Consider the following 1,142,960-nt stretch of genomic DNA (forward strand, 5'->3'; position numbering starts at 1 on the left):
TGCCGATTCAGGAAAAATGTACCAGCTAAAAATACGGTCACTAATTATGCGCAGAAAATCTTTCACGTCTAAAATGAAATGAATAAGTCAGCTGCACTTTCTTCGATGCTTGGAATGCATTCGGTTTTCTACCATGCGTCAATCTTATATCAAAGATACAACAATACAGGATTATTCATAGCTACCTCTGAGTTTCAGGAGATTGTAACACATAAAGAAGAACGACATACATCAGTCGAGAGAGATTCTCCGGAAGTTCCGATTCGTTATACGCGCCATGGCGTAGTTGCAGAGCGCACCAGTAGGGGCAAACATGTCAGAAATTGTAAACATATCCTCCGCTCCGTATTATCGTACTGAATTGCTTCGCAATTGCAGATAGGCAACCCAGTGAACAAACTTCCAAGTCAGCTGTCGTCGTTGCGCCTTTCCGGGAAAGAGCAGCAACGAATTTAGTGAATGACACACTCGTATTTAGGTTTGCTGCTTCACAAACGGTGCTGATATTGGACAACTGTAATGTGAGTTGAAAACTTGGAGGAATGCTCTATAAAATGATGTACGTCTATTTTCTGGGTGTCTTGCAGTTTTGGAGCAGTCGCCTGATGAAACCACGGAAGCACTCTTTTGATCAGAAAATGCGAAAAGATCTTACAAACGGCGTAAACAATACATTGCTGAGATTACTGTGACGGTACTATTCAATACAGCCGAATGTCCGAAAGAAACTTACGAAGAAAAAATGAAACTGAGAAAAGATCCTCGTTGACTGACCTTGTTGTGACCTGTGCAGATCATGCTACAGGAGAATACTATTCCCTGAGACTCTTTTCCTTTTTATGGTGCTATTAAGAGAACTACTTAGACAAATGTTACATATACGGTTTAGTGGCGGCTGGTTTCATCCGCTTGGCAGGCGGTTTCAGCAAGAGGCAAATGGAAAAATTCTGCTGTCTCTCTGGAAGTTAGACTGCTACAGGACAAAGGAAGTAATATCTGCCTGCGCATTGACGAGGAAAACACGGCCATTAAGGCGAAGAAGTAGCTGTATTAGAGGGAACCAATCAGAGGAGAGAGAGAGAGAGAGAGAGAGAGAGAGAGAGAGAGAGAGACAGAGACGGCCAGAAGGCCACGCAATGTTTATCCGAGCAGTAAAAACAACGGCGGCTGCATTACAGGGCGATTGGCTGCGTCCATTTGCCGGCCAATTTCCTTCCGATACGTCGGCGCTGCTCGGCGCCGAGATGGTATCGGCCCCTGCCGGCTAGCTGCCGCCCGGCCCGGCCCGGCGCGGCCCGCGCCACAGTAATCCTCTTATCGCAGCGCGGCCGATTGTTCTGCACCAGGATTTACTCGGCTCGCTAGCCTCCCGTCTCAGACTCTGCTGCGTCCTGGAGCGCTCTGCCAGATTCCACCTGCCAGCAACACGGACTTGACACAGTCACACAGCTGTGTGAGCTAAGCTGTCAACAGTCACTGACAACAACAGCAGTTGATAAAGGTTTGCGCAGGTGGGGCTTCCAAGCACGTAAAGTAAAATAAGAAGCGTGTCTGCTAAGAACCTTCAATATGCCCTTGTATATTCATGACTCGTTTCGATACTACCATCATTTTCCGGTTAACGTAAGCAAAAATACTGACTTACTAGGACGAGCGAATATCGACCTACACATATGTACAAAGCTTATATACTTCACGGTACATCTACATCCATACTCTGCAAACTACTTTGAAGTGCATGGAGAGGGTACGTTCAATAATAACATTCTTAGTGCTCCTTCCCTTTACATTCACGTATGGACCGCCCGAAGAATGATTTCTTAAGGGGGGTAGGACGTCAAACGGGCCGACTTGGAGCAGGAGAGGCACCACAGGACATTTTAATTTCCACTGTCCATACTTTTACAAATAAATGCATAAAACTTTGTCAGCATGACCAGGAAGGATTCAGAATTCACATACGTAGGAGTGGAAGTTCTAAAACATAACGAAATGATTTTTTTTTACATGTAAAACTTCATCATTTTTTTTCACTTACTAGTGGCAGTATTTGTTGCTATAGGTACACTTTTCTTCATAAGTAAGAGAGATTCTTCGATGAATTTTGCACAGCATAGAAAACCATGCTTAAATATGTATGTAACGCTGGAATTTTCCAAATCTATTAAAAACTGTGGTAAAAATTGAGGTAATTAACTATAAAATTTGTTTTTTTTCTAAACATGAAGTTTAAAATATAACAGTTCATTCGTTTTTTCATAAATTAAATAAATTCTAGAGTTTCATACACCTGTGATTATGGTATGTATGGTGTGCAAAATTCATCGAAGAATCTCTCTAACTTATGAAGAAAAGTGTACCTATAGCAACAAATGCAGCCATTAGTAAGTGAAAAAATGATGAAATTTCGCACCTAAAAAAAATTTATTTTGTTATGTTTTCGAACTTCCACTGCAATGATTGTGAATCCTGAATCCTTCCTGGTGTTGCTGACAAAGTTCTATGAATTTATTTGTAAAATTATAGCCACTGGAAATTAAAATGTCCTGTGATGCCTCTCCTGCTCCAAGTCGGCCCGTTTGACGTCCTACCCCCATTAAACGGCTCTTCGCGCTCTGTAGATTGTTCTACTCTTGTCTTCGCTATCACTGCGACAGCGATAAGTGGAGGATTGTAGAATATTCCTATATTCCTCGCTTAAAGCTAATCCTTGAACCTTTGTAGTTGGCGTTCACGGGATTATTTGTGTTTACCAGTTCAGTTATTTTTCAGCATCTCCACGGCTCAAACAATGTTCGCTGTTAGACGTAGTTGGTATAAATCTTACACATATGAACAATATTCTAGGACAGGTCAAAATGGGTGTTTCGTAAGCACTCTCGTTTGTTGACTGATTGCTTTTCACTAATATTCCACCAGTGAAACGAAGAGTGTCACTTGTTTTATCCATGAAGGAGTCTTTCGCATATGAGGCTACAATTCGCCTGACAAGAGAGTACGATTTTAAAGCTACTGTATATAGCTTTTAACGTAGTCAGTTATCTATTATTTCTACACTTCTTAAATTAAATTGTTGCATTAATATGTAAAGACACATTGCAGCTTCTTGGGTTCTTCTTATTTTCTAATAATATTTCTTTACACCACTCTGAAGGAAGCAAATAGTAGAAAACTTAAGAACAGCGGACGCTCAACTTAGTTGTGCAAAGATCTTCAGTCGTCCTTGACAAAACGGAATGTCGAGTTGAATTTGCGTTTTCAGTTCGAGTTCCGAAAGAAAAAAAAAATAAAGAAATTAGAGAAGCAATATTACAGCCAAAATTAGTTACATAGGAGCGAATGGAAGAAAATTAAGTAACATACATAAAATTTTTATGTAGGGATAGTCTCTCGTCATATAATACAGAAGTAGTACTTGAAACAGTATGTTAAGAAAACTAGGAAGAGGCTACAGAGATCGCAGACTGATTTAGAACCTCTACATTGAAAGCGTGTAGTTTTTAATTGGTAGACGGACAGTAGAAAAAGAGGAACATATTCAGAAAAGTGTGTGATAAATGTGTGGACGAGTCACTCATTTAATTTTTGTACAGTATATACATAAACGAGTTATTTGGGAAAAAACAATGGAACTAGGTACAGTAATAGGTCGCAATTTAATAGGACCGCTGCACTTGCTGAGATACGCTGATCACACAGCTGTGTTAGATATCAAAGCAATATCATGGTTTAACGCCCTCTCGACGAGTACCTCAGGCTACGGTGGTGATAGTTTCGAACTGTTGAGTCGTATTGTACAACATTTTCATTTCGCTTCATTGTTTGTTAAAAATAAGTTTGTGGAACGCAGAATATTGCAACTGGAGAAGCAGTGTGTCAGCGTTCATTTCATTCCAGTGTTTAGGTGAAACCTGCATGAACGAAGAGTTGTGCGTTGAACACGATATTTTACGGTTCATTTTGATAACAATGCTCTCGTAAGCAGTGCAGTTGAAATGAAGAGTCTATTTGACGAAATGCAAAAGCAACGAATTAATGACGCAGATCTTACGATCAAAAAAGAGTTTAAAAGGCCACAAGTTTGTACAAGTAGCCACTTTTAAGAACAAAATATGTGCAGTTTACAGTAATTGGATACATATATAAATTCACTGCTATCTGAAAGCAGTTTAATTTTCATCTCTCCAGCAACAGTCTGTAGCACGTCATCTTCGTGGTGTAGCAATTTTAATGGGCAGTAGTGTATAAGGCGGCAATTGCTTGTGACATATTTGTAAAAAAGACTGGTCGGAGTATTACGAGGAGCTATGCAGCGAGATTTAATTTCAGTCACATCATGCATTACAGGCACTCCGTTTTCTAAGCAATTGTGACGATAATAATGTTAGTTGGTGACGTCGAGACTCAAGCTGAAGGCTCTTACGTAAATCAGTCCGCTCCATTAACGTCACTGGTACAGTGCAGTGAGGTCTGTCATAACGGACACTCATAATGGAATCACTTAGGAAGTGGCTACGGTGTTCCCTCAGGCAGCAGGACAGCTATTTAACGGCGCAACTACTGCTCAAGGCGGAAGCACCGCAAAGCTCGTAACTTGTTACTTCTGCGAAAGCAGCCACATGCTTTCCCCTACACTTGAAATGAGATGTCCTTAAATACCTCCTCTGGCCTTGAAATACACGTGGCAGTCTCTCATTTTCATGCTTAAATGTCCAATCTCCCCGTAGCTGCAGAAACGATTCTACGGGGATATAAGTTGCACAAGTAGACTGCCTGTGACAGGGAAGATCCAACATTTCCTTAGAGACTATTTTTGTTCTGAGAGAGTTGTTTCTGGATAAAAATTATAAATGAATGATCGCTTGCAGTGGCGCATTACTTAAAGTACGGCACTGGTATGCGAGAGAACCGTGATTCAAGTGAGGTTATCATAATGTCGGTTTCCCATATAGGTTTCCTTTGGAAAAGCTATGCAGGATTCCCTTTTTTCTTTCCATCTAAGTTTTTATAGATAAAACAGTGTAAGAAAGAGAAGCACGATTTACTTTTCATTACTCCACGGTGTATGGATGTACGGAGAACATATGCTGGGTTGTGGCTACACATTATCTTGGCTACACATTACCTCAGTGTTCATGTAAGCTGTGCCAGAGACTAATATAAAATATATCTTCGAAACTTCAAACAGCGGAGCGTACCACAACAGTTCCTAGAAATTGTGGGCAAAAATACGCCAAAATTATGTCAACCAAGAGTTGAGTTACGTACTATTGCAGTTTGTATATGTCACTACTTCCCAGCTCTATTTGATGGAAAAATTTGGTGTATAACGTTCCATTTTACACAAATAGAAAAACTGAGAGAACCACAAGCATACCAGAATAATTTCGGCTATTGGTCGTTTGTACATCAATCTGTACTCGCTCAACCAAGAGTGGAGTTATTATGTCTGTGATGTGAGTGGTTTCGTCGGTTTCTTCTTCTGATCTTGAAAAACGTAATACTCCATAGTTTCCATCACTCACAGTTTAAAGTGATGCCGTACAACGGCACAAATTTACTATGCATGAAAGCAGTGTAAAGCCGAAATTGCAATACCACGTAATATAAAATAGGCATCCATAAGCCGAAATATTTCGTTCATACAAGTGATTCATTTTTCTCACAATTTGCTCGCCAATGTAGGCCACACTGCTATTGAAATTTAATAAAGTTCGGTATTTAATGAAATAGTTTTTGAAAGGCTTATTCATGAAGAAAATTAGAAGGGATAAAGAAAGTACTGGCATTTACTGTGTATGGAGGAGTCAACGTTTTGAGCGGGAAACGATCGGTTTTGTTTCAGCGGAACACGGAGAAAGGTGCGTGGTGGAGGGGATATTGTTTTACGTTATAGAAGGAGTTTCTTTATGATCGAAGTTTCAAGTATAGGAAAAATTTCTTGGTAGGTTCGAGATGCCGAAAGGGAACAGTAACGTTTTCGTCGAATTCTCAGCAGTGACGACTACAGGTAAATAATACTATTGTGCTTTCATTATTGCTTGTTGGTGTTTGAGCGAATAGAACAAGTTGCCGAGGGCGAAAAAGTGAGTGACTAATATTGGTACCGAGCAGCATGGGTATGCCGTACGGGCACACACATTCATAAATCATTGTTAGATTGCCTATCGTGGAAACTCAGTTCCTGTAGTTGCTTTCAAGAGTAATATTCAGACTGTGGAACGTAGTAGGGAAACGACGGGAATGTCTTGTAGCCCAGTGTGTGGCACAGGTATGGGCGCCATTGGTGGGGTTGTCACTTTGAACTTCACACACGACGCACTGCCTATCTACTCACACGTAAGAGTTCGGATATCGCGATTTCTGGTTCGTTAGGTGTATGCACAGCTCGCAGTAGCCGAGATACTAATGTTGAACAACATATACCGCAGCACCGCGCCTCTCACTCGCTTGGGTCACTGCGGGGAAAAAAGGAGAAATAATATTTGCTCGATAGTGAGATATGGAGTTCTAAATCCAGTGGCTAAGGACGGGAAGGGAATTCGGCCGCAGACTTGACTGCGGAACCGTCCGAGTATTCTGATAAATGTTTTAGGGAACCCGGTAAACGAAATCGACCATTGCTAGACGAGAATTTGAATTTCACTCCTTGTGAATTAAGTCTGTTGTCTCAATCACTCAGCCGCCTTGCTCGTTTGGTGACATTAAGGAGCGAATACAGAAACATGACAGAGACATGATACGTCTTTAGATTTCGTTCAAACCGTAGATACTGAGTTGTGCAGCAAAGAAGTGTACTTAGACTCACATGTCATTAAATGTATTTATTTACTCGTTGAAACACAGTTAAGCCTCTCTTTATGGGAACTCACCGAATGGACATTGTGCTTATTCGGGAAATGACCTGTCAGCCTCTCGCCTAGTTCGACGTACTAACAGACTTTTTGTAACTATGGAACGGTACGCCAGCACGGTAGCTCAGCGTGTTCGGTCAGAGGGTTAGCCAGTTAGCCACTCTCTGTAATAAAAAACTGAGTGAACGGATCAACAAAGAACCTAAACGGCTGTCATCGGACGTCCGCCCCGAACAAATTCAACTAACAATGTAGAACAAAATGAAATTAAAAAAAAGTGCCCAGCTACAGATCCAAAGGTTCCGGTTTATGTCGCGTACCGCTTTTTTCACCTCTCTGTGTTTTTTGATGAGAAAAGTTTCGAGTTACGTAGTGGTTCAGAATGTACGTTAAACCGTAAGTCTCCCTATAACTAGTTAAGCAAGGCAATGGAATATCACTTCCATCACGACCATGCCTAGCAAAGCGCTGTGGTGTTGCATGCTAGGGATTCGCGACGTTGGCAATTTCATCGTCGGCGTATAAACATCGATGGCCGATAATAATCGACCCCAAACCAAGGATGTTTTTAACATGATGTTAAATGAAGAATTTGTAGAATGACGTAAAAATCAACATATGAAGACATCTACTATCATAATCAATAGAAACAGCAATAGTTGATTTTACACATCCCACAACTTCTTGACTACAGACTAATTTTTTAATCTCTTGGTAGTTCTAATAATGACCCAGGTATAAACTGATTCTTACTACACATGTACCACATTTGAAGATGACCGTCTCTATGATGCGCATTCACGAATCCATGTTACTTCCGTTTGACATTTATACCATAGCAGCTGATTGGTGCTAGCTACGCACCCATATCAGTTGTCAGCATTGGAAGAGAAACCCCGTAGAATCCGCGTTACGTATCACTATGTCCCTGACGTAAGCGGCAAACTTCACTTTGGTCACGGCCAATTTCACCAACGTCAATTAAAATTACGCACACCTTAAGATACTTAAAATATTACTGCCTGTGTAAATATTTTTGTTTGTTACTGAGCAAGAAAAATACTCCCTGAAGAAGCTCTTAGTGTTAGTCGATGTTTTTGGATTCCTCTGTTAGTTGATTGATGCATATTACTATTATACGAGGTGCGGCTAGAAAAAAACCGGACTGATGCTGGAAAAAACATTTATTTACAATTATTTACAATTTCATGTTATCTCCTTCAATGTACTCTCCTCCTCGGTCTCTACACCGCTCCATACGAATTTTCCACTGTTCATAGCAATGCTGCAGATCATTTTCGGCAAGTCCATACATTACTTCCGTCGCTTTTTCTTTTACTGCTTCAACAGTCTCAAATCTAGTTCCTTTCAAAGCTGACTTGACTTTAGGGAAAAGAAAAAAGTCACAGGGGGCCAAATCAGGTGAGTAGGGTGGATGATCTAAGATGGGAATGTTGTGTTTTGCCAAAAACGTCTTCACTGACAACACACTGTGAGCTGGGGCATTGTCTTGGTGAAGGATCCATGACTTTTTTCTCCACAAATCGTTCCGTTTTCTCCGTACTCGCTCACGTAGGGTAGCCAGGACGCTAATGTAGTAATGCTGATTCACTGTTTGTCCCTCTGGTACCCAATCAATGTGCACAATCCCTTTGATGTCAAAAAAAAACAATCATCATTGCCTTGAATTTCGATTTTGACGTCGTGCTTTTTTTTTTTGTCGTGGAGAACCAGGAGTTTTCCAATGCATCGATTTTGTAAGAAGGTGAAATCACTTTCAATGTTTTCCAGGATGTCAGAACAAATCATTCTTCGGCGTTCCTTCTGTTCAATTGTGAGACACTTTGGAACCATTTTTGAACACACTTTGTTCATGTTGAAACTTTCATGAAGAATCTGCCTAACACTTTCCTTGTCAACTCCTGTTAACTCAGACACTGCTCTGATTGTTAAACGGCGATCTTGTCGAACAAGTTTACCGATTTTTTCAATGTTTGCATCAGTTTTTGCTGACAATGGTCTGCCAGTGCGAGTGTCATCACTGGTGTCTTCGCGGGCATCTTTAAATCGTTTAAACCACTCAAACACTTGTGTTCGCGATAAACAATCATCGCAGTACACTTGTTGTAACATTACAAACGTTTCACTTGCAGATTTTCCTAGTTTGAAACAAAATTTGATGTTAACACGCTGTTATTTCTGTACACTCAACATTTTCCGACGCACAGACAAAACGTCAACTACTTAAAACAGACGTCACGGGCAGACTGAGTGCAGGAGGCAGATGAAACTCGAGCAGTAGGCGGAGCGAGTCACGTGACAGGCCACGCGACTTTCAGCCTTATTGCATTCGTTTTATTGTTTCGCCAGTACTAGTCCGGTTTTTTTCTAGCCACACCTCGTATAAGCCTGAGAACTGCGGGCCTCAAAGAACACTTGACTTCGGCCGCATGCTGACCGCAGTTTGAGAACCACTGCGGTCAGATGGGTCAAATGGCTCTGAGCACTATGGGACTTAACATCTGAGGTCATCAGTCCCCTAGAACTTAGAACTACTTAAACCTAACGAACCTAAGGACATCACACACATCCATGCCCGAGGCAGGATTAGAACCTGCCACCGTAGCGGTCGCTCGGTTCCAGACTGTAGCTCCTAGAACCGCACGGCCACTCCGGCCGGCCAGATTTTTGGTTATAACGTTAAACAACGACTTGTCTGTACTGTATGTGGTAGTATATACTAGTATTTACGTGGATAGAATGTAATCTCACGTACCGTAAATGGAAAAGTGTACTTACATTATTCGAAGTATTATTTTTAGCAATTAAAAAATAATTTTAGGTAATATGGGTACACACTACTTGACACCACGGGAGCATGAACTAAATCAAAAAGCAAAGGCATTAATCCACGCTTAGCTACAAGAACAGCCAGTTTTCCTGTAGTGCTTCGTTCAAAAAATATTCCTCCCACGCTGCCCTCCCGTAATGTCCGATTGATATGCCATAAATAAATTGCACTGGTGTCTTTGTGACATGTTTTGGAAAATATGCAATTAAATGACGAAACAAAATATTGACTGTAATGACAAATAGCTTGGTTTACTTGCCAGCATCAACAGTCGATGTTTTGTGTCTAACATCACCGTCACGATGAGTCAAAAACTACAGTACTGATACTGAAACATTGGCGTTTAAACATTCAACTTCTATATTTTGTAAATATCGATGATCACGGAACATCCCTTGTTGCAACCAACCTTCGGCAGTGAGTAGGTGCAGACTTACAGGAAAGCCTCATATACATGTTACAGGCTCCTCCGATATCGATTTTTTGCTGTGCAAATGTTTTACTTCGGCCTTTGGTCGCTTCAGGCTGGATACAGTGATTTGCGACACTGGTTTGGACGTTTTGAAGCCAGTATGAGGAAGGTGAAGCACGCCAGGACGTGCCCGCGCGCTGCGCTCGCCGCGAGTCCTCCTAGCACAAGCCTCCCCCACATCTGGGTCGCGCGGCGGGCAGCGACCGCGCCGGGCCTGGCGAGATGCTATCTGCAGCAGCCAGCGCCATTTGTCTGCCGGCCCGACGCATCTGATCGGCTTCCGCGTACCGCACCGCGCAACGCCAGCCCGTGATATATGCCGCCTCGCCTCGCTGCTGGGCCCCTACCCTCCCCTCACAGCCCCGCTCCTTTACTCCACGCCAAGGCTTCCCTTGTCTCGAACCTCTCCTCCAACGAGCAGCGGATAAATAAATGAACAGCTGAAACAAATGTTTACCTACTGCGCTGTATCTGCCTCACGTCGCGCCTGTGCTCGACGGCAATGTATTTTCCCCTCCTCGTCGTAAAGTTGACGGAGATGAAAATGCTTTATACCATGAATCACAGGTCCGATATTTATCAAACTTGCACATAACAGGTACTAAACGATCAAAGTTTCTTTCCATCGGAAATGATCTCCATCATCAACGTAAGTATGAATCTTTGTTCATTGTCGATGGATCACAGAGTTTTTGACATCCAAGAGGGGACTTGTCTCCATCCTAATTCACGGTTCAAACCCGCATCGGGCCATCCAGATTTAGGTTTTCTGTTGTTTCCCTAAATAGCACGAGCAAACTGCGAGGATAGTTCCTCGCAGCCGGTTTCCTTCCCCATCCTTGACACATCGGACAAGTATTACAATAGATAATTGTTCTTGATCTGAAAATGATTATTCCCGCTCTATACGAAATATAGCCACCCAGTTTGCAAGATACAGTTACTGCGGATGTGCGTTCACCCGGATAGCCGTGCGCATGAAAGATCCGCTTCCGCAACGGGGAGGTGCGCTGGCCCCGGATCGAATCCGCCCGACCGATTAACGACGACGGTCGCTCGGCAGCCAGTATGAATGTGGTTTTTCGGTGGTTTCCCACATCCGAATAGGTGAATACTGGATTGGTGCTCAAGAGTCACCTCAGTTATACCAGTCGCCAACATTTACACTGACCAGTCACATCAATGTAACCACCTGTCATAAGCCCAAATTACCACCTTTTGCAGCGCAGACCTCTGTGCGACATGCAGGAAGATAGTCAATGAGATTCTGTGAGGTACCGATAGGGATGTAGAGCCATGCCGACTTCCAGTGCCGTGGCAACCTGCGCTAGATTTCTCGGTTGATGATCCATGGTGCGAAAATCCCACAGATTCTCGACTGGGTTTTAATCCGGGGAGTTTGAGGAAGGGAGGAATACAGTAAACTAGCCCTGGTACCCTTCGAACTACACTGCAAGCTTTGTGAAACGTTGCATTGTCCTGCTAGTAGACGCCATAGTATCAAGCAGAAACGATGTGCCTGTAGCACTGGACATGGTTACTAAGACTAGATGCACACTTCTGTGCTTTCCAGAACGACTAAGTCGCCTAGGGAATTCCACGAAAAAATTCCCCAGGCCATAATGCTCCTACCGAGCGAGGTGGCCGAGTGGTTAGACACTGGACTCGCATTCGGGAGGACGACGGTTCAATCCCCCGTCCGGCCATCCTGATTTAGGTTTTCCGTGATTTCCCTAAATCGCTCCAGGCAAATGCCAGGATGGTTCCTTTAAAAGGGCACGGCCGACTTCTTTCCCCGTCCTTCCCTAATCCGATGAGACCGATGACCTCGCTGTCTGGTCTCCATCCCCAAACAACCCAATCCATAATGCTCCTACGATTGTTGCAGGCTGTTCGCTTTCAGATGTTTCACTCCGTACAAACCAACGGCCTTAAGTCCGATGGAGTATTAAACGAGATTCATTTCAGAAGGCCACCATTGGCAAATTCTAGCCTTCGTCGTCGAAGAACAGCACTCAGCATGGGTGCATGATCCAGGCATCTTCTGTGGAGCCCCATACGCAGCAACGTTCACTGAACGGTCGTTAAGGAGAGAGTGTTGGTAGCCCCGTGGTTCATCGGGGCGCTCCGTTTCCTAACAGTTGTACGACTGTTCGGCCGTAGACATCTCCACAGCTGTCTTTGAACCCTGTCAGGTATGGCTCGTGGTGTACGGCGCAACTTTTTCATTCCGCGACTATAATAATCAAGTGGTTTTGAGGCGGAGAACTAGTCGAGCCACATTCAGGGCGCATTCCGAAAAGGAAGTTGCTTGAAGGTTGTTCGGTGGAGAGGAAAAAGCTGAAAATCTGAGGCCGTAAGGTCAGGTTAATAAAGCAAGTGCGGAATGACTATCCAACCCAACTGCTGTATATTGTTTTTTGTCAGTCTAACAGATGTGAGCGAGCGTTATCGTGGAGTAGCACAGTCTTCCTAGTCGTTGTTTTTGGACTGCGTCTGCAAGACATCTCAGTTGTTGACAACAGATGTCAGCAGTGATGGTTACACCTCAGGGAAGCGATTCGTAGTACACCACATCCTCGCTTTTCCACGGGATGCATAACATTATCTATTGTGGATATGGGCGGGTTGCTGTTTTCCTTGTGCTCACCCTTTCCTGTCTTTACCTTGTGTTAGGGTAAAGAGACCATTTCTCGTCATCAGTAACGATGTAGGATAGGAAGGGAGGAAAATGGTCTGTGTTGTTCACGAACCAATTGGTGACGAGCAAGTACAGACGCACACGTGGCCACCTACTGATTTTTGCGATTTTGGCTTGGAGCATGTGGTACCCATACACCTGATTTTTGAACCTTTCCCATTGCATACAAGTGTCGCACAATGATGGAATGATCACAGTTTATCAAATTTGCCAGTTCTCGGGTACAGTGACGTGCAGTAAACCGTATAAACGATCTTTATCAAACGCTGAAGGTGTTCCTGAACGTGAAAGGTCACTAGTGTCTAAGTCATCCTCCTTAAAACGAGAAAACCATTTTCTTGGCATCCTCTGCCACCGCTCTGCTAAACTCAAAGAGAAGAATACGTAGGATATGTTTAGTTTTCTCCACTTGCGCTCCATTTCCTAGCATCATCAACTCCACTCACTATCTCCAAATGACAGAATGACTATATGTAGCGCGACTGCTACGGTCGCAGGTTCGAATCCTGCCTCGGGCATGGATGTGTGTGATGTCCTTAGGTTAGTTAGGTTTAAGTATTTCTAAGTCCTAGGGGACTGATGACCACAGAAGTTAAGTCCCATAGTGCTCAGAGCCATTTGCACCATTTTTGACTATATGTAAACTCAAACAGCAACAGTGGGTACAAATAAAGAATGACAGCCGATAAATGGTCTCACAGCAACCGGAATACCAACATGCAAAACAAAAACGCTCTGATCTTATGTACGAACCTAATTACATTTTATTCTGTTGACAACGACGTAGAACTCATCTGTACATTGCAATGACGCTGTGTAACGAGTAATTGTTTGGTGGTCAGGAAATTTCCCGGTGGCAAAGCTGTGAACTACACTACAAGACTCACTGAGCGGCCGCCACGGTGTAATATTTCTGTAAAAATTAATGCTTTCCTAGCAGCGCCCGGCTGGTGCTTGAGCGGAACGCCTCACTTGTTTGCATCTGAAGAGCCCTCTCTGTTTCGTGCTGTAAAACTCCCCCTTCAGTGCGTTTCCGTATCGACAGAGCAAACAGGAAGAACGGAACGGCCAATGTCGTATCTTTTTCCAGCACATCTCCGACAGAAACGGAAATCCTGTTACCTCGGGAAATATTTGCCTGCGACGGTGAACAGGGAGAAGGGGCATAATGCAACCTCGTGAATATTTGATGCGGAGCGCGAGTAATGGATTCAGAAAGGAGACGTTGCGGGGGCGGCGCGCGGCAGAACAGTCAGCAGTCAGCAGTCAGCGTGGCGGCAGAGCGCGCCTTCGGTCCCCGGTCCGGGCCTCCCGTGCCGCCAGTCCATCAAATGGCACAGGCCTGCGGTTTCCACTGTCCAACGCAGGCCGCACTTCCTGAAAATCGAACTCGCATTACACTTCACAGACGCAACATTAGCTCTGGTTTTCTAGTTTTACTAACAGCCTTCACACTTCTTCCCAGACAGGTGTAATTGCTGGCCGTGGTGGCCGAGCAGTTCTAGGCGCTACGGTCGCAGATTCGAATCCTGCCTCGGGCATGGATGTGTGTGATGTCCTTACGTTAGTTAGGTTTAAGTAGTTCTAAGTTCTAGGGGCCTGGTGACCTCAGATGTTATGTCCCATAGTGCTCAGAGCCATTTGAACCAGGTGTAACACTTTCAGAGACGTGACACACACAGAGACTGCAACGTCCCCTTAGAAAAATTAATGAATGACTGTGCTGATAAACCTCTTACATTATTTGCTTTTCAAACAGCTGAGCAAAACTGAACGTACTCAGACATTACTCTCTTTACTTATTCTGATCAAAACTAAACTGACACACAATATTTTTAGCGCAACGCAATCTGACTTCCAAAAATGCCTACAAAAGAATGGCCCTGACTAACAATAACCTATAGCTTTCATGAATCACTTACCTCACAAAAATCTTCGTGACTCGAACTACTGCAATACAGCGAGCGCCAATACTGTCAGCTAAATAAAAGATTCTAACTACTGAAGGCACTAACTACTTACTGATGGGCATAGTTAGAAAATGAAAGATTTTGATAGAGAACAAACAATGTATTTACTTTAATAGTGTTCAAAGGTCATAATACATATATATCAGTTCATGACATCCAGTCTTACAAATTTACTGTCTCTGATGGACACAAGTCCAGATCATCCGCTCTCAGAACTCCGCCATCTCTCTCCCCACATCCACCACTGCTGGCGGCTCACCTCCAACTGCGCAACGGTACGCGCTGTTCACATCGAGCTGCCCAAAACTACAATAGCAAACAACAATGCAAACCAGCCACAGACTGCACACAGCACAGCCAGTGATTTTCATACCGAGCGCTACGTGGCGTTACCAATATAAAAACGTAAACAGCCTACTTACAAGACGTGCAAATCAGTTTACGTATTTATTGTGTACCAGTACTAAAAAGTCGCTAGATGATTGTAACTAACCTGTTTCTACGAGTTATTACGTTATTATTGGAAATGGAAATGCTTATTGATTGTGAAATTAACGTGACAAGATTAGGGTCGCCATCGATTCTAACCATGCAACTAATCAAAGGTTTGGCCGAATCGGAAAATAAATTAATTTGATCACAGACCAAAAACTCATAAAAATGCATACGTTGTGATGTCGCTCATAGGGGATGCGATGTAATTAATAGTATTGCCCTTGCACTGTTCAAGAATATCAAATATTTAAAATAAAATAGAAAATGCATGAACACTGTGCAGAAGATCGGCTCCCAGCAACACACCTGAAAATAAGACTTAATCTAAAGCACTTGTTTTAAAATAAAAGGCGAAACTAATCACTGGACCTGTGCCTAAGGAAACGCGTTGGATGTGCTAACCGGGAAAGCTATGAGGTGGGTGGCTTAGGTGCAAAAATGTAACCTCGGAGTACAAGAGCAAATTGTGGATAAAATCATTTATTCCTAAGATATGGATGTGAGGCATATACACAATTCCTGATAACATTAATTCCTAAAACATCAAAGAAAAGCATCGATACATTCAACGTTACAATCTACACCTAAAAGCACTGGTGTGAATCATTCATACAACTGCTATTGCCTGATAACTGATCGCAATAACTCGTGAAATGGTTCAAATGGCTCTGAGCACTATGAAACTTAACATCTGTGGTCATCAGTCCCCTGGAACTTAGAACTACTTAAACCTAACTAACCTAAGGACATCACACACATTCATGCCCGAGGCAGGATTCGAACCTGCGACCGTAGCGGTCACGCGGTTCCAGACTGAAGCGACTAGAACCGCACGGCCACACCGGCCGGCAATAACTAGTTAAACGGTACACGTTTCGCAGTACACCCGCGTGTCCACGTGGTTTGTGGAGATGCGATTTCTAGGTATCATGGCCAAGTTGCAACAATATCACATCACGCAATCATGAACAGTTGGCATTCTTTAAAAACAAACATGAGATCGGACAGTTAGTGATGACGGTAGCCCAACAAACTCTAATGTTCAACCACGTGGTTGGCTCCCCACGGACGAAAGAGACATAAAGCAAGGAAAATTTACGATAAGGCAAAGCTATTAATATTTAGAAAAATGAAAGCTTATACAGGCACAGCTGAAGGCAAACAGACATTCATACAGAAGCGAGTGCTCACTTCTTATCGACACCTTTGTGTGGCGCTCTTCCGACGGATCCAAGTCTGCTATAGAAATTTACTAAAAGAAAAATCTGCCAAAGTTTTGCACTCCTTGCTGCGACAAGGCAAAGCAATCTTTCAGAGTTGAAAAGCGAGACCAAAAGCTAACAGGTCTCCCCTCGCCAAGTATCAACGCGCCACGCGGTCAGTCTAACTCACCCTTCTTCGACTGGAGCTCAGCTGTGGACGTTTCCAGTACCGGCGGCAGACTGCCCCCTTTTTCCTCTCCAGCCTCTTCCGCGCTCCTCGTGGCCCGGAAAACCCAAAGATGCCATTTCCCCCACCAACCTAACGCAGGTGGATTTCTCACAAGTAGCGCAAAAGTCTTTGCCTACTTGACCACTACGAGAGTTGGCTCTTTTGTACAACTGCTGCTGAATCTGTACGACTATCGCAGACTTCCTGCAGCAGACTACGCCACCGTCTAGCAACGTGACACACACCCACATTCATTCAATCACACCCCTATGAGAGTTATGAGAAAAGATAAACAAGGAAAAGAAAGAGAAATGCTACTGAAAATGGGCTACCGGACTAATGAAAGGTGGCTACAGGACCCTATCATGATAATAATAATAATAATAATAATACTGATCGTTCATATATTTAATTGGCCTCGGTGTTTACGTAGCTGTACTGAAAATAAATTCCAAATATAGTTTCTCTTTAGAACCGTCTTCCACTCAGAGGTGCGACCTGAGTATGACTACTCGGCATTTGAAAATATCGAGCCCGCATCTCGTGGTCGTGCGGTATCGTTCTTGCTTCCCACGCCCGGGTTCCCGGGTTCGATTCCCGGCGGGGTCAGGGATTTTCTCTGCCTCGTGATGGCTGGGTGTTGTGTGCTGTCCTTATGTTAGTTAGGTTTAAGTAGTTCTAAGTTCCAGGGGACTTACGACCACAGCAGTTGAGTCCCATAGTGCTCAGAGCCATTTGAACCATTTTTTGAAAATATCGCGTGAAACAAAGAATACGTTTTCATGAAAGACTTGCAGCAACAGGACATGAGTAAACAAGATATAAACGTCACTGTCTTCAAGATAATTGTATTCACTTGTTACAGTTTTGCCTGTTGAAATGGATATTAACTTTACATCTTTCGCGTGCAATCTACTTTCGACAGTTTCATGGTTTGTTCTCCCGTCACGCAACCTCACAGATTTCCTGTAGTTTTATTAGGTTTGAATTTATGAAATAATAGGCGTCATCTACTGTCGGTGCCTCGTCCTTCTCCTCATTCACCGAGCGAGGTGGCGCAGTGGTTAACACACTGGACTCGCATTCGGGAGGACGACGGTTCAATTCCGTCTCCGGCCATCCTGATTTAGGTTTTCCGTGATTTCCCTAAATCGCTTCAGGCAAATGCCGGGATGGTTCCTTTGAAAGGGCACGGCCGATTTCCTTCCCCATCCTTCCCTCACCCGAGCTTGCGCTCCGTCTCTAATGACCTCGTTGTCGGCGGGGCGTTGAACACTAATATCCTCCTCCTCCTCCTCCTTCTCCTCATTCCCCACGACTTTGCTTTTCTTCCCTCCCTGTTCCATACTAACTGTTTCGTATTTACACTCTAGTACAGTACTATAGAATACTTGAAATGTTAAGACTATGCGCGAACGTAGTTGAGTATCTAGTCACGAAACAGTATAGTCTCGAAACACTGATTTTTTTTTGCTTTGAAGAGGCTTGACATATCTCTTTTCCAGTATTAAGAGATTATCACTTGGGATGTAATCTTTTCACTACTCAAATTAATTTCTATGAAATGGGGACACGCTCCATTTAAGCTACTATGAGAAATGTACGTAAACGAATACTTGCGATTGAAGTATACAGTTTGATCTTCGGCAACGAAGCAGAAGAACTTAGTAAAGTAAGGGTAATTTATGTCTGAATATCATCTATGACAAGGCTAAAATAATGAACAGAGAACACATCGAAAAGAAGGTAATACAAATTAACATAGAGTGAAAGAACCAGTTGATGCATTTTTGTATTTATCAGTAAACCTCATCTATAACGTACAAATGGTCCATTGTGCTGTATCTGTTTTGAAAGAAAGCTTGTTAATCTGCCTGACTGATACGCTACGGTTTCTTGCTATGAGACTGATGCTAATTTCAGGGGGTGTACAAGCTAGAGGTTCTTATGAGTATCGTGAATAATCCGCGGATTCAGGTACGATGTACACACAGCGCTGTATGATATTTTACTTTCAAACCATTTACCGTACTCTCTGGTGGTTGTGGGAATTTCATATTCCTTACTAGAGTTGTAAAACTACCGTAGGCTACCGTCAGTAAGCGTAAACAACGGTAGTTTTCCTTGTAGCTCTGGTCAGTTAAGATCGTAGCTGCGTTACCTGTACGTGAGGTGTATTGCGTACCTATCCCGCGTTACCTCGTTTTGATCGCTTTGTCTGCGAGTGCGATCATTGTTTTCTTAGATTCCCCTAGAAACCATAAGCGGTAAACCATCTAAAGACTAAGTGTGGGGACGTAAATGACCACCTAACTTACGGAATATTTTTCCTTCGTAGTTATCCTTCTGCTTGTTACTCAAAAAATGAGTATTTATAGCAAAATAGAAATTTTCATTGTTTAATTCAGATTTTATTCAAAAACTGCTGATTTTAACGCAAAACACAGGGATATTGTAGTAAAAATAAAAAGAGGCAATAGAGATTTATGACTTAGCGCCACAAAACGCGATTTTTTCAAGAATAAAGGTAAAATTTAAAAAAATAGAAAACAAAAACATATCAGACATCGCTTCAGTACTTCATCGAAATTGGTTGAAATGGCTCTGAGCACTATGGGACTTAGCATCTGAGGTCATCAGTCCCATAGAACTTACAACTACTTAAACCTAACTAACCTAAGGACATCACACACATCCATGCCCAAGGCAGAATTCGAACCTGCGACCGTAGCGGTCACGCGGTTCCAGACTGAAGCACCTAGAACCGCTCGGCCACAATGGCCGGCTACTTCATGGAGCTTATATAAATTATGTTTCTGTTATTTCCAAACAACTTTCGCACTTATCAGCTATAACAGGAAACTCTTGCCTTTCATCATGACGAAGAAAGTTCTTTTGAGCACAAAATAACAATAAGTATATATATTTTTTTGTTTCTTCGTGCAGCTTGACTGCATCAGAAGTAACTGTTTTGGTTACAGAAAAGCTCAGAAGTTACGCGAGCAGCTAATTTTTCTTTTCTTTTTGTTTTTTGCTTGCAAAATGCAATTAATATCTCGTAACGAAATAAAATGTACAAAAGTCTAAGATTGAACGATGTGAGTTTCTAATGATATGGAAAACAAACAAAAAGCAGTTTCTATATCAACATACATTTGTGTTTCTTTTTACTACCAATGCTAGCAGTACTCCCCGTAATCCTAAAATTTACTACGTCATTTATCTTCTAATATGCCAAAGCTATCGAAACGTAATTTTGATAGAGGGCAAACACACACACACACACACACACACACACACACATACACACACACACACGCTCACGAGCGCACGCGCGCGGAAAGAGAGAGAGAGAGAGAGAGAGATGATGTAATTTAATATAGTGAGTTCAACATAATAACACAAAAATAACTGCGTTTCTTGATGTTACAGGTAAGAGCAACGCAGCATTTGACAAGAAGATCCTGTTTCTGCCAGTAAGTAGAAGAACGTTAATTTTTTCGGTCTATGCATTACTGCTATCTTCAGCCGAATTAATATTTTCAGCTATAAGAGATAATAAGAAAAAAGGCAGCTGTTATCGAAGTATTAGTAATAGTAGTAGTAGTTGTAGTAGAAACAGTAATAATAATAATAACAACAATAATACTGAAACGAGATAGAAGGCTAGAGATACACAAGGCGTATAAAAACAAAATGACGCTGCCCACTGATAATACGGAAATGGGCTCCTTCATTTTGTTTCGGCTCCACTAACAGCGTGCTGCGATACTGCGGCATTGAAATTTCTGAGAGCACCATGAGTGCAGACAGGTAACAGCAAACAAACAAAAAAAATTAATTACATAACTTTATTTTTTGGAGCTAATGTTTAATACTTAATGGTTACCCCCCGTAGTCAGTCTGATGTTTTCTGCAGTACACGGAGACGATACCAACCGCATTCAGTTTCCCCCCTCTCGTCGCTCGTAGCTCGTGCGATTGATGCGCATAGATGTCGCCGGAGGTGGTTCGTCATAGAAGTTACATATGACACGGAGAAGCGACAGTGATAACAGCACTGGATGTATGACTGGTAGAAACGACTCAAGATATCTGATTGCGAATCTACGCTTGCAAATGCACTCCCAGTGTTGCGAGGGGTACAGGTGGTAGTAATAGCGGTGGCAGGCGGGGAAGGAGAGAGACGTCGCCTGGAGCTGAGGTGGTGACCCGCGGTCGCTCCCCAGAGTCCAATTAGCCCGGCAGCGGCAGAGCGGCTACCTACCTGGCTGCCCGAGCCAACCATTTCCTGCCAGCCGCCTCGCTCTCCAGGGGGACATGCTGACCTGCCGAGCCAGCAGCCACGTGCCCTTTCCTTTCCTCTCCTCTCCCTTACCTTTCCTGCTCCCGGGCCAGGAATCGCAGACAAGCATGAGAATACTCTCACTGCGGAGAACACTTCTTGATTTTTTAGAGGCGAGAGATTCGTCAACTTAACACTTATCATTCCGACATTTTTTTGTTTGTTTTTCTTCAAAAACCCAGCATTTACGTACATATTTGGTTGAACAAAAGAAACATAAAAAGAAACAACAAGTTTACTGTTACCAGCCACCGTATTATTATTTCCACGACGCGTTTCAAAGGTTTAAACCTCCATCATCGGGTGGATTTACATTAGTTAGAATGATATTTGTGTGTGTGTGTGTGTGTGTGTGTGTGTGTGTGTGTGTGTGGTGTTACGCTTTTTTGGAGGAACTTGTGGCACTGCCTAGTGGAGAAACAAGACACTATTTCACAACATGGTTTTGGATTTATTCTGACAAAAATTAAACTGATATCTAATGGTAAACATTAAATAAGTAAACTAGAGTACCTCCAGTAGTCACTGGTTCCTTTCACTGTCGTAACACATCACATGTATACTGTCACATTTGAAAACAAATATGGCGTCTGGAGGTACTGTAGTTTACTTATTTAATGTTTACCATTAGATATCAGTTTAATTTTTTTCAGAAGAAATCCAAAACCATGTTGTGAAATAGTGTCTTGTTTCTCCACAAGGCAGTGCCACAAGTTCCTCTAAAAAAGCGTAACACAACACACACACAAATGTCATTCTAACTAATGTAAATCCACCCGATGATAGAGGTTTAAATCTTTGGAACGCGTCGTGGAAATAATAAAACGGTGACTGGAAACAGTTCAAAATGGTTCAAATGGCTCTGAGCACTATGGGACTTAACATCTATGGTCATCAGTCCCCTAGAACTTAGAACTACTTAAACCTAACTAACCTAAGGACAGCACACAACACCCAGCCATCACGAGGCGGAGAAAATCCCTGACCCCGCCGGGAATCGAACCCGGGAACCCGGGCGTGGGAAGCGAGAACGCTACCGCACGACCACGAGATGCGGGCCTGGAAACAGTAAACTTGTTGTTTCTTTTCATGTCAATAACAGTCACGGTAAAGCCTAACCTAAAATGTTCTCATTTAAAGAAACATAAAATTATAATCTTCTAAATGGTCTCAGTTCGGAGAAGAAGAGAGTCCACAAGAGTCTCCTAGTACGAAGTATCCAGCTGAAACCACTCATTGATTGCATACCATAGAGTTACTAAATTAAAATGATGCTTATTGTACGTTTCACCCTCTGTTCAAAATAGTCCCCAACATTTTGTAAGCGATTAAGATCGAGTGATTTAGGGGCCACTCGAGATACAATAAGATGCCTGAGTATTCGTCAAACTGGGAACATAATAAACACGGGTGTTGTCATCTTGAGAGATGGATTATCTACAGCATACTCATCATGCTGTATAGTAAGAAGAGAATACACAACACTTGCTCACCGAGACTGTTCAAATAAACGTTCTCGTTCATTTTCACGGTAATCTGAATGAATGGCACCAAATCACGGTACAAAAAATGCTCTTCAAAGATCACAGAACCACCTCCAGTCTGTACTACAGCCACCACACACACGAGGCTGAGTGCATGATGGGGCCGTCAGTGCACTCATTCGAAAACCACTGTAACGACTCGTCGGAGCACACACTCAGCTACTGCCCAGTTTCTGTGTTGCTAGACCCGTTGAAGGGTGCAGTTTTATGTGCGCTGTGAGCAGCCTGTTGCCACGTATCCAATTCTAAATGTCCATTTCATGCTGTTTCCTAGTAATGTTCGCTCGGAAGCACGTTTAGGAGTTCAAAAAAATGGTTCAAATGGCTCTGAGCACTATGGGACTCAACTGCTGAGGTCATTAGTCCCCTAGAACTTAGAACTAGTTAAACCTAACTAACCTAAGGACATCACAAACATCCATGCCCGAGGCAGGATTCGAACCTGCGACCGTAGCGGTCTTGCGGTTCCAGACTGCAGCGCCTTTAACCGCACGGCCACTTCGGCCGGCACGTTTAGGAGTACAGATGATGAACAAAAACATGGACACACCAAAAACAGACCACACTACCATGCCTACTAAGGTATAGGAAAACAATCAAAGCAGCTTTCAGTCGTCTCGGAATGAATAAATACAGGTGCTGTACGGTTTCCAAAGGAATCTTACAGATCTTTCGTCCAAAATACTGGCAAGTTCGGATAACTATGATGAATGTAAGTAGGTATTGCGCTTCCCTCTCTCCGAAGTAGACCACAGTGGCTCAGTGATATTCAGATCTGATGACTGTGGTGGCCAGAGACAGTGCATCTTCATGCTCACACAACCAGTCCTGGGCGGTGCGAGCTGCGTGAACATGGACGCTGCAGTATTGGAACAGGGCATCATAACAAACATTGTGGCATGGGGTGGAGCTGATCAGTCAAAACAGTCGCGTTGTTGGCAAAAATGTGGCCATTTGTTCCTACAGAATACCACGATACCACCGATTATCACCGAACCCCCACCATGTTTTACTCTATGGAAGTAAACTCACAAGAAGTTTGAAACAATGTGAAACAACTCATCCAGACAAATGACATTCTTCTGTTGCCGCATGGTCAGGGTTCTGCGGTTTTGGCACCACATTTCCCTGTTACGGTCATTTTCACCACGGATTAATGAGTGGTTCTGGAAATTCAGCTCGCCCTACAGTGCCCTGCTTATGGAGCTCCCTTTGTATTACTTTGGTGCTGACAGGGTTTGCGAGTCCGACATTCAGTTCCTCCGTGACTCTTGCAATGTCGTCCTCCTCATTTTCGACGCAATCCTCTTCAAGGACCGTCTGTCACGATCACTCAACACGCACTTTTCGTCCGTTTTGTGACTTGGCGGATGATGATTTTCCACTTTCCCTGTACGCGGTATAAATCTTCTATACGGTGCATCTTAAAACACCAAACACTTACACCTCTCCCTACGAGAACAAACAATTTGCCGACATTTGAATTCACTTAGCTCCGACATAATGCACTCACAATAACACAGAGCACTGTTCTGACCGCGTCTGACACTTGCAACATGCTGAGGACAGTGCACTCTTGCCGATCGTTTATGCAAGGATTCTGCTTGGAACAAAACAAAATTTGTACGTTTTCACTGATTCATGTACGTGTTCCGGTGCTCTTATAGTACCATCAGTGTGCTTTTTGCACAGTGATTTTTAATAATGTTTTTGTTGTTTTTACGAATGTGTTCAATTGTTGCTATTTCTGGTGGTTTCCACGCTCCTAAATTCTGTCCGTCTGTATAAAACAAGGTGTCGAAAGAATAAAAAAGTATAATTTAAATAAACACTTAAAACATTACCTAACATGAGCAAATACGAGCAACCAAAAGTCCAGCAAAGTAAAATAATGAGAAACCCACTGAGAATGGTATGACAGCATCGAAACATGTATCTAACACATGAACGTGTTCTGGTTATGGCGAATTTTTCAAACACACATCTTACTAACATTCGTGTCTTAGTACAAAGGCTGTTAGTTTCAGACAACTTTCTGGCAGATTAGGAATAATACAACGCGTCTGTTTGCCTAGGGCATAAACAGAAAGTTAAGATAGTAACTGGCAAATATTTATAGGGTCAGATAAACACCAGTTGTTCATTTACTTCTCAATATATAGGGTATGCAGCAACGCAATTGAATTTGTCCTTACGCTGTGGGATCCACTTCTGTATTTCTGTACCGTAGAAGTCTGCCACTCGGGGTTGAAATCAATGAAAACCATCTACTGACCGAACATAAATGTCTTCCGGTATAAGAAAAGACAGAAGTTTGAGGGAATACGAAACTGATTGTTGGATGGATGGATGTTTCACAGTTGTGCGCTGGGCAGCATGTTGGCGAAATGTACACCGACCAACACAAATGAACTGAACATACTGTGTCTCTTGTTCCGGATGCTCTTCTCGCAATTTCTTCAGTGCTTCGCAGCAGTGGTCAGTGTTCGCGGTTCCAAAGGAACGCCGGAAGTCAACGAACAAGAGTATCCCTTATGTCCCAGAGCACCATGGAGATCCACTTCCTTGTTCACAGTCAGCACGAATTTTCTTGTGGAAACAGATCCATTGTGACACAAATGAACTGGTGTTGATCTATTCGTCAGAAGTCTATGCCTCGCCGTGGAATTTTCGGGCGTTCCAAACATCCGGCAATATTCCATTACCAACGACGCTGAGAAAGAACAGGTTTTTGTTGGTTTTTTATGTATAAACCAGGGTCTATTTGCTACACATATCCAGCAGTTTAATGGTCAAAAACTAAACTCACGCAAAGCCTTCCCCAGATTTAAATATCAGTTGAGAAATTAATGTTTCTTAGTTTGCTGAACCATTGCTCAAGAAATATAGCTTGTTTGAAAAATCTCCAGAGAGCACCACGTAAGAAAAGTAAGCTTGTCTTTCATAGAATGTCGATTTATCGTTGTTCACTTTCTTTGAAACCGAAACCATGTTCATCTCTTGTAGGATGCACATGGTCTTCGGTCGCATACTAACAAATGATTTCTTTGGCACCCTCGTTCTTTCTTCATGACGGAAAGTTTGTCCCGCCCAATTCGAGAGTTCCAGCCGCGTCCCATTCCCAGCCTTCTTATGCAGATAGAATGCAAATGCCATTTAATCCTGTTAAAGTGGCTTTGCAGCTTCGTCGCTCCAGCACTGTGGAATTTATTCACCACGAATAAGAACTGTAAATGCCTGATACAAAGTCCAGAGGGAATAGTACAGCGAAACTTTCCCGATTTTATGAACGATTTGTACCGCCTCCTAGAATGAAAAATACTGTGCTATGATGTGATTCTACAATCTCCTTCGTTAAAATCTGTATCTAGAACTTATATCCAAAATGAATCCGTATTTAAGAAGCATGAATAGTGCAAAACTCAACTTGCGCTTTTTCCGCACACTACTCTACGAAACATGGATGAAACGCAACAGGCAGACTACATGTTCCTAGATATCCGGAAAGCGTTTGACAAAGAGGCACACTGAGAACTGTTAATGAAGATCCGAGCATACGGAATAGATTGACATGGACAGAACAGCTCGTTGGAAGTCTTCTGCAGTAATATTGAGTCATGCTGCCTCTACATCCGTCCACAATTGCGAATGGGTTGCCGCAGCAGGATTTTGTGCACGAACTGACCTCTTGATTATGTCCCGTAAATAGTCGATGGGATTCATGTTGGGCAACCTTGGCAGCCAAATTATTCGCTCTCATCGCCCAAAATGTTCAAACCAACTGCGAACAACTGTGGCCCAGTGACATGGCACATTGTCATGAAGTCAGTGGATGGCTGCAGATGGCCCCAAATAGCCGAACATAACTATTTACAATCAATGATCGATTCAGTTGCCTAGAGAACCCAGTCCTTTCCATATAAACACAGGTCACACCATTGTGGAGCCACCACTAGCTTGCACAGTGCCATCTTGACAACTTGGGTGGGATCTGCGGCACACTCGAACCCTGACATAAGCTTTTGCTATTTGAAATGGGGGCTCCAGGTTCTCCAGTCGCCTAGGGTCCAAGAGATACGGTTACGATCCCAGGAGAGGCGCTGCAGACGATGTCGTGCTGTTAGCAAAGGCTCCCGCGTCGGTCATCTGCTGCCATGACCCGTTAACGCCAAATTTCGCCGCACTGTCCTAATAGAAACGATCGTACAGACCCCCGTTGATTTCACGCAGTTTTGATTGTCCGGTAGCCCTGACAACTCTGCGCAAATGCCGCTGCTCTCGGTCCTTAAGTGAAGACCTACGGCGACTGCGTTGTCCGTGGTGAGTGGTAACGCCGGAAATGTGGTGTTCTCGGCACACTGTTGACACTGTGGTCTCGGAATATTGAATTCGTTAATGATTTTCGAAATGGAATGTTCCATGCGTCTAGCTCCCAGTATCATTCCGCGTTGTGCGGCAATAATCAGGTGGGAAACCTTTTCACATAATGACAGCTCCACCAATGCACTACCTTTTATACATTGTGTACGCGATACCACCACCATCTGTATATGTGTATATCGCTATCCAATGACTTTTGTCACCTCAGTGTATATGGAATGTTTCATTAGAATTCGTCTATACTATCACATCCATATGTGTATATCGCTATCCAATGACTTTTGTCACCTCAGTGCATGTGGAATGTTTCATTCGAATTCGTCTATACTATCACATCCAAAACATTTACTATCCGTTCTTAAACACCCTGTACAAATAAAATGCGATTGGAGGGAAAAGCAGATGAGCAACGGAAGGGCGTTAGAGGGGGAAAGAAGAAAGACGAGTGGCGCATGTTGGTGAGGGGAAGGAGGGGTTGGAACGAAGGGGAGGGAAGAAGCAGGCAGTGGGAATGGAAATTCGCCTCTGACTTGTGATCTTGGAACAGACGTTTCGCTCGTTTCGTCGAACAACGGCTCTCTCCCTATAAGTTCTGGTGGCTTGTTATGACCAAACTGCCGAAAAGATTCGCAGCCGCAGCCGTGTCAGTGAAGCGTATCAGTCGGATAACGAAGTGTGCGCCGAAGAATCCGGCTGGCCGGCGGCTCGCGGCCGCCCTCGGCCAGCGGCGATCCGATCGCGTCTTATTCGCGAGCAGCCTTCCGCGGCGCGGGCTCTGGCACGGGGTAATGATCCCGAAAGCGCGGCCGCCTTCTCCGAAGCGCCGGCGGCAGCCACAGTGGAGCCGAGTCAACGGACTGCGCGGCCCGCCGCGACGAGACGAACCAGGCCGTCCGCATGGAGAACTGTACGCGACTGGCGGCCGTCCGCGTTACAGTCGGCCAACTATGGCAGCTGGACTCTCCCGAAAGGAGCGCACGCAAATGGCCTGAACGAGCCGTAACATCGTGTAGTATTCACTCATTGCTCCCCAACGTCACACCTCGTTCGACAAACCGATTTTCCGCCTTGGCTTCGGTATCCGATGACGTCCTGGACTGCTGCGGCACACATGTTTTACCAACTCTGACCATCAGATAGTGGTAGATGTCTACTCCTTATAGTAACAAACAGCGAGGACTAGATAGTGAAACGTTCCTTCCGTCCTTCCACAGAGCTACTGTGGCATCGTACGAAGTCCCAGCCTCGGCAAAGGCCAGTATCTGCGCACAGCGATGTGGGACGCGCGAGACAGATTACGCGCCGTATTCCTCCGTAGGCTTTCTCGGAAAAGTTTATTGACATACCCAGATTATTCGTCTGCTTCTACATACACACTCCGCAAGCCACCATACCGCGCGTGGTGGAGGGTAACCTGTGCCACCACTAGTCGTTTTTCTTTTCTGTCCCATTCGAGGATAGAGCGAAAGAAAAACGACTATCTAATGCGTCCTTACGAGCTCTAATTTCTCTCATCTTACGGGAAATGTACATTGGCGGCGCAGAATCTTCCCGTAGTCAGCTTCAAATGCCGGTTCTCTAAATTTTCTCGAAAAGAACGTTGCCTTCCCTCCAGCGATTCTCATTTGAGCTCTCGAAGTATCACTTACCTATTTTTCGAACATACCAATAACAAATCTAGCCACCCGTCTCTGAACTGCTTCGTCTACTTTACACATGAACCACACTTCCCTAAAATTCTCCCAATAAATCGAAGTCGACCATTCGCCTTCTCGATTAAAATCCTTAAATGCTCGTTCCATTTCAAATCACTTTGGAACGTTACGCCTAGATATTTAATGCACATATGACACTACCAAAGCGCCAGTCGAGCATTACCGGTTTGTTTCTCCTACTCAATTGCGTCAATTTGCATTTTTCTACACTCAGAGCTAGCTGCCATTCATCACACCAACTCGAAATGTTGTCTAACGCATCTTGTATCCTCCTACAGTCACTCAGTGACGACACAATCCGGTACACCACAACATCAGCAGCAAACATCCGCAGATCACATGCTACCTGCCCTGTCCGTCAGGTCATTTATATGTATAGAATATAGTATCAGTCCTATTACACTTCCCTCGGGCACGCCTGACAATGCCTTGTCTCTGACGAACACTCGTCGTTGCGGACAACGTAGTGGGTTCAGTTACTTAAGAAGTGTTCGAGCCACTCACATATATGGGAACCTACACCATATTCTCGTACCTTCCTTACCAGTACGCACCGTGTCAAATGCTTCGAAATCAAGGAATATGCAGTCCGCTGTTGCTCTTCATCCACAGTCCGCAGGATACCAGTGAGAAAACGGCAAGCTGTGTTTCTCACGATTGAATAATACCGTTCTGTTTCGTGGATAGAAGCTTCTCTGTCTCAAGGGATCTTATAATATTCGTACTGAGATTATGTTCAAGAATTCTGCAGCAGACCGTTGTTAAGGATCTTGTTCTGTAATTTTGCGGACCTGTTTGTTCTTTTACCATTCTTATATAGAGGAGTCACCTGCGCTTTTTTTCTAATCGCTTGGGACTTCTGGCTGGCCTAGAGATCCACTATAACTGCAAGCTAAGTGAGGGAACAATGCCATAGAGTAAATCTGTAAAACCGAACTGTGATCCATCCGGACCTAGTATTGTTTTCAACTCTTTCGGTTGTTCCTCTACGCTAGGGGCCAATTACTACGTGCTACACACGTGAGTCTGCGCGATGGTCGAACGACAGTATGTTTGAACAGTTCTCCAGCGTCAGAGATTTCTTATACGCGAAAGTTAAAATTTCGACTTTCCGTTTGCTATCTTGTACTGCCTCCCCAAAGTGGTCAACGAATAACTGGGTGGAAGCCTTAGACCCGGTTAGCGATTTTACATAGCATCAGAATTTTCTCAGGTTCTCGGTAAGATCTTTTGCTAAGGTCTGACGGTGTTGGTTATTGTATGCTTCGCGCGTCGATGTTTTTACAGACGCACGAATATCTAATAACTTTTACCTATCGTCATTTGCGTTTTCTCTTTTGAACCGAGTGCAGCATCCTCCCGCACTACGGTATTATCAAATCAGTCTAAATGAAGAATGTCAGCCTCTCTGTGCCCCGCGAGACAATGTTAAATTTGCCTCTGCTTTAGAATCAATAATTAAAGCCCTGTAGCGTTTTAACTACTTTCAGTAAGATTCCTAGACCACTGGATAGGAAAGTGCACACCGCTAGTAGTTCATACACCGCCCCTTGATGACTCGTACCAACTTCTGCAGGTAATTTCAACAACAAAAGAGGAATACAGTTTAAAGTCAAAAGAGAAAAATGGTACACAGAAACATCGCTCTCAAGTTTTCAGAGAAACGCAGTGGATTCAGCTAGACCTTGCAAAATCCACTTTGTTCTTTGAAACCCACCTGCTGCTTGCTACTGGATCCCCATTCTAATCTGCACCCTATGCCCAAAGAGCATGTCCACACATGCCTAGAAAAATGTGACTGAAGAGTTCCACAGCCGCGCACGGGAACGCACTTTCAGATTGCAGCAGGCCTTCCGTATCCGAAAATGCTTCACACTAAAGATCGCTTGCTACCCAATTCATAAATACACCCCGAAACATCGCTTCTATCTCAAATGGCACAAAACGTTTACACACACAGACTACGTACACGTTTCTGATACGTCAAATTTCAGTGACGTGGCAGCTCGATTTCCAGTTACAAACGAAATCCTAAGCTAACCCTTCCGCCGCTGCTGCCCGATGCTAACTGTATTTCAGAAGTAAAACTTCTAAATAGTGTAGCAGGATGAGATACGGCCTCTGTGTGGTACACAGCGCGTAGTCAACAGTTTGCTCTGTCGGTCTTTCCACAATCACATTTGTAACGCGTCTCGGACTAATTTGATTATACGGCAGCTTGCACTCATTTGGAAAAATAAATGTACCGTTGTCGATAATGATATAATTTAGCGTTAATACAAAACGACCGAGTTTCACGACACAGTAATTAATTACAAGCATGACAAATACCATTTTTTGTCCGGCTGAATGATGAAAAGCTAAAATCCGCCAATTCACAAGATGAGCAAATTATGATTAACCATTTTACAAGGGGAGTATAGGACTATTATCACAGGTGTTATTCATCCAAATTGGAAAACGCTTTGTCACTGTATGCTCATTACTGGCAGTGACTCGGTGCTCGAAAGTACCGAACGACAAAGTAGTAGAATACACCCAAAAATAGGTGACGGTTTCGAAACGTAAACAAACATCTTATTTTAACGTCAGCTGTTGGGTTCATGAGAACATGATGATATTTATTTTTTCAACAAGTGTGAGCTGGTTTCAGTAACGTTTAATAGTTGTGTGGAGATATGTGCTTAGTGTACAAGCTTCGTATGCCAGCGTGTACAGGCTTACCTTACCTGCGATTGTGGTCTGGTCTGTTTTGGCGACACGGCTCCCTGTATCAACATGGTTGTTGCGGATAACGAGCGATGTACAGGCTGAGGCAGCTAACACATGCCACCCGAAATACATTCAGAATGAATTAGTTCCTCATGGCGCGCGTTGCGTGCAATACGATGAATTCTGTCAAGTACGCAAGTGTCGTGCGCAAGTTCTGAACGAGCTATATACTTCTTCTGTGTTATTGGAAAGACTCTTAAGAGAGGGTTTCAGTAAATTAAGTGTAGAACTTGAATAAATAGTAACGAAATAAAAATGTCAGAAACCATCTGGAGTGGCGTGTCATAGCTGTTACGGATCGGCAGGGGAATGGTTGATTACGTGCACAATCTTATACAATATTTATCATTAAACCAGTGCTCAATGTAAAACCAACCATGTAGTCATGTAACTTATGAATGAGATACACTTCAAAGATAATAAATACAGTAGTGGTATCACAGACGACACTCCTGAAGAGCATAACAGTTCTACAATGTAAAACTTACTATAAATTTTTTGTCTAAGATTAATGCTGAATCAAAACAATCAATACAGATTCCATTCATCGACAAATGTTCCCACATAAAATAGAGATTCTCTTCCCAAAATTAGCAGTTGACTCTGAAACAAAGTTCAGATAATAAATGACAATACACTGTTCAGTCACATGGATGTGACAACCTGTTAAAAGCCTTAATAACCATCTTTTGCAGCGCGAGACTTGCAGGACGAGGGGCAGTGAAGTTCTGGCGAACTGCGCTAGCTTTCTCGGTTGAGGATCCATGGCGTGAAGAGCCCGATCGAGGTGTTCTTTGAACACCGCACGTACACTGCAAGCTGTGTGAACACGTTGCATTATCCTGCTGGAAGATGACACCGTGCCAAGGAAAACCAAACTGCTCGGACAGGTGGACATGGTCCCAAAGGAAAGACGCATACTTGTGTTGATCCACTGCGTCTTCCAGAATGACGAGATCACCAATGGAATGCCACGAAAACATTCTCCAGACGATAACCGCTGCTCCTAGTTGCCGTACACGTCAACGGCCATCTGTCCAATGGAGCATAAAACGCGAGTCATCTGAAAAGGTCACCTGGCGTCATTCAGTGGACTTCCAGTTGCGGTACTGGCGTGCAAATTCCAGCCTTTGTCGCCATGAACAGCAGTCAGCGTGGCTGCACGAACCAGGCGCCTGCTGCGGAGGCTCAAACACAGCAACGTTAGCCGAACGGTCGTTGAGGAGACTCTGTTGGTAGCCCCTTGGTTCATCTGGGCGGTAATGCTCATCTATGGCCCGTGGTGCACCACAGTTCCCTCGGCGCAGGTTTTGGATAACACCATTTTGCCACGCACGGTTTACTTTAACCACCGCGGCTCACGAGCGGTTTAGAAACTTAGCCATTTTGGAAATGCTTCCACCTTCGACCCGAATATACTGCTCATGCCCTTTTGGACGCCAGATAAATCGTAAATCGTTTCGTTTCCGCTTTACGACAACGACTGCAATATTGCCCCGCCCCCTCCCTCGACAGGCTCTACATACCCTCCGCTGCTAGTGCTGCTACCCGCTGTCTGTTAGTGGTTATTGCACGCCGACATCGAACATAGGCTGCGATCACATTAATGCGACTGGACCGTGTATGTAACCACAGCAGCTGACATGACGTGAATGTTTTAAACATTTCTCGAAAGGAGTGTCACTAGTAGCTATACTGCTGACTGCTGGAACGTTCTCTGTAGAATGTACATTGTCATGTTGGAGTTCCCCAGTTTTGTCGCCAGCGCCTCTCACACAGCTTCAATAATGGGCAGGATGCGTGGTTGTTGCGCCGTTGAACTCGAGACCCAGAGTCCGAGGCCGCACCGCGTGTCGTTCCGCCACGGGCAGTGGAGGGGCAGCCGCGTCCCCTGCGTGGCCCAGCGCTGACCCTAGGTACTGTGGCCGGGAAATTCAAATCCGCCGGCACCACTGGGCCGATGCCATGTCACTCACGCCACGGAGGCTGTCCAGCAGAACATGAATCCAAGAACATGTAAATCAAGCCAAGGTTTCAGCTGGGTAACCACTAGCCACCAAGTGAAAAATCAGAGAGGCTCTCAGATCAGCAAAGCGGCTGCCCAACGTGAACCGTGAGGATGGCTACAGACTGTCGCCGTCTACCTTTTCAATAACTTGTAAGTAGGCTGTTTAGGTTTTTTTATTGGTAACGCCACCTCTGTATGAAAATCACTGGCTGTGCTGTGGGCAGTCTGTGTCTGCTTTGCATTGTTGTAATACTCGCCATTGTAGTGTTGGGCAGCGGCAGCTGGATGTGAACAGCGCGTAGGGTTGCGCAGTTGGAGGTGAGCCGCCAGCAGTGGTGGATGTGGGGAGAGAGATGGCGGAGATTTGTAATTTGTCATGAACTGCTATATTTATACATGATGATATCAAGGTAAATACATTGTTTATTCTCTATTAATATCTTTAATTTGCTAACTATCCCTATCAGTAGTTAGTGCCTTCCATAGTTTGAATCTTTTATTTAGCTGGCAGTAGTGGCGCTCGCTGTATTGCAGTAGCTTGAGCAGCGAAGATTTTTGTGAGGTAAGTGATTTGTGAAAGGTATAGTTTAATGTTAGTCAGGGCCATTCTTTTGTAGGGAATTTTAAAAGTCAGATTGCGTTGCGCTAACAAAATATTGTGTGTCAGTTTAAGCACAGTCTTGTATAATTGTTGAAAGGGGACGTTTCAAACTGCAGATCACGGGCCGACCGTGCTCGCAGAGCTGCCCCGCTGCTCTCTGTTAAGACCACACTGCGGGCAACAGATCTCAGGTTCCACCGGCCAATGTGTCACTACGGAAACTTCTACAGGATTCGATAGTGAGAACTAAAAAAAATTTTATATCAAATGCTCTCAGCACAAATAATCTCATATTCCTCCTCCTCGGTACTGTCACCCAACCAAAACATGGTAACCAGCACGTCCAGTCATTTTTTCACACCCAGCCATTTTCATATAGTGGGTCCTTCTCCTAAAGGTCGCCAAGCGCATTTTCCCTGGTGTTTCGGAAGGTATTTACAATTTCCATTTTGCGATGTGTACCTGAAATCAGCCCAAACAAATACTGTTCATCACGATTTCATGCCGAAGGTGTCGGTTTCTTTCGCGTTACAAACAAAATCATTTTTAAAACTAAGTTTGACGCGTCCATTCGATGGAGCGGTCCTAAATTAGTCTACTGCGATATTTCTTTCATCTATATGTGCTAACAGAGACACTACTTAAACTAACTTATGCTAAGAACAAAACACACACCCATGCCCGAGGGAGGACTCGAACCTCCGGCAGGAGGGGCCGCGCAATTCGTGACATAGCGCCTCAAACCGCGCGGCCACTCCGCGCGGCAGAGGGACAGTAAAACACGGAGAGCTGCGCGGTGCAGTAGAGCGGTCTGAGATGCCTTGCCACAGTTGGCGCGGCTCCCCCCGTCGGAGGTTCGAGTCCTCCCTCGGGTGTGTGTGTGTGTGTGTGTGTGTGTGTGTGTGTGTGTGTGTGTGTGTGTGTGTGTGCTGTCCTTAGAGTAAATTTAAGTTAGATTAAGTAGTGTGTAAGCCTAGGGACCGATGACCTCAGCAGTTTGGTCCCATAGAAGTTACCACCAAAATGAAACGGAGAATACCAATACTCACCAGCACCGCGTTGTGCCTGCTGACTGCTACCGCCAAGCAGCAGTGCTATTCAGTCGTTGCTGGAGTTCTGGTTATTCTCCGTGTTTTACTGTCCCTGTAATGCATATCGATTAAACAAATATCGTACTAGGCTAATTTGGGACCGCTCTACCAAGTGGACGCGTAAAATTCTGCTTTAAAAATCATGTTGTTTGTAAAGGCAGTCATGGACTGTGCAGCTGGTCCCGGCGGAGGCTCGAGTCCTCCCTCGGGCATGGGTGTGTGTGTTTGTCCTTAGGATAATTTAGGTTAAGTAGTGTGTAAGCTTAGGGACTGATTACCTTAGCAGTTAAGTCCCATAAGATTTCACACACACATTGCTTCTAAAGAAAAACAAACAGGTGCCTTCGGTATACACTGGGCATCATATGAAAGACGTGATGAGGGGTATTTCTTTGAGCTGACTCCAGCTAAACATTGCAAAAAGAAATTGCAAGTAGCTGCCGAAACACCAGGAACAATATGCATGGCGACTCTTAGGAGGCAGAGGTAAATATAACTGAAACGCTAAAACACGTCATCGAACCAGATTGCCTTTAACAGGCTGAAACGCTCGTTTTAAACAGAAAATGAGTGTCGTTGAAGAGATCCATAAGAGAAGGGAAAGTAATCAGAAAAAAATTGGCGCAAATTATGCTAAAAAAGGAACACACAGGCTAAGAGCAAATAAAGAAATTTGCAAGTATACCAACATTTATTCGTATATGAAAAAACACTGGCTAAAGATCTATGGACATATTAAAAGAGTGGAACCAAGCAAATTGACTAGACTGGTTCCGGAATTCAGTGAAAGTCGCGGTAAAGCTAAAACCGAAATATTAGGCAGAAAATTTACACTAGACAGAGAGAATGAAAGTAATACGGGCACAAAGAAGAACTCTGAAATGCACTTTGTTGTGCTGTACATATATAAAGCAGTAAACACAAACCACAAGTAGCCCACTGTCTACAACAGGCACATACCCAGTAGAATTTTGTTGGAACTTTTGCCAGTAATAAGTACGAAATATTTATGCAAGAAACGAATAGTAGATTACTTTCCATAGAGCAAACTGAGTTTGAAAGAGGGTACATTTTCCGCTGCTCGGGCAAATCATTCTCCACCCTCGATCTGAGGCATTCTATCCTACTTCAGGGCAAGATGCTGCGCTAGCGTGTGTGAACATGATCTCTCTCGAGAAGGATCGTTAAATAAATAGCCTGTCAGAGCCGTCGACAATCTCAATTTCGGCCAACTGCTTCCATTTTCACACCACAAGCGTAGGCAGCAAACCCGTGCATGTTCTAGGCACTTGAAGGACCCGCGATCTCACGCCTCCAATAAGTCTCGCCATTGACATACAGCCTTTACTCGTTGGTAGCAGTGGAAGCGGCGTCGCACGCGAGCACATAGCACTGCAATCAGGTTGTCTTCAGCGGCGTATCTTGATTCTGTTTGGACTATGTACGGTCTGGATACCACGCAGTAAACGCTTTGGAATGGGTTGGTGACTGCCCTACCCCATGCGAGGCTGAAGAGAGAGAGTGTGTTAATACAGCAATGTTGGGCCGAGGCGGGACTCCCTGTTCAGTGGCGGCTACGCAGCGCACACTGGTGTACGGTGCCTTGTCGCCCAGGCGCCCGCTGCCGCGCGTGCGATTGTGCGGTCACCTCGGCAGCAATATCAGCGCCGCATGCGAGTGCATCGGTCGATCGATTTCCTATTTCCAATTTAATTTCGCATGCCCTTGCGAACCCCGATTCCAGGGTTTGGCTGCAATGGCTGGGGAATCCACCTGCGCGGGACTGACTAGCGCGGAGAGCGCCAAGCTATCGTAACGTCAGCAAGGTTCCGAAAAATAAATGCGGCTTGCTTGTAACCAACATTAACAGTTGCTGGCAACCGACCATCGAGTAATACGAGTTATGATGTTTTGTGATCACACCAGTTTTCTTCTTTCTCTGCAAAGGGGAGAGATATCAGCTGTAAGGTAACCATATTCTCGGAAACCTCACACTTGTTATCAATGCATAGATGATTAAAATTCTTCATAAGTAAATTAATATCTAAATTTCCCCCCAAAACTCAGTTGCCCTTTGATGCAGCTGTTTGATTATACCGGGTGACCAGAAACTCAGTATAAATTTGAAAACTGAATAAATCACGGAATAATGTAGATGGAGAGGTACAAATTGACATACATGCTTGGAATGGCATGGGGTTTTATTAGAACCAAAAAAAGACAAAAGTTCAAAAAATGTCCGACAGATGGCGCTTCATCTGATCAGAATAGCAATAATTAGCATAACAAAGTAAGACAAAGCAAAGATGATGTTCTTTACAGGAAATGCTCAGTATGTCCACCATCATTCCTCAACAATAGCTGTATTCGAGGAATAATGTTGTGAACAGCACTGTAAAGCATGTCTGGAGTTATGGTGAGGCATTGGCGTCGGATGTTGTCTTTCAGCATCCCTAGAGTTGTCGGTCGATCACGATAAACTTGCGACTTCAGGTAAACCCAAAGCCAATAATCGCACGGACTGAGGTCTGGAGACCTGGGAGGCCAAGCATGACGAAAGTGACCGCTGAGCACACGATCATCACCAAACGACGCGCGCAAGAGATCTTTCACGCGTCTATCAATATGGGGTGTTTTTTTTTTTTTTTTGTTCTAATAAAACCCCATGTCATTCCAAGCATGTGTGTCAATTTTTGCCTCTCTATCTACATTATTCCGTGCTTTATTAAGTTTTCAAATTTATTCTGACTTTTTGATCACCCAGTATATAACCGTAAAGAAAAAGAAATTGTTCAGAAGAGTATTAAGGCTCCCCCCGACAATCACGTGAAATTCGCGTGTTTTGTTGCTGCCACCACCTGCTGGCTGTTCACGTCGCCACGTGTATAACCAGGGGGAAGCGACGGGGTCGGACGATAGTGAAGTGAACGTTCCCTAACCTTGCTTCAGCATCACACCCCGATTTGTGGTGATGGAGATAAATATTCGAAGTGTTACACTTTTAAGAAATATCTATGGAACAGATTATAGAATGCACTGGCCAGCAGCCAGCGGTGCTAGCAACTGAACCACGGGGGAAATTACAACCTATGTCTACTGGTCGAAACAGACGAAGGCACAAATAAAGAGAAGGGCATTGGCGTCGTACCTCTGTTAAGTGAATATTCATTTATCTTTGTGAAAACCGTCAATTCGGCGAAGCGAACAGGCGTGCCGGAGCGGCAAGACGCGGCGCTCCCCTCGCGGGAAAACAAACAGGGTAGGCAAGTATCCGGTCGTTTGAGTATTAGCGGAAAGAGCGCCGGGGCCGGCGGTTGGCCAGGCGTGCGTGGCTGTGCGTGGCTGGCAGCGGCGCACACAAGACGGCCGACAACAAAGCGGACAATTTTACGGGGCGGTGCGCGCCGCCCCTGTGAACCCTTTGATCGGCAGCGGCAGAGGCGCCGCCCGGCGTCCACTGTGCGCCTGCAATTACGCAGCACAGCATCCGGACAGGCCGCGTCTAATTACGGGCGGCCGCGGGGGATGCCCACGGCTGCCCGCGCACCACAGCCGGCGCAGTGTGCGAACACCGCATTTCTCCGCCGGAACAGCCACGTTGCAGCTGCCTATGTCAAGAGCCTACTGCTGTTGTGCTGTGGTGTTAAGTCCGAAGCGATGTTGATGCAACTCTAGAAGCTACTCCAACCCGTGCAAGCTGCTTCTCCTTTGAACACCTACCGTACCCTGCGCCCATTTCAACTCCCTTACCGTGTTCACGCCTTCGTCTTTTTACAGCAGGGGTGTATAAACGTCTACCTTATCTGGGCCACATTGGAAGATGACGAGTATTTATGCGCTGCAAACGTAATATAGTTAATGTTAATAATAATGAGAAAAAAATACAGAAAAACGAAATGGACGGATCTGAGAATAGCGTTGTATGGCGGGAGTTTCAAGCTGAAAATAATCAGTTTAACGAAAATCTTTTTTCGTATTGTATAATAAATGCTGTCTTCTTCAGCCGCTTTGAGACTTGGCTTGGGCCGGATGTGACCGCGGGTTCGACACCCCTCATCTACAAATATCTGAGCAGAGCAAAAACAAGACACTCTAGAAATTACACGATGAATTTTTGTCCGAATTGTCATATACAAACGAAGAGTGATAAATAGACAAATGGGGTATCAAATCCAGCAAAGTGAAATCCAATTTGTTCAAAATGGTTCAAATGGCTCTGAGCACTATGGGACTTAACATCTGTGGTCATCAGTCCCCTAGAACTTAGAACTACTTAAACCGGACATCACACACATCCATGCCCGAGGCAGGATTCGAACCTGCGACCGTAGCGGTCACGCGGTTCCAGACTGAAGCGCTTAGAACCGCACGGCCACACCGGCCGGCATCTAATTTGTGAAAGAAAGATTTAATTGTTTGAAAGTAACATGTGTTATTAAGAAAACAGTAATTTTATGGAAAATTTCTCAATTTATTTTTGTCCTACTTTTCGTAGCCAAGCAAAGAGTGGACAATGGACAAATGTGGGTATCAAATAGACCAGCGTGAGGTCCTATTTTTCGAAGAAAGATTTAATTGCTTGAAAGTAACCCGAAGAATTAAGAAAATGTTAATTAATTTAAGGGAACATTTTTGTCTGAATTCTCATAGCCAACAGAATGTAGGAAATGCAGAAATGGAGCACCAAATTTACAGCGTGAAGTGTAGTTTTCCCAGCCATGTAAATGAAGTATCATAAAGTTCATTTCTTCATTTTTGTGCATAAAAATTTACGTTGGTGCAGAAATTGTGAATTTCTTTCTTTCATGGTGACAAAATAAAACAAATATAAAATTACTGAATAAACAGAAACCTATCTGCCTTCTTTTCATCTTTCCACTATTAATAATTATAGAGTAGTGATCGATATTTAAATAAATTACATTTAGGTAAAAATGTTTAAAAACAGTCAAATATTTCATGAAACGATTTCCCTAAACGTAACGTAATAAGATAAAGTAGAAAAAGTTCCACATGAATCATTTTTCGTATGTGATTTGGAGCATCATTGAAAGGATACATAAAATTTTTTCTCTAATCTATTTTATTTCTTACTTTTAGACAAATCATTTAACGAAACGTCCGACCTTTTCCAATTTTTTTTGTTACCCTCAAACTTCTCTCCATCACCAAATTAATTATTTCTCAGTGCCGCAGCCGGCCGGGGTGGCCGAGCGGTTCTAGGCGCTACAGTCTGGAACCGCGCGACTGCTACGGTCGCAGGTTCGAGTCCTGCCTCGGGCATGGATGTGTGTAATGTCCTTAGGTTAGTTAGGTTTAAGATGTTAAGTCCCATAGTGCACAGAGACATTTTTCAGTGCCGCAGGATGCATCTCATCAATATAAACCTTCTTCTAATCAAGTTTTGCCGTTAAGACTCCTCCCACTCGCTACAGTCCCTCTTCATCGCTAAACCGATCCGCCTACCTAGATCCGTGGTGGTCGCTACTGTGAGCGCAGGCGCCGGTTTTCCCGTTTCCGAGGGACGAGTCTGTTCTGCGGTCTGGAGATAATAGGACGGTCTTCCATTTATCCAACCAAACGGTGGTGGTTTGGCCAGACTCTACCGTTCATAAAGGCGAATTACTTTCAGAGGATGGCAGGTTTTCCTAATACATCTTTGAAGAAAAAAAAAAATGTTAAAAGCTACTCTCTGGGTTGTCAGGTAGCACGCCTTACAGCAAACACTGTGAGTGTAAGTAGAATATTGCCAGTTGAAGTGCCTTCATTCTGCTCCGGAGGCTGGTTGGCAGAAGGGCCTGTATGTTAAAATAATTTCCTGGAACGGTTATGTAGCTCGCGAATCAGGAGTCACCAGCAGTCCACACGAGAGCAGGACGGCAGTCATGGGCCCTTAGGGGAGGAGCCTGTCTACCTATACGGCAGGCCTACTTAGCATTCTTGTGTAACACCACAGTCCAGAAGATTCCATTCTCGTTTTTACCATCCACGTTCCATTTCTCTCTAAGGCACGCTCCAGGTAAATATGTACTTTAAGTAGACTTACTAACATTTAAATTTTTATTCGATATTAACAAACTTTTTTTCAAAACAGCTTTCCTTGGTGTTGACAGTCTGCTGTTTTTACCCTCTTTACTTCTTCCGTCGTCAGTTTTTTTTTTTTTTTTTTTTTTTCTAACCAAGAAACAAAACTATCACCTGAATTAACCCAACTACACTCCGGTACGCTTGATTTACATTTGTTGACGTTTGTCTTAAGAACCTTTTTCAGCACACTATGCATTTCGTTCAGCCGATCTTCCGTGTCTTCGAATCTTCAGAAAAAATTGTGTCTGCTATACTGGGGGACTTCTAATCGTTCCGCTCAAGGGAGTAAGGTAGCACAGCGGTTTAGGAAGACGGCTGTTAAAGTACCCTTTCAGTTATCCATATTTAGCTTGTCCATGCTTTTCTTAAACTGACTTTACGCTTCGTCTGTAATGACTTCATAATCGAATGGATGCTAATTCTTATTTCCTTCTACCGCCATACTTTCGGGACTCGATATCTACCACCAAACTTTCGGGACTCGATAAATGTTGCCTGATGAGTGTTCTGAAATGAGGAAAACTGACTTTCTGGCTGTCCGTTATTGAACTTCCAGCATTCCTGTGCAAATGAGTGTTACACATAATATCTGTCATGCATGTAAAGCTAACGTTCCCATTGACTTATTGTACTCAGTGTTGACAACACAATTAAATTCCTTTTAGTTCTTCGTCCTCATAAATCACTTGTATAGAGCTCAGACTTCTCTCGCAGTTTTGTTTCGGGCAGTGTTAGTTGTACGTAGGCAACTTTTCAGTACTGAGTGGCACAAAAATTTCCTAAAAGTTTATAGCCTTTTAAGAAAGTATAAATCTGTTCCTGAACAGTAGCCTAGTCATTATGGAGATCGAAATTCTCTATAGGTGATCTACAGAAACAATTTTGTAATGTATTATGTTATACTGTGTGGCAAGAGATTTATCCGACAGTTCTATGTTTATAACTTATTTCGTTTTCTGTTCCTTTACACATGTTCATGCAAAACTGATAGTGAAGAATCATTTCTACTGTTGTGTAGGTATTCTCATTGTAAGACAGTCACAAAGGTTTTAAGAGAACAGATCAAATTAATTATCACTTAATCAACCATTTAAGACCGAGTGCTCCATGTACGAGCAACAGATTGCCGCTGACACAACACTCAACGACTGGACCAGCCAACTTACTCCAACCACGTCGAAACGCCATGTACTGCATTTCCTTTTCATCGGTTTGATGCACACCGCCTTTATTTCCTGCCCTGTGTGAATCCTGTTGTCTCAGAGTAACACCTACGAGTAAACCTCCACATCTGATTGTATAAAGACTCGAAATCACATGTACAAAACAGCTTAAAACGTCTAAGTTCTTCAAAAATTAGTTAACGTGTTAAAATAGTTTGTGTGTGTGAAATCTTATGGGACTTAACTGCTAAGGTCGTTAGTCCCAGAGCTTACACACTACTTAACCTAAATTATCCTAAGGACAAAAGCACACACCCATGACCGAGGGAGGACTCGAACCTCTGCCGGGATCAGCCGCACAGTCTATGACTGCAGCGCCCTAGACCGCTCGGCTAATCCCGCGCGGCTGTTAAAATAGTTGACCTTAATGAAGTAAAACTCTTATGGTTTAAGACGCAAAACCGTAATCCTGCTGGTTTTATTAGTTTCGGATTATTCAGCCATAGATCACTGAAAAAAGTCAAAAGCAAAAAATTTAGTAATTAAAACGACGCTGCGATTTCACCGCATGAACAACAAATATTTAGTAACCGATAAACTGTTTTTCTTTCATTCTTTATAGAGAAGGTTTAAAATTGTCTGTAAAGTTTGCTGGAAATCGCTGAGTGGTCCCATTTTCAAGTACTGGATGAATACAGCCTATGTAATGTGCGCGCCGTAAGTTAGGCTGCGTCGAGACAAACACAGAGTTTCTGGGTTTAACACTGGTCGTATTGCGTTAAGCCTGTAACTTAAGAATGTACCGCGTAATGATTAGATTTTGGCAGAATTCTACATTCGTTCAATAACTATATGACGTACACAAATCAAAATTTTATTGCCCTTGGGAGCATTTGGACAGACAAGCTACAAATGGGAATGGATGACCTTTTCTCCCGTTTATTAATATAGACAACCATTTATTACCAGCCGGTCGGTGTGGCCGTGCGGTCTAGGCGCTTCAGTCTGGGACCGCGTGACCGCTCCGGTCGTAGGTTCGAATCCTGCCTCGGGCATGGATGTGTGTGATGTCCTTAGGTTAGTTAGGTTTAAGTAGTTCTAAGTTCTAGGGGACTGATGACCACAGAAGTTGAGTCCCATAGTGCTCAGAGCCATTTGAACCATTTATTACCAGCGGCGTTCAATAAGTAATGCAACACATATTTTTTTCTGAAAGCAGGTCGGTTTTATTCAATACACATACTGTTCCCCACTCTTTTGGCTACAAAACCATATATTTCAATATAATCTCCGTTCAATGCGATGGCCATACGCCTTCTTACTGGGGGGGCCTGTATGCCCGCATGTTACCATTCTACTGGTCGACGTCGGAGACAACGTTTTTCTGCATCAATAACTTACCCTTCGTTCACGAACTACTTCCCACGCAGTGCATCCTTCATTCAGAATGGATGGTCCTCCGTCACACCTTATGGTCTTCTGTTAGGTTGCGAGAAACCCGTCAGGGACATACCTTTGCGAGTGCAACTGATAGACGTGTGTGTTAGCACTACCAACGGAGACGTCCAGCTGAGCAGCGAGGTGTCTGATTGTCGTCCGTCGATCACCTCCAATGAGAGTTCCAACACTGCAGGAGTCATAGCTGTGTACGGCTGGCCCACACCCGGCAGGTGGGACAGGGTTGTGTGATCTTGTTAGGAAGATGTCAGACGCCTCGCCCAAAAACTTACCGTGCTTTTGTTCACTTCCAGGTCACCGTAGACGTTCTACCAGCGCCTATGAATATCTGCGATGTTCTGGTGTTCCGCCAGAAGAAACACAAGGACAACTATCTGCTTGGAATTCACCTACGTTACAGACGTCATTTTGAAGGTTACGCCAACCGCCGCCACCCATCAGAACTTCATGAAACTATAGAGGGTGAAGCGGGAATACACCACGATGTCCCACAGAATATCCCGAAACTGGTGGAGATAAAGATTTGTTACATTACTTATTGAATACCCCTAGTAGTTAGCAACGTAGCTGCCCGTGCAATGTTTTGTAGGCTGCTACGTAACTCAGCGAAGCGTGTAGGAACACGGAGAAGCATGCATCACTTTGATTTGCATTAATTTAGTCGTTGTGGGGTGAAGGATGGTTGCATTAGTCACGAGCGGAGCTGCCGGGTAGCTGGCAGCAGCCGGCCGGCTCTAATAGAGAAAACACGGCCCGGTCTGGCGGCGGTGGGCGTCGCCGCGGACGTGACCGCCCGGCGAGCGGGCAGCTCGTGTAGTGTAATTGCGGCCGCATCTCATCTCACTCGGGAGCCCGCTGGGTGGGCCCTGCCTGCCTGCCTGCCTGCCGGCGACGGCCGCCGCGCTCCGACAATGAGCATCGTTTCGCAACACCGGCCTGCCCCTAGCCCCGAGCCCCGTGCCGTGTGATCTCTGTATCTCCCCGGGCAGCGCAGTCGGTCAGAACAAGTTATCAGAGTCATGGAGCTGTGTATACACATTTATCATCCGCCTGTGGCTGTACACGCTTGTACGGAATCCGTGTACGAGCTGCAGAAGGGCGTATTGACTGCCGCTGCTGTTTCTCCACAGAAATAAAAATTACAGTAATCTTCGCTGGAGTATCGCATACAGGATGATTCAACTACCCCTACCACCGGGTTTTATGCAACCCGCAACGCCTTCACATACCACGTGCGGGATTTTCATGTTCTTTCACTAGCTACGCTCAAAGTATTAGTCCTACAGAAAAAAAGAACAGGACTTATGGTAGGAATTTTAACGTAGCTAAATTTTGCAGTGGGATACATTTTCGCTCGAAGCCTTAGCTTCCAAATAATTCAAGAAAAACGTACAAAGCGACCTTGAAATGTACCCCCACTCCTACACTCAGCCTTCTCGGGTCAGGATTTCTAGTATGTTGTTCACGGCACTCCCTCCTACCGCTGTACAAATATATGCGACAGCAGTATTCTTTCCAACATTCGACCTTTTTTCGTCGTCATTGACTGGCCATCGGCTTAGTTGAGCACGTACAGATAGTAAAATTGACGTTTGCGTAAATTTTACGCAACTCGTGGATTTTAACAGCATAAATAAACAATTACATCGTTGTCCTCGTCAGGTCTTCTGACTACGACAGTACTGTGCTTGTAATTAGTTTTCGCATAACGTTTACGAAAGTCGTTTCTCCTTCATTAGCCTCACAGGCACGTTTAAATTAATAAATAGCCGACTGGCGTCATAATAGCCCAATCAATAGAGACAAAAACGCTCGAATATCGAAAATAGTTCGTGAAGCCCGTAATTATTGAGCTGTGGTAAAAGGAAGTGCCATGAGGAAAGTAGGCATAGTACAAATCCTGATTGGTGAGGAATGAGTGTGGGGCTAGAGGTGCGTCTGAAGCTCAATTTTGAGCGTTTTTCTTCAATAACTCGAAAGGCGTGGCGTCCAGAGGAAGTTTAGCACAGTAAAAAATTTAACTGCATTGAATTTTCTACAGAGAGGTCCTGTTCTTTTCTTCTGTAGGATTAATAGTTTGCGCTTAGCAAGCGAGAGAGTGTGAACACCTCGCGCATGCTTTTCCAGGGTGTTGTCGCGTCTGGCTTTTAACGCGTCGCGGGGTGTTCAAATGCTCAAATGTGTGTGAAATCTTATGGGACTTAACTGCTGAAGTCATCAGTCCCTAAGCTTAAACAGTACTTAACCTAAATTATCCTAAGGACAAACACATACACCCATGCCCGAGGGAGGACTCGAACCTCCGGCGGGACCAACCGCACAATGCTGACTGCAGCGCCCTAGACCGCTCGGCTAATCACTCGCGGCATCGCGGGTTGCATCTAGCCCAAAGGTACCTGTGCCCTTGGACCATGGGAGCAAGACTACTTTGTCGTTGAAAGAGTCAATACATGATTTTCAGAATGCTGACTGAAAAAATTGTAAATAAAAGAAACTGAATAATTATAATCACGAAAATAATTGTCAGATGGTGACAATAAATTACATTTTATACAGGTAAATTCTCGACTACTGCGGAGAACTTCTGTTCAGAACACAGAGATTGTGCTACAACAAAACCGTTCAATTTATACTTGAAAAGCTGGGGTTTATCGTTGATTAATTTTTTCAGTTCAGTGCTTAAGGATGTGTTACCCAAGTGCAGATCGTTTATCTGCCTCGTGTTCACTGAATGACTGTTGCAGTTTCCTCTGGGTAAGTCAGTATTGTAAGCAACAAATCTCGTGATGGGATACATGTACCGGGATCGCAAGCAGAAATTCAAATACAAAGGCCGACTCGACGATAGCGAACTGATACCGCAGATTTTCCTGATCGCCCTTCTCTAGGCTAAAAATATTGTTGGAGATAGTATACAGTTATGTCATACAACAGAATAAAGTGAAAATAAATAAACCTTCGCGTTTCATTGTCAGAGACAGTAGAAATTATTCTTTTAGTGAATACAGCACCATTCAGCCTCTACGCAATACGTTGAACGTGATGTTACCAAGAAAGTCTTCCATATACCGTCAGCACTAAGAATTTAAATGGTCGATTTCACGATCTGTTTGATCACCTTCCCACAGTAAAATTTCCGTGTCATAAACTGTATATCTTGCCTTTTGTCGCAATTGACTATCATCTGTTTTCTCAAAGCAAGGTGTTGATGTTACCAACAACGCTACTGACTTGATCATTTACATCACATTCTACTTCTTTCACAATAACACTTCTCGTCAACAAAGAGAATTTCTTTTTAATCTTATGTCATGTTTAGTGGAGGATCATTAATATACAGGGAAGGCTTCTAAGGGTGTTGCAGGGGAGGTTATTTCTCAACTGTCAAGAAAAACATTCGATACGTTGCACCGTTTCCGCTCACGAGGCATCTCTTCGTCGCCTGTGACCTTGGCTAAGGCAGAGGTGGGCAAGGGTAGGATTCGATACATTGCAGCAGAATCGATATGTGTACCTTTGCACTACTTTGTGTTTTGTAACGCGGCACATGAATTAGCTGTTATTACCCGAAGACGACATTGGAAACTTCTTGACGTAAAATAAACTGCTACGAGTACAAGTGTTAGCTTTAGTCTAATAGCAGTTTTGCAGGAGCGGCGAATGATACTCCTCCCATTAATAAAAACTCTAATAGAACATTGTTAACATTTGTAGCCGTTCCTCGTGAGTGGTTGCTTTATTTATGTTTACAATTTTCATGAGAAAAATTCCATCTTTTGTAACAGAATGTTTTGTTTATAAAGAAATATTTCGTATATTCACGTTATGCGTATAAGTGGTCTATGGTACAAAGACAGTTACTTAATTACAAATATTTTGAGAGGAGATATTGTAGATCTTGGCAACTAATTTAAATTATCTATTGACACATACATTGATGTCATTTGTCACATATTTTCATTTTTCTATGTTTTTCATGTAAGTGATAAATCATAACTACGTGTTTGTAAATAGATATTTGAAATGAGCTGCCAATAATCGCTACAGATGTTCTAAAAATATGTGTAATTAAATAATGTTATAAACCATTGACGATGTCTAGCGCGAAGAGTCGAAATATTTTTGATTAGAAACAAAACATTCATTTGCAAAAGATGGAATGCGAATATAACATTCGGAATTTTTCTTACCCACATGAGAAACATGCGAATATAAGCTTGCAGTTCCCGTCAGTTGTCAGTGTTTTCAAGAGAGGACGTGATCTAAATATTATGTTTCGTCTGTACCGGGTAATTTAATTTTGTCATTCAGAAATGATTGGTGAAGTCTATGACTGTGGGAAAAAAGTTTTTCTGCTATAAACCATGATTTTGTTTTTATTTATATTTTACGCAACGCGTAAAGGAAATTTCAAGTGCGTTTTTCGCGTGCTATGGTATTTATTCGTGATGTTTTCGATGTGTGAAGTTCTGCATTGTTCTGTTTGTAATGTAAAAACGAGCCATTTTTTTTAATAATGCTCGAACTGCATATATTGAGTTACGGGTGAATTTTGACAGAACTACTTGTACAAATACTCACCAACTGTAAGCAGCTGTGGCTGTTTTGTTTTATACGTTTGTTGTTGTCATTGTGTACTAAGCACACTATATTGTGTGCGATGTTTAGTAAGTGTGAGTATATGCACAGGTGGACCACAAGAAAAATAGTTAAGTAGAAGTTCTTTGCAAATTCGCCATTAACTTTATACAGGGTGTTAGAAAAAGGTACGGCCAAACTTTCAGGAAACATTCCTCACACACAAAGAAAGGCTCTGAGAACTATGGGACTTAACAGCTGTGGTCATCAGTCCCCTAGAACTTAGAACTACTTAAACTTAACTAACCTAAGGACATCACACACATCCATGCCCGAGGCAGGATTCGAACCTGCGACCGTAGCAGGCGCGCGGTTCCGGACTGCGCGCCTAGAACCGCGAGACCACCGCGGCCGGCACAAAGAAAGAAAATATGTTATGTGGACATGTGTCCAGAAACGCTTACTTTCCATGTTAGAGCTCATTTTATTACTTCTCTTCAAATCACATTAATCATGGAATGGAAACACACAGCAACAGAACGTACCAGTGTGACTTCAAACACTTTGTTACAGGAAATGTTCAAAATGTCTTCCGTTAGCGAGGATACATGCATCCACCCTCCGTCGCGTGGAATCCCTGATGCGCTGGTGCAACCCTGGAGAATAGCGTATTGTATCACAGCCGTCCACAATACGAGCACGAAGAGTCTCTACATTTGGTACCGAGGTTGCGTAGACAAGAGCTTTCAAATGCCCCCATAAATGAGTCAAGAGGGTTGAGGTCAGGAGAGCGTGGACGCCATGGAATTGGACCGCCTCTACCAATCCATCGGTCACCGAATTTGTTGTTGAGAAGCGTACGAACACTTCGACTGAAATGTGCAGGAGCTCCATCGTGCATGAACCACGTGTTGTGTCGTACTTGTAAAGGCACATGTTCTAGCAGCACAGGTAGAGTATCCCGTATGAAATCATGATAACGTGCTCCATTGAGCGTAAGTGGACGAAACTAAAATGAGCTCTAACATGGAAATTAAGCGTTTCCGGACACTTGTCCACATAACATCTTTTTTTTATTTGTGTGTGAGGAATGTTTCCTGAAAGTTTGGCCGTACCTTTTTGTAACACCCTGTATAAACCATTAATGAAAAATTGCGGATGCTTTTTGCAGCAAAGACAACAGGTCAATGCAACCCTCAAACACCGAAAACGTGACGTAAAAATGGCACAGCACACAAAAAACGCACTTGAAAATGGGAATAATTTCCCGAAACGCGTTGTGCAGAACTTAAATAAAAAGAACATCATGACTAGTAGCAGAAAGTTGTTTCATAAAAAAAATGTACCTGGTAAACTGTTGGTCCAGTTCAGATCGGAAACGACGGTTCCGTGTCGTGACCCTGGGCCGGCCATTACCTGCCGCAACCCGGTGGTTGCTAGCTAACCACTCGCCTCGGGGGAGTATTCTCTCGTTCTCCCTCACAGCCTATTCCGCGGCCGCAGTTTAATGAAAGTCTGCAACCTGCGGCACCATGGCGGCCAAGAGCAGCAGCCAGGTACAGCGAGGAATCAATAACGCCCGTTTACCTGACTCCTCCCCCCTCGCCTGCCCGCTTTTCAGATTTACGATGGGCACTACGGCGGGTAGCTGGAGGACCCTCTTTCCCGGGAATTAACTCTGACTTCCGCGCCGGCCTGTGCAGTCGTTTCCTTGGCCTTAAGGAGGAGGAGAAGCTTGCTTGGCCCCGACGAGTCGTATTAGCTATAAGCCGCGCATGAAATAAGCGAGTACCGAACACGGCGTTTAGATTCCAGCTCGTAGCTGCGAAACGGGTTTCCTCCTTAGCAACTGCTGACTTACCCTCGCTTGTTAATAAGACCGTAGAGAGCGCTTGAGAGGTGAAATTAAATTATGCATTTCTCGAGACACGGAGTCACTTGCTTCCAGGTTTTTTTAAACCTCCTGACTGTTTGGATGAGGGGCTTAAATTAATTCAAAGCTCTAACCAAAGCGAACACACACACACATACTACAACAGAAGAAAGCCTTGTAGAAGCCAATCAGAGCTTGCATTATATCTCCTGTTTGGAATAGTAAAACGGCCACTCTCTCTGCGTACAAGAGAAATAGATCAAATACTTCAGTTTTATTAGCACACGTCACCATAACTGTGAAGTACGTCCGTATTTTGCAGACACTACAATTCACTTTTCAACTGGGAAATGTGTGATAATGCAGGTGCTCTTACCCGATAATTCTAATATACACGCCATTCTACGTAAATTGCCCAACCATAAGATTTCCTAGACATCTCTAGATACTGAAGAAGATCGATGGCTACTGTTACTACAAAAAGACCCGAAGATACTATTAGTTTATCAGTAGTCTGAATTTTCTCTTGTCCAGCGAGATGACACATTTGAAGAATTGATGTATAGTACATACTGTTACTATTTACTAATGTACTATTACTGTTTTTCTGTGCAAATAAAGTAGGTTCGTTGCAATGTAGTTGGCAACGCAACAGATCCTTTGACAGTTATTACCCAAAGACGTCTCTCTAACCTGAAAATCGTATCACGGAATGCTCTGCCCATTATTCAATGTTCAGTTTCCTGGAAGTGGCAAATAATGCCAATTCCACGAACTATTTAACAACATTCGATAACTCATGCAAAGAAGGTATATTAAGTTAAACATTTTGTGGAAGGCGTAATATACCGTTAGCAGAGCCTGTTCTGTTGATGATGCGAATAGAGCGGTCTACTGCCTGTCGAATCTCTGAACAGTTCTGAAGCGAATACTACCTGTTCGTTTTTGGAGCATCACCTGTTGTGCAGCCCACAACACCTTCAAACACTATGAGTAAGATTTCCATATTCTCTCGCTCGCTATGCGTAAACTATTATTCCTACAGATAAAATGAATACGACCTTTTTGTACGAAATTTACTGTAGTTAAATTTTGTACAGATATACATTTTCTGTGGAGACCACAGTCTTCGAGATACTCAAGAACAACGCGTTGCAAGGTCGCTTTTGCACGTCTTTCTTGAATTATTCCAGAATTACGCATCTCAGTACAAGATTTAACAACATTAAATATTCCCTAAAAGAGGTCGTGTTCACCTCTTTAAATCAAACTCCAACAAATTCTTTGAAATTTATTAGCACTAGAAGAGTGACCCAGAGGCACTTATTGAATTGAACTCCAGTTCACAAAATAAAAGAATTTGTGACTTCTATAATTGCGGAAAGGAACAGTGACAAATTATCAGGGGTTAACGATTACTTACAGAAGCAAAAAATTCAAGATACTGAAAGTCGCTGGAGAATGTGAATTGGGCAAAACACGGTAACAGGCTCGATTTCGGCCGACGCCCCAGACAGTTGTTCAGTTCGGTACAGATTCTGAAACATACATACAGAAAAGTACATTAAATTTACTTTACGTAAATGGAAAATAGCGCAAGTACCCCAAACATGACAGAAAAAATGAGAGTAGACAAGTGAGTTCGTTTGACTCACGAGAACTTGTTATGAAGAGGAGAATTTACGTAACGACATAAAGTACAGCATAGCAGTGGAGCTTTTGAACCTTAACTGTCTATGAATAATATTAAAAAAGTTAAACCTGGAAAGTGCACATACCGTTAGTTCAGATGAAGATCGAGGTTAACAGGCAAGAGAAAAATTTAAGAAACTTAAAGCTGGGAAGCTCACGTAGTCCAAGTAAACGTCAAAAATTTTGCAAACAGAATACGATAAAATGGAAGCTGTCTTACAATCGTGTAAATTCTTAACTCGGGCACGTCCTTATTACCTGGGCCGCGAACCAGGCCACGTCCGAGTTACTCAACCCCAGCAGACAGACCTCAGAATGAGCTGCATGCGGTTTTAAATTCCACTCAATATGCCATCTCATGAGACGCCAGAGAAACTGTTCTTAAGCGAGGAAATCTGAAGGATTTGCACAAACTTGAGTATCGATATGAGCATGCGCACGACTCAGAAAGTTTAATATTTTATTTCCCCGTTACGTGATGAACTTGTCCAAAAAGATAAGTATCGAACCGGTGTTTCGATATCTGTGAGACAATATCTCGAAATTGTACGGTGGTATGGTTGTGGAAGTGGAAGTGGAGAAATGGATTCTCGCCAGTGCGAAGCCGGAGTACTCAGCATTAGTAGATGTGCCACTGGCGTGGAGCAGGCCTGCCCGCTGGGCGGCTCTCAGATAGGTGCGGTTTGAGTGAGGGGGCTGGAACTCTGCCGCCTGGTAAGTGTGCGGGTGCCCTAGGGGAGCGGCAGCAGCAGGGCAGGAGGCGGCGCGGCCACTGAGCGCGGCCTTCCCGGGAGGCCCGCGACGCCACGGCCGCTCACATTTAGTCGCGCCGCTTTACTTATTCACGGCGGCCCGAAAGCCAGCGCGCCGGCCGCCCGTGGGGCTCGTTACGCGGGGCTCGCGCCAGCTCGACGTTGCCCCGTCTCTGACAGCTGTGTAAGCCGAGCAACGGTGCAACGGCTCGTGCTGACTGCTGTTACAGAGTCAGGAACGTACTGAGAGAAGAAAATTATGCTCGCTCCACACTATAAACTCTTACGACCGTCCCTAGTCGGGCCTGGTGATAAAGTTTTTTTTCTTTGTTTCCTAGCGTGTGGTGTGTCCAAAGTGCTACCTTCTTTGAAGCTGAACTGCTGGGTTGGTGCTGTGTGAGAGTTAAGGTTATCTGTAATCAAGCGTAAGCTGCGGCATGGGCTCGAGGTCCTTATAAGCTGCTGAGATGGTGCTTCATGCTGTTTGCTTGTTATTGAAGAGCCTCCACAGTAGCGCGGGAAACTTTTGTCCGGTGCCACCATTTTGGAGCTTTAGAACCGGTGTATTCAAAGTGTCTCATTGTCGGCCATAATGTATCAATTTTATCTAGGAATTTTCGTTCAAAATGGCTCTGAGCACAATGGGACTGAACATCTGAGGTCAACAGTCCCCTAGAACTAACCTAAGGACATCTCACACATCCATGCCCGAGGCAGGATTCGAACCTGCGACCGTAGCGGTCGCGCGGTTCCAGACTGAAGCGCCTAGAACCGCTCGGCCACACCGGCCGGCGGAATTTCCGTCTCTAGTCCTTCATTTGGTCCTCGTTCGTGAGCATTTGATGTTCTGCATGTAGATTGGTGATTCTGGTCCATCGGGGAGCACCCAGGCCAAGCCTTAAGCATCCATTTTGAATCGTCTGGTTTAAGGTCAGTGGGACTAGTGATTCTCCACGTGGAGCAGCCATAGAGCAATGCAGGTAGGATGGTTGCTTTGTATAACGGAAGTTTTGCTCTAGAATTCATGTGCCCACTAGCCGCAATATGGTTTATTTGGTGCAGATCATGGAGGGATATGCGGCTTAAAAAGCAGCTTATGGTCGAGGATAACTCCTATATATTTTACTCTGTCGGACCATGTTAGTTCATGGTCCTGCAGAATAAGTCTGTTTCGCAGTTTGAGACGTCGGCGAATGGTGATGTAGTGAGCATAGGCAGGACGCCATGATAATGGCAAGGTAGTGGACACACGTTTCGTGTAGCAGAGACTCAAGAATTACTTTTCGTGGCCTGTTGCCTGCTTGCTGCTCTTGGCGGGAAATAAAATGTAACATCTGCAGATATTGAGAGGATTCTCAGTTCTGTCGGTACTGAAGCTGATGGCGAGAGACTGAAGAGAACTGTTAGTGAACTTAATGGGAAGAACTTACTAAAGCATGTTGTCTCAAGTTGGCGTCGATGCAAGCTGGTGGTGCTGCTGCTGCTCTTGTTTCCTCAGTTGCAGCTGTTGTGGCCCCGGCACCATACGAAGAGGAGGAGAACAAACCTGGGAAGAAAGAGGGGCGTGAATCACATGGTTATACCGTGGCTTTGGATCATTCGTCTAAGTTTTTAAAGTGCTACAACAGAAAAAGAGAAGAAACATGGACAGAAGAATCGTAATCTAATAGGATGGACTTCGGAATACTTGGCTGTCGCTGTACGGCCACCTGAGTGTATTATTATTATTATTATTATTATTAGATGAAGTTGAAGTGACAATCAATACTGTACACAATACAGGTTGTGAAGAGTGTACCTGGAAACAGAGCAGTCGCAGGATCGAACCCCGACCGAAATACGAAATCTTTTCTCTGCCCTTAACCTAGCCGTCGCCTTTAAATAATATAAAGATTCCCCAAGAACGACATGAAATTCGGATTTCAGTTTAAACTGTAAGCTATTGTACCTGGAACAATTACTGGGTTAGATTAGGGAACAGCAAGTCGCCCAAGTGGCGTCCAATAGAAAGACTTGTCCCAGGCCTTTGATCCACGCTAAATTATTATTGTTAGATACTAACAGCCCAGAGTTAAGAGTGTGTAGGAGCTGGCCGATTCTTCTATAATATGGACTGTGGGAAAACCGTAAAAGTGGAGGATCAAAGCATTTGAGATGTTGCGCCGCAGAGGGATGAAAAAATTGGACTGATCAGATAAAAAAAAGTAGTATGCATGGACAAAGGAATACGTGTAAAACACTGAAAAGAAGAACGGTCAGGATGATAGGATTGACAGCGCGGAATTAGCCGAGCGGTCTAAGGCGCTGCAGTCATGGATTGTGCGGCAGATCCCGGCGAAGGTTCAACTCCTCCCTCGGTCATGGGTGTGTGTGTTTGTCCTTAGGATAATTTAGGTTAAGTAGTGTATAAGCTTAGGGACTGATGACCTCAGCAGTTCTATAAGATTTCACACACATCTGAACATTTTTTTTTTTTTTTGAAAGAATATGAATTATGCCATCAGAGAATAACTTCATGGTACTTTAGGGGAATATAGAGGGTGCAAACTGAGAGAGAAATATTGGAAGAGGAGAGAAATATTAGAATAAAGCGCAATTCAAAATGACTACACCAGTTAAAGCAGCTTCAACGTTTCAATGCAAAACGATACATTGCTAAGAATCACAGAAAATGTAAACGAAGAAAATGCCTAGCGCTGGTAAAACACTTTGAATCGGAAGCCAGCGCATTTCTGAATCAACATCTTCCAATTCCTGGGATCGATCGTACTGGACATGAGGACGCTGTGTGCTGCTCCTTGCGTATCCAGTAAGTAACATAGGTTGTTCGGTGTAATTGCAGATGTGAGGTGAAGAAGTTCGCACGGGAGAGGAAGTCGTGGTGCGCCGCATCATAGCAGCCAGAAGACTGATGGCTGCCCCTACACCCCCCCGCCCCCCCCCCCCAAAAAAATTGAATCAGCACGAGAGTAGGGCGGCACAAGTTACACTATAAGGTGGATACGAGGAATTGTTTTTCTTTCCATGCTACTAAAATTCTACTGGAGTGATAACAGTTCAACATGTCTCTTTAGACGCATGGGTGAACATTTCATTTTTGTGGCCATGGTCGTGTATACTTCATTAAGAAATTTCAAATCCATTTGAAACTATCAAAATATATATTTTATTTTATCAACTGGTTTCGTTTTATTCACTTAAAACGTTGTTAGTTGTTTGGAATCAGCTGTATTTACAATTTTGATTTTGGTGATACATCTAGAGTAGTTCGTTTAGTAAATAACGCCATCGTCATTTCCACTTGCCACTACATGCAACAAACAAATTCTTATCTTATGAAACGAAATATTTTTAGACCCAGAACCAAAACCAAAATTATAGTTTAAATGTTTCCAGACCACTGATTTTAAGAAGATAAAACAAAACGCTTGTGGTATACTAAAATGTGCATTTTAGTAGCTCGAAATAGCCATTTGAAATCCTTTAATTGTTCAGCTCTCAAGCCACGATAAATGCACGGTGTAGGGTACACGTCCTGACCTATTCCATTTGCTGTGGAGCAACGAAAAAGAAATGACTGTATTCCTCCGTATCCCTCTAATTTTTTCCAGTTGTCGCTATGGAAGATATCCGATGCAGATGAAATAATTGTTGCATATCTTATCAAGAATATCTTTCTCTATGGCCACCCAACACGATTTCGCAAAATAGCGTCGCTTTTCTTACAGATATTCCCATTTAAGATCCATGTACGTCACTGTTACACTTTCGTGTTGGCTATTTTGACCTCCTATGACCATAGTAGAGTGCTTATGAATTAATTCGAATTTTGATGTCAGGCTTAAGAAGATCTTCAAACAAAGGTGCAACATTCATGAAAAGAAGGCACTAATGTCTTGTATGCGATTTGCTTGGCGGATGAAGAACCTTCCCAAGAAAATTGAGTCTTGCGAACGCCTTCCTAGTACCAATTTCACGTTTTCGTCTCATTGTAATATTACCCCAGGTTCCATAAGTTAAGCACCAATCAAGTAATGAAATACTATCGTCTTCGTTCTGTTTGTAGACCTAAGATGTCCCGTACTGTTGGCAATATGTGACATCTAGAGCACAGAGTTTCAAAGATGATTAATTGTTCATGCTCCTCTAGTTCGTGCGTCTGTCACTAAAATGGCCAACTCATCAAGCATATCATGAGGTATTGTACCTAACAATTTTACGGTTCTTTCTCAATGTGGAGCAACACTGTCACATATTAAGGAACGAGGCCGAAACTGCAAGCTCGGGCACACAGATAGACTTACAACAGAAAGAAAATGATATAAACCGGATCGAATCTGCGTGGTCCAAAACAAATTTTTGGTAACTACAGTGAGAATGAAACTACTTGTGGGCGGTAAGTTCTAAGCCACCGCCGGTACTGCTGAGTCCCAAGAAGTGGAGAAATTCATGAGGCAAAAATCGTGAGCAGGTGATCAATACAAAACCGAAATATGGTTGATGCTCATTCACATGCTCCGGAGACAACACTATACGGAGACTGCATCTTTGGGGAAATGGTGTTATTATTCAGAGCAACGCCCCAATTGCAAAACGCACATGGCCAGATAAAATTTTTTCGAAGTGATTTAGTGTAATTCACCTTTGGTGAGTGTTGTAAGGACTATCGGAATACTACGAAAATGCAAGCCATACAGTCACATAACTACTTTCACATTTACCGATAGGAAGTTGAAAGTCCGCTCAAGGTTCTTTGGACGTCGATCACACACAAACCAGACCTGTTGGTGTAAAAAAGTAAAGAAACTTCTACGCAACACATTACTGTTTTATAGTTGGTTCATGTTACACCGACGGTAGTACTTACGGCAATCTGAACTAGCTTCAGTAGTTATGAGTTTCGGAGAGTGCTGCACGGTAGTGGGTAGCGGAAGTTCATTTTGTGCAGTTCGCACCAGGCCCTTAGAGCAGAAACGTGTTGCTAAAGCTAGAGTTCTCATAACACTTCTGTAGCTTTAGCTCAACAATTCTTTGCGACAGTTTTCACAATTTTTAGTGTTCGCAATTGTGTGTTATTGACGGTTAGTTCATCAAGTCGTCGTTTTCGTGGATTGTATTTGCTGTCGATTCACTCAACAATGGTACAGTTACTTCACTTCAACCTATATCTTTAAAAGTCGCAAAGGGTTCCCATTGTTCGAAGTTAAAAAAAAAAAGCTGCTCTGTAGACGTCGCAAACTCTCTTTAGCGCGGTGGTGCAGGATACAGTAGAAGCGTAAAAACTCTGATAAGTCAGTGTCTTCAATAACATCGCAGATGTCTCCCCAATGATTCATGATGGTTGGGCATGTGCCATTGTTGATGGTGGTTCGTATGTTAGACTTGAAATATTAGCGGCTTCAGTGGTGGTATACGAAAGGATTAAGTTACCTGCCAGTATCGGACTGCACACACTTCGTGACATCGTGAATAACAATACAACACGACAATACACTACGCAATCACTCCCCAGAATCATCCATGTAATACAAACCCAAACTTTATACTACATTACAGGTAGATGAGATATCAACTTCCTTGTCCAGGATAACACTGTTCTGAGCTTTCATTGTGATTATCTGACTGATTTTGTCTTTTGATTACATGTCCAATGATCCATTTCATTCATGGATTCTGCTCGAGAAGAACGACTGCCTATACGCCACTATAAATACTATAATTGCATTACTGTCTTTGTGTACGTAGTGCGAAGTGTTCGTAGTGTGGAGGGAGGAGATGGAGTGTTCCGGAGGCAACGGCGTGGTAGTGATTGCAGTGCATTACCCCTTAATCATTACGGCGTCAATTTTGTCATTGCATTTTGCAGATCCTGCAAGTTGCTTCGAAGTGACACAGAAATCGAATGTTTAAGTTGCCCACATGCTTTTAAAGGTTTGAAGTAATTACTGAAGCGTTATGTGTGTCTTCCGAACCAGGGTGGGATTATTTTATTTGCTTCTATACGTAAGCTTGGTTTTTCTCACAGTTCTCTTTTACGTGCAAACATAGGTTCCACTCAACAGCGTGTTGCAAGAGCTTGCAAGCGGCTGCTGAAATAGAAAGACGTGGAGGTGGCAAGTAATCACAGCGTGCTCGTTAACTAAGCACATTTTTTTGGGGTTTAGGTAACAGATAGCTCTGACAGGAAATTAATGTTGACGCAAACTTGAGGTGATGTATTAAGTGTTCACGGGCAGTTCGTTGCGAGAGACAGTAATCTGTTTGTTTTGACGCTGGTAATGCCGTTCCTCTAGATATGTGATACCACTGCAGAGGCTTGAAAGAATGGCTGACGGTAATAAGGTAAGCACGAGAGAAACTGCTGCGCCGGCAACATCAAAAGAAGTGACGCAAGCAAAGAGAGCGACGTGTGGGCGTGCTGTCATTGCGCACTCACAGCAGTATCTCTGACAAGGCGCTGTGTGGGCGCAATTACAAATAGAACCGGTGCGGCTCTGCGAAGCACTGGCGGGTCTGGAGCCTTGTAAATCTCTAGCCAGCTCGTTCACGAAGCTGTTAACGCACTCATTAACTTTTAAGAACCCAATCTGATTACAAATAGATTTCTAGATAGGCTTTACTATCAATACATTCCTTTTCCTTAGTACGCAACTGGACCGGTCTGTAGGATGCTCTAGCTTTCGCGGACTGCGTGTAATATTCATTTCTTTTTGTACTTCTCTTTCCTTCCTAGCCGTCCAATTTCCACGCCTGAGATCTGACAGATTTACCCGTGTAACGGACGTAGAAGTAACTGTTGCCAAGTATTAACAGGCCATGTGAAGATAAATATGCTTCGCTTCCTCCAGTGGAAGGACGCTTCTCAGAAATACTTCCTAGTATGGAGGAAGAAAATACATTCAACGCGTCAAGTATCACTTATTACAACGGAAGGCTCATTGATCTCCTCCTCTGTGTAGAGTGGAGTAATAAATAATGGAAAAGGACGTGCGTAGAAAAAGTAACTACATTATAGGAGAGTATCTAATATCCAAAGTCTGAAGACGCAAACAACGGTTGAAAGCTATGAGTTTCCAGGTATTTGTGCTGCAAGAGAACGCCGTCCTTCTGATACGACACTGGGAAATTTAGGTGGCTAATGCGCAATGGTAATAGCATTTATAAGGTCGTTTTGGTTTACTAAAAATAAATGAAGCAGCAGTTATTTAGAGAATATTAGCTATTTCTGAACCATACTGTATTTATTTGAGCAACTCCAAGTATGCATTGCAGAAACGAAACTGAAAATATCTGCCGAAATGCCAGAGATAATGCGCCCTGTATATACCTATACAAGCACAAGGCTTTCATAACCCCAGAATTGAGTAAAAATTCATTCCCATCTCCAGATTATGGTCCAGGTTTTCGAGAGATTTCTTTTGTTTGTGAGAGAAATGTTACAATTGAAACGTCCCCTTAGAACTATCTTTACAAGACTGTGCTTAAACTGACACACAATATTTTTTAGCGCAACGCAATCTGACTTTGAATAATCCCTACAAAAGAATGGCCCTGACTAACATTAACCTATACCTTTCACAAATCACTTACCTCACAAAAATCTTCGTTATTCTAACTACTGCAATACAGCGAGCGCCACAACTGCCAGCTAAATAAAAGATTCAAACTACGGAAGGCACTAACTACTGTTAGGCATAGTTAGAAAATGAAAGATTTTAATAGAGAACAAACAATGTATTTACCTTAATAGTCATAATATATATAGCAGTTCATGACATCCAGTCTTACAAATTTCAAAACTCCGCCATCTCTCTCCCCACATCCACCACTGCTGGCGGCTCACCTCCAACTGCACAGCGCTACGCGCTGTTAACATCCAACTGCCCAACACTACAATGGCAGACGACAATGCAAACTAGCCACAGACTGCACACAGCACAGCCAGTGATTTTCATGCAGAGCGCTACGTAACGTTGCCAATAAGAAAACATAAACAGCCTACTTACACAATCAGTAACCCCCTCGCAAATGTTTCCAATTTTGTCTCCATCTACCCCACTCTACCAGTTTGTCTCGTTTTTGGCTGCAAAGTCCCTGACACTGCAGCGGGGCATTCCTTGAAGCGTCTGACATTCGTTTGGGTATTGTTAGCGAAAGGTTATCTTACGATTTGTGCTGAAACCACGCTGCTGTCATAAGAGTCGAAAGACAAGAAGAGGAATTAGTGCTTGAGAACGCTGTGAGATAGCGTTTCATCTTGTCCCCAATATTATTGAATATGTACGTTTTTTCAAGGGTAGAAGCATTAGAAATTGGAAGTTTGGGGTTTTAGGATAATATTGTAATTCTAAAATGTAGTCAAAATAAATAAGTTTGCGGTTAGGGAATTAGATTGAGGAGTGAGACACAGAAAGTACGAGTAGTAGATGTGTTCTATTGTTTAGGGCCAAAAACAGACGACGGCAGCAGTGGAGAGGATATAAAATGCAAACCAGCAAATCAAGCAAACGTTTCTAAAACAGAGAAAAATGTTAACATTGAACAGATATTAAATGTCGGGAAATATGTTCTAGAGGTACTTATCAGGTGACTAGCCTGGTATGGAAGTACGACATGTTAGCGAATAAAACAGTGATCCAGAAAGAGTAGAATGAATTTCTTTTATTTCCGTCTACCATCTTACAAATTTTTGGGCCTTAGACTACGGGTTTGGCTCAGCAATGATCATCTTTATATGTACTTAAAAGATGTTGTAAATACATTACGACATGTTTTAAAACAGATATGAAGACCATCATCGTTGTCGAAACCGGTAGTCTAAGGACCAAACAGTTTTGTGATCTAAGATGTAAATATAAGAAAACTGTTGTGTGTGTGTGTGTGTGTGTGGTTTGAGGTTTTCGGGCGCTAAACAGCGTGGTCATCAGCGCCCAAAACTGTTGTACGGAAGTGATACGTGGACGATAAGCAATTCACACAAGAAGCGAACAGGAGTTTTTGAAGTGTGGTGTTACAGGAGAATTTTGAAGATTAAATGGACGTATCGGATTGCTAATGAGAGGTAATGAATCGAATTGAAGAAGAAGGGAATTTTCGGCACGATGTGATTAAAAGAAGGACATCCAAATTCAAATGGCTCCAAGCACTGTGGGACTTAACATCTGAGGTTATCAGTCCCATAGACTTAGAATTACTTAAACGTAACTAACCTAAGGACAGCACACACATCCATACCCGAGGCAGGATTCAAACCTGCGACCGCAGCAGCAGCGTGGTTCCGGACTGAAGCGCCTAGAACCGCTCGGCCACAGAGGCCGGCTGATGGACATTCAATGAGGTATCAAGGAATCGTCAGTTTGGTAACAGAGGGAAGTTCAAGGGGTAAAAATGGCCAGAGGAGACCAAGGTTTGACCACAGTAGGCACGTTCAGATTGACGTTAGTTGGGATAATTAGGCAGAGACGAAGTGTCTGGCCTTCGGAATGAAGACCGCACGACCGAAATAGGAACAGGAGACTTAATTAATGTGAAAAATATTTTGGCAGCTACCCTCGTAAGCTGCTTTTTTTCATTTAAGTTTTTATTTTCCTAGTAGACATAATGTTTCGACAGTCTGGAAGAACTTTCCCAAACGCTATAAATTCTTCGCTGAGAACCTGCCTATAGTCATCAAAAATGGTTCAAATGGCTCTGAGCACTATGGGATTTAACTTCTGAGGTCATCAGTCCCCTAGAACCTAGAACTACTTATACCTAGCTAACCTAATGACATCACACACATCCATGCCCGAGGAAGGATTCGAACCTGCGACCGTAGAGGTCGCCCGGTTCCAGACTGTAGCGCCTAGAACCGCTCGGCCTCTCCGGCCGGCCTATAGTCATCGTTTTGGTTTTGGGTTGCTTGTCTATAGAGTGGATGGCCGTGGTGATCGAGAATGGAGAAATGAATTCTGAAGATGAGGTGCACGGTTTTGCGAAGCGCGAGTGCGCTGCAGAACACGACCATCGGGCCGTCGTGTACGAGTACAGCGCGTAGCGGCGCCGTGTCTGCGGCTCGGCGGGAACGTGTTCTGCGAGGCAGCCGCAGAGCCAGCTTTTTCTCTTGCTCCCTCCCTCCCTCCCTCCCTCCCTCCCCCTGCGTTCGCACCTTAAATAAACATCAGCGCGTCGCGGGACGGCGAGCCGGCCGTAAAACACGGCGTGGCGAGTAGGCTGCGCCGCGGTCCCACGGCGCCTCTAGCGCACAGCGAATTGTACTCGCCGACAGCGTGCTTCGCAGACAGGGACAGCGGCTGATCTGGGACTGCCAGGTACTGATAAGAGTGCGTAGGCGTCCACAGAAAGTGTCAATGTGAATGAAATTGTTTTCTGTATTCAGGCGCGAATTTAGGGTTCGTTTCTGGGAAGGAGGTAATCGCAGTTTGTTATCATCTCTCACACTTCGCCTCCCCCCACCACAAATTTAATTACTGTCACCTTTCCCTTCAAATGCGCTGTAATGATAACAACAATAAAATATAAGTCGCTAGTAATTTGCGCTTCGTTACTGTCAACGCTGCCGTTGTTGAGATACATGTAATATGGTATTGCATGTAATGTATACCTCTTCAAGTTCCTTCAAATGACTGTCACAAATACTCATAGTTACATATGACACACAACTTGTATACTCGTAAGAAGATATCCAGATCCTGTCTATTATCCAAGGTTCGACTCGTGAATATTAGTCGGCTGTGTAGTCACCAGTATATCGTGTCTCCACACAAAATATTGGAACCACACTGTGTATGTAGAACGAAGATTAGCAGTGCTTGGTACATTTTGTCATTGATAACGTTATATATTTTACTACTTGACAACAGGCAACAATGTGCAATTGCACTGTGCTTAAGTATTTCTTTGTATGTGCGGGTAGTGTCAGTCCCATTACTTTAAGACCCGCACTTTTGTTTTCAAAGACTCAAGATAGATCTTATGATCTTTGACCTTATGGGTTATACATCGCACATGTAAGCTCTTTTAAATGTCTTAAGTGAGTAAGTGACATCTTACTACATGAGGTTTCATCAGCACATATACCACACACTGTTATATTGGCAGTTGAATATGAAATGCATTGCATGTGTTCTCTCTCTTAGTATACAAGATATCTGATGGTGGTCTGATGACTGAAACAGATTGTAGTAAAGAAGTATTAATTACAACATAATGGAAGTGAACTGTGACTTTCTTAAAATAAAACAATAGCAAAATGGTTCAAATGGCTCGGAGCACTATGGGACTCAACTGCTGAGGTCATTAGTCCCCTAGAACTTAGAACTAGTTAAACCTAACTAACCTAAAGACATCACAAACAGCCATGCCCGAGGCAGGATTCGAACCTGCGACCGTAGCGGTCTTGCGGTTCCAGACTGCAGCGCCTTTAACCGCACGGCCACTTCGGCCGGCTAAAGCAATAGCAATAATAATGTATTTACATCAGTACGTACTACACCACTTTAGCATAACTTGTAAGAAATTGCAGGTCAAAGGAAAACAGCATTTGATAGACACTCTTCCGAAATTTTGAGGTGTGTCATGCAGTTCATTTAGGAACGATAATAGTAACAAAAGTATCGCAGCTCTTACAAAATAAAAATTTTACATGATATTCAGTTGAAGTGTACATTCACCATTGTCAGTAATGCACTTGGAATTGCAGTTGTCAACACAGATCTGCAGACGACAGGTATGTGAGAGAGTTAATGAGGGGAATGCTGTTCCTTGCAATCGTTTCTGTGTATCTTAGGGAAGTCGCTCTTTCTTTTAGTTAGTCGAGAATCGCCGCGCAGAGAAGATGCGCGGTTTGAGGCTCCGTGTTACTGATGCTTGGCCCCTCCCGCCGGATGTTCGAGTCCTCCCTTGGACATGGGTGTGTATGTGTTGTTGTTAGCATAAGCTAATTTAAGTTCGTTTACGTAGTGTGTAAGTCTAGGGACCGATGACGTCAGCAGTTGGTCCCTTAAGAATTCACACACATTTGTACATTTAGTCGAGAATCTTTCGTTTTCTATTTTCCCTTACTTAACTTTCCGTGGTTTGACAACTCTACCTGTGGATTCACAAACCGTGTCAAATATGTATGTAAAAAACAGCATTCCATTTGAGTCCATAGATGTATCAGTGCACTGTACTGAACATATTTATGTTGTGCAGGGGCAGCTGAATTTAGTGAAACTAAATTTCTAATTGTTGTTGATTATAGAGCCCGTAACTCAGACTTCAGAGCATTTCTGCTCAAGCTAGAGAGGGTTCTTGATTCACTTTGTAATAAGTACCAGAATTGATTTATATGTGGTGACTTCAATATAAATTTTGTATATGATGGTGCAAGAAAAAGGATGTTGGTAGATCTCCCAAGTTCATATGATGTGATGCAGCCGGCCGGTGTGGCCGTTCGGTTCTAGGCGCTTCAGTCTGGAACCGCGTGACCGCTACGCTCGCAGTTTCGAATCCTGCCTCGGGCATGGATGTGTGTGATGTCCTTAGATTAGTTAGGTTTACGTAGTTTTAAGTTCTAGGGGTCTCATGACCACAGATGTTAAGTCCCATAGTGCTCAGAGCCATTTGAGCCAAGTCGCTGAACAATTGAAATTGCTATATTCTCTTTTGCCTGTGAGGTGCTGTATGGATTAAACAAACGGTCCCCTAGGACCCGCGCCTTTGGACAGTACGCCACATCACTGTGAAACTAAAAACAGTAATCTTAAACGATGTTTCAACCATCTTTGCATCGATCTTCTTCAGGGCGCCTAGACTGAAATGTTTAAACGAGTGTAAATCCCAAATGCTGAGCAAAGAGACGTTGCACCATCTTTTACAAAGAACTGTTTCAATTAGGAATTCTTCGAAGAAGGATGGGAGATTGAGATTTAGCTTCCCACGGACTAATAGAGTGTAAGAGGGGGGACTCAAGCTTGCCCCGGGGAAGGGTAAGGAGTTACATCGACCACATCATTTTCCAAGGGGCCAATCCTGGACTTTGCCGTAATAGATTCAGTGAAACCACGGGAAGCCTAAATCGGAGTGGCAGGATGGGGATTTCAGTCATCTTCCTCCCGAATGCGAGTCCGTTGTCTTCCTCCCGAATGCGAGTCCGTTGTGTCTCCAATACAGACAGCGAAAACTCGAGCTTATTAAAATACGCTGCTTTCAGAGAGCACAGAAAATCTGCCTTTTCTTCGTCATGCTAGTTAAACTATCTTATATTTAAGGATGAAATGCAGCCAAATTACATTTTCTTTCCACCAATATTTGTTTACTATTCACAAGTTTTCGCACTGTTTACCATCATAAACTAGCAGAGTAATGCTGCTGTAGGAAACCGCAGCAGTCATAAGTAGAAATTTTTTGAGCAACACACAGTTTAAAACATTTTTAAACGGGCTACACGTCCCTAATATATTTGAAAAATGTCATGTTACGGTCATAACGTTCTTTTGTATCCTACTCAGAGTAGGTAGAACACAGTTCATGACCACTCGTAATGGCGGTATCGGAGAGCAGGCACAAACAGACGGTTCCTGTGGTCGTTGACAGTGGAGTTCACAAAGTGAATGACTAGCCAGCAGCAAAGTCCACAGTGTAGCGAAAGTCGTCAGCGCGCGCAAACAGTCGAGGAAGCGATCTGAATCGAGAAACGCAAACACAAGCAAGGTCAGTCACTCTGCTATCAATGACTTCAGAGACCAGCAAGAACTGCCAGACAAAAGCGGGGCCGCAGTATTTACAGACACTGTCGCGTCATTGGACGGGCCCATGTGACATGTCCGCAGCGGCGGCCGTGGTTCGAAGCCCGAGTATCTCTGACCTTTCCTTCACATAGATACTCGGGCTGCGTGGGGACTCTGAATCACTGTTAGATATTGAATTGACGAGTAGTTTCGACAGGAGAAACCATTTTCAGGTCGACCTACGTAACAGAAAGAATACAAAGACGAAAGCGTACAATTATTTTTATATGTAGAGGTAATGTACAAAAAACTCTGATAGGTACACACTTGAAAATGAATTATAATATAAACATCTACGTGGATGACCGCAGACAAGACAACTGTTACCTTGATATGCGTTTAACCTAGTTCAGAATATCAGCTTTATTAGGAATATGTCGCACTATTTTGTTACTGTATTCTACAGGCGCTTTTTAAATGCGCAGTGGTTTTTATTAGAGGTAACAATCCTTTATAATGCCTTTCTTTCTTTATCAATATGTTTCTCTTAGGCAGCTGTGGTTAGTAAATAAACTTTTCTATGAATCATATGACTTGCCATGCGCTTCACAGTTGTATACAGAGAATGGATGTAGATGTAGATGTCGTCAAGGATGAACCAAGTGAGTGTGCACTGCCAATTCCAGCTTGACGATGTAAAAACAGAGACATTATGGGAGGACAGCAGTTCAAATCCTAGTTTTACCATCCAGATTCAGGTTATCTATGGTTTCCCTAAACCGCTTAAGGCAAATATTGACATGGTTCCTTTTCAGAGGGCACCAGAGATTTACTTTTTCCTATTCGAGTTTGTGCTCCGTCTATAATGACTTCATTGCCTACGGAACGTTAAACCCGAATAATCTTTCCTTATTGTTTATTTTACTTATTTGCGTAAGCTGGTTAGATTAGGCGGATCAGAGTTTCACACATACAGTACTTTTTACTTCGAAGATACTTAAGAAATGAGAATAAATTTAATAAGCTGTACAGGGTATCCCAAAAACGCCGAAGACGCTAGTACGTTGTGCGAGAAGGTACAGTGATCGGTTTTCGAGAAGAAATCCATGTCCATGTCCAGAAACGCACTGCTTAGGCGCTGGGGAGCTGCGGAGTCTGAGACGGATGTGCGTTCCACATTACGTCAGTAACCCATCGCGCTGCCTACATTACAGATGGCGATGACTTGCTTACCTTTTAGGTCAATGCAGAGCCTCACGCACGTGACCCAATACGTGCGATTGTCTTTGAAGTATTTCACTCGCTCTGTGGACTCGAGCAATAAAGTCCTCTGCTGGTGTTACAGTTGCGTCATACACCATACACTTCACACTACCCCACAGAAAATAGTCGAGGGGTATCAGGTCTGGCGACCGTGCTGACCATGGAACGGGTCGACCCCTGCCAATGCATCGATTGCAATATGTGACGTTCAGGTGACTCCGTCATCAAAGTGAGCTTGAGCTCAGTCGTGTTACAGCCACACATCCATCCGAACATTTAGTGGCACTACGTCGAAAAGGGTAGACAAAACATCTCTAACAAATGTTAGGTAGATCGGTCCTGTTAGTCTGATTGGCAGCAGATATCCTGGCCCAGATGTTAATACCGATCCTGTCTTGATAATTTTGAATCACCTGCGCACACGAATTTTCGTCCACCCAAACGTGCCTGTTGTGCAAGTATTCGCATGTATCAAGTACAAAGTGCTACTTCTTGCTGTACAGTGGACGCATCTCAGGCAGAAAACAGCTGCGTGCAACTTTCCAGCTTGTCTGAGGCGTCTCTCGATGCCCTCGAATGTGGAATGATGTTTGGGTACGTCTTTTTAGAAAACGTTCCGCATACAATCTTGCAGCAGATAACTCATTCCAGTCACTTTGCCGTATGCAAGCATCATGTCGATTATTTGTGTACTGGCACATGTCGCACAGTTGTTAACAGCGTTACTGCAGGGGCAGACGACACAAGATCCGCAATAGGTTGCGCACAAGGGATCTGTGGAGAAATGTAGCGCATGCACAGGAATGTTGTCAGGCTCAGGCCGTCCTTCCGCAGTACACAGATGGATAAAGTGTTGCATACCCTCAGACACAAAATGAATCGGAACAAACCGTAACAAGTGTTCGTTCACAGACATCGACGCACTCCAGCGCCCAGGCCGTGAGTTTCCGAAAATGGGTTCCTCCTTGAAAACCGATCAGTTTGCATACTAAGCGTTGTCAATGTTTTTGGAACACCCTGTATAACAATTGTATTCGACATAGCGTATGGCAAATAAGGTGTGGCACATCGTGCAGCTCAGTGATCCAGTGGACAAGGCTACTTGTGAACAGGGGAAGAGGACGGTGGTGCGATCGTTCAGCAAAGAATGTCACATCACTGAGCCGTACAAATAGGTCTACAGGCTTTCGTGGCCGTTTCCATTGGTGATAAGATCTTACTAGTTATTAGGTCGTCTCATGTTCCTCCTCAAACTTGGAGAATACTCGACATTTCGACCCCTGCGCTGCGATGTAGTTTTCTTCTGGTCTCCTCGGCTGGCTGTCGATGAGTATTTCCGCGAGCTGTGCTGCATGCAGAGTGACGCAGGGGTCAGCATCGCAGGCAGGCGTGCTGCGGGTCGCCAGTTCAAACCCAACCACCAGCAGTTGTATGTTACTAGCGACTTGGCCCTGCTTCGCACTGGTAGTAATAAGGATCCGTTGTCAGACGACTTGTGTGGCTTAGCGCTTTTTTTTATTTTAGGGTCACTGAGTAAAGTTATGAATACATTTCAGAGAACAACGTTATGTAACTGACTGTTTCGACCGTCATGTCATTACAATGGTGAGAGCACTTCGTGATGGAAGTAATATGTTTATAAGAAATGTAAGTATTGTATGCGAATCATCGATTTATATGTGTATTCAGTGATTCAATATGTATTGGAGGCAGGCTGAGGTGGAACAAATAAAAGAAAAAAAAGGAAAAAACACGCATGATATACATGTTTAAGCTCGTGTGAAAGCACTCCTCCTGTGAATCTGTACGCACTGTCATTCATTGTTGAGAGGCATTACCGGAATTCTTTGTCGTGGACTCTTTACGGCAGACATCTTCGCCGAGCTACACAAAGAACTGGGTTCATATTTAAGTGTGATTCAAGGAAGGCAGAAAGCCGAAAACTGAATCATCTGCTGCGCTGCTGAAAGAACGTACTGCATGTAAATGAAGGAAAGTTGCTGAACTTCTTTTCCGAAAAACATTTAATTTGTAGCAGCACAATAAATAAATAAATAAATAAATAAAACACCACATACATTTGAAGTAGCTAGTGTTTTCGCTATGCAGTTGTTCTCAAACGATTGCAGGGAAGCTACTTGTTAAAAATGTTTTATTATATCAAACTGCAAGCCTCACAGCACAGCCTGATGAAGCTGCTAAATTTTCGTTACGATACTTCGAAGTTGCTACTTCACTGCTCTTTGTTCAAGGAATCTACAGTAAATTAAGAGTACGTATCGCGACTGCTAAAACGAGGGAATGTGTATCTTCACACCATTGAGAGGTAAATGCTAGATTAAAAGGCAGAGTGAAAAAAAGTGACCCGGCCATGATTCGAATCTACAGCCTTTCGGCTCCGAGCCACACACTCTACCGCCAGACTACCAAACCAGATGCGAATTTCATGAAATGTATTCGCAGTTGCGAATACGAACAACCACCAGCTATATAAGTGATTGACGAAACTGAAAATGAAGATTTATATTGTACCGGGACTCGAACTCGGATTTCCCACTTTACAAAAGCGGTCGCCTTAATTGCTTTGGCTATTCATGCACAACCCACGGCCAGACCCAAACTTCTGTATGTTGTCCTTCCGCGTAACGACCTATACTCGTTTACACATTATGTGACTTCCGTACAGTTGCTGCCAAGTCTCGTCGGCTAAAATACTACGTGAGTATTACAGTGTCTGTGTTATTAAGAAGAACGATGCAATGTTCCTGTTGATATGCAAACAAAATCTAAGAACAGGCGCTTCTGGGACTCCGAAGGAACATTGCATCCATTTTCTTAACAACACAGGCTCTGCACTGTCATATAGAGGTGAATTTGGTCCGACTGGCTGAGTTCTTGAAGCACTGTTTCTCTCTCGAGTTCGGGCGGCTATTCGCTAGGTGGCGTTGCCGTAGTTTTCACGTCTTAACTTTAATTCATCATAATTCAGACAATTTTTTATGAAATATTTATAAATTACTTAACTTCTGAGGTCATCAGTCCCCTAGAACTTAGAACTACTTAATTAAACCTAGGTAACCTAAGGACGTCACGCACATCCATGCCCGAGGCAGGATTCGAACCTGCGACCGTAGCGGTCGCGCGGTTCCAGACTGTAGCGCCTACAACAGCTTTTTTTTTTTTATAAATCTCATTTTGTTCGATTTCGTTCGTTGCATCTGCTAGGGGCGGACGTCGTAAGACACCCGTTTAAGTTCGCTGTTAATCGATTAACTCAGTTTTTTTATTACAGAGGGCAGTTAAACCCTCTGACCGAGCACGCTGAGCTGCCGTGCCGGCTGCTCGGACACACTGGCCGGCACAGAAACATTCCTCGTGAATCAATCTATTTGTCAAAACCAGATAAAATCCCTATGGCAGTTCCTGAAATTGATCTGCATATGCAGACGGATGCGATATGTATAGAGAAGAGACATAGTATTTATCATTTTTGGAAGGTTCTTGAAACGTGGTACTTATTGGAATTAAGGAAACCGTGGAAGGGAGGACTCACCAATATAACTTTTTCACACAACCTGTTTATTTAACAATATGTAACCATAACTTTTTTTAACAAAATGAAAAAAAAAATCCCTTAAACCTTGAGATGAATAAACTTTTGCAAAAGAAATCAAAACTGTACACAATATGACAATCATCACAAGACGGCCAGACCTGCAGCCCGCCTGTTATCGGGTCAAACAGCGGTGTTTATTACCGCGCTGGACACAGTCTGTCTTATTAAATGCCCTTCTGCAGCACATGAAAACTATATAAGCACCATGGATGACAAGAGCGACTCAGTTACTGAAAACAGATGACGTAACTTTTAATTTGAAGGCTGTATGTCGAAAGGTTCGGAGTTAAGATGCGCACCTGTCCTTAAAGGCTAAACAGATTAGGAAACAATATGACAATGGTAAGGCTTACTTCAAAGCAACCAACTTCTTAATTTCAATCGGCAACCAAGTTCCATCTGGATCCCCATCCGTCCCCTTTTGAGAATCTTATTTTGACTAAAGCCCTGGTGACAGTTAGCTGTTAATATTTTCAAAGTTAAACTGATTTCAGTTATTAGTACCGCTCTGAAGAAACGTTTTAAAACATTACTTGTGAACACTCATTACAAGAGAACTCACTCGGCAGAAACACAAGATCCAACTAAAATACACCAATAAGGACATGGTCTTTCAAACACAGCAATGAACAGCTTAGTACAACAGGTTGTTCACATTATAACTAATGGCTGAGAAATGCAGTTACAATCAAAGAATTGAATCAGTTACCATCTAAATCTAAACACAAGACAACTGACAACTAGTGTCTTAGTGCAATACTGTAAATATCGTGTGACTAAAGCTTCTCGTCGGGTAGACCGTTCGCCGGGTGCAAGTCTTTCGATTTGACGCCACTTCGGCGACTTGCGCGTCGATGGAGATGAAATGATGATAATTAGGACAACACAACACCCAGTCACTGAGTGGAGAAAATCTCCGACCCAGCCGGGAATCGAACACGGGCCCTTGGGATTGACATTCTGTCGCGCTGACCACTCAGTTCCCGGGGGCGGACAGTACAATGCTACGGCCTATATTTACGACTAAAGAGCCGCCGAGTAAAACTTTGAGGGTCCGGTACAAACCAGAAAATAATAAGGAGGGCAGGTAGACAATGACACAAATCACCACGAGGATTACAGAATGTTACTCCCCTTTATCAGCAAGCAGTTCCATGGATCCACGGTGTGTTCCCAGCGGTTACTGAGTGGTGCCGATGAAAGCGAGGTAGAAGAGGGCAGCTAGGACACGAGACGTCGTCCGACACGAATGTTGCCAACCAACTAACCAAGGGGATACCGGCCTGCTGCTTGTAGTTGACGCTGACCCCGGTGAAGTACTCCGGTATCTTTGCTCGGCGCAGCCCTTTTTGCGCAGCTCGTGGCTTCGGTCGCTCGGACCTCGTGACCATCTCTTGTCGCGACGCTACCGCGAATCCCCAAACTTCTTGCCTCTCTCTCGGGGCTTTTTTTTTTTCCTTTATTGATTTTCAATTCCCCCCGAAGGGGGTGGGCTAGCAGCAGCTTAGTGCGCTGCTCTACAGCCTACAGACTTTTATTTTAAAAAACGGAAGAAGAAAAGAAACAAGAAAAACAGGCGATAAAACGGTGACATAAAGTGTAAAATGGCGGAAAAATGCGGAAAGTTAAAACAGAAAGCAACGTTAATAAAAGACACAGGAATCAGACAAGTAACATAGTACACACACAATTAAAAAACACGGCGACAGTCTGGTTTCTGTTCGCAAGAGATAAAAAGCACACCCAGCGACAGTATGATGGCTGTTCGCAACACTTCCCAAAAATACACAACACGAAACACTCACTGTAAAACACTGCACGAAAAGGGCGGCACAAAGATGACACTCCTCTCTCGGGGCAGCGAACACCGTATATATACACCGGCGAGCAAAGTCCTTGTAAGGACACAACCCACAGATGCCAACTCTTCCTCATAGATATTGGCAATGGGGCCGCAAGAGGAATAGTCGATACTACACCTGAGCCAGTGGTGCCAGACAGAACAGTCTACTGATACAACGGCGCCACGGCTCAGTTCTTAGAATTTCTTATTTTTTAATGTTTGCATATTTTTGAGTATTCGATGTTTGTATAAAAATCGGCAGTCCTCGTCCAGGAGTTCAGTTCTGTACTGACTGTGTGCTGATGTAATAAGTGTAGGTTCAGTGCTAACGAGGAGAACACGCCAAGTGCCATCACCCGATTTCCCAGGAACGTCGCTCAGTGGAAGAGGAGTCGAAATAGGCGAACACATGTCTCGGCTTACCCGTGGATACTTGACCCTTTCTGAAAAAAACGACGGCCAAAGTTTTCGAGGTACTTTATGTACCTTTTACAGGCGATATTGTCAGACGAATTGGTGGCTTAGCGGTTAGCGCCGCCGCTTCTGAATTTTGCGCCTCGTGTTTGAAACTCGATTATTGTTTTTATTTTATTTTATTCTTATTGTTTTTATTTATCTATCCTTGTCCGTATAAGGTGGCTACATGAACGTTTCTTATCAAATTAGGGGATACAGGAGCCTTATTTTAATTGTAAAATTACAACTGGATTTCATAATAAGTGTCTCACATTTATTAAATAATATGTTTGTGTATGGCGTGTTGAGAGGCTACAAACCTTTTAAATTTTCACATTCTGATATTACATTCTTATATCAGTTCTTACTCGAATATTAATGCTTATATTTGATTCATATGTTTATTCTTGAGGAAGATTTGGTCCATTCCGTTTGATGATACCGATCTTAGAAACATTCGGAAAACTGATATTCCGAACACCACGAGCGTCGCTCGGAGGTAAGTTCGCCACAGGGACATTTCTTCGTATGAATCTCAGTAGGAAAAGAAATGTCTTTGACACTGGTGAAGATTGCACGCGTTGGCGATAATTTTTCAGCAAACTATGCCTAACAGATCACTTTTCCGAAAACTGGCGCTTGCAGTTAGTTATGAATCAAGATATTCTTCAGGCATTACACCGAAATTAATTTCAAATAAAGTTCTCATCTTTTTCTTTAAATTCATTCATCTGACATACAAGTAGTAGGCGAATCAGGACAACGTTATATCATTATACACTGGAAAACATTCGTTTAGTAATCTTCAACAGACATGGGTATATCAATGAAAAATAAAAATAATATTCTGACTTCGAATACGGGTCACAAAATTAAAAAGCCGCCACGCTAACCACTGCGCTACCATGACGTCTGAGGACATCGCGCGGTAAAAGGCACTTACCGTATCTGTAAAATACCTCGATAACTTTGACCATCTTTTTTCAGAAGCGGTCGAGTATCTACGCATAAGCTGAGACACGATTTTCGCTTATTTTGACCCCTCTTTCACTAGGGAAGTTCGTGGGGAAATAGGGACATGGCACTTGCCGTGTTCTCCTTATAGGGATGTGCCACTTGCCGTGTTCTCCTTATAAATGTTGTACTTCATTGACGACCTCACTTTCGGGTTTCGACGTCATAGTGGTTAATACGTGAAATGTGACGCGGCCTGACATGACAGCTCAAAAAATTCACCATATTTTATTTTAATTTTATTTAGAGTCATCCGTCTTCTGAATGGGTTGATGCGGCCCGCCATAAATTTCTCTCGTGTGCCAACCTCTTCATCTCCAAGTAGCACTTGCAGGACACGTCCTCACTTATTTTGCTGGATCAATTCCAATCTCACCATCAACAGCTCAAATAGCTTCACATAGTAAACAATGAGGTCCCCTGAGAAGCGTGGCAGCGAAGGCAGAGTGCAGGCGGCGTCGAGGCGCAGGTGCGGCAGGGAGTGCCTCGGCCCACGCCCACGCCACACCGCGCAATCAGCCGACGACAATGGCGGGCCCGTAATTGGCTGCTAACGATTGTTATTAGAGGCGCGACGCGGCCAGACTGGACTGGTGCCGGGCACCGCGGCCGGGTGCCGAGCCAGGGGCCGGCGCAGGGCAAGGGGCTCCTGCCGGGGGAGGGGCCTCAGCTGTTCGCTCCTGAGTAGGAATAATTACTTTCTTCTTGAAGTGTGAAGGTATTTCGCCTGACTCATAGACTATCTGATAAAAACTATTCGGATACCCCTACATAACGCGGAATTGACATCAAGATATCACAAGAGGCGAACTCGCCAGTCTAAAAGGCGTTCGGAAGTACTGCGTTGTCAGTACAAAACCAAGTACTGGCAGTAAGGGTCGGTTTGAAGAACTAGAGACTTGGGACGTGCGTTAGTCTTTGGATATCAACAAAGTAAGAACAAAGTAAGAGCATATGGACTATCAGACCAATTGTGTGATTGGATTGAGGAGTTCCTAGATAACAGAACGCAGCATGTCATTCTCAATGGAGAGAAGTCTTCCGAAGAAAGAGTGATTTCAGGTGTGCCGCAGAGGAGTGTCATAGGACCGTTGCTATTCACAATATACATAAATGACCTTGTGGATGACATCGGAAGTTCACTGAGGCTTTTTGCGGATGATACTGTGGTGTATCGAGAGGTTGTAACAATGGAAAATTGTACTGAAATGCAGGAGGATCTGCAGCGAATTGACGCATGGTGCAGGGAATGGCAATTGAATCTCAATGTAGACAAGTGTAATGTGCTGCGAATACACAGAAAGATAGATCCTTTATCATTTAGCTACAAAATAGCAGGTCAGCAACTGGAAGCAATTAATTCCATAAATTATCTGGGAGCACGCATTAGGAGTGATTTAAAATGGAATGATCATATAAAGTTGATCGTCGGCAAAGCAGATGCCAGACTGAGATTCATTGGAAGAATCCTAAGGAAATGCAATCCGAAAACAAAGGAAGTAGGTTACAGTACGCTTGTTCGCCCACTGCTTGAATACTGCTCAGCAGTGTGGGATCCGTACCAGATAGGGTTGATAGAAGATATAGAGAAGATCCAACGGAGAGCAGCGCGCTTCGTTAAGGATCATTTAGTAATCGCGAAAGCGTTACGGAGATGATAGATAAACTCCAGTGGAAGACTCTGCAGGGAGACGCTCAATAGCTCGGTACGGGCTTTTGTTGAAGTTTCGAGAACATATCTTCACCGAAGAGTCAAGCAGTATATTGCTCCCTCCTACGTCTATCTCGCGAAGAGACCATGAGGATAAAATCAGAGAGATTAGAGCCCACACAGAGGCATACCGACAACCCTTCTTTCCACGAACAATACGAGACTGGAATAGAAGGGAGAACCGATAGAGGTACTCAAGGTACCCTCCGCCACACACCGTCAGGTGGCTTGCGGAGTATGGATGTAGATGTAGATGTAGATATCACCTGAGTAACAAATGCCTCAGGGAATTTCACGTCCTTCTAAAGTCGACTGCTTGTGATATAATTCCGAAGTGGAAATGCCACATTTGAACCAAGACCAGGCAGACCTTACGTACTGTCGGAAAAGGACAGTCGGGCATTCCGGAGGATGGTCGTAGAAAACCGCATCTAATCAGTGAAAGGAATCACTCTTGAGTTACAAAGTGCTAGAGAAATCCAGATAGCACAATGGTCCAGCAGCTCCTCATAAGCCACACATTTCCATAGACAATGATAAGCAACGCTTCAAGTGGGGTAAAAAGCGACGCCACTGGGGAAGTAGATACTTTAAAACTAGTGATTTGTAGTGAAGAATCACTATCTACCATGTTACCCTGAGGGCGTCCAATGGAAGGGTTTGGGTTTGGCGGATGACTGGAGAAAGTGACCTGCCATCGTATGCAACGCCACCAATGAAGTAGAGAGGAGGTGCGGTTACGCTATTGGAATGTTTCTCGTGATTTGGATGTGGTCTCCTGAGTGTGCTTAAGAAAACGAACGCCGAATGCGGAAAGATAGGAACACATTTCAGAGCATTGTGTACTGCGTGCAGTAGACGAATAGTTCGCAGGCGATGATTCTTCACATCAGCACGAGAAAGTAACCTGCAAAAAATTAGCATCTGTGAGGTAACTCTTTGTAGGTATTAACATTCCTAAAATGGACCACCTGCCCAGTAACCTGGCCTGAACCCAATGGAACAACTTTTGGATCAGTTAGAACGTTGACTTCGCTCATGACCCCAGCGTCCAATCTTACTTCCTCCTCTGGTTTCCGCTCTTGAGGCTCCTGCCACTCCTCCACTCGGGTTCAGACACATCTTTGAAGTTTTTTGAAAGAAATTTCGGCCATGTGACTGCTAATTGTTCATTAATTCTACTGTGGTCCCCCACGAAGGAAACTGCTTGCAGAGACAAGCATATGGGGGTGCTCTTGTGTTCCAACAGATGAAGATATTGTTTTCAGTTAAACATGCACTTGAGAATGGTTATAAAGTCATTATAAAAGTTGATGATGGAGACACCCCACACTAATGTCCACAGAAGGGTGTTCAGGTACTTTTGCTCAGAAAGCATGTATCTTCCACAGTAGGTTGAATAGTTTCGTCATGACTAGTTCTCCCAAGTATCTCAACAGTTGTGAGGGAATGTCGTCTACTGGAGGTGCTCTGTTTCGACTTGTGTCTTTCAGCGCTGTCGAATTCTTCTCGCAGTGCCGTGTCTTGTACCTTATCTTCGTCTAATCCTTATGAAGTTGAGCACGACAGCTGTCACTAATGTTAACAATTAATAGAAACCGCCTGAGCTGTAATATTACACATTTATTGTGTTACGACAGGTTCCGTCCGTTGACCATCTTCTCGGCAACCATAAGTTGTTCACCAAACGAAACCGATCGTAACACATTACATGTGTAATAATACAACTGAGGTGGTTTTTATTAATCATTAACATTATCTTCATCTATCTCGTCTTCCCTTTCCATAATCTTTTCTTGAAGTTCGCGTCTGCATTGACCAGCTGTATGTTCGTTCCACAATTGAGCTTTCCGTTCTTTCCTCATTACTGGCTAGCCATCCGAGCTCTTGATGTTCATACAGCTGCTTCTGTTACCTCCACACGTGTCCTGAATTTTCCTGTAGCCGGCATCCATCTTTTACGTAGTCACCCATGCTTCTACAGCCTTGCATTTGTTCGCTAGGCATTCCCAGTCAGTCATTTTGTATTTTATGTCAGTCTTATTTTTTAGCACCTGTTTTCTCTTTACCTTGCTTCACTTACAACATTTTTTATGTTTTCTCACTGCGGAAGTTAAATTCAGTAACTCGATTGTTATCCAAGGATTCCTATTGGGCCGGCCGAAGTGGCCGTGCGGTTAAAGGCGCTGCAGTCTGGAACCGCAAGACCGCTACGGTCGCAGGTTCGAATCCTGCCTCGGGCATGGATGTTTGTGATGTCCTTAGGTTAGTTAGGTTTAACTAGTTCTAAGTTCTAGGGGACTAATGACCTCAGCAGTTGAGTCCCATAGTGCTCAGAGCCATTTGAACCATTCCTACTGGGTCTCGTCTTTTTGCCTATTTCATCCTCTATTGCTTCACTATTTCAGTGGCGTCAAATATCGTGAATAGTATGATTTAATACGATTACAGCAGAATAAAAATTCTTCAGAAAAACTAAAGAACTAAAAGAGAAAAAACAGCGTCATGATATAAGAACGTAGATGAACTACTACCGATGAAAGTAGCAAAGGAAAATGCAAAACTGAGTATGTATGTGTATTTATTGTAGACTGCAAACAGCAAGAAAAGGTTTCCTTTAAAGAAGTTTGTAAAGATCGAATATTAGTTTAAGTGTTACGAAGTCTTTTCGAAGTGTTTGTTTGAATTGTAGCCTGATATGGAAGTGAAACATGGATGATAAACAATGCAGACAGGAGAATATGAGCATTTCATATGTGATGCTACTGAAGAATGCTGAATATTGGGTGGGTATGTAGCACAGGTAGTACAGAAGTCCTGAATGATACCGAGGCTGGAGGGCCCTCCAATGTATGCTGCTCGTGGCGGCAGATCACAGTGTGACATACTATATCTGACTATTTTATACTCAGATAAGGTGGTAGTAGCTCATTTACAAACAGATTTGCCCTCTATTTTAACTGGCAGTGATATGCTACGACTTTTAACGGTATGTGAAATGTCCGAAACGTTCCATAAAATTTTAGAGAGAAGTTTTTAATGTGTTACCAGGGTCTCTGGACCATGCACGTTTCTTGTGTAAGTGATCAGCAAGCCACATATCGCTGTGTGATTATTTTAGTTTTCCTCTTCTTTTACTTGTTTTATAATGACAGTTTTAGAACGTCTGACCATTTAACGCTGTTTACAGGCTATGAGATTGTGTAATTGTGCGGGTGACTGTGGCTGACACTGGGAGAGATCGCAATTTTATGTCTGAATAGCTTAGCGCCAGCTGCTTCGCTGGCGTAGGCTGTAAGGTCTCCAGAGATTTTTTTTAGCTTTTTTTTTCTTTGATCGAATTTTTATGTTGATCACAAAGTGCAACATCTAAACTTTTCACGCTAATAAGGGCCATAGAAGCATAGTCTTTTCGGAACGTACTTCCTACGAAAAAGAGATTCTGGTAGCTGGAATTGGACGTCTTTGTTAATGGTGCATTTGAGTTGTTGTTGTGATATTTCCATAGAGACTTACATCCACTAACATGTATTTCTTTAAAAGTCAAATAAAAACCTTAATAGATTTAGCTTTAGAAATGTTTCAGTATAATGAAATATTCCACAAAAATTTTCATTCTCTGTTTCACCGCCATAGGGGCTAAATTTCGACAAATGCTGAAACACTGATTTCTTTATTTCTGACAGAGAAATCAAATACCCATTTCCGCACTTCCAGCTACAAAATTGCAATAACAGCTTTCAAAACAAGATTTCATCCCCTGTTTCACCTCCTTATGGGTGGTATTTTGAAAAATCCTTTCTTAAACGATGCCTACAGTATGAGGTCAACAGCCTCTCGAAATGTCTAGTCTGTATCATTAGCGGTTTTGGCCGGACGATGAAGGGTCAGTCATTCAGTCAGGACTTTGCCTTTTATATGTACTGATAGCTTTTTACTTCTTTTAGCACATCTTCGACGTTTTAATCACGTCCGTTCCTACTAATTTTCATAAGAGCGCTAGCACACACACACACACACACACACACACACACACACACACACAAACGCGCACGCTGGCGTTGGCACGCCCTTAGCCTCGATAACAGATTCCACTCTCGCAGGAATACGGTCAGTCAGATTTTGGAAGGTTTCTTGAGGAATAGCAGCCCACTCTTTACAGTGTGCTGCACTGAGGAGAGGTATCGATGTCGGTCGGTGAGGCCTGACACGAAGTCAGCGTTCCAAACATTCCAAAGGTGTTCTATACGATTCACGCCGTAACACCACCACCTCTCCGAATTTTACTGTTGGCACTAAACACTCTGACAGATGACATTCACCGGACATTAGCCATACCCACACCCTGCCATTGGACCGCCACATTGTGCACTGTTATTCGTCACTCCACACAACGTTTTTCCACTGTTCAATTGTCCAATGTTTACACTCCTTACACTAAGCGAGGCATCGTTTGTCATTTACCGGCGTGATGTGGGGCTTATAAGCAGCCGCTTGACCATGAAATCCAAGTATTCTGACCTCCCGCCTAACTCTCATATAGTCCGCAGCTCGTGGTCGTGCGGTAGCGTTCTCGCTTCCCACGCCCGGGTTCGATTCCCGGCGGGGTCTGGGATTTTCTCTGCCTCGTGATGACTGGGTGTTGTGTGCTGTCCTTAGGTTAGTTAGGTTTAAGTAGTTCTAAGTTCTAGGGGACTGATGGCCATAGATGTTAAGTCCCATAGTGCTCAGAGCCATTTCATTTAACTCTCATAGTACTTGCAGTGGATACTAATGCAGCTTGGAATTCCTGTGTAATGGTCTGGATAGATGTCTGCCTATTACACATTACGACCCTCTTCAACTGTCGGCGGTCTATGTCAGTCAACAGACGAAGTTGGCCTGTACGCTTTTGTGCTGTACGTGTCCCTTCATGTTTCCACTTCACTGCCACATCGGAAACAGTGGACCTAGGGATTTTAGGAGTGTGGAAGCCTCGCGCACAGACGTATGACACAAGTGACACCCAATCACCTGACCACGTTCGAAGTGCGCGAGTTCCGCGGAGCGCCCCATTCTGCTCTCTTACAATGTCTAATGACTGCTGAGGTCGCTGGCAGTAGGTGGCAGCACAGTGCACCTAATATGAAAAATGTATGTTTCTGGTGGTGTCCGGATACTTTTGATCACATAGTGTACCTGATAATATTCGCTTACTGTGGGCAACATCATTGGTTACAGGAAACTGAAAACATATAGTCGACGAATCTAGGATTTGAGTTCTTGCTGCTCGGCGTCACTCTGTGTGTAGTTTTGTGCTCTTCCTGGACTGGGACTTGTTTACACGCTTGCGTGGTTGCCTGCAATAAGGGTTGGCAGGTCTCTTTTCATATATTCCAATAAGGGGCTTTTAACCTTCAAAGACAACGGTTTGCACTGAGCGGCGCAACCGCTTTGACGCACAGCGACGCGGAAGAAAACGAGATGCAATATCCAGCAGCGGGTGTGCCACTGCCGGACGCGCGCTGGGGAGACGTCCCACTCACTCCCTGGGGGCGGCCGGCGCTGGACGCCAGCGGCAGCAGCGGCTGCATCTGGCGGCGACGGCGTTGCGCTGCCGGAGCTCTCGGCAACCAAGTCTGCCCTTATATACAGTGCTGACTGGTGTGGGCGTATATTTCGTAAGCGGCTCTGAAGGGGTACTTCGTACCTTGGCGCATCGCGCTATCGACCAGCCGCTAATCGTGGGAATGATGACAATAATGAGGTGGCACCAAAGTCCACGGCCTTTTTGCGTTACGCGAGTAGCTTTTTCAACAGAATTGGTCGTTTTCTGCGGAGACAACTATCTAGGATTATAGCCTAGTTATGATTGGTTAAGGATGGTCTCGGTATGCGTAACGCGGGTGTCTACCGTGTGCGTTGCAGTTGCGGAATCTCATACGTTGATCAGACAGCATCAGCACCGTAGAGGACCGCTGTTGTCAGGACGTTAGCCAAGATAATCTGCCCTTAGCATCAGTCATCCTATGGAATATTACAACGCAGGTATTCTGGCGTTAAGTTCCAGCTGTGGCATTACCCAAGAAACAGTTGGTGTTAAATTAGCAGTGGTCTTATAAACAGAGACGAAGGTTATTGCGTAAATTCTGCTTGGAATCCTGTCCTTTATCTTGTTAAACAGCAGAGGAACGGAATCAGTGTTACTTGTCAAATCCAAATGGTTCAAATGGCTCTGAGCACTATGGGACTCAACTGCTGAGGTCATTAGTCCCCTAGAACTTAGAACTAGTTAAACCTAACTAACCTAAGGATATCACAAACATCCATGCCCGAGGCAGGATTCGAACCTGCGACCGTAGCGACCTCGCGGTTCCAGACTGCAGCGCCTTTAACCGCACGGCCACTTCGGCCGGCTGTCAAATCTATTATAGGCGGATCCATAGTAGGCGGTTGTCGACTACATCAAACGTTTACAGTCCCGTAAGTTTGTTCAGCAATTGTTTAGAGCTAACCGACAGAAAAGATCAATACATTTGGGTACTATACCGCCAGTAAATCTACAAGAACTGTCCATGTTCTCTACGCAGGGCGTGCATTTGACAACGTAATATACAGTACTGCATAAATTAAATGAAGTCCCCACAATGAATCCACTCAAATAGTTAGAAATCTTTGTACATAGAAAGGAATGTGGACTGAACGTCCTCAATTACAAAGACGAGACAACAGCAGTGAATGTTTTTAAAAGTTCCGTGGATGTACTAGAAGATATACCGGAACTTCTCCGTAGCAGGAATTAAACATAGAAAATAAAGCCTTTATTTAAAGAAATATGACAGAAATGTTTAGTTCATGAAAAATTACGATGTTTATTTAAGAACTATACAAACATACTCGCCCACTTTCCCGCCTCTGGCGGTCGTCCTTGGGTAGTGTAATACTCTTGCTGTGTCAATCAGTTGGAATAAATGCGGTACGGGCTGCACTTCATATTGACGCTACTTTCAGACTATTCTCCTGTACTTACCAGGCATCGGTGGAAGATTGTGGTAGGAATGGCCTCCCCTAATACTTAAAACTGCCCAAAGGGCATAGCTTTAAGAGGAGAGGGCTACTATAGTATTTAATGTACTATGTCAACTTCGGCAACATTTATTTGATATCATGAAATATCACTCCTCTAAAAGTTAATAAAAAGTGCCTCAAACCTACGAGTGTGGTACCCGAATAGAAACCATTAGAGTGGGTTGTGAGCTTTCAAGAAGTAATACCGAAATTTTGGAAATTTGTGGTAAGATCTTATGCGACCAAACTGCTAAGGTCATTGGTCCCTAAAACCTACACACTACTTAACCTAACTTAAACTAACTTACGCTATGGACAACACACACACCCGTACCCGAGGGAGGACTCGAACCTCCGACGGGGCCAGCCGCACGGGCCGTGACAAGGCGCTCCAGACCGCGCAGCTACCCCGCGCGGCAGTTGTACCGAAATAAGAGCTCACGCCACCGTGATTAGGAGAAAACCAGTGTTATTTAGCGGCTGACGAAAGGGTGTAATTAAAATCATAAGGAAAACAGAAAAAGTAGAAAACGCAGTCTTGGGTAGCGTGCACCCTCTCACACACGATATTTTGGGCTGTTGTCGGATAATTAAGGAAAGCATGATCATTACGGAAAAAGACCGAAAAAGAATTACGGAGAAATTTCTTAACCACAGCATGGGATGAACCTTTCACTCCAGAGCGGAGTGCGTCAGCTATAAAACTACCTGTAAGGTTAAAACTGTGCGCAGGACCGTATCTGAAACTCGCAGCCTATATTCCAGTTCTGCAACATAATACTGATCTTCCAGGCAGGCTGAGTGGATGTGGGTCTGTCGTGGAGGGACTGGAAAGAGGAAGTGGTGTTTCAGGAACCAGTTATATCACAATAAAGTTTTCATTTTTCTAATTAATTAATGGTAGTGGGGGAGGGACTGGAAAGAGGAAGTGGTGTTTCAGGAACCAGTTGTATCACAATAAAGTTTCATTTTTCTAATTAATTAATGGTAGTGGGATATTTTGCAAAATTTCATGTTGTTCCAAATGTTGATTATGCAATTTTCAGGACTTACAGTACAGTTCAACTTTCATATGAAACATATTTTATATATTGCATATAAATTGCATAATCAACTTCGTAGATGTTCCTCCTAAACCTAAAATGCCAAATTACAATTCGAAATGTATGTTACCCTCAGAAGTAAAATTGGGCAAAAACAGGAAAATATGTATTGCATTATTTTGAACCTCTACATACGCATCTTGTTTCATCAAGATCGTTTTACAAATGGAATGTTCCCTTGTCAGTGGACACTGCCTTATTCGTTACGTTTCCTTCATTTCTTTAATATTTTTACTAAGCGGCTGTCAAGAGGATATAGTCTAATTCATCAGGAAAGCAGAAATGCATCCACTCACACACTCGATTCTGGACTGTTGAATAGCTCGTGTAAGGGTGGTGTTCCATGTAATAATTCTTATTCTTTCAGTGTTTCCGCACATGAAAAACGTACGAGCAATTCCCCGCTGTCTTTAACATTATTTACTTTTTGCAAATATTATTGAAAAGGTAAACATATGAATCTTAAAGAGAACAGATCCCAGCAAGTTATGCCATGATGAATTCCTATACGCATTGTCACAGATGCGCGCAGTTCTCAGTGCATCTTCCTTTATTCCGTCTATCGCTAATTACGCTACATCTACAGCGTTACAGTTCATAACTGGTGTTCTGTGATAATACGTGATCCTTTCCGTTGTACTCAATTACTTTCTTTACACGGGTCCACCACAGCCACTCAAAATTTGAAGTTGAGCCGCTTCTACGGCTTTCACGAAGGGTAGTCACTTGCTCGTATTCGGAGTTGTAGAAGTCAGCTCTCCGCTGTAAGCACGTGTTTTTACGGGAAATGTCGACAGAGAACCTAGAGTGCGCGTGACGACGGCAAGACTAGAGACACGGAAGGGCGTGGTGCACCGAGCTATCGCGACCCGTTCACACACCGCGCTGTCCCGGCCGTTTTTGACTGACGGCACTGTAGCCTTTTAACCAGAAAGACAAACAGTTTTTCGACAGTTTTTTATCGACGCCCAGAAAGTAAGTGGTACGGAAGTTGCCACTAATGGTTTCCTTTTGAGGGCATCTTTGTTCCCGGAAAGACGGGAAGCAGCTCCCTCTTTCACTCGGAGGGGGAACTCGGTGTGAAAGCAAAGAATTAGAGTGAGCACCAGGGGCCGAGCTCTTAGGGCTGTACAATAAAATGCTGCTTTGTCTGCTGTACAGGTTCACAGCGAGGATTCGTTGGAGCGGCGGTGATATGTTCACAACAAATGATACTCGTATATTGCATAATTTTGAAGAAGACGATATGGCTGCTTTTCAACGTTAATTTTTAATGTGAATTCCGAAATAATTATGTGGGTGTTCAGTGAAGAATGTCCGCAGCTCGTGGTCTTGAGGTAGCGTTCTCGCTTCCTGTTCACAGGGTCCCGGGTTCGACTCCCGGCGGGGTCAGGGCTTTTCCCTGCCTCGATATGACTGGGTGTTGTGTCGTCATCATCATCATTCATCCCCATTACGGTCGGAGGAAGGCAATGGCAAACCACCTCCGCTAGGACTTTGGCTAGTGGGCGGTGCGGGTGTCCCGCATCGACCCCTACGCTCCTCGGAGTGTGGGACATCATCATCATCATCATCATCATCATCATCAGTGAAGAATTGAGATTAAGCACGAATAATACGTGAAAAAAAATTGTGAAAATCAGTAAATTTGTTATGAATAAAAAACGGACGCAGGAAATTGCATTTAGGAAGGAATACTGATCTACGCTATAATAGCTTGTGAAAAATTTAGAAACTTTCTGTTTTTGATACTGTGTGAGATAGAAATGAGCTATTGTTGGAAAATATCTATCACACCAGGGACGGCCGAGGCGTTTAAGCAACAGCCACTAATCCGATGGACTAGTGTGTCCCTAGTCTCACTTTCCCCCGTACATGAGGAACTAGCAATCTACGCGATGCTTCCCGTGCAGTGATAACATGATGTCTTGTCTAAACGCTTCCGGGAAAATGACTGTAAGGAAATGGGTCACAAGCAGCGGAAAAGTTCACATTGTGAAGAAGGTACCACTTCTAGGGTGTTAGAACAGAAACTTAAAGAATGCTTTTAAAAAATGAAAACTTAGCCTCGGATTACATGGTGTAACGAGTGGGAGGTGGAGCAGTCTGCGGGAAAAACTTGACGCTGTCAAGAATTTATTTATCAGCAATTCCCGAAACATTTGTTGTTGGATAGAGTGGTAAACACTAAAACGGTGAGTTTCACGAGCGTAAGGTTGTATAATAGATGTCTGTAGTAAGCATTCAAAACTAACGCCAGCGTCATTTAAAAGGAAAAAAAGGACGAGTGTAGCTCAGATATTTAAGTAATGGCATAAAAAAGCTGAAAGTATAGCCGACCGAATGTAAACACGAAAAACAGCAAGCAAAATCGAATAGCGTGGAAATTTTGGCGTCGAAACTGTTCCGCTTTCACAGCGCAACGGCCTCACAACTTGGTATCATAAGAAATGACAAAGGGTGTATGGAACTCCAGCTAAACGAAATCAGCTAATCGTCTGTTGCAATAAATTGGCAAACGCCAACTGTTTGGCCGGCGTTAATTAACGTTTCCAGGCTTGTGGTAGCGAGAGCGTGGCGGCTGAGTGTTTGGCACGCACCGTGCAGCTAAATGGAAAAAACACAGCTGTGTCAAAGGCAGGCAAATAAGAGGGGTGGGGCCCGTATAATTCCGGTATTAACTGCGCGAGCACGATCGGGCCGGCGGCGCGAGAACGGTTTAATTTAGACTCGACTGCCACAATCTCACTTGTAGTTCAGGAGTGTTCTCGCGCATACGCCGCGTCACTGCTGCAGCTCTGCCCAATTACTGGAGCAGCAGAGCACTAAGGGTAAAAGACAACCACGCTTGACAAACTCCTATTTGTTAGCGAATACCACCGTGACATTCTTCGCACGTGTGCTAACGAAGAATCGCACTAGTAGCCGTAGAACCTGCATAGCTTTAGACACGATTTAAATAATCGCTATTCATGATGTTGATTGGATTTAAGGCATAATCAATCCTTACGTGAGAATCCATAATCACCTATACGACTGAATTATTATTTCGAATAGCCTCCCTTTCTTCCTCACGCAGTCGATTCATATGTCGGTCGGAGGAGGATTTGCGAGTGCGCATTAGTATCCTGCATTATGACTCTTCAGGGTTCGCGATGCCTCGAGCAGTGTTTCCACTTTCGCATTCAGACACTACATAGCACCCAGCATAGCGGCGTACAAGTAAGAAGTCAGGTGTTCCAGCGATGCGCAGTAGTTTGGAAGTGTCCCAAGTGATGCAACGGGCAAGTGCCATTCTGTCGTGTCTGTCTACAGGGTGGTTGCCGGCCGCGGTGGTCTCGCGGTTCTAGGCGCTCAGTCCGGAGCCGCGTGACTGCTACGGTCGCAGGTTCGAATCCTGCCTCGGGCATGGATGTGTGTGATGTCCTTAGGTTAGTTAGGTTTAAGTAGTTCTAAGTTCTAGGGGACTGATGACCACAGATGTTAAGTCCCGTAGTGCTCAGAGCCATTTGAACCATTTTGAACAGGGTGGTTAGAGACAGTCTAGGGTATTGGAAGGTAGGTTGTGCTGAGAAATAGTTTTTGAGAAAAAAATTCGGCATTTTGTAGTATTGAAGTTAGCCAAACAAGCCGCTGCGCGTGAGTTTAAGCGGCCCGTCAGAGGCTGTGAAGCCAAATGTGTTCTATTTAACCCGAGCCAAAGGCTGAGCAGTCTCGTGCGCTATCGTCTACGCTATGAGAACGATTGACAATAACTGTATCTGGCGCACGCAACAGCCTGATTGCCTACATTCAAAGCAAAGTATCTCGGAAACGGCGCAACATGTCGATTTTTTTCTTAACAATTACTTCTCAGCACAAATTACCCTGCAACAGTCTGATTAGTTTTGCAGATTGTTGTTGACCACCCTATATAGTGTGCACTACCAGATGCGCAAATAAGTTTAGTTTTGATATGTGTGTTTGGTAAAACCTAATAGTAATCATTATCGAGGGGCATAAAGCAAAAACAAGTGATAGAGATGCTTTCCGAGCTTCAAATTTTTCGAGGAAACGTGAAATTGTGAAAAGCCGCATCTGCGGTTTTTCGGGTACCTGATGCCACTTCGGCGAATCGCACGTTAATTAACGTGAGATGAAATTATTAGAACAACAAAAACACCGAGAATCGAACTCGGGACCCCACGATCTAGAGGCAGCGATACTAATCGTTAGACTACTAGCTGCACATAGTCTGAGCAGAAACAGTGACCCAACGTGGCGTTTACTCCAGCGTTGCGAGTAACCACGTTAGGAAGTGACTGGAGCCTGAAACCTGGAACAGAAAAAACATACTGGCGCCGCCGCAAAGTATTCTCCATCTCTCTCTGTGTAGAATGAATCAAAAAATGGCTCTGAGCACTATGGGACTCAACTGCTGTGGTCATAAGTCCCCTAGAACCTAGAACTACTTAAACCTAACTAACCTAAGGACAGCACACAACACCCAGCCATCACGAGGTAGAGAAAATCCCTGACCCCGCCGGGAATCGAACCCGGGAACCCGGGCGTGGGAAGCGAGAACGCTACCGCACGACCACGAGATGCGGGCAGAATGAATCACTACCAGCCTTCGTGCTTGCACACTCTTTTAGTAATCACTTAATGTGGTACTATCCACGCAGTACCAAATCGGAAACGCGCCTTTGCTGATCACTTCCTCTTACTCGCACTGTCAGCCACCCGGTATGAGTGCAGCTGCGATCTCTGTGAAGCGGTTCGCCTCCAGTGACCTCGATGTTGACGGGACATTAAACCCAATCTTACTTTTCTGTGAAATGATGCGGAGGAGACGGTTTCGTTACAAGGCAATCTGCCGACATTCACACGAGATACGACGTTGATAAGCGTCAGAGATTTTCCAGAAGTAAAATATACCCTCAAACTAAACAGGTGATGTGAAAATGAAGGGCCGGCCGTGGTGGCCGAGCGGTTCTAGGCGCTTCAGTCCGGAACCGCGCGACTGCTACGGTCGCAGATTCGAATCCTGCCTCGGGCATGGGTGTGTGTGATGTCCTTCGGTTAGTTAGGTTTAATTAGTTCTAAGTTCTAGAGGACTGATGACCTCAGAAGTTAAGTCCCATAGTGCTCAGAGCCATTTGAACCATTTTTAAAATGCATGGTTTCTCGGCGGTGATGAATAAAATGTTCTCGGGCTTCAAAGCGGTTAAAATGCCACGAGCTTACGATGAAGTGTTCCTCGGCCGTTCTCAAGTGGAACAGCTGCTGACAGGTTGCTGTTACACCTTCATTTTTATGCTAGCTGCCGCCGGCCGCGGTGGTCTAGCGGTTCTGGCGCTGCAGTCCGGAACCGCGGGACTGCTACGGTCGCAGGTTCGAATCCTGCCTCGGGCATGGGTGTGTGTGATGTCCTTAGGTTAGTTAGGTTTAAGTAGTTCTAAGTTCTAGGGGACTTATGACCTAAGATGTTGAGTCCCATAGTGCTCAGAGCCATTTGAACCATTTTTGCTAGCTGCCGGCCGTGACGTCACTGGTGCGTACGTTCGATGCATCCGCGTCAACTTCAAGATCATTGGATCCCACGACGCTCTTAGCCGTAGGTCGTGCAACTATTAACACCGATGTCAATGATATTTATTCCAATTCCCCCTGTAGTTACACTGTCCCAGTGTGAGCCAAGAGGAAGGTGTCGTCAAATTTAAGTTGAAGACAGTTCTCCAGAGTATGCTCGCCTGAACAGGTTTTGATTTTTCAGGGGAGCGTAGGAGATAAAACATCTCATCCTCCTTCCTCCGTAGTTCCACAGTCCGACATAAGGTTATCCGCCTAGTACGGTTTTTTCAACCCGTATGTGTTCTTAGACATGGCGTATCTTTAACAGAGCTCAATAATTGCCGGATAATGTGACGGAGGCTTCAATATTATTGGAGGAAGTTGAACGGACGAAATGAAAGGAACATTTCCGATTTAACTGAAGTACTCATCAATGAAATTCATGTGCAACTTTTTTATAAGTAATTTTAGGACTGAAGTAAAAAACTGGTCCTACGTGCTTCAAGTTGGTTTAGGAATTGTTGGCTGTTGGACCTTTCTCTCCGGTATACTGCAACAATACTTTAAACAGTGGAAAATTTTGCCAGTAGATTTCCATACGTTTTGGTCCACTCGTTTATTTGCACTTTCACCACGATGCTATTTTTGTATTCTTCGCTTCCAATTGTGAGTGGAGGGCGGCTAATAAAAGAAATCTGAAAACAAAAACTGTCGCCGAGATATGGAAATAAAGATTCAAATGCTGATACTGGCAGTCTACGAAGGCGATTGACGGCCGTTCCAGCTATAGGCAAGAACGTCTCTGTCTTGCCGTGTTCGTTCAGGTACTATTCGCAAATGTGTAAACGGTAGCGTGCTTCCTACAATGTGGTGTTTAAGTAGCGTACCTCTTAAACACTGCAGGACAACACAGGACTATCGAATGTGGTCAACACAACTGAGAATAAAAAAAGTATTCTCCGACATAAATATCGTGCTCCAACCTGTCAATGTGAAATTCCCCTGGCCTGCCTCAGGCTCCGCCATTTCTGGTACAAAGCAGGTCACTGTTGCTCACAGTCGATGCAGGCGCATCAATAGGAGTTTTACCAAAGTCGAGAATTTGGTAGAACATGTGTAATGTTTGTAATTTCCTCTGTACCTCCTTAACAAGCATGATTCTTACAATCCGAGGCTGGATAGTAGAAGCATTTGTTTCATTCCCTGAAATACTTCCATGTCCGATGGTTTGAACCACACTTGTTGAGGAATCCGATGTTACGACGTCAAGTACATTTTACAATATTAAAGGTAATGGCAGTCTGTTTTTATATACTTTTTTCTACCAGAGCTACACTTTGTTTTGCCTGTAAGACAAATCGAGAGAGACCAGTAAAATGGTTGAAATGGCTCTGAGCACTATAGGACTTAACTTCTGAGGTCATCAGTCCCCCATAACTTAGAACTACTTAAACCTAACTAACCTAAGGACATCACACACATCCATGCCCGAGGCAGGATTCGAATCTGCGACCGTAGTGGTCCCGCGCTTCCAGACTTTAGCGCCTAGAACAGCTCGGCCACCCCGGCCGGCAGAGAGACCAGTAGTTATGATATCTTTCAAACAATTGGTGAGTTTTATATTACCCTTCTGAGTATTTAAATAACTACTGGAGTAGATCAAGTTTATTTATAGTGTGTTGCTCGTAAAGCACCTCTGTTGCCGAATGGTTAATAACTTGTAAATGTTTTTAGGTACACAATTATTTTTGCAAATGTAAAATTCCTATTAGTTCACGGAGAAAGTTGTCAAACTAACCGAAGGGCAACTGAACAATGTGCAATATAGTTACCGACCAGACGCTGTGTAACTCAGCCGCCAAAGAAGTTCACGATGCTCAAAGTTTTGAAACATGACAATTTACTGGAATTCAGAGTGTTACTGGTATAACAGCAAAAGCAGCAGTTCTGGAAACTGCTGTGGTAGTACGACGTGAGTATAAGATCGGTCAAAGAGGTGTTCCGCCGGCCGGGGTGGCCGAGCGGTTCTAGGCGCTACAGTCAGGAACCGCGCGACCGCTACCGTCGCAGGTCGAATCCTGCCTCGGGCATGGATGTGTGTCATGTCCTTAGGTTAGTTAGGTTTAAGTAGTTTTAAGTTCTAGGGGACTGATGACCTCAAATGTTAAGTTCCATAGTTCTCAGAGCCATTTGAACCATTTTTTGAAAGAGGTGTTCCGCATATTTTTCCCTGAAAATGAGTTCCACAACTCCGAAACTGTTATTTACAGAGAAAAATACATTATCAGCAATGAAAACACAGTAAACATTTTCCCTTATAAAATAATGTTGACGATAATGAAAAAAAGTCTGCGTATTCTTCATCCCACCAGTTTTCATATCTCACCAGATCAAGAATTAATGCTGCAGTGGGTATCGCCATCAATTCGAAGCTTCCAGCCATTCGCTCGAAGTGGTCCAGTGGACGATCATGATGCCTGTCGCGTGTAAGTGTAATATGTTAAGTGCAACCTCATCTCGCACTGGATTTTTAAGCCGTGTTACGGACCATAACGAGACGCCTCCGTACCCCGACACGAAATTACTCATTGCAACAAACAAAAGATAGCACTCAGGAAGTATGTGGCCGTACAACGCGTCTCCCTCGTGGCTGCGGACGTGGTGACGAGGACCGGTCCTGCCCGCAACACCTGCGGGGTGTAATTTCGTTAGCGGAGAAGAAGATGATACTTTGCGGCCCCGTACTGTGTAACGAATTTAAAAATATATCTGCGCTAGGAGGCGAAGCGAGACGGCGACGCACCCTTAATGACAGCGCGGGCGGCCAGCGCCGAGGGTGCTCGACGCCCCAGTTCGCCGTCGCCGTCGCTGCCGCCGCATTGGCTCTAATCGCCGCCCGGCTAACGAGCCCGCCACATTCTAACAAGCCGCTCTCATTATACCGGCACGCTCCGCGGAGCACCGCTACCTCTGCCGGAAGTAGAAACTTGCCGCAACTACGCGGGACGGCCTGCTTCCGCCGCGGCAGAACACCCGCTCCATCGGCGCAGCCCGCGGCTGCCGAGTGCCGGCTTTCTCCGAGTCAGCGGTGTAGCCGAGATGAAAATAATACTGGCACGCAAACCACCGTATCTAGGACGTGACCAGTAGACCGTATCGTCAGACACAGAGAGTAGACGAGTTGGCTTCGGAGACGCCTGATAGCCAATTAGAAATCAAACACAAGTTGATGAAGTATTCTCGAGTTGTCAGCCGAGACAAGGCGTCGTTCTGCGGCAACGTTTCGACAAGTTTCCTACTCGTCATCTTCAGGCGAAGACTTAACCTGAAGATGACGAGTATGAAACTCGTCTAAACGTTGCCGCAGAACGACGCCTTGACTCGGCTGATAAGCCGAGATGACTTCGTCATCGAAATTCTCCGAGAAAGCCTGCATTCCATACAGACTTAGTTAATGATGGAGTGGCATGGGCAGCAGCGATTTTTGAAATTTTACGAGAACTACATCAAATGAAATGCACAGCTTGACAAAAAAGTGAAGCATCCAAAAGATACGGTCTGATTTAAAGTAATTCCGAACAGGTGCACGCCATTGGGAGATATCTGATTGAGTGATGTCGCAGATAGAACGGCCACTGGAATCTGTTAGTGTTGTTTGTGTTTAGTGTTCTTCCAGGCCTCGGAGGATATATAATGTGCGTGATTAGGGTCAGATGTCGAGTGATCAATATGAAGGACACGGAGACGCCGTGCACTCCTGTGAGACATGGTTATCATCTCCTAATTGTGGGTCTGTACGAATCGCGCAATATCCAGATTTGTGGAGCGTACGCCTGTGTCCCGACGGTGGACTGCATTCTGGTCGTCAAGGTAGCAAGCGACCACGTCTGACGACCATAACGGAGCACATAGTAACCCCTTCACATCTGCCCCTGCCGTCGGAGAACAATTAATAGACTTCCTGCAACCTTTTGTGTCATCGTACACCATCGGATATTAGCAGCAGCCGAACTAGAGACTTACCGTTCCTCGCTTATCCTTCCGTTAACACCACAATACAAACGAATGCATTTCGTGTGTTGCCTTGACCGGGAAGCATAGACTGTTGATGAAAGGCGTCTCATTGTGTTCAGCGACGGACCGTGGCTCTGCACTATCCAGGATGACAATCGTCGTCGAGTATCGCGGTGGCATGGGGAGAGGCCCCCTGCTTCCACCGTTTTGGAGAGGCACAGCGCTGTTAGTCCTAGCGTCACGGTGTGATTAGCCATCGGATGTAACTTAGTCACGGCTGCCAGGGATTGAGGAAACTCGACGGCACTGCAGTAGTCACGGACATCCTTCTCCTCATGTGTTAGCTCTAAGGCGACAGCATCGCGGTGACATTTTTCGAAAGGGCACTACTCGTACAACAGATATGGTACTATCTTCTGTGAACTGTCTCCTTGATGTTAGGTGTGGTGTCACCGCCAGACACCACACTTGCTAGGTGGTAGCCTTTAAATCGGCCGCGGTCTGGTAGTATACGTCGGACCCGCGTGTCGCCACTGTCAGTGATTGCAGACCGAGCGCCACCACACGGCAGGTCTAGAGAGACTTACTAGCACTCGCCCCAGTTGTACAGACGACTTTGCTAGCGATGCTACACTGACAAATACGCTCTCATTTGCCGAGACGATAGTTAGCATAGCCTTCAGCTACGACATTTGCTACGACCTAGCAAGGCGCCATTACCAGTTTATATTGAGATTATTATTGATTTATCAACAAGAGCGATGTTCTCCAATTATGGATTAAAGTTAAGTATTACATCAACTACGTACTTTATTTGGAATTAAACTGTTCCAGACCTCACTCCAGTTTGCGTGAGCTTAAACGCGTGCCTTTCGGCTACCCGTCACTGTGGATTGGCTGTCTTGCCAGTCCACAACATTAGGTACTCATGTGGCGAGCAAGGATCTGATCTATCCCTGACTGGCCTTTTGTGACAGGAAATCAACTTTGTCACATTGCCAATATGTAAGATATCAAGGACCTGTTACATCAGTTGTAGAGAAACAGTACTCGGAAGAGGATACAACGACTTCATGACAACCTTCATCACCGTTCAGTCCAGAAAGGATGCAACGCCATCCTGAGAAGTGAACTCATACCGCCAAGCTATTTGGAAATTTGATTCGACTGTGTAATCACTGGTATAAAACAGCGTACCCTGTCACTCGTGAAATTTCGTTCCGTTTTCTTCTTCTGGGTTTTCGCCTTTTCTTGAATTTCAGTCAAAATCAATCAGCACATTCTTTACTTTAACAACATGAATTATTATTTATTTACTTTAATCATGAATACAGAAACCATAAATTACTAGGTAGATTTCAATGTAATAAAATGCTCTGCATTGCATTACCGCGACACGAAAGCCTACTGGTTAAAAGGATACTGGTTCCCGGTGTATGCTGCCCGCCAGTATCGCCCGCCCGTAGAGTAACTTCGAGCGTGTAAGTTTTTCTTCTCCTGTAACATTCTTCTTGCTGATGAGCGAGGCCTTCACCAAACACGACAAGAAAGGATGATTTGGGAAACTGTCTAAAACCATAGCCTACGTTTTGCTCGGCAATAGAAGCGCGATTATTTACACACTTTTATAGCTAATGTTGTCGCCGAAACAGTCGTATGAAGGTCGTACGCTGAGATAACAACTCTGTCTACCATCCGGCGTGCCTCTCTTCTGCACCTTCTGCAGAGTATCCTGTGTACGCATGACGTAATGTCTGTTCCGCTGCATGCATAAACAAAGTCCATCAACTGCAAATACCTGTTTAGCCGACTGCCAATGCCAGTAGCACGCCCACTTCTAAACAACAGTCCTGTGAGAGCTGCTGACACGTCATCCAGAACATTCCTGCATAGTGGGCATGTCTGTTTCCTATCAACAAGCAGAAGAGTACATGGAGAAACCTTCTGCAGTCTTGCTTGTTCGAGGAACCACTACAGTTCCGGCGTAATGACGTATGGCAGATGTGTACTAATTCATTGTCGGCTTCCTGGAGTTTCCTGGTCTTGTTACTTCTAGCTGACTCAACTCACTGTTTCTCTTAGAGATGGAAGTGGCCGTCAACGCCGAGGTTACGGAAGGAGTTCTTGTGCGTCATTCCCTCTGTCTCCAGAACGTAAAGTAATCAGACATCTAGAGAAACACTGAATTAGGGCGTCATTGGTACTATATTTGTAGCTACAGGATGTTGTGGGTGGATGCATATTTCATCCACGTTCCTCGGAGATGTAGCTTCCTTCCGCCTAGCAGCCGACATGCAGTTTGAGAAGTATCGCCTGCACTCCATACCAGCTGGAACTTCATAAAATAGCTACGGTGGGAACAGATTCAGTATGTGGATGCTCATATTTTCCTGCGACGAAGACTTCCATTTCATTTGTAGTGTCATTCGTGAGGCTGGATAAACAGTTTCTCTGCGTGTCGGCTCTCGGACACGGTGTTGTTCTGATGCAATACCTCAGATCCATGCCTTCGAACAAATTTTATCCATTCTTGTAGATCGCGCCTTTCTCACCTGATAACACATCATCGACAAAAAAGTAGACTGTGGTTCATTTGTGAATACTATTGGAATTTTTTGTAATCATAACAGTTTCTTGCATATTCCATTATGTAACTAATGTACTAACGCACATCGACTGTAAGTTGTAGCCAACTAACACAGCTGGGATAAAACTAATGCAGAGTTTTCCTTGTATTTGCCATTCTTCGTCGCCACTTGAAAGATATATCAAATATCACCATATTTTCCTGTTGCTATCAGTCACCTTAAAAATTACGTCAGAACTTTCGGATCACGCTAAAACTTATTTATGATGAAACTATTTCTCCCAAGACCGATAATGGTCTTACCTTTTCTTGTTATTTACCAATTCTCACTAAAACTCAGCAGCCTCACCTCAGATGAAGTCTCCTTAAGTCCGTCTTTTACCAGATGTTTGCGAGACTTCGGCTGAAGGTGTTTTTATTCGACATTTTTAGCCTCAGATCACTGTGGCTTGCAGCAGATGTACATGGGCCTCATGCGCTCTCACTTTCATTGATAGCCGACTATAATACTGTCCTCTTTCGCGCCTGTGTGGCAACTCCTGCATTTCTGGTGTCATAAGGTCCTCTGCCCACTTCGAACAATCCTTGCCAACTGGGGCAATCCACGTCGACGAATAATTAGGCATAGCTGCGCACAGAATTACCTGCAGTACAAGTGGTCGTCGTCAGTACAGTATTGCGGGTACCAACATGTCACTGTGTATCCAGAAGCAATATGGCAACAGATACCAACCAGTGCAGGCTCCTCAAGTTCACTCCGTTTTGTCATGCATGTTAACACAACTTGTACGACGTTTCGGCCACAGTTGCAGTGGCCTTTTCCTAGGTCTATTGGTGTGGTTCAGCTGTGTGGAGTGGTTTATATTTTTTCATTGCTGCTCGCTGAGATCGACGTTACGTCACAACTTTAAAAAGACCGTTGTTGTGATTAGTTCAAATGGTTCAAATGGCTCTGAGCACTATGGGACTTAACATCTATGGTCATCAGTCCCCTAGAACTTAGAGCTACTTAAACCTAACTAACCTAAGGACATCACACAACACCCAGTCATCACGAGGCAGAGAAAATCCCTGACCCCGCCGGGAATCGAACCCGGGAACTCGGGCGCGGGAAGCGAGAACGCTACCGCACGACCACGAGCTGCGGACGTTGTGATTAGTTACTTTAGGCGGAAGGAATGGGAACTTCATTACTATAGGTTTCCACGGTGGAGGGAGTGGGGATCTGCTATTGTCTATTGTTTCAAGAACCTTGTAAGCATACTCTCCGTCCATGTTGGTAGGATGTAGCTCTGACGAATCGCTAGATCAGAGAAGCCGTAGAAATAATAAAACATCCTAACAACACGGACAGACAGGATGGATTCACAGTTTTCACAGTTGTTCCATGCTGGCTGCCAGACCTCAGAGTATCTAACAGGCCGCACCAACAACATGCGACGCGAGCGCTACCGGCGAGTAACTGTCACCGCGCGACCTGCCTCCAGCAGGTGGGAAACTGCAGCTCAATTGTGGCAAACAATGAAAGAATCAGAATACAAGAGCACATCCCCATTCGCTCCAATGTAGCAACCTACTATAGTAAAGTTACCGCTCTTTCTGCCTCAAGTGACCAATCACAACAACGACCATCTTAAAATAAATTGTGACGTAACGCAAGGCTTAGTGAGCAGCAATGACAAAAGATAAGCGACTCTTAAACAGTGAAAGCTCACCAGTACACCCATAAGAAGGCCACTTTAACAATGAACGAAACTTTGGTCTGTCCAGTACAGTTTTTTTTACATTATGATGTGGTATGATACAAAACTTTTATATCAGCGAAATGTTACTTACAGGACATATGTAGCGTAGTAGAAAGAAGATAATTGTGGATATATACGGAGTGCAAAAATTTAGGACAAAAATGAAAATGAGTGTATGGCATCGCTAGCCAGGAGGCCCCATCCGGGGAAAGTCGGTCGCCAAGTGCAAGTCTTAATTCAGACGGCATTGGACGACTTGCACGCCGATGATGAGGATGAAATTATGAGGAGAACAACACATCACCCAGCCCCCGAGCGGAGAAGAACCCGGCCGGGAATCGAACCCGGGCGCGCTTGCATGGCAAGCGAGCACGTTACCATCCAGCTAAGCAGGCGGACTATTTGGGAAAAAGAGCTGCCACAATGGCTTCTGCGGCTGTACATCGAGTCTAACGCAGCTTGGACAGTAGATACAGGTAGATATTCCATGATTCTTGAAATTTATCCGGATTTTATCAGTCGTAGTGGCTGGCGAGTATGACTTTCTCCAAATGTGAGAGTTATGTAGAACGTGCTGAGCGAGACAACAGTCGAATACCTTGTGCATAGAGGTATGTCTTTACAGTACGGTAAATACACTATGTGATCAAAAGTATCCGGACACACTCAAAAACATACGTTTTTCATACTAGGTGCATTGTGCTCCCACCTACTGCCAGGTACTCCATATCACCGACCTCAGTAGTCATGAGAGATCGTGAGAGAGCAGAATGGGGCGCTCTGCGAAACTCACGCACTTCGAACGTGGTCAGGTGATTGGATGTCACTTGTGTCACACGTCTGTACGCGAGATTTCCACACTCCTAAATATCCTTAGGACCACTGTTTCCGTTGTGATAGTGAAGTGAAACGTGAAGGGACACGTACAGCACAGCAGACATCTATCCAGACCATCACACAGGAATTCCAAAGTGTATCAGGATCCACTGCAAGTACTATGACAGTTAGGTGGGAGGTCAGAAAACTTAGATTTCTTGGCTGCTCATAAGCCACACATCACGCCGTTAAATGCCAAATGACGTCTCGATTGGTGTAAGGAGTGTAAACATTGGACGATTGAACAGTGGGAAAACGTTGTGTGAATAGGCGAATCACGGCACACAATGTTGCGATCCGATAGCAGGGTGTTGGTATGGCGAATGACCGACCGGTGAATGTCATGCGTCAGCGTGTGTAGTGCCAACAGAAGGATTCGGAGACGGTGATGTTATGGTGTGGTCGTGTATTTTTTTTTTTTTTTTTTTTTTGAGGCTTGCAGCTCTTGTTGTTTTGCGTGGCACTAACACATTGATGTTTTAAGCACCTTCTTGCTCCCCACTGTTGAAGAGCAGTTCGTGGATGGCGATTGCATCTTTCAGCACGATCGAGCACCTGTTCATAGTGCACGGCCTGTGCCGGAGTGGTTACACGACTATGACATCACTGTAATGGGTTGGTCTGCGCAGAGTCCTGACCTGAATCGTATAGAACACCTTTGGGATGTTTTGGAACGCTGAATCGTGCCAGGCCACACCGTCCGACATCGATACCTCTCCTCAGCGCAGCACTCCGTGAAGAAAGGGTTGCTATTCCCCAAGAAACCTTCCAGCACCTGGTTGAACGTATGCCTGCGAGAGTGGAAGATGTCATCAACGTTAAGGGTGGGCCAACACCATACTTAATTCCAGCATTACCGATGCAGGGCGCCACGAACTTGCAAGTCACTTTCAGCCAGGTGTTCGGATACTTTTGATCACATGGTGTATATGGCCTTGTGTTATCTCGTTCAAGGTTAACACCACAGAAACCCCGAAGGCAGGGCACCGCCACTTACGGTAACGCGTGAAAGATGTAATGTCCGATGTCAGTATTTGCGGATATGCGAGCCGCTGGTGGTGGTATTGTGCACCCAATGGCACTGTATACCATCACGCCAAGAGCTAGGGCCATATGATGGCAAATACAATGTGACAGCGTTCACTCTGCCCACAGCCTCCCCCCTTTCATTGTAATGCTGCATGTACAACCGAGTCTCGTCCGAAAAGGAGCGAGCAAGGCTCGCCCACCGAGGGTTCCGCACAAACTTAATGATGTATTGCATGGGTCATCCATTCCGAGAATTGAGAATCTCGACGATTTTCGCCATTATCGATATCGACATAAGCAAAATATACAATTTCCCATATCTCAGAAGAATAGGTCTTAACTGGAGGATAGCAAATGACAAAAAAAATTTTCGTATAATATCATTGCAAATTAAGTTTTCGAATTTTTTTTCCTTTGCCTGAACTGTGAAACCCTGCTTCTTGACAAATATCATGATTGTGGTGTGACGAGTGAGTTTGCAAGCATAAAATGTACGACATAAGTGGCCGTATCTTAGGACTGCAATGAGTTAGAAGCTTGAGCTTCTTACACCGCCAAGAGACTGTATACCTTAAAATGTGACATAAATTGCAACTTGATACGGCTGTCCATTCCTGACGAAAGGAATTTTTTAACTGTCTAACAGACAGACGGACAACAGAGCGATCCTATGATGGTTCCGTTATTACCGAGTGAAGTACGGAACCCTAAAAATCCACTTGATGCAACTCCTGTGCCCCATGTTGTTGGGCACTTCACTGTCAGCACGAGTCTCTCTGCCGCGCGAAAGGGAACCGCCACAATGGTCGCCATGCAGACAATTCGAGGATCTCCAGGCGTTGCCGGACAATCCATGCGAGAACTTGTCTTGCACCAAACAAACCCGTTTCCGGGTTAAAGTAACGCGATGTGGCTCTTCGATCCTTCGCGGGCGCTAATCGCTTAGGGCCATCGAGATCTTGGGGGGCGTTAGGCACATTCGGGTGACAGACGTGGCATGCTGAGGAACGCAACTAACAGTACTGCAGAAACATAAACCGCGCTCTCCATACGCCATGATTATGTAGCCGTCGAATATTGATACGTGCTGGAAGTAGTTTCTCCTTCGCAGACGAGACAGAAAAAATGGTACAAATGGGTCTGAGCCCTATGGGACTTAACATCTGAGGTCATCAGTCCCCTAGAACTTAGAACTACTTAAACCTAACTAACCTAAGGACATCACACACATCCATGCCCGAGGCAGGATTCGAACCTGCGACCGTAGCGGTCTCGCGGTTCCAGACTTCAGCGCCTAGAACCGCACGGCCATTTCGGCCGGCACGAGACAGAAGGTGAGCTTCTCACAAACAAACAACGTTCAGATTCGATATCAATGAAAAACCTGCTGCGTAATCTTCGGTTGTATACAGAATGTAGATGGCATTACTCCTGTCTCCTTTGTGCAGTGGCGTTGAAATGCTAACAATTTGCATATCCGAGCATGTAGTAAACTTTGTGCCAGACTGTGCCAATTGCATGTCGCCTTCGTGGTGTTGGAGTATTAATGGACGGTAGTATAGTTATACACGTCTGTGTAGCAAATTACACTTCATTAGCGATAGAAAAGGCAACAAAACTGAAACTGGCTCGTATAAGCTGCTACAGCACCGTATAGCTTGGAGACAGCAGCCACCGCGCGCGCTGGTAGGTGCGCACTGGCCTCCCGCAGTGTAATGGCAGAGCGCAGACCGCGTGGCGTTGGGAGGTTCTGGCCAGCCGTCGTCCCGTCCCATGTAGGGCCGGCGCGCGCACTTACCACCGCCGCCATGATTTACGGGACTCTCCTTGAGACGGTGGCCATAAATTAGGCAGCCCGGAGCTGACACGGCCGGCCCACGCGGCCCAACAGGTGGTCGCGCCGCCCACGCCTCCGCCCTCCAGCCTGCCGCGGGTGCCTCTTGTTGACTTTTCACCACGCATTACCATAAATTATTACCCGCTTCACTTTTCGATTTCTGGCATCTTTCCTCTAATTCAACCAACAACTTTTATTTAAATAAATCTCGTGACACAATGAGGTACTCGTAAATGACGGTCAAAGTGATAGCGTACCACGGACGACGACCCGACATTCTACACTGTGGCGAAACACCAAAAAAAGACAAGACTATCTCACAAGTTCCTATACGATGTAGAGAAGCAGTATCAGTCAAAGTTGATGACAGAAATACACTGGGTGATATAAGAAGCAGACTAGCAAATGTAAACAGAGTATGCGTCGCTAAAATAAGTTTACTAGTGGAAAAAATGGTTCAAATGGCTCTGAGCCCTATGGGACTTAACATCTCAGGTCATCAGTCCCCCAGAACTTAGAACTACTTAAACCTAACTAACCTAAGGACATCATACACATCCACGCCCGAGCCAGGATTCGAACCTGCGACCGTAGCGGTCTCGCGGTTCCAGGCTGTAGCGCCCAGAACCGCTCGGGCACTCTGGCCGGCTACTAGTGAAAAACTTGGAAACTTGTGGTAAGGTCTTATGGGACCTAACTACTTAGGTTATCGGTCCTTAAGCCTACACACTACTTAACCTAACGTAAACTAACTTACGCTATGGACAACACACACACCCATGCCCGAGGGAGGACTCGAACTTCCGACGGGGGGAGCAGCAAGGACAGTGACAAAGCGCCTTATACCGCGCGGCTAGGCCGTGCGGCAGTTTACTAGTCTCTGACATCGGTCGTAAATTGTCGAAAATGTGACAATATGTGACATGTACATTTCGAGCAGAGCATTGTATAAAAAGGAAGCGTTGACTGCGTCTAAAGCAAAAAAGAAGAGAATCGAAGCGATTGACTCGTGGTGTTAGAGTGGACTGTTAAGAAATGAGATCTCCCAGACAATCGGCGAGGGAAGTTATGTATGAAAAACAGTGACAAGAAGAGCGGACAGGATGATACGACGTCTATTGAAACATCCGGAAATATCTTCTGTGGTACTAGAGGGGCTGTAAGCAGGGGTTCGCAAACGTTTCCTCTGACAGAATACGTTGAGCATTCTCTCACGTTAATGGGACACCTTGATTATTCTGAGGTCTAATAAAATGTTTAAGAATGAGAAAACTTGTTTTATTCAGTGATTGCTTCATTTTAAATCATAACTAATAACGCAGAAATCATAATAAAATTTTTAAAAAAGTAGTTCTTATCGTCAGAATGTCGAAAAATTGCAATGTTGTTAATAGTTTTTTGCGGAGCACTTATTCACTTCCCGCGGAACATAGTTGGGAAACCTTGACGTAGAGGTCGAGAAACTACAGGGAAAGACTGAGATTGGAACATATCCAAGAAATAAATAAGACGTTGGGTTTAAGAGCTAATATACCAGGATGACGTTAGGTACTGAGGAGGAAACTAGACGCAGTACATCTGAGTTAAAAAGGATGCAGGAAGTTCTCAGCCGTCGTCTTATTGAAGTAAGCATCTTGGCACCAGTAGTGGATACAGAAAAACCTCAAGGAGGGGGCGCTAAAGGTATCTTGAGCTACCTTTTTTTTTTCACCGTAATAAAAAAGAATCCAGTCACGATCAAAGTTACACAAAATTTTATTTAAACTGATTATAGACATATACAAGACAGTGTCCTCTTATGATACAAAAATGTTACGAGTACAATTATGGTTCTCTTCCTTAAATGATGAATTCTATGCGCCTACTCTTCCTGGCAATGTGGTTAATTACATCGTCATACGACAATCAACGTCAGGGTGAGTGTTCAACAGAGCTAAGCCATTAAGTCGATCCTCCTTTCCAGTGGATTCGATAGAGCGTCTATATAGTAATAATGCCTTTTTAGGAATCTTCTCGGAAGTCACTATTACCGGAGATAAGCGCATCAGTAGTTTCCCATACCTAACTCTAACTCGTATTACGAGTTTCCACTGCTTGGCACTGACCTAAAGTAATGTAGGATAGTCTCACAACAACCTAAATCAGAGTGGCTCGTATTACGAGTTGGGTAAGGGAAACTATTGTTACTTTATTAGTAAAAATATTGTTACGAGTCTCGTATCAATATTTTTACTGAGAAATTACTGTGATTTACTGTTATTAATATTTCACAATCAACTGATCACTCTCACTCTTGACTAATCTTCACACTTGCACTTGCTACAGCTAGCTCTTTTTAATAACTCATTCTTCAGTCTTAATATTTCTGCAGCTGAATGTAAACTAGCTTTCTATTCGGCGAATAGTCCGTATTTACAGGGTTATTACAAATAATTGAAGCGATTTCACAGCTCTACAATAACTTTATTATTTGAGATATTTTCACAATGCTTTGCACACACATAAAAAAACTAAAAAGTTTTTTTAGGCATCCACAAATGTTCGATGTGTGCCCCTTTAGTGATTCGGCAGACATCAAGCCGATAATCAAGTTCCTCCCACACTCGGCGCAGCATGTCCCCATCAATGAGTTCGAAAGCATCGTTGATGCGAGCTCGCAGTTCTGGCACGTTTCTTGGTAGAGGAGGTTTAAACACTGAATCTTTCACATAACCCCACAGAAAGAAATCGCATGGGGTTAGGTCGGGAGAGCGTGGAGGCCGTGACATGAATTGCTGATCATGATCTCCACCACGACCGATCCATCGGTTTTCCAATCTTCTGTTTAAGAAATGCCGAACATCATGATGGAAGTGCGGGGGAGCACCATCCTGTCGGTCTCCAGTTGTGGTATGAGCCAATTTTCCAGCATGTCCAGATACACGTGTCCTGTAACGTTTTTTTCGCACAAGAAAAAGGGGCCGTAAACTTTAAACCGTGAGATTGCACAAAACACGTTAACTTTTGGTGAACTGCGAATTTGCTGCACGAATGCGTGAGGATTCTCTACCGTCCAGATTCGCACATTGTGTCTGTTCACTTCACCATTAAGAAAAAATGTTGTTTCGTCACTGAAAACAAGTTTCGCACTGAACGCATCCTCTTCCATGAGCTGTTGCAACCGCGCCGAAAATTCAAAGCGTTTGACTTTGTCATCGGGTGTCAGGGCTTGTAGCAATTGTAAACGGTAAGGTTTCTGCTTTAGCCTTTTCCGTAAGATTTTCCAAACCGCCTGCTGTGGTACGTTTAGCTCCCTGCTTGCTTTATTCGTCGACTTCCGCGGGCTACACGTGAAACTTGCCCGCACGCGTTCAACTGTTTCTTCGCTCGCTGCAGGCCGACCCGTTGATTTCCTCTTGCAGAGGCATCCAGAAGCTTTAAACTGCGCATACCATCGCCGAATGGAGTTAGCAGTTGGTGGATCTTTGTTGAACTTCGTCCTGAAGTGTCGTTGCACTGTTATGACTGATTGATGTGAGTGCATTTCAAGCACGACATACGCTTTCTCGTCTCCTGTCGCCATTTTGTCTCACTGCGCTCTCGAGCGCTCTGCCGGCAGAAACCTGAAGTGCGGCTTCAGCCGAACAAAACTTTATGAGTTTTTCTACGTATCTGTAGTGTGTCGTGACCATATGTCAATGAATGGAGCTACAGTGAATTTATGAAATCGCTTCAATCATTTGTAATAGCCCTGTATAACTACGTATCGAAGGTTCCCTGAACCAGAAAACAGTAGAAAATACGTGACTTTTCTCGAACAAGTACCGGACAGAATAACGTATCGAGACCACTAGAACGGCCGCGACTTTTTCGTAGGTATGTGTTAGCTATCTATGTGTCAAACAGTAGACTGAAACGTATAAAATACGATGATGTAGACACCCGTGCAACTTAGGAAAGTACAACTCTATTCAGTCGAGTCGACCGACGAAAGAAACGAACGAATAGCGTGCGGTCTGACTCGGGGGCTGCGCGGGTGGCAACGCGGGCGGCCCCCCAGGGGGGCGGGGGGGGGGGGAGGGGATGCGCCCGGCGCGCCCCACCCCAATATGAATCGGCCACTGGTTGGCACTGACCTAACGTAATGTAGGATATTCGCGCAAAAACCGAAATCAGAATGGCTACGCATTAATACTATCCACATTTTTACCGAAGATCAATTGGGCAGTAATGGGCGAAGCAGACTTCTTGTTGAAAGAACCGTCCCTACCTTCGTTGAAACGACAGACATCGCAGGTAAGTCCTTTACCTAGCTGACTGAGCAGGGATCTCTTCACTATCGATACGATATGATCATTTCGTCAGTTAACCTCACTCCTCTCATCTAGTGTTTCGGAAGATATTTCCAGTTTAGATTTGCATTGTGGAGCTAGAGTCAGTCCAAACAAATACTGATCATCACAGCCCTCGTGCGACTCCCTGCGTCGCAGAGGGCGTCGGTTTGTTTCCCGTTATAAATAAAATTATTTTTAAAGCGGATGTTTCAAGTCCATTCGATAGACCGGTTCCAAATTGGTCTAGTGCGTATGTTCGTTTTATCTATATGTATTACCAGGGACAGTTAAACACAAAGAAGAACCAGTATTCCATCAGCGACAGCATCACTCTGGCCCAAGTTGATTTCGCCATGTAATATAAAGTATGAGGATGAGTCAATACATAAAGCGCAAACGCCAGAAACCCGCATAACGTTTTAAATTTCGCGCCCATTTGTATCTACAAGGTGGCAACACATGCCGCGTGGGAGGTATCCTATACATAGTATTCTGTGTCCAAAGCTTAATGATGTGCAGTTAGAGCTATGTGTGTTTGTACCAACCAAAAAAAAAAACGCGATTTTTGTGAGCTGAGGGACTGACCACAGCGAAATTCGCCCCGTAATGGTTCGAACTGTATTTCATGGAAATTTGTATTCAGTTGGATAGAGCAATTCAGCAGTGGACAAGAAGAAGTGACGAACGAGGAGCGCCCTGGCCGCTCTGGTTATCCGGTGATGGCACATTGTTTCTCCGTCTAAGGGTGTTTGGCTATCGCCAGGAGATGTCGGTCTTGTGGGCTGCAGCAATTTAGGGAACCAAATAAACCTGTTGCGTACCGAGGGGTCACTCGTTAAATGCGAACGCTGTAACAATAATTCTTCGCTGCAGGCTTTTAACGCCTTGTCGAAGGTGGGATACGTGCTTAAGTTTACAAGAGGATTATGTTGAAAAGCAAAATAAATTTCAGGCTGGTATACACGGCTCTAATGTGTTTCTCTCAGTTTCCAGTTTATTTATTGACTCACCCTCGTATTACAGGTTGGCTTAGTTTAATACGAGCGCCAACTGCTAATGTGGTTACTATATGTCTCTGATAGTCATATCAGTCATAGCATCTTGTACAACATTAGACATTAGGATTCTGAAAGTATTCCCTCCTTCTTCCCTTTGATAAGTAGAGTGAATATATCAGAACTTATTGTGGTATTTTATTCGCACTCCCAGATAAATTACCTCCTAATACTCTTTCAATTGTTTTACGGAGACAGGTTGACATACGGATATATCATAAGTACGATTTCATACAACTGACAATATTTTATGTAAATACCACACCTATTGTACTTTTGAGTACTGTGTCATGTTCACAAATAATTATTTTAATTGACATATGCTTAATCAATCTATGTAGTTACAGGATGAATGAAATTTAGATGATCATATGTATGCTTTGTATTGCATAGGTACATCAAGATGTGACATATTGTCTTGAAATCGATTGTACATATGTGAGATAAAAATCAAAATAAAAGAAAATACACAGCTGCCAGCCAATCAACTTTTATTGGAATAAATAAGTAACAGCTGATAGTCCTACGAATATTCGCTGCGCAGTTGACTCCACGAAAATGTTGAATTACGTTTTGCGTCATTGCCATAAATTACTTCATCCGAAAAGTGGGTGTGTTACTTCAACAACGCCACGATCGGTTTCCTCTAATGTCGTCGATGTCGCCGGGTCATTACTACACACTTTCCTTCTGTCTTTCAGTTTCTGTGTCTTTGTCATTGATAAGTGACCGCATTTGTAATGATTGTAAACACAAAGAAGCCTTTCTCTTTTTATTTTATTTTTAGAAGCAGCTGACGTAACAAGGTTGAGGATGTTATATGTGGGTGTTTTCCATATCACATTTTTTTGCCAACGTGAAAAATAAGACAGTGCACGATGATCACTCGATTTGTTACGTGTAAGACGCAGTACGGAAAGCGCACGTAAACTGCCCCTAGCAGCTGGACTGAGCGAGGTGGCGCACTGGTTAGCACACTGGACTCGCATTCGGCAGCACGACTGTTCAAACTCGCGTCCGACCATCCTGATTTAGGTTTTCCGTGATTTCCCTAAATCACTTCAGACAAAAGTCGGGATGGTTCCTTTGAAAGGGCGCGGCCGACTTTCCTCCCCATCATCCCTAATCCAGTGGGACCGATGACCTCGCCGTTTGGACCCCTCCCCCAAATCAACCAGTAACCAACCAACATAGCCGCTGGGTAACGTTCGTAGTCAGTGCTTTGTCAGATTGCTCGTCGCCTGCGGGGCTGAACTGGTACTTTCATGGAAATGAAAGTTATCAAAAAGACGAATTGTGAGCAGCCGATCACTTTCACCGAATCGGACGGGAAGGAGAGCGTGCGCACAGAGAAATCTCTGTTGACGCCGGCAGTGAGCGGTCTAGGAAGGGGTGCAGCTGCGGTTCTCCATCACGGTTTGTTTTGCTCCGCTCTTTCTTTCTCGCCCGGCCGTTCGGAATGCGCGGTGATAAACCGTGATTAAAGAGGAGTGCCCTGGGAGGCAGAGATAAAGATAAATTTTAATGTACGCCGGGGCCGGGCATTAAGCCGGCGCACGTGTCTGGCAGCGCAGGCGCGGTGGGAAGCTGCGGTCTGCCATATTACGGCTGGCGCTCACTCTGCCGCAGTGACGGATACCGGTCTGCTGAAGTACGCTCGTCAGAAAACGCCGTGCCGATAAGGCAAGACACAGGGAAAAACCAGAGGTAGGGAGGCACTAGCCGCGCACTTCGTCTGTTTGCCTTTTCTCGTCTGCTGCAGCGTGGAACAACTTCTGCCCCACTTTACAGATCTGTACGGAATGGAAGAAATTATCTTACGTAAGTGGGTCCCGGTATAGGGACACAAGGCTCCTCCTGGTAGAAACCACAGTGATTTCGACATAAGAATAATTAAACAGGGCTTGCAGTAAGTAATGCAACACAATTTTTTTTTTCTGGCAGGGGGTTGGTTTTATTCACATTTCCAATACACAATATTATTACCCCGTCTTTTGGCTACAAAACCGTGTTTTTCAACATATTCTCCGTGCAATGCGATGGCCTTGCGCCACCTTAGTGGGGGAGGGGGGGAGCGGGGGGGGGGGGGGGGGGGGGCTATATGACTTTGTGGTACCACTCTACTGGTTGACATCGGGGCCGAGGTCTTTCTGCATCAGTAACTTCCCCATCACGCACGTACTGCTTCCCGCGGAGTGAATATTTCACTGGGCCAAACAGATGAAAGTCGGAACGTGCGAGATCAAGGTTGTAGATGCACGAGTGCGTGAGGCGTTGCATTGTCGTGGAGAAGTGGCCACGAACATGCTGAAGCTTTCTCAGTTTCCTGAGGGTGCGCAATATATTTCCGAGTTGATCGTTGCACCAACAGGGAGGACATCAAACAGAACATTCCCCTCGCAGTCTCATAAGACCGTCGCCATGACTTTACCGGGTGAGTGTGCGGCTTTGAAATTTTGCTTCGGAAGAGAGGTGATGTGGCGCCACTCTGTGGATTACTGTTTTCTTTCCGGTGCGAAGTGACGAACCTATGCTTCATCTGCTGTGATGATGTTCGACAAAACATTGTTACGATCACCCTCCTAATGCGCAAGCAATTCTGCGCACATGATCCTGCATTGCTCTTTATCACCTTTTGTCAGGTGGTGAAAAACCCACTCGGCACATGCGTTTGCGTACCCTAACTGGTGGTCCAGAATGTTAGCACTACCAACAGAGATGTCCAGTTGAGAGGCGAGGAGCTTGATTGTGATTCGACGATCACCTCGAATGAGTTTCCGCATTTTCCAACATTGCAGGAGTCACAGCTGTGTGCGGTAAGTTGGCACGCGGGAAATCCGACGGGTTTGCACGACCTTGTCGCGATGATGAAAGGTACCTCTGCCAAAGACTCAGCGTGCTTTTGTTCACTTTTTTCCAGGTCTCCGTAGACATTCTGCAAGCGCCGATAAATATCTGCCATGCCCCGGTTTTGCGTCGAAAGAAACTCAGTGATAGCTCTCTGCTTGGAAAGAATCTGTTCCAACGCCGCCACCTAGCGGAACTTCGTGAAACTACAGTGGCTCTAGCGGGAATATTCCACAGAGACCAACTGTGAAATCCGCATTTTTTCAACCGAAATTGACCGAGAGAATAGGGATTGTATTACTTATTGATGTCCGTCGTAATTTTTTTTTTTTTTTTCATAGCACAGCCACGTTCAGAACATGTCTAAATGACCAACCACTAGTGAGAATGGAGCTCTTTACTGCAGGTCACGTTACAAGACAGCGAGCTTCAAATTGTTATTCAGGTGTTTATTGCCAAGTACCTGCCAGTGGCATTTCGATTGTCTCGGAAAGAAAACACGTCACCACAGCCGTTGCCTCGCTTTTACTCCATGTTGGCGAAATCTCGTTGTGAGAGTGCACACGTTCCCCATCAGCATCGTAGCTCAGGCCATACAGGAGTTTTACTAGCAACATCTTACTTAGACCAACAACAGTTTAGCAATATTTTTCCCGTGAATCAGTCATATTCGGTTTACTCGGTCATTTGAGGCCTCAGTTCAGGGAGTACAGCAGCTTCGTCAGTACTAAGATTTGAAACGAAGAAGGCGATCAAAGAACGTGGTAAAAATTCAGCACTGCTATCGTGTACTGAGGACAATGGCGTTTCTTCTTCTCGCAGCGTGCTTTGTGTGACCCCACTGTCGAACTTACGTCTGGGAAGAGAGCACATCTCCATAGAAAGTATGAGTGGACTGCTGGTAGAGATTCTGCTACCTGCTCTTCGTCACAGACATCTCAGTGCTTGCGTAACGACTCTGATTTGGTCTTATATAGGCAGGGCTTCATCCGTTGGACCACTGTTTGACATCTCGTGCATTTTTCAAAGCAACAATGGGAATGATCCCTTCTACAATGTACGAATATGTAAGAGTTCTCCTCTTCCTCTCTCTCTCTCTCTCTATCTATCTACCTATATGTCTCTCTCTCTCTCTCTCTCTCTCTCTCTCTCTCTCTCTCTCTCTCTCTCTCACACACACACACACACACACACACACACACTCACACACACACACACACACACACACACGCTCTCACGCCATCATCGTAAGACCTTAGGTTTTTACATGTAAGTTGTCAGCTGCTACAATTGGAGGGCTTCTGAAATGCGTCAAAGCTGACGTTGCCAGGTGTCGAGACATTTCCAATAAATATTATGCATTTATAGAACTTAATGCGCAAGTGAAAGTTGCCACAATTTTTTTCATACGTACTGTGCTCTCCGATTGTGTCCTACCCACTCTAGGATTTACTGAAAGGAGAACTCACTTGTAAAAAAGAAAAAATACTCAGGAGGTTACAGTTTGCACGCACAGAGGTGAGCGAGAGGGGACGAGTTGGGGCGCTGCGGTGTGTGTGTGTGTGTGTGTGTGTGTGTGTGTGTGTGTGTGTGTTGTTCCTCCACGCCGTCCGGTCCAGCCTCTCGCGCACGTTCCGTGTGGATGCACTCGACCTGCCATCGGAAACCGTAAATATGAGCCTCCCCTACTACCAGCCTGCTCCTTCCGTTGGTGGAGCACATTGCTCCATCACGACCAGTCCACAAATTGGCTCCGCTTTTACAATTTATTACTTTCACTCTTGAAGCTACTGTATCTCCTTACTTTCATCACGAAGGGAGTTCATCCAATTAAATGTTAAAGTGTGTTTTTGATTCGAAACATGTAGTGGCTGAAACATGAGTCCTGCGAAATCGTAATTCAGTCAACATAAAGAAATAAATGGTAGAAATATTGCTTTAGGATTATCTTTAGAAACAACAGTGAGACATGAGACTTACGAAAGCTACAGACAGTATCAGAGCAATAGATAATGCTGATTTTGGTCTGTAAAAAGAATATTCCTTGTTTTGAGCTACAATAAATCGACTTCACGTTGTACAGTGCAAGAGTGTAAGACGCAAATATTGCGAGGTGCCGGGGCAAGCAGTGTATTTAACACTAAATTCTAGAATCTACATATGTAAATGATGCTCTAAGCCCCCCCTAATCTAACTCCGACTTTTGCTGTTGCGCATGGATTAAAAAATATATGCGAAGTGACTGTAATCAACCCTGCAAGTGGAGTAGAAAAGAGTTTGGCACCTGCAATAATTTAATTTGATAAATAAGTTGAATAAAGGAAGGTTTCATTAACGTAGTGAGAAATGATGGGTTGCTCTACCGATTAACAGAATGAAAGTTCTGTCCAAAATAACAATATGATTTATTAAGACTAAACACAAAATAATAAACAAAAAACATGAAACATTTATAGTACATCAAATTGACTCAAATTGGATACTCATACAAACGCTGTGAAGGTGAAGTTGTCCCTAAACTAGATTGTGAGGTTTATGACGAAGTGGTATGTGGAGCCAATTCCTTGCCAATCAAATCTTAAGAGAGACACACAGCTAACCCAACATTAATTGCTCCTACTCAAGACAGAACAAAGTTAGAAAAAGACGAGCAGGCGCGCTCTGCTGAGCTCTGATTATCACCTAGGAAAATCCCTATCTGCCGGTGCTGCGGACATACATTACCAAACTGTCTTCTTAACTGCCAGAACACGATCTGGCGTACCGGAGGCGATGGCTGGTTGCTTCGACGTCCTCGACCGAAAGGCGAGAGCCGACTCCCCTGAGCACCCGTACAGGCCGAACACAGAAAATTCCCGCCCCCACGACAGTGGCCGTGGTTAAACGTTCCAATCAGCAACTCCAAAACCGGCGGAAAATTCCACTCCATTGCTGGAGCACTACCATTCCACCAATGGAGATTCTTGGCGCCAATTTCTGCGCTGATTTTGCTACGTCACGGAGCTATGCCCTGAGCAAGCCAATCACAGTTACTATTTTGCAGAAAGCGCGGGAATTTTCCCGCCACAACTGCCTGGGTACATAAGTCATTCCCACGCCTCGCTGGTAGCCCGCCAGAAAGTGTTTTCGCTAAGTTTCTGCGAAGTAACGGAACCTCTAGCCCAGACGCTACTTCAGGCCCCTGAGGGCGTGTCTCTTGACAATGTCGGCGTCTGGAAAGCATTCACTCGACTGCCTCACACCCGTCGGCTTAACCCTCTCGAGATCAGCAGAGCCCGCCTGTCACCGGACCCCCTGGGTGACGAGAGACGCTGCATGGGAAGTCCGCGTGTGAAGGAATAGCAACTTTTCACCGCATGCAATCGTAAGATAGAAATATGAGAGGGGGCTCATGCCACCTCTCAATATTAAAAAGTTTCATTTGTCGTATTATTGTCGTTACTTTTCCTGATAATTTTGCTACATTCTTTTTAATACCGGTACCTGAAGTTATTGCTAACTTGTCCTTTCCTTCATTGTCGTAAACCATATGTAAGGCTAAGATAAGTATGATATCTCACGTCAGATGATTCAAATTGCGGGCCTGTTAGTAGCCAAAGGCCCTTGGAATATATGATCATTCCACTGGACCTGAGGTGTCGGCTCTGTGTCATAGTTAGTACCGTTTGCGAGGCTCTTCATCCTCGTTCCGGACGAGAGTGGTACACAGATTCACGCTTTGTGGGCAGCCATTACTGGCCATGTGGCCATTACAGTGCAAATAAAAGCAATAATGCACCTAGAGACCCCTCTGGGACTACCATGAACTGTCTGCTTTAAAATGGGCTCTGATCACGTCAATATCTAAATGACTACACAGCAGTTCATAATTTTGAGACTGGCAGAGGGCTCATCGAACCATCACTCGCCAGTTTAGACACCCTCTGGAGGATGAAAGTGGTCGAAGCTGCGTTTAGTGATGACATTTGGCATCAGTGATGGAGATTTGCCTTTTTACAGTCGAATATGTGAACATGAACAACCAGATTTCTCAGTTATTTTAGTGCAGAACCAACTCTGGGCATCGTGCTGACACCCCGTAGCTAATAGTACCTTTGGAACACACAACACTGTGTGATACAACCAGAGTGTCATCCAGACAATTCTGTTACCATGTCTACAACATCGACGAGGTGAGCCTTTTAGCAGGGCAATAATGCCAGTGTATACACTTTTATCTCTAGTTAATGCGTCCCTCAACTCCTTGGCCAGGGCGGTCGCCAGATCTGTCGTCCTTTGAGATATTGTGGTAACGTAATGGACGGCGATTGGTGTATTCTGCATTACCGGTAATATTCCTTGATTAACTATGATAACACTTGGAATTAGCATCGACGTTCTTCGCAACGTCGCTAGGCACGATTTCAACACTGAATTGTACCTACAAGGGGCTGCCCGAGGTACTGATAATGTGGTTCAAGACAATTTATGCACAAGTGTATGGCCTTATGAAAAATAAAACCTTATTCATATGAGATCACAATTTCACGGTGTTCATTTTCCACCCTCGTATCTGAGAAATATCCAGAGACTTAAGACACAGGTTTCCTACACTAAGATTAAAGTTGACTGTGTTAGCTTGTGTGCGTAGCCTTGTGAGTGTGCCATACAGTGCGAAACGCTTTGTGCTTAGAGAACGCGATCTTCGCTGTATGGCTACTCCACAAGACTAAGAGTGGCGATTTAAATTTATAATGTGCGCCGTTCATTCAGAATCCGTTCCGCGCAGCCAACCGGTATTCATACACGTCGCCGTAATTCCTGAAAGGTAAACTGCACGAAGGTTACCGAGGCCAGCGCTTGAAGCGCACAGAGAATTTTGCGTAAGAGCTTTTGTGGCAACAGTATGCGTAGGCTGACGCTGTTCTTTTTAAATATTGCGTTCTCACCCTTGCGCTTATGAACCGCGTAACCTTAATATGACTCATTTCTCTTTTTACTTTTTGCTAGTGTACTATTTGCCAGAGAGATAATACTATCGTACAAATTTCTCCTAATACTTTTTTACAGTCTACATGAATTTACTAGAAATGGAGAAAATACAATGCTCGACAGAAAATGTGAAACACCCAGAAGACGTGGTCGTATGCAAATGTAACTTTGCACACGTACACACCATTGGCGCATATGTGATTAGAGTTGCAATTGTCCGTGAGTGGTAGAACGGCTGCCAGAGTGCATTAGTGTTGTTCGTGTTCACTGTGTTGTCAGGCCTGCCAGGGCATTTAATGGGCGTGAATAGCGCCAGATATTACTATGAAGGACACAGAGATGCCATGTACTCGTGCTGGGTGAGTTATTGAACTATATCAAATAAAATCGTCATAAAAATGGTTCAAGTGGTTCTGAGCACTATGGGACTTAACTTCTGAGGTCATCAGTCCCCTAGAACTTAGAACTACGTAAACCGAACTAACCTAAGAACATCACACACGTCCATGCCCGAGGAAAGATTCGAACCAACATTTCGAGGCTAGAATTTGTTTCCTGTGACTCGTGCTTCCTACAAGCGGCAGGTGCATATCGCCAATAGAAGTCAGAAAACATGAAAAGGGCCCCGACTGGCGGCGCACACGGCGCCGTACTGCTCTGCGGCTGGGCATTGGGCGCAGTCAGTTCTGTGGCAGGACAACGCCTGCCGCCCCCTGTGGGTTCTGGGCCGAACTCACTTCGAAGAATCTTATGGCAACCAGGCCACGGTCCCGTCCACTGGTCACGGACCTGCTTCGCCGAAGCTCTGTCTCAAATCCAATATGCTGCACATTTGCATGTACCCCAGAAACATACGTAATCCGTCAAGAGCCATCACTGATTTAATAGAGACGTGCAACTTATACAGGGCACCCTTCTGCCAGTCAATGTGGTTCATAATATCAGTAACATAAACGCACCGATTTTTCCTATTATCAGACTCAGAATGACAATTTTTGTCATTTTTTTATGAAATTGGCATGCAAAATACTTGCCACGTTTCACGTTACATCTACATCTACATCCATACTCCACAAGACACCTGACGGTGTGTGGCGAAGGGTACCTTGAGTACCTCTATCGGTTCTCCCTTCTATTCCAGTCTCGTATTGTTCGTGGAAAGAAGGATTGTCGGTATGCCTCTGTGTGGGCTCTAATCTCTCTGATTTTATCCTCATGGTCTCTTCGCGAGATATACGTAGGAGGGAGCAATATACTGCTTGACTCCTCGGTGATGGTATGTTCTCGAAACTTCAACAAAAGCCCGTACCGAGCTACTGAGCGTCTCTCCTGCAGAGTCTTCCACTGGAGTTTATCTACCATTTCCGTAACGCTTTCGCTCCAGCTAACTTATAATATGCTCTTGATCGCAACACACACTGACAAGGAAAGCTCCCCAATGATGCAATCGACTTTTTGCAACCACATATGTGGTGGTGTAGGTTAAGAACCCAGGTATCACACTCTGAAACCATTCACCTTGGTGGCCCCTCCTTTACGAGTGAAAGCAGAGAAACTTCAAATGGCTCTGAGTACTATGGGACTTAACATCTGAGCTCACCAGTCCCCTAGAACTTAGAACTACGTAAACCTAACTAACCTAAGGACATCACACACATCCATGCCCGAGGCAGGATTCGAACCTGCGACCGTAGCAGTCGCGCGGTTCCGGACTGAAGCGCCTAGAACCGCTCGGCCGGCAAGCCGAGAAACAATTTAACCTGTTCCGCTAGAGAATTAAATTAAGAGCATGTTTTTGATGAGCGCCGTAGCGTAATGGACTGCCAAACTAAATGGTGCGGGTACGAATACTGTCACGTTATTAAATTTTTTCTTTTACTTTTAAATTTTATTTTTCTCTATTAATTTGCTTAAGATGCAATGTTCCTAAATTTTCAAATCCTTTCTAAGTCATTTTAACCGTTTTATTAACTTTATTATTTGTTCTCGTATTGCCTTCCTGTCATTTGGAATTTTTTCCATACTGTTTTAATTCTTTTTTTATTTATATAGTGTAATATTTAGCCATTTAAAAATACCGATCAAGGGACTAAAAAATCGAAATAGTTATTAGTATTTACACTGATCGTGCAACAGTCACAAAAATTAAAAGGAAAGGAATATTATCGGAACGTAACAGGATTCGAAATCGTCACCTTCCGTTTTCGAGTCCGGCACACTAGCCATTACGCTACTGTCGCAGTCTAAAATATGTTGTTAATTTAATGGTCTAGCGGAACATGTTGTTTTTCGGCTTTTACTCGTAAACGAGGGGCCACCTTGTCAGTGTGTGTTGCGATCAAGAGCATATTTTAATTTAGCTGGACAAAACTGTGTGTAACGTGAAACGTGACAAGTATTTTGCATGTCAATTTCGTCAAAAATGAGAATATACACTCCTGGAAATGGAAAAAAGAACACATTGACACCGGTGTGTCAGACCCACCATACTTGCTCCGGACACTGCGAGAGGGCTGTACAAGCAATGATCACACGCACGGCACAGCGGACACACCAGGAACCGCGGTGTTGGCCGTCGAATGGCGCTAGCTGCGCACCATTTGTGCACCGCCGCCGTCAGTGTCAGCCAGTTTGCCGTGGCATACGGAGCTCCATCGCAGTCTTTAACACTGGTAGCATGCCGCGACAGCGTGGACGTGAACCGTATGTGCAGTTGACGGACTTTGAGCGAGGGCGTATAGTGGGCATGCGGGAGGCCGGGTGGACGTACCGCCGAATTGCTCAACACGTGGGGCGTGAGGTCTCCACAGTACATCGATGTTGTCGCCAGTGGTCGGCGGAAGGTGCACGTGCCCGTCGACCTGGGACCGGACCGCAGCGACGCACGGATGCACGCCAAGACCGTAGGATCCTACGCAGTGCCGTAGGGGACCCCACCGCCACTTCCCAGCAAATTAGGGACACTGTTGCTCCTGGGGTATCGGCGAGGACCATTCGCAACCGTCTCCATGAAGCTGGGCTACGGTCCCGCACACCGTTAGGCCGTCTTCCGCTCACGCCCCAACATCGTGCAGCCCGCCTCCAGTGGTGTCGCGACAGGCGTGAATGGAGGGACGAATGGAGACGTGTCGTCTTCAGCGATGAGAGTCGCTTCTGCCTTGGTGCCAATGATGGTCGTATGCGTGTTTGGCGCCGTGCAGGTGAGCGCCACAATCAGGACTGCATACGACCGAGGCACACAGGGCCAACACCCGGCATCATGGTGTGGGGAGCGATCTCCTACACTGGCCGTACACCACTGGTGATCGTCGAGGGGACACTGAATAGTGCACGGTACATCCAAACCGTCATCGAACCCATCGTTCTACCATTCCTAGACCGGCAAGGGAACTTGCTGTTCCAACAGGACAATGCACGTCCGCATGTATCCCGTGCTACCCAACGTGCTCTAGAAGGTGTAAGTCAACTACCCTGGCCAGCAAGATCTCCGGATCTGTCCCCCATTGAGCATGTTTGGGACTGGATGAAGCGTCGTCTCACGCGGTCTGCACGTCCAGCACGAACGCTGGTCCAACTGAGGCGCCAGGTGGAAATGGCATGGCAAGCCGTTCCACAGGACTACATCCAGCATCTCTACGATCGTCTCCATGGGAGAATAGCAGCCTGCATTGCTGCGAAAGGTGGATGTACACTGTACTAGTGCCGACATTGTGCATGCTCTGTTGCCTGTGTCTATGTGCCTGTGGTTCTGTCAGTGTGATCATGTGATGTATCTGACCCCAGGAATGTGTCAATAAAGTTTCCCCTTCCTGGGACAATGAATTCACGGTGTTCTTATTTCAATTTCCAGGAGTGTATTTGTCATTCTGAGTTTGATAACAGGAAAGAACGAGGGTCCACCATGGTGAACGGCTTCAGGATGCGATACCTGGGTTCCTAATCTACACCACCTTGAAGGTGGGTGCAAAAAGTTGATTGCACCAGTGAGGACCTCTCCTTGTAAGGACAGCCGCTGGTGTCTCCTGGACCATAAACATGCAGCTAGGCGCCTTGCACTAACTCTAGTCTGCTCCTAGAACTGACTCTAGGTCGAACACCTGCAGCAGTGCCCATGTGGTGTTCATGTCTTCTCCTCTCTCCGCCTGAAAAACGGAGGCAGCACCCTCAAAAGAGATGTTGCACTCAGGAGCATGACATGTCGTCTGATGACCTAACAGCCCAGGAACAAAAAACCGCGCCTAGTTCTTGGATAAAGGCACAGGTCACACTCATCTACCAGAAGGGTAGTAGAAGTGATCCACAGAACTACTGTTCAGTATCGTTGATATAGATTTGTTCTAGAATCTTAGACCATATTCTAAGCTTAAACATAATGACCACCTCGACATCAACCAGCATGGATTTCGAAAACGTCTGTCATGTGAAACCCAACTTGCACTTTTCTCACATGACATACAGAAAGCTTTGCATCAAAGCAATCAGGTAGATGGAGTATTTCTTGATTTCCGAAAAGCATTTGACTCTGTACCACACCTACGCTTATTGTTGAAAGTGGGATCATATGGGGTATCAATTGAAATTTGTAACTGGATTAAGAACTTTTTGGTAGGGAGGACTCAACATGTTATCTTGGATGAAGAGTCATAGTCAGGTGTAAAAGTACCTTCGGATGTGCCCCAGATGGGCACATCCGTGGGAGTGTGTCACAGAGATACTGAAGGAAGTGAATCCCGAGAAAATCTATTAACGAAGTTTCAAGACGTGGCTTTAAATGATTGATCTAGGAATATACTGCAATCCCCTACGTATCTCTCACATAGAGACTGTGAAGATAAGACTAGAATAATTACTGCATGCGCAGAGGCATTCAATTAATCATTCTTCCCGCGCTCCATTCGTGAATGGAATAGGAACAAACTCTAATAACTGGCACAGTGGGATATAACCTCTGCCATGCACCTCACGGTGGTTTGCAGGGTATAGATGTAGATGCAGCCAGGTGATGTCTTCGACAACGCACGCATTCTCTCTCTCTCTCTCTCTCTCTCTCTCTCTCTCTCTCTCTCACACACACACACACACACACACACACACACACACGTGTAATTAACAATAGCGCCACAGACAGCAAAAGATGACCAGTGTCAGAAGTTGTCGATAACGAATACTGCACCTGAGATAAAATAAGCAAGTGACCTTACCAATAAAGACGGGGGTTTTACTTAAATTCTGCTTGCTATCCTGCTCTCTCCCTGGACAGAGGGACAGAGTGAACGCTGTTTGCTTGTAAGTTGGTAAAAATTATTCTTTGTCTATAATTTCCGACATTAGTCACATTTGGTTGTGTGGTTGTGCTGTTTGTTTTCGTTGGGTGTGTTGTCTAACTGCATATGTCGTATTAAGGTTCTTGGCCGGAGTAGTCCAACCTTCTGAGGATGCCGTGAAAGTGACGGGATGTTCACCTGTCGAAATATTGACTGTTGTCGACGACGTCACCGAGCTACACTCCCTTTTTTGTACATTTTATACTTCGTGAGAAGCTCAGGATTAATGTCGTCTCATATTAACGTGTGGGTATCACAATAGGTCTGTCATCTGAATCTAGGACTATTTTCGTCAATTTTTTATGTAGCGGAGGTAAACTGAATATTGGTGATAATAGGCCTCCCTGGTGAATTCCGGATCGGATTTGTTTGCTTTTTCCGATGTCTGTTGGTGAGTAGTTACGGAGTAATGATGAATACTTTATTTCTGTGATAGTTGACAATTGGCACACTTACATCTGCCGTCACACCCGGAAGTTAATTCTACATTACCTACTTCTCACATGTTAGCGATACTAATGATTAACGATCATCATTAATGAAGTCGTTCATTAAGGCGCTGCTTGGGTAATTACTGATATTGGCAGAAATTTTTCCGGTCCTGTGGTGGCAGTGCGATTTTGCGTAGATCGCGTACGACTTCACTTCCACTTACTGAGGGCGGCACGCTATTTACAGCAGCGAAATCAGCTTAACGAGCTGTACTTTTTTCCAGTTAATTAAACCGGCAGTTTTCGCAGCCGCGATAGAGCGGCGGTGGCGATCGCTCTCGAGGTTCGCAGAGCGGACGCAGTGGGGCCGTGTGAAATGTACCCCGCCCTGGAAACTCGGCCGGCCTTTGGCGCCTTTTCCTGCCCGAAGAAAGCGTCCGTTCCTAATTAGGGCGACTCAATCAGCAGCCGCGCTGGCCCGCGCTGAAAGCGCCGGCGAAAGCAATTAGCGCGTCTGAGCGACAATCGCGCGCGCCATCGGTCGCACTAAATCCGGGGCGCCTTCCCCAGTGTTCCGACAGCCCGACTGCCAGGTAATTTCACCGGCGTGGAACAAGTGACGACGCATGACGCAGCAAGAAGCGGCTCTTTCCCGCCGTCGCTAAATCCGTCAACATGCTCACTTTTTTTTCAGAGCGGTGACGATGACGCATATATAGCGCGGTCGCCTCGGAGTATGTCTTCGTTTGGCTTAAGGTAATGCTATCATCAAGCTAAAGGTTGGTTTGAATGCTCCAGTGCTTTTGATTTAAACAGGAAGGCAAAATAGTAGTGGTCCTAGCCCCCTGTTGCACCTACCGAAACTGAATTTATAGTGCGGTATCTCAAATTGTCATTCTAGAAAAGCCAACCAGTATCTTTAAAAAGCAGCAAGAGCCTCCTTACTAGATCTCTGTTAGCCACATTTACTTCACGAATTAATGACTCAACTACAAGGGATATTCGGAAAGTAAGGAACGATCTGTCGCGAAATAGAAACCACAATGAAAATCAAAACTGTTTTATTTGCAGCAGTTAGCTCACCTTCTGGCTACTTCTCTACATAGTCGCTTCCCTACATAGACATCTATCGTAGCTTAGCACCAACTTTCCAATACCCAAGTCATAGAAGGCAGCCTCTTGTGCTTTCCGACAATTTTCTGCACTGGACTGCAGCTTGTTTTCCCCAAAATGTTGTCTTCATAGATAGCGGTCCATTTGAGCAGAAATGAAAATCACAGGGAGCCAACTTCGTGCTGTATGGTGGGTGAACCAAAACTTCCCGTGGAAAACGCTGCACGACCGTCCTCATAGTTCCTGCAGTGAGCGACTAAGAACTGTCGTGAAGAAGGTAATGCACGATGGTTACGTTATGTGGGTTTGCATGAAATCAGGTGAAATCTCCCGGCAGGCGCCCATACTTGGCGAGAAACTATATATTCTAGGCATCTTTATGCTCACATTGTGCGCTCAGAACTGAGAATAGTGATCTGACGATATCTACGGGCATACCAGAAACATTTCCCAACACATCATTGCAAAGCTTCTTCGGATTTTCACTGTGGTTCCTATTTCGCACCGATCGTTCCTTAGTTTCGAAATAGGCATCGAATTTTGTGTCTTTTGGCCTCTAGTGCTTCGTACTGGAAGATCAGAAGCGGCGCAGTTTCGTTCCCCATAGCACACAGTCTACATCTTTGGTCATTGCTGGCCGCTGTGGCAGAGCGGTTCTAGGAGCTTCAGATCGGAACCGCGCGACTGCTACGGTTGCAGGTTCGAGTCCTGCTTCGAGCATGGATGTGTGTGATGTCCTTAGGTTAGTTAGGTTTAAGTAGTCCTAAGTTCTAGGGGACTGATGACCTCAGATGTTAAGTCCCATAGTGCTCACAGCCATTTGAACCACTGGTCGGTCATTACACCTACCTTGAGGTTAATCTGCCTCCTTTTCAAGCCCAGTACTGCAGAATGCCTCTTAAAACATTGTTTCGGTATCATTAGCCTGCCATGTTTTTTGTTTGTTTTTGGATACAGCTTCATAGCTTGGATTTTACTTTCGTCTTAATGATGGTGAAGACACGTTCCGAGCCAACAAATGGAATCGCTCATGTCCTGGCCATCCTGTGGCATCGCTATTTTCACCACTTCAAGCGTCGCTTAGCAATGATTAGAGAAATGTGTTTTTTATGAGTGGCTGCTCGACCACTGTACCCCATTTTTTTAACTCTTTACGCACACTCATTGCTCTAGCTCGATCACTGCAACCCCTTCTTCTTAACTCCCTGCTCACAGTCATTGTACTAGCATTTTGGAACTCAAAAGTGATCCCTTCCGCTGCTTTCATGCGACTTTTTTCCACCATTCTCCGCACTGCTCGACAGTCCCTCTCCGTCAGTACATAAAGTCTACGTGGTCTTTGTTTAGCTGTAGCTCCTCCCTCGTGTTTCCACTACACAGTCGTATCATCAACAGTCCACTTGGGCATTTTAGAAAGCTTGGCATACTCGTGATGGATTTGTTACTCAGGTGAAAGTACACATTCGAATCACTGAGCTTTCTGGACCGACCCATTCTGCTGTTACTGGTTCGCTGCTGACAACACGGTACTCCCCGTTTCCAAAAATGGTTCAAATGGCTCTGAGCACTGTGGGACTTAACATCTGAGGTCATCAGTCCCCTAGAATTTAGAACTACTTAAACCTAACTAACCTAAAGACATCACACACATCCACGCCCGAGGCAGGATTCAAACCTGCGACCGTAGCGGTCGCGCGGTTCCAGACTGAAGCGCCTAGAACCGCTCGGCCACAGCGGCCGGCCTCCCCGTTTCCTTTTTCACTGTCATGACATCTAGTGGTCCGTTCTGCGTTGCATAGAGATGTTCGAATACTTCTGATCAGATAGTGCCTAACCTATGTATTCGTAAATAACATGGTTACTAAGGCAGTGTCCCTTCCGGGAGCAGTCCAGTCCTGACGTCACGTCTTCTTTGTGACACGGCAGCTGAGAACCAGCGTCATGTAATAAGTAAGTTATATTCCTGAGGGGAAAGCAGAGGGCAGCTATCAGATGTAACTTGGGCTCCCTGGCCGGCCAGCAGCTGGAGCCGTAAACTCCGCCAGGTGAGCTGCCCTGCCAACTTGTCGTTCCGCCCACCTAGTCACGCTGCGGCCTGCTTCCCCTGGGACGCCCCCGTCTCCCGTGGCGAAAGGGCTGCCGCAAGTCGGTGGTGACGGGGCCGTTAATTGGCTCCAAATTATCGCTCGTCTTGGCCAAGTAATTACTCAGAAGCCCGTGCTAGACGCTGACTCGTGGAAGCCGTCGCAACACTTCCGGCCAAACACTTAGCGATCCCTTCCTCCCACACTTTCAGGCGCCGGTTATGTGCCGTAATACCAGCTATAATGCATGGCCTACAGAAGTCACAGAAAAGCTGTTATTTTCGTCGTATTAAAAAGTTTTATAATATTGCTTTCTTCTTGGTCTCAAAATGCCTCGGGGAAGAATTATGCGTAAACAAGTTAATATACAGTTTCAAGTAAACCAGTATACTAGTAAGTACGAGTGCTATTCTTAAAGTAAGGTCCGATCGGGTGCAGTAGAAACCACAGGGAAAATCCGATAAAGCTTTGCAGAGATATGTTAGGCAGTGTCTCTAGTATGCCCGTCAATCGCGTCACATCGCTGTTTTCAGTTCTGAGCGCACGGATGCCTAGACAATAGTGTCTTCCGCCAAGAATCGTTGCCTGCCGTGACATTTCGCCTGATTTCATATATCCCTCATAACGTAAATGTCATGCATTTCCTTCTTAATGGGATTTGTCGGCAGTACGCTGCCGGAACAACTAAGACACTTCTACAGCGTTTTTAATGGGAAGTCTTCGATGGCCTGCCATGCAGCCCGGACTTAGCTTCGTTTGATTTTCACCTCTGCTCACATGAAACGCTGTCTATGAAGAGAACACTTTGGTACAGACAACGAACTGCAGATCAGCTTGGAGAATTGGCGGGGAGCACAAGGGCTGTCTTATATGACCATGGTATTGGAAAGTTGGTTTAACGCTAGGACAAATGTCTAAGTCGGAATGGCGACTGTGTAGAGAAGTAGCTGGAAGGAGTAGCTAACTGCTACATTTCGCGATCGATCGGACCTTACTTTCCGAACAGCCCTCGTACTTATTTGATTTGGTACAGTTAAGAAATCATAAATGCTTCAAAAAGGTGCTATCAGTTTGAATATTTGTACGGCATAAACAAAAATGTGCAAATCGTATTTACGTTTGTAGGCCCTACTCTCCGAAAGTTATGATTTTGCTATAGCCTTTGCGCAGATGGTGGAAAGGATATGTATGGGCTAAGAGCTCATAAAACTCGTTGAGCTCATAAAAATTACTAATGTGTCACTACGTGAAATCTTTCACGCTCTTCTATTTTGAAGAAGCGTACGAAAGAAACACGACTGTACAGGCTCGTGTAGTTTGAGAACACACATACACATACACACACACACACACACACACACACACACACACACACACACACACACATATCGTTTGCTCGCGTATTGTTTTATTCTTTATAATAGTTGTTAAACATGTGGACGCCTCTATTTCGTATTGCACAACCAGATTTCCACCCAGTATTAACACGAAATGTCTCCTACTGTCTAACTTTGGCCTTGTGGTAAATATTGCTGTAGAATTTTTATGGCCATGTTGGTGTGGAGTTACAAGTTTTCCGTTATTAACGAAGTTGTGAAACAAGTTTCAGAACTTATTAGTCCGTTTAGTAGGTTCCAAAGCCGTAGCTTCCTTCTTCTTTCTTCCCATGGTAATACATACGCGATTTAACTTACTCCAATTAGCACCTCGAATCAATGGGACACTAATTTATGTTAAGCCCGCGAGCAACATCTCCCAAAATATACTGATACGTAATGTTCTTTTACCTGACTCTCAGATGCACTTCAGTTGTCAGTGGTTTCTGCCACTTGGTGTAAGGTTTGTCTTGGCAGTAAGTTATGGAGATAATTTAGTTGCGTTTTTATTCCATAAAAAAATTAAGTAGCTGTCGTCAGTTAGTCGGTCACTAGCCCCTTGTCGTACTAAAAATATGAAACGTTTCCGTAACAGTCATTCCGTAACATTTCAACATTTTGAGAACGGAGTTCTGTCTCTCTCGCAGTTCTATCTGCACATAACTCTAAAATGTTGTTCCTGTACGTCGTGAAATAAACAGTATCGTCAAATTTACTCATTGTTTATGGAAAGACGGTGCAACGCAATATAAAGTAGTGAAAGTTTTTGTGCTGTCCTGTGGGAGCAGAGTTGAAATGTGTCGGGCACAGTCTCCACGTCCGTCCCTGTTACTCCACATCGCTGCCTACACGTGAGATCCGGTGCTGGGCTGCGGACGGGTCGCGCACGGCGCACAGCGGACACCTTGTCCGTACAAGGGACACTTAACGATCGCCCCTCGGCCGCTTTTTCTGGACGGAGTCCTACACTTCCAGAGACACAGGCCTAGTGGCGGCGAACCTCTTTCTCCGTCCAAAGGCAGGAGCAGCGGCCGCCCTTATTGCCAGTTTGTCGCACTCCAGTAACCCCTTCCGTAGCGAACGCCGTAACTCGTGCCATATACAGCACCATTCTTGGTAAGATCGTATCATATATGGGCGACATAAAAGTCTCAGCGGCTCCAAGTATACAAGCTGAAATACAAGTTTTACAGCAAACCGTATGACAACTTGCGTTGTTACACATAATGCCGAGTTTTACCGGCCACAGAGTGAAATAACTAAGAGAGCGCACTTCCATGCAGTGATCAGGACCCGAACGTAGATTACGGTAGCCGTGACTCATTGTCACGCATTCCTGTTGCAGTTCTGTTGCTACATCTACAGTATTTACAATCAGTAATACCTGCAGATCCAAGGAGTCTCAGCAAGACGATACACAACAGTAGCTTGTAGATCAAGAATTCAGTAATTCAGTTTCGGGAAATTGTGTTATATTTACACACTGAAGAGCCAAAGAAACTGATATACCTGCTTCATATCGCGGAGGGCCCCCGCGAGAACGCAGAATCTATGGAAGCAAAACAAATGTAAAGTGAAGTATGAAAGTTCCAGTTAAACTGACAGTTAAATTTTCATTTGTTGCTTTAGACGTCATCCTCAGTGTTAGGACAGATAAAATGTTCAGTATCTTAGTATCTTCAGGACATAAAATCACAGGTTCTTCATGAATATACTCCATGCACCTCAAGCTTAGCCACTCACATATTAAAACCAGATCCTTTCGACAGATTTTGCAATTCCATGATTCCTTTGCTTCCTTCCTATTTTTGGTACCACTAGATTCTGGTTGGTTCCCCAACAATTTTGCTTCTCTAGGTCGAAAAGTTTTGGTTTTGTCTGTGGCACTTCCCCTTTTTTTCTGCTGTGAACCGCTAATACTTGTTTGAGTTCCTTTTTCTGCAAACGAAAACTTAGAAATTATTTTGCTGTTGGTATGTATATTTTTCTGTTGGTATGTACAGCCTCGCGTCAAGGTGCTCTTCGTGATACAGTTTTAGGGTAAGATAACACACATTGAAAACTTTTAGTAAATGCGCTAGATATTGTGGATATTTCTGCAGCATTATTAGTGGGTGGTGTTTTCTGAATGTCACGGGTCGAATGATTCCCTAACGTTATATGAGTAATTTCATGAGGACTGTCAGTTGCTGCATTATCAGATGACAGGTCAAATAATTAGTGGCTGAAATTAGTTTTAATAGTACGCTCCGTTAAAACTGAAGGTTCAAATACAGATACTGGGAATGTCTGAGGATCGAAAGAATTATTAAAATTACCATGAAACCAGCAGTCAAGTCAGCTGGTCTCATTGCTCTTAGCTGGGCACTTCGGAGACCTCACCGAATTTCACACGTGTGACAGCTCTCACTCCTGCAGTTTACCAGCAATTTACGACAGCACCGTAGCAGAAATCTTCAAATGATTTGAAAACACACTTGTCAAGCGGCTGACATTCATCTGCACAGTTGCTTGATAGGCATAAGAGGATGATGTTTTCTTCAGCAGCATCAACATGTTCGCGTCCATGTGAGATTTAGCTCTGTAAAAAATAACAAGGGTTTTAAGCTGGCTCTTAAGTTTAGAAAAATGCTCAATACAAAATGCTCTTTTAAAGACGATTAAATGCGTTTTCGAAGCGTATATAATACGTAATAAATTGCTTACAGGCTATCTAGATGTTTGGAGAAGTCACATACACTTTCTAAAGCTTGTCCAACGTAGCAGTCAAGAGACATCACAAAATTAAGAGAAAAAGTCAGAGCTGAAATGATTACTGGCCCCGTCGAGTCCTTACTAGCAGAAGGTTCAACATACACTATCATCCTCCAGAGCATGGGCATTATTTAAAATTGTATCTTAATTGATACACCGGCCTTAATGTTAGTCATCATATGCATGAATTTCAAAATGTATGTCATTCAGCCCTCAATCACGTGTATCTCTTTTGATGGAATGCGTAATAAAATGTACAGTTCATATTTTCTTTATTCATTGCGCAAGTGATGCTAGGAATCGTCTGTTAAGCTTTTTTCAGTAAATGTATTATTCTTGTCTGATTAATGGTATGGTTACTTTTATTTTTACCACAATAATATACTTTTTACTATACTATCTCTAATTTGCAAGATATTTTACATTTACGTTGAATGAAGCAGTTATTGTTTTCGTTGAAAAACATGTATTACCACCTGTTCAACCCATAAAGAACCACCTAACCTTTTAGCAAATTACACTAAAATATTTCAGGCGATTCAGTACGACACGACTCAATGATTATGTGACCTACTGACGAGGTGCAAGCGCTGTTTGGAAGAGTTACAATTTTTTTTCCAGGTGCCAGAAGGTTTTGAATCCGCAGTTGACCTTCGCAGATTTCCTCTAGGTTCCTTCCTTAATCACCCAAAGCTAGACACTGACGGTTGCAAACGTTTCCTGAAATTCCATCGCAAAGACTGCAAGTGTGCATTTATACGATGGTGGTCATATTGTTTTAATTTTCACCTCGAAGAAATAAAGTTACGTAATTAATTTATTATTTGTTTACAGGTGCCTGTCGGGCAGTTCAGATACACGTTGGAGGCCGTGCGCCATAGTACCGCAGTTAGCCGCTGGATACGCGAATACAGTATGGCGCTGGCCATTGATAAATTGGAGATGGGGAGGGCCATATTGTTTAAGCGCCTCTAGCGATGTGGCGTAGGGCTTCCAGTATGTATCTGGACTACCTGACATGTCTGCCGGCCGGGGTGGCCGAGCGGTTCTAGGCGCTACAGTCTGGAACCGCGCGACCGCTACGGTCGCAAGTTCGAATCCTGCCTCGGGCATGGATGTCTGTGATGTCCTTAGGTGAGTTAGGTTTAAGTAGTTCTAAGTTCTAGGGGACTGATGACCTCAGCAGTTAAGTCCCATAGTGCTCAGAGCCATTTGAACCATTTTTTGACATGTCTCTGTAAACAAATAACAAATTAATCACGTTCTTTATTTCTTCGAGGTGGAAATTAAAACATACGATTACTAGTCGCATTTCTCCGCTGCTACACAGTTACTAACAACATTGTAAGCGTCTTACTCTGGGATCTGGCGCCTCAGTAAGCAGGTGAGACCGTCGCTGTAAGCGTTTCCACTGAGAAACGCGCGTGGGAGCTGAAAGAATGGCCATTATTAGAATAGCCTGCTGACGATGAGCGGGGAAGGAGCACGGCGCGAGGACGCGGCCTTCATCGGCAGGCGCCTGGTCTGGCCATTCTCCTCTCAAGAGGCGCCTCGCCTCGCCGTTAGCGTGAGTGCGATGCGATTCTCCACATCGACACGCGTGTGTGAGTGTGTATGCCGGCACTGGCGGCCATTGTGAGAGCTATCGGCCCGGCTGTTTATATTAAACTGCGCGTGGATAATGCAGCGCCGTAATGGTCCCGCTCCTGCGGCTGCAAAAGGCCGCGTAGCTGGGCGAGCCGTATTTGCATTCCGGAACGGCATGCTAATCGTCAGATGGGAGCCGATCTCAGGAGAGAGAGAGAGAGAGCGCGCGCTTTTGTAGCGCGGTGGACTCCATCGCAACACACCAAAGCGCCTGTGCTCAGAGCGCCTTCTAAAGCAGCACCCACTGCGGATGCAGTTTGGCCTGTGTGAACTCCGCTTCGTCGTATTTACCAACGGAGAGGGAACTATATCCTGATTTACAGAATGTTATCTGACAACTGTCGCATTGTGTGGAATGTGTGTTCACGTACTGTCAATGACTTTCTTAGCAGAGAAAGTGGGATCTCCAGCGCCGAGGATTCACGAAGAAAGAATTCGTCGCGGCTGAGACAGCCAGATGTAGCATTCCGCATTTACATACAGTACATGACTGCCCTGCAATTCACACGTAAGTACCAGGCAGGAGGTTCATCGAACCAACTTCGGACTATTTCTCTACTATTAACTCTCGAACAGCGTATGGCGAAAGCGAACACTTAAATCTTTCCGTGGGAACTCTGATTTATTTTATTACGATGATAGTTTTTCCGTATGTAGGCGGACGCCAGCAAAAATATTTTCGCACTGGGAGGAGAAAGTTGGTGATCGAAATTTTGGGAAGAGATCTCGTCGCCACGAACAACATTTTTGCTGTAATGATTGCCATCCCAACTCGCGTATCATGTCCGTGATATTTTATTTCCCTGTTTCGCGACAGCATAAAACGAGCTGCCCTTCTTTCAACTTTTTCGATGTCCTCCGTCAATCCTATCTGGTGGACCGCGTAGCAATACTCTAGACGATAACGGACAAGCGTGTTGTAGGTAATCTCGTTTGGAGATAGGTTGCACCTGTTAAGTGTTCTGCCAACAAATCGGTATGCGTTTCGCCGTCGCCACAAAGTTTTTCTATGTGACAGTTCCCACATAAGTTCAGTGCCACGGAGAACAGAGAATACGTTACAAGTTACATAAACACTGCTGCATGTAGTGGACGTCCAGTACGTTCAGGAAAAACGTACAGTATTGCATTAACATTGCACGTTGACAAATTCGTACGCAAAGCACAGTAAAGACCATGTTCCCAGATTGTACCCTTCACCAAACAAAAAGCCGCTTAAGAATGTGGGCGGGAAATTCTCAGTCAGCAATGCAGCAGTGAGATCTGAAACTCTTCTTCTTCTGAAAATGACTTCACCATCGTCATTATGAATGCTCTACTGCACTTCAAAGTGACACAGATACATGACACCTTGTCTCAACGTAGTCACCACGTCTCCGTAAACAACGGTCGGAACGCTCTGCCAAATGCCCAATTTCTCGACGATGGAAATCCGCACATTCGTGGAGCCATTCGAGAAACTATGTTTGAGATTTCCCATTGCTAGAAAATCTCTTTCCCCGTCAGACGTTGCCAAAATGATGGCAGTGACATAGTGCTAGATCTGGAATGTTGGCACCATTTCAGTACCGCTAGAATCGACATTCCGTTTGGTCCATATATCGACAGCTTTTCCCAATGAATGGTGCTGTCGCGCCATCTTCAAGTTCGGAATACGTTTCCAGTTGCCGCATCATTTCAGTCGCACCCCGTGTTGCACCAGTTATACGTACCGCGGCAGAATTATGTCCGCAGGACACTCCTAACAAGTATTCGCTTCTGACAATGCGCCACTCTTGCTGCATAATGGCCTTAGCGTTGGACTAAACGTGTAGCTTACTTTGTGAAGTTCCCTACGCATTTGTGGATTTAATAATCTCACTGGATAAGCGAGTGTAGTAGTGGTCGAATTGGTCCATAAATGACCCGTTGCCAAATTGGATGCTAGATAACTGAAAGTTAGCGGATATCTGACATTTTTGTGTCCATGTGCATTGCCATTAGATCTCTAGAACAATAGTATTTCCCGAAAAGGTCTTACGACCCTGACTTACACTTCCCACACCGTACGCGGAACATGGCACGGGAAGTACAATTTATGAATTTCTCCAGTGTCAAAACAGTACTAAATTTTTCCTCGGTTTTTAGCCATTATTTGAGTAGGATTCCTACATGATAAAATCCAATGGCTCAGATATATTAGAAGCGTAAAGCAGAAATCCCTTGTTTGAAAGGGCATCGCGTTAATGTTCAGGATGGGGCCTGATGATGATGTTTGGTTTGGGGGGGTGGGGGGGGGGGGGGGGACTCAACTGCGCGGTTATCAGCGCCCGTATAAATTCCCAACCTTTGCTCAGTCCAGTCACGCCACTTTCATGAATGATGATGAAATGGTGAGGACAACACAAACATCCAGTCATCCCGAGGCAGGTGAAAATCCCTGACCCCGCCGGCAATCGATCCCGGGACCCCGTGCTCGGGAAGCGAGAACGCGACCGCGAGACTACGAGCTATGGGCGATGGGGCCTGAGCTCTCCTAACCTTTCTAGTGACCGTCGAGCACGGACGTGAAAGCTGCGACATGGTCGCGAATAAAAAAGTGACCCGAACATAGAATAAATTTACTGTAATTTACGTGTGTGGTCACAAATTTTTTGTCATCAGACTACCGGTTTCGGTCTATAACGACCATCTTCAGATTTGTTCTATAAAAAAGCATGTTCTAATGTACTGCAGCCATAGTGGCATCGTCAGATGTTAAACATTGCTAATTTTGAGTTTAACATTTGACGATACCATAATGGCTGCAGTACATTAGGACATGTTTTTATAGAACTGATAAGATGCTCATTATAGACCGAAACGGGTAGTCTGATAACAAAAAATTTGTGACCACAGACGTAAAGTAAAGGAAATCTATCCGAAGTACTTTAATTACTGCAAACTGCGGAAATGAAGCTTTCGTTCTACAACATAGTTGACGATTTAATGAAGTTTCGAACTAATTAAAAGTGTGCGCCATTCTGCGACTCAAAGCTAGGTGTGTGGCTTCTCCACGCTAATGCGAGCAGTCCCAGTTATTTTGTGTCGACGCAGTAAAGTTTCAATCTGGCACGATCTTACGCTACACAGTGCTTCAGTACGCAGTAGAATTTTTTATTCCGTAAAAAAAAATAAAAACCGAAAGGATATCTGAGTAATTACTAGCCTCTTTCCCTCAACTCCATTTCTTTCAGAAGTGCCAGTCCTTTATGGAAGTCAGAAGACTTCTCTGGACTGAAAGAGTAGGAGACAGCTACTCACAAATTGGTGCGTTGAGAAAAAAATGAAGATGGTGGTTTTACGTCAGGTCGGCATCAAGGTCATTAGAGACGGAACAGAAGCTCGATTTGAGGAAGGATGAGGAAAGAAATCAGCTGTGTCCGTTAAAGGAACCATCACGGCATTCGCTGTAAGTAATCTAGGAAAATGGCGGAAAATCGACGAGCGAACGACGATTTGAACCTCCATCCAATGTTTTTATCTTTGTTTCGGCAGCTGTTCACAACGGACTATATCAGTATTGCCAGATTTCTGCAAGAAGCTGAAATCCAGTTATAAGTCAGACACAAAGGATGGAGCTTGAGAAGTTGTGATGAAAAAATGGCTCTGAGCACTATGGGACTTACCTTCCGAGGTCATCAGTCCCCTAGAACTTAGAACTACTTAAACCTAACTAACCTAAGGACATCACACACATCCATGCCCGAGGCAGGATTCGAACCTGCGACCGGAGCGGTCGCGCGGTTCCAGACTGTAGTGCCTAGAACCGCTAGGCCACTCCGGTCGGCGAAGTTGTGATACATGGGCTGTGTTAAATGTGTGAAGTTACAAATTGTACCACAAAGTTTAACTGGAATTAATGTAATTTCTAATGCATATGCTGTATCTTTCGCATCGTATACCAAAACTGTAGTTACTACTCACTTCTCAGGTTAGATGATTAATTCCAAAGGGAAATACATTAAAAAATGCACATCTGTTGTTTGGAGTTGTTAGTTCAAGCTTACACCATGGTCAGTGCACTGTCGTGTTATACAGGGTGTTACAAAAAGGTACGGCCAAACTTACAGGAAACATTTCTCGCACACAAAGAAAGAAAATATGTTATGTGGACATGTGTCCGGAAACGCTTACTTTTCATGTTAGAGCACATTTTATTACTTCTCTCCAAATCACATTAATCATGGAATGGAATCACACAGCATCAAACGTACCAGCGTTACTTCAAACACTTTGTTACAGGAAATGTTGAAAACGTCCTCCGTTAGCGAGGATACATGCATCCACCCTCCGTCGCATGGAATCCCTGATGCGCTGATGCAGCCCTGGAGAATGGCGTATTGTATCACAGCCGTCCACAATACGAGCACGAAGAGTCTCTACATTTGGTACCGGGGTTGCGTAGACAAGAGCTTTCAAATGCCCACATAAATGAAAGTCAAGAGGGTTGAGGTCAGGAGAGCATGGAGGCCGTGGAATTGGTCCGCCTCTACCAATTCATCGGTCACCGAATCTGTTGTTGAGAAGCGTACGAACACTTCGACTGAAATGTGCAGGAGCTCCATCGCGCATGAACCACATGTTGTGTCGTACTTGTAAAGGCACATGTTCTAGCGGCACAGGTAGAGTATCCCGTATGAAATCATGATAACGTGCTCCATTGGGCGTAGGTGGTCGAAACTAAAATGAGCTCTAACATGGAAATTAAGCGTTTCCGGACACATGTCCACATGATATCTTTCTTTATTTGTGTGTGAGGAATGTTTCCTGAAAGTTTGGCCGTACCTTTTTGTAACACCCTTTATACGCCAAGAATGAAACAAGTTCAAAAATGGTTGAAATGGCTCTGAGCACCTTGGGACTTAACTTCTAAGGTCATCAGTCCCCTAGAACTTAGAACTACTTAAACCTAACTAACCTAAGGACGTCACACATATCCATGCCCGAGGCAGGATTCGAACCTGCGACCGTAGCGGTCGCGTGGTTCCAGACTGTAGCGCCTAGAACCGCTCGGCCACTCTGGCCGGCAATGAAATAAGTCTCGGAACTTTTTCAGCGGGCGGTGTTTAAATTGCTGGACGCAAGCATAGCAAAATAATTTTCTTCTGAACTTTGCCAAGGCTTAATCGGAGATTGTATATTACAGTCCTAATTCGGTGAATCTGGAACGTGTTAATCTTGTCCTGAAAAAATACCCACACAGAAAGATTCGAGAGGCAGACCGGCCGCACTTTTGGTGCGTGTTCGTTTTCTCGTTTCTGATCGCAAATCTCGGACTGGCGACGCGAGAGATTATGGGTTATTGCCCCCCTCTCCACCCCCCTAACCCTCACCCCTCCTCGTAGCAGCTAGAGCGCTTGTTGCTTTACGACCTCCGGCGCTGGCCGCCGATGTCTTAATCCTGAGCAACACACATCGCCGGCTCATAGACAGCCGGGATAAATAAACATCGTTTGCAATTTCCAGCCCGCCTCCGCGACCAACCTCGTCGCGCCGGCCTGCCCCTAAAAGCCAGCCGACCGGTGACCGGGTCGCATTTCATTGCCGCGGCCGCGTTTGAGCAGCGCACAATTCACATCGGGGTGTCGGAACGGAACAATAAATATCGCGTCCGTATTTTGAGCGTAACGAAGTGCAGATTGTATCGGCGGGGGGAGAATTAGCATATGGAAGGAGCGACCTGCGACCCTGCTAATGGCTCATTAACGTCGTCGGCGGGCACGGTGCGAATTTATGGCGGCGCGTAACTCCCACGGCTTAAAATTCAATCGCGGGCCGCGCTTTCTCGCCGCGCCGCACCACGTCGCTACACCCACGCTGCGCCACGACACAGAGCCGTGGAAACCCCCGGTGGCCCGCTGGGGCGCTCCCGCCGCGCCGATGCTTTCACCGCAGTTACCGCCCATTCAGCTCTCATGTCACCCGCTGTCGCCGATTGCGCTAACGAGCCGTGATTAGTAGGTTGCGACTGAGACGTACTACCGCTGTGCGCCCATCTCGTTGTCAGATCTGCAAACCGTGGACAGCTGGTCGGTTCTTAGCTCCGACTGGAACGGATAGGATAACATTTTCTGCCAGCTGGTTCGGCTGCACCCATTCTATAAAGCACTAACTTTTTGTTTTGACTTCTGTGCTGTCCTCTTCTCCTCTTTCTTCTTCTTGCATTCCTGTATTATTATAAAAATGATGTATGTAAGTTCCACTGGACCGATTTCGTCCAACCTTGGTACACATATTACAGCTATCGTTTCCTATCTGGAATCACTGTGGGGCTAAGAAACACCCGTCTCTCAAAGCGGCAGGGGGAGAAAAGGCAGTGTACCCCAACGCGACAATATCCATATTTTAGTGGTTCAGTATTTGACAATGAGAGTACTTAGTGATACTTATACGTTATCTTTAACCTTTACGAAATTATTTCTCGCTGCGACCTCCACAAAATTATGCAAGGAAATAAGTTTACATTTACTACATTTTCGCTGCAAAACTTCCACATGAAGCATGACTTCAATTTATTACTACTTCGCCACATACCACGAGGGTTGGAACTTAAATAGTGGCAATTATTTATTTACAGCTCGTAAAAAATAGATACCTGTTTCAAAGTTTTACTGACCTTCAAAGTAGTCACCAGCATTGCGTATAACCCGTGGCCAGCTATGTGGAAGTCGTACGATACTCTTAGCAGTGCCAGTTGTGTTGACAGTTCGAGCGGCACGGTCTATTGCCCGACGAGTTTGTAGCAGTTCTGAAGTGAAAGCCGTGAAGTGTTTCCTTCAGTTTAGAAACAGAGCTGAACTCAAGAGGGCTTAAGTCATGGTAGTGCAGTAGATGGTATAGCACTTAGCAGCCCCGTTAGTCAAACAAAGCAGTAACAGCTTTCACTGTACGTGCTTGAGCATTGACCTGCAAAATGATGGCCACGTCATGCAGAAAGTGTCATCACTTCTGTCTCTATGCTGTTCATTTTTGGAACACAACCTACGACCAGCTTAGAGACAGAAGTGATGGCACTTTCTGCAGGACCTGACCATCATTTTGCAGGACAATGCTCAAGCACGTACAGTGAAAGCTGTTACTGATTTGTTTGACAGATGGGGCTGCTAAGTGCCATACCCCCTACTGCACTCCCCTGACTTAAGCCCTCGTGAGTTCAATTCGATTTTTAAACTGAAGGAAACACTTCACGGCATTCGCTTCAGAACTGCCACAAACTCTTCGGGCAACAGACGGCGCCGCTCGAACTGTCAACACAGCTGGCACTGCTAAGAGTATCCTACGACTTCCACATCGCTGGCCACGTGTTATACACTATGCTGGTGACTACTTTGAACGGCAGTAAAATTTTGAAACGCGTATCTATTTTGTACGAGCTGTAAATTAATAGTTGCCAGTATTAAAGTTCCAACCCTCGTATATTCGCGACACATTTTCCAGACGGTATTCACATATACCACTGAATATCTAGAAAATTTACGTCTTTCTACAACACATAGTTCAAGAGAAATGGCGCCATAAACACTGAGATGCCTGAGAAACTGCCGCATCGTGTATGACGTTTTAATTTGTTGCTTCTTTACTACCAATCCTATTTACAATACATTTCGCAGACAGTAAGCATGTACGCTACTGGATGAGCACGCAAAATTGTATCATTGTACAGCACATAGTTCAGGCATGCGATGTCATAAACATTGAGCTGCGTGAGAATGAAACTGTTGGACAAAATTCGCTAGACAGACAGGTGGCACGTGCTTATGCTTGCAAAGACGTGGGTAAAGATCTCATCCTAAACAGCTAGAACGATTTCAATCAAATTTGGTACGCATAAAAGTTACAGTGCGAAAAGAAATACTCTGGGGGTTTGAACCATTCTCCTAATGGGGTCAGTGTAATAACGTGGAGAGAGAAGGGAGGACGTGGAGCCGGACGGGGTGGCCGAGCGGTTCTAGGTGCTACAGTCTGGAACCGCGTGACCGCTACGGTCGCAGGTTCGAATCCTGCCTCGGGCATGGATGTGTGTGGTGTCCTTAGGTTAGTTAGGTTTAAGTAGTTCTAAGTTTTAGGGGACTGATGACCTCAGCAGTTAAGTCCCATAGTGCTCAGAGCCATTTTTTTGAGGACGTGGATATGGAAGCAGAGACAGGGAGAGGAGGAGATGGACAGAGATAGGTGAGGGGGAAATAGATAAAGAGTCGGGAAAGGAGGATATTGATAGAGAAAGGAAAGAGGAGGGTATGGAGAGAGACAGGAAGAGAAAGGAAGAGAAATGGGGGAGAAGTTTCACAGACAGAGGGAGAGTAGGAAGGGAAGCGAAGGAGATGAACAAGAAGAGGGGTGGGGGGGCAGAGAGAGGTGAGAGGAGGAGACGGATAGAGAGAGGGGCAGATGGTGGACAGAGATAGGGGGAAGGACGAGATGGACTAATAGAAAATTGAATAAATACGTACCTTTGTAGTATAAAGCTCATACATTTTTCGGCTGCTTCTGTTTTATACAATTCTCCAGAGAATTTGCGAGTAAACAAATGCCTGGAAAACATAAACAACAAGACAATAAGAAGGAACACTACTTACAATGGGAATAACAAAAATAAAAAACGGAATACAGAAATTCGAAACATTGTCTTAGGGAGGAAAGAATGAACAATGAGTATAAACGGTGATAAAAAACCAGTACTATATTCAAAATCGTCGAATGAAAGAAAATTTTACCTTATTTTCGAAGAACGCAAACATATCCTAATTCTGATCAGCGGCGTAACAAAATAACTCAGCAGCCGGCGTTTTCTTCTTTCCAACAGAAATATTAGTTCAAAGAAATGAGTAAAAACCTACCTTGCTGACGATTTTCGGGAGTATTTCGTGATGTGTATTGAGGGCTCCACAACCACAGGTAATGGTAAAGTGGATAGCGTTACAAGGATTTTATTTCGCTTCCCCATGAGACTTACACTTTTTCTGCAAAAGCCACCGTATATACAGCTTTACATTATTTACAGATCCTTACAGCAAAAGATATTTTGATCTTAGCAGGTTATAGACGCTTGGCCGCCGATGTACAGATATCTGCGCTTCAAGAAAACTAATCCGCTGGCAACGGACGTTATCAAAATCAACAAGGAAAACGAAAATCTCGGGCAGAAGGTAACACTTACGTGAATCAAAGGACACGCTAACCTTACATGGAACGAAATAGTCGATACTTAGCGTAGACCACCGCTCAAAACGGCACATCTAAAAACATGTTACTACCACCAGCAGACCTAAAGACTACATTATGTGGAAGAACAAGACGCCAGTGGGAAGAAGATCAATCACTGATACACAGTAAAACGAAATGCTATCGAGAAAAATAGCCAAACTTTCTCTGGGATCCCTGGTTGCACACAATTAAGGCAAATTAGAAATTCATAAATTCAATAATTTGCGTGAGATTTAATCATAGCTCATTTTTCGGCAGTCTACTCGAAATAAAAGTTCGAGATAACAACTGCTGCGAGTAGAAGATATCCGTGAAATTTTTTTCAATTGTGAACTCTGTGCTAACCAAGTTGATCTGATATGACTGTTAGTCAGATCTTATCCGCGATTACCTACTAATGTAGCAGCACTGCTTCAACAAATAGTACACTAATTAATTATGAAATTTTTAAATAGATGCGACCTTACCCTGTTAAAACCAAGAAAATTTCTAAAATACTGAATGAAAAAGAAGCAGAAGAAGGTTCGGAGTGACAAGGTGGTATATTTAAGACATTAAAGACTTACCTGGTAGTAGATGGGCTATAAAGGGTCAAACCTGAATGGAAAGACAGAGATTGAAGTGTATCAAACAAATACTTGAAGATATACAAGTGCTACTCTGAGATGGAAGAGGGTGGCACGGGAGAGGAAGTCGCCGCAGGCCGCATCAGACCAGTCAGAAAAAAAATAAGAAAAAAAGAGTATCATATCCAGCCAGCTAGATGTAAAGATAACAGTATCACTGTCGTTGTATTGGCCGATAATTCTTTCTACCAATGATCACCCTTGCGCTACGTTTCTTGTTTTTATTTTATACATAACATCCACTTAATGAATGGAATCTTTTGTTTGGGTCATCTCAAAAACTGAAATAATGAGTACTTCCGTTGATTCGGTTAAACAATTGGAGCAGAAAAGCGTAGTATGCTTTACCAGGTGATACGCGGACGTTGCAAAGAATCCGTAGTTCATTGGAGAAACGAGTGCAGTTCTACAACCAAATTCAAATGGTTCAAATGGCTCTGAGCACTATGGGACTCAACTGCTGAGGTCATTAGTCCCCTAGAACTTAGAACTACTTAAACCTAACTAACCTAAGGATATCACAAACATCCATGCCCGAGGCAGGATTCGAACCTGCGACCGTAGCGGTCTTGCGGTTCCAGACTGCAGCGCCTTTAACCGCACGGCCACTTCGGCCGGCCTACAACCAAATTCAAGAACGACGCGTGGAATAAGTCTTTTAACAGACGCGAATGTTCAGGAAACAATAAAATGAGTCCAATTAGGTGGGTAGTTAATAAAAAAGTTTATATTTGAATTGCATTTGTAGTAACTAGAATAATATTTCAACCTGATGTTTGGGGCAGCTTGTAACCACACAGTCGCACTTACCACGTAAACGGCTCGTTTGCGGACCAATGTTTACTACAACGTTTTTGCTTCTATTAATGTATATTGTGATATAGTTTAATTGAAATACATTAGTGACCAGTAATCTTAATCTACATCTATACCCCGCAAACCATTCTATGATGTGCGGTGGTGGGTACCAGCGTCACTTCCCCATTTTCCTGTTCCAGTTGAGTGTGGTTTGCGGGAAGAACGATTGCTGGTAAGTCTCCGTGTGGGCTCGAATCGTACTAATTTTATCTTCATGGTCTTTTCGCGAGATATACATAGGAGGAAGCAATATATTGTTCGACTCTTCTAGGAATGTATGGTTGTGGAACTTAAATAGTGGACCATAACGTGATGGAGAACGCCTCTCTTGAAGTGTCTGCCACTGGATGTAGCTGGGCGACTCCGTGACGCGTTCGCGCTTACTGACTTAATCTGTAACGAAACGTGCTGCTTTTCCTCGGACCCCATCTATCTCCTCTATCAGCCTTCTCTCATATGTATCCCGCAATGCCGAACAATATTCAGGTATTGGCCGAATGAGTGTTTGTAAGTTACTTCCTTTGTTGATAGACGACGGTTCTTGCGGATTCTTTCAATGAATATCAGTCTGGCATCTGCCTTACTCGCAATTATTTTAATATCAGAACGTATATGAAGATCTATGATGACTCCATGTTTTCTCGAGTCGCTCAGTAAATGGACAATTAATTACAATGACATTCTTAAGCGTTTGATGTTAGTCAAGTTGAATCAAATACATTATGTGTGAAATACGAATGAAGTTGTGCTGGCATACGCATACTGTAGAATACATTTTTAAGAAGTGCACAAGTGCCTAAAAGTGCAGGTTATTTACCTAGTCAGTGCAGGGGAAACTCGAACAGACCGAGGTATCCGCAAAGCCAAAGGTAACTAGACACTAGAAACGTCGTCAGACATTCATTAAAAGATAGTTCTATTTTTCACTTTGGCCTTATAATGATAACAGTAGTTTATTTTTTTACTGTTAGCTGATTTCGATTATGTGCCTAATCATACGCTTGTAAATGTTATTGATGTGTTATTCATTGATTTTGGGAAAAATGAAATGAACTGACCATCTGGCATTACTGGCCTGGAGACACCGTCTTGGGCCGTTTAGCCACCTGGTGCAAGCCTTTCTGTTTAACGCCACTTCGATGATTTTGGTGTCTTAGAAATGAAAATGACCTGATACGGTTAAGACGACACAAACAACATGTCCCCGTGCGAAGAAAATCCCTGACACGGTTGGTAATCGAAGCCGTGGCCCCGCTATCTAGTGGCAGCGACGCTGTCCAGTAGACCATGAGCTGCAGGCTTTAGTTTTAGAGTAAGCAATTAAATGTGGCACATCCCCGAAATCAGCTTATAGTGTGAAAATAAATTATTGTGATCATAACACAACCAAGGTAAAAAATGGGACTATGTTTTAATAAATTTGTGGCTGTGGCACCAGATATAAAAATTACCTTCATACATTTAAATATAAAAATAAGCTAGACGGCCAAGCAGAAGACACACCTGACGGGTAGCAAACGGGGCTCAGAAAAAAATATCGTGCCCAGAGCAAATTTTTAACTTGAAAACTCTCAGGATCAGAATATTGCGGAACATTAAAATGTCGTTATATTCATTGATTTCAAAAGAACCTCCGATTCTGTAAACAAGGAGACAACATTCCTAACCCTGGAAGATGGAGGTATCGAAAAAAAAAGAACAGACAATTAGTCGAACAGACACTCAGAGGCACAACGTCCAGAGTTAAATTTCTAGGAGAAGTTTCTGAATCCTTCCGAATTAATGCACTTGTTCGTCATGGCGATGGTCTCTCGCCGATTCTCTTTAACGTAGTCTGAGACAAGGTCATGAGAGAATGGGATAAAGAACTACAAGATAAAAACATCGAAGGAAGAGGAAGATTTGAGGCGAAATGTCGAGCTTTTGCTGACGATATTGCAATTATTACTAAGAACAAAAGTGATGCAAATATGTTAATAGAAGTGCTTCACATCCTTGCTGCTAAAATCGGATTACAAATATCGTATGAGAAAACAGAATAATTGACCATAAATAGAGATCAATATAAGCTCGTACAAGCACAACACGAAAACAAGAAAAAAGAGTTAATAGGTTTTAATAAGTTTAAGTATTGGGGAGAATAGATACAATCAAATTGCTTAGATAAAACCACAAATAAATAAAGGTCGAAGAAAATAGAATTAGCGTACAAACTTACTCGAAACAGAGATAATAAAAGATCAGTATCGTTGAAAGGGTCCTGTAGCCACCGTTCATTAGTCCGGTAGCCCATTTTCATTACCATTTCTCTTTCTTCTCCTTGTTTCTCTTTTCTCTTTACTCTCATAGTGGTGTGATTGAATGAATGTGGTTGTGTGTCACGTTGCTAGACGGTGGCGTAGTCTGCTGCAGAAAGTCTGCGATAGTCGTACAGATTCAGCAGCAGTTGTACAGAATAGCCAACTCTCGTAGTGGTCAAGTCGGCAAAGAGGTTTTCGCTACTTGTGAGAAATCCACCTGCGTTAGGTTGGTGGCGGAAATGGCATCTTTGGGTTTTCCGGGCCACGCGGAGCGTGGAAGAGGCTGGAGAAGCGGGAGGCAGTCTGCCGCCGGTACGGGAAACGTCCACAGCTGTGCTCCAGTCGAAGAAGGGTGAGTTAGACTGACCGCGTGGCGTGCTGTTACTTGGCGAGGGGAGAGCTGTTAGCTTTTGGTCTCGCTTTTCAAATCTGGAAGATTGCTTTGCCTTGTCGCAGCAAGGAATGCAAAACTTTGGCAGATTTTTCTTTTAGCAAATTTCTGTAGTAGACTTGGATCCTCCGGAAGAGCGCCACACAAAGTTGTCGATAAGAAGTGAGCACTCGCTTCTGTATGAATGTCTGTTTGCCTTCAGCTGTGCCTGCATAAGCTTTCACCTTTCTAAATATTTAGAGCTTTGCCTTCTCGTAAATTTTCCTTGCTTTATGTGTCTTTCGTCCGTGGGGAGCCAACTACGTGGTAGAACATTATAGTTGTTGGCTACCGGCATCACTAACTGTCCGATCGCATGTTTGTTTTAGATAGTGTTAACATGATTGTGTTATGTGATATTGTTGGAATTTGGGCACTATACCTAGAAATTGTGTCTCCACAAACCACGTGTTATCAGGAATCGTGTACATGCCTCACATGCTTATCTTAGGAATAAAAGATTTTATTTACAATTTTCTCTTGTGTTCCGAGATTACGTTTTTGCACCTAAGCCACTCACCTCGTAGCTTTCCCGTTAGCACATACAATGCGTTTCCTTATGCACAGGTCCAGTGATTAGTCTCCCCTTGTATTTTATAACAAATGCTTTAGATTAAGTCTTATTTTCAGGTGTGTTGCTGGGAGTTGATCTTCTGCACAGTGTTCTTGCATGTGCTATTTTATTTTAAATGTTTGATTGTCGTGAACAGTGCACGGGGAACACTATTAATTACATCGTATCCCCTATGAGCGACATCACAACGTACGCATTTTTGTGAGTTTTTGGTCTGTGATCAAATTAATTTATTTTCCGACTCGACCAAAGCTTTGATTAGTTGTATGGTTAGAGTCGGTGGCGACCCTACTCTTCTCACGTTAATTTCATAAGCAATAAGTATTTACATTCCCAATAATAAGGAATAACCCGTAGTAACAGGTTAGTTACATCGTTCCAGGCAAAAATTAAACACTATGCAACAATAATTAAACAGGAATACAGATAAGAACGCTTAACACTGATTAAAAGAGATGAACACGAATAACTGGAAAAGAAAGATAGGAAAATATCCAGAAAAAGTTGAAGACCACGGAACAACAAAGGTAACCACTGGACGAAGAGGAGAAATGAAGATCTATGCAGAAACATAGAAACAACCACAAACACAATCAGGAAGAGAAGATTTAAGTTTTACCGTATATTTACAGAGTGACTGGCAATAGATAACCAACAAAATTTTTAATTTAATTTCCGAATTAAAAAAAAACAAAAAAAAAAAAAAACTCCACCGGTTTGTTGGAAGGTATGCGAAGGAATTTGAGGAAGTTTAACGTCACAGACTACGCGACAGAGGACAAAGAAAATTTTGGGGTACTGATCAATACTACAAAATTTGCTATCCAACAACAAAAACCACAACCGAGGAGAGTGATGTCAAATGAACAGAGTCAGGCCATCAGCCAACTCATGAAGAAGTTCCGTGAAGATAAGAAGAAAAAGACTGTATCATAGTCTTAGGTTCTAAGCGGTCTATAACTGGCCAAATTCCGCAGTACTAAAAAAAGTATTTTTTTGTTTCATTACTTATTTTTATTTCGTATTGTGTCTAAATATGATATAAACTTTTTGTTTATTTATATTCCATAAATTAATGTCTTCATTAGTACATTATCAAAATTGTAAACTGAGAAAAATACTGTTATACAAAGAATATTCAATGTTATGCACAGCCTGCTTCAGAAAAAAGTGACGGAAGTTTTTTATAATACAATAAATGAGTAAATAAAGTTCGGTGTCCGTGTCCGAGAGATGAGACAGGCGATAGTTGAAATACACATGTAGCAACAACAACTGTTTGTTTATTGACCAAGAAACGGAACTCAATGCATAGTCTCTGGGGATGAGTGTCCACATTGCTGGAAAACAAATTGAAATGTTTATTCCCTGACGTAGCCTGGAAGATGCTCACAATGTCGAGGCCCATGAAAGCTGTAGTTGGCGCTGAGCAGTAGGATGCCGAGAATGATTAGCGGTAGGGTGCAGCGAGGCTTTGAGACGAAAGTCCTGCAAAGTGCTGAACTCGAGTGCTTCTGGGACGCAGGTCGAGCACAACATTGCACTAGAGGGTGGTCGACTGAAGTCCAGAGCGCGCCAAGTAGCAGCTGCTCGAGGCGAGGGCGAAGACCACTCCGTCTGGTGGGCTGCAGATGTGGTCGGCGTTGACTTCGGAGCGTGCGCTGGCTGCAGAGTGGTCGGGCGGCGGCCTAAATACCAGCCAGAAAATGGATGCTGACGTGGCTTTTAGTGGACACATTATTTCGCGCGGGATTTCTTTTCTTCATTGTTATTTCACCCACCACGCCTCATATGGGCGGGGGAGGGGGGGGGTTGCGTGTCAGAGGTACAGTCAACCCGATCTTCGGCCAAATGACAACAAAAACTAAATGAGAAGAAAACAAGAAACAGAAAGGTAAGATATTTGAAATGATTTTTTTGCATTAGAAGTCGACTTATTACCAAAACTATGCACCCAAAAACTGTTGTCCAACTTAAACTCGTATGCTAACCTTTGACTAAACAGAACCTAATTTGAACTGAACTGTAACTGGTTTGAATACAACCTGTCTTTATATTAAATGTGATCCTGAAGTAAAACGGTTATCTGGCCATAATCAAAATTTCCATTTACCTCGCTTCTTGATAACATTGTTCCAGATTTCTTGAAATGACAACAGCAAACAGCAAGCAGGCAGTGGCTAAGCTGCATTCATATTTTTAGATAAAATTTCCAAACAATATTCAAACGGTTGTATACAACATGATGCAATGTGGTAATATACAGGGTGTTACAAAAAGGTACGGCCAAACTTTCAGGAAACATTCCTCACACACAAATAAAGAAAAGATTTTATGTGGACATGTGTCCGGAAACGCTTAATTTCCATGTTAGAGCTCATTTTAGTTTCGTCAGTATGTACTGTACTTCCTCGATTCACCGCCAGTTGGTCCAATTGAAGGAAGTTAATGTTGACTTTGGTGCTTGTGTTGACATGCGACTCATTGCTCTACAATACTAGCATCAACCACATCAGTACGTAGCATCAACAGGTTAGTGTTCATCACGAACGTGGTTTTGCAGTCAGTGCAATGCTTACAAATGCGGAATTGGCAGATGCCCATTGATGTATGGATTAGCACGTTGCAATAGCCGTGGCGCGGTACGTTTGTATCGAGACAGATTTCCAGAACGAAGGTGTCCCGACAGGAAGACGTTCGAAGCAATTGATTGGCGTCTTAGGGAGCACGGAACATTCCAGCCTATGACTCGCGACTGGGGAAGACGTAGGACGACGAGGACACCTGCAATGGACGAGCCAATTCTTCGTGCAGTTGACGATAACCCTAATGTCAGCGTCAGAGAAGTTGCTGCTGTACAAGGTAACGTTGACCACGTCACTGTATGGAGAGTGCTACGGGAGAACTAGTTGTTTCCGTACCATGTACAGCGTGTGCAGGCACTATCAGCAGCTGATTGGCCTCCACAGGTACACTTCTGCGAATGGTTCATCCAACAATGTGTCAATCCTCATTTCAGTGCAAATGTTCTCTTTACGGATGAGGCTTCATTCCAACGTGATCAAACTGTAAATTTTCACAATCAACATATGTGGGCTGACGAGAATCCGCACGCAACTGTGCAATCACGTCATCAACACAGATTTTCTGTGAACGTTTGGGCAGGCATTGTTGGTGATATCTTGATTGGGCCCCATGTTCTTCCACCTACGCTCAATGGAGCACGTTATCATGATTTCATACGGGATACTCTACCTGTGCTGCTAGAACATGTGCCTTTACAAGTACGACACAACATGTGGTTCATGCACGATGCAGCTCTTGCACATTTCAGTCGAAGTGTTCGTACGCTTCTCAACAACAGATTTGGTGACCGATGGATTGGTAGAGGCGGACCAATTCCATGGCCTCCACGCTCTCCTGACCTCAACCCTCTTGAGATTCATTTATGTGGGCATTTGAAAGCTCTTGTCTACGCAACCCCCGTACCAAATGTAGAGACTCTTCGTGTTCGTATTGTGGACGGCTGTGATACAATACGCCATTCTCCAGGGCTGTATCAGCGCATCAGGGATTCTATGCAACGGAGGGTGGATGCGTGTATCCTCGCTAACGGAGGACATTTTCAACATTTCCTGTAACGAAGTGCTTGATGTCACGCTGGTACGTTCTGTTGCTGTGTGTTTCCATTCCATGATTAATGTGATTTGAAGAGAAGTAATAAAATGAGCTCCAACATGGAAAGTAAGCATTTCCGGACACATGTCCACATAACACCTTTTCTTTATTTGTGTGTGAGGAATGTTTCCTGAAAGTTTGGTCGTACCTTTTTGTAACATCCTGTATAATGATAACTACCTTTGAAAAGTGGGATCGGGAGAGTAAATATTTCCGTGAATTGGTAATCCAAGACAACGATTTTAGAATGATAGATTTATTTAAAAAGACAGAGTAAAACTTCATGCGGTCTTCACACATAACCTTGATCTGAACAATACCATGCTTAACAAAGTGAACAATTAGTTGATACGTTAATGCATGACTCAGGGAGGTGGAGTCATCTTTCAGCTCTGAGCAAGTAAACAAAGTTAAATAACTCACCATAATCATTCCGACAAACTAACTGCGCAGTGCTTCAGTCTTAATTCGAAATTGTTCTCTTAAAACAAAAAAAACACCTTTTCATCTTTCAGTATACACATCATGTTCATTCTTGCTGTCCTTTAGAATAAATCTTTCTTCATCTAACAGACAGAATCACGATCAACAGAGCACTACTGAATCCGTCCATCATCTACCAGACTTGAACTAAGAATGTATCAGAGATCAGAGACTGTTTAACAGTAACGTAACTTGCTCTCTCTCTCCCTCTCTCTCTCTCTCTCTCTCTCTCTCTCTCTCTCTCTCTCTCTCTGACGTGCACATCTACCATATAACCTACAAAAATCAAAATGATATGTCCACCTTACATTATGTACATAAGAAATATGATATCTTGCACTTGTAATTAAAAAATAATAATAAAAGGTAAAACGAAACCTAGTAAGAGGGCATTTATAAAGATTTAAAGCATTGCACCCAATCACTGATATTTAAAAGACGCACTTTCCTGGCACTAAAATTTGAATGACCTGCCCTGGGATAGGGAGTTTGTTATTGTAGGAGAAAATGTTGGCCGCTGAGGAGGGTAGGAATGTGTTGGTATAAGGATAGAGGACCGATGCATAGTATCGGTGATGTAGGAGTGACTGTTGGGACAGAAGAGGGCGTGAGGAAGAGGGGTTATTGTGAGGCTAATAGTTGATGGGGATATGGGGCGGGGAAAGAAAGGGGTAAGGGAATGTGGGGGGGGGGGATGGAAAGGAAACCATGGTGAGGTGGAATGGGTGGGGTGAACTTATTGCTAGTATGAGGAGTCAAAGTCGGAGCGGAGTTCATGCTCTGGTCGCGTAGGAAAGTGGTGCCCGTGATTATAGTGCTATTTACTCCGGTCTGCACGGCGCACATCTGCGAGGCTAGCGCCACCAGATGCCATGGAGGCTGTCAGCCTTGTCTGAAAACAGCACGGCGAGTTGTGTTGATATCAGCTGTTTACGTGCGATCTGCTGGGGTAGTGTTACTAGCGGGACATGGCTGCGGCTACCCGCGGTACTCGTCTGTAAGAGCGGTAGCCGCGTCGCAAGGTAGCAGCCCGGCGTATATAATACACAGAACACTAACAGGAATGTCATTTTACGCTATTGCTTGCGATATGTACGCCGTACATTTCAGATTTTACAATGTGGATTTAATATCGTATGATGAAAATGGAAGTATATGCAAATCTGCTACATTATCTCGGAATTATGGAGACATCTCTCGGTACTCATTTCCCAAAAATTGGTTTTGCTTGTTCGTTTCGCTACGTAGCGCTTTGCAGCGTGTCACCCTGATTTCTTTCCTCACAGTTCACTCATATATCACTCATACTATAGTCGCATACTATGTGAATATTTATATCATTCCAGTCCTCTGGTAAATCAGACGCTAGCTTGCGGGACTGGGATGTGAGGCAGATGCGGTTCGAATCCGCGCGGCACATTAACGACTGTAAGCTGGTACATTGGCCAGAGTGTGGTTTTTTAAACATCTTTCCGCACTCTTTTAGGCAGGTGCTGGGCTGATGTTGATATACCGCCGCAAAGAATACGATTCATAAGCAGAATACGACAACACACAAACGAAGATTACACGATTCGTAGACAGGTGGCGAATGCGACCTCCATTCCTTAGATTACCTTGACGACTGTAGCGTAGTTAGTTAGCTGCTTAGCTACATGTTCCATAGGTAATTTGATCGATTCTCTCATCGAAATGGTGTGGATTAGAGTTGTGCTCTAGCAAAACTATGGTTCATAGTTTTGGTACACTGGATACATGACGTACTAAATTGTAGGATTACTCATAGTACTGGTAGCATTGGTAAGGAAAGGAACATAGATGAGTGTGTAACAGAGAAACTGGGAACCGAGGACTTCTCTTTGTCTTTTTCTTGTGTGCTTGTTTGTTTTGCACATAATTTGAACTGCACATCAATGAGTGTTAGTGTATTTGATATCTTACATCAATAAGGAATATAAACTGCATTTTATAAGTAATAAAAATCAACTGATCGTGGCCGAGCAGTCTAATGGCGCTGTAGTCATGGACTGTGCGGCTGGTCCCGGCGGAGGTTCGAGTCCTCCCTCGGGCATGGGTATGTGTGTTTGTCGTTAGGATAATTTAGGTTACGTAGTGTGTAAACTTAGGGACTGATGACCTTAGCAGTTAAGTCCCATAAGATTTCACATGCATTTTTTACAATTGACTGCCGAACTTCTGCGCTTTTAAGCAGAAAAAGCAATTACTTTTGATAAAAGTAAAGTTTATAAGCACAAACTTAGAAAAATCTGCATAATTATTGTTGTTACTCTATACTCAGCAGAACGTTTTTCACCATGCTCAAAGGTTAGAGTTTACTCTTATTATTGATAAATGCGAAGTTGTTTGTGAATAACAGAAACATGTTTTATGTAAGTTCGACGAAGTATTTGAACTATGTTTTATACTCGTATATTATTGTTTTGTGTTCTTTATTTCGCCTTTTGTTGAGGAAATTGCGCCTTCTAGCGATACCTGATAAATCTTTGTTTCCTTTATTTTCACTGCAACATGCCACTGTTTCACGTCACAAATCAACAATTTTCGAATAAAACCTGAATAAAACACTAACAGTTTCAACTTTGCTATAAATACTGTTTATTTTTAAGTAACAGATAGAAGGATAGCTATGTTGAACAAAACTATTCCGTGGGTTACAAAGTCCTTTATATATCCTCACTCAGTTTAATAACGGTTCATAGCTTTCGGTTTCTGGGGGAATCTGCGAGGGCTATTCGGAGAAAGATCCCGTCGGTTGCGAAATGGAAGCGACAGTGAAAATCTGACGAAGCTTTGCACAGATGTGATGGGCAGTGTCTTTAGTTCGCCCGTCGATCGCGTCGCGTCGCTCTTTTCAGTTCTGCGCACATAATGAGCACATAAAGCTGCCTGGAACAACAGTTTCTCCCTACGAGTGCGGCTGCCCACTGCCAGCCTTCTCCTCATTTCTAACGACCCTACCTAACGAACCTATCATGTATTTCCTTCTTCATTACTCAATCGTTGGCCACACAATGCAGGGTCAATGAGGATGTTCCTGCAGCGTTTTCGATTTGAAGTGTTTGATCACTCACCATACAGCCTGGACTTGGCTCCCTCTGATGCTCATCTCTGCTCACATGAACCGCTGTCTATGAACACAACATTGTGGCACACATAATGAACTGCAGACCAGCGTACAGAAGTCAAGAAAATCACAGGTGGCTACCTTCCGTGACGATGGTGCTGGTAGAACGCTAAGACAAATGTCTTAGTCGGAGGGGTGCCTATGCAGAGAAATAACTGGATGGTGTAGAAAACTGTTGCAAATAAAAAAAAATAGTTTTGACTATGGTTTTTATTTCGCGCCCGATCGGACTTTACTTTCCGAATAGTCCTCCTAGTAAGACAGTGATCGCTTACATAAAGAAAGAAATCGTTATGAGGTAACGCCCGATAGATACGCGACACACCTAACGTTTAGATTATGCGGGTACAATCTTAAACTAGTAGGACCTTAAACTACTAGGAAAACTAGCGTAGTCTACGCTTGCTATAGTCTAAGGCACAATACGATGTATCAGATCATGCCACTACACATACAAACTAGTTATTCTGTTTGAGCCATCTAATTTTAAAACAAAAATTTGTGCTTAGAATAAAAAGAGTTGTCCAGAAGAAACTATTTTTAAGGGCGTCCAGTCATAAAGTTAAATGAAATGAAATTTGCCTTGTTGTGAAAAAGTCGGACTTCGTACTAGACGGGAGAAGCTCTAGGGAAAAGGAGGAAAAGAAAGATTTCAGTCATCTGGTGTTGATCGGCCAAAGAACACATGAGCGGGCAGTAGCCATCAGCAGCAGCAGCAGGCCTGCTACCGCGTGTCCCCGCTGGTCGCACGCTCACAATCGCGCCGTCCATCTCTCGGGGGGGCTGATTTTCCGCGAACTGTTCCGCCTATTCTATTGCGAATTAAGCTGCGCGCCGGCCGTAAGTCGCGCGAGCGCGCGCCTTCCATTTGCCGTAAAGCAGTCGCGCGCTGGCGGCTGGCGGCCAACCTTCGGCGCCCACGACGGGGCCCGCGTAAAGCCGGATCCCGCGCGCTTGCGTTCCGCTCGCATAAAGCACCGCGCGCCGCCGACAGCGCAATTACAGGAAGATGCTTATCTGGCCGGCGCTCGATTCTAATAAGTTGTTATATCCCCGGCGACCTTCTCTGAGCTACACGTCTGATGACAGCACACACAAACTGAGCCAGTGAGCGGCGTCACACGCGTATATTGCACCACGCAAGTCGACCGTATTCGTGAATCATAAATGAGCTAAGAGGTAATACATTATGAGATCTGAACGTTTAAGAAAATACTAAAACTTGCCGCGAAAAGTGTGCTTCAGAAATAGGGCGACACAGGATGAGATAAAGGGTCGAAAAACTATATGTTTGACATACTCGTCCCCATCAGAGCAGCGCTGGATAGCGACATCAGTATTCACCTGCTGTGGGTAAAAGACAGTGCCGGAATAGTACATAAAGGAACCATCGATCAGCTCGCAAAGAGAGACATCAGAGAAGGAACATTTCGGTCAGTCAGGATTGCCGGCACTGTCTTCGTTTCTGTTGCATAGAAAGTCATCGCTCCAACAGGAAGGCATGCATTTCCCCAAGAATCAGCAACAGATACCCTCAGTACATCTACACCTAGATACATAGTCCGCATGCCAGCATACGATGCAAGGCAGAGGGTATCCTGTACTACTATTTCACTCTAAATGGAGCGAGGGAGAAACCGCTGTCTATATGCTTCCGTACTACCTCTGAATTCTCTTATCACGGTCTTGACGCGAAGTGTGTGTTGGTGGCATTACGATCGTTCTACAGCTCGTCGCAAATTCCGGTTGTCTAAACGTTCTCAATAGTCTTTCGCGAAAAGAACGTCTCATTGCCTCCAGGTATTCCCAAGTGAATTCACGGAGAATTTATATAATACGCACCTGTGGATCGAACTACCGGTAGGAAATCTAGCAGCACGCCTCTGATATCTTCCTTTAGTCCGACTAGGCATGGATTTAAAACACTCGAGCAGTAGAGAATAAGTTTCTCAACTGTTCCATAGGCTGTCTCCTCTGTAGATGTTTTTCACTGTCTTATAATTCTCCATTCGCTGTCCGTACAACAGACTTTACGTCCTCGTTTTGTTTCATATCGCTTTGCAAAGTTATGCGTAGATATTTAATCCTCGTGACTGTGTCAAGCAGCACACTGCTAATACTGTATTCGAACACTACACAATTGCTTTTCCTATTCACCTACATTAACTTACTTTTTTTCATATAGAGAAAGATACCATCCATCATTCCAAATAGAAATTTTATCCAAGCCATCTTGTATCCTTCTACACTCATTCAAAGAAGACACTTTCCCGTAGCTACAGCGTCGTCAGCAAACAGTCGCAGATTGCTGCTCACCATATCTGCAGATCGTTTATGTAAATAGAGAACTAATACACTTTCCTGGTGCACTCCTTTGTCTTCGATGTACACTCAGCATCCAGCATCCAGGTTAACGTACAGCGTTCTGTTACTTAGATAGTCTTTGAGTCACTCAGATACGTGAGAACCTCTACCGTACGATCGGACCTTCGTTGTCTGCAGTGTGGTACTGTTTAAACGCTTTCTGGTAAATTTAGAAATATGAAATCTCCCTGCTGCCCTTCTTCAGTTGTTCGCAGGATATTTGCGAGGAAAGGTCGAACTGGATTAACGTCAACTTTCTGTTAATAATAAGAATGCGAGTGGGGCATGGCAGCTACCCAACACATGTACAGAGGATTAAAGTATGAAACTCGTGGGTATGGGATCATAATGGCACTGACAAGGCTGATCTGAATCACATCATGTACGAAGTATAATCCAGAGCGTGTGCACCTACTGGCAATGCCTCTGTGTTCGAATATTGTGTCTCTCTTGTACCCTTTTCAAGAGGAAAATTACCACATAGTGGACGAGATCCTCATAGAAACAAATATTCTTATTTGAGATGAACACGATCTAAACTTATTAATGAGTAATGTTTTCTGTCTATGCAAGTAAGTCGCAAAACCCCTGTCCTTGTGCCAAAGTTGGATTTGCAGTCCGTAGGTTACAATAATTTACTGCAAATCCGTTAAGCAGGGACGAGTTCGCCGTTATTGCAAATGAATACAGACCATACCCATGTATGAAAAGAGACGTAAAACTGATGTATTTATTTGTGCCAAAATAATAGAACATATTCAGAGTTTCAACATTATGACTTACGTGGAACAAAGAACACTTCTCCGTGGAAGTCAGCATGGGTCTCGACAACGTCTATGATTACGACGCAACTAGCACTTTGTCCACATAATATCCTGAACTTCATAGGCATAAGAAAACATGTTGAGTCCGTATTTCTAGACTTCCGCGAATCTTTTGATTCATTACAACATCGTATTATTCCCCCAAAAAAAAACGACGTTCCTGTGGAATACTTAACCAAGTTTGCGACAGGCAGGACATAGGACGTTATCCTGGATGGAGAATTTACTACAAACGGCGAAGTAATAAGTGATGTAACACAGAGTAGCAGTAGGGCCATTCTCGTTAACATATTAAAGACGTAGCGGATAGCGTTAGTTGCGGTCTCTGGTTTTCGCAGATAACGCAGTGATTTTGAAGAAAACCTGTTCTGTAAAAATTTCGGTAATATCCATTTAGATCTCGACAAAATATCACTCTGGTGGTAACTATACCTTATTGCAAATCTGTACACATTACAGTATTAATGGCCAAAAGCTAGAGCCAGTCATGTCAGTTAAGTTTTTCGGAGTAGCAATGTGTATATACATGGCGTGGAGCAACTACATGTCCAGCCACATTAATCTGACCACCAGCGAAAGCCTGAATAACCACCTGTGGCAGCGCAGACTGCTGCGAAACGTCCAGGAGGAGAGTCGATTTGGTTCTGGAAGATACTGACAGGGACTCCTGTGCCCTGGCCATCTGTGCTACTGTGCTAAATCTCTCAGTTAAGGATCCATGGCGTGAAAGCCAGGTCCCACAGATTCTCGATTGGATTTCAATCAGGGGAGTTTGGTGGTCAGGGGAGTAGTATGGTAAACTCATCTTGGTACTCTTCGAAACATAAACGTACTCTGTGAGATGCGTGACACGTTGCATTGTCCTGCTGGTAAAATCTATCGAACTGAGACAAAACAAGCTGCATGTGGGGGTAAACATGGTCCCCAAGGATAGATGCATATTTCTATTGATCCGTTGTGCTTACAGAATGACGAGATCACTCGTGGAATGCCACAAAAACATTCCCCAAACCATAACTGTTGCAGGGTATTCGCTTTCGCATGTTTCACTGCATAAACGCCGATGGCAATCTGTCCGGTGGAGCAGAAAGCGTGATTCATCTGAAAATGCCACCTGTCACCACTCAGTGGACATCCAGTTGCTACGGTCGCAGGTTCGAATCCTGTCTCGGGCATGGATGTGTGTGATGTCCTTAGGTTAGTTAGGTTTAAGTAGTTCTAAGTTCTAAGGGACTGATGACCTAAAAAGTAAGTCCCATAGTGCTCAGAGCCATTTGAAGCATTTTTAGCCTGCTGCGGAGGTCCATACGCAGCAACGTTCGCGAACGATCGTTGAGGAAACATTGTTGGAAACCCCTTGGTTCTTCTGGACGGCCGTTTGCTCAACTGTTCCATATCTAGTCGCCCATTCACATCTCCGCAGTCGTCGTTCACCGTTGTCGTCTATGGCCCTTCGGGCACCACTAGTACTTCGGTGGCGGTTCTTGGTAGCGCCGTTTTACAAAGGACGCTTTACTATAACCACGGCGACACGCAAACAGGTTACAAACTTAGCCGTTTCGGAAATGCTTCCATCCTAGGCCCGAAAGACAATGATCGTACTCTTTTGGACCTCAGCTAAATCGCTCAGTTTCGGCATTACGACAACAACTGCACTGTTGTCCATGCTGTGCTCTAGTTGTGTTATAATCGAACTTTATTTGATAAAGCACGGTGAGCCCATGGTGTCATATAGTTGCATCCTACTGACAAGCTTCAGTGAGGTTGTTGCCTCTCTATGTACCCTTATTGGTGATTGTATGTTATAGTCTGTGTGTCAGCGTAGATTGTATTGTTCGTGTGGGTTGCCTATCTGGTGTGAATTAAGGTGTTGGTTATAATTAGGTGTTTGTTGTGCTGCCAAATGAGCAAGTGTTGTTCTCGCGGTTTTCTGCAAACTTGTTTTAAGTGAGGCGAATCAATATTTCTTCTGCATAAGATGTACATATATCTCCTGGGTTGTTGTTGTTGTTGTTGTTGTTGTGGTCTTCAGTCCTGAGACTGGTTTGATGCAGCTCTCCATGCTACCCTGTCCTGTGCAAGTTTCATCATCTCCCAGTTCCTACTGCAACCTACATCCTTCTGAATCTGCTTAGTGTATTCATCTGTTGGTCTCCCTCTACGCTTTTTACCCTCCATGCTGCCCTCCAATGCTAAATTTGTGATCCCTTGATGCCTCAAAGAACATGTCCTACCAACCAGTTCCTTCTTCTCGTCAAGTTGTGCCATAAACTCCTCTTCTCCCCAATTCTATTCAATACCTCCTCATTAGTTATATGATCTACCCATCTAATCTTCAGCATTCTTCTGTAGCACCACATTACGAAAGCTTCTATTCTCTTCCTGTCCAAACTATTTATTGTCCATGTTTCACTTCCATACATGGCTACACTCCATACAAATACTTTCAAAAACGACTTCCTGACACTTAAATCTATACTCGATGTTAAGAAATTTTTCACGCTTACCTTGCCATTGCCAGTCTACATTTTATATCTTCTCTACTTCCACCATCATCAGTTATTTTGCTCCCCAAATAGTAAAACTCCTTTACTACTTCAAGTGTCTCATTTCCTAATCTAATTCCCTCAGCATCACCCGACTTAATTCGACTACATTCCATTATCCTCGTTTTGCTTTTGTTGATGTTCGTCTTATATCCTCCTTTCAAGACACTGTCCATTCCGTTCAACTGCTCTTCCAAGTCTTTTCCTGTCTCTGACAGAATTACAATGTCATCGGCGAACCTCAAGGTTTTTATTTCTTCTCCATGGATTTTAATACCTACTCCGAATTTTTCTTTTGTTTCCTTTACTGCTTGCTCAATATACAGATTGAATAACATTGGGGAGAGGCTGCAACCCTGTCTCACTCCCTTCCCAACCACTGCTTCCCTTTCATGCCCCTCGACTCTTATAACTGCCATCTGGTTTCTGTACAAATTGTAAATAGCCTTTCCCTCCCTGTATTTTACCCCTGTCACCTTTAGAATTTGAAAGAGAGTATTCCAGTCAACATTGTCAAAAGCTTTCTCTAAGTCTACAAATGCTAGAAACGTAGGTTTGCCTTTCCTTAATCTTTCTTCTAAGATAAGTCGTAAGGTCAGTTTTGCCTCAAGTGTTCCAATATTTCTACGGAATCCAAGCTGATCTTCCCCGAGGTCGGCTTCTACCAGTTTTTCCACTCGTCTGTAAAGAATTCGCGTTAGTATTTTGCATCTGTGACTTATTAAACTCATAGTTCGGTTATTTTCACATCTGTCAACACCTGCTTTCTTTGGGATTGGAATTATTATATTCTTCTTGAAGTCTGAGGGTACTTCGCCTGTCTCATAAATCTCTTGGGTTACGTTTTTTATTGTGCGTTGTTTCTTGCCCCTTTCAATTTTTAATTATCTTGTTATAGTGGAACGAGAATTTATTTTTACGACATTTATATTATTATATCAGAAAGTAACTAATTTCGAAAATCGTGTGGAAGTGCTTGCCTTGTGTGTGTATGCGTTGGCTCTGCGTTGTAAGTTTTATATTAATGAGTGAGAATACGTAGTTAAGAGCCCACGTGTGTACAGCTATCAACCAAACTCTACTCCAACCGAAATCCTGAGGCAAAGATGTTTTGATTTTTGAGGTATATGCTCTGAACTTTCGTCTTTGGTTAAAGCACCATTTCAAAATTACTGGAGGCGCAGGTGCAATTTCAATAGGAAGTTCGTTCGTTTCGGAGTCTGAGCCGAAATTGCATTACATCTCCGTAGGAAACACACAGACAGCCCTCCACGGCCCCGTGTCGAGCGGCCGTGTGTGGCCACTGCAGCAGCGCAGCGCAGCGCGGCCGCTGTGCTAATTGGGTCTGCAGACGGAACAGACTGCGGACCTGACCGCCGACTCGGCCCCGCACACAGGCGGCCTTCTCTGGTTGGCCACTGCCTCAGACCGGTCCCTCAGTGAATGGGCCCCTTTACATGGCTGCTGACTGGAGCAGACGCTGACCGACCGCACAAGCTAGCCCACTGACGGGCAGACGGTACCGAGTGAAAGCCACAGCTCTACAACCATTGATGTTTCAGAACGTTCTAAGCAACCGTGGGTAAGAGATCGTCGATCACACAAATAATGTAGTCAAATGAAAGTTCTTTCTTTCGTGATCTCGAAGCCCTATACACTGCGTTCGATATGCAAGACAGTTGCGCGAGGGAAAGGTGATGTAATGCTGGACTTTTTTGTTGTTATTGTTGTACCGAGTGAGTATAATTAAACTTTTCCTATTTAACACGTTATAACACGGAAACTATTTCCCGTACGAGGATGAAATTTGATAGCATTAATGTCAAGGTTACGAAAAAGAGCAGCAATGCAGAATCAGTTCAACTGAAACACTTTTAATGTGCCGCTGGGTACATCGTACCATTACGTATCAGTACTATTACTGCTACAAATGGGGCTCAATATGGTGCCCACCAGTGTGAAGAAGAGTCAAAAAGCTCAGGATTGCGTTGTGCACAGCAGAAAGAAGCATGTCCCTGGTATGCTGGCTACATCTTTTGATTTAAGCTGCGCTGCAGATCAGCGCATGTGTGAATGTTCCCCTCTTAAACCCTGTTCTTCAGGTAGCCCCACAAACAGAAATCACAGGGAGTGAGATCAGGTGGTCGTGCCGGGCAAGCATTTGGAAACGGTCGGCTGATAATTCGATCTTTTCCAAACGTGTTTCGGAAAAACAGGTGAAAATCACGAGCGATGTGCGGTGGGGCCCAATCTTGCATGAAAACTGTTGCGTTCAATTCGTCTCTCTCCTGAAGGGCGGGTATGACATGCAGGCGAGGCATATCGCAGTAACGCTGGTCAGTCGCACTAAACGTCTTTGGTCCTTGAGCGCCAGCCTGTTCAAAACAGAATGGGCCAATGACGAACGTAGCCGTGAAGCCACACCATACGGTGACACGTTCACTGTACAGAGGAACAGTGACTGGAGATGAAGATCCCCACATTCTCTTATTCTGTGTGTTCATCTCATGCGTCAGAGAAAAATGAGCTTCGTCTATCCATAGGATGCTCCAGGGCCAGCCTTCGCCAATTACAATCCTTGCGAGAAAGTCAACGTCATTGTGCCTCCTGTGGTGCTAGGTGCTGTACGATATGGATCTTGTACGGAAACCATTTGAGAATGGTTCGAAGCACCTTCCAGATAGTGGGTCACGGGATGTTCAACTGTCGTGAGGTAGCACGGGCACTGCCTGACAATCGGGAACTGCGCGCAGCGCTGTCTGGTACAGCAACAGCGACTTCATCGACCACCTGTGGTGCAACCGGTCGTCGGACCCTTCCCGGAGCGACGCCCAGTTCTCCAGTTGATTAGAACTTTTTCATCATGCTCCGCACAGCAGCTGGAGAAAGAGAACCCTTCCGTAATCCTTCTAGCCAGCGATATTTTCGAAGTCCGGCTGCAGCATTACTGTTGTTTTGATAATAGAGCTTCACCAATAATGCTCTGCTTCTTATGTCCAAGCTCGTGTTGACACGTCAATTAGTGCACTGCGACTGGTCAGGTGTGTGACTACCTCAGTGGACCTTGACTAACCATCTGGTAGTTGTCAGTCTGAACTGATGTTCAACATTTTGTAGCCCAGCCTCGAATAAAGACAAACACTTGGTCACACGGCATTGACCATCCGGTAATCACTCACTGACAGCTTCCGAGCTACCAGTGCGGCAAATGTAGATAACTGTTTGGCATGAAATCGGTCGGTAACTGCTGAACTGAAACAACTGGCTGAGTGAAGCTGTGCGTCCAAATTTATCTGCGAGCGGCGGAAAGATGTCAACCTGCGAATTATTTTTGGTGGATGAAGGAAGTAGCCCCAGGTGTCAATCGGACGGACTCTTTTGGCCGAAGAGTAATGAAGTTACTGTTACGTGCGCCGTACTGTGGCGACTGATCTACATATACATCTATACTCTGCAAACCACTGAAGTGCATGGCAGAGTGAACGTCCCATTGTACCCGTGCCATTCACATATGGAGCGTGGGAAGAATTAATCCTTAGATTCCTCTGGGTGTGCGGTAATTAATCTAATCTTGTCCTCAAGATACCTATGTGAGCGGTAGCTAGGGGATGTAGTAGTCGTATACATCTAGCGTCATCATTCAAAGCCGGTTGTTGAATGTCTGTAACTAGACTGTATCGGGATAGTTTACGTCTATCTTCAAGGGTCTGCCAGTTCAATTTCTTCGGTATCTCTGTGACATTCTCCCACGAGTCAAAGAATCCTATGACCAATCGTGCTGCCTTTCTCTGTGTACATTCAATATCCACTGTTAGTTCTATTTGGTACGGCCCCACACACTTGAGAAATATTCTACAACCGGTTGCACGAGTGATTGGCAAGCAGTCTCCTTTGTAGACTGACTGCTTTTTCCCAGTATTCTACCAATAAACCAAAATCTGCTACCTGCTTTGCCCATGACTGAGCCTATGTGACCATAATGTGCTGCGTCTTCCTTGCTAGAAAGTCCTCCGTTCAGTCACAGATTTCACTTGATACCCCGTAACAAATAACTGATCATAACTATGTGACGTCAGACTGGTCGAGAGGCCGTAGCATATGGCGCATCTAACAATAGATGAGCGACCCCATTTAGCATCTGAACTGCACGTGGCAGTTGACCACGACTGTAAACAAACGATTTAGGGGTCGTACTCGAACCCTGACATGGATCAGGATTAGTGTCTTAACTTATTACAGAATGTGTAAAGAAATCAACGAGCAGCTTACAACACAGTGCAAAGCGAAGTGCACAAAGCATTTAGTAACAGATACAGCTCAGTTACTTGCTGAGGTTGGCAGTGCAGTAAAAGCGGAAGTTCAAACCCGACCTCACCGGTATTTTACGCAACTGTAGTTCCCAGCATCCCTTACCTAAAACTGCCAAGTTCTAGTGTCCAGATAAAATTTATTAGCGGTTATCAAAGCTACAGGAAACAGATACACTACGAAACTGAACCTCCGGGCTATTTCACTTACAGCACAGATCGCGCAAATTCTCTGGGAACCGTACTCGTTGGCGGGAAGATGAAGATTGAAGACAGAGGACAGAGTGTTACCAAAATCATGCACAAGTTTTGTGATGTTGGTTATTCATATCTGATAACTAATTTGGTATCATTCTCTGTAATTTCTATTCCGTTTCGTTCGGAAGCGTTACGAAAGCAGAGTCTCGTTTGCGCTTGACACATTTTGACTTGCCACCACCTCATTCACTTAAGCAATTTTACTTTCAGCTTATTTGCTCAATTTGAACAATTTCTCAACGGATCTGACTCCTTTACAAAATATTCTAAGGCTGAAAAAAGTGCCGTAGTTAACAGGATCGAATCTATTTTGGACGTTAGGATCAGAAACCACTGGTTCAAGAAATTTGTACTGTACTGTACAAACTTAATGCTTAAATAAGAAACTTTCATCAGTCTGTTAGCACGACAGCAAGTCTGAAAAACCCATAGCTCCTCTATGGTGCGGTAGCGAGATATAAAATTTCCTGGTTTAAAAGATGGCAGAAACAAGATAAAGTAGGTTTTTGAAAACTGCATGGGGTTCACAGGAATAGATAAGAAAAAAAAGTATGGACGGAGCTACAAATACAAAAATAACAGATCCCATGTAGAACTGTAGAAGAAAATGAATATTTCCAAAAGTGGATATCACTGGGACTGAAAGAAGGAGATATACAACACAACACTTAATAGAAAGTACAGGTCCTATTTGGCTTTATGCTGATGCGAGTCGAGGAGGATAATGCTTCGTTATGACGTAAGTGCGAAGTAGCACAGGTGTTGTTAATTTGAATATTAAGGAACTCTAAAGGCAAACAGGTGGAAAATAACTGCTGTACGACTCACCTTGCCACAGTCACCGACTGTATTTCTGTGTATCCGTGTATTTCCGTCTCAGCAAAGAAAAACGTGAATCACCAGCGGCATCGCTTCTGACGGTCAAGAATCTACCAGCTGTGGAACGCTCAAACGCCTGAAAAGTTTTCGTACGAACCCAGCCATTAAAGAGTTCAGAAATTCAATCAACAGTAAATAGAGTTGTCCATAAGAGTATTTACACTTACTTAATGAAGAACTTGTTTCATTCAAATGCATGTCCAAAGGAAATCTGCATCGTATTTATCCGCCGCCACCGGGCAAGCGACTTTCAAGTAAAATGTCTCTCCTGTGCGCCAATATACATAATGGATGTGCGAGTATAGGTTGTAGACGTATGGTTGGCAACATATGCAAGTTTGGGTCTGCCGTGAGTCGTGCTCGGATAGTCAAATGATAAGATGACTGGCTCGCGATAAACGGGAAATCCGGGTTCGAGCCCCAGCCCGGCGCAAATTTTCATTGTCGTCATTCCATTCTACATCAGATGTTTGCCCATATTTGGGAATGGATTTGATGTATTTCATAACGGCTATAATTGCCGCAGTGCCTGTTCCTTTGGACATGCATGCACGTCCAAAGGAAATTTGCATCGTAAATCGGAATAACACAGGCGCTGCTATATGATATCGTTCTGTACAAAAAGTGTCGACTGCACGAGCTATTCCCGATATTCGAAATTTTTTGGTCTCTATTGACTCGGCTATTACGCCACCAGCATCGGCTACTTCGTTGACATTATTAATTTAAACCTGTTTTTGTAAACGATGCACTAATACAAATTACGTTGACAGTTCGATCCAAACTTAACCCTTACAAGCACAGTAGTTACGCAGTGAAAAGGCCTTACGAATACAATTATGTAAATGTTTATTTTATACTGTTAAAGTTCACAAAACTGTCTTGTAAAATTTACAAAAACGTCAATTTTACAATTTGTAAGTGGTCGACTAAGCCGGTGGCGTAATACGGCCAGTCGGTGAAGACCGAAAAAGGTCGAATGTGGGAAATATTTCGTGTTGTCGCATATATTTGTACAGTTGTAGGAGGGAGTGCCAGGAACAACGTACTAGAAATCCTGATCGGTGGGGCCTGTGTGTGGGAGTGAGAGTGTGTTTGAAGGTCACTTTTGTACGTTTCTCTTGAATAAATCCTCTAGCGAAAACGTGACCCTGTTTAAAATTTAACTACATTAAATTTCGGACGAAAAGTACCTGTTCAGTTTTTTTTCTGTAGAACTAATTGCGTGTAGATAGAGGGAAAATATGGAAATATCGCGCGTAGTTTATGAAGGCCAGCTATAACATTGAGAGTTGCATAAAACTACAGCGGCAGCGGCATCTGAATCACCATGTATTTCATATGATAAACCGTAGCGGTGTTTTACGTCATTCATAATTGGTAATCTCAATTTAACTGATCTGTCCACTTACGACAAGGGTGTTTAGGAGCTTCGTCATCCTGGAATTACACTCCAAACCTCGTGGATAAAGCCACCTTGTGCTGTACTTATGGAAGATTATTGTTCGTTAATTCGCGTAAATGATTCCCACACTAGCTTACGCTACGAAAGCAGGCCTAATTTTACACAGTATTGGTACAGAAAATGTTTCCTTAACGATTTTTATGTAAAATATTACGAAATTAACAACTCAGTAAGTAAATTACAGTCACTTAACCGCACCTGTTTTCGGGATGATGTTTCAGCTTCTAAATCAATGCTCTAGTGCTTTCTTACCTTCAAGAAGATATAAATATTTATACATCAGTTTTTAAGAAAATGTCCATAGCATCCTATCAGTTATTTACTAGTTCTCTTAAAAGCGCTTCCACTCTTCACTCTACACGGTAGTAATGTAGCCGTAAACGGTGTCTCACCAAATCGTAATAGTAAGTTCTACTCACTTTCTTCCGTAGTTTAGAGTGACAGGTTTGTATTTAAAGTGACAAGTCTGTAAGTGACAAGCGCTTCACTGGAGTTCTCAGCAGCATAATTATTATGTCTATACTCTGGCTGTGCATCGTAATTACTAATCAATTCTACCTTACTGGACTTCATGAGGCTAGTTTCCCCTCCATTAACAGCCACTCCAGTGAGATGGAATGAAGCGCTATAATTCGCTATAAATTTTGCAGCTGTTGCAAGGATGTTTGTGGTTTTAAAAATTACACGCTCGCCTACTATTCCGACATAACAAGGTATAAGCTCCATTCTGATTACCATGTAATGCGCTTTTGTGTTGTACCGGTGACTGTATGATGCCGCTTTTCAGCGCTGCAACGTTATCTCCTTGTTGTCTACATTCCCATTTTTTGTCCGTGATGACAAGTGGAATTACCTAATCACCATGTCCATTTCATCATAAAGTGCCGCCGATGAAAATATGTATCATCTTGGAGGTCATTGATTTCAGTAGAACCGTTAATACCGGTATATCAATGAATACTAACTAGCGTCATTTGTAGTACCCAAAGTTCGGCACGTTCTAATGTTCACAGACAAGCAGCGAAAATCATTTACAAGAGTCTGTTTGGAACGATTGCAGAAAATTTGTTAACTGGGATGTGGTCAATTCTGGCGGATTTGCTCACCTAAAATACAATTTCTTTCAAAATACGTTTTTGTTTTCCAGTAAATTCTAACTGCCTGTTCACACCTTCAATAGCTACAAGTAAGGTTACTAACAAGGCCAGTTATCTTCAGAAAATACGAAGTTTTGAAAAAGATATTTTGTTACATGTATGATTAGTAATAAGTTACTACATACCTTAGCTCTAAAACCCAATAAAAACATCAAGCACTTAGAATACAATAAAAATTTAAAGCATTATTGTACTGAACAAAAGCTCTCTTTCAAATTACACTATTATAGAGTTGATCTGAACACATCTTAATAATATTCAATTAATTAATGAAACCATTCAGCTCACTAACGTCTTGCCTTATGCACCATGATCTTCCAAACTGCACTTTTGACGGCTTCCGTTCTCTGGCAGGAACTTAAAAGACCCATCATAAAAAAGGGTAATATAGTTGTCTCTAACTTTCTTGTAAAAACTGTATTGTCTTAAAATCTTCCCCGCTACCCAAAGCGACGTGCTCAATCTTAAAGTTAGCAACAATGGTTACAAAATGATTCAAACAAGAGCTGTTCAAGTTACCTGATAGAGATTACAAAATAATTCAAATAACTGCTCATGCGAACAATACTTGAAGAGCTCAGACGCCCACAATTCCAACACGCTAGCCACAGCAACCTACATCTTGATCATTTCAGTACAGCTGAATTCAAATATGAGAAAATATGGATCAATTGAGCTACAATTCAAATTCTGGCCGAGGTTCGACTAGTCACCCTGATGTTTACAGCTGCGATACATGTGGCGATTTATACCGCCACCGTCAGACAGTCCGCCACAGAAACGAATCACAAGGTCATCCTGAGACACGGCGCTTACGCCGTGAATAACTCGGCCGTCTGTGCGTTGACTTCGGCAATGTTACTAATACAATTTACAGTTGTCTCTCTCGTACTAGCGTCGTGTCTACGGTTGCTGTTTACTGTACACTTACTTACGTCATCCAGGCACACCGCAGCTGATACAAATCAGAGAACAGGCCGTGGTAATTAAAGCCAGACAAGGCTGTTGTAGGCAGCGTGAGGAACACGTCTCTAAAATGAAGCGCCTTTTTCCGGTAGCGGAAACGGCTACAATTACGGTCTGCGTGGGTGACACGATGGCAATCACAAAGAAACAAATAGGTGACTAAAATTCAGTAATTGCTCCGGAAATTCGCCAATTTACTTTTTTTCTGTTCTCCCAGAAAAAGTGTACATCGTTCTTCCTTTTTTTTTTTTTTTTTTTTTTTTTATTTAGCCCTCTCGTTACACGTGTGGCGGTGTTTGTGCAAGCCGGCTATTCTTGTGTGTTCCTCGCGCATTAAAGTAAAAAGAGTGATCGTGTAAATACTCGGCTGTATTTTGCATAGAAGTAAGCTTGCAAGAAGAAGTGATAAAATATGCGATACCTTAATTAGCACGTATTTTGAGACTGGAATATACTGAAAGTACGAAATACACCTGAGACAACAGAACTAGAGGAACCTGATGAATATTAGTCTGCATGATTAAGATGTGTATTACGGTTGAATCGTAGCCGATAGTGTACCTACGCTTGTCAACAGCACGCTAACATGTCTTGCAATAGTCTCTAATAGCTATGTCGGAGGCGTGAAACAGAGCTACTAAAAAAAAAAGAAAATTTAGTATTGACCTGGGCGCCTTACATCATTGACATGCTCTGAACAATACTTCATGTTCTGCTGACACGTTTATCCGTATTCTCACTCTGTGATTCAGAAAGTGACGCACAGTTCACCATGTTTGTTTGAAGTGCTTGTGTTTCCCACAAAATGTTTAAAGGCGATTTTCCACCAAACAATGTATTCTATTTGAAGGTGGGTGATTTCTAGAGAAGCTTCAGATTATGTCCGCTGTACATATAAGATGGGTTTGGGGGCGGGGGATAAAGATGATCAACGTAAATTTTAAAAAGATATAATACTCCGTCGACCTTGATGTCCCACTTAACTTAAGGTCTGCTGGCAGAGCTGGGAGCTGAAGTAAAACTCCAAGTTGGTAATTGATGGTTGTAGATACAACATCGCTGTTACAATTTTCTACAGAAGCCGGTTGATAGATTTTGGCCATTGATGTGATCGTGTATACGACAGTTCACCCCCTCGGCGTCAGTTTCGCCATGAAGATGGTGTATTGAGTCACAGAAACTGTCGTAATATTATAAAATAACATCAAAACGACAGCTGCAGGTGTTTAGTTTTATTACGTAAGTGAACGGCTAAAGATCTACAGATAATCGATCACTAAAATGGGCATACGAAAACTTTAGAAAAGTCATTAAACAGATCTCGCCCGTAGATCGCGACAAAAGAAGCAAAACGAAGTATGTCAACAAGTGGACACGAACGCCTCAAAAATTTGATGTAATAACAAGAAGTTACTTAGGTCTTATTAGTATTAATGCTGATGCTGTTACACTTTCTCGTACTGAAGTTGTAATTTACCAGAGTCTTAAAGAAACTTACAACGAGAAACGGGAGCATCAGTATGAAAGCTGTCGAACTGTGGGATTTTTTTTTTTTTTTTTGTGTGTGTGTGTGTGTAACTTCGCTGTCAGAAGAAGGGAGAGGACGTGTGCGGGTGGCTGCTAGCTGGAGGCGGCAGCCCTTTCAAGGCGCCAGAGTCAACAGGTCGCAATGAATCCCTGAGCTGCGCCCGCCACGCCCGCCTTCGGCTGCCTTAAGAATTCAGCAGCTGCTTGCCGACAGATGGGTGTGCAGGTACGCCGCGTCTCACATCCCGCCGAGATGGAGACGTTGGCGAGCTGTACGCGAAACGTCTGGCGCTACTGCTGCCGCACCTTACACTCTCTCACCAAAGTATCCGGACGCCTATTAGTGAACGTTAATGTGGGGTGTACCAGCCCATCGCTTCTGTGAAGGCTTCAGCTCCGCTGGGGACACGAGCAAGAAGTTGTCTGAACGTCTATGGAGGAATGCCAGCCCACTCTTCCTGAAACGTAGTAGTCAGAGAAGGTAGTGATGTTGGACTCTACGGTCTGAAGTGAAAACGACGTTCTAACTCATCTCAAAGATGTTCTGGTGGGTTTAACTCGGTGACTTGGGTTGGCAAGTCTATCTCAGGAATTGTATTATCCACAAACCTGTGCCTCACAGATGGTATATTATGACAGAGTGCTATTTCATGCTGATACAAGCGGTCATCGTCTCCGAACTATTCCTTCACTGTACATAACAGACAATGCTGTAAAATGATTTCGCTTTCTTCCACATTAAGCTTTTCCTTAAGGGCAGTGAGGGAACCACATCCCAAGCACGGTAAACGCTCCCATACCTACTGCGACATATTACTATTTTTCTCTTTTTGCCTTTTTAGTAGAATTATTTATTAAGAGCAGATATGACGTGTGCTATGCGTGGTGAAGAAAAGAGCCATGTACGTGAAACCAAGTTGGCTTTGTAAAGCAATATCCTTCTTTTGTCTGACACACATCTTTCTCACTTCCTTCTTTACCTTTCCTCCCCCTTGTCTTAATCTTTTGAGATGTGTGTATCAACGTAAATTTCTACTAGTGAGAATAACTACTTAATTTCGCTCAAGGGTTGACACATGTTCTGTTATTTGATGCCACTAATCTCATTAATATGTTATTAATAGGTTTCCATGTGGAAGTGTGACTGAGTCTTGTTGTATAAACAGAAATAACCGTCTTGGACTATATCTATTTAGCCGCCATTGCGGCCTACTCGAGATATAACTATGAATTATGGTAATTACTGAGAGCCTGCAGCTCATGGGTCTCGTAAAACTTCAGCCTGTAGACGTTTCGTCAATTCAACGCACCCACCGCAAAAAGTTAGAAATACATAGATCTATTGTAACACAACCTCCTCCGTGTTTGACTGTTGGAGCTACACATGATGACAAATACAGGGCTATTACAAATGATTGAAGCGATTTCATAAATTCACTGTAGCTCCATTCATTGACAAATGGTCACGGCACACTACAGATACGTAGAAAAACTCATAAAGTTTTGTTCGGCTGAAGCCGCACTTCAGGTTTCTGCCGCCAGAGCGCTCGAGAGCGCAGTGAGACAAAATGGGAACAGGAGCCGAGAAAGCGTATGTCGTGCTTGAAATGCACTCACATCAGTCAGTCACAACATTGCAACGACACTTCAGGACGAAGTTCAACAAAGATCCACCAACTGCTAACTCCATTCGGCGATGGTATGCGCAGTTTAAAGCTTCTGGATGCCTCTGTAAGGGGAAATCAACGGGTCGGCCTGCAGTGAGCGAAGAAACGGTTGAACGCGTGCGGGCAAGTTTCACGCGTAGCCCACGGAAGTCGACGAATAAAGCAAGCAGGGAGCTAAACGTACCACAGCCGACGGTTTGGAAAATCTTACGGAAAAGGCTAAAGCAGAAGCCTTACCATTTACAATTGCTACAAGCACTGACACCCGATGACAAAGTCAAACGCTTTGAATTTTCGGCGCGGTGGAGATCATGATCAGCAATTCATGTCATGGCCTCCACGCTCTCCCGACTTAACCCCATGCGATTTCTTTCTGTGGGGTTATGTAAAAGATTCAGTGTTTAAACCTCCTCTACCAAGAAACGTGCCAGAACTGCGAGCTCGCATCAACGATGCTTTCGAACTCATTGATGGGGACATGCTGCGCCGAGTGTGGGAGGAACTTGATTATCGGCTTGATGTCTGCCGAATCACTAAAGGGGCACATATCGAGCATTTGTGAATGCCTAAAAAAACTTTTTGAGTTTTTGTATGTGTGTGGAAAGCATTGTGAAAATATCTCAAATAATAAAGTTATTGTAGAGCTGTGAAATCGCTTCAATCATTTGTAATAACCCTGTAATGTTCTCCAGGTATTCGCAAAAACCCATATCCTCCCACCGGTCTACCACGTAGTCTAATGAGTTTCTTCAAATCACTCGTTTCCCTCACTCACTGTCCAGTTGCGTCTCTCTTTACACCACCAGAAACGTCGGACTACAGAAATGTGTGGCTTATGAGGAACTACTCAATTACTGAACCCCATTTTTCTTAAGTCCCTCGTATTGTCGTTGCGCTAACCGGACAACGATTTCATGTGAAATTTTTAAAATCACTCTCCGGAATGCTTGACGATCCAGTCCGTCAGTGCAGGTGGCCTGCGCGGTCTCGGTTAAGCTGTGGTTATTCCTTCAGGTTTCCACTTCAGCCATATCGTCTGAGGGCAGGTTGTAAGTCACGCCTACATAGCTCTGCTGGTAAGAGCTTTTCCTGCGAAAGGCAGGGTTCCAGGTGCAGGTCCACTTCAGCAAATATACTCTCCCAGGAAGTTCCGTTCCACTATTCAAGTTGCACACAGTTTGGTATAATTCATTTTCTAGATATAACTTGCCTGGTCCGCCCACGGGAAATGTCTAATGAGCTGACTAACTGTGGAGTACTCTCTGTTGACACGAACAAGAAGCCTTCTTGTGAACTTAAGGCCTATCTCACCTCTTACTACTGTTCTCACGTTGTGCAGCATTCCCTAAACACTCATCGCTGTTGCATTAGTTCAGCCATTGCTGAAAACACAGATATTAGTGAGAGCACGCATTGTCTGCAAGGGAAACAGCGACTGTTGAAATCAAGTAGCACTTAATGAAACCTACAGAGTGCGACTTGGGGCTATCTCAATGAAAGACGTGCACACATATGTTGAATAGTTCACAAGAAATACCAGCTCTACTACACCCTTCAGCACCGGTGAATGGAGTTACTGGCAGTCATTTTCCCTTGCTGTCACACGCGGAGAAGGTCACTCGTACCTGGTGAAATTAGAGTACTCGTGCAGGAATAAATGTTCATGATGCTTTCCAAGAGAAAAATGGTTACCTCAGGAACTCATATTCTCCATTCCACAGGTTTTCTGTTCAGATACACTGTTCAGTCACTTTAAAGTCAAAATCCTGAATAACCACCTTTTCCAGTGTGGACGTGCAGGGAGAGTGTAAGTGACGTTCTGAAAGGCACCGACAGGTATGTGGAGCCATGCAGGCTCCAGTACAGTGGGCACAGCCCGGCCAGGGTGGTCCCACAGATTCTCGATTCGGCTTAAATCGGGGGAGTTTGGTCGCCAGGGAGTACGGTAAACGCATCTTGGTACTTTTCGAACCACTCACGTACACTGTGTGCTGTGTGACACGTCGCATTGTTCTCCTCACGGATTTCATTGCACCGAGAAGAAAAACTGCGTGTAGGAGTGGACATGGTTCCCAAGGATAAATCCATACTTGCGTTGCTTCGTTGTGCCTTCCTGAATGACGAGACCACTCAGGGAATGCCACGAAAACATTCCCCTTACCAAGAAGCACCCACCTACGGCATGGACCTTTAGCTTTTAGACGTCTTTTGTTCGATGGAGCTTAAAATGTGATTTATCTCAAAAGGCGAACTATCGCGACTCAGCCAGTCGGGCTACTGACGTGCAAAGTGCAGCCTTCGTCGTCGATGAACACCAGTCAACGCGAGTGCGTGAAGCAGGCGCCTGCTGGAGATGCCCACATGCAGCAACGTTCGCTGAACGATCGTTGAGGAGGCACTGTTGGTAGCCCATTTGTTCACCTGGGCAGTCAGTTGCTCAAACGTTCTACATCTACATCTACATTTATACTCCGCAAGCCACCCAACGGTGTGTGGCGGAGGGCACTTTACGTGCCACTGTCATTACCTACCCTTCCTGCTCCAGTCGGTATGGTTCGCGGGAAGAACGACTGCCGGAGAGCCTTCGTGCGCGGTCGAATCTCTCTAATTTTACATTCGTGATCTCCTCGGGAGGTATAAGTTGGGGGAAGCAATATATTCGATACCTCATCCAGAAACGCACCCTCTCGAAACCTGCACAGCAAGCTACACCGCGATGCAGAGCGCCTCTCTTGCAGAGTCTGCCACTTGAGTTTGCTAAACATCTCCGTAACGCTATCACGCTTACCAAATAACCATGTGACGAAACGCGCCGCTCTTCTTTGGATCTTCCCTATCACCTCCGTCAACCCGATCTGGTATGGATCCCACACTGATGAGCAATACTCAAGTATAGGTCGAACGAGTGTTTTGTAAGCCACCTCCTTTGTTGATGAACTACATTTTCTAAGGACTCTCTCAATGAATCTCAACCTGGTGCCCGCCTTACCAACAATAAATTTTATATGGTCATTCCACTTCAAATTGTTCCGTACGCATACTCCCAGATATTTTACAGAAGTAACTGCTACCAGTGTTTGCTCCGCTATCATATAATCATACAATAAAGGATCCTTCTTTCTATGTATTCGCAATACATTACATTTGTCTATGTTAAGGGTCAGTTGCCACTCCCTGCGCCAAGTGCCTATCCGCTGCAGATCTTCCTGCATTTCGCTACAATTTTCTAATGCTGCAACTTCTCTGTATACTACAGCATCATCCGCGAAAAGCCAACGAATAGTTGCACGTCTGTTCTCCCGTACACATCTCCGAAGCCGTCGTTCACCCCTGTCATGCATGGCCCTGGTACACCACAACATTCGTCATGCAAGAGCCGTAGTACACCATAGTTGCCTCGGCGCCAGTTTTAAATAGCGCCATTTAGCAATGCGCTATATACTTTAGTCACGGCGGCACGCGAACGGTTCACAAACAACCGAGCGAGGTGGCGCAGTGGTTAGCACACTGGACTCGCAATCGGGAGGACGACGTTTCAATCCCGCGTCCGACCATCCTGATTTAGGTTTCCCGTGATTTTCTTAAATCGCTCCAGGCAAATGCTGGGATGGTTCCTTTGAAAGGGCATGGCAAACTTCCTTCTCCGTCCTTCCCTAATCCCATGAGACCGATGATCTCGCTGTTTGGTCTCTTCCCCCAACAACCCAACCCAACCCAACCCATTGTTCTAAAAACCGGAAAACAGTTTCACAAACTTAGCAGATTCGGTAATGCTTCCACTCTTGACACGAAAGCCAATGATCATGCCCCTTTGGAGGTCAAGTAAATCGCCCAGTTTCCGCATTACGACAGTGAGTACACCGTTTACTGCGGCCCCGTACACGCTTTACATACTCTCTACTGCTAGTGCTTCCACCAATCGTCCGGGAGTGCTTATTGCACATTGACGTGGGTGGCCACGTTATTGTGACTGGACCGTGTACAAGAGCCGCAGTGTTGCGCGAGACATTGCATGTTATCAGCCGGGATACCTTTTCTTATGCAAAACAGTGTACGAACGGTAGAGAGCAGGTGCAGCAGCAGCTACGCCAGCTGACTGGCGGCTGGGCAGCAGGTAACGGTTCGCGGCCCGCGTTCTGCGCTGTCAGCGGCCGGAGTGACGGCGGACAGAGCGAGCGCAGGAAAACGACTTAATAATGGGTCTCAGCAGGAAGCGCGTCGACGCCTAACGGGATAACGAGCGCTCGGACGCCGGCAGAAATCTGCAGCGCGCAGCACAAGGCGCTCCCAGAGATGAATGGCCTGCCTGGGATACACGCCGTCACGTTTGCTGCTCCACACTCAGGCGACGGGTCAGAGCTCCGTACGCTGCATTCGGCAGGGCTACCATGCAGATGTAGACTTCTGAGCCGCCGGCCGGTGTGGCCGAGCGGTTCTAGGTGCCTCAGTCCGGAACCGCACTGCTGCTACGGTCGCAGCATCGAATCCTGGCTCGGGCATGGATGTCTGTGATGTCCTTAGGTTAGTTAGGGTTAAGTAGTTCTGAGCCTAGGAGACTGATGACCTCATACGTTAAGTTCCATAGTGCTTACACCCATTTGAACCATTTTGTAGACTTCTCGTGGCGTCCATAAATCTGTTAAAGCAAATGCTGGGGTACCTGATGCGAAAAATACGTGGCCAGTTTGCTTCCTTCATCCGTGTCCTGTCTGACACTGTGTCTTTCGGTGATTCCTCACTCTTCAGTGGTTGATGCTGTACGTCACGTATTCCTCTCTCTTGTGCGAACCTTTCCATCTCATAGTTGTCTCTACTAGTATCCAAAATGCTACGATTCTAAGTTAAACATTCCCAATCGGCACCTCCTTTGCTGCTCACGAGTCGAGCGTGACGCAGCGTATGTTTCTCTAATCTGTTTTATTTCGTACTTTTAGGCAAATCATTTAACAAACAAATTTATTGTTTTTTAAAAGATGGTACCTATTTTCAAGTTTAATTCAGGGAGCATGAAATGTTTAATTATCGATGGATATTCTATTGTTACTAGAAGTATATAGATCGAGAGAGAGCAGACAGGTTTCATTTTTTACTGTGATTTGATAGTTACTGCACAATTAGGACTAAAACTGGTTAGTTTAATACCCCATTTGTACATTTCCCATTCTTCGTTTCGCTAAGAAATTCCTATAAAAAGTTTCCTCCATATCACTAATTAAGTTTTTCTGTATTACCCTGATTACTTTCAAGCAATTAATTTTTTGTTTTTATTTATTTATTTATTTATAGTCTTTTTTTACAAAATTAAACAGGTCGATTTCATACTCCATTTTACCATTTCCCAGTTTTCTTTGGCTACCAACTATGAAAATTCGCACAAAAACACATCGTGTAAGTTAGTAGTTTATAGCCAGTCTTGTTTTCGCTCTGTTCAAACATTTGACCATAAAAAGGAAGTAGAAAATCATCCTCTGAGAATGCTCCTGCCACTCGGGGAATGCTGGATTTCCCGTTCGTGAGTAAGCATTTTCAACCAGTTTTAACAACAAAGAATCGTAGGGCGGCTTATTCTTTAAGGTGTTTCCTCCAGAGGCTAGACGGAGGCAGCTGAAGCCTGAGGTCACAGAAGCCGTGACGTGCGCACCCGCGGCTCATCTTGTTAGCTTCTCCACAGCAACGACCGAGGGCGCCGCAGTGCGACGACTGCGGCGCGGATGAGGCGTGTGAAAGATGCAGCGGCGGCGGCGGCGGCGGCTCCGCGCTTTACGGCCTGAGCACCTGCGGGACCCGCCCTGCCGCATCAATGATGGACAGCCAGCCCCAAACAAGGCGGCCGCGAGCCCATCTTGCACAACTGCTTCTCTCAACCCCTTGTCTTGTCCTACGCAAAAACGCAAACAACGAGGGAAACAAATGCTGTCGTTTTCTTTCGCAGACAAAGAGTAACGATTCTTATTTCCCTACATACTGCCATGCTATAACGCATTATCACTACGAATTTAAAATACTGTCGCCGTATTGTGCTTGCGTGTGCGGACTCCGTAACATGTGGAAAGCAGCGGACTGTGATCTGCTTTGTGTTGCTCCACGCAATGGACTCCCACCTCGTGAACAGGGATACGACGGATTATTCAACTTATTAACTGTGCTTTTCTCTTCCCTGTCTCTTTTTGTTCTCTTCCTTCCATCTCATGTGCAAATGTTTTCCAAATTATTTCTCGCGCTTCCTTTGATCAATCAACTTATTTCCCACTTTTGATCTCTTCTATACTTCTGCCATACATTTCTGTTAGACGGCGTTACGTAAATTCGACAAAAATATAATGAGGAAATCACACAATGTTAAGATGGCATTTCTCATGTACCAAATAGTAATTGTTGTTCCTGTTACTACACTATTACTATTATTATTATTATTACTATTATTATTAAGTAAGCTCGTTAATACCAAGGACAGTAATAGTTCTTGGTTGTATAACCAATGATATTTCACTAAATTTCTAAGTCTACGAACTGCATAATTAAAAGCAGGTAACCTCTGATATCTCATAGATGTATTGAGAACTGAAAGGACAAAAAAATCTCCTTAAGTGGCGATGTACAGCAGATCAGAGGGAAATTCACTGTATCTTCTTAAATGCACTATATAACAGTACAATGCTCTGTTGTTCCCCGGATACTTTGTAAAAGTAAAAATCGTTTTTGTTGCTTGTTTCAGGATAACAGCCCTGGCCAGGAGATCCTCGACACCGTATTCCGACATCTCAATCTCCTGGAGACGGCGTACTTTGGCCTGCGCTACCTGGACGCCTCAAATCAGACGGTAAGAAATTCATTCCCTTTCATATGTTTGACGCGTAATTCACAAAACCTTTCGGGTCAACAATAGCTTTGTAACTACACGTGATCGGCTGAATACTTATTTTGCTTTGACACGTTTTCTGGAACAACAAAGAAAGAAATATTCCAATCGGTAGCTGCATAACTAAGACACTGTCAATATACTGTTTCACACAAAACATTAGTTGTGGTATCAATTTCGCACTTCTTGTAAATTTGTGGATTTTTAAGAATAGAAATATTCAGTCGTCAGCTGCACAAATTTTTATTAAATTAACTTCTTGATTAGTTTAGTCAAATTAATTTGTCATCCTCAGAAGATACACAGTGAAGCTTACGTCGGAAAGCAAAGCAATCGTCAAGCAAAACCTGAGCGACAGAGTCCTTCCTTAAAATTTTAACGAAGAACTCAATCGTCCAGAGTTTGCGTGACGATTTCTTTCCGATGTAAGCTTAATTGTATGAGCGTCTCAGGATGACAAATTAATTTGCCGAAACTAATCAAGAAGTTAATTTAATAAAAATTTGTGCAGCTGACGACTGATTATTTCTATTCTTGAAATGTGTGCTTCACAGCTGTTGTTTGATAGCCTTGAATAAAGTTTTAAATTTATTGACAATACCGATACGTGTTTGTTAAGTCATATGATATGATGACAGTATTTTAAGCTCTAATGTATCTTGATCGACGCTACATGGCCACCTATAGTAAGCCCACGTGTTTCAGGACGCAAAAGTCCTTGGTTATGGATGAGGTACGCCTCTAACGTATAATGCATTTATGTGGCAGCTAGAAGTGAAGAGCGGATAATTTGATTCTCCATTTTTAGAATCTTAGTGTTAATGTGCTTAAGAGACTCAAAAATAAATCAAGGTTGTCGACTCACACCTTCCATTGAGAGGAGCACTGTGAACCGTGGATGAGGCGATCAGCGATCGGGGATCAGCATTTACCTGCTGAGCGCACTTTGTCGCAGCACCACCCTTGGCCTTCATGCTATGGCCTGCCACCAGATACTCTTCGGAAGGACTGCACATCGCACCGTCAACACTGTTCCTACGTCCAGAATCGGTCATCTCTGAGGTCAAATTTATATGCTTCCTGTTGAGAAATTGTTAGAACCAGATTGTCATGGTTAAAGTGCAGCTAATCACAGAGTTCCAGTGTGGGACTCGTAATTATCGTATGGCAGCGAAACTTGTTACATATTCCAATGCGTTAATGCGAAACCGATGTACGCTGGAAAATTAGTTCCTATTTTGGCCAGGAAGTGCAAATCTGGCGCTATGCAGCATATTGTTGACGAAATGTGTAAGCAGCCGTTGATAGTAAAATCAACATTAAGCCTTTCTCACTTAGTGGACCTTTTCTACTCTCGTTTCTTTCCTAATGAACTACATGTGGAGGCATTTTGTACGTCTTTCCTGCATTCACAGCGCCAAATTTCCACATGGTGACCAACATAGGAACTAATTTGTCTTCGCCGGCCGGGGTGGCCGAGCGGTTCTAGGCGCTGCAGTCTGGAACCGCGTGACCGCTACTGTCGCAGGTTCGAATCCTGCCTCGGACATGGATGTGTGTGATGTCCTTAGGTTAGTTAGGTTTAAGTAGTTCTAAGTTCTAGGGGACTGATGACCTCGGAAGTTAAATCCCATAGTGCTCAGAGCCATTTTTTAAAATTTGTCTTCAGCGTAAATGGTTTCACATTAACGTATTAGTATCTGCCAAGTTTCGCTGTCATACGATAATTACATCCCACACTGGACTTCTGTGAGTAGCTGCACTTTAATTACAACCAACCATTACCTTTTCAAGCAAAGGTTCATCGCTTAACAGAAATGCATTTTCTTCTGACACACAGAAGAGACAACAACCCTGCCAGTGCTTTGTTGTAAGGTATTTTGAACACGAATTTACCACCATATAAGTATTAGTTAAGATGAATGCGGAAAACAACCACACCAGTAAATTCACACAAGTGCAAGAACCAGGATTTTTCCTGCTCAGATTCTAGAAGTGTGATTATTGTTCCCCGGCTTGGGAATCTTGTTAATGCACGTATGCATTTCTATCATTAGGTGCCAACTTTATTTTGATGAACTCCCGTGCACATTCTCAAAAAGCAAGGTACAGCAGCTTTCAATGAGTGCTTAAAGTTTTTAATGCCCCCCTCCCCCCCCGGGGGGGGGGGGGGGGAAATTAAGCTCTTTCTTTATTGTTAGTATTTCGTTAAGATAAGGATGCAGTTTATCCTTTTCTTTAACTACCACTTTTGCTTTACCCTGGTTGGACTTCGGTCACCGGTATGTAAAACTGTGTCTTATAACTCGCGCTGCCTGTGGCATATTATATTCAGATGAGATTCTGTATATGTGAATGCTTCGAAAGCATAAAATAAATGCTCGACGCGAATTCGTCTCTTTCATATTTGGCGTTATAAAGTACTGTGAGTGGCAGGGACTGTTTGGATACGACATCAAATGTATTCCTTCAGACAGCGTCGCTCGAAGCCAATATCAACGCACAACATTCAGCACACGGAAATTTCTGCGAAATACACAGAATTTTTTCCATTTTCGGGATGACTGGTATAAATTTATTCCGGTGCCAGGCTTTAATTAAGTAATTAAATACTGATAGCGTCACGGCGTTAATTATAACTCTTTCCTGGTACCAGCAGGAGAAACTCGCGGTAAAGCCGGTAACATTATTTTCTTTTTTAATTTAATTTTGTTTGAAACCCGCAGTTCCTATATAGGTATGAGAGCAATATACAGTTCCTTACTGTGGGACATAATTTTACCGAACAGTGTAGTAATTGTTTAAGGCAGTGTTCTTCCGTCAGACCACAATTTTCCCTCACGCATTCACGTTTTAAATGCCAAGGAAGCCGTCGACTTCGGTTTGTTCGATACTCAGATAGAAATGTACTTTTTTTATTTGAACTGAAATCTCGGAACAATAAAGTAAATCAACTTTTGTGAGAGGTTCATCACCATAGAAAAGAAAAGTAAATATCAGCAGATAATGTTTCCAAAGGAAGGCAAATATGAACCTACAACAGCTAAAACTTCATCCAAAAGTCAACAAGAATGAGCCATCGTTAGCATGCACTGATGACCACTGACCACGGCTAGATTGTATGCACCCGGTGGCGGAGTAGTCACTTGACGCAGTAGTCACGTAACGCAGTAAGGAAAATGAGAGGGGCGTTCGATTAGTAATGCAGCACAGCTTTTCCGGAAGCATATTTTATTTAGGATTCCAATACACCATATTGCGTTCGATTAGTAATGCAGCACAGCTTTTCCGGAAGCAGATTTTATTTGGGATTCCAATACACCATATTGTTCGCCATTCTCTTGACTACAAAATCCCATTTTCAACATAATCTTCGTTCAATGCGACGGCCTTACCCCACCTTGCTGGGGCGGTTTTTATGCCCGCCTGGTACCACTCTACTGGTTGAAGTTGGAGCCAAACTCTTGCTGCATAAATAATCTCCCATTATGCACGTACTGCTTCCTGTGGATTCCGTCCTCCGCTGGGCCAGATGGATGGAAGTCGGAAGGTAGGAGATCCGGGTTCTAGGGTGGATGAGGAAGAACAGTCCAATGAGATGAGCACCTATCTGGTGTGCAGACTCACTGTGCTTTGGTTTACTGCCAAGTCTCCGTAGAGATTCCGCAAGCGCCTGTGACTGTCTGTGATGCTTGGTTTCCCCCCAAAAGCAACTCGGCGACAGCTCTCTGCTTGGAACGCACCGCCTTTACAGACGGCATTTTGAAGGCTACATATAGCGCCACCACCTATCGGAACTTCGTGAAATTATAGGGGCTGATGCTGGAATACCCACGATGTCCCATAACAAATTCCACATTTCTTCAACCGAAGTTGCCCGAGAAAAATAACGTGTTGCGTTACTTATTGAATGCACCTCGTACATTTTAGCTAAGCAGAGACGAATGGGAAATCAAGCTTGCGGCGATACCGCCAGCAAATGAGGAAATCCACTGACATCACTGACTTTGACAAACGGCCACGTTCTTATGGGCTTCCGCCAGGAAACAAGCGTCTCGGAAACCATGAAGCTGCGGGCTCTTTCCGTGGTAGTGTCATGTACATCTGTGGGAAGTGGTTGAAGGACTGTGAAGCCACGAGTAGGCGACTAGTTGTTGGAAGCCCTAGCCTCCTCACAGAAACTGGGAGTAGGAGGCTTGCCAGGTCTGTAATGTGGGATAAGCGGCAATCTGTGGCAGATCTAACGGAAGAGTTGATGTGTCCGCTGCTGGCTGCCACAAATAAACAACCCACGTGAAGGGGACATTCAAAAGTTTGAACACAATTTCTACAGCAAAAATATTCTCCACAATGAAAGAAAAAAGAGATGGTCCTGCAATATGTGAAAACAAAATGGATGCTACTCCTTGAGTAAGTGAAACAAAATAAAAGATGGTTCGTAAATAACGGAGCCACTTAGACTTTCAGCATCAGAATGTAGATGAATAAGTTCCGGGACAAATCGAAGAGTTACAAACACTTCAGCGAGCACAGTGCATGGGGGCTTAATTAAATATAATTGAAAATACTTTTTTAAATTTTTGTAGCTGTATGTCCGATTACGCAGTCTCGTAATCGGCTGGCCCTGACTAGTATTATTACGCTATCTGACTGCAACAAACAATGTAAGAAAATTTTCGTAAACACAGTTAATTAATTAAGTCCCCAGCAACTATAAAACCTACAAAACCAAGCACAAATGTAACTGTTCTGTATGTGGGAGTGTGACTCAACGTACGCATCTGGCACGGTTCTTCTTCAATAACACAAAAATTTTTAATTAACGTTTATACTGAATTAATTAAAGAAAGTAAAAATACCATAATTACTCAAGAGAATCACAATTACACTCTAATCCAAGAACACAAGCCAGATGCTTTGTTGACTGAACCTGTAGTGACACATTATTTCAGACACACAAATAATAAAGGAACATTGTGGTTTTTACCTTCATATATATTGACGAAATGCACACAATAACATCTGTTATCTCTCCCATCAAACAACTGCATAAAACATGGAACAACACTCTTTACTACAACATATCGCTCCGACTTCACGACAAGCAGTGCCCACTAGCACATCTCGGTACGAACTCTTAACACACACTGCCCTCTACGAGCTCTCGACAATCACTGACTGCCATGAACTCTCGACACGCACTGACTGCCATGAACTCTCAACAAGCACTGTGGAGGCGGCTTAATAGTACTCTTTGGCGCAATCTCTGGCGCAGTGGCACAGTGTAGCCACCTTTCATAGCCACGTGCATGGGGGCTTAATTAAATATAATTGAAAATACTTTTTTAAATTTTTGTAGCTGTATGTCCGATTACGCAGTCTCGTAATCGGCTGGCCCTGACTAGTATTATTACGCTATCTGACTGCAACAAACAATGTAAGAAAATTTTCGTAAACACAGTTAATTAATTAAGTCCCCAGCAACTATAAAACCTACAAAACCAAGCACAAATGTAACTGTTCTGTATGTGGGAGTGTGACTCAACGTACGCATCTGGCACGGTTCTTCTTCAATAACACAAAAATTTTTAATTAACGTTTATACTGAATTAATTAAAGAAAGTAAAAATACCATAATTACTCAAGAGAATCACAATTACACTCTAATCCAAGAACACAAGCCAGATGCTTTGTTGACTGAACCTGTAGTGACACATTATTTCAGACACACAAATAATAAAGGAACATTGTGGTTTTTACCTTCATATATATTGACGAAATGCACACAATAACATCTGTTATCTCTCCCATCAAACAACTGCATAAAACATGGAACAACACTCTTTACTACAACATATCGCTCCGACTTCACGACAAGCAGTGCCCACTAGCACATCTCGGTACGAACTCTTAACACACACTGCCCTCTACGAGCTCTCGACAATCACTGACTGCCATGAACTCTCGACACGCACTGACTGCCATGAACTCTCAACAAGCACTGTGGAGGCGGCTTAATAGTACTCTTTGGCGCAATCTCTGGCGCAGTGGCACAGTGCAGCCACCTTTCAACAGTCTTAAAGTCTTAAGGCGTGACAGTATGAGTGCAACGCTGACGCAGACGCAAGTGTATCAGACAGTGAAGGACGTGGGGGACAGCGTATGAACCCTGCATCTTCCCATGTTGACCTTACGACATCGTCCACTACATTTGAACACTTTTTTTGGACTACGTGAAAATTATTGCTGTTCATCTGCATCCCTCCATGCTCGATGTCTTCCCTGTCGGTGTTAGCATCTTTCGGCCCCTGGTGGCCGAGCGGTTCTAGGCGCTTCAGTCTGGAACCGCGCGACCGCTACGGTCGCAGGTTCGAATCCTGCCTCGGGCATGGATGTGTGTGATGACCTTAGGTTAGTTAGGTTTAAGTAGTTCTGAGTTCTAGGGGTCTGATGACCTGAGATGTTAAGTCCCATAGTGCTCAGAGCCATTTGAACCATTTTTTGTTAGCATCTTCCAGTGGAGTAACTGTCGGCGTCACATGAGTGGAAACGTGCTACGGTGGTGTGAGGAGGGTGATAGTGAACTCTGATTGAATATATTGGCCACCATATTCTCCTGACCTGAAACCGATACAACACATCGGGGACGTGATCGGATGCCAGATCCTCACCCACAAACCACTAGCTCGTGATTTACGGCGATTGCGTGACGTATCCATAGGCATCTGGTGCCACATGGTCTCGAAACCTACCAAAGACTTTTAGGATCCACGCCAAACAGGATCGTTGCTGTATTGGGTTCCAGAGGTGGACCTACACGCAATTAATCAAGCAGTCATAAAGTTTTGGCTCGCCAGTGTCAGTACCAAAGTGATAGCGAGGGTCGTAAGACTTGGAAGTTATACTGAGCCAGGAAAATTTCTCAGACGACGCAGAATGAACAGCTAAATTTTCAGCAGTGTATTCTGAAACGGATATTCGTGACAGACTACAGTTGTGGTGTGACTGGAACATTCGCTTCGGACTTGATCTGGCAATGAAGTCTCAGAGTACATTTCGATGTTTCATCACAAACATCGGTGTAAAATTTCATGACGGAAGCAACACCGGTATTTTAGCTTGGCCCATCTCCGCTACGTGGTTACCCCCAAGTGTATGGGGGTAACAACTCTGGAGCATCGACGAGCAGAGAGAGACACATGCATTGAAGTTCGAGTATGAACGCGTGAATAATTTTATGACTTGTTGAATGCGAAGAAAGTGATCATCGTATGTCTTCCACTGTCAAAACAGTTCCAATCCGCCACATACTTCTCGCTGGATAGTTCCCAACATGCCGGCTACAGGAGTGACAAATCGCTAGAGGCGTCCTACATATTACTCGCACAATGCATGCACACTGAAGCGCTGAGAAGAGAGAGTACTCGTGCTTTCTCTGGCTGATATGAGAATACGTTGTGGGGCGTGCAACTACTCGTTCTCCCGTCTGCCTCGACCAGGGTAGCTGTCTGCAGCTGCTGACTCTAGCGCCGCGCCCCCTTGCAGTCTTGGCTGAACGACGTCAGAGCGCGGCTGGGGCGCCAGCCCCGCGGGGAACGCCGCGTCGCATTCTGCGCCAGCAATCGCGCCGTTTTAATCAGGTAAATGCGAGCTAGGCGTCTGCGGCCGACCGCTCCATTTGCCTAATGGCGACGGACGCATTGTTGCGCTTTTCACCTGACGGCTCCTGCGGCTGCGACACAACGCAGCACAGCGCCCCACCGCGCGTCGCCCCGAGAGACTGACAGCACTGGTGGGAGTCGCGACAGTGCGCGCGATAGCGTTGTGCGGAACTGCTGCACGCGGGAATAACACGAGTTGTGCCTGTGGTCACTAACAGTTTTCTGTGTCACTGGACCTACTTGTACACCTGCACGGTTATTCAGCAGTACACATTTAAGTGTTTGGCAGAGGTTTCATAGAACTACTTACAGGCTGTTTCTTAACGGTTGCACACTCTAATAGTATGCGGAAAAAATAAACACCTGAATCTGTCTATCAGTGCTGTAATTTCTATTATTGTATTACGGTGATCTCTCTGCGTTAGTGACAGTTAGCAGAATACGAGAGCGATTATTTTTCTTCAACTTCCGATCGGTCGCGTAATTAAAACCACAGTGAAAATCCGGCACACATTGCGCAGATATGTGCAGTGTTTCCAGTATGCCCGTCTATCACGTCACGTCGCACTTTTAATTCTGAGCGCTCAGTGAGATGGCGTTTATTGCTGAAATAACCGGTTTTCGGTTATAAAGGTTTCTTAAAGCCAATGTAACCTGACTGTTAAAACCGCTAAAAATAACCCGTTTCTGAAATAAGAGATTTTCGTTTATTTATTCCTGTTATTTCTAGCAATAAACGTAGAAATCGAACAAAGATTGATAAAATTTGACTCCTTCAGTTCCAAGATACGTAGAATGAAAATATTAAATTAAATAGGCATATGAAAGAAAACTTCGTCCGTCCATAATTCGCTGCTTTTCTCGTAAAGTGATAAGCGGTTGATTGTTCAAAAAGAAAAAAAGACACCAGTATTCTCCTACTGATTCTAATTTTTTAAAAGTCTCCTCAGAGGTCATGTTGTTTTCGGAGGATCATATCTCTTTTTAGACATTAGGAATAATCATTGCCAAAGTGTGGAAACTGAGGTTGATGAACTCTATTTTTCATGTTAAATTGTTCATTTTCTAGGGCTGAAAGCTGATACAGGCATGTCCTGCAGATAAAGTCAGCAGATCAGCTGCTTTTTGTTTTTATTTTAAGCTATGAACGAACCGATAAATTTTACGTGTTCTCCTTGTTTGTTATGGCTCCATCTGTTTTTAATATTTTAAAGCAAATGGAGCATTGTACTTCCTTGATACCGCACTTGGTAAAATACTTCCATACTGGGGGTAGTGCCATTCTGTAATACAACTGTGTCCGACGATGGCTGTGACAAACTACCCTACAGACCAGACGGGGTAAGTTTTGAACACTGCATGTACACATGTACCGTCTAATAGGCCAAGCCAAATGGCTTGACTCAGCAGTGCTGTACCAATTCTTATGCCATGTGTTTGGTGCTCGTTTCTGTTGGCATTGTTATTAAAGTACCACTCATCCCTTTTCCTAAAATTCTATGATAACGAAATGTTTCAAAACAATGCACATTTTACTAATAGAAATTATTCATTCTTTAAGACAATTTATCAAAAAACGAAAAATTTTAGCACTGCTGCTATGGCTAATCGACATTTCGGTTTTTTACGCGGTTATTAGTAAACAATAAAAACATCCGTTATAATTCAGACCAAACAAATACCGAAAAGTGCCTGTTACTGAGAACTAAAATACTGGTATCGGTTTTAATCAGTCTCTTTTTCTCATCCATCTTACACAGTGAGCATTTAAAGATGCCTACAACAGTAGAGCCTCCCGTCAAGTACATTTGAGGAGTTTCGTCTCATTTCATGCAGTACACAAAATGTAACTGTCACTCGTTTCCTTCTTCATGACAATCCTCGCCCGCACACTGCACGTACAACGAAGATCCCCTTGCAGTGCTTCAATGGGACGTGTATGATCAACCATCATACTGCCCGAACTTTGCTCCATCTGATTTTCATCTCTTCGTTCACGCGAATCGCTGACTATAAGGACAACATTTTAGCTCACACAAAGAACTGCAAACCAGCGTAGGGAATTGGCGGAAAACACAAGCGGCTGCCTTCTGTCACGAGGGTATTGGGAAGGTACCAAGTACAACAAATATCTAACTCAGAGCGGTGACTATGTATAGAAGTAGGTGGAAGGTATAGCTAAATGTTATAAATTAAACATTTTTTATTTTCACTGTGGTTTCCATTTAGAAAAAAATTGCCCTCGTATTTTTGCATTCGGAGTACAAATTTCTTGGCTCAGATTTCGCTAAAACTCTCGCTGCAACAAAAAAAAACGCCTTTAAAATCATGATAGCCATCGCAACCCGCTTATCATATACCTGATACTCCCAATTATACAAAACGAGCTGCCTCTCTTTGGACTTTTTTTATTTCTTCCGTCAGTTCTATCTGGTAAGGATCCCACACCCTATAGCAGTACTGCGGAAGACGAGAGACAAACATAGTGTAGGTGGGCTCTTTAGTACATTTGTTCCATCTTCCTAAGTCTTCTCCCAATAAAACGCAATCTTCGACTCTTGTTCCTCACAAAATTTTCAGTATGATTGTTCCTATTCACGTTGTTTATTGTAACCCTGAGATATTTAGTCGAATTGACAGCCTTTAAATTTGTTTCACTTATCCTGTAACCGAAATGTTTCAGAATTTCTTGTGTCCATGAGGTGGACCTCACTTTTTATTCGTCATGGTCGGTTTCCACTTTTGGCAGCATGCAGATATCTTCTGTGATCTTTCTGTAATTCGTTTTTATCTTCAAATGGCTTTATTAGACGGTGAAAAACTGCAAACCGTTTAAGAGAGGTGTTCAGACTACTTCTAAAATCACTTATATACAGGGTGACAATTATTGAACTATAAGAAAAAAATGTAAATTAGTTGCAAACTACGGGGTGAACACACTTTATTCAACGTGTAAACGTCACTATAGATATTCGAATTTAGGGTGTCACATGTTCGATATGCCTGCCATCATTGGCGATGATGTAACACAGACGAATAGCGAAATTTTGTATGACCCGCTGAAGTGTCGCAACATCGATGCTATCGATGACCTCCTGAATGGCTGTTTTCAGCTCAGCAATAGCTTTGGGTTATTGGTGTACACGTTGTCTTTAATATAGCCAAATAAGAAGGAGTCGCATGTTTTAGATCCGGAGAATGTGGTGGCCAATCGAGGCCCATGCCAGTGGTCTGCGGGTAGCCCAGAGCCAGAATGCGGTGCCCAGAGCGCTTCCCCAGGACATCAAACGCACTCGTGCTTCGATGGGGTCGAACTCCGTCTTGCATGAGCCACATCTCGTCGAAATCAGGGTCAATTTGGATAATAGGGATGAAATCTTCTTCCAAAATCTTCATGTACCGTTCGGTAGTCACCGTGCCATCAAGGAATATCGTACCGATTATTCCGTGACTGGAAACTGCACATCATGCAGTTACACGTTAAGGGTGAAGAGACTTCTCGATCTCGAAATGCGGATTCTCAGTCCCCCCAAATGCGCCAATTTTGCTTATTGACGAACCCATCCAAATGAAAGTGGACTTTGTCGCTAAACGAAGCCATGCATGCGATTACTGATTCCCATCATGCCCCGCGGACAACCGTGCAATGTGAACGTCCTAAAGGAAACCGTTCTGGTTTCACTAGACGACTCACCGCGATTACTACTTATATCTTAAATCACTGCTTTATTACGCTATTAAATTCAACAATGACTCCATGCTAAAAATTATTTTGCTGACACCTTTCGGGCGTAGCCTATCATCAGAACATCATATAAAATCCCTTAATACTTAAGTATTGTGCCACGTAATTACTTTCTCGACATAGGTGTTGCGAAATTGAACCCTAACAGCTAAGAGCAGCACGAATAGTCACAGGTTAATTTGACATCAGTGCTCAAATGATGGCGGGCTGCCGTTTCAAATACTAACGACCAATGATTTAGGGAAACCAAAGACAACCTAAATTTGGTTGGCCAGCCAGAGATTTGAACCGCAGCCTTCTGAATACGAATACAGTGTCTTATAACTGCGCCACCTGGCTCTCTGTTATTACATAGCCGTATTTCAGTACAGGAGCACATAATTTCGTTTCTGAGAAGAGTGTTTTCTCGTGAAAACCGTTTGTGATGTACTCCACCTGTTTTAGACATTGAGCTGCTCGTAAAAAGTAACGATTCTGAAAACAAAGAGTCGCTCATCCGTTGGATAAATGCAGCAACAACTTGACTTCACTTCTACACCCCTCGCCACTTCCCGCACAAGAGAAATAGAAACCAAATCCAATTTCATCGCTTTGTTGCTTTTACTTCATCTTTACATTTGAAGGTCGTCAGTCCTTTGACGTAAAATAGGTATAATAATATAATATTCTGAGCAGACTTCCATGACAAAGGAATTGTATGTTTCATCTTGAAAAACCGGGAAAATCGAGGGTCGGATCATTTAATGAACAATACGAATGTTGCATATTCGCATGGCAGTGACTGCTTCGTTCGCTTCTGTGAATTATACGATACTTTTCAGTGACAAAAGGAACACTTGTTACCCTTTGACGCTATTCTCCGTCGAGGCCGTATTGAAAGTTGCAGTGCTCGTGTGAAATGCGGAAGTCGCTGAATGCAGAGCACTGTAGAATGGCAGCAACACGGAAGGACCAAGTAAACAAGCGGTAATAATTGGAAATAAAAGACCGGCAAAATATAGTAAAAGCGCTGAAAAGGGGAGGACCGCCAGGCTGCAAGGAGGGAGAAATAAAAAAGAAGTGGCGCAAAGGGTGACGAGAGAGGTGACTATCAGCGCTAGATGAAAAAGATGAGCCGGCGGGCTGAATTTTGAAGAAGTGAAAACGGAGAAAAATGATTGTGGTAGCTGTGGAATCCGACAAAAATAAAAAAAAAGGAAAGAGGAGGAGCGGGGAGTCTTTTATGTAAGCACAGCCGCTAACTGGATTGCGCGCGACTGAGTGGCCGACGCGGCGCCACGAATCTCGGCCTGCTTGCCTCCCACCCTCCCCCCCACCCACGCAGCCGCCACCGCCGGATTTACATTTTTAATGCGCGCCGGCAGCTCCCGGCCCTGGTTAATTCGCAGGCCGTGGCGGAATAAACACGGAAGCTGCGGCGCGTTTGCTTTGTGCTCGCAGACACACACACACACACACACACACACACTCACACACTGCCTCACCTGGCTGGCAGCTGCCGGCAGCAGTAGCAGAAGCTTAGCGCTGGGCGCAGCACGGCGGCTGGCGTTGCTGTCTGATGCAGCAGGCTCCGGGAAAACTCCTGTCAAAACGTGCTCGGCACTTGTACCGTGACGTCACGAAAATGGCTCTGAGCACTATGGGACTCAACTGCTGAGGTCATTAGTCCCCTAGAACTTAGAACTAGTTAAACCTAACTAACCTAAGGACATCACACACATCCATGCCCGAGGCAGGATTCGAACCTGCGACCGTAGCGGTCTCGCGGTTCCAGACTGCAGCGCCAGAACCGCGCGGCCACTTCGGCCGGCGCCCGTGACGTCACGTTATGCTGGCTAACGAACATGTAGTCCTGACAGCACCAGCGTGTTTAGATACAAACGATGCAGGGTAACGATGTCGTCAACCTCAAGGTTAGAACAACGCAGTGATGTACCTTGGCGTCGTCCTATTGTATGCCCTCGCCTCCATCCGACCTGTAAATTGACTCATCCAGCCAGCTGTAGGGAGGCCAATAGTTTAACGTGGGATTCGAACCGAGGTGCAACTAGGTTTTTTTCACTTAACAGTTCATTGTCAGCAGTGGAAGAAAAAGTTCTACAACCGTCCTAGAGTTGAACCCTAGACCTCAGCTGCCGATCCACGTAAGCGATGTTGTCCATTTTTTCCTCCCTTTTGCTACGGTGTTTTCAATCGCACTACCCACCTTTGTAGCCTAGTGGTTAGCGCCGCAGTCTACTCAGGCAGAAGTCTCAGATTCGATTCCTGAATATCAAGCGCGTTTTCTGTGCATATATTCACCCTCGTGCGGACAAATGCGAAGCCTTTCGATGAAACGAAACGAAATCAGTTCGCAAGTTGGCGGTGGCCGAGCGGTTATAGGCGCTTTAATTCGGAACCACGCGACTCCTACGGTCGCAGGTTCGAATCCTGCCTCGGGCATGGATGTGGGTGATGTCCTTAGGTTAGTTAGGTTTCAGTAGTTCTAGGTTCTAGGGGACTGATGACCTCAGATGTTAAGTCCCATAGTGCTCAGAGCCATTTTTAAGTTCGTAAGTTGACAAAGCGGCGTTAAACAGAGGTTCTAGCAGCCCAACAACATTTTTTTTTAACCGCCTAATTAGCATAAAACGCAGTATCACGATATTTTTCGGCAATTAAGTTCGAAACGCAGAGCAGTAGCAGTCAGAAAGCGAAAAGACTCAATTTTCTTCTGAAACAGGGCGTCTACTACATACAAAAAACCTAGCACATTCCAGGTTCACCTAGATATCAGGTTGCACTATAGATTAAAGACTAAATTAGTCGTTCCCAATGTTTCTGCTATCAGACATAGTCTTAATCATCAACTTCAACATTAGAGGCTAACAGAATTTCAGAAAGAAAAAGGATTTTAATTGAATATATTGATTTTCAGAATGGCCGAAGGTAAATTGATATTTAATTTTTGTTGGTATTTTTAAAATCGCCGTGTTGGCCACTTGCTTACTCCACGATCTCTGCATAATGGCCAATGAAAGACAGTGAATACACGCATGAACAGTCTCTGCTTTGCCCACTAGAATGGATCACAAATTCCAATAATCTATGGAAAAATGTAAAATATGTAGAGAATTTTGATTGGACGTGGTTAGTAGAACAGTGAGAGTTAAGCAAATACATGTTGGGTTGGCGTGAATGTTTGCTATGATTTGCAACTATTACAGCTTTCTGTCAGCACACACGGGCGGTGCGACGCTTCAGTTCCGACGAGAAGTGGTTCTCCTCTGTAATACATTACCTTTGTCGCGAGTTTCCCTGCCTTCCGGTCGAGGCGTCTGACACGTAGCATACGACTTGCCTTTTGTACGACGGATATTACATTCTCCCGGGCAACGTCGAGCAAGGATAATTCGAGAACGTGAGTTGGCAGCGCTTGACGTCACAAAGGTCTGTGGGGAGACTCCTGTCAAATGTGTGTGCTGGACACCGTTGTCGGCGGGCGTATGAATGGAGCTTTCGGGAATTCAGTAACCTGGAGAGGAATTCGCTTATAGCAAAGGGCCCTCAGAGAGGATCCGACCTCTTGCGACGTGGGACACCACCTGCACTTTAACCGTTTGATTTAGAAAGCTATTTCCCTGTATACACAAGACAAATAAGTTACGTTAGCTTGCTAATAATAATCGCCAGTAGTACTATTACAAAGACAGATTGTTGTTTAACGTTGTTACCAAAAATGTTCCTGAGTTCTAGATTGAGTTGCTTTAAGGTTTTGCACAACACTCTAAAAAACATTTTATTCTTGCCGTCAGTATAACTCCAATGGCAGGGCATTTACACCATTAGAAAAATGGTTTCTCCTATACATATTGTTTCTCATTACATATATTTTTAAACATAGACTGTGGATGCAACAGGTGCTGTTTTGGTTTCTTCCACGTAGTCGGTTGTAACATAAAATAACAGAGTTGTATTTACACGTTATCGACTTATTATTAGAGTACTACTATGGATTCTGATTTTGCAATAACAATAAGGCTGAGGGTCAGTTAGATGGGGGTAAGAGGAGATTTAAAGAGAAAGGGGGGGGGGGAGTCAAAATGGACATAAAGAGGACAAGTTGGCAAACGGACAGAGAGAGGGGATGCTGGAGAAAATGAAGAGAGGAGGAGATGGACAGAGAGAGAGGGGAGAAGGGAAATGCGGACGCTTATCCAATACCCATATATACAATATTTAGCAATTGCAACACATTGCCGGGTTCGCTGGTTAATTATAACACCTGCTGCGGACGATGGCCAAACAAACGAACATACACTGTTAGAACGAATGTTAGAGGCAATGAGACAAAACTGATACAGACGGTACAATCGTCAAAAAGTAGTAATTGACATGGCCCCGCAGGCGTTAGCTGGGATAGATATCGGGGAAAACATCAGACAACGCCCGAAGGCCAATGCTTTGAGTACGTGGAAGTTGTGGGAAGTACGGGTAGGAACCTTTTCTCTAATAAAAGTCTTTTTTACTTTTAAAATTTATAACTTTATTAACTTTATTTTATAGTAGTAAGTGAGCATTCGTTATAATGAACAACAAGCCTCTCAGTACAGTTTGTTAATGAAAGTTCCTGAAGTATTATTTTTGCAGATCAGAGAATGGCTCTCAGAATCTATTTACAACGCTTAAAACTCAAAATCCTTTTCAAGTAAAGGAAAAAAGATACAAATTGCATAATGCAAGGTTAAATAAAAGATTCTAACGCTACATGGCACGTGTTTTGGTATAAAAGACACCAATGGACACCTTCCAGGCGCGTGTGAAGAGTCTAGTTTACGAGGCTCCAATCGATACTCACATGGACTTGACCGACACGGAAACAAAACGCCAAACTCCTGGAAATCTGGACCTTGTAAGAAAGTCGATGATGAGTCCCTTACGTTCTGTCGTAATCATGGTGGTCGACCTTTTGAACAATACCAGTAAGGGAACAGTTCAGCCCTTGTTTTGTACTGACTGCAAACTGTTAGAACAGGTTGAACACAGCGTAATAAAAGTGTACCTGTTTTGCCCTAGGGTTATTGCAGGTATTCAGCAATAAGATATTGGTGAACTCTTGTCGTTTACACTAAAGTTCTCAAAAAAATACCCCTAAATAGCTTCCGAAATTTTTTCGGTGGGGGAAAGGGAAAGGGAGCGGGGGGAGCGAGTTCTCCCTGAAGCCATTGCGACACCTTTCATATGACGTATTACTCTCTACGCTAAATGGCAAGAACAAAAGAGAAATGCATGTCTATTGTAAAGTCATGGCTGTAGAATTGCTAATTCAAACGACCGCCGACAATGATACTGAAGCGGTTCCAGAAAGGCACTTAGTGTCGACGTTCCACTATTCTTCTGTACTTTTGGAGGACCAATATTACCTTCAAAAGGACGGTGCCTCGGAAGGGTGTTCGTCTGGTGCACTACTGCCTAGATTCACACGATTATCTCACTGCTGCATTATCTCACACAAGCAAGCTTCGGACGCATTCTTATATAAAATGGACGATCGTGTACTTGCAAAGGTGTAGTTGCAGTAATAGGCAACAACTTGGCACGTTTGAACATCCACTGTTGCCAGGCTTAAACTACATTTCTCTCATACACTTGCAGTTACAGAACACTATTCCCTGCAATTTGGAACACCGTATCATCCCACGTCTGGCAGAAAACGGATGTTTACTGTAAAAATCAGGCGTGATCCTTCGCGTGCACAAGCACTGCGCTGCGTAGTGTCTTTTCCTAGCAAAATTCTCACTTTTTGGGAGCACCCTCAAAAGGAGCGGCCAGAGTATTAATCAAGGACAGATGTGGCTGTCAGCTTGCCTCCCTTCCTTCCCCAACCAGTTATTAGCGCCGCGCAATGGAAAGCGGGCGACCAGCGTACGGGGCATCACGCTCTTCGGCCTGCCCTCTGGGCATCGCAAATAGCATGATTTCGCCGGATATTTAGTCAATTACTCCCCAGACGTGCTGAAGGAAATTATTACATATTACCGGCGAGTATATTCAATTACTGCAAAAAATTAAGCAATTACATCCAATTTTGCAGCATATTACATTCATATTACTTTGAGTTTCATATGACGGAGCAAATGACGTCATCAGTGCCCATCAATGTTGCTAAATGACTAAAATGGTGACCCGATCCCAGTTACAGCTTGCCTAGAGCTCCCAGTGGCAACAAAAAATTCATTTTCGGTGTTCGGTACATTTATTACCGAATATAAAAATTTAAAATCCTGTCACAATCTACTAATCAAGAGTTATAAAGGTTTAACACAGTAAGTCAAGTATAAAAGTTAGAAATTCTGTACATGTCTTCCGTCAGAGTAACACAACGTCGCACAAGTTTTTATTCATCCAGTATTTGAGAAAGACAGCACTTAGCGGCTTCCACGAAGTTTAACGCATAATTCCAAAGCTTGTAGAAACTTACTACATTTTCGCTATTAATGCAGCAAAATTCAGCATCAGTCATGACGTTTTAATTTATTATTTCTCTGCTACTAACTTGTTGACAAAATGTACATATACTACTGAATTTACCTGCTAAATTACATCATTGTGCTGCATACAGTTCTGGTTTTGTAAAGCAGTGTTTGATAATGAGAGCACTTAGCGACTTCCAAGAGAAGTTAAACGTAATTTCAAATTTTTTCTAAACATTTTCACAGTTATAGCCCAACATAATAATGAAAGGGAAATGTTTGAAACTTTTTAACACATGAAATCATTTGCACAATAATCGAACGATTGAAGGTGTTTTACGCATCGGAGTTCGATTCTTTAAGGAATCGATGGAGGAGGGGGGGAAGGGGCTGGGGTACTGCTTACTATGTAGCGAAATGAAAAGATAAATCTGTGTACGTTAGCTGGACATATGTTCTAATAGCTGAAGATCTTCAATGATTAGAATATGCTCAGCTAACGTAAACAGATCTGCTACTGTGCGTTTCATTGTCTACTGTGTTTCTTATGGCGTAACAATCATCTGTGAGCGTACATCTATGGACACGGCCACGTGCAGAAGGTGCTTTTTGATTTTAAATATTTTATTTATGACAGACCTTTATCTACATTACAACTTGGCGTGTGGTCCAACTCAAAATGAACATATTTTATAACAAAAATTTTTGAAGACCTGAAGATGACAGAAAAGTCTGTCGAGACCGGTTGTTTGTAAATAAAGATGTATTATGCCGTCTTTGCTTTAGGAAGTTTTTACCAATCCCTATTTCAACTGTCTGTCTTAAACAACATCCTAGATTTTATCAGTGAAGAAATTGGACCATAGCAACTGCGAACGTGGTAGGTGTTTTCACCGTAACTTGGCCGATGTTGAATAGAGAGCCGACAAAAACGGAAAAGCGAACGCTTATTCTAGCACCAGATGCGGCAACAAACAAGAGAGCGGAGCGGAGAACTGTGAGCTAACAAGGCGCGCCTGGGTCTGTGTCAACTGCCGTCAGCGCTAACTCAGCGCAACTTGCCGCACACTCAGCTGGCTGCATTGCCGCTGCTGGCAACCAACACAACCAACAGCCGCTCATCTCTCATCCCCCGGTCCCCATACCCTCGTCTTCCAGGCGTTAGATACACCTCCTTCTCGCCGCGCCGACCGCACTGAGGGAGCCAGCCTTGCGTCTCGTATGACACCACACAGGTGCGCACGTGTTCTGAGGAGCTGTGTAACAGCTACTGGCAAACACTCGATTAATACTACCGAGCGAGGTGGTGCGTTGGTTAGCACACTGGACTCGCATTCTGGTTCAGATCCCAGTCCGGCCATTCAGATTTAGGTTCTCTTTGGTTTCGGTACATCGCTTAAGGCAAATGGCGGGATGGTTCCTTTGAAACGAAACGGTCGATTTCCATCCGCTTCGTTCCTTAATCCGAGCTTTGAAAGACTCCAGGCAAGACTTGTAAGGAATATGTGATATCTGTTCTTTCGGACTTTTCCCCAGTGATTTAAATTGATGCCCACCAGCACCTAATGTCGCACATTTCTTTGCGTGAAGACTTTAAGATCTACAATGCCGACTTTTGGACCAGCTCCCTTCGGTTTCCTTCAGACGTATAAAATTTGAAGCTCACTACATCTACATCTACATCTACATCCATACTCCCCAAGCCACCTGACGATGTGTGGCGGAGGGTACCTTGAGTACCTCTATCGGTTCTCCCTTCTATTCCAGTCTCGTATTGTTCGTGGAAAGAAGGATTGTCGGTATGCCTCTGTGTGGGCTCTAAACTCTCTGATTTTATCCTCATGGTCTCTTCGCGAGATATACGTAGGAGGGAGCAATATACTGCTTGACTCTTCGGTGAAGGTATATTCTCGAAACTTTGACAAAAGCCCGTACCGAGCTACTGAGCGTCTCTCCTGCAGAGTCTTCCACTGGAGTTTATCTATCATCTCCGTAACGCTTTCGCGATTACTAAATGATCCTGTAACGAAGCGCGCTGCTCTCCGTTGGATCTTCTCTATATCTTCTATCAACCCTATCTGGTACGGATCCCACACTGCTGAGCAGTATTCAAGCAGTGGGCGAACAAGCATACTTTGTTTTCGGATTGCATTTCCTTAGGATTCTTCCAATGAATCTCAGTCTGGCATCTGCTTTACCGACGATCAACATTATATGATCATTCCATTTTAAATCACTGATCATTCCATTTTACCCGGACATCAATTGTCTAAAGCAGTGTGACTCAAATTTAATAAATAAATAAATACAATCAACTGACAAAATTGCCTTCGAAGATTAGGTATCCACCGCTGTTACGAACAAAACATCGCTGGTCGCTGAGTGCGCAACTTAATATTTTCGCGATCGTAAACTGTGATTCGACTCTACCTAGAGACAATATTTTTTGTTTCTTATTTTCCACAATTATTAACAAATATAAATGGCAATTAACAAATAATGTATCATAATTTTAGTAAAAACATCATATTTTTATTTGTAACTACTACTCGTAGAAAAATAAGTTAAAATTTGACACAGATGTGAGAAATTCGTTTTTATTAAATGAAAATACAGTAATACTGTTCACTTTCTAGCAATAGAAAATTACTTTATTTTCTATATGATATTTCCATATTTTTGTGCAGAATATTAATTTATTGTGAATACTCGCGTTTTATGGAAATAGAAATTAAAATTAAAATTTTATTAAAAATGTGATTGAGTATTAATTATAATTTCCGTGTATTAATAAATATGGAATCAAAATAAAAGTAAAAAAAGGTTGCCATATGTGAGATTCAACCCTGCAACACTAGTGTCACGACTCTTTTATGCTATCCACGCAGCCAGCAGCTAATATGTTAATAATCTCGGAATGTTTCGTACTCAACAACGATTGGAAATCTTATCTTCTAAGCCGATTTTTTTAAAGCAAGCTGTTCATTATTTCAAAACTAACCACCATAACTGTTAACATATTTGTCCCATTGTGAGACAAGATGATCAGTGGCTTCATGCAAAAACTACGGAACGACGATTGTTCCCAGGTGGGCACCTCTTCATCCGAAGCAAATCGTCATCTAATTCATCAGGGCTCCAAAAGTATGAAAATCGTATGGAGAAAGAGCGGGACTGAATGGAGAATGTGTAGGGACTACCGCCGGCCGCGGTGACCGAGCGGTTCTAGGCACTTCAGTCCGGAACCGCACGACTGCTACGGTCGCAGGTTCGAATACTGCCTCGGGCATGGATGTGTGTGATGTCCTTAGGTTAGATAGGTTTAAGTAGTTCTAGGAGACTGATGACATCAGATGTTAAGATCCATAGTGCTCAGAGCCATTTGAACCATTTTTTTGTATGGACTACCCAACGGAACATCTGCAGCGCGGTCAAAACAACTTTGGCAACATGTGGTCGGAAACAGCCACGATCTCTCTCTGTGTGATTTCCATAGTTTTGGAACCCTGAAGAAAGACGTTTCTGGCAGTCGATCTGTTTCGCTTGTTGAGACACTTCTGTTAATTGCCGTTCCTAGAGTAACTCTTGTATAAATCTTGTTGTTCAGTAACCTCGACAGAAATTTATTTCCGCTCAGCGTTGCTAGCCTCTTGAATGTTTGACTCTAACGGACCATCACAAGTACACTGTCAACTGCGAAGAAAAAATTATAGCCGCGCGGGATTAGCCGAGCGGTCTTAGGCGCTGCAGTCATGGACTGTGCGGCTGGTCCCGGCGGAGGTTCGAGTCCTCCCTCGGGCATGGATGTGTGTGTTTGTCCTTAGGATAATTTAGGTTAAGTAGTGTGTAAGCTTAGGGACTGATGACCTTGGCAGTTAAGTCCCATAAGATTTCACACACATTTGAACATATGAAAAAATTATAGACAACCAGTTAAAGTAACATAACAAAAAACAGATTTTTCCATCACTCAATTGCTTTCGAACCAGCTTGCCGTAGTTCTTCCAGGTATCCAGTGAGAGCACACAAGGGTCAGTCCTGAACGATGTTTGGCACCGTCTGTACCTCCTCGCTGCCCTCGCTGTTACCGCCATTTCGATCTATTGAGAGGAGCATTAACAGTTTGATCAATACTAGGGTGCCCTATCGTGCCTCGACTGTTCCTCTGAATCACCCGATCTTAATACCTTTAGCAATGTCTGGGACTGTTTGGTTCAAATGGTTCAAATGGCTCTGAGCACTATGGGACTTAACATCTGAGGTCATCAGTCCCCTAGAACTTAGAACTACTTAAACCTAACTAACCTAAGGACATCACACACATACATGCCCGAGGCAGGATTCTAATCCGCGACCGTGGCGGTCGCGCAGTTCCAGACTGAAGCGCCTAGAACCGCTCGGCCACAACGGCCGGCGGACTATTTGGAACACCTGGTTAAACGCAATGAGTGAGTTCATCTGCATATGAAATACCTGAAGAAACTGGGTTCTCTTGCTCGTCGAATTCGGGGTTTATAAAGACAAGAGGCTGTGTTACGCGGTATTCGTATTAGCATGCTGTCTCCCCAAGGAATATTTTTTTTTCTGGTATGCTTTCTGCTCGTACCTTTCTACGTATCCCGTTAATGAATGCTTTTGTAGCTCACCTCTTTTTTTAATCGCACCAGAGATCTTATGATATTATACCCCGGTTCGAAAATATTTACGTTTTCACGTTATAAAAACATGTCAATGAACTATTAGCATAGAAGGATGAAGTGAAATGTCAGTGATACAAAATTCTCAGCACGTTATTTTGGTGCTAGCGTCATGGCCGCCAAAAGCAGAATAAGACGTCTTCTTGCTCTTCTGAGACTTTCTACGCCACAGTGTGATATCACATTCGTCTACCACAAAGAGCGTATTCACGAGCTTGTTACATGGCAGAGAAACCACAACTGACATTGTCAAGAAGTTCTCCGTGCCGCACAGCGTTTTGGAAAAAGAAGTACTGTAATATTGCACTAGTCAACGATTTCAATTGAACTTCTCCAAATGTTCGAAGACGGACAGCTAACAACATATTGACTGATATATATCGCACAGCGGCTTTTTGTGAAGAATTTCACAGCAAACATTATCAAGTGTTACATTGCACTGTTCCTCTTCCAAACATCTCTTTAACGCGACTGAAAAAGAGTATCCTTTATATTTATTTAAAGATGAAATTGCGTCAATGTTTTGACTGGTAAAAAGTGATGAATATTAATCATCAACAAAACACGCGCTTCATTTACTTCTGGTCGCTTATTGAACATTCGATTTCTGTCTGTTGCATAGTTTGCGTTTTCTGTGTTACATTATATAAAGAAGGAAGCTTAGCGCTTAAAATCCCTTCACTAACGAAATCATTAGCGAAGGAACAAAAGCAAGAATGTACCAAGGATAGGGAGGAGAACGCGGTACTATCCTACGTATGTGTGTTGTTGTTGTTGTGGTTTTTTCCCCTTGTGTGGCACTCGTAGTACCAGAAACGAGATAGGTAACCAAACATTAATTGCATCCTATTAAATGCTTCAATAACGAGTCTCAGTGATTTAGTACTCGAATATAGCATTCACTAGACACTGCCTGGCAAATAAGTGAAACACCCATAAGGGAAAGAGAAAATGAAGTTAAACTTGACGGGTGCAGAAGAAGTGTGATATTATTTCAGTAAATACAAAATCTATCCAAATTTACAAAGAACTTGGCAGAATGATTCCATTTATCAGTATGACGTTGCACCCTCTCTGGCTTGTTTGCATGCACTGATTCGTTCAGGAGGGTGTCATAAATCCATTGAGGCCGACAGTGTGGCCCTGTACAAACTCTGGCAGTTGTTGACAACTCTGTTTCCCACGAGTGCAGGACATCTCCATGTCTTCACATTCATCATTTAACATCTCAGTCTTCAGACCTCCTTATACACTCTACCAAGCTTGGTAGAAACGCTAAACACGAACAACACTAATGCAGTCTGGTGGCCGGAACTACCTGTCATAGAGAACTGCAATTCTAATCATTTACATACCCGCCTACGGTGTGTCCGCGTTTGAAGTTACACTGACATCGGACCATCTTTTCTCGGTGCTTCACTTGTTTCGTCAGGCAGTGAATCTCGTTCATTTCAAACGTTCGTGAATCCTTTCTGCTTTATCACCCTGTCTGCAGCGAGCGACGACCGCCTTCCTCGGCTTCAGTTTCCGCCGTAATTCGAAAGGCACGTATAACTGGCTACCTTACGGCCTGTCAACGTGGGAACCCGCTACTTTCACGAGTTAGTCACTTACCATTGACGAAAATGCGCTTATTGAATGCAAACATCACGTAAGTAGCGAGGTGAGGATTGTATACACGCTGAGAAAACACATCACGGGGTACCGTTAGGCAACTCCTGTCCGCTAAGTGAACGCTTCGTCACGCTGGAGCACTGACCGCACACACTTCCCGTCTCCCTCCCCCCTCCCTCCCTCCCTCCCTCCCTCTCTCTCTCTCTCTCTCTATCTATCTCTTTCTCTCTCTCACCGTGTGTGTGTGTGTGTGTGTGTGTGTGTGTGTGTGCGTACCCTAATGATTTTACCACCACAAGTCCTTACATAAAATTTCAAAGTGTTAAAAATACTCATAATCATCGTCGTCATCTTCCGGTCAATAAAATACTTTTTACGTGTTTTGTTCAAATGGTTTAAACATCCAATAAATGTCTCTAACAGCTATTTGTGTTTAACATCTTCTCAGGATTTGTTGTTTCAGTTTGAACCATCGGTGTTGGCACTATCAATACATATTGTAAATTAGAGTTCCCTGTTGTATTTTCTGTTTCTATGTGAAGTCAATTCTCAGGAACAACTGTAGATATTTTTGTAGTATTCGTGATTCTGAATGAAAAACTTCATATGGACGAATTTCTTGTTCCGAATGATATTCGAGATAGAACACATTTAATATCATTTCTGTATGTTTTTTTCTTGAATAACTCGAAATCCGCACCCTCTAGCGAAAACATGTCGCAGTACAAAATTAAGCTACCTTAAATTTAACACAAAAATTGTCCTGTAATTTTTTCTCCGAGACCAATAGCATGCGCGAACAGAGCGAAAGAATGTTGAAAATCACACGCGGTGCGCATGTACCGTAGCTCAAGTAGTTTTCCAACTTTATAGATCACAAGTGTGCTGTATCAAATTCGTCATCTTAACTTTCTCCAAACTGTGGTACGTCGTAAATATTTGAATAATACAAAAAATAAGTAACAGTGTACATTAAATGCGTTCCATCTTCGAAACCATTCGAATAGGGCTCATATCCCTATGAAGTCATCTGATCAGAATCACCAATGCTGTGACCTTGTTTAGAATCGCTAATGCTATGACTGCTTAAAGCACATGCCCTCCCCCTCATTCACATTGCATAGAGTGATAAACGAGGATGGTTTGTGTATATTATTTAATACCGCAGGTATTTCGTGCTGTCCGTGCGAAGACGGCTCCGATCGCTAGTCTTACGCAAAATTAAAATACGCTTCTACTGGCTTAGAGGAAGATGAATGTAGTCGAGGAACACTTTTGAATTCGAAAGTAGGTGAAGTCAAATTTAATTCGCCCTCATTCGTTTGAATTTTCCTCGATTTTCCTGAATAATTTTATCATGGTCATGCGACGTGTCCATCACGTAGTATGCTTCCCTTACGAGAAGAGCGGAGTTCCTGCTTCTTCGACGTCAGAAAGAAAAATGAGATAGCGCTTAGACGTCTTTGTTCACTGATATTTTTTTGGTACGTGCTCGTGCAACTCTACTTTTGTAATCGAACGGTTCAGCCCTAACATATTCAAACCCCGTTTACTGCGCCCTGCGACTGGTCGTCGGGCGCAGAGCACGTATACTTGTTGATCTTCCGCAACTGTAAATACGCCACACTTATGTACCGTTATTCTTACGTAGAGAACACAATGAGGCGCTCTAAAGCATTGAAAGTCTGCAAGTTTTCGCCAGAACCGGAAAGAATTTTTTACTGTGCACTATGCGCCGATATGAAACTTTCTGGCAAAAGTCCCGGGTTCAAGTCCCAGTCCGGCAGAGAGTTTTAATCTGTCAGTAAGTTTCATATCAGCACACACTTCGCTGCAGGGTAAAAGATTGATTCTGGAAAGGTCCAGAGGCTGTGGCTAAGCCATGTCTTTCTTCCAGGATTGCTGATGCAACAATTTTCTCACGAGAACTTCCGTGAAGTCGGGAAGGTAGGAGACGAGATAACAGCGGAAGTAAAGCTGTAACGATGGGTCGTGAGTCGTACTTCCCTTCAGTTGCTACAGCACTTGCCCTCGAAATGCAAAGGTCCCGGCTTCGCACTTTTTTAATCTGCTAGGGTGTTTCATACTGTCTTGAATATTTAACTCATTTAGTTGTTGTTTCGAATCTCACCACGCTGTTACTGTCCTGGCTCACTAATCTTGTCGTTCGTATACGTTGTGAAAATGTGTGAAGTTGCTTCGTTTTCTGTAGCGAAACATAAGCGTGGAAAACCATTAATAAGCAGTGAGAAAAGGATTGCGCTAAATGTCTTCGAGAAATTTTCAGAAAAATAGTCCATCGTTGCCAATACAACAATTTTCAGAAATAAAATGTAAGTTTATGTTTCACCGTTCATCGTTTTTACCAGCCACATATATATGGAAATTTGACGCTACTAACGGAATCCCTCATTTATGTCGGATTATATTAGAGCAATCACAAAATGACGAGCATAAGCGAACGCGAATTCTCTCTGGCGTAAGCGGTAGACGAGAGCGAGCGAACAGCATTCACCCATGTTCGATCCACAATCCCAGCAGTTCGCTAGTGTTCCGCTGGGTGTCGACTTCAAAGGAATTTCGTGATCTCTCCGCTTTGTCGCTAGCGGAAAAGAGAGCTTTCGTCTGATATTTTGCGTGCAAACTACTACTGTTGTTGACAGGAGTTGCGCGAGCGATGGGGCGGTCGGAAGAGAATGTAACGCTGCTGAGAATGTAGATATACCAAGTGCTTGTGAGATGCAAAAGACCTTGACATAAATGCCGAAAAAAAAACATACGATTAGTAGGAAACCGACGAAGCACTCGAAGGTCCAACTGAGAAGCGGGAAAAATGATAAATTCATTAGATAGTTCCATCAGCGAGATCGAAACCAAGATGCACAAACTTTGTGTTTCCTTTTATGAAATAGGAACGGCACAATAATTTTTTCTTTGAAGTAAACACGAATATGTATTTATTACGCTAAATAAGACTGTAGGTATACGAAAGACCTGATCCTGCTTGTTGCTTACGTTCATGATGGCTATGGCGCCATAGCTGATGAATCGCTGCAGTAACCGAATGAATAAAAATCGTTTAATTGTGATCACGGTATCTGCTCTCTAACAAATTGCATAACAGCTTTTCTGAAGTGGCTTATGTGCAGGTTGTAAGCATACTCGTATTTCACATTGCATAAATCATACTTTTATTCTCATTATCTTTCTTAGATGCACTTCAATGAAATCCTTCATTGCTTCAGTTGTGTGATTGCGACATCAAGAAGTATGTGAGATATAGCACCTACTGCAAATCGACTCAGTTACTAACGTAAGTGTCTCAAATGGCTAATAATAATCGTGTTGTGCTGCGCTAGGCTTCTCAGTTGTGGATCCAAGTCGTGAACAGCCCTGTCGAGGTGCTCCCAAAGATTCTCGACTGGGTTTAAATCCAGGAACTCATCCTGTGATGCTCTTAGAACCAGGCAGGTACACTGCGAGCTGTGCGACACATTGCGTTGTCCTGCTGGTAGATGCCATCGTGCCGAGAAAGAACAAACTGCTTGTAGAGTTGGGCATGGGTTCCTAAGGATATATGCATACTTGTGGTAGTTCATCGTGCCTTCCAGAATGAAGAGATAACCCAGGAGATGAAGCGAAATCTTTCCCCAGCCCATAACGTTCTCCCCTGGTTACAGAGTGTTTGCTTTCAGACGTTTGACGCCGTACACGCCAACGGCCATATTTCCGATGGAACACGAAACGCGATTCTTCTGGAAAGGTCACCTGTCGCCACTCAGTGGACGCCCACATTCGGTCTTTACGTGCAAACTCCAGACTTCTTCGCCGATGAACAGCAGTCAGCGTGTGTGCATAAAGCAGGCGCCTGCTGCGGAAGCCCATAAACGGCAATGTTCGCTGAACGGTGATTGAGGAGGCACTGTTGGTAGCCCCTTGGTTCATCTGGGCGGGTCGTTGTTCAACAGTTGCACGCCTGTTCGCCCTTACACACGTCCGCTGCCACCGTTCACCTCTGTCATCTATGGACCGCGGTACACCAAAATTGCATCGGCGCCTGAAAAGACTGAGCCATTTCGCCATGTACGGTATAGTGTAAGCACGGCGGCATGCGAACAGTTTACAAACCTAGCCATTTCGAAAATGTTTCCACTGGCCCAAAAGCCAATGATAATTCCCTCCTGAACATCAGATACATTGCTCCGATTCCGTTTTATGACAACGGTTGCACTGGTTTCCGCGTCCCACTCCCTGACACGCTCCATATACCCTCTACTGCTAGTGCTGTCACCTAGCGTCTGTAATTGGTTATTGCACTTCGACGTCGAGTCACATTAATATGACTGAAGGATGTACACTCTTGGCAATTAAAATTGCCACACCACGAAGATGACGTGCTACAGACGTGAAATTTAACCGACAGAAAGGAGATGCTTTGATATGCAAATGATTGGTTTTTCAGCGCATTCACACGAGGTTGGCGCCGGTGGCGACTCCTACAACGTGCTGACGTGAGGAACGTTACCAACCGATTTCGCAAACACAAACAGCAGTTGACCGGCGTCGCCTGGTGAAACGTTGTTGTGATGCCTCGTGTAAGGCGGAGAAATGCGTACCATCACGTTTCCGACTTTGATAAAGGTCAGATTGTAGCCTATCGCGATTGCGGTTTCTCGTATCGCGACATTACTGCTCGCGTTGGTCGAGATCCAATGACTGTTAGCAGAATATGGAATCGGTGGATTCAAGAGGGTAATACGGAAGGCCGTGCTGGATTCCAACGGCCTGGTATCACTAGCAGTCGAGATGACAGGCATCTTATCTGCATGGCTGTAACGGATCGTGCAGCCACGTCTCGATCCCTGAGTCAACAGATGGGGACGTTTGCAAGACAACAAACATCTGCACGAACAGTTCGACGACGTTTGCAGCAGCATGGACTATCAGCTCGGAGACCATGGCTGCGGTTACCCTTGACGCTGCATCACAGACAGGAGCGCCTAAGATAGTGTACTAAACGACGAACCTGGGTGCACGAATGGCAAAACGTCATTTTTTCAGATGAATCTAGGTCCTGTTCACAGCATTATGATGGTCACATCCGCGTTTGGCGACATCGCGGTGAAGGTACATTGGAAGCGTATATTCGTCATCGCCATACTGGCGTATCACCCGGCGTGATGGTATGGGGTGCCATTGGTTACACGTCTCGGTCACCTCTTGTTCGCATTGACGGCACTTTGAACAGTGGACGTAAAATTTCAGATGTGGTACGACCCGTGGCTCTACCGTTCATTCGATCCTTGCGAAACCCTACATTTCAGCAGGATAATTCACTACCGCATGTTGCAGGTCCTGTACGGGCCTTCCTGGATACAGAAAATGTTCGACTGCTTCCCTGGCCAGCACATTCTCCAGATCTCTCAACAATTGAAAACGAGCAACTGGCTCGTCACAATGCGCCAGTCACTACTCTTGATGAACTGTGGTATCGTGTTGAAGCTCCATGGGCAGCTGTACCTGTACAAGCCATCCAAGCTTTGTTTGACTCAATGCCCAGGCGTATCAAGGCCGTTATTACGGCCAGAGGTGGTTGTTCTGGGTACTGATTTCTCAGGATCTATACACCCAAATTGCGTGAAAATGTAATTACATGTCAGTTCTAGTATAATATATATGTCCAATGAATACCCGTTTAAAATCTGTATTTCTTCTTGGTGTAGCAATTTAAAGGGCCGGTAGTGTAGCTTTGTATCCAGTGACACGTATCTGACCAAAAAACACTGACGAAGTGTTCGTATCTTTGACACAACATGCTTGTTATCTCGTGTTGTCATCCATCCCCTTCAGTGTAAACACATGTTCATGGATAAAGACGAATAGTAACGAAAACTGGTGAATTATCTGCGAATGCTCGTTTACTTGTGTTTGCTTTCATTCGCTCCGGTGTAAACGAGCCGTTCAGCGGGACGAAGACTCCAATGATGTAATAACAAACATGGAGGAGTACGTAACGGAACGTTTACCTGAGTCTAAAGCCACAATGAACGGAGTGCAGAGAGTCGCTGCGACGCAGCGTTCAGGGAAACACAGTTCGTCTCGGCTCGTCGCGTGGACCTGTCGGCCCCAGAGGCAGAGAACTCGCACGTGCGCCCCTGCGCTCCACGTGGCTCGGCTGGCTTTTAATTGCCGCGATTCGCCGGCCGGGCCGCGGCGCGCTTTGAAGCAGCAGACTCACTTTTGCGAAACGGGCCCCCATTAAAGGAGATTAAAACGGGCCGGCCAGGGCAGACTCCCGGCGGCCGGCGGATCACCGGCCGACAGCTAATTTCTGCTCGTCCGCCAGTCTACCCGGCCCTACCCTAGCCTCCGGTTTTAAGAACTCGCCGCACTTTGTGGCCCGACGCGCGCTGAAAAGGTCCGCTAAGCTGCAGCCGCCGTAGCTTTGAGCCTGTGCGCGAGGGCTCGAGACGATAAGAATCAAACAAGCACTATCCGGTTGAGTCGCTCCGCACACATTCCTCTTTAAAAGTTAATCCAAAAAGTTTCATTTGTACGAGCAGTCGTTAAATGTAGAGAACTGAAAATACTCTCGAAATGTAAAGGGTATAGGGGCTTTTGCCTTTACAATAAGAGGCACATTCTAAACATTCTGCGGGATGTCTGTCTGTTCTATATCGTGTCTCCCTACCACTTTCGCGCAACGACGCTCTGAGCGTGTTTTTTAGGGAGTTGACTGGTTTGAACCTGGGACCTGTTGCTGGTAAGGAGACGTCAGACCACACATGACATGTAGAATTCAGAAGATTTCAGTGAGACTAGCGATGATATAACCAAATACTTAATGATTTCAGCGTCAGCTCCACTACACCCCCTGTAAAGGAATCTTAATACTAACTAAATGTAGTGGAAGGGGTTCAAGGTTTTCCTATTTTTAGTTAGCTGGTAAAATAACGTCGAAAAAGCAGTTAAGTTTACCATTGGAAATTTTATTCTACTCACAAAACATCGTTTATAAATTGCACTATTGATAAAAGGAAATGTTTTAATACAGGATGGTAAAAACCAACTGCGTTCAACAAAAATGTGAACGAATATTCCCTGAATGGGTTTCCAAGTTCTACAATGGATCGAAGGATGACCTATGCCATATCACATCTATAATCTAGGTTTAAATTAAGTTTCACAAAAGAGAAAACTATCAAAATGGTCTACAGTGACCCTCAATTATCTTTAATGACTTATCTGACTTGTCGTAAATTACAGTGGCTGATGTGGCTTCTCAATAACTGTATAACAGAAAAATCATGGTGTTTCAGATTATTACTTCAAGTGACAAATGTGAACACCATGAGCTTTAATTGACGATCGACACTAGTATTACGCAAAACGGGGTTGTAACAGATGAGACTTCTGCAGTTCTGAGTGAAGCCTTATGCGCTCAAAAATGCGGCATCGCGTGCGTTCATTACCTTGTCGGTGTTCGTCAGGGGGCGGCGATCGGCGCAGCTCCGTCCAGCTCGCCCTCTCGGAAGCAACTCTCACCTCGCTGTCTCGGAAGCAACTCGCTCTTAACTTCTCCTTACTACAATTTACCGAAGTTGGTTTAGAAAAAACTATCTGGCTGTGTTTTCATCTGACCAATCAGGGTCTCAATGTTAACCTTAAGCTCCGCCTACAAAAATTCTGTCTCTCCAATGAGAAACGTTATACTTTTCGTGGTGGGGCAATGTTTTTAAAGTTTGCAACGTAACAGAGACGCGAAAAAGTCTCACGCTAAAACTTGCAGCTGGTGTGGTCCTTTTAGCGTTATCGTATCATCTATACTGTTCTTCTGGAGGGCTCTATCTTTTAACATGGGCTTGGGGGGTGGTCCTAACGTAACAGAGACGCGAAAAAGGTCTCACGCTAAAACTTGCGGGTGGTGTAGCCCTTATTGTGTTATCGTAAGATCTATACTCTTCTTCTGGAGGGCTCTAGCTTTTAACATGGGCTGGGGGGTGGTCTTGACATAACAGAGACGTTAAAACGTCCACGCTAAAACTTGCGGGTGGTGTTGTCCTAGCGGTTAGCTGGCGACGTGGGTGTCCGTCCGTCCCTTATCGTAGGGCCTTCCAGCTTAACACGGTTCTGCTCTCGGCTTCTTTTCTCGTTTCTCCCCTCGGAACTGCGTCTGTCTCACGGTGGGAAGGTATGACATGCATTTAGGCATTCTTGTGTTAGTCTTTGGTATTCCATTTGCTCACTCGTTACTCGTCTTACTTCGGTTAATTTAATGTCACGTATTTATTCGGAGCCATATGACATACGACTGGATTTGCTTATCATGTCAGGGTTTTCATGGAAGGTGTTGGATTTGCCTGACATCTTACATATCACCACCCTTCGAACTTCATTTTTGCACTGAATTTAGGCAATGATTGAATCATTGTCTAAGTTCAGTCAAAAATTATTCCGTTGTCTAAATTTTGTTGCCTACTGTTCAGCCACGTTATTCTGTTCTATGCTAGTTTGTATTACTAATTTATATTTTTATATTCTTCCACATTATAATTAAAAATGACAAGAGAAGAATATTTTTATGCTATTATTAATTTTTAATTATTTTCTTTCTTTATTTAAGTGTGAAGTTTGTTTTTTAAGAAGTTTGTTGTCGAAAGTGAGGAGTCTTTCACATCGATTTTCTTAGAAATATATATATTTTTTATAAATTTAGTAATTAAGTAAAATCTATTCCTAACACATTTTCTAAATAGCATGTACAAGTAAAATGTTTTTGTTTCTAGACACTCATTTCAACATTGTTACACTAACAAATAAGAATTATTTCCAAGAATTGCTTTGACAAAGAAATATACAAACACGAGTATTGAGATATTATCCTAACAAATGGTACAAATGTTAAAAAAAGGGAAAACATCCAACAAGATAATTTTTTATTCTTTGTTTTTATAAGAAGAAAATAAGTAAAATATAGTTATTCTTTTATTTTTATGAGGAGAAAATAAGTGGCATAAAGTTTTAGTGTTTATTATGCCTTACTTTTGTTCTTTATATACTGTCCATTTCAGAACTAACAACATATTTTTATCGATAGTCTATTTTTTATTTAAGTCCATAGTCAATGACTGTTATTTTGAAGTTTATTAGCTATCTGGTGTGCTTAACTTATTTAGTTTTTCACATGTTTCTTTTGCACAATTCCTACATCACATAATTTGATTTTGCACATTCACACAATCCTATGAATGTTTAAGCATGAGGTTGTCGAATGTTTTTGCACGAAGGTGATGGACTTGAGCGAGATGGATGTGGGCAAGTATTTGATGTACAGCTTCGTTCATTGTTCCTTGTTGGCTTTGCAAGTGCGTGTTGCTGTTGTGGAGGTCCCATAATGGAATGGAGCTGTGAGTGCAGAATCTCGTGGTTTACTGGCTTTTTATGCGTGAAAGTCATCGTTATGTGTCGCTGAAAGCGGTCGTTTTTCGTTGTAATACTTCGCAGACGACTAGTTTACAATAGGATAGGGATTTGGGAAGGTATGTCGTCTATTCTTCCCCCATCTTCTTTCTTGGTCTCAATCTTGCGAATCTTCAACTTCTGTTCTTCCTGCTTTTTCTCTGCTTCTTACTTGCTTCTTGGTTCTTCTCTGGGCAGGATATGGAAATATTTATTGATAACTAGTCGCTTTGAAGTTCTCCTCTCAGTAACAGTTTGATAAATGGTTTGGACATGCCATTTCTACTTTGTGGACGTTTTCTTCAGTTTCGTGCATCAGTGTGCTGTTTAATAGCTGTAGTGTGACTTTTACACATATTTTTTTCCAGTGGTGGCTTGCCCAAGCGGTCTTCTCGTTGGGATGTTTTTTGCTCGCTCCGCTGAGTGGGGGCGCTCGGAGACCTTTCCGGCGTTCGGCGTTTGGCGTCCCGTCGCATCACTACATGGTTCCGCTACTGTGCGGGTCTGTGTTCGTGTTCGTTCCAGCAGGGTTCCACCTAGCGGTCAAATTTATTGCCCATTTCAGCTACAAGGGCCTTCTGTTTGTCTCGCTGTCCTTTCCCTTCTTTCGACACTTCTGCCTTGTAGGAATTGTGTCTGGCTAATTACGTCCTTTTCTTTCTTGATACTTCTCGCATTGCAACTTGTGGGTCGTTGCATCTGGTCTTTGCTGGAGTTTTTACAATGGTTCTTACAAAAAGTTGTACTTATAATCATCTAACATATGTCTAGTACCTATATTGTTTTCCGCCTTCTTAAAAGCTTTACAAATTTCGGCGCTCTTTCCATGTTACAATTCTAAGATATTTTGAATCTTAACTTCTACAAAAATCCTCAAATTCGTTTTACTTTTATTTTTTGTGTAGTGTCATGGTGAATAGCATTTTAGTATTTCATGCTGTTAGACTATCTACCCTTTATCCCTTCACCTTAATCTATGGTACTATTGGTGTTATTTTTGCTTTTATTGAAACTACTTTCTTTTTCCCACCTTCCTCTCTCTTCATTCTTCTTTCTCCTGACGATCTTTTCTGCAACATAATCTTGAAATATTGTGCTGATTATTTACCAGTAATAAAATTAATCTTCAAACTTGTACTGAAAGTGTTTAATACTGCCAGGCTTAGGTAAAAATACCTCTGCTTTCTCTCTTAAAATACCCTCTAATTCTCTTTTACTGTGTCCCAAAATACCTTGAACTTCTTGCAATTTTTCATCGATTTCTTTATGGACTTCTAACATGAGTTGAGGCGATTCCCCCTTTTGTGCATACCATTCTAATTCTTCATCCTCTTTATCTCGTGTCATTCTTAATTGTTTGTTTATAACTAGTATTTCTTCTAATTTTTGCTTTTGCTCAAAGAGAAGTGTGACATTCCCGAATGTTACGCTACCTTTCCCCATATCTATTATCGCTCGTCTCTCATTTAAAAAATCTGCACCTATAATCAAATCTACAGTTAGTTTAGGTATAATCACGAAGTTGGCTTCGATATTTTGACCTTGGCACGAAAGAGTTACCTTGTTTGTCTCGTAACTTCCGCAGCATTGTTTCTAATAGGACCTCTTACTTTAATCTTACATGTTTTCAGAACTGGCAGTTCCTCATTGGCATTACACTGCATGAATAAATGATCTGAGATCGCAGTCAGTTCACTTCCGTTATCAATTACAATATTGACTGGGATATGCTTTAACATGGCCTTCACAATTGGTTGAATTTGAAAGGGTTGGTCCTGTTCTTCTTCTTCTTGCATCAACGAATCCTCCACTGAATCATACATGAGTCTTTTTAGGAATTTCCCTTGTGAATTCGAACTTTTTGTAGGATAAGCATCGACTGCTACTTCTCTCTCTTTTATTTCCTCTTCTCTGTTTCTTCCTTCATTTACGCTTTCTTGAACATCCTCTATTTTTTCCTCATCCTCGTCTATCTTCTCCTTCTTCGTCGCTACTTCCTCATAATCGCATCTAAATGCTCTAATTATCGCTTCATAACTTCCCTCATTATATACGTTGGGTTGTGTGCCCACTCGTAACTTATTTTCTACTTCTGTCGACTGTGCATTATCCTCATTGAATTCGCTTTCCCTGGTTCCCATCTCAAATAGCTCTGCAATACTCATTACTTCGTCCTTTCCTCCTACATTCGTTGTGCATGCCTCTGGCAATTCATCTTCCTCGTCAGTATTCTCCCAATTAATTTCGTCCCAACACGATATTGTTATTTTCTTGTCTTCGTTTTCATCTGGTCCCTGCGGATTTGTTTCTTCCTTCTTCTCTTCTCGTGATAAGATTTTTACTCCTCTGTTCAAGGTGCTGCAATTGTCCTGGGTCGGTGCGTCATTCTCTTTGGCATGGGCGCTTAGCTGTCAATTCGAATGTTTATCGGGGTTTGGTGGTCTTACCTCCACCTCTTCTATCTTTATTCTCTTTTCTACATCTACATCTACATTGATACTCCGCAAGCCACCCAATGGTGTGTGGCGTAGGGCACTTTACGTGCCACTGTCATTACCTCCCTTTCCTGTTCCAGTCGCGTATGGTTCGCGGGAAGAACGACTGTCTGAAAGCCTCCGTGCGCGCTCTAATCTCTCTAATTTTACATTCGTGATCTCCTCGGGAGGTATAAGTAGGGGGAAGCAATATATTCGATATCTCATCCAGAAACGCACCCTCTCGAAACCTGGCGAGCAAGCTACACCGCGATGCAGAGCGCCTCTCTTGCAGAGTCTGCCACTTGAGTTTATTAAACATCTCCGTAACGCTATCACGGTTACCAAATAACCATGTGACGAAACGCGCCGCTCTTCTTTGGATCTTCTCTATCTCCTCCGTCAACCCGATCTTGTACGGATCCCACGCTGATGAGCAATACTCAAGTATAGGTCGAACGAGTGTTTTGTAAGCCACCTCCTTTGTTGATGGACTACATTTTCTAAGCACTCTCCCAATGGATCTCAACTTGGTACCCGCCTTACCAACAATTAATTTTATATGATCATTCCACTTCAAATCGTTCCGCACGCATACTCCCAGATATTTTACAGAAGTAACTGCTATCAGTGTTTGTTCCGCTATCATATAATCATACAATAAAGGATCCTTCTTTCTATGTATTCGCAATACATTACATTTGTCTATGTTAAGGGTCAGTTGCCACTCCCTGCACCAAGTGCCTATCCGCTGCAGATCTTCCTGCATTTCGCTACAATTTTCTAATGCTGCAACTTCTCTGTATACTACAGCATCATCCGCGAAAAGCCGCATGGAACTTCCGACACTATCTACTAAGTCATTTATATATATTGTGAAAAGCAATGGTCCCATAACACTCCCCTGTGGCACGCCAGAGGTTACTTTAACGTCTGTAGACGTCTCTCCATTGATAACAACATGCTGTGTTCTGTTTGCTAAAAACTCTTCAATCCAGCCACACAGCTGGGCTGATATTCCGTAGGCTCTTACTTTGTTTATCAGGCGACAGTGCGGAACTGTATCGAACGCCTTCCGGAAGTCAAGAAAAATAGCAACTACCTGGGATCCTGAATCTAATAATTTCTGGGTCTCATGAACAAATAAGGCGAGTTGGGTCTCACACGATCGCTGTTTCCAGAATCCATGTTGATTCCTACATAGTAGATTCTGGGTTTCCAGAAATGACATGATACGCGAGCAAAAAACATGTTCTAAAATTCTACAAGAGATCGACGTAAGAGATATAGGTCTATAGTTTTGCGCATCTGCTCGACGACCCTTCTTGAAGACTGGGACTATCTGTGCTCTTTTCCAATCATTTGGAACCCTCCGTTCCTCTAGAGACTTGCGGTACACGGCTGTTAGAAGGGGGGCAAGTTCTTTCGCGTACTCTGTGTAGAATCGAATTGGTATCCCGTCAGGTCCAGTGGACTTTCCTCTATTGAGTGATTCCAGTTGCTTTTCTTGTTCAGCTTGTTGATAGTGGTTTCTTGGTTGATAATTTGTCGGTCTATTGGTTCTCCAGTACCCGTTCCGGTTGCCGTTATTCCCTCTGTAATAGTTGTTGCCGTTCCTGGGAGAATTATAGTTATTGCCATATTCTCTTCTAAATCCATAACCCGTAATTTGTTGAAATCTATTGTCGTTTCTTGGTGCGAAGTTATCACATGGTTCGTAATTATAGTTTCTTCGTACTGTGTCTTGTGGATTCCACTGCTTTTTGCTTTCGTTTTCACGTGCGCCTCGTCTTTTTCTTACGTCATCTTCCGAAAATATGAACTCTAGTTCCCTTAGAATACCTTTAAATACTTCGACGTCATTGTCTCCGCGACCTACTAATGATTGCTGGTATTTCAATGGTAGCTTCATCGCGCATAATTTAATCAACTCTCCGTCACTGTATGATACATCTAAGCATTGACTTTTCTTTGCCATTAATTCGAAAAATTTAACGGGACTCTTCTCCCCTGAATTTTCAAAATATGGGTTCTGTAATGATTCATACTTCACTCTGTTCTGTGCTTCGCTGGACCAATATCGTGAGAGAAACTTCTCTCTGAAATCTTCGTACGATCGGCATGTCGCTGCAACATTTTGCATGATTTCTGCGACTGTTCCTGACATGTGTGCACATATAAAGTCTAATTTGTGTGCTAGCGTCCAGTGTTCTGGTAATCCTACTCGGAATTGATCAATAAAAGTTCGTGGATGTAATGAGTTTCCTTCTCGAAAGTGTTGAAATTTTCTGACTGTGAGGAAATGATCGTTGTGGTACTTCGTCATAGTTCCATATGAAATTCGCGATTCTTCGCCACTTTTGTTTCTGATCGTTTCTACCGTCGTTCTTTCCGGTTGTGGTAGATGGAGGAGGAGGAGGAGATTAGTGTTTAACGTCCCGTCGACAACGAGGTCATTAGAGACGGATCGCAAGCTCGGGTGAGGGAAGGATAGGGAAGGAAATCGGCTGTGCCTTTTCAAAGGAACCATCCCGGCATTTGCCTGAAGCGATTTAGGGAAATCACGGAAAACCTAAATCAGGATGGCCGGAGACGGGATTGAACCGTCGTCCTCCCGAATGCGAGTCCGGTGTGCTAACTACTGCGCCACCTCGCTCAGTGGTTGTGGTAGATCCATTGGATATTGTCCACTGTAACTTTCGCCTACCCTTGCGTAGTATCGTTGGAGTGATACGCAATAATTTTCTTCCATCGGTTGTGAACGTGTAGCTGAATGCATTGCACTGTACTCTTCGCGACCTGGCTTTCCATTATCAGGTATTGGTTCGGTATCTTGTCTGGCTACCCTTGCTGCTTCATTGCACGATCCAAACTGTCTTGAAACATACATTTGTGGTTCCGCATGTGTTTGTGATGACGTTTGTTCATTAAGAATTTCGAAACGTGTTTGTTGCTGTGCAGGCTGTCTGATTTCATGTATGTTACTTTCCGCCTGTGATAGAAATCGAAAATGCGTGATATCTTCGTTAATTGATTGTTTTTCCGGTGCTGTTACAGATACGGATGTGGTTGCAAATTCAGTGCTTGTTCGATCCTGTTCACTACGCTCTTCAATGGTTTGCAACAACTCTGTTCGCAATTTCTGAAATTGTCGCTTCGTTTGCGCTTCTATTTTGACTATGCGGTTACCATATCTTTTCAGCGCTACTTTTGTGATACGTTTGTGTAACACACTGTTTTCAACAATTTCTCGCCCTGCACTTGCTGCTTGTCTAGTAATTTCGTTTATCTGTTTCTTTAGTTTCTTGACTTCTCCCTGGGTGTTTTTACGCAATGTTTTGATCTCGTCGTGAATGTCATTACGCAATGTTTGTACGTCCGCTTATACCTTGTCAAAGTCTGTACTCAATTGATTGTGACCTGTTATTAAGTTTCCTATCACTTATCGAGATTCTTTTGCCTCGTCTTCAATATGACTTAGGTGTAACTGAATTTTTTTGTTTTGTTCTTTAATCGCACGCATTTGTCTCGTGGTTTCTGCATTTTGTTTCGTCATTTCTGCATTCTGAATTTTAATTTGGTTCGCAATTTCTTTATTTTTTTCTTGTCATGGTTTCCGTCATTAATTGTAATAATTCTGCCAAACTGGTGAGTCCTATTGCGTTTTCTTCCGACGTCCTACGCTCTGTGTTTTCGCCCAAGTGTTGGTTCGCAACCAATTGCATTGAACTGTGCGGTGACACGTTTCTGCTCGCATTCCTTGTACTCTGTGGTGAGGGAGCTCTGATTACTTGTACTATGGGTTCTACGTATTCAAGACGCAAGTTAGAATCCTCATCAACTGTCTCTCTACTTTCCTGCTCCTCTGTCGCATGCTGACTTACGTTTTCTGTGCCTTGACGTACATTATCCTCGTTATGGTGCGTTATACATCCTATTTCTCGCGATACTGTTTCGTCTGTTGTACTGTCCTCTATTCTCTGTCCATTTTCATGCTGGGTCTCTACCTCAATTCGGTCAAGGTCTCTATCTGCCATTGCTAATCTTTCCGAATCCCTTATTTTCTGTTTTAAAAGCAATTCACGCGCCTACTTCGAGTCAACATGCGCTCATACGATCTCACGCGTTTCATAAACTTTCTGTTCACACGACTTGACACTAACAAGACTGACAATCCATTCACTTACTTTTGGGTCAGAACCAACTTGTCAACGATGTATCCGCCACCTGTGCGCTTGCATTGGAGAGAAAACTTAATTCTGACAATATTAAAATTCACAACCTAATTATGCTATTGTCTCTGACACTTTCTTACTATCTATCACTGCAGCTACTGTTTTCCAGTATTTAAAACTTTAGGAAAAATAAATTTGTAACCACGAAAATTTTTCAACAGGATATTTTTCTGACCTAGTTAAGCCTGTGGTCGACCTTCAATCATGGTATTTTACCATCTTGGCAGGGTCGCCATTTTCTAAACATTCTGCTTGGTGTCTGTTTGTTCTATATCGTGTCTCCCTACCACTTTCGCGCAACGATGCTCTGAGCGTGTTTTTTAGGGAATTGACTAGTTGGAACCTGGGACCTGTTGCTGGTAAGGAGACGTCAGACCACACATGACATGTAGAATTCAGAAGAGTTCAGTGAGACTAGCGATGATATAACCAAATACTTAATGATTTCAGCGTCAGCTCCACTACACCCCCTGTAAAGGAATCTTAATACTAACTAAATGTAGTGGAAGGGGTTCAAGGTTTTCCTATTTTTAGTTAGCTGGTAAAATAACGTCGAAAAAGCAGTTAAGTTTACCATTGGAAATTTTATTCTACTCACAAAACATCGTTTATAAATTGCACTATTGATAAAAGGAAATGTTTTAATACAGGATGGTAAAAACCAACTGCGTTCAACAAAAATGTGAACGAATATTCCCTGAATGGGTTTCCAAGTTCTACAATGTATCGAAGGATGACCTATGCCATATCACATCTATAATCTAGGTTTAAATTAAGTTTCACAAAAGAAAAAGCTATCAAAATGGTCTACAGTGACCCTCAATTATCTTTAATGACTTATCTAACTTGTCGTAAATTACAGTGACTGATGTGGCTTCTCAACAACTATATAACAGAAAAATCATGGTGTTTCAGATTATTACTTCAAGTGACAAATGTGAACACCATGAGCTTTAATTGACGATCGACACTAGTATTACGCAAAACGGGGTTGTAACAGATGAGACTTCTGCAGTTCTGAGTGAAGCCTTATGCGCTCAAAAATGCGGCACCGCGTGCGTTCATTACCTTGTCGGTGTTCGTCAGGGGGCGGCGACCGGCGCAGCTCCGTCCAGCTCGCCCTCTCGGAAGCAACTCTCACCTCGCTGTCTCGGAAGCAACTCGCTCTTAACTTCTCCTTACTACAATTTACCGAAGTTGGTTTAGAAAAAACTATCTGGCTGTGTTTTCATCTGACCAATCAGGGTCTCAATGTTAACCTTAAGCTCCGCCTACAAAAATTCTGTCTCTCCAATGAGAAACGTTATACTTTTCGTGGTGGGGCAATGTTTTTAAAGTTTGCAACGTAACAGAGACGCGAAAAAGTCTCACGCTAAAACTTGCAGCTGGTGTGGTCCTTTTAGCGTTATCGTATCATCTATACTGTTCTTCTGGATGGCTCTATCTTTTAACATGGGCTTGGGGGGTGGTCCTAACGTAACAGAGACGCGAAAAAGTCTCACGCTAAAACTTGCGGGTGGTGTAGCCCTTATTGTGTTATCGTAAGATCTATACTGTTCTTCTGGAGGGCTCTAGCTTTTAACATGGGCTGGGGGGTGGTCTTGACGTAACAGGTACGCGAAAAAGTCTCACGCTAAAACTTGCGGGTGGTGTGGTCCTAGCGGTTAGCTGGCGACGTGGGTGTCCGTCCGTCCCTTATCGTAGGGCCTTCCAGCTTAACACGGTTCTGCTCTCGGCTTCTGTTCTCGTTTCTCCCCTCGGAACTGCGTCTGTCTCACGGTGGGAAGGTATGACATGCATTTAGGCATTCTTGTGTTAGTCTTTGGTATTCCATTTGCTCACTCGTTACTCGTCTTACTTTGGTTAATTTAATGTCACGATTTATTCGGAGCTATGTGACATACTACTGGATTTGCTTATCATGTCAGGGTTTTCATGGAAGGTGTTGGATTTGCCTGACACCTTACAACATACGTTATATAAGTACCTAGAACAGTAATGTGTGCAGGTAGTAAATGGAACAAACGCGCAGTAGATGCGTAGGAAACGCAATTGACTCGTGTATATTTTTATACGACATGAGTAAACTGCGGCGTAAATACAAAAGAAACTGCAAAACAGCTATAGGACCCCTACCGCAATGCAGGGTCCACACCGAGTTGAACTGTTACGGAATATTAAGCAAATAGAAAGAGCCAACGTCAGTGATCGCTGACTTATTTGTCACAGGAAGCGTGGAACACAAACGCTGAAACATCTCAGCTCACAAAACAATCGAACAAAAAGGCCCACTAACGGCTAGAATTTAACGTTATTAAAAAGGTAGCTGCTAACATTGGTTGCATTACAGATATCATTAACCAACTGCTGCTTAAGATGGATAATAAAAGAAAGAACAAAGAAGAAAAAATTAAGCTTCGTGCGAACAGGTTGTATCACGGAACTACCCCAAAATAGATAGTGGACATTTTTAAGCCTCACTGCGTCAAACTAGCGCTTCAGACAAACAATTTAGTGAAGTACCGTCTGAAACAAGCTACCGGTAACACGGTGAACAAATTTGAAGGGTCGAGAAGAAATAAAATACAGTGCACGTCCTTGATGCAGAATATAGTGGACAGAAGGGAAGAACTTTTGGGTCACATCCAAAATACACAAAGATGTTTTCAGACATGAATAACGACTAGTGAGCAGTTGTTAACCGGGTGTATATATAGTATTTATGTTACCACAGTATGTAACAATACCTTTAACAGTCATACACTTGTCGTCTATCTACTCTCATCGAATCCTGTATCTTGGCGTTTTTCTTTCAGTGGATCATACAGTGTAGGCTTTCACGGCCGATATTGTCTTCACTTAAAACTTCAGGGCTGATTCCTTGTAGGGGACTGATGACCTTAGATGTTAAGTCCCATAGTGCTCAGAGTCATTTGAACCATCTGATCCCCTGTAGTTGTACACAGATTTATATCGGTATACAAAGAGAACTGTCAACACCCGTCTTGTTGAACATAAGAGGAATTGCCGCCTGTGTCTCATGGATAAATCGGCCCCAGCAGAGCATGTTTACCAGGAAAGTCATCGTAAACAAAATTCAGCGAGACGAGCGTCATATCTAAAACTTCCCATTATTATGCACACATGTATAGAGAGGCTTTCGAGATTGATACACACCCTAATAATTTTAACAGGAAAGAGGAAGGTGCTACATTGTATAAAATTCGGATGTCAGCGTTGCACCGGAAGCGTGACGATCGATTACTTTCAATCGAGAATGTTTTCATTACCAGAGACAGTCTCACAGCCGACGCCACGTGATGGACAGTTGCGCCCTCTGCACTGCCTGTATAATCAGCGCTTCCTCGAATTCTCTTTGCAGCTGGCCCTTTTAACTCGGAAGTTTCAAGTGAAGAATATCAGTGGATGTTATAACGTTTCGTTCGCTAGTATTTCTTCATGAATAAGTTGTCGATAATGTCATTGAATCTGTGTGATTCGGCTGTATTAACACGTACGCTATGTGATCAAAAGTATCCGGACACCTGGGTTACAAGTTCGTAGCGCCCTCCATCGGTAATCCTAGAATTCAATATGACATTGATCCACCCTTAGTCTTGATGACAGCTTCCACTCTCGCAGGCATGGGTTCAATCAGGTGCTGGAAGGTTTCTTGAGGAATGGCACCTCATTTTTCACGGAGTGCTGCACTGAAGGAGGTATCGATGTCGGTCGACGAGGTCTGGCACGAAGCCGGTTTTCCAAAACATGTCAAAGGTGTACTATGGGATTCAGGTCAGGACTCTGTGCAGGCCAGTCCATTACAGAGATATTATTGTCGTGTAACCACTCCGCCGCAGGCCGTGCATTATGAACAAGTGATCGATCGTGTTAAAAGATGCAATCGCCATCCCCAAATTACTCTTCAACAGTGAGAAGCAAGAAGGTGCTTAAAACATCAAAGTAGGCCTGTGATGTGATAGTGCCACGCAAAACAACAAGGGTTGCAAACCCCTCCATGAAAAACACAACCACACCATAACACCACCGCCTCCGAATTTTACTGTTCGCATTACACACGCTGGCAGATGACGTTCACTGGCCATTCGCCATACCCACACCCTGCCATCGGATCGCCACATTGTGTACCGTGATTCGTCTCTGTACACAACGTTTCTCCACTGTTCAATCGTTCAATATTTACGCTCCTTACACCAAGCGAGGCGTCGTTTGGCATTTAACGGCGTGATGTGCGGCTTATGAGCAACCGTTCGACCATTAAATCCAAGTTTTCTCACCTCCCGCCTAACAGTCATAGTACTTGCAGTGAATCCTGATGCAGTTTGGAATTCCTGTGTGATGACTTGGATACATGTCTGCGTATTACAGATTACGACCCTCTTCAACTGTCGGCGGTCTCTGTCAGACAACAGACGAGGACGGCCTGTACGCTTTTCTGCTGTACATGACCCGTCACGTTTCCAGTTCACTATCACAACGGAAAAAATGGACGTAGGAATGTCTAGTACTGTGGACATCTCGCGTACAGACTTATGACACAAGTGACACCCAATCACCTGACCACGTTCGAAGTCCGTTAGTTCCGCGGAACGTCCCAGTCTGCTCTCTCACGATGTCTAATCACTACTGAGGTCGCTGATATGGAGTAGCTGGCAGTAGGTGGCAGCACAATGCATCTAATATGAAAATGTATGTTTTTGTGGGTGTCCGGATACTTTTGTTCACATAGTGTACGAGTTTTCCATTTAATTTAATTCACGTCTCTTTATGACTTACTCATGCATGGTAGGCAAAAATATAGTAATTATTCCGTTAATTAAATTGAAAATAATTAATAACAAACATTATCCTTACGACGCATGTGGCAAACTGCTTTCTCACCACTTGGAGCGCTAGTGTTCAAAAATGGCTCTGAGCACTATTGGACTTAGCCGGCCGGTGTGGCCGTGCGGTTCTAGGCGCTTCAGTCTGGAACCGAGTGACCGCTACGGTCGCAGGTTCGAATACTGCCTCGGGCATGGATGTGTGTGATGTCCTTAGGTTAGTTAGGTTTAACTAGTTCTAAGTTCTAGGGGACTGATGACCGCAGATGTTAAGTCCCATAGTGCTCAGAGCCATTTGAACTATTGGACTTAACTGCTGTGGTCATCAGTCCCCTAGATCTTAGAACTACTTAAACCTAACCAACCTATGGACATCACACACATCCATGCCCGAGGCAGGATTCGAATCTGCGACCGAAGCGGTCGTGCGGCTCCAGCCTGTAACGCCTAGAACCGCTCGGCCACTCCTTCTGGCCGCTAGTGTTGCTCCAGCTGTCAAGCGGTAACAATTTTCGCACCAGAGAGCGTCGTGAGTATGTATTAGTCTGTTGTACAGGTATGTCAACATTTTCTTCTGTCAGAGATAAACTCTACTTAGCAGAGATAAACTGTCGTCATTTACAATATTGCAGGAAAAAAGAAATGAAAGGAAACTCTTCTATCGGTCACCAACAATTAATGGAAACAACACTGCACTGAGTATTACGTGCCGGCTGGAGTGGCCGAGCGGTTCTAGGCGCTTCAGTGTGGAACCGCGCGACCGCTACGGTCGCAGGTTCGAATCCTGCCTCGGGCATAGATGTGTGTGATGTCCTTAGGTTAGTTAGGTTTAAGTAGTTTTAAGTTCTAGGGGACTGATGACCTCAGCTGTTGAGTCCCATAGTGCTCAGAGCCATTTGAGCCATTTTTGAGTATTCAAATGGTTCAAATGGCTTTGAGCACTATGGGACTTAACATCTGTGGTCATCAGTCCCTTAGAACTTAGAACTACTTAAACCTAACTAACCTAAGGACATCACACACACCCATGCCCGAGGCAGGATTCGAACCTGCTACCGTAGCAGTCGCGCGGTTCCGGACTGAGCGCCTAGAACCGCTAGAACACCGCGGCCGGCTTTTTGAGTATTACAGTGCTCCTAAAACAATAACGAAAAGCACAGCGAAACTGAGCGTGTAGTTTAGCTTTAGGTTAGAAACGGAGTATAAAACAGCTCTCTTTTAATTAAGTGCGGGTTGGCGAACTTAAAATCAAAATACAGTGTGGCCCAAAAATGAATATTCTTTTTAATAGTTCATAACATCGAAATCAAGTGACAGAAATGTCTCATTTTCGGTGGAAGTGGAACTTAAAGTTCGAATTATTGAAATCAGTGTAGGCGTTCGAAGTAGTCACCGTTAGCGTCCACCTGATGCACGAACTACGGACTGCAATGTATCCATATGAATATCTAAACAGAAATGTTCAGTTCATTCTGGAAGTTCATCCAATGTGCGTGGTTTTTGTCGATAAACGACGCCCTTTGGATTCCTCATGGGTAAAAGTCCAGAGGCGTTACGTCTGGAGATCTTGGCGGATACTAGGCAGCCCATCTACGGCCTATCTATCATACGGGTAGATTTTCGTAGAGTTCTCCCTGACACTATTATGGTGGTGGGGTGCAGCATCTTTCTGAAAGTAAAATCTTTCGTTCCGATACAACTCACGGATGGCAGGTAGAATTCATGTCTAAGAATTCTCTAGGTCCACTTCAGGAGTAACTGTGCCATCAAAGAAGAAGGGCCCATTCAAACGTAGATAAGATAATCCACACCACATTTACTCCCGGTAATTTCGCGACTTCGTCCACTCTGACGTGCGGATTTACGGTGGCCCAGGAGACGCAATTGTGGCGGTTTACTTTGCAATTGAGTTTAAATTGAATTGTGCCTCAACAGACCACATAATCACCTCTACAAAACACTTCATTGTTGTGCACCATGCCTAAAGCCACTCGGGATACTCCATTCTATGATCTGTGTCGCCGTCGTTGATGGCATACATCGATCTTGGTTTGCAGCACCTGGATTTCGCAGCTTTCAAAATGTGCTGAAGACTATGGCGACTCTTCCTGATTTCACCGGCACACTCTGAGACTTCTGAAGTGAGCGAGCGAATTGTAACGGAGCACGAGGGTCCGTTGGGCTTTTACTGTTCCAGGTCGTCCAGATCGTTGTTTGTGTACATCTTCAACATAGCCTTGAATCTCGTTTCCCCTTTGGCGTTGAACTCCATTAACGTTTTCGTACTTAATGTACCATTTCAAAACTGACTGCCGTTCATAGAATGTTAGCCTTACACCTCCCGTGTTTACTCACGTAATTGAAAATAAACGAAACAACGCTCATTTGACGACTGTCATATACCAAAACAACGTTTATGTGGCGACTATCACGTACCAATCCAAAGCTAAAAGCCTTTGTGGTGTCTGCCAGAACGTAAAATCTAAATTCCGTCCACATGCCGTGGCGGTCCCGCGCTACCAGCCCACCGCCGTGTCATCTGCCAGATGCGTTGCTGGATGCGGTATTGAGGGGCGTGTGGTTAGCACACCGCTCTCCCGACTGTTGTCAGTTTTCGTGATCCAGAACCGCTACTGTTCGGTCTAGTAGCTGCTAAGTTGGCATCAGGCGGCTGAGTGTACCGCGTTCCAGTCCTCTCACGAAAGGAGAAATCCATGTCAGTACCGGGTGTCGAATCCGGATCCTCTGCAACGCAGTCAGCCGCGCTGACCTTTCCGCTATAGAGGCGGACTGCTGCGAGAACAATAAACTGTTAGAAACGAGACGTTTCCGTCAATTAATTAAGAAGTTATGGACAGTTCAACAGTGTAGCGGTGACTGGGGTATATTTAAGCGAGATCATTTTCAGTTTTTTAAAGTTTTTTAAATTTAAAATTTTTAACTCAACATTACATTCAAGAGTGCAAAAGAATTTTATATAGTCTCAAGTCGCGTGCGTGAACGAGCTCTAAGTATCATAGAACAGAATAATTAGGAAACAAAATACATTACTAAAATTATCAAAATACGTGTTATTGGTAGTAAACAATATTACAGACTTGCTTACACCAGTTAACAACTTAAAATATACAGAAATTTTACCGTCAGTAAAAAAAATTTCTGGCCACCTTCCACCTGTTAGTATAGTATGACATACATATAAGTTTGACTGTTAATTAAAGGCATGTTCATCATATTAATTGTCCGAATTGCAATTAATCGACACAAAAATGTGTTTCCTGTGGCACAGTCGTCGCGAGTCCACCTTTTACATCAAAGGCACGGGACCCATTCTTGACTTCTTTGTGACTAATTGTATCGTTTCAAGTAGTAAATACAAATACAGTTTTCATCCTCTTCATTAGACTGCTACGGATTATAACGGGAAGAATGAAGAACTGGATGGGTCACTCGCTGAGATGTTAGTTTTGGAAGAACTAATTTGTGAGAGGAGATTGAGAGGAAGGAGGAGATACAAAATGATAGACGACATAAAAGGGAACGGAAATTAGGTGGACCTGAAGAGCATGGCAGAAGACAGAAGAGACTGGAGAGAGTTGCCACGTGAAAACCTACCTTTAGGCAGAAAACTTATGTATTAGAAGGAGACCTATCCTTGTTTTTCTTTGTTCTTGCTTGTAGTAATAGCTTGCCCTTATCAGCCCTTGCTCTCATAGAAATATTTTTTTCTGCGTGAGATTCGTAAGGTTCAGATATTCTTTTTTATTAACATCGATTTTCTATTCTCCTGTGTCTTTTTTTTAGATTGCTTTTGCAACTGCTATTGCCGTTAGAATTCCTTGACTGGGGTATCAGTTAAGATGGAAATGAAAAATAGTGCGTAAACGTGTCCCAAAAGAACTGCGTAAACTTGCACCATCGTCATATTTGAATTAGTTTCGAAAGAAGAATAGAAATGTACTTTGTAAAGTAGAACAATCTCCTGTAAACAAACATATATTTATCTATTGTCGATTCCAAATCATATGCTCCCAAGGAACTAGATGTTTGAGTAACAAAATTTACTCACCTAGTGCAAAAATTCAAACATGTTCTTCGCGCTAAGACGCTCACTCAGCTAGTGCTTTGAAGTTTGTTGAAAGCCCCCGGTACTAATATTCCACTATCGGTAGTGCTCCAGCAACAATGGTTCCCGAGAAAATTGCTCTGTTTAAACGTACCCCTTCCCTTCCGTAAACGTACCCCGGTCTCCTCTACACATTTTTTCGGGCCCATCTGTATATTCCACTGTTATTCCACTGTTAGTACGATGCAGGGCGACGTTTATGAATGTGCCCGTCTTTTCCCAAAGTAGGCACGGGACGTGCCTCCTGTTTTCCCTGTCTGTCACCTCTTTCTTCCCTAAGGCATTCGTAAACTGTAGTATGCTGTGCTTAAGCAAGGGAACATGATACGAATTTCACAAGAAAGCGAACATACTTCCGTTTTCCTCTATGCTCTTCAGGTATGCATTGGTTTTCAACATTGACGGAGTTGAGCATGACTTACCGTCAGCTAGATTCCCTCAACAGTCGTGCTGTTTTCGTATCCAACATTAGTGTCGACGGTAGAACCTCGGCGCAAGAGTTAAGACGCGGATTTTCTGCTGTCCTGTCCTGCTGTGTTTGCGGATGGCCGGGGTGAGGGCACCACGGGAACCCCCGCGTGGCCAGCCCCCGCTCCCTCCTGCCCCTTCCTCGCTGCGTCATTTCCGGGGGAAATGGCGCGGCCGATCGCAGGAGCGTAGATTGAGCCGTTACGGCAAAGTGGCCGGCGCTCGCTCCAGTAATGAACACAATTATTGCCACGAAATATGCTCGCCCAGAAAAGAACTCGCATATACGCAATGAACCAACACCGAGATAACGTTTCAATTCCAGTTTAATGCAGATTGCACAGTCTCATCTTCTTGCTGGCTTACGGCCTAAAGTTTAGTTAAACTGTTCTCCGAGCTGAGAAGCCTGTACGGCACTGGGACAGCCATTAGACAACGTAAGACCCCTGTTTTTCTTTACACAGCGACGTTTTGCTCGTGTTACGTTCGGGCTATGAAATCCGGATGAACTTGCACACACAACGGGAGAAAATTGAAGTGCCCCTCTCTACTACCAGTAAACTTCTCTGGAATTTTATTTTATTTTTATAAGTGTGGTTTCTGTTCTTTTGGACATATCCAAAACCAGGATTTCCAGCTTATCACGAGCGGCCGCCTTGAACACTTTGGCTGTCCGAGAACGCTTCCCGAACAACCCAAATATCCAAATGTCGTACACTCCTTACATAGTGTCCGCTGTCCATTATCCTCATTGCTCGCAGCCTCACATGATTCCTGCAGGAAGTCGAAGAGTACACTTGCGCTGAAGGTGTCATTATTTGCCGTCAAGGCGCATATATTCACAGTGAGGTGTCAGTGCTTTAAGACGGGAAGTGTGCTTGGGTAGCCGAAGTTGGTGGGGCGACCACACGCGATAAGAGGGAAACCGGAATAGAGTCCTGGTCTGACATACATTTTCACTTGTCGCCAGTGGATTTATTTCAATGGACGATTGTAGCTGATGTCGGAATTTATCTTCCGTCATTTTATTTCTTGTATCTTAATTCGCATCACACTTGCTTGCTTCGTGCATGCTTCTCGAGTTCATAATGTGGCGAAGACATTCACAAACAGAATCAAACATCGAACTTCCCTAACGACAGTCGTAAAGTCTTCATTAACGTCTCTGAAACAACCAAACTGCCAATAACCCCAAGGACAGCTTTCCGCAACGCTTCGTGTTGACATCCTGCCGTAATCTCGTCAGGAGATTTTGGAAGTACACTCCTGTGACGGTTTGCTCCATACAAGCATCATATGTGTGGATAATTCCACATGTTTTGTCTTCGTGCTTTCCCCCTCTGTTTCGGGGTCAACTGACACAACCAGTACACGTCCGTGCTGCACACACATTTTATCTGTATTGGCTTGACACAGGTGCAACATTTCCTCTGCTGTCGCGGTTCGGCGCATTGTTTGAATGGTCCGAGCAGTCGTGAAACAAAGCGAGCGGTGACCTTTCAAAGAGTCGTGTGTGATGTTTAAAGCCGATCAGTGATTGATTTTGCCCTTTTCCATCGTCAGCTCGAGTGTGAAACGCCGGTCTCAGAACACCAGGGTCTCTATCTGTCTAGTTTTCCCCGCTTCTTCACAGACGGCCTATCTTTTCATTCCTCGGCATTCAGACTTGTCTGACGACAGTGGAAGCGTATGCAGCGCCCAACCAATGTCATATGGTGGTGCACCGTTGCCGCACATATCCGCCAACGTAGAAGGGATTGTTGGAGCGCTGTTCCCCTTCAAATGCAGAGAGCGAATTCACGCACGATGGGATGCATCATTTTGTGTTAGCTTTTCTAGCGGCACACTGTGCGAGGGGATTTCAATGCTATACGCGAGCAAGCTTCCACCATCCTTCACAAACTATGAGTGTAGCCTAGTACACAGGGGTCATCTCATGATAGCCTACAGAGTGAAGTGATACACTTGGATGAAATAGGAATTGAGATACAAAACAACAAATTAAGATGGTTCTGAGGAGCGTACGTCAGACCAAACAAAAGAAGACCAAGAAGAAAATGATGTGGAGTCTACGTTCTTTTTACCATACGTGGGAAATGTCTTCTAAAAATTGCAAGAATAATGAAGAAGCGTACAATGGATACGATCTTCCTTCCGCCAGCCAAGAAGGCAGCTCTCCTGGGATCTGTGATGGATGTCCTGCTTTAATGAAAAGGTACACAGGACAAACAAAACGCACTGTAAAAGAACGTTACAGTGAACACCAGCGTACACGCACCTTTAGCAGCCTAATGAATTAGAGGTGTCTTAACATGGTATTTCTATGTATTACGGAAAAGTTAATATACTGGTCACTGCCTCATCCTTATGGAATTCAGTGATCAAGGAAGCTATGGAAATACACACAGCCTCCTCAACCGAGGCTAGGGTTTCCAACTCGACAAATCATGGGAATCCCTCATTTTACGTCTGCTCTCTCAAATGAAATATTATTTCTTCATGTCATTCATAATTATCAACAGCACGCTTTGCGAGCGCTGTGGATTAGCTGATTCTGTCTCGCTTTGTTTTGCTCTTACCGCATCAAGTTTAATCTATCACTAACGCTCTTTTTATCAAAAGTGTTATCTCTGACGCTCTCACGTTTAGTCCACAATGCGTAAAGTGATTTAAAAATGAGCAAGCGGCTCACTTTGGGAATGGCTGAAAGGATGTCAGCCGAAATATCGGAACATCAATTAAAAATATCCCGAAAGCACGCGCAAAAATGATGGAATATTCGTTCCGTCGGGAAAACTTCAAGAAACACAAATAAAAATTGTATTACCTTACTTTATTTTTTGCAGGAGAGAATTGAAACTTCACTGCTACCCATCGTAAGATCTCCAGAAAGTGAAAACAACAATTTTATACAGACTTACCGCCAACCCAAGATACTCTACTGTCACGCAATTTTACTATCAGGCACCATTGCTTTTGGACTCTTAAGTGCGACCTCAGCTCCTGCGTATTTGAAGCAAGTATCAGTTTTCTACATAAACGACTGGACTGAAATGTTGGAGATGAGTTTCTTAGTGTGTTTTCATTTGCTGTATAGGGTTAACGAGACTAAATTTCTCTGGCGTCATAGATCCTTACTATTCTTTCCAACCCACTGTCATTAGATTTTTTTTTTTTCTTAACTCCTGATGTTGGACTTCTGTATGCTTTACAGAAACCAATATTGTTTATTACGTGGCCCTTTGGACCAATTTCACCTGTTGCTATGCACTGAAGGTGACCACGTAATAGTTGAAATCTAGATCTGCTGTAATAAAACAATGGATTTCGCTACGATTGCTGTTCTTTCATCCATTATCGAACGTCGTATTTTCCACTTCTTCACCAGTAATTATTCTTCAAGTTGCTTTTACTTTCACAGATTTGTTGTTCTGTCTGCAGTTTCTGTCTTCGTGTCTTCGGCAGTGCAAACAAATTTCAGTTTTCTGTGTTCATCAGGTGACAGGAGTCTTCTGCATGCCCGGATATTGCCTAAATTTATTTTGTAGGATTCGACAGTACTTAAACAGTGCCGCCGGGTTTATTCTCTTTAAAAACAAACGTATGAAGTGAGCCCACTGCGCTGTTTCATCCTGTTCGGGAGATTCTGATTTCACGGTCGGCTAACGCTAGGCTGGCAGAGGTAACAAAATAATTAGATTTTTGTTAACGCAGAAATGAATTCACAAAATTATCGAAATGGTTATTTCGTTCCTGCTGCAAAAGGTCATTTGCAAATAAAAGGTGTAATGAAATAGTAATTCACAACGATATTTGACATGAATATGCAATACCGTTTATGTGTTATGAAAATGCTGTACAGTCGCATTCATCAAGAATTTCATTTCGACGACCACAATGAGCCTCGAAATAAAAAGGGGTTTTCATGCGTATGGCATTCTCTCATTCACAGTTTATACGCTTTCAAATTTATTTGTCTTACTGAAACTTTTGTTCCTCATTTGCATATGCGATACACATCGAGCGAATCACTGATTTTTCACTTTGTTACTGTCTCCATTCCCCCCCCCCCCCTCCCTCCCTCTCTCTTTCTCTCTCCCCCCCCCCTCCCTCTCTGTCCCACTCACTCATTCACACACAACACACACACACACACACACACACACACACACACACACATATATATATATATATATATATATATATATATATATATATATATATATATGCACACACACAAGCGATTGTTGATAGACACACTATGTTTATACTGTTTTGATGCAATAGAATGGCTACGACATTAAGATCCCTCAGTACCTCACTAAATCATTTGACAATTTCCTCTGTTTACAGAGCAGCTGCTACAACCGGGAGCATTACTCTAAAAATGGCCCACTTTTGCACCATCGACAGCTCTCAGTAACCTTGTTCTAGGAAACTAACCATACAGATGGCACTGATAAGAAGTTAACATTACAGCACACAAAGTTTTTTTACTTCCGGTCTCAACGTGGCTACGTGCAAGGTCCATTCGATTACCGAAGAAATACAGAACGTGTTATTGCTAAACGTGCTTCAAACTTTGAAACGTGGCAGTAACTTTATAACATGGTGAAAGAATCCAAACGTAATCCAGTGTTTGTGTAAAGGTATATTCCATATTTTTAAGGTGTTGTTCGAATCTTTTGAAATATTGCGAAGTTGATGCCGTTCAAAATAGTTCAAATGACTCTGAGCACTATGGCACTTAACATCTGAGGTCATCAGTCCCCTAGAACTTGGAACTACTTAAACCTACCTAACCTAAGGACATCACACACATCCATGCCCGAGGCAGGATTCGAACCTGCGACCGTAGCAGTCGCGCGGTTCCGGACTGAAGAGCCTAGAACCGCTCGACCACCACGATCGGCGTTGATACCGTGCCAGGTACATCATTGAAGATCAAATCATTCCATTATAACGGCGCAGACGATCTTGCTTTCTCTGAACATTTCTCGATGCGGCTACACTTTCTTGTTAAACGAGTTTCTGTTGTGCAAAACATCGCAATGTCATAAGCAGGCCAGTTTGTGTGAAGGTGACCGAACTCCGATAGCAATATGTATACGGATGAAACTGATAGTCCTTAGGAAACTCTTCCACTAGAGCAAAACATTTGCATAGTTGTGGAGGAAAAACGTTAATTATTTTTATTAGCGCTAATATCATACTGGTACGAAGAGCACCGTGCCTATGGTTACTGTAACGTCGAGTGCTATGTTAACTGAATAGTCATTCAGACCAAGGCACAGAAAAAAGTGCACTCGACCAATACTACGGCGCCACAGTCACACCAGTAGTACCGCTAATAAATACTCACAGAGCTTCGGTTGGAACGAAGCTATTGTTCATTCTGAAACTTCCCACTCCCATTAATTATTTTCAGCTGATCAACAGTTGTAAAAGCATAGTGTTTATTGTGTTGCACAGATTCAATGAAGCCGCCACAAAACTAAGCTGAAACAGTGTGTTATTTAAACGCTCGTAGCCTGGAGCTACTATTATAAATACTCCTGTCCCTGTTTCTTACAGTGAACCTCTATTTTTTCAGCACTGGTTGGACCCTGCCAAGAAGATTGCCAAGCAGCTGAAAGGTAAGACGGCGGTATGGATATGAAAGGAACAGTTATATCTGTAAGTTTAAACGTAGTGCGTAAAGAAAAATGTATAGATTATGTGACTATTCAAACAGCTCTACCAATAAACTTGGTGGTGTAGGTGTCTTTGCAGCTTTACCCCAGCTCTCTAACTTATTTTAGAACTAATCAACATATATACTGTACAATTCCCAGACGTCTGACGCTTCCCAGTTGATGATCACAGCATCGCTCGGAAGAACAAAAAAGAAAACAATGGATATGCTTGATAATGATTAATTTCACTTTCACAGAAGTGTTACTCACATATTCAGAAAGCGGAGCTGGTAGTTTACGTGTTAATTGGAGAAAGAATTTAAAAAATCACATCCTCAATACTGCCATAGCTTTATATAAGTATTAGAATAATAAGTTCCTATGCTCAAGAAAATTTGGGTCACAGAAGTAATTCATAATCTTCTTACTCTGTAGTGATTAATCCGAGGATTGATAGCCAGCAATTACGTTGGTGGCAGATCTCCACTTTTAACGTATCTTCGATTTCCTCTTCATTTCTTCATAGATCTTCCATGTCACCCCGAAGACAGGTTATGGGAAATATTTTTCTGATTTCAAGGCTCGTGCTTTATGAGGGTCTGCTTCTTTCTGAAAGCAGTTTTTGAGTAATTCCACTTCTCACTTCTCTTTTGTCCCGTCCATCCATTGTGATCTTACTTCGTAAACAGGTGAATGAGTCCTGATGGTCCAATATCTCCTTACCTTCGTTAATTGTGACTGGTTTTATCTTGTACATAACATGACACTATTTTGAACATTTTTATTTTGTTTTATACACTTCCCCCATAACCTCCTCCGTTTTACCTATATCGCTTTAGTATCTTCCTCTCGTGCACTAACCTCTTCACCTACACCCAAAGTCCTCAGCCATTTGTTGGATGCGTTCCAATCTCTATCTTCCCTATACTTTTTTACGCTCTATAGCCCCCTCTTGTACCACGGAATTAGCCCTGGTGTCAATATGTCTTAACATTCTGTCTCTTTTATTTCTCGCTAGTGTTTTAAACATATTTAATTCCCCCCAAATTCTGCGGGGAACTTTCTCATTTCCTGCTTCTGTAGCAGCACGTGTCAAACTCTTTGCTTCTCTCCTTTTCCGACTTACCCGCAATCCATAATTGGCTTGCGTACAATGCTGTGCTCCATATGTAACTTCTCAGAGATTTCATGTTGTAATTAAGTTCAATGTTTGACGCTAGTAGACTTCTTTTGGTCGGTGAAGTGAACCTATTGGAACTTGTACCAAAGAAGTCATCGAGCGGACACGCCTTTGCAGCTAACAACTTTGACTTTGTGTTTAAGTCACCCGGTTCGATTCCCGGCGGGGTCAGGGATTTTCCCTGCCTCGTGATGACTGGGTGATGTGTGCTGTCCTTAGGTTAGTTAGATTTAAGTAGTTCTAAGTTCTAGGGGACTGATGACCATAGATGTTAAGTCCCATAATGCTCAGAGCCATTTAAGTCATCCGGTAACACAGGGATCACTATGACACTATAAGCACATCACACGGACCAACAGAAATATTATTTCCCACTTATTTTTGCAGCCACTGTTAGGGTTTCTTGCATCATCTGTTGTTTTCCCTTCCTAGTACCTTCGGGGTCAGTATGAGACGATGAGGACAGTGGAATATCATATCATCCTTGTTGTCAAAGCTACTATTTTTTTCAAAGTAGCTGACTTCCTCTCTCTGAATCAATTTATCCAAGTATTTTTATGTTCAGTTACATTTCTATGACACATTACAAGTTGTAATTTTTTGTGCACTGTGCACCACTGGGTTCAATATGACGCCAGTCCAAATTTCTTTTTGTTTCTTGAACGTAATATTTATGAAAATAGAATCATTGTTATTCCGCTGAACAACTGTAACCTATCTTTCTATGTTAGTTCTGGCGGTATATCCGGTGTAAATTAGTTGGGATCTGCTGAGACAAAAAGATCTTGACATTAGAAGGATTGAACAGCAATTGAACAAATGAGTTACACTCGTCACAATGTGACCAATTGGCATTTAAAGCAGGACTCTGTCTTCAGGCCACAAGTGGCCCATCGGGACCATCCGACCGCCGCGTCATCCTCAGCTGAGAATGCGGATAGGAGGGGCGTGTGGTCAGCACACCGCTCTCCCGGTCGTGATGATGGTCTTTGACCGGAGCCGCTACTATTCGGTCGAGTAGCTCCTCAAGTGGCATCACGAGGCTGAGTGCACCCTGAAAAGTGGCAACAGCGCGTGGTGGCCCAGATGGTCCCCCATCCAAGTGCCGGCCACGCCAATTAGCTTTTAAAAAGGTTTAAATTCCCTGCATCTGATGTCGCTTTCATTATATATGTTTCCTTGTTACTTACTGAATGTGCTGTTACATGCGGCCAGAGGGATTTAAGCAGTTTTTCTTCTCGCGATCCATACTTGCATGGAACGACAAGAAACCTAAGTAAGTCGTACAATGGAAAGTACCCTTTATCATTTCGCATTGATTCGCTTAAACGTACATTGTTAGACTATATCTGTCGACTTCAAGATATTTGTCGATGGCCGTCTGGGGTGCTTCTGTTACGAGACCGACCGCAACGCAGAGTACCGTCCACAAGTGGACACGCGGCGCGGCGCTGGCTACGCCCCTGGACGCTGCAGTTCCGAGGTGCCCCTCGCTGTACGAAGCGCACGTAATTGCTGCTCTCGGGTCGAGGCGCCTCCGCCCGCCGCCATCCATTTGGCTAAGTGCTTCCTAAATCCTCCAGCCCACGACCGCTCCTCCAGACTCCCTAATTGTGGTCATCGGCACCGCACAACTACGCAAATTAACAAAACATTTATTACCGAGGCGTCCCTCGTTAGCGATAGGGACAGTTAACTGCTCTCTTTTCCATTCCTCTAAAGTTATCGTCCACACACGCTAAATAAGAGCATCGGACAAAATATAAGCAGCCCCATCACAAAAAAACAAAAAAATGTAGTTAGTTTGGAGTGCTGTAGATGGTGTGTGTAGAACTGGTAGCCGGCAATCTTGCGGCCCTCTGACGCTGACGGAAGATAAGACGGTGCTGTGGCTTCTGTGGCAGCCAGTTGTGTGGAATCAGCGGGGAAAGATTTGTTGACGTAGAACGTGATAGAATGTCAGAAACGAGCTATCTTAATTGAACGTGCCACACCGTAAAGGAAACTGCCCGACTTGTTAACTCGTAGAAGGAAATATGTGTCCGGGGGCCACGCATGCATTTTTAGTTTGTTGGACAGACAATACTGTTGGTGCTATTGGTAGGAATACCTCTGTATCTTTGTCAGTCTTGTTGTGTGAGTCATAGTTGATGGTGATGGTTACACGTGAAGTAATAGCTGTGGTCTCAAAATCATGGTCAAAAATATATCTCCAGTAACGCATGTTTTGTTGTGTCTATTAGTGTGTCTATTAGACACGTATTTCCAAAAGCGATACTTTTATTTCTGGTGAGTAGAACTACTTGCAGCTAACTGGCCTTTCTTTTAGACATTCTTTTCAGCTGCAAGACCTAGGAAGTTCTTAATACGAGTGTATTATACAGGTGGCAAAAATGGAGCGGATTGCATGTACGTCACGATAAAGAAGACCAACAGAGGTATTGAGAGGGGATCAACCAAACTTCGAAGAGAATTGTGATGAGAAACTTGCTAGGAAGCAGGAAGAAGTAGATGGAGAGGAAATGGATGTAGAGGATTTATTTTCTGACTGCTCCGATTGTGATCCTTCGTATTCTCCTGTAAAAGCAGCCTCTAGGTCTTTCACTGATGAACAAGACTCTGTTGCAGGGGTTGACTTTTCCTGCACGGATGACCAACTAAATAACGATATTCCATTTTCTTTTATTTGCCAATTGAAAATGGATATTATTGGGAATCAAAAGAACCAACTATTGCTAGACAAATATCTCGAGATAACATAAACCGGAAAATATCGGATATAACAATGGCTGTTAAAAATATAGGTGATAATCCTAAGATGGCAATATTTGATCTTCGACGTTTGATTATGAACTCTTAGAACTAACTGTGAAATGGACAAACGCTAAACTTGAACAGTACGGACGCAGGATTGAAATAAATCACCAGAGTAACTACAAATCTACTGATCAGTATGAAATAAAAGAGGAAGTGCAGTCTTTGTCTTGAGCAGAACAACACGTTCACTGCATATAACTCTGTGACCTGTGATACACCTGTACGCATGTATAGTCCCAGAAAAATTTGTGTGAAGTGTGAGTAGATTAACTAACTCAAAATATTTGTGATTTTGAAGCTAATCCCTGACATTAAATTTTTCTTTACATAAATCATGTATTTTTGTAGAGTTCCATTATACGAGTATTCAAGGAGGTAATAAATGCTGAAATCGTTACTTGATTGGTATGTCTAGTGAATCACTGTTCAGTTTGATCATTGTACTTATTGTACATGGTGGCAGCCAGTCAATGAATATTTTAGGGAATTGGTTTAAAAAATTTATTTCAAAGGCCCAGTCAAATCTTTACAAGTGTTCTCCCCGAGTAACTTACGCCGTGCCTACGTTAAAAAAGTCGCTTGTGTTTCAAAACAGATGCAGCTCTGTCCAGTTAAAGCTGCTGACAAGAGACGCCCTGAGCCCTCTGCTGAAACTGCTATCGAATTCACGGCATTGGTTTTAGCCAATAGCGTGCGTGGGATGCCGATCACGTGTGTGGACGCAGGAGTGTTCTACGGTGCACATCACAGTTGCTTCTATCTCTTGTAATCCAGACTTCGAGCAGAACAGATGTCTTCTTGGAAGGCAGAGCCTCGGGCTCTGCTTTTCACTACCGGCCACGAACGTAAGTTAATATGAACCGCTTCCCCTTCCTTTGCCCATTTCAATTAATTGTTCGACCTCCTAGACTGGCCTAAACCAGGTAACTTCCGACTCTAGGCGCGCCCCTTATACACCGCACATTGACATACACCCTCTTTATTGTACCTAATTTCCAGTTTTGTTATTTAACGGCAACCCTGGACACCCACTCTCAAATCCTGACCGCTCGACCTGCTTCACACTGCCGCCGCGAGACATATGCAACAACCACCTCCCCCCTTTCCCAAACCCCGTATACATTTACAGTTGGTGACCAGAAGTGGGATCATATACATTTACATTATATTAATCTTTCTCTTTGCCAAAAAAGCAATCTTTTTTTTTTTTACCTTGTCTGTCAAATAAGTATTTCCTGTTAAGTAATAAAAATCGTTCTTACTGTCAAGGGTTCGTGTATGAACGTAAAATGTCCAGTGTGTGTACAAGGAATGGTGACCAATCGCAGAAACGCAGCATGGTTGCAGAACAATAATTCTAAGTATATCCCACATGGCAGAGACTGGAGACAAGTATCACGCTTTGTCAATAAGAGGAACTGCTGTTGTCGGTGAATGTAGGTCGATATCAACCAATTGTAGACCGAATATTGAGATATACACTCCTGGAAATTGAAATAAGAACACCGTGAATTCATTGTCCCAGGAACGGGAAACTTTATTGACACATTCCTGGGGTCAGATACATCACATGATCACACTGACAGAACCACAGGCACATAGACACAGGCAACAGAGCATGCACAATGCCGGCACTAGTACAGTGTATATCCACCTTTCGCAGCAATGCAGGCTGCTATTCTCCCATGGAGACGATCGTAGAGATGCTGGATGTAGTCCTGTGGAACGGCTTGCCATGCCATTTCCACCTGGCGCCTCAGTTGGACCAGCGTTCGTGCTGGACGTGCAGACCGCGTGAGACGACGCTTCATCCAGTCCCAAACATGCTCAATGGGGGACAGATCCGGAGATCTTGCTGGCCAGGGTAGTTGACTTACACCTTCTAGAGCACGTTGGGTGGCACGGGATACATGCGGACGTGCATTGTCCTGTTGGAACTGCAAGTTTTCTTGCCGGTCTAGGAATGGTAGAACGATGGGTTCGATGACGGTTTGGATGTACCGTGCACTATTCAGTGTCCCCTCGACGATCACCAGTGGTGTACGGCCAGTGTAGGAGATCGCTCCCCACACCATGATGCCGGGTGTTGGCCCTGTGTGCCTCGGTCGTATGCAGTCCTGATTGTGGCGCTCACCTGCACGGCGCCAAACACGCATACGACCATCATTGGCACCAAGGCAGAAGCGACTCTCATCGCTGAAGACGACACGTCTCCATTCGTCCCTCCATTCACGCCTGTCGCGACACCACTGGAGGTGGGCTGCACGATGTTGGGGCGTGAGCGGAAGACGGCCTAACGGTGTGCGGGACCGTAGCCCAGCTTCATGGAGACGGTTGCGAATGGTCCTCGCCGATACCCCAGGAGCAACAGTGTCCCTAATTTGCTGGGAAGTGGCGGTGCGGTCCCCTACGGCACTGCGTAGGATCCTACGGTCTTGGCGTGCATCCGTGCGTCACTGCGGTCCGGTCCCAGGTCGACGGGCACGTGTATCTTCCGCCGACCACTGGCGACAACATCGATGTACTGTGGAGACCTCACGCCCCACGTGTTGAGCAATTCGGCGGTACATCCATCCGGCCTCTCGCATGCCCACTATACGCCCTCGCTCAAAGTCCGTCAACTGCACATACGGTTCACGTCCACGCTGTCGCGGCATGCTACCAGTGTTAAAGATTGCGATGGAGCTCCGTATGCCACGGCAAACTGGCTGACACTGACGGCGGCGGTGCACAAATGCTGCGCAGCTGGCGCCAATCGACGGCCAACACCGCGGTTCCTGGTGTGTCCGCTGTGCCGTGCGTGTGATCATTGCCTGTACAGCCCTCTCGCAGTGTCCGGAGCAAGTATGGTGGGTCTGACACACCGGTGTCAATGTGTTCTTTTTTCCATTTCCAGGAGTGTAGGAACTGTGTGTAATTGACGTTTGGAGTCGAGTACATCGCAAAGACCGTTACCGCCTGTCTTGAATGGGCCAAATTAGGCGCAAACTTGACGGTAGTCATCTTGTACCGTACTACATGGTCCGACGAGCAGTTATTTTGTCTCTTTTCATATGATGCAAGGCGTCGTTACATGAAACGTTTAACCCGCAATGTGTGAAGAGGGTTTGCTTCGTATCGGAGTAGGTTCTGGTATGTTTTTCCTTGCCGTGACTTGGGCACACTCATTCACGTTACTGCGAGTATGAAACAGGATGTTTATTTCAATATCCTCACTGACCAAGTGCTGCCCTTTCTTCTACATATTGGTGACGAGCGTGCTGTGGATCGTCCTCTGTTCCAAGACAACATTCTTATTCACAGGGCTGTACTCACTCGTGCCTAATTTGCCGAACACTCGGGCACTCAGGCACCTTGACTGTTGGACTATTGGAGCAATTATAAACAAATAAATTATTAAAAAAACAGTTAAATATATAAAATCGAAAAGTGAAAGATCAATGGCCAGGTTTTCCCGCCGCTTCATGCGTTTCCTCCAGGGGTCCCGAGGAATTACGCAAGGGGCAGTCCGGAACGATGTGTGGCACCATCTGCGCCATTACAGTGCGGTCGCGCTTTTGAGAATTTCACAAATTCTCATCTCTGGAGAGCACCAGTTGTAGTTTGACGAACACTAAGGTACCCTACCGCGCCTCGACTAACTCACTAATCACCCTATCTTAATCCATTTAGGAAATGTCTGTAACTGCGGTGGCGGAAGAAAAATCACAACACCAACGAGTAGTTGGGGACATAAACGGAAATTGGTAGACGTGTATCTGCATATGAGAAAAGATGTCTATTTAAATTTCATGCTAGTCGCATAAGAATGGCACTAGGAGAGCCTCTACAAGCTCGTAAATCAGGTTTGCTTTAAATACACGCTGTAACGGTCGTGAGCATTAGTTACCTGTGAGATTAGACGTGGTGGGTTGATGTTAGTCAAGAATACCTTCAAGGCGACGAGGATCCATTATCAGCATCTCACTGAGTTTGATCGAGATCGTGTAAAAGGTCTAGGGGAAGCTGCATGTTCCTTGTGCGATATTGCAGAAAGACTTGTTAGGAATGCAGTCACTGTAAATGATTGCTGGCAGCACTGGACACGAGAATGCACCGGACTCAGGACGGTCACGAGGCGCTTCCGAGAAGGAAGACCTAGGTGTTTGGTGTATGGCTCTGGCTCATCGTACTGCATATGCAGACTTAAGGACAGCTCCGAGATCGATGCCCTGTAGTGTGCATTCCACTGACCCTAAACCACCGCCGTCTGCGACTTCAGTGGTGTCAAGCAACAGCTTATTGGACGGAAGGGTGGAGGTCTGTTTTGTTTTCTGATGAAAGCTGGTTCTGCCTCGGTGCCAGTGATGGCAGTATGTTGGTTAGGAGGAGGCCAGTTGGGGACCTGCAGTTAACCTGTATGCGTGCTACATATATTGGACTACACCTGGAATTCTGATTTGGGATTTCGTATGACGCCAGGAGCAATGCAGCGGTTATCCCACCCACGCTGATCGCACCATTGTACGTAAGTCTGGTGACTCGTCCTGTTGCGCTGCCATTCATGAACAACATTCAGGGGTGTTTCCCAAGAGGATAACGCTCGCCCACATACCGTTGCTATAGACCGGCATGCTTTGCTCGTATAGTGCTTCGACACGTTGCCGTGGCCTGCTCGATCACCAGATCTGTCTCCAGTTGAGCAAAAATGGGACATCATCGGGCGACAACTCTAGTGTCATCCACAGACAGCATTAACTATCGGTCACCAACAGGTGCAACAAGCATGGAACTCCCTCCCACAAACTGACTTCCAGCACTTGGGTAACACAATTCAAGCGCGTCTGCCCGCTTGCATTCAATATTCTGCGGGTTACAACCGATATAAATGTACCAGGATTTCACATTTGCAATGGCTTATCTCGTGATTACATTAATCTCTGACCTCGCAATGTTAATCAATTAAATATGTTACCTAAGTAAGTGTATTCCCGAAATTTCTTTAATCTACACTCATTATTTGTTGGTGTTGCGATTTGTTTTTACGTCAGTTTAATATGCTGCATTGTGCAGCAGGAGATGGAAGTGATCTTATTTTATAGTTCTGCGAACAAAACTCTCTAGGACACAATTTTTATTTGTTTCTTAATTATAATTACCAATCAGGGTCGAGTTATGTCATCTTTAGAACTAAACTAAGATACAGGTGTACAGATGCCACCACTAGCGGCAGCTGGTACGCGGCGCTAGTGTTCATCGCCACTAGCTGACGCCGCTGGTAGCAACTATCCTTTTGAATTTTAGTTTTAGAGCTGAAGATAGGCTAACTAGACCGACATCTGTGATTACAATAAGCTGCAAGATTACTTGACGTTCTTATTTCATTTTTGTTTGTTTGTTTGATCGCGACGAGATAAGACTTTCATGCAGGCTTTGACTGTTCCCTTGTACTAAACATAAACTTGTATGTTGACACTAATTTACATAAAAGTAAAGTAATATTTTAGGTAGTGCAAAGACTTAATTATTTTTTAGAAACATCGTGCATTTAGTGAAATAAATATAAATAAAGCTATGTAAATAGGTCATTTCGTTCAGAAACCTGCAGTTACTCGGAAAATTTTTTTATCACAATTTTAAAGCAGTGTGAATTTGAGAGTTAAGACCAAAGAAAAATTGTAAGCTAGACTTTCATATATACAGATTCATACTGTAGTATCAGATCTGATCTTCACACACTGTTCTTTTCCTGAATAGTACCGCTATAGTTTCTTAAGACTCAAAGCACTTTCCAACAAGAAACTCATACCCAAGAAATGTTTCACAGTACAATCCGTCCAAATGATATTTCCTCTGAACTGGAAATACCTTAATATTCACTGGATTAAGATACTCGACCTGTTTCCATCTGGGCAGGTAGAGCAGTAAACCTTCAGGTAGAGGATAGCGACATCTAGACTGTGTCTTTGCGTTGAGTTCCAGAAATGGTTGATAAAGGCAAAACTTGGCGACTTTTAGAGCCGCGCATTCTAACGAAAGGCCGCAAGGACATGAGGATACTGGGAATAGCCGGACGTAGTTCTTGGGTCCTCGGCACGTAAGCTACCCCAAATCCACTCCCGATGCTGCATGGTGAAGGCCGTGAAACATGGATTCATGACATGACGGTAGATTAATCAGACACTCACACGTCCATCTCACGTCACTTATAAAGTATCTTAAATCGGAGTGCATAGGTACGATTTTATCTTTACTATAACACTGCGTAACTTCTTGAATGTAGAAATAAAAAGGCAGTGCCAAAAACTATGTTTTCTGTCATAGTGTTAAAATATTTTGTTATTTTTTAAAAATAAAGTTACGGATTGGTCTACTAAGTCATTATCATAACCTATTGCACTGCATTATGCCTTTCTAACTGTTCTGAACCACCGATTACATTTATTGTTGACCCTTCTTTAGTTACGTTTCTGACTTCCCCTTGTGAAACCTACAACTGATAAAAGTATCTGCATTTTCGAAGCCTGGTGTACGCCTTTCTCCTTGCTAGTAACGACTATTTGACACCATACATGATTTCTAGCACTGCCATAGGCTTACGATAATTCAGTATCATTTCCTTCTTTTGCTTGTGATTGTAGGTTTCTGATTAGTATACAATGTTCTCTATTTTCTATACTTTCTATACTGAGTTCAATACAAATTACCTCGAAGCGTGGTAGCGCACAAATAAGGAAGATAAAGCTATGGAGTCAGTTCAGCTTTAGACTTGTACGTTACTTACGGTATTCAAGTACAGCTCACATTACTGCAACATCAGAGCTTCAGATTATTTACCGTCTTCTGTGAACATGAGCTTTACTACTCAAGCCACTCACAATACCGAATTCCGTGCCGTGCTTTTCCATTCTAAAATCCCTTTGTCATTGTCTAAATCAAATGGGTTATACAGAACACCTTTGTTGTACACTCATGTCAATGGATTCTAAAATAATTTTGTTTTGGCGCTTCTTGGCAAAAATATATTTTTGGCGTACAGTTTAATTCATTAAGTTTAAGGTCTTTGAAGCTTCCTCTGCTATCGATGATGTCGTACGATCCCTGTACAGCTTCTCAGTGTTGTATCAAGGGCTTTAACAGAAATCTGTTTTACCTCTTCGGGAGTCCATAAAATACGTTTGCTCTGAAAAGCGTATTATTTCACTTCATCGTCTAGCAGTATACGGTGTGTTGTCGTTTTGGTCTTTAGTCTGTGGAGTGGTTTGATGCAGCTCTCCACGCTAGTCTACTCTGAGCAACCCTCTTTATCTCGGCATAGCTACTGCAGCCTACATCCATTTGCACATTCTGAATGTACTCAAGCCTTGGTTTTCCTCTACGATTTTGCGTCATTCCCCCCTCACTCAATCCCCATACTTCCTTCATTTATCTAACTGATTATTCCTTGACGCCTCAGGATGTATTTTATCAAAAAATGTATCCTTTTAGTGAAGTTGTGCCATAAATTTTTTTTCTATTCAATTCCATTCACAATCTCTTCAATAGTTGTCTGATTTATCCACCTGATCCTCAATTTTCTTCTGTAGAACCTTAGTCTTAAGTACCTCACGTAAGATGAAATCTGTATTTGTTCCTCAGTTACCCGGCACCCAGAGTATTTACAGCAATAAACAAATGGAAAAGAGTTAACCAGCTGTATTAAAAATTAGCATTGGATAAGACGAAATTAATGGAAGAGGAAGAACAAAGTCGTCGCCGTCTGTGAGCGAAGTGGTCCTCGGTTACGCCGGTGAGAGTAATAAGGCATCTTTAGCTTCGCTTTACTTTTATTTCACATCAAAAGCTGCGACTTTTGGGCGTCAGTGTAGCGAGGGCTTAGTAAGAAGGCGGGCCGTGTCTGTGAGCGCCAGTGGTGTACTCTCCTTTCAGCGGACGAGGAGCGCTTCGCCCTGAGCTGTGTGGGCGTGTGCACTGTGCGAAAGACTTCCGGAGATGAAAACGCCGCTGTCCGCCACGAGCGGCTCGCCGCGCCGCGCGGCTGCAATATTTTTAAGAAGGAAAACCTGCGGCGCACACTCTCGCCTGCCGTCGTCCGCCTGTTTGCTCGCCGCTGCGCGAGGCTATCGCAGGTGCTTCCCTTATTTTTCTTTTCCCTACTTTTTGCCCCTCGTTTCCTCGCCTCGCCTTTCGGTGTCCATTAGGGAGGTGCTTCGGCTTCCGGACAGGGCCTGAATAATTGAGTACCGGGGCTGTTTTCCGTGAGCCGCCCGTAAACATGATTTGTCAGCGCTGACGGATCCGACATGGCCTTTGTCACGATCAGCGAGGGCGCCCCACCCCGACGCCTCGCCAACAATCTACACAGCCTCACACCACCGCGTACACATAATTTTCACATTATTCAAAACCTTACCGAAGGATAAGAGGGCTGTTCGGGAAGTAATGTTCGATCGTTCGCGAGGTGGAAACCACAATGAATATCCAATAAAGCTTCGCATAGATGTGCACAGGTGTGTTGGACAATGTATCTAGTATGTCCGTCGACAGCGTCTTTTCAGTGCTGAGCGCATAGTGATCACGTGAAGCCTAGAAAGAAGAGTCTGCCGCTGAGTATGAGGGGCTGGGGAGTGATTTCGCCTGATTTCGTGCAGCCCACACAATGTAACTGTCATGCATTTCCTTCTTCGTGACAATTCTCGGCCGCACACTACAAGAGCAGTGAGGTCGTTCCTGCAGCGTTCTCGGTGGGACGTGTTACATCACTCACCAACAGCCCGGGGTTGGCTCCCTGTGATTTTGATCTCTGCTCACATGAACCGCTTTGAATATAACATTTTGGCACAGACAACAAGCTACAGATCAGGTTAAGGAATTGGCAGAAATCAGAGGACGCTGGAAAGTTGGTACAATGCTACCACAAATGTCTCAGTCGGAGCGGCGATAATTTAGAGAAGTAGGTGAAAGTTGTAGATAACTGCTGCAAATAAAACAATTTTGATTTTCAATGTGGCTGGTATTTCGCCACGAATCAGACCTTACCTTCCGAATAGCCCTGGTATTTCAGCCAAATAAAGCATCACAAATGGCTCTGAGCACTATGGGACATAACTTCTGAGGTCATCAGTTCCCTGGAACTTAGAATTATTTAAACCTAACTAACCTAAGGACATCACACACATCCATGCCCGAGGCAGGATTCGAACCTGCGACCGTCGCGGTCGCGCGGTTCCAAACTGTAGCCCCTAGAACCGCTCGGCTACTCCGATCGGCAAAGCATTACACGAAGAGACTGAAGAAACTAAGCACTTTCGCTGAAGTATACATGTAGCGTAATGTAAGAATACCTTTACGGGGTACCTAATATCGGTAGTGATACGAAGTAGTAGTATTAAGCCGGACTCAGACGGAACGTGTTTCCCACCGTGAAGCACCCAGGACGTGGTTTCCATTTCGATTGATGTACGCTTAAAAACGAACTGATGCATCACACGTAACGTGCTCCTCATCTCTATTTGCGACCTCAATGCTCTCCAGCGTTAGCTGTCGACTATATCTGGCTCGCAACTCACACAGTTTGCACGCACATAAAATTTCTACGTTCGCTCTGTTGCACACTTCCTCCCTAACCAGTACACTAGCCATGTTGTTCTATCTGTAGTATACGCAAATAAGAACTTCAGTTCCTTGAACGTGATACAAGTCCGAAAGGAAAGTTTTATGTCCAGTCAGTAAGGACAAAACCTGTGCTTGTGGAGGCAATCAGACATAATATTTATAGAGCAGTTATGTAGCCAACAGTCTGCAAAACTTCTTAAACAAATGCTGAATTTCAATGAGTCAGGCAGCGATGTTGAGAGCTATCTTCATTTCGTTGGTATGTATTTCCGAGTATGTTCAGAATATCGAGCAAACTCACTCCTGACATTGAGAAAGGGGGGCAGGGAGAAGTGAGCGCTCTTATACACGGTCCTCATTGGGACCACCGCCTGTGTTCGACGTACAGTTATTATTGTATTGCGGAAACGAGGCGATTTATCTGACGTCCAAAAGGGCGAGATCATTGGTTTTCGGGCCAAGGATGGGACCATTTCGAAACGGCTTCGTAAACTGTTCGCGAACTGCTGTATACCGTGCATGCCAACATGCCGCTATCCAAAACCGACGCCGAGGCAACTGTGCTGCACCACGGGCCTTCGGAGAGAGGGTTGAACGACGGGAGCGAAGGTGTGTATAGTGTGTTAACTGTAATACGGCCGAGTTGTGAGGGGAGTGCAGGGAGAGGAGGAAGCAAGCACTGGCTGGCGACGCGCGATGAGAGGAGCGGTTGGGGGGGGGGGGGGGGGGGGGGAGCGGCAAGGCACGCCTACCAGTTGCAGTGCTGGCACTACAAATTACGCGTCATGCTTACACGAAAGCAGACGAAAGCCTTGGAAGTAAAACTCGCTTTAAATGTTGTTCGTAAACGACGACACTGAAATCGTTATGTTTCGACGTAAGTCTGGGAGTATGCGTGCGGAACGATTTGAAGTGGAATGATCATATAAAATTAATTGTTGGTAATGCGGGTACCAGGTTGAGATTCATTGGGAAAGTCCTTAGAAAATGTAGTCCATCAACAAAGGAGGTGGCTTACGAAACACTTGTTCGACCTATACTTGAGTATTGCTCATCAGTGTGGGATCCGTACCAGATCGGGTTGACGGAGGAGATAGAGAAGATCCAAAGAAGAGCGGCGCGTTTCGTCACAGGGTTATTTGGTAACCGTGATAGCGTTACGGAGATGTTTAACAAACTCAATTGGCAGACTCTACAAGAGAGGCGCTCTGCATCGCGGTGTAGCTTGCTCGCCAGGTTTCGAGAGGGTGCGTTTCTGGATGAGGTATCGAATATATTGCTTCCCCCTACTTATACCTCCCGATGAGATCACGAATGTAAAATTAGAGAGATTCGAGCGCGCACGGAGGCTTTCAGACAGTCGTTCTTCCCGCGAACTGTACGCGACTGGAACAGGAAAGGGAGGTAATGACAGTGGCACGTAAAGTGCCCTCCGCCACACACCGTTGGGTGGCTTGCGGAGAATAAATGTAGATGTAGATTAAAATCTATATGTGTGTTTGTTCGTCTACTATGCGCTCACAAAACATTCATCCGACTGCAATGAAACTTTGGTGAGTTGTTCTCCGAACGCCCGAAAAGAGTAATAGACAATGTTTCAACAGTCAGGCCAATGTAGCATGCGTAGCGCAATTGATTAGGTAAAGGCTTGTCATGCAGCCGACCCGGGTGCAATTCCCACTGCTCGCATTTTTTTTTTTTTTTCATTTTATTTCATTCTTGGATCCGACACTTGCAACTATCAGTCTTCTCGATGAGGTCCCCCACGCAGTGACACCAACGACACTCTCTTCACGTAAGTCACCCTTCCTCTGCCAACATTTATTAAACGTAAAGTTATTATCGATCCACGATTCATAGAGATAAAATATTTCTCTGCCTGCTTCCCTGAAGTTCTTCATGTCAACAGTGAAACGAGATCGTCAGCGCACAATGTCTGGACGTTCTAACAACACATTCCTCTTGTTTTCCACCTTACACCATATGAATCCCATAGACAAAAGTACTTTTCTAGGCGAGACAATACTCCACTTCCAGCCTATTTTGTCGTGCAAAACTGGAAGCAGTGTTCACAGGCTCGGCACAATCTTCCGCACTGAATAAAATTCCCCTATCGTGTCGCGAATGACACGCTGGTTGAAATCATCGATCATTACTTCGATTTCTCCACTTCTTTTCCTAAGTTAAAAGAGAGAGAAAGATTTATAAGAAAATGCCTTCTGCACTGCATGTATTTTTTTGAATTTGGAAATGTGTTTCGAAATAATACAGTAACCAGTGCTGTTTCCATACAAAGCAATACGGTAGCAAGGAAAAATAAAATATAAGGTAATTCGGACGAAATAGGGGGCTCCTCCAAAGTGATCGCGAACAAAATATCTGAAATGGAAACTCACCTTTTCTTGACAGGCGTTTGTGGTGATACGTCAGGATGGTTCTTGGAAAACTATTTGAATCTTCCAATGCTAAGCATGCTTTGTCCTGTGTATGTAGCAGCTCTCACTGAAGATCTGTAAATGGGCTGAAGCAATTTTTTTCTGTTCCCTTTTCCTTTCGCAGCATTCAATCATACGCAATATAATTTTACGAGCATCGCTACGTAATACTGGTTTCCTTCTAACCGTAGGCCTACCGGTAGGGGTAGGGGTTGTTGGCGACTCCCGAGATGGGCCAGCAACTGCCTCTTCACTCATTTTGATAATGTTTAGCACAACTGCACAATAAAAATACGCAGAACATTACAGCGCAAAACAATAACGAAGCAGATGACAGTGGCTGCCTTGTACAACACAGTCAGCTACGTAATGTTGGCAGCAGTCGATACTGCTTGCCTACCGAAGCCTCCCGACGTTTACCGACTTCTACCGATTCAGGACTAGGGAGAGGTCTGCCATCTAATAGTTGACACACTGTACGGTCGAATAGACGTGCACCTGATGAGCAACTGGCTGACCAGTTGAACCAAGGGGCTAAAAACAGTGCCTCCTCAACGACCTCTGAGTGAACGTTTCTGTGTGTGGTCCTCCACAGCAGGCACTTGGTTCATGCCCCCATGCTGACTGCTACTCAAATGCGACGAAGACTGGAATTTGTACACCAGAACCGCAACTGGACGTCCACTGAGCGGCCGGCCGCTGTGGCCGAGTGGTTCTAGGCGCTTCTGTCCGGAACCGCGCTGCTACGGTCGCAGGTTTGTATCCTGCCTCGGGCATGGATGTGTGTGATGTCCTTAGGTTAGTTACGTTTAAGTAGTTCTAAGTCTAGGGGACTGATGACCTCAGTTGTTAAGTCTCATAGTGCTTAGAGTCATTTGACCCATTTTTCCACTGAGTGGCGACAGGTGTCCTTTCAGATGCTCCGTCGGACAGATGGCCGTTTGCGTGGACAGCGTGAAACGTCTGAAAGCAAATACCCTCCAACAATCGTCAGGAGGAGCCAGGCCGGAGGACTGAGCTTCAGGGCCTGGGGAATGTTTTCATGACGTTCTCTGGGTGATCTCGTCATTCTGGAAGACACAGTGAATCAACAAAAGTATCCTTGGTGACCGCGTCCATCCCTACATACAGTTTGTTCTTCCTTAGCTGGATGGCATCTACCAGCAGGACAAGAAAACATATGTCGCATCTGGCAGTGTACCTGCATGGTTCGCATAGCACCAGAATCAGTTTACCATACTCCCCTGGCCACCAAACTCTCCCGAATTAACCCAACCGAGAATCTATGAGACCACGTCGATCTGGTTGTTCGCGCTGTGGATCCTCAACGGAGAAACCTAGCGCAACTGGCTGGCCACACCACTAAGGTCGGCATGATTCCACCTCCCTGTCGGTACCTTGAACTTCATTGACACACTTCCTGCACGTCTCGCCGGGGTTCGCGCTGCAAAAGGTGGTTATTTAGGTGTCTAACCGGTTGTCACATTAATGTGACTGCGCAGTGTATATACATAACTTTGAATATTACAGAAGCGCCGTATATTAAATTAATTGCAAAGTTCCAAATTACGGGAAGGTGAGCAAAACAGCAGGTGGAGATAGCAGGAAGATAACGAACTACATTTTGCTTTGTAACTATGTGCTTCTGTCCACCACCATTCGGTGAACTGGTGTTATGTATGACATCTTTCATCTTACGATATCTGAAGGCTTTAACCGGTAATATATCACTAAACAACATTTAATTATGAATAATGATGCCACGAACGCTTCGGTTTTGATAAATGTTCAACGTACCATTGCTTTGAAACGATATTCTTTTATAAAGTGACCTTATAATATGTAAATGATGAAATATTCAAATTCCTTAACCTCCGGTATGACGTTTCCGTCCAGCCTATTATAAAGAATCTTAACAAAAACTACGCGGTTTCGAGATATCTTCAATGTGCTGGTGCTCTCAAACATCTTATATTCGTAGGACTTAAGTTCCGAAGTTATAGTATGTAACGCACCGAGTACTAGCGTAATCTGCAAAAGACGGAATCCGATACGATGTCTCCTAAGTTTTGCTTGTGGCGTAGAATGCGATCTTGCATCTCACTACCCACTTTCTTGGACATGTAACGAATATGTGACTTGCCTTTCACGCTACGGAGTTCTGTGGAGCGTGGAATTCCACACTGGGACGTCACAGAACTGGACCGCCTTCTCGTCTACGAATGCCTTCACGCCTCGTATGAGGACGTTTCCGAGGCCTGTTGCAGCCAGATAAATCATCTAAAGAAGAGACTAAAATAAACTAAGCTCTTTGGAACAACTATACATGCAGCGTAGTGCAAGAGTACTTGAAAAAGTGGTACTACATTCTACAGTGGTGTGACGTAGCGAATGGTACTCCTAACGCATTGCTGGTTCTCTGGAAATTTCAGAGCCGAGCGCGTCCTTTAAAGGCAGGGGCATTGTCTTGCTATTACGTTTAGCAGTTGTCGAACGCTGCTTGCTGTCAGAACTCTTACACTCATAGCTACGCTCCCGGAGACTGACCTGTCAATCGCGATGACGGTGAGCACTATTTTTGTTTTTACGTTGTATTCCTGGCAACAGTTACTGTCTTCTGAACCTGTTGGGTACCGTACCTCAAAGCCCAGAAACGCTGTTTCCGCAATGTAAAAAAGCTACGGATATGACGAAAACAAACAGTGTATCAGATCTATAACACTTGTAACTATAGCAGTTTAAGAGCTACGGTGCATACGAACACGAAGTACATGCAGCACATGACACGATAATGTTATTACCCTCCAGTGTTTTACGAACTGTTACAAGGGTGAAATATTAGACGATGAGGCGATGTGTTGTTGCTTGGTAATGTGTCAGGCGTTCTAAAGCAGTGTAGAAGTGAGAACTCATCAGGGTCGCCAACCTGCTTCCCAGCAAGTGCTCGTACCTGTCAGCACGGACAAGTTCCGCCGCTCTCGACCCCCTCGCAGGCCGCCACCCACGTGCCGGACATAAATCCACTCCTAATTGTCGCCGTCCGCTGCTCGTCCGTCTCCTGCAACATTATCCGCTTTCTCTGTCGTAAGGGTGGCAGGCGGGCCTCGAGGCGAAGGAACAGGAACGAAGGAGAGGAAAACATCGGGAAAAGTTTTATACTTCTTCCGGACTCCGAAAGAATGAAATATCCTTTTCCGCTAATGTATAAACTTCTTTGTTGCTCTTTCAGAGTTCTGTTGCTTTTCTGCCAGGTCGTTGAAGAAAGACAAATTGCCTCATGATGAGCCATTATTGAAAGGTAGCCAGTACGGACGACGAGCGCTAAATCACTTACTGTTCTCTCCCAGCGTCCACCCCACCTCTCACGCCTCCCCCTCCTCTCTCTCTCTCTCTCTCTCTCTCTCTCTCCCTCTCCCTCCTCCCTCCCTCCCTCCCTCCCTCCCTCTCTCCCTCTCTCCCTCCCTCCCTCCCTCCCTCCCTCCCTCCCCTCTGATGCTACCCCCCCCCCCTATCTTCTTTTGCTCGAAGTTTCGTAATATGTTGCTGGAAAATAGTTGGCAGGGACATGGGAAGAAGAAAGTAGCAGGAGCAGCTTCTTGCGACGACTGTGTCACTCAGTTGAAAATTATACGCATTCACATTTTAAACAAAGTTTACCAAAGATTTGTCTACTTTAAAATATAAGAAATGGTTCAAATGGCTCTTGGCACTATGGGACTTAACATCTATGGTCATCAGTCCCCTAGAACTTAGAACTACTTAAACCCAACTAACCTAAGGACATCACACAACACCCAGTCATCACGAGGCAGAGAAAATCCCTGACCCCGCCGGGAATCGAATCCGAGAACCCGGGCGTGTGATGGTAGTAGTTTGTTGGCGTAGAACGGCTCCAGGTTTGACTCGAGGCAGTAGCATATGGTCTGGCGTACCGCCTCTCGGCCGTGAAAACAGCCGCCACGCCTACATACTGACCTCATATTTTCGGCAACGCAGAAATAATGATATCCGAATAACTATAAATGTCAGTGGCTTTTGCAGACTTTCACAAAAAAAGTCAAACATTATTTTCGAAATATATTATCTTATTATATGGGAGAATTCGATCAGATAGTTGTGAAACTGTATTTCCCACGAAAATTTTGGGACTACAGTTCTATACAGTACTCTCTGGCTTGGAGCTCAGGAACAAAAAAAATTATTTTAAATTTTAGACTACAGTATAATATGTTTCTCAGATACTGAACTGTGGTGTCCACTGCATGTACAGTAATTAATACAGGATGTGTCCTAACTCCAGCGACAAAGCCTCAGAGGTTGTACAGAGATAATTTCTGCGTATTTTAGTTTAAATGATCAGTGTTCTCCAGTGGCGCTTTACAGAGTAGTAGCATTCCTTCTGATTTATTTCCCTCATTTATCTTTGTATTTATAGTGTAATGAAACTGTCTGCAGAATGGTGGAAATGCTAACGGTGAGCGCTATCTGTCTCGTTTGAAAACAGACTTTTTCCATTCACTCAACCATTTAACTCTTCGCACCAAGTGTTGATCGGTTCTGTTTCGGTTTTGTGTTTCCGACCGTGTTACTTGTACGTCAACAGTGACATAATGAATACGAATACTTTTACTAATGGCCGGTCGGAGTGGCGCTACAGTCTGTAACCGCGCGACCGCTACGGTCGCAGGTTCGAACCCTGCCTCGGGCATGGATCTGTGTGATGTCCTTAGGTTAGTCAGGTTTAAGTAGTTCTAAGTTCTAGGGAACAGATGACCTCAGAAGTCCCATGGTGCTCAGAGCTATTTGAACCATATGAACTAATGAAGAGTCGGCCAGTGTGCACCTCGTGTATGCGTTCACTAAGTACAGTGGAAGAACAGCACAACGATCCCACACTGAGCTGTTCCAGCGGCGACTGCGACCACATCATGGTACTTGTGCATCTGAGGGTTGTTTCATTGCTGTGGGTTTTGTGTTGTGCGATCTGGTGATTACTTATCACTGGCTTTTCACTGTTGCGTGTTATTTTCACAGAAACAAAGGTAAATGGGGTAACAAACCGAGTAAGTCACACTTACATTATTACCAAGCACTGAGCCACCGGAAATCAGGCGTCCCATACACCAATATACTGAGGAAACATCACTGTACAACCTCCGAAATCACGTCCATGGGTTTCTGTTTCACCCTTTAACGGCAAACTTCTTTCTAGTTTTGTAATCCTTCTGTAATACCGCACTTGTAAACGTTGTGGTCTGTGGTGCCGATTTCTCTTCAGTTACTGACATTTGTAGTCTACTGATGTCCTTCTAGACTTGGGGGATTTGAGCCATGGTCCATTAGGTAGTAGTTATACTGCAGGGATACCATGTTGAACTTTTAGGCGTAAGAGGGTGATACAAATGAAAATCATTATTATGCAAATGAAGTAACAGAAAAATTACAGATACATCGTTTTTCGACATAGTCCCCATGACATGTAACAAATACATTCGACCACTTCAAATGTGCATGTATACCTCATTAGAAGAGCTACTTTGTTTTTGAGAATACAGTCACTCATACACCATTGTTTTTACCTCTTTATCGCTTCAGAAATACCTGGTTCCAAGAGCATGTTCGAGCCATCAGAGCATTGCTTATAATAGTTTCCACAACACAACTTTGTCTTGAAACCTGGCAGAAAATCCAAAGAGATTCTTGCCGTATGCAAAGTATGCTAGCGACAAAACACAATCAATGCGTCCTGTGCGCGACAGCAATGGAAATATGATCGATGACAGTTCTGCTAAAGCAGAGTTACTAAACACAGCCTTCCGAAATTCGTTCACCAATGAAGACGAAGTGAATATTCCAGAATTCGAGTGAAGAACAGCTACCAACATGAGTAACTTAGAAGTAGATATCCTCGGAGTAGTGAAGCAACAAAAATTACTCGATAAAAGTAAGTGTTCCAGTCCAGATTGTACACCAATTAGGTTCCTTTCAGAGTATGCTTTTATATACCAGTTAGGTTCCTTTCAGAGTATAGCTCCACAGTTAACAATCATATACAACCGCTACCTCGACGAAAGATCCGTACCCAAAGTTGCACAGGTCACATCAGTATTCAAAGAACCCTATAAGAGTGATACACGAAATTGCAGGCCCATATCATTAACGTCACTATACAACAGGATTCTGAAACTTATATTGTGTTCGAACATTATGAATTACCTAGAAGAGAACGGTTTCTTGACACACACAGTCACCACGGATTTAGGAAACCTCGTTCTTGTGAATTACAGCTAACTGTTTACTCACACTAATTGTTGACTACTATAAACAAGGGACTTCAAGTTGGTTCCGTATTTCTAGATTTCCAGAAGGCTTTTTACACTGTACCTCACAAGCGGCTTGTAACCAAATTTCGTGCTTACGAAATTTCATCTGAGTTACGCTACTGAATTCATAACTTCTGTCAGAGAGGTCGCAGTTCGTCGTAACTGACGGAAAGTCATCGAGTAAAACAGAAGTGAGTTATGACATGCGACAAGGTAGTGTTATAGGCCCTTTGGTGTTTCTTGTCTATATAAACGGTTTGGCTAAGTATCTGAGCAGCCGTCTTAGGTTGACTGCAGATAATGCTGTCGTTTATCTTCTACAAAAGTCATCAAAAGATCAAAACAAATTACAAAAGAATTGGAAATGATATCTGTATGGTGCAGAAATTGTCAGTTGATCTTAAATAGTGAAATGTATGAGGTCCTCCACATGAGTGCTAAAAGGAATCCGTAAAACTTCGGTTACACAATAAACCTATCACATTTAAAGCCCGAAACATTCAACTAAATTCCTAGGAATACGATTACAAACAACTTAAATTGGAAAGAACACAAAGAAAATGTCGTTGGGAAGGCGAACCAAAGATTGCGTTTTATTATCAGAACACTTAGTAGATGCAACAGATCTAATAAAGAGACTGCCAACACTACGCTTGCCCGCTACCGTTGCGCCGTGTGGATCCTTACCAGATAGGATTAACGGAATACATCGAGAAAGTACAAAGAAGAGCAGCACGTTTTGTACTATCGAAAAATAGAGGTGAGAGTGATACGGACATGATACAGGATTTGCGGTGGACTTAGTTAAGAAAGGCGATTCTCGTTGCAGAGGCATCTTCTCATGAAATTTCAATCACAAAATATCTCCTTCGAATGCGAAAATATATTGTTGACGCCAACCTACATAGGGAGAGACGATCATCATAATAAAATAAGGGAAATCAGAGCTCGCAGGGAAAGATAGAAGAGATGTTCTTTCCGCGCAATGTTCGAGAGTGCAATAATAAGTATTATTGTGAAGGTGGTTCGATGAACCCTCTGCCAGGCACTTAAGTGTGATTTGCAGAGTATCGATGTAGATGTAGATGAAAGTCACTCAGAGCGAGGTCTGGCGAGTAACGAGATATCTGAGACATTCGAAGTGATTTCGTAGCATATATGAATTACTGGTCACTATTAATCCCTTTTTCGTGTAGTGCCCCAAAATTATCCCTTTTGCATTCCAAAAGAGAGTGAGCATAACTTTTCCTGTCGATTATTGAGCGTGGATTTTGCAAAGAGCTATGGTTCCATTACCTGCTTGATCTTTTAGTAGTTTCGGGCTGGTGACAGTGCACTCAGTTTTCATCTCCTAGAACAGTTCATCACCTGAAAACAATGCAAAAGTTCCTCAAAGGCGTCGACGTGACAGTTTCTCAATTCAGCAATCAACTGGCGTGACATACACCTTTTAGAGTCTTTATTGAATAGCAGCACATCATGGACATTGCTGTGCGGTGAGATAACATTGATATGCAAAATGTGCCTCTTGCTTCTACGCAGTACGTCTGTTTTCCATCAGAAACTCTTCCACTGCGGCAGTCTTTTCGTTCCTGGCTATGTTTTGTGCCAGACCTAGACTCAGAGCGTCTACCACAGAAGTTACACCTCTTTTAAACTTTCTTCATCCCTAGTACACTTACTGCATGGACACACACGAATCACCGTAGTGTGCTTTCATCCTGTGGTACGTTTCCATTCGTTTAATAGCTACACTACTGAAGGAACATTAGAGATAACTGCACCAGCGCTGTTCGAGTTGATAATAGTGCTGCCATATATACAGTGAGACAACTTACTTTTCTGTGATGCAACAACAGGCTGCCAACTGTTCGTCATTTGTCAAAGACAATTACACTTCCTGCAAACTGCCGGATCAATTTCACTAAAATTTGGTAACCATACTACTTATTGTCTAGAAGGAAGTGTTGTGGTGGTGGGAACCACCTAGCTCCCATAGGGATTGGGGAGGGGGGGGGGGGGTTGAGGCTAGGGAAAATGGGTCTGTAACACCTGACATTTAGGCTGCCCTCCGTGACTAACGTGCTGTGTGGGTATTATCGTAATGTGATGCAGGGGCTACACATGCTGATGGGCATGGCTGAACAGAGACAGGAGGGAGGCGATGGACAAATAGAGAGACTAGAGTGTGAGACAGAGAGAGTGGAGAGGAGGAGGGGCTTGACACACACACACACACACACACACACACACACACACAGAGAGAGAGAGAGAGAGAGAGAGAGAGAGAGAGAGAGAGAGAGAGAGAGAGAGAGTAGGGAGGAGGAGATTTCTTCAATAATATAAGTGCCATATGCATACACAGGTGAAGCTGTGGCTAAAAGGCTAGTACATACACTATGTGATCAAAAGTATCCGTAAACCCCAAAAAACATACGTTTGTCATATTAGGTGCATTTTGATGGCACCTACTGCCAGGTATTCCATATCAGCGACCTCAGTAATCTTTAGACATCGTGATAGAGCAGAATGGGGCACTCTGCAAAACTCACGGACTTCTACTGTGGTCAGATGATTGGGTGTCACTTGTGTCACACGTCTGTACGCGAGATTTCCACACTCCTGAACATCCCTAGGTCCACTTTTTCCGATGTGATAGTGAACTGGAAACGTAAATGGACACGTACAGCACAATAGCGTACAGGCCGTTCTCGTCTGTTGACTGACAAAGACCGCAGACAGTTGAAGAGGGTCGTCATGTGTAATGGCCAGACATCTATCGAGACCATCACACAGGAACTCCAAACTGCATCAGGATCCACTGCAAATACTATGACAGTTAGGCGGGAGGTGAGAAAACTTGGTTTTCATGGTCGAGCGCTGCTCATAAGCCACACATCACGGCGGTAAATGCCAAACGACGCCTCGCTTGGTGTAAGGAGCGTAAACAATGGACGGTTGAACCGTGGAAAAACGTTGTGTGGAGTGACGATTCACGGTGTACAATGTGGCGATCCGATGGCAAGGTGTGGGTATGGCGAATGCCCGGTGAAAGTCATCTGCCAACGTGTGTAGTACCAAGAGTAAAATTCGGAGGCGGTGATGTTATGGTGTGGTCGTGTATTTCATGGAGGAGGATTGCACCCCTTGTTGGTTTGCGTTTCACTGTCACAGCACAGGCCTACATTGATGTTTTAAGCATCTTCTTGCTTCCCACTGTTGAAGAGCAATTCGGGGATGGGGATTTCATATTTCAACATGATCGAGCTCCTGTTCATAATGCAAGGCGTGTGGCTGAGTGGCTACACGACAATAACATCTCTGTAATGGACTTGCCTGCAGAGAGTCCTGACCTGAATCCTATAGCGCATCTTTGGGATGTTTTGAAACGCCGACTTCGAGCCAGGCCTCACCGACCGACATCGATACGTCTCCTTAGTGCAGCACTCTGTGAAGAATGGGCTACCATTCCCCAAGAAACCTTCCAGCACCTGATAGAACGTATGCCTGCGAGAGTGGAAGCTGTCATCAAGGCTAAGGGTGGGCCAACACCATATTGAATTCCAGCATTACCGAAGTAAGTCGTTTTAGCCAGGTGTCCGGATACTTTTGATCACATAGTGTGTGTAATGTGTGTGTGCGTGTGTGTGTTTGTGTGTGTGTTCCACATCTCCTGCTACGCAACTAGATCGATAGCAACCAAACTAGGTACAAATATCATTTACTATAGTGAAAGATGGAAGTTGGAGTGCGAATACTGAGTGGCATAGAGCTTGGGAATATCTGGAGCAATTTCAACCATACTTGAATCTACATTTGTATTATTTGTATAATTATTTGTGCAAAAATACTGTGAGGGTAATACATATCGATCACTCACAGGGGTGGGTTGAGAAGATGTGACAAAAAAAAAACGTGGTAACATCCCACATTCACAGTAGTATCGAATCCATAGGTTTTTGGGGGTGCTAAGCTCATTGGTGACAGTCCTGATGACATTCCTCTCGTAGCGTTGGGAGATGATTGGAGAGGGTTGGGAGGACAAAGGCATTGACATATCAGCACTTCTACCAAGCTTGGCACACATGGCACTTGCTGTCTGAAAAAACTACTTTGACAGTAAGATACCCCTATGGGTGAAGCTGGTGTTTAAAAAGACTGTCATAAAAGCATAACTCAGGAATATGTGCAGCAGTTTCAATCAAATCTTGAATAACTTTACTCATTATTTGTATAAAAATTCTGTGGTAGTAAGATACCCCAACAACAGCCAGGGAGGGGGTGCCAGTGAGAAACATGGAAAAACAACTAGTTGCTATTTATTTCCCGTAATCATTTGACTTGAAATAATTTAAAAGTATGATGCGCACTCTGTCTCATATGTGTTGTTCAGTGCGTCAATCAAGTCGCGAGAGTGGTACAGCAGTATGCCAAGAATATCTTCAACATGTCATACCGCTAGATACCCTAGACACATTTAACATCCACTCTGAAGTCACATGGCGTAATCGGTTACCGGCGTGAAATATATGTGTCTGTCTTATGGTTGGGCTTCATCTGAGCAGAGCGTCCCTTCCACAGTCGAAGGCAACGAGAAGCGACAGTGGGACCATTGCGTCCGCAAGTTGCATCGAGGAAGGGAAAAAAGTAGCGACGCGGCTGCTGCGGTCGCGCCGGCCAGTGGCACGCCACTTCAAAGGGAAGCCGCAAGTGGGCGGGGCCGACCGCGGCGCGCAGCGCAGCGCCGACCGCCGGCGGAATCGGGTTAGCGTAAGAGGTTTATCCTGCCTGCCTGCCTGCGGCCGCGGGGATTTTTCCTCTTCGACGCCAGGAACCTTGGGCGCGTACTCTGCTCCCGGTGGCTGGGGGACCCTGGAAGGAAACACTATTTTCTGGGGAGGCCGCCACATCCTGAGCAGCCGTCGGCGTAAACATCCCCTGCTATGGATGAAAACTGGACTAACCCTGATAGGAGTGCAGCGACAGTTTCTACTTCAAAAAAATACATTCCTGTGGTGTGCGTACTGTAAAACCTTCGGTACACACACCATCAGATTATTTGACTTGTCGCTCTAACGAAGTAGGCGAGTGTCAGCAATATGTCTCGTGGTCTTATCGTGGCGTGTTTATCTTCTGCCGTCAGGTCAGACGATAGAAATTCCACTTGCACGCTTAGAGTAGCAGATTGACGGTGACCAATTTTAAACAGAACTTGATTAATTTTCACACACATTTATTAAAATAATAATAAATATAGACTTTACGTAACTTGATTCTGGATGCTGTTTACAATTGACAATATGAAGTTCCTTTGGTCTTCGTACGTTAATCTTATTTTCACATATCTCTGATACTTGACCAAGTGTCTATTCATTTGTCTTCATGGCTATGTACAGGAATATGATAATCTTATTAGGCGCTGACTGAAACTTGACTATAGACTGGTACAGACAAATGTAGACTAATGCAGACTGATGCAGACTCACTAATCGGAGGTCTGTACACCCGTTATAATACCTCGGGCGTTCAGGTATCACTGCGCGAGTGTGATCCGCGAGGAGAAAAGGTTCTACTTTAGCAGCAATGTCGTTGGCTGCGTTACATATTAATACGCGGATCGGCGGAAGCAGAATTGGGTCCGTCTCTCAGACAGCGCCATCTCGTAGTGCGGAGACGGACGAGCGCTGCGCCTGCGCTGTTGTGCTTAGCGGGGCGCGCTCTATTGGGAAAGTTGTGTACGCGCTGACTACGCGGAACTATGCACGCAACAATACCAATGTTGAGACTTCAGTGAAAGTAAGTACTCAGATATTTTTGTCGCTGATAGCAGCAAAATTCTGCGTCCGTATTCTTCCCCTCTCCATCACAGACTCCACCATTACTGAAAATATCTTAACGATCTACAGAAAACTGTTAAATGAGTTATTGTACAGATAAACCATCGTAGGTCGAATTTTATTTAGTTGTCCTGTTTCGCTCATCAGACGCTCTGGTGACAACACGTTAGTGCTTTAACAGGTTGGTTGCCACGAAGCTTCTGGCTGACAAAGCGGAGCTTCACGCAAGACACTGTGAGCCCGCTCTGTTTAATACACTGTATCTTTGAATGGCGTATTTTTAATACAGCCACATTCGCATGCCACTTTTTGATGAAACATAATGTTGATAAACGTGGCATGTAAATGCCATCTTGAGTTTGCGAGGTATTAACAGTTTAGCCTTGGTCGCAGTTGGGGCTTCTTACACCTGTGCTTGCTGTTGATTTCTTCCATTCTACCACCATCTCCGGTACCAGCACAATCGTTCTTATCGTCACTGTTATCGATATTAGCTGTGTCCACAAATGCATATTCTTCGTCAGAAAACTCCAGTAATGCTGAATCACCGAGATCAGAATCTGATCCTTCCAAAATCCTCAGCAATTCATCACCGCTGAAACAAGTCGTTTTTCCACGTTTACAATGTTGTGCCTTTCCACCTGCTGACGGTGTGGGATCCATTTGAGCTAAAACATTTTAAGCTCTTCCTACAACTTAATTTAGTCTTTGCATAAAGATAATTTTTCAAAACTCTCCAGCCCTAGTTAAGCAACATCCATTAACCGTGCTTAAATGCACAGTGCTATTTAAAGTAGCTTATGAGACGATGTGTGTGATGTCCTTAGGTTAGTTAGGTTTAAGTAGTTCTAAGTTCTAGGGGACTGATGACCATAGATGTTAAGTCCCATAGTGCTCAGAGCCATTGAACCATTTTTTGAGACGATGTGATGATTACTTTAGTGTTTTGTAAATGAAATAACCAAGCTTCTCCTCAGGTGGTAGGGTATTTGCTCTAAAACCGATATTTAAAGATAACACTGTGCGCAATACAACATATTCCAGTATACTTTGCAACCATCCTGGAAAAGAAATGGCGATAGTCTTGAAGTGCATCAGTCCATCTGCTACAACTTACCGGATGGAGAACACAATTACATCTCGTACAAGACGTTCTCTAGCCTCTAAAACATTTCTTTGCAACAGTAGTAAGATCTTTAGTAGCGTTGCAGCTTATTCAAATGGGGACAATGGACACGGACAAATATCATTCACTTACAAAAATCCAAGTCTATAACACGCTAAAGTGGCTACAATAAAGTTTGCCATCTAGCACGTCCAATCGTAATAGATATAATCATTAATATGAATAACAATAATGAAAGTATTGGTAGACGCTGCGGATAGAGAAAAGACGAACGCAATGGGTACGCAAACTTGTCATCATTTTTGAGGCTGTTTCCGAATAGTTACACCTTATGTCAGCGGTCCAAAGAAATTTCGAGAGTAAATACTTATATACCAAAATCACTACACTCCATGACTACCGCGGTGGCACTGGTACAGCAACCAAAAAATCCTTAGATACCGATAAAACAGTTCAGCTTGCACAAGATTGGTTTATTTAATCTTTACACGTGACGCCTTTCGCCTGTTCTAATCATCATCAGACAATCGATAAAAACTCTTGCTAATCGTGACCGAGGCGTCGAACGTAATTAAAAGTCCCATTGAACTGGGAGGTAACAGCCAGGTAGCCACAGTCGATGCATTGTTACATCACTGATAAAATTCTTCCTACTCATATACGAGGCGTCAAACGTGATTAAGAGTCCCAAAGAAATGGGAGGAAACAGCCAGATAGCCACTGTCAATGCTTCTTTACATCAGCCATAAAGAAACCGCCCCATGAACACAAATACGGCCTGTTTACAACACTCTGAGCACGCGCTGTCATGCCGGCAGATAGACTGAAAGTGGCCATCTGGCTGTCTCCTCCTAGTTCTTTGGGACTCTTAATCACGTTTGACGCCTGGGTTACGAGTAGGAATAATTTTATTGGTGATGTAATGAAGCACCGACTGTGGCTATCTGGCTTTTACTTCCCGGCTCTGCCGGACTTTTAATTTCGTACGACGCCTCGTCGCGAGTTGCAGGAGTTTTTGTCGATTGTCTCATAATGCCCTCAACAAGCGAAACGTGTCACATGTGAAGTTTAAATAAAACTTTCTTGTGCAACCAAGATTGTTTTTGTTGTATTTAAATATTTAGATATCAGTGAGTCGTATTCCTGTAACAGCAGACTGGGATGCAATTCAGTTTCACTGCCACGATGACATTATTTTGACTATACCTTTCTATGTGATTAAGTCACTAAGCCATACGGCATAAACACATATAACAAGCGAACGGCGTTGCATTAGCTTGCAATACCACGATCTGTCTATTCCATTTAGTGTTTCACAACGTTATCTGTTTTCTAATGGCAAAGACTGATTAACATTTATAAAATCATTATTACATGTTATTTCTTTCTCGCCTTACGCTGATATGAAGTCTGTAATACGTTTTACAAACTGTCTTAAAATTGATTTGTAAGCACAGTAAGAAAATGTTTTCTACATTGTTATCTCGAACAGACGTCACGGTCTCTCTTGATTCGCTGTGACGGTAAGGGACATTGGCACAACCAACTATTGCAGAACAAAAACCTACCGCTTTTTCCCTTAATTGTATGTTTTGCTAGGTGTCGTATGTGGGAGGAGTAGGGTTTGAATACATCCAGCTGTTTTCGGTAGCTTAACGAAATACACTGATCAAAAGTATCCGGACACCTGTTAGTGGACATTAGCATCGTGTAATGTCCAGCCTCCGCCTTCACGACAGCTTTTTGGAGACACTTTCAGTGCGGTGTCTGAATGTCTGTGGAGGAATGGCATCCAAATCTTCCTCAAGAACCGACACTATCGAAGGTAGTGATGCTGGACGCTGAGGTCTGGGCGAAGTCGACGTTCTAACTTATCCCAAAGGTGTTTCATTGGGTTGATCAGTCCATTTAAGGAATCTCGTGTTCACAAACCATTGCCTCACAGATGCTGCTTTGTGGCAGAGTGCATTGTCAAAGTGATACGAACAATCATGGACTCCGAACTGTTCCTTTACTGTGTGCAGTGCATAATGCTGTAAAATGAGTTCAAATCCTTTCATATAAACCGTTTTCTTAAGTGCAATATGGGGACCGCAACCTAAACACGAAAAATACCCCTCTACCGTAAGACCATTTCCTCCAAGCTTCACTATTGGCACCACATTTGATGCCAGGTAACGATCTTCAGGTATTCACAAAATCCAAATCTTCCCATCGGATTGCCACAGGCTATAGCGCAATTCATCACACCAAATAAGGCGTTTCCAGTCACTCACTGTCGCTTGCAATTTATAGAAACGTGTGGCTTACGAGAACCATTGTATCCCATTCTTTTTCACAAACGAAGTCATTGTGCTAGATGGACTGCTGTAGTACTGTAGAACTAACGAGTGATCGCTTCCGCTGATTTTATAAGATTTTTTACAACCACCATCGGCAATCCTCGACAGCCCCTTTCTTTCAGCAAATAAGATTTGTATGGTCTTCGTTTAGCTGTGGTTGTTTTTCACGTTTCACATGCTCAAAAATGGACTTCGGCAATTTTTGGAGTATTGAAATGACCTGATGGACTTGTTATTACGATAACATCCAGTGACTAGTCCTTGCACGATGTAACTGAGCTCTCTTGTCCGACCCATTCTGCTCTTACTGCTCGTCTATTGGCAACACAGTATGACCAGTCCGCAGCTTGTGGTCTAGTGGCTAGCGTTGCTGCCTCAGGATCCCGGGATCCCGGGTTCAATTCCCCGCCGGGTTGGGGATTTTCTCTGCCCCAGGACTGGGTCCGTGTTGTCCTCATCATTTCATCATCATCATCATCATCATCATCATTCGTGATAGTGGCTAGCTTGGACTGTGTAAAAATGGACTTTATACGGGCGCTGATGACAGCGCAAATGAGCGCCCCACAAACCAGAAATCATCAAAAGTATGCCCAGCCTCCTTTTATACCGGCCTCTCGTAGCATGTAGTGGTCAGTTACGCGTTCGGATGATTTTGATCAAACAGCGTATGTCTCAATTAAAGCTAGTAGAAGTCTAGGATTTCCTTCCTCTAACGCTGTCATTGGCCAAGAATCATTATGGTTACCTACAATTACGGAAAATTCGAAACCATTACAGCTAATAAATAACAATTCTGTTAGCATTCGCTGATATAAACTTTCTAGTCAAAATTAATGAGATTACGAAAGCAGTAACATGACAAATATGAATAAACCTGAATAATGGAACAACCAACAAAGACTTTTTCACCAGACACTTGTGGTAACAACATCACCACAACGCTACGACAACGTTTATGCATTGGCGCATACAGACACAAACAGTATCTCAAACTGAGTTGCATTGCCGTATGTCAGTCAGAAAGTGACCTTATGCGCGCAACAGTAACAGTTTCAGCAACGATAGGACTGACTATAATGTCGTAATATCTCTGGGAAGATAGACACAGCTAGCTCGAAATTAAGTCGTAAGATGTTACAGTTTGTATTGCAATACCCATTCGATGATCACATTGCCAAGTGCTAATATAAACATGAACAACAAACGATATCATAAAAACTTTTCGCAGTTCAGTGTTTGCGAGATCTATACTCATTTATCTTGTTCAACGGAAACTCTCTCTAGGTTTTCGGGATTGAGTGGCTAACACTCCTCACACCAATTTTTTTATCTACTTCCTTTTTTTGTTCTGTCTGCAACAAATAAGAGAAATTGCAACAACAACATCATCTTAGGCTTTTAACATTTCGAACGAGGTTATATATTGAACAATGTCATTGCATATTTTCATTGAACAGTCTAGGAAGAATTGAAGAGTTCGGTGCAAGAAAATGCTAAGCCGCAAGAGCGTATTTCCCGTTATTGCATGTTACTTGTTTCGTTATATTGAAAGCCATGAACAAGAATACAACAAAACAAAGCAGTTTAATTGTAAACAGCATTTTCTAACGGCACTTGTAAAACTACTTGGGGCGGCCGTTGTGGCCGACCCATTCTAGACGATTCAGTCTGAAACCGCGCGACCGCTACGGTCGCAGGTTCGAATCCGGCCTCGGGCATGGATGTGTCTGATGTCCTTTGGTTAGTTAGGTTTAAGAAGTTCTAAGTTCTAGGTGACTGATGATCTCAGATGTTAAGTCCCATAGTGCTCAGAGCCATTTGAACCATTTTTGAATAACTACTTGTTACCAATTTGATCGATACGGAAACGCATTAGATAATTTAATGTTTGTTTTTCCCGGTGTGTTTCTTGGTCCATAAAATGACAAGAATTCAACTGTAACCAAACTTTTTTTCCTGTGAGTATTTCGGCAAACCGTTCAGCATTCTTCGGAGGGGATCCTAAAGACTGGTGGTGGATTTAATACAACGTTATGATGGAATAAACCTCGAAGTGGAATCTGGCGTTGGTAATAGTTAACTCTCCAAGACAACGATACTCTTTTCCTGTCAACCAGAATTTGTGATAAAACATCCCTCGGAAGAGCGTCACGGTAGTATGTATCTGTGCGGCGCCGCCCGTGTGCTGTTGCTTCCCCCGCCATTATCCATGTATGCATATGCAGCTGGCTGGCTCTACCGGTGTATAAGATGGACGGGAGCGCTTTGGCGCCAGGCTTTACGGTTCACTCCGAAAATGGCTGACAAGTTTCCAGCCGAAATATTGGAAGATGACAGGAATCACTGTTAAGTTTCCATAATTTTATTTTTGTTTCATCCATTATAAATGGTTAAATTAAGTTTTCGACTGTAATAATAATATGTTTTCTGCTACCAGTAACGATTTTCTTTCGTGTTTATTTCGTGCGCGATGGGTTTAGAGGAATTATTTCCATTTTCAAGAGGCTTTTTACGAACATCAAGCCATTTATAGGAGCTGTTTTTGATGTGTGAGGTTCTATACTGTTCTGAGGTCTTTACTGTAATATATAAAAACACATACAATTTCGTTGTTAATGATCAGTCATTTATATAGAATGTATGGCGAATTTACAAAATACTTTTGATAGTTTGTTTTCGTGTGGCCCACTTTCGGAGAAACTCACACAATTTACGATGCACTGTGCACCTTGAAAATAACCAACATACAGAAAGAAAACAGTAATATTCTTATATACAGCCGTCAGAAATAATGTTGTAGACCATCCATAGAATATGATATACTACAAGTGGCGCTTAATAAGTAATGGAACACATTTTTCTCTGAAAGTAGGTTCAGTTTATTCAGGATTCCAATATATCGTATTATTCCCCACTTTTTGGCTGCGAAATCGTATTTTTGAACTTAATCTCCGTTCAATGCGACGGCCTTACGCCACCTTACTCAGAGGACTTGTATGCCTGCATGGTACCATTCTACCATTCGACGTCGGAGCCAACGTCTCGCTGTATCAATAACCTCCCCATCATCTACGTACTTGATTCCCGCGGAGTGCGTCCTTCATTAGACCAAACAGACGGAAGTCGGAGGGTATCGAGATCCGGGTTGTAGGGTGGATGCCAACGGGCACACACCTTGGACTACCCCGACTGGTGGACGAGTTTGTCAGGACTACCGGCAGAGATGTCCATTTGCGCAGTGAGATCTTTGTGGAACGTCGATCACCTCGAATGAGAGTTTTGCACGTTCCAAAACTGCAGGAGTCAAAGCTGTGTGTGACCGACAGGCGCGCGGGAGATAGGACGGATTTGCGCGACCTTTTGCGATGGTGACAGGCGCCTCGCCCAACGACTCACCGTGCTTTTGTTCACCCCTAGGTCTCCGTAGACATTCTGCAGGTGCCTGTGAATATGCTCTAGCTTTCTGCCGAAAGAGACTCAACGACAGCTCTCTGCTTTAAATGCACCTCCGTTACAAGACGTCATTTTGACGACTACATATAGCGCCTCCAGATAGAAATTTCATGAAACTGTAGGAGCTGAATCAGCAATATTCCACGACGTCCCACAACGAATTCCGAATATTTTCAACGGAAAATTTATTGAACACTCTTTGTGTTTACCCGTACATAGGCTACTTTTGTTGTCTACTCTGAATCGTTAGTTGCTTATATACAGAGGGGTCCAAAAAAATGTATCCACTGCTTAAAAGTCCATAACTTGCAAACTAATTGACGGAGTTGTCTCATTTTTGGTGAAAGCGTAGCTTATATTCCAACTTAAAGATATCACTGTAGATGTTCGAAATGGTCACCATTAATATCCACACACAAACGATGCCGACGAACTACAGCACGAACTACAGACTGCAACGTGTTCAGTTGGATATTTGCACATGAATATACGATCGATTCTCGAAGTTCATCCGATGTGCGTGGCATTTGTCAGTAAACGACGTCCTTTAGTGTTCCCCACAGGTAAAAGTCCAGAGGAGTTAGGTCTGGGGAACGTGGTGGATACTCCGCAGCACCTCTACGGCCTATCCATCTTCCTGGTAGATTTTCGTCGAGATACGCCCTAACACGATTTTGGTAGTGGGCTGGGGCACCATCTTGTTGAAAGTAAACTCTTCCGTCTCCATACAAGTCTCAGATGGCAGGTAAAATGGATGTCTGAAGCTTCTGAAGGTATACCTCACCGGAAATTGTGCCGTCAAAGAAGAATGGCCCAATCAAGCCCCGGTAAGACAACCCCCACCACTCATTTACTCCTGGCAAATCCACGGCTTTGTCTACATGGACGTTCGGATTTTCGGCGACCCAGTAGATGCAATTGTGGCGATTTACTGTACCACTGAGTTTGAACAGTGCCTCATCAGACCATCTCTGCAAACTCTTCATCGTTGCGCACCATGTTAGTAAACCACTCGGAGTACTCCATCCTACGATCTGGGTCGTCCTCGTTCATTGCGTGTAGCAATCGTGGGATGTAGCACTTCCACTTTGCTGTGTTCAAAATTCGCCGAACACTTGAGCGACTCACTCCAGTTTCACGGGCACACTGTCTCACAGGCTTCTGTGGTGACCGAGTTGTAACACACGACGGGAGTTAGCTGGACTTGTTACTGTTAAAGGTCGTCCAGATCGTTGTTTTTGTATATCTTTAACACAGCCTTCGGCTTCAAATTTGTCTGGAATGTGACGAATCATTAAACGTGTCGGTGGCTTCCTCTCATCGAATTTAAGCCTTGCGCCAGCCATGTTTACTCAATGCGACTAAGAACAAAACACTATCTGGTGACTGTCATCTGATAAAACAAAACAACGCAATACAACGCTTGTGTGGCGATTTCCGGAACTACATACTATTACACTACCAAAGATGAGACAACTCCGTCAATTAGTTTGCCAGTTATGGACTTTTAAACAGTGTATACATTTTTTTGGACCCCTCTGTATTATTTACAGTGGTATTTATTTCTGTGTGTGAATTTATTTAAGATAAAGTGACCAACTAATAATTGAGGCCTAGCACTTTCCTCCCCCGATCCCTTCGGCTGGGCTCGTGGCGCCGCCTGGGTGTGCGCAGCCCGCAGCGCGCCTGACGCGGGCCCCGGCTGTGGCAGCGCGGCCGGGCGAGGCGGAGCGAGGCACGCGGCGTTAGCCGCTCCGGCGATTCGGAAGGAATGCACTCGGCGAACCAACTTCAAGCGCCCCAAAGTGATTTACGGTCGGCGCTGGCGGCAATCCTGAGGCCAGGCGAACAGCCAATAAAGCGAGAGTAAACCCTCAATGGACGCCGGGTGAGCGGCATAACAGATCGCAATCTCCTCCCCACAAACGTTTACTTTCCCTCATAACTATAGCAGCCACGGGCTGCAGCTTGTTTTACGATATGGGGCAATCCTCGTGGTTAATAAGATTCTATGGAATGTGAATTGCGCATTTGGTAGTGAGTTGCAACATATTTTGCTGTATCCTGCATTTATTTCACGCCACGACACACACACACACACACACACACACACACACACACACACAAAATCACACAAATTATGGCTTAGACAGTGCCAAAGCTAGTGACAGCGCTGTATTAATTTGCGTCTGATTGACGCTGAAGGCGTAATAGTACCCAGTACCGAGTACCTTGTCCTCGATGGTGAGTCTTCATCGGAGATGAGGGTATCATCTGGAGTGCCACAGGGAAGTGTGGTAGGTCCGCTGTTGTTTTCTATCTACATAAATTATCTTTTGGATAAGGTGGATAGCAATGTGCGGCGGTTTGCTGATGATGCTGTGGTGTACGGGAAGATGTCGTCGTTGAGTGACTGTAGGAGGATACAAGATGACTTGGACAGGATTTGTGATTCGTGTAAAGAATGATAGCTAACTCTAAATATAGATAAATGTAAATTAGTGCAGATGAATAGGAAAAAGAATCCTGTAATGTTTGAATACTCCATTAGTAGTGTAGCGCTTGACAGTCACGTCGATTAAATACTTGGGCGTAACATTGCAGAGCGATATGAAGTGGGACAAGCAGGAAATGGCAGTTGTGAGGAAGGCGGGTAGTCGTCTTCGGTTCATTGGTAGAATTTTGGGAAGATGTCGTTCATCCGTAAAGGAGACTAAACACTAATACGACCTATTCTTGAGTACTGCTCGAGCGTTTGGGATCCCTATCAGGTCGGATTGAGGGAGGACATAGAAGCAATTCAGAGGCGGGCTGCCAGATTTGTTACTGGTAGGTTTGATCATGACGCGAGTGTTACGGAAATGCTTCAGGAGCTCGGGCGGGAGTCTCTAGAGGAAAGGAGGCGTTCTTTTCGTGAATCGCTACTGAGGAAATTTAGAGAACCAGCCTTTGAGGCTGACTGCAGTACAATTTTACTGCCGCCAACTTACATTTCGCGGAAAGACCACAAAGATAAGAGAGATTAGGGCTCGTACAGAGGCATATAAGCAGTCATTTTTCCCTCGTTCTGTTTGGAAGTGGAACAGGGAGAGAAGATGCTAGTTGTGGTACGAGGTACCCTCCGCCACGCACCGTATGGTCGATTGCGGAGTATGTATGTAGATGTAGATGAAGGCCCATAGGGCGAAAAGAATTAAACACGTGCAAAGCTATTCCCATTAGCTACGACTCTATATTGCCAGTACCCGATAAAACGTAGCAGCTCCAGAGTGGAAGGTCTGATGAAAGGATATACATTGATGAGCCACAACATTATGACCACTAGTAGTATGGGCTATATTCCGCGTTTCCATACTGCAATAAAAATATTATTAAGACGAAACGCGTTTCGCTTTATTTCAAAGCATCTTCAGTGGTCACTACATCAATTTGGTTTTTCTTTCAAATCTGTTTGTAGGATCGTAAATCGTAAATATACTCACACCACGAAGGGATTATCCGAATGGGAAGGAAATCGGTAAATCGATGTACATTTACTGACAAACAAATGATTGATTCAAGAGAAAAAGCTTCACAAATTGAGCCACTCAGTAATGTGTTGGTCCACCTCTGGCCCTTATGTAAGCACTTATTTGACTTGGTATTGCTTGATAAAGTTGTTGGATGTTTTCCTGACAGACGTCTTGCCAAATTCTGACCAATTGAGGCGTCAGTGATGCTTCGAGATTTGATGGTCAATTGTTTCGTTATCTGTGGTAGTACAAGCGTCTTCTATTTCTCCAAGTGTGTGCTTATATTTTTCAACTAGTGGTTTCCAAGTAACATAACTCAGTGAACATGGCCCTTAAATAGAAAGAATAGCTACAATACAGGGTGTCCCAGCTATCTTGTCCACCCAAGATGTCTCTGGAACAATAACAGCTATTGGAAAACGACTTTCAACGGTATCAATGTAGGGCTGGGGCCCATGAATGTACATATTTGGAAACATTCTAAAACGAAAGCATATGTGTTTTTTAACACAAACTTATGTTTTTTTAAATGGACCTCCTATATTTTTTCTTCAGCAATCCATAGCATGACAAAGCGCATACACAATGGCGTTGATTGCATCGCAATATTCCCATTACATCCCGAGATATTGAGACGCGAAGTTGACGCTTGAAACACCCGACATGCGCTGCTAGCGCACGTCCTGAGGCTCAGGCGTGAACCCCATGCTGCCCGTAATCGCGATGTGATTGACAAGTAAGTGTCCCTCTTGATAAGTATGGAGGTGTGATTACACATGTCAATCACATCGCGATTACGGGCAGCATGGGGTTCACGCCTGAGCCTCAGGACGTGCCCTAGCAGCGCATGTCGGGTGTATCAAGCGTCAACTTCGCGTCTCAATATCTCGGGATGTAATGGGAATATTGCGATGCAATCAACGCCATTGTGTATGTGCTTTGTCATGCTATGGATTGCTGAAGAAAAAATATAGGAGGTCCATTTAAAAAAACATAAGTTTGTGTTAAAAACACATATGCTTTCGTTTTAAAATGTTTCCAAATATGTACATCCATGGGCCCCAGCCCTACATTGATACCCGTGAAAGTCGTTTTCCAATAGCTGTTATTGTTCCAGAGATATTTTGGGTGGACAAGATAGCTGGGACACTCTGTATAGTACGGACGGTAACTGAAAGAAATACATGGTATGTCGAACAGAAATGGCACTGTTAATCAAAGACAGTAATTACTCTGCAGTCACTCCGATTCATGGTGGTTCACTGGACATTGAAAAAGGCGGTACATGGTTCTTAATAGGGCGTGTGTTCACCACGGAGGGCAGTGCATGCTCTGCAACGAAGTTCCATGCAGCCCACAAGGTCGGTGAGGAGTTCTGTGGTAGGGTTTTCCCTTCCTCCACCGGTGCGTTAGACAATTGATGATCGCTGTTGCATGTGGACGTGCTCCAATAAGTCTCCCCAACGCTTTCCACACGTGCTAGATGGCATTCAGGACGGGGTAACGGGAACGCGAGTCCATTTGCCGAATATCCGCTCGTTCCAAGTGCTCCTCCACCTCCGCAATATCATCCATAAAAATAACGTCAACGTCCAGTACACCACAGAAAAGACGCACGAGGAGAAAAGTCCAGTAACTGGTGAGTGTACTGTGTTCAAAGATTTCGAGATCAACTTTATAACTCTACACACCATAAAACATCGAGACGCTCACTTTCGACAGTGTCCCTGGGTGTCCGCCCCCGGTGGCTGAGTGGTCAGCGCGACAGAATGTCGCCGGGTTCGATTCCAGGCTGGGTCGGACATTTTCTCAGGGACTGGGTGTTGTGTTGTCCTAATCATCATCATTTCATGCATTGTGTGTACCCACCTATCTTCATATGACAGTACGACCAGCATAATAAAAAACTTCCTTCCGAACAGGCCTGGAAGGCCCAACGTTACTGACCGACCGCCATGTCATCCTCGCACACAGGCGTCACTCGATGCAGGTGTGGAGGGCCATGTCATCAGCACACCGCTCTCCCGGCCGTATGTCAGTTTATGAGACCGTAGCCGCTACTGCTCAGTCAAGTAGCTCCTCAGTTTGCCTCACAAGGGCTGAGCGCACCGCGTTTGCCAACAGCCCTCGGCAGGCCGGATGGTCATCCATCCAAGTGCCAGCCCAGCCCGACAGCGCTTAACTTCGGTGATCTGACGGGAACCGGCGTTACCAATGCGGCAATGCTGTTGGCCAGCATAATAGCGAAATAATTATATGATAAAAACAAAATAAAACTATTTGGACACGAAGTCCATGCATTTATCGGCGTCACCTGATTCTCTGTTTCGCTTCTGCACACAATCGCCAATTCCCCATAAGTGCTGTTTTCCTGAAGTGGTAACACCGGCCACATCTGTACCAAGTCACACTTGCAGCCTTTCCGTGCACTGGTTAGCTCTATAACGAAGAATATGGCTCCAACTGGCTGCACTGAGCCATCAACCATTCAGTAGTATTCCATAGGTATTGCAGGTGCCATGAAGAGAGATCCACTCACATATAACGTACTGCAGAAAGTTGCTGAGATGAATAATACACAAAAAAAAAGTTTCGCATTATCTTGGATCCAAGAGTTCCGGGACCTGTACAAAAAATTGGAATAGAGGTCAATACAAGCATCATTTCCGCCAAATTTATTGCTCATGAAAACCACACATTGCATGTTGTACCACCATACAGCGAGACTTTCAGAAGTGATGGTCCAGATTACTGTACACACCGATACCTCTAATACCCAGTAGCAAGTCCTCTTGCATTAATGCTTGCCTTATTCGGCGTGGCATACTATCCACAAGTTCATCAAGGCACTGTTGGTCCAGTTTGTCCCACTCCTCAAGGACGATTCGGCGAAGAACCCTCAGAGTCGTTGGTGGGTCACGTCGTCCATAAACAGCCTTTTCAATCCATCCCAGGTATGTTAGATAGGGCTCACGTCTGGAGAACATGCTGGCCACTCTAGTCGAGTGATGTCGTTATCTTGAAGAAAGTCATTCACGCGATGTGCACGATGGGGGCGCGAATTGTCGTCCATGAAGACGAATACCTGGCCAATATGCTGCCGATATGGTTGCACTATCGGTCGGAGGATTGCATTCACTTATCATACAGACGTTACGGCGCCTTCCATGACAACCAGCGGCGTACGTCTGCCCCACATAATGCCACCCCAAAACACCAGGGAACCTTCACCTTGCTGCACTACCGAGCGAGGTGGCGCAGTGGTTAGACACTTGACTCGCATTCGGGAGGACGACGGTTCAATCCCGCGTCCGGGCATCCTGATTTAGGTTTTCCGTGATTTCCCTAAATCACTAGAGGCAAATGCCCGGATGGTTCCTCTGAAAGGTCACGGCCGACTTCCTTCCCCATCCTTCCCTAATGCGATGAGACCGATGACCTCGCTGTCTGGTCTCCTTCCCCAAACAACCCAACCCAACCCTTGCTGCACTCGGGGGACATTGTGTCTAAGGCGTTCAACCTGACCGGGTTGCCTCCAAACTCGTCTCCGACGATTGTTTGGTTGAAGGCATATGCGATGCTCATCGGTGAAGAGAACGTGACGCTGATCCTGAGCAGTCCATTCGGCATGTTGTTGGGCCCATCTGTACCGCGCTGCATGGTGTTGTGGTTGCAAAGATGGAACTCGCCATGGACGTCGGGAGTGAAGTTGCGCATCATGCAGCCTATTGCGCACAGCTTGAGTCGTAACACGAATTCCTGTGGCTGCACGAAAAACATTATTTGACATGGTGGCGTTGCTGTCAGTGTTCCTCCGAGCCATAATGCGTAGGTCGCGGTCATCCAATCTTTGGGCGGCTTGAGTGAGGCATGTTATCGACAGTTCCTGTTTCTCTGTATCTCATCCATGTCCGAAAAGCATCGCTTTGGTTCACTTCGAGACGCCTGGACACTTCCCTTGTTGAGAGCCCTTCCTGGCGCAAAGTAACAATGGGGACGCGATCAAACCGCGGTATTGACCGTCTAGGCATGGTTGAACTACAGATAACACGAGCTGTGTACCTCCTTTCTGCTGGAATGACTGGAACTGATCGGTTGTCGGACCCTTCGTCTAATAGGCGCTGCTCATGCATGGTTATTTACATCTTTGGGCGGGTTTAGTGACATCTCTGAACAGTCGAAGGGACTGTGCCTGTGATACAGTATCCACAGTCAACGTCTTTCTTCAGGAGTTCTGGGAAGCGGGTGATGCAAAACTTATTTTCTTGTGTGTATTAGAATATGAAGGACTTGTCTAATCCGCGTGACGTGTTCCAAACGCTATGAATCAGGTGCTCATGGTAATTAATTCATGTGACAAAGTGTTTATCATCCTTTGCTACTTCGGATCGCGTTTATATTTTGTCTAATGTATTTCAACGGTCCCTAGCGATTCTGCCAGGTATACCAGAGGAAAAATTGGGGTCGCGCTACATTCCAAACGAGTTAGATCAGTCTCAGCGCTGTTGCAGCCCCACGATGTCTTTAGAGAAGGGTGGAATCGTCTGGGGAGAATGTATGTCATCAGTGTCAAAGCTTGTCAAGAACGTCGTTTTGTTATACATCACACTGCTTACTGTCATTTTCCGCCGCAGAATGTATTTAAATGAACGACCCAAAAGAATGGGTGGTGTCATTGAGCTCTTTATGCCACCTCCTTTAAGCTTTTTGTGTCGATTCTTAGATACGGTTTGTCTTAAATGTTTCCGCAGCCACTCAGAAGAAAACTACGTGATTTCAGAGCTGGGCGTTGCGTCTCTGACCTCCACCACAGAGGCCTCAAGGGAAGTGATGAGATGGCGGCAAGGGGAGGGGTGGCAACCTTCCCATAGTGTGACATGTCCACAATGGAGTGAGATAGCGTTGTGGTGAAATTTGGCGCCAATGTGGCGTCATTAACTCACCTTACACCTCATATGAACTTCCGAGTGTTGGCCCTTTTTCGCAAGTGTCGACATTTTGTTGTTTGGAGCGTCATCGACGCCATGGTTGAGCCACAGAGTGCCAAGCTTTTGCACCATCACTGAGGAAGCTTACAGGCACCTTTAGGCCAAATTTCAAACCTCGGTTTCAAACGAAGTGGTCCTTTAATTCTTTTGTGCAGTGTATTTAAGCTCAGTGACAGTTAAAATCGTCCAGTAACATAGGAATGTTAATAAAGTAAACGTCCTTAATAAAATAAGCTGACAGAAAATATATCTCTATCCCCGGTTTGAGGACCTCTGGTCGTAACTTAGTCTAGAAAGTTCGAATCCCATGTTTTTTATGACTGACATTGTTAGGTATGCAGACGCAGCCACGGTAACGGTACATTTAAAGCTCGAGCTCACGCCAAAAGCAGAACAGGAAAATACGTAAGGCCACTTTACGACAGAGCCACTTTCCCCACAAAATTTCAGTCATTGCTGAAGGTCTCCCACCATTCTGACAGCGTTCTCGTGCGCCTCCATGCGTTCATAATATTTGTGTAGACGTTCTTATTGTAACTTTCTACTTAACATATGTGCTGCGAATCATTAACGCTTTGAGATTTTTTTTTTTTTTTTTTTTTTTTTTTTTTTTTTTTTTTTTAGGGAGGGGGATCGTCAGTCTTCTATTTGTTACGACTCCCACAAATTTCTCTCCTTTGCTAACTTCTTTGCGTCTTAACACATGACCTATTACCATCCCGCCCCTTCTTGTAAGTGTTTTCCCCACGCCAATTGTGCAGAGAACATCCTCAGTACGTATCACTCCACCTAATTTTCAACATCCTTCTATAGCACCATATCTCAGACACTTTCAATTATCTTTTGTTCCTTTTTTCCCATAGACCATGATTCACTACCATACAATGCTTTGGTCCAAATTTTTACTCGAATTAAGGCCGATATTTGATACTAGGATACTTTCTTTTGCCAGGAATATGCTATTTGCCTGTGCTAGTTTACTTTTTATGTCTCTCTTATTCGTCCGTCATAGGTTATTTTGTTTCCAAGGTAGGAGAATTCCTTCACTTCGTCCAGTCCGTGGTACCCCATTTTTAAATTAATTTTATTGCTAATCTCATTTCTGCTACTCCTCACTACTTCCCTTCTTCGATTTACTCTCAATTCACTTTCTGTACTCATTAGACTGTTACTTCTATTCAACAGAGCCTGCAGTTCTACCTCACTTTCACTGAGGACAGCAATGTCATCGTCGAATCTTGTCACGGATATCCTTTCACCCTGAATTTTAATCCCACTCTTGAAAGTTTTATTTCTGACGTTGCTTCTTTAGTCTGTAGACTGAATAGTAGTGGTGGGTGACTTCGCTCCTGTCTTATACCCTTTCTAATCCGAGCATTTCGTTCATATTTTTCCTACGAGTCTTGTAAGTATTGTATATTACCCTCCTTTCCCTATACAGTGTATATATTTTCCTGAGAATTTCGAAGATCTTGTACCATGTTACGTTGTGAAATACTTTTTTAGGTCGGCAAATCCTATCAATGTGTCTTGATTTTTTTGCTCCCATTATCAAGTGCAACATTAGAACTGTCTCCTGGTCCCTTTACCTTTTCTAAAGCGAACCTGATAGTCATCTAACGAATTGTCAATTTTCTCTTCCATTTTTCTATACATTTTTCTTGTAATCATCTTGGATGTTGCCGTATAGTTCTCTCACTGACGTGCCCTCGCTACCTTGGGGATTGTGTGAATGATGTTTTTCCAAAACTTCGTTGGTATGTCTCGAGACTCATAGATGCTACAAATCTACTTGAATAATCGTTTGGTTGCTACGTTGCCTCGAGGCATGTGCCAATTACGCGTCTGCATATGTAGGCCAGTCCATTCCGTCGAAAAAAAGGCATGTAGTTATCGCGTCCAGTGGTGTGGCTGCCACCGGCACACAAGACAGAGAGCGGGCCGGCCATCATAGCCTCGTTAACCGGCAGTCTGGCAAGTGGGCGGGGCTGTTGATCCCTGACCCCTGGACCAGCACCACCCGAAATTTTAAACACATTAGCCAGTGCTCCGCGGAGCAGAAGGCTAACCGCTCGCTGTAAACAACGGCTCAGGGAAGTAATTCTCTCCACCCTGCTGATGACTTTCAAAACTTTACCAGTGCATTCTCCTCCTGCGTCTCAGCGCTCCGATGGTCAGACTGTTTACTGACGTAACACCATACGTTACTTCTCCGTAATGGCAAATGTGTAGATTGAGAGTAAACCAAAGAAAGAAGAAAGTATGGGGAGGAGCAGAAATGAGATTATCGATCAACAAAAAATTTAGGACCACTAAGTAGCTGAAGTTCAGGAATTCTGCTATCTTAGAAGCAAAATACACAGGACGGTTGAAGGAAGAAAATCATAAACAGCAGATTAGCACGGGCAAACAGGGCATTCATGGCCAAATAAGTCTGGTAGTTAAAATATTTACCTTAATATGAGAAAAAGATTCCTGAGGGAACGTTCGTATTGTGTGGAAGTGTATCATGTACAGCGGGAAACCGAGAATAGAAGAGAACTGATGCCTCTGCGTTATGGTGCTGAGAAAGGATATTGAAAATTATGGGGACTGATAAATGAAAAGGTTATCCGAAAAATCAGCGAGAAGAGGCACAGGCACTATTGACAATAAGAAGTGACATGGTCGTAGGACATGATTTTTATAGGACATGTTTAAAATATCAGGGAATGCATACCATGATGCATGGGAGAGCTTTAGAGGGTAAAAACTGTAAAATAAGACAGAGACTGCACTATATCCAACAATCTGAGTGCAAGTGATATTCAGAGCTGAAAATGTTTGCACAGGAGAAGAGAGGGATACACGGCGTGCCGCATGTAACCAGTCAGAAAACTTATAACCCAAAAGAAAATGACAAACGTGGCGTAACTTCTTTAGAAATATTTGCAATGTGGTGAACTGCATGATTTTCCTGGAAACACATGCTCACGTGACAATACGAAGGAGAAATTTGTGATGTGTATTCTTTATGGAAAAGAATCGTCAAACTTTTAATCTACGTACTAGGCCTAAATGTTGGCTCTCGATATCGTTGCGAATAGCTGTAGTTCTGAAATTGGATAAATATTTCTTTCCATAACATCAGCCATTGGATATTTAGCCATACCTTTGCGTGAGATTGTAAACTATACAAAATTCTTGCTCGCGTTATAAATAATTACACCCAGATGAACATCTTTTCCTTTAAACTCTGAAATGTACTGAGGAAAATCTACATGTCAGTATATTACAGTTGTTTACAATGCAATTTTTTTTGGTACTCGAAAGAATTGACTTTCGTCGATGTTCTGCTCGCCACACTGCGAACCCGATTTGAAAGGCAAAATTGGTTTGCCGCTTTTTCGAAGCGAATTCGATTAATTAATCAGAAGTGGGATGCTTGGGAACCGACAGATGTACGGAAATGAAACACCCCACCCGAAAAAATGACTCTCGCAAAAGTGCACCTGTTACTGAATTATTGCCTCCATTGTCCTGCTTCCCGGTCGGTTACTGCAGACGTGTGCTTTGGTCTCGAACCTGTTTTTCTACGACAACGCCCGTTTCGCGTTGCTTGCTGCTTGCTGCTGCTGCTGCTGCTGATGATGATGATGATGATTTTTTGTTTGTGGGGCGCTCAATTGCGTGGTTATCAGCGCCCGTACAAATTACCAGTCTTTTCAAGGTCCATTCTCGCCATCTTCCCAATGATGACGGAGTGTTGAGGACAACGCAAACACCAAGTCTCCGGGCTTCGCGTTGCGTTGGCATGGACCTGAGAAGAGGCACAGTTCAGACATACAGCGCTCTTCCCTTAGTCTCAGAAAACTCGCAGGGTATAAAAACAATGAAATCTCCTGTTAGCGAGTGTCGCAGTGTTATAAAGGAAATTAGGAAATAAATTTGCTGGCTAAAAGGAGTTAAGCATCGAGAAAAAGAAGAGGAAGCCTCCTTGGTCATTGATCCATGCACTGACTTGTCTGGGACATAAACTGGCCCATAACTGAAAATTGGCAATGAGACAGAGTTGACCTGGTCCAGCATACATTTTGTCGGGGACAGATTGGGGGCCCTTTCTGGCCGAGAGTGTGCCTCACACCATCATGCACGCAATTGCAGCTGTAGACGAGCGTTATCCTGGTGAATCATGGCACTAGCATATTGTCTGGTAAGAGTTGAAGGGTGAAGGCAGAGAACGCCTACGCCGCTATAGATCCCTGAATCAGTTTCACGGATGACATGACTTCATGTTACGGCACTCCACTCTTCGTACCCTGACTCCTGCCTGTGCGGTAACGACTATATTCTAATTGACAGGAAAAAATGGCCAAAAGGAGAAGGAGGGGTTATGACGTAAACTTATTGAAAAACTGACTTTGTCCCTTGGTAATAAAGGTTATATCAATAAACTCTACGAAGTGTCACATGGAATGAAGGCTTGTGATATTTTTGAAGGATATCCTTTTGTCGGCATGGGACATTCAGCTTGGCGGCCCCCTCGGATCTCTTCCAGAAGGGCAGGGTGCGGGCCGATATCGGGTTTCCTCTCCTCCCATTCCTCCACCGTGGACAGCACAGATACAGCACTAGGCAGACTCGTCATACTGATCAATACGAGATTTCAAAACTAGTCGGAGGAAGGCAACTGCAGTAGGGATTCTCATATCTGACTTCATCGTGCATGTTCTGAATATGGGATTGACTTTATGTTTTAACCTACCCGTACATAACCGGTAACTCTTCTCCGACATGTTAAGAGGATATCCTATCAAAGCCTCTTGCGTGGTGTTTTACATTATAATAAATGTTGATGAAGAGTAGTGGAGATCCTCGAACAAGAATTGTAAAACGAAAGTTTTTACAGTCGGATCTTCACAAATTAGATTGGGAAACATAAAAACCAAATTACAAACATCTGTTTTATAATTCGACTCTCTTTCACTTGGAAAAGCTTTACTTTAAAATAAATATAAAATAAAATGTGACTAAACTCGCATACATAAGATGCAGTCTCATACTAACTCTAAGACCCGGATGATACACGTAAATAGGAGACGTAAACTGTACGCAGTTTGTCCCCCTACTCTTAAGAGCTACATACGCCCATCCTTTATATCTGATTACAACAAATGAAAACCAGTGTCTGTATAGTTATAATCCTGTATACGATTGTCATTCTTTCCAAGCAGAAGATATATGATCTTACAAACTTTTATATTAAGTAAGATATACTTTAACAGAACAGCGTATACACCACAAGATAATTTACGTAAAGAAAAGAAAAAAAATTAAGATGGCAATGCTTAACATGCTATATTAGGAAAGAATATTTGTCATAAAAGAAGCAAAAGCAGAATTTCAAAGTTAAAACAAATAGAACCATTGCCATATGCTTATGTAAGTGCGCAAACCACAGAACGTCCGCCAGCAGGATGTTTATGTTGCTGGTGACTTCGATGGCGGCATCGATGCGGTTCGGACAGGGCGGCACAGCACCCCATTGTGAGCATATGGAGAATTTTCGGTGGAAGCGGACTCTGAATTTGCAGGTAAACCGTGAATGGGGTAATTTCTCAGAATATTGGCCGCTAGTTTCAGTTTTTTGCATGGATTCAAATTTAACTAGGTACAGTTCTCACATATCTGGTTAAGAGGCAGTTAGACGTTCGGAAACCATCTGTACGATATGATAATGTCACCTGCTGTAAACATTTAATTTGTCAAATAATGGATTGTTACTTTTTGATAGTCAGCCAGGGAGGTCATCGCGCAATGCGCCTACTTATCCAGTATGCGCCTACGTATCCAGTATCTGAGCAAGTCTATAGCTCGGAACTTGTGCCCTAGAAGGGGACAGGCAGTGCCTCGCAGCCGAAGGGGACATTTTCTGCAGCCGCATTTCCGCCAGCCCGGGCGGAAGCGCATCTCATTGTTTGTTCATTCATCACCCCAGGCCGAGTGTTAAATTACCCGCCCAGCGGCCTCCCGCCAACCCCACGGGCAAAAACTTGGCCTCCGCAGCCGTCGTTACAATTAGAAGCCGTGATGAAGAGGGTATTGTGGGGGGGTACCAGCGCCCTCGACCTAACTCCTTAATTGCTGTACCCGAGACGTAATCCTTCCTCGCCGGCGGAGTCCCGGCCGCCCATCGCGACGAGCCGACTGGAAACTTGAATCGTTCCGCGAGGCGGCGCCTCCCGGGCCCTGGGTAATCCTGCGTTATGAGTGAGATTAAGATGGCGCCTGCCGCCACTCGACTGCTAACGATCGCCGATCGCAGCACCCCGATAAGGCGCTCGAGGTGCGACTTCTGCAGCCGCCCCGGGCCCAAGTTCTCTTTCTAGCATTCATTTTTAATCCTTATTTGGCACTTTTCTTTTACGGAAAAATTTAGTGTTTCTTTTCGCAAAAGATCCTTCCTGTTTACAGTGACCTGTTTCAGATAACGTTGTCACTAACCCGAAGGTTGAACTGAACACCGCTATAGTTTTGTGCAGTAGAGATTAGAAGTGAGCTCTGTATATTAGGTTTAAACCTCACCAGCGGTTCCTCTGACGTCATTTTCGAACTCGCCATCTTCGTACGCTCGGGGACCAGAGTATCCAGTCTCTTTCGCTGCCCACTTACCTGAAAACTCCTCACTTGACACTGTTGTTAGGTACAAGTGGAAACTAGCCTCGTAGAACGGTGACCGAGTACTCGAGTTCGCAAGTATATCCACGATCCCACGGGACTGTCGCTATATACGCAAAAACTGGGCGTGAATATTATTTATACCAACACAATGACTGATGACTTAGCAGTGAACGTTGTTCTCTTTACACATAAATTTATTTAGACGAATAAACGTGTGTGTGTGTGTGTGTGTGTGTGTGTGTGTGTACTCAAATGGCTCTGAGCACTATGGGATTTAGCTTCTGAGGTCATCAGTCCCCTAGAACTACTGAAACCTAACTAACCTAAGGACATCACATACATCCATGCGCCCGCATCTCGTGGTCGTGCGGTAGCGTTCTCGCTTCCCACGCCCGGATTCCCGGGTTCGGTTCCCGGCGGGGTCAGGGATTTTCTCTGCCTCGTGATGGCTGGGTGTTGTGTGATGTCCTTAGGTTAGTTAGGTTTAAGTAGTTCTAAGTTCTAGGGGACTGATGACCATAGATGTTAAGTCCCATAGTGCTCAGAGCCATTTGAACCATTACATCCATGCCCGAGGCAGGATTCGAACCTGCGACCGTAGTGGTCGCTCGGTTCCAGACTGTAGTGCCTAGAAACGCTCGGCCACTCCGGCGGGCTGTGTGTGTGTGTGTGTGCGTGTGTGTGTATGTGTGTGTGTGCGTGTGTGTGTGTGTGTGTGCATATAATTATATGTATACAGCGTGATTCAGCTGACCCTACACCGGGGTTATCGGGGTTTTATGCAATCTGCAATTTCATCAGGTACCACAAGCGAGATGTTGATATTCTCTCACTCGCTTCACCCACTCTGTTAGTCCTACAGAAAAAACTTAACCGGATCTTATTGTAGATAATTCTTGTAGTTAAATTATTTTCTGGGATACGATTTCGCTAGAGGCCGTAGTTTTCGAATTAGTCAAGAAAAACGCACAAAAGTGACCTTCAAACGCGTTTTTCTCGAATAACTCCAAAGCCGTGGCCTCCAGCGAAAACGTATCCCGATACAAAACTTAGCTACATTAAATTTCCTATCAAAAGGTCCCGTTCAATATTTCTGTAAGACTAATAGTTTGCGCATAGCGAGCAAGAGAATATAAGAATCTCATGCGTGGCATTTAAGGGCGTTGCGGGTTGCTCAAAAACGATCGGTATAGTCACTCACTGTTGCCACATAAATGCCATGAGAAAATGAATAGTTCACTAGCGCTCTTTTTGGTCGCATCGGCGTAAGTGACATCGCTCTGTGCCCTATTTTCATTTGACAAAGCACATACGTTTTCCCATGGTGAAGATGGAGTAAACAATCATTTTATTTGCGTTCCACGAAAAATGGCTCTGAGCACTATGGGACTTAACTTCTAAGGTCATCAGTCCCTTAGAACTTAGAACTACTTAAACCTAACCAACCTAAGGACATCACACACATCCATGCCCGAGGAAGGATTCGAACCTGCGACCGTGGCGGTCGCGCGGTTCCAGACTGTAGCGTCTAGAACCGCTCGGCCACATAGGCCGGGTGCGTTTCAAGAATTTTATGTGTTTTTCGTCTGAAGCGTGGGCTACAGCATCAAACTATCTCCGGATATAATAGTCCTCTTATGGAGCACATTTGCAATTGCATACGCTACATCACGTAATTTTCGTCTTACACGCTTCACAGGTTCGTAAAACGCAGATTTGTTAGAAATCACGACAACCGGTCATTTTCGCCCTGTCATTGCTACTTTACAACAACAAGATCGTGCACTCAACTTCCATACTAAGTCACGAGTAACCTCACTCCAGCACGCTTCAGTAAGAGAGAAAGTGTCTACGAGTATGAACCAACCAAAGTACCAAATTTCTGACTCCTCGTACTCGTTGAACTGTTGCAGGAAGGAACGAAGCCAGTATAGCACTGACGTTTGGAGACGGGTGGTAGGGCAATGCGCAGTGTAAAGCAGCAGTGTACCACGTGATTCTGCCGCTTCTTTCTGCACTTCAGGATGAATTTAGAACATACAGCGTTGGTGTTCATATTAGTGAGTGTACACAGCCAAAGTAGTGTCTATTATGTACAGCATAAAGCCAACATGAGAAGCATTACATGAAATGATGTGAATAACACTTGTGCAAAATATACTTCAGCCCAACCGTTTTTGAACAAATGATAACAACAAATTTAAATCAGTAAAAAATACGGTATAACAGAGAAATTAGTCAACTTATAAAACTACAAACCAGCATGACTACTCACTGCCGAAAAAGTCACAATTTATGAAACTAGTAAGAGTTCAAAGTATCCTCCTACGTCTCCCGACATCTAATTAAGAACGACTTTGTAACTAGTGTTTAGATATTCAAAAAAAAATGCCACAGGCCGCGCACAATTATATTTACTAGCACCTCTTTCGCTGGTGAGACGTGAGCATCATCAGTTTCCTGCGAGCTCTGATTTCCCTTATTTTAGTATGACGATCATTTCTTCCTTAGTAGGTCGGCGTCAACAAAATATTTTCGCACTCGGAGCAGAAAGATGACGATTGAAATTTCGGGAGAAGATTCTGCCGTAACGACAAACGAGGCCCGCCCCAACTCCTGTATCATGTTAGGGACACTCTCTTCCACATTTTGTGATACTAAAAAACGTGCTGCTCTTCTTTGAACTTTCTCTATGTACTCAGTGAATCATCACAGACCACGCAGCAGTACTCCAAAAGAGGGCAGACAAGCGTAGTGCAGGGAGTTCCTTTAGTAGATCTGCTGCATCTTCTAAGTGTTCTGCCAATAAAACGCAATCTTTGATTCGCCTTCACAACAACATTTTCAATGTGATGTTTCCAGTTTAAGTTGTTCGTAATTGTAATTCTAGGTATCTAATTGAATTTACGGCCTTCAGATTTGATTGATTTGTCGTGTAACCGGAGTTTAAGCGATTCCTTTTAGCACTCATGTGTGTGACCCCACACTTTTCATTATTTATGGTCAATTGCCGATTTTCGCACCATTCAGATATCTTTTCTAAATTGTTGTTCAATTTATTTTGATCTTCTGATGACTTTACTAGACGGAAAACGACAGCATCATTTGCAAACAACCTAAGACGGTTTGTCAGATTGTGTCCTAAACCGTTTATATAGATAAGGAACACAGAGAGCCTATAAGACTACCTCAAGGAACGTCAGAAATCACTTCTGGTTTACTCGACGGCTTTCCGTCAATTACTACCAACTGTGACCTCTCTGACAGGAAATCACGAATCCACTCACATAACTGAAATTTGACAACATGCCGCTTGTGGGGTACAGCGTAAAAAGCCTTCTGGAAATCTAGAGATACGGAACCAATTTGAAATCCCTTGTCAGTAGCACTCAACCCTTCGTGTGTGTAAAGACCTAGTTGAGTTTCACAATAACGATGTTTTCTAAATCCGTGTTGACTGTGTGTCAATAGACCGTTCTCTTCTAGGTAATTCATGATTTTCGAACACAGTATATGTTCCAAAATCTTGCTGCATATCGTCGTTAATGATACGGGCATGTAATTTAGCGCATTACTCCTACTGACTTTCTTGAATATTTGTGTAACTTCCAGTCTCTGGGTATGGATCTTTCGTCGAGAAAGTACGGAACTATTGCATCAGCATACGCTGAAAGGAACCTAACTAGTATACATTCTGGACTGGAAAACTTACTTTTATTATGTGATTTAAGTCGCTTCACTACTCGAGGAGATCTGCTTACTCATTCTGGCAGCTGTTTTTGATACAAATTCGAGAATATTTACTTCGTCTTCTTTGGTGAAGGAATTTCGAGAGGCTGTGTTTAGTAACTCTGCTTTGGCATCACTGTCGTCGATAGTATTTTTTCCATTGCTATCGCGCAGATAAGTCATTGATTGTGTCTTGTCGCAAGCACACTTTACATTCGACCAGGGTCTCTTTGGATTTTTTGCCAAGTTTCGAGACAAAGTTTCGTTGTGGAAACTGTTATAAACATCTCGAATTGAAGTCCGCGCTAAATTTCGAGCTTCTGTAAAAGATCGTCAGTCTTGGATATTTTGAGTTCATTTAAATATGACATGCTTGTTTCGTTGTTTCTGCAACAGTATGCTGACAAGTTTTGTGTACCAAAGGGGGTCAGTACCGTCATTTTTTTTTTTATTTATTTGTTATAAATCTCTCAATTGCTGTGGATACTCGTTCTTTGAATTCATGTCACATCTGGTCTTCACTTATTGGTATAATGTTAATTTGGAAGGAATGGAGACTGTCTCTCAGGAATGCGTCAAGCGAATTTTTATCTGATGTTTTGAACAGGTATATTTTCCGTTTATTTTTGGAGGATTTGGGGGTTACAATTTTCAGTCTCGCTACGGCATCCCTGTGATCAGTAATTCCTGTACCCGTTTTGATGCTGTTTATTAGCTCAGGATTATTTGTTGCTAACAGGTGAAGTGTATTTTCACAACTGTTTACTATTCGAGTGGGCTCACGAACTAACTGCTAGAAATAATTTTCAGAGGATGCGTTTAGCCCAATTTCGGAGAACGAATATTCCTCCCTACAGCCGAATGTTAGGGAAATTCTTGATATATTAAAACTTGGTGCTGAACAGGGACGCGAATCTAGAACCTCGGGTTTGGGAGGGAGGAGAGAGGAACTGGCGGAACAGAAGCTGTGAAGGCGTGTCGTTAGACGTGCGTGCTAACTCAGTCGGTAAGGGCATCGCCCGCGAAAGGCAAGGTTCCGGTTTCGCATCCCGGTGCAGCACACACTTTCGACCTGTCAGGAAATTTCAACATAATTCAAGTTTGTTAGATTCAGCCATGTGTACAGTGTCACATCCTGGTCACCACACTGATCAGCGGCAATAAAAAGATATTCTGTCTACTTTGGTTGATATGAAATTCTAATATCAGGCACGGTATCCAGAGTCAATAATAAAAATTACAATCCCTGCACAGTTCCTCTACAATGATCGTTCTCAGCCCATTAAATCATCCAACTCATGTCAAGTACCCAATCCTAACCCCAATGGAGAGCAGCTTTGCTCTCAATAATCCTGTTGTGCCGCCCATCCTTGGGCTGCTCACCTACCTCTAGGCTTTGTCTCCATTAGGATATTAGAGCAAACTGTGCACGCTCATTTCCTATTTCCCCACTCTTCAGATTTTCTCTTTTTCCCGCATACTACTGATACTTCCAAATAATTGTTTCAAAATCGGTTGCTAGGTTTCTGGAAGTACATATGGCCTTCAGATCTCGTTTCCCTTCCAAAATTCTTTTTAACTGTGTCATCTTCCGTACAAAGGAATTGAAGGTGTGTGTTTTTTTGGCATGTGATCAACTACAACGGCATAGTACTTAAACTAGGTTCTGCACACGAACGGTGGTTAATGAGAAGCATTTGATGCGTAACAAAAGAATATATACAATATCTAGCACCTTTCAGATTATGTTGAGATCAGAGAAAGTTGTCTCATTTTTATAACTTTTCTATCATCACATTCCACTTTAAAAAATTAAAGAAATAATTTGTGTATTCAACTGCAGACAGTAATACTTTTTCCACTACTACGCTTCCTCACAATTTTTTGATTTTGTTCAGTGTACTATGAACTGTTTTACGTGAGAGAGAATGAAGATACTCGTCGCAGATTAACGTAGTGTTGTGTACGTATAGGTCATGTACCGAAAGACAGGCTGTGATAATGAATATGGGCTAACGTCCTTTTTAATGAACTATATGACTTCACCATTTGACAGGCCCAATAAATATTTTCATACAACATGTGGAACATACTTTAAAATAACTATTCTTTATTTCGTTGAATATGCCTTTTACATATTGTCGCAGAAAAATTAGAGAATATTCCTCACAAAAATACATACGGTACATCTTACGCTTAGTAGATTACTGTGAGCTAAAAATCTGTTCCTGGTAGTAGAGGGTAACTTGAACTGGAAGTTCAGTTAAAAGAGGCAGCCCTTTTACTAATATTTTCTCCTAACTCTTTCATACTTTGCAGCGTGCGAGGCAAGCATACTCCACAGACGACTGGAACAAAAAAACGAGATAACATTTCTGTTGACTGAATTTTCGTATTTTTATTACGGATACCCAGAAACCATTTCCAGTTCCGCTGGCTCAGCAAGAAATGGTGAACAGCTTTCATTGAATCCGTGCTCTCCCGCCAGTTATTCATTCTGTTCGCCCCCCAACGGTTCGGATTTTTTATTTTTTTCGTGAAAGAAATTGTTTCATTCGAATTGAGTTTCACCGTGTTATGTAAATGGCGCCGATTTTCCGAGCGCGGCGGAGGCTAACAAAAACGCATCGGCCGCTACCTGCGCAGCGCCGGCCGCGGGCGCGGGCGCCGGCCGTGTTATTTGGGCCCGCGGCCGGGCGCGGCGGCCAGGCCCGGTGATACGCTACCTGGCAATTACGGCCGCCTGATGAATGTCTCGCTCTAATAAGAAGCGTTCCCAGCGCCCGCGGCGAGCCGGCCTCTCTGCTCGCCTCCGCCTCTGCGTGCCCTACCGCCCTCCCAGCCCACGGCCCAGTCTCTGTCACCGCACCTCGCACCGTTCTTTCCTTAGCGTTGTTCGCTTTGTTGAGCGGGGTGCCTATCCTATGTGTAACTACACTACTGGCCATTGCAGTTGCTACATCAAGAAGAAATGCAGATGCTAAACGGGTATTCATTGGACAAGTATATTATACTAGAACTGACATGTGATTACATTTTCACGCAATTTGGGTGCATAGATCCTGAGGAATCAGTACCCAGAACAACCACCTCTGGCCGTAATAACGGCCTTGATACGCCTGGGAATAGAGTCAAACAGAGCTTGGATGGCGTGTAGAGGTACAGTTGCCCATGCAGCTTCAACACGATACCACAGTTCATCAAGAGTAGTGACTGACGTATTGTGACGAGCCAGTTGCTCGGCCACCATTGACCAGACGTTTACAGTTGGTGAGGGATCTGGAGAATGTGCTGGTCAGGGCAGCAGTCGAACATTTTCTGTGTCCAGAAAGGCCCGTGCAGGACCTGCGACATGCGGTCGTGCATTATCCTGCTGAAATTTAGGGTTTCGCAGGGATCGAATGAAGGGTAGAGCCACGGGTCGTAACGCATCTGAAATGTAACGTCCACTGTTCAAAGTGCCGTCAATGCGAACAAGAGGTGACCGAGACTTGTAATCAGTGGCACCCCATACCATCTCGCCGGTTGATACGCCAGTATGGCGATGACGAATACACGCTCTCTTCCAATGTGCGTTCACCGCGCTGTCGCCAAACACGGATGCGACCATCATGATGCTGTAAACAGAACCTGGATTCATCCGAAAAAAATGACGTTTTGCCATTCGTGCACCCAGGTTCGTCGCTGAGAACACCATCGCAGGCGCGCCTGCCTGTGATGCTGCGTCAAGGGTAACCGCAGCCATGGTCTCCGAGCTGATAGTCCATGCTGATGCAAACGTCTGTTCGTGCAGATGGTTATTGTCTTGCAAACGTCCCCATCTGTTGACTCAGGGATCGAGACGTGGCTGCATGATCCGTTACAGCCATGCGGATAAGATGCCTGTCATCTCGACTGCTAGTGATACGAGGCCGTTGGGATCCAGCATTGCGTTACGTATTACCCTCCTAAACCCACCGATTCCATATTTTGCTACCAGTCATTGCATCTCGACCAACGGGAGCAGCAATGTCGCGATACGATAAACCACAATCGCGATAGGCTACAATGCGACTTTTATCAAAGTCGGAAACGTGATGGTACGCATTTCTCCTCCTTACACGAGGCATCACAACAACGTTTCACCAGGCAACGCCGGTCAACTGCTGTTTGTGTATGCGAAATCGGTTGGAAACTTTCCTCATGTCGGCACGTTGTAGGTGTCCCCGCTGGCGCCAGCCTTGTGTGAATGCTCTGAAAAGCTAATCATTTGCATATCACGGAATCTTCTTCCTGTCGGTTAAATTTCGCGTCTGTAGCACATCACCTTCGTGGTGTAGCAATTTTAATGGCCAGTAGTGTATATTACATTTGTGAGTGGGCATACCTTTCCCACTGCAACAACGTTGTCTTAAGCCTAGACTTTAGGGAAAGTCGTGTCCTGCATCTATTGGCGGATTGTGAATAAAGTTATTATATATTGCTAATTAAACTGGCGTGCATGGAATATAAATTGAAGGGGCCTTCGGTTAGAAATGCAACACTTTTTTTTTCTGAAAGCAGGGGTTGGTGTCATTCAGGATTTCAAGACACCATATTAATCCCAACTCTTTTGCCTACAAATCCCTGTTTTTCAACATAATCTGCGTTCAATGCGACGGCCTTACGGCACCTAACTGGGAATGCCGGTGTACCCATTCTACTGGACGACGTCGGAGCCAACGTCTTGCTGCATCATTCACCTACTGCTTCGCGAAGTGCATCCTTCATTGAGCTAAACAGAAGGAAGAAGGAAGGCGCGAGATCTGAGCTGTATGGTGGATAAGGAAGAAATGTCCAACGAAGTTTTGTGAGCTCCTCTCGGGTGCGCAGAATTGTGACTTCCCGTGGAGCAGTGTGGTGTTTGATTGGGATCCGTCGATCACCTCGAAAGAGAGTGTCCGCACGTTTCAACATTGCATGCGTCTCAGCTGTGTGCGGTCAGCCTTCACGCAGGAGATCGGACATGTTTGCGCGACCTCTTTGCTATGATTGGAGACTCCTCGCCCAACGACTCGCCGTGCTTTTATTCACAGCCCGGTCTCCACAGACACTCTGCGATGCTCTGATTCTCCGCCAGCAGAAACTCAATGAGAGTTGTCTGCTTGCAATGCATCTCCGTTAGAGACGCCATTTTGAAGGCTATGTTTGGCCCCGCCACATATCGCAACTTCATTAAACTACAGGGAATGAAACGGGAATGTACCACGATGTTCCACAACAAAGTCCGCATTCTTTCAACGAAAACTGGCCGAAAAAAAAAGTGTCTACGTTTTAGCACATTTATTTACAACAATGATCAATGGATTTATGTAGCCAATATATGTAAATGCGGTTTTGTTTGATTATACGTCACTACTGGAGTGCTGTGGAAGTGAATTGTTGCCATCCCACAGCTTTTAACAATGCGTCCAAAGTCCTTTCACGCTAAAAGGAAAGGAAATGGACATTTGAAAACACGTGCGCACAAAAGTGATGACAGTCGCCCAAGCGGCAATGATGAATGAGGCCACGAATATCATCCAACCAGTTTAGAAACCACGTCATCGTCAAATGAGAATTCAGACATTTCATGTATGCTGTAAATTTTGGAACGTGTTTCTTCTTTATGTTAGTGTCCGCTATATTTCTTACTGTCTTGTTGCTTCATATGCTGGTGCTGAGAATGAGGCCGAAAACATTTTTCAAGATCAGAGAGCAGTTCCCTGGACTGCAAGTACTAACAGCACAGTGAAGAGACCGCAGCTGTGGAACACAATACCAGCTACTAGTAGCGAGAGAGTTATACCTACTTGGAATAGTTCCTTGCCAGAAGCAGATAATGTGAAAGCTCCCATAGAATATTTTCACATCTTTGTGACGTCTCACTTACAAACCATATAGTTGAACAGAGTAATATATTTTCTGTTCAGAATAAGATAAATAGGCCACTACAACTTACAAAAGAACTTGAGCAGTTTCTTGGCACAGTTTTACATATGTCAATGTATCACCTCCTGTATGTACTGGGCGATGGCAAGTCAACTGACCCATGTTGCTGACTTTATGTCACGTGATTTGTGTAAAGACATCTCAAGAGAAATATTTGTTTCGATGATAGTGAAAAAATTCCGATCACTGATGATCCAAACATGGATAGACTGTTCTAAATACGACCAGTAATTGACCCATTGCTTCCCAAATGTCAGCTGTATGTCAAAATCAGATGAGTATTGATAAGCAGATGGTTCCATTCAAAGGCAGTCTGCATTAAAGCAATATTTGCCCAAGAAACCCATTCAGTGGGGTTATAAAATATTTATTTTATGTGACAAAAAAGGAATGGTGCACAATTTTGAGATTTATACGGGCAAAATTATTTCAGTGGCGGGCTGTCTGGACAGAGGTGCAAGGGGAAATACTGTGTTACACCAAGCACAAACTATTGAAGACGGCCAGAATAATGTCTTTTTTGACAGCTGGTTTTCATCTAGTAATCTGCTTGTTACATTGATTAAAAGGAGGATTTATTCATCGGAAGTATTCCACTCAAACCGTCTTCCAGGTTGTACGTCTTCAACTGATAGGAGCCTGAAGAAGCGAAGAAGGAAGTCTTTCAAAGGAAAGGAGGTTACTCTTGATGATGTACACGTCAGAGTAGTAAAATGGTTTGACAACAGAGGCGTGATTCTTGCCAGTACATTTGCATCTGCTTATCCAGTTAGCGCAGTACGAATATTGGACATAACACAAGAAGCACACACTCAGGTATCATGCACTAGCATTGTTACAATCTTTAACAAATTCATGGGAAAGATGAATTTGCTTGATGTTCTAATTTTATGTTACAGGATTTTCATGAAATAAAGAAAACATTATCACATGTTTCTTTTTCACTTGGTGGTTCTTGTAGTAGCGAATCGTTGGTTGCTGTATCGAAGGGACAGTGATACTTTGGGAATTCCCCTTCGCAAACAAAATGGTCCTCTGGAATTCAATTCCAGAATAGCACATGTTCTCTGCAAGCTAGGAAAAGACATGACATGAAAAAAGAGAGGTAGGCCCTCACTAAGTATGGAAATGGAAATGGAAATTCAGTGTAAGAAGCATAGGGTTCTGACAAACCATAACAAAATAAGTTTACCCGCACCGATGGGATTGGTCACTGGCCCTGCGTAACACAGATGCAAAAGACCTAGCTTCAGAGAGCAGACAGTTTTTAAGTGTACTAAACGAAAACTTCACCTTTGCCTAAGCACAAACTGAAATCGATTCAGGCATTCGCATGAGTAAAATAATTGTAACCCCTTGCATTGGAATTTGACACAAACAAGGTATAATTCAAACACATATAAATTACTTTTTCTATCGAGTCTTATGAGAAAGTTCAACAGAAAAAATCTCTCAATGAGGAGTTGTAAGTCTTTTACTTCTCAAACGCCTGTTGTCGCAAATTGACACATACCCAATTATACCAAATATGTATAACATTTATTACATTTGACATTATTAATGGTCTAACATCCCAATACTGATCAAAAAATAAGATTTTTGATTTTTCTTTCAGTAGAAATTAATTCACGCACTAAGAGGGTAAAGAACGGCGTCATGGAACCACAAAATGCTCCTATAACGTAAATAAATCCATGGTTCTTTAAATGTGTGAAACTGTGCAACTCTGTTTACAGAAGACATTTTGAAATGTATTCGCAGATGCGAGTATGGACAACCATGAGCTGGATAATGGAATGACAGTAATGAAAATTTGTGCCGGACTGGGACTCCGCCAAGAGAAACGCAATGACAGCTCTCTGCTCGGAACGCACATCCGGTACATATGCCATTTTCAATACTACGTAAACGCCGCCATCTATCAGTATTTCATGAAACGGTAGGGACTGAAACCTTAATACTGTATAGTGCCCCACAACAAATTCTGCATTTTTTCAACCGAAATTGGCCGAGAAAGAAAGTGTTGCATTAAATATAAAACCCCCCTCGTACTAAGAATGATGAATGCGCACTCCGACTTTATATCGTGTAAATTTTGTTATCGTCAGTGTTGCGAGAGTTTGTTTCTATTATCGTTCTTAAATTAGCTCCACGACACGTGTACTCCGATTTTCTGGCCAATGCCCCTCAAATTGTATATTTCTCTATATTGCCAGTTACTCTACAGCTGTGTACACAACACTGATGTAAACAAATTATTATTATTGTTATATCAAGCCATTTTGTGTAATCAAACTATTTATTATTATATATTACATATTTTATCGTTGCTGTCATCAAAGTCGTAGGCATCTGTGGTGCACTAAATGTGGCAGATTGCAATTTATATTTCATAGGGGGGGGGGGGGGGAAAGGGGGGGTAGAGGCATTATCAAACTGCGACCCCCTGCTCCTCCTTAGCTACCAGAGCCGCTTCCTGCAACTGTGCCTGGTAAGATCATAGGCACAGGTGTACCATCCGCTACCAGTGCGTCACTGTTACGACAGCTGTCGATGTTAAGAGCCGCGGAAACACTTCTGTGCTTCAGTCGCTGTGCAGTGCTTAGGAACTTACACACGCTTACGGGATGAATGCCGTTAAAAGCCCGCGTGGATATCCAGATTTAGACTTTCCATGGTTACCCTAATGCCAGAATGGTTCTTGTGAACCACTCATTCTTGATCATCTTTCCGTGATAGTTAACAATAAATATTGGGTTGAGCCGAAGGACATTCCTTATAAATATGTTTCGAACTGTTTTCACTTCGTATGGCATATCATACTTCTCTGAACAGTGTCCATATATTCCCCCTTCAATCAGTCTAATTGCTACTCGAGGGGGACAGTGCAGTGTTAACTTACTCTGGCTTTCTGAATACGTTACTGTCTTTCCATTGTATTTTTACAATAGCTCCCACACTATAAAAATTGAAATAGCATATAATTTTGGTAAGCAATTTGTTTCATACAACTTTTCCCGGTGATCGTAAACGAAAGAACGTAAACGAAATGTTCAGTTTCACATGTCTCCTCGTTTGTAGCCAGTGGTATGTGCATAACATGATCCGGTCTGTTAGTGACTCATTAATTCTGTAATTGAGGCCCATTGGCACGTTTCATCGATCACGTAGACAGAAATAGCTATGATGTATCATCATTTTCGCTGAAGTTATACTCAGATGATGAAAATGTATAAATGGCAACAAGCTAATCATTTACAGATAGGCAATTGAAGATCGCTGAACCGGAACGCTAGACATCAATGCATCTGTGTGATCTCTTCCCCCCCCCCCCCCCCACCAGCCACCCTTCGCCCCCCCCCCCCCCCTCTCTCTCTCTCTCTCTCTCTCTCTCTCTCTCTCTCTCTCTCTCTCTCTCTCCCTCTCTCCCGCCCCGCATCTCGTGGTCGTGCGGTAGCGTTCTTGCTTCCCACGCCCGGGTTCCCGGGTTCGATTCCCGGCGGGGTCAGGGATTTTCTCTGCCTCGTGATGGCTGGGTGTTGTGTGCTGTCCTTAGGTTAGTTAGGTTTAAGTAGTTCTAAGTTCTAGGGGACTGATGACCATAGATGTTAAGTCCCATAGTGCTCAGAGCCATTTGAACCATTCTCTCTCCCTCTCTCTCTCTCTCTCTCTGTCGCACGTGGACGCTCAGACGCTCACACACGCACACACACATACACACACACACACACACACACACACGCACACACACACACACACACACACACACACACACACACACACACACACACACACACAAGAATGGCTAGAGACTTTATCAGGGAACGATGACACATCTTCACTGGCCGTATACTAAGCATGAACGACAGAAAAGTGACCCATGTTTGGAAGCTCAAAGGAAGACCTACATAGGACTAAGATGAAGTCAAAGAGTGGGATAACGTAACTAATTGTGCCGAATAGGAACGTCTTAAACCAGACGACGGGAAGGCTGTCATCCGAAAAACAATAAACAGAAGAATCAGAGAAAAAATACGTATTCAGGTGACCAATACCGTACTGACAACCATAGACAGATACGACGGCGTGCAGAAAAGTGTTACCTCCGAATTTCGTATGTGAAAACTCTTAAACTGTTTTTAAATAAAACAACGTTATTAATATTCACATCGTTATTTTTCATGTCTACGAATTGCAGCGTGGAACATGGTGGTGTGTAATGTAACTATGTCGGTGAGTGAGGAATAGCGCGTTTCGAATTCGAAGAGTTCGCCCACACATAGAGCATAGAGCACCCTCTTCTTCAGCATGCCAGTCCTAGAACACACTCGACCGCTGCGACGTCTGCAACAATTCGACGCTATGGGCTCCCTGTTATCGATCATCCTCCGCACAATCCCGAATTGGCCCCATCCAATTTTCAATGTTTCCTAAACTTAAGGAACACCTTCGAGGACTTCACTTCGGCAGTGATGAAGCGGCGCAAACAGAGGTGAGGTTGTGATTCTATCAACAAAATCAAACGTTATCCAGGGACGATAACAATAAACTGGTCTCTCTTTCGGAGAAATGTGTTGCTCGCCAGGGTGACCATGTTGATAAATAGATACGTAGACATGGTGAATAAAGTCGTGGAATGTTATTAACATTTGTTTATTTAACAAGGTTTATGAGTTTTCGCATAAAAAATTCGGAGGCTTTACTTTTCAGCTCGCTCTCGTATTAGTGTAGACAGCTGATTAAATGAACCTCTTCTATAAAGAAGCCCAGAATGGAAGCCCCGGTTCTGTAGGATGTTCATCGCACGCCGACCTCTGCACAACCCCACAGAGAATTGCGAAGTTAGTACTGTGCTTGCTCGATGCTCATATTTTTGATCCTCTGACTATAACAGATAAGATACAGTTGAAACGCTAACACTACAGAGTTCTCCCTGACCTGCATTAGCTACTATTTTGGCAACACATTGTGAGGGCAAAAGCAAGGTTTGACAATGGTTAACCGAACTTTACGTCTCTGTCCAAAACTTAACAATAGTTAATACGAGTAGTTGACTGTTATAATAGATTTGTTACTCATGAATCATTGGCCCATAAGAAGTCATTATAGTCAGAGACAGTGTTTGCCAAGTTATAGGTCAGTGTGGCAGTAGAATAACCTAAGCGTGTTAAACCTCTACTGCCGATATAGCATTTTACGTGGACCGATGCAACAATGTAGGCAATGAAAGGACCCTCTTGCCAGAGATCACTCTTTAGAATTTGGCAGAAATGTCTTAAATTCAGAGGCTCTTCATGGTGATTTCAGAGACATTCGAAGTATGTCTGTTGATAAAATATCGATACATCTTCCAAAAAATATCAATATGTATACCGGCGGTATTATCTTCAGCGATAAATCGATATCGAAATGGCAATATCGACGGGTGATATTTTTATTTTATATTATATTTTCTTCGTCATTTTCGCTGAATATTTGGAACTGTTCTTTTGAAATTGTTCCTTACCATAATTTTGCTTTCGCTGTCTGAAGGAGTCTTACTAGCTTTTGAGCTTTCGTCAGTTCCAGCCTTTCTCTTTGTCTGTATGAAGCAAGTACAGGCGGTACAAAGAAGAAGTCCGACTGCACTGGGTAGTGGCGGTATGAATGGAACAAGATAATTTCTGATGTGAAGTTAGCACGCCGGTTGCCTTAAAAAACAATTTTTAACGCAAGTAGTGTACTATTCCTTCTCATTAGCATTCTTCATAAACAGTTGCTAAAAATGATAAACAAAAATATAAATGCCAAGATGATCTTTGTGGTGGGCGGACACGTGTGAGCGGAATTGCTGACTTAATCGGCGCTCGGCGCGCGCTACCAACAGAAACTGCATCTTTCAACTTCACCACGCAGTTTACAACTGCTAAGTCGCTGGCGTTTGCAGAAATGAAAAAAACAGGGAAGTTGCCGTGAAGTGTTCCAGACAAATCCAATGTGTGACGAAACCGAACGACGGATCCATCGGACAGCTAGTATGCAACTTGCATGCAATTACTATTGTTAGCAAAGTGCGTATCGCCAAGCGTGAACGCGCATCGTTTTCCTTTCAATCCTTGCTGTAAAAGTATGTCCACACGATGCCTATTTCGTCGTGCGAAATCGCAGATACACGGGAATAAAATGCATGCACTAAAATTTGTGGAAAGAACGCGTGTACGCATGGGTGTTTTCGTTTACACACGTTGCCTCATTGCACAAGCAGTCTGCTGTGAATCTCCTTCTTTGCTTAGGATCTTGCGTTGCGTTTTTCGTGATGAAAAGGTGACAGAACAAGAAAACGCAAAAGCGACTTAGGTAAAGAATTATATAAGCAACAGAGGTACGAGAAATACAAAGTGATGACAACGTTTTGTCTGCTAATTTCAGAAAGAGGTCACGACGAGATTTTAGATTTTCTGCTTGGGGAACTGCAGTGGTAAGGCTGGCAATAAATTTTTGTTACCTAGTAACTGGCGACTTATAGATTCGTTTCAGTTATTTGTTCCTCATTTCAAAACAATGCATTTAAGTTCTATTCAATTTCTAATTTGTAATGTGGAATAATTGTAACTTATTACTTGAGTGTTTCATTCCTCTTTTCACAGTGGGAAATGCCCAAGTTTGTAATTATTAGGATACTTTGTTCCTATACAATATTGCAGTTTGTATCTATTAGCATCTATAAAGACTGTTCTCATGTATAATTATGAGTTGTTCCATATCCATGGTGATCCCTTGCATAACGAGACAACAGAATACGAATTAGTAAATAAAAATTAAAGTGATTATTCCTGCTACTAAGAAATACTTAATGGTAGTTCTTAGTCGTTATGTGAAAGTTAATTTACTTTCAAAGAGTCAGTTGCATTTAATACTGAAATATGGTATGTAGATTGGCATCCTCGGACTCGGCAAATTTGGGAATGACACTTGAATTCATCAGAGCGGAGATTGTGTTTTTCAATTTCGTATTGTTTGCATCATCAGTGTGCTTCATTTCTGTTTTTAGTGATTTTTTGAGGAGCTCCACTATCCCATCACTTCTGTCGTTCAGATATCAAGCTCCTCAGTTATTATGCTTTTAAGTTGCCATAGAACGAATATTCGTCCACAATTTTCATATACATTTCTCATAAATTTTTCGGTTACTCTTCTCAGTTTTCCTACTTCGAAACTTACGGTATTTCATTGTTAACATAAATATGATCGGAGACTTTTTATTTAATACGTGACGCTCGGGGCAACACATCTCGAATTTTTATTTAAATAATCTTAAGAAGCGGCTTTACACACGATTTTTTTCTTTGTCTATAATCATCTACAAACTGAAGCGTGCATCTTTCTGAGTCAACAGACATTATTAGACATACATCACCTTACAGCATAGCCTGCTAGCTTGTTGACGTACAGAATAATAATAAATCAATTACTTGACTATACAGCTCTAAAACCGGCAGTATATTCACAAAGTGCAGCTCATTATCTTTATAAGCCAATATCTCGACATTTTTTCTGCAATGATCGATACACCGTTACTTTTCTTCGGCATATCAACGGCCGATAATGATATTTCTTTAAATGTCGAAAATCGGATCCCCGATATTTTTAAAAACTATCAACAGTCCTAATTCCAAGTAATCGCTTATAAAATGAATGAATCATTGGTTCCAATCCACGGACTAAATGGAAATCAGATAAACACCAGGATTGATATACCATTCATGGAAAGCTATCGCTAGACTCCTATTTCAGAGATGATAAAAGAACTGGATACCTTTGGGAGTGAATTAGGGACCACCTACGTCGCCACTAGACTCCGAAACGAAACCCCTCTTGAATCCCAATTAGGAAATTACAGGTGTAAACCACTTTTGGTGTCGGACTTCAAAACACGAGTAATATATTAAGAAAAAAGTAGTATCTATTTTACTTTTAGTATCACGCCCACTGAAGTTGCCTCAATAGGTCAACGGTTTAACCTTCTGTTGCAGGGACGGATCCTTTCACGCTGTACTTCGGCGTGAAGTTCTACGCGGCTGACCCGTGCAAACTGCTGGAGGAGATCACGAGGTAAGTCAGAGATCGGCAGGCCGCGCCACGCCCCCTCTACCGCTACCCAGAGCACTGAGCAGCCTTTCTAGAATTCTCCCGCGACGGCTGCAAACGGTATCAATTACTTAGCCTCCAGGGAGAACGTTAAAGATTACAGAGTAATTATTTTGCTCCCTGCGAGATAAGATGTGAGCGACACGAAAGTAATTATGAACTGTGAAATTTTCTCTTTTTTGTGGAAACACTGAGTACGGTTTATTTGACATAGAGGAAACATACCTCTTATTGCGTTATTGAATTATGATGTATGTCAAGTGGTAATGTACTATAAAAAAAAGAAAATTAAATGTTAAAAGAAAAAGAAATCTCTAACAAAAGTAGTTTAAGCCCCGACAGAGACTCAATAAAGGATCAAAGATTTTCAATACACAGATGATTAAAAGAAAACACTGTAAAAATTTTAAAAAACATGCCCGACCAGTGATGCAACAAGTGAGTATAAATATTTATTGACCAATTTGTGCTTCATAGATGGAGCTTAGCTATAAGGTAATCATACGGTTTTCTTTATTTAGTCAGCGTCACGTTCCACCAGCACTAAAAATATTGAGAAATTTGTGCAGTACGCATATTGTGTAGGTTTTATTTGAAATGTTGTTATACGGTTTCTGCAGTCTTTATGCATATCTCTCATTCAATTGGTATGACAATAGCACGTGCCAGATTGAAGAATCTAGCACAGAAGTTGCTACATAGAATCTTTAGAGAATGCTAGACATTTTGGGATAGTTCATTGCGGTAATTCGAAAGAAACCAAATCCCATTAAAATTGTAAACAACACAACTGTGTTGTCTCTCTCCGTTATTAATGTCAGGTCTACCTGGAAGTATATATGCCTGCAGACATTGAACTGAATTTTCAATAGCGTTTAGAAAGCGTTTAACATGTAGTAATGAGAAGCAACGTAGGCAAGCTAAGAAGTTAACTTCATAGCGGAACGACGATTCTGAGGTTATAAGAAAGTACTGAATGCTTACCGTATTGGCTCCGTCACTAATGACTGCATCTGAGGCATCGTTTCTTAAATGACTGATACGACAACAGAAAAGCTAATGATTTTAAGCTTGTTTTCTTCAGTCGAACTGGAATTACAGAGACTGATTATGTTCAAGAAGTGGGATGTGTAGCTTTCATAAAGATTCATAAAGCAATATGAAGTATTTTCTTTTTTGTTGCATCTTCTTCCCCCCCCCCCCCCCTTTCAAACCCTACCTCCAACATATACCTATTTAAAACATTGGCCGCAGTTGCAAAATACAATACGCTGATATGTTAGAGTTGGCAAGTCTGGTTGCTCACGCAATTGCTTAGGTAAATTCTACTTGTAAGTACAGTTCTTTTCTTTTCTGTTATTGTAAAATATTAGATGGTACACATATAGTTTTACTTCGTCCTAGATCTGAAGATAATCCGGAGTGATCGAAACATGTAATCGAATTTAAAAGGTATGTGTAACTGAGACGGGTCAAAAAATGAGAATTATCTTAAATATCTGTTCTGAAAATTGTCTGAAATATGCCTGCTTTCAATGAGAGCAGGAACTTCTTTCGGGTTTTAAACAGACTGTCGTTGACAATGCTTAACACTCGTCTACGGTATATTGACGCGAGTAGTACACTGTTCCGTGTAGATACGTTGGGAAGTCTGCGTTGATACGCCAATGAATAGCGTATCTTCGTCCACTGTGTGTTCATTCACACGTCTAAACACGAAAGCTCCTTTCTGTTCTTGCGAACGTTTGGCACCGGTTCTGTACCATCTATAGCGCTCCCAAGCATCATTAAAGCGATGAGCTTATTTGTGGATAAATTACAGTGTAAAGAGAGACCACCGTATGAATCACGCATTTCAGACGAAACATTGCGTGGATTCTACTTGCTAATACAACATACACAGAGGCACAGAATTGTTATGAATACGATTTTATAGTGGACACATGTCCGAAGGAACATTGCACCGTACTTGTGAAAAACACAGACACTACAAAATCGTATTTATCCGCCGACACCGGGCAAGCGACATACAAGTAAAATGTCTTCCCTCTACGGGAATATACATAACGGATGTACGAGTACAGGTTGTGGACACATGGCTGACGACATACGGAAGTTTGGGTCTCACTGTGGATCGTGCTCGGATAGCCAAATACGAGGGCTGGAACTTTAATGGTGGCAACTATTTATTTACAGCTCGCACAAAAAAGTGCCATCACTTCTGTCTCTATGCTGTTTATTTTTGGAACACAACCTACGACCAGCTTTGAGAGAGAAGTGATGACACTTTCTGCAAGACCTCACCATCATTTTGCAGGACAATGCTCAAGCACGTGCAGTGCAAGCTGTTATTGATTTGTTTGACTGATGGGGCTGCTAAGTGCCATACCCCCTACTGCACTCCCCTGATTTAAGCCCTCGTGAGTTCAACTCGATTTCTAAACTGAAGGAAACACTTCACGGCGTTCGCTTCAGAACTGCTACAAATTCGTCTGGCAATAGACTTCCACATCGCTGGCAGTGGGTTATGCAAAGTTCTGGTGACTACTTTGAGGGTCAGTAAAACTTTGAAACACATATCTATTTTGTACGAGCTGTAAATAAATAGTTGTCACTATTAAATGGTTCAAATGGCTCTGAGCATTATGGGACTTAACTTCTGACGTCATCAGTCCCCTAGAACGTAGAACTAATTAAACCTAACTAACCTAAGGACATCACACACATCCATGCCCGAAGCAGAATTCGAACCTGCGACCGTAGTGGTCGCGCGGTTCCAGACTGTAGCGCCTAGAACCGCTCGGCTACCCTGGCCGGCTGTCACTATTAAAGTTTGAACCCTCGTAGTAAGGCGATCGCTCGCGATAAGTGGGAAATGCGGGTTCGAGTCCAGGTCCGGGACAGATTTTCACTGTCGTCATTCCATTATACAGCTGATGGTTGTCCACATTCACAGCTGCGAATGCATTTCATGTATTATTATTGTTGTTTAATGCACTGTGAAGAATACACAGATTGCTATATGTCATGGAGGTTTATGATAACATAGTCACAGTAAGTATGTGTGGGATGGGGGGTGGACACGACAGGTGCCTTTTCTATCTGTACAAACGTCAGTTAAACGGAGGTAGCGAAGTTGTGTGCGCCATCTGTCCGTTTATCATGTAAATTTTTCTCTGTGTATTCAATTTGTTCAAATGGCTCTAAGCACTATGGGACTTAACATCTGACGTCGTAGGTCCCCATGACTTAGAACTACTTAAACCTAACTAACCTAAGGACATCACACACATCCATGCCCGAGGCAGGATTCGAACCTGCGACCGTAGCTGCAGTGCGGTTCCAGACTGAAGCGCCTAGAACGGCTCGGTCACAGGGTTGGCTTTTCTGTGTGTGTATGTATTTTAACTGTTTAGGTTTCGTATTCTGTGATGCGGAAATCGGGGACCAGTCGAGCATTTGCGTAGACGAACATTGGAAAAAATGGCTAAAAATCATACTCACTCTCGCCGTTATTCCAGACCAACGACTGTAAATCCATCACGAGGATTCGGTATGGGACTGTCTCACTACTCTTTCTACCAAGATATCGTGATGCGCGTTAATTTACGCGGTACAGTAATATATGTTGATGTTGTTGTTGTTGTGGTCTTCAGTCCTGAGACTGGTTTGATGCAGCTCTCCATGCTACTCTATCCTGTGCAAGCTCCTTCATCTCCCAGTACCTACTGCAACCTACATCCTTCTGAATCTGTTTAGTGTACACATCCCTTTGTCTCCCTCTAAAATTTTTACCCTCCACGCTGCCCTCCAATACTAAATTGGTGATCCCTTGATGCCTCAGAACATGTCCTACCAACCGATCCCTTCTTCTAGACAAGTTGTGCCACAAACTCCTCTTCTCCCCAATCCTATTCAGTACCTCCTCATTAGTTATGTGATCTACCCATCTAATCTTCAGCATTCTTCTGTAGCACCACATTTCGAAGGCTTCTATTCTCTTCTTGTCCAAACTATTTATCGTCCATGTTTCACTTCCATACATGGCTACACTCCATACACATACTTTCAGAAACGACTTCCTGACTTAAATCTATACTCGATGTTAACAAATTTCTCTTCTTCAGAAACGCTTTTCTTACCATTGCCTGTCTACATTTTATATCCTCTTTACTTCGACCATCATCAGTTATTTTCCTACCCAAATAGCAAAACTCCTTTACTGCTTTAAGTGTCTCATTTCCTAATCTAATTCCCTCAGCATCACCCTACTTCATTCACTACATTCCATTATCCTCGTTTTGCTTTTGTTGATGTTCATCTTATATCCTCCTTTCAAGACACTGTCCATTCCGTTCAACTGCTCTTCCAAGTCCTTTGCTGTCTCTGACAGAATTACAATGTCATCGGCGAACCTCAAAGTTTTTATTTCTTCTCTATGGATTTTAATACCTACTCCGAACTTTTCTTTTGTTTCCTTTACTGCTTGCTCAATATACAGATTGAATAACATTGGGGAGAGGCTACAACCCTGTCTCACTCCCTTCCCAACCACTGCTTCCAATTTGTGTCCCTCTAGTCTTATATCTGCCATCTGTTTTCTGTACAAATTGTAAATAGCCTTTCGCTCCCTGTATTTTACCCCTGCCACCTTCAGAATTTGAAAGAGAGTATTCCAGTCAACATTGTCAAAAGATTTCTCTAAGTATACAATGCTAGAAACGTAGGTTTGCCTTTTCTTAATTTAGCTTCTAAAATAAGTCGTAGCGTCAGTATTGCCTCACGTGTTCCCATATTTCTACGGAATCCAAACTGATCTTCCCCAAGGTCGGCTTCTACCAGTTTTTCCATTCGTCTGTAGAGAATTCGCGTTAGTATTTTGCAGCCGCGACTTATTAAACTGGTAGTTCGGTAATTTTCACATCTGTCAACGCCTGCTTTCTTTGGGATTGGACATACATGAACGGCGACAAATCGTAACTCACAGCATAAATAAAAAGTATGCCGAGCACGAGAAAACAAATTGCGAAGACCTATAACTCACAAAAGCAAGACGCAGAAGCAGAATCGGTGGAGCGAATGTGTGTGCGTCATAAACGCTCCTCGGCTGCCCACTTTGCGTGAATTGTGGGAGGTTGTCCCCGGTGATGTTCCGTATCGCTCCGCTTGCGTCACTCCAAACGGGCGGTCCAGCGCGTGGAGGCTGGGGCGCAGCGGGGAGCAGCGGCGCTCGTTCCGGAGAGCCTTACCTTCCGCGCGGTTTGTTCTCACATGTGACGACCGAGTGAGCGCCAAGTGTTATAGCACTGCGCTTTTCTTCCCGCGAATGTTAGCTCTTATTTGCTCCAACGGGCTGCGCTTTATCGGCATGGGAGTCATTGCTGAATTGTGCTTCCCAGGATATCAGCCGAAAGGGCTTTGGCTCCGAGTGTCGTACGAAAACAACCCCAAACATCAGCGCATGCAAAGAGCGTGCCAGATCATTACGGATAAGTACTTTCCCGAAAAGGCGAAAACACTACAAGATCTGAAATGCAAATCATATTTTACTTTCTACAGGCCACACAACCGTGCAAGTGAACAGCATTTATTTTGGTTTGGAGGGAATCTGAAATCGAGTATGCATCTGGAGATACGACGGCATTGACAATGTCGTCCATGATCTCAGTCATAAATCATTTTTGTCAGGAGAGATACGTAGGAAAATAATTTTTGACGTCATTAAGGAACTACACCGATTTTACTTAATATTTTAACAAAAAAGCATTCTAGACGCAATAAATTATTTATTTTTAATTCTGGTAACTGGTTTCGGTCTACAGTTGGTGACAGGTATCAGTTGGTACTCAAGCAGCTCCGGGAACGAGCTCCTCATGTCATCTGGAGCCTCTTTTCTGGAGATTGTCGTGTAGACATAAACCGGTTGCGACAATGAAATATTGTTAAAAATCTTGGAAAGTTTAAGAACTCGTGTAATGAACACTTTCGACATTTTTTTTCTATACTAAAACACATGCAACCCATAGTGTTGTGAATAACCGTAACTTTTTAATTACTGGTGCTATTTGGCGGTGCAAAAACCTGCACTTCCTCGGACTTATTTTCTCTTATCATCATGTCATATGTAACAAATGCTCTAGTCTGCAACAAACTAGTATTAGATGTAAATCTTTCTTAACGTGTAAACTGCCTGTAAATTTAAAGTGTTCCCACTCAATACTTGTAATTTAACAAATGGAACATCTTGCTCTAATTTTAACACGCTGGACGAATTCTTCTGGGAGACTAACATAACAAAATTCCAGTTAAACACGACAGAAATTCCCATGCAAGGTGTAGTTTTATTGAAAAGAACTAAGTTGCGATGCTTACACGTGTAGTTTAAGATAAACTGTAGAGTAGGCGGCGTTCCTTTTGTGTTACTGTGATAAATGAGATATACGCACAATTTAAATCGAAGGCGTTTCATGGTTATTCTCGCATCACTTGACAAGCGAAATCTGCCGGCCAACTACGAAGTCCCAAAGGATGAACTCTTTCTGCGGCATTCTTTGTACTGCAACAGTTCACACGTGAAAAACGTGCTTAGCATGAATGACCTTGGATTGAGTTCATAGCAGTGTCCTATCACCATAGAGTACCAAGAAATATTCTGGTACTACATTGTTCATATTAAATAGCAATAGGAGACTGTAAGGTAAACGATTATTTTCTGTTGAAAAGTCCATCAATGAAATAAGAAATACATTAGTTGAAAGGCCCAACACGTGAATGTTAAGGAAAAGTTATCTTATCTTATCCGTAATAGAATCGCAAAGCACGAAATTTTCACAAATAACACAGTAAGTAGAGTGTGCAGAAGTTTACTTTTGTGAAGTAGTACCAAGATGGCGAACTGAAGCAGAGGTAGGGATTGTGGCAGGGATAACAAGGTATCGTCGAACTTGTACAAATGCACGCTTGAGTAAAAAAAGGAACTTGACATTTCCATATTCTGTCAATCTAGAAAAGCACACATATGTACTTTCCTTTGTTTATCGAAAATAATCCAAATAACTTAGTGAAAACATCGTTTTGTTATTTTTTAGGATAATTAGCATTAGAAAATTATATTTACGATGAAATTTGTCTTCCTGTTGCTGCCTAATTTGTCTTCCTGTTGCTGCCTTGCAGAAAACGTTTCTGATTCTTATTGTAGAGCAGCTAGAGTTTTGAGGAAATTGGATCAGATACAAGTATTTCATTTCCATTGCAAGATTTTTTGAAGAAAAGAGAAAGTTCCTGTGGTAACCATACCCAAAAATTTAAGAAACTGTAGCTTTACCTCTTGTACCAGCAAAGGTGCTGGTGGTTTACTCTATTTCATCTTCAGAAAGGTATCTCTTGTGTTCTTCATAGCTCCGTCCTCTGATGTTGGCTTCACGTAGAAAGCAAACAGGCACTATATGCGAAGAAGTCTCTTGAGGCTATTCAGCTTTGCTGATTCCCTCTCTTGCTACTTCTGCCTTCTACGTACGCCTCTGATGAGCGTGTTTCAGTTTTCCCGTTCGTCTTTCATTTCTAATCTGCTTATTAACTGTTTTTTGGGCAAGAGTCTTTTTTGTTTTGGAATGAGGAAAAACAGAATAAAATCTTCATTAAAACACTTCTCTATGCAGATAGAGTTTTAAGACCTAATTACAGCAGGCCACAGGACAAGGATGGTACACAACAATGGAAGAACACGGTGTCTTTACCTTTCATTAGTAAGGTTACAGATCGAATCGGCAAAATTTTGCTGAAACATAAAGTTAAACCGGTATTCAAACCTACCAGAAAAATAGGACAAGTACTTCGCTCTGTTAAAGATAGAAGACCACCATTATCATCTAGCGGTGTTTATAAAATTCCGTGTACCTGTGGCAAGGTCTATATTGGTACTTCGAAAAGAAGTGTGAATACGAGGGTAAAGGAGCATAAAATCTTTGCCGACTGGGTAAAATAGATAAATCGGCCGTTGCGGAACATGCACTTCAGTCCGGTGACCATGTAGTTAAGTTTTCTGAAACTACAATTTTAAGTGCTACCACGAACTATTATCCACGACTGTATAGGGAGGCTGTTGAAATATATAAACATGAAGATAATTTTAATAGAAAAGAAGAGGCCTTGAAATTAAGCGAGATATGGACAGTGGCGCTACAGAATCGATAAGTGATTTTTATCTATGACGGACTATAATCAATAGTTACATTTTATCTTTGACTAGTTTTCTCTCTGCTACTATGTGCAAACTAGACCACACCCACTTTCCTCGGCATTTAGGCCGCTCTCCGACGCCCGACTCCTCAGTCGGCAGGACTCAACAGGACCAGCCATGCCTCTGAGGATGTCCAACGTAGTATTGGACGAAACGTTAGGAATAGAAGTATTCCATGAACCACGGCCATAAAACTCGGAAGAATTATCAACAACTGTAATGAAGATGCGTTCCAAGCAGAGAGCTGTCATTAATTTTGTTTCTTGGCGGAGAACCAGAGCATCGCAGATATTCGTAGGCGAGTGCAGAATGTCTACGGAGACCTGGCAGTGAACAAAATACAGAAACCTCGTAGGACAAAAAGGCAAGTCGTTGAGAACGGCGTCTGTCATCATCGCGACAAGGTCACGCAAACCTATCCGATCTCCCATGTGACGTAAAGCCGCACACAACTGTGACTTCTGCAGTGTTGAACGTGCAGACACTTTCATTCGAGGTAATCGACGGATCACAGACAAACACCTCGCTGCTCAACCGAACATCTCTGTCGTTAGTGCTGACGCATTCGTCCACCAGTTGCGGTAGCCAAAGGTGTCTGCCTGATGGGTTCCTCGACGCCTAACGGAAGACTATAAAGAGAAACGGCGGACTATCCGTGCGGAATTGGTTGCGCGTTACGAGGCTGATCGTGAAAATTTTTTGTCGAATGTCATCACACGTTCAAATGTTCAAATGTGTGTGAAATCTTATGGGACTCAACTGCTAAGATCATCAGTCCCTAAGCTTACACACTACTTAACCTAAATTATCCTAAGGACAAACACACACACCCATGTCCGAGGGAGGACTCGAACCTCCGCCGGCACCAGCCGCACAGTCCATGACTGCAGCGCCTAACACCGCTCGGCTAATCCCACGCGGCTGTCATCACAAGTGATGAAACAGGGGTTCTTCACTTCGAACCGGAAACAAAGAGACAGTTAATGGGGCTGTGCCACACAACCTCTCCTCCGAAGAAAAGATTCACAGCCAACCCCGACAGACGGTAAAATCGTGGCGTTGGTCTTCTGTGAGTCTGAAGGGGTTACTCTGTTTGATGTCCTCCCTCATGGTGTAACGATCAACTCTGAAGTGTATTGTGCCACCCTCAGGAAATTGAAGAAACGACTTCAGCGTGAACATCACCACAAAAGTTCAAACGTACTTCTCCTTCTCCATGGCAAACCAAGGCCTCGTACAAGTCTGCGCAAGCGAGAGCCGCTCACAAACCTTTATCGGACTTTCTTCCTCATCCGAACCTACAGCCTCGCACTTCACGACTTCCATCTGTTTGGTCCGTGGGAAGCAGTACGTGGGTGACGGGGAGGTCATTGATGCAGGAAGACGGCTCCAACACCGATCTGTAGAGTGGTACCGTGCGGGCATATATGTCCTCCCAGTGAGGTCGCGTAAGGCCGTCGCATTGAACGCACTTTGAAAAATAAGGTTTTGTAGTCAAAATGGTGGAGAATAATATGGTATAAAGGAATCATGAATAATACCAACCTCCTTTCAGAAAAAAATGTGTTGCAATTCTTATTTTAGGGCTCTCGTTTGTTATCACATGTATGGTAAACAGCACTTGTTTCTACCTCACGAAAGATGAAATTTAAGTATATGACATAAAGAGCGCAGATGACTTTTTCCCCAATATATCTAAACCAGCAGTGTCGGAAAATAAAGAAGGGCTCGCTTCAACGGTTAATTAAATTTGGCCAGTGGCGTTTCCACACGCGTGCAAAGCAAACAGAGATAGTAACAAGTGGGATCTGCCGGCGGCAGCAGCAGCAGCAGGGTTCAGCATCAGTAATGTGTGGGCGAGCTCGGCTCAGCCCAGCCGGCTGCAGATCGATGGGATAAACGCAGCCCCCCGAGCTGGCCGGCGCGGCTTCTGCTGCGTGTATTTCCGCCTCTCTGACAGCAGACCGCGCTGCCACTCACGGCACGCGGTCGGGCGGCCGCCATTGGGGGTGGTTAATTAGAAAACGGACGCCGCGCAGCGGTCAGGGGGTGCGCCTATTTGCGTGCGCCACCGCCGCCGCCGCCGGCCCCCTCTCGCGTGCGTTCTTAGCCGCCCCCGCCGCCAGCGCTGCAATAATACACGCAGTTTTGTGTCAGGGCCAGGCGCGGCATTCACGCGCAAACAGCCCGGGGTGGAGCGGCTGTTTGTTCTGCGGGATTGGCTACACGCTAGGGGATCCTCCATCCGCACGGCGACCTGGACTTGACGCGCGTCTCTAACGCGATTGTTTCCGCGGGACAAGGAGATGCCTGTTGCTACGTCTATATACACGTATACAGACGTCTCTAGCGGGCTGTTGTTGGTATTCCGAGACGACAGGGATCGTACTTTCCCCAAAAATAATTTTACCGCTATACTTTCTACACCAGATTGTTTTCTTTCCTTTACCTTTACAAAATAAAAATCTGGAGTAGGAATTAAAATCCATTGAGAAGAAATAAAAACTGTGAGGGTTGCCTACGACATTGTAATTTTGTCAAAGACAGCAAAGGACCTTTAAGAGCAGTCGAACGGAATGGACTGTGTCTTGAAAGGAGGATGAACAACAAAAGCAAAACGAGGATAACGGAATGTAGTCGAGTTAAATCAGGTGATGCCGATTGACTTAGAAACTCAGACACATAAAGTAGTAGATGAGTTGTGCTATCTGGGGAGGAAAATAGCTGATTATGGATGAAGGAGAGAGGATATAAAATGTAGACTGCCTATGGCAAGGACAGCGTTTCTGAAGAAGAGAGATTTGTTAATATTGAGTATAGATTTGTCAGGAAGTCCTTTCTGAAAGTATTTGTATGGAAGTGAAACGTGGACGATAAATAGTTTAGACAAGAAGAGGAGGAGGAGGAGATTAGTGTTTAAACGTCCCGTCGACAACGAGATCATGAGAGACGGAGCACAAGCTCGGATTAGCGAAGGATTGGGAAGGAAATCGGCCGTGCCCTTTCAAAGGAACCATCTCGGCAGTTGCCTGAAACGATTTAGGGAAATCACGGAAAACCTAAATCAGGATGGCCGGAGACGGGTTTGAACCGTCGTCCTCTAGACAAGAAGAGATTAGAAGCTTTCGAAACGTGGTGCTACAGAAAGATGTTGAAGATTAAGTGGGTAGGTCACGTAACTAACAGGAAGTGCAAAATGGCTAAGCAGGGATGGCTAGAGGGCAAATGTCAGGATGTAGAGGCTTATCTCACTAGGGGTAAGATAAATACTGCCTACAGGAAAATTAAAGAGACCTTTGGAGAAAGGAGAACCACTTGCATGAACATCAAGAGCTTTGATGGAAACCCAGTTCTAAGCAAAGAAGGAATGCAGAAAGGTGGAAGGAGTACGTAGAAGGTCTGTACAAGGGTGATGTACTTGAGGACAATATTATGGAAATGGAAGAGAATGTAGATGAAGACGAAATGGGAGATACGATACGGCGTGAGAAGTTTGACAGAGCACTGAAAGACCTGAGCCGAAACAAGGCCCCGGGAGTAGACAACATTCCATTAGAACTACAGACGGCCTTGGGAGAGCAAGTTCTGACAAAACTCTACTATCTGGTGAGGAAGATGTATGGGACAGGCGAAGTACCCTCAGACTAATGAGGACGTACTGAATAGAATTGAGGAGAAGAGGAATATGTGGCACAATGTGACCAGAAGAAGTGATCAGTTGGTACGCAACGTTCTGAGGCACCAAGGGATCACTAATTTATTATTGGATGGAAGCGTGGAGGGTAAAAATGGTAGAGGGAGACCAAGAGATGAATACACTAAGCAGATTCAGAAGGATGTAGGTTGCGGTAGTGAATCTGAGATGAAGAGGCATGCACAGGATAGAGTATGATGGAGAGCTGCATCAGACCAGTCTCTGGACTGAAGACCACAACAACAACCACCACCAAACTGTTTCCAAGATGGAATGTACTGTATTTCACCTATTTGGCCTCTCTGGCTTTATCAGTATGATGCAAGGTATTACTGTGATATCTCATTATAATAATCGAATGGAGCCATCCACGTTTGATTATCTTCGGTGTTGTTAAATCTTACTGGTTGAGGGTCGAGTTCCATGAAACATTTTTTTCCTGGCATTTCGCCCAGAGTTGGATGTCTTCACACATTCTCTTTGTTTCGCTGAGTCTTACTCAGTAACGAGTTGGACGTCGGAGAGCGACATAAATACTGTGACAATGGGGCACCCTAGAAGAATACAGGTGATAATATTTTTCAAACATAAAAGTCGTCGATCTGTTTCATCGAAGATATACTACGGATTCTGTAGAGGTACTGTCCGTACATCATTAAGTTTTATCCTCATTTCAGTTGCGCCATAAATCGCTTCTCTCCACGAGTACATTAAATACTTCATCATTAGTTATCCACTCTAATCATCTGTAGCATTATTTTTCAAAGATTCATTTGTCTTCCTGTCTGTATCGTCCATTTTCACTTCCTTGTAAGGTTACACTCGAAACAGATACTTCCAGACGTCCTTGCAATATATTGTAAGTTTGAATTTTATATCCTCTTCTGTCGTCTGTTATTTGCAGCCGATATACTAAATCTCGTCTACTACTTTTATTGTCTCATTTCCTAATCCAGTTCCCTCAGCACCACTTGACTTAATTTCATTACCCTTTATTTACTAGGTATTCATCTTGTTACCTCCTTCCATGACATTGGTATTCGATGTAACTGATTTCACAATTTCTTTGTCATTTCTGAAACAAGTACAATGTTAGTGGAAATTTTATTTCTCTTCTCCCTGGACTCTAATTCATTTTCAGAATTTCTCCTTAGTTTCCGTTATTGTTTGTTTTAGGTTCGGATTGAATAATTTGACACTCTGTAGCCCTGTCACACTTTCTCCTCAACTACTGCTTTCCTTTCATGTACTTGTACTCTCATTACTAAAAGCTGTTTTCTTTTTTTTACGAGGGACGTTCAAATGTGTGTGAAATCTTATGGGACCTAACTGCTAAGGTCATCAGTCCCTATGCTTACACACTACTTAACCTAAATTATCCTAAGGACAAACACAAACAACCATGTCCGAGGGAGGACTCTAACCTCCGCCGGGACCAGCCGCACAGCCCATGACTACAGCGCCAGAGACCGCTTGGCCAATCCCGCGCGGCCCTCTCACAGCTCTGTGACTGACACCCGAACAACAGGGAACTGACATGTATTGAGACTAGAAAATATACATTGATCATGGCTATGCACTAGCCAAAATCTGTAATTGCCAAGTAAACCTCCAAAAAAAAAAAAAAAAAAAAAAAAAAGAGGACGACTGATTGCTGTGCTCTATCATTTATAAATCAGATCACGGTCGCAGACTGCATCCACCTTCTAATGGAAGGTGACCTGACGATCATTCCATAACAGTTCTGTATTTTGTCAATTACACTGTCAGTTAGCCTTCCCTTCTCAACCAACCCTTCACCATCATTGAGTTTTTGTTTTTTGTACGGAGCTTTCAGTCGTCGAAATCTTGATCCCATTCGTTTCTGTGCGTGTCCTACACACTCAAATTTCTTCACTACAACATCATTACCGTAGGGCTTCAGTTCTTGAATATGTTTGAAACTTTGGGAATCACCGCCACCAGGGTAATTTACATATAGCACTTTATCATACGCAACAGAACGCTGAAATGTACTAGCAACACCAGCTACTTCCATTCCTCCACTAGTGCCACTATAGTTAGTTGTGCAATTATTTAGATGTGGACCTTTATTTCTATGTGGACACCTACAATATTTACATATTACTACTACATCTGAAACTTCCTGTATACATACTAGTTGCAGATACTACACCTGAAAAGATGTGTGGGCCCGTTCATGCCAGGTACCATCGAATGCTGTAGTCAAGTCTCTATTACCACCGTTTTCTAGTACTGCCTCTTCCACACCCTTCTTCATAGATTCTATAAAGACTTTTCTACTTTAGACCCAATAAATCAATTACAGTTCGTAAACTTGGTTGGGGGATTTGGAAGATTCATCACGTCACAGAAAACTTGAAACGTCCCCTTAGAACAATTATACACGTGACTGGGCTTAAACTGACACACAATATTTTTAGCGCAACGCAGTCTGACTTTCAAAAATCCCTACAAAAGAATGGCCCTGACTAACATTAACCTAAACGTTTCACAAATCACTTACCTCACAAAAATCTTGGTTACTCGAACTACTGCAATACAGCGAGCGCCACTACTGCCAGCTAAATAAAAGACTCAAACTACTGAAGGCACTAACTACTGATAGGCATAGTTAGCAAATGAAAGATTTTAATAGAGAACAAACAATGTATTTACCTTAATAGTGTTGAAAAATCATAATATACATAGCAGTTCATGACATCCAGTCTTACAAATTTCACAACTCCGACATCTCTCCCCCACATCCACCACTGCTGGCGGCTCACCTCCAACTGCGCAACGCTGCGCGCTGTTCACATCCAGCTGCCCAACACTACAATGGCAGACAACAATGCAAACTAGCCACAGACTGCACACAGCACAGCCAGTGATTTTCATACAGAGCGCTACGTGGCGTTACCAATAAGAAAACCTAAACAGCCTACTTACATAGCCCCCATGCTCCCCACAAAAAAATTTTACAAATTGTTTTGGGCAGTGGCCAATAATGATTTGATAAAATTTTTCATAATTACAATAACAAAGATAATAAAATTTAATGTTGGTCAAAAGCTAAAATTTTCTCACAGTCCATAAAGACAATTCTGATCGTTCATCACTGTAAAATCGCAGTGTTTTTCTCAAAGTCTGAGCACTAAAAGAAAATGCACACAGAAGTAGTGGATTTCCATGCAGTCTTGAAGAAGCAGTGTTGTCCTTCCAACGAAAAGACAGTGCTGACTCTTGACATGCAGACAAGTAATGGGCCACAACAGAGCAAACCCACCGCAGAGTCTGTCGAAGTTTTGAAGAATATTGGTAGGTAGGTCATCACAGAGCAGACCAACTGTAGTCCTGGTAGAGATTACGGTATTGGTGGGCCACCAGAGGAGCAGACCCACTGCAGTCCTTGTAGAAATAATGGTATTGGTGGGCCATCGAAGGTGCAGACCCACTGTAGTCGATGTAGAGACGGCCAGCAGCCATCTGTTGCGACTGTGCAGGTGCACAATCACCATCGAAGATTCTAGCGGAGAATATAGCAAGTCCATAAACCACCACTTGTGCACTCACAAAAATTTTTTTTTGAAATGTCCTTAGAACCAGCAATGCTGTTATCCAGTCCCTTGCTGAATTATTAACACACGTGCAAACACTATCAGTCACTACTTCTCACATATTGTCCATATACTATGACCAACAGAAACGTGTGCAGTGAAATGTAACTTACAAGTTAATAATATGATGAACTGTTATCAATTACTATTTTATAACATAAGAATACAATAACAAATGTACAAAATACATCATTAAAAATATAATAATACAGATAACATTTGTAGTAATAGGGGCTTTACAAAAGAATGGAAATAAACATATGCATCAGTGTTACAGGAATTATGACATAAGTAAATACATAAAAGATCAGAATAATTATTGAAACATCAACTTCACACATGAGCATTAAAACAGAACAGAATTAATAATGTCTAACATCTTTACAAAGTAAATAACATTATTAATGCAAATTATATTTGAGGATAACAGTATTCCTCATCATAGTAAATGTAGCTTAGTACTAGAAAAACTCTACAACATAAATCTTATTAGCTAAACACATAAAGACAGGAAAAACGCAAAAATGCAAGAGTACACAAACACATAGCAGAATAACACAGGGGGGAAAGGATAGGGTTTGTTTTAAGTGTAACATTTGGTACTGCAGTATTTTGCAAACAAAACCTTTTTTTTCTTGGAGATCTCCTTTCGTTCATCATTATTCCCAAAAAGTCCTATCTATACATGCCTTCTGTACTTTTTTCGTATAACTTCTCAATGCATTTCTTCCAATTCATTGCAACTCATTCTCTTATATAGTCTACCCCCTCTTAAGCTAACTTAAATCTACTGAGCTCAGATGCTAAACTAAGGGACGAGGCAATGCAGCAGTACAAAACAATTAACACAAACAGCAATGACAAAATATTCAAATTGGCCAAGCAAGCAGCAATATTACAACTAATATAAGGGAATGAGCAGCAAACAAGAAAAATAAATCAGTAGTAAAACTGGCTTAACAGAGTAATGTAAAGTGAAATATAGTAGCACTATGCCTGGCAAACAGCAGCAGCAAATGCAATAAATTATATCTGAACATGACAAAGCTCAAGCAGAAAAATATTAAAGTAAAGACAACAATGCAGATAAGGGAAATGTCTATTCACATCTTAATATCTATGTCATTAATGTGGTGCACCACAACTTATTCTACAAAATAAATTACCAAGTACTTGAAAAGAAAATTATGAATGCAGTTCCTGTGAAGGTAAATGTCTTTTTGTGCTCCCTCATTTTTTTTAAAAAAATTATTATTTACTCGATCTGTAGACAGAAAATATTTATATTAGTACATCTATAAATTTTATTTTAACGAATGCTGCAATGCAGCTAGAAACTAGATATTAAACAAATTGAGTAAATAAATACACTCCTGGAAATGGAAAAAAGAACACATTGACACCGGTGTATCAGACCCACCATACTTGCTCCGGACACTGCGAGAGGGCTGTACAAGCAATGATCACACGCACGGCACAGCGGACACACCAGGAACCGCGGTGTTGGCCGTCGAATGGCGCTAGCTGCGCAACATTTGTGCACCACCGCCGTCAGTGTCAGCCAGTTTGCCGTGGCATACGGAGCTCCATCGCAGTCTTTAACACTGGCAGCATGCCGCGACAGCGTGGACGTGAACCGTATGTGCAGTTGACGGACTTTGAGCGAGGGCGTATAGTGGGCATGCGGGAGGCCGGGAGGACGTACCGCCGAATTGCTCAACACGTGGGGCGTGAGGTCTCCACAGTACATCGATGTTGTCGCCAGTGGTCGGCGGAAGGTGCACGTGCCCGTCAACCTGGGACCGGACCGCAGCGACGCACGGATGCACGCCAAGACCGTAGGATCCTACGCAGTGCCGTAGGGGACCGCACCGCCACTTCCCAGCAAATTAGGGACACTGTTGCTCCTGGGGTATCGGCGAGGACCATTCGCAACCGTCTCCATGAAGCTGGGCTGCGGTCCCGCACACCGTTAGGCCGTCTTCCGCTCACGCCCCAACATCGTGCAGCCCGCCTCCAGTGGTGTCGCGACAGGCGTGAATGGAGGGACGAATGGAGACGTGTCGTCTTCAGCGATGAGAGTCGCTTCTGCCTTGGTGCCAATGATGGTCGTATGCGTGTTTGGCGCCGTGCAGGTGAGCGCCACAATCAGGACTGCATACGACCGAGGCACACAGGGCCAACACCCGGCATCAGGGTGTGGGGAGCGATCTCCTACACTGGCCGTACACCACTGGTGATCGTCGAGGGGACACTGAATAGTGCACGGTACATCCAAACCGTCATCGAACCCATCGTTCTACCATTCCTAGACCGGCAAGGGAACTTGCTGTTCCAACAGGACAATGCACGTCCGCATGTATCCCGTGCCACCCAACGTGCTCTAGAAGGTGTAAGTCAACTACCCTGGCCAGCAAGATCTCCGGATCTGTCCCCCATTGAGCATGTTTGGGACTGGATGAAGCGTCGTCTCACGCGGTCTGCACGTCCAGCACGAACGCTGGTCCAACTGAGGCGCCAGGTGGAAATGGCATGGCAAGCCGTTCCACAGGACTACATCCAGCATCTCTACGTTCGTCTCCATGGGAGAATAGCAGCCTGCATTGCTGCGAAAGGTGGATATACACTGTACTAGTGCCGACATTTTGCATGCTCTGTTGCCTGTGTCTATGTGCCTGTGGTTCTGTCAGTGTGATCATGTGATGTATCTGACCCCAGGAATGTGTCAATAAAGTTTCCCCTTCCTGGGACAATGAATTCACGGTGTTCTTATTTCAATTTCCAGGAGTGTACATAAAGCAAGTCATATGGCACTTCTCTCAACTAGCAAGACAATAGCCGTGAAATGTTTCTCGTCATTTCATTAGGCAATTTAGTAAATATCATAAATTAAGAGCTCCACAGTATAATCATATGTTTTCAAATTTGAGCATGTCGTATTTGCGATGCTTTCTACAAAGGAATGTCAATAGCGAGGTTAATGGCCTCCCATTTTTTTTCTACCTGTGCCTCTGAAAAGGCACAAACTAATGGCTTTTTCTCCAGGCGTCTGACAAGCTGGGTGCCTATGATGCATTACGTGCAGGTGGTCACTTAACTTTCTTACAGAAATATTTACGACAGCAGTTTCCGCTACAGTGACAGTCTCATATAAAAATATCTCACATGTCAAGAATTTGCGTTACAAATCTGTAGAAACAAAATCCTATTGATATAACAGAGTCCAAACAATTTTCGGCGGCATTGTAATACATTCATGCATTTACATACCTTTCATAACTCTTAAAGTACGATTCTTGGTTTGCAACAACCTTTATCACAAACCAGAGTCCCTAACCACTACTCATTATTCCTTACCTTATTCGTCGACACTTCTTCAATATTTCATCATAACAGATATGTAGCATACTCAAATAATTCATATAGCATCAGCTTATTGATTATAAACATACCGCAACAGCATAATACACATAGTCATCGTAATTATAACATCATAACACCTCAGTCAACTCTCAAAATCGTCGTAGCTTCCTCCAATAATTTCAAAACCTAAAAAAAATTCTCTGCTCATTTCAATAGTGTCATATACCTCAAATGTACTTTAAAATCATGATCCCATACCAAATACATCATTCAAAGCTCTCATAGTATCACAATGGTTCCAAAAAAATATGAACAGTTCACAAAGTACAGACAAAATACAATTTCATAAGTGTGAAATTATCCAACTGTCTAATTACGTAAACATGTGTTACTGACATAAAAAAAATTATGTTTCTCTGTTAAATAATCAGATAGCTGTGTAATTCTGTGTTGGAGAAATTTGGTATCGATGTGTAAAGTTGTGTAAGCAAATACCATATTAGCTAGGGATCCTTGTGCTTGCCACACACATGGTACACAAAGTAAGAGTGTACCCCCCTGAGGATTAATGTAATTATACCCTCAGGTGTTACAGATTACAGCAATGGAATGGAATGTATCACGGAAAACCTTTGTATTGTTGTACTTCAAATATCTTTAAAAATAAATGTTTTAAGTACAAAATTAATCACTGAAATACATGTACTGTAGCGCTGAACTGTGCGTCTTGTTGTAAGATAATCTCTGTGGAAGTGTCGTAGTTATTGTCCTCCGAAAGCTAAGTTCTGCAGAAGCCAATGTACTTACCTCATGATAAACAAAAGTGAAATGCTTTGCGTATAGATATCTTAGTTATTACACTTATTGCCGTGATGAAGAAAGTACTGTGCTGTAACGTATTGTTGTGCTACTGAAAAGGCAGTCTCATTGTAGCTATACCACAAAAGTTACTACTAAAACATGTTTTACTTTCCAGAATAATACAGAAAAACTGTGCAGATATAAAACAGAAACACTGCAAAAGCAACATTGTAAATTGTCACTCATTAGTAGCGTCGTGATAAAATCGTGTAGCTGTTACATAAACTAACCACTGTCTCATCTGGTATCTCACAGAAAGTACTTTAAATCCAGAATGTATTTTCAAGTAAACCAAAATGTTGCATTAAAATCTCATTAGCAGTACTGGTAAATGTTCTAAATATGTGAGCCTTATAGTCGTTACGTAACCGTGCAACTAACAAGCAAGAATGTACACACACAATAACACTGTGTCGTCTGTTCACTATAACAATGCATTTGTAATTACTGTTTAAATAAATTCTCTTGGTTCTTGATTGGATATTTAACTTCAAACATTGTTGCATGGTAATAGTTTCTAAATCTGACAAAGCATACTAGAAATGTGAAGTGAAAAGTTTTATGGCAAAGACTAAGTTGAAAAGCAGATTATCTCTCAATAAATGGTTTTACATGTGAAATGTGGTGTAACCCTTAGCTCTTCCTAGTACGCATAGTTTTAGCTTCAGTGGAATTATCATGTGGTATATGGTACATCGGTAAAGAATACTGGAATTTTTCCCAGGGTTAGCGTCTATGTTATTTTTCTCTGAGCCAGCCGGCGCACGCGGCTGCCTGCGGTGCGAGTCATTGTCTGTCTCTTTGTTGGCGTGCGTCGTTATTGGGATTAGGAGACCTAACTTCTACAAATTCACCTTGACGAGAAGGCCCTGCCTTGTTTGAAGCTCGCCAGTTCTGATGCAATTCAGGTCTGTCGTTTTGTCGGTAGTTTACACAGTTTCTTGTTTGTCGGTCATGTGGTGGAGAATTTCTCCCGGAATCGTAACTGCGCGCTGAACTGTTGCGTCTTAATTTATTCTGTCTCCCTTCATAATAATTGTTTTTGTTCCCATATTGTCTGTTTCTGTGGTAATCTCTGTCATATTCATTACTACGGAAATGCGATCTTTCTCTGTAACTATTATTACTCTGCCAGTGGTTGCCATATGGGTAGTGTCTGTTTTGGTCACGATTTGCGTTGTAAGAATAGACTTGTCGTGTCCAGTTATTGTTTCTGTCGTCACGGAATTGTGACGGATGTGACCTGTAGTGGTTGTTTTCCTGTTTTTCGCATCCCGCGACTGTCTGAGTCAATTTCTAATTCTTGTAAGAGTCCCTGAAAAGCTTCAATGTCGTTTTTGCAACGTCCTGCCAAAATAATATTTCGTAAATGTTCAGGCAATTTCATTAAGCAAATGCGGATAAGTTCTGACGGGCTGTATGGGTTTGACAGGTATTGATTCTTGTGCAACATGTCTTCAAAATATTTCACAGGACTGGAAAATTCAGATTGTTCAAAGTGTTTCATCATCATGATGCTATGTTTTACTGGGTCTTGTGTAGCTTGAGACCAATATGCTGAGAGGAAGGCATGATAAAATTCTCCTTCACTGTGACAATTGTGAATGACCGATCGCATTCTTACAGCTGGTTCATTCTCTAAATAGCCACACATAAATTCTAATCTGTGCTCTAATGACCAGTTGGGTGGAAAACAATGAGATAATTGATGGAGCCATGCTTGTGGATGTATGTCGTTGCCAGAATTCTTAAATGTTTTGAATTTACGTGTAGTAATGAACAGCTTATAGTCAAAATCATCATATTGGCGAGTCGCATGTCGGTCATGATTACGTCGTTTCGGCGGTTCCATCTCAAAATTCGGTGTACCTTGCCAATTTCTTTCATAATTTCCGAAGTGCCCTGAGTTATTATTTTGTGGCTGTTCCGTATTTCTATGTCCCTCTTCCCGTATTGGAGCGCAAATGGCCTCTGAAATACGTAATTCTTGTATTACCTATGTCAGCTGATCTTGTACTTCCCGGATTTCTCTTTGGTGTTGCGTATTAATTTGATTCTGATTTTGTTTGAATTTCCTAATTTGTTCGCACTCTTCTGTGTCATTAAAGACTACCGGTTTTGTGTCATTCAGATTATCATCTACCTTCATAGATAAATTATTTAGCTGATCCGAAAGTTCAACTACTTTCTCTGATAATGAACTAATTTCCTCTATGTGTCTTTCTGAACGAATTTTCAGAGTATCTACTATGTCCTTTAAGTTTTCCTGAGTTTTTGCAAGTTGCGTAACCAAATCGGTAGATGCAACTGAGTAAATTTTAGCTTGCAAGGTCTCATGATTTTCATGAACAATAATTTGCAGTTCTTTTATGGCTCCTTCATGATTCTGTAATGCATTTTAATGCCGCGAAAAAATAGGTTGAAAATGTTCACAAATTTGTGTTTTTACGTCGTTACAGACTTTTTGACATTTCGATTCGATTTTATGTAACTCAGTAGTTAAATCTTCACGTATTTGTTCAAGTGTGGTGTGAAGATTTTGTTCCATTGCGTCTAACTGTTGCTGTGTTTGTCTCTGGTGTTGTTCCATTGTGTCTAACTTTTCAAGCTTTTGTCCCATTGTTGCATTAATTGTAATAACAATGCACTGGTGTCTGAAACATGTTCCTCAGTGCTTTTCGGCAGTGAATTTGCACCGGCAACATTCACATTTTGACAAGCGGAAAATGTGTCTTGACTCATTTGAGAAAACGGTGAGAACCCAAAACCTGAGTCTACAGTATTTGAAAGATTGTGTTCTGTCATTCCCGATTCCTGAGGCGAGCTGTTGCCGACCGATCGATCGATAATGCTTCCCTGTTCACTACCTGTTTCACTGTCTACACCATTATTTGACGCCCGTTCCATTTCCTTATGCACAGTTACCATATTACTACTTTGACTGTCTGTTAATTCATTACACAGCGGTGCTGGTAAGCTACGCTCGTCGTCACTATTATTTCTCTGTTTACTTTGGAGCCTAGTGTTACGTTTTTCACACGGCATTATTGCCACAATATTTCACACGATTACACAGAAAATAAGAGAACACATTAACATAGCGCTGAAAATAATATCTAGTTAATTGCAAGCTGCGAAATACGTGGTGCAAATTTACATGCGTGCCACACCTGTTTTACTGTACAACAATGAAAGACTGCAACTACAAAGGAGATTCTCTCTACAATTACGCGCTAGCAATAAACAGAATCTACACTAATTACACAAACTACAAGAAAAAATCATAAGATTCCAGTGAGGTATCCTCGGCTAAGCGTCGACATATGAAATGTCCCCTTTGAAAAATTTATACATGACTCTGTTTAAACTGACACACAATATTTTTTAGCGCAACGCAATCTGACTTTCAAAAATACCCACAAAAGAATGGCCCTGACTAACATTAACCTAAACGTTTCACAAATCACTTACCTCACAAAAATCTTGGTTACTCGAACTACTGCAATACGGCGAGCGCCACTACTGCCAGCTAAATAAAAGATTCAAACTACTGAAGGCACTAACTACTGATAGGCATAGTTAGCAAATGAAAGATTTTAATAGAGAACAAACAATGTATTTACCTTCATAGTGTTGAAAAATCATAATATACATAGCAGTTCATGACATCCAGTCTTACAAATTTCACAACTCCGACATCTCTCTCCCCACATCCACCACTGCTGGCGGCTCACCTCCAACTGCGCAACGCTACGCGCTGTTCACATCCAGCTGCCCAACACTACAACGGCAGACAACAATGCAAACTAGCCACAGACTGCACACAGCACAGCCAGTGATTTTCATACAGAGCGCTACGTGGCGTTACCAGTAAGAAAACCTAAACAGCCTACTTACAAACTGTACCTGCATTAGCACCCATACCAATTGTACGCAAGGCATAAACAAATTTAATGTTGTGTTCATAGACTTTGCTACCATTTTCTTCATTTGGAGTTACAGCAATACTGTTCCAGAAGGTGGTCATGTATGAAGACTTACCGCACTTCAGTTCCATTTCACTGGCAAGTACTACGTGATTTTTTATAGAGAGTTCCAGACCGACTTCACTACACTGAATACATCTTACAAAGTTCGTAAAAATTCCGATGAGAACTGACATATCAAATATTTCATTCACATTCGATTCGCTTATAAGACATTCATACTTTCCACTAACTGAACCAAGGTTCCTCTACAAAGTACTTCCTTTCTCAGTTTCATTGCAGTGGGCAAGTGTACCAGCAAGGTTAGGTTCACGCACTTGGTTATCGCCTTTATTGTTTGCGGTAATAACGCCTATCCTCGCCTTTCCAACCTTTGTCCTTTTCTGAAAAGCCTTCAGATGATTTCTAATCACTTTACGTTCACCCATTATTATCCTTCAGTACAACAGAGACTTCAGTGAACAGAATTCACTACGAATATTTTCAAGCTTACAAGAGATTAAATAAACATGAAACACACGATAATCGAGCGAGTGATACATTTCGAACTATCACCGGTTAGCCTCAACGCTTATTTTGTAACAATTATTTTCTCTCACATCACTAAAATGTACACTATGAGCATGTAGATTCGTAAGTACAACATTTGACAGCAGTTTACCAGCGCCACAATGGGTCATGCCCATGCAGAATATATTTCAAAAATATTTTAAAAATAGTTATAATCTTCTGAACTGAATAATTTGTACATAAATTGAAAGGGGAAAGTCTGTAGATTTTTAAAATACAAGAAAGAAAAAATTGAACATGTCATGATTTTGAACCTTTCCGGAGCCCCTTAATTGATCAGAAAATGTACAAGTACTCCAATGGTTGCATCGCCACATACAGAGGTTTCGTATTGTGTACAGTAATAAAAACACAGTTACTTCCAGACTCTCCAGCATCTTTACACATAAGGTATTTCTGAAGGCTGTGATCGTCATTTTATGTTAAAATGAAAAAAAATGTGTCGTTTACATACAAAAGGCCTTTTTCGTCTGTAATAATGACATTTAATTTCATCCTCAGTAGATTTCTGGAATAGTGTACAGTTCTTTTCTATACGTTGATCAAAGGTTTAAAACATTTCCATCCTAATTTTTTACAAATATACTGATTGTCTTGCTTGTGCTGGCGATTTCTGGTTTTCCTCTCATGTTGTCACAGGTTGAAAAAAAATCTCTCGCACTTATGGAAATTTAACACATTCACGTCATTACTCATTTTCTTGCTTTCTCAGACCAGAGTTCGACAAACTCGAAAAAAGTTGTTAAGAAATACCTGTAATCTCACTCCACGAAGAGGACCTAAACTGAATCAATTGTATTCAAATGCAGGTACTGTTTTGATACTTTTACTGACTCCTACAGATTCTGTATCCAGTCTGGTCCAGATGAGCTAGTGATCTGTGTCTGATCACCTGACTGCCGTGCAAAGATAAACCATAAACCATAACAAAAATAAGATAATCATGTTAAGGCGACGACAGCGTATCGATATTATAGTTGCTTAATTGGATGCTATTACTAAAACTTTAAATGACTGGTGTCCAAGAGTAGTTTGGCCCTTAGGATGAAGTATTTCGATTCAAAATCGATTACTTATGGATGAATGGGTTTATCTGAAACGCCTTTTGAGCACGCTCCAATGGACGAATTGCCCCAGTAAGTAATGTTTTCAGTGCATTTGATTTTCAAATGAGAGAAAACGCTCTGAAAAAAAAGTGTGAAAATAAGAATGAGACATATATTAAATTAAAAAAGGAAAGAGGACCGAGTTGTAACTCTTCCGTAACATTGCGTGCTATAAGTATGTGAGCAAAGAAGGAAATGTAACACACATTTTTCAACGAAGGGAAGCAACTGCTGTCGTTCAGTTAGCGGCACGCACTGTCGGCAGTTCTTCGGAATGAAGTCCTCAGTTCGGCGCCCTTGCAGCGCCTTGCACGGCACAGGGCACGAGGCTCGCTTCCCCCACTTAGCTGCGCCCTTATTGCCTCGTTAGCGACACGGCGGCTCGAGTGGTTCGGTGCCCTCGTGTGAACCGCGCCCATTCTGGCAGGTGGAGCGTGACTTTCGCCGAGCGGATTCATTACGCATATTGGGCTTGGGCGCCGCCTGGAGTACCCGGCCGCTGATTAAAAAGGCGTCGCGTGCGTGTACGGCGCCCGGCAAAAGGTGTGCGTCGACACCCATCGATTCTCGTCCCCACTAAAAGCTCCTCTCTGGCTCTCTTTCCCTCGTTCCCTTCCGGTGGATTTAATATTTCACACCCGGCGATAAATTTACGGCTTTCGAAATCTTTGAAAGGCTGGAACTCCGGCACGTATTCCATCACGCGTGCTCTCCGTTGCGATTAGGAGAAAGGGGTCTATGTTGCAGTCAGTTTCTGACGACTTCTTCTGCTCATTATTTTGTAATATTTGGAAAGTTTGCCTCTATTCCGCATTGCGGAGGGAAAATATCAATTTTGGTGTCGTAACTGAGGTAAGGAACAATTTTTTGCTGTTTCATATCCAACATATTACCTGCACGTGCTCTTAGTTTGTGCAGCTGCAACTAATGATATCTTGTTATATTTTGACATGATTCAAGAAATGATTGGCCAGTGCTCATTACATGGCATCCAGTTAACACACATGTTACCAGCGAACAAATACTGACCTACTCCATCATATTTCGGACGTGCATTCTGGACAGCATATTTCCCATATTTCGACTATCTTCAACGTGAGTCTAAGACCGAGTTAAATGCACTTGATACAAAGATATACCGTCGAGAAAGTGCGTGTCCATCAGAGACAGGAACGTCGGCTGAAGAGCGTCCTACCGAGCGAGGTGGCGCAGTGGTTAGCACACTGGACTCGCATTCGGGAGGACGGCGGTTCAAACCCGCGTCCGGCCATCCTGATTTAGGTTTTCCTTGATTTCCCTTAATCGCTTCAGGCAAATGCCGGGCCAACTTCCTTCCCCATCCTTCCTTAATCCGATGGGACCGATGACCTCGATGTTTGGTTTTCTCCCACGAATCAACCAACCATCCAGAGCGTCCTGGATAAAACTTCTGTCGTCTAATAACAAAACATAGATAGTGCCGAGTCAATATATCCACAGTCCTTATTAATTACGTGGTTAATTTTTAAAATGTACAGCATGTGTTTGAATGCCATGTAGTGAAGACTCAGAACAGTAACGCCCCTCCAAGCGTAGACGTGAAGTGAGTGGTTTCCATGACTTGTCGAGCTGGAAACCCTCGTCACAATTCAGTACATTGTCTACCAATTTGGATTGCACAGCTTCTTTGATGACTGAGGATGTAGACCATATCCGTTGTAGCCAGTACCTTGACTTACCCATACTCCAAGGAGTGCCCAGTGGAATGAAGTGCCACTGTGGATTCGTTTCCCTGGTGTTCTATACATCTTTCTTGTCCAGTACGTGTTGTTTGCCTTGTGTAACATTTACCACACTGACCAGGAAGTAAATACCAGACTTTCTTGGAAGTATATAATCTTTTAGAGGTTCCAGAAGATTAGTTGTTAGTTTGGGGGAGGGGACCAAACAGCGAGGTCATCGGTCCCAATGTTTCAGAAGAGCTGGCGCCCTGTCTGGTAGCCTTCTTCATTATTGTGGCAGTATTTGAAGAAACATTTTTGTATAACCATTTTTACTGAATCCATTTCCCAGATGTTGCAGTTGGTTCTGTATGCAGCCAGCACTACGTCGGCCCTAAGTACAGGAGTTGGCACAGATTTGGGAAACATCAGAAACACAACACATTACTGTCCCTAATACGATGCAACAGAACCGTTGGTTTTTAAAATAGCTTCAAGTAGTCTCAGAATAGATAAATACAGATCTAGTAAGATTTTCAACCTTTTTCTATTATTCCTACAAAACAGGAGCGATTTCAGGTGACGATAATGGACATGGATGACGGTCACGACCCTCCCATCTAAAGCAGACCACGAAGACTCAATAATACTGAGATCTGGTGGCCAAGGGAGATGCTACAATCCATCTTCGTGCTCACAAAATCGGTCCTAGAGGATGCGAACTGTGAGAAAAGGTGCCCTGTCGCCTTGGAACACTGTATCACTGTTGGGGAACAAACCTGTACCATGGCATGGACCTGATCAGCCAAAATGGTTACGTAGTACTTGACAATAACGCGACCACCTGGAACATCACGATATGTCTCCCAAGTCATCACCGAATCCCCGCCACATTTCACTCTTGGGACAGAAACTCTATCAGAACATGGAAACCGTGTGAAACAAGGATTATCCGACCGAATGATGTTCTTCCATTGCTCCATAGTCCAAGTTTCATGGCTTCGGCACAACTGTTGCATCACTTATGAGTGGTTTTGAAATTAGAGCTGGTCGTGCAGTTCCCTGCTTTTGGAGCTCCCTTCGTGATGTTTTGTTGCTGAGATGGTTCGTGATTGCAATTATTCAGTTCCGCAGTGACCTTTACAGCTGTCGTCCTCTCTATTTTTCGCCGCACTTCTCTTCCATGACTGTCTGTCAAGATCAATCGACACGCACTTTCGTCCGCGCTGTGATTTAGTAGATGATATTTCTCTGCTTTCTCTGTATAAAGCTTCGATAGGGTGCTTCTTGAAACACCACAAACACGTCTTGGTTACGGAAGGACCCACCCTACGAGCACTGACAATTTTCCCACGTTCGAAGCCACTTAGTTCCGACATACCGCACTCACAACTGCACTGAACACTGTTCTACCTATGACTGACACTTGCTCCATATTTTTGTCCACATCCTGTAACTGTTTAGGCTCGCAACGGATTCTTCATTTCTTTCTATATTTCCGTATTTGCAACCGAGCGAGGTGACCCTGTTATTGAGGTACTGAACTCCCATTCCTGCAGGAGTAAGGTATGAGGTCCAGTCATAAGTTTTAATTGAAATAAGGCAACGAAAAAAGTTTTTGTTTGTTTGCTGGTGTACATCTACAGTCATGGTTACATTGATCTCCCGCGCCATTGTACCGTAAAACAACGCTAAAGTAAATAATAATAGTGCGTCCCGTTGATAAAGTGCAAACTGGCTGCGCTATTTTGTGATGGGTCCTAGAACAGTGCGTCGCGGGCGTTTCTGTATGTAGGACTCCAAATAAATAAAAAATAATTTCAAAACTATATTTTTTCGAGATACTCGAAAGTTTATGAATAATTTCGCTTCATTCCATTTAGTTGTAGTCACGTTTTTACTATTGCAAGCAATTGCATATTAATCCGTAAACACCGCGCACTACGTAAAAGTGAGGATGTCTCCATGCAACCGAGTTGATCAGGCTGTGTGGCAGTCCAGCGGTTTGGGGGAATAGCAGCAGTTGTGTGAATATCCATTCCCTGAATACAATACCTGTGCCACGTATTCTCTACGAAACGTCGTCTCTTTATCAAGAAAGAAAAACCAATGTTGGACTTACCCCATTTTCTTCGACAAGCTTATTTCTTAAAGTTATTCGAAATTATAATATCAGGTAATTTTGAACAGTGTGCACTGCGATGAGAAAAAGTCATGGAACAGTGATATGCACACATACAGCTGGTGGTAGTATCGCACGCACAAGGTATAAAAGGGCAGTGCTTTGGCTGACCTGTCATTTGTACTTAAGTGACTCGTGTGAAAGGTTTCCGTCGTAATTGCGGTCGCACGACGGAAATTAACAGACTTTGAACGCGGAATGGTAGTTGAAGCTAGACGCATGGGACATTTCATTTCAGAAATCGCTAGGGAATTCAATATTACGAGATCCACAGTGTCAAGAGTGCCGCAAAGTATCAAATTTTAGGCATTACTTCTCATCACGGACAACGCAGTGGCCGACAGCTTGCACTGAACGACAGAAAGCAGCGACGTTTGCGCAGCTTTTTCAGTGCTAACAAACAGCACTGCGTGAAATAGCTGCAGATATCAATGTAGGACGTACGACGAATGTATCCGTTACGACAGTGTGGTTAAATTTGGCGTTAATGGGCTATGGCAGCAGACGAAGACGGGAGTACCTTTGCCAGCAGCACGACGTCGTCTGCAGCGCCTCTCCTGAGCTCCCGACCATATCGGTTGGACCCCAGAAGAATGGAAAGCTGTGGCCTAGTCAGATAAGCCCCAAGTTTCATTGGGTAAGAGCTGATGGTAGGGTTCGAGCTTGACGCAAACCCTAGGAAGCAATGGACCCAAGTTATCAACAAGGCACTGTGCAAGGTGGTAATTGCTCCATAATGGTGTGGGCTGCGTTTATATGGAACGGACTGGCTCCTCTGGTCCAGCCGAACCGATCATGGTTATGTTCTGCTAGCTGTGGACCATTTTCATCCATTCATGGACATCATGTTCCCCTAACAAAAACGGAATTTTTATGGAAGGCAATCCCCCATGTCAGAACATTCTTAACAATTCGAACCAATGATGTGACGACCCAGACCGCCCGGAATGGATCCCATGAAACATTTATGGGACATAATCGAGAGATCAAAAAGATGGTTCAAATGGCTCTGAGCACTATGGGACTTAACTTCTGAGGTGATCAGTCCCCTAGAACATATAACTACTTAAACCTAAGTAACCTAAGGACATCACACACATCCACACCCGAGGCAGGATTCGAACCTGCGACCGTAGCGGTCGTGCGGTTCCAGACTGTAGCGCCTAGAACCGCTCGGCCACCCAAGCCGCCAATCGAGAGATCAGTTCATGCACAACATAGTTCCCCGGCAACAGTTTCGCAATTATGGAGAGCTATAGAGGCAGCGTGGCTCAGTGTTTCTGCAGGGGGCTTCCAACGATTTGTTGAGTCCATGCCATACGCCGGGCAAAAAAAGGTCCGATTCGATACTAGGAGGCGGTTCTTGACTTTGTCACCTTAGTGTATTAGTTTAATGACCTTTTGCCGTTTCCGCCATGGCAAGACGCATGTGTTAGCGGGATACGTTTGCTACATTCTTCAACAGAGACTTTTTAACAATAGTGAATCATATCGTTACTAATTTTACAGTCAATCGAGAATACAGACAAGTTCAGCCCTTAGGCCAGAATTCACTGGTATTTCAACTCGCACTTTGGACAGTGTACACTGAGATGAAAAAAAAGTCATTTCCCACTCCTGTAAATAACTAAACATTTCCACACGGAGGTTAGTCCCTTCCTCAATTATTAACGAAATAAATTTTCAGTAGTGAGATAGATCTCACGTATAAAGAAATTTTCACTTGTTTTAAAATTATATTTTCTACAATTTGCCATCTGGATCAGTGGAATTCTCCGCTCCCGTCCACCCTGAGTTAATAGGGGCTGTGCACCTGCTAAGAATTCCCTATCTTATCGACCATCTAATATCTTCAACTTCAGTCTATATAATCTCATCCGAGACCCCTTCTCGCTTCTGTTTCTGGTTCTCCAACGGTCTAAATTGTCTTTATAGACATTCGGACACCTCCAGAGGTAGCTGGATTTTTCTTAAAATACATTTCACACCTAACCCAGACGTCTGTCTGTATGGCAAAATGCTTCTAAACCAATGTTTAGTGGACAACGTGTCGTGGGAGATACGCAGATGAAGACTGGATTTCAATAACAGCTTCTTACAAGCAACATACTGCTACAAGCACTGTTGATGAAGAATTCTTGCAGAACATGTTGAATACGCCTCCTATTGTGTATAATTCAGAAAAAATTCACTCTGTCGTACTAATAAAGAAGAAGTAGCTGCCAATTTGAACATCGGTCAACAATTTGATTTATACGATAAGAAGTACGGAGCGAATTTTAATGATATTTTCATTTTACGCTCCAAACGAATGCGAAGAGCTTGAGCTACAGAAGTATTGACAGCTCGCAGATATGGCCAGGCGATACATTATTGTTTGAAGCACATCAATGTCTTTTTTTTTTTTTTTTTTTTTTTTTTACCGAAGCGTCCTCGAACGATTCAATAACGTCGAATCAACGACTCCGCAAAACAATGTAAAAACGGTCTGTTTTATTAGCGTTGCGATTTGTGCACCGTGAATGACCATTCGTTAAAACAGCTGAATTCCCCTTTTTTCATCCGAAAAACGAATGCGGAGGACAGTTATGAAGATTAATTGCGTTGCTGTGTTGCTTTTACTCTTAAGCGCAGTCCGACTGAAAATCGCTTAATCCATATAATTCCGTTATTGTGTTGGAGAAAAACGGATTTACGAGAATAATTGGCGGTGCTCTTTTTGTGTGCACGCTTGCGGTCTAGTACTCGAAGATCCCCTAACGTTATTCCGTATACAGCAGAACGGCTCAGCTGCTTTCAATCAATCCAGCAATTCGATACACGGAGCGACAGTCGAAAATATACCAGTACCATTACTGAGCCTTCAGTCTTTCTGACTGCAGCTTAGTATGTTTTCAGGTCCTTGAATACTGGTAATTCCCGTAGCCTACTGGATTGCGATGAATATCACAGATAAATTACAATCAATTAACTTCCAGCTGACATAATACAGTACTTTACGTCCAGGAATGAAAGACCGTCCACGTTTATTACACCTGGATCTTGAGCGCAACATGTACGGAGTCAGAAAATGTGGAATAGGTTCGGTCCTATCCCAAGAAGAACGTAAGTACTTAATTCTAGTATAAAAGATCGTATGTGGCTCTTATTCTTATTTCTGCGTCACTGCTGACAATTTCTGATGATCTTTTTCATGAACTGAAAATGTAGCTAATTTTGAAATTATTACAATATCTGAGTGTAATTCTGTGATGCTAACATGGTTTTTTTTACAACAGTCGAAGGTCTGTGTTATTACAAAGCATAATTTTCCTTATCACAAAACAGTTACTAAGCTGGGTTCAAAAATGGTTCAAATGGCTCTGAGCACTATGGGACTTAACATCTATGGTCATCAGTCCCCTAGAACTTATAACTACTCAAATCTAACTAAGCTAAGGACATCACACAACACCCAGTCATCACGAGGCAGAGAAAATCCCTGACCCCGCCGGGAATCGAACCCGGGAACCCGGGCGCGGGAAGCGAGAACGCTACCGCACGACCACGAGCTGTGTACAAACTAAACTGGGAATATCGTGTAAATACGGGGTGATTCAATGTGAATGGGACAAAAGAAAGTATTCCTGTGGCCACAGTAACGAGCTTACTTCAAAAATACATACATCGACTGAAAGGTTAACTCTCACAATTCTTATGGGCATTCTCAGATGTTCGACGTGAATGGAGTGTGCCTTAACTGCTGCAAGTGCAGGGGGAATCAGGATACGGAAACCACGTCCTTCACACATACACGAAAGAAAAAATTCGTTGATGTATGCGACCTGTGGGGGCCACAACATGAACTACACACACATCATTCGAGTCAGCACTGCCAATCCAACGCTGTGGACGATGTTCATCGAGGTGTCCACGCACGGGGGCCTCCGTCGTGCTGCAAATCGAGGTCGGGTACCTCTTCTGTCAGAGAGAAAGCATATCGAGATAAGTTATACCTGTAACGGTAGCTTCTGCGAAAACGAAAGGACTAAACCCTCTATGTTTGGCTATGTGGCGGAAAACATGAAGTTTCGGAGAATCATGTTCATGTTCCAGAGAGGCGGTTTTTGTGTGCCTTACATTCTCAAATGTTACTTGTTTACTTTGCCACTCAGGTGAAATGTGACTTCGTCAGAAAACACCTCCAACCGTAGTTGAAAGTCAGTGCATTGTGTCTATCGCGGTTTATCGGCTGGTTTTACGCCTGCAACATTTGAATTCTGTAAGCCTATAACTGAAGCCGTTGGTGCAACGCACGCCACGTTCCTTATTGTGACACATTCTCTTCTCTGCAGGCACGCTGCGTGGATTTTCTGGGGCTGCTTTCGTCGATCGTTACGAATGTTTTCCATCTCTTCATTCTCGATAGATGAGCGTACTGTTGTTTTCTTTTTGCGTACTACTTTGTTCATCTAGTTCGGTTTATCGGCTGCTTTTACGCCTGCAACATTTGAATTCTGTAAGCCTTCAACTGAAGACGTTGGTGCAACGCACGCCACGTTCCTTATTGTGACACATTCTCTTCTCTGCAGGCACGCTGCATGGATTTTCTGGAGCTGCTTTCGTCGATCGTTACGAATGTTTTCCACCTCTTCATTCTCGAAAGATGAGCGTACTGTTGTTTTCTTTTTGCGTACCACTTTGTTCATCTAGCAATGTTATGACTATATTGTACCACTTTACCAAACTTGATCCGAAAATCGCTTTGAACAACGATTGTTGATAATGATTCTGCGTATAATATGACACAATGTGCCTTTTCCATCAAGGATGCCACCACTCTCAATATCAACGCGAGCGATAAACAACAGTTGTTTCATTGTTGACAACCTAAACTGTGGGCCATAACACTTCATACTATACGTGTATCTCTGAAATTAAGTCACTGCAGAAGTCACAGGTATTCTTTCTTTTTGTCCTATTCATTTTGTATCACTCTCTAGTTGCCTCTTTCGCTTCCAGAAGAAAATCTTAATCCCAAAGATTCACGATGGCAAATCAGGTAAGTATGGTTTTATTATACCGTTGTCGTGTATACATAGTATCTGGTTTTGAAATGCAGGAGTTGGGAGCTTCTTTCTGTTAAAAATAGAGCAATATTGAAAATCCAGGTGATGATGTCTTCGAGTATGCAAGTGTCCTTCGTTGTGTTTAGCAGTTGATTGTAGTCTGTACTGAAAAGTTCTTGCCCAGCTCACAACAGCGCAAACTATAGAGCTGTATCACTAAGCGTATAACCCTCCTGAGTCCTTGATGAATTCTGTAAGCGTTTATGTGTGTTCAACTTGAAACTGACGAACAACCGCTGTTCCTTCCTTCTAGTATTTATAGTAAAGGTAAAGTCTGTAGCGTTCAACCCGCGGACGGGCTTCCGGCCGTCTTTTAGACCCTTGGGAAAAATGGCGAGTGCTCAATCTAAGAGGAGGCCGAGTGGACTTGGGGCCGTCCTCGAGGGACTGGAACGAGAAATATTCCTGCTCCCACCCGGGGTTGAATCCGGGATCTCCAGGGCTAAAGCCTACCGCTCTACTCGCTAGACCACCACGGCTATCTCTAGTACTTATAATAATATCAAACCGTACAGCCTATTATCACTTATTATCATAAGCATTAAATAGTCGCTAGACGACAAACTGCAGTCTGCTTCGGTTAATACTTAGAATTTTACCTGGCTAATATAAATAAAGCATACAGGAAATACTTTCGCAATGGCGAATACGGGCAACCTCCAACTCTAGAATGGAATGACTAAATAGAAAATTTGTGCCAGACCGGGACTCGAACCCGGATATCTCCCATGCCGCGAGCGGTCGCCGTAACAATTTCGGCTGTCCGTGCACGATTCACGGCCACACTCAAACTTCCATATGTCGTCGTGCATGTATCATGAACAATACTCGTACACTTTCTGTAATTACCGTACATGGGAGACATTTTATCGAAAGTCGCTAGCCTCGTATCGGCGGATAAATATGGCACGATATCGTAGAAATAATGCAGTCTATTTGGGGTAGCAAATTGAGCGCATATGCAGCACATACCATATAAACGATTCGTCGCAGTAACACTGTGGTAGTAGACGCAAAGAGGGGGGGGGGGGAGGGGGCGTTTGGGTAGCGGAGGCGTGTCGTGAAACATGACAGCTTTGATTAGAGCGAAAATAAATGTGTCTCACATGAAAACCTACCTGGGGTCGTCGAAGAGAATTATTCTCGTCTGTACCGGAGTCGTCTATGACACACCCTTAGTCATGTTATGAAAATGATAGTACACAACACATTTTCCTGAATAGTAGTTGATGTGACTGATATCTTCAGAAATTTTTGGGAGTTTTAATTTATGCGTACAAACTTGCTACCCACCTGCACCGGAAACAGTTTGAAACAACGAGCTGAACTGAATATCGCAGAATACATAACTATTGCATGCTACACCACTGTCATACTTTCGGCTAATTGTAAATCGCAACGAGAACGAGCAGTAGTATGTTGTAAGTGGTATGTTAACCGAGGACCTAGAAACGACGGAGAGGCTCCGTCCCCTCCGCAGCCGTAATGGTCCACAACGCCACGACGACTACCGTAGTCCACTTCACCCCTCCGCCGCCCCACACCGAACCTTTAACCTAACCCAGGGTTATTGTGCGGTTCGGCCCACGTTGGACCCCCCCCCCCCCCCCCCCCAAGGAACATCTCACACCAGACGAGTTTGCGTGGTAGAGTAAATGTGGTGTGCCCGTAAGAACTTGTTTGCCCAGCAATCGCCGACGTAGTGTAGCTGAGGCAGAATAAGGGGAACCAGCCCGCATTTTCCGAGGCAGATGGAAAACCGCCTAAAAACCATCCACAGACTGGCCGGTTCACCGGACCTCGACACAAGTCCTCCGGGCGGATTCGTGCCGGGGACCAGGAGCTCCTGCCCAATCCGGAAAGCCGTGCTGTAGACCGCTCGGCCGGCCGATGTGGCCGTGCGGTTAAAGGCGCTGCAGCCTGGAACCGCAAGACCGCTACGGTCGCAGGTTCGAATCCTGCCTCGGGCATGGATGTTTGTGATGTCCTTAGGTTAGTTAGGTTTAACTAGTTCTAAGTTCTAGAGGACTAATGACCTCAGCAGTTGAGTCCCGTAGTGCTCAGAGCCATTTGAACCATTTTTTGTAGACCGCTCGGCTAACCGGGCGGGCGAGCCAATAGTAACTCGTTGTCACATGCCAGCAAACAGCGCCCTGACAACAAGCGGAGTCTTGCCCAGCAGCCAAAGCAATCTTAATATACGGATTCCCTATTTTTGGAAATCAAGTATTAAATAGGAATTTACCTGTTTAATAAATGAACTAAGAAAAAAATTAAGAATTATTGAAAACTTATAAAATTTTTGTGTCTGCGTTCCCGTACATGGACATGTGAACGAGATTAGTCATTTGCCGGTTTTCAAGGAGACTTTTGCCATTTGCATACCGACTCGCTAAGAAATGCTGCGAAGAGAGCGTATAACCATTAGCTTGTTAGACTGAAGAAGTTATTAAGGTGTGAAAAAGAACACTCAGTTTTTCCACTCATGCAGCACATTCGTTTTGTTTCTCTACTGAATAGCTTGGCACTGCAGAAATGTCACATTTATTTCATTTTGTCGGTGTGTTTGTTGTACTGTTCAGTGAGGTCATAATGGAATGCTTCACCTGCCAAACTGTAATCGCTGCTTCTTCTGCTTTGCACTTCTCATACGATAATGTGAAGTTCATGTACTTGCTATTGTTGTCGTAACAAGAACTTCACTCCATTGTAAGTTTATTTTTTTTTCTTCAGCTGCTTGTCTCTGTCTGCTTGCTGTCTCTTTCGGTCCTCTTCCGTAATTTCATCTCGCTGTTCATCTGTTAAGTTTTTCCTCAATGTGTTCATTCTCTTCCGTTGTTCTCGCTTCTTATTTGTTTCATTTCTTCCCTGTTCTTGCTGTTTCTTTTCAGTTGATCACTGTCAAGATCTTTACGTTTCAGCATCCCGTTATGTGCTAATTTTATTTAATACACAAAAATTCCACTTAACACACAATTAACTATCTTAAGTATTTCATTTTCATTAAAATTTTTTTTCACTTTCCGTCACTTTGACTTTTCCTTGACCCACTCTAATCGATTTCCAAAGTATACTACCACATAAGTGTCGCAATCGCACCTCTTGAACTGGAACGCATCCTCATCACAACAGGGTAATGGAACATTCGAGACAATTGTCGAACATCCTGGAAGATTCTGGTAGAATTCTAGAAAATTCTAGAACATTCTGGAACATTCTCGAACCTTCTAGAACATTTTATAAAATTTTCAAACTTTGTGGAATTTTCTATAACATTCTCGAACCTTGAACATGCCGGCTAGGGTCGGCACTCGAATCCCAGCTGATCCACCGACTTTGCGAGGTTCCCCTGTTTTGAAGGGTATTTATTTTTCAAAATTTTGCGTCTACTGATACTCAACAAGGAGCTAAAGTCAATTCGTTGCATTAATCAGTGCTGCAGACTAAGTAGGCAGTAAGTAGGAAGCTAGTTCCCACGAAAGCAGAGGCAGCGACCGGACCAAATGGCACGCTGGTAAATCACGAGAGTGGGGAGGGGAACGCGAGCCCTGAACACGGGTTATTCGGCAGGAAGTACGTAGGAGAACCACTGGTGTCCTGGCGCGAAAGTCCGATTTTACTTTATTAAATGTTCAAGGTTAAAGTCCTTCTTACCATAACTGGTACTAGAAGAATTATAGGGGTCATCATAGCTTCAACAGCATAATAACGCTATGCAGTAAACGACATAAATTCAGTAAACAACTGAATATTGCTAATTTACTGGAGCTGTATGAAGGGCTATGAATTTTATGATGTGAGCAAGATATATCGGCTGCGCGCCAACCCCGCCTGTCGGTGATAGGATGTACTTGGAGCATGTTCGCTTGTGATAGTCGGCTTTGCCAAGCTCTCGGAGTTTATTAAAGTTTTGGGAAGAATCGTTTCATGGTACTAAACTGTTACTATTTTACGCTGCATGCAAATAAACGCATTATTATGCCTTCGGCGACCTGGGATTTACTTAATATAAATTAGCTACCCACGTTACCACTTAGAATCAGAGAACGCCTGCTTGCATCTTCTGGTGAATCCAGTGCGCTACAAGAGCTGTTGTGATGGACGACAGCAACAGGAGTTTTATAGAGATCAATTAGGAGGAAATTCTAAGCACTAATTCACTAAAATAAACTATGACAGGGTCCTCTTCACTAGCGCAGTCTCCAGGCTGAAGGCTCGACCAGTATACTGTACCTCACGTACAACACTTTTCATACAATCGCGGCTGAACTGAGAAACTTATATGGGTATTTAGGACCGAGAGGGGAGTTTGCAACTTCTCATAAGATTCCCGCTTTTGACACCCGTATCTTTGGACCGAATATCTGCAGTTTCCAGCTGAAACTTGCTTCATGGGAACCTCTGCAGTTTCAAAGCGAAACTTTCTTCATGGGTGGAGGATGGAGGTCAATAGAATCCAAAGGGAATTGCGGAGTATATACGCAGCAAGCGTTTTTGTCCATGCATGCCAGTACAACCCCGCAGTCCCATTGGGATGCGAATATATGTTAGTTTCAACATCGTCATACATATCTTCTTTACGTGGGTTGTTCAGCAGTGCTTGTGTACGGCAGGCATTATGCTCGCATTTCAACCTAAATGCGCTTCATCACTACTTGGCCGAGGATTGTGGACGACAGGAATATACTCATAACCGTTTGGACTGTTGATGACAAAAAGGACGCTGAGTCACGCAAACGTACAAGCTCAGAGTGGCCGTCACAGCGTGCGAAAGCTCGGGTCTTGCGCTACGAACTGGTCGCGACCTTTGCGCTCTGATCCCTGACAAGACGTGCGAAGAAATTCGAATTTCTCTCGGCTTATCGCATAATCTGCCAGTCACAACGGCGGAGAGAAAGCAAGACACGGGCGTCTCCGCGACAGGGCAGCCAGAGTCGTCACGGGTCTTCCAGTCTGCGACCTGGCCGACTTCTCTGCTTTCCGTTACACGGACTAACACGTGTTCCTTACTACCGGTCCTAAACCGGCCACTCTCGAGTCGCTCTCTAAGCTTCTCGAGAATAGCTTCAAATAAGGGTTTAAATATATTAAAGTAACAAAGACGTAATGTGAAATTTCGTACGCCTTTCCTAATAAATATAGCTTAGACCTTGCCGACCTCCTGATACATTAAGGTTCGTAAGTGATCGAGATCACGAAACGGCGTGAAGCAGATCGATAAATGCGTGCACTAAAAAATGCCTCGACAGCGTGACAAAGTGTGACACGTTCCTCTGACCCGTCTTCGGAGCTTCCGTTGCGTTTGCGTGAAGTCTCACAGCCCGAAATCATATGAATCGTTTTCCGCAGAAACGCAACTGGTCCATAATTCATAACTTTCCATTTTTTGACAATTATTGTTCTAAGTTGTCTACCGCGAAACGGAAACCTGTTTGCGCGATGACATGAGTCCGGCAACGTCGTCAATTTTCCGTTATCTGATTATGAGGAGCTACACAGGGACATGTTGGTGAAAGAAGGAAAGCTACTATACAGCGGATGACATTGTAGCTCTGGAAATAATTGTTCGATTTGTAATTATTCTTTCTCATATAATTACAATAAATTGGTCAAAAAACAGTATGTTTTGCTGTGTTCAAATAAAAGTGAATCGTTTTATCGAATACAGCTCCTGATGGTCTACTTTCTGTAAAAGAACCCGCCTCAGTAGTTGATTCGTATGGTAAAGTCATTCCTAGACACCTGAAAAGGGTTCTCACTGTTTCAAAACATCGAGAGTTGACTTTTCAGCTGAAAATCCTCATAGTGTTAAGAGCAACATGAATAATTCTGGCTTCACGATGGATATTTTGAGGCTGAGAAAAGCTGTGCAACCTTTGGAACTCTTTCCAAAGACAATATCCCTCAAGACAAGATGCAGTTTTGGACTTCAGTCCGATCATGGCCGACAACATCTGTATCTCGTGGTGTAGATGAAGATAAGTGAGTAATACAACCGTGCAAAACATGAAATATTATCCAGAAATACTTAACAAACAATGTTTATTATAATACAAGACTTCTATATGTACAGTTCCATAGCAAAGCAAGTACCTTAACATTAAAATTAATCTCAAACGCTGCGTATTGCAGAAAGGGAACATGTCCAACTTTTACGTGCGTATAATAAGTTAGAATACATACATCAAGAAACCAGAAATACATGTCACGTGACGAAATGGTTAAACCTGATTTTAGTCAGTTTTTTGTCTTTACTGTGCAAGTATGAAATGTGAACATTTTGCATTTCTGCATTAAGTGGTTGATATACAATTAGCGATGAGACAAATTATGGGATGTACCGCTCATGTACACTGTGATGAAAAAGGTCATAGAGTACCTCCTAATATTGTGTCGAAACTCCTTCATTCCAGGCTTAGTGTAACAATTCGACGCATGGACTCAACATGTCGTTGGAAGTCCTCTGCAAAAATATTGAGCCATGCTGCCTCAATAGTCATCCACAATTGCGAAGGAGTTGGCAATGTAAGTTTTTGTGCACGAACTCGCGTCTCGATTATGTCCCGTAAGGGTTCGATCGAAACCATGTCGTGCGATCTGGGTGGCCAAATCATTCGCTGGAATTGTCCAGAATGTTCTTCAAACTAATTACCTAGTGACATGACATCGTTGTTTGGGAGCAGGAAGTCTACGAATGGCTGCAGATGATCGGTTCAGATGGACCAGAGCGCACAGTCCATTCCATCTAAACGCAACTCACACAATTATGAAGCCACCACCACCTTGCACAGTGCTTTGTTAGCAACTTGGGTCTATAGCTTCGTGGGATCTGCGCCAAACTCGAACCCTACCATCAGCTCTTACTAACTGGGACTCATCTGACCAGGCCCGGTTTTCCAGTCGCCTAGGACCCAACCGATATTATCATGAGCTCAGGAGAGGAGCAGCAGGCAACGTCGTACTGTTAGCAAAACGCACACGCTGCTGTCTTGTGCTGCCATAGCTCATTAACGCCAAATTTCACCGCACTATTCCAATGGATACGTTCGTCGTACACGCCACACCGATTTCTGCAGTCATTTCACGTGGTTTTGCTCGTCTGTTAGCATTGGGAACATTACGCAAACGCTGCTGCTCTCGGTCGTTAAGTGAAGGCGTTCAGCCACTGTGCTGTCCGTGGTGAGAGGTAATGCCTGAAATTTGGTATTCTCGGCGTACGGTTGACACAGTGGATTTCGGAATGTTGAATTTCCAAGCGATTTCTGAAACGGACTGTGCCATGCGTCTAGCACCAACTACCATTCCACGTTCAAAGTCTGTTAATTGCCGTCGTATGGCCATAATAACGTCGGGAATCTTTTCACATGAATCAACTGAGTTCTAATGACAGCTTCGCCAATGCACTGCCCGTTTATACTTCGTGAACGCTATACTAGCGCTACCTTCCCATCATGGCATTTATCACCTCTGTGTAATTTGATCGAAAACTTTGTTGACAGACCATGATTAATACCTTTTACTGCTACAGTATTAAAGCAGTGTAAATAAGAGTCATGAGTCTCGCTTTGACACGGGAGACATGGTTAAAAATGTTACCACTCCCATATGTCACAAACGTCCACCAGATTTTCAACTACTTTCAGAGGATTCTGAGATCCAGACCAGAAAACCACAGTAAACTACACTGTTATCTAACAGCTCTCCTCGGTAATCCCCCTTCATAAATAAAACAGGATAGCAATATAAAGGTAACAGAAAGGATACATACAAAAACACCTTACATAAAGTTTTTACTGGAAGAAAAGGAAGCTCTCTTCTATTACATCTCGACAACTCAGAACGTTTACCCTACAGTCTAACGGAATGTAAGTCTACCAGATAAAATAGTAGTCATTCCCTTATATAGGCACACAGGTCGTTTTGGAGCGATATAGATGGGCAGAACTCGAACTAGGCTGCCGTTTGACCCTCTACCGGGGAAGTAAGTAATTGTCGGTGAACAAGGGAGGCCCTTGTTCTTCGTCGACATGATTAGTGTGCTGAGGACATTCCCGTGTTCCGAGATGAAACAGCCTTGATCACTCGGCCTACCTCGGCGATTACACTGGTCTGCCACTTAACGAGACCTTAACCCAACAGGAAATACCTAGGATTATTTCAAAAAGCGGCTGAAACGTAGCAGTAGACACTCTCGTAATATGTTAACAGTGTGGGATGTAATCGACAATAAGTGACTTACTTTGGTAATTTTTTATACATATGATCCTTGAAGCTCACAACTTAGATGTTAATCTGCCAAAACAGTCGTACAACTCTTAAAATTCTCAAGAAAATCGACTTTGATGTTTTCCGAGCATCTTTAATTTGCTGAAGTAAGGCCCATGTTTTGGTTGACCTCGTAGTTCTGTGATACACTGCTCGCTTGCCATGTGGGGAACTGGCGTTATTTGTTAACAAAAAAACTGTTGGATTCACAGTCAATGTAAATTTTTAAATAAATGTGCACGTTCTACGAGCATTAGCGTGAAATATAAAATACAAAAGCTGGAAAAATAATTTTGTAATATTTTTTTCAATTTTAACAATCTTTGTTAACTATCGTTTATAAAAGTTCAATGCCGGTAATTAAGAATTTCTATTTGCAATGAAAAGTGGAATTCCATGTGCAATATGTAATTATAAATAATAAAACTTGCATTATATGTGATTTAATTAGGGTACATTCGATGAATTTCATATCTAAATGTCGTAGGTGTTCGAACTGATAGGAAAACAACGAAAAGATAATGACCAGAACAAGACTCCAAGCAACTATTACCAGTCTTGCCCCCCACCCATTTTTCTTTTATCTTTACATGTTTTACATTGCATGGAAGTGCTCTTAGTAAATGGACCTTTCGTTAAAATTTCTTTATACCTATGATCCTTGAAGCTCACAGCTCAGATTTTAATCTGCCAAAGCAGTCGATTCAACTCTTAAAATTCTCAAGAAAATCGACTTTCAAGATTTTAGAGCATCTTTAATTTGCTGAAGTAAGGCCAATGTTTTGGCTGCCAACTTGAAGGGTGAGAGGTCTACGACAGAAACGCGTGGCCCATCGAAAAATATTCGTAGCTTAAGCAAATTAAAGACGCAGGGAAAACGTCAAAAGCCGATTTTCTTGAGAATTTTTAAGTGTTACACTGAACTGTTTTGGATGACTGACTGTAGAAAATTACAAAAATCCGATGGCCGTGTGGTATGCTTGTTAGATACATAATACATAAAGAAACTTGTGGACTTTTTTCTTCGGCAAATGGATGATATTATCAAGGCTACAGGCTGTTTTACGTGGTATCATCAAGATGTCTCATGGAGGTGAATAATTTTACGGCCGGAGTGCTGACGAAAAGAAGGAAGGACGACTAGTTGTGGCGTCTCCTCCATGTTGTGGTCTACATCTACATCTACATTTATACTCCGCAAGCCACCCAACGGTGTGTGGCGGAGGGCACTTTACGTGCCACTGTCATTACCTCCCTTTTCTGTTCCAGTCGCGTATGGTTCGCGGGAAGAACGACTGTCTGAAAGCCTCCGTGCGCGCTCGAATCTCTCTAATTTTTGCATTCGTGATCTCCTCGGGAGGTATAAGTGAGGGGAAGCAATATATTCGATACCTCATCCAGAAACGCACCCTCTCGAAACCTGGCGAGCAAGCTACACCGTGATGCAGAGCGCCTCTCTTGCAGAGTCTGCCACTTGAGTTTGCTAAACATCTCCGTAACGCTATCACGCTTACCAAATAACCCTGTGACGAAACGCGCCGCTCTTCTTTGGATCTTCTCTATCTCCTCCGTCAACCCGATCTTGTACGGATCCCACACTGATGAGCAATACTCAAGTATAGGTCGAACGAGTGTTTTATAAGCCACCTCCTTTGTTGATGGACTACATTTTCTAAGCACTCTCCCAATGAATCTCAACCTGGTACCCGCCTTACCAACAATTAATTTTATATGATCATTCCACTTCAAATCGTTCCGCACGCATACTCCCAGATATTTTACAGAAGTAACTGCTACCAGTGTTTGTTCCGCTATCATATAATCATACAATAAAGGATCCTTCTTTCTATGTATTCGCAATACATTACATTTGTCTACGTTACGGGTCAGTTGCCACTCCCTGCACCAAGTGCCTATCCGCTGCAAATCTTCCTGCATTTCGCTACAATTTTCTAATGCTGCAACTTCTCTGTATACTACAGCATCATCCGCGAAAAGCCGCATGGAACTTCCGACACTATCTACTAGGTCATTTATATATATTGTGAAAAGCAATGGTCCCATAACACTCCCCTGTGGCACGCCAGAGGTTACTTTAACGTCTGTAGACGTCTCTCCATTGATAACAACATGCTGTGTTCTGTTTGCTAAAAACTCTTCAATCCAGCCACACAGCTGGTCTGATATTCCGTAGGCTCTTACTTTGTTTATCAGGCGACAGTGCGGAACTGTATCGAACGCCTTCCGGAAGTCAAGGAAATGGCATCTACCTGGGAGCCTGTATCTAATATTTTCTGGGTCTCATGAACAAATAAAGCGAGTTGGGTCTCACACGATCGCTGTTTCCGGAATCCATGTTGATTCCTACAGAGTAGATTCTGGGTTTCCAAAAACGACATGATACTCGAGCAAAAAACATGTTCTAAAATTCTACAACAGATCGACGTCAGAGATATAGGTCTATAGTTTAGCGCATCTGCTCGACGACCCTTCTTGAAGACTGGGACTACCTGTGCTCTTTTCCAGTCATTTGGAACCTTCCGTTCCTCTAGAGACTTGCGGTACACGGCTGTTAGAAGGGGGGCAAGTTCTTTCGCGTACTCTGTGTAGAATCGAATTGGTATCCCGTCAGGTCGAGTGGACTTTCCTCTGTTGAGTGATTCCAGTTGCTTTTCTATTCCTTGGACACTTATTTCGATGTCAGCCATTTTTTCGTTTGTGCGAGGATTTAGAGAAGGAACTGCATTGCGGTCTTCCTCTGTGAAACAGCTTTGGAAAAAGGTGTTTAGTATTTCAGCTTTACGCGTGTCATCCTCTGTTTCAATGCCATCATCATCCCGGAGTGTCTGGATATGCTGTTTCGAGCCACTTACTGATTTACGTAAGACCAGAACTTCCTAGGATTTTCTGTCAAGTCGGTACATAGAATTTTACTTTCGAATACACTGAACGATTCACGCATATCCCTCCTTACGCTAACTTTGACATCGTTTAGCTTCTGTTTGTCTGAGAGGTTTTGGCTGCGTTTACACTTGGAGTGAAGCTCCCTTTGCTTTCGCAGTAGTTCTTAACTTTGTTGTTGTACCACGGTGGGTTTTTCCCGTCCCTCACAGTTTTACTCGGCGCGTACCTGTCTAAAACGCATTTTACGATTGCCTTGAACTTTTTCCATAAACACTCAACATTGTCAGTGTCGGAACAGAAATTTTCGTTTTGATCTGTTAGGTAGTCTGAAATCTGCCTTCTATTACTCTTGCTAAACAGATAAACCTTCCTCCCTTTTTTTGTATTCCTATTAACTTCCATATTCAGGGATTCTGCAACGGCCTTATGATCACTGATTCCCTGTTCTGCACTTACAGAGTCGAAAAGTTCGGGTCTGTTTCTTACCAGTAGGTCCAAGACGTTATCTCCACGAGTCGGTTCTCTGTTTAATTGCTCGAGGTAATTTTCGGATAGTCACTCAGTATAATCTCACTCGATGCTCTGTCCCTACCACCCGTCCTAAACATCTGAGTGTCCCAGTCTATATCTGGTAAATTAAAATCTCCACCTAAGACTATAACAAGCTGAGAAAATTTATGTGAAATGTATTCCAAATTTTCTCTCAATTGTTCTGCCACTAATGCTGCTGAGTCGGGAGGTCGGTAAAAGGAGCCAACTATTAACCTAGCTCGGTTGTTGAGTGTAACCTCCACCCATAATAATTCACAGGAACTATCCACTTCTACTTCACTACAGGATAAACTACTACTAACAGCGACAAACACGCCACCACCGGTTGTATGCAATCTATCCTTTCTAAACACCGTCTGTGCCTTTATAAAAATTTCGGCAGAATTTATCTCTGGCTTCAGCCAGCTTTCTGTACCTATAACGATTTCAGCTTCGGTGCTTTCTATCAGCGCTTGAAGTTCCGGTACTTTACCAATGCAGCTTCGACAGTTTACAATTACAATACCGATTGCTGCTTGGCCCCCGCATGTCCTGACTTTGCCCCGCATCCTTTGAGGCTGCTGCCCTTCCTGTACTTGCCCGAGGCCATCTAACCTAAAAAACCGCCCAGTCCACGCCACACAACCCCTGCTACCCGTGTAGCCGCTTGCTGCGCGTAGTGGAATCCTGACCTATCCAGCGGAACCACCCTATGGTGCAAGTCGAGGAATCTGCAGCCCACACGGTCGCAGAACCGTCTCAGCCTCTGATTCAGACCCTCCACTCGGCTCTGTACTAAAGGTCCGCAGTCAGTCCTGTCGACGATGCTGCAGATGGTGAGCTCTGCTTTCATCCCGCTAGCGAGACTGGCAGTCTTCACCAAATCAGATAGCCGCCGGAAGCCAGAGAGGATTTCCTCCGATCCATAGCGACACACATCATTGGTGCCGATATGAGCGACCACCTGCAGATGGGTGCACCCTGTACCCTTCATGGCATCCGGAAGGACCCTTTCCACATCTGGAATGACTCCCCCTGGTATGCACACGGAGTGCACATTGGTTTTCTTCCCCTCTCTTGCTGCCATATCCCTAAGGGGCCCCATTACGCGCCTGACGTTGGAGCACTGGCTCTGCAGAACATAATTGGTTAATAAAATCATCCACGGTATTGTTAAAAGAAGCACTCCTAAAGTATGCCACCGAGCGAGGTGGCGCAGTGCTTAGCACACTGGACTCGCATTCGGCAGAACGACGGTTCAAAGCCGCGTCCGGCCATCCTGATTTAGGTTTTTCCGTGATTTCCCTAAACTGTTTCAGGCAAATGCCGGGATGGTTCCTTTGAAAGGGCACGGCTAACTTCCTTCCCTAATCAGATGGGATCTATGACCCCGCTGTTTGGTTCCCTCTCCCGAATCAAACAGCCAACCAAAGTATGCCATTTTAGGTAACTAAGGCACGCTTAAATGAGGATGTCACGAAGGATTTTTAGAATTCTATCCCGCAGTAAGAGCAGTGTGCTGGCCACGCTGCCCCCCCCCCCCCCCCCCCCACCTCTCCTTGCCTTCCTCTCTCGGAAGATACGAAAAGAACTGCGAGATTATAGCGGCTCTAAAGACGGGGGAGGCCCGCGAGGGCGGTGTTGCTGCTGAGGGTCAGGCTCGCAATAATTAATGGGGTAATTTTTGTGTTGACGGGCCGCCCTTAATTGTGTAGCGCTCCGGCGCGCCCGGGGCGAGGTCTCGCAGGTATGTGCGCCGCCTCCGCGCCCAGGAAGAGCAGGAACGGCAATTAAACGGCCGCAGTTACTGTCTGCGCCTTCTTTACAGCGCGCCGCGGAATCCATTTTTGACCCTAGAGGCTCGAACGTTCTCTTCCATCACACATGAAATGCGTTTCCGAAACTTCGCACCGCAATCACGAAGCGGTGATTTAGCTTGTATTGGGACGCACAAAGGGCAGAAACAGTTTCGCCTAAGAATTAGAAACAAGAGATGCTGAAGTTTGTAAACAGTGAATGTGTTAAGTTTAAATGCAGTGCTCTCAGAGCAAAGTATACAACGAAGATGCAGAGGACTACAGGTATTTTGACTTGTTTGGTTCCCAGGATCAGTGCACCTTAACTAAACACCGGATCTGGCACCTGATGTTGTACAAAACTTCCGAAATGCATCGTAAATGAAAAAATAAATAAATTTAATGACTGGCTACATTTTATTTGTTTTGTAAACAGCCAACCAAACAATTATACGTGTACAGACACATGTTATGCTTAGAATGGTTCACTTTTAAAATTTCTCATTTTGGAATGGTTTTCGGAACGGATCAATCTGGTGTTTATTTTCCTTTGTTGACTTGATTTAACCAGGGAGATAAAACAACAGTCATCATAGCCCCCCCCCCCCCTGTCGCCCACACCGAAAATCAGTACGGTACCTCTCCCTGTCCTTCTCGAGAAACCAACCAGTACCCTTAAAGAGTAGTAGGAGCCCCTTTTCTAGAACTCTGTTAGTCATAATTCCTTCATCAATTAATGACCCAAATATTTTGTGTCTTTTAGCCTTCATTGCTTCGGCATTAGAAGATTAAATTTGATGATGTTTCTTCACCAGTACCACGTAGTCCACTCTTAGGGCTTCTTTCTACAAATCTGTCGTGTGCAGGTGTGCTCTGAAATTCCCATGGCCAGTCATTGATCTACAACGGCGTCAATCTACCTCCTGTGCAAGCCCAGCATTACAGAACTTCTCTTAAGACATGATTTCGGCATTGTGAGCTTGCCATGTTTTTCTGCTACATGCTGCCTTCTGATCCAGATACGTAGTCCAGATTTTACCACCGCATTAGTAATAAACTGAATTATCGTCGCTGCCCAGGCTGTCCTATCAGCTTGTTCCTTCCTTCCCACTAATTCCTGAGTGATCGGGCACCGGCCACAGGTTTGTCATGTTGCTTTCCCCTTGTCTTACAAGGCTTTCGTGACATTTTGCAAACATCTTTATTTCTTTGCAGAGACCGAGAAAGGTTTCAGAGGTGCTTGACCCTCTGCATGAATGTGGATTCTACTCTCTTTGTACCACCTACCTGAATTCTTCTCCGGGCATAAACTGCTAGCGAATATCTCCGCCTTTTTCTTTGTTACTTATTTACGGTTTACAAACCTACAGTAATCGAAGATACACTCCCAACAGTTCACAATAAATTTACAATACTTCTCAGTACACTGGCAACAGTCCAGTGAAATTTATAACATTTCGAAATCATTTCTCAGTAATTTGCAAGAGTTCCACCTTAGGGTCCAGTGCACTTTTCTACTCTCAGAATAACATATTACTTGTCTTGCTGCATCTCTCGTTTCTCAAAGAGGCCAGCAGCTGTGTAGAACATGATGCATCTTTAACAGCTCATTTGCTGTATGTACCCGTTCTACGTACAAATGTCTTCGTGCAACCCCAAAACCAAAAATCTTTGATATGTCAGGAGATTTTGATTGCTACTGACGCCACAGACCACAGACGGGGGCATGTGCGATTCAGATGTGGACTAATACTTGTGGTACAATGTGAAGTTGGAAGTACATAGTATTTCCTGTGCCCAGTGGAAAATGTTGTGGTTGTTTCGAATGAAAAGCGATGCTCGTTGAGGGTCTAACATATCATTCGCAGTCCATTCCTGACTAATCGTCCTGTGTCCATTGTGTATGCTAAAGGCGGTTTCCAGTATCCTAAACAAAGTGGTTTTCTCCAAGCTAGAGACAATGAGTCGTTGCTAAATGGTTCATGGCCTGAACCCATATGGTTGGCCAAGGAGGTTGTGACATATCGTGAGGCCGGGCGAACTTAAGATTGTGGCAGGAAGCAGCACCTTCTAGAGACATTTTCTTAGCGGAGGCGCTAAGTAAACAACGGGAACAGCTGAATCTATCCCTGAGACTGACTGGTTGGGACGGTTAAATATTAAATAATCTCGTGGAGTAGTTCAGAGCTCGCGAAACCTGTGAGTCACCCGACAGCTCTCTCGAGGTTGAGGCTGTAAGTCGTGCGCACTATGGAATTGGTGTTTTGAAATATCTAACCCAAGTCTGGTGTTAGCCTTTATTATCAGCAGAGCTACTTTTCATGTACGGAAAGACTACAACAATCGGAAGCGTTTTTACCTTGAGCGGGAGTGGAATTCTGTTTAGCCCTTTTCCACCGAGGAGTCTTGTATCAGAACGTGGAGCCTAGTATACGCAGAACGAAGCGGACTTGGCAGGATGTAACAGAAGCAAATAAATTCCATTTCTTCTCGTGGAAATTTGTGTGGAGTTTTAGTGAGGGTTTTGACCTTTTGACAACCTGAGCTGTATTCCTGCATTGGTGTTGTGGAGATAATAGGCAAAACTCGTCCGTAGCCAGCTCAAGGCGGTTCATCAACTGTTAGCGGTGTACGTATTCCAGTCTCGTGGTCGAATTTCGCATTCTTCCTGTCACTAGAACAATGTTGAAAAACTTTTATTCAAGAAAAACGGATGCCACCTCATTCATTTCTCCAAGAAAAATCAGGAACACTCATATCTGTAAATATGGTAAAATAAATGCCGCGTGAGATGCACTAAAACCCCTTCGTCAATACTGCGACCGCGGTCTAATCATAATATCGAGCTCCCCAACTATTGTACCTAATATCACTGCTTCCTTTGATAGTTATTTATACCAAATCGAACGTTGCCCGAAAAGCTCTTAACAATATTACTTTGAACTGCGAAACGATAACTGGTTCGTTCGCTAACGAGTTACGTGTTCCCATCAGCGAGCACAGAACAAGACGGCTTGATGATCACGCTCGGCAGTTTCTCGCTTGCGGGCGCAGGGCGTATTCGCGTCATAGACCGACCACAACCTCCGACATTCGTTTCGTTAATCTGATTCATTTTTAATAAATAGTGTTGTAAATTTGAAACTCCAGTAAGAATAAAGTTTTTAGTTTGGTCAGTTTGGTTTATTGATGAATTGAGTATTGCTATTACCTGAAGTTATGCATCTTGCAACCAGTTTTGTACAGGAGATTCTATAGTCTTCCGTAGCTCAAGGAAGAAGTTCCTCACAAGAAGAAAGTCTCCCACACCCCGGGTCCAGTTGTCTTGACTATCTGTCATAGTGGAGTGAGTAACCTGCCTCTCTTCTGATACGTGCAGCTATAGCAAAGAATGCAACTCTGTCCGGACATCAGATCATCATCCGCAGTGTGGGTTGGGCCCCACCTATTCGCAATGATAGACGTAGATTATATAACAGTACAGCAAAGGTACTTTCCTTCCGTGTTTGTACATAATAAAACACCCAGGCTTTCGCCACAACAAAAAAGTCTTTGGTACAGAGAACACTGGGAATTACCCCTGTTGTCCGTTCATGATGTTTGGGCATTACTCACTTCCTTCTCAGCAAATAATTCGACTCTTGTCAGCTCCTGTTACCGCAGCCGAAACACTGCTCTTCCGGAGCCGCGAGGTACACGGGAGCCTGTACAGCGCCAGTTTTATGCCAGCCATCAAACAGTAAAGCCATAAGAGAGGCGCCGGTGTTTTTGTGGCAGTTACACAGCTCGGCGACCTGGTCCCGTTTCCTGCGGCGTTCCGTACCGGCCAGCGGGTCGACGGGCCGGAAGTGGGCCATCGCGTGCGTCCAGCCGCGCCTCTGGCCTCCCCGTCGTGGGCGAGAGCCGGCAGACAGGCGCGGATTAAGCTGCCGCCGCCCGTCCTCCCCCGCAACCTCGCCCATTACCCGCACGAAGTCACTCTCACCAGGAATTGCGACACACACCCGACAATTCCTGTCTGCCGCGAAGTAGAGCAAACTCACCGAACAGACCTCAGAGTTTCTACAAACTGTTGCAAAAACGGCAGAAAGGGGAAGACTGCAGATCCATCCCTGACTTGTTCTTTCAAAATAGTGGACACAGTCCAGAAAAATAAACGATGTCTTCAGTAACGCCGCAAGTTATTTATGCAGCCAATGCTGCCTTTGGGGGGGGGGGGGGGGGGGGGTAGGACGTCAAACGGGACCACTTGGAGCAGGAGAGGCACCACAGGACATTTTAATTTCCACTGTCTATACTTTTCCAAATAAATTCATAAAACTTTGTCAAAACGGCCAGAAAGGATTCAGGATTTACACTCATAGCAGTGGAAGTTCAAAAGTATAAGAAAATAATTGTTTTTTTTTTTACATTTTAAATTTGACCTTTTTTCACTTACCGTCGGCTGCATTTGTTGCTATAGGTACACTTTTCTTCTTAAGTAAGGAAGATTCTTCGATGAATTTTGCACATCATACAAACCATAAGTACTGGTGTATGAAGCTCTAGAATTTTCCAAATCTATTGAAAACTGTGGTAAAAATTGAAATAATTAACGATAAAATTTGAATTTTTTCTAAACATGAAGTTTAGAATGTAAAAGCACGTTCATTTTTTCATAAATTAAATAATTTCTAGAGTTTCATACACCTGCATGTATGGTTTGTATGCTGTGCAAAATTCATCGACGAATCTCTCTTACTTATGAAGAAACGTGTACCTACAGAAACAAACGCAGCCAATACTAAGTGAAAAAGTGATGAACTTTCACATGTGAAACAAAATTAATTTTGTTATGTTTTTGAACTTCCACTGCTATGAGTGTAAATCCTGAATCGTTCCTGGTCATGCTGACAAAGTTTTATGAATTTATTCGTAAAAGTATAGACAGTGGGAATTAAAAAGTCCTGTGGTGTCTCTCCTGCTCCAAGACGGCCCGTTTGACTTCCTAGCCCCCTTAATGATACGCGCTTAGGTTGTTCGACTGGACGTTTATTTCCTTTCTTTGTTTAGTGTGTGTGTGTGTGTGTGTGTGTGTGTGTGTGTGTGTGTGTGTGTGTGTAACGTGGCAAAATATACACTACTGAAACGAATTTGTTACTGATACCTGGAGGCTACAATTGGTCTGGAATGTAATGTTCCGGTAACACCTGTCCTGTGAAGAGCCGGCTGTGGCTACTTAATAGTACAATAAATGGTATCAGATTTAAAAAGCGACTGGTTGCGTACTATCCTTACGTGACTGCCAGTAAAAGTCACATTGCAGTTATCAATCCACACTGGGTGTAATGAATGGAATGATGCTACATTCCGAATGGTTTGCTAAACAGAACGTTATGACCACCTACGTAATAGCCAATATGTTCACTTTTGGCACGGATAACGGCAGCGACGCGTCGTGGCACGGAAGCAACGAGGCCTTGGTAGGACGCTGGAGGGAGCTGGCACCACATCCGCACACACAAGCCACCTAATTCCCGTTAATTCCGGGGATGCGGCCAATGAGCTCTGACGGCACGTTCAAAAAATGGTTCAAATGGCTCTGAGCACTATGGGACTTAACATCTGAGGTCATCAGTCCCCTAGAACTCAGAACTACATAAACCTAACTAACCTAAGGACATCACACACATCCGTGCCCGAGGCAGGATTCGAACCTGCGACCGTAGCGGTCGCGCGGTTCCAGACTGAAGCGCCTAGAATCGCTCGGCCACAACGGCGCGTTCAATCACATTCCAGATGGTTCGGATCTGGTGAACTGGTGGGCCAGCACATCAGTTGGAACTCGCCATTGAGTTCCTCGAACCACTCCATCACACTCCTGGCCTTGTGACAAAGCGCATTATCCTGTTGAAAACTGCCACTGCCGTCGGCAAACGCGATAGTCGTGAAGGGCTGTACGATGCTTCTCGGCCGTCATGGTGACTTGTAGAGCTCCACTGGACCCTTGGACGCTCACGTGAATGTTCCTCAGAGCGTAACGTAACCGCCGGCAGGTTGTCTCCGTCCCGCAGTACATGTGTCAAGGAGCGGCGGATTCGCGCACTCCCATCGGCATGATGAAGAAGTTATCGGGATGCATCAAACCATGCAACGTTCTGCCACTCCGCCAACGTATAGTGCCGACGGTGACGTGCCCATTTCAGTTGTAGTTGCGATGTCATGGTGTTAAAATTGGCACATGTATGGTTAGTCGGCTGCGGAGGCCCATCGTTAGAAGTGTTCGATCCACTGTGTGTTCAGACACACTTGTATTCTGCCCAGCGTTAAAGTCTGATGTTAGTTGAGCCACAGTTCGTCACCTGTCTTGTTTTACTAGTCTGCCCAATCCACGACGTCCGACATCTATAATGAGGTGTGGCACGACGCCTGGACGAAGATTCACCTTAGTTTCACCACGTGTTGAATGCACTCACCACACCACTCCTTGAACACCCGACAAGTCGTGCAGTTTCCAAAATGCTCGTACCGAGCCTCCCAGCCATCACAATCTTCCCTCGCTCAAACTCAGATACATAGCTCGCCTTCCCCGTTCTACACACTGAAAGCACGCTCACTGATAGTACATGCACCGTGCGTGTGTCTGACTGGAAGTTATTCCTCGCCAGGTGACACTGTTGTCACCTGGACGGGTTTATACCGGTACCAGGTCGGTGGGCATAATGTACTGGCTGATCGGTGTATATTTGCGAGTACATAGCTTAGTAGCACATGGTTTCTTGTCTTGACTGGACGCAATTCACAAGGCTATTTTTGTAAATGGGGACAAACTGCAGAAAACGGTCCCTTAGAGCAGCGGTGTCCCACCTTTTAGATTACCTGGGACACACTGGAAGAACACGAGTATCTCTGGGCCGCAAATAATATACTTAACTCTAAATGCAGAGAGGTAAAACAAAAGAACGCGTTTGGTGTGAACATCAAATTCAAAATATTCAGTTTATCATAGAAGAATGTTATGATTTTCACTGATCGTGTGATAGATGCTCGCTGCTTGAGCTGCATTGAAACTTGCTTTGTCCCGCATCCGCGTTGGAAACCTCTAGCTTAGAGGACAAGGAGTAAAAAACTTAATATGAACACCCGACATAAATGTCCAAAAATATCAGTCTTCTTTACCTCTTTGCTTCTGATATGATTTGTACGCTTCGTTACATTTCATTGTTATTTTGTAATTTCCAATTATTTCGAAACTTCCAACCTTCAATAGTTTTTCGTGGGCTTAATACTTCACTAATGATTCGCGTTTGTAATATTTCTCAGTTACCTGTATTATCGTTTAGTGTTGTACAGTTGCTCGCATATGGGTATTCTGTTGTAATTCCTTAATTTTCCGTTTGTAGACAGGCATTTTTTTCATTCTAAAGGTCTTTAGTTACATCATATTCATTTCCTGTTTGTCCGAAGCTCGTGGTCGTGTGGTAGCGTTCTCGCTTCCAGCGCCTGGGTCCCCGGGTTCGATTCCCGGCGGGATCAGGGATTTTCTCTGCCTCGTGATGACTGGGTGTTGTGTGATGTCCTTAGGTTTGTTAGGTTTAAGTAGTTCTAAGTTCTAGGGGACTGATGACCATAGATGTTAAGTCCCATAGTGCTCAGAGCTAATTCCTGTTTAATTTACCCTTTCTCCTGAAGCTGTTCTTTTCAAACCATTTTCTTGGGTTATCTCCCCTTGATATTTAAATTTTTTAGCCTCCTTTATTTATCCAATACCTGCCTCCAGATATTTCGATGCATATTTAATGTTTGTTAAGTAGTTGTTTTTCTTGCAGAAATTCTTAAATCGGTCCCATAGCATATTTTCTTAAGATTAATTTGAAGCTTATTATTTTAAGCGTTCTGAGATTTCAAAACAGTTGCACGCCTCATACAGTAGCTCAATGTGCACAAAATGGTTCAAATGGCTCTGAGCACTATGGTACTTAACATCTGAGGTCATCGGTGCCTTAGAACTTAGAACTACTTAAACCTAACTAACCTAAGGACAACACACACATCCATGCCCGAGGCAGGATTTGAACCTGCGACTGTAGTGGTCGCGCGGTTCCAGACTGGAGCGCCTAGAACCGCGCGGCCACACCGGCCGGCCAATGTGCACAGAAAACAGAGGAAGGATACATCGAAACAGAACTAGCTAGCAACATCAGCCCTATCCTATATGAAAGCTAAGAAAGATAAACTCGCAGAATAATCATCGAACCTAAACAATCTCCAAAACATAATCCTATTTTAGATTTTAGAGGGCTTCTACTCACTTGTAAGGGGAATGCCGAAATTATACCGTACCCTCTAAAGAGGAAAATCTAAAATCAAAAGTCAAGTAATGTAAGAAGAACAATAAATTCAAAATCCACCCTATCCCGCAAATAAATGTAGCACTATTCCTGGTTGTCGGGCGTCAAGGCTGGCGACAGTCAGTTTGGTAGCCCACCGCTGTTATCCCACCGCTGTCTGCTACGTCTCTAGACACGTCTTCGACCTGGAATCTCATTCACTGAAGTAGAATTATCTTCAATGATGAGTCCCGCTTTGAATTAAGGCCCGATAACCTGTCATCCAGGGCTTACATTTCAGCAACATAATTCCCGCCCATGCACAGCGAGAGTTTTCTATTGCTTGTGTTGGCACTTAGTAAACTCTACCTCGCATAGCAAGGTCACCGAATCTCTCCTCAACTGACAACATTTGGATGATTGTGGGCAGGGCCTTCCAATCAGCTCGGGATTTTGACGATCTACCGCACCAGTTGGACAGAATTTGGCACGATATCTCTCAGTAGGACATCCAACAGCTCTCTCTGTCAATGGAAATCATTGCTTGTCTGGGGGCCACAGGTTGACCAATGCGTTATTGACTTGTGCAATTTGTGAAGCTCTTCGTTGAGAATAAATCATCCATTTTTTTTCTGAAATTGTAACTATTCGTTTGTCTGTACATTTACATTACATGTACCGATTTTCGTTCCATTCGGATAATTCCTCCGTGGTGTGCCGTTTTTTTTTTTTTTTTTTTTTTTTTTATCTTAGAGTGTACTAAACATTCCCAAGGAGACAAGATCCAAGCTACCTGACGTTACCAGAAGCGGCCATTCAACAGATCAGACGGGAATAGTGTTTAACGAGCCCTAATGCCTAGGAAGTTCCGATGGCGACCCCGAGGAGGTTAGACGTGAAAAACGACGGTGGCGACGAGCGGCCGATTTGTCGGAAGCACCAGCGGCTGCGTAATGTGGTAGTAGCGGTGGCGGCGGCGGCAACCGGCGGAGCAGGTCCGTGCGGCGTGGACGGCCCGAGGCACGAGGAAGTCGGCAATTAGCAGATCGCGTCCGGGAAGACGGGCAGGGCAGGGGCAGCGGCAGCGGCAGTAGCTGCAGCGGCCGCGGCAGGCTGGCGACCCGGGCCGGACACGGCGCCGCGACCGGCGAGCCGAGCGGGCAATGACCGCAGCGCTGCGCGGGCCGGGCGGGGCCACGGTCGCGGGAGCAAGCGGAAAGAAAAAAAGAAAGAGAGGGAAGCAAAGACACCACTGCCGTGCCGTGCCGCGGCGTGACGTGACGTGACGTGACGTGTCAGCGGCCGCGGATACGCAGCGGTCGCATCGTGCCGCCCGCGCTGACAGCCGATAGCTGCCGCCACTGGCTCATAATTCGTCACTCGTTTCCGCTGTTACTCATTTCATTCGGAATGAACGTGTGGCGTGCGTACTGTAAGACTTTCGGTACACACACCATCAGATTATTTTACTTGTCGCTCTAACGAAGTAGGCGAGTGTCAGCAATATGTCTCGTGGTCTTATCGTGGCGTGTTTATCTTCTGCCGTTAGGTCAGACGATAGAAATGCCACTTGCACGCTTAGAGTAGCAGTTGACGGTGACCAACTTTAAACAGAACTTGATTAATTTTCACACACATTTATTAAAATAATAACAACCATAAACCTTACTTAACTTGATCTGGATGCTGTTTACAATTGACAATCCGAAGTTCCTTTGGTCTTGGTACCTTAATCTTAGTGTCACATATCTCTGATACTTGACAAAGTGTCTATACATTTATCTTCATGGCTATGTACAGGAATATGGTAATCTTATTAGGCGCAGACTGAAACTTGGCTACAGACTAATGCAGACTGACTGATCGGAGGTCTGTATACTCGTTATAATAACTCGCGCGTTCAGGTATCACTGCGCGAGTGTGATCCGCGAGGAGAAAAGGTTCTACGTTATCAGTAGTCTCATTGGCTGCGTAACATATTAATACGCGGATCGGCGGAAGCAGAATTTGGTCCGTCTCTAACACAGCGCCATCTCGAAGTGCGGAGACGGACGAGCGTTGCGCCTGCGCTGTTGTGCCTACGGGGCGCGCTCCAGTGGGAAAGTTGTGTACGCGCTGACTACGCGGAACTATGTACACAACAGAACGCATTCCATACAACTCTCTACAAAACTGCGCTGTTGACCACTGAAGTTGCAACCCAGTGTAGACTACTTGGACAAAAGTGAAATTGAAAATACTTCATTTAAATTGAAAATATTTTATTTGTCGGGCCTGGTGTTCTTAGTGGCCCACATTGGTTAAGACACTGGAATCGAAAATGGCAGAGCTGAGTTCAGATCCCCGTGGTGATATCCAGACTTCCCTAGTTCGCGTAGTTTCCCCCAAACCACTTCAGCGGAATAATACCCGAGTAGTTTCTTTCAAGAGTGCAACGCCTGTTTACTAGTCCATCCTTCTCCAGTTGAGCAGTTCCTCTGTGTCTGGTGGCAAGACTATCGACGCTATAGTAACTTACTTCGTTTTCTTATGTGAGGACCCTATCATAAAGAGGGTGATGGTTTCAGGCGCCTCGCTTTCCTTGCTTTTTACAAGACGATGTTGCAGTTTTGTTCCGGAGCCCCAAATTTAATACCGCTCATAAATTGTGTGAAAGACACCTGGTGAATCAGTAGAAGAGGCCGAACGGACTGTATTCCTGCCATACTGTGGAGCAACTAGCAGTAAGTTAGGACGTCTGCTGCAGAAACATGGGCTAAGACCAGTGTTCCGGCCCGCCCCCAAGATACGAGATATGTTGCGCCCTCTTAAAGACGACATTGCTCTTCGAGTGTCCGGTGTGTATGGCGTACCTTGTGAATGTGGCAGCATGTATATCGGACAAACAATTCGCACGTTTGCGGAGCTCTGTATTGCGCACAAGCGCCATATAAAACAAAGGGAGCTTGATAAGTCGGCCATAGCGGGGCATTGCCTAGAAAACGGACATAAAATACTGTTCGAAAATACAAAAGTGTTGGCTCATGCGTCTACATATTGGGACTGCGTTGTAAAGGAAGCGGCCGAGATTCGTTTAAACAACAACAATTTCAACATTGACCAGGGGTACACACTCAGCAGGCATGGGGGGGGGGGGGGGGGGTTGGACATCGAAAGAAAGCAAAGACAGATGCGCGACGCGGGAGCGGCAGTTTGCTGCCACGGGCAATAGCTCCGCTAACTGTCCGGGTCGACTTACGCGCGCGCCCCATTGGGTCGATCTCAGTGGCTGCTAATGATGTCATCAGGCCTATACAAGCGAGAAACCGTAGCAGCCTCGGCAGTCAGTGAACTCCTGACGACGATGGCGAAGGTGGTCATCGAGAGATCGAGGATTTTATTCGAAATGACGCGGCTTGAAAACCGAGATATTTTTATTCATGTATGCCGTCGCGAAAGACTCCGAGAACACATAAAAGAATGGTGTTTTATCTACACACCCTATGTTTCCACGTAATCTCCATCCCGTTGTATGCCCTTCCTCCAGCACGAAACAAGATCGTTTATGCCCAATCAGTACCATTCCCTGTCCTGGTGGCGGAGCCAGTGCATCACTGTGAGAATCACCTCCTCATCGTCCTCAAAATGTCTTCCACACAAGGCATCCCTTATTGGCCCAAACAAGTGGAAGTCCGAGGGGGCTAGGTCAGGGCTATACAGTGGACGGGGTAGTGCTCTCCAACCCTGTTTTGCTATGTGTTCAGCAGTCCTCAGACTTGTGCCGGGCCGAGCGTTATCGTATTGCATCAAAACGTCTCCTGGGTTGCTGTGGCGCCGAAGTCGCTGGAAGCGCGTCTTGAGCCTTGTCAATGCGTTGACATATGCTTCTGAATTTATGGTGCGGCCTCTTGGCATCATATCAATGAGAATCACACCTTCACAATCCCAAAACAGGGTATTTGTGACCTTACCGGCGAGAGCAGTTGCTTTGAATTTTTTCTTCTGCGGGGAGCAGGAATGGCGCCAATTCCATCGACTGTCCTTTTGTTTCGGGCTCAAAATGGTGAACCCAGGTTTTATCATCTGTCACAATCCGGGACGAGACGGCCTCTTTCTCAGCTTCAAGACATTGCAACAAATCAAGGTAAATGTTTTTTCTGTGTGATTTGTAATCCATCGTTAGACACATTGGGACCCATCTTTCGAATATCCAAGAGTGAGGATAATTGCATCCACACTGCCTCTGTTGATTGACAGATGCAGCGCCAGTTTCCGAGACGTAATACGGCTGTCCTCGCGAATGAAAACATCAGCTCGCTGTAAAATGTCAGGTATGACAACCGCGGATAGTCTCCCCGACCGCTGCAAATCGTGGAGCTCCGCCGAACCGCCTTCTGATGACCTCACCGTCCGTGCCCAGCGACTAAACTATACTTCTGTCGACAGTAGATGCTCCATAGACTTCGCACATGCGTTTGTGAATATTCCCAGCAGTTTCCTTTCTCTGCAGTGAGAAATTCGATGACAGCACGTTGCTTGTAACGTACATCATCTACAGACGCCATTTTGAAACTGTCCTGCAGCTACGCTATCTGTCGGAAGTAACGGAAACTTGGCGCTCTCACCCGAGAGACTTCAAATAATATACATACGTAACGTTTCCAATTCGTAGAGATGTTTTTGACTGAGAAAGAAAAAGTGGTGCATTACTTTCTGGGCAACCCTCGTATGTACAGAGGTTCTCTTCATTTGGCCAGGCAGTGCTTTTACTTCCTTTTATATAAACTGAAGGATTACGTATCAAGGCGTACAAAATAATGGTCCAGTTAAGTATAGCGTAGCTGTTAAACGATACAGCGTCATTCAGTCACTCTAAATGTTAATTCTCGTGTACAACTTCACAAACAATGGTAAGGAGAGTTGGACTACAGGGCGATGCAGCAGCTGACATAGTAGGAAAGCTGGAATGGAGAAGAAATGATTAGTGAACAAGTTGCTTCAAATGGCTCTGAGCACTATGGGACTTAACTTCTGAGGTCATCAGTCCCCTAGAACTGAGAACTACTTAAACCCAACTAACCTAAGGACATCACACACATCCATACCCGAGGTAGGATTCGAACCTGCGACCGTAGCGCTCGCGCGGTTCCAGACCGTAGCGCCTAGAACCCCTCGGCCACCCCAGCGGGCAGTGAACAAATAACACAACAAACAGAAGATTTACTTAACTTGTATTTCTCCAAACGTGCGGATACACATTACCACTGATGCACGAAAAGCAGAGTACAACTAATACAATAGCAACAGCGATGGAGTCGCAGCAGTGATTAGGCAGCGTCTGTTTGGCGTCCCATAGAGAAGTGACTCCAAGCACGACTGGGCTGACCCGCTGCTGCCAGCTCTCTTACCACGGCGGCAGAGGGCGCTCGACGCACCGAGCAGCTAGAGGCGTGGCTCAGCGGGCGTGCTCCATTGGCCGCACCAGGTCCCCCATGAATGCTGTCAGTGTCTCACAGTATCCTGCAATATCGTTGCTATGATGCTCAAACGATACGTGATACCACATTAATAAACAATATCTTTTAAATAATTAATTTAGAAGTATCATAAAGGAATGACTTAAATATTCAGTCACATAAGACAAAAATTGATTACCATTTATTTATTTCGGTACATTGTAAGTCCTCCAAATTGTTTTATAGCCTCGCTGATTACCAAATAAATGCTTTCAGTAGTTATCCAGCAACTTAACAGCATTGCAGAGTTTAAACTTTACTTTGTTTAAAGTTATTGTATCTCAAGCACATTTGTAATGACCAGGTCGCTTATTAATGTGGAAATATATAAGGTTCTTAACACCAGGCCAGCACCTTGTTAAGGCTCCGTTTAGCCTAATATCGTCTGTAAGCGGCAGTACATAGTCGTAGCAGTCACCAGATTAAGTCTCGAACCTACGCACTTCTTGTACTCACTGACTGCCTAACCCTGACTGTCCTTAACTTTGTGCGCTTCTGGTAGACTTAGATTCCCTTAGGAAAGCTTTGTGGGAAAATTCAAGTTACAGCTCAATTATGCATTCAGTAATAATCTAAAACACATGAAAAAGTGATTTCATACGGGATACTCTACCTGTGCTGCTAGAACATGTGCCTTTACAAGTACGACACAACATGTGGTTCATGCACGATGGAGCTCCTGCACATTTCAGTCGAAGTGTTCGTACGCTTCTCAACAACAGATTCGGTGACCGATGGATTGGTAGAGGCGGACCAATTCCATGGCCTCCACGCTTTCCTGACCTCAACCCTCTTGACTTTCATTTATGGGGGCATTTGAAAGCTCTTGTCTACGCAACCCCGGTACCAAATGCAGAGACTCTTCGTGCTCGTATTGTGGACGGCTGTGATACAATACGCCATTCTCCAGGGCTGCATCAGCGCATCAGGGATTTCATGCGACGGAGGGTGGATGCATGTATCCTCGCTAACGGAGGACATTTGGAACATTTCCTGTAACAAAGTGTTTGAAGTCACGCTGGTACGTTCTGTTGCTGCGTGTTTCCATTCCATGATTAATGTGATTTGAAGAGAAGTAATAAAATGAGCTCTAACATGGAAAGTAAGCGTTTCCGGACACATCTCCTTATAACATATTTTCTTTCTTTGTGTGTGAGGAATGTTTCCTGATAGTTTGGCCGTAACTTTTTGTAACACCCTGTAGATCTCATTTACACTGTTTTCCTTTTTTCTCTTATTTGGTTTATTGTTATTTTAGTAATAGCTATAACTGGGTAGTCGTTGTGAAGGAATAGGTCAGTAACTGCCTTAATTGTAAATGTTTACGGTCTAGGGCGCTGCAGTTATGGACTGTGCGGCTGGTCCCGGCGGAGGTTCGAGTCCTCCCTCGGGCATGGGTGTGTGTGTTTGTCCTTAGGATAATTTAGGTTAAGTAGTGTCTAAGCTTAGGGACTGATGACCTTAGCAGTTAAGTCCCATAAGATTTCACACACGTTTGAACGTTTTTGTAAATGTTTACACAATAGCTTATGTATCGGTTTCCTACCGAAAGGAAGAAGAGTAAAAGATACCAACAAAACGCATAAAATGTATTCGCAGTTGCCAATGTGGACATCCATCAGCTGTATAATGGAATGACAACAATGAACATTTGTGCTGCACCGGGACTCGAACCCAGATTTACCGCTTGTCGCGAGCGGGTTCGAGTCCCAGTCCAGTACAAATGTTCATTGTTGTCATTCCATTATACAGCTGATGGCTGTCCACATTCGCAACTGCGAATACATGTTATGTATTTTTTAACGCCTGTAGTAGCCGCATTAGCTGTTCTTTCGGACACGTATGCATGTTCGAAGGAAAATTGCACCGCAATTCTGAATAACACAGGCCCTGGAATATCATATTAACAAAATGTGTCTACAACACATTGTAAATTCTGGCTCTGAGCACCAGGGTATTTTACAGAAATACATGGTCTTTCACATGTATTCTAGTGCGTGACACAGGTTCTACATTTCAAGAGGACTCACTTGGCACCCCAAAAGATAAACATTTATCCCCCCTCCCCCTTAGGTTCGACGTACCTTGCGGGCACGAAACTCCTGCGAGACAGCTATCTGTGTTCCGCCTCTGTGTTCGGTGTGGTAGTCCTCAGGGGCGGCCCAGGAAAGTAGTTTCGTTCCGGCTGCGCATCCCGATCCGTCCGTCTTAGCTGGTTCTCACAAGGGAGCGCAAACGACAGGAGACACTCTGCTCACGCTGCGCCGTAGGTCCGGCAGGGCGGTCTCTGCAAGCTTGTCTTTAGACCACATTGTGAAAAGGAGAAGCAATTCATTGTGCATATAACCAATCAAGTTTGAAGGGAAAATCTGCCCAAACACAGTAAAAGTAATTATGTTGTTGTTGCTGTTACGAACGCTTTGATTCCAAATGTGTGCTGTCGTTTATGAACAATTAAACCAATAATGTACACCTGTTAACAGTAATAAAAAAATATTATTCTGCTGTTTGGCACGCTATTCCACGAGCAATACTTAACTGATGTTTCTCTAGACTGCTTCCAGAGCCGGATTTTCAACTACTGAAAAGTCGAACGTCACAGTAGCTTCTCTCTGAACGGTATGTAACTGTTGAGAGAAGAACTATGAGCAAAGATTAAAATTCTGCCTTCGCTGTCGGATAGAGGAAAAGTGGCTTGATCCCGGTTTCTTCGTGTTACGACACTGTCGTTGGGAACGTTGAGTAATATCAGGCTGTGATTTTTTGTCTCCGAAGAGCTATTCTGCGTGTTATAGAATTAAATATTTTGCATATAGCTCTCTAGCACTTCTACGCTCTGTTTAGCATGACGTACAGCACTGAATAATGCAATAATTGGTGGAAATTATTGTGATAAATCGTCGAAAGGGGCGGAAAGGAACCAGTGTTGGTTGGTTGGTTGCTTTGGGGAAGGAGACCAGACAGCGAGGTCATCGGTCTCATCGGATTAGGGAAGGACGGGGAAGGAAGTCGGCCGTGCCCTTTGAAAGGAACCATCCCGGCATTTGCCTGGAGCGATTTAGGGAAATCACTGGAACCAGTGTAAAAACAGAATTAGTTTGAAGCAGGAATTATCTTCAGTGGTACTGCTTTTATTCTTCGTCACAGAGCTGAGGTGAGATGGTGGGCGAGCATCTTTCAAGTACGCTAATCGTCCGTAGGAGTAGCCAAGATAGTGATTCAGTTTCGTAATATTAATGGCGGAAATGTGAAACGGCAATACGTGCGACTATACGAGAGGTGCTTGATGAAGTGCGTGTCACAAAGCAGTATCAATCAGGATCGTGTTTAATTACTGTTACGCGCAGTTCAATTAATAATAATCGCTGATGTGGATTACCTGCAATGTCATAATTGTTTGAATCTAATGTCACTGTAAGTGAAATATCGGATGGCGTGTATTGGACTTGATCGGTGAACTGCTCCTAAGTTCTTTATTTCAGATGACACTAAATTACCACTTGCCACTTGTGTCGACGGCTGAGAAAAATGGTTAGGGGCATCTCGTTAAAGTAGCAGATAATGACACATGCCGCGGCTGTCATAGAAGAAATAAAAATGAAAGCGCTGTACTGTTAGCTTATAAAATAAAGGAAGGTCGACAACGTGGTCATTTGATACAGAACACAAACTCGGATTGGCCACGGGTGGAGAAATAAATCTGTAGCGTTCCTTCCAATGTTACTGTCCCGTCATTAGCTTTAAGCGCTTTATGGCAAATCACGAAACAACTAAATGTGGGTGACCGAACGGGGATTTGTGACGCCGTCCTACCGATTGCGGTCTAGGTGTCTTAAGCGCTGCGCCACCATGTCAGACTGTCACAGTAAGGTCACGTCAGTACCCTCCAAATAATTCGTAACTTGAGTGATGGATACCCATATGCTAGTGCGAAATACGACAGTCGTTTCTCTTACGAGCGAAACGCCTCATCGGTTAAAACACTGAACTCGGGTTAAGGACGATAAGGACTCGATTTAGCTCTTCGCCCATCCCCTTTCTTCATTCAAGCGGTTTACCTAATCGCTTGAAAGCGCCACGGTCGGTTTCCTATACAGCCTCTTATAAAGCCTCCCTTTATATGGTTCAAATGCCTCTGAGCACTAAGGGACTCAACTGCTGAGGTCATTAGTCCCCTAGAACTTAGAACTAGTTAAACCTAACTAACCTAAGGACATCACAAACATCCATGCCCGAGGCAGGATTCGAACCTGCGACCGTAGCGGTCTTGCGGTTCCAGACTGCAGCGCCTTTGCGGCCGGCCTCCCTTTATATCCTTCTGTTTGCTATTGTAAGGCGGAATTATTCTGAACGTTAAAGCTTTAAGCAAAGTTCAGTGCAACAAGCCAATGGATATTTTGAAGAGGAACGAAGTGGATTATAAGGAAAGACGACTGGTACAGAATGTGTTTAGAACAGAAAGTAAGAATAAAGATTGGAAATGAAATAGCGGAAGGAAGCAGGATCGGAAGGGGTGTCAGACAAGAGGGTTTTCTTTCCCCTATATAATAATAATAACCATTATTATTTTTGCGAAAGGCTTATATGGAGAAAAGAGGAGCATGTGGAAAGAGAATATTTTGCTGATGATATGGTGTTAGTGGCAGAAAGTGAACGAAGTGTAAATATCTAACATATCTGAATTAAGCTTGTGTGGATTGTGGGATGTCACTCAGTATAGCAAAAACAAAGCGTATTGTGATCGGCATAGCAAGGAGACTGCAATATCAAGATAGTACAAACTAAAGTCAAGTAAGAGCATTTAATTATCTTGAAAGTACGATCACTGAAGAGTTGACATGTTATCAGGATATGAAAAATTGCACTGCTATAGCGAAGGAGGCATTCAGTAGAAAGAGGAGATTACTAAGTGGGAAACTAGATAAAGGTCTGACGAAAACACTTGGCAAGAGTTTTGTCTCGAGTGTGGCACTCTATGTGGCAGAAACATGGACACTGAGACGAGAGGATAAAGAAAAAGCTAGAAATATTTGTGATGTGGGTATGGAGGAGAATGCAGAGGATAAGGTGCAGGGAAATAGTAACGAAAGAGTGTTGGAGAGAACTGATAAGAGGAAAAGACTGCTGTAGGTTATTAGAAAAAGGAAGAAGTAGTGGATGGGATATTTAGGAGGGAGTGTTTGCTGACAGACGCTTCGCAACGTCTAGTTTGTGGAGCAGATTGAGAGGAAAGAGGAGATACAGGATAGACGCCAAGGGAACAGGAAATTACGCGGACTTGAGGAGGATGGCAGGAAACAAGAAAGCATGGAGAGTTACTATGTGAAAATCTGCCTATTGGCAGAACATTGGCGATGATGATGGTGGTGATAACTAAACTAATGATCTTCTGAGGTTTCTATAGGATGTAGAATAAATTAGATTTGTGAGCAATGAAAAAGTGGAAGTTGGCTGTAGTCATCAGTCGAATTATAAAAATAAGTAAAATCATTCTTAATGTTGTCCACAGCTGGGACGCAGGTTTATACAGTACAACTTGACCTTGAGCTGGGTCATAGACCGTTGTTTCACTTCTGCTTCTATCAACGGCACTATGAGATGCGTATACACTCTTTCATCATTAGGTGCCAGTAAATTATTTTCATAGTTTTCCATGTGTTGTTACATCCATTTCACTTTAGTGTTACAGCAGTAATAGACCATTCTAAAAGTGCATCTAAATTCCAATTAACTGCTCAGAAGACGGAAGGAAGGTTAGACTTTAACGTCCCGTCGACAACGATATCATTAGGGACGGAGCACAAGCTCGGATTCTTTCAAAGATGGGGAAGGAAGTCAGCTGTGTCTTTTCAAACTGCTCAGAGACAAACGCATGTGTAAATGCTATTGCACTACCAGTTTCTTATTAAATTAAATGGATCTTCAACTGTGTTGTTGGTGTTTCATTATGGCAAATATTGACGTTTCACTAAGGCAAATAAGTAGTATCAACAAATGCGTTCAATTATGCATAAATGGGAAGAGAGCAATGGGCCACACGAATTGCATACATTGAATAGAGGCTGTTGTAAGCTGCATTGTAGGAAAAAGATATTTGTTATCTAAGGCACTGCATCGTTTAAAGTAGTTTATTGTTACATTTATTGATAGTTTCTAGGATGTAGGCATTTATCTCATTAGGTTTGCTAATATTTAATCTTTATACACGTACGTTTGCTTAATGAGAAAGAGTATTACTTGGTAGGCTTGTTTTGGTGACAGAAAAATTAATGGTTTTCCAGTAGTAATTCACTTCTCTCTAACGTCTAACATCGTCAATACATCATCATTACACCAAAAGATAATGGCACCGGAGAGCAACTAAAATTTTCTCACATATTCCCTTGGAGCATTATCTATGTATGTATCTGTGGACCAGATCGAGAACGGTATTTATATTTTATTTAATACTACCCACCGCTTTAATAGGCAAGTGGTTCTTACCCCGACTGCGATTGTTCTCAGACAGTAACTGATGTGTGTGCCAAGTTTGCTTGAAATTGATCCTGGGGTTTCGGAGGAGACGTGGAACATACATAGAAGCATGCAAACATACACGCGTTTTTATACTATGTACGAATATCGTTTCTTTTTCATGATCAGCTTTCAATGAAATATAGCCTATACGGTGCCTCTAGGTACTAAGCTAAAGTTGCCAGTTAAAACGTCGAATCCGTCTATTAGTTTTGGAGATTAGCGTGTTCAGATAGACAAGAAAGTTATTTATAAAACTTTGAATCACGATATCTCTTTTACTGTGATTCGATTTTGATGAGCTAAAGCCCTAAAGTATGCTCAAATTACCGCTGAACATGTGCAAAGACAGACACGTGACGGTTTTACGGATTTATTACAAGAATAGAAGCCGGCCGGGGTGGCCTAGCGGTTCTAGGCGCTACAGTCTGGAACCGCGCGACCGCTACGGTCACATGGATGTGTGTGATGTCCTTAGCTTAGTTAGGTTTAAGTAGTTCTAAGTTCTAGGGGACTGATGACCGCAGAAGTTAAGTCCCATAGTGCTCAGAGCCATTTGAACCAAGAATAAAAGCGCGAAGGCAAGGTAAAATGTTCTCGGCTTGGTAATGAAAGGAAGTTTTATTATCTTAATGAAATGTGGTGCTGTCGAAAAATATTAAAAATTAAAGGGGAGAGCGAAGTAAAGATTAGGTGAGGAAAGGAGTTTATGAAAGACGTTTACTAGAAAGCAGACATCTGGTACGGCGTAGAGAAATACAGTTTTGCGCTGGAAGTAACAGAGAGGGGGAAACGCACTAGTGGAATATATGAAACGTATTAGAGAGGATGCTGGGTTTGGTAGTTGTATATAGATGAAAAGATTAGTACAACATAAGAGAAGATGGACAGGATCAAACAAGTCAAAAGCTAGCTTTAAAAAACTCAAAAAAGGTATAGAGAGAGAAAAGAGAGGGAGAGAGAGAGCGAGTGAGAGAGAGACAGGCAGAGGAGAAATAAAAGAAAGTGGTGGGTAGACAGAAAGAGAGATAATGGCACTCAATTGCTGCTGTACTGGACCTCTGTGGACAGAAGGCTTTTTCGAGTGCTGCAATGAATGCCGCTACTGGAGCGGCGGTGTTGGTTTCGGGAAAGCGGCCAAAAGCCGACCCCCGCTGGTTACTTGGAATAGGCATGACGCCACTCTTTTTAATAACCGTGGCGCATAAAGCATTCGACCTTCCGAGCCAATAATTAAGAGTCGCGCGTGTGGCAGCGATCAGGGTTCGTTTCCTGGAACCGCACGTAACGCCGCGAAACGAAGTGCCCCGCGGATCGTAACTCGCGCGGCGCCCCTGCGCTAACGACTGTCCTTTTGTTGCCGAGCTAGATTTATCTCCTTCAGACAGTAGACAAGGGCGCTGCAGTGTGCGTGCCCGGCTTCGGAAATTCGCCATCGCCGACGATGCTCCTCTGCGACCTCGCAAAGCATCTACGGAGGTTGCCGAAGGAGCGAACTTTCGTGGAAGGCTCGTTCCAGACGAGGACGCCGTCATTAACTCGAGCCCGGGGTAATATTCATTACAGTGCCGGCATTCTTCCTGACGACCGTATTGTACAGTAAATAGTTGGAAATTAATTTTCGGGGGTTCATTATTTCGCTCCTATTGTGGCGAGCGGCCTGACAGTGATTGACTGCATGCCGCGACCGCCATTCATCGCACTCAAGTAGGGGCTTGGCCCCTGTGGTGGGGATCGCAGGTGTTGAACTACGATTTCGGGATGAGCAAAACAAATATCACTCCCTCCTCCCCTGCTAGTAACTATACGATCCACGTGTTTAGGAAGCATATAATTATACGTGGCCTAAAGTAATTGTAAGAGACGATCAAAAGGTTTCCGTCTGAGCATGTTGGTGCAGCGTATAAGCAACGTAGCACGATTCCGAATTGGCTATACAGGGTGTTACAAAAAGGTACGGCCAGACTTTCAGGAAACATTCCTCACACACAAATAAAGTAAAGATGTTATGTGGACATGTGTCCGGAAACGCTTAATTTCCATGTTAGAGCTCATTTTAGTTTCGTCAGTATGTACTGTACTTCCTAGATTCACCGCCACGATTTCATACGGTATACTCTACCTGTGCTACTAGAACATGTGGCTTTACAAGTACGACACAACATGTGGTTCATGCACGATGGAGCTCCTGCACATTTCAGTCGAAGTGTTCGTGCGCTTCTCAACAACAGATTCGGTGACCGATGGATTGGTAGAGGCGGACCAATTCCATGGCCTCCACGCTCTCCTGACCTCAACCCTCTTGACTTTCATTTATGGGGGCATTTGAAAGCTCTTGTCTACGCAACCCCGGTACCAAATGTACAGACTCTTCGTGCTCGTATTGTGGACGGCTGTGATACAACACGCCATTCTCCAGGGCTGCATCAGCGCATCAGGGATTCCATGCGACGGAGGGTGGATGCATGTATCCTCGCTAACGGAGGACATTTTGAACATTTCCTGTAACAGTGAAGTCACGCTGGTACGTTCTGTTGCTGTGTGTTTCCATTCCATGATTAATGTGCTTTGAAGAGAAGTAATAAAATGAGATCTAACATGGAAAGTAAGCGTTTCCGGACACATGTCCGCATAACATATTTTCTTTCTTTGTGTGTGAGGAATGTTTCCTGAAAGTTTGGCCGTACCTTTTTGTAACACCCTGTATAAGTACCAACATATAGGAAGGAGATTAGTTGACATTCATGTCCGTCCGACGCTTGTGCGTTATATGCGGAAACGTGAACTATGGCGACGTTATTACCAAATGCGTGCAAACACGACCAACGTGCTGTTATTCTATTCTTGGCTCCTGGAGGACAGATCCTGGTAGAAAGGAGAATTTGTGTGGGGCAGGATGTCCATGTAAAACCATCTTGTGGAATGACGCACGAAGTTCTGAGTGCTGCTGCTTCATGATAACGCAAGTCCCTGGATCTCAAATGTCTACGCTGACTCAAGTGGGAGACAATCGAGCATCCACCCTATAGTCTTGATCTCTGCCCATGGGATTATCACGCTTCGGTTCCTTAAAAAAGACAATGAGGCGTCGACGATTGCTGTCGGACGAGGAAAGGCATCAGGCAGCTACGGATCTCTACGCAGCAGGACACAGTGTCTTACAAAACGGATATCTTCAACCTGGTGCATCGATGGAATGATCGCATCAGTGCTCATGGTGATTCTGGTCTGTATTGGCCTTCGAACGGAAACTTTTGATCGCTCCTTATTGTATTGCGGAAACTCTGTGGTGAGAACTCCTCCAGTCACCCTTTTTCTATAAAGCAGGACCGAACGACATGTGAAACTATTACAACAAGGAACAAGAAATTGAAGAGGAAAACGGTGATAGATATGATAATGTGTCTTCCACAGCTCCCAAAGGATCAGCCAAGTGAAATGTTTCTCATGGATGCGGAAAGAGTAAAAAAAGTCTGAAACATGTTTTAATTTCAAAGATAATAATACACTTCTCACAAGACATGTAAATTTACGATATACTTGGGTGCATTTATAATCCTCAGGTTGTTCTAACCGTTTGAAAAAACTCTTACTTCGTTTGGATTTTACGTGAATAACTACGTTTTTTGTGAGCTTTTTTTGAAGGAAACTGCGGACATGCTTTAAACTTACACAAATCGGTTCAAATTTTGTACGAATTTTGTACGAAGGTAGATACATGGATAAAGCCTAAATGAATTTTTTATCTAATAATCTTCGTCTATTGTCGAGATACGATGATTTAAAGTCGAGCTAAATACAGAACGTCAAATTAGTCCTTACTGATTGGAATGCGCATAAACGATTTAAAGTGAATCAAGTAAATAAAGAAATCCATTTTAGAATAAAATTGAAAATTTACTTTCAAAAATTTGGGTTCATTTGCATTTTACGTGCAAAACCACATTTTTGTAAGTCTTTTTTGGTCCGACAACTCTGTATTTCACAGTCGTGCGAACCGATTCAAATTTTGTAAGAAGGTAGACAAATGCATGTAATTAATGGGCAGTATGTTGTTTTATGAAAGCTTTGTCCGTTTCCACGATATAAGCGACACAGTTCGACAGACAATAAAACAACTCTATGCCAGATCTGCCGTCGCCCGAATTAGTAAAAATCTACAGCAGTTGCCAAGCTGTGGCTGTCTAATGTCAAAATTACGGTGGAGTTAAATTTGGGAACCAGAGTGAAAAATACTCTCATAATAGCACAAAAAGGGCGAATATATCCTGGGCAGAATTAGAGATGTAAAAGAAGGTAACAAGTTTTCCGACTTGTCTGGTAGCTTCAAAGATGTTTAAATCAAAATATCTTGATATATTCGCGCTTTCTTACGATTTAACCCTATTTCCCCAGCGCAGTAGCTCTCCTAGGCGAAAGGTGTTGGTAGTGCGTCTTGCAATTTACAGGCTAAAGTCCTCGCCAGCCACAGCAAAAACCACACAGGGTGAGTCAGAAAGAATACACAGTTTTGGAATGACGATTTGTTGAGATAACTTACAGAATATGTAGAAGAGTCATTGTGTCGCAAAAAACTTCAAGTTTCAAGTAAAAGTGGCAAGTATCATTTTCGTTCGATGTGACCACCATCTGCGATGCGGCAAACATTGCAAGTCCCTGTCTCTCAAATGTCTACGCTGACTCAAGTGGGAGACAATCGAGCATCCTCCCTATAGTCTTCCCACACTCGTTGCAGCAAATCGAGCGTAACTTGTGCAACATCAGCGTAGATTCGATTCTTCAGGTCAGCGAAATTGTTTGGTAGGGGAGGAACATACACACGGTCTTCAATGAAACCTCAGAGGAAGGAATCCAGTGGTGTCAGGGAAGCGAGGTGACCGTGCGAGTGGCCTTTCTCGGCCAGTCCACCGACCTCGGAAGCGATTATTGAGGAAACGTCGAACTTCCGTCAGGAAATGAGGTAGTGTACCGTCTTGCTTTAATAAACTATACCATCTCGATCATTTCCGTCGATCTGTGAAATTAAAAAGTTTTCAAGTATATCCAAACAAAGTAACAGAATCATCAACACGCAGACGACCTTGTGATTTCTCTTGTCGTAGTGAACAACCCGTCTCAACAAAGTTTTTGTTCCAAGAGTAAATTGTGGGCCTGTTTGGAGGTACTTTAGCGTATTCGGTATTAAATTAATGCCTAGCAGCTGCTGTAGAGTTCGTTTCATGAAATCAAAACACACAGCGAGCATGCTCCGCACCAGTGAAAGCAACCATTTTTATTGTCCACTACGCTGCTTAAGGTTGTTTGCTACAAAACGACACGTGTATTGATTCTGTAAGTTATCTCAATAAATATCTATATCGTTCCAAAGTTGTAAAGTCCTATTTGACTCAGCCTGCAAAATATCATCTGGCGAAAAGAATTAAAGTAATAGCTATTTGGGGGCGGGGGGGGGGAGGGGGGGCGGCTGGATGCTTTATATTATGTGATATGGGTACTAAAACTAACAAGTAAAAAAAGCACGAATATGTCAAGATGTCTCTGAAGGTACCAGATAAGTCGAAAAGCAGGTCCCGTTCCTTTAAATCGCCAACTCTCCCAGGACACATTCGCCTTTTTCGTATTGTGGTACCAGCAATTCTCGTTTTGGTTACTGTACAGCTGTCTGAGTTTGGAGAGCGCAAAGCTTATTTGTTGATGCATGTTGAGATGCACAGCCTGATGAAGCTGTGGCAGGTACTTGTCCCGCTAGTGCGGAATGTGTCCGCAGACAGCTGTCGGAGCGGGTGCCTGCTGGCAGCGCGAGTGTTCTCGGCCGTGTCCCTGATTCGTGGGAACCACCTCTCCGCGCCTCGCCGGCACAGACTGCCGCTGGCCAATTACACGTGGCACAGTGCTCCACGGGCATTCCTCAGCCTACCTCCGCCCCCGCCCACACCACACGCCCCCGTAAATTATACCGCTCGCTCCCCAGCGGCAGCACATCCCACAGACCTGCATTCCGAAGAAGGGAAATCATTAGCTCCTGCCAGTCTAGGAGGCCTACAAACAACACTGCAGTAACGTCTTCGTACTCGTTTCGTTTTCGTATAAAGTTCGCAAAGTAATTAATTCTGTTCACTGTGCCGAAGCTGATAACCCTTCTGAGTAATAAATATTAGAGGAGGAGGAGGAGATTAGTCTTTAACGTCCCGTCGACAACGAGGTCATTAGAGACGGAGCGCAAGCTCGGGTGAGGGAAGGATGGGGAAGGAAATCGGCCGTGCCCTTTCAAAGGAACCATCCCGACATTTGCCTGAAGCGATTTAGGGAAATCATGGAAAACCTAAATCAGAATGGCCGGAGACGGGATTGAACCGTCGTCCTCCCGAATGCGAGTCCAGTGTGCTAACCACTGCGCCACCTCGCTCGGTTAATAAATAGTGTTGTAATCATCTGTTATGAGTACCTGTTTGAGAAAACATGTTATACATGCAATTACGACTGCAAAGGGCTACGTACTCGTATATTGCTTTCTTGCGTTTGCGTTCCGGTACATACAGTATCTACATGTGCTGTGAGGAAAAACGGTTCGGTTACGAATAACTGTTGAAAAAATTGGAAATTGCTGGTAAGTTCCTATGGGACCAAGCTGCCGAGGTCATCGCTTTCTAGGCTTACACACTACTTAATCTATCTTAAACTAACTTACGCTAAGGATAACACAAACACACCGATGCCCAAGGGAGGATTCGAACCTCTTAACTAGTTCTAAGTTCTAGGGGACTAATGACCTCAGAAGTTGAGTCCCATAGTGCTCAGAGCCATTTGAACCATTTGATTCGAACCTCCGACGGAGGAAGCCGCGCGAACCGAGCCAAGGCGCCAAGACCACTCGGCTACCCCGCACGGCTAACTGTCGAAGACAGTGAAGACATATCGTAGAGGTTGATAATGTGCTGCGTGTCGTTTGAGGTTAGATACAGAGAAATATTTTTTAATTTTTTAACTAACTGTTTGTTTAATAAATGTTAGAAGATAAATGTAATAAAATGCTGTAAAAAAGTCGTTTTATGTTCACGCCTGCTTGACACCGGAGACATTACAGACGGAGCTCAGCTCGGATTGTTTCGAAGATGGGGAATGAAATCGACCGTGCCTTTTCAAAGAAAGCATCAAGGCATTTGCCGGAAGCGATTCATGGAAACCTAAATCTGGGTAGTCGGATGCGTTTTTGAACCGGTCTTCCTCCCAACTGCGAAACCATTTTGCTAGCCACTACGCCCCCTCGATCAGTACACCAGTTAAGGAGTCAGCGTCTTAGGCTTTGGATAACAGCGGTTCTTCCCCGAGCACACTACACTTGATTATCAGGCGGCAGATGGGAACCCCTTACAACTGAATAATAAAATAAAATTTACCAAATCTTGCGTAAACGGACCCCGTATCGGATGGGATAAATCCTAGCGAAAAGAAGAGGACTGAGTTGTATTCGTGGTGAGATGCAAGGGTTGGACAAAAATATGGAAACAGCAAAAACACAATGCATTAGCACGCCTAATACGATGTAGGGAACCCGTTGGGATTCAAAACAGATTCCAGTGATCAGCGAATGCATAAATAATACAAGTCCCGTATGAGTTTGTGTGAATTTCTAAGGGACCAAACTGCTGAGGCCATCGGTCCCTAGACTTACACACTACTTAACCTAAATTATTCTAAGGACAAACACACACACCTATGCCAGAGGGAGGACTCGAACCTCCGCCGGGACCAGCCGCACATTTACTGACTGCAGCGCCCTGGACCGTTCGGCTAATCCCGCGCGGCTCTGCTTTACAGACAGGAGAACAACTATACAGAACAAAAATATTCCGTAGATCATGCGGCTAATTATAATCCTCACTCTGTTTCTAGACAGTTCACCGATTCCGGTTTCTAGGGTAATCTAACAGGACCTTGATTGCATACACAAACAAAGCGCTCGAAATGAAGTAACGCTCGATGGCTATACAACAGACCAAACGTACAAATAATGCGTTTACGAGATTTTAAACCGACCAAGGCTTGCTTATAACAGTCTCCGGTAGCCTACGTTAGTTTCAAAACTCTACTCATAATACTTCGAACCTTCTGAACTTCTCAGAAAGGCCTGAGAAGCGCATCCTTCTAGAGCAGCATTCGTTATATGTAAGTATGTACTACAGTCGTGCAAAGGATGAGCAGATTCGGTGACCCGTTGGGCGTGTACTTCCGTCGTAAAACAATTGAGTTGTCCTTTGTACTGATTATGAAATCTCATTCTGTCACACAGACTGCTCAGATTTGCTTTTATTTGGGAACAAATCCTAATCGTAGCTTGCACGACTCGATATTTTTGTTGTTTTATATATCTCGATAAAAAAGAACACCTCGCGAAGCGGCTCCTGAGTGCACGCCGTCACTGGTGATTATCTCGAGGATCTGTCACAGCGCTGCGTCAGCGGCGCTGCTCCGCGTTCGAGCCTGGTGTTTATGGACACGCCGCTAACATCGGCGATGCCCGTCCAGGCCATGGAGCGCGTGCCGCGGCCAGTCCCCACGCGCGCTGCGCGCTGCCCACGGCCCGTCCCGTCCCTCTAACTCCTGTAATCGGTGGGTCGGAGGGCGCCCGCCGGCACAGATAGAGGGCGCACCACACCACAGCACAGCACGCTACGCCACGCCACGCAACGGCCGGCTTGTGCGGTGTCTGCTGACAAGGCCGGCGCGCCGCGGCGCTCGCCCACGAGCCTGCTAACGCTAACGCCAGCGCCCGCTCTGTGCCCCGAACAGCCGTATAATAGCGGCCGCTGAATAAAACCTCGCCGCGGAGTGAATACCGCAATTTGCCTCCGCTTACACACCTCTGTGTAAGATATTGTACGAGCCCACAAAGCCCCACCGTCCAGGTACGCACGTAATTTCAAAATATCAATCTAAACCCGTATTCGATGAAAGGAATTACAATTTTTATTTCGTAATCTCCACGCTGAAAATTTATATTATCACGTAACATTCACCGCAAAATATGCAGGAATGGTTCCCGTGGCTCAGTTATCGTCCTTAAATTCTATTACGATCCATTCTTCCTCTATTCGTTAAAATTGCAGGCCATCACATATTTTGCTGTCAGTATCACACAACCGGCAAAAAATTATTGAATAACCAATGATTGTCCTATAATCAAGCTCCTACTACTCATTTATTTTTTCGTTTCTTTGTTCATTTCTCCATTTCATAAAACTATCACTCGGTGTGGAGTAGATATTACATTGAACAGCACGAGCATGGCAACCTTCGTTTATAAATAGAGTAGGAAAAACTTTCAGAAAATATTGTAAGTAGAGATATCCAAATCGCTGCTATGTTTAGAGTATTCAGTGCTTTATTTGTTTGCTATAGGCCTATTTCGGCAACACTGCCGTTTTCTAGCTGCCTGCGGGTAATACACTTTTAAGGCAAAATATTATGACCACCTGCTTAATATCTTCTTTGCTCGTCTTTGGAAGGAAATATCCCCACATCACGGACTCTGTGTATCAGTGGTCTGACAGTTTGTTGGTAGGTTTGTGGAGGCATGTGGCATTAGATGTCTACGCACAGGTCATGAAATTAGCATAAATAACGGGCCGATGACTTTCGTACGCAGTGATGGCGCGAGATAGGATTTACGTCTGGCGAATTTGGTCGCCGAGACATCAACGTGAGTTCGCTATATCGCTCCTCAAATGACTGTAGCAGGGTTCTGGCTCAGAGACACGGCCATTGTACTGCTCAAAGATGACATTGCCGTCGGGGAAGACATCAAACATGAAAGCATGCAGCTGTCAGCGTATCTTCGATTACTACCACAGGTCCCATGCAAGCGCACGAAAATGTCACCCATAGCATAATACTGCTCCCATCAGGTCAGCTATAGTTCACATCTATTTGTGAGGATTACGAGTTTGATGATATTTATACGATTTATCCTATACTGTTTTAGTACAGATTTTAGATGAAGCAGTACTCAGGGACCAGGTCGAAAGTACACATTCAAGTTGTGGTCCTGTGCATGTGGATATAACGACGTCTAAGCAATGTTTTGCAAACTCATGCTCCTCAGCGGACTTCTGGGGTGCTGCTCAAATTTCAGGTGTATAGCAGATATTTCAAACAGTCTCGAAGTACTTGGGGTAAACTACCCACGTCATTGGAGTGATACACTCGGCTTCCAGCCTGTAGTCCACCAACTAAGCTTAGGAGGTTGGTTCAAATGGCTCTGAGCAATAAGCGGTCATCAGTCGCCTAGAACTTAGAACTACTTAAACCTAACTAAGCTAAGGACATCACACACATCCATGCCCGTGGCAGGATTCGAACCTGCGACCGTAGCGGTCGCTTAGCAGGAAGTAGCACCACTTTGAAATCTTATCAAGATCTGACTGAATATTTTTACATCTTTTTTTCAGTACTTCATAGTACATTGTTGTTCATGTGCAAAGGGTCTGATGTTACTGTTGATACCGTCTGCCAGGTCACTGATATGCAACATAACCAGCAAGGATCACAACACCTTTCCTGTCGATGACTTTCCATCTCAGATAATATGCTGCGTGCTCCCTACCAAGAACTACTTGGTCCAGCCACAAATTTCGTTTGATATGGTATATGATGGTACTTCGGCTAATAGTTTTTGCTTTCCTGTTAAGCGCTTTTCAGAAGTGAAAAAATACCAGATCTACCTGTCCCTTGGTACATGTCATTTACAATCTATGCAACCTTAATCCCTGTAGAATAATTGCCGGCCGCGGTGGTCTAGCGGTTCTAGGCGCTCAGTCAGGAACCGCGCGACTGCCACTGTCGCAGGTTCGAATCCTGCCTCGGGCATGGATGTGTGTGATGTCCTTAGGTTAGTTCGGTTTAAGTAGTTCTAAGTTGTAGGGGACTGATGACCACAGATGTTAAGTCCCATAGTGCTCAGAGCCATTTGAACCATTGTAGAATAATTTGAATACTTATTTATTTCTTGCTGCTGACAAATAAATCCTGCACTCTCTTATATCTAATGCAGATTATATATTACAAATTGTAACTGTACAAATATTAAAATATGCATTCACATAAATTTGGTGTTGAATAAATTTGTTACAGCTAAAATAATCTATTTTAAGATTTAACTAAATGCTCGCTGTTTCGCTTGCCTAGTCTCTATGGCTTGCAGAGATATTTTTTGTTTTTATTTAATCGAATTTTTATGTTGTTCACAAACTGCAACACCTTCTAAGTTTCTCACTTAATTAAGGCCATATAAGCATGGTCTTTTTCGAATTTACTTCTGATCAAAAAGAGATTCTGGTAGCTGGAGATCAAACTTTTTTTATCATTCTTTTTGCGTTCTTGAGGAAATAATTCGATAGCCGCTTTCATCCCCTAACAAACATTGCTTTATATTTAACCGAGAACTGTTGCTTAAAAATTTTCATCACCCACTGCACTCCCGTAGGGGTTGAATTTCCAGAAACACTGCAAAGCGTATTTTTTTTTTTTTTATCCTGCACAAGAAATCAAGTACCAGTTATCATAGATGTAGCCTTAAAAACCTTTAGTAGCTCTTTAGTAATTATTTATTTTCAAAAAACTTCGACCCATTATTTTACCCCCTTAGTGGCTGAATTTCCAAAAATTCTGAAACACGTATTCTTTTTCATTTTCTGACTGAGAAACTAAATAACAGTTTTCGTAGTTCTAACTTCAAAATTCCCTTAATAGCGACATACTTTCAAAATGCCTTTCATCACCTATTTCGCACCCTTAGGATGGAATTTCGGACAATCCCTTCACAAACGATGCTTACAAAACGGTGCCTACAGTATGAGATCCACACCCTCTACAAACTTCAGGTTTCTGTCCTTAGCGGTTTTGGACTGGGCGATGATGATTCAGTGAGTCAAGACATTGACTTTTATAAATAGAGGTTATGGCCTGGTATTGCTGGAGCATCTGATGCTTTGGCATGACATACTATACTTCAAGAAAAACAAAGTACAACTCCTGCACTGTAGCTATAAACTATTTTACTCCAAAGGAACAATGAATTACTCTGTCCAGTGTTACAGTGTCGAATCCGTTTCCTTACTACGAAATTATTTTATTTGAGTGAGAGCGAGATGACCAAACTGCTGTTTGTCCAGACAGGCGTTGACGAGCTGGCTGTTTGTCCGTGTTGCAGGTACCAGTTCTTCCTGCAGGTGAAGCAGGACATCCTGCAGGGCCGGCTGCCTGTCACGTTCGACCTGGCGGCCGAACTGGGCGCCTACGTCGTGCAATGTGAGTACCGCCGCCGGCACTTGCTGCTGCTGCTGCTGCTGCTGCCAGCTGCTCGCTCTCGCCACGCCTCCGTCTGCACTTAACACCCAGTGGTGTGACTGGGGCAACCAGGGTATTCTTGCACTCTGCCACAACTCCCTCTCTCCTATCTATCTTTTGTTTTGTTTAATTGTCACCGCTGCCTAACAGACTTTTTTGTTTTTTCTTCTTTTTTTATGATACAAATTCAAAATATATAAAACACACAGTCCAAAGTCCCACTGCTTGCAACAGTACCGCGGTTCCGTCTTCATTACTGCATTGCCTATCAATAAAAAGCCATGATAAGCAAAACGTTGCGTTGGTTCCTGTGTAATGAGAGGGCTCCGTCTAGTAGGTGATAAAAATCAAGGGCGTCTCTGTACCGTGGAGAGCTTTTATGCAACTGTTGCTCAGCACAGTCCAATACGAACGTCCTCATGATTTCCTTTAATACATCTCCGCCTCCTTCCTCTTTTAGCAAACTCCAACCTTCCCTTCTTCCTCCCCCCTCTCACTTCGTCCTTCCTTTTCTCCTTTTCTTCTGTATCTTTTTTTTTCCCTCACAAAACTGCGTCCTCACGGAAAGGGTGCCCAGGGCACGCGCACGATCTATGACTCCCTGTTTACGCCACTGCTTACGATTTTACTGTTGGTGTACGTCATCATGCCGTGGATGTTAACTCCTAGATTATCTGAATGATTTTTTTCGAAATGGTGTGGAATGACTCGGTTTAAAGTATGTGTATACATGATTAGCTACAACAATCATCATATTTTTCAGTCCTACTCGTTGAAGATCCTACTAAAAAATAATTTCTTTGGATTCACAAATTATCATCAGCTTCACTGATAAGACCTCTTGATGAACATTTTGAAATACAAAATCTTTAGTGCTGAAGCTAGATAAGCGTCTCGTCCGGCTAAACGTGTTAATCGAGCTACAAGCGTAAAGTGTTCCGCTTCTCAGACCTTATTCACCATCAGCGACGATCCTTCAGAAGGCACAACGTAGTCGACGCCAGTCTTTCAAATATTATTCACACTTTCTCGAACTGTAACCCTGGCTGATGATTCCCTGTCCCTGTATGCTGTATTCATGTAGACAAGAGCGACTATATAATATATACCGTTTTAAAAGTGTAGGTTGTGGTCTTAGGCGTTCTGCCCAACATTTCATCTCCGCTGCTTCGAAAAAGTAATACTTCTGACACAAACTTGAAACGAGCACATATAACACGTTGAAAGAAGAGCAGATAGAAATTTATCCACAACCTGTTCGTCAGATGATCGTGTTTACCGAATTGGCTATGCGACAGACGACAGACACCTGACGCCCATGATAAGAAACTGGTTTAGTTAGCACTACCTTTACAGAATAGGTGCCACAGCACCCTCCTGATTGGCTCAGTTTCTTCACTCACATACTCTTTCCCTGTAACCAGTTAAGTAACTTTGTGCGAAAGAGTAAGCGTGGTGAAACATTAGTCTCATGCACTTAGTAAGAGATTATAGCTTGCAGATATAACTGAGTTTATATTCACTTGGAGAGTTACTGTATCATTCGAAGGTCGCTCAGGCGATGCATGTATGTGTTTTTAATCTTTACCTTATACGCCATGGTATAACGAGCAGACTGTAACGACTTCACTTCGGAGCGAATCAATGTATTTGTACAACTGTGTAGCTATTTTTAATTTCCATAATTAAAAATAATTGTACACGTTACCTGTTTCCATGGTGATCTTTGATCAGTTGCGATCTACTCTGCACGTACACCTATGAAATAACATACCAAATTCCATAAAAATAAACATAAATTGAACGTTTTACAGGGAACGATACTAAAACAATCTCGGCTGTTTAAGCCGTCGCTTCTATTAAAGTATTCGAATTACTGGTTTCTCGAAGTGATTAACCTCTGAGAATTTAAACATATATCCGCACATCCTTACATTGTCTCAGGAAATGGGAGACAAACGTTAATCAGGCACTTATACATCAAGCCACGGCCTAAAATGCAAAAACCGTACATGACCCGTGAAGTATACAAGCTTTTGTTGTGTGGATACCTGTCCTTCATCGAAGAGCAATTTCTTCATGCAGTGAACCACAGCCGTGAATTTCTTAAAGACAATGTCATGGTTCCACCTTGGCTGTTACTTAATTAACCAGTATTTGCTTCACTATGTTTTGCATGATTGTCCAATTTCGGCCTTATAGACCATTTTCATTATCAATAACATGTAATATATCTGACTGTAGCTCTCGAGCATTGCGAATAATGCTGAAACTGGCCGATCGTACGAAACGTAGTATATTGTGTAAATTGAAGGTCGAGAGGGGAGGGAGGGAGCTGCGTCGGGTCTTCATGCGGAATCAGCGACGATGAGTGAAAAATGTGTGCCAGACCGGGATTCAAACTCGTGATCTCCTGCTGACTAGGCAGAGGCGTTAACCACTGCGCCACCCGGACACAGTGTTTATCGCAGTTTCGTGGGCTATTTCGGCACGCCTCCCAGCCGAGCTACATTCTCATCTGGTGCCACCTATTCGGAATACCCGTCCATGTCCTCCAGGATCGCTACTCTGAGATTCGTAATCGTGCATCTGCACTGAACGTGGTGGATCCACTGCCCATCGAGGCAAATCAGTTATATGTGTCTGTGCTTTCGAATACGTCCACGCGTTGTTAGAAATGTAGTATAGTAAATACTTGTTAATTCACTAGCAGCCGATGTGTAACCAAGACAAAAACTTCACCGAAACATCATGGGCACTCTGCCAGTTCTCTTTCTTCTCCTTTTTTTTTCGTCTGTACAAGTAATGAAGTGAGGTCATTTCCACATTTTTAGTTTTTAAGATATTTATCACTGTTTGGATACTCAACTTAAAACAAGACTCAGAGAGACAAAACGGAAACGTACGTTGCTGGCAAGCAAAGTTTCTGCAGTTCCAGGGCCGCCGCGCAAATTGGACACAGGATAAGCAAGTGGCTGCATTGCCGGTTTTCCATCTCTCCAATTTTCGATCCTGAGAAAAGGAAATATGCAGTGTACGTTTCCACGATCCTGCGACCTGATGTGAAAACGTCTGGATGGATACATGTTCGTAGAGTGCATTTACCCGGAGGTTCGTCAGTTCTTGTATTCAGTTTCCGCAGCTAGGCCTCCCGTTTCGAAACCTGTCCACGCCAATGCTTTCTCGCGCGGGAATGACCCCTCTAGCTGCACTCAACGGTACAACTCCCTATTTCACCGTCACTGATTCGGTCCACGTACGCTGCTAGTTAATAAGAGCGTGCTCTGCATGACGCGAAGCCGCGATGCGACGACTAGCCATTTACGGCAGAACACGCTCAACCGGGCGATAGCTGACGCTAATGCTTCCCAAGTACGACAGTCATTACTCTCCCAGTACAAGCGCTCAATACTCCAGATTGTACGCGGCTTTGTGATTCGATATGAGTGTTACAGATATTTACGTGGAGGAGCGGTGTAACTCTGAGAATAGGCGGGCCGCTGATACTCCTGCAGCTCTCTGCCCCACCGCCTCCTGCCTGTGACGCAGACTGTGCATCAGCCACCGCGGCAATAAACGCGACAGTGCGGGGCGTTTGTTATTTGCACGCGCGACTTTTAGCTCGCCACTAACGACTAGCAGGAGTGGGTCGCTCGTAAAGTTCAGGGGGACGGAGGACAGCGGAACGGCAAGTCCCTCCATCTTAACGTATTGCGAGGAGAATTGTTTCCTTGCTTTCTTATGCCAGTGGTTCGAATGCAGTAGTGCAGCGTGTTCCATGGAGTTCTAAAACCACTATCACTCAGAAAACTGTACATATTCAGAACGCAGCGAGTTTGAAAGAGTCAGTGCTTTCTACAGCGCCCAGATATTAGGCAGCGTAGTAAACCAGTATTTATTTCAGTGCGACTACGTCTTTTGAAAATCGGTCACGTCGTCCTCCTTGTCGTTGCGGTTCCACACGTCCTCTAGCCCAAGGAAGCAAGCAAAGAGTGAGAAAGAAGTACCAGAGCTACTCTGAACAGCATCGCATGTGGACATTGTGGGGAATTTTGTTTCTGAACCTGTAGAAAGCGACTGCGTAACTTCGGCTAGCCGAACACGTCCACCCTCCGACCCAAATCTCCATATGCCACACACTGTAGAGTAGTGTTCCCTGTCCTTTATTCCTCTTCGCTCAATTTCTCTTACTGTACTCCCGCGGGAGGTCGGACATTATTGCGCATCTGCACTGAAAGATCGATATGGCATCAGGCGCATATGTGACGAGGGCTGTTCTTTAAGTAAGGTCCTATCGGTCGTGAAATGGAAACCACAGTGAAAATCAAAATATTTTTATTTGTAGTAGCTACTTTTCTACATAGTAGCCGCTCCGACTTAGACGTTTGTCGTAACATTGCACCAACTTTCCAATACCCTCGTCATAGAAGGCAGCAGCGTGTGCTTTCCACCAATTCTATACGCTAATCTGCAGCATGTTGCCTGAGCCACAAAGTTGTCTCCATAGCCAGCAGTTCATGCGAGCAGAGATAAAAATCAGAGGGAGCGAAAAAAAAAATTTTTTAAAAATGTTCAAAAGTGTGTTAAATCGTATGGGACTTAATTGCTAAGGTCATCAGTCCCTAAGCTTACACATTACTTAACCTATATGATCCTAAGGACAAACACACACACCCATGCCCGAGGGAGGACTCGAACCACCGCCGGGACCAGCCGCACAGTCCATGACTGCAGCGCCTTAGACCGCTCGGCTAATCCCGCGTGGCAGAGGAAGCCAAGCCCTGGGTGTATAATGTCCAATCAAACACTTCCCATGGAAAACGCTGCAGGAGTGTCCTCAATGCCTCTGCAGTGTGCTCTTGAATATTGTCATGAAGAAGGAAATGGATGATAATTTTGTGGGCTGCATGAAATAAGGCGGAATCTCTCACAGGGACTCAAACTTAGTGGGAGACCCCTCACTGTAGCGCAGAACCGATAAGATCGATGTGGCGCGATCGACGGGTATACCAAAGACACTGTCAGACACATGTATGTAAAGCTTAATCGGTTTTTCACTATTGTTTCCATTTAGCAGTCGATCGGATCTTACTTTCCGAATAGCCCTCGAATATAAGTACTGTGTCTGGTCTTTCGGGCGTATATTATATAGATAGTGTGCCTGTTCTTTCAGACATACCTATCCGAGAGAACAGTCACCTTCATAATACATGCCCCTGATGGCATATCGATCTTCCAGACCAGATGCACAATAATGTCCGACCTCTCGCGGAAGCACGGTAGGGCTGCGTGCGAACTAGAGTTGTGGACAGGGGAAGCTACTTTGAAGTGTGCTGCATGTGGCGATTTGGGTCGGAGGATAGACGTGTTAGCATAGTCGAAGCAGTTAGGGCCACCACGCGTAAATCGGAAAAACCGGTTTCGAATCCCGGTCCGCCACTTATTCTCATCCATCAGCATTGAGTTATTTCGGTGTCCCATTGTAGCAAAAATCAGAAATTTCTTTGGTCAACTACATTGTTCTTTGCTTCTGTCGCTCTGAACTTACCGTGGTAGTGACACTGTCTTAGGTCCGTTCAGCCTACGAAGAAAAGCATAGGACACAGACACCAGAAAAGCGTCGATTGCCACAGCTATACGTCCTTATGGATTATCTCCTATTTCGCCCTTGTTCCAATTCCACACTCCTACGACATTAGCCTGCAACGGGCTTTAGTTGTGCGTTCCTTACTTCATCGCTAAAAAGCCTAACAAAAGCCGTACAAGCAGGACTCTAATACATTTGGCCGGACACGACCTTAAAAATTTGGACAGGTGCTGCTAAAGTCGTAACCGGCAACCCAAAGCCGAGCAGCGCGTTTCTGACTGGTTTGATATGGCCAGCGTCTTCACTTCACAGCAGCACTTACACAACGCTCTCTGTTATTTGTCGTACAAAGCTCAATTTCTGTCTTCATTTACAATTACGCTCTATAAAGTATCATGGGAGTTATTCCTTGATACTGCATTAGCATACGATCTCATTCTGTCACGTCTTCTAGTTACTGTTTCCGCATATTCTTCTCCTAGCCAATTCCATGAAGGATCTCCTTACTCCTTACCTTATCAGTCCGCGAATCGTGTACGAAGTATGAGGCTTGTCTATGGGACACTTCTTGCGTTATTAATCACGCCATTGGAATGGGATTTAGCTGGCGAAGCTAGTGGTGATACTGCAGTTAACGCAGTCACCTGTGTCCCACAGAAGCAAGAACACGCTCCACGAGTAGCTCTCCGATCAGACAACGTCCATCTCCCGAGGCAACGTGAAGCAGTAACGCGCCGGCGCTAAGCCGTCGGCACACGGACCGTGGCGTCGAATGCCAACGTTGAGCGTGCCGACTTCAATGTGCTGCTGAACACTCAGAAATGATGCGACTTGTTCATACGATACATGGGCCCCAGCGTGGTATACGCGATCGCAGCGCGCTCCAGTGGCAGTTGTCGGCTGTATCTTGCTCGTAAACCACACTGTTTACGAGGTGGACGGGGTTAAAATTCCCATATTAGCTATATTAAAACGTTCTCCCTTCCCAATACGTTAGTTAGGTTGTTCTGTCTGAAGCATACATAAATTATAACTTCAGTCTCCCTGAGAATATTATGAGGTGCAGAAATGAAAGTACCATGTCCAGTCAGCTAGGACATCGGTTTGTAAAAACTCGATCACAAATAGTGCGATACAAATTTGTATTTACTTGATGACTGTTCCAACTGCAAGTAGAGCAAGGTGTCCTGTAGATTAAGCCAATCGCACAAACTCGCCCCTAAAAAGAGCGCGCTTACATTTACATAACATCGAATATCATAGTATATACTCGTATTAAAATAATAAGAAAGTATCAGAACTAGTAAAAACGCGAAATTATTGGATGGAGTAAAACGCGAATCACCAACACTACGCTTCTGTGACGCTGCTTATTGCGCTACCGCGACCGCCGCTGTTGAGAGACCATACCTAGTTTGTTACTGTGTCCTGAAAGCTTCAGTTGTAGCTATATTACCAAATGAAATTTAATTATGACAAATTGGATCCTCAACGTGCTGTTGATTTCAAATGGCATACTCTCATAATACGCAAGTTTCAATAATTCTTTTACCAGGAATACAACGATTCTTATCATTTTACGACAGCAAATCGTACAATTAACTGAGGGTTCTCGAGAGCTCCCCAGTTTTCTGGTGCTCAGAAACAGCATATACAGGGTGAAGCGAAATTCTCAGCGCGACTCCTCACATGCTACCGATAAAAAAAAAAAGTCTGTCACAAAATTTCATCCGGCGAGTTCATCCGACAGAAAAAAGACGTTAAAGAGTGGCAATCTGGCAACACTGTTACCATACATATGGTAACTTGCTCTGTCAGCCCAAATCAGTTGTACTGTGCAGTTGGTGCAGTAGATACAGTTTTGGATTAGCATGCAAGAGGTCGATGGTTCGATCCTGGGTTGCTGATATTACTCTGCACGTTCTTAAAGACTCCCCAACGTGCTGTTCCACACTAGGACGTTAGAAACTCAGTACGCTGAACGCTCGGATGCACGGTCCGTGTCCCGGTGGCGTCAGTTTCCGAGTGGATTTGGTGCGGATTGAGACACTCGCGGAGAGGCGTGCGGCGTGGGCTCGCCGACGCCTGCGGCGGTTCCCACGCCGGCACGTAATATGCCAGGTGGCGGGGCTCGCTCGCGGCCTTCGCGCTTAATGCGCTGCACTTCCGATTCAGTTGTTGGCCCCAACAAATCTCACCTAGATTAATTCTCTGTGGAAACAAGTGGGAGTAGCCCGTTGAATAGTAACTAATGGGACAACTTCTGCTAAAGGGTGTGGGCAATACCGCGATGACGACTCGAGCCAACGTTGAAGCTGTGTCGAGTAGCAGTAGCCGGCGACAACTCTATTAACGAGTGCTGTTCCGTTCCTTCTTTTTGAAGTTAATCTCGGTCTGCGATCCTGTACAGTAAAGCAATATCTCTGAGGATACAAAAAGTGCAGCTACACTCAGCTGTCCACAGAACTGCTTCGTATCTTTCAATACCACTCCTCCGCTTCTGATCTGGTGCTTGCCACGCTCCGCGTGTAGCGGAGTTGCACTGTCGTGTTATAGTACACGTAAAGCTTTTCTGCTTATATGCGCCACTTTTTATTTACGCTGGCAACATTAGGGCTATTAGGTCTTCTCTTACATCTTAGGTAATCTTTATATTTCACAATACATTCACTAAGACACACGTAAGTGGTCATACATCTCACTTCAAATCCAACAACCGCTGTTTGTTGAAACGAATATGATGCCTTAACTTTGCTTTTCGTTTGTTTAATCTGTTTTAAAAGACAGATAACTGGGCTGTGATAGAAAATTTCATTGTGTTACGAATAACTAACTGATTCTTCCATCGATGTTTGGTAGAAAATTATCGTGTTTATAATAAAAAGCACCAAAAGTGGATGTTCTACGGTATGGTAGATTTTAGAAGAAATTCATCAACAGTCTGTATCTCATCAAGTGGTTTAGCGTAAGCAACGCTTTTCGGATTCCCCCACATGTAAAAATCGAGAGGGGTTAAGTCCGTTAATGGAGGTGGCCACGCACAGGGTCTCCTCGTCTTATTCATCTCTTGGGGAAGATATTGTTGAGATGACCTCGAAGAATGGTGCACAAGAGGGCTGGTGTTCCATTGTACGTCTGTCTTATTATATGTCGTGTTGAATAGGAACAAAAATATGGATGTCCTGTAGCACTGTAGAACATCCATATTTTGTGCGCTATTTATATATAAATACGTAGTTCTACTAAGCAGCGACGGTGGAATTAGTTAACACTTACAAAGAGTTATGATATAAATAGTGGGAATAGTTTTCGTTTGTGAAAAGCAGAAGAGTAGAGATAAATTACAAGACAGGCAGATTTACATTGCAAGCACTGGTAAAAATGGTTGTGATAGAAAAGAATCGGGGAGAAAGAGAGAGAGAGAGAGAGAGAGAGAGAGAGAGAGAGATAGGAACATGGTAGAATGCAATAATGAACACAGAACGAAAGAAATTTGCGTGACCAACGATGAATGAAAAGAGAAATAATTGTAACTGGGAGATGTAAGGGTTTGCTTCGCTCTTTGACATAAAGAAAGAGCCGCAGATGTTAATATTGTAGGGGATAGTTATGAGACTGGCCATCTTAAATGAATATGGTATTTAATTTGGCATGCGGTAGATGATAGCTTGTTCCAGAGACGGGGGGGGGGGGAGGAGGAGCAATGAAGAAGGTGTTTGCGAACGTTTTTATTTAACGTGAGGACACAAGCGGGATACTAGATAAGCGAGAACTTGCGTTATAGTCATTATGAAGTGATAGGTACTTTGCCCGTGTTGGGTATTGGAATGCGTACACAGTGAGGAGCCGATGAAGTTGGCAAAGTGTCGAAGCGTATGGTGGTCATCCTAAATGGACGCAGTCGTCCTAACTCAGCGTATGAAATACTGATAAGGTCAAACAGACACGAGCTGCAGATGTAACGCGCACAAGCTTTCACGCTCAGCTTTTACTCTCCAAAGTTTCCGCTTGCACTCTCTTAATCGACTAATCTTCGTAACCGAGTGTGATTCCGGATCGCGTTGCTAATGTGCGTGCTAGTTAATTTTACATGTAGAATAGTTTGTATATGTATGAAGAAAATACCTCCACACGCCTCTCGCCACTCAGAAAACTGACGTCTACGTCCCACGGAGAATTCCTGACGATGAAAAACGAGTACATTATTTATTGTGAACAGGACTGCGAACTATGGCGTGGAGTATAAACGCGGACATTCCGTGAAACTCCAAAGAACCGGTCGCACGAAAAAGGTACGGCAGGGCACAGAAATTCTGACTCACCTCACGCGATAACGTCGTCTCGTGCGAACCGAAAGAACGGAGAGCAAAAAAGAGTGTGCAAGGAAACAGTCGCCGACGCTGCGATGCAGGAACTGGTCCCGCAGGAGGCACCGATTTACGTGGTGCCAGGGTGCAGTCTGTAAATGAAAAGTTGCGTGTAAAGGCTTCAATGCCGGGAGAGCGTTTGAGAGTCTGCGTGACGTGTTCCATGTTCCGCAGAGGCTGTGCAATGTTTACTGACAGAGGGGAAGAACATTCAAGCGCCCTTTGACTCGTTACAAACGTGCGTCGGGTCGTAACGTATCTGTGGCTTTCGGAAGTATTCTACCCGACCACACCGAGCTACATGATACTGTTCACAGGCTCTCTCGCACCTCGGTTCTTCTTGCTGTTCAAGAACTGAAATTCATCTTGTGTCATATATTTCATTTGCTAGGATCTCCTGTGATGGACCACTGCCAAAATCACAGATTCTAATTCAAGTCGAAGTCTTGGGCGCAAGTTCTGGCAGCGGCTATGTATATCACAACAACACGTGCTTTTGTCTGACGAGTTAAACTTCAAATAATGTAATACTTTTTGTTGGAAATATTGAACGTATACATGGTGAATATTAAGTAAGAAGACAAATTTTCTGATGACAGAAACAAAAAAATCTCATGACTGCACAGGTCCAGAAATGAACGCTGAGTGCAACGAAGCAATTAGCACTTGTTAGCACCTGTACATTACATCATTCATTACATGGTACGAAATATACATTAGCGTGTTAAAACGTCGTTTTCTGTTGTTGCGTGATATTTACAATACATTTAAAAAAAGTAATGTATCGTAGGCCAAATAAAGAAAAATTAAATACATGGTTAAGAAATATGTGCTATGAGGTAATGCCCAGGCTGTTATAATTATTTCTCATACAGTTCATTACGGACATTTTTTTCAGAGAGAACAAAAATTAGAAAAATGATAAAGTTGATCATCGCTGCGTGAAATAATAAAATCTTGTCGAGAATGAGTATGGCTACGATTAGATAATAAAAAAACGTAACTTAGGCCTACTCATTCTATCAAATATGTTTGTTGTTTGCGTTTTTCGAGAAACGAAATTAATTAACTAGAAAAATGTAAGCAGTCGTTTCAGAATGAGCTTAAACGTGAAACTAGCTAAATTAATCAGACACTGGACAAAATTGGGGCTAATTGAAGTATTTCATTTTTCCCTTATCGTTATAAACCTTTCTTTATCCCAACTACGTGTTTTATGATCGTTAAGTACCTGAGTGCAATAATTTCACTGTCTCCTAATTATGATCCATCCTTGAATCGTAACTAACAAATGTTTGACGATAGGAGGTATATCTCCGACATTCGAATCACTGGAAAACAAAGGATTACCCTTCTCGAGAGAAATGTTTACAAAGATCGTATGTAGAACGTACTCACAATGGTTTCCATCGACACGGTTTCACATTACACTAACGCCCACACAGAAAAGAAACAACCGATTATTGAAACACAACCTACGGAAATAGGAAAAGCATTCGGATCAGAGTATTTCTCAGTTTTGCAACATGGACTCACTGTTCTTCTGAACGAATCTGTGATAACACATGTAGACAACGATCGTGTTTGCCTTGGCAACACAAGTAATGACCCCCCCCCCCCCCCCCCCCCCCATGTTTTGACGGCAGGAGCAGCCCACGTTATTCTCATAACGCCGCGAGCAATTAGAACAAGTTTCCCTGTCGCCTCGATTATAACGTAAACGTTTGCCGCGGCGCGCTATCGGATTTCCAGTATAGCTCAAGGATAGCGATCCCAAAACGACCAGCGACGACAGGGCACAATTTGCCTCGCGCTGATTCGGATCTCCGACACGGGTGCAGGCAGTGCATACAGAGAAGCGCGAATCGATTTGAACTCGTCGGCCTGCCATATACGGGGTCGGCCGTATATTCAATTTAAATGGCCGGCGGTGCGTTGAGTAACACCTGCTTTGCATACTCGTCTCGAGCACGCTCCGCTGCTCAAAATATTTTGAGCTCGGTGCGATCAGATTTTCGCAACGGTCGACTTGGTCTACGGCAATACTCTGTCCACGACGAGATGCATCCCCCGAGAGATGCACAATTGCGTTCACAGCTGATTTATCTGGACATCACCCTGGAGTCACAAATCACTGTCAAGTGAATAGCGGATGGTGCTTCTTATTGTTACGACGTTTTTAATCGTTTTCCTCCTCCGTTCACTAATGGAACGTGGGAAGAGTGTCTGGCTTCAAGCGTCCACACCTGCATTAATTAATTAATCTTGTCATCATAATACATACGAGCTTCGTGAGTAGGTGTATACACAGCTTTCTTTCATTCCCCATCTAATAAACGCTGTTCGTTCTAGCTTTACCGACGTTACCGTTTATTATGAGAAGTTTGCCCACTTATTTCCTGCTTATACAGTGTGTTCGGAAATTCCCGTCACAAAATTCTAGGATATGTAGAGGGCAGTGAGTACATAATATTATGTATAGGAACCCATATCCTGAATCGTTATCCAACGACGTCACAGGTTGTCGAAGCTACCGCGGTCGGCGCCTGTCAATGTAGGTACTGTACATACAGGGTAATTCCGTTATGATGTTAAGAACTGAAAAGATGACGAAGACGGATAAACGTATCACTTTGGGGTGAGAGTCCCTGTACCGCAAACGAACGCGTCGAAAGTTATAAGCGAAAACCGTTCTGATACGTCTCACAGTGGAAAAAATGTGCCAGTATTGTTATTGCTAAGAATGTAAAGTATGTAACTTTCAGGCGTAGTAGTGTGGACCAATAAAAGAAAAAATGTCTGGTCACCACAGGCTCTGAAATGCATACGTGAGGAGCTATGAACACATGTTCATCTTCGCTAGTGTGACTCTATTGAACAAGTGTTCATGGCTCTTCAGGTATACGTTTTAGAGCCCACATTTACTAGATATTATTCCTTGTTTTCGTTCATACAACCACTTCTGGAAGATGCCTGCCCTACAGACATGACAACAACAGTGCCGGTGCATGTATTCCACTGTCAGAGGTATCAGAACGGTTTTCGCTTATAACTTTAGACCCGTTAGTTTCCAGTACAGGGACCCTTACCTCACATTAATACATTTATTTTTCTCCGTGATCCTTGAAAGTTTGTAATCTCGTCACGGTATTTCGCTTTATTTACATACATTTACAGGCGCTGGCGGCTATAGTTTTGGCACTCTGCAACGTCGCTGGATGATGTTTCCGGACATGGGTTATTCAAAATGTTATGTACTAACTCCTCTCTACATGTCCTAGAACTCTGGAACGGGAATTTCCGAACATACTGTATGATGACTGTAACAAATTTTTGTACATACTCCAAATTCTGTTGCTGTTTTTACACGTCTGGCCGATGACTTTAACTGCACAGGGCTTCTGCGGCTGTACTTTTTTTTCCATGCAATTCACGGCCACGATAGCGGTATGCAGACAATATTTTTTCGCCTGTGTTATTGAGGTAAAGCACAAAATTTGAGCTTACTGGTATTCCGTCAGTCACAGAAAACTGTTCAGCAGTGCTGGGGTACAAACTCAGTGTGTCAGTGTTTTAATGCCTAAAGATGATGACGGCGACATTATTAATTTATTAAAATTATTTATTCATTTATTTTAGCGTTCTGTCATTGTACAGGGTGTATCAAAGTCAAGGATAACAACTTTTGTCGGAGACGAAACGTTCGCCGGCGCTTGCCGATGACGACGGCCAGGTGTCTTTCTGTATTGGTTGTACACCCAAGAAGTGACAGGGCGTAGGTGCTCTGCAGCGTGTGTGCAAATATGCCTTGTGTGCTGCCTATAATCCAGTCAGCTGCTACGTATGAAAAGCAGAGACACAGCAAAATCAAAGATTCCGATTCGCTTCTAAAATATCTCTCTGCCCCTAGAAGCATCATTTTTAAGGTTTTCTTGTTGAAAGTCACTGTCGGTTCATTGGGATTGGTAGTATGCAGTACACCTGGTTAACAGATCCTGCAATTTCTGTGAAATTTCATGTCGGCCGCGAACACGAAAGGATGCCTAGCGTCACCGGAAAACACCAGCAAACTGTTTGTCTCTAAAAAAGTTTTTCACCGCAACGTGATCTATCGCAGCCGTGCGTTTGATGCCAAGACTTTCACTCTGTAAATGTTTTATTTTATACAATTAGTATTAGCAATTAACTGCTTTAGCGATTTGCGAATTTTTTACTGTTTATGTGTGTTTCATTATGCAACAATATATTTTTCAGCTATGCAAGACAACTCGATGAGTATTTCCTGGTAGATTAAAACTGTGTGCCGAACCGGGACTCGAACCTGTCACGGATAAATCGTCTTTCGACTGAGCTATTCAAGCGAGGCTCGCGATCCGCCCACACAGCATCGCTTCCACCAGCGCGTCTCTCCTGCCTTCCAGACTTCACAGTTCGGCAAACCTTGCACGGCAAGGATTCCTGGAAGAAAGGATACAGCGGAGAAATGAGTTACATTAGCACACAATTTTTTATCCATCAGAAAGTTCCAGATCAAAGCACACTCCGACGCAGAGTGAAAATTCGTTCTGGAAATAATTATTATTAGGTTTCCTATTGGAGATAGAAGGAATTTACTTTGCGCAGTGTCTCGAATGCACTGCTTCGATCCTCGCTCTCTAGTATATTCGACAGACGGTGTGCTGCTGAGAGTGGAGGGAAAAATTTCGTGTCGCAATTTTGTCCGCTACTGAGAAGTTAATGCCATACCGCCACCACTTTCAGTTGCACTAGCACCGCATAACGGCCTCGGCTGCTGTAAAATGCAAAATCACCTGTAGTAATAGAGAATGGGCTTCGGTTTTACGCCCTGCGCTCCCTCTATTTCTTATTTCCGGCATCACTGCCAGCCTTGTGCGCAAGCCGAGAGCTGCCGGGACAGGGAGCCACATCGTTCGGCCACCACGCCGCTGCTGCTACTACTACTACTCGCTTCGCTCACGTGCTGTCCGCTGACCCTACGCGGGCCTCACTGAATAAATCAGCAGATTGTCTCCGCAGCGAGCAGGGGCGTCGTCCCATCTGAAGACCGTAATCAAGATTTACAGGAATAGGCACCGGTTCTCCGCTGCTGCGAAAGGCCAAACTGCCGGGTAATCCCGCCGTCTGGTGTGCTAATGCTCTTCAGCGTGACTTGCTGGCTAGTCCATACCCCGGTAATATTTTGGAATGGTTTGCACGACCCGCCATGAGTGTTAAAGGTGTGCTTTTCAGCCTCCTGTGTAACAACACCCTTGATTTCCTTCGGATCTGGTACACGGAAGAGCCTGAGTACCTTCTACAACCGAACTACACCCCGAATCCTGTACCATTGATTCTCCACTGTCCAGTCACATTACTGTGAGCGCCTGACAAAAGCCTAATAGCCATATTTTGCAGCACGGACGTGCAGGAGGAGTGTCAGTGAGGTTCTGGGAGGTACCAGGGAGGATGTCGAGCCGTACCGACTCCAGGGCTGTGGCCAGCTGCGCTAGATTTCACGGTTGATCAATGATGCGAAAAGCCCAATCGAGATTATACCACAAATTCCCGATAAGGTTTAAATCCTGGCGGTTTGGTAGCAAGGAGAGTTCGGTAAACTCATCCTGGTGCTCTTCGAACCACGCACGTGTGCTGCAAGCTGTGAGACACATTGCGTTGTCCTGCTGGTAGATGACATCCTACCGAGAAAAAACAAACTGCATGTGGGGGTGGACATAACCCCCAAGGATAGACGCATGCATGTGTTGATCTTTTGTGCCTTCCAGAATGACGAGATCACCCAGGGAATCCCATGAAAATATTCTCCAGACCATGATGCTCCTTGCTAGTTGCAGGGTGTCTGCTTTCAAAGGTTTTACGTCTTACACGGCAATGGCCATCTGTCCGATGGAACATAAAACTTGAGTCATGGTAAAAGGCCAGTGGACGTCCAGTTGCTGTACTGGCGTGCAAATTCCAGGCTTTGTTGCCGATGTACAGCAGTCAGCCTGGGTGCTTGAACCAGGTAGTTGCTGCGGAGGCCCGTACACAGCAACGTCACTGTATGGTCGCTGAGGAGACACTGTTGAAAGCTCCTTGGCTCATCTGAGCGGTCGGTTGCTCGACAGTTGCACGTCTACTCACCCGTATACATCGCCATAGCCATTGTCCACCCGCGTCATTAATAGACCGCAGTGCACTACAGCTCCCTCTGCGCTGCTTTTGGATAGTACCATTTTCACGTGCACCTTATACTTCAACCACGGTGACAAACGAACAGTTTACAGATTTAGCCGTTTCGGCAATGCTTCCACCCTTGTCCCGAAAGCCAATGATCATGCCTTTTTTTCCGCATTACGACAACGACTGCACTGTTTCCCGCGTACCCCTCCTCCCCCACCCCCTCCCTCCGACACGGCTTTAAATACCTTCCACTTCTAGTGATGCAATCGGCTGTTTGTGACTGATTATTGCACGTTGACGTCGAACGTAGGTAGTGGTCACATTAATGTGACTCGAGCGTGTGTTAAACAGAAAAGGTCATAGGCCGTCACAGTGTTGGAATATTAACCGTCAGTCTGCGGTCCATACATTGGTAGATAAAATTGACAGAGGAAATATAGAACCAAAGAACAGCAGCGCTACAAGAGAAGCGTCCTGCATCACAGTGCATCTTTCCTAGAAAGATCAACCAACACATTTCTTCCTAGAGAAAAGACCACGAAGATAAAATTAGAGAGTCTGGATCTCACTCGGAGACTTACCAACAGCTGTTCTTTCCACGGACCATTCGCAATTGGAACAGGATAGGGGGGAGTGACCATCGTGTAGAAAGTAAGTTGGCTTACGGAGTTTAACTGTAGCTGTAGATATACTTACCAACGGCGTATTACTAGTGTTATGAAGCAGATACCAGATTAAAACGATCAAAGCAAGATTGAGTTTGATGCTTTAACTACTAATATATTATGTCCATTTAAAGGAAAATTCCACGTTCTAATTATGTTGACCATACGCAATCTCTGAGAATTCAGTATATGATCTGGAACCTCCATGTGCCGCAGCTAGATGTTCTGCGCCTTGTATGGAATCAGAGTGGGCCAGAATTTGCCACTAGGGAATTTTCCTTCATACGGTTCGTAAACGTACCCACGAGACACCAATAGTGGTTGCTGAAGCAGCGTGACGAACAATTTGCCGACCTAACATATATCAGTTATATCCAAAGAGCTACGTGTCGAGCTAACGTGCAGACTAGGGAAAACAGTGGCACTCACTGTTCTTTGAAGAACGGTTCTACATTCCACTGCCACATATCATCGGAACCTGCCCGATTGTAATTCTGCAGCTGGAAAAGCTACAGTGGTGAGCATCTCCGGCTGCGAAACCACTGCAGTGCAGCGTCTGCTGCTCACATTGTGCTCAGTACTTAGGAGTTCAGACGCATCTTGTATCCAGTGCCTCCTCCCAAGATGTTTGTCCGCTACAGTATCCATAGACTCACGCTGCCAGGCCACGGTAGCGGCAGTCGCTGAAGGACGCGTTTAAAGGGATTCATCCAGCTCCACAACGACAGCGTTTACTAACGCATCGCTGTCTGAGACCTTCGTGGCTTCCGCCCATTGGAACCCAACACAATGGTATGTTTGCTATCCGCCCATCCCGCAGCAAACAGCTTCGAATCGTCGACGTAGAGAGGCAAAGACTGCAGACGAAGGAGCTTTGCCGCCTCTAATGCCATACTGATATCGGTAGTCAGGATGACTAGTAACGTGAAGCAGTAACCGGTCCTGTCTAGCTACTGCTGTCGTCTATCCACCAGGTCCTCAGAAGCGTCACTTTCTAACCAACAAGCATATTCATTACTGATCGGAATGTCACAAACCAATTTCTAATTGTGATTCTTGAGTTTCTCCCGGCGTATTTGATAGTCAAAATATCCACGGGTGTGCTGCCGGTCTATAGTGTCCAACGGGCACAATATTTCGGCGATCATACATGTCGCCATCATCAGGTGAACTGACGGACTGAGCTCCTGTGAACGTGCCGGCACGGAGATCCGTACGCTATGGCTGCTCAGTTCCCTCTGAGCAGCCATAGCGTACGGATCCCCGTGCCGGCACGTTCACAGGAGCTCAGTCCGTCAGTTCACCTGATGATGGCGACATGTATGATCGCCGAAATATTGTGCCCGTTGGACACTATAGACCGGCAGCACACCCGTGGATATTTTGACAATTTCTAATTGTTCTGCCCCATTCTAATCCACTCACATTTCTGATCTTTTGCCCACTGACAAGGCACAGTGGAAGTTGCGTACCTGTTTCCACACCGTCATTTGGTTACACTTAACACAACACCGATATTCCCAGCCACGCAAAAAAGGACCATGCAGGGCTTCCTCGTACGCCTTCTCTCTGCAGTCTCACTTATAAGTGACACCCTGTTCGGCACACCTCCGAAATTGAAATCGTTCTGACATATATGGCTGTTGTCATTTTGTCAAACTATAATGTCAGATGTAAGCTTTTCTCATTTTACAAAAAGTAGATTCAAATTCCAGAATGAATTTACTCAATAGCTATGCCGAAAGTTTTCGACATATTATAACTGTTTGCCGTGACTTGGATCTAAACCGTATCCCTGTCGTTATCGACGGAGCGTTCCGGACCCGTCTCAAACTATCCATTTCAAAGCTCATCAGAACGTTGCGTTGCCGCGTACACCATACTGCAAATTCATTCTAGAACAGAAGTGCTCCTGACGGTAGCTTGTCCGTGAAGAACTACTGGAGATTTTGTACGGAGCTTTGAAACTAGTTGAGACCTACTGTGATAGAGGCACTGGCCTTGGTAGCATACCTGGGTAGCCGCACCGTCTCTCACCTCGACCCCATTTATGAGAGTTTCGTCTAACTTGAATTTTTTTTGCAGTCTCTTTCACTACCGTATAACGCGAAGCTCTCGAGAAAGAAAATTTTGTTACTTGCGTTATAATTTTTGCGGGGTCGTACTCAGGCTAAAAGTAAAATTCCGCTTAGCAACGAGATATGAACGTTGAACAAATGTTTTTCATATTTATGGCAACGGTTCTCCATAACCAGGTTGCTCGCGCCAGTAGCTTTGGATGGCAGGATGCCAGTCAGTCGAGGAATACCATCTGCTGCTAAAGTCTTCTACTACACTAGCAACTTCACCTATGATTGGTCGCAGCTTTTACCTCTACCAGTAATCAATAGGAGCAGTAAAACGCTCGACTTAGCTCACCGTTAAGTGACCGGTGAAAATCAATGACCAGTGCCCAGCTTGAGGTTGTTAACTCAAGCACTCCACTTCTTTGGAGCAAGCGCAGATAATTACATTCACCTAAGTAACGCGACACTTGTTTCCGAAAGTGTCCTACCAACTGTGGACACCAGAAGACTCCTTAAGAAGATCCCAGCGGAAAAGGGCAGTAATGTCGAATATTAAAGTAGTAATTTGAAGAGGAGCTTTTCGCCTACTATAGTTCTTTTATCATGGCGGTTCGCGCATCCGCGCCCAGACGCGGGAGATTGCTGCGTTGCCAGTTGCACGCGCCAAGCAAGCTTACGTTAAGGGGGGAGCGCGCAGTTTATGAAAGAAAGCCACCACGGCCGCATTAACACTTTCGCTGCTACAGAGACGTGCTCCCCGCATTCCGCCGTGTGCGCGATTTTGTCATCACTGCACTGCTCGCCTGTGCAGACACATGGTGTTCCGACTGGTTTGACACACTTATCATTCGATTTCATAAAAACTATTTGGCCCAAAAATTTGATTTTTACACATCTTCTTGACTGATACCTTCCCCCCCCCCCCCCCCCCCCCATAAATGACTTAACTTTGTTTCGATGTTCAACACAGTTATTGTGCAGCATTAAATGTAGTAAAACAATGCACGAAATTTTTAAGAGTTTACAGAGGTAAAAGTCCATAGCGTATACTTTCTGTATGGTTGATTTCAGTTGCCACTAGAAATTTCAAAAAATTACATTCAAACGAATAAAATTCATGATGTAAGACACTTCGATATTGTTTTTAAATAAAGAAAATATTAAGCACAGAACATGGTTTGAACTCGGAACCTTTCTCTTAGCAGCCAAACACTTTAACCATTATGCTAACGCAGCTCATCATTCAATATAGTTCCTGGTGGACTTTAAACGAGGACGCAAAATACCGACAAACACTGTTGGTATGACTATGAATTACTCACGTTTCGTCGAAGTACAATAGAAAATAAACAATTACCGCTGTTCTTTATTGCGAAAAAGCGGTTGGTGAGAATGATACAAACACCTTTCCTTGCTATCGCCTGAATTAGGAGGCTTATTGCTTGTTTGGTTTAATTAATTAATAGAATATGAAGCAAATGGTATAAAGAATGCTTTTTCCAAGCTTTCTATAAAAGAAATTCTGCTATCAAGATATTGCTTTCGTTCAGTTACTTTATTTATGACTGAACGTTTCTAAAACTGAAGACACTCGTCCATGCTTTGTACTGCAGTCGAGCTCTGGCAACGTCGTTCTCTGTTCATTGGCTGACTGTTTTTTGTGTCGTCAGATGCGCAGAACGAACCTACACACGGCCGCCGTCATAAATGACGCGCACTTTAGTCACCTAAAGGATTTTACATTCAATGGCAGCGGCCACGCCCGCAGTTAACAAATGTCATTCTGTGTGTAGTAGGATACGCGTGCTGTCAGCTCTCTCAGTTATCGCTTCACACAACTTTTACCTGCTCGTTTTGAAATGGGTGCAGTTTCGAGTAGGTCCACCCACGGCGACGTCGAAAGTCCAGATGCAAGTCCTGCAGCAGGAGCAAGCTGAGTCAGCAGGCAGGGAAAAGCTGGCGCTGTCCATCCACGGCCTTAATCCCGGCTCGTGTCGCCTTGCCAGAGAATTAAGCGCGGTGATTACCGAGCGGTACGCGGCGTGACGCCACACTCTCCCCCGTGTCGCCACGGCTGTTTATCACTGCCACATGTCTGGCCAGCTGCATGCACCTAACCGTGCCCCTATCACTAAAACTGCGCTGTTGTTTAGTGAATAAAATACGAGCTTACCGGATTTGTGACTGGGTTAAGGATTCAGTCCTAATCAGAACTCAGTCCGTTATTCTTAACGGGTCGAAATCGACAAATATGAAGACAATTTTTGTAGTACCACAAGGGAATATTGTAGGGCTATTATGGTTTGCAATATAAGACTGGAAGCCCCTTGGAGCTTTTTGCAGATGATACTATGGTCTACAGTTTGGGTTTCTTAAGGGTTCTGATACTGAGAAACCTATTTACACTTACAGCGAAAATGTCCTTAATTCATTGGACAACAAACTAGAGGCAACTGGCATATTCTGTGACCTGTCAAAGGCGTTTGACTGTGTGAATCACAGCATTCTTTTAAATAAATTAAAATATTATGGCGTCACTGGTAGTGCTGCAATAGAAAACAAAGGGTGTCGATAGGTAACACTTCAGCAGTAGGCAATCAGACATCATCTGACTGGGAAGAAATTACATGTGATGTTCCACAAGGTTCCATACTAGGTACACTACTGTTTCTTGTGTACATTAATGACCTGTCATCTGTTACATTACCAGGTGCCAAGTTTGTCTTATTTGAAGATGATACAAACACTGCAATAAACAGTAGATCAAATATAAATTTAGAAAGGGCAGCTTATCAAATTTTTACTGACATTAATAAGTGGTTCATAGCCAATTCACTGTCATTAAACTTTGAAAAGACACACTATATGCAGTTCAGAACTTCCAAGAGAGTTCCCTCTGGTGTGTGTATAAAATATGATGACATGGAAATAGGAGAAGTTGAGAGTGTAAAATTCTTGGGATTAGAACTTGATAATAAATTCAGTTGGGAGCAACATACTAACGAACTGCTAAAGCACCTAAACAAGTCTGTGTTTGCAATGCGAATGATGTCAGACATAGGAGATATAAATATAAAAAACTGTCATATTTTGCTTATTTTGCCTCCATTATGTCATATGGTATCATATTTTGGGGTAACTCAACAAACAGAAAAATTTTTTAGAGTACAGAAGCGTATAATAAGAGTAATGAGTAGTGTAAATCCAAGAACATCATGTCAAAACCTATTCAAAGAAATGGGCATATTAACCGCAGCTTCTCAGTATATTTATTCCTTAATGAAGTTTGTTGTAAATAATACATCTCTTTTTCCAACTAACTGATTAGTACACAGTATCAATACTAGGAATAAGAACAATATACATAAAGATTTAAAATCACTTACTCTTGCCCAGAAAGGGGTCCAGTATTCAGCAACGCATATTTTCAATAAGTTACCAGCAACCATTAAGAGTTCAGTTTCAGACAAGGCACAATTTAAACATAATTTAAAAGAAATTTTGGTGGCAAACTCCTTCTATTCCATCCATGAGTTTCTCAACAAGTGCCGTAGACCATTTTAATGAAAATTTATTATCCTTTAATTTTTGACAATACTTGGTTGTAACAGCCAAGTAACTACCTGCTGTGTGAATGATGGATGTATGGAAACCAGATGTAAGTCTTAAGTCTGTAAATAGTGGAAGTTTAATTTTAAATCTTGTACATAATCTGACTGTTCTTAACTGAGGATCACTGAAGTAAATAATTTACATTAATTTTTGACAATACTTGGTTGTAATAGCCAAGAAACTAGCAAATGTCTGAATGATGAATTTAATGAAAGCAGATATAAGTATTAAACCTGTAAATATTAGAAGTTTAAATTTAATTCATGTACATAATTTTACTGTTTATTGACTGAGGATCATTAAAATTAATGAAACTCAACTTCCCCGATCTAAGACACTCTTTGATCTTCCTTGTCGGTTTGAAAATCGTCTTTACGCTCGTAACGAGAGCAGGACGAATATGTGAGCCGCAACACCTCAAACGAGGAATGCAACACCTGGAAACTGTCCTGAGGAGCAATGGGTACTCCACAAATTATATTAGAAGTGTAACAGAGCCAAACACTCGGCGAAGTAAGGAACCAGAAAAAGAAATGTCGGGTACGGCCTTTCTGCCATACATTCCTAGAGTGACGGACAGAATCGGCCGTATATTGCGCAAACATGGCGTAAAGACGATTTTCAAACCGACAAGGAAGATCAAAGAGTGTCTTAGATCGGCGAAGGAGAAAAGAGACCCACTTGCAATGTCGGGAATATACCGTATACCATGCACATGCGGAAAAGTTTATGTCGGAATGACTGGACGATCCATCAACACCAGGATCAAAGAGCATAAGCGACATTGCAGGTTGGGGCAGGTGGAGAAATCGGCCGTGGCAGAGCACGCACTGAATGAGACCGACCACGTAATAAAATTCGCCGACACGGAAGATCTGGCTGTAGAGAAGCACTATCACACGCGCTTGTTCAGAGAAGCTGTAGAAATACAAAAACACGCGAACAGTTTGAACAAGAAAGAGGAAAGCCTTAAGGTAAACGGATCATGGCTTCCCGTACTGCAGCGAACGACCGTCGCAGGTAGCAAGAGGAGAACCGCACCGGAAATGACCGCAGAGAAGCCCTCGGACGTTGGCGCGCCAGGTACATATAGTCTGCGCCCGCGAGCTCGGCTCCAGTTCACCACCGGCAATGGAGGGTGAAGCTTTGACAATGCCAGCCACTCGTGCTGGCGAAACGTCAGAAAAATCATTATATGAACGTCGGCCGAAGAACTCGAGACAGAAGCCAATAGGCAGTTTGTCAACAAGTGGCCACGAGAGCCTTAACAATTTTGAACAAAATTTGTCTTTGTTCGCCGAGCTCAGTTGTAGCTATGGAACTGCACACGTGGACTTGCGGTTGAGATCACACTAAATGAGTCACGGTTACTGTGTGGCAAACGTTCAGAAAGGCCGAAATGTGGCTTCAGTACAGTGACTAGAAAGCACAAGCTCATAGACACTTGTTGACACCGTTCTGATAGCGTTGGCGCGTAGGCATAGTTCACAGGAGATGGAAGTCTCTTCATTCCCAGGCGGTTGACCCTGGCTGTGTCTCGGCGATTAGGCACCACAAAGACGTTACTCCGATAGTAACTTTCTGGAATGGGGCAGGGCCCGACCTCGAACAGAACGGCCCTCCTGGCCTTTGGCAACGCTAGGGCGGAGGCGCGACTGTGGTGTCTCGAAAGTAAGGGAGGCACGGCTTCTTCCTAGTATCTCATTGCCGCCCCTCTCTGCGGTGGTCGATACTTTTCCGCCGCTTTCGTTACTCGACGACAGCGCAAATGTAGCTGTACAAACCACAAAGTGTGTCCTACTGCCACTTAGAAGAAAGCTGTTCTAGTGAAATCCGGAAATATTATTTAGCCAACCGCCTAGAACACGTAAGTAGTAATGCCAGTTGCTACTTTGCCTTTGCAGGACAGTTAATAAGAACAAGTCTCTTTGCATTGCAGAAAACTTTGGTCATAACATTTTGCCAGATAAAATCGGCATAGTCTTTCTCTTTGGTGCACAGTCTCCCGTTTCCACCCATCGTTTTGATTGCTGTTCAGTTTCTGAAGTGAGTGGACGACGCAAGTCTCTTCTGTAGTGAAAAAATTGTGAAAAACATTAAAACAGTCTAAAAATTACTAGGAAATATTAGTCAGTACTCAACAAATGGGGTACCTACGCCAGACGATGATTTATCGCAGTTATTTCCTTGTGTAGACCTTATCACACTGTTTTTTTCCGAGATGCCTGTAGTATCAGCCCTTACATACACATTTTTATGGTAGGGTGTTGGATGGCCGGCGATTACTTTCTTCAGTTCTTTCGTCTGTAGTTGCAGTTTGAGATGTTCGTATCGTAAACAATTTGAAATACGGGATGGCGTGTTTGAATTCAGCTATCCATTTCTTAATGGTTTCAGATGAAAAACAGACACAGTACAAAAATTCGCCAACCATCTCCTGTACCATATTGCAAAGCCACAGCCCGCTTACTTAAGTGGCGTTAATAGGTTGTTGTAACAGATATCGGTATGTTGAACCTGATGTGGTCAGGGTGTTTCTGTGTGAAACTAGAAATGTAACATAGTTTTTATTCCGGGCAGTTATTCTTGCTAACAATGCTGCTTTTGTAGCTCTAGCATTGTAGCATGAAGTTCCAAGCGAGGTCGTTCGTTGGTGGCTAGTGCTAGAAATACGAGGCTGTGAACATTGATTTTCCTGCGTTCTCAGGGCACGTGCAATGTAGGGACTTTACGTTGACGAACATCACACAGCGTCTCTCACTTTTTAACCAGACAGCACTCCAACTACGTACTGCCCTCTGGTACTTATGTTACAGACCAGTTTTCTCCTGAATATCGCTTCTTGGTTCCTTTCTCACTTTTAGTTTCACACGGTATACAAATTAGTCGTAACATATTAAAATTTTCTAAGAAGCCCACAACAGAATACTTCTACAGCTTTCCTGTTTAACACTGTCATAGAAGCGTTACTTTTTATTACATTACTGCTAGATTATTAGGCTTGTAACATGGACCTTCAGGCAAATGGGCAACAACTGCGCATGTTGCTGATGGATACGTCATATTTGAAACAGACTTCGCTTATATATGCCCGCAGTTCACATTTTAATTTGTCCAGTAAGCATATGAAAAAGGCAGTATACATCCGTGGATATATAGATTATTGACAGTGCTTAAATGGTGTGTGTTGAAGTTCACGCAAAGAGATCTGCAGCAAACACACTTGATTGGAAATGAAGCGATGTGCAACATTTTTCTACTAGCAATGAGAAACACAAATCGACGCGTCATTCTGTTAGTTTAGTTATTGTCTTCAGTTAACTGCTTAATCGAGGGTATTTGAGAACAGGCTACGAAATTATTAAGATAATTAACCTATTTTTAACCTTAAGTAGAAAAGTTTGCAGCCGCAATACAAGATAATTAGCGTGGAAACGCAAGGAACTGAAAAACAGTTAAATTATTGTAGCTGCGTGACGACCATGACACACTCAGACTACGCAACATTTTGCAAGACACTATTTCTCGGAACTGCACACTGCGTCCAAGCGACCAAGATCGCATCTGCATGCTTTCCACGAGCGAACATTAAAGGCGGTTCCCATAGTTCACACTTGCTTCAGATATATCGCGGGTGTAAGTCGTAGTCCTCCATAGAGATTTATAGAGTACGGTTTCAGAATAGTGCAGTAGACCGCCTTTCCACTGCAAGTTTATGACTCTTACCTCCAGACGTACAGTTCACACACCTCTCACGTTAGTTGCTTAACGACGGGGGTAGTAATTAAATAAATTCATCTCACATTTTACGCTTTTTTCGGTACAACCTTAAAAAGTAATATTTTAAAGAATGATCATGACTATTTCTTCCAAATTAATTGTAGAAATTTAGTTTTATCTAATGACGAAGAATTAAATACAATAAATATCCAGTTAAAATATTAACGACTGCAACCCACAAATTCACTCAATAAACGATGCCTATCATATATTAAGCAACAAATGGCAAATGAATCGATATAACAATAAATACTAGTTCAAGTAATTTACCTGTAATTTATTTGGATATGTTGACGAAACCACTGAAAAGAATCAGATTTATGAGGGAAAATTATGTTCTTCGAAATAGATCTCCAAAGTGACTAGCACTAAAACAGAGCCACACCAAACAATTACTACAGTAGTTTAAGATTCTAGTTTCGTATTTAGGAGGACCTTAGCAAATTTTCACACTTGATTCTCAGTAACTACTCTGAATCGCTTCAGGCTAATTGTAGAACAGTATTTTTGGATAAGCTTTTGCTCCACCACTAAGAACATCGTTGACGGGGATGTGTTAACTGGTAGTATTCCTTCCTTCCTTAAAAACATAGCAAGAGGACTGTAACCGAACTTCAATAAGCTGGACAGTATAGACGACATTAAAAAATGTGGTTCCTTCGTCCATAGTCTTCTAAGACCGTTGAGAAACTCTTGTAGATATCAGTTACACGAATATTATAGTCTTGTAAAGAGATTTTTCGTCCTTTTTCTGGAACTAACTATTTTCTTCGAAGACTCATCCGTGTATAGCCAGTGATGTTCCGACAGGGGACCAGATATACAGAGTATTCGGGCATAATAGTGTCTGACATGACAATGGAGTGTGGCATCATTTGGATGCGGTAGGGAAGGATATGGGGTCGATATGCCAACCTCGGCTACTGGAACAAGAAGCTCCTCAGTTGGCATGATGAGGCAGAGGGCACGCCGTTGAAGTCCACCCACCAAGTAAAAAAGCACCGGGAATTGAATCCGAGTGCTCCACATGCTGGACAGGTCCGCTGACCACTTAGCTAAATGCCCCAGTACCGGACTGAGAATTAAATAGAGGATCATCTTAAAGTCTGTATACATTTACGTGAAAATACGTGTTTATTAAACAACTGAAACACACAATGCAACGTACATCACAACAGAATCACAAATCAGTAGCTACCCGCCAGATTGCCCTCCAAGTCTAGGTACACATGCCAACGCTCTTCCACAGACCGAAGCACTCTGTTCAACATAGCTGGAGAGACCTGATCAACTACGTCTCTAATTCGTTGTATCCGTTGCGCTACACTGTTAATCTTCAGCTGGTACACTTCAGCCACGAAAACCTCCCACGCAAAAAATCTGTAGAGATCAAACATGGAGAGCGAGAGACTCAAAGCCTTCCAGAACCACACCCAGTCCACCTGCAGTAAAACAGCTCCATCCAGGTGCTAAAGCAAAATGGGGTGGTCCACCATTCTTCTGAAAGTAACTGTCCGTAATGCCGTCTTTTACTGAGGCTCCAGAAAAAATTGTCAAGGTATTATGTTAGGGCCGCCTGCTGAGGCCGAGCGATTCTAGGCGCTTCAGTCCGGCGCCGCGCGGCTGCTATGGTCGCAGGTTCGAATCCTGCCTGGGGCATGGATGTGTCTAATGTCCTTAGGTTAGTTAGGTTTAAGTAGTTCTAAGTCTAGGGGACTGATGACCTCAGATGTTAAGTCTCATAGTGCTGAGAGCCATTTGAATCATTATTAAGTTATGTATCTCCCGTAATACTTTCCTCTGCAAACATAGACAGTAATCCTTGTCACCCCTAACTCCACAATGGGTGTCTCTGGTTGCCGCTCCTGCTGTGCGAACGGTTGTTCATCTGCCCAGATTCCACAACTGTGTCCACCCGCATGCCCACAGGTGAAATATTGCTTCATCACTGAACGACACAAGTGCCATGAGATTCTCATTTTCTACACCCTATAACAGGTCATAACATACAGCCTGTCGAGCAGCACATTCCTCAGCTTCTAGCTCATGCAGAATCTGGACGTGGCATCAACGTTGCTGCAAAAAAATGGCTCTAAGCACTATGGGACTTAACATCTGAGGCCATCAGTCCCGTAGACTTAGAGCTACTTAAACCTAACTTACCTGAGAACATCATATACCTCATGCCCGAGGCAGGTTTCGAACCTACGACCGTAGCAGCGGTGCGGTTCCGGACTAAAGCGCCTAGAACCGCTCGGCCACAGCATCCGGGCGTTGCTGCATAGTAGGGTTTTCGAAACTGCGTAGCGAGCTAGGTATTGAAAAACCTACAACGCTGTGATAAGTGTGTAGGGGCTCCGTGTTATTGCACGCTTCCCAGAACGTCCCTCGTGATTAACAGTACCGATAACTTTGAATTTTTTAAACTAAATTCTTTAATTGCCAATCTTATGGGACCTGGTTTTCTAAATTTGCTGAAAAAATCTTCCCACACCTGTTGAAATGTCATCCCTCGAAAACAGCTCAAACAAAAGCGGTTCCTCCTCCTGATGTGAGCAATGTGTCGGATCATCTGCAACATAAATCTATTTAGCTATAATATCATAAATAAGCATACAAACCGTATGACCACTCTGTACTTTTGAAGTGCACCTCGTGGCTTACTTCAAGACACCCTTTATTAAATCTGGGAAGTGGGATGGGATTTAAACCGCCGTCCTCCCAAAAACCAGTGAAATCTAGGAAGTCGGACGAATTTTTAACCGCTCTCCCGAAAACGAGTGTAGTTTATATCCAGACCAGGGGCCTTGGGTGCTCTTCAAGCAGGGCTTCTACGTCGGCGCCAATTAGGCTGTTGCTGCCGAGTCCGCACCTACACAGTACTCTATTCCACGCAACATCAACAGGGGTCCACAGGATGCAGAGCTGCAGCTCTCGGAGTGCGCAGATCAAGGGATGGATGACATATCGTCGATCTAGCATCCTGAAGATTTAATATCTTATTCGTCTCTGTAGTGACCGAGCGAGGTTGCGGGGCCGCTGAGGCAAGGGATAGAATGAGAAGTAGTTCGTTTCGGTCATCTCGGGCACCAGCGAGAGACGCGTGTAAGTGACGTTTGCTGGGCGGCAAGTGTGAACGACTGGGTGTCGATCGTATCGAGGAGGGCGGAGGCGTCGGCGTCGGCGTCGGCGTGACTCACTTCCGGAGAGTGTGCGCAGATTTACGCGGCCGTCGCCAGGACACGGCGGCCGGCCCACGCAGAGCAGCGCAGAACCTCGTACGTCACGCCAAGTGAGGGCGGCGGCACCACTCTCCGCTACACGGTGAAAACTCGCTAAACGCTGCTCCATTCCTAGTCCAGCCTATAGTGCAACCACCCTGCCTCATCTTCATCGTAGTCACCATCACGCGGATTTCGTCGTTTTACATCTGGAATTGCATTTATATTGTGCAAAAAAAAAAAAAAAAAAAAAAGGTTCAAATGGCTCTGAGCACTATGGGACTCAACTTCTGTGGTCATCAGTCCCCTAGAACTTAGAACTACTTAAACCTAACTAACCTAAGGACATCACACACATCCATGCGCGAGGCAGGATTCGAACCTCCGACCGTTGCGGTCGCGCGGTTCCAGACTGTAGCGCCTATAGTGTACAAATGTAAAATGATTTTGGCAGGCAGCGTTGTGACGAGATATGCTGCCGAAAAAAATTCATCATCCTCTGTTATTCTATTCAGTGGCACCAGGATATATGTGCGTACTGAGTGGCTGTCATGTTAGTGACTCATTCATCACGGTCATCCTCAGTCAGGTGGCACTTTGGAAGCCTGTTTGTGCGCCCTCTGTTTGGACTCTGCAAGCAGTAACTGTACTGAGTTTAGAGGTAAACAGTGTTTGCATCATTCATTCAAGGATACAACCATGCCCCACCCTCGAGTATGTGCTCCTGCTGAACAATTTCATCGATTTGAACGGGACCACATTATGGGACTAGGGGAAGATGGAACGACATATGGACGGGTTGCTGTACACGCAGATCGTAATGTATCTGTTGTATGTTACTGTTTTGAGCAATAGTCTGTGGAACATTCTCACACCGATAGACCACGATCTGGACGTCCACCTATTACAGATGCACATCAAGATCGACACATTGTAAGAGTAGAAATGACCCAACGAACATAATCCTTGGAAGAAATGTGGGCACATGTTGCACCTGATGTGTGCCAAGCACCACTGGGGGCCGTCTGCAGCAGGACTTGTGAAGTCACGTTTGCCTCTGGCTAGGTTACCACTGACACCACGGCACCGCCAGCACGGCTGCTCTGGTTTAGCGAAAGAGTAGACTGGAGTATGGAAAGGCTCTCGTTGTCTTCAGTGATAGCAGTAGGTTCTGTTCGTATGCGAGTGTATGGCGTAGACCTGTTGAGCGACCTATTCCGGAGTGTATTCGCCCACGATTCACAAGTCCCACCCCAGATTTCAAGATGGCTGAGGGGGGAGGGGGATGGGTGGAGGGGGGCATAAGTTGCAACTCATGGTCACTGATTTTTCAGTGTAAAGTCACCAGTGCCCACAACATTGCACATGTTGGCACGTGTTGTTATTACCGTGCAATTGCAAATTTCTTCGCCAGGAAGGTAACGCGCTTTTCAACAGGACAACGCTATATACAGCCAGCTACAGCTACTGCGACGCAACGTGTTCTTCATGGTATACGACAACTGCCATGATCACAGATGTCCCACCAACCGAGCACATGTGGTACATAGTGAAGCGGGAACTTTTTCGTTTTCCAACTCCTGTATGACCCATTGCCGAATTGCAACAAAAGGTGCAAGGTACTTCGGACAATCTATCGCAAGAAGGAATTGGGCACTATTACGATCGACTGTATTGCCGCCAAAGGGGATATGCTGTGTACTGACGTGACTATTTGGAAAACCTTTACTGTGACATACGAATTCAATTTTGACTGAATACTCCTACAATGGTGCCTACCTGCCACATCACTTGTCAATAAAGCAAACTTGTCCCTGAGGGTGTTGATTTATTTTTCTGAAGTATACATAAGTGTCGTCGTGCGGTAGCGTTCTCGCTTCCCACGCCCGGGTTCCCGGGTTCGATTCCCGGCGGGGTCAGGGATTTTCTCTGCCTCGTGATGGCTGGGTGTTGTGTGCTGTCCTTAGGTTAGTTAGGTTTAAGTAATTCTAAGTTCTAGGGGACTTATGACCACAGCAGTTGAGTCCCATAGTGCTCAGAGCCATAAGTGTCGTCTAAAGCCAATGATCAAATATGACGTTTGTACTACTCACGTATGTTCGAGAGCAATGTGAAGCTTTCTTAGTCTGTCAGTGGAGAACGTCGGAAGTACACTTACTACTCGTTATAAACTCTCTACAGATCAGTATACTTTGTTCAACATTTTTCAATTTGGGAGCTTCCACCCTTGATGCGTCGTCGGTAATTTGTGTCGGAACCCGTTAATCGGTCTGGAGACGTTTCCCAGTTACTTTTTTTATTTTATTTTTACGTGTGAGTTCACAGCATGTGTTGATGGTAACAAAAATTATGAATATGGTGCCTTTTGATTCAATTTATTATTGTCGTTGTATGTATTTGTACAACACATAATAAAGCTATGTTAGCACACAACTAACCGTTTCGCGACTCACACTCCTATCAGATGGCTATCATGGAAGTCATCAATCGAAAGTACTTAAACTTGCAAAGTAGCAGTTGTGAAATGACGCAAATTTGTACAAAAGTTCTGGGCTTATTTTAAATCGCTCTCTCGTGTCCCTCTCATCTGTCCCTTCACACTACCGCTACTACAACAGAGTGCCTCATATTCTGCAGTGTCTCCGACCGCATCCGCTTGTTGCCACACCAGCTGACTGCTAATACAACGGCTCGTCCAGTGAACACTATATAGACGGCACGACATGAATACGTCAGCTGTTCCGTGTTTATGCGTGATCTGTTTGTACATAATAGGGCCGTGAAGCGTACTTGAAGGACTAGAAACAGTAGTTTACAAGGATAGATTTAATAAAGCACAGATGGGATTCTTAAAGGTTTCGTGGATAATACAGAAGTAGAGAAGACATTCTATTCGACGGACGCTACTGTGATGGGGAGGGACAAACGGACTCCAGATGGCGATTTTAAGGTAAGACGAGGATTTCTTTTCCACATGATGGTATTTTGTAACTACTTCCGTGCATGCTCAAATATAATCGTATGTGAGTGTTGATTTAAGCACGGACAGCCAACTGATGAACGAATGGCTCTCAAAAAGCGTAATTGTGTTGCATTGTAGATAAATATAAGGATTAACTGAAGCACTACCTTGGCTCCATAAGATGAGTAATAATAAAACTCCTACTGCAGATCTCTAAAGATCCGCGAACTCAAGACACCTGTACGGACGGGTGCACTGTCGTGAAGAAAGATATGACCTTTTCGTTCTGCAATCCGTCCGTCTTGCCACGTCTTCATTATCTACGTTCATTCAGAAGGTTAGTGTAGTTTCCACCAGCTATTGTAGAAGAATCCACTGTGGATCGCATGAAACCTTTACCATACTTCTGCGGCAGATGAGATCGATTTCGCCTTATTTTGGAGCCGGACATCCGCTTTCCGCCCACTGCTTTGATAACTGTTACGTTCCTCTCATGAAGTGACGAACCCGCATCTCATCTACAGCAGGATATCAACGGAAACAGTCGCATCCTATTTAAAACGCACCGAACATTGCTGATAAATTCGTTTTCACATTTGCTTCTACGTCATCTACATCTACATCCATACTCCGCAAGCCACCTGACGGTGTGTGGCGGAGGGTACCTTGAGTACCTCTATCGGTTCTCTCTTCTATTCCAGTCTCGTATTGTTCGTGGAAAGAAAGATTGTTGGTATGCCTCTGTGTGTTCTCTAATCTCTCTGATTTTATCCTCATGGTCTCTTCGTAAGATGTACGCAGGAGGAAGGAATACACTGCTTGACTCCTCGGTGAAGGTATGTTCTCGAAACTTCAACAAAAGCTCGTACCGAGCTACTGAGCGTCTCTCCTGCAGAGTCTTCCACTGGAGTTTATCTATCATCTCCGTAACGCTTTCGCGATTGTTAAATGATCCTGTAACGAAGCGCGCTGCTCTCCGTTGGATCTTATCTATCTCTTCTATCAACCCTGTCTGGTACGGATCCCACACTGGTGAGCAGTATTCAAGCAGTGGGCAAACAAGTGTACTGTAACCTACTTCCTTTGTTTTAGGACTGCATTTCCTTAGGATTCTTCCAATGGTTCTCAGTCCGGCATCTGCTCTACCGACGCTTAGTTTTCAACAAATGTGGCGCCCTATTTGCACAAAGCTTCCTAATAGTAAATTCGTCGTGAAAATTGTACTGACCTGATAGGCATAGGGGGCTGACTACCTCACACGCCAATAATCACCGAGCGTCCAAAATAGTATTGCACACATTCTCTAGGTTAACTCAAAAATGGCTGGCTCTGAGCACTATGGGACTTAACATCTGTGGTCATCAGTCCCCTATAACTTAGAACTAATTAAACCTAACTAACCTAAGGACATCACACACATCCATGCCCGAGGCAGGATTCGAACCTGCGACCGTAGCAGTCGCGCGGTTCCGGACTGAGCGCCTAGAACCGCGAGACCACCGCGGCCGGCTTAACACAAAAATCTAAACAAATATAACCGAGTAAAAGACGCGTTTTAATATTTCATACCTCATGTACAGGTTCACTGATTGTAAGAAATCCTTCTAAAAAAGTCTCACAGCGCCTACTCGCCCATAAAATTACTACCATTACAATTATTTCCTTCATAGATTGAATTAGCACTTTCAGTAGAATCTACACATTATTATTAATACGCTTCAAGAGGCACTGACAGATCCTTACAACTCTTTCGCTGGATGTAATGCATTCACGGTGACCGATAGTTAATCCTGGAGACACTAGGAATGGTCGCCACAGTCAGCACCTTGAGCTGACGTCTGCGGCAGGCGCTTTCGCTATTGTCGTGTATTGTCTAGTGTGGGAAAGCGTGAGCAGACGACTCGAGCCATAACTCTCGGGCTGCTGGAGAAAGCAAACCGTTAGCGCGATGTCGATAGCAATACGCGACACGCCCAGAAACCAACAGAGCACGTCCGCAACAGGCTCACGCTGCGGAAAAGTCAGCTGATACGGCGATGGTTGCAGAAATGTCAGTGTTTCGTTCCGATCTTTCGTGACAACTTTTCTAAATACACACCATGGAATCGCACATAACTGCCGGAAAATTCAGGTGGAGATGCCTTCATATCAAGGACACCCGTGCAAAGGCAAACTAATTCAAAATGAACTGTGTATCAACGCGGTGACAATTCATTACTTCATATCAAGGGACGTGCAAGACAAAGAAATGCAAAACGAACTGTGTAACAACACGCTGACAATTCAGTATGTCGTATACAGCCGTTTCAGTGTTCAAAAATCTAAACTGGTTCTCTACTTGTGCATACAAAGTGTTTCAGGGGAAATATAATATTTCAGGAGGCATCTCTATTAAAAGGTTTTGAATGAAGGCTCATATGACTCTTCAGGGTCGTTGTTTTTGACACGCCCAACACAGTATCACACATTTGCACCAACAAGTGATGCTTCAGATGGGACATTGAACGTCGGTGCAACCTACATTTATGGGGCACATAACTATGGAAAGTAGTTCAGACCATCTTCCTGCATTGTAATAAAGAACGACTCCTACAGTTTCCCAATAATAGCTGACATCACGTCACAGTTATGGATCCCGGATCTTAGTTGTTCTCATTAATTGATTTAGTCTGTAATTTAAACTGTGTGTGACTGTTCCAGGAACGAAACACGGAACAACGTGAACTAAACTGGCAAACGCTTTATTAAAAGCCACGTACTGCAGTCTGAAACTGCGACGAGAGTGCAAAAAAAAATGTTCAAAATAAAAACAGCTCAGTAATACTAAAATTGAAGATAAGAAACGAATCTGTAGCGTAGAAAGCGGAAGGATGATCAACAAAGACAGAAGAAAGCCTACTGCAGAACGTAAAGGTAATAAATGACCACTCTGAATTCACGGAAAGAAACAAAATGTTCAGTATACAAAGGGTTGAAGAAGGCTAAGCAGCATATTAAGGGCAATGGAAAGTAAAAACGGACTATAAACTGACAAACGAAGAATTATAATGATTGTTTCGCTGCGTATACTCGTAAGTGTTTGACAGTGACAGGATGATGCAGTCGGGTAGTTCTTTAGTGTGCTCTCTTTCCGAGGACATCCTGTGTTACGCAAGTCGGTGCTGAACACATTAGGATCTTATTCCGAAGGTGAAAGGTGTGCTTGTAAGACACAGCAACACATTCACAACACCGCTGCCCTTGATAGACTAACAACCGCCGCTCGGTGTGTTTCTCGAGGAGTGCCTGGTCTCCCGCCACTGTGACCGGTCATCGTACCTCTGGACCAGCCGGAAGTGACTGCTCTGGGAACGACTGCAACCTGACCGCCATTAACGCCGCAAACTCGCTCCAAGTTCTTCTTTTTATTGCCACCAAATTACTTCCCGCACGGCGTTCTGGTTGCGTGACGGCAGTAGTAACTTGGGTAACAGAACTAATTTGTAGCTTAATTTACGGTCAGGTCTGCGATGCTATTTACATAGCAAAAAAGTGACAGAGCCGTTCGCCCTCTCGATGCATTTGTTGTTAACTATTTATGACCCTTATGAAATAGCATCAGATCGCGTATTTTAGTCAGCTTCTCGTTTACTTAGCCTTTATATTTTAAAAAAAATTTTTTGATCTCAACTCGTGTGGCGAGTAATGAACATGCTGGTGCTTGTGGAGTCCGGAAGAAAATTGGATTGAAACGTGAAACTGTTCCTTAAGAAATTTTAGTTTCACGCTTAGAGCGCTTTCTGCTGACTTCTTGTAGAAGGGAAGGGAAGTGGTCAACTTCGGTTTATTGAGAGAATTTTGGGGATGTGTAGTTCATCTGTAAAGGTAACCGATAGAGAACACTAGTGCGACGCATTATTTACTGCATGAGTGGTTGGGATCCCCATCTGGTCGGATTAAAGGCAAACACCGAAGCAATTTAGAGGTGGGCTGCTAGATTCGTTACCGGCAGGTTCGAAAAACACGCAAGTGTTACGAAGCGGCTTTGGGACCTCAAATGGGAATCCCTGGAGGGAAGGGGCCGTTCTTATCGTCGAACACTATTGATAAAATTCAAAGAACTGGTATTTGAAGCTGATAGCAGAAAGATTCTACTACCGTCAACGTACATTTCGGTTAAGGACCGCCCATATAAGATAAATTAGGGCTCGCATGGAAGAACGTAAACAGTCGTTTCTCCCTGTCTGTGTTTGCGAGGGGAACAGGAAAAGAAAAGTGGTGGTACAAGGTACGCTCTGCGACGCAGAGTGCTGTGGCTTACGGAGTATGTATATAGATGTAAACGATAATATATGACTTCTTTTGTCGGTGAAGCAACAAGAACAACGGTCCAGACTCGTTACAATACAGTGTCACGCTTACAAGGTAAATAAACATCAAGTCAAAATAAGTCAAAATTTGCACCTCCTGCGTCAACTACCGAAGAAATCGATTCTCATACTGAGTCGAATGTTACTTGAATGAATGTAAGAGGAGAGATTGCTGGCTTCCTGACTGGTTCGATGCGGTCCCCTATCACATTACCATTCCCACTTCTGTGCTGATCTCATCATCTCAGATTAGCTTTTCCACCACACTTCCTCAATTATTTGTTCCGTATAATCCAATCTGTATCCTCCACTACAAGGTTTATCCACTATGGCTCCCTATAATGCGATGGGAGCTACTCCCTGGTGTTGTAACACGTGTTCCCTTGTCCTAGCCAGTGTTTCCATTCTTCGACAGTTCAGCGGATAACAAACCTCTACATTCCTTACCTTAACAGTTCACTTACTTCTCGGCATCCTTCACTAACCTCACATCATTCGTTTCCCTTCTTTATAGTGCGCATAGTTGAAATATATGCTCGTAAAGTACAAATTTTCTACTGAAGTTGCATAATTGGCTATGGCTCTGAGCACTATGGGACTTAACTTCTGAGGTCATCAGTCCCCTATAACTTAGAACTACTTAAACCTAACTAACCTAAGGACATCACAAACATCCATGCCCGAGGCAGGATTCGAACCTGCGACCGTAGCGGTCGCGCGGTTCCAGACTGTAGCGTCTAGAACCGCTCGGCCACTCTGGCCGGCAGTTGCATGATTTTATCTCCGAAAAAAGTACGCCTGACAGCAACATTGGGGTAGGTACATTCCACGTGTCGCCAAAGTCATCGATTTTACTCTATGTACACATTAACAAATATTCTTTTCCATACACTGACCTTTAATTTTTTGTGAGGTTCATATCATCCCAGAATTTAATTAAAATAGTTTCCTTCCTCCGGATCTGATAAACATTTTTGGGATGTTTCCCTTGGTTCTAAGACAAATCCCGAAACCAGAAATCCCCAGTCGTCTTCCAAATATTCCCATTGACACTCCGTCTGCCTCGCTACTAGTTCGACTGAAAATCCCTTAGCTCTATCATGGACCCTTACAGCCCTCTCTACCTAGGGAGACAAAAAAGCTACGGTTTAGTAGCTGAAAAAGACGCAGCTGGTACATGTTCATCAGTTTGTCTATTTTTCTTTGTATTATATTCTTCGCCAAGTTCATTGTATAAAGAAATGGGAGTACTGCTACATAAGCAAGGGAAATGTGTAAGATGGCTTAATCCATAAAAGTATTCCTTTCGAGGAGTAGTCGCCGATACAGGTTTTTATCTCTAGACCTAAATCTATAGTTCGAGAGCCACATAACAGGGCGTGGCAGGGGATACTTTGTGCATCGTTCCCATTTTCCCTGTGTTTGTTGACGGAGAGTATTGTAGTCTTTCTCTTGCATGGATGGATTACATTCCTGAGGATACTTCCGATGCACCTCAATCTGGCATGACCCTTACCTGAATTTAGTGTTACGCGGTCGTTCTGTTCTCTCCGTATGCATATTTCTACATATTTAATGGATGTAACTGCTTCCAGTGATTGCAAAGCAATTGAGTAATCATTCAGTAATGCGTCTTTCTCTGTATTTATGCGCAGTACTCCATATTTGTCTATTTTAGGGGTTAACTGCCGGTCCTTGCATGTACTGTCAATACAATGCTCCTGCGCTTCGCTATAACTTCGAAGGGTTTTTCTGCGTACTACAGCATCATCAACGAAATGCCTCGTGGATCTTCCGACGTTATCCTCCAGGCCATTCATATACCGAGTGTTTCAAAACTACACCGGAGAACTGCTAGGGAACATAGAAAGTGTCTTGAGGAACAAAATGAGGATAGAAACCCGTGTACAGAAACGTCATCCAACGACGCTACAGAACGTCGAAGTTATATAGGTACCGGCGCCTGTATATGTATGCGTATATAAATTACAGGATGATGTTACAAAGTTTCAGGGATCATGGAGAAGAATAAATGTATCAATTTGAGATAAGGAACCCTGGTCCAGAAATAAGAGTCGAAAGTTATAAGCGCAAATCATTCTGGTACCTCTACAGTGGAATACATATTCCAGTACTATTGTTGCTAAGATTGTAAGGGAGGCAACTCACAGAGACGGTAGTATGGGCCAAAACAAGAAGAAAATGTCCAGTAAACATGAGTTATAAACTGAATAACTGAAGAGCGTTGAGTACTTACCATCTTGGCTATTGTGAAACACATCTGCTCTATTGAACCAGTGCTCATAGCTCCTCAGTTATGCATTTTAGAACACATGTTTACTGGACATTTTTTCTTGTTTTGGCCCATACTATCATATCTGAAAGTTGTCTACCTTACAATATTAGGAACAATTGTACTGGAACATGTACTCGTATACCGTTGTCCGAGGTATAGGAACGATTTGCTCTCCTAAATTTCGACTCGTTCATTTCCGGACCAGGATTTTAATCTCAGACTGATAAATTTATCCTTCTCCATCATCCATGAAAGGATCATCACGGAATCACCCTGTATATTCACAGACATATACAGGCGCCGGCGTCTATATAACTTCGACACTCTGTAGCGTCGTTGGATGATGTTTCCGGACACGGATTGATATCCTCGTTTTGTTCCTCAACACACTTTCTACATCCTGTCAAAGTTTTTCGGTGTAATTGTGAAACAACCTGTATATTGTTCAAATGTGTGTGAAATCGTATGTGATTTAACTGCTAAGGTCATCAGTCCCTAAGCGTACACACTACTTAACTTAAATTATCCTAAGGACAAACACACACACCCGTGCCCGAGGGAGGACTCGAACCTCCCCCGGGACCAGCCGCACAGTCCATGACTGCAGCGCCTCACACCGCTTGGCTAATCCCGCGCGGCCAACCTGTATATTGTGAAAATTGATGGGCCTGGAACACTCTGTTGGGGTACGCCCGAAGCTAGCTCAACATCTCAAGGTCTCTCCCCATTGAGTGTGACGTGCTGTGTTCTGTTTGTTGGAAACTCTTCAGTCCAACCACACTGTTGGTTTGATATTCTGTAGTCTCGTATTTTGTCCATTCGGCGGCAGTGGGAAATTGTATCGAATACCTACCGGAAGTCAGGAAAAGCAGCATCAACCTGGGCGCCGGTATCTACTACTTTGTGAGTCTCCTCATCGTCACGATTCTTCTCTCCGCGACAAACGGTGTACTTCTTACGACTCTGTTGTGGTCAACGGAAAGTACAGCCCGGACTGTGGAGCTATAGGAGCCGTTAGCCGGCACTCGGCGGGGGTCTCGGTCCGTGCCGAAGGTGCGCGCGTGTAAGCGTAATTGAACAGATAGGGCCGGGGCGATGTGAAGTACCGCGGGATACAAATGGGCTGTCGGCCGGCTATCTGGCGCGTCATGTTTCACGGCGGCCGCCGTTCGGGACCGGCCAATAAACGCCGCCGCCGTAGCCCGCAGCTTGCGGCGTGCAGACTCGCCGCAGTCGACGCCGGCGTCGGCTCGCCCGTCCGACAGCAACCCTCGCCGCGCCGCGGTAGCTCGCGCTGATCCTGCCCTGATAACGCAGCCGCCTCTTGCCGGCCAGCAGGACGCCACGCCTGTTCGTAAGGCTGTACGAGATTAAAAAGGTGTAAGACAGTGATGTAGTCTTTGTCCACTACTATTCAATCTGTACGTCGAAGAAGCAATGAGGAAACCAAGGAAAGGCTCAAGAGTAAGATAAAAAGTCAGAACGAAAGGATATCGATGATACGATTCGCTAATGACATTTCCACCCCGGCGAAAGCGAGAAAGAATCACGGGTCATACATACTAAAAGGAATGGACAGTCTACTAACAAGGGGGCCGTACGAACTCCCTCTCACCGATTTGATTTGTATCGACAGTGTGTGTAGGACACGATAGGACTTGAATATGTGTGAATAGGAAGTCACAACTCTCAAACAGTTACTGAGAAAATAGAGTTTGAATATTTTAGGTCTGTTTACAAACACAAGTGCTTAGTTTCATAAGATCGAGTTCTCTGTATCGAATCTCGCTACCGGTACTTTTTTATGAGTTACCTGCACAAATATTTGGTGTTACGCTTCGATATGCGTGGTACGCCGTGAAACTGCATACCTTTTATGAATGTAAACCAAGTGTGTTCTGCAATTCAAATGGTTCAAATGGCTCTAAGCACCATGGGACTTACCCGGGTTCCCGGGTTCGATTCCCGGCGGGGTCAGGGATTTTCTCTGCCTCGTGATGACTGGGTGTTGTGTGATGTCCTTAGGTTAGTTAGGTTTAAATAGTTCTAAGTTTTAGGGGACTGATGACCATAGATGTTAAGTCCCACAGTGCTCAGAGCCATTTGAACCATTTTTGAACCATGGGACTTAACATCTGAGGTCATCAGTCCACTAGACTTAGAACTACTTAAACCTAACTAACCTAAGGACATCACACACATCAATGCTCCAGGCAGGATTAGAACTTGTGTTTTGCAATAGACACACTGAAAGAAACCATCGACATGCAAAAAATCAGCGTTCCTTACACCTGTTGTATATCGCTATAGTTATTGTTTTTCGAATTTCTACGATGAGTATCATCCTGATTGGTGCAGTGCTGCATAGGTTATACATTATACCTTTCACAAATACAGATACAATACTGTAAATGAAATGACTATATCGATTTCACTGGATTTTCTCGCGTATCCTTCTTCATTTCCGATCTCCTTAAGAAAAAACACTTTCTCCTTTTTTTCATGTTAAATATTTGAAAAATAATAAATGAATCATTAGATATTGATATTTTTAAGGTAATAATAAATCTGTTGATGGAATTAGGTGGGAATAAAAAATAATTACCAGCAATGAGATTCGATCCAGAGACCTGGCGTATAGGAAACTGAGACCTTACTCGCTCGTTTGCGGATTGTATTAACGTTAGTGCCCCTACAAAGCTTACAGCATTCACACGCCTATAATCTTCAAACTTAATTTTCTCAAAAACGCTTGGAAGTTGCGTCTTCCTGTTTACATATGTTAAATTTCTAGTCGTATCGTATATCCACCTGTCTTCGTCGTCGTCGTTGTTGTTGTTGTTACGGTCTTCAGTCCTGAGACTGGTTTGATGCAGCTCTCCATGCTACTCTATACTGTGCAAGCTTCTTCATCTCCCAGTACCTACTGCAACCTACATCCTTCTGAATCTGCTTGGTGTATTCATCTCTTGGTCTCCCTCTACGATTTTTACCCTCCACGCTGCCCTCCAATACTAAATTGGTGATTCCTTGATGCCTAAGAACATGTCCTACCAACCGATCGCTTCTTCTAGTCAAGTTGTGCCACAAACGTCTCTTCTCCCCACTCCTATTCAACACCTCCTCATTAGTTGTGTGAAGTACCCATCTAATCTTCAGCATTCTTCTGTAATTCCCCTGTCAACGTGAATCAAATCGATAGGGGGAAATTCGTACTGTCACCTAGCAAGCGCAGGTTGTAGATAAGAAAAATGTCATGGCTGTCCAATTTTATTACTGTAAGGAGTTGCGTGGTTGCGAGGAAAGGAGAGAAACTTTATTAAGACTAATATTAAGGCTGTACACAAAGCGCGGTGTCAGAAAGTGGGCCAGTGCTCCATACGAAGTCAGACTTGTTGACAGCCTGCTGAGGAAACGGCAGTGCTGTAGCGGCTAGGCGAGGACAACGCCCTCGAGCGCCAAGGCGACTAACAGGCGCTGGCATACAGCCAGAATGTTCCAGAACCTTCGAAAGGTTTCTGCAAGAATCTTTTGGAAGACCTTCGGAAGAGTCAAGGAAAACATCTCCACAGGAGAAACTCACACGGAAGTCCCTGACAAAATAGTATGCAAACAGCTAGTGCAGGGGGCCATGACAATCATTGTCAGGATGCAGAAGAAGCAGTATTACAGCCGAGCTTCGGAGTCCCTACAGAGTGATACTTCGATGCTGCTACAGTAAAAACTACGAGAAGACTGTACACATTCGAGGGAGGAAAACTAAGTTTCCGAAAAAATACGCAATAACATTTATTATCTTGCATTTTCTATCTGCTAATAAACAACAAGCTCTGTAGAGTTTATCAGTAATAGTACCGGCGAGTAATTGTCGATGTCTCCTGTGTGTCGGAATATAAAGAGGAGAAAGTGCTTTCTCGCACCTGTCTCCTGTTGTGGTTAAAGTACTTGATAGTGTACTGTCGGAACGAGTGGCAAACAGAGCGCTCGTCTCTGATAGTGAAAGGCGGAATTCAAGAACTGAGAATAGCTGAAAAGGACTAACATATAATGTGGTAGAGTGTACTCTTTGGTTTGAAAATGTATGAAGCCACTGTAACGCACCTCTCCGGATAATGCTGAACTCTTGGGAAATAAATTTTTCTTAAATTGAATCCCTAAGTGTTTGTATTATTAATCATTTCCTACGAATCCAACAACTCCTCCTCTCCATTTCAAAATCATTTGTGCTAGGTATCATGCGACGCTTTCTCCCTGACACTCCATTCACTCCATTAAAGGGCTTTGTAGAACACGGCCCACATTGTCAACGTCCTGATTGCGTCCTACCTTAGTCCAAAGCTGGTGATAGGACCTGTACCGGGCCTTGACAAGCAAACCGAAGAACGATGAAACTGTAATGACAAATGGCAGAAATGAGATTAGTAAGAAAATTACCGTCAAAATTCTGGACCGTCAAGCATAAGAAATGAAGGAATTCTGCTATCTTGCTAGCAAAGTAAGACATGACGGACGAAACAAGAACAAGAACAAGCACAGGCAAAGAAGGCACTTGTGCCCAAAAGAAATCTTCTATCAAACATTGGCCTTAATCTGAGGAAGAATTTATTGAGAATGTACGTTTAGAGCAGACTATTGCATCAAAGATAATCATGGACTGTGGTAAAACCAGAAAAGAAGCGGACTCGAAGCGTTTGAGTTATTCTGCTGTAGAATTAAATTGAAAATTAGACAGGTTGGTTGGTTGGTTTGGGGAAGGAGACCAGACAGCGTGGTCATTGGTCTCATCGGATTAGGGAAGGATGGGGAAGGAAGTCGGCCGTGCCCTTTCAGAGGAACCATCCCGGCATTTGCCTGGAGTGATTTAGGGAAATCACGGAAAACCTAAATCAGGATGGCCGGACGCGGGATTGAACCGTCGTCCTTCCGAATGCGAGTCCAGTGTCTAACCACTGCGCCACCTCGCTCGGTGAAAATTAGACAGACTGACAAGAAATGAGGAGAATAATCGCCGAATCGTCGAGGAAAGGTACGTGAGGGGAAAACTGGCAAGAAGAAAGGACTGGACGGGGAACATGGATTAAGATAACAGGGAATCTTCATGGTGCTAGACGGAGCTGTAGAGGTAAAAACTAAGGGAAAAAACAAAGATTGGAATCCAAACAAGTAATTGAGGACTTTCGATGAAAGTGTTAATCTGTGGTGAGGAGGTTGGCACAAGACAGGAATTCGTGAGAGGTCGCATCAAACCAGTTAGACAGCTAATGACGCCGTAAGAAAAGGCTGTATTTCCACAAGCTCTGAACATAAAAATGCCAGTACTGAGGGAATGGGGTGACGTCGCTAAGACATCCTACTCATATTATGGACCATCTACGTTTACTGGTGTGCCTAAATCGTTTCAGGTAGTCTCTTGTGTGCCTCTTGAAGAAGATATGGTCGAAGATATCGTAAGAAATCGCAGGAAAACATATACATAATTTCCGCGTGGTGTAATGAATGTCATACCTTTTTAAATGTACGGTAATCTCCGTAACAGAGAGAAAAAACCGATAGGAGCTCGTTACAAGTTCAGCGATAAACATCGTGAGCACGTCGCAGGGCATGAGTATGTAGGGACAACAATAAGAAGCGATTTTAAATGGGAAGATGACGTTAAATACTCATTAGGAAAGCAAATGGAAGATTTAAAACAGTTGTAGGGATATGACGAAAACCAATGCTTCTGTAAAGAAAATTTCACACAGGGCGATAGTACATAATTCTAAAGCGATGTTCCAGTGTCTGGAGTTCTTACCAAGTAGGCTCGACTACAGACATCTAACAAAAGCAGAGACGCGCTGCTAGGAACTTCACACGTCAATATAGTCCATACGAAAGTCAAACAGAAATGCGCGGGGGAGCCGAAATGGGAATTATTGAAAGAAACACGACATAGTTTTGGCGAATCTTGTCGCTAAATTCAGAGGTCCTGTTTTCGAAGCAGATTGAGCGATCATATGCTGCCATCATCTCATAAATCGCTAAGGGATGATGATGATGATGACCATGATAAGACTGCAGAGATTAGGGCAACTCAAGAGGACGTGATATTTCCCCGTTCAATACGCCAAAGGAGCAGGAAAAAAATCTGTAATGTACGGCGTACCTTCCGCCGTGCACTGTGCAGGGGCTTGCTGAGTAGATGTATGACGGTTATTCGTTTATTAAGGTCCGATCGGTCGCGAAACGGAAACCACAATGAAAATCAAGAATATTCCAGATATTTCTATACAGAGTTGTCGCTCCGACATAGCCATTTGCCGTAGGCTCCCACCAGCTTGCCGATATCTCTGTCATAGACGACAGCCGCCTTTCCTCCCTGCCAGTTCTCTACGCTGGTCTACTGCTCGTTGTCTGTGCCATCAGTTCATGTGAGCAGAGATGAACATTAGAGGGAGCTAGCTGTTTGGTGGGTAATCAAGCACTTCCCACCAAAAACGCTCCAGAGACGTCCTCATTGCCCCTGCAGAGTGCGTCCGAGAATTGTTATGCAAAAGAAGGAAATACATGATAGTTAAGTGGGTTGCGTGACACCAGGAAAAACCTCTCAGCAGGCACACATATTTAGCGGGGAGACCCTATTTTCTGAGCACCTTTATTTGCTCTCTGTGCGCTCAGAAGTGAAAAGAGCGACTTGTCGCGGTCGATGGGAAAACTAGAGACACTACCGAACACGTGTGTAGAAAGCTTCATTGGAGTTGCACTGAGAATCCCATTTAGCGACCGGCCGAAACTTAAAAAACGAATAGCCGTCAATTTTCTTTCCCGTGTCTGTCCAATCTGAATTCATTTTAATGACCATGAACGAGAGAGGTGCGCAGTGGATACAGGACTGGACGACAGAGTTCAAACCTCTATTCACTCATCCAAATTCAGGTTTCCCAATGTTTCCACAAATCACTTAAGGTTTGAAAATAACACGGCCGATTTCCTTCCCCAGCAATATTCAAACAAGGCTTCGGGATATCACGGAATACCAAGTAGATCGTACATCGAATATGCTGCTTAATTACCCCGTTAGTTAATTCATATGCATCCAAAATCTCTTACACAGCGACTAGTCACCTGTGACTAAAAAGAGCGAAAGTCACTCCTGTTCGCAGAAAAAGTAACAGAACACTCCTTTTTTAAAAAAAGGAATGTCCGTCTCTTGACTGTTAACTGTTCATTGATTTTACGCAGTCATGATTTCGGCTTCATAGCTATTCTTAAGTGGATGTTGGAATGTGTCTGACCTATCTGTGACGTGTCATTTTTTCTGGCAAAAGAACTGATGCACAGAACTACACGCGAACGTCACTGACGTCGGGTAATTGTAACATCCTAGAACATCTAAGTTCAACCATTACGACGTTCTGTGAGAAAACGAGTGTCTCACAGAATCAGCACGATTTTATAAGACACAACCCATAAGAAACACAGCTCAGTTCTTTTCACAAGAAATCTTACAAACAATAAACGCAGATAAACAGATTTTGTTTTCCTAGATTTTCTAAAGATGTTACGCTCTGTTCCACATCGTCGACTACGTCATTAGACACGGAAAACCAGTCATTGATTCAGTGATTTACACCCACTGGTGCACTGAGTGAGAGCAAAGCGAACTGTATGCCTCTCTTACTAATTTATTATAATAATCCCTGCGCGAGATATACGATGCTGGCAGCAGAGTGCACGCACAGCCTCGAATATTTGTTCTGAAAACTTAGCGAAGAACGTTCCCTAACAACATCATCTTCTTTGCTTCAAAAATTCCAATGTAAGTCCCCCAAGGATCCCTGTTAAACTTTCGTACAAGCTGTAACGACTGGTACGGCCCTTATAGCACGCCTCTGAATTCATTGGGTGTCTTTATGACGGCTGCCTGATGAAGACTTGAAACCCTGGAACACTCCTCCGGAACACACTATCTTGTAAGAGGGACAACCGCAGCCATAAGTAGACATGATTTATAACCACTCGGCTGCTTTTGTAAATAATTCATTTGACGACCAGTTTCGTAGCTTTGAAGCCACATCATTTAACATATCGAACGAGATGATGTGGCTTCAAAGATACGAAGCCGGTCGTTAAATAAATTATTTACTATAGCAGCCACACAGTTATTATTCAAGTCTTCACGTCACGTGTGCAGCTTCCCTTATAAATGCACTGTACTTTTTCACAATCACTCCAATGATGTTACGTCTTCCGTTCGCTTTCTCTAAAATACATTTCAGTTCTTCCTCTCCTATCTTACGGTTTCTTCGTATTACTTCTGAATTTTTAAACAATTTGACGTGCTCCGGGTATTCTAAGAAAAAAGTGCAGTAAACATGGGCTGTAATATGCATACCTTACTAGCGTTGAGCACGTGTTCATTTTCGATACTGTGAAATACAGCTCTTCCACTGAAGTATTGCTCATAGCTCTGAAGGCATTCATTTTAGAGCCCATCAGACTTTAAACGTCGAATGATCGTCCCGTCTTACCCCTGAATATTGACCACGCCTCCTGACACACCCTGTGCACAAAAGACCTCGAGTAAAAAGAATGGAAGGAAGATTTGGTTTAACGTCCCGTCGATATTGAGGTCATTAGAGGTGGAGCTCAAGCTCGGATTGTATCAAGGATGGGGAAGGGAATCGGCAGTACCCTTTCAAAGGAACCATCCCAGCATCTGCCTGGAGCGAATTAGGGAAACCACGGAAAACTTTTATCTGGATGGCCGGACGCGATTTGAACCGCCGTGCTCCCGAGTGCGAGTCCAGTGTGCTAACCACTGCGCCACCTCGCTCGGTAGCTCGTGTAGAACTTCGACTGTTCCACGAGGGTTTTTGTGGTTGATGCTGTTGTACAATGAGAAGTCGTAATTCCAGAAAATTGTAGAAAAATGCAGGAAGACCTGCACAGGACGACGCTCGGCACAGGGATTGGTACCTGACCTCAGCTTAAACATATATAACGGGTTGCCTTTATATAGCCAGAATGACTCTTATTGAACGGTTAGTCCATTGCAGAATAAGCAGTGGAACAATCACATAAAAAAAATATGTAGGAGTGTGCCTACGGAGCGATTTAAAGTGGAACGACCATATAAAACAAATAGCAGATAATGCAGATGCCACACTGCGATTTATTGGAAGAATCTTCAGGCAATTTGACACACACAGACACACACACACACACACACACACACACACACACACGGTAGCTATGGTAGCTCACTAAATTTGAATATTGTCAGTCTGCGATCCGTTCCATGAAAGGACTGATAGACGAATACTAGAAAGACCCACAGAAAACCAACGCGTTTCGTAACAGGTTCATCTAGTAAACGCGAAAATGTCACGGAGATGCTCAAGTGTACATTTGCGTAAGGGTCAATCAGTATATTTTTTCCTCCTACGTACACGTGCGAAAAGACCGTGAAGATAGTTACAGGTCACTCTGCAGTTTACCAGCATACCATTCGCGACTGGAACAGGAAAAGGGGAAATGACAGTGGTATACAAAATACTCTTCGCCACTATACCCTAAGGCGGCACTCGGAGAATAGGTGTATATGTTATATGAATGCCTCGATGTGCTATGAATCCGCTACCGCCAGTGCAGATGCATGTTTACATTCGAACTCCAGCCGGAATCTAAAATTAGCGAGCACAGAGGACATGGACTGTGGATGAATGGTGGCGCTAGGCGAGAGTGTGAGTCGGCCGGGGAGTGTTCGGGTGGCGCAGGGGTTAACACAGCTGCCTAGTAATGAGGAGGTCTCAGCTTCGAGTCCCGGTCTGGCTTACATCTTCACTCGTCACCGCTGAATCAGCATAAAGTCCCGATGCAGCTGGTTTCATCAGTTCCTTCTTTTCCCTTTCCTTTTTTTCCCCACCCCTCATACGTCAGTTTACGTCAGATGAAGATGTAGATGTTCTACTTCAAAGAAATATATCTCGGCATTCCCACACAGCATAATGACTTCTCCGTTTGAGAACATGGCGAAAATAATGTGTTGCTAATGGATTTCCAGCGGCTAAGGAAGTAGGTGAGGTCATTAGATTAGCCAAAAAAATTAATCATAAAATATTTACTTACTGGTCACTGCAATGACAGGTCGATAAGGTAAACAAGTGGGAAACGTTGAGAACTTCTAGTTGGGACGGGATGTTGAAACACGTCTGGGTTTGAAAGCCACGTAAATGGCACGATTCTCGCGGGATGTGAGATGCCGGACGGCTTACGGGAGGATGCTCCGCAGGGAGACGAGGGCAGCGCGCGCTCGCCGCTCGCCGGCCTTGTAAATTGGGCAGCAGGTGTCGGGAGCCGGCCGCCGTTACCGGATCCGGAGGCAGCCGCGCTCTGCTGAGCTGGACCCGGGCGGGCTATTTCCCCCAGGACGCTGGCCGGCCACGTGATTAGGAAACCCGGCACTGTTTGCACAGCCGAGGGCGCCACGTGCGGCCCACTACGCCCTCTCCGGCGCTGCTCCCACCCGCGAATGTAATCTCGAGCCGACCGGACGAATCCTTACCTTGGAACGTGTGACTTCCCAACCTCGAGCCATCCTCACACGGGAGATCGATGCTGATGTGGAGCTGTACGAGTTTTGTGACGTCAGGGCCCGTACTTTCACATTGAGAAAGCTTGAAACACGAAATTAATTCTGAAATATTTCGACAAACTGCAACGGGTTATTTAACCACAAAAACGCAAGAAAGCTCTCTGCGTCTCAAGCAGAATTTGGAGTCGCCATATTGGATTTCGTCGTTTTCAATTGAAAATCATATCTTGAAGGTTTTATAGCTTGCACCGTATGAATACAAGTCGTTTCAAAGCATCAACAAACTGAAGATTTCTCGAGAACGCGTCGTTATTAGTACGATTTGTTGTAATAAAATCATGGGAAACGTCATTCTTCAAGATAAATATTTTCGTGTTTGGTCTTTTTCGTATCATAGCATGCATGTTACGAACGTATGCCGTTTCAAGACAAGAGCTCATTGAAGATTCATCCAATAATGTTAGTGGTACGATTTTTGTTATAATTAAACCTCAGTTAATAACACACAGCCTTCACGAGATCATAACATAAAAGACACAGTTGTTATGTTGCAGACATTCGGTGTAGTGCAGTGGATAGAATTGCGGAGTTACAGACAAATGTGTAGCTCGCTCATGTGTCGGTATATTAAAAATAAACTTATTCATCTTCGCTTATCTAAAAGGTTCTGCGACTTTCTTATTAATTTAATAGTACTTTGTTCCCCTAACATTCGATGGGATATAAATACAAGTACACTCTTTGTTGTGTACATACCAAGAAACATGGCCAAAAACTGCAAGATTGTTTTCTACGTGCCCGATGCGCTAGCGGACACACACACACACACACACACACACACACACACACACACACACACACACATACATGAAGTACAGTTTAGGTCACAGTTATATTGCAGCAAATAATTTTTTTTCTATCAACTTGAGAGCATGCACTAGTTGCAGCAGGATATTTCGAAATTTCTTGTTTCAAGTCTTGTAAGAATGACTTCAAGAGGGCAGCACCAGATAATCTTGTCCTTTCCTTTGGGAATTCAGTATGGAGCTCTGACAGCGCTCAGTGGATACGCAACTTCTTGTACACCTCCTCGTCCGGCACTAACTACTTTACGAACTGTTGTGCAAATTCTACCCATTGCTGCTCTATATCATGTTAGATTATTAGACCACACATTAATCGTAAATCAAAGCCGTGAACAGAAAAATAATCGACTACAAATAACTAACAGATTTAATACAGTCAAATAATAATCGGTGTCGTATTAACGGCGATTGTTACAACACACTTTACTCTCTCGATCCGAAAGCAGTAATTTTCTTTCTACGTGATGTGTCTCAGATAAATGTAAGATACAGTTATTCTTGAATTTTTGTTAATACAGTTGATCCAGCTACCGATCAAACGGATCGTTGGTTGACAGTTAACCGTAAACGTTCCAATCACCAAATTCAAATTTGCGCACCTGCTGTGTAGAAGTTCCGCTGGCCCTGAGGCGTCCAATTCTGCGGTTTGCCCCTCCTGCCAACCGTCACTGTGACTATGCCACGATCCAACAGAACTTTCGTTTGTGACAGACCGTGATCTTGTGTCGTTCTCACTGGTGAATAAACGTAAGCGTTCTTTATTTCGTGTTTCAAATATATAAAAAATAGTTCTCTGGAATATGGTGTTCGAAATCGGGCATTAAAAAGAAAAGTGGTGCGATGAAAAGATTTGCAGGCATGCTTGACAGTGAAGGTGGAATCTTGCTTAGAAAAACGTTGAAAATGACAGACAATTAGACACTGCAGTTTATCCATACTCCATGCAAACGAGCAGCTGAAGAAGAACAATGCTGTGAGGAAGCGTTTCACTGCTCTGGTTAAAGGAAGAATGTGATGTTGTCCAGTTGCTTGAAAAAGTTTGTGAGTTTCAGCTGTATAGCAAGAACAAATTTTCGACTTTCTTTCCTAAACTGTAAACCTACCATTTTGATCTTGCTGCCCTGTCGGGCATTGATTACTCATGGTATATTATCCGATGGATTCACATACAGTAGTAATTTTCCTTTTGGCCGACAGGTCCTTGCATCTGAAATCGCTTCTTAAACACTTCCAACAGCCAAATAATTTTGCTGAAATATATTGGGACGTACGTTAATCTAAAACTATTAGTAAGCTGAGTTAACACATATGTTGCCGCGGTATGTTTGCCTGAACAACCTCTATTATAAGCGTACACAAACCATCGTCTACTCCGATCACTGATTTCGTTATGGTTTAAGTTTAAAACTTTTGGATAAGTGGGCAATGAAGACATGCAAGTCTGTAATCGAGTCCGGATGGTAACTGGATAAATCTATTGCGTAATTGATATCTCCACAGTGTATCATGTGATTAGTGCGCTACTATTGGTGATGCGCCATACAATTGTGTGGAGCGGTCCTCTCCGTTAATTTCATTTCTTAATCATCATTTACAATGCAATCACGACATTAAAACCGATGGGCATCGTGCACACTACACACGACTACACTTGACATTTCGTAACAGTTCGGAGGAAAGTAACAACAAACACCTGCAGTAGTATCCTGCCCAGGACATCAGCGTGGTGTTTCTGGTCTGTTCCTAAAGCTTGCTGTGCTCGCTGACTTTGAATTAAGTAGATTGCAATACATAGCTATTTTGCCACCAATGTAAAACTAATCTAGACAGATCCATTTTAATTTTGTGATAAACTATAACCAGAAAGGAAAAACGAGACTTTGCTCACGGTATCTCAGATCTCTGCGTTCGCAGCTTATTTCTGCGTTGCATACAATTATGGTCCCGCAGTCATGGCAACAAAGATATTTCCATATGGCCTTCTACCGCCGTAGGTGTAAGTTTCATTTCCGTGAAATTCTGCTCAACTTTTCATTTTTGAGTTTTTTATGTTTCTGTGAGCGCTATAGATTTCAATCCGAAACGTAATTACTCGTAACACGTATTTCGGCGAGAGAATATTTGAATACGCTTCCACTGACAAAGCGCCCGTCGCAATAATAAAAATGAGTTTGTAGAGGCGCTTTGGTAGGGGATAGGAGGACGCCGACGCACGAATTAATTTGATGAATAGTACTTTGTTTAATATTCCGTTGAAGCTGAAGAGTCAGATATCTAAACTACAGCGCCATATACATCAAAAGCGTTTCTGTAACAAGCCAGATCTGTCACGCTGACAGTGACTTTTCATATGATTGAGAGAAAAGCATAAAACGTTGGTTCTTCTTCTTTTCGTAAGTTTTGTCCTCTCTAGGGCGAGCTTTGGTGTACTCATGTTTTTATTTAATTTAATTTTGCACTGTTTCCCCTTCCTACCGCTACAGCTTCCTGTTACCTGAGTGGTGGATTTCGTATGCACCACATGTCTGGAAATTGTGTAAACTTTGTTCTGTGTCTGATCGAGTTTTAACTGTCCGGGTATCGCATATTCTGAGGCGGGATGTGGGAACCAGCCCATCATTTGCACAAAAGAGAGTGAGTAACCGCCTAAAATTTACAAGCAGGCCTGTGCGACAGACACGGTCGTTAGTTCGCCACGCGGATCCGATTCGGATGAGGCTCACCTTCCGGTCGCTCAAACTAGCGCGATGCGGTGCGCGATACTCTGTAGGAGAAGAGAATACTGCTATTACCAGTACTTAACACTCCTGCTACCAAGAAGTGGACGTTAATTACCTAACCATTTTCGTCATTACAAAACAGCAATAAAAGACAATGAGAGGAGCTTTCTTGCACAAAACATGCACCGAATGTCATGATAAATTGTTCCGTACTGTGTATTTCAGCTCTTGACCCTGCAGGGAATTGCGTTACACTGGGAACAGTCGTTGGCGGCTTTAAACCAACCCTCACCCAATCTGTTTGTCGGTTTGCTTTCCGGCTTTCTGACCGCCCTAAATAATTTAGTGGCTTTTATCACCGGAACCGTTTGTGAACTTCTGCGTGCGGCCCATTTATATTCTCGCAAACGGAATTAACTCGAGTCCCGGATGAGGTAGGAGATTTTAATTTCGAGTGAATACATTGTTTGGATATCAACTCAGGGGAATGGAGCAGCAACAACCTGCTGGATTCAGATGCGGAGGTAGCGCGGTTTGCTTCAAGACTTCACGGCAATTCTGGACCCGTTGTCTGCCAAACGCCGTGGCTAATCTGTCACAGCGCCACTGTCCGCTGCAGGGCGTGGTGATTATCAGGTAGAGCTACTGGCCGACACCGAGACATCATTCCCAGCTGCAACGTTTTTAAATTTCTCTTAGTATGTCGGTAACCAGTCGAGTAAGAGACTTTTTTGGGAAAGGGGGGGGGGGGGGGGAGAGAAGGGATGGAACATTACGTCGGGATCATCTAACATCAAAATAAAAATTTTTACTAGACGTAAACGTTAAATTCTTGCATTTAACTGCGATTACAAAGACGAGCTCTACACAAATAGTAGTTTACGGAAGTGTCGAGTGAGTCCTACAGTTATTATTAAATACTTAATTAATAACTTCATTAATAAATAAACGTGCTCTGGAAGAAATGAGTCATCAGACAAATTATTCTGATTCTGGTTGTCATAAAGCTTACCGTGTTCAGGAATATTCAATGACATGTTACTGTAAAAAATTAAGATGATTGGAAGATTTGGTACACGCTTTCAAATCCAAAACATTTTACATTTGAGGATTCGGGTCACTGTTTTATTCGCGACCATGTCGCAGGTGTTGAATTTAATTGACGAAAGGAGAAAATATAAAAATGCAATAAGTGAAGCAGGCAAAAAGGAATACAAACGTCTCAAAAACGAGATCGACAGGAAGTGCAAAATGGCTAAGCAGGGATGGCTAGAGGACACATGTAAGGATGCAGAGGCTTATCTCGCTAGAGGCAAGATAGATACTGCCTACAGGAAAATTAAAGAGACCTTTGGAGAAAAGAGAACCACTTGTATGAATATCGAGAGCTCAGATGGAAACCCAGTTCTAAGCAAAGAAGGGAGAGCAGAGAGGTGGAAGGAGTATATAGAGAGTCTATACAAGGGTGATGTGCTTGAGGACAATATTATGGAAGTGGAAGAGGATGTAGATGAAGATGAAATGGGAGATACGATACTGCGTGAAGAGTTTGACAGAGCACTGAAAGACGTGAGTCGAAACAAGGCCCCGGGAGTAGACAACATTCCATTAGAACTACTGACGGCCTTGGGAGAGCCAGTCCTGACAAAACTCTACCATCTGGTGAGCAAGACAGGCGAAATACAATCAGACTTCCAGAAGAATATAATAATTCAAATCCCAAAGAAAGCAGGTGTTGACAGATGTGAAAATTACCGAACTATCAGTTTAATAAGTCACAGCTTCAAAATACTAACGCGAATTATTTACAGACGAATGGAAAAACTGATAGAAGCCGACCTCGGGGTAGATCAGTTTGGATTCCGTAGAAATATGGGAACACGTGAGGCAATACTGACCTTACGACTTATCTTAGAAGAAAGATTAAGGAAAGGCAAACCTACGTTTCTAGCATTTGTAGACTTACAGAAAGCTTTCGACATTGTTGACTGGAATACTATCTTTCAAATTCTGAAGGTGGCAGGGGTAAAATACAGGGAGCGAAAGGCTATTTACAATTTGTACAGAAACCAGATGGCAGTTATAAGAGTCGAGGGGCATGAAAGGGAAGCAGTGGTTGGGAAGGGAGTGAGACAGCGTTGTAGCCGCTCCCCGATGTTATTCAATCTGTATATTGAGCAAGCAGTAAAGGAAACAAAAGAAAAATTCGGAGTAGGTATTAAAATCCATGGAGAAGAAATAAAAACTTTGAGGTTCGCCGATGACATTGTAATTCTGTCAGAGACAGCAAAGGACTTGGAAGAGAAGTTGAACGGAATGGACAGTGTCTTGAAAGGAGGATATAAGATGAACATCAACAAAAGCAAAACGAGGATAATGGAATGCAGTCGAATTAAGTCGGGTCATGCTGAGGGAATTAGATTAGGAAATGAGACACTTAAAGTAGTAAAGGAGTTTTGCTATTTGGGGAGCAAAATAACTGATGATGGTCGAAGTAGAGAGGATATAAAATGTAGACTGGCAATGGCAAGGAAAGCATTTCTGAAGAAGAGAAATTTGCTAACATCTAGTATTGATTTAAGTGTAAGGAAGTCGTTTCTGAAAGTATTTGTATGGAGTGTAGCCATGTATGGAAGTGAAACATGGACGATAAATAGTTTGGACAAGAAGAGAATAGAAGCTTTCGAATTGTGGTGCTACAGAAGAATGCTGAAGATTAGATGGGTAGATCATATAACTAATGAGGAGGTATTGAATAGAATTGGGGAGAAGAGGAGTTTGTGGCACAACTTGACAAGAAGAAGGGGCAGGTTGGTAGGACATGTTCTGAGGCATCAGGGGATCACAAATTTAGCATTGAAGGGCAGCGTGGAGGGTAAAAATCGTAGAAGGAGACCAAGAGATGAATACAGTAAGCAGATTCAGAAGGATGTAGGTTGCAGTAAGTATTGGGAGATGAAGAAGCTTGCACAGGATAGAGTAGCAGGGAGAGCTGCATCAAACCAGTCTCAGGACTGAAGACCACAACAGCAACAATGTCGCAGCGTGTGACATGCTTACCGGTTTGCCGCCTCAAATGTTGAGAGAGTCGAGAGCTTTTTTTTCTGTAATAGGTGATCGAAAAGGTTCCTTTCGAAGGCCGTACGGTCCAGAATCGGTATGCCAATCAGGCAAAATCGGCGTGAACAGTGAGGCAATCATCCCACCAACACACCCGGTTGAAGATACCCTTTTCGTAAAACACCTTGCCCTACTGCGTGAAGAAGTCTGTAACTGCCTGGTAAACGTCCTCGTCCGATAAGAATCGCAGACCTTTCAAGGCCTTTTTAAGGCACGACAGGCGTGATAATCGCGTGAGGAGAGACCAAGAGAATAGGGTGGGTGCTCGGGTGTCTCCTGCTTGAGTTGGCGTCACTTCCGCGTTACACTTTTTGCTGTATGGGGACATGTGTTATCATGAGCAAGCAGCACCCCTTGTCGCCACTGGTTTCCGACACACATTCCGTTCCATATACATTCTTCATTCCCCGGTTATTGGCTACCAGTGCTTGTCCTTCGACAGGCAAAAAGAAATAACAGCACGTTGCTCCTGTTTGGACGCTTTCAGTAATAACGTCGCTATAGTTCACACTTCCGCATTTATCGCTTGCACACCGGAAAGATACAAATGTCAGTCTAGTCCTTTGCCGACAAGTTCATGGTTATTTTCCAGCGTCGGAGTCGCGCTACGTTGCATATACACTGTAGCAACGCTCTGAAACGGAAACTTTTTGATCGCCTTTTGTAACTTTAGAAGAATGTTCACCACTTCCAAGTGAGTAATGGGTACCGCCGTGGAGATAGCAAGATAGAAATTACCTACCGTCACGCAGAAACATTAGTGCCTACATTAAAGATATTTAATCTCCCTAAGAGAGACTTCGAAATGTTTAGAATGTTGAGCCATGGTACCCTGTCGGTTTCACGTTCTAGTTTTAAATTCTGCACCTTCCACGTTAGATTATCGTGTTTTTAGCCTTCACCTCTGTCTAGCATTTCCCGGAATGGGCGCGCTAATTGGACGAGAAAGATTTGAGAACGTAGGTCACCAGCGTGAAAGCTCTCGCGCGAAGCCGTGCGGGCGTATCTCACACGCATATCTGGCGGCGGACATTCGTCACCGGCCGAGGCCGCGTCGGCCGCTCTGACAAACCGCTCGCAGATCACGCCGATAAAATATGGCAAACGGGGTAATTTAACATTCTAACGCCACACGTCTCCGGGTCAGTGTAAAAACGGGAAACGCGAGCGAGGACCTTCACAGCGCCGGCGAATCTTGGGTCATTTAACGCGGAAAACTGTCGGTGCCCTGTATTTCTGTTTAACACTGATCTCATTAACACCTCTTAACGTCACTTTAACCGGGGCTTCAATCCAGCTACAATGCTCCTGGTAAGTTTTTGGCTCGAGTCATCATCAGAAAGTGACATAAGCACACGGGACAAAGAATTAGTCACTGTTGGAACACATCACGCTAATACCGCGAAAGATTGCCCCTGGCATTCATAAAGGCCTGAGAAAGAGAATTCACGTATTTCTTTAGGCATGCCACATTCAGTTGAAGCCACTTCTTGTTGATCACATTCCGTAGAGCTGCCACATAGCAGAGATTTTCATTGCTAGCTGTTCTTGGTTGTCACAGACATTACCCACACGATTGAGATCAGGTTATTTAGCAGATCAGCCGACGTGCTTTAGGGGTTCTGAGTGTCCGTGAAACCAAGAAGGTTACGCGTACAGCTCTATGAGCACGGCTGTTGTGGACGAAGGGAGTGTTTTTGTTCTGGTCTTCAGTTTTAAAACTGTTTTGATGCAGCTCTCCGCGATACTCTATCCTGAGCAAGCCTCTTCACCACCGAATAACAACTGTCCACTTTAACCAGGTTGCTGAACTCGTCTCTTGGCCTCCCTTTGCAATTTTTACCCCTCCCCCCCCCCCCCCCACCTCAAACATCCCAGTAGTACTAAACTGACGATTCCCTGTTGTCCTCAGAATGTGTTCTATCAATTGACCCCTTCTTTTAGTCAGCTTTCGCTAAGATCTCTTCCTTCCTAATTCTACTAAGTATCTCCTCATTTATTAGGTGATCTATCCATCTAGTCTTTAGAATCCTTTTGTAGCACCACATTTCAAAAGCTTCTTGTCTGAACACTTTATCGTCTTTCGTCCACACTTCACTTCCATACTAGGCTACTCTCCACAGAAACAGTTTCAGGAACAGCTTCCTAACTTTTAAATTTGTCAAATGAAACTATATGGTTCGAGAGATCTTTACTAGTGTCAAATATATATGATGTATGTGTGCAGACTGGAGCAAGTACCAAGGCCAGGATTTGAACCCATGCCTGCTGCTCACTAGGTAGGTACACTACCAGTACGTCACCCTGGCACAGTGGCTTTGCACAACTGCACGGACTACCCTAGAACGCCTCCCTCCTCAATACAGATTCCCATTCACGCCTTGGCCCATTTGGCGCTTCAGAGACTCTCCAAATGTCTCTGAAACCATAAAGTTCGATGTGACGTCTGGGTTTCGGGCGTGATCCCCCGTTTCGTTCGATGCTGAAGTGCTATTCCAATACAACTGGAGAGCCTGTGCAATGTTGTTCGGTTTTAGGGGAAATATCAAATGGACTGAGTCGTCAATGGGAATTTGGAGAAAGGGGTCTAGGATAGTCTATATAGTTGAACAAAGCCACTGTGCCAAGGCGGCATAGTGGTCAGCCCCTTTGTCTAGTGAGCAAACGGTCGGGTTCGGATCCTGGCCTTGGTACAAATTTTCATTCATTGCTTCAAACTGCATATATACTTAAATTTATATTCAATGTGAACAAATTTCTGTTCTTCAGAATCACTTTCCATATCACTGCCAGTTTGCATTTTTATATCGTCTTTAATTCGGCCATCATAAGTCATTTCATTGCCTGAATAGTGAAATTCATTTACTACTTTTGGTCTCTCATTTCCTAGTCTAATTCCCTCAGAACCACCTCTTTTAATTCGACTACATTCCTTGCCCTTGCAGTGCCTTTGTTAATGTTCATCCTACATCCCCCTTTCAAGACACTATCCATTCCGTTGAACTGCACTTCCATGTCCTTTGCTATAGAAGGGAGAGTTCACATCATACTCATCTTGAAGACGTAGAAGAAACGGCAACACATGGTTACCGAAATGTCGAAATATTCAACTTGATCTATGCACACAGTAATCTGAAAGAGTTGGCCAACTGATGGTACGAAAAACGCCAGAGAAACATCACAGAACCATATTCATCCTGAAATACACCTTCAATATGCTTCACTTAAATACTTCACTGGGAATCGGTGCACTCGACGCCAAGTGTCATTAAACAGAGGCAAAATCGCGACTCTTTGCACCACACTACACGGCTCAGTGCCGCTATGGCCTTTCTCGAGTTACGTCTGCTATTGTCCGTTGCGCGCAGTGCCCTTCACAGTGTTAACTCAGAAAGAGCTTGAGATACACCAGCAGTCACTGACAACAGCAGTTCCTCTCGCTACTGGTGAAATTCAGTTTTTATGAAGCTAAGTAACTAAAATGAAAGTGGTATAGACGGCGCAGTTCCGATAAGTGCCCACTATCCTAGCCTTCATGATATCTTACACATTGCCATGTCTCAGTTAGGTTAATAAAGTCCAGTCCTGCACTAATTTACGAGATGTGTTCAACTGGAATGAAAGGGCATGTGGTTGTCGTAATGGATGTTACTGCACAGCTTAGTGGTACGTACCAGTTGCCAACAATTATCTTCGTACTGTGGCACTGTTTTGTAATGTGCGAAGTACTTACTATTTGGTTTCAGTTTCTTACAATGATTTGATAAAGAGCTGAGGCTCGAAACTAGTCAGCAACTGCTGAAGAAAATTAATACTGGACTTGGACAATTCTCTGCAATTTATTGCATAATTTGATTCCTCTCGCGGTTGAAACCGACTGCTAGTGACAAAGCGTGACACTTCTCTGTGGCCTCTACTGATTAGGCCTCAGCTCTGTTTCATGGCTACGATTGGTACACCATTCCTTGTAGATACGGCGATATACCAACAAATTAGAGAAACAGTGGTTGTGGGCACGTCCACACGGTAAATCCTTTCTGCCTTTCTGTCATCTTACTGGACATTTTCCGTACTATCTACTGGCAAATAGTTCACTGTCATGATTTACGTGCTTGGTGGAGGGTCACATTTCCGCGTCGAACCAGTTCTACAGGGCTCAAAAACGACCAGTGTGCTCTTTAAGGCTGTGACTAATGTTCTGGTCAGAGAGCTTAGTAGAACCTTCACTATCCCAATCGTTACAAATCGTTGATGTGATGCGGAGCAGTAGCAGGAATACTACCGACCGCATTGCACTTCTTAGCGAGTAGTAAACGATGTAATAAAACAAGTGTGTGTGTGTGTGTGTGTCTCTGTCTGTCTGTGTGTGTGTGTGTGTGTGTGTGTGTGTGTTGCTGTTTGTGGATTAAGGGCGTTCGAAGACGAGGTTACCAGCGTCCATGCGGAAAATAGTCGAAGCGAATGTGGTTAAACGCAGAAAATACGATAAAAGGAGTAAGAAACAATCTGAGATTAAATAGCACCCAGTCTCTCCCAAGTAATGAAACAAGTCTGGGAGGCGCACGTTTACGGTGGTAGTGTCGTACCAATAAAACTGCCACCTCTGATTCCTTAGAGAATCGAACTGCCCTGTGATTAACAGCTTCAAACGTCTGATTGCTTTCCAAATGAGTTAATGTGTTAAGTATCTGACATTAACCTTGTAAGCAAGAAAGCGTATAGAAGAAATCTAAAATTATGTTTAAAGTGTGTTGTAATTTTCCAATTGCTCTCATTATCACTCAATAATATGTGTTACGTTCACGCATGTCATTGTTTATGTAGTCTTAGCTCCTGAACTGCGTCGCACAGTGATATCATTTTGCGGGTAAAGTCCGTGGTGCGTGTGAATGCTGTCTGCAATATATATTGCGCACGCAGTTAATAGTAAAGAAGTAATGAAACGTCGTGCCGGATGCTGAAGTCTGATTGCGTGAACAGCGAAAATATACGAAGCGATAAACTTTTCTTCATTGCATCATTTCATCAAGACCGTCAGCAAGAAATAGTCTCGTAGAGGTTTTAAATCCATACATATTATAAAAATGGATGTGTGTGTGTGTGTGTGTGCGTATGTATGTGTGTGTGTGTGTGTGTGTGTGTGTGTGTGTGTGTGTGTGTGTGTGTGAACTATTTGACCGATTTCTGGTGACTTGCAACAAACTTTACACATAATTTCAAACCTTTACAGAATTTTTCCTCCCTGACAACCCCTACAAAATGGTGAAAGGAAAAATGTTTATCGCTTACTATTTTTCCGCTGTTCAAGCAGTAAAAGCACCACCTGTGGCATGAAGTTATAATTTATTTCATCTTTACTACTGATTGTATTCGCAACGCATTTTGCGGACAGCATGCATATAGGCCACTCAGTGTCAGTGAAAATTATATCATTGTACGACACGCGTTTCAGGAGATATGACGTCTTAAACAATGAGATGCGTGAAAAACTGCCACATCGTGCGTAACGTTTAAACTCCATTCTCAAAACATATTGCAGACAGTAACCGCACATGCCGCTGAGTGTACCTACAAAATTATATCATTGTACGACACATTGTTCAGGAGAGACGACGTCAGAAATATTAAGTACAAGGCGAGATGCTGCGCGGTACGGGCGTGGTCGCACCGCTATAAATAAATGTCTGGACTACGTAGGGTTTCTCCGCTAGTTATGTATCAGGTTTGTTGGAAATCGCTTAAGTTCCCTCGTTCTCAAATACTGTATGCATCTGGGTAATTTCCGTGCTGTGAGTTACCGTGCCTCAAAATACAGGGTGTCCAGAAAAGGGCTCCCAGATTTCAAAATTAAATATTTCGAAAACAAAGATCGATAGGGGAATGCAGTAAACGGTATGTTTATTGTGAAAGCTGTAAGAAGTTTATATAGCAGTTTGAAATAATAGTTACAAAAGCTGCTAACAGATGGCGCTGTACGCTGTACAGCTCATATCAGCATACATAAGTGAAATGATCGTATGAAAACAATCTTTGCAAACAATCACATCACAATGTTTTCAAAATGTTCACCATTGGCACTACAGAGGTGGCGCAAACGAAGAATGAAATTCACCATCACATTTCGTAGTGTCTCAACCGAAATGGATTCACATGCCACAGAGATCGCCGATTCAAGCTCGTCCAGCGTGGCAGGATGCTTCGGGTAGACCATGTCTTTCACTGTGCCAAAAAAAAAAAAAAAGTCACGGAGTCAAATCCGGCGAATATGGAGGCCAGTCCATGCCTGCACCAGTAAATTTGGGATATTCCAAAGCAATGACTCGATTCCCGAAGTATTCCTCAAGAAAGCGAAACACTTGTTCGGTCCGATGTGGTCGGGCTCCATGTTGCATAAACCATTCAGTACCTGGTCGATCCTCTAACGCTTGCTGTGTGGCGACAAATTGTTCCAAAATTGCAACGTAACGTGCACCAGTGACCGTTTCTCGAATGAAAAAAGGGCCAATAATGCCTCTGCTGCATACTGCAGCCCACACAGTAGCTTTAGGAGAATACAGGGGTTTCGCTTCACACCAATATGGCTTTTCGGAACCCCAAAATCGCCAGTTCTGCTTAGTCACGTATCCATTCAGATGGAAGTGTGCTTCATCTGTAAACCAGATGCAGCCAACAGCAAATCCTTCACTATCAATTATTGTGAGCATCTGATTAGCAAAGGCAACCCTTTGTTGCACAGCTCGTACGGGTATGTCCTGGTGCGTTGGAATTTTGAATGGAAACATGTGTAGGCTCTTTCTCAGTATTTTCTACGTGCTGGAACGCTTCAAACCAGTCTCAGGTGCAATTCTACGAACGGATGACATTGGATTTCGCTGAATAATTCGAGAAACTGTGGCGATATTTTCAGGCGTAACTGTGATTTGCTTGCTGCCAACATGCCCCACTAGATCATCAGTTACGCTGCTGTTTGTTGAAATTTTGCGAAGAGCGTACGAATGGTTTTCGCATCGGGTCCTTTGGAACATTAAATCGTGCTTGAAAACTTCGCCTTGTTGCAGTAGGACTCTCTTCTAACCTGTGGTACTCTAGCACCAGAAAAACGCGTTGTTCAGTGGAGTACACGGTTTTAATCTCTTCCTTCGGTACGCTAACCTCCTTTCACGTTTCTATAGTGGAACTGATCGCTCTTGGCTTCGGATCACTATTTATACTAGGCATTACGTATGGCGATTACAGCGCCATCTGTTAGCAGCTTTTGTAACTATTATTTCAAACTGCTGTATAAACTTCTTACAGCTTTCACAATAAACATACCGTTTACTGCATTCCTCTATCGATCTTTGTTTTCGAGATATTTAATTTTGAAATCAGGGAGCCCTTTTCTGGACACCCTTATACACAGTCTGTAACTGCAATATGTGTCGTGCTGTGTGAAGTCCTTAGCATAACATTATGTCTCTTAATGAGCAGATTGGCACCATTTTAAATCTTTAATTTTGGTCAATAATTGTATGAAATACTAAGGACCAACTTTTTATTGCCCCTGGAAGTCTTTACATAGGCAATCTGAAAGCAAAACCGTGTAGCGTGTTATCCGTTCGGTAATACAGGTGGTGCCGCCTCCCCTACAGGAAGAGTTCGGAGCCAGAGCGCCGGCCGGCCGGACGCTGGCCGCGCAAAGCCGTTGCAGCGGCGATCAGCCATTCAGGACGGCTCGGCACGTCTTAGCGCCTCCATTGTTCCCGCTGCCCATTGTGAGGAAGCGAGCATTCCGACGCGGCGCGACGCACCACGGAGCGTTTTTTCCGACTTTTTTTCGGTGCGCGAAGTGTCCGGCATTACGCGCAACCGGCGCGCCGTCTTTTGTCTCGCGACCGGAGGCGCTGTAATTCCGTCACTCGCCTCTTCCGCTGTCCAAGATGGCGTCACAGCTCTTCGCGATCTGTGCGCGTTCAGTATCGACGAGACCCCGCCGACGTCGCTGAAAGAGTTTTCGCGTGCGGTCCCCGCTGCGCCCACTTGATAGAATTAGAATGCTTCCGCTGTCCCCGGCGTCCCTTTGAATCCGACGTCCCTCGATTTCGCACGCCCCGCCACCCTCACTCACTGCCGACTCCCCCGACACGCCGTTTCTTTTGTTTGTCGATGGATGCCGTCAAATGAGAGCGACGTTCGTCGCCCAGCCCGGTCCGGTCGGAGGCGGCGAGCAGCGCTCGATCGATGAGCCCACCCTCAGCGAGAGAGTTTGTCCTAAGCGCGGGTGACAAAGGTAAACAAATACAAAACGGAAAATCGAAATCAGAAGCCGCCATTAAACGCGAGTATTTTTTTAGAAGCATTTATTTGTTCCCTGTTCATTCGACGTTTTTATTATCACCTTGAAAGAAAACGGATGTTACTAGAATTGATGCAGTGGAGATAGGTTGCATCATTTTATTTTGGCTCCTCTAGCGTCACACTGCGATATTTTGACGCGGGTATTTCAGCATCTGCGAGAGCTGTAGACTTATACTTGCAAATAAACCAAAAATAATAACGGACCATTGTTTGAGGTGGCAGTTAAAATAGATATTGTGATAGTTTCTTAAAGTAGCGGAATTCAATGTCTCATAATTTCTATATAGGTATCACAAGTTTTGATTTTCAACCCACTGCAACGCACATACTGCGAAGTGTTTAAGCTTTCCGACCGAATTAAATACGTACTTCTTCCCTCTTTTGCTTAAAAAATTTCAGACAAAATTTGAAAAATTCGTCAAACCGATTGTCAGTCTAACAAAGAGTAGAGATTTGTCTGTCATGATTTACCACCGGCTCGCCATTGCTTTCAGTACAAACGGTGATTTTTTAAACTTTGTAATAATAAATAAAGACCAAGTAAGTGATCCAGCAATGAAATCTAGCTAATGTTATTCCCGTCACCATCCATTCCTTAAGAGGGACTTGTATACAACGCTCGAATATCTCTAATTTATATATATCAAACATTACGTATTACAGTCACGTATATACATACCAAATACCTGTAGCTTCCCGCATAAGCAGAGCACTTGGGCAAGAATTTATCTACCATTGGAGTTTGCCAACATCCAAGCCGGAGCTTGCAGCTGATTGCCATCTATTGAACAAGGAAGGAACGAAAACTAGGATTTAACCTCCCGTCAATGACGATGTCATTAGGGACGGAGCAACCGCTCTCAATGAACAAGGAAGAAGAATGATAAATGCCGTGTACTTCCTAAAGGAGATATTTGCCTTAACTGGGCTAGGGAAACCCCATAAAATCTTCAACTCAGTGGCCAGACAAGGATCTGAATCCCTCTCCTGAATGTGGCTGCAGTTATCAGTAACTACTATCTGAGAGAGTTAATACACAGTGAATGTTCATCTCGCACCGACAGCTTTGTTCACGGCATCCTAAAAGGACAGCACAGCCTACTTATGTCAGCCTTTTAGGTCCTCTTGAATTAAGAAAACGGCCGGCCTATGTGGCCGAGCGGTTCTAGGCGCTACAGTTTGGAACCGCGCGACCGCTACGGTCGCAGGTTCGAATCCTGCCTCGGGCATGGATGTGTGTGTTGTCCTTAGGTTAATTAGGTTTAAGTAGTTCTAAGTTCTAGGGGACTGATGATCTCAGAAGTCAAGTCCCATAGTGCTCAGAGCCATTTGAACCATTTGAAAACCTCTCCCTTTCTTGAAGGATATCATTTCACCTAGCAGATAGCTTCCATAGACGCCCAAGGATCCACGTCGAGCATTTTGTCCGAGTCAAAAGTGCTTGAAAACTTCTTTCTTTGTTGCCTTTCCTTCACTTTTCGTTCTCTGCCCCATGTATTAAAGTGGGCTGTTTTTGACCCAGTTCATTATACGGTTCTTTTTCAGCAAATACTAGGTGAACTGGTAGTGGAAGCAGAGGAGCTCCAATATTTAGGTGACAACCAAGAAAAATCTTCCGAAACCCTTGGTCGCACTGGGGGATTGGAACTGTTTTCATTTATTTCTGGAATAATGCCATATTGTATATTACCCGTCTTTATCTAAAGCTTATCACTATCTTTCTCGGAATTTCAAACTTCCTGGACCTTTTTACATTGTAGAACGCTTTTTCGAGGTAGACAAATCCTATGAAGGTGTCTTGATTTTTTTTTTTAGTTTTGTTTCCACTATCTACCATTCCTAAAGACTAACTGATCATCATTCTAACGCATCCTCAATTTTCTTTTCTATTATCTTGTATGTTATTCCTGTCAGCGACTTGGATGCGGGAGCTGTTAACCTGATTGTGCGACAATTCTCGCACTTATCGGCTCTTGCAATCTTCGCAATTGTGTGGATGAATTTTTTCCGCCAGTCTCATACATTGTAATAGTCGTTTTCAGAATGATATTTTCACTCTGCAGCGGAGTGTGCGCTGATATGAACTTCCTGGCAGATTAAAACTGTATGCCGGACCGAGACTCGAACTCTGGGTCTTTGCCTTTCGCGGGCAAGTGCTCTACCAACTGAGCTGCCCAAGCACGACTCTCGACCCTTTCTCACTGCTTCAGTTCTGCGAGTACCTTGTCTCCTACCTTCCAAACTTCACAACAGCTTTTCTGCGAAGTCGTTTTGTTGCCACTTTCCCCAATGATTTTAGAAATTCTGACGGAATGTCATCTATCCCTTCTGCCTCACTCGATCTTAAGTGATCCAAAGACCTTTTTGATTCCGATTCCAATACTGGAACCCCTGTCTCTTCTATACCGACTGCTGTCTGTTCTTAAAGCGCTGATTCGGCCAGTGACAGCTCCGCAGGAATCGGGATGCGCGGGCTGCGGCGCGGCGCGGCGGCTGTCAGACCGTGACCTGGCCTGAATGCCACGCACGGGCGCAGAGTCGCCGGACCTCAGGCGGCCGTCGCTGTGCGTAATTACGCGGACGTGGGCGCCGTCCGGCCGTGTCTGATGAGCGGACGGCGCCGTCACGCCACCAGAGCCGGCGCCGGCCCCCGCTGCGTCTCTCTCGACTATAAGTCAATCTCTGGAGCGGCTCAGCAACAGAATCACCTCATTGTTCGAGTTCGTTTTTCGGCTTGACCTAGCGCGCTGCCATCTTTCGATACTTTTTTTCGTAATGGATTAAGGAACATCCTGACTCTGTCGATTACGGCTGATGAAACTACGCTGTCAGAAAAAAAATTAATACACACTTTTAGAGATTTCCATTTCACTCAAGGTTTATTGTTCAACAGTGCATAAGGAGTAGGGGCCTATATACGGTAAATGATTACATTTACAGATCATCAACACCACTGGTTCTGAGGTACCAGATATTGATCCATGCAGAAAAAATGGTTCAAATGGCTCTGATCACTATGGGACTTAACAGATCCATGCAGAAACACCCATATTAGTACCTGGTGTAGCCTCTACGGGCAGCAATGCATGCGTTGACTCTGGCCTTCAGTCTATTGTACAGGTCACGAATACTGTCCTGGAGAAACGTTATGCCACGCTTACTCGACCTGTTCACGTACTTCTGCAAGAGTTGTTGGCTGACGAGCCGCACGAGCCACTTTTCGTCCCATCATGTCAAACAAGTGCCCGATTGGATACCAGTCTGGAGATAGTGCTGGCTAGGGAAGTTGCCGCACTCTTGTAGAGAATGTTGAGTTTCACGAGCAATGTGTTGTCGAGCATTATCCTATTGAAACAACACATCACCTTCCTGTTTTAAGAATGGCGAAAGAACGCTTCTAACAACACTCTGCACGTATAGAACGCTGGTTGGTGTCCCCAGACCACAAGGCATGGAGAGGAAGGGGGGGGGGGGGGCGTGTGTCTTGGACGAATACACTCTAAGAGACAATACTCACCATCCCTACGTCACACGGGCAAACGATCATCACCTGCATGCAGGCAGAATCTGCTTCCATCGCTGAAGACCACGGCGCACTAATCCATCTTCTGACCTTCTGATCTGACGGGACCAGTCGAGTCATGCACGTCGATGCTGTCGCGTGAGTGGAAGACAGACTGGATATGTCTGTGCTCTTAGTCCCACTGCTAATAACTGGTTCGCAACAGTTCGTGTTGACATGACTTGGCTTACAAAACATCTTATTTGTGCTTCGATAGGTACAAGATTTTCCACTGCTGTTCTTGCAGTACGATGATCTCGGCGGTCGTCTGTGCTGCGTGGACGTCTAGAACCTCGTCTACGGGTTTGAGACTGGCTACATGACCAGTTACCAGCATCGTTGCACAACTGATGTAACACGTCCAACTTCTGTACCAATTCTCCGAAAGGACCATCCCGCCACACGGAAGGCCTCAATTTTGAACTCGCTCAGCTGGCTGTAGGAAGCACGAGTGTGTCTCCGTGGCATGGTTGTCTGCTTGCTTCACACGTCTGCGCCACACTGAGCCTTCTGGCTGTGAGCGCTCTCTATTAAAGGGTAGACACAGATAGCGGTCTGGTAGCTGTGCCACTACGCTATATGTTGGCGGACGACGTTGAAACCATTATCAGTACACCTGCTATACCCCATATGGCGTATGCTGTCATGAGATCAAAATCAACGTCGTATTCCCAGGTGTGCTAATCTTTTTCCCGCGGTGTATTTTATTACGGTTTTGGTTTCAGGTGTTACCTCACCCCTCCAACCTAAATGCACATTTACTTTATTACAGACGCCGTATATTGTTATTGTGTCTTCAGTGCGAGAGTGATTTGGTACAGCTGTCCATGTTACACTATCCTGTGCAAAGCTCTTAATCTTTGCATAATTACTGCAGCCTACATTTATTCTAACGGCTATTAGGAATATAAGGTCCTATCGGTCACGAAATGGCAACCACTGCGAAAATCAGAAATATTTTATTTGCAAGTGTTTCATTTGCAACAACTAGCTACACGTTCCCACTACTTCTCTACATAGTCGCCATTCCGAATTAGACATCTGTCCTAGTGTTGTACCAACTTTCTAATACCCTCGTCATGGAAGGCAACCGCCTGTGCTTTCCGCCAATTCTGTACGCTGGTCTACAGCTCGTTGTTTGCTCCGAAATATTTTCTCCGTAGCCATGTGGTTCATGTGAGCAGAGATGAAATTCAGGGGGAGCCAATTACGGACTGTATTCTGGGTGATGAAACACTTCCCATCGAAAAAGTGTCAGAAGTGTCTTCATTGTCCCTGCAGGATGTGGCCGACAGTTATCATGAAGAAGGAAACTCATGACAGTTATGGTATGTGGACTGCGTGACATCAGGCGAAATCTCTCAGCAGGCCCTAGTACTTGGCGGGAGACACTGTTTTCTAGGCATTTTTACGTGCTCACTGTGCGCTCAGTACTGAAAAGAGCGACGTGACGCGATTGATGAACATACTAGAGATATTGCTCGACACATATCTGCAAAGTATCATCGAATTTACACTGTGGTTTCCATTTCGCGCCTGATCGGGCCTTACTTTCGAATAACCCTCGTACATTCATGCCTAGGACTGCCTAACAATTCTTATCCTCCACAGTTTTCTCCATTACCAAACTGACACTAATTTGATGTCTCAGGATGTACCCTAGCAACCGATCCCTTCTTTAATCTAACTGCACAATAAATTTCTTCCCTACCTGATTCAATTTGGTACTTCCTCATTTGTTATGCATTCTATCCATCTAATCTTCAATATTCTTCTGTAGCTACTGTTCTCTTCTTGTCTGAACTCTTTACCGTCCACGTTTCAAATACGGAAATATACAGGATTTAACGGTTATAAGTTCCAATATTATTAAATGTAGTACCTTAATATGTCCACACATCAGCGTATGAGTTGTTTTTTCTCTGCGTCGAACAATCTTCCCATAAACACACCACAAGTTTTACGACCTGACTTTTTTGTTCGTGGCTGCACCTTGGCCATGAAGTGAACTACACTGGTCTGTGTAGACTATCCTTTCGCCTCCACCCACCCACCCACACTACAGTACCGATCTGCTGCCCAGTGGATAATAAGCTTTAATGGTTTGTTTGTGCCACGAGTACTAGCCAACATAAAAACATACTACTCATAATAGCTATGATTATTAGCCTGCAGATAATACTGGTGTAATGTTGATCAGGCACAGTCCTCAGTCACCAACACAAATATCTGCACTTAGACCCGTTACACCTTGCATATTTCACAAGATATTACAATCCAGAAAAATATCTTCAGAAATACTTCCTAACACTTAAATGTAAATTGGAGTTAACAAATTTATGTTTCCCATACACACTTTTCTTACTATTACTAGCCGGGTTTTTTATCCTATCTTCTTCGTCTATCATCAGTAATTTTTCCCCCCAGACAACAATAATCATCTACTTCTTCCACTATTTCATTTAACGGTCTTATTCTCTCAATATCTCCTTTCCATTATACTTGTTTAGCTTTTGTTGATGTTCATATTTTAACCACTTTTCAAAACGCTGTTCTTCCATGTCTTTTGCCGTCTCTGACAGATTGCAGATTTAATTTTTTAACATTCGCATTATGTTATAAATTTTCACAAGCAACGCTTTCGAAATATTGACGCAGTGCACAGTAAACAGAGTTTGCCTCCCTTTTACATGTGAGGTTAGAACACAATGTTATGTATCTCATAGGAACCATGTTCTATAGATTTTTTTTTTACATTACCGACTTCCTCATATTTATCGATAACTTGCATCTTTTTGTTGCGTCATTATGTGTAACACCGGATAAAGTTGGAGATTTTTACCAGATGTGGCATCAGGATCCTAACAGAGGGATGTTATTATGCTGTCAACGTGTAAAGACACGCAAAATGTGTTTATAGTGCACTGTGTTAATATTTCGGTAAGCACGCTTGTGTATAGGAAGAATAAAATGCAAGTATAGAGAACAAATATTAGGCCTGCAATTTGTTACCTACGACCAGCAACCTGCTGGTATTTCACACAGGTACTACGTGCCCTACGTAACGGTAATCAATTATATGAACAAACCTTTCGTGAATCAGCCTCAGTATTAGCGAAAATCATATCAAAATCCGTTCCTGAGATTAGCCTTCAAATGCGGACAGTAACACATGAAGGGAAAATTTATTCATAATATGTAGTGTTGAGGACCTATAGTCCAGTATGACCCTTATTTTATTTCATTTTATTCAATGGGCTCTACAAACTGGGTGTCAACAATTAATGTTGAGATAACTGTCACTTGAAACGCGTATTTGAATTGCATCAGGGACTATTAAAGTAGCTGAACGCAAATAGTTTTTGCTGAATGATTTATTCTCGTCACAGGCTCCACTCTTACTAGAGGGACCTGTGCGAGTACAATAACTCTCAGGATTCTTCACTGGCTCAGAGACCGAGTGGGTTGGGGCAGTGGTTACCGCACTGGATTCGCATTCTGAAGGACGACGGTTCAAACCCGTGTCCGACCAATCTGATTTTGGTTTTTCCATGATTTCCCTAAATCACTTCAGGCAAATATCGGGATGGCTCCTTTGAAATGGCTTGGCTGTTTTCCTTCTCCATCCTTTCCTAATCCGAGCTTGTGCTCCGTTTCTAATACCCTAGTTGTCGACGGGATGTTAAACGCTAATCTCCTCCCCCTCCGGCTCAGAGTTAGGCAATTTAACAAAACAGTAATCGTAAGGTACAACTTAAAGGCCTTTCCGTCCGGTGCATTAGTCCCGTATCCCGAGCACGAAAGAAATGGACGATCTTCGGTTGTGTAGGATGATTTGTGCCTAATATGACGCCACCATTTTCTGTTGCCTTCAAAAGTTAAGGATTTTGTGTCACGACGTCATTTGACCCCCCGATCTGTTGTGTAACGTTGTCACAGGTTGCTCCCCTCACGGCGAAGGTCCACCGAGATCTTTATGTCAAGGCAACTGCAGCGCCAGATGAGGTGACGACATACCCGTTAGAGCAGCAGGGCTTAATTAAACAACGCGTGACTGGCTATAACTTCTGCGTTAGATCTGACCTTTTTCGAGCGGCGAGGTCAAGCTTTCTAAAGTACGTTGAATCATAGCTAACCGTTGTTAATTTCCGTTTATGACAATAACAGCTGCCTTTACGACGTTCGTTGGCTGATAATAATGCATTCCATTTGAAGCTTTTTCTATGAAATGCCTTTGAACTCTCACTATGATCACTTGCTTTATAGTCGCAGAACATTTGATACGTGTTTTACCTAGCTCACTGAAACTGTATAAGATTAACATAATGCGGGATCTGCTTTTTCTTCATTTTTATGTCCAATAAGTAATCTTCTATCTCTTAACTGTAATTAAAGCAGCCTAATTATGTGACTCATCAGCCACATTGCGGTGACGATGTAACTAATCAACGTGAAAGTACATTAGTCAAAGCGACGAAGCACAGGTTCAGTATCCTATCGTGTCACGTTAATATACATATTTATTTAAGCATTTATTTTACCTAGCAAGACTGAAGCATTCATTCAGAGCCGCCTCTTACATATTACGCGACATTCATAGCGACTCAACGCTACAGTATGCTTACTACATAAACAGTAAATAATATGAATACGTAATAATATCAACAATAATAATAATAGTAACTTACATTTAGTAATTAACCTGTGTTGAAAATTGGCTCATATCAGAAGATTATCGAAAGCAAAATTAATCCCACTATCCAAGAAGAAACATAGAGGTTCATGTAATAATTATCGAAGAATAAGTTTATTAAACGCTGCATATGAGATATATCTGAAAATAATAAATAATGATCTCAACGTGCACCTTTATCGGAAGCACAATTCAGATTTTTAAAAAGCTGGATCCTGTATAGATAACGTACTTAGGTGTAAACATATATTGAAAAAAAGAATAGAGCGTACATCGCCTTTCTTGGCGATGAAAAGGCTTAATAAAGTCAATAGGGAGCAGCTGTGGAGCATAACGCAAAAGAATTGATCTCCGAAACATCTGACACATTTAGTACAGTATACGTAAGAAGTAGTCAAAAGGTGGAAAGAAAATATTTCGAGCGCTTAAATTTATTCTACAGGAAGATTAAGATAAACTTCAAAGACCATTGTACAGAATACGTTTCATTAGTCGAATTTGAAATCTGCGTTTATGCAGTTATCAACCTATAGAAAAGTCTCCAAATTTACTTACCTAGGATATGAAATGCCTTTTAGTGACGATAACAAGGTGAAAAAGAAACTCCACATATTTCAGTACACGTGCGTAACATTTTGACGAACACTGAAAGGCAAGATACGACACCAGACTCACAATACGTTATATAAAACCATGGCCATATGGGAAGTGAGAAGTGGGTAAATGAAATAAAATGTAGACATTTGAAGTGAGATTTTTAAGAAAAATGAAAGGTTACTCCATAAGGGACAGAAAAAGGAACGAAGAAATTAAAGAACAATAAAAATATTTTCGTCGGATGAGAAAATATTTCAGAGTAGAGTAAAGTTGAAAACACATACTGTGGATGGACAATTACCCGTGAATATTATCCTACTAAAAGAAGAGACTGTAGTCATCTTGAGAAAAGATGGTCTGAAATATGAGGTCGGAACAGGTTACAGGCCTATCCATGAAGAGGAAGTAAGTATAGCAATAATAACAATAATATAATAATAATAATGATAATAATTGTAATAGTAATATTGGACATACTGGCTTTCAGAAATGTCGTTCTTATTAAAATTGCGTTAAGCAATGTTCTAACTGCGTTCTTGTCGAATGTAAGTAATGACATCTAACAGAAGTGTGTGGCAGGAGTACGGAAGGATTACACTGTGGAGAAGAAACTGACTGATCATAGGAAGAGTGTGGAATAACAGGCTAGGATTAGCAGGCGAGAGTGAAGGAAGCAGAGATAGATATGGCCTTCCAATGAGTGCTGGGGCTATTCTATCAACTAGGACAGGGCCGATTCGTTTATAAGTCTTAAGTTGACTGCCCCATACCTTCTAACCGCGGTCATATTACTATGGAATACATTTCTTGAAAGCTATTCCTCTGGCACAATGAATTTTAGTTTTATAGTGTGCTCGATCTATTTAAAGTTGCAATAGGAGAACCTGAAGAGATTGGAAGAAGTGTTGTGCCGTTCATTCACATCACCAACGCCGACATTCAGACTGTTGCCAAGCAGATTGCGACTCTGTACGCTACAAAGCTGTTTTCTCAGCTGATAATGGAGAACATCAGCACCAAATGAAAATTTCTTGACAGAACAATCAAAGAGCAGATTTATCTCTCTCATTAATGGAGCTCATAGGACCGCAGTAGTGACCTTTTAAAAAGTGCGCGGTGCTTCGTGAACTGATATAGGTTTCGAGAAAAGACGCGAATCTGAAATCAACACGACCCTGGCTTATACAAATCCAGCTCGTTCTCCGTGAACTGCCTCAGGTAGAACGGCTGCTATTATACGATATTAACTAGAGTACCTCTTACCGCGTGCAGGGTACGGCTTCTAGTCACGACAAGTGAACTGTGCGCATTTATGCTGTGTCTACACACAAAGATTCTGACAGATTACGCGGGAAGCGCTATTTGCATATGCCTTAGCTGCCCATGGCCGAGCGCAAATAAATTAAGCTGTTTAAGCTCTCGTGTTGCAATTCAAATTTCTCTTATCTCCCCATTGTGATCACGATAATCTCCCATCTACTTGTTCACAACTCGTTCTATGTGGTATTTCTATATTTTACGTCGTCTCTCATAGGAAATGCATTGGAGTTACCAATAGCAGAAACTGTTTCATTATTCATTAAGCTTACTTGCGAACATTTGTCCGTTTGCTCGTCCAGTTGATTTAGCGCTCCACCGAGGTGAATACAGACTATTTTTCTAAGCACGTAAAACAACTAAGACCTGAGCTTCGCCGCAACTCCGATATGATTACGCAACAGCGAGAAAGCCTTCGTTTTCATCATACAAAGCTGTGGTAAAGGTCTTCCCGGAGCGTGTAGTTATGGTTATCGTGTTATGTCATGTTTGTCCTCCAGTTCTTTCATCTGAAAGCGTGTTTCAGTCCAACCCTCAGAATGGAAATTTAATGAAATGGAAAAATTCATGGCATTACTCGCTATAGTGTGTCCTCTATTCAGATACACCGTCCTCCTCAGCAGTAAATACGACCTTCCGACAGGCGTCGTGTCATTCGTATTATCCTGGTAATGTCCAAAATCTCGAATCTTTATTTATGCAGGTGATGGCAATGTGACTGCCGTTTGCGATGAAAACAAGAGACTTTTTCGATGTATCTGTAAGCATTTCAAAGATTCTACGATTAGCACATGCCACGAAACTGGTTCACGTCGTCACAGGAGTCTCTTGAAAGCTTCATTTCCTATTAACTAATTCCGTGTATTTATTTTTATTTATTTCATTAATTTATTTGAAATCAGGGTCTTCAGGGCTCCTCCCACATCGGACGGGAGTTGAACGCATACAGTACTTTTTTTACGTCATAGTTAGCTAAGAAATAACGATAATTTTAATATGGAATTCGTGTAATTAAAAATGACTTGAACGTACCTAGAAGGGATGTGAATAAATAGCACTGCCTAAGAAGTAATTAAGTTAATACTAACAGTACTACAACTATTGCTTCTGCTACTGTCGATATAATAAGAGTACTAGTACTTCTAATAATAATAATAATAATAATAATAATAAGCAACAAACCTAGCAACCAACACAACTGGATACAGATCACAAGTATACACAACATTTATTGCCAGATACCCAGAATTAAAATTTTTAACAGAAAACGACTAGCTGATCAGATCGGTGTAATAATCTAAAATAACAGGATACCCCAGTCAGAATTAGAAAACATCAAATAACAAGTACAACAAATACTGGAACAAAATAATGTGCAATCAGAAGAAGAAGAAAATACAGTAATGGACTCAAACATCCCAGAGCAAACAAACAAAGAACAACACGCATCAATTAAACAGTCAGAGGAAAACGAAATCTTAAGACAGCCACCAGAACAAGCACAAATAGAACACGAAGTGACACACATGTTAGATATAGAAGAAAAATTTCAGCTGACATATATAGAATACAAAGACACAAATACAGACATTAGACCATTCTTGCATAGACCGCCAAATAACTCACAAGTCGAAACAACAATAAAAACTATCAACACAATCATACACAACAAAATAAATGAAAACACAACTATGGAAGAGTTACAGCTACTGGTTTATATAGGAGCACTCACTACGCTAAATATACACACTAGGCAGAGATCAGAACCAACCAACACACAGAAGAAACCCACAAAACCAGCATGGCAACACAGGCTACAGATCAGAATAGAAAAACTGAGAAAAGACATCGGACAGCTAACACAATTTATAAGAAATGAAATGTCAGAAAAAAAGCGAAAAAGGTTAGGTAAAATCTCACAACAAGAAGTGATAGAGCAATTAGATGAAAAGAAGCAGAAATTACAAGCATTGGCCAAACGACTTAAAAGATACGAAAAAAGCGAAAATAGAAGGAAACAAAACCAAACATTCAACACAAACCAAAAGAAATTTTACCAGACAATAGATAACACACACATTAAAATAGACAATCCACCAAACATAACAGACATGGAACACTTCTGGAGCAACATATGGTCAAACCCGGTACAACACAACAGGCATGCACGATGGATACAAGCAGAAACAGATACATACAAGATGATACCACAAATACCTGAAGTGATAATTTTGCAACATGAAGTCACCCAAGCAATTAATTCTACTCACAATTGGAAAGCCCCTGGAAAAGATAAAATAGCAAATTTCTAGCTAAAGAAATTCACCTCAACACATTCACATCTGACTAAATTATTTAACAGTTACATTGCAGACCCATACACATTCCCTGATACACTTACACATGAATAACTTATCTGAAACCTAAAGATCAAGCAGACACAGCAAACCCAGCTAAATATCGCCCCATAACATGCCTACCAACAATATACAAAATATTAACTTCAGTCATTACACAGAAATTAATGACACATACAACACAGAACAAAATTATAAATGAAGAACGAAAAGGCTGTTGCAAAGGAGCACGAGGATGTAAAGAGCAACTGATAGTAGATGCAGAGGTGACATATCAAGCTAAAACTAAACAAAGGTCGCTACACTATGCATACATTGATTACCAAAAAGCTTTTGATAGTGTACCCCACTCATGGTTACGACAAATATTGGAAATATACAAAGTAGATCCTAAATTGATACAGTTCCTAAACATAGTAATGAAAAATTGGAAAACCACACTTAATATCCAAACAAATTCAAATAATATCACATCACAGCCAATACAGATTAAGTGTGGAATATGCCAAGGAGACTCATTAAGTCCTTTCTGGTTCTGCCTTGCTCTGAACCCACTATCCAACATGCTAAATAATACAAATTATGGATACAATATTACTGGAACATACCCACACAAAATCACACATCTGCTATACATGGATGATCTAAAACTACTGGCAGCAACAAATCAACAACTCAACCAATTACTAAAGATAACAGAAGTATTCAGCAATGATATAAATATGGCTTTTGGAACAGACAAATGTAAGAAAAATAGCATAGTCAAGGGAAAACACACTAAACAAGAGGATTACATATTGGATAACCACAGCGACTGCATAGAAGCGGTGCAAAAACAGATGCCTGTAAATATCTACGATACAGACAAAAAATAGGAATAGATAATACAAATATTAAAGGAGAACTAAAAGAAAAATATAGACAAACACTAACAAAAATGCTGAAAACAGAATTGACAGCAAGAAACAAGACAAAAGCTATAAATACTTATGCTATACCAATATTGACCTACTCATTTGGAGTAGTGAAATGGAGTAACACAGACCTAGAAGCACTCAATACACTTACACGATCACAATGCCACAAATATAGAATACATCACATACATTCAGCAACAGAAAGATTCACATTAAGCAGAAAGGAAGGAGGAAGGGGATTTACTGACATAAAAAAACCTACATTTTGGACAGGTAGAAAATTTAAGAAAATTCTTTATAGAACGAGCAGAAACTAGCAAAATACACAAAGCAATCACTCATATAAATACATCAGCTACACCATTGCAATTTCATAACCATTTCTACAACCCTATAGATCACATAACATCAACAGATACCAAGAAAGTAAATTGGAAATAGAAAACACTACATGGCAAGCACCCGTATCATCTAACACAGCCACACATCGATCAAGACGCATCCAACACATGGCTAAGAAAAGGCAATATATACAGTGAGACGGAAGGATTCATGATTGCAATACAGGATCAAGCAATAAACACCAGATATTACAGCAAGCATATTATTAAAGATCCCAATACCACAACAGATAAATGCTGACTTTGCAAACAACAAATAGAAACAATAGATCACATCACAAGCGGATGTACAGCACTAGCAAATACGGAATACCCCAGAAGACATGACAATGTAGCAAAAATAATACATCAACAGCTTGCCTTACAACATAATCTTATAAAACAACGTGTTCCCACATACAAGTACGCACCAAAAAATGTACTGGAGAACGATGAATACAAATTATACTGGAACAGAGCCATTATAACAGATAAAACACCACCACATAACAAACCTGACATCATACTCACCAATAAAAAGAAGAAATTAACACAACTGATCGAAATATCCTTACCCAATACAACAAATATACAAACGAAAACAGGAGAAAAAATTGAAAAATACATCCAACTGGCTGAGGAAGTCGAAGACATGTGGCATCAGGATAAAGTTGACATCATACCAATTATACTATCAACTACAGGAGTCATACAACACAATATCCACCAGTACATCAATGCAATACAGCTACATCCAAACTTATATATACAACTACAGAAAACTGTAATTATTGACACTTGCTCAATTACCCGAAAGTTCCTAAATGCAATGTAACATATACCATACAGTTAAAAGGAAGTCACGCTTGATCAAGGTCCGCGTCACCTTCCATTTTTAACCAGACATAACGTCTGAGACAAGAAAGAAATAATAATAATAATAATAATAATAATAATAATAATAATAATAATAATGGTAACTGGAGATACAAAGTCATAGCGAGTTCTGAGTGAAAGTAATGCACGTTCAATGCCCACGAAGAGCGTTGGAAAATGAGAGATAGATCTGTTTGGACGGCCACATGTGACGAGGTAAAGAGTTTGTGCGAGGACAGAGGTAGACATTATTGCTGGATCACTAAATACTCGTACGTCATTAATTGTCTTATGTAGCTGGATATGTTATCCAGTTCTGTGATATAATGAGGGAGGTCATCTTAGTGTCCGGTTCCTGCTACCGAAAAGGACTTCGAGAAAGCGCCTGAGTGACGTGAGTGGCAGAGAAAGGATTTTTGTTCTGGCGGGATATTTCTGCTCTGTTGTTCAGACGAGAGCATTAAGGTCTAGGAGAGATATGTTGATGAGACAGTATAGAAGACGGAGGGTATGGGAACCTTTGCGCTTGTCTGCACACAGCTAGGATATCTATGCATATGATAGTGAAATATGATTAAAGAGTAGAACATCACAGATATATCGAATACAGTCATTCATAATGAGTACCAGACGCCGTGAGGTTTCCTGAGAAAGGCCTTGCAGGGTAACATCTCTGTAATCAACAACTGGAAGTATAAGTGTCGGTACGTTTCCTTTTCAAGTTGAAAGGCGATAGCTTTTTATGTTTTTGTAGGGCTTGATAAGATGCTCATGCCTTCTTGCAGATTGCCACTGTGTGTTGGGCACAATTTAGCTTTTCATCTATTATTACTCATAGACTATTTGCTGAGGGAGATTGTATTTGCACCGTGTAACATTAAATGTGGTAGATATTTGCGATATTTCTGGCTAATGAGCCTAGTACGACCTACCAGGACCTCTAGGCTTTTGGTTAGAGTGAGCTTTAACCCCATAGTCTGTGTCCATGTCGATATTGCACACAGATCAGTATTGAAAATCTCGATAACTGCCTTTAGGTGTATTGATTTTGCACTTAAAATCGAGGTCATCGGCTTACATGTGGTGTTTACAGCACGACGTGACTGATGACACGTTATTGACGTACAATGGAAAGAGTATATAAATAGGACCTAATACCGACCCTTTGGTAAAGATTATCTAACAAGTTTCCACTGACTCCTACATTTAATTGAAGATTTATTCCAGCGTTTTCTGTTAAGGAAAGAAAATTACAGCTTCAATTTCGGTCGATATCGAGATTACTGGAAGCGGTACACAAACCCAGTGGAGAAAGGATGGGCAGGGGAGTCAAGAGTGACACATTGAACCAGTCCGGTTTTAGCCTGAAATAATTTAGAGAAACGTCAATTTCAAAGGAACCATCCCCACATCTGCCTTAGTTGATATACGGAAATCATGGAAAACCTAAATCTGGAAAGCTGGACGAGGCTTGAACCGCGCTCCTCTCGATAAAGGAAAGAAGGAAGATTAGTACTGAACGTCTTCGCTAGGAGATCATTACAGACGGAGTGCAAGTTCTGATTTGGGAAGGAAATCGGTCGTGCCCTTTCATAATAACTACCTCCGCTTTCGTCTTTAGTGATTTAGAGAAATCACAGAAAACCCAAATTTGTTATCAATTTTCACTCTGCAGCGGAGTGTGCAATGATACGATATATCCTAGCAGATTAAAGCTGTGTGCCGGACCTTTGCCTTTCGTGGGCAAATGCTCTAACAACTGATTCTGGAAAGATTCCCCAAGTTGTGACTAAGCCATGTATCAGCAACATCCTTTCTTCCAGAAAAGCTAGACCCGCAAGATTAGCAGGAGAACTTCTGTGTAGTCTGAAAGGTAAGAGTCGAGGTACTGGCGGACGTCAAGCTGTGAGGACGGGTCCTGAGACGTACTTTGGTAGCTCAGTTGGTAGAGCACTAGCTGTCGAAAGGCAAAGGCCCCGATTTCGTGTCTGGCTCCAACACACAGGTTTACTCTGCCACGAAGTTTCTAACCAAATCTGGTTGGCCGTGCGGAGATAGGCATAGCCGTGGTCCAGAGCGCGACTCCAGGGTCTCACCATTGCATCACCTGCTCGGTGTGAGGTAATAGGACTCTCAACACTAGTCTTTCTCTGCATAGCTTTTCCAATAGTTGAGATTATGTATATTTCGAGTTCCTCCTTAACTCTCAATTTCTGGCTGTGGTTTGGCACAGAAGGCGAAAGAATGCTTACGCGATACCATCCCACGGGCGTCACGAAGTTGGCACCGGAACTGGAAGTTTCGTCAGAGCCGATAGCGGTCGTGCAGAATTCGGCGGACCCAATGTACCACGCCCCAAGTGGCTCTGCCGGCAGGTGTGCTCGTGGCTTCGATCACATCGTTTGTACTGTAGTTAGAGAGCTTCATCCTTGCTGACACTGAAAACTGGACTTACTTCTTGCTGCTTATTTGCAATGAGTCATGGTCCACTTGGAAAAATATAAGTTAAGGAAATATTCCGTTTTTTGTCTTAACTCGTTGGCTAATCATTTCCGCTCCTCTCCAGCTTTCCTACGACGTCAGCTGCCGCACGACACTGCAGCCCACCCTCCCTTACCGCTGTGTACGAAGTCGTACACAACACATTCCTGTTTCACGTCAGGTGTATCTATTCAGATTTACCTGCAGAGACGTCGGGCACACTCTTGCTACAGTGAGTCGGAGTGGTTTTCAACACCTATTTGCACCATGCTCACGACTGAAGAAAGCACTTTTTGTAAATTAATTACTTGCTTCAGAAACTTACGCGGATGACAGTAGTACAACGAGAACTCGTAAACATTGTGTCTGAAGATTTCAGTAAAACTTCATGTTTTTATTTCACAGTCTGTCTCTCTCTCTCTCTCTCTCTCTCTCTCTCTCTCTCTCTCTCTCTCTCTCTGTCTCTCTCTTTCTCTCCCTCCCCCTTCATGATGAGTGCTTTGCAAATTGTTTGTTTTTACTAACAATCGCGTCATCATCGCCTCGTCGGAGACTGACTCGAACTTCTTTAGCTTTTCCATCAATTTTTTGTTAGCAGCTTCTTACTTTCCACTTTTCACGTTTTTTTTGTACTCTCTCTCTCTCTCTCTCTCTCTCTCTCTACAAACAAAGTTCAACTCTATCCACTCTATAAGGCACCTTGAATTCTTCGGTTTTGTTGCTCCTTCTGCTCTTTGTCACGTACGTAAATGAACATCTCGAAGACAAAGCACACTGAGAAATGCAACGCAAAGTAGCGTAACGCAAACTTGCATCCTGCGAAGACAACTCGAATTCGCGCTTGTTTTTGGGAAAGAGATGCCAGAAAAAAAAAGACCAACTCTACTCCTTGTCAAAGGACGCGACGCAAAGTTCGAATCACGCGCTGGCTGGCGTTTCGCAGTTGTCTTTCGCAAATAGTGCAGAAGCCGAGGATAAATTGCACGCCGCCATGGTACATATAAGTTCTTCGGTGCGCATGTCGTTATTCACGTTGTGACGCAGAGAGATGGTCCGCTCGGGAGCGCCAAGGTGAGATAGCGTGGGTGGCACACGCGGCCACTGGAAGAACAAACACAGGCGCAGGAAGCGCGGCGCGCAGTGAACTGGCGGCTCGCGGGGGCGCAGCCGGGCGGGCTCCGAACCGCGGGCCATCTGTCTTGCGGCGGCCGCGTCATAAATCGCGCCGCTCTGCCTGGCCCGGCGACAGCCGTCCGTGGCTGGGTCACGCCGACGGCCGACGGCACATGCCGCCCTACAAGGAGCAGGGCGCGCCGCGCCGCTGCGCAGCTGTGACGTCAGCACCGGCCTACTGCGTGCGGGGTCAGTGTATGTTGCTCGGCCTGCACTAACACTGAGGTGACGAAAGTCCTAGTATCGTGTCGGACCTCCTTTTTGTCCGGGGTAGTGCAGCAACTCGATGTGGCATCGACTCAACAAGTCACTGGAAGTCTCCTGCAGAAATACTAATCCATGCCGTCCATAATAACGAAGGCGTTGCCGGTGCAGGATTTTGAGGCCGATCTGGCCTCGTTATTATGTCCCATAAATGTCGTATGGAATTCGTGTCGGGCGATCTGGGTGGCCAAATCATTCGCTCGTACTGTCCAGAACGTTGTTCAAACCAATTGCCAACAGTTGTGGCTCGGTAACGTGGCGCATTGTCATCCAAATAAAGTCCATCGTTGGCTGCAAATGGTCTCCAAGTAGCTGAACATAACCATTTCCACTCAGTAATCGGTTCAGTTCGATCAGAGGACACAGTCCAGTCCACGTAAACTTAGCCAACACCATTGTGAACCATCACCAGCTTGCACAGTCCTAGTTGATAACTTGGGTCCATTGTTCCGTGGGGTTTGCGCCACACTCGAACCGTACCATCAGCTCTTACCAACTGAAATCTGGCCTCAACTGAGCCGCGGTGTTCCAGTTGTCTCTGATGTCCAACCGATATGGTCGCGAGCCCAGGAGAGATGCTTTAGCCGATGTGCTGTTAGCAAAGCACTTGCTTCGGTCGTCTGCTGCCATGTCCCATTAACGCCAAATTTTGCCGCAGTGTCGGTACGGGTACATTAGTCCTACGCCCCACATAGACTTCTGCGTTTATTTCATGCGGAGTTGCTTGTCTTTTAGTACTTACAACTCTTGGCAAATGCCGCTGCTGTTGGTTGTCAAGTGGAGGCTGTCGGGCACTGCGTTGTCCGTGGTGAGAGGTAATGTCTGAAATGTAGTGTTCTCGGCACACTCTTGACACCGTGAATTTCGGAATAATGAATTCCCAAACGTTTTCCGAAATGGAATGTCCCGTGCATCTAGCCGTATCACTTGCGTTCAAAGTCTGTTAACTCCCGTAGAGTGGCCATAATGACGTCAGACACCATTTCACTTGAATCACCTGAGTTCAAATGACAGCTCCGGCAGTGCACTGCCCTTTTATACCTCGTGTACGCGATACTACAGCCATCTATATATGTGCATATCGCTATCCCATGATTTATTTTCATCTCACTTTATACTCACAAGGGGGCGGACTGGCGCCCTTCGATTTTCTTCATACACTGTCTAACAAAAAATGTGAAGCTCTCAGAATGGGCAGAGGAAACGAAATGAAACGTCTCATGTTGAGACGGGATATGTAACGTTATTTCAGTGATTACAAAATCGAGTCAACTTTACAAAGAACTTGGTAGTATGACGCAACTTATTAGTATGATGTTGCATCTCGTCTTGTGTGGACGCATTCACCGATTCGGTTGGGGAAAGGTGTCACTAAAGAGTTGTATATGTTCCTGAGGCAAGCTGGCCCACAGCTGTTCTAACTGTTCCTCGATATCCCGGATAGTGGCTTTTGACAGAGGTGACATACGAGCGTGCCCCACACATGTGGTATCTTTGCAGACCAGGGGAGTTCGTTAACCTCAGACAGTTCATAGATACATGTGCCTCGTGTGAACTAGCATTTTGCTATTGAGAAATGGCTCTACAGGACTGTTGCTTAAGGACTCAGGATGTCTATGACGTAGTATTGTGCCCTCAGAGTTTCCTCAAGTAGCAGTGACCTGAAGTCATACCCGACGACTCCCCACATTCGCAACAATGTGCAACCGGGATAGCGCAGAACAGCGATTCATTGCTGAACACAATTCTACACCATTCATCAGTAGTCCTTGCTTTCCAGTCATGGCATCACACCAAACGTAGCGGTTTGTGTTGTGGTGTTAACTGCCGCCTACCCATGCGACGGTAATTCCCTAGTCCGGCTGCTCCTACTCTCTGGTCAGTGATGCGGGTCGACAGTGAATGTTGTAGAGACTGCATTACGTGTTCTGGGATGGCAAGTGCAGATGTGAAGCGGATGCAGTGTGCTTGATCCACAAGCAGCGATACTCTCATGTGGTGGACTGACGTGATGGACCAGAACCTTGGCGATAAATGTGCCAACACACATTCCCATCAGTCCAACATATCGCCACTGTCACATCCGAATGCCCCATAAATCCAGAGATTTCAGGATTCCACTAGCCGGCCAGATGGAGATCAACAAATGAGGCCCCTTTCAAACAAAGTCATGTGCTGATAATGCTGTTTCATGCGAGTATGTGCATCTCGGTGTCCTTCGCGCTAATCACTGAATATTTGGTGAAGTTCACGCCCCTTATATACTGCACCAGGCCTGGTAACAACACTAATGCACTATGATGGGCATTATGTCTGTAACTTGGAATTGCACCTCTAATCGTCTACGTATCCACCCGTGGTGTGCACTTGTACGAAGGTTCATTGACATCGGACATTGACTTGTAGATGGTTTATTTTATTATTATTATTATTACTATTATTATTACTGCTTTATTTGTGAGGAAGTTTACTTTCCTAAAATAGTGCAACCCAGTACTCAAACATGAAAAATTTATTATGGAGCAGTCATTGATATGATGATAAACAGTGGGGGTGGGAATACTAAGGGGTACTATTAAAGATTGTTACATGACCGGTTTTTTTTCTCGAAATTGTCCTATGACTTACTTCAAATCGGTAATATTTAATCTACACTGGCTAATGAAATGGAACTAGTACCCGTGACCGTCAGTACTTAATTACCTATATTACGACTTTCTATGTTAAATTTGCAGATGTAACTAAACAAGAAGTCACTGTGAAAGCAGGTCTGACTCGATGAAGAGCAAGGGAAGCTCTGGAGAGTCATAAAACTTCAGGAAGTTATCCGCCAGCCCTATTTGCAGAATCGTAGCTCGATCCCTGTGCGACAGAAAATGCAGATATAATCTCGGGCTGGGCTGTGTTATGCGGAAAGAGAAAGATAGCCCCTCCTTCCAGAACCGAATGCCTGAAGTCAGCCAATGAAGATTACATTTCTAGGATGTGTTGGACATCAGAGTTTTTCACGACCTGAGTGGCCATGCGACGTGTGCCGCTGAACGGCAGGATCCCGGAAGAACTGCCATTGTAAAGGGAAACAGTGGGCAGTCAAACCTCGGCGAAAAACTAGGGCTGTTAAGATAACATCTTAGAAAGCTGAACTGGAATAGAAAGTTTGGGACTTGTTCGGAGATTGAACGATGTGCCCAGGTGCTGCCAAGTCGAATGATAAAGGTAATTTAATAAGGGCTGCCATTGGTTCACGTAAATAATCTGGAAGTGGTAGTAAGGATATCCCACCATATTGGCCAGCACATAGAAGTGAGCAGAGAGAGGGAGTAAGTTGGACACTTTTTGGAGTGCCAAGACTAACATGTCTTTTGACTGGTTGACAACATGAAAACCGAGTGAGGAAAGGAGACGTCTTTTGTAGGGCAACGTCTTGCTTCTCAGCACTCACAAGAATTAGCATTCAACCAACCCACAGGGCACAGTGTTTCATAGGTGGAAGCGCTCTGCAGATAGTTACCTGACAGGCAGGCTTCTCCACAGTCATATTTCACTTCTGTATGACTTCTCCACATCCAGTCTCGTCTGGATGCGTATTGTGAGCATGGTGAGATCCAACTGCAACAGCACAGCGAACTATATGGAAAGACGTATCATTTGTAACGACTTTCAGTAATTTCCATATTCATTCCAAGACTTGGATGCAGTAAGAGGTTCATCATGTTTTCAACTCCAACAGTAGATGGACACACATGCCCTTCTGTAGTATTTTCTGTCTCCGTGTTTCAGCCATCGGCGGCCACGGTATAGCTCCTGCAAATGTGAACATTTCGTCCAGGTACGCCTTCACTTGACTCATTTTCGACATCTATCCAAGTTGCCAAGACACTAGTTAATTCATTTCAATGATCATTCAATTTGAATTGAATTACTTGTGCGTAATAAACTGAATCACTGAGATAATTGTTTAATTTCATTGTCAGATGAATTCCTTTATCATTTATTTGTCAAATATTACAGGGCCAAATTAATATATTAAAGATTCCATTTAAAATACTCAACCCATACGATAGGCAAGAACTAAAGAGAAACATAGGCATAACCTTACAAGACCATCAAGGGTGTCGTAGATTCACGTAGAAGAAAGCAAGGGAGCACGTCTTAACTGATCAGGTGCTGGTAGCTCTACAAGAGAGACTGCAAGCAGCCAGCACGTGATTGTTCTTACGACTACCCCATTGGATATAAACATAGAGTGTGCAGGGAGCTGCTTCTTTGTGAGTAGTTCTCGAGACGGGCACCTGACCCACAATCAGTTGTTCAATAAAATTTATGAAGTCACAATTGGACTGGCTAGGCGGCTTGTACTATCAAGACAAGAGGAATTCGTATCACTATTCGGCGATCCTGATGCGTGGTTTACCTAAATTACTTCAAGACAGTTTTGAGATGCTTCTTTTAAAAAGACCGTGGCCACTTCCTTTGTTTCGTCCTTGTCCAACGGCACTGACAGGACCAGATACTTTGCCCTTGCTTACTCCCCTCTATTTCACAGTCAAGAGAACAATTACGAGTGGATAAAGCTCATGCCTTCGGAGGAAAATCAAAAGTTTAGACTTATAACAAGATCGCGTACATTTTGGAGATAACATCTTTGGTAGTGCAGTTTCTGCGGGACCCGTCGAAGCATCAAACACTAAGTCTCACACAGAGAGCAAAATCTGTACTTATAAGTTACAACATGCCACCGAGTTTTTCCGCGTGTATGTTGTGGCTAATCTCAGGAACTGCTGTAGGAATACTTACAAGGTTTTACTCTCACACTGATTCACGAGGAAGGTTCAAATGGCTCTGAGCACTATGGGACTTAACTGCTGTGGTCATCAGTCCGCTAGAACTTAGAACTACTTAAACCTACCTAACCTAAGGACATCACACACATCCATGCCCGAGGCAGGATTCGAAACTGCGACGTAGCAGTCGCGCGGTTCCGGACTGAGCGCCTAGAACCGCTCGGCCACTGCGGCCGGCTCACGAGGAAGGTTTGTGTGTATTACTACGTATTTATTATAAACAAGTTGTCCAACCGTAGATTATTTTTTGTTTTTGTTTTATTTGGTCTCGAGAGTTGATACTCTATTTGACATATAAAACATATGTTTACATTGTTTTCTACAATTGTGTGGAAAAAATACACACATACGTATTTACGTAATTAAAAGCTCTAACTTAAAAAACATTCTCCACAGTAAATTTTTAACGAACAGCATTGATACTTGGTGCTACACGTGCCAACCCGAGGCAGAAAGCCTCGTCTGCTCATTTCGTCTCAGATTTGATTGCATTTCTATGCAAAATGGCATTCCTTTGTCTCACCCTGCACGCCTCTTTGTTAAGTCTGCAAAGCTAGTACTACTAGTTGAAGGCGCTGCATCATAAAGCGTTGCTAGCTATACGGTTTTAGTCTCGGCTATCTAGGCATGTTACGAGGCCACGTCTTGATCTTCTCAGTTAATGTTAGCTCCGCCTATCGCGGACGCTGCATCTAAACGTCGCAGCTTTCAGCAAACAATAAAGTGTGAGATTATCTGAGGCGGCCGTACAAGGCGTCGCGTCGAGCAGGGGAATTCCTTCCGCAGCCGCTGCCGGCCGATCAGATGCGGGCGTCGGCCTGGCCGGTACGCTGATAGCCCTGCCAGCGCCGTTAATGAGCCAGCGGGGGTCGAACCCAGGACGCTGCGCCGTCGCTCGTTACTGCCTCGTCGTCTCCGCCTCCGAGTCAGAGTCGAGAGGGCCACTGTCCTAGGACCGCACATGGGAAGAATTTGGGCTGATGCTTCGTATGCACGGGGCACATCAAAGACGCGAGAGTACACTTAATCAAATAATTAAAATGTAAGTTAATTCAGTGACCACTTTCCGAATTCACTCTACTGGACAAGGGTGTAGAAATTTTTTTCTTAGGTCTTTCAGTGCTCCGTCAAACTCTTCTCGCAGTGTCTTATCTCCCATGTCATCTTCAACTACTTCATCTTACTTCATCTTCTATCTTTTGTTTCTATGTCTTCTGTATGTTCCCGCTTATTTTGCCACTATGATATAGTTCAAGTTCCAACAGCAAATTCAACTTCAGTAGTATTCAATAATTCTCCCTTACTCATTTTATGCATTGTATTTACCTTTTTGTCCAAGGGCAAAGCACTACTCTACAACCTAATGTTAACGACTTTCTGGCCAGATTCGGTGTTCGGGGAGTGTTGTGTCTTGGTACATGTTTCATATTTTAGCTTCTAGCCAGCCCTGTAATAGAAGTTAAAAATATTTTCTTATCCATTTTTAAATTACGTCATTCATTTTTTGTTGCAGTAGTCTTTTCATGAAATTGCTAAAACTACTCCGAAAACTTAAGATCTTTTTTTCCTAGTGGGAAAAAACATTTTCTAAGACACTACACGGTCTTCTACCTAGGAACTAATATTTTATTTAAATTTAAAAGCAGTACAATCGAGAAAATCTTGTCATAATTTTATTTAATCGTCTTTCTCTTACATTATTACTCCACTAAACACCAATAATCAATGAAGGAAATCAAATTAAGCACAAGTTACAAGTTAAATACATTTTGAAACAAATGCTGTTGGAAGTCAACACAAATTTCGGTTTTAAAGACAGGTAAAACATATAAAAGAGTCCCAGTTCACGTATCGAATGTGCCTTGGTAAAAGACCTTCTGTTTCGAGATAAAAGACGGCGCCCGACCGATGAAGTGTGGCTTGACCGTACACGCTTTATGTAACTAGTTTTAAAGATGTAGAGAATTTTAATCATAATATAATTCTGTAACTGAATTATTAACAATATATTCCAAATAGCTTTAATGTGTTATACAGCACTTATAGGTATACGTACGTGTCCTTCGATCACAGACCCTGCGGACCACGCGCTGCTTTTGCAAACTGCCTTGATTCCTTTCTGTTTTACGCTCGGTTTGTCCACGTGTCTCCAGTCCCCAGGGCAGCCAGTCCTTCGCCAGGTAGTCCATCCAGCGTTGCCTTCGTCATGCTGTGGCTTTTAGTTTTCCATCAAATGCCTTCTTCACCTGTTTTTCCTTTGGCATATAGACTACATGGTCCACCCACTGCATTCTTTCGCTCTTCAGCTTCTACAGGATTGGTGGTTGTTGTATCAAGATATAAATTTCCTCGTCCTTCCCTTTCCTCCATTTTCCTTTATCTGAGATCGGTTCTCAAATCTTTCTCATTGCTCTTCTTTCAGATATCAGTAGTTTTTCCTTTTCTCGTTTAGTCATTCTCGATCTTTCTAAACCGTAAATGACTGCGGGGCGTGTCAGTGTGTCACATATTCTCATCTTAGAATTTTCTGATACTGATTTTGAGCTGAGTGACTCCCTGAGGGAACACATGCATTTCATTCCTACTGTTATTCTTTCCTTGATGTCCATTTCTATGCTGTTGTCATTGCTGAACCAAGATCCTAAGGATTCGAACTGGTGAACTCTCAAGCCATCTATCTCAAGAAGCTCTTTCTGCTTTTGTCTTCTTCCTAATTGCATTATCTCTGCTTTTTCTTGATTCACCTTAAGGCCAACGTTCTGGGTGTAGTTGTCCGTTTTCTGGTACGTTTCTTTCAGCTCATAGTTTCATTCCTTTACTAGTACTATATCATCAACATATGCGACAAAAATGGTTCAAATGGCTCTGAGCACTATGGGACTTAGCTGCTGAGGTCATCAATCCCCTAGAACTTAGAACTACTTAAACCTAACTAACCTAAGGACAACAGACACATCCATGTGCAGGATTCGAACCTGCGACCGTAGCGGTCGCGCGGTTCCAGATGTAGCGTCTAGAACCCCTCGGCCACTCCGGCCGTATGCGACACAAATGAAATTACTATCCATCAGTACTCCAGCCCACTCCTGTTGCCTACATTCCCGTATTCATTTCTCGCACATGACATTGAACTACTCAGATGAGAGGGCATCCTCTTGTAGCAGCTTAAATGAGTAGAACTCAAAATATTTAGAAAAGCTACACAACACACAATCTCCTGCCTCAGAACAAAAAACATAGTACAAAATTCAGAATCTGCTTATGGGGGTCTCCAGTGCGCATTCCTTCACGTTATTCTAAAATCAGTCACTAGACTGAAGTACTGACCGAAAAGATCACATGTTCCTACGGATGCTATCATCTAGGCACGGTTGTAGTTGGATGACTTTAAATTTAATGACTGTCGTCGTCTGTTGTTCCTGCTACTGCTTGTCGAGTATGATATACAGTAGTTACCCTAAAAAAAAAATTTTAAAAAAAAAGTAAGCGATCTGAAAGAACTGGAGATTCGGATTAACGATGACGGAATGATCGAGGTTCCTTTATATACTGGGTACAACCGGTATAAGTGCAGATATTTTTATATGTGGTAGATTAATATGTACATATATACCTGTGTTGGTTGTTTTTCCTCTGCGTCGAACAGTCTTCCTGCAAACACTACAAATAATTTACTACCTGATGTTTTCTGCACGGTTGTAATTGTAACACTAAGTGGACTACTCATGTCAGTATAGATTAACAGTTTTACGACCAAGCAGCCGGCCGGATTGGCCGTGCGGTTCTAGGCGCTACAGTCTGGAGCCTAGCGACCGCTACGGTCGCAGGTTCGAATCCTGCCTCGGGCATGGATGTGTGTGATATCCTTAGATTAGTTAGGTTTAATTAGTTCTAAGATCTAGGCGGCTGATGACCTCAGAAGTTAAGTCGCATAGTGATCATTGCCATTTCAACCATTTTGAACCGACCAAGCATCCACACATTAACACCTAATCTGCTGACCAGGGGGAACACAAACATTAATGGCTTGCTCTTGCTACAAGTACCCACCCTAAAAACATAAGACTGGTAACAGCTATAATTTTTAGTCTGCAAGTGACGTAAATACTGACGTAATGTTGTTCATTGCACAGTCCTGTCACCAACAGAAATATTTGCACGTATCCCTGGTATACTATGTATTTTGACACGTCTTGTCTGACATGGAGGGCTTGGCGTGATGGATAATAAAAGCAGCTGTGGGCTGGAGAGGCGTCCGTGTTGGTCACTGCTCGCTGCGTTTGTGCGCCTGTGTGTGGCGCTTCCTCAGGAGCGGCCGGGCCACGGTTCCTGACTGAAGTGCCTAGAACCTCTCGGCCACAACGGCCGGCTGGCCACGGTTCGCAGCCGGTGGTCCGCGGGCTCAGCGCCAGTTAATAACTCTCTGTGTATTGGCCGTGGATCGCCCACGCTTTCCACTGCTGCTGCTCTGTGGGAGGTCATCCGTCTCCTCGGACTGCTTGCCGACGCATTCAGTCCTGGCGACACGGCCCAGGGGAAGAACTCTCGTAACCGCAGAGAGGAGAACAGCCACCGAGCAACTGACAGCCGCTGTAGCGGAAGAGTCAGTAAATCAAATTTACATTTCAAAAGTTAATAGTAGGTAAAATAAATTCACTCTAATCTCAAGTAGACAAGAAGCTGCTGATTACATATAAACTTAAACAAAAAAAGCACAATAACTTGCTTAATTTTATTCCCAGGAACTCCCCGACAGAGTAGAGAGAATCAACCACGAGGAAATTCATCAGTTTTGTTTTGAAAGTTTGAGGATTACTGCTGAGATCTATTAATTCTTATGGTGGCATATTGAAAGTGGAAGCAGCAGAAAACTGCACGCATTTCTACACAAGAGTAAAGGAGATGCGATCCAAATGCAGATTGGATTTCTGCCTATTATTAACGGAGTGAATGCTGCTAACTCTTGGGAATAAACTCATACTGCCGGGCGGAGTGGCCGTCTGGAACCGAGCGACCGCTACGGTCGCACAGGTTCGAATCCTGCCTCGGGCATGGATGTGTGTGATGTCCTTAGGTTAGTTAGGTTTAATTAGTTCTAAGTTCTAGGCGACTGATGACCTCAGAAGTTAAGTCGCATAGTGCTCAGAGCCGTTTAAACTCATACTGTTAACAACAAAGAAAATATCGGAGTCGACGAGAAGTTCGCGAATTTACACAACATGTTACCCGAACTGCCCGTTTCTGAGCCAAAAATGCCCTTTGTGAATGGAAAGCTTTGTATGTGTCTTAAGCGAAAACAAGCGAAGTAGACTAAATTTGGTGTTGGGCTACCACTTATTACAAATTCTATTACAATGGTAAATGTAGCAGCATTCAGTTTTTGAACAAGATCCTGGCCATGGTACTAGTGGTCGGTCGGCTGTGACGAGTCTAAACTTCCATAGGCCCGTGTAAATTAGAGGAATTGTATGCAACAGGCAAAATGTGTTTAAGAAAGCGGCCCTAATTAAACATGATACTTGTATTAGCCATCTAGTAATGTATTTATTTAGTGTCAAGGAAGACATTTAACCACTGAATGAATCAGGATTCCAAATCAAATTAATTTATTACTTAATGCAGTTAGAAAACATCAGCATCAATTGAGTGATCCCCCCAGGGGGTCCACAACTCTTTTGTGGATACGTGCGTGGCGAGCACGGGGCCCCGAGCCATTGCAGCCTTCTTTCTCTCCCGGGCTGCATTTCCTTTCCTTTCCCTTCCCCTCCTTTCCCCTCCATACCCCTTTCCCCTCGCCCTCTCCTCTCTCTCTATTGGTGTCCTTGCTTATGTTGGCCCCCGCTATCCTCCTGGTTCTGTTGGTTTTACACTCCGGCTTTTTTTGCGTAATCATCTCCTCCTTTTGGCGTTCCTTGGTCCCCCTCTGGGGTTTGACCTCCATTCCAAAATTTCTCTTCCGTAGTGTGAGCCATTTGGGGAAGAGCACCTTACCTAGTGTCTCCGACGTGTGCCCTCATAGTACATTCCACCTTTTCTTTTACGTCGTTGTCTGATGCTAGGGTGCATAGCCAGCACGGTAGCCAGCCCGTGTGGTGGGGTCGCTATGTACCCTTTTGGTTGAGCCCCCTGAACACACAGGGATCACACTTCTGATACCTGAGCTGTGACCTCCTCATGCATGCCTTGGAGTGGTTGCTCGTCATCCTGGAGCATCGGAGCTCCCGGCAATGTCCGCCGTGCCAGACGGCCCTTGCTGTGGCTGGGTGGCGCCCGTGAGGAGAGCCCCTGATCGGAGTGGGTGGTATCAGGGCGGACGCTATGCAGATGAAACGCATACGGGTCCAAAACTCTGGCCGCTCTTCTGCGGCCGTCTCTCTGCGTGGTACTGATTCCTCAAGTGCTGCTTCTCTTGCCCCTTCGGCCTTCCCTTCCGTGGCTACCCCCTGGGAGGAGGGTCAGGCGCGTCGTCTAGGGGCAAAACCTTTCCCCCGTTATCTAGTTTGCACCAGGACTGATGGAGATACTTTCACCAGTGTCAACCCTTTATTCTTTGTGGAACACATTGAAGACAAGTTCGGCGAAGTGGACTCCCTGAGCAAGATGCGGTCGGGTTCGTTACTGATAAAAACTGCTTCGGCTGCCCAATCTGCGGCCCTTCGTGTCTGTACCCATCTTGGCACAATTCCCGTGTCCATTACCCCTCACCAGTCTCTAAATATGGTACAAGGTGTGATTTTTCACAGAGACCTCATCCTTCAAACTGATGAGGAACTTCGGGACAATCTCGGACGGCGGGGTGTTCACTTTGTTCGGCGTGTTCAGAAGGGTCCTTAAGATAATCGTATTGATACTGGTGCCTTTATCCTGGCCTTTGAAGGGGATACCCTTCCTGAGAAAGTTAAGATTATGGTCTATCGCTGTGATGTGAAGCCGTACATCCCACCTCCTATGCGGTGTTTTAAGTGCTTGCGTTTTGGCCACATGTCTTCTCGCTGTACCCAGGACCCTCTCTGTGGTGACTGTGGACGTCCACTCCATGAGGGGAGTCCCTGTGTTCCCCCTCCTGTATGTGTCAATTGTCATGGTAGTCATTCTCCACGTTCAGCAGATTGCCCAATCTATAAGAAAGAAAAAAAGATACAGGAGTATAAGTCTCTTGATCGTTTAAGCTACACAGAGGCCCGTAAGAAATATGCACGATTGCACCCTGTGTCCATGACATCTAGTTACGCCTTGGTTACATCTTCATCCCTTCCTCCCCCTTCCTTACCCCCATCCCGGACCCCTCTCCTTCCCCCCTCCCCTGCGGCTCCCACACCTTCTCCTCTGGGCGCTGCTCCCCCTCCCCAGCCGGAGAAGTGTCCCACTCCTTCGGCGTCTGCCGGTCAAGGGCGCCTCTCCCGGGATGCCCCTTCCCGGCACCTTCCAGGTCAAAGGTCTGCTGCAGCGCGGCGACCGCGAGAGCCGCGGTCTATCGGCCCCCCGGTCGCCCGTTCTCTTTCTGTTCCTGATCTTGCTGCAGCTGGCTCCATTATGCTACACAGCCCTCCTCGATCTCAGCCTGAAAAGAAGAAGAAACATAAGTCCCGGGACAAAGAGCCTCTGGTGTCACCAGAGGTCCCTTCCCCGGCTTCACAACCGGATTCTGACCTGTCGTTTATGGATGTCGCCCCCTCCTTGTCGGTGACGGGTGGGGACCCGGCAGTATGACTGGATTTAGCGTGTTCAGCCCTCATTTAAACCATCGTTCTGTGGTTCTCCAGTGGAATTGTAATGGCTACTATCGTCACCTTCCGGAATTGAAATCCCTTCTTTCGTCCTACTCAGCAGCTTGTGTGGTTCTCCAGGAATCTCATTTTACTGATGCTCACTCACCGACCCTCCGTGGGTTCCGTGTTTTCTGTCGAAATCGGGTCGGACCCTTGCGGGCTTCTGGTGGCGTTTGTACGTTGGTCCGTACAGACATTGCTAGCACGTGGATTCCTCTCCACACTACATTGGAAGCGGTTGCTGTTAGGGTCCACTTAGACTCTGCAGTCACAGTATGCAATCTTTATCTCCCTCCTGACAGGACTCTTACACCTGCTGCCTTAACCACCCTTCTTCAGCAACTTCCTCCTCCCTTCCTCCTCCTTGGGGATTTTAATGCTCATCATCCTTTGTGGGGCAGTGCCTTTCCATCTAGACGAGGTCTTCTTATAGACCAATTTATTGCAGACCACGACCTATGCCTTCTTAATGATGGCTCCCCTACTCATTTCAGTGCTGGTCATGGTACCTTTTCTGCCATTGATCTTTCTCTTTCTTCTCCCTCTCTCCTCCCTTCATTACACTGGTCGCCACACGACGACCTTTGTGATAGTGACCATTTCCCGTTGATTATCACGCTCCCTTCCCGCTCCCCGATGGACAGGTTACCTCGTTGGTCTTTCCACCGCGCCGATTGGCCTCTATATACTGCACAGGTCGAGTTTTCTCCCTCTTTGTTGGGTTGTATTGATGACGTCCTACGTGACGTGTCTGCCGCGATTGTTCGCGCTGCTAACCTTGCTGTCCCGCGCTCATCTGGACAATTTCGTCGTCGGCAAGTCCCGTGGTGGAGTACGGCCATTGCCATTGCCATCCGTGATCGCCGTCGAGCTTTGCAACACTTTAAGAGGCACCCATCTGTAGCCAGCCTTTCTACCTTTAAGCGCCTTCGCGCTAAAGCCCGTTATTTAATTAAACAGAGCAAACGGATATGTTGGGAACGATTCGTTTCTTCCCTTGGTTCCACTGTCCCTCTGTCACGGGTATGGGCTACACTTCGCTCTCTCCAAGGTTGCCATCGGCAGTCCACCCTCCCAGGACTTCACCTCCCAGATGGCATTTGTACGGACCCATTAGTTCTCGCAGAACATCTTGCGACCCATTTTGCAGTGGCATCAGCGTCGGCCTCCTATCCAGCTGCTTTCCTTCATCAAAAACAGCAGGCTGAAGCTGTCACCTTATGTTTCACCACTTGTGAGTCAGAATCTTACAACGAACCTTTCACTGAATGGGAATTTCTTTCTGCTCTATCTTCTTCTCATGATACGGCCCCTGGCCCAGATTCCATTCATAACCAGCTGCTTCAACATCTCAGTGCTCCACAACGGCACCATCTTCTTCGGGTGTTTAACCGTATCTGGCTCCAGGGTGACTTCCCTTCTCAGTGGAGGGATAGCATTGTGGTTCCTGTCCTTAAGCCTGGTCAGAACCCCCTATCTGTTGACAGCTATCGGCCAATTAGTTTGACCAATGTTGGTTGTAAGTTACTTGAACGGCTGGTAGCCCGTCGGCTCACTTGGGTCCTCGAATCTCGGGGTCTATTGTCCCCTTACCAGTGTGGCTTTCGAGAGGGACGATCTCCAATCGATCATTTGCTTCGCTTGGAATCCGCAGTTCGGCAGGCTTTTTCCCAGCGCCGCCATTTGGTTGCAGTGTTTTTTGACCTTCGCAAGGCCTATGACACGGCCTGGCGCCATCACATCTTACTAACCCTTCATCAGTGGGGTCTTCGGGGCCCACTCCCGATTTTTATCCGCCAGTTCCTGATCCATCGGTCATTCAGAGTTCGAGTTGGTACTGCTTTTAGTTCTCCACGGATCCAGGAGACGGGCATCCCACAGGGTTCTGTCTTGAGTGTCCTTCTTTTCCTCATTGCTATCGATGGACTTGTGGCCTCTGTCGGTCCCTTGGTCGCCCCTGCCCTGTATGTGGATGATTTCTGCATTTGGGTTAGTTCCTCCTCGATGCCATCTGCAGAACGGCAGCTCCAGGTGGCTATACGGCGTGCCTCTGCATGGACCCTCTCACACGGGTTTCAATTCTCTCCTTTAAAATCGCGGGTGGTCCACTTCTGTCGCCGTACTACGGTCCACCCTGATCCAGAGCTCTATCTCGCTGCACAAAGATTGCCTGTGGTTCCACAGTTTCGTTTCCTAGGTCTTCTTTTCGACAACAAGCTCACTTGGCTGCCCCATATCAGACTCCTGAAGGTAGGATGTTTCCGAAAACTCAATGTCCTTCGCTTCCTTGCCCACTCCTCTTGGGGTGCGGACCGTTCCCTCCTCCTCCGTCTTTATCGTGCTCTAGTTCTGTCACGTTTGGACTATGGTTGTCAAGTTTATGGTTCAGCTGCTCCTTCCACGCTGCACGTGCTGGATCCAGTCCACCATCGTGGTATCCGTTTGGCCACCGGTGCATTCCCTACGAGCCCTGTTGATAGTCTCTTGGTTGAAGCTGGGATCCCCCCCCTTTCTGTTCGGCGGTCCCAGCTTCTGGTGTCTTATGCCCTTACTATCCGTTCTTCTCCCGCTCATCCTTCCTATTCTATCCTATTCCCAGACCATGGACGTCGCCCGCCTGACTCCCGCCCTCGGGCGGGTTTACCGGTTGGGCTGCGCCTTGCGTCTCTTACCCGTGATTTTCGGCTTCCTTCTTTGTCCTGTCTTCCTCGCTCCCTCCCCTCCACCCCTCCTTGGTTAGTTCCTCGGCCTCGAATTCGGATGGATCTCCGCCGCGGTCCGAAAGATTCCATCCCCCCGGTGGTGTTCCGTTCCTTTTTCCGCCATATTTTATGGGAGTTTCGGGATGCTGTTGTTTTTTACACTGATGGCTCTAAATCTGCTGATCATGTTGGGTATGCCTTCACGTCCTTTGTTGGAACGGAAAATCATCTACTGCCACCCTCATGTGGGGTGTTTACTGCTGAATTGATGGCAATTTCCCGGGCCCTTACCTTTATTAAACAATCCCAACACAACCGCGTTTTGTTATGTACGGACTCGTTGAGTGGCCTTGTTGCTATTGACCGGTGTTTTTCGCGCCATCCCTTGGTCTCTGCCATCCATGACCATCTCGCTGATCTTCACCGTGCTGCTTGTTCCATTGACTTCCTATGGGTCCCGGGCCATGTGGGTATCCCGGGTAATGAGCTCGCTGATCGTTTGGCTGGGGGAGCAGTTACTTACCCCCCGTTTTCTGTAACCCCTCCTGCAGCGGATTTACGGCTTCACATCAAATCCCTCTTTGCACAGTCATGGGCCAATTCTTGGGAGGCTACTCCACTGTCTAATAAACTTCGTGCCATTAAGGTGAATCCAGGCCCATGGCGTTATTCCTTTAGCCTCTCCCGCAAGGACTCGACCACACTGTGTCGTCTCCGCATTGGCCATACCAGGCTGACCCATGGTTTCCTTTTGCGTGATGAGCCATCCCCGCTATGTGGTTGTGGAGCCTTCCAGTCAGTGGCCCACATTTTGGTTGAATGCCCCCTTCTTTTGGCTCTGCGTGCTAAGTACAGACTCCCCCACACTTTACCTTTGATGTTGGCTGACGATTCCCGGATGGTCTCTCTGGTTCTAGGTTTCCTCCGGGAGAGTGGTTTTTATTCTCAGTTTTAAAGTTTTTAATCTCCCTCTGGTGTTGGGGCGGGGCGGTGAGTGTTTGGGTGTCTCCCACTGTAGGCAGTGTTCAGAGATTCCCGATTCACCTCCCTGACCGGAATCCTCTTTTCTTTCCCTTTTACTCTGTTTTTACCCCTTCTTTTTAAGGCTTGGTTAGTTTTTCTATTCCCATCCGTACTTTCTGCATTATAGCAGTTGTACCTTTTAAGACACAGGTGGTCTTGCCTATGCTGCTTCAGCATAGTGTTGGGTCCGTTCTCTTGCCAACTTCCTTCATTTGTTTTTACTAATGACAACGTGACTGCCCTTTTACGTTTCCCCTTTTTCTGTTTTATTTTTCTGACTATACTGAGATGTCCCGTTAGCAGAATGGAGTCTATTTGAAACAAGGGACTGATGACCTTGCTGTTTGGTCCCTTTAACCTCAAACAACCAACCAACCAACCATCAATTGAGTGATACTATCTTATTGATGATCAGAATCACAAGTACTCAACCTAAATGATCGTTCAACGTGAACGATACTAAAGTCTTGGGAAAGAGTGGAATAAAAGGGGGATGCTTAATGTTATAGTCTCATAAATCTATATAATTTCGAACTCGTGGCATCTGCTCAGCAGTTGCATCATTACGCCGAAAGGTTAGTTATCTAACGTATGCATACTGGCTCTAGGCACGTCAGTTCGGAACCACGCGGGTGCTACGGTCGCAGGTTCGAATCCTGCCTCGGGCATGGATATGTGTGATGTCCTTAGGTTAGTTAGGTTTAAGTAGTTCTAAGTTTAGGGGACTGATGACCTCAGCTGTTAAGTCCCATAGTGCTTAGAGCCATTTGAACCAACCATGCATACTATAGCAACAAATAAGATGGATGAAAACTCCCCCAAACTCACTATGAGAGAACGATATTCGAAACTATTGCTCGTTCTTAACAACTTCTGAGTCTCCTCACTCTACCTAAGCACATGTCACCAAACCTTAATCTCCGCGGGCGGATCAGAAGTCAAGTTTCCTTGAGAAATGTTGCTGGCACAGAGGAAACCAGCCCCTCGTCAGTTGCGTTCTCCTCCGCTTTCATCGGTGAAGTGATCTATTTGGCGCCCAGTGGAGAAGTGGGTTCCGTTCACTCTCCAGACTACCAGACTAACTCTCCCCTCTTTCTCTGGGCGCCTCTCGGTGCGCCAATCAGAAAATTTTACAAAACTCTACCCAATGACTCGGCCGTAAATAAATCAACAACTTCCGAATTTACAATATTAATCTATGGAAGGACTCAAGTTTGAAAAAGACATCCCCACTCTGCTATCGAGGTCCCTCTCTAGCCAACCCACTGGTTCCACGTTTTGGACTTTCTGGAAGCCAACGTTGGGCTTCGCCCCTCTGCTAAATTATTCCTGTTAACTAGTAAGAAGTCCCGTTCTAAATTTTCAACAAACTGTTCGGGCTGTCCCTGTGAAGACTTGGACTTCGCTATGATTACAGGATGTAGAGGGAGAGAGAAGGGGGCAGAAACAATTACGTCGCAAATTGGCATTCGTTTCACATTGATCTCAAATACTGTGTCCCGCTGTTTGTCCGTGGATTTCCAGTCTTCTAGTAAAAATTTGGTTTCCGGCTGTAGATTTTCGCATCCTCACGCTGGGTATCTGGCCGGGAAGGCAGGATCGCGTCACTGGAGGACAGGAAGAAATAAAAAAGTGTAAAAGGTTTGGCTGGGGAGAGTAAGGTGCCGGGATTGCAAAAGGCTCTCGAGTACGGCCGCTGCGGTGGCAGCGGCGGTGGGGTAGCGGACGCGAATAATGCACTCAAGTTTTTTAATTACGAGATTTAATTTCATATCGGCGGCACGGCGGCCAGGAGAGAGCGCCAAATGTAATAATCGGAAGCGCCGGCGCCTCGCATTAACGTCGCAGCGCGTCGTTAATAATTTAACAGCTGCCACGTCCCCGACACTGCCGCTGTCGCCGCCGCCGCCGCCGCCGCCGCCGCCGCCGCCGCCGCTGCACTCCGGGGAGCCGTCCCCCTGGCCCCTGCTTATCTCCGCTATCGTTCGCACACTGACGCTGCCGCCATATTCCTGTGCCCGTGCACTTAAATTGGATTGCTCTTCTGCTCACCTGCGGGAGTCCCAAAATCCTGGTCGTCGTATCAGAGACCGCCAGACCGGGCGGGCACTGTATTTCTACTTAATGCTCGCACATTATTTCCCAGTATCCTGCTATATCTCGAAGAGGCAATGCGAATACATTACGTTTTAGGCCTGTTGTTCCACTCCATGTGGGGCTCCGAAACGAGGTGGCATAGCAGAGAAAACCCAGGACTCGTTCGGGAGAAGTTCCAATCCCAATCCAGATTTTGTGGTTTGGGTTCGTGATTTCATAAATCGCTCCAAATCTCACTGGTTCATTCACCTCTACCTCTGGGAATCGCTCAAGTCCTACTTCATAATTAAATGCGAGGTGTGAAACCTACACTAAAATAATAAGGGAATAAGAGTGAAGAGCATTTTGTTGTGTTTTTAACAGACTTCTAGTAACTAATTTTAATGACGATTTGTTTACATCACGTGTCCGCCTGTTTAACAGTAACTGGAGGAGTAAATCGAATATTGTTGTGTGTGTCAGTGTTTCTCACACTGTAAATTATTCTTCACATTCTGTCTGTTTTACCAGTTCGTTTTGTTGTGGTTTAGTAGGGTGCACTGTACAAGACCGACAGTTAGTTGATAAAGCGGTTGTAGAGAGAAGTCATATTTATTTTTAAAAGGGAAAAAAAGGGATTTTCAAAATTTTTCACCTCTTTTTTGACTCGGGTATCTATAGAGACAATTTCAGTGATACATTTCTAGTTCTGACAAGAAAATCTGGAGGAAAATTACATCGATTATGAGGATATTTTGCTGCTGTTGCAGTCCTTTGAATGTTGCACCGCGGCGAACTTCACTGCACTTTCCGTCAAGAGTGGCGTAAACGTCAAGTTTCGCTTCAGTTGCCATTGCTTGTTTCAGTGATCAGTGACCTAAGTTTCTAGAAGCGTTGAGAAAAACCCGGATTTTTTAAAAATCAACCCAGTTGGTTATATTGGGTTTTTATAAGCATTGGGACTTCTAGCACTTTTTCGTATTGACAATAGTTTGATTTCTTGTCATTGATTTATTGAAAACACCAACTGATTCTTACAACTACTGTATTGTAGATAAATTCTCAATAAATAAGTGGCAGACTGTGGTAGTGACATCAGTGCCGCATGTACCAGTCTGAGATTATTTCACTTTTCAACAGTCTCCCGCTGCATATTTAAACACTTATCTCGTAGTCCTACAAGGCCTTAAAGCTCTTCAGCACGAAATTCTTGTGACAGCATTAGCAACCAACAAGTGATCTCTCGGGCAGTAACCAATTTGTAAACTGAAGGCAGAGGAGGGGAGAAATGAAAGGGCTTACTAATAATGTCAGGTGCATCGGGACATTACGCAGAATCGACGGCGAGGAGTGAAAATGTGTACCAGACCGGGATTCGGATCAGGGATATCCTGCTTACGAGGCGGGTGTGTTAACCACTGCGCGATCAGTTATCGTAACTGCGCGGACGATGTCGGCAAGTCTCACGGCTGACTCATATTCGCACCGAGCGCCACCCCTGTCCACTACCTCCTTCTCCGCAACTCTGAGATTCCCGCAGGAGTTCGGACGTACTCGCGCTTCCGCACCGAAGAAGGTGGATCCGTTGCCCGTCTAGGTGAAACTGTTATATGAATGCGTGATGTCTGTTCTTTCACACGTCTCCGAAAGAACAGACACCAGGCATTCATATAATAACGAATTTGTTTGGTTCCTTAAATTGCTGCATCCAACAACACCGACGTATTGTCGAGATAGCGAAATGTTACTCGACGGGGAAACATCGCTGCGTCATTGGATAAGCAGAACGGCCAGGACGCTCCTTGAAATTTCCTGCCGGATGAAAACTGCGTGCCGGACTCAAACTCGGGACCTTTACCTAACGCGAGCCAGTGCTCTACCGACTGAGCTCCCCAAGCACGACCCACGACCCGTCCTCACGGTTTAACTTCCACCAGTACCTTGCCTCCTAACTTCCATACATCACAGAAGCTCTCCTGCGAACTTTGCAGAAGTAGTTTTAATCTGCCAGGAAGTTTCATATCAGCGCGCACTCCGCTGCAGAGTGAAAATGTCATTCTACGATACTTCTTGTTTTTAATTTTTTCTTTTCCTTTGTTGAGTTACTGAGCTGTACATTTCTAACCATATACGACGCGAATTTCACTATGAACGTCCTTTGCGGAAATCGATTGGCTTACAAAAATCATGCCAAGTCGGGTAGACATTTGCAGTACTCCTGCCATCTCGCTATGACTGCAGACCAGTAAGGGTTTACTGGGAAATACTGTTTGTCGTCTACCTCCACGCAACATGTTCTGTCGTCTTGCAGATAAGTAAGAGCGCGAAATTTAGAACGACGTGTGGTAACCTGGCGTTTGCCACTTATTTATTGAGTCACTCTTGTATGCATAAATTTTGGCACTTTCAAGAGGTCTCTGCTGACAGTAGAAAAATATTCGATAATGTTATATTTTATAGAGATGTCTCTCATCTCCGACAACTGTCAGAGGTTAGTAGAGACGTAGACTTTCTTCAAGCAGACAGCACAAATAATGCATAAGGTGTCGAACTGTGGATCGATCTTTTAGAAAGTCCTGATGTAGAAACCTGTAAGAACGTAATAAAGAAACGAAAGGAACAAGCATTAGAATCCTTTCACTGTCATACTAATGTGCTAGGTTCAATATTCAGAGGGAGAAGATTAACTGCTGAACGAGAAGAAAGTACAGAAAACTGGCTCATAGGCATGCAACCAGAGGGGATTCCAAGTGTCATGTCCTCTAGAACTGTTGATTCTGATTACTTTCCTGCCACTAAGTTTTCTGATGCAGTTGTAACACACTTCCATCCAAACAAATGGTGGAAGGTAATGGAGTTGAAAACAGAAAATAGGAAACTTACTCACAAGATTTCTTAATTTTTTGAAAAGTAGCAGTTCTTGTCCTGCTAGCACTTGCATGCATTGAGAGAATCTTCTCCACTTACGGACTTGTTTGATCAAAATTAAGAAATAATGTAGGAGAGAACAGAACTGAAAAATTAGTGTAAATCTAAAAGTTTCTGCGTGCATCCAAGGAGGACTAAATTGTATTTTGCAGTCATTATGATTTTATACCACGTTAAAGATTTATTTCTGGAAGTTAGATGTTATTTAAGTGTGTTATATTGCAAGAAATGTCCAAACATGTTGTTAGTAAAAAAAGTTCTTTTGACAGTAAATAGCCGGCCGCTGGTGGCCGAGCGGTTCTAGGCGCTTCAGTCTGGAACCGCACGACCGCTACGGTCGCAGGTTCGAATCCTGCCTCGGGCATGGATGTGTGTGAGGTCCTTAGGTTAGTTAGGTTTAAGTATTTCTAAGTTCTAGGAGACTGATGACCTGAGATGTTAAGTCCCATAGTGCTCAGAGCCATTTGACAGTAAATAGTTGCTTTCAATGAATAGAATGGCTCTTTTTCATTTGGCTAACTATATACCGTTTTGTATAATTATTAATTTTTCGTAATTAAGTATAGTTGGGTTTTAATGGAATCCTTTGACGGGATTTTTCGAATATTTTTTTAAAGAAACTCGAGGGTTTTTTGGTCGATTTAAATTACATAAACTCTGCTTTTTACGCTCCGCGCCTTTCAGACGGCCGATCCAGCAGTAGAGATATCCTCATATTCAATGTATTTTTTCTTCCTAATTCTTGTAAGACTTACAGAAGAATGGTTCAAATGGCTCTGAGCACTATGCGACTTAACTTCTGAGGTGATCAGTCGCCTAGAACTTAGAACTAATTAAACCTAACTAACATAAGGACATCACACTCATCCATTCCCGAGGCAGGATTCGAACCTGCGACCGTAGCGGTCGCTCGGTTCCAGACTGTAGCGCCTAGAACCGCACGGCCACTTCGGCCGGCCTTACGAAGAGTTGTATCATTGAATTTATGTCGTGTAGACCTGCAAATGTCTTATGGCATCATGTTCTGGGGAATGTAGCGCAAATGCCAAACAATAGCTGTATTGCAATCAGCTCTTATTTACTTCTCTTTGAGCTATCAGTTTCGGTAATTCACTGGTGCCATCCTCAAGTCTCTATGCACAGCTCTCTGCTATCTAACCGGTGGGGTACTCACTTCAGAAAAATATTTGTGGAATCAAGGTTTATTGGATGGCACCTATTGCATTGCACCATTGCATCCGTTTACAGTGTATATTGGGGCTGAGGATGGAAACAGTAAACTGCCGAAACTTGTAGCTTAAAGAAAAATGAATAACAACTGATCGATGAATAACAACTGATTGAGATACGGCTGCTTTTGTTATTTGCTATACGTACTTTTTGATCGGCCGAAGTGGCCGTGCGGTTCTAGGCGCTGCAGTCTGGAACCGCGAGACCGCTACGGTCGCAGGTTCGAATCCTGCCTCGGGCATGGATGTGTGTGATGTCCTTAGGTTAGTTAGGTTTAACTAGTTCTAAGTTCTAGGGGACTAATGACCTCAGCAGTTGAGTCCCATAGTGCTCAGAACCATTTGAACCATTTGATCAGCCGAGTACATGACGGATCCAAGAAGATTGAATATTGTGGGGTAATACATCAGTGAGGAAAAAGTGGTTGTTGCACAGAATCGTGTAATAATGACAATGCGTGCTGTCGATTCTAGAGCCTCCTGTAGACAGCTGTTTAAAAAGTTGTGTCTAATGGGAACAGCCCGACAGTTTGTTTAGTTCCTTATGAAGTTCGTCGTTAAGAGTCAGTCGCTGTTTGAAAACAACTGTAACATTCACAAACGTAATACTAGAAGAAATGTTTACGCTATCTATTACACAGCCGTAGCCTGGCACAGAAAAGAGTGATGTATCCAACAATAAAAATCGCTGACCACCTACCTATTGATATAAAGATTTTAGGAGAAAATAAAATTTGTTTCAAACCAGAAATGAAATCATATCTGCTTGACAATTCCTCCTACTCCATAGAAGAATACCTAAATGTATAATAGTGTTGTTGTTTTGTGTGTGTGTGTGTGTGTGTGTGTGTGTGTGTGTGTGTGTGTGTGAGACAGAGAGAGAGAGAGAGAGAGAGACAGAGACAGAGAGGAAGACTGAGATAGAGAGGAAGACTGAACATAGTTCAGTATAAATCAGGGCATGAATGGAAAAAATAAAAATCGTGTTAACGGTCTGCATGTTGCCGTATTTTTCACTGAGAGAGGACGCACTTATGATCCTCGGAATATGGATGTAACTAACTAATAAATATGTTGAACACATTAAACGCTATTTGAGGTTTTGAAGCGAAAAAGTTTGGCGCCTTAGCCTGTACACGAAGTTAGAGGTGAAGAGTCCGTCATTGACGACAGCTACGGAAGAATTGTCACGCGAAGATTAACTGCAACCAAATATATCTGCACTTAAGGAAAACTCGGAATGAAGGAGATAAGGCGAAGGATGACGGAAGTTTGCACAGCCTTTGCTCTCAGAATACGACTTCAGACCCACAGTAATGTGCATAGGCCGTCATACGTGTTGCCTCGGATTAAAGGAATAAGAAAAAAGGAAGACCCCGACGAGAGACGGCGGCTCTGGCACCGCCGAGACCACCACTCAAAGGGGATGACCCCGGGGGCAGGGGCAGGAGTAGGAGCAGGAGCAGGAGCGAGAGGGAATTTTGTGGCGGCGTCATTAACAGCGGCCGCGGCGCGCTCAGCCCCACTCGAGATCAGACGCGGAGCTGATAGCCGCCCCCCCCCTCCCTCCCCCACTGCTTCCTCCCGCTGATTGCAGCCCAGTCCCTCTTGCGGGACCGCTCCGTATCTACATCTACGGCACCAGACCAGTCCCCTGTCCTGTCCACATTATAAGGCCTGCCCGAATCACTTCTTATGCCTACGCAGCAGTCTCGTTGCATCGACGCATGTTCGGTGACCAGACTAACCTCACGTTATCTGCTAATGACAGACAATCGTCTTCTTCTTTTTCTTCTTCTCCTCCTCCTCCTCCTCTTCCTCCTCCTGTCATGTGTTAGGCCTTCCACGGCCTGCTGTAGCTACATATGGTTCCTCCATCTTTCTACTGTTCTTGCAATTCTCCTTCTGCCTTGCGGAATATATTGCCAAATGATGTGGGGGTAATACTTACTACGTCATTCGCAACAGATAGAATATCCATTTTGCCTATTTTCTTCAACCTTTTCGTTTGTATTAAATATCTTCAATTCCTTCGTAATATCTAAGTTTCTTTTATAATCTGATATTATGTACCGTGCCACTTTTCCGAGTAATTACATTTCGTTGGCCTGTAAACTTAGTTTATCATTTTTTCCTTCATAAAATATTCACTCCCAAACAGCAAATGTTGGTACCGGTATAATTTTATTATATTTAAGATAAGCTTCTGTTCTTACTTTGTTTTGGAGAGATTTTCTAATGCTACTGCTTTGGTAATTGAAAAGAGGGGTGCATATTTTACAGTAGGCGGATAAGTCATGTCAGCTCCACGCTGTATGATTTTCAGCCATATGTTAAATTGTTTTCATCGTAACATGTTCATTTTATTATTTTTATAGATTATTTAAGTCAAATGACTTCATGTTCGTACTAAGAAAATATTTGTAGACAGCAATCTGAATTATAACGTAGCAAATCTAACTGCATTTAACGCCACCTAGCGAGCCACAGATTGTGGTTTAAGGTAGACCACCTCACTAAATAGCACTAGTCTGTGATACAAGTCCACACGAAAACTGATAAGACATATAGTATCGCGGTTTTATTTTCGCTTTATCGTAAGTATGTATTGTGCTATTTGTACCGTGGCTGTGTCCAAAACGCGTTAAGCTGCATAGTTAAAAAATATAAAAATAACGATTAAGACGAACAAATGTACTGAGGACTCGAAAACTGTTGTTACGTCATTTACAGTCACTTCCAGAGAGAGAGAGAAGGAAAGATTCATGGCATGCAGTTTGGAAAGCTGTCAGCCTTCGTATCTACCAGCTTTCAAAGATCATTCGAGGAAATTGCTATAACTTAATAAAAGAGCAGAGGAAAAGTGATGTGAATTTAAGCTTGAAATTCAAGATCAGAAGAAACAGCCACAGCCCATCATACAGAATGTGACTCGCTGTAAAACGGCAAATCGTTTTTGCTAGCAGAGGATGAAGCAGTTGTGCAGTTTGACGAAATTATATGCGAGACGAAGGGTGTCATTTACTTGCTCAGATGATTGCAGCGGCTTCCAATTGCTGGGGGAGAGGTTGTGGTGCCGGTCGTCGCTTGCGATGTTCCGTACGCCCATCATGGATGGTCCGCAGCTCGCAGCGTGACCGTCCCGGAACGTAGCAGCACGACCCCGCGCTCAGCAGTCGTTAATGTCCACCACTCACCTGTTTACACGTCTTCATCGGCGGCTGCCCACGCAGACCTGTCGCTTTTAACGGCTGTCGGCTGTCATCTGTATCTTATGGATACGCCTAGGTGCGGCACAGTTCACTGTCCTCACTGACTATTCGAGCCTCAACAGCTCCTCGAAATAATGTAAAATTTACGCAAATATTCCTGCAGATTGTTAATTGACCTCGGCTAGGACTCATGTCACCTGCGAGGATACCGCAGTGCGTTATGAGCGTCTTGCATCCGGTCGTGTTCGGATCGCCAATCATGACACAGTGACATCCGTACTAACTTAGCTTAACACGTGGGCTAGAACCCCCGCATTACTTAATGGCTCCGCTGAAAAGTTGTGGGACAGCAATGTAAACGTTCCAGGCGCCAACACCAGTTGGTTCTAGTACGTACTCTAACAAATAAAGTGACTTTCAGTTCTGACAGTTCTTTGTAAGTGTGGAAAAACTCGGGATTACGCCTTTAATTTTTTTTTGTTTCTCCCTTAAATTGGCTGAGTGAGCCGTCCTCACAGCAGACACAGAGAGGAGCCTTTCTCTTCCAATAGAGGCACGTCCAATGAGGAACTGTGGCTTTCAGATCAAACATCTGGTTGACGACTGACTCAGTTCCTTTGTTGTAGTTTCAAACTATAAAAAGTTTTTCTCAAACGCGTTTGGATTACATGAAATTACATGTACTCCGCGGCACAGTTACCTGCGAACAACTATGCAGGTCTGTCGACGAACTGCGGCTTAGTCGTCTGTCTAAGGCGTCTTCGGATGTTAGGTCAATACACTGACCCATTGGCAGTTAGAAAATAATGTCGTAAGTTGGGTTGGGACACCGAATTCCGTTCTCTTTCTTCGCGCACATTGGCATTCTTCCTTCGTGAAATACTAGTGTAATGTTCTAAGAGTTACTGTTTGTATGTATCTGACAATGGAGAGCACGTGAAGTGGGATGTCGTATTTTTGTTTTCGATGAGAATGAAAGAGATGGTGATATTCTATATTAGTGGGTGGCCTGCTCCTGTCGAATTCCAAGTAGAGGCTTGCCAAACTTGCCTACGGAAGACACTGCAAAGTGCTTCGGATTTTAAGCCAGTGCACAGAATGTCTCGTGATCAGGATATTTACGCCTCTCCCGTCATTATAGGCCTAATACTAACGATAAAATTTTTTTTCCACCACCAGGGTCGCAGGTGATCGTGAGCCACCGCCATAGCTTGCGTTTGCGACCTCTCATACTGAGTTCTGATATTGTCAGCTTTGGAAAAAAGTGGAGGTGGTTCTATTTCATGTAGGTTTTTATTGTCGCATGTTTCGACTCGTCCCCTGGTCTTCCCACCCTCCTAAGCTGCACCAAGTATGTCTCAGATATACTGATCACTTAACTGCGGGGCTTTTATCTTTCTACAAGAGAGAACGACGCAACCAAAACCCGACATTTACGATATCTAAAAATCTTTGCGACGGACTTCTACAGGTGGTAGATCACGTCATAGGGAACAAATTTTATTAGAGACGAAATATTTGCCGACGATTTTCGGCGATGTTAGGTCTTTTTAATACAGTAACTGATTATGACCCTGAGATGCATCAGGGCATAGTCGCGCTGTAGTGTTCGTAAGCGAAGTGTGTTGCCTATAAGCCAGTCATCTGCCCCACGTGAAAGGCGCTAGACTGAGCTTCTAAAATAATTTTCTCCGCATAGACACTCATTCTTAAGATTTTATGTTGAAACTCACAATAAATTTACTGGTGTAGATAGTGTGCAAATGCAACACACCTGGTTAGTAGACCATGCTAGTTCGATGAAGTGTCATAGTCGCAGGGCCAGCGGTTTTAATAAAACGATGACTGGTGTCTCCAGCGAAAATTTTGTCTCGGACGAAAGTTGTTCCCCATGACGTAATCTGTTATCCACAGACTTTGAAGCACGCCGAATTTTCTATTTGCTCACACCAGACCACAAAATATTTTTAGTTTAAATGTAAAACGTGTCGTATGTGTCTAAGAATAAAAGAATTCACGACAGGGCTACGAAACAGACAGTAGTGGATGACACTACAACGTGGCACAGCTGAACCCGCGGGATTTGGCGGCTCAGTAGGAATTACCAAGCTGCAGGCGTTCTCCTGCAGCAACACATCTCGCACGACTTGGGATTCAGACAGGTGGACGCGTACGTCACTCACATCTCCGGCGGCAGTAAAATGCGCGCACTGTCCGACATTCTTATCGGGCCGAATTTTGCCAACTCGCGTTTCCAGTCGGCGGGCATCTCCGGCGGGAATGCGAGGCGCCTGGTAACGGCCGGCCTAACCCGCTCCCAGGCGGCGCCCTAACTTCACTCCCCACCACACCCACTGGACAGCCTTGGTCGCTTACAACGCTCACCATGCAACTCGCTGGAGGTACATTTCTACGTGATTGTGACCAGCTACACAAGCAACAATACGAACGCCAAGATTTGCTGATGCTCATAAGCAGTTGAAACTGGTATTAACCCTAGCAATATTAACATATTTTCCATAATGTGTACTACGAAAGGGGGGAGGGGGGGTTACGTTATGCCTGGCAGCAACACACTTTTTAAACATCTACTGATATGTAAGTAGGGTTCAGAACCTGTCAATATCTTCTACATCAACTTAGCAATGCCATGACCAAGGAGCGATACTTCATGACTACCATAAAAAAAAGAAAAATACAAATTTAGATAGCTCTCGTTGACATTTATTCACAACATACTTTTCAGAAATATACTGATATGTAATAATGGTCCTGAACCTGAAAATACAAATATGACATTTGTTGTGAAAAGGCACAAACAATTACAGAGTCTGGTAGAAGATATCATTGAAAACAATACCAATTTCTCCAAAATTTTAAAATATAAGATATATGACTAGGTATCCTCCACCGGATATTTCGGGCTTAAAGATCATTTCTTTTGAATAAACCTTAGAAAAGTATTTAATTTTAACACCAGTTCGACTGTTTATGACTATCGTCAGATTTCGTTGTTGGTACTGTTACACCAGTAACCCATCATAATCACGTAAAAATGTACCACCAGCCAGTTGCTTAATACTTCAAGCCCTTCTTCTTGTGGTCTTCAGTCCAAAGACTTGTTTAATTTACACTATCTGATCAAAAGTGTACGGGCACCCTTATGTAAAGCGTAATCGACCAATACATGACACGAGATGCGGACGTGCGAGGAGTACTGTTTTCTCAGCAGAGAAGCTGTAACTGCGGAATGGGACTGGTAACTGGATGTCACATCTCACATAAGTAACAAAACTATCTGGCTCATTCAGACTCTTCTAAAGTCCCCCAAGACGACTGTTGCTGATACGACTATGAAATGGAAATGCTAAGGAACATCCACAGCTAACTAAGACCAGGTAGTGAGGGACTGTCGTGCATTGGGGGGGGGGGGGCAGGGGGGGAGGAGAGGATGGGGAGGGTAGGGGAGGTTGTAAAATTCGCCTGAAATTAGCGGAAGGTCTCATTCGAGAATTCCAAAGTACTGCCAGTACCCCACCTAGTATAGTGACCGTACGCAGGAAGTTAAAAGGAATGGGGAACAATGATCGAGGAGCTTCTATAAGCCACACGTTCATGTCGGCAGTGCTAAGCGACGCTTAAGGTGGTGTAATGGGAGGCTACTGGACAGCTGGCGACTGGGAAAGAGTGATGTGGAGTAGTGAATCACACGCTATATCGTGCGGAAAGCCGATAGAAGGGTCATCTGCCACCGTGTGTAATGCCAACGGTAATGTACGGAGGATGTGGTGCTAGTGTGTGGGGATGTTTTTCGTGTTTAGTGTTTGGTCCTTTTAATGCGCTTATGTTCAAATGTGTGTGGATTCCTAAGGGACAAAACTTCTGACGTCATCGGTCCCAAGACTTATACACTACTTAAACTAACTTATGCTAAGAACGACACACACATCCATGCCCGAGGGAGGACGAAAACCTTCGGCGAGAGGGGCCGCACAGTCCGTGACACGGCGCCTCAAACCGCGCAGCCACTCCGCGCGCCAATGCGCTTAAGGAGGGATATAAGCACATTTTACAGCATTGTGTCCTGCTTATAGTAGAAAAACACGTCGGACACGATGAATGATCGTAACCGCAAGGTCATAAAGCACTGAGATGATGGTTTGTGTACTATAACATACCTGAAATGGACTATTCTGATCACCGGAATGGAACATCTTTGGAGTGAATCAGAACGTCGACATGCCCGCATACCCCAGCGTCTATCATTACTAGCTTCTCTGGTTTCGGCTCTTGAGGAAGAAAGAGCTGCCACTCGTCCATGGACTCCCTGACACCTCATTCAATGAGTCCCCAGCTGAGATCAAGCTGTCATAAAGCTGAAGGGTGAGCACTCTCCACATGTTAATATCTCCTAATACTTGTCGGGATACTTCTGATCGAATAGTGTGTCTTTCGACGCTGGTCTATCCTGTACAAATTTCTTCATCTCTGCAAATAAATCGCAACCTGCATTCATCTGAATATGCTTGCTGTACTCTAGCGCTGGCTCCTCCTTCAGTTTTTGGATGAAGTTAAGTGCAATACTAGCAATCGACATTGACCAGTGGTGTAGTAGATATGCGTCAAGTGACGTAGAAAATAGTGACTCAGACGTCATATCGTGGTCGTATTTAGAAATTTATATAACTTTCGATTACGAATATTTACTACATTCGGCAGAAAAATATTGCGAGTTACAACTACGTTGCTAAATCGTTTCTGCACTTCATGGATTAGGCATTATTTTCCGTTCCGACTTCATAGTTGCCTCCAGCGTGTGAAGCGTCTGCCTGGACCTCTTCTGCTTCTCGGTTTGTAATCCAACGTTGCCTTGTGAAGTCTGCTATTTTCTTTCTTTTCAAATGATTGATTCATTTTTGTTATTTAATATGTTATTATGTGCTGATTGTATACAGGGTGATTCACCTAACGTTACCGCTGGATATATTTCGTAAACCACATCAAATACTGACGAATCGATTCCACAGACCGAACGTGAGGAGAGGGACTAGTGTAATTGGTTAATACAAACCATAAACAAATGCACGGAAGTATGTTTTTTAACACAAACCTACGTTTTTTAAATGGAACCCCGTTAGTTTTGTTAGCACATCTGAACATATAAACAAATACGTAATCAGTGCTTTTTGTTGCATTGTAAAATGTTAATTACATCCGGAGATATTGTAACCTGAAGTTGACGCTTGAGTACCACTCCTCCGCTGTTCGATCGTGTGTATCGGAGAGCACCGAATTACGTAGGGATCCAAAGGGAACGGTGATGGACCTTAGGTACAGAAGAGACTGGAACAGCACATTACGTCCACATGCTAACACCTTTTTATTGGTCTTTTCCACTGATGCACATGTACATTACCATGAGGGGTGAGGTACATGTACACACGTGGTTTCCGTTTTCAATTACGGAGTGGAATAGAGTGTGTCCCGACATGTCAGGCCAATAGATGTTCAATGTGGTGGCCATCATTTGCTGCACACAATTGCAATCTCTGGCGTAATGAATGTCGTACACGCCGCAGTACTTCTGGTGTAATGCCGCCGCAGGCTGCCACAATACGTTGTTTCATATCCTCTGGGGTTGTAGGCACATCACGGTACACATTCTCCTTTAACATACCCCACAGAAAGAAGTCCAGAGGTGTAAGATCAGGAGAACGGGCTGGCCAATTTATGCGTCCTCCATGTCCTATGAAACGCCCGTCGAACGTGTACCTCACCCCTCATGGTAATGTACATGTGCGCCAGTGAAAAAGAGCAATAAAAAGGTGTTAGCATGTGGACGTAATGTGCTGTTCCAGTCTCTTCTGTACCTAAGGTCCATCACCGTTCCCTTTGGATCCCTACGTAATTCGGTGCTCTCCGATACACACGATCGAACAGCGGAGGAGTGGTACTCAAGCGTCAACTTTAGGTTACAATATCTCCGGATGTAATTAACATTTTACAATGCAACAAACGGCACTGATTACGTATTTGTTTATATGTTCAGATGTGCTAACAAAACTAACGGGGTTCCATTTAAAAAACGTAGGTTTGTGTTAAAAAACATGCTTCCGTGCATTTTTTTATGGTTTGTATTAAACAATTACACTAGCCCCTCTCCTCACGTTCGGTCTGTGGAATCGATTCGTCAGTATTTGATGTGGTGTACGAAATATATCCAGCGGTAATGTTAGGTGACTCACCCTGTATATAAATTTTTTCCTAATATCTCCATTTCGTATCCTAGTCATCTTTGTACATCCTTTAACATTGCTTAAAAATCTCATTTCTCCTGATTGCATTTTATTTGCTTTTGTGTCGGCACCCAGGCTTTGCAGCCATAAAGCAATGTACGTAAAGTCATTACTTTATTAAAGTTAGTTTCTTTTCTTCCATAACTTTATTTTTAAAAGTCCTTTGAATAGTCCTACACACAGCTTGAAATTTGCTAACTTGCTGGTCAATATTCTTGTCATTACAAAAACTTCTGTCACAGCCAAGGTATTTAAAAATCGTTACTTGTTCTAAAATGCTGTTTTCTAGCACATTCTTTCAACGATTGGTATAGTTATTTTCGTTTCATTGACTGATATTTTAAAATTGTAAGATTTACGTAGATTATTTAAAACATACATGGATCTCTGTCACTGAGTCTCATTTTGCATGAATCGCAATGTCAAGGACAACTGACGATGGTGGCGCCATTTGCGCTTTACGACGAATTATCAGTTACCTAGCGAATCGCATACGCGGGCAAACCAGTGTCCGTGTAACGTGGAAAGCTCCGATTTTCCAGAAAACGTTTTCACCAAAGAGAGCGATAAGCAACGGCAGGTTCATTACTATCTACACAGTTACAAAATCCGTTTGCGAGATATGAAAGAGATTCATCAGTCAGCAGAACTGAAACAGTCGCCTGCATTGATCGACAAGCGTGCAATCTGCCCCGCCGGCCTCACGTGCGCCGCAGCTTTTATCTCGGTGGCCTTTGAGTAGCGCGGCAGTGGGTTTGGCGCCCGCTGTAGCGGCAGCCCTGATAACGCGGCCTGCTGCAGGTACGCCGGCGCGTCGGACGCTGGATTCATTAATGGAAGCTGCACAGCTCCACCGACCGGCTGTTAACAAATACATTCGCCTCCGAGCAGATGCTTATGAATTCCTTGTGGCTTGTGTCCTGCTATCGTTGTCGAGCTTTCGCAACAGATGTTTCTGAGATTTGATCCACAGTCCCTATGGGCCACCGTTCTGCGCTGTCCGCTCCCAGATTTCCTTCTCCGTGTTGTAGCCTGTTGCACCTCGAAAGCTGAGTGTCGTAAACGAGAAACGAGTCAGTGTTAAACATTCACACGGTTTTCTCGGGAGTTTTGGAAATCCTTTCGTTTAACTGAATAACAGTAACAATTAAAACTTGTATTTGACCATCAGCATTTAGTGTTGATTGCAACGTTCTTTAAACAGATAGTACGTTGTAATATACAAGCAGAACGAATGTAAACATTGCAATGCAAAATTAATATTCGAGTACACTGTAAGAGAAAGGTGAGGACGGACAGCGGATGATCTTTCCTAATGCGACAGAAATCGGTAGATGTGACGTACATGTAGAGACAAACAAATGATTACAGTTTCAGAAAAATTGGAAGATCCATTCAAGAGAAATAACTTCACAAATTGAGCAAGTCAATAACGCATTGGCCGTCCGGGCTGGCCGAGAGGTTCTAGGCGCTACAATCTGGAGCCGCGCCACCGCTACGGTCGCAGATTCGAATCCTGCCTCGGGCATGGATGTGTGTGATGTCCTTAGGCTAGTTAGGTTTAATTAGTTCTAAGTTCTAGGCGACTGATGACCTCAGAAGTGAAGTCCCATAGTGCTCAGAGCCATTTGAACCATTTGAACCAATAACGCATTGGTCCACCTCTAACACATATGCAAGCAGTTGTTTGGCTTGGCATTGACTGACACAGTTGTTGGATGTACTCCTGAAGGATATCGTACCAAATTCTATCCAAATGGAGCATTAGATCGTAAAAACCTAGAGCTGGTTGGAGGGCCCTGCCCATAATGCTCCGAAAGTTCTCAAATGGAGAGAGAGATACGGCGATCATGCTGCTAAAGGTAGAGTTTGGCGAGGACGAAGACAAGCAGTAGAAACTTGCCGTGTGCGATTGGGCATTATCTTTCCGCAATGTTAGCCCAGGAAGGCTTCCCATGAAGGGCAACAAAACGGGGCCCTGCGCTGTAAGGATCACGCGGATGGCAACCAAAGGGCCCTACTATGAAATGAATGGCTCTCTAGACCATCACTCCTGATCGTCGGCCCGTATGGCGGGCGACGGTCAGTATGGTGTCCATCATTGTCTGGGGCGTCTCTAGTCAAGTCTTCACTGGTCATCGGGACACAGTTCGTAGCAGGGCTCATCACTGAAGACAATTCTACTCCAGTCAATGAGATTCCAGGCCGAAGACGAGAGTGGAGTCGCTCCAGACAGTAGTATGATTCCAACCTCACTTTGGCCACCATACCACCCGACAGCCAGGAGACATAGTCTGGGCTGCCATTTCCTTTCATGGCATGACCCCTTTCTTTGTCATCCGAGGCACACTTACAGCACATCAGTACGTCGACGATATTCTACGCCCCGTTTTGTAACCCTCCATGGAAAGCCATCCTGGGCTTACGTTTCAGTAAGATAACGCCCGCCCGCACACGGCGAGAGTTTCTACTACTTGTCTTCGTGCTTCCTAAACCCTATCTTGGTCAGAAAGGTCGCCGGATCTCTCCCCAATTGATCAATACTAGGATTTGTCGATCTAAAGTGTCAGTTTGACGGAATTTGGCACTGTATCGCTCAGAAGATCATCCAACAACTGCATAAATCAGTGCGAAGCCGAATAGCTGATTGGCTAAGGGCCAGAGGAGGGCCATCTCGCTATTGACTTGCACAAATTATGAAGATCTTTGTTTAGATCTTCCAGTTTTTCTGATACTGTGATCATCAGTTTGTCTGTACATGTATATCACATCTACCGATTTCTGTCGCATTCGGACAATTCCTTCGTGGTGGGTCTTTTTCTTTTTTTTTATTGTCTTAGAGTGTACACTGTGAACAGCAAGGGTCGTAACACACTTTCGTCGGACACTCCTGGCTACTTCTACGCCTGTCTATGGCTGTCCAGTAGACGCGCGGCCCGCGCCCCTGGGCGAGACCTCAGTTTGGCTCCTCGGCCTGGTCCAGCTGCAGCTGCAGGGGCAGACGGAGGCTGGCGCCACAGCCCCACCGCCCCCGCACGCCGGCGGCCAGGTACGGATCTTGGCTTGGGCCGGCCCGTTAATGACGTGGGTGTGGCCGGCAGCGCCCGTGGCTATTAATCAAACACTGCTACAGAAACACCGCGCGCCCTCGGACTTGTTCCCTTTGGAAGCTCAGCTGTGTTTATAGCTGCAGGCGGCTGTAAACCCGGCCCGTACAGGCCACTTACAGAAAATGAGACACGCAGCCCTTCCTCATAAGGTCGCTCTCAAATGGAACGCCACACGTTACCACGCACCCAACGAACCTATCTGTTCCCAGCAGTCGCGTCGATTGTTAATCCTTTTTGATTCCTAGCATGCATCTACATCAACATATACACGATTAACCCGAACGAGCATACAGAATGATTCAGCAACCCCCGCGCGAGATTTTCATATTCCCTCGTTCGCTACTTGCAAACTACTTGTGTTATGACCAGACGAAACTACAATCGTTCGGCCATAACTGTGGGTTCTTTAATTTCTCTGGTAGACTTCTCATTGGAATACAACATGTGAAGTATTAGTTGACTTCATTACACGAATGAATAAAAAGATTTACTTAATTTTATACAGTTCTATGCCACAGGAGTGTTGAAGACTTACAGCTGTCATAGACGTTTAGAGCATCACTCATTCATACAACAACAACTCTTCTTTTGAAGTACAATGTTTAACATTTACGAAAGTACGTTTTCGTCTGCAACTTGAATAATTCTTTAGTCTTACTCGATCATGTTGACTGCTTCGGTAGAGGTCACCAGCTGGGCAGAGCGCTTCCATGCTCGGCTCTATATCGACCTCGTGGGAGGGCGCTGTGTGCTGAGAGACAGCGGAATGCAGCGAGACACCGCTACGTCTGTGTATCGATGAGCGTTGCTGACTTTGGTGTGGCTCCGCGGTCTTTGGATGCTACCACAATTAGTCTTACAGAAAAGATGATCAGGACCATTTTACATGAAATTTAATGCAGTTCAAATATGCACTGAGACGCACTTTCACTAGAGGCAGTAATTCCAGAGTTACTCAACAAAAACGTACAGAAGTGACCTTTGTTCTTAATTGATTGGTCTTATTACGCGACTGGCTTAGTCGAAGACTTGCAAATTGTAAAACTGACATTTGTGCGAATTATACTTAACAGTTTGCTTAATTTTAACAGCATGAAATAAAAAATTATGTGATTGTATTCGTCAGGCCTTCTGACAATGTAACTACTGTGCTTGTAAGGGTTAAGTTTGGATCTAACATCAACGTAATTAATCTTAGCGTACCTCATAGGCACAATTAAATTAATAATGCCAACGAAATAGCCGGCTATTCTGGTGGCGTAATAGCGCAATGAAAGAGACCATAAAAGGTCGAATACCGTGTAGTAGTTTTGTGCAATGGCGGGGGGTAAAGCCACGAACAACATACTAGAAATCCTGACTGGTGAGGGATGACTCTGAGGATGGAACTGTGTTTGGAGGTCTCTTTTGTACGTTTTTCTTGAAAACTCGAAAATCGTGACCTCCAGCGAAAAAGTATCCCAGTACAAAATTCAATTACTTTAAATCTCCCACCAAATGGTCGTGTTCATTTTTTCTGAACGACTATTAGTTTTCGCGCAGCGAGCGAGAGAACATGAAAATCCCGCGCGTCGTTTTTGAGGCCAGATACAGAATTGTGGATTTCGTAACACGACATTGGTATGGGGCAGCTGAATCACCTTTGTGTATGCATTCATAAAGTCTCAATAAAGACTTGTTGCATTCACTCACGGTATCTTCTTTGGCAACAGCAGTGCTCACTTTAATCGTAGACCAGTCGGTACTGCTCCGTTCTGTTTCGATTTGTTTTTGCAGCAGTATTAAAAAAATGTTCAAATGTGTGTGAAATCTTATGGGACTTAACTACTAAGGTCTTCAGTCCCTAAGCTAACACACTACTTAACCTCAATTATCCTAAGAACAAACACACACACCCATGCCCGAGGGAGGACTCGAACCTCCGCCGGGACCAGCCGCACAGTCCATGACTGCAGCGCAGCAGTATTAGTTGCACGTTATAAGTGATACACAGCAATATCTATGGCTTCACTGATGAAGAGTTAGTTGGAATGCACTTTGAGTATGGATACATTGAATGCAATGAAGAGCGGCACAACCACCGAATGCTTGTTATCAAGTCTTCGAAGAAAGCACTCGAATAACGAATTCACGCTATCCAGATACTGATTGCGGCAGTATGCCAATATCGATACATCTTAATGTCTATACATTAAGTGCCTATGGGGCCTGAATATGGCATATTGTAGTGACACGACTGGTTGTCAAAATAAAATTAAATAACTTATCAAAACGTTCGACTATTTGGTGACTTTCCTTGGTAAATATTTGATCAGCTGCTGTCCCCCAATCACAGTGGATCAACAGAGACTGAATGATAAACTGTTCCTGCAGCGAATCTCATTACAGTTCGTCTGCATCTGAGGGTTATTGTACTGAAACAAAGTACGAGGGGTACCGTCTTGCTTAAAATATCTTGAACTTTGACCCTCGCTCGAATCGGGCAAGACCTCCAAGAATGCCAGAAAATCTTCGTAGAGTAAAACTCTGACTATGAGGTGAAAGCCCAAATGGCGAACATTGTCTGGATTTATTATGCCCAGAAAAACTCGTTAACGGTATTATACTGGATTGTACAATATATTAGCTCATGAGAGACACTCTAAGGGATACACATGAAGTACGTGTTGTTGTTTGTAATCCCAAAGCACGGAATTTCACTAGGACGGGCTCATCGCATGGTGCACAGCGTTGCAGACATCGAGGAAGTACTGGTGACGTCGGAAGAACGTCGATTAGAGACCTCGTGCCGCCGTACGTCGCCCGCAGGAGAACCTCAAGCATAAGAATACAACCAACTGAAACCAGAATCGAATCACTATTTCAACTAATAAACACTAACTTCATTTTCGGTAAATCTTAATTCGAACTGATCACGCTTGATCAGTTATGAAAGCCGTTAATGGTACTAATGCCAACCAATGTCTCGTTTATTTCATAAAATACCCTTGTACACTCACAAAAGGTAAGTGGGGTAACAAACCAAATAAATAATAAGAACATTATTATTCTGTAGTGAGCAATCGGAGTGCACGCGTCCCTTATCGTGAAAACGCAGAAAACATCCCCGAAGAAACCTCAGAAATTCTGTCGGTGGAGTTCTGTTCCACCTCTAATATTCCGCCATCCACTGTGCAGGTATGGCTACTTCACAACAGTATTACCAATATGTGTGTTACTAAACGGCTAACAGATGTCGAGATTATCTAAGGGCTTCCAGTGGCAACAAAAATTTGTTTTTCAATAATTAATGCAGTTATTGACCGAATGTAAAAATTTTAAATGTTTTCATAATCTACTCTGAAAGAGACGGAATCTTGAAGATTAGAGGCAGCCCAATTTACGATGCGCCAATTATCCAGAGTCTATTCATCCGGTATTTGAGAATGATTACGCTTAGAAACTTCGAATAAATGCTACACGTATTTTCAAGTATTTTATAACAATTTTGTCTCTTATGTGTTTACTGTCAAGTATTTAACACATTAACTCATTTGTACTCAAAATCTTGAAGCTGATTGATGAAGGGAAATTCAATTTCTTAAAGAATCAGGGTTGGCGACTTTAGTGGTTCTCTCCTATTCGTTTCACCTATTGGGCGAGGGATGAATAGCTGTATGTATGCTTCTGTACTCTCCTAATCTTATCTCATTCTATATACGACAGTATCATAGACTGGTAGCATGGTTCTCCTCGAATACAGATTTGGCGAAAACAAATCGATACTTTAATTTTGATACCCCGAGCACCTCTATAAGAATTGCATTTGGGCTGTAATGACCTGTTACGATCATAGCGTATCTGAATTCGTATGGCGTCTTTTGTTATTTGATAAAGACTGCAACCGCTGAACAATACTCTAGAATTTGTCGCACTAGCTTCTAGTTGGCAATTCCCTTTAGAAATGCACTCCCTTTTCCCAGAAGATTGACATTACCATACAGTTCGCTACTAAGTGAAGGTCTTCTCAGCCTCGCATTTTCTGGGTGGGTTTGTTTCTTTGATTTACTGAATTACGTGAAAGACCTCGCCCTTTCCTCCACAGTGGAGTGGAAGGTACCGTTCAAAGGTCGTAGTAATGAATGCCGAGCTGCGTTGGTGGCATGTCTGACAGTAATTACACTACGAAGTAATTGAAGCTCGGAGTTCCTGCGCATTTGTATGAGCATTGTCGCGGGAGGTAATTTGAATTTGCCTAGCAAGCGGCTATAAACCGTATGTAGCACGTAAGTCACGGGCGTAATAGCGGTTGGCACCTTCACGGGCAGTCGGGCCGGTCGAGGTATGCCCCGTAAACAACAATATACTCTGGTCTAGTCCGTGCGTTTCCGGACGTCGACGGCGCCGCGTGATTCTTAGCACAGGATGGTTTTTCGCAATAGTTAAGGAGGCGTGCTGTCAGCGACGCGAACAGCTGGCGGACTGTCAGAGCTTTCGCCAAAAGGAGCTTCACACCCGACGCCTAGAGCATTGCTCCACGCAACGCGAGAACTGGCAATCGTCGCGGCGTGGACTCCCTTGTTGAAATTATCCTCATGACAGCTCAGGCACCACCCACACACAACTCACAAGGGAAATGTACCTCCTACGCGTAACTGAATGTACCCATTTTTAGCACGGTTATGGTGCATACTTAGATGTAACGAACATTGTTGCAATACGTTGCGCTTCTCAGGGGTTTTCGAGAAATTGCAATTCAAATTTTTCGAGCCTCTTAAATATCGTATGAGGGAGACACCCGTCGAGCGCCTACGTTAGGCGAGCCAGCTAAGGCGGTGGAAGAGAAAACTGCACTTAGTATATTCGAGTAATTTGATTTCCTTTTTTCCCTACTAATTTTCAGCAAGCAGTTGTACCACTACAACGAATCGTGTTTCTTATGAGAGGTACAATAACAGCAACTACAATAACAGTGATGACTATAATAATGTTGTTGTTGTGGTCTTCAGTCCTGAGACTGGTTTGATGCAGCTCTCCATGCTACTCTATCCTGTGCAAGCTTCTTCATCTCCCAGTACCTACTGCAACCTACATCCTTCTGAATCTGCTTAGTGTATTCATCTCTTGGTCTCCCTCTACGATTTTTACCCTCCACGGTGCCCTCCAATGTTAAATTTGTGATCCCTCGATGCCTCAAAACATGTCCTACCAACCGATCCCTTCTTCTAGTCAAGTTGTGCCACAAACTTCTCTTCTCCCCAATCCTATTCAATACCTCCTCATAAGTTACGTGATCTACCCACCTTATCTTCAGCATTCTTCTGTAGCACCACATTTCGAAAGCTTCTATTCTCTTCTTGTCCAAACTAGTTATCGTCCATGTTTCACTTCCATGTATGGCTACACTCCATACAAATACTTTCAGAAACTACTTCCTGACACTTAAATCTATACTCGATGTTAACAAATTTCTCTTCTTCAGAAACGCTTTCCTTGCCATTGCCAGTCTACATTTTATTTCCTCTCTACTTCGACCATCATCGGTTATTTTACTCCCTAAATAGCAAAACTCCTTTACTACTTTAAGTGTCTCATTTCCTAATCTAATTCCCTCAGCATCACCTGACTTAATTTGACTACATTCCATTATCCTCCTTTTGCTTTTGTTGATGTTCATCTTATATCCTCCTTTCAAGACACTGTCCATTCCGTTCAACTGCTCTTCCAAGTCCTTTGCTGTCTCTGACAGAATTACAATGTCATCGGCGAACCTCAAAGTTTCTTCTCCATGAATTTTAATACCTACTCCGAATTTTTCTTTTGTTTTCTTTACTGCTTGCTCAATATACAGATTGAATAACATCGGGGACAGGCTACAACCCTGTCTCACTCCTTTCCCAACCACTGCTTCCCTTTCATGCCCCTCGACTCTTATAACTGCCTTCTGGTTTCTGTACAAATTGTAAATAGCCTTTCCTTCCCTGTATTTTACCCCTGCCACCTTCAGAATTTGAAAGATAGTATTCCAGTTAACATTGTCAAAAGCTTTCTCTAAGTCTACAAATGCTAGAAACGTAGGTTTGCCTTTTCTTAATCTTTCTTCTAAGATAAGTCGTAAGGTCAGTATTGCCTCACGTGTTCCAACATTTCTACGGAATCCAAACTGATCTTCCCCGAGGTCGGCTTCTATCAGTTTTTCCATTCGTCTGTAAAGAATTCGCGTTAGTATTTTGCAGCTGTGACTTATTAAACTGATAGTTCGGTAATTTTCACATCTGTCAACACCTGCTTTCTTTGGGATTGGAATTATTATATTCTTCTTGAAGTCTGAGGGTATTTCGCCTGTCTCATACATCGTGCTCACCAGATGGTAGAGTTTTGTTATGACTGGCTCTCCCGAGACCGTCAGTAGTTCTAATGGAATGTTGTCTACTCCCGGGGCCTTGTTTCGACTCAGGTCTTTCAGTGCTCTGTCAAACTCTTCACGCAGTATCTTATCTCCCATTTCGTCTTCATCTACATCCTCTTCCATTTCCATAATATTGTCCTCAAGTACATCGCCCTTGTATAAACCCTCTATATACTCCTTCCACCTTTCTGCCTTCCCTTCTTTGCTTAGAACTGGGTTGCCATCTGAGCTCTTGATATTCATACAAGTGGTTCTCTTCTCTCCAAAGGTCTCTTTAATTTTCCTGTAGGCAGTATCTATCTTACCCCTAGTGAGACAAGTCTCTACATCCTTACATTTGTCCTCTAGCCATCCCTGCTTAGCCATTTTGCACTTCCTGTCGATATCATTTTTGAGACGTTTGTATTCCTTTTTGCCTGCTTCATTTACTGCATTTTTATATTTTCTCCTTTCATCAATTAAATTCAATATTTCTTCTGTTACCCAAGGATTTCTATTAGCCCTCGTCTTTTTACCTACTTGATCGTCTGCTGCCTTCACTACTTCATCCCTCAGAGCTACCCATTCTTCTTTTACTGTATTTCTTTCCCCCATTCCTGTCAATTGTTCCCTTATGCTCTCCCTGAAACTCTCTACAACCTCTGTTTCTTTCAGTTTATCCACGTCCCATCTCCGTAAATTCCCACCTTTTTGCAGTTTCTTCAGTTTCAATCTGCAGTTCATAACCAATAGATTGTGGTCAGAATCCTAAATGTCATTATTATTACTATTATTATTAGTATGATTACATCTACATCTACATCTATACTCCGCGAGCCACCTTACGGTGTGTGGCGGAGGGTACTTATTGTACCACTATCTGATCCCCCCTTCCCTGTTCCATTCACGAATTGTGCGTGGGAAGAACGACTGCTTGTAAGTCTCCGTATTTTGCTCTAATTTCTCGGATCTTTTCGTTGTGATCATTACGCGAGATATATGTGGGCGGTAGTAATATGTTGCCCATCTCTTCCCGGAATGTGCTCTCTCGTAATTTCGATAATAAACCTCTCCGTATTGCGTAACGCCTTTCTTGAAGTGTCCGCCACTGGAGCTTGTTCAGCATCTCCGTAACGCTCTCGCGCTGACTAAATGTCCCCATGACGAATCGCGCTGCTTTTCGCTGGATCATGTCTATCTCTTCTATTAATCCAACCTGGTAAGGGTCCCATACTGATGAGCAATACTCAAGAATCGGACGAACAAGCGTTTTGTAAGCTACTTCTTTCGTCGATGAGTCACATTTTCTTAGAATTCTTCCTATGAATCTCAACCTGGCGCCTGCTTTTCCCACTATTTGTTTTATGTGATCATTCCACTTCAGATCGCTCCGGATAGTAACTCCTAAGTATTTTACGGTCGTTACCGCTTCCAATGATTTACCACCTATGGCATAATCGTACTGGAATGGATTTCTGCCCCTATGTATGCGCATTATATTACATTTATCTACGTTTAGGGAAAGCTGCCAGCTGTCGCACCATGCATTAATCCTCTGCAGGTCCTCCTGGAGTACGTACGAGTCTTCTGATGTTGCTACTTTCTTGTAGACAACCGTGTCATCTGCAAATAGCCTCACGGAGCTACCGATGTTGTCAACTAAGTCATTTATGTATATTGTAAACAATAAAGGTCCTATCACGCTTCCCTGCGGTACTCCCGAAATTACCTCTACATCTGCAGATTTTGAACCGTTAAGAATGACATGTTGTGTTCTTTCTTCTAGGAAATCCTGAATCCAATCACAAACCTGGTCCGATATTCCGTAAGCTCGTATTTTTTTCACTAAACGTAAGTGCGGAACCGTATCAAATGCCTTCCTGAAGTCCAGGAATACGGCATCAATCTGCTCGCCAGTGTCTACGGCACTGTGAATTTCTTGGGCATATAGGGCGAGCTGAGTTTCACATGATCTCTGTTTGCGGAATCCATGTTGGTTATGATGAAGGAGATTTGTATTATCTAAGAACGTCATAATACGAGAACACAAAACATGTTCCATTATTCTACAACAGATTGACGTAAGCGAATAGGCCTATAATTATTCGCATCTGATTTATGACCCTTCTTGAAAATGGGAACGACCTGCGCTTTCTTCCAGTCGCTAGGTACTTTACGTTCTTCCAGCGATCTACGATAAATTGCTGATAGAAAGGGGGCAAGTTCTTTAGCATAATCACTGTAGAATCTTAAGGGTATCTCGTCTGGTCCGGATGCTTTTCCGCTACTAAGTGATAGCAGTTGTTTTTCAATTCCGATATCGTTTATTTCAATATTTTCCATTTTGGCGTCCGTGCGACGGCTGAAGTCAGGGACCGTGTTACGATTTTCCGTAGTGAAACAGTTTCGGAACACTGAATTCAGTATTTCTGCCTTTCTTCGGTCGTCCTCTGTTTCGGTGCCATCGTGGTCAACGAGTGACTGAATAGGGGATTTAGATCCGCTTACCGATTTTACATATGACCAAAACTTTTTAGGGTTCTTGTTTAGATTGTTTGCCAATGTTTTACGTTCGAATTCGTTGAATGCTTCTCTCATTGCTCTCTTTACGCTCTTTTTCGCTTCGTTCAGCTTTTCCTTATCAGCTATGATTCGACTACTCTTAAACCTATGATGAAGCTTTCTTTGTTTCCGTAGTACCTTTCGTACATGATTGTTATACCACGGTGGATCTTTCCCCTCGCTTTGGACCTTAGTCGGTACGAACTTATCTAAGGCGTACTGGACGATGTTTCTGAATTTTTTCCATTTTTGTTCCACATCCTCTTCCTCAGAAATGAACGTTTGATGGTGTCGGACTTTCGTGGCAAGGTATAATCGGGAATCGTGATGAAATAAACGTTTATTTGTCGATATATTCATGTGCGTATAGTGTGCACTATTCAAAGCAGGCATAGCACAGCATGACTTCACTGCGGTTGGCGATGTACAATGTAATTATAATAATGTATCGTGATAAAATGAAGATTCAACTATTCGTGCCTGCATGTTCGTATCTTTATTCAAAGCGGTTATCACACGACATATTTTCACTGTAATACACGCACGAATATATCTAAAAATAGCTCATCATTTCATCATGATTCCTTATTGTGTCTTGATTATACGTTGGCACGATGTGCCACAATAGTCATCGTTGCGCCTGTTGTTCTTTTCTGTAGAAACATCATTCGTCATAGCGATATAAGCGTTCAGTGGAAGATTAAGCAAGACGGCGAGAGTAACGCAGCTGCTCGACAGCTGGCGGTCTTGTGTGGTTTCCGAGAGGCTTTTAATACTTTGAAAATTTCTCGAAAACCATTGAGGAGCTCGTCGTTACTAGTGCTACGGTCTTACATATGCGCTTTCCGATTCTGATCTCTCCTCAATCGCAGCAAAAACTGAGGTCTCCTGTTTCACAAATCGTGCCACCATTGTAGGAGAGCACATGGTCAGCGCCAACAGAATACTGTGTAAGAATGTACTGTATTCGATAGCCTGTTAGCTGTAAAACAAAAGCAACTACCCTTTGGAATACTGTGATCCTGACAAGAATCTGTAACAATTGTGAATGTATAATCCGAAGGGAAACGGCGTTTGGCCTTTATAGGATACTAGGTGTGGCTGTACAATAAAGGAACTGATGCTGTCACAGAGTAAGTACGCTCGCTCCAAGGATGCACGCTGTTTTGCATGCAGTTTTGTCAGTCGAATGCGGCATCTCTGGTGTCTGTAGACAGATTCTGTGTCCGTGGTCTTCGTCTGCGTCATTTTCTTTTGCTGGAAAAATGATAAATCTAAAAATATAGCAACGTATTGTTGTGAAGTTTCACACGAAACTTTGGAAAACTGCTAGTGTGACCTATCTGTTACTAAAATAACTTTATGGCGGAGACTGATTATTATGTAGCGAATTCCTGAGCGTTCCAGGTGTTTCCAAGAAGACCGAGAAGTTGTTGAATATGACTCACACCCGGGACGCGCTTCAACATGAAAATATCGAAGAAGCAGGTAATTTGATTCGATCAGACCGTCAGTTGCGTGTTCGGTCGATTGCTAAACCTATAGGAACTGACGAAGAAAGCGTGAAGCAACTAAAATAAGAAAAGGGTGTGTGAAACTCGTGACGAAAATTCTCACTATCGAGCAAACAGAAGCCCGTGAAAATATTGTATACAGTTGAGAATGATACTAATTTCATGGAAAGAGTAGTAACATGTGACGCATCTTGATTTTTCGTTTATTATCCAGAAAGTAAGCATCAATCCGTACGTTGGAACGACCCAGCTTCACCGAGAGCGAAAAAAGCTCGAATAAGCAAATCAAAATTAAAAGCAATGATTTTTTCGATATTCACGGAATTGTGTATCTTCCCTGGTTTACTGGAGGTCAAACTATTAATCAAGACTACTACCGTGAGGTTCTTTCACAACTCCTTGAAAGAATACAGAAAAAAATGCCCTGAACTGGGGAAGAACAAGTCACGGATTCTGCAGCAATACAACGCACCGCCTCCTACCGCATTGGCTGTTAAGAGGTTTCTAGCGATGTATAGCAACCCAGTGTTAGACCACCCACCTTACTCGCCTGATAATTTTTTTAATAATGCGGGGCCACAGTCATAATATATTTCTTTAAAGTCAGTACCGCCATTAGACTGTTGTTTATTTACAGTGTTAGATTTAATCTTACACAATCATGATTTCGGCTTCAAAGTGCCATTACGAAGTGTTTTAAGTGTTATAAATTGCCAAAGATAGCATATTGTCGTATTAAAATACAGTATTAAACTCATTGTCTAAGAGTCGATATATCTGGCATTGTGTCTAATAGTGTATTTTAATACGACAGTATGCCATCTATGTCAATTTATAGCACGTAAAACACTTCATAATGTCACTTTGAAGTCGAAATCATGATTGTGTAAGGGTAAATGTAACACTGTAAATAAACAACAGTCTAATGGCAGTACTGACTTTAAAGAAATTACTCGCCAGACTTTGCACCATGTTACTTTTATCTGTTCCTCAAGGTCAAATCTGCGTTAAAAGAAACAATATTTCAGTCCGTTGAACCAGCGAAAGAAAAAGCGTCACACGTCATCAAGGAGCTTACAGAGGAAGACTTGAAAGCACTGCTTCCGTCAATGAAAAATTCGCACGTAGGTTTGAACGGATATATGAGGGGAGTATATTGAGGGTAACAATAAATGTTTCTGAAATATTTTGCAGCAATACTCCCGTTATTTTATAGCCACACTTCGTATTTAAGGATAAGTAATTAATGTACATCGGGAAGAGAAATGGTCCTAATACGACACCCTGAGGAAACGGCGTTGCAGTACTCCAGCTGGGTGCGAGATCAACGTACGGTAGTTGTTTGCAGCCAGTGGACGGGAAATGTGAATGAATGGGAGGAGGTGCGCCGCGAGACGGCCGCCGGGAGCGACCGCCGGCCCTGACCGCGGCGCTCGGACACTGGGCCGGAAGTTGCGCCGCGCATAACGGCGGCATTACGCTAAGTCGGCGGCGGCCGGTCGTTGGCTCCTGGACCAGCCGGCGCTTCCTGCGGCGTCACGAGGCCCGGCCTTCTGCGCCACCTGGCCGACGACCGCGCGCCGGAAACGGCCTTGCCCGCCCCCAGGCGACTCTAGCGCCCAGCTCTCTAGCTCACTGCTCCTGTCGATAGCGGTGACGTGTCCCAACCAGGGCAGTTCAGCATACACTGCGGCACCAGCGATCTGCCGGGTAGCGCGGCCAGCAACGAGAGACTTCCTGCTGATGACGCTACTGCGTACCGAAAAATGTCGTCGTTCAGTTATTGTAGCGCATCACCGGCCACGACGTGCCAAATTTGACGTGTTCAGTGTGTGCGGCCCGTCTCCGCTTTGCTCGTTCCTTCCCGGAAATACCCGGTGCAGTGCGACATTTCATTTAGTATTGCGGTGTGGCATTCTTCAGTCGACGCAACCCTTTTCATTTCGTCAGAATCGTGGTGTCAGTATTATTTGCCGTCTGCCATTTGTGAAACAAAGGGCCGGCCGTGGTAGCCGAGCGGTTCTAGGCGCTACAGTCTGGAACCGCGCGACCGCTACGATCGCGGGTTCGAAATCTGCCTCGGGCATGGATGTGTGTGTTGTCCTTAGGTTAGTTAGGTTTAAGTGGTTCTAAGTTCTAGGGGATTTATCACCTCAGAAGTTAAGTCCCATAGTGCTCAGAGTCATTTGAATCATTTGAAACAAAGGACGTTCACATATCAGTGGCTATTTACACTCTCACGCTTTTAAAACTGAACGGGAAAGACAGAATTGAGAGATGAGAATTCTCGATGTACACTGAAGGGTCACAGAAACTGGTATATGCATGCGTATGCAAATAGCGAGGTATGTAAACAAGCAGAATACCGCGCTGCGGTCGGCAACGCTTATATAAGACAACAAAAGTCTGACGCAGTTGTTAGATTGGTTTACTGCTGCTACAATGGCAAGTTATCAAGATACAAGTGAGTTTAAATGTGGTGTTATAGTCGGCGCATGAGCGGTGGGACACAGCATCTTCGAGGTAGCAATGAATTGGTAATTTCCCTTACGACCATTTCACGAGTGTACCATGAATATCAGGAATCCGGTAAAACATTAAATCTCCAACATCGCTGCGGCCGGGAAAAGATCCTGCAAGAACGGGACCAACGATGACTGAAGAGAATCGTTCAACGTGACTGAAGTGCAACTCTTCCCCAAACTGCTTCAGATACCAATGCTGGGCCATCAACAAGTGTCAGCGTACGAAACATTCAACGAAACATCATCGATATGGGCTTTCGGAGCAGAGGGCCCACTCGTCTACCCTTGATGACTGCACGATGCAAAGCTTTACGCCTCGCCTGGGCTCGTCAACACCGACATTGGACTGTTGATGACTGGAAACATGTCCCCTGATCGGACGACTATAGCTTCAAATTGTATCGAGCGGATGAACGTGTACGGGTCATGAATCCATAGACCCTACATGTAGAAGCTGGTGGAGGCTCTGTAATGACGTGGGGCGTATGCAGTCGGAGTGATATGCGAATCTTGAGAGGTCTAGATACGACTCTGACAGGTAAATAAATAAATGTCGTGTCACTAGGGCCTCCCGTCGGGTAGACCGTTCGCCGGGTGCAAGTCTTTCGATTTGACGCCACTTCGGCGACTAGCGCGTCGATGGGGATGAAATGACGATGATTAGGACAACACAACACCCAGTCCCTGAGCGCAGAAAATCTCCGACCTAGCCGGGAATCGAACCCGGACCCTGAGGAATGACAGTCTGTCGCGCTGGCCATTCAGCTACTGGGGGCGGACACTCTGACAGGTGACAGGTACGTAAGCATCCCGTCTGATCACCTGCATCCATTCATGCCCTTTGTGCAATCCGACAGACTTGAGCAATTCCAGTAGGACAATGCGACATCCCACACATCCAGAATTGCTACGGAGTGGCTCTTCTGAGTTTAAACACTTCCGCTGGCCACCAAACTCCCCAGACATGAACATTATTGAGCACATCTGGGATGCCTTGCAACGTGCTGTTCAGAAGAGACGTCGACCCGTTCGTACTCCTAAGGATTTATGAGCAGCCCTGCAGGATTCATGGTGTCAGTTCCCTCCAGCACTACTTCAGACGTTAGTCGAATCCATGTCCCGTCATGTCGCGCCAATTCTGCGCACTCGCGTGGGCCCTACACGATACTAGGCAGGTGTACTAGTTTCTTTGTCTCTTCAGTGTATATGATGCAGGTGTATAAGCGACGGATACTTCTCATTTGTTCTGAAACTACATTACAATACCATGCAGAGAGAGTTTAAAGGTTTAACCTGTGAATGAATGAGAAAAAAATTCCAGTGATCGACAGATGGGTTTCATTGTTATGTACAGCAAGAAGCACTTTGTGATAAATTTGCATGCATGGAGCAGGTGAAGAAATTGGTGGTGAGCCGTGCGTGGCTCGTGTTCATGCCAGATCTCATTTGACATCCTGTTTTTACTGTATTACCACCTCCTGTCACCAAGTTGCCTCCTTGCCTGCCCGTGAGCGGCAGCAGCGGCGCTTATCGATATAAGCGCTGGCATATTATCTTTGCTGACTGCTGTTACTTCCCGGTTGTCGTGTGTTCGGGTGAGCTGGGATCTGCCAGTGAGTTGGGAGGCGCTAGGAGTGCAGTTCGGACCTGGCAGTATTTGACTTGGGACGCGGCAGAAGTTCAGTTGGGTCGCGGCTACAGTGAGGTCCAGACAGCCATGACTCGCCCGACCGTTGCCGATATACCGGGTGATTGAAAAGTCAGTATAAATTAGAAAACTTAATAAACCACGGAATAATGTAGATAGAGAGGTAAAAATTGACACACATGCTTGGAATGACATGGGGTTTGGCTTTGGGGTTACCTGAAGTCGCAAGTGTATCGTGATCGACCGACATCTCTAGGGAGGCTGAAAGACAACATCCGACGCCAGTCCCTCACCACAACTCCGGACATGCTTTACAGTGCTGTTCACAACATTATTCCTCGACTACAGCTATTGTTGAGGAATGATGGTGGACATATTGAGCATTTCCTGTAAAGAACATCATCTTTGCTTGTTTTACTTTGTTATGCTAATTATTGCTATTCTGATCAGATGAAGCGCCATTTGTCGGAAATTTTTTGAACGTTTGTATTTTTTGGTTCTAATAAAACCTCATGTCATTCCAAGCATGTGTGTCATTTTGTACATCTCTATCTACATTATTCCGTGATTTATTCAGTTTTCAAAGTTATACTGACTTTTTGGTCACCCAGTATATCACTTGAGTGCGGACCACCTTGGTTGGTCATCGGTCTTGTCGGACGTCGTGTATGTTGTTGGCCGGTGATCGCTTATGGGTTGCCTGCGTGTGCCGACTCGCGATACGTCCTTGTTATTGCACAGTCGCTGCCTGAGTCGGTCGGTTGGCGTGGGGCAGCGAGGAAATCTCCGTGGGGCGTGGTTTGACTGGACCCGCCGGCGGTCTCTATGCAGTGTCTGACTGTGTGGAGCTGTTCCCGTTGCTACGAGGTTCGTGGCTCACCGACCCTGGACACAAAAGTTGAGTTTGGATTTAATGTACCAGCAAGTCAAGACTGTTCACATTGTTCCGTTTGGTTCTCGTTGTTGGCTGTCGGGACATTCCCGCGAGCAACAACGTGTGTCTTCGAGTTGGCGAAGGTTTAGCCACCGTCTGGTGGAGTCTTAACTCTACTTGGTTATTTGCAATTGAAGTGCACCAGCGGAATTTTCTGCCTTGTGGCCGTTAACGTTCCGGTTACCTGCCCTGGCTGTTGACATAAATTTGGACAGTGTCCTTACCTCACCGTGTTGTCGCTGTCCAGCACGGTCTGTAGTTCGACAACTTAATGGATGCTTGGTTGTGAGCGTCCATGCCTTTACGTTTGCATTGAACTCCCGGTTGTGTGCTGGTCGAGTGGAGCGCAAGTTACCTTGTTGGTAGCTCCGTTGACTGTCTGTTGATTGGGTTGTCGTCGGATCGAGTATGGTTGGGCCGACTGCCTGTCCCACCTAAGTGAACGTTGGTATTTCAAGTGCTGGCCGACCCCCCGAAACTACTGAGAGCTGTTAGCTGCACTGACTTTTCTTATTTTCTATTGTGTGTATTTGTATGGCTCATAGCCGATGGTTTTGAATTAAAGTTGAATTGTTTTTAGTGGTGTTTTCAGTCATGGGACTTCAGCCGTTTTAAAATTATAGTTCCTTGCTTGTCAAGTGTTAGATTGTTTGGGGCTTTCAGCCTAATTTAAGGCTTTGTTGTTTAAATTTATTTCTAAGTTTTTCAATACATGTTAATCTCTAGTGCAATCTCCGTGTGATTGAGCTGTCGAGTTGGAACAGAAGAACGAACGTAATCCATTGTACTGGAGCTTACATTCGGAGATACGCCACAGAAGCGAGATGACGCAGCTGGAGTGCACACGGCGCTACTTGAGTAAGCAGCAGCGCCTGCAGCCCACGCTGTAGGCACCCCTCGTGGCGCGTCCTGCCTAGTGGAGCAGAGCACACGGCACAGTACCCTGGCAGGCCCATACAGGGAGGGAGGCTACGGCCTTTGTGCGCGCGCAAGCCGACACCCGCCCAGGACTGTGCCCAACACAAGGACACACAGCCTGCACCGGATCCTTCGACAACGCACGCCTCTCAGCATGTGTGTTCTGTAGAGCATCCGACAGTGAAACCAGGCAACCTGAACACGAAATTCATATGTAATATTTCATACATGGTTTACGGTCTAAGCAGGAAAGTGTCAGATTACCAAGCCCAGATGTTGGAATTCGACCCCTTGGTGGCCCCACGATTTCTTTCCGTCATTCATCGCTTCTTCAGTTGCCGTCAGAACTTCGTGTAAATGAAAAATGTCGCGGAAATAATCAGCCAGCTCCAATGGCAGACGCTACAACACAGACGTTGTGCCTCACGATGCGGGTTACTGATAAAATACTGAAAGCATACGTTCCTAGATTAGACAAAAAATATATTGCTTCCCCCTACAAATATCTCGCGAAAAGACCCTGAATGTAAAACTGGAGAGACTCGAGCTCACACAAGGGGTTACCAACATCCGTCTTTCCTGTGGACCATTTGGAACTGGAAAACGACAGAGTTAGGGGGGGGGGCAGTGACAATGCTACACAAATTACACCCCACCACAAACCATAAGGTGGCTTGTGGAGCGTGGATGAAGGCGTAGACCATGCCAACATGTCTGTGGTCTTTAAAAAATTCTTTGGGTGAGGATACAGTTACTTTATATGATGATACTCTAACCGGCAACTTAACAGCTTCGATATTTACATATCAATCTTAAGGATGGAAAGAATGAAGCCGATTCTTCATCCTTTAAACATCACAATATCACAAATATAATTTACGGCTGTCGCCTTCTTGCTTCACGTTTGCCACCAAGTGACGACCAAATTCGAGTGTACGATGTTAAATTTTTATAAAGGCCCAATGACTTTTGTATAGGGATGTATAGAGAGGACATAGAAGTTAAATAAAACCCAAAAACAACTGTGACAGAAAAAAGGAGGGCTGAAATGAAACATGTTGTCAACCTTACTGGTAAATATAGGAATAGCGCCATCATGTCTGCACTGTTGGGCTGCTACGAATAGCTTGGTCTGCTCTCAAGCAAGCAGAAGGAAATTTCTGCTACAGTGTACTATTTCCAACATCTCCACAAGTAAACACTAGCGACAATCTACTCACCACATGTTACCAAGAAAAGGAGGAAATCAGTAGTGTCTTCATAATTATTTCTACACTTGTGTTTGCTGTGCGTTCTGTTTGTAGTCAAGGCTTGAAGTGCTAATCGTAGTGGTACTATTATAATTATTTCTTGCGTAGCGTACAGAGCTGTGTCAATTAGACACGAATCAATTAGAGATGCCGTTAACTACCCTTAACGTCTGTAGCAGACCGCCGCACCAATCTTAAAGGAACATACTGCACAACTTCTAAGGTACCACCCGCCATTTACTGTATAGTGGCTTGCAGAATGTAGCTTGTGCTTGTAATTGAATTGCAGCTTCTCACAGACGTCCAGTGTGGGCTGTAATTATCGTACGGCAGAGAAACTTGAGAGACATTCTAATGCGTTAATGCGGAACCGTTTTACGTTAGGAAACAAATAAGTTCCAATTTCGGCCGCCGGGTGCAAATCTTTCGCTGTGAATGCAAGAAAGACGTATAGAAATGTTTCCATATGCAACGAATTAGGAATAGGATGTGGGCGGAACAGGTCAACCAAGTGGGAAAAGCATAATGCTGATGTTATTATAACCGCCACGTACACAATTTGTTCAGTACGAGCAGCAGAGACATCGACGAGGTGCTGTGCAGCGCCAGATTTGCATCCGGTGGCCACAATTGGAACTAACTTTTTCCTAGCGTAAATCGGTTCCGCATCAACGCATTAGAATATCTACCAAGTCCCGCAGCCACACGATAATTGCAGCCCACACTAGACCTATATGAGTAGCTGCACTTTAATTATAACTCCGGTTGGAGGAATCGGTTGGTGGGACACGTCCGGAGATGTCAGGGAATAGTCATTTCGATAATGTAAGGAAATTTGAGAAGCAAAAGTTGTAGAGGGAGACCAAGGCATGCTAGTAAGCAGACTTAAATGGATATAGGTCTCAGTAGGTATGCAGAAGTGAAGAGTCTTGCATAGGATGGACTAGTATGGAGAGAGCTGCATCGAATATCATCAGACCACCAGCGTGCCACCAGTGAGCTCGCTCTTCTATCGCTCGTTGTCTCCGATTAGGTGGGGGGGGGGGGGGGAGGGAGGGGGGGAGGCGCCACGCACACCCGCCACCAGAGGACGCTGTATTCACATGACCTCACGTCCTGTGACTCTGATTGACTGGCGCGTCTTTTTAAGCAGCCACACTCAGAGCCTCACTCCAGACTCATTGGCTCTACAGACTCATATCAGTCTTAGTACAGAAGATTTCAATGATGAAAAATACATCAACGTAGCATGGCACTGCTAAGCATTATTATTTACCAGTGACTTATCTAATTGTATCAGCATTCATGACTATTTGTTTCTATCAAGAATATTAATCTCTTTATCTATAACTCAGCACCACAGAAGGACGTATAACATTTCAAAGTTATGTACATCTCTGTAAGTAAGGGAAAAATTGTAAATAAACTTATTAATTTGTTATCTTTTTTTGCACGGGGGCGTACAGTAAGAAATCAACAAATATTTTTTCTCGGGCAGTTTCAGTTGGAAAAAAAGCGGAATCTGTTGTGGGACATCGTGGAATAAAGCCGCTTCAACCCCTAGAGTTTCATAAAGTTCCAGTAGGTAGCGCGTTGTACGTAGCGTTGAAAATGGTGTCCGTAATGGAAGGGCGTCCCGAGCAGAGAGCTATCATTGAGCTTCTTTCGGTGACAGACCAGATCATAGCGGATATTGATTGCCGCTTGCAGAATACCTGAACAAAAGTAAGCTGAGTCGTTGGGCGACGCGACTGTCGTCATCAAAAAGAGGTCGCGCAAACCTCTCCTATCTGCTGCGAACCGGCCAGCCCCACACAGCTGTGACTCCTGCAATGTTGCAACGTGCGGAAAGTCTCATTCGAGGTGACCGGCGGATCACGCTCAAACACCTCGCTGCCCAGCTGGACGTCTCTGTTGGTAGTGGTGACACATTCATCCGACAGTTGGAGTGCTCAAAGGTATGTGCCCGCTGGGTCTGTCGGCACCTAACAGAGCAACGAAACACCATCTGTGTGGAATTGCTTGCGCGTTACGAGACAATTTTTTGTCAAACGTCGACACAGACGTTGAAACGTGGGTTCGTCACTTCGAACTGGAAACAAAACAGCAATCCACAGAGTGGCGCTACACCACCCCTTCCTCCGAAGAAAAAGTACAAAACAGCACCGTCACTAATAAAGTCATGAGGACGGTCTTCTGTGACTCTGAAGGGGTTAATCTGATTGATGTCTTCCCTCGTGATGCAAAGATCAGTTTTTAAGTGTATTACGCTACCCTCAGGAAATTGAGGAAACGACTTCAGCGTGTTCGTCGCCCAAAAATAGGTAAGCTACCAGGATAGGAAAGTGTCAGGATAGTTAGGTATGGCAGGTCGCAGCAGTAGCACTTTGAAGAACTTTCTTTCATGTATTAAATAGCTATTTGCAAAGATTGGGATCAGAATAGATACAGGTAGTGAAGAAAGCAGAATTGTAGGGAAAAGGGCGTGTGTTATTGTGTTGGAAAATTTTGCATTTTTTACTGTTTTGTGTAGCTGTTAGGGCATAGGATTTTCAGGTGATAGGCACAGACGCAGAGTGACGCAGAGACGCAGTGTGACGCAGCATCATACAAATTAGAATTAAGAAATAACATTTTTCTCCCTTTGCAAGCACACAGGTAGAGATTGGAAACTGTAGCAGAGCGGACAGAACATTAGCCAAGAAGTCACGACGTTGTTGTTGGTTCAAATGGCTCTGAGCACTATGGGACTTAATATCTGTGGTCATCAGTCCCCTAGAACTTAGAACTACTTAAACCTAACTAACCTAAGGACATCACACACATCCATGCCCCAGGCAGGATTCGAACCTGCGACCGTAGCACTCGCGCGGTTCCGGACTGAGCGCCTAGAACCGCTAGACCACCGCGGCCGGCTGTTGTTGGTTCAACCAACTGGTAAGTGATCTTACAGTTTTGTAGACAGGGTTGTGGAGTGTTGAAAGAATTTCCATGTTAACGAGAGCACAAGCCAAAAGGTTACGTGAGAGACAGATGGGGGAGAGTCAACCAGATAGACAGCAAGTAAACAGCTTATTGAGAATAGGACAGAAGGTGAACCTGAAAATAGGACAGACGGTGAATCAGAGAATAGGACAGTCGGGGAGCTGCAGAATCAGCAGGCTCAGTTAGACTGGGATAAAATTGAGACAGATCAGACAGATGGGAATCGAAGGGATGAGAACATGGAATTTCCAGAATATGAAATTCCAGGTAGGGCACATTCTGAGCCAGAAATAGACAGCCCAAGTAGGAAATGGCAAAGATTAAAGGCGAAACGAGCACAGGAAACGCGTTTGTTTGCCGCATATTTAGGGACAGAATACGCGTCAATACAGTCAATGAACCGGCATTTAGCTAACGTTCAAAGAGAAGTAGACAGTGAGGAATAGAGGGAACATTTAGAATACATCGAACCTATGGTACACATTCTAAATATGCCCCAACAGCAGACACAGAACTTTGCGGAGTTACGAGCGCCACTAAAAGGTTCCGTAACAGACGCAACTGTACCTGCAAACACAAGGCATACACATTCTCCATTACAACGGAAGAAGTCTGCACGCCCGAGAGGAGCTCTCTAAACTTCATTGGACTTTTATTCCTCATTCACCCTGCATCCCGGATTCCGCAGCTTCCGACTTCCATCTGTACGGCCCAATAAACGATGCACTCCGCGGGAGGCAGCACGTGGACGATGGGGTGGTTACTGATGCAGCAAGCTGTTTACTCCTGCTTGCAGAGTGGTACCAAGTGCGCATACTGGCGTTCCTAGTAAGGTGGCATAAGGCCGTCGCGTGAAACGGAGTTGAAACGGCCCCTTAGAAAAATTAGTGAATCACTGTGCTGATAAACCTCTACGTTATTTGATTTTCAAACAGCTGAGCAAAACTGAACGTACTCAGACATTACTCTCTTTACTTATTCTGATCAACACTAAACTGACACACAGTATTTTTAGCGCAACGCAATCTGACTTTGAAAAATCCCTACAACAGAATGGCCCTGACTAACAATAACCTATACCTTTCATGAATCACTTACGTCACAAAAATCTTCGTTACTCGAACTACTGCAATACAGCGAGCATCACTACTGCCAGCTAAATAAAAGATTCAAACTACTGAAGGCACTAACTGCTGATAAGCATAGTTAGCAAATGAAAGATTATGATAGAGAACAATCAATGTATTTACCTTAATAGTGTTCAAAAGTCATTATATATATATATAAGTTCATGCAATCCAGTCTTACAAATTTACTGTCTCTGATGGACACACGTCCAGATCATCCTCTCTGAAAACTCCGCCATCTCACTCCCCACATCCACCACTGCTGGCGGCTCACCTCCAACTGCGCAACGCTACGAGTTGTTCACATCCAACTGCCCAACACTGCAATAGCGAATTTTACAACAATGCCAACCGGCCACAGACTGCACACAGCCAGTGATTTTCATACAGAGCGCTACGTGGCGTTACCAATATAAAAACCTAAACAGCCTACTTACACCTAAACAGCCTACTTACAGAGTTTACGTTAAAAAATATTTTGTAGCGAAAAGAATGGGGAATAATATTGTGTACTGGGGCACTGAATAAAACGAACCCGCTTTCAGAAAGAAAAGTGTTGCATTACTTACTAAACGCCACTTGTATTTGTAGCGTAACACGCAGTCGTATTACCTCTATGCGCTACACACTGACACAAGTGTCGTGACGTCGTCTGTCCCGGTGCAGGCCTGGGCGTGATCACTGCGCTTTGGGCGCGTTTCCGCCCTCAGGTTAACTGAAGCCGGAGACGCCCTCGCCGGCCGGGTCCTCGACGTAAAAGCATTCCCCTCGTCGGCGGACCTGGAGGGCCGTCTCGTCCCGGTGTCCGTTGCCGGGTCGGCTCTAACGAAGGCAATCACCGTGAGGCGAGCGGCGCCTCTAACGACCAGCCAGCCACACTTGCCGCGCCCGCGCCAGATGAGGGCGAAATATTCATCGGCGCTGGCCCGCTCCGCCCCATATTAGCATTCGGCTGCCGTGGCGTCGCCCGCGGCACCACACTTCTTTCTGCGTCCCCCCCCCCCCCCCCCCCCCCGTGTCCTCCACCGGTCGTGCAGCCTCGAGCGCAGGGTATTTGTTCCTCCGCCAGCGCGCTCCCCCCCCCCCCCCACCTCCTCCTCCTCCCCCACCACCACCCTCTTTTACCTTTTCCACCGGAGAAAACCGGGAAATATTTTTTAACAATATCGCGTACCGGGCTAACTCGCAAACGGGAAGGAAGTAATACCTGGCAGGTGCGACCGTGAATATTAACAAGCGCCGCTTTGACGCCCGTCCGTCGCTTCGTCGCGCCACAATATTCACTCGCGTGGAGGGCTCCCAGCTGCCGCCTTTGTCGCCCAAGTGCGCTGCAGCGGCCAGCTTCTCTTTTTATGTCCCCCCGCCGCACCGCCTTACACTCCTTCGCAGAAACTGAACGCTCATGAAAATAAGTTCGGGGCACACATGTGATTTTACTTTCTTTACTGGCGAAAGAAATGTGTGAATTCATAACAGACCTCCTGTTGTGTTCTCGAGAACTTCCTCTTCAGTTTAAACTGCCGTACAGTTTTCAGAGTTCAGCGTTCTCATTTTTTAATCCAAAAACAGCACGTAATGGCACCTTGCGCGGCACAAGTAGGTAACATTCTGCAGTGTCGACACTGCAATTCACACCGAGTACAAGCGCGGCAGTTTCTTAATTGGTAGACTACATACAAAGCGACCTCACCCGTGCCTGCACAGACGGCGCGGTGGCGAATGGGACAATGGTAGGTGTGCGGAGCTCCGTTGTGAACGAACATCGTGCAGTAGGGGAGTTTTAGGGTCAGAACTGAAGCCTCTGCACAAACATATATCTGGGTATAGCTTGTAAAATACAGCTAGCGATTCTTCAAACGATCGTACTAAGACATTATGTCAAAATAACGAATAATTCGACAAATACAGACTGGCAGGACTTTCGAGTTTCACTTAGAGTCTGCGTCCGTTCCGGGTGGAAGGTGATAAGGCCGAAGGCCAGCTCGAGGGTATACAAGTAATGAATCTGGAAAGACGACTTCAGTCGTCACGCAGCTGCGCGTGCAACAACACTGGACGGCGAACTGAGATGCCACACTACGGGAGGAGATGTAGGCATTCTCACCAGATGCTCTATAAGGCCATTGATAATATAGAAGTTACTACCAGTGATAAAGGTGCACCTTAAGTTGTTTAGCAAGGCCCGTCCGTATTTTGCGGCTGTTTTCTGAACCTTACACTTACGAAGAGTGATACGGCTCAACATAGTAATTTACAAATCTTTAACATAGTGCAGCGCTTCAGCAACCGTGAATTGTTCAAAAATTAAGAAATTCAGCCTTCTGTTGCAAGGTCAAATTTTATTAGTTTACCTAGGTTTCGACGCCAATTTTGGTATCTTCTTCAGAACAAAAATTAAATTATTTTGAGGGCCAAACGTTGGCCGTGTCACAGAATAAAATTAAAACAGAATAAAGACGCGTAGTCATAAGATTATGTCTGTCAAAACTAAAAACATTAAGACTAACTTAGACGGAGCTACGCCGGCCAGGAATAAGAGTCACACGCAAGCAAAAGGTTTCCTTATCTCTACAAGTTATCACCCCAATCTCAATAGGAAGTTGCTGGTCCACAGTATTTCTTTCCAGAAAGTAAGTATTTTTTGTTGGTTCAAACCTATCTACGGATTTAGGAGCAGCTTTTTAGCCGTCGCCTTTCCCGCGTACGCACATGTCACATATAGTCGACATATTTCACACATATTTCACCTGCATCTGTATCCAAATTCTCCCCAGCTGTTTCGTTTTCATTCAGATCAAAGTTTTTGAGGTCATTTCTCCCAAATTTTGTCTCATACAATGATATAAATTCACAGGTACATCCAGTGGTATATTCGATTACTGTCTGTGAAGTGTGTTGTGAATAAAGTTAGTAGCAAAGAAGTAATAAATTAAAACGTCATGCATGAGGTGGAGGTTTTTTACGCATTTCAGCGTTTATGACCTCACATCTCTTGGATTGTGATATACTATTGGTAGGTACATTGAGCGGAATACGTGGCTACTGTCTGCGAAATACAGGGTGAGTCAGGAGTAAAGGTACACGCTTTGAGACGCGATAGTATTAGTGATACTGAAAAAAAACTTCATACGAACCTGTTGCAAATGGTTTCTGAGATAGAACACGTTTTATATCACTCCTTTAAGTTTTTCTTTAATATCTCGAAATTCGCACACTCCAACGAAAACGTGTCTCAGTATGCAAACTAAATTAAATTTGTTACAAAGAAAGGTCCTATTTACTTTTTTTTAGGACTAACACTTTGAGCGAAGAGATCGCGTTGTAGCGTAGGTGTTTTTTGTAGGCCAGTTTGAGGTAGTTTTCCGACTTTACAGACCGCAAGCATCCCGTATCAAAACTTTCGTCTCAGCTTCCTCTATACTACTGTGGTACGTTGTAAACAATTAGAATGAGTAATACAGAAAATAAATAGAAATGCATTTTAAAAGTGTTCTGTCTCGGGAACCATTCGAAATAAGGGCATATGTCTACATCAAGTTTTTTGTTCAGAATCACTAATGCTATCACTAGTAAAAACACGTACCTTTCCTCCTGACTCACCCTGTATACTGTGAATAGAGTTAATCGTAAAGAAGTAATTAATTAAAATGTACTGAATGATGAAGCAGTTTTTCGCGCATGTCAGTATTTGACGTCATATCTCCTAATCCATGTTCGTACAACAATATATTTTTGTAAGTACATTCTTGGGTATATGTGGATACTGACTGCAAAATGTGTTCCGCATAGAGTTTCTAGCAAGGAAGTAATAAATTTAAACCTTACGCATTGTGCAGCAGCTCTTCACGCATCTCAGTGTTTATAACGTCATATCTCATCAACTATGTGTCCTACAATCTTACAATTTTGCTGGTACCAGTGATATATGTTGTCTGTGAAAAGAAGTAATAAATTAAAACGACGTGCCTGACGTGGCAATTTTAGTGCATTAACAGCGAAAAATGTAGTAAACCATAAACTTTTTTCCTTTCATCATTTTGTGTGAGTTGTCAACGAGAAAAAGTTTCATAAAAGTTCGAAGTTATGTGTAAAGTTTGTCACTGAGTGTTCTCATTCTCATATACTGGATGAGTATAGTCTGGCTATATGCGTGTCGTCAACTACGCAAATTTTTCATCCCCAGCCCTTTGACAGGTAGATTGCTCTTAGCCCCACAGCGATTCTTGGGAGAAAGTTAATAATCTGTGTACTAAGTTTAGATGAAATCGGTTCAAAAATGGTTCAAATGGCTCTGAGCACTATGGGACTTAACTACTGAGGTCATCAGTCCCCTAGAACTTAGAACTACTTAAACCTAACTAACCTAAGGACATCACACACATCCATGCCCGAGGCAGGATTCGACCCTGCGACCGTAGCGGTCACGGGGTTCTAAACTGACGCGCTTAGAACCGCACGGCCACACCGGCCGGCATGAAATCGGTCCTGTGGTTTAGAAGGAGATGTGGAACATACATACTTACACACATACATACACACAAGCATACATGTGTACAACCTTTTTCATAACATGTATGAATACCGCGAGTTCCCTGCTGTCCATCATAATAAAATTTACGGTTGACTAATTTTCCCTTGGGCTGGGTCCGCTGTGGACTCCTGCACAGGCCACAAAGTGAAGCAGAGTCTGTCTCCCGGAAACTACGTCTAAACTTTTGCTTTGGGTTCTTTCCAGACCACGCTGGCTTACCCCGCCATGCTGACTGGCAATATTTGAGAGCCGCCAGCCGGGCTTGCTCCTGAAATTTCTATCAGACGTCCTCGTCCTACAGCCACTGCTGAACAAATTCTGATAGGCTCGCTGAATTAAAACAAATTTCGCCATTGTATATACTCTGATTTTTATGCTCTTTTCACCATTCTTAGTGTAAAAAAATTCTGCTTTACTTAACATGTTGTGCAGCTAATTACTTTCGTGCTTCATTGCTTAATTCGTTTAGTTATCAATGTGTGTGAGTGCAGTCTTGTCTCAGCACATTGCCACATTTACACCTAAAAAAAAAAAATATTCTTCTTCTCCATCTTCTGCAGTTTGCTGAAGTAGTGGAGCCTTTGAAGTTACTTGTAGGTATGCTCTCCCCCTTTTTATTCTCTTTATTGAGCGTTAAAAATAGCTAGCGTTTCCTGCAACCTTATCAATCACAATTTTCAATAAGATTTTTGCTTGTTTCTTTGCCTCTTATGACAAAAAATTAGTAATATTGCGTAGAATGACACGTGCCTAATGGTGAAGAATTTTCTACGTACCTATGGTGCACGAAGATTATGGTGCCACAGTATGTAGTAAAGAGATAGCTATGAGAACGCTCTAAGTTAGCAAATCGGGAGGTAACAGTGGCCTGCTGTGGCCGCCCTTTCGGAACATGGGGATGGAATCATCCAGTTCTCTTGGTGAGAATGCGTATCTGTGACAGTGACACATTATTCTGTGTGAGCCCTATTAACAAACATTCCAAGGGGTAAATTCACTGTTCGGTAATTCTTTACAACAACAACAACAACAGATGATGTATGCTCCATTTGCCATTCCACTTTGTTAATCAGGTGTTGTAATGTATCTATGAAAGGTAATCAAATAAATAAAATGAAATTTTGAATGTTAATTGTTCAAGAGGTGGGACACATCATATTACCAACAACAGGCATATAACAAAAATAGCTTGGAACTGTCGACTTTTTGGATTTTTGATTAGAATGGAGTACCTGCTTTGTCGAAGGAAAATTTTTACCTGAAATTTCATATTCTTTTGAAATTCAGCCGCAGAAGTCGTCATTGGAGAGCAGAGAAACCTGGTGACGGAAGACGGTGAAAACATTAAACTGCAGTGCAAGAAAAGATTTGTAAGACAATAGCAATGTTAATCGGACTGCGTAAAAAAGAAACTTAGACTGTAGGTTCGATTTGTGAAAGACGTAAATGTACATTCGATGGCGTGCTAATGGCACTCATTTATCACGTCACCAAGTCGTTCACTTCCCACGGCTTAATTAGCTGGAACATATAAGCACAAACTCCAAATAGTATTAGTAGAAGAAACTGATGACTTTGTCAATAAAAGAAAACACAGCAAAATTCATTCATGCTTGTTACTAAAATCAAATTACAGATAGTAAAATGTACAGGACCTTGCAGGATGGTAGTCTGGGTACAAAAGGGCATCAAGAAGAATTAACTCATGTCTTTACTTTTACAAAACATAAGAGGAACGAAAATCGAACGTAGATGCGTTTAGTTTTAAAGACATAAGTTCTGCTATAAACTCGTAATGATCTATGATCTGTTCGCTGACATTAGGAACACAGTTATTCGTTATAGTATGTAGCCCCAATTTTTAAATCTACTTCTACAATCCCCTTCGCAAGCCACTTTGCAATGTCTGACGGAGGGTAGGTTCGGGTCCACCCCTCCCCTCCATCTCCCGTGGTGTTCCATTCGCGAATAGGTGTGTGAGGGAGGGCAACTTCCGGTAAGCTTCCATATCAGTTCTAGTTTTCTAAATTTACTGCACGACTCACGAGACATGTGAGGGAGGAAGTGACTCTTCTTGGGAAGTCCCTTCTCGAAATATCGGTACCAAACCTCTATGTAATGTCTAACGCCTCTCTTGTAGCGCTAGCCACTGGAGATTATTGAGCGTACTCATACCGCTCTTGGCATTATTGGACGAAACTGTAACGAAACAGTGACCTGTTTGAAGAAACCGTCTCGTGATTCTCGTGATTGAAACAGTGGAAAGCCTGAATCAGTGTAGGAGGCGTAATTGAGAGTGCAGTCCAGCGTCTTAAACTGAGCATCACCGTTCTCTCCCACATTTCGTGCAGGGGCTATTCGTTAGCACCCCATGCTTACGTACGGTATGTAACAAGTTTCTAATATTGTAACTACGAAAAAACACATTGCCACTGATAGTAGTGGACACAAACAACGAAAGACAGCCGACGTATATCTCTTACGTATCCTAGAAAATTTTTTTATTTAAATCTCTTTGATTAATTTAATTTCTTATCACGTGGGTTTAAGAGGAAATACTACTGGAAATGTATGATGTAGCAAACATCTCATAAAAATGGAAAAAAGTTCGAAATCACCAGAAATACCCTAATATGTGTCTGAACTGAATGCTAAGCCTACACTGATCGTAGATTTCAGGATATAATATGGTCACAATAACTACACCACACATTTTGCTGCGATCTTTAGCTATCGCGGACGTAGCGAAGAAAGAAAAGGGGAAATTCCTGCTCGCATCTTTGGTGACGATTTATTTCTGTGACAAGTAACGCGATGTATGTCCCGGCGCTGGCATAAGGCTGTTCGTATCGCGGCACGGGACAGAGTTATGGTGATAATACTATGGAAAGCGGCGCACGTCTCCTCTCGGACAAGGATCCCACAACAAGCCGTATCTCGCGAGGAAAACAAAGACTCCTGGTTTGCTTCTTTTCTTCTTTCATTGTGACAGCTATACGGTATCTATTGTTTCGTTGTGAAAGTGTTGTATGTAGTCACACGCGGTATGGTAGAACTTTTCCTCCGTTCAGATGGAGAAGCACTGAATTTGAAGTCATAATCTGTTTCTTTTACAGATATAGATTTAGGGAACAATACTTTGCCGCACGTCAACCGAACGTGTATTGTATTCAGAAAGCAACTCATTTCTTATTGGAACCAGTTACAAAATTAGGCTCCATATCATTTTCTCATTCATCCGACATCTTCCTTGAAAACACATTTAAATGATGATAATGTTCTAAGAATCATAATAACAGTGACTGTGTTTTAACATCATGTGGCTATGAGCTTTGAGCTGTCTCACAAATGCCCCGTCATGATCTGTACTAAGCAGTGTGCTATTAAATTACAAAAATGTTTCTACATTTTAATTAACTTCTGTTGAATGTGAAAAGACGTAACGTGATGACTGTTCACGTGGCACTTCTAAATATTTGAAAAACTACTCTGAAAAATTTTCGGTTGCTCTTTATTTTCAATCTAAATACACACATTGGTAAACGGAGATTCGAGGCGCTGAGGGGGAGGTAAAGTGGGTGGGCAAATGGGATGAGTAAATAAGTAACTGAATTAGCTCGTAAAATCTGCCACCTACAATTGTTAGGTTTGTCCTGTTCCTTCACGAAGAAAACTCTCAGCGAGATCCCGGTCTATATACGGGTCACAAGAGACCACTCGTCTACTCGTAGCCTAAGCAAATATGTGAGGGAGGCCTTTGGAGGAACATCATTACCTCGACAGTGTTGAGCAATATTGTACAAAAGATGTGTGTTGCTTTTGTGCCGTTGATTTTCTGTCATTAATCAGTGATGATGACGTCATGAGAATTCCTCCTAACTGAAGGAGATTTTCTGCATCGGTGTACCATCTGTCTGGACTCTGTTCAAACTTCCAAACGCCAAGATCGCTAGTAAACCATAATTAGATTTAGATAACCGTTTTCAGCACGGCTATGTTGTCATCTTCGGATCTAATGCTTTACAACACTAAATCGTCTTTTTGCACAGTAATGATACTAATGCGCCGACTACGAGTGTTCTCAGACTAAACTCATTATCATCATTAATGCGCAAAAAGATGATTTAATGTTATGTAGCGTTAGATTTGGAGATAACAACATTCTTGCCGAAACATGTTATCTAAATCTAATAAATGCTTCATTAGCGATCTTGGCGTTTGGAAGTTTCTTCAGGGTCTACACCATTCCAGATCGTTCCCAGGCTGATAGAATCTCGTTAATATATATGTACCGTCTGCTGTCCATCATGGAATTTACGTTGCAACAACTTCCGTCTAAATGTACAGTTGTTATGTGAAGGCAGCTTGTTACTACTAAGAAACTTATATTTCAATGGAGTTCTACACTTTTTCAGACGTCTAAACCAGTTAAGCCTGTCTAAAACGGAATCAGTGTCCCTGAAAAGCGACTCTGCAGGCATGAACTCGCTTTCCGAGAGGAATATTTTCGCTTCCATTCAGAGAAACTTCACCATTTAAGTAAGAACTTGATTCTGCGAGGACCAACTTGTTAAAGGCCAAGCGCACAAAGCAATCGGAAATGTAATTAAAAGGGACAGGAGTGAGGCAGCCGCTACGTCGTTCATTAAATGCGGGGTAATTAGTGAAATTAGGACCACGTCTGGTCGAACGACTACGCACACCTGTAGGATACAAACTAGAAAGAGATGTCCAGATGTGGGATTATACGGAATATTTTTAAATGCAAATGTTAGCGTTTCGATTTTGCAGTCGCTTTGGTTCTTTTTACGGGGCCTTCAGATCCACCATGCGCTTACCGAAATAGCAAATTAACGTGCTGTCTTAGCTTAGGTTTTCTTACTAGTTTTGCAGAGCTATCTTTTTCTCGCCGATTCTTATCTCTGTAATAAAATAAAACTTAGCTGTTGACCATGCTAGAAATTGTTTCTCTTATTTACGTAGAGGTCTTGTCCGTTTTTCCCTTGACATACTCGACACACAAACACGCAGGTATCGGCTTCATAGCGGTGAATGCTTTTCTATCGACCAACCTAGACCATTCTAACAAGTAATATATGAATTAGTGCATACGGCGAGCTCCCACAAATATTTATTCAGCATGACACAGACCACTTTTAAAGACACACAGTTTCATATCAAATAACAGCATTGTTTCCCTATACATTCCCTGTTGCAAAATTGTAGTACAAATACAGCATGCCTCACAGGCTGTAACCGAGTTCCTCTTATCTATCCTATGTTTATGGTATTTTAATTATTTACCCGTTGCAGAATGCTTTCCAATTAGTCAGTGGCTGTTTTCGATTGTGGAAGCCAGCTCCGTATGGCTACACAGTATTGCAAGCGTGTCACAGGTCTCTGGAGAAACGCCCATGGACGAAATAAGTTGTTCATTAGTGGAAAATCTTTATGAAAATGCCCTACGTAAAAACATCTCAGTTCCACACATTCACTTGGCCGATAGTAGACAACTTTGCATGTTTCCTGTCTGTGAACTTCGGGGCAAAGCTTAGAGCAGCTTAATTTGTGACATAAAGACTTATAACCATTATGTAGCTCCGCACGTCCTTCTCACGTCAATAACAATAAGATTCCACTTGCCATAAAAACATTTCCGGCATGGCTCGAAATTATAATGTCATAGTAAGCATAAACAGAGTGATGTGTCAAGCAGTTTCTGCCGTAACACTGGTGCTCAGAGTTACGATACATACTGCTTGACACGACTAAGTTTTTTTCTGATATTATGATGGATCGTGCCCGAAATGGGTTATAAAAAGCATTAACAACAAGTGGACACTTCTCAGTAGCAACCTACAGCGATACCGACGTCCACAGTTAAGGGATAGGACGTCCCTGAATCTAGTTTTTGTCCTATGTAGCAGTGTACTCAGAAATAAATTTTCATTGCAAATAAAAATTGAAATCTACCTGGATGATCCCAATGTCTCCACTGCTCGGGGTCAGCACCTGTCAGTAAATTTCTCATGCAGTCATATTCTGGAGGAGTGCAACACCATACACCATACACCATACACCCTGACACCGATAGTGGACACTAATAATGGGTTGTGAACAGCATTCGCCTTCATAACGGCTTGAATTCTGCTGGGGACACTTCTAGAGGTGTCTGAATGACTGTGGAGGAATGGTAGCTCTTTCTTCATCAAGGCCGAAACTCTAGAAGACAGTAATGTTGTACGCTGGGGTCTGCAACGAAGTCGACCTTCTAATTCATTCCGTTGTGCTCAGGTCGCTACTCAGACCAGGCCAATTCATTTCAAGAATGTCATTATCCACTAACCATTACCTCACAGATGCTGCATTACGATAGAGTGCATTGTGATGAGGATATAATCACTCTTCGCCTCCGAACTGTTCCTTTGCTGTATGCAGTAAACGATGCAGTAAAATTTGTACATTAGATGCATGAAACGTTTTCTTAAAAGCAATGAAGGGGTCACACACTAATAACGAAAAAACATCCCCTCACCGTAACACCATGTTCTTTATACTTCACTGTTGGCACTAGACGTGATGGAAGGTAACTTTCACCAGGCATTCGCCAAACCCATACCCTTCCACCGGATTTCCGTAGAGCACGTGGCTCCAAATCACTCATTCCCAGTCGTCCACTGTCCAATGGAGTCGCACTTTACATCACCTTAAACGTGTGATAACATTGACTACAGAAATACGAAGATTGGAACTTTAATAGTGGCAACTATTTGTTTACAGCTCGTACAAAATAGGTACGTGTTTCAAAGTTTTACTGACCTTCAAAGTAGTCACCAGCATTGTGTATAACCCGTTGCCAAAGACGTGGAAGTCGTAGGACACTCATAGCACTGCCAGTTGTGTTGACAGTTCGAGTGGCGCGGAATATTCAAAATGGCTCTAAGCACTATGGGACTTAACATTTGAGATCATCAGTCCCCTAGATTTAGAACTACTTAAACGTAACTAACCTAAGGACATCACACACATCCATGCTCGAGGCAGGATTCGAAACCTGTGACAGTAGTAGCCACGTGGTTCCAAACTGAAGCGCCTAGAACTGCTCGACCACAACGGGCGGCCGCGGTCTATTGCCCGACGAATTTGTGGCAGTTCTGAAGCGAATGCCGCGAAGTGTTTCCTTCAGTTTAGAAATTGTGTTGAACTTACGAGGGCTTAAGTCAGGTGAGTGCAGTAGGTGGTATAGCACTTAGCAGCCCCATCTGTCAAACAAATCAGTAACAGCTTGCACTGTACGTGCTTGAGCAATGCCCTGTAAAATGACGGTCAGGTCCTGCAGAAAGTGTCATCACTTCTGTCTCTAAGCTGGTCGTAGATTGCGTTCCAAAAATGAACAGCATAGAGACATTTTGAGACAAGCAGTGTGGTAATGGCGATTTGTGTTGTGGTGACAAACGAAAATTCGCCGTCTCGGAGTTTGCTCTCCAGAAGTCAATTCATATGTTAATCGGCCGCGATCTTCAGTTCTCGATTTGCTTCAGACAAAGTTGCCTTTCCGGAAATGTCGCGTTTGCGTAACAGTAAAGGTGCAGATTCGGTGTACGTTGCTCTTCGACTCTCAACTGGAGTAGTACCTACACAGAAAAAGTTCCTGGACTGTACCAACATCCGCCCAAAGCCAGCGACCTGTCTAGCAAGGCCGAAATTCTATTCTCGATGTCAGCACTCGATACGGAACGGTAATAACAGTATTGTAATAGGCGAGGAGAATTTCTCTTACGTGGGCCAAAGGGCCGCCGAACGCGGACTCCTGCTGACAGACAATTACAGTTATTATCCGCCCTGGTAGCCGGGCGGCGCATGCGCAGATGTAAGTCGCGATAATCCTGACCGCGAACAATGCGGGCAGGCGCCACGGCGTGGGGGCCCTCATTAGCCGCAATTTACCAATTACTCTCCGTTATGTCGGTCTGTCTGTCTGCCTGTATCCCACAGAAAACCTTCGCCTATAGCTGAGGCTGTTTTCTTTCTTTGTAGTCCATTTTTTTGTCGTTACTATCTGACAATGTGTTTTTAGTTGGAGGCGGAGTTTCTCAGGCAAATATATGGCTGTTTTGTCTTACACGTCAGCCTTTGACCCCGTAGGTATCCAGTAATCAGAACTCACAAGCAGGTCAACGCATTGTTTTATGGTCGTGTTGCCATTCAATCGATGTTTGGGCGATACGATTACAAATTATGAGGTCAAAGTAAAAAGCACGACGGCGTGCTCAAAAGTAATGTGACCGAATTTTTTATGTGAAAACTCTTAAAGCTTTTTAAATAAAACGAACGCTTTTAACATCCTACATTCTTATTCACGTCTACATACTTGTGGCCCTCTGTCGTTAGAGGGCTCCGAACAGTGGCGTGTAACATGGCAATGGGTGACGTAACTACGTCGGTGCGTGAGAAACAGCGTGTTGTAATCGAGTTTCAATTTTGAGGACGTGAAGCACCCACTCCTTCAGCTTGACAATGCCACACGAGCGCTGCAACAACTGCAGCAATCCGACGCCTTGGCCTCACTGGCATCGATCATCTTCCATACAGTCCCGACTTGTCCCATACGATTGTCATCTGTTTCCAAAACGTAAAGGACAACTTCGAGGACTTCACTTTGATAGTGATGAAGAGATGCAGACAGAGGTGATGTTATGGCTCCGTCAACAAACATTCTACAGTGACGGTATCTAGAAGCTGGTCTCTCGTCGGAATAAATTTGTTCGTCGCCAGGATGACTATGTTGAGAAAAAAATATGTAGACATTAAGAAAAAAGATGTAGAATATTAATAACGTTTGTTTTATTTAGAAAGCTTTAACAATTCTCCCACAAAAAAATCGGAGCCCTTACTATTCAGCACGCCCTCCGACCATATTCTTTCGCACGAGTAAACGTTACCCATCAGCTCTAATCACGATTTATGTTAGAATTATACTCGTTGCTTGCACTAAAAGAATCAAAATTAAACTTGAAACATAGACTAGTAAATAAGTTAACCTTGTCGAATGATACAAATCTATCATTACTTGAAATAGATGTCTAATTCTGTCGGCTAGCTCTAGAGAATTTTTACTATATTTTTAAGCAATAAATCCAACTTTATTTATTTTTTTATTTTTAAGCAGGACTATTTACATAATTAGTGATGAGCCGAATAGGGGTACCAGGGCCGGCCGAGGTGGCCAAGCGGTTCTAGGCGCTGCAGTCTGGAACAGCGCGACTGCTACAGTCGCAGGCTCGAATCCTGCCTCGGGCATGGATGTATCTGATGTCCTTAGGTTAGTTAGGTTTAAGTAGTTCTAAGTTCTAGGGGATTGATGACCACAACAGTTAGTCCCATAGTGCTCACAGCCATTTGAGCCATTTGAGGGGTACCAGTTTTGTGCATTTTGGGCTGAGCACGTCAGGTTAGTGTGCACGGAATCATAAGCAAGAATTCTTTAACACAGTGAAACCTTTCGTTTCTGCCTAGTTACAGTAACTTGATGAAGTGGCGTGATCAGAAAAAAACTGATATAAATTTATTTGCACTAGCTTTTTCAAATCAGTCCTTAACTATTACCATCAGCGTCTCGCCATTATCATCATGGATAACACTTAAGAAATTAAGGACTGCTGATGGAAAACGCAACCAGCCATAAGTATTTTTAAAGATATTTCTTTTTTGCCATGACTATTTTACGGCTATCATGCCCATCTTCAGATGGCTACACTTGTTTGAAATTGAATGCTATTGTTGAACACAATGTTTTTTTTGTGGGCACAATTGTAGTACGCATTAATAAGACAATGATACGGAAGTACCAATTTGATTATGTAACGTTTCCACTGTCGTGTAAGTGCGACACAGCAGCACTGAATAGCTCACGGAACAAACGGCTACAGCTAGAGTAAGGAGTGAGTTAGTATAAATGGCAACGTTTTCGTTACAAGAACAGCGGGTAATTATTCGTTTACACCACTTATGGGTATGATACCAATTAAAATTCACCGCCAGTTGACTGAGAGGTTATCCACAGAATCGTTGAGTGGAGGGACGTGTGGAAAACATTGACAAGAAGAAGAAACAGGATGCTAGAACATGTATTAGGAAATAAAGGTACTCTCTTGGTACTAGTGGAAGCTGTAGATGGTAAAAGCAGTAGAGGAAGACAGAGATTCAAATGTACCCAAAAACTAATCGATTACGTTGGGTGTAAATGATAGTCCGAGCTGAAGAGGTTGGCAGGTGTGAGGAATTCGTGGCAGGCCACATCCGACCAGACCAAAGACTGAAGACAGACCAAAAAAAACCTGACCACACCTCGTAATATAAAGGAGACTATTGCTTTTCTTTGGTAACGTAAGAATTACAATCCTTGCTGGTATCGAAATTACGGGCAGTAAGTCATCTGTTGCTTTGAAGAGCAAACTGCTTTGCAGAACTAGAGGAGAACGCTGCCTGCCAAGGGCCGCGTTGTTGGGCGGGTTCCTCGCTCGGTCTGTGGTGTATATTGCGGTTTTAATATCCGCCGCCAGTGCGGACAGGCACGTGTAAACGCAGTCAACAGGTGCTTTGCTCCTTAATCTATAGTCGCTCGCAATTGGGCGTTCCTTCGCTCGTGGGGAGCTAGTCAATAAGCGTCTACGTGTAACTACACAAACACTCTGCAAGCCACAGTGAAGTGCGTGGCAGAGTGTACTTTCCATTGTAGAATTTATTAGAATTTGTTCCCGTTCCATTCGTGTGCGGTCCCCAGGAAAAAAGACTGTTGAAACGCCATTACACTCGTTGTAATTAGTCTAATCTTTTCTTCATAGTGCCTGCAGCGGCGATACGTAGGGAGCTGTAGTATATTCCTAAATTTCCACTTAATATCGTTTCGTGAAACTTTGCAAGTAGATTCACGCTGATAGCAGATCTATATTCAAGCGTCTGCCAGTCCATATTTGTCAGCATCTCCTTAATGTTCAGCCATGAGTCAAAAACCTGTGATCATTCGTGTTGACCTTCTTTTCATACGTTCAGTATTCCCTGTTAGACCTATTTGGTATGTCCTACACACCTGATCAATATTCTACCATGAGTAGCACGAGTATTTGTAAGCAGTTTCTCTGTAGGATGGCTGTATTTTTCCGGTATCCCAGCAATGAACCAAAGTCTACCACCTACTTCAACTACGGCTCACCATTCCATTTTATAACACCAACGTGTTGGTACATCCTATAAGCTTATAAACTGAAATTAAGACAAACCTGGAAAAGCTGTGCAGTGGGAGAGAAAAAGTATGTAATGTGGAATTCTGCGTAAGAACAAGTAACTCTGCAGCTGCAGCCAGGGGAACTTGGTGATGGCAGTCGACCGTTGTTCGTTTCCAGAGCTAATGAACAACAGTAACGGATAGGAATGTGCTTAGAACAACTCCCTCCCGATCGTTAATCCTCAGAATATTTCCACTGTCGTGCTTACACGGGTTTCCAGCTTTGCAATGACTGAGGTGAAAGAACCCGCTGTAGAAACTCCTTAAATGTTAAAGCAGGCTTTTGGAAACAACGCTTAAGATAGTGAGACTTTTCATTACGACTACCGAAAACGGTTGAAAATCGACGATTGATGACGACCGTTACAGTGGTTCTCAACAGTCAACACACTAGAAAATCTCCAGAAAGTGAGGAATTTGGTTCTGCAAGATTGTCGACACATCATTCGAGACTTCTGCAACACCTAGGGAATAAGTACTGTGACATAAATATTGAACGTGAGAAAAATTGCAGTGAAGCTAGTGTCACGGCTGCTTGATCGGAAGCGATATCGCGTGGCAGTCTACTGTGAACTTAAACAACTGTAAATTTTTTCGTAACAAACCCACAAATTTAGTAAAGGACATTTCCATTTTTCACCTTCACTTTATTACTATCACAGTCATTTACTTCACACCGTCAGCTGATTTTGGCGATGTAACATTTTGAAATACTTGCTCATAAAAAATACGTCTGTCATTTAAATCTAACTGCAATTGACTGCAGTAGATTCGAACGAGAACAACGTCCTACACCCATCCAATACTGCATTACGGCGGCATTCTTCTTTAAATCCTTGACGGGTATGGAACGTGTTTCTCGCTTGAGTCTAATAGTGCATTTACATATTTAAATAACAGACGTACGTTCTTTGAGTAAGCACCTCAAAATAGCACATCTTTGAAAGCATCTGATTGTGTGAAGTAAATGATTGTGATCATAATACAGTCAAGATGGAAAATGAAATTGTAAAACAACTTTTTCAACACGAAGTTGGAATTTTTTGGCTATGGCCCTGCAATTGTCGGAGTGGAATTCTTCACCTCGGCCACAAAAACCTATCTAAGTTAGGAGTATAACACTATACATTATTCAGAAAGTTCTGACTAAAAATAAGATGACAATTGTTCCCCATTGGCCGTGCTCGCCAGACATAGCTCCGTGCGATTTCTTCATCTTCTACTTATTCTTCTTCATCAAGATGATGAAGTCGAAGGCTTGAAGATTTGGTACAGTTTATGATATTGAAGTGGACCCACAGAGGAGGCTAAACTCGCTAACTTCCATGATGCATTTCAAAGCTGACGTAAAGATCATTGTATTCGCTCCCAGGGCGATGACTTTGTAGGTGATAGTACGGAATAAGCTTTAGGCAAGAAGCAAAAATTTCAGTTAATGTGTTCCGGAACGTTTGGATACCACCTGGTTATTCCTCCACAATAATTTTAGGGCAGCAACATACGGCATCTACAGGAGATTCCCTATGTAAGAAAGAAGATTGTGACCTCCAGATGTTACATAAAATTCTCACTGATCGTAAGCCAAAACTGCGCTATGTAATGTACATAGAAAAAGCGACCATTCTACGCGAGTTCGCTTGCCAAGTGTCCACTTTGCGCTGAGCTACTATGCGTCAGAGAGGCGCCAGACGGTTAGGCAGACCCGCTCGGCGCTCGGCGGTGCGGCCGCCGCTATTTATCTGAGCCGTCAATTGGCTAACACGGCCGGCCGCGTGTAGTGCCAGCCAGAGATTTATACGTGTATCATTGTGCTGTCAGGAGATTATTGCCGGAGCGCTGGGTGAGAGGGCAGCCGATCTACATGTGCCGTTCTCTCTGCTCTGCACTGCTATGGTGCCACCGCTTCTCCACGCACTCCATTATCATCGTCGACCTGGACTAGTGATCATCAACAGGGGATGAAAATAAAGAAGGGTTTGATTATGATTTTCTTTTAAAATCCTCATTGTCATTTTTTAGACTACTATTTAATAGATTTACATCGACATTGACATCTATAATACACAAGCCACCTTGCTGTAATTGGTGGAGCGTACTTAGTGCACCACTTCGCTTCCTACTTTCCTATTCCTGTCGCGAACTGTCCTCGGGAAAAACGAGTATTGATATGCATCCGTGTGAGCTAGAAATCCTCTAATTTCAACCTCGTAGTATTCTCGCCAAATGTACATAGCAGGGAGCAATATATTGGTTGAATCTTCTAGGAACGTAGACTCTTCCAACTTTGACAGTTAACTACTTCTTGTTAACGAATGTCACTGGAGTGGAAAGAGCATCTCAATCACGCCTTAGCACTTACTAAATGAACGTGTAATGAAACGTGCTGCTCTTTCCATCTTCTCTCTGTTGCTATCTCTTCTCTCTGGTACTGATACCAGACAGACCGACGAGCAATACTCAACGAAAGAGGATTTTGTTAGCTACCTCCTTTGTGGATGGACTATACTTCCAGAGCATTTCTTCCATTGAATCTCGGTCTGGCATCTGCCTTGGCTTCGATTAATTTTATGAGATCGTTCTACTTTATATTGTTCCGTATGAATACTCCTAGATATTTGTGGATGCGACTGCTTCCAGTGAATGTTTTGGAATTCTGTAATCATATAACAATGGCTATTCCTCCCTATTTATGTGTAATGCGTCGGATTCATTTAAGCTAAGGGTCAGTTGTCAGTCTGTGCACCAAGAGTCGATCAACTGCATATCTTCCAGCATGTTACTACAATTTTCTAGCATTGAATGTTCTCTTTACATCACATTATCAACCGCGAAAGGTGTCTCCCAACTTCCAACTTTAACTTCTAGAGCATATAAATATATATAGTGCAAGGTAATGTCCCTACAACATTTCCTTGGAGTATATCCGAAATTATTTTTATTGTTGTGTCATAATCACCAGTGAATTGACATCCACTGCTGGATGAAAGTATGTTTCCTATGCCTTACTTTCTTCAGCAATACGCGTACGTGGAGATTTTTCAAGTTTTATACTGAAATCCATAACCTTTTCATTGGGACGTTGTTTCGGTCTATTGTTATCTCCTGGAACCCAGAAAAAGAGTTCCTTGGTCCACTTTCCATCTGTAGTCCTGGCCTTACGTTTCACTCACCTCCATTTTGTTTTAATTACACTCGTAATTACACCTTTCATTCCATTGTGCTCGATGACCCGTTTATTTGTTTTCCTTGTAAGCACCACCACGCGTCTTTCCTTTGCTCATTGAGCAGCTTTCAGTTTAAATGGTTAAATTTCGTGTCTATCATAAGGCAAAGCCACACTGACTGTAGACTTTGAGACAAATAGGAAATTTTCTCCCCAAAACTATCCTGTTTACCAAAAGAACGCCAGGAAATTTTTATCCGTCAGTTTATGTCTTTTGCTGCCTGTCCAGACTTACAAGGTGACATTACGCAAAATTTAAAAAAAATCTTAGAATTGGAAACTCGCTGGGTCGCTTTTACTTAAATTTCGTATTTATTATCAATCGGAGAAGTTGATTAACAACTACTAAATCATAATACTTTAATAAAAATTACATATTTTCAGTCACTAATCGTATGTAAATGCGAGTATACTGAATAAATTAAAATTTGGTACAAAAATGCATAACATCAAGTAGAACATAATATATTTTTTTTATTTCTGAGACAGAACAGGATTATTGACGTATGCAGTTTATTCACTAAACAATGTTACATTTCGCAAGTCTGTATCAAATTTCAATTTATTTTTATGCGTTTGATAACTAAAATAAAAAAAATGAATACATTTTATGGATAGCTAGGGACCCCACTCATAATGGAAATATATTGGATGCAATGGCAACAAATAGACCTGAGCTCCTTGATCAAGTCCACACTTAGACTGCTATCAGTGACCATGAGACAATAGTAGTAACAATGATTACCAAAGTATAAAGTGCTAGTAAGACGAGTAGCAAGATTTTTATGTTCATTGTCATATCTCAATGAGTAACTTCAAACTTTTACGTCAGGACAGGAGCATGTAGAAGAAGTGTGGGTCATGTTGAAAGAATCATTTACCATGCACTAGATAGATGTACCGAACCGAACAGTTCATGATGGGACGGTCACTCCATGGTATACAGTCACTGCAAAGAAACTGAGATTATTGTATAATAGGCATAAAATAATGCATAGGACTATAGGTAGAGAGATGCTGAATGTGACGAGTTTTACTGTCCAGAGGGCAATGCATGAAGCTTCCAGCGACTACCATAGAGGTATTTTACCGAAATAACTCTCATAAAACCCGAAGAAATTTTGGCTTTAAATAAAGGGTGTTAGGAGCATCCAAGTTAGTGTCCAGACACTCATGGACGAGATAGGAACTGACATTGAGGGTGGCAAAGCCAAAGCAGAAATGCTTAACTCCGTTTTCAAATGTTCCTTTACAAAAGAAAACTCAGGAGTATTGCAATTTAATTCTCGTCCGACTAAAAAAGATGAGTGAAATAGGATTCAGTGTCAGTGAACCCAGAAACAGGTAAAACCGGTAAAATTGAACAAAGGTCCAGGGCCTGATGCAATCCTTATCAGGATCTACACCGAATTTGCGGCTGAATTAGCCCTCTTTTAAACATAATGTATCGAAGATCCCCAACAAAATCCTCTGTTCAGTGGTTGGAAGAAATCACAGATTACACTCAGCTACAAGAATGGCAGCAGAAGTGATTCACAAAATTACCGTCCAATATCCTTGACATCAATTTTAGAAGATATTCTGAGCTCAAACGTATTGAGACACGTTGAACGAATGATCTCTTCTACGCCAACTAGCATGGATTCCGAAAACATCCATCATATGAAACTCAACTCACACTTTTCTCACGTGACATTCTGGAAGCCTTCGATCAGTGCGTTCAGGCATATGCAGTATTTCACGATTTTCGAAAAGCATTTCACTCAATACTACAACTACACGTAGAAATCAAACTAGTGATTGGACACAGGATTTCTTGGTATGGAGGACACAGCATGTTATCTTGGGTGGAGAAACAGCAAGAGACATAGAAGTAGCTTCTGGAGTGTCCCAGAGAAGTGTGTTGGGACCCTTTCTGTTCATTTTCTGTATTAATGACCTTGCAGACAAAATTAATAGTAAAGTCAGATTTTTTCGCAGATGATGCAGTTGTCTGTAAAGCAGTGTTGTCCGAAGGGAGCTGCTCAAAAATTCAGTCAGATCTTGATAAAATATCAAAATGGTGCAGACTTGCTTTAAATGTTCAGAACTGCAAAACTGTGTACGTCATGAATCGAAAACACAAAGGAGTATTTTGTGACTGTAATATAAATGAGTCAAAATTTGAATCTACTAAATCATACAAATACGTGGCTGTGATAGGTAGCTGGGACATGGAATGGAACGATCACAGCGACACAGTCATAGGTGACAAAATGTGGTCGATTCATTGGTAGAGTAGTAAGTAAATACAATCAGTCTACAAAAGAGACTGGTAACGAAACTCTAGTGCTGCCCGTCCAAGAATATTGCTCAAGTGTGTGAGATTTGTACCAAATAGGACTGGCAGGGGATATTGAACGGATACAAAGAAGGGCAGCACGAATGGTCGCGGGTTTGTTTGACCCAAGGAGACAGTGTCCCAGAGATTCTTAGGGCAGACTCACTAAGGCTGTCGCAAACTATTCCGTGTAATACTACTTGGGAAGTTTCTAGAACGAACTTTAAGAAGTGTTGAACCAAGGAATATACTACAACCCTCTACGTACCGAGGCGCCTCAGCATACATGATATGAATGGGAAGCCCTAACAAACACTCTTTGCTATGCACATCGCAGTGGTTAGTAAAGTGTAGATGTAGATGTAGGTGTAGATGTAGATGTCACTTTATTGATAAATTATGACTCAGTATTTGTTGATTAACATTTCTGTTTAATAGTAATAAAGAATTTAAATGAAAGCAAGAAAGTCGCTCTTTCCGAAAAGCGCCCCGACCTGGAAATTATAAGACCTTTCAGACTCGGCTACAAGCGACTCTGTAACCATGCTATTTCGTATTTACAACGCTTGGAAATCTTCTAATTTCGAAGTGCGATGTTTTGAATAATTGCATCGTATTGTGTTAGAACATTGGTTTCTGGAATCTGTGTTTCAAATCCTAAAATTATGAGGAAAATCTAAGATTGCCAGTCCGTCAAGTCCCCTTACTAATAGTCAAATGGTTCAAATGGCTCTGAGCACTATGTGACTTAACATCTGAGGTCATCAGTCCCCTAGAACTTAGGACTACTTAAACCTAACTAACCTAAGGACATCACACACATCCATACCAGAGGCAGGATTCGAACCTGTGACCGTAGCGATCGCGCGGTTCCAGACTGAAGCGCCTAGAACCACTTGGCCACAGTGGCCGGCTTACTAATAATCAATGTACTTATTAAACGAAGCACACTGATCGTGTTCGGATTGTATCTCTTTCCTCTATAGATCCTATTTGGTACGGATCCCAGACTGACAAATAGTATTCACGTATTAGTCGAACGAGGGTTTTGCAAGATGCCTCCTTCGTGGGTGGACTACGGTTCCTGAGGATCCTTCCAGTGAGTCTCTTTCTGGCATTTGCTTCACCTGCGATTAGTTTTATGTGGTGGTTCCTCTTTAAATCGTTCCGTACACCAACTCCTGATGTGACTGCTGCCACCGACCGTTCTGCAATGGTGTAATCGTATAATAAGGGGTCTCTCTGCCTATTCATTCGCAACACGTTACATTTGTTTAAGTTGAGTTTGAGTGCCAGTCCCTGCGCCAAGCGTCGATCCTCGGGCACAGGTATGGCCCTATTCGCGTTCATTTATTTAGTTACGCAACCACGGTCTTAGACTCAGCAGATGTAAAGTGTATTCTGAGGAACGTAGCAACACTGCATCCACAGCCTGAGCCGTAATATATTACAGACTTCAGAGGTGACCTTCCAGTGTTAACGCTGTCATTACGAGGAGCCTGACAGAGTGATCGTTAGAAATGATTTATGGACCGCTGTGGTAAGTAGCAGGCCGTGGATTTATCGGAGATTGATGCCAGCAGCCTTGCACAGTGATTTAAGAGTAACCACTGAGCTGAGAATCCACATATCAAAGAGTGTGGGGGGAGGGGTGGGGGGGGGGGGGGAGTTCGTGGGGAAACATACGTACGCGCGCAAGCACGTCGCCTATCGGCTGTTTGCGTTTTCCGAAGCAAGCAGTCCGTTTGTAACAAGCACGGCGATGTAATGCGCTAATGGGTGAATTTGCGTCGTTTCCTCTCGCTGCGCCGCATTACCAATTCAAATGTAATTGCGCCGTCGCAGCTGTCTTTATTGGAGGCGGCAGGCGGCCAGGGCGGTGCCTGCGAGGTGCGGGGGCGTGGAAGCTACTCCGTGGGGGGCCTCGCCGTCAACGTCAGCGGCAGCAGCGACAACCACCCGTCTCACAACTCGGCTCTAACCCCCTTTCACGCAGAGGTCACCTCATGTGGTACAAGGGATGGCCATCACAATACGGACACCCTCCTACAAACACCTCAATCCCGAAAACTGTTTTCTGACTGCATCATATCGCACTGGCGGCGACTTGTCTGTGCCCTTGCGACATAATCTCTCTGCAAATGTGGCGAGCCGCCATAGAGCGTAGTTTTTGTGGTGCTGTGCTGCTCTGACGTCATGTCGTGTAATGCTACCTCCCGGTCACCTTGGGATACTGATGTATTTTTTTTGTGACATGAGTAGTTCAGCAAGAGGTCGAGCAGATACTACAACACACAAACAAATTATTGGTAATTTATTAATACTTGAACATGGTTAACACTCTGTAAACAATTATTGTCCATACAGGTGACAAGACTTTGATACTGTAGCGCCTAGAACCGAACGGCCACCCCGGCCGGCTAGAATTCTTTAATACAATTCTTTAATTTGATATAAAGTTCGGAATAACTTTTCTACTAGTATGCAGCCAGATTTGTGCTAAGATGATATTGTCGTCATTGTCGATAATTACATAGCGACTGAGTTGATTACTTAGAGAGTGGATACAGCGTCGTACGAAAACACTTGGAGGCGTGTCTACGTTGTCGTATACTATTCGTTGCTGTGTTTGGCAGGGACTGTGTATGTTATGTTATGTTAATCGGGGACCTAGAAACGACGAAGAGGCTGCGTCCCCGCCGCAGCCGCAGTGGTCCACAACCCCACGACGACTACCGCAGTCCACTTCACTCCTCCGCGGCCCCACACCGAACCCAGGGTTATTGTGCGGCTCGGCCCCCGGTAGAACCCCCAGGGAACGTCTCACACCAGACGAGTGTAACCCTATGTTTGCGTGGTAGAGTAATGGTGGTGTACGCGTACGTGGAGAACTTGTTTGCGCAGCAATCGCCGACATAGTGTAGCTGATGCGGAATAAGGGGAACCAGCCCGCATTCGCCGAGGCAGATGGAAAACCGCCTAAAAACCATCCACAGACTGGCCGGCTCACCGGACCTCGACGCAAATCCGCCGGGCGGAATCGTGCCGGGGATCGGCACTCCTTCCCGCCCGGAAAGCCGTGCGTTACGCCGCACGGCCAACCGGGCGGGCGCGACCGTGTATACTTGTGGTGCCATAGTGAAGTACCAAATTTTGTGTGAGACCTCGTTCTTCGGACGAAACCAGGTTTTTGTTTTTCAGAAAACCATTTGTTGGTACTGTCTGTCTGCGTTTTATACATCCCTTGTATCTCTGCTGTCACCGTTTACTTCGATGTCCAATTATCATAAGTCGTGTACTACTTTTAGCGTTTCATTTCTTAATATAGTTTATATACTATCATCTGATGTAACTGTGCTACATTCCATTATACTTATTTTGTTGATGTTCAATTTATACATTCTTTTGAATACATTCTGTTCAACAGTTCTGCCAAGTCCTTTGCTGCCTCTGACAGAATTGCAATGTCATCACAAACCTCAAAGTATTTATTTCTTACCCCTGAACTTAAATGACTTTGTATCCAAATTTGTTTCCTTTACTGCATGCCCAATATATAGAGCAAACCATCGGGTATTTCTTCAACTCTTAGAACTGCAATCAGGTTTCTGAAGAAGTTCTACATACGACGTATCAAATACAAATCAAAAATAAGTAAACCCACTGTTACAAGAAAATAGAAAGAATGATAAGTATATCTGAAGACCGAATAGTATCCGAAGTCTTCTCAGCTGTCTAGTTCTAATGGTTCTAATGGCTCTGAGCACTATGGGACTTAACTTCTGACGTCATCAGTCCCCTAGAACTTAGAACTACTTAAACCTAACTAACCTAAGGACAACACACACATCCATGCTCGTGGCAGGATTCGAACCTGCGAACGTAACGGTCACGCGGTTCCAGACTGTAGCGCCTAGAACCGCTCGACCATCCCGGCCGGCTGTCTAATTCTCAGTTGCTGACACTAAGAAAGAGATTTTATGGGAAGCTCATTTAGTGATTAGCGTGGAGTTTCAGAATGATGAAATCATTTTAAGAAAACACCTTAGTCTATCAAATTGTATTAAGCAAGATGGGATATATGTATTTGAATCGGCGATGACACAAACATCACTGTCGCAGATATATTTGAAAATGGGCACAGGCCGAAACTCGACAGTAGTGTCAAATATATACAGGGTACAATAAAGCTCGTCTTGCACAACAGAATTTGACAGCCCACAGTGGTTTTCTATAACGGTTTCATCGTTCAAAAATTATGTCGAGACTGTGGACCCACACATAAAGAAATAAGCGTGGAGTTATTTTGAGGTGGGTACGTATTTTAGGGTGCTTCTATTGCTTTTAATATAAGGTAAGCAAATGAGTGCATAATTTTACTTTAAATGTAATGAAGGCACTACAGTGCTACGAATAGTATAGCTTTTTGTCAATCTATTCTTCTAAAGCACGTCCAGATTTCATCACAAACTACAGTGATTCCGTAAAAGAATTAATATAAAATAAGCACAGGAAATATAGCGTACAGGAGAACCTTTGGATATATTCTTCCCATACAACGAAATTTATAATACTTTACATTCGATGAGCAGTTTCTCTTTCTCGTCTAGCCTTTAAGAGGCAAACAATAAAGAGCAGGCATTTGAAAAACATAAAAAGGAACGCATTTTTTAACAAATATCTGGACGGAATAAATGTAGACAAAAATATTCCGTTTTTCTTGAGACCTATGAGTAGGGTTGTGAGTGTTATGCAAGGGAAAGTCTATCGTGATTGCATGCGAACTCTGCAGTCCTTCACTATTGGAACCTACCAAAACATTCTGAGAAAATTAGTTTTTACTCGTCGCATTTTAGCCTTCTGTAGCTCACCTCATACTCCCATATGTTAATGTTTCCTGGAGGACGAAAATAATTTTTGTATAAAGCTGCATAGCCTTTTGCGTTTTCACTGCAGATATTCGCTCTCCTATTTTCAGCTAAAGAGCGATAGTATTAGGACTCCTTTCTGTTTTGGTAGAACCAGAAAACTGCGCAGTAACTACACTTGCCTGAAACGCGAGGCCATTTTAAAAAGAGTTAGGGCTGTGACTGGTGCCTATGGCCGGAATAATACAACCTACAAGAGCGTAACGCTCGCTATATTAGTACCGTTGCAGAACTCCATCTATCCATTGTGTAAAGAATTCGTAATGCTGTCGAGCTGTGTGATGCACTCGATTCAGCATGTGAAAACAAACACATCCCGTCGTATCAGGTAGGTCGGTGTCCCGGATGGCAGGTGATTTATTGAAAAGCATATTCACCAGGATTGTTTTCGCTCTGTTCAATAAAGGTTAGCGAACCTCGCGCCATGCTCGTTGTCGCATAAATTCCTCGCGAGACTGCACACGCTGACAGAATACTCTTTCTAAAACTGCCTGCAACTGCTGAACAGCTCACTCGGAAGAAAAGCGGCATCTCGACCCGCGACCTTAAACTGATTCAAAAGGACCGGTCCGTGCCGGAACGATGTAGAAGCAAACACCGCCGGGCGACACGTAATAACAGCGACCGTGCGTGAACGAGGTTTGCCGATGGGAGGGGAGCGACACACAGTCACAGAGAGCGCCGGAAACGCAGGTACGGCCGTATCTCATTATTGGCTGTTGACGGGGAAGGCCGCGCGCGTCGTACTGTATATCTCGGCAAGAGTGCAGCCGGCGGCGCGGGCCCCGTCTAATCCAATCCGCCCGGAGCTCGGCCCGCGACAAAGCTTGCAGTTAGTTCAGCGCCCCAGCCCGGGATATTAAACCGGCTGACGGACCGCTCCCGGCAAAAGAGTCAGCCAGCCAGCCTCTACACAAAATTACAGTCCCCCTCCTGTCACCCTTCTAAGCGGGATTTTTTCCCCTTTTTTCTGCACTGTCGGCAGTTCTCGTCAGCGTAGCAGGCAGGAAATAAAAATAAAAAATGCACCGACTTGCGGCGCGCCAGTTCGTCAACCGCGGGCACAGCGCGGCGAGGCGTGTGTACGAACGGACGTGTCGGTCGACGCACCGTGAAATGTTCCCGGCTGCGTAATATCAGCGGGAGGTGCTGCTGCGGAAATGTACGAATGCCTTCCCCTTCTTTCTGCTCCAGGGACGGCAGTTTCGCAGGTCTTGTCACCTTTCTCCCGAGTGTGTTTCGCTTCCCTTCCTCACGTAGACTGCGTGCTTGTTTTCTTGAGGGAGGGACTTGATGATAAACAGATAACAAGGAGACCTTACGGACTCCCTTTCTCCGATTTTCTTCAAAGAAAAAGGTTCAAATGGCTCTGCGCACTATGGGACTGAACATCTGAGGTCATCAGTCCCCTAGAACTTAGAACTACTTAAACCTAACTAACCTAAGGACATCACACACATCCATGCCCGAGGCAGGATTCGAACCTGCGACCGTAGCAGTCCCGCGGTTCCGGACTGAGCGCCTAGAACCGCTAGACCACCGCGGCCGGCAAAACTCATTCATCAAAATCTGTATGGTACTTCCCGTTGATCCAGTTTCATGATATTTGGCATGAAACAAGATTTCACAGTATAATCTAAGTAAAGGGAGAAAATTATAATTGTTAATTGTTAAATATATCGCAAGAAAACATACACTCCTGGAAATGGAAAAAAGAACACATTGACACCGGTGTGTCAGACCCACCATACTTGCTCCGGACACTGCGAGAGGGCTGTACAAGCAATGATCACACGCACGGCACAGCGGACACACCAGGAACCGCGGTGTTGGCCGCCGAATGGCGCTAGCTGCGCAGCATTTGTGCACCGCCGCCGTCAGTGTCAGCCAGTTTGCCGTGGCATACGGAGCTCCATCGCAGTCTTTAACACTGGTAGCATGCCGCGACAGCGTGGACGTGAACCGTATGTGCAGTAGACGGACTTTGGGCGAGGGCGTATAGTGGGCATGCGGGAGGCCGGGTGGACGTACCGCCGAATTGCTCATCACGTGGGGCGTGAGGTCTCCACAGTACATCCATGTTGTCGCCAGTGGTCGGCGGAGGGTGCACGTGCCCGTCGACCTGAGACCGGACCGCAGCGACGCACGGATGCACGCCAAGACCGTAGGATCCTACGCAGTGCCGTAGGGGACCGCACCGCCACTTCCCAGCAAATTAGGGACACTGTTGCTCCTGAGGTATCGACCATTCGCAACCGTCTCCATGAAGCTGGGCTACGGTCCCACACACCGTTAGGCCGTCTTCCGCTCACGCCCCAACATCGTGCAGCCCGCCTCCAGTGGTGTCGCGACAGGCGTGAATGGAGGGACGAATGGAGACGTGTTGTCTTCAGCGGTGGGAGTCGCTTCTGCCTTGGTGCCAATGATGCTCGTATGCGTGTTTGGCGCCGTGCAGGTGAGCGCCACAATCAGGACCGCATACGACCGAGGCACACAGGGCCAACACCCGGCATCATGGTGTGGGGAGCGATCTCCTACACTGGCCGTACACCACTGGTGATCGTCGAGGGGACACTGAATAGTGCACGGTACATCCAAACCGTCATCGAACCCATCGTTCTACCATTCCTAGACCGGCAAGGGAACTTGCTGTTCCAACAGGACAATGCATGTCCGCATGTATCCCGTACCACCCAACGTGCTCTAGAAGGTGTAAGTCAACTACCCTGGCCAGCAAGATCTCCGGATCTGTCCCCCATTGAGCTTGTTTGGGACTGGATGAAGCGTCGTCTCACGCGGTCTGCACGTCCAGCACGAACGCTGGTCCAACTGAGGCGCCAGGTGGAAATGGCATGGCAAGCCGTTCCACAGGACTACATCCAGCATCTCTACGATCGTCTCCATGGGAGAATAGCAGCCTGCATTGCTGCGAAAGGTGGATATACACTGTACTAGTGCCGACATTGTGCATGCTCTGTTGCCTGTGTCTATGTGCCTGTGGTTCTGTCAGTGTGATCATGTGATGTATCTGACCCCAGGAATGTGTCAATAAAGTTTCCCCTTCCTGGGACAATGAATTCACGGTGTTCTTATTTCAATTTCCAGGAGTGTATTTCTTTTGTCATTTCGTACCGGACGTTAAACTTGAAATTAAAACAATCATTAGTTCTGCATTCACTTTGACTGGGTCGCAATGATAAAAGTAAAACATCAGTCAAAGAATGAGTTTATTGCTCATATGAAGCGATTCGGAATGTATCCATTACTGCACGCCATATCTAGGTGCAGTAATCGCTCCTGGGTACCTGATGATGGATACATTCCGAAACGCGTCCAACGAGCAACGAAGTCATTCCTCACCTGATGTTTGACTTTTTCCATTTCGACCCGGTTAGCCTGAATGGAGAACTACTGATTATTATAACAATTGTCACCTGCCTCCTACATGACTTAATGCCACATTTGTATTATTGAAATTAAAACATTCTCGAAAATCTTGGAATCCTTGGGACCGATATCTTTCCAGAATTAATGTCAAAAACAAGCAGAAATGATCGAAATTCTGGATTCCCGGAATGGATGAACTGTCTTTATAGACAGGTAAGTTTGTACCAAACATTTTTTTTTTACTTCCACTCGCATTCTGTATGTACTGCGAAAATGTTAATTAATAAAAATTGAATCATCCAAAAATGAAATTTTAAATTATTTCTCATTTCCATAGCGAGCATTATATTGAAATTAATCTTCTCCTTCTTCTATGGCACTATAGCCCTTGATGGACCTTGACCTCCTCAACAATCTTGCTGCACACATATCTGTACTCTGCTTCTCTCTTCCATCGGCGGATCTCCATCTTGTTAAGCTCAGCGAGCAAACTGTCCAGCCATCTCTCTTGGTCGGCTCTTTTTTCTGGTGGCATACATTCTGACTTTCATTATTCGTTTGGGAATCCTGTCATCTATAAGCCTCTCTATATGTCCGTATTCTTTGAGATTTAATAAATTTTACTTCATCTTTCTTTTGTATATGTTCTTGTATTTCATGTTTGTACCTTGTGCTCCATCCATCTGCCTCTCTCACAGGCCCATAAATTTTTCGCGGGATTATCCTTTCAAATGTCGTTATGTTGTTCATATCTGCTTCTGTCTTCGCCCACATTTCTGACCCATTGTAACAACTGGTTACACAAGGGAACAGTATACTCTTATCTTGGTTGATCTTGTAATTAGATATTTCCTTCATACCTGTACGTTTGCCCAACAGGCACTATTTCCTGTCTGTATCCTTTCTCTAATACATTGTCTCATGTTGTTGAATGGTTCAAATGGCTCTTAGCACTATGGGACTTAACATCTGAGGTCATCAGTCCCCTATACTTAGAACTACTTAAACCTAACTAACCTAAGGACATCACACACACCCATGCCCGAGGCAGGATTCGAACCTGCGACCGTAGCAGCAGTGCGGTTCCGGACTGAAGCGCCTAGAACCGCTCGGCCACCACGGCCGACTCTCACGTTGTTATTGCTGGCTATAGGACACCTATATAATGGAAGAAGCTGGCAGCTTTAAAACATTTATTAGAGGCGTTCAGGTCATGCGGTGTTCGTCTTGTCTTAGATACTTAAGAAAATCTGAGAGTTTATTTTCTCCGTGAGACGCCATAGCCTCCTATGATCACCAAGGACGAACCGTTTTAGTTTTCTCCCTCAATAAATTTCATATTGAACTCAGGTGGGTTGGGGGGAAGAGAATTGGAAATAATTACTCCCAGATTGGGAACGACAACTCTAACTCAAAGGAAGTTATTCCCTGATGTCTTACAAACATATAAAATTGCCCTATGCCTCCTTGTCCTTAGCGGATTAGCGGTGCCCAGTGCTGAAGTCAGCGTGTAGTTGGCAGGCTACGCTGTGTCCCCAGACGGCCGAGTTCCTCCGCACGCGTACCTGCTCGCAGCCACGTTAGCGTTATTCCATTATTTCAGTAATGACAGTGTAATGCTTCTCTTAATTATACGTTTCCCGCTACCCGCCTCCGGTGCTGCATGCGGAGCCTTCCCTCTTAAAATGGGGGCGTAATTGTAATTACAGATAATTACACGCACTCGAAACGCCGAGGCCGCGAGAGTTGTGAGTCGTAGCGGGAGATGGGCGTCGCCATTAAGCGGGGAGTCCCCGCTGCTCCCCAGCTCGGCGCTGCCTGCAGTGCCCACGGGGCGCGGGGTCGCTGCAACTGCCCTTTCGTACGCGTGATACATGATGGGCCACAAATGGTAAACACACCGCGCCGCCATTCGGGCCACTTCTGTCAAAAAAACGTAACCATCACTCAGGGATTAGGCATTAGGTCTGTTCTGACTCGCCGGCTGCTGCCTGCAGGGTGGTACACTCAGCGATTTACACTGATGAGCCAAAACATTATGACCGCCTTCTTTATAGGTTGTTTGCCCGATTTTGAAACGAAATACAAAAATGGTTCAAATGGCTCTGAGCACTATGGGACTTAACATCTGTGGTCATCAGTCCCCTAGAACTTAGAACTACTTAAACCTAACTAACCTAAGGACATCACACACATCCATGCCCGAGGCAGGATTCGAACCTGCGACCGTAGCAAACGAAATACATCACTGATTCTGCGTATCAGGGACCTGACAGTTTTTCAGAGGGTTTGAGGAGGTATGTGGCATTAGATGTCTACGTAAAAGTCATGTAAATCGCGTGAATAATGAGCCTCTGTTTTGTGTACGCGGTGATGACGCCGGATAGCGAGCCAGATGGCTTCCACAGGATTATATCAGGCGAATTTGATCGCCGAAACATCAACACGAGTTTACTAAAATGCTCCTCAGACCACTGTAGCACGGCTCTGGCTCCGAGATAGGGACAGTTATACTGCTGAAAGGTGACATCGCCGATGGGGAAGACATCAAGAATGAAGGGATGCAGGTGGTTCGCAGCTGTCAGCGTACGTTTTTAGTACCACAGGTCCTATGCAAGAGCAAGAGAAAGTCTCCCATAGCATAATACTGCTCCCAGCAACCTGCGCCCGTGCGCGCTGCACGTTTCGAGCCACTGTTCACCACGATGACGGCATTTGTGGAGACGACCATCGACCAACTGTAGCAAAAAATGTGAATCAGCCGAAGAGCTGACATGTTCCCATTGATCGACGATCGATTCCCGATGGTCCCGTGCCCACTGCAATCGTAACTGACAGTGTCGTGGGTTCAGCATGTGAACACTTAGGGGTGACATGGTATGGAGCTCCATGTTCAACAATGTACGATAAGCGTGTGCTCCGAAACACTTGTGCGTGCACCAGCATTGTGCCCTTACGGCAGAGATGCCACAGATCGCCATCTATCCTACTTTACAGAGTAGACAAGCCTCCGAACCCACTGAGCGAAGTGGAGCAGTGGTTAGCACACTGCACTGGCATCCGGGAGGACGACGGTTCAAAACTGCGTCCGGCCATCCTGATTTAGGTTTTCCGGGTTTTCCCTAAATCACTGCAGAGAAATGACAGGATTGTCCCTTTGAAACGACGCGGTCGATATCCTTCCCCATCTCTCCCTTATCCGATGGGACCAATGACCTCGCTGTTTTGTTCCCTCTCCCAGATCAACCAATGAATCAACTTCCGAACTCTACGTTCTGTGAAGAGTGATGGACGTCCAACCATTTAGCGCCTTCCGTAAATGCTCACGACACTAGCATGTGAACATTCGACCAGCTTCGCCGTTTCCGAGACACCCTTTCATTGGCTCTGAATAATAATAATAATAATGATAATAATAATAATAATAATAATAATAATCTGCCCTTGGTCAAAGTCGCTTATCTCAATGGATTTCCCCAGGGTGATCCCCTGTCCATGTCTGCTCCGCTTAAATACTTTGTTACCTCATCACATGGCCGCAACATTACCAGGCGGCATCCAACGTCGTGGTTGGCAGCTTCCTACCTCAGGAAGAAGCTGAGGAGGTACTGAGAGTCAAACTGGGCCCTTCCGCACTGAGAGTAGCGACTCTAACCATTTGGCTACAGTAGCGGTCAATATTTTTAGCTTCATCGGGCACATACTGCTTCTACACATTGTGTGTTTACCAAGAATATTCATACACACGAAGTCATAAGACCGCTATATTCACGTATACACTTAGGGGTAGTATCTCGTACACAAGGTACAAAAGTGCTTATGGTGAAGCTACGGATCACTACGACTCCCGACCTCGAATAACTCACCGTTTGATACGCCTGCGGCTGGCAGTGATGCCAAATACTGGAACAAAACAATTAATTCTTGCATAGATATTCCACATAAAAAGTCTTTACCAATGAGTAATGGTTTGACAGGGTGTTCGATATTGTTTCTAGGTGACTGAAAAGTTGTAACAGTCCATGATAAGATAAGCCCACCCAATGAGGAGGACTGTTAGAAACCAGGGCAAGGCCATTTGAACATTTTCTTTGTATTGTTAACACTGTGAATTATTTCTCTAAGTTGATAACTGCAAATAAGCACTGTACTGTTGTACAGTTTTCTTTCCGTAACAACTCAAAAAACTAGCATTTCGCGATATATGCTTACATGGCTCTTTTTTGTTTCCGCTTGATAGGCTCGCTACTGTTTTTTCTAGGAATTTTTAACGTGTTCTGTATATCAGCAACTCATTGTATAGTGCATTGCGAAAGGTAGTACTCAACGTTATTTGTTCTTCACTTTCGTGAGTGGAGCGCAGTACAGATGTATAGCTTTATGAATCCTTCCGCAACATGATCTTATTCATCTTGCTCCTCTCGTAATTCACGTAGAATGGTTCAAATGGCTCTGAGCACTATGGGACTTAACTTCTAAGGTCATCAGTCCCCTAGAACTTAGAACTACTTAAACCTAACTAACCTAAGGACATCACAAACATCCATGCCCGAGGCAGGATTCGAACCTGCGACTGTAGCGGTCGCGCAGTTCCAGACTGTAGCGCCTAGAACCGCTCGGCCACCCCGGCCGACTAATTCACGTAGAGAACAATAGAGAAACTTTTAACATTCTTCCTCACTTCTTGATTTTTTAAACTTGCACAATAGCTTTTCGAGTAACAACTATCGTCTTGCTACCAACGTTTCCCTTATAAGATCGTTAGTTTCTCTGCGCACTGTCTTATTGGCAGAAAAGACCAGTCTAGTCTAGCGGCAGGACTCCGAAAGTCCAGCAGCTTCTCCTCGAGTCCCGTCTTGTGCGTGGCTCAAACACTGGAGGGTATAGTGGGAAATGAAGGCTAGTCAGAGCTTTTAACAACGGCAAAGCAGCACGGGAATCGTCGACTTTTACCACACTGTGCCTGTGGTTTTGGAGAAACCACTGCTTCATTCCCAGGAAATTGCAGTTGCTGATGAAGGACGCGCGATTCTTAAACACCAGAAATTTGTGGTCGTGCGTCGTTCGCTTTCCAAACGTCCTAATTACACCGCATACTGAGTAGTCTTTGCCTGACGCAAGTCTTTTTTCCCACTCTCTTCGGAATGAGGTACAGACTACCGCAATGTATGACCCAATATTACAACATTATTGCCTAGTCACTTAATTTTTTTTAAAACTGAAATTACTCTTTTTCAGTAAAGATAGTTTCGTGCGGCACTACCGAAGGACGAACTTCAACGTATTTCCTTGCATTCACAAAATAGCTCTGAATGATTACTGTCTAATCGTGCGTAAATGTGTTCAATTTATCTTACGTGCCTCAGTGCTGTAGTTATTTAAATTGTGAACCGATGGCCCATAATGTATACCAAGATTATGATTAATTTTTTACAACTGAATTTTACCACAGTGCCTTAGCATGTCAGCGGGGGGAAACAAACTTCCAGTGTGAGACCTCTTTCCACAAAGTTAATCCCAACATTGGAAAGAATAATATAGTTGTTCGTCACATCTGTACACAAAGCTTCAAGCTGCCAATGCATTTCTGCGTTTCCAAATTCCAAGAAGTCATTCTGTATATCCCGCAACACCAGCATCCGTGGGATAAATTGTGATACGGATTATTGTTTAGTTTTAATTCAGCGCACACTCCGTTCCAAGGGGAGAGATTTATTCTGGAAATAGCCTGCAATATGTGCCGCAGTCGCTCTCCTCAACAGTATGCACTAGAGCTTTGGTGCTCAACTACTCTGTCTTACTGCGCTTTCTGGCTGTTGCAAGCTATCATGTAACTCGGAATAACTTTCAAGACGAGCAGAAATGCTATACCTATTATAAAAGTTCTCTCAGACGAATCTTTTTCCATACGGAAAGAGACGCAAAGTTCTTCACAGGCAGGCTTGTTAATCTGTCCCGGTTCATCATCTTCTTCTTCATGGCCTTAACCCGTGTTCCGGATTAGCATTGTTAGTGACAGTCACCACTTCCCACTGGGACGGAATTTTGTGTACCACAGGTGCCTAAGTCTACAGTTACAGCAAATGCAAATGTGAGAACGTTTTCTAAATGTTTGTGAGTCGTGTAACTGGAACGAGACGTCATTACGAGCCGGGTATTCATGTAGTTTGATGTGAGGTACCGCCTAAAAGGCACATCCAGGCAGGCCGACACGCGGGCGGTCATCGTCAATCGATCAGGGGCCGGCGCGGACCCCGTGTCCCGGCAGCAAGCGCCACAACACGCATACCCATCCTTATTTGAATAACCACAGCTCAAAAGAAATCTTACTTTAGTGATTCAGATAATCAAGTGTTCTGTTTTATATTCTAGAAACATATCACGTTTCTTCGGGTTTGCTACTGGAGGTCGCTGATTTCCTGAAGCAGCGTGACATAATTTCTACCTGGGGTCCTATTTGACGATCCAAAATAAACAACGTTGAAAAAACTTACCAGGTTACCAAAATAAGATCACCGGACAAAAAGTTAGCCACCACAGTGTGGCTGGACAGGTGAATAGTTAAGCTTTACAGATGGCACAGCGGTCGAGTCACGTACTCAACCACGCGTGCACTGCATCTGCGTCACTATAAGGCAATAGCGATCAGTGAGACATTAAAGGCTTCAAGCGGACATTGCAGTCAAACATGGGTAAATGTAAGGACGTGACAGAGTGACAAAAAGGGACCATACGGTGTGTGGAGTTATTGGATTTGTTGGCGTCTCGTGGCAGGCTGTTCAACGAATCTAGGCAGTTATCAAGTCCAGCGACACAAGTACAGCGTATTAAATGATGGTTTTAATGATTTCTCTATGGGCGTGTAATTTCTTGTCCGGTGAGCTTATTATGTATCGGTGAACGCACTTAAGCCAGACTACACGGAATAACTAATGCTGTCTTTAACCCGAAAGCTGAACACCATAGTCCTTTACTTGGCATGGTTCTGTTGGAATTGGTGTTCCCTAGTCTTCCGGCGACCATTGAGAGTATTTACCAAACAACATACAGGGCTGTTATGGTTTAACGTGGACTCAGAACCGCGGCGCAGTTTGCATTTTTCGCGTGTGCAAAGTGTAATTGGGCGTGAAAGAAGAGACAGGAAAAAACTTTAGGACCCACTGTGGATTTAACATCGATTTTTTTAAGTTTGAGGCCTAACTTACCTACTTGGCTACCGAGCCACAATTGAGAACGTCCATGCATTACAGCAGCGGAGAATCAACGACTAACAGCGAAGCAATGGGGCACGAGACGTACTCGCCAATAACGGATTCTCTTTGAAGTGTACCTCATGGACTGGATAAAACAGACGTGTTCGCACTGTCCTTAACATCACTAGCACGATCCACAGCGCTGCAAGAAAACACACGGAGTTTTAATTTACTGATCCTTAATTTTCGTTATTGTTCCCCTGTCGTCCTCCGTTGCGTGCAATTTATCTTGACATTTTCTGGTTAGATCCATCTGTTTGCAATTTAGTAAAGCCAGTTTTATGATGCCATAAGAGTTCCGCCTTTGTTTTTTGATGGGTTGTACCAGTGGCCTGAAATGTATACGGATTTATGTGTATACTATTGTATTTTATATACTAGCCAAAGTACTCCCACGATAGAAACAGTTTTGACAGTTTCTGACGTTCTGTAACCTAATAATGATCCAAATTTTTTAATTAGAAAGTTTATAGGTGCTGCTCAGTGGTTTTAAAGCTGTTTTTCTGCTTTCAGTCTATCGAATACTCCCCTGCCAATTGTGTAATGTATGTTTGGGATATCACAAACACATATTCGACAGTTGACATCATCCAATAGTTGGCAACAATATTCAAAATAGAATACGAATAAAATGTGTGTTCTTATTCTCAATGCTGCTTTAGTGAAAATGAGAAGGACTGGAAGTAGAAGAACAGCTTTAAAAAGAGCAAAGAAACAGCCAATCAAGTACATGTGTACATCAGCATCTACGATCCGCGTAAGTAAAAATTTGGAACATTATTATTTTCTATAAAGTCTGAAAGGTGCAGAATTGTTTCTAAGCTGAAAGTACACTGGCTGGTATGTCATTCAAATAGTATACACACACACACACACACACAAATATATATATGGCCAGTGATGCTACCTTTCAAAAAGTAATGGAGAAACGCTTATAGCGTGATAAAGTTGGTGTTAGTCAATTGCACAAATTACCCGACCGGAAAATTATGGACATAAAAGGGCATTTACTCAGTTTTCTGACAAACGCTCACGTCCGATTTCTGCCACAGTGTTTCTCTCTCTCTCTTCTCTCTTTCCAGCAAGTAAGCTGTAACAGTGTCGGTAGGTGTTCGCGAAACTGAGATAGCTGTTGTACGGCAACTGCTTACGGCAAGAGACAGCACCTTTCCCACCGCTTCTCCGTGGCCGCACGGGACTATGCAGAGCCGTCAGAACGCATAAATAAGCTGCTGCTCGTGTTTCAGCATGCAGGCACCACAGCCTCACCGCGAGCCTTTGTGTCGGCGCACCTCGCACGATTCCAGGTAACGATCATTCAGAGTCGCACCGTAGCCGAGACCGCGCGCCGCCTGTGTAATTCCGTCCGCGGATGCAGTGCGCCTCCGTTGTCTCAAATGCGCGGCATGCAAGGCGCGCTGCAGGCTAGTTCTACGGCCGCCGTTTTGTTGCAGTGCAGGAACAGTCAGCACGAGAACTGGCAGCGCCGCTACGCAAGGGAGGCCATCGAAACTTTTCTTCTCGAACTAACAAGGGAACATCACCAACTCGACATTTTAAGGGGAAAAACTGCACCTGCAATATTTCGGCCCCAGCAGTCGACCCCGCGCGAAAATTCGGGCCGTAATTCTGACAGTACACATTTACGACCTTCCGAATGTAGAGCGTTTACGTTACGTGCGTACCGGATGTTTGTCACTCGCCCCACTCCACTGCAGCCGCCTAATGTCAGAGCACCATCTACTGAACGATGGAGTGAATAACAGGTTTGTGCGATAATGCTGTGACACTGGTAACACGTTATGTTCATTATACTCGTATCAAAGTGCGAGATTTCTAACCTGTAGCTTGTGCCAGAGATCTCTTTGCTCTGAACTGTTCTGTGGCGCGAGTAATAAATGCAGTGTAAATCAATGAAACGATTGAGTGTGTCATTAGAGAAGTAAAGGAGCGCTGCTTCATTATGAACGCCGCTGTTGTGCGCCATTTATTTTGGATTTTAAACCTGAAAATGTTAAAGTGAAGTGCAGGTACAGACGCAGAAGATGCGCTGTTCTTCAACGTCACTGGCATCATTAAATCGTAAATCGAAAAAAATTAACTTCATTCCATAATAATTCTTCAGTTGCTTATTTTTACTCAGTTTTCTTTTGATGCATATAGACACCTGCAGAATATCAATATGAGAATACCGTTAAATAATACTGAAGGTATGTTATCGTGAGCTTGAAAAAAAAAATGGCTCTGAGCACTACGGGACTTAACATCTAGGTCATCAGTCCCCTAGAACGTAGAACTACTTAAACCTAACTAATCTAAGAACATCACAAACATCCATGCCCGAAGCAGGATTCGAACCTGCGACCGTAGCGGTCGCGCGATTCCAGACGGAAGCGCCTAGAGCCTCCCGGCCACACCGGCCGGCTCGTGAGGTCGACCTATTATGTACTGTACTCACATTACTTACCTATTTTTCGCCTAGAATAACATGTGTTCTCGAAGAAGATTTCGTAGCACGTTTGACAGATGTGTGCATCACTCCCCACCTCTTCCCTCGCCTTCAACATCCCGCCAATAGAAGTAATTTGGTTGTCACTCCGCCGTTGAAAACTTCGCGATTTTTTTTTTTTTTTCGGGATCGATTGCAAGGGCTGATACCTTGCAACTGTACTTTCTTCCTTTCTTCTTCTTAAAATACGAGGCAGAGTTGGTGATGTTTCCTTGTAAGAGAGCCTCAGTTATTTTTTGAGCATTTTACAAACTCTATGTTTCGATGAAGTGACACGTTCGTTTTCTTTGTGACCAGTCATAAAAGTAGAGAAATTATATAACACGATAGCACGTGGAATTTTTTTATAACAAAAAAGTTTTGCGTAAATTACGCCTCTGGCACTGATAATGGCCTCAATTTCGGCCATTTCCATAAGACTTTTGACGGCATTCCTCACAAGCAACTTCTAATCAGATTGCGTGTCCGTGGTGCATCACCTCAGTTGTCCGACTGGATTCGTGAGTTCCTGTCAGAAAGTTCACAGTTCGTAGTAATTGACGGAAAGTCAAACAGAAGTATTATTTGGCGTTCCCCAAGGGAATATTATAGGCCCTCTGCTATTCCTGATCTACATAAACGACATAGGAGACAATCTGAACGGCCCTCTTAGATTTTTTTTCCATATGATGCTGCCATATACCGTCTTGTAAAGTCATCAGATGATCAAAACCAATTGCAAAATTATTTAGACAAGATATCTGTATGGTGCGAAAAGTGCAGAGGACACTAAATAATGAAAAGTGAGAAGTCATCCACATGAATACTAAAAGAAATCCGCTGAATTTAGGTAACATGATAAATCACACAAATCTAAAGGCTATAAATTGAACTAAATATATAGGAATTAAAATTACGAAGAAGTTAAATTGGATCAGAAACAAAATGTTGTGGAGAAAGCAACTAAAGACAGCAATTTATTGATAAAGCGCTTATAAGATGCAACAGATCCGCGAAAGAAACTACTTACTCTAAGACTGTCCACGTTTTTCTGTAGTATTTCTGTGTAGTGTGGGGTCCGAATCAGAGGGGACTGAAGAAGGACATCAAAACAGTCGAAGGAGGGGGAGAGAGTTCTACGGACAAGAACTGGGGTGGCAGTCAGTAAAACAAAGGGATATTTAGGCATATTTCGTTGGAGCAAGATCTGCTTTCGAAATTTCAATCATCGACATTCTTCGCCGATTGCGAAAATATTCTGATTGCACTCACCTACTAGGGAGACATGACCATCATTATAAAGTAAGAGAGATCAGAGCTCGCAGAAAAAGACTTAAGTGCTTGCTTTTCCCGCACGCCGTTCGAGAATGGACGGTTAAGAAATAGCTTAAAGAAGGTTCGTTGATTCCTCTGCTAGGCACTTAATTTTGAACTATGATCATCTATATGCAGACATAAAGAGTGTCTACAGGTTTCTTCAGGTACTCCACATCCACGGGAAGCCACGCCTCCTGCAGATCTACCAAACTGCCGCTGCTACGTCTTAACCGCTATTCCAAAGTGCCACAGAAATTTTGTAGCGGCTTAAGCGCGATGATTTTTAGCAAGACATTCGAGAGGCGATAGGGTGCACCAGTATTCGTCAAACCGGAAATGAACGCGTGCGACACTGTGAATACGGTTGTTGTCATATTGGAAGATGGGAGTGTCCGCTGCATACTGATCATGAAGATGTACAGAAAGAAAAAGTCTTGGTCACTGTGAATGTTGACGGTAGCCTGAGTTCCCCAAAACAGCATAAGAGAACCATCTGCGATCCGAACTTCCTTGATCCACGTCGTAGTGGCATAGGGAAACTGGAAAATCTGTAACAACATAATTTACACGAATAACCTCAGGAAAAAATTCTTATTCACGAAACTGCATGTATACAGTATGCTATTTATGTTTTCTTTACAAAATGCCACAGACTCACTCTTTACTTCATACAGATGACATCGGAAAGATGTGCTCCAATTTGGTGTTCACATTGTAATAGCTCATTATGAAAAATTTGGAATGCTCGATGTAGCATGTCTCGAAGAATGGCAGTGGTTTCGTCTTCAGTCTTTTGTATCAGTTCGTGGATAGATGCTGGATATGTGATGTGCACATTGCTTTCAAGACGTTCCACTGGAAGACATCGCACACACTGAAATCAGACCTCGCAGGCCACGGAATGTCACCATTACGTGAAATATTGTGCCTTCCAAACAATTGGCGAAAGTCGTCTACAGACTGTCGAGCGGAATGTGACGAGACTACATTTGTTCGATGTTAAGATCGCGCAGTCCCGGTGTAAAGAATTTTCCAAGCATACCAAGTTACCGAGCGGATGTTACTGTTGTTGCAGGGCCATCCTCACGTTCAAAAAAGTAAGGACCAGTGACATGATATAGCACACCATACTGTAACCTTGGCGCTATGGGACGGAAACTTGTAAAACCCACATGGATTTTCATGTGCTCAATAACGGAAGTTCTGTTCGTTAACGTATCTGTTAAGTGGAAGTAGACTTCATCTAACGCCCATTTGTTGTTGAGGTTCAAATGGTTCAAATGGCTCTAAGCACTGTGGGACTTATAATCAGAGGTCATCTGTCCCTTAGACTTAGGACTACTTCACTGGCAGGACACTTAGAAGATGCAACAAGTCCACTAAAGAGACAGCTTACACTACACTCGTTCGTCCTCTTTTAAAATATTGCTGCGCGGTGTGGGATCCTTACCAGGTGGGATTGGCGGAGGACATCGAAAGGGTGCAAAAACGGACAGCTCGTTTTGTATTATCACGTAATAGGGGAGAGAGTGTAGCAGATATTGTTGTGACTTGGCAAGACAGCCAAGCCACTATGAGGTGAAGCCGAAAGGCGCGCGTTAAAGCTCACGCAGGCTGGCGTGAGGTCTGGAAAATGACAAGGTCTTTATAGTAGCAAAAATAGTACGTAGCTTCTGGAATACTTTAATCCATAATTGGTGAACATCTGTCTGACGGTACATGCATCACAAGATAAATAGCAAATGATAATGGCGCCTTGCTAGGTCGTAGCAAATGACGTGGCTGAAGGCTATGCTAACTATCGTCTCGGCAAATGAGAGCGTAATTTGTCAGTGAACCATCGCTAGCAAAGTCGGCTGTACAACTGGGGCGAGTGCTAGGAAGTCTCTCTAGACCTGCCGTGTGGCGGCGCTCGGTCTGCAATGACTGATAGTGGCGACACGCGGGTCCGACGTATACTAACGGACCGCGGCCGATTTAAAGGCTACCACCTAGCAAGTGTGGTGTCTGGCGGTGACACCACAGATATGATACGCGAGTTGGGATGGAAGTCATTAAAGCAAAGACTTTTTCGTCTCGGCGAGATCTATTTACGAAATTTCAGTCACCAACTTTCTCTTCCGAATGCGAAAATATTTTGTTGAGCCCAACCTACATAGGTAGGAATGATCATCAAAATAAGAGAAATCAGAGCTCGAGCAGAAAGGTTTAGGTGTTCGTTTTTCCCGCACGCTGTTCGGGAGTGGAATGATAGAGAGATAGTATGATTGTGGTTCGATGAACCCTCTGCCAAGCACTTAAATGTGCATTGCAGAGTAATCATGTAGATGTAGATGTAGAACCTAAGGAGAGCACACACATCCATGCCCGAGGCAGGATTCGAACCTGCGACCGTAGCAGCAGCGCGGTTCCGGACTGAAGCGCCTAGAACCGTTCAGCTACAACGGCCGGCCCAGGATAACATTACGACGTTATTGTCGTAGAAAAGAACAGTGAAATACTAGTCCTCACTCTGTGGTCAACGCGTGCCTTCACCGACTGTCAGTGCTGTGCCTTCGGACGTAACGAGTGAGCAGTCAGATAGCGCAGCTTGTCCGCTTGTGTTGCCTGTTAGTGTCGGAATCGATTTAGAGCGCTCGCGAGCGCAGCTGACTTACGAGGACGGAAAGGTGTCGCCGCGTGAGCGATGGAAACCCGCGCTGGATGATGCCGGCCGCGCGCCGCCACCCACTGTCCTACGACTCGTCTCATTGTCCAACAGCATTTTTCTGCTGCTCCAATCACGATGTGAGAAACTTAACTTCTGCGGCCAGCTTAGAAACAGCTGCAAGCTCATCAGAGGATGGAGTAAATTACAGTAACATTATTTGCATGAAGAATGTGCGTGTGCCTGTCTTTTCCGAGACGACCAGAAACCAACAGAAGCGCAAGCAAGGCACTTCCGAGAAAATCATAGCGTTTGATCCGAACATGTATCCACCACTGCCTCAAAGGATAGAAGACTAGTTAATGCCGAATGATATACAATGATAATGTTATATTAACTAATGCATGAGCGTGGTTGAGCATCGTTTCTGAAGTTCTTGAGAAATTCAGTTATATTAACTAATGCATGCTAATAATGGTTGAGCATCGTTTCTGAAGTACTTGAGAAATTCAGCAACCAGCCGGTTGCTGTATTTCTTCAAATAACAGTTGGTTTACCACATGTCGTTGATGAGATAAGCGTAAACTGAAAACGTCGCATCATTCTTCACCATGAACCTGCCTGTTCTCCCAGAGCATGTCAAACAATAGATTATTTGACGGAGAAATACACTGCCCATAGCTACCTGATTTATCGCTTCATTACTGCCGGCCACGGTGGCCGAGCGGTTCTAGGCGCTACAGTCCGGAACCGCGCGACTGCTACGGTCGCAGGTTCGAATCCTGCCTCGGGCATGGATGTGTGTGATGTCGTTAGGTTAGTTAGGTTTAAGTAGTTCTACGTTCTAGGGGACTGATGACCTCAGATGTTAAGTCCCATAGTGCTCAGAGCCATTTTAGCTTCATTACTTGTTTCCGTTCCCTCATGTCAAAAATTATGCATGGACAGCGATTTTCATTATCTCATCAAGCTGTTGAATCCTTTCATACTAGTATGTAATTTAATTATCAATCTAATACAATTGTTACACGGAATAGTATATTAGCTGCAGAATAGATGAATCACAAGTTTGGAATGTCGCTGACCCCTGCATGCCCGATGGGCTAGCTAGGTAATCGTCTTGCACCGTTTTTTCATTTCCTTTTCGACGCTTCCGCAACTCTCGCATTTGCACGACACTGGACATTTTAGGCTTTTTGGATTCTTTTCGACGAGAGATTTCTTCTCACTTACATTTTCTATATTTCCGAGCATGTTTACGAGTCATAGGATACGGCATGTTTCATTATTTTGAAATTTTCAATTTAATCCTCATTTTCACTTACATTCCAGCCAATATGTTATGTTATAGTAGTCCTCCGCACGCTCCTGAAAATGACAGGCGAATTAATATCCTAACGAAATGCGTTTCCGTGCTACACCAATTTATAACTTTACACGAAGCTTATCAATAACACTCAGGCGTATGCACCTACATTGGCACGATGGCGTCAAAAACTGTTTACGCACTATTAGTCTCATCCTTATTAGCGATTCAGACATCACAGTATTATGTCACACAAGAAAGTTCGACCGACGGGCGAATAGACGTTTTCACGTCAAAAAAAAAAATTTCACCATACTTTACGTCTTGATCCAAAGGGATTCGAGGCCCATCTTTTTACGCACTCCGAAGCATCTCTGGGGCTGGAAGCGACCGGCATGTGTTTCATATGAATCAGTTTTTTTTAAATCTAGTCATCATCCCTGATTACAGAAACTACAGAAAAATTTATTTGAAACCCGGGTTCCCGGGTTCGATTCCCGGCGGGGTCAGAGATTTTCTCTGCCTCGTGATGACTGGGTGTTGTGTGATGTCCTTAGGTTAGTTAGGTTTAAGTAGTTCTAAGTTCTAGGGGACTGATGACCATAGATGTAAAGTCCCATAGTGCTCAGAGCCATTTTTATTTGAAATACGATCGACCACCACGGAACAATGAATTGGGCGCATAGTGCCAAAAACAGTTTTTTTAATAATTTCGAAACAAAAATATATTTCGGTAAGTATAAATATGTTTAATATTAAAAGAGAAAGAAGTAAGTGCTAAGGCATGGACTGTAACAAAAACAATTTTTTCTTGCTACGAGATTAGTACAGAAACAGGTAAGATCATCTGATGGCCTGAGTAAGACTTTTCATTTCGTAAACACTGCGCAGAAAAATCGTTTTATTGATACGATCCTAACATCCCAATAGGTCGAAAAGCTTTTCGTCCAGAAATTTCAGTTTTTTTGAAAATTCAGTTCTTCGTTAAAGTTAATCGAAAACGGATACCATTCGAAAAATTTGCGATGTACATTTCTAATTAAAAATGTTTGAATGTTAGGTCTGGGACATTCGATATTGAAAGTAGGTTATTCTTCTGTGATCCATATGATAGTTCTATCATCAACAGAAAACAGTCACTGCATATATATACATTTTGAAATTAGAAGTAATTCTTTTGCATGTAGTTAATTTTTTCACTTTGTTCTTAGAAATTCTTTCATCAACTTTGGCGTGGAATTAGTTCGCTGCGTTTGTGGAAGTCGCTCTCAGTTTTGAATAGCAGACATTACAAGGTCCCGAGTTCGAGTCTTGGTCCGGCACACAGTTTTAATCTGTCAAGAAGTTTCATATTAGCGCACAATCCGCTGCAGTTTGAAAATATCATTCTGAAAACATCACCCAGGCTGTGGCTAAGCCGTGTCTCTGCAATATCCTTTCGTCCAGGAGTGCTAGTTCTGCAAGATCTGCAGGAGAGCTTCTGGGTAGTTTGGAAGGTAGGAGACGAGGTACTGGCTGTGAGGACGAGTCGTGAGTCGCGCTTGGGTAGCTCAGATGGCAAAGCACTCGTCCACGAAAGGCCGAAGGTACCTAGTTAGATTCTCGGTCCAGTACACAGTTTTAATCTTTTAGGAAGTTTCATATCAGCGCAAATTCCGCTGCAGAGTGAAAATATCATTCAGCAGACGTTACACATAGACGTTATTGTTACACAGCATTTTCTACGTTATTGAAGTTACGCTCCTGCCACATACGATCGAATCGCGCCAGCCCTCACACAGTAACAACATATTTCATTCAACACCAATGCCAGACTGGGAACTCGAACCCGCAAATTCCGCCATTACGGGTGACGATGCAGCCGCGAGAGCACTTAGGCCGACAAATAAATGTTGAGGGAAATAAACTGTCGGATTATCAGTAGCTTCCGGTAGCAGTGTGTTTCTTCGAACATCATTCTACAAGTAATATCCAAATAGTACGACCTCCTGACCAGCAGAGGAAAAAGATTTGTAGTGATCAATACGATTCACCGTAAATCGATCTCCATAGTGCAGACTGGCTTAACGACACGTATGGAGTACCGCCCACCCTTAGTAAGAATACGTTATCTTCTTCGTGAGCGTGCTGCGTGCGCTGCCTGCTGTTGCTCCTGCTGCTGGCTGTGCCTGCGTTACTGTGACCTCCCGCTGGCGGGGGTCGAACCCGGGCCCGGCGCCTCAGCGGGGCTCCATAGGCCATTTGTTGTGCGTCAGACGCAGGTGCGCCCCACGCCTCGCCCCCTGACAGCCAATCCGGCCGGGCGCTCCCTGCCGCCATTCTGTTTGCGAACGTCGCGCACCCGCCCAACACTCCACACTCCACACTCCACACTCCTGGGTCTTTCCACATACCCTTTCCCAGGAAGCTGAAGCACGTGCTGTACAGGGACGTTAGGAAGCGCTGACGTGGAATCAGATTGTAATCTATCAGTGTTGAAACGCTACAATTCCAAATTTCCGAGAATAGTTACGTGCTGTTACTTCCTTGAGACATTCTTCATCTCTTATTTGTTTTCCTTGGTAAAAATCCATGACTATGTTTGCTAGTATCAAATACTGTTTTTTTCTGCATTAGTACATGGGGGAGGGTCGGGAGTTTTTTCAAAATAGAGGCAGTCGTTTTCGTAACCCGGAAAGGCTATGCCCATTTTTTACTACGCGGTGCAGTCACGTTAATATGACCACCGCCTACGTTCGACTTCAACGTGTAGTAACCACTCGCAAACGGCCGGTTGGAACACTGGCATTGAAGGGTATATAAGGCATGCCGGGGAGACCTGGAAAAAAGTGCAGTCGTTGTCGTAATGCGGAAACGGAGTGGTTTATCTGACGTCCGAAAGGGCGTGAGAAGTGGCTTTCGGACCAACAGTTGAAGCATTTCCGAAACGGCCAAGTTTGTAAATTGTTCGCATGCCACCGTTGTTAAAGTACACAGTGCATGACCAAATGGCGCTACCCAAAACCGGCACCGAGACGACTATGGCGTAGCACTTGCCTGGATGACGGGATACATAAAATGTATTCGCAGTCGCGAGTATGGACTACCACCGGCTGTATAAAGGAGTGACGGCAACGAAAATGTGTACCGGACCCCATACGTCGTCACCGATGTGTATACAACCTGTACTCGTACATCTATTATACTCGTACATGCTCTCGTACAGGGGAGAAATTTTACATGAAAATCATTTGCCCCATGTCGACGGACAAATACGATATTGCAGTGCCTGTCCTATTCCGAATTGCGATGGAGTGTTCCTTCGGACATTCAAGCATCGCAATTCAGAATTGCACAGACAGCGATACCTTATAGATGACAGTTGTGAATGACAGGTGCAAAGATGTGTAGGGGCAAATAGATGTCCAACTGTTGAGCAACCGACCGTCCAGAAGAGCCAACAGTGTCTCCTTATAGATGACAGTTGTGAACGACAGCTGCAAAGATGTGTAGGGGCAAATAGATGTCCAACTGTTGATCAACTGACCGTCCAGAAGAGCCAACAGTGTCTCCTTATAGATGACAGTTGTGAACGACAGCTGCAAAGATGTGTAGGGGCAAATAGATGTCCAACTGTTGATCAACTGACCGTCCAGAAGAGCCAGCAGTGTCTCCTTATAGATGACAGTTGTGAACGACAGCTGCAAAGATGTGTAGGGGCAAATAGATGTCCAACTGTTGATCAACTGACCGTCCAGAAGAGCCAACAGTGTCTCCTTATAGATGACAGTTGTGAACGACAGCTGCAAAGATGTGTAGGGGCAAATAGATGTCCAACTGTTGAGCAACTGACCGTCCAGAAGAGCCAACAGTGTCTCCTTAACGACCTCTCAGCGAGCCTTGCTGCGGATGGAGCTCCGCGGCAGGTGCCTGGTTCATGCACCCGTACTGACTGCTGTTCATCTGCAGTCTGCACGCCAATACCGCAACTTCTAACAACCCTGCCACAACAAAGGTCAAAATTTAATGATTGTGGTGTTGCTCATGCTGCTAAATCTGCATTTTCGGGCAACAACAGTCATATAATGTGGCAGGTGTCATTAGAGCACAGTTAATAAAGTCATTTCATGTAATAATCAAAAAACTAGGCACTCATCTTTTTGTGTTTCCCACGCTGGTCTCGTCGTAAAATCATGGCACAATCGTTGAAAATCTAGGTGGTTATGATTCCAAGCTCGGATGCAAAGAGGCCTAGGTTTTATTCTGCTATATTCAAAAGTTTTGTAGATGCGCTTCACAAACCATTCTTGAAGATTACACTTTTACTGGACAATGGTGATGTAAAAAAAATAATCAGCACTCCGAATTTAAGTTACACTTCCTTTTAATTACAATATCACGTGACACACAAACATCACTTCACAATACAAAACATACTTGAAAACATCTTCCTCACATTTTATAAGCCAACTACAAAATGCATCCTTCCAACATGACGTCCAAGACTTGACCTTTTCAAGGTCCGGCTCTCTAACAAGTTAACACTAACTAACTAATAATCGCTTACGCGCCCAAAAATCAGAGTTACAAGTACGTCAAAGATCGTAGTGACAAAAGAAAGATACACATAATAATAATATCATTGCAATATAAACATATCGATGTATCACAAATGAAATGAAATCTGAATGTTGTCTCAGAAATATGTTAAGTAGTTAACAGAAATACAGTAGAATATTACTGGTATCGAGAGGTTCAGGTGAGGTACCATAATGGTTACGTAATTCAAGTACCATTAGAAACTGGACGTCCACTGAATGGAGACAGGTGAAATTTTCAGATTTTAATTACTTTTTATGCTCCATCGTAGAGATTGGCGTTGGCGTGTACGGCGTGAAAAGTCTGAAAGCAAATACCCTCCAACAGCTATGCCTGGGAACTGATTTTGTGGCATTCCCTGAGTGATGTCTTCATTCTGGAAGTCACAAGGGAACAACACAAGTATCCATCTGCCCTTGGGGACCATGTCCAATCCTACATGCAGTTTGTATTTCCTCGACACGATGGCATCTACCAGCAGGACGCATTGTCCTGCGTGTCACGCAGCTCGCAGCGTACGTGTGTGGTTTTAAGAGCACCAGGATGAGTTTATCGAAATCTCTTGTCCACCAAAATCCCAGGGTTTAAACTCAGTCGAGAGTCTGTGAGACCGCTCGAACGGGCTTTTCGCGCCAAGAATCCTCAGCCGAGAAACCTAGGGTATGGAGTCGGCATGGCTCCACGGCCCTGTCGGTACCTTCCAGAACACCACTGACTCTCTTCCTGGACGTATCGCAGCGGTTAGCGCTGCAGAAGATGGTTATTCACGCTTTTGGGTGGTAGTCACTTCAATGTAATCTGATAGTGTAGAATGCAGAAAGGGATTCTTCACATCGATTACTATGTAAAGGGCGAAATAACGCAAAAGAGTAACTGGCGGATCCTAAGCACGTCTGAGTAAAGGCCTTGATCGTGAAAAGCAAGAAAAGAACCTTTTCCTTACAGGCGCTTTTTCCAGCAGGAACTACGTGAGCATTGTTGTTGCGTTTGTGTAATTCACGAGATTTGGTGCATTCTGGCTGAAAAATGTTTCCAATCCAATGACAAGTTTATGACAACCACTGATCATTATTTGGAAAATCTTGCTGGATCTCAGTTCAGGTAAGAATTCAAATTACAGGAAAAACAGTAGGCAAAATGCGTTGTTCTGAAAGGCACCTAAATCAAATGAACGGGTCTATTCTTTACCAGTCTGCAATCGCCTTGCACGCACTCACCTCGCTGTTGAGCTCACGGGTCATGCGTCGGTGGGAGGATGAGTGGCTGGAAGTGACTGACAATAAGCTCCGTATAGTCAAGCGCACAACGCGTGTGTGGTGTACTTCCTTTCAGCCCCATCGACGGGACGAGGTTCTCCTCACTCGGCTTCGAATAGGCCACAGCCCTATGACGCATGGCTTCCTGCTCCGGCGAGAGGACCCTCCAATGTGTGGTGCTTGCGGCGTCCAGGTCACTGTGTGCCACGTTTTATTGGATTGCGTTTTATTTTCTGATCAGCGGGTCGCGGCTGACTTGCCAGCGGACCTGCCATCTCTTTTAGGCAACACTCGGACGAATGTGGCTAAAGTTTTAAAGTTCTGTGCCCAGTCAAATATGTTTACAAAGATCTTAGGGAGAGGATTTTAATTTGCTCACTGTGTGACAAGCTCGCCCATATTTTATGTAAGTGGCCAGCCAATAACAATTTCCTGTGACATTCTTGTTGCTATGTTTCCCCTTCCCTTTCCTTAAGTTTTACTTTCTTATGTAGCATTTTCCTTCTTTTCCTGCTCTCTTTGAATGTGTGCTTTAGTTTTCTTAGGTCTGTCCACATTCGTTCCTTTTAATGTGTGTCAGGGCGCTGATGCCCTCGATGTTGAGCGCCCATAAGCCCCAACACACCACCACCACCACCACCACCACATTTAAGCACAGCCTTTCACGGTCAAGCAGAAATATTTCCTTGTTGCCGTCAGATTGTTCTAAGAGTTCATCCACGAATAAAACAGCAATGGGTCACCTTGTTACTCTTAATATTTTATTATTAATAATTTAATTACTAATGTGCACCTAAATGGCCGCTTCATGTCATAGCATTTTCATACAAATTGCAGTTGTTACTTTTAGTGTCCTATAACTGCCGTAGAGTGAGACAATAGACGATATCTCCTTGCTGCTACAGTATGTATTACACATTGCCCTTTCATTCAAATGCATGATTTTGACATTATTACATTCATTCGAAGCAGTTTAATATCAGTGTCATTCTGTTGGTGGTACTTCCATGTTAAGGTAAGTGGTTAGTCTGGTTTTGAGATGTATACAAAAAACAAGTTTTCATCATTCCTATGCAGTTCAATTAAAAATGCTTTGAACATGGATAGACAGGATAGGCATCATATATGATGTAGCTGAAATTCTCCTTAAGCTAATACACAAAGGACTTCGACTAAAATTTTTAATTTGACAGTTTCAATACACGACATAGAGGAACTTACATAGTAATAAGAACACAATTACCAGAAACATACACATAATATTTAGTAGTTATTTGTGCCTATAATGCCAAATGAAATCAAAATACAACATATGCAGCAATGGATGAAAAATCATTTTATAATTTTTCCCCACTTTTTCGAATAGTTAACGAGACTGTTAAGTTGATTCTAAAGTACGTTCCTGTGTAGGACAGCACACAAATTTCTAGTTCCAGAGCAAAATACCTGATACGCTGAACACTGAACGTACGGGAAAATGGAGGAAACGACATACAATAGTTTAAACATCTCATATAACATCACAACAGTGCAACACAATAGTATTCATCATTCTAACATACCTGATTTTTACTTTTTATCTGTTATCTTATCTGTTTTTGGATATAGCTTCTCTGTCAGGTGCAGATGAAGTCTCTCTACTTTTTTCTTCTTATTTCAAGTCTTATCTCATGTCTTCCCGAAGTCAGCGTGTTATCTTGAATTTGATAATTTTATTGATAGAGGGTCGGCGGATGTCTTTCCTACCCTCCCCCACCCCAATCCCTCCCAACACAACGAGTGCGCAAATTTTTCTTTAACCTGTATTTTGCTTTGCAAATAGATCATATTCCATATGAAAGCAGATTGACAGATTGTAAAACAGTGTGCCATACCGAGCCATAAATAAATTGTCGAACCCAGCAAGAACACAGAGTCAGCGTTAATGATTGAGCGGGAAACGTTTCATCGTCTCCTGTTGATGGCACACGTACCATATACTAAGGCGCTGTATTCATAGGTCGTTGCTCATTGTGGTATGAAAAATAGTTAAAGAGTTTTATTATTAGGATATATTTCAGTGAGGAAGTTGAACAGTGACTACGAAAACGTCCACACTTGCGCACGTAAACTAGAAGTTCCGTACAGGCGCACAACGCCATTACCAACAATGCAGTAAAGCCTACAGTTAGTCTGGACAATTACAGTAGGGACTTGAGATTTCACATCGATCTAAACAGTAATAGTTAACTATCTTAAACGCTTATTTCGTCATGTAACCTCATCCTATGAGTTTTAATGCCGTGGGATACTGAAAACGTGGCCGTGTTACTACTCACATTAACTTTGCTGGTAGTTGCAACGTAAGGTGTGTGCCTCGCCAAAGCAATTACACACAAGGGCTCCACACCAACGATCTCTCCTAAAATCGCTCGTTTGTGGGAGACCACGAATGACAATCGAGCGATCTCCATTTGACTGTGACCAAAGCACAAAGCTCAGTTTTGAACTGGTAACTGCTCAAGAACAAAAAGCTAAGCAGCTTAAGAGAGTTGGCATATTCTCTTCAATGCATGTTGTCTGTAATCTTTATGTTTTTTTCGTGTTAAAAATTACTGACATGTCTGGTATTCGGTCGGTATTGCAATTACTGTCACTTCCTAGACAGTTGAGACTATATCATCCACAGTTTCATTCTGTGTTCATAAGTCACACCGAACGTCCCTCTAATTTATAAGATAACTATGGATTCCACTACACATCAACGAACTTCAGTCCCTGCAGAGGGCTCGTACAGTTGCTTCTTAGTTCATAAACTGGCCATTATCTGATTTCCCACGCTGTATTCAAGTTAAAATAACAGTGCCCTCATAAAGATTTCGAGAGTGACATCCTGAGAACAGTAACTATTTTATGATACAGATTTTGAGCTGCGGGTAATAAAAACACAAAGCCATTCTCAAAGTCTAAAATATGTGATGGTGAGATAATTCTTGAGTAAGAATCTGGTCTCCCGTAGTAGCTCACTCGCACACACAAGCAGACACACATTTTTGTTTCACTGTTTCCCGTGAAGGTTTTTCGCTACAAAAGCAGTCCTGCACTTTCATTGAGTAGATTTTTTTAGGTTGAATACAACTCTTTAAAAAAAGCGGAAGGTACCATAGCCGTGGAAAATCGTGCACACATGTGCTTTTAGGAGGGCAGCAGCTGACGTTTAACCTTTACACACGTTTACTTTCCCCAATACTTTCTCCTGCTCCATCTTTCTCCCCTCCTCCCCCCTCATAACCACCACTACCACCACCTCCTCTTTTTTCCAAACCCTATCATCCCTGAAAAAGTGTACCTGAATAAGACCCACTATTTTAACAGCTACCCGCTACTAGGATGCTTCACTAGTCTTAACAGTTTGTAGAAATATCAAGATGATGGGGAACGCAGTACCTTGTTGCAGTGCATTCTCTCGCGGACTGTCAGACGTACAATCTCCAGTAATACTGGCGACGCATCGTGACGGAACCTCAGGAAATGGTTCAAATGGCTCTGAGCACTATGGGACTTAACTTCTGAGGTCATCAGTCCCCTAGAACTTAGCACTACTTAAACCTAACTAACCTAAGGACATCACACACATCCATGCCCGAGGCAGGATTCGAACCTCAGGAGCTCTCGTCTTTTCAAACGGGGTGACAAGAGGTAAGGTTCAATCCCACTCGCGTTGCGCGTCGTCTCTAAACTAAGCTCAAAATACTCCGGCTCCCTTTATCGCATGCCCAGTTTTGACCCGAGAGTTTATGAAGCAGAAAGGCCTGTGAGTAGTAAACTTCACGATTCTTAGCAGTTACTGGGCATCCTGCCGTAACCGCTACATCACCGCTCCTAAATGACTACAGAATGACATGTCGCACTGTGCTGTGTGACACATCGTTTAAACGCAAAGGAACGTCAAAGCTGCTGCAGACAGACTTTCTTTAGAAGCTAAAAACTGAGTAAGGGTGTCTACGAGTTTGCCACTAGGAAGTGTCAAGGATGTTTGTGTAATTCCTCGGGTATGACACGTACTTTTTTCTCGTAGAGAGTATCATATGGATTTCCAGCGCACTGTACTGTTTTGGAGCATACTCCGTCAGTCCAATGAATTTTGAGAAGGGATTAATTTAAAAAATAGAGAAAAGTTAAGGTGGTGGTTTTAACGCTTTCGATGTTCTACATTATCTCGCTGCACTTCAGTACAACGCACAGAACATTCATGCATCCACGTGATACGTTAAGGAATCTGGAACATTATCTACTGTTAGCACTAGTATTATTATTAGACTACCACTACTACTACTTCTACTACCACTACCACCATCACCACCACCACCGCCGCCGCCGCCGATTCTACTACTGCAACTGGAAAACAGTAGATAGGTTCTTTGGGATGTTCTTCAAGTCGCAGATTACAATGGCGTGATCGTCGGTTAAATCGTCAAGGAACTGACCCTTCATGCAAATTTCTGCTTTTTAGTTCAGTGTAAGGTTCTTACTGATAATACAAAATCTCTTCACCCATGATGATTTTTTTCAGAAAAAAATTGTCCATTCTTTGCAGGCGTTCAAGCGTCGTTGTTTTTGTTCGGGAGTAAAGGAGGGAAAAAAGACTGCCTTTATGCCTCCGTATGACCTCTAATTTCTCTTATCTGTTCTTCACAATCCATACTGGAAATGTATGCTGCCGACGGTAGAATCGTTCTGCATTCAGTTTCAAATGCCGTTTCCTAAATTTTCTCAAAACGATTTCTCGAGAAGAACGATACCTCCCGTTTGAGTTCCCGAAGCATCTCCGTAATACTTGCATGAAGTTAGAACTTGCCAGTAACGAATCTAGCAGCCTGCCTCTGAATTGCTACGATGTCTGCCTTTGTGTCGACCTGGTAAGAATCCCAAACACTAGAGCAGTACTCAAGAATACGTCACATTAGTGTCCTATATGCGGCCTCGTATACAGATGAACTACACTCACCTAAAATTCTCCCAATAAACCGAAATCTACCTTTCAGCTTCCTTACGGCAATCCTTAAATGCTCATTCAACTTCATATAGCTTTGCAACGTGACGCCCATATATATAAACGATATGATTGTTCAGGCAGCACACTACTAAAACTCCAAATGATTATTAAATCTCTGTGTGGATTTCAGTTTAGAAATAAAACCTCTGATTATCATGACATGTTGTAAGAAAGCTGTAATGCAAAAGAGAAGTTATCATCTTAGAAAAATTGCACGTTAAAAGACCAAGAGTATAAATGGACATAAATGCATTCCGCGTGTCAACATTTCTTATAAAATATTAACCAGTGGATGATGGAAAAACTCTGTTGAAATATATTTGGAAAAATAAAGTGTTTTGGCATTCAAGCCGGACTCACATGGCACGACGTGTTGGCCCCCATATCATCTCTTTGATGGATTGCCTCCCACACAATTCACTCTGATCCGATAAGTAGACACATTGAGAATTTTCCCCGAGCTTTCTCCCCAGATTGAATAGATGAAGGCACTCTTCCCACATATTTATGGCAGTCGGTGAGATGTGCTGTGTTGTCATGCCTTGGGGGAGCGTCTTGAGTTTTTAACGGGAAATAATAAGTCTGTGTAGCCAACATGGCCAAGTCTCTAGTCCTGTGAACAAAATGAGACAGTCTTTATACGAAATTCTTAAAAGCATTCCTTCAGGAAAATGATATTGAGTTTCGGACGTCAGTAAAAGGGCGAATGACGTAACACACAACTCGAACCAGGTGTCCCCTTCACTTATGTGATAAACAATTTTGAGTAAAGATGCATCAGTTCGTATGATAAGCTTGTATCTCGCAACAAAGACGGGTATACGTTTTATAAATTATTCTGCTGTAAAGCTAATATTTTATTTTCATTGGAGAAGTGGTATAGAGGAGCTTAGCAGCTAGTCGACAAGTTACTTGGATTTCCTTGGCGGCTGCAACTTGACATAATGCAGTCGTGTTTATTAGAAGATTACACGTGTAGATCTCAATCTGGACTGTCACACGCCCACCACCTTCTTCCCGAGCTTAATGTAAATCGAGCGCTGCGCCAAAAAACCAGAGGCTCACCTTGTCAGGTGCCAGAGAAAACATTGCTAATAACTGCGGGAGGACAGCAGCAAATGGAAATCAGAAGTCAGATCTGCGTAAGTTAATACCAGGCAAGTGCCTCCGGCATTGTGACGTGGAGTAACTGAACGGAGGCATTTCTCTAGTATCCACTGTGGGCTGAAAGACTGATGTAAGTAATGCATGATACTTAAGAGGAAATAGTAAAAGAAGAGGCCAGAAGCGTTTTACTAAACTAAACCCAAATATCGAATCATTTATTGCAGTTGTTTTGTCCAGTATGTTCTTCATCTTGGACACAAAGTATCCGCAACTCTTATTATTAACTTGAACAAGGGACAACTCCAGTTTTGCAACACGCATCTTGTATCACAACCGGTTTTAGCCCCCAGGCCATTCTCAAGTGATCGGGACTCGAATATTCATGGACTCACCACAAGACTCCTGTTTCGTTAAGTAACTCCTAACCGCCTGAGAATGATCTAGCAGCCAAACCCTGTTGTGTTGTACAAGTGAAGCTACAATTTATTCAGTTTTATTGCTATTTCTGAAGTGTCGTTATCCATGGAGTAAATACAGCTCACTCTTGCAGTTCATATCCAGGGTGGTTATAATTAAACTTTCGCTATTTGAGCAGTGTATACGGAAAACTACTTACCATATTGCTACTCTTTATAGGAATGATACGCAGACTGTGCGCGTCAGGATTTGCGTTATTAATAGTGTTAGTCTAGTGACTTTGTTTTAGGCGCTGGTACTGATACGGCACATGTGGTTGAAACAGAAGCATCAGTGAGCATTACAGCTGCAGACACTCAATATGGGTCTGCACGAGGTGGGCAGGGCTGTACTCGTAAAGCTGTTTTTAAAACAACAGCAATAAAAAATGGTTTAAATGGCTCTGAGCACTATGCGACTTAACTTCTGAGGTCATCAGTCGCCTATAACTTAGAACTAATTAAACCTAACTATCCTAAGGACATCACACACATCCATGCCCGAGGCAGGATTCGAACCTGCGACCGTAGCGGTCGCCCGGTTCCAGACTGTAGCGCCTAGAACCGCACGGCCACTCCGGTCGGCACAACAGCAATAGTACCGCTGCACTCTGTGAGTACCGGCACGTTAAAGCAATACGGACAGGTGCTCTATCTGTCCAGGAACAGAAGAAAATGGTGCAGAATTTCGAATTACCTGGAGATTTGGGAATTGCGCGACAAATTATTGAACAAGTTACTGCCGCCATAGCTGAGAATGCTGGGCGCAGTGTGCGAACTTCAAACCAGTTGAACATCTCATGGTCCACCGCTCAAAAGTTCAGCAAGGGAGCAATCTAAAGCAAGGCTTGCAGGCTGCCGTGGATGTATGTGGTTGTCGCACTGAGCAACGTTTTTAACCTGAACGTAAACGTGGTACAGTATTAACAGATGTTGCCTCCTCATGTAGAAATTAAAATGTGTTTCTTTCGATAGTTTATTCGTTATTTCTCATGTGTCCACAAAGTTTGATTGTCCTAGCATCACAAGTTCTTCACAGGGACTCTCTGAAGCAGCGGAAGATTAATTACAGCCGCCATGGACGTTAGCAACAGAGACTGCAGCGTATCATACGCTAAAGTAACAGATAAGGTAAAAAGGGGAACTTTTTAGGTAACCTTTATCTAAATCACTTCACGACTCAAGTAAAGGCGTAGTTTTTTATAACGAAGAAACGCGAATGTGGCTTCTAATGTAGAATTGTTGCAAACGTTAAGGAATCTGGAACATTATCTGCTGTTAGGACTAGTATTATTATTAGACTACTGCTACTACTGCTACCACCACCACCACCACCACCACCACCACCACCACCACCACCACCACCGATTCTACTACTGCAATCGGAAAACAGTCGATAGGCAGCAATGCAAACGTATTTATCCCTTTCCTCCCCTCTCCCCCCACCCCTTCCCCCTGAATGGTCTTCTCTTCATATGTAAATACATAATTTTATTCCATAGCTTGTATTCTATTGCCTTGCACAAAAGTTACTAACGTACACTGTCGCAACCAGCCGAACACGGGTCTCCCCCCCACCACAATACACACCCTCTTTGTTTCTTTGATAGTAGCTTCCATTCTCACAAATAGATAAGTCCCCATCACACAGTTCTGAAGTAGAGCCCGTCAGAAAGTATCTTATAGTCATTAACCTTATTATTGGTTTGATGCTGCCTTCCGTCTTTTCTTTTCTTGTGCTGATATTTTCAAATTTGCCTAACTCTATAACCTAACAGTCTCTACAATCTGTTTTGTGTGCTGTTTTCTGTGTTTCTCATATTGTTTTACCACTATTTCTTTCCTCCCACTGCTCCTTCCAGCGCCAGGTTAACTACTCTTGTAGGCTGCACCACTTATCCTTTCTTCTGGTAAATGTCTTCCACGGAGGTCTTTCTTACCTATTCTTTTCAGTATTTTGTTCATTTGATTCTATATTATAGTAGCAACATTATAATGAATAAAATTTAATTATAAGCACAATGAATAAAATTGTTGAGACTTTCGCTCCCACTTGACGTGGTGATTATTGGCTTTCGTCTCTACATCTTGGCCGACCTTTGTTTAATAATGTCACTGACGTTTCGTCAGCATGAATGGCTGGCCTTGTGAAAGATTCACCCTCTATTGCTGGCTCAGCGGAAGGCGAAAGCCAACAATCAACCCGGCACTGCAACGTAATGTGTGATACACGAGCAGGGAAAATGCAAGGAAATAGAAAATAAATCAGTGGAACTGTAACTGCACTCTAAAAATGAAGTGAAAAAATTAAGCATGAACTAAAAGGTATTAGAATAGACATGGAGAGAAGTGTGTGGAACTCTTTTTCAGAAGAAGGGAAAGTTTCCTGGTATTAGGATAAAAGCTGCTGCAAAAGGCAAGAGATAGTAAAGAAAAAAAAAAATGAGAATATTTAGCAAAGAATTGTCAAGACAATAGCGCTTAGTTTGCTTGTGGATTTGAAACTGGTATAAACTACGAAGAAATCCAGGTCCACAATACAACGAAGATATCACTTAAAAATCAGCATGTGAGCTGGCTCGCGGCATGAATAGCCACTGGTCGCGCAGACCGCTAAGTCGCTCGTAACCACCAAGTCCACGTCATGGGTGTGGATGCACCTTCACGTGAAAATACCGCGTACGGGGCGAAATTATCTACTTCATACGACGAACATTACCTCGAATAGATGAAGGCATAACAGGTCAGTCAACGAAGACCAAAAAAGGTCAACCGGAGGAAGGGGGGAAGAAATTTGTATAATGGCAAATTTTTGTACAGTGGTAGGCGGAAGTACCATGAACAACACATCAAAAATCCTGTTCGGTGGAGTATGAGTGTAGAGTGTGGAGTGTAGGGATGCGGAGAGGGGGGGGGGGGTTCCTTTGAAGATCACTTTTCTTGAATATGTCGAAAAACCTCGACTTCTAACAGAACTGTTTCGCAGTACAAAATTGAATTGCATTGAATTTACTACAAAAAGATCCTATTCATTTTTTCTCTAGGACTGGTAGCTTCGGTGCTGCAGGGGATCGAAAAATCGCAGATTATTAAAAACTCTGCTTTAATGGCATCAACTGGATGTTTATTGTTAAATTAAGTGGGCTAAGAACAAATATAAATTGCGTGTACCGCATCAAAGTGCGAGAGAAACGTAGCAAGGGATATAGTTTGTTTTGTTGGTGTGTCGAACTGACGGGATTGGGGGGGGGGGGGGGGGATGTTGGAGAGTAGACGCGTGAGGGAACTCAGGTCGCCATATTGTGGTCACGCACTGAACTGAACAGCAAGCAGGCGATTACCCACGCTCTCTACCGCACTAAGACACAAATGCCGCTACAGGGTGTTTTACAAAGTTATACCGACCCTTCCGCAACGCGCCTTATGCATCAGTGGCGACGCAGTGTGCAGACACTGCGTGAGGACTTTTATTTTCAACAAAGTGTGTTAACACTACATCGAATACAGATACGAGCTGCTAAGTGCAGTTATTATAATACCAACCTAAGTAAAGTTTGTGCACAGTTGTAAGGAAATCTCTGCAAACTGTTCTATACTGCGACATTTTATTTCGGTCATTCTGTACAGCAGTTGTAGCGTTCTTCCGGGAGAGGCGACTTGCTCCATCACGAGCGCTGCTCGCTTTTTAGTTTACAGGCGAACTGAACTATACCTCAGCAGCATTTACTGTCCAGTTCTCTTAGTAAATTGACAAAAGAACCTCACAGAGTTCGTGTTATCTAGTGGAGTTATTTTCAGTTTGTCGAGTACTTAATTGCACTAGTTAAGTCAGCTTTTATGTAAAATACGTTCCTGTAAGCAATGGCTGAGAAATGATTAATTTGTAAGTGTGATGTTCTCAGTGACCTGTGCAGTGACCGTGGAAAAAGGTATTGGATAGGTAAATGTGGTATCTTGTTGATGTCTGTCATTGGCAGCATATTTAACCGTGTCGTAGTCATTCGCTAGCGAATTAATGAATCACCAGAAAGTTATTGCACTTTTTGCACCATTCATCGTGTTGCTGGTAGACTGCATAACTCTCTTCCATTCAGGAATTGTTGTCTCTTGGCTTGCACTGAGAAGAACCACTTGCCACATCTCCACGGGATATATCTTGCAAGGTAGAGTGTCAATCTCTCTAATGGAATAGGACTGATCCGCTCAATTCTAGAACAGTAACTTGCTGTAATGCATTGTTTGACTTGTGTTTAAATATCTTAAGTTCCGTAACATCTAGGGGACCAACTTCTATTACAGAGGGAGCAAATATAAGTCTCTGGGCCTCTTCAGAGGTTGGGGAAGCTGAGGTTCAGGTGATTCATTTGATACCTATCATGTCGTAAAGAGTATTCCAGCCATTGATAGTGGAGGGAATGAAATCAACGTTGTGGAACACATTTTGCTGACTTGTTGCTCTTGGAACAGGCTCTTCATTGTGGTAGACAATTGTCTGCTCCAGTTATTGAGCTTTCTACATGATAGCTGACTTAACAACTGTAAATAAGTACTGACTTAATAAACTGAAAATGACTCCACTAAACAGTGTGTTTCAGAGGTGGTGGTCAATATTCAGGGATAAAAGAGGAATGATCATTCGAAACAAAAAGGTCAAGTAAACACGGGTTCTGAAACGCACACCTTAAGAGCTATGAGCAATTCTTGATTTTCGATACTGTGAAACAAATCTCTTCTACTGCAAGCTCCTTACTTTCCATATTTTGGGAAGTGGTAGTATGGACCAAAACAAGAAAAAAATTGCCGGTAAACATGTGCTCGAAAATGCATACCTCAAAAGTTATGAGCACTTGTTCATTAGAAGAGTTGTATCTCAAAATAGCGTTTTAGGCCACATATTTACTGGACTTTTTTTTCTTGTTATAGTCCATACTACCACTTCCCAAAATATGGAAAGCAAAGAGCTTGCAGTAGAGGTGATTTGTTTCACAGTATCGAAGATCAAGAATGCTCATAACTCTTAAGGTTTGTGTTTTAGACCCCATGTTTACTTGCCTTTTTTGTTTCGAATGATTATTTCTGTCATATCCTTGAATACTGACCGTCACTTCTGAAACACCCAACATAAACACCAGCTCAGTGAAGTTATTTTGTCTACTCACATAAGAGAACTGAAAAACGAGCAGCGCTTACGGTTGAGTTCCTAATTGGGGTGAGATCCAGCGACCTTGTGAGCCAAGGTGGGATTTGGAAAGCACGAAGACAAACAGTACCATCTACTGGTAGGCATTATCTTGCTGAAATGAAAGCCCAGGAATGTTTGCATGAAGGGCAACAAAAGTGGGGTGTACAACACCGCCGGAGTATCGCTGTACTGTAACTGTTCCGCGGAGGACAACCAAAGTATTCGCTGGTTATCGGGGCTCAGTTCGATGCAGGACTCATCACTCAAGACAATTCTGTTCCAGCCATTAAGATTCCAGACCAAAGACGTGTCTGGAGATGGCCCGGACAGTGGTGGGATGCCAACCTGACTGTCGCCCACCATACTTCCGACAACCAGAAGTGATGGTCTGGGGTGCAGTTTTTTTTCATATCAGGACCCCCTAATTTGTCATCCGCGACACCCTTACGGCACGACGTTACCTCAAGATTTTTATGCCTCAAATTGTTGCCCTTTGTGGCAATCCATCCTGGGATTACATGGCGAGATTTTCTACTGCTTCAGTTACTTATTGTCAAACCTTACCTTGGCCAGCATGGTCGCCGGGTATCTCCCCAATTGAGAACGTTTCGAGCATTATGGGCAAGGTCATCCATAGGTCACGGGATTTTGACGATCTGGCGCTCGAATCGGACAGAATTTGGCACGATACACCTCAGGAGGACATTCAACAACTCTACCAATCAATCTCAAGCCGAATAACTGCTTGCACAAGGGCCAGAGCTGGAGCGACGCGTTACTCACTTTCTCAATTTGTGAAATTCTCTCTCTTGACTAAACTATCCAATTTTTCTAAAATTGTAACCACGTGTTTGGCTGTGTGATTGTATTGATGTTTTTCATTACAGTGTACTCAGCCTGCGAGGTAAGGTGGCGTTGATGGTTAGCGACGTTGCACCTCGCCTCGGGCGTTTTCCTCTTAGCGGCTTCCCCCGTTCGGTCATAAGACGGCGTACGTGCTTCTGAGTGGCAATCTGGTGGGGGCTCATGGTAGCGTTGCCCTAAAAGCACCATAAATTACATACTCGCCCGGCGTTTGCCTGAATTTGTGCCCCTCCCGCCTCCCGCATTGTGCGTGATTAATAGCAAGCGATACACGTCACGCGTGCAGGCGGCGCCGTATTCGCTTCCCCTAAGTGCCTGAGGCTGTTTCCGTACAGAAAATGTTTCCATTTCTCAGTATTTTCTGCATATATATGGTCTTTAATGTAACATCAGATAAGGACAATAGTCATTTTAAAGCTGACATTGTTGACCGGGAAGCTCTTCCCTTCTCTACTTACCTCTGAACCAAGAAAGACGCTAACTTTTGCGATTAATTATTTTTTTAGCAAGCCACATTTCGTTTCTGATGGTAGGAAATTCGTACTGCATTATTTTACTATTTGTTTTGAATTACGTATCTCGCTAGAAGGGTTGGCATTTCAGTGCAATACATCTGTACTGTGATGCAATACGCCTCTAAAACAAGATAGACATTAAGATATCTCTATAATTACCTAATACCGTTCACAAGCATACTGAAGACTTCCATTCATCCAAGGCGATAATAGAAGTCTCGCCGTTGGCTGGTTTCTGTTTTACGCCAGGTCTCCCAAGAGGTGCTCGGTTTACCTGATGAAGAAAACGTGGAAAATTGATGGGACTAGCGTCTCAGGTAGTGTCAGATGACTCAAAATACTGAGCTTTAAAACAAATGTTTAGGTTGAAACTCGATTTTCCTTTTCTGTTTTGCACAACAGCGAATAACTTCAGCTTTCTAACAAAGCACTGTGGGATTGTAAATAAATTTTAGGCTATCCTACTCTTCCTTTTGTTTAAGAATGCATAATTATTAGCGACAGTTTTTCTTCCGCTATGTTTTAAGGGATCACTAAAATAGACATTGCTGTTCAGTGCAGAATCATATTGGTGTTTTAGTGACTCTCACTATTCCTGCTGTATTTTGATTTGGAACCTTCAGTCGTAAATTCAACCTCTGTATATCAACATTTTTCCTACAAGAGCAGAGCCAGACGTGCGTAACATGATTCCTAAGTGGAAGATTCAGATCTGATATCGTTCCGGATGTCACTTTTGTGTAGAATGCCGGCTGACTTCTTCAACCTTTCCGTGTCTCACTTTCACATCTAAATTTCATACATCCGAATTAAACTATGCAAAATTTCGTACAGCTGCCCTGTGAGCTAACGTATCTGATCCGTTACCAAAAGGGGAAGTGTTTGTTAACAAACGGGAGACACGTAGACCACAGGTAACCTACAGGTTTCAGACATAACTTGCTTTTGCTGATAAACTGAAACACATATTTTCTGCGAATTGCACAATGGTGCAAGGTCGTAAGTGCGCGCTCTGCTCTGTCGACACGGACAGTGACCAGGCGACTGCAGATAAGACCTGACATGCTCTTTCACGATTGCCGGCACTATTGAGATACTGCTGTCCTTATTCGCTGCTCTTTATGGGCTTTACACTACGTACCTTCGCTGGGATTTTTCTAGACATGCTGTTTTGCAGTGACAAGCGGACAACTTTCACAGAAGCTGGAGTAAATGTTAGTGATATGTTGCCTTCCGTAAGACAATGTTTCACGTTCTTGGCACTGAAGTTAACTATCTTATTCGAACGTCAGCAGGGAAATCTATTGTTCTGTGGTTGTCGTTGCGAATGTAAGCCATTAAGGGAGTTCCAAATTGATGTTTGAATGCGGTACTTTAAGTCTATCGACACTGTATTGTAGCATTACTCAGTCAGCAATCTGTGACAGTTAACATGAAATATCAGACGTTTACAAAAGCGGACAAGCAGTTTGTCAGATGGATCCCCGAGTGGGCGCGCCCACATATTGCCGAGGTTGTTTCGAATACGCTGCGTAACTTTCACTGGAAGGCTCTTACACATCCTCCGTACACAATTCCGGTCTCTCCCCATGCGATTTCCATATTTTAGGAGTCCGTGGTCAGCAGTTGTGCAGTTACTTGAGCTGCACATGGGGAACAATGTACGCACGTGACACTTCAAAGGAGGCGGTGATCGAGATACCCGTTGTAGTGAGCGAGCTAGCGGCTGGTGAGCGGGGTAGGGAGCAGGGAGAGGAAGCCGTATTAAGACGGGCTGCTAATTCTAATTAGGGGAAGGCGGGGGAGGGCTGTAGCGAGGCGACTCCCCGCCTCCCCCTCCCCCCTCCCTCCTCGCCGCTTTGTGACGGCCGCCTCATCACCGGCCACGGGGATTCGCCGTCCAATTACCGACGCCTGCGCTCTCGTGGCCAGCGCCAAACAGTCGTCACCCTGCCACTTGCAGTCACAAACTGCAAGCAGAAACGCGGAAACGGAAGTACTTGCAAGGCCGGAAAAGTCATCCCGAAATTATTTTAGTACCGTTCTACTAATCCTAGGTCAAGTGGATTGTTTGGCAAAATTAAAGCCGCAAATGATAATGTGAACATCGAGCACAACGTTTACTCGTATAACTGAAAACTCCAAGTTATCGTGAAAAATGTTGCTTTTGCTGTGGTATGCTGGCCGGATAATTGTTTTATGCAACTCTTCATGCTACTCGAGCCTGTGCAATCCTCTTGATCTCCGAATTACTACTACAACATACATCCTTCAAATGTTCACATGTGTGTGAAATCTTATGGGACTTAACTGCTAAGGTCATCAGTCCCTAAACTTACACACTACTTAACCTAAATTATCCTAAGGACAAACACACACACCCATGCCCACGGGAGGACTCGAACCTCCGCCGGGACCAGCCGCACAGTCCATGACTGCAGCGCCTAGACCGCTCGGGTAATCCCACGCGGCAAACCTACATCCTTCTGAGTTTGCTTACTGTATACATGCCCTGGTCTCCCTCTATGATTTTTACTGTCCACACTTCCCTCCAGTACTAAACTGGTGATCTCTTGATGCCTCAAAATGTGTACTATCAACCGATTCCTTCTTCTAGTCAGGTTGTGCCACAAATATCTTTTTTCCCCAGTTATATTCAGTACCATCTCATTAGTTACGTGATCTACACATCTAATCTTTAGCATTCTTCTGTAAGACCACATTTCAAAGCTTATATTCTTTTTTTGTCTAAACTGTTTATCGTCCATCTTTCACTTCCATACATGGTTACATTCAATACAAATGGTTCACATGGCTCTGAGCACTATGGGACTTAACATCTGAGGTCATCAGTCCCCTAGAACTTAGAACTACTTAAACCCAACTAATCTAAGGACACCATACACACCCATGCCCGAGGCAGGATTCGAACCTGAGACTGTAGCGATCGCGCGGTTCCAGGCTGAAGCGCCTAGAACCGCTCGGCCGGCTTACATTCAATACAAATATCTTCAGAAAAGACTTCCTGACACTTAAATCTATATTCGATGTTGGCAAATTTCTCTTCTTCAGAAACGCTTTTCTTGCCGTTGCCAGTCTTCATTTCGTATCCTCTCTATTTCGGCCGTCATTAGTTGTTTCGCTGACCAAATAGCGAAACTCATCTGCTACTTTTAGTATCTCGTTTCCTAATCTAACTCCCTCAGCATCACCTGATTTAATTCGACTACATTCCTTTCTCCTTGTTTTGCTTTTGTTGATGTTCATCTTATCATTTCAGGACACTACCCATTCCGTTCAAATGCACTTCCGAGTCCTTTGTTGCCTCTGACAGAACTACAATGTCATCGGCAGACCTCATAGTTTTTATTTCTTCCCCATTGACTTTAATTCCTGCTCCAAATATTTCTTTGGTTTCCGTTACTGCTTGCTTAATGTGCAGATTGAATAACATCGGGGATAGGCTACAACCCTGTCTCACTCCCTTCTCAACCACTGCTTCTCTTTCACGCCCCTCGTGAAAGATAGAAAGTCATTCTTAGGACTACAAACAGTGCACGCAGCTGTAGGCCTGTGGCAGTGTTGTAGAATTCTGGACAACGTTTTATATTCTGAAGACAACGGTCTTGTGAAACTTGTTAAATACAGCCAAGTCGTCAGATATAGTGTGTCTGCTTTCACAGATCGTTACACAATATTCAAACAAATCGTATTAATGAGTTTTATTATAAAATGAAAAAATACAGTACTTAACTTTGTGGTACACAGATGTGTCGCGAGCAAACCAGACACTTTCTGTCATGAATGGAAAATCTCTCTGAATATGGATAAATGCCTGTTTAAATCGAATTTCTTTTCTAGGTACAAAACGTAGCTACTTTTCAGCGCAGTGGGCAGCATGCCACAGTAAATAATTATTCTATTTCCTTTTTTAGCAACAAGTCAACTGCTGTCCCTATGGGTGGCAAGGATGATATTGTTTACGATTGTTAGCGAATACCTAACAATGAACAGAACAAGCTCCACACCAAAACAGCCGCTGAAGCCGTTTCGCTTATGCGGAAGCGTATCTAACGCCGTTCAAACGTGTGCGAAATCTTATGGGACTTAACTGCTAAGGTCAAACAAAATAAATCCGTTCAGTATAACAATTTACAAGCCCATGTTACATAGACAGTGCAAGCAAGTGATTAGAGTTGACGTTTCCATCCGCTAGTCTTGAAGCTTCTATAGATTTGGGCGCGGCACTTAAGTCCTCTTCGCATAGGGCCGGTGCTGTCTCGTTGTCATCCTGGAGAGGGGTCGGTCAGGGTGCAATTGGCTGACGTCTTCTCACAGCCCTCTTTCGCTCGTGATGGGCGTGCCGGCGCTTAACTTTACGCCGTCACAAAACTTGGTTCGGTCTGATAGTCCACGAGACCCATCAGCAAGTATATACCGGCGACCTATTTTGTGTTCCTTGACTTCCGACAGGAGTCCGATACGCCGCGCGGGATTAGCCGAGCGGTCTAGGGGCTGCAGTCACGGACTGTGCGGCTGGTCCCGGCGGTGGTTCGAGTCCTCCCTCGGGCATGGGTGCGTGTGTTTGTCCTTAGGATAATTTAGGTTAAGTAGTGTGGAAGCTTAGGGACTGATAACCTTAGTAGTTAAGTCCCATAAGATTTCACACACGTTTGAACGGCGTTCGATACGCTTCCGCTTCTGCGAAACGGCTTCAGCGGCAGTTTTGGTGTGGAATTTGTTCCGTTCATTGGGAGGTATTCGCTAACGATCGTAAACAATATCATCCTTGCCACCAATAGGACCAGCAGTTGACTTGTTGCTAAAAAAGGAAATAGAATAATTATTTCCTGTGGCATGCTGCCCACTTGCTAACATCAAAGCCACTGTGCTCAAAAGTAGCTACGTTTTGTAACTAGAAAAGAACTTGGATTGAAATAGGCATCTATCCATATTCAGAGAGATCTGTCATTCATCACAGTAAGTGTCTGGTTTGTTAGTTTAGTGGTAACGTGCGACCATGGAGACCGTAAGGTCGCATGGAGACCATAAGTTCACGAGATCGAATCTCTGTCAGACCGTGGAATTTCTCAGTCTGCTTTTACGCTAGACTTCACCTCTCAATGATGTTAAGATATTCCAGGTACTGCACTGGTTCGGATTCCACATTAAACCGTAAATTCTCATTCCCCAGTAGGACTGCTTAGAAAGGTTAAGGGCGCACGAATCGCCGGAGTGTCGTCCGATTAAAAGAACTTGCAAATAGGCGACAGAACATCCCTCTTAGCGGACTCCCAGTCGTTATACTATTCGAATGTACCTTTTTTTTTATTACACCAGCTGTAAGTTTCTTCCAAGATTTGCGATCGTCCATCCGGCCGCGGTGGCCGAGCGGTTCTAAACGCTTCAGTCCGGAACCGCGCGACTGCTACGGTCGCAGGTTCGAATCCTGCCTCGGACATGGATGTGTGTGATGTCCTTAGGTTGGTTAGGTTTAAGTGGTTCTAAGTTCTAGGGGACTGATGACCTCAGATGTTAAGTCCCATAGTGCTCAGAGCCATTTTTTTGCGATCGTCCTACAATGGTAATTTACTGTACACAAGAGCATCGTCAGCAAACAGTTTCTTAGTTCTGCTGACCTGTGCAATACATCGTTGGTATAATTATATTGAGAACATGAGACATCCTTGATCTCTCTGTTCACCTGCATCTAACGTTTCAAGATACCGTGCACTTGAGTAGAATCCCGTGGTAGATCCTTCGAAGAAAAGGCAAGGTCGATTTGCTCTGCTATTTTCTTCATTCTGAGCATATGTTTGGTACATAACGATCACGTCGTCACTGAGGCATTAGACCCTCAATTTATTTACTTACTTGCACTCCCACACGCATTTCCAGCAAATCACGTAAAGTGAATTCATTGCTGCTGTACACACAACTGTCTTTGCATATTCACTCATGACACAAGCAGAAAAAGCTCTAAAGTGAACCGACAGGATTTGAAGCTGATGTATCAATGTATCATGTCAAGCAGTTTATGCGTCCTCCAGCGTGGAAACACGCTCGTACACCGCCTTAGCTGCGACCGATTGTGTTGCGCGTCCAACCTAGGCCTTAAATATCGCTGCCGCCTTAAATGCACACACGACTTGGGGCAAAGCCAGGCCGCTGTCACTTTGGACACGCCGAAAAGCAGTTCTTCCAAAAGCCGGTGTAACAAGGACCCCCTGGCTTCCTACGCACATTTCCGTACGGAACGCGCGGTACAAATCTGCGCTCCGTGAAATACAGAGAACAAACATAATGGAAAATAAAAAAAAGAGCACGTGCGTGGAACAAACGGTGCGTCCGCGGCCTGCGCCATTATGGCGACCGGCCAGCGGTCCAGCGGTAGTGGAGGGCGAGGGAAAGGGCGAGGGCAGCAGGCGGCGGTCAACCGCGGCTCGTTAGCCCGCATATCACGCCGGATTTATTCCCCGCGCATGCAAATCCCATCCGCACTTACTCACGCGCTCGCAAAATATCACATTCACCCTCGAAATGATGTGATCGTGCCACATGTCGACGGTCTTGAAATAATAAGCGCATCGACATCTGTTGGCGCAGCTCTTCGCACGGGTAATAGCTAATGAAACTCTGTATAGTGAACACAAAATATTTTAGTCCGTATCTGAGCTGACTGTGTGATTGGAGAAGGACAACTACAGTGTCGGGTGCTCCGCTACGAAGGACAACCGCGCGGAAAGGGACGAGGTTGGGGTGCGGGAAGAGTGCAGTGCTATCGCTGAAGTCATTTAGCAGCCAGCCGTATATCTTGCATAATTCGTAAGCTACTGCTATCGATTCTGCAGACGATGGTCTTTTTAATAGATGATATCAGAACGACCGATAATTCGACAAATATAGGCATCGTAAAACAAAATACGAGGTTTGGTACTTGAGTAGTGGCAACTATTTACAGTTACGCAAAATACACTACTGGCCATTAAAATTGCTATACCAAGAAGAAATGCAGATCATAAACGGGTATTCATTGGACAAATATATTATACTAGAACTGACATGTGATTACATTTTCACGCAATTTGGGTGCATAGATCCTGAGAAACCAGTACCCAGAACAACCACCTCTGGCCGTAATAACGGCCTTGATACGCCTGGGCATTGAGTTCAAAAATGGTTCAAATGGCTCTGAGCACTATGGGACTCAACTGCTGAGGTCATTAGTCCCCTAGAACTTAGAACTAGTTAAACCTAACTAACCTAAGGACATCACAAACATCCATGCCCGAGGCAGGATTCGAACCTGCGACCGTAGCGGTCTTGCGGTTCCAGACTGCAGCGCCTTTAACCGCACGGCCACTTCGGCCGGCCGGGCATTGAGTCAAACAGAGCTTGGATGGCGTATACAGGTACAGCTGCGCATGCAGCTTCAACACGATACCACAGTTCATCAAGAGTAGTGACTGGCGTATTGTGACGAGCCAGTTGCTCGGCCACCATTGACCAGACGTTTTCAGTTGGTGAGAGATCTGGAGAATGCGCTGGCCAGGGCAGCAGTCGAACATTTTCTGTATCTAGAAAGGCCCGTACAGGACCTGCAACATGCGGTCGTGCATTATCCTGCTGAAATGTAGAGTTTCGCAGGGATCGAATGAAGGGCAGAGCCACGGGTCGTAACACATCTGAAATGTAACGTCCACTGTTCAAAGTGCCGTCAATGCGAACAAGAGGTGACCGACACTCGTAACCAGTGGCACCCCATACCATCACACGGGGTGATGCGCCAGTATGGTGATGACGAATTCAAGCTTCCAATGTGCGTTCACCGCGATGTCGCCAAACACGGATGCGACCACCATGATACTGTAAACAGAACCTGGCTTCATCCGAAAAAATGATGTTTTCCCATTCGTGCACCCAGGTTCGTCGTTGAGTACACCATCGTAGGCGCTCCTATCTGTGATGTAGCGACGAGGGTAACCGCAGCCACGGTCGCCGATCTGATAGTCCATGCTGCTGCAAACGTCGTCGAACTGTTCGTGCAGATGGTTGTTGTCTTGCAAACGCCCCCATCTGTTGACTCAGATATCGAGACGTGGCTGCACGATCCGTTACAGCCATGCGGATAAGATGCCTGTCATCTCGACTGCTAGTGATACGAGGCCGTTGGGATCCAGCACGGCGCTCCGTATTACCCTCCTGAACCCACAGATTCCATGTTCTGCTAACAGTCATTGGATCTCGACCAACGCGAGCAGCAGTGTCGCGATACGATAAATCGCAATCGCGATAGGCTACAATCCGACCTTTTTCAAAGTCGGAACGTGATGGTACTCATATCTCCTCCTTGCACGAGGCATAACAACAACGTTTCACCAGGCAACGCCGGTCAACTGCAGTTTGTGTATGAGAAATCGATTGGAAACTTTTCTCATGTCAGCACGTTGTAGGTGTCGCCACCGGCGCCAACCTTCTGTGAATGCTCTGAAAAGCTAATCATTTCCATATCCCAGCATCTTCTTCCTGTCGGTTAAATTTCGCGTCTGTAGCACTTCATTTTCGTGGTGTAGCAATTTTAAAGGCCAGTAGTGTAGATATATGTTTTAAAGTTTTACTTCAGAGTTGTGACAAAAATTGTGCATAAGCGGTTGCCAGCGATATGGAGGTCATAGGATACCATTAGCAGCGTCACTTGTGTTGATAGTTTCAATGGAGCAGTCTACTGCCGGACGAATCTCTGTTAACAAGTCTGAAGCGAATGCCATGAAGTGCATCCTTCAGTTTAGGAATCAAGCTGAGTCACAGGGTCTTAAGTCTGAGGAATGTGGCGGGTGGTAAAAGCACTTTCCAGCCCCACCGATCGAACAAGTCAGTCACAACTTGTGCAGTGTGCGCGTGGGCATTCTCCTGCAGAATGATGGGCAGGTCGCGCAAAAAATGTTCGCCGCTTCTTTCTTTAAGCTGTTCTTTTGTGGAACACAGTCTGCGACCAGCTTAGAGAAAGAAAGGGTGAACTTTCCGCAGGACCCGCCCATCATTTTGCGGGACAATGCGTGGGCGCACATGGCGCAAGTGGGGCTGACTTGTGCGATCGATGAGGCAGGGAAGGGCTGTACCACCCACCATTGTCCCCGAACTTAAGCCCTTGTCACTTCAACTTCATTCCGAAATTGAATAAAGCACTTTATGGCATTTACATCAGAACTGCTACAGAGATGCATTGGGAAATATACCGCTCCATTCGGCGCTTCTAAGGATAGCCTACGACTTCCACATCACTGGTATCCTGTCACACACAATGCTGGTGACCACACTGAAAGACAATAAAACTTTGAAACATATATTTATTTTTTATAATGCGTAAATAAATAGTTGCCACTATTAAACTTGTAGCTCTCACACACATGTGACATGTAAATTATTTGCGGTTTCTGCAAATCTCTGAAACACAGTTTTAATGAGATCTTTGCTTCCTCGTTTGTCTGTTCCGACAAAAAAATCTATGACACTGCATATGCGGTGCAGGAACGCATTTCCTTCATGAGTGCTGGGCGATTCCCTCCTGTTGTTCTGAAACGGCGGCCGCTCCGTTGAAGGTCGCCTGCCTATATAAACAATTGGAGCGTTCCGTTGCTGTCTCTTAACTACACAACGCGGCACTACAGTCTTCGCACACCATAAGCGCATGAAAAGTTCTGTATAATCAGGCACGTGTGATGAGTCACAGGCTGCAGCCGTGTTTCTGAACGAGTTTCACATCCCAATCTATATTTCCAGATTGTAGTCACAGCCCTTACTGCAGTATTCTTCATTACGCGGATCTTGCCCGGGCAAATGCAGTGTATCTACTGATCATCAGATTCTTAGAATTATTCCAACCGATTGCAGGCTGACGTTTAGTTAGTTTCTGTTAGTAATAACTAACGAAATTCAAACTTCTCTCTATATTAAGTAAAGGCCGGTGGACCATATGGCTTTGCCAGTGGATAGTGGTGTGAGGCGCTGTGGCTAGACGTGAGAAAGGCCGTTATGTCTGCAGCGAGGTACGTAGAGGAAGCATAGTTATTCTGGTACGAAGTAAGTAAATTTGCTTAATGAATATTTGCTAATGAAAGTCGCTTTTTCCAGTACAGATACTAGGAGAAGCCTACAAGTCACAAGTACTTTCAGAACAACATTACAACGACAGAAATCGGTCATCTTAATAAATAAATGAATAATGTTTAAACTAACGAAAACGCACAAACAGTTGCGAAATATAATGAGTCTAAGTTCGAGGTACAGGCTGCCATAGTCGCCAGTCAGCGATAGGATGCCTTCGAAACTAGACTTGCCGTAAACCACGCTCTCAGGAAATTATTGGTTTTCAGTTAATTATTATTGTGTCGATATTAGCAGTTTATGGTATTTAGTAAACAAATACATCTAAAAGGCAACCTTTTTCAGAGTTATTCGGAATAATATAGCTTCCCGTTTCATATCGTAGAATCACAGGAAGTAGAATTGCACATTACAGAGGACGCGATGGAATTGATACTGCTTCCGAAGAGGATATAAACTTTGAGAGCTTCTTGGCAAAAAGAGTAGAAAGAATCCTACACGATGACTCACTAAGGTAATACGAGGACGTATTGTATTAATCTCCGCAAAACTAGGCTGGAGAAGGATGACCAATCATACTGTACGCTACACATATCTACATCTACATCTACATCTACATACATACTCCACAATCCACCATACGGTGAGTGGCGGAGGGTACCTCGTACCACAACTAGCATCTTCTCTCCCTGTTCCACTCCCAAACGGAACGAGGGAAAAATGACTACCTATATGCCTCTGTACGAGCCCTAATCTCTCTTATCTTATCTTTGTGGTCTTTCCGAGAAATGTAAGTTGGCGGTAGTAAAATTGTACTGCAGTCGGCCTCAAATGCTGGTTCTCTAAATTTCCTCAGTAGCGATTCACGAAAAGAACGCCTCCTTTCGTCTGGAGACTCCCACCCGAGTTCCTGAAGCATTTCCGTAACACTCCCGTGATGATCAAATCTACCAGTAACAAATCTGGCAGCCCGCCTCTGAATTGCTTCTATGTCCTCCCTCAATCCGACCTGATAGGGATCCCAAACTCTCGAGCAGTACTCAAGAATAGGTCGTATTAGTGTTTTATAAGCAGTCTCTTTCACAGATGAACCACATCTTCCCAAAATTCTACCAACGAACCGAAGACGACTATCCGCCTTCCCCACAACTGTCATTACATGCTTCTCCCACTTCATATCGCTCTGCAATGTTACGCCCAAATATTTAATCGACGTTACTGTGTCAAGCGCTACACTACTAATGGAGTATTCAAACGTTACAGGATTCTTTTTCCTATTCATCTGCATTAATTTACATTTTTAGAGTTAGCTGCCGTTCTTTACATCAATCACAAATCCTGTCCAAGTCCTCTTGTATCCTCCTACAGTCACTCAACGACGACACCTTCCCGTACACCACATCATCATCAGCAAACAGCTGCACATTGCTATCCACCCTATCCAAAAGATCATTTATGTAGATAGAAAACAACAGCGGACCTACCACACTTCCCTGGGGCACTCCAGATGATACCCTCACCTCCGATGAACACTCACCATAGAGGACAACGTACTGGGTTCTACTACTTAAGAAGTCTTCGAGCCACTCACATACTTGGGAACCAATCCCATATGCTCGTACCTTAGGACTCTGCAGTGGGGCAACGAGTCAAACGCTTTCCGGAAGTCAAGGAATATGGCATCCGTCTGATACCCTTCATCCATGGTTCTCAAGATATCATGTGAAAAAAGGGCGAGTTGCGTTCGCAGGAGCGATGCTTTCTAAAGCCGTGCTGACGCATGAACAGCAACTTCTCTGTCTCACGGAAATTCATTATATTCGAACTGAGAATATGTTCGAGAATCCTGCAACAAACCGATGTTAAGGATATTGGTTCTCCATGTACTCACTGGCAAAACTGAGACATTTCTGGACAGTTAGAACAAGTGGGAGGTTCTTGCAAGCTGTCCTGCCACACATACTTCATATGCTCTGTGTCTGAGACGTGATTATCTTCACGAGTCAAGCATTTCTCCATCCAGTATATGCCAGCGTTTTATCTTATACGCAGGGCTAAAGGCAGGACCTCAAGACGTCTGCTGACGTTGGACCAAACGCATCCGAGGAAGGCTGTAGAACTGCTTGCTTCATCCGCACCACAGCCAGTTTCTCAATCACAAGCCTAAGTCTATGCGCTCATACGCTCGCTCCAGAACCCGTCACGGGGTGGGAATATGGAACAGTGACCACCCAGACAAGCGAGGCCGTAGGAGAAAGGACTCTATTAGCAGCGGAACTGACACGGCCGCGCAAGCCAGCGAGGCGGCGCGGGACAACACCGACTCAAAGGAAGGCCTCGGCGCTTGTCGGTGACGTCACGTCAGCTAGGCACGGCGAACGCCAGATCTCTGTTGCAGACAGAAACGCCTGGGCGTGCTTATCACTATAAATCTCTTATTTTTGGATAAAATGTTTGGTACTGTTTTGGATTCTGCAGTTTTATTTAGATGAAAGATTTTCTTACCATCGTACAGCTACAAATGAAGATCATAGCTCTGTATTACTCAATCCTGTCGAAACAAACGTAGTTCAATATGAGAAGATGCTTTGCCCCATTGCAAGCTTCGGAAATTTGACATTCAAGTAGCTATATTTACTTGATCCATTTTGTTATCGAAACTTACCCCAACCCCCTTACAATGAACTCATTTCTTTTATTTATTTATTTATTTATTTTCGTTTGACATCGTCGCTGGAAATGTGAACTAATTTACATGTGTAAATGTCCAACCGTTGCCAGTGATTAGATTACAGTCGTTTTCAACGAAAGGAATTCAAAACAGAAAACAAAATAGCTTCATACATCGAAAATACTGCTGAGCTTAAACTTTTTTAAACAAGCACATTAGAAAAGATAAATATTCCCCTCTTGCAAATGAAAGGAGAAACTTTATTTGATAAAACAAGTATCTCTCTTTTGCATCTTCTTCTGTCCCCCACCCCCTCCCCCAAAGTGTACAATCGCAAGATATTTCATTAATATCCAGTGCTCCTCACCCCATAGTCAACCAAGATACCTAAAGATACCAATATGTTCACAGTTTCTTGTAAAAGCAACCCAGTACAAACGCAACTTCCTCAGATTTACAAATAAGGTAAAGAAGCACGAATTCTGTTGCTGCTGGACCATGAAGTTGTTTTTGAATGTCAATCCTTAAAACAGGTGGAAATTTAAGTTCAGGAGTACACTATTTGTTAAGAAGTGTAATGAATTGCACAATTAATTGATTGCAGAAATCTCTCAGAACAATGTGTGTTGGTCAACTACTGCCAATAGTTTCACATTTTCCTGTGTCAGAGGGAGACACCACCATTATGAGTATGCCTGCAACAGATCTGGCGTCCGCCGTGCCTAGCTGACGTGACGTCACGAACAGGCGCCGAGGCCTTCCATTGAGTCGGTGTTGCGCGGGACCGCTGAGCTGCTTCCACGGTGGGAAGCTAGGCGTACTTACTGAGCTATACTGAACGCAGTCGTGGTGAAGAACTGAAGAAAGGTAGGGGAAGGAATGTGCGCCGCGACACGGGAGTGTGCGTGCAGCTGGAGGTCCGGCGTTTGGCGACGCGTCGGGGCCGCGGCCTGCCAGAGCTCATGCATAAACATCGATCTGGCCGCCCACGCGGCGGCGGCGGCGGTGGTACAGCGGGCCGGCCACACGTCCGCATGAATGTCCAATTAGCCGCCACGGCCGCGCAGGCAAACGAGAGCACCGAGCACGACGCCCCCACCGCGACAACTGGGCCACCACAGGCCGGCCGGCCTGTCTCGTCGGCTCGCCCGAGGTTGGAACCCTTTTAATGGCGATAGCGGGTAGCGTGACAAATAGAAAAAGGGGAGCACAGCAAGAAGTGCTACATAGACGGCATAAATGATGGGGATACAATATTCTGTGAAGTTACACTATCTGATTAAAAGCATCCGGAAACTTATTAGTCGATGTCCGCCCCGATAGCTGAGTGGTCAGCGTGACGGATTGCCGTCCTACGGGCCCGGGTTCGATTCCCGGCTGGGTTGGGACTGGGGGTTGTGTCGTCTTCGTCGTCATTTCATTCCCATGCGTGCGGATCGCCAAATGTGGCGTCGAATGTAATAAGACCTGCACCAAGACGGCCTGACCTGCTCCGTAAGGGGCCTCCAGGCCAATGACGCCAAATGCTCATTTCATTTCCACTTATATGCAACATATCCTGCAGTTTTTTTACTCTCCATCTTTGGGACTAAGTTACATTGTTTCATGATTTCATTGATGTTCTACTCCTTACTAATTATTCACGTGCCATTGCATTATTGTGTATCCCAATTGTTTCTCAATACTGGTCCTTTCCCTTCACGAATATTAAATTAGTCCCTCTCACGTCATGGTAGTTAATTAGTTATTGTTATTATGACAGTTTCAAACCCCGTGGGGACACTTTCATTGGCGTGTCCGAGTTAGAGGAATGGCAACCCAATCTTCCTAAAGAGCCAAAACCGGAGAAGGTAGTGACGTAAGACGCTGGGGACTTATGTACCACTTCGTACACAACAGTAAGGAGAGCTGGGCTAGAGAGCGGTGCAGCAACTGTCGTCGTAGGAAAGCTGGAGAGGAGCAGAAATGATTATAGAACATTTCTGAGAAAGTAAAACGCCTACAGCCGTCCTTATGATTTTATTTATTTTATTGCAATCAGTTTCGACACTTCAGAGCTGGTTGTAACAAAATAAATGAAATCATAAGTACAGCTGTAGGCGTTTTATTTTCTCACAGTAGTAAACGTCCGTCGTCGCAAAGACCTCCTGCCAAAAGGATGGACATACAAAAACCTGATTATAGAACAAGTGAACTCGACAGACAAAAGATTTACTTAACTTGTATTTCTTCAAGTAAATGAAGGCTCGGCAAGAACTACAGTCCATCTCATAGAATAGCAACTGAGATGAGTCTTGCTGTCCTAAGGACGAAGGAAGGTGTCGTAGCATAGTGACTCCAAGTGTGGCTGGGTCGCTACTGCCGGCTATTCTGTGTGGTGGCAATAGTGTGGACTCATAGTACAGAACCACTGGAGATGTGGCTCAGCAGGCGTGCTCCATTGGGTCCCCCAGATCCTGCACCACTGCTGCCGGAGTTGACCAGGAACTAGCAATTCCGACGGCAGGTTAACGACTGTGGACTGGTATCGGTACGTGATCTACAGGGACTGGAGCAAAGTCAACGTAGACTCTCATCGCAAAGGCGTTAATTGGGTTGAGATCGAGACTGTTGGCAGCTCAGTCCACTTGAAGAATGTTACTGTCCACAAACCCCTGCCGCACTGATAGTGCTTAACGTAAGGCTGCATTGTCATGCTGATACAATCAGTCATCGTCTCCCAATTGTTCCTCAGCTGTATGCAGCACACAGTGCTGTTGAATATGTTTATACCTTTTCAAATTTATCGTTTTCTTAAGCGCAATAAGTAGACCACATGCCAAACACACTCATAACCGTAACACCACGTCCTCCGTACTTCACTGTTGCAACTACACATGATGACAGTAGCGTTCTCCAGACATTCACCCAAACATTGGACTGTGGCAGTGTGTAGCGTGATTGATCACTCCCAATCACTCGTTTCCAATCGTACACTGTCCAGTTGCGTCGCTCTTTACATCACCGCACGCCCCGCGTAGCGTTCGCTACAGAAATGTGTGCCTCAGGAGGAGCTGCTCGATCGTTTTACCCCATTCTTTTTAACTCCCTACACTCAGTAATTGCGCTAGGTGAGTGCTGGTACCACTTTGGAGCTCACAATTGATTCTTTCCGCTGATTTCATGCGATTTCTTGCAACTACACTCCACAGTTCTTTTCGGTCCCTGCCCGTGAAGACATGAGGTCTTGCTGGTCTTGGTTTAGCTGTAGCTGTTTTCCGCGTTTTCATTTCACAGCTGTAGAAGGGCTGAAATGTCCCTGATGCATATATTAGCCAGGTGACATCCTGTGACTGGTCCACTCTGGAAGCCCTCAGTTCTCCTGGCCGACCCATTCTGCTGTTACTGCTTCTCGAGTCACGATACAATACTCCCCTGCATACTATAGTGGCGGGTCCGCTTCTCGTGATTTGTAGTGGTCAGTTCCACATTACATAAGGGTGTCCACGTACTTTTGACAAGATTTTATGTTTAATCTTTAATACATGTCTGTAGAGCAGGGAGCCAGAGCATAGTTCCTCAGGTTTTTAGGAGGACGTGTCTTACTTTTGTTCTGTAATTTCACCTGGCACTAAAGTCGGGAACTCTGTCCAAAGTCCCCTTTAAAAGGCTATTGAAATGCACGAGTACCATTTTATAAGATAATTCATTGCAGTACCAATGCAAGTTTCTCCATCCAGTTCTGTCGCATATTTTATATTGAGCTATAACTACATACAAAAGATTTCAAGGCAATTTCGTCTGATCTCTAGGTACCATACGAGGGCTGGAACTTAAATAGTGGCAACTATTAATTCACAACCAGTACAAAAGAGTTTACACCTGTTACTGTCCCTCAAAGTAGTCACCAGCGTTGTGTAGAACCCGTTGCCAATGATGTGGAAGGCGTAGTATACCGTTAGCAGAGCCTGTTCTGTTGAAGGTGCGATTGGAGCGGTCTACAGCCTGTCGAATCTCTGGAACAGTTCTGAAGCGAATGCCACAAACTGGTTCCTTCATCTTCGGAACCAAATCAAAGTCACAAGAATTTAAGTCCGGGGAGTGTGGTGGATGGTCAAGTACTCCCCACTCCGATCGACCGAACAGAGCAGCCGCAGCTTGCGCTGTATGCGCCCGCGCATTGTCGTGCAAAATGATGCGTGGGTTGCGCAAAAAGTGTCGCCGCTTCTTTCGCAAAGCTGGTCACAGGTGATGCTCCAAAAACGAACAGTAATACGACTTAAGTCCTTGTGGCTTTGATTTGATTCCGAACTAGTCCGTGGTATTCGCTTCAGAACTGTTCCAGAGATTCGACAGGCAGTAGACGCTCCATTCGCACCATCAACAGACCAGGCTCTGCTAACGGTATATTTACGCCTTATACATCGCTGGCAACGGGTTCTACGCAACGCTGGTGATTACTTTGAAGGACAGTAACAGGTGCAAACATGTAACTCTTTTATATCGGTTGTAAATAAATACTTGCCACTATTTAAGTTCCAACCCTCGTACATAGACTTGGAATCCATTGTACACTTCACTGCACAAAAAGTGGCTACCTAAAATTCGCTGCCTGAGTCCTGTAAAGCAACGACGCTAATGAAACGCAATACGTCATTTTTCCCGATTACGTTGCGAACAAGAAAGTAATTAGGCAAATATGTCCCCAACTGTATTCTAGACCTATTTCAAGAAGACACGAATACTTTCCTGCAAATAAAATACTCTGTTATTAACTATAGATTGTCTACATAGACCCTTGACAAGGAAAGTCTTGCTGATCGTCCATGTAAAGGCTGAAAATCAAACAGGATCACTTGTGGTGGCAGGTGTGATAAAACTAGAGGCAACATTTGCCGTTAGACCACCAGTATGGAATGGATCTGCCTTCCCCAACAATAACAATAACAATAATAAATTAGTACCACCACATTCTTGCAGAAGGCCGAAATTATCAAAAGATGATTATTCAGTCCATACAACAGCAGCAGCATGAACTTTGAGATTCACTTACGATCATACTACCGAATTCTGGCAAGGGAACCTCACACTCGACGATCCATCATTTTCTACACGGTGTAACACAATGATTTGGGACCGCTCTAAAGTAACTCTCGTAAAAGTGATCAGGTCACGAGCTCTCAGGAGATAATCATAACGCATGTCATTTCTTATTATATCGTTCAGACAGTCTCTATTTGAACTTCGTCTTGACAGTGAGTTGGGTGACAAATCCGACAAACGCATTCAAACCATACAAATGTTCTCTATTATTCTTACTGAATAAAATACAGTTTAGCGCACGCACATTCCTTTTGCCTAATACTCACCGGAAAAGAAACTTGGATTATATTCATGAAACCGCGTCTGTGCATAATTATTTAATGGTAAGAAACTTCCTGAATGACAACACGAAACGATATGAGTTATGGTTATCTAAGGTAACTGCATATGGTATTATTCTTACCAATTTTATTACACTGTCCTGTTTAATATTAAGTTTTATTAAATACTTTTTTATTATCCATGTGAAAAATAAGAAAAAAAAAGTGCTGGGTTTTGAATCTAGAGACTATGAATGTAAACATTTCTTGGTATATATAGTTTGCAATGCTTTCCGCGACGAAATATTGTTCATTGTTATAGCTAAATGCATGTTAGGCACTAAGAGCCGTAGATTGTATGCAAAACCATGATTTGTTGGTGCACTCATAACTGCTCATCAAGGCACCCGGGCTACACTATGGTGGCGTTAAGTATAACATACAGTTTAAACACAACTGGCCACATGTTCAGGAAGTGTACAACAAGACATGTGTACAATCTTTCCGTATTAAAAAGTCCACAATTATTATTTTGTATACAGGCACTCTTTCTCAACAGGTGCAACTGAGAAAGAGTTTTCATAACTCATTTTGAGGGACACGAAATGCAACGATGCATCTCCGCTTCTCAAGTTGACTTGCCAACAGTAATTTTACGATCGTATTGTTAGAAAGAAAATCTTTACTGTAAAAAGACTGCCATTACATTACCTCCCAAACAGCTTTTGCCTTTTAGTGGTAAAAAAAGGGTCATGCTGCCCTGCAGGTATCCATACGCCGTTATACAAAAGGAATACATTTCTGTTCGTGCATCCTGTGTCTTAATTTTTCACGTGTTCTGCTGAGCGTTTTTTTAATGAGTTTAATTTATTCACCCCTCTGATATCTCTTTCTTTCCCTCATATGTATACCTTGCCTTTATTTCAAAACAAGCAGACAACGACAGAACGAAAAACAAATGGATCTCTGTATGAGAAGAACAAGAACAACAGAACAATCACATAAAGTTCATTTCAGAGATCGCTGAATCCACGCAAAACGCGGCAACGAAAACTGTGTTTCGCTGTTGTTCGTATTTAAAGAAGCTGTGTAATGTTGGGAACAGAAAAAAGTTGTTTATTGCAGGCCTGTGAGATTTCTTTTGTAATAAAAGCACAGCATTCTACCGACGAAATGCTTAAGTACTTACTGCCACAAATCCCTGATAAACTGCACATACAATTTCTGTGGTTCTCTTCATACTCCGAGCTTGAAATAAACCCAGTGCGTTTAATGGCACAAAGAGGTAACCTAACGGAGAGTACTTCATTTTATATTGTCTTGTTTTTCTACAGCAGTGCATTATCATCTAGCTTCCTGCAATGTACTAACAAAACAGTTTATTTGTGTGAAGTGTGAATTGAGAAACATAAATGGCAGGTTAATTGTCTCACGCAAGCACACACACACGTGAGTGAGCACAGACATATGCACTCACGCACAAAACTCTGTATGCACCAAGAGGTAAATAGATCTATCCTAATGAGAAGGTCTGGGGTTGTAGTTGCAACACTTGGTCTACAGTGCCGGCCGCGGTGGTCTAGCGGTTCTAGGCGCTCAGTCCGGAACCGCGCGATTGCTACGGTCGCAGGTTCGAATCCTGCCTCGGGCATGGATGTATGTGATGTCCTTAGGTTAGTTAGGTTTAAGTAGTTCTAAGTTCTAGGGGACTGATGACCACAGATGTTAAGTCCCATAGTGCTCAGAGCCATTTTAACCATTTTTGGTCTATAGCGGTGTCACGAATCGTCGCTGAAGAAACACTGGAGTGTCGAACTGATCGTAACGTGCAGCATTTACCTCTTCCAGAATTAACCATGAAACTGATGTCACGCCTATGTTCTTCACGTCAGAGCAAGCATTATGAAAACTGATATTTTTAGGAGCTGTGTCCAGTCAACAAGTGATCATTTTGGTCACCTGCAACAGCTGCTTGATGCAGACGGGAAAACTTAATTAGTTAGTTAGTTTGTTTGTTTGTTAGGTCTTCCATAAATCATATTCTTGAGAAACGTTTGGCTGCGGATCCTGTTAATCGTCAAACATAGAACACATATTTTTCAAGAAATTTAAAAATATTTGTATTACTACATGATGGACATTTACAGATTTTTTTCTGTATAAATGACTATTTTTCTTCAAAAATCATCTATGGTACAGAAGGAGTTGTTAAAGGGGACATCTACATTTGAAAACACTTTTCCTGTCAGGCATTTTATGTCCATGACTAGTTTGTCAAAGACATCTCACCCCTTTCAGAATCAAAGTTAGGTGCATCAAAGGCTAACGCAGATCATTTAATCTTCTTGTGTTGTACTTGAGAATACCTCTGTTACTCTCAAATTGAATTAGGAAGTGAATAAATGTACTGGGAGGCTGTCGGTAACAATCTCAGTTGCTTAAAGAAATGGCTGCACAACGTATGTGTATGAAAGCCATATCAATCATCTTCTTTTTTGCAATGGATACTTTTTGCCTATTAGAAGTTCCCCAGCATAATACCTCGCAAAACAAAAGTGAACGAAAATATTCAGAATATGTTATCTTACTGATTATGTAACCTCAAGTTTGGTAACTGTTCGTAAGGCAAAATAAGTAGCCGAAACCTATGGCTTTAGTAGGTCTACTAAATGATTTTTCCAGCTTAAATTTTCATCAATATGCAACCTAACCCTTGTTTATTGTTTCTTGTTGGTATACTAGGTTAATAGAAGCTAGGATATTTTTGATAATATTTTTCTCAAAGTATATAGCTAGCCCTCTTGTGGAAAATCAGTCACTGGCCTTCACAAAACCATTTACTATTTTGTCCGTTCACGCTCCTTTGCTCCGCTGCATAACAATACTTGTATCATCTTCTAACAGGACTAATTCTGCCTCCTGATTCAAATGAAATGGTAAGTCATTTACATAAAGCATGAACAGTAGTGAGTCAGTGTTCAAACCCCTCAAGACGACCACTGTAATTTCTCCCCATGCAGATGTCGTCGCCTCCCTCTTTGTTTTACTGAAAGGGCCAAGGATAACTTCCTGTATTCTGTTTCTCAAGATAACTAAAGCAGGCACGTATTCCATAACTACTTAGCTTCTATAATAGAATATTATGATTGACACAATTAAATACCTTGAATAAGTCACAAAATATCCCAACTGGTAATATTTTATTAATTAAAAACTTAATTATACACTCACTAAATGTACGAGTATAAATAGCTGTCTCAGAAGAGTATCACTTTTTAAATCCAAACTTTGATTAGCTAAGCACTGCAAAGGTGGGTGAAAGCCCTGTAGAATATTATTTTTCCAAATATTTTAGACAATTATGTAAGGAGTGATAATAGGTGGTAATAATTTCCATCTGTAGAGTCACCTTTCTTTTAGAGAGGTCTAACAATGGCATATTGGCTCTCAAGATGCACTGAAAATTAATGATGTATTACATTACTAGAACAATACGCATTACACGGCCACAACTTTTTAGTGTATTATTGGAGTTATCATCCACTCTATATGAACTTTTAGAGTGCCGATGATCTCCCTTATTTCATATGGAGATAATTTTTCTTTCACTAAATGTCCTCTGTATCGCTTTTCCGGTATACTGGTTCTTTCTCTTCTGAACTGTTTGAACTTTCTGCAGAAATTTTCACTCTTAAAAATATATGTTATACGTGAAGTGTCTTTTACAGTGTTCCAATTCTCCTTAACTGAAGTAATGCTATATTCAGTGGCTTCTTTTCCAAACGCTCTTTTAAGAATATTCCGTATTGATAGATTTTACTGTCTGATCTGTCAAATTCAGAAAGGATGTGCACACTTCTGAATTTTTTTTGCAAGTTTTCTTAGTATCTTACAGTACTGTTGATAATATGAAAGTATTTCTGGATAGTTACTTGTTCTAGCTATTTTGTACATGTCCAGTTTTTGTTGTGATAAGTTTCTGACACCTGTTTTGATCCAAAGTTTCTTTAATGACTTTTCGGTATTGAATTTATTGTCTTTTTACGGAAACTCTTCTCAAAAATGAATCTAAAATTGAAAATACATCACTCAGTTGTAGACTGATGGTGACACCGCCAGGTTTCTTGTGGCAATGGGAGCTGTCTTTCGCTCTGTGGCACTCTAGTCATTATGTCTTCCTTGCTTTACCCATATTATGTAACCTTTTTCGTAACAGCAGAATACTTCCAGTTTTTCTACTACATCTAGATTTGATGTTTAGATAGTTGTAATACTCGTTTTTGCTAGGCGTCACTTATCTCAATTTTTATAGCATGTGTTCCTTCTAATCAGCCTGTCCCTACAGTTTAACATTTGTTTTAAACTCTCATTACTTCCATACAGGAGCGGTATATCACTGACGAAGCTTAACATTGGTACATTCCGTTGCATTTACGTTCTTGTAACAAACCTCTCATCGCCACAAGAAACCAGCAGGTGCCAGCATCAGTCTAGAATGGAGTGAGGTATTTCCATTTCTGCTGCAGCATTTTTCTTCAACACCGTTTATAAATTACAACTCCATTACAACCCATTTACCAAGAGCTTGTCTTTCTTCAGTTTCTGTTTACATCATCACGTTTAGTTTTCGTAGATGTTTTAAAATCACTCTACGGTGTCTGCACTTTGATATCTGTTCTCCTCAGTATCTGACATCACTATGATCAGAGACAGGGACATCATCAGCAGTGCGCCAGGGAGGTGTGATACGAACGCTGTTACTTTCTACATTCATAAATAATCTGGCGGACAGGGTGGACAATACTCTGCGGTTGTTTGCAGATGATACTGAGGTGTACGGGAAATTGTCGAAGATGAGTGATTGTAGGTGCTTACCAGAGAACTTAGATAAAATTTCTAGTTCGTGTGTAGAAAAATGTAAGTTAATGCCGATGATTAGGAAAAACAAATGACAGCACGCAACCAAGTCGTTTAAATATCTGGGCGTAACGTCGCAAAACGATATGAAATGGAACAAACATGTCAGTATTGTGATAGGAAACATTGGTTTATTGTGAGAATTTTGGGAAAGTATGGCTCTTCTGTAAAGGAAACCGCATAGAGGACGGTAGTGCGACCTATTCTTAAATACTGCTCAAATGCTTGGGATCCGTACCAGGTTGGATTGAAGCAAGACATCGAAACAATTCAAAGGCGGGCTGCTAGATTTGTTACCTGTAGGTTTGAACAACATGCAAGTGTCACGGCTATGCTTCGCGAACTCATATGGGAATCCCTGGAGGGAAGGCGACGTTCTTGTCGAGGAACATTATTGAGAAAATTTAGAGAACCGGCATTTGAAGCCGAGGTGCAGAATAATTAAGCTACCGCCAACATACATTTTGCGTGAACACCACGAAGATAAGATACGACAAATTAGTGCTCATACGAAGGCTTATAGACAGTCGTTTTTTCTCTCACTCTGCGAGTGGAAGCGGAAAGGAAATTACTAGTAGTGGTAGACTGTACCCTCCGCCACGCACCATACAGAGTATGTATGTAGCTACAGACGTGCACCCATCATTTTACTCGACTCGATAAAAGTCTGTCCCAGGTCTATGAAGTTTCTCCGAAGGCAAGCTATCTTGTTTATGGTTTCCTTCCCATGTTTGTATTACCCTACGTTCATTTGTTGCCCCGGTCCCTCTGTCGTTTCTGAAGACGAATTCATCGTTCAACAAGATGACAAATCTATTTCTTTGCTGTTCATTGTGCCACTGAAATCCACTGTCTAACGAAAAATGTACATGCCGGTCTAATTTCAAGTAAGAGGACAAACTGAATCTGCGAATTAGTAGTTTCGTGAGCAAAGGTTTTGTACCTAAGAGTAATGTACTGATGAAGCGAAACTGCGTAAATTGCAAAGAACGTGGTTTTGAATTTCTAATACTGAAGTTATTGTGAAATGAACACGGGATCCAAACAGCTGACTGTCGTGCGTTTTGGGACGTACTAAAAAAAAAAAAAAAAGTCGCTGAAGTGCGTGATGAACGACTGTGTGAGTGAGTAAGTGTCGCCGGTAGACCGTCTTTGGGAGCAGACACGCACGCAGTCAGTCAGACAGACAGCACCCACCTTTCTGGGGCGCAGCAGCAAGCTCCCCTTCGACCCGAGTCCCGAGGGAGATTAACAATTCCTGCCATCCGCCCCGGCATTGACTCGCTTACTCGCAAGCAAAAAGAGAAAAACACTGTGCATGCAAAATAGCGGGGATTTGCGTCGTGCGGAAGGCGTTGACAAAACGTCACCTCTCCAACGTCCTCCGGCGTCGGAGCTTTTACGAAAGCTGTCGCTTTTTCTCTTTCCTCTGTCTCTGTGCCTTTCTCTTTTTTGATATTGTGTAACTAAAGTAAAAGTAATATTACCGAAACTGCACAGGAGACAGAAACATGAGGGAACAGGTGTAAAGATACAGGAAGAGTTAAAAGCATTGGTACCTGTGCTGTATAAATGCGTGTGTTGACCCACAATTCGCTTCCCTCTTTTTTCCATCAGTCCTCTGACTGGGTTCATACAACCCGTCACGACTTCCGCTCTTGGGACAACCTCTTCATCTCACACCCAATATCTTCGATTGTTTGTTGAGCATATTCCAATCTCTGTCTTCCTTTACAGTTCTCAGCCTCTACAGCTCCCTCTAGCATCATGGAAACTATTCCTTCAAGGCTTAACACATGTCCTCCTTATCAGTGTTTTCTCCGCATATTTCTTTCCTTGATGACTCTACAGAGAACTACTTCATTTCTTTTGATATCAATCTACCTAGTTTACAACATCGCTCAATAGTAGCACAACTCAAGCGTCTCGATTATCTTCTTTTCCGGTACCACGTGATCAATAATTCACTTCCATACAGCACTGTACTCCAAACGACCATTCTGAAAACTGTCTTCCTCAAATTAAGTTCAATATTTCATAGTAGTTAACTTCTTTTGGCCAGGAGTGCTCTGTTTGTCTGCACTAGTCTACTTTTCCTTCGACCTTCGTTGTTTTTCAACCAAGGTAGCATAAACCCCTTAATTTCATGTAATTCGTGATCCTCAATGTTGATGTTAACTTTATCAAAAATTTCATTTCTGCTATTCCTCATTACTTTCGTATTTCTTCGGTTTACTCTCGTTCCATATTTAGTAATAATTATATGTTAGTAATATCATCAGCAAATCTTATCATTGATATTCTTTCATCCTGACTTTTAATCCCACTTCTGCACCTATCTTTTATTTCAGTCACCGCTTCCTCGATGTACAGGCAGAACAGTCGGGGAGCAAGACGGCAAGCTTGATTTATACACTTCCTAATTCGAACACTTATATCTTAGGAACTAAAATCCCATTAATTCATCTTTCTCTGGAAATATCTACAAAAATTAATTATTCTGGCAAATATGTATCATTGATTTGGCGACATAGCTTCTTCTGAATAGCTCTTTCCAAGGACCGTATTTTTATATATGAATAATAATGAGTCATTATCTGTACTGCTATTGAAAGTAACTGAGTTGCTGTACACTGTAAACGATCAGATGCAAAAATATGAGTGACAGACAGATCTCTTTGGAAAGTCAGTTAAACTTCCGAATTGTATGTAGCTAAATGAGAATATCGTTTACGAAAAAAAATTTGGCGAATACTGCAATATTATTTTTGAGGTAAGGGCTCTTCACGAATCTGTCTCTAGCTGCTTTGGAAACTTCCACTTTTGCTGTGTTTGCAAATTAAAGATTCCAGCTCCCTCTGGTGTTAACATTACACAAAGTCACAATCTGTGCATATGCCACAGTTACACTATCACTCAGTCACTTTTCATGACAATGAGCGCTTCACCACGAGTTGTCTGTATAGCAAACCGAAGCGAAAACTTTTTCCAGTTTTGTGCTAAATGGAGCTTCCCAGCAATCGATAAGCGTTCCATTGTACCAAATACTTGAGAGACAGATCCCAGCCCGTCGTAGAAACGAGATTATTAACAATGGCTGCCGCGCAGGGCAAGCTAGATTAAGTAGTGTGTAAGTCCCTAGGGATCGACGACCTCAGCAGTTTGGTCCCATAGTACCTTACCACAAATTTCCAATATTTCCAATTAACATTGGCTGACAACTGGAACATTTACATACGACATCACACTGAAATCATTTCTCTGAAAAGTAAAATCGTTCCGTACAATAATTCATCAGTCTTCGGAACTGAAGCATTATGAATAATCGGAGTCAGTAAATGTGTGACGAACCTGACCTCTAAACCGGAGCTATTCTTGGGCAGGTAGTTCAGTACTAATATGAAACTTCCTGGCAAATTAAAACTGTGTGTCGGATCGAGACTCTAACCTGTGACCTTTGCCAATTGCGGACAGTTATTCTTCCGACTGAGTTATCCAAGCACTACTGCCCTCACAGATTTACTTCCTCAAATACCTTAGCTACCTCCTAAACTTCACAGAAGTTCTCCTGTATACCATGCAGGCTATTCTTCCTGGAAGAAATGATATTGCGTAAAACGGTTTCGTTACAGCATAGGCGATTGTTTCCAGGATGAATTTTCAGTCTGCAGTGGAGTGCGCACTAGTTTGAAAGTTCCTGGCAGGTTAAAACTATTATAAAGTTTTTAAAATCAGCAGCCAGTCGGCTGCAGAGCGATAATTCATTCTGGACCTCAGTAGTAATTGAGCTAGCAAAGCATGTCTCGCAGAATGGCTAATAAACTCATTTGTCTGCAAGTGCCTTCACTAGTTGTGTATTCTTCACCGTCTAAATAAAATATAGTGTCTGTTCAACAGATAGCCTGTGTAGAAGCCGTTAAAGACAGAGCGCTTCCTGAATCACGCGCTCGGACAGTGATATCATTGTCGCACTCTCTGAATGCTGGTCCGGTGTTTTAACCACTGCACTACACCGGAGTACTAATATAATGTGGGTCTAACACCTTTTGAAGGAAGCATATACCAAAGCTCGGATATTTCTGTTAGTAGAGAGCTTAGAAGGCAAATACTTGGATACATTTTAGCGAACACTTCTGCAGTCCATTAGTGAATATATGTGGTGTTCGCGCGAATCATTAGGGGCTATCCCTTTTGTTATCATCTCGCTGTCAGTGCATTAATTTGTGGGTGAAGGTCAGCTCTTTCAACTGCGAGGAAGCTAAATACGTTATTCGTTTACCTGTGTGACTAGGCTGTTGCGAAACTGCGACTTGAGTATTCCGTTGTTTGTTCTTATTGGCCAATGACAGTTTCTTCGTTAGAGAGAACATGATTTGTTCGCTTATCTGACGACGATTTATTTTTTAGTTTGTGTCAGTTTGTTCTGTAGAAGTCAAAATTAGTTATATCTTCGTTTGTGCTTCCGAAGAGTAAAAATGTATACGGTGAACATACTGCTCGATACGGCTATCTCCCCGCAGGACTTAGAATCCAATTTAAAGGCGAATAGATGAAGGTCAGAGGCCTCGCGTTAAGGCGTATGGAGTGATGATCGACTGTGGACGTAGGTGCGTGATCAGTGATGCCTGATCACCGCGCATCGGCTTAAACAGAAGTGAGAGAGCTGTCTGCGAGCTCTGCGGATGGCTGCAAGTAGCGAAACACCTCGTCCAGGCCCATCCCGTTCCAGCGAACCGATCACGCGGCGGTAACGCATGGAGGGGATGGCCAGAAACCGCAGGCGTGATGTTCGGCTCTGCGGTTTATGAAACTCTGCCGACTCCTCCCTTCAAGAGAGCTGCAGCAGCAGCCGGCTTGTTTGCGGCTGAGTGACGGTGACCACAAAAGCTGCGCTGGTCGCAGGCACACCGCAGGTAATGGGATCACCGACGCAGCGTGCCTTATATCGCGACTTCGACAAGTTGCTTTATCAGATGGAAGCGCTGCCAACACTTCCACGTACCAAGTACTTCCTCGTGAAATGACCACAACGAAAAAATTATGGATAATACGGAGGTTTGCCGTGATCAATCTTCCAATGTGCCGTTTGCAAATCGCAAATGGGGCGGAGTAGGGACGGAGGGAGTGGTAAGAGGTACTCTCCACCACACAGAGTAAGACGGCTTGCGGTGTACAGGTACAAATGTAGATGTAAGTAGCATGTATAAAGTATTACCACAACCTTCCATATCGAGTAAAGTATGGAACTTTTATTTGTTTATGTATTTGGTGGAATTTGAAGTATGGCCTGCTGCCTAGGTACTCTGTGTTCCATCTATTATTATGAATTTTTAACTGATTGCACATGTATTATGCTCCAGAAAATAAGTAACTATTCAGCCATATTCTATTAATGTATCATTAAACAACGTTCGCGTTTGTTATTGAAATATGTTAAAGTATGTTAGTATATTAGAACTAAGTTAGAAATGCTCAGTTATATACGTTTTTGACAGAATATATATATATATATATATATTTATATTCTGTGCTCAGTTATATACGTTTTTGACAGAAAATTTTTTATAGTATTACTGTATGGCATTTCCTTGCTTAGTGGATCCTGCCCGCCTCACACGAGAGGCTTGAAAACCTGTAAACATGTTCGTTATCATAATACTGGAGGTAATTCTATGAACACCATTGCGTTAATTATATTGTGAGCGTTTTGTCTTTCACCTGTTGTTGTGTTAGATGTTGGAAGTGTAGTAGGGCAAGTAGTAGAGCGTTTGTTTAGCTTAGCACGGTAAACGGCCTAATATCCGTACTGGGGTTGGTCTATGTAGCAGACCAACACCTGACCGTGTTATTCTTGGTTGTCCGAGTACAGAACGTGATGCTGAACGCTACAGCTGTGTTCTCTAAGCAGTCTCGGCGCACGATAAGCCGCGATCCAGTAAGGCGTGAGAAGCTTTGCGGCAACTTTCAGGTATTCATCCGCAAAGTGAACTACAGGCATTTTCGACTTCATGGCGCGAGCCATGATGCTCCGAGTATAATGGTGCGCGATGCCGAAAGGAAATTTGAATGCTTGCCACTACAAGGACGGGAAACAGCCAGCCCGGACACTGACTGTCCAGATCTCACTGAAGTAGAGCTACTGTATAAACCTAAAGCGAAACGTGCTTTCTCTAGGTCGTCTCAGGCGCCAGAGGCACTGCCGTACACTCATTTGCCACGAGTAGGCGATTGACAAGCCATCTTGTTAAAGGAACTGTAGCTACTATAGATCAGAAATGCTCGCTTGATACCCGCCAGCGAGTTCTGTGACGTCATCTCCGAACTCGCCGTCTCCGTGAGTCCTAGATTCGACTCTTGAGTCTCTGCCGCTGCGCACTCGTCACCGGACTCTTCTGCGTGGTGTAAGTGGACTCGACTCCCTCAGAAAGGAGAGTGAGGACACAGGTTCAAGAGTATAACCGATAACCGCGGGCACGCGGCATTCCTGCTATATACGCAACCGCCTTGAAAGAAATCAGCGCCATTAAATTGTAAATTACTATCCATTTACTTCACACAGTAATGGTTCAAGTGGCTCTGAGCACTATGGGACGTAACTTCTGAGGTCATCAGTCCCCTAGAACTTAGAACTACTTAAACCTAACTAACCTAAGGACATCACACACATCCATGCCCGAGGCAGGATTCGAACCTGCGACCGTAGCGGTCGCGCGGTTCCAAACTGAAGCGCCTAGAACCGCTCGGCCATTCCGGCCGGCCACACAGTAATAATTTCGACTTTATAGACGTTCTCAAGTGCAAGGTGAAATGTCACAAAATGTCCGACCTGCCTAAATGACAGATGGAATTTATATATCAACATTACTGATCGGTTAGCAGTGAATATTGTTTTATTTATGCATACATTGGTATAGATGAAACTTTTTCGGAGACTGCTGTAAATTGATTTTAATATTTAATATCTGTTCAGAGAACGCCTAACAATTATGTTGACATACACACATTTTCGAAGTGTTACCGAGTCTGTAGCGACAGTTCCAGAAAGTATGACATGAGAGTGAAGTGCAATTCTTGAAATAAATTACGGATACGAGGATAAGCTAAACAGGTGACTGTTAGCCCATAAACGCAAGTTGCCGTGACAAAATGAGTACAAAAATAGCGCAGTTATTGTCGCAGGGATGTAATAGAAAAGTTGGTTTGTGTCCAGTTTTCGTTTGACTCAGCCCATATGTTTTCTCATGGCGAAGGCGGAGTAGACATGAATGCAATCATTTTGTTTTTATTGAACGAAATTTGTATGTTCTTCGTCTGAAGTGTGGACTGCAGCGTGAAACTTAGTCCAGATACCACTCCTCCTCTAATGGAACCACCCGTCGGAGGTTCGAGTCCTCCCTCGGGCATGGGTGTGTGTGTCGTCCTCAGCGTAAGTTAGTTTAAGTTGCATTAAGTAGTGTGTAAGCTTAGGGACCGATGACCTTAGCAGTTTGGCTCCTTAAGACCTTACCATCAATTTCCAATTTTCTAATGGAACACATTTGCAATTGTGTACTTTGTATGAGTTAATTTTCGTCTTACGTGCTCGACAACCTCGCAAAACACAGCTTCGTTAAAGGCCATCTGATTGGGCAGTTGGTAACTTCGACCCTGTAGTCCTATTTTACAGCAGCAAAATCGTGTGTTCATCTTCTGCGCGAACCGTAAGTCACGAGTAACCTTAGAGTGCTGCATGCTTCGGTAAGAGAGCACGAGTCGACGGATACGAAGCGACCGCAACGCCACAATTCTCAGAGTCGTCATTTTCTCGGAACTACAGCGGGAACGAAGGAAGCCCGTAAGCACAGATGGAACAGCGGCGCCTTGATTTCTGAAGTATGCAACCCGTAACTGTTAACTCGTACTCGCTCTGAAACTTCCTGGCAGATTAAAACTGTGTGCCGGACCGAGACTCGAACTCGGGACCTTTGCCTTTCGCGGGCAAGTGCTCTACCAAATGAGCTGTGTGGACGGGGCGTGAGTCGTGCTTGGGTAGCTCATTTGGTACACAGCAGAGTGAAAATCTCATTCTGGAAACATACCCCAGGCTGTGGCTAAGCCATGTCTCCGCAATATCCTTTCTTTCAGGAGTGCTAGTTCTGCAAGGTTCGCAGGAGAGCTTCTGTAAAGTTTGGAAGGTAGGAGGCGAGGTACTGGCAGAAGTAAATCTGTGTGGACGGGGCGTGAGTCGTGCTTGGGTAGCTTATTTGGTAGAGCACTTGCCCGCGAAAGGCAAAGGTCCCGAGTTCGATTCTCGGTCCGGCACACAGTTTTAATCTGCCAGGAAGTTTCATATCAGCGCACACTCCGCTGCAGAGTGAAAATCTCATTCTCGTACTCGCTCTGTTTCTGGTCTGTAATAGCTGCACCGTGTGACAGCTTCGATACGCGAGCTAGCCGTCCCCATTTCCCGCTAGAGAATAGTGAAGCGCACCACCTAGCGTATCTTCCTCGGTGTGCGACGGGCTACCCCCTACAGTGCTGGCTGGAGTATCGACCACAGTTGCAAGATGCCCCAGCCAGCGCCTGTTGCTGGGTCGGCGTAGCTGTCCGATGCATGAGGAGCGGGCCGCGGGGTGGCGGCGATGCCCCTGGACGCAGTAACAATAAAGCAAGCCGCCCGCCGCCTGTCCAGATGCTATCTGCCGCCGCCACGCCCAGCGGCACGCGTCCGCCGTCGCCGTAATTGATACGTCACTGAGATAGCCCGCCGCTTCTCCAGCCCAGCCGCAGCAGCGTTTAATTACGACGTCTCTCTCTCCACCGCGCCGTCTCCCCCTGTAACACTCGCCGTTTAATTCGCTCTCCTCCTCTCTCTCTCTCTCTCTCTCTCTCTCTATTATAGCACGTGCTTTCTTTCTCAGATTCTTTCCTCCCGCTTTCCGCCTCGGACCAGACAATCTCCACAAATCGGAAGACGCGGGGTTCGCACTGACAAAAAGGAAAAGTGTCTCCGCTTCTCCCAACGGAGCAAACATCTTTCCCCGCGAGTGAGAAAAGGACGGCTGGCCTGCGCCACTTCGGAGAAAAAGGAAAAGAGCGGCTGTCGCGAGGAACGAAGCGCTCGAGAGCCCACAAGCAGCACCGCGTGATGTAGTGCAAAGGTCGTAAATACAGGCGCTTCTGTGTGTATGTGTTCGTCCGAGTGCTGATCGTATCGACGCCGTAACTGCGACCCCTATTGCTTGCGTGCTACAAGCGAGTTAATCGAGTAACAGCATCTGTTTTTCTCGTTCTGCGCTTCTCTTCTTCTGTGTGTGTGTGTGTGAGAGAGAGAGAGAGGGGGGGGGACAGAGAGACAGACTTTCAAGTATAAATTCCACTTCTTATGAATACCTAAGCGACCGTTGTGGCCCCGAGTTACACCTCGTGTCACAAGTGTCTCGGCCATATTCGTTCTGCTAGTGCACTTGTTACTTTTAACGCCTACATTTTTATCAGTTTTTCTCTTATTTTTCTAAAAGTTTTGTTAAGAAATGTCTGCTTTCTACTCATGTGATGTGTCGTAATGACTAGTAAGTGGAAGAATAGCACGTTTAGCTGGTAACACTTCTGTTAAAAAATAGCTTTGTAGTGACTTTTAATATTTTGCGAAGAGGTATCACCTCCATTGTTGCTTCGAATGATAACGTCCAGAGCTATGTCATCTGAGAATCGCGAGATCAAGCACAGGGTTGTCTGGAGACGCATGAAAATAAGACAAATACATCTAAGATATTCTCATTGGTGTCACCCAGTATCCATGTTGTATAAAGGTGCAATGCTATATTCCCATTCACAGTTTTGCGAATAGTGCCGTCTGTATAGCTCAGTTTTTTAAAAAAAATAATTGATATGTTTTGCCCACTACCATATTCAGAGCTCACCTAATTTAGGACTTCTGAGACAAAATTCCATGTTAGTTGCAATAAAACCTCTGACGATCTGGAGCTTCTGGGTACGTTAGTTTTTCTGTGAGGCATTGTAGATTTTTGTCCCAAAAATACAGTTTAGTCCCAGTGTCTGGAATATTGCAGGAAGAAAAAAAGGAAGATAAATGTTTCACTGCCGACCGACGATGAGGGCAGTAGATTCGGAGTACAAACCCTGTTTGAGAGAGGATGATAAAGGATTCAGTCGTGCTCTTTTCCAAGGAACCACTTAACTGATTTTCGAAAACCTAAATCTAATCAGCCAGACGGGGATTTAAATCCCGCTCAATTCGGCTCGAGCGTGACAACGAACGGTTGATTTTCTTATCTCTTTCTATCAATCCCAGTTCTGTCACCATCTAAGACCTGTAGTCAAGCCTCAGTCTTTGTTCCTTCTTTTTCCAACATCAGTGTCCAGTAACACCCCACAGCAGATATTTATTTATTTACGCATTTCTTTCACTGGCAATATTAGGCCTTCTGTTCTTGTCCTACATTTATCCAGACATCCTTAGTGACTCAACGTTACAGTCTGGTAGTACTTTACCAATATAATAATAATAATAATAATAATAATAATAATAATAATATATATTGCAAAGACTACGTAGAGTTTAACTATGTCTGTCTTCATCAGTTTACCTTCCAATCAGAAGGCTGTTGCACGCAGCGACTTATATTGACTTGACTTTCATTGATCAAAAATGATAGTGCACTGAGAATGGCTAGTTTCTAGCTGAAATCTAGATGTGCCAATAAAATTGAAGAAAGGACGACTGATAGCTGAAATCTATTATTATTTACAAGTTATATGTCTGTCTTTTCAACATTAAGCTAGTTCTTTATTACGTTCTTGTCGAATGTAACTATTAACATATAACAGAAACTTGTGACGACAGTACAGAAGGAATAAATATGGAGAAAAATTACAGTGGAGAGCGAGATATAATATGGCAAGATTACCAGATGAGATGGAAGGAGGAAAATAAAAACAAAAGGGACGACAAAAGCAAAGATAATTCATAATGTGACAGAGGTTCTGGTTCCCTGTTGGACAATAAGGAAGCTACCCCAATGTCGACAGATAAGCCTTCAATCGCTTGTAAGCATAGTGGTTCAAATGGTTCAAATGGCTCTGAGCACTATGGAACTTAACATCTGTGGTCATCAGTCCTCTAGGACTTAGAACTACTTAAACCTAACTAACCTAAGGACATCACACACATCCATGCCCGAGGCAGGATTCGAACCTGCGACCGTAGCAGTCGCGCGGTTCCGGACTGCGCGCCTAGAACCGCTAGACCACCGCGGCCGGCTAAGCATAGTGGGTTTGGAATAAGACGCAGGTTACTGGGTAATCTGAGTCACAAAAGTATCGCTAAGAAGCAACTATTAGGTTAAGTTCTTGCTTGATGGCCGCTCCTTTATATACACACATCCCACCATCACTACACCTACACACGCTTCATATTCTTTTCCAACGCAATATCAACCGACTTCATCTCCCAGACAATGAAATCCGCTAAAATATTTATCCATCCTACCAGTTATTGCTTTCCCCATGTCGCATTCCACATCAGGGCTTCCCCCGCGCGTCTCTCACTCCACTGTATTTCACCTTCCTCTCCTGCCCACCCATCAAACTCATCCTTCCTTTCCGAGCTTTCTCAATACCCGCCTTACCATCTACCTTCTTTCTACAGATACCACCCAAAAGTTTATAAATTTGCACCCACAAAGACTCCAACATTTAATCTCCCAACAATTCTTCACCCAACTTTTTAGTGAAAATGCAGTGCTTCTTTTTAACGGAAGTCGCCGTTCTTTTTAATGTTTTTTTAAAGTCTATTTTTGTCTTTTCATGTTTACCTGCCAGATTTTTCATTTCCTGTTTAAACTTTAAACGAAGAAAACAACATTGTATATTTGTAAGCATCTCTACCTTATCTTTTAAAACTTTATTTAAATTTTGCATCCATGAATATCATTTTTAATGTTTACATTTATTTTCTGTAAATGTTGTACGCTGAGGAGCGGGATATTATACCACTGGCAGCCCACTTCCCGCCCATGTGGGGCGAGCGGCATGAAATTAAAAAAATGAAAAAAGTTGACATAGTATAGTTAGAATTAAACGTTTGCTGTAAAAATATAACCCAAAAGCCACCTTCTTATCTGTGCATTGTTAGCACTTAGCAGAGACATGATGGAAGCCAGTTGAGGTATGTCGGTCTTCTTCAGTTTATGTAGGAACTCTTTTTTATGTGCGCTGTACTTCTTTCGAGGGAAAATTATGTGGTCAATACCTCCGGCCGAATTGCTGGCGCAGTCGCACTTGGAGGAATCTGACAAGTGAATACTTTGCATTCTGATAAGTTGGGGAACTGCCACGGTTAAATACCACCCTAATAATGGTAAATATTCCCTTTCAATGGCAATTAAAGGAAGCACGTGGCTAAATTCTGTAAGCCGGATTTCAATATCGAGTATTTTTTTCTGTTTCAGCGGAGCTGGGCGACTACGACCCCCGGCGGCACTCTCCCGGCTACGTCTCCGAGTTCCGATTTCTGTCCAACCAGACCGTCGAACTGGAGTCCCGCATCGCCGAGCTGCACAAGGGCCTCGTGTGAGTAGCCTCCGCCGCGGCCCCTGCAGTTGCTTCTCACGCCACCCGCACAGCACGCTCCTCTGACCGCGGGAGGAGAGCCTGTTGCAGTAACGCCACGAAGCAGAACCGCAGCTGTGGTTTCCCTCTCGTAACCCACTGAACAACTTTAATTACTTTTTCCTGAACTGGAACGATGCTAAACCACCATTCATGAAAATACGTGCATTGATTTCCCAGTTCTATCTACGTGATTACACATAGCTCCGTTCGAATCCGACGTCGTTCGCAAAACGCAATTTCGTAGTTTAGTGTCTAAATTTATTGTTGAAATTGAGATTTGACTGTCGATGGTACAATTCGTTGTACAATGATCAACTCAATCCTTCTTACTCATGAACTCTGTGATTTTTTTCACTATTGTCTGAACATGAAAACCCTACCAGCCAGTCGGACCTTTTCAGTCTAATGTGATAATCAACAAGAACTGCTTACAGGCCGACAAAGTAAAGTGTGTGCCTGGGTCGTAAACTGTGGATTTTGAAACAAATTGTATTGGTGCTGACACGACCATTATCATAATTTAGGACAGGGGTGGCCAAGATTTAGACCATAACGAGGCCGGAGTGCCAAAGCGTTTAGCCTCTCTTCACATTTCATCCACCACCAGGCTGCGCTGTCTGAGCGCGAGGAGGGGGAAGAGAGAAAAAGAGCGAACGCGCCGCATCTAAATGGCAGTAAAGCTGTACTGCATATGACTTCGTTTTATATTTCACAATTTTCAACAACGTAGAACACAAACAAAAAAATATTTCAGTATTAATTAATTATTTTTGGCGCGCTGAAGACTAAATATAACCTTTATCTGGTACAAACAGCCGGCATATCGACCGACGCAGACAATTTCACAGAGTTTCGCATTCAAATTGCTACGTAAGGTGAATTACTTAGTTTCATAATCTAAAAAAGATCTTTCACACAGATATGTCGATCGAAATATTGTAGCACTTTTGCGAGCTCATTATGGAGATTTGCAGACTCTACCTGAGGAAAACAATGTAAACGTCCTGGACAGTTTTAATGTAAAAAGATTTGTGATTGAAATTGGAGTTACTTTGCAGGTCAGTCAGTTACATCGGTACATGCACACGGCGCTTTCAACTGAAACGGTAAACTGTCACGCAAACGGCTGTAAAATAGATGTAAGACGGACAGTATCCTCAAAACCTTTATAAAACTATCCTTCGAACTCTTGCAAGACCACAAGAATTCTTCAGACCTCTCGCTTCCTTTAACGCCAGTGAACTTAGGGAACTGGACTGTCTGTGTCAGAATGTGTCCCTTCTACAAAGCGATATTCTTTTTAAATGTTTCCCCCTCATATCATAAATAAGTTGTTTCTCGCCATGCAGTGTCCCACTGTGCGCAGTGTAAAGTGAAGTCCACTTAAAATTCAAAATCTGCAATCTATTCTGGATGTTGTAATTTTCTTCCTGCACTCCTTTGTCCTTCATAAATTCAGCAATAGAGAGTTTTAAATCGAAAAATCGTTCCAGCCATGCCCCTTGACTTAAACAACGTACTTTGCAGTAATATATGAAGACTCCACAATGCTCGTTCATTTCCATTGAAAACTGACAACGGAATAATGGAAGCAACTCCTGGAATTTTACTATTAATGCTACAGTTTCTTCATGTGCTCCATGAATGTGCAGGACAATGAATCCCGTCTGTCAATCGTAATTTTTTGCTCTTTCGTGGTCATCTAAATGCTTAAATTCTCGCTGCATGGCATTGCAGTGTCGTTTCATAGGAAATAAGCGGTACCTATCGCTTATGCGAATTGAGAATTCTCATCACTCTCTTCTGTCATTCTCATTCATTTTAAAGGAGTGTGACGATAGATCGCCAGACTTCCTCTTTTTGCCCAAACAGCCACTGGAACTATGAAAAAACAGCGAAGGGTACAACGGTGACACCACGATTCTGCCGAACTTAGAGAGTTGCGCCAACCGAAAAATGCCGCACTGCAATGCTGAATGAAGAGTCTCGCCGTTGCAGTACTTCCGAGAAGGACCGAGCAAACGCGAGTGACAGGCCGGGCCTTGGCACGCCCGTGGCCCGCGCACGCTGCACCCGTGAAGTCTGGCACGCCTTGGCCAGCCCTGATTGAGAAGAGTACCGACACCCCGCTTCAGCAGCATTTCTCCTTTCCGTGGACACCCATTTGCAGCATAACGCGGCACAGCGATTCTCTCCATTCGCATTTCTCTATGTTGGCACCGAGTTGGTAATACATTTTCTCCAGAAACTATTTTTGCTATACAGTGGTCATATCTTTCTACATACACATTCAGTCGAGAGTACAGCCTCGTAACAACTGTCGTATACATAATTTTATATTTTCTCTGGTAATCCCTCGGTCGCTATATTCAGTTGTGATATTCGTTCGTGCAAGTACCGAGTTTTAACAAAGAACTATTAAATGTCACCCACAAAAGTTACGATGCATTGAACTTCGAATCACCCTTAATGGTATGTAATAGGTGACTGCAGCTACAATCAGTGATCGCGAAAATGCGAAATGAAATTAGTAACATTTTGAAAATGAGTAAATATGACCTTCAGAACCCAGACAAGATATAAAAACAGTGCCTATACCTGTAAACCAAATGTAAAGAACAGCGTCAAAATTGAAAATGGCATAATCTACAGTAGATATTAATTCTACTCGTGTTACAGCCCACCAGCGGTAGTTTGAAAATAAAATAACCGAATTTACAGCTTATATAATCCTCAGATTTAGCAATTTCCATATTTAGCCTATCTGTACACTCTAGTCATGCGCCATATAGTCTTTTCGGGTATAGTAACAACATCGTGTTTCGTACTGTTGACTCCATCGGAATACTGTGCCGCAATAAATAAAATAATTTCAATAATTCTCCAGTTGCTGGCGTAAAGATCACTCTTGATCCTTGCACCTATGAACTGTGTAGGAAGCGGACATACTTCAGCCAGTCGCCAACTTCCAACGCCATTTGCAAATTTTTGCAGAAAAGATTATTGCCCTTACTCTCTGTATGTGTGCTGCTTTTAGCAGTTTTTATCACCTTCCCCATTTTGCAGCATATTAGCTCATTGTAATCAGACAACAGTTATAAGACTCGAATGGCATCAAAAGGAACCAGTGGTTAAGAAGGTGGTGAGACAGGGTTGTATCCTATCCCCGGTGTTATTCAGTCTGTACACTAAGCAAAGAGTATGGGGAGAAAAAAGAAAAATTTGGATTAGGAATGGAAGTGCAGGGTGAAGAAATAAAAAATTTGTCGTTCGCCGATGACATTGTAATTCAGTCAGAGAGAGACAGCAGAGGACCTGGAAGAGCAGTAGCTCCTCAGTTGGCATCACAGGGCTAATGCACACCGGTCCAGCCCTTCCACCAAGGACAAAATTCGTGGCACTACTGGGAACCGTACCCGTACCCTTTGCATGAGGGTCTGTCGTTACGGACACGGACAATGACACTTAGAATCACTCAGTTTAGTGGTACGATACTTAGAACATTGTTACTAGATTAAGTATTTTCTAATTTCTCTCAGTTTTTTGCGATGATGAGATGAGCAATTAATTCTATGGCATCACAATACCTTCTCAGTTTTTTTATACAAATAAGTCATATAGAAACAGAGTTACATTCTTTTTTTATTCTCCTAACAAATTTGAGAGTTGACAAAAGCTTTACATTCACACTCTTTAAGTTTGAAAGTCGACTTCTTAAAAAAAATAGTTACGTTATCCACATATGTTGTAAAATCAGTTTTCTGTCGATATTTTTATAAGTAAATATCAGTCGCTGCATGTATGAGAGTCCATCACCTGAGAGCGGCTTGGCCGATTTGGTTGTTCTTTATTGTCAGGACAAGGTTGGCATGAACGAAAATTTTTGGAAAATCCATCGGAAAAGCTGGAAATTAAAATCACTTGCGAAAGATCATCACTTGAGAAGTTGGCAGACTTTTCTTTTTTGTGATCGTAATTGTGGATGATAACGGTACTTTTAGTATGAAAAAGAAAATTTTAAAAAATGCATCCTGTCTGACAGTTCTGCTGTTACATGTTTTCATAATTGATAATCACTTTGACATTTATATATAATTTATCAATACATGTGTAATATATAAAAGACGAAACATTGTTGCCGAAAATCTCGAAACGTTCTTGACCGATTTACTACAAATTTTTGTTCGACACACTAATGAACGTTCGGACGGACATAGGCTATATATTTTTGTAATATATATAATATACACCACTGGCCATTAAAATTGCTACAGTACGAAGATGACGTGCTACAGACGCGAAATTTAACCGACAGGAACAAGATGCTATGATATGCAAATGATTAGCTTTTCAGAGCAATCACACAAGTTGGCGCCGGTGGCGACACCTACAACGTGCTGACATGAGGAAAGTTTCCAACCGATTTCTCATACACAAACAGCAGTTGATCGGCGCTGCCTGGTGAAACGTTGTTGTGACGCCTCGTGTAAGGAGAAAAAAGCGTACCATCACGTTTCCGACTTTGATAAAGGTCGGATTGTAGCCCATCGCGATTGCGGTTTATCGTATCGCGACATTGCTGTTCACGTTCGTCGACATCCAATGACTGTTAGCAGAATATGGAATCGGTGGGTTCAGGAGGGTAATACGGAACGCCGTGCTGGATCCCAACGGCCTCGTATCACTAGCAGTCAAGATGACAGGCATCTTATCCGCATGGCTGTAGCGGATCGTGCAGCCACGTCTCGATCACTGAGTCAACAGATGGGGACGTATGCAAGACAACAACCATCTGCACGATGAGTTCGACGACGTTTGCAGCAGTATGGACTATCAGCTCGGAGACCATGGCTGCGGTTACCCTTGACGCTGCATCGCAGACAGGAGCGCCTGCGATAGTATACTCAACGACGCACCTGGGTGCACGAATGGCAAAACGTCATTTTTTCGGATGAATCCAGGTTCTGTTTACAGCATCATGATAGTCGCATCCGTGTTTGGCGACATCGCGGTGAACGCGCATTGGAAGCGTGTATTTGTCATCGCCATACTGTCATATCACCCGACGTGATGGTATGGGGTGCCATTGGTTACACGTCTCGATCACCTCTTGTTCGAATTGACGGCACTTTGAGCAGTGGACGTTACATTTCAGATGTGTTACGATCCGTGGTTCTACCCTTCATTCGATCCCTGCGAAACCCTACATTTAAGCAGGATAATGCACGACCGCATGTTGCAGGTCTTGTACGGGCGTTTCTGGATACAGAAAATGTTCGACTGCTGCCCTGCCCAGCACATTCTCCAGATCTCTCACCAACTGAAAACGTCTGGTCAATGATGGCCGAGCAACTGGCTCGTCACAATACGCCAGTCACTACTCTTGATGAACTGTGATATCGTGTTGAAGCTGCATGGGCAGCTGTGCCTGTACACGCCATCCAAGCTCTGTTTGACTCAATGCCCAGGCGTATCAAGACCGTTATTACGGCCAGAGGTGGTTGTTCTGGGTGCTGATTTCTCAGGATCTATGCACCCAAATTGCGTGAAAATGTAAACACATGTCAGTTCTAGTATAATATATTTGTCCAATGAATACCGGTTTATCATCTGCATTTCTTCTTGGTGTAGGAGTTTTAATGGCCAGTAGTGTACATATATATGTAATATATAAAGGGGAAGCGTATTTATCACAAATCCCGAAAAGATCTTGACCGAGTTACTTCAGTTCTTACACAATATTCTACTGAACATTCAGACGGATACAGAATACAGATAGATGTTGAGTCCCATGGTGCTCAGAGCCATTTGAACAGAATACAGAGAGGGGGAGGAGGTTGTCCACAGAGAGATGGTGGCAGGAGAATGACTCTCGCGGTTAAGACTGGTTGATGAATGTGATACTAGTCAAGACCGGTGTGGTGAAGGGGCGGGCAGCGAACAATCACAGCAAGCGCGGCCTTAACGGCGGGTAATCGAACCAGCGGCCGAGCGGCGCAGTAAAACGACGCCGTTATGATCCGCCACCTGCTGGCGGGGAGTGGCCGCAGTTAGGCGATGCAGATATAGCCGTAGCTATGGGCGGCGCGCGCGCGCGGGAGCGAACGAGAGCCGCTTGCTGCGGCGATAACAGTTAACGCGGGTAATGGCTTGTAGCTGTGCGCGTGATGAATGCGCCCACTCTGCGGTCCCTCTCTGCCTACGCCTGTATTGGTAGCCGGCTGGCAGCCGTAGCTCACCGTGCCTCGTACAAGCTGCACTGTCCACTGCTGTACTGCTGCGATTCAAACGTACAACACCCAAAAGTAACCCTCAGATGTCGCGTCGTAACCTCAAACACCTAGTAAATCTAATCTGCCTCTCTAGGCGCAGTCTCGTGACATTTTCCATACCTGCGTAGAGCTGTTAGACCTCACTGCACTAGGAAATCAGAGATGACCTCAGAACGAAATTTATCTCCAACTAAGTTTAATCGTAAACGCTTGCAAAACAATAATACGCAGGATGTACAGAAAACATTGAACGACCGGTAAAAGTCAAACTGATGGGAGATCAGATTAGGTTCCGGAGAAATGTAGGAATTCACAAAGCAATACTGACAATATGGTCTATCTTAGAAGGCAGATTTGAAGCAAGTGATAGATAGACTCAAAAAGCTTTTGACAAAGTTCGTTGCAATATAGTCTTCGAATTTCGGACATTAGCAGACATACAGTAGAAAATGCTTTAAGAAACTGCAGCAATCAGTAACGTATTTTCCGATAAAAATGTTGACTGTAATTTGGATGCTGCGGTAGCCTTTCTGTTACACTTGTTGTTCCTACTTACCGCATTCATACACCTGGCACGCCGCGCGGTTAGGACAGCCATGTCACGGATTGCGCGGCCCCTCCCGCCGGAGGTTCGAGCTCTCCCTCGGGCATGGGTGTGTGTATTAGCCTTAGCATAAGTTATGTTAGTTTAAGTAGTGTGTAAGCCTAGGAGCCGATGACCTCAATAGTTTTGTCCCTTGGAAAATCCCCCCCCCCCACACACACACACACACGGTACTGACACTTGTATGAAGCACAAACACAAGCGCAATGTCCGCCGTGCTAGTCGACAACGTCGCGCATACTGCGCTATACACAACTGCGTCATCTGCACACACCGGCCGGCCAGAGTGGCCGAGCGGTCCTAGGCGCTACAGTCTGGAACCGCGCGACCGCTACGGTCGCAGGTTCGAATCCTGCCTCGGGCATGGATGTGTGTGATGTCCTTAGGTTAGTTAGGTTTAATTAGTTCTACGTTCTAGGCGACTGATGACCTCAGAAGTTAAGTCGCAGGATTCGAACCTGCGACCGTAGCGGTCGCTCGTTCCAGACTGTAGCGCCTTGAACCGCACGGCCATTCCGGCCGGCCCCTCGAAGTCTGACGGTATATTTTTGAACACCCTGTATATAAATGATATAGTGGCTGTTCGCAGATTATGCGGTTGCCTGTAAGAAAGTAGCAACGCGAGAAGACTGCGAATAGCACAAAGACCTGTAGAGAATCGACGTTTAGAAATCGGAAATTTGTGGTAAGTTTCTGTGGGACCAAACTGCTGAGCTCGTCGATCCCTAGGCTTACACACTACTTAATCTAACTAACTTACCCTAAGTACAACACACACACACCTATCCCTGGTGGAGGGGGGGAGGGGGGGAGACTTGAACCTCCGACGGGGGAAGCCGCGCGAACCGTACAAGGCGCCTCAGACCGCACGGCTACACCACGCGGCGATCGATGATTAGTGCAGGGACTGGCAGTTGACCATGAACGCAGATAACTCTAACGCACTGCGAGTAAACACGCGAAGACATCCAATGCTGCACAGCTACACAATCATGACCAACTGCTGGAAAAAGTATCTACCATAAAATATCTAGGCGTAACCATCAGCATCGACATTAAGTGGAAAGATCACATTAAACAAAATGTATGAAAATCAGATGCTAGGATGACATTCTTCAAAAGAATGTTAAGTAAATACAATTCATCCACGAAAGAAGTTGCTCATAAAACACTTGTTCGACCTATTCTTGAATACTGCTCATCAGTATGCGACCCTCAGCAAGTGGGATTGATACAAGAGATAGAAAAGATCTAACGATGAGGGACGTGTTTCGCCACGAGATAGTTTAGTCCGAGCGACAGTATTACAGAGATACTCAACATTTCTAGTGGAAGACGCTACAAGAGCAGTGTTTAGAATCACGGGGAGGTTTACTGTTGAAATTCTGGGAAAGTACATTCCAAGAAGAGTCGGATAACGTATTAGTTTCTCTCATTTATATCTTGCGAAATGATCATGGCTAGAAAATCCCAGAAATGCATCCAGGGACCCGGATCAGCTGTAGGTTGCCTATCGAAGGGCTTCCAGGGGCAACAAAAATTTGATTTTCAGTATTACATAAAAATAATGACAGAATTTAAATATTTAAACTAGTAACAAACGCTATTCATTAAGAAATATATTCTTACATGAAAGGTTGTACGAGGAAGACAACTTTTGCAGTTATGAACTGTGTATGTGTGTTAAGGCAGCGTAATTCACCGTGAGCAAATACCCAGAATATATGCATCCAGTATTTGAGAATGAGAACACACAGTGACTTGCAACAAACATTAAACGTAATTTCAAACCTTTACGGTTTCTCAGGAACGATCATTTGAAAAGTCTAGTGAATATGTTATCTAAGATTCATACCGAAAAAACTTTGAGCACTGGTTCATCTTCGTTATTGTGGAATAAATCACTTCTACTGAAAGCTCTCTGCTTTCCATATTTTCAGAGTAGTATGGAGCAGCCCCTGACGCCACCCACAAAATTACGAAAGGAACGAAGCTCAAGACTTACTACATTTTCGCTATTCAGGCACTAAAACAGTCGTATCAGGCATGACGTTTTATTTCTTCAATACTGCTTTTTGTGTTCCCAACACATCCTGCAGAGTCCACATGCAAGGTATCCTAGGAGAAGTGGTCAGTACTCAGGGATTCAACAGGAAAGATATCTTCAGAGATATGAGCATTTGCCCATCTTCGCTTCTTTGAAACACACCTTTTCTACTGTAAAAATTGTTCATAGCTCTTAAAGTGTGGATTTTAGAACCAATATTTACAAAAGGAGTTTTTGTTGTTGTGTTCCATACTCGTACTTCTCCGAAAATACGAAAAGCAAAGAGCTTTCATTAGAAGGGATTTATTTCACAGTATGGAAGATGAACCATTGCTCAGAACTCTTACGGTATGAATCATAAATCCCATGTTCACTAGACTTTTTTTTGCTTCAAATGATCGTTCCTGACATATCTGTGAATACTGCCCATTCCTCCGGGGACACCCCGTACAGCACGGAATGTATCTGCTAAATTATATTGTAAGTAGGCTGTTTAGGTTTTTATGTTGGTAACGCAACGTAGCGCTCTGTATGAAAGTCACTGGCTGTGCCGTGTGCAGTCCGTGGCTGGTTGGCATTGTTGGAATATTCGCTATTGAAGTGTTGGGCAGTTGGATGTGAACAGCGCGTAGCGTTGCGCAGTTGAAGGTGAGCCGCCAGCAGTGGTGGATGTGGGGAGAGAGATGGCGGAGTTTTGAGAGCGGATGATCTGGACGTGTGCCCGTCAGAGACAGTAAATTTGTAAGACTGGATGTCATGAACTAATATATATATATAGATTTTTGTGAGGGAAGTGATTCATGAAAGCTATAGGTTATTGTTAGTGAGGGCCATTCTTTTGTAGGGATTATTGAAAGTCATATTGTGTTGCGCTAAAAATATTGTGTGTCAGTTTAGTGTTGATCAGGATAAGTAAAGAGCGAAATGTCTGAGTACATTCCGTTCTGCTCAGCTGTTTGAAAATCAAATAACGTAAGGGATATCCAAGCACGGTAATTCATAAATTTTTCTGAGGGGATGTTTCAATATCATTGTCGACACATGCTTTCTGAGATATGACGTCGTAAACAATGAGATGCGCAAAAAACCTGCGTTTGCTTAAAACGGAGTGCAAGTTACCGATAACATACTCATTCAGTATTCTATAACGAGAGTACATAGCTACTTCCAAAGAACTTTAAACATAATTTCAAATATTTTTCTCGCTTAGATGTTTAATGTCAAATATTTAACACATTAACTGATTTGTTGTGCTGGCGTAAGCTGTCGCCAGTACACCGATCGGCAAAGATGTAGCGTGAAGGTCGATAGTAGGCGCTGGATCAAGCGCGCCTATCGCGAGAGAGGCCAGAGACACACCGACAAGAAACAAGCCGCCAACGCCTTCTCGACAGCGTGTACTTAGGCCGCCGCCTCTGACCGGAGGGCCTCACTGACTCGCTCATCGAGTTTGGCGCGTGTCATTATCTCTCAGAGCGGGCTCAGTTCACGTCACAGGCTACGACAGTACATAGCGACCAGGTTAGTGATTACAGCGAGACTAAAGTTTGTAATACCAAGATTACCGATATTGTCTGCAAAAGGACTATTAAGGAAGAGCTTGTACCACAACATATGGACTCTATTCCAGTTAAGTAGATGTTTCCACTTCAAGTAAATAAAGAACGGTATTAATCGGCGTGTGCCTTTGTGTTACAGAAAGAGAATACTGGCCAGCAATAACAACATCCTCTCCCTTGCTTCCTTGCGGTACAAGACTCTACATTTGTAAAGTAATCGCAGGCCACTGTGACCGAGCGGTTCTAGGCGCTTCAGTGTGGAACCGCGCTGCTGCTAAGGTAGCAGGTTCGAATCCTGCCTCGGGCATGGATGTGTGTAATGTCCTTAGGTTAGTTTAAGTGGCTCTAAGTCTAGGGGACTGATGACCTCAGCTGTTAAGTCCCATAGTGCTCAGAGTCCTTTGAACCATTTTTTGCAAAGTTATCAGGAATTTTAAGTTGTTTTATACATGGGAGTTCGATACTTTAAAGAATCTCGCGTTTACTGGTTAGAGTTAATACATAGGTTTACCGAGACTTATTCTTCCCAAGCAACATTCGTGAATGGAACAGGAAAGAGGGTGTCTCGACGGTTGGTAAGAATGAAGAAACACTTGCCGTTTACTGCTCAGCCCGTAGCCGTTTCACCGCGTCCTCGCCCCTTCGGTGGAGGCGGCGCGTGGGCGCGACCTGACCTCCGGAAGAGAGAGATCGATGCGGCGCGGCCGGGCCACGCCGGAACACCTGTTGGCGCTGTTTGCCGAGCCCAGCAACACGTGGCCAGCCCGGCCGCGCTCTGCCGACACGCGCTGCCCGCTGCCTGCTGCTCGCTGCCGACACGCAGCACGTCCGCACAGTGGCGCTACCCGTGCCTCGTCCCTCCTACGTGTAGGCCCGTAGAGGATGTCACGTGTTCCACAGTTGTTGGTTTACCAGTGACGTAGTTATTCACAGAAGAGCGTTGTTCTGTACTCATGACAGTCTGGAAATTTCTCTCGCGTCATCCAATGCCGCATAGCTCTATTTAAGAAACACGCCTCTTCAAAGATGTCTGCTTCATTCTGTTCATCATACGCAGTTAAGATAGTAAGGTCTCTCTCTCTCTCTCTCTCTCTCTCTCTCTCTCTCTCTCTTTCTTTCTTTCTTTCTTTCTTTCTTTCTCTGTCTGTCTCACACGCGTACATACACAAGGGATGGCGCGCGCATGTCTCATGATCTCTTTCTCAGCCGGCCGGTGTGGCCGTGCGGTTCTAGGCGCTACAGTCTGGAACCGTGTGACCGCTACGGTGGCAGGTTCGAATCCTGCCTCGGGCATGGATGTGTGTGATGTCCTTAGGTTGGTTAGGTTTAAGTAGTTCTAGGTCCTAGGGGACTAATGACCACAGATGTTAAGTACCATAGTGTTCAGAGCCATTTGAACCATTTGATCTCTTTCTCACAGGTTGTTCAGGGATATTTTCTGAGTATTTTGTTTAAGGGATGCGTATTGTCCGGTGGTTCGTAACAGCCTAATGATGTAACTGTGATTTAATCGGTTTATTATCCCAGTTACCTTTGTTTGTGTGGAAACACCTTTACAGCAAGTGAAAATAACAGTCATATACAATCATTATAACGCCGAAGGATTCGGTTTTTGTCGTACGCTTCTACAGGTAAATGATGTAGCTGTCGCCGACAGGTGACCAGTCCAGCGATGGTGTTGCGGTGTCGTATGCTTTGAATCCACGGGTCCCTTCTGCCGACTACTTAGAAGATACCAGTAAACACGCAATTGTTTGAAGAAGCGAACTCCCTTCTATGAGAAAGCTTCCAACGTCTGATTACTTTACAAATGAGTTAATTTGTTAAACGTTTGATGTAAAACATTCAAGCGAGAAAACGGTTAGAAAAGGTTTGAAATTACGATTGAAGTTCCTTGGAAGTCGCCAATTGCTACCACTATGAAAAACTACCTGAGTATACTATGGGTAATTGGCGCTGCATTTTAAGCAGAAGCAAGTTGTTGGGTATCTTCAACATTTATGACATCATATCTGCTGAGCTACTGGTTGCGCAGTAATATAATTTTGCAGGTGTATACAGTGATACGTGTAGATTGTGTCTGTAGAGTGTTTCGCTAATAGAGTGAGTAGTAAACAGGTAATAAATTGAAACATCATGTCTGATGCAGAAGTTTTGGTGCACGAAAGGCAAAAATTTAGTAAACTATAAACTTTTTCCTTTCATCATTTTGTAGAGGGTGTCAACTAGAAAAAATTTCTTAGCGGTTTGATATAATGTGTAAAGTTTGTTGGAAGTCATGGGTATTGTTTGTTAGAAGTCATTAAAGTAACTGCTCTAATTCTCAAATACTGGATGAATAAAGTGAGTTACGCTGCTAGAAGACACCCAGAAAGTTTCTAACTGTAATACTTGTTTCACAGCGTTAAAGTTTTAAAATTCGATGATACCTCTTAATCAGTAGATTATGACAGCATTTAAAAAATTCTAATTCGATCACTAATTATGCGAAATATCAAAAATGATATTGCATGGTGCCCCTGGAATCAGTTAGATAGGCACCTGTAACTTGTACCGAGTACCGTGTTCCGTGATGGTCTCTAAGTAATATAGATCCGTTAATAACCTCCGACATTTTGTTTGCTGCATTTGGGCCTTCGTGACCTGGTCGGGCGGAGTTTAGTTTTTTTTAGGGTTCGCCGTGTATGTAGAAAGCTGTGCTACGTGCTGTGTGGCGTGGCGGTTAGTGTCGCTCTCTGGAGTGATGCGGGTCACCGCTTATACTCCGACCACCAGCAATTATTTGTTATTTAGTATTCCTCATTTCTGGAAGTTACTCAAAATTTCTTGTGTTAATGATGTTTGTATATTGTGAAATATTCAATGTTTGAATTAACAGCAGCATTCTCCGTCCAGGAGTGCTGTTGTCTTCTGACTGTAAGTTGTCGTTCGTAATAAACGTTCTCTCAGTGGTAAAGCTGTACTTCACTGACTCTCCTGCTCTCGGATTTGGACTGGAGGATGCTTGCAACGTGGTGATTTATAAAGGAGACTCATACAAGCTGTTCATCACAAGTATTTGCGGAACCGTATAAGATACCTTAATTCTGTTTTCACGCAGTTGAATTGTGAGGTAGTCGTTACTAAACGACAATTACAGAGGTTTCGGTATCGACTTTGCTTTTTCAAATGGAGTTACGGTAATTTCTGCTGCCAGTATCACAGTTCTGAATGTGACGAATTCAGCGGCGCTGCATTCTTCAAAATCCCATCAGTACTTTCAGAGAAATTACGATACGTAGAACTTCAGATTTATCTGTTTTGCTGTCTTACGTGAAAGTCCGTTTTCTTACACGTAACTGTCGCTTAATGCTAATGGTACGCACCAGATGACGCAGCTACGAGACTCTGCTTAAAAGTACAGGACAAAAATTGAATGCATTTATAGAACAGGGGACTGAGATACTAAATTTTTATATAACTTCACGTCATGAGTCTAACGTCAGGATACAGATCCATATTGAAATGGTGCATCAACAACAACAACAAAAAGGAACTCCTAAAAGAATATGGTAAAAAACATTGCCTTAAAATTCCTTTTATATCACCAGATATTTGAAATATCCACGATCTACTGCAATAAATGGATTTAGTGGTTGGTGTAGGCAGTTGTGGACAGACCGAAGACAGTCCTTCGGTTTCATTGCATAAGCTACAACAATGCGACGTTTTAAAAACTCTTGGGTCATTGGAACTTGGGTACAGATTTCAACTTTGAGTTAACCGGAGAGAAAACAGTCCAGTGGCGTCAAATCAGGTGAATGTGCAGACCAACTGATAGCGCCCTGAAGTGGTATCCAGCGACCAGCAAAGAGATGGCCAACTGTACCGACCGACCGCCGAGTCATCCCCAGCCAATAGGCGTCACTGGTTGTGAATATGGAGGGACATTAAGGACCCTCATTGACATCAGTCTCTTTCCACAACGCTTGCATCCAGACATTGTGTTCCACGTTCCCTCCAGATGCGAATCCGTCGAGAATCATTCTCCAGATCGAATCGGGACTGATCTGTGGAAAGAACATTGGCCCACTGTTCGACGGTCCAGGTGGTATGGTGGTGATTTCACTCTGGACGTTCCCTTCTGTGAAGACACGTCAGCACTCTGCCGAAACCTCCTACACACCGTTTGTATGATACAATACGTCCAATGGGCGCTGCGAGATCAGATGCCAGTTACAGCCAAATAACGGCCCTCTCTTTCTGATGTTACACGTGGTCGTTCCTGCTCTGGTCTTCGGGATTCATTGTCGATCTCTATAAGCTGTCGCCACATCCGAGAAACAACAGAACGATTCATATTAAGCCATCGGGCCACATCAGTCTGCGATTGTCCTGCTTCCATTCTTCCTATGGCCCTCCACTGCAGAGAGTCTGGTAGGCGTCTTCTCTGTGCCATACTGCAACGTCTCTGTCTGTACACAACGACTGTGGATTTTGGACCACACAGCAAACACTACCCCGTTCGACATGTGTTCTGACGTCATCTTTGGTACAATTGTCCGTTCACCGGAATGCCATCTTCAGTTCAGAGCGCGATCGTACGGACATTTGTTAACACCTTGAATGATCATACCGTGAATTAGACACAGGTCTGGAAAATAGAGGTTTGTTGTATTAATTTTAGCAGCCAGTGTACAACTTAATTTTAATTTGGCGCGTTAAGTGGTTCAAATTAGACTTAATCTGAAAATAGATCATGTCAAACAAGCTATAAAACACGTTCAGTAAAACATGAGTAACTCACTGTTTTCGTAAACACAACCACAAAAATATTTATGTAATCTGGAGTATCCACTACACACCGCATGGCTCGAAGCGAGCTGGTTACGCGTCTACATCAGACTACTCAGTCTTTTTCAAATTCGTCATACACTAAACAAATTTCTTGTTTCGAATCAGCATCCATATAGTCAAATTCATTATCATCAATGAAGTTAGTAAAGCCTACCTGTCATTCAGATTCACATAACGAAAATTAAAGTTTTCTCTTATGATATGTACAATTTGTCTTATCAGGATCAGTTTTTTCTTCTTAATTTTCCGTTATTTTCCTTCTTCGCACTTTCTTTGATTTTCCGTCTCCCTTCTTTAATTTTTAACGCTTCTTTGTATGACATAGTTGCCAAAAATGTGGAGCGTTTCTTTTCTGTGTTATATTTATACATCTGTTACTATATTTGCAACCATGTAATTTTAATAAAAATAAATCTATAGTTCTGTGAAGTTATCCGAAGTAGGCAGTCATTGGATGCCATATTACCCCAGGGTACATTGGTTAAACACATTAGAAAAATTAATTATCAAATGCAATCTATTAAATGCTGATTCTCGGGATGTAGAAACGTGTTAAGTGTATCCTGTCATAAATTCATTTTTAATAATTACCTCCTGAAATTCACAGCAGAAAAATTCCAACAAACGATGGCAAAACATCTAACATTTCCATCTAACCCAGTGGCATTCTGCCGAATAAATTCAGTCAACACTAGTAGAGCGTAGTAGCCTTCAGGAGCTTACAATTATCAACTTCACAGTGATCGACCCCTGGCTTTGAGCTCATATTCTGGTCACATTGCGTGAGGAACATTGATGTGTTATATCTCGCTGGAGTCGTGGGAATGTCTACTTTTATTTGAAAGATGAATATTACATTTTAGTTGAAAATCGGGCGGCATACGCGGTAATATTTAAGACAAAGAGTGCTTTTTCGAGTATTTTTGGCCAAGTGTCAAATTTGAGGAGTCATACAAGTCAGACCGCAATTGGGAGAAAACTTTCCTTTGCACAGTTTAAAGATACAAGCTGCTCAACTTCTAGTCTAATTGTCGTGGCTTTCCAATTAGCCGTTTTGTCCTAGTAACGGTGGGTCTGAATTGCTGAAATTCGCCTAATGTTGATACATATTAACGAGAGGAAAAGCGTAAGTGCAAGCTCCGTTGTGGCCTTTTACATCTGTTATGTTTTTATGCACGTAAATCTACATAAAGAGCTAATGTCACACTTTGCTTTGGTGTTTCTATGCGTCGCGTGCACGCGTCGGACCTCTGAACAGTATTTCCACTTCACTGTTCATTTTTGTTGTGTTTACATCGCGGCTACCCGACAGGTAGGGAACAATCGTGCTCCCATTCGATGTTTATTCGTTTGAGACAGTGCTCGTAACTTAATTAGTTGCCTTGCACTTGTGTGAAATCATGCATCATTTAAGGAGCTGTGAAAAGTCTATGGTGATCAGGCTGAAAGAGGACAGGACCCGAGCAGTTCCGTACCACAGCCAGTAAAGAGAGCGTATGAATGTCTTGGTATTACCGAAAGTACAGTGAAGCGAAGTTCGTAAGAATATAGACAAACTTAATGCCTTGTGTCTCTAAAAATAAGAGTTCTGGAAGATGACAGAAGTTTTTAGTGGACGAGTTTGCACACGGAGTCATGAGAAGAAAATTCACGACTTCTATGTGGAAAATCAGTTTCCAACAGTGTCAGCCGTGTTGTAAAAGTTGAAGACTGAAGTGGAAGATTTTCCTAATATGAACGAAAAAACCCTTTGGCGTGCTATTCGAAAATTGGACTTCGGATGCAAAAAAGTTCAACAGAAGACGTGTGCTGATAGAAAATAAGACAAAGATACGAGTTTTGTTGTAAATAAGACACTTGCGCAACATTGAATGGTCTATTTATTATACTGATGGTGTGGTGAAAATCATTCCAGAAAGTTTGTCTGACAGGAACGAAAAATTCCTTATGCATCTGTTGTCACAGAGGAAGTGTTCAAGAGTGTATCGGCTGGAAAGGAGGAATTCAAGCATCGTCCGGTTCTGGAAAAAGGATTATAGTGTGCTACACGGGAACAAAGATGAATTCGTGCAAAATGGTAGCTTACGTTTTATTGGCAAGAAGGAGGTGCAGATTATCATTCTGAAATGAATGCCAGACTTTGCGAAGAGTGGTTTTGAAGCGTTCTCGAAAAAGTACCAAACAGATCTGCGATTGTTTAGGATCAGGCTCCATATCTCACAATGATAAATCCAGTGTCACTAAATCAATCTACGAAATGGAGAAAGGATTCTATTGTTGAATGGATGGTAAGCAATAATGTAGAGCTTCCATCTAACGCCATATCATATGCGGAAATTACCGAAGCTGGCCTTACTGGAATACGCGCATTTCAGAGCGCTGGAATACCTTTTGGAAAGCATGTTGCGATCAGTGGACAAGGAAATTAAACTTCTGTGGTTGCCCGTAGCGCACTACGAATTGATCGCCATTAAAATTATTTGGGCATTTGCCAAGAACAAGATAGCAAAGAAGGACAAGAATTTTAAAATAAACGATACTTCACAGTTGGGTCGCTCCGCTCTGGAAAGTGTTCTCCAAAGTGTTTAGAGGAATTGTGTGAGTCATGTAAACAAACTTGAAAATAGTTACGCACAAGCAGCCCACTGTCTTGACATAGCAATACAACCGTTGCTGATCCACGTAGACGACTGCAGTAGCAGCAGCGAGACCCCAGCCAGCAGCCAAAGTGATTACGGTAGGTTTTATTTCAGTCATCATTCTTTACTGCAGAATTTATTCGAACTTACCGACTTTTCCATTTACTGTATATATGTGCTAGACAAATGTTCATTTATTGTGAGTTGCTTCCATATCGAACATTTATTTGCAATTTTCCCTCTGCTCGCAATAGAAACTGAACGCGGTTATACTGTACTGGAATGTGACTACGAAGTTGCCGCTCTTCGCTGATGAACAGCCGCTTATGGCGCATTACAACAGTGGTGGTGCGCTGGTGTGACAACGACGCTCCACGGCAACCTCACATATATTGCAGCTACTAACGCAATGGCTTTACAAATTCTTAACTGACAAACACGAGAAGTGTTCATTAGTAAAGACACACGCTGTAAGCAACGAATGTTCAAATTTAACACCAATGCCTTGTCCGTCGCAATAGCTGCAACGGTAAGATTAATCGCAGCGTTGTACGTTTGACATTATAGCCATGATGATCAGAAAATAAGTAAAATCCGGCTGTAAATAGAACAAGCTCGTATCTTTAAACCGTGCAAAGGAAATTTTTCTTCTAGTTACGGTCAGATTCTTATGCGTCCTTAAAGTTGACACTCACCGAAAAAAGCTATAAAAAACACGGTTTCTCTTAAATATTATCGCGTTTGCCATCCCCATTTTAACTACAATATAATAGCCACACACTATATAAAACTAGACATTTCCACGATTCCGGAAACATATCGATGTGACCAGAATATGAGCTCAAAGTAACGGGTCAATCATTATGAATTGGATACTAGCTTAGAAAGTGGTAAGACGCAGACATGTGCTATGTTACTAGCTACGTCAAATTCCCCCATCCTCCTCTGCTTACATTGTTTTATGTGCCTACTTATTTCCCTGAACAGACAGGATGACAAATATTGAACTATATGAAAAAAAGTAAATCAGTTGCAAACTACGGCGTGCACACACTTTATTCAACATGTAAACGTTACTACAGATATTCAGATTTAGGTTATGACATGTTCGATATCTTTGCCATCATTGTCTATCATGTGGCGCAGACGAATAAATTCCGCATGACCCATTCAAGTGTCGGAACACTGATGCTGTCGATGACCTCCTGAATGGCTGTTTTCACCTCAACAATGGTTTTGGCGTTATTGCTGTACACCTTGTCCTTAATATAGCCCCACAAACAAGGCGCATGTGTTCAGATCCGGAGAATATGGCAGCCAATCGAGGCCCATGCAAGTGGCCTCCGGGTACCCCAGAGCCAGAATGCGGTCCCCAGAGAGCTCCTCCAGGACATCAAACACTCTCCTGCTTCGATGGGGTCGAACTCCGTCTTGCATGAACGACGTCTTGTCGAAATCTGGGACACTTTGGATAATGGGGATGAAATCATCTCCCAGAACATTCATGTACCGTTCGGTAGTCACCCTGCCATCAAGGAATATCGCATCGATTATTCAGTGGCTGGACACTGCACCCTACAGAGTCACCTGTTGAGGGTGAAGAGACTTCTCGATGGCGAAATGAAGATTCGCAGTCCCAAAAATACGCCATTTTTTCTTATTGACGAACCCATCCAAGTGGGCTTCGTCGTTAAACCAAACCTTGCATTCGCATACTAATTCCCATCATGCGCCGCGGCCAACCGTGCAGTCTGTACGTCCCAACGCAAACCGTTCCGAAGTTATGACAGTTTAGTTTCACATAGTTCAAGACTTGTCATCATGTATTTTTTCAAACTAAGGTAGTACAATCATTGTGGAGGTGCGGGATTCACATCTCATATGGTCTAACGGACTTTGATGTTCTTTGGTTTCCCTGATACATTTAAAGTGACTGCCAGGTTGGATTCTTTGCAGATCCCTCGGCCGATATCCTCCATCGTCCAATCCGTGCTCGTGCTCAATCTACAATCACCTCGTCATCGTCGGGGACGTATAACTCATATCTTCATCGCTCCCATCATCTAAGTCTAAATCTACTTACATATTCCACACTCCACCATATGGTGCGTAGCGAAGGGTACCCTGTACCACTACTAGTTTCTTGCTTTCCTGTTCCATTGTCAAATAGATGGAGAGAAGAACGACTGTCTAGATGCCTCCATAAGAGCCCTAATTTAACGTACCTTATCTTCGTGGTCATTACGTGAAATGGATGATACCAGCAACAGAATCGTTCTGCAGTCACTTCAAATGGCGGTTCTCTAAATTTTCTCAGTAGTATTCCTCGGAAAAAACGTCACCTTCCTTACAGGGATTCCCATCTGCGTTTCCGACGCATCTTCGTAACACATGTGTGTTGTTCGAACCTACCGTAACGAATCTAGCAGCCATCTCAGAATTACTTCAGTGTCTTCCTTTAATCCGACTTGGTGCATATTCCAACAATCGAGCACTACACAAGAACAGGGCGCACTAGCGCCCGATATGCGTCTCCTGCAAAAACAAACCCTACTTTCCTAAAATTCTCCCAATGAAATGAAGTTGATAATTCACCTTTCCTACCAGAATCCTTACATGCTCGTTCCATTTGATATCGCTTTGCAACTTTATGCACAGATATCTAAACGATGTGACTGAGCAAAGCAGGACACTACTAACACTGTGTCCGAACATTATGGCTTTGTTTTTCCTACTCATTTACATTTTTCTACGTTTTGATCCACTTGCCTTCCATCACACCAATTAAAAATTTTGTCAAAGTCGTCTATGTCATCGTACTGGCACTCATCTTCGACACCTTCGAGTGCAGTACAGCATCATCAGCAAAGAACCACAGATGGTCCTCCATCCTACCTGCCAGATCATTTATGTGCGTAATAAATAATTGCAGTTCTGTTATACTTCCCTGTGGCGCTTTTGACAATACTCATGTCTCTGATAAACACTCGCCGTCGGAGACAGCACACTAGGTTCTATTACTTGAGAAGTCCTCGAGCCACTCACACATCTGCTATTCGTTAGCAGTCCGCAGTAGAGCACAGTGTCAGTTGCTTTTCGAAAATCTAGGAATATGGGATCTTGCTGTTGCCCTTCATCTATAGTTCGCAGTATATCACGTGAGAAAAGGGCATGCTGAACAAACTTGGCAATGTTACTCGCATAAGCGTCTTGTTGTTCCTGTTCTGAAACAGCAGCTGCTGTCGGTGGGACCAGCGCGTTTTGCGGCAGTGGCGGGAGGACGCCGGCCGACCGAACGCTGTCGGATGATGGAACTCTGCTAACAGAAGTAGGGGGAGGGGGTCGTAGAGCTCCTAATGGCGCGGTCGTCCCATGGGAAGCAAAGCCGCTGGCCGCTGCGCCCTCACACCAGCAAGAGGGAGAGGGAAAGCTGCGCCTTTATAGTGTCCACTTGCCAAAGCTCTCCCCCACCGGCGCTGCAACAGGACCTCTCCTTTCCCCATCCTGACCACGTACATCGGGTTTGCCGTGCGGAAATGTCGCCAAATGAAAAAAATTAAAAGTTTCCATTACTTTTTAAGAATATACACTGAAGCGCCAAGGAAACTGTCATAGGCATGCTTATTCAAATACAGAGGAACGTAAACATGAAGGATATGGCGCTGAGGTCGGCAACACTTACATAAGATAACAAGTGTCTGGCGCAATTGTTGCATCGTTTACTGCTGCTACAATGGCAGATTATCAAGATTTAAGTGACTTTGAACGTAGTGTTATAGTCAACGTACCAGGGATGGTACACAGCATCTACGAGGAAGCGATGAAGTGGGGATTTTCCCGTACGACCGTTTCACAAGTGTACCGTGAATATCAGGAGTCTGATAAAACATCAAAACCCCAACTTCGGGCTGCGGCCGAAAAAAGATCCTGCAAGAACGGGACCAACGACGACTGAAGAGAATCGTTAAACTTGACAGAAATCCAACCCTTCCTCAAATTGCTGCAGGTTTCAATGCTGGGTATCAACAATTGTCAGCGTGCGAACCATTCAAGGAAACATCATCGATATGGGCTTTCAGAGCCGAAGGCCCACCCTTGAGGACTGCACGACACAAATCTTTACGCCTGGCCTGGAGCCGTCAACATCGGCATTGGACTGTTGGCTGGAAACATGTTGCCTGGTCGGACGAGTCTCGTTTCAAATAGGCTCGAGTGGAAAGACGTCTACGAACATGGAGACAACCTTACGAATCCATGGACCCTGCATGTCAGCAGGGGACTGTTCAAGCTGGTGAAGGCTCTGTAGTGGTATGGGGCGTGTGCAGTTGGGATGATATGGGACCCATGATACTCCTACATACGACTCTGACAAGTCAGACGTAAGGATCCTGTCTGATCATCTGCATCCACTCATGTCCATTGTGCATTCCGAAGGATTTGGGCAATTCAAGCAGGGCAATGCGACACTCCACACGTCTAGAATTGCTACAGAGTGGCTCCAGGAACACACTTCTGAGTTTAAACACTTCCGCTGGCCACAAACCTCCCCAGACATGAGCATTATTGAGCATCCAGAATGAGACTTTCACTCTGCAGCGGAGTGTGCGCTGATATGAAACTTCCTGGCAGATTAAAACTGTGTGCCCGACCAAGACTCGAACTCGGGACCTTTGCCTTTCGCGAGCAAGTGCTCTACCATCTGAGCTAGCGAAGCACGACTCGCGCCCGGTCCTCACAACTTTACTTCTGCCAGTATCTCGTCTCTTACCTCCCAAACTTTACAGAAGCTCTCCTGCCAACCTGCAGAACTAGCGCTCCTGAAAGAAAGGAGTGCTAGTTCTGCAGGTTCGATGGAGAGCTTCTGTAAAGTTTGGAAGGTAGGAGACGAGATACTGGCAGAAGTAAAGCTGTGAGGACCGGGCGTGAGTCGTGCTTCGGTAGCTCAGATGGTAGAGCACTTGCCCGCGAAAGGCAAAGGTCCCGAGTTCGAGTCTCGGTCGGGCACACAGTTTTAATCTGCCAGGAAGTTTCATTATTGAGCATACCTGGAATGCCTTGCAACATGCTGTTCAGAAAGATCTCCATCCCCACGTACTCCTACGGATTTATGGACAGCCCTGCAAAATTCATGATTTCAGTTCCCTGCAGCACTACTTCAGACGTTCGTCGAGACCATGCCACGTCGTGCTGCGGCACTTCTGCTTGCTCGCGGGGCCCCTACTTGATATTAGGCAGGTGTTCCGTTTTCTTTGCTGTTACTGAAAGACTTTTGTTTCACTGCAGAAATGGGCACGCTCTTTCAGAAAAAGTCACTCCATGTACATTTTATTCGTAACGTGACAAATCTCACAAATGCGATCCTATACGCAGAGTGGTGAATGTCATGGAAAGCACTGGAGGTGACATCGGTCATCGACTGTTGAATGCTATGCTATGCGGTTTTCTCCGTCCTTATTTTACTCAGTCCGAGTAGAGTATCTGGAAGCCGATAAGATGAAGATACTGCAAGTTAACAGCAATCACAAGGTGCGAATAGAACGATCGTATTATCAACAGTGCCATTCTGTCAGAACTCCATACAAAAATACTACATGCACAACTCCAAAGAGAGCATTTATTTGGTATGTTTTTCGAACATTTGTGTTTACTGTTCAATATTATTGTATTGTCTTTGAGTCAATAACCGCACAAGACAACCATCTGGTGCTTCTCACAGTTTCTACACAACATTTATAATTTATTAATTATGAAAATTGGACATATTAAATGGCTCTTGTATGTTTCACTTGATACTGTGAATTCCCGTTGTTGCTCGTATGTATGTGAAAAATACAACTAACTATCGGATATTTATTGATAGAAGCTCCCACAAAGTACATATGTAACTTCTGCTTCTCTTGTTTAGCATCTACAATAACACGCTTTCCCTCTGGAATAACATTCCCATTTGCTATATTTTATTCTTCCAGCATAACGTCAGTCCTATGATGCTATACAACCAGTGCAACTGACCTTCCATCTTAACCTCACACGCTATACACGCACTTAAAATGCCGGCCGCTGTGGCTGAGCGGTTGTAGGTGCTTCAGTCTGGAGCCGCGCAACCACTACAATCGCAGGTTTGAATCCTGCCTTGGGCATGGATGTGTGTGGTGTCCTTAGGTTCGTTAGGTTTAAGTAGTTCTAAGTTCTATGGGACTGATGACCTCAGATTTTAAGTCCCATAGTGCTCAGGGCCACTCCACGCACTTAAAAACAACTAACCTTCGATGTTCGGTTTACACACTGCATTGCTCCACAGCAAAGGTCGTTGGCGCAACAGAACTGTGTTCAGATAAGGTAGCAATATTTTGCTGTCTTCATTTGCCTTTCAACGTTGTAGCTTCTGCAGAGAATCTGGCAGTGTTGATACTAAGCTTGCTATCGCTACATTTGTCCACACTGCAGCACTACATCTGAATACGACATAGAAGTGACGGAGGTGGATCTGCCAGAAGTACCTCTATAGGTTATTTTACAAGATAGTGACACAAGGCTTCTCTATTACCAGCCAAACGCAGTAACAGAATGCTTTTTGTTATACAGTCGTTTGCAAACGCACAGACTTCTGTTAAACATCAAGAATTAACGTTATTGATGCATTAGAAATTTTCTAGTATACACAGCATGTACTGCCGCATTTCGACACTGCTGCTGCTTCTCCTCGACAAGCGAACTCGGATTCACGATACGTACTTTAGAAGCAGTCTGCGTAGGCCGCCACGCTGGCAGTTGTGCTGCGCCGGTTGCGAGAGTAAGAGGCGCGGGTAACAGGGGATCTTTCTTGTTTGTTCAGACGTGATATTTTCTGAGCCAACACCGCTGCGACCAGAATCAACATTTCTCCTAACGGCCTACTAAAACTCGTGTTCGCTACGCCTGAGTGATGTATTCACTGAGCGTTTATAATAACATACGACCATGAGCCGTGTCAGCAACGGTGGCGCCGCTGTTTTGAGTAAGCCCCCAGTTGTGCCTCACTGCACTGAAAAGGTTTCATCACATGCGTTTCTTTTGCTGACGCATTGCTTTTATTAAGTGATTATTTTTGTTCTTAAAAGTGAGTGTTCTGATTTTAAAAATAATAATAAATGATATAAGTTTTTATGTTTAACTACCGGCGGTCTCTTGTCTGTAGAAATATCTATCTTCTTAAACGTTCGGTGGTGTCCACCTTTTCCTTCCTTGTGCTGATCTTTCCATCCCTAGGTAATTAATACAATCAACATGAAATGTTTTGCACGTTCTTGTCTTTCCTTTCCATTTTTCCCTCTACTACTCATTGCAACACCAACTAACTCTGGATGATATTGTGCATATGTGGTACATACCTGTCCCTATTTCTGATAAAGTTCTTCACTGTTGACTTTCTCCCTCGTCTTCTCTTATTATTACTTTTTCATTTCATACTTTATCTGTCCATTTAATTTTTAAAATTTATCTGTAGTGACACCAAATATTCCCAGCTTCTTCTTTTCCGGATTTGCGATGGTTCACCTTTCTTTCCATCCAATGCCGTGCTCCGGAGGTACACTTTAAAAACTTCTCCCTCAGCTTCATATTAATGTCTGATACCAGTTTTTTTACTTATTCTAGACAGAACAAATAAAGTACATGGTAATTACCATTAAAAGAAAGATTAATCAAGTTACACTACTATTGACCAACCTTAAGTAACTTCAGTTGTACTAGAAGTCACGAGCAGAAGCTCTTCTTCTATGCAAGATGCAGTGCATAGTTGAGGCTGAAGATTACCCCACGATGTTCCAACTCCAGACGAAGACGCCTGAATGACTGCACGATTCAATTCTGTCATCAGATGAGAGGGTTATCGAAAGTAGAGGCTTAGTACAGTTATTTCCGAATCAAGAAATCCATATTTGTCCATATTTGTTTTCTAGCTGTAACCGCTGTTGTTTGCAAGAACTGCTGGATTTCAACCTTGGGGCTGCTGGAAAGTGCCCATATAGTAGATGGTTTTCCTGATGAGCCTGATGTGTTCTCTCCGCACTGGAGGATACTTCATGAGGAATATCTGGTGGCGCTTTGCTTGCTGGTACAGTAGTAAAAGTGGAGTAGGTTTCAAACAGCCAGTAATAAGTCTACACGTTCCCTTTAGCGCCTTGTCAAGCATGTTTCGTGGGTAGATTTGCACCAGGCTGGGCACGTTAGTCGTACGAATGCTGCACAAATCAAGGTATCTAATGACCCGAAGTATGCCACTGGTAACCGTGAGACCATGATACTAACACTGCTAGATTTCAGAAAAGCATTGGATATCAACTTTTACCTACTGCTCAGTCGAAAGCTGCAACTAAAGTTTCGAAATTCACTTTTTTGGCTAAAGGGGCCTGTACATTTTCGACACCATGCAACGGAAAATCAAACATAATATTTACCTGATCATCTAAAAAACATGTTTTTAAATTGTTTCAGAACGTAAAACGAAAACGTCGTCTCAATTAAACGAATGTCTTACGTTAATCGCCCTACAAAGATGATTACTGATTAAAATTTTCAAACAAAATGAAGTGGTCGCTATATTTTGTGGCCCAAAATATGTTTTTTGCTTTGTAGCCACTTTGCAAGTACTTCTCTGCAATCTACAATGACACAACTCAAAATAAGCGCGATTCTAATTAGGTTCCCAGATTAAAGCTGGCATCCAAGATATGCTACAAGATTGCATCCTAAATAATCAAACGAAAATATATATTTGAAACTAACCAGCTTATTACAGTTCTTGGTTGATATAACCTTCAGTAGATAATTTGCTACCTATGCTATTTTTGGTGATTATAATCATTTTAATGTGTATTTTGTACTACAAATTTTGTTTTCTGGAGTTCTAAGTTGCTAAACTAAAACTGATTTGCTGTGACGTATTTGCTATCTTCATGATATTTACATTTCATGTCACTGCAAAGAGCTCCATTTTACAATGAAACTTACTTCTTGTGTTTCTAATTATTAATAGGATATATAATTTTGTTGTTTATTCAAGTTCTACAGAGATGTCATAGTAATTCTATGAAGTGCACTGATGTTATCTGCAACAAAATATGAAAAATGATAAAAATAAGACCTCTGTGACAACGTGAGATAGTAAGCAATAACATGTTACAAGAGATAGTTACCGAAAAGTCACAAGTGGTTCAGTATTGATGTGCCGCAAAGGCTCTACAAAAATTAATTTCCATTATATGATAAATCTAATCTTTTACTGAAATTCACACAGATAAAAGCAAGTTAAATTTCTAACTATGTTTTTTGGGGCTTTAATTAAATGAGATCCCTCGTCATGTACCTACAAGCTAATTCAGAGACGCAATGTTTTTGAAGACAGATAATTTCCTTCAAAAAACATGTTCCTGCATAGTCTAAACTATTTTCAATACTCTTCAAAAATCATAGCCACATTACTGGCAGTTCGCCGGCCGCGGTGGTCTCGCGGTTCTAGGCGCGCAGTCCGGAACCGTGCGACTGCTACGGTCGCAGGTTCGAATCCTGCCTCGGACATGGATGTGTGTGATGTCCTTAGGTTAGTTAGGTTTAAGTAGTTCTAAGTTCTAGGGGACTGATGACCACAGCTGTTAAGTCCCATAGTGCTCAGAGCCATTTGAACCATTTTTTTTTTTTTTACTGGCAGTTCCGACGGTAATCTGTTTGTTTCCGCTTGCAGAGGTCAGCTGCCAGCAGTGGCGGAGTTGAACTACCTGGACAAAGTGAAGTGGCTGGAGATGTACGGCGTAGACTTGCATCCTGTGCTGGTAAGTAACTTTTCCCCACAATAAAGACCGTTCTAAAGCAAACAAAATGGGCAGCCTTCTTACAGCTTTTGAATACAACCTTCCAGTCTACAACAAACAGCTGCTTTCTCTAATATCTCACTGACAGAATTATTTCTTAGAAGCTTGCCTTGCTGTTCCTTAACACCATCTTTCCCCATATTAAAACCCACCCACCTACCCACTCACTCACTCACACACACTCGGTCTCTCTCTCACACACACACACACACACACACACACACACACACACACTGTGTGTGTGTGTGTGTGTGTGTGTGTGTGTGTGTGTGTGTGTGTGTGTGTAGGTTTTACACTTTACACGCACTGTGTAATCAAAAGTCTCCGTACACCCGGCTGAAAATTACTTACAAGTTCGTGGCACCCTCCATCGATAATGCTGGAATTCAGTATGGTGTTGGCCCACTCTTAGCCTTGATGACAGCTTCCACTCTCGCAGGCATACGTTCAATCAGGTACTGTAAGGTTTCTTGGAGAATGGTAGCCCATCTTCACGGAGTGCTGCATTGAGGACAGGTATCGATGTCGGTCGGTGAGGCCTCGCACAAAGTTGGCGTTCCGAAACGTCCCAAAGATGTTCTGTATGATTCAGGTCAGGACTCTCTGCAGGCCAGTCTATTACAGGGATGTTATTGTCCTGTAACCACTCCGCCACAGGCCGAGCATTATGAACAGATGCTCGATCGTGTTGAAAGATGCAATCGCCACCACCGAATTGCTCTTCGACAGTGGGAAGCAAGAAGGTGCTTAAAACATCAATGTAGGCCTGTGCTGTGATAGTGCCACGCAAAACAACAAGGGGTGCAAGCTCCCTCCATGAAAAACACGACCACACCATAACACCACAGCATCGGAATTTTACTGTTGGCACTACCCACGCTGGCAGATGACGTTTACTGGACATTCGCCATACCCACACCCTGACATCGGGTGGCCACATTGTGTACCGTGATTCGTCACTCAAATGGTTCAAATGGCTCTGAGCACTATGGGACTTAACTTCTGAGGTCATCAGTCCCCTAGAACTTAGAACTACTTAAACCTAACTAACCTAAGGACATCATACACATCCAAGCCCGAGGCAGGACTCGAACCTGCGACCGTAGCGGTAGCGCGGTTCCAGACTGTAGCCCCTAGAACAGCTCAGCCACTCTGGCCGGCTGATTCGTCACTCCACACAACGTTTTTCCACTGTACGGTCGTCCAATGTTTACGCTTCTTACACCAAGCGAGGCGTCGTTTGCCATTTGCCAGCGTGATGTGTGGCTTATGAGCAGCCGTTCGACCATGAAATCCAAGTAGTCCACCTCCCGCTTAACTCTTATAGTACTTGCAGTTGATACTGATGCAGTTTGTAATTCCTGCGTGATGGTCTGCATAGATGTCTGCCTATTATACATTACGACCCTATTCAACTGTCGGCTGTCTCTGTCAGTCAAGTGACACCCAATCACCTCACCACGTTCGAAGTCCGTGAATTCCGCGAAGCGCCCCATTCTGCTCTCTCACGATGTCTAATGACCACTCAGGTCGATGATATGGAGTACCTGCCAGTAGGTGTCATCACAATGCGCCTAATATGAAAAACGTATGTTTTTGGGTGTGTCCGGATACTTTTGATCACATAGTGTACACCTTGCATTGTGACAAGATGTGAAATATATGAGTAGCATCTAATGTGAACAGAAAACAAAACGACATTTAACCTTTTGAACGTCATTCAGTGACTGAGAAATAGTGAAATCTCCAGTGATAAATTTCCTCTCTTGGCCACTTTAACTAGTTGTACGCATATTGAGGGAATGGTGAGAGAAGGACCTAGCAGCAGTCTGTATCATGGAGCGGGTAGCAATGTGTGTCCTGGTCGAACCGTTCTGTAGGGGGGCACATACATGTGACTGACAAGTTTGAATTCCTTGTCTCACCAACAGAATTATTTGTTAGCAACTTGTCCTACTGTGCCCTCTCACCCTCTCTCCCCAGAATAAGAACACACACACAAAATTCCATGTTCCTTCGAGTCATTAGTTTGTCACCTGCCTTTGACATGGGCGTTGTAGTACTGTCGTCTCTGCAGAGCAGCAAGAAACCTTTGATTGGGTCCATTTGACTTACAACATCCTATCGCAAGGTGTCCACAGTATTACTGTTAGGCGGGGTAGGTCTGCTTAGGACAGTATTGTCTGGTGAAATAGATCTTTTTCCTTGTGTCTCCGGCTGACTAGTTTCCTCGAACATACAGAAACCCCTGACAAAGTAACTCAAAATACCGGTCATCGGTCTGCAGTGTAGCGCTTGATCATCCTGTGTGGGGACCTCTTGTACGACGAACTTAAGTTTAAAAACTGAAAGCAGAATTAAAGATCACAGACATTAATATTTAGATACCTACCAACTTTGACTTCGACTTGCCTCCATTCTACTAATCTGCACCTCCCTTTCCCCTCTCCTTTCCCACCCCCCTACCCCCCAAAAAGAAGATCCCTAGACAGATACCGTTAGGTCTAGGTGGCTGCAGGCTGTAAAGTAGCAGCTTAAACGTACATTTCTCTCGAATGTACGATGTCTATTTAAGAAGTAATTTAGCATGTCGTTATAGTCCACTTAGCGTGGTTTTTTAGTTGTTCTGTTGGTAACCACGTCTGAAAACTGATTTACAGTATTAGTCATATCGCATACTAATTCTTCTGACAGCTGTCAAAAAGGGTACATGTGTTATTGTAGCATTAGCGATTCTTTATTGTGTATAAAAATGGATCAGAGAATTTAAATGAAATGTTGTTGTAAGAATAGAATGAAGTGCAGGGAAGTTTTAGAAATGTTAAATATTGCTTTCGGGTGTCTGTTATGAGTAACTCAACCTGCTTCCAAATTTGCTGAATTTCTAGCAAAACCAGTAGCGAGTGCAAATCGCTCAAGAGTCACTAGATGAAGTCAAGAACGAAGCAGAACTTCTGAAACGTCTCATAACAGCTGATGGATTACAGGTTTAGGGATATGACGTGTAGATTAAGGTTCAGTCGTGTCAGTGTAACCATTCCGCATCGCCAAGGCCGGAAGAAGCTCCACAAGGCCGCTCGAATGTGAAAGATACGCTCACTGTTTCATTCGATTTTGTCCGTGTAACGCACCATGAGTTCTCCCATAAGGTCGAAAGGTCAATAAGGAGTAATACTTAAAATTTCAATACTATCTGCATGGAGGAATTCGAAAAAAATCCCGGATTTGAAGCGAAACGCTTCTTAGCTTTTGCACCGCTTTGTAAGTTATTGCTTGTTCGTGAATCTTTGCCGAAAAACAGTACTGTAATGATACCTCAACCTCCATATTCGGCAGATATGGTTCAATTCTACTTTTTTCTGTTCGCAAAAGTAAAGTAAACTTTACACAGGCGTCGTCTGACAATCAGAGGTGAGATTAAAAACGCACTGCTGAGAAAGCTAGAAGCTTTCGCAAAGGTAATATTCCAGACCTGTTTCGGAGATTGGCAAAAGCTCTGTCGTAAGTGTATAATACATAATAGGGATTATTTTTAAGGGAATAGCATTCATGTAGACGAAAAAATAAATAAATTGTAGAAACTTCTTGGACTCAACTTGTATAGATATTGTAAAGCCAATAGTTTGCGTGTGACACTTCCTTAAAACAAGACCGTGGTAATAACAAATCCAAATTACGTTCCCTTCTGGTTTTGTAGCGTTTCGCTATATTTTGGAAACCAGTGTGTATTTGAAAACCCCTCGAAGATTTGATAGGACCCGCGACCCAAAGTGTCCATATCAGAATGTATATAGAGTATATTTTTTCCTCCCTCCGAACCTCTGGGCCCGTGCCGGTGAGAACGCGTGCCGTGGTCGGTGTGGCATGGTGTGGCGTGGGTGTTCCTTCTGGCCCGCACACGGCAGGCTTCCTCATCAGGCATCAGCCGTCCAGCGCCCTCCGCTCAAAGGAGCTGAGCTGCCTCTTAGCCCTCCTGGCCTTTGCGGGGTTAGTTCCGAGCGGTCCTCCTGCAGATCAAATGGAGCCGCCAAGTGCCGGCGGCGGGGTAGGGAGGGCAGGGGAAGCCAAGGAGCACGAGGGCCAGCGAGAGCTGGGCCACGTAAACCGACTCGACTGGCAAAGAACATCGGAGGTGCCACGCAAAGGACCGCGGAATCCCAGCGGCTGCGTGCGGCCAGTCTGCTGTGGGGCCTGAGACAGTTCATAGCCACAGCGAGTCGCAACAGGACGCCCCAAGACCCTTGCAACAGAGCATACTAATGAGTAAATTCTTTTCGTCTTTTCAAATCCACGAACACTGACTGTGACAAAACTTTATAAACATAGCAAGAAATTACTAATTTGGATATCTGTGTTGAACCAAGAATTCATAACTAAATCCTGCCACAATGAAGTAAAATATGTTCATTCATTACCTTAAATCTCAATCTCCTCAAAATAGTACCTATCTTAGTAAATGCCTCATTCAGTGCATAATGATAATATTCCATTTGTAATAATAATAACTTCCATCAGATCAATAAAATAATCCCTAAGAGCACAATGTTCTGTGTCCTTCCTGTTCAGTCTCATTGCCAGGACATCCCACTACAACTCCCTTCTCCTCTTCTCACGACCAACACGTAACACCTACTTATCTTCGCACTGTGTCTGACGAGACTGTTCGACATAACAAAACAATACATGCGCGTCCTAAGGCATCCAAAAACAAGAAAATTACCATTAAAATTATATATACACACACACCTTTCACTAGATGTATCGTGCGAAAGATGGACAACATATGTGAACTGTGAGGTGCATGCTTCCCTTGTGACAGCCTGTCTCCTGATCCAAAACGGATCCTGCACCGTGACGTTTCACAGCGATGTTTTCAATGACGGAACGTGGTGAGCTAAACCCTTTCAGAGGAACTACTCTCTAGTAGCTGCCGACTAACAAATTGCCTGATCAAAAGTCTCTCGACACGTATCACTATACATTAATAGTGGGTGTATCCACCTTTGCCTTTGGAGGAATGGCAGCCTGTCCCTCCGCACGATCCAGAAGCAGAGATGATGTTGGACGATAGGGTCTCGAGCGAAGTCGATGTTTCGACTCACCCCAAAGGCGTTCCATTGGGCACAGGTATGGACTTTGTGCAGATTCATTTCAGGAGTGTCATTGTCCACAAACCACTACCTCACAGGTGCTACTGTATGACAGGGTGCATTGTCATGATGATACAAACTACCATCGTCTCCAAACTCTTCTATAAGCAGTACAGAATGGTGTACAATGTGTTCGCATGCTTCTGCATTTAGCATTTTCTTAACCACAGCCTACCCACGAAGAACTCCCACCTACCGTAACACCACCTCCTCCGTAGTTCCCTGCTGGCACTACACGCAACAAGCGTTAATATTCTCCAGGCATTCGCCAAACCCAAACCCTTCCATAGGACTTTTACAGGGGCGTGATTCATCACTCTAAACCACTCGTTTCTAGTCATCCAATGTCCAGCAGCGTCGTTCTTTGGACCAACTTAAGCACTGTTTAGCACTGACTATACACATTTGAGTCTTACGAAAAATTGCCGACCGCTGTATCCCATTCTTTTTAACTCCCTACGGGCAGTCTCTGTCCTAGCTCGACCGCCGATTTGGAATTCATGAGAGTGTCTTTCCGCTGGTGTTACACTATTCTGTACAACCACCGTCCGCAACGCTCAGCGATCCCTGTCCGTGGCAGCATTTAGTTATGATTTCTTGGTTCAACACAGATATCCAAATTAGTAATTTCTTGCTATGTTTATAAAGTTTTGTTACAGTCAGTGTTCGTGGATTTGAAAAGACGAAAAGAATTTACTCATTAGTATGCTCTGTTGCAAGGGTCTTGGGGCGTCCTGTTGCGACTCGCTGTGGCTATGAACTGTCTCAGACCCCAAGGCACACTGACCGCACGCAGCCGCTGGCATTCCGCGGTAGTTTTCGTGGCACCTTTGATGTTCTTTGCCAGTCGAGTCGGTTTACGTGGCCCAGGCCTGACTGGTCTTGGTTTAGCTGTGGTTGTTCCTTAGCGTTTCCATTTCACAGTCAAATCACGAAAAGTCGACTTCGGATAGTTTAGAAGGTTTGAAATGTTCGTGATGAATTCGTTACTCAAGTGACTTCCAATGAAACCATCTTGCCGCGGTGCCCCATTGCAGAGTGCTAACGAAGGTACGAGCATATGGACTAGGTGTCCAGATATTTGAGTGGCTTGAAGACTTCTTAAATAGTAAAACCCGGTATATTGTCCTCGACGGCGAGCGTTAGCAGTGATAAGGGTGTCGTGAGGAGTCTGCCAGGGAAGTGTGACAGGAGGACTATTGTTTTCTATGTGGATAAATGATCTGGCGGACAGGGGAGAACTGCTATCGGTGGTTGTTTCTACATCTACATCTACATTTCTACTCCGCAAGCCACCCAACGGTGTGAGGCGGAGGGCACTTTACGTGCCACTGTCATTACGTCCCTTTTCTGTTCCAGTCGCGTATGGTTCGCGGGAAGAACGACTGTCTGAAAGCCTCCGTGCACGCTCGAATCTCTCTAATTTTACATTCGTGATCTCGTCGGGAGGTATAAGTAGGGGGAAGCAATATATTCGATACCTCATCCCGAAACGCACGCTCTCGCAACCTGGACAGCAAGCTAAACCGCGATGCAGAGCGCATCTCTTGCAGAGTCTGCCACTTGAGTTTGCTAAACATCTCCGTAACGCTATCACGGTTACCAAATAACCCTGTGACGAAACGCGCCGCTCTTCTTTGGATCTTCTCTATCTCCTCTGTCAACCCGACCTGGTACGGATCCCACACTGATGAGCATTACTCAAGTATAGGTCGAACGAGTGTTTTGTAAGCCATCTCCTGTGGCTGTGTTGCTGATGATGCTGTGGTGTACGGTAAGATGTCGAGGTTGAGTGACTATAGAAGGATACAGAATGGTTCAGACAAACTTCCTAGTTGGTGTGATGAACGGCAGTTAGCTTTAAATGTAGAAAAATGTAAGTTAATGCGGATGAGTAGGAAAAATAAAACCCCTAATGTAACAGCATATTTAGTGTGCTGCTTGACACAAAAAAAAACATGGCTCTGAGCACTATGGGGCTTTACATCTGAGGTCATCAGTCCCCTAGAACTCGGAACTACTTAAAACTAACTAACCTAAGGACATCACACACATCCATGCCCGAGGCAGGATTCGAACCTGCGACCGTAGCGGTCGCGCGGTTCCAGACTGAAGCGCCTAGAACCGCTCGTGCTTGACACAGTCACGTCATTTAAATCTCGGCGTAATGTTGCAAAGCGATATGAAATGTAACGGGCATGTAAGGATTGTCGTAGAGAAGGAGAATGGTGGACTTCGGTTTATTGCAGAATTTTAGGAAAGTGTCGTTCATCTGTAAAGGAGGCGGCATATAATACGATAGTGCGACCTGTTCTTGAGTAGGCCTGCTCGAATATTTGGGATTCGCACCAGACTGGATAAAGGAAGACGTCGAAGTAATTAAGAGGCTCGTTGGTTCGAAAACATGCAAGTCTTACGGAGATGCTTCGGGAACTGAAATGGGAATCCCTGGGAGGAAGGCGAGGTTGCCGGCTGGGGTGGCCAAGCAGTTCTAGGTGCTTCAGTCTGGCTGGAGCCGCGCGACCGCTATGATCGCAGGTTCGAATCCTGCCTTGGGCATGGATGTGTGTGATGTCCTTAGGTTGGTTAGGTTTAAGTAGTTCTAAGTTCTACGGGACTGATGACCTCAGAAGTTAAGTCCCATAGTGCTCATAGCCATTTTTGAACCTCTCGTGACATCTAGTGGTAAGTTCCGCATTACGCAGGGGTGTCCAGATACTTTTGTCAGATAGTGTATGCTGAATTCGGATGACCGATTTGGCCGCAGCTTATGGCCTCTGCTTGACAGCGTCGCGACCGAGCCGATGGATCTGGAAAAGAGGCAACGAGGCTAGCAGGTACCTAGCCCGGACGCGATAGACGCGGTTGTGCGCGGAGGAGAGATAGACGCTGGTCGGGGCCGGCTCCGCGTGTTCTTGAATAATGCACGCCGCTGACCGCGCCTGACAAATTGAGGCCGCCCTGCTACCGCCGCTGCCGCCGCGGCGCGATTTATGCTCGCGACGTGGGGCGGGAGGCGCACCGGCGAGGCGGCCGGGAAGCGCTGGGCGCGAGCTCAGAGCGGCGACCGGGGCGCGACTCGGCCGATGCGTATCGCCGCTGCAAGAAGCTGCCGGCGCGCCATTAATCCACCCGACGCCGGGCTTTTTGCTCGGCCACACCCCGCACCTGTGCTGTGCCGCAGATAAATCCACTTCTCACCAGCCTCTCCGTGCGCACAATGCCGTCGCCGAGCGCGCGTCTCAGGCACGCTGCCAAATACCTCCCACCCCCTTTTGCAGAATGACGCATATTTCTCTTTCGAAGATGTACACCAAAAGGAGATGCGGTAGCAGTGGTACTATTCACCTTACATCGGGTGGTTATAATTAAATTGCATATACTCACGGAGGTAAGTATCTTACGCAACGCAACTTGGTAGATATTCTAATGCGTTAATGCTTAACTGATTTACGCTGGCATAAAATTTTGGGCCACCAGTTGCAAATTTGGCGCTTTACAGCATCTCGCCGAAGTCTCCGATGCTCATATTGAACAAATTTTGTAAGCAGCGGTTAATAATAACTTCAGCATTATGCCTTCTCCCCTTTTTGACCTTTTCTGCCCGTGTCCCGTTTCTAATCCATTACATATGGAAACATTCATACGTCTTTCATGCATTCACAGTGCCACATTTGCGCCTGGTCGTCAAAACTGAAATTATTTATTTTCCACCGTAAACCGGTTCCGCATTAACGCCATGTTTCGCTGCTGTACGACAATTGCAGCCCACACTAGACCTCTGTGAGTAGCTGTACTTCAGAATGAGATTTTCACTCTGCAGCGGAGTGTGCGCTGATATGAAACTTCCTGGCAGATTAAAAATGTGTGCAGGACCGAGACCCGAACTCGGGACCTTTGCCGTTCGCGGGCAAGTGCTATAACATCTGAGCTACCCAATCACGATTCACGACCCGTGCTCACAGTTTTACTTCTGCCAGTACCTCGTCTCCTACCTTCCAAACTTTACAGAAGCTCTCCTGCGAACCTTGCAGAACTAGCACTCCTGAAAGAAACGATACTGCGGAGACATGGCTTAGCCATGTTTCTAGAATGAGATTTTCACTCTGCAGCGGAGTGTGCGCTGATATGAAACTGTGAGGACTGGTCGTGAGTCGTGCTTGGGTAGCTCAGATGGTAGAACACTTGCCCGCGAAAGGCGAAGGTCCCGAGTTCGAGTTTCAGCCTGGCACGCAGTTTTAATCTGCCAGGAAATTTCAGCTCCACTTCAGCTATAACCATCCGGTACGAAGTGCTATATACACCCCGTCAGTCCAAAAAGTTTAGAGACTGGATTAATAAAATTTAAAACAAATTATGGTGGTTTTAATGGTTCAAGTGTTCTGCATGGTCTCCCACCACTTGAGTACAACCCCACAGAACGTCCATAAAACCATGTGAAGCGGCCATAGAACTTCTTCTCTGAGATGCTGTCCAACTTTCGCGACGGATTCACTCCTCCATCGGTTTTGGCATCCATTCTGCATTTCGTCGTTTTGTGGTAGGTTCGTATCGATGAAATGGTTTTTCCAGAAAAAGAGTTTTCCTCGTTTAACATTTGAATCAATATGCGGGAGGTGTCCACAGGCGCCGGCCGGGGTGGCCGAGCGGTTCTAGGCGCTACAGTTTGGAACCGCGCGACCGCTACGTTCGCAGGTTAGAATCCTGCCTCGGGCATGGATGTGTGTGATGTCCTTAGGTTAGTTAGGTTTAAGTAGTTCTAAGTTCTAGGGGACTGATGACCTCAGAAGTTAAGTCCCATAGTGCTCAGAGCTACTTGAATCCATTTTTTGTCCACAGGCCGTTGTTTTCGTTCGGGAGTGAAGATGTGCGGGACAAACTTTCACACACTTCCCTTCTATTCAAAACATTTTGAGGAATATTTTGAACACTTGAATCAGAGATGTTATTCCATTGCGATTTGTACAGAAACGTCCACTGCTTTAAGTTACAGTTATTGGTTCACGTTGCCACCGTAGTTATTGCGCTGACGTCACTTAAGCGCCAGGAACAAAATGAGTCTCAGAAATTTTTGACCGGATTATATAACTTACTGAAACGTGAAGTGCAGACAAAATGGTTATAAGTAGTTTTGGTTATGAGGACCACACTATCATCAATTCCCGAAACATGTTAATTAAAACTACACTGACCAATCACATTAATGTGACCATCGCCTATGTTCGACGTCAACCTGCAGTAACCGCGCACAAACGGCAGGTGGCTGCACTAGCAGTGGAGGATATGTAAAGTGTGGCGGGAGACGTAGAAAACAGTAAAGTCACTGTAATGCGGAAATGCAGCGATTTATCTGGCCGTGCGGTTAAAGGCGCTGCAGTCTGGAACCGCAAGACCGCTACGGTCGCAGGTTCGAATCCTGCCTCGGGCATGGATGTTTGTGATGTCCTTAGGTTAGTTAGGTTTAACTAGTTCTAAGTTCTAGGGGACTGATGACCACAGCAGTTAAGTCCCATAGTGCTCAGAGCCATTTATCTGAGGTCCGAAAGGGCATGATGATTGGCTTTCGGGTCAAAGGTGGAATCAGTTCCGCAACGCCTCAGTTTGTAAACTGCTCGCTTGCCGGCGTGGTTAAAGTATACCGTGCATGGGAAAATGTTGCTAACCAAAACCGGCGCTGAGCCAACTGCAGCGCACCTCAGACCATAGGTTACAGAGGTGAACGACGGCTGCGGAGACGTGTACGGGCAAATAGAGGTGCAACTGTTGAGTAACTGACCGCGCAGATGAACCAAGGAGCTACCAACAATGTCTCCTCAACGACCGTGCACCGAACATGCGTATGAGCCTCCGCAGCAGGCGACTGGTACATGCACGTATGCTGGATGCTGTTCATCGGCGACAAAGGCTGGAATTTGAACGCAATTACTGGAGTGGCGACAGGTGGCCCATTCAGATGAGTCGCTTTTTATGCTCCATCGGACAGACGGCTACCATCCTGAACAATCGTCGGAAGGGTCCAGGTCAGAGAGGGAGCGTTATGGTCTGAGAAATGTTTTAGTGGCATTCCTAGGGTGGTCTCGTTATTCTGGAAGCCACAGTGCATCAATACAAGTATGTATCTATGTCCACCCCTGCACGCAGTGTTCTTCCTCGGCACAACAGCATCTGCCAGCAGGACAATGTAACATCCCACACGGCTCACAATGCACGTGAGTGGTTCGAAGAGCACTAGTATGAGTTTAGGTATTCTGCCGGCCACCAAACTCCTCGGATTTAAACCCAATCGAGAATCTGTGGGATCACTTCGACCACTGTGTTCGCCGCATGGATCCTCAACCAACCTATGGCGCTGGAGTCGGCGTCGCTCCACATCCCTGTCGGTACCTTCAAGAACTCATTGACACTGTTCCTGCACGGCTTGCAGCGTTCCGCACTGCAAAAGGTGGTTATTCAGGCTTTTGGGGTTAATGTGTCTGGACAGTGGATTACGCCATACCTAGATCGCATTCTGCACCATCACCTTCGAAGTAGTTCCCCTTGATGAAACTATGCCATTCCCAGCGTTTCTGTCACCTTGTAAATACATTCTAGAAGTCTGTCTTTGTAGAATGTTTTGTAGCCTCTATATTTCCTCTCGAATCTTTTCCATTGTGTCAAATCTTCTTCGTTTCAACTTGATTTTAATCTTGGGGAAGACGAAGAAGTCACATGGCGTCTGGTTAGTACGATGGGTGGACAACAACTGTTCTCTTGCCTGTATTAAAAAACTCGTGAATAACGTAGGCCCTATGCGGTCGTGCATTCTGTGGTTCTTGACGCTACTTCTGTGGACACATTCTCTTCATGTCACCTCTTCCACGCCTTCGAAGATCGCGACAGAACACTTTATTGACCGTATGGCCTTCCAGTGTGACGATTGCTGCTTAGTTTCAGGGCCACCCAGCTTTCGTCCCAAGTGATAACCTTTGAAAGAAAGTTTGGAACGGCTTAAAGCAGGTCGCTTTTGACCAACTTGAAGCACTCGTGATACAAGCTGGCCGTGATCCTTTTCATCTTCCAGTCTTCTCACAGATTTCGTTCTCTTGTAGCATACCTTATTCCCAAAGCGTTGCAGTCTACGATCTTGCAGAATCAGCTTCCTCACTTTCTGAACTACTTCTGGTGCGATGCTATTTGACGGCCTAACGGAACGATTATCATCAGTCGATGTTCGCCCGTGTTTTAAACCATTACACCAGTCGTAAGTCGGTGTCTGACCTAAGGCGTTGCCTGTAAAAGCTTGCTTCGACATTTGGCGCGTTTCTGCAGACGTTTTCCCAAGTTTAAAATAAAACTTTGTATGACATGATGCTCTTCCATGTCACTTCCATGTCGCCCTTCACAAAACTACAAATTCACGGAACATCTAATCAGATCACTCCAGTCGCAGTCACTTGCCACACTGGTTCAAGAACGAAGTATTAGGAGACACCTAGCGGTATTTCAGTTTACTCGAAACTATTTGCGCACAAAATTTTAATTTCCGAATTTTTTATTACCTCCTGCTACATTCACGTACCTTGCCAAAAACTATTCTTGAATTTGTCTGGAAAACCGAATAGAGCTGTTGAAATTAAGGACGGGCGATGATCAGCGATATTTAGAAAATACCGGTGCTGTGAATTGAAACATCGATGTTTCAACATCGATTCTCAAATCTGAAAGCCTTACACTATTTTATACGTTAACCTGTGACTTCGTAAGGGACTATTGCCCCGATTTTTAATACCTTGTAACATTACTCCTTTATATATGATGGTGTGGACGCACAACAACGTCTTTAGCGCCTTTATATAGAATCTGATACATATGTGAATAAACGCAATCTAACTTTTTTTTTAAATTTCATATAGACATACCATGTCAGCATTCTCAACACTTTTTTTACAAATACGTGTAGCATGCTTCGACGATACAGTAGAATTGATCAGCAAATCGCAGTCACCGTTCAAAAGTTATGTAAACTCAGGTAAAACAGTGCTTCAAAATAAAAATGACAATCTATAAACAAACCCGCAGCATCATAGATCCATCAGAGATCAGTTGGACTAATGGAAGCCTGAAGATGGCAAGTAGTCGGCTTGCCGAAATATTGTGCCTGTTGGAAAACGCCATCCAGCTGAATAACCGAGAAATATTCAAAACTCATAGCAGTTAGAGTACCAACACGCGAAATCTAAACTACTCTGTAATCAATAAAATGTGGACACAGGTTGTATGGAATGTTTTATTCGAATTTGTCGGTTTTACCACCCCCTAAACTATTACTCTTGAAACATCCTGTAAAGAACGCACCACAGTCATTAGTAAAATTAACGTATCGCTGATTTCTTTGTTTCGGTGTGCAGAACTATTTATGAACCATTGAGAACATTAACACTGCATGGGTCCCTTCTATGTACTGACGAGATGCAGACACGTTCGACCAGACGCTCAATTTATGTCGCGATGCCCGTTTCAGCACATCTTTTGTGACTCTACGTGGCTTTTAACTTGTTTTTCTGGTGTATTCACTGTAGTGCTTCGAATTATTTAATTACAAATGTACTCCAATGACGCTTGGTGTCATAGCAGTTGACTGCACGAAAAAAAAACATTATCGTCTGTGACCTCTAGCACGATAAACTCAGTACGGCAGCATATCGCGCGTAAATAGCTGCAGACAAGCATGCTATTTACGTGGCGGTTGCAGCAGAAGATGGTCCTTTCTGATGGGCCGTTAGGTTGAAGAGCGTGCACAAAATCGAGATACGTTTTGGACTCGGGGATGAATGCGAGTCCATATCATAACTCTGGCAGCACGGAGCTCACGAATACGTGTCCAGTGCTTGCAGTGCCACGGCTGACTAGGGCCATTGTCCTCAGCGTGACTCTCTTAAGAAGCAGTGCGGCAGTGGGGGGCCCGCGTCCTGTGCTCCACAGTAGACGTGGCCTCCGAGGAGACCTTCCTGCAGGTCTACGGTGGATAACGGCAGCCAGTGCACACTCGGTTTAGGACCGCTAGATTTTGCTTGGAACCACTGAGTGTCGTTAGCTGCAGCTGCCTTAGTATGGCTCAGAAAGGAGTGAGGAAATCAATTATAAAACTTTTTTCAGGAAGAGCTTCCACTGCAGCGGAATTTGCATTGATTTGGAACTTACTGGCAGATTAAAACTGTGTGCCGAACCGGGACTCGATACTAGGACCTTTGCCTTTTGCGGTCAAGTGCTCTACCATAGGCTGTGGCCAAGCAATTTCTGAGTAATACCCTTTCTTCCAGGAATATTGGGCCCGCAACGCAGTAGAACTTCTGTGAAGTTTGCAAGGTAGGAGACGAGGTGCTGATGGCAGAGGAGCTGTGATGGCAGGTCCTGAGTCCTGCTCGGGTTGCTCAGTCGGAAGAGCACTTACCGCGAAAGGCAAAGGTCCTAGCTTCAAGTCCCCCACTCCAGTGCACTGTTTTAATGTGCCAGGAAGTTTCAGCTCTAAAAATCTTTGACCGCATACCTAAATATGTAAAGAATTTAATAGATAGTAAAATTAACTCCACACACAAACTAAAATCACATTTGTTGAATTTGTACTGAGAAAGTGTACAATAATAATAACACTTATTTCTTCTGCATCATAGCAAGGTATTGCAATTACGAGCCGTGTAACAACAAATAATGAAACTGAGCTAAACGAAGCAACGCGTAGATCCCAGGTACGTCGAGTGTCATGTCAATTAGGAGAATGAATCATATTCCTAGTTGCTGGGCTTGTATGACGATATGAATGATCCTGTTCCCAAATGGAGTGCATTTTGGAACCTTTCAAAATGTGCGAGATTATCGTGATTAAAAGTAGTGCTGCTCTGATGAAATCTCTTAACTGTTTTGGGTGCAGGTACTCTGTTCAGATGCCTGATGTAGCGTAAAATGTCTGCCGACGCTATGTAATTTACATCTGTATTTGCACAACTGCAATATGTTGTGTGACGTGGACGGCACATAGCGTAGTGTAATAGTGCAGTTCTCAGTCCTACCTATTCCATTTGCAAATAGGAACGGCCAGCGGTCTACCTCTGCATAGGCCCGAATTTGTCAAACTTTACCGTCGTGGTAATAGCGCGGAAGGTATACGGAAGAGATAGACATTTTCCTTACATAATCTTCGAACGTGAGCTCTCGAAATTTTAAGATTAAGTTTTCCCATGACATGCAACGCCCGAAAAGACATCGTAGAGTATTTCTGTGATGCTCTCGATCAGGCTAGACATGCTAAGAATTCTTGAGTAACTATCGATACTCACGAATCGGTTGGATAAGGGTTTTGCGAGCAACTTACTACGCCCACGGATTAAACTTTCTTGGGATTCTTCCAGCGGAAGTGAACCTAGTCGCTTTCCTTTCTCGCATCTAGATTTACGCGAGCTTTACAGTTTAAATAGCTGTAGAACGATACACCTTTACCTTTGACGTAGTGGCTAACACAAGTCCTAAATTGGCGATAATGTGATCAAGCAATATCATGTGTTTTTGCCTATTTATGCACACTACATTTGCTTACGTTGGACATCGGCTACAAAGTTTTGCACCAAGCGTTGATCGTATGCATATCCTTTGCATTTGGGAATAATTTTCTAACGACGCGACATCGGTGTACACAACTGTACGGCCTTTAGAGAAACCCAGAGAACCGCAGACGTTATCTTCCTCGTCATTTACATATATCGTGAATAGTAACGCTCCGGCAACTCGACGCCACTTTCACTTCTGATGTCTCCACACAGAGAACGTTGTATAGAGTTTTTATTTGCTACGTAGCTTCGATTCCAATCGCAAGTAGAACTGCTCGTGACAACAGACAGGGATTGGGCCAACTTCATTTGCAATGGAGACAGGCAGTAACACAAAAGACGCCTTTAACAAAAAATCTTCACCTCCATGAGGACACTGCAGCTGTCGCTCGCGCTATCCGTGTAGTCAGCAACTGTTGCACTGTTGTAATTTCAAGTTGTTGTTTGGTGCTGAAATGGAGCAAGACTTTGAGTTGCACAGCATGGTTCACCCGAAGCAGTCTATCGCGCTCCAAATCCATCGGTTGTTCATAATGTGTCCTAACTCGCCCAAAAAATGTGGACCGACTCAAGAAACAAGTAATATTTCATAATTGAGATCTCTACAAGCTGCGCTAGCTACAGCACAATGAATGACGCTGAACTGTAAGTGCAACCACTCAGCGTGTGACTGATGTCTCGTACCTCTGGTTTTTTTGATGAAATTCAGACATTATTACATAGCGATTGTTTATGTGTTTATGTTACATAAACACGATCAGAAATCAAATAAAGAACTGAAAATTTGTTTTTCTCCATCTGGATATCTGCATGTCTGGATATAGATTGAAGGGAACAGGGAATGAAACAATAATCCTTATGAAAGTAACAAAAAAAAGGAAAATACTTTACTGTGAACTAAAACAAGACAATTCCACAAGCCGCATTGTCTTCTTCACGATTGGGGAGACAAAGCGTCTACAGCCCTGCAAAGAGGAGGCAATTTTACATTTCCCTCGTTTAGACACGACATAATTAAGAGTTTTCAATATTTCTTTGACACTTACCAACGAATCAAACAGATCTGTGATCACTTACGCAACGTCCGTTTTTTACAGACTTCATGGCCCTTGGCACGCATGTAAGAACAAGTTGTATTTCAATAAGTATGTTACAACCACTTTATAAACAATTCGTTTTGCAGATTTGCAATTTTCAGATATCTTACCAATGAACCGACATCAACTATTCATCTTATCCACGATATGACTTACGTCATTATTCCGTAGAAAGTGTGCGATTTCTGCAAGAACCACTCTTAACTTTTTGCGATTCTTTATGTGAGCGCTTATACGAACGACAGGTGGTACCTAAATTCTGTAGATGGTAGGACTGCTCTCTCCCATGACTTACCCGATTGTGTCTCGGCTGCTAGATAATTTCACCGCAACTGATCCAATGTAATGAACACGGAATAGATCTTGTTTTCGAATTACAAAGTTATAAATGGGGCAAGAACCAGCAAAAATTGGTCCATTACGTTAACAACGGTGGTATCGCGCCAGTAAATATTGTATTCCACAGCAAAATCGGTGATTCGACCAAGACATAGGTCGTACATCTATTTTTTTCACAGTTTCCACTTTGCTTTTGCCATTACATTTATTTCGAATAAACTATGTTTACCTAAGTCAAGTGATAAATTTATTTTTCTCGACGAAACAGAGACGACGAGGAAGCTAAAAATTTCTAGTTTAGAAATGAACACAAACAGTCTCGATCGCAAAAACATTTGTTTTGTGGCAACCGGTTTCTGTCAGTTTTTGACTATCTTCGGACCTCATACCACGATGATAAGCGGTGGCGGTGTACGCAGAAGGCGTTATGACTGGTTTGCGCTCTCTATCCAGCGTTGCTCGCATGAGGCTGTTAACTGCGTGAAGTCTTCTTCTGTGCATTTCCTTTATCAAGTGCACGCTTCCATGCATTGCTAAGCGGATAGCCCCATATGTCTATTGAAGCTGTTTTCACAATGACTAATTTCAACTGCGAGACACGGGCTATGCACATAACTATGCATGGAAGCGTCCACTTGACAAAGAAAAATTACAGAGAAAGACTCCTCGCAGTTTACCGCCAGATGCGAGTGGTAGCGCTGCAAGCAACGCTCGATAGAAAGCACAAACAACATTTATGGACGTAGAGAGTGCCAACTCAGTACGCGCCATTTTCGTGTTGGCCCCGTGACCTAAGATAGCCAATGAGATGCCGTCCTCTGTGTGCAAAACTGGGAACCTAGTCAGTTCACGGCAGTCGGTTTTAGCCCCTGACAATGATGAAGGGGGGGGGGGGGGGAGAGGGAATGAGTGAAAGCTTCAAATTTTATCCGAACTTCACGCTGCCAATAAATTGAGAACTTTTTATACAACTAAAATTGTAGTTATAGGTCAGTAATACAGTGAAAGCAAGTCAGTGCAACTGGCAACATGCAAGGACGTTTCCACTTCTTATTTCGTCTCAGTGTACCTGGACAATGATTCTCGCATTATGTGGTTTAGAGATGTTCGGAGGATAGAGAGGTAACGGCGACGCCTGTTGTTGCTAATAATTTTCAGCGAGTAAGAAACTGTTTCAGATTAACGAGAATAAATACGTTGGTGAATAACGTTTGTTCCGGTGAAAAGCAATCTCAGTTATGGCGTTCTGGGCGGTTTGGCGTTAGTAAATTACGAGGCGAGATTGGCGGCCGGCGACAGGGCTGTGTTATTAGAGCGCGAGCCAGAACGGCTGCAGAGCGGGGCGGCTCTGCCGTTACCGTCGCTATTCTCTATTAAACTGATGGCTCTGCTAATGAAAAACACGCAAACGGCGCGCACACCCGGAATCGATTTTCCATGACGCGTCAACTGAAGGGGCCGCAGCGTAGAAGGAAGGGAGCTAGTCGCTGAATATCATTTGGCCAGTACTGTACGAGTACTCGGCTTCACACTGAACTGGTCCCCCAGTTGAATTACCCGCGAGCAGTTTGTTGACGAATGGTAGACTGGAACTTTCCTGGTATGCTCAGTCGTTATTAGAGAGGGCCTTCGTTTGAATTTTATGCTTGAAATCGTACATTATTTTGTACTGCAGTTTTCCAAAAATCTTTCTTCGGAGGATTTAAGGAAGGTTTAAGGTAATATGCCGTCGACACCGTCACAGTTAGAATGTAAAGGCAAAGGAAGGGGAAAGAGATGTCAGTGGTCCTGTTGAACGAATCCTGCCAGCAACTACCTGGCGTCACATTAGGAAAACTAAGGAAAACTTAAATTGTATGGATATGTAAAGGATCCACAATTCCCTACTCATCGAAACTGCTTGTTCATTCCTACAGGTCACGTGTATGTTCAGATATCGATTGTCGATGTCGACACGCTGAGAGCGCTTTTCAGTGATGTGAGGTTTGTTCTTCCAGTATTGTTGAAAGAGAGCGGTTGAGAGCGTCGCCTTATTTGCGGGCACGCTCTCAAGAATAGCCGTAATTGCAGTGATTATCAAGAAGGCATATAATGAGAGGTTATAAAAGGAGAGTTGTGTTGATATTATGTGAGTGAACATTATGTTTTATAAACAGAATACATTCGTCTTTGTTAAACTTCAAGGACGATATGAACTTCATTGGAAACTCAATTAAAGCCATTGTTAGCCGGCCGCGGTGGCAGAGCGGTTCTAAGCGCTTCAGTTCGGAGCCGCGCGACTGCTACGGTCGCAGGTTCGAATCCTGCCTCGGGCATTGTTGTGTACATAGTTCCGCATAGTCAGCGCGTACACAACTTTCCCAATAGAGCGCGCCCCGCTAAGCACAACAGCGCAGGCGCAGCGCTCGTCCGTCTCCGCACTACGAGATGGCGCTGTCTTAGAGACGGACCAAATTTTCCTTCCGCCGATCCGCATATTAATATGTACCGCAGCCAATGAGATTGCTGCTAAAGTAGAACCTTTTCTCCTAGCGGATCACACTCGCGCAGTCATACCTGAACGCGCGAGGTATTATAACGAGTGTACAGATCTCCGATTAGTCAGTCTGCATTAGTCTGCACCAGTCTACATTAGTCTGTACCAGTCTATAGTCAAGTTTCAGTCTGCGCCTAATAAGATTATCATATTCCTGTACATAGCCATGAAGATAAATGCATAGACACTTCGTCAAGTATCAGAGATATGTGAGAATAAGATTAACGTACCAAGACCAAAGGAACTTCAGAACCAAGTTAAGTAATTTTTAGGCTTGTTATTATTTTAATAAATGTGTGTGAAAATTAATCAAGTTCTGTTTAAAGTTGGTCACAGTCAATCTACTACTCTAAGCGTGCAAGTGGCATTTCTATCGTCTGACCTAACGGCAGAAGATAAACACGCCACGATAAGACCACGAGACATATTGCTGACACTCCCCTACCTCGTTAGAGTGACAAGTCAAATAATCTGATGGTGTGTGTACCGAAGGTCTTACAGTACGCACACCACAGGCATGAATGTGTGTGATGTCATAGGTTAGTTAGGTTTAAGTAGTTCTAAGTTCTAGGGGACTGATGACCTCCGATGTTAAGTCCCATAGTGCTCAGAGCCATTTGAACCAAAGCCATTGTTAGTATGTAGCCCTGGACTACCGCTGCAACATTTCCCTTTCCGAGGCGATCGCCCTAGTCCATTAGCCACAATCACTAACTCACTTAAAGCTACATTCTTTTATATATATATATATATATATATATATATATATATATATATATAAACAGGGTCTGAGAAACGATAGGAAGAGTTACAGGCTGGATAGGGATTTGCATTTGCATCCTGCTTCTCACGAATACCGCATCATTATCTTACAGTCATATTTACCAGATCTGACAAAATTATGTTACTTCTATGTTATTGTTGAGCCGGCCGAAGTGGCCGTGCGGTTAAAGGCGCTGCAGTCGGGAACCGCAAGACCGCTACGGTCGCAGGTTCGAATCCTGCCTCGGGCATGGATGTTCGTGATGTCCTTAGGTTAGTTAGGTTTAACTAGTTCTAAGTTCTAGGGGACTAATGACCTCAGCAGTTGAGTCCCATAGTGCTCAGAGCCCCTTTGTTATTGTTGATGATCTTTTGACAATGCTATGAAGCTGTTTACGCAATTGTAACCAAAAACACAAGCGAGAGAGAGAGAGAAAGAGAGGGAGAGAGAGAGAGAGAGAGAGAGAGATGAGAACCGCTATATAACGCTCAGGGTGAGCAGGCACTGTGCTCTGCGTATGTGCAGAAGCAAAAAGAATTGCGGTCACATACAGCTTTTAAGAGTAAAATTCAGACGAAATTAAAAAAATTCCGAATTTTACCAAATAGGAGCAATAGTAAAGGCTTGTGAATGACTTATTCCGAAAGGTAAAACGTTTTTTTTATTGTTTTCGCCGGAGTTCGTGATCAACGTCATTTTTTAAGATACTTTCCAGACTTCTCTTTGCTGAATGCTGTGCTGGCCAGCAAGTTGCGAATCAACCAGATAAATCGAAGCTGGTGATAGTGGGTACACAACCAATTATACTGAGACAGGGCAGCAATGCATATTTATTTTGCTATCGACATACACAGCGTACACCGCATAACAAAAATGTAGATCATAGTAATTGGTCAAAGCGACGATCGCCAGTCTATGCGTGCACTGCAACGGCGCATGCAGTTCTGCCGCGCTATGGCAAAGATACCAGCTGTCTGTTGTACACTGGAACCGGCACTGGGTGATAAACAGCGTATACGGCAGACCACCAGACATACTGTACACAACTTAGCTCATAGCAAGTGTGTCACGTGCCAGTCGCATTTAAGGGGCTCCGGAACGCCCTATACTTGCAATGTTAAAATAACGCTTATAAATTACATCTTTCCTCACAAAGTATTTGAGATAGGAAGTTGAACTTTTTACAGATTATTTATTGGAATATGGGCTACAACTTAACACAGGGAGTTTACAAAATTTTAGTTCAGTTATTAAAGATGATTTTTTTTTCAATTGTAATGAAAAGCCGGCCGCGGTGGTCTAGCGGTTCTAGGCGCTCAGTCCGGAACCGCGCGACTGCTACGGTCGCAGGTTCGAATCCTGCCTCGGGCATGGATGTGTGTGATGTCCTTAGGTTAGTTAGGTTTAAGTAGTTCTAAGTTCTAGGGGACTGATGACCTCAGATGTTAAGTCCCATAGTGCTCAGAGCCATTTGAACCATTTTTTGTAATGAAAATTCACAACATTTTTTTGCAATTTTTTATTTATATATTCAAAAATATACAGTTTTTTGGAAAAAGGCTGTGTTAAATTATGCAGAAGGTACTGTGTAACATTTACTGAAAGTTTGAAACAAATATGTTTGGAAGATTCATAGAAAACATGTAATTAGTATGAGAAAATTAAAGTTTTGGGAATCGAGCGACAAAGATTGGATTAACTTTTTAGTGCATTCCAGGTCCATAGGATGGATTATCTTCATCCTCTGCAAACTCCTCCTCCAGCTTCCTCTTGTTCCTCCTCCTGTTTACTCTTGCTTGTATTTCTAGACTCTTTACAGCCCTGTCTGCAGCCAGAAGGCGTTCCTTGTCTAAAGCAAGCATCGCTCGTTGTTGTGTTCGTAGATTTTGCTACCATTTTCTTCAGTTGCAGTTACTGCAACACTGTTCCAAAAGGTGGTCATGTATGAACACTTATCACATTTCAGTTGTATTTCACTAGCAAGTCCTACGTGCTTTATTATGGAGAGTTCCAGACCAACTTCACTACAATGAATACATCTTACACAGTTTGAAAAAATTCCTTTGAGAACCTACATATCAAATATTTCATTCACATCCGATTCGCCCATAAAACATTCATAGTTTTCACTCATTGAACCAAGCTTCTTCTGTGAAGTATTTTCTTTCCCACTTTGACTGCTATGGGCAGGTGTACTTGAGACGTTAGGTTCACTCACTTGGTTATCGTCTTTATTGTTTACAGTAATAACACATCCCTTTGGCTTTCCAACATTTCTCCTTTTCTTAAAAGCCTTCAGAGGATTTCTAATAACTTTACTTTTACTCATTATTATACTTCAACAAAACAGAGACTCAAGAAACAGAATTAATTACGAATATTTTCGAGATAACGACAGAGTAAATAAACATGAAACAATCGACAATCACACCAGCGATATATATTGAACCATCGCAGGTTAGCCACAACACATACTTTATCTCACATCACTAAAATGTACCTGATGAACACGGACGTTAATAATAACACCATTTGACAGCAGTTTAACAGCGCCCAGTGGGTCACGCCCATGTAGAACACATTTCAAAAAAACATTAAAAATAGTTGTAGTCTTCGGAATTGAATAAATTATATATCTATTAAAAGGTAATAGTCTGCAGATTCATAAAACGCAAAAAAGTAAAAATTGAACTTTTCATGATTTTGAGCCTTTCCGGAGCCCCTTAACGCACCGGCGCATTAACCTGTGCCGCATGCACGCCACTGTTCAAAATGTTCAAATGTGTGTGAAATATTATGGGACTTAACTGCTAAGGCCATCAGTCCTTAAGCTTACACACTACTTAACCTAAATTATCCAAAGGACAAACACACACATCCATGCCCGAGGGAGGACTCGAACCTCCACCGGGACCAGCCACACAGTCCATGACTGCAGCGCCTCAGACCGCTCGGCTAATCCCGCGCGGCCACGCCACTGTCCCTTGTGTCAGATGTCCATTGCTTCAGAAGCTTTCGATTTGTCCATGAGGAGGTGTATGCCGCGTAGTCAAAAACTGAGCGCTACTCGTCACGAGAGTTGGTAGACATGCATTTAAAGTACGCTGCGGCGGTATCTAGTGTCTGTACAGCAACACGAATGTGCTGGGAACGCGTTCCCAACAGGCATCATCATAACTGGAAGAAGTTTCTCTCCGAGCATATCACCTTATGAGAGACGGGGTCGCTGACGCCACGGACAGCCGGCCATGGTTCCCGGTAAAGACATGTCCGAACACCAGATTTTGAGAACGTGTGTTGCATCGTCTGGCCGACATCCCAGCTGTAAGCAACCGTCAACTTGCCCGTGAAGTGCAGAATTCAGAAGATACGATGTGTAGAGTACGGTGGAACAGCAATTACACCCCTATCTTAAAGAACGTGTGCTCGGGGATGAACGATTTTGAGCTCCGTGTTCACTTCTGTCGACGGATTATTCACCGCAGTGCTGTAGGACCGAAGTCGTTCAGTTTGCATTTTTCACGGGTATGGTGTTTTCAACAGCCGCAACAACAATGGCTGGAGGTGGACAATCCCCTTCCCATCCACGTCGGTGGCCGGCAACAACGATTCTCTATCAGTGTATGGGCGGGCATTGTCCAAGATTACCTAATAGGACATTATTTGCTACCTCCCCGTTTGATTGTTCGTCGTCACCTCGTGTTCCTGCGAGATGAGCTGCCGCAGATCTTGGAAACTGTACTCAAAAAATGATCAAATGTGTGTGAAATCTTATGTGACTTAACTGCTAAGGTCATCAGTCTCTAAGCTTACACACTACTTAACCTAAATTATCCTAAGGACAAACACACACACCCATGCCCGAGGGAGCACTCGAACCTCCGCCGGGACCAGCCACACAGTCCACGACTGCAGCGCCTAGACCGCTCGGCTAATCCCGCGCGGCGGAAACTGTACTCCTTGTTGTCCACGGAAGGATGTGGTTTCAACACGACAGTAAATCAGCCCAATTCGATGTTAAAGTGACAACACTTACCCGCATCGTCGGAATGGAAGGGAGCGCGATCGTCAGATCGAATACCTCTGGACTTTTTCCTCTGAGGTTACTTCAAGACGTTGGTGTATGAAACATCCGTAAAAACGGATGAAGACTCGATTGCCGGGCCCCAAGCTGCCTGTCTCCTGGTACAAAAGATACCAGGACTCTTTCAGAGAGTGTGGCAGAACTTCATGCTCCGTTGCCAGGCTTGCATTGAGACTGGCTGTCGTCGCTTTGAACCATTACAGTGAGTTACATTGTTATTATGTGGTGTACGCTGTGTATGTCTACAACACAATAAGTATGAATTTTCGACCAATGGTTCTCTATTCAACATAACTAGTTTTGGACCCAGTATCACCTGTTTCACTTTGACCCAAAAGGTTTGGGGCACCGTGCACACATCATTACGACGTTTGCACAGATTGCCACAAATACTTACGCACTGTGAGACAGAACAAAGCCGGTAGAAATGGCCATAATCCACATCCACTGCCCTCAAAGTCGATGGAGTGGCTGGCAGACGAGAGGGGGCGTTGAACCCAGCGGGAGAAGCAGGACGCGTGGCGAGCGGCAGAGTCGTGAGCCGAGCGCGCGAGCGTGACGGAGCCCGGCGCCGCGATGTCAACAGCCGCCGCCGCCGCCGCCGCCGCCGATGCCGCAGCCGGCTGCGCCGCCCCAGGCCAGCACGAGCCGGAGGGCAGGCGGGCACTCCTGTGACCCTTGCTCCCTGCTGCCGCCGGCGCCGACTCCTGACTCTGACACTGCCACTGCCATTGCCACTGCCAGTCCTCCAGTGACGATGCTTAGCGCCAAAGCGTTACGCTGGCCTCGTTAACTTCTTTGGTTAAACAACATACCTCATTAATGCTCTCGTAGCCGGCCGGTGTGGCCGTGCGGTTAAAGGCGCTTCAGTCTGGAACCGCGTGACCGCTGCGGTCGCAGGTTCGAATCCTGCCTCGGGCATGGATGTGTGTGATGTCCTTAGGTTAGTTAGGTTTAATTAGTTCTAAGTTCTAGGCGACTGATGACCTCAGAAGTTAAGTCGCATAGTGCTCAGAGCCATTTGAACCATTTGAATGCTCTCGTAAACATCTACGCTATGGTCATACATACGATTGAGTGCTCCTCGGCTATTGTCAGTTGTTAACTGATTGCCTCGTGTACTTTTCTTTCTGTAGATAGAGCAAGCTGTTCGAGTAATGACTCCTGTTGAGTCAGAGGTCAAAGAATGTTCACCCAAATACCAGGTGAGCTTCCGATTTCGAATCCAAACTGCTTACGGATTATGACGTTTCTAGAGATCGAAAATCTGCTCTGTAGGAATCAACATATATTCTTGAAACAAGGATCGTGTGAAAACCGTACGTCCACGTGACGCAGAAAGCAGTACATACAAGCGACAATGTTGACGCCGTGTTTCTTGGCTTCCAGGAGGCGTTTGATGCCGTTCAGCAGTGCCGCCTAGGAAACAAAATACGATCGTACGGAACACCAAGCAAGCTGTTTGATTACACTAAAAAGTTCGTTGCAAACAAACATAGAATGTTATCCTTAACGGAGAGGAATCTTCACCCGTATAAGTAACCTCTGGCGTACCTCAATAGTGTCTTATAAGATCGTTACTTTTCACACTGTATGTAAATGACTTAATGGATAATGTCGGAAGTTCCATTGGGTGTTCGTGGATGACGATGTATACAGAGAAGTAGCAACACTAGCAAACTGTAGCGAAGTGCAGAAAGAATTGCAAGGGATCGCCGCTTGATACAGAGATTGGCAGCTGACCCTCAACGTAAACAAATGTAATGTATTGCACATAAATAGGCGGAAAGACTAATTATTGTATGATTGCACGATTGCAGAACAGTCACTGGGAGCAGTCACATCCATTAAACATCTACGCCCTACGGGTATGCTTACCGAGTGACTTAAAGTGGAACGACCTCGTAAGACAAATCGGAGGTAAAACAGATGCCAGACATTCAGTGGAAGGAGCCAACAAATATTGCTCGTCAATCTGGGATCCGTACCAGATGGTACTGATAGAGGAAATAGTGAAGATAAAAAGGAGAGCAGCGCGTTCCAGAAAAAAATGGTTCGAATGGCTCTGAGCACTATGGGACTTAACTGCTGAGGTCATCAGTCCCCTAGAACTTAGAACTACTTACACCTAACTAACCTAAGAACATCACACATATCTATACCCGAGGCAGGATTCGAACCTGCGACCGTAGCGGTCGCGCGGTTCCAGACAGTAGCGCCTAGAACCGCTCGGCCACTCCGGCCGCCGCAGCGCGTTTCGTTACACTTTCATTTAGAATGCGTCAAAGCGTCATGGAGACGCTGATCTAACTCCAGCGGCAGACTCTGCAAAAGAGGGATTCTACACCGGGGCGAGGTTTACTGCAAAATTCCCCTTTCCCAGGAAAGTCAAGCAATATATCGCTTCCTCCCACATATTTGTAGTTAAAAGACCATGAACATAAAATTGGAGAGATTCGAGCTCTCGTAGCAGTTTATCGACAATCGTTCCTCCCGCGGACCACTCACGACTGAAACAAAGATATTTTTCGTAGCGGCGAGTTCTTTTCTTGAAATTTTTTCTGCTCTGCAAGCAGAAATATTTTATTGACACCCCCTACATAGGATGAAATGATCATCGTAATAAAATAAGAGACATCAAGAGTTCTCATGGTATGATGTAGTTGTTCATTTTTCCACGTGCTATTCGTGAGGAGAACGTTCGAGAAGTATGCTGAAAGTGGTCATGTGAACCGTCTGTTAAACACTTAAATGTGAATTTCAGAGCAGTCATGTAGGTATAGAATTCATCCGTAGTGTTAAATGAATCATTACAAAGTAGAGAAGAAACGAGAACAGTTAACTAGGAAATGGAGTCTGCATTGTCGTACGTTACGTTTCTGCGCTTAATCATATGTGCGTTAAAAAATCATATTGTGCGTTAAAGAAGTTGCTGGGAGGTAATACAACTGTAGCCGTATTTGAACTCCACAAACTATTGCTCGACATGTGTCACACACTATATGATCAAAAGTATCCGGACACCTGGCTGAAAATGACAAGTTCGTGGCGCCCTACATCGGTAGTGGTGTTGACCCACCCTTAGCCTTGATGACAGCTTCCACTCTCGCAGGCACACTTTCCCATTCTGGTCTCTCACGATGTCTAATGACTACTGAGGTCGCTGATATGGAGTACCTGGCAGCGCAATGCACCTAATATGAAAAACGTATGTTTTTGGGGGTGTCCAGATACTTTTTATTACATAGTGTAGGTACGGTCCGCATGCGCGTGTGCTTCACCCTCATCACCAAGTCTTTTATCCGCTTCTGCAAATATTATAATTCTTATAGTCCATTTTAAACCGTTCGGTACCCTCTGCTCTGACGGTAGGGTTGCCGCTGGCATAATTTTTGTCTGCTGAAGTCAGACCTCGTCATGTCATTTACATTCCATTGACTTAAGAACGGAGAGGATGATCACAACCACCTTTGTATAAACATTTTCTTGATACTTCCATAAATTCCAATTTTCTGTTGATATTAATAAAACAGGCCTTGATAAGTCTGGAGGCCAACTGGAGTCGTGATACAAGTTGCCGTGACATGTTGTATGCTTTAAAGGTAGAAATATATGCTGCTTTGCTACGATGGTCGTCTTCCGCTTCTTAGCTTCTAGTTTCCTCTACGTACAATCTTCTTCCTGAAGCCCCACTTAATTCGGTGCATCCTTAACATCTTGCATCCATCTTGTAGGTGGTCCTTCGTTCAGCTGGTGTCCATTCATAAATTCTTTTGGGCAATCGGTTATCGTCCATTCGATGGAGGTGCCCCGTGACAGGTTAAAATTTTGTTATTTGTGGAACTGAGAATAGCGTCTCCTTCTCTTTTAATTTACTCTATTCTGTCATAGTCTGGAGATGAGGTAATTTCTTCGCCAAAAAGTCCATCTCAAGGGATATAAATTTATTTTTCTGCTGTTTGGTTAGCTCTTTACTCTCTGCGATTGACTTGTACAGCAAGACCTTTGTTCACTTTATAATTTTGTCATTCCATAGCAAAGAGTTTAAGTTGGCCAACTACTCCTTTTCTTTGTCCAATTTTATTTGTGATGTCTTTTGTCCTCCTTCCATTTGTTGTACAAGTGACGCCCAAGTATTTAAATGTGCAGACATTTTAAATTTTACAAAACAAGTCATGTATCATCCATGATACTCTCTCCTCTATTTCACGATAACAGAAACCGAGCATTTTTTTCAACTTTATCGATGCCCTCCGTCAGTCTTATCTGGTGAGGTTCCCACACAACGCTGAAATACTGAAAGGACTGATAATCGGAGTGTAGGCTGTCTCTTTGGTAGATCTTTAGCCCTTTCTAAGTGTTCTAGCAATAAAACGCCATCATATTTGTTCGCGTTCCCCAGAATTTTTCTGTGTGATGGCTCCCATTTACGTAGTTCGTAATTCCACATGCTTGATGTTTAGTTGACTCGACAGCACTTAAATTTGTGTGATTTTCTACCTGATCATAAAGGTTCTAATTTACGCCCAATTTTGTACCACATTAACCCCCGATAATGCAAGGGGCTGTTAAATGGAAACTGAACAGCCGCCAAAAGGAAGATGGAACGGTTCCATTCAAAAGTAGTCACCACATACGGTAAGACATTTACGCCACTGGGAGACGAGACGATCAGTTGGCGTTTCGTAGAAAACGGTCGGCAATTGACAGATCCGCAATCGCACCCGCTCTTACACTTCCTCAACCGATTGTAACCGACCTCGACGCATGTCGTTCATCAGGTCACCAAAGAATTGAAAATCATACAGGCTGTACGGAGGATGTTGCAATGTTTCCCAACCAAATCACTGAAGCGAAGCCTTCGTCCGATTTGCATTGCGGGGGCGGCCGTTCTCGTGCAACGCGATGCCGTCTGCAAAGTGTCTACATAGGGCTGCGCATTGATTGTGGGTCCACCCTCGAGCAGCTCAACGACCCAGCATTCGAAGAAGGGCATCATGGCCTTACCAGAACTCGTGTGAACAGCTTTGGATTTCTTTGGGGAGCAGCGGATGTGGAATGTTTCCACGGTTGTCTTTGCCGTTTGCCATCGGTCTGCCCGAATGCATGTTGCACGATAACGTCCGTTTGCACAGTGGTTGCGAAACAGTGCAGCGTCCTCCGTACAGCCCGGACCTTCCACCGTGTCATTTACACGCCTTTGGCGACCTTAAGAAGTCGGTTTAAGTCGGACGAGGAAGTGCAAGAGTGGGTGCGGTTGCGTATCCGTCACAGGGATTGATTGTCTCGTCTCGCAGTGGGAGAAGTATCTTAACGGGTGTGGTGATAGCTTGTGTTGGATGTGGTGTCACCGCCAGACACCACACTTGCTAGGTGGTAGCTTTAAATCGGCCGCGGTCCATTAGTACATGTCGGACCCGCGTGTCGCCACTGTGTGATCGCAGACCGAGCGCCACCACAAGGCAGGTCTGGAGATACGGACTAGCACTCGCCCCAGTTGTACGGACGACGTAGCTAGCGACTATACTGACGAAGCCTCGCTCCTTTGCCGAGCAGATAGAATAGCCTTCAGCTAAGTCCATGGCTACGACCTAGCAAGGCGCCATTAGCTTTACATAGCAACTGATAATTATCGTCTAAAGCATGTCTCAACAAGAACGATGTATACAACAAGGATGGATTAAAGTTAAGTATTCCAAAGGCAACGTACTTTTCTTTATAGCATTTATCGACCGTCCTGTTTCAGACTTCCCGATATTCTGCGTGAGCTTATAGCGTGCATATCGGCCCCCTCAAAATAACACTGTGTCGGCACTTCTGTCGACACATCATTGGAACCATGCCGTGGTCCCATTGTGGCGGGTGTTCGGTTTTTATTTGACTGCCCGTGATAAACAGGAATCTGAAACTCGCTGGCCTTCATTTTCATTTAACAATCTTGACAGTGACACGAACAGCGTTCCCTGCCATTTCCGACCAGCGTGCCACTCCCATCCAGTCGGTGCCGCAGCAAGGCGGCCCTCTAAATTAATAAATCTCTTTCGTTCGCTTCTGTTTAAAAGCTTTTTATTTCCAGTTGCCAGACTTCTTTCCCCTCCATTGTGAAGGCCCTCCTGTCTCGTACCGGCAATTGTGGGCTGATTAATTGCGATTATTTGTTATATGCAGCCCGATCATTGAACACAATTAAGGATTGTTACCGTAAGTGCTCTCATTGAATTACGAAGAGGAAGGGCGTGCGGCGCGGTGTGGAGGGGCGGAAAGAGATTGTAATCTGGGGATGCGCCGCGTGCGTGTCCGCCGGCGCAGCTGATGGATATCACAAATTAAAAACGCCGGACGCGCCGGCTGTGGCGGGGCGACGGCGCGGAGAGCCGCCGAGCATCTATCATCGGGGAATTACGGCCGCCGTCGCCGCCCACTCTCTGCTCCCGTTATGTGTATTGGGAATGCTAGGTGCTACAGCTGTCTAGACTCGTGACAGGTTTCCAAAAACTGGACATCCACAGCTGTATGGCGAGACACCGCCCGGAATTAAACTGTGGCGCTCAATGTCTGATCGTAGATATTAGGTGATATACACTGCCGGGGAAAAAAATGCAACACCTTCAAGGACCGTGCTCAGTGCCACCAGAATATATGTGCGCGCTGAGGGGTTACACTGTTAGTTATTCATGTGTCACGGTCATCGACGAACACATGGCGCTCAGGATGCCTGTCTGTACACCCTCTGTTGTTACTCTGCAAGCAGTAATTGTGCTGGGCTTAGAGGTGAACACTATTTGCAACGTTCAATCTCGGATACAACTATGCCCTCCCGACGAGTAAGCACTGCCGCTGAACAGTTTCATCTGTTTTATCGGGGTCGCAATCTGGATGTATGGGAAGCCGGATGGGCGTATTGTCATACTGCCGCAAATGTTGCGCACAGTGTATCGGTGGTGTGTCACTGCTTTCACCAGTTGTGTGGAGAACATGCCCACATTCTGGACGTCCGTGTAATGCATACCCGCGTCAGGATCGACGGATTGTGCGAGCAATGGCGGCCGACCGAACATCATCCAGGGACGAAATCCGGGAACATGTTGCGCCTGCTACGTCATCACGGACCGTTATAAACCATCTGCTTGCAGCAGGACTGTGATTACGTTTACCTCTGGCCAGGTTACCACTCGCACCAGGACACCACTAAGCATGACCACTTTGGTGTCGTGAAAATGTCAACTGGTGAGTGAAATGTCACTGTGTTGTCTTCCAAAATAAGAGAAGGTTCTGTCTGTATGCGAGTGATGGACGTACATGTGCGTAGCGTAGACCTGATGAGCTGGCTATTCCAGAGCTCATTCACCTACGACACACACGTCCCACACAGGTGTCATGGTGTGTGATGGCCGTCAGTTACAACTCGCGGTCACATTTGGTGTTTCTGCAGGGTAAGGTAACCAGTGTACGGTACATTGCATTGACTACCATTTCTTCGACAGGAAGATGAGGTGGTTTTTCAGCAGGAGAATGAACGTAGACATAAGGCTTGTACTAGGCTGCCGAATAATGCCGGCCAATAATGCCATACCATCCTGTTATTTCATTTTAATCTCTACATAACTACCGCAACCAGGCGTCTTCGTCTTGCTTAACAATTTTACTCGTCACGTTTCTGTGCGTTACCAAACTAACGATTTCTTGATGCCTCAGGATCATTTAAAAAGCTTCTCTTCTTGTCTGAATTGTTTGTCGTTCACCTATCATTTCTTTATAAGGCCACACTACTTCACAAAAGAGTTCCTGACACTTAGATTTATACTGCTTCAGTGCAATGTCTGAGACAATGCGTTGACGATCAACAGCGACAGCGAGGCAATGACGAAGAAAACGGTGTCCCAAACGGTGCGGGAATCGCGGTAGCATAGTGCGAGCACAGGGGAGAGTAGGCACCAGGACAAACAGAGGTTTGGGCCGGTCCTGGAGGCTTGCTCGGATAGCCGAAGTCGTTAAGGCGACCGCTCGTGGCAGGTGGGAAGTCCGCATTCGAGTCCGAGTCCAGCACAAATATTCATTTGTTCTGAAATATTCTCCAGCTGTTGCGGAACCATATTGCAGTCTGTGAGTTCGTTCTTAAATTTATATTAGATGCTATCAAGTTTCTATTTTTCAGAGATGCTGGTCTGTTGTTTCATATCCTCTCTGCTTCTACCATTATCAGTTACTTTTCTACCGAAATAATAAGACTCATCAACTAATTTAGCCTCACTTTCTTATCTGATAACCTCATCTTCACCTGATTTACCGAGTTTCTTCTCATGACACTATCCATTTAAAGTCCCTGAAAGAATTACAGTTCATCAGTAAGCCTCAAAAGTCTTAATCTCTTCTCCCTGAACTTCAATTTTCTTTCCAAATTTTTCCCCGGTTACCTGTACTGCCTACTGTGTAATTATAAAATAGGCTGCAACCCTGTCTCAGTCCCTTCTCAACTGCTACTCCAGTCTCAAATCCTTCGATTATTATAGTTGCACTCTGACTTCCTTAAATGCTGTAGATCATTTTGGTTCCCTGTGTTTTGTCTCTGCTATTTTCAGAATTTCAAAGAGTGAATTTCAGTCAATATTTTCAAAAGCTTTTTCTAAATTCAACAGATGCCGTAAATGGTTCGTCCTTCCTCCGTCTATCTTCTAAGATCAGGATCAGTACTTCGCGCGTTCCTGCATTTCTCCGAAACCCAAACTGATCGCAAAAAGTATTGGAGAAATATGCTAAAATTGAAAGTCAAAGCTCCCGGATTCGGCTATTGTGGTGTAAACGCCACCTATTGTCGTGTAATCACCACCTAAACTTATCTGTTATGTAAAGTTCATTTCAGTCACACGTGTCACTGGTGTCGCAATTTTTTTTATGTTGGCATTGCACAGAACAATAAACACGCAGTGGCAGCGAGTGCTGTCCTGCCAGTTTTCAGAGTGGCGACACAAAATTCGCAATAGGCGGCTGAAGGAAATGGAGTGCTGCTCCCACAGCTTCGGCAGGCAGCAGACACCGGGCAGAGTCCCCGCGGCGCGGCCTGATGCGGCCCGACCCGCTAACTGGCTCCATTTCCTGTTCGCGAAAGCCAAATTAGCCAGCCGAGCGGCTTCCCGCGCCGGAAATCCCACAGATCGGCGCTCTCCGCTCCTCGCTCCTTCTTTCTTGAAGACAGCTGTCGGCAAAGGGAGCGCACCCCGCCTCATCTGCAAAGTAAATTTCATCCTCTGCGTGCAGCCAATAAGGCGCTCGCAGCCCTAGGCGGGGGGCCCTACACTTGTTTTCGCAGCTTTGCCCGCGAATCCTCCATAGTTGATGGACGGTTCCGTGTATTCACTGTGCTGAAAACTTGGAATAGTCTGCACTGGGTTTTTACCAATTGATAACACACAAATTAGCGATTCATGTGTTTCAGGAGAATATGTTACGATCTTAATTGCGCTTGAGGAATGTTGGTGTCCAGGGTCAGGCGGCCGAGCTTGGTCCCTAGTCAACCACGACCAGAATATCTAGGCATGTCCCAACAACAAGATTTAAGGCAAAGTATCGGAAAGAACAATATCACAAATTTCGCGTGTAATTAAATATAATACGAGTTCCTGGTCGCTTCCGTATGTCTACATCTACATGTACAGACGCTGCGCCGGCCAGTGGCCGAGCGGTTCTAGGCGCTACAGTCTGGAACCGCGCGACCGCTACGGTCGCAGGTTCAAATCCTGCCTCGGTCATGGATGTGTGTGATGTCCTTAGGTTAGTTAGGTTTAAATAGTTCTAAGTTCTAGGGGACTGATGACCTCAGAAGTTAAGTCCCATAGTGCTCAGAGCCATTTGAACCATTTGAACAGACGCTGCCCATCCGTCCAAAGATTTCTTAGACTGATTTCATTCCTGGCATATAAGCGATGTCAGCGCAGTAACTACGGTAGTAGCTTGAACTAACAACTGTAAACAACAGACGCGCATTCGACCAGTCAGCTGTGAGCGGGACATGGACGTGCGGCCGTACTGTGTCACAAACAGCAGTGAAGCAATATTTCTAAATCAAATGTAAAAGGCATTCTCCACAATGTTTTGAAGCAGAGAAAAGTGTCTACAAAATTTGTTCATTACACCTTGACTTCCGAACAAAAACAACGACGCATGGGCGCCTGCCGCGACTTAATTGAAATGCAAAACATGGACAGTTCTTTTCTGGAAAAAAATCATCTCGGGCGACGAGACTTGGTGTTATGAATACGAAGTTGGGACACAACGACAGAGTGCAGAAATTTGGACGAAGGTAGGACTTCTCTGACAGCTTCACATGTTTGTATGAACGCTCTACGCGCTCTGTTCAACTGGAGGTAGACTATGTAGGACATCGGAACCATTAAAACCATCATCTTAATGTTTCTTTCTTTGATTATTAACCCAGTCTCGAAACTTTTTGGACTGGTGGCATATGGGCCAATTTAATACAGTGCACTCGAATTACAATGATGCACTTCATGAGAAAAAAGACACGTCGCACCCAACCAATTACGCTAACAACTTTGAAACTTCCTCCTGGAAAACTTCTGGACACTATTTGAACATGGCGAATTCTGCTGTTTTAAATTACCCAGTTATTAACTTCAAATGATGGGCATGGGTTTGGACGACCTAAACGTCAAAATCGCTGTCTTAACTTATCTTTGTTTTTAATTAATCCACTTTGGACCGAAGAGATAGATACTCCGCTAGCCACTACACGGTGCACAGCGGAGGGCACATTGTACCACTACTGGTCATTCCCATTCCTGTTCTCCTCGCAAACAGAGCGAGGGGAAAACAACATTCCATACGCTCCCGTACCAACCTGGTTCTTCTTACCTTGTCTTCACGGTCCTTACGCGAGATTTACGTTTTTGGCAGCATAACCGCTCTGCAGCCTACAGCGAATGCCGGTTCTCGAAACATTCTCAACAGCATTTCGCGAAAAGAACGTCGTTTTCCATGCAGGGATTCTGATTTGAGTTCACGGGACATTCCTGTAAATCTCACGTCTTGGTCGAACTTACCATGAACAAATCTTGGAACACGCCTCTGAATCGCTTCTATGTCTTTGTTTAATCCGACCTGATGTGAACTCAACCTAGCAATGCTCAGGAATGGGCCGCGCAAGTGTTCTTTGCGCTGTCTTCTTTGTAGATAGCTACACTTTCGTAGAATTCTCCCAATACACCGTACTCGACCATTCGCCTTCCCTACAACCGAACTTAACGTGCTCGTTGCAATTCATACCACTTTGCAAAATTACGCCTAGAGTGTGTACTCGAACATTATTTCCTACTAATCTCCATTAACTTGCATTTGTTTCCACATTTCGAACAAGCTGAAATTCATGACAGCAAATGGAAAATCTGTCCAACTCACCCTATATCCTCCTACAGTCACACAACAATAACGTTTCTCCCTACACTACAGCATCGTCATCAAAGAGCTCCAGACGTCTGCTCATCCTATCCGTATATGTTATGTGAAGCTTTGCAATGTACGTAAAAGTCTATAACTCCACGTCGTTGATTTCTTGTCACCCAGAACGAATTGTTGTAAGTGTTAAGGAGCTATTTTCTTGAGTAGTTTCTGCTCAGTGCTGTCGCTGTTACAGTTTCCTCCTGCAGACTCCCTGTCCTGTTGTCAGAATCGGAAGTAGCGTGAAGCATGTGTTGCCCTAAACTCTGCCAACTATTAAAATTCCAACACCATGAAGTACGGCAAAATAATGAGATTGTTCTCAGTTTGTGTACAGATTACAGTAGGAACAACATTTGATTAAATTTGGAGGTGTTTTGGGAGGAAAAGGATGCGAAATTTAGTACACAGTGCTGCCATCTCTGGCACTAACATGGCTCCTAAACAGCTAGGCATCGAGTCTAGCCAGTTTGGATGACAGATTTGGGATGGCATTCCATGCTGTTTTTATTCAGAGCTCACCAGCTGTAGTGGCGGACGAGTGGGGGCGTGTCAGTCTCTCGGAAACCCCAAGACCAGATGTTTTCAGTGTGCTGGCCAAGGCAATAGGCGAACATACACTGCATCCAGGCAGGCCAGGACAGCACGGACTACATAGCTCTTGCGTTATCCTATTGAAACATAACATCACGGAGACCTCAAGAGTACGACACAGCCTATGGCCTTAAAATGTCAGAAATATAACGCCTGCTGTCCGAATTACCGGCTCTATGAACCAACGGTAATCACGTAGCGTACCATACGGATCCCCATGTTATCGCGCCGGGTGCTGAGCCCAATGACGACGAGAAATGTGATCGTTTCCTCGGAGCCTGGACAGATTAATACGTCCACTGCGATGCTGCGTGCAGAACCAAGACTCGTCTGAAAAGCTGACGCGGTGGCAGTCCTGCATTTAATGCTGTCGATGGACGGCTCGTCTCTCTCTCTCTCTCTCTCTCTCTCTCTCTCTCTCTCTGCTCTGCTGTTGTGTCAAGGGATATCGCAACAGTAGTCGGCGTGCTGCCAGTGTTTGGTGCTCCAAATGTCATCGCACCGTCCTTGTGGATACTCGCCTCACTGCAAACAACCCAATTTCATGACTCGAGGTACATGACGAGCCTTTACGATCCTGCTCAGCCGAACCAACAATATGTGATCTGGCCATCATGGCCAGGGGACATCGGCTAGTAATTTTATAGACATTGACATTAATATGTGGGTTCTCTCGGCTGGTAATTTTATTGACATTCACAATAATATGAGTGTCCTCTCGGGCGCTAGTCGCACGAGGCTAATGAGAACCCACATGTCATCGAGTATTGCCCTCCTGAACTCATCGAGTTCCATTTCCACATGACATTCGTGGCTTCCGACTGATGCGAACAGAACGAGAAACAGCATTCTCGATAGGCCACGATCCTGCCGCTGTCTAATCCCGATATTTACTGATTGTCATATCTCCTTCTTGCATCAGGTACAACACGATCATCTCACAAACAACTAAAATACAAATGCAACTTCTGAATGAGAAAACCAATGCGTGATCTTTCCTTATACTAGGTGTGGCTGTAAAATAACAGGGCTGATAATGTCACAGAGTAAGTACGCATGCTCCAAAGATGAACGACCAGTAGCTGATAAGCATGCAGCCTTCTAGTCCAAGGCTGCATTTCTTGTGTTTGTAGGCAAATCAATGTGGTCGTTGCCTTCGTTTGTATAATAGCTGTTTTTTTTTTGGGGGGGGGGGGGGGGGGGGGGGAATGAGAAGTGTAACAATAGAACAACGAATTGTCGTGAAGTTTCACATGAAAAGCCGGCCGAAGTGGCCGTGCGGTTAAAAGCGCTGCAGTCTGGAACCGCAAGACCGCTACGGTCACAGGTTCGAATCCTGCCTCGGGCATGGATGTTTGTGATGTCCTTAGGTTAGTTAGGTTTAACTAGTTCTAAGTTCTAGGGGACTAATGACCTGAGCAGTTGAGTCCCATAGTGCTCAGAGCCATTTGAACCATTTTTCACATGAAACTTGGAAAAATTGTTGCTGAAACCTATCTTTTACTAAAAGAAGTTCATAGCGAAGACTGTTTATCACGTATGCGAGTTTGTGAGTGTTTCAGGCGTTTCCACGAAGGCCGACAAGACACTGAAGATGAGTCACGCTCGGGACGGAACGCCCTTCAACATCAAAAACGGATGAAAATATCGAAAAAGTAGGTAATCCGGTTCCAACCGACCATCGGCCATTGACCATCGACTAAGAACACATGAGACAAATTTTTCGTAACCAATTTGACACGAGAAACGTGTGTGCGAAACTGACGCCGAAAATTCCTACAGTCGAACAAAAAGAAGCTGGTGAAAAAGTCTGTATTGATACTTTGCATACCATTGAAAATGATACTAATTTCTTGCAAATAATATGTGACGAGTCCTTGCTTCTCATTTATGACCCGGAAACTAAGCGCCAATCCGTGCGCTGGCAGCGCTCAACTTCACTGAAAGGGAAAAAAGGTCGAATGAGCAAATCATGATTGAAAGCTATGATGACTGGTTTTTTCGACATTAATGGAATTGTGCATCTTCACTGGGTTCGTGAAGGTCAGACTATTAATCAGCATTACTGCGTTCAGGTTCTCGGTCAGCACCGTGAGAAAATACGAGAAAAACGGCCCGAATTGTTCAACAAGTAGTCATGGGTTCTGCATCAAGACAAAGCACCGGCTCATAACGCATTGTCTGTTAAGAGGTGTTAGACCACCCTCCTTATTCGTCTGACCTAGCACCATGTAACTTTTACCTATTTCCCAAGGTAAAAACTGTATTAAAAGCATTAAGTTTTCACTCCGTTGAAGCAGTGGATGAAAAAAAAAGCGGCACTCGTCATCAAGGAGCACGACTTCCTGCACTCTTCCCGTCAACGGAAAATCCGCATGGTGCGTTGTATGCGTAGAGGAGGAGAGTATATTATGGGTGACAATAACTAAATATGTTTTGAAATAAGTTCTACAACAATACTCCCTTGTTGTAGACACACCTCGCATACAGAATGCAGACGACATTACTCCTACACACTTTGTGCGATTGCCCTGAAATGCTACTCAATTGCATATCCAAGCATGTAGTATATATATCATGCCAGTTTGACCTTTTAGTAAATATAGACATAATAACAGAAATTTACAGTTAAGAAAAGCAGTTTCTTCTCTATTCAACCTGAAATTTTCTAACTTGACAACTTCTCTGTATTTGTCATGAATGAGAACAAAGAATTTTCCGTCTTTTTAATATGAAATTATCTTGTATTTCTGTCGGGCGATCTTCTAGAATGAAACGCTGTGGTTGTACACACAATCATATTTGGCAAGAAGATGTACCAATATGTGAGAGATACGGAAAATCATATTAATTGTTCGGAAGCGTCACTGAAAACCCTACTCTATATTAAAGACATAAGTTTACATTTACTTATGAAGACCTCGTGCACGTTAAAAAAGGCATCGTCAGCTTTCAAATGTGTCTCCAATAAGAGGCTAACCACTTATAGTAGCTGTTCATAGTGTCCTCCTGTTTCAGGGAGAGGACAATGTGGAGTACTTCTTGGGCCTCACTCCCAGTGGCATCATTGTCCTAAGAAACAAGAACAAAGTCGGAAACTATTATTGGTAAGATATTGCTGTACCTTTCTCTTATATTCATTTTTTAAATGTATAATTTAGGAAAAGTTTCCATCTACCACGTAAATGTTACTTTGCGCACGTATACTGTTGTGTGCTTTACGGAATTTATTTATTTATTAATTTTTTGCTATATCTGTGTGTACGACATTCAAGCATTCTTATTTCTGTCTTAGGCCCAGAATTACCAAGATTTACTTCAAAGGCCGATACTTCATGCTTCGGGTGTGCGACAAGAACGTAAGTATTTATATGTTTTTTTTAACGTTCGAGAGTTGAGTAGGTCAGAATAACAACCATGCATCCGCAAATTTCCACTACATAGTGGCAGTATCAGCAGTTTGCGTTCAAGATATAAACAATGCCTATACTTCTGAAAGAATATCTATAGTTTCTAAGACCCTTGACAGAATACCTCTGAGTCGAGTACACGCCCTCTGGTCAACGATTTAGCGTAAAAAGATTTATTAAAAGATGAAGTAAACGCAACAGCAGTAGTTGCAACACCTTTCACGAATAAATACACTGATGAAAAATTATATCTTCTGTTCTTCACTGTGCAACTCCCCATTGGCTGAGACGAGACATTTCGATTGGATCATGAATTCGGCAGTCAAATACGTGTTTATTACAAGAGAAACGTTATTGTTTGACACCCCATGGACGATTTGTATGTTCCTGTGTCTAGTATGCTGGAAGAGACGGCGCACGCTGTTGCTTATACTAAATGTGTTTAATCGGTGACATCGCAGATTGAGGTGGTGTCGGCACTACAGGCAACATTACGGTACAGCAGAATGGTGCTCGAGAGTAATACAACGGAACGAAGTGGGCTTCAGTTCTTGACCACTCTCAAGAAGTGCTAGCGCACTACAGGAATCCCACCTCCACGCATGCGTCCTCGGACAGTCCACCAACACCCTACAGCACTTTGTGACTGGTGAACAGAATGTCACGTGCGACGTGTCGTCTGTCTAACTGCGCTTCATTCTTGGCGCTGATAATAGTCGAACAAACATTTGGCACCCTAGCGGCCAACACAACAATCAAGCAGTGACACATGCTGTCATATATCACGAACAACAGGAATAATGATTAGAAAGATCATGGGATTACAATCAGACGACCTCATTTTTTCTTTACTACAGATAAGTTTCTAACGCATCTTTCATGCTTGGCACTTGTTTTCCTTGAGAAAATGGCTCTCTTGTCCTCGGCAGTGTCTGCGTGACATCGAAGTGGAAGTATGCGCCATCCCCTTCAATACAATACTGGAACCCATAAATGGCTGGATATGCTTGGCACTTGTTTTCCGTGAGAAAATGGCTCTCTTGTCCTCGGCAGTGTCTCCGTGACATCGAAGTGGAAGTATGCTCCATCCCCTTCAATACAGTACTGGAACCCATAAATGGCTGGATAAGTCATGTTCAGTCTTCGAAGAAAGGCAAAAGCATACCGCCGCCAATAGTCCATGCCTAGCAAACCTCAATTGTGTTATGAACAATCTTCGGGTTGAGAACAACTTTGCGTTTTTAACACGTAAGTTTTTTATGTATTACAAGTGGTAACGCTTCGAAATTTATTTCAATTTATGTGGATTCCTACAGTCTGAAACGAATGGCGAGATGACATGTAGTGTATACCTGTATGATTCGTTCAGTAAAAATGTCTCGTGACTAGAGCCTCCCATCGGGTAGACCGTTCGCCGGGTGCAAGTCTTTCGAGTTGACGCCACTTCGGCGACTTGCGCGTCGATGGGAATGAAATGATGATGATTAGGACAATACAACACCCAGTCCCTGAGCAGAGAAAATCTCCGACCCAGTCGGGAATCTAACCCAGGCCCTTAGAATTGACATTCTGTCGCGCTGACCACGCAGCTACCGGGGGCGGGCATTCGTTCAGTGAAATCCCCACCAGTGAATCCCTCTTACCCCTCCTTTTCTTTCCAAATGGTTCAAATGGCTCTGAGCACTATGGGACTTAACATCTTAGGTCATCAGTCCCCTAGAACTTAGAACTACTTAAACCTAACTAACCTAAGGACATCACACACATCCATGCCCGAGGTAGGATTCGAACCTGCGACCGTAGCAGTCCCGCGGTTCCGGACTGCAGCGCCTAGAACCGCACGGCCACCGCGGCCGGCTTTTCTTTCCAAAAAAAGAAATCTTCTGCTTCGTCTGTAGTTTCCTCGAAACTGAACATTAAGTGCGATGCACGTTATTCCCGTGAGCAGACATTGCTTTTAACATACAACAGTTGAGGAAATGTTCTCAGTATGATATATTAACCGATAACATGTGAGAAACAGATCAGTGGAGCAGGCAGTGGCCACGAGGCCATTTACCACATCAAATAGATAAGATACCAATTTAACAGTATAGCAGACTGTGGATATCCGTATCCAGTATTACTAAGTGTTTTCCTCAATTAATTTAAAACTGGAGGGTGAGAATAATTATCACTTCCGTGACTATGAAAATGCTTAGTGAACTAAGACTGTATTGACGACAACCATATATCTCAGACACTATTCTGATATCAGAACAATCATACGACCACCTGTTTTCATCCTGCTCTGTCCATGTTCAAATCTACTTCTGCGCAGTTCAGATAAAAAGATCCCGTATACCTTAGTAGGGCAGGTCGTGACAATCGTTCACTGGCAATCCTTATAGTAGACGAGCCGCAGTGTCTGAGTATCCACCAAAGAACCGAAGGTTGCTGCTTGCTTGCTTCTCGACTGAACCCATGTGATGGTTTGACTTACAACTAATTAATCTTGTAGGGGACAATTATCACCTGCTTTGTTGTAGAGAAGAGCGAGAATAGCGCGGCTTTGGATTTTTCTGTAGGCTGTATCATAATTAATAGCGACAACTGACAAGGGTGAGAATATGTGGCAATAGAGGCAAAAATGGTCCCGTAAACAGGGATCCGCGAACGAGCTGTAACGTCGCTTGTATGCGATTTGAGTAAAGGTGAATTACGAACAATCTTTTAGATTAAACCATGTCCAATGTTGGACTGATACAACAGCAAATCGTAGTTTCAGATCACATAAAAGTGGACATTAAGTCGGTGAGATAGAAAACTGTAGAAAGCTTTCCACAATAATACTATCATTCTTGAATCTCCTCTCTCTCTCTCTCTCTCTCTCTCTCTCTCTCTCTCTCTCTCTCTCTCTCCCCCTTCCTCTCCCGACATCATTAAAAATATGAACACGGAAAATTCCTTTACAATTAACTGTTTTGGTTGAAAATTTTGCAATCGCGAATTTTCAAAATTATAAATACGTCAATGTCCCTACACATTGATAGATCGGACTTCGTTAAAATGAAACAGGCAGCTTTTATGTAATAAATATAAATGATAATTGCCTCAACGAAACTGCCACAAAGACGGTTGTGCAAATCGCGACCAAGCCAGCTAATTCTTCTCACAAAAAGTCATCGTCTGATTTACTAGATGAGCTACTAAAAATTAATAAGCAATCAACATTTAGTTAGCATATTGTGGTATTTAAACAAAGAGATGCAATACATGTCTGCTAAACCGTTCCTTAGTATTTAAGAACTCTTACATAGCTATTTAGTCGCAAAATTACAAGCAAAGTAGGGACACGTAAAGCAAAAAAAGACAGAAATCATTTTTACTCAGGGAAACAAAAAATTGATCAGCATTATAAAAAGACTACATGAATATGAGATACATTTATCTTCAAACATTTTGCGATTTCCTCGCTGGGTGAGAACGTGTTATTCTCCGTTTGACCAAATACTATTATTCACACAAGACGACTTACACATTTTAAGACTGGAAAAAAACTATAGTGACGTTTCAGAGCTTATTGCGTAATAATTGTGAGTGGTTACCAGTCGCCACTGGCTTCATTACCAAATATTGTAATAGTTGGTACAAATGTGTTCGAAATGTTAACTTTTAGATTAAGTCCCCACCTGATTCGGCTCAAATTCCATCCATGGCGTACTCAACAAGAAGTTCAAAATTTCTTCAACACATTACATGTTGCAATTTACTGTACACAAGTTCCTGTTAAAGGATGTTTTTTTCTCGTCGTCTTCGCATTTGTATGGAATACTACACTCGTCATTGCAGTGAGTTGCGAATTCTTTCAAATACGTGCTGATGATTTCGTAAATCTTGAGAAGACTGTACAGTTGGCTTCTCCAGTTCTTCTACCGTATCAACAGTAATGTTGTACCTTTCTCAGAGGACTAAGGTCAGGTGATCTTGGAGGCTAAGGTACAGAAACTGCTCGACCCAGCCACCTTGAACGTATTGGGAGTGTTGGATGTCACCCTACATCAGGTGCCCTATCATTCATGTACAAAATTCCCCAGTCATGGACCATGGGTGAAACTTAAGGCCAAATTAGATAGCGACGTAATGGAAAATTTTACGTTTCAGATACATTTCTGTTAACTAGGACAATATTCCAGACTGAAAGCAGTGACAGCTCCTAACCATAGAGCTACAGTTATTTTGCAGACGGCTAGTTTGTGTACCCATACCTACCAGAACTTTTTTGCTCCTGTTGTCGTATACTTTCACCTGTGTCGGTCTTCGCTGTTAATTACGATACACCCTTCAAGGGGGGTAATCAACGAAGACTGAGACTGATTTTTACCTGTAACTTCCGTGATAGTTTCCTATATGTACCATGAACGTTTGAAGAGAACGATTTTTTATACGTAATGTCCATCGGCAGCGCACTCTCGTGGTAGGTTGGTAGTAATGCTCCATTTTGTAGACCCTTTTTGCATTTCGCATACCAAACAATGGGGGTGACGTATGGCACAATAAAATTCGGTGTTCGTTTAAACCATACAGCATTGAAACTTGATAAAAATCTGCAGCAGGCGTACGGTGAAAATGCACTGTTTCGTGCAAGAGTGTTTAGGTGGTACAGGGACTTCAAAGAAGGTCGACTTAAGCAAGATAGGCCTGGTGTTTCGGCTTCTGCTGTGACTCAAGTCAACATCAACACAGCTGCTGTGATTGTCGGTAAGGATCGGTGGGGAACATTACCTAAACTCAGAGAAGTGTTGATAGTTTCATATGGCAGTGTATTTACGATTATGCATGAGCTTCTCCGTATGACCCGTATTTGTGCCCGTTTCCGTGCCACGTCTGTTGACTCCCGAGCAAAAACCTATGCGAATGTAGACAAGCCGTGAGGTGCTGCGTCTATTTGCTGATAGAGGGGATGCTTTTCTGGAGTCGATTTTCACCTGTGATGAGTCATGGATGAATCATTACGAGCCTAAAGGAAAACGAGCCAGTGCTGTTTGGAAATTGACAGGTTCTCCAGCATCAAAAAAGGCGAAAGTTGCTCCATCTATAGAGAAAATGATGGTGATCATATTTTTTGACTGTCATGGAATGATTTATCAGCATGCAGTTCTCCCTCACACTACTGTTACAGCAAGGTACTGCACATCGGTATTGGCTAAACTGAGGAAGCACATTGCAAGGAGACGACCAGAACTTTCTCGGATTTCCCATCATTAAAGGCGAAGCTTTGGAGCCTTAGATTTGAGAACTCTGAAGCAATCCTCAAGAAAAGTGAGGCGATCTCAACGACGTGACAATGAATGACCTGAACCTTGTATTCGAGGAATAGCAGACTCGCTAAAAAACGAGCATTGAAATAGGAGTGAGGTACTTTGAAAAACTTAATGTAAACCCTGAAATGGAGTACTAAACATGTGTGAAAAAAAATCAGTTGAAGTCTTCGCTGATCAGGCGTAATATATTTAGTGTCTGCTGTCAATGCCTACGCATCGCTGAGACCGGGCTTAATCAAAATAATATTCACTGAATTTTTCGTCGATGTCAGTATGTAGGTAGACAACTGCATCATCTACGACAGTTAAAACGTAGCAGACAGTTGTCTTTCCTCATCTTAACCAATGTGATTGATCATTTTCAGGCCCTTAAAAAAGAAAATGAAAAATTATGCTGTTACTTTCCCATAGATATATTTTGGAATACGCGATATCTTAAATGTAAGAGCCAAAGATATACAGTTTGTAATGTATGACTGATGTTTCTCCCAAACATTCTCATTCACACTGCAGCTGTGCGACCAACTTCTTTATGTCCTAGAAAAGTGAAAGTTATGAATTACACAAGGTGAAGGAGGTCGTTCTATTAGAGTAACCGTTGTCAAGTGAGATTGCAAGCAACCGTTTCCACACTCTGCGTAGGAGACGGCTTGCTGTATTTAATTATCCGAGACGTGAATAACTGGTAGGACACGATAATACAGTGCAGCCGAGGAACCATCAGGAATGTTGGCGCCGGCGGTTCAGAAAACGCGGCCTGACAGCTAATTTTGCTGCGCGCTCTTCCTTGGCCGCTGGAGCCCTCGGTCGTTGGTTCTAAATTGCCCGCTCGCCTGTCCCGTTGTCCTCCCCTTTTCCACCCTAGGCCGGTGATTAATTCGCTCAGTTATGACAACGAACGATTAGCGTCAGAACGCAGTCCGCCAGGAATTTAGACTCCGGCGTCAACACTAATAAGGCGGCCGTTATTAATCGCTCCCCGCCACTTCCCCTAGCCTCCCATACCCCACCATCGATCGTTCGCTTTCGTCCGACAGCCAAATGTTCCGGCTTATCAAGTTAAAGAACTGAAAGGATTATTTTGCTCTGAATTCTGCTCAAAGTTGGGAAATACTGGATATTGTTATACCTTTGTGAAGTTCGGTGTCAGAAACGTAGCTCGCAGTTGTAACCATTAAGTTGTAGGTCCACTTCAGTTGACCCGTCCCTGTAGGTGAAGTAGATGACTCGTAGTTTTTTCTGCTCCATCGTAGCTAGTCCATTCAAAACTAGTGGTAGTAGTCTTTCATTCCTGGTACTTGGCATTATATTCGTATTTAATGTCATAGAAGAGACTGTGAGGTGTGGTTCCTGACCGCAAAATTGAAGCCGGTGAATATCCCATGTTCACTCTTTCACTGATATCCGTTTCGTTTTTTGATCATCGTACCTGTAGTTTACCGTTATCTTCTTCAGACCTGATAATATACCAAATTCCTAAATGGGAATGAAAAAAGCTAAAGGATGTACTATTGTTACAATTATTATTAGCATCAATCACATTTTAAAGATTCAGACACAACATCACCAATAAAAAGTATCTGTATTACAGTACAAACACGATCACACTCTTATATTTAAAACATATACACTCCAGGAAATGGAAAAAAGAACACATTGACACCGGTGTGTCAGACCCACCATACTTGCTCCGGACACTGCGAGAGGGCTGTACAAGCAATGATCACACGCACGGCACAGCGGACACACCAGGAACCGCGGTGTTGGCCGTCGAATGGCGCTAGCTGCGCAGCATTTGTGCACCGCCGCCGTCAGTGTCAGCCAGTTTGCCGTGGCATACGGAGCTCCATCGCAGTCTTTAACACTGGTAGCATGCCGCGACAGCGTGGACGTGAACCGTATGTGCAGTTGACGGACTTTGAGCGAGGGCGTATAGTGGGCATGCGGGAGGCCGGGTGGACGTACCGCAGAATTGCTCTACACGTCGGGCGTGAGGTCTCCACAGTACATCGATGTTGTCGCCAGTGGTCGGCGGAAGGTGCACGTGCCCGTCGACCTGGGACCGGACCGCAGCGACGCACGGATGCACGCCAAGACCGTAGGATCCTACGCAGTGCCGTAGGGGACCGCACCGCCACTTCCCAGCAAATTAGGGACACTGTTGCTCCTGGGGTATCGGCGAGGACTATTCGCAACCGTCTCCATGAAGCTGGGCTACGGTCCCGCACACCGTTAGGCCGTCTTCCGCTCACGCCCCAACATCGTGCAGCCCGCCTCCAGTGGTGTCGCGACAGGCGTGAATGGAGGGACGAATGGAGACGTGTCGTCTTCAGCGATGAGAGTCGCTTCTGCCTTGGTGCCAATGATGGTCGTATGCGTGTTTGGCGCCGTGCAGGTGAGCGCCACAATCAGGACTACATACGACCGAGGCACACAGGGCCAACACCCGGCATCATGGTGTGGGGAGCGATCTCCTACACTGGCCGTACACCACTGGTGAACGTCGAGGGGACACTGAATAGTGCACGGTACATCCAAACCGTCATCGAACCCATCGTTCTACCATTCCTAGACCGGCAAGGGAACTTGCTGTTCCAACAGGACAATGCACGTCCGCATGTATCCCGTGCCACCCAACGTGCTCTAGAAGGTGTAAGTCAACTACCCTGGCCAGCAAGATCTTCGGATCTGTCCCCCATTGAGCATGTTTGGGACTAGATGAAGCGTCGTCTCACGCGGTCTGCACGTCCAGCACGAACGCTGGTCCAACTGAGGCGCCAGGTGGAAATGGCATGGCAAGCCGTTCCACAGGACTACATCCAACATCTCTACGATCGTCTCCATGAGAGAATAGCAGCCTGCATTGCTGCGAATGGTGGATATACACTGTACTAGTGCCGACATTGTGCATGCTCTGTTGCCTGTGTCTATGTGCCTGTGGTTCTGTCAGTGTGATCATGTGATGTATCTGACCCCAGGAATGTGTCAATAAAGTTTCCCCTTCCTGGGACAATGAATTCACGGTGTTCTTATTTCAATTTCCAGGAGTGTATGTATTATATATATTTCGAATAGATACAGATCACAGATATTCGGCAGATGGACATAGTGACAGAGGAGGGGGGGGGGGGGAATAAAGAGAGTGAGGAGGCAGGAGCCGATGGACAGAGAGGGGTAGGAAGAGAAGTGCAATGAGGAGGGACTAAGGAGATGATCAGAAAGAGGGCAGAAAGAGATGGATAGAGAGATGGGATTTAATGGCCAGATGTAGGAGACAGGTGGAAGACGGAGAGGTATAGAGGGCAGGTACAGAAGGAAGAGAGGGGGGAGGCAGGAGGTGGACAGAGAGAGTGAGAAGAGATGGACAGAGGAAGATGAGAAAAGACAGACGGACTGTGACGGGGGGACGGGTGGCAGGAGGACATGTCCGAAAAAACAGACACCATGCATTCATATAACTGATTCGCCCAGGTAGGCAACGGATCCACCTTCTTCAGTGCGGGTGCACAAGTACATCTGATGTCGTGAGGGAATTTCAGAGTAGCGATCATGGAGGAAATGGACAGGGACTGCGTATAGATGGCGCTCGGTGGGAATGTGCCGAGACAGTCCGCGCAGCTGTGACAAACACTATGTTCAGGTGGCGCAGTGGTTAACGCAACTGCTTAGGAAGCAGGAGATCCCAGGTTCGAATCTCAGTCCCGCACACATTTTCACTCGTCGTCACTGATGCCGCACAAAGTCCTGATGTAGCCGATATCAATAATCCCTTCCCTTTCCATTCTTTTTCCCCCTTCCTGCTTCAGTTTAAATCATCTGCTTCAGAACTACGCATTCCGCAGACACTACGCATTCATATAGCTCGAAAAGTGATTGCATAGCTGAATGTCGCACGCGCGAACCCAACCACCATCAAAGCAACACGAAGAGAGCTCCACACGCTGAGAATCGAGGGTGAACTGGAATTCCAAAACCACACGTCAGTGATGCAAATATCTGTAACAGAAAAACGTGGTGCCGAAACCATAAAACCTGGTCTGTGGAGCAATGGTATAGTCAACTGGCCGGCTGAATTCTGTTTCACACTGTTTCCAATTTGCGGCGTATGCCTCCCAAGCCTACGATGCAGACTGCTTGTTGCCGAGAATGAAACATTCCGGTGATGGTTTGGGCAAGCATATCGCGGTATTCCACGGCGCGCATGGTTGCTCTGCGCGGTCGTATTACTGCCAGGAATTATGTGACCATCAAGTCCAACCCATAGTACAATGTTTGCTCCCCAGTGGGACGTTATGTTGAAAGACGACAGTGCTGCTGTTCACACACCTCGCATCATCCAGGACTCTTTTTGTGAGCACGAAGATGAACTGTCGCATCTCCCCTGACCACCAGTCACCAGATCTCAGTATGACTGAGCCTTTGTTGTGTATGTTGGAGAGAGGGGTGTGTGATCGCTGTCCACCTCCATCATCTCTACCTGAAACTGCAACTATTGTGCAAGAAGAATTGTATAAGATTTCCTGAAATCCATAGGAACCTTTATTTATCCATTTCGAGACGAAAGCTGTTTTGAATGCCAACGGTTTTCCTACACCGTATGGGACAAGTGTTGTATGTTTTTGTTGTTTCAATATTTTTTTCCATCCCCTGTACCTACTGTCTTCCTTCTGCGCACCTGGGAAACTGTATTTCTCTCACATACTCAACGCCATCCCCCAAATAATTCTGTTTTTATTTTCTTACATTTCATTTTCCAACTCTCACCTACTATATCTCGCCCCCTCCTCCTCCTCCTCTTCCTCTCAGAATGTTAATAAGATTACGATTTCTGCGATACCTATATTCAGTGCTATATTATTATCTTCTTTCCTTCCTCAGACCTTATTATTATTATTATTATTATTATTATATGCGTACTGCTCTACTACTCTAAGAGAAGAACTGAAACCCCTAATCTTGCCTTTAAAATAAATGCTTGGATAAACAAAAATATTATCCTCTCGGCTAATCTTACTGAATACCCATATAGTTTCATTTTACTTTGAAAATTTTCAAGTTTTAGGTTGGGCATTTACCGCTGCGCGATAGCAATAAAACACACGGTTTTTAAAATTTGTTCACGAAAGAAGAAGCAATAATTATTCCAGAATTCGTATCAAGAATAACTGTAACTGTACCTAGATAGCTTCAGTGTAGTGAAACAGCTCAAACCACTTGATAAAGACAAGTCTTCCACTCTACACTGTATAAAAATTAGGTTTATTACAGGTTATGCTGATAAAATAGCTCCATTTTTAGCTATCGTCGCAGGTTCGAATCCTGCCTCGGGCATGGATGTGTGTGATGTCCTTAGGTTAGTTAGGTTTAACTAGTTCTAAGTTCTAGGGGACTAATAACCTCAGCAGTTGAGTCCCATAGTGCTCAGAGCCATTTGAACCATTTTTTTTAGCTATCGTAAACATCCACTCGCTTGACGAAAGATTCTCATTTAAAGACTGGGAAGTTACGCAGGTCACAACAATACACAAGAAACGAAATACAAGTATTCCGTTGAATTATAAACTCATATCATTGGCATCGATCCGCAGAATACATAAATATATATGAAGTACCTCGAAGAAAGTAATTGATGATAAGTCATCTAATAAAACAGCTGGCATTCTCCAAGGAAGTGTTACAGGCCCTCTGCTGTTCCTAATGTGATTAAACGATTTAGGAGACAGTCTGATCAGCTCTCTTGAATTGTTTGCAGATGATGCTATTTTTCACCGTCTAGTAAAGTCATCATAAAATCAAAACAAATTGGAAAATGATTTTAACACGATATCTGTATGTTAACCCTAAATAATAAAAAGTGTGTGGTCCTCCACATGGGTACCAAAAAACCCGTTAACATTCAACTACACGATAAACCACACTGAAGATTATCGATTAAATTAAATAGCTAGGGATTACAATTAAGAACAACTTAAACTGGAACCATCGCCCAGAAAATGTTGTGGGGAAGACGAAGCAAATACTGCTTTTTGTTGGCAGGAAACTTGGAAGATACAAAAAATTTACTGAAAAGGCTGCCTACACTACGCTTGTTTATCATCTGGAGTACTGCAGTGCGATATGGGATCCTTATCATATAGGATTGAAGGAGAACATTGAAAAAGTTCAAAGAAGGGCAGCTCGTTTTGTATGATCGGGAAACAGGGTGCTTGTCACGGATATGATAAACGAGCTGAGTTGGTTATCAAGAAAACAAAGGCGTTTTTCACTGCGGTGAGTTCTTTTCACGAAATTTCAATCAGCAATTTTCTCCTCCGAATGCGAAAATATTTTTCTGGCTTCCACATACGTAGGAAAAAATTACTATCTTAATGAAATGAGAGAAATCTGAGTTCTTAGGGAAAGGTTTAGATGTTCATTTTTCCCATGTGCTGTTCGAGAGGGGAACGGTAGAAAGAAAGTCTAGAAGTGGTCCTATGAACTCTCTGCCAAACACAAAAGTCTGAATTGCAGAGTAGTCGTGTAGATGCAGATATGGATGTAGGCTTGTGTCATAAAGCACCTTGTCGGATTTTTTTTTCTTACCAGTAACGAAATAAATAGTAGTTATCAGGTGAACAACGGGCTCTAAGGGTCAGCGTATTGTGCGGGCACAGTCTCCATTCCCCGGCTAGGACTCATCATCCCTTCCCCGCGCAGAGACGCGCTCTCGGGAGCGAAGCGGCAGACGTGTGAGTTCTGCCGCCGTTGCTGCACAGCGAATTCGCCAAAGAAACGCGATAAGGCCGGAACAGCTCGCCAGCCTCTAAGCTAATCCAGGGGGGCACAATTGCGACGCAGTTTTAAATGAACTCCACCCTCTCCCCCCTCCCCTCCACCCCGGCCTCACCCTTCTGCCCGGACGACTGCCGAGTGAGGGTGGTTGCCTGGGCATTGTGGCGACAACCCTTCACTAGGCATTCACGGGCCACCCTCGCCGCGCTTTCACACAGATACTCGCTTGTAATTTTTGTGAGGGCGCCGTCGCTGAGAGGCCGACTCCTAGCAGATCTCTCCACCCTTAAGTCTGCGCTCCTGTACCTTAAATAAAATAATTCGACACTTTCTGGTTTGAATTGGACTCATTCCGTGAGACGCAATTCAAAACGTAAACAAGCTTCATTTCACCTTCTCTTGCATACCCTTTCTTCGGCGCCTGTGAGGCGTGAAAGCTCTGGAGGGTGTTCTTTAGACGGGAAAAGTGAGAAATATAAACGCACACCAAACTGAATAAGCAGCGCTTATCAAATGCAGACGGTGGTGGTACCGTCGAACACGTGGTGAAAGTGTTTCTAGTACACGCCTCGAACGAAAGAAAATATAATGTAGCGCACCGAGTATTTGTAGCTGCTACAGACTCTACAGAAGGTAACTAAACACTATACTTTTGTAGTAACCATAATAAAAGTAATAATAATAATAAGCTGCACCATAGTTAAGAAGCCCCAGTTGTGAGAATGAAAGGTACTGCGTAATATTGCATCGTTTTTCACGCACCTGCGTTGCGTCCGCTTAACTGTTATTGTAACACTAGACTGATTGCTCTGATTGCCTCCTAAAACTTTTGGATGGTGAACAGTTCCACTACAGCATGTCCGAAACTTTCTCACACCCTCTTCGTCGATGTTCACCTCTGACATCATTTACAGTTGAAGACCCACACTTTCCAGGATTGTTATTCAAAGTGGTGTCATTAGTTCACTTACGATACGCTTGCACCAACGAGGCCCGTGATGAGGTCGTACTCCCCAGAAATGATAAATATTCCCATTTTTAAGCGTCTTTTGATTTTTAGTATGTTTTTACGTTCTTCATTCTGCAAAATTTCTTATTCCAGTTGGCTGGGAGTTAGGCGGAGGGAATCCCAATTGGGAATATTAGGGAGGTTTTTTTTGTTTTTTTTTAATTCCATTTTGGAGGAGGGCACTGGTGGGCTACAAAATAGTGTGGCCCTTTTCAGCCGATAGTGTTAGCTTAAACTTATTGGTGTTCTGGTTTTATTGGGGGTGGAGGGGAGGGTGGTGTTCGGTGGAGAATGGTGGGGGGAGGCGACTCAGGCATTCGCCTTGCGGCCCGGAGGGGTGGGTAGCTCCCAAGGACTATCAGTTTGGGGCAGCCTGCATATGGTGCAGTGACCACTGCATCTATTATGGCGGCAAGTGCCTTATTGGCAGCAGTTTTCATTGCTTAACCATTTTCATTCCATCTCCAAGCTGTGAGGCTTCATACAAAATTGTCGTCGGTTGTGCCGCGTCTTCTTTCGTGTGGGATGACAGCGGTGTCTCTTCGGTTGCGCCAATTTCCTTTCCATCTCAGGTAAGTAGCCTTTTTTACTCGTAATGGCGGCAAGTAGAATGCGAGTTGACTGAGTTAAAGTCCCATTATATGCTTACACTATAAGGCCACCCACCTGATGCCATGCTGTCTTTTCGAGGTTACGTAATATACAACTACTATGCTTTGCGTTCTAAGGTGTACAAGCGCAAGGACAATTTCTGAACATGACACAAGTATTTCATGTTCAATTGTGTTCAGGGAGGGAATTGAAAACAACCGATTGGTGGCGGTGGTAAGTTCCTATGGGACCAAACTGCTGAGGACATCGGTCCCTAGGCTTACACACTACTTAGTCTAACTTTGACTTACGCTAAGGACAACGCACACTCACCCATGCCCGAGGGAGGACTCGAACCTCCGACGGGGTGACACCGCGCCAATCGTGACAAGGGGCCGTAGACCGCGCACCTGCCCCACGTGGCCAAACACCCGATTGGGCCGTAGCTGTAGGAGATCTTAAGTTACATTCCGTCAGAGAAATAGTCGTGTAACATGTGCTGCTTGCGCATTTATTCACTGACGTCGAAATCGCTACCAAACGGAATCGTCAATGAAATATTAAACACTAAAACATTCTGATACGGCTAAAACGTAAAGTGCCAGTGGCCCGCCCAACAACAAACAGACAGACATTTTCGTCAACTATTCAAGAAAACTTCCATTGCAGTTCCGCTATACACGTCAGTAATGGAGAGGCAAGAGGACTCGGTTTATTAGTTGCACTGTTGCCCAGCCGCCAACGATTAAAGGTGCGCATGCGAAAATTCGCGTAGAGTCGTGAAAACTACGTTCAAAATAGTTCAAATGGCTCTAAGCACTATGGGACTAAATATCTGACGTCATCAGTCCCGTCGACTTAGAACTACTTAAACCTAACTAATCTAAGGATATCACACACATCCATTCCCGAGGCAGGATTCGAAGCTGCGACCGTAGCAGTCGCGCGGTTCCGGACTGAAGCGCCTAGAACTGCTTGTGCACAAGTTAGATGGGGGTCTGCATTTCTTGTGGGCCGCGACCTCCTGTAACGTACGTCATATATTGTAGGCACTACACAATGACGTGCCTCGGTACAGAGTTAACAGGCACTGGTGCAAATGGTTGAGCAGTGACAGCTCCTGCCCGAGGCGGTACTACTAGCTTTATTACAAGTACAGTCTGCCGGGAGCGACCGGTAACTGCGCGCGGCGGAATGGCCGAGGCGGCCGTTGCTCGAAGTTGAGACAGTGGACGGCCGGGCTGTAACCCTGCGGGAGAGGGACCGCCCGCGGCCGGCCAAATTGAACTGTCGAAACTTGGAGATTAGGTCCGGCGCTGTAATTAAGCGGCCCGGCGCACTTGTTTGCGTTTTAATTCGCCAGCGTGGAGCGGGCGCTAACAGCGCGGCCTACCGCCAATTGCTCGCCCGGGGCCCGGGGCCCGCGCCTGCGGCCACCAAGCCCTGCCCTGCCCTGCCCTGCCCTGCCCTGCCCGCTCACGTCAACACAGCCGACGCCCGAGTTGGATGCCTGACCCGCAACGTTGCTAAAACCGATTACTCTCCCGCTACGATTCTCGAACTTTGCAGCGTCAGAATCAGCTGTCGCGTTAAGAGCTTATTTAGGTGTTTCCCAGTTTACCTCTGATTCTGTGAAACCTGCACAGGAGTTGCAATACAGGTAACAAGTTCGCTTAATAATTGAAACAGCCAGAGCAAGGCTTGCGAATATTGCAACAGAACTTCTAGGAATTTCTATGAGAAAGAGAAGAAAGATGGAAAAGCCAAACCAATCACACAGAAATGTCTATAACGAGGAATCGATTTCTTTCAGCGATACAGTACAACACAGTCATACACGGTGCTGTAGAAAACTTAACTGGCAGGCTTACCAATATTTATGTTCCAAAACGCCGCGCATAAAAACAAAATTTTTCGGTGACATACCACGGGTTCTACGGTGATAAAAAAGTTAGGTCAAGTGATAGCCCTTGGGCTAGGTTCCATTTGTATACCCAACAGAAGGGTCGTCTTAAGTGTCACTATCATGCAATATAGGGTCAAACTATGAATATTATACACTCCCTCCAGCTTAGACAAATTGCACTTCATGTGGCCTACTTTGGGCTTGATGGGACTTCCAGAAGCACCATTAGTCCATGGGCGGTTCCCCGGTAAACGCCACAAAAAGTATTTTTTAACTATATTTTTGCCGTCACCAGCGAACCAAATCCAGTCGCGGATTCCAAAACGGCTATGCCCAGAAAATGGCAGACATTTTTACGACATAGTTCTAAGATTCCGATCTCGAACACTCTTAAAAATTTTCTTCGTATTTTTATCCCAGATACTGAAATCAAAATCCATGGAGAAGAAATAAAAACTTTAAGGTTCGCCGATGACATTGTAATTCTGTCAGAGACAGCAAAGGACTTGGAAGAACAGTTGAACGGAATGGAAAGTGTCTTGAAAGGAGGATATAAGATGAACATGAACAAAAGCAAAACGAGGATAATGGAATGTAGTCGAATTAAGTCGGGTGATGCTGAGGGAATTACATTAGGAAATGAGACACGTAAAATAGTAAAGGAGTTTGCTATTTGGGGAGCAAAATAACTGATGATGGTCGAAGTAGACAGGTTATAAAATGTAGACTGGCAAATGGCAAGGAAAGCGTTTCTGAAGAGGAGAAATTTGTTAACATCGAGTATAGATTTAAGTGTCACGATGTCGTTTCTGAAAGTATTTGTATGGAATGTAGCCATATATGAAAGTGAAACATGGACGATAAATAGTTTCGACAAGAAGAGAATAGAAGCTTTCGAAATGTGGTGCTACAGAAGAATGCTGAAGATTAGATGGGTAGATGACATAATTAATGAGGAGGTATTGAATAGAATTGGGGAGAAGAGGAGTTTGTGGCACAACTTGACAAGAGGAAGGGACCGGTTGGTAGGACATGTTCTGAGGCATCATGGGATCACAAATTTAGCATTGGAGGGCAGCGTGGAGGGTAAAAATCGTAGAGGGAGACCAAGAGATGGATACACTAAGCAGATTCTGAAGGATGTAGGTTGCAGTAAGTACTGCGAGATGAAGAAGCTTGCACAGGGTAGAGTAGCATGGAGAGCTGCATCAAACCAGTCTCAGGACTGAAGACCACAACAACAACAACAACTGAGATTCAAATTTACCCTACTCGTACACGCAAAATACGCAGATAAAATCCGGCGTGAGGCGAAAATGTATTTTATAAAATGACATAGTACCGAGAGATGTGCTGCAAAGTGTTTCCATTAATGTCTGGGAAATCCACGTTGCAGTATTGAAGCACATGCAAAATTTTTGCGAGTGAAAATCCAGTCTGAAACGTAAAGTTAGTTTTGCGTTGCTTCAGTTTCACACTAGCAAACTACCTACATGTCCTGCTGCAGCGGGGAAAAGAAGGGAACCGTAGGAAAAATACTCCTATCGGAGCACAAAAAATGCGAGTATGTCCCTGTTTATTTAAAAGACTTCGACTAAAAAGTGAGATACCAGCTGTCTCATTCTACCTTCCTCAGCACCTTTAAAAATTTTCCAAAACTTTCGGCATGCGAACATATTCGGGCTTTCTTATGCTGAGAGAGAAGAAGGTAGTGGCAGTGTCAAAGAGATTCAAAAGTAATAAATACTGGAAGATAGTAGAAAATGTTTGTGCTATTGAGAGAGAGCGAAGTGAGAGGAAGAGAACGACACAGTGGCAGTGGAACATAGTTTTCAGTGATAGAACAGTGCTAGAAAAACTTTCCGAATAATATGAGGCGTAAACGAACTTCAGAATCAAACAATAAAATATACACTCCAAATATACTTTTCTATAGTCAACACTTTATCGTTAAGTTCAACACATTTTGCAGTTAATGTCTTTTTTTTTTTCTTTTGTACAAGCCAACGGCTTTGCCGCAGTGGTACTATCGGTCCCCGTCATCTCACCGAAGTTACGTGCTGTCGGGCTCGGTTAGTTCTTGCGTGGGTCACCGCCCAGGCCTGCCCAGTGCTGTTGGCAAGCGGGGTGCACTCAGCCCTTGTGAGGCAAACTGAGGAGCTACTTCACTGAGAAGTAGCACCGGTCACGAAAACTGACAACGGCAGGGAGAGCGGTGTGCCAACCACATGGCCCTCCGTATTCGCATCCGGTGACGCCTAAGTGCTGAGGATGACGGTCGGTACCGCTGGGGCTTTAAGGCCTGTTCGGATGGTGTTTGTTTTTGTTCTTTTATACCAGTGGCTTCCAGCCTGGGGGTAATTACGCCGTAAGGGGCGAAATGAAATTTTCTGAGCGCTGACAACAAAAGCAGTGAATTGTGTTTCGGTCACGAAACCAATTTTTAAAAAAATACATCATTACTAGTACAATTATTTTGTAAGATGGTAAACTGTTACATAATTTATCACTAATGTTTTTTTAAATTTAAGCTGTAACGTCTGACACAATTTGGTGGGAGTCATAGCTTGTGGAATGAACATATGAGCAACATCTTCCTCATTAGTCCTCCCACCGTACGTACCTTGCACTTTGTACCATGCATTTGCGACAGTAAAATGGAGATGTATATATCACATATGCTTACACATCTCTTGAAAATGCCTTCTCCGAGTTGCAGCTAGTCCCCACAATGCGCCAGAAATTGATTTGTTATTCACTTCGCAATAGGTAAATTTACTGACAGAACAACCCAAAGTAACTTTGCTGGCCCTACTCAGTATTATTATTAGTTCTACTACTACTTTTATTATTATTACTATTATTATTATTATTATGTCATCATCATCAAAAGGAGACACAAAGCAAAGGAATCCAGCGATCAAGTGATTTTCCAAAAGTAAGCGTAGAGTAGGTATTTCAACGTGGTAGATTTTAAATGGGGCTGCAGGGTACGGGTGAAGAAAGTGTCTCCAGAGACAAGGCTGGTGCAGAGGAAGCATATTTTGTAACAAGAGCATAGTTAGCTTTGTTTTTTGAGGAGGAGTTGTAGATAGCACTCGAGGTGTACTGGGAATTACTTCATCATTCTATAAGAAAAGTTTATTAGGAATATGCAGTACTCGTTAGTTCGTCATTTAATAAAACACCTGCAAATACTAATTACCATTTACCTTTCGTCATTTTTAAAATAAAAGTGTCCGAAGAAAATTCTTTCTCATCCTAAAGTTTAATTAGGCGCTGCTGTTGATGACTGTGAGGGTTGAGGTTGGACGTACTAGCTAATATCTGATCGTACTCAGGGGTAATAGTCTCAGAAAAGTTGAAAACCAATATTTTACCTGAACTAGATACCACGGTATATGAGAATGGTTTCGTTTACCGAGTGCAATGTTTAACGTATGTTTTTGGTGAGACAACATTACTGTTTTCTTAAAAAAATTGTTCATTAATGCCATGAAGCTTTTCTCGTCCGGTATTTGCAGTAGTTAAAACTTCCAGGCTCAGACGCCACAGCTGAATCTATGAAACTATTTGCTAAAGTTTCGGCGCCATCTGCGGGACACGTCTCCTAAGCAGTCGACAGTCTTGTCTCTGGAGATGTTTTCCGCAGGTTGGGATGAAGCATTAGTAAATAGACCGATACATCGACCGCAGCCTCTCAGACGTGAAGTTTTAACTGAAGCAACAGTGGGCTCATATGACGTTTCAGATTTCACATCCCTATACCGAGTTTCAATGTGTGTTGCAGAACGACGAGAACACGTATGGGTTCGAGACGCCGTCCAAGTCAGCGTGCAAGCACCTGTGGAAGTGCTGCGTGGAGCACCACGCCTTCTTCCGCCTGGTGCAGGTCTCGCCCACCACGCCCGACATCTTCTCTCTGGGATCGCGATTCAGGTACAGGTGAGACCAGGCCACCAGCGCCTCGCCCCTCTGCCCGACACACCGCCGATTGCATTAGAGGCGGAGCACAAGCTGGGAAGGATGTCACGTGAAACATCCCAGCATTTCCCTTAAGCAAGCAGTCAGGGAAAGCACTGAAAACCAAAGTCTGGATGACCGAAAGGTGATTTCAATCGCTGTCCTCTCGCCAGTGCGCCAATTCACGGGGTCTGACACTTACCTTGCGGATCATAGACAACCTACTGCCAGTAAAATCCTATTTATTATTTTCTTTAGAAAATATACTGGAGGAGCTTAACGCACATCTAAAGAAATATAATATTTCTTTATGGACATGGGCGTCCGCAGAAATGTATCCGAGAGGGGACCAGATCTACAATTATCGCTTTTCATATAACTGACGCGAAGAATTTGAAGACGTGTCGTGTCCTATGAACAAAATTTGGCATGACGTTCACGAAGTTTGAGAGTTATCGACTCAAAATGCATTTATAAAAGTTGGCTGTTTTCAAGTCTAAAATGTAAGCAACACCATTAGTGTATGCAAAAGTACATCTATTTGTACATATTATTAATCAGCTAAGGGTCACAAAATTTCACCATTTCTAGTAATGCACGAAACTTCTGCGTTGATTTAATCGTCTTTACTCCAGATTCTAGGAGAAGGCAAGTACCTCCTCTTTCTTCCGCTTCTTACCTCTCCCCACGGCTACGATACACCCTCCATACTTTTGCATACTCCTTTAAACCTGCTTTGCTGTAATGGATGTATTACAATTATGCTGAAAGTTCTTTCTACCAGCACAATCACAAATGGTACAGTTCCAGTCAACAATGTCAAAATCTGTCGCTCATGTACAGATGCTATAAGCATTGGTTTTGCTATTTTCCGTCTGTCTTGTAAGATAAGTCGTGGGGTCACCATTGCCATCCTGGTCTTGCCCGACGACGGCTTCTAACAGTTTTCAATTCTTCTACAAATAGCTCGGGTTAGTATACTGCCACCTCCGTAGCCAAGTGGTCAGCATGTTTGACTGCTATACGAAAGATTCTCAATACTTCCAAGCATTTTTCCTTGATGTTGGGACTGGAACTATATGCACTGAGTCTCGTGATGGCTACTTGAGTGAGGAAGGTCTGGTAAACTGAAAACCGCCGGGAGAACTGTGCATTGACACCCTGCCCCTCCATGCTGCATCCGGATGACGCCACTGGTTGGGATGACACACGGCCGATCGGTACTGATTGCCTCTCAGAGCCAGTACGCGCAGGTGTTTTTATTTTTTATTTTGCAACGTGATTAATTAAACTAATATTTACACCTGCCAGCACCTGACAAATCTTAGTCTATCTCTCTCCCCGTCCGAAAAGGCCTCGGAAGGCTCAACGGTACCGGCCGACTGCCGTGTCTTCTTGAGCCGACAGGCGTCACTGGATACGGATATGGAGGGACCTGAGGTCAGCACAACGTTCTGCCGGTCGGTGTCTGTCTACGCGATCGGAGCCGCTACTTCTCAGCAGCCTCACAAGTGCTGAGTGCACATCGCTTGCCAACAGCGCTAGACAGACCCGAACAGTTAACTATCCAAGTGCTAACCAAGCCCGACAGAACTTAACTTCGGTGATCTGACGGAATCCAGTGTTACCACTGCGGCAAGGCCATTCGCGACAACTCTTAGGAATCTGCATTATCAGATTCGTCTAGAAGTTTGAGGGTATTTCACCTGTCACAATATGTCTCTTTTATCTATCATATAAGTAACTGGAAAAGAGCTATGTCGCAACGTATTCATTCTCTCACGATTATTGCTATGTGCTGTTGCAATTTTCTGATTTTACGATTTTTCGGACCAAGTCAGGTTCGTGTCAAAGGAGCAAAAGTTTCATTCGTGTTAAATAAATTAAAAACTATAGATAAAGCGAACACTGCAACTATGTTTAAATGGCGACATTTGTGAAGTGCACTGACAAGAGTTTTTTTCGAAAATAGCGGAGAACTAAATGGTTTTCGGTATTTTATGTAAACTTCACAAAAGCACACTTTCAGGAAGCTATTTTTTAAGCCTTGGCGCTCCTTGAGTTTATTCGTGACATCCGTTCGGCCAGCTTCAGTGGACAAGGGCCATCGCAGCGAGTTTTTGTGGCGTCAGGTGTAGGTGCAGGCTTCGGGCGACGCCCTCATTAACTAATTGGCTCTTTACCCGCTTCACTACCACCTTCCCCTTCCCCTTCCCCTCCCCTCGCCTCCCTTTCACCCGCAGCACATAACGCCACTGGCCGCGCAAGGGCGGAGCTGCCATTTCTGCAACGCTTCCTGAAATCCGCGTGGTACGACCCGTGCACAAGCGAGACGTTGATGGTGAAGGCTTCAAACGCTTGCGCGGAGGGACGTGACTTCGGGGAACCTAGTCTCGTACTTGGAGGAACCGACCCTCTCTAACCCACTTAAGGCAAGTTCCGACGTGATATTTTCGACAGTCACCGCGCGTCCTTGTCCGCTCTGCGATCCGATTCCCTCGCTGTGACAAGACACTGAGAGTTACCAACAGCTGGAGCATCATTACTAGGGCTACCCATTAAATAATGAGAGTTTTATTACAAATTTCTTTTATAAATCTGCACAGGAAATGGTCGTTGGTTTATTTTTTCAACAAAATCATTCTGCTTTGCAATACACCTTGCGCGCCTCTCTATAAACTCGCGAACTGTACCCTTGTTCTGCGCAGACGTAAATGGTGTCGTGTAACAGCAGTACTCCTCACCGGGCTTCAGCTGTCTTGCAACTTGCTGAAGCGAGCGCTACCAACAGCCTAGCCATTCTCTTGGAAATGCGTCTACATAAGATTCTTGGTGTCCCAAAAGGTTGCCAGCAACATTTTCGCAGTGGATGTCTGTGCCTTGAATGTTATATTCACTCTATATGATGAGTGTTTTCCCCATCAATTGTGTTACTCTGATTCGTAATGGAGCATCCAGTTCTCACCTCCTGCCGCAGTTCTGTTGAGAATAAAAATCCTACATCACGTGTATCCATTCGGCTGGCTGCGTTTCATGAAACTTTTCACAGTGCAAAGAACACTGTTGTGTCGAAAACAGGTCGCACACTAGTATGCGACGGCAAATCGTTCTTCACTAATGTGAAGTCTCTTTTATTCTGTGCCTAGCTGATATATTTATGCGATATTCTGTTTTCGTAGACAATGGGTATTAGGGTAGCTCTGATACAACATTCTTTAAAATTTATGATGGTTTTTTGCGCGGCCCCCCAGTTTGGTTCCATTTCATGAAAAAATTTGGACACAATAGGATAAGGAAAAGTGTGTCCCTGGGCCTTCAAAATCGGAGATTGCATGGTGCGTGAGTGTGTGTGTGTGTGTGTGTGTGTGTGTGTGTGTGTGGAGGGGCGGGGGACGGGAGGGGGGGACACAAATTTCCCAAAATATTACTTCTGCATGGCAAATTCATTCCTTACCAAATGTAGGCAGGTAGTTTACTTTAATTTCCTTAATTGAATGCCATCTCATTTCACTGATCGCCCTGGTTGGGTTGACGTGACGCATCAGTGGACCCAAGAGAGGTAGAGGGCAGAGCGAGCCGTGCCATTCCTTTTTACAGCCAACCCAGTCCAGGACACTGAAATTCCTTGAAGATGGACATTTGAGGCACCTTATTCATAAAATGTCGACCGATCGGGAATTACATCATGAGCTCTCCCAGAACTATGCAGAATGCGGAGCAATTGTAGTTGGATGACATTACGACCATAAACATAGCCTTCCCAGTGCCATTATAAATTTTGTCAAGCTAGTAAATCAGCTGGCCTAGGTTCGAGAAAGTGCTTTAAGAGGTAGGTCACACAACTCAGTCACGTCATTCAACATTGTAATTGTACCTACATCGACATTTTTATGTGGTACCCTCTGCACATGTGCTTGCGGAGGATTTAACATGGTATAAGGCAGCAGTTAGACATCAACCCAATTACTCACGAAATTGATAGATCAATAAAGCAGCCAAGAAGGTCAAAATATAAAAAACGAAAAAGTGGAGGAAAGGATTACAGTAAACATTTTTAACATAAGCGTAAGAAAGCTCACTATGCATTTTTCCAGTGTTCACGGTATGCTTTCATTCTTAGCTACTTCCACAGTAAGTTTTGTAACATTAAAAGACCCCTTTCATCAAAGGCTAGTAAACACAAATCAGTGAAATATTTACTATTTATGTGCATATAGTTAGTAAACTTTTAAGTTCTTTGTATAAAATTATGGATTTTACGAGGGGTAGTCATAACTGTCTATTTATCATTTTGAAAAATAAAGCTACACAATTAATGTTTTGTTTATTTGCAAGTACATGTCTGCAGTCATCGTACGCCTTGAAATTCCCGCACACAGAAATGTAGTACGCCGGTATTATACCGACGTGAAAGAAGTCAGCTGGGCTGCCCTGACACAGCTCCAACGTTTTCGCTGCTACCGAAAACGAATTACCGCACGCGCCTCCATTTTGTCAATGGATAGGCCTTTTGTTTTGGCGTCCTACGGTACTGTGGCGCGGGGTATTCCAAAGTGTACCATGTCTGCAAACAAACAAATAATATATAACTTCTCTTTTTTCGAGTATTGGATGACTGGTGAAACTCGTAATAAAACTGAACACAGTGCAAAAATCTTAAAATTATAGACTTGGTTAAGTTACTACTAAATGTCGAAATATTCATGAAGACTATATCGCATAAAAGTTAAACTAAGGGCCTAAAAGATCATGAATTTAACGTAACGGAGAAAGGCTGTACAAACCCCTCTCGAGTGAACCAGTGAGTAATTGGAGCTGTACTGTGAGTGTTGTGTGTGGCTATGTGTGCAGCGGCCGCACGGAGAAGCAAGCCCAGCGCGACGCGCAGCTGCGCCTGCGCAGTCCGCCGCAGTTCACGCGCACGCCCAGCCGGCGCTACCAGCGGCGCATCGTCGAGGGCGCGCAGGACGGTGAGTACCTCACAACGTCTAACTATTCTCTCCAATCTACTCGATTTCTAATCTATACATTAATCTATACATAAAAGGTTGGTGTGTGTGTGTGTGTGTGTGTGTGTGTGTGTGTGTGACAGACTTTTTTCCATGACCACCCACTGCCACCCCCTCGTGGCTGTGGTAGTAGACGGCCCCTGGTCTCATGCTGTTATAATGTGTTCTTCATAAGAGCCGGCCGAAGTGGCCGTGCGGTTAAAGGCGCTGCAGTCTGGAACCGCAAGACCGCTACGGTCGCAGGTTCGAATCCTGCCTCGGGCATGGATGTTTGTGATGTCCTTAGGTTACTTAGGTTTAACTAGTTCTAAGTTCTAGGGGACTAATGACCTCAGCAGTTGAGTCCCATAGTGCTCAGAGGCATTTGAACCATTTTTTCTTCATAAGAATAAACCGTAAACGTTACACCAAGCATTCTTCCGCGTTTTCTTGAATCTCGTTAGATTTCGTTTCACGTGGAGCGGAAGCTAATCTGTGTCCAGTCAAGTACAATCATAAGGATACGTGTTATGCTGTGTTAGAAGCATGTAGAGTGTGCGAGAATGCGGGAAAAACCTATACCGGCGCATGGCCAGCCAGCTGGCCCACCTATCCTGCAATGATGTCCGAGGTTGCAGTTCAGACGTAAAAAGCCACGAGCAGAGAAACAATATAGCTTCGAATGTCATTTAATTTTTAAAGAGAATGAAATAATATTCGACGAATCTCCAGCACTATCGCACGCCAGAAGGCAAGCATAAAATTCTCTCATTCTGGAGAAGAAATAAAAACTTTGAGGTTCGCCGATGACACTGTAATTCTGTCAGAGACAGCAAAGGACTTGGAAGAGCAGTTGAATGGAATAGACAGTGTCTTGAAAGGAGCATGTAAGATGAACATCAACAAAAGCAAAACGAGGATAATGGAATGTAGTCGAATTAAGTAGGGTGATGCTGAGGGTATTAGATTAGGAAATGAGACACTTAAAGTAGTAAAGGACTTTTGCTATTAGGGGAGCAAAATAACTTATGATGGTCGAAGTAGAGAGGATATAAAATGTAGACTGGCAATGGCAAGGAAAGCGTTTCTGAAGAAGAGAAATTTGTTAACATCGAGTATAGATTTAAGTGTCAGGAAGTCGTTTCTGAAAGTATTTGTATGGAGTGTAGCCATGTATGAAAGTGAAACATGGACGATAAACAGTTTGGACAAGAAGAGAATAGAAGCTTTCGAAATGTGGTGCTACAGAAGAATGCTGAAGATTAGATGGGTAGATGACATAACTAATGAGGAGGTATTCAATAGAATTAGAGAGATGAGGAGTTTGTGGCACAACTTGACAAGAAGAAGGGACCGGTTGGTAGGACATGTTCTGAGGCATCAAGGGAGCACAAAATCAGCATTGGAGGGCAGCGTGGAGGGTAAAAGTCGTACACTAAGCAGATTCAGAAGGATGTAGGTTGCAGTAAGTACTGGGAGATGGAGAGGCTTGCACAGGGTAGAGTAGCATGGAGAGCTGCATCAAACCAGTCTTAGGACTGAAGACCACAACAACAACAACAACAACATCTAACACAGTGTTCTAATTACAAACAAGAGTGATCAAAATTCCTAATTCAAACACAGGATAATTTCTCTGAGCGAGCTGCGTGTGATGCAAAAGCATACAGCAGGGATTTCACCGTGTTGTTGCATACAGACCCCACTGAAGGTATTAATTAGAGTCAATTGTCTAGTAATCTCTTGGTAGCTTCCTTATCCGAATCCGAGAAATACATTTCAAAAATGGTTCAAATGGCTCTGAGCGCTATGTGACTTAACATCTATGGTCATCAGTCCCCTAGAACTTAGAACTACTTAAACTTAACTAACCTAAGGACATCACACAACACCCAGTCATCACGAGGGAGAGAAAATCCCTGACCTCGCAGGGAATCGAACCTGGGAACCCGGGCGCGGGAGAAATACATTTCAGTTGTGGAATTGTCATCTGCTACGTTTATATCGAGTCGACCAACAAGAGAATCTACGAAGCCACCTAGGCGCCATATTTTCTCCATTTCTTTTATGACGTGCCGTTCTATATTCCGCCAGCGCTCGGCAGTGACCTGTGAAAAAACTGCGTGCTTTAGTTGCAGAGCGTCTGGCAGTTTCACAGTCTTATTATTTCTCGCAACAAATTTAACTTGGCTCCAGATCAGTTCTGTTGCGTTGATATTGTAATGCTTCAGTGGCAAATGTAAAGATGCCGCATTTTTATGGTGTGAAAATGATTGTGTTTCATGTTTCTACGACACTTGTCACTATGGTTCGTGTGAGACTATACCTGTGTTATAGTCCAAATAAAGAGTATTTGGTTTTGCATTTTTGTCCTAAAAATTGAATTGTTATGTTTCCTTTATTTAAGCAATCTCTCATAAAATATCGATAATTGAGAATTTATATTTGAAACGAAAACAGGAATTTTGCGTGCAGTACGCAATTAGAAACAAAAAGACATGCATTATTTGTAAAAAAAATTGATGAATTTTACAAGTACGAGGTGAAGGTATTTCAAATTGAACGAGAAATAAAGGATGACCAAGGCGAGACTTGAACCGATTCCGCCATACATCCGTTGTGTATTTGTACCTCAAGTGTATCAAATACAGTCCCTCGGAAAACTTCAAACCCGATTTTTCCTGTAAATTTTTGAAAAACACTAGGAACAACCTATTTCTCGGCACTTTTTAACAATGTTCCACAAGCATGTTTCGCTACGGAGCAGGAAGCAGCCTCAGCCATTTTCATACCACCCATTTAACAGCGCGACAATCAGAACACAATAGTCAGACGCTGTGACTGTACACGATTTTTAAAGTAAAAACTACACTGCTAAAGCGTGATTAAGAAAAACAAGATGGCTGCTAATACGTTACAATATCTTAAAGTTTCATTTAACGTAACTTACTAATACATAAGTGCACCTACTTCCTCGAGTGTAACAATACCAGCGTAGGTGAGCTATGGCTTCTGATCAATCATTGCGTTCGTGTTTGTATACCTCAGGTTTATTCTTGTGATGAGCAGAGTATAGTAGGGAGTTTGGTCGCGGTGCGTAGCAGTGAGTGTGTGTGGCGAGCAAAAGTCCACGAAATATGGAGCTATAAATACTCTTAGGAAAAAGCTACATTTTCTGTGACACGAATTTTACTGTACATGTCAAAACGCATTAATTGTTTCATTCGACCGACATAATTCGATGCTTGCGCGGTTTCGTCATTCAGACTTTTATAACGACGTACAATATCAAATAGACCAGCTTTTAATCTCTCAGAGCGTTTTCGTCAGTCACACCTTACCGACGATCAACTAAGACACAAAGAAAAAAAATCCAGATAGAGCCAAAGATAAAAATAATCGTAACTCACACCTAAATAATTTCGCAGTACAGTACAATGATTTCGGATAAGCATTTCGCTTTTTCTTCCTCATAATTTAGCGCGACTTCGTCAATGACTTCACTAATACCTAACAAAATAAAGTAACTTCAATTTCCTTCCACCTTCATTTAAATACTATTACTTTAAGACAATATTACTAAAGTAACTATCTGCCCCGTGGTGTTACTCGCAGTTAAATATGTTTGGGTAACGTAATGTTGCCGCAAGTAGGGAAGGAACAGAGTGAGGATTGTATAAGCGAGTTTAGTCACTAATACGGTGAAGTCCAAAAGTCGTAAAGCATTTGGTGTTTACTAAGAGAACTAAGTGTTCCACATCGCAAATTGTATTGAGATAACTGCCAATCACAATTACCCACTTCCACCCACCACCGTACGGATGAAACACGTTGACGACTCTACCACCATTATATTGCATCGTGAATGAAACGCTTAAAACATTTTCACGTATACAATAAATTCCTTAAGTCATACATCATTTACCATTACCTAAGAGTATTTATTCTACCATATTTCGCAGATTCTTGCCAACAACATTCACCCACTGCCACGCACCGGGACCATACTGACAGGAGAACTGCATTCAATGTAACCTTAATGAGACGTACTTCTTTATGCCGCTCGTATCTAGAATGGTACTCATGCCTCGTCCCATGCCGTATATTCTGACCCGCGCAACGTCGGGCTTCTCTGCAAGTTTTTTATACTTTTTTTTACTAAGCAGCTTTCCATATCTTGAAGTTTATTAGATTCAATAGTTTCGAAAAAAAAAATAACAACGCACATCTAACAAGCTACCTTTGACACCCATAATAATATGTATACCCCTGGCACTGTGCCGACTTTATTTCATCAGGAGAGTGCCCTGAAATTTTTAGGTTAAAGTCCAAATTTCCCTGTTGTATGTTCATTAGCTTTTAAGGCTGCAAAGGTTTTTTTAGTTTGCACGTCATTCATTAGTGATTATTTAAAGTTCATCTAGAATTTGTAGTTTTATGGACAATTCCGTAAATCACAAGGTCATACCGCCCCTGGAAAGTACTTCGTTGCCGTCGTCTGTCACCATTCCGTGTCAGCGTACAGCAGCTTAAGTAGACGAGAAATCCTTGCAGGAATGCGTTTAGAACTTGTTTTCACTATAATGTAATATCAATAGACTCTGATAAACAGTGACGCATCAATAGCAAACCGGACGCTCGTCACATTATGGGCATTGTTAACGTGCAGCATGACGCTGCGAGAAACACTGTGAAATACTGTTTCGTATTGAAATTAGTAATAACGAAACGAAACCTGAATATTCTATGTTGACCTGCATAACATGCCTGTTTAAACATGGATATGTGTGTATAATTTATAAAACTCAAAAACCAGCTTTTTTATTGTGCGAATGACGAATTGAAAGCTACGTGTCAAATTATCCTCACAGGTTGCATTTCATCAAACTCACACTCATGCAATGGCAAACGGACCTGGAGCCCGAAAACCGACGGACAACGGATATTCCCGAGGTTGACTCCTAACTTCTCCTCACGCGTCTCCCCAACCGATTATTTCCGAAGCAGAATCTCAGACTGATACGTTACAAAATGACTCAGAACATTTATTTCCGTCAACGAACACACCGCGCCCCCTCCTCCGCCAGTCTATCGGAATTCCTTAAGAATTTTCGATTTCCCAGACAAATCACCCCTCTGCCTAGGAATCGGTACATATAAATCCTGACTAGTGGCCAGTGAGATTTTAGACATTCCTCGTGAAGAAACTATCTTAATAATGAGCCAATAAACATTTTTCATATACCAGCTGCCACGACGCAGTAATATTCGATTCGGATATTGCAGAGGCCACATCCTTGTGATCATAAAAAAAGACTTATCAGACGTTTACAGCCGTGCTTCAGCATTATCATCTTGATACATGCATTCTCCTGCGGGAAGAAATACTGGTGACAAATGATCATTTACAATAGTATCACGTACTCCTTCTTATAGTGTGACCACTGGATCCACTGTTGAGCTAAAACAGTATGGCTAGCTCCTTACTAGCGTTTTGATCCATCTTTGTAACGCAATATTGCAGCGATTATACGTGGCATGGATTAAACAAGTCCCTGGTAGGTTTCCTGACGTATGTGGTACGAGGTGTCTACGCAAAGTCACACAATTCAGTATATACAGACAAATGGTTTATGTGTGCCCGATAGCGATGTGTTCCATCTGTTTTAGATCAGGCAAATTTAGTGGCCAAGACGACGACATGAATTCGCTCTCATACTCCTCAAACCACTTCAGCACTATTCTGGCCTTGTACGTGGACAGTTGTCCTGCTGAAAGAAGTCATGAAGAAATGCAGGTGATCCGCAATAAAGTTCGCACTTGCCACGGTACCTTACTTTACTACCAAAGTGTCACAGAAGACCAGGCAAATGTTCTCCATAGCGTAATGCTGCCCCTGCCAGCTTGCGTCTGTAGCACCTAGAGTAGCTGTTCGCCTAGATGACGGCGTATCCAGACACGGCCATCGATCTGGTTTAACAAGAAACGTGATTTGCCTGATCAGGCGACAAGTTTCCACTGATCCGTGGTTCAGTCTCGATGATCACGTGCACATTGCAGTCATAATAGCCGATTCAACTTGGGTTCACGTAGTGGTTGTCGGCTACAGATCCTAGTGTTCAACAACTGAACGGTTTGCTGAAAGAAACTTGTGGCTGCACCACCACTGTACTTGAACGTCAGGTGTGCCACAGATCTTTACGGAGCACGTGAGCCCCCGACCTCCAGGTTCTGTAGTGAGACGTGGACGTCCCTACACGTGATTTCACCGTTCTTCAAAGAAAACCAGCTTCACTGTTTTCGAGAGGCTCGTTCTTTTAAATCAGATGATTTCCCATTTTGCGCCCAGTATCGTCGCTAGAATAATTTTCCACTCGTCTCTGCTCCGCTTATTTACAGAGGGGTCCAGAAAAATGTCGACACTCTTTGGAACAAAATGACGTATCTTTGCAGTTTCGCGCGGTAGCGTATTACGTTGCCTCCTCGACATCTTGGCGCACATTTTCCAGCAGATAACAGTGCAGCAATGAATGAAGTAACATTGTCGTTTGAGCAGCGCAAGGCCGTATTAAAGTGGTACGTGAAGTACGAAAAGTTGATGGAAGTAAATGGCAATGGCGTAATGTGTTCACAACTCAGCCACCAACATGTACAACAATTTATCGTACTCGGGATAAACGTGAAGCCGACACTACTACCGAGCGAGGTGGCGCACTGGTTAGCACATTGAAATCGCAATCTGGAAGACGATGGTTAAAACCCGCGTCCAGCCATCCTGATTTAGGTTTTCCGTGATTTCCCTAAATCGCTTCAGGCAAAGGCCGGGATGGATCCTTTGTAAGGGCGCGGACGACTTCAGTTCATATCCTTCCCTAATCCAATGGGACCGATGAGCTCCCTGTTTGGTCCCCTCCCCCAAATCAACCAACTAACCAACCAACAGACCGTACTGTTCAGAATGAGCAGAAGGAAAGTTCTAGCCAATCAAAGGCTCCTGTGTTGCAACATTTTACTTGGTCACCTCAAAAATCTGTAAAGTAGGGTGCGCATGAAAGCAGCGTACGACGAATTCTGAAGGCTACAAAGTGGAAAGTGTACATTCCAAGATCGCTGCACGCTGTGGACGAGGACGATTCGGATCGGAGGATGGAGTAATGTGAGCAGTTTGAAGGCATGCTTCGCGAGGACGAACGGTTTGCAGGGATGATTGTCAGGTCTGAGGATGCGGAATTCAAATTGAGCGGTACTGTAAACCGCCACAACTGCGTGTAGCGCGTCCCTGAAAATCCTCACGTTCACATAGACAAATATGTTAATCTACCAGGTGTTAACGTGTGGTGTTGTCTGTCGTTGCGCTGTACGATTGGTCCATTCTTCTTTGAAGTTATCGTAACTGGTGAAGAGTATCTTCATATGCTGCAAACATCGATTTTACTTGCCATCCGAGGGATTCTTGAAAAATGAAAGACTTTACGTACAACAAGATGTCGCTCCGTCTCACTACAACAGATATGTCAGGGCATACTTGAATGAAAATCTACCTGGATGATGGGTAGGTCGAAGAGAAGCTGTCGTTGCGCTGTACGATTGGCCCATTCTTCTTTGAAGTTATCGTAACTGGTGAAGAGTATCTTCATATGCTGCAAACATCGATTTTACTTGCCATCCGAGGGATTCTTGAAAAATGAAAGACTTTACGTACAACAAGATGTCGCTCCGTCTCACTACAACAGATATGTCAGGGCATACTTGAATGAAAATCTACCTGGATGATGGGTAGGTCGAAGAGAAGCTGTTGAGTACCCACCACAGTCTCCAGACCTTACACCTCATGACTTCTACCGGTACGTACGAGAGACCCTGAAAAATGAAGTTTATCAACGGAAGCCAGCTACACTGAACGTGCTACGACAAAATACCCGGGCGTCCTCTGCGACTATCACACCAGCAACACTGGCAGCTGTAGTTCTATCAACAGTTCAGCGGCATCGACGTTGTCTGGCTCCTGTTGGAGGTCACTTTGAACACATAACTTCCTATGTTTCATAAATCCACATTACAAACAAGATTACTTTAACGTGTCCCCCACCCCAAGAAAAGTAGCTAGCCATTAAAACACAACGTTTCCAACTGAGTTGGCGTACTTTTTTCATGCGTTGGGCGAGGAGGTATGAAATTCATATTACCGATCATTATTCTGTCAGTTGGTCTTCTCATTACGAATCCTAACGAGAAAGGGGAACCATTTGCTGAGTGTCGTGGGTACCACAACACAGCAACGTCTCAAACACACTATTCCCAGTACTACGTGAGAATGGAAGCCCGAGCAGGAACCTGCGGTACACTATTTGTTTAGTAACGATGTATACAAAAAAACTCCAAAATTGTGGAAATTTATCTGACAGTGGAGATACCTTGAAACGTTGGTTTTAATGAACCTCGTAAATTTTTTATAGCAGTTCGTTGTTGACTATAGACAGACGGCGAGTTGCGTCATGATCATGAACTTTCGTCCTCCCACTCGTAAACAGACGACACCATTGATCTTCACTCATCACTTTCGATCAGTATTCATCACAAATTTTGCGCTGCTTGACAGTGCCTTCGAATTTTTTTTTTTTTTTTTTTTGCCACTAAAAAGCACATCACAACAGATACCAAATTTTGTAGGATTACAACAATCATTATGAACGGCTACTGTAGACCAAGAGAAACTATGCGAATTTCTTGTTATCGCAACTGTAAGTACAAGAACTGCTATGTACGTGAATCAGCATAGTGACTGATCCGTTCCTCACATTACTCCCAGTGCTACATGAAAATGGAGGTTAATTTCCAGATATCCCCCCCCCCCACCCCGCGCGCGCCCACACACACACACACACACACACACACACACATACACAGAGAGAGAGAGAGAGAGAGAGAGAGAGAGAGAGAGAGAGAGAATGAGAATTTGAGAGATTATGTTACTAAAACTGTGTTTGTGGTTGCAGCGCCTAAAGTAGAGGAGACTCTCAACAAGGAAAACGCGCCGCCACCACCACCGCCAGTTCAAGAGCTGAAGCCAATTTCGACAGTCCCTCAGCCAATACCTTCGTAAGTAGCAGAATGAAAATAGCTTATATTTACTGTCTACAACCTTATAAAATGACAGCATATCCAAACTGCAGAGTAAACAGTTTGCAGATGGTGCAGGTCCTACATCTACCTATAAGCACAGCACTTCGTTCATGCTGCATTGCATCTGTTTTCAATGTTATATCACTCAGAAAGGAAGATAACTACAACATCACAAATATGGCGTTAAACAGGGATGCTGAAAATTAATTGGTCTGGTATGACAAGAAGCGAAGAGGATCTCTGCAGAACTGACATGAAAAGGAATATGTTCAGAAGTCGAACTAGAAGAAGTGGCAGGGTCACAGGATACTCGGTGTTAAAACCGTCATCTCTCTGGAGCTGCAGCTCCTGACATCACGCCATCCAGTATCCACCATAGCTTTTTCCCTGCAGCTTCATCCACAGATGCACTCAACATATGTATTGCACACTTCTCCTCCCTCCACTCTCGGTCCATCTCGTCCTCCCCCTTCTCCATTTTGATCTCCTCCTCCCCTCTCTCTATGCTGTCTCCTCCTGCCCCAGTCTCTCTATCTCACCTGCCACCTCTCCCTATCCATCTCCTCCTGCCCTCTCTATAGCCATCTCTTCCTGCCCCCTCTCCCTACACCTTCTCTTCCCTTTGTCACCATATTCACTTCCTCCTGTGCTCCTCCTTTCTCTGTCCCCCCTCCTTCCACCCTTTCACTGTCTCTCCACTCCTCTCTCCCCCCGTCTCTCTGTCCATCCCCTCCTCTCTCCCTATCCATCTCCTCCTGGCTCCCACTCTGCCCATCCTCTCTTCTATTCATCTCAAACTTTCCCCAGCCATACCCATCTAAACATACAGCCTCTGCAAAACAGCTCGAGAAAGCAGGCCAATACTACTGCTACAAGGCACCTGTCGTGCACACAGCCTGTATTGCAGGGGCTGAAAAAAAAAAAAAAAAAAAAAACACGTGATTGCCCATATCTCCTCTTTTCTTGGAGCTAAGAGGTTATAAGCCCCACAGTACTGACCATATCCTGCTTCCTCTCTTTTTCTCCATCTCTGCCTCCCCTTCTTCCTTTTCCACCTGCCCACCCTGTCTTCACCTTCCACATGCCTCATGCACCTCCCACTCTTCCCCTGTCCATGCCTCATGCACCTCCCACTCTTCCCCTGGCCTTGTCTATTTCCTCCTCCCCCTTACTCTGTCAATCCCTTCCTCTATCCATCTCAACCTGTCCCCAGCCATGCTATGAGTACATGTATCCCCTACAATACAGTGCAATAAAATAACTACTCCCACAACACACCTGTCATGCAGAGCAGGCTGAACATCAGGGGTTGAAATTCATTTATTTCCACCTGACGTACAGGCTCCCATGCAAAGCAGGTCGTTAAAGCAGGCTGATAATATTATAACACAAAACACCTGTCACACAGGACAGCCTATGTGTCGGGATCCAGGAAACCGTTTCTTGCGCCTGACAAGTAGGCTACTGTACAAAGCAGGTTGACTTGGCAGGACGACACTGTTCCCATCCAACATGCCTGTCACCCAGGGGCTGTAAAAAACATTTTTTGCACTGTACATCTGCTCCTGTTGAAGCTAGGAGGTTATGTGATTTGTATACCAATGAGAAAAGGGCAGTTACTATGTTATATCTAAGTGTGTCTCCTCTGTGTTTCTTCATTCTGTTGCCAAAGAACAGGACAAGCAGTAAACTAGATAAATAGATGACTTGTCCACATTTTATATTTCCTGTCATTCAAGGTCTACTTCTGGATTCTAAAAATAATTTTCAATTGGATGCCAGATGCTACCTGTTTTCATAACAGCAATGTATACATACATTGTTCCACTCAAACAGTGATGGAGATTGTGCATTCTATAAACAAACTATAATTGCTAATTCTCTACATTGAGCAGAATGTATCTCAGCTCCTCACTAAATATTGATGCTTCATAAGTTTTGCTGAAGTAACTTGGATTTTCCTCAGTTTCCTGCCAATAATGTTCAACTACTCTACAGTATTTGTATAATGCGAATTATTAAAAATTTTACTTATTCATAAGTATAACAATCAGCATCTTAGAAAACTAATCAGTTGTCACTCACTACACAAATCCATTAAATATCAACATCATATTGATTCAGATTCCCTATAATTCAGCTTGGTTATATATGACTGTTGTCTGATGGTAGAGTCATGCCAAAATAGTGATTGGAGAACTAATTGCTACATTTTGTGTTAAAAAATATATGGATTCTTGTTCACAGGGTAAGCAGTTTGTACCGATCTACGTGTAGCATCCCAGCAGCACTGCCATCAACACAACAGCGGGCAGATTCTCCTCGCTCGACACGGTCGGCACCGTGGACACAACCGGTTCACCAGCCACACATGCGTGGTCTCTACTCCAGTTCCAGCCCACGTTCTGTACGCTCTGCAGGACATCACAACAGTCAGCTACTCAGCCGTCTCACACGCCGCTCCTCCAGTGTCGAGAGTCAGAGTTCGAATGACTCACGCTCCTGCAAGAGGTGTGTGCACAGCTCTGACATATTACTTTAACAGCATCAGACTGTTGCATGTAGGGGTCTGTTTATGACATATGTACTTTTTTTTTTTTTAATTCCTGAAAGTTGTGGACTGTAATCATCTGTAGTTCACTTGGTACTTAACATTAAAAGGTTTTATTTATAAAATATCACAACTCTGCCAAGCCTCCTCTTTCCAGTCAAGCAGCAGTAATAAAATTGTTTCAAATTTAAATGTGTTGTTTCCAGGTAAGGCACTGACATGTGATCATGCTTTAGCCATTTTATATAAGGACATAAGGAACTAAATGGTAGCTCATCAACTGTATAGAGTTCACTTGTAATCTATTTTAAGGGTTGAGCATTATCCCTGGAAAAATGTTTCTGACATTACATTCACTGGGAATACACAGCACTACATGTCATACACAAAATCATAACATTCCATAAGCCAAAACTGAGAGCTCCACATGCTTAAAGTTGGACAGGGTGGTACACTTCGAAGGTTTGAGATTCTTTCCTGTGAAACACTGTTCCAAATGTGCAAAGGTATTTATGAAAATAAAGGAACGACACTCAGTGCTTTTCATCTTCAAATTATTGACAAACTATCTGAAACAGTGTTTTACTGTTTATTTGCCTCTCTATTCTCATATGAAATTAGCCTCACCCATTAACAGTGTCCAGAGATGTAACATTTGCATTTTGTAAGGGTGTCATTTGTGTGTGGTCAGATTCTTGTGAGATGCCATGTGTATGTACTGTTGACTCTTAGTGGACAGTGCCAGATCAGTGAGTTGTAACCATTTTCAGTCACCCAGCTTTCAGTTTGTTTGCAACAAAGCCAATTACATGGAATTTTGCTAGAAGTTTCACCCATACCCTGTGGTTAATCAGTGATGGCACTGGTTAATGTCCTCTACAAATAACATGGGTGCTCCTCTCTCCTGATATCAGGATGATCTCAATGCTTTCAGCTTGTGTTAAAACTATCAGCTTCCACACCACCTGAAGGAAGAAACATCGGTCACAGCTCAAGAGTGAATAAAGTTATCAAATGTAAGGCACCATTGTTTGGCATGTGTAATTCTCTCACTCTTTGATGCATCACATGACACTCCTTCCATTCATAATTATGAGCGGCATCTAGGGTGCGCACTTAGAAATTTGCCGTCATGTTGGTAACAGCCTCACAGGCTTATTTAAATTTCTGTTTCTCTGCCTGGTTTTGTTTTAGAAGCATAGTTCTGCACCTGTAGGTCATCCTATAACACGGCCTTGAAAACCGAACCTACAATTTCTTTCCTGTTACTGAGAGCCAGATTGTGATAACTTTTCATGCTCTCACATAATTCTGCTGTGATAGGTCATTTTTCTGTGGCACAAAATTAAATTAGATGCATGTTATATTTTCCCGGCAATTTTTTGCTGTCCAGCAGCTTATTATTTTCTAGCAGCATTCCTGTAACTGCTACCAGTAATACGGTATTGACACTCATTGCAGACATCGTCACCATCGCAGTCGCCGAAGTTCAGACAATGAGAGTGAATTGTCAAAAGGCTCTGGGTCTGGCAAATCTCACAGCCATGGCCACCGACGACACCGACATCGATCTCACGGTACTCACCGGCGCGAGTCCAGCAGTGAACAGGACTCTCACCACCGCCACAGACACAAGAGCTCCAGCAAGCACAGGTACACATCAATATGCTTCAAAGTGAGATATCTGTTAGCAGAACTACTGATATCTTGGTGGGTGGGGGAGCAGTCTACTTAACTAGGCATCAATGCCCTCTGCAGTCCCAATAACTTCTCACCTGAAGCACAATATTAACATATTGACCAAATGAGAGTACTGGAATTACAATTACATTCAGCTATAAATTTCCAAATGCTCAACCAGATTTTAGTTTTTCTTGGTTTCTACAAATCATACTAAATGAATGAGTATGTTCGTCTGAAGATGCCATGGCTAGTTCTTGCCCTATCTTTGTCCAATCTAAGCTTGTATTGAAGGTTCCTTAACCTAGGCTCCTGGATAATTTTGCTGACTATTTCTGTACAACATTCCCTTTTCTCAGGCTCCAGAAACCAGTGGATCTTTCATTTCTTTGTATCCCTCCTTTGGCAGACTGCTGACTGTAAAGCTGACAACTTAATTTCTACCTTCAATTTCTATGATACAAAATATTAATTTTACAAGTAATTCAAAGTGAATAGTTTGTGTAAATAAAATATGTTTTTTTGAATCTGTGTCCAAATTTCTTTGTCTACAAATGAGTCTCTCTCAATGAAATAAACTAGATTCATCTTTAATCATGTATTTTTTGGAATATTAGACTAAGATAACTAAAAGTGGCAATTGTCACTATTTGATAAGAACTACCTTCCTAAATTTGAAATAACTGAGTTCATCACACAGGCACAGCAGCCATTATGAGCTGGTGGACTCAGAAGCACAATGGAAGGAAGTGCAAAGAAAGCAAGCTGAAGGAGGTACTGGCATACATAAGGCTAATGTCATTCCAAGTCGAAGATCAGGCTATATGAACAGTGGTATGGAGACTGAATCAGAGCTGTCCTATCACCAGAAACGCAAACAGAAGAAGCACAGGTAATACAGATTTATATAATTACAGCAGCAAAGAGATGTTTAGCAGTATAGAACTTCATTAAACAAAACCATCTTCAGTTACAATATCTATAGTAATAATAAAACCGTAAAACTGTCATGTTTGCCTGTTTGAGCACATGATTCCTCAAACCTACTTAACAAATTTCCATGAGGTTCTCAAAGGTAACTTGAGCATAGCTTGGGGCAATGTATAGGCTTTATTTCATCAAGATTAGATCATAAAAAACAAAAAAGATATCGTGATTTAAAATTTTGCCTAAAACTGTCTTGTCTGTCCGAACACACTACCTCCAAAACTTAATATAATTGAATAGATAAAAAAAATTTATCCACCAAGTGGTGGCAGGAGGAAACCCATATAGAAGTTATGGAAATGTGCAAGTTTTCAGAGCCAGTGGATTCTTTTTCTAGTGGAAGGGTTGAAGGGGAATGAACAATAAAGGAAAAGGCCTGATGAGATTCAGGAAAGGGGAGAGTTATGGAAAAGTTGTCCAGAACCCCAGATCAGGGGCTTACTGGGAAGGATGAGAAGCAAAGACTGATTGTCAGGGACAGCACTAGACAAGATTTGGAAACCTGAAAGATTAAAGGTGAAAATAGGGTAATAAGCAAGACAAAGATTACATCATACAAGAGTTAGTGAGAACAGGAAGCTAATTGCATTACATGTGGCGACATGTGACATGCTGAGGGGGGAGGGGGGAAGATAAAATATAAAGAAAACTAAAAGAGAATAAAGAAAGGAATAGTTACTGGAAGAAAGTGTTGAGACCAAAGAAATTAATGTAAATTAGGGCCAGGTGAGTGGCGAGAAACGAGGACATGTTGTAACACCAGTTACCATGTGAGTAGTTCTGGGAAACTGGTGTGTGAGGGAAGAGCCCAGGCACAGATTTGATGACAATCATGTTGTAAAGCATGCGCTGCAATAGGATTTGTGTGTTGCCAGTATTTACCCTCTGCCTATGTCCATTCATCTTAACTGGGAAATTGATGATAGTCGTACCAATGTGGAAGGCTGAACAGCTGGTACACAAGTGTAGTTTCACAGACAGCTATCCCTTTGATGGTATATGTTTTGTCAGTTACTGGGCTGGTATAGGTTGTGGTAGGAGGATGCATAGAGCAAGTCTTAACAGTGGGGACAGTCACAGTGACAGAAGCCATGAGGTAGAGAAATGAGTGCAGAAGGAGCACATGTTCTGACCAGGATACTGTGCAGAGTGGGAGTGTGATGAAAAACTATTCTAGGAGTGGTGGGCAAAGTGTCCAACAGAATGGACCTCATTTCAGGGCATAATTTTAAGAAATCATAGCCTTTTAGTTGATATATTAAGAATGCATTAGTGTATAGTTGTTATATTGTGTGAGGGAAGTGAAGGGGTCCTTCCTCCTCCTACAACCCTCCTCACCCTGCAGCGGTCTGTGTGAGGCATGCTCCCTGCACACTGCTCTGAATTTACACATCATTTGGGTATACCAACAGCTAGTTGGTCTTAATCAACTCCACCAGGGATTTGAAGTCTCCTAAGCTCCTCATAGAGGTTCTTTCCATTGAATGAGGCCCAATATTGTATTTACCATAATGAAAAAAAAAGTGAAAAGTCTTACATACTCTTCTCACAAGACAATTTGCTGTAATCACTTTGGAATTTCTTCTCCAACACTTAAGAGAACAACTGAAAGTATAGTTCAGCAGTGTATTTCCCAGCATGACTGAACATTTTGCTGTACATTTCTGAGACCAGCGTAGATTTCATCATATGACAGGTGTCACATTTACCATCATTTGAGGCGAACTTTTATATTAGTTCAGATGTGTATTCTTGACATGAATAGCACTCCATGTCTCTTTTTTCATCTGTTTTCAGCAATTTAGACTGCTACTTCATAATCATTTTGAATTAAAGTGTAAAATGTTATTACTCAAAATTTGTCCTACAAATTGGTGAACTATATACATATGATACAATATAATTACATTCTATACAACTATGCCAAAAGATTTAACTGAACTATTTATTTAGTTAATATCTTTCTTACAGGTCTAGATCTCGATCTCCATCCGAAACAAAGCCAAGGCTCCCAGATGAGTTAAAGAAACATTTGGAATTTGATTTGATTGATACAGAGGGAATGTCAGAAGCACAGCTAAGAGAAATTCCTTATAAAGTGGTTGAAACAAATAGTAAAGCCTTAAGAGTCAAACTGTCACCAACCAGTAAGAGAAGACAACGTTCCCCACGAAGGACAAAAAGGTAAAGTTTCAATTTTATTTATAGGGGAAGCAACAATAATTTTATGAAGCTAACAATAATTTCCATTGAACTTCTTAGTCAAGAAATTGTCTCAATTCTGGTATTGTTTAGATGAAACAAATAAAACTGTATAGTTCCCAGTTGTGATCTTGGTCATACATTGCAGCTACATATGAAAATATTTTATTTGACTGTACATATCGTTGCACAGCTGTTCCACGCCGGAAGAGAAATGTCAGCCTCCCAGCAGTGGAGACAGCCCACCACCTCCCTACTCTCCTCCAGATGGTAGCGGACCACCCAAGCCTGGCCCTTTACCCCCAGGTGGGGGAGGCAACTCTGGCACTCAGGGTGGTGCAGGCTCCGGACTGACGGACTTCCTGAACAAGAACTCCGGATCCAGTTCCGCCAGCCCTGCAGGATCTCTGCGTATACGCAATACTAACACTGATGTCAATGGCATTAATAACAACAGTAGTAACAACAGCAATAGCAATAACAATAACAGCAGCAACAACAACCATTTACCAAGGTATGAGGATATTCCTCCACCCCCTCCTGGAATGCCACCAGGTTTCTTTATATGATATTAGATTATGTAATGTGTTTTATGTGTCATTGTGTTGTTCACTACATCACAGAAGAAAATACGAATGAAGTTACCTGTTATTTGTAAGTGTTTGTGAACTTTGTTACGTAGAAAGTGCTTTAAATTTTGAATTTTCTTCAATATATGAAAAAAGAAACGCTGTTTTGTGACATATAAGCTTCCATCACATTGTGCAGTTACATGAAATATGGTTTCCTCATGAATTTAAAAATATGCCATTGCTTGATTTTATCAGTGAAACCTTATCTACAATAATAGTTGTGTAGTCTGTAGAACTTAATGGAGAAAAATAATTTGCTGATCACTGAAGTTGACCGAAAAGATAACTACTCAGAACTAGAGCAAGAATCAGGTTCCACATCAAGATCAAACCTGGACATCATTGTTCTGCGTAGCACAGTGTTTATTACTCACCCATCATTAGGACTGACGACAACTTATATGTGGAAATTGCCTACAAATGACTGCATTCAAATTAACAATATTATTTAAATAGTAGTGCAGCTATTAATGCTTCACCTATAAACATGGAGAAACTACTTTTATTTGGTTCACCACACAGTCTAGCTATTTCTGCCTTTCCCACACCAATGTACTTAAATATGGTCAGAATTGTGCTCAACTATACAACCTTTCAGCCTGATAAATGCTAATATGATCATATGTTGTAGAACTGTAGTGTGAAGGGGAGAGGAAGATGAATAAACATTTGTTCAAATTGTAGGTACACTCATTTCTTCCATATGTCTGCAAGAGATTTGTTGTAACTTTTGGATTCTTCAGCACTGTCTGAAAATCCTCCCTTTTAATAAGCTCGGATTTAGTATGTTTTTTCAATGATCGCAAATTGTAAACATTATGTAACAATATGAAAACAATATTTCATTTTTGAAGGGGGCTGAGTTGACGGGAGTGGGGGGGGGGGGGGGGGGGGGGGATGGGAATCTGCAAGAGCATCTCTCCAAGATTATAACTCACACTACATTGCAATGGCAGCCCAGTTTGTGAATCTGGTAATTGGGATGCAAGATGCGAACTAATTTTATGTGACAATATAATGATGAGGGTGAACAACAAAACCTGAGGATAGCACAGCTTACAAGTGCAATCAGTATTTGTAAAGATTCTACAAACTATTTGTGGGCTTCCCTCTACCAGTACGACACTGATACACAGCAGTAACAAACAACATGTTGCAATCGATTCTCTGATAACATATCATGGGACACATATGCTCCATTAATAGTCAAAGGGTTAAGACATGAAATTACACTAACATTTCTATAAATTAGAATTCTGCACTTTTTAGGTACCAGAATCAGGATACTGTTTTGGAGAGTAACTCTTCTTGTATGGTTCCTTGAATTAAAACATGGGATCACATACATTTCTACATTGTTGAAAATACAGCACTGGAGGCTTTCAACAGCTCAATTATATATGTCAAAGGCTTTCAGATCATACCATTTTTCTTCAATCTTGGTGCCTTCAACCATCTTCCCAGAACTGTTCTAAACTAATATGAAATAGTTTGTGGAATACTTGTTGAGGATGGTTACTAAATATTATTAATTTTCATTATATGAAGGCTATTCAAAAAATATTTGACTATTATTTATTAAATCAGTCTTAATCAGACACAATTGTTTGACACTAATCACCTTCAGAGTGGCCCCCTTCACCTTCTACACACCACCCACAATGCTGCTGCTACTGCTGGAAAGCCTTGTTTGGTATGGTGTGCAGTGCTTCATCGAACTCTACATATCTTCTGAAGTCTGGATCCTTTCAGAGTCTCTTTTAGTTTAGGGAAAAATTCAGAAGTAACTCAGTACTATGTCAGGGGAATAGGTAGACTGACAAATCACAGCCATGTTGTGTTTTGCCCAAAAAAAAAAAAAAAAAAAAAAAAAAAAAAAAAAAACGCCTGTGAACCGATTGAGAATTAGGGACATGTGTGTTATCAAAGTGAAGGTAGCAACTACCCACTGCCATCAAGTCTGGCCAGTTGTGTCTCACTGCCTCATGAAGGTGATTCATAACTTCTTGTTAGTACTCCTTAGTGACATTAGTACCTTCTGGGGCATACTTACGACGGAGCGAAAAATGACGGTCAGCTCAACTTCCACATTGCTGCAGGCCTGCCTCACATTTTTGGGTCTCGGTGATGATGGCTGCTTCTATTGTGGTGACTGGAACTTTGTTTCTGGTTCATGGTATTAAATCCAGGTTACATCACTAGTGATCACTGAGTTACGAAAGCTGGGATTACTGTTCATAGTATACAGAATATCCTGTGTGACCTCCGAATGTAGTTGCTTCTGCTCAGTTGTTAGCAACTTAACACAAATTTTGCAGAGATCCTTGTGAGGTCCATATCTCCCATTAAAATGGAATGAATCGAATCAGTACTAATTTTAACCTTGTCTGCAAGTTCTCTGTTCATGATTCGTGTATCCTGCATCACTAGGGTCCTTATGTGATCAATAACCACGTCATTTGTGAATGTTTAGGGCCTACCTGAATGTGCTTCACACTTCAGCGATGAGTAGCCATCTTTGAAGCAGTTGTACTTCACCATTATCTGTGTAGTACCCATTGCTTCAGCCCCAAATACTTGCCGAATCTTGTGGCTAATTTCAACTTGAGAACTGCCAAGCTTAAAAAAAAGTGGTACAGTTACATAGTTCCTCTTTTCCTTCATTTTTACCACAACACAAAATCCAACAACTACCACTTACATGTGTTCACTTGTTGACAGTTACCCAGTGCCTGGTTGTTTCTGCAGTCATGGAAAACATCAGGCATGCACAGTGTGTATGCCTAAAAACATAGAGCATGTGTGCCTCATTACTATTGTCACGAAAATAAGGTCAAATACTTTTCTGAACAGCCCTTTCACAGGGTACTGAAGTCCATCATTAATCAACCCCTTTTTTTCTCTTCATGTGACACATCTATGAATGACAAGTTAAATTTTTACATAGTCTAACACAGAAGGTTTTTGTACAGTGCACCTAACACTCACTGTCATTCACTTGCAAGGAAATTCTTCACAGGCAGATTTCACGATCTAATATAACATTTCATGACAGAACAACATAGTTCAATGACGCAAAAGTACTGTTCCCCAGTAAGCAGGGCACCACACTCTGAAATGTTTTCTTTAGTTACCGTGGGGAATTTCTCCACCTTCCATTTGTTCCTGTGAGCTGCAAATCTAAAATCCCAGTAGTGGAAGTGCATTTGGATTTGAAGTTGTGAAAGTGCAACTAAAAAAAATTGGACACACAGCACTGTAATTTATGGGTGGTTTATTCCTAAAACATGTATAATCTCGATGAGTCAGATACTAATCACTAACACAGCCTCAAACTGCACACACCATTATAATCACTCACTGCTAGGTTACATTAAGACAGATCTCAACAATTCTGACATTATTCCTGTGTGGTACACTTCATAATGTTCACATAGGCTTTAACTAATACTATTACTATAGTTCATGGTCTCAAGAATTCACGGACCTTCTCACAGCTATTTATACAGTTAAATTCAATTTATAGTCTCAACCTCTGACAGCAGTGTGTCACTTTATGGTTTTTAGTCAATTGCAAAAGAATGCTAGATTGAGAATAGAAAAAAAAGAGAAAATATAAAGATAACAAGCCCTGGATTTTATGAGAGTCATCATCAACAATTTATCTAAGAAAAGCTTAAACTTTTAATATTCCCTTTAAAAATCAAAATATGTGAAATCTAAGGACATCACCAGTTCAGAAAATTTTGGGCTTCAGTTAGTACATCAGGACAGAATTTTGAATTATTACAAGTGTAAAAATTAGTAGTATCTTGAAAGCCTATCTTAAAGAATTAATATCTTTTGAGTTACAGAAATTTACATGCAACAAATCACTTTCTCAGAATCAGGGACAGTCAGTCTACAGAACTGACCAGTTGCTGGTTCTGAGGTTGCAATTTTGACACACTGATTTTTTTGCACGGTAATGAAAATATATCTTCAAATCCTGATGTCTCCTGAACTAATTAACTTTAAGTAAAAAAGATTAAAAGTGTATAGCAATTTTATATAATATCCTATTATGTCAATATTAAATAAGTATTACAATCTGAATAATTGTTAATTTCAAATGTCCTTTGGCAACCAAAAAAAAAATAGCTTCACTTCTTCAGTGGGTGTATCATCTGATCTCTTTAAAATACAGACTGACACATTCCCATACCTACAGATCAAAGATACAAATTCATTATCACTATGATATATGAATGGAATGTGGTTTCTACACCTAGCTCCAAACTTTTAGCTTATATTTAATGATTATATATATTAAAACCCTTTGCTTCTCCACATGTATAATGTAAGCCAATGACAATGACACTACAGTGCAAGAAAGAACTACTCTCAGCCAAGAGCACTCATCATTGTTAACTATTTCATACATCTTATTACTACTAATTCAGCTTACTTCTCTTTCTTAACTTTATGTGTTTACCACAAGAACAGTTCCACATCACAGACAAACAAAAAGGTTTCACTGTACTTAACTGCATGAATATTTAAATTCAGTGAGGAAACTTAGCAGAATTTGGGTACAATTTCTTCAGTTGCCCTCATTATCTGTTTAGTTGTAAATCATTGCTTCACTTTTGTGGGGTTCAAAGGAAAGCAAAGCACTTTTCTGCAGCAAAAGAAATAATTTGCCGGAAAAGTTCTTGGGAATTTAGGTTATGGGTATGACACACCATTGTAAATCAAATATTAATAACCTGTTGTAGCTACTGAACTTAGCAAAGTTTGTACCTTCTGCTTTTGTAAGTTCTTATCTCGTAAAATCCCTGTAATTAGTTTACCTTCTTTGGATGTTTCTACCTAGCATGAAATTACATTATGTCTCAAGGTCACATGTATACAGGTTTCTTCTACTGATGAGATTTGTACCTCAATGTGTCTCTTACAAATAATAAAGCTGCCATTACATTCACATTGAATTCCAAAATCTGAAAAGAGGAAAACTTAATTTACGAGTAATAAGCCACTAAAATGTTAATTATATTACATATTTCATTTTTAAACATACAACATAGTCAAAAGCCCAGTCTCACCAGTAGAAGAAACTTGATCGTCTTTGTTTTTGCATGTTACCTATCTGCATGATATCACTGAACAATCAAACCATATTTATGTTCTGTTTCACCACTGCTCCATTGTTTTGTTTAATGTTGTAGAAGTCACTGTTGTAGCATGAACTATTACAATTTACAAAATGCATGAAAGGAATGAAGTTACCACCTTTCTGGGATGAAGACGGGGAGAAATTCTTCACCCTCTCTGTTAAGTTTTCATTTTCTTTAGTGAATGACAGCTTACAGTCTATTTAAAAATTGTAATGAAATTTCATTGTAGTGTGGCTTACTTCTGTATCAGCTGTAGATGCTGCAATGCTGTCAGGTGTAATAAAGGATGTCAACTTATATAGTAAACTCATATAAATGTAAAATAGTCATAGTTATTAAAATAACACTGTAATACAAGCATTTTACTGATCTCAAGATGTTTTCACTGAAACTTGTTATACATATATATTGTGAATTATCTGTGAAATATTATTCAACACAATAAAATATTTGTCATTCTGAACATCACTTTTTCTTCATGTAACAATAAGAAGGCTGGATAAATACTTTCCTTCCAAAACACAATATCATTTCTGCAACCAAATAGACCAGATAAAAGTACTGTCCCTCTTACTACGTGTATGGGAATATGATGATGTATAGTAAAAATATAGGGTGGATGACGTAACTGTTAAAAAAGTGTCAGTGTAGGATTTTGCATTAAAAGAGATGTATCAGAGCTTTACATATAAATTTCTTGATTATATTTTCGATAACACGACATAATGTCTCTAAATGAAACAATACTAACGGAAATATAAGAGTATGAAACAATATCCACTTTTTTGTGTAATGTTATATTTTTCTCGGAGACATATTCAGACTTCAAAATTTTTTCCACTGCATCAGTTGTCACAAATAATATGTGTTACAAAATAAATAATTTCATATTCACTAAAGTATACTTATTTTTCAAATTTGAAGAAATACAGGTCTTTGCATAAAAGTGGGCCATCTTGCACACACCACCATAACACCTTTTGCAACTGAGTAATGGTTGAACTATTTTGCCCGTGTTCCAGTCCTACTGTTCATTAGTTAAGCAAAATATTTTGTTTTGAAATACTACTGCAAATTCCTTTTGAGATTTTTTAATCATTTCTGGTGCTTAACAAATCATTATTTGATATCCAAACATGTATATTGGCTGAGTCCCTCCACCCCTTACTCTGTATGTGCTAAATATACTATGAAGTTGGTAACTTGCCAATTTCCATCAAAGCCTGTCTTTTTCAGCTATATTTTGTATCTTCCAGTGTGCACCTTATAAAAATTTACATCGCAATCCAATATGCACAATTTGTACTGAGTACATATAGCTTTCTGTCTGAGACAGGAAAATGGGTCATACCTGGGTCAGATTCATACTTTAGTTTGATGATCAATAATACGTTATAATGTGCATGGTTTCTTGACAGATTTACAAAAACATTTGAGTAACTCATGTGATAGTAGTTCTGTATATCTTCCTGGTAAATATAAAACAACTGCAATACAACACAAACAGAGCACCAGTCAAATAATTCAGAGACTGGACATGTACAAATGTCCATGCCATATTTTCAGAAACAGCACTTAGGCACATAGGCACAGAAATCAATGCCAGATATGGGGTGAGTGAAATATTTACTATTAAATTTCAAATAATGATAACTGGAACAGCAAAAACAGTGATATTAGCTGCAAAGTAAAGTCGGTGACAGAAACATATACAGTCCATTATTCCTGTTGTTGAGCATTATATTTGTAAAAACTATGTGGCTGATAGTACTGACATGGGGATTATCTGTCCAGATGTTCAAAATGTTACATATGCTGTGACAGAAGTCACTGAATTCTTAATATTTTTAATGCTCAATCACACTTAATGTTCCTAAGTAAAAACAAATTCAATAAGTCTACATACAGGGTTTTGTGGGCATTATCAATGACAAACAACTTGAAAGAATTTATTGGGCTCATATGCATCTTAATAAACACAAAATTTCAATTAAAATTGGAAGGATATCATGTTCCTGTTATAGTTTCTTTCTTTATTAAGTGCTGTTGCAATTTCAAAATTTGCTTCTTTCTTTATTAAGTACTGTTGCAATTTCAAAATTTATATCATACACAAGCATAATCAGTTCATTCCACTGGTATTAACTCATATTATAATTGGAAGCTTCTGTAATGTCAGTGACTTCATATCATTTACATCAATTTATGGTGTGCAGTGGTACAAACTGATTGTGTTTGCAAATGAGATAAATATTTCAGTTGTAACAGAACATGTTAAAAAAAAGCAAAGGTCATAATGTGAACATATCATTGAAATAATATGTACATGCTGTGGATTATTTCCTCAGGAAATTGATCAATTAAATTTCTTGTACCAAATTGTCTCAAATGTGCAATATAAATTGTATCAAATGTGATAAATCAATTACGAGCAGAAGGAAACTGAAAACCTACTGCTCAAAATTTTACTTGTTATTATTAAATGCAATAAAATTAAATAAATTTGTTGTAGACTGTCAACAGCACTAAACGTGTTGGAATATCGTGGCAGTAATGTAAGTGGCAGCAGTACTTCACGTGCTGGCCATCCAAGGGCATTCAGTTCTGCATTATATGACAATCCTACTACTCTCCTTGGAGGCAAGACCAATGGGCACCTGCCACAAAATATTAACAACTTAAAAGCAAGTGCGTCCGTTAGTCACGAGCATTCTGATTCGGGACTCAGTGCAGAATCCCAGGATTATAGTTTATATAGCACAGCAAGGTGAGAAATGTACTCAACAGATACAAATGTATAATATAAATTGTATTAAATGAGGTAAATCACTTATAAGAAAAGAAAATTGAGAGCCTTTTTCTAAGTCTACAAATTTGTCTCCAAAGGCACCGCACTGACCTTCATTTCAATGTAATCACACATCTAATTTCAATTACTTACCCTGATTTTTATTTACCATAGAACTCATATTTTGGACTCGCTACTCAAATGATGCACTGATGGGCCAAAACATTATGACTACTGCCTACTGCTATGTTAAATGCCTCCTTGTGGTGTTGCACATGACACTGTAAGGAAAGAATGCAAGTGGAAGAGAGATGAGTGGGCAGTCATTATAGTGAAGATACGGGCTGCAAATACAGAAATCCTGTGATATAAGTGGTTTTGACAAAGGGCACATTGTTGTGGTCCTGCTGTTGGAAACAAGAATGTCTGAAACTGTGAAGCTGCTCGACTATTTGGTTACTGCTGTCGTGGGCACCTTAGGAAAGCAGGTGGAATAATGTGTAGGCCATACAGTACTGGACATCCACGTCTCTTCACAAAATGTAGGGGTCAGAGGATCCCCCCCCCCCCCCCCCCTTGTGTAATCCAGGATAGGCAGCAGTCTTTGGTGAATCTGAAGTCAGAGTATAATGCTAGTGCAGGCAAAAGTGTTTCAGAACATACCATTCAAAGGCTATCGTTGAACATAGGGCTCCACATCATACGACCCCACATTTTCCTGTGTTGACCCAACGACATCATCAGTTACAACTGCAGAGGGCACAGTATCACTGACGTTTCACAGTGGGTCAATAGAAATGTTCACCTGTCAAATGAATCACATTTTATACCAGGTCAGTGGCTGGGTTCTTACATACTGTCATCCAGATGAATGGTTGCTTCAAACCATCACGGCATCACAGATGCTGGCCAGTGAGAGCAGAATAATGCTATGGGGTGCACTGAATTGGTCGCCTATGGGACCTATGGTAGTACTTGAAGACACCATGACAACAGGGTAGCTCTCCATGATGCAAGGCCAGAATTCCACTGCAGTGGTTTGAGGAGCACTCTCACATTGGTGTTTTAGCCAGCAAATGCCCCTGAGCTGTACCCACTGGAACACATATTTGGTGCCAGTTGTGTGCCCACAGACCATTGTCCCATAATTTGCAGGAATTTAGCGACCTGTGAGAAGACATCTGGTGCCACGTAGTTATGGAAACCTATAAAAAACTTGTGGAATCCATGCCAAGCTGAATCGCTGTTGTACTGTGTTTGAAAAGTGGATTAACTTACTATTAAACAGGTGGTCATAATGTTTTGGCTCATCGGTGTAGACAAGCCTCACAGATGCTCATGGTGAAGTTCACCAGCTGCTGGATAATTTTCATGTGATTAATATCCAATATCACTGATATAATAATATCAGACATTGCAAGAGTGTGCAACTATCTTTATTTTCTCTCTCATTCATTTATTTATATAATCAGACACAACTTACGTTGTATAAATATTCCAGTATTTACTATCCATCCACTACAAAGACCGTTCTACATCTACATCTTACAGCCATCCTTTCACTGCTTTGGCTCAATTGCACACTGCAGTTTTACGTAAGTACAACTGATAGATCAGTGTCGAGCTTAATATGATTTGCAGACATGGCTTTGTGACTGTGTAATTCAATACCTTCTTTGATCGGCTGCAACATGTCTTGAGGAATTTATGCCCTAGAAGTGAGTCAGATCAATTTTGAGCATACCTTTCCTACAATGAAAATTATGTAGGAATATGTCACCAACCAACTCATACAAAACAAGTAAGAAACATATTTCACTGCTTATCACAATAACATAAACAGCAACAATAGTTTCCACGCTAACAATGTATGGCACCTGTTCTACGCGTTGTTTGTAGAAGCACTTCTGGGTGTCGATACCCACAGGCCACATACAGGTTGTGGATGGACAATGAATTTTCACTTGTCTATGATAATAAAAAACAGCAGAATATGCTGGACCATAATGAGTACTAGACTCCCTTCTGAACTCATTTCACAATAGTGTATAACATGGAGAATGACACAGTGAATGAATTTTGTGAATGAATTTTCAAAACTATTCTTTCAGCATATGTGGTTGCCATTTATCATTGGTAATAAAACTATCATACATATACAAGAAGTATGTATGTTCATTAAATGCTATAACTAAGCATAGCAGTCTCACAATGAAATGGAATCAACTGCATCCTTTTTCTGTAAATTGTAGCCATTTCCTTTGAAAATCACACAAGATTCAGTACCTTAACCCTTTCAGACTTGATTTTTTTCTGGAGGAAAGAAAACTTTCCTTTGTGTGGTAAAGCTCTTCGGTGATTTTTTAATGATTTTAAGTCCAAGGTTTATACAAAAATATGTACCCGTTTTCAAAACATACTTTGTACACTTGGCTTCATTTTATGGAATAAAATAATTAATTACAAAAAATCCTCTAATGTAATGAATAGTAACAATGATTACTCAATAATTATCATGCAAAATAACAACAACAGTATTGAATTACATCATAGAATACAGCAAACCAACCACATCTGTGTCTTCAGGTGGTCATGAGCTGCAGGGCAGTACTGCACAGTTGGCAGCACCCAGGCATGATGAAAAGGCAGAACATTCACAAATGTGTACCTGAGGTTTCCATTGGGAAAAAATCCTTTTTTTTTTTAGAGAAGACATACTAAAAGTTAACATACACAATTCCAGCCAGGGAGTATGATGGGGTTAAAAGTTAATGTTTTTTCTTTTCTTTCCTGAAGTTTTATGATGAATGTTCTGTCTTAACACTTCTGTGTTCAGCTCGGTCACCAGTCAAAAGATGTGAGACTTCTAGGTTCACCAAGTTGTTCCATCTTTATGTATTTGAAGCACAGTTTGCATCGGTTATGGCCAAATGTGATCCAAGTGAACCCATTAGACTTGTTATATTTCATGTCAGTTGTGTTCCCCGTTTATGCATATACAAGTGTGCATGTTCATTAAATACCGCAACTAAGCTTATCACTCTCGCAATAATATGGAACCAAATGCATCCTATTTCTACAAATTGTAGCCATAAATATTCTATAAATAGTTTTACCACAGTGTACATTTTTTGTTATAATAAAAATTGCAAATGTGAAAATTAGTCTTCAATTGCAGAAAATTCAAATACCCTAATTGATATTTTTTTAAATTACAATATTACTATATGCAGTAAGCATTATGTTTGAAGCTTTATTCTTATGGTTGTTGTAGAAATAAATGCTTTAAAAACAAAAGCCTATAAACCTCACCTAATAGTCACAACTTAATTAATTAATAATTCAATTTTTGTTAAAAAATAATGTTAATGACAAATATATATAATTCATGAATAAGCTGTTTGATTTGTGTACAACTAGAGCTCCACTATTCACGAATTCAGTATTCAAAATTGTTAAAGCCATTAGAAGTGTATACTATATTATTCTATAAACAATCCTGACTATTTAATCACTTTCAGGTTTGACACGATAGTTATATATGAATTATTTTGTCGTATGAACACTGTCTTGGTTTCGCTACTTTTATATGTTTGTTTGCTATTCCTGTTATTATGACAGATCCAATTTCCACAGATCAAATGATGGGCCAAAGTACGCACAAACAACAAAGCTGTCAACTGTATCTGTGCAGCCTCCTCTGCCTTCCTTAGTGAGTAAAGGTGGTGGCCGGGATTACAGTCAACAACAACAACAACAACAAGCTAACACTCGGCCTTTTCACCAACCTACCTCCCACTCTTCACAAAGGCAATGGGAAGATGGTTCTTCAGGGTTATATCGCTCCTCAGCTTCTAATGTAAATAATAACTGGAGCCAGCAGCACGGGGGTAGTGGAGGCCGCAGACGTGGGCCTCTCTACTACCAGCAATCATCAGGAATCCTCAGGGACTCAAACAAGTTCAATGTGAGTATAGAGTTTGAGATTATAGTGTGACACCATACCATGCATGTCCCGTTCTGCTGGCTTGAAGCTGCTTGCAGTCTACAAGCTCCCACCATTTCAGTAGCAACTATTTAACAGGAAAAGTTAGATGTAGCTGTACTCCTGATAGTATTTTTCATTTAAAACTGTTTTACTGAATAACATTTCAAAGATGAGGGAAATGGGTAGTTTTTTAAAATTAAAAATTTAGTTGCACCCATGAGCAGTAAATAAATGAGATGCCACACACTATAGATGTTTGGAGAATTGTGGTTTGGAAAACAACACCATGAACCACTGAATCCAGATTTTTTTAAATGAGGTTATTTGCCTTCAGTATTAAACAAATTTTTAGTGACAGAGAAAGGAAATATTATATAGAGATGGCAGAGCATTCACTTGTTCACATTCATCTCTAACTCAGAACTTTATCTTGACTGAGGTCTTTTCAGTGTTCACACTGCCTTTCAACATAACCTCTCCATCACTACATCCTAACATTTATCATATGTGCCTGTTGTCTGACAGCTCTCCAAATTTTAGTATGTACAGTAACTTGGTAAATCTTTTGCACTTGGAGGGGGTGAGGGAGAGGAGGTGGAAAGGAGAGGAGGGGGGGGGGGGGGGGGGAGAAGAAACGGTGTAGCACCTCATCTCTTTTTTCACCTCTGCCAATCTCTTCCAAAATATTTGTGGTTTTTTATGATTTTCTCTGAATCACTTTTGTAGGCTGGATTTTTACTACCCATTTCCACTCAAACAACTTTATCTCTTAGAGTTGCTTGCTGCTTTATACTTCTTTATTTTTCTTACTTTTGGCTTTGCATTTGCTTATAGTTTGATGGTTATTATCAGGTGTTGAGTCTTTTCTGCTTAGCTTTTTATCTGAAAATTTGTAGAGTTGTGACAGTTGTTTCTTAGCACTAAAGATTGCAGATACTGAAGTGACTTGAGTGACAAAATGACAGTGACATTACTTGAGACTGAAATTACACACAAAAAAAGTACAGACATTGAGCCACAGAATGGCATACTGAAATGACTAATAGTGAAGGAAAACATATGATGTGTGTTCATCATAAGGAGAAGGAAGAAATGGACAGTGATTGAGGAAACGTCTAGAATGGAGCAGGGTGAGAATGGTGTATTGTTGTGCAGACAGGAGATTTGGACGCAAGACGTTGTCGAGGCCAGGACGAACCGGGACTAACAGCCAACTTGCTCCACCAGAGGTCTCGCTCAGCCAGCTTAGAGCTTATACTCTCGCCTCTCATCCAAAGCACATACAGTGAGTATCAGCTTGCCTGCACCTTCTGCACAACGGGTGCAGTGGTTTTCAACCTCTGCTGCCGGTAATCCAGATTCTCTGCGTGCTATTTTCTGTAATAACTAGCACATAATCAAAAAGATGAGAATAAAAATGAAATCATGAGATTCATGATCTTTGATAAGAGAGCATAAAAAAGTGCCATGTGTATTAAGTAAAAATTGATCTGCTGCTGGCAAAAAAATCTTGGTTTATCTTTATTAGTATGAAATTTTGCTTGTGCATGTTCTTTGTCTCCATACCAAGCATAGAAGTTAATAGCTAATAGAGGTTGAAAATCATTGCATGCCTTGGAGTTGCAGTAGCTTTAGAGCAACAAGTAGAAAATTATATGCAAGTAGCATAGAATAATTTTTAGCTAGTCTCACATACTACATGGACTGCTTTTATTCTTGTATTTTTCAGACAATATGCTTTTTAATAGATATGGCTTATTCTATTTCTGCATTAATGGTGCACTAGCTTTTACAAGGCACTAGAAACAACTGATAGAACTTCCCAGTATGACATTGAAATTATATTTATTTAACATTGTGCAGTATATTGACTATAGTTATATAGATGCTTCCTGTAGATTGGGATCAATCCCCATTTGCAAAATATAATTATATTTCTGTGTTATCTGAGAAAGAGAAATGAACTAAATTAAAGAAATGTGGAAAACAAATGTGTGTTAACTGGTGAAGAAGAAGATAAATGACTTCATATAAGTTGACGATACATGGAGTGCCTCAGGACAGAAGAACTCGTCAAATTGTTGTCGGCATTCATGAAAGATCTGACATTACCATTCTTGAAAGATTTGATATTACTGCAAGTGCCAGTGCCTTAAGACATTTGCAGATGTTGTTGAAACTTCCAGAAAAAAAGGTTTAAAAATGTATAATGAAAAATGGCAATCACACAAAAGTGAAAGAAATGTAAGTGGAATCCAGGAATTATAAGAAAGGTGCTACTTAGCAAGAGGTAATCTCCCAATCTGAAGGCTACTCACCATTACAAAAGGCCAGAAGACAGGTGACATGCCTGTACATGCTAACAAATGACCTTGGTATTTTGGTAGTAAGATGAATTCCATCATCTGTTATGATAGTTCTCTATTTGGAGTCATAATACTGCTAAATACAGAAACAAAATGCTGGACAAAGAAACATTCCTTTCCCATTGGGTCTTGTTATTATTTTACTTTTTGAGACTGATACAAAATCTGACATGACGACAACAGTACTGAAAATGAATTTGCATGCTCTTCATCATAGAACATTGAAAAAGCTATCCTAATTTGACATCAAACACAAAAAGTTTAAGATAATATTGTATGCATATTATGGAGGTGAGATTGGAAAGCACAGCTGCTGATCACAGCTTGTTATTTTAAACAGGCACAAGGAAAATGATAAAATGAAGAGGACTAGTAGAAAATAGCACTGAACTGAGCACATGATAGAGAATTTTCCTTACTTCACGTACCTCGTGTCACATATGCCACTAAATTTGAATAGGATTCACAGCCCTCATAACAGATCTATCTACCAGATGAAAAGAGAAGATTCTGATGATCTATTCCAGACAGCAGTTTTATTACTGCAAGCAGGAGGCTACTATATACAGTCTAAATTATTTAGCACAAGCAATTGCAATGGAAACATTGAAAGAAATTCTGTAGTAATAAAATACATGAAGAAATTAAGAGTAAAAATAGTCTCATGTGTATACCAGCAATAAATTAAATTATAAAATTAAACAATGAAAAACTCCAGGATGGAAGAATGACAGTGTTATGAAAAGGATAGATAACTATTAGCCATATATGGGAGATGTTGAGCCGCAGACAGGCACACCAAAAAGATTACAAAAAAATGTAAGCTTTTAGCCAAAGGACTTCTGAAATAGACAATACACACACAAACACATATTCATGCAAACACAACTCACACAAACTTGGACATTGTCTGTGGCTGGTGGAGCCATACTGCGAGCAACTGTGCATGATGGGAGATGCAATCTGGGTGGTAGGGATAAGGAGGAGGCTGAGGTGGGGAGGAGGAGGGAGAATGGGGTGTGGTTGGGGAACAGTAAAGTGTTGTTTGTGGGAGCATACAAGGAAAAGGTGGAGAGAGGGTAGGGCATGTAAGTGCAGTCAGGAGGTTAGAGGAGGGTAGGGGGGAGTAGGAACAGGGAAGGGGATGGCGGGTGAAGAACAGTGACTAACAAAGGTTGAGGCCAAGAGTGTTACGGGAATGTAGGATATGTTGCAGAGAGAGTTCCCACCTGCGCATTTCAGAAAAGCTGGTGCTGGAAGGAAGGATCAAGATGCCACAGGTGAAGCAGTCACTGAAATGAAAAACATGTTAAGTAACTGGGTGGTCTAGCTGTCTTCGCCACAGTTTGTCGGAAGCCATTCATGCGGACAGACAACTTGCTGGTTGTCATGCTCACTTAGAACAAAACACATTTATTGCAACTTAGCTTGTAGATCACATCACTGGTTTCACAGGTAGACCTCCCTTTGATGGGATAGATGATGCTTGTGACTGGACTGTAGTAGATGGTGGTGGGAGGATGTATGGGGCACGTCTTGCATCTAGATCTATTACAGGGATATGAGCCATGAGGCAAGGGGTTGGGAGCAGGGGTTATCTAGAGATAGACAAGGATGTTGTGTAGGTTCAGTGGGTGATGGAATACCACTGTAGGAAGGGTGGTAAGGATAGTGGGTGGGGCATTCCTCACTTTAGGGCATGGTGAGAGGTAATCAAAACCCTAGCAGAGAATGTGATTCAGTTGCTCCAGTTTTGGGTGGTATTGCATAATGAGAGGAATGCTCCTTTGTGGCTGGCTCCCTCATTCCTGTAACCCTCCTGACCTCAACCTTCATTAGTAAATGTCCTTCACCCACCATCTCCTTCTCTGTTTCCATTCCACAGCCTTCTATTCAACAAGCACACCAAAAGTCTTTTTACTTCTCTCCTTTTCTGCCCCCTTCCCTGTCCCCTTCTCTGTCCTGCCCTCCATATAACCTTCTGACTGCACCTAGCTGCCCTACCTTCTCTCCACCTCATCCCTGTGTGCTCCCATAAACACCAGTTTACTGTCTCATACTCGTATCCTGCTCTCCTCCCTCTCCCTACCTCAGCCTCCTCCTCACCCTGACTAACCAGATTGCTTCTCCCATCATGCACAGTTGTTGACAGTGTGGCCTTAGCAGCCAGAGGCAGTGGTTACGTGTGTGTGTGAGCTGTGTTTGCATGAATATGTTTGTGTATGTTGCCTATTTCAGAAGAAGACCTTTTTGCCAAAAGCTTACATATAAATTATAGAGTGCAGCAATCAGTTGTCCATTTTTACATTTTATTACACAAATCCAGATTTCGGTTAGTAGCTAGCCATTCTCAATGCACTATATTCTTCTCTCAATGCGTGCAAGTCCCTGTTGTTTGGGCGTCAGTCACAGTTCTTTGAAATTTCAAAGAACTGTCACTGACTCCCATACAACAGGGACTTGCATGCATTGAGAATAGAAAACAGTGCATTGAGAATGGCTGGCTACTAGCCAAAATCTGGATTTGTGTAATAAAATGTAAAAATGGACGACTGATTGCTGCACTCTATAATTTATAAGTCACATAACAGTCGCTGAGTGCACCCACTTTCCGAATGGAAGGTAACCAGAAAAAGCTTACATGTTTAGTAGTCTTTGTTGTTCCTGTCTTCAACTCATCTCTGTTATATGGTGAATAGAAATCTATCATTTTCATAATATTGTCAAATTATAAAATTGACATGTCTGTGCTTTGTCCTACACAGAACATACATTTTTTTTTTTTTCAGTGGAATTTTAGAGTAACACACTTATTAGTATGTTATGCAAACTGGAACTTGGAAAACCAGAAGTTGTGTAAGGAAACAAACATAAACATCACCTGATATTTATTATTTTATATTGTGGCACGTTTGTGCATGATACAGGGAGGGGCGGGGGGAAGAAAATTTTAGTTTTCCATAAATTAAGTCATGCATTTCTTCTTTGTGATACAAAAATTTTAAAAATCAGGTAAGGAATGCAGATGTTAAGTGCTCTTATTTTGAAGAGGGGAATTCAAATTGCCACGTAGCCAACCTGATTCATGCTTCTCATGGTTTCCCCAAGTCACTGCCACTGAGATGGTGACATTTCTTCTGTCTGCCTCTGTCTGTCTCTAACGACCCTGTTGTTCACTGTACAGGGTGTCCCAGTACGAATTTTGCTGCTAAGGGGTATGACAGGAATGCTCATTTGAAGCAAAAAACTCCATATGGACATATGCCCTTTTCTGAATGCTTCCAAGACAGAACACCTTTAATGTACATTGTTGATACGTCCAGTCATTTTACAAGAACAATTGGAAACAGGACATGTATTCATATGATGTTTTTTGCTTCAAATGATTGTTCCTCTCATATCCCTGAATATTGGTCATTCTTCCTGGGACACCATGTATGTTGAACCTTAACCATAATTCCAAAACTGGAAGCAAACAATGGATAAGAAATACTTTTATGATAAAGGAGAAATGTTGGTTTGTAGCAATGATTAAAATCAATCAGATTTTGAAGGTATACATTTACATGTTCCTTTCAAATCAAATAATGTTAATTTGCTCAGAGACTCGAAAAAAATCTTACAACAATATGCAAATTGGTGTGAATACATTTATGTATCTAGTTACTTTGCATACATAGAATCATAAAAAACTGTAGATAAAATATGAGAGTTTTATAGATATTGAAACTCACAAAAAATTGAAATAATGTAATGTTATGGCATGTAGGACTTCTTTATATCTTTTAAATTTGAATGTACTCGTAACTCTAATTTGGGATGATACCTGATAAACAGCCAACCCAATAAAAAACAGTATTTTTTTGAAACATTCCAGAATATTTAAAGATTCATGGAAACATTTTCAAAACTATATACCAGTAATGAAACTTGAGTAGAATCTCTGTCTGATGTTCCATCACTGCTGTAGGGAATCGGCAATCTTGCACTGCATTTTAAATTTTAGTAAATGAAAAGCCATATGAACTAATGTTGAGAAGTGGAATATTGTACAGGCTTACTATTTGTGTAAGCCAGTTCACTGCCAGAAAATAGTGAGGGACTAGAATTTTAAACAGAATGATGCCTACAAATGGATTTTATGGCCCAAAATATATTTCTAACGATTGCTTTACAGAAGAGTACTGTAGGTTGTACATAGTTCAGTGTCTAGTGTATGACAGTGTCTTCCTTGATAAATTGTCTTTTACTTCTTCATCTGCAAGCCATCATACAATGACTGACACAGGTTTCACGATGTACCAGAAATATTACCTCCACCACCTACCCCACCCACTCATCCCTTCTACTCATCACACAAATGGTATGGGAGAGGAAAACATGTTGGTATCCATGCCCAAATTTTAGTGCCAGAGGCATTACATAAGATGTATGTAGAAGAAAGTGATATGTTCTTGACACTGTTTGGAAGATTACTCAGAATTTTGTGAGTAAGGCTTTCCAGAACACACATAGTCTCTCATGTAACTATCTTGCATTCACTACAGAGACCTGCATATAATATGCAGCTCTTCTTTGGATCTTTTCTCTCTATTATATTAAAACTTGGTAAAGCTTTCAGATTGACAAACAGTGCTAAAGAAGTGATTGAACAAGAGCTTCGTTGATGACCTCTTTGTCCATGATTTTCAGTGCTTCATGATTCTTAGAAACAAATTTGAGTCTGAAACCCATCTTCCCCACGGCTACATTAGTGTGGTTGTTGCACTTCAGTTTTCTCCAGAGGGATATTCCTAGGTACGTGAAAGATGTGATTGATTCTGAGACTGATCACAAATTCTGTAGCTGGACAATATCAGATTTTTTGTCTGTTACTGAAAATTACATTATGTTTATTTGTACGGTCAGCTGCTAATCTTTGCCTCAGATAGTTTCTTCCCTAACTTGAGGTATGCCAGATGCTGCCTTCACTTCTGATGACGTCTCCCATTAAGAACAAATTACAGGGTTTTGTGTGCTAGGAATTCTTCTATCCAATTTTATACATGTTCACTTATTCGTAAGCACACACTGTGTTTACCAAGTGACAGTGTGGGAATGGAAGATAAGAAAAATGTATCAATGTGAGCTATGCTATCTACTACCACCTAGATCTAAAGGCCGATGAAGCTCAGTTTCACACAGGTAGCTCTTAGAAAATGTTGATTCCTACATAGATGTCATTGGGCCTCCAAAAAAGAACTACATGAGTGCAATATATGTTACACATTTCTACAAGGTAGTCTATAGTTCTGCACATCCGTTATGTGACCCTACAGAAGAACTTACATTTTACTCCAGTTAAGTCAGGTTGAATGTTGCAACTGCATCATGATTTTCTTCAGTGAAACTGTTTCAGAGAATACCTTCATTTTGACATGTTAATATGCATTCTCTGACACTCCGTTGATCCTCTTTTTTTTTCCCACACATCTGTATCCATTTCACATACATCATAATTTCAAAAATTATATCATTTGAAATGATTGCCAGGTCCTTTGGAAAATGCTTGCATCAAATACAAATATAAAACATTATTAAAGTGTAGACACATCACCTTTTTGAAGCAAGGAACCTTAGGGTTCTAACATCTCAGTCAAATTTGCTGTGGATTTTTTTTTTTTTTTTTTTTTTTTTTTTTTTTTTTTTTTTTTTTTTTCTGGCACTCACCACATGCCTATCACATGACTACAGGCAGAAAAGACTAAATAATTACAGCATATTGTTACAGATGTTGTCAGATAACATCAAGAACTATACCTGATAACTGTTTAGCAAATCAAAAATTCTGATACATAGCAGTGTGATGGGGTACTTTATGGCCACAAACTGTATGCATGACATGATTAATAAATGCAAAATCCAAAATACATACAAGCAGAGTAATTAAACAGTAATAACATTCACAAACAAGTCATATAAAGTAACATATGAAAATTTAAGTCAGGATCAAAGTTTGAGCCTGGATTTCCTACTTCTAATGAGCTTTAGGATTAACCGTAAGTTGGCTAAGGTTCATTTCATAACGTATACCAACTCTCGTCCTGTGCTAACATATAGGACCTCCACCATTGTCCTTGCAGTGATGCTATTTCCACAATGGTAGAATCTCTGTACATAAGAGTTCAGAAACTTAGATGGATCATCAAACATTTGGTTCAGTACTTTGGAGGTATTCTTGAACTGCCTAACAGGAAATCCAAATTCATCACTGCCGTAAGATGTTCTGCTTATTGGCAGGTTCCTGACACCATTGCTATCTCTCTCTGATCCTTTTCCACGTCATCTGATTCATAGTCTGGTATCTCCCTCTTTTCACTTCAATCTGGCTTTTTTGTTCTTATCCTCTCTATTTTCATATGTATTTCAGTAGCTGTTGTTAGAATCCTTTTACTTGCCTTATATGTCTCACTCAGTCTGCTTTCCTTTCCTTGATCAGCTGTATGAGGGTTCTTTGCTCCTTTACCCTTTCCAATACTTCACTGTTCTTCACTTTATCCATCCATTTTATTTTCTCCATTCTCTTTCAAACCCACATTTCAAAAGCTACAATTTTCTCTCTTTTCTCTTCTTGTATATCCAGTTTCACAACTGCACAGAAACACCTCCACACAAAGCATTTCACTCATTTTTCCTTAACCCCAACCGAAATCTGCTGCATAATAATCATTTATTTTTCTGGAAAACTTGCTTTGGCATTGTAATTCTGGATCTTGTTTCTACTTCACTCATCCATTTATCAGTTATCATACTCTATAAATGTCTGCATTGGCAGCCTTTCAACTTCTTTTGTTTTCACTTTCTTATATTCTGTGTCATATACTCTCATGACCTTAGGTTTCTTTGTGCTGATTTTTATTCCATACTCTTGTAATTATTCATCTCAGGAGAGTGTTCTATTGCGAGATATTGTTTTATCTCCAAGAAACACTATTTCATCAGGACATCTGTTGCATTTGATCTTCTGTCCTCCTATGCTTAGTCCTTCTCTACTTCTAGCATCTTCACTATCACATCTTCAGTACACGTAACAAGCAGCATTGGTGAAAGACAACAACCCTGTCTTAATCCTCTTCTAATTTCAAACCTGTCTGTCATACTATTTCATGGTTGCTTTCTGCCTTTGTACAATCCCTTAATTAGTCTCCTGTACTTCCAGTTCACCTTCTTCAATTTTAGAATTTCCATCATCTTGTCCCATTTCATTTGATCAAAGATCTTTCCCAGGTGTTTGAACAAACTCCATTTTCCTCTTTCTATACATCTTTCATCAATTATTCTAATGAGTCCTACAGCTCCTTTTAAACCTCCCCCTTTTCGAAACCAAATTGCTCTTCCCCTTCCTTCTCTGACATTATGCACATCACAATGTTATGAAAAAAATAGGTTGCTACACACCGTAAAGATGACATGCTGAGTTGCAGACAGGTACGACGAAAAGACTGTTACGTGTAAGCTTTTGGCCCATCTATTCTTCAGAAAAGATAGATGCATACACATTCAAAAGTCAGGGGTGTGCACTGGCAGAGGTCAGTGCACAATGAGGGTGATGGGAGGTGAATTGTGAAAAGGGGACAGCAGGGGGGAGCAGGAACAATTGGATGTATGGAGAATGTGGGGCAGTATGTTACTGTAGGTTGAGGCCAGGATGATTTTGAGAGCGGAAAATTTGTTGTGAGGATAATTATTACCCGTGCAGTTCAGAAAAGCTGGTGGTGGAGAGGAGGATCCAGATCACCCAAATCTTTTTGGGGTCTGGAAACATCACTGTCTTGACATGTCTTCTGGCCATGAACTACTTTCATATGTAACACTGTATCCAGTAACAATAATGATTATGATAACAATGATGCATACATTCTAAAACTAACACCAGCTCAAATCTTCAGACCCAATTGTTGGTATTTTATGAGGGGTACACAGATGTCATGAAAAGTGTTAAATTATCCAGTACCCAATATCAAGAGAGAAATGAATATATAACTCAGGGTATTACAAAATACTAAAATGAAGACATCATTCATTCATTAATTCATCCCCCCCCCCCCCCCCCCACCCGACCTCTTTCCACCTTATCATCATCCTCCTTCACAATTCCTATAAATTTTGATCTGTCAGTTTTGCATCATAGTCTGTACTGATGAAGTAGTTAAAGGGTGAATGGCTGGATGTCAGAGTGAAACAGGCATAACATTTTGGTAAGTGACAACATTGCCATCATCAGGTATCTCTGAGGAGTGGACTGCGTAAATGTCAGCACGACACTTTTATATCCCCCCCCCCCCCCCCCCCCCCCCCCCATCTTGCCCTTCTGCTGTGTCTGCCATCCATGCCCATCAGCTCCTCCTCCACTCTGCTCACAAACAAGCTGCTCTATCTTTGAGTCTTGCCCAGGCACCTTTCACATATAAACGGCAGCAATAGAAGTGCCAGGACCTGGAATTATATTGATTGATAAGTCCATGATGAGTTAAGAATCTCAACTTTCTTGGCAGAGAAATTATAAGAAAAGAACAAGTTAATAATTTAGGACTGATGGTAACAACTCAACAAATAGTGGAAGCATTAAGTCATTGACAGGCACAAAAAAGAATGAAAACTGCTCGAGTTTTTACCTTCACTCCAAAATTATTTACATTCTGACAGAACATTCCATAACATAATTATATGAACATATTGAGCTACATTTTCTTCAGTGTAATTTATTCCTCCAGAATTAATTTCAGATTCAAGCTCAACTTCAGATGATGACATATCAGGGTGAACCTTTGCTAACCTTCTACTTATTACATGCTCACAGAAAACATAATAAAAAACATGAAAACAAAACTACTTAAACAATTCAATTTACTCTGAGTTCTTTAGTAAAGTGTCACATGTGAACAAAGCATAACACAGTCAAGTTTATCCTCGCCACACATGCATCTTCGATATGTTCACTGTGACTGTAGAAACTGAATGTCTAATACAAGTTCTCAGTATGGAGATGTCATCCAGTTTAGGCAAATATATGAAGTCCTTTATGTAATGCCAACTCTTAAACAATACATTCTTTTATGTATGTCTGTTTTAGAGGAAAAAACCAAAAGATGATGACAGTCAGAGAATAGGTCCACTACCCGCAGTCCTGCAGTTGGGATATTTATCATACAGAAACTTGCGGACAGCTATAGTCCAATAGGTATGGTGAGGAGAGAGGGGGGAGGGAGGGGGCACAGCAGCATCCCCCAAAAAACAGAATATAGGGTTGGCAATTCTCTATGGTTATAACATTCAGAGTACTCCTATGTGTCAAAATACATGACAACAACAAAAAATGGACAGATCAACCTACTTTTCAATGTACACTGAACAAATTCAGTGACAATACATGGAAGCCTAAATTCAAAAATTAAATCAGTGCCACAGAGAAATAAAAAGTCGCTTCATTTGAAAACAATGTGTTTCCAAAAAAGTCAATATTGCCATCCATATAAAACTTCTTATTCATTACAAACGCCCATGACTGCAGCTTATCATAATGCTATAGTCTTAATGAATGTGAAGTTTATCAGCATATAAACTGAGCCTTTTTTCATGCTGCACCATGTAATGAAGTTTCCAATACAAAGTTTTCTTGACACTTAATATATGGAATTTTATTCACCTTTTCTCTGGAAATAATATAACACATACCACTGAACTGTTTTCATATCTGATGAGTCCAATGTATGTGCATACTTTCTTTGCACTGAAATATTGAGTTTTATTTCTGCATATAAGAAACCAAGTGGTGCTCAATGCTGCTGAGTAGTTACTTTCCTTTATATGATTGCAGTTGTCTCTGATGGTCACTAATGCTTATTTATTATGAATGGACAAAATTGTTTGAGGGTCTGTTTCCTCATACATTAATTCACTGTCCATAGTTATTTTAGTACAATTTCTAAAACATAAGGTCTCTCTGCAATAAACATTCCATATATCTTTAGATTAGTATTATTTACTAATGATAAATGCCAGTTGCAAGAAGATTGGCTTAAACCCTGACCCAATTACAAAAAATATATCGTTACACTGAAGAAATGATAACTGCTGTCTTTCTTCACTATCATTTTCATATTGTGGTTCCTTCTGCCCATTAATTCATTCATTCATTGTGTTCTGTAGATCCCATCAATACATTAACAAGCGACAAGAAAATCTGTATTCTGTACTGACAACAAATTATTGCTTTGCTTAGTGCTATTCATGCTATTTACAGCTAAATGTAACTGACTAAATTAAAAAGAAAGCTGCTACATTGTAAATCCTACCTCTTCAGCTATATTATACAACTGCTGTTTAACCTGCTGTTGGCAGCTTAACATTACTTGATTAAAGTGGTATTTTTCAGAGAAAATTACTCCTATTTGCAGTACACCACTAATTTTCATGCAACTCTACAATGGATACTCTATTTGGCATGTAACTAACAGAAATTCTCTATTGTTGAATCTAGATGTTCCGATAATTAGTGGAAAGAGTGGCTAATCAGACACATTTTTAACTTCCTTTTGAAACAGCAGGGAGCCCCCATTTCTTGCTTCATGTTAGACAGGAGCTTGTTGAATATCTTCCCACTGTAATATGGACTCCAGTCTGAAAGCAAACAAGGAAGCAAAGGCTATATGAAAATTATTTCTGTGTCCTGAATTGTGAAACTACACAGTACAATCACCTGTAGTGTCACTAAGTAAAATATTTTAATTACAGTCATAACCTTTGTAACTAACACAGACCAATTAATCCTGCACTAACACAATTGTTGAAACGTATTTCATTTGCTTTGCTTTCAGACAAGCACGATGAGCTCTGTTTGGAGCAATGACACAGAGACTATATGTGAAGATGAAGAACCTCTAGAAACTCAAACAATGTACAAGCCCAACAACGGGGATTCATCCAGCAGTAAATCTGATATGGCCAATGGACATGAAGTTGCACATGAAATGAGTACAGAGCTATAATAAAATTTGCACTGGCCAAATTACTGAACAAAAAGAAATTTCATATAAAGACATAAGTCATGTGTGTGATAATGTGAACTAAGTGTTTTACCAGTTGAATTTTGTACCCATCTTATTGTCAGAATACAGTGTTCTGTAGTTGAAAAGGATTTATATAAAATTTTTAATACTGTGTTTTAATAATAGACAAGGAAGAACAAACCAAAGGATGAGGACAATCTGGAGAGAATGTGTTAGTCTGAAATAGAAGACATTTTCAAATACCAAATATTTGAAAGAATGACTTGCAATCAATGTAAAATTTCAATTAGTACTGCAGGTAAAAGCAATGTATCTCTAATATTAGTAATGATGTGCCTGCAACAAGATGAAGTAAAAGAAAGGCCCATTCTCTTTCATTAATCCATGAGCTTTCTACTTCCACTACAGAAGTGTTTACTGATGTGCCATGGTATTGCTTTTTGTCCCCTCATGTTTGTGCTAATGTCATATTGTGTGTGTCTTATTTATGTGAAAATGTATTTAATTTGAAATATATGTGTCTGTTGTATCTGTGGTTATTGTATGTATGCTCAGTGGCATTACTTAGTTTTGTATATAGCATATTCACATTCCACTGTAAATATGCATGGACTGTAAATAATATTTGAAACAAATAACAGACTGAACTACCAAGAGAAAGTATCCCTGTAAAGAAAACCATATCAGATTTTCTTCAGTTTACCAGCCAAAGCATGTAATAATGGTTTATATAGTAGTAGTCCCATTAATCACATGAGCATTATGTTGAATCTCATATATTTTGTTCCTCTTGCCATATTATTTCATTTTATTCCTATAAAGTTAACTGTGGTGCAACCATGAGTTTTAATGTGTTGTTGTTATTTTTAAATAAGGAGAACTGTGTGAAGTTGGCAATTTCTACTGCAGTTAATATTCAGAGTCCTGCAATAGATGTGCTGTGATACTAAACAGTGTACTGACTGACTGTATACTTTCTTATAATAATACCATGAAGGCTCATATTACAAGTAGTTACCAGCCACTGTAATGGGGAGTAAATTTGAATTGTGAGCACCATTGCCCTAAATGAAACAGAAGTTGTACCTATTATCAGATGCTGTACTGAGTAACAAAAATCCCTTTACTTGCCCATATAATGCTGATTTTCCTTTCCTCTCTCTCTCTCTCTTTTTGACAGATATTGCCTCAAAACTATTTTTGAGCTGATTTTCAGCATTGATAATAGCAATAATTATTCTTTGAAGTACAGTGAGCTAATGTTAACTATATAAGAATAGCTCAGAAGGGCATGAGAGTGTATGCTTTGTTTCCCCATTGTACTTGCCATAACTGTCAATGCAACAAAATGTCCGAGGTTGTTCAGAAGTAAATAAGTCACTGATACATGTAAAAACCTTGTCATATTTGTTGCTCCAAACGTAATTTCAACAGGTATTCAGATAGATTGTAACAGACATCTTTATAACAAAAGTGTTTTTAAAAAATACAGAACATCCAATGTATTTGTAAACATCCTGCCAGTCAGAATGAATGTTTAGCTGCCTCAATTCATCACATCATTAAATATTCCAACATGCAGCAAGAATGCTTATACAATATTTGATTATTTTTATCTCAGAAACATGCACTAATTTATGAATTATTCTGAAATTTTGAAATATACATCTTAAATATTATTACTGTTACAGATTTAAGCTTTATCAGATTTTGTATTCTATAATTAACTGTAATGATAAATGAAATGGCTGTGTTAGTAAACAGTCCTTAATGTCCATACCATTTCAAAATATCCCATGATTCATAAAAAGATTGCAGTGGAAAATTATCCAAATTAAACTGATGTGGATGATGCTTCTTTACATGTCAGTTGGATTAAAAATAAGGGGTTGTCATATACATGTTTTTACACTTCACTAAAATTGAAGTAGGTATGGTGAAATTTGTCCATCAAATGTTTCTGCAAAATGTACGTAACTCAAAACATGACTGATGGTATTGTGGTAATCAAATATTTTGTATTACCTTTCATTGTGCTCTTTGTGTGTGATCTACAATTTTATACAAATGTGCAAGTAATGAAAAGATGGGCACATTTTATTTTTTGTCATATATATATTTCCATCCAAAAATTTGTGTTTTTAATAAATGTACTAGAAATTGAAAAGTTCTTCCCTTTTGCTATGTCTGTTAGATATGCAGAAACCTCTTGAAACCAAGATGTTCAGGCCTCTACAAGAAGTGCCTGAAATACCCTCTTATAAAATTATTTTTGAAAATTGTGAATAAACAGGCTAGCCATTACTTACCTTAAGGAGGCAAAGTTCCTAGTATTAGTACATAAATACTTACAGTGGGAAATGCTGAACTTAGCTTTCAGAACCATGGGTTCCTTCTTCAGGGAGGAAAGATAGATTAGTTGGGTGGATGGTTCAAATGGCTCTGAGCACTATGGGACTCAACATCTTAGGTCATAAGTCCCCTACAACTTAGAACTACTTAAACCTAACTAACCTAAGGACACCACACACACCCATGCCCGAGGCATGCCGGCGGTTCCGGACTGCAACGCCAGAACCGCATGGCCACCGCGGCCGGCAGCTGGGTGGAGGGAAGGAGAAGGGAGAGAAGGGCAGTTTATTCTTATATTTTCCTGCTCTTCTTCTCAAACCTCTTTTTGAGTAATCTTTCACATCTTTGCAATCTTCTCCAATCACTCTCTCTTTCCTCCCCAGAAATTGATCACTATATAATGGTTAGACTTCCTGTGTCTGTAATTTTAACTATTTTCTCAGCTTAATTTACCATCTGATAAATTATTGTCAGCATTGCTAATAACATTAAGATACAAAAAACATCTTATACAATCATCAATGCTTGAGCCATGCCTCCATAATCCATATCAACAAAAGTGACAACAGAATTCTTTTGGGAGACACTTGGAAATAAGATCTTATAAATTCCCCTATTTAAATGTGAAAATTTTAGCTGGTTACTTCAATGCCCACGTAAGATGAAAATGAATCTAAAAGAATTGTAAGATACCCAATGCATACAAGAACTAACAGAAATAGAAAATATTGGTCCTTATGTCTACTTATTTTAGAGCCCTTCCAAACACCTGCCTCTACCTTAATCTTTATTAGGTAAATTTAAGATTGATTATATTGCAACAATAACCAACAATAAAAGAGACACCATAAATGCCAATGTCAGGATTGCCAAAGTAAAGTTGAAAATAAGACAAAGATTTACATATAATTGCTCAAACCATACAAAAATAGTTACCAAAAAAAACTTATCAAAAACGGGAATGGATACTTAGGGAGACATAAACAAATCTTTCACAAAAGCAGCTCAAAATCCTTTGGCAAAATGGCATCGAGTGCACATTTTTCGTGTAGTGATGTCTCATTTTCTTTAAAAAGTGATAGTGAGGTTTGTAAAATTTGCTTGAAGAAGGTCAAAAGAGGTATCCTGTGTGTCGACTGCAAGCACTGGTACCAACGATAAATGTGTCAAAGTCAATTTGAAATATATAAAAGATGAACATGACTGGACATGCCGACACTGCTTCATAAGTGCCGCAGAAAATGAAATAACGAACAAGCTAAAGACAAAAGAAAAAATAATAAGCATGTTAACAGATGATTTAGTGTCAATCAATACAAAATATCAAGAACTTCTGAGGAAATATCAAGAGCTGGAAATTAAATATAAAGCAGTGGATTGGAATTATCGCCTAACTCAAGACAATGCCATTGTTAATGGTCATTCCGCGCAGAAAATAAGACTTGTGCTGAAAATAACAAACAAGTAAGTACAGCCCCAGTGATACCATTATCAAACAAATTCTAAGCACTAGTAGTGGATTGTGGTAACACAACAGACATAAACAAACAAGAAAGTAATCACAAAACTGCCGTTAAAGAACCAGAAAAGAACTTGCCAACCTTAAGATGCACCAAAGGGCTCCTTCTTTATGCCAACAGTCATGGAAAAGATCTATCCAAACGTTTTCGTGGAAGTATGCATTCAAAGCATACAGTTTTCACTTAAATCAAGCCTGGTGCAATTTTGATTGCAGTGGTGGAGAATATTACAACAGAAAAAGTCAATTGAACAAAGACGCTCACATTGTGATTATTGGTGGCGGCAACGACGAATACAAAAACGAAAGCAAGACAGCCCTGCGATGTTCCCGTAACATATTACCAAAACTATTTCAAACGAACATTGTCATCACAGAAATGCTAGTGAGACATGATTTACCACTGTGGTCGTGTGTAAACAAAGAGATTCGACACTACAATTCCAAGCTAAAGAAACTGTGTGATAAATTTAGCCATGTACATTTGATAGACTTCAGTAAGATGAGTCGTGATGAACACACAAAACACGGATTCCACCTAAACAGGAAAGGGAAGGTGAAGCTAGTTTCCCACATAAGCAAACTGTGCGAGAAAGACAGTGTGGAGAAAGCTCCAATTGCTCTGGGCTACAACCACGAGACTTTTTTAGAATAAAGGACCATAATAATAGTTTTCAGGGATGTATTTCGGATATGACTGAGTCCCATTCACGCAAAGAAAAGCCAGGCTGTGAAATAAGTGATCAGTCATTGCAGGACAGTTCTAAAAAACCAGTGTATGCAAAATGTCGTAAAAAGTGTAACTCAAACAATTTTGATTCATGCAAGATGGTAAATAAACAAGAAGGGATAACACCCTTAAAGTTAATGCACTTAAATGTGCAATATCTCAGAAACGAACTAGATATACTACAAATATTCACAGAGGAACACTTGCCACATGTACTAGTAATAATGGAACATGGGCTAAAATGCAGTGAAATAATAATTATAGATTAGAAGGTTACATACTAGCAAATAGTTATTGTAGGCAAAACCATAAAGGTGGTGGTGTGGCAGTTTATGTTAATAAGGATATAGAAGCTAAAAAAAAATTCCTTTCTTGAATACCACACCAAAGAAGGATCAATTGAAATGACAGGTAAGGTACTCCACAGTAATGATCTTAAGTTACCAAAGCATAAAGTGATGGAGTATAAAGGCCACCAAATGCTGATGTAATGCTGTTTATGGATAAACTTTGTAGTGTTGTTGGTCAGGCCGGTTCTAATGACCTTATTATATTAGGTGGCTTTAATATAGATGTAAGCTCAAATAGTACAGTAAACTCGAAACTCGGCGATGTATTGACCTCATACAATCTCGTCAATATAGCAAATCTGACACCAGAGTGACGGACACATGTTCCACTAGAATAGATTATGCTATAATCAACAAAGATGTTATAGATAAGGTAAATTACAGTAACTTAGATTTTTTTTATTCTGACCACTTCTGTCAGGTGATAGAACACATAAATTCAGTTGTGCCTACAATAACAAAAATTGTGCTACAGGAACAAATGCTGAATACCTCAAATATTAATGCTCTTAAAGACAAACTAGCAAATGAGAAATGGGATTCTGTGTACCAGGTAAAAGGGTCGGATGAGAAATGGTATGAATTCTACTCAACCCTACTGCATCATTATGAGTATAGTTGTCCAGTCAAAGAAATCCAGAAGGTAGTTAAACACTGTCAAAATGGAAGTAATCCTAGACTAAAACTCCCACCAAATCTGATTAGACTAAGGCAGTAAGAACATGATCTAAACCAGCTTTATAAAGCTACTACTATGCAGGATTTCAAGAAAAAATACAATAGGGCCAAGCAAACTTTTTAAACCGAAATTGTTAACCTAAGGAATCAGATTAACAGCAAAACAACAGAACAGTCTGACAACATAAGCAAAGCATCTTGGAAGCTGATTGACAAATATCGAAAAGGTCCCAACAAGATGAACATGGAATCACTTAGCATAAGACATGATGGTAACATTATAAGAAACCCAGACGCTATATGTAATATTTTTAATAACTACTACACTTCTGGCAAACAATCAACCCATATTATAGATTCACAGGTAGAGACCCGATGCCATCTCACCCAGTGTACCGAATTTGAATTTGTGGAAGTGAATGAGCAGGAGGTTCGCAGGGCAATATACATGCTAAAGAAAAAATTTTCATCTGGATGGGATGGCGTATCCAGTGCTATTACTAAAGCATGCTTAAAAGAAATCTCTAAACCTCTTACTCGCCTGATTAATTGCAGCATTAGAGAAAACATGTATCCAACGTTTGTAAAAATGAGTGTAGTGAAACCAGTGTATAAGAAGTTAAGTAAGGAAGATGTCTCCAACTATAGACCAATATCATTAATTCCCACTTTTAGTAAGATATTTGAAAGCATTATCCTTTATCAGCTAAGTGCTTTTTCACAAAACATAAACTGCTTGTAGATTCGCAGCATGGCTTCAGAAAAGAGCTAAGTACAACCACAGCAGTTACACAGTTCATCCAAGAAGTTAACTGTCTGTTGGATCAGAAGATGCAGACTGCAGGTATATTCTTGGACCTGACAATTGATACAGTAAACCTAGGGTACTTCTTAAAAGCTAAAATCTTATAGTATTGGGGATCAAGCCATGAATCTTAACCAAATACCTGCTGAATTGTAAGCAAAGCACTAAATTGTGATACAAACTAGATAATAAAATCATGAACTCCCAGTCCACCAGTGAACTGTATTACAAAGTGTACCACAGGGCTCACTCCTTGGGCCCTTTCTCTTCCTTATATACAGGGTGTCATAGCTATCTTGTCCACCCAAAATATCTCTGGAACAATAAGAGCTATTGGAAAACGACTTTCACCGGTATCAATGTAGGGCTGGGGCCCATGAATGTACATATTTGGAAACATTCTAAAGCGAAAGAATATGTGTTTTTTAACACAAACTTATGTTTTTTTAAATGGACCTCCTATATTTTTTCTTCAGCAATCCATAGCATGACAAAGCACATACACAATGGCGTTGATTGCATCGCAATATTCCCATTACATCCCGAGATATTAAGACGCGAAGTTGACGCTTGAAACACCCGACATGCGCTGCTAGCGCACGTCCTGAGGCTCAGGCATGAACCCCATGCTGCCCGTAATCGCGCAGCAGACGTATTATTCGTTTCGGACCTCTTGATAAGTATGGAATTGCGATTACGCATGTCAATCACATCGCGATTACGGGCAGCATGGGGCTCACGCCTGAGCCTCAGGACGTGCGCTAGCAGCGCATGTCGGGTGTTTCAAGTGTCAGCTTCGCGTCTTAATATCTGGGGATGTAATGGGAATATTGCGATGCAATCAACGCCATTGTGTATGTGCTTTGTCATGCTATGGATTGCTGAAGAAAAAATATAGGAGGTCCTTTTAAAAAAAACATAAGTTTGTGTTAAAAAACACATATGCTTTCGTTTTAGAATGTTTCCAAATATGTACATTCATGGGCCCCAGCCCTACATTGATACCGGTGAAAGTCGTTTTCCAATAGCTCTTATTGTTCCAGAGATATTTTGGGTGGACAAGATAGCTGGGACACCCTGTATATTAACGACATTGCACAACCCATTAACTCCCATATTGTAAGCTATGCAGATGACACATCAATCTTATTCTATGGGAGTGAATCTAATGAGCTACAATCTCTTGCTACTAGTGGTCTAACAGAAGTAAGAAAATACTTCAATGATCAGGGTCTCAAGGTGAATGTCACCAAATCTCAACTATTAACATTTAAAACAGGCAATTCTCACCACAACAATATGAATAGTGTGTGTAATATCTCTGCAACAGAAAATGGTAACTGTAAATTCCTGGGTGTGTATGTTGATGAAAATTTGTGGTGGACATACCACATTAATTTCATAGGCGGAAAAGTCAGTAGTGCCATATATCTCCTCAGCCAGCTTGCAAAGATGGTTCCTAGCCAAGCACTGAAATTAGTATATTATGGAACACTTTATCCCTTTCTCAATTATGGAATTGAACTATGGGGCTGTGCAGCTGATGTACATTTAAAAAGAATACTACTACTACTACTACAGAAAAGAGCAATAAGACATATACATGGTATGGGACATAGAGATTCATGTCGTGAAGTGTTTGTGCAGCACAAATATCTGACAATATATTCTATGTACATCTTCAAAATAGTCGTATTTTTTTAGAAGTCAACCAACAGAAGCTATCAAGGGCAGTGATGTACATGGTCACAACACTAGAACAAAGTGTAACTATTTCTGTAACAGAACGACATTAAAAATGACTGATAGAAGTCCATATATCAGTGGTTTGATTTGGTATAACAAGCTACCAAATGCTCTATGAACATACACGTGAAATGTTTTTAAAACAAAATTAAAATCTTTTCTAATAGAAGATTGTTTATATTCTTTCAACGAATTTTAAGCTAGTGATTGTAACATGAGGCATTAGCATATCAGTTGTAATGCGACAAATGTAAAAAATAAACATAAGAAGCAACAGCTACAGAATATAGTGTATTTTATAAGTGTAAATATAACCATACTATTAAGTCTGGACGGAGCGAGGTGGTGCAGTGGTTAGCACACTGGACTCGCATTCGGGAGGACGACGGTTCAATCCCGTCTCCAGCCATCCTGATTTAAGTTTTCTCTGATTTCCCTAAATCGTTTCAGGCAAATACTGGGATGGTTCCTTTGAAAGGGCACGGCCGAATTCCTTCCCCGTCCTTCCCTAACCTGAGCTTGTGCTCCGTCTCTAATGACCTCGTTGTCGACAGGACCTTAAAAAACACTAACCTAACATAACCTAACCTATAAAGTCTGATGTTTGCAAAAGCCATCATTACAAAGGCTCCTTGCAAAGAAAATGTAAATAAATAAATGAAAAGATAAGGAAATGGTGGAGATGCTCTCAGTAAAAGGCATAAAGTCCAGAAGAGATGGTATTCCAACCAAACCATGGAAAAATGGAATGACTTTATTCAACGAGGATAATCAGAGCAGAAAAAAAGCATTCTTGATAAAATCTGTGTTGAAAGTCTGAAAGAAGACAAAAAATAACACCAGAAAGTTTTATAACATTTTATGGAAGGATTATAAGAATATTAGCCTTAATCTCTGTATTTTAAAAGGAAGATCAACATTCTAGTACCAAACAGGGAGGAAAATTGCCAATGTTTGACAGCTATTTTGATGTCTTTAAACTGGGAAGAACCACAGAAGAGACTTAAATTCTAAGAATCACTACAATTTCACACAAGTTAAAAACCACTGAACAATAAAACATGCAGGGAAAGATAGAGTACTCACAAAAATGTGGAAAAGTGGATGGGCATGCTAGCAGAGAAACTACATAAAGTGCAATATTTGAGAAAAAGAAAAAAAAATCTCTGAAAACTGAACAGTGGCCTCAAACACTCACTACATATCTGACTCAGACAACCATGAGGAATTTTGCTGCTTACCTGTTTCCTACAAATTATTTTCCAGTGTCTTATTAAATATAGAGAAAAAAGAGGTTGACTACCAGTAGGATGAATATCAAGACAGTTTCAGGAGAGTGAAATCCTGTGTGGAACAAATCTTTTGTTTCAAATGAAGTGATCATATGGCACTATTGGCTGGGAGGCCCCATCTTTTTATTTGATCAAACAATGGAAATTCCAGGTAGGAATATCAGCAATGTAGGAAAAGATAGATTACTACTTACTGTAAAGATGATACATTAAGTTACAGACAGGCACAATTAAAAGACTCTTACACAAAGCTTTCAGACACAGACTTCATCAGAAAAAGAGCAACTTATTCATTATCCATACACACAAGCAAGCACACCTCACGTACACATGATCTCCAACTCCAGAAGCTGTGACCCAAGCTGCCAGAGATGATGGTCATGTGTGTATGAGGTGTGTTTGCTTGTGTGTATGATTGGTGTGTGTTTCTATTTTCCTGATGAAGGCTGTAGCCGAAAGCTTTGTGAATCATTTGTGTATGATCAGTCAAAGGAAAAGACAGTAGTCATGAACAAAGAAGAAGAAGAAGCAGCGTGTGGCTCTCTTTACAGACATACATTCGTCAAAAGTTTGAAAGGATCTGGAACAGACTGAAGAGACCAACTTTACAGCATGTGGCTCTTTTTACAGACATACATTCCTCTTAAGTTTGGATGAATTTGGCATGGATCGAAAAGACCCAGTTTAAATCAGTTATTATGGGAAACTCTTTTCAAGTTAAATTTGAGAGCCATCTGAGATGGAGATAAGCCAACAGTCTGTCACTGACGTTGTTTATCCTGGGTATAACAATGAGACACAAAAAGCTGCAATAATCTTAGCAGAAACAGTCTCTCCTCCTGTTCCATTCACTTATGGAGCAAGGGTAGTACACGGTGTAATTTATCTAATCTTGTCTTCAAAGCCCCTATGAGAATGATACACTGGAAGATGTGTTATATTCCTAGATTCCTCACTTAATACTAAGTAAGTAGGGTTTCATGGGTTAGATGACATCCATCAGGCATCTGCCACTTCTTCTCCAGCATTTATGTAATGCTATCCCACTGGCGAAACAAATCTGTAACCATTCATGCTGCTCTTCTTTGTACATTTTCAGTACACCTGTTAGCCCTATTTGGTATGGATCCCACACTTCAGCAATACTCTACAATGGTTCTTATTTGTAGACTGAGTATACTCTCCAGTATCCTACGAATGAGCCACAGTCAGCCATCTGCTTTACCTAGGTTTAAGCATAAAGTCAAATATTTGCAAAAATTGGAAATCTTAACATTATCTGAATGGATATTTGTGCAGCAATTTCAAATAGTGCTTTACTAAAGATAACTTCATCATCTGAAAATTTCCTAAGTTACAATTGCTGTCAGGTTATCAACATGCAACATGAACAGCAAAGTCCCAACACACATCCCTAAGGAGTGCCTGAAGTTAACTTCTACAACTCTGGACAGTTCTATATCCAATGCTGTATCTGAAATCCTCAGTCCAGTCACAAATGGTCACATTTATGTTAATAAGCTTTGGCTGGAATTGAGTAAAATGTTTTTCAGAAATCAAGAATAACAGTAACTGCATCCACCTGTTTCCCTTGATCCATGGCTTTCAGAATGTCATGGGAGAAAATGTTAGTTGGTATCTGCAAGATCAATGTTTACAGAATCATTCTGTTAGATATACTTCGCTTCATTTGAGTTCATAATATATTCTAAGACTCTATAAAGATAGAAGTCAATGCTACTTGATGGTAGTTTTGTAGATCACTTCAAATAACAGTAAAATCAAATCAAGGTAGACCTACCTAGTATTTCTAATGTGGTGCCACAAAACACTGTAAAGGATTTAGTCATGGCTTGATGATGTATATGTGCTTCAAACAATGCCAAATCTAGCTCCTACATAAAAAGGCCTTTGTGAACCTCGCTGTTGGTAGAACTGGAATAGTAAAAACTCCTCTCAGTGATTGTTCAATAGTGACAGAAAGCTAGATCCCTGTGTGGCAATGGCAATCATTCAAACAAAATGTTACACTACTATCTGGTCAATGTCTTCTCTGCTGGCCTGGAGTATATCATTCTTGTTTTCAGCAATGAAATGGCACATTGTACTCTCAACTGGAACTCTCCTGATGGCCTTCCATATAACTCAAATTTGGTGGAGCGATTTTGGAGCTCAAGAATTCTTGGTGCAATGTTTTCTTGCTCTCTGTAATCATATCCTGTCATTTGTGCTGCTGGAAGACTGCACTCTTGTCAATGTTATGCAACTTTCCATTGCATTTTTCTTTCTTTGGAACTGACAGTGGTAATACTGGTAAGCCAATAGTGCTGACACACAAAGCAGCACATGGGATTAGAAATTCAAGGCCTCACCCTGAGGTTGATGAAACAGGCCATTATGCATTAAAGCAAAGCTCAGCAATAAAATGTCATTCATCCTCTTCAGAACAGTGAAGCCTGCCTTTTCACATTCATCCTGTAATTTTTTGATGATTACATACAATGGGTCTCCAAGAAATAAAAAACATTACTAAATAGTTCTAAGTAACTTTACCTTTCTTTTGGAGATGGCACTGCCTGTCACGAGACAGAACAAATGGAAAGTGATGGAAGTACTTCATTACAAATCATTGGGCCAACTAAATGTATCGTTAATACTTTACATGAAGCTGGCAAAGAAGCTCTAGGTGAAGCAGTTAATTGCAAGGGGACAAAATCAATATATTATTTTTACAGGTATAGAGAAAGAGGTACAAATAAAGAAAGCAAATACAGAGAACTTATAATTAAACTTCCACCACTCGAGCCAGTGTAGATGGAAAAATATTTACTGTACAGGTACCCAACTTAATAAGAATGATGTTCAGACTGCATTGTCAGTAGTGTTAGTCTCATGACTTGCCATTTGGCGCATTATGACTTGTCATTAAGAGCCAGTACAGTTACAGCAACATAGGGAGGAACTTGGTCCCCAAGGATCAAGGACATGCAGTGTGAATGGCACACATTAGTGTAGTTTGCTTTGCTAACATGTGAAGAGAGAGGTGCTATGGACTCACTTTTCTGATGCACAATGGAGCTCCAACTCACAGTGCTCATGAGGTCACCCACTTACTAAATAACAAGTTTGGAGAAGACCAATCATTGGCTGACCATTCCAAACTGCATGGCCACCGATATCACCAGATTTGAACCTGTATGATTTCTGACTGTAGGGTTACCAGAAGGACAAGGTTCATCAACAGGACACTAACACGTGTTCGAGATTGAAGACAAGAGGTTGAAGATGAGCATAGCAAGAGAGGTAGCCAACATCCCATCTGAGATGTTTCAGCAGCAGTAGAGCAGTCTCTAGTGCAGTTCCAGGCTGTTGTGGATGCAGATGATTGTCACATTCAGCAATGTTTGCAACCTGGAACATAAACATGGTACACAGTTAACAAATGTTCCCTGCCCATGTGGAAATTAAAATGTGTTTATTTCACTGCTTTATTCATTATTTCTCTTTCACATATCCTTACAAATGTTTCACATAGTTTTGTTATCCTATGCTCACTCAATTTTTCGTGAGCATCCTCTCAAGTATTGAAAGATTAAAACTGCTAAATACTCAACATATTTGGGACAAGATAGAATTAGGAGGGCAACAAGCAAAAATTAGAAAAATACTGATGGAAATGAAAGTTTAAACTTGGGAAAAAACTTGTAATGAAATTGATAATCTTTTTAATGGTAAAAGCAGCTCAGAAGCATAGAGGATATTGAAAATACTAGGAAAAAAATTCATAAGAAATACAATAAATTAAATGTATTAGTATTCAGTCTTGGTAAAAATATTTTAAAGAACTGTTGACAGAAAATAGGATAATTTTTTTGGACACAATTAACGACGACACAGAGATAACATAAAATAATGAAGGCATTTCTTTGGTCATAGAGATACTAAAAGATTCAGTCAAAACTTTAAAGAATGTAAGAGCTGCAGGAAATTAAAAAAAAAAAAGGCACAGAGGAATTAATGACATTAACTATCAGTGGACACGGATTAAATCAGTGGGCAAAGTTGAAAATTTGTGATGGACCAGGATTCGAAACTGTCTGCTGTTTACTAGACATGTCCAAAAGAACAGACACCCTTTTGATTCTACAGTCACGATGAATCAAGGCACAAAGTAATAAATGACATAAGCTACAAATGTGCATTGACTAAATCAATGGGGAAAGTTGAAAATTTGTGCAGAATTGGGACTCGAACCCAGGTCTCCTGCTTACTGGGCAGATGCACTGACCACTTTGCTATCTGGATGGTGCAATGGTCAGTGCAACTGCCTAGTAAACAGGAAACCTCAGTTCGAATCCTGAACCAGTACAAATTTTTAACTTTCCTCGTTGATTTAATCAAGGCCCACTTGCAGCTAATGTTATTAATTCCTTTGGGTCTTGATTCATAGTGGCTGCAGGATCAAAATTACATGAAATTACATGAAATTTTGAAAAATCTTTTTGAAAAATATTTATGTGGCAAGACCAAACCAAAAGATTGGAAAGTACGATTTATATTAACAATTCGCAAGAAAGGGGGAAAAAGATGAGTGCAAGAATTTTAGAGGAATAACTGCGACTAATATATTTTGCAGACTTTATGGAAGGATTATTGAACTTTTATTTGAAACAATATAAGGAAATTGCAGCTGAAGAACAAGCTGGCTTCAGAGTAGCAAGATCAATTATAGACCATAAACTTTGTTTGCAACAAATACTTACAAAGAAAAATATTCAAAATCAGCCTCCTTACTTAGTATTTGCAGGCACAGATAATATACCTTTAAACAATTTGTGGAAATCTTTAAAATTATCTAATATTAATCTTATAATTAAAGCAATTCAGAACCCATATGAAAACTCCACAACAAAATAAAAATAAAAAATGTCTCTCACTTGCATTTAAATTTACGAATGGATTATGTCAGGGATATAGACTATCACCAACACTTTATAAAAAATGTATTGGAAAATTATAAGGAGAAATGTAACAACTTGAGAATCCCAATAAATGATGTTACTACATATTCACTAACTTTGCTGAATACCAGGTAGTTTTAGCACAAGATAAAGAAGGTACCGATATATCACCAGGAAATTAACAGAGGGATATAAAAAATGGGACCTTCAAGTCAATATGAAAAATTAAATACATGGTAATAGGAGAAACAAATCCATATTTGGCACTGGGTGATGGGATGGAAATAATTAGACTCTGAAGAGTACAAATATCTAGGAGTAAAAATCACACAATATAAGGAAATTAATTCTAGAATAAATGCTGGAAAGTTCACTATTGGAACATTAAATGATGTTTTACAGGATCAAACATTTGAAAAGAATCAAAAGTAAAATCTGAAAAAACAATTATTAGAAGCATTGTGATAAATGGATTAGATGTATTGACAGTTAAATAATAATTAACACCACAGAGCTCAGAGCCATTTGAATCATTTGAACCAATTAACGAAAAGATTGATGGCAACTGAGATGGACACACAGAGATGGTGTGGAGGTATATCCAGACACAGAAGGGTCAGAAATGAAGTCATCAGGAAGGAAATGGATGTCACAAGTTTGACTGTTAATTTTTTGAAAGGAAAACAACTTATATGATATGGCCATTTGAAAAGGATGTCAGAGGAGAGATTGCCACTACAGATCATGGAATGGAAACCACGAGGGCGGAAGAAAAGAGGGAGACCAAAGGCCAAATGGATAGAAAGAATTCAGACATCATTAGAAGAAGAAATAGTGAGGAAAAATTATTGAGAGATAGGCACAAATGGAGAACGAAAACCAAATCTGATACATAATCTTGGGTTACCAGAAAATGTAAATACATTGTAAAACTGGGAAAATAATAATGAAATGCAGATTTAAATTAAATAAACTGCAATCATTAAGGAGATGGGGCCTGGATAAATTCAAGGGACCAGAAAATTTTGAGTTTCAGAGGGAACATTACACAATGGGAGGGGGGGGGGGGGGGGGGGTGAGACAGGGCCTAGTAGAAATTTAGAAATTCCTGGATAACACATGGGACACTAACTTTAATAGATAAAAACAGAAAATATAAAACTGCAGCAAATGAAGTGGGTGAAATGAGGCTGACAAAGTGCAAAATGGCTAAGCAGGAATGACAAGAGGGCAAATGCAAGTCTGTAAGAGAATGCATGGCAACAGGAAACTAAAGAGATCATAGAGAAAAGGGAAGCAACTGCATGAATATCAAGAACTCAGATGACAAGGCAGTGCTAAGCAACAATACGAAGGCTGAAAGTTGGAAGGAATATACAGGGTGATTTTGCTAAACGGAGACAAACTGCAGGAAATGATCCCTGAGAGGATAAGGAGCAAGAAAGATCATATGAACATATGGCCAAAAATGTGTTCCCAGGGAGGTACACCCACTTGATGGGGATGGAGATGAAAGCTCATTGACAGTGCAGTTTTCAATGACTGAAAGCACACATAAGAACACATTAGACAAGTGGGCATGTTCTGTCTGTACTAGTATTTTAGCTCCACACTGAAGGAAGCAGTGAGCTGGAACACCATCAGGTAGTGACCATCACCAAAGGCACATCTGCCAGCAGGGATGCAGGATCAGCCAGAGGAAGTGTATATATTTTTCACCTGTGAAGGGTTGTGGATAGATGACTGGTTCCATGAGGCGATCACTAATAATCACAGCCCTCACATAAAGGCTGAGTCAGTACTAATGGTTCACTGCCACCACACCATGAAGATTCTCTGCAGTCCACAGGTGTATGTTTTGAATGGTGTTGTGATGGTTGATGATACAGCCCCTTGTAAAAGTAGCCTCATCTGTGAATAATGTGGATGACAGAAATCCAGCACCACTGTGGCCTGTGTGACAAACCACCAATAAAACTGTCATCATGGATGCAACTTCACACTGTTAGTGATATGGACAGTGGCAGTTGTTGTGGATAATGGTCCACGCAGTTTTCTGGCTTACCCTGCGTTGGCAGGCTACCTGCCTGGTGCTGATACTGGGATCACTGTTGACGATGTTTTATCTCCATGTAGCTGAATTAAAACAAGTGATGCTGAGGGAATAGATTAGGAAATGAGATATTAAAAGAAGTAGATACAATTCTACTATTTGGGGAGTAAAATAACTGATGAAGGCCACAGTAGAGAGGATATAAAATTCAGACTGGCAACAGTACAAAAAGTATTTATGAAAAAGGGGAATTTGTTAACATCTAATATCAATTTCAGTATTAGGATGACCTTACTAAATCTATTTGTCTGGAGTGTAGCCTTATATTGAAGTGAAATGTGAACAATAAGCAGTTCAAACACGGAGTGAATGGAAGCTTTTGAATGGAGTGCTACAGCAGAATGCTGAAAATTAAATGAGTGGATAGAATAACAAAAGAGGAGGTAGTGAACTGAATTTGGGAAGAAAACAAATTTGAGGCATTACTTCACTAAAAGACAGAATCAGCTGATAGGATACCCCCTGAAAAACCACGAAATTGTTACTCTGGTAATGGTTGAAGTGTCGATGATAAAAATTATAGAGAGAGACCAGGACTTCATTTCAGTAAGCAGGTTCAAATGGATGCCGGTTGCGATACTTATACAGAAGTGAAGAGGCTTGCACAGGATAGACTAGCATTGAGAGCTACATGAAATCAATCTTCTGACTTAAGATCGCAATAACAGTGACATGATTTCAGCCAAATTTCCAGTTACACTATTCGTGTAATAATAAAAAATAACAGGATACCCCAGTCAGAATTAGAAAACATCAAACAACAAGTACAACAAATACTGGAACAAAATAATGTGCAATCAGAAGAAGAAGAAAATACAGTAATGGACTCAAACATCCCAGAGCAAACAAACAAAGAACAACATGCATCAATTAAACAAACAGAGGAAAACAAAATCTTAAGACAGCCGCCAGAACAAGCACAAATAGAACACGAAGTGACACACATGTTAGATATGGAAGAAAAATTTCAGCTGACATATATAGACACAAATACAGACATTACACCATTCTCGCATAGACCACCAAATAACCCACAAGTCGAAACAACAATAACAGCTATCAACACAATCATACACAACAAAATAAATGAAAATACAACTATGGAAGAGTTACAACTACTGGTTTATATAGGAGCGCTCACTACACTAAATGTACACACTAGGCAGAGATCAGAACCAACCAACACACAGAAGAAACCCACACAACCAGCATGGCAACACAGACTACAGATCAGAATAGAAAAACTGAGAAAAGACATCGGACAGCTAACACAATTTATAAGAAATGAAATATATGACAAAAACGAAAAAGGTTAGGTAAAATCTCACAACAAGAAGTGATAGAGCAATTAGATGAAAAGAAGCAGAAGTTACAAGCATTGGCCAAACGACTTAGAAGATACAAAAAAAGTTAAAATAGAAGGAAACAAAACCAAACATTCAACACAAACCAAAAGAAATTTTACCAGACAGTAAATAGATAGCACACACATTAAAATAGACAATCCACCAAACATAACAGACACGGAACACTTCTGGAGCAACGTATGGTCAAACCCAGTACAACATAACAGACATGCATGGTGGATACAAGCAGAAACAGAGACATACAAAACGATACCACAAATGCCTGAAGTGATAATTTTGCAACATGAAGTCCCCCGAGTAATTAATTCTATGCACAAATGGAAAGCCCCTGGAAAAGATAAAATAGCAAATTTCTGGCTAAAGAAGTTCACCTCAACACATTCACATCTAACTAAATTATTTAAGATATAATAGAGGGAAACATTCCACATGGGAAAAATATACCTAAAAACAAAGATGATGTGACTTACCAAACGAAAGCACTGGCAGGTTGATAGACACACAAACAAACACAAACATACACACAAAATTCAAGCTTTCGCAACCAATGGTTGCTTCATCAGGAAAGAGAGGGAAAAGCGAAAGGATGTGGGTTTTAAGGGAGAGGGTAAGGAGTCATTCCAATCCCAGGAGTGGAAAGACTTACCTTAGGGGGAAAAAAGGACAGGCATACACTCGCATACACACACATATCCATCCGCACATACATAGACACAAGCGGCTTGTGTCTGTAAGTCTTTTCGCTCCCGGGATTGGAATGACTCCTTACCCTCTCCCTTAAAACCCACATCCTTTCGTCTTTCCCTCTCCTTCCCTCTTTCCTGATGAAGCAACCGTTGGTTGCGAAAGCTTGAATTTTGTGTGTATGTTTGTGTTTGTTTGTGTGTCTATCAACCTGCCAGCGCTTTCGTTTGGTAAATCACATCATCATTGTTTTTAGATATAAATTATTTAACAGTTACATTGCAGACCCATACACAGTCCCTGATACACTTACACAAGGAATAACTCATCTGAAACCTAAAGATCAAGCAGACACAGCAAACCTAGAAAAATATCGCCCCATAACATGCGTACCAACAATATACAAAATATTAACTTCAGTCATTACACAGAAATTGATGACACATACAACACAGAACAAAATTATAAATGAGGAACAAAACGGCTGCTGCAAAGGAGCATGAGGATGTAGAGAGCAACTGATAATAGATGCAGAGGTGACATATCAAGCTAAAACTAAACAAAGGTCGCTACACTACGCATACATTGATTACCAAAAAGCTTTTCATAGTGTACCCCACTCATGGTTACAACAAATATTGGAAATATACAAAGTAGATCCTAAATTGATACAGTTCCTAAACATAGAAATGAAAAATTTGAAAAACACACTTAATATCCAAACAAATTCAAATAATATCACATCACAGCCAATACAGATTAAGTGTGGAATATACCAAGGAGATTCATTAAGTCCTTTCTGGTTCTGCCTTGCTCTGAACCCACTATCCAACATGCTAAATAATACAAATTATGGATATAATAGTACTGGAACATACCAACACAAAATCACACATTTGCTACACACGGATCATCTAACACTACTGGCAGCAACAAATCAACAACTCAACCAATTACTAAAGATAACAGAAGTATTCAGCAATGATATAAATATGGCTTTTGGAACAGACAAATGTAAGAAAAATAGCATAGTCAGAGGAAAACACACTAGACCAGAAGATTACATATTGGATAACCACAGCGACTGCATAGAAGCGATGGGAAAAACAGATGCCTATAAATATCTAGGATACAGACAAAAAATAGGAATAGATAACACAAATATTAAAGAAGAACTAAAAGAAAAATAAAGACAAAGACTAACAAAAATACTGAAAACAGAACTGACAGCAAGAAACAAGACAAAAGCTATAAATACTTATGCTATACCAATATTGACCTACTCATTTGGAGTAGTGAAATGGAGTAACACAGACCTAGAAGCACTCAATACACTTACACGATCACAATGCCACAAATATAGAATACATCACATACATTCAGCAACAGAAAGATTCACATTAAGCAGAAAGGAAGGAGGAAGGGGATTTACTGACATAAAAAACCTACATTTTGGACAGGTAGAAAATTTAAGAAAATTCTTTATAGAATGAGCAGAAACTAGCAAAATACACAAAGCAATCACTCATATAAATACATCAGCTACACCATTGCAATTTCATAACCACTTCTACAACCCTTTAGATCACATAACATCAACAGATATGAAGAAAGTAAACTGGAAACAGAAAACAATACATGGCAAGCACCCGCATCATCTATCAAAGCCTCACATCGATCAAGACGCATCCAACACATGGCTAAGAAAAGGCAATATATACAGTGAGACAGAAGGATTCATGATTGCAATACAGGATCAAACAATAAACACCAGATATTACAGCAAGCGGATTATTAAAGATCCCAATACCACAACAGATAAATACAGACTTTGCAAACTACAAATAGAAACAGTAGGTCACATCACAAGCAGGTTTTCAATACTAGCAAATACAGAATACACCAGAAGACATGACAATGTATCAAAAATAATACATCAACAACTTGCCATACAACATAAACTAATAAAACAACACGTTCCCACATACAAGTATGCACCACAAAATGTACTGGAGAATGATGAATACAAATTATACTAGAACAGAACCATTATAACAGATAAAACAACACATAACAAACTTGACATCATATTCACCAATGAAAAGAAGAAATTAACACAATTAATTGAAATATCCATTCCCAATACAACAAATATACAGAAGCAAACGGAGAAAAAATTGAAAAATACATCCAACTGGCTGAGGAAGTCAAGGGCATGTGGCATCAGGATAAAGTTGACATTATACCAATTATACTATCAACTACAGGAGTCATACCACACAATATCCACCAGTACATCAACGCAATACAGCTGCAGCCAAAGGTATATATAAAACTTCAGAAATCTGTAATTATTGATACATTTTCAATTACCCAAAAGTTCCTAAATGCAATGTAACATATACTGTACAGTTAAAAGGAAGTCATGCTTGATCAAGGTCCATGTCACTTGTACTTTTTAACCAGACATAACATCTGAGAAAGGAAAGAAATAATAATAATAACCATCAGATGAGCAAGATGTATGAGACAGGCGAAATTCCCTCAGACTTCAAGAATAATATAATAATTCCAATCCCAAAAAAAGCAGGTATTGACAGATGTGAAAATTACTGACCTATGAGTTTAATAAGTCACAGCTGCAAAATACTAACATGAATTCTTTACAGACGAATCGAAAAACTGGTAGAAACCGACCTCGCGGAAGATCAGTTTGGATTCCGTAGAAATGTTGGAACATGTGAGGCAATACTGACCCTACAACTTATGTTAAAAGAAAGATTAAGGAAAGGAAAACCTATGTTTCTAGCATTTTTAGACATACGGAAAGCTTTAGACAATGTTGACCGGAATACTCTTCTTTCAAATTCTGAAGGTGGCAGGGGTAAAATACAGGGAGCGAAAGGCTATTTACAATTTGTACAGAAAGCAGATGGCAGTTATAAGAGTCGAGGGACATGAAAGGGAAGCAGTGGTTGAGAAGGGAGTGAGACAGGGTTGTAGCCTCTCCCCGATGCTACTCAACCTATATATTGAGCATGCAGTAAAGGAAACAAAAGTTCGGAGTAAGTATTAAAATCCATGGAGAAGAAATAAAAACTTTGAGGTTCACTGATGACATTGTAATTCTGTCAGAGACAGCAAAGGACCTAAGAAGAGCAGTTGAACGGAATGGACAGTGGTTGAAAGGAGGGTATAAGATGAACATCAACAAAAGCATAACGAGGATAATGGAATGTAGTTGAATTAAGTCGGGTGATGCTGAGGGAATTAGATTAGGAAATGAGACACTTAAAGTAGTAAGGGAGTTTTGCTATTTGGGGAGCAAAATAACTGATTATGGTTGAAGTAGAGAGGATATAAAATGTAGACTGGCAATGGCAAGGAAAGCATTTCTGAAGAAGAGAAATTTGTTAACATCGAGTATTGATTTATGTGTCAGGAAGTCATTTCTGAAAGTACTTGTATGAAAGGTAGCCATGTATAGAAGTGATAAATAGTGAAGACAAGATGAGAACAGAAGCTTTTGAAATGTGGTGCTACAGAAGAATGCTGAAGATTAGATGGGTAGATCACATAACTAATGAGGATGTATTGAATAGAATTGGAGAGAAGAGAAATTTGTGGCACAACTTGACTAGAAGAAGGGATCGGTTTGTAGGACATGTTCTGAGGCATCAACGGATCACCAATTTAGTGCTGGAGGGCAGCGTGGAGGATAAAAATCATAGAGGGAGACCAAGAGATGAACACATTAAGCAGATTCAGAAAGATGTAGGCTGCAGTAGGTACTGGGAGATGAAGAAGCTTGCACAGGATAGAGTAGCATGGAGAGCTGCATCAAACCAGTCTCAGGACTGAAGACCACAACAACAACAATAATTAACATTTTAGTTTTTACTTTTATGTGTCATGAAAATGTTAACAATGAGGAAGCAATGTATAAATTATTGCTTTAGGACTTCTCTTCGCTTTCAGTTCTGTAAGAAAACATAATTTTACAATTGTTGCTTTTCATTTTTTTTTTTTTTTTTTTTTGACAACTCTGAAACATTTGTAGACAAGCATTCTTTTTTACATCGCATTCAAATATTTCTATTTTTCAACCTTTTCATTATGCCAACCATTTGGTCTAGCTGATTGGTCTTGCTGATTAAGTCTTTTGTGCAAAGTACCAAAAAGCCCATTTGTTACTTTTTCTGTTTTAAAGTGTCTCTTTCATTATATTTTTCATTGTACCACTTTGGAAATGAAGGTGTTCACGAAGAAACCCAATGACATTTTTGTCCATTCTTCTGTTAGTTGTCACTGCACTTAAGGACAACTGGGTTTTGCACTGTTTAGCCGAACATTTGTGTTATTCCAGAGTCTTATTTTCCTTGATAGCAAGCATCACTCTACTTCCAATTATGAAGACATAATTGCAAAATTTTTGCCAGCCACTTTCTCATTTTCAAATGCTTATGGGTTGTTTGCCTGTAAGTCAACAGTTTGCTTAAATCATTCTTAGCATCCATTAAAAGTATATAAAACAGTGATGATCACTTATGGACTACTGAAACACCTGCAAAGCAGCCAGTTAATATGTAAAATACAGCATAACATGTTTTCAAGCCCAGACCATGTATAAATCTGAACTGGGATGTGGCTTGCACCATAATGAAAACAATAGTTTCAGTTACTCACCTTTGTAACCACACATTAGTATTTCATTACCTCTTTAAATACGCATTATGCATGACAAGTAATTTTTCTGCAAATGTAGTAGTAAAGTTCTTGTGGAATGTGAATACTTTAGGATTAAAGGAGATCACTCACTGAAAAGCAGAAGCAATGAGTTGTCAATAGGCAAACACAAAGAAAGAAAACTTGACAGCTTTTGGAGTTATCCTTTCACACACACACACACACACACACACACACACACAAACACACACACACACATGCCTACATTGTTAGACTGACATTGCCACAATGCTATTTTTCAGCAGATGGAGTGGTTGTGGTTAGGATAGTGTTAGGTGGGGTGGGTAGAGGGAGAGGGAGGTAGGAGGCAAGAAGAGGATTTGGGGTAGGTGGCTAGGGGTTTGGAGGGTGTTGCCTGGTTTGGCTGCTAGGAGTGCAGGAGGGAAGGATGGCATGTATATGGACCGGCATGATTATAGTGGCCGATGAAAAGAGGCACGTACTGAAGGCGATCTGGAGACACGAATTGGGAGGGAATGACAGGATGAAGGAGGAGAAACTGCTGGCTGGAGGGTGTGGGGACAGTAAGTTACCTGAGATTGAGACCAGGATGATTACAGAAGCAGAGGATAATTTTTAAGAACCACTCCCATCTGTGTAGTTCAGAGAAGCTGTTGGTTGAGGGAACTATATAGATGGCTTGGGTTGTGAAGCAGCCATTGAAGTTGAGTCTCTTGTGCTCAGCTCCATGTTGTGCCTCAGGTGGTCAACTTTGTTCTAGACAACAGTTTGATGGTCATACCAACATTTGTTAGTTATACCAACATTTGGTATGGCTGTGCAGTGTTTACAGCAGAGTTGGTAAATGACATGGCTGCTTTCACAAGTGGCTAGCCTGCAACAGGACTGGAGTAGGAAGTGACGGGCTGGTGTCCGAGCAGATCTTGCACCTTGGTCTGCCACAGAGATGTGATTTCTGTGTCAAGGTGTTGGGAGGTGTCATGTAGATTGGACAGGTGACAGAACATTACTTTAGGAGGGGTGGAGAGGATCTTGGGATGTTCGTTTCAGTTATAGTACAGCTGCCAGCTGCCATCCATTCTACATCAACCCCCCCCCCCCCCCCCAGCCACCAATGGACAATGTTTCTGCAGCAATGACAACTCCCTTGCCCAGTATGCCGAAGACCTCACAAACAGGCGACAGCTCCCCAAAACCTACTCCACAAACAGATTTCCTGTGCCATATCCTCCCACTACCCCCAAGAATCAGCTACAAAGGAGTGCCCACCTTATCAGCCATTACCCCCTTGGACTGGAACAGCCAAGGGGTCAGGGCTTTCATTACCTCTTGCCATTCCCCGATATGAGGAACATCCTACCCCAGACCCATCCCACCCTCCTAAAATGGTGTTCCGTTACCCACTCAACCTACACAACATTCTAGTCCATTCCTATGGCAATCCCCTCCCAGCCTCTTGACTTGAAGTAGGAATCATACCCCGTGGCAGATCAAGGCAACCTCATCAGAGGTCGGGCACCCTGTGAAAGCAGCCATGTCATTTACCAACTCTGCTGCAAACACTGCACAGCATTTTACACTGGTGTGACTATCACCAAGATGTCCATGGGGATGAAAGGCCACTGCCAGACTGTTGTCAAGGACAAAGTTGACCAACCAATGGCACATTATGCAGCTAAGCACAACATGCTCAACTTCAAAGGCTCCTTCACAAACCAAGCCTTCTGGATCCTTCCCCCTGCCACCAGCTTCTCTGGGCTACACAGGTGGGAGTTAAACTTACAATACAACCTCCACTCTATAATCATTGTGGTCTCAATCTCAGGTAACCCACTGTCCCCAAACCCCCCACCCAACAGTTTCCCCTTCCTCCATCTGGTCATTCCCTCCAAATTCACATCCCCAGGTCGCCCGCACCATGTGCCACTTCCAACTGGCCACTACAATTGTGCAAGCCCATACACTTGCCACCTCTCCCTCCTGCATTGCCAGCAGGCAAACAGGAGTCTCCTTCTGTGCTGCTAGCCACTCAAGCACAGCCTCTCCCCTGGCCTCCTGCCTGCCTCTCCCTCTACCCACCGCACATGACACTGCCTCTACCACACCCAGTACACTTGCTGCAGAACAGCATTGGCACTGTTAGTCTAGCCAGTACCATGTAGGAGCATAGGCATGTGTATGTGTTTGTGTGAGTGTGAGCGTGTTTGTGTGAGTGTGTTTGTGTATTTCACTCTAGTTCATCAAAGGATAACACTGAAAACTAGCAAGCTTTCTTTCTTTGTGTACGCCTACCAACTCAACAGCTCTGCTTTACCATGAGCGGTCTCTTTTGACCTAAAGTATTTAAATTGTGCTGCAAAAATCATTTAAGGCACATATGTAAGCAACACAACTACTGCCTGTATAACTTAGCCCTTTTATAAACAATATTTAAAAATTTCTCTCTACAGAGCCACAATACAAATATGAAGAATACAAAACAACTAAATGTTTCACAGAAGTAATGAAAATATTAGACTCTGTCATTCTTCAGGAGCTGGCTGCTGACTTTCACCCTTTGGCTGATCAACAGTTGTTGATGGAGCTTCTGAACATGCCACTTTCATGTCATCTGGCTTCTGAATTCCAAACATCCAATGATTTTCTGCAGTCTCTCTTCTTTGAGCATCTTTGCATGTATGAACTGATACTTCACACTCCTGTAATGACAAACGTTTATCTAATGACATCATTTTTTTATTGTTTTGTTTTATCATTTAAAAATATTAATTCATTTTGAAAAAGGATTATGTGTGATTTTTATAACCTAAAAGTTCTTTAAATAGTGCACTGTGCAGTGCATTTACTTTGAAAAAAAGGAACAAGAAACTGTAACTTCTCAAGCCAGCACCAATCCTTACCTACACAGATGTGTTACTTTTTCAGAGTTTAAAAGACAAGTTTAATCCTGCATATTATAGGCCCTTTCCATGGAGATGAAATTAGAATTAATTTAATACTTTCAGCTGCTGACGGGTGTTGATATATATTGATTTTCAAAGATTAGGTTGGGTTTGCTGTGAAAACTTAATACTGTTATACATGACTTTTAAAATAATTTTGAGAAAACAGTGAGTACTAAGATTGGACTGTCATTTTCAATTTTGTATTTGTCACCCACAGCTGTAATGTTTCCCAAGGGCATGCAGCTTTACTGTATGGCTAAATGATGATGGTGTCCTCTTGGGTAAAACATTCTGGAAGTAAAATAGTCCCCCATTCAGATGGACAGATTAAAGTTAGACATAGAGGGAATTAGTGAAGTTCGATAGCAGGAGGTACAAGACTTCTGGTCAGATGAATACAGGGTTATAAATACAAAATCAAATAGGGTAATGCACGAGTAGGTTTAATAATCAATTTAAAAAAAAAATATATATAGGAGCGCAGGTAAGCTACTGCGAACAGCATAGTGAACGCATTATTGTAGCCAAGATCAACACGAAGCCCACGCCTACCACAGTAGTACAAGTATATATGCCAACTACCTCCACAGATGATGAAGGGATTGAAGAAATGTATGATGAGATAAAAGAAATTATTCAGATAGTGAAGGAAGACGAAAAATTAATAGTCATGGGGGACTGGAATTTGATAGTAGGAAAAGGAAGAGAAGGAAAAGTAGTACGTGAATATGGCATGGGGGTAAAGAATGAAAGAGGAAGCTGCCTGGTATAATTTTGCACAGAGCATAACTTAATCACAGCTAAAACTTGGTTTAAGGACCATGAAAGAAGGTTGTATACATGGAAGAGGCCTGGAGACACTGGAAGGTTTCAGATAAATTATATAATGGTAAGACAGAGATTTAGGTTCCAGGTTTTAAATTGTAAGACATTTCCTTGGGCAGATGTGGACTCTGACCACAATTTATTGGTTATGGACTGTAGACTGGTTGGTTGGTTTGTGGGGGTTGAAGGTACCAGACTAAACTGTAGACTAAAACTGAAGTAACTGCAGAAAGGTAGGAATTTAAGTAGATGGGACCTGGATAAACTGAAAGAAACAGGGATTGGAGAGAGTTTCAGAGAGAGCATTAGGGAACGATTGACAAGAACAGGGGAAAGAAATACAGTAGAAGGAGAATGGGTAGCTTTGAGAGATGAAATAGTGAAGGTAGCAGAGGATCAAGTAGGTAAAAAGAAGAGGGCTAGTAGAAATCCTTGGTAACAGAAGAGATACTGAATTTAATTGACAAAAGGAGAAAAAATAAAAATGCAGTAAATGAAGCAGGCAAAAAGGAATACAAACGTCTCAAAAGCGAGATCAACAGGAAGTGCAAAATGGCTAAGCAGGGACGGCTAGAGGATAAATGTGAGGATGTAGAGGCATATATCACATATATACTGCCTACAGGAAAATTAAAGAGACCTTCGGAGGAAAGAGAACCAATTGTACGAATATAAAGAGCTCAGTGGAGTCGAAAGAGGACGTAGGTGAGGATGAAATGGGAGATATAATAATGAATGAAGAGTTTGACAGAGCACTCAAAGATCTATGACAAAACAAGGCCCCAGGAGTAGACAACATTCTATTAGAACTACTGACAGCCTTGGGAGAGCCAGTCCTGACAAAACTCTACCATGTGGTGAGCAAGATGTATGAGACAGGCGAAATTCCCTCAGACTTCAAGAATAATATAATAATTCCAATCCCAAAGAAAGCAGGTGTTGACAGATGTGAAAATTACTGACCTATGAGTTTAATAAGTCACAGCTGCAAAATACTAACATGAATTCTTTACAGACGAATGGAAAAACTGGTAGAAGCTGACCTCGCAGAAGATCAGTTTGGATTCCATAGAAATGTTGGAACATGTGAGGCAATACTGACCCTACAACTTATGTTTAAAGAAAGATTAAGGAAAGGAAAACCTACGTTTCTAGCATTTTCAGACTTACGGAAAGCTTTAGACAATGTTGACTGGAATACTCTCTTTCAAATTCTGAAGGTGGCAGGGGTAAAATACAGGGAGAGAAAGGCTATTTACAATTTGTACAGAAAGCAGATGGCAGTTATAAGAGTCGAGGGACATGAAAGGGAAGCAGTGGTTGAGAAGGGAGTGAGACAGGGTTGTAGCCTCTCCCCGATGCTATTCAATCTATATATTGAGCAAGCAGTAAAGGAAACAAAAGTTCGGAGTAAGTATTAAAATCCATGGAGAAGAAATAAAAACTTTGAGGTTCACTGATGACATTGTAATTCTGTCAGAGACAGCAAAGGACCTAAGAAGAGCAGTTGAACGGAATGGACAGTGGTTGAAAGGAGGGTATAAGATGAACATCAACAAAAGCATAATGAGGATAATGGAATGTAGTTGAATTAAGTCGGGTGATGCTGAGGGAATTAGATTAGGAAATGAGACGCTTAAAGTAGTAAATGAGTTTTTCTATTTGGGGAGCAAAATAATTGATAATGATCAAAGTAGAGAGGATATAAAATGTAGACTGGCAATGGCAAGGAAAGCGTTTCTGAAGAAGAGAAGTTTGTTAACATCGAGTATAGGTTTAAGTGTCAGGAAATCTTTTCTGAAAGTATTTGTATGGATCGTAGCCATGTATGGAAGTGAAACATGGCCGATAAATAGTTAAGACAAGAAGAGAATAGAAGCTTTCAAAATGTGGTGCTACAGAAGAATGCTGAAGATTAGACGGGTAGGTCACATAACTAATGCGGTGGTCCTGAATAGAATTGGGGAGAAGAGAAACTTGTTGCACAACTTAAATAGAAGAAGGGATCGGTTGGTAGGGTATATTCTGAGGAATCAAGGGATCACCAATTTAGTACTGGAGGGAAGCATGGAGGGTAAAAATCGTAGAGGGAGACCAAGTCATGAGTACACTAAACGGGTTCAGAAGGATGTAGGTTGCAGTAGGTACTTGGAGATGAAGAAGCTTGCACAGTCTTAGGACTGGAGACCACTACAACAACACCTTTTTTTTAAAGGTTGGTGTTACCTGAGCTATTTTTAGTCTCGCTGGGAAGGTGCCTGATTCTATTACATTATCATTTTGTCTACACATTTTAATGCATTAATACTGCAGTCATCATGCTTCGTAAAGCTGGAGGATTTCAAAGACCGAATGATACTCATTACTTCTTTGCAATTTGTGGAGGGCTAGATAGATGAGGTCTGTTCAAAAAATTCTGGAACTTTGTCCACAAATTTTTTCTACAGTAATCTTTTACTTATTGTGGATAGTTTCCCACAAAATATTCTCCTCCACAATTGATACACCGCTCCCAACACTATTTCCACTTCTGGAAGCAGTCTTGGTGCACCACTTTTATCTCGTCCATCACTGCAAATCATCATCCTTTCAATGGGGTTTTCAGCTTTGGAAATAAAAAAAGTCCACAGGGGAGTACAGTGGATGAGGCAGCACAGTTATTTCATTTTTTGTGCAAGAGTCGTGCACCAACAGGGATGAATGTAAGGGTGCATTTTCATGATGCAGGAGCTGTGAATTGTCTCGCCACATTTCAGGCTGTTTCCTTCTCACATTTTCTCATCCTTCTCACCTATTCTCATTGACATCACAACATGTACCTGTGGCATGAATTCATGATGAACCTTCAAACTCAAAGAAAGCTATCAGCAAGCTTTTGACATTTGACCTGACATGACGAGCTTTTTTGGGTCTTGGTGAACCTTTCCTGACCCATTGTGAAGACTGAACCTTGGCCTCAACATCATAACCATAGACTGTCTCATCATCAGTTATGATTCGCTAAAGGAACATGTTCTCATTTGTGCAATCCAAAAGCTCTTCACAGATTGCAAGGCAAAGGTCTTTCTGGTCTTGAGTCATGATCTGTGGGATGAACTCAGCAGCAACATGATTCATTCCAAGATGCTGTATCAGCATTTCATGACATGATCCTGTTCCGGCATAACAATAGGTGCTGGCATGACGATCAAATGGAAGAGCAGAGAGGGCTATGAGATGACGTCAGCCAGTAGTATGCTGACGACCTCTCTTTAGGTTGACACCAAGACAGGAGCGGCCTCTACACGAAGAGAACGTAAGTGTCTCGCCACCTAGCTGGAGTGGAAGACAAGCCATCATACAGATGACTTATGAATTGAACTGTTTTGCTTGCATTGAAATTGTATATACTAAAGGACATTGATTATATGCATGTCGCCAATTGCTTGTGACACACCTTTGTGAATACACAAAGTTAAGTATTGTCAATTTACCTTACTGTAATAAACTCCATTAATACGATTTGACTGAATTGTTGTCTATCGATCTGAGAAAACAGCTTCCTAGGCACCCTATACTGGACGAGTGGGCAGAACACAGTATTGATGACGAGGATTCAAACACCACGTGCCTCACGGCCACTGAATTTTCTTTTGTGTTTTGCTGGTGCCTTAATTCTCTTTGTCTTTCCTTCGCAAGGGTGTTTACTTGCTTTAACGGCCTCTTATCACATTTTTGCTAATCAGTGTTTTCAGGTGGGTGTTGCAGAAATTTTCTTTGCTTTTGTACTCACATTTCTTGCTTGCCTTCTCTGTTTATTGCATTTGTCTCTTCCAACATGCCCAACCCACATACCCCACCACCTGCTCAGGTGCCACAGCTGCCAGCGTTAGATGCAATGCAGCTAATACAGATGTTTCAGCAGAGCCAGCAAATATCCTCACTGCTAAACATGGTACAGTAGCTCTTGGTGAACCAGACTACTAATGCAGCACAAGCACCACCTACAGCAGCTCCAAGTGCTATAATGCCTTTTCAGCAGTTTCATGAACAAGAAGAGGAATGGCTCGAGTGGTTGCAACAGTTTGAAACCCACAAAATTGCTCACAAAGTACCAGGTACTGTGAAGCTCCCAAATTTATTGTCCACAGTAGGAAGTGCAATGGAGACTCACTCAGAAGTTATTTCCTGGTGCCACTCTGAGTGAACTTTCAAACGATCAGGTTGTAGATTCGCTAACTATTATGACCAACAAGCGAATGTGGCAGCAGCTAGGTATCGATTCCTTACTTGTAAAAAACAGTCAGAACAAACTTATGGCATGTGAGTAACAGGTTTGCAGAGTATGATGAGGAAATGCAAATTCAAATGTGCTTGTGGTGCTTTATATTCAGATGTTAAGTTGCGATCATGTACAATGTAACTGATGTCAAACTCAGAGAACAGATCTTGAAACATTCTGATCCATCATTTCAGCAAGTAGTGCAAATACTACACTCCTGGAAATGGAAAAAAGAACACATTGACACCGGTGTGTCAGACCCACCATACTTGCTCCGGACACTGCGAGAGGGCTGTACAAGCAATGATCACACGCACGGCACAGCGGACACACCAGGAACCGCGGTGTTGGCCGTCGAATGACGCTAGCTGCGCAGCATTTGTGCACCGCCGCCGTCAGTGTCAGCCAGTTTGCCGTGGCATACGGAGCTCCATCGCAGTCTTTAACACTGGTAGCATGCCGCGACAGCGTGGACGTGAACCGTATGTGCAGTTGACGGACTTTGAGCAAGGGCGTATAGTGGGCATGCGGGAGGCCGGGTGGACGTACCGCCGAATTGCTCAACACGTGGGGCGTGAGGTCTCCACAGTACATCGATGTTGTCGCCAGTGGTCGGCGGAAGGTGCACGTGCCCGTCGACCTGGGACCGGACCGCAGCGACGCACGGATGCACGCCAAGACCGTAGGACCCTGCGCAGTGCCGTAGGGGACCGCACCGCCACTTCCCAGCAAATTAGGGACACTGTTGCTCCTGGGGTATCGGCGAGGACCATTCACAACCGTCTCCATGAAGCTGGGCTACGGTCCCGCACACCGTTAGGCCGTCTTCCGCTCACGCCCCAACATCGTGCAGCCCGCCTCCAGTGGTGTCGCGACAGGCGTGAATGGAGGGACGAATGGAGACGTGTCGTCTTCAGCGATGAGAGTCGCTTCTGCCTTGGTGCCAATGATGGTCGTATGCGTGTTTGGCGCCGTGCAGGTGAGCGCCACAATCAGGACTGCATACGACAGAGGCACACAGGGCCAACACCCGGCATCATGGTGTGGGGAGCGATCTCCTACACTGGCCGTACACCACTTTATGTTTATTTGCTTCTTTGTGGGAAATGTGGGAAATTTCAGCTGGACACAGGTGCCTCTGTTACATTGCTGAATCATCACACATATGAAATGTTAAGCTCCCCACGTCTGTCTAAAACTAGTATGCAGCTGACAGCTTGTAATGGACAAGACAGTCCTTTTCCAGAAAATGTACTTTGCCTGCCAAGTATCGCTCGCATACGCAAACAGTAACTTGTACAGTGCTACAATCACGCAATTGTGAGAACATATTTGGTCTTGATTCCTTTGATTTGTTTGGCTTTCGCATTCAGAACAATGTGTTGCCAGTGTCTGCATTCCATGCAAAAGACAGTGTAGCTAGCTTGCTGAAAGAATTCCCAGAACTCTTTTCTGAAGGTTTAGGTAAGGCTAACAATTTTGTTGCACATATTACTCTAAATACAATGCTCAGCCAAAATATTGCCATGCCAGACCTGTTCCCATTGCATTACAGGAAAACATCACAGCTGAACTTAAAGAATTGCAAGATAGCAGAGATATTGCGCCCATACAAGCTAGCCAATGGGCAAGTCCACTGGTTTTGCTCTCCAACCCTTCAGGTCACATTCACCTCTCTGTTGACTGTAAGTCTATGGTCAACCCACAAACTGTGATTGATACTTACCCCTTGCCACACCCAGAGGATATCATGGACAGATTAGGCACTGGTTGCTACTTCTCAAAAACTGATTTGTATGACACATATCTTCAAATAATGCTTGATGAAGAATCTCAAAAAGTGTGTGTAGTGAACACTCATTTGGGCTTGTTTAAATATTTGTGTTTGCCTTTTGGCAGTGCTTCCACACCTGCCATTTTCGAATGGTATTTGGAACAGCTGACTGCTCAAGTGCCAAACTGCTCAAACTATTTGGACAATATTGTTGTAGCAGGTCATACACCTGAAGATCATATTACAAATTTGTGTACTTTGTTTTGTGTGTTATCTGATGCAGGACTAAAGCATGGACTGGACAAGTGTGATTTTTTTAAACCTGAGCTGCAGTATCCTGGTCATGTCATACACAGTTAAGGTGTACAGCCCCTTCAGTTACATTTTTTAGCCATACAAGATTTGCCAGTTCCTTGCAATGTCCCAGAATTGCAGTCAGTCTTAGGGAAAATGAACTATTATATTCGGCTCATACCGAATGCTGCACAAATCACAGCTCCATTGCACCTCTTGCGTCACAAGAATGTTCCCTTTGTTTGGACAGACAAGTGTCAACAAGCTTTTCAAAAACTTAAAGATGCATTGCTCAGTGATCAATGCTTAGTTCACTTTGATCCTGACAAATCAGTTGTACTGCAAGTTGATGCTTGATCTTACGGAATCGGTGCAGTGCTTTCACACAGAATTGGTGATACAGACAGGCTTATCATTTTCACATCAGAAGTGTTGTCCAAAGCGCAGTGTAACTATTCACAAATTGAGAAAGAGGCTTTGGCTATTGTGTAAGGTGTCACCAAATGCCACCCCTATTTGTATGGCAGAAAATTCTACTTAGTAACGGATCACAACCCTTTGCAGTCCTTGTTTCATCCGACAAAACCAGTTCCTGTACGAACTGCCCAAAAATTGCAAAGATGGGCTTTGTTGTTATCTCAATACCAGTACAAGATTGTGTATTGTCTGACAGTGCAACATGGTAATGCTAACACACTTTCACGTTCTTGTGATTGGCCCTGATTCAGACTTTGAAACTTCTGCTGCACCTTGTTGTCACATCGATGCACAGGATTCTGAATTGCTTCAATCTTTTCCACTGAACTACAGGAAAATTGCACAGGACATGGAAGCTGATTCAGATTTGAGCATTTTGCTTACATACATTCGCACATCTTGGCCTCGTTACTTGCATAACATAAAGAACTCTGTTAGTGTGCTGATAGTTTGTATGTTGACATAGCCTCGCTATACAGAAAGGTGTGATTCTTGTACAAAATGGCAGAGGACAGTCATGTGTGTTGATCCTACAGCTTTGCAAACAGAAGCGTTGCATTTATTTCACCAAGGACACTGGGGGACTGTTCATGGGAAACAGTTAGTGCGTCGACACTGTACTTGGCAGGGTATGGACACCCAAATAGGACAGATGATGTCACAGTGTCACGCATGTGTGGAAAATCAGTCCGCTCCACCACAAAAATTCTCTGCTTGACCTAAGTCACAATCACTATGGCAACGTGTGCACATAGACTTTGCGGGACCTTTTTGGAACACTCATTGGTTGATTCTGGTTGACTTATATAGCAAGTTTCCTCTTGCTGTGCCAATGAATGTGACAATGTCACATAGCACAATTCAGGTGTTGTCCTCTATTTTTTGCCTCGAAGGTTTACCTGAAATCATAGTGTCAGACAACAGCCCTCAGTTCCAGTTCATGTCAAATGAATGTGAAACATTCTGTGAACGCAATGGCATACAGCATCTAACTAGTTCACCATTCCATCCACAGTCAAACAGCAAATTGGAATGTTTTGTCAGAACCTTCAAGCAGCAGTTGGCCAAACTTCGCTCCACACACACCAGGGATCAAGCATTGCAACTCTTTCTCTCCTCCTATCATTTGCACACACGAGATGGACCATTGCTGGCAGAATTGCCTCATGTCTTGTCGCCATTGAGCACTACTCCGCATGCTCCACTCTCCTCAGCATCCGGTGCCCAAGGAAGATCACAGGTATTCCTTTGCACTGCATTATATTGTGTTTTATAGGGTTTTTAGTGGCAGCAGATGGTGGGTGCGGGGTGAGATAGTCTGACGACTTGGTGCTTGCATGTATCTCATTTCAGGTCCATACGGATTGCACCATCAACATCACAATCAACTTACCACTGTCATGTGCACAGTGATCCTTCTGTGTCTCTTTCCCCCTGATTCATGTATCCCGAGGACACTGTGGCCACAGGAGCCACCAGAGGGTGTTATCACGACACCGCGGGACAACCCCATGGAGACTGAGCCTTTGCCTCCTCCGCCTCCTCTCATCCTACTGATGGGCTGCCTAGAGGAAAACTGGGAAATCTACTTTACATTGGGGGCTGGTTATCATGTGCTAATGTGCTACACCACACTGTAAATATCGCACTAAAATTGTGTGATTTCTCTGTAAATGCAAGCCCGAAATCACATAAAATTTCTCTCTGACTGGGAGGTAAAATCACATGGAAATTACACTGTTTATATTTGAATGTTTGCTGGTATCCAAATAAAAAGGACAAAAACATGTTTTGTAGTGCTCTCTCCATGATAACAAGAAACCAGTGTTGAGCGCTGAAATGGTCCACCATGCTCTGGATCAATTCAGAGAATGAGATGCAGTTGTCAGATTTTGACTGCACACGCTCTGATGTGACATCATCCCTTCCAACACTGTGAATGCTACATTGTTCACAGCACTAGGTCAGTATTTTTCTTTGAAATTCCATGTAACATGTTGTGCAAGAGTAGAATCTGAGGGGTTTTTGAGGTGTGATTTCAGTAACGACTCCATGGGAGAGTGGTTAGCTACATTGAATGCCGACTGGCAATACATTGGCCCATGTTAGGTTCATGCTGCCACCAGCATGATTCTTTTTATTTCATTTTGCTCCTTGCAGCCTTAAAAAATTGATCATGAAGTTTAAATATATTCAAACAGTTCAATCTATGCATGTAAAAATTAATACATTCAATTTAGTTACAATTACTCTGCTTGTAAGTCAAAAGACTATAGATGGTCATAAAAAAGGTAAGTATATGAGTAAATTTAGCATGACAGTTTTTTTCCCTCTTTATAGTGGGTACCACAGCAATGAGTTTCTTAAAAGAAGGTGGCATTTTCCACTTTTCCTGTATAAATTGTATTTGTTCGTGACTAGTTTCAGCCTTCTGGCCATTAGAAAGCTATGCCTTACACACTGAAACATTGGCTGTCTTGTTAGTTTGAGAGCATTTGTGGACAAAAATGAATAGAAAACACAAATTTAAAGATTCTGTCATTTCAATATGCAAGGGTGAGGCATATTTTTCTATTACAGAACGACAAAATCACTTGAGAAATTGCCTAGAAGGCTGAAACTAGTTACGAACAAATGAAATTAATACAGCAAAAGGGGAAAATGCCACCTCCTTTTACTATGAAAGTGTTTTCTGTAGATGGTCTGCTAAATAGACCCCTTTCCAGTAGATCTTAGGATGAGAATATGAGATCTAAAGAGTTAGGTAGATCTCTCATAAATCTAACAGGGTGATGTGAGTTGAGGCTCACTGATTTGGCTCAAACTATGTGAATAGAAGCAGGTAGATGACCCTTAAAGTTCCTAGAATATGTCACCTGAGTGGGCCATAGGAAGAGGTAAAATGCTCTCTAAAATGTTACGCCTAGAGTATGAGTAAATTTTGAGCATCAGATGTTGAAACAGTGTGGCAGCAAAATGGTTAAGAGTGTAAACTAAAAGTTCACAAGATGGGATTCAATTCCCAGTAGTTCTATCATTTTCGCTCTTTCATTTTATTTTATTCTTCACAATGTTAAATTATTAAACAGAAAATTTAGAGATACATGGAATATTTGGAAAGTAAGTACTGTTTTGGAAAAAAAATCATAAAAACATTTTTTCATACTGAAATCTATTTTTCCAAGGAAGAACATTTCTTAAGCTCCTTTTCTACATAGTTGCCACCATTCTTCAGATATCTGTCATAGCAGGAAAGCAACTTTTCTATGCCCTCTTCATAGAAAGATACTATCAGTGAATGCAGTTACTACTGAACACTGACAAAGTGCCTTCCTCCAAAATTACCCTTCCAGTTCAAGAACAAGTGGTAGTGAGAAGGAGGGAGATCAGGTCCATATGGTGGGTGATTAAACTGCTCCTAACTGAATTTGTGAATGATGTTTGAGTAACACCAGCAGAATGGGGATGTGCATTGTCATGAAACAGCACAATGCCTCAGCTGAGCTTTCCATGCCTTTTGTTTTGAATTGTGTACTGAACTTTTTTCTATGTTTCACACTGTCATACCATAATGATGGTTTCACCTCCGGGAAGAAACTCAATAACCACAAAATGGTGCAAGAAACATCCTGCGTTCAGCAGCGGCTGTCTTCACTGGAGGCATCTTCCTATGAAGAGGGCACAGAGATGTTGGTTTCCCACAGTGACAAATGCCTGAACAATGGTGGCAACTATGTAGAAAAATAGTTTAATAGTTTAAGAAAGATTCTTTCTTGTAAAAATAAATTTTGGTTTGAGAAACATTACTTACTATCCAGACATTCATCGTATTTAAATAGTTCAGTTTATGTAAGTAAAATGAATACATACAATTTAATAATGATTTACTATCCCTGTAAGTCAAAAGGCTACAGGCCTCCACTGGTTATTTATACAGAAATTACAGGCCAGGCATCAACAAGGTTGAGAGTCATCACAATGAATAACTGACTCTGCAATCAGTCTCTAAAGATCATATCATTCTCTGACAACACATCACTGGAATGTGGTATGGAGAGGCATTTTCTCATCAATCTGCTCTCCCAGATGTTGAGTGCACCCTGTTCCAGCCTTTCCAGCAAGAAAAAACACCTGAAAGTACTGGGAATTGAAACCAACTCATCTCTGTGACTCTCAGACATGCTGATTGCTCAGCCTATTGAGGTGCACCATATCTATTGGTGGAGCAAATTACAGTTTCCTAGTTTGGCACAGATATTCCCATAAAAAAAACTTGCTTCTGCTGCCAGTCTCTCTGCCCTTTAACTTCAAGTTGTTACTGCCATACTTAGCACTCCAGTTTTCATCTAATACTTAAGACTTCTAACAAATCCTTGTGCAATAGCACTGTCTGCAACACTTCCTTTTCTTCTATTTGGCAAAGGAACCTTGACTAAAAGAACAATTTATTCTGGCAGCTTCTGCAAGAGTATACCAATTTCTACAAGTAGATGGTTTTTCTGTCTTGTTTTGATCACAGTTATCTTCTAAAGTTTCTTGTTGAAAAACACTTATTCTGTCAGGACAGTGATCTATGTTACTAAACAGCTACAATGGTCACCCAGTTACAGTTGCAGGTTGTGTATCTAATGGCTTCAAGGGGCAGCAAAAATTTGATTTTCAGTGTTTCATTTCATTACTGCCCGAATTTAAAAATGTAAAATGCTTCCATAATTTACACATTAAGTGGTATACTCTTACATTAAGTGTTTAACACAATAAGACAAGTATTAAATTGATTTAGGAGATGACGTGTTGTTCAAAGATCACAGGATTGAAAATACAGTCCCATGTGAAGTGAGGAATATGATGAAATCAATACTGAGTGTCATCACCACTGTTGGCTATAGCTGCTGCTACACACCTTGACCTTGGCATTGAATCAAAGAGGCTCTGGAAATGTTGTTGGAGTATAGCAGCCCATGCCACTTCCACATATTGCCAAAGTTGATCTGGTGTAGTAGCAGATGGTGTATCCCAGGCCAGTCATTCCACAATCATCAACTAGAAATTTTTGATAGGCGAGAGATTGAAAGAACAAGGAGGCCAAGGCAAAAATGCAATACAATGGACGATGAAGATGTCTCGAACATTGTGTGCCACACGTGATCACGCATTATCTGGTTGCAATGTGGCCACTGGCAAGCTCTGAAGGTATGGGGCAACAACAGGCTCCAACATTTCAGAGATGTGACACTGACTGGTTGGTGTAGCTGCGGTGTGTACTATGGGGGTATGGGAATGGAATCCAATAGCACCCCAAACCATGATATTGGATATAGGGCCAGTATGGCGATGCATAAGACAATAGTCCAACAATCTCTCAGAATGGTGTCTCCAGGCTCTAAGCCGACCACTGTGGTGATGCAGACAGAATCAGGATTCATTAGTAAACACAGTGTCATTTCATTTGTTTATCCATGTCGGTCATTCATCACATCATTGCCAGTGCAAACGCCTTTGGCATTGACTCATTGGTAAACACAGCAATGGAGGCCTTGTGAACAGTCCACTCTGCTGCTAACAACATCGAGTGGTAAGTGCGGACACTGATTGTTGTGTAACAGACAAAATTGTTGTGCTATAGTTCATGATGTGGCAAAGTAATCCATTACTGCCACATACACAATATGCCTATTGTCACATGCAGGAACGCAATGTTGGTCCATCATTCCCTCCTGCATTAATTGATTACAAATCCGCATCACAGTTGCTTGGTTCTCTCCGACATGATCATCAATTTCTCTGAAGGATAATATGCAATCCCTATAAGCAACAATATCCCAGTAAGCAACTATTCTTTCTCAGTCAAACTATGAAATTTGCTCGAAAGGTGCTCAATGTCTTCTGCAAGGTATACTCAAGCTGCTTACACAAAACAACTGAATGAAAGAACAAGTCCAGAATGCCCACACGGCTGCCTGTTGCCCCTCATACAGTGCTTGCAGGTGGCACTACTGGTGCCGTGATATGTGCCTATGCTGAAATGTGTATCTCTCATCGCTGCAAAGGCATGTTGTGAATTTCACCTGATTTGGCTGCTTCCTCCAGGGTGTTGCATCTTGGAGGGCCAGCAGTGTATAAAAAAAGTATTTACTCTCAAGCTTAAAAAGAAACACACAGAGCCACTAATACTCCCAATCCTTCATTATGGTGATGCTATTCTCATATGACTTTTATATGAGAGCTCACATCGGCTGGAATTGGCAATGAATGCTTGTGTGTAATACAATTGTGATGTGTGTGTATCACTTCTGCCTATGAACAAAATATCATCATCATCTTGATCACTGTACTCCTTCTTATTTATCTTCAGTCATTACACTAATATCTGAAAGAAAGAAACAGCAGAAACACCTGTTCTCAAACAAGTAAAATCCTCTCTGAATCACTACACAATACTGCCATGTTCTTCAGATCATTTTCTGTATCAGTAACCTGACTTTTGAACAATCTTCCCCAAAATATTACAAAAATTTAAATCTGTTTGAATTGCAAAAGACAGCTAATGAAACACGTTCTATCACAATAGCTATCTCTTCTGCAGCTTAATCTCATCAACCCTTCCTCTCCCACCACTTTTCCCTTCTCTTGTCGACAGAGTTCTCTATTGAGATCATCTTCTTTCCTAGCAGCCATTGATACTTTCATTTCAATCTTCCCCTCTTTCATCATCTATTCCAGATCTTCTAATACAAAACATGCTACACAGGTGCTAAAGTAGATAATAAGATTCTTAATGGATCCATTATTTTATCATTATTAGTTTTACTCCTATTATTCTTAGTCTATTGACAATTATTATTATTTATCAATAATGCAAATTATTATTATTGAGTTTTTTATGTAATACTTAATCAATAACATTCTTAATTCCGCCATTATTTTTTCATCATTATTAATTTTACTGTTATTGTTATTATTATTGTTGTTATTATTGCCAGTCACGAAAACTGACAACGGATGGGAGAACAGTATATTGATCACACGCCTCTCCATACCCACATCCAGTGGTGCCTAAGAACTGAGGATAATACGACAGCCAGTAGGTACTGTTGGGTCTTCATGGCCTGTTTGGACAGTGTTTGTATTACTGACAGTTATTCTTTACACCAATAATGAAAATTACTATTTTTATTGATAATTAAAATTATGTTCTGGTCACTGTCATATACTATTTTTTTGTATGTGTTGTTTCCGGTCAGATATAAGAGGGGGACTTAAGGCCCTAATCTGGCCAGGCTAAATAAGCAACAAATAAATACACATATTCCCCAGTGATTTGAGAATGAGAGGACTTCACAATTTCTGAACAACTTAACACAAAATTTTAAATCTTTTTGAAACTTTCTTCGTGCCCTCTCCCACAAAATACAAAAATATATAAAGGGATTTTTCCTTCTTAGGTTTACCAGTTTTGGTTTTGACTTTTTTCATTAGTCTGTGGGTGAATAATCTGAAACTACTGAAACAAACATAGTTTTGAGTCTTAAACCACAACAGAATTACACACTTAGTATCAAAATTGAACACATTTCTAATCAGATGTTTGAATCAGTCAGGTCATATTATTTCTAGATGTGAACTGAGTTTACACAAGCACTTTCAGAAGTGTGAGAGAGAATGAAAATAAAAGGTCAATAAATCAATAGTGACATATAAGGTTGCTTTCTACTATTTAACTTCCTTCTCTACCTTTCTAAAATGTATTTCTTACCCCTGCAGTCTGAATTTTTTTCCCCATGTTATGTATTCCACAGCTCTCAGCAACTTTCACTCTCTTCCTGTTTCCGTATATTTTTTTCCAATGAAGAGTTACTTACAAAGGCATGAAATTCCAAACAAATATAGAAAATGCTCTCAGCTAGCAGAAATGGTAAAGTCTGCCAGCCTTGCTTCCAAGATTAAGGTGGAGCTCACCATCTGCATCATCATCGATAGAACTGACTGTGGTCCTTTGGTGCACAGCCGAATGGAGGGTCTGAATCACAGTCTCAGGCAGTTCTGTGACTGCCGCTTAATAGGTCAGGAGTCCACAACACACAGTAGGTGGCTACATGGATAGCGGGGGCTGTATGGAAGGGACTGGGCAGTTTTTTTAGGTTAGAGGGTCTCAGGGAAGCACAGAAAGGGCATCTGTCTAAAAGGAGGCAGGTAAAACACAGTAAAGTACTTGTAGAAACAATTGGTATTGTAGCTGTAAATTGTCATAGCTATGTTGGAAAAGAACAAAAGCTCCAAGCCCTAACAGAAAGGGCTGAAGCTCAAATAGTTATAAGTGCAGAAAGCTGGCTAAAGCTGGAAATAAGTTTAGCCGAATTTTTTTCAAACAATCTACCAGTGTTCAGAAAGGATAGATTAAATACAGTTGGTGGTGGAGTATTTATTGCTGTCAGAAGTAGTTTGACTTGTAGTGAAATTGAAGTACGTAGTTCCTGTGAAATAGTATGGATAGAGATTATACCAGACAATCAGACTAAATTAATTGGATCGTTTTACCGAACCCTTGACTCAGAAGATGTAGTTGCTGAACAGTTCAAAGAAAACTTGAGTCTCATTTCAAATAGGTACCCCACTCATACAATTATAGTGGTTGTGACTTCAATCTACCCTCAATATGCTGGTAAAATTATATGTTTAAAGCCGGCGGCAGGCATAAAACATCATCAGAAATTGTACTGAATGCTTTCTCAGAAAATTATTTTGAACTATTAGTTCATGAACCCACTCGAAGCATAAATGGTTGAGAAAGCATACTTGACCTCTTAGCAACAAATAATCCTGGACAAATGGTGAGTATCATGACGAATAAAGGGATTAGTGACCAAAAGGCAGTTGCTGCTAGGCTGAATACAACCATAAAAAAGAAATGCAAAGCGTATCTATTTAAAAAAACTGATAAAAATGCTCTTAACACCTTTTTAAGAGACAGTCTTCACTCCTTGCTATCTGATCATGTAAGAACAGAAAACTTGTGGAATGATTTCAAAGAGATAATATTGACAGCAAATTCAGAGATATGTACTATGTAAATTAATACGTGATGGTACTGATCCCCCATGGTACACAAAATGGGTCAGATCATTGTTGCAGAACCAGTGAAAAAAGCATGCCAAATTTAAAAGAACACAAAATCCCCGACACTGGCAAAGTTTTGCAGACGTTCGAAATACAGCACGTACTTCAAAGTGAGATGTTTTTAATAATTTCCACAGTGAAATTCTGTCTCAAAATCTGGCAGAAAACCCAAAGAGATTCTGATCATACATAAAGCACACCAGTGGCAAGACGCAATCAATACCTTCACTGCATGATAACAATGGTGAAGTCACTGATGACAGTGCTACTAAAGCAGAATTATTAAACACAGTTTTCTGAAACTCCTTCATCAAAACAGATGAATTAAATATTCCTCAATTCCAAGCAAGAACAACTGCCAAGATGAGAAACATAGAAGTAGATATCCTCGGTGTAACAAAGCAACCTAAATCACTTAATAAATCCACGGCCTCCGGTCCAGATTGTATACTGGTCAGGTTCCTCTCAACTTATGCTGATATAATAGCTCCATATTTAGCAATCATAGACAACTGCTTGCTCACAGAAAGATCCGTGCCTAAAGACTGTAAAATTTGTTAAGTCACACCAATACTGAAAAAGGGAAGTAGGAGTAATCTGCTGAATTACAGGCCCATATCACTAACGTCGATTTGCAGTAGGGTTTTGGAACATATACTGTATTCGAACATTATGAAGTACCTCAAAGAAAATGATTGGCACATAGTCAGCATGGATTCAGAAAATATCTTTCTTGCAAAACACAACTAGCTCTTTATACTCGTGTCAAATTGATTCCATATTTTTAGATTTCCAGAAGGCTTTTGACACCATTCCTCACAAGTGTCTTCTAACCAAACATGCGTGCCAATGGAATATAGCCTCAGTTGTGTGACTGGATTCATGATTTCCTGTCAGGAAGGTCACAGTTAGTAGTAATAGACAGAAAGTCATCGAGTAAAACAGACGTAACATCTGGCATTCCCCAAGGACGTGTTATAGGCCCTCTATTGTTCCTAATCTATATTAACGACATAGGAGACAATCTAAGTAGCCCTCTTAGATTTTTTGCAGTTGATGCTGTCATTTACCATCTTGTACAGTCATCAGATGACCAAAATGAATTGACAATGATTTAGATAAGATATCTGTATGGTGCAAAAAGTGGCAATTGACCCTGAATTTACATGAGTACTACAAGAAATCCGCTAAATTTTGATTATGCGATAAGTCACAAAAATCTGATGGCAATAAATTCAAATAAATACTTAAAGATTACAATTACAAATAACCTAAATTAGAACAATCACATACATAATGTTATTGGTAGAGCAAACCAAAGACTGAGATTCCTTGGCAGAACACTTAGAAGGTGCAACAGGTCTACTCAGAGACTGCTTACCACGCTTGTCCGCCCTATTCTGGAGTATTGCTGTGCAGTTTGGGATCCGCAGCAGGTGGGACTGATGGATGACATCAACAAAGTACACAGAAGGTCAGCTTGTTTTGTATTATCGTGAAATAGGGGAGATAGTGCCACAGGCATGATACATGAATTGGAGTGGCAATCATTAAAACACAGGCATTTTTCATGGCGACAGGATCTTCTCATGAAATTTCAATCATCAGTTGTCTCCTCCAATTGCGAAATAAGAGAAATCAGGGCTCACACAGAAAAATTTAAGTGCTCATTTTTCCCACATGCCATTCAAGAGTGGAACGGTAGAGAGACAGCTTGAAGGTGGATCATTGAACCCTCTGCCAGGCACTTTAATGTGAATTGCAGAGTAATCACGTAGATGTAAATGTATTTAAGAAAATGTTGTGCTAGTAACAAAAGTGGAGGACTTTTACATATATATACAACTCTGAATGAAACAGGCTGTTGCAATCATACTACTATTGTAGAAATTGTTGTCCCACAACAAAAAGAATAATAAAGCATCTAGTGAAAAGGAAAACAAAAGAAGTGGTTTAGAGTCATATTTACAGTATGAAATACACTTGAATATTCCAGTCAAACACTACTGAAATATTAATATCCCACTTCTAAAAACAACAAAAACATGTTTATTGCCAACTGAATATGACGTTATTTCACTAAATCTCTGTTTTTTTGTGATGGAAGGACATACAGGAGTGAATCATACCATTCCAAAAAATGTTGGAAACCAGATACCGGGTTCAACTGCCAGATTTCTATTGGATGCTGAGTGATTGATGAGTATTTTACTGTGAGGCTGGAAATAAAAAGCAAAATAATTAAAAATGAAGATGTTTAAATAATACAAAAAATAATGCTGCAAAAGACTATTAGATAATAGGGCTCTAATAAACAGATTTTTCTTTTAGTTGAATTCTGAACTACGGGAAAGGACTCTATTTTAAAAAGGTACTCATCTTACATTTTACTCTCTTTGTGCATTTTTATAGCATGGTGATTACTTACTGGAACTGGTGATCCTTCACTCTCTGGGCGTTTACTGGAATCCCAATACAGGGCTCGCCATCGACAACAAGTGTTGTTGTAACAGGACAGCATGATAGCAGCAAAGCCAGATGCCCCAACTCCGATATTTATCTGGGGGATACGTGACTCCACAAAAAGAGGCTGCAAGTTCCATACCTTTTTTTTAGTGCCATTTCAAATACCCAGAAACAAATAAGTATAGATTATTAGCTTTATCTGTCATTCCCCAGTATATTAATGGGTACATTAATGGAGTCTAAACAGAAAAGTAGAATACCACTCACACACATTGCATACAATAAACTTTCATACTGAGCAAGGAAGTATGGGGCCAGAACTTTTTGTAGCTTATAAGCACAACATAAGATTAAAAATGTGAATGTATTTCAGGCCCCTGAAGATGTCTTGATAAATTACACCAAAACAATGCACCTGGCAAAACAAAATTTTATTTATTCATTTGCACTAAGATGTAACCTCACGCAATTTTCAGACAAATGTATCTATGCATACTGAGCCATGTCAGCTCATTCCCTGTTTTTACATCTTTGCCATCTCTGTCCAGTCGCCAAATGGTGCTTTGGTCACCTGTTAGTTGAGTCTTTGGTTGTAATTCCTTGGAGCAGGTTGTTGACCACATCGGCAGTTAGTCAGTCACAGTGAGGGAGGGGGAGGGGGAGGGGGAGGGGGAGGGGGAGGGGGAGTGGGAGGGGGAGGGAGAGAGAGAGAGAGAGAGAGAGAGAGAGAGAGAGAATAGGCACATGTGACATACAGTGAGCTGTTCATGGAGCTTATGGGCACATGATTGTCTAAGCGGCTGGTGGTTGATAGAGTGGTGTTAGTCAGCAATACCGTATTTACTCGAATCTAAGCCGCACTCGAATCTAAGCCGCACCAGAAAAATGAGACTCAAAATCAAGGGAAAAAAAAATTCCCGAATCTAAGCCGCACCTGAAATTTGAGACTCGAAATTCAAGGGGAGAGAAAAGTTTTAGGCCGCGTCTCCAAATTGAAACAAAGTTGGTCCATTGTAATATGAGACACAATTTAGGTCGAATGAATGCCGATACAGCTACAGTAATTTGGTTCGAGTCGTAACCTTAGCAGTTAAGCTTTAGCAGGTAGCCATTGCTATGCGTCAGGCGCTCCGTCCGTATTTAAACGGGTACCCTTCCTTTTTCACGTGCTTCGTCTGGTTTGAATTGATTGCTTATTTTTCTTTGATCTGATAAGTGCCGTTTTCTTTGTTATAGGTGTTTACGTCACTCTAAGCTGAAAATGCATTACTGTACTGTGTCATGCATTGTTTGTCGCATTCAGATAGTGCGTGTTTACGGCCTGTCGCCGCTCGCGGCATGGCTTGCTTTTGTGCGCACTAACGCTGCTTACAATTAAAAAAAAAAAGAGAGGAATCGTCTCATTAGCGAAACAATGGCAAGAGATTGCTATTTGTTGTTACTTACACTGCTGCTTTCTTTGATAATGATCAACAAGAACCAAATAATCCATGCAATGTACATTGTCTCTGGATGAATAAACTACTACTACTACTACTACTACTGCGCATGATAGATGTTCTGAACGAGAGTTAGCGAAAATTTTTCTCCGTTTGAAAATCTTTGCAGGCGCCTCTTTAGTACATTGCATTCTGCACAGAAATTAGAGTCATCTTAGATTTAAAAATCTAGTCAATTGTTGTGCTTCATTTCTGACTGTATCAGTATTAGGCATAAGAATAATACGAATATAAACATGACATGATATGTATATTCTTCCGCGTTTGCTGTTGTCTCACTCTAGTTTCGTAGTTTATTAGGCAGACAGGATTTAAATGAGATAGCAGCAAACACGAAACAATACATGGCTAAATGTTTATATTCGTATTATTCTTATGGTGAAGAGAATACTGCATGTGATTCACAATTCATAGAAGTTCCTATTAGCAGCCATCTCTTCTCACAGGTAGGAAAAAATTCAGGACGTAGAGTTGGCCATATTGACAAACATCCCAAACAGTCTTGCCAATCGGATTTTCGTAGTACATTGAAATGCTGCTACATTCGAAGATGAACAATACGGAATTTGTATTTACTTCGTTGGATAATGTACAAAAATGCAGTGGTCGAAACTCGGGGCGAAGAAGAAAAGCTCGTCTCCCACCTTTTTTTGTAATTTATTTACTGGCGCAGAGGATTTGGTGCCAGTATTAATCTTTGTGCCTGAAAAGCATGCCTCTGTAGCGCTACACATATTCGACGGCAGAAGTAAGTTGTGGCGGCACGCACCAACATTTTTCAGAACTTCCGCTTTCTTTGCACTCGATTCTAAGCCGCAGGCGGTTTTTTGGAATACAAAAACCGGAAAAAAAGTGCGGCTTGGATTCGAGTAAATATGGTACTTGGGCCCAATGCCGATAAAGCCGGTTTACCCTGGATTAACCAGGCGTAGTTGCTGTGTGGGTGTCGGAGTGCTGTTCATTTTCTGGCATTGTCTGTTCTGCCCTTTGGAGGTAAGGTACTTGTTACTTGATTGACATGCATGCTCCCTTGTTGAAGTTGGTCCCACTACCCGGGATTGGCTCTGGTTCTCCATCACACTGCCTCAAGCATAAAATTCACCCTTTGGTCTTCATCTGAAATTATCTGGATGCCGTATTTGTGTGTTTTAAAATTTCTTTTAATTACAACTTGTTCAATGTCTGCTTATCTTGCCAGTTCCACATGACATTAACTGCCATATGTTCTAGACCACCACATGTGTGAGTGACCGCTGAGGTCAAATTAGAGTCTTATTTATGTTGGAAGCTACTGCTTCCCTGACTGATGTAGTGACAATAAAATTGTTATTTACTTATTTGTCAACATAAATCTCTTTTTCAGTACATATATTGCACACAGGATATTGGACAGAAAACCTTTTTAGCTATTGGTTTTGCAAATGTCAAACATACATTATTTAAATTTTTATGACAAATTGAATCTATATAGTTAATAATTACAAATTTTTGAAATACTTTATATTTATAACTTATTTCTACAATTAAAGATACAAATTACATTTTTTCTTGCATAAGAAACTGTGAGATTGAAGAGTAGCGGTTTTTCAGGAGGTAGGCTGTCACAAACTTTTTAAAGCTTTGCAGTTCAGGAAGAGATTTTATATGCCTTAGTAATGTGTTGTAAAGTTTTGTTCCTGCATGATATACACCTTTTTGGCAGAGTGTGGTGTTACACTGATTAATATTCTATTGCTGTGGTAAGCAAACGATAGTGGTCCAGTGAATCTTGGCTCACTTGGGTAATTAAGTTCCATAACTATCATGAGGTTTTGCCACTTTCACGAAAATTGATATTTATTGTTTAAAATACAATTACTATTGTAGCCCCCAAGATTTGTCTGTTACCTTTCAAGCCATTTAAGTTATTGTATCTATGTACCATGTGATTTACTGGTTATTAAATTAAATTATTATATTTCATTGTAAGATTAACCGGCTAATCCTTTTAGTAATTTCTAATGTAAAATTCTTGTTGTTATACGTAAGGTTTGGTTGGGGCTTGGGGCCATGCTCACATTGAGCTTCTTGTCCTGGTCTGAGCATTTTCATATGTTCTATGATTATTACACATGAATTATATGTTTGCTTGTTTGTTTTTGGCCTTCCAAGCTGTTCATAGCATTTGGGGGTGCTGCCCTGTGGTGTCAGCTGCTACCCACCAGTTCATCAGGTATAGCCTGTCCGCACCGGCTGTGTACGTGCGGGTGGGTGGTGTGTCGCTTTCTGTCTCACTGTAGCCTCCGAGACATTACGGGCTCCTGGTTTGCTATGGCATCCCTCATAAGTTGAGTTTCTATCTTGTGGCAATTGGGTGTTAATTTAACCAGCAGTGCTTGTTATTTTAAACCATCTTACTCTGACCTGGCCTGACATATCTATCCCTTCCATGTTTTCCCTGTCTGAAGTTTGGCTTTTAACATAATAGTTTCAATATTGGTGTAATTCTCAGATTGTTAAATCGTATTTTATTATTTTTCCACAGCTGTATCTTGAATATGCCCAAGGGGCTTCTTTGATTGGTCAAATATTGGATATCTGAGTTGATACTAGACTTGAAGAATTTATGCTACTACACTTTTTGTAAGTATGTTCATTAATGTTAAGCACTCGTTTGGCCAACCAAATGTTCAAATTGTCATTGTTTGCCCAGCTCTAAGTGCATGTTTGAGATGTACTTGATTATACTATGTGCTTGTTAGTCCTTCCTAAAAGCGTACATTTTATTCATTTAAATTAACTGATTAATCATCTATTGGTTCAACTGAAGGGATTTTGGAATAATTACCTGAATCATTTGTGTTTTATTAGTGCTTTTGGTACCTGTGCAATAAAAGATTGTTGTTTTGTGAAGTAAGAAATGACTTGTGACAAATGGCCGGCAGCTTACGCATGTCTGTTTAGTTATTTCCTCATCCTGGGAGATCCCCTGACATTTCACATACATTGCCCCCTCTTTACTTCATTTTGGCAGCTAGCTATATTGGTGTGTTAGCTGTAACTCTTTCATGTAGTTAGTGTAATGAGTCTGTATACAATGTAGTGTCATGTTTGTGTGGTTATTGTTGTTGTTGTTAATATTGTTATTGATGATGGTGATGATGATGATGATGATGACGACGAGGAGCAGGAGGAGGAAAGAGAAGAGAGAAGTGAATCTGGCAGGTCATACCCAAAATGTCTCCATTACCATCCAAGGGCGACTCATCCAACAAGTGGGCCGCCATAAACCATGTTACATGCCTTCAGTCCATGAGATACTGCAAAGATGTTTGGGACTATACCCAGGACATTTGCACAATGGCTACTAAACAGGAATTTCATGGTCCCATTTATTCTCCCCTTACCTCTCAAATGCTTGTGATAAAAATCTTTTTGCCATCAGTATTTGAACTGGTTACCTACAAGTGTAATGCCACCACACAAGCAAGCAAAAGTAACCTTGGCAATTAAGTTGAGTACATGCTAACATGAAAACAAATCAGTGAAAGCCACCTGAAGGTGCACCCAAAAGAGTCATATCACTTCAATGACGAACTTACAAATGCACATGAACAGGCATGTAAGCACATGTGGAAACTAACAACAAGTATATTTCTAAACAAACAGTGGACTACAGTGCAATGGATAACTTTACAGCACCTGTCACCCAAGTTTTTGTTGACTAACAATTATTTGCTGATTGATAAAATATGGGCAAACTGAAATAAATCACTCACCAATTAACCAGTTTCTTGACACAACAACACTTCACTTCTGGTACAAGAAGCACATAGCACTTGAAAAGCACAACACCTATCTCTTCAGCTTTTAAAATTGTGAACACATCCCCAGAAATGCCAAGAATTCCTTTCTTTAAATAAAAGAAAATACCATCAAACATTTGTTTGTTAAATTAATGTTACAAAAAATCAACAATATGAAATAGGATAGACTGCTGCTCAGCATGTGGAGGAGGTGGTAGGCAAACTGAAAGAGGACTACTAGAATCCAAGTTGCACAACTCACACACTCGTTGTCCCTGGGCATTAAGAAAATAATAATAATAATAATAATAATAATAATAATAATATTGTATTGATTGAAAGAAAACAGCCCTCGGTCACTATTTTTAATGAATTAACTGGATTTCAACACTGCTAGGAGTGTCTTCCTCAGAATTCAAATCAAAGAATGGTCTATAACATAGTCACAGAATTATGACTAAAAACATATGATACAAAGTATAAGTACCGAATCATCGTGAAAGACTGGCAGTACTTATATGTCTTTTATAAAATAATAAATATGCCAAAAGGGCATTAGTCACAAAGATATTTAAGATAAAAAAATGTGATGGAGAGCCACTAAGTGCTGCTCATTACTTATGCGGTTACAGGTTGCAAATGGACTAGTCATAATTCTGTGACCATGTTACAGACCATTCTTTGATTTAAATTCTGAAGAAGACATTCCTAGCAGTGTTGAAACCTGGTTAATTCATTAAAAATAGTGACCAAGGGTTGTTTTTTTTTTTTTTTTTCAATTGTAACTATTCACAGTATCTGAATGTGCAGCCATGTACAAAATTTTGAAAATATTGTATCTTTAATTAATATGAAATTGGTCTACCAAGCAGTGACTGGACAATCCAGTAATACTCAGAAGATTCCTTGTTTCCAGAATCCAAACATACAAGTTTTTTTAATCATACATTAGATATTCTTTCACATACAGCTGGTGAGTAAGACCAAAGCTGTGAAACTTTTTTAAGATTTGTGCTCCTTCTCTAGTTTCAGAAGCGAATAAGGAAATTGTCCTTCTAGACCGGTCTTGTTAAATAAATTCTGCAAACATTTTTAATGACTGACAGTTCAGTTGTTGCAGTAGGTCCTAGTGAATACTGAAGGTTTTGTGGACTGCATCCTTCATTACAGAGATGGCATATGGTAACTCATAAATGAAAATGCTTTAGTTGCCATTAAATACAATGACAGAAAAAATTGCACCACCAAAAAATAATTAATGTGGGGTAAAGGAATTTTGGGAATACATTTGTCTAGGTAATATATTTATGTGATTAACATTGCAAGAGCACAAGTTAATGTAAATGCGAGGGAAGCCACAGCAAATCTGAAATGCTGATACATTAATAACTATCGTAACTGCAAGCATGTAAATGTCCATGCATTGTGTTGTACAGGTGCCAGATGTCAGTCTGTGAGATGGAGTTCCATGGCTGTTGCACTTAGTCGGTCAATACAGAGGTGGTTAATGCTAGTTGTGGATGACACTGGAGTTTTCCAATGATTTCCCAAACACACTCGACTGGAGACAGATCTGGTGATCAAGCAGGCCAAGGCAACATGTTGACACTGTGTAGAGCATGTGGGTTACAACAGCGGGCTGTGGGAAAGTGTTATCCAGTTGGGAAACATTTTAGGGTTTGCTATTCATAAATGGCAATACAACAAGTCAAATCACCAGATCAGCGAACAAATTTGCAGTCAGGCTGTGTGGGATAGCCGCAAAAGTGCTCTTGCTGTCATACAAAATTGCACCCAGACCATAACTCCACGATGTATAGGTCCAGTGTGTCTCGACTGCAGACAGGTCGGTTGCAGACCGTCAACTGGCCTCCTGCTAACAAACACGTCTATCACTGGCACAGAGGCAGAACCAGCTTTCATCAGAAAACACAGCAGACCACCACCCTGCCCTCCAACAGCTCTCGCTTGACACCACTGAAGCCACAAATGGCAGTGGTTTGGAGTCAGTGGAGTGCACGCTACAGGGTGTCTGGCTCCAAGCTGTTCTTGAAGTAACCAATCTGTAACAGTTCGTTGTGTCACTGTGGTGCCAACTGCTGCTCAAATTGCTGCTGCAGCTGCAATATGATGCACTGGAGCCATACGGTGAACATGATGGTCTTTCCCTCTCCATAGTGCCATGTCACTGTCCAGAGCCCCGTCTTCTTATTACTGTATGTTCTCATGAGCACCACTGCCAGCAATCATGTACAGTGGCTCCACTCCTGCCAAGTTTTTCTGCAATATTGCAGAAGTAACATCCATCTTCTCACAGCCCTACTACATGATCTCATTCAAACTCAATGAGGTATTGGTAATGGTGTCTTTGTCACCTTAAAAGCAAAGCATTCTTGACTAATATCAACTCATAAATGTCCAATCCCAAAGATAACTAATGCTAATGACCACTAATGCATGTATTTAAAGCAAACCTGATTTGCATCCTCATAGTGGTGCTACTAGTGCCACTCTTATGTAACTAGCTGAAATTGGAATAAACATCATCTTCCAGCTTTTGTTTGTCACACTACTCCGTTTTGGTGTTGTGATTTTTTTCTGTCAGTGTACTTCCATTTCAGTATTCATTAATGTCACTTGGAGTACTACTGCTGGACATATTTCAACTACATGAAAAGGAACATTCCATTAAATAATTTGTTAAATTCACAAAGAGGAAACTCAATTCCCTGTACAGCCAACATAAACACATCACAATATATAATATCATTCTCAGCTACAGAACGAAAGGTTAGTGGAGGATGGACAAGGGGAGGGTTGCAGTTCACTCCAACCCCAAATTAAGGGCCGCCCACCATTTGAGGCCAAATATGAAGTAAAACCCATTAGATAGAGGAGGAGGTCATAGTACAGAAGCAACCATGACTTTGATGGAAGTGAGAGATACCAAGAGAAACAGTGTGGATATAGAAAAGGGGGACAATTCAAGAGGAAAATTAACACACATAAAGTATAATAAATGGATGGAATAAAGATAAAAAAGATAGGCAGCTACAAATGCTAAGAACGAACTAATAAACAAACAGCATAAAAATTCTAGTGAACCCACTGGGGGAAGAGTGGGGCAATAAGAACGTATGTTGGGGAACAAGTTTCCATCTCTGACACTAATGGTATAGCAACACAGCCAGTCTGTCTCTTCATGAATTTGATAGAACACTGTTCAGTTACAGTTGCAGGACTTTATTCGTCCCAGAAGTTAACACCAATTTCTAGAAAAATAGACATGGTAGTTTATCTACATTGGTCTAGTTATTGGTAAAACTTCAACATTGTATAGAGTTGATTATAAAAATAATGACAAGATCATCTCTGTATTTTGATTATCATTGCTTACTGTAGTAAAGGAACTTAATCTGAGTGCTCTTGTTTGTGCAATTAGTTAGAATACATGGGAAAAATGAGGGCCTCTCCTTGCCCAATAAGGGCAGCTTGTTGGCATATGGTTAACTGTAAGAAGTCTATCAGTGTATTAGATACGCTAAAAACAACATTCACAAAGGTGGTGGCTGTGTACATGACAAAAGGGAGGATATCAGTGAACAGTAATAGTAAATAAAAGCTGAACCTTTTCAATCTGGATTGCCACACACTGAATAGGAATCATCACAAAAAGCTACAGTGCACTTATGTATCTTAATTCACATCAGAACTCAATAAGAATATCGCCAATTAGTATCTACAATCACTGTCTAATACAAGCTGCAAAAACTGAAAAACTGCCATCGGGTGACTGTCTTCAAGTCATTGTTATAATGAAGAATGCATAAGTAGGATGGAATGTAAGTGATGCCAAGACCATGCAACAAGGACCAGCAATGATCGTAAAAAATTAATGTGTTACAAAGATACAGATGCTGTTATTTAACAAATACATCAATTCCAGATGATAATTCTCCAATTAGTACTTTGTGTCCTTTTCAACCACTGCTTAACAAACACTGGGGAGGGGAATATATCTCCTGACACATCCAATCAGCTGGCTTAAACATTTTTAAGCATCTGAGTTCAAATTCTGAGCAAATAATTTAGTACACATTTGCTCTTGGATGGTGAATTATATAACTAAACCTTACAGTGCATGACAACTGATCAAAGCAGTACAAAAGCAGTTCATGTAGTTCTGTTATTCCAAGAACAACATTCACATATTTATTCTGCACCCCAGAAATTAGCAATACCAGTAAAAAACTGCAATTAATTATACAAGCCATGGCTCTTAACTAATTTGAAATAAAAATTCAGTAACATTTATTTCACATAATCTTTTACCAACCAGATTTCCGTAGCTCTCAACTGGACACAAAACAAAGTCTTGGTTGAATTTGACAGGTTCACCATTTCTGGAGTCATCTCCATGTTCACTGCAATGAAAAGCATAAAATAAGTATTTTTTGTCTGCTGTGAAAAGAGTTACAGTTCTATTTAGTATTACAGTTATTAATGTTGTTCTTTGATGCTTCCAAGTATCTAAGAGTCCATCATAGAATACAATTGTTTTCATACTTCATTCTGTGGATCTTTCAAACATTTCAGTTCTTCAACTACTCATCTCCTTCTCCACTACACACAAAGTTCTGTGTGGATGAGAGAGAGAGAGAGAGAGAGAGAGAGAGAGAGAGAGAGAGGGGGGGGGGGGGGGGGGAGATGCAGTAATGAACATTATCAGCACGAAGTCACTTAATGTAAGTGCAGCAACAATATATATTCAAGAGGGTAATTCATGGAAAATAAATACATATACACAAACATACATACATGATTCTCTGCTTTGCTCCTCCCTTACTTCACAAGCCTACAAACGCTAAATTTACTTTCACAGAGATGTCTGAGTGCACTCTTTATCATACAGATATTTCATAAAATGTAACAATAAAAACACAGTATGCACTGTTACAGGACTTGATTACATCACAGTTAATTCCACTCAGTTTCTTCTATGCTTGCAGCATCATATCTAAGAGTGAATAACTGCCTAAAGTGATTCCATGGAAAACACAACTGTCCATCAAACTAAACTAGCTGTAGATTAGCTGGTGCTGCCATGAGTTGGGTGACAAACACTACATAAAATGATACCATCATAGAGAACACAGCTGTACTCTACCTGATGAACAGCATTTCTTTAACTACAATGAGAGTGGTGTTTTTATGGAGCTAGTACTGCAAAATCATTTCAAATGTTATTTCAGAGGAAAATAAACACCCCAGATGCTGCCATGCAGTAAAATATTCTAACAGAAAGGCCAAAAATGTGCAACGTAAAAAGGTCTACACTAAGACCTAAGTTAGCCTGCCTGGCTAGTCACGCATTCTAACGCGCTGCTTCCCGAGTGGGTAGGCATACCAGTCGCCAGCACGAATCCACCTGGTGGATTAGTGTCAAGCTCCAGTGTGCCGGCAAGCTTGTGGATGGTTTCCCATCCACCTCGGTGAATGTAGGCTGATTCCACTTAGTCCGCCTCAGTTACACTATGTCAACAGTTGTTGTGCAAACACTGTCTCCACGTACGCGTACAACATAATTACTCTACTATGCAAACATTTGGGATTACACTTGTCTGGTATGAGATGTTCCCTGGGGAGGGGGAGGGGAGGGGTGTCCACTGGGGGCCGAACCGCAAAATAACCCTAGGTTTGCGGTGGGATGGGTGGACTGCTGTGGCCTGTTGTGGGATTGTGAACCACTGAGGTCTACAGCAGGACAAAGCCTCTCTGTCATTTCTAGGTCCCCGGTACAATACAATACAAGTCCTAAGTTAGCTAGTTAGTTAATTTCATTTTCCACAGACTCCTTATGTCTACAGGATGACCATGGGTGAGTACCACAGATTGCTCCTTATGTCTACAGGATGACCATGGGTGAGTACCACAGATTGTAATTAGAGTACATTTCTGAGCAATGAAGAATGAAGACTTTCTTTCTTAAACATGAGTTATCTCTCAGAACATTATTTTACATGAAATTGTTGAATGAAAATACCCAGTGTATGTAAAATAACTGATTTATCTTTCCCCAAGATTTGCAATGATTCTAAGTGCAAATGTGGCTGAACTAAGCTGTTTTATGAGTTCCAAAATGTGTTTATTTCCAGTTTAAATTCTCATCAATATGGATACTTAAAAATTTTTAGGCTTCTTCCTTATTTTTTTTATTTTCTCACTACGTGTTACAATTACCACTGGTTTAGTACCCCTAGATATGCAGAGCTGCATATGTTCTGTCTTTTTAAAACTGAGAGTGAGACCACTCACAGAAAACCAGTCAATGATACTTATAAAAATATTGTTCACCACTTCTTCTGTTGCTGTTTGAGTGCTTGGATTGATTACAATACTAGTGTCATCCACAATGAGAACTAATTTCTCCTGTTGTATATTAGTTGGTAGATGGTACACATTCATGAGGAACAATATTAGCTCTCACACTGAGTCTTGAGGAACCCATAGATGATTTCAACAATGGTTGAATCACTAGGTAAAATGGGCTACATTCTACTGGTTAGATAAGGACACTGTCCATTGGTTGGCTACATCAATTGCATAAAAGCTCAGTTTATCTAGGAGAATACTGTGATTCACAGTCAGTTACCTTAGACAGGTTGCAGAAAATCCAGCTGGTGGTATTTTATTATTTAGTGCTTGTAAAATTTGGTAACTGAACACACAAATGGCATTCTTAGTTGAGCAATTCTTCTGACATCCAAACTGTGTTTAACTGAGGATATTATTGTTGTTCATATGTGAACTATTCTATAATGCATTACCTCCTTAAATTGTTGTGTAATAGGTCAATGGTTATTGGCATATCTCCTATCACCTTTCTTACAGAAGGGTTTAACAAACGCGTATTTCAATCTCTCTGGAAAAATGCCTGTTATTGGTGATGCATCATGTACACTCTTAAAAAATACCCATGATAAACCACAAAGCAATTATTCAAATAGGATGGAAATCGTTAGATGTGAGGTACATTTACAGACAAATAAATGATTACAATTCACAAAAATTGGATGATTTATTTTTAAAAAAGCTACACAAAATTAGCAAGTCAATAACATGTTAGTCCGCCTCTGGTCCTTATGTAAGCAGTTATTCAATATAATGGAAGGAAACATTCCACGTGGGAAAAATTATATATAAAAACAAAGATGAGGTGACTTACCGAACAAAAGCGCTGGCAGGTCGATAGACACACAAACAAACAAACACAAACATACACACAAAATTCAAGCTTTCGCAACAAACTGTTGCCTCATCAGGAAAGAGGGAAGGAGAGGGGAAGACGAAAGGAAGTGGGTTTTAAGGGAGAGGGTAAGGAGTCATTCCAATCCCGGGAGCGGAAATACTTACCTTAGGGGGAAAAAAGGACAGGTATACACTCGCACACACGCACATATAAGCAGTTATTCAGTTTGACACTGATTGATAGAGTTCTTGGATGTCCTCCCAAGGGGTATTGTGCTGAATTCTGTCCAACTGGCATGTTATACCGTCAAAATCCCAAGCTGATTTGAGGGCCATCCTCATTATACTCCAAATGATCACAATCGGGGAGAGTTCCTGTGACCTTGCTGATCAAGGTAGCATTTGGCAAACATGAAGACAAGTAGTAGAAACTCTTACTGTGTGCAGATGGACATTATCTTGCTGAAATCAAGCCTAGGATGGCTTGCCATGAAGGGAACAAAACAGGGCACAGAATATTGTTAATGTACTGCTATGCTGTAAAAATACCATGGGGGACAACCAAGGTGTTCCTGCCATGAAATGGAATTACAGCCCAGACCATCAGTCCTGGTTGTCAGGCCATATGATGGGCGACAGTCAGGTTTGTACCCCACTGCTGTCTGAGGCATTGCCAGACACATATCTTTGCTGTTCACTGGAGTTCAGTTTGAAGCAGGCCTCATCACTGAAGGTATTTTTACTTCAGTCAATGAGATTCCTGGCCAAAGACATGTCTAGAGATGCCACAGAGAGCAGTGGGATACTAATCTGACTGTTGGCCTCAATACAGCCTGACACCTAGGAGTGATGGTCTGGGATGCCATTTCATTTCATAGCAGGACCCCATTGGTTGCCATCTGTAACACCCTTAAAGCACAGTGGTAAATTGATAATATTCCACTCCTTGTCTTGTTGCCCTTCATGGTAAGCTATCCTGGGGTTACATATCAGCAAGATAATGCATGACTGCACATGGAAAAAATTTCTACAGCTCATCTTTATGCTTGCCAAATCCTGCCTTGGCCAGCAAGGTTGCCGGATCTCTCCAGAATTGAGAATGTTTGGAGCATTATGGGCAGGGCCAACCAGCTCAGAATTATACCAATTGGACAGAATTTGGTTTGATATCCCTTAGAAGGAAATCCAAAAACTCTATCAGTCAATGCCAAGCCAAATACCTGCTTGCACAAGGGGCAGGGGTAGACCAAAGTATTACTGACTTGTTTCATTTGTGAAGCTCATCCTCTTAATATAAATCATCCAACCTTTCTGAAATTGTAATCATTTGTTTGTCAATAAACGTACATCAAATCTACCAATTTCCATTCTGTTTGAATAATTCCTTTGTGGTGCATGGCCTTTTTTTATCGTATTTCACACAAAACAGGCCTTATTACATGGTAACAAATCCATAGCACTCTGTTGAAAACACCATCAAATTCAAATGAGCTTTCAGTTTTGAGAGAATATACAATTATCTTAATTTTGGAAGTAGAAATTGGTGATACATTCATATGATTAAATTTTATGAGAGTTGCTTTTTCAACATACTGCTGTGACTTTCTCCTGAACTGTTTATCTGTATATTTTCTACTAAATGTAGGGAATTATTATTAAACATATCTGCTATCTGTGACTGATCATTTACATCCATTCCATTTGAGTCAATAGTGATGTTATCTTGGTCTGAGGCCTGTTGTCCTGTCTTTCAGTTCATTCCACGTAGCCTAAAGTCTGTTGTTGTTATTGATTTCTGATATAATATGCATGTTGTCTGATTTTTTTACAATAATTTTTCCTACTATATCTGAGCAGTTTTTGTAATGTGCAATTACTGCAGGATCTCTACTTGTTTTTCCCTTTTCCTTTCACATACTTTAATCCATCAAGTGAAACATGGTTTTATACATGGCAGTTTGATGTCCTTTCTGATTAGCTTATGCAGACAGCTATTTTCAAATGATGATGTGAATTTATCATAGAATAGATCAAATTTTATGTACTCTTAAAAACATCTGTTCTGAAGTCATTAATTATTCTATCTGGTTTCCACTAAGGACAGGTTCTAACCACTATCTTATTTATCCTAACTAAGCATCATGATCACAGAGAGAAAGCTTTTGTTACTAGGAATACAGCTGTTTTTTCCTTGCTTTGAGCTTCATCAAAGAAAAGATTATCAATTAGGGTCCTACTGTCTTTATACACATATGCTGAAAAGTAATTTACTGAGATCAAATTTCAGGATCAAAATAAGGTTTCCAGATCATTTTTTCTATAACAGTCCTTTAGAAAAACTACACTGAAATCACCACATACTATTAACTGCTTGCTCCTGTCTGACAGATAGCTTAATAGTGTAGTAAGAATTCCATATCTCTATTAAACAGTTGAGTGGGGATCTACACAGTTACAATTAAAAGTATTTTTCACTATTAACTCACAAGCACACATTATTATGGGCTGATAACTAAAAAATCTACTTGACTCGAAAGTTTTTGAATTTGTGTTCTATCTTAATATATGTAACAACTTCTCCTTTTCTCATATCAGTTCTACTTGAGTAATATGCTAGAGTGTAATCTTAAATATTTAAGTTTTCAACTCCAGTGGTTATGTAATGTTCAGATAGGCACCAGACGTCCATCTTTTTGAAGTTCTCAATATTTTCTAAACAGACACAAAGCTCTTCTAGTTATTACTCAATTGCTAATATACTGATGAAATAAGCTAATCTTACTTTTCTGTGCATTCTTATGCATTTTGTGGGGCTCTTATGCTATTTTAACTTATTTCACAACAGGTTGCTTGAATTCTGATTCTAACCTATAAACATTTCCCCACTGAAACCAGAATCCAAAGGAATCAAAATAAGGCTCTGGAGCATACGACATTCCCTCGGAAATACTGAGATCCTTTGGAGAATATACCATGACACAATCATTCCATGTTATGTAGATGCTGTTGTGAGCTGCAGTCCGAAAACTGGTTTGATGCAGCTCTCCACACTAGTCTATCCTGTGCAGTCTTCTTTTTCTCTGCATAACAACAGCAAATCTCTAGCAAATGCCTTAAATTTTTGAAAAGATATTTCCGCCATTTGACTGTACATAATGCGTTTATTTCACTATCTAGATTGCGGCCTTAGACCATATCCAAGTGTTACAATGTCAAAAATTGTCCGATTTGTGTCGGTGGATTTGATGTTGTAACAGTTAAAAAAGGCCTAAGGCCGAAATCTGAATAATGAAATAAACACATTATATGCAGTCAAATAGCGGAAATATCTTCTCTAAAATTTTACATCACTGTGGCTCCAGAAAAAGGGAAAAAATCACCTGTTGCCTTAATGACATCAATCCAGAGTTGCGCAATGGATCAGATATTTTAAGGGAATAGTTTCTTTATTTTTATTATCAATTGTTTTCTTATTTATTTAGACTTTATATTATTCGCAGCTCAATACTATATGATCTCCACTTCTAAGGTGCGCGGTTCGAATAGTAATTTAATTTTCCCTGATTACTTTAACTCACTTTCCTCAACATCTCCATCCACGTCTAGATAATCCAGCGCTATGCGTTGAGTGATCTGGATATCGATGGGGCATCTTTTCATAAAGTGTCGTAGAGTAAGAAAGCTGTTCCAGTGGTAGGAGATTGTAGACTACCTTTCGGCCAACAACATTAAATTCCTACGAAAATGATAATAGTCTGAAGTCTGGCAGATGAGTGTACTGAATTCAACCAGTTTTAATGAATAATTGTCTTACTAACCCGAGTAAACATCTGAAATCTCGGTTACAAAGGCAATGCATCATGTGCTGCCAACCAGGAGTACAGTAACTCTTGTTTACAAATTTACATAAAGCATAACGCATCGGCTGCATAGTACGAAAGTGCGTTGTCACTCAAGTCCGTCTGTTGCAGGACCCTACAGCATATTCTAAGATCAAACATTATAATCGGCAAGGATTCAGAAAAAACCGCTCCCCAGAACACAGCTTACTTGGTTCAAACATGACATCTTGCAACAATAGATGCAGGTGAACATGAAGATTTCTTCCGCCTAGATTAGGGTGACCAAATTATTTTCGGTGAAAACCGGGACACATTCACCCGGGTGCCAATCGACACCTCATTCCACATGTACCCAGGTTTCTTAATTTTAAATATTAATGTTTTGTTGATAAATTTTGTTAACCCGATTATTATACCTAATAAGAGGATACAAAAGACTGATATAATCTAGATTATCTGTATAATTAATGACGTTTAATAAACGTATACAGCAATAAAGAAACGTATTACGATTTTACAGCCATTAAACTTTTAATCAATTAATATTAACAATTAGCTTTAATATTACTGAGCACTTGTAGATGGAATTGACTGTCCTTGGAGAAATGGGTATTTTTCACTGCCTCCAGCCTTCTTGATCATGTCTTTGTTCTTTGAGACACAGTGATAAAACTCGGCACAATCCATTTTGTAGTTGTACAGGATATGCACGATTGCTTCAAAAGAGTCCACCTCCATTCTGTTTCTTTCATCAGTCCACTGGATATTCATGAACGAAAATATTCTTTCCACATTGGCATTATGGGCTGGGATTGCAAATAAATACCTTGCAATTATTACCAATTCAGAGTAATGCTGAAGACAGTCACACCTTTTAAAAAAACTCACCCACTTCTCATGACATTCCAATGGTGTTTTTTTTTTTTCATCATTCCACTTATGAAGACTTTCTTCAACAAAATTTGTCAGTATGCCGAACTGATCAAAGAGAATGGAATCATCAATTTCAATCTCTTTACTCTTCAACACTTTCCCATTTTGGCACTCTCTTCAGTAACATCCAATCAAACCCCGGCGATGAGGGAAAATATGAGGCGCTCCACTTGCTGTGATATTCTACAAAAGTGTCATAAAACTTGTTAATTTCTTCTCTAAAACTCCTTTCCGCTGCTTCTGATACTTCTGCTCTTTTAAGGACAGATTTGACATTAAGTGAGTAAGTGGCGCGACAATCGGACGTTTCATAGCTCTGTTAAAATAATACAACTTACTACTTGTTGGCCAAAATACCGCTCAAAGTAAATTATTGCCTGAGTGTATCAATACTGATACTGTGATTACTAGTATGGGACAATGGAGGTTTTAGACAAATAAGCTAAAATATATTAATTTCTTGTGTTGTATTTCCTTTAATATAGCGAAATCCCAAAAATTTGAGAAAGTTTCACGAAATGTATTTAAAAACTGAATTCCGGGACTTTTGAGCGTCCCAAAACAAATTTTTGGGACACCGGAACACAGGGATGAAAACCGGGACAATCCCGGTTTTCCGGGACGTTTGGTCACCCTAAGATGCAATAGTATAGAGGATCTGTAAAAATAAACGCTGGAGGAATATTTGGTTAATAGAAACAAGTACATTAAACTGGACGTTGAATGTTCCATAGAAACAGATTTAACAAGGAAGCGTAATTGCTCCTCTAATGTTTACACTACACATGGTGTCTCTGCTAAGAGTCGTCAGGCACAATTTCTGTGCTGTTTCAGCAGATATTTGCAATTTCGTATTTGCATTGCGTAGCTGGAGTGAGCCCAAACAATTGATACTCGCCACGTCTTTCATGCGATGCCCAGTGACAACAGAAGGCGTCGGTTTGGTTCAAATGGCTCTGAGCACTATGGGACTTAACATCTGAGGTCATCAGTCCCCTAGACTTAGAACTACTTAAACCTAACTAACCTAAGGACATCACACACATCCATGCCCGAGGCAGAATTCTAACCTGCGACCGTAGCAGCAGCGCGGTTCTGGAATGAAGCGCCTAAAACCGCTCGGCCACAGCGGCTGGCCAGTGTCGGTTTGCTTTCTACTGTGTGTTAAACTGGGGACCTAGAAACGATGGAGAGGCTTAGTCCCTCCATAGCCCTCAGTAGTTCACAACCCTACAACAAGCCACAGCAGTCCACAGACCCCATTGCCGGCCCCAACAGAACCCAGGGTTACTGTGCGGTTCGGCCCCCAGTGGACCTGCCCGGGAACGTTTCATACCAGACGAGTGTAACCCCAAATGTTTGCGTGGTAGAGTAATTATCGTGTACGCGTACGTGGAGACAGTGTTTGCGCAGCAATCGCCGACATAGTGTAATGCTCGGTTTACACTAGCAAGTTATTGCAGCAATTTACTTGGGCGGAGGAACTTGCCGCGTGATTTGCGAGTGTAAACATACGGCAAAGTCGACTTGCGACCGTCGCAATTTATTGCGGAAGTGACCTGCTGCACGTTTTCCGCTTCCAGTGTGAACACCACGCAAGGCGTATCTGCAAGTAACTTGCAGCTTTTAGGATTTATTTCTATTTCTTGCAAGTAGGAAGCGCAAGTTATAGTAAGTATGTCGTCTGCATAACATTCTTGTTTAACATTTTACTTAATGTGGTGACTTAATTTTATACAACCTTCTTACGTATTATACGCAAACAAATTTCAGAAATGGAGGAGAAATGGGACTGGATGAAGCAGGATACAGAACATTTTATTGAAGCCGTGGAGAGCTACCTCGAAATATGGGACGTGCATAACCGAGACGTAAAGGATGGAGTGAAGGAGATGAGCGCATTAAATGAAATCTCGTCGATATTCGACTCATCTGTGAAAGAAGCACACAGAAAAAGTAGTATAACTCGAAGACACAACCCCTTTGCCACATGCATCCACTCGCTTGTAGTTCTAGGAGTCTAAAGACGATGTGTAATCATTACATGTTCTGTTTAATTAGCTTGTCACTTTCCATTTTATGAGCATCAGAAAAAAACATTTTTATAAGCATATCATTCTGTAAAATGCAGTTTATTTCAATAAAAATTTAATTTCATTATTGTGTTTTCACATACCTTCAAATAATTTTCTCTTTTCAAGACGTCTACATACATCGGGTACGATCAGATAAATCGTGCTGACAGGAATATGAAACAAGTACATTAGGGACTTGTATGAGTCTCCTACAAAGAAAAGATTTCAGAATTTTTTTGGTTGTATGTTTCACATAAATAAATGAAAAGGCGTATTTTATTCGTAGCTCACCTGTAGCTATAGATCGTAGAGTGACTAGCAAACGTTCCTTGCTGAAATAGCAGTACGGAAGTTTGTGTCTCATTTTTATATGACAGGCGCTATTAACGTCAACAAACACTCCAGATGATTTGAGAACATTCTGCAGAAGTTTTCAAAAGTATCCATGCTCTCGATACTAAGTTCTTGCAAAAGGTTATTATGGGTACCATTCTGCGATCTTCTCATTATCCACTCTCTAACCCAAATGCTTCTGTTTTTCTTTTTCATGTTTTTCATTACAATTACAAGAGCTGTAGCATATCCCACCCACCTACTTGTCATTTTATACTTCGGCTCACACTCGTAGTGGTACTGAAAGCATATGTAAAAGTATCAGCAAGTTGTTGATGCAAGTTTCTTGCCAAAGAACTTGCGGAAGAATCTTGCTTAATTCTTGCGCTGCTGTATAAACAAAGCTGCAAGCAGCTTGCAATAACTTGCAGCAATAACTTCTGCAAGCGACTTGCTAGTGTAAACCCAGCTTAACTGAGGCGGAATAAGGGGAACCAGCCCGCATTCGTCGAGGCAGATGGAAAACCGCCTTAAAAACCATCCACAGGCTGACCGGCACACTGGACCTCGACACTAATTCGCCGGGCGTATCCGTGCCTAGGACCAGCACGTCTTACCGCTCGGGAAGCAGCGCGTTAAACCGCGCAGCTAGCCGGCCGGGCTTGCTTTCCATTACAAACAAAATGATTTATCATGCGGAATTTTACGTGCCCATTCGATACAGCCCTCCCAGATTAGTCTAGTCTGATGTTCGTTTTATTGATATGCATTAACAGGGACAGTAGAACAACAAGAATAAATAATATCCCAGCAGCGACGGCACTGCACTGACCCAAAGCTGACTGCCACCGCCAAGCATCCAGCGCTACCGTGTCACTGCTGGATTGCTGTTTATACTTCGTGTTTTACTCGTCCTGTTAATACATATCAATGAAACGAATCTAGACTAATCTGGGAGCGCTCTATCGAATGGGCACGCAAAATTCCCTTTAAAAATCATTTTATTTGCAGTGGAAAGCAAACCGACGCATTTTGTTGTCACTGGGCGGCGCATGAAAGACGTGACGAGCATCAATTGTTTGGACTGACTCCAACTACGCAGTGCAAAAACGAAACTGCAGATACCTGCCGGAGAAAATGCGCCTGACGAGTTTTAGGAGAGACGGTTAATCAGATGGGATCAGCAGCACTAGCAATATAAGACTGTTCCCTGACGATGCTGTTGAATACGAAGGAGTGCCGTCATTGGGCGGTCGTAACGAATTGTAGAAAGACTCGTAAAACATTTCCACGTGAGTATAATGAATGGCAGCTCTCCTCAATAGTGGATAAATGGAAGATGACGCATGTAACACAGGGAAATAACCGTATAGTAGTATTTGATTACAAAGTTAGCAGTGAACATCTTGGCACGTCCCATCATAAGTACGAGGGCGATCAATAAGTGCCGGCCGGGTGGCCAAGCGGTTCTAGGCGCTACAGTCTAGAACCGTGCGACCACTACGGTCGCAGGTTCGAATCCTGCCTCGGGCATGGATGTGTGTGATGTCCTTAGGTTAGTTAAGTTTAAGTAGTTCTAAGTTATAGGGGACTCATGACCTCAGAAGTTAAGTCCCATAGTGCTCAGAGCCATTTGAACCATTTTTGATCAATAAGTAACGTAACACTTTTATCCTCGGCCAATTCCCGTTGAAAAAAAAGCAGAATTTGTTGTGAGACATAGTGAAATATTCCCTCTTCAGACCCTACAATTTCATGAAGTTCCGACAGGTGTGTAACGGATGTGCGTACAAAGCAGAGAGCTGCCGAGCCGTCACTGAGTTTCTTTTGCCGGAAAACCAGAGCATCGCAAATGTTCATAGACGCTTGCACAAGGTCTATGGAGAACTGGCAGTGAAAAGCAGCACGGTGTGCCACTGGACGAGGCGTCTGTCATCATCGCAACAGGTCGCGCAAACCAGTCCGATCTCAGGCGCGCCAGCTGTGACTCCTGCAACGCTGGAACGTGCGGACCCTCTTATAGTGCGAGAGTGTGGCGCATCTGTAAGTGCAATCGCGACCAATTTTGAAGTATTGTTCCAGTGTTTGGAGTCCTTATCAAGCAGGCACGGCCGTAGACATCAGATGAATTCAGTGACACGTTGCTAGGATCGTAATTGGTCGGTACAACGAAGACGAAAGTGTAACAGAAACGGGACTCCTTGGAAGAAAGACAACGTTGTCCTCGTGATTCCCAGTTGCGTAGATTTAGAGGTCCTGCATTGGAAGAAGAATGTGTTACCATCTCGAGCAGAAATGAGAAAAGTGTAGGAGAGATTAGGGCGCTTACGGAGCCATTTAAACAATCATTTTGCTCTGTTTCGATACCCGAATGGAAGAGAAATTATTCACAGTACTGGTACAGTTTACCCTCAGCAATGCACCGCACAGTACCACGCGCAGTATTTATGTAGGGATAGAAGTTGGCGCGTCATTTCTTTAAGAAAGTAACTGTAGTAAACGTAGAGCCGGTGGAGAGTTTGTACTGCTACTGCTGCAGACGAGGGACGTGCCCAGCGTAGCGGGGAAGGCGCGGTGCGAGTGAAGGCGGAATGTCGCCGGCCGCGCCGCGCCGCTGCGTTTCTTGCGACAGGGCGACCGACTCACCTTGGGGAACGCGCCGTGCCTTACCCGTGTCGCTCGCCGCACAGTGCCCACCTGGACTGCCTGATGCCACAACTCGTACAACCGCTAGCATTCCATCTTCAGCTCTTCTCCTGCACCGAGTCCCATTCAGCTCCAACATTCTGTTCGACAATGGGCTTCTAACGGCTGCCCTTACAACGTGTATGTCACCCTGTATTCTAGCTGCGAAGCATACCGCTGCTAACAAGGGAACCTCCCCCTCGCACCCCCCTCAGATTTAGTTATAAGTTGGCACAGTGGAAAGGCCTTGAAAAACTGAACACAGACCAATCGAGAAAACAGGAAGAAGTTGTGTGGAACTATGAAAAAATAAGCAAAATATACAAACTGAGTAGTCCATGTGCAACATAGGCAACATCAAGTATAGGAGCGCTGTGGTCCCGTGCGCGAAACGAGAGGTCCTTGGTTCAAGTATTCCCTCGAGTGAAAGGTTTAATTTTTTATTTTCAGACAATTATTATCTGTTCGTCATCACTTTTTTGGGAGTGATTATCACATCTACAAGAAAACCTACATCGGGCAAGGTAGAAGAATCTTTTTACCCATTCGCCAAGTGTACAAATTAGGTGGGTCGACATATTCCTGTCATGTGACGCACATGCCGTCACCAGTGTCGTATAGAATATATCAGACGTGTTTTCCTGTGGAGGAATCGGTTGACCTATGACCTTGCAATCAAATGTTTTCGGTTCCCATTGGAGAGGCACGTCCTTTCATCTACTAATCGCACGGTTTTGCGGTGCGGTCGCAAAACACAGACACTAAACTTATTACAGTGAACAGAGACGTCAATGAACGAACGGACAGATCATAACTTAGCGAAAATAAAGAAAGTAAACAAAACTCGAGGGAAGACTTGAACCAAGGACTTCTCGTTCGCCGGCCGGTGTGGCCGTGCGGTTAAAGGCGCTTCAGTCTGGAACCGCGTGACCGCTACGGTCGCAGGTTCGAATCCTGCCTCGGGCATGGATGTGTGTGATGTCCTTAGGTTAGTTAGGTTTAATTAGTTCTAAGTTCTAGGCGACTGATGACCTCAGCAGTTGAGTCGCATAGTGCTCAGAGCCACTTCTCGTTCCGCAGCTGCTCACGCTAACCACGGGACCACGGCGCTGTTGAACCTATACCCTCCTTGATGTTGCCTATCTTGTGCATGGACTACTCAGTTTGTATATTTTGCTTATTTTTTTCATAGTTCCACACAACTTCTTCCTGTTTTCTCGATTGATCTGTGTTCAGTTTTTCAAGGCCTATCCACTGTGCCAACTTATAACTAAATCTGAGGGGGGTGCGATGGGGAGGTTCCCTTGTAAGATGTTTTATGATCGGGTTTGTCATTACCTTTCAAAAGATTGTAGCTACTGAGGGTCACACCGAAGGTTTTAGCGGCATCTGTTGCAGTTGTTGTTGCAATTGCCAGTCCGAAGACTGGCTCGATGCACATATCCGTGCTAGACTCTCATATCGAGTCTCCTCGTCTCTGTACAAATACTGTAACCTACATCTACGTGGACCTGCTTATTGCACTCAAACCTTGCTTTTCATCTACCATTTTTACTTTCCATACTAAGCGTCCGTTACCGAGTTAATTATTCTTTGATGCTTTAGAAAGTGTCTCATTAACCAATACGTTCTTCTTGTCAGGATGAGCCATAAATATATCTCCTCTTCCCCAGTTCAGTTCCGTATCTCATCAGTAATCCGATCTACCCGTATAATCCTCAGTATTCTTCTGTACCACCACATTTCAAAAGCTTCTATTCTCTTCTTCTCTGAACTGTTTAATTTCACGTTTCGCTTCCATATAAGGTTACGCACCAACCTGATACTCCCAGAAAGGATTTCCGAGCAATTAAATTTATACTCTTTTTCAGAAATGCATTCTCCATATTGCCAGTTTGTATTCTACACTACCAGATAAAAAAACACCCGGACATATATTAGTGAACATAATGCGGGGAACGTCCACTCCTCGCCTTCGTGACAGCTTAAAGTTCGCCGGGGGCACTTTCAATAAGGTGTCTGAATGTCTGTGGAGGGACTCCAATCCGTTCTTCTCCAAGAGCCGAAACGAGAGAAGGAAGTGATGTTGTCATCCCGAATGTGTCCCATTGGGAGCAGCTCGGGACTCTAAAGCACGCCATTCCATTTCAGAGATGTTACTGTCCACAAACCGGTCCCTTACAGATGCTGCTTTATGATGACGGGGTGATCTGTCATGCTGATATAATTAATCATTGTCTACGAACTATTCCTCTACTGTACTCAGCAGATAATGTTGTAAAATGTGTTCATATCCTTCCGTATTTAGCGCTTCCTTAAACGCAATAAGGGGTCACACACTAACCACGAAAAACACCCCCATACCGTAACATTACCTCCTCTATACTTCACTGTTGCCAATACATATGATAGCCTGTAACGCTCTCCAGGTATTCGACAAACACAAACCCTTCCATCGGGTTGCCACAGGGTGGCACAGTGTGATTCACGTCCAGCCGCTTCGCTCTTTGCAGCACCTCAAGCGTTGGCTTACGAGGAGCTGTTCGACCATTCTACCCCATTCTTTTTAGCTCTCTACTCAAAGTCACTGAGCTACATGACTGATAGCACTTTGAAACTCACGAATGATTCCTTCCGCTGATTTTATGCAGTTCTTTACAACCACTCTCTGTAATGCTCTACGGTCCCTGTCCGATTGGTTGGTTGATTTTGGTGAATGGAACCAAACAGCGAGGTCACAGCCCCCATCGGATTAGGGGAGCATGAAGAAGGAAGTCGGCTGTGGCCTTTCAAATGAACCATCCCGGCATTAGCCTGAAGCTATTTAGCGAAATCACGGAAAATCTAAATCGGCATAGCCGGACGCGATTTTGAACCGTCGTCCTCCCGAATGCGAGTCCAGTGTGCTAACCACTGCGCCATCTCGCTCGGTTCCTGTCCGGCAATGTATGAAGTCTGACTGGTCTTGTGTTAGCTGTGGTTGTTCCTTCATGTTTCCACTTCTCAATCAAATGACCAATAGTCGACTTGAGCAGCTTCAGAAGGGTTGAAATGTCCCCGATGGATTTGTTAATCAGATGTCAACCAATGCTTAATCCACGTTCGCCGCGCGGGATTAGCCGAGCGGTCTGGGGCGCTGCAATCATGGACTGTGCGGCTGATCCCGGTGGAGGTTCGAGTCCTCCCTCGGGCATAGGTATGTATGTTTGTCCTTGCGATAATTTAGGTTAAGTAGAGTGTAAGCTTAGGGACTGATGACCTTAGCTGTCAAGTCCCATAAGATTTCACATACATTTGAACATTTTTTTTTTTAATCTACGTTCGAAGTCAGTGAGCTCTTCTGGCCGACCCGTACTGCCGTTACTGCTTTTCGACTGACAACACAATACTTCCTTCTGTACTTCCGGGTCCGCCAATCGTGGCATCTAGTGGTCAATTTCGCATTACAAAGTGGTATCCGGATACTTCTGATCAGGAAGTGTACATCAAATGGCTCTGAGCACTATGGGACTTAACTTCTCAGGTCATCAGTCCCCTAGAACTTAGAACTACTTAAACCTAACTAACCTAAGGACATCACACACATCCATGCCCGAGGCAGGATTCGAACCTGCGACCGCAGAGGTCCTGCGGTTCCAGACTGTAGCGCTTAGAACCGCTCGGCCACTCCGGCCGGCGTAGTGTACATCAGTTGCTTTGCAATGCAAATAGCAGAAATCATTGATTACTTTTAGCATCCTTAGCATCGCAAGACTTATCTGACTACATTCCATTACCCTTCCTTCGCTTTTATTGATGTTCATCTTATAACCTCCAAGCTTTTCGCCGTCTCTGACACCCAAACCTCCAGATGTCAGATACTCAGATCCGTACCAAACGTTGTATGTCGATAGAGAATCAACGAAAACACCGTCGTCCTATGTGCTGGCGTCCAGCAGAACATGCGTAAACGGCAATTAAAAGTAACACTTGAACTACAGAGCACAGGGCAATGGTATGTGTGAGTTGTTACAAATCTCGCGTGGGTGAGTTCGCCGAGCGTGAGGTCGTCGTACGAAAGCTTCCGCGCTCAAACCCCACAGATGACAATTTTTTTAACTGTTTACGCTTGAACTGCTATACGGGAAAACATTTTCCTGACATCTAAAAAGACATTTCGGAGTTTGTAGCAATCTTCTTTTGGCAGTCTGCTTTCGCTTCGTTAGCTGAAAGTACATTTGTATAGGTAGGTGTGGAGTTCTGTCGCACATATTGGTTTGAGCGCAGGACCTTTCGTACAGCGACCTCACGCACTACCAGCTCGCTCACACTAGATCTTCAACAAAATTATTCACAGATACGCTTTTCCTGTGCTCCGTAGTTCTGGTGTTACTTTTAATTTACGCATTTACGCGTGTTCTATTGGACGACAGCATACAGCACGAATTTTCGTTGATACTCTGTTACGATGTACAATGTCATCGCAAACCTCAGACTTATTATTTCTTTCCCCTGAACGCTAATTCCCTTGTCAAATTTCTTCTTGATTCACTTTACAACGGCTAAACCAAAAATATACCCAGTACAATACAAAAAATTTCATTGCATAAGAGGAAAGCGAAGGTAAGTACCCAATATGGTCGAAATAGTACCTAATAATAAAGCAGCTGAACAAATGTAACATTTTACATATTTGCCCTGTCACAAATATCGATGAAAAGCTACATACATTTCAAGCAGTATGTGGGATAATAAGCAGAGCACTTCAGCAAAAATCCTGAAAAGGTACAAAAATTTAATTTCGTATAACTATGGTGATACCGTTACTGTTATGTGGAAGCGAGAGTTGGATAAAGAAAAGAAAACTGGCAGCAAAATACAATTACCAGAAATGAGACTTTTGAGGAGACTAAAGGGCGATTAAGAAATTTAATAAAGAATGACGATGTTCGATATAAGTTGAGCGTACATGCTATTAATGAGGAAATTACTGATTACAGAAAGAGGGGAAACAACATGAGAACCGAATGGAAGATGAAAGAGTGCTCAAGAACTACAACCTGAAACGTCGACTAAGGAAACGATGGGCATAAACTTTGTGAAGACGGCACAGGAATACGCCTTATATGTAACACGACGACGTCGTCGTTTCCTCTACTACTTGTTCTTAATGTACAGACTGAATAACATCGAAGATAGGCTACGACCCTGTCTCACTCCCTTCTCAACCACTTCTCCCCTTTCATTCCTTCGACTCTTGCAACTGCAGTCTGGTTTCTGTACAAATTGTAAATTAGTCTTTCGCTCACTGTATTTTACCCTGGCCATCTTCAGAACTACAAAGAGCGCTCAAGTGATCATCCTCAAAATACTACTACCTACATTTATCTTTCTACAGAAAGACTTTACGTCTATATTACGATTTATCGTTACTCTGTCGCTAAAGGTGCTGTACTGTAGCATAGTTTTCAGCATTTCTTCACTTATTTAATCACGAGTTCAGAATGCTGGTTTTCTTCCCCACAGCCCGTGGCGGTTACAAATCAGCCGGGAGGAACAGCGGCAGGTGTAGCGCACGTTCGGCTTCTCTACTGTCACCTGCCCTCGACCGCCAATGCCCTGAGGCCTGGTTCTCGCTTCCAACGATTTTTGCTGAAACGTTACATACGTATACAGCCTCCACCATTCTGGTATTTGCGAAACCTAGTACGAAGAATCTCGTTGTATGCAAGCACAAACAACAGCATGTACGCAGATTGTACACAGATTACAATACGACGTCTTCCATAACGCACAGAAATTTTTGTCATATGTAGATGCTGTCAGTGGCACAAATATTAGCAAACTATCAGAAACAGAAAGTTACGAACGCTGTAATGTTCAACTGCGTTCCCAATCAACCCTGTACTAGTGCAATGATTAGATACACTAACAGTGTTGAAAGCAACTGAATCCTGTAACACTCAAGAGAGCCAGAGTCTGCCAGAGCCTAAATGGGTTCTCTGTAGTATTTGTAAATGAATTTGCTCCAGTATTAATTCAATAATTTAGCACAGATCATTAGAATAGCGGGCTGTTCCCAGAGAGTGGAAAAGACTATCTGAAATAAGGTAGTAGAACTGAAGCACAGAACTACTGTCCTATAACCACTCATCACAATTTATAACAGAATTGTTGCTATGAACCAAATATTCTCCAAGGCAAAAAATATAAAAATCATCCGTGCACTCTTCACACTTGATACACTTAGAGCACTGAATAGAAACAACAATGTCGAATCGATGTTTCTAGATTTGCAAAAAGCTTTCGATACAATACCACACCGACTCACATTAAAAATTTATTTCGCACGAGTAGTCTCAGCAAGTCTGTGACAAGAATGAGAAGTTCTTAACTCCGATAGGGTCATTATTGTTCATGTTCGATAATAATGACTGAGAGCTGACTGAGTTGGTAACAATCTCAGATTTTCGCAGTTGTTTAAGGACGGACAAAATCGGTCACGATAGAGAGATGTTCTGCACTTCACACAAATTAAAATTAGTACCATTTGACTACACATTTATGAATAAAAAAAGACAGTCATTCCACAAACATATGCGGAAATAATATATGGGAAGATCAAATGGAATGTAAATAAACAAATGGTAGGCTTTAGTTTGTTGGTAGGATACTTGAGACCAACAGTCTGTCAATGAAGGCCATCGTTTTTATAATATTTAGAAGAAATGTATTGCAATATTTTTCAAGGATACAATACGTATATATAGTAGGGCAGACACCAGACAATGGTGGAGCGGACAACAGATGATTATTTTAGCGAGTGTAAATAGCTGATTATCTATTACAGACTGAACTGCAACATTTATTTTTTCAAATGCATTGTAAAAACGGAGAATGACTTTTTAAATCAACAATTTTCAAAACGTTAATGAACTTAGCTTTCTCGAACGAATAAATTTGTGAATTGAAAAGGTCGCCATTTTTCATACGCAAAATTTAATTTAAGGCTATTATATTTTCGAATTCAACTACCCTCCAAACCTTCATGAACGTACATTTCTCGAATGAATCGATGTTTTCATTAAACAGGCAGCCATTTTCAATTTTGAGAAGAAATATCAAGCTGATAATTAACGAACCTCAAAACCCTGTAATACTGATTTTTATTTCAATCCAAATCTCTTTTTTATTTTTGTCCACCTTTTTCGAGAAAAGGACTCACAGACATACTTGAAGTAAGGGAAATTCTGCCAAGACGGTTTACAACTCGCGAAATCTTGGTTAGAAAATTCCAAGAGCCAGGTGTCACAGCAGAACACACAAATATTCGTCACCCTCAGCTCTCGTCGAGAACGAGAGGATAATATTGGGCGGTAACAACGTGTAAAGACGGCTATAAATACTCTCCAGACGCTCTATTTGTAACGCTAATGTATGCTGTAATAAATATTACCTTCTGTGATTTACAGAGTATTGAGAAAATAGTATCAAATTAATAATCAGCGAAACTCAAAACCGTGGAGTACTGTATGTGAATAAGCAGACCGTCCCAGTTAATATGAAATACAATCTTGTCGACCTAAAGTTCTAAAAACGACCCTACCCAACAGGCAGAACCCTGACAAAAATCGTAATGATCTCTATGGAATTGAGCGAGCCAAGTGGCCCAGTGGGTAGGCGTTGTACTCGAATTCGGCAGGACGGCGATTCAATCCCCATCTGGCACTCCAAATTTAGATTTTCCGTGGTTTCCTAACATAGCTTATAGCAGAAGGCGACATGGTCCCTTTGAAAAGGACAGGGTCGATTTCCTTCTCTTATCTGAGCTTGTACTTCGTCCTGTCCGCGAAAGCAACGGCTTTTACACTATGTGATCAAAAGTATCCGGAGACCCCTAAAAACATACGTTTTTCATATTGTGCTGCCACCTACTGCCAGGTACTCCATATCAGCGACCTCAGTAGTCATTAGACATCGTGCGAAAGCAGAACGGGGCGCTTCACGGAACACATGGACTTCGAACGTGATCAAGTGATAGGGTGTCACTTGCGTCATACGTCTGTACGCGAGATTTCCACACTCCTAAACATCCCTAGGTCAACTGTTTCCGATTTGATAGTGAAGTGGAAACGTGAAGGAGCACGGTACAGCACAAAAGCGTACAGGCCGACCTCGCCCGTTGACTGACAGAGACCGCCGACAGTTGAAGAGGGTCGTAATGTGTAATAGGCAGATATCTATCCAGACCATCACACATGAATACCAGGCTGAATCAGGATCCACTGCAAGTACTATGACAGTTAGGGGGGAGGTCAGAAAACCTGGATTTCATGGTCGAGCGGCTGCTCATAATCTACACATCACGCCGGTAAATGCCAAACGACGCCTCGCATGGTGTAAGGAGCGTAAACATTGTACGATTGAACAATGGATAAACGTTATGTGGAGTGACGAATCACGGTACACAATGTGGCGATCCGATGGCAGGATGTGGGTATGTCGAATGCCCGGTGAACGTCATGTGCCAGCGTGTGTACTGCCAACAGTAAAATTCGGAGGCGGTGGTGTTATGGTGTGGTCGTGTTTTTCATGGAGGGGGCTTGCAGCTCTTGTTGTTTTGCGTGGCACTATCACAGCACAGGCCCACATGGATGTTTTAAGCACCTTCTTGTTTCTCACTGTTGAAGAGCAATTCGGGGATGGCGATTGCATCTTTCAACACGATCGAGCACCTGTTAATAATGCATGGCGTGTGGTGGAGTGGTTACACGACAATAACATCCCCGTGATGGACTGGCCTGCACAGAGTCCTGACCTGAATCCTATACAATACCTTTGCGATGTTTTGGAACGCCGATTTCGTGCCGGGCCTCACCGACCGACATCGATACCTCTCCTCAGTGCAGCACTCCGTGACGAATGGGCTGCCATTCCCCAAGAAACCTTCCAGCACCTAACTGAACGTATGCCTGTGAGAGTGGAAGGTGTCATTCCAGTATTACCGATGGAGCTGTAAGTCATTTTCAGTCAGGTGATACTTTTGATCACATAGTGTACATAACCTAATTGTAGCCAAGGTGATGTAGATGTTTTTCTGTATCCGGCATCTCCACCAAATAACGCCACGTCGAAACCACAACCAAGTCCAAATGCGAAGGCCGGATCGTCAACGAAGTACAACACTTGGCATTGAAAGCACGTTTATTGCTGAGTCCAATGTACCTCCGGGCATGAACTGGCCTGCACAGAGAGTGTAGCTATTTATACTATCATCGGATATTCCAGAATGCTGGCATTTACATAAACATCGAATCTTCCAGGATATACAAACATTACAGAGATAAGATATTTCTATAACGTTGTAGAATCGATAAATACTAAATTAACAAATAATTGCTGGTGGTCGGTTTGAACTAGCGACCCACAGGACGGCGACCAGCGATGCTAACTATCGCGCCACACTGCGTGGGTCACAACTCGCTACGATGTAAGACAGCTTTGTAGATAACATCAAGCGGTAAGAAGGGATGCTGTACTTCATAGTTCAATTCTTCCCCATTGATGTCCCGCTTCACCTTCATCAATATGTTCATCGTTGAACTCATATGTAAATTGCTTCTTCACCGTCTTCGTCGAATTTCTTTTTTTTTTTTCCTTTTTCAAAGCCTGAATGAGATCAAAGTTTGTCAGCAACCACTTCTGTATCCACTAGCATACTACGAGGGCCGTTCAGTAAGTAATGCAATACATTTTTTTTATCTGAAAGCTAGTTGATTTTATTCAGGATTCCAACACACCACATTATTCCCCATTTATATATAAAAAACCACGGCAATTATCAGAGACACGCTAACTGGTACAAAATCAAAAGTAAAGTTCAGAGGAGAAATTTCAGAATCCTTTGAAATAAAAACAGGCGTGAGGCAAGGTGATGGACTCTCTCCGTTGCTATTTAACTGCGTTCTAGAAAAAGTAATACAAGAGTGGCGCGAACGAAAATTGGAGTTCAAAATTGACCAACCAGTGAAATTAGGACGAACAAATATTCGAATAGACTGTTTGGCCTTTGCAGACGACTTGGTTATTCTAACGCAGGACATCCAAATTGCTCAGAAACAAATAGAAATTCTTAAAGAAGCAGCAGAAAGAGTAGGTCTCCAAATCTCATTTGAAAAAACACAGTATATGACTAGCAACAAACTGGCACCCAAACTTTTGGAAACTAAGTATGGAAAAATCGAAAGAGTTTCGCAATTCAAATATTTAGGTGAAACAATCTCAGAGACTGGTCTAGAAAAAATTGGAAATGAAATTCGTTGTCAAAAGATGGAGACAGCTTTTAGACTTACAAAAGACATCTACAACAAAAAATGTCTCTCGAGGTACTCTAAATTGAGACATTACAACACGGTCATAAAACCAGAGTGCCTTTATGGGGCTGAAACGCTAATTTTAAACAGAAAAAAGGACATTCAAGAAATCCAAAAAAGAGAAAGAAAAGTAATCAGAAAAATTCTAGGTCCAAAATATACTGATGAAGGAACATACAGGCTAAGAGCAAATAGTGAAATTCAACAATACACCAGCATATATTCGGATATGAAAAAACGCAGATTAAAATTTTATGGGCATATTAAAAGAATGGATGCTACCAGACTAACTAAACAAGTAGTGGAATTCTACGAAAATCGAAGTAAAGCTAAATTTGAGACAATAAAATGGATTGCTGCTATAAAAGAGGACATGAAAGAGGCAGATATAAAACAAGATGAAATTCAAGACAGAAAATTATTTGGGCAAAAAATTCATGACTGGGTAGTTGGTCAAGCTGAAAAACCAAAGAAAACTGGAACCACATGGTCTGATGAAAGGAAAAGAGCTCATTCCGAGAGAATGAAAACAATTTGGGCAGAGAGAAAGTCTAAAAGAAAATAACTGAATGCCCCGTGATTGTACTTCGCGTGGTCCAGTAGGGCCCAAACGTGAATAATTTAATTTATATATATATATATATATATATATATATATATATATATATATATATATATATATTTTGTTCCAAAACACTACTTTCAACGTTATCTCCGTTCAATGCGATGGCCTTAAGCAACCTTACTGTGAGGGCCTACACGCCCGCAGGGTATCGCTCTACTGGTTGTCGGAGCCAACGTTTTGCTGCATCGATAACGTCGTCATTATCCACGCACTGCTTCCCGCGGAGTGCATTCTTCATTGGGCCAAACAGATTGAAGTCGGAAGGTTTATGGTGGATGAGGAAGAACAATCCAATGAGTTTTGTGAGTTCATTTCGGGTGCGCAGACTTATGTGTAACATTGCGTTGCCATGGAGACGTTCGTTAGCATTTCTGTGGCGACGAACACGGTGAAGTCGTTTCTTCCGTTTCCTCAGTAAAGCACAATTCAGTTACGAGTTGACTGTTGCTCCATGAGGTAGGAGCTAAAACAGAATAACCCCTTCACAGTCCCAGAAGACCGTCGCCATGACTTCATCGCCTCAGGGTGCGGCTTTGAACGTTTTCTTCGGAGGAAAGTTGGCGTGGCACCAGACCGTGAATTGCCGTTTTGTTTCCACTACGAAGTGGTGAACCCATGTTTCATTGCCTGTGGTGGTGTTCGACAAAAAATTGTCACAGTCAGCCTCGTAACGCGCAAGCAGTTCCGCTCACAAGGTCCTTCGTTTCTCTTCTTTATGGTCTTCTGTTAGGCGGCGAGGAACCCGGCGGGCACTCACCTTTGAGTACCCCAACTGGTGGACGAATGTATCAGCACTCCCAACAGTGACATCCAGTAGTGCAGCGAGGTCTTTGTGATCCGTCGATCGCCTCGAATGAGAGTGTCCGCACGTTCCAACGTTGCATGAGTCAGAGCTGTGTGCGGCCGGCCGGCGCGCCTGAGATCGGACTGGTTTGCGCGACCTTGTTGCGATGATGACAGACGCCTGGCACAACGACAAACCACGCTGCTTTTCGCTCCCAGATCTACATAGACCTTCTGCAAGCGTTATGAACATTTGCGATTCTCTGGTTTTCCGGCAAAAGAAACTCAATGACAGCTCGGCAGCTCTCTGCTTGGGACGCATCTCTGTTACAGACACCTCTCAGAACTCCATGAAACTATAGGGGCTGAAGCGGGAATTTTCCACGATGTCAGACAGCAAATTCTGCATTTTTTCAACCGAAACTGACGGAGAAAAGGACGTTGCATTACTTATTAAACGCGTCTCGTTTACAGCCGTCTTCTAATCTCACCTTCTTAAAAAACACTATCAATACTTTCACATACATCCACAGCACTCGGTAGTTTTACAGTAACTCCTTGGAGAGCTTTTATGACCTGGTTGATACTAAACATAATTTCATACGAGACTACTGGACAAAAAGAGATCGAATTCTTGCAGCTTTCTTACAATATTACTGGCACTGACATTGACATATCTAAAGAGGCTACAAGGTCTCTATCTGGCTTTCCCAACGGTTACCCCTGAAAGGTTTTAAAGTAGGTTTGCATAAACGCTTCCTCAAATTCCCCGTCGATAGATAGCCATAGGACTGAAAAAGTTGTTAGCCATAGGACATGACAACACTGCATCTTTCTTGATAAGATGTAAAGAATGAGCCCCAAATGGAATAAAATAATACTCATGGATTATCGTTTTTAATTCATTTTGAACTATTATCCCCTTTTTCCCTTTTCATATTCGAATCGTTATCACGTTTTTGGCCTCGTGTGTAATCCACATGACTCTGTTGTCTCACCATCTCGGAGTGGTTTAACTGGAGAAAACCAATTAAATGTTCTTCGATAATAATGTCTGCACCAGGCTCTGCCTATGAACGACCATTTTCTGTATAACTTAAATCGGTCGAAAATAACGGTGAAGATTGCTGCTTTTTTTTAGCTGATTTCGGATACGCGTAATAATAGAGTAATGAATGATATTTTGTCAATTAATGGTCCTCTTTATGCAAAAGGGCTCTCCGGCGCTCCTAAAGCGGTCGCTTGGAGCTCCAGCCGGCCCTGTTCCCCAGATGCAGACGGAAGTGTGCGGCTGTCCCGCCGGCTAGTGATGCGGGACACGGAAGCGCAGCCGGGTAAAGCCCGGCGCGCCGGGTCGACGCACCGTTCGCCGGCCCGAGGCTGCTCCTGCGTGCCGCCAAATGACGGCCTGCCACTGCCAGCGGGCCCCGTCAACCACGCGGAACCGAAACCCGTGCTGTCCGCCGGTGCGTGCTGTCTAGCAGCAAGCGCTGCCTGCACAAATCCGCAGCGTATCCGGGCTGGAGGTATACACAAACAAATCCTTCCGAAAAGGAAAGAACTCGGCATTTTATCTTGTTGGACAAATGCGAAATGGACAGAGGCATTCTCCAAGATGTGATGCTCACCATGCCATGACCAGCGCTGAATCGCATGGTGCATGCGCGCCATTGACAAGGCAGCCCTATCTCTACATCTTGGCGAACTACTCAGTTCCACAGATACCTTCCACCGCTCGATTTCAGTGCATGAGGTTTATCAGGGACACTGTTTACGTAACAAAGATTCGAGATCTGGTAGATTTGAGACAACGTGTCTACGCCGCAGTAGAGGCCATAACAGAAGTTTAGTACCATTACGATATCTGTCGAGCCACAAATGGTGCCCATGTCGAACTATACCAGCAAGCTTTAAAATGTTTGAGCTCCTGTGTACAATGTTGGACAAATAAAGTTATACCCTTTAATAGGTACTGAAATATAAACACACGTTTTTGTATATCTCTAGCTCCGACATCCTGTATTACGATTACCCTGACGTGTGCAATACAAACGTTAACAAGTACATAGATCGTAGAAAATCGTGATGCACTCAGTTTCCGACAAGGATAATATACAGAAAAATGCAAAATAACATTGAGCAAATGTTGGATGTCGATTAGTTTGTGTTTAAGAAAGGTAAAGATAGCAGAGAGGCAGTTCTGATGCTGCGCTTGATAACTGAGCCAAGGTTTAAGAAAAATCAAGGCGCCTTGACAGGATCTGTCGAGCTAGAAAATACAGACAGGTGCAAAATGTTCGTAATTCTCCGTAAAATAGTAGTAAGCTATAGCGTAACATGAGTAATATACCACATGCACAACGACCAAGAGGGAACAATAAGATTAGAAGACCAGAACGAAGCGCTCAGATTAAAAATTGTGCAAGTTATGGCTGGTTCTGAGCACTATGGGACTTAACATCTGAGGTCATCAGTTCCCTAGACTTAGAACTACTTAAACCTAACTAACCTAAGGACATCACACACATCCATGCCCGAGGCAGGATTCGAACCTGCGACCGTAGCAGTCGCGCGGTTCCGGGCTGAAGCGCCTAGAACCACTCGGCCACCGTGGCCGGCTGTGCAAGTTAGGAATGCAGTCTTTGTCCATTACTGTTCAATCTGTACATTGAGGAAGCAATAAAGGAAGTAAAAGAGAGAACTAGGAGTGGGATTAAAACTAAGGGTGAAAGAATATAATTGATAAGATTCGCTGATGACATTGCAATCCTCAGTGAAATTGAGGAAGAATTACTGGATCTGTTGAATGTAACGAACAGTCTAATGAGCACAGAATGTGGATAGGGAATAAACCGAAGAAACACGGAAGTGATTATGAGTAGTATAAATCAGATTAGCGAGAAACTTAACATCAAAATTGGGGACGCCGAAGTAGACCAAATGAAGGAATTTCACTATCTTGAAAGCAAAGTAACCCGTGACGGACGTAACAAGGACGACATAAAAAGCAAACTAACTCAAGCAAACAGGGTAGTCTTTTCCAGAAGAAGTCTATTAATATCAAACATCCATATGATTTCAGGCAGAAGTTTCTGAGAATGTTACGTTTGGAGCAGAGCATTGTATGGAAGTAAATCATGGACTTTGTGAAATGTGGAAAAAGAGGAGAATCTAAGTTTTGATATGTGTTTCTAGAGAAGGATGTTGAAAATCAGACGGACTGGTAAGATAACAAATAAGGAGGTTGTCCGCAGAATCAATGAAGAACGGAATAGATGGAAAAACATTGACAACAAGAAGGTATAGGATGACAGGATACGTGTTACAGACACCAAGGAGTAACTTCCATAGTACTTGAAGGACCTGTAGAAGGTAAAAACTATAGGGAAAGACAAAGATTGAAATACACTCAGAAAATAACTGAGGACGTAGACTGCAAGTTCTACTCTGAGATCAAGAGGTTGGCAAGGAGAGAAATTGGTGGCGGGTCGGATCAAGCCAGTCAGAAGATTGACGACAAAGAAAAAAAAATTTGAACTGAGTGCGGTAATAAGGAACTAAAGGTTGAAAATGAATATTTGGTTTTTAAAAAATTCTTGGCAGATTAAAACTGAGTGCAGTACCGGGACTCGGAATCATGTCTTTCGCGGTCAGTGCTCTTACTTACTGAACACGACTCACGACCTCACTGCCCTACTTCCGCCAGTCCCTCTCACCTAATTTCTAAACGTCACATAAGTTCCCCTGCATACATTGCAAGACTATAAACCACTCCTGGATATCGCGGAGAGGCATAGACACAACCCAGGGAATTGTTCTCACAATTTCCTTGTCTAGCGCAGTGTGCGTCATGGCGGAGTAAAACTTTGTGTGGGACCAAGAGAAGTAGAGCTCAGAGGGCAGGTCGTGAGTAGTGTTTGGGTAGCAAGAACAAGAAAATCTGTTAGATTTGCCTCGCACAGTCCGGTCGCGCACAGCTGTGACGCATGCAATGTTGCAGTGTGGGGACACACTTATTCGATGAGATCGAAGAATAACAATCAAGTGATGACACACTTGCCCGTAAGTTAGCGTATTCAACGGGTTGTTCCCGGTAGGTTCCTCGGCACCTGACTGAAGAGCATACAGAGGATCGTTACGGGAGATGAAACATGGATTCACCACTTTCAGCTGGAGACAAAATAGCAATCTATGAACGGGCAACCACGCATCTCCTTCGAAGAAATAGCTCAAAACAGTATTCTCATCTGGTAAAGTCATGTCTACAGTCTTCTGGGGCGCTGAAGGGATTATTTTGTTCGACTATCTCCCTCACGGTCAAACGATCAACTCCGAAGTCTTTTGTGAGACTCTTACGAAACTGAAGAAAATTACGGCGTATTCGAGGTAATAAAAATTCGAAACCTCTTCTTCTTCTTCTTCTTCTTCTTCTTCACGATAGCGCAAGACCTCGCAAGTGTGCGCCCGAGAGGACACAAAAACATCAGTGGACTGTTCTTCCACATCCGCCCTACAGCACGTACCTCGCGCCTTCTGACTTCCATCTCTTTGACCCACTGAGGGATGTACTCCGAGGGAACTACTACAGCAATGATGGGAAATTACTGATGCTTGGCTGATAAGCAAACCAGTAGAGAGATAAAATGACGGCATAAAGGCTCTCACGGTAAAGAAGTGTTAATTCCATAGAACTGAACGGAGATTAAGTAGAAAAGTAGGATTTTATAGTCAATGAATTGGGGAACAGTGTGTTGTCAGTAAATCATGAATGAAATCACCCGGCTTTGACAAAAATAAAGTGCTGCATTCTGGGGATGTGGTGGTAGGTACGTAGTGTACCAGTATAAATTCTCTCCACCCCTGAGCCTCCTATTCCACTAACCGATGGCACGCAGGAAGAAAGATTCTCGGTATCTCTCCATATGGACCGAGTTTCTTTAATTTTAACGTCACGGTATACTGAGGAAGTTGTATGTTTCTTGATTGTTTGCAATACTGTGAGTAATTCTCTCCACGATCCACAACGCCTCTCTCATAACGTTTCCACTGCAGTTTGTTGAGCATTGCCGTGACAATCTCACATGATAAATACGTCCGTGACCAATTACGTCGCTCTTCTCCGAATCTTCTTTTTATTTCTTCGTAAACCAACATGGTGATGGTTCCACAGTGAAGAATAGTGCCACAGTGCACAATAGTTTCTCGGAAGCGGGTCCCGTAAACTATCTCTTTCGTGCGTGAGTTACACTGCCTCAGTATTCTTCCAATAACGCCAGTGTTGCGTATTTTGTGAAGTGTTAGTTTTATGTCGTGCGCTGTGACTGGTGTTTGTGGTATGTTGTGCAAACAGTAGAAGCTGGGAGTCAGGGGAGCTGCAGTGGTATTCGTGCGTTCATCGATTGTTGGGAACAGGGAGTAGCCAAAATGCGGATCATGAAGATGTCGGAAGGATAGGATTGCTCAGTTCGTCATGTAGGGGTTGGTTGTTGTGGAGGAGTGGGCAGTAAGGGATGGAATTACTGCCAGTGAGTCGATGGAAATTTTCCAATACTTGGAAGAGTTAACGTGGAGTGCAGCACTGAGTCTAGTGCAAGTCTGCCGCCAATCCCCACAGCTAAATAGGCCTATACAATGAAAAACACATAGTGTTACGTACTTTATAGTGATTTGTAGGTTACAGATAAAATGTTCTGTGGCTTTTATTGCTGGTTTGGACTCGGGCCGTCAGTTTTGATCGACAACAAAGCTAAACATTTGCTAAAGATAACATTTTAGACATTAGCGTGACAGTGGTAACAATATGAAATAAGACTTACATGAATAGTGCTCCAGTCCACAAAACAAAGCCCACTGCTGAGCGGTTCAAAAAAACTGCATGGATTTGCTGTCCTGAAGTGCTCAAAAGCCCGTCCTGAACAGCATCGGAGATCTTTTGTGTGAAGAAGAGCGTCAGCTGTGTGCCACATCATCTCGTCGAAAATCTGCAACACCTGTTCATCGTGAGGAATTGAAACGAATTTCATCTTGGTTGTGTCACAGGTCATCGGAAAGCCCTCCGCGAACAACCAACGCTGTAATAGTGACAATAGGCTGAGGTATTTTGAACGAATAGCAGCAACAGCCGCCCGGAAATTTTTCGCCCCATAGCCCCATTCACAGTAGCTTCAAAATTACTTTTAAAGTCCTTTCCGCCTACTTGAACAACGGTAAATATAATCGGAAAAGGTCTCATTATAAACTAAAATCAAAAGGGACTCTCATCTTCGTTTATCTATATTTGACTCTGCTACTGAGGAAAAAATTGCAGACTGCCTTTAGCAAGTAAAGCATTTCTGAAAGAGAGTACTTTGTTTTTATCTACAGGGTATTTATAAATTATTTTTGCATAACTAATCTTTAATCTTGAAAAGGGTAAATAATTTACAGAACTGTTTGAGACAGCACTGAATGCAATATATCTTCAAGTTTTATTCCCGCCTAACATCGTTAATTCCTGACGTTCCCGATAAGCAGCATGTGCGAATGAGTTATTCCAACAGCCATCTTGAAGTAGTATAACGATGCAGAGCGTGCACGGGTGTTGTTTATGTTTTCATGAATCCAAGTCCACAACTACAATTCAGAGACAATCCAGGCCTAACAATTGCAAGCCACCAACTCAGAGACAAAGTGTTATTAATTGGTCGATGAGCTGCGACAATGGATAACACAAGCAGTTGCCACCTTGCATGAAGACATGTTTCATAGGATTTAGCAGGAAAATAACTACAGATGGAACATTTGTCGTGTTACAAGAAGGTAGCTACACTGAACATTTGAAAATAAAACTTTAACATATACTGCATTCAGTGCTTTATCAAACATTCCTGTAAGTTATCTATCTTTTTCACAATTAAACGTTACTTTTGTATAACTGATTTATAAACAACACGTAATATAAATTTAAGTATTAGGAAGACCTTCCTGAAGGTATCTGCATGGAGCGTAGCCATGTATGGAAGTGAAATATGGGCGATAAATAGTTTAGACAGGAAGAGAATAGAAGGTTTTGCAATGCGATGCTACAGAAGTATGCTGTAGAATAGGTCGGTGCCGGTAGACCGAATAATTAACGAAGAGGCAGAGAAAAGAAATGTGTGGCACGATCAGATTAAAAGAAAGGATCGGTTGATAGGACACAGTGATTCATCAAAGAATCGTCAATTTGGTAATGGCTGGGTCAGTCGTAGGGAAAAACCGTAGAGGAAGAAAAAGGGATGAATACAGTATGCAGATTGATAAGGACGTAGGTTGCAGTAGTTATTCGTATATGAAGTGACTTGCACGTGGTGGAGTACCGAGAAGAGCTGCATCAAACCAGTCCTCAGACTAAACAACACAATAACAAGTTATATCTACTTGTGGAGAGTTTGTGACTAATATTGTCATGGATGGGGAAAATTTGTTTTCACTCGGAAATTATATAAAATTTTGGCTAAGCTCAAAATTTTTCGCCAGTATAAAAATATTGGTATTACTTCAAATACTTAAATTTTGATGGATAAATATTAACAATGAATCAGATGTGTGTCGACGCTTTATCAGATGAAATCGCGTCATTTGAAGATGGGAGGGAAAGCAGCCCTTGCTGCTATTTAGAAAGTGCTGTGGTGTTCTCGTCTCTCCAGCGCTGCGCGGAAGAAGATCACACTTGTCGCGCAGGGCATCGAGTTCCGGTTTGTGGTTGTTCTTTCTGAGTAGGAGTAAGGAGTGGCTAAAATTACGACACCATCGAGGGAGGCATGCATTGTTCTCAACACAAGCACGCGCATATTTTAACATTCTTCTCGTAGACGTTTCTGCATGGGTTAACGGGTAACAGCCGAGCTAAGGCTACTTGCACTCTGTCTCAGCAACTAAAGTTACATTTTCCAGTGTGCAAGTCCTCCGAGAGAAGGAGCGTTTTGGCAGTATGGCTCAAGAACAGAAGTTATTACTGTCTTTCTGCCAACCATGAAGTCCGAGAAACAAAATAGTTACGACCGGAACAGATGAGGAGAGGTACCGGTAACCGAAACTTTCTCGAAAATTATAAACGCTTGCGCTTCCACAAAGACACACAAGAGAATAAATAAATAATATATGGTATCCATCTTCAAACTTCTTTTTTACACAGCAGTCTATAATGACAACAGCCACACAGTTACTCCCTCATGTTTGTGGTCAACAAAAACCATAATTCAAAAATAACTTTGTTGAGCCCTGATGTAACACTAGAAGGCAAAAAAAGCCTTTCATTGCTGATCTTTCTACGGGCACATAAATGAGCGAATTATGTAGCCATTAAAATTTTATATTGTTCACCATCTGTCATAAATCACGAGCTCGACATATCTCGCTCTATAGGAAAATTATTTCCGTGCGCGCGCGCGCGTGTGTGTGTGTGTGTGTGTGTGTGTGTGTGTCCATAAGTCCGCAAGTTGGGACCCATTGTGCTGGAAAGGTACCCTAGGAGGCGAATGTCGCTTATGCCCTATTAATAATATTTAAAAACATATTTACGGCTTGCATCTGAGTCACCATTGTAAGATGTATTGACATTATTACATACTCACGTGTTTCACGTGTAAAGATCATCATGTGTGTGAATCTTGAGCAGCTAACAATAGAACTAGCTAAGTTTAGCAAAGCAACCTACAACATAAAGAAAAGACGTCCACTCGTTAACAGCTGCTCTGACCCTAAATTACTTTATCTGCAATAAAAGATGGCACTGACATACATCAGAACAAAAAAAAAAAAAAAAAAAAACGAAAAAAGACAAAATAGATTACCTAACGCTTTTAAACAAACATCAGAAATATCTAAACTGATTTTTCTTTTAATAGGTGTGCCTTATTTTCTTTCATAAGAAAAGGTGATAACTTAGTGTCTTTTTCGGTTACACATACATGTTTGCGTACAGAAGTCAGTGCCACATGGACCTAATTTTATGTTTTTTTTTTAAAAGATACCTAATACTTTTACACGGTATGGGTGATATTTATTTAGGCATAATCTATTGCCTTTTTTTTTAACTGTTCATTCCAATGTGTGGCATTTATTTCTCGCATTTACCAGGATAACTTAGGTAGACTTATGAGATCTCAGCGGTGAAACAGTTGGTATTTGTGCGAGAGACGAACTTTCTTTTTTAAATGTTTTGCAAGATTGCCGATTGTGGTCATCTAGTACTTACATTTTCTTGCCCCATTACCTGACGATTACGTTGTTCGTTAATTTTGAGTTAAACATTTTCTACAGAATTTTCCACTAAGCAATAAACTGGAAAATGGTAGACGTGGTGCATTTGTATATTGATTTGAACCAGTTTCGATACGAGGGCTAATTTTGGCACTGTAAGGGAAATGGGATGGAAATGTGCCTCATAACGGTAGTACGGTAGCATTATGAAATTTTTAGGTACAGACTTTCCAAGTCACTGCCATCCCTAGACATTCGTCCAAGAGGTGATTCATTCATGTGCTGCCCATCAATATAGCACCACCCTTGCTCTTCTTCAGCCGCCCATCGTATCACAGGATGCTAGGGTAAGAGATAGGGGATAGGAGATAAGCCAATGGACGTTACAAGGAAAACACTTTTCATCAAGTATTGGAAATCTCAGACGCGTCGTTTTGTAGTTTGCTGTTGAAGCATATTGTGGAAATTACACACAGTTAGTTTTAGGACTAGCCCACATATTTTTAGTACCAATGTTAATAATAATAATAAAACAGACACAAAAGTTGAAAAACCAGAGAAAGACGCAACATCCTAGGTCTGGAAAGATCTGTCAGAAACTGAAAAAGGCTACTATAATACTGCAAGGTGGATATCAGGATATCAAGAAGAAATTTTCTAACAACAGATTGCAACAGCTGAAGGTAACATCTGAAACGGTCAAAAAATGGCTGAAGAAAGTCAAGAATTGCACATCCCCTTGCAACAATCTGGCTCCAACACCTGACCAGTCTGCACGTTAAAATGGAAGAACTGTTCAAAGTAATGCTGCAAGCACGAAACATCAGTGAGAGGCTAAAAGCTGGGGAACTTATTTAACACAGATGAACGCAGCTAAAGAGCCAATATCCAAAAACTACAGGCCAATAAAATGTTTGTCGACCATTTTCAAGCTACTGAGAGGCATCAGACAGAGAGAATTAATGACTGTCTGGAAGAATTTAGCATCCTACCAGTAGAACAAAGAACAAGCGAAGAAGCAGGGAGACAAAAGACCAGCTCCTGACTGACAAAATAACACCATCGGGGCAGCAACAATTTAGGGAAATTCGCAGAAAACCGATGGAACACTGAGCGTCTTGCCAGTAGAACAAAGAAGTAACAAGCGAAGAAGCAGGGGACAAAAGACCAGCTCCTGATCGACAAAATGATTCTGGAGAACTGTAAAAGCCGGAATACAAATCTAAACATGATTTGGATTTATTGTAAAAAGATTCTGATTCACTGCCTGAAAACCATCGGGGCAGCATCAATTTCAGGAAATTTGCAGAAAACGGGATGGAGCACTGAAATATAGCGATATTTGGTGGGAAAAGAAAGTTACGGGCTAGTCAACATCACGAGAGGCACTTTCCAGAGGAATTCGGTGCCCCCACTGTTGTTCATCGTCGCCTTGATGTCACTGTCAATTATCTTTGTAAAACAAATCTGGGCTATCTAACAGCGAGAAATGATCAGAAAATACTCTACATGCTGTACATGAATGACATGAAGCTCTACGGAAAATCTGAACTGAAACCCCGTCTCTGGCGAAAGCATTCCGAATCTTCAGCAATGACAACAACCTGAAAATTGGCTTAGACAAGTTGTCCACATGGCACTAAAGAAGGGCAAAATCTCAGAAGCATCGAAATGCTAAATGGACAAGCCAGCAATGGCCATCAGCCTAAATCATACAAATATATACACATTTTGCAATTGGACAACATCAAGCATGGGCATACAAAATTGCGGTCAGCAAAAATTACATCCAAAGGGTCAAACATATTTGAAAAGGAAATAGAATGGCGGTAATATCATCAAGGAATTCAATACCTGGGCCGTACCTGTCATCATACACACCGCAAGCATCGTGCACCGGACACAAGAAGAGCTGGATAATCTGGATGGGACAACAAGAAAACTAATGAAACTTCACGGAGCATTTCTACCTCGCAAATACGTCGGTAGGCTGTGCTTGCCGAGAAAAGCAGGCGGTAGAGGGTTTTTGCAAGTGAGGCAGGAAGTGGGAGAAGAAAAGCATCATTGGCAGACAGTGTGAAAGGTAGGTAAGAAACAGACCTAACTGACGTTAACAACAGAAAGCTTCTCAAAGAACAACAAACCAAGAATTAATATTGGAAACACGCTTTGGCAGTATTTAGATACTGCTCAAAGAAAAAATAGAAAAGAAAGGCTTGATCTTTTCTGACCAACGGAACCCTAACGAAGGGATTTGGAAAACTGATTTTAATTGCACAGGAACAAGCAATCAGAACTAACTCTATCAAAGCCAGAAAAGAGAAACTAGCAGAAGATCCAAGTAAAAGCTACGCAAAGAAGGTAAGGAAACAACTGGACATATCTTCAGCAGCTGCAGAAAGCTCTACCAGACTCCTTATAACATATCAACTGGAACTTAAATGCCAAAATTACCGCCTGGCGGGGGCAAAAACACTGGTGGGACCACAAGCCAGAAAAGTTGTCGATAACGAAAATGACAAATTATTCTTGAACTTCAGACGGAAGGAAATGTTGGAAAACTAGAAAGTGTGAATCACTGATATTGGCATCCCAAGTGATACCAGAATCGAAGAGAAACAAGTGGAAAAACTTTCGCGATACGAGGACTTGAAAGTCGAGCTACAGTGACTCTGGTGCAAACTAGAGAAAGTAGTCTCAGTGGTTCCCTGCAGATTGGTAGCACTGCTAGAGGATCTTAGTGGGCACTTGAAAGCCATTGGTATTGATAATATCCCTCTACCAACTACAAAGAGCACCTTACTGGCATTTACACGAATTATCCGCGACTCATCACGCAGTTCTAGACCCTTGAGTGTGTCCGACTAGTGGTAAAATACCAAATCCAACACAGAGATGAAATTTGCTGCGTTTATTGTAAAATAATAATAATAATAACAATGTGCGTTCACAGGTCAGTTCAGTGCAAGCCTTTCGATTAGATATCACTTCCTTGCTTTCCTGGTCGATGATCCTGCATATTTATTAGTGCAGCTATTCATCGGGGTTCCCACAGTTGAGTGGCTCTCTTTGCAGACATTTCTGGCGCCGAAGAATCTGACAATGAAGCAGTCATCGGCAACCTAATCCGCTACGCCTACCAGGCCAGACGATAGGGGCTACATTTACCCACAGAAAACGAGATGTCTGCCTAACGATTATAGCAGTGTGTCACTTTGTATTTCGATGGTATGGGATAATATTTATTTAGGCAGGCATAATCTTGCATTTGCATGCTCTTTTTTTTAACTGTTCATTCCAATATGTGGCATTATTTGTACATTCAAACTAAATTAATAATAGAACACTCAGGGAATCATTTTTCGGACACTTTATTGTACTTCTCTGTATGATCGCTGACCCAATAGATCGCCGCATCATTGTTGGAAGCATAATGATTCTTGTAAACTCCTATATCGATTTCGACAATGTATTTACTACGGAAGTGGGTGAGGAAGAACACGTTAGCACCTGGGACAGAAATCTGAGCGTGTATACATCCGACTTTATTGCAAAACGGATAAGAAGTTACTTCTCCACAAGTCAAAATCAGAATACAATAGTAATTATGTAAATTTGCCCCTTCTATACGGGAAACACTGGATGTTACCAAAAATTTTCTCAGCCGGCTTCGAGACATTACAAACTGCTGCAACGCCAAATCATAAATATCAAGTGGCCAGAGGTGTATTTCACTGGGAACTTACGAAACATTATTGCGAGTCAATCGAAAAAGAAGTAAGAAAAAGTGGTAATTATTAGAACACCAAGAAAACAAGATGACTATTAAGAATAAAGTTATGGGCTGGGTTATGTCAGTTGGAGGAAACTCGAAAGATCGAGAAACACAAATCACTGAAATCTACCCTTAAAGGGAAATCGTGAGAAAAAACATACAGAATGAACAAGAAAGGTTCCACGGATGACTTACTTCAATCCACCACAACTGATAGATATTATACAATAATTATTGTCCCGGCCTCATGATCGTAAAGCTCTGCGTTCTGGGCTGACTGGTCAAACGGGACCGACCGACCGCAGTGTCATGCTGTGCTAAAGGCGTCATTGGATGCGGTATGGAGGGACGTAGTGTTAGCAGAGCGCTCTCCCGGCCTTTGCCGGCTTCTTTGACTTTGAAGCTACTACTTCCCACTCAAGTAGCTCCTCAATTGGCATCACGAGGCTGAGTGCACCCCGGTCCAGTCCTCCTATACCTGAAAAATACATGGCAGTATCGGGAATTTAAATCGGCTCCTCCGGTTAGCAGCCAGGCACGCTGTCTTTTGCGCTACGAGGGCGGACTTGTGACCGCAAGCCATTCATCATAATTAAATAAATACTATTCATTCGTCAAGCAATGTTCATTTAGTTTACAAATTCCACTCAACCAATCTATTCATAGCTTGACTACGTTTAATTCACAGTAATGAAAGCGACTGTCGGATTATTTGGAACGCTTGGAATTTATTTTCATACAGTGTGAAAGGGAAAAATATTCACGAAATCAGTTTGTCTTGATTCCACTCTCATTGTGTCGTAAATGACGTTCTTCAAATGTGTACCCGAAGTAAACTGCGAGTACTAACAATAAGTCAGTGGAATCCTGCTGTTCCAGTCCATTGTTTTTCGCGGCTACTGCGTAGCTGTACTTTAGGTTCGAGTTAATGGAATTCATTTGTTTCAAATTTCTAAACAGACAAATTTGAAGAGTGAGTGCAACCGGCCGCAAAATAAATTTCAAAAAGGAATATGTAACTCCAAAACAACATTCCGAATGCGCAGCTTGTCTGAGAAAAAGATGTTCCTCTATGTTCCAATATCGCTCGTTCCTCTGTTTATAGAAGAGGTTCTGACATGTCGTGCAAGGTAGGCAAGAAAACAGACCCTTAATTCACGGTCCTAGCAGATTCAGCATCCCTGGTTGATTCAGTAGTTGAAATAGGAAGGACTTATCGTTTCAATGCCCCGCCGAGACGAGTTCATTAATTACAGAGGAAAGGTCAGCAAGGAAATATTACTGTCTTTCGACTTGACTGGACTGGTATTTCAAACCTTTTCTCCTGCGCAGGAGTCCACAGCGTTACCTCCTCTCCCTAGATCTCATTGCTAACTTTAAATGCAGAGTACTCGGAACCAATTACCAGATATTGCTTTCGTTTTTTCTGTAACAAAATTTCTCTAACCGTGTCCACTCACTATTAATTAATTAATAAAAGAAGTCCTAGTCGAAAAGGCATATAAATTAAAAAAGTGTCTTAAACATTTACTACAATTTTATGCGTCGTTTTATCTCCACTACATTACATTAATACTTGTTGCATACGTGAATACGTCATTTCGTAATGATGTGGAACGTGTCAGTCTGAAAAAAAGGTTTCTTTCCACTATATAATTAATATTTTCTTTTTTTTTCATTTACCACTTCATATCTAAAAATTCATCGATTGGGAAGGAGTTGTGATTCCGAGATTCTTTTAATTTGTTTTTAAATGATGGTCGCTTTCTGTGTCAGTCAGATTCAACCCAGAATAATGAAGATCATCCTTTCTTCTAGTGTTATAGCTATGCACTTTATTATTTTTGAAATGGGATGGAAATTAATAAAAAATCTGAGAAGTGAATATATGTACTGTGATGGTACAGTGAATATCCCTGGTCCATCAAATAAACGACTGCTAGACGATCTTGAGTGGACTCTAGCTATTATTCTGATTACACTTTTTGTGCAATGAATACTTTTTCTCTTAATGATGAATTACCCCAAAATATGATGCCATATGAAAGCACTGAATGATAATAGGTACAGTAGATTAATTTACTATCACCAAAATTTGCAATAACCCTAATAGCATAAGTAGCTGAACTCAGACGTTTCAGCAGATCATCAATGTGTTCCTTCCAATTTAATATTTCATCTATGCACACACCTATGGATATTCTGCATTAGCAACAGACTTCTGTTCAAAGTCTATATTTATCAATAGTGTTACGCCATTTAATGTACAGAACTGTATATACCGTGTTTTCTCAAAATTTATTGAGCGTCCATTTGCAAAGAACCACTTAATAATTTTCTGAAAGACATTATTTAGAATTTCCTCATTCAATTCTGTTTCTTGGGTGTGTTTACTATACTTGTATCATCAGCAGAAGTAAATAGCTTTGCATGAATACAGTGTGGCAAGTCCTTGCGAACTTTTACTTTTGACTGGGTTTATTATTTTCCTAATTTCAGAAGGAAACATGGGTAGAATTTCAATTTTATCAAACTGCATAGTTATTGTCTCTTCCTTACACAGACTTGTCTTTTCTAATGACCATCTGGATCCTATTTTCTCCGCAACATTTAAAAATTACTATTAAAAATATTTCTATTTCTGACTTTTTGTTAACAAACTTTCCGTTGAGTATGATAGAAATACAGTCTTCCTGTGCTCTCGGTTGCCCTGTTTCCCTTTTAACAATCTTCCGAATTGTTTTAATTTTATTATCAGAGGTGCTAATCCACAGACTTCTGGACTTTTTAAGAACTTTTCTTAATACAACACAGTATTGTTTATAAAGTTTGAATGTTTCTGGATCATTATTCCTTCTAGCTTTAAGATACATTTCTGTTAACAGAGTAATTTGCTGGTGGTATCTGACTGGAGCTGCAAGTGCTTTATACACAGTTACACGAATACTGTATTACACAGTCCACAGAATGAAGAATAACAGTATCCATAGCAACGCCAAAGATATAAACACAATCAAGGCACATATTCTAATTCTCAAAATTTACCTTTTCTGTTTACAAGATATTTTTATCCCTTTAGCAAGCCGCAGTTTTTAGGTGGCTTCTTACAATTACTGTTTTCTTAGGGGAACTGTTTTCAAATATACCCCTTTTGAAGTATCTGATGAAAAGTATCAAGACTACTTCCTATAATTCGTAAAACTGACATTTAGTCGTTACTGTTATGTCATTAATCGGTATAGAATTTCTCCAGAAAATTATTATCGCTTTGCAATAACAACTATGACGACGATCAATAGTTCAGTAGAATTTTCTTCTTATTCTTGCGGATTATCTACGACCAGCGCGGCTCCTCCGCCCCCAGTCGCCATTTTTCTGTCTTGACTTTCCTCAACGTTCATATTCCTTGCTTCCGTTGCCTCCTCCACGCCATTTTTCCAGTTGAGTCGTGGGCGGTCGCTTTTCCTCCGCTGGGGGTATCCATCGTAGTATCCTGTTTGGTATACTGTCTTCACTCGTCGTATTCACATAAGCAAACCACAACAGCTGTTTTTGTTGGATGTCGTCACATCCCTATCCATTTTCGTGCTTTGTAGATTTACCTCAATTCTTACCCTATCCCTCCTTGCACAGCTTGAGCTTCGTCTTACGCAATCCATCTCAGTGGCAAGCAGTTTATTCTTATATTTTTGCTAACGTTCAGGCTTCTGCTCCGTACGAAACTACACTTTGGCCTATAGTCTCTTCTTCGTTGCTCCTATCATTTTGTTCCACACAAAAGAGTTAAATGCCCTTGTTACAACTCGTCCTTTATTAATCCTATTACTGGTTTAATTGTTTACTTGTGCCCTGTTCATTAAATAATAACGCAAGTTACTTTGCTTTTTCCACACTTACAATTAGTTCTCCATCTGCCTCTAAATCATTTACTTCTTCCGCTCCAACGGCAAAGTATTCACACCTACTCACAAAATTTAATGATATCAAAATACATTGATGCGCAAAATTTAAGTACGAAAGTAACTTTCGCGTGATATGTGACTGCCAAGTAACACAGAGCTCGACGAAACTTCGGCCATACATACAGGGTGAGGAGCCAGTCACCTTTCTCACTTTTAGTCACCTTTTTTTTTTTTACGTTGTCCGTTTTGTAAACTTTTTAAATTTTTGTCACATTTTTCAACATTTTTGGCAGCTTTTGAGAGGAAATAAGATATTTTTTTTTCCTGCCAAGTTTCTTTATTCCTGTTAATTCATTTAGTTTTATGGAATGGCGAAAGCAGATAAAATCTCACTTCCGAAATTTAAGAAACAATGTTTTTGAGCTTTTTTTTTTTTTTTTTAGCGAAACTCTTATTAGTGTCAGATATTCCTCTATTACAAATGCTTTTATTTTTGTTCCAGATTTTAATTTTACAATAGTAACAAAACTGCTTCTGCGATACTCTATTCAAGACTGAAAATCAACTTTTCGAGATGATAACATGCAAATTACGAAGTGACTGGCTTGAAAAGACAGATTGCTCGAAAAGTAAAGTCTCTGCATGGGGGAAAAAGTTAAAGTGAACTATTCTGCAATGTGTGTTCTTGCTGTATTAATTTTGATACGAAATGTTTTCAGGCAGATTTCAACCACTTAATTTCAACAAAACGTAAGTGTAACTTCGAAATTAAATGTGAACCACGTCAGTCATATTCAGAACTTTCAGATCAGATACCACCTTCACGTTCGTTACGTGCGCCACAATGCGGATGTTAAGTAACATGGATAGTTCCACCAACGCTGAATTGGTTTGGACAATGACATCAGTGATATCCAAATACTCTACGCATTCGTCAAATGATACTTGTAACGTTTTTAGGAAGATGTTCCCTGTTGGTGTCACTGAAAGTCTTTCACTTTCGTCTAAGAAAATGAGATACCCAATAACGATGGACTGGAACATATTTACGGGAATATACTGTCATCATATTACACGTTGATTTTCGATGAAATCACCAGGTTTAAAGATAAAAAACAAAGAGTTGAAAAATCCATAACATTTTGATCAGAAAGAAAGTATTGTATTGCAAGGCATCAACTAACAACTTTATCGCCAAAGCAGACGGTAAAACGTTACGTCAGAAATTATTTGAAGAACTTTCTGAAGCCAACATGTTCCTAAATAAATGCATTACGCTGGAATCGGACAGCCCGCATCTCGTGGTCGTGCGGTAGCGTTCTCGCTTCCCACGCCCGGGTTCCCGGGTTCGATTCCCGGCGGGGTCAGGGATTTTCTCTGCCTCGTGATGGCTGGGTGTTGTGTGCTGTCCTTAGGTTAGTTAGGTTTAAGTAGTTCTAAGTTCTAGGGGACTGATGACCATCGATGTTAAGTCCCATAGTGCTCAGAGCCATTTGAACCATTTTTTTTGGAATCGGACAGACCTATTGCCAATAAAACAAACTGTTTAGGCTTTTACATAGTGAAGTCTAGAAATCCCGTGACAGATATTTTACAGGTATCAGAACTTGAAGCATTCTTACAATGCATAATGGCTACGCAAAGGCTTTGGAGTGTTCAGGTGACGAAGTATCCAAAGTCCTCGTCAGTATCTACCATAATATTTTGACAGTTGGTCTGTTCGCTGGGAAGAATTTGAAAGAATTCAGTCTAACATTCCACATCAAAAGCTTTTGAGGCATGCAGCCACAAGGTGGTTTAGCTTAGGACCTACGGCCAACAGACTACTACACCTGCGCTGTACGACGCGGTCGCGTACTGTAATCCGTAAAATAGAAGTGAGGTCGGTATGCATCGCTAAAAAGACTCATTTGGGGAAGGAGTATAGAGACACAATAATATTTACCGGTGAGTGCAGCTTCCCAGGCCGTCACACCTGGACCACCAAAACGATTATGTTGAACAATGCTGGACGTGTCATGATATGGGGAGAGACGAGAACTAGTGGCGCACTCGGGATCGTTGGCTTCAGGAAAGCCATCCGACCACCCACAGTCACTAACACTGCGTCAACCCACATAACAGTGCCGACGCCATAGTGAAATGGGAAAACGAAACATTCAAGCCTGGCCTTCGTTCCTTACACCAATTTCTCTTTCGTGTGGTTTCTTATTTTAACCATGTAAGTTAAGTACAACAACGCAATGGTGGAAACAGAGAATCAGTCTAACACCTGCCTAACAACAGAGGGGACAAATGTCAGAGACATCGAACCTCCAATGTTAGTCTAGTAGGTACGGATCCAGAATTCGGTTCTGATAGACGGGTTACTGTCCCCCCACTCCCTCCTCCATCCCATCCAATTCCAGTTATTTCAAAATGACAGGAAGCTTTTTAGCTTGTCGGTGTTCGTTATGGCCGCATTTGCCACAGGCATAGCAATTCTACCACCAACTGTCCCGTATTTTGATTACACATCGACAGTGTGAACAGACGTCGATGTTGGTGGGTATATCGCCTAGGACTGCGCCGTGCAACTGTGTGACTACTGGCAACTATCATGTGTCTGGATGACAGATTTCTGCGCGACAACTGGTCGTCCTGTAAGTTGTTTACATGCTCTATGGCATGTGCTGAATTCCGTAGCATCCTACATTGTTTGTGTACAGCTTTAATATATTATTGTCCAAGGATAATATCCCGAGCAAACACCTATGCTGCGGCACTAGTCTAGAGAATACTTTGAACTTGGAATCCCATATGTTTCAATTTGTTGCTACTTAAAAAAAATCCCAAGAAATGGAGACCAGTGTTAACGCCCTAGAGTTCAAGCAGCTATATTCAATCATATTCATACAGTGAGAGATCCAGACAGTATTTTCTCCCACTGTAAGGGAAAATTTTTGTTTTCGATACGTCAGCAAATCAGTCACTTGCTGAGAAGATTGAAACCTGTCGTTTCCACTAGTAATTTAACGCTACAGAAGAACATGTGCGTCGTTAGCCGCGGAGGAGTACAAGTCACTACAGAGAGCAGGCGAAGCTTGGCGTTTCCCGTGGGAGAGCGGTGGTCAGCCGGAGAGATTTACGCGGAGACCAGCCACCGGAAAGATGGAGGCCCAGACAACTGGGCCGGACACGTGGAAGCAGTCACTTAGGAATTCTACCCATCTCAAACACGCTACACAAAATTACCACCGAATGCCAGACACCTAGCGGAGGAAATTATGAATGCTACGATGCGTGGGAGAACGCAGAATATAATCTCCGGAAGTTCTAATTTCTCACTGTTTTCCATCTCTTGAGGTCATTGGACCTGTTCCATAGGCTTGACCTTGACGAGGCATCGGCGCACTGTGCGAACAAACACCACTCTCTAAATGTAGAAATGTCTATATTTGAGCCCTACATGGCTAATGGTTCAAATGGCTCTGAGCACTATGCGACTTAACTTCTGAGGTCACCAGTCGCCTAGAACTTTGAACTAATTAAACCTAACGAACCTAAGGATCCTGATGTTTGTCTGTAGCGATATAGGTAAGCCATGGAAAATCTAAGTCAGGATGCCCGATTTAGAATACAGTGGTACCTAACGCAATGGAGAGGTGTGGCTGTGCTACGAAAGAGAATGCTTACAGAACGACAGTGCAAGGTCTTTCGTTAAAACACTTCTCCATTATGTCGCATGCGCATCCCGTTCAATCAGTATCAAACAGTATCACACTTAACTGAGCGAGCAATGGAACAGCATGGGCGAACGTAAATTCGGTACGATCGCCAGTGGAATTTACTAAAATTTTGAAGAAACTGACCAAACCGACTCTCGAAAGAGGCTCCGATTGTGTCAGGAAAAAATCATTTGCGAAACTACGCCAATCAGTCCTCGTTGAGGAACCTGATGCACCTCTCTGCCGCCCATACAGAAACCACTAACAGATCGATCTGATTCTACGTTTGAAAGTGTACAAGCAATTTTTCCGCGATGCTACCATGAACGACAAACCAGGAATATTCCACATTAAACAACGATGCAGCCTCGTACGTGCATATTTTGATCTGCAATGTTTCTGGCGTGTTTATAAAGCCCTCTAAGAAACTCCTAGAACGTGTAGACGTGCTGGGTAGATAACGGTCAGGAGACGCGTCGTTTCCGTGAGGCATAAACAAACTTGCATGTAATCTGTTGCACTCTCCCGCATCTACTGACTGAAAGCGCGATGATAATTCACTGTGACTGGTGATCACTAACTAACGAACTGCTGTAGTAACGATGTTCAGCGCTAAGATACAAAGAAGACGCAAAGTATACACTACGTACTCTGTCTCTCTTTTTTCACTGCTGATCCTCATCCAGCTGTACTAATAAACGCTGTTTCTGCAGTTTGGATGTGGCACGTCACCAGACGTTGTCTCCTAATTACACAATTACCTACCCAGTAACTATAAACATTCTAAGACATTGTAAGGGGACATCAGAACTACACATTAGCTTGCAAATAAATATGTGCAGTAAGCGATACTTTCCATCTTAGCTCCATGTGGAATGTTTCTGGCGTATAATTCATTGCACGATCGTGAAGAAAGTGCGCAAGAAAAACATTTTTTGCTGACGATTTCTACTGACAATGTGCATGTACGACGAAAAAAATCAGACCTGGCAGCAACTTGCCATGAGGTGTTACGTGCCGATGAGCAGACATTAAAACCACTATCCAACAGGAAATTTAATGCTGCCTGTGGCGCTCGGGCAGGTGAGGCGGTAAGAAAGTACATGAGATTACCAGAGCCAAGTGGAGAATCATTTTAGCTGCGAGACGGGCCGCAAATGGAAGACGCCACTGACATAAGCGACTCTGATAAAGGACTGGTTATTACGGGCTGGCGCTTGAGAACGAGTCTCTCGGAAACGGCGAAGTGGGTCGGCTGCTCGCGTGCTACGACCGTTCAAGGACTGTGAAACCACGAGTAAATGCCAAAATGTTGGACGTCCACACCTCATCTCAGAACGGGTAAGTCGGAGGCTTGTCTGATCTGCAAAGCAGGACAGGCAGTACAATGCTGGTACACCCACAAGTATTTCAGAGCACACTCTTCAGAGACCACTGCAGATAGAGTATGGGACTCCACATCAGACGCCTCCTGCGTATTCCCATGTAGACCCAACAACATCATCAATTACGATTTCAATGCCCACGGGAGCATTTAGATTGGATCGTGGATCACTACCGAGCGAGGTGGCGCAGTGGTTAGCACACTGGACTCGCATTCGGGAGGACGACGGTTCAATCCCGTCTCCAGCCATTCTGATTTAGGTTTTCCGTGATTTCCCTGAATCGTTTCAGGCAAATGCTGGGATGGTTCCTTTGAAAGGGCACGGCCGATTTCCTTCCCAACCCTTCCCTAACTCGAGCTTGCGCTCCGTCTCTAAAAGACCTCGTTGTCGACGGCACGTTAAACACTAACCACCACCACCACCACCATCGTGAATCACTGGAGAATTACGTTTCTCCTTATGCCACGTTGATGCTCGTATCTGCATACGCCTGCATCCAGGTGAATGGCTGCTCGAAACATGCACCGAATCATGAAAGCAGGTCACTGAGTACCATATTTTGTTACGAAGCTCATTCCATGGACTTACTTCTCTCTCTGATATTGCCTCGGGCATGGATGTGTGTGATGTCCTTAGGTTAGTTAGGTTTAAGTAGTTCTAAGTCTAGGGGACTGATGACCTCAGATGTTAAGTCCTATAGTGCTCAGAGCCATTTGAATTCCTGGTATCTTTCTTCTCGGGTCAAACAAAAGATTCTTCATTTCTTTGATAGTATAGTGAGAAGAGATGGAACAAATCTAGAGAAAACAATCATGGAAGGATAGATACGGGGTACGACAACAACAGGGAGAGCAGCGAGCAGATGGACGGATAACATCAAGAAGATCTCTTGTCTGCCGCTTCACCAGTCTTTATGAGAAGATGGTAACCGTCTTGAATGGAGACGCTTGGTTCATCGGGTAACGACGCTCGCCAAAGAGCACGACGACTTGTGGTTATGAACCCTGGGCTTCCACGCGACTTGTGTTAATAATCGAAGACATCGTGACAGCTGTGGACAACGAGAACATTACTGTGGATCACCTGTGTACCTTCATGTTTCATGTCTTCCTCGAGTGCAATGGCACCTTCCAGCGGGATATCTGATCATGTCACAAGGCCACAATCGCGCTACAGCGGTTTGAGGAGTGCTACAGCGGTTTGGGGAGCATGAGAATGAACTCACACTTATATCTTGGCCACCAAATTCGGCCGATCAGAGCCCGATGGAAAACATCTGCCACACTATCAGGAATGAGCTCTGCGTTCACAAAACATCGGCCTCTAATTTACGGTATGTGTGACACCTTTTCGTAGACATCTCTTGCCACATCCCTTCGGAGACCTACCAAGGACTTGTCGAATCCATGCCATGCATAATCACTGCCTTAATGCGTGCTAGACATGGACCTACAGACTATTAAGCAAGTGGTCATTCTGTTTGGGTCCATCATTGAGTACATGTAATAATAATTACTTCGCGGGTGACATCTATAACCACTTCTACAAGACTGCTCTGCAATTCGCACTTTAGTGCCTGGCAGAGGGTTTGTGCGGGAAAAACAAACACTTGTTGTTGTTGTAGTCTTCAGTCCTGAGGCTGGTTTGATGCAGCTCTCCATGCTACTCTATCCTGTGCAAGCTTCTTCATCTCCCAATACGTACTGCAGCCTACATCCTTCTGAATCTGGTTAGTGTATTCATCTCTTGGTCTCCCTCTACGATTTTTACCCTCCACGCTGCCCTCCAATACTAAATTGGTGATTCCTTGATGCCTCAGAACATGTCCTACCAACCGATCCTTTCTTCTTGTCAAGTTGTGCCACAAACTCCTCTTCTCCCCAATCCTATTCAATACTTCCTCATTAGTTACGTGATCTACCCATTTAATCTTCAGCATTCTTCTGTAGCACCACATTTCAAAGGCTTCTCTTCTCTTCTTGTCCAAACTATTTATCGTCCATGTTTCACTTCCATACATGGCTACACTCCATACAAATGCTTTCAGAAACGACTTCCTGACACTTAAATCTATACTCGATGTTAACAAATTTATCTTCTTCAGAAACGCTTGCCTTGCCATTGCCAGTCTACATTTTACATCCTCTCTACTTCGACCATCATCAGTTATTTTGCTCCCCAAATAGCAACATTCCTTTACTACTTTAAGTGTCTCATTTCCTAATCTAATTCTCGGAGCATCACCCGACTTAATTCGACTACATTCCATTATCCTCGTTTTGCTTTTGTTGATGTTCATCTTATATCCTCCCTTCAAGACACTGTCCATTCCGTTCAACTGCTCTTCCAAGTCCTTTGCTGTCTCTGACAGAATTACAATGTCATCGGCGAACCTTAAAGTTTTTATTTCTTCTCCATGCATTTTAATACCTACTCCGAACTTTTCTTTTGTTTCCTTTACAGCTTGCTCAATATACAGATTGAATAACATCGGGGAGAGGCTACAACCCTGTCTCACTCCCTTCCCAACCACTGCTTCCCTTTCATGTCCCTAGACTCTTATAACTGCCATCATCTGGTTTCTGTACAAATTGTAAATAGCCTTTCGCTCCCTGTATTTTACCCCTGCCACCTTCAGAATCTGAAAGAGATTATTCCAGTCAACATTGTCAAAAGCTTTCTCCAAGTCTACAAATGCTAGAAACGCAGGTTTTCCTTTCCTTAATCTAGCTTCTAAGATAAGTCGTAGGGTCAGTATTGCCTCACGTGTTCCCATATTTCTACGGAATCCAAACTGATCTTCCCCGAGGTCGGCTTCTACCAGTTTTTCCATTCGTCTGTACAGAATTCGCGTTAGTATTTTGCAGCCGTGACTTATTAAACTGATAGTTCGGTAATTTTCACATCTGTCAACACCTGCTTTCTTTGGGATTGGAATTATTATATTCTTCTTGAAGTCTGATGGTATTTCACCTGTCTTATACATTTCGCTCACTAAGTGGTAGAGTTTTGTCAGGACTGGCTCTCCCAAGGCTGTCAGTAGTTCTAATGGAATGTTGTCTACTCCCGGGGCCTTGTTTCGACTCAGGTCATTCAGTGCTCTGTCAAACTCTTCACGCAGTATCATATCTCCCATTTCATCTTCATCTACATCCTCTTCCATTTCCATAATATTGTCCTCAAGAACATCGCCCTTGTATAGTCCCTCTATATACTCCTTCCACCTTTCTGATTTCCCTTCTTTGCTTAGAACTTGGTTTCCATCTGAGCCCTTGATATTCATACATGTGGTTTTCTTTTCTCCAAAGGTCTCTTTCATTTTCCTGTAGGCAGTATCTATCTTACCCCTAGTGAGGTAAACCTCTACATCCTTACATTTGTCCTCTAGCCATGCCTGCTTAGTCATTTTGCACTTCCTGTCGATCTCATTTTTGAGACGTTTGTACTCCTTTTTGCCTGCTTCTTTTACTGCATTTTTATATTTTCTCCTTTCATCTATTAAATTCAGTATCTCTTCTGTTACCCAAGGATTTCTATTAGCCCTCGTCTTTTTACCTACTTGATCCTCTGCTGCCTTCACTATTTCATCTCTCAAAGCTACCCATTCTTCTTCTGCTGTATTTCTTTCCCCCATTCTTGTCAATTGTTCCTTTATGCTCTTCCTGAAACTCTCTACAACCTCTGGTTCTTTCAGTTTATCCAGGTCCCACCTCCTCACATTCCCACCTTTTTGCAGCTTCTTCAGTTTTAATCTGCAGTTCATAACCAATAGAATGCCCCTGGAAATGTCGTACAATGTAAAGCCTGGTTCCTAAATCTCTGTCTTACCATTATATAATCTGATACATTCTAGTATCTCCAGGATTCTTCCATGTATACAACCTTCTTTTATGATTCTTTAACCAAGTGTTAGCTATGATTAAGTTGTGCTCTGTGCAAAATTCTACCAGGCGGCTTCCTCTCTGATTTCTTACCCCCAATCCATATTCACCTACTACATTTCCTTCTCTTCCTTCTCCTACTATCGAATTCCAGTCACCCATGACTATTAAATTTTCGTCTCCCTTCACTACGTGAATAATTTCTTTTATCTCATCATACATTTCTTCAATTTCTTCGTCATCTGCAGAGCTAGTTGGCATATAGACTTGGACTACTGTTGTAGGCGTGGGTCTCGTGTCTATCTTGGCCACAATAATCACAATAATGCGTTCACTATGTTGTTTGTAGTAGCTTACCCGAACTCCTATTTTTTTATTCATTATTATACCCACTCCTGCATTACCCCTATTTGATTTTGCATTTATAACCCTGTATTCACCTGACCAAAAGCCTTGTTCCTCCTGCCACCGAACTTCGCTAATTCCCACTATATCTAACCTTAACCTATCCATTTCCCTTTTTAAATTTTCTAATCTACCTGCCCGATTAAGGGATCTGACGTTCCACGCTCCGATCCGTAGAACGCCAGTTTTCTTTCTCCTGATAACGACGTCCTCCTGAGTAGTCCCCGCCCGGAGATCCGAATGGGGGACTATTTTACCTCTGGAATATTTTACCCAAGAGGACGCCATCATCATTTATCCATACAGTAAAGCTGCATGCCCTCGGGAAAAATTACGGCTGTAGTTTCCCCTTGCACTCAGCTGTTCGCAGTACCAGCACAGCAATGCCGTTTTGGTTAATGTTACAAGGCCAGATCAGTCGATCATCCAGACTGTTGCCCCTGCAACTACTGAAAAGGCTGCTGCCCCTCTTCAGGAACCACACGTTTGTCTGGCCTCTCAACAGATACCCCTCCGTTGTGGTTGCACCAACGGTACGGCTATCTGTGTCGCTGAGGCACGCAAGCCTCCCCACCAACGGCAAGGTCTATGGTTCATGGGGAGGAATAAACACTTAGATTATCTAATTTCTCTTATTTTATTTGAATTATGAGTTATCCCTACTTAGGTGGCGTCAACAACATTGTTTCACATTCGGAGGAGAGCGGTGAACTCTAAATTTCGTGGAAATATCATGCGGCAATGAAAAACATCTTTGTTTTAGTGAATTTTGTGTAGATCAACATGTAGAAGCATATGCCTATGTGCTTAAACTAAATAATGGTACTTTTATAATTGTAACTGTATACAGGTGGCCACTGAGAAATTTTCAGCTATTTCAGAAAAATTTCGATTCTTCGTTGTGCTGTCAGTCAGATAAAGGGATTTCAATGTCGGTTTTCTGAGAGAGTCTGATAGGAAGAATGACCTTGAAGTATTACTGGGTTCTTTCAATCTGCCATCAGTTATTGATTTTCCCATTCGGATAGAACAGAAAAGCAGCACACTGATAGATAATATTTTCATACACTCAGATAAATTTAATCAAATAAACAGTTATCCTGTTAGAAATTATCCTTCTGATCACGATGCACACCCAGTTTCAGCATATTACGTAGCTCCTTACAGTAAAGCATAATAGTCTTCCAAAATGATGCATTCAATTAACGACTTAACAACTGCAAATTTTAGAGAAAGCTTGCAGAAGTCAGACTGGAAGAAATGAACCGGGAAGCTAATTCTAATTTAAAGTATAACTAATTTCTTGACAGTTTGTGAGTATATTTGAAAATAGCTAGACGTATGTTTATAATGTCTGAGGTTACCACCCCTAATAATAAAATTGAAACAACAGCACAGGAAGACTATACTACCATCAAAATGAAGAAACAGTTCGGTATCAAAAAGTCAGAAGTCGAAAATATATTATTAAATTTTTTTAAAGATGTTGTCGACAAAATAGGATCCAGATGTTCATTAGAAAAAGCAAGTCTATGTAAGGAAGAAACAACACCTATGCAGTTTCATAAAATTAAAATTCTACCCACTTCTTCTTCTGAAATTAGGAAAATAATAAACTTAGTCAAGAGTAAAAGCTCGCAAGGAATTGATGGCATCCAAACCAGCAGTAAAAGCTCGTTACCAACGGATAAAGAGGATTCTCAGCCCCGTATGTAACAACTCGTTGAAACAGGGCATTTTTCGTGACGTACAGATATACGCTATTGTTAATCCATTGCATAAAAACTGGGATAGTAAAGTACTAACAAAATGTCAGTTTGGTAGTGAAAGGCATCTCAACAGAAAATGCTAGATATGCTTTCACTAATAAAATATTAAATGCTCTGAACAACCAAACATCACCCACAGGGATATTTTGTGATTTCTCAAAGGTTTTTGACTGTGTAAATCACGGAACTCTTCTGGGTAAGCTTAAGTATTGTTGGCTTAAGTATTGTTGTAAAGTGGTTTAACTCATACTTAACTGCAGAAGGCTGAAATGAACAGCTCACATAACATACAAAAATCAGCAGATTCCTCAAATTTGGTAGGCATCATGAATGGGATCACACAGAATTAAATCTTGGTTCTCTTACAGTCCTTAATATACACATATCAGTCAGAACATTGTGATCACCGACCTACTATCGGTATGAACCTGTCTAGGCGACAGCAGCGCCACCTGACTGCTAGCCAGACTCACGCACGGCGCATGTAGAATAAGTGAGCGTGCTGCCCGTGCGTAGAATAGGGAAGGCGTGCGATCTACCTGAGTTTGACCGACGGCAGATTGTGATGGTACGGAGGCTCGGCACGTGCATTTCGTAAACTGCACGACTTGTCGGGTTTTCGAGGAGTGCTCTGGTGAGTGTCTTCAACAAGCGGCGAAACAAAGTTGAAACCACATCCAGATATCGTGGTCTTGGGCGGCCACCGCTCATTACAGATGCCGGATGTGGTAGACAGGGCAGACTTGTAAAACAGGACAGGCGGCGAACTGTGGCGGAACTAACATCAGACTTTAATTCTGGGTAAAGTATAAGTGTGTCTGAACACACAGTGCACCGAACACTCCTAACAATGGGCCTCCGCAGTCGACGATCCATGCCTGTGCCACTGTTATAACATCACAACATCGGCAACTACGGCTCAAACAGGCATGTGACCATCGGCAGTGGACGTTGACGCAGTGGGAGAACATTGCTTCGTCGATGAATCCCTATAACTTCTTCATCATGCCGATGGGAGGGCGCGAATCCGCCGTTTTCCAGGGGAAGAGCTGCTTTACACCTGTGCTGCAGGACACAGAAAAGCTGGCTGCGCTCCATTATGCTCTGGGGGTCATTCGCGTGGCCATCTATGGGTCCAGTGGAGCTCGTGCAAGGTACCATGACGGCCAAGGACTACCGGACACTGTTTGCATACCACCTACAGCCCCTCATGGTGATCATGTTTCCCGATGACAGATGCGCTTTTGAGCTAAATAATGCGCCATGTCACAAGGCCACGAGTGTGATGGAATGGTTCGAGGAACAGAGTGGCTGCCCCCCCCCCCCCCCCCCCCCGCCCCTCTAACCAGATCTGAACCCGATCGAACACATGTGGGACGTGATTGACTGTGGCGACAGAGCTCATGGCCTCCCTCACCAGAATTGACGAGAATTAGGTGACTTGTGTGCGAAGATGTGGTGCCAACTCCCTCCAGCGACCTACCAAGACCTCACTGCTTCCAAGCCATGACGCATCGGCGCTGTTACCCGTGCCAAAGGTGGGCATACCGGCTATCAGGTAGGTGGTCATAATGTTCTGCCTGATCAGTGTATATTAATGACCTGCCAGTCTATATTCACGAAGATCCAAAGATAGTTCTTTTTACTGGTCATACAAGCATAGTAATCACACCCAACAAACAAGAATTAGCTGAGGAAATTTTAATAACGTCTTTCAGAAAATTATTAAGTGGTTCCCTAAAAGTGGAGTCACATTAAATTTTTGTAAAATTTTTAGTTCTGTACAGTAAATGACATAATAACATTAACAAAAACACTGAGGTGACAAAACTCATGGGATACGTCCTAATATCGTGACGGACCTCCGTTTGTCTGGCGTAGTTGAGCAACTCGACGAGGCATGGACTCAAAAAGTCCTTGGAAGTACCCTGCAGAAATATTGAGCCATGCTGCCTCTATAACCGTCAATAATTTTCGAAAGTGTTGCCGGTATATCCGCGCGGGGTAGCCGCGCTGTCTTGGGCGCCTTGTCACAGTTCGCGCGGCTCCCACCGTCGGACGTTCGAGTCCACCCTCGGGCATGGGTATGTGTATTGTCCTTATGTGTAAGGCAGTTGAAGTTAGGTTAAGTAGTGCGAAGTCTAGGGACCGATGACTTCAGCAGTTTGGTCCCACAGAAGTTTATCACAAATTTTCAAAATTTTTTGCCGGTACAGGATTTTGTGCACGAACTGATCTTTGCAGTACGTCGCATAAATGTTCGATGGGATTCATGTTGGACGAAGAGTAACTCCATGAATGACTGTAAATAGTCTCCAAGTAGCCGAAAGTAACCGTTTACAATGAATGATCGGTTCAGTTGGAGTTTGTTCACAACTTGGGTCCATGGCATCGTGGAATCTGCGCCACACTCGAACCCTCCCATCAGCTCTTACTAACTGAAGTTGGGACTCATGAGACCAGGCCACGGTTTTCCAGTCGTCTATGGTCCAATCGGTACGGTCACGGATTCAGGAGAGGACGCTGCAGGCGATGTCATGCTGTTGGCAAAGGCACTCGCTGCGGTCGTCTACTACCATACCCCATTAACACCAAATCTCGCCGAACTATCCAAACGTCCGTCGTGCGTCCCACATTGATTTCTGCCTCATTTCACGCAGTGTTGCTTGTCTGTTACCTCTGACAACTCCATGCAAATCCCACTGCTCTCGGTCATTACGTTAATGCCGTTGGCCGCTGCGTTGTTCCTTGTGAAAGGTAACGCCTGAAATATGGTATTCTCGGCACACTCTTGACAATGTGGATCTCGGAATATAGAAATTCCCTAACGATTTCCGTAATGGAATGTCCGATGTCTCCAGCTCCAACTACCTCTACGCGCTCAAAGTCTGTTAATTGCCTTCTTGCGGCCATAATTACGATGGAAACTTTTTCACATGAATCATCTGAGTATAAATGACAGATCCGCTAATGCACTGTCATTTCATACCTTGTGTACGCGATACTACCGCCATGTGTATACGTGCATATCCAATAACTTTAGTCGCTTCTTTGTATAGACTTTGAACAGAAGTCTGCAGCTACGGCAGAAAACCGCACTGTTGAGAGATTCAACTGAGAGAAACACATTGATAATCTGCTGACAAGTTTGAATTCAGCTACTTAATCTAATAGATTTATTGCAGATTTTTGAAATAAACATATCAGTAAATTAGCCTACAACGCCTATTTTCATGTACTGTTTTCGTGTGGCATCGTATTTTGGGGTAATTCCTCATTAAGGAAAAAAACATTCATTACACAAAAGCGTGTAATCAAAATAACAGCTGGAGCCCATCCAAGATAATCCTGCAGACTTTTATTTACGGAACTAAGGACATTCACAGTAGCTTCGCAATACGAAAGTTCAGTTATGAAACTTGTTATTAACAACCCTACGCAATGCAAAAGTAATAGCAATGTGCATAGCTACAACATTAGGAGAAAGGCTGATCTTCACTATTCTGGGTTAAATATAAATCTGGCACAGAAAGGGGTGAATTATGCTGCCACAAAAGACTTTGGTCACTTGCCAAATAGCATTAAAAGTCTGACAGGCAGCCAACCACAATTTAAAATCAAATTAAAAGAATTTCTGAATGACAGCTCATTCTACTCAATAAGTGAATTTTTACATATAAATTAGTAATTAAGAAATTGAATTCTGTCATGTAATGAAACCTTTTGTTAAACTGCCACGTTTCACATCATTACGAAGTGTCGTATTCCTGATCTGTGGAACTAGTATTACTATAATCTAATTGCCACGCAAACTCACGTGCAATAAAGTGGCACTATCACCCCTATTTCGCAATAATAGAAAAGGAGCTTATCTTCTTTGAACTTTTTCGATGTCCTCCGTCAGTTCCCCATACTGCACAGCAGTACTCTAGCAGAGGACGGACAATCGTAGTGTAGGAGGTCTCTTCACCAGACCTGTTGCATTTTCTAAGTGTTCTGCGAATAAAATTCAGTCTTTGGCTTGCCTTCCCCACAACATTATCTATGTGCTCATTCCAATTTAAGTTGTTCGTAATTACAATTCCTAGGTGTTTAGTTGAAGTGACAGCCTTTACATTTATATGACCTAACCGAATTTTAACGGATTCGTTTCTATACTCATGTGGACGACCCCATATTTTCAATTATTTGGGGTCAACTGTCACTTTTCGCACCATGCAGAAATCTTGTCTAAATCGTTTTGCAATTGGTTTTGATTTTCTTATGTCTTTAGTAGACGATAAATGACAGCATCATCTGCAAAAATCGAAGATGGCTGCTCAGACTGTCTCCTAAATCATTTGTATCACATCTGTTTCACCCGATGACTTCGGTCAGTCATTACGAACTGTGACCTTTCTGGCGGGAAAATCGCACAGCTGAAAGGATAATATCAGATGTGGCTGCAGATGCCCATGGGTACATTTATTTACATCTCTCATCATAATACTGGCTACTGGCTAAAAGTTAAAGACAGCGTCTATATTGTAATAGGATTACCCTTTACTTGTGTTACATGCGATCAGAGTACACGATTGTATGGAATAGAAAGACATGTAGGTATACCGTATCAGAATCGACTTTCTGGTTCTTTTTTACAAGACGTGAAATCTGATACATTTCCTTTATTCAGACTGCATTAAACATAAATAAGGGACTCAAATGTTGGGTGCCATGGCTAGACGCAGAAAGAAGTGAGCTCAAATTTGATATTATTCAAACTGCGTTAAACATAAATAAGGGAATCAAAACGCAGAAAGAAGTTAGCTTAAATTTGATGCGATTGGCATTCAGAAATGTCCATCTTTTAATACACATTGAAGCCTCAGCGCTGTTGTGTAAAGAGGTCAGCACACAAAAATAATTGAAGCCAGATGCAAACCGACAGTCTGAGACGCCGCATATTCAAACCGTTAAAGTGATTTACTAAATTTTAATATCAGCGGATGGGATAGCAATAAGTCCATTCACTCACGTAGCTAGCTGCAGTTGCTCCTTATGGAGGCACTGAACCTATTATTATTAGCTAATGATTAGAACTGAACGCTACTACCGTTCCAGGGCACGAAGGTTGCCGCGCGGGGTAGCCGCGCGGTCTGTGGCGTCTTGCACGGCTCGCGCGGCTCCTCCCTTCGGAGGTTCGGGTCCTCCCTCGAGCATGGGTGTCTGTGTTGTCCGCAGCGTAAGTTAGTTTAAGTTAGATTAAGTAGCGTGTAAGCTTCGGGACCGATAACCTCAGCAGTTTAGTCCCATAAGATCTTACCACAAATTCCGAATAATTTCCTCGAAGGTTGGCCCAGATCCAAGAGAAAATGTTTCCGTCAAGATTACATGCCACGGATACCGTCAACAAAGCTTTGAGAGAAGACTCGGCTAACAATTTATTTTTAGTCAACAGCAGTAAACGTTCACACTTAAATACAGTTTTAAACATTGGCGAAGTACAAAGATTCAGTACATTCTGATATCGTCGCAGACCACGATTCAGAAAATATGACCGCTGTAATGCCAAAATATACACAAGTAGATAAAGCTGCATACTTAAAAGTTCATTCCCACTATTAATAAATTACATTGGCTAATGGGAAAATGCTTCTTTTACTGAAATAAATTACATTATTCTCTCCTTTAATTAACATAGTTTGTGGTTCATTCAAGTACATCGTTTCCCGTCCCAATACAAAGAATGTTCGCTAGCAAAAGGATACTTGGCTTTCCTCTATTTCTAAGATTTTTGGAATCACGCAATATGTGACTGTTCCTCTACGATAATCTACTTTCTCAATGCGATGAAAATCTGTCGCAAGATCCATAAGTTATTATTTATTTACTTACTGGTGACATTTTAAAATATTTCCTGTGCATTAGTATGTTGCTGGAAGCGCCCACGGCAGTTTGGAGGTTGGATCCGATCAACAAGTACGAATAATTACACATGTAACGATTTTGTACATTAGAAAATAAGATTTTATTTTAGTATATTACAAGCATCTAAGAGGTATTTCAGACTTATGTACTGCGCACGACAGTTCTTCGTTTACTGTATAAAAAAATCTAAACCAAACGACCATAATCGTTTCTTTTCTATCAAAAGAAAAGGCCAAGTTATATTATGGTAAGTAGTCTGCAACCCTGCAAGTGTTTGTTGCATGGTACACGATAAATGGGCCCCTTATTTATGCCTACAAATATCTATCTTACGGGATAACACTCTCCACAATGACATATTACGTCTGCATTGCGACATTCATCATCACGTTCTTCCTCAGCTTTAGCCAGCGCACTGTTTACGGTCTGTTACCTACACCAGAAGGTACCAGGTACACATTCTTGCTGCGTGTTGTAGTATCGTGTAGAAACCCTGTTTGCAGTATTTGTGTTTTTCATTTCCTGTTCCTCGAAGTCCACCCACTTACATAACTCGACTCTGCTATACCGATTTCCTCTAGACACTGACCTCAAATGTTCCACGTTCCTACGCCAACTAGTGTACGGCTCCTCTTCTTTGTATTTCATCCAATGGGTGTATTTCTAAGATCCAATGATGATGGTCCTATCAGCTCTTCAAAATAATTGTAGTACCACTCCATTCTGCACTCTAAAGAAGAATACACCTGCTATCGTTGCCTGCACTGGTAGCAACAAAAAGAGACAAGCCTATAAATGCGTGCTATCGTATGGTAGGAGCATCAAACGGATAGGTGATGTAGAACGAGGCATTAGAAGTTTATACCTTTCCACGGCAAAGTGCTCAGTATCTACGATTCGTTAAGCAACCCTAAAAAGAAAGGGAACAGCAGTTCCCATTGCACTCACATTGCCTACGGCTCCTACATACGCATACATTTCTGTGAGATATTAGCTATGCCGCTACAGTGAGACATCGCAGTCTTTGGTATTGATCGGTCACAATACAATATCTGAGACCTTCCGATGAAATCTCCTATACATGCCTGATGCTTTTCATCGTGGCTCGTATGACCATGAAAGCGAATGGCCTATTTGTAGATTGTACAATGCAACGAATTACCTTCCTTCATTATGTTTTTTACGCGTAACTGTGGTGTTTAAGGAATCCATTTTCCTCTGTTGAAGAAAGTAAACGGCGCGTTGTCTTTAACGTTCTCTTCGAAATTCGAACGAACAGTTCAAACCGAAATCCAAATAGGCCTATACGACGTTAGACATAAAAAGAAACAGCTGATGCAATCACAGCGTCAGGCCTAAGTTACCGACTCATAAAATTTCTCTTGGAAATCTTTTTTTTTTTTTTTCATTGCTTATACGCTTACTCGTAACATGAATGTTTTTACATTCCATGCATACGAGTAGACAATCAGCTTCATTTACAAAAATAGTTCAAATGGCTCTGAGCACTATGGGACTCAACTGCTGAGGTCATTAGTCCCCTAGAACTTAGAACTAGTTAAACCTAACTAACCTAAGGACATCACAAACAGCCATGCCCGAGGCAGGATTCGAACCTGCGACCGTAGCGGCCTCGCGGTTCCAGACTGCAGCGCCTTTAACCGCACGGCCACTTCGGCCGGCAGCTTCATTTACAAATACTGAACAGACTGTACGTATTACGTAGACAAGAACGACGAAATTTTATTGACTGTGGCCATTGCAGCTGTTTTTAATAAATTTTTTATTGCAGCCCTGCAAGACACATTTTTACCAACGTAATACATTGTTACACTTTCGAACTTGTTACGCTCTTCATCAGCCGTATTTTATTCACTGCATGTATGCGAAGAGAAAAGTTACTTAAATAATCCAATATTTACTATCTGATAATTTACAAACCATGTCTCACGTAATCTTAGGTAGTCGCTTCTTGTTTGAAACTGGTGTGGGAAGGAGGACCAGAAAGTGACATCAGTTGTTGTTGTTGTTGTTGTGTGGTTGTGGTGGTGGTGTTGGGCTGCGCCATATAAATATTGTGGAATTGCGATTTCCGAGTTCCAAATTTTATTTGTCATCCAGCCACAGTAGTACATTTTACTGCATAATTACGTCACAACTCGGTATGGAATAACTGCACATAAACATTCTCGAGTAATATTGTTAATCCAGAATGCGATTTTCAGTCTCCAGCGGAGTGTGCGCTGATATGAAACTTCCTGGCAGATTAAAACTGTGTACCGGACCGAGACTCGAGCTCGGGACCTTTGCCTTTCGCGGGCAAGTGCTTTACCAACTGAGCTACCCAAGCACGACTTACGCTCCGTCCAAACAGCTTTACTTCTGCCCGTACCTCGTTTCCTACCCTCCAAACTTTACAGAAGTCTCCTGCGAACCTTGGAAAACTAGCACTCCTGAAAAAAAGGATATTGCGGATACTGTTAATGTCGATGTGCGTTACAAACACAGTCCTGTACTGATTTTCAGGAAATGTTGCAGCAAGGTGCCTTGTGATCAGTTTTTATATAGTGGTTCCACCCGAAACTACGTGAGAAATGAAGCCTGGAACGAAGAATGCACAATTCCGAAATCAGCTCAATAAAACAACCACTAGCACCACCACAGTGGACGTCATTGTTTCTCCCCCAGTCTAATTACCCCACCAGAAGTGACTGCATGAAGACAATGTTTATAAATTAAAATGAATTAAATTTTTATTATTTCAATAGCTTTTTGTTTCATGTGCAATAAAAATACCTGCTAATGAGCGAAGCACCCCTGTACTAATATATTAAATAAAGAATGTGACAGGTAGCAGCAAAAAATAGTGTGAAATTTGAGAAAGGTATTTTTCACGACAGCGGCATTCCATAACTTCCTTCTCCAACGTTCAGAGAACGGGAGTTTGACACAATCTTTCATGTCAAGAGCGTCCAGAGATGAATGACAGGTGCGAACTATTGAAGGAATTCCAACAAAACATGAAATCAAACAGAACACTGTCATCTCCGATCAGGCGAGTAATTCGCTCCAGCAGCTCCGACGGGCCCTGCGGACATTTAGGAATGAGAGACGGAAACAGAGAGAGAGAGAGAGAGAGAGAGAGAGAGAGATGGAACGGCGGCACGTGAAGGACCGGCTGCGGCCGTTGTCATAAGGCGGGCTACGAGCGCCGTTATGCTAGCAAGAGCACCTGCCGTCAGCGCAGCCTGTTTCCGGGGAGCGTTGAACCGGCAAGCACGTCCCTCTTGTGCGCGGCCCTCCGCGCTAGAAAAAGGAATGGGTCTGAGAAGTGCGACAGGCGGCTTCTTCTCAAGGCGGTGAGTCTCAGCTCTTGTGTCGGAACGGATCTGGAATAGCCCTAAACAGACACTGACCGTACAGCTTCAGTAGCACTCTCTACACGAACTTTCCAGAGCTCAAAAATAAATGAAATTTATGTGGTAGATAGGATATGTATTCCCAAGCTTCTAACCGGACTGACAATTATATTCTCCAATATGTTTTAAAGATTAATCAGTCAGCGTTAGTTATCGCTCGCTGAATCGTTTGTCAACGATGTTTGTCACTGAAATATTGTTATTGGAAGACAGAGCGAGGTGAAACAGTAGTTACTGAACTCCTGTTCATGAAATACGTCGATAATCCTTGAGTTAGGCCACTGTATGATTTGTATGCTCCGACCGTAACCCAACTACGTCCATAGTCACTTGAAAATGCGTGCCGCGCGGGATTAGCCGAGCGATCTAAGTCATGGACTGTGCGCCTGATCCCGGCGGAGGCATGGATGTGTGCGTGTTTATCCTTAGGATAATTTAGATTAAGTAGTGTAAGCTTAAGGACTGATGACCTTAGCAGTTTGGTGCCATAAGATTTCACACACATTTGAACTTTAAAAAAAAAAAAAAAATGCGTACACAGCCGAAAGTACGCAAGAGTGAATGACAAACAAAGGGACATTTTAATTACAAATGAAAAGCACAATATTAATAATGTCCTACAGTATTAATTTATTTTCGGCTTACATGACTGACATCAGTCTGACGATGGTCTTGTAAGCCGAAAACAGGTTGACAGAATGAATTAATACTGTACAAAGTACAAAATATTGCGCTTTTCATTTGTAATTAGGAAGTTGTACGACCAAGATGGGACGAAAGAACAAGTTAATACAATATTAGAGTTCAGCCAATAACAGGCAGTGCTGTAGACTTATCATTCAGAAAATTTGTGGAGGCTCTGGACTCCATTTCTACTAAATTATTATTATTACTCTTTCTTTTCTCGTTATGCCCAGTTCAAGAGCGCGTCTAAACTTGCTAGCATGGTCTGGCAGCTTTTTTAAGAAGAAGAAGAAGCTGTCAGACCAAGCTAACAATCACTTCATGAATTCGCTGTGTTTTCTCTTATATTCCTCTCTCCACATCCACAGTTTTCCAGTTTGTTTTTCTTAGTTTTCTCTGCCGAAGCGTAATACGCAATTGCGATTCCAAAGGCTTTGCGTTCTCTCAGGGTATCTTCTGTGGCATTCATTTCTCGCAAGTCCTGCTTAAATTCTTCTAATCAAGTGATGTTTACCTATTCTGAATTTATTATATTAAGTAGTTTTTATCTGTCAATTTGGTGTTGTCCGTTCTGCACACGTTACCAATGAAGTTCATGCGTCTTCTACTATCAGTGAACTTGTCTATTGGTGTGGATAGGTCTTTAGTTTTTCGTTTAATCCACATGCCATTTATATTAACCGGACCATAAATTTTTCTTAGAATTTTCCGCTCTTCCTTTGCAATTTCATCAGGTCTTGAATGACCTCGTAGAGGGGTCGTTCCTGAGGCATATAGCACTTCAGGCAACAGAACTGTCCCGTAATGCCGAAGTTTAGCGAACGGAATATCACTCGCTTATTGTGGCTGTTCCAAGTTGTTACATTTCGCTAGAGCCGTCTAGGACCACGTTAAGTCTTGGTACATTTGACAGTGAACTTTGCTTCCTTTGAAGCCCAAAGTTCTTTCATTCAATATGAGTGGGCTTCCTTACGCTCCCCCGTCCAAAGGGCGCCGCGTCTTGGTTTTGGTTGCTCTTCTGGCTGCAACCCGTTCTCGAGAAACGCTTACCTGTCATTGGCAACTTCGGGTTTAATCTGCACGAGATGGATGGTCTTTTTTGGTATTTCTAAACCAAGGCATTGTGTTTTTCGGGTTTTAATAAAAAAATGGAAAATGGTTTTGTCAACCTGTTCCCATCCATTCGTTTGAGGTGGCCGTAAAATCGTATACGTCTTTTGGCGGACTGTATCTGCAATTTTCTCTCTTTGCCATAGACTTCCTTGTTGGATATTTTTTGGTGGATGTCATTCTTGTAATTGTAACACATAATTGTTCTAATGATTCTGCGCTCTTTTTTCTTCAGGTCTTCTAGGATGCAAGCATTTAGGGACAGGATTTCGGTTGCACACTTCAGTACTGGCTTCAGAATCGTTTCATAGTGATGTATTTTAGTGTTCTGTGATAGGCTTTTTTTGCTATAAATTATTATTATTATTATTAGTAGTAGTAGTAGTAGTAGTAGTAGCAGCAGCAGCAGCATTACATACTTTGCAATCTGTATTTCCTAATTAATTAAAACCAAGAGTTCAAGCACTATAAAGTCTTAGCCCATAAACTGTTCGCGTCCACACCACTAAGCTGCTCTTATGTAGGCTCTTCCCAAAAACCCTGCATAGGGTATCGACAACAGGAGTACACTTGTTTCTGCGTTGCACCGCATTCTCCAAATCTTAGCGTCATGGAAACCCCAGCCGTACAAACTCCAGCTGTACGAAGTGCCTTTGCGTCTAGCATCTCCAGTCCGGAATTGGTTTAGAGATTTCCAGTGACCAGCTCTCCTTGTATCCAGTGTTGACAGATTTTCTAATGGTGCGATCGAATGGTGTTCCTTCGATTTCATTTACTTCTCCAGTCGGGAAGAGATGCCCCTTAAGTCTGCAGTACATCTAACAAAACTTTACGTGGACTTAGATCATGTTGAAATAGATAGTTTGGCACTCTCCTTGCAGACTGATAACTCTACTCTAATCGGTGAAGGAACTGTAGCGCCCAGTTAATAATTGTTTCTCAGTTGCAAGTGGTCGTAGGCAGCCAATTAATAATCCAAGTGGTCGTAGGCAGCCAATGAACAATCGGGAGCATAGTCGACTCTCTCCGATGTAGGGATTTATACTACACCAGGCTTGCACATTCGCTAGTCAAGAACCGTATTGCTAAAACTGAAGTTGTAGTTCTTATAACTAATGGTCTGAGTCCCTAAGTTGTACTGATTCATTTCCGAGGTACTTTATTTCTACCACTGATATTCAGTTCGGCGTTCAAACAATGTTTCTGGAATGTCGTAACTAGATTTAAAGTAACTCCTAAGTAAGTGGGATTGGCACACTGCTCCAGTACCATATTTCACAATGAAATTGTCAGATACCATGAGGCTTCTCCATGCCATGACAACGCAAATAATGAACTCGCTTTCTTGATTAGCGTGGTTCAAAATCCCATTTGGCTCTCCTTAGTTATGTTCTTTCTAGATTCCCAGCATTACATAAGACGAATCGTAGGATCGTTTATTTGAAAATGTTACGACCTATCCCATGCTTGACCAAACGAAACCAAAATTCACTCTGTAACACACCTCAAATTGTCTGTGATGTGAAATCTTATTGACAGTGTCAAAAGAGAGTATACAAGTCGAATACGATAGTAAAAGTTGTCGTCCGACATATCATTTACAAAAATCAATAGACGACGAACTGCTCCTACAATTTGACGTGCATCATCCTAGCTTGCGAGACCAGATGTGAGCCAGAGCCAAATGAATTCCGCACACGGCAATAACAACTGTTGGTCTTGAACTTCTGCCTTCATCAATAAGGTTTTAAGAAGGGTTTTACACACTCATCTCAGCAAATGGCAACCTAGTTCCACATTCCGCATCCGAGTTGCAATACACTAACAAATAAAAGATAAATACAGCCAGAATAAAGTTCACACAACTCATAGCCGGCCGGCCGTTGTGACTGTGCGGTTCTAGGCGCTTCATTCTGGAACCGCGCGCCTGCTACGGTTGCAGGTTCGAATCCTCCCTCGGGCATGGATGTGTGTGATGTCATTAGGTTGGTTAGGTTTAAGTAGTTTCAAAGTCTAGGGGACTGATGACTTCAGATGTTCAGTCCCATAGTGCTTAGAGCCATTTGAACCATTTGAACTCATAACCAGATGATGCACATCACTCTTCTACACGGAGGCCATCAGGACACAGAATTGAAATAATAGGCAACTCATGGATGCCTGAGAAAAAGAGTAAAAAAAGGAAACAATCTGAAAATTGAATACCTAAAAAAGTTAAAATACGGCAACCTGCCGATTTTATGAAGTGCTACACTATAAAAATCAGTAACTGTTTCGATAGTTTCTTGTTTCCTCAACAATATTATTATTATTATTATTATTATTATTATTATTAGTGAACATCAGTTTTGATTCAGTTGTGAACTAGAAACAAGAGACGTAATTTTGGCACTGATGCTTTTTAATGCAAAGCAATCACAGAAAAAGGAATCTACTGATCAAGCCATTGTGAGAATAGTTACAGGTAACCAGTGACCGTGAGAAAATACAGTTTGCTTTTCCCGCTAAAACTGAAATTTTGCTGCCGAAGATAGCTATGCAGAGAAACACGTTATAAATTTTTTCTTTCTTGAGTTCGCTCGTAGAGGTAAGCGTCAAACGCTGTGAACAAAGTGATCGTCATTTTAGTTCTGTCGCAGATTGTTGGCCGCCGTTTTCTCAGATACACTGCACGTCACAACGTTGTGATTATGTTACGACATGAGTTTAAATACAGGGCTACAAAACGCGTCGTCTGTCGCAGTTCGATCACCGATCATTTAAGATCTGCTTTCGACAGAGCATCTTCCATTTCCGTCATACCTCGCGTCGCTTCCAATCTCTCTCTGCGTGACAAACTGACACAGCATTTGTGAAGTGACACGACGAGGTTTTGTGTCTTGTATAACCGATCGGTAGCGGGCACTGGATGTGGCAACACTGTAGCGAGAACTGACAGACGTCAAACACCAAACAATTTTAATCGGACTGCAGTATTTTTCATAAGGACTTGAACCAAAAACTGCAAAAGGCGCGAAACAAAGAAGGCATCTACCTCCTCTTTAATTCACAGCCTACATCCAAGATGCTATCGATAAACAATGTTTTCGAAACAGCTGAGGTGGGGATCAAAATTAACGGACAGAAGATACACGTGCTGCGATATGCAGAAGACACTGATGTGGTCGCGGAGACAAAACAAGATTTAGACAAGGTCCTCTGCACAATGTAAAGTATCTTCTGTAACCAGCATCGTACGAGAATAAAAAAGAGAAAGACTAAAGTGATGTTATGTAAGACTAAATAAGAGTATGAACCTCTAAGAATGAGAATTGGAGGTGAGCAATTTACCTATTTGGGAAGCAGCATTACAAGAAATTGTAGAAGCCAGAAATTCTGAGCAGAATACAACAGACCAAAAATGCATTTAATTTGACAAAGAACCAGCAATAACATCAAAATGGAAATAAAAAACGGATCATGAGAGCGTCTGTTTCAAGTGTGACCTTAATGTGGTGTGAAACTTGAACAGTAGGAAAACAAGAGGGAAAACGGCTAGAAGCCCTGGTGATCTAGTGCTACAGAAGGATGTTCAGCTGAATAGATAGAGTTACCAATGGCGAGGTGCTGAGAATAAAGGAGCCAGATTCCTCTACACACAAGCAAACGGACAGCGACACATTTTAAGACACGATAACATCCCTGGAACAGCAGCAGAAGAAGCTATTGAGGAAGGAACTGCCGCGGACGAGCGAGTATGCCATACACGCAGCAAATTATGAGTGACGTGTGCAGAAACGAAGAAGGCTGACAGAAGTGTGTAATGGCGCACTGCTGCAAACCAGCATTAGAGCTGAACAGTAAAATAGAAAAAGAAGAAGAAGAAAGAAAGAAAAAGAATTTTGAAACATAGCTTCGTTATCAGTTACATCATAAAACAAGTGCTAAAAATGTGTTTCCAACAACGACTACAAAGGTCAAAATAAATGTTGCAAATTGCCGAAACTTAAGTACTGAACGTTGTGATCCAGAAATACTTCACGATATCAATACATTGGTTTGTTTGTAATGCAATTCTAACGGAAACAGTCCATGTTTCTACCGTGAGTGGGCAGTATGTGCAGTCTATGGCAACCGCGTCACCTGCAAACATTACAGTACTTCTACTGAGTGTGATTACGAGTCTGTTGCTTGAGGATGGTTCGGACAACAATAACGAATGGTCAGAGGCTCTGTATAGTCACTCTAATAGAGCAGGGGATAAGACAGGTGGATGTCGCAGCGAATGTCGCTGAGTGGAAGTGACGTCTCTATCTCTAGAATCTGGAACGAGTTTCTAGTGATAGGATCAGTTGAGTATCATCACAGTAGTGGCCGCGGAAGAAAAGCAACAGGTGTGCTACATCTGTGTAGAACAGCGTCTACGGCGACAGTTCCAAACAGCTACAGTAAAGCCGTTGTCAACACAAGCGATACGAAATATGCTCCATGAGCAGGGATTACGTGCCAGAAGACATCTCATAGCTCCTCCTGTAAATCGGGTTCGGAGAGGGTCTCGTCTCGCATGGACACGAAATCACTCTCTGTGGACTTGGCAGCAGTGGGACACATCGCTCTTTCCTGATGAGACGCGTATCAATCTCCACCCTGGCATTACTGATATCCGTCTGTGGAGGCAACGAGGACAATGTTTACACCTTAACTGTATCGTAGACCGTCACCCTTATCAAGGCAGATCAGTCACGTTTCGGGGTGGAATCATACACGGCCGTTGGACACCCCCTGAGTCAAAACATGGTACGGTACCTGGTGTGGAGTATCGGGATGACATCCTTGCATACACTTAGGCTCCATTTAGTGCGCATAATGGCGCGGGATTCACGCTGACGGCCGACACTGCACGCCACCATCGTCACAATCTCATGAACACCTTCCTACTAAGCATATGAACAGTTGGATGGAATGACCCCAATATTCTATATCTCATGTTCATTGAGAATGCATGGACCATGCTAAAACGAGCGGTTTTCAATCATCCTGTCACACCGGAGATCTTACAAGGTCGCTGTGGAGAAAAGGGACAATATCACGTAGGTTTATCTGGACAGTTTGGTAAGGTATTTGCCTAACCCCATTCAAAAGCGTATCCAATTACGAAGAGGACCAGTTGGTGCATAATGAATCTGTTACGCAAAATGTCAGTGAGAAGAAACTGCAATGTTTGCAGTGGAATCTTTTGTAAAGTATTGTTCCTGTTTTTTGTTTACAATTATCAAGTGGAAATAAGTTTATCTTCTTTACTTTTGTTTTCTTACGACTATATCTGACAGAACAAAATCAGTTTTGTTTCCTGTTATGTCCAATATTAACAATTAAGCAATATTCATAATTTATTTTGACCACTGTGTTACACAAGCATAGGCAATAGATCTAAAAATAGTTACAAATAAATAAATGTTTCGTTGATATACAGTCTTTTTGATTTTAGAATACTTATTCCTTTTCCTCGGCACTCCACTGCATTATAGATCTAGTAAATACCACGTTTCATCACTCGCCTGCGTACTCTCCGCCTGTCACGGAGCCTCAGCAGTAATTGCTCGATGTTTGTTTGTAAACGACCATCTTCATAGATGCTCATCCAGAGCTGACAATTATCATGCAATTTTCCTCTATTACACGACTGGGGAGAGATGTACTGGTACACAGTATGCTCTTCTGTACTACTACATTTCATTTCAAAAGCTTACTTTCTCTTCCTGCCTGTACTGTTTATCGCCCACTTTTCGCTTCTGTACGTTCAGAAAATACTTCTTATCTCTTATATTTGTAATCATTTGTAACACACTTCTCTTTTCCCAGAAATTATTTTCTTGTTATTGCCATAAAGCATTTCATATCCTCTTCAACTTACTGACGTCAGTTATTTTGATGAAAAGCAGAAGAACCTTGTGTACTACTTTCAGCCCTTGATTTCATAATCTAACTCCGATGCCGACTGACAATTCGATTACGCTCTAACTTGTTCTAGTTTTATTTCTGTCCATCTTTCCAAGACGCTATCCATTTCCCTCATCTCTTCTTCGAAGTTCTTTAACATCTCTGGGATAATCACAATGCTCTCGGTGGATCTCGATTTTTTTTTTATTTCTTCCCCCTGTACTTTAATTTCCTTTCAAAATGTCTTCTTTGTTTCCTTTGCTGCTTGTTCAATGTGTAGATTGAATACATTGGAGGTAAGATACAACCTTGTCTGTCTCCCATCTCGACCGCTTTCACATCCTTCGTCTCTTAGCACTGCAGTATGGTTTCTGTACAAGTTTCAAATAACGTTTTGTTCCCTGTTTTTCATTCCTGATGAAACCACAATTTCTAAGAATATTCCAGTCACACAATGTCATAAGCTTTTCCTACATTTACACATGTTTTACATGTGATATTGTCTTTGTTCGGTTACTCTGCTAACACGAGCTGCAGGATCAATATACCAGGGTCGTTCAATAAGTAATGCCCCACATTTTTAAAAGGCCATTAATATACATAGACAAACATCCTCGTTGGTGCTTCACATTTGGTGTTTGTTCTGTGCGCCGGTGAAGTTTCGAACGGTTCTGGCAGGTGGCAGAGCGGTAGTACAGCATCAAAATGGCGTCTACGTATGACTCACGTTACAAGCAGCGTGTTGCTATTGAATTCTTATGTGCACAAAAAGGAACCGTGGTCAACATCCATAAGCGTTTGTGTGCAGTGTATGGCGATGCTGCAGTTGATATGAGTACAATTGGGCTGTGGGTAAAGAAAGTTATGGCTTCAGGAAACGCAGGAACAGAGCTCCATGTTCAGCCACTGCTTCAGGCATGATGAATCGTGCGGATGCCATTATTCGTGTCGACCGGCGCATCACAACTCGACAATTGGCTCTACAGTTGTCGGTCAGCATTGGATGTGCGTCTGCAATGATAGAGACTCTCGGATATTCAAAAAGGTGCTCACGATGGGCTCCACCAATGCTCACAGCGGACCACAAGGTTCAAAGAAAGGCCATTTCATCTGAATTGTTGGAGCGTTTTGGGACCAACGGAGGGGCCTTTCTGTGACGGATCGTTTCGGAGGACGAAAGCTGGGTGCATCACTCTGCAACGGAAACAAAAAGGCAGTCCATGGAGTGCCATTATCCTCATTCACCACAAAGGAAGAAATTCAAGACAACCCCCTATGCCGGAAAAGTCATGGTGGGAGTCTTCTGGGATTGTGATGATGGTGTCATTCTCGTGGATGCGTTGCCAAGAGTGTCAACCATCAATTCAGAGGCATACGTGAAGACTCTGAATAAACTCAAGAACGTTTCCGAAGTGTTCAATCGGACAAGAATCCAGCAGAAATCTTGCTCCAACACAATAATGCACGCCCACACACAAATCTGAGAACCTTGGAACACATCGCCGAATTGGGTTCGACACCACTGCCTCATCCACCCTACGGTCCAGACCTGGCACCCTCGGACTTCCATCTCTTTGGGCTGCTTAAAGACTCTCTACGGGGAACACATTTTGAAGATGACGAGAGTGTCAGCCATGCAGTGAAAACTTGGCCTCTCCTACAACAGGACAAGAGCTTTTACCAGCATGCTCTTTCACAACGCTGGTGGACGGCCATAGAAAGTGATGGAGACTACGAAGAAAAATAAGACATGGACAAGACATGTTGACGTATGTTGTTGTGGTCTTCAGTCCTGAGACTGGTTTTATGCAGCTCTCCATGCTACTCTATCCTGTGCAAGCTTTTTCATCTCCCAGTACTTGCTGCAACCTACATCCTTCTGAATCTGCGTAGTGTATTCATCCCTTGGTCTCCCTCTACGATTTTTACCCTCCACGCTCCCCTCCAATGCTAAATTTGTGATCCCTCGATGCCTCAGAACATGTCCTACCAACCGATCCCTTTTTCTAGTCAAGTTGTGCCACAAACTTCTCTTCTCCCCAATCCTATTCAATACCTCCTCATTAGTTATGTGATCTACCCATCTAATGTTCAGCATTCTTCTGTAGCACCACATTTCAAAAGCTTCTATTCTCTTCTTGTCCAAACTATTTATCGTCCATGTTTCACTTCCATACATGGCTACACTCCATGCAAATACTTTCAGAAACGACTTCCTGACACTTAAATCTATACTCGATGTTAACAAATTTATCTTTTTCAGAAACGCTTTCCTTGCCATTGCCAGTCTACATTTTATATCCTCTCTACTTCGACCATCATCAGTTATTTTGCTCCCCAAATAGCAAAACTCCTTTACTACTTTAAGTGTCTCATTTCCTAATCTAATTCTCGGAGCATCACCCGACTTAATTCGACTACATTCCATTATCCTCGTTTTGCTTTTGTTGATGTTCATCTTATACCCTCGTTTCAAGACACTGTCCATTCCGTTCAACTGCTCTACCAAGTCCTTTGCTGTCTCTGACAGAATTACAATGTCATCGGCGAACCTCAAAGTTTTTATTTGTTCTCCATGGATTGTAATACTTACTAACTTTTCTTTCGTTTCCTTTACTGCTTGCTCAATATACAGATTGAATAGCATCGGGGAGAGGCTACAACCCTGTCTCACTCCCTTCCCAACCACTGCTTCCCTTTCATGTCCTTCGACTCTTATAACTGCCATCTGGTTTCTGTACAAATTGTAAATAGCCTTGCGCTCCCTGTATTTTACCCCTGCCATCTTTAGAATTTGAAAAAGAGTATTCCAGTCAACATTGTCAAAAGCTTTCTCTAAGTCTACAAATGCTAGAAACGTAGGTTTGCCTTTCTTTAATCTTTGTTCTAAGATACGTCATAGGGTCAGTATTGCCTCACGTGTTCCAATATTTCTACGGAATGCAAACTGATCTTCCCCAAGGTTGGCTTCTACTAGTTTTTCCATTCGTCTGTAAAGAATTCGCGTTAGTATTTTGCAGCTGTAGCTTATTAAACTGATTGTTCGGTAATTTTCACATCTGTCAACACCTGCTTTCTTTGGGATTGGTATTATTATATTCTTCTTGAAGTCTGAGGGTATTTCGCCTGATTTGATGTATATTGTCACCAAATTCTGACTCTTAACAATAAATACATTATTAAAAAAAATTGGGGCAATACGTATTTAACGACCCTCGGACTTAAGCATTCGTACATATCTCCTGTAGATAATTCGTGTAAGTATTATTATTTTATGCGCCGCAAACGAGATACACTAAAGAGCCAAAGAAACTGGCACATCTGCCTAATATCGTGTAGGGTCCCCGCGAGCACGCAGAAGTGCCGCAACTCGACGGCGCATGGACTCGACTAATGTCTGAAGTAGTGGTTGAGGGAACTGACACCATAAGTCCTGTAGGACTATCCATAAATCCGTAAGAGTACGAGGGGGTAGAGATCTCTTCTGAACAGCACGTTGCAAGAGTTCCCAGGTACGCTCAATAATGTTCATGTGTGAGGAGTTTGGTAGTGTTTAAACATAGAAGGGTGTTCCTGGAGTCACTCTGTAGAAATTCTGGACGTGTGGAGAGTCGCGCTGTTCTTCTGGAATTGCCCACATCCGTCGGAATGCGCAGTGGACATGAATGGATGCAGGCGATCAGACAGGATGCTTAAGTACGTGCCACCTCTTAACCGTCGTATCTAGACGTATCAGGGGTCCCATATCACTCCAACTGTACACGCCCCACACCATTAGAGAGCCTCTACCCGCTTGAATAGTCCCTGCCGAGATGCAGGGTCCATGGATTCATGAGGTTGTCTCCATACTCGCACACGTCCATCTGCTCGACGCAATTTGAAACGAGACGTGTCCGACCACGCAACATGTTTCCTATCATCAACAGTCCAATGTCGGTGATAACGGGCCCAGGCAAGGCGTAAAGCTTTGTGTCGTGCAGTCATCAATGGTACAAGAGTGGGCCTTCGGCTCCAAAAGTCCATGTCGATGATTTTTCGTTGAATGATTCACGCTGACACATGATGATGGCCCAGCACTGAAATCTGCAGCAATCTGCGAAAGGGTTGCACTTCTGTCACGTTGAACGCTTCTCTTCAGTCGTCATTGGTCCCGTTCTTGCAGGATCTTTTTCTGCCCGCAGCGATATCGGAGATTCGATGTTTCACCGGATTTCTGATATTTCCGCCGGAAGCAATATCGGAGATTTGATGTTTTACCGGATTCCTGATATTCACGGTACACCCGTGGAATGGTCCGGGAAAATCCGCATTTCATCGCTACGTCGGAGATGCTGTGTCCCATCGCTCGTGCGCCGACCATAACACCACGTTCAAACTCTCGTAAATCTTGATAACCTCCCATTGTACCGGCAGTAACTGCCGACCGCAGCACCATATTCTTCCTGTTTACACATATCTGTATTTGAGTACGCACGCCTATACCAGTTTCTTTGGCACTTCAGTGTAGAATAGACAGTTAAAAAAAAAAAAAAGCAATCAACCCCCCGCCCCCTTCTCCTCCCACATCTCTACCTAACATACAATTTCATTAATTTACACTAACAAACACACACACACACACACACACACACACACACACACACACAAAGTTGCTTCACAGGTTGGCAACACTCACAACGTGAACGAAAACAAACGAACAGATATAAACACTGTTACCGTGCAGACTGAGAGTTTACAAAAATGAAGTGTAAATAATGTAGCGCAAGAATAGCGTACTGCAGAATGGTAAAAACTGCAAATTGCGTATGTGCCTCGAAGTCTTTCGACGTCAACCACTGCTAACAAGGACGGAAGCAGCAGAATAAGCAAAGAAACACCGTAAGTAACTTGCACGCCAACTTTATAAACAAAACAATTTTTAAGATAAAAGAGCGAAAAATGTACAAACGTATGTATATACTTTGCAGAATAACCACGGATGGTGCTTTATAAATAGGAGCGAATCGCATCTGATGTAATTATCTTTAATTAAACTACAGTAAGCTCAAGACGGATGACCAACAGTAACTGATTTTAACAGCTGCTGCGAAAGATGGTCATGCAAACAAACGCATTATGAGGTAGAATAGTTTCGTCATGGCTGGTTCTCCCCTGGATCTGAATAATTACAGTGGAATCTATCGTAAAATGCACTGTAGAGATGTTCTTGGTTCAAAAATGGTTCAAATGGCTCTGAGCACTATGGGACTTAACTTCTGAGGTCATCAGCCCCCTGTAACTTAGAACTACTTAAACCTAACTAACCTAAGGACATCACACACATCCATGCCCAAGGCAGGATTCGAACCTGCGACCGTAGCGGTCGCGCGGTTTCAGACTGAAGCGCCTAGAACCGCTCGGCCAGCCCGGCCGGCATATTCTTGGTGTTCTTTTGTGAATACAGCGGAGTTCATAATGTGTGTGCCTGACTCTCCGCTCTAGGTTTTGGCTTTCAACAATTCTCCCCTCCCCTTCCCTCACCCCGATACAAAAACTATAATGAAATACGGTCAGCACAACCAATCTCCTCCACGAAACGTGGAGCCATATTTAACGGGATTTGTTCTAAACGTTCCTTGAAAGACAATTTAAGTAACACGGTGGATCATTTGACTGTCGTTGCATCCCGCGACCAAATAAGCTCACCGCACAAAAATTTAACCATCCATGTGCGCACACACAGATTAATAATTGAGCCTTTACAGATGGCGCAGCGACCGAATAACGTGCTCTACGTGAACATACGAGGTAGTAGCGATCAGTGAGACATTTATTTTTCAAGCGAACATTGTACATAAACATGGGTAAACGTAAGGCCGTGACAGTGGCAAAAAGGGGTAATAGTGTTTGGCCGTGCCCATGGCCATACGCTGCGCGATAAAATCCTCAGCGAGTGGCTTAACCTGGATGCGACGTTCCTGCATATACTTGCAGACTCACATTCTAACCGAATCCAGGCGGATTTCGAGTCCTGGGGAGGAATTACATGGTATTAAATCATGCTTGTAATGACTTCTCTAGGGTGTCTAATTTTTTGTCCGGTGAGCTTAGATACGAACGAAAAGTGAGCCTGAAAGAGATGTACGAAGTCCCCCGTGAGTTATCAGTCTTAGAGGTCGGTGGTCGTAGGGACTATTAATAGGAAGCTATGTCATTTATTTCTATATGCAGTGAATAATGCTAAGTCGCCTTTAATAATGTTACAACACAACTCTATACTTTATACTCCATGGAGCGATCATACTATTCAAGTTGAAAGTAACTGTACGAAATCGACGAGTATTTCCACTCTTATGTTTTCAGCTCCTACATAATCCAGTCACACATTACGTCGCGGACATAGCACGATACAGGAACACCCCTCAATTTCAACAGTATCTCCCGCTGGACGTCCACTTAGTATGTGAGATTGCATGCCTTCCGGTGAATTCGGCGGGAAAATGAACGACACAGCAGAGGAGAGGTAAATTATTGTGCCCAACAGGGAGGTGGCTCTCTTTAGGAAATTAGGAGAGGCAATGGAAGATGCAAGGCACCAGGATACAGCGTCGTAAACCAGCTATGCGGGGGGCCAGCTAGCAAAGCTCAGTTCCTGGGGACAGAGGTATACGGCAAGCTTTGTAGAAAAGTGTCCGGTACTGCCTTTTTTGAAATTGCTACGAAACTGATGGATTACAACAAGTTATCGGTGTCGTCCAGGTTTGTCCAGAAGACACACTTAAACGCGGGGGTACAAAAAACAATGTACCATGTAAGAAGTCTTACACATGTAAGACGAAATGGGCCAAAACACTGAGTTTAACAACGAAAATGTGAGAACAAATATGATTCTTCCGGGAATAAGTTTAATACAATCGAGTAAACCTACTGTGTTTGATAATAACAGCAACAATTTGGTACGGAAACCATCACACGCAGAGTACCATCAAAAGATAGGTTGCAAAACAGCAAAGCTTGGAGCTGACAGTATGGGGATCCATGACAGCCTCCGGTGAACAGCCGGCCGGAGTGACCGTGCGGTTCTAGGCGCTACAGTCTGGAACCGAGCGACCGCTACGGTCGCAGGTTCGAATCCTGCCTCGGGCATGGATGTGTGTGATGTCCTTAGGTTAGTTAGGTTTAATTAATTCTAAGTTCTAGACGAATGATGACCTCAGAAGTTAAGTCGTATAGTGCTCAGAGCCATTTGAACTATTTGAACCTCCGGTGAACAGAAATTAGTCTCACAGGCAGATACATTTTTTGCATCCATTCCATGCATTTACTACAAGAAATGATTAACAGTATGTACCGCATTATATAACTTCAGTACAACACAGTCATGGAAAACCAATATGGCAAATGACTGAATTTGAAGGGGACTGCTATTTGTTTTTTATTCTTATAAATTATTAAAAGGAGGCCTGATGTCTTCTGTAGGGCAATGGTACAACAAAATCAGGCCCGGAATTCTGAAAATCGATCGTGCAGCGGAAAACGCTAGAACAGAAGGGTCAGGTAATAAGAAATCTAAAGCGTCCCAAAATTACTAATTCAGAACAGATACCTGAATTAAATGAATTTTCCCATCATTTGATTTATGACAGGACTTAGATTTGGTAGTAACTTGAGGGTAATGATCATCGACTGAACTACCTACAGTGTAAATTTATTATGCCATTAATCATCATTAATACAATAAACTAACAGGAATATAACTGTTATTTTAGTGAGGCGCGCGTAGGGAGCTTGGCACAAGGCAGTTCTCTCGTGGAGCTGGTAAGTGCTTTTAATCTGTTGCACAAAATTTGACACCTGTGCCGATAACCTGAATTCACAGAGCATAATTTATACAATAGAGGTAACTTAAAGGATTGGAGGTAATATGCACATGTTCGCGGTTACGCACATTCGGAAGATGTGAGATTCATATTCATTGACTACACAGTGCAACCTACATTCAAACAATGGCAGAAGCGCCCTTTGTTCAAAACTCACAAAAATATTCATCAACATGTTTCAATGGTGGCACTACACGTGATGGCAGGTATCGTCTCAAGACATTCGCTAAACACAAATCCTTCCATCGGATTTCCAGAGAGTACAGCTTGGTTCATCGCTACAGATCTCTCGTTTCTCATTATCCCCTCTCCACTGGCGCCGTTCATTACACCCCACCAAGCGCCGATAAGTAATGACTACAAAAATGTGTGGCTTACGAGGCGCTGCTCGACTTCTTGTTGTGGTCTTCAGTCCGAAGACTGGTTTGATGCAGCTCTCCATGCTACTCTATCCTGTGCGAGTCTTATGATTGTGCAAGCTGAACTTGTTCCTTCGCATTTTCATATCAGCAAGAGTCGACTTGGGCAGTTTTAGAAAGGCTGAAATGTCACTAATGGATCTGTCACTCACTTGACATCCAACGAGTAGTCCATGTACAAAATCACTGTTCTCTCCTGACCGACCCATCTACTGATACTGCCCTCTGCTACAAATGCAAACGCTGGTACTGGCAAGCCTTTTGCCTGGCTTGGCGATGAGCAGGTTAAGCAAAGCATTTGAATGCTGTTCCTGAAGTTGCTCTATGGAGTGCAGATGTTAGGGCCTTTCTGGCAGAATTGGTCTCTGGTGTATGCGAAGTTGTTCTCCCTAGGCTATTGAACGGAGTGCTACTTCCTCAGCAGGTCTGGCCAACTTGCTGTCGGCTTGCGGTGTACCGGATGGGCAAGATCCTCAATCAGCATATAATGGCAGTGCTCCATGTTAGTGTAGAACGATCAGTCAGTCTGCTGGAATCTGCCCTGCAGCAGAAAGATGTCTGTGTCTTCGTAAAGTAGATGTGTTGAGTAATCTCGTGGAAGGCGCGAGGAGAGCTTTGGTGCCCGGTTTTGCACCCTCTGCAAGTTTCCTAACGGCTGGCTGCGGCGCTTTATCACACTACGGCTACGTACTCCAGCACTGATGTGATCAGCTCTACGTAGAGCATCCCAGCGAGGTAGGACATCGGCACCCCGTGCATAAATAGTGTGTACACGAGGCCATCGTGCCACGCGGAGTCAAAGGTCTTGGAGTCGAGTAGTAACACCCCTAGATAACTTGCACGTCTCCAGAGTGCACACTGCTTGGTCCACCAACCTCAGCAATTGGTGCTTGGTGGCGTGGCCACTTCGAACCCATTGACCACTAGATGTCTTGAGAGGCTGGCCCTCCAGTACAAAACGAAGCGGGAGATTATGCTGTCAATGTCAAATATGACAGCACAATAGCTGGCCTACCTTTCATGACGTCTAGTGGTCAATTCCGCATTACATACAGGTGTCTCCATACTTTTCATTGACAATGTGTATTCTATAAACACTGTGAAGTGTGTAGCAGGTGGTACTTTCTGTTGTACCATATACTAAGGTTTCTTTCCGTTCCATTTACATATGAGATGTGGGAAAAACGACTCCTTATTTTACCTGTTTGATCGTGCAGAGTAGATACTGCGAGGGTTGAAAAATATTCTAAATTTCTGTTTTGAAAGAGGGTTCATCAAAGGTTCGAATGAGGTTTTTTTCAAAATTTCATTTACACTTCTTCGACAAACAATCCTGCAAACACTCACACCACACTTCTTTGTGTTCGCTTGATGTCTTCTGTCAGGTCGAAGGAAGGAAGATTGGGTTCAATGTCCCATTGACATTGAGGTCATTAGAGATGGAGTAGAAGCTCGGATTGTGTCAGGGATGGGGAAGAAAATCGACCATGCCCTTTCAAAGGAGCCATCTCGGCATTTGCGTGGAGCGATTTAGGAAAATTGCTGTCAGTCTGACTTGATGTGCATTCCACACACTACAGTAATATCATTTATCGACAGCACGAGTATTTGTATGCAACCTCTTTTGTAGACAAACTGAATTTCCCAATATCCTATCAATTAATCGTAGTCTCCAATTTGCTTTATATACAACTATTCTTACGTCGTCGCTCACTTTACATCTTTACAAACCGTTATTCCAACATATTTGTATTACATGACTATATGTGACTCATGAACCCTACAGTCGAAGTACACAATACTTTTACATTTCGAGCAGTGAATTACTACACATTTCTGCGCACTGACAGCTATAACAGGATATTACTGCAATTTTTATATAATTGAATTTCCTCACAAAACTCAGCATCTCCGAAGAACTTGAGGCTGGAAGTAATACTTTACGTTGTTTAACACGAACAGCAACGGTCACAGGACACTAGCCTTGGGTATGCTACGAGGGCAGTTCAATAAGTAATGCAACACATTTTTTTTCTGAAACAGGGGTTGTTTTATTCAGCATTGAAATACACCAGGTTATTCCCCAATCTTTTAGCTACACAATACTATTTTTCAACGTAATCTCCATTCAATGCTACGGCCTTACGCCACCTTGAAATGAGGGCCTGTATGCCTGCACGGTACCATTCCACTGGTCGATGTCGGAGCCAACGTCGTACTGCATCAATAACTTCTTCATCATCCGCGTAGTGCCTCCCACGGATTGCGTCCTTCATTGGGCCAAACATATGGAAATCCGACGGTGCGAGATCGGGGCTGTAGGGTGCATGAGGAAGAACAGTCCACTGAAGTTTTGTGAGCTCCTCTCGGGTGCGAAGACTTGTGTGAGGTCTTGCGTTGTCATGAAGAAGGAGAAGTTCGTTCAGATTTTTGTGCCTACGAACACGCTGAAGTCGTTTCTTCAATTTCTGAAGAGTAGCACAATACACTTCAGAGTTGATCGTTTGACCATGGGGAAGGACATCGAACAGAATAACCCCTTCAGCGTCCCAGAAGACTGTAACCACGACTTTACCGGCTGAGGGTATGGCTTTAAACTTTTTCTTGGTAGGGGAGTGGGTGTGGCGCCACTCCATTGATTGCCGTTTTGTTTCAGGTTCGAAGTGATGAACCCATGTTTCATCGCCTGTAACAATCTTTGACAAGAAATTGTCACCCTCAGCCACATGACGAGCAAGAAATTCCGCACAGATGGTTCTCCTTTGCTCTTTATGGTGTTCGGTTAGACAACGAGGGACCCAGCGGGAACAAACCTTTGAATATCGCAACTGGTGAACAATTGTGACAGCACTACCTACAGAGATGTCAAGTTGAGCACTGAGTTGTTTGATGGTGATCCGTCGATCATCTCGAACGAGTGTGTTCGCACGCTCCGCCATTGCAGGAGTCACAGCTGTGCACGGCCGGCCCGCACGCGGGAGATCAGACAGTCTTGCGTGGCCTTGCGGCGATGATGACACACGCTTTGCCCAACGACTCACCGTGCTTTTGTCCACTGTCAGATCACCGTAGACATTCTGCAAGCGCCTATGAATATCTGAGATGCCCTGGTTTTCCGCCAAAAGAAACTCGATCACTGCCCGTTGTTAGCAACGCACATCCGTTACAGACGCCATTTTAACAGCTCCGTACAGCGCTGCCACCTGTCGGAAGTCAATGAAACTAAACGAGACGAAGCGGGAATGTTTGAAAATATTCCACAAGAAATTTCCGGTTTTTTCAACCAAAATTTGCCGAGAAAAAAAATGTGTTGCACTACTTATTGAACTGCCCTCGTAGATGCTACTCGTACTACAGTGTCTGTAGCTGACCATCCATTTAGGACAACATACCGTGTGCTGCTTATCAGCAAATTTTCGATCCAGTCGCGAACCTGTTAGAAACCCAACAGGAACATATTTTCTTCGGAGAAGTAGGTCTGGTGCTGAATCAACAGCTTGACTGAAGTCATTTTGGTTTCCTCTATTCATGTCACAGTGTATATCAAGAGTTCGATTTGAGTTTCGCATCATCGATGTTTTCTGAACCTATAATGATTTCTATGGAGAATTTATTTTGCTACAAGTAGATCGTCAAGTGCTACAAATAGATGGGATTGATGTAGGGCGGTAATACGTGCAGCAGTCCTATTTCCTTTATACAGCTGCCTGTGACCTGTCCTCTTTATCAGTCTCTAGAAACATTATCTCTACTTAATGGATCTGGGGTAAATTATGATCAACAGCGATTCTAATTCACTTGCAAATTCTGAATAGAGCTTGATGAGTAATGCATCTGGCCTTGGAGAGTTATTGAGTTTTAGCAATTTAAGTTACTCTTCACCTGAACGGAACTGCTTTTTATGTTACCCATTTTGCAGTGGTATGGAAATTGAATGATGGCAAAATTACTTGATTGTTTTCCTTTGTGAAGGAATATTTGAGGACAGAATTCAATATTTCAGCTTTTATTTTGCTATTTTCTATTTTGGCTCCTATTATGTCCACTGGGCATCGATATTGTATCATCAAAATTCCTTAGCGTTTTGGAACAGGTCTTGTGACATTATCCTCCTACGGTGGTCGTTGCAGGTTTCACATGTTACCCTGGGCTCAGTGATCATGATGAAGCTCTAGCAGCAAAGGGCACCAAGGTACAAGGGGCTAGAAAACCAAAAGAAAAATCTACACGTTCAGTAAAATGAAATGAATAAGGAGATTATCTCATTTGGAAGACGGGAACTAGACTCATTAGGGTCCGGGCAGGTAATACGTAGAGAAACTGTGATTTGAGTTGAAACAAATAATCGATAAAGTTGGATGCAAATATATACATACCAGATTCACATTTTGCTGTACAGATGATATCTGAAAGCTAATTAAGAAACAGTGCCTATTGCACAACAGATACAAAATAAAGCGTAGAGAAACGGCCAGGTAGACGTGAATTGAAGCACATTCAATTGAAGACAGAATAGAGTAGCATGGAGAGCTGACCCAAACCAGTCTTTGGATGTAAGACCACAACAACAACAACAACAGCAATGCTATAAATGAACGGACAGTATGCCGATCGATCTATCAATTTCGGTCAACAACATGACTAAGATCCTTGAAGGTGGAGTGTTCTCTGGCTCATTAGCCCAGGTTTCTTCCTCTTCAAGAATTTGCAATAGTGGACAATTTGGATGCCTAAGTTCCCAACGTGGTAGAGTTCATGATAAAATGGCTGAGCAACCAATGTAGCCTCGTCTAGAAATGTGTTTCTTCAAGCTCTCAGGAACGACATATTCTGTTTTTTTTTTTTTTTTTTTCTTCTTCTTCAGAGAAGAAACATTTGACGAAATCTTTATATAAAATAACAATTGAAGGGGTATGCTGGAGAAAGCGGCAACTCAATAGATCATATATTGTGTGACTGCATGTTATATGTTTGGTTATATGGAGTACAAAACATGGTGCAAAGAAAAAAATGCCGCCTTCTATTTTTTTATGGAAAACTACTGATTGGTGTTTTCTCTTTATTTTGATGTATATTTCGTTAATTTTATATGACAGTAAGTATTTTTAATTTATTTTGAAATAATTTACTGCACAAACAATTTCTCAGGTTCCATGAGCACTCGTTCAGTTATAAAATATCTCGGGAACTCTAGAAGGTGGTGATTTAGGTTGACTTTTAATAAACATGCAGCTGCATAGGTTGGCTATATTGGCTGCTGTAATATAACTTCCAGTTTGTGGTATGATGCATGGTATCATCTATGTTTCGTAAGGCGCATTCCATGTTTCATTGCATATATTTGAACTTTTGCTCATTGAGTTGTGTTATTCTCTGACTCCTCCAAAGGGAATATCTAAGAAGAGAAGAAATAAGGAAAATACACTCATGCTCATAAATTAAGGATAATGCTGATACCTGGTGAAACAATGCTCTGGTGGGCGGTTTGCAGGTTTAAATCACCTCAGGGTATGACCACGCGGTGCAGTTGACCTGTGGTCGTCGCACGGTGGCGCTGGTAGCAGTCCACATACGCAGAGGTGTGTTGGTGCATGTCAGAGTACGGTGCAGCGAGTAGGTGTGCAGACGTTTTCAGACGTGCTAATGGTGACTGTGTGTTGAAAATGGCTCAAAGAACACATATTGATGACGTTATGAAGGGTAGAATACTAGGGCGACTGGAGGCTGGACAAACACAGCAGGTTGTAACATGGGCCCTCCGTGTGCCACAAAGTGTGATCTCAAGATTATGACAACGATTCCAGCAGACAGGAAACGTGTCCAGGAGCTACAGTACGGGACGCCCACAGTGTACAACACCACAAGAAGACCGATGTCTCACCATCAGTGCCCGCAGATGGCCACAGAGTACTGCAGGTAGCCTTGCTCGGGAACTTACCGTAGCCACTGGAACAGTTGTCTCCAGACACACAGTCTACAGACGACTGAACAGACATGGTTTGTTCGCCCAGAGATCTGCAAGGTGAATTCCAATGACCCCTGATCACATGAGAGCCCGTAAAGCCTGGTGTCAAGAACAAAGTACATGGTCATTGGAACAATGGTCCCAGATTACGTTCACAGAAGAGACCAGCTACAGACTGAACAGTGATTCTGGCCGGGTTTTCATCTAGCGTGAACCAGGAACAAGACGCCAACCATTTAATGTCCTTGAAAGGACCTGTATGGGGGTCGTGGTTTGATGGTGTGTGGTGGGATTATGATTGGTGCACGTACACCCCTGCATGTCTTTGACAGAGGAACTGTAACAGGTCAGGTGTATAGGGACATCTTTTGCACCAGTGTGTCCGCCTTTTCAGGGGTGCAGTGAGACCCACCTTCTTCCTGATGGATGATAACGCACGGCCCCACCCAGCTGCCATCATGGAGGAGCACCTTGAAACAGAAGATATCAGGCGAATGGAGTGGCCTCCCTGTTCTCCAGACCTAATCCCCATCGAGCACCTCTGGGATGTTCTCAGTCAGCATATCGCTGCACGTCTTCAAACCCCAACGACAGTTCAGGAGCTCCGACAGGCACTGGTACAAGAATGGGAGGATGTAGCCCAGCAGCTGCTCGACCATCTGTTCCAGAGTATGATAACCCGTTGTGCAGCCTGTGCACGTGTGCATGGTGATCATATACTATACTGATGTCGGGGTACACGCGCAGGAAACAGTGGCGTTTTGTAGCACATGTGTTTCGGGACGGTTTTCTCAACTTATCACCAATACCGTGGACTTAGAGATCTGTGTCGTGTGTATTCTCTGTGTGGCTATGCGCTTAACGCCAGTTCTGTGTAGTGCCACGTTGTGTAGCACCACATTCTGCAATTACCCTTAATTTATGAGCATGAATGTATATTCTACAGAACATGTCCCGTTGGAAGTTTACATCAACAGAATGAGGTTAGGGCAAGCAGCACTGAACAAACTTCTTCTCCACCAAGTGCCTCCATGATGAAGCTTGTGTACAATGAAACCATTTCCAGTAATATCAGTTTAATTAAAGGTTTAAGTACACTAAAAACAATGTTTAATCAAATTATATGCTGTAATTTCTGTGACTGGTAGATAATAAATGCTGACAGTGCTTCTAAAAGAAATGGTTTAGTTCTTAGTTTGGAAGTCTCTTGTTTGAGTCATGATGGTAACAAAGAATTTTGGACATATGAACAATGTAAAAACAATAACCTTTCTGAGACGAATGTCATGTTTCTAAGGGCTGATATGCGTCAGCAAAGGCCCTGGGACTGGAAAAACTGCGTGCTCTTACGAATCTGTCATGGCCCCTACTACACAGATGTTTTAGGGGAAACAGTAAAAGTAAGTGCAGACGAATCAATGAAGCTGCAACGGTGGAAGCAGTTGAAGAAATCGGTGGTAACAACGACATTTGCACAGCATTTGACGAATCATGGCACAAATGGTGCCACTAAAATTTCTTGTGGAGTTGCCTTAAGTAGCGATAATGGGGACGTGTTTGATGTAGTATTATTGTCAAAACATTGTCGCGGATGCACAAAAGAAACAATTTCATGAACATGACTGTCAGAAAACATGAGGGATTCAATGGAGGAATGGAAATTCCTCAGCTGTGGAGATCTTTCAGCACTCACGAGAACAACGTGGGGTTCACTATGCTAAATTCACTGGTGATGGTGATTCCAGTTCATTCAAATCAGTAATTGGTAGCAGGCCCCGATGACCTAACACCGCAGAAGTTAGGTGTCTGCTATGTGCAGAAACGAATGAGGACCCGATTGTGTAAAACCAGGCAGAATTTTTCTAGCAAAAACATTGAAGATGTCAAGAGTGTTAGACGACGTTTGACTGACAAAACAGTCAGCTAAGTGAATACCACAGCCATGCGATTAGAAAGAACACAAACAACCTAGAAGAAGTGAGAAAAGCAGCAGCGTAAAGTTTTTCCACAAGATGTCAAGTGACGGGAAGCCACTCTCACATAACTTGTGTTCAACTGACTGGTATCAGTACCGCAAAGCTGAGGCAACAGGAACCGGATATACCCATAGAAACACTAACCCTGATGCTGTTGGAGCAGTAATAAAGCCAGTACAGAGAGTTCTAGAACGTCCAGATCTTCTGAAGAAATACCTCACTGGAAACACTCAAAATGTAAAGAGTCCTTCAACAATGTTATATGGACCAGGGTGCCAAAAGACATATTTGTAGGCTTCAAAACACTGAAGACTGGGATCAATTATGCTGTGATGACCTTCAATAATGGAAATGCAGGCAGAGTAAAGTCCTGAAGCAATTTGGAATCAAGTCTGGCCATAACACAGAAGCAGTCCTACGAGAACTCGGTAGACAGCGAGTCTCCAAGGCAGAAATTGTGTCCAAAATACAACACAAGCTGCGAGATCTCACAGCCGGAGGAACAGACTGCATCTGGTTGATCATCAAGAAGATAAAGATTACAAGGTTCCACAGTTTTAGACTGTCTCTTCATTCGATAGTCAGCTTTCCTTTACTCCAAGTTTCAAGGAAGAGTTATTAAAAACTACTTGTTTTTGCAAATGTTTCCCATTTTATCAGAAACTATTGAAACTGTACATATAAAATTTTTACCTCTTTTTGACAGCGGCATTATGTTTATGTGGATCTCAAAATCTAATGATAAAATTTTTTTTTAAAATTACATAAAATTTTAAGACTTTCATTAAAAAATTAATATCTTGATTCCTAACAAAGTTAGATACTTGATGGCCAATCAGTAGATGTATATGGTGTGACTGAATCCTGGCAAAGTTTTGTTTTATTTGAATCCTGGCAAAGTTTTGTTTTATTACCTTGGATACTTGCTGTGGAACTGTTCTTTCTAGCTGTAGCTCGAAAACTACTTGTTGCGAGAACCCGCACGTTCGGAAAGACAACTGATATCATCAGGCTAATCCTTACTGAACTGCGGGTAACATTTTCTCTTGCCGACGCCTTCAATCCATTATGGTTTAATAACGAAAGGCACACATCACCGAAGGAAAAAAATCGTTACCGGTGAGTGCCATAGATATAATTTGCTATTGGTTCTCAACAATTTGTGGTACGATGAAATATGAGAAATACTGGACTGTCGGCCATAGATTGAATAAAAAACTGTACTTTAACGAGCTAGAACGATCGACAAAAAGTTTTGACGCTTTACGATAACTCGAAATCTCATGTGATCAGAGCAACTGTGCAAAAACAGTGTTACTGACTTTCTCGTGGTAACTGCTAGAACTTTTTCGAAGTTGTAGTGGTTAAGAGTAAGTTCCCCAATAAAGTAGCTGTAAAATGTACCGTATCCTATTTCTGTTTCTATACCATCAGATATCGAGATTCCAAGTGAATGCTGTCAACGTACTAGTATCTAAATGGGAGAAACCTAAACTTCGAATGATCCCTATTTCGGCCAACGAAACTTGTATTCAGTGAAATTTCTGTTCTTCACTGTTTCACTGCCGAATCTAAAACGTCAAAAGCAACTGTGTAATATAATTCATCTGTCTAATATAGTTCAACGATTAACTCATACAGTATCCGTGATACATGACATTTTCGAAACGCAATAATGGTTTGGACATTCAACAATCATTATATAATGGCGCACGGACAAAATATTTAAGTAATCAGTTGCGACCTTAGAAGCTGCATTTACCTGTTGTCTTCTGCAGTAGGAAGAAATTTATACCTGAACAACATACCTGCGAATGCGGAAGGTATTTCGAAAGCATGGTGGAGTCGTCAGCTTCGAACAGACGAGCGGGCTTCCTGTGACCAACTGTTGCGCGCGGTCCACCTGCCTTTCAGTGATCAGCGTCGACAGCGCCACTGGGAAATCGGTGGCCAGCAACTGAACCACGTCGCCGAAACGCACCCATTCCGCAGCGGGCGCTAGTTCCACCTAGCGGATTAAACGAAAACTCGCTGACATCGTCACACTGCGCGGAAGAAAGCAAATGATACAGGCTATCTTTCTCAGCTTTCCGCTACACGAGCGGCGATTCTCTTTTTGTGTCATACAGATATGATTACAACACTCGCTCAGTGACAGATTCTTTTCTGGCATGCACTCATCACTGACTACGCGAGTTAGTGCGTAGTGCGACAGCTCAGATTTCTGTGATGTAAGTAAAGTAAGAATTTCGTCTTCGATCCGCAGTGCTGGAATTTCTTCAGTACTCATTGCGAATTTCGTCTCTGATAATTCTTCGTAAATGCGGCTGGTGCCGAGTCGCACTTTGGCTCGAATTTCAGTTGGACTGCAGCCAAATCGCAAATCGCACACTTTGCTATGTGAGTTCTCGGGCCGAGAAAAGGGATTTTTTTTTTTTTTTTTTTTTTTTTTTTTTTTTTTTTTTTTTTTTTAAGCACAACACACACTTTGGAATGTTGCATCAAATATCATGTGTGGTAACAAAATACACGCGATAGTATTACGTATATATTGGATTTTCAATGTACGCAACACTCGAGCAGAAAGGATGCTATTCTATAAGCTCCTGAATTCTGCAAAAGAAAAGCGCAGGCACTGGACTGGCTCAAGAGGACGTCGTTATCAGGATAAAGAAAGCTGGCGTTCTACGGATCGGAACGTGGAATGGCAGATCCCTTAATCGGGAAGGCAGGTTAGAAAATTTAAAAAGGGAAATGGATAGGTTAAAGTTAGATATAGTGGGAATTAGTGAAGTTTGGTGGCAGGAGGAACAAGACTTTTGGTCAGGTGAATACAGGGTTATAATTACAAAATCAAATAGGAGGAATGCAGGAGTAGGTTTAATAATGAATAAAAAATAGGAGTGGGGGTAAGCTACTACAAACAGCATAGTGAACGCATTATTGTGGTCAAGATAGACACGAAGCCCATGCCTACTACAGTAGTACAAGTTTATATGCCAACTAGCTCTGCAGATGAAGAAAGTGATGAAATGTATGATGAGGTAAAATAAATTATTCTGGTAGTGAAGGGAGACGAAAATTTAATAGTCATGGGTGACTGGAATTCGAGAGTAGGAAAAGGGAGAGAAGGAAACATAGTAGGTGAATATGGATTGGGGCTAAGAAATGAAAGAGGAAGCCGTCTGGTAGAATTTTGCACAGAGCATAACTTAATCATAGCTAACATTTGGTTCAAGAATCATAAAAGAAGGTTGTATACGTGGAAGAATCCTGGAGATACTAGAAGGTATCAGATAGATTATATAATGGTAAGACAGAGATTTAGGAACCAGGCTTTACATTGTAAGACATTTCCAGGGGCATTCTATTGGTTATGAACTGTAGATTAAAACTGAAGAAATTGCAAAAAGGTGGGAATTTAAGGAGATGGGACCTGCATAAATTGACTAAACCAGAGGTTGTACAGAGTTTCAGGGAGAGCATAAGGGAACAATTGATAGGAATGGGGGAAAGAAATACAGTAGAAGAAGAATGGGTAACTCTGAGGGATGAAGTAGTGAAGGCAGCAGAGGATCAAGTAGGTAAAAAGACGAGGGCTAGTAGAAATCCTTGGGTAACAGAAGAGATACTGAATTTAATTGATGAAAGGAGAAAATTTAAAAACGCGGTAAATGAAGCAGGCAAAAAGGAATACAAACGTCTCAAAAATGAGATCGACAGGAAGTTCAAAATGGCTAAGCAGGGATGGCTAAAGGACAAATGTAAGGATGTAGAGGCTTATCTCACTAGGGGTAAGATAGATACTGCCTACAGGAAAATTGAAGAGACCTTTGGAGAAAAGAGAGCCACTTGTATGAATATCAAGAGCTCAGATGGAAACCCAGTTCTAAGCAAAGAAGGGAAAGCAGAAAGGTGGAAGGAGTATATAGAGGGTCTATACAAGGGCCATGTACTTGAGGACAATATTATGGAAATGGAAGAGAATGTAGATGAAGATGAAATGGGAGATACGATACTGCGTGAAGAGTTTGACAGAGCACTGAAAGACCTGAGTCGAAACAAGGCCCCGGGGAATAGACAACATTCCATTAGAACTACTGACGGCCTTGGGAGAGCCAGTCCTGACAAAACTCTACCATCTGGTGGGCAAGATGTATGAGACAGGCGAAATACAATCAGACTTCAAGAAGAATACAATAATTCCAATCCCAAAGAAAGCAGGTGTTGACAGATGTGAAAATTACCGAACTATCAGTTTAATAAGTCACAGCTGCAAAATACTAACGGGAATTCTTTACAGACGAATGGAAAAACTGGTAGAAGCCGACCTCGGGGAAGATCAGTTTGAATTCCGTGGAAACGTTGGAACACGTGAGGCAAAACTGACCCCACGACTTGTGTTGGAAGAAAGATTAAGGAAAGGCAAACCTACATTTCTAGCATTTGTAGACTTACAGAAAGCTTTTGACAATGTTGACTGGAATAATCTCTTTTAAATTCTAAAGGTGGCAGAGGTAAAATACAGGGAGTGAAAGGCTATTTACAATTTGTACAGAAACCAGATGGCAGTTATAAGAGTCGAGGGGCATGAAAGGGAAGCAGTTGTTGGGAAGGGAGTGAGACAGGGTTGTAGCCTCTCCCCGATGTTATTCAATCTGTATATTGAGCAAGCTGTAAAGGAAACAAACGAAAAATTCGGAGTATGTATTAAAATACATGGAGAAGAAATAAGAACTTTAAGGTTCGCCAATGACATTGTGATTCTGTCAGAGACAGCGAAGGACTGGGAAGAGCAGTTGAACGGAATAGACAGTGTCTTGAAAGAAGGATATAAGATGAACATCAACAAAAGCAAAAAGAGGATAATGGAATGTAGTCGAATTAAGTCGGATGATGCTGAGGGAATTCGATTAGGAAACGAGACACTTAAAGTAGTAAAGGAGATTTGCTATTTGGGGAGCAAAATAAATGATGATGGTCGAAGTAGAGAGGATATAAAATGTAGACTGGCAATGGCAAGGAAAGCGTTTCTGAAAAAGATAAATTTGTTAACATCTAGTATAGATTTAAGTGTCAGGAAGGCATTTCTGAAAGTATTTGTATGGTGTGTAGCCATGTATGGAAGTGAAACATGGACGATAAATAGTTTGGACAAGAAGAGAATAGAAGCTTTCGAAATGTGGTGCTACAAAAGAATGCTGAAGATTAGATGGGTAGATAACATAACTAATGAGGAGGTATTGAATAGAATTGGGGAGAAGAGGAGTTTGTGGCACAACTTGACAAGAAGAAGGGACCGGTTGGTAGGACATGTTCTGAGGCGTCAAGGGATCACCAATTTAGCATTGGAGGGCAGCGTGGAGGGTAAAAATAGTAGAGGGAGACCAAGAGATGAATACATTAAGCAGATTCAGAAGGATGGTTCAAATGGCTCTGAGCACTATGGGACTCAACTTCTCAGGTCATTAGTCCCCTAGAACTTAGAACTAGTTAAACCTAACTAACCTAAGGTCATCACACACATCCATGCCCGAGGCAGGATTCGAACCTGCGACCGTAGCGGTCTCGCGGTTCCATACTGCAGCGCCTAGAACCGCACGGCTACTTTGGCCGGCGATTCAGAAGGACGTAGGCTCCAGTAGATACCGGGAGATGATGAAGCTTGCACTGTATTGAGTAGCATGGAGAGCTGCATCAAACCAGTCTCAGGACAGAAGACCACAACAACGGACTCTGGCTCAAAAGAGCATTATTGTAAAACAAGGAAGGTAGTTTTATGATTGTTGACTGTACGAAGAGTCATGGTAGGCAGTGTGGCTGAGGGGAATAGCTGTTTCGAATGGTCTCGGTCGGTGATGATAGGTGATGATGATATAGACCGCACACGACGATACTATGTTGAAACCAACGCCTCGATCAGCTGACTAGTGGTGGCAACCAGTTGCAAGCGACTTCTGCAGTATACTGTTGAGTTAGCAAATGTTTCTTTATCGTAGTGGTGAAATCTTGAGCACCGTTTAGTTGCACAAAAAAAAAAAAAAAAAAAAAAACACGAGAACAAGTCAGTGAATTTACAGGTTGAAGCTAAGTAGTGACATCGTTGGCATGCAAATACGAATGGTCTGCTACCTGAGAGTGTTTACTTATGTTTATGCCTTGGGAGGCCTAATCAGATCAAAAACTCGATAAATGAAGAAGACTTTGACTCGTTAGAAACTTAATACCTAACTCACTGCAAGAGTTTTCTCTGTAAACAATTTTTCTAATATGTCTTATTTTCAAACTATTTCGGTATCTGTACGACATTCGGCAGAAATCATGAAAACTACACGCTTCTTTCATACACAAACGGAACATTAAGGACAGAAATGCAAAAAAGACACGAATTCACTAAACAACTATAATTCAGTCACTTGGAAAAGTGAAAAGCTGTGAATACAGGGTTTCAGACTGTTTGTTCCCATTTCACCTTCTCAAACGTAAAGAGGTTAACGGTCGCGTCAACAGCGGGAATTTCGAAGAAGGTGGGTTGACTGTCCTACTATGTGTTGATTTCGAACTTTAACGTGAAGAAGATAGAGGCGTGCGCCATGTATATGACTTGTTTCAATGGCCTGAAGGCCGACGTAAACGATCAAAGTTGTTTGTCAAATACGCTCTTATCGTTCCACGGATTTGTAAAACAAGCCTACACATATACCAACATGCTTTATCAATTTAACATCAATTTTTAAACAATGCTCTTTCTATATGCTGTATTTTGTCACTTGTGGGAATGGCTACACTCGCAGGTAAAGCATTTCTAACATTGATTCTGGCGCATCGTTTAAAGCAGAAGAATAAATCAAGAGGATGGTCCAAGAAACAGTTTAAAACGATATGAAAACCCGTTAAAGGAAATATTACACTCGGAATATGATGATTATGTAAAATTACTGCGAATGGAGAGTGAAACTTATATTACTTTATTTATAGTTATTTAGCCCTCACATTGAAAAAGAAGGCATTTTAGTGCACTTCGGCTTGTACGTTGTGCGTGGAATACTGATTTTCTTCTTTAACCTCTTTTACATAATACTTTATATGACTGGGAAAGATGTGACACCACAACCGTTTTAGTTAACTCTCATTATCATTTCGTCTTTATCCTTATCGTAGCTTCCATAGTTGAGCAAACTCACGACACACGGAGAGAAATCGTAATAAGACTATTTTTTACTATACATCAATACAACGTCCACCATTTTGTCAAATTTTTCATCAATCAAAGTTTGTCAAACATACTCTATGTTTGACAAACACGCCAAGCAGAGCCATAGACAGTCAAATATTTGACAAACAAAGTAAAATCTGACGAACTGTTTGTTCATGTAAAGGGGCCTTAAAGCAGCTGACAACTTTTTCGGCATAGCCAATGTAGTCAACCATAGTTGGCAGCTGGCGTGTTCAGTGCGTCTGCTCCTACACTGGCCGAGTTAGAGATCATGTTACATGTAACTGAATTTGAATTGGTTTAAACTAGTTGATTTGTTCAATGAAGATACTGTCTGCACACATTACTGAAAGCTGAAGTTAGTAGCGACCGAAAACAAGTGAATATTGGTCCAAAGTCGTCGAAGAAGCTCGAATCTACAGAGGTACCCTAATGCAGTAATCATGACGCCAACGCCTTAAGCACTCTGCCATAGTAGGAAAATCAAAACACTGTGAGTTTAATGTGTGTACTGCATTGTCATTCATCGAAATATGTTTGTGTAAATATGGTTGTTTGTGTTACCTTCGGGTACAAAAAAAGATGTAGAAAGTCAGCTGTTACTTTCTACAGGTAAGTGCTTTAACTAAAATGATACTTTTGGTTAAATATGGACAATTAGTTCCGATGTTTACAATCACTGGCTTCAAACTTTTATGATGCCGTACAAAGGAGAGCGCAAGAAAAAGTTTGTGAACAAAGCATTGCGACGAAATATAGCACACCAACCAAATACGGCGCAATATGTTCAGAGCACTTATACAAAGTTCGCATTGATTGATTTTGTTATTTTATACAACTGTTTGTTTTCCAGTGTTACCAAAAGGAGTTCCCCTCAATCCTGATATATCGCCCCATGACAATATTGATCAAATCAAGAGAAAGCTGAATACACTGTGCGAAGTGAATATGCAATAAAGTAAGAAAATAAAGCTTCTGCAGCAACCAAATTGTTGCCTCATGTGATAAAGGCCTTGCAAAAGAAGAACCACGTAGACAAAAATTTCTGTCATTCTTACAAAATGTGTCTTAGCTCTACAATAGCCACAATTATTTCAGGTAATTGGTAGCAGAATGTGGCTGGAACACCTAGTTACACTAGTGATGCTACTTGTTTGTCAACATAATTCCACTGATTTAATGGTTGATGAAATTACAAATTAAGAGTGTTAAGGAGACTTCATTTCTGAATATTTGTGTGCCGACATGAGACATCAATACCATCAGATAATCACGTGAGTGGTGAGGTAAGGCGGTTACGCCTCAAATCCAAGATGGTGGCGATGACGTCATCCAAGATAGCGGCCGTGACGTCAACTGATGACGTTATCCAAGATGGCGGCCTTTGGCTAGAAGATAGGTAAATTGGGCTACCTCCACTAAACTAATCCCCCCCCCTCCAACCCCAGAAAATGGCGGGAAGTTCAAATTCCATCAGGACAATACAACACATCTCTACTAATCTAAGAAAATGGCAAGAAAGAAAGGGCAGTTGGGCTACCTCCAATAACCTAAGTCATCTGATCATCACCTCATCCTAGGAAATGACAGGAAGAGGACTCGACCTATGCTGGACATAAGTATTTATTTTGCATGCACTATTTATTTAAACAATTAGAGGCAGTACCACCATCAAGTGTAGTCACCATGGGGTCTGCAGCCCAACTAACCTAGTAAATAATACTGCCACCGGAGGGCACTGTTGTCCGTTCTGTGACATAATCCAAGATGGTGGTCTGGGGTGGGGGAAATTGCGGTAAACAGTGTGGTCGCCATGGGGTCTGTGATACGACTGACCTGGTACACAGTACTGCCACCAGAAGGCGCTGTCGTCTGTTCTGTGACTTAATCAATGATGGCGAGGGAAAATGGAGGAAACAGTGTAGTCGTCATGGGGTCCGGAGTCCAACTGACATAGTACACAGTACTGCCACCAGAGGGCACTGTCGCCCATGCCGTGAAGTAATCCAAGATGGCAGGGGGAAATGGAGGAAAACAGTGTGATTGCCATGGGGGCCAGCGTCCAACTGACCTATTGCACAGTACTGCCACCAGACGGTGCTGTCATCCATTCCATGATGTAACCCAAGATGGCTGTCTGGAGGGGGAAATGACTCAGCTTGTGCTGGGCTGCTGGAGAGAAGAAGGAGTGTACTTTATTTATTTTGGGACAATTTATTTAGAGATGCATTTGAGTTAGTATATTTATCACACTGATACAAAACACACGGTTTGACATGCTTGGGGTCACACCACACACTCTACAGACCTGTAAACTACTCCTAAATAATGCATTACTGACACACAAACAACTCCTAAATTACCAAAATAATTTCAGTATACAGCGCACAGATATGCAAACTCCTCCTAAATAATGCAGTACACTAATGTACACCCATGAAATCAACTTGTCAACTGTCAAATAATATACAGCACAGCCTACAGACCTGCTCGCAAAATAATGCAAAAGACACACAAACAATGTGCACAGACACTGTCTGCTGCCCCCTGTGAATAGTGCAGTACACTGGTGTGCAGATACGAAATAAACTTGCAAATTGTCCTAATAATGCATAGCACTGCCTGCAGACTTGCTCACAAAATAATGCAACAGTCACGCAAACAACATATACAGGCTCCGCAAGCCATCCCCTGTCCACTGGACTGCACAGGAGGCTACTGCACAGGCTTCCAGAAGCAGGAAGCACCTGCAGCCCCAGAAAATGATGCTGCCATCAGCTGCCAAGCCACACACAGTTGCCCATTCAGGTCTCTCAAGCATGAGGTGGCGGCCTCCCTGTCATACTTTACACCTGAGAAATTCCTCTCGAAATACGTGATCACCTAGGTACCATTGCTGACGCAACCGGACGGGAGCAAAGACCTATTTGCAGAACACAGATGCTTCAAGGGTGCGCGTGCGTCAACTCCACTGTGAGCAACCACCGGACGCAGGCCAGCGCGAGCCATCGCTCTCATGCTGCTGCTGCCTACAGCGACAGGTCAAAGTTCGGTCTATTTTCGGGTATACAGTTAGAGTTCTTCCAGTATTATACTGATGTCACAGAACTCCAAGGCACGCTCACACGCACCCCATATGCGAGACGCCTCTGGGCAGCACATGTGCTTACCATTGCTGACATGATACCTGCAGACACTGACATTGTAGAATAGCACATGGTGCTTTGTTCCTAGCAATCCTAAAGGAACATGCGAGCTGTGTCTAGCCGTGCATGCATACCCAACATGGCTGACGTGTCGTGCGGAATGTTCGTCCTTCTATCATGGAACTTTCTATACATACCTTCCCTCCATCTTGTTCGAATCAGTTTGTAAACAATCCTATGTCCCAGCACAATGGATGTCTTGTGTGTGAATAGAACAATATGATAGTATGTTGTACAGAGCACCATATTGCACTGACAATTAAACCTTGCAAACTGGCCTACAGATCATCAAATATGGAAAGACTCTTACTCAATTACACTGCCCTCCCACTGAGGACAGGAGCTTGAATATTAGAGTGCGAAATAGCAATATATCACCTCATACCGTGTCGATGTAGTAAACATACAATTCGTATCCTGCGCCATACAAAATCAGCCTTTTTACATCATTCGTACATATACCGCAAAGACAGACAGCACCGTAGATACTTCTCGCAGCACTAGATTATTCAATGCGAGGTCGGCGGTCATCCACCCCGACGGGTGACCAGAGCGCCCTCAGTGGACTGAAGTCACTCTCAGAACTGTTCTACAAATTCGGGCTCGTTCCCCCTCGGCACAAACGCGTTACTGTTTCTGGTCCAGACCTGCTTGCTTGCTTGCTTGCTTTTTCTATACCCATCTCCAGAATCTAGGATTACAAGAACACATGTATTTTCATATCGTATGCCATCATATTACACCATTTTCGCGGTACTTTTCCATATCAAGCACACAGCAGTGTTCTACTGATCACTCTCGCAACATAATTCTGAAGATACAGACTGGAAATTATTTCTCTACAAACCCGAAACTTTAGCTAGGTGGGGCCTGCTGTAAACAACTGACAAACTAGAATCTTGTCACGTCTGCGAAGGCATTGACGCGGAAACTCGAAAAAAGTAAAGAAAACTGATCTTTCCATTTGCGAATACCAATGTCGTTGATGTAGCAGATTCCAAATCATCCCCATAATTTACAAGGTCAACTAAGGTGTTTCTCATGTCCAGAGAACTGGCAAACGTGTCTTCCACATGCTAGATGCAGACACCACAATCGATCTTCTCTCAACTAAATAAAGGCGCGAAATGTGCATGAGCAGTCAACCAAACAATTTATATGGGAAGGAATAACGGTACAGTGCAAACACACCTCCTTATTCAATCTTCTCAAATTTCCATGTTATCACGAAAGCTAATCAACACATACTAAGTATTAGCTCGCTATTCGGTCATCTAGAGGGCAACACGGATATGTCATCTACATTCCTACACTCCAACAGGCCTCTCCATTTGGAAATGTCCTACCGTTGACGGAAAACGTGAATCATACCCATACAGGTCACTGGCGCTGCGTGCCAAGCACACACAGGTAGAATTATCATCCTAAGAAATCAGTCACATATATATTTTATATGTGTACTTACAACTAAATGTTATAATCGCGGTGTCAGTTGAATGACATTCGACAATAAGTGAAGTATCGGAAATACACCCAGTTGATGGCTGTGGCTCTGGAAAGAGAAATATCAGTACCATTATTATGACTCTGCGCTACCATCCCTGCAGCTTTGTTCACCTGATAGTTCCATTGTAAGTCGGTACTGAATAGGGGTTGGAGGAAAATTATATTTACCACCTTCTGCAACCCGTGTAGAAACAGGCAAAGATGAGTTACTGCAGCAGAACTGATTTGACCATTCAACGGAAGCAACGCCTGCTCCTGCAACACAAGGTGGTATAAAAGTACCTTCCAGGTACTGATCCTAGATACTGGAATAATACTTTAAAATTGATGGCCTCATTGATGTACGTAAAAATGCTTCAAACTCCATCAGTCTGGAGCTGCAATGCGCATAAAAATCATCCGTTTCTTGTTCTTCTTCACCGTCTGCTATTACATCAAAACACTTTCAAATCTGTTATTATACATCGATAAGGAGTGCTAACTTCCTCAACATGTGCGCATCTCGAGAAATCTTGTGCAATCGGATGGGCGAGGACTCGGCACGCTCCATTCATTCACGAGGCGTGGAATGTAGTGGTCAACTTCTGGTCGATTGCAGATTAAATCGCTAACGGTGCTGCAGGGCGGGTTGGTCAGTGACAGTGCGAGGGGGTCTTTCAGTCTCTAATGTTATCCTAAGATTGCGAGAGTGCTCTGTGACTCCCACCAGCATAAAGGTAGATCGTAAATTAAGCAGTATGCTAGAAGTGTTAGAAAGATGTAGTGCACTGTCTGATATACTTCGATGACGGATGTGTTCGAGAATTAACAATGCGTGGATGTACTGCACAGTCATCTATCCACATTCGTAATGATACTTGCAAAGTTGGGAGGGGGTGGTTTAGCTATGATACTGAATGCAGGAAACATGCTGTCACATCATTGGTCGGTGTTGAAATTACTGTAAAATTGTTCTCACAATCAACTGTAAAGCTTATTATTCCAGTCTTCTCCATCCTATCTGTCCACAGGTACACTGCTGGTTACCACAGAATGACTGACTGACGTCACTTGTTTGAATTGGAGAAAGAGCTTTGGTGGAGGGATAACACCTTCTTGGGATGGATAGCACCAAAACAGTGATCGCGTACGTGACTGCAATATGAGGAATCAGTCGAAACAGAGCACGGAGTCATCAGCTATTCTGTCACTGTGATAGATGGGTTTAAATGTAGGGGTCATTATTTTTGAACAGCAGTTTGGAAACTCTCCACAATGCCGCCAAACTCTTCCAGTTTCCTTATGTTGTTACAGTATTTTATTTAAAATTATCCAGTGTGTGCAGTGTGTTATGGTAGCCGGAGTAACAAGATGATTTACACCGTGTGACATCTAGTTTTCTGAGAGAGGCAATGGATTAGAGCATGTTAATGTCAGTTTAGAACCTGACACAGACCTCGAAGTCGCGGTAGAAAAACAAAATGTTTGGCAGTGTACAAAGCATGTTACAGCAGAAAAAAACAATGTTTCAAACAATGACACAGTGTCACAAGGAGCATTTCTTGCGGCTTTAGTATGGCCTGTGGGATACGGTCATCCTCCTACAGTACAGGTGATGAAACTTTAAAGTGGTATGCGCAGAGGATCAATACCTGTATATTTAATAGGAACATCACATGTGCTTGATGCCGGCAAGCATGTGATATTTGTTTTTGATATATGGGAGGAGAGAGATGTGGTAAAAATCTTATCATGTTCTCTATCAGATGAAGTTAGCGGAGCTTTTATAGTTCGTAATTTTTCTCTGGTGGATGGAATAGAATAACTATGATAGAATGTTGGCGTGATAGATGTGAATGGATCCTGAGGGACGTGGATCTATAGTACCTGTTTGTAGTTTGGAGAAGCACCATAATGCAGTAGCAAAATCCACATCCTTCCCCCAGTTCCCGTACTGTCTTTTATACCACCTCGTGTTGCAGGAGCAGGCTTCATTTCCGTCAAATGGTCAAAACGCAGTTCTGTTGCAGTAACTCAGCTTCGCCTGTTTCTACACAGGATGCAGAAAGTGGAAGATATAATTTTGCTCCATCTCCTACTCAGATCCGACATACATTGGAATGATCACGTGTGCAAAGCTGCAGGGATGGTAGCGCAGAGTCTGAGGGGCAGTTGCACGATGCATACGGGCTACTTAAAACGAGGTGGTAATTTTATTGTAGCACATAGGTTAGAGAAAGGTGACTCGTTCTGAGATAAGGCTGTAATCATTAAAAGACTTCTCCATAGAATCCAACACACTTGATTCCAAATCATGGACATCATTTCTAGCGGATAGCATAGCACTAGAGATCTGAAAAGCTAGTGTACATTTCTTACGACGGCAATCAGCACACCATCTACTACTGTTTGTGATCCTTCTCAATCAGTCAAAACCTATAACTCAATGGATATATCGCAGAACGTCTGACATTCTATCGAGACAGAATACGTTACAAATACTGTAGAAATATCTTGTGGCGGCGGCGTGAGGGGGGTTGAAGATAGTGGTTTCATACTACGTTCCTTAGCTGAATCACTTTCAAAATTCTGCAATTTTATGATGAGGTTGCATCATGGGCTAAGTGTAACCAGACTGCTGGTCACTTAATATACACTCCGGTGATCACTGTCTCGGTATTTGTCTTGAAAAACCACATGATTCATAGGTAATACCATTTGTGGATTTATAAAGCTGATAACATGGATACTTGTGTGCACTTGTAGAACCAAGACTGCGTGCCCCACCTAGCTAAAGTTTCAGGTTTGTAGAGAAAGAGTTTCCAGTCTGTATCTTCGGAATTATGTAGCATGAGTGTTTGTTAGGATACTGCTGTGTGCTTGATATGGAGAAGTACCCTCGAAAATGTTATAATATTATGGCAAACCATGCGAAAATACGTTTGTTCTTGTAATCCTAGAGTCTGGAGATGGGTATAGAAAAAGCAAGCAAGCAAGCAGGTCCGGACCAGAAACAGTAACGCGTTTGTGCTGACGGGGAACGAGCCCGAATTTGTAGAACAGTTCTGAGAGTGACTTTGGTCCGCTGAGGGCGCTCTGGTCACCCGTCAGGGTGGATGACCGCCGACCTCGCAGTGAATTATCTAGTGCTGCAAGAAGTGTCTACGGTGCTGTCTGTCTTTGCGGTACATGTACGAATGATGTAAAAGGGCTGATTTTGTATGGCACAGGATACAAATTGTATGTTTACTACATCGACACGGTATGAGGTGATATACTGCTGTTTTGCGCTCTAATATTCAAGCTCCTGTCTTCAGTGGGAGGGCAGTGTAATTGAGTAAGAGTCTTTCCATGTTTGGTGATCTGTAGGCCACTTTGCAGGGTTTAATTGTCAGTTCAATATGGCGATTTGTAAAACATACAATCATATTGCTCTATTAATTCACAAGACATTCTTTGTGCTGGGACATAGGATCGTCTACAAACTGATTCAAACAAGATGGACGCAAGGTATGTACGGAAAGTTCCGAGAAAGCAAGTGTTCAAAGAAAAGTTGGAGCAAACCATCCATCTCTGGTGGGGATGCCGGTCACTCATCCGCCACTGTGGCATTAGGACATCTCCAGACCTGTAGCTGTAGGATGTTGAAAATTCCAGCCATTTTTTTCTTCTATAAGACAGTGCTTCGAATTCTGTTTGCGTAATTGTTCCGATACCCCCCCCCCCCCCCCCCCCCGCCCCCCCCGCTCCTTCTGTGCTTAGAGAGTGCTCTCTTTCCAAACAACAAGAATGCTTTTATGATTAACGGTGTTTTCGCGAGCGTGCACATGCTTTTAGCGGTGAGAACGTTTCAAATTTCTGAGACATATATTGACAGCCGCATGCACATTTTCCACGATGTGTCAGCCACACTAGGTACACGCGCACGGCTAGGCGCAGATCGCATGTTCCATTAGCATCGCTAGGAACAAAGCACCATGTGCTATTCTGTGACGTCAGTATCCACAGGTATCGCATCAGCAACTGTAAACACACGTGCTACCCAGAGGCATCTCGCATATGGGATGGGCATGAGCGTGCCTTGGAGTTCTGTGATGTCAGTATAACACTCGGAGAGCTCTAACAATATACCGAAGAAAAAGACCCAACTTTGACCTACTCGCTGTAGGCAGCAGCAGTGTGAGAGTGATGGCTTGCACTGGGTTGCGTCCAGTGATGGCTCGCAGCAGCATCAATGCATGTGCGCCCTTGGAACATCTGCGCTCTGCAAATAGGTCTTCGCTCCCATCTGGTTACCTCAGCAATGGTGATCACGTATTTCGAGAGGAATTTCTCAGGTGTAAAGTCTGACAAGGATGCCGCTGTCACATGCTTGACAGACCTGAGCACCTGTGTGTGGATTCACAGCTGACAGCCACGTCTATTTGCTTGGACTACAGGTGCATCCAGACTTCTGGGTGCGTGTGCAGTAACCTCTTGTGTGGGCCAGTGTACAGGGGGCGGCGGGCGGTGCAGGCATTGTTTGCGTGTCTATCGCATTATTTTGTGAGCAAGTCTGCAGGCTGTGCTATGCGATATTTGGACAGTTGACAAGTTGATTTTGTGTCTGCTCATCAGTGTACTGCATTATTTAGGAGTAGTTTCCATGTCTGTGTGCTTTGTACTTAAATTATTTCGGTAATTTAGGAGTTGTATGCGTGTCTGAAGTGCATTATTTTGGTAATGTAGGAGTAGTTTGCTGGTCCGTAGGCTGTGTGGCGTGACCCCAAGCATGTCAAATAATGTGTTTTGTATCAGCGTGATAAATATACTAACTCAAATCCATACCTAAACAAATTGTTCCAAAATAAATAAAGTACACTCCTTCCTCTCTCCAGCAGCCCAGTGCATGCTGTGTCATTTTTCCCACCAGATAGCAATCTTGGGTTGCACATGGAATGGATGACAGTGCCCTCTGGTGGCAGTAGTGTGTACTAGGTCCAGACCTCGTGGTGAACACTGTTTCCCACCAAAATCCGCCATCTTGGATAATGGTGCTTGCATCATCTGGATGGTGATAGTGCCTCAAATTGTTTAAATAAAGACTGGTGCATGATTTCGACAGTTGACGATTAGCAAGCATGTATGCAGAGTCTTTTAGACAGCTTATTATTTTGACGATTTACGAGTTGTTTGGCTCTCTGGACATAAATGTACTGCATTATTTACGAGTGGTTTGCACATTTGTAGGCTGTGCAACGCATTATTTTGACAGTTTACAATTAGCAACCACGTCTGCAGAGCATTATATATGGTTTATTTTGGTAATTTAGGAGTAGTTTACAGGTCTGTAGGCTGTGTGGCGTGACCCCAAGTATGTCAGAGCGCGTATTTTGTATCAGTGTAATAAATATACTATCTCTCAAAATCCATCCCTAAATAAACTGATCCAAAATAAATAGAGTACACTCCTTCCTCTCTCCAGCAGCTCAGCGCAGGCCGAGTCATTTTCCCACCAATTCCTAGGAAGAGGTGGCAGTTGGATGACTTAGGTTAGTGGAGGTAGCCCAAATGACTTATCTTCCTGCTATTTTCTTAGGTTAGTAGAGGTGTGTTGCATTGTCCTGATGAAATTTGAACTTCCCGCCATAGTGTGGTTGGTGCCCAACGCGCTTTCCGTCTTGAGCTTAATCTACAGCCATGGGCTCCCGTGCTATCAACGAAAGCTATCCTCCTGTGGGTGAAAAACTTTGAAGCCACTGCAGGCACGACGAAGAAAATAGGTGGTAATGAAAAAACAATCTGGACCCCTGAGAATATTGATCATGTGCGCGATGCATTAGCACGAAGTCTGCGAAAATCAGCTAGGCGGCACAGCGCTGAACTTGGTCTCAGCAATCGATCAGTGAGACGGATTTTGAAGAATAACCTACACTATCATCCATACAAAATACAGACAGTGCAAGCCCTGAAACCAAAAGATTACAATTATTGCATACGCTTTTGCCAAGCGATGTTTAATGTTATAGGAAGAAATGGGGGAAGAGTGCATAACTTAAGGATGAGTGATGAAGACCACTTTCACGTTAGTGGCTACGTCAACCAGCAGAACTTCCGGTACTGGTCCTCAAATAATCCACGTGATCTTCATGAAGAACCACTCCATTCTGAAAAAGTGACAGCTTGGTGTGCAATATCTTCTCGTGGAACCGTGGCATCCTATTTTTTTTTAAGATGAACATAGTAACACAGTAACGGTGAACTCTGAACGCTATGCTGACATGCAACTTTTTGTCTGTCTGAAATCTATCAGTATGATCCAGATGAAGAAACACTCTTCCAGCAACAAGCCACACCGCTACGGTCTCAATGGATTTGCACTCGCATTTCCAGGACGGCTAATCAGCAAGAATGGTGATATCCCTTGGCCTGCACGTTCGCCAGATTTGACCGCCCCAGACTTCTTTCTTTGGGGCTATCTTAAATGCAACGTCTTCGAGGAAAATCCACCAAGAACAAAAGAAGATCTGAAGGAGCGAATCTGGCAGGAAATTAACAACATTCCGTTGCAGATGCTACAGAACGTCATGGGCGGATTTCATCTTAGACTCCGATAATGTGTGCAAAACGAAGGACGCCACCTTTCTGGCACCATATTAAAAAAATGATTGTTTTTAAGGTAAAACATTAATTTCCACTCATGTACTTAAGATTCATGTTGAAATAATTATACTCTTTTTGTAAATATATTATTGGTGATTTTTCAAAACTGTGCCGTTTCACTGCCTCGCCCCTGTAGTTTGGCGTGGACTCCGATCCACAGTGGGACTCGGTATTTTTCATATTGATAGGTATCGGCAGAGTGAGATAGTCATAGGAAAAATCCTAATACTGATCGGGGAATGATCATGAGGACCGAGATCTTTAGATCCATAGTCGGAACGTTTACCACTGAGCCACGAAGCTCACATTAGGAAAAGTGATGTGCTCAGAACTTTAGGAAAGTTCGTCCTTCGATGGTCTTAAGATTCTAGAAGGAATTACTATTAATATGAAACAGGAAAGTCACAGAGGAGGCTGAAAGACTGTAACATTTGGCAGTTATAATGCACAGATATACCTAAGTTTGTAGACACCTGTTCCTCCTCCGAGAAGATTATACCAGTAAAGTATGTGGATGACCACAGAATCCAGAGAATGAAGTGACTTGGAAAGCTACGGAAAATTATCATACTGGACAAATTTGTGATTCTCTCAATCGATTCGTGGTTGGTTTTATTCCTCCAGCCCGTTTAAATCCCATCCACGCCCCCCCCCCCCCCCCAAACATTTTCATAGCCCTCATCAAAGACACAGGATGCAGGTATTAGTTACAGATGGAAAAAAATAAATTCGTGACACAAATCGTAGTGGCTGATGGTATGCAACCAGATACGACTGATTAGGCCCTGCATGTACCTACGAAACAAGCCACATAATGAGCGAATAGTACACGAGGAAAAAATACAACTGGCTGGTAGCTGGTCCCTACCACTCGTCTCGCTGAAACATCAACGACAAGCTTTTTAATCGAAGTATTTTTGCAGTATAAAACTTTGCAGTGAATCTGATACTGACATTACTTTACATCTCCTATGTAATGGATTATTTTTGCACTTTCAGTTTATCAGATTAACGTTGTAATTCCATTTAATGGCGTTATAAGGCAGACTTTGTGTGTTGTTTCTCATGTTGTGACAGGACACTTTTCAAACTAAATTTCAACAATTTATATAATCCTGGGATGCAACGGAAGAACTTTTCGCAGCTATGTCTTCTTTGGCGCCCATCAGTTCTCTTCAGGAGGTTAGCTCTTAGCAGATTGTATTTTATTTTCTTTCTTTTATCCTAAAGGAACATGCGAGCTGTGTCTAGCCGTGCATGCATACCCAACATGGCTGACGTGTCGTGCGGAATGTTCGTCCTTCTATCATGGAACTTTCTATACATACCTTCCCTCCATCTTGTTCGAATCAGTTTGTAAACAATCCTATGTCCCAGCACAATGGATGTCTTGTGTGTGAATAGAACAATATGATAGTATGTTGTACAGAGCACCATATTGCACTGACAATTAAACCTTGCAAACTGGCCTACAGATCATCAAATATGGAAAGACTCTTACTCAATTACACTGCCCTCCCACTGAGGACAGGAGCTTGAATATTAGAGTGCGAAATAGCAATATATCACCTCATACCGTGTCGATGTAGTAAACATACAATTCGTATCCTGCGCCATACAAAATCAGCCTTTTTACATCATTCGTACATATACCGCAAAGACAGACAGCACCGTAGATACTTCTCGCAGCACTAGATTATTCAATGCGAGGTCGGCGGTCATCCACCCCGACGGGTGACCAGAGCGCCCTCAGTGGACTGAAGTCACTCTCAGAACTGTTCTACAAATTCGGGCTCGTTCCCCCTCGGCACAAACGCGTTACTGTTTCTGGTCCAGACCTGCTTGCTTGCTTGCTTGCTTTTTCTATACCCATCTCCAGAATCTAGGATTACAAGAACACATGTATTTTCATATCGTATGCCATCATATTACACCATTTTCGCGGTACTTTTCCATATCAAGCACACAGCAGTGTTCTACTGATCACTCTCGCAACATAATTCTGAAGATACAGACTGGAAATTATTTCTCTACAAACCCGAAACTTTAGCTAGGTGGGGCCTGCTGTAAACAACTGACAAACTAGAATCTTGTCACGTCTGCGAAGGCATTGACGCGGAAACTCGAAAAAAGTAAAGAAAACTGATCTTTCCATTTGCGAATACCAATGTCGTTGATGTAGCAGATTCCAAATCATCCCCATAATTTACAAGGTCAACTAAGGTGTTTCTCATGTCCAGAGAACTGGCAAACGTGTCTTCCACATGCTAGATGCAGACACCACAATCGATCTTCTCTCAACTAAATAAAGGCGCGAAATGTGCATGAGCAGTCAACCAAACAATTTATATGGGAAGGAATAACGGTACAGTGCAAACACACCTCCTTATTCAATCTTCTCAAATTTCCATGTTATCACGAAAGCTAATCAACACATACTAAGTATTAGCTCGCTATTCGGTCATCTAGAGGGCAACACGGATATGTCATCTACATTCCTACACTCCAACAGGCCTCTCCATTTGGAAATGTCCTACCGTTGACGGAAAACGTGAATCATACCCATACAGGTCACTGGCGCTGCGTGCCAAGCACACACAGGTAGAATTATCATCCTAAGAAATCAGTCACATATATATTTTATATGTGTACTTACAACTAAATGTTATAATCGCGGTGTCAGTTGAATGACATTCGACAATAAGTGAAGTATCGGAAATACACCCAGTTGATGGCTGTGGCTCTGGAAAGAGAAATATCAGTACCATTATTATGTTCTGCGCTACCATCCCTGCAGCTTTGTTCACCTGATAGTTCCATTGTAAGTCGGTACTGAATAGGGGTTGGAGGAAAATTATATTTACCACCTTCTGCAACCCGTGTAGAAACAGGCAAAGATGAGTTACTGCAGCAGAACTGATTTGACCATTCAACGGAAGCAACGCCTGCTCCTGCAACACAAGGTGGTATAAAAGTACCTTCCAGGTACTGATCCTAGATACTGGAATAATACTTTAAAATTGATGGCCTCATTGATGTACGTAAAAATGCTTCAAACTCCATCAGTCTGGAGCTGCAATGCGCATAAAAATCATCCGTTTCTTGTTCTTCTTCACCGTCTGCTATTACATCAAAACACTTTCAAATCTGTTATTATACATCGATAAGGAGTGCTAACTTCCTCAACATGTGCGCATCTCGAGAAATCTTGTGCAATCGGATGGGCGAGGACTCGGCACGCTCCATTCATTCACGAGGCGTGGAATGTAGTGGTCAACTTCTGGTCGATTGCAGATTAAATCGCTAACGGTGCTGCAGGGCGGGTTGGTCAGTGACAGTGCGAGGGGGTCTTTCAGTCTCTAATGTTATCCTAAGATTGCGAGAGTGCTCTGTGACTCCCACCAGCATAAAGGTAGATCGTAAATTAAGCAGTATGCTAGAAGTGTTAGAAAGATGTAGTGCACTGTCTGATATACTTCGATGACGGATGTGTTCGAGAATTAACAATGCGTGGATGTACTGCACAGTCATCTATCCACATTCGTAATGATACTTGCAAAGTTGGGAGGGGGTGGTTTAGCTATGATACTGAATGCAGGAAACATGCTGTCACATCATTGGTCGGTGTTGAAATTACTGTAAAATTGTTCTCACAATCAACTGTAAAGCTTATTATTCCAGTCTTCTCCATCCTATCTGTCCACAGGTACACTGCTGGTTACCACAGAATTCTCCTGCGCAGGAGAGCTTCTGTAAAGTTTGGAAGGTAGGAGACGAGGTACTGGCAGAAGTAAAGCTGTGAGTACCGGGCGTGAGTCGTGCTTTGGTAGCTCAGTTGGTAGAGCACTTGCCCGCGAAAGGCAAAGGTCCCGAGTTCGAGTCTCGGTCGGGCACACAGTTTTAATCTGCCAGGAAGTTTCATTGATATGATACTTAAACTGGTGTGCACGATAGACACCAACCTACATAGCCAAGGTCATGAAATCAAAACACTACTTTCCTGACTTTTCATTGTTGATTTTTATTACCGCCACTGCAAACTGACACCCTTCAGACATGCCCATCACAGTATCCGTGGTCGGAAAAGAATATTCCGGGAGGTATGAAGTGTTCAGTTAGTTTGGACAAGGTTATGAGGGATGCAAACCTGACGAGCAGAGAAACGATCTTACATAATTCTGTGAAAATACTCGCTTAGGCCGATGATGTAGATATACGAAGGCGTGCTGAAATATAATGCCTCCAAATTTTTCATGAGAAAACTCTTAAAACAATTAAACATACGTTATTAGCGTTGTGCATCTTTATTCTTCATGTCTATATATTCATTTCTCAACATAGTCACCCTGGTGACGAACACATTTCTCCCAATGAGAGGCCAGTTTGTTGATACCGTCAGCGTAGAATGTTTGACTTTATTGACGTAGCGACACCTTTACCTTTGCTTGCACCGCTTCATCACTATCAAAGTGAAACCGTCAAAGGTATTCTTTAAGTTCTGGAAACTGATAAAAACGGGTGGGTCAAGCCGGGACTGTACGGAGGACGATCAGTCAACCCAAGGTATTGGATTGTTGCATATGTTGCAGCGCTCGTGTGTGGGCATGGCATTATCATGCTGAAGGGGAGGGTGCTCCAAGTATGGGCAAACTCTTCGAAACTCGATTGCAGCATCAACACTGTTACATTACACTCCGCTATGTTACATGCTACAATTCGGAGCCCTCTAGCAGCAGAGGGTTGCAAATATGTGTACACGAAGAATAAAGATACAGAATGTTAATAAAGTTTGTTTTACTTAAAAAGCGTTAATTTACTGCACTTGAGGAGCCAAGTAGGATTATGGTAGTGAACATCAACTAGCAGAAAACAAATTATATGGCGGCTGGGAAAGTACGCCATAATATTCGGCAATTATATTCTCGAGAGAGTTGAGCAGGTTAAGTGCGTGAGATAGGCACTCACCCGCCCAAAAACACTTCTTATGAAACGCCAGAGAGATTAACAGCAGCCAATAATGCCTATTTTACCGTAAAACTATTTTCCTCGAGGCCCTTAACACCTGTCACCAAATTAATCATTTATAATACACTTGTAACACCAGTGCATACACTTGCCTTGGAAACTCGGTCATTAATATCAAAATATATTGGAATGCTAGATGCCTTTGAGACAAAGGTATTGCAAAGAAATCATCGACCCAACCTCCGAAAGAGGAAGACAGAAGAGGAGATACAGCCATGAGCTGTACATTGTATATAAAGCTCCATCTGTTAAAAGAATAGTGATATAAGCCAGACTGATATGGGCGGAGCATGTAACCACTGATGAGTGATACAAAAGTAGGTAAAAGGATATTAGCTGGAAACTCAGGGGATCGAAGAAGACAGGACTGACCGATAGCAAAATTGAAAGACGGAGTCACGGAGGACCTGCAGAAAATGGTCTGTGGGGAATGGACAGCTCGAGCATTGAATCGTGATATCTGGCAGAGAACTGTTGAAGAGGACATGTTTCAGAATGAACTGTAGAGTCTACAAAGAAGAATAAAAATCTTCAAAGAGCAATACATATGAGGTACTTGTTTACAAACAGTTAAGTTTCATAGCAAACAACAACTGCCGCCTGCATCTACGCTAAGAGGGTGTACGTAAAAAAAAAAAAAAAAAAAAAAAAAAAAAAAAAAAAAAAAAAAAAACCCGCAGTCGTTTTGATACAGAGTGAGGTGAGGCAGGGAGAAACACTGGACTCGTAGTCTGGAGCATGGCAATTCAAATGCTCGTTTGTCTATATATAATTACGCCTTCAGAAACATCAATAAATCGCATAAGGTGAAATCTGGTATGTTTACTTTGAAAGAGCACGGCTGATGTTCTTCCTTATCCTTCTTCAATCTGAGATTGTCGTCAACGGGATATTAAACCCTAACCTTCGTCTTTGACGTGTCCATCGTGGAGTTTTCTGTTCATGATTTGTTATCAATGATGTATGTCTGGTTCCTAGGAAGGAGTCTTTGAAAGCGCGCCAAAGAGCTTGGAACTTGACTGTGGCAGTTAGGTGAAGCAGTTAAACCGCCACTACTACAGAGCCTATATATAGCGAGTGGCCAACGCCACTGTAGCTGCCATGTTTCATGCATACTGTGGTAGTAGGTACAAACGGACAGTAGAAGAATGCAAAGTACACTGAAATGTTCCTGGCACTGAGACAAAAACACATGATTAAATTGTGTAAAATAAGCTAGTAAAAGATTTTGGAAGTATTGGGTCGTTACTATATCAGTAACAAAATGGCTGGCTCTGAGCACTATGGGACTCAACTGCTGAGGTCATTAGTCCCCTAGAACTTAGAACTAGTTAAACCTAACTAACTTAAGGACATCACACACATCCATGCCCGAGGCAGGATTCGAACCTGCGACCGTAGCGGTCTCGCGGTTCCAGACTGCAGCGCCAGAACCGCGCGGCCACTTCGGCCGGCCAGTAACAAAAGGTGCGGTACTTAAAGCCGGACAAATTTCAGTTTGAATTTCCTGCGAATCGCAGTTCCGCCGGAGGTCGCGATTGGCGTTCTTGGAAGCCACAGGCATCTAGTGAACAGTCAGAATCTCAAAGTGGTCGAGATGTTACGGACAATTGCGGAGTACAACCGAAGAGCCACGATTATCGAAAGTCTTCGCGCTCGGCGTTCGCCCATTGAAATAGTTCGATTCTTCGAGTACAGGAGATCAACTGATCGTGATATTGTGGCCAATTATAATGCTTCGGAGAGGTATGGGGAAGATTCTGCTAACCCGGCGAGGGAAACTCGTTCGAGGAAACGCGTGTCATGAACTGCGGGAGTCACTGAAAAGGCGCAAGGTGCTGATTTCGGAGGATCCGGGGCAATAGCTGATGAAATTGGCGTCAGTATTGAATGTCAACAAGCGAACAACGCGTCGGATGGCAGAGGAGGACCTCATACGAGCCATTTAGTTCAAGACTGGCTCTCGGATAACGTTGACGTGTTCTAGTCAAAGGAGTTCTGGCCCCCAAATATTCCGGATCTGAACGCCCTCGATACTACTTATAGAATGTAGTCGGAAGAGATACCAGTGAACGAGGCACCCTAATGTCGCATGTCTACGCACCGCTATCGAAGCAGCATTCGCGAATATGGACAGCACTGTTTTTAAAGAGTGCGTGCTGTCGCTTCAGGAGAAGATTGGAGGCAGTCATTGTGGCTGAAGGAGGTTACATCGAGTAATGTGACTCTTGAAAGATACCACTAGGATTAAATCCTCTCTGTAAAAGGATTTTCATTACCATTTGTATTTTGTTTTAATAAATTTGCTTTTAAAAAAGTTTCATTTGTTCGGAGATAAGCGCCGTACCCTGTACATAGTCTATCCACAGTGATGTTTCCACTTTCAGTACAATCGGCCAATGCAGCCACTGTAAAAATGTTCAGGCTCTTTGATATAATTGCTTTGATGCTCGTTCAGGAGAATGTACATTAGCAGAAGTTAATAATGAAACACCCAACACATCAGTATTGGGGAAAGGACTACCGATTGCTGTTATTAATAAATTAACATTCGTGTGGCTGTGATGTCATAAGTACATTCTGTGTGTGCTGGACAAAGAATCTGAGTGTACAGAGGTGCCAGTCGAAACAGTAGCTGGGCAAGTACATGCAAAAAACTTGAAGTACAAAGAAATGATACTAGGACAGCACCAACAGTCCACCCCAGCAGATGAGCACATGAACAAGTGATAATCGGAGTAGTTTGCAATGATACACACCGCACAGCTACAGGAGAGCTGACATCAAGACAATGGAGTAACACGAGCTATGTTATCCTGCCACAACAAACGGAGGCTGTAAACATGACATCCGAAAATTGCAGCAGTTGTAGCAGCTCTACAACAGCACAGGCTGTGAAGCAACACTGGAGTTGAAGTACAACAAAAAAAGCACCCAGGCAGCACACAAAATATGAGCATCTGTGTTAGACTTGCATTATAAAAGTTGATAACAGCAGTGCATCATGTAGCGTTAATAACACTGGGAAATTAACTCACATTTGTCTTGTATCAGTTTGCACGACGAAATCAGTTTAAATCTGTGGTTATTCCAGAGTAGACTTGAATGTATCTGCATGTAAAATATATTTGGCTAATAAATGATTGTTAGGAAGTGCTGCAAGCGCGTATTGTAAATTTATTCGTGTTTCAGTGTTGGCGGGGCTGAGTTCAGGCGTTGTCAGTGTCAACTGTCACTTAATTGTATTGTTATGAATACATCAGGGGTAGGCTGCATGAGTAAGTCAGTGCAACAGAAAGATAGTTAAATTTATTATGGCAACGCCAACGTGAATAGAGATATCGTGCATTTAGTAATATCTCTGCAGTGTGAATCTGAGAAAATAGGTCTATGGAGAGTAAAAGAATCAGGAAGCGTAGTCAGTGCAATATTGCAAAAAATATGTATAACCTGATTAGAACAGGGAATGAAAACAATGTGTCTTCTGGTGAATCAAGTTTGCATTGCAGGTATTGTAGGTATAAAAAATAAGGCTGTGAAGGAGCAGGTTCTAGTCACGTGAAACTAAACGAGAGGATTTATGATGTTTTAGTACTAATTGTGTCTGGGTTGGTATTGCCCATAATATTAGGTGCTGAAAGGTTACTGAAGTATCAGCCTCGCTTAAAATTTTTGTAGTGGATGTATTAAGGTAATCAATGAAGATGAAGAAGTTGTTATTGCATTTAAAAATGACGTTGTGAAATGAGAAATGATAGGAGCGACAATGGTAGCTTTATCACAGAATCACAGACTGTACTGCAGAACATGCACAATGAAAATGCTACGGCCCTGAAAAGAATACAATGGAAATGAGAAGACCAAATTAAGAACGAGGACCCTCAATAAGCATTCAGAAGCAAGATAGCTTTACTACAGCAGGATGAATGTCTTGTGAATATTCTGAAGAAGTATTGTAAAATTTTTGAAAATTATCCAGGCATATTTTAGATATGTGGATGCAAACTAGAAATAAAGGAACATGAACCGTTCTTTCTAAGACCTTATCTTATTCCCCAGGCATGACAAGAAGCTGTTGATAAAGAAATAAAGAAAATATTAGAAAGTTGGGAATTGTAGAAAGATTAAAAAGCTAGTACAACAATCTACTATTCATTGTACAGAATGAAAATGGTGACATCAGAGCAGTACTAGAAGCTTGACCAGTAACGAAAATCTCATTACCACAAAAAAGAGGCGTCAGAATATTGAAGAATGCTACAAAACTTTCATAGAGCATAGGTATTTAACAACATTGATTTAAAACACAGCTATTCACAGGAGCAATTACATAAAGATACAAGGAAGTATATCGCCTTTCTACATGAAATCACGAGTTATCACTATTGTGTTCTACCATTTGGCTTGAAAATTTCAGCTTCAGCTTTTATTAGATCAATGAATATGGTATTAGCGGAGCGACGTTTAAGAAAAGTTGCTCCTTGTGTCGATGACATCTTTACAGCCACATCAACGTAGGAAGAATTTGAAGAAAATTTAGATAGCGCTTTAACTATTTTTGAACATCTGGTGTGACGATGAACACAGGAAAAATATGCATTTGCAAAGGGTAGTATTCACTTCCTAGGTCATATGATTAGCAAACAAAGGACTGAACTGGAAGAAGCAAAATTATGGTCTACAAAAGATTTTCCTCCATGTCACAGCAAAAAACAATTATGGAGATTCCTCAGTTTATCCACATTCTATACAAAGTTCCTACAGAATCAGTCACTGAGTAATCCTCATTTGTTGAACCTCAACAAAGAGCTGTGGCAATCGAGGGAAGATTGTCAGTGAGGATCTAATGAGATCAAGAGTCAGTACTAATATCTTGTCACATCTAAATTTAAATAAAGAATTCTATACATGTGATACATTGGATTGTGGGCCTGCTGTGCATCTCTAACAATTAGATGACACATCTGAGAGAGGTATAAGAACCATAGACTTTGCAAGAACCATAGACTTTGCAAGTCGAGCATTAATAAAGCATGAGAACTCCCATATATGATTACAGAGTGAGAATCCCTAGCAATCCTTTGGAGTGTTTCACTATGGTTTCCGTTTTGCAACCAATGGACCTTGAAAAAAAATAAAACAGCCCTCATATCTGGCAGGGAGAGTAACAAAGGTAATGATGTACCACAAAGTACTCTCTCTCTGTTATTTGAAAGTAATTTGCATCACCGCAGACTGACAAGATGGGCACTTGCACTTTACCAGTACGAGTTTCAGATCACATATCGAGCAGTAAGCCAAACATTGTCCTAGATGCATTAGCGAGAATGCTACCAGGTGTTGAAAATATTAATGTGAATGAAACTAACGGAAGCGAGTTGAGATTCAATCTGATGAAAGGTGTATGGCATAATGTTTATGTGAAGAATCTGATAAAGAACATATAGGATGAACAAAACCTGAATCCAGGAGTGAAGCTTGTTAACACCACATATGGTTGTGCAAGTCAGGGAAACATTCACAAACATTACCTGATACATTACATTTTCTGTGGCCATGTCAATGAGTCAGAACAAGAGTGGTTTGTATTCTGAAGCTTGTGGCGAAGAAACTAATCTGGTGCACCCACTTTAACAATGTACATTTTTCTGCCAATAAGTGTATTGAAAGTCTGAGAAGAATATATATATATATATATATATATATATATATATATATATATGGCTATTACAAATGGTTGAAGCGATTTCATAAATTCACTGTAGCTCCATTCATTGACATATGGTCACGACACACTACAGATACGTAGAAAAACTCAAAGTTTTGTTCGGCTGAAGCCGCAGTTCAGGTTTCTGCCGCCAGAGCGCTCGAGAGCGCAGTGAGACAAAATGGCGACAGGAGCCGAGAAAGCGTATGTCGTGCTTGAAATGCACTCACATCAGTCAGTCATAACAGTGCAACGACACTTCAGGACGAAGTTCAACAAAGATCCAACTGCTAACTCCATTCGGCGATGGTATGCGCAGTTTAAAGCTTCTGGATGCCTCTGTAAGGGGATCGGCCTGCAGTGAGCGAAGAAACGGTTGAACGCGTGCGGGCAAGTTTCACGCGTAGCCCGTGGAAGTTGACGAATAAAGCAAGCAGGGAGCTAAACGTACCACAGCCGACGGTTTGGAAAATCTTACGGAAAAGGCTAAAGCAGAAGCCTTACCGTTTACAATTGCTACAAGCCTTGACACAAGATGACAAAATCAAACGCTTTGAATTTTCGGCGCGGTTGCAACAGCTCATGGAAGAGGATGCGTTCAGTGCGAAACTTGTTTTCAGTGATGAAGCAACATTTTTTCTTAATGGTGAAGTGAACAAACACAATGTGCGAATCTGGGCGGTAGAGAATCCTCACGCATTCGTGCAGCAAATTCGCAATTCACCAAAAGTTAACGTGTTTTGTGCAATCTCACGATTTAAAGTTTACGGCCCCTTTTTCTTCTGCGAAAAAAACGTTACAGGACACATGTATCTGGACATGCTGGAAAATTGGCTCATGCCACAACTGGAGACCGACAGCGCCGACTTCATCTTTCAACAGGATGGTGCTCCACCGCACTTCCATCATGATGTTCGGCATTTCTTAAACAGGAGATTGGAAAACCGATGGATCTGTCATGGTGGAGATCATGATCAAAAATTCATGTCATGGCCTACACGCTCTCCTGACTTAACCCCATGCGATTTCTTTCTGTGGGGTTATGTGAAAGATTCAGTGTTTAAAACCTCCTCTACAAAGAAACGTGCCATAACTGAGAGCTCGCATCAACGATGCTTTCGAACTCATTGATGGGGACATGCTGCGCCGAGTGTGGGAGGAACTTGATTATCGGCTTGATGTCTGCCGAATCACTAAAGGGGCACATATCGAACATTTGTGAATGCCTAAAAAAACTTTTTGAGTTTTTGTATGTGTGTGCGAAGCATTGTGAAAATATCTCAAATAATGAAGTTATTGTACAGCTGTGAAATCGCTTCAATCATTTGTAATAACCATATATATATAGGGTGTTACAAAAAGGTGCGGCAAAACTTTCAGGAAACATTCCTCACACACAAAGAAAGAAAATATGTTATGTGGACATGTGTCCAGAAACGCTTACTTTCCATGTTAGAGCTCATTTTATTACTTCTCTTCAAATCACATTAATCATGGAATGGAAACACACAGCAACAGAACGTGCCAGCGTGACTTCAAACATTTTGTTACAGGAAATGTTCAAAATGTCCTCCGTTAGCGAGGATACATGCATCCACCCTCCGTCGCATGAAATCCCTGATGCGCTGATGCAGCCCTGGAGAATGGCGTATTGTATCACAGCCGTCCACAATAAGAGCACGAAGAGTCTCTAGATTTGGTACCGGGGTTGCGTAGACAAGAGCTTTCAAATGCCCCCATAAATGAAAGTCAAGAGGATTGAGGTCAGGAGAGCGTGGAGGCCTTGGAATTGGTCCGCCTCTACCAATCCATGAAGCCTCATCCGTAAAGAGAACATTTGCACTGAAATGAGTATTGACACATTGTTGGATGAACCATTCGCAGAAGTGTACCCGTGGAGGCCAATCAGCTACTGATAGTGCCTGCACACGCTGTACATGGTACGGAAACAACTGGTTCTCCCGTAGCACGCTCCATACAGTGACGTCGTCAACATTACCTTGTACAGCAGCAACTTCTCTGACGCTCACATTAGGGTTATCGTCAACTGCACGAAGAATTGTCTCGTCCATTGCAGGTGTCCTCGTCGTTCTAAGTCTTCCCCAGTCGCGAGTCATAGGCTGGAATGTTCCGTGCTCCCTAAGACGAGGATCAATTGCTTCGAACGTCTTCCTGTCGGAACACCTTCGTTCTGGAAATCTGTCTCGATACAAACGTACCGCGCCACGGCTATTGCCCCGTGCTAATCCATACATCAAATGAGCATCTGCCAACTCCGCATTTGTAAACATTGCACTGACTGCAAAACCACGTTCGTGATGAACACTAATCTGTTGATGCTACGTACTGATGTGCTTGATGCTAGTACTGTAGAGCAATGAGTCACAATTCAACACAAGCACCGAAGTCAACATTACCTTCCTTCAATTGGGCCAACTGGCGGTGAATCGAGGAAGTACAGTACATACTCACGAAACTAAATTGAGCTCTAACATGGACATTAAGCGTTTCCTGCCACATGTCCACATAACATCTTTCCTTTATTTGTGTGTGAGGAATGTTTCCTGAAAGTTTGGCTGTACCTTTTTGTAACACCCTATATATATATATATATATATATATATATATATATATATATATATATATATATACTCCTGGAAATGGAAAAAAGAACACATTGACACCGGTGTGTCAGACCCACCATACTTGCTCCGGACACTGCGAGAGGGCTGTACAAGCAATGATCACACGCACGGCACAGCGGACACACCAGGAACCGCGGTGTTGGCCGTCGAATGGCGCTAGCTGCGCAGCATTTGTGCACCGCCGCCGTCAGTGTCAGCCAGTTTGCCGTGGCATACGGAGCTCCATCGCAGTCTTTAACACTGGTAGCATGCCGCGACAGCGTGGACGTGAACCGTATGTGCAGTTGACGGACTTTGAGCGAGGGCGTATAGTGGGCATGCGGGAGGCCGGGTGGACGTACCGCCGAATTGCTCAACACGTGGGGCGTGAGGTCTCCACAGTACATCGATGTTGTCGCCAGTGGTCGGCGGAAGGTGCACGTGCCCGTCGACCTGGGACCGGACCGCAGCGACGCACGGATGCACGCCAAGACCGTAGGATCCTACGCAGTGCCGTAGGGGACCGCACCGCCACTTCCCAGCAAATTAGGGACACTGTTGCTCCTGGGATATCGGCGAGGACCATTCGCAACCGTCTCCATGAAGCTGGGCTACGGTCCCGCACACCGTTAGGCCGTCTTCCGCTCACGCCCCAACATCGTGCAGCCCGCCTCCAGTGGTGTCGCGACAGGCGTGAATGGAGGGACGAATGGAGACGTGTCGTCTTCAGCGATGAGAGTCGCTTCTGCCTTGGTGCCAATGATGGTCGTATGCGTGTTTGGCGCCGTGCAGGTGAGCGCCACAATCAGGACTGCATACGACCGAGGCACACAGGGCCAACACCCGGCATCATGGTGTGGGGAGCGATCTCCTACACTGGCGTACACCACTGGTGATCGTCGAGGGGACACTGAGTAGTGCACGGTACATCCAAACCGTCATCGAACCCATCGTTCTACCATTCCTAGACCGGCAGGGAACTTGCTGTTCCAACAGGATAATGCACGTCCGCATGTATCCCGTGCCACCCAACGTGCTCTAGAAGGTGTACGTCAACTACGCTGGCCAGCAAGATCTCCGGACCTGTCCCCCATTGAGCATGTTTGGGACTGGATGAAGCGTCGTCTCGCGCGGTCTGCAAGTCCAGCACGAACGCTGGTCCAACTGAGGCGGCAGGTGGAAATGGCATGGCAAGCCGTTCCACAGGACTACATCCAGCATCTCTACGATCGTCTCCATGGGAGAATAGCAGCCTGCATTGCTGCGAAAGGTGGATATACACTGTACTAGTGCCGACATTGTGCATGCTCTGTTGCCTGTGTCTATGTGCCTGTGGTTCTGTCAGTGTGATCATGTGATGTATCTGACCCCAGGAATGTGTCAATAAAGTTTCCCCTTCCGGGGACAATGAATTCACGGTGTTCTTATTTCAATTTCCAGGAGTGTATATAGAATACAAAGGACCATACATGGTCATCAAGAATGAATGCCTTGATACAGCGGAATCACATGTTGAGAAACTGGGCAGATATAAAGGAAAACTTCATGTCCAAAATATCAAACCAAATCATAAATATGACTGATTTAAGGACTCTTATGCGCAAAAAGGACAAGTTTATCATATATCACTTAACAGGTTATCAATATGTGCTTACAGTGTGAATTAACATTTGGACTGAAACTTGGTTACAAAATTTTAACTACGCTGTAAAATGTTTAATGTCAAGATTTCATGTGTGATGAAATGTTGTATTATATGTTTTATGATGTTAGGTTCTTGTGATGACTCTAGTACGCAAAACTCACATTATCGTTATATTATTTTGTTTATAAACATCACTATTTCAATTTCTGTATATGTCTACAGCTGTAACGAGAGAAGCCTATGGAAGGTACTGTATCAGAAGAATGGACATATTAATGGCATATATGCTGGGGTAACCTGAATAGTTAATTTGGAGTTGAAAGGAGCATTATAGCGGAAAAATAGTGGGGGAAACCCAAAACCGATAACCGATTAGACAGGGTGTTGGGTGTATTAGTTTCTCCCAGATGAAAAAAGTTGTCTGCTCTTCAGGATCGCATCCACAGGCATCACTTTTTTCATGACCTCACAATTCACAATGGAATCATGCATCTTCTAGCTAGTGTGATTAAGCCTCACATATTGAGGATGGAAATTGCAGCCCCTTAACCTTCATTGAGTCTCGAATCACATGAGAGTCATGATCTGGGCATTCATTTTAATAGTACATATCTGAGAATAATAAATGACTGATGCAATAGGGAAGTTTAGTTATAAATAGTAAATACGCTGCTAAGAAATTCCGGCAATTAAATATTTTGCTTTTTTCAAATGTAAGGTGACTAAACAATTTGTTTAGTTGTATTGGTTATTCAGTCAACCAGTATTCTACTAAAACTTCGAAACAAATAAACTATTCCTGTCGTCTGCCTCATAATTAATGCTTAGCTGCACTAAGATAAGTGATAAATGAAGATACTGTAAACATGCCAAGATAAGGGAAATGTTTTCATGAAATATGTATGTGATGGGCCAATGACATATGAATTCCTTCTCTCCGAATGATGCAGCAGTAAATTATAGAGGCAATAGCTGGTAATTTTATATTTAAAGTGCAAGTAAGGTATTCCGCAAACACTGTTTAACATGATATCCATCATAGCGTCTCAGTAATAACGGAAAAATACAAGAGCATCAGTTTACACTAATGTCTACCTACTTAATGGCGAACTGGTCGACCTTTATATCGCAATACAGCAGTGATCCTGCATGACATAGATTCGGCAAGTCCTTGATAGGTTTCCCAACGTGTGTGGTACCTCGTATCTACGTACAGACCATACAATTCCCATTAATTACGAGACGGATTGTAGGTGCGATTCTGGCACCCACGTGCGTCCCAGATTCGTGCCATCGGATTCAGATCAGACGAATTTGGTGGCCCAAATATCAACGTGATTTCCACCGTCATCCTCCTCAAACGCCTGTAGAACTAGCCTGACCTTATGACATGGACAGTTATTCTGCTGAAAGATGCCATCGCCATTGGGGAAGACACTAAGCATGAAGGGATGCAGGAGGTCCACAACAATGTTCACGTAGTCCACAAATGTCATATTTCTATGTCATCGTCTTTGTGTAACAAGAGCGAGATTCATTTGAGCAGGCAACATGTTTACATAGATCCACGGTCCAGTCCCGATGATCTGATGCCCACTAGAATCGAAACTGAAGATGTCATTGGGTGAATGTGGGAAAATGTAGCGGTAGTCTATTGCAGAGCTCTATGTTTAACAATGTGAACTGAACCGTGTGCTTCAACACACATGGGTCTTCACAAGTATTCTACTCTGTCGTCAGACGTCTGATGGAAAGTCACTGAGTAAAACAGAAGTGATTTCTGGCGTTCCCCGAGGTAGTATTATAGGCCATTTGCTGTTATTTATCTATATAAACGATTTGGGAGACAATCTAAGCAGCTGTCTTCGGTTGTTTGCAGATGACTCCGTCGTTATCGACTAATAAAGTCATCAGAAGATCGAAACAAACTGCAAAACGATTTAGAAGAAATATCTGAATGGTGCGAAAAGTGGCAGTTGACCCTAAATAACGAAAAGTGTGAGGTCATCCACATGAGTGTTGAAAGGAACTCGTTAAACTTCGGTTACACGATAAATCAGTCTAATCTAAAAGCCGTAAATTCAATTAAATACCTAGGTATTACAATTATGAACAACTTAAATTGGAAGGAACTCATAGAAAATGTTGTGGGTAAGGCTGACCAAACACTGCGATTTATTGGTAGGGCACTTAGAAAATGTAACAGACCTACTAAGGAGACTGCCTACACTACGCTTGTCCGTCCCCTTTTAGAATACTGCTGCGCGGTGTGGGATGCTTACCAGACAGGACTGACAGAGTACATCGAAAAAGTTCAAAGAAAGGCAGCATGTTTTGTATTATCGCGAAATATGGGAGAGACTGTCACAGAAACGATACAGGATTTGGGCTGAAAATCATTAAAAGAAGGGCGTTTTTCGTTGCGACGGAATCTTCTCACGAAATTCCAATCACCAACATTCTCCTCCGAATGCGAAAATATTTTGTTGACACCAACCTACATAGGGACGAACGATCACCTCGATAAATTAAGGTAAATCAGCTCGTACGGAAAGATATAGGTTTTCATTCTTTCCGCGCACTATGCGAGATTGGAATAATAGAGAATTGTGAAGGTGGTTCGATGAACTCTCTGCCAGGCACTTAAATGTGATATGCAGAGTATCCATGTAGATGTAGATGTAGACGTAGATGTGCTACGAAGGCGTGCTGAAAAGTACTCGGTTGACGTTCCCGCTTCGCTGACCTAAGTTGCAATTCTCTACCGCTAGAGGGAGGAGGAGATTAGTGTTTAACGTCCCATCGACAACGAGGTCATTAGAGACGGAGCACAAGCTCGAGTTAGGGAAGGATGGGGAAGGAAATCGGGCGTGCCCTTTCAAAGGAACCATCCCGGCATTTGCCTGAAGTGATAGAGGTAAATCACGGAAAACCTAAATCAGGATGGCCGGACGCGGGATTGAACCGTCGTCCTTCCGAATGCGAGTCCAGTGTGCTAACCACTGCGCCACTTCGCTCGGTACCGCTAGAGGGCTCCGAACTGTAGTATGTAACATGGCGGTGTGTAATGTAACTATGTCGGTGTGTGAGAAACTGTGTGCTGTAATCGAGTTCTTAACGGCAGAAATGTTCGTCCACACATGGAGCACCCTCTCCTTCAGCATGAAAACAGCGCTGCAAAAATCCGACGCCAGGGTTCACCGTCTTCGAGCGTCCTCCATAGATTCCCGACTTGGCCCATCTGACTTTCATCTGTTTCCAAAACTTAAAGGATACCTTCGAGGACTCACTTTGATAGTGATGAAGCGGTTAAAACAGAGGTGAGGTTCGGGCTGCGTCAACGAAGTCAAACGTTCTGCGGAGATGGTATCAACAAACTGGTCTCTCATTGGGGAAAATGTGTTCACCAAGTGTGTGACTACATTGAGAAATGACATGAACAATAATCATGTAGAATATTAACAAAGTTTTTTTTAAAAAAAAGAAACTTTAAGAGCTTTCACGTAAAAAATTCGGAGGTACTGCATTTTAGCCCTGTACCATAGAATGCCGCCTACCCTGGTTTGCGTAGTGGGAAGCCTTCGACCTCCACGGTGTGTAATGAAGTGTGGACGTCCAACACCTTGTCAGCTACTTATAGTTCCACAGTCCCTTAACCACTTTCCATAGATGCTTACAGTGTAGATCAGCGTGCGAGCAGCCGAATATCTTCGTCGTTTGCGAGTTGCTCGCTATCACGAGTCGGACCCTAACAATCTGGCCTTGTCAACCGCTTATTTCAGTGAATTTTCCCATTTTCGGCAGTTACCTTCGCTAGAACGATTCCCCATTCCACTACGTTTATACCCTTTTCTTATTGCGTCATGTGCTTGCAACGCCACCAGATTGTATTCAATCTCTTGGTGTACAGTTCATCATTATGCACCAATGGGAAAAAAAATCACAACACCAAGAGGAGTTGCGCAACATAACCGAATGTTGGCACGCGTGTTTCTACACCTGAAACATGACGTCTATTCAAATTTGGGTCCAGCTGGCTGTATCCACTATGAGGATGCAAATCAGATTTGTTTTAAATACACGCTGTAACGGTCGCGGGCGTTAGTTACCTTTGAGTTGGACGTGGTGAGTTGATGTTAGTCTGGAATGCCTTAAGGCGACAAAGACGTCGTATCACCATCTCACTGGGTTTGAACGAGGTCGTGTAATATGGGTACGAGAAAGTAGATGTCCCTTCTGCATTATTACAGACGGACTTGGCAGGAAAGTAGCCACTGTACATGATTGCTGTCAGCGGTGGTGACAAGACTGTACGGTCGCAAACAAACCAGACTCCGGACGGCCACACAAAACAACCCAGAGGGACGACCATTGTGTTCGGCGTGGGGCTCTAGGACATCGTACTGTATCTGCAGCGGCAATCTGAGCAGCAGTTGGCAGCATAATGACGCAACGAACTGTTACAAATAGGTTACTTCAAGGACAACTCCGAGACAGACGCCCTGCAGCATGCACCCCACTGACTCCAAACCACCGCCATCTGCGACTGCAGTGGTGTCAAACGATAGCTCATTGGAGAGCAGGGTGGAGGTCAGTTGTCTTTTCTAACGGAAGCTGCTTCTGACTCGTGTCAATGATGGCAGTGTGTTGCTTAGTAGGAGGCCAGGTGAGCGCCTGCAACCAGTCTGTCTGTGGCCGAGACACACTGGACCTGCACATGGAGTTATGGCCAGGGGTGCGATTCTGTATGCCAGCAAGAGCACTCTCGTGGTTGTCTCACGCATCCTGACTGCAAATTTGTACGTCAGTGATTCGACTTATTGTGCTGCCATTTATGAATAGCATTCCAGGGGATGTTTTCCAACTGGATAACGCTCGCCCAGATACCGCTGTTGTAACCCAACATGCTGTACGGAGTGTCGACATGTTGCTTTGGCCTGCTCAATCACTACGTTCGTCTCCAGTCGTGCACATGTGGGATATCATCGTGCGACAACTCCAGCGTCATCCACAACCAGCATTAATAACCGTCCCTGTACTGACGGACAAAGTGCAACGGGAGTGGAACTCCATCCCACGAACTGACGTCCGGCACCTGTACAACATAATGCATGCACGTTTGCATGCTTGCATTCCACATTTTGGCAGTTACATCGGTTATTAATGTACCAGCGTTTCACATTTAGAATAGCTTATCTCGGACTTACATTAACCTGTGAACTTGCAATGTTAATCACTTAAATAGACAAATACATTTTTTTCCATCTGCGAATAACTACTTAAAACGATTTAGTTGTTACATGTACTACGTTATTTATCTTTGAGGAAATTCCTTTGCAATTAAAATATGTGAGTGCTGAATGTGAAATACAGTAGAATTTGGAATGATACTCGTCAATGGGTCATTACGATAAATAGCGTTATTGGCTGCTGCAGACTGTAAAGTAAGACTCGCACTTTTGATCTGTCAGAAGCAGGGCACGGCCGTATGCGACGGCGTGCAGAAACCGTAGCAGGCAGCCAAGCATGACTGTACGTTCACCGACACAATGGCCGGCCGCATAGCGAATGCCGGAACACTTATCTGCAGGAATCTTTATACCTACCTACACACACACACACATCATCGATTGTCGTCTGCCGAAACGCAGCAAGCTAGCGAATAAGTAGAATGTATTGCTATTTCTGTTTCTAGAGATACTTTTTAATAATACACCAGTGTATGACACATACGAATTACGTTTTATTCGCGTATTGTACATGTTGTGCGCAGGTATGTCACAGAGTTACATACGTTCAGAGAGACTGACTTGGACAGCAGTGTCAGCTGCTTGCATAGTTTATTGTAACTATAATGCAGACCTGCAACGTGCGCGGCGACGATCACAAAGATGTTGGATGAGATATGGGGAGACAGTGTTTGTGGCGAAGCAAGTATATCTTCCCTACCTTACTTGGTATTTATATGGCGCTCTGTACGTGGATTACCAATGGCCTTGCCGTAGTGGTAACACCGGTTACCCTTAGATCACCGAAGTTTAGCGCTGTCGGGCTCGTCTAGAACTTGGATGGGTCACCATCCGGGTCTGACGAATGCTGTTGGCAAGCGGGGTGCATTCTACCCTTGTGAGAACAATTGAGGAGCATCTTGACTGAGAAGTAGTGGCTCCGGTCACGAAACCTGACAACGGCCGGGAGAGCGGTGCGCTGACCACATGACCCTCCGTATCAGCACCCATGACGCCTAAGGACTGAGGACAATACAGCGACCGGTCGGCGTCGGTGGACCTTCAGGGTTTGTTCGGATGGTGTTTGTTCTATATGTGCTTCATAACTTCGAAGGCATTTGGTTACAAGAGGAGGTGATCCCTAATGCCATCTGCCTCTAGCGCAACTACATGTCGGCGCGATTCCTGTATAATATTTGCAGATGAATAACAACTATTTTTTGTTATAACTGTTCTTTCATTAAGTTGTCGTAGATCAAGAGAAATAATGTTTCCTGAATTCTAAGAAGGTGAAGTAAGGATGCTTGAAGTTTTGGTATGTTTTTTATGGTTGGCACGAAATTGAGATAAAGAGTTCAAACTCGATAAAAACATGTAATAATATATAAAAAATTTCAGCTGTTTCATTCTTCTCTGTATACAATCTGAAATGGGTAAGTTCAGTAAAAAATACTGATACACACAGTTTAGTAAAATCTGTGTAGATTTACAGTCTTTTCATTTAAATGGACAATTCCGAAATTTTAGTATGTTGTAGACTCAAAAAATTAACGATGTGGTATGGCTTTTGACCATTTTGACTTAAATATTTTAGCCACAATCCACATCAAAAGGGATCTCCTGTGTACTTAAAAATTCTGTTTGTTCTATCTTGTAAGACAGGATGATACTTTTTCCTGAGCTTTACTCAACAGAAATATTCTTTCAGTAAAAAAAGTCTCATCACTGAAAAAATCCCAAATACGAATGCAAGTATCAACTAGAACGATCAGAACGGGCACGATTGCTAAAGCTCGTTGACATAACAAAATTCCATTTCTTGGTTATTTGCAGTTTAAACACTTTGTCTACACCTTTCTTGTTTTCAGTTATTTCAACATCACTTTTTGGTGTTTCATCGCTTTATCGAAACATTTTTATGTAACCGCCCTTACTACACGATTTCATTCGCGCAGCAAGTCGTAAGCTGGGGCACCTGGTTGCACCTATACTCTGACCGCTGAGTCGTTGTACAAAACAGGCGCGCAGACTGTCGAAATCGATCCGCAACAACAGTTTCCCTATAATGTTAAGCAGCCAGCCGCGCCGGTGAACGAAATCTATTGCACGATTATCGACGGAGCTGCAAACCGAATGAAGAAGAGAAGAACCCATAAAACGAGAAAGAGTAAGCAAAAAAGGCAAGAAGCTGCAACGATTCGTTGCAAAGAAAGCTCTTCGTGCTGGAACTTCGGCTGACCCAGGAGCATATTAGTGGACAGTCAAGTGAGCGACCCATTGGATAAGGAGTCTTCCGTGTTATCCAGCGCTGTCTCCGAACTTTATCTCGGATGTGTTGTACTTCGATAAATTTTCAGTCATTTGTACGGAACTTTGAAATCAGAGAGAGGAAGTAACCAGTGTGTCGTTCTTATTAGCTGTCTTCCGTAATGATGCCAGCGTTAAATACCGCGTGGCAAGTGGAGTGTTTGTATGTGATTGACTGAATTTAACTATAACAGTTGATTGACGATCTCCAAATAGGGCGAGCAACTTTCATGATTGAACTTTACCAACTACAACCACTGGGCAATTTTTCACTTTTACAAATGAAAATTTCTATTATTCCACTTTTAAATCAGTTAGAATTTGCAGAAGACTTCGTCATAGTGAATATGAAATTATTAATTAGAGAACATAACCTTGTTGTAACAAAAAAATGAATTGAGATTATTAGTAGACAACAGGATTTCCCTTCCTAATACGATCACGTATTACAGGGCTCCTGTGACGAGACTGTGAGAGACATCGTACGGGGACACTTGTTTTTCCAGTATTTTTCACGTATCACTTACAACCATAGCTGCTGCCATTGTAGAGTTAATGTCGTAGCTGGACAATTAGAAGTCTACGAACATCACTGAGCAAGGAAATTAACCACAAAAATTGCGCCGCAAGTTCCAGCTTCTTTCCTCAATAAGAGGCAGGTCGAGTGTTAGCACCGGTCAGTGGAGTTGATAGTAAATTCAAATGGTACGGAATGACTGGATGGAAATCCCGAGTTGTGGGTTCTACCGCTAAATTGGAAACACTTTTGTTTCTTTATGTGGACTGACTCCTTTCCTTCTCGAAGTAGGAAAGTTATGTTTTACGCGCGTCTCACATAATGGGTGTATGTACAGTGAAGTTTCGTGTTTATACTGCATGATGACGAAAGGGGACAGAGTGCGAAACCTCCTGCTTACACATACCCTATTCCTCTAGAACAGCACAAAGGGGGCCCCCGAGCTTAACGTCTCCATACGATAGTGGATCTCTGTCAACAGTATCATTTACATCACGGAGGAAGGTTTGGAACTTAGCTTTACGCACTGACGCACAGTCTGGTGATCAGGTACTGTACAACACCTCTTCCTCTCCCGTTGCCAGCCAAATACTAGTGGCGAAAATTCCTTCCACCGCCAGATTTCGAACCGGCTACCTCCAAAGTGACCCCCACCACAGAAGGTACCTGGCTACGGAGACCACGGAATATCTAGGCGAGTGAGTTCAGTAATTATATGTATTGCCTCGTTGGAAGAGTAGGTCTACGCCTCCCTGACGTTTCGTATCGGCAAGACAGAAGGCTGTTTGATGTTCTACATCTACAGTGTGAATTCGAACTTCATCAACAAAAGTTTGGAAGCTCTTCAAAGACATTTTCTGTGTATCTTGGTACAAAGGTAACGTGGTTTCGGTCCGTATTGATTTATTTTTGATTATGCATAGTTCTCGATATATTTTGATATCTCAACTTCATTAGCTTGCCTCGTACAATTAGAAGACCAGAAAATAATATCAAATTGCAAAATCAACTGAAATAACAAAACAGTTTAGTTGCAAAGTCTGCTACCATTTACATATTTTGAAAAACCATCTGACAACGTACACAATTACACTTATGGGAGATTTAAAACAAAAAGAAATTACCTATGTATCCTAGCACGACCTACAAAAGCAAGTTGATACGTTCTCAGCTTATTAGTGAAACACTGTGTTTTGTAGGTCAAGGGATCAACGATGCACTTATTTTTCTGTTTAGTACCTTTCCAACTCAGTGAATTCTATCCAAAGTTTTCCATCCACGAAGTGCAGCTCTGGATTGTCATAAAAGTATCCAACTGTGGCTGTTATATCTTTTTTGCCCTCAAAACATTTTCCAGCTAGGTCTATATATTTTTGCAGTTGGGGAGGTGCAAGTCAGAATATGGCAAAACTCTAGAATAGGGTAGCTGTTTCAACAGTTCGTATTTCAAAAGAATCTTCGTGGACATTTACTTAATCCTGATAAAAGCCTATTTTTGTTTTCTTTTTCATTCCAGAACTTTTCTCGTTTTTCCCGCCCTGTCGGTCCATAATACATGTCTAATAGTCGATAGTTACCGTATTACTCTTTGGATCATACTGAATTCTTTAAATTTATATTTATTCATTTATTGCACAATTAAAGACCCATTACTTCATACTTTAAAACAGGTTGACCTTCAACAATTATCATCACGTAACAACATAAATTATTCCAAATTACAAGCAAAACTCGTTTTCAGCAAACAAAATCAAAATAATAATAATGAGGCACCAGAAAACTAAGCAAAGTATAAGCTACAATTTAGTTAAAGGAAACGGAGGGTGTTAAGTAAAAACGTTAGTAAAAAGAAAGATAGGAAAAGATAGATAAGATGGTTTTCCGCCACCCTCAATGGTCGGAAGAAAGGCTCGGAACTGTATCGGGCCTTTGTATTTAGATTTTACACTAAAAGTTTTATACCTAATTGGCCAGTGAATTAAGGGTAATAATTTGCTATTATCGGTATAAGTACACTATTATACTATAGGATAAAAAACTAAATCCAAGCTAAACTCCGTTGTGAAGATCTAAAGGTACCGACCGGCCGCCCTGTCTTCCTCAACGACAGGCGTTACTGGATGCGGATATGGAAGGGCATGTGGTCAGCATACCGCTCTCCCGACCGTGTGTCAGTTTATGAGACCAGAGCCACCACTTCTCAACCAATTAGCTCCTCAGTTTGCCTCACAAGGGCTGAGTGCACCCCGCTTGCCAACAGCACTCGGCAGACCAGATAGTTATCCATCCAAGTGCTAACCCAGCCCAACAGCGCTAGACTTCGATGATCTGACGGAATCGGTCTTACCACTGCGGCAAGGCCGTTGGCATAATACTATAGGATGGGTGTACTAATAAAATACTGGACAAGACTAATTCCACTTATATTCCACTGGTAGATGAAAGCGACGTCGCCTTTAAAGGCGGGAGGACACAGAATTTCACCAACTGCTTTGATCGTTGTTTTGTTTCTGGTATGAAGCAGTAGACCACACCTGAGCCATACTAACAGATGAACGCACAGAATTTGTTAGTTTCTAATTGAAACAGTCGATGCAGCTACTAAAAAAAATCGTGAGCGCGTTCACCTTGACAGTAATCAATCGATGAGGAACCCATCCATCTTACGAATACGTCAAAACCAAATTATGACTGCACGTATTTTTACTAATTCATGAGTACAGCAAGATAACTGGGTTTCAGGTGGCTTCGCGTATTCTTTTGCAAACTACAGAGTGATACATACGTCGAAATAAGTGTCTGGCCTCTCAGTCGCAGCGAATGACACACGCCAAGAGTAAACCTTGGTCTTCAGCAACAGTAAACTTCAGCGCAGTGCAGTAAACATTAGTGCTCACACAAAGAGTGTAGGACAAACATACAGCCTCCATGTTGAGACTCTAAGAAGCTGCTCCAGTCTTGCCGACTAAAAAAAGTTGTACTGTACAATAAAGAGTTAGGCATTTTGAGTATTGCTTCATAGAATATTTATTCTCTCATGAAATTTGTTGTATATAATCCACTATAGATCAAAAGGAACAATGAAGTACATAATTACAATGCCAGACGAAAAAATGACATTCATTACTCCACATTAAAGTTGTCTTTAGCACGAAAAGGCGTGCACAACACTGCAACTAAAAAAATTTGATCATTTACCCGGTGATATGTCTGATGGACAGCTAAGTAAAATTTGAAAACAAACTGAAAAGGTTCCTCCTCGACAATTCCTCCTATTCCGTAGAAGAATTTCTAATATTGTAACGTGCCAATGGTGGTGGATATAAATTACTGACTCACTTCTGTATGTTTAATAATAACAATAAAAACAAAACAAAAAGTCTTGTAAACGATCCGCATATAGCCATATTTACAAAATAATTTGCGATGAGAACTTCAAATGACTCGTTCCGCATCATTACTATTCATCGTACAAATAATCCATAGGAAACTAAACTAACAAAATAACACAAAGCTATCTCTCGATCAATTAAATAGGTTACATTGGAGCTGATTTTAATAATACTGTAATGGGTGTGAAGCCATCCATAAGCTGAAACTGACATGAAAAAGTGTTTGAATCAAAATATTGTTTCCAATAACGTCATTTATGGTTGATTGTGTCTTTAGTTTGGCTGTAAGGTAATGCGTAGAAGCGCAAAAACTGCGTTTAGCAATCCAGTGTTTGGAAAAGTGTGAGCTAAACTGTGCGCTCAAAACTGGTGTAAGACTTCTCTAAACATCTGATTTAGAGACTAACAACTTCAGCCATTTATGGGCTCTCAGTTAAAGTACGACGTCATGTAAATTAGCTTTCTCCCTTCCATCCCCTGCCAATGTCAGCATAATTATTATCAAATCACCGCCAAGCGGCCGGTATTTTCTAAATCTACAATGTAAAATAACAACTATATAAATATAACAGTGTCGAATAAAAAGGTCCGGTGTGTTTCTCGTGTACCACTTTCAGCTGTTTTAATTCAAGACCACATTTTATCGCTACTCACTTGCTCTAGGAATGAATTTGTTTAGTGTCCATACGACATACACTTTAGCTTCTAACTTTTCAGGCAGAGTGTTAGACAAAGGAGGATGTGTTATATTCATGGCTTCTGAGCTGGGTAAAGGACATCTCCAGACAGCTCCACCATCCAAAACGTTTACGGATATTTTTGTTTAATTCAGTATGTTCTATATATATCTGTTATCGCTAGGTTTGAGCTCGTACATTTTTTGAATAGCTGCTTTGCTTTCTTCATTGCTGTAACATCTTTAGCAGTTTGCCCCAGTACCTCTGTTCAATACGTACCTTTTCACTTACGTCTTCATTTTCAGAGCCCTAAATTGTTGCTGACACATCTTTGCTGAATAAATTTTCATAACGTACACTTCTAACGTGAAGTTTGATGAGAGTCACTTTCCTTCTAGCTTTATATCTGTTTTTAATCTGCATCTTACTATCCAATCATTATTTTATGTTTTAAGGTTGTCTACGATCGTCACATATTCTTAAATCTATTTATCGTTTAATGATATAAATTTCATTCTAATTTTCTTTTGGTTCTCGCCTCACCCGTTCCCTCCTCGTTTCTGCTGGACACATGTCTCAAGCAAAAGCATTCCATCTCGGTGAATTTTGCTAATATATGTCCACTGTCATTTCTGATACAACACCTAAAGTTTCCCGCTAAAGAGTCGTTATTGTTTTACTCATTTTTACATTAATGTCCCCCATTAGTAATACTTAGTGGAATTTCACGCCATTTATTAGTTTCCAAATTCTTCGTAGGTATCTCCTACCTCCTCATTAGCCTGGACATGTTTTTGTTCCTTTACTAAGCATTGTGTGAGAACTGCTTGTCTGGAATCTTTACTTTTTCTGACACCAAACCGAACATTATCTGACACCCCTCTATTTTTTTCTATTTGATTGATTTTTGACACGAATTCAAATAACATTCTACTTCCTATATCGTTCTATGATCTCGGCAGATGCGCTAGATAACTCATCAACGTGAAAATTTCTATGCACTGTCATCATTCACGAGCTCTTTCTTCTGAGCTTAAGAGACGTTTCCCACAGTTTATCCAATTTACATTTTACTCACGTGGGAGTTATTTACATTTCGCAGTTTTGCCTCAACCTTTTCTTTTTCAGTTTTAAATATGTGGTTTCTAAGTCACCGTACGGTGTATGGCGGTGGGTACAAAGTAAACGAAACACTTTTCCTTCCATTCGCAGATGGAGCAATTGGTGATGTGTCACATCAGAAAGGAACTAATATAACGTACTGAAATAATCATTTCTAGTGCCTCATTTCCATCTTGTGTTGCTTCAAGGCAATTTGCCGTTTCTCATGTCAAATGAGGTGGCCACGATTTATCTTCGCCAGAACCCATGATGAAATTCAAGTCTTGACAAATGGGAAAAAGGGGGCAGCAAGTTCAAATTCCGTTAAGGCAACGTGTGAAGTTTATCGCTTAATGTCTCTGTAGCTCACTAAAAGCATTATTTTTTGTCTCACTCCTATCGTCCATGGAACAACAGTTTATTGGTGTTATTCTGCCAAAAGTGAGCAATCGGGGGCCAGGATGGAAATAAAAGGGAACCATTAGTATACTTTTATGCGGGACATCAATCTCCTCATGAGAAAAATTCCACTTCTATGACTGTGTTTTATTTTGTAGGAACTTTCTGGTTAGTACACTTCCTGTTTCCCTATATTCTTTTGAATTTTAGCTTATTGTTCAGCGTTATTAGTTTACGTACTGGATCCACACTGTACCTAAATATGTGATGCTTTTCAGGACGTTCATGTGGTGCCTAAACCATTGTATAATGACAATGTAATCCATTTGATATCTGTCGTTGCCTTTTTAAAGTATGTTTTCTTCTATGGTTAGTTTGGAATACAATGTTCCTTCTAACCACGCGAAATCCTCGCAGGACTCTATCCTTTCCCAGTTTCGTGTTTTTCGTCTGGTCCACATTCTCCAAAAAATTCTGCTGTTTCTCCTCTTCTCGAATGTAACAATCCTATCCTACAAGACAGTAATGTCTTCAGCCCCTCATATACTTCAGCAAGACCTTCGATTTCTTCATGTGTGCTGTCTATATTATCGTGATCATCATCATCATCATCACCACCACCATCAACAACAGCAGCAGCAGCAACACCATAAGCTACTCGAGATGTATACATGTACCTAAATCTGTAAAATAGCAATCAGTGTTGGTTCTATTGCAAAGTCGAGAATAATAATTCAGCTCTGTAATGCCCATAGTCAATCATTCCGTTACCGATATTCCCAGTCACAACGATGCCAACGCCTGCTATTACCGTTCACTAATATTGATAATGTCTTATAATCGGACGATCAGGAATCTTAGTTGTCTTTGGATTTCATTCACTGAACAGTTTACATCCAACTTCAGCCTATGAATAAAATGACTGGAATCATTTGGAATGAAAACCAATTAAATGGTACCAGGGAAATGCTTTCAAAAATGCTGAACCTGACATGTAATGAATACGCTGTGACAAATGGAATTTTATGCTAGACCAAGTTTTAAACTCGATTCTTGAATTTCTTGCGAGGCGGTTGGCTAATTGAGAAATACTCTAGGCATTATTCAAATGTTGATTGACTCTAACGTTTTCTCCTACAGCTTCTGACACTTCAAACAGAGATTCTTCGACAAAGTATGTCAAAATAACACCACTCGGGTAATGGGTGCTGCGAGGACTAAGGCTTATCTAGCAGTATAGATGAATATGATAGAACAAAATTCACTGAAATAATGGTGATGAAGTCAACGAAATGCACTCTTTACATTGCAGTGTTATCGTTTATGAACAGATTTTACGGATATCATTTCATGTCAATCCATTTAATTAATTTCAATCCCACTGATCTCATTCATTTTAATTCCAGTGATTCAAATTCAATTCGTACGTATGTCAGGGTAAAGTACAGTCACCCTTCTTAGTTTCTAATGAACCAGTTTCATGTAATACCTTCGAGGTAAGAAAAATACATACTTCCTGTAAGAAATAAAGCGCCATATGTTCAGTAAATCGGCTACTTAAAAAAAAATCTGCAGATACATTTTAGGATAAATGCTCGGGCCGTCAGGCCAAACCACGCGATTACAGTTAGGAGATACGCTGGTTTGAGAGATAAAAGATTTAACGAGTACTGTTATCAGCAAGTCCCGTATTGCTGGCTTATCTTTTTAGCTGAGCAACACCGTTCCGCATGTACATTTTCGTGTCTTCTACACGACGGTCTTCTTACCTCGTTGCTATACAGCACATTTTTTGCGTACCGGAAACAGGTCAACCCGATTAGTTTTCGCGACAACTGCACAAAACAGCTTCAAATACGAAGAAAACAATGAGGCACAGAAATCCTTAATAATTCTCTGTCAAATATGCCTTAACATCAGATAAGTAACAAAGTGCCAATATAATTATAGAGTTCACCCATATAACATATCAAAAGTAAAAGAACACTCAATGAACAGAAGTCACTCAGCCTAATGAGATTAAACTCACTCAAGTGACATCATCGAATAAAAAATTGTCTTGTACCATTTTTTTAACGTGCCATCACTCTAAGGATCGTTTGGAACCCTATTGTGCTTTACAAGGCGTGATCTTACTGGCGTTCGGAGGTGTTATGCCGTCGCCTTCCTCCGACCTTAAGCAGCAGTAAATGGGTCACCTACTGTTTACGTGGATTCCGAACACAGTGCAACTCGGCATTTTTCACATCAACAAATATTACCAGAAGTGAAAGAAGTGATAAGTGACAGAAATAAATCCTAGGACTGACCGGGGATCGAACCTAAGACCTTTAAAGATTTGTAGTCCAGCACTTGGATTGAGCCATCGAGATACACCTTTTGTTTACATACTACCAAAATTATTGCTGAGCTCATTTCTCACCATTTATTTATAGTAACCTGCTTCAATGCAGGATTTATATTTACGATGCTGTCCAGTTCCCTTCTATGAAGAACTGATGCATGAGTACCCTCCACTACGCAGTTACAACGATTTGCGGGGTACAAGTGTAAGTTAGAAAACTGAATGTACAAAAGTACCGTACAGATATGTAATACATTTATTCTTTTGTTTTGGTGAATAGGTGATGTGCGGTGTACCTCTAATCTTTTCATCTGCAGAGGATTATATTTTTTCTTGTTCGAGCCCTTTCGTCGTTATTTCCTTTGCAACTAAAAACATGTTTAATTTATTAACTAATCCATGTCTGGGACACTTCATTCTACCATTCACTCCTATTATAAGGGGCTATCAATACGTTTTCGTTTCAGGGCGTTGCTGCTGCGTAAATGCAACGCAGGGCGACTCCGATGCGGGTGTGTAACCACAGATGTGGAGGAAAGGGATTAGTGGGCCATTCGTCTCTTTCTGCCGTGTGTGCCGTAATGCGGCAACATGGACTTTGGCGACGTTATTACCGCCGGCCGCTGTGACAGAGCGGTTCTAGGCGCTTCAGTCCGGAACCGCGCTGCTGCTATGGTCGCATGTTCGAATCCTGCCTCGGGCATGGATGTATGTGATGTCCTTAGGTTAGTTAGGTTTAAGTAGTTCTACGTCTGATGACCTCAGATGTTAAGTCCCATAGTGCTTAGAGCCATTTGAACCATTTCTGACGTTATTACCAAATGCGTTAAAACAAGACCAACGTGCGGTTATTCTTTCAAGACTGCCGAAGGACAGACACCGGTGGTCATCCTTTGGAGAGTGAAGAAAGTGCATAGGGCAGCATGTCTGTCGAAAACCACTGTTGTCGACTGGTGCGCCAGTGCTGATCGCGGTTCAACACGAGACGCCGGTCGATCTGGGAGGCCGGCCTCATCCATTATGCCAACAGAAGTGGGAGGCACACTAGCACCCGCCTTATAGTCCTCTTCTCTCTTCGTGCGATTATCACGCCTTTCATCCCTTAAAGAAGGCTTTGAAGGGTCGATGACTCCCGTCCAACGAGGGTGTGCAACAAGCAGTTACGGACGTCGTCACGTACCAGGACACATTGTTTTACCAAACGGGTTATCATCAAAAATTCAAATGGCTCTGAGCACTATAGGACTCAACTGCTGTGGTCATAAGTCCCCTAGAACTTAGAACTACTTAAACCTAACTAACCTAAGGACAGCACACAACATCCAGCCATCACGAGGCAGAGAAAATCCCTGACCCCGCCGGGAATCGAACCCAGGAACCCGGGCGTGGGAAGCGAGAACGCTACCACACGACCACGAGATGCGGGCGGGTTATCATCGTCGGTATGGTTGCTACGGCGATTTTGTCTGATTGGCATACTGATTCTCGACTGTACGGTCTTCGAAGAGAAACTTTCTGATCGCCTGTTACAAATTCGCTACAATATTCTTAATTACCCTGTAACTAAAGAGATCTTACATCACTTGCTAGTGCTTTCGAATTAGTTTTCCATATACTTTCTCAATATTTGCTCCCATTCAGTTCTCCTTTTTATCTCTCTCTACTACAGGATGCAGCGCAGGAACTTCCTTATTTGAAACACGCGCCACACAGCTCCTTCAGTCAGTGGTGTGTAGGTTGAGCGCTCTCGAAAGGGCGGGACCAAACATTTTCTTTTCTTTTAAAAGTTAGTTTCGTAGCAATATGGAGTGAACGATAGAGGAGCGCGTGTTTGCTGTGGCAACTTAACTTTTTTCATTGACGGTTCGATCATCGAAACCCAGTGTGCATTCAGGGGAGAATTTAATGTCGCGCTTGGAAGTCTGTTCTCGATCGAAAATAGATTGTTATGTGAGTGGACAAGTTTATGGATACTGTCAGTGTGCGGAAATAGAAACCAGGACCTTCAAGAACCTCCACGACACCAGACAACGTGGAGAAAGTGAGGCTGGCGATTTTGAATTCCCGCAAGCGATCTGACGCAAACGTTCAGCTGCTCTTGCAATTTCTGATCGCACAGTGAGATGAATTCTTTACGGAGACTTGAAATTTCATCCATAGAAAGTGTCAGTGTTGCACGCACTTAAGCCACGCGATTTTGTTTCATGAAAAAATGCATGTGAAGCCTTGATATAAAATCTGTCTCGTGACGTTCTTCAGCGTCGAGGCACACTTTCGTTTGTGTGGATGCGTGAATAAACAAAACATGCGATACTGGAGTGGCACGAACGCATCGACAACTTCACGAGGCGTTCCTGCACGTTCAACGTGAGACTTTTTGGTGTGCATTATCTAAAACTGCATTATTGGCCCATAGTTTCTCGAAGAGAATGATAGGTCACTTCTCAGCGTTATGCTTAGATGATTGACGACTCTTTTCCCTACCTCGAAAAAATTAATTTGCGGGATGTTTGGTTCCGACAAGCCGGCGCCACGCCTCACACCGCACGAATGTCATAGACACTCTTGCGTCAAAAATATTCGTGCGCTATTGCCAACATAGGCAGAGATATCCTGGACAAAGTGGACTGAAACTTCCCAAATGTATTGAGCATAAGGGAGGCCACATTCAAGAGACCATTTTCAAAACCTAATGCTTAATACTTTAAATGCACTCTACTTAAGGAAAAGTGAATTTATTTGGTAACTCCAATACTTTCTCTTTTATGATTTTTTAAAATAAGGAAGTTCTCGCATCACACTTTGCACATAGACGACAGGCGAATTCGTTACATATTTAAAGGATTTTTCCGTATTCTGTCTATACTCTGTACTATGATGAAATAACTCTTACACTTTTCAAACTGAAAAGTCTACGCTCTTCAGTACCGTTAGTCTAAACCAGCAATCCCACCGAGTTCCTTACAGACTCCAACTCCGATGTATAAAACAGATTCTCATGTCTGGTTGCTTTACATATGAGTTAATGTGTTTAATATTTGACGTTAAGTGTGTAAAACCTTTGTGGCTGAAGACACAAAATCCTAAGTATGTTGGTTTTATTACTTTTGGATTATTCACGCACAGACTGGTGAAAAAGTCAAAACTATGTGTCGTACAATGATATATTTTCCTAGGTACATTCAGAGGTATATGTGGATACTAGGTGCAAAATGAATTGTGAATAGAGTCAGCAGCAAAGAAGAAACAAATTGAAATATCAAACCTGATGCTGAAGTTTTACTGCATGCACAGCGAAAATGTAGTAGGCAATAAACTTTTCTTCTTTCATACTTTTGTGGGGGGCTGTCAGCGAGAAACAGTTTCTAAAATATTTGAAATTATATGCAAAGTTTGTTTGAAGTCGCTAACTGTACTCATTCTCAAATACTTGGTGAATATAGTCTGGGTAATCCGCGCGCCATGAGTTAAGCTGCTTGCAGACATATATACAGTTTCTAACTTTAATTCTTGACTTAATATATTAATCCTTTACAGGAAGATGGTATCGCTTAATGAGTAGTTATGACAACATTTGAAATTTTTAAATTTGGTTAGTAATTGTGTTGAATATTGAAAAACAAATCTCTGATGTCCTTGGAACTATTAGGCAGGCAACTTGCAACTGGGACTGGGCGACCGTTTTCGCCATTTACTGATACAGCTTACAATTCCGTAATACTTAAATGGTAGTTTAGGAACAGTTGACTAATCTTCTTAATAAATGAAGCCATAGCCTTGTAGGTTTGCACCTACTGCGGTGTGTGTGGTCGTCAGCTGCAAGGGAAAGCTTTGGAGACGCCTGACTAGTGCTGGCCAGTGCGGCCGAAAGGCAAGCATTGAACCGCTGTCAAAAGAAGAGCACGTGAGTGCCCAGGAAAAGACCAGACTATGGTTTCCCTGAGTTTGGCACGGAGGGAAAACTGGAGAACCACGCTTGCTTTGTGAATATGGTTTTTAAAGGTGTATTGGATGAATGCGAAGAAACACTCCAAAATATTATATTCGCAAAATTCAGAGCTATGCGTCACAAAGGTCATACGCAGCAACTACACTGAAATGAAAATGAAGTCCCACGCTTCTTTACAGAGCGTAGGGGAACGATGCGGGAGACCCGCACCGCCATACTAGGCAAGGTCCTAATGGAGGTGGTTTGCCGTTGCCTTCCTCCGACCGTAATGGGGATGAATGATGATGATGATGACGACACAACAACACCTAGTCATCTCGAGGCAGGAAAAATCCCTGACCCCGCCGGGAATCGAACCCGGGACCCCCTGCTCGGGAAGCGAGAACGCTACCGCGAGACCACGATTGGCGGACAGCAACTACACTACTGGCCACTAAAATTGCTACACCACGAAGATGACGTGCTACAGACGCGAAATTTAACCGACAGGAAGAAGATGCTGTGATATGCAAATGATTAGCTTTTCAGAGCATTCACACAAGGTTGGCGCCGGTGGCGACACCTACAACGTGCTGACATGAGGAAAGTTTGCAACCGATTTCTCATACACAAACAGCAGTTGACCGGCGTTGCCTGGTGAAAAGTTGTTGTGATGCCTCGTGTAAGGAGGAGAAATGCGTACCACCACGTTTCCGGCTTTGATAAACGTCGGATTGTAGCCCATCGCGATTGCGGTTTATCGTATCGCGACACTGCCGCTCGCGTTGGTCGAGATCCAATGACTGTTAGCAGAATATGGAATCGGTGGTTTCAGGAGGGTAATACGGAACGCCGTGCTGGATCCCAACGGCCTCGTATCACTAGCAGTCGAGATGACAGGCATCTTATCCGCACGGCTGTAACGGATCGTGCAGCCACGTCTCGATCCCTGAGTCAACAGATGGCGACGTTAGCAAGACAACAGCCATCTGCACGAACAGTTCGACGATGTTTGCAGCAGCATGGACTATCAGCTCGGAGACCACGGCTGCGGTTACCCTTGACGCTGCATCACAGACAGGAGCGCCAGCGATGGTGTACTCAACGACGAACCTGGGTGCACGAATGGCAAAACGTCATTTTTTCGGATGAATCCAGGTTCTGTTTACAGCATCATGATGGTCGCATCCGTGTTCGGCGACATCGCGGTGAACGCACATTGGAAGGGTGTATTCGTCATCGCCACACTGGCCTATCACCCGGCGTGATGGTATGGGGTGCCATTGGTTACACGTCTCGGTCACCTCTTGTTCGCATTGACGGCACTTTGAACAGTGGACGTTACATTTCAGATGTTACGACCCGTAGCTCTACCCTTCATTCGATCCCTGCGAAGCTCTACATTTCAGCAGGATAATGCACGACCGCATGTTGCAGGTCCTGTACGGGCCTTTCTGGATACAGAAAATGTTCAACTGCTGCCCTGGTCAGCACATTCTCCAGATCTCTCACCAACTGAAAACGTCTGATCAATGGTGGCCGAGCAACTGGTTCGTCACAATACGCCAGTCACTACTCTTGCTGAATTATGGTATCGTGTTGAAGCTGCATGGGCAGCTGTACCTGTAGCCGCCGTCCAAGCTCTGTTTGACTCAATGCGAAGGCGTATCAAGGCCGTTATTACGGCCAGAGGTGGTTGTTTTGGGTACTGATTTCTCGGGATCTATGCACCCAAATTGCGTGAAAATGGAATCACATGTCAGTTCTAGTATATTTGTCCAATGAATACCCGTTTATCATCTGCATTTCGAACCACGTTCAAGCTATTTCTCTACCGTTCCACTCACGAATAGCGATAGAGAAAATCGAACACTTAAATCTTTTCATTAAAGTTCTTATTTCTCTTATTATGATGATCATTCCTCCCTAGGTAGGTGGTTGCCAACAAAATATTTTCAAACCCTTAGGAGAAAGTAGGTGATTGAAATTTCTTGAGAAGATCCTGCCACAACGGAAAACGCCTTTGTTTTAATGATTGCCACCCCATTTCACATGCCATATCTGTGGCGCTCTCTCCCCTATTTCGCGATAGTACAAAACAAACTGCCCTTCTTTGCACTTTTTCGATGGCCTCCGTCGATCTTATCTGATGCGTATCCTACATCGCACTACAATACTCCAGAAGAGGCCACACAAGCGTAGCAAGTGTAATGTAGGCAGCTTCTTCAGTAGCATTTTCTCAGTGTTCTGTCACTAAATTGTAGTCCGCTTTCTCCACAACATTATCTTTCTTGTCGTACCAACTTAAGTTAATCGTTCGAGTTACAGTCTGAGAAATGAATACTGAACGTGTAAACTGTGCCTGAATTGGGAATCCGCATCCGTTACACAATACATGAAAGTTATAATTTTTTTATCTTTTTTTAAATATGTGTCGCATGTGTTGTTTCATATTTGATTTAGTGATAATTTAGGTAATTCATTATACTGGCGATTAATAAAGAGGTTTGTATTCGAATTGGGTACTTCCGTAAAATCTCATACACCATCATAAAAGGCACAGTAAGTCGATTCAAATTAATACGAATATACCAGTCCAAGTTTATCAGAACTTTTGGTCGGTGATAGAATTTGGCTGACAGATGAGACACTTTAACTTTTATGAGGCGAGATTTGAACATAAAACTTTTCCAGCAGTTTAAAGTGATTGTTTGTAGAGGGCGGCAGAGACTTGAACTTAAACGGGTGCCATTGGCTATTTAAATTTTGTGCATGTTTTGTAACTATCTATCAAAATTGGAGAAGCTGTTTGTACGATCTGCACATTCCGTAGGACTTGGCTGCACTTTGTCATCATTTATGATACTTTATTGTACAACGCCGCCATTCACAGCACGTCTTCGAATTGGTTTAAATAAACCCGATTTCATTTAAAACTTGTAAATTTTAATTTCGCCTGCTTCGATAACCCTCTTTCATTTTCGCGATTCACTCTCCCACAATGATTTTATTTATACGATTTCGCAATTCTATTTCAATGTTTGACTTTAAGATCAATGAAACATTTCTGAATTTCAGCATGTGTTGTTGTCGGGCCTGAACGATAGTGGCGTGCAACCCATCCCTGAGATCAACAGTTAAGTCATCAATATTATTACTTAAGTCACACATTTGTCCAGACTCACAGAGTTACATTTATTTATTGAACGAAAAGAAAGTGGACGAAACTATCTTTCTTCTGTCAGATGTCTATTAGGCTCCATACTCCTACTCTGTTATACTGTCGCTGTATTAGCTCACATTTAAAACAATTGTCCTAGCCACACGAGCTGCAACACACTTGTTTTAATTTTTTTGAAAATCTTAATACTTTTGCAGACTTTGACCTAGGTAGAGTGCTCTTGAGACGACAATACAGTTGATTAGCTCCGTCTTCTGAATTACTTTTAGATATCTATTTCTGTGCTCTCTCATTATGCCTTTCACTTCCTGCGCCTCTCCTTCTAATTCGCAGCAGCTAACTGTAATTTTTCGTAACGTTACCCTGAGCCATTTATAGCGATTTCTAAAGTTGTCACATCTTCAAAACACTTCAGGTTACGAAAAGAACTTTGTTGTGTTTACTTCAGCAACCGTAACGCTACAATAAAGATGCCACTCTTACTGTCTGTTTGAAATATCACTGTCGCTTTTAGTTTTAATGTCTACGTTCCCTGCACCGACATTGGATACCTTTTTCTGCAGACTACCTTGCGGAATGCACTTCATTCACGGTCCAGTCACACTGATGTGATCATGTGTCAAAACCCTGAAGAAACATCTTTTGCAGTGCAGACGTACAGTAATAGGGTCAGAGAGTCTGAAAGGTACCTAGAGGGATGTGGAGCCATGCTGATTCCAGTGCCATGGAAAGCTGCTCCTGGCTTCTCGGTTGAGGGTACACGACGCGTACAGCCCGGTTGAAGTAGTCTCACAGATTCTCGATTGAGTTGAAATTCGTGGAGTTTGGTGACGAAGGGAGTATGGTAAAGTCATCCACGTGTTCTTTGAACTATGCATGTACACTGTGAGCTGTGTGACGCGTTGCATTGTCCTGCTGGTAGATGCCGTAGGGTCTAGCGAAAAACAAACTGCATTTAGGGGTGGACACGGCACCAAGGATAGATGCAAGCACGAGCTGATCCATTGTACCTTCCAGAATGACGAGATCACTCAGGGAATGCAAGAAAACGTTCCTGATTACAACGCTCTCTCCTGCCGTATGGACCCTTTCCACGATTGTTGCAGGGCCGTACACGCCAAAGGCCATATGTCCAATGGAGCATAAAACGTGATTCATCTGAAAAGGCCACCTGACACCACTCAGCGAACGTCCAATTGCGGTTTTGGCTTGAAAATTCCAGCTTTCGTCGCTGCTGAACATCAATCAGCATGGGTGCAAGAACCAGGCGCCTGCTGCTGAGGCCCATACGCAAGAACGTTCGCTGCTGGTAGCCCCTTGGTTCATCTTGGCGATCAGTTGCTCAACAGCTGCGGGTCTATTCGCCTGTCACATCTCCGCAGCCGTCATTCTCCCGTGTCATATATGGCCCATTTGCCTCGGCGCCGGTTTTGACCATTTTACCATGCACGGTATACTTTAACCACAGTGTCACGGAAACAGCTTAAAACTTGAAACTTCCTGGCAGATTAAAACTGTGTGCCGGACCGAGACTCGAATTCCGGACCTCTTGCCTTTCGTGGGCAAGTGAAAATCTCGTTATGGAATCATCCCCCAGGCTGTGGCTAAGCCATGTCTCCGCAATATCCTTTCTTTCAGGAGTGCTAGTTCTGCAAGGTTCGCAGGAGAGCTTCTGTAAAGTTTGGAAGGTTGGAGACGAGGTACTGGCAGAAGTAAAGCTGTGAGGACGGGGCGTGAGTGGTGCTTGGGTTGCTCTGTTGGTAGAGCACTTGCCCGCGAAAGGCAAAGGTCCCGAGTTCGAGTCTCGGTCCGGCACACAGTTTTAATCTGCCAGGAAGTTTCATATCAGCGGACACTCCGCTGCAGAGAGAAAATCTCGTTCTGGAGTTTAAAACTTAGCCGTTTCGGAAATGCTTCCATACTTTGCCCGAAAGCTAATTATGATGCCCTTTTGAACGTCAGATAAATCGCTCCGTTTGCGTATTATGACAACTACTGCACTGTTTTCCGCGTCGCCTCCCCCCATATCCCCTCCCCCACCCCGACATCAGGCACCGTTAACGCTACTGGAAAAGTTGGAAATTTGTGGTAAGGACTATGGGACCAAACTGCTGAGGTCATCGGTCTCTAGACTTCCGCACTACATAATCTAACTTGCTGCGGACAACACACGAGGGAGGTCTTGAACCTCCGACGGGGGGAGCAGCGCGAACCGTCACAAGTCGCCCCAGACCGCTCGGTTACCCCGTACACGAGTGGACTATGTATTTCGATATCTTTAGTACATACGCCATTGACTAAAGTAGTTTTCTCTTCAATTCAAAGATGACCAATATCGGTGGCGTTGTGAATGAGGACTAATGGATCCTAGTCAGATCATACACAGACTTTTCAGGCGAGATAGCCCTCTTTGAAACATAATATAGTGTACATCCCTCAAAACTCGTTCCCTCACATCCGTCTACAAGAAAAGGTCTCATATGTGATCCACAAAACTATTATCCAATATCAGGAACAATCCCCTGTTGTTGAATTTCAGAACATATTTTCAGCTCGAACGTAATGAGGTATCTCGATCTAAATGACGTCCTCTGCGTCAACGCCGCATGGATTCTGAACACATTGCTCATGTAAAACCCAGTGTCTTTCTCTAACATGACATCCCAAAAGCAATCGATCAAGGTAATCAGATGGATGCAGCAGATATTGATTTCCACAAATCATTTGCCTCAGTACCATACCAATGTTTATTAGCACAAGCACAGTGATAACGCGTGTCAAACGAAATTTGTGATTCGACTGAAGATTTCTTCGTAGAGAGGACGCAGCATGTAATTTTGGATGGAGAGCCATCAACGGAAGAAACAGCAACTTCGGGCATTTTCCATGGAATTATGCTGAGATCCTCGCTGTTCATGATGTATATTAATGACCTGGCAAACTATATTAACACTAACCTCACACTTTTTGCAGATTATGCGGTTATCTATAATGAAGTACTGTCCGAAAGAAGCTGCGTAAATATTCAGTCAGATCTGGATAAAATTTCAAAGTGGTCCAAATACTGGCAACTTGCCTTAAACGTTGAGAAATGTAAAACGTGCACTTCACAAAACACGAAAAGTAGTATCGTAATACAACAACATCACTGGTATCAGACACTTCATACAAACACATGAATGTAACAATTGGTGGGGATATGAAATGAAATGATCACATAGGATCGGTATTAGGTGAAGAAGGTGGCAGACTTCGTTGGCAGGATACAGGGAAATGCAGACAGTCTACAGAGGAGTTTCATTATAAAAAACTCGTGCATTCGACCTTAGAATATTGTCGAAGTATGTGGGTCCCTTACCAAACAGGAGTAACAAGGGATACTGAACGTACAAATAGATGGGCTGCACTATTGGTGACAGGTCTGTTTGGTTCACGAGAGATCGTCAAGGAAACAAAGAAAAAAATTGCCCTATGACTGAAGATAAGACGCCACGGTGGCTTATAGCGTATGAGTATAGGCGTATATTATTCGAAACTTCATTCCACTCACATTATTTCTTAACGATTTCAGAATTCCTGAGCTAAAGTTCGTTTTCCAGTAGTTTAAAAAATTTCGATAAATTTAACTGCTGTGCCTTAGACGCTGAGACAACTGTAATCACGACTCTGAAATTAGTGGTAAGAATGCTTTGGTCCTACGGTGCTGTTTGGTCTCCTCCTATTTTTCGTTGCATTATCGTGATCAAGCGAACACACGTAGTTAGTGTGAGCAGGGTTGGTTGGTTTAAAAGGGGGGAATGGGACCAAACTGCGAGGTCATCGGTCCCTTGTTACCAGTAGGACAATTACCTAAGGGAAAGAAGAAAACGGAGAAGACATACAGCACAATAACAGGAGAAAGGAAGAACCAGAAGAACGACAGAAGGACAGCAAACATTGCAGTGGACAAAACAGGACAAGAAAACCACAGAGACGCAAGAAACAGGGAAACGAGATTAAAAACAAGAAAGCAGATCACCATGGCTGGCTGACCATGAGAATAAAAAAGGAGAAGCCAGTCACTCTGAATCACATTAAAACCTCCATCCTAAAAGTCCTAGGGTGGAGGACACAGAGGGACAAAGAACATGCACTAAAACTTAGATAAAATGATAAAACCCACCCTCACGAATAAAACGTAAAACTAAAGCTGCTGTTGAGGCATTGACACCCGTCCCGAAAGTAGGGCGCTGGGAAAGTTAAAATTTCGCTGCAAAGCGGCTGAAAGTGGGCAGACCAGCAAGAGGTGGACGACTTATTTGGGAGCCACAGCGACACTGAGGTGAGTCCCCGCGACGGAGGAGGTACCCATGTATGAGCCACGTATGGCCAATGCGGAGCCGACAAACGACAACTGATTCCCCGCAAGAAGTTCGCAGGGAAGACTTCCACACATTCGCAGTATCCTTAATGACATGCAGTTTGTTGTGCATACTGTTATGCTACTCCGTCTCCCAAAAACGAAAAAACTTGCGGCATAAGACAGAACGCAGGTCAGTTTCAGAGACGCCTATCTCCAGGAGCGGTTTCTGTGTAGCCTGTTAAGCCAGCCAGTCCTGGGTCCACACAAACACCACTGAACGACGAGACCTTTGCAGGACATAGATGGGCTCCTGAATGGACGCTACCAAAGGATGGCGAGGGTAGCACTGGTCGATAGCTTGTAGGCTGCTCAAGGAAGCAGTACACAGGAGAAATGACTTGCCAGGGCAGGAGAGGATGTGCTCAAGAGCACGAGATATGGTCGCAGCTCTACAGCCATCTGGCAAGGAGTGCTCCGTGAACATACGCAAAGCCTACTTGACCTTCAGCCATCGAGCCGTCGGTGTAAATAACTCCAAAGCCCCTGAACACGTCAAGAATCGAGAGGAAGTGACAGCGAAAAGTGGTGGGGTTAACGGAGTCCTTAGGGCCATGCAAAAGGTCAAGACGAAGCTTCGGCCGAGGTGTACACCATGGAGGTGTACATGAATGGACCTCAAGTAGAGCTGGTAAAGGGAAGGACTCCAGTTCATAGAGAAGGGATCGCACGTGAGCCGCAATTGTGAGCCCTGATCTGGGCCGCCGATACGGTAGATGAACTGCCGTGGATGGGAAAAGGAGATGGTGATTCGGATGCTCAGGAGAACTATGAATGTGTGCAACATAACTGGCGAGCAGTTGTGCACGCCTAACCTGCAATGGAGGGACTCCAGCCTCCGCCATTGGAGGGATTCCGGCCTCCAGCAGTACACTGATCACCGTTCTCGTTCTAAAAGCTGCACTGGGTCGAGTAAACGCAAGGCTGAAGGCGCCGCCGAACCATAAACCAGACTCCCATAGTCAAGGCGAGATTGAACAAGGGCTCTGTAGAGATGCAGCAGCGTAGAGCGATCTGCACCACAGTTGGTGTTGCTCAGGCAGTGGAGGACATTGAGGTGCTGCCAGCACTTCCGCTTAAGCTGACGAAGGTGAGGTAGCCAAGTCACTCGGGCGTCGAAAACCATTCCTAAGAATCGATAGGTCTCCACTACAGTGGGTGGATCGTCATTAAGATAAAGTTCAAGTTGCGGATGAACGGTACGACACCGACAGAAGTGCATGACACACGACTTCGAGGCTGAAAACTGGAAGCCATGGGCTAGAGCCCATGATTGCGCCTTGTGAAAGGCTCCCTGTAGGCGCCGCTCAGCAACACCAGTACTGGAGGAGCAATACGAAATGCAGAAGTCATCATCATACAGAAAAGGGGAGACAAGGGGAGACCGACGGCCCTACAGCTGCTGCTAGGCCGTTGATGACCACTAATAATAGAAATACACTCAATACGGAGACCTGCGGAACGCTATTTCCTGAATATGGAGGGAACTACGGGAGGCACAAACTTGCACACAGTAAGTACGGAGCGACAGGACGTTTTGGATAAAAATCGGAAGCGGGCCCCAGAGACCCCACTCATACAATGAGGCAAGGATATAATATCGCCAGGTCATGTCGTATGCTTTACGTAGGTCAAAAGGACGGCAATAAGGTGTTGGCGTCTGGAAAAGGCTGTTCGGGCGGCAGACTTGAGTGACACAAAATTATCAGTGGTAGAGCGACCCTGGCGGAAGCCGCCCTGACAAGGAGCCAGTAGGCCACGTGACTAAAGGACCCAACCCAACCGCCGACATATCATATGTTCCAGCAGCTTACAGAGAACGTTGGTCAGACTGATGGGCTGATAGCTATCCACATCAAGCAGATTTTTACCGGGTTTTAGCACCAGAATGATGGTGATCTCCCGCCACTGCGATGGAAAGACGCCATCGCACCAATTCCGGTTGAATATGACGAGGAGATATCGCTTGTAATCAGACGACAGATGTTTAATCATCTGACTGTGGAACCGATGCGGCCCAGGAGCTGTGTCGGGGCAATGTGCAAGGGCGCTGAGGAGCTCCCACTCTGTAAAGGGGGCGTTATAGGGTTCACTGTGGCGTGTAGTGAACGAGAGGACTTTCCTTTCCATCCGCCGTTTGAGGGTGCGAAAGGCTGGGGGGTAGTTCTCCGATGCAGAGGCTCAAACATAGTGCTCAGCAAAGTGTTTGCATCGTGTCTGCGTCGGTAGAGAGCACGCCATTGATTTTAACGCCAGGGACACCTTTTGGGATCTGGTACCCAAAAAGACGTCTGATCTTCGTCCAGATTTGGGAAGATGAGGTATGGCACCCAATGGTCGACACGTTCAACTCCTAACACTCCTGTTTCCGTCATTTTATAAGCAGGCGAACAGGGGCACGAAGCCGTTTAAAGGCTATTAGGAGCTCTAGGGAAGGGTGTCGCTTATGTCGCTGTAGAACTCGCCGACGCTCTTTAACTGCCTCAGCGACTTCCGGCGACCACCAAGGGACTGTCTTTTGCCAGGGCACCATAGAGAATCGCGTTTTCCGCCACAGAAGCGATCGTTGTAGTGACCTGCTCAATTGCACTATCGATGGCACCGTGTGGGGGAGATTCAACGGTGACAGCAGAGGTGAAGGCTACCCAGTTTGCCTTGTTTAAAGCCCATCTGGGTAGGCGACCATGGGTATGACTCCAGGGGAGTGACAGGAAGATTGGGAAGCGGTCACTACCACATAGGTCGTCGTGTGCTCTCCAGTGGATAGACAGGAGAAGTCCTGGGCTGCAAATTGATAAATCAATGGGCGAGTAACTACAATGAGCCATACTGAAATGTGTGGCGGCCTCAGTATTTAAGAGGCAGATGTCGAGTTGGAACACTAAATTTTCGACATCCCTGCCACGGCCAGTAAGCATGGTGCTACCCCACAAGGGGTTATGGGCATTAAAGTCTCCCAAAAGTAGGAAAGGTTTAGGGAGTTGATCAGTCAGTGCAGCCAATACGTTCAGGGGTACTGCACCATCTGGAGGAAGATATATGTTGCAGACAGTTATTTCCTGCATCGTCCGTATCCTGACAGCCATAGCTTCAAGAGGAGTTTCAAGGGCACAGGTTCACTACATATCGAGTTCAGGACATAAGAGCAAACTCCACCTGACACTCTACTATACTCGCTGTGGTTCTTCTAATATCCCCTGTAGCCGCAAAGGGCAGGGCTCCGCACTTCCGGGATCCAGGGTTCCCGCAGGGCAATGCAGAAACCAGGTGTACAGCTAAAGAGTTGCTATAGCTTAGCTAGGTGGTGGAAAAAACTGCCGCAATTCCACTGGAGGATGACGTGATCGTGAGACTGGTAAGGCATGAAACACTCAATGAGGCAGTCTACGCCTCAGGGTCACTTGCTGCCACCGACTCATTTCCTGAATGCGCTGTATCCATTGTGTGTGAGGGTCTGGCGAGATCTAGGTCGTCAGAGGACACGAGAATCATCACCTCATCCTCAGACGCAGAGATTGTATGCAGCAGTGTGGGGTTTCCACTGCAATTCCCTTCGTTTTGGGGGCCTTCTTTCTGGATTTCTCTCACCGATCCTTGGGTTTCCCGGGGGGGGGGGGGGGGGGGGGGAGAGGCGGAGGGGAGGGCATCACTGATTCCGTCTCTGAGATAGAGGATGATCGTGAACCCCTATGACCAGCTGATTTTGGCCAATTCAGACACTGGTGGATGTCATCTTTCCCACTAGCAGAAACCTGGGAAGGGAGTGACCCAAGGGAGGAGCTAAAGAAGACTTACACTTCTCTGGCTGAGAAGTGGGGACTGGCGTCCCTGATGGTTAGGGAGACAGTGCTCCCAAGGTAGGTGGTGCAGGAGCAACAGGGAGGGAAGTGCCCCCCACCATCAAAGGAGCAGGTGTAGTCTTCCAACTCTGAGAGCCGACTGGAACTCGTGGAACTGAAGGGGCTACAACTGTTCACATAGCGGTGGCATAAGAGGAGGTCATAGCCACAGGATGTAGGTGCTCAAATTTCCTCTTAGCCTCAGTGTACATAAGTCGGTCTAGGGTCTTGTATTACATGATTTTCCTTTCTCGCTGTAAAATCCTGCAGTCTGGTGAGCAAGGGGAATGATGTTCTCCACAGTTGACACAGATGGGAGGAGGGGCACCACAATCTCGACATGTGATGCTGGAAGTACAGCGGGAAGACATATGGCCGAACTTCCAACACTTAAAGCATCGCATTAGGGGAAGGATATATTGCATGATATCACAGCGGTACACCTTCACCTTGACCTTCTCAGGTAATGTGTCACCCTCGAAGGCGAAGATGAAGGCACTGGTGGCAACCTGATTATCCCTCAGACCCCGATGGACGTGCCACACGAAATGAACTCCTCGTCGCTCTAAGTTGGCGTGCAGCTCGTCGTCGGACTGCAAAAGAATGTCCCTGTGGAATATAACACCCTGGACCATATTTAAGCTCTTATGAGGCATGATGGTAACGGAAACATCGTCATCCTTGTCACAAGTGAGTAATGCACGTGACTGGGCAGAGGATGCCATTTTTATGAAGACTGACCCCGACCGCATTTTGTACAAGCCCTCCTCCTCCCCAAACTTGTCCTCTAAATGCTCTACAAAAAATGGGGTTTCATCAAGACATAGGTGTCCCCATCAGCTCCCATACAAACGAGGTACTGGGGCAAATAAGGTTCTCTGCCATCCTTAGCCTGGCGTTCCTCCCATGGTGTGGCCAGGGAGGGGAACGATTTAGTATCATACTTCCTTGCATTGTGCTGAGACTTGGAACGCATAGAGACTGCTGGCGTCTGATCACCAGCAAGTGATGATGTGATACGCTTCATCGTGCGTTATTTGCCCTGATGCCGCCCACCCCAACGAAGGGCCCTCCCCAGGGCGCCACCCAGCGGCAGCAAAGGCCACCTGGCAGGATGGCCATTGCCGAGAGACCCGATGCCCCAGGATGACAGACATCTACTCCTTGGCATCAGCAGTGCAATCCCTGTGTAGTCAGGGGCAACAACCAACAGGGTACATGGCGGCCCTACCACAATGGACTGGCTACCTTGCTGGATATGAGATGCAAAAAATTCCATGGTCATCGTCGGCGCATAAAACAACACTCCATAGTGGGTGGAGGAAAATGCACCCAGGAATGTGTCCTCGATCAAAAGATGGAGGATGAGCGGGACTGCAAAGCCTCGAAGAGAAAGTGGGCTAGAGAGCTTAATGCAGGATGGACACGATGCACCACGTGAGGCGCCCTTCCGCAATTGGCTCGCTCTTCGGGATAATTTTGAAATATAGAGGTCCACCCCTACAGGCGACCATCACATAAAGGCCGAAAGGTGTGAGACTCCTTTTAGTCGCCTCTTATGACAGGCAGGAATACCTCGGGCCTATTCTAACCCCCTGGCCCGCAGGGGAGGAGAGCAGGGGTTACGTTCCGCGTCGAGCCATCCGGATTCCTGGTTTACGTGTTTCCCTAAACTGATTAAGGTAAACACCGAAATGATTCCTTTCAAAGGGTCAGTGCCCCTTTCCTTCTCCATTCTTCCCCAGCCCGGTGCTTGTGTTCTAGCGATAATAACCTCGTCGTCGTCGTCTCCTTTCTTTCGTATATCATGCTCCGAATATGAGCGAATGGTCAAGTGTTATGACACCATAAACAAATCCTTTAAAAGCTCAGGCACGGACCTGTCATTCTCCACGATACACATTTCCAAACATTTGCTAGTTCAGCAAGGTAAGCTGAATCACTCCTATGGAAACTCGGGGGATAAGTTTTGGGAGAATGGAAAATGTGGAGAAGAGTTCCTGTGTAACTCAATAGATGAGAACTTTACCTTCGAAAAGTATGCATTAAGGTAGGAGCGTTAGTCTGGCATATTTTTTCTGTCAGGAGTTTCACAACAGAGTACACCTTTCTACAAGTCAAAGTGTTATTCTGAAAACTGTGAAACCATTCGGATGTGTGTATTGCACATTACGTCTTCTAGTTTAAGCACACAAAGTCTGACGTTGTGCGTGATATCCGTTTGAATCTTATGAGTTGATACTGGAACGCATTAGAATTACCATACTGAGCCACATAATATTACCTACAAACCAGTGGTAACGGAATGTTACCGTGAAATTAGAGAAGAGAACAAGGAAAATTCATTGCTCGAGATACCATCAAAGTATAAGCTAAAATCCCTACTAAATTCATGACGTTGTAAAATGTAAATAAATGGCGAAGACCAGTCCATTTTAGTGGATAGTAACCAAATGAAAACGGTGCTCCCAGAGTACACAAGCGACATAAGGTCACGCAGGTGAGACAAATTGACCCTAAAGATGAAACCACTCCAACATAGACGGCATACGTACAGAAAGAACTGCCGAACAGTTTATTATCATAACTGGTGTTATTTACAGATCTGTAAGCAATAATAAATATGGAACGTACAGGAATGTACACAAAACATAGGTATACCACTTTTTCCAAGCAGTGTTTCCCTTGACATATCCAAGCAACTCATTTCTTAAGTGCTGAAGGTTTTGTCTGCATTAGGCGGTTAGACGATAATCAAAGAGTTTTCTTTCACATGAGACATGTCGTCAATTGTTATGAGAAACCGTTGCTAAGTGCAGGTACTGCAAGGCTCTATAAAATGTCTAAAAAACGTCGTAATTGGCCACCAAAAGCTCACTGTAAATACTTCTTCATTACAACCGGTTTCAATCCTCATACCATCGTCAGGTACACCAAGGAAGAGAACATATAAAATGTATATCATATTTAACTGTCAGTATACAGCTAATTGGTATACAGGCTCAAGGAAACTCAACGAAATAAGATGTCACATACTCACCTAAGACGTTTATCAAATATAAGTCACTGAAAATAAAAGTAAATAATACATAATAATTCCAATGGAGATACATTCACTAATGTTCGTAATTAACGTTAGTATCCCATTATCTAAATTACTACTACTACATATTATATACTCTCACGGGTCTGCTAACAGTAGGAAATGGTTTTATTTTTTTTATGCTCGAACAACCAGATGAAGGACTGCCAGCAGAAGGAATAACCAAAGATGACTGCCTTATGAAGAAAGGCTCATTAGAACCAGTTCAAAAGTCATTTACAGTCGGTTTCACCAAAGAAAGTACTTGAGTGTCTGGATGCTACGAGTACCTACACGAAAGAGTTGTTCATTCAACGTAATGCGTAGAAGGCTAGGGCACGAGACAACGCAGCGAACTACATTCGAATCAATTCGGGACATCGGTTAACGACCGGTTTTTACCCCTGCCATCCAGGGTATTGTTTTAAGCAGAATTTTACATCTACATCTATACTCTGCAAGCCACGGTGGAATGTAAGGCAGACGGTACTTCCCAGTTTACCCGGATAAGAATATCTCTCCATGAAGAAGACAGACTGCGCGAGAAGGAAGACTGCTTAAATGTATTTGTGCGAGCTGTAATTAGTCTGTTCTTGTCTTCGCGGTTGGCATGGGAGCGATAGATAAGACGCTGCAATATATTCCTAGATTCTTCACTAAATAATAGTTCCCTAAACCTGTAAATTCAGTGTTTTCAACATTCGTGTGACTCTCTCCACTCGGTCAAACATACCTGTGAGCATACGCGCAACTTTTTTTTATATACGTTCCATATCCTCTTTTAGTCCTATTTGGCACGTGTCTCGCATTTGAGCAATATTCTAGTGTGGGTCGCATGAGTGGTTTCTTAAGCTACCACCTTTTCTCAAAAAGGTCACAATGAACCGAATTCTGCCACCTGCTTGCCCCACGACTGGCCTCTGTGTTCACTCCATTTCGTATCCTTACAAATCATTGTGTTGTTGTGGTCTTTAGTCCGAAGGTTGGTTTGATGCAGCTCTCGAAGCTATTCTATCCTGTTCAAGACTCTTCCTCTCCAAATAACTAGTGCAGCCGACATCCCTTTGAATCTGCTGGTCTCCCTCTACGATTTTAATCCCCCTCACTTTCTTCCAATACTAAATTCGTGATCTCTTGATGTCTCAAAATGTGTCCTATCAATCTATTTCTTCTTCTAATCAGGTTGTGCCACAAACTTCTTTTCTCATCAATTCTGATCAGTATCTCCACATGTTACGTGATCTACCCATCTAATGTTCTGCATTCTCCTGTGGCGCCACGTTTCAAACTCTTCTACTTTCTTCTTGTCTAAACTGTTTATCGTCCACGTTTCACTTCCATACATAGGTACACTCCCAAAAATACGTTCAGCGCAGACTACCTAACACTTAAATCTATATTCTTCAGAAATGTTTTTCTTACCATTGCCAGTCTACATTTTATCTCCTCTCTGTTTACGCCATCATCCGTTGCATGGCTGTCTAAATAGCAAAACCCATCTACTACTTTAAGTGTCTCATTTCATACCCTAATTTCCTCAGCATTACCTGATTTAATTCAACTACACCATTATACTTGTCTTGCTTTTGTTGGTGTTCATCTTAAATCCTCCGTCCGAGACACTGTCCATTCCGTTTAACTGCTCTTTGCTGTCTCTGATCGAATGACAATGTCATCGGCAAACCTCGAAGTTTTATTTCTTTTACCTGAACTTTAATTCCTGCTCCAAATTATTATTTTCTTTAACTGCTTGTCCAATATACAAATTTATTAACTCCCTCCCTTCTCAACCAATGCGTCCCTTTCACACCCTTCCTCTCTTATAAGTGCCTTCTGTTTTCTGTGCAACTTGAAAATAGCCTTTCGCTCCCTGTATTTTATCCCTGCTACCTTCAGAATTTCAAAGAGAGTATTCCAGTCACCCTTATCAAAGGCTTTTCCTAAGTTTACAAACGTTATAAACATAGATCTCCCTTTAATTGCAATGATTACATTCCTAAGGGTATTTCGCCCGTCTCATACATCTTGCATACCAGATGGAATAATATTGTAATGGGCGGCCTCCCAAGGTTATCAGTAGGTTTGACAGAATATCGTCTACTCCGGAGCCTTGTTTCGGGTAGGTCCTTCAGTGCTCTGTGAAACTCTTCACGCAGTATCATATCTCCCATTTCATCTTCATCTGCGTCCCCTTCCCTTTCTTTAATCTAGCTTTGAAGTTCATCTTCATAGTGTAGATCCTCTATATACGCCTTCCACTATTCGGCTTTACATTCCTTGGTTAGGACCGTTACACACAGGCATTTGTATCTGTTTAGTGATTCCAGTTGTGACACACTACGAGAATGCTATGTTTTTGGGTTTTGTAAAGGGCACATTTTGCATTTATTAACATTTACAGGAAGTTATCTGTCCTTACGCCATGCCACATAGAAATATCACAAAGATCTGACTGGCTATTTGTGGAACATTTTTCCCATAGTAGATAATTGAGGTTACTATTAATAATATCAGCCAGGTCATTAATACGCAATATGAATAGCAAAGATCGCAACACACTTTCCTAAGACACGCCTGAAGTTACTTCCATTTGTCGGTGATCCCCGCTCAGTATACCGTGCTGCGTCGTACCCACGAGTACACTTGTAAATAGAAACATATACGAGTAAAAGCTTTTCAGCTACATACATAGATATAATCGACATTCCTAGAGGAAGGATTCATATGCACTAAAAGCAATAAAACATTTAAGCAATAAAAATTGCAGATATATGCAAATCAAGAAATCCATACCACAATACGCGATACAAGTATTGAAAATAGTCCCTACTTAAAAGGAAAGAACCAATAGTAAATCCGACCATATTTACACACTCAAACACTTTATCAGCTGCTTCTAACATCAACGGTAATAACTGTTTTTCGTGTCTCTTGCAGTATATTACGAACTATTTTTCAGATTTTTTATCTTCCAAAAATGTTAATGTTTGAAAAGTTTCTTTCCACTTCATATTACGTTGGAGGGCAAAATTTCAATGCAGGAATGTGGATAACAGAGAAGTTCTCTAATTTTTTCTCTGACTTCCCGCTAAGTACGAGCTGACGTCCTGAATAAAATGTAGCCCACATCCCTAGCCACCATCTTACATTAAACATAAACTGAATCTGCAAGATCACCAGGTCGTTGCTCTTTCGTAACAAAATGCTGTATTTTCAGAACAGACACTAAAGAAGTCCTGCTCCAGCCAATCGGTTAATAGTTGCAGTCTGATTTCGTGTGTAAAAGCTGGCTTTGCATTGCAGCTATCTATATTTTTAGCTTCATTAACTTTTTCAGGGTAAACGAAAACCACTGGATGCAAGCACGGCTTAATGTAAAGACACTTTCGCACGTTTGATTGGGAAGTCCTGGTCATACCTCACAAAAAAGACCAAAATTTATGGTAACTTCTCTCATATGTGAATAGAACTGTGTTACAGTCGCTTACGTAAATTTTAAGTTATCCTGATAAGGAAGTGGCACAAGGATCGTATAGGCTGCTGAATGTGTGACAACACTTCATAAAACCTGTCACGGCTAATCATCTCATAGCACATTTCCTCGTCAGTTTTCCTTGATCCGCCCATCAATAAAGTGTACAGCTTTAGTGTACAATCATGGCACCCATCTATGCTGAGCGGCAAATTGCTTCTTTTGTTGTAATTTTGGCAATGTATAGGCCAACGAAAATGACATATGGACATAAGTACCGGTATCAAATTTGTGTATCTGAAAAAATGCTTAACTAACACTATAATAAAAAAATATTAAGCATCTTTTGCAGAAGGTCTGAAGATGGCAGCCTAGCTGAAATGGATCCATTAAAATAAATACATCGTTAAACTGCTATAGCACCAATCTGGAATTTGTTACATAACACGGGGAATGCTCAGTTTCCAGCCATATTCCCACTTCACACAAAGTATTCAACGTCCGAACGTCTTGCAAAATATCTCAGAGTAGCCTTCATAAATAAAAGTTCCCGTGACGTATGATAACTCTCGAGTTTGAAAATTGTCAGAAATATTGCAAAGTCTAACTAGAATCATACCTACTTCAATGTCTCACAACCTAGCACACTTGTAGAACTTCTCCATGTCAGCATACACCATTAAGCCGCTGCTCATCTCTCTACACTCACAATCATGACAGTCCGCAACCACGTCAGCACAATCACCATAGTTGCAGAAGGACCTGCACTGGCATTCATCAGAAACACCCGACGTATACATTGACCTTGCAGATGCGACTCCAGCAGGCCAAGGCAATTACGCCTTTCAATCTAAGATGCGTTAGCGAAAAATGATTTAGAAATCCTACGGAAACTTCTGATGTCATATGTGCAATATGAAACACAATAGTAATGAAGGAATCCTTAGACGAAAATGCCCTATGAAGCAGTTGCTGTTAGGTCTTGTTTGCAGAGTTTAAAACTGAGTGAATAACTACATTTGGTTCTTTGATGTACAGGGTAAATGGTATGACAGCAGGTATGAAACAAAATTCACTAATTTTGAATAAAAATTATGATTTCAGTGCTATATTAAATGATTTTGGCACAACATTAGTCTCATTTTGATACAAAATTCCATAATTTCAATACAGAACTCGCTGATCTCGACTCAAAATTGAAAAATGAAGATGCAGTTCAAGAAAATTAAACACAAATCGATAGCTCACACTGACGAGCGTATAAATCAGTGGTTATCTTGCTGAGGGAAGCACACAAGTTTTCGTTGGAAATGATTTAGAAATCGTGTGGAAACATTCAAGCTGATGTACTCCCCATATTTAAATATGTAAATGCAGAGTAGCTGAGATGCAGTACCACTGAACATATGAAATTATTGTATTTTTGCAGCTACTCCCCTAAATATTTAGTTCTTCCATACTTCCTCATTCTGAACCCTCCTAGAAGTCATTGTATGACGTTGCTATATCGTTAGACTTTGTAAGCATTTGTTGCCCCATACCTCTGGAAACCTGGAGGAATCCACTGTGGTACCACTTTGCTAGCCTGCTAGACCTGCTGACAGTCGTATACCACCATGTGGAAAACAGATAGCAGCAGTTCAATACTCCGAGTCGGATTTACCCACACAAATGGATGTACAGTATTTTTACTGACTGTCAATGTAGCTCCTAAAGGACAGAATTCTTAAAGTTGCACTGCACAGTGGTATCTAGAAAAAGTGTATATTTTGTAACACGAGGCATACTTGACATAGGCGACAAATTATTGTAGGCATAACATCCTGAACGATTATACTGCTGAGTGCAGCAGCATAGATATAAGCATCTTTGACTGAAACCTATTCGTTCATTGGAATTTAACTGAAAAATCGCTTAAAACACTAAAAAAGCAATCCTGTAATATGGCGTTTGCAGAGTGTAAACCTCCTCTGCGATATATGTTGCTTTCCAAGAAACGCATTTCACTTACAGTCAATCCTCAACTCTTGAGGGTTATCATGCATTCTGTCAGAATTATGCACAAAATACGAACTGCCAAACCAGAACTGGATGGGAATTTCGTAACCATTTGATGCCACGTATCTCTGGGCTTGCCCAATCCGTGTAACACAGAATCGACGCTGTGTGGAATGTAACGACTACTGACAAATTCCATGGACATTAAAGCCTATGTGCTGTGAAAATATGTGATAGTTAAAAAATAATACTGTCGTCAATAGTGGTGAATATTCATTGAATCTGACTGTGGCTTTACCTGTAAGAAATTGTTAACTAGGCCCCTGCAAAGATCATGAAAATCCTGTAGAATACTGCTATGGAGTTGTTACACCAGGTTAGTCTATTTGTCAATGTGAATGGATGGTCTGCGTTTGCATGTCCTAATGTTGGCTTGGTGCTCTCTATCGCCTCGAAGTTGTTGAAAGAGCTTGAATACTTCTGGTGTGAGTGTCTTGCTAGAAAGCTGAATGTTTCCGCGTTCTGGTGCTAGATAGTATGTCAGAAGTAGAGTTACTTAAAATTATCGTAAACGCTTACTCATGTTGGAATGAAATTAGAATGGATTTTCATGTTCATTACACATCACTACAAGGGTTACATCGCACTCCTCCAGCACAATATACTGCTATCCAGTCCTAAAATTGGAGGAAGGTTACGTGTGAAAGTGTGTAACCTTAGAAACGCGACCACACTGTTGCATTATGCGTTGTGGCAGTAGCCACTAGCAGGGTCACAGTAGAGCAGGCTTGTTATAGTTGGGTATCGTTGTGTGTTTGTGAAAGCTCTGAGGCTGAAACTACTAAAAGGGAAAACGATGTGATATGCGTCTGTCCACATTCCAAACTGTGTGAAGTGTATCAGGATCATTGACGCGGCCTCTCTACAGGGGTTTCATGTATGCCATTGTAGGTGGCCTGCAGCATTCGGGTGAGGTTACTGCAGCCACTTCAGCTATGGCTCAGAAGCCAGTTGTGTGCAGCCTGTCGTTGTATGCTGTCTCCTGTTGACGTTTATAAGAAGCCTTAGTGGACCACGCCAGTCAGTGTCTCATTTCAGTCTACAGACTTCACACCTCTTACTGGCCTGTAGACGTTAGCATAATTGAAATAAAACATCCAAATAAGTAAAACAACACCGCAATCTGAGTCCTTGTCACGCACCCTCCTGACCAGCTGTGCAGGGACAGTCGGGGTGGCGTGGAAGAGGACCTTCCGATGCAGCATTTTTTTAAATAAATCGCAGCTTTTTCCATCCTATCCTACCACACACACACACACACACACACACACACAAACACAAACAAACAAACAAAAACACACACACACACACACACAGACACACACCATAAATGTTATTCAAACAGCACTTAATTTCAGAACAGAGCAACTGGGATCTTATCACTGACATGTGGGGTGATGAGGACTGTTTAGATACAATTTTAAACTGGGATATTTGAATTTCTTGTCATTTTGAAATGCTGTTCTATTTGACAAGTGACCTGAGACATCAATGGAAAGCCCGATCACCATCTAGAGTTTTTACAAGTGACCATCTTGGATTCTATACTAAGTACAAGTGATCTGGCAACCATATAGCCTATTATCATATGCCCAGGTCGGCCATCTCGAATTCTGATACCATAGGGCTGTGAATAACCTAGTAGGACAAGTGACCTGGCAGCTATACAGGCTGTGCTCCGGTCTGCCAACTTGGATTGTGATGCAATAGGGATGTACTCAGGTCAACCATCTTGGACTTCATACTTAGGACAATTAGGATCAGTCAACGATCTTGGATTTTTGAATTTACTGCCATTTTTATCTTATAAAAATTGAACTATTTTGAATTTCTCGACACTTTTTGAAATTCTGCGCTTTATACGAAGGACAGTTGGCCTGTGATTGCACGAGGGTGGGAGAGATATCTGGCAACAGTGACATTTTAGGACGAAGGGAGGTGGTGGGGTAAATCTGGCAACTGTGTATGCGTCTCAGATCCCACGTAGCCCCCATATGCAAAGGCTTACAAATGAGCGATACTGAAATAAGAATTCGTGGTACTAAGAAATGATTGAGATTATTCACAGCAAACAAAGTACCAGGCCCTGAGAGGAATCATATTACATATTACAGCATGTCCCTTTCAAACCTCCCGCATTTCACAGGCCCAGAAATAAAACTACACTAGGTGTCATAATGGAATTGCACCATATGCTAGAGAATCTCAGAGTCATAATGGAATTGCACCATATGCTAGAGAATCTCAGGGAATTTATTTAAGAATCATCAGTACTGCTTTACATGTAAACCACTTCTAGCACGAAGAATATCGAGTCTATATTCAATTTCTTGCCATGTTTTTCGTAACATGTTTCTGGCACTGCTGCAGTCACATCAGTGACACGATGTCTTAACACAGGAATGTCATCCACTTTGATAGCATATAAGTGGTCCTTTGCGAATCCCTCAAGAAGAAATCCAGTGTTGTATTGTCAGGGGAACGTGATGGCCATGCAAGGGGTTCTCCTCGTCCGATTGATCGACTGGGAAATTTTCTATCCAGGAACTTGCGAACAGCCGTGACTTACGAAATGAAGCTTCATCTTGTTGAAAGATGATGTTGGGTTATAAGTCTAGTATCTGAGAGTATTCAGACTGCTACAACATGTCCAGATACACTGACCAATTCATTGTGTTTACTGCCAAGAAGAATTGTCCAGGAATTCTGTCGTGCATTCGCCCACAGCAGGCGATCAATTTAGGTACATCACGTTTATGTTCAGTGATAGCAATTGGATGTTGCGAGCCCCAAATCCGAGCATTATACTGATTAACCGGTCCTTACACATGAAAGGCTGCCTCACCTGAGAATAAATATCTTTCGTATCAATACACTGCAACATACCTGTAGAAAATTGTTGTCGGATTGATTTGTCGTTCGGCATCAGATTACGCATGGAATTGCACATTGTAAGCATAAAAAGGACGATGTTAGCGTACTACAAGATGCAGTGTTCCTCAGGGTACAGTAGGTTGCCTAGATTTCTAGGGAATTGATTTACGTTGGCTTCTGAAAAGCGCTTGTCTGATGCCCTCCACTGCCTCTTCCAAAACACTACGACGTGTGCTGCCAGAATTTTTCAAAACATTTCCAGTTAGTTTAAACTTACGATACCATCCCCAAATTGTTTACACATCACGTGAATGACATCTATTCAACGTACGATAATTTCTTTGCACAGTAATCGGCGATTTTGTATCTGCAAACCAGACTAATGCTTGCGGGCGCTGCTATAGAATCGCCATTCTCACTTCATGCGACCATGCTGCACTCTGGCGAGTATAGTTTGCACGTCTGACGCGGGAGTATAAGTTGCTTGAGATGCTCTTGTTAGAACATGGCTCAATTTCATTATCATATTAACTGTCGTTTTCTTTCCTGTGAAGTATGGGACATTTTTATATTGAATACGCTGTTGTAGTACCCTTTTTAGTAATTTATATCTATCTAGAAACATCCCGTGTGATTGCAACAGAGTGCAGGTCAATCTACACTGCTGGCCACCGTAAATGCAACACCCTGAAGGAAGCATCCGAATCAAGTGAAATTTACACCATGGGTTTGCAGCGATGAGATATGCAACTGATTAGAATTTCAGCGCAGACGCACATCACGCGCGCCTGTGGCGCCACCTCATAGCGCCATTTAAGGCTTGGCGATTTCGACGAGTGTACGTTCGGCACGTGTGTTTACTTTGTGGTTGTTTCACAAGACGATCAGTTATGACTCGTAGACAACAGCGAACATCGTTTGATCAAGTATCCGAGTTCGACAGAAGAACGATAGTGGCTTACCGAGATTGTGGATTATCATACAGAGAAATCGCTAGTCGTGTTGGACGAAACCAAACAACTGTAATGCGGATATGTGACCGTTGGATGCAGGAGGGTACGACGGACCGACGTGGTCGATCGCATTCACCTCGGTGCACCACTGCACGTGCTGATAGGCAAATTGTGCGCATGGCAGTGACGGATCGCTCAGTGACATCCCGAACCATAGCACAGCACATTGCGTCTGTAACGCATCATCCAGTGTCTGCGCGTACCATTCGACGCCGTTTACAGCAGAGTGGTCTGTCCGCAAGACGTCCATTGCTTCGTCTACCATTGACGCAGAACCACAGACGTCTCCGTCGCCAATGGTGTGATGACAGACGGATGTGGACGGCAGAATGGAATGACGCTGTCTTTACTGACGAGGCACGCTTCTGTCTGCAGCACCACGATGGTCGGATTCGAGTGTGGAGACACCGTGGAGAGAGGATGCTGGACAGCTGCATTATGCACCGCCACACTGGTCTTGCACCGGGTATTATGGTATGGGGCGGTATTGGATATTACTCTCGCACGCCTCTAGTACGCATTGCCGGTACTTTAAATAGCCGGCGCTACATATCCGAGGTGCTGGAGCCAGTTGTCCTTCCTTACCTTCAGGGCTCGGCCACAGCCATATTTCAACAGGATAACGCGCGACCACACGTGGCACGCATTGTCCAAAGGTTCTTCGTCAATGACCAGATTGAATTGCTTCCCTGGCCGGCTCGCTCTCCGGATCTTTCGCCGATAGAAAACATGTGGTCCATGGTTGCTCAACGAGTGACCCAGATTACATCCCCAGCTGCCACACCAGATGATCTTTGGCAACGTGTGGAAGCTGCTTGGGCTGCTGTACCCCAGGAACACATCCAACGTCTCTTTGACTCAATGCCGAGACGTGTGGCGTAATCTCCAACAATGGCGGCTACTCTGGCTACTGATTCTGGCAGGAACCACATGTCACAGACGTCTGTAAACGTAATCATTTGATACTTGGTCAACATGTTATCTATAAAATAAATTTTGTTGTGCTACCTCTTGTCTTTCTTGGTGTTGCATTTACGGTGGCCAGCAGTGTAGTTTACTAAATGCATACGAAAAGGGGTTCCCTGTTCCGGAATCTTAAGCACATTATAAGCTCGACTAATGCTACGAGTCTGGACGAAAAGTAGCTTTTCTCGAAGAATAAGGATGACTCGAAGAAAACATATTTAAAAGGAGCACAGCTTGTTTTATTCATACACGATACCTTACAAATACGAGTTTTAGAGAAGAGAAGATTCTGTGTTCCTGGCTTTCTGAAAGGCTTTCGACACTGTACCACATCCTCGATTAATAACCAGAATCCATCATGAGATACGATGTGTATTTTCACATAAGCGCTTACGTCAAAGATCTTTTGACTAATAGAACCCAGTACGTTATAATGGGCGACGATTGTTCAAAGATAGTGAGACTGGGTGTGCCCCAAGGAAACTAGTGCTATTAATTAGCATAAACGATTTATCAGAGGGAGTACGCAGCACTATGATATTGTTGATTAATGATGCTGTTATCAGATGGAAAGCATCACCGTTCGAAGATCTCAAGGAAATGCATAAACACTTTGCCCAAATTTACACTTAATGACATGAATGGCAGCTCTCTTTAAAAGTGAGCTAACGATACATAATGTTCTTAAGAAAAAGAACGAATCCGATGGTAACAAATTAAAAGATCGGCTGTAATTCTGGAGCCCTCTAATAGTATAAATACTCATGAGTGATACTAATACGTGATATGAAATACAACGAAACATAACATCGGTAGTAGGGAAGAGGGATGGAAAATTTATATTTGTTGGAAGGGTTCTTGGATGTGCATTTCACGTATAAAGGAAATATCACACAACGTGGCAGCAGACGTCGAACGAATTCAGAGACATGCTGCTGGGATCGTAACAGAAAGTATAGCCTTTAGGAAAGTTTACAGGAACTTAAATGGGAATCTTGGGAAGAAAGACGACCCGTGATCCCACTGAGCAATCAGCTAATGAAATATTTGTATCAATGGGTGGTTCACAGCAGATGGATTGTCACTGAGTTTTGACAAGACCAAGTACATACTGTTTAGTACCTCACAAAGAATACCTGGCCCTATAAGTATAATGTATTCAAACAATGAAATTAAAGCTGTAGACAGTGCCAAATTTTTAGGGCTACAAATTGACCACAACCTAAATTGGAAAACTCACACACTAGACTTAATGAAACACCTTAGATCAGCTACATTTGCAATACGCATGATAGCAGAAACATGTGATTTAAAAATGAAGAAGTTAGTTTATTCGGCATACTTCCAGTCACTAATGAGTTATGGAATCATCTTTTGGGGAAACTCCTCTCACAAAGAGAACATTTTCAAAATTCAGAAACGAGTCATTAGAATTATATCTGTCGCCAGTCCTAGATGATCATGCAGAGACCTCTTTAAGATACTTGGTATTCTAACTACTACTTCTCAGTACATATACTCATTGATGTCCTTTTTCATTTCCAATATGTCTCTTTTTACACAAAATAGTGCAAAACATGATTATAATATAAGAACCAAAAACAATTTGTATAAGGATTACAAAAGCTTAACATTAGTACAAAAAGAAGACAAATACATGGGCACTCATATATTCAATAACTTACCAGAGCATATCAAAGGTCTTGTAAGGGATAAAGATCGGTTTCAGAGTGAATTAAAGAACTTCCTGTTGGCCAACTCTTTCTACTACATCGATGAATATCTTCACAAGGATTATAGATCATAACTCTGTCTGCATTAGAATTGTACAACATCCATGTATCTGAGTAGAAAATAAATAAAACCTTTGACTCTTTCCACATCCCAGACACTCCTCTCCAAGGGATCCATGGAAAACGATAAATGTAATGTAACACTGACCTGGCACATTTCTATTGATGCTAATATTGGTATCAAGTACCCTCTGCTACTCACTGTGAGTGCAGCTTATGGAAGATTCAGGTAGGTTGAAACGTCCCCTTTGAACAATTTATATACGACTGTGCTTAAACTGATACACAATATTTTTTTTAGCGCAACGCAATCTGACTTTCAAAAATCCCTACAAAAGAATGGCCCTGACTAACATTAAACTATACCTTTCACAAATCACTTACCTCACAAAAATCTTCGCTGCTCAAGCTACTGCAATACAGCGAGCGCCACTACTGCCAGCTAAATAAAAGATTCAAACTATGGAAGGCACTAACTACTGATAGGGATAGTTAGCAAATGAAAGATATTAGTAGAGAACAAATAATGTATTTACCTTGATATCATCATATATAAATATAGCAGTTCATGCCAAATTACAAAACTCCGCCATCTCTCTCCCCACATCCACCACTGCTGGCGGCTCACCTCCAACTGCGCAACGCTACGCGCTGTTCACAGCCAGCTGCCTAACACTACAATGGCGAGTATTACAACAATGCAAAGCAGCCACAGGCTGCACACAGCACAGCCAGTGATTTTCATATTGAGCGCTACGTAACGTTGCCAATAAGAAAACATAAACAGCCTACTTACATAGCGAAAACATAAACAGCCTACTTACATAGCGAAAACATAAACAGCCTACTTACAAGGTGTATAAAGGGATTTCAAAAAGTAATTTACACTTTATTAAGACAGACAAAGTAACTTATAGTCAATACTGCACTCCACTTCAAAGTGGCAGACAAATGGCACTATGTTTCGACATAGTCACCAAGTCCCAGCAAACAACTTTCGGAACGTCCTGGCAATTGTTCAGTTCCTTGACGATACAAATCCGCTCCTTGGTTATCAAACCATTGGAGATTAGCTCTGTAAACGATCGTCGGAAAATCTGCAATTGCTACTAATTACCTCCTCGATTGTCTCACTAAACAAAAGTCGGAACTTTCTGGCAATTGTTCAATTCTTCGACGATACAAGTCCGCTCTTTGGTCACCAAGCCATTGGGGAATAGCTGTGTAAACGTCCTCATCGTCGGAAAATCTGCAGTGGCTGCGAATCAATTCCTCAAGTACCTGGACACGGTCGTCTGTGGGCGATGTCGACGGTCTTCCTTTCTGATCACCCACGTCTGGGCGGCCTTGATCATATTGTTGGCGCATTTTCACTATGGCTGGACTCGACATGGCATTTGCTCGATATACCCCCAGAATTTCAAGTTGAATATGTGTACGAGTTAGACTTTTGCCCACAAGAATCGTACTGTCCGATGTACTTCAACTTTGGAGTGCATTTCTAGATCCCACACCGTTTCACTCCCACACTGTGATGCATCTGTTACCTATACCGCAGCAGAACTATGTCTGCAGGAAACCGGGGACATGTCTACTCTTCTGATAATGCGCCAGTCTTATGGCGCAGATCTTAGCATGGGACGAGATGTGCAAATTAATTACAACTGCAATATTTATAGGTAAATGTGCCTTCATGCGAAATATTTAATTTAAATATAAACGTGGTTTCACTAATATAAGTATTTTTTCCTGACTCTCGTTCACATTTTAGTGTACGGATTCTGTAATCAGATCCATTCGTTTCTTGTCCATGTAAATTTGTGTTTTGCTCAGGAACTTTTTTACAATAGTAAACAAAGAAACACCAGCTGACAACGAACTATTCCGTCCCATACCAGTTTGTCCGCGTTGTGAGCTCGCATAAGGATAACATTTTAATCAATACGTTCCACAAGCGTGAAAATACTAGAGTATCAATATGGTAGCATTTGGTCACGGTGTCCATAGTTGCACACTTTCCATTTCCGTCAGTGATGTTGGTTCGCCCTACCACAGTCGTTCTCTAGGAATGTATGTTTCCTACGTCCAAGTAGGGAGGCTGGGGCTTAGTGAGGTATGTTAGCTAGCAGGAAGTTTCCAGAAGGCTGGGCGAAAGCTCTGCCCAGGAAAATTGACCCCAAAAAAAATCTGAAATTTTCGTCCAGTATTCCTCGAAAACAGCTGCTCAGATCTATTTGCACCCCCAAGAGCCTTACCCACACAAAAAATGTCCCATAGGAGTCACAGTCTACCTACACTCCGAAAGTTCTTGTACACCCCAATCACCCTTAACCCATTTCTGCCTGAGTTATTTTTTTCTTCTGATTTCTACAAATTAGATATTTATCTGTTTGTTGTCATCAAAGAAAAGCAATACAACAATCAAAACAAAAAATAATCAATAATTCAAACAAAAAAGGGCGTAACATACATGTCACGCTAGGCAGAACATACATTTTAGGCAGAATATATGACAACAAGTAAAATAATACACTGTATGTGATTTACATCAAGTTCAGGCGACAGTACTCACTTCCTGTGATATGGCACAAAAAATTCTATGCACAAACCAACATCACATTTGCAGCACATTGTTCTTGGGGTTCCTTTGTAGTTTTCCGCGGCACAGCGTCTGCTTTTTTTCTGTGGCACCATGGCTACCAGATGATTTGTTTCATCACATCTAATATCATGCAGCACTCTGCCTTGGTTTGAATTACCTGCAGGGCGTCCAGGACCTCTTGGTACTGCAGCATTGTAAGTCAGGTAACATTTCACAATGTAGCGCCGGAAGTGCAGCTGAGGCATATTTATACCAGTCTTTCTATGAAGAAGCCACCCATTATGTATAGAGATGTCTAGAAGCCATGTAAAAATTGGCCACCACCATTTCTTTCCTCTGACACTCACTCTATATAACGCTACATTTTCATCTATTCGGTCAGTTCCTCCCATATTTTTGTTGTATTCTCCAATTTCATTAGGTTGGGGTACAAGTATTCTTTTCTTTTCTTGTCTAGAGTATCGGGCATGGGTGCTGACTGGATTGATACCATGGGTTGTGGAAGCAAATGTCACTGTAGAATTATGTAGCCATGTGGCAACGATTATTACACTTTCCTTGCTGCTCTTGTAATCAAAATCTCCTCTCTTATTCCTTTTGGACATAGTGTTAGAAGGTATGAGATGACACTCTTTAGGCAGACGGTTCTCACGAATAGTCCCAGTTGCACCAAAACCTTGTTGCTTCAGGTAAATCAACAATGTTTGTGACATAAACAGGTTGTCAAAATAAAACCTATAGGGAAGATGTTTGTTCTTTTCAGGAAGAGAATCGATTATCTGAATCAAAGGAGCAGCACATTTTCCAAATGCGTTCTTATATTTTTCATTCCTCTGAGGATCAGCTCCTTGGTATATTTGAAAGTCCACTAGATAACCCATGGTTGTGATTAGACACCACGCTTTGTACCCAAGTCTAATGGGCTTATCTTTCAGAAACTGTTTACATCCATGTCTGCCAAAATACTTTATCATGCTCTCATCGTAAGGCAAATCTCGCTCAGGTTGGAAGCGGAGAGAAAACTGTTTTCTTAGCATATTTATTAATGGACGAAGTTTCCACATTCTATCATTCGCATCTATTTTTGTGTTGCCATACGAGCGAATGAATCTCATAATTGTTAAACCTGTCCTTTCTCATCGTGCTGTGGACCATGTCGTTTCTCATGTCCAATCCAGAATCCCAGTAATATCTTCTGCTAGGTAAAGGATTATAGCCAGAAAGAATTAGAATTCCTAGAAAACCTTTTATCTCTTCATATTTATTTTTGGATCCGAGCAGTTCTTGAAAAAAGCATACTTCGTCGATTCAGTGAGAAGAAATTCAATTACTTCGTCGTTCCAAAATAATTCGAGGCACTGAACTGGAGACAAGTTAGTGTATTTACTATAATCACTCTCAGGAAATACAGAGCTAACGCTACGCAGATCGTCTTTTTTCCTGTCTCTGATTACAGTTTTTAAGATCTGTGACTTTTCCTGTTCATCTGGTTTATCATCAGGAGAGAAACTAATCTCAGGTTCACTACCTAACCTGTTTTTACTTGCAAAAACCACTTCTGCACCAGCCTAGAGATGCCTTGGTCCTAGATTATCCACGTTTCCTCTCCCATCTTCTTCCCCAGAATCTTCATCCGAATCCACATTAGCTTAAGGAGGTTCAATAAATATATCTGTTGCATCTTCTTCCTCCCCTTCAAGAATAGACAGGATCTCATGGAGAGACAGACCTCTAAAGAGAACTAATCGTTATTTTCACTGTTTTGCCTAGGGTGACATATATGGAACACAAAATTAAAACTGTGTTTGGAGCCACAAAAATAAGAATTGCATTTTGTAGATAACCATTAACATAAATTTCAGTACTTTTAACATTGTAATCAACCACAATTTAAACAAATTGTATTATAATTTGCGATAAAAAATGATACTTACTTCTTATTCCAAGACACACCACACTCAGAAAAGACTTCCGTACATGAAGCACCAGTCACTGGCCACTTAATGCTTGCAACTGACTGAAACCTACCTAAACATGAACAACAAAACCTCCTTATCTGAAAGCCATACAACAATAGCCACTCCAAACGCAGGCATTGTTGCCAACGAGAGAAAACAATGACAAGCTGTTCCGTGACATACATGTTACGCTAGGCAGAAATGGGTTAATACGAGTTTTGTAATGTTCAGTTTGTCCTCCATGTGTGTTTATGTGCTTGTAGGTTCGATATGGAAGTGTCAACTACCATGCGTGGTAGGCTAAGTTGCCGCTTTGAATATCACTGATACACTGTCCACTCAAATGGGACTCCTAGCCAAAAGCCTGAACAACCACCTTTAGCAGCACGGTCCATTGAAAGACGAGCAGAAAGAGAGTCAGGTTCTGGAAAGTACTGCCAGGGATGTGGAGCCACGCTGATTCCAGTGCTGCGACCAGTTACGCCAGGTTTCATGGTTGACGATCCATAGCGCATGCATGATCAAGGTGGTCCCACAGATTCTCGACTGAGTTTAAATTTAGAGAGTTTTTTGGACAGAGGAGTGCAGTAAACCCAACTTGTGCTCTTCACACCACGAATGTATATTCCGAACTGTGTGACATGCTGCGTTGTCCTGCTAGAAGATGCCATTGTACTTAGAAAACACAAGCTGCATTTAAGAGTGTACATGGTCCCCACGGATAGATGCATATTTGTGTTGATCCGTTGTGTTTTCCAGAATGACGAGATCACCCTGGAAATGCCACGAAAACATTCCCCAGATCATAGCCCTCTCTTCTCCGACCTGAACCCTTCCGACGATTGTTGCAGGATCTTTGGTCTCAGTCGTATCACGCCATTCACCCAACGATCATCAGTCCGGTGGAGCATAAAACGTCGCCACTCAATAGACGTAATGCTGCTGAGGCCCATACACAGCAACATTCGCTGACCTGTCGTTGAAGAGGCACTGATGGTAGCCTCTTGGTACATCTGGACAGTCTGTTGCTCAAAATTGCACGTACACTTCGCAGCTTCTGTTTGCCCCTGTATTCTCCGGCCAGTGGTGCACACAGTTGCCTCGGCGCCGGTTTTAAATAACTCAATTTTGCTGTACATAGTATAATTTAATCACGACGGCATGCGAATAGTTTACAAACGTGTCCGTTTCGGAAATGCTTCCCCCCCCTTGGCCTGAAAGCCAATGATTGTGCCCATTTCGACTTTAGATAAAGCGCTCCAATTTCAGATTAAGACAACTACTGCACCGTTTTCCGCGTCCCCCAAACACGCTCTATATACCTTCCACTGCTAGTGCTACCATCTGCCGTCTGTGCGTGGTTATTGCACGTTGACATCGAACTTCCGGGGGGTATCACATTAATGTGACTGGACTGTATACCTTAAAGAGAATAAAACTACTTGAGACTGTGATTTGGCACTGGTCAAAAGAGACATCAGCGGCTAGGTGTGGATAAGTGGCTCCCTGCCAGAGATGGGCGCAAGTGCAGACTGTTGTGGACTGGCAAGACAGCCAATCCACAGTGACGGGAACCGAAAGGCACGGCAGGCTGGCGTGAGGTCTGGAACAGTTAAAGGAGTTATACTAGCAAGAAAAGTACGTAGCTGCTGGAATACTTAACTTTAATTCATAATTGGTGAACATCGGTCTGACGGTACAGGCATCACAAGATAAATAGCAAATGATAATGGCGCATTGCTAAGTCGTAGCAAATGACGTAGCTGAAGGCTATGCTAACTGTCGTCTCGGCAAATGAGAGCGTAATTTGCCAGTGAACCATCGCTAGCAAAGTCGGCTGTACAACTGGGGCGAGTGCTAGGAAGTCTCTAGACCTGCCGTGTGGCGGCGCTTGGTCTGCAATCACTGACAGTGGCGACACGCGGGTCCGACGTATACTAACGGACCGCGGCCGATTTAAAGGCTACCACCTAGCAAGTGTGGTGTCTGGCGGTGACACCACACAGACAATGTATGCAGACAGTCCGTTTCAGAACTCTTTATTAAGAAATGGTTCAAATGGCTCTGAGCACTATGGGACTTAACATCTGTGGTCATCAGTCCCCTAGAACTTAGAACTACTTAAACCTAACTAACCTAAGGATATCACCCACATCCATGCCCGAGGCAAGATTCGAACCTGCGACCGTAGCGGTCACGCGGTTCCAAACTGAAGCGCCTAGAACCGCACGGCCACACCGGCCGGCCTTTATTAAGAATCATACATTAACGCAGAGCAGTGCGTCTGCACCAAGCAGACAATAGGCAATGGATGATGTCCCTCAGACGCGAGCAAGCTTGCACAGACGCGCCGGCAGCGTGTGACAGCAAAACGAGGCAGTAACGAGACAGCTGGTCACCAGGGCTAGACGGGCATGCCCAATAGGACCACCTGGGTGATGAATATGGAACTACAGGCAGGAGAGCAGTGGCGGATTGCGGAGGTCCCCCACTTCATAGAGCTGGCTGGAACTCACTGCATGGCTCAAACCAGGAGACACCAGCAGAATGCTGTCTGCCCAGGCTCAGGCAGTCACACGCAGTTATTGGTACGGGGCTTGGAGATGTCGGTTGAGGATGTGCAATAATTATGGTAACGACTGGCGTGGGCTGTATATCATGGTATAACCCAGTTGTAATGATGATGACATGGTGAACCTTATGGTTTAAATACCACTGTCCAGGACTGTCGCTGCGGAAGGTATCGTGTTTCTGTTTCGATTGGAAACATCTGGAACAGAGGCCGATGATCGAGGTCTAGCTACTGTCATTCGGGAGTTGCTCACTGCCCAGACTCGGCTGATGGCTCGCGGAAGTGGACGGAACAGAATCGACAGCGTTTGGTGAGGTTGCTGTGTAGGGAGGGGCGTTGACCACAGCTGGCAGGCTGTGGCCGCGGCCTAATTATGATTCTGAGCTCTGTTCCATGCCACTACAATTCTATGCCACTACACATCAGTGAAATATGTTTGCCCTATCGCAGTAGTTCTCCAGGAGTGGATGTTTCCTGTGGCTAGGTGGACAAGCTAGGACTTGAGGAGGTATGACAGGCCATCTCCTGACTAGCAGCTAATGGGAAGTTTCCAGGAGGATGCGTGAAAACTGCGCCCGGTGAAATCTGCGCACTCAAAAAAGAAAAAAAAACAGAAAAAAATTGTGAAATCTGCGCCCAGTATTCCTCTAAACTACCAGCACTCGATCTATCTGCGACTTAAGAGTATTAAAGAGCATATGTTGAAAATGCGTATTCTACTACTCAAAGTTGGTAGTTAATTTAAGAGCCGTGGTTATCTGTGAATAGAATTCTGGTAGCCGCCGGCCGTTGTAGCCGAGCGGTTCTAGGCGCTACAGTCTGGAACCGCGTGATTGCTATGGCCGCAGATTTGAATCCTGCCTCGGACATGGATGTGTGTGACGTCCTTAGGTTAGTTAGGTTTAAGTAGTTCTAAGTTCTAGGGGACTGATGACCACAGATGTTAAGTCCCATAGTGCTCAGAGCCATTTGAACCATTCTTTCTGGTAGCCATAAGTATCCTGAAATACCACTCCATATACACGAGAGTGTAAACTAGTGATGCAGCACAGTTTAACTGGCTGAAACGTGTCACATTGGAATGAATGAAGCAGTTGAACGTCATGTGAATAACAGCAGCGCCTCATTAAACGACAGTTTCAGCAAAGCTAGGAGTGGAGGTGATTAGTGTTTAACGTCCCGTCGACAATGAGCTCATTACAGACGGAACACAAGCTCTGATTAGGGAAGGATGAAGAAGGAAAGCGGCCATGCCCTTTCGAAGGAATCATTCCGGTATTTGCCTTAAATGGTTAGGGAAAGCTCGGACGCCTGTTTGAACCGTCCTGTGTGCTAACCGCTGCGGTACCCCGCTCGCTACTGTGTAAGAGTACTTTCTTGATGAAATATCATTTACGTACATCTACATTGCTTCAGACAAATACTGGGCTGGTTCCTCTGAAAAAGCACGGCCGATTTCCCTTCCTATCCTTCCCTAATCCGAGCTTGTGCTCCGTCTCTAATGACGCCGTTGTCGACGGGACGTTAAACACTGATCTCCTCTTCCTCCTCCTAGATCTGTGTCATCGTCCAGCCTCTCTCTACACGTTATCACGTGTCAGGCGTATTTCACGTATGTTTAACACATTTCACATGTTATTTGTATACATATTTCACCTGTATATCTAGCAAATTTCGTTCTGCAGTCTCATTTTCACGTAGCTTAATGTTTATGACGTCGTATCTCCGGAACCACGTGTCGTACAATAACGTAATTTTGTAAGTATTCGTGATTACTGTCTGCGAAATGTATTCTGAATAGGGTTAGTAGTAAAGAAGTAATAAATTAAGACGTCGTACGTGACGCTGCAGGTTTTCACGCATCTCAGGGTTTATGATATGATTTCTCCTGAACTGTATGTCATAGAATGATACACTATTCTAGGTACGTTCAGTGGCGAATGTGGGTACTATCTGCGATATGTGTTGCGAATAGAGTTAGCAGCAAAGAAGTAACAGATGTAAACGACATTCATGTGCGGCAGTTTTTCACGCATCTCAGTGTTTATGACGTTGTATCTCCATAACCGAGGACCACGAGAAAGACAGGCCGCGGCGTGTACGTCACGAGGGTGGGCTTGAGCTCGCTCATTAGGTCAGCTCAGCAGTCGAACTGCGATTGCACTCCTGTTAACTCGTAACTGGATATTTATGTACAAACGAAAATTGCTTCTTCTACTGAAATACGCTTCTATGGAGTCTTACGGGCTACTAGTACTACAAAGACCGGATACCCGTAAGCTCACCACCAATTTTTTACAGCTGTACTAGGTACAATAAAACTAAAATCATGCCAAAATGATTATCGCTTGCATGAGGCACTACACATTATATGAAATGAGGACTGTTAAGCACAAGAGACTAATGCTATAAACAGGCCATTATTCAATTTGAGTCGAGCACTGGTAGTAAAATACAGCATACTGCAAATTTGTATGTTTCGTTGTAGTACTAGTTATCAGTAAGACTCCATAATAGCGGATTCATGTAGAAGATGCAATTCTCGTTTGTATGTAAACACCCAGTTACGGGTTAACAGGTGTAGAAACGTAGTTCGTCTGCTGAGCTGAAGTGAGTAAGCGAGCGAATTGAGGCCCATCCTCGTGAAGCACGTGGAAAATATGCCGTGAAAACAGTTCTTCTACATCTACACCTGCATCTGCATCTCCATGTTTACTCCGCAATTGGCCTGGCAAAGAGTTCATCGTATGATTTTCAAGCTGTTTCTCTGCCGTCCTATTCCGAAAAGCGTGCGGGAAAGACAAACACTTAAATCTGATTTCTCCTTTTTTATTATGATCATTTCTCCCCATGTAGGTGGGCGGAACAAAATATTTTCACACTCTGAGAAGAAAGTTGGTGATGACCACCCATGACGCGAGCGATTTCAGAGATCGCGCGTCCGAACAGTTCACACGCCCGCCTGTAGAGGCCACCTGAGTCGGCCCCCTGGCGCGCTCTGGTGAGCCGCCAAAGAAACAGTATTATTCGAGCGAGCGCAGACGTGTGGCTCGGCCTATTCCGTACACAGTATTACTGCTGTTCAGATCAACGTCTTCTACTCACAACCTGTACTTCATTGTACCTTACGTGTTGCTCTTTAAATCACTATGTTCCAAAATCGTGTTTGTTCTTGCTACAGCAGTTAGTGATTGAAATTTCATGAGAAGATTCTACCTCAGCGGAATAAGCCTTTGTTTTAGTCATTGCCACCCAAATTCGTGTATCAGGTCCGTGCCAATCTCTCCCCTATTTTGCGATGATACAAAACGAGCTAATATTCTTTAAACTTTTTCGATGTCCACCATCAATCCTGTATGCTGATCTCACAGTTAATAGTAAACAGGTAATGAAATATAACGTCAGTTTCATGCGGGAGTTTAACTGCATGAACATCGAAATTTTCGTAAGCTATAAACTTTTTTCCTTTTTTTATTTTGTGGGGACTATCAGAGAGAAAAAGTTTTGTAAAGATTTGAAATTATAAGTAAAGTTCGTTACATGTCACTAAGTGCTCTCATTTTCAATTACTCGATGAATAAAGTATGGGTTTTCGAGCATCCTGAGCTACACTAAATTTTCAGTGCCACCACCATCCCCTTGATAGGAAGATGGTTCGTATCCCCCAAGGCGATTCTTTCCAGCTAGTAAATGATATGTGTAGCTAACTTGGTTTACATAGGTCTACTGGATTAAGAGGAGATGTGGAACATACACACATATATACATACATAAATACGTACATCCATTTTTATAATATGTATGGATTTACCCGTCACGCCCACCTCTTAACGACTTTCCCCTGCCAGACTTGTGTATATCATCCTGTGAGCTGTGGTTTTTGTTCCATTTATCATTTCTCTCTACTCAAATACATGAAAATGATATTTATTTGGTTTACTTTATTTTCTGTAACAACACTGAGTAATTTTCGAGTAATATGTACATGAACCTTGAAAGCATAAACTGTTATAACCAACTAAAAAAGGGGAAAGTTTTACGTTCCGCAGTCATCGAACTCATTAGATACGAAGTACTAGCTCGGATTGTTTCTAGAATGAGGAAGGAAATCGGTTGTGCCCTTTATAAAGGAACCATCTCAGGATTTGCTCGCGCGATTTAGGGAAATCACGTGAAACATAAATCTGATTGGCCGGAATACGAGACTAGTGTGCTAACCACTGCGCCACCTCGCTCGGTACTCAGATAAGATAACGGTAATGGAAGCCCGCGAGATGATAGTACCTTATCTGATGTTTTGGCTATATAAGAAGCAAAGGCAAACGTGGTTGGCCTATCCTAATAATGTACTGACATTATATGGACAGAAATTGTCTCTTATCATTGGCTGCATGAACGTGTCTATGTACCACAATAAACTTTGGAATTCGTCTGATTACGGAATTGCCACTGGTAAGACGAAAAAACGCGACGCATGTTTAGATGCAGCTTTTACAACAAAGGTTTACAGCTCTGAATACTGTTGCCGAGCGGAAAGGCGCAATGGTTTGAAGCACTGGGCTCACATTCGAGAGTAGTGGGGCTCAAATCTCAGAACGGGAATCCTGATTTCCGTCGATTCCGTACGTCACTCATGGAGATTACCACGAGGGGTCCGTCCAACTCTTGTCCACTCCGAGACGCGAAAATTAAAATCTATGACCACGAATGGAATATTAACAATTATTGTGATTAAGTTTGTTGAAGGCCTGTGTAATTGTGCTAAGTAAGGTAAGAAACTGAATAAAATGTTCTTTGTTTTCAAGTACCATCATTCTAAATAAAATTTTATTCGAAATGGTGCAAATTGAATATTTGAGGCGATGTTATCCAGGCCAGCCATCCCGAAAGAGTCCGAGGACGCAAAGACAGATTCTCATGAATCGCACCATACTTCCTGGAGGCTCCCTCGAACTCCGCCGTCAGTAAGACCTCGCACACGTTTCACATCAACGAACAGTTAGTGTCACGTATTTACTAAGAAGACTATGTGACAACGAGAGGATTACCACCTACTGAACTCAGAGCGATAGCCGACACGTACGGCTTCTGTTTCGTAGCATAAGCCAGCCCCAGTTCAAAAACTTTGTATGTTTGTTAGTTAGCTTACAATGGATGTGAGTAAAGACCCTCAACGAATGTGTCTTTGCTAAGGTTACATCTTAGTAACAACTTAGTGGACTCTTGAAATCATCCACAGGGCCGTATGTTAGATAGCTCACGGTAACGTTTCTTTCAGTCCATGATCGAATTCGGATATCATGTTGATAACAAAGGTCATTAGCAAGAGTATTCCGGATTTGGAGCATTGTTCTTCATAAATTAGGAGTAAACTTTAAGCAGTTGACAAGAAAGGTGTTGATTCTTTTGGATAGGAGCAGTATATTTCCTTTCTAGTCTTTGTGCAGATACTGTGTCTCCTTTGTCCACGACGTTCACCGGACGTTAGCCTCTGTCCTGCTTGCCTGCCTGTCTTCATTCACTAATTCAACGAGAAACACAGTGTAATGAAACGTGACGCAAGAGAACACCAAAGGTAGTAAGTTTCTTGCTTCCAACGATATTCACGGAAAATTTCAAACGACGTAACGAAATGGTCACGCGCCAGCAAGATGCACATTCTGAGGGTTCCGCACAAACTTATTATGCATATATACAGTTCATCCATTCCAGTAATCGAGATTCTTTACGATTTTTGTTTGTTACCGACATTGCTACTGGCAAGATATCGATCCTGAGGATTAGAAGGCTTTCGAGAATATGTTAATTTCAAGGTTGAAGTCAGATAACAAATGACAAAAGAAATATTTTTCGTGTGGTATATTTAGAGATTAATAATTTTCAAATTTTTCTCGTTTACTTGTACTGTGAAACCTTCCTTCTTGCCAAATTTCGTAAATCTAGGTCAACAGAAAGTACGCTACAGGTTTTTATGAGTGAGTTGGAGAGTCTCAAAATATGTGACATAAACGGTCGTATCTTGTATCTTTTGATTGCGTTGACTTAGAAACGTCAATTTTTTTCACCGCCAAGAACTATAAACAGTATTTTGTGGCATGAATTTCAGCTTTATACGTTTACCCATTCCAAAGAAGACTATAAACATTATTTTGTGGCATAAATTTCAGCTTGACACGTTTAACCGTTCCAAAGAAAAAGTGGTCTTAACAGACGGGCGGACAGTCGGTCAGTAAAATAGCAAACGACAAAAATTTGTTTCGTGTGATACAATTACAAATTCAATTTCTGGATTTTATCCTTGCCTTATTCTCAGTAAACAAGAAGTACCCCACAGATTTTGGTGTGGGAATCAAAATATGTAACATAAATGGTCGTACCTTTTGACTGCGTTGACTTCGAAGTTTGTTTTTTACTCCTTTAAAGGACTAAAACATTATTTTGTGACATGAATTTCAACTCAATAAGTCTTCCCGTTCCTGAGAAGAATGGTTTTTAACACGCGGACAAAGACAGACAACAGAAGGAGAAAAGAATTATCCTATAAGGTTTCTGTTTTCACCGACTAAGGTATGAAACCCTAAAAAAACTGATTCGTTCGTGACACGCTTCAATCTACCGCCACGCCACTTCGCCGTCTACTGAAAGCGTACAAAGTATAACTTAAGGTGATCTATTTTTCCATTCTCGGATTTCCATCAGTTTCTTCTTTCTCAATATTAGTCAAGTAATCTAACAGTGTATTTTAAATTTAACATTTATTTCTGTGGCCGAATACTATTCGTATATCCATGCCACTCTTATCTAAGATGGTAGGTTGTGCACGCTGTCTGCGAGTGGTGTACGTAAATTTCTTTCCTGCGCACTTTTGTGTTTTAATTCTTTGTGTGATGCGTTTACTGAGGAGGGAAGAAAGTTCCAGCTTGGTATTTCGCTAGACAGCTGTGTCACATCGTCCAGAACCAAGCACAGGCAGACCGATATTCTGTTAATCCCGTTAATTGAGAGCACGGTTTCGATCGTGTGACTTATCTTCAGCTGTTGTTTTTCCAGGTTATTGGTATCAGGCCGTGGCCATTCAGCCACCTCACTAGTGTAATGTCAGTTTTGAAGATAGGACAGTAAGGTCCCCGAGCGGAGAAAATCTCCGACTTGATCGGGCATCGGATCTGGGCACCTTAGCTTAGTAAGCCACCGTGCTGACCTCGCAGCTACCGAGGCGGACATCTTCAGCTGTTGTCTACCAGGTAGTGAAATACAAACGAATCAACAGTCATTCTTATCAAAGTCGCGTGATCTTTCAGAACTCGACAACGAGAGAATGAGTTTGACTGTCGTTAATTTACTATTTGAGATCAATCCAGTTCTGCTTCTTCAGTCTGTGCATAAGGTTCTCTGATTAGAAGGAAAGAGGAATCTGAAGTGGGGAAAATAATAATGTCTAATTGGTTTTTGATAAATTGAGAAGTTAGGTCTAGTTGGAAAGATGGAGAAGTTATAGAGCAAAGTAGACCTAAGGAAAGAAGGACGGAATTCTCCGAACTATCGCCGAAACGTAAATTAGAAATGGAAGGGATTTAACCCCTGTGAGAAGCGCGAAGATGAATAAAAGTTCACCTTTCAGAAGGATTAATTACATTGTGCTGGATCTGAACCAAATAACTGAATTCAGAGGCAAAGATCTGCCTTCGAAATTCAGTTTGCAATACAGTTTTAATCTGCCAGAAAGCTACACTACACCATACACTGCTACGCAGTGAAAACTCTGAAAACAACTCTTCGGTTATGGCTAAGCTGTTTTCGCAGTACCTTTTGCACCAAAACTATTAGAGCATTAAGATATGCAGGAGAATTCCTGTGAAGTTTAGAAGACTAAGAGAGCAGTACTGACAGATTTAAGATTTCAGTCGCGCTTCGAGGAGTGCTCGCATGGCTTAGTTAGCAAGAATTATGTCCGCTAAAACTAAATGCTCCTCTATGAACCTCGGTTCAGAACTCATTCTTAACCTGTTAGGAAGGAGCATTACAGCTTATTTTCAGGTGAAGAATGGAAGATGAATTCGAGGATCTGCAGTTACATCCAGTTTAGTAACATGGCACTGAAGTTTATGTTAAGAAATCATTACTGTTTCGTTGTTCGCATAGTAAAAAAAAACTTGCTTGGTCATCTTAGTCTGATTAATCACTTACTCCCCGAAGACTAAATGTGCAATATAACAATATGCAACTCTTCCCATTGCTTTTCAACTGTGTTGTAGAAAAACTAATCCGAGAGATGAAGACTAAAATCGGAACTTGAAGTTGACGAACCAACCTAATTGCGAAAACAAATAATAGGGTAACTGCTTACCTTTTGCAGACGATCTGGGGATTCTAAATGGCTCTGAGCACTATGGGACTTAACTTCTAAGGTCATCAGTCCCCTAGAACTTAGAACTACTTAAACCTAACTAACCTAAGGACATCACACACATCCATGCCCGAGGCAGGATTCGAACCTGCGACCGTAGCGGTCGCGCCGGTCCAGACTGTAGCGTCTAGAACCGCTCAGCCACCCCGGTCGGCTCTGGCGATTCTGTCAAGACATTTAACCAACAGAAGAACAAGCAGAAACTCTTAAAGAAACATCAGAAAGGATATGTGTGCAAATATCATTTGAAAAAAAATACAGGTCTTGCTATGGCACCCAAAATTCTGATAAAATAAATACGAGAAAATCGAGAGAATCTTTCAGTTCAAATATTTAGACGAAACCATTCTGGTGACTGGCTTGTAATAGACTGGTTACAAAACTCGTTGCTCCAAAATGGAAACAACCTTCAAACTTACAAAAAATACTTGTAACAAAAAATATTTGTAACAAAAAATGCATCTGATAATACAAAAAAATTGAGCCACAACACAGTCATCAGACCAGAGTGCCTTATTGGGCTGAAATACTCTTTTAAACAGAAAGAGAACATGAAGAAGTTAAACAGGGGGAATTAAAAGTAGTCATGAAGATTTTAGGTCCAAATTATAATGAAAATGGCTCTGAGCACTATGGGACTCAACATCTGAGGTCATCAGTCCCATAGAAGTTAGAACTACTTAAACCGAACTAACCTAAGGACATCACACACATCCATGCCCGAGGCAGGATTCGAACCTGCGACCGTAGCGGTCGCGCGGTTCCAGACTGAAGCGCCTAGAACCGCTCGGCCACTAATTATAATGAAGAAGGGACACATAGACTAAGACAAAGAAGCTGAGAAGTGTACCAACGTTTACTGGGATATGAAAAAACGGGAGCTAAAATTTTATGGATATATTAAAAGAATGTAACCTATCAGATCAACTAGACAGGATGTGGAATTCTACAAAAAAACGCAATTTAAGTAAAACTGAAACAATAAAATGGATTGGAGCCGTAAACGAAGACCTGAAGGAAACAGAGATAATACAGATTGATATGCCAGACACCTTTCCAAAACAAAAGTAATACCCAACAAATGGGTCCCAGCTGGAGATGTGAAAGTCAAGGACAGTCTACTAGAAGAGGTCAGTGAATATGTCTACCTTGGCCAGATTATAAATATGAAGGGAGACATAAGACCAGCATCAAGCTTGGCTGGCAAGCATTTGGGAAGAATTCAAAAGTATTCAGATCAAAAATGCCAGTAAATCTGAAGAAAGCAGTATTTGATCAATGCATTCTTCCTGTGATGACGTACGGATGCGAGACATGGACACTGAACTCATTCACAAAAGGGAAACTTAGGACAGCACAGAGAGCCATGGAGAGATCAATGCTGGGCTATACAAGAAAGGACAGGAAAATGCAGATGACATCCGGTCTGTGACGAAGGTTAATGACATCTTAGAGAGAGTAGCTTCCTTGAAATGGCAGTGGGCTGGCCACGTCGCAAGAAGAAAAGACAACAGATGGACGAAGCTAGTACTGGAGTGGAGTCCGAGAGAGCACCGGAGGCCTAGAGGAAGACCACCAGACAGATGGGACAAAGACATCAAGAAGATCGCTGGTAACACCTGGCAGAGAACTGCCCAAGACCGTCCCACTTGGAGAAGACTTCTGAAAGCCTACCTGAATCCACGACTCTAAGAGGCCACATCATCTAATGATTGAATTGGCTGCTGATGATGATGATGATGATGATGATGCCAGACACAGAATTCACAACTGGACAGCTAGCCCAGCAGAAAAACCCAAGAAGACCGGAAAAACTTGGTATGACGAGCGGAAAAGAGGCCCATTCTGAGAGAATGTAAGTAATATGGGCACAATAAAAAGCTAAAATAAAACCCTGAAAAAGCCCTTTGTTGTACATCGTATGATCTAGAAGGATAGAGAACGTGAAGAGTAATAAAAATGATACGAAAATACAAGTTCCTGTCTTCTAAGAAGACACACATATGTCTACATGATATGGAGAGCATTGCAAGTTTCATTACCAATCTACAAGATGGATCAACAATATCAGAAACTGAGTCAGCCTTGATGCAAAACACCTTGTTATTTGTTTACTTATTTATTTCTCAAACTAGTTTCGGTGACAAATATCACCATCATCAGTGGGCTTTTTTCAAATCTAAAACATGCAGAAAATAGCATAGTTATACAAACACAGTAACACATTATTACATTTTTAATGTCGTTTTTTGAAATATAGTTTTCTGTCGATACTTTCATACTACCTTATTTATTGTATGGTATGGCATGGCATGTTTTTGCATCATGGCGGACTCAATTTCTGTAACTGTTGTTTTTCTATGCAAACACGGACCAAATGGAAGAGTTCCAAGATAAAGTTATTGTACATGATGGATGTTAAATGTCACATCAGCAATTAGGTGAATAACAGGCTTTGAGGCCAAATTGATGTAAATTTAGAAGCCTTAGAAGCCACACGCGTAGTGTTCCACTTGTCGCGTGAGGACAGAAGACAGCTGCGCGCTAGATACTGCATTGTCAAGTGTAGCATCTGGCGTTTGACGACAGGCAACGGGAGTGCGGAGCCAGCTGAGCAGCAATGAATATTGCGTCAGCGTCTCACAAAAAGAAACCGGAAGTTTAAAACCGTACTAGAACTACGGCAGAGAGCAAACAGTGGGCAATTGTCGACTGTGGCTCCTTCCACACTTCATTACTCTACAGAATTTGTACAATATTTAACTTAAGCCACACTACATAAATTTGTCTCCTCCTTTCTTCAGGTCTTATGAATTTGCCCGTTACGTCCTCTTGTGTAGTTCATCTATTGTCAGTCGTTAGTTTCTATTTGATCTCTCCGTCTGATCTCTTCCTTGCTGGTTAACATTTCACTTTTTTTAGGCATTCTATTTTCATTCTCCCTTCTTTTATTCATATAGTACATGGCCTATTCATTCATGCTTTCAATTCCTACCTCTTGTCTGATTGTTCAACATGCTTTCCAATTATTTGTCTCACAACAAACGTATTGTCTGAAGAGGACCTGCTCTTCTTGAAACCAGTTTGGACTTCAACAAGAAATATTCTAAAATTATTACAATTCTTTGTGCTATTATCTTTGAAAATGTTTTATAGCCTGTGTAGAGTAAAGAAGTGCCTCTACAATTTTCACAGTGCTTCCTGCCTACTTTCACATATAAAGTGGCCACTATACTCCGATTAAAACTGATGTTTCAGCGAGTCGAGTGGATGGAATCAACCGCCAACCAATCGTAATTTTTCTGGAGCGCCACGTGCTCGCTATGTTGCCAGTTTTGTAGGTACTAACATCCACGCTCCGATCCGTGAAATGCCGGTTTTGGTTTTCCTGATAACGATATCCTCCTGACTACTCCCCACCTGGAGATTAGAATGAAAGACTATTTTACCTCCGGAATAATTTACACAAGAGGATGCCGTCATCATTTAACCACGCAGCAGAGCTACATGCCCACGAGAAAAGTAACACCTGTAGTTTCCCTTGCTTTCAGCCGTTCGCAGTACCAGCACAGTAAGGCCATAGTGGCTAATGTTACACGGCCAGATCAGTCATTCATCTCGACTTTTGCCCCTGCAACTACTCAAAAGGCTGCTGCCCCTCTTCAGGAACCTCATATTTGTCTGGACTCTCCACAGATACCCCTCCACTATGGTTGCGCTTATGGTATCGCTGTCCATATAACTGAGGCAGGTAAGGCACCCCTCCTCGGCTGGGTCTGTGATTCATGGGGGAGCGGGTATTAACTGTTGCAATCTCAGAGCTACCTACAACCAAGTGTTAATCAATCAAAAATGCAGTAATATACCACCAGATTTGGACAAAATATTAACGTGGTGCAAAGACTGGCAATTAGTTGCTAATGTCGAGAAATGCAAGTATATGCCCTTTACGAAACCAATGAGTCCTTCAATAAGAGTCGAACGAGTTCCTTCTCTGCATTAGTATCAATCCTCTGACAGGAGTACACACCAGTCACTTCTGTGCATTTGTTAACGTTTCGTCACCATTTGGCCCATTACAGACGGAACCTTAACCCAGACAGGACGAAGGTAGGAAACGGAATGGACCATGCCTTGTTGAAATAATCATCCCAGCAGTCTGCTAAAATAATTTGCGAAAATCACAAGAAAACGTTAATCAGAATACCTGGATGGGGCTATAGCCCCGCTTGTCCCAAATATTAAGCTTCCAGAATACGTAACTAGTTATAAGATTCTTGTAAATATGTAACTGTGGTTCCGTTTCACTAATATATGTTATTATTTAACTTCCATGGGCGGTATCTTTTTAATACCGACAGTACGGATTGTTTGACGAATAAGCGCTACATAATGAGCGGTTGTTTACCGTCTCACCTTCACGTCAAGCTTTTTTACATGTCGAATGTTTACTGGGTCATTTTTTGCACAATCCTATATAACCGCTGGTTATAAAAATGTTTAATTTGATAACAACCGTAAACTAAACTGTGTTGCTAAACTAGCGCCCATCACATCACATTTCACAAACGTGGATACCATCAACACATCCTATAAGAAACAGAGGCCTTAATCAGTGCCTTAACTACAGCTTCAACTCATTCGCTCTGCAGATGAGAGGTAGTCGAAGGCTGAAACTCTGTGTCTGTCCATGTTGCTTGCAGTATTGACGCAGCTAAGCTGTCTGTGTGCTGCCCCTGTGTAGTCAAGAAAAACCTTTCAGTAATGGGCTTATTAGTTAGCTAGTTACATACTCCATGAATCATTTTGGGCGATAGACCGTAATTATGCGGAACGAATCATTTTACAATCACATCGCAAATTAATTTGTACATACGATTACACTATGAACGTTTCTAAGTTTTTATTTTTTATTTGTTTAATTATTTTTTTCATTGCAAAAAGGAAAAAGATATACAGATGTGAGTTACTAATTCCTACCCACCACCTTTTATACACTACTGAAATAGAAATTTTTCCACGGAATAGAAGTTATCAAGTAGAAACTTTCTCAGTTCGTTTTAGAACTTCCTCAGTTTGTTTTCGAATTTTACTTTGCTGTCTGTCAGGCATTTTATATCTCTGGATAAGCTATCAAAAATTTTTGTTGCTGCATTGTGCATCACTTTTTGTGCTAAAGGCAACCTTAATGTGGAATAATGACTGTTGTGGATTGGCAAGAGAGCCAATCCACTATGAGAGGAAGCCGAAAGGCACGCGTTTTAGCTCACGCAGGCTGGCGTGAGGTCTGGAACAGGTCACGGAAATGAGACTAGCAAAAAACGTACGTAGCTGCTGGAATACTTAACTTTAATCCATAATTGGTGAACATCGCTCTTGACGGTACATGTTTTACAGCATCAATAGTAACTGGTAATGGCGCCTTGCTAGGTCGTAACAAATGATGTAGCTGAAGGCTATGCTAACTATCGTCTCGGCAAATGAGAGCATATTTTGTCAGTGAACCATCGCTAGCAAAGTCGGCTGTACAACTGGGGCGAGTGCTAGGAAGTCTCTCTAGACCTGCCGTGTGGCGGCGCTCGGTCTGCAATCACTGATAGTGACGACACGCGGGTCCGACGTATACTAACGGACCGCCGCCGATTTAAAGGCTACCACCTAGCAAGTGTGGTGTCTGGCGGTGACACCACAATGACACTCATTTTTCCTTCTGGTACTGTACATCATTGTTTCTTTTGAACCATAGTGAATTACTTGCAACAAACTACACGAGGGAATAAATATACTGTCAAGCAGTATTCCGAATGCCGAACTCCTTAAGCAGATGACTACCAGATGATAATGGGTGAGCACCAGATTTATTCTTACAGCTCAATGAAGACTTTTCTTCTTGAAGGTGAGTTACCCCAGAACATTATTCCAAATGACATTATTGAATTAAAATATACAAAATATGTCAACTTACTGACTTGTCTCTCCCCAAGATTTGCAATGATCCTAAGCGCAAATGTGGCTGAACTAAATTGTTTTAGAAGTTCCAAAATGTGTTTATTCCATTTTAAATTCTCATTAATATCGACCTCCATATTTATTATTTCCTCACCATGTGTTATACTTGTCGTTGGTGTAGTACCTCTAGATGTGCAGAACTCAATATGTTGTGTCCTTTCAAATTGAGGGTGAGACCATTCGCAGAAAATCAGTCAGTGATACTTTGAAGAACTTTGTTTACCATGTCATCAGTTTCTGTATATATGCTTGGATTGAGTACAATACTAGTGTCATCCGCAAAAAGAACTGATTTTACCTGTTGTATATTAGGCGGTAGATCACACACACACACACACACACACACACACACACACACACACACACCACCACCACCACCACCATCATCATCATCATCAGCCAATTCAATCATTAAATGATGTGGCCTCTTCGAGTCGTGGATTCAGGTAGGCTTTCAGCAGTCTTCTCCAAGTGGGACGGTCTTGGGCAGTTCTCTGCCAGGTGTTACCAGCGATCTTCTTGATGTCTTTGTCCCATCTGTCTGGTGGTCTTCCTCTAGGCCTCCGGTGCTCTCTCGGACTCCACTCCAGTACTAGCTTCGTCCATCTGTTGTCTTTTCTTCTTGCGACGTGGCCAGCCCACTGCCATTTCAAGGAACCTACTGTCTCTAAGATGTCATTAACCTTCGTCACAGACCGGATGTCATCTGCCCTTTTTCCTATCCTTTCTTGTATAGCCCAGCATTGTTCTCTCCATGGCTCTCTGTGCTGTCCTAAGTTTCCCTTTTGTAAATGCGTTAAGTGTCCATGTCTCGCAGCCATATATATGCGAGGAACACTTAGCGGACCTAATATTGAACGTACTGCGTGAATTACAAAATACAAGTTTCTGCTTTCTTTTGCTATAACATTATCCATTGGTTGGCTATACCACCAATCCCAGGAAACGTCAATTTATCTAGCAGAATACTGTGATTCATACAGTCAAAATCCTTAGAGATGGCCAGCCGGCGCCATTTCATAATTTAATGTTTGTAGAATCTGGCGAGTGGACTTGTAAATGGCATTATCATTAGAGCAACCCTTCTGAATACTAAACTGTGATTTCCTAAGATACTATTGTTGTTAAGGTGAAATATTATACTAGAATACACCACTTTCTCAAAAATTTTGATGAATCATGCTAGTAGTGAAACAGTTCGGTAGTTACAGACATCTCTCTTGCCTCATTTCTTAAAAAGGGATTTCACGACGGCATATTTTATTCTCTCTGGAAAAATGCCTTAAGTTACTGATGAGTGGAACATATGCCACGAACCTTAGCAACAGCTCGGCAACATCCAGACTAACAAGTTAGGTCTAAAACGCCGCCCCCTCAGGCTGGTAGACATGTCACTTCTCTGTGGATTCAAACAAAATTGTTCCCAACCACTGCCCATACTGCAGACAATTAAAATGCATGGACACCACCCAGCAACACCAGGATGGCAGATTTTTTTCAGTTGCGATCCCATGATACTGCAGCACTGAATCAGTGCGCACTGCACAGGATACTGTATCTGTAGCAGATGTTCCGAAATTGCTCTCGTGAAATAGAAAATTCTGATATTTTACTAACCTTGTATCATTGATCAAACGTTCAAAAGTAATTTGCACTCATAATCAGGAAATTACATTTTAAAACATCTGATTAATTATAGCAGGCTTTTTTTGTTGCAACTGAAGCAGAACAATACGTAGATCGATGTAATGAGCCATGACTAATAATTTGAAGAAGTGATACAATATTACAACATGACGTCTCGCCGAGTGCAGTGTCGTTGGAGACGGAGCATTTACTTAAGTAGAGAGGGTTGAAAGGAGGGGAAAAACATGGTACAGTTCTTTTCGATGGAGCCATCCTGGCATCGTGATTAAGGGCAACCAAGAAAAATTTAAATCTCGGTAGCTCGAAAGCTTTGAAGCCCCACTCCTCGCAGCTGTATCATGAATGGCCTCAACTGTACTGTGGGTCACCACTGCGAACAGCCACTGTGCTGTAGGGGAAAAGAAGTTCTAAAGCTGAAGCATGTCTCCAATTAACTTGTAAGCTACAATTAGCGGGTCTAAAAATGATTGTATTAACAAGTTATGTCAGTACAACTATTAATTTGACAAATATAGATGTTAAAAGTCAACAGCTTTGCATTAGAGTACCAAAAAAGAAATAGAAACGCATGATCAACCGAATCAAAACAAGTCTGAACTCTTGCTGCCAGAAGAAAATCTCACAAAAAAAGGGGTAAAAATGTAGCGTCGCAAACAACTTCGTTTACTTCGATCCTAACAATGTAAAATAAAGAACTGGTACCACATGGGAATTATGGGTCAGTATTCTGACAACTGTTCATCAAAATTATCTAACTGCAGAATTTTCTACTCCTTCTTCCATGTCTTTCCTGAAGTACGTGTAGTTGTTTTTCCTCCTACTTCTTTATTTCCCAATTATGTGATTGGAATAGCTAGTGTTTCTTGCAACCCTCTCAAGCACACTTTTTAATGACTTTTTCCTTCCTCGTTTGCGTTTTTTAATATAAATTTAGCGGCACTGCATATAATCACACTTGTCTGATTATAAAGAACTTTCCCTGCACCTAGTGAACTCGAATACTGCTGTGACATGCTATGTAGTTCAGAGACAGAGAACGCTGAAAGTGGGCAGATCGGCAGGCGACAGCCAACTGAAGTGGCTGCCCTTTCGGAACAAAGTGACCTCCCCCAGCATTCAGTGCGAGAATGTGTTTCTCTGTCGGGGTCTCATTATTCCGACTTCGATTTTTTGTTGTTTTCTGATACCGTTTGAAGAAATAAAATTTCCCAGAGCACCCAGCAAACGTGCTATCCAGCACATAATGCTCACTTTATACGTTCGAACAACCTATTGTAATTTACAGCTAAACAACACAGTTTCACAAAAGCGTGGTAAAATTTTAGCAGTGACCTAGAAAATGAGATCTAAAAGGATTTATTTCAAAGGAAAAGAGTAAATAAGTCGCGTCAATAGGTAGAGAGCAATTACAAACCAACTGTTCACTGCAATGCAACACCGAACATTCAACCAAGAATGTACGCAGTGGCAATTAAACGCGTAACATTTACCTTAGGGCTCTACGAGCAGCGAGCGTTCTTGAAAGTTCCATGACGGATAAATGTCGAAAGTCCCAGGATAAAGTCATAACCAACTGATTCAGAATATTTAGACATAAAGGCATCGACTCGAAGACAGAGAAAAAACGGAGGGATATGATCTATCACTACGCAAGTTCGAATCCTGCCTCGGGCATGGATGTGTGTGATGTCTTTAGGTTATGTGATTCTTCAATTTCTCCAGGCGTATTTTGTGACGAAATAAATCTCGGGCTGTTCACCCGAGATTTATTTCGTCCTTAGGTTAGTTAGGTTGAAGTAGTTCTAAGTTCTAGGGGACTGATGACCTCAGATGTTAAGTCTCATAGTGCTCAGAAACATTTGAACCATTTGAAATAACAGTTCAACAATATTCTGACTATCTCTTGTTTCTGAAAAATTGTCTAATAATTGTCTTTTCAATAGGGAATTTCATTTAACTTCTAAGACCTTTTACACATTGCACACAGTAAAAGGTTTGAATCAATGATTTTTAGCATCTGTGAGAATTCAAGTAAAACCAGGATCACTGTTGATGACTTTCTAATCCAGAATATTTATTCCTTCCGCAAACCACGAATGTTTAAAATGGACATGAAAAGATGTATAAGTTCCAGCGCTTGGCAGGAAAATCAGAAAATCTTTCAACTCCACGCAGTCTCTATATTTTATGCGCAGCAACATAGGTTAACTTAGTTATGAAATTTTATAAAGCACAGTTTACTATTTGTAAAAACGTAGCTGATCAAATTCCTACTACAAAGGTAGGAAAAATTTTCATCACTTCAGTGCCCTAGAAGTTCCTGCTTTGGGATGTCTTTACTTTCCCATGCAACTATTCGGTTGTTGTGCCTTTTACTTTGCCTGTCGTAACTCGTGTATTCTCAGGACCAAAGATACCCTTAGCATCGCCAATTTAAAAGACGGTCACGTCTATCCCCATATCATTTTAAGTTGTTTCATCGTCTTCGTCCACATCCTTAGAAAGGAGGAACTGCTTGTATAACTCCCAGCAACTCTCACGAATTTCTCAAGTTTTTAAGATGCTTTCAATTTTAGGTCATATGTATCAACGGAAAGCAGACAGCAAAACTAGCAGCTGGTCAGAGAAGTGGCACAGGCATTTCCGGAGTAGCTGATGGACATTGCACACTGCATCAGTTTTCAATTAAATTCGACTAAGCCAGGCAGCAGAGTGAGTTAGACACTTGACCTGTATTCAGAAGTATCTATCTAGGTCCAAATCGCCGTCCTGCCATCTACACTCCTGGAAATTGAAATAAGAACACCGTGAATTCATTGTCCCAGGAAGGGGAAACTTTATTGACACATTCCTGGGGTCAGATACATCACATGATCACACTGACAGAACCACAGGCACATAGACACAGGCAACAGAGCATGCACAATGTCGGCACTAGTACAGTGTATATCCACCTTTCGCAGCAATGCAGGCTGCTATTCTCCCATGGAGACGATCGTAGAGATGCTGGATGTAGTCCTGTGGAACGGCTTGCCATGCCATTTCCACCTGGCGCCTCAGTTGGACCAGCGTTCGTGCTGGACGTGCAGACCGCGTGAGACGACGCTTCATCCAGTCCCAAACATGCTCAATGGGGGACAGATCCGGAGATCTTGCTGGCCAGGGTAGTTGACTTACACCTTCTAGAGCACGTTGGGTGGCACGGGATACATGCGGACGTGCATTGTCCTGTTGGAACAGCAAGTTCCCTTGCCGGTCTAGGAATGGTAGAACGATGGGTCGATGACGGTTTGGATGTACCGTGCACTATTCAGTGTCCCCTCGACGATCACCAGTGGTGTACGGCCAGTGTAGGAGATCGCTCCCCACACCATGATGCCGGGTGTTGGCCCTGTGTGCCTCGGTCGTATGCAGTCCTGATTGTGGCGCTCATCTGCACGGCGCCAAACACGCATACGACCATCATTGGCACCAAGGCAGAAGCGATTCTCATCGCTGAAGACGACACGTCTCCATTCGTCCCTCCATTCACGCCTGTCGCGACACCACTGGAGGCGGGCTGCACGATGTTGGCGCGTGAGCGGAAGACGGCCTAACGGTGTGCGGGACCGTAGCCCAGCATCATGGAGACGGTTGCGAATGGTCCTCGCCGATACCCCAGGAGCAACAGTGTCCCTAATTTGCTGGGAAGTGGCGGTGCGGTCCCCTACGGCACTGCGTAGGATCCTACGGTCTTGGCGTGCATCCGTGCGTCGCTGCGGTCCGGTCCCAGGTCGACGGGCACGTGCACCTTCCGCCGACCACTGGCGACAACATCGATGTACTGTGGAGACCTCACGCCCCACGTGTTGAGCAATTCGGCGGTACGTCCACCCGGCCTCCCGCATGCCCAGTATACGCCCTCGCTCAAAGTCCGTCAACTGCACATACGGTTCACGTCCACGCTGTCGCGGGATGCTACCAGTGTTAAAGACTGCGATGGAGCTCCGTATGCCACGGCAAACTTGCTGACACTGACGGCGGCGGTGCACAAATGCTGCGCAGCTAGCGCCATTCGACGGCCAACACCGCGGTTCCTGGTGTGGCCGCTGTGCCGTGCGTGTGATCATTGCTTGTACAGCCCTCTCGCAGTGTTCGGAGCAAGTATGGTGGGTCTGACACACCGGTGTCAATGTGTTCTTTTTTCCATATCCAGGAGTGTAGATGAGCAGCTCATATTTCCAAATTATTCATAGCACACAGTCCCCATTACAGGTTGCCTGTCTAACGGCATTCAGAGGAACCAACAATATGATTTTCTATAATCATTGCTGAATTTAAGTATTTAAAACGCTGTCATAATCTACTCGTTAGTAACTACTTGACACACAATTTCAAACCTATACGTAACTTTTCTCCCTAACACCTCCTTCAAAAAAGTTTATCGATTACTTCATTTTTGCTGTCTATGCAGTAAAACGTCAGCATCAAGCTTTGCATTTTAATTTATTTCTTCTTTACTATTAATTCTAATCGCAACACACTTTGCAGACAGTATCCGTAATACCACTGAATGTACTTACAAAATTATATCATTGTACGACACATAATTCAGGAGATATGACGTCATAAACATTGAGACGAATGAAAAACTATAAAAACAGAACGCAGATTCTTCTTCTACCTCGCTTTGTCCTGTTTCCCTACAGTGTCGGTACTGTTACATGGGTTTTGGGAATATTAGTGACAGTTGGCAGTCAGATGCCTTTCCTAACCCCACCCACCACTCCATCAGGGACGGAGTCTGTGTACGCCATCTGCTTGCGTCTGGACTAAATCTCAAGTCGAAGTGCAAGAACTTTTGTACATGTTTGTGTAGCGTGTATCTGAGGCGGGACGAGGATACCAGCCAGATATTCTACATCTACATCTACATCCATACTCCGCAAGCCACCTGATGGTGTGTGGCGGAGGGTACTTTGAGTACCTCTATCGGTTCTCCCTTCTATTCCAGTCTCGTATTGTACTTGGAAAGAAAGATTGTCGGTATGCCTCTGTGTGGGCTCTAATGTCTCTGATTTTATCCTCATGGTCTCTTCGCGAGATATACGTAGGAGGGAGCAATATACTGCTTGACTCCTGGGTGAAGGTATGATCTCGAAACTTTAACAAAAGCCGGTACCGAGATACTGAGCGTCTCTCCTGCAGAGTCTTCCACTGGAGTTTATCTATCATCTCCGCAACGCTTTCGCGATTACTTAATGATCCTGTAACGAATCACGCTGCTCTCTGTTGGATCTTCTCTATCTCTTCTATCAACCCTATCTGGTACAGATCCCACACTGGTGAGCAATATTCAAGCAGTGGTCGAACAAGTGTACTGTAACCTAGTTCCTTTGTTTTCGGATTGCATTTCCTTAGGTTTCTTCCAATGAATCTCAGTCTGGCATCTGCTTTACCGACGATCAACTTTATATGATCATTCCATTTGAAATCACTCCTAATGCTTACTCCCAGATAATTTATGGAATTAACTGCTTCCAGTTGCTGCTATACTGTAGCTAAATGATAAAGGATCTTTCTTTCTATGTATTCGCAGCACATTACACTTGTCTACATTGAGATTCAGTTGCCATTCCCTGCACCATGCGTCAATTCGTTGCAGATCCTCCTGCATTTCAGTACAATTTTCCATTGTTACAACCTCTCGATATATCACAGCATCATCCGCAAAAAGCCACAGTGAACTTCCGACGTTATCCACAAGATCATTTATATATATTGTGAATAGCAACGGTCCTACGACACTTCCCTGCGGCACACCTGAAATCACTCTTACTTCGGAAGACTTCTCTCCATTGAGAATGACATGCTGCGTTCTGTTATCTAGGGAAAAAGGTGGCTGTCAGAAACCTCGTAAAAACCACATCCAGGCTGTCTGGATCACCAGTATTCGTCGCTAACCTGCGAGGTGGATTCGATCCGCGTCATACCCATCTCCCACGATCCTGGAAGTTGCACGTTAACGCGATCGGCCATTTGGACTTGTCCTAGATGTAACGCAGCTAATATAAAATAATTGTTATGAATTTATACTTTAACTACGTTATATGTCTAGTTGGACACCTGTAAGAACGCCCATAGCTAAGTTTGACTTGTTTTTTGTGTTTATTTGTATATAGTTTACGATAACATAGAAGCTCTTGAACCAGCCGATATGCACGTAAGTCTCCCAAGTACATATATGGCTTCTCAGCTTCCTCTTCTGCGCCTCATTTTTTTCATTCTTTCCAACCTGGTTGTCCTTTCTTCGTCAGTTATGGTATATTGTTTTTTTAATTATTTTAATTAAAGTCTTGTGTCTCTTTTACTGAGAATTGTCTCTTATTCTCTGTTTTCACTTTGCTGCATTGTTATGTTTAATTCTTGTAGATTGAAGACGAGCATGTCACTCGACGGTGTCCCAGATGTGCTCAAGAGGACTGAGATCGCGTGCTGCGTAGCGCGATATTAGCGCATTTGTTAGCGGCCAGATCACGGGTGCCCTCTGCATGGTACATTCCACCTCCGAAGTCGCACAGATACTGGGAATTTCACGCGCCACCGAGTTAAGGGTGAAATTTATCTCTTTTCGAGGAAAACTGCCGCTTTCCAAGTCAACTGTCGTCGACTACAACAATTTTTAACACCGGACAGAGGACCACAGAGCTCTTGCCAATTCGGTGCTACATAACAACAAAGAGTGAGCTTGCCATTCCATCCGGCAGTGGAGGTACTTCCGTGTCAGGGTGTTAACGTGTTATGAAATGAGGCCTCTAATACGTCTACCATCGTTTCTCGTTGGCGAAAGATTCAGGAATTCACTATACAACCGCGTACAACTCTACGTTCGCTACACTGCTTCATAGACGACCTGTGGTTTCAGCAGGATAATCCGTCATCGCATCATTCTTGAACTGCGTACTGAGCGAGCCAGCATATTGGCTGACACTTTAATCGAGTTCGGGAATGGCGACGTTCAAAAACCCTGTATCCTGATTTACGTTTTCTTACATTACTTAAGGCAAATGTTGGGATGATTCTGTTGAAAAAAGACACTTCCACTTTCCTTCTTCGTCGTGGTCTCTATGAAAACTTGAGCTCTGTCGTCTCTCGATGTCATCGTCGGCAGGACAACAAATTCTCATCTTCCTTCCTATCGAACTGTACCACATGGTTTCAAGAGTACTCGACGGACATGCTGATCCTTACGGGGTACTCAATATCACCTGATCTGTCCTCTTAAGCACATCCGGGACATCACAGAGTAGGATGTGCGCAGCCTGAACCCAGATTTGACCAGTCTCCGTGATTTGTCAATAGTACCTAAACTGTCACGAGTCAGGGTAGGCTCCTAATGAGCAACATCCGGACACAGGTTATTATGCAGGATTTTAGGGAAGGCTGAAGCTACCCGACATGAAAAGCAGGAAGCTACTGCAGAGGGACACTCCTCTCCGGAAACGGTAGCTGTTTCACGAAAGACGACATGTGGGTGGAAACGTTTACATTCCTGTCGAGACCTGTTGCCTATTACGAAACGTCTTCAAATGCTGCGCGCACGCCGAAGCAGCGAAGCGGAGAAAGTATTACGTGTACCGTCCTTGGAAATTTCATGCTGTGAAAGGCTGAGGTCACCATACCAACCGAGCGAGCAGATGCTCTTCGGAGAATGGGAGGCTTTGGATAGCAAAGGAAGATTTGACGCCGACAAGACCATTAGACGTGTAGCAAAATTTCAGTCTAGACAAATATGCTCAAGGAAATCGGACGTGTCTTCTTGAAACGAACCATTCCGATGTCTGTCTTAGCTAATTAGGGAAATCACAGAAAACCTAAATCTGAATAGCCAGAAGACGGGGATTTGGATGAAATTACAGTTGGCTCAGTATGGCCGTCACGTGTGGAACTAGAGCCTCATTGTTGTGCAGTAGAATCTTAATCCAGATATTTTATTACAAAAATTGACTAGGTGCGTGTAGGATTCCCACACTGAGGGTTGTGAGCAAAATTAATTACTTGTATAGACAGTTCATCCACCCCAGGAATCGAGAATCTCGACCATTTTTGCCTGTTATCGACGTTGGTACTGGCAAGACATCTTTCCAAGGGATTCCGAGATTTTCGAGAATGTTTTAATTTCAATAATATAAATGTGACATAAAGTTATGCAAGAGGCAGCGACCATTACTATAAGAGTCAGTAGTTCTCAATTCAGCCTGACTGGGTCACAATGGTAAAAGTCATACATCAGGTAAGGAATAACTTTATTAATCATATGAATCGTTTCAGAATTTATCCGTCATCAGATATCCAGGAGCGATTACTGCACATAGATATGGCGCTCCAAGTTGTACGTGAAACAAACCTTCCGGAGTAGTCTGCGAATGTTTGATTCACATACAACTTGAAACGCCATATCTACGTGCAGTAATTGCTCACGGACATCTGATGGTGGATAATTTCCGAAACGCATCATATGAGCAATAAAGTCATTCCTTGCCTCAAGTTTGACGTGTACCATTGCGACGCAGTCAGCCTGAATGCAGAAGTACTGATCGTTTTAATGTCAAACTTGTCACCGGATAACAAATGATAAAAGATTTTTTTCGTTCGATATCATTACAAATTAACAGTTTTCGGATTTTTTCCCGTTACTCGTACTGTGAAACCTTACTTCTTGCCAAATTTCATCATTGTAGATCAACAGGAAGTACCCTATAGGTCTCGATGTGTGAGTTTTGGAGTATCAAAATATGTCACATAAATGGCCGTACCTTAGGCTGCATTGACTTAAAAGCTAACGTTTGCTATACAGCCGAGGGACCATACATCTTAGTATGTGACATACGTTTCAACTTGATACGTCGATTCGTTCCTGAGAAAAAGAAGACGAACTGACAGAGTGTCAAATAAGAAATGACGAAACAAATTTTCGTGTGATATAATTATAAAATTACAGTTTTCTCATTTTTTTCCTTTGCTTGTATTGTGACACCTTCCTTTTTGTCAAATTTCATGATACTAAGCAAACAGGACGTACTCTATAGATTTTGATGAGTGAATTTGTATCAAAATATGTGACACAAATGGCCATATCTTTTGATTGCATTAACTTAGAAGCTTCAATTTTTTACACCGCCAAGGGAGCATAGACTTCAGAATGTGACATAAATTTCATCTTGGTGCGTCTACTCGTTCCTGGTAAGAAGAGTTTTAAACAGACAGACAGGCTGACAACAAATCGAACCTAGAAGGTTTCCGTTTTTACTGACTAAGGCACGGAACCCGAAAAAGTGGTCAAAGAACATAAATATAATCCACAAATTAGTATTTATGTACCTCTGGAAAAATGAACAATAGCTCCACGTACTGTCCACGTTTTCAACTGCAAGCACGCACACATCATCAAGTTGCATGAGTTGCGAGCGTGACGCATAAATCATAAATTAAGAGAAAGCGTCAATAGTAGTATAACAGACAATAATAAGTTACCGTCAAAAAATGTGTATCGTTCAATAACTGGAAACCTTCTCTAAGAACAGTGTTCCATGCATTTGGGTACACAGCCATCATACATCGATTTAAAGAAGTCACGTTCCTATAATACTATATTTTATTTGGAAAACATGCTTTATTCATCACTATTGGTCCCTTTCAAATTTAAGTTCTTTTTCAAGAGAGATTGTAGATATTATCAGCAGATTATATGTGAAGTCAAACATAAAGAGAAAAACATGAGCTCTGTTCCAAATATATCGTGTGAGAGCACTTATTTGGTGTTATGTTTCGTAATGTGATTTATTTTCATCTGGATCGCGAATTCCGTGCTGTAACAAACATGTTTAAGGAGGCCGCGTAGAATCGCGGTTTGGGGTAGGGGGCGTGGTCTTGGTGCTCAGTCCCTGTATGAACTAGTAACATGGGGTGAAACGTTTTTAGTCTAGTCCGGACCAGTGGTCATTTGTGTAGACATTCGAACTTCTGTCTTACTTTTAGTATATTGAGAAAGATTTGAAGGACAAACCGGAGCTGGGGCGTAGACAAATTATGCGAATTCATTAATTCATTTTGAAAAAGATGTTAATTGGGCTGAAATCGACGCTCAGCTAATGGCACAATTTATATGTGCTCCGTTCCGATTTTACGCGCAAATAGGTGCGAATAACACGTTTTTCTAGGTCTTTGACGCGCGTCAGTTCTATACTTTGGACTTGTACGAATCGTCAAACTTAGCACTAAATGGATAAAATCAAAACGTATTTTTTTCCAATAAAGTTTATATGTTGTCGAAATATGATGGTTTAAAGTGGAGGTAAATGTACGACTTAAAATTCATTCTTAACGTGCTCTGAAATGGTATAAAGTGATTCAAATACTTAAAAACGCATTCTTACGATATAATTGAAAACTTTCTTTCGAAAATCTAACTGCATACGGATTTTACGTCCAAAAAATACTTTTTTCGTTAGTTTTTTACTCGCGTCTGTTGTTTTGGCAAAGCTTTATCCACTGCTACGATACACGCAACATAGTTCGAAAGACAAATAAAAAACCTATACCTGGTCAGTCGTCGCCCAAGTCAACAAAAACTACATCGGTTGCCAAGCTACAGTATGGTGGTCGATGTCAAAATTACGGTACCGTAAAAGTTAGGAACCAGAATTAAAAATGCTACTATCATAGAACAGTGACACATCTGCATTTGCATTTTGTAGGCCAAAGTCCCAGATCATGTGCCCAAAATCCAGAAGATTCTCCAGCAATAGTAAACAGCATACAGTATCATACACTACGTGATCAAAAGTATCCGGACACGCCCAAAAACATACGTTTCTCATATTAGGTGCACAGTGCTGCCACCTACTTCCAGGTACTCCATATCAGCGACCTCAATAGTCATTAGACATCGTGAGAGAGCAGAATGGGGCGCTCCGCGGAACTCACGGATTTAGAACGTCGTCAGGTGACTGGGTGTCACTAGTGTTATACGTATGTACGCAATATTTCCACACTCCTAAACATCACTGGGTCTATTGTTTCCGATGTGACAGTGAAGTAGAACGTGAAGGGACACGTACAGCGTAAATGCGTACAGGCCGACCTCTTCTGTTGACTGACGGAGATCGCCAACTTTTGAAGACGGTCGTAATGTGTAATAGGCAGACATCTAACCAGACCATCACACAGGAATTTTAAACTGCATCAGGATCCACTGCAAGTGCTTTTTCATGGTCGAGCGGCTGCTCGTAAGTCACATATCACGCCGGTAAATGCCAAATGACGCCTCGCTTGGTGTAAGGAGCGTAAACATTGGACGACTGAACAGTGGAAAATCGTTGTGTGGAGTGACGAATCACGGTACACAATGTGGCGATCCTATGGCAGGCTGTGGGTATGGCGAATGCCCGGTGAACTTCATCTGCCAGAGTAGTACCAACAGTAAAATTCGGAGGCGGTGGTGTTACAATTTATCGTGTTTTTCATGGAGGGGGCTTGCACCCCTTGTTCTTTTGCGTGGCACTATCACAGCACAGGTCTACATTGATGTTTTAAGCACCTTCTTGCTTTCCACTGTTGAAGAGCAATTCGGGGATGGCGACTGCATCTTTCAACACGATGTAGCACCTGTTATTAATCCGTGGTCTGTGACGGAGTGGTTACACGACAATAACATCCCTGTAATGGGCTGGCCTGCACAGAGTCCTGACCTGAATCCTATACAACACCTTTGGGATGTTTTTGAACGCTGACTTCGTGCCAGGCCTCACCGACCGACATCGAACCTCTCCCCAGAGCAGCACTCCGTAAAGAATGGGCTGCCATTCCCCAAGAAATCTTCCACCACCTGACTGAATGTATGCCTACGAGAGTGGAAGCTGTCATAAAGGTTAAGTGTGGGCCAACACCATACTGAATTCCACTATTACCGATGGAGGGCGCCACGAACTTGTAAGTAATTTTCAGCCAGATGTTCGGATACTTTTGATCACATAGTTTATGACTCAAGAGGGTACACGTAATAGCTAAGAAGGTTTTTCCCCGGGGATAAAATTTCTGGGAGTGAATTTTTTCCTGGCGGCATGATATCATGTGTCATGTTACTTCACTTGACAGGATGCACTTTATATGACATGGGTACTAATACTAACAAGTAAAGAAGTGCGAATATGTCAAGACGTATTGATTCAAATTTCTTTGGAGCTGGCAGATAAGTCAAAAAGCTAGTTCCCTTCTTTTACATACCTAACTCTTCGCACGACATATTCGTCTTTTTTGCGCTATTTTCATTCTGGTATGATCCCATGTATGTGTACATTTGAAAGGACCGTTTGCTTGAAACCGGCCAATAGTGGTGAATGAAGCATCTCCTTCAAAAATTATACAGTCACACTGTATATATTGTCGAGTGTTTAGTGGTCAATCGCGTACCGGGAAACCGAGAGGTCACAGGGTCGATTCCCGTATCCACCACAGAAATTTTCAGTCTGCTCTTAACCGAACGTGCAGCTCTCAACAATGTGAGCGGTCAACAAGAATTTACATTGCTCGGATTCCACGTTAAATTGTAGGTCATCTTTTCCCGGTTGGCTAATGGAAGTAGATTAGGAACACCCAAGTCTTCGAAGTGGCGTCCAAATGGAAGACTTGAACCTTGAACAACACGCAATTATTTGTAGCGGATCTATGACTTCATTTAATCTTCTCCAAGTAGGTGGTGAATTTGGTTGGTTGGTTGATTGGAGCTAAGGAACTTAATATTTAGCGATAATAGCGGACAGTGAAATACAGCAACCAAACAAATAAAAAGTCTCTTCATCCATGGGTTTTTCATACGGAATTAATAACGTCCCTGAAGAGTGTTTTCTGATGATGAAAGTACATACGAACGGTAAGACCAAGGCATTGAAAGTAATAAAGATGCCAGAGCTGAGAAACAATTTACGGAGATGTATGGATCAGATCAATACTTAGGTCAGATGAGGAATGGTGTCTCCCAGGGCTCACCCAATGGCGATAAAAGCCCCTTCTCACGTCCGACCCCCGCCAGCCTGATGAAGGGCGAAGACAGTTGCAGGGCAAAGAACTTCTAATCAGCAGATTCAGAACAGTAAAAGTGAGAGGGTCAAAATCTGATGGACATCAGTTGGACAGTCAACAATAAAAACAAGAGGAGAAATATCTAGAATGAGATTTTTACTCTGCAGCGGAATGTGCGCTGATTTGGAACTTCCTGGCGGATTAAAACTGTGTGCCGGACCGAGGCTCGAACTCAGGTCCTTTGCCTTTCGCGGGCAAGTGCTCTACCAGCTGAGCTACCCAAGCACGACTCACGACCCGTCCTCACAATTTTACTTCCGCCAGTACCTCGTCTTCTACCTTCCAAACTTCACGGAAGTTCTCCTGCGAAACTTGAAGGACTAGCACTACTGGAAGAAGGATATTGCGGAGACATGGCATAGCCACAGCCTGGGGGATGTTTACAGAAATGAGATTTTCACTCTGCAGCGTGACTGCACCACTGGAAGTTTCGCAGGAGCACTTCTGTCAAGTTTGGAAGGTAGGAGATGAGGTACTGGAGGAAGTAAAATTGTGTGGACGGTTCGTGAGTCGTGCTTGGGTAGCTCAGCTGGTATAGCACTTGCCCGCGAAAGGCAAAGGTCCTGAGTTCGAGTCTCGGTCCGGCACACAGATTTAATCTGCCAGGAAGTTTCAACAGGAGAAACAGGTAACGTATAATATGGGCGCCAAAGGGCTGTTGCTCACCCACAGCGTCCCATACCTGCTCCAGTGTAGTCAAGGCGTTAAACTGCAGCACCTTCTAAAACGGAATATAAGGGAATATAGGGTGCAGCACAAAAGGAGACATACCGGACCTAAAAGCAATTAAAACAGAGTAAGAGAGGGATCTACATCTACATCTACATGACTACTCTGCAATTCACATTTAAGTGCTTGGCAGAGGGTTCATCGAACCACAATCATACTATCACTCTACCATTCCACTCCCGTAATGCGCCCGGCAAAAACGAACACATAAACCTTTCTGTTCGAGCTCTGATTTCTCTTATTTTATTTTGATGATCATTCCTACCTATGTAGGTTGGGCTCAACAAAATATTTTCGCATTCGGAAGAGAAAGTTGGCGAATGAAATTTCGTAAATAGATCTCGCCGCGACGAAAAACGTCTTTGCTTTAATGACTTCCATCCCAACTCGCGTATCATATCTGCCACACTCTCTCCCCTATTACGTGATAATACAAAACGAGCTGCCCTTTTTTGCACCCTTTCGATGTCCTCCGTCAATCCCATCTGGTAAGGATCCCACACTGCGCAGCAATATTCTAACAGAGGACGAACGAGTGTAGTGTAAGCTGTCTCTTTAGTGGACTTGTTGCACCTTCTAAGCGTCCTGCCAGTGAAACGCGACCTTTGGCTCGCCTTCCCCACAATATTATCTATGTGGTCTTTCCAACTGAAGGTGTTCGTAATTTTAACACCCAGGAACTTAGTTGAATTGACAGCCTTGAGAATTGTACTATTTATCGAGTAATCGAATTCCAACGTGTTTCTTTTGGAACTCATGTGGATCACTTCAAACTTTTCGTTATTTAGCGTCAACTGCCACCTGCCACACCATACAGCAATCTTTTCTAAATCGCTTTGCAACTGATACTGGTCTTCGGATGACCTTACTAGACGATAAATTACAGCATCATCTGCGAACAACCTAAGAGAACTGCTCAGATTGTCACCCAGGTCATTTATATAGATCAGGAACAGCAGAGGTCCTAGGACGCTTCCCTGGGGAACACCTGATATCACTTCAGTTTTACTCGATGATTTGCCGTCTATTACCACGAACTGCGACCTTCCTGACAGGAAATCACGAATCCAGTCGCACAACTGAGACGATACCCCATAGGCCCGCAGCTTGATTAAAAGTCGCGTGTGAGGAACGGTGTCAAAAGCTTTCCGGAAATCCAGAAATACGGAATCAACCTGAAATCCCCTGTCGATAGCGGCCATTACTTCGTGCGAATAAAGAGCTAGCTGCGTTGCACAAGAACGATGATTTCTGAAACCATGCTGATTACGTATCAATAGATCGTTCACTTCGAGGTGATTCATAATGTTTGAATACAGTATATGCTCCAAAACCCTACTGCAAACTGACGTCAAAGATATAGGTCTGTAGTTCGATGGATTACTCCTGCTACCCTTCTTAAACACTGGTGCGACCTGCGCAATTTTCCAATCTGTAGGTACAGATCTATCGGTGAGCGAGCGGATGTATATGATTGCTAAGTAGGGAGCTATTGTATCAGCGTAATCTGAAAGGAACCTAATCGGTATACAATCTGGACCTGAAGACTTTCCCGTATCAAGCGATTTGAGTTGCTTCGCAACCCCTAAGGTATCTAATTCTAAGAAACTCATGCTAGCAGCTGTTCGTGTTTCAAATTCTGGAATATTCAATTCGTCTTCCCTGGTGAAGGAATTTCGGAAAACTGCGTTCAATAACTCCGCTTTAGCGGCACTGTCGTAGCAGTACCATCGGCACTGCGCAGCGGAGGTATTGACTGCGTCTTGCCGCTTGTGTACTTTACATACGTCCAGAATTGCTTCGGATTTTCTACCAAATTTCGAGACAATGTTTCGTTGTGGAACCTATTAAAGGCATCTCGCATTGAAGTTCGTGCCAAATTTCGCGCGTCTGTAAATTTTAGCCAATCTTCGGGATTTCGCGTTCTTCTGAATTTTGCATGCTTTTTCCGTTGCCTCTGCAACAGCGTTCGGACCTGTTTTGTGTACCATGGGGGATCAGTTCAATCTCTTACCAATTTATGAGGTATGAATCTCTCAATTTCTGTTGCTACTATATCTTTGAATCTGAGCCACATCTCGTCTACATTTGCATAGTCAGTTCGGAAGGAATGGAGATTGTCTCTTAGGAAGGCTTCTACTGACACCTTATCCGCTTTTTTAAATAAAATTATTTTGCGTTTGTTTCTCGTGGATTTGGAAGAAACGGTATTGAGTCTAGCTACAACGACCTTGTGATCACTAATCTCTGTATCAGTCATGATGCTCTCTATTAGCTCTGGATTGTTTGTGGCTACGAGTTCAAGTGTGTTTTCGCAACCAAATATTCGCGTGGGTTCGTGGACTAACTGCTCGAAATAATTTTCGGAGAAAGAATTTAGGACAATCTCGGAAGATGTTTTCTGCCTACCACCGGTTATGAACAAGTATTTTTGCCAACATATTGAGGGAAGGTTGAAGTCCTCACCAACTATAACCGTATGCGTGGGGTATTTATTTGTTACGAGACTGGTCAAGGAGGTAGAGTCAGAGGTCCCCCAGACCCAGCATGCAGTGGGAGACGGCCAAACCCCAACCCAATCTTGGATCTTCTCTACCTCTTCTATCAGTCCTACATGTGAAGGGTCCCAGATTGATGGACTATACTGAAGAATCGGTCGAACAAGCGCCTTATAAGGCACTTCTTATAAGGATCAGTTACATTTCCTTAAGATTCTTCCTTTGAATCTTAGTCAGGCATTTGCTTTTCCTACTGTTTCTTTTACGTGGTCGTTCCACATAAGGTCGCTCTGGATAGTTACTGCTGGATACCGGATGGCTGTAATAAACTAACGGCGTTACGAGTGCTGCAGTGCGGGCTGTATACATTGCAGGACGCTGTAACATGATAGGCATGTTCATTAATCCGTGCGCTCATGAAGTATGCTGAAATGTTTTGACGTCAGTATGCTGTTTGTCGCTTGGTGATGCATGATGATTTCTTTTGTGGAGTGACTATTAGTGTAAAGGATTAAGAAGGTTGAAGTTTTCCAAATGAAACGCAATGATTACTAAGAAGGAAGACTGCGCACGCTGGTAACGTTGTTTTAATCAGAATGGCAGCAATAGCAGCGCTGCACTGCTGGAATATCGCTGACAGAAACAGCTGCGAAGATGTCCCAGTTCAATAGATGGGCTAAAGTACTGTGATCAAGAAATTTGAAGAAACAGGTGAATTAGGTGGTGCAGCAAGGAGAGGGCGGCGGTCCATCCCCATGGCAATTGTTGATGAGGTTGCTGTAGCTATAGTCGTTCATGCAGCACATGCCTCAAATTCTGCAGCCAGTGCTCGATCTAAGTCACAGGAATTTTCTCTCCCGTAGTTAACAGTTCGAAAGTTTTTGTGGCGCATTTTACACTGGACCACATGAAGTCCCAGGATAAGCTACAAGGCCGTGATTTTGCCCTTCGTTTTTTGACACGCATGGAAATGGATGACGTGTGGCTGGGAAGCGTTCTTTGGACGGATGAGGCACATTTTACTCTGCACGGTGCTGTGAATGCACAGAACTGTCGCATATCAGGTTTTACTCCGCCACGTGTTGTGATGATGATGATGTTTGGTTTGTGGGGCGCTCAAATGCGCGGTTATCAGCGCGCGTACAAATTCCCAACCTTTGCTCAGTCCAAACTCGCCACTTTCAGGAATGATGATGAAACCATTAGAACAACACAAACACCCAGTCATCTCGGGGCAGGTGAAAATCCCTGACCCCGCCGGGAATCGACGCCGGGACCCCGTGCTCGGGAAGCGAGAACGCGACCGCGAGACCACGAGCTGCAGACATTTATTGTGCAGGAACATCAACCAAACTCATCTTATGTGACTGTGTGGTTTCACAACCTCCTTCATGCTTGGTTCGTTTATATTCGAGAAGATGGCACCTCGTAGGCATATTAAGTCTACAACAACACCTGCATCCTTATGCATCACGTGATTCCAGCTTTGCATGAATACAACTGTGTCCACAGCACTATTTTCATGCAGGATGGGGAGACAACACATATCGCTTGCCACTTCCAGGTGAAAGATTTGTTTGGGAAAGTTTTACTAACGACCGCATCATCTCTATGTAATTTCAAGATTTGTGGGATTCCAGATCCCCGAACTAAATCCATGTGACTTCTGGTTGTGTGGATATCTGAAAGATCGTTACTATCACTGACATTGTAAGGTGGCTTTAATTTCGCACCTTAGAAGCACTCATCCACATACTTTGCCGTGATGTACAAACGCAGTTAGGTATCTTGTGATAGGCTGTACATCGTATATATGAGTATATAAAGGAGACTGCCATTGTCACGTACGCCTTGTAAATAATTGTTAATGCCTATTGCATGAAAGGTGACGGAGTTTCTTTATTATCAGAATGGCTTAATGAATGATTGCCCATACTAGTAGAGGTTAGAACGACAATGGAAATGAAACGGCAGGCGGAACTCAAGCGCTGGGTGGAAGGCCCACACAGGTGTGTTGGTTCTGCTTAAACACAGGAAGTAGCAAGACAGATGTTGGGACACCTGAGCGCTGGAGCACAATAGAGTCGCGACTGGGCGGTGTTGTAGCCGGACGGGAAGGGTTATACTTCGGAAAATACGAAAATCTTGGACGCAGTGTCACCTTGGAAATCATGAAGGCTTGGTTATTTCCACGGATTTTTACTCAGAAGCGTACCATTGTACGAGTACAGGTTTTTCTTCGCAGACTTTCCGCGCTGGACGACAAAAGACTAAAACATGGTTGGTCAGCGTTCGGAAGAATCTGTAGAGAGGGAGAATATTCCGTGGTTTCGGGAATATGATTCGTTTTCGGAATTACGAGGGTGGGGAGCCGAGCCTTGCTGGGAAGCCAGCAGTGGAGAGACGAGGGTCTTCAGTTGTAAGAGCCCGTGTGTGACGGTCGCTCGGTATCAGCTTTGTTGGTACAAACGGACTTGTCTTTGCTCTCAGGAGAGTTAATAGTTAGAACAGTTAGGCACTGTACTGTTGCGAACATATACGATTCTGGACTTCACCTCTGAGTTGGAAGTCGTCGTTGAGTACGCAGTGTTCAGTAATTGAGAGCACTTCTTCCGCCTATACTTACGTTGAGACATTATCTGAACTCCGTCCTTGTGGCTGGGCGTTCGCGTTTCTCATCTGCAGAACACAGAGAGGAGAAGACAGTATTAGAGAATATTAGTCGGACGACCGCCTTCTGCCGTCCTAGTGTTTGAAAGAGTTTATTTGTGGCTGGAGTTCTTCCATCGTCGCAGACGGCTACGAGAACCATCACTTCGATGCAGCGGACGCAGTACATATGGTGATATCGCAAATTGCTTCGGCTTATTAGGGCTATAAAGCTAAACAGCTGTGATCACGTTAGTTTATTTCCACTGAGGTTCCACACCGCCGTAGATCATCTTTGAAAGTAGTGTCTTCTAGTGTTTGGTACGTAGATGATGTCAGTGATTTCGCGTTATTGATATTAGATCGCGCAGTCATAATAAGGGGCAGAGTTGGGCAATTGATTAATAATTTTAGTTAGGAAATATAGACAACTGTACTTAAAGGGTTGATTTTAATCCATAATAAAAATATTGAACAACAACGTTTATCATTTAGTAGTATTAGTTGCCTTCATGACACATTTATGTTTAGATTGTAATATATATATATATATATATATATATATATATATATATATATATATATATATATATAATAAGAGAATGAAAAGATCCTAAGATCTGCTTCAGTGGATAGTCAGACAGGGCCAAATCATCATTTTAGCGTTTATTATTTTCCGTTGCGCACATTCATTTTACACCCGCCTGGAGTAGCATCTTGGAACGTATCCGGACTCTTCCTAATCCGAAAGACTGCGAGCTGCGAGCAACTGTTAACCACACCATGTTATGGATGTAACATGCCGATAGGTCGGGAGACCATGTTCACATGTTGTAGCTTGTGACCATATCCTAATAAACGCGCCAGAAGCACCGTTATCATGTGTTTGATCGTTCTCCCCTTTTCCTACAGCCATACCACATTCTGACTACTTTCAGCGCCATATTGTTACCTGGTGGCAGAAACTTGAACAATTATATTTTTCAATATACTATACTAGCTCTTCGATTAATGAACATACCTAAGATGCTTAAGGGCCCTGCAATGTATTCAGTCCGCACTTCAGCACTCAGAACACCGTCAGTTTAATTATAACTACCCGGTATTTTACAGTAGATACTGTTCCAGCAATCGGCCATCAGTAGTCTAATTGTACAGTAGTGCATTTTCTTCCCTATGGATGCGCAGTATGTTACATTTATTGGAATTCAGGATCACTTGCCAGAGTCTCCATCATTCATCAAGCGTCTGGAGGTTGTTCTGCAAATCGATACTGCCGTCTGGTGCTGCTACTTTTCTGTAGACAACATATCATCTGTGAACAGTCTTAAAAAGCTTCCGACGCTTTCTACTATATCATTGATGTATATTGCAAACAGTAAGAACCCTATTACATTCCCTTGGAGTTATCCGGAATTCGCCTAAACATTCATCTATTTTGTTCCATTAAGAGCGAAATGTTGAGTTCTATTTGCAAGGAAGTCTTGAATCCAGTCGCAAAGTTGATCCGATACTCGGTGAGCTTATATTTTTTCCTCTAAACGCAGTGCGAAACGGTGCAAATGGCTTGCTGGAGTCAAGGAACATGGTGTCAACATGGGTGCCGTTGTGTACAGCGCTACGGAGGAACAGAGGGAGCTGAGTTTCGCATTATATCTGTTTGCGGAATCCATGGGGGCGACTGAGGCTTTAGGGTCATGAAACAAATCAGTACTAATTCACGGCTTGGGCACCAACCAAGGATGTGGAGTGCACTAGAAAACACGGGGAGCACATTCCAGAGAGGAGAGGCGGAGATCCTGGCAGAGGCGCATTCCAACCGGTAATCCCACCCGAGAGCGGATATCAAGAGGTCGACGCCACCCTTACGCAAAAAAAAAAGGGATACGTTGGATGATCTGGGAATTGCATACGAAACCAAGAATTGGTACCGTCGGAACTGAAAGGGCAAGGAAGCTGTCTGCGGGGCTAGTCCGGAAAGCGCCAGTGGTGAGACCAACTCCACGACGACGGACTGGGTCTAACAATTTTAAAGCCGAAGGCATCGGCGAGCCATAAACCTGGCAGCCACAGTCCAGCTGCAGTGTGACGAGAGCCTGGTAAATACGGAGAAGAGTAGCACGAACCACAGCCCAGGAGGTGTGGGCAAGGAAGCAGAGCTAATCTTTCGCATGCAGCTAGTATTTCTTTGAGAACTATAGGACAGCCAAGACAGCATTTTACCAAAGACGGGGCGACTCATCATGTGAAGATGCTTTGGACAAACGAAAGAAAGCCTTCTGGAAATATATTAGCAAAGAATCACCTGAGATAAAACGACACTTCTTCTAAATTAGAAAGCAGGTCACAAAATTAATCAGTCAGACAAAGAGAAGACAGCATGAAATAACAACTAGAGTCTATTGAGAAGAACTTTAGGGAACACAACATGCGTGACATTTACAGGACATTCTGAGGAAAAGTCCATGAGTACACACCGCAGAACCTATGCTTCAGAAAGCAGGGTAGTAAACTCGGTTTGAGAAATCACGACAGCTGTAGCGAGCTAGAGATATAGCTCTCTGAACTGCTAAACGGTCCACAACCACCTGCAAGGTTTCCCACAACCACCTGCAAGGTTTCATAGGGACACAAACACACACACACACACACACACATACACACACACACAGTCAGATATATCCTTAGGGTCAAAAACAACAGCACATCTGGGGAAGATGGTATCACCGCTGAATTATTGAAGCACGTAGGGAGAAATATAATCTAAGAACTTACACAAATGAGCATGGATACTTAGCAAACAGAAAAACTGCCAGAAAACAGGAAGTGCATACTCACCGACCCCCTCCACAGGCAAGGACGCAAGACAGAGGTAAAGAACTATAGAGGGATCTCTTTCCTTCAAGTCGCGTAGAGGATACTATGAGCATGTTTACTTCAAAGAACACGAGCACAGCTTGAACATTGAAACGGAGAATAACAAAAGATCTTTCGAGCTGGGTGCTCTTGAGCAAAACAGATCTTCAACTTAGAAACAACACTAAAATATAATGCAGTCCTGAACAGCCCAATAATGTGCCCTTTGGTCGACTTCAAGCGGCCACTTGATTCGGATGACTGACAGTCTTTTTAACATCCTAGAAGGGTAGGGACTAGACCCAAAGTCAATATGCCTCGTCGAAGCAAACACCCATGGACCCAAAGCCCAAAGTAAACTTTATGGGGGAAATATCAGAGCCCTTTGAAATTGAAAGCAGCGTTCGTCAAGGATATGAACTGTCGCCACTCCTCTACAGTCTCATCCTAGATAAGGTCATTAGGGAATGGCGAAAATAATTAAAAAAAAAAAATTTTTCTAGAAGCCGACTCAGCTTGGACGAACAAAATATGACTTTAAGATCTCTTGCTGATATTGTGCAGACGATTTAGCGATACTACCGGACAGTGAAATACAGCAACCAAGCAGATAAAAGTCCTGAAAGATGCACAGAAGAAGTTGGCCTACAAATGTCTTTCAAGAAAACTGAGATCGCCTGCCGTATATCGAACATTCAGGAGCTGAACACAAGGTATGGGCAACTCACAAGGGTCAGATACTTCAACTATCTCGATGAGATGAAAGATCCAATGGGGTTACAGAGAGCTCGGTTACAGAAACTCAAGAGAGCGTATGGTGGGAGAACGCATGGCACCTACAACAAAAACCGAATGCCCGCACACACTAAGGTGATCAAGCCTGAATCACTGCATGCGAGCGAAACTTATGAACAGAAAAGACGATCTAGAAGACACTCAGAAGGAAGAACGAAGGATTATGAGGAATATTTCTGGTCCAGGAAAAACGGAAAACGGATATGGACTGAAATCCCGTAAAGCAACAGAACAATTATCAATCCTGGCAGCAGACATTAGAATACTAAAATTAAAAATTTATGGGCATGTCCAAAGACTCTCAAAAATGAGGCTTCCACAAAATAATGACGTATGGAGGGAAATTAAATAACATATTATGGATCCATAAATTAAAAAGCACCTCGAGGAAGCCGAGATACTAGTAGTGAATGTAAAGGACTGGAATCTGCTTCAGTTAAAAGGTAAACAGTTGGGTAGTACAGCCACAGAATGTGGTTCCTAAAAAAACAGCAACTAGGTGGACTGAATTAAGAAAAATAGCCCACAGAGAGAGAGATGGTTCAAATGGCTCTGAGCACTATGCGACTTAACTTCTAAGGTCATCAGTCGCCTAGAACTTAGAACTAATTAAACCTAACTAACCCAAGGACATCACACACATCCATGCCCGAGGCAGGATTCGAACCTGCGACCGCAGCGGTCACGCGGTTCCAGACTGAAGCGCCTTTAACTGCACGGCCACACCGGCCGGCAGAGAGAGTGACTGACAGTCATTTGGGAAAATAAATCTAAGAGCACTGCGTTAATACAACGGGGATCATACGCAAATAATAATAATAATAATAAGGTATTCGCATGTTCGTATCAAATTTTAATTTATTTTCGCATGTTCGTATCAAATTTTAATTTATTTTCATACCATTAGTAATTGAGAATAAAAAGATGCTATTTTTACTAAAAATTATGATTCAATATTTGTTAATTACCATTTCTATTTGTTACTAAATGTGAAATTTGTATAAAAGTAAAAAAAAATATTGCTATTTGCAAGATTAGAACCAACGGCTATAGAATTACAAGACTTTTGTGTTCATCTACACCGAATGTGATAGATTACATGTATTTTGTACATAACAACGCTTGGAAATCTTTTATTCTTCAAACACGATTTTTCGAATTTTTTTAAAGACTTGCGTCGTACTACTTTAGTATATTGATTTCCGGGCAGCGATCTTCAAATCATATGAGTTAGTGGAAGTCCGTTAGGTACCCTGGTAAATTCAGTAAGTTCAGCTAAGCTGTGATCTGCTCCAAAAATGGACTTCTACCGCTTGTCTCACCTCAAAAACTATCGCTTTATCCAAGCTACTAAATTACAATGACATGCTTCTGCTGAATAGCGTAAAATTTAGAAAATGTCTGCGTGTTTAATGCAGACAATAATTAAGTGTAGTACAGTCTTTTCCATCTTTCAACGCCAGGCATTTTTTTCTGACCGTACATCGGCTCTGCGCCCAATGGTTCTCTTTCAATTAAAACTATGGTAAACCTATCATTCTATCAAAATTACATTATACAAAGAATAAATACGTAACTATTATTTTACTGATTAATAGGGCATACCATTATGAAGCGGGTTTTTATGCGCTTGTAAATGGTGCTATCAAATTTTGTATATCTCCCACGTTTTTTAATTATAGTTGACCAATAACCTCACCCCTGATTCGTTAAAGAACCGAACTCACACGCATGCAACAACTTCAAAAGTCTGATTACATATCTGACGTTAAGCATGTAGAATATTAATGGCTGAAGACGCAAAACCACATGCTGAAGTTTTACTGCAATAACAGAAAAAGTGTTGTAAGCGATAAACTTTGTTCTTCCCACTATTTTGTTGGAGGTGTTAGCGAGAAAAAGTTTCTAAAAGATTTTAAATTATGTTTAAAGTTTGTTGGCAGTCGCAAAGTGCCCTCATTCTCAAATACTGGATTAATATAGTCTGGGTAATTTGCGCGCCATGACTTAGACCCCTCAAGATATGTATACATTTTCTGTCTTTGATACTTGTCTTATTGTGTTAAACGTCCGAGCTAAGATTATACCTGGTAATGAGCAGATTATGATAGTATTTTAAATTTTTAAATTTGATCAACAGTATAGGAAATACTGAAAATGAAATTTTTGTTACCCCTGCAATCTGTCAGATAGGCTATATTCAGTCATTTCAAGGCTAATTTTACACAGAAATCAATATTTTATCTAAACAGCTTTTACATAGGTATGTAGGTAATGTTGTGTTGATCTCGTGCTCTCATCTTACAACGCATGCATGTCTGAGTTACAGCATTCTGGCTAAATTTATACTTTGTTCACTTTTCTGTTGTAGCGCCTTAAGAGTTCAACGAACTGCAGAGACATTTTGGTTCGACGTAGCTCTTAACCACAGCCGCCGTTTGAAGAAGTGTACGTCTTTGTAGCTATATTGGTGTACTACAAATTAAAGTTTCAGTAACAGACAGAATGGTATATTTAAGTCTATATGTCGTCAGTTAGCCAAATTTCATCGCACAGACTGTAGTGGAATGTCAGGTCCATCACACTGATACAAATGAAAATACGTGCTACAATTTTTCGCAGCGTTTATAGTTCATACATAATCTGATTCTCGCTGAATACAATGCCCACCTCTTTCACATACTGCCCAGGACACCCGAAGATTTCCATAAAACCTAGGCATAGCACTCGCCCCCCTCCTCCGAGAAAGAACGGCACCCTTTGACACGCAAATGTTAGAACTCCAACCCTGGTACTGCAATCCATTCACGGAGTTCATGTCGCCGTTGGCTGTCGCGTCACACGTACGTCACGTTAATTTGGATTAGGTCCTGTTTTTTCGGTCATTATCCTTCTCTGGTATTATTTCATTCTTACACTTATTTGATCCCTATCCATGATATTTTCGTTGTGGGTTTGGGTTCAGTTCTGTCCTGATAATCTGTAGGAAGCTTGATCTTCAGTTTGAAAGTTACGCTGTTCTAAATTTGTTTCCTGTATTGCATTTCTTTCAGATGCTGCTTTGTTAATAACAGGTAAAATACTGGTAAAATATAAGAACTCTTAGAAAGACAAACGAGGCTCTCAAAGATGTGTACAGTGGTGCAGTATGTAATATATTAACACTGAATATAAGAGAACAATCAGCATGAATTTCAGCTTAAAGAAGAGAGGAGGAGGAGGATTCAGCTGAAAGAAGGAAAACAACTATATCCCATTAAATATGAGAGGGCGCGACGGAATGAAAAATTTTTATGTGAAAACTCTACAAATAAAACTAACGTTATTAACATTCTACATCTTTATTCTTCATGTCTACATTCATTTCTCAACATAGTCACCCTGGCGACAAACACATCTCTCCAAACGAGAGACCGGTTGTTACTGTCACTGTAGAATGTTTGACTCTATTGACTGAGTCACAACCTGACCTGTGCTTGTGACGCTTCACCAGTATCATAGTGAAGTCCACGAAGGTGTTAAGTTTTGGAAACAGATGAAAACTGGGGCAACTCGGAACTGTATGGATGGTGATCGATGGCAATGAACCTAAGGATTCGGATTATTGCAGACATCGACAGGGTAGTGTGTAATCTGGCACTGTCATGGTGAAGGGTAGGGTGTTCCCTGTGTGGATTCACTTTTAAAATTCGTAATTCAATCACAATACGCTGTTTCTCACGCACCGACATAGTTACGTTACACGCCACCATGTCCCAAGCTACACGTCAGAGCCCTCTAGTGGTATAGGGCTGCAAATATGTAGACGTGAAGAATTAATATGTAGAATCTTAATAAAGTTTGTTTCATTTAAAAAGTACAAAAACTTGGAGACTTTAATTTTCATCATGCCTTCGTATATTTAATGTGACAAAGTTATTTTCCTTCTTTAATTTGGGTAACAAACACAACGTACTTAGCGATAAATATTGGTTATCAGTGGACATGGAATGAACCACGACGATACTGGCAAAGTGGATGTCACCATCATGTTGCACCCTTCGGATTCTGTCATTATAGTGTACCACCCAGTGCTTTTAGTGACATATTTTTTCTGTGTAGACTCAATTCTTAGCTATAGGAGTCTTTTCTGCGGATCAGATGCACAAAATATGGACATAATTTTCAAATTACAGAAAAGGGCCGTAAGATTATTAAATAAAAGTAGCTGTCACACTCACTGTAGACAAGTATTTAGAACATTGCATTTTCTTAATGTACCAAGTGTGTTCATCTACCATTCTGTTGTGTCCAAAAGGAAAAAAAAACATGAGTCGTGTTTTGCTAGTAGTCGCAGAATGACAATGAGTCCCTGAATGATCTTGCCTACTCCCGCCATAAGTCTAAAATGTGACTGTGTATGTTGCGAGTAGCAGCCGATGAGGACTATATCCTCCAGGCGCTTCTAAGCTTCCTACATCACGAGATAAAAGCGTCTGTACAGGACCACCGTAACTTGGATGGGCAGGCAGGATTGCCTAGCTCTATTTTCATGACAACTATCCACAGAAATTAACGAAGACTCCTCTGAATTTTAATTTCTGATAGAAAACAATGTCTGTACACTGATGTGGCAGAAGTTATGGGCTACCTCCTAATTCGTGTCGGAGCTCCTTTTGCGACCCGTACTGCAAGAGCTCGACGTGAGGTGTACTAAACAACTCGTTGGAAGTCCCCTGCTTGAGTCATGCTGCCTCTATAGCCGCCCATAACTGCGAAAGTGTTGGCGGTGCAGGCTTTTGTGCACTAACTGACCTGTCGATTATGTCGTATAAATGGTCAATGAGGTTCATGTCGGGCGATCTGGGTGGTCAAATCACTCGCTCGAATTTTCCAGAACAGGTTTGGTGACGTAGCGCATTGTTATCCACAAAAATTCAGTCGTTGGTTGTGGACACGAACTCTATGAAAAGCTGCAAATGGTCTCTAAGTAGTTTAACTTAATTATTTCCAGTCAATGATCGGTTTAGCTGGATCACAGGACCAGTCCACTCCACGTAAACACAGATGACATGATTGTGGAGCTACCACCAGCTTGCACAGTGCCTCGTTGACAACTTGGGTACATAGCTTCGTGGGCTCTGTGCCACACTCGAACCCAATCATCAGCTCTTACCAGCTGAAATCGGAACTCATCTGACCAAGCCACGGTTTTTCGGTTGTTTAGAGTCCAACCGATATTTTCACGAGCCCAGGAGAGGCGCTGCAGGCGATGTGCTGTTAGCAAAAGCATTCGCGTCGGTCGTCTGCTGCCACATCCCATTAACGCCACTTCCCGCCACCCTGTCCTAAAGGATACATTCTTTGTACGTCCCATATTGATTTCTGCGATTATTTCAAGCAATGTTGCTTCTTTGTTAGCTCTGACAACTCTACGCTAACGCCGCTGCTCTCGGTCGTTAAGTGAAGGCCGTCGGTCACTGCGTTGCCTGTGGCGAGAGGTAATGCCTGAAATCTGGTATTCTCGGCACGCTCTTGATACTGTGGATCTCGGATTATTGAATTCCCCAACGATTTCCGAAGTGAAATGTCCTATACATCTAGCTGCAACTACCTTTGCGCATTCGACGTCTTTTAATTTCCACCGCGCGGCCCTAAGCACGTGGGGAACCTTTTCACATGAATCATCTGAGTAGAAATGACAATTCCGCCAGTACTTTACCCTGTTACATCTTGTGTACGCGCCGGCCGGAGTGGCCGCGCGGTTCTAGGCGCTACAGTCTGGAGCCGAGCGACCGCTACGGTCGCACGTTCGAATCTTGCCTCGGGCATGGATGTGTGTAATGTCCTTAGGTTACTTAGGTTTAATTAGTTCTAAGTTCTAGGTGACTGATGACCTCAGAAGTTAAGTCGCATAGTTCTCAGAGTCATTTCAACCATTCTTGTGTACGCGCTACTACCGCCAACTGTAAATGCGCGTGTCGCTATCCCATGATGTTTGTAATTTCCGTGTGGTTTTCGTCTGTCTTTCCTTGATAAATGTTAAGTCCAAACTGACACACTTGTTGCATCATCACTATCTGCGAAGTACTTAGTGATGTTTTATGTTACGATAGGAAACCCGGCAGTGCTTCGTTGTTGTTGTTGTTGTTGTGGTCTTCAGTCCTGAGACTGGTTTGATGCAGCTCTCCATGCTACTCTATCCTGTGCAAGCTTTTTCATCTCCCAGTACCTACTGCAACCTACATCCTTCTGAATCTGCTTAGTGTATTCATCTCTTGGTCTCCCCCTACGATTTTTACCCTCCACGCTGCCCTCCAATACTAAATTGGTGATCCCTTGATGCCTCAGAACATGTCCTACCAACCGATCCCTTCTTCTGGTCAAGTTGTGCCACAAACTTCGCTTCTCCCCAATCCTATTCAATACTTCCTCATTAGTTATGTGATCTACCCATCTAATCTTCAGCATTCTTCTGTAGCACCACATTTCGAAAGCTTCTATTCTCTTCTTGTCCAAACTATTTATCGTCCATGTTTCACTTCCATACATGGCTACACTCCATACGAATACTTTCAGAAATGACTTCCTGACACTTAAATCAATACTGGATGTTAACAAATTTCTCTTCTTCAGAAACGCTTTCCTTGCCATTGCCAGCCTACATTTTATATCCTCTCTACTTCGACCATCATCAGTTATTTTGCTCCCCAAATAGCAAAACTCCCTTACTACTTTAAGTGCCTCATTTCCTAATCTAATTCCCTCAGCATCACCCGACTTAATTAGACTACATTCCATTATCCTTGTTTTGCTTTTGTTGATGTTCATCTTATATCCTCCTTTCAAGACACTGTCCATTCCATTCAACTGCTCTTCCAAGTCCTTTGCTGTCTCTGACAGAATTACAATGTCATCGGCGAACCTCAAAGTTTTTATTAATTCTCCATGAATTTTAATACCTACTCCTAATTTTTCTTTTGTTTCCTTTACTGCTTGCTCAATATACAGATTGAACAACATCGGGGAGAGGCTGCAACCCTGTCTTACTCCCTTCCCAACCACTGCTTCCCTTTCATGTCCCTCAACTCTTATAACTGCCATCTGGTTTCTGTACAAATTGTAAATAGCCTTTCGCTCCCTGTATTTTACCCCTGCCACCTTTGGAATTTGAAAGAGAGTATTCCAGTCAACATTGTCAAAAGCTTTCTCTAAGTCTACAAATGCTAGAAATGTAGGTTTGCCTTTCCTTAATCTTTCTTCTAAGATAAGTCGTAAGGTCAGTATTGCCTCACGTGTTCCAGTGTTTCTACGGAATCCAAACTGATCTTCCCCGAGGTTGGCTTCTACTAGTTTTTCCATTCGTCTGTAAAGAATTCGTGTTAGTATTTTGCAGCTGTGACTTATTAAGCTGATAGTTCGGTAATTTTCACATCTGTCAACACCTGCTTTCTTTGGGATTGGAATTATTATATTCTTCTTGAAGTCTGAGGGTATTTCGCCTGTTTCATACATCTTGCTCACCAGATGGTAGAGTTTTGTCAGGACTGGCTCTCCCACGGCCGTCAGTAGTTCCAATGGAATATTGTCTACTCCGGGGGCCTTGTTTCGACTCAGGTCTTTCAGTGCTCTGTCAAACTCTTCACGCAGTATCGTATCTCCCATTTCATCTTCATCTACATCCTCTTCCATTTCCATAATATTGTCCTCAAGTACATCGCCTTTGTATAGACCCTCTATATACTCCTTCCACCTTTCTGCCTTCCCTTCTTTGCTTAGAACTGGGTTGCCATCTGAGCTCTTGATATTCATACAAGTCGTTCTCTTCTCTCCAAAGGTCTCTTTAATTTTCCTGTAGGCGGTATCTATCTTACCCCTAGTGAGATAGGCCTCTACATCCTTACATTTGTCCTCTAGCCATCCCAGCTTAGCCATTTTGCACTTCCTGTCGATCTCATTTTTGAGACGTTTGTATTCCTTTTTGCCTGTTTCACTTACTGCATTTTTATATTTTCTCCTTTCATCAATTAACTTCAATATTTCTTCTGTTACCCAAGGATTTCTACTAGCCCTCGTCTTTTTACCTACTTGATCCTCTGCTGCCTTCACTACTTCATCCCTCAAAGCTACCCATTCTTCTTCTACTGTATTTATTTCCCCCATTCCTGTCAATTGCTCCCTTATGCTCTCCCTGAATCTCTGTACAACCTCTGGTTCTTTTAGTTTATCCAGGTCCCATCTCCTTAAATTCCCACCTTTTTGCAGTTTCTTCAGTGTTAATCTACAGGTCATAACCAATAGATTGTGGTCAGAGTCCACATCTGCCCCTGGAAATGTCTTACAATTTAAAACTTGGTTCCTAAATCTCTGTCTTACCATTATATAATCTATCTGATACCTTTTAGTATCTCCAGGGTTCTTCCATGTATACAACCTTCTTTCATGATTCTTAAACCAAGTGTTAGTTATGATTATGTTGTGCTCTGTGCAAAATTCTACCAGGCGGCTTCCTCTTTCATGTCCCCCAATCCATATTCACCTACTATGTTTCCTTCTCTCCCTTTTCCTACACTCGAATTCCAGTCACCCATGACTATTAAATTTTCATCTCCCTTCACAATCTGAATAATTTCTTTTATTTCATCATACATTTCTTCAATTTCTTCGTCATCTGCAGAGCTAGTTGGCATATAAACTTGTACTACTGTAGTAGATGTGGGCTTCGTATCTATCTTGGCCACAATAATGCGTTCACTACGCTGTTTGTAGTAGCTTACCCGCATTCCTATTTTCCTATTCATTATTAAACCTACTCCTGCATTACCCCTATTTGATTTTGTGTTTATAACCCTGTAGTCACCTGACCAGAAGTCTTGTTCCTCCTGCCACCGAACTTCACTAATTCCCACTATATCTAACTTCAACCTATCCATTTCCCTTTTTAAATTTTCTAACCTACCTGCCCGATTAAGGGATCTGACATTCCACGCTCCGATCCGTAGAACGCCAGTTTTCTTTCTCCTGATAACGACATCCTCTTGAGTAGTCCCCGCCCGGAGATCCGAATGGGGGACTATTTTACCTCCGGAATATTTTACCCAAGAGGACGCCATCATCATGTAATCATACAGTAAAGCTGCATGCCCTCGGGAAAAATTACGGCTGTAGTTTCCCCTTGCTTTCAGCCGTTCGCAGTACCAGCACAGCAAGGCCGTTTTGGTTATTGTTACAAGGCCAGATCAGTCAATCATCCAGACTGTTGCCCTTGCAACTACTGAAAAGGCTGCTGCCCCTCTTCAGGAACCACACGTTTGTCTGGCCTCTCAACAGATACCCCTCCGTTGTGGTTGCACCTACGGTACGGCTATCTGTATCGCTGAGGCACGCAAGCCTCCCCACCAACGGCAAGGTCCATGGTTCATGGGGGGGGGGGGGGCAGTGCTTCGTAACTGCTAAATATGTACAAGGGAACTGGATATACATCCTAAACTGCTATCCCCTCTCTCTGTCCATCTCCTCATCCTGCCTCTCTTTATCCATCTACTTCTCTTCCCATGCCTCCCTCTGTGCATCACGTCCTCCCCCCTATCTTTGTCCATCTCATCCTTACCCTCCTCCTCCTCCCTCTCTCCATCTCCTCCCTTTCTCCATCTCCTCCTCCCCCTCTCTCTGTTCATCTCCTCCTTCCCCCTCTCTGTTTCCATATCCCTCTTCTCTGTCCATATCCTCTTCTTCCTTCTCTTTGATCTTGAGCCTTGTTTATTGTTATTATAAACGAAACCTTGATTGGCAATTGAAGTCGCTTAAACTGAAGGATAAATTAGTTAGGCCCATTGGTACACAAGGTATGGTGGGAGATCTCTCCAGATGCTGGATCTGTGAAGATAATTGCTTCAATGACAGTATTTCGAGGAAGACAACAAAATAGCACATAGTTATCTATACGTAAGGAGAATGACCATACGTGGGAGAATCAGTTTGTCTATGTTTGCAGGCCTTGCTATCGTAGTTAAAACTGACTGCGAGAAAGAAAACGAAAATGCATATTTTCGCAGGACAGCACAGCGTAACACAGCACAGAATAGCATTTTCTTACTCGCAGTCGGTTTTCACGGAATACCTATACATTGTCGTTTTTAAAAAAAAATATTCATTTCATTTGAATATCTATTAGTGCATTACATGAAATTTGAAGTAAGTGAGTCAAAACGTTTTCGAGATTTTTGCTAATAACGTTCCCCCTTAATATCCTTCCTACGTCCATCCGATTGCTTATTGGAGTGATGTGTGAAAATTTGAAATAGATCAATCAAGAAATTTCCGAAATTTTTGGTAGAAATAGTTCCCCTTTAAATATTATATACATAATTACATACGATTAAGGAAAGGCAAACCCACGTTTCTAGCATTTGTAGACTTACAGAAAGCTTTTGACAATGTTGACTAGAATACTCTCTTTCAAATTCTGAAGGTAGCAGGGGTCAAATACAGGAAGCGAAAGGCTATTTACACTTTGTACAAAAACCAGATGGCAGTTATAAGAGTCAAGGGGCATGAAAGGGAAGCAGGGGTTGGGAAGGGAGTGAGACAGGGTTGTAGCCTCTCCCAGATGTTATTCAATCTGTATATTGAGCAAGCAGTAAAGGAAAATTCGGAGTAGGAATTAAAGTCCACGGAGAAGAAATAAAAACTTTGAGGTTCGCCGATGACATTGTAATTCTGTCAGAGACAGCAAAGGACCTGGAAGAGCAGCTGAACGGAATTGACAGTGTCTTGAATGTAGGATATAAGATGAACATCAACAAAAGCAAAACGAGGATAATGTAATGTATTCGAATGAAATCGGGTAATGCTGATGAAATTAGATTAGGAAATGAGACACTTAAAGTAGTAAATGAGTTTTGCTATTTGGAGAGCAAAAAACTGATGATGGTCGAAGTAGAGAGGATATAAAATGTAGACTGGCAATGGCAAGAAAAGCATTTCTGAAGAAGAGAAATTTGTTAACACCGAGTATAGATTTAAGTGTCAGGAAGTCGATTCTGAAAGTATTTGTATGGAGTGTAGACATGTATGGAAGTGAAACATGGACGATAAATAGTTTGGACAAGAAGAGAATAGAAGCTTTCGAAATGTGGTGCTACAGAAGAATGCTGAAGATTAGATGGGTAGATCACGTGACTGATGAGGAGGTATTGAATAGAATTGGGGAGAAGAGAAATTTGTGGCACAACTTGACTAGAAGAAGGGATCGGTTGGTAGGACATATTCTGTGGCATCAAGGGATCACCAATTTAGTATTGAGGGCAGCGCGGAGGGTAAAAATAGTAGAGGGAGACCAAGAGATGAATACAATAAACAGACTCAGAAGGATGTAGGTTGCAGTAGGTACTGGGAGATGAAGAAGCTTGCACAGGGTGGAGTAGCATGGAGAGCTGCAGCAAACCAGTCTCTGGACTGAAGACCACAACAACAACAACAATTACATACATCAAAAATCTGTAGTCGAAGTGCATGAGAATGTATACAAGAGCATCATGTAAAAACTTGTAGTAAATGATGTACTTTTTCAAGATTTTTTGGTAACAATTTAAATAACAACGTGTCCTTTTCTTGTATAGTAGTATAGATTCACTGTCGACAAATTATGGGTTTCATTTCAGAGAGCGAATGCTGGAAAGCTGGTGGCACTGACCTGCTACCATGTTTAACGATATACGTAAACACCACCTCCTGTTATCAGTCATCTCGTAACATGTTTAACAGCTTCATCCACACTCGAACCCTCCTTACAGTATAGAAGCATGCTTAGGAATAGGACATAGTATCTAATGTTGCGAATTATCTTTGGTCACTGAATAGGTATCGGTGCACTAGACTGCTGTGCGCACTATTGAAGACCTTCCAGACTCTGAATGGGATCGGCAAACATATCGAAACATCACAAAGACAACACAATATATACCAAGCGTAATACGTTGTAGGAAAACTGTTGTCATTAAAAACACCTAACACTCGTCTCGTAATGGATCAATACGGGTCCTGCATGGTTTTCAAGTTCAGGAAACAATAATGGATTTGGATGGTGATCACGCACTCTTCTGTCAAAAGTGAGCCACAAAAGCGCAATTACATTGAGATCTGGTGACTGCAGGGGCTTGATAGTATCGCCCCCCCCCCCTCCACCTTTAACGTTTGAGATAGGACTCCAAAAACTAAAAACTAAAAAATAAAATTCAAAACTATGTCCATTTTGTAGCGCATATATTTCTGAAGAGTTTGATATGTAATACATATATGTTTAAGGAAATGTAAGACATGTTCTTCAGTTGACATGTAAAACATAATTATGTGCTCGAGGAAATGTAAGACCTATTATTCGGTGCAGTGCTGCGCCTCTTCATGGAGAATTCTTCTATTGCATGTCACTATATTTTGCTCTATGGGATTCAAGTGTGTATGTTTTGATGTGGGGGCCATCGGGCCAATATTCGGCTGGTGCCTCTCCTGGTCCCTGTTGGCTGGTCTTCTTTCCTTTCTACGAAACAATCTGACACCTCAGAGTTCGTCATGCATTTTGCTACACGAAAAATGTAAATGTGGTTGACTAATGCTGAACAAGCTGTTAATACGAGTAGTACACAAGACTGGTGAGGTTTCTCGATTTCATTACGTCTGTTTTGTCACTGTCTGCTAGATAATACGAAACAGGCCATTCTAATATTGCAGCAATTCTAATACGTACCAAATAAACGAGACTGTTTTGGCACGAATGGTCATTTTTATGTATCTCGTTTACATAAATAACACGACAGAACATAATTCACAAAATATCAATGTGAAATGCCTATTATGTTAGGAAATAGTTTCACATTTCATTCACACGCTCCAGTTTCTCAAGCATGAGATCGAAAAGTAGTAGTACGAAATTCTTATACAAATTTCGAATCGTCATATTGTTCCATATAATTTGTTTGATGTCCCCGTTTCCATCTCTTCCTCGTTCTAACAATCTTGTTACCAGAATGAGATTTTCACTCTGCAGCGGAGTGTGCGCTGATATGAAACTTCCTGGCAGATTAAAACTGTGTGCCGGGCCGAGACTCGAACTCGGGACCTTTGTCTTTCGCGGGCAAGCACTTATTCTGTAGCTATTCCTGCCATTATCAAAACTTATTCTCCGGTTAACTTTACTAATCCTGCCAGAATCACAGGTTCAGTTATCCCGCGTTTATTCTCCGGTTAGTTGTTACTACATGTTCGTATGACGCGTTTTCCGCGCCGTTCCTAGAACAGAACTTAAAGCGGCTGCTAATAGGGAACCGTACAACTAGTAGTGTAGCGATGTGACAAAAATTTTCTTTCAAAATTTCATTTTCTTCGATACGCCAAGAAAACAATATTTAATCTTTCTGACATGTTATTACTGGTTGGTTGGTTGATTTGGGTGAGGAGACCGAACAGCGAGGTCATCGATCACATCGGATTGGGGAAAGGTGGGGAACGAAGTCGCCTGTACCCTTTCAAAGTAACCATCCCGGAATTTGCCTGAAGCGATTTAGGGTTGGTTGGTTGGTTTGAGGAAGGAGACCAGACAGCGAGGTCATCGGTCTCATCGGATTAGGGAAGGACGGGGAAGGAAGTCGGCCGTGCCCTTTGAAAGGAACCATCCCGGCATTTGCCTGGAGCGATTTAGGGAAATCACGGAAAACCTAAATCAGGATGGCCGGACGCGGGATTGAACCGTCGTCATACCGAATGCGAGTGCAGTGTGCTAACCATCGTATCACCTCGCTAGGTGTTATTCCTGTTTGTCGTTTATTTCCACTCTGATAATCTGAATCTATGGACTTCGCTAATAATTACAACAACGCTGATCATTCGCTCACCCAATCAACCACATAAACAAACTGCAATTGGCAATCACCCATTCGGGCTTATTCTGCTCAGCTGGTCTGCGGGAAATTTTTTTATTTCTAGATGCGACGGGAATTCCCTGGCAGAGACATCACGTACACTATCACCCATCCAAAAATCAACTTACGATTCGTTCAGAAATCAACTTAGTAAGTGTTCAAAAATGTTCAAAAACCAACTGTGATACGTGTCAAAATTATATGAAAAATCGATACAGCAACGTGCGCTGGATGATAGGCGCTTTGTGAAACAAGGTTTTTTTTCTTCAAGAATATGAATCTGGCGCCCCCTGAAATTGCCGCCATTGCCGCCCGGTGCAGATACCCCAGTTGCCCCCCCCCCTACCCCCCTCCCCCCGCCCAGATCCGGGCCTGTCATAGGATGATCTGATCAGCTAAAATGATCACATAATCCTTGGCAGTAATGCGACCTTGCAGAGTAACCATATGTCCCATGGAGTAACACGATATAGTTCCCCAAATCATCACCGAATCCCTGCCATGTTCCACTCTTCGAAACAGTGTGCAACAATACTCATCTGACCAACTGACTTTCTTCCCTTACGCACCATGTTTTCCTGTTACAGGCATTAGCATCACTGCTGAGTAGTTTTGTAACTCCAGCTCACCCTGGAGTTCCGTGCTCATGGAGCTCCCTTCGTGTTGTTTTGGTCCTGAGATGGGTCGTGAGTGCAACTTCCAGTTCTGCAGTGACTTTTGCAGCTGTCGTCTTCTTATAGTTCGTCACAATCCTCTTCAGTGACCATCCATCATGCGTGAAGGAGCAGCCTACTGGGCTAAGCCATCGCAGAAGAATGGGAGACTGGAATTCCAACAAAATTAGGTTCGAGTTCAGGCCCGAAAGTGTAGCTGAGAGTCACAATGGCAGGACACCCCCTCATAAATTAGGCTGCGATTATAGTTCAGCGGCGCGGCATGATCAAAGCAGCGTGGCATGGCGAGCAGAGCAACGCTTGTGAACAAACCAGTGCTCTTCACTGCGCGTGATTATAGCGGCACTGCAAGCAGAGCGGCACAGAGGCGCCGAACGAATCAAACACGTTTGTCACTGAGCGCGGCGACCAGAGGGTTCGAGTGACTCTGGGCGCGTTGGGCAACGCCGGCAGCATTTGGCTGCTGCTGCGGTTAGCTGAGTCAGTACTGTTCTACATACACACCTACATGGATACTCTGCAAATCACTCAAGTGCCTGGCAGAGGGTTCATCGAACCCCTTCACAACAATTCAATATTATTCCAGTTTTGAACAGCGTGCGAAATAGAACGAACACCTATATTTTTCCGTGAGAGCTCTGATTTCCCTTATGTTATTATGATGATCGTTTCTTCCTATGTAGCTCGGCGTCAACAAAATATTTTCGCCTTGAAGGAGAAAGTCGGTGATCAAATTTCGTGAGATTTCGCCGCAATGAAAAACGTCCTTGTTTTAATAATGTCCACCCCAAATCCTGTATCACTTCAGTGACGCTCTCTTCTCTTATTCGCGATAATACAATTCGCGCTGCCTTTCTTTGAATTTTCTCGATGTACTCCCTCAACCCTATCTGGTAACGATCCCACACCGCGCAGCAGTATTCTAAAAGAGGACGGACAAATGTAGTGTAGGCAATCTCTTTAGAAGGTCTGTTACATTTTCTAAGTGTTCTGCCGATAAAACCCAGTGTTTGGTTAGTTTTCTCCCCAACATTTTCTATGCGTCCCTTCCAATTTTAGTTGTTCGTAATTGTCATTCCTAGGTGTTTAGTTGAAGTTACGGCCTTTAGATTTTATTGATTTACCGTGTAACCGAAATTTAACCGATTCCTTATAGCAGTCATGTGGATGACCTCACACTTTCCGTTATTTAAGGTTAATTGTCAATTATTCCACCTTACAGATAACTTTTCTAAAATGTTTTGCAATTTGTTTTGATCTTCTGATGATTTTGCTTGTCGATAAACGACAGCATCACCAGCAAACAACCTAAGACGGCTTCTCAGATTGTCTCCCAACTCGTTTATATAGGTAAGGAACAGCAAAGGGCTCGTAACACTACCTATGGGAACGCAGGTGCTTATATTTCGCCGGCCGCTGTGGCCTAGAGTTTCTAGGCGCTTCAGTCTGGAACCGCGCTGCTGCTACGGTCGCATGTTCGAATCCTGCCTCGGGCATGAATGTGTGTGTTGTCCTTAGGTTAGTTAGGTTTAAAGAGTTCCAAGTCTAGGGGACTGATGACCTCATGTTAAATCCCATAGCGCTTAGAGCCATTTGATTTGAAGCTTATATTTCTTTTATTTTACTGTTGAGGAAATGGCATCAGCAGAAGCCTTTATAGCAGTTATTTTTACTGGACGTCCTTTATGGAACCAGTGAAACAAATATTTTCACAACTTATTCATTTTGGACAACTTATCTGATGACGTGGGAGCAGTATTACAAGCTACAAGTACAGAATAAATTTCCTTAATCTCTTATTTAACTAACTGTCTTAGAACGATAGGTGATAAAGTTGAAGTAGCATAACTGACAAACACATGAAAAACATGTTTTATTATGTGAAAAAAGTTTTTAAAACCGTTTCATTTGGACAGCTCCATTTGAAGCTCTGTTAAAGATTGATCCTGTCTAATTAGTGCCTTGCATAGAATGCTCGGTTTCTACTCTGTTTCGCTCATCAACACTCAGGGATCCTTCGAAGTCAAGGACAGTGTTGTGGAGAACGTGTAATTTGACAATATCGTCAGCAAATTCTGGTTAAGTTTGTATTGGCTTCCAAAATATGCACCACTTAGCACTCATTATGCCTAAAGCACACTAAATTGATCACCGTGGTCTGGAAAAGCGTTCGTCAAAATATTCTTCCCCTGGATCTACAACCCACTGGCTGTAAGAGTTGATAACATGCCTCACAGTGGAAATGCCTCATGAACACAAAAGACAACACACATAATGTCCTTGGTAGTGGAGAGTCTGGCATAAGTTCCCCTTCTTGCATCAAGCGAAGTACATTACAAGAATGAAATCTGCGACCTTCCTTTTCCTTCCCGTATCACTCAACATCGATTACAATGCATTTCCTGTGAGGATCTGCAACTGCTTATAGGATGCATGAATGAAAATGTATATTGTAGTTATAAACATTGTACGAGAACGTTCTGGACATTTTAGACGAATGTATTTTCTGTCAGCATCACCGACTATTTAGAAAGTTCTGTGCGTTGTACGAATCATTTACAGTATTTAAAAAATAATCTTCAGGGCACTTATGTGTTGCGCCTGGAGCCAATTCCAGTACACTTTGGTAATTCACTAAACAATTCTTACAATGATTATGAATCCTACTATGAATATCAGAGCTATGTGTCGAAACCTTCTTCTGGTTTCTAGAAACCTGTAACAATTCTCGTTTCACCAGCTGTCGTAGACCCTTAAAAAATTAAAGTATTCAATTTTTAAAAAATCTGCGGTTACTGATACATCGCGCCAGAGAAGAAAGTTATGCACTGTAGCCGTATGGCGTCATGCTATCGGTTGCCAAAATCTTGTTTCGATATCTCAAACTGTTTGTGAAATACATGGGCGTTGCGAATATTTCATTCTCACCTTATCGTCTGGGCACGCGAGAGGAACGGAGCGCGCTATATAAGATCCATTTTTTCGAGAATGGAGTGAGTTAAAGAGCCCATCCAAGGTTTAAAGGAGAGTTCAATACGTTAACTACATTTGGTACGCAGGAACACATGACATGACGTGCACTAAATGCAAATTCATAGCGACCTCTAATTTTCATTGCAAACTATTCGATTTTCTTGCAGTAATAACTGTGATTACTGATTAGAAGTTTATCACGAAGATAACGAAGAAAGCTATGAGATGCACAAGAATATTTTTTTTTAAACTGAGTAGTTTCTAAAAAATCGTTTGAGAAAGACTGCAGACCAGCTGGCTTGCGCGATGGCCGCTCACGAAGTCAAGCGAGGCTGCTAGCTGCCGCGCCGCTCCCCCCTCCCCTTCAACATATCATGGCGCGAAGCAGCGTTGCGGCAGCTGTCGGAAGCCCAGCTCTGCTCTGTTCTACGCTATTGTGCCGCTGCACTATAATCCGGGACGGATGATGAATGCGAATTCCAAATTTCAGTTGCAACAATCAGTGTGTGGAATAAGTTTTATTCTAATGCTGGCAGTAACAGTGTTTTTTGAATCAGAATCATTCTTGCAGTGATAGAGTAGTTTGGTTGACGTTATTGCTCCATTATTCTGAACTAAAATCTAATAAACTCAGCTATTATTTAATATTTTAAACGAAGCGCCCATCAACAATATATGCCCTGGTAGTTTTTTAGATGAACTATAAATAGTTACTATTATTCGGGTCTACATGTAAGAATACGCAAATTGACTGATTATACTATTAACCAACACTTTTCACATCTATTTCCTGTATCAGTGAGACATCTGCAGTGTTAAGACGGTTAACAGGAAAGCGAATCATTAAAAATACCTGCCGGCCGAAGTGGCCGAGCGGTTCTAGGCGCTACTGTCTGGAACCGCGCGACCGCTACGGTCGCAGGTTCGAATCCTGCCTCGGGCATGGATGTGTGTGCTGTCCTTGGGTTAGTTAGGTTTAAGTAGTTCTAAGTTCTAGGGGACTGATGACCTCAGCAGTTAAGTCTCATAGTGCTCAGAGCCATTTGAACCATTAAAAATACCTTTACATTACATTAGCACAAAAAACACAAATATCGGTCCACTGAAGATCATAGGTTCCTCTTGTAAAACTACGGAACAATCATCATTAGCACTCAAGAGACAAAGGAACTGGTACGCCTGGCTAATATCGGGTAGACCCCTGCGAGCACACGCTAGTGCCGCAACAAGACGTGGCATGGACCCGACTAATGTCTGAAGTAGTGCTGGAGGGAATTGACACCATGAATCGTGGAAGGCTGCCCATAAATCCGTAAGAATTACGAGGGGTCGAAGTCTCTTCTGAACAGTACGTTGCAAGGCATCTCATATCTGCTCCATAATGTTCATGTCTGGGGAGTTTGGTGGTCAGTGGAAGTGCTTAAACTCAAAAGAGAGTTCCTGGAGCCACTCTGTAGCAATGATGGACGTGTGGGGTGTCGCATTGTCCTGCTGGAATTGCCCAAATCCGTCGGAATGCACATGGACATGAGTGGCTACAGGTGATCGGACAGAATCCTTACGCACGTGTCACCTGTCAGAGTCGTATCTAGACGTATCAGGGATCCCATATCACTCAAACTGCACACGCCTCACACCATTACAGACCCTCCACCAGCTTGAACAGCCCCTGCTCACATGCAGGATTCATGGATTCACAAGGCTGTCTCCATACCCGTACACGTCCATTCGCTGGATACAATTTGAGACAAGACTCGTCCGACCAGGCAACATGTTTCCAATCGTCAACAGAAATATGTCGATGTTGACGGGCCCAGGCTAGGCGTAAAGCTTTGTGTCGTGCAGTCATCTTGGGTAAACGACTGGGCCTTCGGCTCCGAAAGCCCAAATCGATGACGTTACGCTGAATAGTTCGCACACCGACACTTTTTGATGGCCCAGCATTGAAATCTGCAGCAATTTGCGGAAGGGTTGCACTTCTTCAGTCGTCGTTGGTCCCGTTCTTGAAGGATCTTTTTCCGGCCGCAGGAATGTCGGAGATTTGATGTTTTACCGGATTCCTGATATTCATGGTACACTCGTGAAATGGTCGTACGGGAAAATCATCGCTAACTCGGAAATGACTGTAGCAGCAGTAACCGATCTGACAACTCCACCAGATACTTGTCTTATATAGGCGTTGCTGACCACAGCCTCGTATTCTGCCTGTTTACATATCGCTGTATTTGAATATGCGTGCCTATACCAGTTTTTTTGGCGCTTCAATGTAAAAACTTATGAAAGCTTACGGGTACGTTTCACTACTGCCTGAAGAAACAGTGAGCCACATACTGGACTTTCTACTTATCTCTTACCTAATGATGCCCGCCCTGTGTGACCGAGCGGTTCTAGGCGCTTCAGTCTGAAACCGCGCGACCGCTACGGTCGCAGGTTCGAATCCTGTCTCGGGCATGGATGTGTGTGATGTCCTTCGGTTAGTTAAGTTTAAGTAGTTCTAAGTTCTAGGGGACTGATGACCTCAGATGTTAAGTCCCATAGTGCTCAGAGCCATTTGAACCATTTCTTACCTAATGAACTTAGGGGAAGCAATATCACGTTTCTTAACACAATTGTGCTTCCTAACGAACGGTAACGCCACTTCGTTCATTACCTAAGTTTACAAAAAATGATGTCGTCTATGCGTTTCTATGCACATAGCATGTGGCCTGTTTAAAAGATGTGAAGACTACAGGCCACTGAGAGGTCTCTGCGCGATCATCAGTTTGTTGATATTAGTGCCAAACTTCAAACTGGACATTGAGTGAAATATTCTGTTAATTCTGTGTAGTAATTAGTCCACTAGAGCGGCAAGAGACCACTGTGTCATCCAGAAGGTTTCCACATCTGACTTCGAATTATTTCCATAATTACAGACTTTTTAAACGAAAAAACTTGATGGCGTTCGTGTGGCTGGTACGTATGTGAATACACTGGTCAATTTATTAATAGAGCCTTACCGAGGTTATCCCGTGTCCCTGGCAGTATTGCTAAAGCTGCGCCGCTCTCTCCACCTTCCAGATAAAATTTTTTTCTATGGATATTTAGCAAATTTTATAATTTTGTATGCCGGTTTAATATCAGTCATGCATTACTGCAAAATATTACTTTAATGAACTACACTGACAAAAAATATTGCACACTGCAGCTGTATTTTCAATATCGCGTACGATTATGGAGCTTTATACTGCAGCCTCGCCTCTGGCACATCGGCAGCGCGGCCCGGCGATAATGAAACAATAGCACGAATTACAGCTGCATTTAATCTAGAATAGCATTACCCATCTCGCCACGGTTCGCTCGGATAAGAGCATATTAGCATGTCCATATGAGCTTTCTAACAGGCAACCAACTGCTGAGCGAGATTTGGTACAAGAACTACAAGAGTATGTCAGACTTCCATGCGCCCTATAATAATAACAAAATATTAAATACATTAGTAAGGCCTAGTTCTAGTCCTCTTGAGATACCAAATTCTTGAGCAATGCAGTCAATGATCAATGACAGGACATACATTTGTTTGCATGAAGATTCAACTTAGATAAAAAAGTATAGGCGTGATTAACAACTCCTGCAAATTTTGTTGCAAAAGGATCCACAGCAGCCATAAACTTCTTGAAATAAATAAGTTTCTTGCATTGGCTGTTATTTATTTTAATTTTAATTTTACTTTGCTTATTACGTCGTCTCTGCTCTGTAGCCACTCACAGGCAAAATTTTTAATAAAAACAGCCGGTGCAGGAAATTTCTTTCTTTCAACAAATTCCAGTAATATCATTAATCACTCACAGGAAGCTTGTTCTTGACTTCTCTTTTCTTCTTCGTGGGAGATCGAAATAACCGAAACTTAGGAGCTTGAGGAGAAAGTAAATTATATGACCCCGAGTCCACTGAACCTCTTTTGCTTCCTTCCTCCGTCGTCGCGACTCGCTCCAATTCTCAGTCTACAAACCGGTAAAAATCGGAAACCTTTGGGCATATAGTATATTTACTTCAGCATAGGCTCGCCGACTTTGGAACCCTACAATATCGTAGCGACGCAGCAGCAAGAACTCAAGTTTTGAACGTGAGCGCCGCGCGGGGTTAGCCGAGCGGTCTTGGGCGCTGCAGTCATAGACTGCGCGGCTGTAAGCTTAGGGACTGATGACCTTAGCAGTTAAGTCCCATAAGATTTCACACACATTTGAACATTTGAACGTGAGCGAGCCGTGAAGGTGGCAGTTGTGTGCAGGATTGCCAGGCATAGCGATATTTCGCGTTCTTGGCTATTCTTTTCTTCTTTTTTTTAAATAATAGACAGTGTAACTTTCCATCGATTGGCCACTAAGTTTGGCTAGTAAAAGAATTAGTTTGCGACTGTATGACTATGTGAACGCAAATAAAACGAATGAAAATATTCTCTCTTGGAATATCATTGTTAATGATACCAGATAACTTGCGATAATTTCCGTCTTGTTGTCATGGCTGACATTGCATAAAGCAACGAAACCTGACACTCTACGAGCGAAACAGCGGTACTCCCTTCCAACTTGCGCTGGTCTTGCGTTCTTTCATGGTGCAGTAACAGTCAACCCCAGTTCTCGCTGTCGTCATCTATAGTAGTTCTGTTGATCGTAGAGTTAACACATGTACGCACTCAAGTAGAGAAGGAATTTTGGAGTGCGGATTCTATTAGTGCACTTTCGAATCCATGCCAAAATGAGCCTTAGAAAACATCCCCAAGAATGGGAAACAGAGGACAGGATGGAAGGTATGTAGTACCTATGCATCTAATTAATTCTGCAATAGCTGTGGTGCTTACAGAATCATAGTTAGACTAAATGATTATACTAATGAACATTAATTCTGACCACTATATACACTGTTCCATCGTAGGCTGGCTCACTGACAGTTCAAAAGATGCTACAAGCTTCGGAGAAGTCTGTTGCAGAGTTTGTAGAAAATATCTACGCGCTCACAAGGCGGATCCGCAGAAACATACCACCGGGTGATTCCCATGTTTCAAAAATGAAGCGTCGGTACCCTCAAAAGGGGCAGCACAGATTAAATAGCCCGGGTTCCCGGGTTCGATTCCCGGCGGGGTCAGGGATTTTCTCTGCCTCGTGATGGCTGGGTGTTGTGTGCTGTCCTTAGGTTAGTTAGGTTTAAGTAGTTCTAAGTTCTAGGGGACTTATGACCACAGCAGTTGAGTCCCATAGTGCTCAGAGCCATTTGAGCCACAGATTAAATAATTTTCTAGAAGTCTTTACGATGCTGTGAAGGACAAAGAGCTATTAGTAGCTATTCACGTAGCAATGCTCTTATCAGTAAAAAAGTTGATCATCTAGGAATCGTAATAAATAAGAAAACACTAAGAGTTCATACAACCAAATGCTGTGCTCACATCAAACATGTTATTGCGCCATGCTTACTTGATGCGTTATTGCATGACACTGGCAACGAAACCTACGCGTTAATTTTTGACGAGAGCACCGACGTGGGGGACATAATATACCTTTGTATTTGTGTGAGATATTACAGCAAAGTAAAAGGAACGATAATTCAGACTTTCTTCGGTTACTAGATGTTGAGAAAGCAACAGCAGAGATTTTGTATGAAGCACTTGAAATTTATCTGCATAAGGTATCACTGAATGTAAATAAAATGGTAGGAATGGAAACGGGCGGTGGTAGCAATTTATGCGGGTTTGGAATTCAGCTTGTGCTCTGTTCAAAAAAGATAACGATGAAATCCAATTAATTCGGTGCAACTGTCATTCAACTGAAAATGCTTCATCATAGGCTTCTGAAGTGTTTGCTGAAAAACTAGATTTCCTGTGCAAGGAAATTACAACTGGTTTCATTCCACCCCATTAAGGGTAGCCAGAGTACCAAAGGCTATTTAAAAGTATGAATAACAGCAAGAAAAGATTTCACAGTTTTGTGCAGCTGACCACAACGAGGTGTCTATGCAGATATAATGTAATAAACATAATACTCTGTCAGAACACCATGAAGAACTACAGTGGTGTTCAAAATTAAATCAGTCTGGAACCGCGCGACCGCTACGGTCGCAGGTTCGAATCCTGCCTCGGGCATGTATGTGTGTGATGTCCTTAGGTTAGTTAGGTTTAAGTAGTTCTAAGTTCTAGGGGACTGATGACCTCAGATGTTAAGTCCCATAGTGCTCAGAGCCATATGAACCATTCAAAATCAAAGCAACAAATCGCTACTTCCCCGTTCTGTGTCTAATTCACGATGTAATCATACAAACTGTCTACAGATGCCCGTACGATCTTGTTCCGCACGGAAGGTGGCCTTCCGGTCAACGGGCAACCACGTCAACGTTGAAATCAGAACACCTATCAAACGGTGTAGTGTTTGCTGGGTGGTCCAACATCCACAGTCGCTGTGTACAGAGTCAGAGACGGTGCAGTTTGGTACAGAGAAGACGCCTACCAGACTCTCTGCAGTGGAGGGCCATAGGAAGAATGGAAGCAGGACAGTCTCAAACTGGTGTGGCCCAATGCTTAATCTTAATTGTTCTGTTGTTTCTCGGACGTGGCAACAGTTTAAAGAGACCGAAACTGTATCCCGAAGACCAGGGCAAGGCCGACCATTTGTGACATTCGAAAGAGAGGGCTGTTATTTGGCTGTAAGGTTACGACGGTACAGCCTTAGAACTGCACGGCAACTGGCATCTGACCTCGCAGCATCCGCTGGACGTGTTGTATCGAGGCAAACGGTGTACAGAAGGCTTCAGCAGAGTGGCCTTTATTGTCGGAGACCTGCTATACGTGGACTTCTGACGCGTCTTTACAGAAGGGAACGTCTAGAGTGGAGTCCTCAACATGCCGCCTGGATGGTCGAAAAGTGAGCCAATGTTCTTTTCACAGATAAGTTCCGATTTAGTCTTGAGTGTGATTCTCGACGGATTCGCATCTGGAGGGAACGTGGAACTCTATTTCGGGACCCAAACACTGTGGAAAGAGACCGATATTGAGGAGGACACCTGATGGTGTGGGCAGGAATTATGTTCTTCACGAAATTGAACAGGTGAATTGGCAAGTTTAACAGTTGTCAGGTATCGTCACGAGATCTTGGGACCTCGTGCGGTTGCTGCGAGGTGCTGTAGGCCCAGACTTCCTATTGATGGACGATAATGTTCGACCTCATAGAGCGCGAGTGGTTGATGTTTTTCTTGGAAACAGAAGATATTGCACACATGGCGTGGCCTGCTCGCTCTCCCGACTTGAATCCAATAGGGCATGTCTGGGATGCACAAGGGGAACGGGTTGCACTACGACAGCTGTCACCAACTACTCTCCAAAACTTTCTAGAAGCTTTGCAGGAGGACGGGCGTTAATACCTCAACATGAGATTGATAACATCATTCACAGCATGCCCTATCGTTGTCATGCCTGTGTTGTAGCTACAGGTGGTCACACCCCATAGTGAGCATATCAACCAGTTTTCAGAATGTGTGTGAAATTCCGTTAAGTTGGAAAAAACGAAGAACATTTTTGTCTGCCGTCATGCATGTTGCAGTTGTCTATGTTCTGTATTCTTTACATTCTTCTACTTTACTATCACCTGTTTGTACTATTTTGTGGCAAAATAAACACAACCTTGCAAAATTTCCGTTTATTGCTTTAATTTTCGACCCAGTGTTAAACTGCGTTTTCATACTGTGTTAGACAAAAAAAAAATAGGTCTTCTGACAAGGACACTAAATGAGATGTACCAAGAAGATGACAACTTTGTATATTGAACAAGTCTGAAATCCATTCTTTTTTGAGATAAATAAAATCAGTCTGATTTTTCAGCACACAAATGTCGAAATTTGGCATTACTATGATAATGTTGAAATGTTGATCATGTCACTAACTACAACGGTTTTCAAATCTGTTTTAGTGCAAAATGATTTGCAAGAAATAAGTAATTCTGTTGATAATGATCTATCATACCTAGATTAAAAAGTTATCGTGTGTTGTCAAAAATTAATCTCGCAGAGAGTAAATTGCTTCGATTGCAAATCACAGCAAAGTAATATATTAGGATATTAATTTGCCAGTTCCTAAAAAGATTTGCCACAACCGTGAATCATTTAAAGAAACTCCAGTGTTTAAGGCCTAAGATGTACCGGTAACAAGCACAATAATTGAATTTCAAAGAATTCCCATTCGCAGATATTTACATAACAAATGATATAGATATTATTCTGAATGAACAATACTCCTTGGATCTAGTTAACTGGACTGAGTTTAATGGACGTGACGTTTTGACACGTTCGTACAAATTTTATCTAGAAGTTTTAAACTGTAAAAAAATTGGAAGCTTTTTAATTTTCGAGGAGTTACCTGGATAAGCAATATTGCTGATGTCACTGCCTGTTTCTAGTGCTATAGTGGAAAGAGTGTTCAGCATTATGAATGTAACAGAAACGAAAGTCAGAAATAGAAAGAAAAGTTTAGAATTAGTGCAACTAGGTTAACTTATTAAAAATGGCGATATTGCGGCTATTTTTATTGATAAAAATATGGCGATTTTTGTCTATTCTTGTTCAACAATTGGCTACCGAGGAACAGAAAAATCTAGCGACCCAGGTTGTGTGAATCAAAACACTCATTTGCCGCATAAACCGCATAAGCGATAAACATGTTTTCGGTAGTAATCGGTTCTGTATGATCCAGTTTGGACGAAATGAAGCTGCAGAAACACCAGTTCTGTGACGTCACGGAAACCGACTCAAGTGGGGAGAGGCAGTGGTATGTAAATTGGTAAGGCTGGGAACGAAACTTAGTACCAGCTATGCAGTGCCAGGGTAGAATCAGGCCACGCCAAAGTCAGGCGCTGCCCCGTGGACTGACTCTATGTTGACAGACATCATGTGCCGATGCCGAGAGAGCCTTCAGGAAGGCAATACAGTCTAATTACAACTGTGTCGTTGGACCTGGTTCACAACACACGACGTTACCAACCAACGCTGAAATGACCGTGGCATCAGCTCGGAGAAGCAGGATCAAAACGCGGTTGAACCAATTCGTTTTCATCGGACAGCTGGGCAATAATGTGACGTCGATCCGGTGCTACTCCACGCAGCGCCGATGACGCAGACACAGATGCTTCCACCTGCGCCGCTGCCTGCTGCCTAAGCGTCTTGCCGCTAGGGCGCAGCTTGACTTCCTGGCAGCAACAACAGTGAGCACGATGGCGCAGCAGCGACCATAGTAGCGCCGGCCGTTGTAGCCGAGCGGTTCTAGGCGCTTCAGTGTGGAACCGCGCTGCCGCTACGGTCGCAGCTTCGAATCCTGCCTCAGGCATGGATGTGTGTGGTGTCCTTAGGTTAGTTAGGTTTAAGTAGTTCTAAGTCTAGGGGACTGATGACAGATGTTGAGTCCCATAGTGCTTGGAGCCATTTGAATTTTCTTGACCATAGTAGCAGAGGCGCGCAGCTATCAGCTGCAGGCCCCCTGCACTGGAGAAACGCCACATTCACCGAGCCCGTAACCAGTGATTGTAAATACGCCTCAATAAAGAAGCCATTGTAGTTCCACTAACAGCCACGGCGTGATTATTACGTAGCGCAGAGTGACTTAGATCTTCAGCTGTTGCGGACCATGAGAAGCCCCATCCCACGGGCCCGCACTGCGAAATACTTCGCCGTGACTAGACAGGAACCCCACTAGCGGAAGCCGCATGTCAAAAAGGTTAGGGCACTCTACCCAGTGCTAAATACACATACACAGTCAACCCCGCCACCACACCAAGCAATCATGCTGTATCTAGCAGTGATCCGACGAGTGCTAGTGTACGCGGCCATAATGTGGAGGAATGCAACGCACACACATCTTCGTCAGCTCCATGGTCTGCAAAACATGTTCTCATGCCTCGCTTTGTAAGTACCACGCGATTTTCCTACACAGAAGCTGCATGAGGCTATCGATGCCGATGTTAAGGGACAGAATCAAGACGACTGCACGGCTGTTCTGTGACACGTCGAGCAGTTTGGCAGGGCAACCAGAGGGACAGGAGGGAGACCGCTGGGTGAACCGACCTACGCCGACAGTAAGCTCTGTCGATTCGACAGTAGTTACTCTCGGTGCAACCAGCACGGATTCCGGAAACAGCGAACATACGAAACCCTATTCGCCCTTTCCTCACATGACATTCTAAAAGCTTTGGATCAAGGCAGTCAGACAGATGCAATATTTCTTGATTTTCGGAAAGCATTTGACTCAGTACTACATCTTTACTTATTATCAAAAATACGATCGAATGCGGTATCAAGCGAAATTAATCATGGTCTGAGGATTTCTTTCTACAGAGGACGCAGGCAGCAAGTTACCTTCGTTGAAGAGTCATCGACAGGTGTAGAAGTAACTCCGAGTGTGTTGGAGCCCAAGCTGTTCATATTGTATATTAATGACCGTGTGGAGAATGTTAACAGTGACGTCTGACTTTTCGCAGATGATGCGGTTATGTGCAATGAAGTAAAAGTCTGAACGAAGTTGCACAAATATTCTGTCAGCTCTTGGTAAGGTTTCCGTGTGGTGCAAAGATTGTCAACTTGAATTAAATGTGCAGAAATATAAAAGTGTGCAGTTCACAAAATGAAAAAACATATAAAAAATATCAATGAGTGACAACTGGAATCTATCAAATCATACAATTACCTAGGGAAGGTATATGAAATGGAACGATCACTTAGGCTCATTCCCGGGTTAAGCACGTGGTAGACTTCGCATTATTGGTAGAATACTGGGGAAATGCAATCAGTCTACAAAGCAGTTTGCTTACATATCATTCGTGCGACCCATCCTAGAATACTACCCAAGTGTGTTGCACCCATACCAAACGGGACTAGCAGGGGACATTGAACGTATACAGAGAAAGGCAGCACGAATTGTCACAGGTTTGTTTGACCCGCATGAGAATGTCACTGGGGTGTTGAAAGAACTGAACTCGTAGACCCTCGAAGACAGACGGGAACTATCCCGAGAAAGTTTATTTACGAAATTTCAAGAACTAGCTCTAAATGATAACTCTGGCAATATACTAAGACTCCCATACGACAAGGATTAGATTAATTAGCATGTACGGAGGCATTTAAACAATCATTCTTCCCGTGTTCCATACGTGAATGGAACGGAACGGAGAAAAAACCTAATACGAGGGTAAGTCAATTATTATCCGCAATTTAGTAATATTTTTGTTTATTTTGGTAGTACTGTCGTTTAACGTTGATGACGCATGCTTTGTTTGTTTGTTGATATGTCTTTGCAATTGTCAAGCTGCTAGGTTACTTTCGTTATCGCTGCATGCTGATAGTCATGGCTGCTCCGCTGTCTATTTGCACCAACGAAGAGCAACGTTCAGCGATCCGTTTTTTGTGGTCGGAAGGCGTATCAGGGGTCAAAATTCATCGAAGACTTTAGGTACAGTACGGGAACAGTGTTTTGCCACAACGGAGTGTCTAAGAATGGATTGAAAAATTCCGAAATGGTCGCACACGTGTTATGCACGATGAAGGAGCCGGACGACCGTTTACCGCCACAAATGAAGAAACCATTGAGCGTTCACGTGAAATGATTCTCTTAGACAGACGATTAACTACTGACGAAGTGGCACATCGTCTGCATATTAGTCATAGTTCCGCCTACGAAATCATCCACAACAGACTTGGGTTTCATAAAATATATGCAAGATGGGTCCCAAAACAACTTACACAGTTGCATAAACAAACGCGCTTGGACATCTGCGAAAACCATTTGGATCACTATGGTAACGAAGGGGACTACTTCTTAGACACGATCATAAGTGGTGACGAAACATTGATCCATCATTACGAGCCGGAGCGTAAACGGCAGAGTATGAAATAGAAACATCCAAATTCGCCGTGCAAGAAAAATGTTCAAGATCCAACCGTCCGCAGGAAAACTGATACTTGCGGTTTTTTGGGACGCACAAGATCCAGTATTGGAACATTATGAGGAAAGGGGCACAACAATAAACAGTGTACGTTACAGTGAGATGCTTAAGAGGCTAAAGCCTGCAATTCGAAGCAAACGCCGAGGACTGCTGTCAAAAGGTGTTGTGTTGCTGCACGACAATGCCCGTCCGCATACTGCTGCCCACGCTGCTGAACCGCTCCAGAAACTCAAATTTGAAGTACTGGATCATCCTCCATATAGTACCGATCTAGCCCCTTCTGACTATCACTTGATTGGTCCGCTCTAACAGGCATTAAGGGGCCCCCGATTTGCCTCGGACGAAGCAGTGAAAGAAGCGGTGCATTCCTGACTCGCAGCTCAAGCGAGAACATTCTTTTATGAGGGCATCAGGACGTTTGTACAACAATGGACCAAGTGCGTTGAAACGTAAGGGGATTATGTCGAAAAATAATGTTCTTGTAAGTTTCTTATTTGATTATAATAAAATTTTATAATTACTTTGCGGATAATAATTGACTTACCCTCGTAATTAGTATAACGGGACGTTTCTCTATGATACACTTCACAGCTATTTGCAGAGTATAGATACAGAGGTACAGATAGATGTAGATGTATAGTAAACCTAGCTGAAGTTGTTACCCATAGGGACACGTCTGATGGTTTTTTTGCAATAAACCTATGTCTGTTCGGACACGACGCATCTGCTCTATCCTCCCATAAGTGGCATACGCATACCTCGCTACAATTAGAACCATAGTTGAAGGGTACAAAGTTACAGGAACATTCATCTCTTCTCTTCTCTTCTGACATCCAGATAGGTGGTGTTATCCATCAGAGTATCAAACTAAGTAATGATTTTTCCCTGCATTCCGATTTACATTTTTTATGTAAAGAACTGTCATGCTGTAAATATAACTGTCTCACATGACCTCAAGAAGTTCCACATAACTTTCATGACAAACGTTGGGGCAACTACATGTGGAATTTCCCCTACATGTGAATCTTGAAACGTTGTCACATTATTCGGGGATTCACAGCTGTAGTAGAGTCGGTAGAAGAAGACCATGAGAGCTGGCAGCGCTGTTGTCAGCTATCAGCTGCGAAGCGCATAAAACCGCAGGAGAAAATACGGTCATCTATAGAGCTGCGACAACACTGAGCTGTCGCCCTAGAGACACACATAAAACCGCATTATGCGACTGGTTGAGACAAACACGTGAAGGAGCTATGCTAAGCCCACTGTAGCTGTCAGGGATCTTCTTTCGCCGGCTATAGTACACGCACAGGAGACGTCAACTCCACAATTACACCGGAAGTCTTAAACGGACTGTCACACCATTATGGGTCAGGTGGCACGTAAGTAATCCAAGCACGGCTTTCTGCATAGTCGGCGGATTTGATGTAAATAAGTAAAGTAAGTGGTTCTGAAGCAAACTTTTGAAGCTACTTCACAGCACTACAGCCCATCTGGTTTACGTTAAGTTTTTCAAAGCATATTTATGTCCAGTAGAAAGACTTCTCCAACTTACCTCTCTCAGAAGATTGAAGAAGAGCTTTCTTGCCTTTTGCACCAACAGTTCGCCCCTTTCTCGTTTCTTCAGAAAAAGTTGCTGGCCGGCCTGAAAAAAATTAATTTTGTTGAAAGAAAGTTTCATTCATTTGAAGCTTGCAGCTAAACACAAGATCTGTAATATTTAAAGTTTTCTACAGCTTAATAGAAAATGTTATGTGTATATATATATAAGTGCCATGACTTTCAGTTTTATACTCATATTAAGGTTTATGGAATTCGAATTCCGACACAGGAATACAACGGAACAATTTTTATTACATCTCAATATAGAGCACTATGTATTGAATAATGGACGCACAACAAATAAACGTTAAGGGGGTTACGCCCAAGGAATGCGTATCATAGGCGGGAAGTTTTTAAAAGCGAAACTTACATTTCAGTTCAACATTCCAAGTTTTTGAGCATCATAAAATCTGTTTGTAACAATGCCCAATCTTGTGCGCAACATCACAAACCCATCTACTCGCTTTTCATACTTTTCTCTCTTAAACTGCTATAGGATATCAATGTGTTCCGATTTTTTATAAAATTCAGGATTTTTTATGGCTGTTATTGCGCTCTAGTTACCCATATAGAGTCTTGTTGCTTGATCGCACTGATTTTCGAAATCACTTAGCAGATTTCGTAGCCGTATTACGTCTTTTACAGCTGGATAGCACATTTTTTGCTTCTGTGGTGCTCAAGGCCACCATTCTTTGACGCTGACAGGACACGTTATCGTTCCTTTTGATAAAAGAAAAACAAAACCGGAAGTCGTCTGCCTTGTTCGTATACCCCCCACGCAATCCAAGTCGCTTTATCCGAACAGTATCCTCTTGTCTTTGCTCTTTCTGTACGATATACCAAAGTTTTCCTTGTCTTGCACATACCTGAAATTGCGTATGAAGACCTGACAAAGACTCTCATCATAACTGCTCAAGTATCTGTTCGGTGCAGTCATTACGAAAGCCATGTCTGGTCGAATAACAGTTGTGAGATATAAAAGTGAACCAACAGCTTTCCTGAAAGGGAATTCCGCTATAACTGAAGCATTTTCATCCTCTGAGTAAAATTTCACATTTGGATATTCCAAGTCAGAAGGTTTCAGCATCCGCGTTGCTTATGCTGTTTGGTGCACAAACGTTTTTTCTTCTCCGTTTCGCTCAATTTCCTTTCTCAAAAAACCAACAGTTATTCTAAACGTCTTCGTCATTTCTTCTACAATGACCTCGACGGATTCTTTCCTTTTTCTAATCAACAGCCCATCGTCTATAAATAAAGCCACAAAAAAGGTCATTTCGAACTTTCCCTGCCTCGCTCGCTTTCAAATCGCACTTCATGAAAAATTTTCAAAACGGTTAATTCTAACAAAGGGAAATCTGCTTTAATCGCAACACCAAGAGTTGTGGGACATACACGAAAGTTGGTAGGCGTATTTCTACATCTGAAGGATGGTGTCTGTTCAAATTTCTCGCCGGTCGCATAAGAGTAGCGATAGTAACGCCACTATGAGGATGTATATCAGGTTTTGCTTTATACAAACGCTGTAACGGTCGTGAGCGTTAGTTAGTTTTGATGTTGGGCGTGGTGAATTGATGTTAGTCAAGAATGACTGTAATACGACAAAGACGCCATTATCAGCACCTCACTGTGTTTGAATGAGGGTTACGAGAAGCTGAATGTTCCTTCTGCGATACTGCATAAAGACTTGGCAGGAATGTAGCCACTCTACGTGATTGGTGGCAGTGGTGGTTACGCGAATGTACGGTTGCAAGAAGACCGGACTCCGGACACCCAGGTGGCACTACCGAGAGGAGAAGTCCATTGTGTTCGGCGCATTGCTCTGGCGCATTGTACTGCATCTACAACAGCAACATTGACACAACACTGACACACAACGAACTGCTGCAAATCGGTTACTTCAAGGACAACTCCATGACAGATGTCCTGTAGCGTCCCACCGAATTAAAACTACCTTCGTTTGCGACTTCAGTGGTGTCAAACGAGAGCTCATTGGAGGTCATGGTGGAGGTCTGTTGTTTTTTCTGATGAAAACTGGTTCTGCCTCGATGCCGGTGATAGCCGCGTGTTGGTTAGGAGGAGGCCAGTTGAGAGCCTGCAACCGGCCTGTCTGCATGCTAAACACACTGGATCTACACCTGGAATTATGGTTTAGGGTGCGATTTCGTACGATCGCAGGAACACTCTGGTGGTTACCTTACTGTAATCTTGTATGCCAGTCTGGTGATTCGACCTATTGTGCTTCCATTCATGAACAGAATTCCAAGGGGTGTTTGTCAACAGATTAACGCTCGTCCACATACAGCTGTTGTAACCCACCATGCTCTACAGGGTGTCGATATGTTTCCTGGCCTGCTCGGTCACCAGATCTGTCTCCAATCAAGTACATATGGGACGTCACTGGACAACTCCAGCGTCATTCCCAAACAGTATTAATCGTCCAGAATGAGATTTTCACTCTGCAGCGGAGTGTGCGCTGATATGAAACTTCCTGGCAGATTAAAACTGTGTGCCGGGCCGAGACTCGAACTCGGGACCTTTGCCTTTCGCGGGCAAGTGCTCTACCGACTGAGCTACCCAAGCACGACTCACGTCCCGTCCTCACAGCTTTACTTCTGCCAGTACCTCGTCTCTTACATTAACCGTCCTTCTACTGACCAATCAAGTGCAACAGGCATGGAGTTCCATCCTACAAATTAACATCCGGCACCTGTGCAACACGATACATGTACGTTTGCATGCTTGCATTGAAAAGTCTGGTGGTTACACTGGTTGTTGGTGTACCAGCATTCACATTTGCAGTGGCTTATCTCAGACTTATATTAACCAGTAATCTTGCAATGTTAATCATTTAAATATGTTATCTAGACAAATGTATCGTCGCAGTTTCATTTCTCTACATTACTTGTTCTTTGGTGTTCCATTAGCGTAAAAACGCGTTTTGTACATCGAGTTGTATTTCACCACCGGTGAGAAAGTTTCGTTTTAGTCCAGTCCAGAACGCTGAGATGGTTCAAATGGCTCTGAGCACTATGGGACTCAACTTCTGAGGTCATCAGTCCCCTAGAACTTAGAACTACTTAAACCTAACTAACCTAAGGACATCACACACATCCATGCCCGAGGCAGGATTCGAACCTGCGACCGTAGCGGCCCTGCGGTTCCAGACTGTAGCGCCTAGAACCGCACGGCCACTCCAGCCGGCCGCTGAGATGGCCCTGAGCGACTGGTCGAGATTAAATGGGGCCCATTTTCGAGTTTGATGCTTGGATTTAAAAAGGCACTTTGGATCTATAACTGAGGGGTCAGAACAGCTGACTACTATGTGGAGGACCTGGGTTCGATTCCCACACTGACAGGGGTTTTTCCCTTGGTGGGAGGGCTGGAGCGCGGTGCACTCAGCCTCGTGACGCCAAGAGAGATTACATTAAATTAGATTCAGTTTTCGTTCCATAGGCCAAAAATGAGATAGTTCGCGTTGGTGTGGAACTTGTCAGAAAGTGTGACATAAAAAACATAGCACATTTCAATATAATACTCACATCCCTGATCACTTGTCACGATATTGTCAAAATATGGGAATACATTACAGTAAACTGGAACTGGTAACATGTACAGAAGTAATACACTGTCAGAATGAAACATAGTTATGCACTTTTAACAAATTTATCATACACCAAATACCTAGTCTTGACTGTTGTGACAAAGCGGCGTCAGAACCGAAATCTCCCAGATATTTTTACTTAATCTGGTCCCAGTGCCTGTTAAGATATTCATCTATAGCGTACAGGAATTACCTGCCCAAAAGTCTTTTAAATTCTATTTAAACTTTGCTTCATCTGAAATCAAGTATTTAATGGTTGCTGGCAATATTTTTTTATTGAAAATGTGTGTTCCTGAATACTGGACCCCTTCCTGGACCAAGGTAAGTTACTTCAGGTCTTTATGTAGATTCTTCTTATTCCTAGTATTGACACTATGTATTGAGTAATTGGTTGGAAATAGAGACATATTATTTCCAACAAACTTCATTAAGGAATAAATTTACTGAGAAGCAGTGGTTAGAATACCCAGTTCCTTGAACAGGTTTCTACGTGACGTTCTTGAAATAACATCACAAATGAGCCTTATTAAACGCTTTTGCTGTCTAAAATCTTTGGTTTCTTCGGCGAGTTAACCCAAAATTTGATCCCATACGGCATTATAGAATGAAAGTCAGCAGAGTATGCAAGTCTTTTTTTATATTTATGTCTCCTACATCTGACATCATTCGCACTGCAAATACAGACTTGTTTAGCCGTTCAGGAATTCTGTAATATGCCCTTCCCAGATGAATTTACTATCGAGTTGTAACCCCAGAAATTTAACGCTTTCAGCCTCTTCTACCTGCATGTCTTCATACGTTATACACATGCTGGAAGAAAGTCTCTTACAGGTTCTGAACTGCGTATAGTGGGCCTTTTCAGAGTTTAATGATAGTGAATTAACTTTAAACCATTGATAATGTCAGTGAAACTCTGATTAGCAGCCATTTCTAAACCTGTACTTGACTTGCTATTCATTGCAATGTCTGTATCATTAGCAAACAAAACAAACTTACCATCTGCCAATGTAACAGACGAGAGGTCATTTATGTGTACAAGAAAAAGTAATGTGACCCAAGATGGTTCCTGAGGAACACCACATGTAATTAATTCCCAGTAAGATGAAGACTGATTGCTTACCGTACAATTATTTTGCATCGACACCCTTTGTTTCCTGTTAGTTATGTAAGACTCGAACTGTTTTGCAGCACTATCATTGACACAATAATATTTTGTTTTACTTACACAGTCAAAGGCTTTTGACAGATCACAGAAAATGCCAGTAGACTCTAATTTGTTATCCAATGAATCAAATACAATCTCGCTGTACCCTCAAGGAAACGAAGCTGTTACTTCGACAATATATTATTTGCCGTCAGATTCTTAAGAAGACACCTGAACACAACCTTTTAAAATATTTTTGAAAACGTCGGCAAAACTGAAATTACTCGCTAGTTTGACGGCAGCTCTTTATCCCCCTTCTTGTCAAGAGGCTTAACTTCAGCGTATTTTAGCCAGTCTGGAAATGTTCTGCTGATAAGGAGCTTGATTACACAAATAACTTAAGATAGAACTCAACTCACATGGAAACTCTTTGATTAACTTCGTTGATATGTTATCATAATACTTTGATTTTAAGGATTTTGTGATGGTTGCTACTTCTTTGAGAGAAGTGAGGGTCATTTCCATTTTACTAATGTTATTTGTAGAGAATGGTCTCAGATATTCCATTGCACTGTTTACTGAACCTGATAACCCAAAGCTGTCAGTAACAGAATCAAAGTACTTCTTTAAGAGATTTGTAACACTACATGCACGTGTTACCAACGTCTCATTTATTTTTAGAGCTATTTATTCCTCTTCCTTTCCGGTCCCACCTGTCTCCGTCTTCACTATATCCCATATAGTTTCTATTTTTCTGTCTCATGTAATTATCTTTTTCTCACAATAAAGCTGCTTAGATTTCTGGATTACTTGCTTCAATATTTTGCAGTATTCTTTGTTATGGATTACAATGCTAACATCAGCGCTGCTTCTAGATAGCAGATACAGTTTCGTTTTTGGCCCACATGATATGTTTATGCCTTGTGTAATCATTGGTTTATTTTTAGATTCCTGTTGGATTTGAGTTACCTCTAGGGAAAAACAATTTTCAAATGAGGAAGTAACTTTATTAACGAATGATCTATTTTCCATTTGAGTCGGAAGTATTGTAAACATCTATCAAGTTCAAGTCTCTGAGCACTCTCCTAAAATTCTTAATTTTTGAATGTACTCAGTTCTAATACGATTTTTATGCTGGAAAGTTTCAACATTTAACATAAGATGCTGTATGTCATGATCTGACAGCCCATTTGTTATTAGTTTCGTGATATGACTTTTTTCCCTAGATTTGTTTACAAAGATATTATCAATAGCAATCTCAGAGTATTTACGTAACCTAGTTGTAAAGTTCACAGTAGGAACTGAACTGAACGCCAGTTGCTGATTGCAATAATTGTTGTACGAGAACAAGTAATGGATTCCCTGCAACACTGTGTGGATTTACCCTCCCATGCCAATGTTGTCGTTAACACCACATCACAAACGGCTGCGTTTGGAGTGGTGTTGTGACTGGCAAGCATGGACTGCTGATGAATGGCCCCGCATTGTGTTCAGCGATAAATTGCGGTTCTGCACCTCCCCAGATGATAGTCGTTGGCAACTACGGCGGCGACCTGGGGAGAGGTCCCATTCTTTCAATGTTGTGGAGAGGCACAGCGATTTGCTCCTCGAGTCATGGTGTGAGAAGTCATCGGTATGACTTCAGGTCACAGTCGGTGGTGATTGTGGAGATTGTGACGGCATAATGGTAGGTCACGACATATTGCGTTCCTAAGTGTTATCTTGCATGCGACTGTATCGTGGTGCCACTTTTCAACACAACAATGCTCGAACACATATGGCACGCTTCTCTATGAACCATCTGCGTGATATTTAGGTACTCCCACGGCCAACAAGGACTCTACACGTGTCCCTGGGATCAGCTCGGACGTCAACAGTGCCCCGATGCCAGTATGCAGTAAACCCAGGACCAGTTACAACAGCTGTGTGCCAGCTTGCCCCACAAGAGGATACAACTGCTTTATGACATACTTTCCAATCAAATCAGTGCATTCATCCAGGCCAGGCGGGGTGCAACGTCATACTTTCAAGTTCGTAAATTTGATTCTATTTTGTGATCACTGAAATAACATTATGTACTCTCTCAATCAGTAAGTTTCATTTCGTTTCCTCCGCCCCTTCTGGGTGCGTCACTTTTTTTTTTTACAGGCAGTGTATTTATAGGGCGTGACGTGTGCTAGAGATTCATTGGTATTCTAGTAATCACTGTCGGATTACTTCACACTGTTATGGACTTCCATTTATCCGCATTTAAATAAAAGAGCTTCTATTAATTACAACATTGATGATTCATCTGAAGATGCCTGCCTGGATGTCAGCTGAAATATAGAGCCAAGAAGTTAACTGAGAAAATTATTGCTACTACTCTGCTTCTTTAGGAAAAAATCTGTTACTTCCGTATCCATTGGACATTCGCCGCTCGGTACAACGTAAAGAGTTATATTAGTAAAAAATTATAAAGCCAATCGCATATTTGTGAAGCCACTCTGTAGGATCATACTGTATCTTGATTATTGATATAGTTTTTAATACTTTTCGGAAATCTTGGGAAACACCTCGAGGGCTTTCTGGAAGCTTAAACTTGTCGCTAGTTCTTTTTCATAACTTCAAAACTGCTAGTCCCGCTGCATCATGAGCGAGGCCTTGTGAAGTGAGAGGAACTAGTCTCAAGGTGGAAACTCCGAGTCGGTCGGTGAGGCAAGCTTAACCAGCGCAATAGGCAGCGAAAGGAGGGGGTCCGTGTTCACGTCCGTATCTTACACATAGCGTCAACTTGTCACAAACATTCAGTGTATCGTATACTTCATATTTATCATTTAATTTATCTGGCACTGGTCTCTACAAGGTGAGTAAGCTAAGACAGGCCACCCCAAATACGTTCAGAGCGATTAAATACATCAAGGTGCGAATTTCGCTAATTTGTAGCGGGCAATGTAGTGAATTTTCTGAAGTACGCAAGTAATTTCTAACGTTTATAGTTTCACAAATATGACACCGAACTTTTTTAGTGGAACTATGTACAGATGATCAACAAAATTCAAAATTGTTTGTGCAAACTCCAATCAAATAGAAAAACCAGACGGTTAAATATAGTGCTCCAAGACGCCGATTTAAAGCTCGTGATTACAAAAAACGCAAGCAGCAGTCTCGAAGATGAAATTAGTTGTTTTAGTACAAAAATAGTTCATAAATGTAAACAAACAACAGACACACGAATAAACGAGACAAAGTTTCAAAGAAAGCAGAAAAAAGTGTCTCAAAGTATTCCCACCAAAAACGAAATTCATGCATGAGAGAAACAGGAAGTATTTATTTCTTTGTAGATAATCATGGTGGACATATCGCTACCAATTTATAAACAAATAGAAATCACAAAATTACTGACGCAATGAAGCCAAATTCAAATTTCAAAACTGCGGCAGAAGGAAATGATGAAAAATTTTCGAAGGTGTGTTCAAGCGATTTTCCTGTTTCTCTCGGGATCGAATGACGTCGCGAAAAATGAGGCAAGGGACTTGGTGTCTTTCAATAGGAGACTGCTGGCGATAAGGAACTCAAACACTATTGTGTTCCTCAACGCTACGACCAACCAGAGAGGGCCTGTGAGAACGTTGAAGTCTAAAAAGGAAATGCGGCAATACAAAACATGTGCGAACGTTTTCACAATATAAATTTCGCAAATATAAGCAAAACAGGCAGAAGATTTCACTCTGCTAAAGGCATGCATAAACAGACTACTGGAAAACATACTGATTAAATATATTTTAGAAAATGGCTAAAATGGCTCTGAGCACTATGAGACTTTGCATCTGAGGTCATCAGTCCCCTAGAACTGCTTAAACGTAACTAACCTAAAGACAACACGCACATCCATGCCCGAGGTAGGATACGAGCGTGGGACCGTAGCGGTCGCGCGGTTCCGGACTGAAGTGCCTACAACCGCTCGGCCACATCGGCTTGCCCATATTTTAGATGTAGCTGCTAAAATATTACATACAATATATTATGTAATGTAGCACAACTAATGCCTCTTAAGGCAATCCTAGTTTTTTTGGATAAATAAACTCTCAACATTGTGAAATAAAAAAAAAATGCACACGCGAGTGAACTATTTGAAGATATATGCTGCAAAGATGGTTTAGCCGATACGATAGATGTTTTTGAACCCTTTATTTTTGATATAGCACCACATATAGTAGTGATAACTGAACATCAAAAAACTATATGTAATGTCCAGAATATTATAAACTACGATAGTATAATGTAGCTGCAGCTTATTGTCGCTCGAATTGCGAAGATGGTAGAGCAGATACTGTGTACATACATAAAGGAAAAAAATTTATCAGCTGTACGGAAAAACTGTCATGGGCGTCTGAATGTTATGAGGCTAATAACATTGAAATATTAATAGCAAAGGTTGTTTTCCATCAGACTGAATTCTTTCTCGTAGGCATATGCCGGTCTGGTTTACTTTTCTTCTTAAAAGCTTTAGTTTCAGCTGTAACTAAATTAAAACAGCAGCTTCATCACAGACCGCATTCTATTGTATGGACGCAAAGGCTTGATTGCACTTCTCCCAACCAGAATAGCTCATGCGAGTAAGACAGCTACAGATCATATAATTACTAAATGCAAAAATATTATCTTAGCAGATATCATAAGTGGTCATATCTCAGACCATCCAGGCCAAAGTTAGTACTAGTTTTCAATGCTCGTTGGAAAAAGGTAGATATTATTATACACATGAAAATACTCTCTGAGACTAATATTAAGTAAACATATCGGTGGCTTAAGATGGGATGTATGGGAAACAGTGCATCAATCTAAAGGAGTAGACAGTAAATCGGAAGAATTGATAATTACCTTAACTGAGCGCTTAGATAGTACAGTTCCATTATGGAAAGTGTATCCTAACAATAAAAGAACATCTTACATGAAACGTGTAACATTAGATGTGAAAACTAAAAAGCTTAAAGGAAAAATGGAGCACACATATAGATTATATGCACAGATAAAGGTAAATGTACATAAAGAGTTAAATAATCAGTAGAAACACCAGTTTTATATGGAGATTAAGACACTGAAAGCTTATAATGTTAACACGCGATAAAAATGTCAGACTGGGTAGCGAAATTCTGTTGAACTATGGTGAATGATTGAGAGACACACTATTCAGAAATACAATTAATAATACAGAAGTAACTGTTACCTATAAACATATGAGCAAACCAATTACAGTTAATAGTCTTTTTAAACATTATTTTATAGATTGTGTAAAAAGTGACATTTGCACACGGCAGTGAACTACTGACTCATCAACTGCAATGGACTACTGTCAGCTTCGAAATTTCTCGCAGTCAGTATATGCGCCAATGTGTTATAACACCAACCAGTGCCGAGTAAGAGGTTTGTTAATTTATTATGTAGTACAAGTTCACGTGCTCTTTATCAAGATATGTAAACGCAAAATTTTAAGAATTTACGCTAGTTTTATTTATGATTAGAATACTCTTCTGTGGCATATTTACACATCCTCCTTTAAAGATCTGAGCACCTGCATGTATAGTGTGCAGTACAATACATATTTACTTCTTACGATTTTGGAGAGAACTGCACCAGGCAAGGCAAAGATATTTTCTGTTGTTGAGCTATGGGGCGAATAGTCAGCTGGTAGCCGGCAGGCCCCATGAATAGCAGTGGTGTATAACGGGGGTGCTCATCAGAAGTGATATGGCTTATTGTAAGTTAGGTGGTAATGCCTTGAGAGGCACTTTCTGTTGTTGTGCACTGAGACGAATAGTTACTATAATCCATTCATCATAAGAATAAACCTGATTTAAACAAACGCGATGATTGGTCAGAAGCCATAGTTCACATACACTAATGTTGTTACACTCTTGTAAGCAGGGCCAACTTATTGTAGGGAAGCAGCATACTCACGCCTTATAAAATTCACATCAGTCTTTCCACTGTGTGCCAGCCTAGTCCGCTGTAACTAGCTCTGACGTCATAAATATTGCGCAATACTTTAAAATGAAGTAAATAACCTGAAACGTTTCTAGCATGTCAGGAGTAATACTAAATCAATATGGGTTGAATATCAGTTCAATAACTTCAACCATTTTCGAAATTTGGACGTTTTTCTGTAAAAATCATTGGCGCAACAGAAAAGAGCTAGAAGCTTAAAAATTTATATTTAGATTCCTTTTGCATAATAATTTAGTAGAAACAGTATTCTGGATCTCACAAATTTAAATTTTAGTTGAAATTCATGATTTTCTGGGTTTTGTCATAGAAATTAAGGAAGCAAGATAGATTAAGTAGGCGAATAAATAAAGCTAGGATGTTTAAATTTAGGTAGAAGGGAGATCCGCTATAATCATAAAAATGTGAAAAATTTCAACAGAATAACTATAAAACTATAGCGATAGCGTATCTCCAAAGGGCAAGTTCAGAGCTCATCTACTGCGTGTAGTGTAATTACATTAATTCTCTCGCCCAAAATATTTGACTTAGCCACGTCAGACTTTTATTATGATTACTTACCTGTGTGCTGATTGCACATTTAAATTGAGAGCTTCATCGGCCATCAGCAAAGGAAGCAATGATTTATTCGATAACTTAAAGTGGTGCATTACTAGCCCAGCGGCTAGTCGGGAGAGCAGATTTGATCAGGCGTTCCCTTAGCCGTCTGCACCACGGCTTTATACGAGGTGCATTCAAGTTCAAAGCCCTCCGATTTTTTTTCTAATTAACTACTCACCCGAAATCGATGAAACTGGCGTTACTTCTCGACGTAATCGCCCTGCAGACGTACACATTTTTCACAACGCTGACGCCATGATTCCATGGCAGCGGCGAAGGCTTCTTTAGGAGTCTGTTTTGACCACTGGAAAATCGCTGAGGCAATAGCAGCACGGCTGGTGAATGTGCGGCCACGGAGAGTGTCTTTCATTGTTGGAAAAAGCCAAAAGTCACTAGGAGCCAGGTCAGGTGTGTAGGGAGCATGAGGAATCACTTCAAAGTTGTTATCACGAAGAAACTGTTGCGTAACGTTAGCTCGATGTGCGGGTGCGTTGTCTTGGTAAAACAGCACACGCGCAGCCCTTCCCGGACGTTTTTGTTGCAGTGCAGGAAGGAATTTGTTCTTCAAAACATTTTCGTAGGATGCACCTGTTACCATAGTGCCCTTTGGAACGCAGTGGGTAAGGATTACGCCCTCGCTGTCCCAGAACATGGACACCATCATTTTTTCAGCACTTGTGGTTACCCGAAATTTTTTTGGTGGCAGTGAATCTGTGTGCTTCCATTGAGCTGACTGGCGTTTTGTTTCTGGATTGAAAAATGGCATCCACGTCTTATCCATTGTCACAACCGACGAAAAGAAAGTCCCATTCATGCTGTCGTTGTGCGTCAATATTGCTTGGCAACATACAACACGGGCAGCCATGTGGTCGTCCGTCAGCATTCGTGGCACCCACCTGGATGACACTTTTCGCAATTTCAGGTCGTCATGCAGGATTGTGTGCACAGAACCCCAGATATGCCAACTCTGGAGCCGATCTGTTCAACAGCCATTCGGCAATCCTTCAAAACAATTCTCTCCACTTTCTCGATCATGTCGTCAGACCGGCTTGTGCGAGCCCGAGGTTGTTTCGGTTTGTTGTCACACAATGTTCTGCCTTCATTAAACTGTCGCACCCACGAACGCACTTTCGACACATCCATAACTCCATCACCACATGTCTCCTTCAACTGTCGATGAATTTCAATTGGTTTCACACCACGCAAATTCAGAAAACGAATGATTGCACGCTGTTCAAGTAAGGAAAACGTCGCCATTTTAAATATTTAAAACAGCTCTCATTCTCGCCGCTGGCGGTAAAATTCCATCTGCCGTACAGTGCTGCCATCTCTGGGACGTATTGACAATGAACGCGGCCGCATTTTAAAACAATGCGCATGTTTCTATCTCTTTCCAGTCCGGAGAAAAAAATCGGAGGCCTTAGAACTTGAATGCACCTCGTACGTAAGAACGCTGCGCAAGAAAAAGAAGGCCCCAGTTCTCTCCAGACGCTGATTAGCGCACCACCTGTGCCAGGAGTCGCGTCGCTTCGGTATCGTTGATATAAACAGCCTTGGATGCAGTAATAAGTTACTCGGGATACACGTAACCATGAAATCGTTTTCGAGTGAGGTGATAATTTTGGAATGACGTTAATGATCTATCTTTAGTTTGCGTATGTCGTATTTTCACGTGCCGCCGCAGGACAGACATTCTACCATTATTAGCGTGGCGTTTGATGAACATTATCATCAAATTATGGCGAGCATTCACTTAAACATTTAATTTGAACAGTTATAGTTGCATCAGTGCATTAGACTCTGAACTGCTCTGGTAGTTGGATTGTGTGGATTCTTTTTGGTCTGTGACTTTCAGAATATAGTGAACATTTTAGAGAGAATGGTTTTTGATTATGAATCCCAGACAATCTACTAATTCCTCAGAGCTATAAGTTGTAGCTATAAATGTATTTCTCAGATGAAGTGGGCACTGGGAATTCTAATTACAGGCTTCACGTTTTGCCAATCACTTTTTGGTTGCCAATATTGTAGTTAGAGAGCCAGTGTTGAGAACGGCAAACAACAGCATTAAATAAATAAAAGGAACACTAACAATTATTCACCCGCCGCCCCACATTATGTATTAGATATCTTATTACCAAGTTACGTTACATGAAACGCCAAGATATTCAAATGTACTAACAGCCATTAACGGTTTTCTTAATCACACTTTAGCTACGTAGTTTTTATTTAAAAAGTAGTGTACAGTCACAGCCTCTGCAGCGTTGTGCTCTGTCACGCTGTTAATGCACAGTATGAAAATGGCTGAAGCTGCTTTCTGTTCCACAGTGAAACACGCGTGTAGAACACATTTAAAAAGTGCCGAGAAATAGGCTATTCTTCATGTTTTTCAGAAATTTACGGAGATAATCGGCTTTGAAGTTTTCCCAGCGTTGTATACAATGCATTAGATAACGAATCTATATTAAACGTGTAGCGCAATCGGTAGCGTATTGACCCGTGAAAGAAATATGGTTATTCATGCGTTGGTTCTCTTCTCCCCGAAATCATTTTTTTTCTCGTTCAATTTGAGATACCTACATCTTGTAATTATAAAACTCATCGTATTTTTTATGAATAATGCACGTCTTCTTGTTTCTAATTACATACTGGACGCGAAATTCCTGTTTCCATTTCAAATACAAATTCTTAATTAATGATGTTTTATGAAAGACTGTTCATAAAAGTTGTTTAAATTAAGAAAACATAACAATTTAATTTTTAAGGCAAAAATGAAAAACAAATCCATTTTATTTGGACTATGTCCATCGTTTTATACCACAGAGGTAAATAAGTATCGTAGAAACATAAAAAACAATAATTTTCACAGCATCGAGCTCGTCATACAAATGCTGCATTTTTACATTTGCTACTGTACCATTACAATATGAACTCAACAGAACTGATCTGGAGCCATGCTGCGGGATTTGGCCCGAGAAGTTACAAGACCGTTAAGCTGCCGGACGTACTGCAACTAACGCACGCAGCTTTTTCACACGTCATTGCCAAACGCTGGGAGGATATAGAACGGCTCATCATAAAAGAAGATGAGGAAATGCTGGGCCTGGTTGGCTTCGTGGATTCTGTTGTTGATATATTCGCTATCAAAGTAGCAGCTGACACTTCCAGAACTGACAAGGGGAGGCCGCCAATTGTGAAATTCAGATTCGATTCATACTGCGCATAATAAAAGCTCATGGCCAGAGGTGTAATGTGGCAAAGCACCAAGATGCACTTCTCAGCCGTTGTCGAGAAAATCGACACTTAAAAGAAACCGTTGCGGTGAAATACTCTCTACGATTAGCAGCTTTCTACAGCGTTGTGGCGCAGCGGTAAGCGCTCGGGTTCGTATTCCGAAGGTCGCCGGATCGAATCTCGCGCCATGCAATATTTTTTTATTGTTAGTTTTTTGTAATTCAATATATATATATATATATATATATATATATATATATATATATATATATATATATATATATATACATAAACTATTAATGAATTGCTTATGCATGTTGGTGAAGGCAGATCGCTCTCCAATTGTACCGCCTCCATTTTTGCGTTTGTTTAACAGGGTGTACCAAAGCTCTCACGTCCGCACTGATTTTCGACGACGTTATAAGTTGCGCTAGGGACCGCATCTACCTTCTTTCGAAGTTAGCAGGCAACTACGCTGTTATGCGGCGGCTCGTTTCGGCCCATTCAGCATCTGTCCTTCCAAGTGTAACGAGCGAGTAGCGGAGTTTATATTTCATACCTGCCACAGCAAATTTGTGTTCGTGGGGTTTCTATTCCAATTCGAACGTTTGACTTACGCTATACGTATTCGTTTCGGAATATCGTTTCTACGTCTTCTGTTAACTATACGTGGTTAACATTGTGAAGACAATTAATAACATTTGTGAAATACAACTTTGTTTGCGGAAAACATAATGATATTCGAAGTCGCCAGTTTTTCCACGACAAATGACATTCAACAACTTATTACATGCATAATTGTTGCAACTGATTACCGGGAATTTTTTATATATATATATATATATATATATATATATATATATATATATATGTGTGTGTGTGTGTGTGTGTGTGTGTGTGTGTATATATATATATATATATATATATATATATATATACACACATTTGAATTACAAAAAACAAATACTAAAAAAAAAAATTGCATGGCGCGAGATTCGATCCGGCGACCTTCGGATTACGAACCCGACGCTGTAGAAAACTGTTAATCGTAGAGAGTATTTCACCGCAACGGTTTCTTTTAACTGTCGATTTTCTCGACAACGGCTGAGAAGTGCGTCTTGGTGCTTTGCCACATTACACCTCTGGCCATGAGCTTTTATTATGCGCAGTATGAATCGAATCTGAATTTCACAATTGGCGGCCTCCCCTTGTGAAATGTATTTCTCGGATTCGGGTAAGGAAGGAGCTAAGAAATTACTTGACGACTGACTGTAAGTAATACCTTCAGTGGCTTCAATATTTAACTATACGGTGAAATCCTTCAATATTCTCTTAACGTTATACACAGCTTATGTAGGAAAATTGTTCTGTGGTTACGTCAGGAAATTTCATCTGGCTGCAGTCCCACGCGAAACAGAAATTCAATGAGGTTCCAGCAAACACGGAAGAATGTTTGCATCAGGTTTATTCTTATCATGAACGGATTACAGTAGCCGGCAGTCTATTAACAGCAGTGGTTTATAATTGGGGTGCTCATCAGAAATGATGTGGTCTTTTGTGAGTTAAGTGGCAATGCCTTTTGTGGCAATGCCATGAAATTTATATAGTGCAGCTTTCGTGTAGCTTGAACTTGAATGATTTGAAAATAAACTTTTGTAATGAGAAAAGAATAATTTAGAGTTTTAATGACTATTTTAGCCGTAATGACAAAATTACATCTGTAGTGAAATATTAGAATTGTGACTGAAAGAGTTAACTTTAGTACCGAAATGAAATGATAATTTTGAATAGTGGCATTTAATTTCATTGATGCTATCTAGCACTAAAATTCAATTTGAGGGGCTATATTATACTTTTATGAAATAAGCATTTCGTATTTAAAAGATAATGCAATGCCGTTGGGCAGTCCAAATCACCTACGGTCAATACTAATTACTAGGGAAAGTGTATAAATAGTAGACTGTCGTGTTATAACTTGAGCATGATAGCTGCCTAACTTATTTTACTTTGCAGACTGAACCTATTCACAGAGTGCGTCGCCTTTAAAGCGCAGGTAAAAAAGACAAACTTCTTATACGTCACATGATGTTTGTTGCCAATTTTTAAAAGGTAAAACTACTTGTGATGTAAATAGCTCAAGTATTAAAACACGCCTTGTGAGGAAATTGTAGGGACTAGAATGATGGTAACTAACCGCTGTCGTTAACGCGTTATTTACAGAGTACTATTCCAGAAAGAGGGAAGGTGGAGTTTGACACAGCACTGAAAGACCTGAGTCGAAACAAGGCCCCGGGAGTATGCAACATTCCATTGAAACTACTGACGGCCTTGGGAGAGCCAGTCCTGACAAAACTCTACCATCTGCTGAGCAAGATGTATGAGACAGGCGAAATTCCCTCAGACTTCAAGAAGAATATAATAATACCAATCCCAAAGAAAGCAGGTGTTCACAGATGTGAAAATTACCAAACTATCAGTTTAATAAGTCACAGCTGCAAAATACTAACGCGAATTATTTACAGACGAATGGAAAAGCTGGTAGAAGCCCGACCTCGGCGAAGATCAGTTTGGATTCCGCAGAAATGTTGGAACACGTGAGGCAATACTGACCCTACGACTTATCTTAGAAAATAGATTAAGGAAAGGGAAACCTACATTTCTAGCATTTGTAGACTTAGAGAAAGCTTTTGACAATGTTGACTGGAATACTATCTTTCAAATTATAAAGATGGCAGGGGTAAAATACAGGGAGCGAAAGGCTATTTACAATTTGTACAGAAACCAGATGGCAGTTATAAGAGTCGAGGGGCATGAAAGGGAAGCAGCGGTTGGGAAGGGAGTGAGACAGGGTTGTAGCCTGTCCCCGATGTTATTCAATCTGTATATTGAGCAAGCAGTAAAGGAATCAAAAGATAACTTCGAAGTAGGTATTAAAGTCCATGGAGAAGAAACAAAAACGTTGAGGTTCGCCGATGACATTGTAATTCTGTCAGAGACAGCAAAGGACCTGGAAGAGCAGCTGAACGGAATGGACAGTGTCTTGAAAGGATATAAGATGAACATCAACAAAAGCAAAACGAGGATAATGGAATGTAGTCGAATTAAGTCGGGGGATGCTGAGGGAATTAGATTAGGAAATTAGACACTTAAAATAGTAAAGGAGTTTTGCTATTTGGGGAGTAAACTAACTGATGATGGTCGAAGTAGAGAGGATATAAAATGTAGACTGGCTATGGCAAGGAAATCGTTTCTGAAGAAGAGAAATTTGTTAACATCGAGTATAGATTTAAGTGTCAGGAAGTCGTTTCTTAAAGTATTTGTGTGGAGTGTAGCCATGTATGGAAGTGAGACATGGACGATAAATAGTTTGGACAAGAAGAGAATAGAAGCTTTCGAAATGTGGTGCTACAGAAGAATGCTGAAGATTAGATGGGTAGATGACATAACTAATGAGGAGGTATTGAATAGAATTGGGGAGAAGAGGAGTTTGTGACACAACTTGACAAGAAGAAGGGACCGGTTGGTAGGACATGTTCTTAGGCATCATGGGATCACAAATTTAGCGTTGGAGGGCAGCGTGGAGGGTAAAAATCGTAGAGGGAGACCAAGAGATGAATACACTACGCAGACTCAGAAGGATGTAGGTTGCAGTAGGTACTGGGAGATGAAGAAGCTTGCACAGGATAGAGAAGCATGGAGAGCTGCATCAAAAAATGGTTCAAATGGCTCTGAGCACTATGGGACTCAACTGCTGAGGTCATTAGTCCCCTAGAACTTAGAACTAGTTAAACCTAACTAACCTAAGGACATCACAAATATCCATGCCCGAGGCAGGATTCGAACCTGCGACCGTAGCGGTCTTGCGGTTCCAGACTGCAGCGCCTTTAACCGCACGGCCACTTCGGCCGGCGGAGAGCTGCATCAAACCAGTCTCAGGACTGAAGACAACAACAACAACAATTCCATACGTTTATAGGGGTATACACTGTCCAGTCACATTAATGTGACCACGTGTCAGAAGCTTGAGTAACCACCCTTTGCAGAGCAGACTGCTGCGAGCCGTGCAGGAAGACAGTTTATGAGGTCTGGAAGCTACCGACAGAGATGCCGACCCCAATGCCGAGGTCATTTACGCTAGTTTTCTCGGTTGAGGATCCGTAGCGGGAACAACCCGATCGAGGTGGTCGTTTGGAAGGCAGGGGAGTAAGGTAAACTCATCCTAGTTCTCCTCGAACCAGCATTTACACTGCGTGCTGTGTGGCAAGTTGCATTGTCCTGCTGGTAGATGCTATAGACAAACATTTATTAGGCGCACTACGAATGTAGTGGTGTGGACATGTTGGGAATATGGGTCTCACGGGGAGCGTGCAAGGGATAAGTCCCTGTAGGCCAACTATCCTCTGTTGCCTCGTTGGCTCCGATAGATAGAGCGTCTGCCATCTAAGCAGGAGATCCAGGGTTCGAGTACCCGTCGGGGGACACATTTTCAACATGTCCCCAATGATGTTTATCAACGCCTGTTTGCAGATAGGGTGTCGATTTAATTATTATTTCATAGATGCTATCGTACCGAGGCCGGCCGGAGTGGCCGAGCGGTTCTAGGCGCTACAGTCTGGAACCGCGCGACCGCTAAGGTCGCAGGTTCGATCCTGCTTCGGGCATGGATGTGTGTGATGTCCTTAGGTTAGTTAGATTTAAGTAGTGCTAAGTTCTAGGGGACTGATGACCTCAGAAGTTAAGCCCCATAGTGCTCAGAGCCATTTGAACCATCGTACCGAGGAAAAACAAGCTGCATATAGGAGCGGATATGGTCCCCAAGAATAGGTGCGTACCTGTGTTGATCCATTGTTCCTTCCAGAATGACGAGATCACCCAAGGAATGCTACGAAAACATTTCCCAGCCCTTTACGCTTCCTCCTCCGGCCTGGAGCATTCCGACGATTGTTGCAGGGTGTTTGCTTTCTTTGCCCTTTCACACCGTAAATGCCAAAGGCGATCTGTTCGACGGAGCATAAGACTTGATGCATCTGAAAAGGCCACCTGTCGCCACTCAGTGGCTGTCCAGTTGCGTTATCGACGTGCAAATTGCACACTTCGTCGTCAATGAACAGCAGTCAGCATGGGTAGCGGGCGCCCGCTGACGAGCCCTATACGCAGCGACGTTCGATGAACTGTCGTTGAGGAGACACTCTTGGTAGAACCTTGCTTCATCTAGATGGTCAGTTGCTTAACATTTGCACGTCTATTCTCCCGTACATATCTCTGCAACGGCCGTCACCCCTGTCATTTGTGACCCGTATACCGCAGTTGCCTCTGCGTCGGTTTTGGATAGCCCCTATTGCCACGCACAGTATACTTCAACCACAGCAGCACGCGGACAGTTTACAAACTTAGCCGTTTCGGAAATGCATCCACCCTTGGCCCGAAAGCCAATGATCATGTCCTTTCGGACGTCAGATAAACCGCTGTTTTTCCGCATTACAATGACTGCTCTGTTTTCTACGTCTCCCAATACTATTTATATTATACTCTCCACTATTAGTGCTGCCACCTGCCATCTGTGAATAGCTATTGCACATTAACGTCGAATATGGGCGGGGGTCACATTAATGTGACTGGGCGATGCATTAGGAGCAACAAATTATATTCTAGACTACATGAGGCAAAGATCGCATATAGAGCGCAATATGTAGCCAATAGTGTAAAAACAACACGTTTTACAAAAACGAGTGCCATATCCGAATCAGCGATGGTAATAACGCGAAAATTGAGCACTGCTGTTCTCGATCATGTCTTAATGGAGGGGATTATATCTTGCGGATGATTCGTCAAGTCCTACGGACTAGTATGATGTATATTTGCTCACTGTGAAGATCTAACGGAAGAAAAGAATGTTAGGGTTTAACGAACCATCGACGACGAGCTTGTTCAAAGACCGTGAAGGTAATCGCTGTATTCTTTTCAAAAGAACCATCAGTACATTTAGAGAAACTACGGGAAATCTAAATCTGGACGGCCAGATGTCATCTGTTGCAGGGTCTTATGGAGCATATTCTAAGCTCAAACATTACGACGTTCGTATGGTGTTCGACACTGCACCACTAGTAACCAAAATACGATTACGCGGGATCTCTTCACAGATATGCGATTGGCTCCTTGCTGCTAGAAGCAAGTACATTATACTACACAACGAATGTTCAATAGAAACGAAAATAACAGCGGGCGCGTCCCAATGAAGCGTAATACGCCCTCTAAAATTCAATACGCATAAACGATTTATCATGTAGGGCCAGTACCACCATCAAGTTTTTGGCTGACGGTGCTGTTGCCTATAGGACAGTATCATCATTGAATGATCGTAAGGAAACGCAGGAAGACTTGGACAAAATTCCGCACATAGTGAAATGAATGTCAGCTCTCTTACACTGTGAATACATGCGTTGTAATATCTATAAAGCACATCTGGAGAGCGTTGCATTGTTTAAATATTTAGAGTAATACTAATAAGCATTGTGAAATGTGAAGAACAATGCGCTAACCGCTGCAGAATTTTGTTCAGTCTGTAACGTGTTCGTGTTATAAGAGTGAGGATGGACGGACAAAGAAGACACCGTAGACCAGCAACTATCCTAAACCATTCGAGAAGCAGCATGGGGACTCGTGGATGACTTTACACATATCAACCGCCTGTTTGCCTAACACAATAATCGTATGGAGAGCTTTGGGACTTATAATAGTTCAATGACGCCCCACTCGTAGGTAGGAACATATAGCTCCACATGTCCTCCCATTCAACGCTACATTCAGATGAAAAAATGTTCCTCCCCTGCCAGGAATCAGACTACTTTTTCTAGTGCCTCAGACACGGATGGCACCTAATTCATGTACTTTTGCATAAGCACGAAGAGAATTCCCCCCCAAGACATGAGCTGTGCTATCGTCGTCATTGGCATTCTTGAGTAACAACGCACGTGACGCAAGAGTAAACTGAATGGCCTGGCTTGCACGTTTGACCTTCGCCAAAACTCGAGCTGGCAGAAAGACGTGACGCAGCTCGGCAAGTTTTCTCGCCACTGTCCTGTACATACAGTTCTATTTCATTAGAGTACAATCACGAAGGCGGCACTTCCGACGTCGGCTACACTATAACGAGCTGTGACAGCTATTGAGAACACACATGTCCCTGACACAACACCAAATATAGTACACGTGATGATTTACGGAGTTTCGTATTATGCGATGCTTCTGCTTCTAATACATTCATACTGATAATGACAGAAGGTGTTTGGAATTAATTATGGAAAATGTTTGGAGTATGTACGACAGAGGAAAATCATGCAATGGATGGTCTTAGACAGTATAATATGTCAGCAGGCAGCTACCCAAAAGAACACTGTTTTCAACGATCATTTTTGACGTGTGAAACCAAATATTCCTCCTAATTGACGTCCTTTTCTTACATTTTGTGCAAATCAGCTCGAATGGGGAATCAACATCACACTTTTTCTTGTAAAGTTTAACTCCATGTCTGTCCGTGACATTTGACGCAATTTTTTTATTCAGCATTTGGTAACAAGTCGTACTCCCACCAAAACGCTAAGCACTTGTCCATTATATATACTCCGGGAATTAATTCCCGCCACGAAAGTGTTCTTTCGCTAGATATAAAGACAGATTCAGTCATTATTATTTACACCGTTATATGACATTCCCTTCGCAACGCGGGAAACAACATCCAAATTCGCTGCCTGGACAGTTAGGTATTCGATATATGTCGTTCGTATTGCACATGCTACTTCGATACCCAAGATTTCTTCCAATTTAATGAAATGATTTTACATAGTTGTTTTAACCCTGCACTTATAAGCATAATAGAAACATTATTATTCCACAGGGGAAATGGAAGACACGATCTTCTGTTGTCGCACCAACAGAAGATCGTATTTGCCATTTACAAAATGATTTGGAGGTGTTTGTAAGAATATGTACCTCAACAATGAAAGTACACAATAATACTCCTAGAAGCGAAAACGTCCAGTACACATGGCTAATAAGATAAATGCGAATGCGTGGCTAGGAACCGTCACTGATTTACCATGAAATATTCTCCAAAATGTATTTCAAATGTAAGCTTATGATCAAGTCCCTACGTAATTGCTCTCACCCAGAATCAATCTCGATACGAAATGTAATACTACTACAGCACGTTACATGTTACAAACTACTGTGACTTATGCCTGTGCTTGTTTAAGGGAGCGTCCCACGTACAGTCCTCACATTTGAAGGAAATACTGCACTCGTCTTTGCACTAAGTTATGAATTCTTTCGAACACCCAAGGATTACGTCGTAAATGTCAGACATGATATTCTGTTATGATGTGGCTACAGAAGATAATGTCTGTCATTTCCCGTGTGGAAAAATAAGCACCTATTATGCCGATACGTGCGAAGCTAAAACTAAAATGTACAAGCATTTCAAACACTTATCAAAATACAAACTGGTTCCATTGAACTAATGTATCCGTTGCACTTACCCAGAACTGTGAATACGGTTTACAATAAAAACAGCAGCAGATGTTTATTGCATGCTGTATCCATGGAAATAACAGATATATGTGTCGTCATTTGTTTAGTGCATTCTGTCGTTCGTAATAGCAAAGAGCTTGCAATCGAAAATCTGTGTTCCACGGAAGCGAAGATGAACAAGTGCTCAATAGTTCTGGAGGTATACATTTTAGCGCCCACATTCACTGGACATTCTAGTGTTGTTTTGGTACACACTACCACCTCTCAAAATATGGAATACTGTCTTTTTTCCCTCCTGTATATTCCTTTTATGGCCAAAGGCCTTGCCGCAGTAGAAACACGGGTTCTCGTCAGATCACCGAAGTTAAGTGCTGTAGGGCTGGGCTAGCACTTTGATTGGTGACCATCCGGTATGCCGAGCGCTGCTGGCAAATGGGGTGCACTCAGCCCTTGTGAGGCAAACAGAGGAGCTACTTGATTGAGAAGTAGCGGCTCCGGTCTTGTTAACTAACAACGGCCAGAAGAGCGGTGTGCCGACCACATGCCGCTCCCTATCCGCATCCAGTGACGCCGGTGGGTGAGGATGACACGGCGGCCGGTCGGTACCATTGGGCCTTCACTGTTCGGGGGGAGTTATTTTATATTCCTTCTTATCTTTGAGTCTTCCCTTCTTTTTGTCAGTACTGGCTTGCCAACTGAACTCTTGATATTAGTTTAACAGTCTGAATAATTTCTTTTATCTAATCATTAAAATAAAGGTGTTTTTCGTTCCAGCGAGATCTTTTCACGAAATATCAATCTCCAACGTTCACTTCCAAATGTGAAAATAGTTCGTTGACATGCACGTCCACAGGGGTAAACAAACATTTAACAAAATAAGAGAAACCAAAGCCACACAGAAAGATTTAACCCTTTCATAACCTCTGGCTACAATTGTGTACGTTACCTTTTACTATGTCTTAACTGCAGCAGAAATATTTTTCCGCAGTGGAAACCTAAGGCGCACATTTGTGAATGTTCAGCCCTTTCGTCATGTGCAAGTGCTGCCAGCTGTTGGGTATCACTTTCAAAATATCAGCAGGTCAACGTAGAATTACGCAGCAGCTCGTTACCATGAAAATACATGGTTGTAGTTGGTCCACTATATTCCACTGTATAATTGAATATTGTTATTTTGCTTGGTAATTATTGAATGATCATTTTATTTATTACAATGGACAATATTTCATAATTAGTTATTTTAGTCCATAAAATGAAGCCAAGTGTACAAGGCATATTTTGAAAACAGATATATATTTTTGTGTAAATCTTGCCTCCAAAATCGTTAAGAAATCACTTAAGAACACTACCAAACAAAGAAAAATTTTCCTTTCTCCAGAAAAAATTCCGGTTTGAAAGGCTTAAGTTTGTTTTTCCGCGTACTGTTCGAAAGTGGAATGGTAGAGAAATATGTTGAAAGTGGTTTGTTGGACGCTCTGCCAGGCATTTAAGTGTGAACGTCAGAGTAGTCATGTAGATGTAGATCATACATTCTTTCAATCTCTTCACCAACTGTGAATCTAGTACTCTTATAAACTTGTGTCACTGAGTTGGGTATTGACTTGGTGTCCGTCTTGCCTGCAATTATGCGTTCGCCAAGCTGTTTATAGCGACTCACTTGCATTCCTATTGTGTTCGTAGTTTAAGGATTGCGTTGAAATAAAGTTCTAGAAAAGGTGCTTTAAGAGTAATGTCACGTATTGGATAAGGGAGAAACCCATATGGAATAGTTAATGGTTTAAACTAGGTGTTGCCATGAGCACGGCTCACAGTTCTGTTCGTGAAGAGCAATTTTAAGGTAAGGAGAGTCTTGGAACACTCGGGACAAATTTTTCGAAAGAGGGGAGGCAAGCTGCGCCTTAAAAGTTTCAGGGCGCAATCGTAAATTTGTAAAGTTTAATTCCAGCTACGGCCTGATTGTAGAGGCAAGCTCCGGTGATGTGCTAACCAAGTACGGCACTGGGCAGTATTGTTGACATTACGTCAACACATTCCGGCCAGATTGGGTTGATATACCGTTAATTGCCGAGGTGCGTCGAACTGCGAGCACTACAACACAGTATGGCCAATGGTGAAGTAATATCATGTAGCTCAGAGCATTTTTCATGCTACCGGGAAACGCGCGCTCGGGTTGGAGGGAGCCTGGAAAAGTTGACATAACAAGTAGGACTACATCAGAAGCGTACCTAAAAGGGTATGAATAAACGAACTTAGAGGCATAACGCGTTCAGTCTCGCCACCATTCTGTCTGAGTGTTGAACCGGAGAGAATGATGGAGTTTCAGAGACGCTACGGCTACAGGTGCGTTACACCTGTGGTGTGGAAACTGCGAGGCTTCGGGATATGTCACCGATGCTGCGAGGTGGTGTCCAGCCAGGCTCCATCCTCTAAAGGACTGCCAGCGGTCCACGATGTGGCTGGGGGAGGCGCGCACTCGCGATCTCATAGCGAGGTGCACGTTATCGATCACCGTCCTGGTCCCACGCTGTAGGTCGGGTGACCGGGACATAGCTGTTTGGCTGTTGCTCCCAAGTGCAAGTCGTAAGGACAACGAGTACGAGTGAGGCTGACTAGCCGGGAGGCCTGTGGTGTCAGCGCTCGTCTACGCCTGCCTACCAACACGGCTTTGCGGCAGTTGCCTTCTGTCACGTAGGAAACGGATGTCACCGACGTGATCGGCGCAACAACGTATTCCGCCATCGCGTACTTTTTCCAAGCACACATTGCGGCCCTGAGGGGGGCTGAAGTGCTTGATAAGGCTAATTGAATAAACATCTGTCAATACCTTAAATGCACGCTTCGAAGTGAATCTGGTGTTTCCCTCACCATTTCTCTCGCCTATCCTGACGCCTAACGTTGCGGAATAGGTTGTATCGTTGCAATTACACTACTGGCCATTAAAATTGCTACACCACGAAGATGACGTGCTACAGACGCGAAATGTAACCGACAGGAAGAAGATGCTGTGATATGCAAATGATTAGCTTTTCAGAGCATTCACACAAGGTTGGCGCCGGTGGCGACACCTACAACGTGCTGACATGAGGAACGTTTCCAGCCGATTTCTCATACACAGACAGCAATTGACCGGCTTTGCCTGGTGGAAGGTTGTTGTGATGCCCCGTGTAACGAGGAGAAATGCGTACCATCACGTTTCCGACTTTGATAAACGTCGGATTGTAGCCTATCGTGATTGCGCTTTATCGTAACGCGACATTGCTGCTCGCGTTGGTCGAGATCCAATGATTGTTAGCAGAATATGGAATCAGTGGGTTCAGGAGGGTAATACGGAACGCTGTGCTCGATCCCAACGGCCTCGTATCCCTAGCAGTCGAGATGATAGGCATCTTATCCGCATGGCTGTCACGGATCGTGCAGCCACGTCTCGATCCCTGAGTCAACAGATGGGGACGTTTGCAAAACAACAGCCATCTGCACGAACAGTTCGACGAAGTTTGCAGATGCATGGACTATCAGCTCGGAGACCATGGCTGCGGTTACCCTAAATGCTGCATCACAGACAGGAGCGTCTGCGATGGTGTACTCAACGAGGAACCTGGGTGCACGAATGGCAAAACGTCATTTTTTCGGATGAATCCACGTTCTGTTTACAGCCTCATGACTTACCCCTGCATTACACTTATTTGATTTAGTATTGATTACCCTGTTCACACATGACAAGAAGTCCTGTTCTTCCTGCCACCACAGTTTACGAATTCACACGGTACCTAAATTCAACATATCGTTTCAGTTTTTAAATTCTCTAAGCTACGTAATCTATTAAGGTATCTAATATTCCACCCTCCGATACGTAGAACATCAGTTCAGTTTTTCTGACTCCAACATTCTCCTGAGTATTCACTGCCCAGAGATCTGAATGGGAGACTATTTTACCCCCCACCCCGGGATATTTTGTGCAAGATGACGCCGCCGACATCAATAAGCCATACAGTACAGCGGCATTCTTTCAGGAAATATAATGGCTTGCTTTTAGCCATCCAAAGTACCGACATAGTGAGGTCATGTTGACTGATAATGTCAGACCCGACAGTCATCCAGGCTGTTGCCTTGCAACTGTTGAAAAGGCTGCTGCCCATGTTCAGCAACCGTATGTTAGTCTGATCTCTCGACAGATATTCTTTTCTGATGTGGTAGCACTTACAGTCGTTGAGGCATGCAAGCTACCCCATCGTGACAAGGACCTTAATTCATAGCGGATTAACGTTTATAGTACACATATATCTTGCTGCCACGGATACAGAATTAGAAAGACGTTATAAAATGGAGAATATAAGACATAAATTCAACCACCTGGGACATCGGTGACAGATGTCACGGAAGCTTTGGGCTCTGGGAATCTCCAGTGATTTTTGAACTGCGTAAATTACAAGTAACATCTCTTTTTCTACCGAAGAATAACATTTTGAGCTCGATTGGGGACATCCAACCCGTCGAAAAGTGGCTGCTCCGTAATCCCGGGATTTCCGAATGCCAGTTTGTACCAGAAGCGATCCACAGCAAGAGCTATAAGTTAGCTAAGAGTGTATGTTGCTAGACTTGGCGCTGCCGCAGACGCAGACAAGGAGGTAAGAGGAATCACTTGCCCTCCCTACCTCCCGCCCTCTTCTCTGGAATCTGAAGTACAGACTTTTTAAATTTCATATATTTCTAGAAATTATTGTCTCTGGTTCTCTAACACCACCAATGCCAATGTATTTTCAATAATGTGTACTGCCCATGGGGAAAGGGTGATGGAGGGGGTACGGGGACTTTATGACACAAAAAAATTAAAAAAAGCAAAGTTCGTTACTTTTCGATGACTTTTATTAACAACCGATTTTTTAGAGATATTGATGTGTAAGTGGAATCAAGAATGCGAAAATATCTTTTAGTACACCCTTAGCAATACCAACGCATTTCCAACCATGTGCGCTAACAAGGGAAAGGGGAGAAAGGGAACGTTGTGACCATCACAGGAAATTTAAAAAATATGTTTCAGTAATTCTCCTTAGCTTTCATTAACAAAACACATTTTAAAGAGACAGTGATGTTTAAGTAGGGTTCCGGAACTCGAAAATATTGAATATGACACTCGTGTTGAAAAGTCACATCCACTAGCAATCCTTTGTGTTAAGTTTCACTGAACAGTTACGGAATCTGACAGAAGAATTAATTAAAAACGAAACTTCTTTTTTCCAAATTTTAAAATGTTAAGTACATAACTAGATTACAATATTTTCAGAAGGTGGACATGAAGCAGTACAGCACCCTCCTAATCCCCTCCCTCTCCCCTCTCCCGCTGTCGGTTGGCATTGCCAGGAATAAATCTACAAGTTCGGCCCACTGTGGCGTTATCTTACCGAACGTCGTCGGATGCACTGTAGCCTTATCAGTCGCTACATAATTTAGTTTAGACTGATTGCCATGCTGTTCACAGTACAGAAATGCCATATCCTTCGGCTCAGCGGCGGTTTTCGGTGCCGTTCTACAAGGTCTTAATGATGCAGATAGCAGTATCGGGCCTAAACAGGGTCCAAAGAGTTGCTTCATTGTATGCACCCTTATGAAGCTGCAAAAAGAACCGATCCCACACCCTGGTCCACAGAGTCAGTTGCCAGTTTCCTTAACACACCTCTCTTACCTCAACGGCGCAACATAAACGTAGCAGTAGTATACCTATCCATCACCCGTATCCAACTCTCAGAACGACAACACCTATCTCCCAGCATAGGTTAGTCGCAACAGCAGTACACCATTTGCCCTTGCACAGACTACCTATGGTGGCTTGGTGAGTGGTACATTCTGTTTTTCATGGTAAATCGATCATAGAAAACCCTGAAGAATATGTCAATGATTTACAGCAGATGCACTCTTCCATGACCCCAAATGCATCAGTCCAAATCAACAGGGTAGCAGCACCACTTTGCATGCTGGAATACAACTACCAAGAAATACAACTACCAATTCTGAAACCGATTAACACACGTGAACAACATAACAAATTACGGTCTTCGTTAAATTCTGTGCTGTTAAGAGCTGGTTCTACTGGCCAGCCACTTTAGTGTTGTTTTAAGAGGTTTACAACATTCCTAAGCTGGACCTAGGTTATAGTTTACACTAATAACCAAAACGTACTGCTTTCAGCAAACATCAACTTTAATTATGCCAGTCTATGTTACAAAGCAGGAGACATGAATTTACGACAATACACTCATTAATATTACCGAATTTCTCATACCATAAATAGAAAAAAAGGCTGATGCATCAGTGGACATAACTTGCTTTATACACTCACTACCCTCACTCAAGTACACGGCAAGTACCACGCTCTACCAAGGATCATAACGACGTTCATTCTGATGATGAACTGGCAGTAGAGCCCTGCAGATCCGTCTTTCATAATGTGATAATTTTTTTTTATTTGAATGTACTGCTGCAGATAATGTATATTGACAGTGACCAATAAATAGTTCACCTAATCGTGAGAGAGCCAGCAAAGGGTGCAAATGTCGAGGCACATAGCAGGTGAGGTGTAGCAGCCACAAGATGCAGTAATTATGTTGTTTAACGTTGGCCATAGTTTAAACAACGAGATCCGTCAGTGTCCTTATCTACATCTACATGTATACTCCGCTAGCCACCAAGCGGTGTGTGGCGGAGGGCACAATTCGCGCCAATGTCAGTCATATTCCCCACCCTCTGTGTTCCACTCGCGGATCGCGCGAGGGAAAATCGACTGTCTGAACGCCTCAGTACTAGCTCTAATTTCCCTTATCTTTGAATGGTGATTATTGCACGATTTGAAAATTGGTGGTAATAATATATGCTCTACATCCTCGGTGAAGATCGCATTTCGGAATTTAGCGAGCCGCCCCTTCCGTTTACCGCGCCGTCTATCTGCAAGTGTGTCCCACTTCAAACTTTCTATGAGTTTTGTAACGCTCTCGCGATGGCAAAATGTACCAGTCACGAATCTTGCCGATCTTCTTTGGACCTCCTCAATCTCTTGAATCAGACCCAACCGGTAAGCGTCCCATACAGACGAACAATACTCTAAGACTGGACGAACTGACGTATTGTAAGCTATTTCCTTTGTTGAATTACCGCATCGCTTTAGGATTCTACCAATAAACCGCAATCTAGAGTTCGCCTTACCCTTTACTTGTGTAATCTGATCATTCCATTTTAGATCATTTCGAATAGTCTCACCCAGATACTTGACGGATGTTACCGCTTCCAAAGACTGGGCATTTATTTTGTACTCGTACATTAATGGGGATTTTCGCCTTGTTATACGCAGTAGGCTACACTTACTAATATTGAGAGAAGATAACTGCCAGTCATTACACCACGCATTTATTTTCTGCAAATCCTCATTGATTTGTTCACAACTTTCGTGTGATACTACTTTCCTGTAGACTACAGCATCATCTGCAAACAGTCTAATGCCGCTGTCAATACCATCAACCAGATCGTTTATGTAAATCGTAAAAAGCAGCGGACCTATTACGCTGCCCTGGGGCACACCTAAGTTACGTTTGTTTCTGTTGAAGTCACGCCGTTCAGGACAACACACTGCTCCCTGTCTGTTAGAAAACTTTCTATCCAACCGCATATGTCATCGGATAGACCGTAAGCGCGCACTTTTTGGAGCATCGACAGTGCGGAACTGAGTCAAACGCCTTTCGAAAGTCGAGAAATATGGCAACAACCTGGGAGCCGGTATGTAGAGCCTGTTGTATATCATGCACAAAGAGGGCCAGCTGTGTCTCGCATGACCGCTGTTTCCTAAAACCATCCTGGTTTCTGCAGATGAGCTTCTCAGAGTCTAGAAAGGTCATTATATCTGAACACAAAATATGTTCCATGGTTCTGCAACAAATCGATATCAGTGAAATTGGCCGGTAATTATGTGCATCCGATTTTCTACCCTTTTTATAGATTGCTACGATCTGGGCCTTCTTCCAGTCCCGTGGAACTTTCCGCTGTTCCAATGATCTCTGAAATATGATGGATAAGAAGGTGCTATATTTGTAGCATAGTCAAAATAAAATCTTACGGGGATACCGTCTGCACAAGATGCCTTCCTGGCGTCTAAGAATCTTAACTGTTTTACAATCCCAGATACACTAAACACTATGTCAGCCATCCTTGCGTTTGTTGGATCATTGAAACGGGGAGTGGTGCTGCAGTACTCTACCGTAAACGAGTTTTTGAAAGCTAGGTTTAAAATTTCGGCCTTCTGTTTATCATCGTCAGTTACATTACCCATACTGTCAGCAAGAGAAGGTATTGAATTATTTGTAGCGTTCATAGTTTTTTTGTACGACCAGAATTTTTTGGGGTTATTTTTAGAATCTGGAGGTAAAATATTGCTTTCAAATTCGTTAAAAGAATCTCTCATTGTCTTTCTGACAGCTGCTTTCATTCGGCTTAATTTCTGTTTGTCAGCGGGCCAGTGACTACGTTTAAAGCGACTGTGCAAAATTCTCTGCTTTCTCAGCAACTTCCTAATATGATTGTTGTACCAAGGTGGATCCTTTCCCTCCCCTATATTTTTGCTAGGTACATACTTCTCTAGCACATGGTGGACAATACCTTTAAACTCCGACCAAAGATGCTCAATATCTTTGTGTCCCGCGGTGAATGCTTTGAGCTGACTATGAAGATATTCATTAATGACACTTTTATTTGCTTTCCCAAACAAGAAAACTCTAAGCTGTTTCTTTGGTTTTTTGCAGCTTCCACTGACATTGAAGCCACGACATTATGGTCACTAATACCTTCTTCTGTATTAACTTCCTCAAAAAGATCAGGTCTGTTTGTCGCCAAGATATCTAATATGTTCCCATCTCGAGTTGGTTTGCTAACCAATTGCTCAAGGTTGTATGTTGAGAGCGCTCCTAGCATAACTTCACACGAATCTTTGCTTCTGCCCTTGTGATAAACGTGTAATTTTCCCAGTCAATGGATGCCAGATTAAAGTCTCCCCCCATAACTAATGGAAATTGTACTCAAGACTTTCCCTGAAACGTTCTGCGACGTTTGTTGCGGATGCTGATGGTCTATAAAAATATCCTAATACAATGGTCAATCCTTATCTGATTGACAGCTTTATCCTGACTATTTCACAGTCCTACCCAGTATCGATCTCAACTGCGTTTAAACAGCTTTTAACTGCAATGAACACACCACCTCCTATAGCAACAGTCCTATCCTTCCTAAACATTGTCCAATCAGAGTTCAAAATTTCACTGCTTTTTTATGTCTAGTTTCAACCAGCTTTCGGTACCTAATACAGTATTGGCATTGCTACTGTTTATTTCGGAGAGCAACTCCGGGATCTTGCTACAGACACTTCGACAATTTACTAACATGAGATTAAGCATATTTAAATCCTTTGGAATGACCTGTTTAGGCGAACTAACAATTTTTACAGTTGGCACATCCACATCAGTGACATGAACTGGTAATTTTTCAGGCCAACGGTTTGTTTCTCGTGGGGAGGAATCTAATCTAAAAAATAAAAAAAAAAGACCATGTGCACGCCACAAGTACTGTGCTACCCATGTAGCTGCTTCCTGTGTGTAGTGCACCCCTTATCTATCGAGGGGCGTCCTACAACCTTCCACCCCATAGCATAGGTCGAGGAATCCATGTCAGACCTGGAGTTCTATGCAGTGGTTGTGTTTGAAAATGCACAATTATTGATGGTAACGGGGTATTATCTGCAGATGTATGGTTTTGACTTTGTGATATGGTAATGCAGATTTCTGCTTTGTTCCACAGGAATGTCCACTCTCCATCAATAATGCTGGGAAATGATACTGTCATAGTAGGGGATTTCTTTGGAACAATTAAATTATGTAACAGCAGAGAGTTAATACACGTACAGGAACAGACGTTTAAGAATCTAAAGTACACAAGTTATGCATAAGGTATGCTGTAAAGTATTGACTAAGGTGGCAAACCTATGTCTGTCGATTGTAAGTGACATTGTGGAGTAAACTGCTGGAGTTGCTAACGAAGCTCTGCACCCATTGGAAGAAACCGTCGCTCAATCTGATTTATGGGGTGCTTGTATGGAAATAAAAATGTATGAGCCTAGTGTGCCAGATGCAGCAAATATTTGAATCTGTTCATGTACCCTACAATATATAATATAAATAAAGTGTAATAGCTACATGTGTGTGTTCTCTATAAAATACCCTGCTTGCTAATGTGAGTGCATAGTCACTGTCATGACTAAGTGGATAAAACATCCCTTCCACAAGAGTCCTGTAGTAGTAGACTGGTTATGCAATGATACTGGAAGCCAGAAGAAGGAAAAGAATGGATCATTCCTTCCCATTAACATTGTGCTTTAATTGCTGGACCTTCAGATTGCAGGAAGAGTAATTTTGTACTAACACTGTTAAAATGTGCTGAGAGATCTGCTTCGAGCATGTATATATGTCTTCAAAATCCCCGTTCCAGCCAAAATATCACCTATTGCAGGAGATTTTACACAGTATTGATGCAGTAACATACCAGGTGTTCAGCAAAAGCACTGATATTCCACGACCTGAAAAAGTAAAGCCAAAGAGGATATTCATATTTGATGATGTCGTAGTGGAAAACCAGGATGAGATCCATAAATATTTCTGCTTTGGCCATCATATGAAAGTCAATGTATTTTATTTGAGCCAGACACATTCAAGGATTCTGAAGCAGTTGGTTGGGGATAATGCACACCTTATTACTACTTTCAAAAAGGACAGTCTCGATTTAAAGCATATTTACCAAATGCATGTAGGAATCAACATGCCTTTCAATGAATTTGTTACTCTATGTAGGGACTGTTGGGAAAACTGACAGCATGGCTTTCTGGTCACTGATGAAACGAGGAAATTGAATGATGGTTGATGTAGATGAAACTTCGAAGAGATTCTGCGTAAAAGACAGTGTATCAACACATACGTAGACTACGAATGAATTTGCAATGCGCTCATTCTGGTAGGATGACGCAGAAGCAAAACGCGCGCATTTATACGAGGTGTGGCTAGAAAAAAACCGGACTAGTACTGGTGAAACAATAAAACGAATGCAATAAGGCTGAAAGTCGCGTGGCCTGTCACGTGACTCTCGCTCCGCCTACTGCTCGAGTTTCATCTGCGTCCTGCACTCAGTCTGCCCGTGGCGTCTGTTTTAAGTAGTTGACGTTTTGTCTGTGCGTCGGAAAATGTTGAGTGTATAGAAAGAACAGCGTGTTAACATCAAATTTTGTTTCAAACTAGGAAAATCTGCAAGTGAAACGTTTGTAATGTTACAACAAGTGTACGGCGATGATTGTTTATCGCGAACACAAGTGTTTGAGTGGTTTAAACGATTTAAAGATGGCCGCGAAGACACCAGTGATGACACTCGCACTGGCAGACCATTGTCAGCAAAAACTGATGCAAACATTGAAAAAATCGGTAAACTTGTTCGACAAGACAACAAGTCAACTCCTGTTAACTCAGACACTGCTCTGATTGTTAAACGGCGATCTTGTCGAACAAGTTTACCGATTTTTTCAATGTTTGCATCAGTTTTTGCTGACAATGGTCTGCCAGTGCGAGTGTCATCACTGGTGTCTTCGCGGCCATCTTTAAATCGTTTAAACCACTCAAACACTTGTGTTCGCGATAAACAATCGTCGCCGCACTTGTTGTAACATTGCAAACGTTTCACTTACAGATTTTCCTAGTTTGAAACAAAATTTGATGTTAACACGCTGTTCTTTCTGTACACTCAACATTTTCCGACGCACAGACAAAACGTCAACTACTTAAAACAGACGCCACGGGCAGACTGAGTGCAGGAGGCAGATGAAACTCGAGCAGTAGGCGGAGCGAGAGTCACGTGACAGGCCACGAGACTTTCAGCCTTATTGCATTCGTTTTATTGTTTCACCAGTACTAGTCCGGTTTTTTTCTAGCCACACCACGTACGCCAACATAAAAATCTAGACCATCAATGCAAGATTAAGTGAATTGGATAGTGGCGTCAAGGCAGCAGCTATGAAAGGTGAATCTCAGATGAATGACAGAACCCAGCAAAAGGAGCACGCAGTTGGCACCACGTTAATAGAATTGGTTAACATTCTCAAAGCAGCAGCTACAAAAGGTGAATCTCAGGTGCAGCAGTTGAATGACAGAGTACAGTCATAAATCAAGGTGACAAATTCAAAGATCAACGAGGTTCTTACAGTAACTTTAAAGGTCCAAAAAACATTAGAAGACATTATATATCTTTCCTCCTGTACACATCTCAGAAGAAAAACTCGGGAAGAAGCAATGCAACCCTTCTGAGGTTACTCAATATGATAAATGGATAAGCTGATGAGCTTGAGAAAACTGTGTATAACATTATATAAATTGTGAGCGTATTAAAGTGTGATCAGTATGTCGACAAAATCCAAAGTTATAGAAATGCAGAAAGCAATTCATCGGAAACCATGACTCTTAAAACTATGGCAACTGGAGCATGAAGAGTCTCTCTTTGAAATATTCAGACCCATAACAGAAATTATTAAACAGCTCTCACAAATGGCGCCAGATGGGAGCAGAAGAAAATGAGGAGAGGAAGAAAAAGAAGGATATACTATTACCTATTTCACAAACTGTCACAGTGTTTACGACATATGGGGTCAGTTTGAGATCACCCCATATCCTGAGAAAGCTACATCTATGATTAACAAAGGATGCCATACGTGGTGGAGGCAGGGAGTTTCAGCAGACACCTACTTTAGTGGATGTAATATTCCTAAAAACTTCAAATCTCAAACAGTATTTGACAAAAGAGAAGATATCATATGCTGAAATATTACATGTTATTAACGCACGTAGGCGCGGCGACCCTCCCTAAGGATGATTAAAAAGTGAAAACAGTAGAAAATACATGAACATTATTAGAGTAGCATTAAGCAGTGTGCCTAGCGAAGGCAAAAGTATTGACTTTCAGTATAAAAAGCTGAACACATTACCTCTCGCTAATATGTATATTACCGCGAGTCCAATAAAATCGTAGAACAACTACCGACAGCATTAACCACTCCAGGGAATACAGCTCACACAAATGAAATAATATAAATGATTTCGGAGCTTCGAAAAAGGCACATACTGAATGGAGACAATGGTCCATTAGCTCCACAGGCCTGCTCACAAAACATTCCCGTGCAAACGTGTATATTCATGATCAAATAAATGTTTCAAATACATTTTAATGATCATAGATACATATTCCAAATCTGACTGAGCCCTTCCTGTGAAGGCAAAGACTGGGAGGGAAGTTGTGCAGGTGTTAGAACAATTTTTGCAGGCTGGGATGAATTGTTGTCCTGATAACCTACAAACTGACCACGAAGGCGAATTTTGCAATAATTATTTCAAGTCGGTTGTGGAGTGATGCAGAATAACCCCTACTCAACATTCTCCCACATAAAAGCAAAAATTGTGGAGCATCTGCAAAGAACCATCAAAAACCATATGTGGATGCAGCTTCACCATCATAGTCAACAAGTGGCTAGACATTCTACCACAAATTATTGGGGAGTATAATCGAGCTGAGCATTATGTGATTAAGGTGAGACTGATTTATGTATCTGACAATGTGCTTCTGAACACAGTATACAATCATACTTAGATGGTGGATCCACACAAGCAGAAATTCAATGTAGGGGATTTGGTCTGTATTTCTAAATACAAAACTGTATTTGAAAAGCCTTATTTCACAATTTGGTCAATGGCAGTATTTACAATACCCAAAATACAGAAAACAAACTTGAGAACTTACATCTTGAAGGATAATGAAAACGAAGAAATGAAAGAGAGTTTGTATGCTGAGGAATTTCAGAAAAATTCTGAACTGGACATGTTTCTCATAGAGCGTGTCATAAGGCATTGCAGGAACAAAGCTTCAGTAAAATCTCTTGGCTTTCCTTCATCACAAAACAGTTGATTGAACGCTCGTGACTTCGTGTATGACAGGGTGTGCAAACCTGAGACTGTGCAGCAGCATTAAGTGCTAGGAAGCATGTGAGAAGTAGGTGTGATATTTTGATAAACTGTTGCCTGGTTCATGTTGATTAACCTTCTTGACAAAGCCTGCAAGAAGCATGATTCAGCATATGCTGCAAATCAAGGTCTGACAGAACTTCATGCTGCGGATGGGATTTTAGCCGATAAAGCCAAGCAAATACGTCGAAGAAGGGACATAGGCATAGGACTACATACTGCAGCATTTGCTGTTGATAAAGCAACGTGTTAAAAACTTAAATTGGGTCTTGGAATAAATTTCAAATAAATTATGAATGCAGCTCATTGTACACTAAAGAAGAAACCTACGGAGTGTTCAAAAAATTCCATCCCATCAAAAGTGTCAGCAACAAAAGGTGTCTGGAAGAAGAAGAAGAAGAAGAAGAAGAAAGGAGTAAGCAGCAGAAGCCATGTTAAAACATCTAGGGTTCTGCCAATACCTAAGAGATCTGGTAGCGTTACACTGGCTCTAATTCCAGTGTTAGTGGGGCTGTCGACTATTGGGTTGTTAGCAGGAGTTACTGCCATAGCCCGAACGGTAAAGAATATACAAAACGCAGAGGATCAAATACGGGGATCTAAAAGGCATAATAGGTTGACAGAGGCCATCACTACTGGAAAGGGACTGTATTTAAAACCATGCAAGGAAGGACCTGAACTGTTTATTTTTTTAAAATAACACCCTAACTGTACTACTGGACAAACAGCTTAGCGATACAGATTTGCTTAAATTCATCAGTAAACTTAATATCTCAAAATTTCACGGTATGTTTATATGGAATACATTGCCGAGCATAATTTGAAAATGCAAGGATATAGGATCGCAAATTTAGACATTGTAGGATGACCTGGAACAGACTGGGTTGTGAGTGTTAAAAGAAAACAGAATAACATGTTCTACTTTGACTCCTACAGTGATTTATGCCCACCAGAAGAACTGGGCTGTTGCCTCGCTAACAACCATATGTTCTACAATTTTCGATGCTAGCAAGACTTCCATTCATATCTCTACGGCCATTTCTATCAATTTTTCTCCTGACGAATGTATAAAACCAAGCAGCACACATATCACCACATCAATTGAAGTTTAGATGTGATATCGTACATTCTGACCTCATGTGTGTGTGTGTGTGTGTGTGTGTGTGTGTGTGTGTGTGTCTGTGTGTGTGTGTGGTTTGGGGATGTTATGGGCGCCCTACGGTGAGGTTATCAGCGCCCTAACAATGATTAAAATAAACGAATGTGGATAAGAACGAAAACTGTCGTACACGCTTAAAAGAGCACTCATCTATATTAGTCACAAATTACTTCCCGACCCCGCTTCCCACTCCCCACCCCAACAGACCCAAGTAAAGGTGAATGCAGTATTTCACTGAACAGTCTGTTAACTTATAATAGCATTCCAAACAACACTGAAGCAAACTATAAACTTCACGTACGAGGTGGTGAAATTGTCCAGATTCCTCCTGGCTCGTACAACGTTGACAATATAAATGCAATTATAGAACAATCTGTAAAAGGATTTGACTTAGGTTCAGACATTATTACATCTAAAACAGAGATAAAAACGACAAAGCAGACAACATACTTGAGCCGTGAAAACTCAATAGGGTCAATACTGGGTTTCTCAAGGAGTCACGTTTTGGCTATTAATACGAAGAAAATTTAAGACTCAGATCAACCAGTGGATATTCTGTCTGTTAGCATGATCCAAGTCAAGTATAACATATATAGAATGATCAGAAAGATAATATAAATACTATGTATAGAATGATCAGAAATAAAATGATTAAAGTGTAAATGTTTGAATGCAGAAACAAAATAGGAAACGTAGTATTAAAATTATTCTTCTCTGTCAGTTTAATGTAAATAAATGAAACTTACAGTATCAGTAATGTACATATGTTATCAGAAAAAAGAACTTTCCAAATGCTACCATGGTATATTCATGTAAAAATGGATATGTAAATACACCAACAAAAAACTGTAAAAAATATATCTTCGCAAATTATCGTATATAAGAAAAAATAGCTTTGTAAATAAAATAATGTATATAAGTCATCAGAAAAAATTATAGCTTACATATGTGAATAAAACCATACAAAAATATGGTGAAAAATATTGCAAAAAACAGATTGTTGTTCATAAACTATTAGTTAATTTCTTGTATCATTGTTGTTTAGTTATTATTTTGAATTCTGCCACTACAGAATTATTACTAATAATAATTTGTTCATAACATACCTGAATCTTACCCCATGATGCATACACCTCAAATGAAGGGGCCTATAAAATTGAAAAGAATGATAAGGGGGAGCATTAATCTTATTGGCTCTGGGAGGAGAGGAAGGGATTCTCCACAATTTCAACACGCTTCCATTGATCCAGTGGTTTCCCGCCAATTTCATATTGTGTCATCTGTATCAGGTTATGTCGTGGATTAGTCCACTTGCCTAAGGATCATGGGTGGGACTACATGACCAGGATTGACTTATGGCATGACCTTGAATATAACTAATCCACTTGCCAAAGGTGTGTGAGTAGAGCATAAGTTCCCCCGGACGACAGTGAACAGTTCCCCAAGAGGAGTGGAGTGGTGGTTACCTCGAATATAACTAGCACTAGTGTGTAACCTACCACCAAATGCCCATATCGCTGACCTTGAGATAAGATCATCACGGTCTAGAATGACCATTGTAACGTTCTGTTGTATGCTTTGCGTATTAACCTATTTACAGATGCACGAATTTGTACTCATTTTTACCTGTCATCTTTTTCACAACCTTTTTTGAACTGAGAGTGCAGTAGGCTCTGCTTCCGAGCAATTTCCAAATTTTATTATAAAACCTTGGTGGGTCTTTTCCCACCGTTATACCAATGAGGAAATTTGCACAGTGTAATATATCCTGATTGAGCAGTTCGGGGCATATACGAGATATGTTCAAAAAATTCCTGAATTTTGTCGGTAAAGTTTTTCTACGCTTACCTTTCACTTATTGGACATGGTCTCCTTCGAAATACTCTCCTCCACAATTGATACGCCGCTCCCAACGCCGTTCCCACTTTCGGAAGCAGTCTTAGTACGCCTCTTGATGTATCATGCGAAGCGCCGTCTGTGAATTTTCTTTTATATCATCTTTCGTTGCAAATCTTCGTCCTTTCAACGGGATTTTCAACTTTGGAAATAAAATGTTTCCACAGGTGCCGCATCTGGAGAGTACGGGGGATGAGGTGGACAGTACGGAGGATGAGGCAGCACAGTGATTTCGTTTTTTGTGCAAAAATCACGCACCAACAGGGTGGATGTGCGGGTTTGTTGTTGTGACGCAAGAACCATGAACTGTCTCGCCACGTTTCAGGCAACGCCTTTCGACAGTACCATCGATTAATAGTTTGTCCCTGTGGCACGAATTCATGATGAACTAATCCTTCAAAATCAAAGAAAATTACGAGCATAGATTTGACATTTGCTCTGACCTGACGAGCTTTTTTTGGTCTTGGAAAACCTTTCCTGAACCATTGAGAACATTGAATCTTGGTCTCAATATCATAATTATAGACCCACATATCATCACCAATTATCATTCTCTTAAGGAACATCTCGTTCTCATTTCCGCGATCCAAAAGCTCTTCACAGATAGCGAGGCGAAGGTCTTTCTGGTCTTGACTCATGAGCTGTGGGACGGACTTGGCACCAATATGATGCATTCCAAGATGCTGTGTCAGGATTTCATGACATGATTCAACTGAAATGTTACTTTCTTTTGCAATCTCTAGGACAGTCAGTCATCGATTGACACGCACAATTTCGTCGAAGTATTTGAAGAGGGCGTCGTCGATAGACGTCGAAAGGCGTTCTGAACAAGCGTCATCTATAACTTCCGTCCGGCCATTTCTAACCCGTGTGAAACATTCGTAACGCCGAGTGCGGCTTAAGCAATCATCACAGTAGGCTTCCTGCATCATTTGGTGTGTCTCTGTAAAGGTTTTATTTCAGTTTCACGCAAAATTTAATGCAGACGCGTTGTTCCTCTAGCTGTGCCATCTTGAAATTCGAAAACTGTGCGACACAACGTTCTACTCAATACAGAACTGAACAATAACTAAGAGAGATACAACAATGAAACTTCCGGCAGTTACACATTAAACACTGGCGTGTGCAGAGATATCAAACACATTTCGCTCCAACACACCATTGGCACCAAATTACAAATGTTCCGGAATTTTTAGAAGATACGTCATATGGAAAAAAGAGCTGCTGTGCTACACACTCCGAGTTGTAACCTCTTGCACTAATAATGCACGAATGGGGTATTGCTAACAAAGATATATTTTGACGTCCCATCTAATGGACGAAGAAGGTAGACGACACCAAGATTCGTCTTTAGAATCTATTTACCATTCACTAATTTTGAAAGCAACCCATCTTGACGAAGAAACGAAAATAGAGTGTGCTTTTATTGTGGCCTCTAAACCTCTGCACAGACGCTGAATCCGTTTGGATCCTTTTACCATGAAAAGGCGTGGCCTAATCAATGGGGTCGATTACCTCTGATGTTTCCAAATGGCCAAGTTCCTGATACTGGCTGTTTTCAAAGGCGAAAAGAATCGGCCGAGCCGGAATAAAACGGTGACTTTCTTGTAGTTTGAGCGAAAAACATGCTTCAGAGTTACACATATAGTCAAGAACTTGAGCAAAAATAACTAAACATTCCCGACACAAATCGTCTAAAAACTAAAACTGTATACCACCTGAAATCAGATTAATGGTATTCTGAAATGCTAATCCAAAAACCGTGTTGTGTCTCATTCAAAAATATTAGTGGCGGAAGGGGACAACTACAAAGGAGAGCTCATTGGCAATCATTTTGTACTTGGTCCCTGTGGAAAGTTTACTCTGCAGAGGTGTTTGTTGATACTAAAAATAACCAACACGCAACAGGTCAGGCGCTACAGCGGTGTCCCTACTTGATTAGTACCACACACACACACACACACACACACACACACACACACAAACACGCGCACGCACGCGCGCGTGCGCCTACACACACTTTCCTCCATTATCAAACGGACTACTCCCTGATGTCTCAGAATGTGTCCTATAAAGCGGTCACGCTTTTAGTTTTACCACAAAACTTCTCTTTTCCCAATTCAGATCAGTACGCTACCTTCTCATTAGTTGTTCGATCTACCCACCTAATCTTCAGAATTCTTCAGTAATATTACTTCCTAACATTTGCTTTTATATTCAATGTTCAGAAATTTCTCTTTTTCATGCATTTTTTCTTGCTATTGGCAATCTGTCGCCCTGCAAATGAATTTCACGATCGTTAGTATGGAGAGTGACAGATGTGTTTACAAGACTTATTTTAAGCAGAAAAATACGGTGCCTACAATTAATGAATATCCATCTTGGTGGTGGGTCTGATTATAACTGGACTGTTGCGACGACCACTACATGACATTTGTTGCGCCGATTTTTACAGGTTTGGGACGAAATGGACATATTAACTTCTCATGATCCGTGAGCAACCAGAACTGGAGGTATACAAGTAACAGCAGAGAAAATTTATATAAAGCATGAACAACATTATTTTCCTACGTCATAGGTGAAATAGGCAGCCGCCTAGGACACGGAAAATTTGAAGCGCTTGGTTTTGGGTCACAAATGTGAAACATGGGCACTAATTTCATTTGCACATAGGAAGACATGAAGGTACGATTTGCAATTTGGAAGGGAACTTTTTTGGTGAAAGATAATTAAATACTTTATTTCATTTACATGATACTAAATCTCGTGATTCTGTACTGGTAATTTTTTGTAGTGTATTAAAGTGTAGCAGTGTAATCATATTCCTGCACTTATATGCAAGACTCAATCGGAGAGCTAGGAAACCCCCTTAGGTATCTGCGAAATGTTCTCAAGTATTGCAGATACAGCAGAAACACTTTTGTGCTTAAAGGGGGTAGGGGAGGGGGCAGGTCACATTGAAAAAGCGCAAAAACCTTGTCTATGACGTTTAATGCTACAGCTTTAATACTCAGGCTAGATTACATTTAACTAGATGGATGTTTCCAACAAAATGAGGAAAAACGTGATGTACATAATTATTAAAAGTACTATCAGTCATTTCTTATCCCTAAGTGTTTATATTAATTTATATCTCAACATCTGTTTTATTGAAAATCAGTTCCAGTAAACTTAATTAGAAATCATACGAGTGTTACTAGTCTTCTTATCAGCATCAGTGTATTATGGATAGCGTGTTCGTTTCGTATACCAATCTATAAGGATCAGTTGTTAGTTTTTCCTTCATATTCTACACTGAAGCGCCAAAGAACCTGGTATAGGCATGTATATTCAAACACAGAGATATGTAAACAGTCAGAATACGGCGCTGCGGTCGGCAACGCCTGTAGAAGACAATAGGCATCTGGCGCAGTTGTTATATCGGTTACTGCTGCTACAATGGCAGGTTATCAAAATTTAAGTGAGTTTGAACGTGGTGTTATAATTGGCACACGAGCGATGGGACACAGCATCTCCGAGGTAGTGATGAAGTGGAGATTTTCCCGTACGACCATTTCACGAGTGTACCGTGAATATCAGGAATGCGGTTAACCATAAAATTTCCGACATCTCCGCGGCTGGAAAAAGATCCTGCAAGATCGGGACCAACGAGGACTGAAGGCAATTATTCAACGTGATATAAGTGCAACCCTTCCTCAAATTGCTGCAGATTTCAGTACTGGGCCATCAACAAGTGTCAGCGTGCGAACCATTCAACGATCGATATGGGCTTTCGGAGCCGAAGGGCCCTTCGTGTACCTTTTATGACTGTACGAAACAAAGCTATACGCCTTGTCTGGGCCCGTCAACCCTGACATTGGACTGTTGATGACGGCAAACATGTTGCCTGGTCGGACGAGTCTCGTTTCAAATTGTATCGAGTGAATGGACTTGTACAGGTATGGAGACAATCTCATGAATCCATGGATCCTGTCAGCAGGGGACTGGTAAAGCTGGTGGAGGCTCTGTAACGGCGTCGGGAGTGTGCAGTTGGAGTGATGTGGGTGACACATACGTACGCATTCTATCTGATCACCTGTATCCATTCATGTCCATTGTGCATTCCGACGGACCTGGGCTATTCCAGCAGCACAATGCGACACCCCACACGTCCATAATTGCTAGAGTGGCTCCAGGAACATTCTTCTGATTTTAAACACTTCCACTGGCCACCAAACTCCCCAGACATGAACATTACTGAGCATACCCTGGATACCTTCCAAAGTGCTATTCAGAAGAGATCTCCACTCCCTCGTTCTCTTACCGATTTATGGACAGCCCTGCAGGATTCAAGGTGTCAGTTCCCTCCAGCACTACTTCAGACATTAGTCGGGTTTATGCCACATCGTTTTGGGCCATTTGCTCGTGGGGGCCTTACATGATATTGGGCAGGGGTACCAGTTTCTTTGGCTCTTGAGTGTAATTCATATGCTATAAAAATTCAGCTTTTGAGATGACATTTGAGCGCTTTTAATATATGCCCGTACGCACAAGAAAGCGAATCGTCGTATTTCGTGTTCACATTGTTAGAGTCCGAACAGAATACGGTGGCTAGTGTGTTTGCACAGATGGCAGGCCATCTGGGAGGGGAGAGCTGTAGTGGTGGGGGCCACAGGCAGCACTGTAGGCGAAATGCCGAGTGCCGGAGAGGAAGTGCCGCTATAAACTGAAGCTTAAACTCACATTTTTTGTAAATATTAAGCGGGGCATCTCCACGCCCACACTTGCATGGTGACCATTGATAAAGATCTGTCACCTCTGCTTCGGTTAGAATCTAAAAAGAATTCCGCCGAAAATGCAGCCTGGCTTGATAACCGTTTGTACCCTTTAGAGAAGTATCACGAGAGGCGAATTCTGAGTAAAACCTACACATTTCTCTTGTTGCCATGTTAAAATTTTCTTATTTTGCCAAAACACAGCACAGTTTACACAGTCTCACCTCACTAATATGTTGTGCAGACGCAATTGCGAGAGAATTCTGAAACAGCGGTTTATTAAGTGAGAAACTGAGAAAAGTGAGGTCAGTAAAGCACATCCTCGGTACAAAATAAATGTGTAATGTCTTCACTCTGTTGTTCCAAAATCTACAGCATTTCTCCTTCCACCAGCTATCGATGGCCCTTAAAAATTACATTATGTCATCTAAAAAGTTTGTAGTTAGTGGAATAATGAAGTTATACATAAGAACCATATGGCAAAGTATTCTCCTCCTTGCATACTATGATTTGCCAAAATCTCATTTCGATGTCTCAAACCGTTTATGAAATATGAGGAATGTTGTGGATATTTCACTCTGGCTTTATTGCTGGCGCAGACAGTGCTACATCAGATCAGTTATCTCCAGATTGGTTACAGATAGAGACCTCCAGCTAAGTCTAAAGAAAAATTCAATATGTTAGCGAAATTTCACACTCCGCAACATGTTGTGTAATTTGCGCCAAATGCAAAATCATAGCGACCCTTATTTTTCATTGCAAACTCTTTCGAATTACTTCCACGTAAACATGACAATAACTATGTCTATTAACGAAATGACGAGCACTTGCTAATTAACCTGACATATAAAGCTAAAAATAAAGCAAAAATGAAATTTTTTAACAAATAATTTCCGTAAAATCGTTTGAGAAAGACAATAGGGCGTGCGCCTCGATTCTATCATTGCTAACCAGCCAGAAGGTGGCACACAGTGTCGGCCTCTCATTCCGAACTAATGAATGAACTCTCTCAGCTTTTGGGATGAAAACAGGTCACTGCGTATGGGCCACCGTATCCCATGCGGGCTCTACTGGCCTTGTAGACGTGGCAGTAATATTGGCGGGAATGCGTCTGCAATACGTCCACAAAGCACATGAAGAGTAATCGGTGTTTCCACTGTGGTTTCATAACTTTCTATTGTTCTAATATTCCACACTTTTGCAATTAACTCAGACAAATTATCTTTTAAGTCTACTTCTGACACTTTACAGCTGTTTTATTATTCATGTGAATACCATAATACTACAACTTAGAATCATCTTTCGAGATATGGAGTAAGACAGAGATGAAGGGGGGAGGATGATATGTATTATCATTCGCCTACACACGCGCGCGCCCGCGCACTCACACACACAAACTCAGGCACTCACATTAGCAACAGCATGCAGACAACTCATATAAGTTTTATGAAGTTGGAGGGGGGGAGGGGGGGGGGGTAAGGAAAGAAAGCGAGATTTTCTTACAAAATAACACAAAACTTTTGAAAAACTGTGTTTACCAACAACCAAACTTTCTAATGTTAACACTTTATAATATGTACACACTACCCACAACATTCTCCTCTCAGAGAGTACTGTTTGTATGATATCTGTCATATGCACTATGTGATCTAAAGTATCCAGACACCCCCAAAAGCATACGTTTTTCGTATTAGTTGCATTGTCCTGCCACCTACTGCCAGGTACTCCATATAAGGGACCTCGGTAGTCATCAGACATCGTGAGAGAGCATAATGGGGCGCTCCGCGGAACTCACGGACTTCGAACGTGGTCAGGTGATAGGGTGTTACTTGTGTCATACGTCTGTACGCGAGATATCCACTCTCCTAAACATCCCTATGTCCACTGTTCCCCATGTGACAGTGAAGTGGAAACGTGAAGGGACACGTACAGCACAAAAGCGTACAGGTCGACCTCGCTCGTTGACTGACAAGAGACCGCCGACAGTTTAAGAGGGTCGTAATGTGTTATAGGCAGACATCTATCCAGACCATGACACAGGAATTCCAAAATGCATCAGGATCCACTGCAAGTACTATGACAGTTAGGCGGGAGATGAGAAAACTTGGATTTCATGGTCGAGCGGCTGCTCATAAGCCACACATCACGCCGATAAATGCCAAACGACGCCTCGCTTGGCTTAAGGAGCGTAAACATTGGACGATTGAAAAGTGGAAAAACGTTGTGTGGTGTGACAAATCACGGTACACAATTTGGCGATCCGATAGCAGGGAATGCTCGGTGAACATCATCTGCCAGCGTGCTAGTGCCAACAGTAAAATTCGGAGGCTGTGGTGTTATGGTGTGATCGTGTTTATCATGGAGGGGGCTTGCACCCACTGTTGTTTCGCGTGGCACTATCACAGCACAGGCCTACATTGATGTTTTAAGCAACTTCTTACTTCCCACTGTTGAAGAGCAAATCGGGGATGGCGATTGCATCTTTCAACACTATCGAGCACCTGTTCATAATGCACGGCCTCTGGCGGAGTGGTTTCACGACAATAACATCCCTGTAATGGACTCACCTGCTCAGAGTACTGACCTGAATCCTACAGACCGCCTTTGGGATGTTTTGGAACGACGATTTCGTGCAAGGCCTCACCTACCGACATCGATACCTCTCCTCAGTGCAGCAGCACTCCGTGTAGAATGGTCTGCCATTTCCCAAGAAACTTTCCAGCACCTGACTGAACGTATGCTTGCGAGAGAGGAAGCTATCATCAAGGCTAAGGGTGGGCCAACATTATACTGAATTCCAGCATTACCGATGGTAGGTGTCACGATCTTGTAAGTCATTTTCAGCCAGGTGTCCGGATGCTTTTGATCACATAGTGTGATTTTACTATTAGGTAAATAACGTTCAGTTACATGTGAATACTTTCTATATTCAACTTTTTGATAGTTTTTGAAAAACTATTAAAACGAAAAGAAGATCTCGAATTCGAGGTACAACGCTGCTAGAAGATTTAGGATCAGGTGCAAGGAGAACGACCGTGAAGGACGAAACCACTGTCCACCACAAATAAAAGGATCACTTCTTTTAAACCCTGCAGTTGTGTACTACTGCGGCTGGAAGCTTAAATTGGGCTTAAAAGCGCCTGAAACCTTCCTCTGTGCCGGTGCAAAAACATGGCACCATACGACATCACCCTTGGGCATGACGACGTTTCAAAAAGCAAGGTGGCGACACAGAGATCATAAGTTCATGTGAGCTTTAAGGTGCGTTAATGGTGTCACACTGACACCAGATTTCACCGCAAGTCTGCCTAGCCCCACTGCGGACGTGTCCAACGATGGGAAGGTTGGCTCACACCCCTCTCATCCGCATTTCACTCTTTCTTTTGACACTTCTGTGATGGAGGTCGGAACCGCGATGTTAACACTTTAACCGCATTCAAAACATGTGGTTTTCTTATAGGTTGCGAGGAAAACATTTCAGATACACCGCCACTCAGTATCGCCACAAAAAGCCCTTCAGAATGTGGCATAGAAGATGTCAACACCACTTTCCTTGGGGCTTTGATTCCCACACATTTCGCAATCGAAAACGACAGTTCGCAATGTATTGTGCAATGACCAACAGGACGACGTTCTCCGCAACCTTTGACACTGCTAACACCCCCACCCTACCCCGTCTATTCAACCCTTTTCTAAGGACACTGTGGGTCTGCAATCACAGTGAATGTGATCGCGCACCTTTGGAGTGTATTGTGACCGCGATTTTTGCTCTGGTAGGGTGGAACTACTAGGGACTGTTCAAGTCGAAACTGTAACATGATTCGAAGCAGTAAGCGGTATTATTGCTTTGTCAGTCCTCCTATTTTGCGCCGTTCTGTGATGTGATCATAGTGGTGTGGGGGAAGGGGAGGGAGGGGGAAGTGGCATTGACATACGTGTGAATAAAATGATCAAGGGTCCCTTCTAAAACCTTCTCCCCCCCCCCCCCCCCCCATTTTGACACCACCATTTGTGGCACCTTTGTTCAGCACTTTAAAAATGTACCCGTACAGAGACAGCCAATCCCTTATTACTAGGTGCCGGTGTGAAATGCCTTTCATACCCCTCATTCAGCAACATAGCACCACTCAGCTCAGAAGTGTCGAAATTGCTGCCTGTCACGCAGATGCCTATAGCGGCTGTCCTAAAAATAGGCACCTCAAGGTCATCTCGCTGTCCTGCAGTATTTCCAGGTAGTGATAATTTCAAATGTCAGTAAAAATTCCGAAAAGAATATTAGACATCTCTCTTTTTAGTATAGAATATGATGGAGTACTTTCTAGAAGAAAATTCTTGCCAGTTGCTTTTTTTTTTAAAGCCCTTTTATTACATGATATATTAAGGAAAAATAATTTTTTTCTTAAACCCTTGGAAAAAATAGAACCACTGAGTGTTTGGACTGAAAATGAGTCGACTGATCCCGAAGTCTTTATCTCCATGTAACAAATACTTTTCAGAGGCGACAAAAAACTGTTCCTCAGTTGTTACTTGGTTTTTATCGATTTTTTATTTATTACAATTTCCTTTTATATTTATATTTATACTTCCCATAAATCACACCACAATATTTTTATTTACTATAAATGTTTTTCTCGGAACATAACTACTTTTTGAATTGTAATTTCAACATAACCATTTCTGGATATGGTTTGGTTTTAAAATGATGGGAACAAATGAAAAATAACATAGGGATTTCAAAATATTTATTCTTGTTACAAAATGATTTGTGACCACTAGAATTAATAGCATAGCACACACCTACTACCAAATTTTTTTGAACAATTGATGTCAACTTCATATTAAAATAGTACATCATTAGTACTTTTTATATCAACTGCTGATCTGCTCTTCAGCCTCATCAGGTAGCTTTCAGAAATGAGATTCATCATCCAGTTCAGCTGCAGACTGCTGTTTGAAGACAGCATTGTAGAATAAAAGGTCAATAATGTCCGTCCAGCCATTAGCGGTCGCGCGGTTCCAGACTGAAGCGCCCAGAACCGCTCGGCTACACCCGCCGACCCTTGATGTGTCTAAGTACGTGACGACCACTCTAATAATCAGCGACTGGCTGTCTTTGGTACATTTTCTGAAGTGTTCCACAAAGATGCACGGGTGGCTGCGAGGGTGATGCTAAAGTGAGAGGCCTTAGAGGGAGCCTTTGCCATTTTAACCATTTCAGACTTGAATTTTTTCTGGAGAAACGAAAATTTTTCTTTATGCTGTAATGCTCTTTGGTGATTTGTGTGCAAGATCTGGACAAAAATATGTACTCGTTTTCAAAATATATTTAGTGCACTCGACTTCTTTTTATGGACTAAAATAACTGATTTTGAGATATTCACTGTTGTAATAAATAAACTGATCATTCAATAACTACCATGCCAAATAACAATGGTAATATTCATTTACACAGTGGAATCTAAGTAACCAAACACTTCTGTGTGTTCTGGAGGTCACAAGCTACTGCAAACTGCCACATTGAGATGTAGATATTTTTACACTGATGCCCAAAAGTAAGAAACACTTGTACGTGATAGAAAGACTGAACATGCACAAATGTGTACATGAGGTTTCCACTGGGGAAAAATATTTCTGTTGCAAAGAAAAGGCAGTAAAATTAAATCTACATAATTCTAGATAATGGGTCTGAAAGGATTAATCACGTTCATGTTTCAATGTCGCACCGCCGTAATCATGTCACAAGAGAGTGCGAATCAGGAGGACTGAAGAAGCATAAGTACCCTTTGCTGCTTCGGGTCACGTCCACATTTCGTCAAGTGGTTTTAAACGGCCCTAGTGATTTCACTTAGTATACCAGAGCAAAAATTGCGGTCGCGCTGCGCTCGACAGGGCTGTGATCACACTCAGTAGGTTTCCAGCACTGCAGTGTCCTTAGACATGGGCTGAATAGCCAGAGGAGTGTCAGCCGTGTCAAAGATTGTCGAGAACATCGCCCGGTTGGTCACTGCATCGTGAACTGTCTATTTCGACTGCAAGATGTGAGGAAATCAACACCCCAAGGGAAAGCGTGTTATCATTCATGCCTTTCATAGCACCTCCTTAGACCTTTTTGTATCGATACGGAGCGGTGGTGTATCTGAAATGTTTCCTTCGGCCTCAGATCAGATAACCACGTGATTCCAAATCGCTGTTTTGATCTCCATCGCACACACATCAAAAGAAGCTGTGAAATTTGGGCAAGAGAGGGCGTAACGGCTTTCCCATTGTGGCGTCCACGGCGGTGTTAGCCAGAATTGTGGTGAAATTTGGTATCAGTGTGTCAGCATTAACTCACCTTACATCTTCCTGCAACTTATGAACTGTGGCTTTTTTTCGAATGTGTCGACACCATGCTGTTTGAAGCATTGCCGAACACAACGATGATGTCACAGGATTCCATGCTTTTGTACCATTTCAGAGGAACGTTGTAGGCACCTATGAGCCAAATTTAAACTTCTGCATTGCAGTGTGAGGCAATTACGGAATTTCGAAAAAGTGACCCTTTAATTATCTTGCGCAGTGAAGTTTTTTGAGATTCCATGATAAATGGTTCTTTGGTACAATTGTTATTAGTTAATGTCCACTTCATTTATTTATTTATTTATTTACACGTCAATTTCCGTAGGATCAAATTGAGGAGCACATCTCCAAGGTCATGGAACGTGTCAGTACATGAACTTACAACATAAAAGTAATAACAGATAAAAATAAATGTTAATGAACCCAAAAAAAGTCAGTCCATAAGTTTAAGTAAACGCTATCAGCAATACAATAAGAATCGGCTTAATTTTTCAAAGAACTCCTCGACAGAACAAAAGGAGTGACCCATGAGGAAACTCTTCAGTTTCGATTTGAAAGCGCGTGGATTGCTGCTAAGATTTTTGAATTCGAGTGGCAGCTTATTGAAAATGGATGCAACAGTATACTGCACACCTTTTTGCACAAGAGTTAAGGAAGTCCGATCCAAATGGAGGTTTGATTTCTGCCGAGTATTAACCGAGTGAAAGATGCTTATTCTTGGAAATAAACTAATATTGGTGACACGAAACGACAATAAGGAATATACATATTGAGAGGCCAATGTCAAAATACCCAGACTCGTGAACAGAGATCGACAACAGGTTCGTGAACTCACATCACTTATTGCCCGAACCGCCCGTTTCTGAGCCAAAAATATCCTTCTAGAATGGGAAGAGTTACCCCAAAACATAATACCATACGACATAAGTGAATAAAAATAAGCAAAGTAGACTAATTTACGTGTCGAAGTATCACTCACTTTTGATGTCGTTCGAATACTGGAAAGGCAGTATTAAGTCTTTGAACAAGATCCTGAACGTGGGCTTTCCACGACAGTTTACTATTTATCTGAACACCTAGAAATTTGAATTGTTCAGTTTCACTAATCATATACCCGTACTGTGAGATTAAAACGTCAGGTTTTGTTGAATTGCGTGTTACAAACTGTAAAACCTGAGTCTTGCTGTGATTTAACGTTAGTTTATTTTCTACAAGCCATGAACTGAGGTCATGTACTGCACTACTTGAAACCGAGTCAATGTTGCACACATCATCCTTTACTACCAAGCTAGTGTAATCAGCAAATAGAAATATTTTAGAGTAACCATAATACTAGAGGGCATATCATTTATATAAATAAGGAACAGGAGCAGCCCTAACACTGATCCCTGGGGCACCCCCCACTTGACAGTACCCCACTCAGATCCCACATCACAGCCGCTATCAACATTGTGAATAATGACCTTTTGCTGCCTGTTGCTAAAGTAAGAGGTGAACCAATTGTGAGCTACTCCCCTTATTCCATAATGTTCCATCTTCTGGAGCAATACTGTGAGATCAACACAGTCAAATGCCTTTGTTAAATCAAAAAATACGCCAAGCGTTCGAAACTTTTTGTTTAGCCCATCCAGTACCTCACAGAGAAAAGAGAATATAGCATTTTCAGTTGTCAAACGACTTCTAAAGCCGAACTGTACATTTGATAGCAAATCGTGTGATATAAAATGGTCAATTAACCTTACATACACAGCCTTTTCAATAACTTTTGGAAACACTGATGGCATAGAAACAGGTCTAAAATTATCTACATTATCCCTTTCTCCCTTTTTATATAGCGGCTTTACTACTGAGAACTTTAATCGCTCAGGAAACTGACCATTCCTAAAGGAAAAATTACAAATATGGCTAAATACAGGACTAACATGTGCAGCACAGTACTTTAATATTCTGCTAGACACTCCATCATAACCATGACAGTCCTTAGTCTTCAGTGATTTAATTATTGACCCAATCTCCCTCTTGTCTGTATCACAGAGGAGTATTTCAGACGTCAATCTCGGAAAGGAATTTGCTAAGAAATTTATATGATTTCCTGTAGAAACTAAATTTTTATTTAATTCAACAGCAATGCTCAGAAAATGATTGTTAAATACTGTACATATATCTGATTTATGAGTAACAGAAATATTATTACTGCGAACTGACTTTACATCGTTGACCTTGTGCTGCTGACCAGACACTTCCTTCACAACTGACCATATGGCTTTAATTTTATCCTGTTAATTAGCTATTCTATTTGCATACCACATACTTTTTGCCTTGCTAATAACATTTTTAAGCACCTTACAATACTGTTTGTAATGGGCTACTGTAGCTTGATTGTGACTACTTCTAACAGTTTGATATAATTCCCGCTTTGTTCTACATGATATCCTTATCCCACTAGTCAGTCAACCGGGCTGTCCATTACTGCTAGTACCCCGTTTAGAATGTTCTAATGGAAAGCAACTCTCAAAGAACATGAGAAATGTGTTATGGAAAGCATTGTATTTATCATCTATATTATCGGCACTGTAAACTTCTTGCCACTCTTGTTCCTTGACAAGTTTTAAAAAACCCTCTACTGCTTTTGGATTAACTTTGCTACGTAGTTTGTAATTAAATATGACATTGGTTTGAGTACAGAAACATTTTAGTGTTAAAATTTGTGCATCATGGTCTGAAAGGCCATTCACCCTTTTTCTATCAGAATGCCCATCTAGTAATGAAGAATGAATAAAAATATTGTCTATGACTGTGCTACTGTTCCCCTGCACCTTAGTTGGAAAAAACACAGTTTGCATCAGATCATGTGAATTTAGGAGATCTACCAACATCCTTTTTCTTGCACAATCATATACAAAATTAATATTGAAGTCACCACATATAACTACTTTCTGGTACTTCCTACAAAGTGAATCAAGAACCCTCTCTAGCTTGAGCAGAAATGCTCTGAAATCGGAGTTAGGGGACCTATAAACAACAACAATTAGAAGTTTAGTTTCACTAAATTCAACTAACGCTGCACAACTTTCAAATATCTGTTCAGTGCAGTGTCGTGATACGTCTATGGACTCAAATGAAATTCTGTTTTTTACGTACAGAGTCACTCCCCCACCCCGCAAGGAACTCCTTGAGAAACAGCCAGCTAATCTGTAGCCTGGTATAGGAATTATCAAATTATTTAAGTGGTGCTCTGATATACCAATAATTTCAGAGTTAACATCTATTAGCAGTTCACTAACTTTATCTCATGTTCCAGCTCTCTTCAAACTGATACTTAATTTACTAACACCACCATGAATGTTGTGGAGGAATTCTTTGTTCAGGCACGCCATGTTTATATACGACACAAATTGCAGAGGATGGAAATCGAATTTTGAAAACCGATTGTAGCTGTGATATTTGGCCTGAACAAACTTTACTACGATGATCTAATACCGGTTTCATGGGCGTTAGCTGTTTTACACGAATGGTGATACTTTCCTTCCCTGTACAGTGTAAAGGGACCCAAAAGGAGAAACAAAATTGGCTTGTGGCACTAGGCAGCAAAGCTTTGGATGCCTGATGCAATTTTGTTAATTTTCTGCGAAATAAAAAGAGTGTAATGGAATAATTCTACTTAGTTTTGGATTATTCTCTCTCTACCTCCTATACATTGATGAGCCAAAACATTATGACCACCTGCTTAATACCGTGTTGGCTCACCTCTGGAGCACGATACAGCAATTATTCCGTGTGATATGGATTCAGAAAGTCCTTGGTAGGCTTCCAGAGGTACGTGCAACAGAAGTCTACGCAAAGGTCACGAAATTCCCTTAAATTATGGGCCGATGGTTTGTGGGTATGGAAATGGCGCTTGATAATGCCCCAGTTGTTTTTCATCAGATTCAAATCAGGCAAATTTAGTAGCCAAAATATCCACGTGATTTCACCATCATGCTCCTCAAACCTCTGTAGCACGAGCTTAGTCATGTGACACAGACATTTATCCTTCTGGAAGATGCCGTCGCCATCAAATAAGACATCAAACCTGAAGGAATGCAGGTGATCCACAATGATGTTCACGTAGTTCACAGCTGTCATAGTGCCAGTGATTACTCTCACGGCTCCCGCGGAAGCCTAGGACAATGTCTTCCATAGACTACCCCCACCAATCCGTGACCATGGTGCGGTGCGTGTTTTGAGCAGCCATTCGCCTGGATGTAGGTGTATCGGGACATGACCATCGACCAAGAGAAACAAGAAACATTACTCATTCAGATACGCGACACTTTCATTGATCCGTAGCCTAATCTCAATGATTCCAGGTCCACTGAAATAATAACTGACGATGTTATTGGGTCAACATAGGAACACATTAGGGTCATCTACTGTAGAGCCCCATTTTCTGCAGCTGAACAGTGTGCTCTGAAATACTTGTGCTTACACTAGAGTTGTATTCAGCAGTCAGATCTGCCAATGATCGCTGCTTGTACTACTTGACAAAATGGGAAAGCCTCGTACCTACACAGCCTGTAAGGAGCCCATAACAATCTGCACTTTTTAAGAGCCACTCACGTTCCCTATTTGCGTCGCTAGTTCGTTGCCATATCCTACTGATGATTAAAAGGGGATGCATCTGAGTTCGGATCTGATGGTTTTGCCTCTGCGTATCTTGTAGTGGTTGTATTTACTCTTCGTTTGTGGTTTTCCTCTCTGTTGATCAGTTACTCAAATCTGTTGTTGCTGAATGACCACAGCATTCAGGAGGTGTGGCCATATTGTACACGTGTTGCCCAGAAAGTAATGCACCGCATTGTTTTTCTCAGCCGAAAACAATACTAATGTTGCAAAACGTTACGTATGTATTATTTGAACTCTCCTGAGTGAGCGCACCAGTATCCCGTCACTTCCGACAGTTAGCATATCTGCAGGTCAGTTTCAAAATGCGTCTGTGGGTGATGTACGTTACGAGCAATGTGCCGTCATTGAATTTCTCACTGCAGAGAAAGAAACTGTGGGGAATATTCACAAACGCTTGTACAAAGTCTGTGAAGCATCTGCTGTCGACAGAAGTACAGTTAGGCGCTGGGCACGGAGAATGAAGTCATCAGGAGGTTGTTCGGCGGAGCTCCACGGTCTGCAGCTGTCGGGGAGACCATCCACGGCTGTCAATACTGACATGGTGCAGCGAGCTGAGGACCTCCAATTGTTTGGCCCATGAAAGGATGCCATTCGTGGAAAACATTTTGAGGACGATGAGGAGATGATTCACACAGTGAAGCACTGATTCCGCCACCAGGACACGGATGTTACCGACAGGGAATACACGCCCTAGTTTTGCACTGGAGGACAGCCATAGAATGGGATGGAGATTATGTGAAAAAATAGGGTGTTTACATAAAACACCATTCTTTTGTGTGTGTACTTCTCATTTGTTCAATTCTTTAAGAAAAAAATTCGGTGCATTACTTCCTGGGCAACCCTTGTAATGCTCAACATTGAATTTTTTCATTGATCACCTGGATCTTCTTACTTGCAGATGCCCTTGTCTCCATGCAGAATTAATTTTGTATGGATAGCAATGCAGGTCGTTTAGCACAATTTCCAAAGTTTGGGCAATTCGCTGTGTACTGCACGTTTGCACACCACAGCCCATCCCTCCAGCAGCGCTTTGAAGACATATATTGACGTCAGATGAATTATCTTTCTCCCTCTGCAACACTGCACTTAGAAAGAACCTGTCTTTTGAAATTACGTAATCATTTTCTCCAGACCCTTGAGTGTCTGCAACTTCTGCAGAGCTACTGGTGCACAGTCACCATTCTCATAACAGAGTTTTATCAGCAGTGCATGATCTTGCAATGAGACAGTCATGTTGAGTGCCTCAGATACCAACTGAGAAACAGCTATGTACCTCGTATTGCTGAAATTTGAGTCCATTTTTTTGTTTTCATAACTTTTCCCCCTTCTTCGATAATATTCCATTCAAATTTGAGGTCATTCTGAGCAGCGGTTCTTTTTGTACAGAGTTTTGAAGCAGCAACTGTAATTATAACCGCACTGTATTTCACAGAAATGCTCACAGAACATGCACCACTGTTTAAAAATTATTGCCAGCCAGGAATGGAACATGAGCCACCCACAGGGCAGGAAAGGATTCTACCATATAATAATGCGGCCCATCAGGATATTGTTAAATTTTAGACAATGAAACATACTCAGAAAACTTCAAGGTCGATTTCTTGAGAATTTTTGGGAGTTGCATTGATATGCTTTAGGAGTGTCAGTATTGCCTCAAGTGTTCCTACATTTCTCTGGGACCCAAACTGATCTTTCCCTGAAGTCGTCCTCTAACAGTTTTTTCATTTGTCTGTAAATAATTCGTGTCAGTATTTTACAACTATGACTTATTGAACTGATTGTTCAGTAATATTCACATATATCAGCATCTGCTTTCTTTGGTATTTGGATTATTACATCCTTCTTGAAGTCTGAGAGTATTTCAGTTGTATCATACCTCTTGCACACCAGGTGAAATAATTTTGTCACATCTGACCCTTCCAAGGATCACTCTAATTCTGAAGGAATGTCATCTACTTCGGTGGCCTTGTTGCGACATATCTTTCCGAGCCCTATCAAATTCATCTTGTAGTATCATTTCTCAGGACTTACCTTTCTACACAAATCACAAATTTTTGCATCACCCATGTTCCCAGAACTCCTGAAGATAGACGTTGATGGTAACAACAATATTTTCGAGAAAGTGCTGCCAAATTACATAAATGATTAATTTATAAATGGTTCCCAAACCCATATCTTAAATTTCGCAAATCAGGATGAACTTAGGTATTATACACTTGCATACAGCATGAAGTTAGCTGCAACTAGTGAACACGAAGTAGTAAAAGTGATTAAAGGCCTCAAATACAAAATGTCAGCAGGTTTAGATGATGCACCAGTGCCATACTGCTTCACAAATTTGCAAAGCTCATGGCTGACGTTGTTATATCTATCATTCACTTCATTCACTGAGTGTCCCCTACACCCCCCCCCCCCCGGGTCTCTCCCCACAGATCACAAATCTCAAAAGGGACACCTTAAGTCAAGAGTGGTAATAGGAATAAATTTGAGAATTATCAACCTTTTTCACTTCTGTCAGTATTCTCTAAAGTACTTGAGAAATTAATGGAAAACAAATCACTAAGTACTTCAATGACGACAGTCTACTGAATAATAATCAACATGTCTTTCAAACCTAACGTACAGAAACAGCGTTAGGTTACACACATGAAACACACAAAAGTTTTGCATCTCGCCGTTCCCAGAACTCCTGAAGATAGACGTTGACTGTGGATATTGTATCACAGACACAGTGCTTTTGACTGTTCAGAGATGTCACTAAACCCACCCAAAGATGTAAACAACCATGCATGAGCAGCGACTATTAGACGGAGAGTGTCCGACAGTCGATCGGTTCCAGTCATTCCAACAGGAAGGAGGTACATGGTTCGTGTTGTCCGTAGCTCAATCATGCCTAGACGGTCAATACCGCGGTTCGATCGCGTCCACATTGTTACTTTGTGCCAGGAAGGGCTCCCAACAACGGAAGCGCCCAGGTGTCTCGGATTGAACCAAAGCAATGTTGTTTGGACATTGAGGAGATTCAGAGAGACAGGAACTGTCGATGACATGCCTCGCTCAGACCGCCCATGGGCTACTACTGCAGTGGATGACTGCTACCTACGGATTATGACTCGGAGGAATCCTGACAGCAACACTACCATGTTGAATAATGCTTTTTGTGCAGCCACAGGACGTGTGTTACGATTCAAACTGTGCATAGTAGGCTGCATGATGCACAACTTCACTCCCGACGTCCATGGCGAGTTCCATCTTTGCAACAACAACACCATGCAGCGCGGTACAGATAGGCCCAACTACATGCCGAATGGATCGCTCAGGATTGGCATCATGTTCTCTTCACCGATGAGTGTCGCATATGCCTTCAACCAGACAATCGTCGGAGATGTGTTTGGAGGCAATCCGGTCAGGCTGAACGCCTTAGACACACTGTCCAGCGAGTGCAGCAAGGTGGATGTTCCTTGATGTTTTGGGGGCAATGTGGGGCCGACGTACGACGCTGGTGGCCATGGAAGGTGTCGTAAACGGCTGTACGATACGTGAATGCCATCCCCGACCAATAGTGCAACGCATTCGTCTTCATGGACGACAATTTGCGCCCCCGTCATGCACATCTTGTGAAAGACTTCATTCAGGACAACGACATTGCTCGACTAGAGTGGCCATCATGTTCTCCAGACATGAACCCTATCGAATGTGCCTGGGATAGATTGAAAATTACTGTTTATGGACGACGTGACCAACCGACCACCCTGAGGGACATAAGCCGAATCTCCGTTGAGGAGTGGGACAATCTGGACCAACAGTGCCTTTATGAACTTGTGGATAGTACGCCACGACGAATACAGGCATGCATCAATGCAAGAGGACTTGTTAATGGGTATTAGAGGTACCAGAGAGTACAGCAGTCTGGACCACCACCTCTGAAGGTCTCACTGTATGGTGATACAACATGCAACGTGTGGATTTTAAGAGCAATAAAAAGGGTGGAAATGATGTTTATGTTGATCTCCATTCCAATTTTCTGTAGACATTCCGGAACTCTCGGAACCGAGGTGATGCAAAACTTTTTTTGCTGTGTGTTTAATATTGTCTTCAAGTTTACTTCGCTTGTGGAGCCCCTATATACTCCTTCAACCGTTCAGATTGCTCTCTGTTGCTTCGTACTTGCTTACCATCTGAGCTCTTGGTATTCACTCTTCCCCTGTTTCAGTCAAATGTTGCTTAATGCTACCTCTGAGACTTTCAGTAATCTCCATTTGGAGAACAAGTGGCAGTCAATGGCATGGTGTTCATCATCTTTGCCACATTCTACTGATCATTACAGGGGAGTGCATCCGAGTTCAAACTAGATGTTTTGCCTCTGGTCATTTAGTAGTGGTTTTATTTACTCTTCTCTTTTGGTTTTCCTCTCTGTTGATCAATTACTCAAAACTGTTGATGCTCAATGACCTTAGCCATTCAGCGGGTCTGGCCATCTTGTAGATGGTCAATACTAGGTGTTTCCGCTGCGTAACCAGATCTTCTTATGTTCAATTGCTTGTGTCTTCACTTAGAAGTTGGGCGCAGTGTGCTGGAAATTTTCCTTCAGTCATGGGCAACCAGCCATCTGGTGCATGATGTCCAATAGGAAGTTGTGTGTAGCATACAGCACCAGGGGTAGCGTCCTGTTCTGGACTCGCTGGGTGTTTTGGCTCCACTACCCCAAACCATCACCACCACATTCTATAACATGGGAGTGAAACAGTGTCTTGTATGAAGTAATGCTGAGGTCCAATGGTAGGGCTGAGTTGAGGCTTGGTAAGTGTGACACTGAGGTACTGCATAGTGTCATTCCATGGAACAGTGCTTTGGGAATGCATGGTGTTGTTCATGGAACAGTGTCACCATTGAGAATGTTCCTGCGTTTTTCCAGGTATTAAGTTTTGCGCTGGACAGTGGTAATAATGTTTTACTCATAGGGATATTGTATAAAGTAAGATCTGGATAGTTCAAAGCTTCATATTGCACTGTCTTGTGTGGATGTATCTAAGTGCAGCATTGTAAATAAGGAAATCGATTTATGAATGGTGACACTATAGTCACTAAAACACAGTTGCAACTTTAAGACATGAATGTTAACTGCCAAAGACTGCTGAGACTTATAAGAAAGATGGAACTTGTAATAGTCTGTTCCAATGCCGCCCGTTGGGCATGGGGGCTGGGAGTGCCCTATAGCACAGTTGCAGACAGATGCAGCGAGCATAGGCTACCTACCAAGCAAACACATTGCAGGCACACATCAGCAGTTTGCCCAATCCTGCCCACTGCTGCCTTCAGGTGCCCAGTCACCTGTGGGTGAGAACTCAAGTTGGAAGAATCTGTTGTAATGGATACTGACTAGTACGAAGTGTATCCAGTATCATTTGCCGTGACATCTCAAAATGTATTTCGCCATTCATTGTGAAATAAAATGAGTTGTATACCACCCCCCCACCCCCCCCTGTATCAGGTCCTGGATATAATCATGAGAACAGCTACAGAATTGCTGCTAGTGGCTAATAGATTGTTAATTAATCCATTACAGACAGGGCAAAAGTTAATATGAGGAAATGAAGGGGAAGGCAAATAGCCATGTCCTTGCCACATGTGTGATCCTAGAACTGGCCTAAATTGGTGAAGGTAAAGGATAGACAGCATGGATGGCTGAAATGGGATTTGAATCTCCCTCCTTCCAAATGCGAGTTCATTGGCGTAACTCCTGCTCCACCTCGACTAATTCTGTTGCCACTACTCCAAGCTTTTTGTTACCAGTGGAACTATTGCATGTATGAAATGCTTGCAGTAATAAACACTGCAATAGTCTCCAAATGCTCTGTCTTTTTTGCAAGTGTTTATTGCACATAAACATGTTGCAATCCAAACTACATAATACGAGCTCACTGTATCAATGGTTTCCCACAGAGTAAAATTCAACGAGAAATCAACACTTTTACAACTATTGCCTGGAGACAATCTTGTGACATGGTGAAATTTTATCAATACCACGATCACAATCATGTCAGAGAGTGTCCAAAAGCAGAATACATATGTTGCAGATTTTATCTTTAACTGATCAGTCCAACTGCATGTAGAATAGAGCACTGGCTGTATCATTAGCGCTAGCAAAGTGATTTGGCAAGCTGTCCTTTATCTCGTGACTACAGTGAGAGGCTTGGGCCATGTGATGCATCACCTACTGTGCATTTGGAAGTGAGACTGACAGAGATGAGGTGGGTGCTCTTCATCAGCTCTCTATTCTTGTCTTCATTAATATCCAGAGACATGGGACATTTAGTTCCATGTTGTGTTTAGTGTCTTCCACATATTAATATGTATCCTCTTCATCACGCCACACAGCACAGCTGCTGATACTAATAGTGCTATCTTTCCAATAATACCCACTGTAGGTAAAGAAAGTCAATTGCACAAACATGAACTACTTGGAACAGCATGCAAAATTCGAAACGTGATAAAGATAAATAAATCTTGAAGAATTTGATGGCTGTTGTGTTACCACTAAACTTCTTTGGGTGCATGGTGATGAAAAGTACTGAAAACGTGTTCCAATAAGACAGGAACACAAATGATGTCAACAAATTATTGATTAGCCAGAGTGTTGTTCTCATCGTTAGTGATATATAAAAACTTCTACAAGACGAGCTAGTCACAATACGTATGACAGAGATATTGGATAGTGGAAAGTAGAGTAACAACTATAGAATTTGCCTGGGTTCTTCTGTGCTTTGTCAGAGACCTATCCACTCATAAATGTAAGCTAATGGCAAGACATTAAATGGTCACTGAGATTAAAGAGTTGGCTACAACTGTTACACCAAGAAGCTTTTGGTGGAAATGCTGTGCTCTACAAGTAGTGATGCTGCCATATGGTAACTGCTGATGAAAAATTGAGTTATTTAATCCATATTTCTAACATGTATCAGTAACTCTTTCTCACCGATGAGTTGTGTAAGATGTACAGATGAGTCTTTTGTGTATTAATGATCCCTTGAATCTCCTTGTTGAAAAAAGTTAGAAGTGTGCTCTTGCAACAATATATGAGAATGAATTCAATTCATAGAAGCATTACCTCTTCCTCCCTTAAGTATGTGATATGACTCCCTTCAGTACATAGCAATTGACTGTATTATTAGGAGTATATCATTTAGCTTGTAATCAGAGCCATGACTTAAAATTATACATAAGTATCCAACATCTTACATCACACTCATTGTGCTCATATATACACTGAAGAGCCAAAGAAACTGGTACGCTTGACTAATGTCATGTAGGGCCCCTGCAAGCACGCAGAGGTGCCGCAACACAATGTGGCATGGACTCGACTAATGTCTGAAGTAGTGCTGGAGGGAATTGACACCATGAATCCTGTAGGGATGTCCCTAAATCTGTAAGAGTATAAAGGGATGGAGATCTCTTCTGAACACCACATTGCAAGGCATCCCAGATATGTTCAATAATGTTCATGCCTGGGGAGTTTAGTGGCCATCGGAAGTGTTTATATTCAGAAGAGTGTTCCTGGAACCGCTCTGTAGCAATTCTGGACGTCTGGGGGGGGGGGGGGGGGGGGTCGCATTGTGCTGCTAGAATTTCCCAAGTCCGTCGGAATGCACAATGGACATGAATGGATGCAAGTGAACAGGCAGGATGATTACGTACATGTAACCTGTCAGAGTCGTATCTAGATGTATCAGGGGTCCCATATGACTCCAACAGCACATGCCTCACACCATTCTAGAGCCTCCACCAGCTTGAACAGTCTCCTGCTGACATGAAGGGTCCATGGATTTATGAGGTTATCTCCATACCGGTACACATTCATCCACTTGATACAATTTCAAACGCGACTCGTCCGATCAGGCAACATGTTTCCATTCATCAACAGTCCAATGTCGGTGTCGATGGGTCCAAGCGAGGCATAAAGCTTTGTGTCATGCAGTCATCAAGGGTTCACGAATGGACCTTCATCTCCGAAAGCCCAGACTGATAATGTTTCGTTGAACTGTTTGTATGCTGACACTTGGTGATGGCCCAGCATTGCAACCTGCAGCAATTTGTGGAAGGGTTGCACTTCTGTCACGTTGAACGATTCTCTTCAGTCGTCGTTGGTCCCGTTTTTGCAGGATCTTTTTCCGGCCGCAGCGATGACGGAGATTTGATGATTTACCAAACTCCTGATATTCACGGTACGCTTGTGAAATGGCTGTACGGGAAAATTCCCACTTCATCGCTACCTCGGAGATGCTCTGTCCCAGCGCTCGCACGCGGACTATAAAAAACCACGATCAAATTCACTTAAATCCTGATAACCTGCCTTTGTAGCAGCAATAACTGATCTAACTGTGTCAAATACTTATTGTCTTATGTAGGCGTTGTCGACTGCAGTGCCGTATTCTGGCTGCTTACCCGTATTCTGCCTGCTTACATATCTCTGTATTTGAATACACATTTTCAAATACAGGGCCATGTAAACAGGCAGAATACAGCGCTGCGGTCGGCAATGCATGCCTATACCGGTTTCTGCAAGATCCTGCAAGAACGGGGCCAACGACGACTGAAGAGAATCGTTCAACGTGACAGAAGTGCAACCCTTCTGCAAACTGCTACAGATTGCAATGCTGTGCCATCAACAAGTGTCAGCCTGCAAATCGTCATCGATATGGCTTTCGGAACCAAAGGCCCACTCGTGTACCCTTGATGACTGCACAACACAAAGCTTTACACCTCGCCTGGGCCCATCAACAGTGGCACTGCACTGTTGACTGGTCGGACGTGTCTCGTTTCTAACTGTATCACGCAGATGGACGCGTACGGGTATGGAGACAATCTCATGAATCCATGGACACTGCATCTCAGGAAAGAGAATGTTCTAGCTGGTGGAAGCTCTGTAATGGTGTGGGGCGCGTGCTGTTGGTGTGATATGGGGCCTCTGATACGTCTAGATAAGACTATGACAGGTTACACGTACGTAAGCATCCTGTCAAATCACCTGCACCCATTCATGTCCATTGTGCATTCCGATAGACTTGGGCAATTCCGGCAGGACAATGCGACACCCTACACGCGCAGAAATCCTACTCGGTGGCTCCAGGAACACTCTTCTGAGTTTAAACACTTCCGCTGGCCACAAAACTCCCCAGACATGAACATTATTGAGCATATCTGGGATGCGTTGCAACGCGCTGTTCAGAAGAGATCGCCTCCTCCTCATACTCTTACGGATTCATGGACAGCCCTGCAGGATTCATAGTGTCAGTTCCCTCCATCACTACTTCAGACATTAGTCGAGTCCATGCCAAGGTTGTGTGGTGGCACTTCTGCGCGCTCGCGGGGGCCCTACACGATATTTGGCAGGTGTACCAGTTTCTTGGCTCTTCAGTGCATTATGATTTTGTACTATTCACATAAAAACTCTCCCTCCCTATTAATGTCTACCCCAAAGCTTCTAACAAAACTTAACTGTTCAGGTATCTTCTATCATCGTAAGTCCTCACTTGAAACCTCCTGGCAGATTAAAACTGTTTGCCGGAACGAGACTCAAACTCGGGACCTTTGTCTTTCGCGGGCAAGTGCTCTTCCAACTGAGCTACCCAAGCACGACTCACGCCCCGTCCTCGCAGCTTTACTTCTGCCAGTACCTCGTCTCCTACCTTCCAAACTTTACAGCTCTCCTGCGAACCTTGCAGAACTAGCACTCCTGAAAGAAAGGATATTGTGGAGACATTGCTTTACCATAGCCTGGGGGATGTTTCCAGAAGTTTGGAAGGTAGGAGACGAGGTACTGGCAGAAGTAAAGCTGTGAGGACGGGGCGTGAGTCCTGCTTGGGTAGCTTAGTTGGCAGAGCACTTGCCCGCGAAAAGCAAAGGCCCCGAGTTCGAGTCTCGGTCCGGCACACAGTTTTAAGCTGCCAGGAAGTTTCATATCAGCGCACACTCCGCTGCAGAGTGACAATCTCATTCAAGTCTTCACTTAATTCCATAGTTACTAAAGAATCTCTACAACATATACAAACTTTGAATTTAATATGCATGTTTACATTTCAATTGGAAACATTGGCTGTATAAAAGTCAGTGATCACATTTGGCACTTTGCTAAAATTTGTCCACTCTGATCACACTATATTATCAGGTATTCACAGTATTTCCAAATTTGGTTTTCTGCTATCATCAGCTCTCTTAAAACAATACTGAAGCCTGCTTTGGTGACGCTCTGCATGTTAGTCTATCCTGTACAAGTCTCTTCATCTCCAAATAACTACTGCAACCTAACATTCTTAGAATTTGCTTACTGTACTCAGCCTTTGCTTCCCCGCCACAATTTGTACTTCCCCGCCCCCCACTCTCTCCAATACTGAACTGTCAATACCTTGACATCTCAGAATGTGTTCTTCAGCCAATCCCTTATTTTAGTCGGGTTCAAGTGTCAATTCCTCTTCTCCCCAATTTGATTAAGCAACAACTCATTAGTTACGTGATACATCCATAAAATCTTCAGCATTATTCTGTAGCATCACATTTCAAAAGCTTCTACTCTCTTCTTGTCTCAAATGCTTATCATCCAGATTTCACTCCCCTACAAAGTTACATTCCAGACAAATACTGGCACGGTTACTTTTGCTCACCAAATAATACAGCTCATCCACCACTTTCAGTGGCACATTTACTAATCTAATTCCTTCAGTATCGCCTACTTTAATTCGACTACATTCTATTCCTCTTGTTATACTTTTGATGAGCACTATCTTATAATCTTTTTTCAAGAAACTAGCTCTTCCAAGTCCTTTGCTATCTCTGACAGAATTACAATGTCATCAGCAAATCTGGTAGTATTTATTTCTTCTCCTTGAACTTCAATTCCTGTTCCAAATTTTTCTTTCGCTTCCTTTTTTCTAGCTCAGTGCACAGATCGAACAACATCTAGGAAAGGTCACAACGCTGCCTCACTCCATTCTCAGTTACTGCTTCCCTTTCAAGTCCTTCAACTTTTACAACTCCAGTATACAACTACACGAGTTGCAGATAACCTTTTGCTCAGTGTATTTTATCCCTGCTACCTTCATGATTTCAGAGTGTATTCCAGTCAACAATGTCAAAAGCTTTCCCTGGATTCCTAAATGAAGATAATTTTTAAACAAAGATGCAGGTTCTACGAGCATTTCAGTGAAATGTAAAACACGTGAATGTGAAAAAATATCAGTATCATTCGAGACTGGTAATCACTGGTTTGAGTCTCGTTTTTGCCATTTTTTTTTCTTCAGTTAGAATTTTACATTACTTAAATACACTCCTGGAAATGGAAAAAAGAACACATTGACACCGGTGTGTCAGACCCACCATACTTGCTCCGGACACTGCGAGAGGGCTGTACAAGCAATGATCACACGCACGGCACAGCGGACACACCAGGAACCGCGGTGTTGGCCGTCGAATGGCGCTAGCTGCGCAGCATTTGTGCACCGCCGCCGTCAGTGTCAGCCAGTTTGCCGTGGCATACGGAGCTCCATCGCAGTCTTTAACACTAGTAGCATGCCGCGACAGCGTGGCAGCGTGGACGTGAACCGTATGTGCAGCTGACGGACTTTGAGCGAGGGCGTATAGTGGGCATGCGGGAGGCCGGGTGGACGTACCGCCGAATTGCTCAACACGTGGGGCGTGAGGTCTCCACAGTACATCGATGTTGTCGCCAGTGGTCGGCGGAAGGTGCACCTGCCCGTCGACCTGGGACCGGACCGCAGCGACGCACGGATGCACGCCAAGACCATAGGATCCTACGCAGTGCCGTAGGGGACCGCACCGCCACTTCCCAGCAAATTAGGGACACTGTTGCTCCTGGGGTATCGGCGAGGACCATTCGCAACCGTCTCCATGAAGCTGGGCTACGGTCCCGCACACCGTTAGGCCGTCTTCCGCTCACGCCCCAACTTCGTGCAGCCCGCCTCCAGTGGTGTCGCGACAGGCGTGAATGGAGGGACGAATGGAGACGTGTCGTCTTCAGCGATGAGAGTCGCTTCTGCCTTGGTGCCAATGATGGTCGTATGCGTGTTTGGCGCCGTGCAGGTGAGCGCCACAATCAGGACTGCATACGACCGAGGCACACAGGGCCAACACCCGGCATCATGGTGTCGGGAGCGATCTCCTACACTGGCCGTACACCACTGGTGATCGTCGAGGGGACACTGAATAGTGCACGGTACATCCAAACCGTCATCGAACCCATCGTTCTACCATTCCTAGACCGGCAAGGGAACTTGCTGTTCCAACAGGACAATGCACGTCCGCATGTATCCCGTGCCACCCAACGTGCTCTAGAAGGTGTAAGTCAACTACCCTGGCCAGCAAGATCTCCGGATCTGTCCCCCATTGAGCATGTTTGGGACTGGATGAAGCGTCGTCTCACGCGGTCTGCACGTCCAGCACGAACGCTGGTCCAACTGAGGCGCCAGGTGGAAATGGCATGGCAAGCCGTTCCACAGGACTACATCCAGCATCTCTACGATCGTCTCCATGGGAGAATAGCAGCCTGCATTGCTGCGAAAGGTGGATATACACTGTACTAGTGCCGACATTGTGCATGCTCTGTTGCCTGTGTCTATGTGCCTGTGGTTCTGTCAGTGTGATCATGTGATGTATCTGACCCCAGGAATGTGTCAATAAAGTTTCCCCTTCCTGGGACAATGAATTCACGGTGTTCTTATTTCAATTTCCAGGAGTATATATATGCTAATTAACACTTACAGAGGGGGTCTAGACGATTGTAGGGACTCTTTGACAGTCAATATTAATGGAACAAAATGTCATACCTTTACAATTCTTGCATGGTGGAAGGCTATTTTATATATTCAAAGTAACTCCCATTAGCAGACAAACAATGTAGATGACGTTGTACTGTTGACCAAACTACGGCTGCCACTGTTGCCGGTGTGATGGCTGCACAGATTGCCTCAATTTGTTGTAGCTCGTTCAGTGTAACTGGCTCCTGTTGATAAACTCCATTTTTCGAGATCCCCCATAGATAGATGTCAGGAGGTGTAAGGTCTGGAGACAGTGATGTGTACTCAACAGCTCCTTTTTGACCTGTCCGTCGTCCTGGTACATTTTTCAGCTAAGTAGGCTCTGACGTCTCTGTGGTAGTGAGCTGGAGCACAATCTTATTGTAGGTAAAATCTTTCATTTCGAAACACCTCTTGGATGACACGTAAAATCGATGTTTGCAGCATATGAAGATACATCTCATTAGTTCTTGGTCAGCCAGACCTTTCCTTATGCATACCCTAAACAGTACTGTTGGCTTCAAATTTATCCCGAATACGATAAATTGTTGTACTTGTTGGTAGCTGAGTTCCGTACACATTACGCCATTGTCGTTGCACCTCCATCATGTTTTTGTACTTCCAGTACTATTTCAATATGGCCTTGTGCTGCTCAAACGACAATCTTACTTCAGTCATTGCTGCACTGTCATCTGATGGAGAACGGATGCCAAGATCTGCTGGGAAAAAAATGGACTGTGCTATCGAGCAAAATTGCAATGATACGTCATTTTGTTCCGAAGACGTTACCTATCAAAGAGTGTCTACACTACCCTGTACCCTGAGTATTTAACTAACGTCTTTATGAAAATTGCATGTGAGTTGAGGGGAAACATGATAAAAATGCAGCGTTTGAACAGTGAACTTCATGCCATGAAAAATTTTTTCGGTATTTCTACTACCCTTATCAGTCTGGCTTGTGTGAGATTATATCTGTGGTATAAGAGAATGGACACAGCCGAAATAAAGATCATTAGACTTTTCTTTTCTGCTCCAGAAATTTAATTTATACAAACTTTTTTAATCCAAAAAATCTTTATTTAATAGTCTTTTGTAAAACATCGGTAAATAAGAATTTATATTTGCAAGGAAAACTAGAATTTTGTGTATGATACGTAATACGAAATAAGATGTGCATTTTTCGTAAAAAATGGCAATTATATATTTGTTAATTACCATATATTTAATGAATTTCGAATTTAAATGATGCAGCTACTCTAATTAAACGAATAAAAAACGAAAAAAATAATGACCGATACGAGACTCGAACCAGAGCTTACGTCTTGAACGTCATCGACTTTTTCTATATTTATGTACAGGGTGATTATCATTAAAGTGCCAGTTTCCAAACGCTGTAAAAAAACAAATAAATAAACCGCTGCTCAGAACGACGTCAAATTTGAATGAAATATTATCGAAGAACAGGGAACAAAAAAGAAATAACGCAGATTTTGCCACTAGACGGCACTGTAAGCATCATAGCGCTAATGGGTTTGGCTACGAATGACAGATTAACCGCAGTATGATGACTATGACGTGAGACGCACAATAACCAATAGTGCTTTGCAATGTGCTTGACTGCACTAGTTTGGTATCCATCATAAGTCCAGCCACCAAGGCAATGTCGTATCACATCAGATGGGAAAAATCAGTCTTTAATTGCCCGGAGGGCAAAAACTGCATAAAGAGCAACAATGGTAACGGCTTTTAATTGTACTGAGACCAAAAAAACGCAGAGAAAGCAACTTTAAAATCTCTCTGTAACTGCCCTGAGGTCAAAAACCGTATAAAATGCAACAATGAAAAAGCTTTTTATTTATTTTAGACTGGCGCAGGAAATGTTCAGTACGCTGTAAGCTGTTTTCTACCACAAGTTGAACCGAGCGAGGTGGCGCAGTGGTTACACACTGGACTCGCATTCGGAAGGACGACGGTTCAATCCCGCGTCCGGCCATCCTGATTTAGGTTTTCCGTGATTTCCCTAAATCGCTCCAGGCAAATGCCGGGATGGTTCCTCTGAAAGGGCACGGCCGACTTCCTTCCCCATCCTTCCCTAATCCGATGAGACCGATGACCACGCTGTCTGGTCTCCTTCCCCAAACCAACCAACCAACCAACCACAAGTTGAAATAGAGAAACAGCGTGTTCCACAACAGATAGCGCTTCAGAGATCACTTTCTGAAGCGTTGTGTAATGTGCACCTTCAGCTTAGCTACGTTTCTAGTGTTCAGAGTGCGGCGGGCGCTCAATGGCGAGGTTATCAGCACCCTTACAAAGATCAGTAGAAAGAATGTGGTTGAAACGTAGAAAACGAGGTAAAAGAAATAATAGGCGAACTCAGATACAATCGCACTCACTCTCTCCCAATCTCATCCATTATCACCCACTCAATCACACTTCCAAGATGAAAAATAATATGAAAAATGGGGAGATGTTTGAAAACTGTCATTAAAACACAATGAAGACTAGAGGAAAATTAAAATAGATTAACAGCAATCTGTGGTTAGTTAATTACTTACCAAAAGCATGAATGAACCCAGGAACTCTGATAACACATTAAAAACGCGCGAAAATCTTAGGAAGCAAGTTGGACAATTCACAAAATTAGAAAGCAAGTTGGACAGTTCACAAAATTATGGAAGTCATACAAAATCTGTTTGATTGTCAGATAAAAAAGATGGCAAATCTGCTGAAAAATGAGCTTATGCCCTTTCATCCGAGAATAAAACACAGATTAGCAAAATGTGGAGCACTCTGATCTGTATGCCACAAACGCCACACATTAGACAGTTCCCAGACACAACTAATTATTTGTCACTTCCAGCCACTCTTATTTCCATCGATGCATGGCTTTGTGCCTCAACAACGAGGTGATAGCATTCAGGGGAATGGTGTACTGCAGTAATTGACGATTGTGATATGCCTCCTTGGCTGCTATACGTACCCTTTCATTCCCCACAATGCACATGCTTCCTGGCACCCAGCAGAAAGACACCTCCTTCCCTAGACTTCATAGTTAATGGACAGAGTCTTGAATATTCTGGACTACTTTTCCTGCTGGGTACAAACGTTGTAGAGAGCGAAGTTTAATCAGGTAATTGGAACAGCCTAGGAATTTAGCACTCGAAACACATTACAGCTGCTCCAGTGGCTCCTAGATTTGTACATTTCGGCATCAGAGACACTAACGTCTTAGGTAGTTAGATTTTGAGGACAAGATCGGGGAAACAACAGGGCAACCAATGGAGTCCCCCTGCTTAGACCCATCCATAAATACGCCTGTTGAGGTGTGGTGCTAAAATAATGTATCAAAACGTATGCAGGAAAACAACCTCTCCTGTACTGCACTACATCTAAAATTACCCTGGGCCTCTACAGTAATCAGTACGGTAGGGGTTAAAACACTGGAGTTGGGGTTGTTCTTAACCCACACCAAGTGACTCCAGCATACGCTGCACGCTGATCCCAAATGGCTTTGTTGCTCGTGAATGATTGGGGAAAAGGTGTAGAACAGTATGGTGTGAAGGTGAATGCGGAACAGCGACTTACATAAATGATGAACCACGTGGAGTTACCGCTGGAAGGTGAGTGGCAGTTCTCCAGCCTCAGCACAGACTGGGTATAGGGCTTGTCCTATAGACACCTGTAAACCACTCATGGCGGATAGCGTCAATAATGTTCAGATACGAAGGCCTCACTGACCCATCCACTGTGCACCTATAGCCTAGTCACGATTGCACAAAAGCCCTATAAAAATGGAGTACACACACTCTGTCTACTCCCCAAAGCCAGTGCCTAAGGCATTTTTAAGATACTCGTATTCAATGCCTTCTGGGTTCTGGCTTTCAGGTCTCTCAGGTATGGTGACCACGACAGTCTGGAGTCGAAAATGAGGCCCAGGAACCTCACTACACCTTAAAAGTGTAGAATGGTGGCCCTCACACGCAAATCCAGTAAATTAAGTATAACACAAGAACGATTAAAATGAACACACATACACTTATCTGCAGGAAACTGAAAACCTGTCTTTGCAGCCCACTGCTCTAACCATTGCTCTGTATTCTGCAACTGATGAGTTTCTGTTGCAAACTGGACTGCAAAATCGTCCACATACAAAAAGTTTTCTATAGGATCCCTTACCTTTGATGTGACAGTGTTTATAACTATGGCAAAGAGGGTACACTTAAAATGCTGCCCTGAGGAGCACCATTCTCCTGCTCAAAACGAGCTGACAACATGTCACCATATCAGGACTGAGAACAGAGCTTAGATAGGAAGGACCATATGAAGACTGGGAGATGGTAACGAATGCCTCGCTGGCGGAATTGCCCTAGAATAATACTGTGTCGACAAGTTGTGTCGTTTGCCTTACTGATGTCAAAGCATACACCAATGGTTATGCAGGAAACCCTACCGAATAGCCACCTCTAGCAGGGATAGTTGTCGACAGTGGATCGCAATCTCCTGAACCCACACTGTGAGCGGCTAAAGAGTTGGCTGGTCTCTAACATCCAAATGAGACGACAGTTGACCATTCGTCTTTCCTACATAGCTCATTAAGGCCATGCCCTGTTATAGTGGTGGTGGTTAGTGTTTAACGTCCCGTCGACAACGAGGTCATTAGAGACGGAGCGCAAGCTCGGGTGAGGGAAGGATGGGGAAGGAAATCGGCCGTGACCTTTCAAAGGAACCATCCCGGCATTTACCTGAAGCGATTTAGGGAAATCACGGAAAACCTAAATCAGGATGGCCGGAGACGGGATTGAACCGTCGTCCTCCCGAATGCGAGTCCAGTCATGCTCTGTTATAATTGGAACACATTCGGTCCTTTCCTGGTTTGAGGATAGGTATCAGAATGGGCTCTCCCCACGAGTCAGGAGAGTGACTTGTCTGCCATGTCGAATTGTAACTTGCAATGAGGATTTCCTTTGGTACTCCTGACAAATGTCGAGCATGCTGTACTGGATTTGGTTGTGAACATATTTAGTAACACGAACCCCATACAGAACTGGAGAAAAAGCAGTTGTAAGACTCAGAATTGTTGGATCTAAAGTCTAACTGGCCCCTCTCAATGGTTGCACTGTAGTGGTGGAATGCCAGACCCTGGCTGGCATTAGCAGTGGCCGACACAAAATGCTCTGCCATCGTCTGAGAGACGTCTCTTGGCGTTAATAGGAGACACCCATGTTTCAGCCCTGCTGCTATTGGTAAACGACACTACTTACCAGAAATCCCCCTAATGGATTCCCATAATTTTGTGGAATAAGTGGAACGGTTCACAGTGTCCAAGAATGCTTGCCATGACCTTTTTTTGCTCTCCTTAGTGACATGTTGAGTCTTGACTCTCAAGGCTCAAAAGGCTGTGAGGCTGTCTGCTGTTGGGCAGCATTTAAACCTTTGTAGAGATGCATGTCTGACCCAGATTGCTGAGCAGCACTCCATGGTCCAGCAAGGTACAGGGTGGCACCTAAGATGACCTGAGGACTTTGGGATGGTTATGTCAGCAGCATGGTGGATCACTTATGTGATGTGATCCACCTTTTCCTGGACACTGCTTTGCCATCCAGCTGGCTGAACAGTACCTGGTTAGCCCTGTGCCCATTCATTTCAGTGACTTCCATTCAGGTAATGCTCCAGCGAGTAGGTGAATGCTCAGTGGGACTTGGTCACTGGAATAAAAGTCATCAGTGTTTCCCTTTAAGCAGAGTCTGCAAGCGCTGGAGAACAGAAGTAGATGGCTAAAATCGACAAATATCCGCCAAGAAATGAGTGGGACTGCCTGTTTTGAGGATGCACAGCTCCTGAGAAATCCTGAGGCTCTCCAATATTTGACTACTAGGGCAAGTATAGTTCGAGTCTCATAATACATTATGGGAATTGAAGTCATCCAGTAGGAGAAATAAGTGCAGGAGTTGTTCTATACGGCCTATGACAGCATCAGAGTCTATCGCATCCTGTGGAGATAGATACAATCAGCAGATAGTGATCTTCTGACCCATATGAACTTCAGCAGCTACTATTTGTATGTCAGTAACCAAGGAGAAAGCAGAAGACTGGTGTGGTATTATTAACAAACACAGCAACCACTCCCTCCTTGCTTTCCCCAGTCAGCTCATCCTTGCAGTATGTTTCTTGTAGCCGGCCGAAGTGGCCGTGCGGTTAAAGGCGCTGCAGTCTGGAACCGCAAGACCGCTACGGTCGCAGGTTCGAATCCTGCCTCGGGCATGGATGTTTGTGATGTCCTTAGGTTAGTTAGGTTTAACTAGTTCTAAGTTCTAGGGGACTAATGACCTCAGCAGTTGAGTCCCATAGTGCTCAGAGCCATTTGAACCATTTGTTTCTTGTAAACATAAGCACAGGGAGTGTGCCTGTGCTAGAGGTTTCAGTTTCTCCCTGAGTCCTGAGCCCATTCATATTCCATTGTAGTATGGGAGCCACTTACGATGAGGATAGGTACTTTCACCCTGTCTCTCCCTGAGGCAGGGAGCTCACTACAGGTGGAATTTCAGCCTTGAGGCAAGATGGTTGCCCTGGACAGACTTCACATTCTGCTGGCTCTGAAGCAGAAGTAGCAGAACCATCAGATCCAATGACATACACTTACAGTCTACTGCCTGTTTTTACATGTGGTATAAGCTTCACGTTTGCTTTCTTGGTCTGAGAAGGCTTTGAAGAAACTACTGCAGCAGTGGTAGAGGCAGCACTGGATTTTTTTTACGATTCTGTCTTTGGAGTTGTTGGGAGCTCTGCAGTGGTGACTTTATCTGATGTCCTTGGTGGGAGGTGGGGGGCTATGGGCTTGGAAACAAATGCAGCTTGACTCATGCACTGGCAAATGCAGGTAATACTAGCAATCTCAGAATTGGCTGTTGGTATAGACTTTTTAAGGGCTGAAGCAAATGTTGTTGTGAATATGGGAGGCTGCATGGCCTCATATATCTTCTTGGCCACAACATCTGGGATGCATTTTGTTGCTTTAATCTCTTGTCTCTTCCTTTTTTCATGGTAATCTCTACTCCAGAGAGGGTGGTCCCCAGAGAAATTTACACACTTTGGAGGAGATGAACAACCGATTAATTCATGGGTGGCCTTACCACATTTGCCCCAAGTGTCTTCTCACCTTACATCCTAGATTGGAGTGTACCCAAAGTGCTGGCATTTAAAACAACACACTGAGTTAGGGACACAAGGCCACATACTTAGGTGAAGGAAACTCGCCTTGATATGCTACGGGAGTTTCATGCTCTTGAAGGTCAGATTTTACCATATCTACATCCGTCCTTTTCATGACCTTTTGTACATTGACGTTACCTTGCAGCATGCACAACTGAGTCTCACAGCATTTACCACTGACGGTACAGGTAATCCACAGGACCCCTCTTCTCAAAAAATCGAAAAAAAGGCCCTGCTATAAATGATGCCATCAACTTGCACCACAAAGTTACCTTTGAAGAATGAAATGGTACCAGTTGATGTGTGGGTGTCTTTTCCATTGCTCATATTCTGTAATTCTGTGTACTGACACGTCCCTGGAGATGGAAATATGTTTCGTTCACGACAGAATGTTCCATGGCCACTCATTGTTCACATCCACGTACGCAAAAAATTCTAGAGCAAAAATTTGTCTTTCTGGCAGATCAGCATGAAGCAATTCCTAACCATAGGTAATTCAGTATAGATAGTAATGCAGGATGTTTAATAGAACATCCAAAGTTAAGGCAGTTCCTCATGCATTGCATGTCTGCACATGACTGCTCAATCCCTTGTGCTAGGCTATGATCACATAATTTACTGACGTCGGATAAATCGTTTTCCTCCTCCTGCTTCATTGCACTTCAAAAGAACCTGTCTTTTGAAGTTTGTACTCATTTTCTCCATACCCTGCAGGCATCAGATCAATGCCCTTTTTCGAACCCTTGAATGTCTGGAACTTCCGCAGAGCTGCTGGTGCACAGTCACCATTCTTGTGAAAGAGCTTTACCAGCAGCATGTGATACTCCGCTCAGTCTGACATCATTCTTAGCACCATTCCTTTTTATAACATTTTGAAACTCGAACTTTGATTATAATCATTCTGTATTGTACACTTCACAAAAATTATAGTAGAACATGCACCTTTGGTTGCAAAATTATCATTGACCAGGAATCGAACCTAGGCTGTGCATGCGGGAGGAAAGGATCCTATCACGGAACCATGCATACCCTTGAGATATTGTTGAATTTTAGTTAGTTAAACACACTCAGAAAACTTCAAGGCCGATTTTCTTAAGAATTTTTGAGAGTTGCATCGATGCTTCGAGAGTGTCAGTACTGCCTAGTGTGTTCCAACATTTCTCCAGAACCCAAACTGATCTTCCCTCAAGTTCATCTTCTACCAATTTTTCCATTTGTCCATAAATAATTCGTGTCAGTATTTTGCAACTTTTACTCATTAAACTGATAGTTCAGTAATATTCACATATGTCTGCATCTTCTTTCTTTTGAATTGGAATTATTACATTCTTATTGAAGTCTGAAGGTATTTCACTTGTCTCATATATCTTGCACACCAGGTGAAATAGTTTCATCATGGTTGACTCTCCCAATGACCTCTCTAATTCTGAGGGAACGTCATCTACTTCAATGGCCTTGTTCTGACTTTTATCTTTCAGTGCCTTATCATATTCATAATGCAGTATCATTTGTCCCACCTCATCTTCATCTACTTAGTCTTCCCTTTCTATTGACAGGAATATTAGATTGTGTAGTGTTACTAATACTTAATAAGTGCTAATAACATGTTGAGAACAGGCTTGAACAGTTTTATTAACATGAAATAACAGAAGGGAAAGAGTACATGAGTTACAAATCCAAAGAATAAGTAGTAAACATTAACACAGCAATCCAAGATGCAGACACAAACTTGGTGGTCAACGCCATTAATTTTGCACCACTCAGCCATGCAACTCGTGCCACAACTGTATCTCTGGATGGTGTGAACGGAGCTAACATGCATGACCACAGTAGTTGACATATTTAACAATCACTACAGGAGCCCCTTGGTGAAAGTGGATCATGGGAAATCTTCTCTGAACCGGGCCAGACAGTGGACATGTCATCTAGACTGGGTGGAGCACGTTTGTTCTGCGTTGACTTCTTGTGGCAGCAGGGCTTGAAGTTGGGGTGTTGCATCTGACTGGTGTGCAGATCTTGACCACAAGGTGGGTGATGCCTCCATGAAAATGTAAGTGGGCTGCACTCCACTAAGAGACACAATGGCCTTTTTTCTGCTCACTATGATGACCATCATGTGTGTTTCAGTGCAGGGTGCGGTGGAGTTCAGTATAAGGTGGTTGCAGTTGTGGCTTGACACAGTCTGTACATAACATGACGCGCAAACAGCTGTCGTGGTTCTTGTGCACAAATGTTGTTGGACAATTATGCCTGCACGTCTTTGACTGTTTTATGTGTTTCACATGTTCCAGTAAATTTCAAAGGAACTCAAGTTGGTTGTCCGTTTCTAACAGGAGGCTAGCATCATAACGCCACTGACAGGCTCAAAGTCTTGCCATGAGCCAATTTCGCTGCTGATGACGCTATATCTGGTTTGTATGTAGCTCGTAGGCCCAGCAGGTCTACAGGCAGTGCTGATGTCCAAGACAACCTATGACACATTAGCGCAGCTTTCAGCATCTGATGTCACAGTTCCATCACACCTTTGCAGGGCGGATGATAACTGATCTTCTTGTGATGGACATATCAACTGAACTTCGCTAACTGCACGAACAAGTCTGACTTGAACCGTCAGCCTCTGTCTGTAGTGGTATGGAGCAGACAGCCATACCTCACCAGCAAGGTTGATTTGAAAGTGGTGGTTAGTGTTTTTGTGGAGATGTTGTCTGTAGGCACTGCTTCAGGCCATTATGCGCATCCATCAATCATTGTGAATATATAACATCAGTTGCCCTATGGAGGAAGGGATTCCAACACATCAAGGTGAACGTCGGCGAATTGTGAAGAAGTGTCTGGGAACTCATTGATCAGCAAATGAACGTGGCAAGTGATTTTGAAAAGTTGGTAATGCTGTCAAGTTCTCGTCCACTTGCAGCGGTCTCTTTCTATCCCTATCCACTGATATACTAGGTTGAATGTCAACTTGAACAACATGCTGCAAAATGCAATGGGAATGAAAGGGCATGATCTGCCACGAGACACCTCACATCATCATTTCATGTTATTGCCAGGCATGTCGACTAGCTGCAACTTAAGTGCAGTAGTGTCATCATGCAATATGATGTGCAGCTCGGGATCTTCTTGAAGTTCCTTGGCAAGCACCATCATATCCACAGGCCGTGAGACACTGGCCACTCAAGAGACAGTCCACAATCACATTAGTGATGTCCAATATGTGGCGAATGTCCATCCAGAACTGGCTAATGAATTCCAATTGGCTGTACTGCTGTGGGGAGCAAGTGTTGCTGTTTTTCTTGTAAGTGTATGTTAAAGGCTTGTGGTCAATGTATATCATGAACTCTCTCACTTCAACCTAGTGGGTGCTAATGCATTCGCATTGCTCAGGATAGGAGGCCAATGTGGCGTCTGGTCGTGTAGCCTCGCCTCTTCACCCTGTGAGTGAACAGGTGGCTGTACCTTCAGCAGGGTCTGAGCGGGAACATGTGGGCAGGGGTTTGCTAGTTATTGGGAGCTCCCCAATGTTAGGTGCATTATCGAGCCCCTTTGGAAGATAGTGTTCAAGGCTGGAAAGAAAGTCAATGTGGAGGCAGCCTTGCCTGCAGATGTCGAGCGTACAGGGTGCTGTCTTCTGCAAGTTGTGGCTCACAGCAGCACCAATGATAGGTCATCCTCAGTTCTTACAGGAAGCTGGTGGAGATGATGCACACTGCTGTCCTTGCATGAGGGTGCAAGCACAACTCGGAATTTGCTGCATTGTTCCCAGAGTTGATTGGGGTCCTTTGGTTTGGAGCCGAGTGGGGGGTTTCAGACAAGGGCTTCATCGTCTCTGTGATGATCTTGGCTGCAGATTTCTGGAGCTGCATCATTGGGTGGGGATTTGTAGGACTCCACTTAATAGGTCAGGGGTGCACTACACAAAGGAAGCAGAAACTTGGATAGCAGAGTATTTGTGGAGTGCACAAGGGATTTTTTTATGGTTGGCCTGGCATAGTTCCCATGAACACTCACCAATCGATACAAATGTAGGGATATCATACGTTGTTCAGAGAAAAAACAGAAATTTTATCAGTAGACAGTCGAAGTATTTGAAACAAACTTCCCGAATTTACTGCCCACCAGGCAAGCTCTCAACCTCAAATTAATCTTGGGACTGAGATTTGGCTAACACTCGAAGTAAAAACTTCTGAGATATTTAGCGAGTCTTGTAATGCTTATCGGAAAGAAAGATTAGATGCCGTAGGTTGGGGAATGTTCATTGCAGTAGAAAAAAATATTGTTTCAACTCAGGGTTATATCAAGTGTGATAGTGAAGTTATCTGGTCACGCATAACAGGTTTAGGTGAAACTAAGTTAATTGTTGGATGTTTTTACCGACAGCCAGACTTCGCTGTGATAGTTCTAGAGTAATTCAAAGAAAATCTATGGTCATTTGTGAGTAAATACCCAGATCATGCAATACTGACTGTGGTGGTGGTGGTGGTGGTTGTTGGGATGTTTAAGGGGGACTAAACAGCGAAGGTCATCAGTCCCCCAACTGACTGTAACCTACTGAGTATAGACTGGGACGTGTATTGATTCATTGCATCTTGTGAAGTACTTTTGAACACGTTTTCCAAAAACTGTGTTAAGCAGCTAGTTTGGCAGCCCATACGCAATGGAAGTTTCTTGACCTTGTAGCTAGAAACAGGCTGGACCTTACCAATGGGGTCAGTATAGAGAAGGGGACTAGTGATCATGATATCATAGTGACTATGGTTACGAAAGTTAATAAATCTCTCAACAGGGCTAGGAGGGTATATCTGCTAGAAAGAGCAGACAATGAACCACAATCATTTAGTTCCAGAATGATGGTCATAGAGGAATTATGGGCAACATTTAAAGAGACTGTAAATCATCCTCTGGATAAATACGTGCCTAAAAGTGGGTTCAGAACAGAAAAGATACACTTTAGTTTAATAATGAAATTCACTAAATGCTGAGGAAGCAAAGGCTGTTACACTCTTGGTGCAAAAGAGGATGCACAAATGACGACACACAAAGATTAGTAGAGATCTGTGCATCTGTGAAAAGCTCTATTTGCGAAGCCTACAAAAGCTACCACCACATACCTTGGCTACAGATCTGGTGGAGAACTCGAAAAAATTCTGGTCCTATGTAAAATCTCTAAGCGGGTCTAAGGCTTTCATCCAGTCTCTCGTTGACCGATCTGGTTTGACAGTAGAAGATAGCAAAAGGAAGGCCGAAGTTTTGAATTCCACATTTAAGAAATCGTTCCTGCAGGAGAACTGTACGAATGTAGCGTCATTTGACCACTGCACAGTGTCCTGTATGGATGACATAGTAATAAGCACTCGCAGTGTAGAGAAACAACTGAAAGAGTTAAAAACAAATAAGTCACCAGGTCCGGATAGAATCCCAATTCGGTTTTGCAAAGAATACTCGACGTCATTGGTCCGTTACTTAGTTTGCATTTATCGTGAGCCATTCAACCAGTGCAAAGTGCCAAGCAACTGGAAAAAAGTACAGGTGACTTCTGTATATAAGCAGAATAAAAGGACAGAGCCATAAAATTACAGATCAGTATCCTTAACATTGGTTTGCTGCAGAATTCTAGAGCATATTCTCAGTTCAAACATAATTTCCTAGAGACAGAAAACCTCTTGTCCATGCTTCAGAAAGCATTGCCCGTTCGAAACCCAGCTTGCTCTTTTCTCATATGATATACTACGAACTATGGATGGAAGGCAACAGACAGATTCCATATTTCTAGATTTCCGAAAAGCACTCAACACAATACCCCACTGCAAACCGTTATAAAAGGTACATGCATGCAGAACAGGCTCCCAGATATGTGTTTGGCTGAAAGACGTCTTAAGTAACAGAACGTTGTCCTCAATGGCAAGTGTTTATCAGAGACAAGGGTAACAGTATTAGTGTTCCAGGGAAGTGTGATCCATGCCCGAGGCAGGATTCGAACCTGTGACCGTAGCGGTCGCGCGGTTCCAGACTGCGGCGACTAGAACCGCTCGGCCACTCCGGCCGGCTGTGCGGGTCTGTCTGCGTGAAAATGGACGTAAAAACGGAGCAACGAGTTTGTGTGAAATTCTGTTTTAAAACTGGAAAATCAACTCCTGAGGCTTACGAACTATTAAAAACAGTTTTTGGTGATAATTGTATGAGACATTCAAATGTTTTTGTCTGATTCAACAGGTTTAAAAATGGCCGCGAATCATCTGAAGATGACCACGGTCTGGCCGTCCTTCCATCTCAAAAACGAATGAAAAATTTGTGAAAGATTGTGACTTAGTGTGCTCTGGTCGTAGACCTACAATTGGGGAGATGGCTGATGAACTTAATTTAAGTTTCGATGCAGTTTAGTCAATTTTAACTGGAGATCTGAACATGCGCCGATATCCACAAAATACATTTCAAAAGTGTCGTCAAGTGACCAGAGTCAATATCGACTTGAAGTGTGCCAAGAACTGATTAATCGGACTAAAAATTATTTGTTAAATAGGATAATCACAGGTGAAGAATCGTGGGTATATGGATATGATCCTGAAACCAAAGTGCAGACTTCACAGTGGAAGACGCCAGGTTCACCACGACCGAAAAAAGCACGGCAAAGTCGGTCGAAGGTGAAGACAACGTTGGTGATTTTTTTCGATTTTACCGGTATTGTGCATCATGAATTTACCCCTGGAGGACAGACAATTAACCAGGAATACTACAAATGCGTCCCTGAGCACGAAAAGGTGCAGAAGAAAAGGCCTGCATCGTGGAAAGACAGCAGTTGGGTGCTACACTATGACAATGCTCCAGCTCATCGTGCCTTCTCTATCACTGAATTTTTGACCAAATTCAAAATTCCTGTGCTTCCACAACCACCATATTCCCCTGATTTGGCCTCTGCAGACTTCTAACTGTTTCCTAAACTGAAATTTTCAATGAAAGGGAAGCGATTTGACTCGACTGAAGACAACCAGGCAAATACGGAGAGTGTCCTTAACACACTTCAGGAAAAAAAATTCCAGGAATGTTTCCAAAAGTGGAAACATTGTTGGAGTCGGTGTGTTCAGTCAGAAGGGGGCTATTTTTAAGGAGATGCATCACAGTAACATGTAAGTACCACCATTGTACAATACAAGCCCATTCTTAAAACTTTCCAATCACACCTCGTATATAGGTGTAGATGAACCTGTGGTTGGAAGTACTTGATTACTTAATATACGGCTAAAATTTCCTGATCATATGTGCTTTATCTTAGCTGGAAAGGTGATACCTTGTGCAAAAAATAAGCCAGCAGCTGCCCACACGTCGTCCACCCATTTTTGGCTAACTGACTGGTGTCCGCCATTAATGCCAGTGGAGCTTTGAGCTTGTGGTGCACCAGTAGTGCAGGCTCTTTTTGGTTGCTTCAAAAGCTGCATTGATCTTCTTGGTCCATTGCACAGGAGAACTGCTCTTAACCTCGGGACCAGCCAGTGCTGTGTTCAACAGTGCCTGCTGCTCTGCAGTGTGTGGTAAATGCCGGCACTAAAAATTGAGCATTCCTAAGTATCTATGTTGCTCTTTTATTGTAGACCGCTTAGGTAGCTGCAATATAGCTTCAACCTTCTCAGAGAGTGGTAATGAGCCTGCTGAAGGTATTCGATGAGCCAGGAATTCAACTTCAGGTTGTCCAAACACACATTTTGCCATGTTCAACACCATGCGGTATTTTTTTTAAACACTGAAAAACTCCTCTCAGGTGCTGGCAATGTTGATCCTTTGCCGGTGAATACACTACAATGCCATCCAAATAGGCAAAACAAAAGGCCAACCCAGGCAAGAAAGAGTCGATCAACCGCTGCAGATTTTTGAAGCATTACATAGGCAGAGAGTCAAACTTGCTCTCACACAAACCAAATTGTGGAATAATTGCAGTCTTTAGATTGTCTTCTGTTGCCACAGGAGTATGAGTACATGCCTTCACACAGTCTATAACAGTGAATACAGTGCCTTCATGCAGCACGTAGTTATAATTTCTTGTAGCGGCGCTGGGTAGCAGTTAGGCTCGGTTGGTGAGTTGAGTGCTCTATAATCACCACACAGACTCCAGGCTCCTTGCTTTTTTGGGTACTAAATGCAGTGTGGACACTCATGGGCTGCTGGAATGTCAGATGATGCCTTCTTACAACATTGCATCGAAATCCACTTAAGCAATGATGAGATGTCCTGCAGCCAATCTTCTTGGCTGGTAAGACTAAGGCAGTCTATCCCTGGTTCACAATGTACGCTCCCTGGTTAATGGCTGTACCATGCAACACTTGCTGTGACACACCTGGAGATCTCATTAAGGTTGACAACTCACTCAGTAGTGAGTGGTACTCCTCATCCGCAACCTGTATGACCTTGATGTCGTACGTTCTGCATCACCATGATACCCAGTGTCTTTAAGTCCGGTAATATTGTCCACTAGGTGGGCATTTGCTGTGTCAAGCAGAATCTGGTAGTGAGCTAAGAAATCAGCACCTATAACTGCTTCAGCCACATCTGCCACAGTAAAATCCCATGTGAAATGACAGCAGAATCCCAAATTCAGTTCTTCAAGTCACATGCCAGATATCATAACTGCTGAATTATTTGCAGCAAATAAGCTAAATGCAGCGGGCAGTCTGCAACAACATAGTGATACTCTGGGCAGGACTCTAATGCCAGGCCCTATATCTATTAAACACCCAGTCAGTAATGAATAGGTACCAGGAAGTTGTTGGGCAGTCAGTGGCGCCTACAGCTGACCACTGTTTGCATTTGGGCAGGTGCAGGGGATACTGCACTTTTTAGTCTGTTCTCCGAATCTTCTGTGGTACATGAAGGTTGGCAGACCACTGTCTGATATGGACTGAGTCGAGGAATGGCTCCTAGATTACCTGCGGCTACATCCTGTTTATTGACTATGGGCTCCTCGTGACATCAATGTCTGCTCAGTGCATAAACTTTGGTGGACAGACCATTGTAATCTGCACATGAGACGGGAATGGTCACAGACACACCACTACCAGACGTTGCCACAGTACTAACCTGTTGGTTCAGAGCAATGGCTTCTCGGATGCTGCTTCTTCCGCAACAGCATCCAGAGACACCTCTGTCCATGATGCAATGATCGCTTTTACCTGCAGCGGCAGATGGCCTTTCTATAGAGTCCGCACAAGATTGTCAAGTACTGTTCCGATGTCCCCCTTGCTTGGGAAATGGCCCAGGTACTGGGATGGTTTTCTGTCACCTATGTCTTCCTGAGTCAGCACTTGTCTGATACGGTCTTCCTGCGATGCTGCAACTCTACGAATAAGCTCTGACTTTAATCTTCTGAATGTGTTCTCTGCTGCTTGAGCCAAACTTCGGAAACATAGCATTGATCGAGCTGACTTACTGTTAATTCAAATTTAGTTGCATCTGCTATAATTCTGGCGTAGCAAATGTTGGCCCTGACCTGGGCAAACCAAGAACTGGATTAAGCAGCTAAAGCAGTAGGAGGTGTATGGCCAGTCACGATACTTCAGGCAGTTCCATCCTGTAATCAATGCTGCTGCTGAGCAGTTTCTCAGCACTGACCACATCAGGGTCACCACTAATGGGAATATTAGATCATTTAGTGCTACCTGTACTTAATAAGTGCTCAATCACATGCTAGAATAGGCTTGAACAGTTTCATTAACATGAAGTAATAGAAGGGAAAGAACTAGTTGCTGTACGTGACTTGTCAATATACAGCAAGCGAAGAGCAGAATAAACATAAAGTAAACAAGTTACAACTCAAGGAGTAAGTAATAAACATTAACACAGTGCTCCGAGCAGTGGACATGAACTTGGTGGCTCACGCCATTCGTTTGTCACCACACATTCACTCAACTCGTGCCACAACTGCATCTCTGGATGGCGCAAATGGAGCTAATGTGTGTGACCACAGCAGTCAGCATGTGTAGTTGTTGCTACACTATAATATCATAGTCAAGTTCATTTCCCTTGTAGAGCCCCTTTGTATAATATTCATTTCAACTTCTTTTCTTTGCTTGGTACTCACCATCTGCACTGTTAATAGTCATCCTCCCCCTGTTTCAGTCAAATGTTGCTTACTGCTGCCACTGAAACTTTCTACTTAATGCTATGAACCTCTCAGTAATCTTAATCTGGAGAAAAAGCCACCATCAATGGCATGGTGTTCATCGTCTTTTCTGCCCCCCCCCCCCAAAAAAAAAAGTTGATAAATTCCAAAATTAAGATGACACTGATTGCCTTTTTTCAACAAAAATGACTTGATTCATCATGAATTTCTGTACAGGGGAGGCAGGGAAGATGATGAACACCACAGCACTGACTGACACTTGGTCTCCGAATTGTATTGGTAGCACCAGGCCTCATCTCCTAAAATAACATGACTATTGAACAACGTGAGGCCACAGTACTCTGACTGACTGCACAACAGGCATTTGTTGACAGTTTCCCATGGCTTTATGACTGATGTCAAAAGTGTATAGTTGCTAATGGTGATTACTTGAAGGCCAGTGTAGGTATTTTGTTTGCAACTCTTGTTTCTTTTATTCTATGAAACCATTCACCAAACTTTTCAGATACACCTCATATATAAATGATTTAGAGGTCAATATGAGCAGCCCTCTTAGATTGTTTGCAGATGATGCTGTCGTTTACCATCTAGTAAAGTCGTCAGAAGATCAAAATCAATTGCAAAATGATTTAAATAAGTTACCTGTATGGTGCAAGAAGTGGCAATTGACTTTAAATAACGAAAAATGTGAGATTATTCATATGAATATCATACTAAAAGGAATCCATCATCAAATTTCAGTTATGTGGTAAATTACACAAATATTAAGTCTGCCAATTTAGCCAAATACCTACGGATTACAATTACAAGGCATGCTGTGGAAGGGTTGGTGTTATTTTGAAACAGTGTGTAGTTTTCTTCCTGTGATATAGTGGCATTGAGAGTGGACTCACTTGATCGCTCTTCATTTTGCAGACACGCAAAAGAAGGAAATAAGTGACCACATTCTGTTGACCTGCCTTCCCTCACACTTCTACCCTTGACATTTGCTCTCTCCCACTGCCACCAGTTACATCCCCAGAACACAATGTACATGTCTCTACGTACTGTATTTAGATATGGTACAGTCATTTAATAGTTAATCCTTCATTTAACCATAAACATTAATTTGATACCATTAAATGTTTTTAATAATTTATATTTTAAATCCTCTGCAATGCAGGGATTATTAGTTTTTGAGAAAAAAATAACTCTTAGGGGTACATTATCAGCCACGTTATCCCTGTTATGTGTTGCCAGATGTTTTCCATAGATTTAGCTGTCCACAATATTGTGACTACTATAAAAATTAGTATTTTTTCAATTTGTTTTTAGAGACCTGCTGATGATAGAAAGCTAAATTGTGAATTATACAATAAAGTGTGATCAAGATAGAAAATATTAATAAAGTGAATGTGTAGCTTTAAGGTGAAATAAATGTACACAAGTTGTTGAATAGAAAATGAAAAAGTAAAATAAATGGGCATATATGTTTTCATTCCTTATAATTACAGTAGGGCCTATTCTGCTGCATACACTGATAAAAAAATTGTCTCTTCACACTTCATTATTGGTTCTGCAAATTACATTTATTACCTTATTAATCTAGTACTATTAATTAAGAATGTGATGTTAATCTCAAAACTGTGGTATCTGAAACCACGCATTAGTTTCAGAACCTATTTTGGACAGAGAGACTTGAATAAGCAATCTTACATTTTTATTATAAATTTTGGTTATGCTGTTTACTACAATCACCCTGAAGTTGTTAATACCATGAACTTAAAAAGGTTTGTCATCAAATATGAAACATGAAAAACAACTGTGATTGAAAATCATACATCCCAATACATATTTATTATTCATCACTCATCATTTTATGTCAGTTAAACTGACCTACTTTTTACAATGGAGCCAAGTCTATCTAATGGAAATCAGAGAAAAACTAAGTTACCTCAGCTTAGTTCTAAAGTTGATGAATACTAATCGCAATATGTTCCTGTGATTTTGACGCAAACAACAGCATGGAATGAGCAAATGTTACCAGGAACAGAAAGAGAAAACCAATCCAAAACAGCACAGCAGCTGGATCTTCAAATGGTTTAGCAATATGACTGTCAAAAATAACAATCAGGTAGGTTCCCAAATCATTGACTGATGGAGAGAATAGAGTGAAAGGGCCATGCCTAATCACCATACATATTCGTCTGAGGAAGGGGAAATCGCTTTTATCAAAATAACAGTTTAATCTCTCTCATCAGAAGCATCTCTTCAACACCTTTAAGAAAAGAGTCCCTTGCAGGAAAACAGAAATCATCTGTCGGTATCAGTCTCTATCATTCTTGTGTAAGTAACAATCACAATACTACTGTCAACCTCCATGGATTATTGATTGGCATCTTACCTGTACACACACCTTACACTTGGCACTGATAATGCTAAATCAGGACCTGCTACAAGAAATAACCAGTGATGTGAGCACACAGGTTGCCAGAGGAGGAGGGGCAGGAGGAGGAGATTAGTGTTTAACGTCCCATTGAGAACACTTGGATTAGGGATGGATGGGGAAGAAAATTGGCTGTGCCCTTTCAAAGGAACCATCCCGGCATTTGCCTGAAGTGAATTAAAGGAATTGGGAAAACCTGTATCAGGATGGCTGGATGCAGGTTTGAACCATCTTCCTCCCAAAAGCGAATCCAGTGTGCTAACTACTGCACCACCTCGCTTGGTACAAGGTGCCTGACTGGCAGGATTGTGTCATGATGGAAGCCAAAATTTTCTTTACAACACCAGTATTTAACTATTAACCAATTATTCAAATTCAACAAGATGCCTATTCTGGTTTTACATACAGGTGGGGACACTGTGTATACTGATTTTTAAGTGTGCCTTATGCCACACAATGACAACATACCTTGGTTAAAAAGTTCTTTACCATTTCTTTTAACTTTATTTCTTTTCCAGTAGGTCACTGGTTCACTTAGGACACACCAATAAGGGGACCACAAAATCTGAATATTTCATTATTATCTCCAATTTTACTATTTATTTGGTACCAAGAAAGGACGCTATTGATTTGTGTACCTGACTGAATTGTGTTTCTGCTTTGTGAGTCCAGTCATTTATTTATTTGTCACCATTCCATCTCCTCCTTTGTTTTGCATAAACTGTCCAAAGTTTTATGACTTTCCTCTCAGTAAGACAATACGTAATGCCATAACAAACAGCAATTTGTTGGGGTAACACCTTCTGAGGAGTAATATAATGTCACAATGCATCACACAGACGAATTTTGTGATAAGTATTCATTATACAAAAGAAAGAAATTATAATTACATGCAGAGTTCACGCAGACATTAAGTTATACTTTGTGGGTACAATATCTGTTTCACTGAGTATATTAACCACAAACCTACAGTATAATCATTCAATGAAGAAAATTGTTAGGATCAATTCATTAGCTTTTAGAATAATAAAAATAATCACTAACATAATAATACAAGGAAAAATAACTGCGGTAGTTTTAACTGAATTTTACAGTGGTACAGAAAGGTGTGACAATCACAAAACGTCTGGTAGACAGTAACAGCAGGCTTCTCTCTACGCATACTTAGTTCTTTCGTTCTGGACATTGCTTTCTACAACGCAGAGTAATAACCGTGTGTGTGTGTGTGTGTGTGTGTGTGTGTGTGTGTGTGTGCAACCTTTGTTGTTTCTGACACATTTCACATACATTTTATCGCGAATTAACGAACTAATTATGCAAACTAAAATTGTTAACAAAAGTTCATATCTGCCGCGAATAATAATAATTTTTTTCATTTATTTTTACTGACATCATCTCCGTAGCTTATAAAATTTTGTTGACAGCAATGAAGAGCCTGAAAGGCGTACTACTTCAGTTCTAAAAGCGAAAAGTAGACGTCTAAAAACAGTTACTATTAACCTACATCATCAAACTACAGATTTCAGTACC

At 43.0% G+C, this 1,142,960-nt stretch overlaps 2 protein-coding genes and 2 non-coding genes across 4 annotated transcripts; 2 read left to right on the forward strand and 2 right to left on the reverse strand.

Annotated features, from left to right (window-relative positions):
* The first annotated feature begins 135,908 nt into the window (after positions 1–135,908).
* LOC124616344 (band 4.1-like protein 4) lies at positions 135,909–757,049 on the forward strand. The gene is made up of 20 exons (XM_047144652.1): positions 135,909–136,132; positions 176,121–176,253; positions 231,661–231,703; positions 299,703–299,781; positions 380,268–380,365; positions 619,907–620,027; positions 647,748–647,835; positions 687,487–687,575; positions 687,764–687,827; positions 707,249–707,403; positions 712,273–712,391; positions 721,406–721,508; positions 723,780–724,043; positions 725,545–725,736; positions 726,464–726,655; positions 728,722–728,934; positions 729,146–729,466; positions 737,253–737,507; positions 741,165–741,495; positions 754,739–757,049. Exons 1-20 carry the CDS (start codon positions 135,909–135,911, stop codon positions 754,907–754,909), a joined length of 3,255 nt encoding a protein of 1,084 aa, XP_047000608.1. The 3' UTR covers positions 754,910–757,049.
* Positions 752,752–906,291, reverse strand: LOC124616345 (cilia- and flagella-associated protein 161-like). Its single transcript, XM_047144653.1, has 8 exons — positions 906,244–906,291; positions 897,666–897,865; positions 810,014–810,101; positions 800,356–800,517; positions 800,057–800,146; positions 780,789–780,933; positions 767,461–767,813; positions 752,752–754,541 (listed from the first exon to the last, which is right to left on the reverse strand). Exons 1-7 carry the CDS (start codon positions 906,289–906,291, stop codon positions 767,797–767,799), a joined length of 750 nt encoding a protein of 249 aa, XP_047000609.1. The 3' UTR covers positions 752,752–754,541; positions 767,461–767,796.
* Positions 763,447–763,519, forward strand: Trnaa-cgc. Its single transcript has one exon. It is a non-coding gene; the product is annotated as a tRNA-Ala (tRNA).
* A 149,119-nt stretch (positions 906,292–1,055,410) lies between the features above and the next one.
* Trnas-cga lies at positions 1,055,411–1,055,485 on the reverse strand. The gene has a single exon. It is a non-coding gene; the product is annotated as a tRNA-Ser (tRNA).
* Between the last annotated feature and the right edge of the window lie 87,475 nt (positions 1,055,486–1,142,960).

Source organism: Schistocerca americana, chromosome 5 (genome assembly GCF_021461395.2).
Source record: "Schistocerca americana isolate TAMUIC-IGC-003095 chromosome 5, iqSchAmer2.1, whole genome shotgun sequence".
NCBI lineage: Eukaryota > Metazoa > Arthropoda > Insecta > Orthoptera > Acrididae > Schistocerca > Schistocerca americana.

Excerpts from the sequence above, each read along its gene's own strand:
- LOC124616344 (XM_047144652.1), top strand. The coding sequence starts at position 135,909 with ATGGCGGCGCGTAACTCCCACGGCTTAAAATTCAATCGCGGGCCGCGC. Across the intron at positions 136,133-176,120 it reads GCGCTAACGAGCCGTGATTA|TAAAAATCGTTTTTGTTGCT; the intron begins GTAGGTTGCGAC and ends ACTTTGTAAAAG. Across the intron at positions 721,509-723,779 it reads GTCCCTCAGCCAATACCTTC|GGTAAGCAGTTTGTACCGAT; the intron begins GTAAGTAGCAGA and ends TCTTGTTCACAG.
- LOC124616345 (XM_047144653.1), bottom strand. The coding sequence starts at position 906,291 with ATGTGCTATTCTACAATGTCAGTGTCTGCAGGTATCATGTCAGCAATG. Across the intron at positions 800,147-800,355 it reads GTGAAGGATCACCAGTTCCA|CCTCACAGTAAAATACTCAT; the intron begins GTAAGTAATCAC and ends TTTTATTTCCAG. Across the intron at positions 780,934-800,056 it reads TTCCAACATTTTTTGGAATG|GAGTGTGAAGTATCAGTTCA; the intron begins GTATGATTCACT and ends TTGTCATTACAG.